Source organism: Cetorhinus maximus, chromosome 3 (genome assembly GCF_964194155.1).
Source record: "Cetorhinus maximus chromosome 3, sCetMax3.hap1.1, whole genome shotgun sequence".
In the NCBI taxonomy this organism is placed as follows: domain Eukaryota; kingdom Metazoa; phylum Chordata; class Chondrichthyes; order Lamniformes; family Cetorhinidae; genus Cetorhinus; species Cetorhinus maximus.
In genome coordinates, this window is record NC_135881.1 from 208,685,549 (window position 1) to 209,838,981 (window position 1,153,433).

Genomic DNA, 1,153,433 nt, shown 5'->3' on the forward strand with positions numbered 1-1,153,433 from the left:
ATAAGGCAAATAGCACAGATGCATTTCAGAGAAAGCTGGATAAACACCTGAAGGAGAAAGCAATAGAAACATATGCTGACGGGGTGAGATGAAGAGGGATGGGAGGAGAATCATGCAGAGTATAAACAAGAACGTGCACCAATTGGGCCAAATGGCTTGTTTCTGTGCTCTACTTTCTATGTAATGAACTGGGAATTTCTGCCCTTGGCTGAGGATCACCCAGGAGGAGTATCTTAATGAAAAATCCCAAGTTGTATTTGAAACAGTGTCAGAAACAGCCACTAAGCAAATATTGTGATATTCCTTTTCCCTTGAGGTCTTGGAGAAGTGTATGAAAGCAGGTCCAGCAAAGCAAAATAAGATTCCAAAAAAAGACAATAAACTGGAGTCTTGAAGCTGAATTGGGAATATCAGCCACAGACTGGTGTACAGGTAGACAAGACAACAATAAACCTTTTTAATTTAACTATCACTAAATTACTGTTTCATTCATTCTTTACCATTAGAACAGGGTCAGAATCACAAAGAATCTTCTTCAGCAGCATTCACTCTATTACCAAAGCTTATGTATGTGTCGTCTTAGAAATTTGACTATTAATATTGATAGTTTTTTTTGTTACTTTGAAAGGAAGAGGACAGATTTGCACCTTGTAGCATCTTTCATGACCACGAGACGTGATAGTTACGGTCAACACAGTACTTTGAAAGTGTAGAAAATGAGGCAGCCAATTTGCACACAGCAAGCTCCCACAACAACAATGTGATAATGACCCGGTAAGCTCCTTTTAGTTTATACTGGCTGAGAAATAATTATCGGTCAGAACACCAGGGGGAACTCCCCCTACTCTCCTTTAAAATAGTGCCATGGATTCTTTTACATTCACTTGAGAGGGCAAATGGATCTTCAGTTCAACTTCACATCTGACTTAAATTCTAACATGCTGTGTAGAGTTGGTCACAACTAAATCTCAGTAAGTATGGAGTTTGATTGTTAATAACATTCTCATTGTGGTCATTGTGAGCTGCAATGTGCTGCCTGAAAGGTAGCAGATTCAATCACAATTTTCAAAAGGGGATTGGATAAATACTAAGAGTAAGAGATTTCCATGCTGAAGGGAAAAAGCAAGGAAGTGGAACTAATTGGAAAGCTTTTCCAAAGGTCCAACACAGACTTGATGGGCTGAATGGCTTCCTTCAGTGTTGTTTCATTCAATGATTGTATGATATCAATAAACACAATTGTTACAGTTGCAGGTGTAGTTGAATAAAACAGCTTGTTAACGATACAAACTCATGTAACCTCCTTATTGTTCTTGAGATCGGTTGAAGGTTAATTGAGAATGCTGAGCTACACAGTGATATAGCAATAGCCCTTCTCTCTGGAGTGCTATATCTGACAACAATACCAGTGATGACAGCCCACATCTTGGTACTGGTAAACAAGATGGGCATTTGGAGGCTGAGAGACAGCTCCAGAAACAGTTCTGTCCCAGGCAGATATATAACGTTCATTGTCCGAGGCAGAAACCATCATTTTTACTTTCCACCGCCACATTGATGGCTTCATTTTTCCCGTGCATGCGAGCGATGTGTTTTTTTCTCTCTTTGTATTACACATTTACTAAAGTGCACAATTTTTAATGCAAAAGTTCAAATCTTTCTGGCAGATGGTAGTTCTGTATCCTTCCCCCCTACCACCCCTCAATCTCCACTCCACCCCACCCCACCCCCCCCCAGCAAACAGTTGCCATGGGGATGTAGGATGGGATAGCAGCTTTTCTAAGAGAAATGTATATAATTCTACATTTGCTTCTTAAGCAAGGTGAAAACCTTTGCACTTGAAACCAATGTTTTACTTTAAAAAATCTGAAAACTGAAATACAGCTTAGAAAGGGTTAACTTAAAGGAGGAAAACCTGCTTTCTCATTCAAGGTGGCAAGGAAATGTTCTTTTATTTAGACCCTTTTATGAACAGGAGTTCTTTACACAGAATAATTAATGTTTCAGGGTTGTTTGCTGATGAAGAGATGGGCTATTGAATAATACTTTTTTGATACATAATGTTATAACTAGGATGATATCAACATAGTCAGACAGGCAGGACAAGGAAAGAGGTTCTGCAGAGTCAGTATGCGGAGTTAGGTACCAAATTAAGAAGCAGAACCTCAAAGGGATTATTACCTGAGCAACATGCAAATTGGCATAGGGCAAATAAGACAAGAGAGATAAACGTGTGGCTCAAAGTCTGGTGTGGGAGAAGTGAGTTTCAGTTTGTGGAGCATTAGCACCAGTACTGGGGAAGTGGCAGGGCGGAGGTAGGATGTACCACTGGGCTAGTCCACACCTGACTATGCTGGGATGAGTGTTCCTGTGAATCGCATAGTTAGGGAAGCAGAAAGGGTTTTGAACTAAATAGTGGGGGCAAGGAATCAAATGTGGGAAGATGTGGGAAATCAAAGAGTTGGGACAAGGTAAGAGAGGAGGGAATTAATATGGGAAATGATAAACAGACCATGACAGGGAGGGACAGAGGGTACAAGTCTAAGAGTAAACTAACAGATAAGGCTAGAGGTTACAAAAGGACAAAACTTAAGGCTCTGTATCTGAACGCACGTAGCATTCAAAACAAGACAGATGAACTGAGAATGCAAACAGAGATAAATAAGTACAATCTAATAGCCATTACAGAGGCATGGCTACAGGATGGTATAGGTTGGGATATGAGTATTGAAGGGTATGTGACTTTTAGGAAGGATAGGAAGTTAGGAAAAAGTGGAAGGGTGGCTCTGTTCATTGAAGACGATATTAACACAATAGAGAGGGTTGACCTAAGTTCGGGAAAACAGGATATAGAAGCGGTTTAGGTAGGAATGAGGAATGATAAAGGCAAGAAATTGCTTGTGGGAGCGGAGTACAGGCTGCCTAACAGTAAACACATGGTAGGATGGGGTATAAAAGAAGAAATAGTGGGGTATTGTCAGAAAGGTACAGTGATTACTATGGCAGATTTTAATTTACATAACGCTCAGCAAAAATTTATCCCAGTCAAAAAGAAGGACTTGATGAGAAGGATGAACCACTTGTGGTTTTCAAAGGTGGTCAAGGAGAGTATCCAATCGAAAACCAAGGCATACAAGATGGCAAAACTAGTGGTAGGCCAGAGGATCAGGAATTTTTTTAGGAACCAGAAGCAGATGACTAAAAAGCTAATAAAGAGGGAGAATATTGATTATTAAAGTAACTTGGCAAGAAATATAAAAACAAACAGCAAGAGCTTCTACGGGTATATAAAAAGAGAGTGGCTAAAGTGAGCGTGGTGACCTTGGAGGATGTGACTGGAGAATTGATAATGGGGAACAGGGAAATAGCAGATAATTTAAACCAATATTTTGCATCAATCTTCATGGTGGAGGACACTATAAACATCCCAAAGATATCAGATAAGCAAATTTGCTAATGATACAAAAATAGATGCAAGGACATGTTGTGATGAGGACATAAGGAATCTGCAAGGGGATATAGCTAAGTTGAGTGAGTGGGCAAAAACTTGGCAGATGGAGTTTAATGTAGGAAAGTGTGAGGTCATGCACTTTGATAGGAAGAATCAAAAGGCAGACAATTATTTAAATGGAGAGAGACTCCAAAAAAGTGCAGCACAGAGGGATCTGGGTGTTGTTGTGCGTGGAACACAAGAAGTTAGCATGCTGGTGCAGCAAGTAATTAAGAAGGTAAATGAAATTTTGGCCTCTATTGCTAGGGCGTTGGAGTTTAAAAATACGGAAGTCTTGTTACAACTGTACAGGGTGTTGGTAAGGCTGCACCTGGAGTACTGTGTACGGTTTTGGTCCCCGTATTTAAGAAAGGATATACTGGTATTGGAGGCAGTTCAAAACAGATTCATTAGGCTGATTCCTGTGATGAAGGGGTTGACATTTTAAGAACGGCTAAACAAATTAAGCCTTTATTCATTAGAGTTTAGAAGAATGACGGATGATCTTATTGAAGCATACAAGATTCTGAGGGAGCTTGACAGAGTAAACATAGAAACTAGGAGCAGGAGTAGGCCATTCGACATTTCAAGCCTGCTCCGCCATTCAATATGATCATGGCTGATCCTCTATCTCAACGCCATATTCACACTGTCTCTCCACACCCCTTCATACCCCTAATATCCAAAAATTTATCAATTTCTTTCTTGAATATACTCAGTGACCCGGCCTCCACAGCCTCTGTGGTAGAGAATTCCACAGGTTGACCACCCTCTGAGTGAAGAATTTTGTTCCTCATCTCAGTCCTAAATGGCCTGCCCTGTATCCTGAGACTGTGGCCCTGGTTCTAGACTCCCATCCAGGAGAAACATCCACCCTGCTTCTAGCCTGTCTATCCCTGTTAGAATTTCATACGTTTCAATCAGATCCGCTCTCATTCTTCTAAACTCCACTGAATACAGGCCCGGTCGAACCAATCTCTCCTCATACAACAGTCCTGCCATCCCCTAGTGAACCTTCGCTGCACTCCCTCTATGGCAAGTATATCCTTTCTTAGGTATGGAGACCAAAACTACATGCAATACTCCAGGTGTGGTCTCACCAAGGCCCTGTAAAACTGCAGTAAGACATCCCTACTTCTAAACTCAAATCCTCTTGTGATGAAGGCCAACATATCATTTGCCTTCCTAACTGTTTGCTGCACCTGCCTATTTACTTTCATTGAGTGGTGTACAAGGACACCCAAATGATGTTGAGAAGATGTTTCCAATAGTGGGGGAATCTCGAACTAGGGGACATTGTTACAGAATAAGGGGCACTCATTTAAAACTGAGATGCGAAGGAATTTCTTCTCTCAGAGGGTAATGAATGTCTGGAATTCTCTACTCCAGAGAGTTGTGGAGGCTAGATCATTGAATGTATTTAAAGAGGAGGTAGATAGATTTTTGAAATATCGGGGAGTTGAGGGCTATGGGGAACTGGCATGAAAGAAAAGTTGAGGCCTGGGGCAGATCAGCCATGATCTTATTGAATGTTGGGGTAGGCTTGAGGGGCCGAGTGGCCTGCTCCTGCTCCTATTTCTTATGTTATGCTTTTACATAGACTGGAACAACCAGATAGGCAAAGGTAGCGTAGATGATGAACTAATAGAAAGTTTTTGGGATAATTTCTTAGATCAGCACATTGTGGAGCCAACCAGGGAGCAGGCTATACCAGACCTAGTGTTGTGCAATGAGATAGGATTAATACTGATGGTACCCCTAGGTAGCAGTGATCATAATATGATTGAAATCTACATTCGGCTTGAGGGAGAGAAGGGTGGGTCAAGACTAGTATTTTAAACTTAAATAAGGGCAATTATGAGGGCATGAAAACAGAGCTAGCGAAAGTGAGCTGGCAATTTAGGTCAAGGGATAGGTCAATAGAGATGCAGTGGCAGGCATTCAAGGGGATATTTCAGAATACACAGAATAGATACATTCCGGCAAGAAAGAAAATTCCAAGGGAAGAATCCAACATCTGTGGTTAACTAAAAGATTTAAAGATCGTGTCAAATGTAAAGAAAAAGCAGATAATTGTGCAAAGATGGATGGCAGGATAGAAGATTGGACAGAATGTTAAAAACAGCAAAGAATGACAAAAAGATTAATAAGGAGAAAAAAAAAAACTAGAGTACAAGACAAAGCTAGCGAGGAATATAAAGACAGATAGTAAGAGTTTCTATAAATATTTCAAAAATAAAATAATTAACAAAGTGAACATTGGCCCTATAGAAAGCGAGTCTGTGGAATTAATAACGGAAAATAAGGAGATGGCAGATGAACGGAACAGGTATTTTGCATTAATATTCACTACAGAGGATACAAGTAACATCCCTGAAATAGCTGTCAATTAGGGAATGAGAGGCAGGAATTCAAAAAAAATTACAATCACTAGGGAAGTGTTGGAATTGTTAGAAATGCAGGTTGACAAACCTCGGGTCCTGATGGGTTTCATCCTAAGGTCTTAAAATAAGTGGCTAGAGAGATAGTTGATGCGTTGGTTTTAATTTTCCAAAATTGACTAGATTCAGGGAAGATTCCATTAGATTGAAAAATAGTGAATGTAACTCCATTATTCAAAAAGGGAGGGAGACAGAAAGTGGGAAATTACAGGCCAGTTAGCTTAACACCTGTCATAGGAAAAATGTTAGATGTATTTTTAAAGATGTGATAACAGGGCACTTAGATAAATTCAGGGTAATCAGGCAGAGTCAACATGGTTTTGTGAAAGGGAAATCATGTTGAACCAATTTATTGGAATTCTTTGAAGAAGTAACAGGTACTGAGGATAAAGGAGAACCCGTGGATGCACTGTACCTAGATCTCCAGAAGGCATTTGATAAAGTACCACATCAAAGGTTATTGTGGAAAATAAAAGCTTATGCTGTAGGGGGTAGCATATAGGCAAGGGTAGAAGATTGGCTGGCTAACAGGAAACAGAGAGTAGGCACAAATGGGTCATTTTCTGGTTGGCAGGCTCTGATGAGTGGTGTGCCACAGGGATCAGTGATGGGGCCTTAACTCTTTACAATTTATATAAATGATTTGGATGAAGGGACCGAAAGAATGTTCGCTAAATTTGCTGATGACACAAAGGTAGGTAGAAACGTAAGTTGTGAAGAGGACATAAGGAGGCTACAAGAAGGTATAGATAGATTAGGTGAGTGGGCAAAGTAGGCAAAGATCTGGTAGATGGAGTATATAATGAGAGAAAATGTAAGGTTGACCATTTTGGCAGGACGAAACAAAAGAGGCATAATATCTAAACGGTAGGAGATTGCAGAGCTCTGAGGTGCAGAGGGTGTTCTTGTGCATGAATTGCAAAAGGCTAGTATGCAGGTACTAACAAAGTAATTAATAAAGCAAATAGAATGTTATTGTTTACTGCAATGGGAATTGAATATAAGAGTAGGAAGGTTATGCTTCAGTTATAAAGGGCATTGGCGAGGCCACATCCAGGGTACTGGCCTCCTTATTTAAGGAAGATGTAAATGCATTAGAAGCAGTTCAGAGGAGGTTTATTAAATTGATACCTGGAATGGGTGGGTTGTCTTATGAGGAAAGGTTGGACAGGCTAGGCTTGTATCCACTGGAGTTTAGACGAGTAAAAGGCGACTTGATTGAAACATAAAAGGTCCAAAGGGGACTTGACAAGGTGAATGTGGAGAGGATGTTTCCTCTTGTGGGAGAATCTAGAACTTGGGTCACTCTTTCAAAATAAAGGGTCACCCATTTAGGACAGAGATGAGGAAAAAAAGTTCTCTCAGAGGTTTGTGAGATTTTGGAATTTTCTTCCTTAAAAAGTGTTCCTTCAATAGTTCCTTCAATAGTCCTTGAATATCTTTAAGGCAGAGGTATAGATACATTCTTGATAAGCAAAGGTTATTGGGGGTAGGTGGGAATGTGGAATTGAGGTTACAATCAGATCAGCCATGATCTTATTGAATGGCGGAGCAGGCTCAAGGGTCCAAGTGACCAACTCCTGCTCCTACCTCATATGTCTGTACGTACACTTATTGTCCATCCACAGTTGCTCAGGGTTTGCAATATTATACAGAACTGGATACATTTGGCTCTCTGGGCTGAAGAACATTAATGAAACCACTGGATTTTTCCAAAAAATCAGCAATTGCCATGGTCATTGTTTTCACAAAGTATTTGGTTTAGTGAAATCAATTTCACATCAACAGAGGCTATGACAGTAACTAAACTTGTGGCTTCTGATTACTAACCCTGTCACTTAACCAATGCATTGTACTGCCTGCGACCTGGGTTATTCTCTTTCTACCCCTGAAAGCTAATATAATTTATCCTAATTTTACTCATTTTACTTCTATTTTGCATCCTTCAATGCTGGGAAAATAGAAGAAATTATAAAGCAGATTATTTAACATCTGTGGCTTTATTTTTGCTGAAAAATATGGTCATTTCCTAACAGCTCAATAATTGTAGAATGGCATCATCAGCAAATCACTTTGGTGACAAAATGAAGGTTTTTTTTAACAAATTATTGACTGAAAACTTTAATTAAGAGAAAGGCAAAGAGACACAGGGAGAGAGAGAGAGAGATGGCCAGGTTGAAAGAGAGGGGAAGAGACTCAGGGAGAAGGGGTAAGGGGGGGAGTGGGGGGAAACAGGGGAGGAGAGAGAGAGAGAGAGAGTAACATAGACTGTATAAGGGGGAAAGATAAAAATGCAGAAACACAACATTTGCCAAATTGATGCAGAAAGTAAAGGTGAACTTGTCCAAGTACGCAAAAGCATAAGACTGCAGAAGTGGGAAATTTGAAATAAAACTGAAAATGCTAGAAATACTCAGCAGATCAGACAGCATCTGTGGAGGCAGAAAAAAGTGTTAATGTTTCAGTTTGTGACGACCCTTCATTAGAACCAGAGCTGAGATCTTCCGTGCCCGCCGGTGTCGGGCGTGTTCGATGGCGCGAGCGGACAATATGACACGAACGGTTCCACGACAGCGTGAAACCAGTTTGTGGTCATCCGCTTAGCCCACCGATGGCGGGCCACATTTCTCTCCATCAGACGTCGGAAACCTCATTGTAATACATCAGCATATCATTGTAAAGCCAGCCCGCTGGACTCATCTGCCTTCCGCCCCCAACCACTGGATTGTCCGCCTACACTGGCGGGAAAACACGCCGACGTGTTTCACAACAGCACATAAGTGACATGCACCTGGTGGGCTCCACTTCGCTCGGGGCTTCAAGGTTTGTTTGCCTACCTTACTTTGGGCAGCACTCGCAGTCATCAGCGCTAGGCTTCGTAGAAAGAGACACATCACTTTTAGGGGGCTCACAGGCAGGTCTCTACTTACCAGACCAGGTTTTGCTTAGGGAAGGGGGAGAAGTGGCCTCAGGCAAGGGAAGAGGCTGCAGGGCGAGGGCTATACTAGGGAAAGAGGGTATCCCAGGGTGTGTGTTGGGGCACATGTTGATCTGTGCAAGAGGCCTCAAGATGGTGAGGGCTGAGGAGGCAAACTCCAGAGGAGATGAGGCCTGGTGGAAATATGAGGGTGTGTGTGAGAATGGGTGGTGATGTCCCTTGAGCTGGCAGTGAGTGAGATGCCAGTGAATGTGTGATGGGCTTGAGTGTGTGAGTTTAGAGTGATGAGATGGTCGCCATATCCTGGCTGCACGGATGAGATCATTCATCCTCTACCTGCATTAGATGGCCAACCAATCCTGTGCAGCATTAGCACTGACCACCTCTGCCACCGCCTACCATGCTGGGTTGGTGATGCCGCTGCCAGTCCTGTGGCCAGAGCAGGGGTAGAGGACATTATGCCCAAATGACATTTCAGTGATGTGTCATTAAATCTACGGACTGCAGACTTTTTGCCTTTTGTGGACATCTTCCCTTCCCTGGATTGGAAGCATTGAGATGTGCGCATGCAGCTGGACTTTAAATATGGCGACCGGTGTAATGAAGCGGCGAGGTGATGGTGTGGTTGGTGAGTGAGAGCCTGCCTGCCATGGAAATGGAGTGTTTCCCTGGAATGCTCATTAATGTGACGGGTTTGGGACGATACGGTGTGAAAACCCATCACCGCGGCTCACGTTTAAAATGTTCTTTTACCCGCCCACTATCGTATTTAGTGCAAACCTGGGTCGATTCCTCCCCTGTACACCAGCGGCAGGGCACCAGCCAATTATATGCACAGGAAATGAATCCTGTCATGCTTACACTCTTTGACACAATCTGAAATTATTCTCTAGTCACTAAAACCTCATTGCCATTAGGAATTTTGGAAAAAAAAACAATGTTTTATTCTCTCAATAATTGATTATTTGATTCTACTACTGGAAAAAAAAAGGTGTCCTAAGATATAAAGAGGAAAAAAAGCTTTCCTCTTGTGTTGAAGAGAATACATTTGATAAAATTGAGCACAAGTCCCTTCCTTTTTAGGTGAAAGAACGCAAATGTAGATTCCTCTTATTGGAGAGCACATTGTATAATGGCACAAAAATCAACACTTTTTTGGTAGAAATAAATCTTGAGCTTTCAACACCAGCCAGTAAAGCTTTAACTTACTTTTTTGTTTTTACCAATACAAGTGAAGGGATATTGCCTAAATTTACAGCTCCATTTATAAAACATATTTCCTAAGGCACTTTCAGCTTAATTAATTGTTTTGAATCGCATTATGCTTACATTCAAGACTATTTCTCACTTCCAACCTCTTTTTGAAGTGTATATGTTTGCTTGGTGCTGCTGGTCAGCTTCTGCAAGTTGTTTAGAAAATAGGATGGAATTGGACAGGATGAAAACAAAATAAGATCAAGGATAAAATTCAGGATCATTACAAAGTATTATATCGTATTTTGTTGTGAATAACTAGTTCATAGTTTATATATTTTAGAATATAACTTTTAGTTTTAGGGATAACATTTAGTTAGTTGGAGGTTAATAGGTTAAACGTAAGATAAGTGGAGAAATCTGATTGAGAAACTGATCAGCAGCCCTGAAGTAAATGCAATTCAAACAAGCTTGGAGTTAATTACAGTTATAAGTTAATCTATGTGAATCATCATGGTCAGATGTTGAAGTGTAAACATTGAACAATGGATAACCTATTTCTGGGCCTCATGGTAGAGCCAGGGTGTCTATTGTTATCTCCATAGAAGAAGCTAAAAGCTAGAAATTCTAGGGAAACGGGTCATAAAGCTCCATTAGAGATAGAAATTATTCAAAGAGTTGCGTTGAATGTAAAATAATTGGCTTGCAATTTGCTTTGAGACTGTTCCAAAGTATGTCACGTTGTCATGGAGATGGGCTGTGTGGGTTAAACAGTTCCTTTGTTTAATTTATCTGGGTTTTTCTCACAGGAGGCAGTTACAGTTTTGGTTTGGGTATAGACTGCAGCTCACTGAGCTCAGAGAGTCAAACTAAATACATGTTAGTCCTGCCTGCATCTTAAGTGGAGAAAGTATGGATTTTATTGTTCACTGTGTGGGATGCCAGTGAGGCTTGAGCTTCATTTGGAATCCATGAGGGGAAAAGAGGCTGGAAGATTTGACTAGGCTCAAAGTTGGAAGAAGAATTCTACAAGAGTCCTCACAGAGCTTTGTGGCAGAAGGCAGTTTGCAGTTAGTTTGGGAGTAGGTTGGTCAGTCAGCTTGGAACAAGCAGAGAGAAAACATTTGCCAGGAGCTGGGAATCAACCGTGGGACCACAAACTGTACAGAAACGCTAGGAGCATAGAGGGCCATTAAGAACCAGGGGTGCTCCTGATGTTTACATTCCTAAGCAAGAATGCAGTGAAGCATAAGTTTGAGCTGAGATGGCCACAGTCATGAGGTATTAAAGAGAATTTAGAGGATCCCTTAGCTAAAAGCTAAAGGAAGGATTCCCATGAAATTTCATACTTTGGAGTATAACTGGAACATTGAGGAGAAATCAAAGTGAATTATACAGGGCTGTTGCAATACTTTGTGTTGGTCCTAGGAAAGGTGAATGTACCTTTAACATTCTTGTAATGTATAGGGTCATTCTTGGCAGGTGGAGGGGAGGAGAAGTAAAAAGCAGAACTAAATTTATAGCAAGGGTAATTATAAACTACAGTGTCAACGTAATAGTGTTTGCATTGATTAATTCTTATATTCAATAAAGTTTGTTTTTTTTGAATGTGAAACCTTGTTCTGTCAGTTAATTATGGGGTATTCGAACTTCTCTTTCAACATTAATCGTCCCCAACAGGATCGTAACAATTTGCAACACAGAACACGTCATTCAGCCCAAGTGGTCCTTGTTGGTGTTTATGCTCCCCATGAACCTCCCTGTGCGCTACCCCTACCCTTCTTCATCTAACCCCAGCCGTATACCCTTCCAGTCCTTTCTTCTCTTGTTTATATCCAACTGACCATTAATTGCATTGATACTATTCACCTTGACTACTCCCTGTGGGGATTTGTACATTTTCACCACTCTCTGCATAAAAGCAGTTCTTCCTCATTTCATGTTGGGTTTATTAGTAACATCTCATATTTATGGCCCCTAGTTCTGATCTCACCCACAAGTGGAAGCATCTTTACATCTACCCTATCAAACCCTTTCATAATATTAAAAACCTGTATCAGGTCGCCACTGAGTGATGTGTGATGTGGGACTTTTCTAGAGTAAGGAGTCCCGGCCCTATTTCCTGATAGCTTTAAGCTCTATGTTCTAGTATCATTCTAGTAAATTTTTTGCAGCCTATCAATTGCCTCTATATCAAACTAGTAAAAGGTAACTTTACACTTCACCACACAAAGAATGAGTAACTTGGGAAATTGACCTTTGGATACAGTACAGGCAAAATGTGAAATTATTTAAGAAATAATTAGATGCTGCAAAGGGAGAATATTCATTTCTCTCTGGATGGATGAATTATAATTGGTTAAATGAGCTTCTTCATCAGTAATAAATAAAATTTAGGTAAGCCGGGCTCATAATGGCCCTGTGTAAATTAGGGATCGCCTTATAGTGACACTCTAAATACAAAAGTTTCAGTTTGTAGCCCATAGCATTTGATTAAGACAATTTTTTTTTTTCATGTTCAGTAGTAATGCAACTAATCTGCACACGACAGTGCAGAATGGTACAACAGCAATCGGTGCTCATGGTTTCCTGTACACGGAGTTCCTCATCATGCCTCTGCCATACAGTGGAAGATGCTGAGTGGGAATCAGACAAGTGCTGCAGGCAATGCTGGGAGACTGCTAGACAAATCACCACAGGCCATTCTTCTCCAGCTGAATTAAGGGAAATATTAATAGACCTGTCAGATTATGCTCTCAGCTGAGAATATTGAATAGCAACGGTAGAAGTAAAATAACATTACAAAACACAAAAACTCCAAACTTATTTTATCCTTACTTTTTAGCCTTTGTACGTTCACAAGGTCCTTGTCATTTCAGATGGCAAAGCGATGGATTATTTTCCCCCCATGGTACTATCATTGTTTGTTTGCTTTGGCTAACAGAATAGTGAGAAGAATGCAATCGCCACCCACTCAGGAAGTGTAATCCTCCACAACTATTGTGTGCTCCATCTGCTGGCCACTCCTCCAGGATGTCAAATCCAACTCCTGCCTTTCTGAATCATTATCTAGTGTCAATGTGCTACTTAATATTATACAATCATACAAATATGAAGTCCAGAAGCAGGCCATTTGGCCCATTGTTTCTGTGCTGGCCCTTTGAAGGAAGAGTCATGCATCATCCAACATCCCCACTTTTTATCTGTAATCCTGTAAGTTCCTCATTCTCAAGTATCTTTCCAGCTGTCTTTTAAACCCATTTATGAAATTGGTTTGCACTGCCTTTTCAGGTGGAACATTCCAGATCCTGATAACTGAGTGAAGAAAAAGCCACCTCAGCTCCCATCTGGATCTCTAGGCAATGATTTTAAATCTATGGCTTCTGATCATTGACCTACTTACCAAAGGGAACTGTTTTTCTCTACTCTTATCAAAACCACTCATCATCTTAGCTCACCTTTTAACTTTCCCTAGCTGTTCCAAGGAGAACAGTCCTAACGTTTCCAACCTCTCCCCATCAGTTAAGTCCCTCAATCCTAGTAACATCCTGGTAAACACCTTCTGTTCCCTTTCTAAGGCCTCTACATCTCCCCTGACATGTGGAATCCAGAATTATTGAAGTATTTCACCTGAGCTCTAAGCAGTGACATGTCAAGTTCCTGCAGGATCGCTTTGTTTTTATATTCCATTCCTCTATTTATAAGCCAAATGTTATGTTATAAATAAGATTTATATTCATGATGAACTTATTTCAAAACACATTTCAGTGATGTTACAAGTATTATTTTGTTTCTCGGGCACTTTAATTCCTCTACCACCTTTTTGGGACCTTGAGGATAGGGATGGAGGGTAGGATTGGAGGAGTGCATCTTCGATATCTAAGTCCTTCGGTCAATTGGCTGATTTTTCAATCCTTATTTTGGAACTTTGACACTCTTCCTGCAAAACCTTTTCAGAAACTTATAAATGAGAAAACATGTCTGCTGCGCAATAAAACTTAATATACCTCGTGAGGAAAAGATAATAGAATTATTTTTGCATGAAGGTGCCTCACACCCTTTAGCAATGTCTGATTACTTTTAGTCTCTTCCTGTGTTAATTGAAAGGTCCACAATTTCAATCAAACTTGAACAGGAGGGGCGGTGGGGGGGGAAGAATCCTTGGTGTTGTGACCGTTGATTCACAAATCCATTATAGATCTTGAGATGAAAATCAGGGTGCTCATTTCCTCGGTCTGTACAAAGTGGGTGAGTATTTAAGTCACAGGTGACTGTATCAGTAATTTTGCCTTTGTGCAATCACATCTCCATTTGGATTTGCAGTTGAAAGGATAATCAAGGTGCTTTACTGAAAAACATTGGAAATAAATTAGATGCAATCGGCAAGCAAGGGCTGAGTAAAATGTGCGTCCTCAGTGACAGCAGTGTCAGTTTGCGAAATGCCCGAACAGCCAAATACTTCACAAAACAGAAATGAAGGTTTTTCAGGGGGGAAAAAAAAACGCAGGTTGAAATCAAGGTAAAAGTACAAATATGAAAGAATCTAAATGTTTTAAGCTGTGGTGAGAAACTTTGTCCAGTATGTCTAACATTCAGGCTATGTCTCCAATATTTGCCTATCAATTATCACAACCAATTGCTTTAGCACCTACAGTCTTGGTTTATGATGATCTCTCTGTAGTGCCGACTGAGTTCCTAAAGTGTCTTGTCAACACTACTGCCTCCAGCTTACACCAGACTCTGTTCCTGTAGGCCCACTTGTTAGATTAACACAACTTGATTTGTATTGCACTTTACTTATTCCTGAGGTTATGGTAAAATGTATTGCACATTGCAAATAGCGGCTTAGGTGAAATGAAGAAAAGTAATTGCTCTCTGAAGTTTTTATTTAGTCAAGTCTATTTTTACTTTACATTTGTTTGAGCAAGATCAATAGTTTATCCTAAAAGCAATATAATACCATTATTAGATCAAATCAATAATGTAAATAACAGAAACACTGGGGCCAAGAAACCTCCTTGTCAGGGCTTTTAAAGTGTCGTCTTAAAATATATAATCTATAAGGGGAAAATGAGCTGGCTTTAGATGATTGAACCATTTAATACGGCCCCCTATTTTTCAGTGAACTCAAATCAGTCCAGACCTTTTTCCTTAATAAAACTTCATGTGTTTTTAAAAAATGCACAAAGTGCATATCTGCACTTATAGAAATGTTGGTGAAATATTGAAAAGGTGACTCCAGTAAGACTAAAGTAGAAGTGACTGGTATGTGCAGATGAGCTTTGACAAACTCAGTCATGCGGTGTGCAGGTGACTGAATTTGGTGGGAGCCAATATTTTGATTTCCTGATTCCGGATTGAGATGCAAAGATTAAAGCCCAGGGTCTTGTCCCCGGCTGGGTTTGCAGAGTCGGGGGATTTCCCGGCTCGGTGAACCTGACCTTCGAATATGTCGGCCCGTGGGTCGTATTTTCGATTGGGGTTGGGGGGTTGGCAGGCTGAAACAGGAGTCAGGGCAGGCGCCCCCGGGAGGAATGCACAGGCCACCAAGTGAGAAGGCAGCTGGGTGCAAGGCCTGCCTCTGTGCCCCGGCACTGTGTTTAAATAAATAGGAAGTAATAATAATACAAATAAAACTTTCCTCCAACACTCACCCTTCACCCCCTCACACACCCACACCCCCCCCACACACTCCCTATGCACTATGCATGCCAACTTATGCCAACCCATGGCCCCATACCACCTATGCCAACTTAGTGTCTCTCTACCCACACTCATTTCACCTCATAGTCCCATGCCACCCCATGCCCCCCACCCACCACCCTTGCCCTGGCTCCCTCCATGCCACTCATCTAGTATCCTTGGACAATTCCTTGACAGTTTTCACATTTCCTGGACAGCTTTGACATGTTCCACAACTGGCCAGTTCCTTGAAAGCTAGACAGTTCCTTGACAGTTCCATGACAGCTGGACAGTTTGTTGATAGCTTGCTATTTCCAATAATTTTGGGTGCAGAAAAATACATAATGACATTTACTTTTAACAATCCCAAAGGGTGCCTTACCTCTCCTAAAGGTATCCTGGGACTCTATCCAAAGAGGTACCTTACCAGGGGTACTCTGACTATCCAAACACATCCACCAAATTTAGACATCCTTTTACCTGTTGTGTGTTGCACACTCCAGATTCCACACTCCTGTTCTTCCAAAATCCCACTTCAGTGGAGGCAGCTGGTGATTTAAGTGCCCAGTTGCCTCTGCAAATCGCGCATGCGCAAACCCCGGCCTGACTCCATCCCCGCCCCTGCGAAGGTGGGGGATGCCAGGTCCAGGGGTGGGAATTAGAAGTTTTGGTCATTTCTGGCATTTTCTCAACAATGGAGTATCTGTCTGTCATGGAAAAAATCCAGGCCTAAGCCAGTGGTGCGTTTGCAGCAGTTCAGGCCTCACACCATCCTGTGGCGATGTACCACTTGTGGTACATTTGCATTATACGTATTCATTATTGAAATCTTTTGAAAATACATTCTACCTTCAAGATAAAGTCAGTGGTGCATGAGACTCCTGTGGTACTTGGTTCACGTTCGTTTAAAGGTAACGTGCGATTATTGGCTGTGTGCAGTTGTATGTAAGGTCAGCAATTTTACTTGTTGAAATCTACAGCACCAGGGAGAAGGGTTGGAGAATGGTAGCTTTTATGGAGGCTGGGGACCAGCAAGAGTGATTCACTGGTGGTGTTGGGGGGTGGGAGTGGGTTGGTGGTGTGGTGTGAGGTCGGGGTCATGGACAAGTGGAAGCAAGAAGGGCCTGGCAACCTGGGTGTGGTGGTGGGTACAGTCGATCAAGGTAAGAAAATAAGAGGCCTAAAGGGCAGGGTCAGTACTATCCAAATGTGGGTCCATCTCAGGGTGCTGGCTGGCAGAGTCCTTACAAAGATTTTGAGTTCACCTACAACATTTCAGTTATTCCCACTGAGACTGATCATGGACAATGTCCTTTACAATGTATAGAAGGGAGGGTCAGTTAAGCCTGCAAGTTCACCCATGTCCGACAGAGTGGTGAGTACAACATTAGATACTAACCTGAACATGAACATTCAATAAAGAGTGAACAAAAAAACACAGCATTGTGTCTATCACAGTAAAGGAAATGTCCTCAATTCCCCTGTATCCATCGATGCTTGCAAACCATGAGGTGTGCCAGTACATTGAGCTCTCTGACTAAGCCAGTCTCAACAAATGATGATGATGCACACATGAGTAAAGTGAAACCAATGCCATGTGAAATACTTACAAGTGAAATTTAATTTTGAAAAACGCCTGTGCTCTCATTAACTCCCCTGACATTGGTAATGGAATTGGGCAGAAAGGATATGGCCGTGTTGCAGGTACTCCCTGTTTGTCCAGGGGGCTCTTTTATGTCCCACCCTTATCTGCAGCATTGTCAACTGATGGCAGGTTTCACCACTGAACTGCTTCCCCCATTGCATGACCACCCTGTTTCCCATGCATGCCGCCAGCACTTTAATCTTTAATTATAATCGTGTGGGCAAGGGGGAAAAAGCAAGAGAGAGGATGTGGCACTCACTTCCTGTTCTGTCATCGGCATCAGCGCGCCATGATTAAAATTCTGCTTATGCTTGAAATGGAAAGAGAATCAAATCTGAAATGATTCTAAACCTGATTCGATTGATATTATCCTAATACTTCACTTGTTGAATGTGATGCCCAGTGTGGACTGTACTTCAAAAGTACTTCCTTGGCTATGTAAACCAATGTGGTTGACTATTAACTTAGAAATAGGAATAGCAAGCCACTCAGTTGTATTAAACTGCTACAAAAATGTATAATAAAAATTAAACTGAACGGATCACTCAATGTTGGTCTGGGCATAATGGCAAACTGTCAACTAAGGCAACAGTGAAACTAAAAATAACAGGTATTTGTGCATTTATGCAGTTCCCATTTCAGAATGTTACAAGCTGTATGAGAACTGATCTCAGGTAGATTTTGGGGGCCTGTTCTGTGAACCTGGACTACAATTGGCGAGCAGAGTTAGCGGGGTTCGGGTTGGGGGAATGGTGGTGTCTACACCTCGTGATTGTCTGTTTATTTATTTTAACAGATGGAAAATCACAGACTCCATTCCCAAGACTTGCTGTGTGAAATGGAAGAATGTGTCTAAATGTCACAACACCGCTGTGCAGCACTGTCACAAGCTGCTGTTTCAATTCTTGCACTTTCACACTTTCAGTTCTTTACTGTAATATTGCAAATTATTCTAATCCCAGCAGAACAGTAGGAATGTCCAAGCCTTTGGTTGCTGTGGACTGTCTCATAGAAACTTGAAAGCCACATAAAAGGGCCAATATGTTTAGTGCAGCAAAACATGGACAGGAAGCGCCTATCACACTAGGAGCCTGAGCATCAACCAGGTTAAGCTCCTAGCACACTGGGACAATCCTCTAGATGGGCAATGCCCATTGCCAATGAGTGCCTTCAGGTGGCTCATTCATCCAATGACCTTATTGTGCTCACTATCTTCAATGACATCAACTGGGGAACTTCTGCCTTGCTAAAAGAAGCTTTGCTTCATCTTTCATGCCAAATATTCGTTTTCCTGCCAACAAGTCTATCAGACTGCAGTCTGTTAAAGGCTTGAATATTGCTATCATGCTTGAAGAGACTCTTCTAGTAATTTTCTTGCATTCTTAATAGGTTTACAAGAGAAAGCTCATCATCTGATAAGTGGTATTTCTCTCATCTCTAAATGTGTTAAACATGTTCAATCAATGTCGAGCAGCAATAAGCCAAAAAAATGAGATTGAGCTACATGAACAAAACAGTTGTGTACAGGCTTGACAAAGTTGTGCTAAAACTGAGCAGCTCTCTGGTCTGACAACATCGTGAGTACCCTGTTTGGTTCTGGTTGCCAAGACACAAAAAAGTCTTCCAAACTTTAGAGGTAGTGTGAAGGATAACCATGATAATGATCTCTAGTGTCAAGGTTCGGGAGATTAAGGAAAGGTTAGAGACTCAGGTTTTTCAGTCTGGAAATAAAGTTTAAAGATGCTCTACCAGGGGGTGTAGAGTAAAGGGTTAACATCCAGAGCACCTGATACTGATGTAACTACTGATGTAACAGTGAAGCAATGCCACATGATTAAGTAACTGGAAATCTGGAGAGAAGTACAACCCCTTGTAGAGTTACCGCGATATATATAGACCTGTAAATAAATAAGAACGGTTTTTACGAATTACAGGCTAAAGAAGCTTTCTAAACCAGCAAACGCTAAAGAAACTCCATCTTGACCCCAAACTCAATATGAAACAAATGGTATGAAAATAGTTCATTCAAAATATTATTTTAAATTAAATTGTGAGGGTAGAACAAGGGGATATAGGTTCTAACTAGTATATCTACATGTTGTTCTTGCAAAGCGTGATCAACACCTGAAATGAGTTTCCTGTTATGAGTTATGGAGACAAAAACCCGGGCGCATTTAACCAATAATTAGATACTTCAATGGGTTCATTTGGTGGATGAACTAAAATACGTGTTGAATGGTGTCCCTTATCTGTACTTATCCAAACAACTAGCCTCCAATTTCTCTCTCTCCCTCTCTAACACAACTTCATATCTTAATTTTATTTATACAATAATCGTCAGCTCCTGTAATGGGATCCTGCGCATTCCTCTTCCTCCAAGTATCTCACTGTGTTGAAACCAGTTCCATCACATAATCTCTTATTCATTCTTTTCAACGTTTCCAAATTGTGACACTCCATCTCTGTCTTGGGTGAGAAATCTGTTTCGAGTGGTGACAGGTTAGATTGACTGTATTATTCGCAATGCCTGGTATTCAGTTTCATTGCAGTGAAAGGAATTAACCATCAGGTGCTGGGTATCACTGCCAGTCGATACGAAACAGCCCTGTTGTGCCACCTCCTGAGTTGAATTTCTAGCCTTTGGAATTGAACTTTCTCTTATAAACTTTGGTCTTTTAAATCTGAACCTTCGCATTATCTTATCTGATCCACTTCATTTTCCATTTTCCTGTTTCAGCCTTTTTAGCCACCTGCAGACTGAACCTTGACCTTTCACCTTAGTTTCTCAAATTAACCAAGAAGCTGGAGGAGATGAAGTCACGCAACTCTATCATCGGACATCATCCCAAACTGGAGGGCAAATAAAAAGCATAACTAGAGCTAATTAACCAGCTAAAATACCAGCTTAAACTCCAACATTAATAACACAGTTGTTCTAAAGACAATTGTATTCGCATTGTGTTTGAAGATATTCTTCAGAAAAGTTAAGAATTTTAATGATATCTTTATTCCAGTAATTGAGAAATCCAGCTCAATTGTAACATTTCCAACGTTTTTTGAACTTAAAATGTAAATGGGAGCTGCCTGATGATTAATTCTAAATTATGCCGAGGCGTCAGGGTCAAAAGCTGGAGCTGACCCCACTCAGGCCGGACCCTGGGGCGGCATTTGCTTGCGTGGCCAATTAATAGGCCGATGCTGGGGCCCCTTGAGACTGATGGCTCACTCTCCAGAGTTCAATGAGAGGGTCAGTGGTCCAGCAGCGCCATGGTGCCCTCAGACATGGATGAGTCTTTTTTGAGGAAACTGGGGCCAGGCCTTGGTGATCAGGAAATGAGGGGGTTATTGTGGTGGCAGTGCCATTGGTGTAGGGGTGACCATTAATGCCAGGGGGCTCCCACCGTGTGCCACGGAGTGAACATGAAGGAGGACGCATCGCCCAGGAGCCCAGAGGCTGCCAAGTGTTCACCTGGCTGTCTCCCTATGGTCCCGCCCGACACAGGCAAAATTTCTGCCGGGGTGGGAAGTGGTCCTGACTTGGGAAACTAATTGTCTAAATTGGCTACATACGAACATATGAACTAGGAGCAGGAGTAGGCCGCTCGCCCCTTTAAGCCTGCTCTGCCATTCAATAAATTCATGGCTGATCTGATTGTAACCTACGGCCTACCCCCAATAACCTTTCACCCCTTGTTAATCAAGAACCAATCTAGCTCTGCCTTAAATATATTCAAAGTCTCTGCTTCCACAGCCTTTGAGGAACTGAGTTCCAAAGATTCACCACCCTCTGAGTGAAAAAAAGTCTCCTCATCTCTGTCCTAAATGAGCGACCCCTTATTTTTAAACAGTGACCCCTAGTTCTAGATTCTCCCACAAGATGAAACATCCTCTCCACATCCACCCTGTCAAGGACCTTCAGGATCTTAAAGGTTTCAATCAAGTCGCCTCTCACTCTTCTAAACTCCATTGGATACAAGCCTAACCTGTTCAACCTTTCCTCATAAGACAACCCACTCATTCCAGGTATTAGCCTAGTAAACTTTCTCTGAACTACTTCCAACACATTTACATCTTTCCTTGAATAAGGAGACCAATACTGTACACAGTACTCCAGATGTGGTCTCACCAGTGTCCTGTACAACTGAAGCATAATCTCCCTACTTTTGTATTCAATTCCCTTCACAATAAAGAATAACATTCTATTAGCTTTCCTAATTACTTGCTATATCTAGCCTTTTGTGATTCATGCACTAGGACACCCAGAACCCTCTGAATCTCAGAGCTCTGCAATCTCTCAGCATTTAGATAATAAGCTTTTTTATTCTTCCTGCCAAATTGGACAATTTCACATTATACTCCATTTGCCAAGTCTTTTCCCAATCACTTACCCTATCCATGTCGCTTTGTAGCCTCCTTACATCCTCTTCACAACTTACTTTCCTACCTATCTTTGTGTCATCAGTAAATTTGGCAACCATGCCATCTGTCCCTTCATCCAAGTCATTTATATAAATTGTACCCGCTTGATATGATATGATGTACATGTACCTTTAAGGCAGTACACTTTAAACGCCTATCCATCATTACGAGGCAGAATGTGACGTATAATCTCATGGACTTTGTAGACAAAACACAGCAGTGGTCCTACAGATCAGACGTGTCTACATAGCCTCCCAGTTATAATTATCTGTATATAGGGCGGACATTTCCAGTCCCACCAGCAGTGGAAGCTTGGCGGGCGGGGCAATTTAATTTGGCAGGAGGCCACAAATCAGTTTTCCGGATGGTGGGATGCACTGTGAGAATTCTGTCCTCAGGGCTTCAAAGGCGGGTTAAAGGTGGGTTAGCTTTCCGACGGACAACGTTGGGAAGCCCTCCTGCATGCATTAGCATGTCATGCAGTCTCATTAAAACATCACACCGCTAGAAATAAGTTCCCCTTCCAAATTAAGATCCTCACCAACGGAAAATTAGAATGTCCACTTTTGCGACTGCATATAGGTGGTGTGCACCTGGCAAGCTTGACTTTTTCCATGGCTTTAAGGTGAGTACACATTGCTCTCATACTCTTGAGGGCGGCTCACAGCTTGACCCATATCGAGTCCCGGTAACATAAGCTGCACAAAGGCTGAAAGGGGGGGGGGGGGTGCTGGGGGGGAGGGGTTGGTGTTACTGGGCAGGGGTGGGGGGGGTTGGTGGGGGAGGGGCGAAGGATGCACCTGGGAGGCAGGCTAAGGGGGGAAGGGAGGGGGGCTGTCCCAGTGCCCTTTAAATATGGTGCCCAGACATTCGACCCCATGAGGTAACAGCAGGGAGCGGGACTTCCTGCCTGAGGTTTGCTGTGCTCCACACAGATGCACAAGTAATGAGCTGACCAGCTCAAGATTGCATGTGGTCAGTTGTCCCACCCCAACCGACCAGCGGGAAACACTCCAAATTCCGATCCTGCCACCGAACATTGACTCTGGGCTGGAAGATTCCACCCATCGTCTTATCCTCAAATAAAGAACCCACGTTATTGTTTTACCAGTCCTTGTCATGTGATTGGTACATTTGCGATAAACAGAAGAATGCAATACTGCTGGGCAGCCACAGTACCGATGTCCCTGCCACTGGCAATTTCCCTCCCGACACATTGCCTCATCATATTGCCAATCCTCCCGCCTCCCAGCCCATCTCTAAAGGGATGGGAAGATCCGGCTTACAAAGTGGAAAAATCTGTCACTGAAGGATTGTGAAAGCAGCTAGCTGACAGGTGCACAAAGGTAAGACAAACATAAACACAGCACAATAAAAATTAACGCGTAAATTTATTCAGTCAAATCAAATCTCACAGTGAAATTTCAAATTGACATGTCTTAATTTAAATAGTTTAAATATCTTTCTATGCACATTGAGTTGAAAATGAACCTCATTGCTTCCGATAGGGGTGACCTGATAGAGTTCTTCAAATGATGAAAGGTTTTGATAGCGTAAGTACATTGAGAGTAACCACAGGGAGAGTGTTTTCCACTTGCAGGGAAAGAACAAAACAACGTCAAAGGTCATCAATATAAGATAGTCAACAAGAAGTCTAATAGGGAATTCTGAAGAAACTTTTTTGACCAGCAAGTGGTGAGAATTTTTTTTTATTATTCATTCAGGGGATAAGGGCTTCACTGGCAGGGCCAGCATTTATTGTCCATCCCTCGTTGCCCTTGAGAAGGTGGTGGTGAGCTGCCTTCTTGAGCCGCTGCAGTCCATGTGGTGTAGGTACACCCACAGTGCTGTTAGGGAGGGAGTTCCAGGATTTTGACCCAGTGACTGTGAAGGAACAGCGATATATTTCCAAGTCAGAATGGTGAGTGGCTTGGAAGGGGACTTCCAAGTGGTGGCGTTCCCATCTATCTGCTGCCCTTGTCCTTCTAGCTGGTAGTGGTCATGGGTTTGGAGGGTGCTGTCTAAGGAGACTTAGTGAATTCCTGCAGTGCATCTTGTAGATGGTACATACTGCTACCACTGTGCGTCAGTGGTGGAGGGAGTGAATGTTTGAGGATGTGGTGCCAATCAAGCGAGCTGTTTTGTCCTGGATGGTGCCAAGTTTCTTGGGTATTGTGGGAGCTGCATTCATCCAGGCAAGTTGGGAGTAATGAGGAGTTCATTACCACAAGGAATAGTTGGTGAATAGTATAGATGCATTTAAAGAGAAAGCATAAGTCAAGTATATGAGAGAGAAGGGAACAGAGGATTATACCAATAGAGTTAAATGATGAAAGGTGGGAGGAGGCTTGAGTGGACCATAAACATCACATGGACTGGTTGGGATGAATGGCCTGTTTCTGTACCATATATTCTACGTAACCCTATATAGTATTCCACTGGACCCCGACAGATGATTATTTCTGAATGTAACAATAATAATGGAACAGTTTACAGAAATATAAACATTGCAAAAGGTATTATTCTGTTTACTTCTTTTCAACACAATTGCTCAGATGAAACATGTAGGACTCTTGGCTCACATCTTACAATAATGTTGTTGCTCTTTTCTCTCTCAGATGGAATTGCAATAGGATACATGGAAAATCACAGAAGTTGTAACATGGAAATAGCAGATTCGGCTGAACTAGTCTGTGTCAGATTTTACCCTCTATACATGCGAATAGTTTGAATCACATTTGTCCAACCTGTTCCCATATGCCTTTATCTCCTTTTCCTTCATCCACCTATTCAATCTAATCTTGGCTGTTGACACAGTTTCTATCTCAGCCACTAACCTTGGAAGTTAATTCCCCAGCCTCACAACTCTCCAGGTAAAGGCATCTCTCCTTCCCTCTGTTCTAAATTTTTTCCATTTAATCTTGTGTGTGTGCGAGTCCTCATTCTTGACCCCTCAGCTACCAGAAGTATTTGTTTCCATCTACCTGTAGAATCCTTTCATAATTTTCAAACACTTGTCATATTACTCTTTTAATCTTCATTGAATTATCAAAGAAAGTTCCAATTTTGCAACTCTTGCTATTTGTGTATCTTTGAACCCTGCAGAATCCTAGTGAATGCATGCTTTGTTCCCACTTTAAAGCTTCAATATCTTCCTGTAATGTGGAGCCGGTTGCTACACATTGTATTCTAACTGAAGACGTCTTACTATGGTTTAATATAGAAGTATTACCTCTTGGCTTTTATTTCCTATATCTCTTGAGATGAAACCTAGAATTTCATTAGCTTTTCTTTTAAACAGGTTTATCAACCATGAATGTAACCTTTAATGTCCTTTGATTCTGTGGCCCCAAATCCCTTTGCTCTTCCACAGTGTCAAGGCTGCTTCCACTCAAGAGTAAAATTAATGTTGGGGTTTCTTTAATCTCAGGACTTCTAAAATCTTCACATTCAGTGGAGACGGGGACATCGCACTCACTGTTCACATAGGGCAAAAGGACCTTGGCGAAACGGGACAGAAAAGCTGCATTTATGAAACTTGGTAGCCCCCTATTAATTAGCACAATCTCAAAGCTCCTACACGAGAAGTATTTAAAATCCTGGGGGTGTACCTCAGTTTCCTGGTGTCCCTTCAACATAAAACCTGCTGTGGGTTGTTCCCTATTTCCAATTTCGTAAAATTTACGGAATTCATTGGCTCATGTGGGTAAGGCTGAATACTGATTGATTTATTTCCATTTTTGTTTAAATGCCACAGGGACTAATCTGAATCAATTCTTTAGATTTCATGGGTCAAAATTTTGAGAAATACAACTCTAAGTCCCTTAATCTAGCATGGAGGAGCAGCACCAATACTGTACACTGATAATTGCGTAAAATATGGCTCTGATTGGACAAAGTGTGTAAGAAGCAGTCAGTCTGTTACTGCTCATTTCTTATGTAACTTGTGATTCAAGCATGCAGACTTCACAAAGATTATAAAACAGGGATCCTTTATTCCACTGGCATCAATTTTTATAAGCATTAATTGAAAATCTTAACTTAACGTAACAGATATCCATGACCGACACTCCAGTCCAAATAGACATAGGGCAAATAGGATTAGAGGGACGAATGTGTGGCTCAAAGACTGATGTGGGGGAAGTGGGTTCCAGTTTGTGGGGCACTGGCATCAGTACTGGGGAAAGTGGGGGCTGTACCGTTGAGACAGTTTACACCTGACCCATGCTGGAGTGAGTGTCCTTGTAAATCGCATAATCAGGGAAGTAGAGAGGGCTTTAAACTAAACAAGAGGAGTGAGGGATCAAACTTGAGTAGAGTAAGCAATTCAAGATGTAGAGTCAAGACAGGAGATCAAAATATTAATATGAGAAATGAGGGTTAGAGAATGGCAGGAAGGGGCAGAGAGAAAAAACCTAGGAATACATCAACAGTCAAGATTAGATGTTACAAAGATAACAAAAAGGCAAAACTGAAGGCTCTCTATCTAAATGCACGTGGCATTCATAACAAAGTAAATCAACTGATGGCCCACATTGAAGTAAATCAATATGATCTGATAGCAATTACAGAGACATGGCTGCAGGATGTCAAAGATTGGGTCCTTAATATTGAAGGGTACATGACATCCAAGACTAACAGGAAACTATGTAAAGGTGGAGGGGTAGCACTGTTAATCAAAGAGGGCATTGATGCAATAGTTAAAGGTGACCTTGGTTCAGGAGATCAGGATGTAGAATCGGTTTGGGTGGAGAAGAGGAATAGGAGGGTAAAAAAGTCATTAGTGGGAGTGGTCTACAGGCCTCCTAACAGTAGCCACAGTGTAGGACAAAGTATTCGGGTGAAAATATTGTGTGCTTGTGATAAAGGGACGGCAATAATCATGGGTGATTTTAATCTACACATAAACTGGAAAAATCAGATTGGCAATAGTAGACTGGATGAAGAGTTCTTGGGATGGTTTTGAGATAGTTTCTTACAGTAGCACATTCTGGAACCAACCAGAGAGCAGGTTATATTAGATTTGGTATTGTGTAACGTGACAGAGTTAATTAATGACCTCAGAGTAAAGGCATCCCTTGGTAGCAACGACCACAATATGATTGAACTTTACATCCAATTTGAAAGGGAGAAGAGTGGGTCTAAGACTAGTATTTTAAACTTAAATAAGGGCAACTATGTGGGGATGAAAGCTGAGCAGGCTGAAGTGAACTGGGAAACTAGGCTAGAGGTTAGATCAATAGAAAAGCAGTGGCAGACATTAAAGGGGATATTTCAGAGTATTCAGAATAAGTACATTCATGCTATAAAGAAAAATTCTAAGGAGAGGGCTCACCATCCATGGTTAACTAAAGACGTTAAGGAAAGCATCAAACTTAAAGAAAAAGCATACAACTCCACAAAGATGAGTAGATTGACAGATGATTGGACAGAATATAAATAACGGCATGACTAAAAGGTTAATCAAGAGAGAGAAATTAAAGCATGAGAGGAAGCTAGCTAGAAACGTAAAAACGGATAGCAAGAGTTTCTACAGGTACTTAAAAAAGAAAAGAGTAAGTAAAGTGAGTGTTGGTCCTCCAGAGAGTGACAGTGGAGAGTTAATAGTAAATAATAAGGAAATGGTGGAAGAAATGAACAAATATTTTGCTTCTCTGTTTACTGTAGAGGATACAAAAAGCATTCCAGTGAACAGAAGAAAGGAAAATGGTGAAATTGAAATCATTAGGGAAATGGTACTGAGCAAATTGATGGAGCTGCGGGCTGGCAAGTCTCTGACTACAGTTTGACTACATCCTAGGGTCTTAAAAGAGGTGGCTAATGAGATAGTTGATGCGCTGGTGCTAATCTTTCAAAATTCATTAGATTCTGGAAAGGTTCCATCAGATTGGAAAGTAGCAATTATAACCCCTCTATTCAAGAAAGGAGGGAGGCAGGAAACGGAAAACTATAGGCCAGTTATCTTGACATCTGTTGTGGAGAAGCTATTAGAATCGATCATTAAGGAGGTTATAGCTGGGCACTTAGAAGAGCTCAAGGCAATAGGGAAGAGTCAGCATGGTTTTTTGAAAGGAAAATCATGTTTAACCAATTTATTGGAGTTTTTTGAGGGAGTAACATGCGCAGTGGATAAAGGGGAGCCTGTAGACGTGCTGTACTTGGATTTCCAGAAGGCATTTGATGAGGTGCCACATCAAAGATTAATTTTGCACATGATGTAGTGGGTACCACGTTAGCATGGATAGAAGTTTGGTTGACTGGCAGAAAAGGAGAGTATGCATAAATGGGTCTTTTTCTGATTGTCAGGCTGTGACAAGTGAAGTCCCGCAGGGGTCTGTACTGGGGCCTCAACTTTTAACAATTTGTATGAATGACTTAGATGAGGGGAGTGAACATGTGGTAGCTAAATTTGCAAATGACATAAAGATAGGTAGGAAAGTATGTTGCAAAGAGGACATGAGGAGGTTGCAGATGGATATAGATAGGTTGAGTGAGTGGGCAAAAATCTGGCAAATGGGGTTTAGTCCGGGAAAATGTGAAGTTGTTTGCTTTGGCAGGAAGAACAAAAAAGCAGAGTATTACTTAAATGGAGAACGGCTGCATGATTCTGAGGTGAAGAGGGATCTAGGTGTTCTAGTACATGAGTCACAAAAAGTTAGTATGCATGTACAGCAAGTAATTAAGAAGGCTAATGGAATGCTATCCTTTATTACGAGAGGGATTGAACATAAAAGTAAGGATGTTATGCTTAATTTATACAGGGCACCGATGAGACTGCACCTCAAATACTGTGTACAGTTTTGGTTTCCTTATTTAAGGAAGGATGTAAATGCATTGGAGGCGGTTCAGAGGAGGTTTACTAAATTGATATCTGGAATGAGTGGGTTGTCTTGAGGAAAGGTTGGACAGACTGGCCTTGTTTCCACTGGAGGTTAGAAGAGTGAGGGGTGATTTGATTGAAGTATATGAGATACTGAATGGCCTTGACAAGGTGGGCGTTGAAAAGATGCGGGTGAGTCCAGAACTAGGGGGCACTGTTTTAAAATTAGGGGTCGCCCCCTTTTAGGACAGAGATGAAAACATTATTTTTCTCTCTGAGGGTTGTGCGACTTTGGAATTTGCTGCCTCAGAAGGTGGTGGAGGTGGGGGTCACTGAATATTTTTAAGGCAGAGGTAGATAGATTCTTGTTAGGCAAGGGGATCAAAGGTTATCGGGGTTAAATGGGAATGTGGAAATCGAAACACAAGAAGATCAGCCATGATCTTATTTAATGGTGGAGCAGGCTCGAGGGGCCGAATGGTCTACTCCTGTTCCTATTTTTTTATGTTCTTATGTTCTTATTCATCAGGAGAATGTCAAGAGCTGAACTCCTGATCTCCAGTCAGCCAGGTAGCAGTTTCAGTTGGTGGAGCTCTTATTGTTAATTTCCCATGACCACATGACCCAGGTTACATTGTCTCCCAGATATGAGGGAATTCATCTCCTTGTGGCTTCTCAGACTCAGGGGTGCTGCCCAGTTGGTTTGACTATGTTTCAAGCTGCTATATGCCCACTCCACTTGCACTTCCTGGTTCCTTAGCCACAATCAGAGGCTTCAAGCTGCCCTATTCATAGCCTTGGCCCTTACCATGCTTCAACTCCCAAGTCTTAGACTTGTCCTTGCTGCTGCCTACCTTGCCTCATAGCATCTGGTTCTGCCCCCTCAGCTTGCCAAAGATACCGCTCCCTGTCTAGAGGGGCCACAGGGGCTGACCAGTTACCCTGCTTGACGCTCTCCCCCACCATTGCCACCTGCTGGCAGCGGCCCTGCTACACTTGCTTCTCCTGACGTTGAATTTTGTCTCCATAAAACCTTACACAAAGTCTTTAGATTTACTCTTAACATTGCCCACGATCTTATGGAAATCAGTCCAATATGTCTTGTTCCGGCAAGTCTAACCTCTCAAGCGAAGGGCTTGAATTTTGGCCCTTTTCTTGAAATTGCTTTGTTCCTGTAATAAATTCAACCACCACATGTAAAAACATTGATTTTTGTAATATTTCATTGTTCGGTGTTTATATATTTTGTTAAAAGTATTATAAACGGTTAATCTGACTAGATGTCTTTTCCATAACCTGATTTCCAAATGTGAAGTAGCAGAAAATGAGAGTAAATATTTTACTTTCCACTCAAGTGTAAAAATTGTGTATCCTTAATCTAGTCAAATTGTTCAGTATCAGAATACAACATTAACTACATTGAGTTCAATCAAATTACATTGAGTCCTAGCACAGAAATAGATCCATCTGGCCCAACAGCTTAATGCTGGTGTTAATACGCCACAAGAGCCCCTCCCACCCCTCCTCATCTTACCCCATCAGTGTATGTTTCTATTCATTTCTTCTTTGTGCGTTTACCTAGCTTCCCATTAAATTCACCTATGCAATTCATCTTGGCTACCCCTTCCAGTAATGAGTTCCACATTCTCACCACTCTCTGGGTAAAGCAGTTTCTCCTGCATTCCCAATTTGATTTATGAGTGACTATATACATATAGAGGTCATAATTATCATATATATTATAATGATGACCTCTGCATTAGGTCTGTCCACAAGTGGAAACAGTTTCGCCATATCTACACAATATCTAGGCAACGTTCAAGTGCCATACTGCAGAATGAATGAGGAATAGGAAACTTCCTCTCGCTCCAAAAAAACCTGCTGAATCTACCTGAGGGAGGCCAATACTGACTGGTGGCCTGCAGAAGCCATCGCAGCTGCTAACAAAACCACAAGTTTCAACTACCTTCACTTCAGAAATAAAGGAATGCAAGCAATGGGCCAGAAATGTTGCCTCATAGAGTCTAATTTTAAATCTCATCTTTAAGTATCTTTTTCATTTATCTGCATTTTAATCTTTGTATCCGTATTTTTTAGATAATAACTTTATCACTCTTTACTTAGGTAACTTTCAGCAGTAGTTCTTGTAATAAACTAGCCTTTATCTTGTTTCAGGCTGAAGCTTGTCTGCTGAGTTATTTTGAAATTGAACCACTCATAAATTAAAAGGGCACTGCACACACACACAGAAATCCTTAGCTCACAGACCACTTTAAGGAAACGTCTTTTACATGGTCATGGCACTGGGAAAATGAGAAAAAGTATTATACGTTGTGCGGATTTAGTGGGCAAGCATTATCTATGGTAAGAGTCAAAGCAATTTAATGAGTAATGGTAAAGAATTTTATTTTGAAACTATAAAAAGTATGAAACTATTGCTCATGATAAAAAGATCGAAATTGCTCTTCACTGCTCCTTTGAGAATTCAATTTAGATAAGTAAACAATATGACTTATCAGCCAGCTTGGAACCACATAATGAAGACATTTTAAATATATATCAGAAAACTCAAGTGGAGCTTGAATTATGATACTGTGTCAATCATGATCCCATGTCCATTTATATTCGGCACATCCATCTATCTGTAGATAAAAATAAGGAATCTGAATGTTGGAAATCAAAACTAAAAATTGAAAATGCATGAAAGGAAGAGTTTGATTAAGGTTCTTGGTATAACCTTTCGCCAGTTAACTTCACTTAAAGCAGTTGTTTAAGTTACAGAAAGTCCTGAGGACTCTCATAACAGCCAGGCTTCCTCTTCTTAGTCAGTTCCTCGGGATCAAGGATGACTTGTTTCCGCTCTGGTTCGATGGGTTCTGAAATGGCTGATAAGTCCAAAGTGTGAGCCAGGCTCCACTGGTAAAACATTTGGAAGATAAGAAATGTCATAGTCCTCAGTTTTTATGAGGCAGGAATTTGATTTCCAGGATATGTGTATGTGTGTGTGTGTGTGTGTGTGCGCGCGCGCGCATGGGGCAGCGGGAGGGGATGGGGCAGCGGGAGGGGATGGTGATACGGGGAGGAACTGTTGGGACACACCAAGGAGTCTTTCAGGGAGGTCTGACCGATATTGGTTTACATCTCAAATACATCTCACCAGCCAGCTAACTTTCAGAACAGGGGTGGAGAGAGGCATGCTGTCCAGCCAAAATCAGACAACCCAAGGTCTCAGTTAAGACACCAACAGGAGAATGGACAGGAGTGGGTAGTTTGTCGGGGTTTTGGATAGTCATCATCATCTATGGACTCCTGGCATGGTTCTTGGTTACGGGTATGCATGACCTGATTTATTAACACTATATATAAACAGGTTACATAGTAATGTTGCTCCAGAGTACAGTGTTCCAGCTCCCTTCAGAGAGTCTAGCACATGACTGCCTGGTGTTAGTGATACATCATCGTCTACATCACCCATTAGCCTATTCGTTCAATTAACCCAATTAACCCATCACAGTACACCTTGGCCCAAGTATTCTATCAGCTTATTAACAACAATATGAAACTACGATTTTAACTATTTACGTTGTATTTCTGTAACTCCTTTTTACAGATACAGATCTTACCCAACTCCAACTCCGACTCTTCCACCCCCCAAGTCACTGTTATGAGGAATTCGGACTCCCAGTACTCTTGGCCCCGAGGGAAGACGTCTTGGGGACATGAGAGCTTCCTTCTTTACCTAGGAGGACATTATCATCAGAGAGAACAGCAACTCTGCAAGGCTGCTGGTGATCAAAGGGTAGACTTCAGGACTACTAAACTGAAAGGACAATGGATCCTTTATAACAAAAGGCTAATGCAAGAGAGAAGACAGTCTTAAATGAGGAGGGAAGAAATTAGGACTCTCTGAGGAATGTTCTATTCCCTCAAAGTACACCGAGGAAAGACCTGAGAAGACAAAAGATCTTCAACTCCAATGAAGACTCTCACAGCCGTATCATTCACCGCTGCATTGAAGACAAAAAAAAAGGTATAGGAGATCTGAGATCTCCTGAGATCTGAAATCTGGGCAATGAGAAGAAAAATGATAATCCCTGGATGAAAAAGGAAGTGGAAATTAAGATAAAGAAGAAAAAGTGTGCTTATGACAGGTGTCAGGTAGAAAAAACAATTGAGAACCAAGCTGAATACAGAAGGCTCACAGGAGAGGTGAAGAAGCAAATAAGAAAAGTGAAGAGGGATTATAAGAAAATACCGGCAACCAACATAAACGGGAATCCCAAAGTCTTCCATAGGCACATAAATAGTAAAAAAGTGTTAAAAGGAGGAGTAGGAACAATTAGGGAACACAAAAAGGGGATTTACACATGCAGATAGGGGCATGCCTTTCTGTTTTTTTCTACCAAAGTGGATAAATTCACACTGATTCACATTATATTCCATCTGGCATGTTTTAGCCCAATCACTTAGCCTGTCCGAGTCCTCTTGAAGCCTCCTTGCATCCTCCTCACAACTTACCTTCCTGCCCAGTTTGGTGTCATTAGCAAATTTGGAAATATTACAATTGGCCCCACATTCAAATCATATATATAGATTGTGAACAGCTGTGGATCTAGCACTGATCCTTGCGGTACCCCACCAGTAACAGCCTGCCATCCTGCGAATGATCTGTTTATTCCTACTCTCTGCTTTCTGTCTGCTAAGCAATTTTCAACCCAAACTAATTTATTACCCCCAATCACAGGTGCTATAATTTTATTTACTAACCTCCTGTGTGGGACCTTATCAAAAGCCTTCTGAAAATCCAAATACACCACATCCACTGGTTCCCCTTTATCAATGCTACAAGTCATATCCTCAAAAATCTCCAACAATTTTGCAAACATAATTTCCCTTTCATAAATCCATAATGATTCTGCCCAATTTTACCATCCCTTTTCTAAATGTCTAGTTATCATATCCTTTCTAATAGGTTCTAACATTTTCCCTCTTACTGACATCAAATTAACAGTTCTGTAGTTCTCCATTCTCCCTCTTTCTCATTTCTTAAATAGTAAGGTTACATTTGCTATTTTCCAGTCCACAGGAACCTTTTCAGAATCTAGAGAATTTGGAAAGATAACCACCAATGCATCCATTATCTCTCTAGCCACTTCCCCCTGAGATGAAGCTCATCTGGTTCGGGGGATTTATCAACTTTCATCCAGTTACCTTACCAAGTACTACCTCTTTACTAATATTAATTTCTTTTAGTTCCTCAGTTTCACAAGTCCTTTGGTCACCTAGTATTCCTGGGAGATTTTCTGTATCTTCATCAATGAAGACAGATGCAAAGTAACTGTTCAGTTTCTCCGCCATTTCCCTGTTCTCCACTATAAATTATTCTGTCTCCACCTGTAATGGGCCCACATTTGTCCTAGCTAATCTTTTCTCTTTCACATACCTAAAGAAGCTTTTACAGTCCGCCCTTATATTCCTCGCTAGTTTGCATTCATATTCTTTTTTCCCTCCCTTAATCAGTTTCTTGGACCTCCTTTGCTGGGCTCTAAATTGCTCCCAATCCTCAGGCTTACCATTTTTTCTGGCAATCTTATATGCCTCTTCCTTTTGATCTCATGCAACCTTTAACTTCTTTTGTTAACCACAGTTGATTTACCTTTCCCTTTGGCTATTTAGAGGAATACCGATCTGTTGTAGACCGTGGAATATTTCTTTAAATACTAGCTATTGCCTGTCTACCAACAAATCTTTTAGTATAGTTTCCCAATCCACCATAGCCAACTTGCCCCTCATACCTTCATAATTTCCTTCCTTCAAACGCTAGTTTCAGAATGAACTATATCACATTCAAACTTAATGCAGAATTCTATCATATTATTGTCACTGTTTTCTAAAGGCTCCTTTACCCTAAGGTTATTAATTAGCCCTTTCTCATTACCATTGGTTTACCATTTACCAGAAGCTGAACTGAACTAGTCATATAAATACTGTGGATGCAAGAGCAGTTCAGAAACTAGGAAACCTGCAATGAGTAACTCACTTCCTGATTCCCCAAATCCTGTCCATCATCTACAAGGCACAAGTCAGGAGGGTGATGGAATACTCTCCACTTGCCTGGATGAGTGCAGCTCCCACAACACTCAAGGAGACTGACACCATCCAGGAAAAAGCAGCCCACTTGATTGGCACGACATCCACAACCATTTACTCACTCCGCCACCAACGCATAGTGGCAGCAATGTGTACCGTCTATGAGATGCACTGCAGGAATTCACGAAGGCTCCTTAGACAGCAGCTTCCAAACCCACAACCACTACCATCAAGAAGGACAAGGGCAGCAGATGGATGGGAACACCACCACCTGGAATTTCCCCTCCAAGTCACTCACCATCCTGACTTGGAAATATATCGCCATTCCTTCACTGTCGCTGGGTCAAAATCCTGGAATTCCCTCCCTAACAGCACTGTGGGTGTACCTACACCACATGGACTGCAGGAGTTTAAGAAGGCAGCTCACCACCACCTTTTCAAGGGCAACTAGGGTTGGGCAATAAATGCTGGCCCAGCCAGCGAAGCCCACATCTCGTGAATGAATAAAAAAATAATTACACAATATTAAATCCAAAATAGCCCAATCCCTAGTTGTCTCCTCAATGTACTGCTCCAGAAACCCATCTCATACACACTCCAGGAATTATTTCTCCACAGCTGATGTGTAAATTGAAGTCACCCATTATTATTGTATTACCCATGTTACATGCATCTCTAATTTCCAGATTTATACCATGCCCAGCATTAGCACAACGGTTTGGTGGCCTGTAAACAACTCCCTCCAATGTTTGCTGCCCCTTGCTGTTTATTAGCTCCACCCAAACTGATACTACATCCTGATCCTTCGATTGAAGATCCTCTCTTGCTGATGGAATGATCCCGTCCCCTATTAAGAGCGCTACCCAACCTTCATTTATTTTTTGCCTGTCCCTCATAAATGCTGAATATCCATCAATATTCAGTTCCCAATTTTGGTCACCCTGTAGCCATGTCTCTGTAATGGCAATTAAACCACTAAACCCAAGAAAAAAAAATCATAAAAATGCAACGTTGCACACAGGTATCCGATGTAGAGGATGTTGCAATTATTGCAAGATTTTGCTGCGCTGGGGAGGCTGTAGCTTAATGGTATTGTCACTGGACTCATAATCCAGAGATCCATGGTAATGGTCTAGGGTCCTGGGGTAAAATCCCAATAAAAAAAAATCTGGAATTAATAGTCTAACGATGTCTGTGAAACCATTGTTGATTATCATTAAAAATTCAAATGGTTCACTAATGTCCTTTAAGGGAAGGAAATCTGCTGTCCTTACCTGGTCTGGCCTACATGCGGTTCCTGATCCACAACAATGTGGTTGAATCTCAAATGGAAGCCTTTCTGTGAATGACTTAAAAAAAAAGACTTCTAGTAAAGCTGACTTCTGAGCCTGTTAATATACTTGTTCCAAAAGAGAGAGAGAGACAGCTTTCAACCTATCTCTTATGTTAAAATCTTTCTTGCAATCTCCCTGCAGTGGCTGCAATCTGGCCTTTTATACTTCACCCATTGTGTATTTCCAAGGAGTTTTGTGTGGGCCTGTCTTTGGCAGCCATTGTTTCAATGTCCAGCACTTTTCATCTTAGTGTCTATTCCTTAGACAGTGATGAGTTTCAATTGGTCTTTGATTTACAGGAAATGTCTCTCACTTCACAGTCCCCTGGTTTGTTTCCCCACAGTCTTTGGTTTTTCACCTTCACCTTGGTAGGTGGCCTTACATTTTTAAGTAGCTTGTTCGGCCTTATTTCAAATTGCAAAATTTTTGGTCAGTTGAAAGTTGAAAAATCATTTTTTTCAGAATGAAAGGGGCATAACCTTGTGACAATTTTTAAAGGTGGGATCAAAGCCTTCATCTTGCACTGGAACTGACCATTAGCCTTAATTAAGACCATATACTTGAAGTGGATTATAATCCTAGCACATTCTTGGGACTATTCTGGATCAGGCCTACTCCTCGGATGATCATTCTCACTTAAGGTGGAGAAGGACAGGCTTCATAGACATTTAAATGGGTCTGAAGAACTGGTACAACTCTTCCTGAAGGGAAGGGAACACCAGAGAATAGTTCAGTTCTCCAGATCACCTTTTTAACAATTTTAGCCAGCTTGTAACAACTCAGATATTATGAGTGTCCAGGCATCTCTCCTCAACAATGTAACCCTCCACTGAAGAGTGTACAGAGGTGAGTTTTTGACTTTGGATACAGAAGACTTTATGAAACAATATATTTTCTAAATTATATAGAAGTTTATTAAAGAACAGAACCTAACACTTTTGATGGTAAAACAATCACAACATTGATAGTTCTAGGAAAAGTAAGTATAACTTGGCTTCTATTCAAGAATCCAGGTCATATTAGTAATACAGAGAGATATTTAAGATATCCATTAATATTTACAGTAGTGTTTACCTTAAATCCTTGAAAGCTACTGAGTCTAGCAAGGATAACTCTATTCCAATTAAGGGGAGAACTATCATCACTGCACAACAGCAGCTATGCCCTTACCTTGACAGACACTGGAGTGAATCCAACAAATTTAAAAATCTGACTGTGTGGTTTCAATATTTATACCCTAAAAGAACTAAACCAGCAGGAGGCAGGTTGAGCTCCGATGTTTCCGCCAACATCCTTCAAACAATCAGAATACTGAGAGCAGTGGATAGTGGTCACTACACTCAGTTTCCAGAATTAAGTTAACAAGTTACTTCGGTTGATCTTTAAGGTTATCCAATGTTAGATTGCAGTAGCGTACAATTTATCAATGCTTTGCTGAGGTGGTGTGGGGACCACTTTGTATTTTCTCCAGGACTGCCCTTGTGTTAGAGGATATATCATATCCTATGCTGCAGGATGTTGGTGTCCTTGAGAACACAGTTATGCCCAGGCGTGTTCATAAACTTTATAAACCTTTGTCCAGCAGATGAATTTTGCTTTTAATTTTTAATCCCTACTTCATTGGAGAATTACTATTTTAATCTTATGACTCCATATTTGTAGTTGCATTCCTTCACAGACTTCCCCAAGAAACTCTAATCTTATCTTTGTCTTGATTTCCAGTTTCATGGATGGAGTGTGTTTCATATATGCTTTGACAAATATTCTCTTGTCTTCTACCTCAATTGTTGTTGTTGGATTTGCAGAAACACTTGAAATGCCCAGTCTTCCCACACTGGAAGCATTCTGTGCCCACTGCTGGGCAGCCTTGGCATCTGTGTTGTTACCGCGCACCACAACGTAAGCATCTTCAAATGGCTGCTGCTGTGGAGTTCCCTGCCCTGATGTCCATTTTGACATTCTTTTGTATGGGTGAGACACTGCTCCTGGGCCCACCTAGTTAACTGAGTCATATAGAGCCTCGGAGCCACGCTGAATTATAGCCTGGTTTATTCCTCTGAACTCAACCTGCCTCGCGTACTGGACCACTTGATCTAAAGTAAGGTCGTCTTTGGTCTGCAGAAATCCAGGGAGATTTTCATCGCAGATACCCACGACTATGTGATCACTGATTAGTTCATCCTTAGCACCCTGTATAAGCAAGAACTAGCTAGGTAATATATGTCGGTAAGAAATAAATCTCCAGGTCATTGGGACCTTTGGTTAAAACACGCTCCCTCTATTACTAAGTTTCACTTTGGGCTAAAATACGTACTGAAGGCCTTGAGAATGGTGTCAACGTCTGCAGTGGACTCCTCCAATCCCTGCCTCCGGAGAACATCACCTACTGCTGGACCCACAGCATAAAGAAATGAACTGACTTGGTGCCTCTGCTCCTTTGAGCGAAGGCCTGATGCTGCTCGATACCAGAGGAAGTGCCCCTTCCATATCTCCCACTTTGTCCTCCTCTCTAGGAACCGTCGAGTCATTCAAATGGGCGGGGCAGGGGCAGGGGCAGGGGCAGGGCTGTTGGTACAGACATTGTTACCTCTCTCTAGTTTGCCTTCTCCTTCTGTAGAGTTGTAAGTATGAGCTACTACCAAGTTTTTCATCACTCTTGCTGTGATTCTGTCGATGGCATCAATGGTTTTTAAGTTGATGCCACCACTGTTGCCACCATGGTTTGGATTGTCACCATGATCCATGGACTGTTGCCTGGTTCTTAGTTACGAGTATGCGTGACATATCTCCCCTAGACAGATCGTAGTCTTGCTGTAGTATTTGCTTTAAGCTGGTTTATTAACATTATATATAAACAGGTTACAGAGTAGGGATGTTGCTCCTAACCACTGTGCCTTCCATCCTGTCTCTCCGGAGAAAGTCTAGCCTGATGTCAGTGATACATCATCATCTACATCAATAATTGGCATTATAGTTGGAGCCTCCAATTACTCCCCATTATGTTTTACTCAGGCATCTAAGGTGAAAGCAATACACTACTGAAATGCTATTAAGGTGCTGTGTATGTCTAGATCACTGATTAGCGGATATTAATAATTCTCCCACATGAGCCGCAAGCTCTCAAGCAACAGGGCTCACTCTGCTCTGGAGCAGAAATGGAGCAACAGGTAGAGCTACTCAACTTTCACTTCTGTTCCTCTTAGCTTCTGCTTGACAGAAGGAGTTAAAATTCTCCCTAGAATGTCACTCCAAATTTTTGCGTCTGATCTTCTTTCCGTAGAAATAATTTGAAAATAAGAGTTCACTTGTAATAGAGCATTTTTAAAAGAAAAGCATATTCTAACAAGTTTCTAAAAGTCACCCATATGACAGACGGTTAATATACTAATTGGAAGGTTTTTTTCCCCAAAGACTAAGCCATAAGCAATTCATTAGCTTGTCTGGCTAATCAGAAAAGACCTCTCATCCACTGTGCCATAAAACCCTTTGATTCCTCTGTGTGAAGTGAAGGATTAAAAGAGAGATGCAGGCAACTAAAAGTCTATATCACTTTTGAGGCAGGGTCATTGCTGATATAGATTAGTCCCAGGAAAGGCAGGCTTAATATGTTTGAATAGAGGGGGCACTCTGTTTACATCAAGCAAGGCAAATCACTACATGGAAACAATTTGCATTGAATGAATTCAACAAAACTGATTGCAATTATTGTTCTGTGCATTTACTTTACTGTGGAATAAGCAGATTAACAATTTGAGCCAAGCTTCACCTTATTTTTTGTTAACTAGCTCTACCCTCAAAGGTTGAAGAAATCTATGACCAGATGACTTGGATATCTGGTTTAGATGTTAGGGGGAGCCTGTTAAAAAGCAATTAAGGCAATCAGCTGTGCTGCCTGCCCAAACTTAAGGTTGGCGGGGGAGGGGGGGCAGGCGAAGAGCCCAGGTGGCCTTCGCATTTTTCATGGAATCTCATCCATGGACGGGATGAGGCTTCATGAATGATTTAAAATTTTCCTGAGAGCCCTACCCCTATCCACAATGACCTCCTCCACCTCCTCCTTCTCATCCTCGGGTTCCATGTCTGCCTCTGAGACCTCACCAACTACCCTTGTCGTCCCTACTACCACAACCATCACAGCCTCATCCCCTTACCCTTCTGGCTCACTCTGCCTCCTCTCATACTCATCATTCCCTCCTACCGCACCCACACTCAGTTCGCTCCCCAAGAGGCAGTCATCGACTCCACAGGCCCCTGACTTGCACATTCACCTGAACATCCCCCCACTTACTCCCTCCTCCAGCCTTACTCCCTCCACCCCCTGGACTCCTTCTTCCCCTCAGACACCTTCCTCTCACTAAACTCCTTCCCCCCTCCAAATTCCTTCCTCCCTCCTTTCTCCCCACCTTATACCTACCTCCCCACTTGCCTCATTCTCCTCTATTACACCCTCCTCCCCCATACCCTCCCGTCCCCCCTCCCAATCTCATCCCCCCAACAGCTTCGCCCCCCCCCACCTCCACCACCCCGCCAACCTTAACCGCCCCCCCCAACACCTTTGTTCCCACCTCCCAACTTCACTGCCTTCCCCCCCCACCACCAACCCCCCCTCACCTGGTACCCTCCTTCTCCCACTCACAGCTACACCTTCCTCTCCACCCCCTCACTGATCATCCATAGCAGCGCATGGCAAAGGCCGTGATATTCTGAAGCAGACCCAAGACATCAAAGAGACCTCCCACCTTCCCTGATCTGCTTCGCGGCAGATCCATATCCTTGAGAATCCACCCAGCATGTGGTGCACATGTTCCTCCAGGGTCTGGTAGCTGTGGGGCTCCAGCATCTTCTGCTCCTTAGATGTCCACAATTTGAGTAAGGCCCTAATGGTAAGTCCCGACCTCTGCATGTCACACTTTTCCAGAAGTGGGTTTTCCCACTGGCATAATAGAAAATCAGGCGTGGGGGGCCAATTCCGGTCGGGCCTTACCTTGTGTCCCATTAGCGAGATGCAAAGAGGGTTCACGCCAGCCTCCAGTGGGATTGGAGAACACCATTGGATGACGCCACTGTGATTTCACGCCAGCATGAAACCGATTTTTGGCCTTCTCGCCATATTATTCCCCCCTACCCTCGCCCGCCATGACCCCCAACGTCAATGGGGCTGGAAAATTCTGGCCGCAAGGACAGAAAGTTTTAGGGTAACTGTATGATTATTCAATTATAGGGCTGAAGCCTGTCCTTCTCCACCCCCACCAAAGTCATACACCCACTTAAGCCCCTCCTTCTGGTCTCTTAAACCTGATACCCAGCACCTGACCCCACCCACTGGGGTCTGCCAGTCAGGTCCGGCCCATACCCTGGACTGACCTGGAAGTCCAGCTCCATCTGCTCCCCTGCTTTGGGGATTACAGAGATGCCAGCCAATCGGATTGGCCAGCAACTCTCCGAGGTGGGACTTCCTCCTCAGGTGGGGTCAGACCTTAGGTATTAATGTTGCTCCCAGCATAAAACAGCTGTGGGTCAGCTAGCTATTAGGTGCACGGGCTCTTTGTCAACCTTTTAGTCAGGGGTTGAACATTAAAATCCATTCCATGGAGTCCAGTGTCTATACAATGCATGGAGTGAAAGTGTTTTCAAATGACAGTACTATTGAACTTTAGTCTAGATGGAACTGCCTTTCACTGGGAAATATATGTTCATGTTATTTGACAGTAAGGAATATAGGTCCAATTTGCAATCTATGCATTGATGTTGTCCCTGGAATTGTAAGTGTGTATTGCTGCATCAGTCAGCTGTGGCATATCTACTGAGTATTTCAGTGTCATAGGCTCAGCAAACGCTAAGGCTGAATAGGCATGTTTCAATCGGACCATGTACAAGGATGTTGCAATCTTCTGGGTGGGAAATCTGCTGCTGCAGCATATTGGTAAACCTGCAGTATATTAGTAGATCTGCAGTATATTAGCGGATCTGCAGTATAGTAGTAGATTTGCAATATATTAGATCTGCAGTATATTAGTAGATCTGCAGTATATTAGTGGATCTGCAATATTTTAGTGGATCTGCAGTATATTAGTAGATCTGCAGTATATTCGTAGACCTGCAGTATACTAGCAGATCTGCAGTTTATTAGCGGATCTGCAATATTTTAGTGGATCTGCAGTATATTAGTAGATCTGCAGTATATTCGTAGACCTGCAGTATACTAGTAGATCTGCAGTATATTAGTGGATCTGCGATATATTAGTAGATCTGCAGTATATTAGTAGATCTGCAATATATTAGTAGATCTGGAGTATATTAGTGGATCTGCGATATATTAGTACATCTGCAGTATATTAGTAGATCTGCAATATATTAGTAAATCTGCAGTATATTAGTAGATCTGCAATATATTAGTGGATCAGCAGTATATTAGTAGATCTGCAGTATATTAGTGGATCTGCAGTATATTAGTAGACCTGCAGTATATTAGTAGATCTGCAATATATTAGTAGATTTGCAATATAATAGTGCATCTGCAGTATATTAGTAGATCTGCAGTATATTAATGGATCTGCAGTGTATTAGTAGATCTGCAGTATATTAGTAGATCTGCAATATGTTAGTAGACCTGTAATATATTAGCGGACCTGCAGATTATTAGTAGATCTGCAGTATATTAGTAGACCTGCAGTTTATTTGTAGGTCTGCACTATATTAGCAGACCTGCAATATATTAGTATACCTGCAGTATCTTAGTAGATCTACAGTATATTAGTAGGCCTGCAGTATAGGCCAGGCTGTGAAGTGTTAGCCTTGGCTCAGAGGTAATATTTTAGCAACTGAATCAGAAGAATATATATCTAATCCTCACTTCAAGATTTCAGCACACAATCTAGGCAGTCATTCGGTCCAGTACTGAGAGAGTGTTGCACTTTTGGAGGATCAGTCTTTTAGCTGAGGCAATAAACCAACTCCCTACTGCAGAGGGCAATGGCATAGTCAAACTCCCAGTGGTGGTTTGCAGTTCAGTCAGATTACTATACAAATGTGAACCCTCCAAACTCGACAGGTTCCTTGCTAGACTCAAAAAACATGAACAGCTGAAGCTGAGATATAAAGCTCTGCTTGCTGTCAAACCCTGTGAGGACTGAATTGCTGGACTCAAAACTACTGAAAAGCTTGAGGCAAATCCTCCAGCCAGAGATTTTCTGCATCTCAGTCCTGAATGTTGCTTTACCAGGGCATTGTTTACTGAGAATGACTTTTCCCCAGTCTAGGGATAGATATCTATGCTGGTGTAGAAGTTTCTGACACAGGGTTCTCCAAGGTAATCAAGACTAGCTATCAAAAATCTGGCACTGCCCTTCCTTAGTTTGTATTTCAGAATGTTAAGCAGTGAAGCATCCCTTGAAACAAAGCTTTACATAGGAAGAGATAGCAATACACCACAATGTTTATCTATGTGTGAGGAAATGAATGATTGGGTGAATGAGCTGAGTGAATGAGAGGCAAAATATCAGCTTTGGGGAGGTCTACCTCTGATATTGTCTCCATGCCCAAGTAAGAGAGGACCCTCTCTCCATCAAGATTCAACAAGCAGGATTTTCCGCTCCCATTTGTGGCAGGCGTCATAGCGGGCGGGAGTGGAAAATATCGGAAGATCGCAAAAATCGGTTTCACATTATCGTAAAACAAGTTTGCGATTGACCGCTCCGCCAGTCAATGGAGGGTCGCGTTTCCAGCCCCTGCACATCGGGGAGCGAATTTCAATACGCTAGAATCTCCCTGCTCACCGGAATCATCCCCCCACCCACGCTGGATCCTGAGCGTGGAGGGTGATTCAGAGGTTTCCCGCCAGCGATACAGCGTGTTTCCTGTGGCTGCATAATTAATGAGGCGGGAAGCGGACGATATGGCACAAAAACCCGCCCTCGAGGTTGGCAGGAAAAATGTCTTATTTCACGCCCAGCAACGCACTTAGTGCAATTCAGGGAAAGTTCTGGCCGGAGTCGAAGGAACGTGTGTTAGAATAGGGAGTGTATGGAACATGTTCATGATTCAAGTGTCCACTTCAGCAGTCACTCCGTGCAAGTGTGCTTGGTCTTCATCACTTGGTAGATTCCACAAACAAATGCAGGATAATAGTAATCAAGTAGATTCATATCTAAAACATGCTTTGTTTTCCCAATGCAACACTGCACTGGCCGAAAAGTGTACAGCAGGAAATATTTACCAGAAACAAATACAATCAGAAAAGTATCAAGAGAAAAAACAAATGACCTGACCTTCAAAATAATTATCTTTTATACACAGCCTAATCCACATGTTTACTTTTCTCAGGTCATCCTTTATTAAACCACCAGATCGGCACATCTAGTTATATATTTCCATCAGTGCAGGTTTCACATGAATCCAACTTTCAAATCGAATCACACCAGAAGGCAGCATGAGCTAAAAGGTGGAACACAGGTACCTGCATTATTTTTAGATACGGTGTTTAGCTGGATGTTAGATAAAAAGCAAGAGAGGGCTTGAATTCAGTTTTATTTCCAACAGACACTTGCAATGTATTTAAATTAATATATTCATTTCAATCCCGATTTCCCTGTTGCTATTTCCCCTCCAAACCTTGAATTTGTGGGCAGGAACGTTCCCCAAAACTCTGTGCCTATCTTGTCCGCGCCAATTTCATATCATGTTGCAGTTGGAATCAGGTATTATAATTGTGAGTTGCTTTCTGCAACTCTCTTTAGGTGGGCATTGTTGCCAGTTCAGCAGGGCAAAGTTCCAAATGCTGGGGTCCGGGTAGGTTTCCTATCGGTAAGTGACCTCTGTGGTTTTAACCATCCACTGACCAGGTTTTGCCAGAAGGGTAGAGGTAAAATTGTTCCCTCTGAGCATCCTTTATCAGGAAATTGTCCAAAATGTGAAATAGATGGAAGTCGATCATTATAAATCAACCAGGATTGGAAAATTTGTATTAATTAATGTTATTCCAATTCAGACACCAGAAATTCCAGTTGAGTGCCGTTTATCTGGCTGTGATTTACACTGGACTTGGTGAAAAATCAGGTGGGATGGTGAGGGGCAGATATTATTCTTCCAGTCGAATGACCTGTGGAAGCTCAGAATAAAGTGATTTAAACCTTTTAAGTGTCCTCTTTTTCCAAACAAAACCTCATCACTCAGTACTGTTTTATGCAGTATTTTAAAATACTATGTTGGGAATGAAGCACTATTAAACCCTGAATACAATTGTCACAGAATCTGAAATCACCTGCTCGAGTAATTTAACTTGAGGTGCCTGAGAGGCGGAACCTTTAGGTTAAAAAAAAACTATGAATTATACATTTAATTAAAAGAAGACTTGTGTTTCTATTGTGCCTTTCACAACATCAGCACTTTACAGCCAATTAGAATACTTTATGAAGTATGATTGATGTAAGAAACAGAGCAGCTAATTTGTGCACAGCAAGCTCCCACAAACAGCAATGTGATAATGATTAGATAATCTGTTTTCTAGTGATGTTGATTGAGGGATAAATATTGGCCAGGACACCTGGGAGGAGGGAGAGCTCCACTGCACTTTTTGGAATAGTGCCCTGGCATCATTCACAACCGCCTGAGAGGGTGGACAGGTCCTCTGCCAGTGTGGCTCTGCCTCAGTATTGCATACATTAATTCTGCCCAGAAGTTGTGCTCAAGTCGAGAGTGGATCTTGAACCAGAAAACTTCTGACTGAGAGGTGAGAGTTTTACCTGTTGAGCAGTGAGTTGAAGGAAGGTTGACTGATGTGGATGAGTAAAGGGATTTCATAGCCAAGCTTCATAAGACATTAGGAGCTATTGCTCAAGTAGATGAGGTCATAAGAAGCTAATGGAATACTGGGTTATATGAATGGTTCACAGTGGTTAAAGGGTTTAGAATAAGTTGAAATTGATATACAATTAATTACCAGAGTTTCAAGACAGGGAGAATGAGAAACCTTTTTAAACAGACAGTTGTGAGGCAAACTGAAACAGAGAACCTGTCAACATTTAGAAAGTGGTTGAAGCAGTGAGGAATATGGGGATATAGAAACAGAACTGGCATACAGATACCTTTCAGGCTGTGGAGCTTTCAGCTCATATCAATATGGGTCAGTATTTAAACGTCCCGATATATCCATTGGGAGCTTCAGCATCGCCTCTTCAAGGCATGTTTTATTTAGTGTATTATTTTAAAGATCATTCCTCTCTGGTTTGAATCCAATTTACTTCTCCTGCCACCCCCCCCCCCCCGCCCGCCCCAACCCACCCGCTCTTACTTTTTCACAACTGAAGCCTTAGAAAGTTGATTATTATGATCCTGTGGAATACCGAAAACACTCGACCTTGCACAAAATGAGATCTCCTTTAATCGTCAAAAAAGGAAAGTAGTCTTTCCTGCTCCTATGGAGGCTGACCCATTGTGGGCTGGCTTGGCTGAATGGTCTGCTTTTGTACTGGCGGATGCTTGGTAAGTGGGTTAACAGATTCAGGATGGAAACTCCAAGCAACTAAAGTTAGAAAATATACCCAAAGCAACAGTGGGCTGCTAATGTGAAGAAACTCACAAATCTAGTGGGGAATCTAATATTTTAAGGAGTTAACCCCAGGTTAGCACCATAAAATGGCAATTTGACATAACCATGGCTGCCACTTTCAATCATTGTCAAGATAAAGGCAAAATACTGCGGATGCTGAAAATCTGAAACAAAAACAGAAAATGCTGGAAAAACTCAGTGGGTCTGACAGCATCTGTGGGGAGAGAGACAGAGTTAACGTTTCGAGTCCGTGTGACCCTTCTTCAGAGCTAAAGAGAAGTAGAAATGTGATGAAATTTATACTGTTTAAGGAAACTTGAGGAGGTGGAGCTGGATAGAAGGCCACCAATAGGTGGGGACAAAGGAGAGATTGACAAAGATGTCATGAACAAAAGGACAAAGGGAGTGTTAATGGTGGTGGTAAGGGCTAAAAAAAAAAGTGCTGATAGTGTCATAAAGGTAAGAAAGCAGAATGTGATAATAGCAGAACAAGGGTAAGAATTGTGTGAAAGAACAACATGGAACAAGTAACTCCCTTTTGGGAATGGGGTGGGGGGAGGGGGGTGGTTGGGGTAAAAGGATAGAAAATGGGATAAAAAGGTGGGGGGTTAAAAAAGGGGATAAAACAGTGAATAAATGAATAAAAATAAATAAAAATAAGTGGATAAATAATTTGAATAGGTATTTTGAAAAAAGGGATTTAAAAAGGGGTGAAGATAGAGGAGAGAGTTTGAATCTTTGTTTGAATCATTGCCAATACTTCCTAAATAAACAAGGTCTTCAGAGCATGAAAAATTGGGACAAGGTCAGAATTTCAAGATATTTGTTTGGAGTCTAACTTCTTCATGAATTGAAAATTTATGAACCAAGGTCACCTCAGATAAGAACCGATAAGATATATAAACAAAGTCAGTTTAAGTTCTGTTATGAATTTCTTTCAAAACACATACCATTAGCAGACACGGTTAATCAGTCATATTTGAGACATATAAGAGGTCGAGTTCCTTTGTTGAATTCCCTGCTCTGGGTTTTGAGATGGAGATACTATTCTAATCATATTGGGATTTGTGAGTATCAATGTTTCCCTTTCTTTTGTGCATTTTTCAATAAGATTTGCTGATAAGGTGGAATCAAAGTTGCATGTATCTTTACTACATTATTGACATGTTGTGATTAGCTTTAGTTATTACGTATAAGCTTATGTATAAACTGTAATCTGTAATTGACTTCAGTAAAAAATGCATCTTTGAAGCATACAAAAGGTGTAGTTTAAAGTATCTTATCTCAAGAATCCACATTAACACATTACTCTAGAAGTCTTAGATTTATAAGAACTGGTATTGGTAAACTTTCAAAGAAGTTGGTCTACTGAGACACGCCTCAATGTATGTCCCGTCCTAAGATAATTTTGTGGGCTCTGAGACTCCTTGGAGAGAAGACTTGTATTTGAGGACCCAGTCTAAGACCACTCCTTTAATACTTAGAAATCTCTTTTAGTTGAGACTTTAAGCCAACAATAAATTTGATTCCTTAGATAATATCACCACCTTCAACACCTCTTTGTCCTTTTGTCTGTGACATCTTTTGGTTATCTCCACCTATCACTGGCCCTCTATCCAGCTCTACTTGTCCCCCCCACCCCTTAAAGCAGCTTATATTTCACCTCTCTTATATTTTTACTTAGTTCTGTTGAAGGGTCATTCGGACTCGAAATGTTAACTGTGTTCCTCTCCGCAGATGCTGCCAGACCTGCTGAGTTTTTCCAGGTATGTTTGTTTTTGTAATAATTTTGAGGGAATTGGTTTACCTTCCCAGGGGGTAAAGATAGTAGAACCATTAACACAACAAAGCAAGAAAAGAGAATAAAGAGGGACATTAAAAGGGGAAACAGGAAAGAGAAAGAAAACTGAAAAATGAGGCAAGAAAATTAACACACGGATTGCTTTCCAGTACTGTAGCTGGGCTGGCTGCTTTCTTTACCTGAATTAGGTCATTTTTACAGAAAATGTAAGAAGATAATTTAGCAAAATTCTGCAATCAAGTTATATGTTGAAGAAAATATTTTTGTGTCGGTTTATGAGTCCGCAATCTTGGTGCCAAAATTTCCATGATGGGATTGCATTGCAAGAATTCAGTCACATAGACTGTGCCCAAAATGATTTCTTATCTGTTAAATATTAATGAGTGTAAAATCATTCAAAGTTCATGAAGTTCTATGATCAACATACCCAATTTGTTCACCCGTCACTCACAGGCCTGCACTGAAAAAATAATTTTGTAAAATTGTCTCTATTGTGCAGTAATTCTCAAACACTTCCATCTGCAGATCACTTAGATGGGGCAATAGACCTCTTGGACCACCTACTGGTCCTACCTTACCCACATCACTTGCCTCAACAAAAAAAATTCATCAGAATAAATGGGAAGAATGGAGCTGCTTTGGAATAGACACCAATGAGCTGATGTTTGGTTCCAAGCTGGAGAGCTTCAGTCTCATGTCAGGTTCCACATTCAACTGTTTCCTCATCTTTATCTGTAGCCAGATAAGTGTTGAAAATCTGATCTTGCAGTTGTCTGTTGCAACAGTAACATAAATCTTGCTAATAAAGCAACATTTTTGTTGCCCACGCTTATGATGTCCTATGTCGTACACGGTCGACTGGGCAAGTTGTACGATCCCCTTATGAAAGGTGATCCTCACAGCCCCTCACAATGTCTTTTTTCAGTTCCCTCATGGTTCAAGCTAACGGTGCAGCCTTGCAGTGTGAGTTAGTGGAATGCCTGTGCCTAAGCTGAAAGCACAGCAGGCAGTCCAGTGGGCAAAGCTGCTGCCAATCGGTCAGGTGTAGTGGGGCAGAGGTGGGTGTGGTTTCAGACAGCCATGAAATGCACTGCGCACTGGCTATCCAACTGGTTCCCAGCACTCTCCGGCACGCGTGAAAGGGCCTTGAGATGCAGCTGGAGCCAGAGACTTAACCAGGTGAGGTCCTTAGGACACATACGCTAACTCATGTACCTCTCTCTTTGATCCTGCAGGAGGAGAACATCAGTGTCATGGAGCCTGGTGATTTAGTGGTATACTTCATGGTGTAGAGGGAGCAGAGAAGGAGAAGAGTGCAGCAGAGCCGCCCGGCTAGGCAAAGGGAGGAGCACCTCCCTCAAGATGAAGGTGTGGCAGGGCCTCCTACACACGCAGCTGAAGATCTGCAGTGAGCCCACACTTGTAGGTGCCTCGCTAGACCCAGGGTCTATAGACGGCGCCCGTCATTCCTGCAGATGACTGAGAACCAATGGCGACGAAGACTACACATGGCTCGCAAACTGCTTGGTCACATCTGGCACCTGCTGCATGATTTGACACCACAGAGACATGGAGGGCATCCACTGCCAGTAGCCTTGAAAGTGACCATGGCACTTAATTTTTATGCCAGTGGCTCCTTCCTGGCCTCTGCAAGTGACCTGTGCAGGATCTCGCAAGTCTCCATGCACAAGTGTATCCAGGAAGTCACAGACGCCATCTTCACAAAGGCACAGAACTTTGTGCATTTCGACCGAGATCAGGAAAGCCAGGAATCAAGGGCATTGGGATTTGCAACGATCTCTAGTTTTCCACAGGTGCAGGGTGCCATCGACTGTTGCATTTAGATCTCCATGGCAACAAGCAGTCAACTACATCAATCACAAGGGCTTCCACTTGCTGAATATTCTTCTGGTGTGCGACCACCACAAATGCATCCTAGAGGTCTGCCAGGATCCACAGAGGCTGCAGGGATGGCTCCTTGGGGACAAGGGCTACCCACAGAGGAAGTTACTGGTGGTGCCCGTGCGGCAGCCTCAGACTGCAGCAGAGTGACGGTGTAATGAGGCTCATGCTGCAACCAGCACTTTGGTGGATTAAACAATAGGCATCTTGAAAAGAGGCTCCAGTGCCTCGACATGTCTGGTGGAGCACTGCAATACAGTCCCCAGAGGGTGTCGTGCATCATCATCACTTGCTGTGCGCTCCACTACCTGGCGCTGCAATGCTGGGTGGACCAGGCTGTGGAGGAGATGGAAGAGCTACATGTCTCCTCCGATGAAGAGAATATCAAAGGAGATGATGATGATGAGGTCCTTGAAGGAGAGGAAGATTGGAATGAGGCCATCACACTGACCAAATGAGGCAGGCACACTTGGGAGGCCCTAATAGCTGATGGAGGATGATGATGAGATGCAGTGAGGACAGTCCTGACATCCTCACTTTGCATCTCTAAATGTTTGCCTCCTGTGTGGCTGATGGCAGCGCACATACTCTCAGTGCTCAGGCTCATGTCATGGAGACGCAGCGGAGGCCCTAATAGTCGCTAGATTCCAGGAGGATCATGAAGACATGCAGTGAGGACACTCCATAGATCTTCACATTGTCTCTGTGAATATCTGACTCCTGTCTGGCTGAGGGCAGCTCACTCACGCTCTGTAATCAGAGTCATATCATAGAGACACAGCCATGAAACTAAAAGTGCACCTGATCATTTGGCAGCCTTCAGCATCTGACCCCTTTAGGATCACACCTGCACCGGACACAAATACTGAAGAGATAGGGGACCAATCCCACCTCAAAGGTGCTGAGATCACACAGAGAGAATGACAGAACTCTGTAATACCTGCGCACGACATTCTGGCAGCAATGACAAGCACCATCGAGGTGCACGCATCAGTAATGTGTCCAGGGAGTGTGAGGCTGGACCATCACTTTGGTCTAAAGTTTACACACTGCACAGGGAAGAGGCCCTGGACTGAGACACCTGCCTTTATCTTGTGCAGGAACCAAGGTTTCACATCTGAGTGACATGAACACTGCTCATCAGAACAAGGAGCCATAGGCAGGGAGACATTCTTGGGAGTTTATTGACAACAGTGAACAAGTGATTAACACCCATGCCCACGCGGTGCAATTACATCTTCTGAACCTTCCTAACCCTTTCACTGCATCTTGGTGCTCCACCGACATCCACAATGGAGGTGGAGGCAGACTGCTAACTGTTATGCCCTGTAGTCTGTGATGACTTTAGTGGGCGTCCTCTGGAGGGCCGAGACCTGGAAGGCTCCGGCCTGCTGTGGGGCAGGTGCACCCTCCTCAGCCTGTGGAGCTGGAGATGATGGGGTCACAGGAAGAGAGGATTCAGACGGGCCAGACATTCCCGGAGTCACCTGGGTGTCGAGCTGCTGATTCTCCTCCCAATGGGTGCCTGAGGGCCCCTGGCTGACTCCTTGAGGAGTAGGGGAAGCTGGAGTGAGATCGAGGTGCCCCGCACCCCTCTCACGTTGACACTGTTGGAGGCCAAATATAGCATCAGCGATGGAGTTCAGCGCGTGCAGCAGTGTAGGACCAATGTCCTGGACCAAGGTCTCCATGGTGGCCGCCATCCTGCCAGTGTTGACCTCGGTGCATTGACATGCCGGTGCTATCACCGCAGCTTGAAGGCGGATGTAGTCCTCCATCGTCCTTTGCAATCTGAGCTGTTGACCAGACATCCCTTCCTGATGTTCCTGTGATTGTCTTTGCAGCTTCACTAACTGATTGAGGATCGAGTCCAGAGGCTCATCATCTGACTCAGACTCAGCAGATTTCTTGCCTCCAGCAGCCCTCCGAGTGCCAGCGGCCAAGGATGTCCCTGCCTCTCCCTGCTGTGGAACAGATTGTGTGCTGTGCTCACCAGATAGTGATCCTGAGGCTGCTCTACATCTGGGTCCCACTGAGGTGTGTGTTGCTGCACTTGTGAAGGGTGTGGGTGAGCGCTGTGATGGGTCTTCAACTGTGCTGCCCTCAGGGTCCTCATCCAAGGTGCTCTCGGTGCTGTGGTCGAGGTTGTCTGAGGGTGATGTGGCAGATGTGCTTAGGAGGGTAAGTGGAGATTATTAGTGTTTGGCAGCCATGTTACACACAGAATAATGTGCTCAGAGTAGTGTTGACAGAGGGATAGTATAGTGTAGGGTCCTCACATGGATGCTTGCCACCAACCTTATTGTTGCTGCAGGAACGTTCCACGTCCTCTCCAGGCATTTCCAGCTTGTGACTCTCGAACAAAGTGAGGATCTTGATATCCGTAACTCCACACTCGGTCTAGCACCTCTCCCATTGATTGTGCACAATCTTGTCCTACATAAAGACAGATGGAGAGAGTGTGAGCAAGATGCTTGCCCGGCCAAATGAGCAGGGTGCCAGTGGTGCAAGTGTGCTGAGTGGAGCCATGGACAGGATGAGGAGGTGACCTCCAGGGGAAATTAGGCTAGATAGAGATGTGAGGGTACGTGAGAGAGTGAGTGGTGATGTCCCTTGAGCTGGCAGTGAGTGAGATGCCAATGTGTGATGGACTTGTGAGTGAGTGAGTTGAGATTGATGAGATGGTTGACTTCCCCTGGCAGCACAGATGAGATCATTCACCCTTTTACTGCTCTGGATGGCCGGCCTCTTGTGTGCAGTGTTGGCACTGACCACCACTGCCACTGCCTCCCAAACCAGAGTGGTGAGGCTGATGGGCCTCCTGCGGCCAGAGCATGGGTAGAGGACATCATGGCAGGCCTCCAGTGCACCAGAAAGACACCCCGGGGATGTGTCACTGAATCAGGGGGCTGAACTTTTCTTGGCTGTCGGGCCCAAGTCTTCACTGATTCAGCCCTGGGCTGCGAGCATTGAGAAGTGTGCACACGGCTACAGTTTAAATATGGCAGCTAAAGTGAGAAAGCTGTGAGGTAATGGCATGGTGGGCAAATCGGAGGCTGTTCACCAGTGATCCAGCATGTTTCCCATGACTGCATAATTTATCAGGCAGGAAGGGGATGATAAGGCCTGAAAATCCACCATTACAGCCGAATGGTATAACTTTTTTCACGCCCGCTAGCACACTTAGTGAAATTCTGGGACGATTCCGCCCTAGGGTGCTGAGTTAGACTCCTAAGAGCTGGTTTTGGTAAACATTCAAAGAAGTTTGGACTACTAAGACATGCCTGAATGTATGTTCCATCCTAAGATAACTTTGTTAACTTGGAGCTTCCTGGGGAAGAAGGCTTTTTATTTGATGATAGAAAGTCTAAAACTATGTTCCTTTAATACTTAGAAATTTCATTCAGTTGAGATTTTAAGCTTGCAATAACTTCAAGGGAATAGGCTTACCCTGCCAGGAACTCTCAAAGATAGTAGAACCATTAACGGGCTTACCAATGAATTGTGGGTTGTTACCTATAACGGTCTCTCTATGCACACCAAATAAACTGAAAATAGCACTTAGAGTATGTGTGACAGTCATGCTTGAAATATTCTGCAATTGGTGAATGATGGGGTATTTGGTAAAGTAGTCGATTATGTTAATGAAGTCAGTGCCATGGACATGAAAGAGGTCAGATGTGATATTGGACCAAGGATGGGTAGGAACTTTATGTTGAATCAATGATGTTTTGTGCTGACTTGGCACATGCACTTGACATGCCTCGCACTTCTTGATGAAGATTTCAATGCCATTGTTCATATCCTGCCATAGACTGTCTCTCTTATGAGTCTTCTTGTCCGATCTATGCCCATGTGTGAGTGATGAACTTGTTGAACAAAATCAGGTCACAAAGATTCCAGTATGAAGACTTGCCTGCCTTTAAAAATGACTCCCTGGGAGATGCCTTTCTTGTCCTGATAAGGCCAAAATGGTCTCACATGTTCGTGAATATCCTGAACTAAATCAGACCATCCTTCAATGACAGTTTTCCACACTTTCTGTAGTGTAGAATCTTTCGCCATTTCTTCTTGCAGCTGCTGGCATTTACATTACACAAAATGTAACAGATCAATGGACGGATCTGCATTCTCCTGTAAGTGCTGCAGTTCCCTTGAAACTGCCAATTTTGTCAAAGCATTCTGGATATTTTGATGTTAGGTCATGAGTTGTGGTGATAAGAATAGTTTCTGAAGTTGACTTGCCTTTGAGGTTTGACTAATTCCATGGATTGTCACCAGTACAAGGTCATGACATGCATGTAAGCCTGCGATCACCGGGCCTTTATTCTCCATGTTGTAGAATTTATTTGACAACCAGGAGGATTTATTGTGCTTGTACTCCAGGACTATGGATCCTGCACATGGAATTAGTGAACTGTTGTACACTGAAAGTTGCACAGTAGCAGGTTTCGCCATGGTCTTCCATGTCTGTTGATGAACTTATTTTAGAATTCACAGGGGTAGTATGTCGGCACTCCCCCTTGTGTCAATCTTGGCCAATAACGAGTAGTTACCAACTTTTTTAGGGCACATAATTTGAATCTTGGCAAACATTTCACTTGGTGTGACAGCATCTGTGTTTTCCATAAGGTTGATGGTCTGAAATCTGTGTTCACTGCTCTTCGTCTCGTCATGTACATCAACTGTCATTTTCTGGTTTGTCAATCCCTCATGCACATGTTTCTAATGGGGGAGGTCATTCATATTTTTGAAGGTACCTGTTATGTACTTGGATCAGTGCACGGCTCTTTGTAACTGCATCAGCCTTTGCTCCAGTGAACTGGCGCTGCCAATGGCCCCTTTCTGCCACACGCCTTGCAGGATTGATGGAAAGCTGGGCATTTCCTTGGCGCATGCGGAAGGCCGCACCTTCCACATTTCTGCTAGGTTTGGGTGTTCTAGTGAGTGCGTCAGCAATTTGGGTTGTGCTTATGACCTGCAAGCTTCGCCGGCCTGCAAGGATCACTTTGTACTTACCTCTATCCTTCAGTGGCCCTTCAATGCTATACATTTTGGGTTGGTCTAGCAGCTCTTCCTGGAATGCTCCATGGTGGTGGCTGCAATCGCCAGTTCGATAATTCTGTCTGCTAAGTCTGCATTTGAAAAATCACAGTATGTACCCTTTTCTCTGCATCTGCTGACAAAGTGGTCTATGGATTCTGTAGGATGTGGTCAAAATGACATGAACTCCAGTCAATGAATACGGAAGTTTAGCCTGATTCTGAACCAGTCTTCCAATGTAGTCCTTATCCTTTGGGGATCCTTTAGCTCTTCTGCTATTAATCCTGATGTGTTCAGCCTGTGTAGACCTTCATTCTCAATTGCTAGGTGAATTTTTAGGGCTTCTTTGTATGGTTCAAACATACCTCAATCAAGAAACCATAGCTGCTTAAACGTTTTGAATTCAGATAGTAGGTCAGCTGCAATGTGCCTTCAAAGCTTTTCTATGCAGTCACCACATTGCGATTTCAACAATCTCTGATACGACAAACTCATTGCAGTCTGACCGAAATGTTAAGGGCCATCTCACTCCATGTAGCATGACCTAAGGCATTTCACCATTTCGTACGTGTTCTTAATCTTGCTGCCATGCTGTTTGATCACCGTTGATCACCATGTTGTCCTTTTATAACAATATGAAGGCACCAATCACTCGTAAGGGATCATGGAAACACTTTGCGGGTTCATTTATTTAGACTAGGCACATGTGAACATATATACATGGATAGAAAGCTTGAAGACATCAGGAGCAATGCTGCGTGTGCTGTGTTCTGCTCACAGGCCAAAGTGAAACTGAGACTGGATCACATGATACACTTCCCATCTAATGATGGCATGCAGCTATCCTTAAAGGCACATTACAACAGGAAGTGCTCAGGAAGACAGATCCCATCAGTGGCTGTGGGTCAGGGGAGGTTAATTCTGACTTTATGCAGACTGTAATGTTTGGTACATCAGATTAGCTGCCCAATCACACCTCTCCTGATTTTTTACTTTTACTGCACTCCTACATTTTTCAACATTTACACTGCAACCTTATCCCTTCAATTAGACTCCCTAAAAAAGGTGCTCTCAACCTGTTCCTATATTCACTTCATCCTCAGCAATCCCTTTGTATCACTCAATGAAAGCCTCTGTGTCAGAGTTCCATTTACTCCCAAGATGAATTACTGATGGCAATTTAATGTCACTCAGTGGAATCAGACCAGTAATTTGGATTCTGAAAATTAAAGGTAATCATCAGCAGACCAGCCTCTGTTTGATGATTGAACTGAGAACAGCTGAAGGTCACAGCAAAGGCTTGCCATAGATAACCTTGCAAACACACATCAAGGCTATGGTTTAATTGGTAGAAGCGACAGACTGTGTGAATGCAGACTTAATTTCCATCATAATCATTTATAATTGTCTTCAAGACATATTTCCTAGCTATCTGATGAATGGTGCTGTGCAATTCTAGGTCAACATGAAAGGATCAATTTCAAGTCTCTTTTATCAAGAAAATGCTAAAGACTGTAGATTACTTTTGGGTCTAAATCTCCTTACTGTTCTATATTACATCTACCTCATCCTTACTGTATCACAAAAATGGAGGAAAACGCAAGATGCAGTTTTGAAAATACTGTGCGACTATGAAAATAATTCGAGCACAAACACATGCAACAAATAGAAATGTTATGAAGGGTTGAATCTTTAGAAAAGGGTATGGTTTTAAAGGGTTGAAATCTTTCTGTGCACCGTCGAACAGGTTTGTGGTAAACAATTACAAACACCAAATGAATGGCCTTGTTAGGGAACTCATCCACTCATTACCAGCAGACTAAAAATAGCAGAAAGAGTTCCAAAGCATATAGGTTAAGAAGAAGTAAGTGCTCAATTGAGGAAAAAAGACAATTATTAAGTAACTATTTTTTTCATGGTAATGTAAGCACTTTTCTAAGGAGCTAGCAACCCTTTTGCTAACCAGAAGTAGATAACTTATTTCTTAGTGTCAAAACGATTATTCACATTTTTTTTGAAAGTCAACAGCAAAATACTCCGATGCTGAAAAATCAGAACTAAAAACAGAAAATGCTGGAAAAACCCAGCAGGTCTGTTGGCGCCAGTGGAGAGGGAAACAGAGTTAACGTTTCAGGCCTGTGATCTTTCCTCTGAACTGAAATGTTCTCCTTCCACAGCTGTTTGCTGACATGCTGAGTGTTTCCAGCTGTTTTTTTTTGTTTTTATTTTTTTGTAAAGATATTGTGTTAAGATTTCAAGTGCCTGGACCTGGACACTCAGCAATGTCTTGAGCAAAATCAGATGATTGGGAAAGGGGTTGGTCTGATTTTCTCTCCTGATAAGTTAATGGGTAGGAATCCAGCTTAGTTCCAAAGGTGGATTTCCAGTGTCTGATTTCCTTGTGTGCGTTTCAACCTACTCACCCAGGCCCAAGAAGAGAAAAATCTCCCAGTTTTGGTTTTCCACAATTTCCCCCTCTTCTCCTAAAGGCACTGATTCATACCCCACTGAGACTAGTTAATTGTTCTTTGTCCTTAGGTTCCTTTTATCATAGTTACAATATCCTGAGCTGTTCTATTTAGAGCACCTGGGTAGCCATAGCATCTTCTCCCTTGTACATTGAAGTTGCTTCTTGAAGAACTGACATCATCTCCTCTGCAAAAAAGCCCCCTCTCCAATTCACCCAGAGAATCGCTGGAAACCTGCAGCTGCCCCATCAATGGCTGTAGAGTGGAAAGATAGATTACAATTCACAGATATTAATCTGTTTTCCCAGGAATAGTGGTTTATTCTGATTATCCCCCATCTCCATTATATCCATGTTGTTGTTTTTAAAAGAATGATGTCAGAGGAGGAATGCTTTCAGGGAGAACTGTATATTCAGAATTATGTTATTAGGTTTGCATTTTAACAGGGAAAAGTATCATGACAACCACAAGTATTTAAATAGGCAATTATAGCATGTCTGGACTTCAAATATCTTTCCTGTATGGAACACAGATATTTGCTTCCAAAAGCAAAGTAGCACACTGTCAGACCATAGGGTAACACTTCCATTAATTGCTCAGGGCGTAACCGCGTTGGTCCTATAAAAGGTGAGCGATCCACTCCATCAGTTTGCAGCAAAGCTGTGAAGAGCAATATCACCCCATTCGAAAGCTCCTCATTTGTATTTGCAAAAAATCCAGGTTAACAGAAGCAAGAGTAAAGAAAGCAACAAGCTTCATTGGCTACAATACTTCACAAAACTTTCAGCATAAGTTACAAAACAATAAACGTCTCAACTCTAGCATTTGTCTAAATTAATTCAAATCAACTTTCTGTGATGAATAGCCATAATGAGAGAAAGGCAACTTTGCGTCTTTCTCTATCCTCAGCTTACAGAGCAGCCAAGTGAGAATGTAAGCGAAATTCAGCTGCCTGCAGCCTTAGTTATAGCCCTCTCCTTCCTTGAATGCAAGCTGCTGTGAAAGAAGATCAAACAGTGTTATTTTATGAGTCTGCGTTTCAGATGGGAATCTTTGCCTACCGGGAGAGCATATCAGAAACATTGGCACACACAGACCATTATTTTCTAACCGTTAAACAGAATGGTCAAAAAAGTCATGAGTAATGCATCCCTGAATTTCTATTATGTCTTCCTCAGGGGCAGGACTCCCAGCAGCTGTGAAGACTCATAAAATTAGTCCTAATTTTCCAATTAGTCAAAATTGCCAATCAAAGTGAGGTTAAAAAGGCGCAAAGACTGACTGCAGTAAATGTTTAGAATTTTTAGAAACTAAGCTGAACCTTGGACAGACAGGGAAAGAGAATTGATTGTATCACTTCTGTAACCCAAAATGTACCATATATTGAAATGGTCGTTATTTTGTTTATTGCACCTTTGGTCTGACTTTCCTTGACATTAAAGCAAGGAAAAATAATCAGATGGTTCATCACTCTATTAAAATTTATCTCAGTTAATAAGGAATCTAGCTTTCATTTAATTAGGAGCAACTTCACCACACGGATGAGGTGTCAGCTGTGGCTCAGTTCATAGCACCCTCGCCTTTGAATCAGAGGGTTGTGGGTTCATGTCCCACTCCCGGAAACCAAGAACTGTGATTGTACTTGAAAGAGTTGCAATCTGTGACTGTTGATAACTCAAAAGAGTTTCACCACACGGACGAGGTGTCAGCTGTGGCTCAGTTCATAGCACCCTCGCCTTTGAATCAGAGGGTTGTGGGTTCATGTCCCACTCCTGGAAACCAAGAACTGTGATTGTACTCGAAAGAGTTGCAATCTGTGACTATTGATAACTCGAAAGAGTTTCACCACACGGACTGTAATGCTTCATGAAAGGGATCCACCACCATCTTCTCGAGGGCATCTTGTGATGGGCAATAAAAAATAAAAATGTGATATCCACCTCTTGGGAATGAATAAAATAAAACATACTTGTAAACCCATTTACGTTCATTGGCATTTCCAAATTATACCCAATAGCTACTTGCATTTTGTCCAATTTTAAATATGTTGGGCACTCCCAGGTTGATTTTGGTCTTAAACCCGAAGAAAGGAAATTATGAATGTGTGAGAGGTAATTTGGCTATGGTAAAGTGTGAAAATACACTAAAAGATTTGACGGTAGACAGGCAATGCCGAGTATTTGAAGAAAAACTACAGTCTACAACAGATAAATATTCCTCCTAGGCACAAATACCCAAAGGTGAATCAACCGTGGTTAACAAAATAAGTTAAAGATTGCATTAGATCAAAGGAAGAGGCTTATAAGGATAACTGAAAAAAGTGTTAAGCCTGAGGTTTGGGAGCAATTTGGAATCCAGCAAAGGAGGACCAAGAAACTGATTAAGAAAGTGAAAAGAGGTTATGAATGCAAACTAGTGAGGAACATAAAGGTGGGCTGTAAAAGCTTCTTTAGGAATGACAAAGGAAAAAGATTAGCTAGGACAATGTGGGTCCACTACAGGTGGGGGCAAGAGAAGTTATAGTGGAGAACAGAGAAATTAAACTAAACAGTTACTTTGCATCTGTCTTCATGGAAGAAGATACAGAAAATCTCCCAGAAATACTAGGCGACAAAGGGACTTGTGAAAATGAGGAACTAAAATAAATTAATATTAGTAAAGAGGTAGTACTTGAAACGTTAACTGGATTGAAGATTGATAGGTCCCCTGGACCAAATGAGCTTCATCTCAAAATCATGAAGGAGGTAGCTTGAGAGAAAGTGGATGCATTGGTCATTACCTTTTAAAATTATATAGATTTTGGGAAGGTTCCTGTGAACTGGAAAGTAGAAAATGTAACCCCAATATTTAAAAAGGGGGAAGAGGGAGAATAGAGAACTACAGACCTGTTGGTTTGATGTCAGTAGGAGGGAAAATGTTAGAATCTATTATAAATGATGTGATAACTGGACATTTAGAAAACAAATGGTAAAATTGGGCAACATGGATTTATGAAAGGGAAATCGTGTTTGACAAACTTGTTGGAGATTTTTGAGAGTATTACTGGTAGCATTGATAAAGGAGAACCAGTGGATGTGGTGTATTTGGATTTTCAGAAGCCTTTTGATAAGATCCCACACAGGACATTAGTAAATAAAATTAGAGTACCTGTGATTGGGGGTATACTCGTATGGGTTGAAAATTGGTTAGCAGACAGAAAGCAGAGAGTAGGAATAAATGGATCATTCTCAGGATGGCAGGCTGTTACTAGTGGGGTACTGCAAGGACCAGTGCTAGGTCCACAGCTGTTCACAGTCTATATAAACGATTTGGATGTGGGGGCCAATTGTAATCTTTCCAAATTTGCTGATGACACCAAACTGAGTGGGGATGTAAGTTGTGAGGAGGATGCAAGGAGGCTTCAAGAGGACTTGGATAGGCTAAGTGAATGGATGAGAACATGGCAGGTGGAATATAATGTGAATCAATGTGAAATTATCCACTTTGGTAGAAAAAAAACTGAAAGGCAGAATATTTCTTAAATGGTGAGAGATTGGGAAGTGCAGGTGTCCAAAGGGACCTGTGTGTCCTATTTCATGAGTCACTAAAAGTTAGCATGCAGGTGCCGTTAGGAAGGCAAATGTATGTTGGTCTTCATTGCAAGGGGCTTTGAGTGCAGGAGTAATGATCTCTTGCTGCAGTTGTATAGAGCCTTGGTGAGACCTCACCTGGAGCATTGTGTACAGTTCTGGTCTCTTTATCTAAGGAGGCATATACTTACCATAGAGGGAGTGCAACGGAGGTTCACCAGATTAATCCCTGGGATGGCGGGATTGTCTTATGAGGAGTGATTGGAGAGACTGGGTCTCTGTTCCCTTAAGTTTCGAACAATGAAGGGTGACCTCATTGAAACTTTAGAAATTCTTACAGAGTGTGACAGGGTGGATGTAGATAAAATATTTCCCCTGGCTGTTGAGTCTAAAACCAGCGCACATGATCTCAGAATAAGGAGCAGGCCATTTAAGACTGAGATGAGGAGGAATTTCTTCACTCTCCTTTACCTGCTGTCGCTGAATGATGATCAAGAATGAAAACCCCTGGCAAAATGTTTTCCAATCCCTAGCCAAGAGCCACATGATCAATTGTAGCCACCCCCACACCCCCCCCACCCCTCCCCCCCCACCCCCATAGCTTCCATAGCTGAGACCAGTTAATCCAATACAGACCATTCATTGCCCTTAATGGCTTGGATTTTCACCAACTCAAGATGACTTGGAAGCCCTTTAAAAATAGCGGGTGGGTCCCCATTCCAGGATTCAAAACCCCATTCCTGGGCTGTCTGATTTTCAGGAGTGTCTTTAAAGGGAGGATGCTGGTTCCTGTCAAACGCCCGCATTCGGCACTCCCAACCTTGCCGGCTCCATTGCAGAGATAGGCATGTCCTACTCCTCCATAACTGCGATGGAGTTGGGACAGGTTTTTAAAGATTCATGGTTCTTGGAAACAGCTTCATCCCAGAGAAAACATTGATTGATTGACAGCTCAGGCTCTCTTATCTCTGTTGTCAATTTCACAAAGTTTATTTACACAAGGTTAAGTGATTTCAAAGGTTTGTGGTTTTTATAATTGATACTTTAAAGAGTTTGGATGATTTACAATTTTATTGCCTTCTAGTAAAATGACTTTTTTTTCACATAGTAGAAAGTTATGAATGAATTACTTTTTCTAAATTTTTTTTACACGTACTACTGTCACTATAGGTCTGCTCAAGAACTTTTAACACAAAGAATAAAACATTCATTAAACAAAAAAATGAACCATATTACAACAGATAGCAACATTGGAAAGATCTCAATACTAACACAAGGAAATGATCCAAATCACATTATTCCTTTATCCCAGCAAGGTATTTACAGACACACAGAATATCTGACAGATAAACAATTCACAAGAACTATTTTATACTCCAAAATTTAGGGTAAGTATGAGGTACATGTGAATTAACAGGTGAACTGTGGTCAGACACACTGCACTCAAAAATTAAATGACAGATGCAACCAAAGCAGATTCCATGGATTTCTCGACAACCTACCCAGATGTTTGACACATTGTGAGCCAACCAATCTCACTGAAACTTTGTCTTTCTGATGACAGTTTCCAATCTCCACATTTGAAGAACTTGGAATTCTCTTCAAAAGTTGCCCCCACTAGAATGGCTTTGACAAGGATCCACCTCCAGGGTTTCAATCTTGCCTCGTGAGGTTCCTATCCACTTTCCAAGCACAATTTCAGATCTTCGGCCGTGCCAAGCAGAACACCACTGCACCAGACGGCCTGCAGAAAAGATGTCAAACTGAGGCCCTCCCAGATAGCTATGAAAAATCCAATAGGTGTTCTGTGCAAAGAGGCTGCTCCATTGGCTTCACAATGAGGATGACACAGGGTCTTGGGAATATGAAAGGCAAATATAAGTTCTCGCTCCACCTTCATGTCAGTTGTCTTATCGACCTGTGTTGTGAATCTTTGGAATCCTCTACCCTAGAGGTTTGAGGAAGGTCAGTTATTTAATATGTTTAAAGTAGAGATTGAAAGATTTCTAAATATCTATTGACAGAAAGGGATATTGGGATAGTGTGGGAAAAAGACATTGAAGTGGATGATCAGCCATGATCGTATTGAATGCTGGAGCAGGTACAATGGGCCGAATGGTCTACTCCTGTTCCTATGTTCCTGTCAAATTAGATATTTGTAACATTAGGTCATTCCATTGTGTCCATATCAATGCTAGTTTCACTTTCAGAGCTACATGGTAAAAATGACCAGGAAGTACCGCACGGATAATTGAAACTAATTAATATTTGTTGTTGTTTGCCTCTTGATCCAGATCTACCCAAAATGTTTTCTTTATTCGTTCACGGCATGTGGGCTTCGCTGGCTGGGCCAGCATTTATTGCCTATCCCTAGTTGCCCTTGAGAAGGTGGTGGCGAGCTGCCTTCTTGAACCGCTGCAGCCCATGTGGTGTAGGTACACCCACAGTGCTGTTAGGAAGGGTGTTCCAGGATTTTGCCCCGGTGACAGTGAAGGAACGGCGATATATTTCCAAGTCAGGATGGTGAGTGACTTGGAGGGGAACTTCCAGGTGGTGGTGTTCCCATCTATCTGCTACCCTTGTCCTTCTAGATGGTAGAAGTTGTGGGCTTGGAAGGTGCTGTCTAAGGAGCCTTGGTGAATTCCTGCAGTGCACCTTGTAGATGCCACACACTGCTGCATCAGTGGTGGAGAGAGTGAATGTTTGTGAATGTGGTGTCAATCAAGCAGGCTGCTTTATCCTGGATGGTGTCCAGCTTTTTGAGTGTTATGGGAGCTGCACTCATCCAGCCAAGTGGAAAATATTCCATCATACTACTGACTTGTGCCTTGTAGATGATGGACAGACTTTGGGGAGTCAGGAGGTGAGTTACTCATTGCACGATTCCTAGCCTCTGACCTGAATTGGCTGAAGACTGGCCTCCAGAGGAGGCTGAGATGGATCATCACTCTGCACTTCTGGCTGAAGATTGTAGCAAATGCTTCAGCCTTATCTTTTGTACTGATGTATTTGTAGAGCATCCTCCTCCAGTGAGTTGTTTAATTGCCCACCAACATGACTGAATGTGGCAGGACTGCAGAGCTTACATCTGATCCATTGGTTATGGGATCGCTTAGCTCTGTCTATCACTTGCTGCTTATGCTATTTAGCACACAAGTAGCCCTGTGTTATAGCTTCACCAGGTTGACACCTCATTTTTAGGCTGGTGCTGCTCCTGGCATGCCCTCCTGCACTCTTCATTGAACCAGGTTTGATCCCCTGGGTTGATGGTAATAGTAGAGTGGGGCGTATGCTGGGCCAGGTTGATGCAATTCTGCTGCTGCTGATGGACCACAGAACCTCATGGATACCCAGTCTTGAGTTGCTAGATTTGTTCAAAATCTATCACATTTAGCACAGTGGTAGTGCCACACAACATGATGGAGGATATCCTCAATGTGAAGGCAGGGCTTCATCTTCACAATGACTGTGCAGTGGTCACTGCTACTGATACTGTCATGGACAGATGCATCTGCAGCAGGCAGGTTGGTGAGGATGAGGTCAAGTATGTTTTTCCCTCTTGTTGGTTCCCTCACCACCTGTCACAGACCCAGTCTAGCAGCTATGTCCTTTAGGACTCCGCCAGTACGGTCAGTGGCGGTTTGATACAACTGAGTGGCTTGCCAGACCAGCTCAGAATGCAATTAAGAGTCACCCACATTGTGCTGGTCTGGGGTCACATGTAGGCCAGACCAGGTAAGGATGATAGATTTCCTTCCCTAAAGGACATTAGTGAACCAGATGGGTTTTTACAAAAATCAAGAATGGCGTTATGGTCATCATCAGACTTTTAATTCCAGGTTTTTATTGGTTTCAAATTCCATCATCAGCCGTGGTAGGATTCAAACCCTGGTCCCCAGAGCATTACACTGGGTCTCTGGTCCACCGACAATACCACTACACAATTAACATTGCTTCAATAATCATATGAGGTGCAGCATTCTGTATTTTAATTAGTTTCCTGTGATTTTTTTTTTTCATTGAACCTTCCCCTTTTAAACTCTTGTACTAATCCTGAATTTATAATCTCTTCACCAATCAGTGGAACAAATCCACAGAGATAAAGAGGAAATAACTCAACTAAAATAAAGATCAATCAATCAGCATAACCCAGGAGAAAACAATCTTCTGCTGTTACCTATTCAAATCTTTCATAATTTCAAATGCTCTCATTACATTTCCCTTAGTCTTTTCTGCCTCTATAGAAACAACCTTCATTTTTAAGTGTCTTGTTTTAATTATATTCTCTCAGTCCTGGTATTCTAGTTAACATACATGGCACTCTTTCAATGGTCCATACGTCCTTTCATGATAAGGTGTCCATAGGTGCATATAAGTTCTCTAATTGTGGTTTAGACAATGTTTCATACAGATTCAGCATCAAGTCCTTAGCGGCTGAATTTCTAAAACTGGAAATATCACGTGATCATTTTGTGGGATCCTTCTCACCTTTTTAATTCATTCACGGGATGTGGGCATCACTGGCTGGGCCAGCATTTATTGCCCATCCCTAATTGCCCTTGAGGAGGTGGTGGTGAGCTGCCCTCTGGAACCGCTGCAGTCCATGTGGTGTAGGTACACCCACAGTGCTGTTAGGGAGGGAGTTCCAGGATTTTGACCGTGAAGGAACGGTGATATATTTCCAAGTTAGGATAGTGAGTGACTTGGAGGGGAAGTCCCTGAAATCTGCTTTTAAAGATTTTGTTTGATTACTTGAATATTAGGAAACTCAAATACTGAGCTCAAACAGCTGCAAGCTAAGCTACTGAGTAATCTGCAGATAGAAGGCACTGTTTGTTTTCTTGAGATGGAGTGTGTATTCCTTCCCCACAGAGGCACACCTCAATTACTGCAGTTCAGAAAGCTAAGGTGAAGGTTGGCAATAGGGTAGACAGAGATAATGCAGGGTTTAACCATTAAATCTATGCAACACAGCAGGACAGAACACTGATAAAATATGGGAGGAATCGTCCGCTCTGATTTGCGGCAGGCATCATAGTGCACGGGAATGGAAAATATCAGGAGATTACAGAAATAGATTCTGTGATCGTCTACTCCACCCATTAATGCCGCAGGTTGGGAACCTAATTCCAACACCTAGGCTTCTCATTATAAACCCTGCTCGCCGGAATCATCCCCCCCATGCTGGATCATTCGGGCACATCAGTGTGATTGCACGCCAACATGTTTCACAACGGTACATAAGCAACATGCACCTGCTGAGCTGCACTTCACTCGGGACTTCAAGGTTGGTTTGCCTACCTTGCTTTGGGCAGCATTCGCAGTCCTCAGCGCCAGGCTTCGCAGGCAGCACCACATCATTTTTAGGTCTCCACCTACCAGACCAGCCGTAAGGCGGGGGTGGCTTTTCAATGGCTGCAGGCCTAGGGCTTGCTTGGGGAAGGGGGAAAAGTGGACTCAGGCAAGGGAAGAGGCTGCAGAGCAAAGTCTGTACTGGGGAAGGAGGGTATCCCAGGGGATGTGTGGGCAGCACATGTTGATCTGCGCAATCGGCCTCAAGATGGTGAGGGCTGAGGAGGCAGTCTCCAAAGGAGATGAGGCCAGATGGAGATGCGAGTGGTGATGTCCCTTGAGCTGGCAGTGAGTGAGATGCCAGTGAATGTGTGATGGGCTTGTGAGTGTGAGAGTTTAGAGTGATGAGATGGTTAACTTACCCTGGTGGCACAGATAAGATCATTCATCCTCTTTCTGCACAGGATGACCAACCTCTTCCGTGCAGCATTGGCACTGACCACCACAGGCACCTCCTCCCAAGTCAAGGTGGGGGTGAGGGACATCGCATTGGGCCTTCAAAGGGTATTCCAGTGACGGGTCACTGAACTCTCCTTGGCTTTCAGGGCCATGTTTTCACTGGAGCAGTCCTGGGCTGCAATCATTGAGAACTGTGTGCGCGGCTGCAGTTTAGGTATGGCACCCGGAGTGAGGTAACAGTGTAGGGGGTGATTCAGAGGCTGCGCGCCAGTGAGATGGTGTGGCTCCTGTGGCTTCATAATTAATGAGGCGGGAAGCGGATGATACAACGCGGAATCCCGCCATTGCGGCCGGCAGATAAAACATCGTTTTTCACGCCCACTCCTGCACTTGGTGCAATTCTGGGTCGATTCCATCCTATATCTTTCCAATAAAAATAAAATCTATTTACTCCAATGGAATGCTTTCATTCCTTGAGCCAGCCATGCATCCACACTACTGCTTCAACAGCAAGAGCCTTAGTCTTCTGAACAAGCTTCTTATACTGTAATTTTTCAATGTCTATATGTACCACATCAACTGGAATATTATGGCCATCGGGGCCTTGTCTGTCAGCAGGAGACCCCATGAGAGCCTCAGCTGAGCTCGTTTAGGGAGGACCCACTGAATTCAGGGATTTAACCGGCCAGCGGCAGGCCTTACCCAGGACCAAGGACCCGGTGGGGGGGGGCGGGGGGTGGTGTTCAAGAGCTGATGGCCAATCAGAGGCTCGCAACTCTGCTGAACAGTAGCGGCGGTGCCACCAGAGGGGGGCCAGTGGCAGCTTCTGGTATGACATCTGCGCGAGGCCTAGGATCATCGCTGCATCTCTGGCCAGAGGTTAGTGATGCGGGATGGAGAGAGGGGTCACGGGGGAGGAGGAGGGTCGGCAAGAGCTGGAGGGTGGCTCTCAGCAGCCCCACCACCCCCCACCCGATTCCCATTGCCAGTCCCCTCAACCAGGCACTTAGTGCCTTAGAGTGAGGGGTCCTCCGGGAGCACAGAAGTAATGCATAGGTCTGCTTCGTGTGCTCCCCACACGGCGAGCTCCCCGCATGGGTTAATACCAGCGGCGGTGAGGTGAGGCCCTGAAGTGGGCATTAGTTGTCCATTTAAGAGCTTCAATTAACAGCGGGAGGGAGCTAGGGACAGGAGAAGCATCCCATGGCTTCTGATATGGACTTTATCAGGTACAGGTAGGTAGGTGGCAGGGCTCACACCCTCCGCCAGGTTAAATACCCACACCACATCGCCATGGAGATGGGCAGTAGATTCTGGCCACCGACTACATTTTTTTCATCCCCACGCTTGATAATTTCCTGATCAATTCAAATCAATTAATTAAACAGGACCTGCACTGTACAAAACCATGTTGATTATGCCTGATCCTTCCATACCAGTAGAACCATTCATTCATACTATTCCTTTTTATAATCTCCTGTAGTTTGTGGAGTAATGTTGACCGTGATGCAAAACTTGAAAAACCATTGAAGTCAAGAGGAAGAAACAGTGGGAGGGGTTATCATGGACAAACAATTTCTGTCACCACAGAAACAGAGATGAGAAAAGTAAAACTTGTATTTCGATAGCACCTTTCATACATCAGGACATCCCAAAGTGCTTTACAACCAATGAATTACTTTTTGAAATGAAGTCATTGCTGTAGCGTAGGAAACGTAGTAGCCAATTTGCGCACAGCAAACTCCCACAAACAACAATGTGGTAATGAACAGTGTTACTGTCCTGTTAGTGAGCGTTAACATTTAAGGGAGAAATCAGAACATAGCTGGCTGCCCACTCATTGGCTGATTTTCATATTATTGGACATTGTTCAAAGGTGGGGACAAAGAGTCGGTAATCCAGTGACTTCCGGAATGGACTCTCGCTCACTGCTAAGGTACAAAAAATTCACCCCATAGTTTCCTTTATTGTGAGTAAGAGAGTTTGGTGCTAATTCTCTGAAGATACCTGGTTCATCAGCACCTTTATCTGTTGACAATGTGAATCAGAAGAGCACAGGGATATCATTTGCCATTTTTTGATATGGATTTCTATTGGGTCAGTAATTTGCAGTCAATGTGAACTCAGGAATTTTCTGTTAAAAGTTCATTTAAAACACAACTGTGTACATATTTGGAAAGGAAGGGTATAAGTGGATAAAGAAAAAGGGATGACAAATGGGTTTCGCCCACATAGTCTGAGTTAAAGAGTTAACATCTGCCCAGCCATTAGGGGTCAAATGGCCTGCTTCATTACTGTATATTCTATGATTGATGTTTCTGTATCTATTTTGTCAAGTAATGTGATGTTGAATTAAATTAATCGGCTTGTAGATGTTATATGATCATTTAAACAGTTTGTTTTTAATCACATTTTGCCTGGTGTATTTCTTCAGTCTTTTATTTTTATAGCATATGCAGGTTGAAAAACCTTCCTGTATTTTGTTTGAATAAAGTTCTAACAGTTTCTGGAAGGTTCCATTTTATGTAGTGTTCTTCTGTCCTGAGGATGCTCCTTTAATTAATAAAATCATGTGGAAAGTGGCTCTGTTTATACCAATTGATTAAACATGTTTAAAAATAAAACTTTTCAAAATGCCACCATTCCAAAATTTTCTAAGTACCTATTCAAAACATCGTAGCAACGAATTGAGATGGTTGCGCAGGATGATGCTAAATGTCAGAAAATTCATTAAAAGTGCTTCATGTTGCATCGTGTTCTATCTGTGTACTTAAACATTCATTCTTAATTAGGAATGCTCACAGCCACTCAAGGATAGCATATTGCCTTAAATCTGTCAGTGGCAACACCTGGCCAGCTTGATTTTTAGTACTGTTAGTATATGGATATTGAGATTTAAGAGTGGTGCGTTAGCTGAATTAATTAGTTTGGTAGCTAACTAGTTAATGATTTGATCCACGCCTAATAATTGGCTATTGTGTCTGTTACCTGTCAGTAATCATTTAACATTGTCCTATTATCAGAGTGGTATTAATGCTGCTTAAATGATGCTTAATATCGAGGCAGCCCAAATCTACTTGCTAGAAACTGCTGAGTTAAATTAGAAAAGTCTAACTTGTGACCCTCCTGAAACTGAGTAATCTGGACTTTGAATCTCTGGTGACCCAGTTTTTATTTTATTTACGATTCTTGCTTGTTAGTTTGTCCAGTTTGAATTATTTCAGAACGCAGGTTAGGAAAGGGCTGTTTTATTAGAGGTTCCTAGGTCAATATACCTTAATTCAAAAAAGGTTTGTTCATATAGGCAACTGGAGATGTGTGTAAATTAATAAGAGCACGGATTTAAAATTTCTATCTCACCCATGAGACTCCATGGTAAATAGCTGTTTATATTGTGAAACATGATTTGATTAAATTATTAAGGTTTCAAAGATCTAGCTTTGTTACATCTTATTCAATCCACAATGACTTTAAGGAACATAGCATCCCAACTGCAGTCCTTCAGTGTAGTGTGATACACACAAAAAATACAGAGCCTTAAACCTGAGGCAGCCCCTCACCACAATTCAGCATAAGAGCTGGAAACCAGTCCAGGTCCTAGGTACACCTGGTTTCATCCTAAATGTGAATGACTCAATGATGATTGAGTGGGGAAGGTGTCTCTCCTGCCCTTTACAAGGGCATCACCATAAGAAGGCATGGGGAGGGGCAGCAAATACCAACATCAGGAGTTCCTTACCTATTGTGCCTTCAAAGGGAATTGGTGAACAGTCAATAGATGTAAGCCTGATCAGAGAATGGGTATGTCCCAGGCAACAGCGGGATGTGGGCACCATCTGGAAGGGCAAATCTTGGGGACCTCTACAGATTGCTCCTCTGGAGACCCAACAACACCACCACTGACCCAAACCACTCCCCTCCCCACTGTCACCCCAATGCCCACCCAGCACCCACCTCCATCTCACGCTCTCCTAGCCTTTCCTGCCTTACTTCAGCTGCAGCCACTGCTTTTTAACAGGTCTGAAACTTCTAAATGCTGATGGTCAGAGGAAGTTGGGTGTACTCATTCAAGGAACATAGAAAAGTATGCAGGTAGAACAAGCAGTTAGGAAGGCAAATGGCATGTTGGCCTTTGTTGCTAGGAAACTGGAGTACAAGAAAAAGGGAACCTTGCTATAATTGTATAGGGCTTTGGTGAGACCACACCAGGAGCATTTTCAGGCCTATGTAGAATAATGATGTACTTTCTTTAACAATTAGAAACAATATATTGGCACATCTCACACAAGAGAGCTAGTAACAAAATGATAATGAAGATTTTAATTCATGTAAATGACTTTATAGCTGATGGATTCAGATAATCAGTTGAATAAATGAATAAGCAACATCTTTAAATAATGCCAAATTCTGAGTGACAATTTCAAATTTTAACCAACTATAGAATCATTTTTGAATCCAGCTTTTATCCAAAGGTGCAAAGGTTTTCTATGTTTATAAAATGGTTGCCAAGCAGCTGAAGGTGAAGAAATGCTGGCATTAAATTTTGTTTGTGATGCTAGTAAATAGGTTTCATTCCAAATCCAAAATAAGTTTATTCAATGAATTGTGTCTGTCAACTGACCCCCATGATCCGAAAATCTTCAAGTTCAGTTAATTGGCTGGTAATTCCCACACCCTGAGGCACCCACACTTCGAAACCTTCATCCCAATTCAGAGGAGAAGGGACAAATTCAATGGAGTGGTGGAGAATGAAGGATTAATAACAAACAGTGCTGGCATCATGTGGAAGCCGTTTGAAAGTGTCAATTTAAAAATGTCATTTTTCTATTAAATGGTTTCAATAAATTGAACAATCTCCCCTTTAAGTCTCCACATAACATGTATACTATGTTGGCAGCAATATTACTCTGTGTATTACAGCTCGTTATTGTGGAAAGTTTGTGAAGTAAGTCATTTTTGCGTGTTGGAGGATGATCCAATTTCCACTTTCAGCTCCTCTCCTGAAGTTGCTCTTGCTCATAAATGTTCATAGATAGGACACACTGATGCAAGGCTGCAATCATTTATTTTTTTGGCTAGGTGAAGGCTTTTTAAGAGCAATTAAGTGTTTGTCTAAATTCACTAAGGCTTGACTTTGTGTGCACAGTGTGTTAAACATGCCCAATAAAAGCTGGAATAAACAACGGACGGGGCTGGCTTGCTTCCAGCAGGGATTTGTCAAGGAGATATACACTCAAAGTGAAGCTTGGTTGCAGGCACAAGTTTGACATTGATGGAGGAGGACCAAGGAAGAGCAGGAGAGCAAGGCATGGCAAGGTAAAGGGCATAGGAAGCTCCCAACCAGGATGAGCAGCATGTGATGACCTATTCAACCAGGATGAAACTTGGACAAACGGCAGGGGTCATTTTAAGCCCTGGATATGAAAGTGACCAAGTGAGTGGCAGTCTGAGGGTGGATGGAGGAGGCTGAGCCAATGTTAATGGCATCCCACCAACCAACTTCCCAACCAAAGCGACCAGGAGGTTTGCGGGAAGCAGCTGCCAGGCCATTAAAAAAATGGACAATTGGGGCCCTGCTGGTTGGGCCTAAAGTAAGTCAGGAGCTGGGAGTTCTGAAGTGATCAATGGTTCAGGAGTCTGTTCTTGGTGCCTGCAATTTAAAATTGCTCAGTGGATCCCACTTGCTTTGCTGAATCAGCATGTTAACTTTCTGTGATTCTGTGTTGAGCAGCCAAATCTCCTGTTTCACTTTAACTGCCCCCTCAATATGTTTCTACCATGAAGGGGGAGTTCAAATTTACCCCTGTGTCTGGTGATTAAGGGGCTTGTGAGTTTGGGAGATGCTGTTGACGATTAAGTGACTGGTAAGATTCTTTTAACTAAATATTCTTTTCATGGATCTGCCAACTTCCTGGATGAAATCTACCCATTTTACAGTTGACATACGGGGCAGAATTTTCTGGATGGCGGTGGGGGGCGGGTGTGGAGCGGGAGCGGGCGCAGACCAGATTGCCGCTCGCGATCTGGTCCATGCCGCCATTTTACGCGGGTGGGCCAATTAAGGCTCGCCCAGAGTGCTTCACGACTCCCGTGCATAGCGGGAGTGGGTGGGCAGTGGTGGGCACGCTCAGCCCTCGGGGTCCTGTATAAAGGAAGGCCTGGCAGCCTTGGAGAGGCTGCTCGCAATGGCTGGGCAAAGGGCTCCGCAGAGGGGCAATGGAGGTTATTCAAGTCCGGAGACTAGGCCATCGGGACAGGCCAGGCCGGAGGGTAGGGCGGAAGGCCAGTGTGCCCCTCATTTTTCTGATGACTGCCTTGCTGCCCTCCTTGAGGAGCTGGCAACACAGCAGGAGGTGCTGGTTCCCCAGGACGGAAGGAGGAGGCCCCCCGCCACGTGACAAACGTGCCTGGGAGGAGGTGGCGGAGGTGGTGAGCTCCCGCGATGTGGTGTGGAGCACCTGGGTCCAGTGTCGCAAGCGCTTCAACGGCCAGTTGCGCTCAGGAAGGGTGAGTCCCATGTTGGCATTGATCACTTAACCCAGCAGGTCAGCTTACCCCCCTTGGTGCCTCCCCCCCACCCCAAAGTCTGAGTGTAGTGACTACATTGAATCATTGACGACATGTGTCCTTCGCTGGGTGGGCCAGCAGATATTGCCCATGCCGAGGTCACCCTGAGAGGGTGGTGAAGAGATGGGTTCAGCCCCCACAGCATGTGGTACACTGAGACCCACATGACTGTTTTGGGGGCAACCTGGAGGAGCTGCACCTGGGCACAGTGCTGGAACTCCAGGACATGTCAAAGTCAGGGTGATGAGATGCTGGGAGGGGAGCTTCAAGGTGGCGTTGGCACCGATCGATCTGCTGCCCTCTGCGCTCCACGTGCTTGCGCTTCCTTGCTATGGAAGGTTATGCCATGTGGTGCCTAATGTGATGTAGGCAGCACATGGCCAAGGGGCGGGTGGGGAACAGGCCTAGCATCTTCCTGTGAGTGTTGGGCAGCAGCGGGGTGAGGAGGCACTGGAGCCCTGATATGTCCCACTCTGGTTGGGGTGGGCCGTGCGTGAAGAGAATCCAGGTACAAGTAGCACTAATCAATGCTCTTCTCTCATTTCCAGGAGAAGAATGCACATAACGCGACAGAGCGGGTGAGGACTGGCAGCCGCCAGGCGCAGTTAGTGATTCTCAGCCAGTTTGAGCAGGAGCCCCTGGATTTAGAGAGGCGCCATGCGCCCAGGTCCACCGGTGTCTATGAGGCTGGGGTGCCACGGGCAGGTACGTTTGCCCAGCAGTGAGGTCACCATTGTTCCCCCAACAGCCATGGCAGTGCTGAATGTTCAGTGATTTAAATTTGCAACATGACTTGACCATTGCTTATGGAAGGATGAGCACATAATGATCCGGGGTACAGGGATGCACATTGTCATTGTCTCCACGGTAACTGATCCAATGTCCTTGTTCTTCCTTTCAGCATCAGTGGAGCAGGGCCGGGAGGAGGAGCAGCAGAGGCCCCCTCTCACACCTGAGGGCCCTGAAATCTCACCAGCGTCACACCATCTCTGCCAGGCAGGCACCAGCGCAGATACTGGCACCTCGGTGGGAATTAGAACATCGGCTAGTGTCCCGGGGCACAGCGGTGAGGGCACTTCACAGTTGCAGGAGGAGCTGGCAGAGACAGAGATTGCCCATGGTGCCAACAGTTGAAGGACTGCAGGGGACCAGACACATGCTCAGTCGGTGCCTGATGATGTCCCTCTGGAGTCGTCCGCGACGCAGCAGGTGCAGGAAATGGGGCCGGGTGTGTGGGAGCATCTGGGGGAGATACATGAGGCTATGCTTGGCTTGGTCTCCGTGGTGTAGGAGTCTACGCGGATGATCACCGAAGCAATGAGTCACATGTCTGAGCGCCATGCGTCCTCCACGGAGAGAGTGGCGACTCTCGTGGAGAGGCTCCTCCAGGAGACCCATCAGGGCTTCCTGGGGATGCGCTCAGACCAGCAAGCCCTCACATCGGCATTGACCTCAGCTGGTCAGTGCCAGTGTGGGAGATGGTCTGGGCACCAAGTTTCCCAGCTCAGTGCCCATCCATCCACGCTGAGCAGGGAGGCCCAAAGCGACCTCACGTCAGCTGCCTGGCATCTCTGCGGGCTCCTCTCAGGGCGCTCTGGATGAGGGCGGCAGCTCCTCCGCCCCTCTCCCAGTGACCATATCATCCGGTGAGGCTGCGACGACTGGGGAGATGCCAGCTGTGGAACTGGCAGCTCCCACTGGCGCCACGGGCCAGAGGACAACTGCCAAGGTCATCGAGGCCAGCAGGACAGCAGAGTCAGCAGGCTGGCTCAGATACCACTCCCAGCGAGGGGGCAGCACCAAGACGTAGCACCCAGAAAGGTAAACATAAGGCACCTTAAGCACAGCACGGGTTTATCACTGGTGCTTTTGTGTTGGCCCGAGATGAGGTCTTTATGATTTGCTTTGGATTGAAACACCCTTGTCATTTTGTTTCCTATAGTTTCTTTGTTTGTGATATTAAATTCAGACATGTCACCATGGCTGAGGGTGCCTCTTTTCTCCTGCAGATGGATGGTTTCCAAAAATGTTTGGAGTGCTTTGTGGGACATTCAGCTTTATTAACAAGGCCCTTAGTTACTGTTCCTAACCTGGAAGATTTGGCACTTAGGTATCGAGTATGGAGCCTACAAGCCCAGGCTTGTCCTGGAGGTCTATCTGTGTTGTGCTAGCTGAAGGTTCGTTGGATTAAAGCCTCCAGGGTGTCCCTACCTCCCTGGAGTATGCCCGGGCCAGCGTCTAACCCCTCAGCATTTCCCTGTCCGTGATAATCCTCGGACTCACTGCTGGACTCATCGTGTGCAGCCGCAGCCACTGCGTCGACATCTTCATCATCCACTGCATCCCCCCTTTACAATGCAAGATTGTGGAGAGTGCAGCATGCAACCACTATCAGCGACACACGATCTGGGGGGTACTGGAGTGCGCCCCCCCGAGCAGTCCAGGCATCAGAAGCGCATCATGAGAAGACCGATGGTTCTCTCCACCACAGCCCTTGTGGAGCCGTGGCTCCTATTGTACCGCTGCTCAGCTTCTGTTGTTGGATGGCGGAGAGGTGTCATGAGTCACCTTCTGAGGGGATAGCCCTTGTCACCCAGCAGCCATCCATCCAGCCGGGCTGGAGCACTGAAGAACCCCGGCACCTGGGAGTGTCTGAGGATGTAGGCGTTGTGGGAGCTGCCTGGGTACCTTGCACAGACTTGTAGAATCTGCATCCTGTGATCACACACTATCTGCACGTTCATGAAGTGGAAGCCCTTCCTGTTGTCAAAGGCACTGGGCTCACCTGCTGGTGCCTTGATGGCCACATGTGTACAGTCTATAGCACCCTGGACACGGGGGAAGCCAGCAATGGCCATGAAGCCTCTGGCTCACTGTGTCTGACTTGCCTGGTCCCAGCGGAAGTGGATGAAGGTCAATGCACGCCTGAACAGAGCGTCTATAATATTCTTGACACAAGTGTGGACAGCTGATTGGGAGACACCGCAAAGATCACCCACCGAGCCCTGGAAGGAGCCAGAGGCACAGAAGTTGAGGGCAACTGTGACCTTCAGAGCCACTGGCATGGGGTGTCCACCCACACAGTTAGGGGAGATCTCAGGCCTAATCATCTGACAGATATAATTGACTGTCTGCCTTGAGAGACAGAGCCTCCTTCAGACATATTGAGGTAGCTGCTTCGCCACCTGTATACCCTGGCAGCAGGATAGTGGCATTTTCTGCAGCCCCTTCTGCCTTGGTCCATCTCCTGGCCCTGCGTCTCTTGTGCCTGCGCCTGTCCTCCCAAAGGTGGCTCCCCTGGAGGCTGAATGTGGATTCCTGGCCTCCTTCCCCTTCTGGCCCTCCCTTCCTCCTCAGGGGAGCTGCCTCCAGTGGAGAGTTCAGCTCCCATTCCCAGGCTAAGGGAAAGCTTCCTGAAACCTGCAGGCCCAAAAAAGATTCCTCACTGCAGAGAGCTGACCTGAAAGTTAGGAGTCCAGAGAAAGCAGCTGGGATGCGTTTTGAAGTACTGCAGATCATAAAGGCAAGTTTCAAAAGCTTTGAAAATTCAATATTTGACAGAGCACACTCGCGACCCCAGTGAGCCCTCTTATCCTGCTCGTGGATGAGGTTTATACAAATGTGTCCTACCCACCTGCCCGTCGTGCCCGTGTGCTGATCTGAAGATTGCATGGGCGCCGAAAAATGGGCGTCAATTGGCGAGTCAAAGACCTTAAGTGGCCAGTTAATTAACGGCGGCCGCATAGCAGATATCATCGCGCGCCCGCCCAATGAAGTATCGCGATGGCGCACAGTAATGTCCGGATGCTCGCCCGACGTCACCGAGCGTCACTTTAAGCTCAGACATGTGGGGCCCGTCCCCGCGCGCCAATGGGGAAATCCTGCCCCCCTCAGTAAATTGTCTACTTCAGCTGCAAACAGTATTTACACAAATGTATTTTTTCTCTGTAATTGCCAGAATAATACATGATAAAGTAGAATCTGCTTGATAGAAGTGAGCTGATTGGTTGAATGGTCTTTTATCCCCCACCCCCTTTGCTTTTCTTTGCTGCATTCCTATAATCAGATTAAAAGCTAGCAATTATGGGAAAAGAATTACATTTGTACAAACACTGTTTTCAGATGAAGTAGTTTAAGACAATTTACTGGTGTGTCAACTGTAAGATGAGTAGATTTCATCCAGGAAGTTGGCAGATCTATGAAAATAAAATGTAGTTAAAAGAAATCTTACCAGTCACTCAATCTTCAAAAGAATCTCCCAAACTCACAACCCCTAGTACCTGGAAGAACAAGGGCAGCAGATGCATGGAAACACTGCCACCTGCAAATTCTCCTCCAAAACCACACACCATCCTGACTTGAAACTATATCGCTGTTCCTTCACTGTCTCTGGATCTCCCTTCCTTGGGACAGGCAATAAATGTTGGTCTTGCCAGCAATGCCCACATCTTGTGAATATTTTAAAAATCTGATGAGCAATTCGTTGAAGGGGGGTATTTACAATAATGTCCACCCGCCACCTCCCACCCACCCTCACCCCATACTTTGTAATTCTTTTTATCTTTCTTGTCCTTTATTCCTTAATGAAAAGTTAAGGCTGGGTATATCTGCACCAATATTTCGATAAAACTTCTGGAAGAAGTAATTGAGTACTGTTGATTAATGCTAGTGTACAGTGAGTGATTTAAACTGGAATCTACTATATATATATATAGTAGGGGAGATTGTGTCAGGCAGAATGAATGTGCCAGGAAATATCTACATTAGCTTTAACATATGTCCTGTAAAGCAATAATGCAGTGAGATTGTAGTCTGGGCAGTCATGTGCAGCTGTACCTATAAGGTGTAATCAATAGATTGACAGCTCGTTCTATGGTCATGAAGACTTGTTAAATCCACCTTAAGACAGAACCATGTTGACTTTCAAGTCATGAAAATACCTGGACATTACAACATGACAACAGGTCATTTGGCCCCAACCAGTCTGTCATTGTGTAGCCTCCACAAGTGAAACTGTTCTAACCACATTTACTCACCTCATTCACACGTCCCTTTAATCCATTTCCCTTCACCTCCAATCGACACTAATTTTAAATGTTGACATATTTTCTGCCTCAATCTCTAAGCCTTGAAGTGAATTCCATATGCTCACTAATCTCCATGTTAAGAAGTTTCTCCTTCCCTCTGTTCTAAATCTCTTACATTTAGTCTTGTGTCAGTGACCCATAAGCTATGGGATACAGTCTGCTTCTATCTTCCTTTCATAATGTTAAATGAAGAGAGGCTTGTGATCTATTTTTAAATCAATGCAAAGGTTGCCTTCAATTACTAAACTGATCAGGAAAGCAATGCGGGAAAACTTGAGGATGGGAAAAAGCCAATTAGTCAATTAAAACTCATCCCTCTAGTACATCAACTCACCCATTAGAGCATCCAGCTGCATTTTGAACAAACTGAGCCCTGAGATGGCTCAGTGGAATATGCTAGTATGTGAACACTGAACATGTTTAGCTGAAATTTGTTTTTCCATTATTTTTGAAGAAGCTCTGGTACATTTAACATTTAACATGGGTGAATGCCTCCATCAAAGTAACAGACACATTCCTGATAAACACATTAAGAGCTCCAAATGTTTTTTTGCTTCTCTGACTCGGCCCTGAAGATTATTGCAACCATTTGGTATGTCACTGATTAAAACTCTTCCTAATATCTGCTTTATTTTTACAAACCTGAGTTTATATCAGCTGTCTCTATTTTCTGGTCTTAATTTGATGTACTATCTTGGATTTATCTAATTAAATGCTTTTACTCCACTGCCAACTATTATGTGTCTTCAATGCTTCATGTTAAGGTAAAGTTAATGTGAAGACAAAAATAACTGCTTAAATCCCACTGATCTTTTGTAGCTCATCCCATGCATAGTTGGAATCAGTCTTGTTACTCTTAACTGCAAAGTATTTTTTTACAAGTTTTTGGGATGTAGTGAGCCAATTTTGGCACAATACAAGTCAGCATTGTCCAAAACATTAACCATTAGCCTCATATGGCTCAGCTAGATGTTGCTAATTGCATTTATGATGTGTGAATGAAAATGAATAATGTACATGGTCATTTTAGCATGTAATCTAAGTGTTCATATTTGCATGGCCTCTACATGTGTGCTTTAACCATTTCCTGCATTTTTTGGCAAAATAGTAAAACAGAAACATTGGAAGGAATTTTGTGGAAGCGAAGGGAGTCTAGGCATCTAGGCTGGCGAACCAGCGAGAAGTCTATGCTGTCTCCTCTTGGGTAAACCCGCTGTGTTACAAGCCAATCAGTTCAGAGGTCACGGGCAGGCCTTACATGGGATCAGGACCCCGAGGGTGGCAAATCCTGCCCACCAAGCGCTGCTGCCAATCAGAGGATCAGAGGACTTGGAGCGACCCAGGCCAAAGGAAAGTGATGGTGTGAGGGGTTTCATGGGATGGAGGTTATGGGGGAGGGGAGTGTAGGCAAGTCAGCAGCAAAGGCGGGAGGGTGGGGCATATTTTTTATATCATCAACAAGGATATGACTTTTGGACTTTTACCTGAAACCAGACAACGAGAGGAGACAGAATACACATTCTTCCCTTTAAAACAATCAACCCGAAACTAAAGCCCATCAAAATCTTGCATAAATAATCGCTACTAACTACTAAGGCAGGAAGACAACAATCAATGCAATTATGCGAACCCATCAATACTCCACACATACAATGGCTTTCAGTTCAAGACTAGTTACGGGGGCAGGAAGACAATGATAAACCTCATGCAAGTCCATTAAATTCAACAAGACAACAATCACCTGGGGAAGCCCACCAAAATCAAACAAAGAACTAACCTTGTTTTGGATTGAGATAGGATATTCGGGAAAAAAAAACAGTATAACTGGGCCAGGAGATCGGTTTTGAAAGCAGTTTTGGGCGGTGAGTAGTTTTGAAAGCAGACACAGGGCAGTGAGCAGTTGGGAATGGTTGAAGCCAAGTTTAAATGGGAGCTGAGCCAAGCAGAGGAAGGAGATCTGGATGTTTGCAGGTCCACAGGCAACATCACGTCAAGGGGCATGGGGTGGCAGGCTCAACCGAAGACAACAAGGCTGCAACCGCAGCCCTCCACGAAGATCGACCACCCACAACCGCGCCCTCCACCCACAGACCAAGACCAGGTGGGGACGGCAGGCCCCAGAGGACACAAAGAGCGTACCCCAAAATTGCAAACGGCTTACCTGGCTGGATTTCGAACTGTTAAGGAACCCTGGTTGGTGAGCATGATCCCTGACCTCTCCTAGTTCAATTTAGTTAGGATTTGGGGGTGGGACAAGGGTAAGGGGATTAGTAGCGTGATTTTCCCTCGTTATGCCGTGTATTCCCCATTCTTAACTAAGTGTACTTTGTAAGGCTGTATAATCTCAATATAATCTTAATGTTATAAGTTCATTTGTGACTTCAATAAACTCTTTTTTTTCTTGCACCAAAACCAGTTGTCTGCTGCACCTTGTCACAACCCCCAAATAAGTCCAAGGTCTAGAACCCAGGGAATGGGAGCAATTCGAACTGCTCAGAAGTCAGAGGTGAAGCTGACACACACAACTACCCCCTACAGTTCTATCTGTGTTAGATGAGCTGGTTTCAAAGTAAAAATTCAAGGTACCTCCTGCCATCAAAAACATTGGCAATGCCTTACCAACAAAGCATAACACGGCCACTGACATTATGGCAATTTAAAGTTATGGTGGGATACTCATTATTTTATTTGATTAGGAACCAGATGCATGGCCTAATGATCCAGAGTGGTGGTGTGTCACAGATCACTCAGGGAGTCTGCATTGCTGTGGCAACATACGCTTTTATATGCATGATGCAGCCCCAGGAATCTCTGCCTCTCTTACTGCCAGTTTTTGGTGTGTAATGGACAGATTCACAGGTTGATAATTAAATGCAATCTGGACTTTAAACAAAGCTAGTTTCAGGAATGGCAGGGGAGGTCTTGTGGTGCAATAAGTACCATCCTTAACCTCTGGGCCAGAAGCTCTGGGTTCAAATCCCACTTGAGGACTTGTTGGCTATGGAAAGTGCATTCATAATGTGGCCAAATAGGTTGATTATTAGCCTGTAAATCCTTCCAATACAGGCAGTGAGAGCAGGAGAGTTTCCTGTTCAGCCATACTACAGAAGGAAACAGCAAACCATTGCAGTACTTTGCCGGACATAATCGTGGACCAATCCAATGGAAGTCCATGGTCACCAAAACCCTCTTAAGGCATGGTACCTGGAGGAGGAGGGGAATCAGTTTTGGAAACCATAAAGCTACTGGATTGTTGCACAAGCCCATCTGGTTCCCTCTAATGTCCTTTAGGCAAAGATATCTCCAGAACCATAACAATGTGGTTAAATCTTACCTACCCTCTGAAATGGCCTAGTAAGCCATCTGGATCAATTCAAGAAGGCAGCTCATCAACCTCAAGTGTAAAGAAGGATGGCTGATAAACACTGACCTGGCCAGCAATGCTTACATCCCAAGAATGAGTAAAAAGAAATTCACTGAAGTAGAGTAAATGACACCAAAAGAGGCACAAAGGACTATCACAGTGTTATGACGGACAAAGAGGAATTGTTTTGAAAAGGGTTATTGTATCAGATAGCAAAGGTGACCCTTTTGACCTGCTACCCTGGATTTTAACATTTATTCTAATTACATTTTTCTGCACATGCAATTATGTGAGAATGTACCCATTTGATTTTAAAATTAGAAGACCAGTGTAATTAGAGAAAGGGTTAGTTTTTAAATGATAAAGGGAAGTAAAAACATCTGAAAGAGCTGGAGGAAATTACATTTCCTTGTTGACAACATTTACATTTTGCACATGTATCTTGCCTCACTTATTAACACTTGGTTAACAATTGGAGATGGTGAGTAGAATCTTAACAGACTTGTGGAGGTGGGACCGGGAGAGAAATAGGACTGAAGGCCTGAAGTGTTCCTGTCTCTGGACGATCTTGCCAGAGGTGAGCAACAGAAGCAACTACCCACCTGGCAGCCTCAGGTGGCCAATAATGACCAACTGTGAGGAGAATTAGTGAGATGGGGAGAATTCTGCTGGGATCTGTGCCTGTGGCAATAGCCACAGGAGATGTTTCTCTTCCACTCTAAGAGGCCTACTGGCTTCAACCCTCATCACTTTTAATTTTTTTGCACCTCCATGTTGAGGCCTCACTCTCTCCTTGCTGCCTGAGAAGAGCCCACTCCTCCTGGTGGAGCTACTGGCCTTCTACAGCTGAGGGCCCTCTGATTGGGTCTGCACCCTCAGGAACCCACCAGCCACCTGACATGTCTTGTTGTTCCCAGAAGTTTGAAATAATCACACTTTTAGACTCAAAATGCTGAAGTTTAATTGAATGTATTTCTTCTGGTTCTCCAGGTGGTTGGTGGATGGCTCTCTTCTATATACCGCATGGTACTGAAGTGCAATGGTAAATGTGGCACCCTGGATGCACATCCACATAACAATTAGCTCCTAACTCTTTACAAGTAATAGAACAATATATCATCTCTCTTTCTTGAAAAAAAAAAATGCTTCTACATCAAACAACTGCTCCAATCATTCACTGTTTGTTTTAGTAAACTAAAACAGGTTAGTAACCAATGCGGGAACGAGTGGTTCCGGCCTGGAATGCACTGTCTAGAAGTGTGGTGGAGGCAGATTCAATCGAGGCATTCAAGAGGGCATTAGATGATTATTTGAATAGAAACAATGTGCAAGGGATACGGGGAAAAGGCAGGGCAATGGCACTAGGTCAAAATGCTCATTTGGAGAGCTGGTGCAGACACAATGGGCTGAATGGCCACTCTCTGTGCCGTTAAAAATCTGTGATTCTGTGACTTTTATAAGTAAACTGAACATCTTAAGAGTCTTTTATAACTTGTTTCTGTTTCTCAAAAAAACATTAATCACAGCATCATGAGATAGTAAAATATTGTGCCTGTGCTTTTGAGCTAAAGCAGCAAGTTGCAGTCAGTCTTAGGCCTGGTGGTACTTCTCCACAAACTCTGCCGTATGATACTACAACATATATTTCTCCTCTAACCACTCCACTTGCCTGTCTTCCAGCAGTTTTTCAGCTCCCTGTGCCCCACTCTGTTTGGCTTCTTGTATTTCGTATTGCCTCTTTTAAATTTCCCAACATTTCTCGCAGTTTGTTATTGGTCTCCAGTAATCCATTCTCCCACTGTGATTTTGGGTTCACGTCTGCAGTTCACTAATTTGATGTTTGAACTCAGCACTGTCATTCTCTTCTTCGTCAAATTCTTCTATTTAAAGCACATGCTGTTGAAGTTTTGACCAGATGTTCAGGCTCTCTTCTAGCTTGCCTCCTCTGCTAACCATACGGCTTGCAGTTTCTCTTCCATATGCCCCTTTTCAGCTTGTCACATTACATCTTGCGCAGCCTCCAATCTTCCCAGGTCAGTGACCTTATTGTCTGGTTCTGACTTTTCATCTTGGAATGCTGTCAGTTTCTGGAATCCTCTTCTTTAGCTGCCTGGGCATTCTCGATTAGCTCTCCTTCCTTTTCTCTCAAGAGCCCTTCATGTCTTTCAATATTGGCCTTGAGAATTTCAATATCTGGCTACCACCCCTTCATTAGGTTTTGTGTGTTTTCTCCCATTACAATGAAATTGACCCAATCTGTAGGTTCTGAGACTCTGGCAATCACTTCCTTGCTTCTGATTGGAGGACGCTTTTCAATAGGTGTGCTACTTTCATCCTCAGTGCCGCCTCCTTCACCTCCTGATTTACTGAGATAAACTGCAGCTCTTCATAGCTGCTCAAGCCCAGGAAAGCAGGATTATCTGCTTCAGTGACGTAGAACATACAGTTAACATCTTTTCCATTGTGTGTCCTTCTGATTTAGGCTGTTCCCAGCTGCTGAACTGAGTTCCCCCATTTGCTGTTAGCTTTACATTGCTCGGTTTTAGAGCATCTTTCTTTGGATAACCATTTTCTTTCAGATTTTCCGGAAAGATCTTTTGGTATAGTCTGAGTGGGATAATATAACTCTGTGCTCCGGTTTCAAGCTTCAGCCTCAGGTTTATGGTTGTGGGCTTATTTCTCATCCTCTTTCTGATCTGAATAATTGTGCGAATTTCTTTTCTCTACAAACTGTCACATCCAGTCATTTCACACAGTTGTGTGCTTCCTATGCCTACTGTGTCTTCAAAATCATCGTCATCTTCCAGGATATGGATGGTTTTCTTTTCTCTCACTTACCCTGTTGCTCTGTCCAACAATTCCTTTACCCTCTTCTTTCTTTGTTCTTCACGTCTTTTTCCTGTGATTGGGCTATGCACAGACTCTGCAATTTGATTCACATATAGGATACTTTCTTCTGTCTGTGAACTCATATCATCATCTGCACCTGCTATACCTCTTTCTCTCTCTCTGTAGTGCGCAATAACTTGTTGCTATTTCACTGAATCAACCCTGCAGCCTTTGTTTTGACTTAGCTGAAGGCTAGCCATTTGGGTAGTCAGTGTCTTTATCTGTTTACTCATGGCTTCATGTGTTCTGGCAGTGCAGTAGCTTTCTGAAAGACACTAACAGATGAAAGGGTCAGCTACATCCTTTTGTGGGCACCGAGAGAAAGGATTAAATTTACTTAATAGCTGGGAGTTGAGTGAAGATGACAGCAGAAATCCAGACAAAATATTTGTAAAATTCAGCACATGCCTCCAGCCAAACTATTATGAGCTTTTCCTTTCCAATCAAACCTTTTTGTACTTTAGGATGTGCAGGGCCCCCAGTGAGCCTTTCATCTGTTTCCTTGAATTTACAGTTTTGGATGCATTTTTCAATCTTGTTAAAAAATTGTCAACTGGCTCACCTGGTTCCTGCCTTAGGCTTTGAAATTCAGATTGATAAATCCGGTGATTTTAGTTTGGCTGGAGGTATGTGTCGAATTTTACAAAAATGTTGTCTGGATTTCTGCTGTCATCTTCACTCAACTCCCAGCTATTAAATAAATTTAATCCTTTCTCTCGGTGCCCACAAAAGGATGGAGCTGACCCTTTCATCTTTGTTGGTGCCTTTCAGAAAGCCACTGAATATCAGTCTGCATGTTTGTTTAAACGTCTTAAATGCCTCTATGACATCATCAGCCTACAATGCATCATGGACTGCAGATCTCTGTTCATAACTGCATGGTGGACATTTCTTTTCTGCATGATTCACTTAGTTTTTTTTTTCTTTCTGGCACTACTTCAGGTTGATTTTTCTCAGTCTAATTTAGCATTAAATCCATTTAACATGTTTAGTTTTTTTTTACTCACAGACACCCACTGCCACCATCTTGTTGTTTCCAGAAGCAAGAAACAATTACACTTTTAAGCTCAAAATGCTTGTCGAGTCTATTTCTTACAGTTCTCTATTTGGCTGCTATATTGTTGTTAAGCACCTGCCTGCGGTGCAGCCATAAACATAGCACCCTGGGGTGGAATTTTCCATTCTGGAGACTAAGTGCAATGGCAAACGGGGAAGTTGGCCTGATTCCCATTGGGCTGTGGGGCAGATTTTGGTGTCTGATTTTCCGCTTTTCAGCTCATTAATTAAGTATCAATGATTAGCTTGTTGAATCTCATGGCTGGGCAGGCAGAGTTCATCAGCCCCACCGTTACCTCATCGGGTCGAAAGTCCTGGCTCCACATTTAACTGGCACCCAGACCGACATTCATTCACTGCAGGGCAGGTGTGTGGTTAACTTCTGCATTACCATGGTGCCCAAACCCTTGGTCCCACGGTTCAGCGAGGCTTCCCCGAAGATTCTCCTCTGGGTTATCCAGGAAAGGCTGGAGGTCCTCCTATCGAGGGATGGAAGTCTTCCCACCTGACCACGCTGACCTGGGAGGAGGTCACTGGAGAGGTTAGTGCCTGTGGCCAGCAGGAAAGGACTGCCCTGCTGTGCAAGGCACGGAAGAATGATCTGATGTGCTCTGCCAGGGTAAGTGAAACTTCTACTCACTCCAAACTCACGCTCTCATAAGGGCATCAGGCAGCCTAACAGTTAGAGGCAACAGGGATGTCACACACGACCACCAGATGGGACACCAGCACTGCATGTCTGCCAGCCACTTTAAGATCGCCATCTCATGTAGGATCCTGCACAAACGGCATCTTAATCCTTTGTTGGGGAGGGTTCAGCACACACAACAGGCATGCATGGTGCTGAAAACAAAAAGCTACTGCGGATGCTGGAAATCCAAAACAAAAATCGAATTACCTGGAAAAACTCAGCAGGTCTGGCAGCATCGGTGGAGAAGAAAAGAGTCGACGTTTCGGGTCCACACGACCCTTCAACAGAACTGAAGTATAGTTAGGAGAGGGATGAAATATAAGCTGGTTTAAGGTGGGGGGCGGGGGGAGATAAGTTGAGGGTGGGGTGGTTGTAGGGACAAGCAAGCAGTGATAGGAGCAGATAATCAAAATATGTCACAGACAAAAGGATCAAAGAGGTGTTGAAGGTGGTGATATTATCTAAGAAAAGTGCTAATTAAGAATGGATGGCAGGACACTCAAGGTACAGCTCTAGTGGGGGTGGGGTGGAAGACAGACAGAAAGACAGACCAAGACAGAAAGAGGGAAAGGGTGCAGAATGTAAAACTAGGACAAAGGCCCGAGATTGGGTCCAAACTTCACTGAAATACAGTACACTGAAGCTGAAAGAAGTGGAACTGTGTGGACAGGAGGATAAAAAACAAAGAACGGTAAGGGATAAACATAAAAAGAATTAGAAAGAGAAATAACATGAACAGCGTAAACCATGGAGGACATCGAGTGAGGCACTACTTCCAACAGGAAAACTCAATTTTCCAATCTTCAGAATAACCGAGTGAGCATCTGCTACAGTAGCCCTACATTCTTTGTGGTTCACTAATGTCCTTTAGGGAAGGAAATCTGCCATCCTTGCCTGGTCTACAGGCCTACATATGACTCCAGAGACACACAGCAATGTGGTTGACTCTTAACTGCCCTCTGAAATGGCCTAGCAAGCCACTCAGTTCAGGGGCAATTCAGGATAGGCAACCAATGCTAAACTTGCCAGTGACGCCCACATCTCATGAAAGAATAAAAAAATCTGGAAATCGCTCCCTAATCTCTCTCATCTTTCTCTTTATGCCTTTAAAAAACTCCTTAAAACCTAGCTCTTTAACCAAGCTATTGGCTACCTGTCATGCTCTTTCTTTAGCTTAACATCATATTTCATCTGATTATGTTTCTGTGAAGCAACTGGGGACATTTTCTTACATAAAAGGCACTAAACAAAGGCACCTTGCTGTTAGTCCCAGTAGGAGCCTCCCCTACTGGATAAATTTACTCTCATGTCTAGAAGAAAGGGAGCATAGCAATGAATTCCTAAATGATTACTTCACAAAAGATGTAAGGAAACATCTCTCACGCAAATGGAGATTATTATCTGCAGTGGTCTCCCAGGCAGGATAATGGAGCCAAATATACAGGAATCGTTCAAGACCCAATTCAATGCTGTGATGGAGGGACCAACAATTTATATGGAAGGGCAAAATGGATGCAGTGGATGGCTACCTTCAACTGAACCCATCCTTGTGCTTATTGTCGGCTTTGGCTCATGATAGTTTCTATACAGCCCATGGTTTTCTCCAGTATTAATGCCTTCATTCCATTACATGTCTCCCTAAGTTGCAGTTTATAGCTTTCATCTATAGACCTATCTACATAGGTCCACCATTTGATATACCCAATCTCTCATCTAACCTGAGGAAATCTGTTTTATACAATATATATTTCATATTTGAAGATTTCCCATTGCTGATCAAAACAAAAGCTAAGTGGTAGAATTAAACGTCATGACCACAGTTCTTTAGAAATTACTCATGTGAACGAGTACAGTTCCACAGAGAATGTTCTGGATTTTGAAATTGTGTATTCAGATTGAAAATTAATTTAAACAGGCTGATGGCACACTTTAACTTAAAAATGTATTTGAGTCTCCAGAGATGTACTGTAGCTTTTACTTCAACGTGATTAGAATTATTTATATAAAGAAAATAAAAATGTTTCTGACAACATCAGAAAAGTAAAGGAGAAGGTAGTAGAGAAATTGGATAGGATGAAACTAGGCAGGGCAGAGGTAAAGACTAACAGTGCTCAAAGTGGAAAAGTCACCTGTTCTCGATGGGATTTATCCTGGGTTACTGAAAGACGTAAGGGTGGGGTTAATGGAGGCTCTGGCCATAACCTTCCTATCTTCCTTAAACATGGAAGTGATGCCAGAGCTCTGGGGGGGGGGATTGCAAATGTTACACTTTTATTTGAAAAAGGAGAGGGGAGATTATCAAGCCATCTATAACTCAGTAAGCCTAAAAAAGACAATAATCTGAGACAAAATTAATTGACATTTGGAAAAAAAATGGGTTAATAAACAAAGCCAGCACAGAAAAGTTAAAGGTAAATCATGTTTGTCTAACTTGATAAGCGTTTTGATGAAATAACAGAGAGGGTGAGGATAAAGTCGTTGATCAGTAAAAGGACTTTCAAAAGGAATTTGATAAAGTATCACGTAGTAGGTTTATTAGCAAGATTAAACTCCATGGGATTAAAGGGGCTGTAGCTAATGTGAATATGTAACTGGCTAATGCACAGAAAGCAGAGAGTAGTGGTGGACAGTTGTTTTTCAGGCTCAAGGGAAGTGCACAGTGGTGTTCCCCAGGGGCTGGTATTGTATAATTTCACGGCTAATTGGAATGAGAGGAAGTGGGGCTAATTGGATAGCTCTTTCAAAGAGCTAGTTCAGGCATGATAGGCCAAATGGTTTCCTACTGTGATTGAGCATTCTATGATTCTATGACTTGTAATCAAAGAAGCATTAAAGAGTAGGAATGCAACTAAGACTGTGGGGCAAATCCAGTGATACTAATGAGCTGTCCATCATATTGTTATGATCCCTGCTGATGTTAATACTGGGGCGAGTCAGATCACAGAGTGAAACCTGGCTTGGTAGATCCAAGCTTTTTTTTTAGAAACTGTGGAGATCAGTTACCGAACACATTCACAAGAATTAACACGAAGAATTAAACATTTATTAAGCAAGAAAATAATGAACTATATTACACTGGACAAAAAGGTTGTTAAGATTTCAATACAGATACCAGAATATGATTCAAACTCACACTATTCCTTTAATCCCAGCAACTCTTACAGACACAAAACCCCAGTGAAGATTTACCACCGTCTCAACGCTGAAGCTCCTTGCTCGGGTTAGCTCAGTTTCAAACAGTTTTCTTCCGATGGGTTTCTGAGCATTCACTAGATGCTTTTCTTCAGCTGGTATCCCTCCTTGAGACATCCAAAACCGCAATCTAAACTCACTTTTACTTCAACCTCAGAGCGGACACATGAGTTCCCTAAACTCAGTTCCCAGCAGGCTTGCAGGATTTCTTATTAGAGAGATTAGACATTCTGCCTGCACTCTCTGGTATACACACACTAACTGACCTTCTGTCCATGTGTCTCTGGGCCCAGGCAACAGCACAGTTTTTCTACTTTATGCTTTTATAACTTCACTAAACCACTAAACCCTTGGTAACTGTTGGGACTTGTGAATCCCAGTTGCACGCTTGTTGAGGGGAGGCCGAGTTGATACTATAGATAGAGTTGATCAGCAGACACTTATTAGGTGGAACACATTTGGTTTATTTACAAAGGTACTCACAGCTACTGATGTGTACTTTCACATCAAACCCTATCTCCATACTACTGACTACCAACTACAAGCTACTGACCACAGAGGTAGCCCACCCTCCGCTTCTATTGGTTACACTAGATCATATGCTCTTCCTTTCTCACATTCTTCTTAAAGGTATACTACACATTAGATAAGACCATAATTACCACATTTAACCCATCACTTCACTTCCAGAGTTATAAAACTTCATTAAAAATGCATGTATTTAAACAGGGCCACAGACTTCCCAGCACCCAGCTCCCAAGAACCTCTAAGTGAAACTAAAACCAGGTTTCACCTTTCTTAACACCCAAATACAAAATATAAATTAAGCTTAAAGCTATACATTGCTCCTAATAATATACAGTGTGAGCTATTCAGCTGCATTCACTGCATTGATAGCAAGAAAGGCTCAAGGAAGCAGGTAGCTTCCTTGGACTGCTGTGGCGAGGTTGTTGAACTTCCTTCTACACCACAAAGTCCATGGGGATACACCGAGCTTTTCACTCACTGCCAGAACTACCTCTCTTCCCTAATTTATCTATTATTCTCTGTCATAATGCCACCTAATTTTGGGTAGGTTTGTGGAGGAAAGTTCTCTGATCAACTTACAAGAAGAATTCAAAAGGAGGAGGGCAGGAAGCTTATGAATTGTTTCTTTGTCCCAGGTAATTAAAGAACCTCCCCTCTAAATGCTATTCCATGTGGAAAATTGGATGGGATCATCCTTTTATTTCCAACTCAGGCCAGTGTTCTTGACTGATAAACATTCCTGAAATTCAGGAGATTGAACATCTGGTTGGTTGTCAAGTGTACAGCGATTCAAGCTGTCAGACGCCTGCTTATCAGCTTATCTCAGCCAATGAGTGCATATTTTAAGACACATTTCAAAAATACAATTATGCAAAGAAACTTGTCAGATCCAAACTTACATTCCAATGAATTCATCCATTATTATATTCTTTGTGTTTAACGCTTTTGTATGGCAAGGCAAGAGCAATTTATTTTCCACTTTCAAATTTAGTTATCAAAAATAATTTTGTAGATAAAACCTGGGGGAAGAAATTTGCATGTTGCCATATAACATTTTTTTAACGAAATCTGCAGTCAGGGTTGTTAAAAGCATTAATTTATGTGGCAAACTGTTGGAGAATGTAAGGTACTCAAATCTGTCATTTAGTCACAGAATATCTGTGCAATGTCACACATTTCTCCTAATCAACCACAAATAGTCTTTCACCGCTGCAACTAACTGTCTTGACTAAAGAGATAGCTTTAAAAGACAGCCTAAAGAGACAGCCTAACAAGACAGCCAGTGCTCCTGTATATTGCAATGCATTTTTCTCAAATTATTTTATGCATTATGTTAATACAGTCATTTACCATTTTTAAATTAATAGGTTAAAATAGTACACAAGCCAATTTTGCATATTACATGTCACTGAGTGGGATGCCATCATAGAGAAGCAAGATGTTGGATTCCTAACCAAATTCCTCCCCATGGAAAATTCCTAATCTCAGTCAAGCAGGTCCTGAGCAGAGGCAAGGGTCTGGATTTTCTGTTGGACATCTCAGGCACATCAGAGAAGCCCCAAAATGCTTCAAGGGACAAATCACGGCTTTGTTGTTATTTAAAGTCTCTCTGGAGGTTTCAGTCAATATAAAGGTGTGGGGTCAGGGGGATGGAATCAGGGAGAATTCTGCATAATTTCCAGATGTTTCCTTACTTGTGGAGAAGAGAAATGTCAGGGTAAATCAGCCTATGTCATTCTGAGCTTCCTTCACAGCAAAGAAGGGATAGTTAAATATACATAAAACAATCTTCTTAATAAAAATACTATTTGGAACCTTGATCAACATAACATGAAGAGTCTTCAGCAGCATAAGGTACCTTGAAATAGAATGGCGAATGCCTAGGAATGGGTTGCTCAACCCATATTGCTAATTTGGGTTTACTGAATAAGAATCTGGGTGATCATTTTATCTGCTGGTGAACTGACTTTTTTAATGCCAAGTTTAGTGGCCTTTTTGAATGATCACTTATTTGTTTAATAATGGGTTAAGATGGCACTAAAATAGCACACAAAAAAATTATTGTGAATGTGTTACTCGATGAGAAAAATGTAAACTCCCAGAAATTGAATTGTTGTAATAATGTTAGAAAATTGAATAATAAGCAATTTATAATCACTGTTCTATTTCAAGATATCTTATGCTGCTAAGGACTCTTCATGTTATGTTGATCAAGGTTCCAAATAGTACTTTTAAGAAGATTGTTTTATGTATATTTAACTATCCCTTCTTTGCTGTTGATTTATAATTAACTTTATAGTTCTATTATCTGAGCCTACACTCAATTACCGTCATGTATTGGGCATGATAGCATAGTGGTTACATTATCGGACTAGTAATCCAGAGGCCTGGATTGATCCCATCACACCTATTTATGAATTTAATTTCAATTTATCAAAATGAAGTAATTAAATAAATCTGGAATAAAAAGTAGATATCAATAATTGTGATCATGAAACTACTAGATTGCTGTAAAAGCTCAACTAATTCATTAATGCCCTTTAGGGTAGGAACTCAGCAATCCTTACCCAGTCTGGCCTGTATGTGACTTCAGCCCCACAGAAATGTGGTTGGCTCTTAACTGCCCTCTAAATTGGTCAAAAAAGCCACTCAGTTGTACCAAACTGCAGATGGACTGCAACTGTTCAAGGCACCATATTGCTACCACCTTTACAAGAGCAATTAAGGATCTATAATAAATGCTGACCTTGCCAGCAAGGCTCACATCCTGTGAAAGAATTTTTAAAATGGAAATTGATACATAAATCGAGACATCATATTGTTATGGCACAGCCAGTGGTAAATGCTGAGCTGCTCAAATCCCAGAGGGAAACTTGAAACAGTTGCCACAACTGTTTTGCAATTTGTATAAATTTTGAATTGCGTGCCTTGAATTCAGTAATAATAAGACCACCAAGTCTTATAGGTTTCTTACAAAACTAGATTAAACCTTTATTAATAGAAGGAATTATTTCAAGTACATACAAAAATCTACAAATTACTATTAAGATAACTTCTAAATCCCTTAGTTAATCTAACTCCCAGTTACACTTTCGTTAAGGTAACAGTAAGACACATAGGGGAGAATTTCCTCCACATCGGAGGGGTTGGGCAGGAGTGGGCACGCAGCTGATCACCGCCCTTGATCGGCTGTGTGCCGCCATTTTACGTGGGTGGACCAATTAAGGCCCGCCCAGTGTGACACGCACCCGGAATAGCTGAGCACTCCCTATCTGGGTGGGGGGAGTAGACTGAGTTGGGACCTGCACTCCTTCATGCATGCGCGCGAAAGAGCGCAGAAATCTCCCTGAGGCACGGAGCTGCCTCAGGGATATTAGCTTGATTTTTAAAAAAATTTAAATAAAGAAAGAGAGAAAATTTTAAGACATGTCCCCTCATGTGACTGTGTCACATGAGCTGGGACATGGCTATGAATTTTAATGAAAAGCTTTATTTGGATTATAAATCATTCATGAAACCTCATCCTTCCCGTGGGTGAGGCTTCATGATAAATGCGAAGGCTGCCTGGGCTCTTCACCTGCCTGCCAACCATAAGGTTGGATAGGCAACTATGTTAAGTATTTTAATTGATATTTAAATGGCTTTAATAGGCCTTTGACAGTTTGGAGGGCATGCAGCCAACTCCGGTGCGCGCCCGCCGAACTGAAAATCGGAATAACGGCGCGGTGACGTCAGGACGCATGCCCGACATCACCGCCCCTCATTTTACGCATCGGCGATCGGGCCCCACCACCACACGCTGACCCGAAGATTCTGGCCACAGATTTTAAAAGACCCAGGCAAAGAAACATGATATCCTGAACAATCCAATTCAAAGTGAATTTTCTTAGCTTCAGTTCTTTGAAAACAGCAGCTTGAGGCTTAGATGCTGGGGGCTTTCACACTTGTTAGATCTTTGAAGGCCTACCCTTACACACAGCCTTCACTCCTTTATACATATTTTCCACTTTGAATGCAAATTCCCATTGTTTCACTATGCCTTTGAACTTTATCTCTCTGATAATAAAAATCTTTCATAGCACCAATTTTACCAGTAATCTTTGGGAAAAATACACACACTGTTTAACTTCTCCTGGCTGGTGACACATTTCACCACTCCTTTGAAATCAAGCTAGTCCGGTTTATTTAAAAATACAAATGTTCCCTTTACACCTATGTCTACATACTTAACATTTCAAACCTAACTTATCTTCTAATACATCAAAGCCTTCAGACCATTTGTCTTTAATTCAGTTAAGTCACAAACACAGACATAGACAAAGCCCCACTATTACTTTACAATAAATTCCAATAACATTGAGAATTATTATATTTTCCTGACAATATTAAATCCCAGAAAGAAAGCGAAAGCTCCAGAATTCAGCTACGGCTCAGAGAGTTGAACTGAGTGTTGTCACAGTGATAATCAATGGCCAAAAGGCTTTACATCCAAGCTAACAGCTGAAGTATTTGTCTCATTAAATGCTGGAAACAGCATTTCTTGGTGAAACATTTCTTGGTAACTGAAGCAAAAATTAAAAAGCGGAGTGTTTCTGAAACATCATTTAAATCTCCTTCTCACTGCAGCCAAAGAACTTGTAAAATTGTAAATCTAGTATCTTCTTACCATCAGCAGAACAGGTTATTGGATTAAAACAAACAGCGGACCATCGAGTGAAGCACAGCTGAAGTACCCTATTAGAAGGCAGAATACAGAACGAGAAGACAGTGCAGAGATTCTGAACAAGCCTGCTGAAAAGAAAGCATTGAGTAGAAGACTGAACTAAAACCAGCGAGGGGGACAAAATTAATTCCAAACCTTTCAATAAAGGTCATCTCAAGAATATGGTCAACAATGAAGTTCATGGGATTTCAGGCCCTATCTGTCCTCTCGGGTAGATGTAAAAGATTCCATTGAACTATTTAGGTACGTTTTCCCCAGTGTGCTAGCCAATATTTATCACTCAACCAATGTCACTAACACAGATTACCTGGCCATTATCACACTGCTGTTTGTGGACCTTGCTATGTGCAAACTGGGAGCTGTGCTTCCGACAGTACAACATAAATTACACCTCAAAAGTATTTAATTGACTATAAATCACTTTGGAATCTTGAGCTCTCATGGTCATATAAAGGTGCTATGGAAATGCAAGCCCTTTGTTTTGTTCTTTTAACAACCTACAGTCCAAGCCACCATCATTATTTCAATCTTTTTTGGACAATAAGTGAAGCTTTGTTGAGATAAGGATTTTTAAATTACCAGCTCTCAAAAGTGTAGCTCTGTGACTCATCGGATTCCTCAAGGATTTTTTCATAGTCAGACCACAATTTAACTTCAAAGAAAGTCAAGGTTTCATAAAACCGTGCAGATGCATTTATGAATATTTGGATTTTCGACAGTCCTGAGGTTGAATGTACTTGGTATTGCAGCTTATGTATTTTAATGTAAGCAGAGAAGTCAACAGCTCGCGTTGAAATGCTCAAAATGAGATTTGATGACCCTGAATAGGAAAGAGCAGGTAGAGATTGAGTTCCCCATGGAAGTGAAACAATAGCTTTTAATGCATTTGCTACACAAGACAGATGAGGAAAATACTTGGAACAACCCACAATTCAGGGAAATGGATTCACAAGCAAACCATAAAATGGATATGATCCAGTTGCATGATGAAAATGGAATGGTAAAACAAGATGCAACTTAAATCACTACAAAATTGCCAAATACTTCCTTTAAAGTTAATGTCAGTTCCCACGAAGGCCATAACAACAGGGCTGAATATTGTTAACCCCAAGATCAAACTCTGACATCCTAAACTACATGCCCCAACTTCATTGGAAAATCTTTAAAATCATCACCAGGCACATTAGCCCTGAATTGCAATCCCTCCACTACTATGCGATGATGGGGTGAGTGAGGGGTTAAATTAACCAAACACACTAAACAGATTTAAGTTCCTCAGTTACTGCTTTCACTGCCACATACTAGATGGAGGTGGAGGGGAAAGGAAGAGGCAGAGGGGGGGGAAGGAGATGAGGAGATGGAGGAGCAAAGCAGGAGATGAGGAAGAGAGTAGAGGAAGGAGAGGAGGAGGGAGGAGGAAGAGGGGCCAATGACACAAATAAGAAAAAGAACCTCACAGAAGACAATGGATGACGGGTTATGCTCACTAAAAGTCAAGGATTACTTTCCTGGGCCACTAATCTCCTGTACTTCTTCCTGTCCATGACAGGGTCACAAACTGCTGTGGTCCTCCACTGGTCCTATCCCTCTTCCTATTATTGTGCACTATCTGCTGCATAAAGGGTAGCCGAGAGTTATGTGTGAATAGCAAAGGTGTTTTTGGATATAGTGCATTAGGTGAGAGGGAAAAGAAGGGAGATGTCATGAGGTCGGTGATGTCATGAGCACACTGTTGTTTGATTGTGAGTTGAGCAGATGTGATGATGGAGTTGTTTGATCAATTGAGAGCAGATATGAAGAATATATTGGTGTGTAGGAATGAAAGAAGGAACAGGAGGAGAGTGTGGTAGGAGAGAGGATCAGGCAGCACAATTTTAAAATGCGCCCAATCCGCAGGCTTACAATTTTTATATATATATTGACAACTTTGTAAGCTTCATCCTTTGATCTTTAAGTTCTTTAACTTCTTTTGTTAGTCATGATTGGCTCACTTTTCTTGTTGGATTTTTTGTGCCTTAAAGGAATGTAAATTTGTTCTAAACCATGTATTAATCCTTTAAGTGTTAGCCATTGCCTCTCTACCATCATACCTTTTAATGTGGTTCTCCAATCTACCTCAGCTAACTTGCCCCCCCATACCTTTGTAGTTTCCTTTGCTGATATTTAAGATCCTAGTTTTGGACTGAACTACATCATTTTCAAGCTCCATATCATATTATGGTCACTCTTCCCTAAAGGCTCCTTTAGAGTGAGATTATTGATTAGCCCTTTCTCATTGAACAATACTAGATCTAAAATAGCCTGTTCTCTAGTTGACTCCTCAACAGACTGTTCTAGAAAACCATCACGTATACATTCCAGGAGTTCCTCCTCCTCAGCATTAATGCTAATTAGGTTTATGCAGTTTATATGTAGACTTAAGTCCCCCATTATTGCTGTATTATCCTTGTTACATTCACCTCTAATTCGCTGGTTTAAACCTTGGCCCTACATTACCACTACTATTTGTTGAACTATAAACTACTCCTACCAATGTTTGCTGCCCCTTCTGTTTCTTCGCTCCACCCAAACTGACCCTACTTCTTGGTCTTCTGATCTAAGATCCTCTCTCACTGATGTACTGATTCCATCCTTTATTAAAAGCGCAACGCCACCTCCCTTTCCTTTTTGCCTATCCTTCCTAAATGCTAAATACCCTTGAACTTTCAGTTCCCAGCCTTGGTCACCCTGCAGTCATGTCTCTGTAATGGCAATTAGATCATACCTGTTTACTTGAATTTGTGCTTTCAATTCATCTACCTTATTGCTTTCAAATAGAGTGCCTTTAATTCTGTCTTTTTATTTATGCAATCTCCAGTATTAACTGCTGGCACGCTCTTATGTTTGTACACTCTGTCCCTTCCTGTCACACTCTGATAACCATTTCCCTCATTGCTATCCTTCTCTTTTACCTTCTCCTCTCTCTTTAGTCTATCACACCCTCCCTCGCCCCCACTATTTAGTTCAAAGCCCTCTCTACTGCCCTAGTTATATTTCTCGCCAGGACACTGGTTCCAGCACAGTTCAGGTGAAGACTGTCCCAACGGTACAGTTTTTACTTTCCCAATTCTGGTGCCAGTGCCCCAGTAATCGAAACCCATTTCTTCCACTTCAACCTTTGAGCTACATGTCCAGCCCTCTAATCTTAGTTACCCTATGCCAATTTATTTTTAAATTTAGCCCCTAGCTGTTTATAGGTTATAAACAGAACCTCCTTCCTAGTTCTATCCATGCCATTGGTACCTATATGAACCATGATCACTGGATACCCCCCGCTCCCACTGTACATTCCCCTCCAGCTCAGAGCAGATGTCCTGAACTCTGGCACCAGGTAGGTAATACAGCCTCCTGGGCTCTTGCTCTCAACTGCGAGACCTGTGTTTGTCCCCCTCACTATACTGTCCCCAACTACCATTACACTCCTATTAGATCCCCCTGTATGAGTGGCTTCCTGTACCATGGTATCATGGTCTGTTTGCTCACCCAGCCTGCGGTCCACACTGTCATCCGTACAGGTTGCAAACACCTCAAACCTGTTGGACAATTGCAAGGGCTGAGGTACCTCTGCTTCTACCTTCTCGCTCCCCTTACCTGCCTCACTTGCAGTCACACCCTTCAGTCCCTGACCACTGACCAAATCAGAAGACCCTATCCTAAGGGGTGTAACTACCTCCTGGAACAAAGTATCCAGGTAACTTTCCCCCTCCCTGATAGGCCACAATGTCCACAGCTTGGCCCCCAGCTCAATGACTCTGAGCCAAAGCTCAACAAGCCACAGACACTTACTGCAGACGTATTTGCCCTTAGATCACACTGCCATTCAAGAGCTCCCAAATCCTTCAGCGTCCAGCACTGCTGTATTCCTCCGCAGATCCCAACAAGGTCAACTTCTCTGTCCCTGCTTCTTGCGATTCCCCCTGAGTCAGTGACTTCTCAATGACGTCTCACTCTTTACATCCCAGTCTCTGCAATGATGTCTCACTTTTTATACCCCACTTTCCTTGCTGAAGTCTCACTCTTTATACTCCAATCTCCTCAATGAAGTGACTTCTATCAAACTGGCTGTGACACAAATCCTGACAGAAATGTAAAAGAAGGTTGATGTTGGACTATATGCTAGATAGTCAGGCAATGTGTATGTCAGTTAGCTATTAGCTGTCACTTGTAGCCTGAGGCAATATGTTCTTTAAGACTATGCAATTATTGTTCAATAAATTTAATCATAATGTGGTTAGTGACAATGATTGTCCATTGCTTAGGATTTGGTGGAAAGGACGTTTGAGAAAATAATAAGGTTTCATGGTCACTTTTTCTTGTGCTGTTGTGTGAATGTCATAAACTGTAACAACCTTTAGTGTGATGCTAAAAGTAATGTAAAGTTCCAAGTAGGATCAACCTGTCACAAGGTCATTTGGCTGTTGTCTTGAACAAACATTAAGTAAAATATTATTGCAGAAATTAAACTCAGATCCAATCTGTACAACTGGAAAATTCCAGACACAAAAAAAAATCAAACTGAAATTAATTATATGAAATATTTCCTTTTTTTTTATTGTAGGCATAAGTTAGTCTAATCAGTGAGTAAGGCATTTGTTAGAAATTAGTCCTATCAATAACAAAACTACCTAACACCTTTAACATCGAAAAATGCCTCAAAGCACTTCATGAAATTTTAATCATACAAAAATAGATGTTGAGTCAAAGGACAATTAGAAGGGATGACCATCACCTTGGTTAAAGAGGAGAAGGGATTTAAAGGAGGAGAGGGAAATGCAGAATGGTTTATGGAGGATATTCCAGAGAGAAGATCTGAACAGCTAAAGTATCAGCGGCCACCCAATGGGGGGCAAAATTGAAGAGAGCCACAAGATGGCAGATTTGGAAGTATGCAGAGTTTTGGGGGGGTGCAGTGGGATGGAGGCCAAAGGGAGCCCAAGATTGATCCTTGGGTGAGCCCAGACAAGGCCTCATGGATGGTGGAAAAGCCATTACAGGAGACACTTTAAAAAGAAAGAAAGACTTGTATTTATACAGTGCTTTTCACGACTCCCAGACATGTCAAAGTACATTCCAGCCAATGAAATACTTTTCGAAGCGTATTCACTGTTGTAATGTAGGTAACACAGCAGCCAATTTGCACATAGCAAGCTCCCACATTCAGAAGTGTGATAATGACCAGATAATCTGTTTTTTTGTGATGCTGATTGAAGGATAAATATTGACCAGGACACTGGGGAGATATGCCAAAGGATCTTTTACATCTAACCAAGCAGGCAGATGGGGCCTCTGTTTTACCTGAATTATGGCACCTCTGACAGTGCAGTACTCCCTCAGTACAGCACTGGAGTGTCGGACTTGACTTTTGTGCTCAAGCCACAATGGGATAGATAAGGTCAGGTGGAAGCCATCCTACTGAGCTGGACAACAGAGGAGAAGTGTCAAACAGGTGTCAACAACAACTTGCCTTTTTGTAACATGCATTTTACACAGAAAGAAGTCTCCAAACACATAGTTGTGAGTAGCTGGGTTTAAGTTTCCAAGAGATCTCTTGGTGTCAGATACCAAGTCATTGGAGAGAAATCCCAGTCATGCATTTCTACATGGCTCAAAGGATATTAAGTGAAAGCACGCTGGGTGGAAATGCGATGTTGTTCTAACAGTGATAAAACTCTAGCCATCACTCCGAGCTGGCAGTAAGCTTGTTAAGCGAGTTAAATAATAGCGGCAGGTGATTAAGGCCTTGGCATATAAGCTGGACACTCACCCAGCATGGCCCCAGAACATCAGAGTGGCATCTTGCCACTCTACATGGGGGTAGATAAAGAGCCGTAGCTTTGGACATCGGGGCGGGGGGGGGCGTATGGTGTGGGGGTTGGACATCCAGGGATGTGGGGGTGGTCACACATTGGGGAGTGAGGGGGGGATATCGAGGGGGGTGGGGGGGTGGTAGTAAGGATCAGACATCAGAGAGTGGCTGGATATCGGGGGGAGTGGGGGGTGAATCGGATATCAGGGGGTTTGAGCGGGGCCGGACATCAGGGTGGAGGGGAGAGGCAAGGTTATCTGGGTGGTGGGGATGGGGCTGGACCTGGAGGATGTGTTGGAGACTGGGGGGAGGTCCATTCAGGCCATGGGTGGGGGAGGGCCTGTTTTGGGGAGGGGGTGTCTGTGGTCAAGCCTGCAGTGAGTCGGGGTGTCGGGTTGGGTGGGGGTGGGAGTCGGGCCTTCCTGGGTGGGGGGGATTGAGTCTGGTCGGGTTGGGAGGGAATCCCATGGGGGTCGGGGACGTGTTGGGGAATACCATGTTGGGGTGGGTAGATGGGGAGGTGGGGGAGACCCCTGGGGTTGTGGGGGGAGTCCAGTGGGGTGGGGGAGTGGCGTGTGCCTTTACAATAGTTACCTACAAGTCAGAAGAGGTTTTAATTCTTCTAACTTTTTCTGAATAATGATTTGTATAACAGAGCCGGAATCATCTAAAGTTTGTGAATTAAATTATATTTTCAGATGGTTCCCAGTGCAGGGCAATTGTTCAGAGGAAGATTGCACTTCTGGGTAATAGCCATGCAAACCCTTACCTTTGAAGTTCCGAGAGGGGTTCCCCACTGCATCTTTGGCGTATCCCCCAAATCCGACGGTGGGGAGCTCGCAAGCTAAGGCCTAAAGTCTCACCGATCAAATTGTGCCGGTTGATGAAAACGTTTTGGATAATGGCGTCAGGCACCAACTGAGTTCCACCAAGTTCCACCTGCTGCCAACAAGAGCAGCTGCACTGCTATTGGCAGCTATTAGGTCCCACTGGGCTTATTCAAGGAGCTTTTGGCAGTGATTCTTGGGCAACCCAGGAATGGCATCCAAATATTCCCATGACAACACCCCAACCCCACCCCACCCCACCGCCCCAGCCAAAGTACCGTTGGACCTGCTCCTCCGTCTGCATCACACCTTTCTGGCTTTTTCCTGAAGTTGGACACCATGCAGGATTTGGGCTCCAGCCTGGTTTCTGACCATATGCCAGAGATATCGCGGACAATCATGCAATTTATAGGCTCACGCTGCCTGAGTGACCACATCACATTTTATACCCTGTGGCCGGAAACCTGAGATGGCTGCTATGGCTTTTAAATTTCATTGGACATTTAAAGATTTAAATGAGTTTTTGCTTTGCGGAGGGGAAAATAACAAATTGGGCAAAACTATTTCATTAAATCTGCACAGCTGGAGGTGACCCATATTACCGGCCATCAAAAGAATAGAAGTTTCTAATTCAATGACCTAAAAAGTCAAAACTTGAACAGATCTCCCCTGTGGTTGCTCAAGACATTTGTTCTCCTGGATGATGGCTCATTCTGAATTGTGTTCAACAGTAGAAATATTTGGATAAGTCAATAAAATAGATAGTGAGGTAATCTACTTGATGCATTGAACTTCTTCTATTTTGCAATTCCACTCGACAGTGTATAGGTGAATATATTATAATTAAAATGTGAGAAATTCTGTTCATTCTTTATATCAGTCAATTTTGTCAGTGCAGTGTTTCAAATTCCCTTTCATTTTATTAACTGGTGCATTAACCTCTCTGTTGCTGATAGACAGCTGTAGCAGTTTACCTGATTCCTGGTGCCTTAGGGGAAACCACATTGAATATCTACTGCCAAAAACCCATTTAAAACGTCAACGAAAGAAATTTAAAATCAAAAATCTGTAGTCGTAGCTTAATAACCCTTTGTGTCAACTTGTAGTGTGATTTCGAGGAAAGGAATAGGAAGACTGATGAACGCTGGATATTATCTTTTCTACCCTCCAGATATGAATGAAATGAATTGGTTAAGATTTGTGGAACATGTAATATGTCATCATCCCTTACTTGTTAGCAGATCCTCAGAGTAACATCCAGAAGGTTGGTCAATGCTCCAAGAGACCTTAACTAAGTACACAAGACTGGCCAATTCTGATTGAAACAAACCAGACATTATTTGAATGCAATATCATCTCTATCCAACCTTAAAGGTGGACTGCGTCATCAGGAATCTGTTTTAATCAACCAAGCATTTCTGTTGGAAACACAGCACAAACTCAGCAGATAAAATGTAGGGAAGGACTGGGCAAGTCTGCTGGATCAGTTAACTCGTCACTACAAGGCCTGAACTTTTGCTCTCAGGTCGGGAGCGCGGAGTCGGGACATTTATCAGCTCTGCAAACCCGGCCCAGGAGGAAGTGCCCCAGAAGTTGGGATTTTCTTCTGGAGTGGTGAGGTTCTCTGGGAGTTGGGTTGAGTGACACCAGAATGAATGGCGGAGTATGCCAGGTGCAGAGGAGGGCTGGGTGGAAGGCCTGCCATGGTACTCCAGCACTATGTCAAAGATTTTTTTTTAAATTAAAACAAAATGAATCCTCTAGCCCTAAACCAACCCCTCACCCCCACACACTCTCCATACCTCATTCATGCCAATCTATGCCACCTCATGCATCTACCCACCCTCCACAACCCCTCATACTCCCCATGTCAATCTATGCCCCTCTACCCACCACATCCCCTTTTTAGCCCCTATACCGACCTACGACACTCTACCCAAGCTTTCCCATTACACCTGTTATGACACAGCTGATGGTAAATGCTGAGCTTTTTTTTATTCGTTCATGGGATGTGAGTGTCACTGGCTAGGCCAGCATTTATTACCCCTCCCTAGTTGCCCTAGTTCAGAGGGCATTTAAGAGTCAACCACATTGCTGTGGGTCTGGAGTCACACATAGGCCAGACCAAGTAAGGATGACAGATTTCCTTTCCTGAAGGATATTAATGAAACAGATGGAAAAATTGAAACAACTGCCACAACTGTTTTGCAATTTGTATAAATTTTGAGATGCATGCCTTGGATTCAGTAGTAATAGGATCACCAAGTCTTATAGATTTCTTACAAGACTAAATTAAACCTTTATTAATAGAAGAAATGATTTCAAGTACATACATAAATCTACAAATTACTACCATGGTAAATTTTAAATCCCCTAGTTAATCTAACTCCCAGTTACACTTCTGTTAAGGCAACAGTAAGACAAAGAGATTTTAAAAGACCCAGGTGAAGAAACATGATACCCTGTACAATCCAATTCAAGGTGAATTTTCTTAACTTCAGTTCTTTGTAGGCAGCAGACTTAGATGCTGGAGGTTTTCACGCTTGTTAGATCTTCAAATGCCTACCCTTACATACAGCGTTCACTCCTTTATATATATATTTCCCCCTTGAATGCAAATTCCCATTGTTTCACCATGTCTTTGGACTTTACCTCTCTGATAATAAAAACCTCTCATAGAACCAATTTTACCAGCAATCTTTGGGAAAAAAAACCCAATTGTTTCTGACTTTTCCTGGCTAGGTGAGACATTTCACAGCCTCTTTTGAATGCAAGCTAGTCTGGTATATTTAAAAATGCAAATGTTCCCTTTACACCTATGTCTACCTATTTAACATTTCAAACCTAACTTATCTTCTAATACATCAAAGTCTTCAGACCAGCTGCCTTTAATTCAATTAAGTCTCACACACGCACATACGCACACACACAGACTTAGACCCATAGACACAGACCCCACAATTACTCTAATTTACAATAAATTCTAATAACATTATGAGAATCATTATATCTTCCTGACAACACCTACCATGTCAACTCACCCACTATGCACACTAGGCAGAGCTCAGGACCCATGCTGAAAATAAAGTAAAATTCTAAGTATCTATCATAGACTTTCAAATAAAATGACTCTCATTCCCAAAAAAACCATTCACTACATTTACATTCCTTCAATTACACCATCCCCTATAGTGAAAACATTCTATTCAAGTGCATATAAAAACAAGTTTTGGACTTCATAGCTCCACTTCAAAGAGACCGGAAGAACATTGGAACTGTCAGTCAAATAGTGAAGTGGCAGGGACCCTACTGTGATAATGGAAGGTTGTGAAATCAGTTATGCAGCACTAATCCAGCAATGGAGACCCTTAGGCATATGTCAACATTTTTTGATTCAAATGTTTTTTCAATGAAGAGTGCAGGAGGACATGCCAGGAGCATCATCAGGCATACTTAAAAATGAGGTGTCAACCTGGTGAAACCACAACACAGGATTATTTGGACACGAAACAGAAAAAGTAACAAGCGATAGACAGAGCTAAGCAATTCTATAACCAACAGATCAGATCTATGTTCTCCAGGCCTCCCACATAAGAACATACAAAATAGGAGCGGAAGTAGGCAATTCAGCTCCTCGAGCCTGCTCTGCAATTCAATAAGATCATGGTTGATCTGTTTGTGTTTCGACTCCCACATTCCCCTATCTACCCCCGATAAGCCTTGATTCCCTTGCCTAAGAAGAATCTATCTACCTCTGCCTTAAAAATATTCGGTGACCACGCCTCCACCACCTTTGGAGGCAGAGAGTTCCAAAGTCGCAAAACCCTCAGAGAAATAAAATCTCCTCATCTCTGTCCTAAAAGGGTGACCCATAATTTTAAAACAATTCACCCACAAGAGGAAACATCCATTCCACATCCACCTTTTCAAGACCGTCCAGGATCTTATACACTTCAATCAAGTCACTCCTCACTCTTCTAAACCCCGACAGAAACAAACCCAGTTTGTCCAACCTTTCCTCATAAGACAACCTAGTTATACTGGGTGCCAATCGAGCAAATCTCCTTTGAACTGCCTCATTGACATGCGCGTACATCTTTCCTTAAATGAGGAGACCAAAACTGTGCACGGTATTCGAGGTGTGGTCTCACCAATGCCCTGTATAACTGAAGCATAACATCCTTACTTTTATATCCAATCCCTCTCGTAATTCCATTAGTCTTCTTGATTACATGCTGTACCTGCATACTAACGTTTTGTGAGTCATGCAAGAGAACACCTAGGGGAGAATTTTCCAGTCATCGGGTGGGTGAGCGTCCGACCCAACCAAGCATAAAATGACGCGCGATAACATCAGGCGAGCATCCCGACATTATCGCGTGATATTTCGGTCAGCGGGTGTGCTGCTGGAGTCGGCAGTGCGCCCACCGACAATGAAAAGGCCTATTAAGGCCATTAAAAGGATAGTTGAATGAAATTTTTCGCTGCCCGTCCAACGTTTTGGTTGTCAGAGCCACATGAGGGGGCATGTTTTTTAACAGCTTATAATGTTTCATTTTTCATTTTCAAAACTGTTCATCTCTCTGAGACAGTTCTGTGCCTCAGGGAGCTTTTCCTACACACACCTGCGCACATGCTCATCCTCCCCCCCACCCCCCACCCCACCCCACCACCCCAGACAGGCAGCGCTGACCGCTGCCGCGCACGTTTCATGCTCAGTGGGCCTTAATTGGCCCGCCAGTGTGAAATGGCGATCCAGCCCCGATCGCGGGCAGCGGTCGGCTTCCTGATTGCTCCAGCCTGCCCCTGCTAAGCTAGCCCGAAGAGGGTGAAATCCTGCCCTATGCATTATGGCACCAGCTCTGGATCGGGCTGTTAAAACAATCCGTCTGCCAGTGCTGCTTGATTATTGCGCCAAATTTAAAAGCTTACTGCCGTCTTTCTTTTTTGGAGTTTGCTCACACCTTTGCAATCTGGTTTGGTCTTTTGGCTCTGCTTTCAGTCGGGTCTCGCAATGAATCGCCACATGCCCTAGTGGAGTCCTCTTATGCTATACCATGGATCTTTTTTCTGCCACTCAGCCTCCACATCTGTAATGGAGCTTCTTAGGTGATTTCCAGCTGTGTATTTGAGGCCATTAGGTGCACTTCTCTCAGGTCAGACTGCAGTTTCTGTGCTTCTTCATTCTTAGGGATTTTAGGGTCCTTCACCCACTGCCACCATGTTGTAAGGTTGTATGTTGTCTCATGAAGAGGTCTAGAGGCTTATATGATTGAACAATAACTATTAATAACACAACAATATACATATATAAAGGATATTGTCCTGACTAGACATTATCTTCATGTTGACTTCTACCAGGCTAACTATTACATTACCACTACTCCCATGTGACTCTCTACATCAATATGTGGGCCTGAGGAAACAGTACCGCCCACATTAGCCCTTTTCGTTCCAAATATCCTTATGCTACACCACATACTTTCCCACTCTCACTCATTCCCATGTAAGACTCAGGAGACAAGAGAGATCCTCATATTCATCTAGTTTCATTCCTTCCCTATGCCTCAGGTCCTCCCTTTCAATTGGTTTCCTTCAAAGAGGCTGTGTTTGCTTTCAAAGTTCAATTTGTTTTTTATTAAAGTTATCAAATTAGAATGATGAAAGAAACAGCCATCCTTACTCACATTTGTTTTTCTCCCCCTCTCTCTCTCTGTCTTACAATTAAAATATAGATTATTTGGGCTAATTTTACCCTAACTCACCACCTGGGATGTGGTAGGATGCCATTGATGACCTCTAAAAGAGAATTAGAGAATATATTCTTGTGTGGCAATTAGAAGCAGTTATGTCACTGATTTCCCAATGCCACCTTGTCATTCCAAACACTACACACACACACGCACACACACACCCGCCAACATCACTCCACCCCCTCTCTTCCCAAGGCCTTAGCTTAAGGCTGGCCTTTGACCTCCAGGTTTTTGGAACATTTTGTGCCTGCATTGGCAACTTTGGGGCCAACATCAGGTGTCAAAAAAATTTAATGCAAGTTCAAATTCCGCTCCATAAATATACTCTGGCATTGCATTGTAGCACTGAGGGAGTGCTGTGTTGTTGGATGTACCATCCACTGGGTGAGAATTTAAGTCATCTTATCTACCTGGTTTGGGTCTGATCAAAGACATTGTGACAGCATCCAAAAATATAAACAATAGGAACTAACTTTGATGAACACATTAAACTTCTTTCTAAATCCAATATCAAATGATCTCAAACGTCCATTAAACTGAACCTTTTGATGAGCTGTGACATAAGTATATGTCTTGGCACTCATGAGCTCCTGTCTCACTGAACAGAACTAGAATTTTGTAGATGTAATTAAATTGGAGAAACTAATCCAACAGCATCTTACATTCATCACAGCATAAGTATCTCCAAGAACATAGCTGTCAATCAAGGCAGCTTCCAGGATACATAAAGCATTTTGAACAGGGCATAATTTGATTGACAAATAGTTTATGTCTTGTCCAAGCCTTGCTGGTCCAATCAATGGTTTGATGAGTTATAATCAGATCAGTCCTGGGAGCAGCATTCCACACCTGACTGGTTGACGAATTAAAGCGTAGCCATTGTGTGCTGACCACTTTATCTCCAACATACCATTGACCTTCCAGCAAAAACGCTGTACAATCAGGGCAAAATGATGAGCAATATAGGATGGAACCTGTCAAGTCTCTGCCTCTTTCAGGTCGGTGGATGGAATGTCACGGTCTGAAATGTTAACTCTGATTCTCCCTCCGCAGATGCTGCCTGACCTGTTGAGTATTTCCAGCATTTTCTGTTTTTATTTCAACATAAAGCTATTGCATTAATCAATAATGACTGTTAATTTTCAAGTACATGCTCAGACATCCATTGCATCTCCAAATAAAATCACGTTGGTTTAGTGTAATTGAGCAAGAGAAATGAACGTGCTGTATCCTTTATTTTCTATGTTATCAACCATAAAAAGTATGTTAAGCTGAGGGGAAGAAAGAAACTGGGTTGAGAGTGAGAGAGGGAAAAAAGAAACTGGGGCCAGAGAGAGGGAGTCAGAGGGTGAGGGGCGTCTGTTTCTTCATTTAATATTATTTCAAGTTTCAAAAGGAAAACAGCTGAATTTTCAAGGTAGTGAATTACCTCCACCAATCTTTTCTAGTCGGGAAAGGCTAATTGTAAATCGCATTTACTTGTGAGAAAGAGATTCTAAATTCAGCAATGAGGTGAAGGGAATGACAGGACAGAGAGAGAGAGAGATAGAGAGGGGGTCAGGCGTCATATTGCTCATTTGAATTTGATTTCTTAAAAAAAAAAGGTTGAATTTTGAAAGCAAACAAACCTTCTTTGAGAGAGTAGGTAATGTGGAATCGGATGGAAGCTGATTTCAGGGTGTGGCGTTTCCGGCCCCTCATTTCAAGAAGCAATTGGGATTGAAGGGCAAGCAAGGTACAGATAGCCCTAGTGGGGGTGGGGTGGGGGGAAGGGATCGAAATAGGCTAAAAGGTAGAGATAAAACAATGGATGGAAATACATTTAAAAATAATGGAAATAGGTGGGAAAAGAAAAATCTATATAAATTATTGGAAAAAAAGGGGGATCGGAAAGGGGGTGGGGATGGAGGTGAGAGTTCATTATCTAAAATTGTTGAACTCAATATTCAGTCCGGAAGGCTGTAAAGTGCCTAGTCGGAAGATGAGGTGCTGTTCCTCCAGTTTGCATTGAGCTTCACTGGGACATTGCAGCAGGCCAAGGACGGACATGTGGGCATGAGAGCTGGGTGGAGTGTTGAAATGGCAAGCGACAGGGAGGTCTGGGTAATGCTTGCGGACAGGCTGAAGGTGTTCTGCAAAGCGGTCACCCAGTCTGCGTTTGGTCTCTCCAATGTAGAGGAGACCGCATTGGGAGCAGCGAATACAATAGACCAAATTGAAGGGGCTGCATGGGAAGCGCTGCTTCACCTGAAAGGACTGTTTGGGACCTTGGACAATGAGGAGGGAGGAGGTAAAGGGGCAGGTGTTGCATCTTCTGCAATTTCATGGGAAGGTGCCGTGGGAAAGGGGTGACGAGTTGAGGGTGATGGGGGAGTGGACCAGGTGTCACGAAGGGAATGGTCCCTATGGAATGCTGATGGGGGTGAGGGAAGGGAAGATGTGTTTGGCGGTGGCATCATGCTGGAGTTGGCAGAAATGGTGGATGATGATCCTTTGAATGCGGAGGCTGGTGGGGTGAAAAGTGAGGACAAGGGGGATCCTATCATGGTTCTGGAAGGTAGGGGAAGGTGTGAGGGCAGAGGTGCGGGAAATGCGTCAGACATGATTGAGGGCCCTGTCAACCACAGCGTGTGGAAAACCTCGGTTGAGGAAGAAGGAAGACATGTCAGAAGTGTCATTTTGGAAAGTGCCTTCATCAGAACAGATGTGGCAGAGGCAAAGGAACTGAGAGAATGGGATGGAGTCCTTACAGGAAGCGGGGTGTGAGGAGCTGTAGTCGAGGTAGCTGTGGGAGTCGGTAGGCTTGTAATGAATACTGGCGGACAGTCTATCACCAGAAATGGAGACTGAGAGGTCAGGAAAGGGAAGGGAAGTGCTGGAGATGGATCATGTGAAGGTGAGAGAAGGGTGAAAATTGGAAGCAAAATCGATAAATTTTTCCAGGTCCAGACAAGATCATGAAGCGGCACCGATGCAGTCATCGATGTACCGATAAAAAAGAGTTGTGGGAGGGGGCCTGAGTAAGATTCGAACAAGGAATGTTCCATGTACCCCACAAAAAGACAGGCATAACTGGGGCCCATGCAGATATCCATAGCCGTACCTTTTATTTGAAGGAATTGAAACAAGTTAAAGGAGAAATTGTTCAGTGAGAGAACAAGTTCAGCCAGACAGAGGGGAGTGGTGGTGGATGGGGATTGTTCGGGTTTCTGTTCAAGGAAGAAGTGGAGAGCCCTCAGACCAACCCGGTGGGGGATGGAGGTGTAGAGGGATTGGACGTCCATGGTGAAGAGGAGGTGGTTAGGGCCAGGGAACTGGAAATTGTTGATATGATGTAGGGCATCAGAGGAATCACGGATGTAGGTGGGAAGAGACTGGACAAGGGAAGAGAGAATGCAGTCAAGATAGGAAGAAATGAGTTCCTTGGGTCAGGAACAGGCTGACATGATGGGTCTACTGGGACAGTCCTGTTTGTGAATTTTGGCAAGAAGGTAGAAGTGGGCTATGCACAATTGGGAGACAATGAGGTTGGAAAGTGTGGAGAGAAGATCCCCAGAGTAAGTGACAGTCCTGGAAACAATGGCTTGATGTTCGGTGGTCGGGTCCAGGGGGAGGTAGGAAGAAGTGTCTGAGAGTTGGCGCTCAGCCTCTGCAAGGTAGGGGTCAGTACACCAAACAACAAAAGCACCACCCTTGTTGGCAGGTGTGATAACAAAGTCAGGATTGGACCTGAGAGAATGGAGTGCAGCAAGTTCAGATGGAGACAGGTTGGAGTGGGTGAGACAAGCAGAGAAATTAAGACAGCCAATGTCATTCCTAAAATGATCAAGAGCAGGTAAGAGGCCAGAGGGAGAAGTCCCGGTAGAGGGAGAATACTGGAGGCAGGTGAAAGGATCCATTGAATGGGAGGAGGACTCCTGCCCAAAGAAGCAAGAATGGAGACGAAGGCGACGGAAGAAGAGCTCACCATTGTGCCGAGCCCAAAATTCATTAATATCTATTGAACAATATGATGGTGCTATAATTAGAAGGCTATGGGTAGATGGTTGAATACTATTTACTGCTCAAAAAAATGGTGATATCATATGTATTCAGTGATGAAATATAGAACAATACTGACGCTACATCAATTACCTCATGATAAAACATGCCATCTGAAATTTATTTTATTCTTTCTTGGGATGTTCACATCGCTTGCAAGACTAGTGTTTATTGTCCATCCCTAATTGTCCTTGACTTTGTGGTTTGAAACCACGACTAAGAGGACAATGTGGAGTTTTAAAGGACCCAAGAGTTCTGTCAACTGTTCCACAATTGGAAGTTATTAAAATGTAATTCCAAAATTGATCATAATTATGTCCTTGACAATTATAGGATTTCATAAGCACATTACAGTTTTTCATCAAAAAGTACCTGTTGGATTCACCTAGATAAACAATGATCTGGAGAAAGTAAGTTCATTTAAAAGAGAAGAGACCCAATGGAAACTGGCAACAAAGGAGTTTTTTTTTGCAAACTCTCAGGATTGCCTACCCTCACTGAGCCACTGACTGACTGAGTCATGCCAGGGGATTTCACACTTCAACACCTAAACTGGGCTGATTTAACCAATCTCTGTAAGGACAGCAGCTCAGAAACACGTGTGACATTAGTCTCCACAGGTCAGGGAAATGATGCAATGGGCTGTGAACTTAAAATTTTCCATCCATTGGATGGACCTAAACAATAACTAAACAGTTTCCTAGAATAATATGTTGTGGATCCAACCAGGCATCAGGCTATTTTAGGTCTAGTAATGTGTATTGAGGCAGGTTTAATAAACAATCACAGAGTAAAAGATCCCTGAGGAAACAGTGACCATAACATCGTAGAATTTAGCATTCAGTCTGAGAGTGATAAACTTGGGTCAGAAACAACTGTACTCAACTTAAGCAAGGCTATTTACAAATGAATGAGGGCAGAGTTGGCTGGGAAAGGAGTTTAGCAGAAAAGACGGATGATGAGCAATGGCAGAGATTTAAGAAAATAGCTCATGGCTCATAACAAAGATACATCCCAGTGAGGAAGAAGGATTCAAGGAAGGGGATAAACCAACCACGGTTAACCAAGGAAGTTAAGGATAGTATCAAACTGAAAGAAAAAACATACAATGTGGCATTAGTGGTAAACCAGGAGATTGGGAAAGTTTTAAAAAAAAAACAAAAGATGACCACAAAAAGAATAAAGAGGGAGAAAATAAACGTTGAGGGTAAACTAGCAAGTAATATAAAAATGGACAGTAAGAGCTTCTTTTAATAAACAAAAAGGAAACGAGGGGTAAAAGTGAACTTAGGCCCCTTAGAGGATGAGGCTGGGGAAACAATAATGGGGAACCAAGAAATGGCAGAGGAGTTGAACAAATACTTTGCATCAGTCTTCATGGTAGAAGACACTAATGGCATTTCAAAAATACTAAACAATCAAGGGGCAAAAGGGATGGGGGGAGGAAATAAATGCAACAGCAATAATAGAGAAAAAGTATTAGGGAAACTAATGGAGTTAAAGGCTGATATGTCCCCTGGACCTGATGAGTTGCATCCTAGGATATTAAAGGAAATAGCTGCAGGGATAGTGGATGCACTGGTAGTCATCTTCCAAGAATCCTTAGATTCTGGAAAAGTCCCAGAGGATTGGGAAACTGCCAATGTAACACCCTTATTCAAAAAGGGAGGGAGACAAAAATCAGGTAACTATAGGCCATTTAGCTTAACATCTGTCATTGGGAAAATGTTGGAGTCTATTAAAAAGGGTGTCGAGGCAGAGCATTTAGAAATGCATAATATATTCAAGCAGAGTCAACATGGCACCATGAAGGGGAAATCATGCCTGACAAATTTATTGGAATTCTTTGAGGAGGTAACAAGCAGGATAGATAAAGGGAAACCAGTAGATGTGATATATTTGGATTTTCAAAAGGTGTTTGATAAGGTACCACATATAAGGCTACTTAATAAGATAAGCCAATGGCGTTTTGGTGGTATATTAGCATGAATAGAGGACTGGCGAACTAATAGAAGACAGAGTTGGGATACTGGGGGACATTTTCAGGATGGCAGCCTGTAACTAGTGGAGTGCCACAGGGATCAGTGCTGGGGCCGCAATTATTTAGAATATACATCAATGACTTGGATGAGAAGAGTGCATTTACTATCGCCAGGTTTGCGGATGACACAAAAGTATGTGGGAAGGCAAGTGGTGGAGATGACACAAGAAGTCTACAGAGGGATATAAACAAGCTAAGGGAGTAGGCAGAAACTTGGCAGATAGAATATAATGTGGGAAAGTGTGAGGTTATGCACTTTGGCAGGAAGAATAGAGGAGCTGAATATTATTTAAATGGAGAAAGACTGCAGAAATCTGCAGCACAGAGGGATTTGGGAGTCCACATGCATGAATCACAAAAGGCTAGCATATAAATTCAGCAGGTGATAGGGAAGGCAAATGGAATGTTGGCCTTTATTTCAAAGGGAATGGAGTATAAAAATAGGGACGTTTTGCTAAAACTATGCAAGGCACTAGTTAAACCACGCCTAGAATACATATTGGCATTGGAGGCAGTCTAGAGAAGGTTCACTAGGTTGATCCCGGGTATGGAGAGATTTTCTTATGAGGAGAGGTTGAGTAGGCTGGGCCTGTACTCATTGGAGTTTAGAAGAATGAGAGACGACCTTATTGAAACATATAAGTTTCTTAGGGGGCTTGACAGGGTAGATGCTGAGAGGTTTTTTCCCCTTGTGGGAGAGTCTAGGACCAGAGGGCATAATCTCAGAGTAAGGGGGCGCCCATTTAAAACAGATGAAGAGGAATTTCTTCTCTCAGAGGTTAGTCAATCTGTGGAATTCTTTACCGCAGAGGGCTATAGAGGCTGGGTCATTAAGTATATTCAAGGCTGAGATAGACAGATTTTTAATCAGTAAGGGAATCAAGGGTTATGCAGAAAAGGTAGGAAAGTGGAGCTGAGGATTATCAGGCCAACCATGATCTCACTGAATAGCGGAGCAGACTCAATGGGCAGAATTGCCTACTTCTGCTCCTATATCTTATGGTCTTATGGGTTGGTTCAGTCTGACACCCCATAGCTAGCCAGTCTAATGTTAGTGAGGCCAGTGCCTATTCGGCATGGCATAGGTAACTGACCAGTGCATGTGACTCATGGGGCTTTACCAAAATAACTAATTGACAAACAATAATAATTCAAAAACACAAAGATATATTAATCACAGTAAATACATACAAAGATAAATATGAGCTAGTCATGCTTTGTCAGGGAGCAATTGATAAAAGACACTGAGTCCTTGCCCTTGGAGCATCTGCCAGAGGTGGTTTGAAACTCTGCTCTTTTATTGGTCTAGAATTTCATCCTGAAGGCGAGTGATGGGAATTAGGAAAACTCCAGGCTTGGCCTGCCCACATCAGGAGAAAGTGCCCACAAAGGTGGTATCTTTATTGTCGCGGGGTGGGGGTGTGGGCTGGAGTCAGGGCAGCCAACCCAGGAAACTGTTTGGAGGCAGCCACAGTGGCTGCCAGGTGCGGAGGTGGGATATTTAAAAGGCCTGCTTCGGTTTTGTGGGACGTCATCCCAGTTAAAATAAAGACATAAAGGTCCTCCAGCTGTCACCCCTCACACCCCCTCACCCTCCAAACACTCCTATAGCCCATTCATGCTACCTCATGCCACCCATCCTCTATGGCCACTCATGCTCCCCCACCTATTCACCTCCTCTGGCCCCTCATGGCTCCCATGTCAAGTTTTGTCCCCTAAATAACCCTATGTCGCATCCTTCCCCCCTATCCCTGCTAATTTAAGGCCCCTAATGCCAAGATATATCCCCAAATAATGCCAATGGCCCTTCCTGCACCCATGCCAAGCTGTGACACTTCCAAACCCATTCACCCACTATACACTGTATAGAAACAATGGACCCATGAGTGACAATAGTACGTGTAAAAGGATGCTTTTTAAAAATTATTCATTGATAACTTCCCACTTTCTTAATTAAAAACTCATTTTTACTAAAGGGAAATAATAGTGTCAATGATCCAGACCCTTGAAAGCATCAATAGCTGAAACCTCTTAATCTTGTGTAAATAAACATGGGGAAATTGATAGCAGAAGTCAGACAGCCAGAGCTCAAGCAATGTTTTTTTTTCTTCTGTGGCTTAGGTGTCTGGGCTCTCAACCAAGTATACATAATGAAACAAAAACAGAAAATGCTGGAAAATCTCAGCAGCTCTAACAACAGAGAAAAAACAGAGTTAATGCTTCAAGTCCGTATGACTCTTCTTCAGAGTCATAATGGAGCTTGGCTTAGAGCCCAGAAATCCATCAGACTGTTGGTTTCATGAGGGAGGTTCTCACTACAATATATTTTCAATGTCTACTCTGCAATACAACTTTATCACAATATGTCAGTACCTCAAAAAAGCTCATAAAAAGCACCAAGGTAGAGTGGGATAATAGGTAAGTAGACAAAAGGACAAGATTGAAGTCAATGGCAAAGACCCTTGAGAATCACTTGCAGTGTAAAACGGGTTACTGATTCACTATGTGTCCATTACACACTCCTGTCCTAGCAATCTCACCCCACAAAGCCCGCTCACAGTAAACTTCCATTAGCAACAAAATAAACAGAACTCCAGCCATGATTCCACCCTCTGTTTACAAGATAATTATGGGTGGCAAAGGCCATCTAGCCCAACTCATCTCATCCATCACAGAACAACATATAAACATACGTATTATAAGCAAGAGTAGGTCATTCGGCCCCTCGAACCTGTTCTGCCATTTGATAACATTGCCTACATTATACCAGTGATTACAACTGAAAAGTATTTAATTGAGTGTAGAGCGATTATGGGACATTGTGAAAGGTGCTATATAAATGTAGGTTTTGTCTTTCTTTCATTACACCTCATGCAGTAGGCAGAGTGACTGTAGCAATGGTGAAATTGGAGGCCCAATGCTGATTCTCTAAGGAAAATTAATCACAGAGCAATCAACTGATGTTAGGAAAGTGGCTACAAAGAATTTACATTGACAGAAACAATTAGCTAACCACTCGCAATGCCCCTCCCACCCCTTAACCCTCACCCTAACACTCCCAACGTCCCCTATACCTCTCTCCAACCTTCCCCCAACCACCTCCAATTTTGCCCCCAGCCTCCCCTCAACACCCCACACAGCATCCAATTGGTTCTAGAATTACAGGGATATGACTTTCCAATCTTCAAGTGGGAGGTCTCCCAGTTGCTGCTGCTACTTCTCACTTTCAGGCAACTTTGTGGTTTCCTGGCAGGCTTTAAAAAAAAAACATAGGAATCACGAAGCTGCCTGAAGGTTGAAAGCAGCAACATCGACTATTGAAATTGACCTGACGCTGGCGACCGGCTTAAAAAATATCAGAACTCTCAGCCTGACAGATCCATTTTGTTTCAGCTGGTCTTTCAGGTCAGTAGCTCTGGCTGCTCAGCATGGACAACAAGGAACTATTTGAAACACCAAACCCAAGCCTGGGCCCTACAGACCCCAAGCTGTTCCTAAGGCCTCAGGTCTGCCCCCCCAAACCCAGACCCTAGACCCCACCTCCAGACCCGGGCCCCAGGGCTTGGCACCATTTGCACACCCCCTCCCAGGTCCTGGGCAACTCTTGGCATTGGGGGCATGAGGGGGACCTTTTGAACTTACCTTTTAAAAGGGCCCCTCTTGCTGGCTGTGGTTTACGACACCTCTGAGGTGCCGTGAGTCACGACTCTTTGAAAAACTGGCCCGATTCTATGAAAATTTCAGAGGATTGGGACGTGCCTATTCCCGCATTGGAGCCAGCTAGCTCAGGATTGCAGGGTGCAGGCTCATGACCCGGACTAGCCGGTACCTTTTAAATGCCCTGTTGAAAATTGGAAACCCGAGAATAGTGCCTGGAATCAAGGCCCGGCCACCATTTTTAAAGGGCTCCTGAATCAACCCCACTCAGTGAAAACCCAAGCCATTGTTCTGAATATATTTAGTGGATGGTAATGATGTTGGGCTGGATTTTGACAGAGTCAGGGAGACTCAGTGGACCTTTGAAAATGGCAGGCAGGACCAGATTTCAGGCTTTTCATCCCCACTATCAACAGCCTGGGGATCACAAAGAACCAGAAACTGAACTGGACCAGCCACATAAATACTGCGGCTACATCAGCAGGTCAGAGTTTGGGAATTCTGTGGAGGATATCTCATCTCCTGACTCCCCAAAGCCTGTTGGCACAAGTCAGGGATGTGATGGAATACTTCCCACTTGCCTGGATGAGTGCACTCAAGAAGCTCAACACCATCCAAGTCAAAGCAGCCCGATTGATTGGCACCACATCCACAAATATTGACTCCTTGCACCACCGTCGCACAGTAGCAGCAGTGTGTATCATCTACAAAATGCACTGCAGGAACTCACAAAGGCTCCTTTGACAGCACCTTCCAAACCCATGACCACTACCATCTAGAAGGACAAGGGCAGCAGATGCATGGGAACACCACCACCTGGAAGTTCCCCTCCAAGTCACACATCACCCTGACTTGGAAATATATCGCCGTTCCTTCACTGTCACTGGGTCAAAATCCTGCAGCTTCCTCCCTAACAGCACTGTGGGTGTACCCACACCACATGGACTGCAGCAGTTCAAGAAGGCTGCTCACCACCACCTTCCCAAGGGCAACTAGGGCTGGACAATTAATGCTAGCCCAGCCTGCGATGCCCATATCCCGTGACCAAATTTTTAAAAAAATCCTGGCACCTCCAATTTTCATCAGGGTGGGATAAGGGGGGAGGCTGGTGCTGATTATGAGCCTGAACCCTGCAGTCCTGACCTTCATTCTCCACTGCGGGGATAGGCATCTCCTAGTCCTCTGAAAATTTTCATAGAGTCAGGCAAGCTTTTCAAAAACTCATGGTTCAGGGCCCCTCAGAGGGCTATGGTTGTGAACCATAGTCTGGATGAGGAAACCTTTTGAAAGGTACATTCAAAAGGCCTTACCCATGCTCCACCCATGCTAGATCATGCCCCCACCCCCATGGCCCCTCACACTTCCGATACTAACCTATGCCCCTGCACCTACCCCCAATAGCCCCTCTTACCCTCCATGCCAATCTATGCCCCTCCACACATCCTCAATGTCCTGTATTATGTTCCATGCCAACTCAGAGCACTTCCACACTCATTCACCTAGTATACACTCTGTATGGATCCAATGAACAATATAGTAACAGTGACCTATGTGGGAAGCCTTTAAAAAGTCATTCAGTCTTAGCTTTTTTTCAAAAACTGCTTTTACTGCAATCCTATAAAAGTGTCAATCAACTAGACCTTTAAAATTATCAATAGCAGAAACGACAAGCACTTGACACATCTTTATCTTGTGTAAATTAACATTGAGCAATTGAGAAAATATGTCTAAGAGAAACAGTTATCAATTAAGCAATGTTTTCTCTTGGTTGCAGCTGTTTCAGCAGACTAATGGATGTCTGGACTCTCAGCCAAGCCTCATTATGCTTTCTTGCCTGAAAACCCAGACATTGCTTCTGTACAGAGTGTATGCTGGGTAAATGGGCATGGGCATGCCATGAGCTGGCGTGGACGATTTGAGGGGCCATTGGAGGTGGGTGGAGAGTCATAGGTTGGCGTGGAGGATAAGAGGGACCCAAGGGTGTTTGGGGGTCATGAGTTGGCATGGATGGGGCATGGGGAGTGGGTGAGGGGATGAGGGGGTGTGAGAGGTGAGGGCTGGTGGGCCTAATATTAAATGAAACTACTGGGACAAAATCCCAGAGCACAGAGACGGGCCTTTTAACCAGCCTGTCCTGGTACTCGGCAGCCCCTGTGCTTGCCTCTCAACTGTTTCCCAGGGATGGCCGATCCAACTCCAGCACACAGCAGCACCATCTACACCACCCTAACCCCTCCCCCTTGTCCCTACCCCTCCCACCCCACCTTTGCAGGCACTTTGTCCTGAGGAGAACCGAACTGGGAAATTTCCCAACTCCCGGTACCCACATCTAGGATGAAAATCCAGCTCATCCTCTTCTTTCCACTCAATAGGCGAAGACTGTTGAGAAGAGATAGATGGAGATAGATCCACTTAGAAGCAGAATGTTCCTTAGATAAGATTTTGAGCATAAGAGAACCAATACTTTCAGGGTCAACACCTTTGCGGAGACCAAGCTTTTGACAAACATGTCTTACTTTCTTGTGACCAATCTGGATGCAATGAGCTGTGTTTCTGAGCTTTGAAGGAACTGTTATACCTGATCGTTAATTTCAGTTAACCCACACTCAATATAAGAAAGAACTTACACTTAAATAAAACTTTTTACATCTACAGCCCATATTAAAACATTTTGCAGCCAAGGGCTTTGCTGATTTGTTGCTCTGAAGCTAAATACAGACATCAATTCAAACAGAAAATGATTGAAACACCCGGCAGTTCTGGAAGCATCTGTGGAGAGAAAGAGAAAGAGAGTTAACATTCAGAACAATGACCTTCCATTAGAACTGAGGAATGTTGGAGATGTAATAGGTTTTCAGCAAGTACAGAGGCAGAGAAAATTGGGTAGGGTAGAAAGAACAAAGGTGAAGATCTGTGATAGAGTGGAAGACACGAGAGAATCGCACAGGCCAAGAAATGCAATGGTACGACAACGGTTTTTGAGTGCGAAATGGGTGCCTATTTACCTGATATGATGGGGAGGCTGTGCATGTTTCTTAAAGGCTGTCCATGCACCACCTTCCATATTGGTATATGCAAATGAGTTAGCTCCTAGGACCTGGGCCTGAAATAGTTGATAGACCCTTTGCATATCCAAATAAGAGACTTTTTGAGGTCCCTGTGCAAAATTGAGTTGCCCTAATGCATGCAGGGTCAGGACAGCTCCATTGAGGTTCCGGATCCACGCACAAGGCCCAACCAGTGGCCCTTAAAGTGTCTATTCCCTCAGCTTCCATCACAACAGTAAGTTTGCAAAGGATGAGGAGCTGGGCAAAGCAGGTGCATTGCTCTCAGTTTCATTTTAAAACCCCAGGCTGCTGGCAGCCACCTCTTCACCCACCTACCAGCTGAATCCCCACATACCACCCCCAACCCACCAGCTGAATCCCCACATACCACCCTGCCCCCACCACCAGCTGAATCCCCACATACCACCCCCCTCCCCCCCCGCCACCAGCTGAATCCACACATACCACCTCCCCCCCGCAACTTCCACTGCTCCAAACCCTTCCCAACCTGTCACTTGGTCAACCATTTTCTGGTTCCTAAAAGTAAGTGTAGATGCTCAGCTCCTCATCCTGACAGAGAGTATTTTTCATTTTCTGCAAGCTAATCATTCTCAAATAGTATCTGAAGATGCAGATTGACCCCAGTATGAACAAAACAGTGGCATTCACTTGGTCCTGCTGCTGCTGCCAAACATTTCATCTGCAGGATGATGGACATATTATGCTTTCTTGGCTCCTTTTAACTCATTTTAAATATACTGAACTCAGGTGCTGAATCAGAATAAAACCAGTTTGAGGGAGGCATTGGATACTGACTAATTGGGGAAGCCAATAAAATGCAGGGATAAAATCTGAAATAAGCTAAAAGCACACTTGATCAGACATTAATTACAAGAGAGAGAAATTTAACAGAATAAGACATTGTTGTCAAGAATAAAATAAATGAGAAGTGAGAGATGACAGAAAGCAGGAACCCAGAGGGTTGGAAAGGAAAAGTGAACAATGTGAAGCGACATTGCATTTTGAAGCAGAATGTAAATGAAGCTTTGTAGTCATCTGAGTTAAGGCAAGATTAGTATATTTAAGGCAGTTCATATTTAAGCAGCATAAGCTACTTGGGTGTAATTTATATATGTCATTAATGAAACCATGGGCTAACTTTAATTGCATTCTTTGCTCATGATGTTCCAGTCAAAATGTTTTATTAATGTTAATGATTAAACTGATTTTGATTTTTAATAAAACAGAAGTATTTTAATCGACATAATTTTATAACTGCACCAACTAAGTTATGTAACAGGAATATTCAGCTGGGCCTTGCTCAAAGTATAATGACATGTTCACAACTCAAACCATGAGCGATGCACAAATCAGCTGGCATATTAAGAGGCACACCATGAGGCTTGAAAGTGGCGTTGTGTTAATGTCACTGGACATTAACCCAGAGGCCCAGGCTAATGCTCTGAGGATCCACAGCAGCTGTTGCAATTTAAGTCAATTAATAAATCTGGATTTGAAAGCTAGTCACCATAATGGTAACAATTAACCTATCATCAATTGTCATAAAAACCCATCTGGTTCATTAATGTCCTTTAGGGAAGGAAATCTGCCATCCTTATCCGGTCTGATCTGCATGTGGCTCCAGACCCGGAGCAATGTGGTTGACTCTTAACTGCCCCCTGAAATTGGCCTCGCAAGCTTCTTGGTTCAATCAGGGATGGGCAACAAATGCGGAACTGGCCATTAATGACGACATCCCATGAAAGCATAAATAATGAGCTACAATTTTCCAGAACTTGTTTTTTTATTAATGTTGCTTCACTGTTTGCTTCACACAAACAGTACCTGTCCCTCAGTCTTCCCGTTGTTTTTAAGAACTTCCTGGATTTGCATTAAATTGCTCTTTAAGTCACTGAGGCAGGTTGGGCTGGTAATTATAGTAACCTAATAATTAAAAATGAAGTGCTAATGTATCCCCCTGGTCCAAAAATGTGACAATTGAAATTCTGAAGTCTCATTTCTTCAGCTAGTGAATTGTTCTGAGAGATTGTTCTAAAAGTTACATTTTTTCTTACTTTTCCTTTCTGTATCTTTTTTTTCTTTCTCCACAAATTTGATTTTTCTTTCCCTCTCTTTATTTCTCTTTCTGTCCCTGATTTGACTCTAATTCACCCAGTTTCCTTCTCCATCATTCCTTTTTCTGAATCTTTTAAATTTCATTGTTTAAGCATTTGCTGAGGTCTCAGAATTTATATTTTTTAAATCAATGTTGTAAAAATGACCATACCATGAACCATGTGCTAACAGTCCATAAATTAACTCGTAGGCTGGCGTTCCAAAGTTTCCCGTATGATTAGTGGCTGCGGTGAACATAAAAGATGCTATTTGAAAAAGAAAACCATACATTTAGGGTTAAGTTATGTTTGTTTCAAATAGGGCTTCAACAGACATTACAACAACTTGAGATCAAGTTAAATTCCGAATTACAATCAACTTTATTGCTTACCTTCTTACACCTGTACCACTTCTCAATCCTCATTTGTTGTCAAGCTATGGTGCCTTATAATGATGTCAATTCATTTGGTGCAACATATTTCCTCCTCGCCTGAAGCAATCAGATGACATTCTCAAACACAACACAGGGGTGGTATCACAATGAATCTAACAAACTCCTAAGGAATGAAGGAACAGGCTTTTTAAGATGGGAATCCCTCCCTGAATCTAATTGCATGTCATTTTTATACTCCATCAGTCTCATAAGCATTTGGATAGTTGAATTCCAAGGCCTTCACTTCAATCTAATTCTCATGTTATAAAATAAACACTGAGGTGAGTAACAGTTACTGGGTAAAAATGCTGCCAATTATATAAAAGCTTACATTTGGTTTTGAAATCTTACTGGATTAACTGATTTGAAATTATTTGGGACATGGAAACATGTTGTGATTTTCCACTTGCCCTGGCACAGTCTGCTGTCTGTGTACCTCACTGTCCAATTAAGAGTCCTTGTCTACCCAAAGACTTTGACCGTCTCTACATTTGGTGAATTAAATGGCAGCCAGTGCAACCACAACAGCCTAAGGAGCACATTCTGCCCTTTACACAAGTAAAACATTAACTTTCTGCACTTCCAAAAATCCTAACTTAAGATGTTGCGATTGATTCTCTGGGGGTCTTCCTGTTGCAAACTGTGGTGATATCAACATAACCTTGGCTCGCCTATTTATACTGGTTGTTTGGTTAACAACATTATTGAGTCGTGTCCTGAGCAGGGCAGCTGGAACCTGCTTCAGGCTGGGGCCCATTTGAACTGGTGTTGAGTGGCTTAACCAATGGTCCCTAAAGTCACTGCTGGAGATTATTCATTAAATGGTCAATTTGTTTTAACTTATTTATTTTTGTGGGTCAGGAGGAGAAGATAAACCACTTGCCAAGATCTCCTGCTCTATTCCAACTCATGTGAGGGCCTCCAGAGGATAGCCTCCTCCCTGCCATCTCTGACTCCCCTGTCTAACTCTGACTGTCAAACCACCTGACATTGGATTATCACTGAAGGATGTCCTTAGCCATTTGTTCTGGAAGGACACAGCTCACAAACATGGTTCGGATCAAAGAAAATATCAACCAGGTCAGTTCAGCGTCAACCCAGCTAGAGAACCTATGATGACTTAAGCAAGAAGCTACATTAAAATAACATAAAGGTAAAGATGAGATAGGGAGGTGCCTTGTTGTGGAAATGAAGGACAAGTATGAATGGGTCTTCCGGCTGAGTGTTTTTGCTCTTAATAATAATCACAGCCAAATGAATGAAAGGAAAGGAAAATCTGTCTTTCCCATCCTGTGAATAAGGAACTGAGTTCAATCATAACACAGATTAAAATAGGCCTAAAATACTCCAGCACCAATTCCCTCAGTATGCTCTTTTTACTCCCCGTCAGGAATACAGGATCAGTAAATCTTTCTCAAAACACAAGAAGGCATTTCAACTTCATGTGGACATAAAGGAAATGATTCATTTTGCTTTTGAATGAAATGAGTGCAATACTCACATGTGCAATTCATAGTGGTGGTGGCTTTGGAAGCTTCCTGCACTCAACAGGATGAAGGAATCTCTACAACAACCAATATTTACCATGGGGGCAATTTGTACCGTCACTGTTTGGGAGCTGACTGAGTGGTTTGCCTGCCCATTATAGAAGCTGGCCAATTTCCAGTAAAGTGCACTTATTGTAACTGCAGCGTGATCTCAGGTATGCGAGCTGGTGGGGGAATCACTTACACGGCTATTACCACTGCTTTGAGCTTCATAACCAAGAGGCACTTAAAGCCAGCTTTGACTTGTTTGCACAATGTTTAAACTGGAGTTATACTGCACTTAGTGCTAGTGTTGCCCTCCCAGAATCCATCTCACACCCCACAGCTTTATTGTACCTGGCACTTTCCTTATTGGAGGACAGCCCAAGCCACAGTACATTAGTGCTAAAGTGGCATTATCACTTTAGACAAACATCAGGGAAAGATTCAGTGTCTCCACAGACAGCCACTGTTCTACACTCAGAAAGATCAATGGACCTTGTACAGAGGTGGCTGCACAAGAATATAATGGCATGTCTGCATTTAGGAATTTGCTACCCTAAAGGATGTTGGTGAATCAGATAGTTTTTTTTTATATGACAATCTGATGGCTTCATGGTCACGATTACTCAAAGTAGCTTTTTAGATTTATTTAATTAACTGAATTTAAATTCCTCAGCAGCAGTGGTGGGATTTGAATTCACGTCTCTGGATAATTAGTCACAGCCTCTAGGATTACTAGTCCTATAACATAATCACAATGCTACTGTTACCAACATATGAAAACACTGGACATTGAGATTTGGAATGATGACAGCTAAGCTATTCTTTGACACAGGGAGCAAATCTATTCCACGAGAAGTCTGTCATATCTACATTGTTTTACACAGAATATGACACGTTTCTTTCTGAGAGCTAATAAGTTCACACAAAATACAACCATCTTCCAGCCCAGCAGGACAAATGTTTCAACCAAACCCAGGTAGTGTTTACAAGTTGCTCACTTCATTTACATTGATATCAGCTGGCAGATAGGTTTGCTAGGTCACACACGTCTGTATCTGCCCTTACTGGGTCTCCTTACAGTAAGGAAAGATATTTATTAATTACTTTGTTTTCTTTTACCTATATGTTTTTTTTTTACATGCTTTTAATGTCTCCCTAACATCGGAACAAGAAGGAACCATTCAGCCCTTTGAAGCTGTTCAGTCATTCAGTTAGACAATGGCTGATCTGTATCTTAATTCCATCTGTCTGCCTTGGTTCCATATACCTAACAAAAATCTGTATTCAACGACCAACTAGGAACCAGGCCAATTCCTCCCAAGCCTCTGTGGCGTTCTTGACTTTAGCACCTGAGTAATGCAAGTACGTCTGCCGCTTTCTCCCTATCTTGGCGTGAGGACGATTGTTACATAAAACCTTTAGTATAAAAACAAGCCATTCAAACCAATTAGTCTAGGCTGGCATTTCTGCTCCGCACAAGCCTCCTCTCACCCTGCTTCAAAATTATGCTGCGTGAGAAAACATGGTGCCTGGGACCCTTGTTCCTATAGAATCTCCAAGAGTGATGTAATGCTGCAGGGAGTTTGCTAGCATATATTTGTACTTGTCAAGATCAGATTAGTCAGTGCAGAGGAATTAACACTTCCAAATTTGTCAACCAGTGTCAGCAAAAATGTTCTGTTGCCTCCTGAACTTGTCTTTCACATTTGGATCATGCAGCACTTTTGAAGCTCCCAAAGGAATTCCCATCCTCTCCACTTTGTTTGCTGGAAGTTACGTTGCTGCAGCATCAAGCAGAATTACTGCTAGAAAGTGGTGTAAAAAATATAAAAAATATCACAGCCCAAATCAGTAAAATCTAATGCAGAGAGAAGTATGCAACCAAATGTCAAAACAGAACGAAAATAATCATGTTTTGCTGCAGTAACCCACTTCAAGAATCCAACTTCACAAGGTCAAAGCAAAGGGCTACTCCCGCTGATACTGGGCGAGCTTGACACTTGAAACATAGGAGGTCAGAAGCTAGTTAAATGTGGTGAGCCATCCAGTCCTATAATTTCCAAAACTCCTGTGTGGCCCATAGTCACCATCGGTTATCTCCACTCAATATGATGGACTGCAAATGGGTACCAGAGCTTAGAGAAATTGCCATATTTTGGGTATGTGTTTGTGAAATTTTGTGAAGAATTTGATTAAATTAGTGAAACACTTCATAAATCCATACTGCCGGTCCCTGATTAGCCCATTTATTTTCTAAGTATTCATTAATATTATTATAATATTATATAGATGATATTTGCCCAAAGTGTGCTGCTCCTGTCCAGTCCTAGAATTGATAGGATTTCCTGACCCATTGTCAAAGGTACCCCTGAGTGGGCTCCTCCTCTTTGCCTGGACTTAACTCTAGTGGCAGGAGCAGGAAAATGAGCACATCAGGCCTTGAACATCAGGACGTAGAACCTTCCATTGGAGCTTAGGTGCCATGCAGAAAATTTCAATTCGACCTGAAGGTCCTAGGATTGGTGCCAAACGTTACTAAATGGCGATTTAATGAAGTAACACAGAGTACAGCACACAAACAGAATATCTGGCCCTACAGGCCCATGCCAGTATTTATACTCCACATGAGCCTCCTTCCATCCATTTCATCTCACCCCATCAGCATATCCTTCCTTTCCTTTCTCTCCCCTGTTTATTAGCATCCTTAAATATATCAATGCTATTCATCTCGTCTAATCCTGTAGTGGTGAGTTCTAAATTCTAACCATTCTCTGGTAAAGAAGTTTCTCCTCAATTCCCTATTGGATTTATTATTAACTGTCTGATATTCATAGCCCTCACACTAGTCCTGCCTGCAAAGTGGAAATATCCTCTTTATGTCTACCCTATCAAACTTTTTCATAATCTTAAGAAGCTATATCAGGTCACACTGCAGCCTTCTCTTTCCTAGGGAGGAGAGGACCAGCCTGTTCAATCTTTCCTGAATAGGAATAACCTGTTCTATGAGAATCTGTCTAATAGTCTTAATTCTTCAAACCTTTAAGTCTGCCCGGGATTCTGGCAGACCCTCTGGTCAGATGGGTTTTGGGGAGAAACCAGAGCCAGAGATCTGGAAAATGAGACACAGCGTCTGACTCTCTTATATAAAGATCTCCAAAAACCTGCACCTACTACTTTACTAATTGTTTTCCTGCTGGCAACATGAGAACTAAAGACTAGATTTTCCTGTTTTTGATTTTAAGAGGGTACATGTTAAGTTTCATGTCGAAGGAATAAATGGTGATTGCAATTATGGTAAATTTAAATTTCATACCTGGAAAGTACAAATTAGCATCGTCCAAAATATCCCACTAACTGATATTAAATGTGCTTAATTACAAAATTATTATGCTTGTATGTAAAAGACAGGTGGAGTAAGAAAGGATCATATCAGGGGTTGAACTTGAAAGACAATGCGTGGCAGAGAATTACAATTTTTAATGAATTCATATTAATTTCAGCATCCTAATGTTAATGGTTTTGGCAGAGATGTGTCCACTATGAGGCTGAGTTCCATCCAGGCTCCTCGTTGATAGGCCAGCGCAAGCTCATTTAATTGTAAAATTCACCTTATAGCTCATGGACCTCACACCCAGGCAGAGTGCTGGGCCATGAAAAAAAGACACTTTTCTAATACAGCACCAGCTTGATTTTGACCGCCCGTCATCTGGTGTTAACAGAGCAGCATCAGTCTTGAAACGGGATTGGTATTTTTTTATTACCCAGCTAATACTGGCGATGAGACTGGTTCCAGAGCGTGTGCAAAGCAACTGTCTGTTTCAAGTGCTCAACCCCTTTTTAATGTGAAACCTGAGGACAAAAACTGGACCCTTTTTGCCATTTCTGGTTAAAACTGGACAGTTGTGTGGGCAATAGAAATGAAGAGGCCCAGCAAAGGTAAGTGTTGGATTATTATTGTGGTCCTGGAGGAGCATGTGAACCACTGTTGTCTGGGGACCTTCATTCTCATTGCCACCCCTTCACAATCCGCAATTTACCTGACTGAGGATTGCCCCATCCCAATTTTCTGGCTTCAATCCAACAAGCTGTATCAAGACACCTGATACACCAACTTATCACTTCTCAGTATGGTCCCAAAGATTGTCTCCAGGCTGGAGTGACACCTATGGGAGCCCCCGCAGGTTCCTACTGGTGAAATTAACCATGGGCACACATTTTATTTTGTTTCTTTCAATCAACATACTTGTTTATTGAAGTTTTAAGAGTAAGAGGTATTCCAACAGTTAATTACAGCAAATTCAGTAAGCTAGTCATTTGCAGTTGCAGGGTTAGCTGTAAACATACATGAAATGTGATGTTTTTTCATTCGTTGGATACAGGTGGCACAGGCAGCATTTATTGCCAATCCCTAATTGCCCTTGCCCAGAGGGCATTTGCGAGTCACCCATAGGGCAGACCAGGTAAGAATGACAGATTTCCTCCCCTACAGGGCATTAGTGAACCAGATGGGTTTTTACAACAATTGGCAATGGTTTCACGGTCATCATCCAGATTTTTATTGAATTCAAATTCCACCATCAGCCATGGTGGGATTCAAACCCGGGTCCCCAGAGCATTATCCTGGGTCTCTGGATTACTAGTCCAATGACAATATCACTGTGCCACCACCTCCCCTAAAAGTTAAAAGTCAACCACATTGCTATGGGTCTGCAGTCACATGGTCTGGCGTGTAGGCCACACCAGGTAAGGATGGCAGATTTCCTTTTCTAAAGGACATTAGTGAACTGATGGTTTTTTTGACGATCCAGCAGTTTCACGGTTACTGAGACTAACTTTTTATTCCAGATTTATTTTATTAACAACATTTAAATCCCCCGGCTGCTGTGGGAGGATCTGAACTCGTATCTCCCTAAAATTGCTTGCAACCTTTAGGATTACTAGACCCGTAACATAATCATTCCGCTATCATATTGTTTCGAGAAAGTATTGCATTCAATGGCATAACTACTCAATTTTGTAAATATGATATTGTCGCATTAAAAGTATTACAATAGTATTTAAAGAATTACCATATTCTTCATCCAAATATATCATGTTCAAGGACCCATTTTGATGACTGCTGTTGTGTGATGGAAGCCCTATCTCTCATAGACTGATCTTTGCTTCCATGGCAACTGTTTAATCTGGATAAATGCGATATATTGACTCCCACATTTTACGCTGAACCTAATCTTCAATAACCTCAAGTTTGGGGGAGGAGGGAAGCACTAGAAATCTGGTTAGTAATATAACGTGAAAGTAAGTTCGAATAATAACCAAACCCCCTGTGTAGCTGTAAATATTTGCATCGTTTACAGTAATGAAAATAGCAGTTAATTCCAAAAAGAAATAGATTATCACCTCATCATTGCTGTGCAATTTGAAGCAAAAATTTACGAAAGGTTTCTCAGTTGAATCTTACTGACAAAATAAATTGAAAAATAACCAAAGGGTTCAACCTTTAAGCCACAGATATGTTGATTACTCCTTAACTGTAAGCACTGAATCTGTGTATTGGGGAATTCTAACATTCCCAGCTCTTTGCTTATCAACTACAGATGAACAACTATTGCCTCCAGATAAACACATACATTATCAAAGCATTTTTAGATTCAAGTTCAGAATTCCATTGTATCATTCACTTCCATTTTTATAAAACTCTTGATCCAAGCACTTGCTTAACATGTAATCCTGCAGCAAGCGCAGCATTATTAACCAATTATTTATGTTTTGATTGTTCAGCATGCTGGGTAATTGTGCGGTGGCACAGAATATTTGTTTTTCACACACTAACAACTCCGTGCCTAAGATGGCAGTTTCAAAGTCTTTTGATTTAAATTCAGTTGCAGCTTGAGTGATTAAATAGGTTGTGGTGCAAGTACCATATTACACATGGGTTTAGTTTTTTTGTTATTGTTTTAAAGGAATTGTGATCGAGGTATTGCATTTCCTCACCAAGTGGCTACTCCTTCAGGAGGAGTCACTGCACCTAAAGGAAAAGTGAAGATCATAATATCTTTGACTAATTATTTATCAGCCCAGCTTTAGGAATCTCATGCTGTACACGGACAAACTCTGGGAATGAGCAGGGGAAGGATTTCTCCTCCTAGGTAAAAAACCACTAATTATTCCCCCACTGCCAGAATCCTCAGTACTACTCAAGGCATTACTTCTGGTGCCATGTGATGGTCCAGTTGGATAAGATAACTTGTCAAAGAGTTGGTTAAATTGATTGTGTTAAAAGGGAGAGTTTTAGTTTCCTGGAACATTAAGATAAAATCCAGGGCTGATGTAAACTATTCAGATAGAATGGGCTTCAGCTAAACTGGGTTGGTATCAATGGCATCGTCAACAAGATAAACAAGGATTCAGAGGGAAGATTTAAACAGAAAATGGGAGGATAGATAAAGGGAGCAAAAATAGATGTCAACCAAGTTCATCTTGGAAGATTAAGTATAGAAAGTTAAGGTTTATGAAACAGATATTAAACTGTCTACACTGATTGCTAATTTGGTTAGCAACAGAGTGCGTTGATCAATAGCAAATTTGTTTTCTCCTGAAACAGGGCAAAATGTGATATTGTAGAAGTTATATTCTGAAACCTCTTCAATTCACAAGCTGTAAACAATACTGTATGGGCTACCGTGAGGAGAAATAATATTCTGCTGACACGAAGCTAAGAAAGATGAGCTGAGTTATAGGAAATGGATTTCAATATGGACAAGTATAAGGGAATACATATGGAAACAAGAAATATGAACTTTTAAACTGACTGGTGAGGTTCTGGCGTTAAAAGTATTAACATCGCTGAAATATTAACAGATGCTTCCTTAAAGAGGGTGATAACAGAGATTTTAAGGTGGTAGGGGGGTGATTTAACTCACCTCTAATTAATTTTTAAACAAAATGTTAACCATTTGATATGGTTGATAGAGGTGAGAAAGGGAGAGGTGCAAAAAGCAGGTAAAGGGAATTCAGAGGTTAAATCTTTGAAGGTGAAGGCTGGAATCATGTGTGAGAGAGACAGAGTTTCAATGAGATTGATTGACTCTCAGTGTTTACTGATGTCTGGGTGGGTTGCTGAGAAATCCATGGAATCTGGCTTGGTCGCACCTGCCATTTATTGTGCAGACTGGTGTTTTCGACCACAGTTTGTCTGTTAATTCACATGTACCTAATGTCAATTCCAAATGTTATGGTATAAGACAGATATTGTAAATTGTTTTACATTCCTGGCTTTGTGTAGTAAAGTATATTTTGGTTGTTCAGAAACTGTGGTATCTTGTGGCTTCATTCTCTTAGTAAGTGCCTTGGATCTCAAACTTTGTCTACTTTAAACAAAAAGTTACTGGTCACTAACTGGATCATACCAAAAGCTTGGGGGTGTCTGGATCAGGGTCAAAGCAGGAGAAATAACAAAGGGAATTCCACAGAGTGTCCATTGGTTTTAAAAGGCACCATGAAACAGAGTTCCTTTTTGCCACACTTGGATTGGACTGCCTGACTGCAGCACATTTAGAAAACTCTGGGGACAGTTGTATAGCAATAATGGAGCTTTTCAGATGCTTTCCTCCAATTCATGAATGGGACAGACAATCGGATAGGCTTGTTTGTTCATGAGCACACCTCCCAGCCTGGATTTTAACTCTGCTGCATCCAGACAATCCAAAATGCCCAAGGAAAGGAAAATCTGTCTCGACATGTTTATTTTCCAGGGCCACCTCATATTTCTTTAAGCAAATTTGACACTGGGATACATCTGGAGAGCATTGAATTACATCTCAGCTATTGCCATTGTACAGGTCAAGGTGAAACCAATTCTTTACTGTTGCTTGTTCACCTAGCCTCAGAGTAAAATAAAGAAAGATTTGCTTTACTATAGCACCTCTCACAGCCACCAGATACCCCAAAGCACTTTAGGGCAAATGAAGCACTTTTGAAGTATGCTTTTCTTTTTAAATTCTTTGTCAGGATGTGACATCACTGGCTAGGCCAGCATTTGTTGCCCACCCCTAATTGCCCTTGAGCTGAGTGGCTTGCTAAGGCATTTCAGAGGGCAGTTAGAGCCAAGCACTCCACTGCGTGTCTGGAGTCATATGTAGGCCAGTCCAGGTAAGGATGGCAGATTTCCTTCCTTAAAGGACCAGATGGGATCTTACAACAATTGACAGTAAATATATGGTTGCCATTACTGAGACTAGCTTTCAGTTCCAGATTTATTAATTGAGCTTTAAATTTCACCAGCTACCATGGTGGGATCTGAACCCGTGTCCCCAAAACATTGCTTTGGCCTTTGAATTACTAGTCCAGTGACATTACTACTACACCACCATCACCTCCAACTCGCTGCTGTAATGTAGGAAACATGGCAGCCAATTTGCAGACACAGGGCAGAATTTTCTGCCTACTGGGCGAGCGGGCCCGACCCAATCTCCGGCGGGCGGGGAGCCAATCCCTGCCGGAGAAGGGGGCCCCGCTGCCATTTTAAGTGGGCGAGCTAATTAAGGCCCGCCCAGCGTGACGCCCGGCGGGAAGCGCTATGCGTTTCCTGTGCAGGTGGAGGAGATTCCCCAAAAGCGAGAGTGCTCTCTTTCACACATGTGCACGATAGAGCGCCCATCTCCTTGAAGCTAGGTGCTGCCTCAGGAAGATCGCTGAAAGTTGTATTAACATTAAAAATAGAAAAAAAATCCTTAACATGTCCCCATCATGTGACAATATCACATGAGATGGGGCATGTTAATAAATTTCACTAAAACTTTAATAAACTTTTTTAAAACCTACATGAAAACCTACATCCCGCCGCTGGATGAGGTTTCATGCTGTTTCTATTCCCCGCCGGGGCTCCTGGCCGACCCGCCAACCTTAAAGTTGGACGGGCAGGTCCTTTAATTGTTCTAATGATCCTGTCAATGGCCTCAATTGGCCATTGACAGGTCGGCGGGCGCGCAGCTGATTTTGCTGTGCCCCCGCCTTCCTGAAGATTTAAATGGGGCGCGGTGATGCTGGGGGTTCCGCCCAACGTCATCCCGCGTCATTTTGCGTGTCGGCCAGCAGGACCCGCCCCCTGCTCACCGACGGCAAAATTCAGCCCACAAAGTTCCCATAAACAGAAATATGATAATGACCACATTATCTGTTTTTGTGATATTATTTAAGTGAGAAACACTGACCAAGGCATAACTTGGTAAAACATAGAAGCAAGAGTAGGACATATGTCCCTTCAAGCTTGTTCTACCATTTAAGTTGAACATGGCTGACCTTCTGCCTCAACCCAACTTTGTCACCCACTCTCCATATGCCTTGATTCCCTGAAAGACCAAAAACCTGTCTATCCCAGTCATGACTATACTCAAAAATGGAGCATCCACAGCCTTCTGGGGTAGACAATTCCAAAAATTTCCAGCTGTCTGAGTAAAGAAATTTCTCCTCATCTTGGTGGTAAATAATTGACTCATTATCATGAGGCTGTGTCCCATGTTTCAGATTCTCCAGTCAGGGGAAACAACCTCCAGTGTCTACCCTGTCAAGCCCCTTCAGGGTTTTGTGTATTTCAACCCTCTCATTCTTCTAAACTCTCATGAGTAAAGGCCCAATTTACTCAGCCTCTTATCATAGGACAACCCTTTCATCTCGGGAACCAATCTAGTACACTGGGATAACACCACTGGTCATCTTCGAAATAGTGCCATGGGATCTTTTACATCCACCTGAGAAGGCAGATTGGGCCTCAGTTTAATGTTTCATCTGAGAGACAACACCTCCGACAGTGCGACAGTACTGGCGGTAATCTGTACTGCACTGGAGTTTCCACCTTGATTTTTGTCTTCAAGTCCGGGAGTGAGACTGGCACCCACAACCTTCCGATTCAGAGGCGAGTGCACTAATAACTAAGCTATGGCTTGCACCTAATATATGCAATGTGTTACGTAAAAATAAATACAAGTTACAATATTAAAACCGGCCAAGCAGTCCAAGTTTTTGTTCATTCTCTACGTGAGCAAATTAACATTATTGGAAAAGGCTCAAAGAGTGATTTAAATAATTCAATGTCGTGGAAGACTAAATTATGGAAAGAAAAACTTGAGGAGTTAGTATTAATTTCCATTCATGAATTATTGGTTTCACAGTGATTGTAAATAATAACTGATAGTATATGAAAGCCTAAATCCTTTACATGACAAGAATACAGAAACAACTGTAATTTTGCAGCTCGGGCTGTGGATCTGAAGTTAATTTACAATGATTCATGTGAAAATACATGAGCCAATGTTTATTTAATTTATAGACTCACAGCATGAGACTGCACATTGACTAACTGACTCCAGAAATGTTTCTTTCTAAGTGCTTGAAATTAATCTCTAGTCAGAAAATTCAATCCTATTATTTTTATTGCCAGTGATTGTTGTAGAATGTGCCTGAAGATCTCCTGGTGCAAGGTGGCAGGTATTGTTGGCGTTCTGTCTGCTTTTCGAATGTTCAGTTGTTGGATCAGTAAACGTATTGGGAGAAAAGGGATATCTCCTTTTAGCCTTAGAATATCAGCTATGCCCTTTATAATCTTCAGCATCCTCCTACTCCCAACTCCAGCATTTTCAGTAGCTACATTTAGTTCCATGATGTATGATCTTCACACAGGAGAATTATTGTCACCATTGCTGGATGTCAACTAACATCCAATGTTCAGGTGACAATCAAACCATCTTGTGTATATATACTGGAGTTAAATATTCAAGCTTCCATAGCAGGGTAATAATGCACAGTGTAATAGCTCTCTAATAAGATTTGCATTAGCATTCAAGTTTTTTTCCCCCTCTTCTGATAAAAGTCTATTGTCTTGAAAATAGATTTTATGCATATTAGCTTACAGATGCTCTGTGTTCCTTTTTAAAAATTCCTCAATTGGCTCTTTTATTAGAAGCATTAAAGCACTTAATTTAAATGAGCACGTCCTTTCAAAATAGCAGACAAGGGAATTTCATTTGATATGTTAATCTGATATTCAAACAGCCTAATTTCCAACCATTTGTTCCAAGACCAAGTAGTAAAGTTAATTGGCAGCAGTTTTTTGCATAGCCTGATTCTGTACTTCATCCAAATGCAATGTTTTTATATCTTTCATATAGTTTTGAAAATGATCTTGCTGCGGGTCTGGTAGCTCAGTTTGTAAATAGAGGATGTGGTTTCACAAGCAGCAAAGGTTCTAACACTGGTTCTTACCCAGGTTAGCCATAAGAATACTAAAAATGGCATCAATACATATGGGCAATACAGGAAAAAAATTAGCCATAATTCCTGTCCAATATATACTGCACAGTGAAGGGCAGTGAGAGCTGAATATAGATCAGCTCTGAGGTACCCTAACTTGGGTCACAAATTAAGTTTACCTTGGGGGAGGCACCAAAGGGTCACCACTGCCTTGGGAATTATTCTCAAGTATATACTACTGTCTTGCCGTGTCAAATTTTCCAACTAGAGCTTTGTATGTCCAAATCCCATAAGTTATCAGTGCTTATCCTCTTCTTACAGATCTCAGCATTTGCTCTTTCCTATTACCTTGACCTTGGTCTTTGATGTTGATGTGCAAAGCAGTTCACCATAGGATCAGCAAAAATTGCACTGTGGTGTGCTTGGTGCAGGTCAGGTATGTGTATTGGAAGTCATGTTCTCCCAGATACATCATTCTTCTTCCATAACACTCATTGGGGGGAAACTGTGGCCTTAGTATGTGGAATCAGTCTTGGCCTGTACCTTACCCCAATTTAAACTGATCAACAAAGCTTGTTTTAAATTAAATTACTTACTAATTTCTCACTGTTCTTCTGTATCTCACTCGTGTATGCATTAGAGATCCAACTTTCTATCACATGCTTTTTGCATCTTCCTCTGATGATTCCAAGGCCAGAGCTACTGCCTGAAAGCAAACCTAAGCCTTGAAATTACTATTTATGATGTGAGGGAGTAGAGGAACATTACACTAATATATCAAGGGCATGTCAGCTAACACCATCAACATGATTTCCAGGCTCTGTAATTGAAACACATCAATAAGTGAGAGCCATTTTGATGTGATATCAGAGGCAGAAACCAGACTGGAGATATTCAGGGAGTTGTGAAAAAAGATGAATACAAATTTGGAAGGTGACAGCATACTCAAAGATATGACTTCTGCCAAATATACCAAACAGCTTTGTTTCATTCATTCATTCAGCAAAGGTTCATTTATTTAAAATCAACTCCTATTGTGGCCAAGGGCCAAATCTGTTTTGACAGCATGTGAAAAAATTCAAAATAGTAGTGTGTTAAATTTTATATTTGTAAATAATATTATAAAATTACTAAAGGGGAGGAAATGAACTTTCCAGTTATATTTTGAAGTTTTTGTGCAATTATACTGATTATCCATTAAATATATTTTTTTTAGTTTTTAAACAATAAAATGGAAAACAGATGGCTTTTATATGATTTTACATTGGGGCATCTCTTGTTTAAACTACACAATATGCTGTTTTGAGAAAAAAATGTAGCACTAAAGAGGTTCTTTAAGAGAAAATACTGATTTTCTGGCTTGTAACATTGAGGGAAGAGTCACTCTATTACTAATCTTTTCAGAAGATCATAAGACCAATTCAGATGAAAAAGATCTTGTCAGCTATTTGATCTCCTCCATTCAAAATCTCCCATTAAATGCTTAGTTGTTAATCAGTTCAGCGTCCTGACCTTATCGAAGACCCTTTCCAACCATCTCCTGTATAAAGAAACGCTTCCCGTTTTCCGAGCTAAATTAACATTCTAAAGAATTATATGTATAGGTGATGTTTCGAAGGTGGTATTGGTGCTGTGTAACTCTTCCATGCCATTTTTTTCCAACAGGATCAATGGTGCTCACTCTTCGAATTTATTGTAATTCAAGGTGTAGCAACAAAAGATAGATCAAGTTCTTTCTAACTGGTAAATTTCCACTTGTATGAATCTAAATAGTGTCAGCAGGTTATTTGACCTTGCAGTCACACAGCTGATTCCATTGTGGCAGCCATCGTGTGTGCAGGTCTCACTGATTAAAACAGCAGGAATCCTGTTCTCTTTTGCCTCTCTTGCTCAGGGGCGCTGAAGTAGTCATTATTCTTGGACGAGAGAGGCTAGCTTCCTTCTGCCACTCCAGCTGCGATCAACTAACACAGTGCTTAGGACTGAATTTGTGATTGTCCTTGTCATTATGATTTAATGATACATTATCTGGTGCATTTAACCGGGGAGCTATAGGGTACGAGCAGTGTGAGCTATAAAGTAGCAATGCATCATCCAGTTCACTAGGTTACAGCATGTACTCCATCCTCGTTACATAAAATTCAATGAAATTGAAGATTATTTATTAAAATGATAGCCAGTCACTATCTTGAACATCTCTATAAATGACATTTCTGTATTTAAAGGTTCCAACCTTCAAATCTCAAGGAATTCTTCCAACTTGCAACTTTGATGGGAGGCTTCCCACCTCTCCACTCACCCAAAGGAAAGACAGAAATAATTATTGTTTCCAGCTGGTTAAACTGTTTCTCCAGGGGCTCTGTTAGTCTCCCGCCAAAATTCTGGCAAGGGATTTCAGACATCCCTTTCTTTAAAAGTATCCTAAGTATTTTTTTTTTTCAATGTGTGTTGCTCACCATTATGCCTTTTTCTTCAGAAGGCAGGATGTGAGTTCCCTCAAAAGAGTTTTAGAAATAATAACATAAATGTAATTGCAGGGTTTTTTTATATAAAGTCTAAAAGCCATTAAATAAGTGACGAAATGGGTTGCAGCTCTTTATGTAATAGACGTGAATCCAAAGGACAAAAGTCTTTCTAAATCAGCACAAATTGGCAGCCTTGTTCCAAAAAGCCACATTGTTGGCTCGTGTCGAAATTGAAAATGTCATGCTCAAGCGCTAGAAGGAGATGATTTGAGGTTGTGTTAAAGGCCTTGTTGGAGCTGCATTCAGGCCACCTTGCCCTGTATCTAATCTATACCATTCCTCATTGTGAGGGCTGAATTTTGCCGTTGGCGAGCAGGGGGCGGGGCCCGCTCGCCGACGCGTAAAATGACGCAGGATAAAATCGGGCGGAACCCCCGATGTCATCCCGCCCCAGTTAAAGTTTCAGGAAGGCGGGGACACAGCAAAATCAGCTGTGGGACCACCGACCGGTCAATGGCCAATTGAGGCCATTGACAGGATCATTGAAACAATTAAAGGACCTGCCCGTCCAACCTGAAGGTTGCCGGGCAGGCCAGGAGCCCCAGCGGGGAATAGAGAAAACATGAAACCTCATCCAGCGGCAGGATGAGGATTCATGCAGGATTTTAAAAGTTTAATAAAGTTTTAGTGTAATTTATGAACCTGTCCCATCTCGTGTGACATTGTCACATGAGGGGGACATGTTAAGAATTTTTTTTTTCTATTTTTAATGTTTTTAAAAGTGTCAGCGATCTCCCTGAGGCAGCACTTAGCCTCAGGGAGATGTGCGCATGTGCGAAAGAGCGCACTCTCGCTTTTGGGGAATCCTACTGCCCGCACAGGGAGCGCATAGTGCTTCCTGCCTTAATTGGCCCGCCCACATAAAATGGCGGCGGGGCCCACTTCTCCAGAGGGGATCAGCTCCCCACCCGCTGGGGATTGGGTCGGGCCCGCCCGCCTGCCCGACAGGCAGAAGATTCTGCCCTGAATGTTTGATACTTACGCTGGGTAGAGAAAGTGATTGCTCTTCTCAGACTCATCACCTCCAAACATTCTCATGTTTAAGCTGCAAAAGAAAACTACATGGCGGCAAAGTAGATCGATTCTTGCATCGTATTTCATCCAATTCTGACAATAATATTGGAAATTTGTAAAACTGTGGGGGTCCGTCCAAGGTGCTAATCGAATCTGGTATGGTCAGACACAAACAGACACTCGGATAACATGAGCACTTGCTCATTAACATTCAATATAATAACTCCTGCTTTGCGTTGATTATGGACATTTGGCAGCTGCAACTTTAAAGGCTTTTTGAGGGAAATATGTAAATGTAAGAAGCATAAGCAGTAGGAACAAGTGTGACTATTTGATAATTCAATAAGATCACATCTGATCCTTGACCTCAACTCTGGTCTTAATTGATTCCTTGGAGCTCAAAAATCAATTGAGCAGCCTTGAATATACTCAAAATGAGAATCTACAGCCCTCTGGGGTAGAGACTTTCAAAGTTTCAGAACCCTGTGAGTGAGGAAATTTCACCTCACCTGAGTCCAAAATGGCAGTCCCCTTACCCTGAGACCATATCCCCTAGTTCTAGACTCTCCAGTCAGGGGAAATATCCTCTCAGCTTCCACCCCGCCAAGCCCCCCTTAGAATCATTCATGTTTCAATGAGAATTCTAGGAATTCTCCCATATTCTTTAGTACTGGCAAAAGATTAAAATTCATGAATTATGTAAAATTTGCCTCATCCATGTAATTTTTTTCTGGAAAGTCTACTAACAAATAAACCTCTCTGACAGCTCCGTCCTCAGCCCCCTCCACAGTTGTAGGAGTAAGCTCAAGGAACAACATTGCTGCCTTCCACCGTATCACACGCCTTCCCTTTTGTTCTGTCCATTCCTCCCCTCGTTTCCTGCCTCTGTACTTGCTTGAGATCTGTAACAATCCTAACATCTTCCAAACCTGATAAAGGTCATCAACTTGAAACATTAGCTCTGTTTCTCTCTCCACAGATACTACCTGACCTGCTGATAATTTCCGACATGTTCTGGTTTCATTTCAGATTCCCAGCATCTGCAGTAATTTTCTTTTACTAAACCAACTGCTTCATGAAATATTGTCATGAGGGAAAATATATTCTCAAATGATTAATTGAAATGCTTTTTATAGAGTGATTCCAGTTTTTTTTCTAAGAATATTTAGTGTCGTTGTATGATTTTGTTCCTATGTATTAGTTTTCCTGTAAATTTTGACTAATATTTTTAACCTGCTGGCATTGATCTTAATGGCCTGGTATATTCTGCCAGTCAGGAAAGCCAGGAAAACGTGGCCAGCACCTCACATGACCTTCAGTGGACAGTACACCAGAACTAGGGGTTGGGTTGTAGGACCTGATATAATGGTTCATTCACAAGCAGCTTAAAGGTATAGCTTTGGATCCTCAGATTCTTGTTGCTGTGAACATTTGACTATACTTTTGAGGAGAGGAACTGAGGAACTCAAACTGTGACAGAAAATTTCCACATCAGTTGGTAATTCCTGGACCATTTAATCCATCCAAGTTACAATATGGAGACAGGCCAGCCAGCTTAACTAGCCCAGGTCAGTTTTTGCTCTCTCTGCCAGCAAATGATTTTTTAAAATCACACGAACCTACCCTGCTCCCATACCCTAAAATAAAAGTGAAATTATGCAGGAGCTGGAGAACTGAAATAGAACAGACAGTGCTGGAAAAACTCAGCAGGTCTGGCAGCATCTGCGGAGAGAGAAACAGAGTTAGCATCGAGGCCAATATGACTTACTTTCGGTCCTGAAGAATATTGGACTTGAGACGTTAACTCTGTTTCTCTCCCTACAGGTACTGCCTGACCTGCAGAGATTTTCCAGCACTTTCTGTTTTTATTTCTGCTGCTATGCACCCACCACCCCCCAGCTACCTCTCCAATGTGATCTTGAACGTTAACACAAGACTTGATATTTATGACATTATGCAATCATAGCAGGAGAGGATAGACAGCAAATCCAAAAGTACAGATTTCCCAGACATACTGAAGTTATTAACAATACAGGGTGTACTTCAATTTTTTTCTGCAGATTTTACACTGACAGGCTGGCCTGTTTGGTAGCTTGATTGACAGGCCTCCTGCTGGCCTGAAAAAAACCCAATAGGAGAAAAACAGTTCGGACCAGTATTCTTATTTCCCAGTTTTACTGGTGATCCATTTTAAGGTACACAAGACCAGTTCGGACCAGTGCTCTTATTCCCCAGTTTTTACTTTTTTTTTTCATTTGGGAAATGCGGGACAAGGCTGCAGATGAGGCACACGCAGCCGAAGATTGTGTTTTGGAGTTGAGGAGAGAAATAGGAGGATGGATGAGATGATGGGGAATGTCGGGGAGGCACTGAGACGGGTCAGCAATCATGGAGCTGGAAGCAGATTAGCTTTTGGGCGGGGGGGGTAACACTCCTCCTCTCAGACCACAAACAGTGATATAAAGCAACCTGCCTTATGAATCTGGCCTTTCTCACCTCCTCCTTTTACCTGTCAGGATTCTCAAGACCAGGAAAACTGGCTGATGTTAGTTAAAAATAGAAGCCTTGTTAAAATGGAGGCATCAAGCCCTCTTTAAAAGCTGTTACCAACTGACCCACACTCCTCCCCAGCCTTCCTGCACCAATGTATTGACCTCTGTTAAAACTGCAGTGAGTGGGCTTTGATCTTTTTATCAATTTTAACTTTACACCTAGTACAAACTTGCATGTTTTTGGCAGGTTGAGAGTGGAGTGGGGGTGGGGAGGTTGTTAAAATTATTCCTGTAGTTCCTGCCTTAACCAAGGACCTTAGACGTGAATTATCTGACACTTTGCGCGAAGGAACTTCTCTTAATCTCTTGTGCTAAATAATTTGCCTTTAACCTTGTATCAATCTCCACTTCTACTTGAGTTTTCAATAACTGGAAACAGTCTAATTCAATCTACTCTAACCCACCCTTATATTATTTTAACCATCTGTGTACATTGTAAATATTGGCTCCAGGTGCCTGTTTTAAATGAATCTCCAGTGAATATTCATCACGGTCACAGTTCCCATTTACTAAAATGATCATAGTAGTTTATTATAGCATTAAGACCTTTACATTTGGATTTCTCATGATGGATATTGTAGCATTTGCAAATCTAGTCAAATCTACACACCATGTATGGAATTTTTATTTTGTAAACACTTGTATTACAACACCAGGGAGCTAGCCAGACCCAAGTTAATTACAAGAGGCTGTAGAATAACTGTGCCAGGCTTCGAGAATGGTTAACAACACAGGCTAGGAGAAATGAAACTCCAATTAAAAGACCAATCATTGTGTGTAAAGCTTCTTTCCATGAGATTTCCTAAGGGCGGAATCGTCCCAGATTTGCACTAAGTGCAGTAGCGGGTGGGGAAAAGGACATTTTACCCGCTGGTTTCAATGGCTTTTCACGGCATATCACTCCCAATCCTGCCTCGTTAATCATGCATTCCTGGGAAACACGTAGTTTTGATGGCGGGTGGGCTCTGATTCGCCAGCCAAGCCGTCATCTCGCCGCTTCATCATGTCGGGCGCCATAGTTAAAATGCAGCTGTGCGCACACCTCTCAGTGCTTCCAGCCCAGGACTACTGCAAAGAAGACACAGCCCAGAAGGCCAAGAAGACTACAGCCCCCGGTTTAGTGACGCATCCCTCGAGTGCCTTTTGGATGCCGTGATGTCCTCTATGCCCGCTCTGGCCACAGGAGGGGCAGCAACATTACCACTCCAGCTTGGGAACCAGTGGCAGTGGTGATCAGTGCCAATGCTGAGCAGAAGGGGTCAGCCATTCCCTGCAGATAAAGGATGACTGATCTCCATGCTGCCAGGGTATGGAAACCATCTCATCACTCTAAACTCACACACTCACAAAGCCATCACACATTCACTGGCACCTCACTAACTGCCAGCTCAAGGGACATCACCACCCATTCTCACACACACCCTCACATCTGGCCTCGTCTCCTCTGGAGACTGCATCCTCAGCCCTCACCATCTTGAGGCCACTTGCACAAATCAACATGTATCCCCCACACACACCCTGGGATACCCTCCTTCCCCAGTGCAGCTCTTGTCCTGCAGCCTCTTTCCTTGCCTGAGGCCACTTCTCCCCCTTCCCCAAGCAAGCCCTAGCCCTGCAGCCAGTGAAAAGCCACCCCTGCCTTATGGCTGGTCTGGTAGATAGGGACCTGCCCGTGAGCTCACCTAAAAGTGATGTGGTGCTGCTTGTGAAGCCTGGCGCTGATGACTGTGAGTGCCGCCCGAAGCAAGGTAGGCAAACAAACCTCGAAATCGTGAGCAAAGTGCAGCTCGCCAGGTGCACGTCGCTTATGTCCAGTTGTGAAACACATCGGCGTGCAATGTCGTTGACGTGCTCAGATGATCCAGCGTGGGGGATGATTCTGGTGAGCTGGGCTTAGAATGATATGCAGATGTATTACAATGAGGTTCCTGATGTCCGACGGTGGGAAACATGGCCTGCTATTGACAGGCGGAGCGGACGCATGAAACCAATTTTAGGCCTTCTCACCATATTGTCCGCTCAGGCCGCCAAACATACCCGACACCAGCAGGGTCAGAAAGCTCCATCCTAGGAGTGGGCCGATGTTAGCCATGAGCCACATGCTGTACTCTCCACCTCAGCTTCAAAATAGTGGGGTAGTTTACATTCGTCTGGGAGGGCAGCTATAGGAGCTTGCTTTGGCAAGACAGCACTCTCTTAGGGCAGCACACCCTTAAGTGCTGCACAGAGGTGTCAGCCTAGATTTTGTGCTCAAAACCATGAGAGAAGAGACTGATTTCACTGAGCCACAGCTAATGTATAGCACGCTTTGCATCTTCTTTTATACCCTCATAATTGCCCCTGTTGACGTTTAAAATACTTGTCTTGGACCCACTCTTCTCTCCCTCAAACCGAATGTAAAATTCAATCATATTATGATCGCTGCTGCCTAAGGATGCCTTCGCTATAAAGTTATAAATTAATCCTATCTCGTTGCACAATATCAGGATTAGTATAGCCTGTTCTCTGTTTGGCTCCAGAATGTATTGTTCTAAGTAACTATCCCGAAAACATTCTATGGACTGAATTTTGATCCCTGTCGGGGGTCGCGGGGTGGGGTTGTGCAGGGGCAGCAGGCGGGAGCAAGCACGAATCCGATCAGCATCCCCGATCGGGTGCACACCGCCATATCAAGTGGGCGGGTCAATTAAGGCCCGCCCAGCGTGACACACATCCACAAGCACTGAGTACTCCCTGTGCGGGTGGAGGGCGGGGGGGAGGGGGGGGTGGTGTGGGGGTTGGGGGCGACTCCCTGAGTCGGGAGTGTGTTCTTTCTCGCATGTGTGCGAAAGAGCGCAGAAATCTCCCTGAGGCACCTCTATGTCTCAGGGAGATTTTTTAAAGTCTAAAATTTCTAAATAAAGTATTTGAAAACTTTTAAAACATTCCCCTCATGTGACAGTGTCACATGAGCTGGGACATATCAATGTTTTTTTTTACATTTTATTGAATTTTTAAACTCTTCATGAAACCTCATCCCGCCCGTGGATGAGGTTCCATGAAAAATGCGAAGGCCGCCTGGGCTCCTAGCCTGCCGCCCGCCAACCTTAAGGTTGGACGGGCAGCTCAGTTAATTGTTTAAGTTAGTTTTTAACAGGCCTCAATAGGCCTTTGACAGTTCGGTGGGAATCAACTGCACGCCCGTCGAACTGAAAATCGAAATGACACGCGGTGATGTTGGGACGCTCATCATTTTACGTGTCGGCGAGCGGGGGCAGGGTCTGCTCGCCAACCGGAGATTTCAGCCCTATGAACTCCTCTTCTACACTACCTTTGCCCACCTGATTTTTCCCATCCATATGTAGATTAAAATCCCCAATGATTATTGCTGTACCGTTCTGACAAGCTCTTACTTTATATTTTGTCCTATCATGTGGTTACAATTAGGGGGCCTGTACACCACTCCCACAAGTAACTTCTTGCCTTTATCATTCCTCATCTCAACCCAAACCACTTCTACATCCTGGTTTCCTGAACTTAGGTCATCCCCCTCAAAAGAAAGTTAAAATAGATTAATCTGCCCTTTCTTGATAGATTTTAGTCAAGGATTAAAATTGTCAATCTTTATCATTGTGTTTCAGGTTTGCATAAGCAAGTTTAAAAAGAAGAAACTCTTTTCTAATCTCCCTATCAGCCTCCAGTGGTCCCTTTTTGAGGATTGGTTAGGCAGCAGAAAATTGTGGAAAATCTGAGCAGAGCTTATCCAGGGAGTTTTATGTTCCATTGGACCAATTTCAGAGAGGCATTGAGCATTTCATGACCATATGCAGGGACTTAACACATGTTTAAGGCGGTTGCTTGAATATTAGCTAAGGTGATATATCCTTGGACATTTTTTTTAACACATTGGGAACATAGTCCTGTGATATTGGATCTTTCCACCTGCATTCCACTCCTCCGTTCATTTCTAGACAATGGGTTAAATAAGGTCCAATTTTTTTCCATTATTTGTTTAACCTGATATTTTATAGCTAGCTTCATTTACTAATGTCACCTTCTAGATTAATGATAGAAAAAACTGCTAAATAGAGCATCTCTGTGTCCATAACTCAAAGAATTCCCGGCAAGTGATCAAGTTCAGCACAGAAAGGATTTGAAATTTAGTATTCTATGGCCTAATTCATGCTAGTATTAATATTAATTAACTCAGTGATACAGATGGAGGAAGCTACATTGTCTGAGGTTCGTCATTCAACAATATATTCACTGCTGCACATTCACATTACTTTTTCAAGGGAAGATTGTGGGGTGATATGTCATAATTCACACCATTCCAGGAAATTCCAGGCCATTACAACTTTAACCTACCTGCTTATCATTTAAAAGGTGTTAGAATAACATTGTAAAAATATGATCAAGAATTCTTCAGGTGCCATGTTTTACAACGTTGTCGACCATGGCTCTCCAACTTTCATGGTCTTTGATAGCAGCCAACATCTTGGTGTTTTTCTCAAATCTTATTCCTGTTCTACTTCTTAAACAGTTGGTGTATTTCCTCCTTCGTCTTCCTCTTGTTCTGCTACCTTCAGTTTTCCCAGTCACTAGTAGATGTTCTAGTTTCTCTCTCATGTGTCCAAATTAACAAGGTTATTTGAGGGAAAATAACATATTCACCAGTTAGTTTCACACAATCAAATCTGAGTATTTCTTAATTAATTAATATTGCTCAGCAATCAACTATTGTTCCACTAAAACAGGTTCCCTTGCCCACAAACAGAGAAAACTTTACTTTAGGCATCATCCCCCTTACTGTGGTCACTGCTATTCACACTTCCTTCCCAGGAACACTTCAATTGTCACTTGCTCAAAGATTTTCCTCATCAGCCCACTCCTGTTGTAAGTCCATTGTGTTTAGCTCAATAAATACTAGACTGCCTTTGCAGATGGGCGATAGCCGCATTGTTTCCAAAACCCTTGTGAGGAGAAAGGTCAATCATTAAAAGTAGATTATTCAAAAGTCATAATGCTCAGATTGATAACTAAGGGCTGTTACTATGGGAGATTGAAATAGGATGTCAAGCCTGCAGAGTGTTACTGAAAAGCCAATAGGAAGAGAAACGTATGTGCTGGCAGTGAAATAAGAATTTATAAGACATTCTCTTCTTTCAACCGGTCACCATGAATAGAGTGTGCACACAGTAAATGAATACTAATTACCCTTTAGATATTTTGTCTTTGGTTTGTTGAACATTTTGAATTTAGGAAATTACATCAAATTAGTCTAAAGATAAAACAGTGAAATATTATTACATTGCATTATTACATTATCTGCAAACATTTGATTTTATTATTAAAAATTAAACTATGTTTTGCCAGTGTGCAGCCTTCAAAAAGATCATGTATTTTGATTAAGTGCTGTTCACATTATGTTACATCGCATCGACAACACAGAAGCAGGACATTCAGTCCAATTAGCTTATACCAGTTTTTATTTTCCACACCAGCCCAATTCACCCACTCCTCTTTGCCTTATTTACATTGCTACAATTGGTTTGAAACAGACAAATAGTGATGCAGATTAAATCTTAGTGATTTTAGATGTAAACTAAGTTGGGTATTGCAACACATTGATGAAGAGTAAATGAGTTTATTATAGAGGCAATCGAAGAAACATGTTACTAAGTTGATTTGTGGGCTTGAGCACAATATTGAATGTCAAAATGGCAACTCATTTCTATACATATTGTAGATATCCCAGGGTAGATTAGTGTTTGTAAAATAAACCTCACTATTTGGTAAATTGTAAGCTAAATTGAGGGGGAAATACCTCATTTCAAATAATAAAGAGAAGTGCTTTTAGTACAAAGAAAATTGATGAACTGAAGAAAATAATTCAGTTTCACCATTAGCTGAACTTGATTTAAGTCCAAACAGCACCAACTTGGGTGTAATCAAATTGTGGAATAGACTGTAATTAATAAATACATGCTCTGTTGAAGAGTTTGAGATCTGTGGGATTGTATGACTTGTTTTGATTTAATTTGACCTATAATCATTGCTACATGTGTTCACACTAATATTGTGTCAGATCCTGGCTTAAGTAGTGCCACTTAAGCAATGTCCAAAAGTCATACAAGTTTTAACTGAAATTCTTCAGAAATTTTAGTGTCAATCATACTTATCATTAATTTTACCAAACCACGGTTCACGGTGAGGGATCCGTGATAGGGAACATGCTCTCCGAGCTGACTTCCCAATTTCCACCCTATATAAACTTGACCTCATCCAAATCCCTGCTGCTCATATCCTAGCTCGTGCCAAATCCCTTTCACCCATCAGCTCTGTGCTTGCTGGTGAAACTGTGCTTCAATTTTAAAATGCTTCGATTTTAAAATTCTCATCCTTGTTTTCAAATCCCTCCATGGCCTCAATCCTTCCTATCTCTGTAATCTCCTCCAGCCCTACAACTTTCCAAAATCTCTGTGCTCCTCCAATTCTGGCCTCTTGCTCATCCCCAGTTTTAATAATCCCTCTACTCACTGCCCTGCCTTCAGCTGCCTGGATCCTAACATTGGAATTCCCTCCCTAAATCTCTCCACCTTGTCAAGGCTCCTTAAAACCTATCTTTTTGACTGAACTCCTGGTCATCTGTCCCAATATGTCCTTATGTGGCCTGGCATCAAATGCTATTTGATAACATTCCTGTCAGGCACCTGAGAATATTCTATTATTGTTAAAGGTGCTATTTAAATGAAGCAGTTGTTGTGCTGTAATGCATAAATTCATAGTTCAGATTTTTTTAAAAATTCATTCATGGGATGTGGACGTCACTGGGACAGCATTTATTGCCCACCCCTAATTTCCCCAAGAGCCAACCACATCGCTGTGGGTCTGGAGTCACATGTAGGACAGACCAGATAAGGACAGCAGATTTCCTTCCCTAAAAGACATTAGTGAACCAGATGGGTTTTTAACAACAATCGGCAATGGTTTCATGGTCATCATCAGATTTTTTAATTCCAGATTTTTAAAAAAATTGAATTCAAGTTCCACCATCTGCCATGGTGGGATTCGAACTCAGGTCCCCAGAGGATTACCCAGGGTCTCTGGATTACTGGTTCAGTGACAATACCACGATGCCATCGCCTCCCCTTTCGTTGAGTTTAATTATAATACAAAATATTCTTAAATATGAAGAGCCAGTTGTTAATGATTTGCTGATCAAACAATCGTTCTTCCTTGTTTTCCTAAGAATGTTCTTGCTGATATTTGATAACATTATGTCTTATTCATCACAGTGTAACCTACTAATTACCTTTGTACTTTAAAAGTTTATCTATTCTATATGGATGATGCTATCTACTGTACATAATTTCCTGCCAGATAAAGATTTCTTTCTATATATATCTGGTTTATTATTAGGCACATGAATTTTTCATGAAAGATACATAACGGTCGATATATTATTACCTTAAATTTTGACTTCTTGATATTCAGATTAAAATAGGGTTTGCGATTTTGTAATCAAACTAATATGGCATCCTATAAAATCTGTTTAGCATGCAAGCAGGTCATTCCGTTCTATGATTATATTAAGATAATAGTGTTCTGTGTGTTTCCTTACAGAAGAGTTAGGTTAATGGAACATCAGGTAGAGTGGTTAAAATATAGGATGCTGCTGGTCAAATTGATCAGTGCTGTGAATCTGTGAATCCTCAATGATGAGCACAGGGCATTCATTCTGCCACAGAGAATGAGGAGAAAATAGCCATGTTCCTCAGTGCCATTCTCAACCCCACCCCCCACACCCGATGAATCACAATTAAGGTCCAAGCCAAATATTTAACTTTTTAATACTTGAAGCTATGGTTTGTTGTTAGTTCACCAAATTAGTAAAATAATTTGTCATACTTCCCTTAAATTTATAATCCAACACTATAATGTACTTCATTGAATTTCTCAGTTACCTCCTCTCCCATCCATTTTTCTAGCAGGACCACATTACCTGATCCATACTAAAAAAGAGTCACAAGAGCATAAGAAATATGAACAGGAGTAGGTCCCTCAGGTCTGCTCCGCCGTTCATTAAGATCATGGCTAACCTGATTGTGGCCTTAACACCACTCTCCTGACTGCCCTCCATAAACCCTTGACTCCCTTGTTGATCAAAACTCTGTCTAACTCAGCCTTGAACATACTGAATGACTCAGCCTCCACTGGTTCCTGGGGTAGAAAGTTCCAAAGATTAATGACCCTCTGAGAGAGGAAATTCTTCCTTATCTCCATCTCAAATGGAAGACCCCTTATTTTGAAACTGTGCCCCCTAGTTCTAGATTCCCCCCATATGAGGAATCATCCTCTCAGCATCCACCCTCTCAAGTGCCCTCAGGATCTTGTTTCAATCAGGTCACCTCTCATTCTTCTGAACTCCAATGAATTTAGGCCCAACATGTTTTTTATTTCTTTCCCAGGATGTGGGTGTCGCTGGCTAGGCCAGCATTATTGTTCTATCCTAATTGCTCTTGAGAAGGTGGTGATGAGTCGCCTTCTAGAACCGCTGCACTCTATTTGGTGTAGGTACCCCCACAGTGCTGTTAGGAAGGGAAACCTGCTCAACATTTTCTCATAAGTCAACCCTTCATCCAAGGAATCAACCTCCTGAACCTTCTCTGAACTGCCTCCAATGCAGGTATATGTCTCCTTAAGTAAGAAGACCAAACCTGTACATAACACCCTGTGTGGTCCCCCCGATGCCCTGTACAGTTGTAGCAAGACTACTCTACTTCTATACCCTGTCTCCTTTACAATAGAGGCTAATACTCCATTTGTCTTCCTAATCACTTGCTGCATCTGCATACTATCTTTTTGTGATTCATGTACAAGGACAACCAGATCCCTCTGCACAGCAGCATTCTCTAGTCTCTCTCTATTTGAGTATCCTGCCTTCCTATTCCTTCTGACAAAGTGAGCAACCTCATCATTCCCCACATTAAACTCCATCTGACATTTTTTTGCCCACTCAATTAATCTATCTACATCCCTTATAATACTTTTTTTTTGCTTTCCTTCACATCATTATATCATAAGCAGATCTTGCTACAAATACATTTAGAACAAAGAAAAGTACAGCACAGGAACAGGCCCTTCGGCCCTCCAAGCCTGCGCCAATCATCTTGCCTGTCAAACTAAAACATTTTGCACTTCCGGGGTCCGTATCCCTCTATTCCCATCCTATTCATGTATTTGTCAAGCTGCCTCTTAAACACCACTATCATGCCTGCTTCCACCACCTCCTCTGGCAGCGAATTCCAGACACTCACTGCCCTCTGCGTAAAAAACTTGCCCCGCACATCTCCTCTATAGTTTTCTCCTCTCACCTTAAATCTATGTCCCCTAGTAACTGACTCTTCCACCCTGGGAAAAAGCTTCTGACTATCTACTCTGTCCACACCACTCATAATTTTGTAAACTTCTATCAAGTCGCTCCTCAATCTCCGTCGCTCTAGTGAGAACAATCCGAGTTTCTCCAACCTCTCCTCATAGCTAATAACCTCCAGACCAGGCAGCATCCTGGTAAACCTCCTCCGCACCCTCTCCAATGCCTCCATATCCTTCTGGTAATGTGGCGACCAGAATTGCATGCAATATTCCAAGTGTGGCCTAACCAAGGTTCTATACAGCTGCAGCATGACTTCCCAGCTTTTAAACTCAATACCCCTGCCAATGAAGGCAAGCATGCCATATGCCTTCCTGACTACCTTATCCACCTGCATTGCCACTTTCAGTGACCTGTGGACCTGTACACCCCAATCCCTCTGCCCATCGATGCACTTAAGGGTTCTGCCATTTACTGTATAATTCCTACCTGTATTAGACCTTCCAAAATGCATTACCTCGCATTTGTCCGGATTAAACTCCATCTGCCATTTCTCCGCCCGAGTCTCCAACCGATCTATATCCTGTTATATCCTTTGACAATCCTCTTCACTACCTGCAGCTCCTCCAACCTTAGTGTCGTTTGCAAACTTACTAATTAGCCCAGTTACATTTTCCTCCAAATCATTTATGTATATTACAAACAGCAAAGGTCCCAGCACTGATCCCTGCGGAACTCCACTAGTCACAGCTCTCCATTCAGAAAAGCACCCTTCCACTGCTACCCTCTGTCTTCTATGACCAAGCCAATTCTGTATCCATCTTGCCAGCTCACCTCTGATCCCGTGCGACTTTACCTTCTGTACCAGTCTGTCATGAGGGACCTTGTCAAAGGCCTTACTGAAATCCATGTATATGACATCCACTGCCCTTCCATTGTCGATCATCTTTGTCACATCCTCGAAAAGCTCGATCAAGTTAGTGAGACACGACCTCCCCTTCACAAAACCATGCTGCCTCTCACTAATACGCCCATTTTCTTCCAAATGGTGGTAAATCCTGTCATGAAGAACCTTCTCCAATAATTTCCCCACTACTGATGTAAGGCTCACTGGCCTGTAATATCCTGGATTATCCCTGCTACCCTTCTTAAACAATGGAACAACATTGGCCATTCTCCAGTCCTCTGGGACCTCACCCGTAGCCAGTGAGGATACAAAGATGTCTGTCAAGTCCCCAGCAATCTCCTCCCTTGCCTCCCTCAGTACTCTGGGGTAGATCCCAACTGGCCCTGGTGACTTATCCACCTTAATATTCTTCAAGACGCCTAACACCTCCTCTTTTTTGATCTCAACATGATCCAGGCTATCTACACACTCTTCCCTAGACAAATCAACCGCTAAGTCCTTCTCTTTGGTGAATACTGATGTGAAGTACTCATTTAGTATCCCTCCCATTTCTTCTGGCTCCACACACAGATTCCCACCTCTGTCCCTGAGTGGGCCTACCCTTTCCCTGGCTACCCTCTTGCTTTTTACATATAAAAGGCCTTAGGATTTTCCTTGATCCTGGTTGCCAATGACTTTTCATGACCCCTTTTAGTCCTCCTGGCTCCTTGCTTAAGTTTCTTCCTACTTTCTTTATATTCTCCACGGGCTTCATCTGTTCCCAGCCTTCTAGCCCTTACGAATGCTTCCCTTTTCTTTTTGACTAATCTCACAATATCCTTCGTTATCCAAGGTTCCTGAAACTTGCCATACTTATCCTTCATCCTAGCATGAACATGCCGGCCCTGAATTCTTATCAACTGATGTTTGAAAGCCCCCAACATGTCAGTTGTTGATTTGCCCTCAAACATCCGCCTCCAGTCTAAATTCCTCAGTTCCTGCCTAATAATGTTATAATTAGCCTTCCCCCAATTAAGCACCTTAACCCGAGGACTCCTGTTATCCTTATCCACCAGTACCTTGAAACTTACTGAGTTATGGTCACTTTTCCCGAAATGCTCCCCTACTGAAACTTCGACCACCTGGCCGGGTTCATTCCCTAATACCAGGTCCAGTATTGCCCCTTCCCTAGTTGGACTATCTACATATTGTCTCAGGAAGCCCTCCTGGATGCACCTTACAAATTCTGCACCATCCAAACCCCTAGCACTAAATGATTCCCTGTCAATATAAGGAAAGTTAAAATCACCCACCACAACAACCCTATTGCTTTTACATCTTCCCAAAACCTGCCTATATAACTGTTCCTCAATCTCCCGCCGGCAATTGGGAGGCCTATAGTAAACCCCAAACATTGTGACTGCACCCTTCCTATTCCAGAGCTCTACCCATATTGCCTCGCTGCATGAGCCCTCCGAGGTGTCCTCCTGACGTACAGCTGCGATATTCTCCTTAACCAGCAGTGCAACTCCCCCACCTCTTCTACATCCCTCTCTATCCTGCCTGAAACATCTAAATCCTGGAACGTTTATCTGCCAATCCTGTCCATCCTTCAACCAAGTCTCTGTAATAGCAATAACATCATAGTCCCAAGTACTAATCCAAGCTCTAAGCTCATCTGCCTTGCCTGTTATACTTCTCACATTGAAACAAATGCATTTCAGACCCCCAGTCCCACTGTGTTCAGTAATTTCTCCCTGCCTGCTCTTCCTCTTAGTCCTACTGGCCATATTCACTAGTTCCCAGTCCTTTATTTCACCTGCTGACCTATTGCTCTGGTTCCCACCCCCCTGCCATACTAGTTTAAACCCTCCCGAGTGACACTAGCAAACCTCGCAGCCAGGATATTGGTGCCCCTCCAGTTTAGATGCAACCCGTCCTTCTTGTACAGGTCCCACCTGCCCCAGAAGAGATCCCACTGATCCAGATATCAGAAACCCTCCCTCCTACACCATCTGTTCAGCCACGTGTTCAGCTGCACTATCTTCCTATTTCTAGCCTCACTGGCACGTGGCACAGGGAGTAATCCTGAGATTACAACCCTAGAAGTCCTGTTTTTTAACTTTCTGCCTAACTCCCTGAACTCCCACTGCAGGACCTCATCACTCTTCCTGCCTATGTCGTTAGTACCAATGTGTACCACGACCTCTGGCTGTTCTCCCTCCCCCTTCAGAATGTCCCGTACCCGATCAGAGAGATCTGGCCTCTTAATCCAGGCTATTAATATAGATTGCAAATAGTTGAGGCCCCAGCACTGTCCTTGCTGCACTCCACTAGTTACAGTTTGCCAACCTGGAAATGACCCATTTATCCTGATTTTCTGTTCCTGTTAGTTAGCCAATCCTCTAGCCATGCTAATATATCAGCTCCAATACCACAAGCTCTTATCTTGTCCAATAATCATGTCTGCATAGCATTTTTCATGATGTCGGAGGATCCCAAAGTGTTTAGCAGTTAAGGAAGTACTTTTTAAAGCGTAATGTAGGGAAACATTTCAGCCAATTTTTTCACAGCAAATAGTAGTTAGATAAATGACAAAGTAATCTGTGAGTGGCATGGGTTGAGAAATTTAAAAATGGCTGGACAATTGAGAATTACTAAGATTTTTGAACAGTGAAATGGGATCTTTTCTAGCTACATGAACAGGCACACTGGGACTTAGTTTACAATCTCATCTGAAATGGGAATGATCAGGGACATACAATCATAATGCATGAGTAGTAAAATGCACAATTTCACATTCCAATGGGATCAGTTCTTCAGAAACAGTTACTATCAATCAATTTAAAAGATTTTTGCAAAATCAAAATTAGATAATTTTTCTAAAATTTAATACTGTACATTTCATAAAATGTTTCATTTTTCCCTAATCAGTTGAGCCGAATATTCAGAAGAAAAAGCTTGCCTTTTTTATTCATTCCTTCATGTCCTCAGGAAACCCTGAAGTGTTTTACAGACCATTAATTGCTTTTGAAATAGTCACTGTTTTTCTTATGTCGACAGACACAATAGCCAATTTATACAGGAACGGTGAGATAAATGAACAGTTATCTAATTACATGTGTTGTTGATTTAAAAATAATTGTTAGTCAATTAGGACCTTCTCTGCTGCATTTCCTATAGCCTATGTGTTCATTTATGTCCAACTGATAAGATACCTTATCCTAAAGACTGTACCTCCAGACAATGCAGCTCTAAAGCCTCACCCTTGATTCTGTGATGAGATCTGGCACTGGTATGCTTTACATCCAATTACACAGAAACATGGCACAGAAATAGGTCATTCTGTATGACTGGTCTATCCTGGTGTTTATGCTGCACATGAGCCTCTTCCCTTCTTTTTCACTAACCCTACTTATCATTCTATCCCTTTCTGCCTCTTGCCTTTTTGAGCTCCCCTTAAAATTGTTTATGCTATTCACCTCAATTATTCCTTATGGCAGTGAGTTCCACTCTAACCAATCTAACAATGCTCTCTCTATAGGTAAAACTGTTTCTCCTGAATTCCTTATTGGATTTATGAATGACCATCTTATATTTATGGCCCTCAAGTTCTGGTCTCTCCTACAAGTAGAGATAGTTTCTCTCAATCTGTCCCATCAAGCTCTTGAATGTTTTAAAAAGACTTTTATCAGGCCATGCCTCAACCTTCTGCTTTCTAACCCTGAGGTTGTGGTGGGACTTCTTCAGCTCCTGTAGCCCATGTTGTGAAAGTACCCCACAATGCTTGACTTCATCATCTTCATCTGATAGAGGTGTATTAGGTTATGAGGGGCATAGATAGGGTGGTGGATAGGAAGGCACTTTTTTCCATTAGTAGAGGGGTCAATAATCAGGGGACATAGATTTAAGGTAAGAGGTAGAAGGCTAAGAGGAGAGTTGAGAATAATTTGTTTTTCACCCAGACAGCGATGGGAGTCTGGAACTCACTGCCTAAAAGGTTGGTTGAGCCAGGAACTCTCGTAATATTTAAGAAATATTTAGATATTCACTTGCATTGCCATAGCCTCCAGGGCTATGGGCCAAGCGCTGAAAAATGGGATTAGTGCAGTCAGACCTTTGTTGACCAGCGCAGGCACGATGGGACAAATGGCCTCCTTCTGTGCTGTTAATGTCTGTGAGTCTTCTTACTTCAAGATGATACTGTAGCGTTTATGATTGGATAATGTTTTCATTATTTTAGAATGTAATCAGTTACTTTTCTATAAATTCTTCCAAATGTGTGTTGAAAATAATAAATATTGCCAAGTTTGTTTCTTTTTAATGTCAGATTTGTGGATGCATGGTGTCATGAAAGTATAATAATTCTTATAATATTATTGTGATTTATTGTAAAAGTAGGTTAATAGTGGGGTTTGGATTGTGTGTGTATTTGTGCGTGTGCGTGTGTGTGTGTGTGTGTGTGATTTAATTGAATTGAAAGTAGCTGGTCTGGAGTCTTTGACTCATCAAAAGAAGCTAGGTTTGAAGTGCTAAATATATAAACATGGCTGAAGTCTTACAATGTAAGGTGAGCAAATTTGCATTTTTAGATAAATCAGGGCAGTTTGAATTTCAAAGAGATGGTAGGATGTTTAAACCTAGCCAGAGGAGCTAGGCCAAGCAGTGTGTTTATTTTTCCCAAAGGTTACTGACAATGTTAGCACCATGAATAGATTTATGTTATGAGAAAGGTAAAGTTCCAAAGACACATGGGAACAATGGAATTTACATTAAAAGGGAAACATATACAAAGGAGAATCAAGCTATGTGTTAGTGAAGGAATTGTAAGATCTGGCAGAAATGTGAGAAGCCTCCAGTATTTGTGCATTAAGCTGCTGTCTATAGAAACCGAAGCTGGGAAAAGCCACTTTGAATTCTACTGTCCAGGGTATTGTGTTGACTTGCCTGGATCTGTTTAAAATCTTTTTTTTGCTGTTACCTTAACAGAGGTGTAACTGGAAGCCAGATTATTTAGGGGTTTTATGAGTTATTATAATGGTAATTTGTAGATCTATGTATGTGCTTGAAATCTTTTTTTTTTGTTAATAAATGTTTAATTTAGTTTTTCTTTTAAATCTCCAAAGTCTTGGTGGACTTATTACTTCTGAATTCAGGGCACGCATCTCAAAATAAATACTAATTGCAAAACCATTGTAATAGTGTGATCAAGTTTCCCCCCTGGCACACATCATCTGACGTGTCACAACAATGGTTTATTGTATGAATATGAATCTAACTTTTAAGATAGAATTAAAACTGGTTCATTCTATTTTAAGCATTAATACAAAGTGCGTCCTTCATATTTGGGGTAATCACTCTAATCTGCACTGAAGTAAATGTTGGAAGTATAGTTTTAATTTTATTGCAAAATTAATATAATAAATGAGTGCAATAATTAGTGATTACGATTACCTCATAATCTGAAGGTCCTGACTGAATTCATCAGGGGAAGCAACAAGTCTTGAAGTGTGTTCAATGTCAGCAGTGGCTCAGTTGGTAGCACTCTCATTTCTGAATCACGGGAATCTGAGTTCAAGTCCCACTCCAGGCTTGGGCACAAAGATCAAGACTGCTGCTCCAGTGCAGTACTGAGAGAGTGCTGCACTGTTGGAGGTGTGTCTTTTGGATGAAATGTTAAAGCAAGTCCTTGTCCATCCTCCCAGATGGATGTAAAAGACACAATGCCATTATATCAAAGAAGAGCAGTGGAGTTATCTCAAGTGTCCTGCTCAATGTTTATCCCTCAATTGACAGCACACAAAACAGATTATCATTTTAACATGGTTGTTTGTGGGAGCTTGCTGTGTGCAAATTGTCTCCCACATTTCCTACATGACAAGAGTGACTACACTTCAAAAGCACTTCATTGGCTGTGAAGCACTTTGAGACTTCTGATGGGAATGTAAGTGCTATATAAATACAAGTCTTTCTTTTTAATGGTTGACATAAATTTTATAAATAATAATTGTGTTACAACAGGGCTAGATTGAGGACCGTTATTCACGAAGAAAGTGGCTTTAAACATTTGTTTCTGCAGCTAACAATTTATGAAACTTTCTTGGCTGCTTTAATCTTTATTGGCTGCAGACATTTGGAGGAATATCAACGTTAATTTGGTGGGACGGGAAGTGATTGCTCAAATAGATTAGTATGTAGATGCTATTCAGAAACCTGTACAGATCTGCAAATTGTGACACTGGGATTAGGGAGCACTTTAGTTCCTGTTAATTCCCCATAGTAATATAAATATCTATATGTATAGAGAGAGAGAGCACTGACATTGATTGTCTGACAACTGTATCCTACAATCTCTGATGTAGAGATGATAATAAGATGGAAGACACAAGAGAATTCCCAGGGTTTTGTGCTTCATCCAACCATTCCTTTCTTGACCCAGAGGTACATCCAAATGATTTGAAAGCAGTGATTCAGGAAATAGGTTGTGATGAACTTCTCTGAGCTAGTGCCCAGTTCTGCTAGGGGATGCTCTCTTTGTCCTGTCATAGTCATGTGTATCAGTGACCTCTTTCCTCTAGTTCAGCTTGGATGCCTACCATGGGTAAACTGATACACAATGCACTGTCAAGAGATAAATGAAAAAGACCAAGGTCCATTTAGTTCACCTCTATATCCATGTGAAAGCATGGCCCAATGATCAGACCATTATTAACAACAATCCTTGTAAAAGATCAACCATGAATTTCTGAATTCCTTCTATTAATTATTTACACACATCACACTCTTAAGCTGCCTACTCTAAAGAAAGATGATTTCATTTTTAAAAATCCATTCTATGACATAGATAGTCCATTGTCCAAGTGAACAGATCACCTTCACCAGCTTCCATTCTAACTCTTCAATCATAGGCAAAAGCCACTTATAATGGCTTCTTTTCCTATTCCTGCATCAATAATATCTGATGTTCCCCAAATATCTATTCTTTGGCCATCTCCTATTTCTCATCTACATGCTGCACCTCAATGCATCATCTAATAACACGGCATCAGTTTCCACTTGGAAGCTGATAACACCCAGCTCTAGCTTCTCACTTCTCTCAAACCCTTCATTGCCTTTCATTTGTCACATTGCTTGTCTGACTCCAGTACTAGCTGAGCAGAAATTTCCTCCAACTGAATATGGGGAAGACCAAATTCATTATCTCCTGATCTCATCATAAGCCCCTTTCCCTAGCTACTAACTCTATCCCTCTCCCTGGCAACTGCCTGAGGCTGAACAAGATTGCTCGCAACCTAGGTGTTGCGTTTGAGAATGAGATGAGCTACCAACCACATAACTGCTCCATCACAATGACTGCTTACTTTCACATTTACAACATTGCCTGACTACAATTCTGGCCTCATGTATGTCCCCAGTTTTCATTGTTCCATCATTGACAACCATGACTATACTATAAGTCCTGGAATTCCCCCACCCTACTAAACATTTCCTTAAACTATGCTTCCTAAACCCTACCTCTCTGACTAAGCTTTTGGGCACCTGCCCAAATAATGTTGCCTTACATGGCTCAGTGCCAACTTTTGTTTGATATTCACTCCTGTGGTGTGTCTTAGGAGATTTTACTATCTTAAAGGTGTAATATACATCAATATTGTAGTTGTTGCTGTTCTCTGTTGCCTGAGATGCAAAATCACTCATCCAATCCTCTTTTTTCCATCAAGTTGACCTTTTCACTGCTCCTCCTATGTTGACAGTCTCCCTCTTATAGTTTAAACTGGCCTAGGTTAACAAATCACTGTTTAGATTCTGTAATTCTACAGAAGGTCAAATCTACTTGCTGATGTCTGTACACTGGAGTGCACTAGCTGCCATGACTGTCCACATCTCAATTCCTTCAAGGTTAAGGTAATCTGCTCCAGTTTACAATGTCCTTCCTCCCCCACTCCACCCAGTTCGTGTGTTGCCTGCTGAACTTCAGGACTTCACTTCAGTGCACTACCAGATTCTTTGTTTCACTCTGCCACCATATTGGATCCTGGCCAGAAACCTGCTTTGTCATGGATTGAAGTCCTTCCCTCTTCTGAACTTTCCTGCAAACTCTACCAACAATGTTACGTTCCCTGCTCTGTTGCTTTTCTTTATGTAACTGGTCTCTGTTTTCTACACCTCTACTGGAATTGTTTCATTCTATGCTGAACTGGATATGATTTGTTTTTGCTAGCCCCCACCTGATTATATTGCTGTTCAATGGTCTCTGTTTGGCTGCTATCTGTTTGCTTCCCATTGCCACTGACTCTTTACTCATCCTTCAGAGCTTAACATCCACCATCATTCTAATCACAGGATAGGCTGTCTCCAAATTCCATTGAGTGTTCATTGTATCAGTTGAACATGTAGAGCCTTTCTGAATCTCAGCCATGGCAGGTAAGAAACACAGACCTGTGCATAAGTCTTCTCATGGGCTTCTAGCAACTATCACCGAAGAAAGAGCCTCCTTATCTGACATGCAGGAGGAAGGACTTTTGAAGGACAGCCTGGAGTATGCCAATCGCCTCAATGTTTTAATAAAGCAAATACATGTATCATATCAGGTTTATTCATCACCAAATGCTTATTTCAGGTTTTCATGTGAATCACATGTAAAAAGGTATGTGAGCTGTGGGGCACAGCAATAAGTCAAAACAGCACCCCTCTCTCTCTCTTTACTGCAAAACTACCTCTTATCCTGGTCATGGGGATCAGAGATTGATGGAAACCAACCCACAGTATGACTTAAAAACTAAAATAATTTTGGATCAATTCTGCATACACTGTCATTGTTAACAGCAGTGGTAGTCCTCGTTATCTGCTGTGCTGCATTACAAGCGTCTAAATGAAAATAGCGCCCTCAAGTTAAGAACAAGTGGGATTTAGTAATATTAGAAGTTATTCCCTTTCCTAATTATTGTTTGGGTTAGTTCTGCAGTAATTCAAATGCATACAAACATGCAAATTAGAAGCAGGAGTAGGCCACTTGGCCCCTCATCCTGTTCTGTCAATCAATAATGTCATGGCTGACCTGATTGTAACCTCAAATCCCGCATCCTGTCTACCCCAGTAACCTTTCACCCCTTGTTTATCAAGAATCTATCTAGCTCTGCCTTAAAAGTATTCAAAGAATCTGTTCCCACTGCCTTTTGAGCAAGAGGGCCCCAAAGACTCACAACCCTCTGAGAGAAAAAAAATCTCCTCATCTCTGTCGAAACACAAGAAGTGGGGTTAAAATGCTAGCTGCAAATGTGACCTGGGTGTGCAAGTTCTGGTGTTCTAGTTAGTGGTGGAGGTGTACCATCATAAATTCCATACCCTCAAGAAATGGCCTGACTATATGTACCTGGAATTTGAAAGGCTTAAGCAACTTTCTTTTGACCAGTAGATGCAGGCACTTAAAACAGAAGCCACTTACGAAAATAATTCTATTTGAGGAGTTTTAAAAACTCCATCCCCTCCCCAGTAAGAACAAGCCTAGAGGAGCAAAGGGTATCGGGGGCCAGGCAGGCACCTACACTGGCTGATGGTCATGAGCTGATCCACTAACCCTTGTCCCAAAAAGAGACCCTCCCCTAATCACCCCAACCAACTGTGAAGGATAGAGGGGGGGGTGAGAGTGATAGAAAGCTGAGCACCCAAGGGAGCGAGAGAAATGTTGGGTGCCCTCCTCAGTACAGGGTGGTGCTGAGATGAAAAGTGAGGCTAAGAAGTCTGTATGTTTTAACTGCCGAAAGGTAGGGCACCTCCAGGCCAACTGCTGGAGGCTACGGGAAAAACCAATGGAATTTATCGGAGCACATACACACTGTGCAGAGAATGGGAGTCAGTCAGAGAGCATGGCAGACAAGGCTATGGCTCCGACTGCAACTGCAAATCCCTGTAGACACACTCCTGTCAGCACAGGTGATGTTAACCAATCCCTGAGAGTTACAAGGATTTTGTAACCAAAGGAAGGGTGGCCACATTTCCCCAGGGTGAGGTGAGTAAGCCTGTAGTTATATTGAGGGATACAGGGGTCAGTCAAACTCTACTGCTGGGAAAAGGCATGACCTTACCACCCGAGAGTGCGTTAAGTGCCAACGTGTTGGTAAAGGGGACTGAAGGAAGGTAAATGCCCACCCCCTTATGCCGGGCGCAAATTGCGTGTGAGGATCAGTGATCATGGGAGTCATCCCCAATTTGCCTGTCAACAGGGTCAACCTGCTCCTCAGCAATGATCTGACCGGATCAAAGGTAAGAGCATCCCCGGTGATCTCCGAGAAGCCCACTGAGGTCAGGGAGACAGAACAGCTGCAGGACAAAGTGCCTGGCATTTTCACTGACTGTGTGGTAACGTAGTCTATGGCCAGACAAGCTCCATCAATGGAGACTGAAGGGGTACTGCAGACAGAAGACCCTATGGTCTGGTTATCTGAAACCTTTTTCAGGAGTCTAGAAGATCCTAAGGAGGTAATAAATGGATCTACCTTGGTAGCAGCCCAGCAAGCAGACCCACTGTTGAAAACCTTAGCTCAGACTACCCACACTGAAGCTGAGACACAAGCAGTCCCTGAATGATACTACATTAAAAATGAGGTGCTAATGAGGAAACGGAGAACCCCTCACAGACCTATAAATGAAGAGTGGACAGTGATCCCCCAGGTAGTGGTGCCGCCGAGGTACCGTAGGGAAATATTACGTCTAGCTCATGAAATCCCGATGGCTGTGCATGTCGGTATATGCAAAACCCAAGCCCGCATCAGCCAGCATATTTACTGGCCACACCCCCACAGGGACGTAGTAAAGTTTTGCAGAACCTGCCATACCTGCCAGGTTGTGGGAAAACCCCATCCTGCAATAAGACCTGTACCTATGATTCCCATGCTGGCTTTTGGGGAACCATTCCTCAAGGTGTTAATGGACTGTGTGGGGCCCTGCCCTTACCATCATGGACATAGCTACCCACTTCCCAGAGGCTGTTCCAATGAGAACCATATCTGCCAAAATAGGGAAAAGGCAGGAAAATGGAGTTGAGGATTATCAGATCAGCCATGATCTCATCGAATGGTACAGCAGATTTGATGGGCCAAATGGCCTACTTATGCTCCTACGTATTATGTTCTTATGGAGGAGTTGGCAGAAGTTTTGAATAGGTATTTTGCATCGGTCTTCACTATAGAGGATATAAGTAACATCCCAGAAATAGCTGTAAATCAGGAATTGGAAGAGAGGGACGAACTCAAGAAAACTACAATCACCAGGGAAGTGGTACTGAGCAAATTCACAGAATCACAGAATCACACAGTGCAGAGAGGCCCTTCAGCCCATCGAGTCTGCACCAACATGTGAGAAACACCTGACCTACCTACCTAATCCCATTTACCAGCACTTGGCCCATACCTTTGAATGTTATGACATGCCAAGTGCTCATCCAGGTACTTTTTAAAGGATGTGAGGCAACCCGCCTCCACCACCCTCCCAGGCAGCGCATTCCAGACCGTCACCACCCTCTGGGTAAAAAGGTTTTTCCTCACATCCCCCCTAAACCTCCTGCCCCTCACTTTGAACTTATGTCCCCTTGTGACTGACCCTTCAGCTAAGGGGAACAGCTGCTCCCTATCCACCATGTCCATGCCCCTCATAATCTTGTACACCTCAATCAGGTCACCCCTCAGTCTTCTCTGCTCCAACAAAAACAACCCAAGTCTATCCAACCTCTCTTCATAACTTAAGTGTTTCATCCCAGGCAACATCCTGGTGAATCTCCTCTGCACCCTCTCCAGTGCAATCACATCCTTCCTATAATGTGGCAACCAGAACTGCACACAATACTCCAGCTGTGGCCTCACCAAGGTTCTGTACAACTCAAACATGACCTCCCTACTTTTGTGATCCAAGCCTCGATTGATGAAACTGTTGAAACTGCAGGATGACAAGTCCTTGGGTCCTGATAGCACCTTAAAGGAAGTGGCTAGTGAGATAGTTGATGCATTGGTTTTAATTTTCCAAAATTCACTAGATTCAGGGAAGGTTCCATTAGATTGGAAAATAGCATATTCAAAAATGGAGAGAGACAGAAAGCAGGAAACTACAGGCCAGATCACTTAATATCTGTCATCGGGAAGATACTTGAAACTATTATTAAAGATGTTATGGCAGGACACTTAGATAAATTTAAGGCAATCAGGCAGATTCAAAATGCATTTGCTCCACAAGGCTCTACGTTGATTACCGAAAAGTTGATGCAGTGACCAGAGCCGACTCCTACCTGATACTCCACCTGGAAGGCTGCATAGATAGGGGAGGTAGAGCAGCCTACATTTCAAAGATAGATTTACTCAAGGGAACTGATAGGTTCCCCTGACTGTCCGTGCGAAGGAAATCTCCACCATCGTAACTCTGGATGGGTTATACCATAGAACCATTGAAAAGTTACGGTGCAAAAAGAGGCCATTCAGCCCATCATGTCTGCGCCAGCCATAAAGAGAAAAAAGAAACTGGCCGTTCAGTTTACTCCCACTTTCCAGCATCTGGTCCATAGCCTTGCAGGTTACAGCACTTCAGATGCAGATCCAGGTGCCTTATGAATTAGTTGAGCATTTCAGCCTCAACCATCAACTTAGGAAGCGAATTCCAGACACCCACCACCCTCTGGGTGAAAAAGATTTTCCTCATGTCCCCTCCAATCCTTCCACCAATCACCTTAAATCTATCTCCCCGGTAATTGATCCCTCAGCTAAGGGAAACAAGTGTTTCCTGTCTACCCTGTCTAGGCCCCTCATAATTTTGTACACCTCAATTAGGTCACCCCTCAGTCCCTTCTGTTCTAAGGAAAACAACCCCAGCCTATCCAATCTCTGCTCATAACTGCAATTTTCAACCCCTGGCAACATTCTTGTAAATCTCCTCTGCACTCTTTCCAGGGCAATTATGTCCTTCTTGTAATGTTGTGGCCAGAACTGTACAGAAAATTCCAGATGTGGCCTAACCAGCATTTTATACAGTTCCATCATTACATCCCTGCTTTTGTATTCAATACCTCAAACAATAAAGGGAAGCATTCTATATGCTTTCTTGACCACCTTGTCTACTTGTCCTGCCACCTTTAAGGACCTGTGGACATGCACTCCAATGTCTCTCACTTCCTCAACCCCTCTCAATAACTTCCCACTTATTAAGTATTCCCTTGCTTTGTTTTCCCTCCCCAAATGCATTATCTCACACTTTTTCGGATTGAAGTCTATTTGCCATTTCTCCACCCACTCAGGCAAACTGTTGATATCATTGTGGAGTCTACAGCTATCCTCTTCACTATCAACTTCACGGCTAATTTTTGTGTCATCTGCAAATTTCCCAATCATGACTCCCACATTTAAGTCTAAATCATTAATATATACAACAAACAGAAAGGGCCCCAATGCTGAGCCCTGTGGAGCACCAATGAAAACCGTTTTCCATTTGCAAAAACATCCTCCGACCATTACCCTTTGTTTCCTGTCACTGAGCCAATTTTGGATCCAATCTGCCACCTTCCCCTGTATCCCATGGGATCTCACTTTCCTGACCAGTTTGCCATGCGGGACCTCATCAAATGCCTTACTGAAATCCATATAGACAACATCCACTGTACTACCCTCATCAATCCTCCTTGTTACTTCCTCAAAAAATTCTATTAAGTTAGTAAGACACAATCTTCCCCTAACAGAACCATGCTGACTATCCCTGATCAATCCATGCCTCTCTAAGTGACAGTTTATCCTGTCTCTCAGAATTGTTTCCAATAATTTTCCCACCACTGAAGTCAGACTGACCGTCATCTAGTCTATCCCTTGTACCCTTTTTAAGTAACGGCACAACATTCGCAGACCTCCTCCAATCCTCTGGGACCTCACTGTATCTAGTGAGGATTGGAAAATGATCCTCAGAGCATCTGCTATTTCTACCCTGGATTCCATCAAAAGCCTGGGATACAATCCATCCAGCCCTGGTGACTTGTCCAGCTTCAAGAATGCCAGTCCCTCCAGTACTTCCTCTCTCACTATGCTTATTGTATCTAATATTTCCCACTCCTCCTCTTTAACTAGAATGTCTGCATCATCCCTCTCCTTAGTGAAGACAGTGACAAAGTACTCATTGAGAACTCTGCCCACATCTTCTACATCAACCCACAAGTTACTATGTACATCTCTGATAGGCCCTACCTTTTCCTTAGTTATTCTCTTGCTCTTAATGTACTGGTAAAACATATTAGGATTTTCTTTGATTTTACCTGCCAATATCTTTTCGTATCCTCTCTTTCCTTTCCTGATTTCAATTTTTACTTCACCCCTATACTTTCTATATCCCTCTAAGTTTTCTAAGTATTAAGTCTTTTGTGACTGTCATAAGCTTTATTTTTCTGCTTTGCCTTGGTCTGTATGCTTTTGGATGACCAGGGAGCTCTAGATTTGGCCGTTCCACCCTTTTATTTTGTGGGGACATGTCTACACTGTGCACGTAGAATCTCACCTTTGAATGCCTCCCAGTGGTTTGACAGAGTTTTTCCTTCTAGTAGCTGTATCCAGTCCACTTTCACCAGCTCACCTCCCAGTGCCGAGTCATGACATTTGGCTTCTGAAATGCCCCACCACCTTTCAAAGGCTGATGAAGCAGGTAGTGGCAGGCTCTGCCAATTGCATAGTGTATCTAGACGACCTCCTAGCGTACAGTGACACCTGGGAAACTCACTTAGAGCAATTGGAAGCCCATTTCTAGAAAGTACAGTCAGATGACCTCGTGGTCAATCTTGCAAAGAGTAAGTTCGCTAAGGCTCAGGTGACCTATTTAGTACACGTAGTGGGTCAAGAACAAGTACTGCCCAGAGCCACAAAGGTACAAGCAGTAGCACAGTTCCCCATTTCCACAACAAGACGGGAAATCGTGTGGATTCTAATGCAAATTCACCCTAAACTTCAGCACAGTAGCCGCCCGGCTGACAAACCTACTACAGAAAAAAGCAAAGGTAATATGAGCTGAGAAATCCCAGACAGCTTTTGAGAAGCTGAAAACCATTTTAATAGGTGAGCCTGTGCTTACAGCTCCAGACTTTAACCAAGCATGTAAAGTAGCCATCGATGCATGTGACATTGGGGTAGGAACTGTCCTTCTCCAGGAAGATGAATCAGGGATAGAGAGAGACGAATCGGGTACTTCTCCAAAAATTGAAACAAGCATCAGAAACAGTACTGCACAGTGGAAAAGGAAACCCTCAGTTTATTACTGGCTCTCAAACGCTTTGCGATATATATCCGAAATGGATACAGAGTGACCAGTCTATAATGACCACAACTGTTTAACCTGGGTGGAAACGTTTAAGGCACAGGTTATTCCATTGGAACTTGTTTCTCCAACCATACCACCTAATCACCCACATGGCTGGAAAATTAAATGTGATTGCAAACGGCCTGTCTAGAACTTAAAGAGACCCAGTTAGACCTGAAGGGATAATATTGACCAAGGCTTGGAGAATGGATATGTGTGTGTGTGAGAGTGTGTGTGTGTGAGAGTGTGTGTGTGTGTGTGAGCGTGTGTGTGTGTGTGTGTGTGTGTGAGCGTGTGTGTGTGTGTGTGTGAGCGTGTGTGTGTGAGCGTGTGTGTGAGTGTGTGTGTGTGAGAGTGTGTGTGTGTGTGAGCGTGTGTGTGTGTGAGCGTGTGTGTGTGAGCGTGTGTGTGTGTGTGTGTGAGCGTGTGTGTGTAGAGTGTGTGTGTGTGAGAGTGTATGTGTGTGTGTGAGAGTGTGTGTGTGTGTGAGCGTGTGTGTGTGTGAGCGTGTGTGTGAGCATGTGTGTGTGAGCATGTGCGTGTGTGTGTGTGAGTGTGTTTGTGTGTGAGAGTGTGTGTGTGTGAGTGTGTGTGTGAGCGTGTGTGTGTGAGCATGTGTGTGAGAGTGTGTGTGAGAGTGTGTGTGTGTGTGAGAGTGTGTGTGTGTGTGTGAGCATGTGTGTGTGTGAGCGTGTGTGTGTGAGCGTGTGTGTGTGTGTGAGAGTGTGTGTGTGTGAGAGTGTGTGTGTGTGTGAGAGTGTGTGTGTGTGTGAGCATGTGTGTATGTGAGCGTGTGTGTGTGAGCATGTGCGTGTGTGTGTGTGAGGGTGTTTGTGTGTGTGAGCATGTGTGTGTTGAGTGTGTGTGTGTGAGTGTGTTTGTGTGTGTGAGCATGTGTGTGTGTGTGAGTGTGTTTGTGTGTGTGAGCGTGTCTGTGTGTGTGTGTTTGTGTGTGAGTGTATTTGTGTGTGTCTGTTGTTTTATTTTTCTCTCCTTGTCATGAAATGAGAATGAATCTCATTTCATCGTGGTGCGGGGAAAGTGTCTTGAAAAGCCGATTACTGCCATAAGTTACTTACCGGCATATTGAACTTTTTAAGGAAGAAATACAAGCAAGGACAGTGAACAAAAGATGGCTGATAATATAAAGTGACCACTTTCTGGAAAATTCCTATTTTACTGACAGACCTGTACTGATAGAATATGGAATGTCGCACATGAAAAGGGGTCATGGCCTTCTTCAAGCAGAGAAACTTGAAAGGGAGATAGGAAAGATGCAAAAGACTGAACTTTAATCTCCTGTGGTTGTGGGGACAAAAGACTGATTTGCACATCTCAGCAGTCACCTAAAAGTCCACCTCTTGTTGATTTATTTCTCAGCATGTGTTAAGAGTCCTAATATGAGTGCAAGACAACTAATTCCTCTCCTGGAATACACAAGAAAGAAAAATGGGTTAAAAAGGTGGGGTACTGAGTCTGTGAGAGCCAGCAGGAGAACATAGAAACATAGAAAATAGGAGCAGGAGTAGGTCATTCGGCCCTTCGAGCAATTTATTCTGATCATGGCTGATCATCCAACTCAATAGCCTACTCCCGCTTTCTCCTCATATCCTTTGATCCCTTTCGCCTCAAGAGCTATATCTAACTCTTTCTTTAAAACATATAGTGTTTTGGCCTCAACTACTTTCTGTGGTAACGAATTCCACAGGCTCACCACTCTCTGGGTGAAGAAATTTCTCCTCATCTCAGTCCTAAATGGACTACCCTGTATCCTCAGACTGTGACCCCTGGTCTGGACTCCCTCACCATCGGGAACATCCTTCCTGCATCTACCCTGTCTCGTTCTGTTAGAATATTATATGAGATCCCCCCTCGTTCTTCTGAACTCCAGCGAATATAATCCTAACCGACTCAATCTCTCCTCATAGTCCCACCATCCCAGGAATCAACCTGTTAAACCTTTGCTGCACTCCCTCTATAACAAGAACATCCTTCCTCAGATAAGGAGACCAAAACTGCACACAATATTCCAGGTGTGGTCTCACCAAAGCCCTGCATAATTGCAGCAAGAAACCCCTGCTCCTGTACTTGAATCCTCTGGCTATGAAGGCCAACATATTATTTGCCTTCTTTACTATCTGCTGCACCTGCATGCTTACCTTCAGCGACTGGTGTACGAAGACACTCAGGTCTCGTTGCACATTCCCCCCTCTCAATTTATAGCCATTCAAATAATAATCTGCCCTCCTGTTTTTGCTACCAAAGTGGGTAACCTCACATTTATCCACATTATACTGCATCTGCCATGCATTTGCCCACTCACTCAGCTTGTCCTAGCTTGAACAAGCTAGTCACTTTCTGTAGCTTGCAGGCAAAAGATCTCTCTCTCTCTCTTTGTTGCTGGAGGCAAAGTTCAGCAGAAGCCACAATCTAACGGGAATCAGATAGACTTTCAGCCACTCTGCAAAACCAAGTGTCTCCAAAACTAACTGTGAAACTGCCAAAGTCAGCTCTACTGGAACCTCCCAACTTAATGGCTGCAATGTACTTTCATCTACGCCTCACTGAAAAGCCAAGGACCAATTCAGATATGTTTATAAACTTTTATTTGGACTCCTAACTTCTAATTTCTGATTTGTGTGTACATGTATGTTGCACTTTTATTATTTTTCTCAGGTTTTGGAAACTAATAAATGCACTCTTTGTTTGACACAAGAAAGTCTGGTTAAATTGGCTCCTTCTGAAAAATAAATACAACTGGACTGGGAAAAGGTATCCACGGGGGAAAGGGACCCCTTTTAAATTAACCCTGTTGCAAACAAACGAGGGGGTTGAATAAAGAAGGAGAGCCAGCTCATTCCTCCTCACCCGGGAGCTTAACAACACTGGGGTCCTGTTTGGGAAATTAACAAACTGGGGGCCCTCACCCGGGGACCAGTTGTAACAACTTTCCAAGTTTGCAGTGATGACCAACAATTGAGCCCATCGTCAATTGATAATGAAAACAGATTCCCAGATATTTTACCCTTTTGTGTAAAGTACCAACAAACCATTTACAAAGTCAATGCCAAGATCTCAGTGGTGAAATCAGTCATATTTTCTGTGGCATTTTTATGCATACTTGGAAGCAAGGGTTAAATACCTTTACAAGTCTTACATGGCCTGATTTAAAACAATGCATCAATAATTCCAGCACACAACCCTTTCAGCTGTTTACTTTTTAAATCACTAATTCGAAGGTCATTGTATAAATATGTATTCAGGTGCACATGTGATTAAAATTCTGTTTTCCTTATTTTAAAAAGTGTATAATTTAATAGAAGGTTTCTTCAACTGGGAGAAAACTCCTATTGTTTGTATGAAGACTGTAAAACACCCAAGGGACGAGCCAAGGAATCCTGGATATTGATTGGCTGGTTAAATAGAGGCCTATTAGCTTCAGTCAGGCTAGACTGATTCTCTAGCAGTAGCTGGAGCACAGGCGCACAGCTAGAACGGACCAGCATCATTATGTGACTGTGAGGAGCCTCATCCCTCTGATAGCCATCTCCCTGTGTGGACACTGCAAAGCTGCACATTGCTCCCTCTCTCTCTGTGTGTGTGTCTCTCAGCAGCAGCAACATCCTGGGTCCCTACAACTGGGGCAAGAGGGAGGTGGAGAAAGACTATCCGGACCTTGGGAGTTTTTCCTCTTTTATCAGCCGTCTCTAAGCATCTTAATCTGCGAGGAAGAGCTCTGAGTGATCATAGGTTTATTTATTTTTTTTAAAAAAACCGGTGAAGGAACTTGACTCAGCGCTGCATGAACGTTTAAACAGCTTTTCTTCACTGTAAGTATAAGCAAAGCAGCGGGCTGCTCTATATATATATGTGTGTGTGTGTGTGTTGTGGTGGGATGTGCTACGCAGACATGGATTTGGTGTTTAAGGGAAACTAACCCGCGCTGCCCAGCTCCAGTTGTCAGGAATGTTTTGTGCCTCTCTCAGTAATTATTGACAGTAAGGGAATTACTGTCCTTCTGAAGTTGTGTCTCGCTGGGTGAGAGGGGAGCTCCGTGGAGTGTCCAGCTTCTCACAACTTCCAGCTAATCGTCACCGAAAAGAATGCACTTGACATATTAAAGTCACGTCTCTCTCTCCAAGCCCCCCTCTGTCTCTCTCCCCTGTCCCCAGTTCCTCGGTCTGTCCACTTGCTTGAGGAGCGATCCGCAGTTGCTGTCAGTAACGGGTACTTGCCACATGCAGTGAGACCCCCAGCTTTCTGGCTCCTTTTGATGGAGCTGCGGTCAGTGAAACTTCTGTATTCCTTTCTTTATCCCGTCTCCCACTATTGTTTTTTAATCTAAGGGAATATCATTCTTGAGTACTGGAGGGGACTGATGGCAATGCAGCATTTCCATTCCACGCCACCAGATCCGCCCGAACGTGAATGGCTTCTGCATTTAGTGAATCATTTGTATTTTTAAAAAAAAACACACAAACAAAAGCAAAGCAAAAGTTCCAACAGATCGTTGTGATTTCCAAAGGAATAGGTTTCCTGTCGCGCTTGCTTTCCTTCACAAGGCAGTGTGGTGATTCGCACTGTCATTCACGCAGACTGGCTCCTTCTCTCGGGTTTGATGTGAGCAGGAGAGACTCGGTGTGTCAGCCTCCACTGAAGTAGCGAGCATATATTGAAAAATTAAAGCACTCAGAATATCTACATGGAATAGTCAGTGTTTCCAGCAGAGGATGAACTATGCATTCGGCGTCTCTTTGGCAAATGAAAATAAAACTGCTAAGAAATACTTGGTTTATCTATCTGTCTACATTGATGTGTTAAATATTTAAATCTGATTTTATAAGGGGGGGGGACTTAATTTAGGAAAGTAGTTGCTTATTGTTGTTGAATAATTAACTGTTTTCCTAAATTAAGATTTGTTCCTGAAACAGTATGAAAAATATTGACAAACTATTCTGTCATAGACAGACAGACAGATATAAAATACAGCTGTAGAATATTGATTATGAATTGGATATTGACAGTAAAACTATGTTTGAAAGCACTGATGTTAGTGGTGAAGGACTTGCTTCAGTGTCAGAACAAAACATTGTGCATGTCAGGTTCCCAGATCCTCCTTGTCTGTGGTTTAAGATGTAAAATCAGTAACATGTATCAGTATTGCTATTAGTGTTATTTAGAATTTCTCATCAAAACAGATGTAGCTGGTAAACAATTAGTTCTCATTAAATTCATTATTTGCTAAATGTTAAATAGCATCTGAGTGCTAGTATGTGTGTATTCCATCTTCTGTGGAGTCTTAAAACCATGAAGCACTCACCGCTTGCTATATCAGCTGGGAGCAAGTGATTTTGACCACAAGAAGGTCCAGTTGAAAGGATTCTTTGTATTTTCTGCGTAGCCTTTTTCCCCTATAAATGTTGGTTCTATTGTAATTTTGTGCGTCTTGCTTTTTAGGAATTCAGTTTCTATGATAGTGTTTGCATTCAATCGTCTGTGCTGCTATAAGACTTTTTTTTTCCCTGCTGTGTCTTTGTAAGCTTTGCTTCTGTAAGGCAAAAGCCAACAAACAAGTGAATCCAGGAATAAGGTGATACAATATGTTTATGTTCACCTTCAGTTTTATTCTGAAGGTACAAATGGTTGATAATACTGCACTGTGTAAGATTTCTGGTCCTTGTGAAATATTGTAGGAAAAGCAAAATAAAGGAGCTCATGTTTCTTAAAATTAGGCTCCAAGGTTAAGCTCTTCTCCTGCGTGACACTATAATGTAGCACTATTGTACCTATGCACGTTGAATACAGGATTGGTGCATGCAAACAAAATCAGATTCTACTTCTTTATAGAGATGGTCACCAGGGAAAAAATACATCAAAGTATGATAGAATACAACACACAGCCTGATGATCCCAGTTTTTGGAGTAATGAAAACATCAGTGTTTTTTTTATTTGAATTTGCATTCCTCCTCTATCACTATGCAGTAATATTGTCAGGCATAAGTATCAGGTTGCTTGCCTCTTGCCATACTTTTTCAGCTGTCCACTCCTACCTTAGTGGAACACCATTATCCAATGTATTACATATAGAAAGTGCTGGAAATGCTCAGCAGGTCAGGCAGCATCAGTGGAGAGAGAAACAGGATTAATGTTTCAAGTTGATGACTTTTGATCATCAACATCAAGTGGTTTGGCTGTGAACTGGTAAGACAAATGGCAAAGCTCAATTGATGGAATTGTTGGCTTCCACCAGCGTTCACTAATATGGAGGAAGTTCAATTCTCTGTGAGTAGACCTGATGAGCCACAACATAGGATCACTTGTGTACTCTCTCTCTCATCAACTGTAAATAACTGTGAAACAATGTATTCAGTGGTACTCTTGGTCCTATTAATTTTCGACTAAGTACATGGTGCAATGGGGTGTATCGACAGTAAAGATTGAACAGAGATGATGATAATGATGTAAGCTTTCAGGAGATTGTGGCCAAGCTAATTGTGCCTGTAGTTATTTTCAGGAAAACGAGAGACACTAATTTACATTGTTTAATCTAAATTGACTCTTGTGTGTTAGATATCTGCCTATTATTTTTGATGTCGGTGAGAATGGGTGAATTAGACTTGGTTTGAAGATTTAGTTAAGTTGACCATTGGATATTGAAAATATATCTAGGTCTACCAAGCATTCATATGACTTAAAGACCCCATAGTACCATAATTAATTAGCTTAAATACCTAGACAGCAAGACCAATCTCCTTCCCTCAGATCCATATATTGCAGTCATTATTTTAAAATAATATCATCATGCCTCATATACTAAACACATGCATGGAACACTGTCATTTTAGAGAAATGGCTAATGATTCATATATTTACGGATCTTGCCTATTTACAATCTGATTTTGATTATATAACCACTGCAAGTTAAACTGGAAAGTGAAACAATGGTGTAACTTAAGAGTTTAGATAGTGTACAACTTGACAGTCCTCAAGTTAAAGTGTGACTAATTGCTGGAACTGCATAGTGGTGAAATATTGGAGTTTTCAAGCTTTGGACTGAACACTGCACAGAATCAATGTGTTCTCCACTGATTATCCATCCTAAACTGCATTGCTGTGTGTTGCTCGCAGAATGATATTGATGACTGGAAACTTTCAAAATTCAAAAGCTGTGATTGTGTTATTAATGTAGAGCAAAACCAGTTAGATTAACGATTTTTTCCACTTTGATTCTAATTGTGTATTTTAATCTGTGCATTGTTGCAAAGCATATAAATTGTTGAAATCCCATCGCCCACAAAGGTAAATTAGCCTTGGAAAATTTACCTTGAACAGCTTCCGATCAGATTTATGTATGCTTAAATGTTAAGGTGTGCTATCTAATATTGCATACTTATATGCATATTTATATGCATACTTATATTGGAGTCCCAACATGGGATTATAAAATGTTCACAGACTTTATGCAGAAATGCATGTAGCATTTTGGTGGTTGGCAAAGTTATTGTGAGACATAGTAACATAGGAACATAAGACTGAGGAGCAGGAGTAGGCCATTTGCATCTTCAAGCCTGCTCTGCCATTCAGTAAGATCATAGCTGATCTGGCTGATTTGATTATGGTCTCAACTCCATTTTCCTGTCTGCCCCCATAACCCTTGACTATCAAAAATCTATCCAACTCAGCCTTGAATAAATTCAATGACTCAGCCTTATTGCTTTCTGGGGAAGAGAATTCAGAAGACAAATGGATATGCTTTGGAAGACAAAAGCTTGCTTGATCTACAGATTAATGCAGTTTTAGAATAAATAACTGACAATTTGGTAAATCCCAACTATTTGTCTGTTATTAAACTTTATGTAGTTCAATTGTCAAAGATCACATTAATATTCTGCTTTCTTGCACCCTCGCTAGTTAACTATTTATTTTTAATTAATTATTTAGCGGATGGTAGAATCTATAAATAATCCCTGATCCATTTAGAGAGTCCATGCTCGAAGAGACATTTCACAGGTTCAGATTGATAGATTAAGATTCATATTTTTTTCATTTGTGCGCACAGTAGGTAATGTTTAACATTAAGTGTTTGCAATAGCTAACCTGTAAACCTTTAGTAGTAGGAGGAAATGGTTAAGGTTTGATTAAATGCATTTGCTTGACAATAGAGTACCTTGTGTTAATTATAAACTTACTCCATGCAGATCTCATTGACTAAGTCGGTGTATTCCATGAAAGTCTAACAAGACATTCATAACTACTGTTCTTCCATATCCATTTGTCTTTGCCAAAGAAACACTGCTATCGTTCTTCTCTTTAAAAAAGGTATACAGTATCCATGCTGTCTCGAGACTTCAGTACATTTGTCAGTGAAATGTACATCTCCCACCACCTTATGGCAGCTTTGAGCTATTGCACAGAGCAGAAATTGAACAGTTCATGACTCTACGTTTATTTGAGATTTACGCTGTTGTGTTTTGTTGATGAATCACTGGAAACATAGTATTTACTCTGCTACTTATTCAATAATCAAACACATAGGGTTTTTTGTCTCTCCGTTCTTGTTTGAAAAGTATATTTGGAGGATAATATTTGCTGGGGCAGTTTCCCCCACCATGCTTCATTGTCAAGACAAATGGAAATTCAAAACAGAACTTAAAATTGTGGTAAAAAAGATAAACAACCTGACATATCTTATGAATGTCTTAAATGTGGCAACACTTCATTTTCATTATTATATTACAATTGATTGTTGTGATGTATTGATTTTGTAGAGAAATATGAAACACTTGAGCTGTTTCAGTGTTTTGATCTATGTATTGTGTGCTAAATGTAATGGTGGCGTACAAAAATATAAAAATGTTGCTAGTACCATGTAGTTTGTTTAAAAGTAACTTTAAAAAATGCATTGGAACAAATTGGTTTTCTGCAAAAAGTGGAAAATTCACTCCCAAACATTTCAGGTCTATGTTCTGTATAGGTTTCTCCCTTCCTTATTGTCAAGTAGACTGTTCAATAAATAACTTATTATGAATGCAGTGCTGCTATCAGCAGATTTAGTGTCAATTCCTCAACCACCAAATCACAGTCGTAGCAAAAGAAAATCCTGACCTACATTTCCTCAGCTCAGGTTAGGTAATCGCACCTTCCGGGTTTAGAGAAACAGTCCTGCCGCTCTTCAGAATGCAGGTGAAATCCAACACACAGTTGATGAGAATTAGCCATAGGTTTGTGTTCCAGCCTCTGTAAAAAGTTCCTTTAAATCCATCAGTTTATGTATTGCAGTTACAGTGATACGGCATTGAAGCAGCTACAATAGTCACGTGCATTATCTCGTCATTTTCCTATCAATACCCTGTTTAGAAGCAGAAATTCTTGGTGATCATGATGATGTGAGAAGACTGAGGATAACACTCACTGATTCACCTCTGTGCCATCTAACTGCTCCTGAACAAGCTACACACCATCCTGACTTGGAAACACATCAGCATTCCTTTGCTGGGTCAAAATCCTGAAACCCCCTTATCGCAGCACTGTAGGTGTACCTTCGCCCCACAGGCTGCAGTGGTTCAAGAAGGTGGCTCACCACCACCTTCTCAAGGGCAATTTGGGGGCGGGCAATAAATGCTGGCTTAGTCAGTGACGCTGACATCCCAAGAACAAATAAATGAGAAAAAAAAATGAGCCCTGAAGTGGTACTCAGTAACAACTGGGCTGCTTTCAGTTGGCAGTCTCAATGCAGAAAACATCAAGATTCATGTATCAGCCACCCCTCAGCTTCAGGAATGTATTTGCAGCAGATCTGTTTCCTGTAGCACTTGACTTGTCAACTTTATCACATTTAAAAGAGGAATATGTCAGCAACCAGTAAAAAAGAGTAAACAAATTCATACTGATGTTCTTTTCTCTGGCGTATGTTCTATCTGAGTGAATGCCTTTTACCATGATGCCATTGACTGACTCCACATACATATTTATGCAGCTAGTTGCTGATTGGATCTTTAATTCAGCCTTACTGCCTTAGCTTTATGAGAAATGTAGTATTTTTGGCAAGATTTAACAATCACTGTGCAATAGTGGAATTTGTAAATTTGACAATCAGGGTAAAATCTCTAAATCTACACAATGCTATACATTAATTATTCCAGCTTGGCTTAATGTTTAAATGAGTGGGTGTCGCACAATTTGCTCAAATATTTATTTATTTATTTTTTGCCATGGCAGGCATGATGCTGAGCCTTAAATTGCCTTGATGCAAATAAATCAAGGGAGTCACACATGGTGATGTGGATTGGAGGTGCGATAGGTACCATGTTCCCATTTGAGCCACTAACCAGAGCCCATCAGGGCAGAAGTGGGGAGAGGAAGTCCTGAGCGTGAGACAGGAAAGCAGGGTACAGAATTTTTAAATTAAACCCAGTGGACATAAGAGAATTAGGGACGTGTGTGTTTAATAGCATCATGAGAGGAACTCTCCTAGTTGCAGCAGTTCCAAGGGAACATTTAGAGGAGATTTTCCACTTTGTGCATTAGGAGCAAAGAATTCAGAAAACACTGCAGCTCAAAGTGCATTGGCTGTACGTGACTCCCCCCTGCCCACTCACCCACCCCCTCCCCACCGCCCAAAAAACTTCCCTTCCACTTTCAATTCATAGATGGAAAATGAGAGGATTATTTCCAGGTGCCTACTCTGAGCCATCAATCCAGACCCGGGAGCAAACAACATTTCCCATTTTAATCCCGGGACTATATTGACTGCCAGGCTGGCTATTTACAAGCTTTGCCTTGAAACCCTGTTTGTGTGTGTGCTCCACCTGCCCAGCCAACGTTTGACTGAGTTATTGCAATTCATCTGAGGTACTTGGTGAAATCTTTTCATTTGGTAAATTAACGTATATACCGAACAAACTCCACAAATATGGCAGAGCTCAAGCCCCAATATCCAAATACAAGACCACACCTGCGCTGGGGAAACATCTTAGGAGATACATCTAACATAAAATGGCTGACATTGCGAGTAAGATCAATGCTTTTCCACCACCTGAGTTATTCTGTGTATTACATTCCAAGCTTTATAGAAACAGAACTAGCAACGCCCCTAGCCAAGCTGTTCCAGTACAGCTACAACACTGGCATCTCCCTGACAATGTGGAAAATTGTCCAGGTATGTCCTGACCATAAAGAGCGGGACAAATACAATCTGGCCAATTGCCACCCCATCAGCCTGCTTTAGGGTCATCAGTAAAGTGATTGAAGGTGTCTCCAACAGTGTTGTCAAGGAACCTTTACTCAGCAACAATCTGTTCACTGATGCTGAGTTTGGATTTTTTTTTTTTATTCATTCATGGGATGTGGGCACTGCTGGCTAGGCTGGCATTTATTGCCCATTCCTAATTGCCCTTGAGAACTGAGTAGCTTGCCAGGCCATTTCAGAGTCAACCACATTGCTGTGAGTCTGAAGTCACAAGGCCAGGCCAGGTAAGTTTGGCAGATGCTTCCTGCCCTAAAGGGCATTAGTGAACCAGATGAGTTTTTACAACAATCGATTCATGGTCATCATCAGACTTTTAATTCCAGACTTTTCATTGAATTCAAATTTCACCATCTGCTTTGGTGAGATTCAAACCCAGAGCATTACCCTGTGTCCCTGGATTACTAATCCAGGGACAATGCCACTAGGCTAATCCTCCCTGTGCAAGGGCTACTCCGTTTCAGACCTCCTTGGCCCAAAAGAGTTGAATTCCAAAGGTGATGTGAGAGTGACTGCCCTTGACATCAAAGCAGCATTTGACCGAATGTGACATCGAGGAGCCCTAGCAAAACGGTGGTCCATGGGAATGAGGGGGAAACCTCTCTGCTGGTTGGAGTCAAACCTAGCACAAAGGAAGATGGTTGTGGTTGTTGGAGGTCAATCATTTCAGCCCCAGGACATCACCACAGGAGTTCCTCAGGTTAGTATCCTAGGCTCAACCATCTTCAGTTGCTTCATCAATGACCTTCCTTCCATCATAAGGTCAGAAGTGGGGATGTTCGCTGATGGTTGCACAATGTTCGGTACAATTAACAACTCCTCATTCTGACAAAGTCCGTGCCTGCATGTAGCAAAACCTGCAACATTCAGGCTTGGGCTAATCAGTGGCAAGTAACACTCATGCCTCACAAGTGCAAGGCAGTGACCAGCTCCAACAAGAGAGAATCTATCCATCACCCCTTGACATTCAATGGCATTACCATCTCTGAATCCCCCACTATCAACGTCTTGGGGAGTTATGATTGACCAGAAACTGAACTGGACTAGCCATATAAATACTATGGCTACAAGAGCAGGTCAGAGGCTGGGGATTCTGTGGCGAGTAACTCATCTCCTGACTCCTCAAAGCCTGTCCATCATCTACAAGGCTCAAGCCAGGAGTGTGATGGAATATTCTCCACTTTCTTGGATGAGTATAGCTCCAACAACACTCAAGAATCTGGACAAAACAAAGCAGCTTGCCTGATCGGCCCCAGTCAATCATCTTAAACATTTGCTCCCACCACCGGTGCATAGTGGCAGCAGTGTGTACCATCTACAAGATGCACCGTAGCAACTACCAAGCTCCTTCGATAGCACCTTTTAAACCCACAGCCTTTACCACAAGGAGAAGGGCAGGAGATGCATGGGAACACCACCACCTGAAGTTTCCCTCCAAGCCACACACCATCCTGACTTAGAAAAATATCGCTGTTCCTTCATTGATCAAAATCCTGGAACTCCCTTCCTAACATCACTGTGGGTGTACCTACATCACATGGATTATAATGGTTCAAGATGGCAGCTCACCACCGCTTTCTCAAACGCATTAGAAATGGGCAATAAATGTTGCCTTAGCCAGTGACGCCCACATCCCAATCACTAATGAAAAAAAACATTGAAATGCCATGAAATATAAATAGAAAATGCTAGAAATACTGAGCTGGCCTGTGGAGAGAGAAACAGAGTTAACGTTTCAGGTCTGTCACCATTTATCAGAACTGAAATATTATGACTGCTTTTAAAGGTGCAGTAAACCATGTCTGCATGCTGGATGTAAGGCTTTTAGATAAATAGATTGTTTAATATATCACCTTGTTTATGCCCTTACAGATCACAGAATTTTAATGGCACAAAATAAGGCCATTCGGCCCATTGTGTCTGCACCGGCTCTCCAGATGAGCATTGTGACCTACTGCCATTGCCCTGCCTTTTCCCCGTACCCCTGCACATTTTTTTCTATTCAAATAATCATCCAATGCACTCTTGAATGCCTCGATTGAACCTGCCTCCACCACACTTCCAGGCAGTGCATTCCAGACCCGAACCACTCGTTGTGTGAAAAAGCTTTTTCTCACTTCACCTTTACTTCTATTACAAATCATTTTAAATCTGTGCCCTCTCATTCTTGATCCATTTACAAGCGGGAACAGCTTCTCCCTATCTACTCTGTCCAGCCCCATCATGATTTTGAACATCTCTATTAAATCTCTTCTTGGCCTTCATCTCTCCAAGGAGAACAGTCCCAACCTCTCCAACCTATCCTCATAGCTGAAGTTTCTCAAGCCTGGAACCATTCTTGTAAACCTCTTCTGCACTCTCTCCAATGTGTTCACATCTTTTCCAAAGTGTGGCGCCCAGAACTGTACACAATGCTCCAGCTGAGGTCTAATGAGTGCCTTATATAAATTCAGCATAACCTCCCTGCTCTTGTACTCTATGCCCAGGATACTATATGCTTTATTAACTGCTCTCTCCACCTGTCCTGCCACCTTCGATGATCTATGCACATATACACCCAGGTCTTTCTGCTCCTGCACCCCCTTCAAAATTTCACCCCTTATTTTATATTGTCTGTCCATGTTCTTCCTGGTTATCATGAGCTGCTTATATATAAAAGTTGAATATTTGATTGTGAAGAACTTATTTGATTAGAACAATAATCAATTTAGGGATGGGCAATAAATGCTGGCCCAGCCAGCGAAGCCCACATCCTGTGAATGAATTAAAACAACTGAAAGCCTTTCATGTAGCGTATTGAATGACCATGCAGAGGGTCACAATTTTCAATCGGAACCTTGACGGGTTTAAAACAAGACACACCGGGGTGATCTTTCTGTATGTTTGGCCCTTCCACTAGTTGCCGCTGCTGAACAGAAACATTCTCTGCCTCAAGAGGGCGAGAAACCAAGAGAATTGGTCCCACATTGTTGAAGTCCAGTTCCTATCGGCTGATCATTAATCCATTATACACGGTGACCCAGAAGGAATCTGGAAAGCTATTTCTCTATGAAGCAAAAGCAAAATGGCGGTAGTTGTGGACATGTGTTTCTCCACGTGTCGGTGCAGACTCGATGGGCTAAAGGGCCTCTTCTGCACTGTGATTCTGTGATTCTGTGATATCTGAAAAGGCAAGCTCGAAATTAAATGTTGAAATAAAACTGTCAATTCTGTCTCAAATTTCAATAATATATTATAAATGAGACAATTTCAGTCCCAGTAATATGGTTGATATTGCAACTCTTATACCACTGTAGATTAGAATTTCAAGGTATTCCAACAGTGAAGTCACGAAAGATCTTGGTTTTAATACCTTGCACTCCGGTTGTTATCTACAATCTTGGTGCCCTTGGACTCTTTATTAACACACTCCATTTTACTGATTTCTTTCTTACATAATCCATTGTGGCATTTGTTTACTTAATTATATGTTGTGAGTAACAATAGACACATTTGCTCAAATATGTTAAATCTTTGGAAGAACAAAATTAAATCCCGAACACTATTTCAAGTTAAACCAAGGTTCCCCACAATAAGAGATTTCATTTTGAAATTCTATTGAGTTCAAGGAAGGACAATTCCAACAGTAAAATGCACAATTAGACTGATCTCAGGAAGTGCTTTTCACACAAAAGAATAGTGTGACCTGGATTTGTGGAAAGAAGATGAGGGCAAAAAGCCTGAACTCATTAAATGGCCGGATTCTGTGATGGGGAATTGTCTACAAGGGTGAGCTGAGTGACCATCCTCACCTGTATATATCTAGTTCTGAATCCAAGCAGCAAAAGCAATTGTCATGTTTAACATTTACTCATGAACTGATATTGAATGACATATCTTTTGCTAGGAAATATTTTGAATGATTCTTTTTAACTTAACACTGTCATAAACCATGACTTATGATTTAATATTGGTAACTTGGTTGTGTAATCACGAATTATTTATAAATTAAATAGTAAATGTGATACCAACCCCAAACTTTTTTCATCAGTGTGTTTTATTTTGTTCTATGTCTAATTTTGAAAACTGACTTGATATTATTCAGAATCACATGTAATTCATCAGTTACTCCTAAAAATCATTCTGCCTGATTGGAGAATGTTATATCTCATGATTTAAAGAGCCACTTTCTAAGTTTTTTGACTTGATTTACTTACAGGATTTACTAATTTGTGCTCTTTGGATACTGAGGGAACTGAACTGAGGCATTCATATTCAGAATCAGATTAAAGATAATTGGTTATATGAAAGAAATCATAACAAAGTTTTGCATCCTATTTGTGGCTGAACCATCAATTTTCTAATGCAAAAGAAAATTTCAAAATTTGCAGATGGTACCAAACTTGGAAGTATGTCAAACGGTGAAGATGATATCAATCAACTGCAACAAGACGTAGGCTAGCAGAATAGGCAGACAAGATGGAACGTAATGCACAGAAGTATGATGCATTTTGGCAGAAGGTGAGGAAGAGGCAATATAGTCCCAATGGCACAATTCTAAAGTGTGCAGGGACAGAGGCACTGAGGGGTTCAAATGCAGGTGGTTTGGCCAGAACTAGAGTATTGCATACATTGTATACTTTAGGATGGATGTGAGGGTCCTTGAGAATGTGCGGAGAAAATTTACCAGAACAGTTCCAGGGATGAAGGATTGTAGTTTCAAGGTTAGGTTGAAGAAGCTAACAAAGGAGATTGAGGAGAGATTTGATAGAGATATACAAGGCTGTGACAAGTTTAGATAAGGTAGAGAAAGTTCCCATCAGTTGATTGTACAGGGACTAAGGGGTCAAAGATACAAGGTTTTGGGCAAAAGATGCAGGGGGCATTGTAAGGAAAGCCTATGAGGGTAGTGGAAGTGGAGATGATGAATGATTTCAAAAGGAAATTGGATGGGCACTTGAGGGAAATAAACCTGCAGGGTTGTGGAAGTGGGATAGATTGAGGAAATGGAACTGGTGGGCTGAATGGCCTCCTCCTGTGCCATAATGTCTCTGTAATAGCGAGATGTTTTATTTTAAGCTACAGGTTTATGTCAGTCAATCTTTCTTCTTCTGGATATGGTTAATAGCAGAATAGGTTTACATTAATCTGTGGATATTTTAAACTATTACCTCAGGATTTAAAATGTACTCAGAGGATTATAGTCATCTGAGCTAGGACTTTGATGTGTTATATTTAAACACCAGATGTCATTTCATACAGGCATGGTGACTTTATCATAAAAACGATTCCACACCAACTATCATAATTGAGTTATTGCTGAGTAATTGTCAGAAGTAATTCCTGTTCAAAGTGTCACTGAACCAATGCCCAGTCTTGGGTTAATTAAGCAGATGCTTAATTTCTGTAATTCTCTTTAGTGCAAGTATGAGTAAAAATGGTTTGACAATTCTCAGGAGAAATGACTGAGTAAGATATTTCACTGCAGTTTTTTTACTGCCACATAGTTATGTGTATAATGGTGGCGAAACCCCTTCAGTAACAAAAGAATGATGTGCCACATTTCCGCTTGTAATCTGGATGCAAATTATTCATTAACAATTCACACCTCCTTATCCCGATACTTTATTACAAAATTCTGTAGGTCTCCCCAATCTCATTTAAAGTTACATTGTATCAAAACCTGTTGCTACGTTCAAGTCACCGCTGAACACTGAAAAGCTATTTATCAAGTTTGGCATTTATGCACCCTCCAATGTCCAGAGGACATTTAAAAAAAATATTATTTTCAGAAGTGTTTTATTTGTCTCTAAAATTGAACTTACTGCTACAGAAATATAGTGTCAGTTGCAAAAACTGCAGAACATGTCCACTGTGTGATGTCCTGCTTTAGTTATCAGGTTTTGTTTAAAACGTACTGATTCTGTCTTTGGCCGTTTTTTTTATGACGGCATGTTTGTCCAAGCCCTCTGACTCATTCCCAGTCACTAATGGAGTTAAACCGGGTTGTGTGGTACAGCAACCCTCTTCAGCATGTTTCCCTCTGCCACTCTGTCCGATGTCTTCCATGATGGTGATCCCAATATTGAAATCAGATATCACATGGACGGGAAGATGCTCAATCTGAGACGACTCCAGGAAAAGACCAAGGTGCCCAAGGATATACTTCATGATTTTCTTCTTGCCGATGACTCTGCACAAGCTGCCGGTTCACAACTGGACTTGTCCTCCATGCATGCGACAACTGTGGCTTTACGATCAGCATGAAGAAAACTGAAGTAATGCACACGTCCGGATAGGAAAACCCTATCTCAAGCCCAAGGCTTCAGTCCATGACAGAACTTGTCAGCAGTGGATCTTGGGAGCACACTCTCTCAAGCTGTCTATACTTGTGACAAGTCACATGCAAAATTTGTCAAAGCAAGTGTAACTTTCAGCAGGCTTTGAACATCAGTCTGGGAATGAAGAGGAGTAAGCCTGCCTACCAAACTGAGAGTCTATAGAGCAATAATCCTGCCCACTCTGCTCAATGTGTGAGACTTGAACTGTGTACCAGCATCATGCCAACACACTCAACCACTTTCACTTGTGCTGCCTTCGAAAGATCAGGTGGCAGGACAAGGTACCAGATACTGAGCTTCTCATACCCAAGCTGGCAATGCCAAGCACATCCTCACCATACTGAGTCCCAACTGAGGTGGGCTGGTCTCATAGCCAGAGTGCCTGACACTCACTCACCAAAGTTAATCTTCTTTGGAGAGCTTGAGTCTGGGGTATGCGCTCATGGTGGTCAAAGGACATGCGACAAGGAACTCTGAAAGTTTGACTTAAGAGTTTTGACATTAACTTCGAATCCTGAGAGAAGCTCTTCCAGGATCGTGGCACCTGGCACAACCAAATAAAAACTGTTGCAGCCTCCTCTGAAAGCAAGCGTATATCAGAGGGAGAGAGAAAACTCAAGGAGAGGAAATCCTGAGACAGCAACTTGTCCAAAACTCGATCGTCTGTGGTATCCTGTCCTATCTGCAGTGGAACCTTCCGGGCACAGATTGGCCTTAGCAGTCACCTACCTACCCATCCGAACCCTACCAAACACTGCAGGTAATGAACATAGTCACCCTCACCTCGAAGGATGAACAAGATTGATTCTGTTCCCTGCCATGGAGGCCAATTGTGTGAATGACTGAGTTAAGTGAGCAGTACAGAAGTGTTAGGCAATTGTCCCAGACAGAAGACAGAAGGGAAAAAAATATATATCTTTTTAATTCTGGCTATTTTATAAACTTATTTTTTTAAATGGACAAATGGCTGGACTGATAAAATAGCCGCGGTTGACCACATGATACATGATGATAGGTCTGGAAGCTTCTGAGTAGTTTACACATGGACAAAAACTTCCTCATCATCCTCCCGGGATGTGACCTGGATTGTATAAACATTCCAGCCAGGCCAAACCAAAGGACTTGTAGACAATATGTCTGCACCAGCCAGCTTTGGACCAAGGCAGAGCTGTTTGGGGCTCATCATCTCCAACATTGTGATAATGGTTCTACAATTACCTGTTCAGAACACAATGGGTTATAACAAGGCACCTCATTAGCTGAATAGCTCGACCAGAAACCACTCTGTCACATGACTGAGACTTGAGCTGTTTGAATTCCTTTAATTATACAGCTTTTGAATTTTATCTTCAGTTGCGGTTTAACCTCTGAAGGGAACCGGACTCCAGGCTAGCAGCCTGCCTTTGACCTCCATCTCTCTGCAGGCCTGATTTCCAGAAAGAATCCTGTATTTTGCCTACAGAGTGAACTAACGCCCAAGATACAAGAATACTTCGCTGCATCTTCAACAGACTCCACCTGCGATCGGTTCCTCGGGCTAAAACCAGGAATTCTGCCAGACAAAACCACTGAAAAGATCCTTCCTTGGACATTTGACTTCCTGGACGCTAGACTCACATGAAACTATAATTCTTATTTTTATCGTGGCCTTTGCCCTGAACCCCTTCCTTTCCCTTATCCCTCTTTTATTGTATGAATGCAAAAGTGGCGGACATTTCAAAACCCCTTCTCGTGCTTTGTGTAAGTGTAAAATAAACTAGCCCTCCTATTTTACCTCACCTTGAGTTTGCTATGGGGTTATTAATAAAGGATTGGATCAATCCAAAACTGAAGAGTTGGGGTAAACATGTCACCACTTATAAATTTGGAAATCAGAAATCAAAAACGCCTTTCTGTTTACAGATGGCTAGTGGGTGGAGAAAGCAGGGCTGTTTAAATTTAAACTCCTCCTGTCTGTAATACAATTTTGTTCACAGCTTTAAAATTGTCTTTTAATTTGACTATTTTGTTTCATATTGGTTGCCATTTATTCTAGTGAGGACTATTAATTTAAACCTGAACAAGCTGTAATGCTGTTGTTTAATAAAAACCATTAATTTATTTGTATGATTTTCCTGTTCTCATACTGAACCTACTTCCAGTTTGATTCCTCACTTTCCATCACAAGCTGAATCCAATTATGCACATTTTATTTATTTTTCAAGATATTATTGTGTTTACAAAAGTTTGGTAACAACATGCGTTCTTGTGGAAATGTGATTTGCATGAATTATTAAAGACAATTACATTTTTGCCTGGCATATTGCATCTAGTGTTGGTCATCAGAGCTAAAGAACAGCCAGTTGGGATACTGCAATGCACATAACAGAGATTCCTGCATCACTTAGCAATCAAGGGTTTCAAAAAACCCAAGTGGAATGTGCTGGAGTCTTTAAAATTCTGAAAGGAATTGAGAAGTGAAAAAGTGAGAAATTCCTCATGTTGAACCAGAAACAAGAAAAAAAACATGGGGCAATCGTCAGATAACATTTTTTTAAAAAAGGTATCAAATAAAATGGCAAACAAGGTGGTAAATATGCACAATGTATTAATTATTAAGAGAAAAATAGCCATGTTGCTAAATGGAGACAAATTGGTTGGGTATATCTGAAGCATAGGTCCAGAATACTTATTAAATGTAGATTGCTATTATATATCCAAATGGATTTTCAGATTCCAACCAAACCATAGATTAAAAGACCAAATAGATTTAAATTGCAACAATTGGGCTAAGTATTAGTGTTCTTCTTATGTCTTCCTTTGAAGTATAGAATCATCTGAATAAGGTTTTGGAACATTAGACTTGGGTGTCATCTTTACATCTCCCAGAAGTCCAGCAGTTCCTCTTTATTTTCTGGTACTTGAATTTATGTGAAAGGTTCTATTTCTTATGATTTTATTCGGCAGTAGCTCTTGGGCTAGCATTTATTGTTCTCGATATGACTTGGAGAAGGATGTATGTGAAGTTTCAACGTACATGGAAATAAATGTGACAACAAAACTAGCACAATAAATCTACCTGAAACAGATATACTTGTATTGTTGTTTCAACTTTTTGTAATTTTGGGTCTCCTTGCATACTGTTGGGATTTGTAGTTGATATAAAAACAGAAAGTGCTGGAACAAAAACAGAAAATGCTGGAAAAAAACTCAGTAGGCCTGGCAGCATCTGTGGATAAAAAAAAAAGAGCTCACATTTCGAGTCCTTATGACTCTTCTTCAGAGCTGGAACATCTCAGCAAACCTGGCAGTATCCGTGGAGAGAGAAACAGAGTTAATGTTTCAAGTCCAATATGACTCTTCTTTGGAACTGAAGAGAGGTAGAAATGTGATGGGTTTTATGCTGTTGAAAAAGTGGGGAGGGCCAAGTGGTGCAAAAGGGAAGGTCAGGGATAGGTTAGAGGGTGGGGGTGATTAAATAGCAAAGGTACTATGGAACAAAAGACAAAGACAGTGGTAATGGTCATAGTGAAGAAACAAAGCATTGGTCCAGAGTAGGTGTTAATAGCAGATTAAAGGTCAGCTCTGTAAGCAAAAACACATAAACAAGATATAAACTGGCACTAGCGGAAAAAAATCAAAATGGAGGACAGAGTCCATTGTCTGAAGTTGTTGAATTCAATGTTGAGTCCAGAAGGTTGTAAAGTGCCTAATCGGAAAATGAGGTACTGGTCCCCAGCTTGCGTTGGGCTTCACTGGAACATTGCAGCAGGCCAAGGACAGAAATGTAAGCATGAGAGCAAGATGGTGAATTGACATGTCAAGCAGCCAGAAGGTCAGGGTCATGCTAATGGACTGGGAGGAGGTGTTCCGCAAAGCAGTCTGCGTTTAGTCTCCCCAGTGTAGAGGAGACCACATTGTGAGTAGCAAATGCAGTGGACTGAATTGAAAGAAGTACAAATAAATCACTACTTTACCTGGAAGAAGTGTTTGGGGCTTTGGATGGTGAGAAAGAAGGAGGTAGGGCAAGTGTTACAACTCCAGTGATCACATGGGAGGTGCCATGGGAAGGGGATGAGACGTTGGGGGTGATAAAGGAATGGGCCAGGGAATGGTCCCTTCGAAATGCTGACAGGGGAGGGGCTGGAAAGACGTGTTTGGTGAACGGTAGCAAATACTGGAGGTTGCAACCACCACCTCTGGAGGTCCCTAACATGCAAAAGGCCACACTCTAGCATACTCTGTTTCTTGGCTTGGATTATATAAACCACAATATCAGCTACTTCCAAATTCAAACCCCAGAGATTCCTTGGAAACCTGTCTTAATGCCCATAACTGACATCACCCTCCTGTTTCACAATAAAAATGAAGAAACAGCACAGCGTTAGAAATATACAGGACACTAGTCAGCAATGGAAAAGGAGGAGATAGGCTAAGATTACCTTTTTTTTTAAAATCAATTTAAGATTATCCCCTCACAGAAATGTTTCATCCTCTTTTACTGTTGCATATCTATGGACATGTTTTATATTGAAAGGACATCACCTCAACCCTTATGTAAAGGATATGAAAAATTGAACAAAAAAGAAAGACTAGTATTTTTATATAGTGTATTTCCTGATCATTGGATGTCTCATAGTGCTTTGCAGTCAAAATATACTCACTGGTGTAGAAAACAGCAGCAAATTTGCACACAGCAAAATGCCACAAACAGTAATGTGTTAATGACCAGATGATCTGTTTTTTTATGATGTTGATTAAAGGATAAATTTTGGCCAGGACACCATGGATAACTCCCCTTACTTTTCATCTAAATAGCAGCTGTAGAATCTTTTACATCCTCCCTAACAAACAGGTGAGGCCTCAGTTCAATGTCTCAACCAAATGACAGCACCTTCAACAGTGCAGCAGGCCCTCAGTACCACATTGGAGTGACAGCCTTGGTTTTTGTGTTCAAGCCCTCGGGGGGAACTTGGACCCAAAATCTTGGGATTCATAGGCGAGTGTGCTACCAACCAAATCAAGGCTAACACTCCAAAGATATTGAAATTTGTGTTGGTTATCACATGAAAATAAAATCCATTAATACGATATTATGGTTTAAATGCTAACATGACTTCTTTAGACATCGTTCAATAACCCTGTGACAAGGGACCAGAATAATGCATCTAACTTGTTCATAGAATAGTTCAACTTGAAGGTGAAAAAGTACATACTGTCTGAGAGTAAAAATGTGTGCTTTCACAGTCATTTTTTCTCCATTTCATTGTCTCACTTGTTTTAAAGAGAGCAGCAAACCCCTGCTAGAGTTTTGCCAACATCATTCTGAACTTGGGCCACAAGACCGCATGATAAATATAAGGTGAGGAAGGTCATTTGGTCCCATCATAACTTATCCATCCAGAAAGCCAAATGCCAAACTATTTTCCAATGGTATCCAGCTGGCTGCTAACAGCTTTTTCTCCATTACCCTGCTGCACAATAATCTGGTTGCTGATTGTTGTGTGAAGATGTTTTTGCTGATACCATTCTTAAATTGTCATCTATTTGCTCACCCTCAATGCTCCCATCAGCTCCCGCTCTTTCATTCCTTTATCTACTATCCCTGTGCTCATGTCCAGTTCTCCATTTCCTTCCTATACATTTCACCTTTGCTTTCCTATTGTTACACGACTTACTCTCCCTTGGAATCTATTTCTACTTGTCTGGAATTCCAATGGCTGGTACAGTGGACAGGTCCCTCTCCCCTTGATGCACTCATAGCACAACCAGCCATGATTTACTGGTTTCCTATACAATGGAGCTTGGAACTCCCATTCTTGTGTGAGTTCCTGTCTCCAGCATAGGGAGGTGGCAGTCGGGGCCAGTACTTTTGAAGAGAACAAAGTGGAGAGGAATGGGGCCTGTCCCGCACGTTATTCACTAGTTTCAGGAGGTGTGTGACAGAGAGAGACTAAAGTGTTCTCGTTGCTTCCCGATGTTGGGCCCCAAGTGTAAATAGCACAAAACCACAAATGCTGATCATTGGGGCAGGAAGAGGTTGGGTGACTATGATTGTGTCACCCCAGTACTTTGAACCTTCTTCCATTTTCAGCAAACTCACCACATACATTTTATACTTGTTAACCTCCCAAGTGAATGAGGTATGAATAAACATTGTGTAGAAAATGCAACAATGCAGGGAAGATGCGTGGGTTGGAGTGATAAGGGCTGAATAATGCATGTCTGTTGGACATGACAGAAAGTGGAATGAAATATGAAAAAATTGTAAGAGTGTTGAGTGAGCACATTATAGAGTGAAGCAAAATAAACTTGAAAGTTCATTCAATATTAGTGCGGTTTGGGGTAATTGAGTATTTGTACAGTAAAGGGATTGTGAGAATCCTACACTTGTTAGACTTTAATAAAACCTAAACATTGAGAAAATATGGCATAGCTCACTCTTTTGAATTGCTGGGAAAGCTGCCCGTAAACATTGAGACTCTGCAGCTGCCAGGAATTTGACAAAATCTCACAACTTGCTTACCGATTGCCATTCCAGACCACATTGACATCCAGTTAGTTGGGTGCTTTGATGTCAGCTTCTGTCAAGGCGACTGGATTAACCCCAAAAATCATCACCCCTGACCTCTTCTACATAAGCGCGATATTTCAATGCATGCTCTGAAAAAACCTATTGGCCAAGTTGAGTCACCTTAAACAACTAATTTCAGATTGCCCATGTAAGTGGTGTAAATTAGAGGAGCGCAGGTGGCAGTGGAGCTGAGATATGTCAAAAGAAATACGTGGTCAGTTGAAAATTGTGCTTTGAAGTTACCAGTGATTGATTTTGTCCCTTTTTTTACCGTTCCCCATGTTGGTGTAAGCTCAGCACCACAACCTGAAGAGGGGCTATAAGCACTGTTGCATATCTCCCTATTCCACAGTACACAGCTTGTTGGAGTCTCAGTACTTTGCCTGTCTATTGCTGCTGCACAATGGGTACAAATATTTCTGTAAACTTCCAGATCAAAAAGACGTGACTGCGTAATGTTTATCCATAAAGAGGAACTGATGTTGCTCTTAGAAATGTGCTTTGTTCATTATAGGACTAATTGATTGGGGTTGAAGCAAGGGACTACAATGAATCACTCACTGCCTTAACCGCCTCTTGAATGTTGTTAACCATTTTAAGTTCCATGGTGTGTGCGAAACTCTTCTCGTTATTAATTTATTTATTAAAAGACAGGTCATTGAGCTGAAGCATTAACCTTGCCTTCCTCTCTCCATTGATGCTGCCAGGCCTGCCGAATGTTTACCAGCGTTTTCTGTTTTAATTAAAGAATTGATGCCACACGAATGCCATGGCCAATGCAAGGGTAGATTTTACAAGTTGGCACTTTTGGTGTAAGGCTTTTTGTGCTGTGAGTGTGCTATTGGGAATCTATGTGGTAGTGTGAGGAGAGGGGAGGTTAGCCTGGTGTTGGATTTGGGAGGCTGGAATCCACACGTGTTAAGTGAGCCACAGGATTTTCCACCCAGTAACATCTTGGGAGACCTGAGCCTCAGTTCTGGATGCATACTCTGTGTGTGAAGGTCCACAAGGAGATGCTAATTCCTATTTTGAGTGGTCCGCTGAGATTTCACCCAGCTTTCTAGAAACATGGGTCATAAGGGTATAAGAACATTCAGCTTTGATGCTTAAATCAACATGGAGTTGTATGATTCTTTTACATGCCAAATTTTTAAGAGAAGTATTTTAAATCACTTTGTTCAATAGACATGTACCTGGATGTTCATTTAGTAGGTTTTGTGCTGGAAAATCAGGGAAAGGAACATCAACAGCAGCCCTCCGGGGATTCTGCTGATGTCTCATCAAAGGAGATTGATGGCACCTTTTTGGTAAATCAGGGCCAGTACATTTTAGTATTAATTTTTAAGAACATAATTGTTTAAGACTGAATAAACTTTAAACTATAATGGGAGGAACATTGTTATTCCTTCCTTTTCCAGAAACCTCAGTGGACCTGGCTAGCAGTTCTGGCTCAGTCTCACTATTGTAGGAGGAATAGATGTCCCCCAGTTAAATCAGTCTCATTAATGATACTGGATCACAGGGATGAGGGGAACACACAATTCCTCCAGTTTACTATAATTGCTGCAGTGACTTGGCTGAGACTTGTGATAAGGAGGAGAAAGATGTAACTTCTTCCAGGTATCCTGGCTAATTGACAGGCTGGGGATCACCACGGTGCTCCCAAGACATCTACTCCTGTTTTATTCGTGGATTGCCTCCAGTTTAAGCCACTCACAGTTAATGGAAATGAACTGTATAGTTTCAAATGTGACAGGATCCTCTTGAGGAGTCTGTACCTCAAGAGGAGTTGCACTATGTTGCCTTCCAGAGGTTTTATTGTTTATCTAATTTGTTTTTAATTTAGGATTTTTTTTTAAGATTTTATAGTCTGGGTATTAAATTTTAAATAATAAAATTCACAACCAAAGTGCACTGGATGAGTTTCTGGCACATACAGAACCTTTTCCCTTCACTCTTGGTGTTTGTGCACTGTACTCAAAGCAATTTGAAACTGGACTTCTGCTGTATCATTTGCAGCAATGTCCCTCAGTTGAAAAACCTAGAGATTTAATTTCATCCGTGTTCTTTCCCAATGCACTCGAGCATAGCCAATCTGGAGTTCATGTGCTGATGATTCCGAGATGCAACCTTTGATTTTTCTCCGATCTTTGATCTTCAGAATTAAATTCAGCAAGGGACTTGTGCGTGCTATACTGCTTGTCCAACAGTCTTGTGTCTTGAAAATATGCCGATTGATTTCCATAGCTATCTGCTCCTATACCTGCACTTGAAATCTACAGTTTCTCTAAACTTAAATAGACCTCACCCATTGCCCCTTACACCACTTTTAATCCTACAGCCTATATGTGAATATAAATAACAGAATCACAATGCAGCAGAGGCCCTTCGGCCCATTGAGTCTGCACCGACACGTGAGAAACACCTGACCGACCTACCTAATCCCATTTACCAGCACTTGGCCCATAGCCTTGAATGTTATGATATGCCAAGTGCTCATCCAGGTACTTTTTAAAGGATGTGAGGCAACCCGCCTCCACCACCCTCCCAGGCAGTGCATTCCAGACCATCACCACCCTCTGGGTAAAAAAGTTTTTCCTCACATCCCCCCTAAACCTCCTGCCCCTCACCTTGAACTTATGCCCCCTTGTGACTGACCCTTCAACTAAGGGGAACAGCTGCTCCCTATCCACCCTATCCACCTTAAAAGTTTCATCCCAGGCAACATCCTGGTGAATCTCCTCTGCACCCCCTTCAGTTCATTCACATCCTTCCTATAATGTGGCGACCAGAACTGCACACAGTACTCCAGCTGCGGCCTCACTAAGATTCTATACAACTCCCACATGACCTCCCTACTTTTGTAATCTATGCCTCGATTGATAAAGGCAAGTGCCCCATATGCCTTTTTCACCACCCCACTAACGTGCCCCTCCAACTTCAGAGATCTATGGACACACACGCCAAGGTCCCTTTGTTCCTCAGAACTTCCTAGTGTCATGCCGGTTATTGAATACTTCCTTGTCAAATTACACCTTCCAAAGTAAATCACCTGACACTTTTCAGGGTTTAATTCCATCTGCCACTTATCTGCCCATTTGACCATCCCGTCTATATCTTCCTGTAGCCCAAGACACTCAACCTCACTGTTAACCACCAGGACAATCTTTGTGTCATCCACAAATTTACTAATCCTAACCCCCACAAAGTCATCCATGTCGTTTATATAAATGACAAATAATAGGGGACTGAGCACAGATCCCTGTGGTACGCTACTGTACACTGGCTTCCAGTCACTAAAGCAACCTTCTGTCATCACCCTCTGCCTCCTACAACTAAGCCATAGAACAGTTATATAAGATGATATAGCAGGAAATGCCTGATAGGCTATTGGTACCTGGCACCGAGTGTATTGTGCAGTTTGTGATACAATAATTTGGTTAGTTAATCTATAGATAATTCAAGCCTATCAATGAAGTGAACATTAATTAAGAATACACCATTGTGACATCAATAATAAAGGTCATTGTGGAGAAATTCAAGTGACATTGGAATTCTTCCTGTAATGAGCATCATGTCTGGTACACACATCCAAAGACATCAGCCAAGGGCTGGTTGGAAGTAAAACCTCGGACCTCATCTCCATAAAATCAATAAGCTGCAAACATTAACTAGATGTCCAATACAACTTGCCAGCTGGGGCCTTGGTAAACTTTTGTTGACTCCAGTAAGTCCTGAGGTAGATGGAGTCGGAGAGCTCAGGCTGCTGACACTGCTCTTTGGGGTCTGGGAAAGTAGGTCCTGTTCCGTTAGGCTCACCCAAGTGTGGAACTGAAAAATATATTTTCTTCTTTGTAGAGATAAATGATCAGCCATGATCTCTTTGAATGGCAGAGCAGGCTCAATGGGCTGAATGGCCTACTGCTTCTCCCCGATAACCTATCACCTTCCTTTGCGGAAGCCACCGTCTGTGGAAGACTGGAAAAACTGAGTGACACATCGCACACTCACTAGTTTGGGTCCTAAATGAACTGAATGGTAGTTAGACATTTTAACGTAACAACACTCAAAATTCGAAATCCACATTTCAGATGCCGCTGAAGAGACTCTAATTGCAGTCCTCTTGGCTTTCAAATGAGAAAAGCTATATTATTAACCTTACAGGTGGAGGGAGCTCATTCTGCTTCTACACTCCTCCTCCAGTTGTACGCCATCATCAGCAGTTGAGGGCAATCTTTTGTTTCCTGGTTTCTCACATTAAACCTTTTGTAATCAAAAGAGGTTGATCCGATGACTGTGTTTTTATCTGGGTTCATGCCCTCATTAAAGTAACAAGCATGATTTGCATTTGTCTTCTTTATATCACCAAAAATAGTTTCTAGCCTCAATTCTGTTGCAGCATAGTGACCAAACTCTGTATGACAGGCGAAATGTATTGAATATTCGTTCTGGAAATTTATATTCTGCTGTCTTGTTTAATATCTTGCATTGATTTGCCACCTTGTCTAGACATTCAATTCCATTTGTTTTATGCCCGTGTCCCATATTTTTCAATCTGTCCATGTTTACATTTACATACAAAATATTGTTTCACACGTTGTTGTCATTGCCCATGAGAGTTAAATTATTTTTGCTACATTCACTGTGTTTACAACTTCCTCCGATTGGATTGTCAGCAAATTTGATAAGCTTTAACTTGCTACTAGAGATTTATTAGCATTACAAACCATGTATACCATCCTATCTTAATAATTGGAGCAGAAAATTATGAACATGTGAACAAGGAGCAGGAGTGGGCCATTCGGCCCCTCGAGCCAGCTCCGCCATTTAATAAAATCATGGTTGATCTGATAGTGACCTGAAACCTGAAACCCACCTGCCCCTGATAACCTATCACCCCCTTGCTTACCAAGAATCTATCCACCTCTTCCTTAAAAATATTCAAATACTCTGCTTCCACCACCTTTTCAGGAAGAGAGTTCAGAAGACTCATAACCCTCTGAGTGAAAGAAAATGTTGCCCCATCTCTGTTTTAAATGGGTGACCCCTTATTTTTAAGCAGTCACCACTAGTGTTAGATTCTCCAACAAGAGTAAACATCCTCTTCACATCCACCCTATCAAGACCCCTCAGGATCTTATATGTTTCAGTCAAGTCACCTCTTACTCTTCTAAACTCCAGCAGATGCAAGCCTAACCTGCCCAACCTTTCCTCATAAGACAACCCACCTATTCCAGGTATTATTCTAGTAAACCTTCTCTGAACAGCTTCCAAAGCATTTACATCCTTCCTTAAATAAGGTGACCAATACTGTACACATAACAGTGTTAGGTATCACCCAACGTCCTCCTCTGTCATGATTGGTTATTCTGCATTAATTCATGGAAACCAGAAGACTATATGTAAATGAATGCTCTCTTATGATCAGATTAAAAGAAGGGTGAAAGAAAATGTGCATTCCTCATTTATTCTATGTTAAAAAGGATAATTAGTATGTCAAAACAAGTTAAAAGCTCTAGATTTTATCAATTTTTTAATCACCCATGAATTAGAACCATTGTATAGTGCCTGTCATATTTTATGATGTTCCAAAACATCATGGTTGATGCATTTTATTTTGAAGTGTGGTCACTTATTGCTCTGTAGTACCAGCCAATGTGTGCACAAATTCTCCAAAATAGTAAATTAGGTGGATTATAATGGGAAATAAGAAAATGGTAGAGAAGTTATATTTTGTGTCTGTCTTCAATTGTGGTGAACTAAGATCCTAATGAGCATGAAGTTAGTAAAGAGAAAGTATTGGTGAAAGTAACATTTCTAAAGGCCAACGAGTCTCCTGGATCCGATTGTTGACATTCTAGAGTTTTAAAAGAGGTGGCTACAGGGGTAGTGGACGCAGTGGTTGTGATCTTCCAAAATTCCCTAGAGTTTAGAACGGATCCCATGGATTGGAAGGTAGCAAATGTAACCCTGCTATTTGAGAATAGAGGAAGAGAGAAAATGGGGAAATATAGGCCAGTTAGCTTCATCTCAGAGGTAGAGAAAATGTTCAAATCTGTTATTAAGGATGTGGTAACAAGGCATTTGGAAACTCATTCTGATTAAGCAGGTTCAGCTTTGTGAAAGTAAAATTGCCTTTGATAAATCCATTAGAGATTTTTGAGGTTGTAATTAACAGGATAGATAAAGGGGAACCTGAGGATGTAGTAGAATTGGATTTTCAGATGGCATTCGATAAGGTGCCACGCAAGAGGTCATTAGACAAGTTGGAGCTCATGGGATTGGGGATAATTATATTAGCATGGATTGAGGATTGGTTAATGTACAGAAAACAGGGTAGAATAAATAGGCTATTTTCAGGATGATGGGTTGTAGCTAATAGAATACCACAGGCATCAATACTTGGGCCTCAGTAATTTACCATCTATATTAATGAGTTTGAGGGAATCAAATATAATATATCCAAGTTGTTGACAATATGAAGAAGGTAGGAAAGTAAGCTGTGTGGAGAATTCAAAGAGGCTGTATAGGGATATAGACCTTGATGAGTGATTGAGCAGGGAGGTCGGGGAGGAGAATAATGGGGAAATGTGATCTTATCCATTTTGGTAGAAAGAATGGAAAAGCAGAAGATTCTTAGAAGGTGAGAGACTAGTAAATGTTGGAATTCGGAGGGATTTGGAAGTTCTTGCATATAAAATACAGAATGTTAGTGTGCTGGAACAGCAAGCAACTAGGAAGGCAAATGATATGTTAGTCTTTATTGCAAGGGTAAGAAAGAGTGAGATAAGAAAGGAGATCTTGCTGCGATTATATAGACTCACACCTAGAGCACTGTGCACAGCTTTGGTCCTCATACCTCAGGGAGGGTATATTTTCTTTACAGGGAAGTGCAATGAAGGTTCACTAGATTGATTCCCAAGATGAGAGGATCATCTTGAGAGATCAAGTAGACTCTGCCTATGTTCACTGGAGTTTAGAATACTGAGAGATAATCTAATTGAAGCATATACAATTCTTAGAGGACTTGACAGAGCGGCTGCTGAGAAGCCATTTTCCCTGGCTGGACAGTCTAGAGCCAGGGGATATCATCTCAGATAAGGGGTCAACCATTCAGAATTGAGGCCAGGAGAAATGTCTTCACTCAAGAGGATTGTAATTCTTTGGAATTCTTTACCTCAGAGGGCTATAGATTCTCAGCCGTTAAGTATATTCAAGAGTGAGATTTATGGATTTTTGAATTAAGGGGATTGAGGAATAGGTGGATATGGCAGGAAAGTGGAGCTGAGGGAAGAAGATAGATAAGATAGAAGATCTTATTGAATGGCGGAGCAGGTTCAAGGACACCATGGCCTATACCTGCTCCTAATTCTTATGCTTCATCGTATGGCAAAGTCTTTGATCTTTTGTGGCCATGAACAGAGAGGTAAGTGAGAAAACCTCATGCTCAGGCTGAGAGTGAGGGTTTTTAGAAAAGGAAAGGCTGCAAAGCGAGTTGGAATTGTGAAAGGAAAAGTGGTGATGGGCTTCCAATTAGGTGAAGAGGTTAGAAGTGCAATAGCCATAGCTTGAAGCTGTCTTATCTAAATCGAGTAAGATGACCACTGATGTGGGGTAGTGTGGTATGTTCTTTATTTCAGTTTGTTCTGAGAAAGATAATTTGTATCAATGAAATTAAATGGTTCTGATTAAAATGACTGCTCTTTATGTGAAATAAAGAGATTGGAGATTCCATGTCTTGCCACATTTCACCAAATGAAGGAGTAAACATACAAAACGCACAGACACCCAGTCCAGATCACACACAGCTGTCATTGTTATGCTATTAAGCAACTAGACACATGAGCCAACTTTAATAACCATAAGATGCTCAGACCACTTATGAGAACAACTGATACCACGGTCCCCATGGAGGTATCTGTAACATAGTCTGTCACCTGATCTCTGCACTTTGTCTTATGTTATTTGCTTTGCTAATATTCAATTTTGGACCCATAATTTCCATTTATGTGGTTTACTTTGTGAATGAGAAGCATAAGCAGATATCTAAATTTAATGTGTTCCTAAATAATCCACCCACCCTCCTCAGCACCACCAGTGTTCTACTGTATCCTTGAAATGTGTACTTGTTTATGTTTTACAGAAATGCTTTCATCCATCTGTTAAATAAATTACCGTTGATATAATGGACCATATGTTGTTGGAGTGAGGTATGTCACAGTGAGCAATCAGATCTTCTCCTGCACCATCCAGTTTGCTGGAACTGGGAGCTGCTAATGGTGCGGTGAGAGTAACAGGGCCTCTGGGATCTCAGTGAATGGCAGGACCAACAGTCTATCTCCTTAACCAGTGAAACTTAAAAATTGAAAAAGAAACAGGAACAACAGAGCAGGAGGATGAATTACAGTCACATTAGGTGCAGGATGAAGAAAGAGAGAGAGAGAAAAGGGAAAACATTTAGAAAAAAAAACATCTGATTACAAATTTTAAAACTCCAAGAGGAATTTACTACATGCAGCAATGAAACTCCACAGTTTAGAATGTTCAGTTTCTGGGCCAGAGAGGTTGATTTGCATTGCATCATCTTAACTTTCTAGAGTGAGCTTAATGGTCAATTAAGGTGCAAATCCATCAAATTCTTACAAAATAATGGGGAGGCTGAGGGCAAGGTGGTGCTAGTGTGAAGAAAATGGTCAAGCAGTGTAAATTCACCAGGAAATCCTGGAGGGTCACATTTCATGGCCCATCTCTTAATCCCTGAATTTGCTGATCCAAATTGTTCATCAAGAACAGTGTGTGTTATTAACCTGTCCTTATTTTCCAGGAAGAATTGCCCCAATATAAAACTGCTATAATGAATAATTTTAACAGCTTTACTTTGTAATGCTAGTGTTCTTTTGCTTCGGACACTCGTTAGTTAATATTCGTTCGTTAAGATTCCTTTGTTTATTCAGTGTTTGTGTGATCTCCTTTGTTTTGTATTTTAAACTTTTGTCTTCAGAATGTTTGATAGAATTTTCTTTCAAGTTGAGCATTAAAATGAAATGTGAAACCTAGAGCACTCCCTAACAAGGACAATTCAAGTTATTTCAACTTTTTTCCATGGGCTGATACACTTCATGCAATGGGGCAAAGTGTTGCTCATTTAATGTCAATTCCTGTTGCCATGCACACATTATTACAGGGTTTGATTTTAATTATTTAATCGGCATGCGCTGGTTAGATTGAATGGCCAGTTTCTGTGCCCCATATCCCATGTAGTCCTCCTCACCAGCCAGCAAATGGGCTGCAATGATTTAGCTGCCTGTTTTTGCATCCCACATGATTTTTCAGTCCAGCAACTTCAACATGCCGGCTGCAATTCCTGGTTTAAGGGCAGTTCGGCTTTTACTGCTACTTTCCATGTGCTTTCACCCCACTCCTTCTGTATTTTCTGAGCCTCCTGTGATTGCTGGTGCGACTTGTATCTCAGCAATATTAACATCACTTTACACCGGGTCAGCATCCGGTGGATTGAGGTCTTGCTTTGCCGCAGTTACTGTCACAAGAATTCAATTTCAGTGCTGCGAATTTTTAAGGAACTGAGAAGTCAAGGTTAGAAATCCTAAACCCTTGTTCTCAGCTTTCTCGTCAGGGTTGTAGTGTAACGTAGAACAAAATAAATGTGACTGATTGGAATAACTCAAGAGGAACTCTCTCTGGGAATTTGCGTCTGTGTTCAGAGGCCCACAAGTGTGCTCATTCTTGAAGCTAAAGCAAATTAATAATGCAGAACAATACACAGTCTACATCATTAAGGTAGTGCAAGATCTTCCTTTAACAGCAAAGAAATATGGACAAACAATCCCCCAGCCCCACTAACAGTGACAGATTGAGCTTATATAAACAAGAGTGCCGGCATGGTACAAACGGTGATAACCAAACTGGAGGTATCATTAATTTTAGATGTTGTGCGTTGTCAACATTCAATTAATAATTTTGAATTTGAGCATTAGTCTCACAGTAGACTGAAGTATGTCTCTTGGAGAAATCCAATTTAATATTCTACTAACCTCTCTATTCCCAGTGCTGTGGTATGGGGTGCATAATGTCACATAGCTGCATGTAGATTTCAAATGCAGGGCACACGCTGTGAAATACTTTTAACTTTGTGGGATTTAATTTAGCTGTCTGCTGGCTTCATATTTTTTGTGCAAAGACATTATTAAGTTGATTCAAAAATATTTATGTAGATTTAAATTTATTTCATCAGCAAAATTAGAATTCCTGAGTGGAAGGACTTTGAAACTAATTGCATAATGTGCACATTGGAGTCTACTTGCTGCGTGGCTGTGTGTGATTTTGTTGTTTCATGATGGCATTTCTGAGATCATCCACTATCTGCGTTTAACTCTCCCTTTCCTGAAAATGTAGCCCCAGTTCCTAGTCCAGTATTCATTCTGCTGCTCTCTGCCAATTGAGCCGCTGATCTTAACAACGTGGCTGAGATCTGTTGAAGTTTTTTTCTCCCTCTGAATGTCAGCGATTCAGCTTGGAAAGTACCTGTGAGAAGTGCAAATACACTTCAACTCTTTCTTTTTGGTTTCATTATAGTAATGCAGTAAGGCGCCAAGATATGTTACATGAACATCGTTTAAAATCTCTCTACGAACTAACAAAATTCTTTCTTTAAAGTTTATTTCTTTCTCGTTCTCCTGAGATGGCGAGATTGTCGAGTTTGCCTCACACCTTTTTAATTGAGCATGAGGCTATTCAACTGATATTTTAATGACACAATCATTAAAGAAGTGAGTAACTTCGATTTTCCTAATGAATTATATTTTAAGTTGTATGGAAACCAGATGATTTGATGTTCTTACATCGTCTATCTCACTGCTCCATTCATTGGTACTGATATGACTCTTCCCTCTCCATTCCTGACATGACAGCCCAAACATGAGATTAGAAGCTTTAATGTTTGCTGTGAATCTGTGCTGGCTAAAAAGATGAGCTGTCACAAACTGAAAGTGATGTAAAAGAGTTAAAAAGAAGCTTTCTCGTTGAGCATCATATGATTATAATCTGTTCACAGATCTGTAACAAGGGAAGGCTCCTCATGACACCAACACTGACCATCTCTCCTTCAAAGCTTTTTTTATGCTGCAGCTGGTTGTCCTGCTGCTTTGATCACCGGTGAAAGGCTGACCTTTATTGGGCACTCGAATTCATGGCACAAATCCACCATCTTCAGAGAGTTTGGGCTCAATTCTATCAAAGCCCCTCCAGTTCGTACATCATTTCAGTTGCAGCGGAACACAGGAACTTAAGCAGTTGATTGGAACATACAAACATACAAACAAGGAGCAGGAGTCGGCCATTTGGCCCCTCGAGCCTGCTCTGCCATTTAATAAGATCATGGCTGATCTGAAAGTAACCTCAAATATGCATCCCGCTTACCCCCGATAACCTATCATCAACCCCTTGCTTACCAAGAATATATCCATCTCCCATTTTAGTCTTTCAGCCGGACTTGCACATGAACATCCAGAAAGGAAGATTAGGAATCATCGTTATGGGGGGATAGACAGGAAAGTAGAGTCGAGGCCACAGTCAGATCGACCATGATCTTATCAAATGGTGGAGCAGGCTGGAGGGGCCGAATGGCCTACACCTACTCCTAATTCTATGCTCATTATGTTACCAATTTACCGAACTGTGCAACTTGATTCTGTGCATGTGCTTCTTCAATCAGACCATGTAATGGTGAAATGCCGTATGCCCCAGCAAGCCTATCCCTTCTGCATACTTCACACAATTCAGCCAATCATTAATTCTGTCCCACCCAATTCATTTTTTGAGGAAAAATTCTGCAAAAACATTTCATGACTCCCAAAGGTAATGAAATAAAATTCCTGGATATTTTTCCATCTTCGTATTTCAACATTTGAACCCTAACCTGCCATCCTCCAAACAATGGGCTGAATTTTATGCGATGGGAGGTGGGGCGGGGGAATCCCTGCCATATTTAATGGTCTCTGGGGCCTTTATTTGGTTCGAGGCAGGTCTTCTGCCCTTATTGGACTGGAAGTCCCACCTTCGAGAGCTGCCAACGAATCAAATGGCGGGTAGCTCTCTTACCTCAGCAGTGCTACCAGGAAATGGTGGCCACTGCTGGGACTGCAGGCAATCCCCAAAGAAAAGGAGCCAGAGTTCTGACGTAGAGTTATCGACCTGAAACATTAACTCTGCTTCTCTCCATGGATGCTGCCTGACCTGCTGAGTGCTTACAGCATTTTCTGTTCTTATTCCAGGTTTCCAGCATTGGCAGCATTTTTCTTTTGTATTTTTTTGCATCTAGGGAATTGCACCCCTGTAGAGAAGAGAAAGCTTCTTTTGAATCTTATTTTTGACTTTAAGCTTGTTCATTTGAAATCTTTGTCTGCAATTACAAATTCTGTAAAATAGCTTGTTTTCACCTACATCATCTATTCCTTTCTATATTATAAGAAGCCAGATCTTTCCTCCAGGCTTTTCCAATGTCAATCGCGAAGTAATTCAAAGGCCTATTTAAGAAAGACCAGCTGAAAAACCTCAGAAATATTGGACAGAATTTTCACTGCTGGTTTGAGCAGAAATCAAGTGATTGTCAATTCCTGAGTTTCCATGCTATTGACTGTACAGCGGGTGGGGTGAACAATGGATAACAAATTCCCTAATATTTCTTTTACACCTCATCGAGGTTAAAGATTGAGCTCAAATGATAGACTTAGGAAACTTTTGCATCCGAGGTTGAGCCTTGTGCACTAGGAGTAGTTGGATACTGAAGTCAGTGAACCCCATCGGAATTTCCAATTATCCAAAGATTGTGCTCATACACTTCCTGTTCAAAAACCATTGGCTTGATTTAACTGGCATCATCTTTCTGCACAGATGTGCTGGTCCGGGCATTCTGACCTTACCTTCAGTGAGTTGTAGATGTGCACCTTTTCCACACTGCAGCATTTGTACAGGTTATCTTTTTTCCAAACATTATTTCATTTTTGATTGATTTGTCAATCCATTTGGGTGCATGTTGTATAATCTGTGCTTGCTCATCCTTTTTTTACTTGATCCTTTATTTTGTATATGAGGCTTTGTATTAATATGCCGCCTATCCTCTAAGATTCATTTACTGTATTCAGAACTGATATGGATGGTCTGATTGTGTCAAATGCACTGGATTCTGAGGCAGAACTCTAATTATTTATATCCCAAGATTGAAGCACTCGTCTATCAATTCTAACCTGTTACCAGGGCTGAACATTTACTTTTGATTCAAAATTGTCGGCCATTGTCAGTCTTTGCTATGCTACTAAGTTCTGAGCAGCAACAACCAGAGACAATCGATGCTACATCTACACCTTGCCTCACCTTGCAGACTATCAATTATGGTTTCAAAGCTTCTGTCGGAGGGAAATAACCCTTTACTTATCGCAGCAGAAAACCTGTATTATGTTGAGCAGGCTTTCTAAAAAAATACAAACCTGATTCATGTATACATCGTCTGAGCTTGAATGTTCCAATGCACACACAACATTAGTACAGAAAAGGTCAGGTCTTTTTATGTGATTTATTGCCGTGGGTCCACAGATATGGCAGTGCAGCATTTTAAAGCACAGAGTTAATGCAATGTTTATCAAAACCCCAAATATCAATTTTCCAGAAACAGCAGAATTATTTCTCTATCGTCAAATTCTTTCATTCCTTTCTCCATTATGCCTTGTTCCATTCATTCTGTAGGGTCAGCTGTTACTTAGTTGAAAATGTTCTCTGAGTCAGAAGGTAATGGGTTCAAGGATGTAGAATCATAGAATTGTTATAGCACAAAAGGAGGCCTTTCAGCCCTGCTATGTCAGTGCCAGCCGTCTCTAAGGTCAATTCGCCAACTTCCAGTTTCCTGTAGTCATGCAATTTTTTCCTGTTCAGATAGTGATCCAATTCTCTTTTAAAAACCATGATTGAATGATTGAATCTGCCTCCACCACAATCTCAGGCAGTGTATCCCAGATCCTAACCACCCACTGCTTAAAAAAAGGTTTCCTCAAGTCGCCATTGCTTCTTTTCAATCATCATAAATTGGTGTCCTCTGGTTCAAAAGATTACAAGAAATAGGAGCATGAGTAGGCTATTCAGCCCCTCGATCCTGCTCTGCCATTCAACAAGATCATGGCTAGATCACATTGTGGCCTTAACACCACTTTCCTGCCTGTCCCCCATAACCCTTAACTCCCTTGTCGATCAAAAATCTGTCTAACCCAGCCTTGAATGTGTTCACAGCCACTGAAAATGCCTGCTTCCAACAACGTGCTTCCAGTATCTGGCTATTATCAAAGTTGTGAGATAAACTACCTTGAGCATTGGGACAAGTTACACAAGTCACATATTAGGTTTTGGATTTGCTGTGGGACAGAGTGAAAGTGTAGGGCTGGGTGCCTTCGCTGGCGTCTAACTACTTCAGAAGGTTTGAACTGTTTCAAGTGAAACTGAGATGAAATCAGAATTGGCAGTACGACATTCCACTGGGCCATGCCAGTTCCTTCATAGCTTCAGTAGCCTTTACTGGGAATTTCCATTTAATAAGTGGGCCTGAACTTCCTCGGAATGGCTGTCAGGGTTAGTTTGCCAAGCCGCTCCTAGATTTTTACCTGAATTATCTTCCCAGCCTGTCTCGCCCGACTTTCTGACTCAGGCCGGTTGTAATCCAGGCAGCGTGCCCCCCAGAACCCAATGTCAAAGGGCAGCTCTGTCGGAGGGAAGGAGGCCACGCCCCCTTTACAGCAGTAGCTGCCATAAACCAGCGAAGTTAAAGGTCCCTTAAAGTTAAAAGGTCCTTAACAGGCCAGGGAAAGGGTAAATGTCTAAGTTAAGTGGCTAGGATTTGGAGGGTGGGGTGGGGGGAGGCAGAGGGCTGGTGGTGGGGTGGGAGTTGTCGGAAGTCCAGGGGGGTCGGTTGAGGGTTGGGGAGTAGGGGGAGGTCAGGGTGGCGGATGGGGCTGGTCAGGGGGAAGAGATTGGAGGGAGAGGTCGGGTCAGGTCAGGTCAGGACTTGGGCCGGGGTGGGTGTCAGGTCTCAAGAGGGTTGAGTTGGGCCTGGAGGAGGAGGCGGGTGTCGAGTCAGGTTGGGCCTGGGAGTGGGAGTTGTGGGGAAAAGGACCCTGTGGGGGTTGGGGGGTCCTGTGGTGGGGAGGTGTGTAGCTGGGGGTTGGGGGGAGAATCCTTGAGCGGGAGTAGTTAGGGGGTGTGAGGGGCGTTCTGTGGGTCTGAGTGATACCCAGAAAGAGGTTTTAATTCTTCTAACTTTTTCTGGGTAACTATTGACGTAACTTGGTCGGAATCATCCAAACTTTGCAATTTAAATTGCATTTTCGGGTGGTTTACAGTGCAGGGCAGTTGCCAAGGGGAAGTTTGCACTTTTGGGAAGTTGCTGTGCAAATCTTACCTGGGAACTTCCAAAGCAGATTCCCCAGCACATCATTGGGCTACCCCCGCCCAATACGACGCCCTGGAGCTCGGACATTACAGCCCTGACCAGCCAGCCGTATTTCACTCAGACCTTGGCAGCCATTGGAAGAGGCTTTCATCCCATGTATCTGGGCTTGATATTACCTCAAATACCTCAGATACAAAGACAGTATTCCTTATTATTGTAATATTAAATTTTTAACAGGATTATTGTTAATCATTGATTGTAGTTTTGTAAGGGTATTCAGGGACATATAACCAAGGCACATAGATAAACTTAAGATACAGAGTAGTCATGATCTAATTAAATGGCAGTAGGTAGGAATTTACCAATGTTCCTTAGACAGCACCTTCCAAACCCACGATCACTACCACCTAGAAGGACAAGGGCTGCAGATAGATGGAAACAACACCGCCTGGAAGTTCCCCTCCAAGTCACTCATCATCCTGACTTGGAAATATATCGCCGTTCCCTCACTGTCGCTGGGTCAAAATCCTGGAACTCCCTCCCTAACAGCACTGTGGGTGTACCTACACCACATGGACTGTAGCAGTTCAAGAAGGCAGCTCACCACCACCTTCTCAAGGGCAATTAGGGATGGGCAATAAACGTTGGCCCAGCCAGCGAAGCCCACATCCCGTGAATAAATTTAAAAATGGTGCTTGAGGGGCTGAATTGAATTCCTCCATTCTATTGAACAGGTATACGTTGGGACAACAGGGACTGTAATATTCCCCTGCTGATCATCTTTACAGAAGACCTTGATATTTCATATGGATCCTTTACTTGGATCTTTTTCTTTAAGATGATCATAAGCTGATCTTTGGCCACTTGCTCTGTTCTTTTTTCTTGATGTTTATTGAACTATTTTTTTCAGCATCTACAATTCTTCCAGTGCATTGACCTGTGAAAGTTTCCAGCAATGCTTCAGTCATTTTGCTTTCTGTTCTTGGTGTCTATGTTGTTCACAAACCCCTTTGCTTCTATATTTTACCCAACTGAAAATGAAATATTATTGGGTCAATTCATGGACAAACTATTCAACCATATTCATGTTCCATAAAAATGTTGCATTATGATATTTCAATTTATATCCGCTCCCAGTTGTGTGACATCTGCATATATTCCTGGTTTGGAATAATTAATACATTTTCAACATTTGTCTCTGCACTTTCGTCACCGTGCTATAAAAACCTGATGGTTTGTGTTTGTTTCTAATTTGCATCCTTGACAGCTTGCTGAGAATTCCTCACCGTATCATTGCCCGATTTTTAATAAGTGACTCTGTAAGTGTCTTCTGGTGAGCTCCATTAATGTAAGGTTGAAGGGGGCACCCGACAAAGTTCCTCACCAATTGCCAATGGGTAATCTCGAGTTTGTGAGATACAGGATATGGATAAAGAGTTAGTTGCAGTTTAAAAAAAATTCGAAGGCTGGAATTTTCCATCCTCATTGGCATCAGGTGCCATGGCAGGGCTGAGGGGGGGTTTGGTTGACAATATGATGAGAAGACTAAAAATTGGTTTTATGCCGTCGTGAGGCCAGTTTGCGATCGTCTGCTCCACCGGTCAATGGTGGGCTGCGTTTCCCACCACTGCACATTGGGAATCGAATTCTAATACCTTAGCATCTCATTATAAGTCCTGCTCACTGGAATCACCCCCACCCCCCAATGCTGGATCATCCAGGCACGCGTTTCACAACAGCTCATAAACAACGTGCACCTGGTGGGCTGCACTTTGCTCAGAACTTCGAGGCTTGTTTACCTACTTTGCTTCGGGCAGCACTTGTGGTCATTCGCGCCAGGATTCGCAGGCAGCACCACATCACTTTTAGGGGGGCTCATGAGCAGGTCTTTACCTATCAGACCAGCCGTAAGGCAGGGGTGGCGTTTCAATGGCTGCAGGGCGAGGGCTTGCTTGGGGAAGGGGGAGAAGTGGCCTCAGGCAAGGGAAGAGGCTGCAGGGTGAGGGCTGTACTGGGAAGGGGGGGGTCTCCCAGGGTGTGTGTGGGAAGCACATGTTGATCTGTGCAGGTTGCCTCAAGATGGTGAGGGCTAAGGAGGCAGTCTCCAGAGGAGATGAGGCCAGGTGGACATGTGAGGGTGTGTATGAGAGAGTGAGGGGTGATATCCCTTGAGCTGGCAGTGAGTGAGATGCCAGTGAGTGTGTGATGGGCTTGTGAGTGTGTGAGTTTAGAGTGATAAGATGGTTGACTTACCCTGGCGGTATGGATGAGATCATTCATCCTCTTTCTGCACTGGAGGGCTGACCTCTTGTGGGCAGCATTGGCATTGACCACCTCTACTACCGCCTCCCAAGCCAGAGTGGTGAGACTGATGGGCCTCCTGCAGCAAAGGCGGGGGTAGAGGACATCACAGTGGGCTTCCACAGCACCCAGAAGGCATCCCATGGATGTGTCACTGAATTGGAGTATTTGCACTCTTATTGGTTTTTGGGGTCATGTCTTCTCCGGAGCAGTCCTAGGCTGCAAGCATTGAGAACTATGTGTGTGGCTGCAGTTTTAATATGGTGCCCTGGGTGATGCAGTGGTGAGGTAACGGTATGGCAGGCAAATCGGAGGCCCCCTGCCAAGAGACGGCATGTTTCCTGTGGTTGCATAATTAATGAGTGAGAATGGGACGATCTGGAGTGAAAACCTGCTATTGTGGCTGACGGGTAAAACAACTTCTTTCCTGCCCACTACCACACTTTGTGTAAATCTGGGATGATTCCGCCCTAAGTACTTGTTAAAGATGAGAGCTTGGGTTGGGGCAGGGGAGTACTGAGTAGAGTGCCCCAGGGATTGGTATTGTGGCACTAGTGTTTCTAATTTACAATGACTTGGTTTCACTTCATATTGTCCAAATTTACAGATGACACCAAATGAAGAGAAACAGTGGATTCTGGGAAGGTATCTTGGAAATTACAAAATGAGTTGCACAAAATATGAACATTGGCAGAACAATAGTATATAAAATTTAATACAAACGCATGTCAAGCATTTCTTTTAGGAATGAAACATGAGTAATGAGTTCATCTACAAATGCTGTTGAATTAGCCAAGGATGAAGTTGAAAAAACCAAGGAATTTTAGTAGACTAAAAGCTCAGAAGCCTAACAACACAGAGCAGCAATCACCAACACCAATAGCATGTTAAACTGAACAGCCAAAACTACAGACTGCAAGTCAGACAAGGCATCACTGCTTTGGTCAGACTACAGCTTGGGCACTGTGTCCAAACCTGGCCATGAAGAAGTAGAGAAGATCGATGAGTGAAGAGTTTGAAGCAGTGCAGGATGAGCCTTGGGGTTGATCTTAGTGTCAGTGGTTTGAGGAGCCTGAGCCATCTGAGTCTGGCAAAGAGGTCATCGAGAGGCGGCCTTACTGCTAACAAAGAGAATGGATAAGGTTAATCTCCAATAGTAATTTTAAATTAAACTATGGGAGAAGGATAAAGAGACACAGATTCAAATCAGTGAAGGGAAAATTTATGACTGATGGCATTAACTTTTTTTCTTCAAACACAGTGATTAATACATGGAAAGAATTCCTGGAAAGACTCTTGAAGATGAAATCCCTGGAATCATTTAAGAACCAATTGAATGATGCAATGGACATTTTAGAGTCATTCTGATTGGATGAATTAACATGGGCTGAATGGTCTTCCTCATAACCGTGCCATTTTGTGCCTTTAAGTGCTACATTCCATTTGTTAGTTGTTCTCTTACAACCTGTTATATAGGTAACACTGCCAGCACCCAGAAGCTATACAGGAATTGGACATTTTATATGCATTCAAATTATTTAATTGATTCGCATTTTGATTGGGCCTAAATATATAATACTCTCCCTGCCGGCTGCCAAGGATCTATTATATTTAAGCACTTAATACCATTAGTACTCTGCTATACCTGCTGTGTAGAATGACACTGACATAATCAGCGATTCATACACTCAACAGAAAGAAATTTGAATTGTTCATTTGTTTGAGAGAAAGCTTAGATTTAATTCTGTATATTTATCCAACAACACATTTGAGGATCTGAAGCATGTGGTGTCAATACATCTTTGTGAATATATGATGGCACCAAATCAACTCTGCAAGAAAAGATAACAAAAAGGGGAATGCCCTGCAAATCTGTGACCCTACGCATGCACTCCCACTGCAGTTTCAAAAGAGTTGCAACCCCAGGTTGGACCCTGCCAGGTGGGGTCTATATTATTGTGTTGTTGGTTTGGAGTAGCTTCAATAACTCCCAAAGACTGGCAGCTGCAAACACTGGATGTTTGTAACATATTTACACTTACAAAAATGCTCCCTTATACTGGCTTTTTTCCATGTTGCTTTCTCCTAGACTCTCAGATCATATGAGTATGGGTCACTTCCATCTATATCATATCAGACCATTACAGTTAACCTTTTGTGAGACTTGGTCTAACATGTTCCATTATACGACAGGTCCCAGATTTTCAATAGTGTTTCTGGGAGGATTTTTTGGGGTTAGACCCTCTGTCTACCTTAAACAAATGGGAAGGGTGGGGTGGGTAGATGGAGCAAGTGGCATAAAGACTTTCAACATTGGAAGTTCCTGATATTTCAGCTCTCAGATAGACGTGGCTCAGGGTCATTGGAGGGACATCATGACAAATTAATAGAGCAACTTGGGTCTCATCTAGGGACTCCAGCTAGGATTGTGGCCTGAACCCCTTATGAAGAGGGCTATTGGAGGTATGTTCTAGATGTTCCTCAGGCAGGACCCAGTGCAGTCCACACTTCATCTGGACATATGCCTGAGATGTGCTCCTCAGTCACACTGGGCATAATTTTATGCCAGTGTGATTTTTATGTTCCCGCAGAAGTCAATGGAGTTTACAATGGCTTGCCGCATTTAAGGCCCCACCCCCACTGTGATGGGGCTGTAAAATTCCAGCAACAGTGTCTTCAATTGCCATGGAAATTTAAGGACCACCCATGACCCCACAAAGTTCAGTGCTAAGGACCTGGTGTGTCTCCCACTCTCGCTCCTGCTCACCACCCCCAACCCCACCACCACCCCACCCCACCCAACCCCACCCATCCCCAATCTGTGGACTTTTGCAGCCAAAGTGAGGAGCAGTAAAGTGTGAGATTGGTATATATCTGACTGTGCAGTAAACTGCTAATTTTGAGGAGGTTGGTCAGGAATTTCTAAAATGCACTGTACACTTGACTGAAAACTCATTTTCTTCACTTTCTGGGCCTTGTGAAATGAAGGCATTAACATTACGTTTATTATTGTGGTTTTCAGTATATTTCTGAGTGTTGCAGCAAGTCTCAGAGCTTCAGCCATGAACTCATCATCTTGGCTACGAAAGCGACAACCACATTTAGGATAAACCATTACAACAAAATGAAATACACACATTTTAAAAAATAAAATTATGGGCTGTATTCACCCCCCATCGGGGGGAAAGTTGATGGGCGGGTGCGTACGGGCGTGCTTCCGATCAGCGCCCGTGATCGGAGGCGCGCCACCATTTTACGTGGGCAGGCCAACTAAGGCCCACCCAGTGTGACGTACACACAGAAGCGCTGAGCGCTCCCTGTGCGGGCGCGGGGGATCCCAAAATAGAGAGTGCGCTTTTTCGCGCATGCGCACGAGAGAGCGCACTCATCTCCCTGAGGCTAAGTGCAGCCTCAGGGAGATCGGCTCTAAATGTAAAATACCTAAAAATAGAAAAATAAAATTTCCCTTACATGTCCCCTCAGGTGACAATGTTACATGAGTTGGAACATGCCCATAATTTTTACAAAAGGCTTTATTAAAGTTTTTTAAAACCTACATGAAACCTCATCCTGCCGCTGGATAAGGTTTCATGTTTTTTCTAGTTCCTTCCAGGGCTCCTGGCCGACCCGCCAACCTTAAGGTTGGACGAGCAGGTCTTTTAATTACTTAATTGATCCTGTCAATGGCCTCAATTGGCCATTGACAGGTCGGCGGGCGCGTGGCTGATTTTGCTGTCCTCCTGCCTTCTTGAATATTTAAATAGGGCGCGCTGACGTCGGGAGTTCCCTCCGATGTCACCGCGCGTCATTTTATGCATCGGCGAGTGGGCCCTGCCCCGCTCGCCAACTCATAAAATTCTGCCCTATAAGTTCATCCAGCTGTTCCACGTGTACTTAATACACAAGCAGAATAAAAAAACCTTTATATGTGTGTTTCAAGGTCACAATTTAAAATGTAGCACCGTGATTGGCTGAACTTTGGAGACTGTCGACTTCATTAAAAATCTTTTAATGACATGTCCAAGCAGATGACTTGCACCAATCATTTACTTAGTCTCCAGAGCAATGGAACGCATTTTGTATTATTCATCAACAGTAAGACACATTCAGACAATGGCCTCTCTATCACCAAGATCACTTTCTTCCACATTGTAACATTGCCTGGCTCCAATCCTCTCTGCTGATGAAACTCTCACTCAGGTTTATGTCACTACTAAGCTTAATTATTCCAATTTTCTCCTTGTTGGCCTCCCAACTTCCAGTTTGTGTATACTTGTGCTCATCCAAAACTCTGCTGCCTGAATCTTAACTCGCACCAATCTCATTCACCCATCACTCCTGTGCCCGCAGATCTGCTTTGACTTTGAGTTTGATGATGCCTCAATTTTAGAATCATCATTCTGGTTTACAAATTCCTTCATATATACCTGTAACCCCTCCATCACTACAACTCTCTAAGATCTCTGTGTTCCTCCAATTGTTCAATCCTGATTTTAAGCATTCCACCATTAGTGGTTGTGCCTTCAGTTGCCAACACTCTAAGCTCTGGCATTCCTCCCCTGAACCTTTTCATCTTTCTATCTCTCTTTCCTCCTTTAAGACACTCCTTCAGACCTGATTAGGCATAGGTTAGTTCTCTGGAGAAAGAAGCTGTTAATATTTATAAACATATATAAACTGTGCATAGCGGCAGCAGTATGTACCATCCACAAGATGCACGGCACCAGCTCGCCAAGGTTTCTTCGACAACGTCTTCCAAACCCACACCTCACCACCTATGAAGATAAGGGTTTCAGGTACATGGGAACACCATCACCTCCAAGTTCTCCTCAAAGTCACACATCATCCCTTCTTGGATTTGTTTCATTTCTTCATTGACGCTCGGTTAAAATCCTGGAACTCACTCCCTAACAGCACAGAGGGTGCATCTTCAGTGAACAGACTGCAGTGGTTCAAGAAGAAGCTCCACCACCACTTCTCAAGGGCAATTAGAGATGGGCAATAAATGCTGGTCTCACTATAGTTGCCCATATACCATGAGTGAATAAAGAAAATACATATTTCCCATTCCTGTCAGAGGATCTGACATATAATGATGACTTTGTGTTGCAAATACTTGACATCAATGCTGCACCAAATGATTTATGAAAGGGCCGTCTTCTACCAGCCTGACCCAGTAGTGGAAGAAATTTGCTCTCCAAGTTCTCCCAAGAGATTGGAAAGTCTGAAATTAGCTTGAAAAAAGACAAGTCAAGGAAACTGCAAATGAATTGGAGAGCTGAGTCCTGACCCAACTGTCCAAAACCGTGTTATTCCGAGCTAACCTAAAGCTGAATAATCGATCTGGGCCCAATGCAAAGGCTGCAAGACGTTGGGCAAAGATTGGATTTTGGAAGAAGGAAGAACAAAATAGATGAATCTCTACAAGGAGAGGACTCGACAAGCTGGAGAGGATATAGTGTAATTGCAAACTCAGTCAAGAGCTCAAATGTCCAGCATGTAATCAGGGATACAGGAAATGTCATTACCAGGCTACTCTCTGGAATAGGTGGGTTGTCTAATGTGGAAATGCTAGGACATGCTAGGCTTGTATCCACTGGAGTTTAGAAGAGTAAGAGATGACTTGATTGAAACATATAAGACCCTGTGGGGTCTTGACAGGGTGGATGTGGAAAGGATGTTTCCCCTTGTGGGAAAATCTAGAACTAGGGATCATTGTTCAAAATTAAGGGTCACCCATTTAAGACAGGGATGAGAATTGTTTTTCTCTCAGAGGGTAGTGAGTCTTTAGAACTCTCTTCCTCAAAAGGCAGTGAAAGCAGAGCCTTTGAATATTTTTAAGGCAGAGCTGATAATTTCTTGATAAGCAAGAGGTGAAAGGTTATTGGGGGTAGGTGGGTAGGTGAGTTGAGGTTACAATCAGATCAGCCATGATCTCATTGAATAGTGGAGCAGGTCCAAGTGACCTACTGCTGCTCCTAATTTGTAGGTCTGACAGCATCAGTGGAGAGGAAGACAGAGTTAACATTTCGAGTCCGTATGACTCTTCGTCAGAACATCTGATGAAGAGTCCGTATGACCCTTCATCTAATGAAGAGTCACACGGACTCGAAACATTAACCCTGTCTTCCTCTCCACAGATGCTGTCAGACCTGCTGAGTTTTCCCAGCCATTTTTGTTTTTGTTTCAGATTTCCAGCATCCACAGCATTTTGCTTTTATTTTGCTCCTAATTTGTATGTGTGTTCATATGTATGTTTGTTTGGGCTGTTTTGAAATAATCAGTGTACAGAGAGTGTGACAGCACTGACAGCCACCAATTATAAATCACATGACTTGGTATCATTCTTCCTTGCATTTTAATTATTTATGGTGACAACGTGAACAAAAACAAGATAGGTAAAGAAAAATGAGAGGGTTGCGAATTTTCAGACTAATACTGTTGCAGGTACCACTGTGATGTTCCAACATATGTACTTGTGTCTACCACAATGCCCCTTGGTAGAGACATTAGCTGTTTTCCTGCACAACCCAGGACAGAAACAGAATTAGCAAGAAACAGTTGTTAGAGTATCTACGAGAGAGAAGAGTATCAGCTTTGAATTTTCATGACTACAGGGTCACATTTTAATGATTTGTTAGGCTTTGGATCAGTATTGAAACTGACCCTGGCAGAAAGAGCAAAAAAGGTGAAAAGATGTATGTTCATTCACATCTAGTTGTTGAAACATGAGACTGTATAGCTAGGATTAAAGAACAATATTACCTTTTAATGTCTGAATGCATCTCATTCAGTTCCATTCCCAATAATTCTCAGAGGGATTAAAAAGAATCATCAGAAGCTGACATCATTGAGGAACTCATTGATGCCTTAAAATATTGCGTGCTAATTGGTCCCAGTTTTGAAATGAAATTTTAAAATTAATGGCAAATTCCTGAGCTGTGTGGATCTGAAATCATAAATGAAGCCATGCAATGGAAACAATTAAATTGCTCCATACCTCAGGCTCTCAAATTACCTGGAGAACAGGTTTTCCTCATTTGGTGCTCCATCGTCTGGGTTTTTGCAACTATCTTTGCATCAAGAGTTTCTCTAAAACTTTTGTTGCCACATTTTGTAGGTCCTGTTCTGCTGAGCTTCATACAGAGTTATAGTTACCATCAGAAATATTTCAGCATAAAAGGACTGCATTTCTGAAGGGCACTAAGTATCATGGATTACACTCCCAGGTTTAGAAAAATCAGAAATGGTCCATAACAAACATCTGGTGTCAGTGACAGATGTCAATGGCACAATCATGAGCAGGCATTGTCAGTGACAAAGGAGTTAAAACAGATCCAGGCAAAGTCAAGGCTTTTAGCAAATTTACAAGTTGAAACTCAACCTATTTTGGCTGCATTATGGGAATGCTTTCCATGGCCATCAAGTCCTAGAGTGGGACTTGAACGCATGGCTTCTGGCTCAGAGACAGGGACACTACCCACTGTACCACAAGTCCCCTTTCACTGTAATTAGCTTGCTGAATTATATTCAAATTTGGAGATGATCAAGTACTTATTTTTTTTCTCTCTCTATCAAACCTGAGCCTAGAATATCCATGGATCTTTAAAATGAGATGCAAGTGTGCTGGTGCAAGATTTCTATCTGTCGCCTGGCATTCACCAGGACCCTGTCTAGTATTATAACAGGAATGTGATCATTTGAATAATCAGAGAAGTGAACTATGCATGTAGGGGTGTGATGGAGCCTACTGTGTTACCAGAAAGGGAGACCCTAAACCGTTATCGACTGAAGATTACTGAAAATATTTGATCTTATTTATTGTGCATAGAACATTTTACCAGCCAGGAGAATTTCACCTTGAGGATTTTTGTTGGTCCGCAGTGAACTTGTGCCTAGTCTCCTTGGGTCTGCAGGGCCACACATAGAGGCAATGGACTAATTTCTTTAGGAATCATGGTAACTTCACCCCCTCCTCCCAACCCCACAGAATAAGTGGGGCAGGTAGGAGGTGTTCCTCCTCATCCAGCCAGCAGTTGGAGTTTACAACATGAGCTTAGAGAAGCAGAGTGCTGACGGATTTAGATTCTACAGAAATGTTTGACCTCTCCTCAGCAGAATTGTACCTTAGCATGACCTCCTAAGGGCCAGAATTTCTGAAGGCTCTATACTCTGACTTATTAATGGCAAAAATAAAATACGTTTGGGATCATGGTCAGGAAAATGTATCTGAAAAAGTTCAGAATATGTTGTCACATGGTATGTCTTGCTAATGCTTTAAAAGGCAAGACAAGCACAGTTGAAAGGAAATGAAGCTTGCCCAGTTGTCAAGGCAATAAGCTTTTAGCAGGTATGATTGGCTATCTAGTCTTGATTGCAGTAGAGTGGATGTATATATAAATTAAGAGATAACATCTTGAAGAAGTGTGAGCTTGTAGGTGTGTTTCTCATACCTGTTTAAGTTTTGCTTAAGCTGAAGCAGAGGGGCCGAATGGTCTTCTGCTGCTAATTCAGGTGCTCGTGTGTTAAGTATTTTTATTAGATGATGACAGCAAGGGATATGGAGCCAAACAAGTACAAATGGGGTTTGAATTTTCTCGGGGGTTCTCATGATTATCCCACAAATTTGGCAGGAAATGAGTGGATACTCTAGAGAAATGGCTTGAATGGCTGAAAATAGCTGTTTTCACCATGAGGACAGGGAAACTGGAAATCCCTAGGTGGCCTTTTGATAACTGCACAACTGCATATGAAATCAATTATAAGTCACAAGCTACAAAAAGGATTTTCTTTTGGAAATATGCAATTCATACACACAATTGAGAATGTGAAGCATTTTGAAGCCTTGCTTCAAAAAGAAAGGTCACCACTAAACTGCAATATAGCACAGGAGCTGTTGTTGCTATTATGCTTTTTCCATGCTTCAGACAGTTCAGAAGCTGCCAAAAAAAACATTGTAATATTAATATAGACAAAATAGCATAGTTAAGGAGGGATGCATGTGAACTACCGATCGCACTTGGAAGATTTTACAATACCTTGGACACAAAAAGTGCTTCAGATGCCATTTTAGAGAAGTATTTTTTAAATGATGAATTTTAATTTAGTTTGTGCATTTTAAGAGATTCAAGCATCTTTAGGTTATTTCTGCCTCTACAATTCACTTGTCAGTTCCAGTATTGTGTTCGACATCTATTTCCCACTTTAGCAGGAAGTGTTCTCTAGGGTTTGTACTCTTAACAATATCTGTGGCTTTCATCTCAACACATTTACCATGGGGGAATGTTGCTGCCCAAATATATGTTAATTAAGAACTGTAATTTTGACAGCATCACCCTAAAAGGCAGCTTATAGCAGAAATGATTTCCCTGCACTTTTGTGCCCGGCTTAGCTGATTTGAATTGTGTCCTTGATTTCCACGCCTCTGTTTCCTTATCGCTGTTGACACCCTCAATTAATTGGTAAATATGACCCGCTTTGTGATGGATGCATTTTCGCAAAATCAGCAAAACTGTCAGTAAACTATAGTAAAAGCATTGATATATTCACTGTCTCTGCTGTAAATCTCACAGTGCCAATCAGTGCATGTTTGTTTCAGATTTCACAAGTGCTGTTTATTTCCATAATATATATTTATCACTCCTTTGGAATTAGAATTTGACTGCCATCCACTTGTGCCTACCCAGTTATCGGCATATTTGAAAATCTGTCTGAGATTATTGTCCTTGGCAGAGGATATTAGCAGAAAAATGGTTCTGGAAGTCAGGAATTTAAGATGAGAGAAAGGATCTAGGCAATCACTCCTTCTGGAAAGGAAGATACTTTCAGGGGACATAATCAGAGTTTTCAAGAGCTCGAAGGGGGATGGGCAATGTTGGTCCAGGGAACTTGTTCATTGGAAAATGTTCCAAAGCTGGTCAGATGGGAATTGAGTGCAAGAAATTCCTGCCAAATATAGGTAAAGCTTCAACGAGGTAAATGTTAGGCAAATGACCTTGGATGAACGGCCAGTTTCTCTAATTTCATGCGTAGAAATGCACTTATTGATGACCTTGCCACTGTGATACGGGCATCCAGGTTTGCTGGTTTCACTCTTGTAAATATTCAGAACTTAAAAGCAAATAGTCATGTAGAACTATGTAGAACGATAAGCTGTGATATAGAAATCTATATAGAAACCTGTTGATAGATTTCTGGATACTAATGACATCAAGGGATATGAGGATGGTGGGGAGAAATGGCATAGAGGTAACTGACCAGCCATGATCTGTTCGAATGGCAGAGCAGGCTCCATGGGCCGAATAGCTCACTCCTATGTTCCTAAGAGGATTTTGGCAGGGCTTTCATCTTAGCATTTTTTGCACTTGTCTTCAGTTACAAATGTCTATGCCAAGGATTTGAAAACAGCCATTTTTATGTTGTGCCATTAAGGTCTGGGCACATGCATTCTAACTGGAATACCTTTCCATTTGCTATTTGAAGGAAGAAGCGGAAGAGGAAATGGCAGATTACTGGTGAAACCCCGAGAGTCATAGTACCTGGACCCGCTGTTATCTTTCATCTTAGTTAGCTTTGGATTTGTTTTGATTTTGTCATTGGATCTCGTTCCTCATAGGTTTAATTTTATCAAAAAGACTGGGACTGAGTTTTGTTGCGTTTGAGAAGCTTATCTCCAGCTCAGTTTCATCATGGGCATAACGCTGGCTGCTGTTACCCTGAACTTCTATACCCCATCTCATTCCCAGTGCCACAGGAAATATCAGTAACATGATGCAAATGGTACCAAGCAGCTCATTAATGCAGTGCCTACTAGGGGGAGAAACTGCTGAGTTTAATGGTACAGCCATGGCCCTCTCGACCGGCCAGAAAGCTGGTGGCAATCTTGCCACGGCCGTTTCCAGGGATCCTGACAGGAATAAATGTCTCCATACCTCTGTAATCTCATCCAGCCTCACAACCCAATGAGATAGCTGTGCTTCCCTAATTCTGGCCTGTTGAGCATCCTGAATTGCTCTACAATTGGCAGCTGTGCCTCCAGTTGACTAGAGCCTGAGCTCTGGAATTCACTCCTTAAACCTCTACACCTCTCTACCTCTCTCTCATTCTGTAAGGTTCTCCTTAAAATATATCTCATTGACTAAGTTTTTGGTCACCTGTCCTACTAACACCTTATGCAACTCAGTGTCACATTTTGTTTGATAACACTGCCATGAAAATCCTTTTGATGTTTCTTTTCACTGAAGGCTCCAGATAAATGCAGCTAGTGGAAGTGTTTGCGAGTGATTGCCCACTTCCTGGAAAACAGTTGTGTTGTGTTCATTTAATGGTGCTCCTTCAGTATCTAAGTCTGACAGCTTTGGCTGCCACATTGCAACATCAGCTCATGACATTTTTGACAGGGGATCACCAACAGAGCACAGGCACAAGGAGATGTGTACAGCCTTGAGACATGGTAAAGCTTTCTACAGCATGGCTCTAGTTGCTTTAATCGGTCACAATGGAGCATACTCCAATACAGTCCAGCTGGACATTTCCTTGATCACTGTCATCTGCTGCAATCTACATGCTTATGTTCCATTGGATGGTAAAGCCATGACACAGGTGCATGTTATCTAACCCCAGCCAGGAAATGAAGAACCTGTCAAGAAGGAATCTAATGAGGCCTCCTTCAGAGTGACTCATCCACCCAAAGCATTGACAACCATTGCTGCAGCTTGACCATGCAAATTGCCTGTGGTTATTGCAAACAAAAGATTGCAGCTGCCCTTTCCAACAGGAATTGTAAACCCTGCAGCAACCCTGTCATCACTGCTCATGTCACGTGCAGGTTGTTGGAATGAAACTGAGGCTGGTCCCAGAGATTCCTTGAGATCCAGATTTCTTTAGCTCTGGAGGTTACAAAGCCTGTCAGTGCTTGGCCTCAAGTTCACCCACATATATCAATTTAATTTCTCTTATGCAAACTCATAACTTGCTGAAATTATCCTTGCATCATAATGTCACACTTTTTTTTGTTCATTCATGGGCTGTGGGCATCGCTGGCTAGGCCAGCAATTTTGCCCATCCCTAATTGCCTTTGAGAATGTGGTGATGAGCTGCCTTCTTGAACCGCTGTAGTCTGTGTGGTGTAGGTACACCCACAGTGCTGTTAGGGAGGAGGTTCCAGGATTTTGACCTAGCGACAGTGAAGGAACAGTGATATATTTCCAAGTCAGGATGGTGAGTGACTTGGAGGGGAACATCCAGGTGGTGGTTTTCTGATGTTTCTGTTGCCCTTGTCCTTCTAAATGGCAGCGGTCATGGGTTTGGAAGGTGCTGTCGAAGGGGATATGGTGAATTTCTGCAACACACCTTATAGGTGGTTCTCACTGCTGCCACTGTTTTTCGGTGGTGGAGGGAGTGAATGTTTGTAGATGTGGTGACAATCAAGCGGGCTGCTTTATCCTGGATGGTGTCATGTTTCTTGAGTGTTGTTGGAGCTGCACTCATCCAGGCAAGTGGAGTGTATTCCACCACACTCCTGATTTATGCCATGTAGATGGTGGGCAGGCTTTGGAGAGTCAGGAGGTGAGTTACTAGCTGCAGGATTCTGAGCCTCTGACTTGATTCTGTAGCCACAGTATTTATATGGCTAGTCCAGTTCAGTTTCTGGTCAATGGTAACACCCAGGACGTTGATAGTGGGGGATCCAGCAAAGCTAATGCCATTGAATGTCAAGGGGCAATGGTTAGGTTCTCCCTTGTTGGAGATGGTCATAGCCTGGCACTTGTGTGGCATGAATGTCACTTGCCACTTGTCAGACCAAGCCTGGATATTGTCCAGGTCTTGCTGCATTTGGATATGGACTGTTCAGTATCTGAGGAGTCGCGAATGGTGCTGAACATTGTGCAATCACCAGCGAACATCCCCACTTCTGACCTTTTGATGAAAGGAAGGACATTGATGAAGCAGCTGAAGATGGTTGGGCCGAGGACACTACTCTGAGGAACTCCTGCAGTCATGTCCTGAGACTGAGATGATTGACCTCCAACAACCACAACCATCTTCCTTTGTGTTGGGTATGACTCCAGCCAGTGGAGTGTTTTCCTCCTGATTGCCATTGACTCCAGTTTTGCTCAGGCTCCTTGATGCCACACTCGGTCAAATAGGTCCTTGATGTCAAGGGGAGTCAGTCTCAGCTCACCTCCGTAGTTCAGCTCTTTTGTCCATGTTTGAACCAAGGCTGTAATGAGGTCAGGAGCTAAGTGGCCCTGGCGGAACCAAAACTGAGCGTCAGTGAGCAGGTTATTGCTAAGCAAGTGACATTTGATAGCTCTGTTGATGACCCCTTCCATCATTCTACTAATGATCAAGGTTAGACAGATGGGGCGGTAATTGGCCGGCATCTACTCTCATTTGTAGAGTTAGCACCGTTATTCCCACTAAAATATGATGCACGTCAGAGGTTGCTAGAAGGTCCAGGGGTTGGGGGGTAGGATAGACTTTTCACTAATTTTGCTGAGCCATTTTCTTGCTGAATTACTTGCTCTACAACTAGATTCTTGAATGTTTTTTGCATTTAAACTCTTTAGCTGCTTGTGTGGAGGTCCTGTGGTGCAGTGTCACATCCCTATTTCTGGGCCAGAAGCCCCATGATCAAGTCCCACATCAGCACTTGTTGGTCATGGAAGGTGCATTTATAACGTGGCCAAGCAGATGTATCAGCCTGTAAATCCTTCCAATATGTCTGATGGCAGGCAGTAAGAGTGGGAGAGTTTCCTGGTCAGCCATACTGCAGAAGGCAACAGCAACTACTGCAGTACTTTGCCGAGCATAATCATTAACCAACCCAACAGAAGCCCATGGTTGCCAATGCCTTCTTAGGGCATGGCACCTGAAGGAGTTGCTGCTTGTGTAGCATTGGAACATAACTATTGTCACAGAAGCTTTAAAGGTGTCCCTCAAAATCACCTGTGAACAATGTATGTATTTTCTTTCCCGTGGGCAGAGAAATTCAATTTAAAATAACCCAGAAGAAAAGCCTTTTTACTTAAAAAAGGGAAGGTTAGTTTATTTCACTCTTTTGCTCTGGAAGTTACCCAAGACAAGATGTCCAGCTATAATTTCTGTGGTGTGGCAATCACAGGGGGATTACCATTCCACTCTTAGCTACGGATATTGAAAGGCAGCCACACCTATCTTGCCCGACCTTCCGACTTGGGCCAGGTGAGAAAGGTGCAGTGCAGCCAACTCCTGAGGCCTTGCGCCTAGGCAGGATGAATCAAAGGTAAGGAATATGCGCCTCCTTTTGTATGGCACTAGATGCCGTAAAGCAGTTAAGTTTAAGGGTCCAGCCACTTTGAAAAGCCAGAGAGAAGGTAAGTGTATAAGGTAAGTCTATTTTTAATTCTTTCATGGGATGTGGGTGTCACTGGCTAGGCCAGAATTTATTGCCCATCCCTAGTTGCCCTTGAAAAGGTGGTGGTGAGCTGCCTTCTTGAACTGCTGCAGTCCATGTGGTGTAGATACACCCACAGTGCTGTTAGGGAGGGAGCTACAGGATTTTGACCCAGCGACAGTGAAGGAACGGTGATATATTTCCAAGCCAGGATGGTGAATAGCTTGGAGTGGAACTTCCAGGTGGCGGTGTTCCCGTGCTCCTGCTGCCTTTGCCGTTCTAGGCAGTAGAGGTCATGGGTTTGGAAGGTGTTTTCTAAAGAGCCTTGGTGAGTTCCTGCAATTCATCTTGTAGATGGTGCACACTGCAGCCACTGTGGTGGAGAGAGTGGATGTTGAAGGTGGTGCAAGGGGTGCCAATCAAGCAGGCTGCTTTGTCCTGGATGACATCAAGCTTCTTGAGTGTTATTGCTGCACTCATCCAGGCAATTGGAAAATATTCCATCACACTTCTGACTTGTGCCTTGTAGGATGTTGATAGTGGGAGATTCAGTGATGGCAATGCCATTGAATGTCAAGGGAAGATTGTTAAATTCTCTCTTGCTGTTGAAAGATGGGTAGGAATGAGGGGGTAGGATGGGTCAGGATAGGCAGGAGGGATGAGGGTCGGCAGTAAGTCAGTAGGAGGGTGGTTGAGTGGTCGTGGGGAGGTGTCCAGTCGGGGAGGGGGGGGTGGGGTCAGGTGGTCAGGGAGTTTGGTCAGTGAGGGTAGTCAGGGGTTGGGGGTAGTTGGGGAGTGGGTGTGTAGCTGGGAGGTAGGAACAGTAGTCAAGGGGTATGGAGGGCAATCGGGGGTGAGGTGGGTGGTTGGGGATGGCGAGGGCGGTCGGAAGGGTAGGGAGGGCGGTTGGGTGGTGAGGAGGGGGGAAGGGCAGCCAGGATGCGCTGGGCTAGACAGGTGGCGGTGGTGTAGCTGGGGGTTGGGGAGGGCAGTCATGGGATAGGGAAGGTATTTGGGGATGGGTGACGAGTGGGAGTAGTCAAGGGTTCTCATAGGGGATCAGAGGGGGTATTTGGGGTGGTGGGGGCTATTTGGTAGGGGTGGGGAGTAGTTGGGGTGTCCTTTGGCAGGCCAGGAGGTAGGAGTAGTTCCATGGGGGTTTAGGGAACTGGGGTGGGGTCAGTACTATAGTTACCCATGAGGTAGAAGTGGTTTTAATTATTCTCACATTTACTGGTGAAACAGTTGGGACCATCCGAAGTTTATGATTCAAACTGCACTGTCAGATGGTCGCCAGTGCAGGGCAGGGGCCCAATGGAAATTTGAACTTCCTGCGCAATTGCTGTGCAATTCTTACCTGGGTACTTCCAGGGTGGGGGTCCCCCAGCACATCTTTGGGGTAACCCCACCACTCCCCAAACACGATGTCCCAGAGATTGGAAGTTATGGTCCAAAGTTACTAACACAAGGATTAGTTAAAAATGATGATAAAATGATAGTTATAAACACATATCAGGATTAGACCATTTTCCATGCAAGCCTGATATTTGAGGTGTTGCCTGGACTGAAATGAAGGTCTTGAGGTTGAAGAGTTGTCTCTACAGCTGTGATGGTTTCCACTGTCAAATTGCCAGATGTTGCCTTAACAGGAGAGCATGTTAGGTGGAATCAGGGTTTAGCGGGAGGTGAAGAAGGTTCCTTAATTCTGTTCTGCATGTTTGGCACTTTTAGCTGCCAAGTTAGCTGTTTCTAGGTGCCTTTCTCTGTCTCTCCCCTGGGTTCAAGCTATTTGAAGATGGGTCTCTGCAGATCTGTGGCTTCCTGCCCTTTTCAATGCATTTTGCAGGTACGCAAAGATGGCCACTGTTACCATGTGACCTGTACAATAATGCTGAGTCACTTTCCATATAAGGCAAGTGGTAATTCCATTACAGTTATCCAAAGCCTGCTTACTCGCTGTAATGATCAAAAAGGAACAAGCTTGTTCACATCATACATGGTTTACCAGTTAGTGTCTTTGCATTTGGAAGAAAAGCCACCAAGTCGATGAGTTTGTATTTACTCTTTTGGAACACTCATTGAATTTTCAATGTATATGTCTGAGGAATGCATCCTGGTCTCCTCAAGAGGTAAGAGAAAGATGATTGAAATCCACCCTTCTGTCTGGTAGCCTCAACCCATTTTGAGAACAATTTTTAAATTCAGTCCAGATTTTTTTTTAATGTGACCTTCAGAACAGTTTTTCTAAAATTCAAAGAACAGAGAACAAAGAGAAGTACAGCACAGGAACAGGCCCTTTGGCCCTCCAAGCCTGCGCCGATCATATTGCTCGTCAACTAAAACATTTTGCACTTCCAGGGTCCGTATCCCTCTATTCCCATCCTATTCATGTATTTGTCAAGCTGCCTCTTAAACACCACTATCGTACCTGCTTCCACCACCTCCTCTGGCAGCGAATTCCAGACACTCACTACCCTCTGCGTAAAAAACTTACCCTGCACATCTCCTCTAAAGTTTTCTCCTCTCACCTTAAATCTATGTCCCTTAGTAATTGACTCTTCCACCCTGGGAAAAAGCTTCTGACTATCTACTCTGTCCATGCCACTCATAATTTTGTAAACTCCTATCAAGTCGCCCCTCAATCTCCGTCGCTCTAGTGAGAACAATCCGAGTTTCTCCAACCTCTCCTCATAGCTAATAACCTCCAGACCAGGCAGCATCCTGGTAAACCTCCTCTGCACCCTCTCCAATGCCTCCATATCTTTCTGGTAATGTGGCGACCAGAATTGCACGCAATATTCCAAGTGTGGCCTAACCAAAGTTCTATACAGCTGCAGCATGACTTCCCAGCTTTTATACTCAATACCCCTGCCAATGAAGGCAAGCATGCCATATGCCTTCCTGACTACCTTATCCACCTGCGTTGCCACTTTCAGTGACCTGTGGACCTGTACACCCAGATCCCTCTGCCCGTCGATGCATTTAAGGGTTCTGCCATTTACTGTATAATTCCTGCCTGTATTAGACCTTCCAAAATGCATTACCACGCATTTGTCCATAATATTTGTAATATCTTAACTGCTCACCATAACACAGTGCCTTGTGATTATTTCAATTTTTCATTCTAATGAAGAAAAGAAAGATATTGCAATTGTATTGTGCATTTCATCAGGATTTGCCACAGCAAATGAATGGTCACTGTTGTAATGGTGAGAAATGTGGCAGCTAATCTCTGCCCAGCAAAGTCCCACAAACAACAAAGAGATAAGTGATGGTTGGGATTTAGTTGGGCCAATGGGGGTCTCACGTATCAGTTCGAGAACTGGTGGGGAACCCTTGTAAATCAAAGGGGGATGTCTGACAGAATGAAGTGCCCTTCAGACCCTTAATGGGCAACCATTGGGCCTTCTCCAAGATTAAGGTCCCCAGTGGTGGAAGTCCCCTAACCAAGAGCTGCTGGCCAATCAGAGGCCAGTAGCTAATCGTGCCAGTAGGAATGGTGGCAACTGTTGGTACTGCACCCAGCAAAGGCCCAGGTTACAAAGGGGCCACAGGTGAGTGAAGGTGGGATGGGGTTCGTAGGGTGGAGGTCACAGGAAGAAAGGGGGGAGAGGGTGTTGGAGGCAGCTGCAGGACAGAGGCATTAACTGCTGTCCCCCATCCCAATGTTGGAACCCTTGATTGGGCACAGAGTGGGAGACAGATGTGGGGCCTCTCTCACGATTATGTAGGCCTGACTGCCATGGTTTCTGTCACGGCAGGCTGTAGAAAATTTAGCCCAATGCAGCTTGAAGGATATATATTGGCCAGAACACCAGGAGGGCTCCCCTTCTGTGAGTAGCACCTCAATACCTTTGACTTCTACCTCAGGGCAAACAGTTTAACCTCTCACCTAAAAGATGGCACCTTCAACAGTGCAGCACTTCTCCAATACTGCATGCAAGTGTTAAGTCCTCAGATTAATGAAGAGGAGCCTGAACCCACAATCCCTCTGATTCAAAGGCGAGAGTGGTTCCACTGACTGTAGCTGACTGCTGGAATGAAATCTTCTTGTCAGGAATTGGAGTCAGGCATATTGGAAAATAGGAACATAGGAGCAGGAGTACGTCATTGAGCCCTTCGAACCTGCTCTGCCATTCAATACAATTATGGCTGATCACCCATTTAAGCAGCTTTTTCCCACACTATCCCCATGTCCTTTTACGTCATTGGTATTTAGAAATCAGTCAATTTCTGCTTTAAACATACTCAGTGACTGAGCTTCCACAGCCTCTGGGGTAGAGAATTCCAAAGATTCACAACCCTCTGAAAAAAAAATGCTCCTCATCTTGGTCCTAAGTGGCTTCCTCCTTATTTTGAAATTGTGTCCCCTGGTTCTAGACTCCCCAACCAGGGGAAATATCTTACCTGCATCTACCCCTGTCTGTTCCTTTAAGTATTCTGTAGGTTTCAATGAGATTACCTCTTATTCTTCGAAACTCTAGTCAATACAGGTCCAGTTTTCCCAATCTCTCTAATGAGACTGTCCCGCCATTCCCGGAACAAGAACGGTGAACCTTTGTTGCACTCCCTCTATGGCAAGGAGATCAAAACTGCACACAATACTCCAGGTGCAGTCTAACAAGGTTCTATACAATTTGAAGTAAGACTTTGCTATACCTGTACTCAAATCCTCTTGCGATAAAGGCCAACATATTATTATCCTTCCTAATTGCTTGCTGCACCTGCATGTCAGCCTTCAGTAACTTATTGACGAGGTCACCCAGGTCCCTTTGTACATTTACACTTTCTAATGTCTTACCATTTAAGAAATACTCTGCGCATCTGTTCCTCCTACCAAAGTGGATAACCTCACATTTTTCCATGTTATATTCCATCTGCCATGTTCTTGCACACTCAGTAAGTCTGTGCAAATCACCTTGAAGCCGCTTTGCATCTTCCTCACAACACCATTTCCCACCGAGGTTGATGTCATCCTTGAAATATTACATTTGGTCCCCACATCCAAATCACTGATATATATATTGTGAACAGCTGGGTCCCCAAGTACTGATCCTTGCGGTACCCCACTAGTCACAGCCTGCCAACGTGAGAATGACCCATTTATTCCTACTCTCTACTTAATGACTGCTAGCCAATCTTTAATCCATGCTAGTATATTGCCTCATTTCCCATGTGCTTTAATTTTGCTAACCAACTTCCTGTAGGGCACTTTACCAAAAGTCTTCTGAAAATCCAAGTACACTACGTCCACTGACTCCCCTTTATCAACCCTGTTAGTAAGACCCTCAAAAACTCCAACAGGTTCGTCAAGCATAATTTCCTATTCATAAATTCATGTTGGCTATGCCCAATCAGATCATTGTTATCCGAGTGTCCATTTATCACATCCTTTGTTATAGATTCTAGCATTTTCCCTGGTCCTGATGTAAGGCTAACAGGTCTGTAGTTCCCTGTTTTCCCTCTCCCTCCTTTCTTGAATAGTGGGGTGACATTTGCTACCTTCCAATCTGCAGGAACTGATCCAGAATTTATAGAATTTTGGAAGATGATCACCAATGCATCCATTATCCTCTTTCAACACTCTGGGATGTAGAATACCAAGTCATGGGGACTTATCAACCTCCAGTCCCATTAATTTCTCCAATACAGCCTTCTTATGAATACTAATTTTATTTGGCAGTACAGAACTTGAGTATTGCTGAAAGAAAGAGACTTGTGTGTCGAAACTTATTGTCTTGCACTCATCAGGACAATTTACAACAATACCAAGTATAAAGGTAACAATAATATATACTGAATGAGAAGACAGTGCTGATTGATTGGTAAGTGGACTCTGATTGGTAGAGGCCATGCCATGGAGAATGCATCAGTTGTTGGTGACTGACAGTTAACTTCCAAGCATTGTTTGAAATTTAAACCAGGCAGATTGACTCTGATTGGTCAAGGCATTGACCTGAGGAATGAACCAGCAAATGGATGTCACTTATTTTGTTTAGTTAAAACAGGTCTAATGCATGTACATGCTCTTTCTATCTGCAAGGAACAGGGTCCTGTGTACTAATATATGTAGCTTCCAGTACATGCAAATGCGCCACACTGCAAGCTCAACTGATAATCTCTTCTCATACATTACAAATTGTTGCTCCCTTTACATTTGGTATTCTTGTGAATTGGCCTGATGAGTGCAAGATGGAAAGCTTTTACAGCAAAAATGTCTCTTTTTTCAGTAATTGTAATTTCTTTCAATTCTTCATTCTCCCTACTCCCTTGAACCTTTAATTCTGGAAGATTTTTTGTATCTTCCTCAGTGAAGAGAAACACAAAGTAATTATCTAGCTTCTCTGCCATTTCTGTATTCCCCACTATAAATTCTCCTGCCTCTACATGTAATTGTCCCACATTTGTCTTAGCCAAACTTTGGCTTTTTACATACCTGCAGAAGCTTTTACAGTCTGTTTTTATGTTGTTTGCTAGTTTACATTCATACTGTATTCTCCCTTTCTTTATCAGTTTCCTGGTCCTCCTTTGCTGCATTCTAAAATCCTCCCAATCCTCAGGTTTACTACTATTTCTGGCAACTTTAGTGGTCTTTCTTTTTAATCTTATACAATTCTTCCTTTGTTAACCACGGTTGACTGACATTACGTTTTGGGTTTTTGTGCATTGAAGGAATGTATAGTTGCTATAAACCATGTAATAATTCTTTAAAGATTATCCATTGCCCAGGTACTTCCATACATTTTAATGTATTTTCCCAATCCACCTCAGCCAATTTGTCCATCAGACCTTCATAACTTCCTTTGTTCATACTTAACACCCTGGCTTCAGATCAAACTATCTCACTTTCAAACATCATGTAAAATTCTACCATATTATTGACACTCGTCCCTAAAGGTTCTTTTAAAACAAGGTTATTAATTAGCCCTTTCTCGTTACATAATACTAGATTTCAAGTAGCCTGTCCTCAAGTTGGCTCTTCAGCATACTGCTCTAGAAGCCCATCCCTAAAGCACTCCAGAACCTTGTCTTCCACAGCATTAGTGCTCATTAGGTTTACCCAGTTTATATGCTGATTGAAATCAACCATGATTACTGTATTATCCACGCTACATGCCTCTCTAATCTCCTGGTTTTAAAAAAAATTCATTCATGGGATGTGGGCATCGCTTGTTAGGCCAGCATTTATTGCCCATCCCTTGGTGCTTTTGAGAACGTGGTGGTGAGCTGCCTTCTTGAACCACTGCAGTTAATGTGGTGTAGGTACACCCATGTGCTGTTAGGGAGGGAGTTCCAGGATTTTGACTCAGCGACAGTGAAGGAACGGTGATATATTTCTAGGTCAGGATGGTGAGTGACTTGGAGGGGAAATTCCAGGTGGTGGTGTTCCCATCTATCTGCTGCCCTTGTCCTTCTAGATGGTAGTGGTTGTGGGTTTGGAAAATGCTGTCTAAGGAGCTTTGGTGAATTCCTGCAGTGCATCTTGTAATTGGTACACACTGCTGCTACTGCATGTCAGTGGTAGAGGAAGTGACTGTTTGTGGATGTGGTGCCAATCAAGTGGGCTGCTTTGTACTGGGCAGTGTTAAGCTTCTTGAGTGTTGTGGGAGCTGCACTCATCCAGGCAAGTGGGGAGTGTTCCAACACACTCCTGGCTTGTAGCTTGTAGTTGGACAGGCTTTGGGGAGTCAGGATGTGAGTTACTCATCACAGGATTCCTAGCCTCTGACCTGCTCTTGTAGCCACAGTATTTATATGGCTAATCCAGTTCAATTTCTGGTCAATCATAACCCCAGTATGTTGATAGTTGGGGCGTTCAGTGATGGTAATGCTGTTGAAGGTCAAGGAGCGATGGTTAGATTCTCTCTTGTTGGAGATGATCATTGTCTGGCAGTTGCATGGTGCAAATGCCACTTGTCAGCCTAAGCCTGGATATTGTCCAGGTTTTGCTGCATTTGGACATGGATTGGTTCAGTACCTGAGGAGTCACGAATGATGCTGAACATTGTGCAATCATCAGCGAACATCCCCACTTCTGACCATGTGATGGAAGGACGGTCATTGATGAAGCAGCTGAAGATGGTTAGGCCGAGGACACTACCCTGAGGAACTCCTGCAGTGATGTCCTGGAACTGAGATGAATGACCTCCAACAACCACAACCATCTTTCTTTGTGTTAGGTATGACTCCAACCAGGAGAGAGTTTTCCCCCTGATTGCCATTGACTCCAGTTTTGCTCGAGCTCCTTGATACCACACTCGGTCAAATGTGGTCTTGATGTCTACGGCAATCACTCTCATCTCATCTCAGGAGTTCAGTTCTTTTGTCCATGTTTAAACCAAAGCTGTGATGAGGTCAGGAGCTGAGTGGCCCTGGCTGAACCCAAAGATACATTCACATCACACAAGTGCCAGGAAATGACCATTTCCAATAAGAGAGAATCTAACCATTGCCCCTTGACCTTCAATGGCATTACCATTGCTGAATGCCCCACTAACAACATCCTGGGGGCTACCATTGACCAGAAAACCAACTGGACCAGCCATATAAATACTGTGGCTATGAGAGCAGGTCAGAGGCGGGAATCCTGCAAAGAGTAACTCAGCTCCTGACTGACCAAATCCTGTCCACAATCTACAAGACACAAGTCAGGAGTCTGCTGGAATACTCTCCACTTGCCTGGATGAGCACGGCTCCAACAAACCTCAAGAAGCTTAACACAATCCAGGACAAAGCAGCCCGCTTGATTGGCACCACATCCACAAATATTCACTGCCTCCACCACCGACGCACAGTGGCAGCAGTATGTACCATCTACAAGATGCACTGCAGGAACTCACCAAGCCTTCTTAGACAGCACCTTCCAAGCACACGACTACTACCATCTAGAAGGTCAAGGGCAGCAGACATATGGGATCACCACCACCTGGGAGTTCCCCTCCAAGTCACTCACCATCCTGACTTGGAAATATATCACCGCTCCTTCACTGTCGCTGGATCAAAATCCTGGGACTCCCTCCCTAACAGCACTGTGGGTGTACCTACACCACATGGACTGCAGCGGTTCAAGAAGGCAGCTCATCACCACCTTCTCAATGGTAACTAGGGATGGGCAATAAATACTGGCCCAGCCAGTGATGCCCACATCCCATGAATGAATAAACAAAATGTGTGTACAGTGCTCTTGAAAGAGAAACACAGAAGGTACAAAATTTGTACAAGTAAAACAATTTTTATTATTCCTTTACAATGTTTTATCACTGTTTTATGTTTTGTGTAAATATTTATATCTGCAGTGTGTTCTGGTTCACTCACACTCATGGTTCAGCATTCTAATGTTATTGTATAATCCAGAACATTCCAAAATCCAGAAATGACTTGGTCCCAAGCATTTGGACAAGATGGGTTACAGCATATTTATTTTTTTTATTTTTAACCTGACAAAAACATCTCCCTGGATGCCAGGCAAAGTTTTTGGCTATATCTCAGTAGACTGATGCAACAGCCAATAATTATTCTTTTATTAAACAACCAGCTTTTCTCGAGCAATGATTGCATGAATCCATCGGTGTTGCAATCAGGCGTCTGTACACTATAAGTAACAGTTGATTGAATCTGTGTAAGGGAATGTCACGGCCTGGTAATTTTGGTTCGTTTCCTAACATTGTCTGTGGATATTTGAATTATTATTGCCTTCCACTTTCATTAATCATTGAAAATTGCAAATAAACTGACAGTGCAACATTTGGAAGTAGTTTTTAATTTTGTGGCTCTCTTGCTTGATTGAAACTAGAATTGACCTTGTTTTTCAGTTTGATCAATAAAGAACATACATTTACAGTAATAACTTTTCCATGATTGAGTTCATCTTCAAGGATACCAGTCTAGTTATGGAAATAAGACTGACCCCAGACATTTTGAGACACTGTTATGGCTGTGGTACAAAAACAGATAAAAGGACTGAACGTTTGTTTGTCCTGCCTTTTGAGTGTGGGGTTTATAATGTGTGACTTGCCTGCAACAGATTGCGTTGGAGGTGGAGAGCATGAACACTTGGTGCTCCCACCTCATCTACCTGATGTTAACATGGGGCCAAGTGGGTTCCTGGCTGCTGGTGTCCTTTTTTGCACTGCCGGCTGCCTCTGTGCACAGCAGGGGGGCCAAGCAGTGTCCTGAGATCTGAGGTGCAGCCAGCCTGCTCTCCTTAAAGGCAGACTGTCTCACTTGAAGAGAAGATGATACTGGAGAATATTGTTGCAATTTAAATGATGGAAAAGTATATCAGGGCAGGCAGCAGGTTTCCAGGGTGTTGGATGCAGTGTTGGAGACATTAGCAATATAGATGACAGGATGAGACATACCCTGTTTCCACTGGAGCTGGGTGTGGAGGGGAGGTGGGGGTTGTGCAGGCTCTCAAGCACCACCGAACCCCCAGAAAGGATTAGGCACAGGGAGGGCAACTCCCAGAATCTCGGCTCAAGGACCTGTCAGTAAGGCCACAAGGAACCTACTGACTCCACACAAGTGGTCAAGGTCAGTAAATGCATCTCTACATGACATTTCCCACACACCAGACCACCAGCCTCCCACACTGTTCAATACTCCACACACCCATTACTCACCCAGTACTCATCTTGGCGCTCACCCAACACACTTTGGCACTCACCTGGCACTCAGGACTCCTGCTTAAAATTCAGATACTCCACTTTACCTTTGCACATGGACCAAAGCTGGCAGCCTCCCACCCACCTATTGTTGCCCCCATATAGATCCAGCTATTCAGCCTCAGCGGGCTGAATTCATCACACAAACACATCACTGCACAATCATTGACATTCTGTTACTCTATCTTGTAGGACAAGGTGGTAAAAAATGGAAGGAAACAGAACCACTATGGAACAAAGACCCTTGAATCTCCTGTGCCCCATGGAGAAGATAGCTCCCAGCATCAAGGAATTGTCTGAGGCAAAGCCTGTGGCATCCAGCCTCACTAAGAACATTGAGGATGAGGGTATGTTTCTCCCTTATGCCCTTCTCTGATCCCAGCATAACCTTATCCTGCTCTCCGACAGGATGAGCAAGCCTCTGATGGTGTGATCATGGACTTACTGCTTCCCATCCAAACCCACTTACCACATCCCAACCCACACCCCAACCCACACCCCAACCCACACCCCAACCCACACCCCAACCTTCCCCTTCTGAGCTCCTGCTTTCAGACACCCAGGAAATGCTCCCAGCTCAGCCTCAGCAGTACAAGGAGCAAGGGAAGGCTATGGCACAATCATGGTGAATAGGCTTTGTCACTTAATCTCACACTCACAGCCTCCAACTCAGCGACTGGCACTGCATGACCTTGGAGGATAGTGTAGAGTTCCAATCAGCACGTGGTGAGTCATCTGGGATTGAATGGATTGTAGCCAGGTCTGGGGAAGGGGTGGTTCATTTGCCAACTGACCAGAGGGCGTGATCACAGACAAATTCCGCTGTAGGGGACTCAGATTAGAACCTTGATGGGTGGCATACAGGATAGTGTTGATGGGCATGGACATCGTGGTGCTGAGTGCATCGGTTGGCTTGCTAGACAGGCTTCTGTCACTGTCAGGGAGCATGGAGGAGTCTGGCTCCCACATAGAAGAGGTCATCACACAGACATCCTCTTCCCACAGTCTCCCCTCCACCTTCCTGGTGTCCTGCAGACCCAGAGGTTCTGCAGCTGTTGCCCCTGGACCTATTACAGCTTTTGTGTGGACGGTCACCAAATCCTCTGACCTCCCTGTGTGGATGCAGCAACACTCACTGCCAAATCCACGGACTTGCCACAGCTCCTCCAAAAATTCTCCAGTGTGCTTTCAAACACTTTGAAATAGCAGAAGTTCTGCAAAATCCCTCTACCTGCAATTTGGATGCCTGATTGTTGAAGGAAAACAAGTGCAGGGCCTTTCTTTTAACGCTTGTTGGCTAGAGAATGATTGATAAATTCATTGACTGGACCTAAGCAGTCCAAGTTTGCTAACCTAGCATCGCATCAGCCAGCCAAGCTGTGAGGCATCAAGATAATGCTGCTTCAGAATCTATTGCTACACGTTGGGAATATCTCCGTCTGCATCCTGTTCCAAACCATGTGAACCATGCAGGAAACAACTGGTGCCGCACACACGGCACAAAGTGTTGATGGGCAAGGCGACACTATGACAATGGGTTTTTTTTCCCCTTACATTTTTAAGTGCATATTTATACTTTACTGTTTCATTTTTTGTTTCCTGAATTTTTTTTCTGTCAAGCTTATTGATGTGAGTTTTGGGGAATGGGATATTTACCATTTCAGATCTGGGAGTTGAAATTCCTCTGGGTACAGCCCTGGCACTTAGGCTGGGCTTACACCAATCTTACCCTCCAACTTTGACCCCACCACACTTTGCGAGGTCAAATTTAATTAGCATGGGGCAGGCATCGGGAACAAACATGAAAGTAGAGGCCATAATCAGATCAGCCATGATGTTATTGAATGGCAGATCAGGCTTGAGGGGCCAAATGGCCTACTCCTGCTCCAAATTAGTATCCTCATATATCCAAGATCCCTCATCTTTGGTATCATTCCACTTTATCCCCTCTGCACCTTCTATATGGCCTTTTGACATCCTTCCTAAAGTGTGTTACTCAGAACTGCACACAATGGACGAGGCTTTAACTTGATTAAAACTCATTCACTTACACCGAGTTAAAATCGAGCCCAGTATTCCAGCTAAGGCCTAACCAGTGATTTATAAATATTTAACATAACTCCTGAAGGTTTAGCATAGAAGCCAATGCCTAACAAACTTCAGTAACCTCTCAATATATTCGCATTTTATAATCCTTACACATAGACCCAGTCCGTGGATAGTTTGCTCCGTATACTGTTGTCTTTTGGGAAATACAGTGAATGAAATAAATGCAATGTGACATAATTAGAATCACATCTTCACTTATTATTCCATCTTGATGTGAAATGTGGAATTATCAGTCAGCATGTTTATTTTCTTGAATGTAAATATTCAGCAAATATTTCAAATGATAAGTAGCAATGTGAGGAAAGAATGATTGCCAAACTGAGCAAACCTTCAGCTGCACTATGCTTCCATTTACAGTTATAGAAAATGCTATGAGGCAATTTCTACAGCTAGAATTGAACGCACTCATTGATGTAGAGTTAATTTATGTGTGTTTTGATGCACAAAGGGTTGGATAATTCACTGATTCCTGCAGACTGCAGTAAAGTTAGACTTGTGAGGCCACCTTCATTAGGCAATTTCCATGGTTGCACTTTTCACCAGCTGTTGTGTAACTTTAAGCTGGTGTAAAATGATCACATTTTGAATTTGCCAAAGCATGCTGGGGAACTTTCTAAGTTATTTAAGAGTCTTTAAAGTTAGAAAATAAACAGACCTTTCACTGCCTTTTTTATGACATTTTAAAATCTCGCCATCCAGGAACTTCACTCTACGCATAAATCCAAACATGCACCTCTGTCGCTAGGCTCGATGACTCATAGCAAGGTACCACAGGCAGTATAACTAGGGTCTAATGGCTGCAAAAAACGCAAAACAGGTATCAGTCTATGGTGAACAGCTGTAGTGTAATGGAGGCATAACCTGCCATCTCAAAAATGGACAACTTACAGGTCTCATTATTGTAAAACAGAAACAGGAACAAAAAATCAAAACAGTGAATGCTGTTAAGAGAAAATCTGAGAAATACATCCCAGGAGGTAAAAAACAGTTTGGACCAGTACTCCGATTCCCAGTTTTTACTGTTTTTTTTTTCCTCCCGGGAAAGCAGGACCATCAGTATCTGAATAGAGAAAGAATGTTTACTGATTCCAATTGAGACATTTCATCAGAACTGATGCATGAATATTCATCACTTGGGCAAGATATCACAGGGCAGGGAAGATCGCATTGGTGTTATTGTCTTGAGCTGGAGAAGAGTGAGAATTGAGGAATATTTTTGTAGTAATTGTAGCTTTAAGGAATGTAGTGACTGTAGCTTTAAGACTTATTGTGTTGTGTAGCATCATGTGACAGCATGAACGAATCAGCTTAAAGTGCAGGGAGCCTGAGAGCCCGGAAGAGAAATAAGTACAGAAGTGCAACCATCTCACTTGGTTGTGGCATGAAGTGAATACTTGCTCTGGATTCAATGCTGCCAGACCTGAATATATTCAAAGTATTTTTCCCATAATTTTTATTACTGCAGGACCAAGGGCTAAGGATCAACAGCAAAGTTTAGGAGAGTAACAGATAAATTTTAAAAATGGTGAAATAATTATTCCGATATTGGGTTATAAAAGTTGTATGAAGACATCCTGGGGGTTAACATCACAGTTATCATTGACCAGAAACTGAACTGGGCCAACCATATAAATACTGTGGGAGCAACAGCAGGTCAGAAGCTGGAAATTCTGCAATGAGAACTCAACCCTTGACTCCCTAAAGCCTGTCCACCATCTACAAAGCACAAGCCAGAAGCGTGATGGAATACTCTCTCCTTTCCTGAATGAGCAGGCTCCAAGAAGCTCTACAAAATCCAGGACAAAGTAGCCTCCTTGATTGGCACCCCATCCTCCACCTCAAAATTCACTCATCCCACCACCATCAGCACACAGAGGCAACAGTTTGTCCCATATATAGGATACACTGCAGCAACTCACCAAGCCTCCTTTGACAGCACCTTTCAAACGCATGACCACCACCTCAAAGGGCAAGGGCAGCAGATTGGTGGGAACACCACCACCTGGAATCTCCCCTCCAAGCCACACACCACCCTGACTTGGAAATTTGTTGTCGTTCCTTCACTGTCGCTGGGTCAAAATCCTGGAACTCCCTCCCTAACAGCTCTGCGGGTGTACCTACACCACATGGACTGTGATGGTTTAAGATGGCTGCTCACAACAACCTTCTCATGGACAATTGGAGATGGGCAATAAATGATGGCTTTCGAGAGACACCCATATATCATGAAAGAATAAAAAAAGTGGGATTTCAGTGGGATTCTGAGGGAGATCTAGTTAGTGGATCAGAAATAAGAGATTGTATTTGTGTTGGAAAGATCTTTTGTTGCATTTGAGCTGTGGATTCTGAGAGCTCCTGTTTTTTTCACTTAATGAACAGTTTGATTTTATTTTCTACAGAAAGCCAAGCTAAACAAAAGAATGGTTTTACCATTGACATCAGACCAAGATGAAATTCAAAATGCTCCAAGGCACTCTAGCAGAATGGTACAAGGGATGTAATGTGTTGTAACCCAAACATTTACACATTTAAGAATTCATGCACCTTACAGTATTTTAAGACATCAAAATAGTCTTCCAGAACAAAACATGATCGGTCTTTGCTGTAGACTTCGAAATGCACTTTATTCTCTGATGTGGAACTTACTTTCTCTTACACACGGTTGATCTCCATTCCAAGAATGTCTGGTTAATTTTCATTCATTCTGCAACTATGATTGGTTGTAGCTTCTATTGTGTTTTGTTTTATATTGGATGACCTGAATCGCCTACTAAAATCGCATCAGATTTTCCCCAGAACCACCAAGGTTGTGGTTTAAAGATGAAATGCCTGTTCAGCTTCTGTTCAACTCAAGAGGTCATGTTGGTAAAGGAGTTGAAGCCAGCACTAGGAATGGTCACTCAGAGCATCACTAAGCAACTGCCTCTGTAAAACACATAAGCATGAACCCCAGCCCGAGCCCAGTCCCGCCCCCACTCCCCCGCATAAACAGGAGTTGCTGTGTTCGGGGGCAGGGCTTAGGATTTTCAGCCATTTCTGTTTTTTTCACCATTGTGGTGAAAACCTGGGCCCAAGACTGCTTAACCTTGTCTTTGGATGTGTGATTGGCTGAAAATTGACCCGGTTTCCATTTTTAAATTTTGTTTCAAACTGCGGCCTCTCCCTTCAATAAACTTTCTTAATTTAAGCAAAATGTTGAACAGAATGAGTGAATTCCTGATTGATTTGCAAGAACAATTGTACATAAAGATGCTGTTTCGCTGAGCCAGTTTACGAAATTGACCTAGACTGACAAAACGTTAAAAGGAATACTGCAATATTTAATTATTATGCGGATTGAATCAGCCTTGAACCTCCACACTGCCCCTGTGCTACCATAATTAATAGGGTCATTTTGACACGTTGAAAGTTTTAAATTGGTTGAACTGATATGAAATAAATTAACATCATGGTACATTTGTTACCGTGACATCTTTTGTAATATAGTTTTGATCATTCTTTTAATCAAAGTTTTCCTTCATACTTTTTTTTGGCAATAAACAGAATTTACATTACAAAACACCATGTTAATGTGCCCCGTTGATACTGAACAAAACAAGGATTATTCTTCTTGATCAATGTATTAGTTGCCAAGGATGTGAAGCATAGTGATACCATAAGGGAGATGACATTTGGTAACTGGTCAGTGTTAAGAAGAGCAGCTTAACAGATGGGCAACTGATGCTTGGATGGATGCAATAAATACGGCTTTGATTTATTATTTCACTATTTGCATATACACACCACTTATTTTCAGCCCTTGGTGTTAAGTAAATAATGCATGCAACATCTGAATGTCCCCATTAGTTATGTGGTGGACAATTTATTTCAGCCATATCATCTGTTCCGTCTGATACCTCAGCAGCTTTCAGTGGAGTGATTTGAACAAACTGCAGAGGCAAATCAGTGTAATTTGTTAATTAGAACTATGCAGCTGCTGTACACTGACTTTTGGATTTGGAGAGCAGTGGGATCTTGCTTCATGGGACCGGCCCAGTCCATCTGCCATTTCTTGCATGATGCCTTAGCTGTGAGTTGAGGTTAAAGAGCTGGTCAGGAGAGACACAATTAGGTTCGTACCGACGTGCAAAGGGGAACCATAATCATGCATGGGGAAAGATTTCAAAGATTAGCTCCTGTAAAAGCTTACAGTAACCTTGGCTTCTCACAAGTTTGCTGGAATGCTTCCCAGATCTCTTTCAGCTTACAAAGTTTCAAGTTGGGAAAATAAAGTTAGGTACATTTGAGGAAAAGCTGCAGGACATACAGATTGCTGACCCTTCCTTTTGACTTGTTACTTGGCTATCGGGTATTGGCTGGCCCACAAAGAATCCTCTGATATCTTGGGTTTAATTAAATGGTCCCAGTCGTGATTATGACATTCTTCTTGAGCCCTCTTAACTGCAGGTGCAGTGACAATAGTCATGAAAGGGTCCAAAGCATTATTTCTTGTTTGTTGTCAAATTCAGCTTTCAAAGAAACATAGAGAAGTCCCTGTACGTTTTTGTAAATTGCTGTATGTGGCTGGCTGACATCTATTATATTATTCAAATTGGTATATCCTGTCATAAAACCTTAGCTATGGGATTTTCACTGTTGGTTATCTACAACTGTATGGTGCATTTCCCTTGTGTTGACTCCTGGTCAGAGTTTGAACAGGATTTTCATTTTAATGTGACAGTCTATGACTGTAGAATACTTTAAAACAACTGCCTTGTATCTTCCAGTTAAATACTAGGAAGATCAAAGTCATTATCTTTGGCCCTGTCACAAACAAAAAGCCTTGTGTCTAATTTAGGTCAGGATCCTGGAACTCCCTCCCTAACAGCACTGTGGGCGTGCCTACACCACATGGACTGCAGCGGTTCAAGAAGGCAGCTCACCACCACCTTCTCAAGGACGATTAGGGATGGGCAATAAGTGCTGACGACATGAACGAATAAAAAAAAATCTCTCTCAACAGCCTGTGTCTCAAATTAAACCAGAATGTTCACAGCCTGAGTGAGGTGAGACCAAAACAGAAAATGCTGGAAAAACTCAGCAGGTCCAACAGCATCTGTGAAGAGGGAAACAGAGCTGACGGCGAGTGAGGTGAGTTCTGATTCCGTAATCCTCTCCATGACAAATACCGGTTATGTCATCCTCCATAACATCGCTACCTCTGTCTTGGCCTCAGCCTATCAGGTGATGAAACCCTTATCTGTACCTCCTTACCTGCAGACTTGGTGAGCTGAATGTCTCCCTAATCAGTCTCTCATCCTAAGAACTGTGCTAAGTGAAAGTTCATTCCAGACCACCTCCCATCATTGCAGCGCTGTGACCTCTCATAGTCCATTGACAATGCCAGGTTGATTGATCTGGAAGATATATGGGCTTTGATCTAAAATTTCAAAATGTATATTGTTAATGCCTTGGCAAGTATTAAAGCCAAATAGTTTGCATCAAAGTAGTCTGCTGTGCAGTATCCTTATTGTGGTGTCTTTGATTTTCTTGTTTCCCACTGGAGCATTGCCTATCCTGGGAGCAGGGTGATGATACCTTGTGGGACTGCCGTGGGAATCTCACTCTTACCAGCCAAAAGAACAAATAATTGAGTACCTTTCTCAATCTCTTTCTCCCACTTATCTTCAGCTGGAGGTCCTGTGGCTCAGAGAGAGTTTTCATTAACATTTAATTAGAAATCTTCTTGTTGCTTCTAACCCTTTATCCTTGCCCCTCTTCCTTGAACTGGTGAAATGGGCAACATCCATAATGTCACTGAATTTTACCGAGGTTTTCTGTGTGTGGCGGGGATCCTGGTGGGGAGTCTGTCTGACAAATTCAATTACTACAATCTGGGAAATCAGGTTGGAGGATGTCAAAACAGAGATTGGAGATTCAGCCCCAACTCTTCTCCATGGGCTAATCCAGCCCTTAATCTGTTTACAGAAACTGTCTGTCTGACATGAGTAGAGGGAAAGCTATTGGGAATAAAGCCAAACCATCAGAGCTCAGTTTTTTGCTGACAATTAGTGAAATCGCAGATGGCAAGAGATTGTAAACTTTGAACACAGGGATTTGAGGGATTATACTGATATTTGTCACAGGTGAATGGAATTTTATACGTGGGTTATAATACTTTATTACAATTTGTTTCTAGGCTCAGTTCCTGTTGGGTGAGACTTCTATCTTTAAAGCTCGCTTTATTTTTCCTACAGATGTCAGTAGCAAATAAACTTACAGCTGAACCGTGTCTAATCTAATTGGTTTCTGGGCAAATCATTTCTGGACAACATTACTTGAAGCTAAATTTGTAAATGATCTTGTATATTCCTGGAAAGGTACCAATCTGGCTGAACAAAACAACTATTTTAAGAGTGAGGGTCACAGTGATGCAGTCACCGAGTTGATTCAATTGGTTGCCTGAAATTTAAACCTACCAGGCTTAATTATAATTGTCTCAATGGTCAAGGGAGAGAGGGGGGAAAAAAAAACTAGGCATTTTGTCCCTCAAGAATATTTGACTTTTTTGATGCCTCACCAGAGAACAAAATGGACACCCCTAATGGGGCTCAAGAACACAGTGACCTGCCTGAAACCTACTACATGGGGGGGTGGATGCACATGTAAGGATAAAGAAAATAACAAAGGAGATTAAACAACTCAATAGTTATTCTTAGAATGCCAAGCAAACCATTAAAAACGGAAGTGAATAATTACATCACAGTGCCTTTTGGGAGGCATCTTGTTATTTTAAAATTTTAGAAAGAATTAAACTGTTGGGAAATGCTGTGCTTGGTTCTGTTGCAGGAATACAGAACGTTGTGCAGTTTAGCATTTCCTTGAACAGGCGTTTGGAAGAAGCACCAGCAGCTCTCAGTGGCAAAGTGCTTCTTTAATTAGTGAAAGTAAATTAAAGTGAAAATTGACAAAATGTTGCGGTATGTATGCATCATTTAAAAATTGTCACTAAATTAATTTCACTATCTCCAATTAAAGTAATTTCATTCCTCCTAGCCTTGAATTTGAATTTCATAGTTTGAGATTCTGGCATCAGAACGTGTTTTTTTTATTATTATTCCAGGGGATGTGGGTGTCACTGGCTGGGTCAGCATTTATTGCCCATCCCTAGTTGCCCTCGAGAAGGTGGTGGTGAGCTGCTTTCTTGAGCCGCTGCAGTCCATGTGGTGTAGGATCACCCACAGTGCTGTTAGGGAGGGAGTTCCAGGATTTTGACCCAGCGACAGTGAAGGAACGGCGATACATTTCCAAGTCAGGATGGTGAGTGACTTGGAGGGAAACTTGCAGGTGATGGTGTTCCCATGTATCTGCTGTCTTTCTCATTCTAGGTGGTAGAGTTCAAGGGATTGGAAGGTTCTATCAAAGGAGGCTTGGTGAGTTGCTGCGATACATATTAAACACTGCAATCTTTGTGCACCAGTGGCAGAGGGAGTGAATGAAGAAGGTGGTGGTTGGGGTGCCAATCAAATGGATTGGTTTGCCTGGACGGTGTTGAGCTTCTTGAGTGTTGTTGGAGCTGCACTCATCCAGGCAACTGGAGAATATTCCATTACACTCCTGATTTGTGCTTTTTAGATGGTGGAGAGACTTTGGGAAGTCAGGAGGTGAGTTACCTGCCACAGAATTTCCAGTCTCTGACCTCCTTTTGTAGCCACAGTATTTAGTGATACAGTGGAGGCATTGGTCAAAATATTCCAAAACTCACTGGATTCCAGGTGGGTTCCAGTGGATTGGAAAACCACTAATGTGATGCCCCTGTTCAAGAAGGGAGGGAGGCAAAAAGCAGGAAACTATAGGCCAGTCAACCAACATCTCTTACTGGGTAAATGCTAGAGTCCATTATTAAGGAAGAAATAGCAGGACATGTAGAAAAGCTTAACGCAATCAAACAGAGTAAACTTGGCTTTGTGAAAGGGAAATTGTGTTTGACAGATTTACTAGAGTTCTTTGAGAATATAACAAGCAGAGTTGATAAAGGGGAACTGGTAGATGTAGTGTATTTGGATTTCCAAAAGGCATTCGATAAGGTGCCACGTTAAAGGCTATTGCGCAAGATAAGAGCTCACAGTATTGGAGGTAATGTATAAGCATGGATTGAGGATTGGTTAACACACGGAAGACAGAGGGCAGAATTTTGCCCTCGAATAGCGAGCGGGCCCCATCGGCTCAGCGGCGGGCGGACAGCCGACCCCCGCCACCGAAATGGGGCCCGCCGCCATTTTGAGTTGGCGGGCCAATTAAGGCCCACCCAGCGGCCCGACGCGAGGCGCATAAGGGAATCCCCATTTGTCAAAGAGCACACTGCTCCCTGAGGCAAAGTCCTGTCTCAGGGAGATTCGTGAGAGGTAAGTAAAGTCTAAAAATAGAATAATATTAAAATTATTAACATGTCCCCCTCATGTGACAATGTCGCATGAGATGGGACATGTTAATAATAAACACTTAAAGTTTATTACATTTTTAAAAAACGGACATGAAACTTCATACCGCCAGTGGAATGAAATTTCATGAATAATCTGGAGCCCGCTGGGGCTCCTGGCCTGCCCGCCAGCCTTAAGGTTGGACGGGCAGGTATTTAATTATCTTAACTAGCCTGTCAATGTCCTCAATCGGCCATTGACAGGTCGGCGGGCAGACAGCTGATTTCGCTGTCCGCCTGCCTTCCTAAAAATTTAAATGGCCTGGGATGATGTCAGGGATTCCTCCCGACATCATCCCGCGTCATTTCCCCCTCGGTGAGCGGGCCCAGCCCCCAAATTGCTGAGGGGAAAATCCTGGCCAGAGAGTCGGGATTAATAGTCCTTTTTCAGGTTAGATAGATGCAACTAGTGGAGTGCCACAAGGATCAGTCCTAGGGCCTCAATTATTTACTATCTATATTAATGATGTGAGGAGGCGGCAGAGTGTAATGTAACTAAATTTGCTGACAATACAAAAATAGGTGTTGGGCATGTTATGATGAGGACATAAGGAATCTGCAAGCGGGTATAGATAGGTTGAGTGAATGGGCAAAAACTTGGCAGATGTAGTTTAATGTAGGAAAGTGTGAGGTCATACACTTTGGTAGGAGAAATCAAAAGGCAGACTATTATTTAAATGGAGAGAGACTCCAAAAAAGTGTAGCACAGAGAGATCTGGGTGATATTGTGCATGAGACACAAAAAGTTAGCATGCAGGTGCAGCAAGTAATTAAGAAGGCAAATGGAATTTTGGCCTGTATTGCTAGGGGGTTGGAGTTTAAAAATAGGGAAGTCTTGTTACAACTGTACAGGGTGCTGGTGAGGCTGCATCTGGAGTACTGTCAACAGTTTGGTCCCCATATTTAAGAAAGAATATACTGGCATTGGAGGCAGTTCAAAAGAGATTCACTTGGCTGATTCCTGGGATGAAAAGGTTGACTTATCAAGAACGGCTAAACAGGTTAGGCCATTATTCATTAGAGTTTAGAAGAATGAGGGGCGATCTTACTGAAACATACAAGATTCTGAGGGGGATTGACAAGGTAGATGTTGAGAAGGTGTTTCCACAAGTGGGGGAATTTCGAACTAGGGGACATTGTTACAGAATAAGGGGGCACTCATTTAAAACTGAGATGCAAAGGAATTTCTTCTCTGAGGGTAGCGAATGTCTGGAATTCTCTACCCCAGAGAGTTGTGGAGGTTAGATTACTGAAAGTATTTAAAGAGGAGTTAGATAGAGTTTTGAAATATTGGGGAGTTAAGGGTTATGAGGAGCTGGCACGAAAGAGGAGTTGAGGCCTGGGGGAGAACAGCCATGATCTTATTGTATGGTGAGGCAGGCTTGAGGGGCCAAATGGCCTACTCCTGTTCCTATTTCTTATGTTCTTATGTGGCTGGCCCAGTTCGGTTTTGGTCAATGGTAATGCCCAGGATGTTGATAGTGGGGGATTCAGCAATGGTGATGTCATTGAATGTTGAGGGGAGATGGTTAGATTTTCTCTTGTTGGGGATCGTCATTGCCTGGTACTTGTGTGGCATGAATGTTACTTCTCACTTATCAGTCCAAGCCTGAATATTGTCCAGGTCTTGCTACATATGGACACAGACTGCTTCAGTATCTGAGGAGTCGCGAATGGTGCTGAACATTGCGCAATCATCAGCAAACATTCCGACTTCTGATCTTTTGATGGAGGAAAAGTCAATGATGAAATAGCAGGGCCTAGGACCCTACCCTGAGGAACTTCTGCAGTGATGTCCTGGAACTGAGATGATTGGTCTCCAACAACCACAACCATCTTCCTTTGTGCTGGGTATGACTCCAACCAGTGGATAATTTCTCCCCTGATTCCCATTGACTTCATTTTTTCTAGGGCTCTTTGATGCCACACTTGGTTAATTGCTGCCTTGATGTCAAGAGCAGTCACTTTCACCTCACCTCTTGAGTTCAACTCTTTTGTCCATGTTTGAACCAAGGCAGTAATAAGGTCAGAAGCTGAGTGACCCTGGAGGATCCCAATCTGAGCGTCAGTGAGCAGTTTATTGCTTAAAAAAAGTGCTGATTGATAGCACTGTTGATGACCCCTTCCATCACTTTATTGATGATGGAGAGCAGACTGATGGGGTGGTAATTGAACGGGTTGGATTTGTCCTTTTTATGGCTAGGACATACCTAGGCAATTTTCCTCATTGCACTATTAGGTTTTGGTTGTATGATAAATTTTTGTCAGGATTCCAGGAGACTAGGAAAGTATTCTCCAGGAAAGTATACTCCAGGGAAGTATTTTCTACTGGTTGTGAATTGCTAATATTTGGGTAGTGAAGGAAACAGCATGTAGAAATATACAGAAACTGTTTGTTCCTATTTTAAGCTCATAGTATGTCTAATTACTATAATGTGCATAGTCTCTAGCAATGGGTAATATGTACAATATTGACGTAACAAAAAATTTTAGAGTCTTCAAACAAAAGTCAAAGAAAACCTTGAGCCTTTGCTGTATTTATCTGTTCATGAAAAAGAAATACAATCTATCACATCTGTTCAAATTAATTCTTACTTTTTTCTGATCCTGGATGAGATTAGGTTATATATCTCTGGTTTAAATGGTATAGCTGTGTGCAAATAACATATGTTTGTGTTTGTTGAATTCAGTTGATACTTGTCTGTAAAATGAATGTCAATGAACTAATTTAGGTTTATCCAACTGATTAAATAGATGCAGAAACTTAATTTCAGTACACTTTTAAACTTAAATGAATTTACTTGGATTACAGCACTGATAAGTGGACAGTTCAGCACCACTGCTTGTAAGGAATATGAAGACTGAACCATGTTGTTACTTAAAGCTTCAAATTGCCTATGAGAAGTAGTAATGATAAACATAATAAATGTTGCTCTGAATATTTAAAAGAGTTTGTGAATCTGCAATATCAAATGGTTGATGATAGTTATCGTCAGGCTTCTTTCACATTACAGCCAGTGGCGTAAAGGATTTAAATAAACAAAGCAAAAAAACACACATGGTAACTTGGATAGTAACGCATGCAGCCATATTGAGAAAAATTATCTCACTAAGTATCCCCCCACATGAATCCTGTACCGCTAACTGCATCAGGCAAATCTAGGTAACCTGTTGTCATTAGCATAAATGCGAATTACAAAGGTGAAGCTTACAATGTATTAAACACACTAGCTTCTTTGTGCAGTTCAATATCCAAGAAAGAAAGGCTCACGCTTATATAGTGCTTTACTTGAGTGCAGGATGCCCCAAAGTGTTTTACAGTCAATTAAGTACTTTTTAAGTGCGGTCTTGACTGTAATGTAAGAATGTGAGTACTTACCCAAATAAAACTGCCTGAAAACCTGATTTTTTAATCAGCCTGTTCACAGTGTTAACAATTACAGAAGGCAGTTGGAGACTGGAGAATCAGTTGATTGGAACTGCCTGAAGTCTCCATCAGCTGTTTGCACTGTTTATATGCAAGAAAATATAGCATGTTTCACACATCCCAATTTGTCAGTTTCCCTGTAGTCAAAAAGTGGTGACTTCACACAGTTTTGCAAGTCATTTCATTGGATTGGTTTTACCATCCGCTGTGTACACCTGCAAATCACGTTAGCGTCTGCAAGCAAAAGGCATGTAATACTGATGACCTTTTAAATCACAAATCAGTTGTTGGTGAGAATGTTTTCAGCTCCATCCCACAATACCCAGTTAGAGATGCGCTCGGAATTCCACCAACGCTTATGGAGGTGATGAAAGCCAGCACCCAATGAAGAACAACAAAGCAGCGGGAGGTGATGGGATCCCACTGAAATCTTTAAGCACAGAGGAGAGGAACTAACACCTCAGTTCCATGTCCTCATCCTACAGATCTGGAATAAAGAGGAAGTCCCAAATGATCTCAAAGATGCTATGATTGTGACAATCTTCAAGAAAGGGGATAGATCCAACTGTGGAAAATACAGAGGCATCTCCCTGCTTTCCATTGCAGAATAAATCATTACAAGAACCCTTCTGATTGACTTATTACACTTGCTGCAGAGCTCCCCAAATCTCAATGTGGGTTTAAGCCATCAAGAGGCATGACAGGAATGATTTTTACATCTCACAACTACAAGAAAAATGTTGTGAATGACGTCAACCTCTCTACATAGCGTTCTTTGACTTGACAAAAGTCTTCGGTTCTGTAAATCGTGAGGCACTCTGGAAGATTCTGCTGAAGTGTGAATGTCCTTCAAAATTCATTACCATCCTTCACTGGCTTCATGATGATATGTGAGTGGTGATCCTCAGCAATGGATCCATTATGGACTCTTTTGAGGTCAAGACAGGAGTCAAACAAGGTTGTGTCATCTCTCTAACTCTTTTCTTGATAAACTATTTAATCTCAGATGACTCCAATCAACAACCAAGACCACCTGGACCTCAGTCATTGAACTCTAATACGCTGATGATGTGGCAGTAAGTGCTGTGTTGGAAATGGATCTCCAGAGAATCGCTGACGTACTTACTGAGGCTCACAAGAAGATGGGGTTTATACTTGACATTCAGCAGACCAAAGTCCTCCATCAGCAAGCTCCAAATGCACAGGCCACAGCCCCATTGATTCAGATTCATGATGAGTGTCTGGAAAATGTGGAATACTTCCAGTACCTTGGAAGTTATCTTTCACAGAAGGCTGACATTGATGAAGAAATCCAGCACTGGCTGGAATCAGCTGGTGCATCCTTTAGCCCCCTCAGCAAATGAGTGGTTGAAGGTCACAACACCAAAACTAAAACCAAGCTCATGGTCTAGCATGTGATCATGATCCTTTCCTTACTGTGCAGAGTTGAAACAAAGGCAATGTATCGGAGGCACCTCAAAACACTGGAGTCATACCACCAACGCTGCCTGTGGAAGATCTTACAAATTAAGTGGGAGGACAAACACACTAACATCAATGTCCTCTCACAATCGGGCACTACAAGCACAAAGGCTATTATCATCCGCCATCAGCTTTGTTGAGTTGGTCACATAGTTTGGATGTCAGATATCGGGCTCTGAAAGCAGGCCATCTTCTCCCAGCTCAGATGCACCAGAGGAGGATAGAAGAAACACTTCAAGGACGTGCTGAAAGCCAACATGAAGAAATGCAACATTCACATCAACTCCTGGGAGGTCATCGCCTTGAACTAAACCAGATGGCAGCAGAGTCTGTGGGAAGGTTCCCAGCATTTTGGGACCCAACGATGACAAAATGAAGAGGAAAAGTGAGAGCGGTGAAAAGAACACGCCACGACCCGAGCTAATAACACACGACCAGACACCCCACATGACAACAAATGCCCTACATGCCATAAAGTCAGCAAAGCCCAAATCAGCCTCATCAACCATCTTCAGACTTATGGAAGACAATCACCCTCGCCAGCAAGAGATAGCCAATAATAATTGTACTACTATGTTATCTCAGGCTAGACAGTAGGTGAGGACACTGAGCAAGGCTGTGAAAGGTAACTAGCCAACAGAGAAGAGCAAGGGAGAAAATGCAGAACAGATAGAATCATAAAACGGTTACTGCACAGAGGAGGTGTAGCCCATCATGTTCCTGTCAGCTCTCTGCAAGAGTAAATCAGCTAGTCACATTCTCCAGACCTTTCCCTATAGCCCTGCAATATTTTTTCTCTTTTGTGCTTATCCAATCCCCTTTTGAAAGCTCTGATTGAATCTGCGCCCATTATATTCTCAGGCAGTGCATTCTAGTCGCTGTGTAAATGAGCTTTTCCTCGTGTCAATATTAGTCCTTTGTCCATTCGCCTTATGTAAGTGTTCTCTGGTTCTCAACCCTTTCACCAATGGACATTCTTCCTATCTACCCGGTCCAGACCCCTGATGAATTTGAATACCTTCATCAAACCTCCACTCAAATTTCCCTTCTCCAAGGAGAACCTCCCAAATTTCTCCAATTTACCTACATAACTGAAGGCCGTCATCCTAGGAGTCATTCCTGTGAATGTTTCTGCACTCCCTCTAAAGGCTTCACATCCTTTGTGGTGCCCAGAATTGGACACAATACTCAGTTAGTTAAGGCTGAACTAGTGTTTTGTTTTCATAAAGGCTCAACATAATGTCCTTGTTTTTTTACTGCCTCTATTTGGAGGACAATTGATAATGGCTGTGAGCCATTATCTCAACCAGTCCTGATCTCTTCAACAATTTGTGCACATATACGCTTACGTCTCTGTTTCTGCACCCCCTTTTGAATTGTACTCTTTGTTTTCTATTGTCTCTTTGCCTTGCGACATTCTTCCTCCCAAATATATCTCGTTATACTTCTCTGCATTAGCTTTCGCCTGACACATGACCACCATTCCACCAACCTACCACTGTCTTCTTGAAGTCTCGCACTATCCCCCTTACATCTCACAATACTTTTTATGTTAAGTTTTATGTCATCGGCAAGTTTTGGAACTGTGCCCTGTACACTCAAGTCAAGGTCATTAATATATATCAGGGAAAGCAGTGGTCCTTGTGTCAATGCCTGAGGAACCCCACTGTATACCTTTCTCCTGTCTGAAAAACAATTGCTCACCACTAATCCCTGTTTCCTGCAACTCAATCACCTTTATATCCATGCCATCACTGTCCTTTTTGTTCCACTTTATCAAAAACTTTTGGAAGTCCACATACACTACATCAATAGCATTAAACACATGAAACCCTCCCTGTTACTTCACCGAAAAACTCAGATGAGTTAAGCACAATTTACCCTTAATGTCTACTGCCTTTCCTTAATTAATCCACAATAGTCCAAGTGACTAATAATTTTGTCCGGATTATTGCTTCTAAAAACATTCCCTTGTTGGGTTTATCCTTACACCCTTTTTTGAACAAAGAGGTAACAGTTGCAATTCTCTAGTCCTCTGGCACTTAAAGATCCTTAAAGGAAATCAATTGAAATAATTAAGAAATCTATGTATGCTTTTATTTCGGATTTAACAGAATTCTCTGGAAAATAATTTCAACACCACAAACCTCTATGAAACAGATAATTTCAAGGGTAGATGTATATCGGAAAAAAGACATGTTCCCTAGGGAATGCGATGTGACTCTCATTTAGGTTCGCAACAGCTGTCAAAGAATAATTTTTCCCTTTTTTGAGTTTTTTTTTAAAAACTAAAGAACTAAAAACAAAAGGATAGTGTTTCAATTGTCAAAATGCGTTCCTTTTACTTTCTGTAAGGCAATGGTCTGTTTATTTTTTTGACAGGTATTGAGAAATATTGAATGAAATATAACTTCTGCAGTCCAATCTTACTTCTTGGCACCACACAGTTCATGAATGAGGGGAATTGTTCGCCTGGTCAGCATCAATAGCAGAGTTTTTAAAAATTACAAAGCCATGCCAACATCTTTGATGAAAACTGCAGACAAGATAGAAAACAATTACATGGAAGAATTTGCCTGATAATGAGCTTGTCAAAGCTGCACTAGACTCCTTCATTTTTATTTTCTGAAGTGCACTCTGCGGCACAAAAAAAACTTCTAAAGATTCATTACTTGGCTCTATGCGATGTTAGACTTCAGCTGGCAAGAAAAAAAATGAAATGATTGGATCCTTTCTGAATGTTTGGAGCTGTGCTCCTTAAGATATGATTTTATAACATGGGTGTCAGTTCCTTTGCTAGGAATATCAGCTTGCGCCACCAACTAACGGGATCCAGTCTTGAACTAATGCACGCTCCAGCGCTGACCATGACACAATTTATTATTTCAATTTGTTGAAATTTAATGCTGGCATAATTTCTAGTCATCATGTAACTGGAAAGCGAAAAAATGAAATGGATTGGTTTGGATAAAAGGACCAATTATACGCAAAAACAAAAGCATCTTAAAAATAAAACTAAATTAGCATAACTTCCTTCATTGTCTTGGGCTGCAGGCTTCAGTTAACCTGTCAACATAAATATAATAAATTTAAATGTGAATAAACAATGATCTTTGCTTCCAGTTGCATGCAAATTGTTTAAATTAAAGTTGTCTAGGGTTTTCTTTTCCCATTTTAATAGATGTTTGATGGATTACCTATTACTTACAGATGAACTGTGGACCTGGATTGGTCAACATGTAAAGTTAATTGTTCAATCAGTATTTGGACCTTTAAACTGGATAATTAATGCACTTTGATGTAGTGCATCCCTATCATTGAATTTAGGTTCATTGTGACTTACAATCATTGTTAAGGATGCCACATAATTAGTTCTGATATTACATTTATAACACTGATATCACACATTGCATCCAATTCAGATAAGTCTTTCTGAGCTCACACATTGCCTGATATTTACTCTGATATCAGGTTTTTTCTGCAACTTCGATACACAATAAATTCCACACCTAGCATTCAGGTCTCACCATTGATAACTTGCTCCTTGTTTTCCTGTATTTCTACTTACACCACACCACAACTGGCATGCTGGGTATTTTAGAGCAATGCAAAAGTTTCAGTCTAACTATTCAATGAATACATTCAGTGTTTCCCCTTTATGGGGCAGCAGGGATTAGTTGTTAGAAATAGTGACAGGAGTCTCCCAGATATTGACCTTCACAATTAATACTTTAAGGGAACTCCCTCCCCAACAGCACTGTGGGTGTACCCGCATCACATGAACTGCAGCAATTCAAGAAGGCAGCTTACCACCACCTTCTGAAGGGCAATTAGGGATGGGTAATAAATGCTGGCCTAGGCAGTGATGCCCCATCCCATGAACAAATAAAAAAATACTTGGGCTGTAGCGGGTTTGGCCCCCAATTAATTCCAACCCTTTTCCGATGCTGAACAAAAGACAAACAAATTTTATTACAGATCCATAAAACTGGCATTCCGTTAGGATGGAGAATAATTTCATCAAAATACGAGGGAAGAACTTATTAGCATCGTCTATACATCTTTCAAATTTGAGGGAGTGACATTCTTAACATCTTTTACTGCACTCTCCAACCTACTTTATTTGTGTGAGTGCTTCTGCCATTAATTCAAAGCAACTATCTTCTTCATAGCAAAATTAAACACTTAAAAAAGTTAAAACTATGCTTGAATTGTTAATAACACAATTTTACTCATATGACAATGGTATGGGATAAGAAACTGTCTTTCAGCACATGAGCACATCTTTTAAATGCAAAATAATCAGTGAATATATTTACAGCCAGTAATCCATGCCTTTTCCAGGCCACCGTTGTCTTTAGTTTAGAGTTTGCTGGAAGTGGAATGAAAGCTGGCTACAGTGCGGGGAAATTGTGATTGTTGATTTCAATGTGAGTGCAGCTATGATAAATCCTTTCTAACTGTATTCCATGAGAATAACAGGAGCATGGTGCAATTGCTGGAAAAAAGACATTTTGTCAAAGCTTTTCATCTTGCACTCATCAGGACATTTGCAGGAATACCAAATGTAAAGGGAGCAACTCAATACTTCAGTGATACTCAAGTCCTGGAAAAAATGGGAATGACATAATTAATGGCATAAGTCACTGAACTCCATAATTTGCACTTTATTTTGTGCCACTTAAGTGTCCCTATGCTGGAGATGCACCAGTACAATGGGGCAAATTCCAAGGAAAATCTGGGCTCGAGTATCAACTATGTGCTGTAAAGTTGCAACAAAAGCAGAAGCTTATATTTTTTTTGGAATCATGGAGCTGGAATGTAATCATTGCTCATCTCTCAAGTGAGTTAACCTCAAATAAGCGTAAATAGAATATGCTGACAAAATAATTGAATGCAATTAGAACTCAACCCCAAGTAATTTCAGAGTAAATGGCGTGCTGGTTTTTAAATAACCAACTTCTCAATATTTTCCCCAAGGTAAATGAATAATTCTTGATTATCCAATGCCTAGCTTCACACTGTAAATTAACTGCATGACACTCATTCATTGTTAGTAACAGCAATATGCTCCATTCTGTAAATGGTTCAATTTCTAAATACCATTCGCACAAGAACTGGAAATTCTGCTCATTTTACGACATCTGCTTTATGGTCTGGCTTTCCAATTTACCCATGAATAACACTCCTTCTGACTAAGCTGTGAGATACTAGCCTTTCTTACTGTCTTTAACCTCTCTAAGCCCTTCAACATATTTACTATTGTGTTGTCCTCCATTGGGTCTCCTCCATGTTTGACTCTCTCAGGTTTTATTCCTACCTGTCACAACGTAGTCATAATTTCTCTTGCAATTTGTTCTCTTTCTCTTTTCCATTTAATCACTTTGATTCTCTCTACTCGTCATCTATTTGCCACCTCTTGCCTGCATTATCCATAACCATGAGATAGACTTTCAGATGTATTATGATAACATTCAGTTTAACCTCTGTGTCACAATCTAGACTCCACAACTGTTACTGTTCTGCCTGTCTGCTTGTCCAAAACCAAATCATGGAGGAATCAGGAGGCACCACAACATAAAATCAGCAAACAAAAGCCACCCTGCTTCCCTACCACTGAAACTCTTCACCACACCCGCTGGTTGCATTTGCAGATTGTTGCTTCCTCAAACTTAATCCGATGGTGCACAATATTGGCATTTGACCCTGAGTTAAGTTTCAAATTCATAACCCATCCATCAGTAAAACCATTTATTTTCAGCACTGGAACATTGCCTGCCTCCACCTGACCTTATAGTTCAACAATGCCTCTGTCACTTCCACTTTGGCAAGAAAAATAATATAGCCACATATCATTTAAAAGGGGAAAGTTTACAGAACTCTGAGGTACAAAGGGATCTGGGTGTCCTGGTACAGGAATAACAAAAAGTTAGCATGAATCTACCAGAACCAGATCATGGCTGAATCCCTACACCTTGCTACAACTCTTCTCCTAACTTCTGTTTAGAATCGATTTTCCTCTAGCCTGCTGCTTGTGCGAGTCAATGTAGAATCATAAATGATAAAGCAAAAAAGAGGCTATTTGGGCCCCTACAGCTGTCCTGGTTTGAGCTCTTTAATTATTTACTGCAATAACATCTGTCTTGTTTCCATATTGTACCATACTCTTCCGTTTCAAATACCCATCCAGTTACATTTTAAACCATTCCACAGTTTCTGCCTCTATAACTACATGTCGTATATGTTCTAATATTTATGTCCTAATGCCTTTTGAAGAATCCTGCTTCAGGCACCATGAAGTAGGCTTTGTAGTCTTGAGTATATTAACAGCAAGTCTTTATCAACAACTCAATAACATACATATATACCGTAGAGGGTACAGGTACAGAGCTGACTCCATCCTAGGTCTTTACACATCTCTGTCCATCTCCAGTCTGTCCCTGGCTCTGGATCATGTACCTTCTTACGTCACTGCATGGGTGGTGCTGTACTCAGTCCCACATTAACCAGTGTACCAGAATTGCAAGGGATGTTGGAACCTCATAGCAATCTCACACCAGCAACAACAAAAAACAGAGGTGAGCATGTTACTCGATATTTTCCTATGTACAGGAACACCCTACTATTACACCTTTGCACAAGACCCTACTACTACATCTCTCCCAAGTCTTTACCCCATGGATATAGACTCACTTTAGTTTACTTCAAGTCTTACATTGTTATAAGTCTTGTGCATTTACATCACTGTTACAGCTTTAATCCTATTCCAACATTATTGCTATTACAATATCAACAGTAATAACATTCTCGGTAGCCAATCTCCCCCTTCAAGTCCTTGAAGTTAGAGGCAGTCTGGAGGCCTTCTAATCCTTCTACATCTCGTTTGCCTTTCTGTCGGGAGGGTGGTAGGCTCTGGTGGTTCCGGTTCCTGTCATTGGCTTGGAGGTTGGACTGGCACCTGGGTATGGCTTCACCCATTTCTTCCATTGCTTGATGTTAACCCACGCATGGTTGGTCAGGCTGGTTTGGTGGTGTATGGTTGTTGGTACTATTGATTATTTCTTGCAGGGTGGATGAAAATGGTATTCGTCTGCTTGACAATGCCTTTTCTTCTTTTTCTGTTTGGGCCATCGAGATACCCTTTGAGGCTGAGAAAGAGTGTTCCTGTGCAAAGAAGATTGAGTAACATGCTCACCTCTGTTTTTTTATTGTTGATGGTGTGAGACTGCTCTGAGGTTCCAACATCCCTTGTGGTTCTGGTACACTGTCTGGAGGTGCTATGGTGATCTTATGTGCAGTAGGTTGGTCTGACCATTGGGGACTTTCTAGGATCTGGAATGATGATGGGTAAACGAGCTCCACAAAGAGAGAAGAGAGATCACACGGGAATTCAGAGTCTGAATACTCTTCAGTGTTTGGGGACCGCGCTGTTGTGGCTGGCTAACGGCAGTGGTAGTCTTGACATTTTCTGCCATCTGGAGGGGATCCTGGGCTACGCAGGCATCCCTGCTCAGGAGAGAGAAAGGCTGATTCCAGACAACATATATCAGCTCGAAGATCTGTTTGCTGCTTCATGTTGTGTTCTCTCCCCTGATCAGTTTTTCCCCGGCAGGGTATAATTCCTCTGTGCTACCTTTTATACTCACATTCTGTAATTGTGCTTCTGCCATTTGTTTTCTAAAGGCCTCACGCTCTTTATTGAGAAATTCTACCTTTGCTTGAAGTTCCATGTCCTGGATTTTCGTTTCTTTGTTGACCTCTTTGAGACTGTAATGTTTCTCCAAGGTTCCTTCCAAATGTGCAACTGTTTCCTCCAGCGCTGCAGTTTCATCCTTGTATCTCTCAGCTTCCTCCCAGAACATGCACATTCCTGGGTCTTCTCTGAAAACTCGGTCATCCGTTTTTTGAGAGTGGCATTAAATTCATTTTGTCTCACGTCATAATGTTCCCGAGGAACAAATTTGGATCTGAGGGATCTTTGTGATGTGTGAAGATGCTTCAACAGGTTTTCCTTTTTGTTGTGAAGCTCAATAACTTTGTCTTGGGTTTTCTTGTAATTTAGCAGAGTATCATTGAGTTTGTTCTGCTGTTCTGCCATTCTGCTGCTCAATGTATTCTTTATTCTGTTGTATTGTTGAAGGTTAATGGATTGTTTTTGAATCTGATCCTGAAGGACAATTAGCTGCTCTTTCAACTGTTTATTTTCTTGTTCAGCTCTTGTCTTCTGAATCTGTGTGTCAGTGTGTAGCTTTGTCATTGCTGATAGCTCCAACACAGCTTTTTCTGAAGTAGCTTTCATCGTCTTTTTTCAACTCCTCGTGTTTTTGCAGGGGCACATAGTGGTTTTTTAAAGTATCTTTCAAGCCAATGAGCTCTGTGAGTGCATTCCTTGTCTGTTGTCACATCTAGCTGTACTCCAGGTCGAGTGTGTCCAACTCAGCTTTGCTGTGAACATTTTCTGAGTGAATCTCTGCGTTTATTTGGTCTGCCTGGCACAGGGCTTCTTCCTTGTCGTTCACTACCAGCCACTGGTAGTTCTGGAAAAGTGTCCACATCTTCAAAAAGGAAATCATTGGAGACTTCTGCCTTGGGCACCGCATAAAGATATATCACTGGGGGCTTCTGGAAAGTTCCATGACTCTCTAGCTTGTGTGGTTTGTTTGGGTGTTGTCTTTTCCCTTTCTGTTGTTTTGCTGAGGGTTTCCTATGCCTCTTTTTATGTTCTGAACTCTCCTCTGCTAGAAGATTAAAATACTCATCAAAGGTTGTTAACAGTTCCTCGAGGCTGGCTTCAGATTCATCAGGACTCGCAAGATCACCAAACCCGTTAAAAAAAGTATTAATCTGCTGTTCCTCTGATTTTTTACTGAGGCCTGATGTGCTCAAGTAACGTGAAAAATCACTTCTCAAGGATGTCAAATGTCCTGTCGGGTTTGGCCCTTGGGTTTGGGTTGGTCCAAACTAATCCGGTAAATTGGACATGTGGTTCATTTTGAGGATTTTATAAGTGTGGGTACGGCTTTAAGAGATTACAGGCGTCCAACCCGGCGGCATCACTCACTGCTGAATAATAGATCCTGCCACGTTTGCCAGTTTTTGGTGGGCTTTCCAAAATGATGGTGGTGTGTTCCTGCCTGAAGAAGAAGGTTACGCAGTGGCTACATAGGTTGGCCGGCTGCCGACATTATTTAATCAGCGGTATGGCGTTGCAAGTCAGGACGCTTAGAAAAGAGCCGCAGTCTTGCTGTTTAGGAAATTGGATGGTTGCGAGATGCCTGAAGTGATCAAAATTAATTATTAATTCACTTATTTTTCCTTTGTCGAATTCGGGAGCCACATGTTGAGACTCGGAGTCGGGGATCAGGATTGGCGACAGGTTTCTTTCAAATGGCGCTTCTGACTTAATGACTGGGAAGGATTGGCTGGCCTGGAATTTTTTTTAAACATTACCTCACCCTTGCAGGCTGTGAGCTCTGCTTGCTGGTGCTGGACTTCTTAGGGAATCCAACAGAGTCTTATGTTGGGTTAAAACTTCTCCCAGGCTCTTTTCTCTCTGGGGCTTTTTCTCTCTGGTGAATTTTCTCCATGCCTTACAGTTGGGAGTTTGTTTCTGTTCAGAATCCGTTGATTCTCTTAGTTTTTCTGCATTCTTGTGAGGATAGGGGTTTTTGATCTGGATGCGGCCACCATGAAGAATCCTGTTTCAGACACCAGGAAGTAGTCTTCGCAGTCTTCAGTATATTAACAGCGTGTCTTTATCAACAACTCATAGCTATGTACAAAATACAGTGGAGGGTACAGGTATGGAGCTGACTCCATCCTAGGTCTTTACACATCTCTGTCCATCTCTAGACTGCCCCTAGCCCTGGGTCATGTGCCTTCTTACATCATTGTGTGGGTGGTACTGTACTCAGTCCTACATTAACCCTGTATGTACCAGACCCGACTACCACACCTTTGTAAAATGCCTCCTTTAATTCATCTGGTGAGAATTATTTTGTTACTGAATCATTTACAAAGAGAAACAATCTTCCACCTGTTTACTGCCTGGAATCTTGTTATATTCGACCCCACACTTGAGTTTGTCTTTTCCAATGACAAAAAAGTCATGATGTCTGAACCATTTTTCTCTTTCCAGGTATTATTCTAGTGAATCTTCGCAAGTCCAGACATTTGTTATCCTCACTATAAAGGAGTGAGCAGAACTTTGCCCAATGCCCTCAACTATAGCCTCACCAATGCCTTATTCAAATTTGCATGTCAAATTCAACACAATTGCTTCCACGTTCTTGAGTATAAAATTCAGAATTCAATTTCCCTTTTGTGTTTTTTCCTGAATTTTTATCATTGAAGGTTTATGAATCTTAGAATTTCATTATTTAAGCTATACCTCACTTTAGAATTTTTTCACACAAAACATATTATTGTACTTTTTTTAGATGAAGCTGTGACTGCTGCTTATTGGTCCACTTTTAATCTGCCTGAGAACTCCAACAATCGTCTACATTCTTTTTTGCAGTCTGCTCATCCGTTAATGTAGGAATCATTAGAAAACTTGAATGTCACTGCCCTTGTCCAATTCATTTGTATAAACTGAAAACAAAAGCAGCCCCATGATAGACATTTGGAACTCATAGATCCTCAAGACACTACTTCCCACATCCTAATCATCCACCAGCCATCCATTTACTCCCATTTGTTGCTTGGTTTTCGCTATTCACGCAGATACATTCCTTTTGAAAACATGTTAGAGCTCTTTAATGTGGCACCTTATCAAACACCTTCTGAAGATTGTGCATCCATTTGCCACTTCCCTTTATACGCTCTGTGATCTCTTCAAACAATTCTATTGGATTAGTCAAGCATGACTGCACTTTACAAATCCATGTTGACTGTCCCTGATGAACCCATGTCTTTCTTTTTTATATTCATTTATGGGATGTGGTCATCGCTGGCTAGGCCAGCATTATTGTGCATCCTGAATTGCCCTTGAGAAGGTGGTGGTGAGCTGCATTTGTTGACCACTGTAGTCCATGTGGTGTAGGTACACCTGGAGTGCTGTTAGGAAGGGAGTTCCAGGATTTTGACCCAGCGACAGTGAAGGAACAGTGATGTATTTCCAAGTCAGGATGGTGAGAGGCTTGGAGGGGATATTCCAGGTGGTGGTGTTCCCATGTATCTGCTACCCTTGTCCTTCTAGATAGTAGTAGCTGAGTGTTTGGAAGGTGCTGTCTAAGGAGCCTTGGTGAGTTTCTGCAGTACATCTTGTAGCTGGTACACACTGCTGCTACTATGTGTCGGTGGTGGAGGAAGTGGATCTTTGTGGATGGGTTGCCAATCAAGTGGGCTGCTTTGTCCTGGATGGTATCAGGATTCTTGAGTGTTGCTGAAGATGCACTCATCCAGGCAAGTGAAGAGTATTCCATCACACTCCTGACTTGTGCCTTGTAGATGGTGGACAGGCTTTGTGGAGTCAGGAGGTGAGTTACTCGCTGCAGGATTCTTACCCTCTGACCTGCTCTTGTAGCCACAGTAGTTATATTGCTAATCCAGTTCAGTTTCTGGTCAATGGTGACCCCTAGTTTGTTGATAGTGGTGGATTCAGTGATGGTAATGCCATTGAACATCAAGGTGTGATGGTTAGATTCTCTCGTGTTGGAGATGGTCATTGTCTGGCACTTGTGTGGGGTGTATGTTACTTGCCACTTGGCAGCCCAAGGCTGGGTACAGTCCAGGTCTGCTGCATTTGGACATGGACTGCTTCAGTATCTGAGGAGTCACGGATGGTGCTGAACATTGTGCAATCATCAGCGAACACCCCCATTTCTGACCTTATGATGGAAGAAAGGTCATTGATGAAGCAGCTGAAGATGGTTGGGTCGAGGACACTACCCTGAGGAACTCCTGCAGTGATGTCCTGGAGCTGAGATGACTGACCTCCAACAACCACAACCATCTTCCTTTGTGCTAGGTATGACTCCAACCAGTGGTGAGTTTTCCCCCTGATTCCCATTAACTCCAGTTTTGCTCGGGCTCCTTGATGCCACACTCTGTCAAATGCTGCCTTGATGTCAAGGGCAGTCACTCTCACCTCACCTCAGGAGGTTCACCTTTTGTCCATGTTTGAACCAAGTGTCCACTAAGTGGATCCCCTATTATGGAAGGAGTAAATATTCTGTGCAGATTTTCTCCCTAGATATATTACAGTCATTTTGCTGTTGTTTCAGTTTTCTGTTTTAAGCATTGGCTGAGAGTTTCCTTGGACCTGCTGCCACTTCACCACTGGTGGAAACCAGTTCCTATCTCCACAACCAGGGTTTCCACCACATCCTGCAGAGAAGCAGCTTTAGAAATCTAACTGGGCTAGGACACTGGAAGTTCTCTTGACCCATGGGCAGACAAAAGGGTAAATAACAGGTTTAACCTTTATTACTTTTCTCGAAATAAGTTTGATTTCTGAGAAGATTGTCAGTTGGGACGGCCATGTGCGCACAGATCACCAGATCTAACAGCCGGTATTATTGCTCCAAATGTCTGAATATATCAATATTTTTCCATATTATAATAGTCAGACAGGCTTCGTTGCACCAGCTGCCCTGTCTCACTTTGACTTGGAACCATCTGCACTGTTACATGTCCTGTCGAATTCCATTACATCCAAGAACACTCGAGGCACCTGGAGGTTCTGCACAGATGTCTTTGCACATTATAAAGAAAATGCAATTACCAAGAAGTCTTTCATCATAAAAGATCACAAGAAGTACGCGCTTTTATTTCCATGACCCTTCCACAGGCAATACCACAGTAATGTATTCCTGGTTAACAGTAATGGCTGTCACTCTGTGAACACACAGATGGTCATCATTAACAATATTCCAATACATGAACTTGTGTGGAACCTCAAATAGGCCATTAAATATGTATGACTTTGTTACAACAATCAACAATCAGATTCATTCCAAAAATGATATAGTGAAGAAATTGGAGCAGTTTTAAAATATATGATTTTGTATCAAAGCTTGATTAGCCAGCACTTGGAGCACTGTGTACTGTTCTGGTCACCATATTATAAAAAGCATATAGAGGCACTGGAGAGGGTACGAAAAAGATTAGCAAGAATGATGCTGGAAATGCAGGGGTCTATTCATCGGGAGAGGAAGAACAGGCAAGGTTGTTTTCCTCCTGAAAAGAGATGGGTGATAGGTAACCTAATAGAGGTCTTTAAAATTATTACATTTTTTGATAGAGTGGGCGGAATGGTCCCAGATTTGCACAAATTACGGTAGGAGGTAGGACAAAGGACCTTTTACCCACTGGCTGCAGTGACAGCTTTTTGTGCTGTTTCGTTATTCCCAGCGTGTTCTGCTTCATTAATAATGCATTTCCAGGAAACACACCAGGTTGCTGGTGAGTGGCCTCCGATTTTCCCACCCTGCCATCACCTCAGGCCTTCAGTAATCCGGGTACCATATTTAAAGAGCATCTTTGCACAGAGTTAGCACTCCTTAAGGCATTGGAAATGACTAGAAAGTCATCGCTGCAAAAGGGAGGAATCATGCTGCCCCCAGAGTTAGCGATGCCCCCCTCGGGTGCCAATCAGATGCAGTGAAGGCCCCGCTGTGAAGGCCTTCACACCCCCAGGCTCTGGGCGAAGACCAGCAAACAAGGTCAACAATCCAGCCTGGGAGGCGGTGGCAGTGGTGGTCAGTGCCAACACCCTGCAAAAGAGGACAGCCACCCAGTGCAAAGAGGATGAATGACCTTCTCCGTTCCATCAGGGTAAGTCACTCTTCTCATCACTTTCCACTCACACATTCACAAGCCAAGCACACATCCACAGGGGCCCTCACTCACTGCCAGTTCAAGAGATATCGCCATTTATTCGCTCACACACACCTCCATTGTCCTCATCCTGTCCATGGCACCACTCACCACCCACACATGCCAGGCATCCTTCTCATCTGGCAGGCAGGAGTCCTGCCTACACTCTCTCCATCTGTATTCATGCAGGACAGGCTGGCACACAACAAAAGGGAGAGGTCACAGACTGGTGGAGGAATGCCTGACATCAAGGTCCTCACAGACTTTGAAAATAGAGCCATCTGACCGGCCAGCAATGGCCAGGACCGTTCCTGTGCTGATGGTGAGATCGGTGCTGCTCAACTAAGTGGGAATCCAGTAGTGCAACATCCATCAGACAGCCATGCTGTGAGTGAGTTCCCCTGTTCCGCAGTCCCTGCCTTGCACTAATGATCTCTCCTTGCTTTCACAGGCACACCTGGGAAGCAACCGAGGGGGTCCACGACCCAGGTCCTCAACTCAAGCCCTGAAGACACCTCGGAAGAAGAATCTGACAAAACTCTAATTGAAGACCCATGACAGCGCTCACCCAGCACTCCATCAGTGCAGAGACACACTCCTCGGTGGGACCTTGTTCTAGAGTAACCTCGCGATCACAACCTGGTGAGCACATCGCACTGTCTGATCCGCAGCAGGCAGAGGCAGGGACTTCCCAAGTGCCTGGCATGTGGAGGACTGCTGGAGACCAGAAACCTGCGGAGTCTGAGTCAGATGAGGGGCCACCGGACTCGGTCATACCTTAGTTGCTGGAGCTCCAAAGGAATGCTCAGGAACACCAGGAAAGGGTGTCTACTGCACTCCTCAAATTGCAAAACACACTGAAGGAGTCTGTCCGCCTTCAGGCTGAGGTTATAGCGCTGGCATGCCAATGCCCTGGTAGGATGGCAGCTGCCATGGAGGCCTTGCTCCAGGATATCAGTTCTGGACTGCTGCAAGGGCTCAACTCCATCACTGACGCCATGTTTGGCCTCCAATAGTTGTACACGAGAAGAGTGCAGGGCAACTCGCTCTCACTCCAGCTACCCCTGCTCCTCAATGAGTCAGCCAGGGGCCCTCAGGTACTCATAGGCAGCAGGTTGAGCAGGGTGCAGACCCCAGGGCCATCCGCTCAGGTGACTCCAGGAGTGTCCAGCCCATTCAAATGCCCTCTTCCTGAGACCCCAGCAGTCCCAACTCCACAGGCCGGAGAGGGTGCCACTGCCACAAAGCAGGATCCCAAAAGCAGACCAGGGTCCTCCAGGTCTTAGCCCTCCAGAGGATGCCCATCAAGGTCATCACAGACAGGGCGTAGCAGTCAGCAGGCTGCCTCCACCTCCACTGTGGATGTCCGGGGAGCACTAAGACGTAGCAGCAGGGTTAGGAAAGTTAAGAAGATGTAGTTGCATAGCCTGGGTCACTTGTACATAATGTTCACTATTGTAAATAAACTCTCAACAATGTCTCCCTGCTTATGGCTCCTTGTTCTGATGAGCAGTGTTCATGTCACTCAGATGTGAAACCTTTCTGCACAAGATAAAGGCAGGTGTCTCAGTCCAGGGCCTCTTCCCTGTGCTCTGTGTAGCTTTCAGACCAAAGTGATGGTCCAGTTTAAAACTCACTGGACACATTAGTGATGCCTCGATGGTGCTGGTCATTGCTGCCAGAATGTCATGGGCAGGGTCACAGAGTTCTCTCATTCTCTCTGTGTGCTCTCAGCTCCTTTAAGGTGGGGCTGGTCCCCATCTCTTCAGCATCTGTGGCCAGTGACGCTGTGCTCCTGAAGGGCTCAGGTGCTGAAGGCTGACAAAGGATCAGGTGCATTTAAAGTTTCATGGCTGCATCTCCATGATATGACCCTGATCACAGGGCGCAAGTGAGCTGCCCTCAGCCAGACAGGAGTCAGACATTCACAGAGACAATGTGAAGATTTATGGAGTGTCTTCACTGCATGTCATCATCATCCTCCTGGAATCGAGCGACTATTGGGGCCTCCTCTGCGTCTCCATGGCATGAGCCTGAGCACTGAGGGGATGTGCGCTGCCATCAGCCACACAGGAGTCAAACATTCACAGATGCAAAGTGAGGATGTCAGGACTGTCCTCACTGCATCTCCTCATCATCCTCCATCAATCTTGTGACCATGAGGGCCCCCCCCGGACCCACCTGCCTTGTTTGGCCAGTGAGATAGCCTCATTGTCGGCATCCTCGCCCTCGAGGACCTCACCACCATTATCCTCTTTGACGTCCTCCTCATTGGAGGAGCCGTGCAGCACCTCCACCTCCCAGGTCTTCCAAGTCCTCCCATCGTTGTAGCGCCAGGTTCTGGAGCACGCAGCAAGTGACGATGATGCGTGACACCCTCTGGGGACTGTATTGCAGGCACCACCTGACCTGCCGAGGCACCAGAACCTCATTTTCAAAATCCCACTCATTTGCTCCATCAAAGTCCAGGTCATGGTATGAGCCTCGTTGTACCATCACTCTGCTTCTGTCTGAGGCCACCACACGGATGTCATCAGACATGTCCTCTGTGGGTAGCCCTTGTCCGCAAGGACCCAACCCTGCAGCCATTGTGCACCCTGGAAGATGCCAGGGATCTGAGACCTACTAAGGATGTAGGAGCCATGGACGCTCCCTGGGATCATGCACAGACCTGCAGGTTGTGTTTGTGGTGGTCGCACACCAACTGAACATGCAGCAGGCGAAAGCCCTTGCGGTTGACATAGTTGACTGCTTATTGTCATGGAGATCTGAGCACCACGTGAGTGCAGTCGATGGCGCCCTGCACCTGTGGAAAACCAGAGATCTATGTAAATCCCAGTGCACTTGATCCTGGGCAAAATGCACAATGTTCTGTGCCTTCACAAAGATGGCGTCTGTGACCTCCTAGATACACTTGTACGTGGAGGCTGGCAAGATCCCACAGAGGTCACCTGTGGAGCCCTGGAAGGAGTTACTGGCGTAAAAATTGAGCACCGCGCTCACTTTCACGGTCACTGGCAGTGGATGCCCTCCATGTGTCAGTGGCACCAAATCCTGCAGCAGGTGGCAGATGTGATTGACTGCACTCTGAACATGTGCAGTCTTCAGTGACACTGGTTCTCAGCCATCTGCAGGAATGACAGGCGCTGTCTATACACCCTGGGTCTAGCGAAGTGCCTCTGAGTGACGGCTCACTGTGGATCTTTAGCTGCCTGTGCAGCAGGTCCTGCCACCCCCTTCATCTTGAGGGAGGTGTTCCTTCGCTGAACTTTTCTTCTCCTTCTCTGCTCCCTGTAAGCCATAAGGCATACCGCTAAATCACCAGGCTCCATGATCCTGATGTTCTCCTCCTGTAAGATTAAAGAATGAGATGCGTGGGTTAGCATATATGTCCAAAGAACCTCGTGGTTAAGTCTAAAGGCTCCTTCACGCTCAAAGGAGAGTGCTGGCACCAATTGGATGACCAGTGTGTAGTGCGCTTTGTGGCTGTCCGAAATACCGTCCGCCTCCCCCCCCAATCCTCTTGACTGATTGGCAGCAGCTTTGCCCACTGGACTGCATCCTGTGCTCTCAGCTCAGGCACAGGCATTCTCCTAACCCGCACTGCAAGGCTGCACTGTTAGCTTGAACCATGAAGGACACTGGTTGTTTTGGCACAACCAATAGTAAATGCTGAGCTGCTCAAATCCCAAGGGGAAACTTGAAACAACTATCACAACTTGTTTTGCGATTTGTATAAATTTTGAGATGCGTGCCTTGAATTCATTAGTAATAAGACCACCAAGCCTTATAGGTTTCATACAAAACTAAATTCAACCTTTATTAATAGAGGGAATGATGTTAAATGAATACATAGATCTACAAATTACTACTATGATAATTTCTAAATCCCCTAATTAATCTATCTCCCAGTTACACTTTTGTTAAGGCAATAATAAGGCACATAGAATTTAAAAGACCCAGGCAAGATGACACACAATAATCTGCACCAGTCAAATTCAAAGTGAGTTTCCTTAACTTCAGTTCTTTGAAGACAGCAGCTTGAGGCATAGATGCTGAAGACTTTTCACACTTGTTAGTTCTTAAAATGCCTACCCTTACACGCAACCTTCACGCACTTATCCATATTTTTCCCTTAAAATGTAAATTCCCATTGTTTCAGTATGTCTTTGGACTTTACCTCTCTAATAATAAAAATCTCTCATAGTACTAATTTTACTAGAAATCTTTGAGAAAAATAAACACACTGGGCAGGAGTTTTTCCTCATTGGGCTGGTGCGGCGGTGGACCCGGGACTGGTCGCAAAGCCGACTGCTACCTGCGATTGGGCCCTGACATCAATTTCATGCTGGCTGGCCAATTAATGGCTAGCCAGTGTGAAACATGCACTGGGAGCCTCAGTGCTGCCAGGGTGGGGGCGGGAGGAGAGCGAGCGCGGAAGTGCGTGCAATGAAAGCTCCCTGAGGCACAGAGCTGCCTGAAGATTTAAAAACACAAAAATAAAAAATTTGCTACTGTTAAAAACATATCCCCTCCATGTGACTCTGTCACATGTGCAGGGACATGTTAGGAATGAAATTTAAACATTTTAATTTAATTTTTAATTGCTGTTGGAAAACTCATCCTGCCCGTGGATGAGGTTTCCTAAAAAATCCAAGTGGCCTTTTTGCCTGCCTGCCAACCATAAGGTTGGATGGGCAGCAAAAAATGTCATTCAATTGTGACTTAAATGGCCTTTATTGGCCTGTTAATTGTTGGCGGGTGTGCTGCTGACACACGCGCGTGCTCGCCGACCAAAATATGGCGTGAGTGCGCGATGACCTCAGGACGCTTGCCCAACGTCCTCACGCGTCAGTTTACGCCCGCCCTCTCAGTGCCAATTTCTGCCCACTGTTTCTGACCATCACCTGGCTGGTGACACATTTCACTCCCTCCTTTGAAAACAAGCTAGTCTGGTTCATTTAAAAATGCCAATGTTCCCTTTACACTTATATCTACCTACTTAACATTTCAAACTTAGCTTATCTTCTAATACATCGGAGCCTTCAGACCAGCTGCCTTTAAATCAATTAAATCACACACAAACAGACATAGACATAGACCCCATTATTACTCTACTCAACAATAAATTCCAATATCATTATGACAATTACTATAACTTCCTAACACTGGCCCAAACCTGAATAAAGTCATTGCAAGGGGCTGTGAGCACCTCCACCAGTGACTATGCCATGGCCACATCTCGCAAGGAGATTGTACAACTGCCCAGCTGACCAATTGCTTTGCTGCTCCCTAAAACGCACATTAATTTGCAGTCTGCACCCAAGGGGTGAAAAGTTCTAGAGCAAAACAAAATATTGCGGATGCTGCAAATCTGAAACAAAAACAGAAATTGCTGGAAAAACTCAGCACTTCTGACAGCATCTGTGGAGAGATGGATCATACGAACTCGAAACGTCAACTCTGTTTGTCTCTCCACAGATGCTGTCAAACCTGCTGAGTTCTTCCAGTATTTTCTGCTTTTGTTTAAAAGTCCTGGAGCATCTGGTGGCACTTTCATGCTTTAGCGTTGCTTGAGTGGGCAGAAACGCTTCAGAGGCCGGACTCCCAGTGAGTCAATGGAGCTGCAGCTGAACAGTCTCAGCTGGGGAAGAATGCTCACTTTTGACAAATTTTTCCAAGTGCGTGGCTGCTTCTCCCAATGCCCCTCCCCACAACCCCCTGGCATGTGTTGAGTCTTTCCTTCAGTCTGTCTGCACTGCCTCGCCCTTGCCCTCATTCCAACCCTGGTCTGACCCAGACTGGAGCCCTTGCCCTGGCATCACACTGAAAACCAGCCGGGAAAAGGTGACTTGCCTGTGCCTCCTGCAAATGTGTAGCACCTTTTCCTTGCTGCCCTATGGGAGATTCCTCACGAGTGCTGCGCAATGTTGTGTGCACTCACCTCCGAGTTCCCCTCGAAGTTTAGGCCGCCAGGTGCACGCCTTTTAAAGGCAGTCGTTAAAGACGCCGTTCTGAATTCACGCTGATGTGGGTGATAAACCTGACATGAGGGGGTGATTCTGGCAAACAGGTCTTATAATTAGATGTAAGTGTATTAAAATGACATTCCCCATGTGTGGCAGTGGGAAATGTGGCCCACCATTGACGGGTGGAACGGACAATCGCAAACTGGCTTCATGATGGCGTAAAACCAATTTTTGGCCCTCTCACCATATTGTCCCCCCACCCCTGCCCACATGATGCCTAATGCCAACCGGGCCAGAATATTCCGGCCAGCGTTTCCATTTGTGATGGAGAGAACATCATTATAAGATAATGATCAAAAATTCAAATAGAGAATTCAGGAGAAACTTCTTTACCCAGAGAGTAATGAACATGTGGAAGTCACTAGCACAGGGATTGGTTGAGGAGAATGCTACAGATGCATTTAAGGGGAAACCATATAAGCATATGAGGGAGAAAGGAATTGAGGTTGTGCTGATGGACTCTGATGAGGATAGGTGGTAGATGCTCGAGTGAAGCATAAAACCTGGCATAGACTAGTTGAGCTATATGGCTTGGAACATTGCTCTGTTATACATTCTATGTAATCATTATCACTTTCACCTTGGAGGAGGCAATATGCCTGTGATCTCTCACTGTATGAAGCTCTGCTAATGAAGATGGTATATGGTGCATTGCACCAACTACTTGTTAGAACTTAGATTTCAAATGTTATTTCAAATGTTAGGTTTCAAACTTAGATTCAAACTTTCCTCACCTAGAATAAGCAGGATCTAGAAGGAATGGTCATTTTTAAATCATGTTTACTCCTGACAATCATTTTTACATGTAAAAGAAACTCCTTGTAATTGAAGAAATTGACTGAGATGCTTTCTTAAGCTTCTTCATAAAATGCATTTCATTTAATTTGTTGTCATGCTTTTTACAAACTCTCTGATAAATTTTTCACCATAGGCTTATCTCCAGCTATTAGGCTGCCTATTAGATATGATTTTCAGTCATGCAATGTACTGTTTCAGCTGCAATACACATGTCTCCAATAAATATTCATGATATTTTACTTTATTTAGCACTTCAGGAGTGATGTTATGAAATTGTTTTGCCTTATATTCATTGTAAATAAAGAACACTCCACAGGCTTTAGCATGTATCTTATCGAACTGACCTCAAGTTGCAAAAAGCATGCAAAAGCATAATTTGCAATTTAGATTTGCTAACCTCGTAATCCATCAGATCCCCAGCAGCTACCCTGCTCTATATAGAGTCCTGTTGAAGATTTTAATCTAGGTTGGTAATGGCTTGGCCTTTTCTGGCACTGATATGTTAGAATTCATTTGAGAGAGGGACAGAGAGCTTATAAATAAAAACATAGAAACATAGAAACTAGGAGCAGGTGTAGGCCATTCAACCCTTTGAGCCTGCTCCGCCATTCAATGTGATCATGGCTGATCCTCTATCTCAACACCATATTCTCGCATTCTCTCCATACCCCTTCGTGCCCCTAACATTCAAATAATTATCAATTTCTTTCTTGAATATACTCAGTGACCCGGCCTCCACCACCTTCTGTGGTAGAGAATTCCACAGGTTGACCACCCTCTGAGTGAAGATTTTTTTTCTCCTCTCAGTCCTAAATGGCCTGCCCTGTATCCTGAGACTGTGGGCCCTGGTTCTAGACTCTCCAACCAGGGGAAACATCCTCCCTGCATCCAGTCTGTCTGGCCCTGTTAGAATTTTATACGTTTCAATTAGATCCCCTCTCATTCTTCTAAACTCCACTGAATACAGGCCCAGTCGAACCAATCTCTTTAGCAAGGTTCTCCAATCTATCATTGTCAACTCGCACCTCATACCCTCATAGTTTCCTTTATTTAGATTCAGGACCCTAGTTTTGGTTCATCTTCTTCACTCTCCATCCTAATGAACAATTTTATCATTTTACGGTCGCTCTTCCCCAAGGGAACCCACACAACAAGATTGTTAATTAATCCTTTCTCATTGCACAATACCAAGTCTAGGATAGCCTGCTCTCTAGTTGGTTCCTCAACATATTCAGCTGATATATCCTGTCATTTCTACTCTCACTAGCACATGGCACTGTCAGTATAAGATTACTACCTTTGAGGTCAGACTTTTTAATTTACATCCTATCTTCCTATATTCAGCTTGTAGGACCTAATCCCTTTTTATACCTATGTCGTTGGCACCAATATGTACCATGACCACTGGCTGTTCACCCTCCCCCTTCAGAATGCCTTGCAGCCTCTCCGAGACATCCTTGACCCTGGCACCAGGGAGGCAACATACCATCCTGGAGTCCCTTTTGCGGCTGCAGAAACACCTGCCTGTTCCCCTTACTATTGAATCCCCCATCACTATAGCCCTGTCACTCTTCTCCCTCCCATCTTGTGCAGCAGAGCCACCCGTGGTGCCACGGACTTGGCTCCTGTGACTTTCCCCTGAGACGTCATTTCCCCCAACAGTATCCAAAATGTTATATCTGTTAGAGAGGGGGACGACCACAGGGGACTCCTGTACTACCTGCCTTCCTCTACTCTGCCTGGTGGTCACCTACCCACTTCTGCCTGTTCAGTCTTTACCTGCGGTGTGACCACCTCACTGAATGTGCTGTCCAGGATAATCTCAGCATTGCGGATGCTCCACAGTGAATCCACCCGCAGCTCCAGCTCCGAAATGCGGTTAGCCAGTAGCTGCAGCTGGACACACTTCCTGCACACATGGTCGCCAGAGAAACTAGAAGTGTCCATGACTTCCCACATAGCACAGGAGGAGCATCTCATGGGTGTGAACACTAGTGCCATGACTTCCTTTTAGATTAAGCTCATCAGTTACTTCCTTTAAAGAATATTAATTATGCCAAGGGCCTTATTCCACTCCAAACACTCCCACTACAGTCCAACGTCCTCACCTTATTCTATTTAAGCTAATGGACTGCAGCAATTTAATTAGTAGAAAAAGTAAAAGGAGAAGTACTCACCTGACCCTGCTTATCGATCAGCTGTCTCCCCTGCATCATGTAAATTTTTGAATCATGACATCCTCACGCCGCTATCAGTCTCGAATCTCCCCGGAACTCTCGCTCTGTCCTCGCGCCACTTTCAGCCCCGAGTCCACCTCCCGCTCTTTATAAATCTCTGCTCTGACACTCAGCTCCCGCTCTTTATAAATTTCTACTCTGACTCTCAGCTCCTGCTCTTTTTAAATCTCCGCTCTGACTCTCAGCTCCCGCTCTTTTTAAATCTCCAAAGTTGTACAAAATGTACAAATTTTCCCACAGGGCAAATGTGTTCCTTTAACATAAGAATATTACCTCTGGAGTTATACTCAAAAAGTGAGTCATTCACAAGAAGTGTATAATGCACTTTACCTGTTTTGAATACTCCAATCAATATAGATATTTATCAGCATTCCATTGTTCTGGACTCTCAGCCGGGCAATCGTTTTTCTCTTTATTTACCCTGTTAAATCCTTTAAATGTCTTAAACACTTCAATTAAATCACCCTTAATCTATACTCCAGTGAATACAAACCTGTCCTCATAATTTAATCATTTTTGCCCCAGTATTATTTTAGTTAATCTGTGCTGCAGCCCCCTCTCAGGCCAAATACCCTTCCTGAGAGGCTGTGTCAGAAGTCACAAGGATGGCTTTTGTGGGGAAAATCACACTGATACATTGGAGTTTGGATCTCCGGCAGATTTGGGGGAGATTTGGGGCAGATTTGCTCTGCAGCTGAACCTGACCAAGGGATGCTTGGCAAAGGGGGTGTCTAATTTTGGACGTTTTCCAATTTCCTAGCAATAGCATTCTTTGGCTTGATAAACACACGCATAAATACAAATCGTAATTCATTGTGTCTGTTTAATGAATTCATTTTAATTTTCGAATTGGTAGAATAATTTTTTGTAGCAGATTGAACAAGGGCGAGTTAATTCACTGATTCACATTCCCTGAAGAACTGCTGATAGAATGTGAATTATCGTCCTCGTCAATGAAAATGAATAACCACAAGATAAACAGGGCCAAGGAAGGCCATTCGGATCACCTGAGCTCATCCATCTAGAAAAATCAACACTGCCTCAAATATAGGGTTGCCAATCTTCCAGGATTGGCCTGGAATAGACAGGAATTGAGGATCAAACTCCAAGACACTGCTGTGTGCAACTCTGGAGAAAAATCATTGGGACATTTAAAAATATTGGGTTTTTTTTGTCATTTTCTTTGAACATTTCATTTCTCCAGATATAAAAATATTGAAAATGGGGAAAAGGGCTGTCTGGCTGACAGTCAATCATCATCCAATTGGGTAAAGAGTACTGTTACTTTCCAAATGGCATAAGAGGCAGTATGGATGTGTTGGCTGACTAATGGCAAAAGAGTCGGGTTAAGCCATGTGATGAAACCTCCAGGAATACTTTAATTGCAGTGGGCAACCCTACTCAAACGCAATACCCAACTGCCCCTTAAATGACTTCTCTTATCCTATGCATATACAGAGCTTGGAGATGAACTTCCTGATATTCCTCATACATTTGTCTCTTACTGGATTGAGTCAGGGGCACTTTAACCCAGAGTCATGGTTAAAGTGATAGGTTGAAGGTGCTAAATTAACCCTTTCGGTCTTGACAATATATATGGTTAACCAGGTTGCTACAGATTGCTAAAATCAAAAATGGTGTCACCTGTTTTAGCATGAAAATCCTGACAGGATACTGTGTCATGCCCAGTGAAGATGTAATGTCTTCCCATGTATGATTAGCTTGTTAACATTAGTCAGCTGAATCTGCCTGTGGAACCATACTCCAGCAAGATTAAAACTTCAGGATACTTCAGAGAAATGTATTTTTCATGCATTGAATACCATGAGGTGCAGTGATTGTGGTTACCCAGCAACCATTTTGGGCATAACAGGATCTCACAAACAAAGTGAAATAAGTAACTAATTCATGTATTTTTTGGGGTTGACATTTGGTTGAGAGAGGAATTTTGGTCACACAAATCCACACATATAAAGTCCTTGATTGCCTTCAAATAACGCCACAGGATCCTTAACATTCACTGGAGAACGTAGGTGAGATTATAGTTTCTGTTCCAAGGTACGCACAGTGGGCAATGCAGCATCCCCTCATTGTTAGACTAGAACGTTGGCCTGTGTTTTAATTTCAATGTTGCTTGAATTCCAAGGGAAAGTGCTACCGACAAGAGCAAAAGGAGTGGCTTCAGGAAAGGATGAGAGAGATTGTGGGGTGGCGAGGGAGGGGGGAGTGAGAGAGAGCAAGAGCAAAGTATTTACCTTAACCATTATTGTTTTTCTCACTTTTAATCACTTGCACGCATATTGTTTGCTGCGATAGGGACAGGTTTATTTTAGCATTAATGAAGAATCATGTTCGGAATGATATTTGAGTCTGAAAGTCACCAGTGACTATAAGTGAGAGTTGTCACAAGATATTCATTTTGAATTTATTTTTGTTTTTTTCTGTTGGATAATTACAGGGACATTTTGAAAGTGATTTCTGTCTACACGCCATCGGCGTCTTGAAGAATATAACAGCAAGATTTTTATCTCATTTTATTTTAAGGATAGGGATCCATGTTGCAATCACAATGACTAGCAGCTAAATCATCAACAGTTCTTTATTGAGACAGCTGTAACAATCGATAAAACCTCATGGAATGTATCTACATGTAGCAGCATGAATGTATACTTTATTAAAAATAGGATATATTTCAAGAGTGCATGCAAAAAACTATTTTGTGAAGCTCTCCTGGACCTTTCATCGTACAACTTAAATGCACAGTACTGATTGATGTGCGCACTAATATTCTTGTCATGGCTTATGCATAGACCGGGGAACATCATTTAATGCTTAAACAACTTTATAAAGTTCTAGTCCCAGAGGTTTTCTTCAGATTTGGAAACAAGGTCGCCTGTATTAACCAGTGGGCCTGGACTGCCAAATCTGCTGAGATAAAAGCAAAATACTGTGGATGCTAGAAATCTGAAACAAAAACAGAAAATGCTGGGAAAAAACGCAACAGGTCTGGCAGCATCTGTGGAGAGAGAAACAGAGTTAACGTTTCGAGTCCGTAGGACCCTTCTTCAGAAGGGCTCGAAATGGACTCAAAACGTTAACTTTGTTTCTCTCTCCACAGATGCTGCCAGACCTGTTGAGTTTTTCCAGCATTTTCTGTTTTTGTTTCTGCCAAAGCTGCTGCCTTGTCTATCTTTTAGTTGTTGGCTTATATGTTTTTCTTGGTTTGGCCTAATTTCTGGTTTGGGTGTTGCAGCATGGAATGACCGTGACTACATATTCATGGCAATGCACCTCATGACCTAATATTTTCCCAATTTGATTGGTCTTGGGAGAGATCCCAGAGATGTTTAATCCACAGATTTCTGGTAGGGAAAATCATTGCTTGTATAGAGTTCTGAGTTTTAACCGTTTCTATAATAGTTACAGACTATATAGTTACACCATTTCACCAAGATAATTGTCAAAAATATTGATGTACCGAATGTTAGGGAAGGAAACAGTTAACTGTCAAGGAGTGTGTAATGGTAATTGTAAGGTAACAAGCTAAGTGCTTCACTTGGTTTATATGGTGAGACAATGGGCAGAATTGCTGACCCCACCAGCTCAGCGGTGGGTGGGCAGCCGACCCCCCGCCACCGAAACGGGGCCCGCCACCATTTTAAGTGGGCGGGCCAATTAAGGCCCACCCAGCAGCCTGCCCGACAGGAAGCGCTATGCACTCCCTGTGCAGGGGAGGTGGGGGGGGAGGGATTCCCCATCAGTCAAAGTGCGCTCTTTCACACATGTGCGCACTGCTCCCTGAGACAAAGTCCTGTCTCAGGGAGATTCGTGAGAGGTAAGTAAAGTGTAAAAATAGAAAAAATATTAAAATTATTAACATGTCCCCCTCATGCGACAATGTCACACGATATGGGACATGTTAATAATAAACACTTAAAATTTATTACATATTAAAAAAAACAGACATGAAACTTCATCCTGCCAGTGGTTGAAGTTTCATGAATAATCTGGAGCCCCCTGGGTCTCCTGGCCTGCCGACCAGCTTTAAGGTTGGCCGGGCAGGGTCTTTAATTACTTTAACTAGCCTGTCAATGTCCTCAATTGGCCATTGACAGGTTGGCGGGTGGACAGCTGATTTCGCTGTCCGCCCGCCTTCCTAAAAATTTAAAGGGACCGGGATGACGTCGGGGATTCCTCCCAACATCATCCCGTGTCATTTTCACCTCGGCGAGCGGGCCCCGCCCCCAAATCGCCGAGGGGAAAATCCTGGCCAATGGTTCTGTGGAGTTTTATGTAATTAGAATAAAATTCTGTATGGAAATGCCAAGGCTTGGTCTATATCTTTGTTATCGAGCAGCTATTGGAATTTAACACCCAATTGGCAATCACGGTTTTCGAGCAGTCAAGGCTTGAGGCCTAATTTCCAATCGGCCTAAGGCTGACATCAAGGATGCATTTGTATTGTCCTTTACATTTTGTGCTGGAAAAGTGCACAAGTTAAATTTCTCCCTGACAATCTCTCAACATGGTATTTTGTTGTCTCTGTCTGTTTGGAATCTCTATGGAGTTCCCGACTATTTGCAATGTCCATTAACCTGGATTTTCAAATGAACTTAAATATGACTCCAATGTCCATTTTGGTTTGTTACATATTCATAGACCATCTCCCTGCCTGACCTGTAAAGTTTTAATTGCATACTGAATAAATCTTGATTCAACTGTATTTCTAATGGAATAATTATCTTCTAATTACAAAATGAGATACAGATCTGATAGTGTATAGTGTTCATTGGGTCAGAAACTCCCGTGCATGCTGAAAAATCAACAAACAGCCCAAAAATAATTGCTTGGAACATTCCTCAAATTACAATGATGGTATGAACCTGAAGAGAATGAGTTATTTAGGCTTTGAAGAATGGACAATCAGACATTTGAATGCTGCCTTGATTAAAACATTACCCTATTTTCAAGGTGATATCCTTTGAGCAAAATACATTCCATAATTTGAAAAGCACATTCATAGCTAGAAGAATTGGAATTAAAATTATATTTTTTACCTTACTAGACCTTTGTGGGAATGATGGGCTTTTGTATAATTTTCCATCTGAAGGTTAAATATTGGGTAGAGGAGAATCAATAGCTTTCTCCCCATTCTGTGATGTGGGGGTGGGGGCAAGGGGGTGGTTGGTGGAATAGGTAAATCACTTTTTCTTTTAGAAATTCACACAGATGAGGAAAGTCCCAATTTCAACCTGTCATTTATACCGAGTTAGCTAACCTTAGTTGTGTTCTGATCCTGGACAAGTCCAAGATTAGGGACCAGTAACTTTTTGTTTAACATAGACAAAGTCTGGGGTCCAAGGTACTTGCTCAGAGAATGAGACCACAAGATCCTACAGATTTCTCAGCAACCCACCTAGACGTCATTAAACACTGAGTAAACCAATCTTGTTGAAACTCTATTTCTCTCATGAGGGATTCCAGTCTTCACTTTTGAAGATCAAACCTCTAAGTTCCCTTCAAAAGCCGCTCTGACTCAGACAGCCTCAATGACAACTCACCTCCCAGGGTTTCAATCTCGTCTCCCAAGACTACGTTTCCGTGGATTCCTGAAGCTGCACTCCAGCACCAACTTACAAGCACAACTTCAGCCCATTAGTCATGCCAAGCAGAACACTACTGCTCTAAAGGGTTATCTTTGCCCCAACAGCCCACAGCATGGAGTCAACAACCTTCTGCTGTCTCCTCAGATCTCTAGGCCTTGAAGCCTGCCAACCGTAGCAACTTTACTGCTTCAAGCCTCTTCTATTGCTCCTCTCCCCAGTGGACTCCTCCTCCTCCCAGTGGCTCCTTCCCCGATTTTGTTCCTTACTCTCTGGGACCTCTCCCTGACCCCTGTTTTGAGACTCCTCTCTTTATAGCACCACGCTCCTGGGTCCCATGGCTGGATTTTTTGCACCTTTTGTTCATGCAAGTGGCACAGGCACTTGTCCTGGACTGAAGATCTATGAATTGCTGGACCTGCTCCCAATCTGCACAAACACAGAAACTGCCAGGCATGCTGGAACTTGTGGCTTCCCGTCTCCACTCCAGAATCAGATAAGTCAGGATTTCTTGACAGTTGTCAGAGCAGCAGGAGCTTTGCATAATAGCCAGGGAACCTCTGGACTAGAAAGAGGAACAATCTGGTTGGGTTCTTGCTCCCAATCACTATCTAGTAAACATGAGTCTGCTGTAAAACACTCGTGTGAATGACAGGCGAGGGCATGTTTAAACAATTTAGACAATGTGATGCCTACATGGTCAAAAAGGCTGACAACACCAAGCTAACCTGATATTACCATGATGAAAGGTCTTAAAGGGTTTGGGGCAGGCATGGTGCCAACATGATTAGGGGGTTTATAAAAGGAGGGCAGCAGGGAGAACAAATAAAGGAGGCTTGAAAAGAATAATAGATGGACCTTATTTTGATTCCAAAGTATGATTCTATACTATCATTTTTTAAACACCTTTTATTCCACTTATGTGAATCTTTTACATAGAAAAACAGCACAAGAAACCCCTTATGGTCCAACTAGTAAATGTTGCTGTTTATCCTCCACACAAGTCTCCTCCCATTCTATCTCTGTCATCTCAGCCTTCAACAAACCTTTCTCTTACCTTTTCTCTCATTTTACTCAACTAGTTTCTTTTGAAGGAACCTAAACTGTTTATTTATTTATCTAAACTGTTTGTTTTGGATTTCCAGCATCCGCAGGCTTTTGCTTTTATCTAAACTATTTATCCCAGCCACTTCCTCTCCTAGTGTGTTCTAGATTCTGATCAATTTTCTATTTTTAGGTTAAAACACCCAAAGGAATCATCATTCAAATATAGATAGCCTGTTAGTGAAAAGATTTGGACATTTAAACTCTCACAGGTCTTTACATCTGAACATTAATACCCCAGCAACAGCGCAATGTAGAACCAAGTAAATTACGATCTCTGAATGTGAGTAGGATGAAGTATAATTACTATTCGCTACAATGTGGTTGATTCTGAACCACCCTCTGAAATGGCCTATCAAGGTACTCGGTTGCATTCAAAAACGTGGCTGCCAACTTTCTCTAGGAGAGTTAGGAATGGGCCATAAATGTTGGCAATGCCAAAGGTGCCAACATCCCATCAATGAAAAAAAAACAACAGGAGAAAGGAATTTCTTATACATACCTTGCTCATTTTTAAAAATTCACCCAAGATGGACCAGAACTTCCATGGTGTGGCTATCCACTCTGCCCCTTTGGCAGTGACATCTGCCCCACGCCACCTTCGAACATGGGCTGGCTGGGAAAAGGACAGCACAGCTGCTCAGGAATCCTCTCAGTCGGGGGCAGCAGGGTCAGGGGAAGGGAAGTCACATCCCCTTTTTACAGCACAAGCTGCAGTGACCAAGCCAGGGAGAAGGTGAGGGTTTAAGGTAAGCTGGCAGGATGGGTCGGGGTGTGGGGGGGTGGGGGGTGGGTGGAAGGTCATTGCCTGGGGGTGTTTTGGGTGGTCAGTGGAGAGTCAGGTGGTTGGTAGGGGGATCAGGTGGAGGGTGGCTGGTGAGTGGGGGGAGGAACGGGTGGTCACTGGAGGTGGGTAGGGTGGTCGGTGAGGGGGTCAGGAGGATAGTCAGGGGGTGAAGGGTAGTCAGGTGGTCGGGAGGGTAGTCGGAGGTCGGGGAGAAGCCGGAGGAGTAGTGGTTGTAGCTAAGGGTTGGTGGATAGTCGGTGGGTTAGGAAGGTAGTTGGGGGGTGAAAGGGGTCGTCAGGCGTGTTGGGGGAGGTTGTTGGGGCTGGGGTGTAGTCGAGGGTGTAGGCGGGGATAGCTGGGGCTTGGGAGCTTGGTCAGGGAGGCAGTTAGGGGTAGGATTTGTTGGGGAGATTGTGGGGGTCCCATAGGGGGCTGGGTGGATAGCTGGGTGTGTGGAAGGGGTCACGGGAAGTCTAAGGATTTGGGAGTGTAGTTGGGGGTTCAGGAGGTTAGTCAGGAGGTCTAGAGGGGAGTTAGTGGGGGATGTGGTTAGTACCATAGTTACCCAGGAGTTAGAATTGGTTTTAATTCTTCTAACTTTTCCTGGATTACTATTCCTGAAAGTCAGTTGGAATCATGTGAAGTCTGATTTAAATCGGATGGTTCCCAGCGCCGAGTGATTGCCTATCAGAAGTTTGAATTTCCTGAGCAATTCCCGTGCAATCCTTACTTGGGGAATTCCGGGGTGGATCCATGATCCAATTATTTGCCAACTGTCCACAATGTAGGGCAGAATTTTGCCCTTGGCATGCGGGATCGGCTGGGGTGGGCGGGGTCGATTGGAAAGCTGACCGCTACCTGCAATCGGCAACGCTGTTGCGGGTGCGGGGGAAGGGGTGATGGGGGAAGGGGTGGTGGGGGAGTGCGAGCAGGCCTAGTACGAACATTGCGCATGCGCGTGAGAGAGCACTGAGTAATCTCCCTGAGGCACAGGGAGATGAAGAGAGATTTTTAAAAATAATAAAGAGCAGAAAAATGTAATGAAACATGTCCCCTTGTGTGACTCTGTCACATGAGCAGGGACATGTAAAACATGAATGTAAATTTTTTTTTAAATCACTGGTTGAAACCTCACCCTGCCCGTGGATGAGGTTTTGCTAAAGATGCAATGTCCGAATGGTTGGGCAGGCAGTGAAAAATTCTAGCCAATTAATTGATTAAGGGCCTTATTAAGCCGTTTAATTATCGGCGGGCGCACGCCGACAACTAAACTCCCATACGTGCCCGCTAACTGAAATATCGCGCAAGTGCGTGATGACATCGGGACAATGTCATCGCACATCATTTTACACTCAAGCAAGTCGGGCGCACACCCGCACACTGAGTGAAACATTCTGGCCATAGTAACCGGGTTCACATGATCCAACTTCACACTAACCAGCTTCACTCTAACCAGCTTCACTCTAACCAGCTTCACTCCAAATGGCTTCACTCTAACCAGCTAATTGGCTTCAAGCTAACTTTTCTATTATTCATTCATGGGGTGTGGGCAACATTGGCTAGGCCAGCATTTATTGCCCATCCCTAATTGCCCTTGAGAAGATGATGGTGAGCTGCTTTCTTGAACCGCTGCAGTCTGTGTGGTGTACGTACAACCACAGTGCTGTTAGGGAGGGAGTTCCAGGATTTTGACCCAGCGAAAATGAAGGAATGGCGATATATTTCCAATTCAGGATGGTGAGCAGCTTGGAGAGGGACTTGCCGGTGAAGATATTCCCATGTATCTTCTGCCCTTGTCCTTCAAGTTGATAGTGGTCGTGGGTTTGGAAGGTGCTATCGAAGGAACCTTGGTGAGTTGCTGCAGTGCATTTTTAGATGGTACGCACTGTTGCTACTGTGCGTCGGTGGAGGAGGGAGTGAATGCTGAAGGTGGTGGATGTGTTGCCAATCAAGCAGCTGCATTGTCCTGGATGGTGTCAAGCTTCTTGAGTGTTGTGGGAGCTGCACTCATCCAGGCAAATAGGGAGTATTCCAACACACTCCTGACTTGTGCCATTGTAGGTGGTGGACAGGATTTGGGAGTCAGGAATTGAGTTACTCACCACAGAATTCCCAGCCTGCTGTTATTCTCTCAGTATTTATATTGCTGGTCCAATTCAGTTTCTGGTCAATGGCAACCCCCAGGATGCATACAAACATATGAACGGTAGTGGGGATTCAGCAATGATAATGCTATTGAATGCCAAAGGAGATGGTTAGATTCTCTCTTGTTGGAGATGGTCATTGCCTGGCACTTGTGTAGCACAAATATAATTTGCCACTTATCAGCCCAGGCCTGAATGTTGCCCAGGTCTTACTGTATATGGACACACACTGCTTCAGCATCTGAGGAGTCGCGAATGGTGCTGAACATTGTGCAATCATCAGCGATGGAAGGAAGGTCATTGATGAAGCAGCTGAAGATGGTTGGGCCTAGGACACTACCCTGAGGAACTCCTGCAGTAATGTCCTGGAACTGAGGTGATTGACCTCCAACACCCACAACCATCTCCCTTTTTGCTAAGTATAAGCCCAACCAGTGGAGAGCTTTCCCCCTGATTCCCATTGACTCCAGTTTTGCTAGGGCTCCTTGATGCCACACTCGGTCAAAAGCGCCTTGTTGTCAAGGGCAGCCACTCTCACATCACCTCGGGAGTTCAGCTCTTTTGTCCATGTTTGGACTGAGTCTGTAAAGATGTCAGGAGCTGAGTGGCCCTGGTGGAACCCAACTGAGTGTCAGTGAGCAGGTTATTACTAAGCAAGTGTCACTTGATAGCACGGTTGGTGACCTGACCTCTTCCATCACTTTACTGATGATTGAGAGTAGACTGATGGCGCGGTAATTGGCCGGGTTGGATTTGTCCTGCTTTTTGTGTGCAGGACATACCTGGGCAATTTTCCACATAGCTGGGTAGATACCAGTGTTGTGGCTGTACTAGAACAACATGGCTAAGGGCGTGGCAAGTTCTGGAGCACAAGTCTTAAGTACCCAGAAGGAAAAAAACACAGTAAAAACTGGGAAATAAGAATACTGGTCCAAACTGGTCTTGTATATCTTAAAATGGAACACCAGTAAAAACTGGGAAATAGGAGTACTGGTCCGAACTGTTTTTTCCTTCTGGGTATTATTGCCAGGATATTGTCGGTGCCCATAGCCTTTGCAGTAACCAGCGCATTCAGCCGTTTCTTGATATCACGTGGAGTAAATCGAATTGGCTGAAGACTGGCATCTGTAAAGCTGGGGACCTCTGGAGGAGGCTGAGATGGATCATCCACTGGGCACTTCTGGCTGAAGATTGTGATTGTAGCAAATGCTTCAGCCTTATCTTTTGCACTAATGTGATGGGCTCCCCCATCATAGAGGATGGGGATATTTGTGGAGCCTCCTCCTTCAGTGAGTTGTTTAATTGTCCACCACCATTCACGACTTGATGTGGCAGGACTGCAGAGCTTAGATCTGATCCATTGGTTGTGAGATCACTAAGCTCTGTCTATCACTTGTTGCTTATGCTGTTTGGCACACAAGTAGTCCAGTGTTATAGCTTCACCAGGTTGACACCTCATTTTTAGGTATGCCTGGTGCTGCTCCTGGCATGCCCTCCTGCACTCTTCATTGAACCGGGGTTGATCCCCTGGCTTGATGGTAATGGTAAAGTGGGGAGTGCCTATTTAGATATACAAATTGCGATCCTATGCTGTTGTGAGGCCTCTGTTTGTAGTTTTGAGCAGAAATGGCAGAACTCATGCCCAATGGGCTTTGTCCACTTGTACCAGGCAGTGAGTGACCTAAGGCTTGTGGGATGCACAGACATTGACATGTGCCATTGTGCCAAATCTTCTGTTTCTGTGCTTTAATACAACTTAATTCTGTATTATGTAACCAGCAGTTTTTTTTCTAATGACTGCTCCTCCTCAGAAAACTCCGGAACCTCTTCTCCTCTGATGTTGTTATGCTCCACAGAAACACTCCAGACAGTTCTGCCCAATGATCACCCTCCTGTCCTCCCATCCCCTCACTCACCCTGGCATTAACTCACCTTTCCTCCACCTCCCCCCCACCACCCCCTCACAAGTCCTGACTGGCTTGTTGTTGGTACCTGGTCAATTTCTGGCCATCTTATAATCGGTGAGCAGTTCTGGAGCACGCACTCAGCACTCTCTACCTGCATTCAAATGGACCTCAAAACCAAAATTGCTTCCAATAACTACGCTGAATGATGACCACTTTGAACATTTAACATCTTTGCTAACTGTATTCATTATAATCATAATTATAATCAAATCTAATGTTGGGCTCTGAGGTTTAAGATTTATATTTGATCATTATTAGGGAAGTCCAAGCTTTTTGCTTTTCAGGATCACCTGGGATGCAGACACAATCTGAAAGGGCTGCATGTTAAATATAAATCAATGTCCTCATCAATTTGCATCTCAACTGTAGTTCACAGATTTGAGTTTTTCATTTACAGTTTATCTGCCAATGAGCAATGACACTAATGTTAACTAGTTCCACACTCCAAGCCCATAAAATTCAAGTCAAACAAATAATTAGGAAGCAATATAAGATAAACCCGTTAATGGAGTTCGGTGGGCTAGATTGTCACTGGGATGGAACAGACAATTGCGCACTTGCTGTAGACATCCATGTTCTCAATCCAGTTTTATCTGCCAATTTCTCACTCTCTCTCTCTCCCACTCTGTTTCTCTCTATTTCACCCTCTCTCTTCTCTCTCTCTTTCCTGATCTCTATTTCCAGCTCTCTCTATCTCTGTCTCTCTCTCTCTCGCTATAACTTTCTCAGTCTTTCTTTTTCTCTCTCCATCTCTAGTCTCTGTCTCTTTCTCAGTCTCTGTCTCTCTCTCTTTCGATCTCTGTTTCCCTCTCTATCTCTAAACCCATCTCCGTCTCTTGGAGTCTCTCACTCCCTTTTTCTTTATCTCTCTCCTGGTCTCTCTCTACTTCTATACATCTCAATCGCTATCTCTCTCTATTTAAATTTACTGTTAATTAACTGGATTGACTGCTGTCAGACTTTATCAGGTGCCACATCCTTATTATGCAAATTTCTGTCACACTTTCACTTGATTAACTTGAATTTTATTTTCCTTAAGGAAGAAGCTAGCTTTCCCATATTGTTCATGGTTAGAATTCGATCAATAATCCAACAAGCAAATTATTAAGGAAATTTAAAAACCTTATGAACCGTCATTTTTACCCCATTAGAAAAATACTACAATGTGGAAAATATGATTTTAACATAATAAACAATGAACTAACAATTTCACATTAACAGGAATAAACTTTAACTGTAAAACTGGCTCCTGTGTATGTTTTTATGAATATTTTTTAACTTGAAAGCCTCAGTCTCACTTAAAAGGTTTATTATTTAAGTTGATATTCTTTGCAGCTTGCTAAATGTTAATGGTTGAAGTAGAAATGTTGGGCCAGAAGGAATTCCCTTGGTGTCAGCTCTGGAGAATTAGGAGCTTCTTCCTGCAAATTCCCAGGACGCTGTAATCAGAGCGTGTGCGATTGTCGAGCATTATTATTATTCTCTGGGTGGAACTATGAAAAATGCGTAGGTCAGAATCTTGCATTCCAAGGTCGGGCGCGAGCCTGATCCGAACACACGTAAAATTGCGCGAAAAGATATCGGGTGAGCTTCCCGACGTCATCGCGCACGCGAGCAATATTGAGGTCGGCGGTGCCCGGGAGTTGGAGCGGCGCCCACCAACAATTAAAGGGCCCATTTAAGGCCATTAAAAAGCCAATTGACGGAGGTTTTACATTGTCCGTGCGATTTTTAGCTCATCGCATGGTCAAAACGGGCGGGCAGAATTCACATTTTTATCGTTTCCTCATCCACGGGAGGGATAAAAGGTCCCCGGAGCAGCAGCGCTTTCTCTGTCATTGCCAGTCCTTTGCTGTGTGAGTACAGAGCTGCCCCAGAGTTTCTTGTCACCTTGTTTGATTGACCAGCCTGCCTTTCAGCATCTCAGGTCCTCATCTTCCCTGGAAGGTTCCCCTGAGTGTTGCAGCACAGTTGCTCCTTCATTTTCAAGGCACTGCTTCTCTACATCCCATCTAATGGGGATAGTGTATTCCACTGGTGGAACCTCCTCTGAAGAGGAAGAGAGGGGCAGGAGGGAGAGGAGGCCAGGTGGGCGTGGGCAGTATCCCAGGGACAGGCCTTTAAGAGGAGGGGCATGGGCTTAGTTGGTGCAGGGCCAGCAGGGAGGCCAAGGTTGGAGGTTACACCGAAGATGCCACTACCCAGCGGCTAGAGTGTTTAAGCAGCGCTCCAACTACCTCCACATGTCCGAGGTCCAGTGCTGCAGGAGGCTCCACCTCTCCCGGGACACAGTGACAGCGATATGTCACATGACAGGTCTGGAAATCGCTTCCAGCTGCGTGGGTGGATGCCCCATGCCAGTGGCTTTGAAGGTCACCGTGGCCCTGACCCTCTCTGCCTCCGGTTCTTTTCAGGGCTCAGTGGGGGATCTGTACGGCGTTTCTCAATCAGCTGCACACGGTTGTGTCAGGCTCGTGACTGAAGCTATCTTCAGCCACATCTGCACATTCATCCACATCTGGACAGATGAGGTGAGCCAGGCGGAGAGGGTACGAGATTTCGCTGCGATGTCTGGATTCCCCCGTGTCCGGGGTGTAATATCTTGCTGCACTCACGTGGCCATCGAGACACCAGCAGGGGAGCCGGGAGCTTTTGTAGACAGAAAGAATGTTCAGATTGTTTGTGACCGCAGGACACAGATTCTCCCAGTTTGTGCCCGTTACCCTTGGAGCTCACACGATGTTTACATCTTGCGGCACTCACAGGTACCAAGGCTGTTCCTGGCTCCTGCACGAGTGGATGGATGGCTCCTGGGTGACAAGGGCTATCCCTTGAAGAGGTGGCTGATGACCCCACTCCGTCACCCAAGAACTGAGGCTGAGGAGAGATACAACAGGAGTCAAACCTCCACAAGGGCGATGGTGGAGAGGACCATCGGGCTGCTGAAGATGCTCTTCAGATGCCTGGAGCGGTCAGGGGGAGCATTGCAGTATCTTCCAGAGCGTGTCTCCCTCATAGTCATCGTGTGCTGCTCCCTGCAGAGCCTCGTTCTAGCAAGGGGGGGACCCTCTGGAGGCCGAGGAAAGCGAGGCAGCTCTACAGGCCACGGAGGCTCAAGTGATGACTCAGAGGAAGACCCTGGAGAGACGCAGGGTGAAGACCTCGAGGCAGAGGACAGGAACCTTCTGGAGTCAGGGACACCAGGGATGCTGTGATGAGGTGAACCTTCTGCTCGGCATCCAAGGCATCGATGCCTTGTCAAGCCAATGGCAATGTCTCCTTTGCTAACAACCAATAAATGAGAACCCAGCCCAGTACGCCAGCACCACAGAATGCCAGACTTTTACAAGCTGGTGCTGCATCTGGCACCTACTCAAACCATCCAGCCAACTCAGCCCATTTAAGTCAAATAAATGTTTATGGCATTTAACATGAACAAGCAAAGAACAAACAAAGTGTCCATCCTTAACATAAGAGTCAAAAGAAAAAACGCAAAAAATGTCACCTGAGACATGTCCCTGACTGAGGTCAGTGCCTGTGTGAGGGTTTGCAGGTCCGAGGGCAGCACCAGGAACCCCTGAGTCTGCTCCTGGCGCTGCCTCTCTATGAGAGTCACCACTCTCTCATTGAAGGAGGCTGTGCGCTCAGTGTGAAGGGTCAACACAGAACTGACGCATCACATGGAATCCTCATGGATCTCTGCCAGTTCTCCCCGTGCACCCCGCTGGATATCCAGCATCTGCCGCCTAATGGACGACTCCAGAGGCTCATCACCTGCCTCGGATGCCGCATGGTCCCAGTCTCCAGCTGTGCTCCCACTGTCGGCTCCCTGGGACTTCTCTGCCTCTGCCAGCTCCTCACACGAGTGTGATGTGCCCTCACTGCCGTGCATTACCCGCGGAGCTGAATACCTAATGCCCACCGACATGTGAGTATTAGCGCTGATGCCTGGTTCACTGAGACAGTGTGGAGCTGGTGCAGGTGTGCGGTTTTCCTTGGAGGTCAATGGGGGGCCTTTAAAGACACCAGCGGCTCCTGTGGATGGTGCATCTGTGGGAGGAAGGCAAAAGATCAGTACATTCAATCATCCAGGTCACATTGCATGCTGGGTGGGCTGAGGAGACAGTGGAGACCAGCCACCTGGTGCCATCTGCATTGGAGCTTCAATGGGCTCTCTGGCTACGACAGTTCAGTTTCTGATGAGAGGAGCCCGTTACGTTTCCAGTGCCCACCACACACGCATCTGTCACCTGCACTCTCACTATCATCTAACACCGCCGTCTCACCACGTGAGCTGGCCAGTGGTGTTCCAGCTCCAGTACATCACTTCCCTGCTTTGTGAGGATGCACAGATTTGACACTCCTCCACCCGTTCTGCAGCACTCTGCAACATTATGACTCCTCCTGACAGGGTAACATAGCCTCAGGAAGGTCCTTTCCTGGTTCCCACCTGGGCATTAGGCGGGCTGTGTCACTGTGACACCCAGCAATGTACTGAGGCCAATCGTGCTGACATCCCGGCCTTGGTAGGGCAGGTTTCACTGCCAGTTGGCGTACACGCTCTTAGACCCTTGAACGTCCTGAGAAACAGGCACCCGACTAAAGCTCTCTGCACAGGTCCATGCCATCTCTGCACTTACCCTTGCAGCAGACCATTGAACCTTTTGCGGCGCTGAAGCCACGTGCGGCGCACCACGCCGTGCCCACTGACCTAGGCGGTGACCTCTGTCCAGGCCTTCTTGGTCAGGTGGGGCGGCCTTCTCTTACCGTCCCTGGTATTAAGATGTGCCGCCTGGCACTGACCTCCTCCCCCCGCACTCCCAGGCACTCATCTGAGAAACAGGGGCTGGCAGAGTGCCCGCCCAAGTTGCCCTCCCGCCTCCCATAGCCTCCAGGTTCTGAGACTATGACTGCACACACCAGGGCATTTGTTGGATTGTTCCCAGACAGCTCCTTCAGCATCCCCCACAACTCCTGGCAGCCTTCAGGGAACTGCCTCTTCCATTTTTGAACATCCCGCTGAGTCCCCATTGGACCTGGCACCCAACACGTTCCCAACCCCTCCGTGCACGGAAAACCCACCCGGCAGCCGTGTTTCACGCTGGCTGGGCTTTAATTGGCCACCCAGCATAAGATCATGCTCACCGCGCGATCTCAGCCGGGAGCAGGTTTTACATCCGCTTCTGCCCACGCTGACCACAGGCAGGAGTCAAATTCAGGCCATAATTTATTTGGCTGCACCGATAATTATTTTATGTGCGTTTCTCAAAACAAGTTCACAGATGATCTTTAGAACATTTTTGAAATTAAGGTTGATTACAAGCCTACTTTTAAAGTGCTCAATTTTATTTTAGAGAGAAAGAGGTTAATGCAGGAGACACAGAGGATGATTTGTAAAAGGCAGCTTTTTAATTTAATAGCATTCTAAAACTATTATTCGTTTAATGGTTTATTCTAACAAAGAAAATGCTGTGCATGTTGGAAATCTGAAATAAAAACAAGAAGTGCTGGAATACTCAGCCAGTCAGGCAGTTTCTGTGGAGAGAGAAACCTTGGTGAGATTTTGTCAGAACTTGAATTTTGAGATTCAACAGTTTATAAAAAATTACAGAGGCAGGGAAAAATGTTCAGGGAGGAAATTAAAAGCCAAAGGAAAATTTGAACAAATTATTACTTAAAATTAACAAATAAAAAACCCTATATTGTCAATGTATTAATAATTACATTGTTAAGGCCCAATAACAATCTTCTTCCTGATTGGCAATTACATTGTTAAGACAACAACATTGTTAAAACAGGTGATGGGCATTGGTTCACTGATAAATGAGTGCAGCTGTAACACTCCAGTGTAGAAGGGGCTGGGAGAGTTTGTCAGATTGCAGAGCTGGCTTGAGAATAAACTATCTTGAAGTAAAATACTAGCTTGGACTTATTCTTCCATGGTAAGCACTTATTGTGAGTAGCACACAGAACCCAGTGACCTCTGCACCTCTACTGCAAACTCAAAGTCTAGGTGGTAGATTTTTAGTTACGGTAAAGGGTTCAAATGCCAAGAAAGGCAGATTAGAAATGAATTTGTTCAAATCAGGAAGTGAAGCCTGGCAAAGCATTTTTTTCCCTCAAAGGAATAATCACCTGGGAAGACCGTTGAACTAGACACTATCAATGGGCAATGGAGCATATTTCTGAAGAGAATCATGGGGTTTGGTTAAACTTCAAATAAGTAGAAAAGAACTGTATTCTCCATTTTTGCTATACTGGGTATTCACTTGTTTACATGGTAGCCTTTTGGGAGATCTGTTTCATATTTATTTGTGAAGCTGTGGTAGCTATTTGTTGTATCAAAAAAGATGTGGAGAATAATTTTCTTTCCAAATAACTTAAACAAGAAGTGCAAACTTTAGGAACTTTTTTGAGGTTGGTTCTGACAGGGAGCTTTCAATGTTTATTTTCTCTCTAGAGTCACAGGCAGTGTAGAAGAGGAACTGGGTAGACAGAAGTTGCAATTTAGAACTACCTTAAGTGTTGCCTGATGATGGTTAAGCATTTGAGAAAATTACTCTCCTTACCAGGTCATTTTCCTGCTAAGCTCTTCAGAAGAATCTAAATGCTCCATTAAAAATGAAGGCGATTTTAATCAATCCCTCCAGTCATGAAACTGATGGGATCGGGTCCAATGTTTGTTTCGCACTCTCCTGATTTTAGTCTCTCTCAAAATTAATGAGTAATATTGGGTGGGTGCAAAATCAGTGTTCTGCCCCATCCTATGGATTTCCCACCTTTTTAAAGATAAGGTAAAATTTCCCTTCATTGTCTGCAGAAAAGGATGCAGGGGGATGGCCCATGACCTTAGTACACTGAGTGATGAAGAAAGATTGAAGGATCTTCAGCTTTTCAAACTTGAGCAGTAGCAACAAAGAAGGGACCTTGGAAAGTGCAGAAAACCAGGAATGTTGCCTCGAATTACTCTGCAGAGTCACGAGAAAAGAAAGTAGCTCAACTGATAAAAGGGAGAAATGATATCAAGAACTACATCTCCCAAAATAATAATCAGCCCATCTAATAGATACCCAACCAAATCCTTGGAGGCAAAAAAATGTTTGGATTATTTAGGAAATGGCTCCTGCAATGGGGTGATGCTAAAACCTCATTGGATTGATGAATTCAGTCTTTGCCCTTAGTTATCCTTTGATGGAATGACAAGTAAAGTCTCAGTAAAAGATTTCTCCCAGTGCAAACCTCATTCCTATCTTGGCAACATCTAATAGTGCAAAGAATGGACATGAACGGATGGGTTATTTGGTTGACATGCATCAGTGTTCTTAATCCCAGCACAGAGATCTGCTATGATACATCATTCCAGAGACCTTTATATTTAACTAGCATGTTGATTATTTCTTTTGAAATTGTTTAAACTGTTGCTGAAATTGAGAAATCAAGGCTAAATCACAAATTTGTATGAGAATCGAATATTACAATACCTGGAGTCAAAGTCTAATGGATTCACTTTGACCTCTCTCCAGCAAAAATATTCAGGAAATCTCACCAAATTGTATGATGAATTTTATACAGACAATAAAGCAGTTTTGTCCATCAGTGGTGATTTAATATTTTGGATATGAAGGTTTTGGTTTTCAGTATTTATACATGATTGGGATAGGGTGATTTGAACTGAAACATCTTTGCCTCTAGATTCGGATACCCTAAGTTTTAAGGCGGTTTTGGATCAAATCACAAAATAGATGTCACTATACCTAATGCTTAGAAGCACAGTCCTAGTTTTAAACTAGGCCTATCTGATCACAGAGAGCATAGAAGTCTGATTTCTTTGTCTTATCCTTGTCTTGGGACTGGCCAGGTATCGATCAAGTGTAGAACCCCTCTGTGGTTAAGTTTTCCTCTTCACAACCCATGGGGGTTATGGTCAGTTGCGGCACCTCTATTCCCAGCACAAGCTGGGAATCAGACCCAGGATGTACCTGCTGCAAATGATGATGGCTTAGCTCCATTTTGGGCACTTTGCAAATGATCCGATAATTTCATCTTTAGCCAACGGTTTACTCATGGGCCTCAATTTTTCCCTCATCGGGTGTGTGCCATCGGTGGGCCCGGGAGCGGTCGGGAAATAGGCGCCTAACCGCGATCGGCCCACCGGTCCATTAGGCGGCAGATGCTGGATGTGCAGGAGGATTTGGCGGAGATCCATGAGGGTATGCATGCCACGGTCTCTGTTGTGGAGGAGTCCATGCAGACCGTGAGCACTGCGTTGACCCTATTCGCCGAGCGCACTGACTCCTCCATTGAGAGAGCAGTGACTCTCCTGGAGAGGCATCTCCAAGGACAGAATCAGGGGTCCATGGGGTTGTGCTCAGACCTGCAAGCCCTTACACAGGAAATGACCTCAGGTGGTCAGTGCCAGTGTGGGAGATGGATGAGGCACCCAGTATCCCAGCTAGGTGCCCATCCATCAATTGCAAGCAGGGAGGTCCAGAGTGATCTCACGTTGTCCTCTCTGCAAGCTCCTCTCATGGCCCTCTGGATAACGGTACCAGCTCCTCTGCCCCTCTGCCACTGACCGTGGCACCTGAGGCTGCGATGACTTGGGAAATGCCAGCCATGGCACTGGGCGCTACTTCCCAGGTGGGGCCAGCACTGGCTCCAAGACGGGGGCCACCAAAACACAGCACTCGCAAACTTACGTTTAAGGCACCATGAGCACAAGAGGAACTGTTCAGGGGTGATCTTCTGTTCTGCCATGTTTTGTTTATATGTTTACTGGTGTGGGCATTAACACCAGATATGGTAATGTTCATTTGTTGTGAGTGTCAAAATTCTTAATGGCCTGAGTATGTTTCACTTTTTTTTCCTTTTGGTGGAGGGTACGCCAGTATGTAACTTCATTGCACAGGCACTGAGTGGACTTTGGGTTCAAAGGAAAGGGCCCTTTTAAACATCCTGGATGGAGGCGGCAACCCTGCCATGAGTTGGAGGAAGATCTTTGGCAGCCCAGCTGAAGGAGTGTTGGAGCAAGGTGTCCCTGCCTCCCTGAAGGATACAGAGGTCTGCTTCTTACACCCTCAGCATTCTCTGACCGAGCTCCTCTTCTGACTCACTATTGGATTTATCATCTGTGGCCGGTGAAGCTGCCTCAAGATCCTTTCCATCCAGTGGGTCCCCCCTTGCTAGTGTCAGATTGTGGAGAGCGCAGCATGCAACCCTGGTGAGCAACACCCACACTGAGGATATTGTAGTGCACCCCTTGAATGGTCAAGGCATAGGAAGCGCATCTTCAGAAGACCTATGGTCCCCTCTATGAACACCTTTGTGGTAGCATGACTCCTATTGCGGCGGAGAGACGTCATAAACTACCTTTTTGCCAGTGTGATGAGCGTGGAATCACACGGGCAACATAAAATCGCAAGCAATTGCCTTTTTAATGTCCTTCAATGGCCTTTTAATTGACAGGGGGGTCATCCATGATGGCGGGTGTGGCTCCGACACCCGCGCGTGGACACTTGCCCAATGGCTGCTTGCACGGGGAATGATGTGGGGGTGCTCGCTTGCTGTCTGCCTGCACAATTTTACACCCGACTGGGTGTAAAATCGTGTACCTGACCTGATCGGATTGGGCATGCGCCTGGCCGCAAGGTGTAAAATTCTGCCCGTGAAAACAAATCCGAGCCACTTATGAGAGCAAATGCTATCTGCATATTCAATAGCTGAGAGTCCACTTTTTGTCCAATTAATAGACTATAGTTAATGCCACAATAGACCTGCTACTGCATAGTTTTAATGACTGCAATGCATATGACAGTTCTAAGAAGAAAAAGTATTACATGTTGGAATAAAATATTAATAGAGCATGAAATAACACCAGAAATAATTTCTCTGGAGATTTTCTCTGCTTTTGTTAATCAAACTAGCACAAATATGTTGTGAAAATGTATTACAAGTTATTTCTTGGAGCCATTAAGTAAAATACATATGTGGCAGTCAATTGCAGCCTCTACATCATTTTTAAATAAAGAATTTGTTTCAATATTCCAGAGTTTTGTGGTTAATTTTGCTGATAGATTGAGACTGAGAACAGTCAAGAGTTAGCATCATAAGCATGTAATGTTCTGGTTCCTGTCCCCCCTTTGACCTCAAACACAGTAACTCTGTTCTACTGGAGTGCTGGGCAGAGTGGCATTTTGTCTGCATTGAGGACGTGAGAATGTCATAGAAATAAAGGACTCTGTCAGTTTTTCAAGTTCAAATTGCAGCTAATCATTCATAGGTACATCATTTGACTATGTCTGAAATGATCTGTGACAAGTATATATGTGTGCAGGAATTGAAGTTGCCACTTTGGTAATTGGCAGGTTGTGCTTTTGTACGTCAAGTTGTCCTGTCTGTCCTTGATGCCTTTTGCGTTGTACCACTTCCCTGACCCTCCTTGCAGATGCACGGGTTTACTTTAAGTCAGATGTGATTGTGCAGCCCAAAGGTGATTTTTGTTATTAATTTGATGCATGTTATTTTAAAGGTCAGCCATTTTAGTTTCAGTGTTTGTTGAATAACGTTGATTATGTAGAACATTGAAGGATGCCTAGAGGCACACATTGCTGCAAAAATGTGTTGAACAATAAAATAGTGAAACCTGAATTCGCTCTTATAACATCAAGCGATGTATGGGTTCACTAAATGTTTGCCCAAAATTGGAGAAGGAAAATTTGGTCAGTCTGAATCGTCCAAGAGCAAACTTGAATCTCACTTTACAGTCGAGGCAATGGTGAATGATGCAGGGCATAAAGAACCTCGGAAACAAAGGCGGAGAACGTTTTATAGGGAAAATTAACTGACAACAGTTTGAGATTTTTTATACGGCTTGAATTCAGTTTAGCTCAACTAACATCCACTTACCCCATCAGGTCGTTACACTTACCTTGTAAAACATAACAGAAGGATCATTTTTCTTTTGTTTGGGCAGTTATACAATGTGACAATTTTCTTTCTCTATAACAGGGAGGGAACTTTCAGAAGGAAAAAGAGTAGATTACATTACCAACATGTACGGTTTTCTAAGAGAAGCTGCACTGCAGCACAGTGACTGAGGAAGACAATGATAGATTGATATTTTATCTGTGTCCCTCAATGTAATTGGGGCAGTGTTTATGTCAAATTAACTTGGGACGAGTGAAACACGAATTTCAGTTCAGGATTCCTGTTAAGCTGCACAGTAACACTTGAGTGAGTGGTCTCTTGGTAATAACAAACACTTTCACTGTGGAAGATGAAAAGGGAGATAGTAATAAGGATTCTCTCCAATCTAATTTTGTTTCCTTCAAAGAAACGTTCAAGATAGATCATCAGGAAATAATTGAATGTATTTATAGATTTTGCTTTGCTTGGGATGAAGCTGCACTAAGACTAATCATCTCTACATTTTGATGTAATGAAAGATTTTGATCTTATGGTAAACTTATAGAATTCAGTCTGAATTATTTTAACAGTTATGCATCTTTTTGTGAGTCAGACCCTTTTGCCTGCAGTGGACTTCTTGATTTCTGTTCCTATTGTTTAATTCCCTGAAGCTACACACTTGTCTTTTTTTTAAAATGATATTCAAATTTTCTTTGGCTTCTGCAATAAAGGGAGATCATTTCAACCGGACATATCCAGTGAGGAAGCTGATGGAATCACATTGACTATCCACTTTACGTCTTGATCAATTTTATTGTCCAATGACTTTGATGTAAAGTAAGATTGGGTGGGTGTAAAGCAGGGAGCCAATCCATTGCAGGGGTTGGATTTTTGCTACCGAGGCAGGTAGATCTGCAGACCTGCCCTGGCTTAAAGGGTTCCATTAGCAACAATTTTCACTCCGGTAGGTGGAGGTCAGATTGAGTCGTGCTTACCGACTCAAAGCAAATCCTCGGCAGGCAAGTACTGAAGCAGGCTGGTTAGAAGGCCTTCCTCAGATTTCTGGGACTGTATCCCAGTTGTCTTAGAAGCTGTTAGGTCCTCTGGCCCTTGCCATTCACACTTCCTCAACCCACCTAGCCCCCATGGCCTCTCATGCCTACATGCCACCTCCATGCCAACTCATGCCCCTAACTTACAGCCCAGGGACGACCATTGATATGGGCAATATCAATGGTTGCCAAGACAATATGATGTGTTTCTGAGGAGAAAAAAAAATTATACAGTTTGAACTACTCAGGGTTCCTGTTTATCTGAAAGGAGAGATTTGAGAATGACAACAATCATCTCAGCCATACGAGCTCTGTTCACTGAGCATGGGATTCCTGAAAGAATAATGTGACAATGGAACCCAGATCATTTGTAGAGGATTTAAGGAATTTGCTGATATTTATGGGCTCAACATCACCTCATCGCCACATTACATAAGGACGCACGGGTTTATAGAAAGACATATCCAGACGGACAAGAGAACCCCCAAATTGTTGAGAGGAAAACTTAAGACCCAAACCTTGCCTTATTTTCACTCTAATCTGCACCTCTCAAGGCTGACATGAAATCGCCTGCAGAGCTGTTGAATGGAAGAACAACTCTATCAAGCAAGATCCTCCCTCCCTGTGACCAGGAGGAAGTAAGGCAACTGAAGCAGGGCAACAACTCTCTGATACAAAGGCGGAAGGCAGTCAACAATTCAACAAGCATACTAAATCCCTGCTTGACCTGTTGAGGACAATTTGTACAGGATCTAGTCACAACCTGCAACCCAGGTTTATTAAATGCCTGGCTCTCAAAGAGTGGCGTGGGAAGAAGGGGTTTCGATTTTTTGGGGCACTGGCATCAGTACTCCGGGAAGAGTGAGCTATTCATTTGGGATAGGCTTCATTTGAACCAGGTAGGTACCAGTGTCCTGGCCAATGGTACAACTAGGGCTGTGGACAGGGCTTTAATCTAAACAAGCAGGGTCAGTGGGGGCAATGGTGTTCAGGTGAAAGGAGACTTAAATCCAAAGAGGAAGGTCGAGCTATTGGAACAGTATAATGTGGATAAAAACAAGCAGAGAGGGACAGGAAGGGTCAGTATTTAACAAAAATGTACATCAGTGAGTAAGATCGCTGCAGGGAATAAAAGTTAAAAAAGATTAGATTAAAGGTTCTTTATCTGAATGCACGAAGCAGTGCAATAAGAGAGATGAATTAGTGGCACAAATAAAGATAAGTAATTTGGATCTAATCGCCAATACAGAAACATGGTTACAATGTGATCACGGTGGGGAAATAAATATTCCAGGGTTGACGATATTTCAGAAAGGCAGTCAGAATGGCAGAAGAGGTGGGGTAGCCCTTATAGTAAAGGATGACATAAGGACATTAGTGAGAGAGGATCTGGCCTCTGAAGATCGTGAATTAGAATCAGTATCAGTGGAAATTAGGAATAGCAAAGGTCAGAAAACACTGGTGGGAGTAGTTCATAGGCCTCCTGAAAGTAGTTATACCTTTTGGGCAGAGCATTAAACAAGAAATTATTAGAGCCTGTAACAAAGGAAATTGCCATGATTATGAGGAACTTTAATCTTTATGTAGACTGGAACAATCATATTGGCCAGAATGATCTAGAAGATGAGTTTGTCGAATGTTTTTGTGACAGTTTCTTGGAGCAGCATGTAGTGGAATCAAATAGGGATAAAACCATCTTAAATCTGGTATTGGTTAATGAAGCAGCGTTAATTAGTAATGCCATGGCGAAAGATCCACTGGGAAATAGTGACCATAACACCATTCAATTTCATGTTAAGTTTGAAAGTCACATATTCCAATTGCAAACAAGGATCTTATAATAAAACAAATCCAATTACATAGGTACTAGGGGAGAATTGGCTAAGGTTAATTGAGTAAACAGACTAAAAGGTCTGAAGGTAATTGAACATTGGGAAACATTTAAAGAAACAATTCAAAACCTTTGACAAAAATACATTCCATTGAAGAACAAAAGTTCAACAAGAAGGACCCAATGTATCCATTGCTCACTCAGGAAGTTAAGGAAAGTATTAGAGTAAAAGAAGAGGCTTATAATGTTGCAAAAAATGGTAGCAAGTCTGAGGATTGGGAGCGTTTTAGAAACCAGCAAAGGCCCAGCAAAATGTTGATTAAAAAGGGAAAAATAGAATGAGAGTAAACTAGCCAGAACTATAAAAACAGATTATAAGAGTTTTTATAAGTGTATAAAAAGGACGAGAGTAGCTAAGGTAAACATTGGTCCTTTTGGAACCAATGTAGATGTGCTAGCTATGATTTTCCAGAATTCTTTAGATTATGGAATGGCCCCATTAGATTGGAAGTTGGCGAATGTTACACCATTTTTCAAGAAAGGTGGGAGAAGGAAAACAGTTAACTACAGGCCGGTTAGCTTAACATCAATTGTTGGGAAAATGCTGGAATCCATAATTAAGGAAGTCTTACTGTGTTTTTATAAGTGCATTGTTATGATTAGAACAAGTCAACATGGTTTTACTAAAGGGAAAGAAATAATGTTTGTCAAATTTATTAGTGTTTTGAGGATGTAACTAGTGGGGTAGATAAAGGGGGACCAGTCAGTGTACTATACTTGGATTTCCAAAAGGCATTCGAAAAAGTGTCACACAAAAGGTTGATAGGCAAGATAAAGGCTCATAGAGTTGGAAGTAGTATTTTAGCATGGGTAGAGGATTGGTTAAAATAAAAGCAAAATACTGTGGATGCTGGAAATCTGAAATAAAAACAGAAAATGCTGGAAAAACTCAGCAGGTCTGTGGAGAGAGAAACAGAGTTAATGTTTCAAATCCATTATAAATGGTCTGTACAGACTCGCAGAGGATTGTAACTGTGGGATCCTCAGATGAATTAATATGCAATCATATGGCGGCTGGGGTCTTAGATGAATCCTAATCAGCTCTTAGCAAATGAGGAAATATTTAACTCTCTCAGTCTGCGACAGACTGAGCTTAGGACGCAAAACAGAACGGTTGTTTGTAGGGAAAGTGATGTCCCTTGGGAAAAAAAAAAGTGAAGCCATTGTATATGTCAGATAAAAAGAGAGAGAGAGCGCAGTGAAGCAAAAGCCCGTGAAATCAAGAGAAAAAGCGCATCAGATGCTCTCGGTATGGTGGGAAACCTGACACAAGTGGGAAGAATGTCCAGCAGGGGGAGCTGAGTTCCAGAACTGTGGGAAGTTAGGGCATTTTAAAATAGTCTGCAAATCCAAATGCTCAGTGAAGTATTCGGGAGTAAATTTCCACCCCAGTTTTCAGGCTTGGGAAAGCTGACAAAGTCAAGGGAGAGATTGAATACATGTTACGACAAGGGGTTATTTCTGCAGTAACCATGCTGACAAAGTGGTGTTTTGGAATGGTCACAGTACAAAAACCTAATAGTTCAATCAGAATCTGCATGGACTTGATTCGATTTAACAAGTCAGATCCACCCGATGGCCTCAGTGGATAAAAGTCTTGCCAAATTAGCACAAAACAACCTCTTCACAATATCAAATGCTAACTGCAGCTTTTGGTAGTTGTCTCTGGATAAAGAACCCAGCTTAGTAACTACTTTTATCAGCCCATTTGGCCGTTTATTGTTTTAACAGGTTATCATTTGGAATTGCTTCTACACTTGAGATATTCTAAAGAATGATGTCTCGGACCCTGGAAGGTGTAATATGCCATATGGATGACATTCTTGTACAAAGTTCAAAGGAAGAACATGACCTTCGTGTACATACAGTCCTCAAAGTCCTACAAGAAGCAGTTTGACATTATACAACAAATGTTACTTTGCAAAAATTCTTAGGACACACGGTCCAAACTTCAGGAATTACTGCTGACCCACAGAAAGCCAAGGCAATCAGGGGGTTCACACATGCCAAAAATATCATAGAATTAAACAGCCTGGTCAATCAAATACGCAGGTTCCTTCGAAACTTGGCGGAAATCAATGAGCCATTACAGCCACTGCTGAGACAAGGTCAATAGTGGTGCTGGAACGTGGACCAGAAAAATGCTATCAACCAAATCAAAAACCTCCTAATTTCACCAGAAATTATAATGCACTATGATCCAGATTTGCCAACAATTGTAGCAGTAGATGCATCATCTACAGGCTTGGCCACAGTGTTGTTTCAAATTCAAAAATATGAACAAAGAAGACCAGTTTATTATGCCTCAAGATCTCTCGTGGACACAGAGAAAAGGTATCAGCCATTGAGAAAGAAGCATTAGCAGTCATATGGGCATGCAAGAAGTTCTCTGTTTATGTTGTGGGATTAAGGTTTGAAATTGAAACCAATCACAAACTTTTGGTTACTCATCTTAACCTAAAGGAAATGGCAAAAATGCCACCTAGAATTCATCATTTTAGGCTGAGACTCATGAGATACAACTCAATTACTGAGTACATTCAAGGAAAATACCAGACAACAGATGCATTTTCAAGAATGCCCAGTGGAAGGAGTCAAACAGGAAGATGCAAATTTTATTGAGGAAGTGAAAGTATATACTTCACTGATTACAAAACACTCACCAGTCATTGAGAAGATATTACAAGAAATTAAGCAAGCACGACAGCAGAATGGCAAGTTCTCAAAATAGCGGAGTATTGCCAGAATGGATGTCCAGGGGACACTCCTGTTATAATAATCCTGTACTTTGCCAATACTTCGAACAGAGAAAACATCTTACCATCATTGACAATTTCTTAAGTTTTAATGATAGACTAGTCATCCCTAAAGCACTTCAACTTGTCATTCTTCACTATTCCAGTGACCTTGGTGGATTTTCTGAAGTGCAGAGCAATAGCCCAATTTTGGTGGCCAGGCATCTGTCACTCCATTAGAGTTGATCACAAATTGCCTTACGTGTGCAGTGAATAGCCTACAGCAGAGTGAACCACCGACACCATCTACCTTTCCTATAAGGCCATGGGAGCACCTAGGAATGGACTTATTTGAGTTTAAAGGCAAAGTTTTCATCATCATTGGTTCCTACTCCAGATGGTTTGAAGATGGCTGCACGGCATCACAGTGGAGGCAGTCATTACATCACTAAGAAGGGTCTTCGCAACACATGGAATCCCGAATGTTGTGGTGTTAGACAACAGTCCTCAGTTTGCTAACGAACTGTTTATAAAATTGCGCAGGAATATGGTTTCATGAATGTGACTAGTTCATCTAGATAGCCTCAGTCAAATGAGAAACAGAAAGAGGAGTTTGAACAATCAAAGAATAGATGAAAAAGACCGAAGATGATGATTTAGACCTTAACTACAGAACCCCATCACTAAAAAATGGGTTCTCACCATCAGAATTATTAATGGGAAGACAGCTGCAAACACAACTTGCAGCTCTACAACAAACACTACAACCAAACATTAGCTCAGACGATCCTGAGAAAGTTTGGAAGTGTGAGGAACAACAAAGAGTCAAGCTCATAATTTCAACTTCAGGCACGGAGCACGAGGCCCGAAAGTGTTACAGCCCAGGGAAAGAGTGTGGATATGAGATCAACAGAAAGAAGGCACTGGAATGGAAACAGCTTCACAACCAAGACCTTATAGAACTGAGGTGGAGCAGGGAAATGTCAGAAGAAACTGAAGAACTTGGTATCATTGGGAAGGAAACCAATGGAATCTTGGACAGACTATTTAGATCTGGATGGAGAAAAGGAACCAGAAACAAATAGAAACTCTATAGCCACTCAGGTGGAAGACAGTCCTGTCGAATGACGAGAGTGCAGTTCGTCCTCAACCTCAAAATATAATCAGGACCAGGCTGGTCAACACCACAGAGATTAACCCTGTGAAGTCTGAGACTTTGGGGGGGATATATGACTACGTATATAGTTGGGATAAAGGCTTGGGAGATGTGCTTGACTAAGAGACTGACACCTCGTGAGAAGCAGAAATACAACCTCATGTAGAGTACTGAGATATATAAATCTGAAAATAAACAAATATGGCTTTTATGAATAACGGTTTATGGTAGCATTCTTAGGGTAACAACAGGCAAACCCTAAAGAGACCCCATATGGACCCAAACCCAAGATGGAACACACTTGAGCTGGAAAAAGAGAAAAGAAGATTATTAACACCAGCAAGGCAACTTCGACAGCATCACTAACAAAAGGTGCAACATTAACAACATCCTACCACCCAAATGATAGCGTGAATAATATTGTTTCAAAAGAAAACAAGCTATAAGAGTCTCTTAGTGTTCAGTTTAATTATAAAACTTGATTGACCTTTTTTTTATTAAAATAATTATTAACAATGATTATAATGCCTCTATTTCAATAAACCTATTATAAAGAAAGAGGGATGTAATATTATTCTTAAAGAAATCTGAAATAATTGTTATGAGAATGTTTAATGCTTCACTGCAGTCATGTCCATGCTACAATGTATTAGACTATCAGCCCATGAACCACATGGGGAACTGAAAAAATACACTCCATGAAGCTCTAGCATTTTGAGTTTAAAGTGTAATTATTTTGAAATTATTGGAAACCAGGAGACATACCAGAGAGCCTGCCCAATTTTCTGTCCATTAATTTAAATTCAGGCACAATGATTGCACAATATTCAATCCCATTTGTGCCTCCTCAGATACTGAAGCAGTCAATGTTCAAATGCAGCAAGACCTGGACAATATCCAGGCTTGGGGTGCCAAGTGGCAAGTAACATTCATGCCACACAAGTGCCAGGCAATGACCATCTCCAACAGGAAAGAATCTAACCATTGTCCCTTGACATTCAATAGATCATTGTTGTATTCCCCACTATCAACATCCTGGGGGTTACCATTGACCAAAAACTGAACTGGATTAACCATATAAATACTGTGGCTACAAGAGCAGGTCAGAAGCTGGGAATCCTGTGGTGAGTAACTTACCTTCTGACTCCCCAAAGCCTGTGCCCATCTTACAAGACACAAGTCAGGAGTGTGATGGAATACTCCCCACTTGCCTGGATGAATGCAGCTCCCACAACACTCAAGAAGCTTGATATCATCCAGGACAAAATAGCCTGCTTGATTGGCACCCCATCCACAAACATTCACTCCCCCCACCATTGACACACAGTAGCAGCAGTGTGTACCATCTACAAGATGCACTGCAGGAATTCACCAAACCTCCTTAGCACTTTCCAAACCCACGATAGCTACCATCTTGAAGGACAAGGGCAGCAGATAGATGGGAACACCACCACCTGGAAGTTCCCCTCCAAGTCACCCACCATCCTGACTTGGAAATATATCACCGTTCCTTCACTGTCGCTGGGTCAAAATCCTGGCACTCCCTCCCTAACAGCACTGTGGGTGTACCTACACCACATGGACTGCAGCGGCTCAAGAGGCAGCTTCTTCTCAAGGGCAATTAAGGATGGCCAATAAATGCTGGCCTAGACAGCGACTCACACATCCTATGAATGAATTTAAAGAACAAAGATTCCTTGAATCCAGATTTGCACCTTCTCTTTATAATTTGACTGAACTTCCCACTATCTCCTACACCTCCTGAAGCAGCCCATCGCTTTGGTGCTCTCCAATCTGGGTTGGTTTCCTTTTGAGCAGTGAACGTTGGGTAAATCCTGTGATGGACATGAGTGCTGGGGGAAGAAGAGCCGGGGGCTGAGAGTGGGCCAGCGGCAGTCAACAATGGTGATAAAGATCTTTAAGGGACAGTTCTCCCTGTCCCAACGATACACTGAGAAGCATGTGAAAAAAAACTCGCCCCTTTGGACCCTTGCTGGCTAGTCATTAGGTCGATCAAGTAATCCCAATTTGTACAAGCTCAACACTTGCTCAGGGCAGATGTATTTGAATGAGCTGTAAAACTGTGGTTGGGCATCTTTCAGGCATTCCATGGCATAGTCACAAGAACTTAATCCTTTTTGACCCCATTTCAAGTTCTCCTCCTTTGTGCCGTTTTAGATGTCTGCTTTTGGAAAGATATCGAGTTTATGGAGTTACACAAAAGGAACTTACAAAGACAGTAGCATAGCAAGATTGGCATGATGTCATTATGAGCAATGACTGAAATTGTCTAAAAGCATAAGTATTGTTAATGAAATAAGGAAAACTGATCGGCATACTTTGACGGAGTAGCGTAACAGCAGATTAACCACAAAAGAACAATAAAAAGGTTTGGTAGAAACTTTTAACAAATTTGTTCGGACGTGGAGGAGACTCCTTTAAAAAGAATGATGGAAGCAAAATCTATAATAGCTTAAAAAAGGGAGGAAGGAAATACTTGAAGGAAAATTTAAAAGGACATGCTTAAAAGGCCGGAGAGTTGGAATGAAGGAATAGTTCTGCCAATGTTCACTGTTGTAAAGTTTGATTCCGTAATCTTCGACAAGATATATAGGAAAAGACAGGACCAGAAAGGACATTGCAATTCATTAGCTGGTCCCACAAGTTAGTACCCCTCAATTACACTTCCTTATAAAGGTTTATCTGACTCCTAAATCATTAACCCTTTTATAGTTAATGAACAGGTTTATATTGCAGGTGGGGCATAGAAGAAATCTTCTGGCTCAGTGTTGAGGGAATGTGGGGAATCATTTACTAAATGCTTTTGTTCATGATGATGTAACTTTCCTACATGTCCTTTGACTCCAAGCATTTGCATAATTTGGTTTTAACATGTAATTCAGAGAGATTGATGGGAAGCAGTTTTATAAATAAGAAAAGGTGACACATTTTGAAAGCTGAAAATGTCTTATAAGGTTAATTGGTGAAAGTGGATTGCCTGTCGTGAAAATTAAAATGAATACCCAATAAATTGAAACATCTCAAAAGTAATTGGACAGCAGGAGAGTCAGATGAATATTGTGGAAGTGAAGATACTCACTTGTACTTAAGAGTTTTAGCATCAAACCATATCAAGCATATCAGCATTTGTGACAGGTAACAGGTGCATAATTGTCAAAGGAATCCATATAAAAGTAAGTTAAATATCAAAAAAGCCTTGTGGCTACAGACAACTGTCAGAGGGTGAAATTTTCAGATGATTAGGAAGGAAAGCAATGAGGTTGTTAGGAGAATGTGTAACTTTTAATAAATATGGTTTAACAGAATACCGGTTACTGGGATAATTTAGTGGCTTTCATCTGTGATAAAAGGCAACTGGAAAATAATGGTGGTATTGTAAGTAAATGAATTAATGCTAAGTTGGATTCTTCATGAAATACTACTGTAAAAAGTGCAACATGACCCATTACCTGTGATCGGATAATTATGGTTGATCTGATATTGTTAATCAAAATGATAGATAGCATTGTGGTGGATGTAATTTCATTACCTTATTATTCATTATCATTATACTTGTTACACCAAAACTGCTTGTCTTTTTAGTTTGTTAAACTACTTCATAGTTAATTGGCATTCTCAAAAGGTTTGATTTCATTGATCCATTATCTGTTTTTAATTAATTATCCATTCAGATGTCAGCCTTTCTTAATCTCATGCATTTGTACGCTATCCATTTTCGTCAACATTATTGTCCTATGTTGTCAACATTCTATTTTCAGTTAAGAGGTTCCAAAATATCACATCCTCATTCATTATGAAAACAACACATGGATTTTTGTACAAGTATTAGATTACACTAGGCTGGATATTCCTCTTGAGAGGCTGCTTATTGTAATCAACTGACAGTCCTCATGGGAAGCACTGTGCAATTTGAGAGCTGGGCCTTGTTAGCATGGGGTATTGGACTGAGGCCAGAGATTGAGCACCTGCAGGGCAGCTATCATATTGGGTGGCCTGAGCTTGCCCTAGGCCAGAGAAGGTTGGCTTGTGGATATTGGGACCCCCTTGTTAGTAATCTGGGAGGGGGCAGTCAGAGCAACAGTGCTTCAGCATGATTTTTGTGGAGCCTCCTTGTCACTGACTCTGAAGCATATCAAGGGAATTTACCTCTATGACACTCTTTAACCATCATCAACTCCTGATCAGTAAGGGCCACGCGAGGAGATAAGCGACTACTCAGGGCTGAGACGGAGACTGAGCAAGTAGCGAAGTAGGTTTACACGGTAAGTTCTGGTAAGTCCTTTTCAGGTTTTAATTAAAGATTAAGAATCAAGACCTGACATAAATAAGTTAGGTTAGCTTGTTAAACAGAGGGTAGAATGGAGTGGCAGTTATCTGTCAATCACCTGAAAGCAGTTGGTTCGAGCGATGTTAATCGCTATAGCAGGAAGATAACTAGCTAGTGACTCATCAGTGGGTCTAATAAAGAAGCAGGCTTTTCAAACTGCATGGTCAGTGAGGGGCGTGCAAGGAGACAGGCGACTACGCTGGAGTGAGATGGAGCCTGAATGAGCCGCGAATTAGGTTCATGTGGGAATTTGGTGCATGGGGAAAGAGGTGTGGTATACATAGGAATTATTATAAATTAATTAAGTGAATAATTAAATTAAGTTAACTAAATAACATAAGTAACAGTGGCAGGACCGGTGCTATGTTGCAGTTTGGAATGTGGGACCTTTTGGATGCCAAGGCGATCCAGCACAAACGTGTCTGCAGAAAGTGTCAGCAACGAGAGGAATTTCAGATCAGGATTATTGATCTTGAAGCTGAACTGCAGACATCGCGCAACATAAGGGAGGGGGAGAAATGCCTGGACACTTTGTTCCAGAAGACGGTCACACCTCTTAGCATCGGGGTCGTCTGTTTTGGTCAGCAGTGAGGGACAGGAGGATGTCACCATGGGTGAGGCTGGTAAAGGGACCGAGCAGACAGTCAGACTTTGCAATTGTCAAGCAGGTTTGAGATGTTCACAACCTGTGTGAACGAAGGTGAGCTCTGCAAGGTCGCTAAGCAGACTGGCCATGGCACCATGGTACAGGAAGCCATTCAAGGGGTGGGGAGCAAGAAGGAATGCAGTAATAGAGGACAGTATAGTGAGGGGGATTGACACTATTCTCTGCAGCAAAGAGCACAAGTCCAGACGGCTGTGTTGCCTGCCTGGTGTCAGGGTTCAGGACATCTGCTCAGGGCTGGAGAGGAATTTGCAGTGGGAGGCGGGGGTGGAAATCCAGTCACCGTGGTTCTGGTAGGTACTGATGACACAGGCAGGATAAGGAAGGAGATTTTGCATAATCAGTATAAGAAGCTAGGTACCAAATTAAGAAGCAGAACCTCAAACATAATAATCTTTGGATTAGTACCTGAGCCACATGCAAATTGACATAGCACAAATAAGATTAGAGAGATGAATGCGTGGCTCAAAGGCTGGTGTGGGAGAAGTGGGTTCTGGTTCTGGCACCAATATTGGGGAAAGTGGGGGCTATACCGTTGCGATGGTTTACACCTGAACCATACTGGGACATGTATTCTTCTGAATTGCATAACTAGGGAAGTAGAGAAGGCTCTAAAGTAAACAAGGGGGTGAGGGATCCAGCTTGGGTAAATGTGGCAAATCAAGGGGTAGATTCAAGGCAGGACATCATAATAGTAATATGGGAAATATTTGGACCAGCGAGAGTCTGGGGGCTAAAACAGTGGGAGTCCTGGGGATAAAACAGCGGGAGTCAAGGGGATAAAACAGCGAGAGTCCAGGGGATAAAACAGCGGGAGTCCTGGGGATAAAACAGCGGGAGTCCAGGGGATAAAACAGCGAGAGTCCAGGGGATAAAACAGCGAGAGTCCAGGGGATAAAACAGCGGGAGTCCTGGGGATAAAACAGCGGGAGTCCAGGGGATAAAACAGCGAGAGTCCAGGGGATAAAACAGCAGGAGCCTGGGGATAAAACAGCGGGAGTCCAGGGGATCAAACAGCGGGAGTCCTGGGGATAAAACAGCGGGAGCCTGGGGGCTAAAACAGCGGGAGTCTGGGAGCTAAAACAGCGGCAGCCGGGGGGCTAAAACAGCGGGAGTCCAGGGGATAAAACAGCGAGAGTCCAGGGGATAAAACAGCGGGAGTCCAGGGGATAAAACAGCGGGAGTCCGGGGGACAAAACAGCGAGAGTCCAGGGGATAAAACAGCGAGAGTCCAGGGGATAAAACAGCGAGAGTCCAGGGGATAAAACAGCGGGAGTCCAGGGGATAAAACAGCGGGAGTCCAGGGGATAAAACAGCGGGAGTCCAGGGGATAAAACAGCGGGAGCCTGTGGGATAAAACAGCGTGAGTCCAGGGGATAAAACAGCAGGAGCCTGGGGGATAAAACAACGAGAGTCCAGGGGATAAAACAGCGGGAGTCCAGGGGATAAAACAGCGGGAGTCCAGGGGATAAAACAGCGAGAGTCAAGGGGATAAAACAGCGAGAGTCCAGGGGATAAAACAGCGAGAGTCCAGGGGATAAAACAGCGAGAGTCCAGGGGATAAAACAGCGAGAGTCCAGGGGATAAAACAGCGAGAGTCCAGGGGATAAAACAGCGAGAGTCCAGGGGATAAAACAGCGAGAGTCCAGGGGATAAAACAGCGAGAGTCCAGGGGATAAAACAGCGAGAGTCCAGGGGATAAAACAGCGGGAGTCCAGGGGATAAAACAGCAGGAGCCTGGGGGATAAAACAACGAGAGTCCAGGGGATAAAACAGCGGGAGTCCAGGGGATAAAACAGCGAGAGTCCAGGGGATAAAACAGCGAGAGTCCAGGGGATAAAACAGCGAGAGTCCAGGGGATAAAACAGCGAGAGTCCAGGGGATAAAACAGCGAGAGTCCAGGGGATAAAACAGCGAGAGTCCAGGGGATAAAACAGCGAGAGTCCAGGGGATAAAACAGCGAGAGTCCAGGGGATAAAACAGCGGGAGTCCAGGGGATAAAACAGCGAGAGTCCAGAGGATAAAACAGCGGGAGTCCAGGGGATTCAACAGCGGGAGCCTGGGGATAAAACAGTGGGAGTCCGGGGGCTAAAACAGCGGGAACCTGGGGGATAAAACAGCAGGAGCCTGGGGGATAAAACAGCGAGAGTCCAGGGGATAAAACAGCGGGAGTCCAGGGAATAAAACAGCGGGAGTCCGGGGGATAAAACAGCGGGAGCCTGGGGATAAAACAGCGAGGATCCAGGGGATAAAACAGCGAGAGTCTGGGGGATAAAACAGCAGGAGCCTGGGGGATAAAACAGCAGGAGCCTGGGGGATAAAACAGCGAGGGTCCAGGGGATAAAACAGCGAGAGTCCAGGGGATAAAACAGCGAGAGTCCAGGGGATAAAACAGCGAGAGTCCAGGGGATAAAACAGCGAGAGTCCAGGCGATAAAACAACGAGAGTCCAGGGGATAAAACAGCGGGAGTCCAGGGGATAAAACAGCGAGAGTCCAGGGGATAAAACAGCGGGAGTCCAGGGGATAAAACAGCGAGAGTCCAGGGGATAAAACAGCGAGAGTCCAGGGGACAAAACAGCGAGAGTCCAGGGGATAAAACAGCAGGAGACTGGGGGATAAAACAGCGAGAGTCCAGGGGATAAAACAGCGAGAGTCCGGGGGATAAAACAGCGGGAGCCTTGGGGCTAAAACAGCGGGAGTCCAGGGGATAAAACAGCGGGAGCCTGGGGATAAAACAGCGAGAATCCAGGGGATAAAACAGCGGGAGTCCAGGGGATAAAACAGCAGGAGTCCAGGGGATAAAACAGCGGGAACCGGGGGATAAAACAGCAGGAGCCTGGGGGATAAAACAGCGGGAGTCCAGGGGATAAAACAGCGGGAGTCCAGGGGATAAAACAGCGGGAGCCTGGGGATAAAACAGCGAGGATCCAGGGGATAAAACAGCGTGAGTCCAGGGGATAAAACAGCGGGAGTCTGGGGGATAAAACAGCAGGAGCCTGGGGGATAAAACAGCAGGAGCCTGGGGGATAAAACAGCGAAAGTCCAGGGGATAAAACAACGAGAGTCCAGGGGATAAAACAGCGAGAGTCCAGGGGATAAAACAGTGAGAGTCCAGGGGATAAAACAGCGAGAGTCCAGGGGACAAAACAGCGGGAGTCCAGGGGACAAAACAGCGGGAGTCCAGGGGATAAATCAATGAGAGTCCGGGGGATAAAACAGCGGGAGCCCGGGGGATAAAACAGCGGGAGTCCAGGGGATAAAACAGCTGGAGTCCAGGGGATAAAACAGCGGGAGTCCAGGGGATAAAACAGCGAGAGTCCAGGGGATAAAACAGCAGGAGACTGGGGGATAAAACAGCGAGAGTCCAGGGGATAAAACAGCGGGAGTCCAGGGGATAAAACAGCGGGAGTCCAGGGGATAAAACAGCGGGAACCTGGGGGATAAAACAGCAGGAGCCTGGGGGATAAAACAGCAGGAGCCTGGGGGATAAAACAGCGAGAGTCCAGGGGATAAAACATCGAGAGTCCAGGGGATAAAACAACGAGAGTCCAGGGGATAAAACAGCGAGAGTCCAGGGGATAAAACAGCGAGAGTCCAGGGGATAAAACAGCGAGAGTCCAGGGGATAAAGCAATGTGAATGGAGAGACAGTCGGGAGATTGGAAACAGCACAAGTACAGAAAGGTAAATTTCTAAACAAACATAGAGAAAGTAAAAATTTATAGGCACAGGAGAGGGAGCTGATTTGTGAGTAAGGGTGACGAATTTCTACTTTCTACTAATTTTCAGTTTATAGTTAATAGTACAAGAGTATGCTTAAAGTAAATTAAAGTAAGTAAAAGTGACTAAAGTTAAAGTAAATAAAGTGATTTAAAAGTTTTCGGCTAAGGCATAGCAGGACAGCTCAGCCAAGCGGAATGCCCATCCTGTGACACGTGGGGAGTTGTGGACACTTCTCGTGACCCAGACGAGCCTACGTGCAGGAAGTGTCACCGGCTGCACAAGCTCGAGCTCCGTGTTTCAGAGCTTGAGCAGCGGCTGGAGTCACTCAGGTACATCCATGAGGCAGAGAATTACATGGATAGCATGGTCAGAGAGGTGGTCACACCACAGGTTAGGGGCAAGCAGGCAGATAAGGAATGGGTGACCACCAGGCAGTCCAAGAGAAACAGGTAGGTGGTGCAGGAGTCCCCAGAGATCCCGCTCACTACCAGGTTTTCCATTCTGGATAGCGGTGAAGGCGATGGATCCTTGGAGGAGAGCAGCAAGAACCAGGCCCCTGGCACCACAGGTGGCCCAGCTGTACAGGGGGGAGGAAGAAGAGTGGAGGGGCAGTACTGATAGGGGGTTCTTTAGTTAGGGGAGTGGACAGGCATCTCTGCGGCTGTCAACGTGACTCCAGGATGGTTTGTTACCTGAAACAAAAATGCTGGAAAAACTTAGCAGGTCCAACAGCATTTGTGGAGGGAAAAAAAACAGGTAACATTTCGAGTCCATATGACGATACGGACTGGAAACGTTAACTCTGTTTTTTTTCTCTCCACAGATGCTGTTGGACCTGCTGAGTTTTTCCAGCACTTTCTGTTTTTGTTTCAGATTTCCAGCATCCATAATATTTTGCTTTTATCTATGGTTTGTTGCCTCCCTGGTGCTAGGGTCAAGGATGTCACAGAATGGCTGAAGGACATTCTTATGGGGGAGGGCGAACAGCCAGAAGTCGTGGTCCACATTGGTACTAAGGACATAGTTGGGAAGGGGGATGTGGTCATGCAGTTGGAATTTAGGGAGCAAGGTGGAAAATGAGCAAACAGGACCTCTAATGTAGTAATCTCTGAGTTGCTCCAGTGTCACGTGCCAGTGAGGACAGAAATAGGAGAAAAAGGCAGATGAATGTGTGGCTGGAAAGATGGTGCAGGAGGGAGATCTTTAGATTCCTGGGACTCTGGGACTGGCTCTGGGGGAGATGGCACCTGTACAAGCCGGACAGGTTGCATCTGAACAGACCCGGGACTGAGTTCCTTGTGGGGCGTTTTGCTAGTGCTGTTGGGGAGGGTTTAAATTAACTCAGCAGGGGTGTGGGAACCAGGAGAGAATATTAGAAAGTAACACCAAGGTGTATTGGAATGCTGGGAGAGGCAGATAGCACTAAAATAGAGAATAGTAAATTAATAGATGGAGTCGAAGTAAGGGAGCAAGTAATGAAGTCTAAATCAGGGTTACACTGCATGTATTACAGAATCACAGAATCTTTACAGTGCAGAAGCATGTGAATGCACAGAGTATAGTTAATAAAATTGGTGAGTTACAGGCACAGATTGCTTTGTGGGATTAAACAGAGACCTGGCTTAAGGAAGGGCAGATCTGGGTGTTAAATGTTCCTGATTACAAGGTGTTCAGAAAAGATAGGAAAGGGGAAAAAAGGAGGAGGGGTGGCGTTTTTGGTTAAGGAGAATATTGCAATACTGGAGGAGGATGTGTCAGATGATTCAAGGACAGTATTAATTTAGTTATAGCTAAGGAAATAGAAGGGTGCAATTACATTGCTCAATGCAATATACAGACCACCAGCTAGTGGGAAGGATATGGAGGAACAAATCGCAAGGATTTATAATGGGGGACTTTAATTGCCCGTATATAGACTGGGATAGCGGCAGTGTGAGGGATAGTGAGAAACAAGTGTTCCTGGGCTGTGTTCAGGAGAATTTCCTACAGCAGTATGTGTCCAGTTCAACAAGAAAGGAGGATCTGCTAGACCTGGTTCTTGGGAATGAGGTGGGCCAAGTAGATCAAGTGAAAGTGGGGGAACATTTAGGGGACAGTGATCATTGTATCATAAGGTTCAGCACAACGGTGGAAAGTGACATTGGTCAATCCAGAGTTAGAATAATCAACTGGCAGAGAGTGGACATCAATGGGGCAAGAACAGAGCTGGGCCGGATAGATTGAAACCAAAGGTTGGCGGGAAAAAGATAACGAAACTATGGGCTACCTTCAAAGAGGAGATGGTTTAGGCATAGTCAAGGTATGTTCCCTCAAAAGGGAAAGGTAGGGCAAACGGGAGGCAAAGGGTGATGGTAGAGGGATGTATCTGTGACAGGAAGTCTGTTTCCAGTAGGGTTCTGCAGCTCTCAGTGCTGGGGCCCTTGCTGTTTGTGGTGTACATAAATGATTTGGACTTAAATACAGGGGGTATGATGAAGAAGTTTGTAGATGACACGAAAATTGGTAGCGTGGTAAATAGTAAGGAGTTGATTAAACACAATTGAGAACCAAGCTGAATATAAAAGGTTCAGAAGGGATGTAAAAAGCAAATACGAGAAGCCAAGAGAGATTATGACAAAAGACTGGCAGCTAACATAAAAGGAAATTCCAAAGTATTCGACAAGCACATCAATAATAAAAGGGAGGTAAAAGGAGGGGTAGAGCCGATTAGGGTCCAAAAAGGAGATTTACACGTAGAGGCAAGAGGCATGGCTGAGGTGTTAAATGAATACTTTGCATCTGTCTTTACCTTCGAGGCAGATGCTGCCCAGGCCATGGTGACAGAGGAGGAAACTCAGTCACTAGAAGGGTTTAAAATTGATAAGGAGGAGATATTGGATAGGCTGTCAGTACTTAAAGTTGACAAGGCACAGGGACTGGATGAGATGCATCCAAGAATATTGAAGGAAGTGAGAGTGGAAATTGCAGAGGCGCTGGCAATAATCTTTCAATGTTCCCTGGATTCAGGGGAGATGCCAGAGGACTGGAGAATTGCAACATTACACCCTTGTTCAAAAGAGGTTTGAAAGATCTGCCCTGTAATTACAGACCAGTCAGTTTAACTTCGATGGTGGGGAAACTTCTAGAAACAATTATTCGGGGTAGGATTAATAGTCACATAGGAAATTGTGGATTGATTCGGAAGAGTCAGCATGGATTTGTTAAAGGAAAATTGTGTCTAATCAACTTGCTGGAGTTTTTGAAGAGGTAACAGAGATGGTTGATGAGGGCAAGGCCGCTGATATGTATATGGATTTCCAAAAGGCATTCGATACAGTGCCACACAACAGACTTGAGGAAAGTTATAGGTCATGGAATAAAAGGGACAGTAGCAACATGGATACAAAATTGGCTGAGGGATAGGAGACAGAGAGTAATGGTTAATGGGTATTTTCTGGGCTGGAAGAAGGTTTGTAGTGGAGTTCCCCATGGGTCAGTTTTGGGATCCTTGCTTTTCCTGATATATATAAATGATCTAGATCTTGATGTGCAGGGGACAATTTCAACATTTGCAGACAACACAAAACTTGGGAGAATTGTAAACTGTGAGGAGGACAGTGTAGAACTTCAAAAGGACATTGACACATTGGTGGAGTGGGCAGATAGGTGGCAGATGAAGTTCAATGTGAAGAAGTGTGAGGTGATACACTTTGGTACAAAGAACATGGAGAGACAGTATAAGATAAAGGATACTATTCTCAAGGGTGTGCAGAAGCAGAGGGACCTGGGTGCATATGTCCATAAGTCATTAAAGGTGGCAGGATAGGTAGAGAGAGCTGTTTCTAAAGCATACAGTATTCTAGGCTTTGTTCTAGGGGCATAGAGTACAAGAGCATGGAAGTTATGATTAACTTATATAACATATATAACTGGTTAGACCTCAGCTGGAGTATTGTGTACAGTTCTGTGCACCACAATATACGAAGGTTGTGAACACATTGGAAAGAGTGCAGAAGAGGTTTATGAGAATGGTTCCAGGATGAGACGCTTCAGTTATGAGGAAAGATTGGAGAATTTGGGACTGTTTTCCTTGGAGAGGAGAAGGCTAAGAGGAGACTTGACAGAAGTTTTCAAAATCATGAGGGTTATAGACAGAGTAGATAGGGAGAAACTGTTCCCACTCGTAAACGGACCAAGAACCAGAGGGCACAGCTTTAAAGGGGAGAATTTTCTCCCCATCAGGGGGTTGTGTAGGAGCAGGCGCGGGCGTACACGCAGCCGATTACCGCCCGTGATCGGCTGAACACTGACATTTTACGTGGGTGGGCCAATTAAGGCCCGTCCAGCGTGCTGCACGCCTGGAAGCGCTGAGCGCTCCCTGTGCGGGCTGTGGACGGGAGGGGGGGTTTGCCTAAGTCAGGGCCTGTGCTCTTTCACACAGAACTACCTCAGGGAGATTAGCTTAAGTTTAAAATTTTTTAATAAAGGGAAAAAAAAAATTAGAACATGTCCCCTCATGTGAAACTGTAACATCCAGGACACGTCAATGAATTTAATTTTAAAAAATTTCAAACCTTTATAAACCTTCATGAAACCTCATCCCACCTGTGGATGAGGTTCTATGAAAAACGCAAAGGCCACCGGGGCTCTTCACCTGCCCGATAACCTTAAGGTTGGACGGGCAGCTCCGTTCATTGTTTTAATTAATAGTTAACTGGCCTTAATAGGCCTTTGGCAGTTCAGCGGGCACGCAGCTGCCTCGGGTGTGTGCCCGCTGAACTGAAAACCTGAATGGTAGTGTCGGGACGCACACTGAGCCGAAGATTCTGCCCAAAGTGTTTTGCGAAAGAAGCAAATGCAATGTGAGAAATTTTCACCCAGCGAGTAGTCAGGGTTTGGAATGCACTGCCTGGAAGTGTGGTGGAGGCAGGTTCAACTGAAGCATTCAAGAGGGCATTGGATGATCATTTCAATAGAAACAACATGCAGGGTTATGGGGAAAAGGCAGAAAATTGGCACTAAGTTAAAATGCTGAGAGAGACAGTGCAGATACGATGAGCTGAATGGTCTCCTTCTACACTGTAACAATTCTGTGAAATGAGGGTTATAGAATAACAGGAAGGACAGAGAGAAAAAACCTAAGAGTACACCAATAGTCAAGACGAGATGTTACAAACATAACAAAAAGACAAAATTAAAGGCTCTGTTTCTGAATGCACATAGCATTCATAACAAAGTATCCTTGGCCCAACCATCTTCAGTTGCTTTATCAATGACCTTCCTTCCATCATAAGGTCAGAAGTGGGGATGTTCACTGATGATTGTACAATGTTCAGCACCATTCTCGACTCCTCAGATAGTGAAGCAGTCCATGTCCAAATGCAGCAAGACCTGGACTATATCTATTCTTGGGCTGACAAGAAACATTCGTGCCACATAAGTGTCAAGCACTGACTATTTCCAACAAGAAAGAAGCCAACCATTGCCCCTTGATGTTCAATGGCATTACCATCACTGAATCCCCCACTATCAACATCCTGGGGGTTACCATTGACCAGAAACTGAAGTGGACTAGCCACATAAATACTGTGGCTACACGAGCAGGTCAGAGGCTAGGAATCCTTTGGTGAGTAACTCACCTGCTGAATCCCCAAAGCCTGTCCACCATCTACAAGTCACAAATCAGGAGTGTGATGGAATACTCCCCACTTGTCTGGATGAGTGCAGCTCCAACAACACTCAAGGAGCTTGACACCATCCAGGACAAAGCAGCCGCTTGATTGGCAGCACATCCCCAAACATTCACTCGCCCCACTACCATCGCACAGTAGCAACAGTGTGTACCATCTACAAGATGCACTGCAGGAATTCACCAAGGCTCCTTCGACAGCACCTTCCAAACCCACAACCATTATCATCTAGAAGGACAAGGGCAGCAGATAGATGGGAACACCACTACCTGGAAGTTCCCCTCCAAGTCACCCACCATCCTGACTTGGAAATATATCGCCGTTCCTTCAGTGTCGCTGGGTCAAAATCCTGGGACTCCCTACCTAGCAGCACTGAGGGTACACCTACAGCACATGGACTGCAGCGGTTCAAGAAAGCAGCTCACCACCACCTTCTCAAGGGCAACTATGGATGGGCAATTAATGCTGGCCCAGCCAGCAACACCCACATCCCATGAATGAGTAATAAAATAAAATTGATAATGCACATTGAAGTAAATAAATATGATCTGATAGCCATTACGGAGACATGGCTGCAGGATGACAAGGATTGGGTCCTGAATATTGAGCAGTATATGACATTCAACAAGAATAGGAGGCTAGGTAAAGGTGGAGGGGTAGCACTGTTGATCAAGGATGGCATTCCTGCAATAGTTAGAGATGACCTTGGTTCAGGAGATCCGGGTGTAGAATTGGTTTGGGTAGAGATGAGGAATAGTAGGGGAAATAAGACACAAGATGTCCACAGGCCCCCTAACAGTGACCACAATTTAAGACAAAGTATACAAGAAGAAATATTGGATGCTTGTGATGAAGGGACGGCAATAATAAAAGGTGATTTTGATCTACACATAAACTGGAAAAATCAGATTAGTAGTAGCCTGGATGAGGAGTTCATAGAATGCTTTTGAGATAGTTTTTAGAGCAGCACGTTCTGGAACCAACCAGAGAGCAGGTTATATTAGACTTGGTATTGTGTAATGTGACAGGATTAATTAATGACCTCAGAGTGAAGTCACAGCAGCAACCACAATACGATTGAATTTTACATCCAGTTTGAAAGGGAGAAGAGTGGGCCAAAGACTAGTATTTTAAAATTAAGTAAGGGCAACTATGTGGGCATGAAAGCTGAGCCACCTGAAGTGAACTGGGACACTAGACTAGGGGATAGATCCATAGAGAAGCAGTGACAGACATTTAAGGGGATATTTCAGAATACTCAGAATAAGTATTCCTACTAGAAAGAAAAATTCTCAGGGGAGGATGCACGATCTGTGGTTAACTAAAGAAGTTAAGGAAAGCATCAAACTTAAGGAAAAAACATTTAACTGTGCAAACATGAGTGGCAGGTCAGATGATTGGTCAGAATATAAAGAATGGCAGAGAATGACTAAAAGGTTAATCAGGAGAAAGAAATTAGAGTATGAGAGGAAGCTAGCTAGAGCTGTAAAAATGGATAGCAAGAGTTTCTACAAGTATTTAAAAAGAAAAGAGTAAGTAAAGTGAGTGTTGATCCTTTGGAGAGTGACAGTGGGGAGTTAATAGTAGATAATAAGGAAATAGCAGATGAAATGGAAAAATATTTTGCTTCTGTCTTCACTATAGAGGATACAAAAACATTACAGTAATAGCTGTAAATCAGGAGGTGGAAGGAAGAGAGGAGCTTGGTGAAATTACAATCACTAGGGAAGCGGTACTGAGTTGCACGCAGGCAAGTCTCCAGGTCCAAATGAACTTCATCCATGGTCTTAAAAGAGATGGCTAATGAGGTGATAGATATGTTGGCGTTAATTTTCCAAAATACCCTAGATTTTGGAAATGTTCCATCAGACTGAAAAGTAGCAAATATAACCCCTCCATTCAAGAAGTGAGGGAGGCAGAAAACAGGAAATTATAGGCCAGTTAGCTTGACGTCTGTCGTGGGGAAGTTGTTATAATCGATCATTAAGGAGCTTATAGCCGGGCACTTAGAAAAGCTCAAGGTAATCAGGAGGAGTCAGTATGGTTTTGTGAAAGGGAAATCATGTTTAACCAATGTATTGGAGTTCTTTGAAGCAGTATCATACACTGTAGATAAAGGGGAGCCTGGAGACATGCTGTACTTGGACTTGCAGAAGGCATTTGTTAAGGTGCCACATCAAAGATTATAGTGGAAAATAAAAGGTCATTGCTTAGGGGGTAATGTATTAACATGGATAGAAGATTGGCTGGCTGGCAGAAAACAGAGAGTATGCATACATGGGCCTTTGTCTGATTGGCAGGATGTGACAAATGGAGTCCTGCAGGGGTCTGTGCTGGGGACTCAACTTTTTACAATTTAAATCAATGACTTAGATGAGGGGGGGTGAGGGCACATTAACTAAATTTTTAGGTGAGACAAAGATAGGTAGGAAAGCATGTTGTGAAGAAGACATAAGGAGGTTGCAGATGGATATAGGTAGGTTGAGTGAGTGGGCAAAAATCTGGCAGATGGAGTATAAAATGGGAAAATGTGAAGTTGTTTGCTTTGGCAGGAAGAATGAAAAAACAGTATTAGTTAAATGGAGATCAGCTGCAAACTTTCGAGTTGCAGAGAGATCTAAGTGTTCTAGTGCATGAGTCACAACAAGTTAGTATGCGGGTACAGCAAGTAATTAAGAACACTAATGGAATGCTATCCTTTATTATGAGAGGAATTGAACATAATTGAATTGAACCTAATTAAAGGAAGGATGTAAATGCGTTGGAGGTGGTTCAAAGGAGGTTTACTAGATTTATACCAGGAATGAGTGGATTGTCGTATGAGGAAAGGCTAGATAGGGTGGGCTTGTTTCCACAGGAGTTTAGAAGAGTGAGGGGTGATTTGATTGAATTATATAAGATCCTGAATGGTATTAACAAGGTGGATGTGGAAAGAATGTTTCCTCTTGTGGGTGAGTCCAGAACTAGGGGGCACTGTTTTAAAGTTAGGGGTTGCCCTTTTAGGACAGAGATCAGGAGAATTTTTTTCTCAGAGGGTTGTGCGACTTTGGAATCCTCTGCCTCAGAAGGTGGTGGAGGTGGGGGTCATTGAACATTTTTAAGGCAGAGGTAAATAGATTCTTGTTAGGCAAGGGAGTCAAAGGTCATCGGAGGGGGATGGGAATGTGGAAATCAAAACACAAAGCAGATCAGCTATGACCTTATTGAATGATGGAGCAGGCTCGAGGGGCTGAATGGCCTACTTCTGTTCCTATTTTGTATGTTTGTATGATCCGCCCACTTCAATCCAAAAATATCAATTGAGGTCCTACGTACATTGTAGGACCAATGGTTTCTATTTTAAATGGGCCCATCACCTAATTCAGAGTTGCTCTGACTGCCTGTAGGACCAGGGGAACAATGAGTAGTCAGTAGGTCTGTTTCCACCATCTCGAGCACCGGCATTCTATTTCCACCCAGCAGGAGGTCTGATTAGTTGCTCCATCTAGATAAAACATTGGAGTGGTTTTACATTGAAGTGGAACAAATTGTAATGTTGGCAGCCTTGTGATTAATCATATTGCATCAAGTTAATGTTGGTTATTATTTATTTAAAACATATATTTCCTAAATTTGATTGCATCATCACAATAAATGGAATTATCACATTTTTTGCTGATGTGCAACTTCAAAACCACATAGCGATTCATGAAGTGAATTCTCAGAAGGCTACCAAGACCTGATACTTTCATTGCATTAAATAACTAACACAAGAAGTTACAGTAGTTGGCAAATAGGTTTTAGTTACTCAACCTACTGGGAATAAGTGAAGTACATATAATTAATTGACTCTGTGATGTTTTTAACAGCTGCCCATTCCTCTTGTCAATGCATCTGCTTCACTGCTGCCAACGCCAAGTTCCAATGTTTCAGATTCTCATTGTCATTGAAAACACAGCCAGACCTGGGTAATATCATCAGCTCCATATCTGTGGTGTTAACTATTGCTCCCCATTGAAACCAATATTTTCACAATTTGCTGCTGAACTTGGAATGTGGAACCACCTCTTACTGTTGCTTTAATAATGCAGTTGAGGAAAAAAAAAGTGTGGAAAATATTAGGACCCTTTGTGATGCCAAACTCATGTGGCAGCGGTGTGAATTCATACCAAAAGTTGGTGAAATTTTTTACAGAGTATTTACGGCACAGGAACAGGCTATTCAGCCCAACTGGCCTGTGCCAGTGTTTATGATCCACACAAGCCTCCCCCCCACCCCATTAGCTTATCCTTCTGTTCCTTTCTCCATCTTGTGTTTATCCAGCTTCCCCTTAAATACATCTATGCTATGCTATTTCCTGTGGTAGCGAGTTCCATGTTCTCACCACTCTTTGGGTAAATATGTCTCTCTTGAATTCTCTGTTGGATTTCTTTGTGACTCTCTTATATTTATGGCCATGAGTTCTGGTCTTGCCCACAAGATGAAATATCTCTTCTACATCTACCCTATGAATCCCTTCCATAATTTTGAAGACATCTATCCGCTCACCCTTCACTCTTCTCCTTTCTAGAGAAGCACATCCCAGCCTATTCAATCTTTTTAGACACAGGCCTGAATTTTCACTCCTAGGTTGGGAGCGCAGAGTCAGGAGGCTTCCCGGCTCTACAAACTTGATCTGGGAGAAAGTGCCTTGGAAGTTGGGATTTTTGTTCCGGGGTGGTAGGGTTCTTGGTGAATCAGGCTGGGTGACCCTGGAACGGAGAAGCTGCTGGGTGCAGGAGGCCTACCTCAATGCAATGGCACTTTGTTAAAGATTTTTTTAAAAAGCATTAAAATAAAAGAATCACCCATCCAACCCTCACCCCTCACACACTCTCACCCCCTCACACACTCTCATCCCCTCACACACTCGCCAAGCCCCATCCATGCCAACCTATTCTACCTCATGCCCTCTACCCACCTCTCATGCCCCCCATGCCAAGGTATGTCTGTTTACTCACCCCCATGGCCCTTTATAGCCCCTATGCAACACTTCGAGTTTTGTGTGGAGTTTTGGTCTCCTTACCTAAGGAAATATTTACTTGCCATAGAGGGAGTACAACAAAGGTTCACAAAGTTAATTCTCCCATCTCTCAGGTCTCAGCCATCCATCCACATTGCCTGGGGAACACTGAGGCTGCTTGTCCCCAGTCCTCCTTCCTGCCCCTCCACCCCACCCCCCAACCCCCCTCTCCTCAACTCTTCCTCTCCCTCCCCTTCGCTCCAGCAGCATCAAGAATCAATATCGCCTAATCGTTTGTTTTTGTGCCTTGAGAGGGGAAAAAGTGCCAGGATATTTTTTCACATACAGTAGAGTAGACAGTTTAACATCTCAGCTTAAAGCCGCACTTCCAACAGTTCGGCACTCACTCATCATTTTGGGGCCTCCTTGTCATTTAGGGGCCTGGTGCTACGGCGTGTTTTTCATTGTAAATCTGCCCCTGCTACCACAATATACTCCTCGCACTTGCCCACATTGAAATCCTTTTATTAACTACATGCCATTCTGTATAGTTATTAATGTTTACTGTATTTGGCCTCAGTACTCCTCTGAATTAGCTGCAAGCCCCAATTTGGTGTCATCAGAAGATTTTGGAATTGCGCTTCTGATTCCCGAGTCTTATTGTTTATGTAAATAAAGAACAACAATCAGGAACATAGCCACATAGGACTTAGGAGCAGGAGGAGACCATTCAGCCCCTTGAGCCTGCTCTGCCATTCAATAAGATCATGACTGATCTGGTTGTAGTCTCAACTCCACTTTCCTCTGCCCCCTATAACTCTTGACTCCCTCGTCTATCTCAAATCTGTCTAACTTAGCCTTGAGTAAATTCCGTGACCCAGTCTCCACTGCTTTCTGGAGAAGAGAATTCTACAGAATAACAACCTTCTGAGAGAAAAAAAAATCTTCTCTTCTCTTAAAAGGTAGACCTTTTATTCTTAACTTGTGTCCCTTAGTTCTAGTTTCCCTCACAAATGAAAACATCCTCCTGGATCTATCCTGTCAAGTCTCCGCAGGATCTTATATGTTTCAATAAGAGTGCCTCTCATTCTTCTAAGTTCCAATGGGTATAGTTCTCCCATCACCAATCCCTGTCGAACACCGCTTCCCTTCATTCACCAGTCAGAGTAACTAACTTTAAGTCCTACTCTCTGTTCTCTGTTTCATAGTCAGCTTGCTATCCATTTTGCTACATGTCCGCTAACTCTGCATGTTCTGATCTGAGTCATGAGTCTACTTTGCAATACCTTATTGAAGGTGTTTTGGAAATCTAATATGTTACATCTATTATATTACCCTTATTTACACTTTATCTTACTTCTTTTAAAAAATCAGTAAGGAAAGATTGTTGAAACCTGACTTTTCCATTCGGAATCTGTGCTGACTACTCTTCATTATATTTTCAGTTTCTAGATGTTTTTCTATTATACCTTTGATTAAGGATTCCATTATCTTTGCAACGACTGATGTGAAGTTAATTGGTGAATGGTTCCCTAGGCTTGTTGTGTCTTCCTTTTTAAATACAGTAAATGCATTACTGTCTGCCAGTCCTCTGGCATTATTCCCTTTTCTAATGATATTTTATATATGTGTAATAATGCTTTTGCTATTTCTTCACTAACTTCTTTAATATGCACTGGAGGAAAACCAAGTTCTTTCATAAACTGGAACAAGGTAGTAAGATGTACAAATATTATTTCCCTCTAAACATATTAGTAGGATTTTTCATTCAAACATTATTTTCATTAATTTCTTTTAAAGCAACAGTTTCATTTTATGTTTCAGAATAAAGTATTTGTTACAGTATTTTTTTTTCATTTTAGGCTGTAGACTTCAGAGTTCCCTGAAATTGTTCAGGCAGATTTCAGGATTGCTTGTCTTCACATTCTATTTATACATTTAACTTAGATCTAAGACCTTGGGGAAACCTGATTGTGTCCTCTCTGTAGTGGCAATAGGTTTGATGTAAACCCTGCACCTTTCCACACAATTTGCTCTGATTCATCCTGGAGTTTGCAGTTCCACAGGCAGCAACAACAAACCAATCTTTTCTGACTCACCAGTCTGAAATCGTAGAGGTACAGCACTGCAGGAGGCCATTCAGCCCAATCTGCCTGTGCTTGCTCTTTGAAAGAACTATCCAATTATTCCCACGTCACTGTTTTTTGACCACAGCCCTGTAAAGATTTTTTTTTTCCCTTCAGGTAGTTACCACCCTGTTAATGTTAATTTCTGTGAGTTAAAATTGTCCCCCAAGAGTGCTGGCTGTTTATTCTTTACTTCAGTGCCCCGTTCACTGGAGCCAAATATAGAACTGCCTTCCCAGAATTCAGCACAGCATAGAGAATGAACCAACAGCAAATGCTGTTCTGTGTGCAACAGCTCCAGACTTTACAAAGTTGTCAATAACTCCGACACCAAAGCACTGGTAGAATGAACTTCCACATAATGAGCTCTGTGTTAGCAACACTTTCAGGTTTTGAATTTTCAGGGCAGCATATTATTATTAAGACGTAAATATCCCATATAAAGATTGCAATAGCAAGGTTTTACTATAGCTTAGTCAAACTAAAAGCTTTTGCCTCTCATTAGCTGCTGTAGTACATCCTGCTGGGGCTTTTGTTAAACCACGACTGGCTTAAGATTCACGACCATTTGAACAAGCTGTGATATTATCCACTGCCGGTCATGGTGCATTCTATTTCAAACGAAGGGATTAAGAATAATGCAAAATAATTGTGGAGTATTCTCAACTTTGTATTTTAATCAGGGCCCCTTTAAACATCAAAAGTTGAGAAGTTTGCAATGAATAAATCAATTTTAAATGTAAAATCAAGCATTCTATTTCAATATGGAGGCTGTAGCTTCAGAAACTAGTAACACAGAGCATCATAGGATGCATATAGCGCTGGCTGCCCTGTACTCTAGAGCTGCTTCAGCAGCATCCTCTGTTTTTCTGAATTAGTGTTCCTTTATGCTTCTAATTGAAAAGTTGAGAAGGCAGCATTTTCTGAGGTTTTAAATTCTTCAATTAGCGCCTGCAGCTTCTATACTTGTAAATGAAATGTAAATAATCAGAGGTGTTTTTGATGCTTTGATTGGCCTCTCAGTTTGTTGTTTCTGCCTAATTAAGGGGATAGAACCATAGTGAACTCAGTGACATCGTATGAAACTGTTTCATTTTGAGTGGAGAGCAATTAGATTCTTCTGCAATATCCCTAGGTCTGAGTTTAATTACTGAGATGGCATTCTTATTAACATGCATTACTTTATCTATCAAAAAAATGACTCTTTTAGACACATTGAAAGTTCTTCAAAATCATTATCTGCACATGTAATGTCTTCACAGCTGCAGGCAGTTCCTCCAATCAGACTCTATATGGATATGCTTCACTAGCCTTTGGTTGTGGAGTGGCATCTCTTTGGCAGAAAGTGCATTGAAGTGTTTTAACAGAGGCAGAAAAAGGACACAGGGCATTTTTTTCATCTTTGTTCTGAGGGCCTGGAACTTTCATTTCTCACCTGTGGACAACACCACACACAGCTTACTGGGGCAGCCATCATGAAACAGCTAAAAGGCCATTCAGGCCATTTAGCTTGCTTTGGTCTTGCTCATAAACAGAATCTACACAAAACACCCCTCTTGCTTTGGTTCCAAGCTCACAAATCAAGTGCGATTACTGTTACATAAAATACCCATCAGTCTATGTTCACATTCAAGGTCCTACAAATGAGTTAACAATATTTTAGGTGAGGTTGGTGTGTGGTTTGGAGGGGAACTTGCATACTCCATGCATCTGCTGCCCTTGTTCTCCTAAGTGATAGAAGTCATAGGTTTGGAAGGTGCTGTCAATGGAGCCTTGGTGAGTTGCTGCAGTGCGTGTTGTATTTCCCATAGTGCACAAATCTGTTTTGGGAAAAACACCAGCATCGTTGATCCAAGATTTGGAATGGCAATGACCACAGCAAAGGAGGGAGAAGAATACACTGACCGTGTTCCATAAAATATGGAATTGGCTGGTGGGAATTGACAGAAACAAGTACCTGGTACAAAACATGAGGTCAGCATCCACACAAACTGCAAATACCATTTGTTTCCAGGACAGTGCATCAACAATCTTTCTTCCCAAGGACACTCCCACAATGGAAGAAGCTGCCAAAGGAAATAGTCACAGCTCCATCACTGGAAACCTTCAAGACCCATCTTTGGATTATTCCCATTTAAAAGTTTTCATTATCAGAACAACCAATCAGCAGGTGCTGTCTGGCTTAACTAGCACTACCTATATAAATGTTGGTGGAATACGGATATTAGTCGGTGATTCCCTCACAACTAAAGCAGAAGTCACTTTACAGTCAGCCTTACTGCCGATAGCCTAGGTTTCGAAAGATATCAGGTTAGATCCTTCACTCAAATTACTTTTAATTATTACAGCTGGTGACCTATTACCAGATACAAATATGAGAAAGTCACAGCCACAAAAATAATTGCATCTTGGTGAAATGCAGCCAAAAATAGAGCAAATAATATTAGCTGTGGTCAAAGAGAATGATCCCTTCGGCATGGGGTCAACATGGGTAGAATTTGGGGTCAAGCAGGGATTAAGAGATGATTCTGCACTGAAGAATAACAAAGCACATTAATGAACTGTAGTTTCTACTCCCAACATGAGGCAATGAGAAATGAGAGTATAAAGTTTGAATATAGGGTATGAAATTTGTCCTTGATGTGGCGATAAATGGAGAGCTGGTTTTACATCATGCTTGATATTTTCTATTCTACAGTGGGAAAGACATTGTCAGGTGTATAACAGGCTGCAGATTCACTAGCACCTGTTTCATGCTACCACCAATGATCAATTACATTCCCTGTAAATGATTAGACTCAGTTTCCCAGTCACGTTGCTTTCTTGAATAGTGGACAACAGGGAACAAGGTCTTATATTGTCCATCCCTAGTTGCCATGAGAAGATGCAAATGGTTCTGTTCAAAGAACAAAGAACAAAGAAAAGTACAGCACAGGAACAGGCCCTTCGGCCCTCCAAGCCTGCGCCGATCATATTGCCCGTCAACTAAAACATTTTGCACTTCCGGGGTCCGTATCCCTCTATTCCCATCCTATTCATGTATTTGTCAAGCTGCCTCTTAAACACCACTATCGTACCTGCTTCCACCACCTCCTCTGGCAGCGAACTCCAGACACTCACTGCCCTCTGCGTAAAAAACTTGCCCCGCACATCTCCTCTATAGTTTTCTCCTCGCACCTTAAATCTATGTCCCCTAGTAATTGACTCTTCCACCTTGGGAAAAAGCTTCTGACTATCTACTCGGTCCATGCCGCTCATAATTTTGTAAACTTCTATCAAGTCGCCCCTCAATCTCTGTCGCTCTAGTGAGAACAATCCGAGTTTCTCCAACCTCTCTTCATAGCTAATAACCTCCAAACCAGGCAGCATCCTGGTAAACATCCTCTGCACCCTCTCCAATGCCTCCATATCCTTCTGGTAATTTGGTGACCAGAATTGCACGCAATATTCCAAGTGTGGCCTAACCAAGGTTCTATACAGCTGCAGCATGACTTCCCAGCTTTTATACTCAATACCCCTGCCAATGAAGGCAAGCATGCCATATGCCTTCCTGACTACCTTATCCACCTGCGTTGCCACTTTCAGTGACCTGTGGACCTGTACACCCAGATCCCTCTGCCCGTCGATGCACTTAAGGGTTCTGCCATTTACTGTGTAATTCCTGCCTGTATTAGACCTTCCTAAATGCATTACCTCGCATTTGTCCGGATTAAACTCCATCTGCCATTTCTCTGCCCAAGTCTCCACCCAATCTATATCCCGTTGTATTCTTTGACAATCATCTTCACTGTTTGCAACTCCTCCAACTTAGTGTCATCTGCAAACTTACTAATTAGCCCAGTTACATTTTCCTCCAAATCATTTATGTATACTACAAACAGCAAAGGTCCCAACACTGATCCCTGTGGAACTCCACTAGTCACAGCTCTCCATTCAGAAAAAGCACCCTTCCACTGCTACCCTCTGTCTTCTATGACCAAGCCAATTCTGTATCCATCTTGCCAGCTCACATCTGATCCCATGCGACTTTACCTTCTGTACCAGTCTGCCCTGAGGGACCTTGTCAAAGGCCTTACTGAAATCCATGTATATAACATCACTGCCCTTCCATCATCGATCATCATTGTCACTTCCTCGAAAAACTTGATCAAGTTAGTGAGACACAACCTCCCCTTCACAAAACCACGCTGCCTCTCACTAATACGCCCATTTGCTTCTAAATGGTAGTAAATCCTGTCACAATGAATGTTCTCCAATAATTTCCCTACCACTGACGTAGAGCTCACTGGCCTGTAATTTTCTGGATTATCCCTGCTACCCTTCTTAAACAATGGAACAACATTGGCCATTCTCCAGTCCTCTGCGACCTCACCCGTAGCCAGTGATTGACAAAGATTTCTGTCAAGGCCCCAGCAATCTCCTCCCTTGCCTCCCTCAGTACTCTGGGCTAGATCCCATCTGGCCCTAGGGACTTATCCACCTTAATATTCTTCAAGACGCCTAACACCTCCTCTTTTTTGATCTCAACATGATCCAGGCTATCTATACACTCTTCCCTAGACAAATCGACCGCTAAGTCCTTCTCTTTGGTGAATACTGATGAGAAGTATTCATTTAGTATCTCTCCCATTTCTTCTGGCTCCACACACAGATTCCCACCTCTGTCCCTGAGTGGGCCTACCCTTTCCCTGGCTACCCTCTTGCTTTTTACATATGTATAAAAGGCCTTGGGATTTTCCTTTATCCTGGTTGCCAGTGACTTTTCATGATCTCTTTTAGTCCTCCTGACTCCTTGCTTAAGTTTCTTCCTACTTTCTTTGTATTCTCCACGGGCTTCATCTGTTCCCAGCCTTCTAGCCCTTACAAATGCTTCCCTTTTCTTTTTGACTAATCTCACAATATCCTTCGTTATCCATGGTTCCTGAAACTTGCCATGCTTATCCTTCATCCTAGCAGGAATTGCTGGTCCTGAATTCTTATCAACTGACGTTTGAAAGCCCCCCACATGTCAGTTGTTGATTTGCCCTCAAACATCCGCCTCCAGTCTAGATTCCTCAGTTCCTGCCTAATATTGTTATAATTAGCCTCCCCCAATTAAGCACCTTAACCCAAGGACTCCTGTTATCCTTATACACCAGTACCTTGAAACTTACTGAGTTATGGTCACTTTTCCCGAAATGCTCCCCTACTGAAACTTCGACCACCTGGCCAGGTTCATTCCCTAATACCAGGTCCAGTATTGCCCCTTCCCTAGTTGGACTATCTACATATTGTCTCAGGAAGCCCTCCTGGATGCACCTTACAAATTCTGCACCATCCAAACCCCTAGCACTAAGTGATTCCCAGTCAATATAGGGAAAGTTAAAATCACCCACCACAACAACCCTATTGCTTTTACATCTTTCCAAAATCTGCCTACATAACTGTTCCTCAATCTCCCGCCGGCAATTGGGAGGCCAATAGTAAACTCCCAACATTGTGACTGCACCCTTCCTATTCCGGAGCTCTACCCATATTGCCTCGCTGCATGAGCCCACCGTTCCTTGAACTGCTGAAGTTCCTGTGGTGATGGTGCTCCCACAATGTGTTAGGCAGTCAGTTTGAGGATAGCGATGCATGTCTCAGTCAGGATGATGTGTGATTTGGAGGGGAAGTTTGAAGTGATGGTGTTCGCACAACATTACTGCTCTTGTTCTTCCCGGTGGTAGAGGTCAGAGTGGAGCTGTCAGAAGTAACCATAGCAAGCTGTACATTCTGTAGCCACAGTGAGTGGCGGAGAAGAGCGTGGACATTGAACCCAGTGGCAGGAACATTAATGGACTAAACTGTTTTATCCAGCCTGGCTTCTCATTTTAAGTTTAATCAGCCAGTTTTAAAGACATGCATACTCAATGTGCTTCACATCACCAAGCCTGCGACAATATGTGCTTGTTTAAAAAAATAAGTGTGCCAAGGATACCTTACCCCTTCATTGCCTGTTTTGGCTATACTTTGAACCAAAACATTGTTTGAATACTGTTGGTATTTGGTTGTTTTAATCTGACAGTGTAGGCAAATACCGCTTTGACCAAGTCCTTGGTGAACAGTCCCAATCTCTCCTTATGTTGCTTCATGCTCAGTTTTATTTGATAATGCTTCTGTGAAGCACTTGGAATGTTTTACTAAGTTAAAGATGCTATATTAATACAGGGTTGTTGTCATCATTGCCTTGACACATGACTTTCCTTTTGGTTGACCATTATAAGATGATTGATCGTTCTGAATGGTGTGTGGGGAAAAAATAGTTTGTAAGAGGAAACAGAAGTAAAATTTAAATGATGTCTTCTTTCACAAAAGATAATTTTCTTTAAAAATTGGGGTTAGTTGTTACAATTTCAGTGCGCAAAACGCAGCTCCATTGTGGTAAAGTATTTTTATGACATTTTGTTTGCTCGTTTGCAAAGCTGTACAGCGAATTAATTGGAAATTGAAAATAATGGACTCGATGGGCCGAATGGCCTAATTTCTGCTCCTATGTCTTATGGTCTTATGGAATCATGGCTGAGCAAGTATCAATCTTAATCTTTTCTGACTTCTTTCAATATAGTCTGTGTCGGGCTGCTTTAAAGCAATGGGACCCAACCGAACATTTCCGCAAATATTCTGATGCATCTGGTTCATTTAATTTAATTGCTTTTATGTCTGAAAAATTAAATAACTCATGGAATATACAGAGAACTTAAATCAAATAACCGTGGAAGTATGTTGAGTTAGTAATGTTTACATTGTATAAACTAAATATTTGAGGCTCTTTAAAATAACAACCTGATTCATCCAATTTAACATTGGCAATGACAATCTAGGAGTTTGAAATGTTAACTTGTCTTCTCATGTCAACATTTATTGACTAATTTATGTTATTTACATCAATATGTTGCCTGCATTAATCTAATTATTTAATATGATGACCATTATTGAAATAAATACATAAATAAGTAAACCTAGAAGTCCTTTAACATTTACAAGATAATTACTATCTCGACATTTCATGATTGTTTGAAAACCAATCTATGTATGATGCATTATTTTCAGACGTTTGGTGAAAAAATAAATGTATTTTAATTTAGAATGACATCTCAGAGGCCTATATGTACGCGTCTTTAGATGTTTGTGCTTTCCAGGGTGTTTACAGCCCTTCTGCTGTTGTGGGTCAACTTTAGCTCACAGTTTAGATTGAAAAGCACATATTTCTGTTTAATAGGTACAATGAAAAACACAGAGAGCTAGAAGTCTAAAAAAAATTCTGTGACGAGTTACCAAAATACGGAGTAACTGAATCTGCTCATCATTTCGTACTTGTAAAAATTATGACTGACAAGATTTGCAAGATGAGTCTGCAAAGAAAGATCAAAGCTGCTTCCTTTGGGTGAATTTAAAGTACTTCATACATTTCCAATAGCTCAGATTAAAAATGTGTGAGATAGTAAAACTTTTTGTTATTGTATGTTACGCTGGACTTACAAACAGAATAATGAATAGTAAATTACTGAGTTTACTGAATTCAGGATTTTGCCCCAACTGCTTGACTTGCAGTATTCGCCTTTATGCCTGTGCCTTGCTGATTCCCCTCGGTTCCAAGATGTTTAAGGCAGTTTTTGTTTTTGTCTTTACAGATAAGAGGATACATGAATCACCTCATCAGGAGAAATAACCTTTGAAGTGTTTAATAATAGAAAGTTACGTGAAAACATCTTGCTGAACTGGACAACTTGTCACAGCTGCATATGGCTGTCGATCCTTCTCCATAAAAGACGTAGTTGAACTGTCTTTAAGGTAAGTGTTGTATGTTGCACTTTAAAGATAATTCTGATTGTACCTGTGTATGCAAACACTTACAACTCTACAGTTTGCTTTAAAATAATATAAGCAACACTTTATGCACTTCTGATAGCGCCCCCCCCAAGCACAAGTTCAAATTCAATTCAGGACACCATGTACAAACAACATTGTCTAAGTGACAGAACAGTGCATTTCAAACCCAGAAGGACAAGGGCAGCAGGTAGATGGGAACACCGTCACATTAAAGTTCTCCTCCAAGCCACTCACCATCCTGCCTTGCTAATATATCGCCGTTCCTTCACTGCCGCTGGGTCAAAATCCTAGGACTCCCTCCCTAACAGCACTGTGGGTGTGCCTACACCACACGGACTGCAGTGGTTCAAGGTGGCAGCTCACCACCATCTTCTCAAGGGCAACTAGGGATGGGCAATAAATACTGGCCGAGCTAGTGATGCCCACATTAAGAGAACCAATAAATAAAAATAAATGTTCAGGTTGCCTCTTACTTTTCACTATTCGTCTTTATATTCTGACATCGACGGTATGTAACTTTTTTTATCCTGCTTCCGATATTCTGACATGATTTCTATTTTGTTTAAGTCAAGAACAGTTTGGAAGTATTGGTACATGTAGGAACATAAGAAATAAGAGCAGGTGTAGGCCAATTGGCCCCTCGAGCCTGCTCCACCATTCAATAAGATCATGGCTGATCTGATCGAGGCCTTTACCGGCCTGCCTTAGCCCCTCAGAATGCTCCGCTCCCTTGTAGATCAAAAATCTATCTCGGCCTTGAATATATCTGAAAAAGCTAGCTTCCACTGCTCTAGAGAATTCCAATGTTAAGTTCACTGAACGAAGAAATTCCTCCTCATCTCTGTCTTAAATGAGAGATCCCTTATTTTGAAACTGTGCTCCCTATTGCTAGAAATGTCCCAGGAGGGGAATATCCTCTCAGCATTTACCCTGCCAAGCCCCCTCAGGATCTTATGTATTTCAATAAGATCACCTCTCATTTTTCAAAACTCCAAAATGTTTAGGCCCAACCAGCTCAACCCTTCCTTATAAAACAACCCTTTCAGCTCAGGAATCAGCCTAGCTCTGTCAGTAATGTGCCATGAAATGTATATCAGAGGCCATTACTGATTTGATCCTGTCACCTGCAATAGAAAGGGTTGAGCTTAGAAAAACTAGGGTGAAATCCTTCTAAGAGTGTGATGCAAAATGGGTGATGATGAATTGATTGCCCATCTAACAATCCACGATTTCTTCATCATCAAACTTAATGGGAAAGGGACTTGGGCAGAGTGTTAAATGAGCCGCTAACTCACTGTCACCTATTTGATGCTCTTGCCCAAGGTTTTTCTTTCATGGAATGTGGGTGTCGCTGGCTGGACCAGCATTTATTGCCCATCCTTAATTGCCCTTGAGAAGGTGGTGGTGAGCTGCCTTCTTGAGCCGCTGCAGTCCCTGTGGTGTAGGTACACCCACAGTGCTGTTAGGGAGGGAGTTCCAGGGTTTTGGCCTAGCGACAGTGAAGAATTAGCAGTATAGTTCCAATTGTTTCTCGAGTATATAACAGTAACTGCTGTCTGTGCTCTTGCACAAAGCTGAGCCTACGCTGATCAAATGATAAGCGATTTCTCCCGACAGATAACAGCTCCATCATCAGTTTTCTGCTATAATACTCGCCTGGATTGCTCATTAATGTTTAACAAATCAAAGAGTGTGAGCTGAAACACATTTTTAATTATGTTTCCTGTCTCATTTGAGTAATTTTTAAGAAATCCGTCCATAGTCACACCCATCTTCACAAGTAATGAACCACAGTAGTGCTGCCGTCATTCTGCTCACCAGTTCCTTTATTCCATCCTGAGAAAATATATTACAAGATTTATTTTTTTCTGACCACTGCTTTCTCTGATGCTGGCAATTCAGCGCTAAATCATGAGTGATTTTAGGCAACAGAAAAATGTTTACATGCTATGATTGGGTTGGGACTCAGCAAGTATTGTTTCACTTCAGATTGGTGAACTTTGTGGTTAGAATTCCTTTATAACCTCTCAGACTCACGTTCCTGAAATCAAAGGCCGGTGTTCCAACCAACTATTATCGCAGACGTTCCTCAAAAGCGGTTGCTAAACATGACAAGAATAGGACGGAGTTTCTACTTTGGTCACAGGAGGTAATTTGGGTGCAAGTTACGCTTGAAATTGCATTGATTTTCCGAAGTGAATTTGTGGTTCAAATTTCCACTCAAAATTATTTGTGTAATCACAGGCACCAAATCTGCCAACACAATTGGGCAGCGATTTTAGAACATAATTATTTACTTTTCCCCATACATTAAAATACATTCTTAAATGAATTTAAAATGGTAACTTGGTGCAGCTTGAGTAATATAGTTGAAAATGGGGTAAGCATTTTAAATCAGCCTATTCCCCCACCTGTGAAAAACCTGATTTAAATCACTGACCATGATAAAATATTTGCTAGGCATACTGATTTACACTTGCATTTTCTTAATAAATTAAATAGATTTTACTATTTAAAAACTTTTTAAAGTGCCTTTGCGCTGAAACCTTGATTTTAAGAGCTTTCTCGGCCAGGCACAACCAATAGAAACGCATTCTTATTATTTTGATTGGGGGAGTGGCCAGTTTTGCCAGAAGATCTGGCTTCCGATGGATTTTTTTTAATGCAGTGCAACACATCGCAGACACTCTAAGCTCAACGTGTCTTGTGTTTAAAGTTTCTCACTCTTTTGCATTAACTTGGATGATTTCTGGCAAATTAACTAGCGGAATCTCTCGACCATTTTATTGAAAAGTTTCTCTGCTGAAGTGTTTTTTTGTCCGTTCATAGCACAGGGGTGTCATTGGCAAGGTCAACATTTATATACACAGTGGGCTGAATTTTGCCCTTGACGGCCGGGCGGGCCTGATCGACTCGGCGGTAGACGGGTAGCCGATCCTCGCCGCCAAAATAGGCCCCACCACCATTTTACGTGGGCGGGCCAATTAAGGCCCGCCCAGCACGACTCCTGACGGAAAGCGCTATTCGGTGGGGGGGAGATTCCCCAACTGTCAGAGTGCGCTCTTTCGAGCATGCGCGCAAAAGAGCCCACATCGCCCTGAGGCTATGTGGTGCCTCAAGGAGATCGTTGAAAGGTAGTGAAAGTTGAAAAATAAAAAAATCATTAACATGTCCCCCTCATGTGAAAATGTCACACGAGATGGGACATGTTAATAAAGTACACAAAAACTTTATTCAACTTTTTAAAATCCGAACTCAAACCTCATCTCGCCCGTGGATGAGGTTTGTTAAAAAATCACTTACCCGCCTGCCCGTTGGGCCCATGTGCCAAGCTGAAGTTCGCACGGGGTCCTCAAAATAGTCGACAATTGCTGACTTAATGGCTTTTAATTAATGGTGGGCGTGCGTCGCGCTGCATAGCCCACCCGCCGACCTAAACATTGCGATGCCGCACACAGACGTCGGGACACTCGCGCGACATTTTAAGCGCTGAGGTGCGGGCTCCGCCACCCGCATGTCAGCCAGAAAATTCTGCCCAGTAATCCTGAGAAGATTTTCTTGTTGAGCACTGAGACATTTTTATTTTGCTGTTCGTACTTGAGTATTTCCAGTGTTCTATAACCAGGCATTAAAGTGTTGTATGATCTGTTAACAGAGGCAAAAAAAGAAATGGAAGATGAGACAGGAGTAGAGGCATATAGCATGTCCAATAGTCTCAAAATATTTGTTACATCATTGTTTTTGAAGATTATGTATTGCAGCTGTGAAATAATATGTCATTGTAAATCAAGTTTCAGTTGAAAGATCAGTAACCTTGGTTACAAAACGCTAACCCTCCAATTATATAACATTAAATTTGGTTGCCTCACCTGTGGAAAACAATGCAGCACAATTCATGACACTAAACTGTTGTAACAACTAAAGGGATCTGTTATGCATGAAGTGATTATCATAGGCTTGTTTGTTAAAGGATTAGCTTTAACCGAGAGACATTACAAAAAAACAACTGTCTAACTTTCAGTAAGATATGAGAATGTCAACAATGACAGTCAATTGGATTCAGAGTGGCATAATGCTCGATGAGTGGGAATGGATTTTTGGGGGTTGCAGGAACATTGGTGTAGTTGTTCGAGGCAAGATTGGGGTGAAATAAAACATCATTGAAAGGTTAAAGAAATTCTGAGCTTCATATCCAGAGACATTTAAATATGACAGCAAGGTGACAGTAAATTTATGCAATGCACCGACAGCTAGAGTTCTGTGTGCTGATTTAGACAGCCAATAAAGAAAGGATAATGAAGCCAGGGAAAAGGGTCAATGGGAATTAACTAGGACTAAGATGGATGTAGTTACCTTGGGAGATTTGATAAATGAAAAATTCACTGAAGTAGAAAAAAATCAAAGGGGATCTAATAGAAATGTTCAACGTTCTGAAACGGTTTCAGCAGACAAACAGTTAAAGGGGCAGTGAGTTGGCAGCTAGGGTCTTTTTCATGCAGGTGACATAAAAGGGGAAGTTACAAGATGAACTGGGTGGGCTTGGTCTTACTTTGTCAAATAATTCCCATGGTCCTGTTTAAATGAAGAGCATGTCTTTGTGGTGAAGTGCCATTCTTGTTCCAACCTTTTCTTTATCAAATCCCAGAATTGCTTTAGTGAGTCATAAGCCACCAACTGTAAACTTATATTTAAAAGTTGCTGCATAGACTCCATTCCTTCCTGTAACATCTTGCTGTCATTATAGTACCCATTACGTAGAACTGCAAACGTCAGGCACAAAATAATTTTTACCTTCATTACCTTTTTATTGATATAATTCAGAACAATGATCACCATCTTGCCCTCGATCTATGTCCTGGGGTCTCTTGGTGATTCCAGGCCCCTGGTGGGTATGTTACCAGCAGCAGCCACCGCTCCCAGTGGCACTGCCTGTAATAGAGAGTTGCTGGCCTCTGATTGGCCTGCAGTTCTAGGGGGCGGGCATTTCTGGCCCCAGGGTCCTAAATCCTGCAGAAGGCCTGGCCTGTTAAGTGCCTGTTGGACACTTAATTCCCGCGTGCCTTCTCCAGCGAAGGCAATGTGGGTTATCGGTGGCTCTTCAGCCAGTGGGCAAAACTCTCATCGCCAACATTAACTACCTGCCTGAGGTGAGAAAAAGCCCCAGTAGTGGTGGGCTTTGTGAACCAGAGGTCTAAAATCACCTGCTGTTCCCAAGAACAGCTCCCATCGCCACATGCCATGTCTCAAATTGCCCAGGTACTTTATCCCAAAATCTAATTTTCTGAAATAGCAAAACATATCTTTACAGTTGAAAACATGGAAATGGTTAAATACATTTTGCAATCTTCTTTGCTGATATTGGAGCCTTTTAATGTGGTGACCAACATTTTCAGTAAATCAGGGCTGGGAAATGAGGCTGCAATGGCGGGGGGGTGTGGCAGGAAAATATTTTTAATTAATTGGCTCTACTTCTAAAAATAAAATATTCAACAAGTACTGGATATAAGCCAGATGCCTAAGCAGTATAGTTCAGTTATATCGTCAACGCACGTGAGCTATATGCCTGACAGCTGAATTTCCACAAGAGACTGATGAGGTTCCTCTATTGTGGTCAGAATTCTGATCTGCCCACTTGATGGAAGTGCTTATGCAGGTGGAATTGGGAAGCCTGCGAACATCTGGCCGAGAATATTTTATTCAAGATGGTTAATAATTAATCATTCCAATAATTAATTTCCATGGGTGATAGACCACAATGCAGTTACAACAGATGTAGCATAGTAAGCTCCCTGAAGTAATGTGCAGTTTCATCTATGGTCCCTGGGCAGTATTTGTGCATGTGTGTGTGTATATGTGTCTGTCTGCGTGTGTCTGTCTGTCTGTGTGTGTGTCTGTCCGTCTGTCTGTGTGTGTGTCTGTCTGTCTGTCTGTGTGTGTCTGTCTGTCTGTGTGTGTGTGTGCGCGCGTGCGTGCATGTGTATGTGTGTTGATATGACACAGCGGATGGTAAATTCTGAGCTGCTCAAATCCCAAAGGGAAATTTGAAACAGTTGCCACAACTGTTTGCAATTTGTACTTTATTTCGAGCTACGTGCCTTGCTTTCAGTAGTTATAAACCAACCGAGTCTCACAGGTTCTTTACAAAGCTAAATTAAACATTTATTAATCGAAGAAAAAAATTAAGCATGTACATAAGTCTACAAATTACCACTATAATAACTTCTAAATCTTCTAATTAGTCTAACTCCCAGTTACACCTCCGTTAAGGCAACAGTAAAACAACATAGATTTCAAAGACCCAGGCAAAGCAACCCAAGACCCTGGACAGTAATATTTAAAGTGATTTCTCTTAGCTTCAGTTCCTGTAGACAGCTGCTTGATGCATAGAATCTGGAGGCTTTTCACACTTGTTAGATCTTAGAAATCCTTCTTCTTACACATAACCTCATCTCCTTTACACAGAGCTTTTCCCTTTTTAATGTAAATTCCATTGTCCTAATATGCCTTTGCAACTTAATTTTTTTGTAATATAAATCTTCCATTGTACTCATATTATCAGGTAATCGTTGGGAAAAATAAACACAGTTTGGCTTAGCCTCTTATAGCTACAGGTAACACCTCACCATCTCTTTGAAATTCACGACTCTGGTTTATCTAAAAATGCAAATGTTCTTCACACCTCACATTCTAAAACTTAAGCCATGTTTACCTATTTAGCATTTCAAACCTAACTTCTCTTCTGATACATCAAAACACCCAGACTGGCTGTTTGCAATTCAATTAACCCCCTCCCCACCCCCCACCCGACCCCCGTCACACACACACACACAAACACACACACAACCTCACACAGAGAAACTAATCCAAACCTCACTATTAATCTACCTTCACAATAAATCACATTAATATTATGATAATTATTATATTTTCATGACATTGTCTATTCTTAAAGGAAACTGGTACAATTCAAAAACAACTAATTAGTGTAAAACTTAATTGCTTCTTTAGGAAGCATTTATTTTGATGATTGAATTTTGGTTAATTCTCTACGAAAATGCCTTTCGTGTTAACGTTGAATTTGTGCGACGATAGAACACACGCTTTAAGTTGGAAATTAAGCACTGTCGTCCCCAACTGGGGAAGGATTAGGGAATCATTGCAAGAGTATATAAAGCAGTTCACTCTGGGTGTCTGGGAGGAAATGGGAGGGTCAATGGGTGACATTTTCCCATCCACACTCAGTGCGATGGTGGGTAGGAAAAGCGGCATTTTCCCATTGAGCGCAATGGTGGTTTTTGCGCCGTATTCTCAGCTTCCAACCTTATTAATTATGCAACAACAGAAAATAGGCTGGATTGCAGGTGGGCAGCCTCTGATTTGCCCACCCACTGTGGCCTCAGTGATTCTTTGGTCTGAATGCCATATTTAAACTGCACCCACACACAGCCTTCTCAATGGCTGCAGCCTAGGACAGCCCCAAGGAAAGCATGGGGCCAAAAGGCAAGAAGACTGCTGCTTCCAAATTTAGTGACGCCTCACTGGGCCACCTGCTGGGCACTATCGAGTCCCGCCGAGATGTCCTCTACCCCAGTAATGGCCGAAGGAGGTCAACCAATGTGACCATTCCACTTGGGAAGCAGAATCAATGGTGGTCAACACTAACATGGTACAGAAAAGGTCAGCCATCCAGTGCAGAAAGAGGATAAACGATCTCATCCATTCCAGCAGGGTAAGTCAACCATCTCATCACTCTCAACTCACACACTCACAAGCCTATCAGGCTTACACTTCACAGAGATCTCAAATACTGTCAGCTCAAGGGACATCACCACTCACTCTCTCACACACACCTTCACATCTCCATTTGGGCTCATATCATGTGTAGGATCATGTCCGCGTCCCGTGCATAGCTCCACTCACCATTCACACAAGGCAGACATGCTCATCCCCTGCCTTGGCTTGTATCCTGCTCACACTCTCTCCATTTGTCTTTATGAAGGACAAGCTCACGCGGAAGGGAGAGGTCCCAGACCGGGGAGGGTGGTGGTCGTGGAGTGACCGAAATCAAGGCCCTCTTCCCCAATGAGGAGCATGTCATCATGCTGGCCAGAGGGGACAGGGACCGTGCATGAGGGGGCAGTGAAATCAGTGGCAGATTCCCAAGTAAGGACCCTGCACCAGCTCATCCCTCAGGCAGCCATACTGTTAGTCCATTGTTGTGCCTTCCAGTCACTTGCCATGCACAAATTATCTCTACTTTATTTCATAGGCACCTCTGGAAAGCACCTGAGGGCATCAACAAGCCAAGCCTGCATCACCAGCCGATGACACTTCAGATGAGGAACCAGAGGAGAGCACCATAGAAAAGACCCATCACAGCGCTCACCCACACCCTCCATCAGTGCAGAGACACACACTTCAGCAGGACCTAGTTCTAGACTGTCCTCGGGGTCACAATCTGGTGAGCACATCGCACTGTATGATCCGCACCAGGCAAAGGCAGAGACATCCAAAGTAGTTGGCACTCAGAGGACTGCTGAAAGCCAGGATTCTGCTGAGCCCGAGTCTGATGACAAGCCTCCGTACTCGGTCCTAACCCAGTGGTTGAGCTTCAATGACAGTCAGGGGAATATCAGGAAGGGTTGTCATCTGCATTTCACAGATTGCAACGCAAGATGGAGGGGTCTGTCCACATTCAGCCTGAGATGATAGTACCAGCATGCCAATGCACTGAGGTTAACACTGGTAGGCCGACATGGAGACCTTGGTCCAGGACATTGGTCCTGCACTGTGCCAGGATCTACACTTCATTGGTGTGGGCCTCGCTGGTATCCATCAGTGGTTAAAGGAGAGGGGGCAGGGCGACTCAATCTCACTCCAGCTCCCCCTTCTTCTCAAGGAGTCAGTCAGGGCCCTCAGGCACCCATAGGGAGGGGGACCAGCAGATGGACACCTTGGGGCCATCCACCCAGGTGACTTCGCTGAGGCCAGTGATGATAAATCCAAATGGTGACGTGTTGTGGTCAATGGAGCCTTTGAGCATTCTCTCAAAGTGCATATGGTAGCTTTAGAAAATGTTGAGGGCAGCAATGGGATCGGAGCCAGGATGCAGTGAAGCTGAAATTTGCTCCTTATTACCAATGACGCGTGACCTGAGGGCTTCATGGCTCTTAGCATTTTGGAGTTTGCAACGGCAAGGGCTAGCCATGAGGGCAGACTGTCTATGTGAACATTGTGATCCTCAGGTGATCCAAATCCATGGAAAGGCCAGGATGAATGCCCACCCACATCCCTAACTGAGAGTGCAGGATATCAACGTGTTGGAGGAGAAAGTGATACAGAGGACTAGTTGTCACAGAATGCGCTGTCCCATTGCTGGAGATGGATCTCCTTGAGGATCTTTTTCAGGCTAGAGGAATATAGCCACGAGCTCACTCCAGGTAGCACCCTCAGCAAGTACACATGCTCCCGAGGCTTCATCATCCTTCAAAGGAACAGGGCAATGGCTAGCCAAAAGCGTAAGTGCTTGCTGTCAGATTGAAGTGCATGGTTGCATTGAGAGGGAGAGCAACACTGGTGTTCCAGTGGGCCTGTGATGGAGGGCACTTGTCCAAGAGAGTACTCATTACAACTTCTCATCCTCCTCATGGAATCTGGTGTCTATGAGGGCCTCACATGCATGCCTGCCTCTTCTGGCCTCTTCCCCTGCAGCCTTGGCTTCCTCAAACTCATTGCCATCACCCCTTTCAATGTATTCCACAGCAAGCCACAATGCCCCTGAGACCCTCTGGGGAGTGTACTGGAGTACTCTGCCAGATCTGTTGAGGCATCGGAATCGCATCGTCAAGATACCATTGCTGTGCTCCACCAATGTTCGGGTAGCGATATGAGCATCATTGTACCTTCTCTCAGCAGGATTTTGCTGAGGCACCACTAAGGGCATCATCAGCCACGTCCTTTACAGATACCCCTTGTCACCGAGGAGCCAACCCTGGATTCTGTGCGGTCCCTCGAAGATGTCCGGGATCTCCAATCTACTCAATGTAAGAATCATGGCAGCTTCCTGGGAATCTGGCACAAACCCACAGGATTTGTTTCTTGTGGTCGAAGATCAGCTGCACATTGATTTATTGCAGTGCCTGTTGCCAGGGAGTTTTATAGCCCCATGAGTGCAGTCAATGGCATCCAGAACCTGTGGAAATCGGGAAATCGCAGCAAAGCCCTGTCTTCCGGCGCCCTGGCTTGTCTGATCTCTGTCAAAGTTGATTTAATTGTGGGCTTAGGCAAAAGGAGCACCTGTCACCTCCTGTACGCATTTGTGTGTGGACAGTGAAAGATCCCACAGAGGAGCCCTGGAAAGAGTCACTCACGTAGAAGTTAAGAACGGTGGTGACTTTGAAAGTCACTGGCAATGGATGTCCTCCCAGTCCCCGTGATGTCAATGCCTGGGCCAGAATATTCCCGTTGGTGTGCGGGGGCGGGGCCCCACACGCTGACCCGTAAAATGATACGCGGTGACGTCAGGCGTGCATCCCGACATCACCGCGCGCCATCGCGATATTTGGGAAGGCGGGCACGCTATAAATTCAGATGCGAATCCGCTATCGATTAACGGGCCAGTTAAGGCCCTTGAGGCAGCAATTGATCTCGATTTTTCGCAGCCCATGTGATCTTCAGGACATCACACGGGTGTAACGGGCAGGCGGGTAGGAGACATTTATATAAACCTCATCCACGGGTGGGTTAAGAGGGGTGAGTGAGGTCACACATGTGATGTTTGAGGTATTTAAATGTGGAAGTAACCTTTACTTGCCTGTGTGATCAGGGAGACTTCATAACTCATACCAGCTGCTTGGACAGGAGTAAAAACCTTCAGGTCAGGACTCTACAGTGAAGATCATTTTTGGGGCCTGCAGCCTTCAGGAAGCCTTCCCGTAGCCTGGGTATGGGAGCTGAACTCTCCACTGGAGGCACCTCCTCTGAGGAGGAAGGGAGGGCTAGAAGGGGGAGGAGGCCAGGAGTGCACATTCAGTCTCCAGGGGAGCCACCTTTGGGAGGAGAGGCGCAGGCACAAGGGGCGCAGGGCCAAGAGGAAGTCCAAGGCAGAAGGGGACGCAGTAGATGCCACTAACCTGTTGCCAGGGTTTACAGGCGGCGAAGCAGCTACCTCAATATGTCTGAGGTGCAGTGCCGAAGGAGGCTCCGATTCTCAATGGAGACAGTCAACTGTATCTGTCAGATAATTGGCCCTGAGTTTCGACAAACTGTGTGGGTGGGCACCCCATGCCAGCGGCTCGAAAGGTCACAGCTGCCCTCAACATCTATGCCTCCGGCTCTTTCCAGGGCTCGGTGGGTGATCTTTGCGGTGTCTCCCAATCAGCTGTCCACACTTGTGTCAAGCAGGTTACAGACACTCTGTTCAGACGGGCATTGACTTTCATCCACAGCCACTGGGATGATGACAGTCAGACACAGCGAGCCAGAGGCTTCGCGGCCATTGCTGGCTTCCCCCACGTCCAGGGTGCTATAGACTGTACACATGTGGCCATCAAGGCGCCAGCAGGTGAGCCTGGTGCCTTCATCAACAGGAAGGGCTTCCACTCCATGAACGTGCAGATAGTGTGTGATCACAGGATGCTGATTCTACAAGTCTGTGCAAGGTACCCAGGCAGCTCCCACGACGCCTACATCCTCAGACACTCCCAGGTGCCGGGTCTCTTCAGTGCTCCAGCCCGGCTGGATGGATGGCTGCTGGGTGATAAGGGCTATCCCCTCAGAAGGTGGCTCATGACGCCTCTCCGCCATCCAAGAACAGAAGCTGAGCAGCGGTACAATAGGAGCCACAGCTCCACAAGGGCTGTGGTGGAGAGAACCCTCGGTCTTCTCAAGATGCGCTTCCAGTGCCTGGACCGCTCGGGGGGCGCACTCCAGTACCCCCCAGATCGTGTCTTGGTGATAGTGGTTGTATGCTGCGCTCTCCACAATCTGGCACTGGAAAGGGGGGACACAGTGGACAAGGAAGACGTCGACGTAGATGCGCCAGATGCAAACAATAAGTGCAGCAGTGAGTCCGATGATGAGCACGCACAGGAGAACGCTGAGGGGCATACTCCAGGGAGGTAGGGAAACCCGGGAGGCTTTAATCCAAAGAACCTTCAGCTAGCCCACCACAGATGGACCTTCAACACACGCCAGGGTTGCGGGTTCCACACTCGAAACCTGAGTGATAAATCAGCCTGGATAGTATTGTTAACTAAGGCCCTTGTCAATAAAGCTCAATGTCAAACAACTCACCTATAACATCATGGGTTCCCATCCATTTGCAGAGGTAAGGAATCACCCTGAGGCATGGCAACATGTTAAAATTTATTGAGCAAACAAAAGTAACTTCATAAAGCAAAACAAAAACAGTGTTGGGCATCACACTGAGTCTTCCACAAAGTACTATGGGCCAACATAAAAGCACCAGTGAGAAACGCGTGGTGTGCCTATGGTGCCTTAAATTTCCGCTTACAGGTGCCAAGTGTAGGTGTTGCCCCCTCACTGGCACTGGCACCTGAGACAGCCTGCTCACTGTGCTGTCCTGTTGGCCTCAATGACCTTGGCGGACGTCCTCTGGCCCGCAGAGCATTTGATGGAGCCGCCTTGGGGGGAGCAGCCAGTTCCACAGCTGGCTTTTCCCCAGTCACCGCAGCCTTATTGGATGCCACAGGTCACTGGCAGAGGGGCAGAGGAGCTGTTGCCCTCATCTGGAGCGCCCTGAGAGGAGCCCACAGAGACACCAGGCAGCTACTGCAATAACATGAGGTCACTTTGGACCTTCATGCTCACCGTAGATGCATGGGCACCAGGCTGGGGTACTTGGTGCCCAAACCATCTCCCGCATTGGCACTGACCAGCTGTGGCCAGTGCCACTGTGAGGGCTTGCGGGTCCGAGCGTAACCCCAGGAGGCTCTGATTGTTCCCCTGGAGGACCCTCTCCGTGAGGTTCACCACTCTCTCCATGGAGGAAGCATGGTGCTCGGACATGAGGCTCATTGCATCGGTGATGCTCCGTGTGGACTCCCCCAGCACGGACACCATACTACACATAGCCTCATGTATCTCCGCCAGATCCTCCCACACACCCTGCTGCACTTCCGACGTTCGCTGCCTCACGGACGACTCCAGAGGCCCATCATCAGCCACCGACTGAGCAAGTACCTGGTCCCCAGCAGTCCTATGACTGCCGGCACCCTGGGCACTCTCTGTCACCACCCGCACCTCAAGCGAGTGTGAAGTGCCCTCAACGCCATGCCCCAGGACACTAGCCGAAGATCTAATTCCCACTGAGGTGCTAGTATCTGTGCTGGTGCCTGCCTGGATGAGATAGTGTGACGCTGGTGAGTGGGTTTGCTCTGGGGCTTCAAGGGTGAGAGGTGGGCCCTCTGCCTCCTCCCGGCCCTGCTCCAGTGATGCTGAAAGGAAGGAAAAGGACATTTGATTAGTTACAGTGCAGACAATGTCAATGTGCATGCCACTCCTCTGGATCATTATGCGCTCATCCTTCCATAATCAAAGGTCAAGCCATGTTGCAAACTTCAATCACTGAGCATTCAGCACTGCCGTGGCTGCCGGGACACACATGGTGACCTGAGTCCTTGCCAAACATACCTCCCCGTGGCACCCCAGCCTCACTGCCACTGGTGGACCTGGGGACATGGCGCCTCTCCAGATCCATGGCCTGCTGCTCGAAAGCCGTTCGGGTGGCCAACTGGGCCTGGCCTCCGCCAGTCCACATCCGCTCTGTGGAATTGTGCGCATTCTTCTCCTGAAAACAAGAGAGGAGCATTGATTAGTCCAGCCTGTACCTGAATTCCCATCACATCCCTGCCAACCCAGCCAGAGTGGGACATTGCAGGACTCCAGTTCTTCGTCACCCCACAGCTGCCGCACACTCACCCAAACAAACCAGGGCTGACCCCGCACCCACCCCCACCCCCACCCCCATTGCCCAAATACTGCCTTCTTCACATGTGGCACCACAAGGTGTTACTTTGCTAAACGAAGAGGCACAAGCACGTGGAGTGCAAACGCCAGAAGATGGACTGGTGCCCCGCCAACTGGAAGCTCCCCTCCCAGCGTGTTAGCAGCCTGACCTCGACATGCTGCACAGTTCCAGCTCTCTGCCTGGGTGCAGACCCTTGACTTTCAACCACATTCTATACTCTGGGTGTCAGTGTCACACATGCTGCGGGTGCAGAACCCACCCTAGCTCAACCCTCTCAGGGTGAATGGGTATGGGCAATCTCTGCTGGCCCACCCAGCGAGGGGTACAGGCTGTGAGGGATTCAATGCTGTTACTGTACTCAGAGCTGCTGGAGGGTGTTGGGAGGGGGGTGGGGTGTGGTGTGTGTGGGTGGGGGGGTGTTGGGAGGGGGGGGGGTGTCTGTGCGGGGGGGGGTTGGGAGGGGGGGCGGTGTGGTGTGTCTGTGCGGGGGGGTGTTGGGAGGGGGGGAGTGTGGTGTGTGTGTGGGGGGGGGTTGTTGGGAAGGGGGGGTGTGGTGTGTGTGTGGGGGGGTGTTGTTGGGAGGGGGGTGGTGTGGTGTGTGTGTGGGGGGTGGTGTTGGGAGGGGGGGGGTGTGGTGTGTGTGTGGGGGGGGTGTTGGGAGGGGGGGTGGTGTGGTGTGTGTGTGGGGGGGTGTTGGGAGGGGGGGGTGTGCTGTGTGTGTGGGGGGGTGGTGTTGGGAGGGGGGGGTGTGGTGTGTGTGTGTGGGGGGGTGTTGGGAGGGGGGGTGTGGTGTGTGTGTGGGGGGGGTGGTGTTGGGAGGTGGGGGGGGGTGTGGTGTGTGTGTGGGCTGGTGTTGGGGGGGGGGTGTGGTGTGTGTGGGGGGTGCTGTTGGGAGGGGGGGTGTGTGGTGTGTGTGTGGGGGGGTGTTGGGAGTAGGGGGTGTGGTGTGTGTGGGGGGGGTGTTGGGAGGGGGGGGTGTGGTGTGTGTGTGGGGGGGGGTGTTGGGAGGGGGGGTGTGGTGTGTCTGTGCGGGGGGGTGTTGGGAGGGGGGGGTGTGGTGTGTGTGTGTGGTGGGGTGTTGGGAGGGGGGGGTGTGGTGTGTGTGTGGGGGGGGTGTTGGGGTGGGGGGGTGTGGTGTGTGTGTGGGGGGTGGTGTTGGGAGGGGGGGGGTGTGGTGTGTGTGTGTGGGGGGGTGTTGGGAGGGGTGGGGTGTGGTGTGTGTGTGGGGGGGTGGTGTTGGGAGTGGGGGGGTGTGGTGTGTGTGTGGGGGGTGGTGTTGGGAGGGGGGGGGTGTGGTGTGTGTGTGGGGGGGGTGTTTGGGAGGTGGGGGGGTGTGTGGTGTGTGGGTGGGGGGGTGTTGGGAGGTGGGGGGGGTGTGGTGTGTGTGTGGGGGGGGTGTTGGGAGGTGGGGGGGGTGTGGTGTGTGTGTGGGGGGTGGTGTTGGGAGGGGGGTGGTGTGGTGTGTCTGTGCGGGGTGTGTGTGGGGGGGGGTTTTGGGAGGGGGGGGTGTGGTGTGTGTGGGGGTGGGTTTTGGGAGGGGGGAGGTGTGGTGTGTGTGGGGGGGGTGTTGGGAGTGGGGGGATGTGGTGTGTGTGTGGGGGGGTGTTGGGAGGGGGGGGTGTGGTGTGTGTGGGGGTGGGTGTTGGGGGGTGGTGTGGTGTGTGTGTGGGGGGGTGTTGGGAGGTGGGGGGTGTGGTGTGTGTGTGGGGGGGGTGGTGGGGGGGGGGGGTGTGGTGTGTGTGGGGTGGTGTTGGGGGGGGGGGTGTGGTGTGTGTGTGGGGTGGTGTTGGGAGGGGGGGGGTGTGGTGTGTGTGGGGGGGGTTTGGGAGGGGGGGTGTGGTGTGTGTGGGGGTGGGTTTTGGGAGGGGGGAGGTGTGGTGTGTGTGGGGGGGGGTGTTGGGAGTGGGGGGATGTGGTGTGTGTGTGGGGGGGTGTTGGGAGGGGGGGGTGGTGGTGGGGGTGTGTGGGGGTGGGTTGGGGGGGGTGGTGTGGTGTGTGTGTGGGGGGGGGGTGTTGGGGGAAAGGGCGAAAGCTGCATTAAGTGACCTGGGAACATGGTTCTCACCCTTCCCGAGCGCAGGAGGTCATTGAATCTTTTGTAGCGCTGGACCCATGAGCGTCGCACCACATCCTGGGAGCTCACACTCTCGGCCACCTCCTCCCAGGCACGTTTGGTCAGATTGGGGACCTCCGCCTCCCGTCCCTCGGAAGCAGGACCTCCCGTCGCATTGCCACCTCCTCCACGAGGGCAGCTAGACACTCGTCAGAAAAACGAGGGGTACACCGGGTACACTGCCCCGCTGGCCTACCCTCCGTCCTGGCCTACCCAATGGCCTACCCTCCGGCCTGGCCTATCCCACTGCCCTACCCTCCGGCCTGGCCTATCCCACTGCCCTACCCTCCGGCCTGGCCTGCCCCACTGACCTACCCTCCGGCCTGGCCTGTCCCACTGCCCTACCCTCCGGCCTGCACAGCCCCGCTGGCCTACAGTCCGGCCTGGCATGTCCCACTGCCCTACCCTCTGGCCTGGCCTGTCCCACTGCCCTACCCTCCGGCCTGGCCTGTCCCACTGCCCTACCCTCCGGCCTGACCTGTCCTACTGCCCTACCCTCCGGCCTGGCATGTCCCGCTGCCCTACCCTCTGGACTTGCGTCACCAACATTGCCCCCCTGCAGAGCCCTTCGCCCAGCCATTGCGAGCAGCTTTTCTTAGGCTGCCAGGCCTTCCTTTATACAGGCCTCTGGGTTGCCATTGGACCCAGCGGCCTGAGCACGCCCGCCACCGTCTGCCCACTCCCGCTCTGCACGGGAGTTGTGAAGTACACTGGGTGAGCCTTAATTAGCCCGCCTGCATAAAATGGCAGCGCAGACCTGATCAGGGGCGGCAATCCGGCCTGCGCCCGCTCCCGGTCCTGACCGTCCCGCCCAACATGGGGAACGTTCTCCCTCTGCAGAATGTGGAAGATGTGAGTCACTAGATCCCTGGACACATGGAGGCCTCAGCAACATTGTTTCTCACTCAGCTACAGTTCAGACATGTTTGTTATGTACACCCTCGGTCTTGAGAGCTGCCTGTGGACATTTCTATTTGCCTCATCCCCTGCATCCAGAGGGAGCCCTGCTGTCGCTTGTTCTTGAGGGTTTAGCTCCTCCCTTTGGTGAGCCTGGCGCCACCATCACAATCTTCTCCTCCTTCACTCCTGCCTGTACGCGGTGATGCAGGCAGCAATAAACCAGTCTCCATCTTCCTGAAGTTCTCTCTGCATCATCAATGAAAAAAAGACTTAAATCAGCATGAGCCTCCAAAGGTCCTATTTCTGTAGATTACTAGTGAGTGACTGTGGGTTCAAGGGCTTGTTTCTAGTGTTGGCACATATTCGCCAATGATGTCCTGGCCAGCGCAATGAATGTTTGTCTCATGGTGCTCCTCACCCAGCAACATTTACATGGCTGGCTGCTATGGGGTTGCTTTGGCCAGGCTCATTGAGATCCTCGTTCATTGCGCCATGATACTACACTCTTTGTAATACACAGGAGGCCTAATGTTCATTGAGGGACTGAGATTAATTGAGGGGGCTCTGAGACTTTTCATCTGTGAGCCTGCCAGTGCCAAGACTCGGAGATCCTGTTTTAAAGACGCACCTGTGGCTTCTCCAGTGGTCCAAATGCTCTTGACCTCGTTATCACTCTGGGCAATGAGCACGTTTGGGACAAGGGGTTAATACAAGGAGATTGATTCGCGCCATGACTCGTCATTAGTTTCGCATGAATGTGCTTCACTGTTTCACTCTCCTGATCCCCTGCATTGTCATTGAAAGGCTCCTAACAGGTCTCAGCTGTGCCTCTCTCATTTGGGAATGAACAGTTCAGTTGGATGCCCCTTTAATCAGCCCCCCAGTGCAGTACACCACCCCTCCAAAGGGCCCACAGAGCCCTCACCAGCAGCGTTTCTCCCTCAGTTTAATATTGTACTGAGCCATCGCTTCAGGCTGCAAGACGCTGGTGCTGAGGCCCCACTACCAGAAGAGCTTAAACCCTCCCTGTGTGAGTGTGGAAATCCCTCTCATCATCCTGCAGGAACTTCATGTTCAGGTTTCCCTCCCTCCAATAATTCTCAGTCCCCACCCCCCTCCAATTCTTTATGTCATATTGATTGTGGTGGATATCCCTGTGTAACCCATTGAATGTTTGAGGTAGATGTGCCCATGCCCCATTTGGACATACACCTCCCCATCCTGAGGCCTATAGCACAGTGAGATATTGAGTCTACCCCGCCCAACGCCCACCATAAGATCTTCATATGGCCCTACACTACCCTTTCCCCACTGACAGCCTACCCTGACTGTGAGTGTAATACCTACGGTCCATTATTAAGCCAGAAGCCCCCTGGACAAAGGTGCCTGTTGTAACGACCATGCCATGTGCTCACCATGCTGTTCACGACTGAGACTGGACTGACATGTCTCCCTCTCCCTGGACTGGGACAAGGACAGTGTTTGCAAGGTCAGCAATGTAAACTGAAGTGCTTCTTCACTCTGCCATCCTCCCATTCTGGTTTATGTCCCTCTCCAAGACACTCTGACCCAGAGGATGCTTACAACCTGCACCCCCAGTCATGTGTCTGAGTGCAACCTTTGCCACTCATCCCCCCACCGCCTCCCCCCCCACCCCCCTTCCACCTGTGGAGCCCTTGCCCTGTGGTGCCTTCCCTTGCCCCTGTCCACTTTCCCCCTTCCCCTAGTTAAATCTTGCCCTGCAGCCCCTTACAGGACATCCCTGCCTTATCGCTGGCCTGGTAGATATGGTCTTGCCTGTGAAAGTGATGCGATGCTGCCTGCAAAGGCAGAGTCTGAGATGTCACGATACAAAGTATGTGAATAAACATCAAATTCATGAGCAGAGTGCAGGTCACTAGGTGCACGTTGCTGATATACGGTTGTGAAACACGTTAATCTAATTAGATGCTGATGTGCCCTTTTGATCCAGCGTGGAGTGGGGGTGGGGCTGTTTCCAGTCAGCAGCCATTATAATGAGTATGCATGAAATTTAAATGAATTATGACATTCCCGACGCGGCGCGATGGGAAACGCGCACCACCATTGAAGTCATGAGTGGACGGTCTCAACCTGTTTTCCCGCTGACGTAAAATGGATCTTTTTACTCTCACAATATTTTCTGCTCATGACAGCCACCATGGGCAGAAGCAGAACCCCGGCCCATGACCTTACTTTGCTGTCTTGGAGATAAACTTGTATTGAGGTCCAGGCCAGCCTCAGGCTCCTTCTTCCTCAACATACAATTGTTGGAATTAACATTATGTATTGTAACTATGTAAAGGGAACATATGTAAGAAAGGAAAGGTAATGAAATGAAAATCACAAAGGGGCTGATCTGGTTATGAATGGAAGGGTTAGTTTGATCCAAACTGAGCCATCAAAGAGAGGTTTCTAGCCAAGATCTATGAGACATATTACTACAATTACTAGAAGTATTATTGTTTTATTTATTCTGTTCAAGGCAATAATAAAGGAAACCGTCTCTTTAATAAATGGTGCCCATTAGCGTTTTCACGATCACTTTATCAAATGTCATATTTTATTATTACTTGAAGACATATTAAGATAATGACGCCAGATGTCAGCTGTTTTTATGTTATTTTTACAATCATTTTGGTAGCATACAAACATTGAGCCTATTCTGGGTTTGATGCAAGGTGTCATTTTATAATACCCTCAAGAATTATTAGTTTCTTCCCCTCAGGTTGTGGGAAGTATCAGTGTTTATTGTCCGTTTATTAGTTGTGCATAATGGAGAAGAGATATTGGATAGATTGATTTATGCTCAAAATAACCTTTAGAAGATAACCTTGGTGACTTGATAAGCAAAAATTACTGAAACAAAAATGTTGCATTCTACCTTTTTTGTATATTTCTCCTGTTCAGTGTAAGTGTTCTGCTGCAGGCTGAAAGTAACATTCATTTGTAACATTGCTTTCAAAAGTTTGTTATAAACCTGTTACAGAGTTGGTTTTCTAGGCAACTTTTCTTGGTGGAAACATTGAACTTTATTTAAAAGACAGCAGCAGCAGCTACACGTGTGCATCAAGCTCTATAGCTAAAGAAGGATTCTCCCCTCGAGGTTCCCCAGGCTGCTAACTCATTGGTTTACACAGATCATGTGATCTTACAACACAGGCCTGTAGCTTTAAGAATAATCCTGCATTCATCAAAACTATAATTACTACAAAACCTGATGACATTACTAGCTATAGTACTGATGACTTATGCTCCAGAACTAGCCACGCCCCTAGTCAAGCTGTTCCAATACAGCTACAACACTGGCATCTACCCTACAATGTAGAAAATTGTTTCCACAAAACACAAAAAGCAGGACGAATCCAACCCAGCCAATGACGATCATCAGCAAAGTGATGGAAGCTGTCACCAACAGCGCTTACATGTGGAACTTCCACAGCAATAACCTGCTCATCAATGCTCAGTTTAGGTTCCAAATGAACCACTCAGCTCCAATCCTCATTGTAGCTGATCCAAACATGGACAAAAGAGCTGAATCGCCAGAGGTGAAGTGAGAGTAGGTGACCTTGTTGTCAAGGCAGCGTTTGACCAAGTGTAGCATCAAGGACCTGAATTTTCCCCTTGTCAGACATACACGATCGACAGGCCTGGGAGCAGACGCGAGATGGGCTCCCGACTTCGATTGGGCCCCGACTGCGATGTCAGGCTGGCCGGCCAATTAATGGCCAGTCAGCATGAAACGCGCACTGAAAAGCTCAGCGCTGCCAGGGTGGGGGCGGGAAGAGGGCGGGCGATGGTGTCACCGTGGGCGCGGGTTAGCGCTTCGAGAGAGCTCGCTGAAGGCTGACCGCTGCCTCAGGGAGCCGCAAACCTGCAAATAACGAAATGAAGCATTAAAAAGCTGCGAAAAAATGTCCACACATCACAATCAAGCACCTGAAAGCATACCTCGTAAAAATGCTGTCCCAGATATTTATTATAATTTATTTCCTAACAGAGATTTCATCCCGTCCTTGAATGAAGTTTCATGAAAATGTAAAGGCCGCCTGTCCGATTCATCCGCCTGCCAACCGGAAGGTTGGATGGGCCATGAAAAATCGCTGGCAATTGCACCTTTAATGGGCTTAATTGCCCTCTTAATTGTCAACGGGCGCGCTTCTGACTTTTGCGTGTGCCCGCTGAGTGCGAGTGCGTGATGACATCGGGACACTTGCCTGACAAAATTTTATGCCCAATCAGGTCTGGTGCCCGCCCGCCCGCCAGCGGGCCCTAAAATTCTGCTCAAGGTGTCCTAGCTAGTAAAACTGAAGTCACTGCCAATCTGGGGGAAAGCTCTCCACTGGTTGGAGTTATATCTGGCACAATGGAAGATGATTGTGATTATTGGATGTCAGTCATCTCAGCCCCAGGGCATTGCTGCACCCGCACAGCTTACAGGGAACATTGGGGGCAGGGCAGGTGGATAAGGCAGTAAAGAAAGAATTTGTGATCTCAGGCTTTGTGCCTGGAGACATTGAATACAAAAACAAGAAACCATGCTATAACTTTACAAATCTCTATATTAGCCTTCAGCTAGATCATTGTGTACAGTCTCCTTGGTGGAGAGAAGGTTCAAGGTAGACTGAGAGATATTCTAAATTATGAAGGATTTTGAGCGAGCAAATAAGAGAAAGCTCCTTTCTCTGGTAAGTGGATCGGTAATTAGTAAAAGGACTAGAGGGGAAATAAAGAAACAATTCTTCACAAGAGAGTAGTAATGATCTGGGACGCAATACCTGAAAGGACATTCCAAGCAGATTCCCCAGGAACTTTCAAAGAGCAATTGAGCATGTTCTTATGTACTTGAAACAGGACTATGGGGAAAATGCTGCAGGGCGTGACAAAATTGGACAGTGCTTTCAAAGAGCCAGCGCAGGTACAATGGGCTGAATGGCCACCTTCTGTGCTGTAAGATTCTTTGATTTGTATTCTATGATTCTAATAACATCACCATCAGTGGGAGGGGAGGGGTAAATGTTCAACTGCCTTAGACCCACCAATATTTTCAGCAGCAAAGTAATTAATATTTAATACGGTGGGGAGGGAGTGGGGAATTCTGTGATTGGGGAGGGGGAAAGCAGGATTGGTCAATCCTGTCCGTCAAGGCCATTTACTCATCCTTCTGCGACTGTGACCCTTGTTGCACCAGTTCTGGCTGGGGGACCCGAAACTGTGCAGCTCGTAGTCAGCCTGCAGACATAATGGTTTGTTCTTCTCAAAAGCTTCACACCTCTCTGTTTAAATTAAGCTCCTACTTCCCTGGATATTATTGTACCCTGTTAAACTGGTGTAGCTGAGAACACAGTGTGACCCCCAACAGCACCTTAACTCTCACTTGCACTGTTAACTCTGCTTGCACTATTAAGGGCCATCTGCACCAGCTGTTTAACCCTAACCCTGCACTGTTAACCCTAACAATGCACTGTATAACCCTAACCCTGCACTGTTAACCCTAACCCTGCACTGTTAACCCTAATCCTACACTGTTAACTCTAACCCTGTACTGTTAACTCTAACCCTGCACTGTTAACCCTAACCCTGCAATGTTAAACCTAACCCTGCACTGTTAACTCTAACCCTGCACTGTTAACCCTAACCCTGCACTGTTAACCCTAACCCTGCACTGTTAACTCTAACCCTGCACTGTTAACCCTAACCCTGCACTGTTAACTCTAACCCTGCACGGTTAACCCTAACCCTGCACTGTTAACACTAACCCTGCACTGTTAACCCTAACCCTGCACTGTTAACCCTAACCCTGCACTGTTAACCTTAATTCTACACTGTTAACCCTAACCCTGCACTGTTAACCCTAATTCTTCACTGATAACCCTAACCCTGCACTGTTAACCCTAATTCTACACTGTTAACCCTAACCCTGCACTGTTAACCCTAACCCTGCACTGTTAACCCTAATTCTACACTGTTAACCCTAACCCTGCACTGTTAACCCTAATTCTACACTGTTAACCCTAACCCTGCATTGTTAACTCTAACCCTGCACTGTTAACCCTAACCCTGCACTGTTAACTCTAACCCTGCACTGTTAACCCTAACCCTGCACTGTTAACCCTAACCCTGCACTGTTAACTCTAACCCTGCACTGTTAACCCTAACCCTGCACTGTTAACTCTAACCCTGCACTGTTAACTCTAACCCTGCACTGTTAACCCTAACCCTGCACTGTTAACCCTAACCCTGCACTGTTAACTCTAACCCTGCACTGTTAACCCTAACCCTGCACTGTTAACTCTAACCCTGCACTGTTAACCCTAACCCTGCACTGTTAACCCTAACCCTGCACTGTTAACCCTAACACTGCACTGTTAACCCTAATTCTACACTGTTAACTCTAACCCTGCACTGTTAACCCTAATTCTACACTGTTAACCCTAACCATGCACTGTTAACCCTAACCCTGCACTGTTAACTCTAACCCTGCACTGTTAACCCTAACCCTGCACTGTTAACTCTAACCCTGCACTGTTAACCCTAACCCTGCACTGTTAACCCTAACCCTGCACTGTTAATCCTAACCCTGCACTGTTAACCCTAACCCTGCACTGTTAACCCTAACCCTGCACTGTTAACTCTAACCCTGCACTGTTAACCCTAATTCTACACTGTTAACCCTAACCCAGCACTGTTAACCCTAATTCTACACTGTTAACCCTAACCCTGCACTGTTAACTCTAACCCTGCACTGTTAACCCTAATTCTACACTGTTAACCCTAACCCTGCACTGTTAACCCTAACCCTGCACTGTTAACTCTAACCCTGCACTGTTAACCCTAACCCTGCACTGATAACCCTAACCCTGCACTGTTAACCCTAACCCTGCACTGTTAACCCTAACCCTGCACTGTTAACTCTAACCCTGCACTGTTAACCCTAACCCTGCACTGTTAACTCTAACCCTGCACTGTTAACCCTAACCCTGCACTGTTAACCCTAACCCTGCACTGTTAACCCTAACCCTGCACTGTTAACCCTAACCCTGCACTGTTAACCCTAACCCTGCACTGATAACCCTAACCCTGCACTGTTAACCCTAACCCTGCACTGTTAACCCTAACCCTGCACTGTTAACTCTAACCCTGCACTGTTAACCCTAACCCTGCACTGTTAACCCTAACCCTGCACTGTATAACCCTAACCCTGCACTGTTAACCCTAACCCTGCACTGTTAACTCTAACCCTGCATTGTTAACCCTAATCCTACACTGTTAACCCTAACCCTGCACTGTTAACCCTAACCCTGCACTGTTAACCCTAACCCTGCACTGTTAACTCTAACCCTGCACTGTTAACCCTAACCCTGCACTGTATAACCCTAACCCTGCACTGTTAACCCTAACCCTGCACTGTTAACTCTAACCCTGCATTGTTAACCCTAATCCTACACTGTTAACCCTAACCCTGCACTGTTAACCCTAACCCTGCACTGTTAACCCTAACCCTGCACTGTTAACTCTAACCCTGCACTGTTAACCCTAACCCTGCACTGTTAACTCTAACCCTGCACTGTTAACCCTAACCCTGCACTGTTAACTCTAACCCTGCACTGTTAACCCTAACCCTGCACTGTTAACCCTAACCCTGCACTGTTAACTCTAACCCTGCACTGTTAACCCTAACCCTGCACTGTTAACTCTAACCCTGCACTGTTAACTCTAACCCTGCACTGTTAACCCTAACCCTACACTGTTAACTCTAACCCTGCACTGTTAACCCTAACCCTGCACTGTTAACTCTAACCCTGCACTGTTAACCCTAACCCTGCACTGTTAACCCTAACCCTGCACTGTTAACCCTAACCCTGCACTGTTAACCCTAATCCTACACTGTTAACTCTAACCCTGCACTGTTAACTCTAACCCTGCACTGTTAACCCTAACCCTGCACTGTTAACCCTAACCCTGCACTGTTAACCCTAACCCTGCACTGTTAACTCTAACCCTGCACTGTTAACCCTAACCCTGCACTCTTAACCCTAACCCTGCACTGTTAATCCTAACCCTGCACTGTTAACCCTAACCCTGCACTGTTAATCCTAACCCTGCACTGTTAACCCTAACCCTGCACTGTTAACCCTAACCCTGCACTGTTAACCCTAACACTGCACTGTTAACCCTAACCCTGCACTGTTCCTGCCAGGTCCCGGGCGTGTTGGGGTGGGTGTAAGAAAGTGGTGGTTTAAATTGACCTTGCATTTCTGGGCCAATATTTTCAATGAAATAGTGTTCCATTTATTCCAACAGTTTCCAATGTCTGAATTCACTCTGTTCTAAAGGCAGTGGAGCAGTAAGCTGATAAATTATATTTATATAATTACTCTCTGATGTTCCTTACACTTTGCAGATCCAGTTTTATGACTTTAAATAAAATTAGTCACAAGAGCTCCTGACAATTTTTCCATGCTAAAGTGGCATTCCAACTGTTCCATCTGTTTACATAGGGACCACTGAGATTTTCAAAGTGGCAGATTACTACCCTATTGTTGCCAATTTATCTTTAGCTGCTACAGTGACTCAAGTGATTAAATTCTACCCAGAGGTAATCTAAATCAGCAGAAATGATGGTTTATTTTGCGGATAGGGAGCCTTGTCACTTCATTGGGTTTCACACACACTATTTTCTAATATGCAAGTGATCAGTTCTTACACTTTCATGACAATGGAGGTGCTGATGTGAAACTATCTGTGTCTGATCAGCATTGTCAGTCGAGACTAACACTTACACTACCCACAAGAGTGTGAATTTGCATTCATATACTAATTTTACATAGCTTTAAACATCTTTCACCCCTTTCAAAAACTCCTTAAAACCTCCCTCTATGATCCAGCTTCTTGATAATTTGTCCCAATATCACATTGTGTGGCTTTTCAAATGTTGTTTGATGGTTCTCCTGTGCAGTGCCTTGGGGCATTTTGTTGCATTAGGATGTTTTAATATAGACTGCTGTTATTTATACATTTTAATTACACTTGCAGGCTGAGTATAATGATGCATTAAGGTTTTCTGATGTGATTTTAGATACTCTGCGAGCATCATGATATTTGCGGGTTAGAGCAGCTTGGACAGTGAACACAAACCCCTGCCTAGAAATGAAGACGTCTCCAATTGCCTCTTTACTAATCACTGGCTGATCATAGGGACCAAGTCTAGTCTCAGAGGTTCTAAGGATCAAACCCAAAGCATGACTTTCTCCCTTTTCCCCCTCCTTGTTGCAAAAACTGGGATCAGGAATTTCCGTGGGACCGAAACCTCCCGCCCAAAGCCAATGGGCCTTTGGCTGGTCCGTCACATTTTCCATCCCACCCTTGATGATACCCACCACGGGCAGAATGGGAAAACCCCAGCCTTGAATTCTAGTCCCTCTAGTTTAGGAGGCTGAGGGGTGATCTAACTAAGGTTTAAAATTATAAAAGAATTGACTAGAGTTCATGCAGAAAACAAGAGGCACAATCTTACAATTAAAGCTCAGCCATTTCGGAGTAACATCAGGAAGCATTTTTTTTTTACACAAAGGGTGGTGGAAATTTAGAATTCTCTTCCCCACAATGGCTTTGAATGTCTGGGAGCAATTAAAATTTTCAACATTGGGATAGATAGGTCTATTATGAATTAAGGACATCAAAGGTAGGTTAACGGAGTTGAGGTGCATATAAGCCATGACCTAATTAAATACTGGAACAGGCTGGAGGTACTAAATGGCTCACGCCTGTTCCTATGTCCCCCAACTCGCTCAGCATACAAGCTCCTGTGACCAGGTGCAAGAGGAAAGAAGATATCCCTCACATTGCTGGAGCCCAACCCTCCCTAAAGCCAAGTTACAGCTGGAGGACTTGTGTAATATTTCCTAATCTGAAAGAATTAATGGTGCTCTGGGAAAACAACCTGAGATTAATTCTGGGTGTGGTTTTTTTTGTTCTTTATCAAAAAGTGGAAGGTAAATCTGTCAATGTGGACTCACACATCACCATTTCACTGGGGCAATGTCCAATACCCAGTTGCTACTTGCCTGAATATAAAGCATCTCTTCTGACCAAGCCCTTAACAAACAATATTGAATCAGGTTGGAGTGAGGGGAAAACATTCTAAGTAAGGAGGGAAGATTACCAAGTAACCTCTAGGAACTGCCTACCTTTAAAACAGGAACAGAGTTTAACTTATTATTTTAGTTACAGGGCATTTTCCTGTAAATATGTAAATGAGCATGCTCAAAGCGAATGATGAAAGCAGTTAAATTTTGTCAATTTTTTTAGAAAGTCAAAGGGATGAGAGTTCCTTGACCTGACTTTATGGTGAAAGTCCATCAGAATTTCCAGTGATTTCTACAGCGACCTTTTTGATGACAAAACCAGTGTGGGAAATCCTCAGATTCTCATAGGAATATTCCAGGATGTTACAAGGGCTGCAGCAAGTGGGAATCAGCGTACAGTGTCTGGGACTGAGGAGAGGTTGCAGCATGTGTCATCAACCTACCCTATATTTTTTTCAATCTTGATGCTATGAAAATTAAAGTTTGAAGCTAGGAAACTATGATTTGTGTACATTCAGCCCAGCAGGTTTAGGAAAATGCAATTATCAAATCTGTTTTCTGGCCAGTAGCTGTTTCCCACCCACCTCCCTCCCATTTTGGTCAGGGAGTGGAGCAGCGAAAAGTTACTGACGTCTGCCAGTTAAAATCAGTGCAGTCTGTTGAAAGGGAAACTAACTTTGTTTCATTATCTTCACACCCACATTTTTTTTTCCCTTTGGGGAATACTGGGGAATTGTTGGAAGGATTTAGATGCTGGTTATCCACCTGTTTGAACCACATCATGAACACCCCTTCTGTGGCCAATGAACCCTGAAATGGGACTTGAACCTGGTCCAGCTCAGAGGCAGGGATGCTACCCCCTGAGTCTAAAGGAATCATTGTGTGAAGCTCTAGAATGAGCTGATGAAATGTTAGTTGTAATTCCCCACCATAGCTTTACAAAGTAAAAAGCCTTGCTTTGTAAACCTGTCCTTTTAGCTGAGAAACGTCAACTAGCTAGTGTTTACATTGCCATTTTTAAGTGCTTTCTAAGGCCTTATCATCCTTCTATCATAGAGAATACCATCTAAATTCCTTGTACAATGAGTGGGTTATATTTACAGTTTTAGAATTAATTGACCTAAATTTATCCCTTAACATTCTCTTAACTTCCACAGCCACATCTCAATTCTGATTGTGCACCTTCTGTGGCTTAGGAAATGAAACTCTCAGGTTCCCTGCTCCACAGCCTTGAGTGGATAACCCTGCAATGATATTTGATCTGTTGTATGGATTAGTGATGAACATTCCGCAAACAATGCGGAAAATCAATGCTCACAAAGAATCAACTTGTTAAAAAGTGTGATCTTTGGCAATGTTCTATTCCTGGCATTGTGTTGCAAGCTTGTGCTGAAAGCAGGTTTCTCTTCAGAGGTTTCTAGCTTTACACATATGGTGGAAAATCCTAGATAGCAGTGATTTGTTTCATTTCTCATCATCACACATATGCTTCTAGTTATGAGCCCATTTTGGAACCTTTCCTGTATTGATGCTGCAAAGTTTTAGCTTTGGTCTGAGTTAGTTTTGATGTTACAGTTGTTAATTTAGTTACTTTGGTTTAGTTCCAAGCCAAGTGACAAAGGTCAAAACCATAACTGAAGTACAGTTTGCTTACTTTACTGACTGGTTACTTACATAGTAATTACAGTATAGAAACAGGCCATTCGGCCCAGCAGCATTGTTATGACGCAGCAGATAATGTGTGCTAGGCAGACCAAATCCACGAGTGAAACTTGGTCGCGCTTTCACAACGGCTTTACAACTTGCGTTTATTTTGTGATGTATGCACTGAATTCAGAAGTAATAAGTCCACCAAGACTTTTAGAGATTTAAAAAAATTAAATTAAAATATTTATTAACAAAATAAAAGATGTCAAAAGCATACATAAAGACTATAATTGCTACTATAATAATTTCTAAAATTCCTAATTAACCGAATCCCAGTTACAACTCCTTTAAGGCAACGGTCCAAAAATAGATTTTAGATTTTAAACAAATCCAGCAAATTAACACAATACCCTGGACAGTGGAATTCCAAATGGCTTTTCTCCAGCTTCAGTTTTGGTAGACAGCAGAGTTATGCACAAATGAGGGAGGCTTCATTAAGGCTATTTCACACACTTCTGTTAGATCTTACATGAACTTCTCTTGACACACAACCTTTCATTCCCATTTATATATGTGTCTCTCTTTAATGTGTAAATTCTATTGTTTCACATGTCTTTGAAACTGTATCTTCTTCACAATATAAAAACTTTCAAAACAAAAACAGAATTACCTGGAAAAACTCAGCAGGTCTGGCAGCATCGGTGGAGAAGAAAAGAGTTCACGTTTTGAGTCCTCATGACCCTTCGAAGGGTCATGAGGACTCAAAACGTCAATTCTTTTCTTCTCTACTGATGCTGCCAGACCTGCTGAGTTTTTCCAGGTAATTCTGTTTTTGTTTTGGATTTCCAGCATCCGCAGTAGTTTTTTGTTTTTATAAAAACTTTCATGTTGCTACTATTTATTGTCAGTAACCTTTGGGAAAAATACACATTCCTTAGCCTTGTTTACCTGGCTAGTTGTAAACAGACTAAAACCCCTTTGAAATCCAAATCTCCCTTCATTTATCTAAAAATGCACGTTCCCTTCACACCTTACATGCTAAGCCAGCACCCATACGGGAGGGGGTGGCATAGTGGTATTGTCACTGGACTGGTAATCCAGAGGCTCTGGGGACCTGGGTTTGAATTTGAATTCAATAAAAATCTGGAATTAAAAGTCTAATTAAAAGTCGAAGTCTATCCCCATTGCCGATTGTCACAAAAATCCATCTGGTTCACTGATGTACTTTAGGGAAGGAAATCTGCTGTCCTTCCCTACATGTGACTCCAGACCCACAACAATGTGGTTGACTCTCAAATGCTCTCTGAACAAGGGCAATTAGGGGTGGGCAATAAATGCTGGCCCAGTCAGTGACACCTACATCCCATGGAAAAATGTCAAGCACTAGCTTATTTTCTTTCTTGCAGTCTACTTGACTCCAAATGTAACTAAATCACACACAGACAAACCCAACTATAATTACCCCCATAAACCTACTTCACAATAAATTAGAACAATATTATAAAAATTATTAAGCTTTCATGCTCCACAAACACCTCTCACTCTTTTTCATTTGACCCTATCAACATATCCTTCTGTTCCTTTTTTGCCTCATGTGTTTATCCAGCTTCCGCTTAAATGCAGTACATTATCCACCTAAACTACTCCCTGTGGTACGGAGTTCCACACTTTCACTGGTCTCTGGATAAAGATGTTTCTCCTGAATTCTCTACAGGATTTGTTGTTGTCTCTCTCATATTCATGACCCCATAAGTGGAAACATTTTCTCTTTGTCTATCCTACTGAATCCTTTCATTATCTTGAAGACATTGACCAGAACACCTCTCCAGCTGTCTCTTTTCGATAGGAATGAGTTGCTGCTACTTATTCTCCATTTCTTCCAGTCTGCATATCCACCTTTAGATCTTTGCTTGATGGCACAAAAACAAATAGGTTGGAAACAATTTGGAGAATAGTGAAAGACAAATAAGTGGAATTGACAAGTTGTTCATACAAGTTAACGCGGAGAAGTGCTCACTTTATATTTTGGGAAGAAAAACGCAGAATGGGGTACTTGATGCAACAAAAAAAACTATTGACAGGACATGTTCCCTGAAACTGCAAGAGCGCAGAAACTTATCAAAAGGCCAACATCATTTTGGGTTTCCGTTTTTTTCAAATTTATTCTTTGCTGGGATGTGAACATCGCTGGCAAGGCCAGCATTTGATGCGCATCCCTAATTGCCCTTGAACCGAGTGTCTCGCTGGGCTATTTTGGAGGGCAGTTAAGCATCAACCACATTGTTGTGGGTCTGGATTTGTATGTAGGCCAGACCAGGTAAGGATGGCAGATTTCCTTCCGTAAAGGACATTAGTGAAACAGATGGGGTTTTACGACAATCAATGATAGTTTCATGGTCACCATTAGTTAGACTAGCAATTCCAGATTCATTAAATTAATTCAAATTCCACCAGCTGCCATGGTGAGATTACAAGCCCAGGATATCGAGCCAAGCGACATTACTACTACTCCGCCATCTTCCCTTAGAGGGACAGACTACATGGTAGGAACCACAACTTGTATTTATATGGCACCTTTAATGCAGTAAACTGTTCTATGTTACTTTATAGGAGCATTTCCAAACAGAACTTGATGCTGGGCCACATAAGGAGGATTTTAAGGAGATATTAGGGTAGATGGCCAAAAACCTGCTTAAAGAGGTAGGTTTTAAGGAATTTCTTAAAGAAGGAGAGAAAGGTGGAGATGCCAAGATATTTTGGGAGGAATTTTCAGAGCTCAGAGTCCAGGCGGCTAAAGGCATGGCTTCCAAAAATCATGGGTGCCCAAGAGGCCAGAATTGGAGATGTGTGGATGAGGGTTTCTGGGGCTGGATGAGGTTACAGAGGTAGGGAGGGGAGGGATTTGGAAATAAGGCTGAGAATCTTAAAATCGAGGCCTAGCTTAACCAGAAACCAAATGAGGTCATCAAGCACAGGGAGTGGGACTTGATGCCAATTAGGACATGGGCAACGAGCTTTTGATGCCTTCAAGTTTACAGAAGGAAGAACGTGGGAGACCAACTGGGAGTGTGTTGGAATAGTCAAGTCTAGAGGTGACAAAGGCATGAGTGAGGGTTTTAGCAGCAGATGTGCTAAGAGGGGTGGAGTTGGGCAATATTATGGAGGTGGAAAAAAGCGATCTTAGTGATGGAGTGGCTATGTGGTCGGGAATTCATGTCAGGGGTTGAATATGACACTATGGTCGTTAACAGTCTGGATCAGCCTCAATTGCCAGGAAGAAGGATGGATACAGTGGCTATGGGAATGGAGTTTATGATGGGACTGAAGATAATGGCTTTAGTCTTCCCAACATGTAGTTAGAGTAAGTTTCTAATCATCTGGATGTCAAATAAGCAGCCTGACAATTTCAAGATAATGGAGGAGTTGAGAAAAGTGATGGTGAAGTAGAGCTAGGTGTGTGGACACTACTGCTGTGCTTCTGGATGATACTGCCAAGTGGCAGTTTGTAGATAAGGTATAGGAGATGAGAGTTCAATTAATAGGCATAGGTGTAACTATGGCAATGCTATTTTAGCCACATCCACTAATTACAGTTGAAAACACCTTTCACCCAGAAAAAAGAAAATGTACTTTATGTATGGATTTATTTAACAAGCAATATTTAGTTAGCGCCAGGTCTGCAGGTGTTCTCCGAATGGTGCTCTATGACATGTGATGTTCCCCAACAATCCGTACTGGCACCTCAGCTTCTCACCAGATTTATTAATGACTTGATTGAAGGAACAGTGAGTTGTATCTTCAAGCTTGCAAATGACATTGAGTTAAGAAGCACAGTAAACTGTATGGATGAGAGCAGGAAGTTATAAAGGAACATAGACAGACTCAGTAAATGGACAGAATTATTGCAGACAGAGTCCAATGTGAGTAAAGTGTAAGATGATCCAATTTGTATTTGACAGGGACAAATTAGAACATTTTCTTAATGGTGAAACACTAGGAGCTGTGGAAAAACAAAGTGATCTAAGTATCCATGTACAAAACACTAAAAGCTAGGTCACAGGTACAAAAAGTAATTAAAAGGTGAATGGAATGTTGGACTTTATCTTGAGGGAGTTGAAACTGAAAAGTAAGGAAATGATATTTCAGTTGTACAGAGTTTCACCATTTAACAGAGGTGTTGCAGGGAGCTGGATAGAGTAAATAGGGGGAAACTACTCTCACTCGCAAAAGAACGAGAGGGCACAGATTTAAAGTGATTTGCAAAAGAAGCAAGTGTGATGTGAGAAAAAACTTTTTCACACACCGAGTGGTTCGGGTCTGGAATGCACTGCCTGGAAGTGTGGTGGAGACAGGTTCATTCGAGGCATTCAATGAGTGGGCATTAGATTATTGTTTCTATTCAAATAATGTGCAAGGGTGCAGCGTATGGGGAAAAGGCAGGAGAATGGCACTGAGTCATAATGCTCATTTAGAGAGCCAAGGGAAACACGATGGGCCATCTTCTACTTCCTCCCATATGGGAATCCAGACCAAGAGGGTATTAGCATTAAATCAGAGCAAGATCTTCACTTAAAAACTAGTGAAATTCCAGAGTTTGTCCTCCCTAAAGCCTGTGGACTGAATTCCACCCCCCCCTCCGTTGTGGGGATTGTGCGGGGGCAAGTGCAAACCCGATCGGGTCCACACCACCATTTTACATTGGCAGGCCAATTAAGGCCCACCCAGCATGACGCTCGCTTGGAAGCGCTGTGACAGTGTCACATGAACTGGGACATGTAAATGAATTTTTAAAATAATTTTTATTGAATTTTAAAACACTTCATGAAACCTCATCCCGCCCGTGGATGAGGTTTCTTGAAAAATGCAAAAGCCGTCTGGGCTCTTCGCCTACCTGCCGACCTTAAGGTTGGACGGCAACTCATTTAACTGTTTTAATTAGTTTTTAACGGGCCTTAATAGGCCTTTGACAGTTCGGCGGGCGCACAGCCAACTTGGCTGCGTGCCCGCCGAACTGAAAATCTAAATAACGCGAGGTGATGTCAGGACGCTCGCCCGATGTCACCGTGCGTATTCGCACCGGCGAGCGGGCCCCATCCCCGCTCACTGACCGGGAAATTCTTCCCTGTGGATTCCAGGATAACTGAAATTTTCAAACCTGAGGTTAAGAGATTTTTGCTAGGTTAGCATATCAAGTATATGATTAAAGACTGATAACTGGAATTAGATAACAGTGATTTAGTTGAATGACTGAACAACACAGGGCACTGAGTCTAACTCTTTATGGCTATCCAGTATTGGAGGATGTTCTCATGTGGATATTGGATTAGGGAAGCAGTATATTTGGCAGTAATGATCTGCATGGTGACATGTCTTTCCCTGGTTTGACTCATTGGAGCCTTGAACGTGAGAACTGCTCGTATCATCGTGAGTTCCAATAAAGAGTCATATTCGACTTGAAACGTTAACTCTGTTTCTCTCCCCACAGATGCTGCCAGACTTGCTGAGTTTTTTTCCAACACTTGCTGTTTTCATTTTCAGATTTCCAGCACCCCCAGTATTCTACTTTTATATGAGAGCAGATTTCTCACTGGTTTCAGAAGCTGCCTGATTTTAATCTGCTCCAATGTGTGTGGAAATCATGTAGGCTCAATGAGCATCAGCTGAGCCTCCTCTGCTGGTTTACTGTCGGATTAGTGAAAGTATAACTACGCAGATAAGCATTAGGGAAAAAGAAAACCTACTGTCAGAGCTTGTTTTGTTTTTTGTTGATGGATGGATGGGAGGGACAGTCCAATGGGGTGATTTTAAATTGGAGTAGGATTGGGGCAGGTGGGTGGCAGGTGCCAGTCTCTATTCCAGCCCCCTTCTGAAATCATCCTCACATCTTCATGGTGGCAAATTGAGGCCCTCACTGCAGGTGACCAGCAGGCGAGAGCGAAAATTCTGGTGACAGAAAATTGTGGACTGTTACCAGAAGGAAGAACCAGGAGTGGGGTGGGTGGCAGAGGGGCATTGGAGTGTTGGGGATGAGGAGGGAGCATGGGAGAGGGGCAGGGGGGATTGGAGAGGGGCAGGAGGGATTGGAGAGGGGCAGGAGGGATTGGAGAGGGGCAGGAGGGATTGGAGAGGGGCAGGAGGGATTGGAGAGGGGCAGGAGGGATTGGAGAGGGGCGGGAGGGATTGGAGTGGGGCGGGAGGGATTGGAGAGGGGCGGGAGGGATTGGAGTGGGGCAGGAGGGATTGGAGAGGGGCAGGAGGGATTGGAGAGGGGCAGGAGGGATTGGAGAGGGGCAGGAGGGATTGGAGTGGGGCAGGAGGGATTGGAGTGGGGCAGGAGGGATTGGAGAGGGGCAGGAGGGATTGGAGTGGGGCAGGAGGGATTGGAGAGGGGCAGGAGGGATTGTGATGCTCTTCTGGAAGGGAAGGAGGAAACCTAGGGCAAGGGAGGCTTAAAATTTACATCTTGCGCCTGGAAGAGTGTTCCTGCTGCTCAGAGCCTTGCAAGGAAAGTAAATGTAATTTAAATGTTTTTTTTTTTAATCCTAGACCTCTTCCTGCTGGTGGGAAAAAGAAGCAGCTTTCCCTGCTTAGGCCAGAGTTAATTAAAATTACAGTCGGGGGGCCCAATGACATCATTGCACCCTGATTTACATATTCAAGTGGGAACCCTGCTCCTGGCGTATTCCCGGCTCTGCTCCCCCTACCCCCCATCTCCCCCAAATCCAGCTCAGGCAGGAGCCTTGGCCACTAGCTCAGAAGAGCAGGTTAAAATTGAAGACAGTGCAATGCGAGGGGGGGATCATCAGCAGGTAGGTCATGTGGCCAATTATAACTGCCCACCCACCCAGCTTGTGTTGGGCATGTAGAATCAATTAAAACTGCCTCTTGCTGTGATTTAGTATCATTGCTCCAGAAATTGGCTGCAAAGGTAAATCATTTAAAGACATGGGAAATTGTATCATTGAATAACTCAAATAAGTTGCTGCTATTATCTTCATTGCTAGTTACAGAGTTATCAGTACACCCTCTTTACGCTTATTATTTGAATTCCTCTAGCATTCAGATTGTTGTTGAAGTATTTAAGATAGAATACTGAACTCCCAATGGATCTCCTGATTTACAGGAGGATTATTTTCGACCTACACATATGTTGAATGGGTCTCGCCTCTAGGTCAGCATTTGCTGCAAAACTCTTCTTGATGTGGGAACTTACCAGGTGTCCAATGAAAAGGCATCATCTGGAATGACATCAACCAACATAACACTGCAACTATGGTTATTTCCTCTAAAATATAGTACATTCAATTTGCTGATATGCCCATACTGTATTTTATTATAATCTCCATGCCTCACCTTTTTAAAAAATTCATTCACAGGATGTGGGTGTCGCTGGCTAAGCCAGCATTTATTGCCCATCCCTAATTGACCTAGAGAAGGTGGTGGTGAGCTGTCTTCATGAATCGCTGCAGTCCATGTGATGTAGGTACACCCACCGTGCTGTTAGGGAGGGAGTTCCAGGATTTTGACCCAGCGACAGTGAAGGAACGGTCGATATATTTCCAAGTCAGGATGGTGAGTGAATTAGAGGGGAACACCCAAGTGGTGATGTTCCCATCTATCTGCTGCTCTTGTCCTTCTAGATGGTAGTGGTTGTGGATTTGGAAGATGCTATCCAAGCAGCCTTGGTAAGTTCCTGCAGTACATCTTGTAGATGGTACACACTGCTGCTCCTGTGCGTCGGTGGTGGAAGGAGTGAATGTTTGTGAATGGGGTGCCATCCTTTTGAAGAATTAAGTAGTAAAGTACATTTAAAGAACAGTTGGGTGTCTTATTCTGTCCTGCTTGTCCTTCAATGTATGATGTCTTGTCCTGCAGTCCTGGTTAGTCTGTCTCCCATTTTATCTCAAAAGAGTGGGGTCTGAAATTCCTGTATCAAATGTAAACCGGGATGGCATTAGTGAAATGTATTCACTTCAGTATTCTTTAACCACCTTTGCGTCTCAGTGAGTGAAGGCACCATGAAAAATCCCTTAAATAAGAGACCTTTAGCTCACCCAAATCACAGATTTAAGTTTCTATTGCCAGTGACCTGTACTAATTATTGATCAGGCATAATTTCTGATCATGTGTTTCTATTACATTTACAGCAACCATGTATCTTGTATAAGCTTTGTACCATTGCTTTTATGAAGCATTGCTCCCAAAGATTAAGATTATATCTTAATAGAAAATAGGTAAAGTCATCACATTAGTCAGAAATTGTCCCATTAACGTACTGACTTGTTTTCCATAAAATGAAAGTATGCAATCTGTTTGATACGGAAATGACTTACAAACTGCAGTGCAGCAGATTTCCCACTGTGTTTTATTATATAGCCCCTGGGTTTGAGGATTTTTCACAGTTTGAAACTCTATTGAGAATAAGGTTTAGAATAGTAATAATGTCACATATTCCGATAGTAAGTGATAATGATGTTACGCCCAATTAATACCTCAAAGGTTACAATGTAATTATTCTGCCCCCACCTATGGGTTCAGCTGCTAGTAAAGTCCTGACCTGGGGAGAATTAAATTTTCACACATTGAAATATATAAAGAACTATCTTATGACAATAACCAATGTCTTCAATGTAGAATGTTAAGTTCCTTCTTTAAAAAAAAACCTGTTGTTATTACTTCAATTTAAAAAATAAATTCCAATGTTCTTTCTGAAATTCTCTATGACTCACTGCAACAAACTGGAGTCAGTTTAGAAAAATAGCCAATAAACACAGCAACAGTGATTCTCATGGATTGAGGCACTGTACCACTTATTCAGGAAGATAACCACGGTTAAGAAAGTTTAAACAAATAATGCTTGTATGTGATGTGATTTTTTAAACTCAAATTTGATGACTTTATAACTTCAAATGGTAAGCACCAAAATATTTTTTTAAAAATCCATCACTTCCATATTTAATTCTAACACATATATATGAGGTGAATTTTCATCTTGGATTGATTGCCCATTTACACCTGCCTAATTTTCATTTGTACTCCAGTCATAGAAACAAACATCAGGTGATGTGTAAAAGGAAGTGGCCAATCTGCGACTGCCTGTTTTCTGCCAACCAATAGAAATGAAAATTCACGTCAATGTTTCATTATATTTCATGATATCAACTCTGAGTTAATGTGATACTGAGTCAGAGACTAGGCAAGAGTTGTGATACATTTTATAGCAAAATGCAAATCTAGTAGAACTGATTTTTAACAACCAATACAACACTTGGGCCATTTTGTATGTTACGCTGCAATAAGTAACAATGGCATCAAAGCTTTTCTCATGTGTTAGAAAATTGTGTGTGACAGCAAAAAGATCAGATTCTTTCTCAACAAAATTAAATATGCATTCCTGCCGCAAGCAGTAAATTCAGTGTTTAGATGATGAAAAACGATTTATTGCACAAGTTCTGAGTATCTCCCCAGTGTTTTTTGCTGCAATGATTTGTATGGTCCCTCCTGCAGATGGGATCTGGCTACACCCTCTTTGGGGTGATCCAAACACATTTCCTCAATTCAATTTTTTGGATAAAAGCTCATGTAACTTCAAGAATGGCAGGTCTGCATTGAAATACCTAGACTGTTGTTTGTAGCTTTCAGGGAAAAGGGCAGCATTTTTCTTAATGCTCTAGTTGAGATAATTAGAAATAAATCCCATCTCTCTGAATACATTGCCATGGGAATAGCAGGTGGAGCAGAACAGATAGCTAAGCAACAACAAGGACTTCCATTGATGTAGCATCTTTAATGTAGTAAACAAACCCAAAGGCGAGTATTCCATCACACTCCTGACTTGTGCCTTGTAGATGGTGAACAGGCTTTGTGGAGTCAGGAGGTGAGTTACTCATTGCACAGTTCCTAGCCTCTGACCTGCTCTCGTAGCCACAGTATTTATGTGGCTAGTCCAAATCAGTTTCTGGTAAATGGTAACCCCCAGGATGTTGATAGTGGGGGATTCAGTGATGGTAATGCCGTTGAACGTCAAGGGGCGATGGTTGGATTCTCTCTTGTTGAAGATGGTCTTTGCCTGACACTTGTGTGGTGCGAATGTTACTTACCAATTGTCAGCCCAAGCCTGAATATTGTCCAGGTCTTGCTGCATTTGGACATGGACTGCTTCAGTATCTGAGGAGTCATGAATGGTGCTGAACATTGTGCAATCATCAGCGAATTTCTGACTTTATGATGGAAGGAAGGTCATTGACGAAGCAGCTGAAGATGGTTGGGCCGAGGACACTACCCTGAGGAACACCTGCAGTGATGTCCTGGAGCTGAGATGACTGACCTCCAACAACCACAACCACCTTCCTTTGTGCTGGGTATGACTCCAACCAGCAGAGAGCTTCCCCCTGATTCCCATTGACTCCAGTTTTGCTAGGACTCCTTGATGCCACACTCGGTCAAATGCTGCCTTGATATCAAGGACAGTCACTCTCACCTCACCTCGGGATTTCACCTCTTTTGTCCATGTTTGAGCCAAGGCTATAATGAGGTCAGGGGCTGAGTGGCCCTGGCAGAATCCAAACTGGGCGTCAGTGAGTAGGTTATTGTTAAGCAAGTGATGTTTGATAGCATTGTTGATGACCCCTTCCATTAATTTACTGATGATAGAGAGTAGACTGCTGAGGTGGTAATTGGCTGGGTTGGATTTGTCCTGCTTTTTGAGACCAGGTCATACCTCGGCAATTTTCCACATAGCCAGGTAGATGCCAGTGTTGTAGCTGTACTGGAACAGCTTGGCTAGGGGCACGGCAAGTTCTGGAGCACGAGTCTTTAGTACTATTGTCGGAATATTGTCAGGGCCCATAGCCTTTGCAGTATCCAGTGCCTTCACCCGTTTCTTTGTATCATGTGAAGTGAATTAAATTGGCAGAAGACTGGCATCTGTGATGCTGGGGACCTACGGAGGAGGCCGTGATGGATCATCCACTCAGCACTTCTGGCTGAAGATTGTAGCAAATGCTTCAGCCTTATCTTTTGCACTGATGTGCTGGGCCACTCCATCATTGAGGATGGGGATATTTGTGGAGCCTCCTCCTCCAGTGAGTTGTTTAATTGACCACAATCATTCATGACTGGATGTGGCAGGACTGCAGAGCTTAGATCTGATCCATTGGTTGTGGGATTGCTTAGCTCTGTCTATCACTTGCTGCTTATGCTGTTTGGCACACAAGTAGTCCTGAGTTATAGCTTCACCAGGTTGACACCTCATTTTTAGGCATGTCTGGTGCTGCTCCTGGCATGCCCTCCTGCACTTTTCATTGAACCAGGGTTGATCCCCTGGCTTGATGGTAATGGTAGAGTGGGGGATATTCTGGGCCATGAGGTTACAGATTGTGTTTGAGTACAATTCTGCTGCTGCTGATGGCCCACAGCGCCTCATGGATGCCCAGTCTTGATTTGCTAGATCTGTTAGAAATCTATCCCACTTAGCACAGTGGTAGCGCCACACAACACAATGGAGAGTATCCTCAATGTGAAGGCGGGATTTCGTCTCCCCAATGACTGTGCAGTGGTCACTCCTACTGACACTATCATGGACAGATCTGCGGCAGGCAAATTGATGAGGATGAGGTCAAGTATGTTTTTCCCTCTTTTTGGTTCCCTCACCACCTGCCGCAGACCCAGTCTAGCAGCTATGTCCTTTAGGACTCGGCCAGCTCAGTCAGTAGTTGTGCTACCGAGCCACTCTTGGTGGTGGACATTGAAGTCCCCCACCCAGAGTACATTCTGTGCCCTTACCACCCTCAGTGCTTCCTCCAAGTGATGTTCAACATGGAGGAGCACTGATTCATCAGCTGAGGGAGGGTGATATGTGGTAATCAGCAGGATCTTTCCTTGCCCATGTTTGATCTTATGACATGAAACTTCATGGGGTCCGGAGATGATGTTGAGGACTCCCAGAGCAACTCCCTCCCAACTGTATACCACTGTGCCGCCACCTCTGCTGGGTCTGTCCTGCCGGTGGGACAGGATGTACCCAGGGATGGTGATGGTGGAGTCTGGGTCATTATCTGTAAGGTATGATTCCGTGAGGATGACTATGTCAGGCTTGATTAGTGGCACTAGCCCTCAGATGTTAGTAAGGGTCGACAGGGCTGAGATTGCCGTTGCTGTTGTTGTTTCTGGTGCCTAGGTCGATGCCGTTTGTTACAACTAACTGGCTTGCTAGACCATTTCAGAGAGCATTGGAGAGTCAGTCACCTTGCTGTGGGCCTGGAGTCACATGTAGGCCAGGTAAGGACAGCAGATTTTCTTCCCTAAAGGATATTAGTGAACCAGGTGAGTTTTTACAACAATCAACAATGGTTTCATGGTCATCATTAGACTTGTAATTCCAGATCTTTTTTTTTTATTGAATTCAAATTCCACCATCTGCTGTGGTGGGATTTGAGCTCGGTGAGCATCACCCTGGATTTCTGGGTTATTAGCCCAGTGACAATACCACAACGCCATCGCCTCCCCTTAAACTCCCCTTAAAGGTAATTTTCATTTCTAGCTCTCATGAACATTAGCATGAACTGAAATGAAATTAATATTACAGAAGCACTTCTACCTGAAGGAGTTCTGGGACTGCTATTGCCCTCAGCCAAACCCATTTGCACTGGGGAGCAGGGTCTCCTGGATGAGCATTGGTAGCAAAACAGACTGCACATGCAATCTCCAAGCAGTCATGTGCTTCGAGGCACCATCTCACATCAGATACACGAATAACATAACATGCAGCATTGGCCACAAGGAGTGGTCAAGCAACATTAATATATTCCATCCTTTTCTTCTCTCCCTTCATGCACCTTACCTCAGCCTTCATCTTATTATCACTGTCCTTCCCTTTGCTATTTTCTCTTTCTCTTGTTCCGAATTTCTTTCCACTGTGGAAGAGTGGTGGAAACTGCAGTAATTGCCAAACCAATGCAACCTCCGATAACAGTCTTAAACCTGAAACTCCTGGAGATGCTGCTAATTGGAAACCTCTGTGCATCTATAACCGTTTGAAAGTTGAATTTCCATCTCTGAACACAGAGTTTTCCAAAGGTTGGGAAGGTCAGCACAGCCCCAGCAAGTTACAATCATTCTCTCTGGCAAGGGGGCCGGTAACCAAAAAAGCTGAGGTCTCAGATAACTGGCAAAAGGACACGAGAGGCAGTGAGGGGAAATTTTTACAGAGACGGTTTTTTGTGATCTGGAACGCGCTGACTGAAAAGCTGGGGGAATCAGATTCAATGTTATGGTACTGGACATATACTTGAGGAGGAAAAAAATGCAGGGCTGTGAGGAACGAGCAGGGAGTTGGGGCTAATTGGGATAGCGCTTTCAGAGAGCCAGCACAAACAGATGGGCCGAATGACCTCCCCGTATCATAAGTTGGAAACTACATTGTCCGTGCAGGCGACCTGACCACTCAACACCTTCTGAGGTTAAATAAAATAGCGATTGCCTTTGACAACACAGAGCAACGTATTTGGGCAGATTTTGTCTACACTGGAGGGTTATGAAGTGAATATCAGACGGTTCTGTAAAGTCTGAGCTATCAAGACAAATTATTGCCTAGCAAAGCTGAAAAGTTACCCCTAAATCTTTATGGTTCTGTGCTCTTGCAGTAACATTTGAGGACAGTGGTGCATTTAAATGCAACGCGAGTTCATGTGCGAGTTCAGACCATTGTATGGTGCAAGAATAATGTATTTCTGTAAGTCAGGTGCCATGTTGTATAACCACCGGGTTTCTTCTATAATCATCCAATCTAGTATGTCAATCACTGAGACTGACAGCCATTAGTGTTGCTTTTAACGGGGACCTATTTTGGCATTTCACTGTAAAATTATACACAGCTCCTGATGTTGAGATTGCTTTCTAATCTTTGTTATTTTCACTTATCAAAAACCTGACTTCTCAGTTTTCCTTAACGTTGATTGCCCTGCTGGCTCTGCACCACAGCAGTGAGTTACTTGCTGAATCACATGTGTTAATATGCACAAAGAACACCTTTGGTATCTTCACCACGTGGAGTATTGCAAATAAAACTTGAGAAAGGTTATAATGAAAATAAAAGCCAAAATCTCTTGTAAGCTGACTGCATTCTCCTTGTTACAAATATTTATATTCATAAAGCTATGGAATAACATTGTATTCATATACTTTGATTGACTGACATTCGTTAAAAGCCTTGGCTTTGTGATATCAGAAAAATACCTTGAGGTAGCTGCCTCATGTCTTTCCAATACAGTCAGTAATGTGCTACTTTCTGTTTCTAACATGGGTGATTTGTTATACACCATTATAGATTGCTAAAGCTTGGATTATTTGAGCTGAATTTTAACTGCCAGGGTGGTTTGGTGTCAAGTCTGAGGGTAAAATTCCAAAAATTCTGAAGCAGGAAGTCAACCTGCATCAAACCCGCCCACGTCCGGTTTCAACACAAGTGGGACAAGGGGCAAACGACCAATCCACTCGCAGGAAGCAAGTTGGTTATTTAAATATTGTAATGAGGCTGCCTGCCTTAAGATTTTTGATTGACAAGGAAGTCAAGGGCTATGGAAGTCAGGCGGGGAAGTGGAGTTGGGGCCACATCAGATCAGCCATATTCTTATTGGCTGGTGGATAGGCTCGAGGGGCCAAATGGCCTACTCCTACTCCTATTCTTTATGTTCTTATGTTCATTTTCACAGCCATTCTATTTCTAACTCATGTCGGCTGGGTTTCCCAGGCTTCAGGAAAAGAGGGTCTGGGTTTAAATCCATGCATTAGTTTACCTTAGTGAGCGAGACATCACTGATTGGTTATGACTACAGGCCTTGTATTGCATGGGATAAATTGGTTGCCAACCATCACCCCTTGCAAAAGTCACAGTGCGTTCATTGGTGATTTAACTATGTACATAGAGCCTTTTTAGAAAAATCAAATTTTTACCACCAGCCTACCGGGCACGATTAATTTTACTATGTTTAAATTCAGGAATATTCCATGGGTGGTTTGTTCATTGTTGTGGAGATTAACATCTCCATTAAGGAATGACCTGTCTGCTAATTAATTTTCTTTTTGTCAAAACTTTCCTTGCAAGTCAATAGCTCATTCTCGTCCCTGAACCCTCGGAACTGCTTTGTCTAGCAATGTCCTTAATGAAGATAACCGGGGTATTTCCACAAATGGCAATGCTGTGCAATTCCCTGAGCTGGTACTAGAGGATATTAAAATCTGAATATAGGAAATAGGAGCAGGAGGAGGTCATTTGGCCCCTTGAGCCTGCTGCTCCACTCAGCAATGACTGCTCTTCTAGCTCCACCTTCCTGCACTATCTCCATATCCCTTAATTTCCTTTGAGCCCAACAATCTATCGACCTCTGTCTTGAATAAACTCAATGACTGGGTATCATCAGCCCTCTGGGTTAGAGAATTCCAAAGATTCACTACCCTCTGAGTGAAGAAATTTCTCCTCATCTCAGTCCTGAATGGCTGACCCCTTATTTTGAGACTGTGACCCCTTGTCCTAGAGGATAAGTTTTCTCAGCATCTAACCTGTCAAGCCCCTTAAGAATTATATATGAGATCACCTTTCATTCTTCTAAACTCTAGTGGATTTGGGCCTAGTCTATTCAGTCTCTCACAGAATCACAAAGGGCAGAATTTAGCCCTTGTTGGGTGGGCTTGGCGGGGCTGACCAGGAAGCTGACCGCCACTGGCGATTGAGGCTGGAAGGCGCTTTCATGCTGGTGAGCCAATTAAAGCCCAAACAAGCAGCAGTGCTCATCGCTGCCTATGTGGAGAGAGGGGGGGGAAGGAACGAGACCGAGTGGGACGAGCCTGAACTTCCCTCATGCACGCGAGTGAGCGCTTGAGAATCTCCCTCAGGCACAAGAGCTGGCACAGGGAGATGAGAAGAGTTTTCAAAAATAAATGAAGAATTGAAAAATCTTATAGAACATGTCCCCTCATGTGACTTTGCCACATGAGCAGGGACATGTTATTAATTAAAATTTAAAATGTTTATTTTATTTTAATTTGCTTTCGGAAACCTCATCCCGCCTGTGGATCAGGTTTCCTAAAAAGTGCAAAGGACTTACGGTCGGTGGGCAGCGAAAAATGTAAGTTAATTGAGACTTTAATGGCCTTAACAGGCCTTTTAATTGTCAGCAGACGTGCTGCCGATTCCTGCGCGTGCCCACTGACCGAAATATCGCGCGACTGTGCGTTGACATTGGGACACTCGCCCGACGTCAACATGCAGTCATTTTATGCTTGAGCATGTTGGGCACACACCCACTCACTGAGGTAAAAATTTTGCCCAAGATTTTTATGGCGTAGAAGGAGGCCATTTGGCCCATCCTGTCTTCACCGGCTCTCCGAATGAGCAACCCACCTAGTGCCATTCTCCTGCCTTCTCTCCGTAACCCTGAGCATTATTCCTTTTCAGATAACAGTCTAATTCACTTTTGAATGCTTCAGTTGAACCTGCCTCCACCACACACTCAGGCCGTGCATTCCAAATCCTAACCGTTCACTGCGTGAAAAAAAAAATTCCTTCTACCACTTCTGTTTCTTTTACTAATTACTTTAAATTTGTACTCCCTCGTTCTCGATACTTTCAAGAATGCAAACTGTTTCTCCCTATCTGCTCTGACCTCTCGTGATTTTGAAAACATCTATCAAATCTCCTCTCAGCCTTCTTTTCTCTGAGGCAAACAGTCCTCACTTCATATCACAATCCCCTCATTTCAGGAACCAGTCTATTGAACTATTGTTGTACTCCCTCTCGGGCAAATATGTCCTTACTTAGGTGAAGAAACCGAAACACACACAGTACTCTAACCGTGACCTCACCAGTGGCCCCTGTATAATTGTAGTAGGACTTCTTTGCTCTTATACTTCAATCCCATTGTGGCAAAAGCTAACAGGCCACTTGCCTTCCTCATTTCTTGCTATACCTACATGTAAGCTTTCTCTGACCCAGCTCTCTCTGAGTGCAACATTTCCCGATCTCTCACCATTCAACAAATATGCTGCTTTTCACTTTTTCCTATAAAAGTTAATAACCCCACATTTCGCCACATACATTCCATCTGCCATGTTCATGTCTTCACACTCAAACTGCCTATATCCCTCCGCAGGCTCCTTACTGCTCGCTTAAATTTGTGTCATCAGCAAACTTGGATAAGTTATGCTCGGTTCCCTCATCTAAATCATTAATATAGATAGAAATAGTGGAGGTCTGAACAGGGATCCTTGTGCCACTTTGCCAGTTGCAGCCTGCCAGCCCAACAGTGACCCGTTTGTCCCTACTCCCTTCGATATTAATATTGCACAATGCAGTTCCATCCCATAATATTTAAAGCTAGACTGGAAATTCACAAACACTGGTCAAAACCCATCCTGTGTATATGGAAAATGTTTATGCTTATAGGTAGGTGCACAATGGGCTTAGAGGGCTGGGCCAGGAGGTATGTATTTGCATTTGTCCAATTTTGCAAGAAATTGCAGACAAACACAGTCAAATTGCAGGTTTCCTCAACCTTAAATTCCATGGAAAATAGTAGCTTTAATGTCTTTTAGACATATTACTTCAAAGCATGTGAATATTAAAGCAGAAAATATGTCTGCTATCTCTTTCATGTGTACATCATTCCCTGTGACTCTAACTTCAAAGTACCTCAGTTTAACAGCCATACATTCAGAACAATGCCGAAATTATGCACAATTTCAAAGATTCCTCTGCATTTTTAAAGAAAGAGTTGAAACGGAAAATAGTTTGTTATTTTGGTCATGATTCTGCTTTGTCACAAAGAAGCAGTTTTTAAATGAGATTGCTTTTTGCTTATTGAACTCTGAAATTGGCTTCGCGCAGATGTACACAATGTCTAACAACGTATAAGGAGTCTCTGTGGAATGTTCTGCCAAGTTGACTGAAATGAGCTGATGAAACAGGACTGGTGGTTCTAGTATTTATTTTGGGCGTGTTAATTTGTGGTGCAGGAAAGTTCGATCTGCAGAGACGGCAGCAGACACTCAGCTACTTCTTGGAAATTAAAGTGAAGGAATCATCATTTCTCCATTGCGCTGGGTGCTTTCAGTAGACGTGCAGCTGGCATTGACTTTAGGGTAGATTTTTCCATTGGTGTTTAAGAAGTGGCATCAGGACACAGTTCACCAAGTCCTTGCCATTCTGGGCCAGGATGCATTTTCCCAGAGGCTTCTACCACAGGCACTTAGGCCCTGATATTGTTAGGGTCAGCTTTCAGATGGAGCCCAGGTTTCCCCGCATGCTAGTGTGCATACTTTTTTAACAAATTCCCCACCCAGATGCCAGTCTGATCAATAGGGTTTTGTTTGCAATCGGGTGGAGAACCCGTCCTGGGCCAAGTTGCAGCCGCAGGTAAGGAGCCTGAAACTGGGAGTGTGTGTGTGTCAAGGTGTGGGGGTGGGGTTGAAGATAGGGAGCAGGGTGGAGGTCCAATCCCAGGGAAGTAGATAAGCTTGTGGGGTGTGGGGTAGCAGGGAAGGCTCCTTTTGATCCACAAACAGTCCTGTAAAAGCACTCCCCTTCTTCCCAACACTGTCCTCATCTCCTGTTAGCTGCTGGCTTTCCTGAGCCCTGAGAAGCCTAGCGAAACAGGGTTAAAACTGCAAAGCTGGTTCAATCTGAGGCTGCCAGCCAATTTTATTCATTCAGCCAGCATTTATTGCCCATCTCTAATTACCCTTGTTCAGAGGGCATTTATTACATGTAGGCCAGACCAGGTAAGGACAGCAGATTTCCTTCCCTAAAGGACAATAGTGAACCAGATGAGTTTTTATGACAATTGTCAATGGCTTCATGGTCATCGTTGGACTTTTAATTCTGGATTTCTATTGATTCAAATTTCACCATCTTCACCGTGGTCGGATTTGAACCCAGGTCCTCTGAGCATTGCTCTGGAATACTGGTCCAGTGACAGTACCACTATGCCACTGCCTCTCCCAGATTCATTAACCAATTTAAATTTCCACCCACCTCCTGGGATTGGATTGGCAGGCTGGCCCCCAGACTCACCTCCATCAAGCTCAGTATTGGAGATGTTGGGGTTTGGTTTCCGATTTTTAAAGATTTTACATCTCACTCTCGCCTAAACTATCCATTAAAATTCACCCTTTCATTACCTTGTACGGAAGGTGTGAGGGTTTAATCTCTACCGGCAATTGATGCAGGCGAGTTTGTGTAATAGTTGGATGTTAATACCTAATCCACAAGGTTTGTCTAGCCTGACCGAATAGTAATGGGTTTTAGAAACTTTTATGTTCTGTGGTTTCAGGAAGCTGTCTCTTGAAGGAACCTTCTAACTGGATATAGCATTCAAAGTCTTCCAACATGAAGCTGAGAAATAGGGAGGTTTGGATGAGTGGGAGGCATCTGCCCAGACCTGCCATTCTCTTCTAAGCCATGCCTACAGAACCAGCAGCAGCTGCCTGGGACTGGCAGAGACACTCTCTTTAAGGTAGCATGATCAGTTTTCATGCATCTGCTATCAACTAATTTGCAGATGACCTCAATCCCTGCATTGCCTGTGGTAGCTAAGGTTACAGCTGCCTTTAATTTCTTTATCTCCCTGTCCTTCTAGGCTGCTCGAGTGGACCAAAACTTTGATGGAACAAAACAAAGTTTTAAGTGCATTAAGGGCCCTTCTGGACTCAATAACTGAGACATGCAGATCCTGAAAACCCATGGATCTCTGACTTTAGTCTCATTATGAGGATCTGCCCACCAGTGACATCCAGTGCTGGCACTGCAAGGTTTTCTCAGCTCAGAGTGAGGCCTCAAGAGCACGTTGAGGAGGCTGCAAAACGTGCCTTTGGGTGGCCCAGCCTGTTTCCCCGAAAACATAACAAAACAGCAGCTATCAGCCCCCTTTACAAAAGGATTGAGAAAAAGATATAATACTTAAAAATGGTTTGCCCATAGGTTCCTCCTATTTCTGTCAATAGGTGTCTACTTTCTCAGCATGTTCTAGCTCATCAGAGATACACTTATCTGAGCTTGAAGTAATTGTGGCCTGGGAAACACTGGACTCTTCTCTTCCCACTCTGCTGGCCTTGTTTAAGTGGGTGCAGACTCACTCCTTCACAAGGAGTGATGTTCACTCCAGGGGTGACCTGCGTCCCTGTGTATCTGGTTCCTCGGTCTATTTATGACGCTTCCACTGGACCCCCTGTGGAGGTATGGTGACTGTATGCATCAATTCTCCTTCTTTCCTATAACAATCTTTCCACCTGCTGTTGATCTCTCTGTGACTCCCCTTCTGAATAACTTCCTTCAGGCTCAGTGATGTGGAGAAATCACCAGATGTCTCACCTCCGCTGGTCAGTGAGTTATCTGTCAGTGCTCATTCAGCAAAGGCATTTCACTGATGTTATAAAGAGATCTGGTCACAGATCTGCCCTTCAATTACTCACTGCAAAAAAGTCCTGGACGATGTGCTATGAGTTGTCTTGGTAGCCACACACTAACAAACACAAAACATAAACTAACTGATTGAAATGCTCCTTACAGTCATGAAAACAGTCATGGCAAGGATTTAATGTTCTGCGAATAGTTAACAGAGTTGAAATGTTAACGTATTCATTACTAATGTCACAGATGTCACTAATGTCACTAGCTTGACTGCCATCATGTCACTAAATTCCGCATCACATTAATCTAGAATATGCTCACCACTTTTATTCCAATTTTCTGGCTTGTTCTATTCTATAAAATCTATCATTCCTGTAAACAGAGACCAAGGGCTGGATTTTCTTCTCCCAGTGGAGGTGCACATCGGGTTGTGGAACACTTTTAGTTTGCTGGAAAAACAATTTCCCTGTGCCTTCCCAACCACAAATCCTTTTTGTTGCTTTTTGGTGGATTTGTTAAGGGAAGATCGTGTTCGACAAATTTGATCAAATCTTTTGAGGAGATAAGCAAGAGTGTTGTTGAGGGTAATGCATTTGATGTGGTCTACATGCACTTTAGCAAGGCTTTTGATAAGGTCCCTCATGGCAGACTGATCAAGAAAGTAAGAGTCCATGGGATCCAAGGTAAAGTGACATGTTGGATCCAAAATTGGCTGAGAGGCAGGAAGCAGAGGGTGCTGGTAGAGGGATGTTTCTGTGACTGGAAGTCTGTTTCCAGTGGGGTTCCGCAGGGCTCGGTGTTGGGGCCCTTGCTGTTTGTGGTGTACATAAATGATTTGGACTTAAATGCATGGGGTATGATCAAGAAGTTTGCAGATGACACGAAAATTGCTAGAGTGGTAAATAGTGAGGAGGATAGCCATAAACTGCAGGAGGATATCAATGGACTGGTCAGGTGGGCAGAGCAGTGGCAAATGGAATTCAACCTGGAAAAGTGTGAGGTAATGCACTTGGGGAGGGCTAACAAGGCAAGGGATTACACTATGGTAGGAGCCTGGAAAATACTGAAGATCAGAGGGACCTTGGTGTGCATATCCATAGATCCCTGAAGGTAGCAAGGCAGCTGGATAAGGTGGTTAAGAAGGCATATGGGAGACTTGCCTTTATTAGCCGAGGCACAGAATACAAGAGCAGGGAGGTTATGCAGGAACTGTATAAAACGTTGGTGAGGCCACAACTGGAGTACTGCGTGCAGTTCTGGTCTCCACATTATAGGAAGGATGTGATTGCACTGGAGAGGGTGCAGAGGAGATTTACCAGGATGCTGCCTGGGCTGAAGGGTCTGAGCTATGAGGAAAGATTGGATAGGCTGGGGTTGTTTTCCTTGGAGCAGCGAAGATTGAGAGGGGACCTGATAAGGTGTATAAGATTATGAGGGGCATAGATAGGGTGGATGGGAAGGCACTTTTTTCCATTACTAGAGGGGTCTATAGGCAGGGGGCTCAGATTTAAGGTAAGAGGTAGAAGGCTAAGAGGGGAGTTGAGGAGAATTTTTTTTTATCCAGAGGGTTCTGGGAGTCTGGAACGCACTGCCTGGAAGGGTGGTTAAGTCAGAAACTCTCATGACATTTAAGAGTATTTAGATATTCACTTGCATTGCCATGGCCTCTAGGGCTATGGGCCAAGCTCTGGAAAATGAGATTAGTGTAGTCAGATCTTTGTTGACCAGTACAGACACGATGGGCCAAATGGCCTCCTTCTGTGCTGTAAAAGTCGATGAGTTTATGGGTCAGCCAGTCCTTGGTGCAAAAAGAGGTCAGAGTCCCAATTGTGAGGATCACAGGAAAACAGTATTTCCTCCTGCACATATTTTTTGTCAACTTGTGTTTTGGAAGCCCAAAAAAACATTGTTGGAGAGTTTGTGGCCACTGAGGGAAGCTTGCTGAGGGGCTGGGAATATTTTGAAAGGTAAGTGTAAAATATTTTGACACCTTCAAGTGTCACTATTCGATGCTATATAGCAATGCGGATGTATTTTTAATGCAATGGTTCATCATAGGGATCTGCCCTGCAAAGGTAAGTTGACCCTTACATTGACCAGTATTGTCTAAGTGTTTGCATGTATTACCAGACTTTTCCATCAAAAAAAATGCCACAACGCATTACACATGCAAAAACAAAATGTCCTGTCAGCTGCTTCTACCATATTTTATGCTGTGATTTAAATAGACCAATAGCTTTGGTTGTTAAAAAAAAGACCCCTGCTTTTGAAAGTTGAAAAAAAAAAGTATCTGCACATTCTCCATTGATTGTCAGGAATTCTGCTTTAAAATGGAAATAGGACACCATTTTGTTCTGTCAGTTTCAAGCAATGTAGCTACAAGCTTTTATAATGACAGCTATAGCCAATACGAAAGCGTGGCTTTCAAAGTTGGGTTTCAATAGCTAATAATGAGTTCAGCTCAGCAAGTGTTCTATTAATCCAAGAATAAGTGACACTTTTAAGGAGCTGCAATAACAGATTATGGCTATGATGTGATTTTCTTTTTGTTTCTTTACAGAGCTAATAGGCACTTAAAGGATTAAGTTTTTTCATACTGGATTGTTTTTTTTTTCCAGCATCAGTGATAGTGGATTTGAATTCAGGGATTTATTAGATTGTAGTTCTTTTTCCAATTATTTCAAAATAATTCTGATTGGTATTGCTTACTCCTGGAGACTGTACAGAGTGCAGACTGGACAAGTGACTCTGGAGGATACATGTGGAGCATAGAGGTGGTGGGGGTAGCATGTAGAAAGTAAGGTGGTATGAAGTGGCTCCGGGGAATGTGAGGTGGCATGGAGAAATCTGAGGAGGCATAGGGTGGCATGGCACTATGATAGTGCTCCAGTGAATACATCCAACATCAACATCCTGGGGGTTACCGTTGACCAGAAACTGAACTGGATTGGCCATATAAATACTGTGGCTACAGGAGCGGGTCAGAGGCTAGGAATCCTGTGGTGAATAACTCACCACCTGACTCCTCAAAGCCTGTCCACCATCTACAGGACACAAGTCAGGAATGTGATAGAATACTCTCCAATTGGATGAGTGCAGCACCAACATCACTTAAGAAGCTCGATGCCATCCAGAACAAAGTAGCCCGTTTGATTAGCATCACATCCACAACAATCCACTCCCTCCGCTGCCGACGCAGTAGCTGCAGTGTGTACCATTCACAAGATGCACTGCAGGAATTCACCAAGGATCTTTAGACAGCACCTTTCAAACCCACGACCACTACCATGTAGAAGGCCAAGGCCAGCAGATGCATGGGAATCACCTGGAAGTTCCCCTCTAAGCCACACACCATCCTGACTTGGAAATATATCACCGTTCCTTCACTGTCACTAAGTCAAAATCCTGGAACTCCTTTCCTAACAGCACTGTGGATGTACCTACACCACATGGACTGCAGCGGCTCAAGAAGGCAGCTCACCACCACCTTCTCAAGGGCAACTAGGGCAATAAATGCTGGCCCAGCCAGCGACGCCCACATCCTGTGAATGAGTTTTAAAAATGCATTCATAAGTTAATTACTTGTGTGCTGTTTGATTGGATGTATTCTCTATTTTATTAGTGAAATGCATTGGTCACTGTGACCTTGCAATGACCATTGTGATGTTAAAGCATTTCTTTATGAAATCACAGGGCAATGTAACTTGGACTTAAAGAATCAGAAAATCAAAATGGATGCAGCAGCAATAGTAGTATTTAATTTAATTCTTGACAGCCTTTCGTTATAAGTTGCGCTGAGGAGGACAGTCTGTGCAAATAGCTCATGACTTTGTCATTGACAAGTTCTAAGGTTGTCCTTGCTGGTGAAATACAAATAAGCATTAAACACTTGCCCACTGCAGATTTATTAATGGCCCTGTTTAGAAAGTAGCGTGAGTAGACAGGATCACAAGTCTTCATTCTGAATTTATGGAACTGACCTGAAATTGATGAGTGCATTTATAAAGCTGATCAGCATAAACACAGGAAGAAGCAGCAACAGATCACAAAATATTGTTAAGTCAGCGGTTAAACAGTATAGATAAGGAAAAAAAAAATAGAAGCATTCCTTCATGGCAACGCAAACAAAGGGCGAATGTTCACCTAAGCTCAAGGAAAAGCCAGCTTGCGCACTTCTGCTGCTGGCAAAATGCACACCTGACCCGTGTGTGGCTTTGCCTGGGAATTATGTCTTTTCACACAGGGGTCGGTGCGCAGTGCATTTTGCGTGATGCGTGGAGTGCGTAAGGAGTATGGGTGCAGAGGCTGGCCGATTGGAAGGCCTGCCTTCATTTTCCAACATAGCAGCTTGGCTCTTAACATCATTTAAAGGCCCTCGATACCTCACCCCTCACCCCCCCTCACCCTCCACCCAGCCCCCACTCCTCCCAGACCCGCCCCAGATCGACTATGCGAACATAGAACATATGAATTAGGAGTAGGAGTGGGCCACTCGGCCCCTTGAGCCTGCTACACTATTCAATAAGATCATGGCTGACCTGTTTGTAACCTCAACCCCACATTCCCACCTACTCCCAATAACCTTTCACCCTCTGGCTTATCAAGAATCTATCCACCTCTGCCTTAAAAATATTCAAAGACTTTGCTTTCAACTTTTGAGGAAGAGAGTTCCAAAGACTCAGAGCCCTTTAAGAGAAAAAAATTCTCCTCACCTCTGTCTTAAATGAGCGACCCCTTATTTTTAAACAGTGATCCCTAGTTCTAGATTCTCCCACAAGAGGAAACATCCTCTCCACATCCACCCTGTCAACACCCTTCAGGATCTTACATGCTTCAATCAAGTTGCCTCTCACTCTTCTAAACTCCAGTGGATACAAGCCTAGCCTGTCCAACCTTTCTTCATAAGAAAACCCTCCCATTCCTGGTATTAGACTAGTAAAGCTTCTTTGAACTGCTTCCAACGCATTTACATCCTTCCTTAAATAAGGAAAATAAGGAAACTAATACTGTACACAGTACTCCAGATGCGGTCGCACCAATGCCCTGTACAACTGAAGCATAACTTCTCTACTTTTGTAATCAATTCCCCTCACAATAAACAATAACATTCTATTAGTTTTTCTAATTACACAATTTACCTGCATACTAATCTTTTGCGATTCATGCACTAGAACACCCAGATCCCTCTGAATCTCAGAGCTCTGCGATCTTTTACCATTTAGATAATATGCTTCCTTTTTATTCCTCTTGCCAAAATGGACAACTTCACTCTTTTCCAAATTATACTCAATTTGCCAGATGTTTTCCCACTCACTTAACTTATCTATACCCTTTTGTGGCCTCCATATGTCCTCTCCACAATTTCACAACCATGCCACTCCACGTCCCCTCAAATTGCCCATGCTGCTCTATGTCCCCTCACAGCCCCACCTGCCCCTTGCCACCACCACATCCCCCATCTACCCTCCATAGTCACTCCTCCAGTCTGCATTATGTACAGTTCTCAGGAGCCATGCAATAGCAACCCGAATTGTATTAAAAGCATTGGAAAAAATTAAAACAACAATCTAATAAATCCCTGAATTCAAACCTATTTTTAGTGATGCTGGAAAAAAAAAACACCAGTGTTAAAAAAGGTAATGCTTTAAATGCCTATTAGGTCTGTAAACAAATTTAAAAATTGCATCAGAGCCATAATTCTGTTATAACAGTTTCCTAAAAGTGTCAATCGTTCTTGGATCAATAGCCCACCCTCTAAGCTGAACTCATTATCAGATTTTGAAATCCAGCTAAGCTTTCCTAATAGCTACAGCTGTCAAAATAAAAGCTTTCAGCTACATTGGTTGAAGCTGACAGAACAGAATAATATTCTGTTTCCATTTCGAAGCAGAGTTACTGAAAATCAAGAGAGGAAAAGATGCAGAGATTTTTTTCAACTTACAAAAGCAGGGTTCAGAGACTGACAGCACATTTTGTTTTCGCATGTTTAATGCATAATGGTATTTTTTTCAATGGAAGAAGTCCTGTAATGCATAACAACACTTATACAATGCTGGTCAATGTAAGGGTCAACTTACCTTTATGGGACAGATCCCTATGATGAATCACTGCATTAAAAATACATCCACATTGCGATACAGCTTCTAATAGTGGCATTTGAAGGTGTCAAAGATATTTTACACTTATCTTGAAAAATGTTCCCAACTCCTCGGCAGACTTTCCATTTTCTTCTCAAGGTCTAAACCTGGCATCGTTTTAATGGGCTTCCAAAACCCTACAAAATCTAAACAGAAGTGATGTGAGGGAGGAAATCCAGTTTTCATCCCCCATTTAAAACAAGGTGTGTGTTCCCAACCTACCTGAAGACCAGAAGAAAATGGAACGGAGCCAAGAATAGAGAGGAAATTTAGATTTCCTCTAAAAATAAATCAGAGTGTGGGCCGTTTACCGACTGAAATGTACCTCCGCAGCCAGATGAAAATTCGGCCCAAACAATGGCAATAAATTTATAGCAGGAATGTTGTGAACTATACAATGTAGAGCTCAGTCTCCAACACAGGTGCTGGGAAATGAAGTAATTGTCGTGTTGTTGCTGTTTCTGGGTCTTGCATGAGTGACATTATGGATTGGAATGAGGGTTAGGCATGTTATGGTTTTAAAGACAAATGCAGGCCCTTTTATCTTTTCAATCTGCTTTCTGTTCACCTCACACTACTCCAGGAATACAGAGCCATCAGTGTCACTAAATGTTTGTGCAACTTTGAATCTAAATGAGTGAGTCTTATTCTAAATGACACTTTTTCACAGTCCCCAAAGGAAGGTAGTGGGTGAATTGCTTTCAGCCTCTGTCACTGTCATTCTGGAATCACTAGAAGATGTGCAATATTGACAGCTCCCCATATGGCTAATCAAAGAATCAACCTCATGTTTATCATGTTCCACACTGAAGTGCTACTGCTGTTATAAATTATCCTTTCTCCTGTCATGTGACCTGTATGTTAATTCACATCCATTGTAACTGCTGGGATCAGTTCTTACCAGCTTTAAGCTGCCTATAACCTATGCTCTGAGTCAGTATGTTTACATCTGTGTTCTGTTGCTTGTCTTCAGAAACTATTTGCAGAACAGTTACAGACAGGAAGAATGGGCAAATGAGAATAGAACCAAAGATTGCAAGTGCCCAGAATGGTGGAAGAATATTGAGGTAGGAATCCACACCTTCAGGGGCTAGAAATGGAAAATATGAATAAGCATTCTAATCATTGTTAATTATGACACATTAAGCATTGTTTTCTTATTAATTACTATCAAAAAAGCATGACTGTAACAAAGTATTATTCATAAAAGTAGTTATTGTTTTTGCATCAACGATTATACATAATTAACTAACATTTCGGAGAAAACATACTCTTCTCGAATGAGTTTATACACCTCTGACAGGACAATTGTCCCACTCATTGTATAATTAAAAGGCTAACTAAATTATGAGCATAATAAGATGAGACTAAAAGCTTTTCAGCTCCGTTGAGACACTGCACAGTTCCCAGATGCAACATTCTGGCCGTGTTTTGTTCTGTGGGTTTTAACCTTTGATGATATTCTGGCAGATCAGTATCCTGGGATCAGACCTGATAACCGTATCTCCATGGCTCTGATGCAGCGACAGAAACAGACATTCTCCATCTGTCATGAGATTGTATGTCAGGGAGAGTCAGGGATGAACACCCCTCCCCCCACAAACCCTCCCCCACTCCCTCAGATAAACTGTTAAACCGAATGACCTTTTTAATATATTTTTTTTTCGCGAGTGGATGGAATATTTAACTGGGTGAAAAGAGAAAGATATGTCAGCGTTACATCAGAAAAGCACCCATGCAGGAAAAGCTCCAAATCATGTCAGGCAGGTAAGGTTAAATATAATCATGTGTGAGTGAAGCATTGAGAATAACCGAACGTGGTGTTGAATATGGTATTCTGAGATTTATCCAGTGAGTGAAAAAGATTTTATGTCAATTCACAGACATGATTCAATGAGAATTTATTGACTAACCTTTATGGGGAGCTTGGCTTACTCAATGACTTTGAGGTGAATCTTGCAAGAGAAGAAACCTGTTTGATTGGCAATAAGTCCACATACAGTGCACCAGACTCCACTTTAAGTCTATCAGTGCCAGACATTTAAAGGCAACAAAGTTGTTCCTCTGCACGGGCTCAAACTGGATGCTTGCAAATCGGTGTCTGGTTTTACAGCTGTCCATCCTTCTTTTCAACTGAAGCTGTTGCAAAGGAAAGTTGAGCAGGATGATTTGTCTCTCATTCTGTGCTATCACCAAGAGCTATTTCACCACCATAGACTTGGTTGTTTTCAATTGATGAGTTTTGTCAGTTCCCAATTTCTACATGTTCTCAGAGAGAGGCAGGATCCTTGCTGGGTGGAGACGGGAAAAGCCTATTTCTGTCCTGTATTTTCAGTTTTATAAAGGTTGCTTTAATGACCTTATATTCAAATACACATGCTCGCTTTTGAAGATTTTCGGGCGTCATGGTGGGCGTGAGCGGACAAAATGGTGAGAGGGCCAAAAATCGGTTTTGCGCCGCTGTGAAACCCATTTGTGACTGTTTGTTCCACCCATCAATGGCAGGCTGCATTTCCCACTGCCCCGCGGGCTGCATTTCCCATCTCCTTATAAGCCCTGCTCACTGGAAGCATTCTCCACGACAAATTTACCGTCCGCGGTCGGCATGATTTCATAACAGCGTGCTTCACAACTGCCTTTAAAAGGCGTGCACCTGGCAAGCTGAACTTCGAGGGGAACTCGGAGGTGAGTGCAGACAACCTTGTGCAACGCTCATGGACATCGCCCGTAGGACATCAAGGAAGAGGAAGAGCATTTGGGGGACACAGGAAAGTCGCTTCTTCCCTGCTGAGCTTTCAGTGCGGTGCCGGGGCAAGCGCTTCAGTGTGGGTGAGGCTGGTTGGAGGGTGGGGGCAAGGCAGCATAGACTGAGGGAAGTACACAAGCACATGCCTGGTGGGGGGTAGGTGGGGGGTGGGGGGGGGGAGGGATGCGGGGGGGGCGGAACGACCACACACTTGGGAAAGCTTGTCAAAAGTGAGCATTCTTCCCCTCAGCTGCAGCTCCATTGACACGCAGGGGGGCTCGGGCTGCTGAAGCTTTCCTGACCACTCAAGCAAGACAAAAGCATGAAATTGCAACCAAATGCTCCAGAATTTTTCACCCCTCAGGCACAGACTGCAAATTAATCTGCATTTTAGGGGGCAGCAGATCAATTGGCCAAGTTGTAGAATCCCCTTGTGAAATGTGGCCATGGTGCAGTTGCTCACAGCCCCTTGCAATGTCTTTATTCAGGTTTGGACCAGTATCTATCATGGTTCAAGCTAACAGTGCAGCCTTGCAGTGTGGGTTAGGAGAATGGCTGTGCCTGAGCTGAGAGTGCAGTCCAGTGGCCGAAGCTGCAGCCAATCAGCCAAGTGGATTGGGGTGGAGGTTGGTGGGGTTTCGGACACCCAATGAATGCACCACACACTGGCCATCCAAGTGCTAGCCAACACCTCCCTGCATGCATGAAGGAGCCTTCAGACTTAATCAGGAGAGATTCTTAGTGCACATATGCTAACAAACACGTCTCTCTTTGATCCTGCAGGAGGAGAATATCAGGATCATGGAGCCAGGTGATTTAGCCTCATGGTTACAAAGAGCAGAGAAGAAGAAGAAGAAGAAGAGTGTAATGGAGGTACAGGGCTCACCAATGGGAGGAGCACCTCCCTCAAGATGAATGGGTGGGAGGGCCTGCTACACACACAGCTGAAGACCCACAGAGAGCCTTCGCTTGTAGGTGCCTCACTAGACCCAGGGTCTATAGACTGCACTTGTCATTCCTGCAGATGACTGAGAACCAGTGAAACCGAAGACTGCGCATGTCCAGGGAACTGGTCGGTCATATTTGCCACCTACTGCCGGATTTGGCACCATGGGGACATGGAGGACATCCATTGCCAATGGTCTTGAAAGTGAGCGCAGCACTCAATTTTTACACCAGTGGCTCCTTCCAGGGCTCCACAGGTGACCTGTGCAGGATCTCTCAAGCCTTCATACACAAGTGTATCCAGGAGGTCACGGACATCATCTTTACGAAGGCACAGAACTTTGTGCGTTTAAACTGGGATCAGAAAAGTCACGAAGCAAGAGCGCTGGGATTTGTGCAGATATCAGGTTTCCCACAGGTGCAGGGTGCCATCGACTGCACCCACATGGTGCTCAAATCTCCATGGCACCGACCACCACCAACGCATCCTACAGGTCTGCGCATGATTCCCAGGGATCGTCCACGACTCCTTCATGCTTAGCAGGTCTCAGATTCTTGACATCTTCCAGGGTCCACAGAAGCTACAGGGTTGGCTCCTTGGGGACAAGGGAACCCACTGAGGACGTGGTTGACAACACCCATGTGGCAGCCTCAGACTGCAGCAGAAGGACGGTACAATCAGGCTTATGCCGTGACCCAGGCTTTGGTGGAGCAAATGATCGGCACATTAAAAATGAGGTTCCGGTGCCTCGACAGGTCCGGTGGTGCACTGCAATACAGTCCCCAGAGGGTGTCGCGCATCATCCTAGCTTGCTGTGTGCCCCACACCCTGACGCTACAATGGGGGAAGGACCTGGCTGAGGCGGAGATGGAAGACCAGCACGTCTCCTCTGATGAGGAGAATGTCGAAGGCGAGGATGTGGCGACGAGGCCATCGCATTGGCCAGACGAGGCAGGCGTGCTCAGGAGGCCCTCATAGCCACAAAATTCGTGGAGGATGATGACGAGATGCAGTGAGGACAGTCCTGACATCCTCACCTTGTATCTGTGAACATTTGACTCCTGTGTGGCTGATGGCAGCGCACATACCCTCAGTGCTCAGGCTCATGTCATGGACATTGTCTCCGTGAATGTCTGACTCGTGTCTGGCTGAGGGCAGCTCGCTTGTGCTCTGTGATCAGGGCCATATCATGGAGATGCAGCTGTGAAACTTTAAGTGCACCTGATCCTTTGTCAGCCTTCAGCACCTAAGCCCTTCAGGAGCACAGTATCACCGGTTACAGATGCTGAAGAGATAGGGGCCAGCCCCACCTCAAAGATGCTGAGAGCACACAGAGAGAATGATGGAACTCTGTGACGCCTGCCCACAATATTCTGGCAGCAATGACCAGCACTGCCGAGGTGCAGGTATCAGTAATGTTTCCAGGGAGTGTGAAGCTGACACTCTGCACAGGCCCTGGCCTGAGACACCTGCCTTTATCTTGTGCAGAAACTAAGGTTTCACATCTGAGTGACACGAACACTGCTCATCAGAACAAGGAGCCATAGGCAAGGAGACATTATTGTGAGTTTATTTACTATAGTGAACATTATGTACAAGTGGTTAATACCCATGCCCACGCAGTGCAACTACATATTCTTAACCTTCATAACCCTGCCACTACATCTTGATGCTCACCTGACGTCCACAGTGGAGGTGGAGGCAGCCTGCTGACTCTGATACCCTGTCTGTGATGACCTTAAGACCATAAGACATAGGAGCAGAAATTAGGCCATTCGGCCCATCGAGTTTGCTCCGCCATTCAATCATGGCTGATAAGTTTCTCAACCCCATTCTCCCGCCATCTCCCCGTAACCTTTGATCCCCTTACCAATCAAGAACCTATCTATCTCGGTCTTAAATACACTCAATGACCTGGCCTCCACAGCCTTCTGTGGCAATGAATTCCATAGATTCACCACTCTCTGGCTAAAGAAGTTTCTCCTCATCTCTGTTCTAAAAGGTCTTCCCTTTACTCTGAGGCTGTGCCCTCGGGTCCTAGTTTCTCCCACTAATGGAAACGTCTTCCCCACGTCCACTCTATCCAGGCCTTTCAGTATTCTGTAAGTTTCAATCAGATCCCCCCTCATCCTTCTCCCCATAACCTTTGATCCCCTTAACAGGTGTCCTCTGGAGGGCCGAGACCTGGAGGGCCCCGGCCTGCTTTGGGTGTGCCAAAAGGTCAGCCAGCTGCACCCTCCTGGGCCTGTGGAGCTGGAGCTGCAGAGGTCACAGGAAGAGGGGATTTGGATCAGCTGGACATTCCTGGGGTCACTTGTGTGGATGACCCCGGCGTGTTGACCTGCTGATCTTCCTCCCTATGGGTGTCCAACAGCCCCTGGCTGACCCCTTGGGGAGACGGGGAAGCTGGAGTGATAGCGAGCTACCCTGCACCCCTCTCGCGTTGACACTGTTGGAGGCCAAATATAGCATCAGAGATGGAGCTCAGCACGTGCAGCACTCCACCCTCGTCCTGGGACCTCTCTCATTGATTGTGCACAATCTTTTCCTGCATAAAGACAGATGGAGAGAGTGTGAGCAAGGCACATGCCTGGTCAAATGAGAAGGATGCCAGGCGTGTGTGTGTGCTGAGTGGAGCCATGGACAGGATGAGGAGGCAGTCTCCAGAGGAGATGAGGCCAGATGGAGATGTGAGGGTGTGTGTGAGAGAGTGAGTGGTGATGTCCCTTGAGCTGGCAGTGAGTGAGATGCCAGTGAATGTGCGATGGGCTTGTGAGTGGGTGAGTTGAGAGTGATGAGATGGTTGACTTACCCTGGCCCCATGGATGAGATCATTCATCGTTTTCTGCACTGGATGGCAAACATCTTCTGTGCAGCGTTGGCACTGACCACCTTGGCCACCACCTCCTGAGCCAGAGAGGTGAGACTGAAGGGCCTCCTGTGGCCAGAGCAAGGATAAAGGACACCCTAGGAGGGCCACCACGGTGTCCAGAAGGCTTCCCAGGGACGTGTCACTGAATCAGGCGGCTGCATTCTTCTTGGCTTTTGGGCCCATGTCTTCACCAGAGTAGTCCTGGGCTGCGAGCATTGAGAAGTGTGCACATGGCTGTGGTTTAAATATGGCATCCGGCATGAGGAGTTGGCAAGGTAACCGTCTGGCAGGCCAATCAGAAGCCGCCCTGCCAGCGATCCGGTGTGTTTCCCGTGACTGCGTGATTAATGAGGCAGGAAGGGGAGGATTTTCTGTGAAAACCCGCCATTGCGGCCACTGAGGGAAACGTCTTTTTTCACACCCACGAGCACACAGTGCAGGTCTGCCCTTGGAGTCTGTCTATATTGCACCATTCACTTCCTCAGAATCCCCCAAAGTCCTCCACAGCTAAGGACATACCTTCTAAAATGGAATCACTGTTGTAATTTGAGATTATATGGCTGCCAATTTGTGCTCAGCAAGGGCTCGGGAAATCTGTTTGATGTGGTACCGGTTGAGGACTGAACATTAGTCAGGACATCAGGGGATGCTTCCCTCTCAACAGCAGCAGAGGATCTTATGTCCACCTGAAAACACAGAAAGAACCTTGGCTTCATTTGTCATCCAAACTCACGCTATATTATCTACAGTGTTGCTCTTTGGGCACTTGTGGCTCTCTAGTACCTCATGCAAGGGTTCATTCCTCATGGGTGAACTCAGACAATCTGCCTTGACAGTTTATTTGACAGTTTGGAGAGGATCACAGTTGAGTCCGAACTTGTTCCTTGTCAACATGCCCTCATGTTTATTATCCAAGAAGCCTCATTGAATGACTTGGGAATCCAGCCCATGTTACCCTCCTTTTCCCAAAGGTGCTCTGGCCAGGTATAAATGCTTCGGCTCCTGCCACAGCCCAGGACAGAATGGGAATGCAATCTGGGACGTCCTCCCCGCCTTTTAGGTCAGCACTACACTGGGATGGTCCGAGGCCTCCACTCTCGGCTCGAGTTGTTGTTGAATAGAAAATTATTAATAGGAATTTCCAGGTTTCCACCCACACAAGACCCAGCAAACGAGTGCCTCTCCAGTTCTGATTGCAGATCAACCAGTAGGAGACATCTTTCATCTGTTGAGAGGTATAAATTTGGGAAGCCTCAACTGCAAGTCATTAAATTTAATGCACAGAGAACTTCATTAATAACCTGTCAGTTGTTCATAAATATGAATGCATTTTGCTTTCATCTTTGCTGGGGTTTCTATCTGTGTAGCAAAGGCAGCAATGCACAATAGCACTATCTCACTGTGCTATTATGCTGAAATATGCGCTGTTTAGAAATTTATAGATAGTGTCTCAGCCTTCCCTTCATCTGCAAATTCAATTTCTCCACAGCCATTTAAATGTGACAGAGTTTGCCTTTTTTGGGATCATCACCAAAGCAAATTCTTTGGACTATTTTTAACCTAAACCTTAACTATTTTTGCAAGTGTTGCCATGTATTAGTTCCTTTTTTTAACAGGTTTCTTTCAAGGGAACTTCTGGTTTATGGAAAAAAGCGTACGGAGAAATGGCTCAAACATTAAGGCCAGGACTTTTCCAATGCCGGGTGGAGGCGGAGACGATCGCCGCCCGCAATCAGCTGCGCGCCGCCATTTTATGCGGGCGGGCCAATTAATACACGGCTGGTAGCGCTCTCAGCACTACCTGTGCAGGTGGCGGGAGGAGGGGGAATCAGTGCCAGCGCTATTTCACATATGCACGTGAAAGAGCACAGCGATCTCCCTGAGGCAGCTCCGTGCCTCAGCAAGATTGAATGGATATTAAAGGGATTGAATAACTGATTTTAAAATGTATTTAAACATGTCCCCTCATGTGACTGTGTCACATGAGTTGGCACATGTTTTCAAATTTATGGAAATGTACTTAGTTATTTAATAAAAGCTTCAGGAAACCTCATCCCGCCCGTGGACGAGGTTTTCTGAAAAACGCGAAGGCCGCTTGGTCATTTCGCCCGCCCGCCAACCTTAAGGTTGGACAAGTACTTTAATTAATTTCTTAATGACCTTAATAGGCCGTTTACATTTTGGTGGGTGTGCAGCTGACTCTGGCACGCGCCCGCCAGACAAAATATCTGGCACGCGATGACATCGGAACACACGCCCGACATCATTGTGCATCATTTTACACATCGGCATGTCGGACCCGCCCCCACAAGCCGACTGGAACATTCTGCCCTAAGTTTCTTTTCAGTGCAACAAGAAAGTCCTAGTACGACTGTATTCCTGTACAGGTAATCCTATAGAGATGTGTTCCTATATGGATAATCTTGTATGGATGTATTCCTATACAGATAATCCTATATAGATGTGTTCCTATATGGATAATCTTGTATGGATGTATTCCTATACAGATAATCCTATAGAGATGTGTTCCTATATGGTTAATCTTGAATGGATATATTTCTATACAGATAATCCTATAAAGGATGAATTCCCATATGGAGAATCCTTCCCTTTCATAGAGTTAGCTGCAGCCATGAAAATGTCATTCAGAAAAGTGCTGTCCTAGAGAAAAGACAATCAAGTACCTGCTCTAAATCAAATTGATAATGTGGTACAAACCGAAGGTTCTACTGAGAGATTTTTTGAAAACCATTCTGTTTCCATGATGTTCAGTAAATTTAAGTTCTTTCTAATATTGAGGAAATGTTTAATGATAACCTTATATATTTTCTGTAGTGAACATGTACAGTTGTCTTGTGCATCACACGTTTAGTTGCAAAACATCAAGAACCAGATCTAATCACAGCAACCATGCAAAATAATGATCATTCCACAGTCCACAATCTTACTTAGTATAATAGAAACAAACATTGCTACTCCTCCAATGCACAAATTGTAGTTAAATAGCACACAAAATGTTAAGTGATAAATACTTGAAGAGGTAAAATTTGCATGGCTATGCAGAAAGAATAAGAGAGTGGGACTAATTGAAAAACTCTTTCAAAGAGCCGGCACAGGAACAATGGGCTGAATGGTCTCCTGTTCTGTATCGGGGGTGCAATCTAGTGAAGCTCTCAGGATTGGGAAATGAGGCAGGTGCAGGCACTTAATCGTGTGGAAGGCAAAATATCAGCTTCCCAACGGCGGGAGGAATGTTGGGAAGTAAGTTGATGGCTGATTAAAGCAGGATCATGGTCCCTGATGGGAAACTATCATTAACTCCAAAGCATGTCATGCACACTCATTAAAACACATGGTCATCATATTAAATTGCACCTTTGTGATTAAGCCACCAGCAAATGAGATACACTTGCCTTGAGATTCACTATTGGTTACAAGTGGTGTCCAGCAAATGAATAGTCTTCTTGGTGGATTTGGAGTGAGTAAGAGCTGCTTTTCTTGTATGGGGAGCTTTGTTAGACCAGGGGTGAAGGGGCTGAGCTGTTGCATTGAGCTCGAGTGGTGGCTGACAGAGAGGTCAGGATATGGCTGTCTGAGAGTGAGAGGCTGGGCTTTGTGACGGTCCTAAGAAGTGTAATGGGGGACAGAGGGAGAGAGCTGGACAACAGAGGGATGGTCAATCTCCACTGAAGGCAGCGTAAGTATGATAAAGGGGAGATTAAGGGTGATTGAGGGCGGGTCAGTGGTGAGGCTGGAAGAGTTGAGGGTGATGTTTTTCCAGGTGGAGGGTAATAGGATGTTGGTGGGTGGATAGGGCAGTTCCAGGGTGCCAAGGGGCAGCTCGCTGGTGATGGCGGGGACAGACAATTGATCAAAGGTGGTGGCTCGAGGGTCACAGAAGGCAGGGCCAGGGTGATGGAGGGATGGTTGAGGGTGATGGAGGGAAGGTCAAAGGTGATGATGGAGGATGAAGGGTAATTGCTTGCACCTCCAGGGTTCTAAATGTTGCAGCTTGGGAGAGGGTGGCAGCTGTTCAAGTTCAAAATCCTCCTCTGACAGGCAGAACGACGCTGCTGGATTGTGGGCGGTGGCGCCCGGACCTTTGACCACCTTGAGGTAATGGCAGGGTCAGTAACTTCCTGCCCACCACACCACACAATTGGCTGGGCAATTCGATTGTCCATAGTTAATTGGCTGGCTGCTGTGTGATTGTGCATGACCAGCCATCCCAGCGGAAGTCTCGCTGACCTCCGGTGCTGCCATTAGGAAACTGGCCACTGCAAAAGGATTCTACCCTCTGATCCTTACTCCTGCAGCAGTTTCTCTGTTACTATCAAAGCCCCGATTAGTCCTGGCCTGGTTTTTTTAACTTCAATACTTGAAGCAGAAGTAAGAGTACTGGCTCAGGGAGAGAGAATGGCTCAGTGATCAGAAGTGAGTGAGAATGACTCTGTGAGACACAGTGACTTCCTCTGTCACCGTAATAATCACAATGATTCCTTTATACAGTAAAATTTGATGAAGTATTTTTTTAAGTGTATGTTTTGAAATTTTATATTTTTTTTTACAGTTTTCTAGAACTGGAAATTAATCACACTGCCAATTTTCTCCTCACCATATCAAATCCCTACTCATTTGTACCTGAAAATGTACGAAAATGTATGCCACTAAACTATCCCATGTCCACGTTTGGATCATTGTCACTGGCATTTCGCTTTGCAACGCACAGGAATTGTTGAATGATGAATGAGAAATATTGCACTTCAAAGAGGGTTGACATTTTTTTTGTTTTGGTTGTAATGACATTAGTCTCAGTGATTGAGAAGAAAGCTTAGATTTACACTCCCCAATGTCAGCTCTTGATGTTAACTTTCCTGTTAACCCTTCATATTGTATTTAAGTGTCCGAAGCAAATTATTTTGTTTACACCTTTTGTTGTTGCACCATGGCCTGGATGACGTACAGCCCCAGCAGGACGTTTCCTGGTAACTAGTGAACATGGTGCTAATGACCAATAAATATATCAATGATTCAGAAACTGGAATGGTTATTACCTGGGACAGGTACAGTGGGTACAGTGCAACTCTGCAATCCTGAAGGGGATTTCTGGGTGTTTTCTATTTTCAGCAAAGCCATAAATTGAGTTTGAAAATGCATTTTCACTGCAGTTATCAAACAGCAGAAACCTTACTCTCTGCATATTTAATCTGTCTGAAATGTTATGGCATTAATATTGTAACAATGAGCGTCCTGTATCATTGGCCGTAAAGCCTCGGACCCCGTTGAAGACAGACAGCATAAAGAGTGTCAGGACCATGCAGATGATTAATTAAAACCCAGAGTTACATGGAAATTAGCTGTCTTCCCACATTGTGGATGAAACATCTAAACAGTGTTATAACTGAGAAAAACCATTTGGAATGGGCACAGGTGTGAAGTTTGTGTTAGGCAAACAAAATCGAAGCATCACTGGTTCATTCCAAGTACTCCTACCCATCTATATCAGAGAGTCATCTGATTCAGAATCGGCAAAAAATGATGCTTCGCTAGCTGAGAGCATTCATTGTTCCTGGTCTCGTGTCTTCACTGCCTGATAAGGTCATCCGAAACTCTCCTGCCCTTGTTCTTGCTAGCACCGAATCCCGTTCCTCTACCGCCTCATGTCCGCTGGCTTAGGTTAGTTCCCAGTCCGGCAACACCTTCATCTTAAAATTCTCATCTTTGTTTTCAAATCTTTCTGTGGCCTCACCCCTTTCTTACAGAGAAACTGTAATCTCCTCTAGTGCCACAATCCTCCAAGATATCTGCACTCCTCCAATTCTGGTCTCTTGAGCATCCCTGATTTTAATCAGCAGTCTCACCTCTATGATTTGGGATTATCTCACTAAACCTCACTGACTCTACTTTGCTCTCTCCATGTAAAACACTGCTTAACACTTCCATTTTTTACTAGGCTTTTGGCCATCTGCCCTAATATCACCTTATGTGGCTCAGTATCTAATTTTGCTTTAAAATGCTCATGCAAAGCACTTTGGATGTTTTATTACATTGGAAATAGCTATATTAGTATGTTGTTGTTGTTGTAACTCTTTTGAGTCAAAACAATTTGCTGGAACATCTGACAATGTTGTAAATTAGCCACCCTGATTTGTATGGCGGTTGAGTTTATCTGTGTAGGGGTCCAATCACTGGCTGGACACTGTCAGGTGGGGATGTGTATTGTAAGGTTGTTAGTTTTACGTTTTGAGACTGCACGTACATCTTGCTAAAGGTTCCTTGAAATAAAATACATTGCCAGAATCTCCATTCTGATTTACTGGCCTGGAAATTGCCAAGGAGCTTCCCCAGTCCCTTGCCATAATTTCAGTGCAAAACCAGCACAGTGTCAGAAAAGCCAGCTAAATTTCCGGATTTATGGTGCAGCATCAGGGGAACCTCTGGAACTTCAGGACCATTGTTTATAATCTCTTAGAATCACTAGTGAAATGTGGGGAAATTGACTCTTAATTGACCTTCAATATATTGCATCCTGACACTGATGGTTTAATGTTTGCATGATGTGTCAAATGTTACTTAGAAAATCAATTATTTAAGATTAATCTGAGCTGCTTTCTATTCATTATCTCTAATTGTATTTTGCACTGACCTGTGATTGGGGTTTTTTTTTAAGTAGGAGTCATGAAAATATGAACTTTTAGCACTGACAATGTATTACATGAAATAATGTTGACAGTAATGGATAGTTTGAACACTTGCAAAATAGAAAAGGAATATCAGATATCACCATGCATTTGACAGGAAAGTATTCTTTTTGAAACCACTTGTAAGCCTCTTTCTCAAAACCAACTACAAATTGGTCACCCTCACTATTTGATCTCAAAGAACAAGATGCACAAAATGCATTTTTCTCTAAAATAAATGCCTCGAGCTTCTAATTATTTTCACTTGATCTAAATTTGAATAAGTCCATTTTTAGTCATTTGGTAGCACAGAACTTGGGTATTTTTTTCAGCAATACTGAAATTCATCTTTAATCAAAGAGTATTTTCACTATTAGAATTGTTAAACTAATTACCTTACAATTTTTATAAAAGCAAAAAAACTGCGGATGCTGGAAATCCAAAATAAAAATAAATTACCTGGAAAAACTCAGCAGGTCTGACAGCATCTGCGGAGAGGAGCACAGTTAATGTTTCGAGTCCGTATGACCCTTCAACAGAACTAACTTACAATTTACCTGGGTTATCCTATCCTGTCAGCACCTGGCTTGTGTCATACTCGCAACCTGATGCTAAAGTGTCATTGCTGATGTTTTTTTAATTCTATGATAGGATGCAGGTGCCAGTGGCAAGGCCAGCATTTGTTACCTATCCCTAATTGCCCTTGAATTGCCATTGTAGAGGGCAGTTAAGAGTCATAGATATTGTGTGGATCTTGACTCACATGTAGGTCAGAACAGATAAGGATGACAGATTTCCTTCCCCAAAGGAATGATGGGTGTTAGCAACAATCATTACTGAGACAAAAACAAAAAATGCTGGAAAAACTCAGCAGGTCTGACAGAGAAAGACAGAGTTAACATATGACTCAAACCATTAACTCAGTCTTTGTCTTCACAGATGCTGTCAGATCAGCTGAGATTTTCCAGCATTTTTCTGTTTTTTGTTGCAGGTTTCCAGCATCTGCAGTATTTTGCCTTAATCATTACTGAGATGTGTTATATTCCAGATTTATGAATCAAATTTAAATTCCACCACTGGCTGTGTCAGGATTTGAGCCTATGCATTAGTTTGGGCCTCTGGATTACTAGCCTAGTGACATTACCACTACACCACCGTCTCTCCTTATATTTATGTTATTCCTCCTTCCATTTCCCTCAGCATCCTTAGCTGTTTCCCATTAGACAGCTTAGCTCATTTAACTTCTCTAAAAAATTCCTCTTATTTATCATGAAGCCTCTCATTTTGCTTTTAGCCAACTCAAGATTCACCTGCTACCTAATATTCTTTTGTTTTGTCAACAAGTATCTGCCTCAATTTCTATCTGGTTGTTTCTAATTCACTACCCTCTCAGGGTCAGCCATGTCTCAATGGGTGACACTCTCGCATTCTGAGTCAAAGTTTGCAGGTTTAAGTCTTATTCTAAAGACTTGAGCCCAACAATCTAGATAGACCCTTCAGTGGGGTGCTGTACTATTGGATGAGATGTTAAACTGAGGCTCCGTCTGTCCTCTGAGGAGCACATAAAAGACCCCATGGTGCTGTTTTGAAGAAGGTCAGGGGAGTTCTCCTCGGTTTCCTGTCAACGTTTGGCGCTCAATCAATAGGAGGTGAGATTCCTGAAAGGAAAGAAAAACCTCAGGAACACCCTCACTAAGAGCACCTTCGACATATAGACTGCAGTAATTGAAGAAGGTAGCTCACCATCACCTTGTCAATGGCAACTAGGGATGGCCAATAAATGCTGATCTTTTCAGCAATGCCCATCTCCAAAGATTGAATTTTTAAAAGTCTGATTTTTTAATAGTATACATTCATTTTGTCCCTTTGCAATTTTCTTTAAATGTTCCATTGTTGATCTGCAGGGTTATGTGTCAATTTCCTGTTCCACTCACTTCAACTAGTTCATTCCTTAGATGGAATTGTCCCAGATTTGTACTAAGTGCATTAGCGAGCGTGTAAAACGTCATTTTACCCACAGCCACAATGGCGGCTTCTCGCACCGTATCGTCCCCAAATCCGCAGCATTAGTTATGTATTCCCGGGAAACATATCATTTCAATGGCAGGTGGGGTCAGATTCTCCTGCCCCGCACACCTCTCAGTGTTTCCAGCCCAGGACTGCTGCAAATAAGACATGGTCCCAAAAGGCAAGAAGACTGCAGCCCCCAAGTTAGTGATGTGTCCCTCAAGCGCCTTTCAGACGCTGTGGAGGCCCGCTGTGATGATCTCTCCCCACGCTCTGGTCTCAGGAGGGGCAGCAACATCCCCAAACCAGCTTGGGAGGCGGTGGCAGTGGTGATTAATGCCAATGCTTCACGGAAAAGGTTGGCCATCCAATGCAGATAAAGGATGAATGATCACATTCATGCCGCCAAGGCAACCATCTCATCACTCTAAACTCACACACTCAAGCCCATCACACATTCACTGGCATCTCACTCACTGCCAGCTCAAGGGACATCACCACTCACTCTCTCACACACACCCTCACATCTCCATCTGGCCTCATCTCCTCTGGAGACTGCCTCCTCAGCCCTCACCATCTTGAGGCCACTTGCACAGAACAACTTGTGCCCCCACACACATCCTGCGATACCTCCCCTTCCCCAGTACAGCCCTCGCCCTGCAGCCTCTTTCCTTGCCTGAGGCCACTTCTCCCCCTTCCCCAAACAAGCCCTAGGCCTGAAGCTGTACAAAGCCACCCCTGCCTGCTCGCTGCTCTGGTAGGTAGAGACCTGTCTGTGAGCCCTCGTCAAAATGATGTGGTGCTGCCTGCGAAGCCTGGCCCTGATGACCACGAGTGCTGCCCAAAGCAAGGTAGGCAAACAAACCTCGAAGTCCCAGTGAAGTGAAGCTCGCCAGGTGCACGTCGCTTGTGTGCAGTTGTGAAACATGTCTGTGTGCAATCGTGCAGATGTGGGCGGACAATCCAGTTTGAGGGGATGAGTCCGGCAGGCTAGTCTTATAATGATTTTTTTTCTTTTATTCACCCAAGGGATATGGGCTTCACTGGCTGGGCCAGCATTTATTGCCCATCTCTAATTGCCCTTGAGAAGGTGGTGGTGAGCTGCCTTCTTGAACCACTGCAGTCCATGTGGTGTAGATACACCCACAGTGCTGTTAGGGAGGGAGTTCCAGGATTTTGACCCAGTGACAGTGAAGGAACGGCGATATATTTCCAAGTCAGGATGGTGAGTGACTTGGAGGGGTACTTGCAAGTAGTGGTGTTCCCATGCATCTGCTGCCCTTGTCCTTCTAGATGGTAGTGGTCGTGGGTTTGGAAGGTGCTGTTGAAGGAGCCTTGGTGAATTCCTGCAGTGCATCTTGTAGATGGTACACACTGCTGCTACTGTGTGTCAGTGGTGGTGGGAGTGAATGTTTGTGGATGTGGTGCCAATCAAGCAGGCTGCTTTTTCCTGGATGGTGTCAAGCTTTTTGAGTGTTGTGGGAGCTGCACTCACTCAGGCAAGTGGGGAGTATTCCATCGCATTCCTGACTTGTGCCTTGTAGATGGTGGACAGGCTTTGGGGAGTCAGGAGGTGAGTTACTCGTCGCTCTATTCCTAGCCTCTGACCTGCTCTTCTACCAACAGTATTTATATGGCTAGTCCAAGTCAGTTTCTGGTCAATGGTCACCCCCAGGATGTTGATAGTAGGCGATTCAGTGATGGTAATGCCATTGAACATCAAGGGGCAATGGTTGGATTCTCTCTTGTTGGAGATGGTCATTGCCTGGCACTTGTGTGACACATATGCTACTTGCCACTTGTCAGCCCAAGCCTGGATATTGTCCAGGCCTTATTGCGTTTGGACATGGGCTGCTTCAGTATCTGAGGAATCGCAAATGGTGTTGAACATTGTGTAATCATCAGCGAACATCCCCACTTCTGACCTTATGATGGAAGGAAGGTCATTGATGAAGCAGCTGAAGATGGTTGGGCCGAGGATACTACCCTGAGGAACTCCTGCAGTGAAATCCTGGAGCTGAGCTGACTGACCTCCAACAACCACAACCATTTTCCTTTGTGCTAGGTATGACTTCAACCAGTGGGTGCGCATGGCACCAGTGGGCATGGACGATTCTGCCCCTAACCTTGCCAAGACCTTCACTGGTTCAGTCCAGTGGTTTTATTTTTGTGCTGACATTTACCCACTATTTTTAATTCTGAAACCTTGTCATATTATGATCACTACTGCCAAAGTTCACACCCACATTTAACTCATGCACTTGACCTATTTCATGACCTACATTTGGATATATCAATCCTCTCTGAACACGCTGCTTGTGGAAGGAATCCTGCACACATCTAGGAATAACCTCTTCTTTCTCCTTTTACTTCCTTCCTGTCTCAATTCTAGAGCAATAATTTACTTCTTGCTTCGCATGGGGAGAGTCCAGATCAAGGGGACATAACCTTAAAAATAGAGTTAGGCCATTGAGGAAGCACTTCTTCACACAAAGGGTGGAGGGAAATTGGAACTCTCTTCCCCAAAACCCTGTTGAGGCTGGGGGCCAGTCAAAAATTAAAGTTGAGATTGTTAGGCTTTTGTTGACTAATAGTATTAAGGGATTTGGGATCATGGGAGGTAAGATAGAGTTAAGGTACAGCCCAGCCATAATCTAATTAAATGGTGGAACAGTCTCAAGGGGCTAAATGGTCTATTCATGCTCCTACCTCTCTGAGCTGACCACTGATTTTCAGCACTATTAAACCTGATCATAAAAGTTTCTTTAAATGTATTATGAGAAAAAGAGGGATAGAGGAGAATGTGGTCCTTTAAAGATGGATATGGGCAGGATTATAATGGACAATAAGGAAATGGCAAACTTGCCAAATGGCTATTTTGTATCCATTTTCGTTATGGAGGACGAGGACAAAAATTTGTGAAGGGGAAGATTTTAGTGGATATAATATTTTCTTTTAATGGTATTGCAGAAAATAATGGGGCCAGATTTTTTTGCAAAGCTGGAAGAGTTCCACACCTTAGCCAAAATGGTGCCATAGCCCCAATTCCAGAAGTCCTGCCCATGAACCCAGAATCCACCATTTTCCCTGGAGTAGTGGGAAATGGGGACGGGATGCATTGCACACATCCGCAATTCCCGGAGGCAGCAGCACATTTAAAGGTGCAGAAGCAATGCTGGGCACCAAGGTTTCTGAAACACACCTGTGGACTTTAGATAGTTGAGGAAAATGTCTAAACCTGGAGTTCTTTTGGAGAAGTAAGTTGCTCCTTTAGAAAAGTATGTTGCCCTTTAGAAAGGTAAGCTGCCCTTTTGGGAGAGGTCAGGTACCCCTTTGGGTTTGTTAAGAGTGACATGAATGTGCATAAGAAGTGGATAAGGTCTATGGAACTGACATTTCATCGTTTAAGAAGAGAGGGAAAGAGACCAGTTAATTACAGACCTGTCAGCGTAGCATCAATTGTGGAAAAGTTACCAGAATCTAGCATTAGAGACAGGGAGCCATATTTTCAAACAGAATCAGAAACCTGATACCTGGGTGAAATCCGGGTCCCTACCCGACACCTCATCAAATTCAAATGGCCTAATTAGCCAGGAGGTGAACTTGGTGTCTAACCACAAGGACTGAGTGTCTCCAGGGGAAAGGAGCTGCCCACTTGGCACCAGTGGCAAAAAGCAGATGGCAGCTATGTTGTGGGTTGCTACTGCCTTACCAAGAGGGCAGGCAGCTCCTCAGAGAGCCAATAGCATTAATGGGACAGGAAAGGACCAGAAAGGAAAAATGAAGATCTAGCGCTTACATCAGCTTACGTGACAGGTAAAAATCAAAGAGAGAGAAATGTTAATTGACCCAGTGATGAACCCGACAACTATGCACTAATGTGCACCAGACTGTTTAGGTTGGCCTAAAATAAAGCTTAAAAATTTAATTCTGCATGGGACAGGCCCCTTACCAAGCTCCATAAGGAACTTAAGGGGCCAGTAGTTGGCAGTGAGCGGGCTTCCTGTTCCCCCACCCCACTGGCCTTTTAAAATTATCACAGAGGCATCTGGATCCTGAGGCAAGATCCGGGTTCCTGATTTTCAAATCCCACCCACATTGGGTCCTGACCCCACAGCCCTTTGAAAATCCAGCGTGGGTGATAATCCAGTGTTGGATAAATATCAGCTGATCAAAGAGAGTCAGTGTTGAATTGTGAAGGGTGGAGCATGTCTGCCAAATCTACTTGAATGTCTTGAAGAAGGTATTTATCCACCCACTCCCCCAACCTCACTCCACCCACCTGACACATTTCGGCGATTGAGGCGATGTCACATTTTCAGCCAATGCCTGTTATTCCAAGATTTGCCAATCAACGGAGAGCATCCCTCCCTCACTTATTTTGCTATGATGTTATTGATGACAATTTTCAACAATTAATATTTAGTTCCATGAGTGACATCACCCTTTTGATCAAACAAAATTATTTTAATAAAGTAACACTGTACAGAGTGTTGCTGCAGAGACTTGAATAGCCAACCAGCCAGTATCAGAATTTTCAGAGAATTGTGAAGCTGTAATTGACCATCACTGATACACTTAACATAGTTACTGTAATGAGCACCCTAGGGCTATCAATTGATGACTTCATTACACAAAGGAAAATAAGACTCTTGAGATGATCATATTGAATTATAGCTAGCTGTTATTGCAGAAATACAGTGTTCTGTTTGGTCGATTTTCTTTATTGCTATCTCTGTAATATGTAACTGACCTTTCCCTGCAAATTAATCTGTGTAAAGTAAGATGCTATAATGAACATATAGAACTATGGTTGTTTGCAGTGTCCACATTGGAATGGAACACAGGCTGATATACTTATTTATTTTAAAATCTCCCCTCGCCCTCTCTCTCCCCACCATCCTATGTTGCCATGGGAACAGGACTAACAAGCTCCACATTACTTATTCTGCATTTGTTTTTGATAGTTAAATTTTGCAATGAATGTTTGTTCAGTAGAGTGAAATTGCAGAGAAGAGGATGAATACGTAGAATGGATTTAGAACTTAATGTTGCACCAATATTACAGAGGTGGGAATATGTATGCTTAAAGTATTTATTTTTCTCTGACTGGGTGAAGAATGATGTGTCTTTGGAATTGAGTTCTTCCTAGTCCTCTGAATATCAGGGTGCAGTTCTGATGGATTGAAGGGCCTGTTGTCTATCACTTCAATAAAGGTGGCTTCTGCCACTGTCTCCTGTTATGTAAGCCAAACTTATAGAGACTTAAGAGCTATTGATGGAAGAGCTACAAAAGGGAAAATCATACTACTCGGAGTCAACTTAAGCAATTGAGGAGATATGAGAATTCTGATTGAGATTGGAGAAGATAGTGTGGCTAAAAATTCAACTGAGGAGAGATTAGAAGTGCAGCAAAGGTAAGGTCCTAGAAATTCAATCATGCCATGCCCATTTTATAGACACAACATGGGTGCCTAAGGGGAAAAATTGCAAACAGAATATGTATACTGGGCCAGAAATGCATTTCCTGCTATGTTGGATTAGCCTGTTCCAAAGGCACCCAGTACAAAAGTATGCTGGAAGCATTTTAAAAAAAACCTCATTATATTATTTACATAAGGATCTTGTGCTTGGTGTAAGATCCTTTAAGTGAAATTGGGCTTCCCCAGCACTTCATTGACCATAACGTAAACTTGCACAATATATTATGGCGCTAGTCAACAGCGAGTGGTGTTTATAGAATTCACCTATGGGTTAGTTACTGGTTTGTCCTCTTTGGTTGGTTAACTTCTGGGTGTTTTTAGTCTTTTTTCTGTCTTCTACAGTTGATTCCACAAAGTTTTGCTGGTGTAGGATTGCTCTTAGAACAGACAGTTTATTCCAGTCTTGGACAGTTCGGTAATTCTGCTGGAGGATAAGAGGGACCAGTGGAGATGACAGGAGAGAGGAGCTCCAAGGGGAAGAATGAGGAGGAAGAGGAGACTGTGTAAGTGGTGGTGTAGTGGTATTGTTGCTGGACTAGTAATCCAGGGTAATGATCTGGGTTCAAATCCCACCATGGCAGATGGTGAAATATGCATCCAATAAAAATCTGCAATTAAAAGTCTAACAATTGTCAATTGTTGTAAAAATCCATCTGGTTCACTATGCCCAGAAAATCTTCTGGCCTACATGTGACTCCAGACCCACAGCAATGTGGCCTAGCAAGCCACTCAGGGCAACTAGGGGTGGGCAATTAATGCTGGCCCAGCCAACAAAGCCCACATCCTGTGAATGAATAATAAAAAAGACTATATTGATAGCAAGTCTTCAAGGAGTGTTTCTTCCTCCTCCTTGGAGCAATGCCTCAGGCATTTTCACTTTACTAAGCAGCCTGTCACTGAGCTCTGAACTCTGTCACCTGCCTGAGCTCGAGGCTTGCTCTAGGCATGGACATGTGGCTTTTATGTCAAAGGCTCCTTCCAGGCTGCAGCAGGTGGCAGCAGCAGCATCTGTCATTTTGTTATGTCCCAGGGGGTCACAGAGGATCTGTGGGAGGAAACCTACATCATCATCTCAGTGGTCAGAGTGAATAATGATGATGGTTCTTACCCACATTGCAGGCTTCTCCAGAGTGCAAGCTGCCACTAATTGCACCCAAATTGCTCTGTGTGTTATCCATCATCATCCTGCCATCTTTCTGAATGGAATCTGCTCCCTCAGCACCCAGATAGTTAGCAACCATCACACAGGCCTGTGCCCAGATTTCTCGCAGAAGTTATGATTCACTGATCCTGCACCAGTCCACTGAGCCAAGTTAATTCCAACAAGACCATCATGTCACAGGCTGGTTGCTCTGTGACCAGGATTATTACTTTCAGAAATGAGCCAGGACACCAACCAGGAATCTGGATACATCTGCAAGGTTGGTTACCAGCAAAGGCAGGTCCCCACCTGAGGTCTCCTCAAGGCTTTTCAAGGAACGGAGTCCTCTGCAAGGAAATGAATGTGTGATTCACTGGCACCTGTGGCCACTGCAGCTTCAGGAAGGTGATAACCTTCATCCTGAAAAGAGACGGGGACGTCCAATCTGCCAGCATTTAAAAGACAGAGAAATACCCAGATTAGCTTTTAGTGCACAGAGAGAGCAGAGGATAGAGCTACTGGCAAAATCAACTACAGTGTGTCAGGTGAGACAGTGATCAGAAAGGAAAAAGAGGATAAAGTGTGAAGGAATTCTGTGCGATGTCTCCTCCAGCACCACCACTCATCACAGCCCTGTCTCTCCTCCCACTGTTCATGTTGGCTCTAACGGAGACAGGTTGTGTAACTGGGGTCAGCCTCTTCCAGCTTTTGAATGCAGCCGTCTTCTGAAGGAAAGGGAAGTAAGTTAGTGTCATCTGTCTGACGTATAGAAATAATGTGTCTTTTGTGGGAGAAGATTTCCTATGCTGTGTGTGAGATTGGAGGCAAGAGAACATGAAGTTTCAAACGGTGCTGAGAGTACAAGGTGCAGGGTTTGTGAGCAGGAGGAGAAGGAGATGGAGTGATGTGAGGTCAAGTGAGTGTAGGAAAATGATGGAAGAAAGAAAACGGGAATATTGCGAGCACTGAGGCTGCAGATGAGGGAGAGGTGAACAGAGAAAAAAGAGCAGGGAATTAGGATCCTTACCTTGACAACTCTGGTGAGGTCATTGACCTTTTTCTGCACTCGAGGCTTGTCCTGGGAGCTGGGCTGGTGGCATTGACCTCCTCAGCGACCTCTTTCCAGTGACAGGAGAGGTGTTACCTGGCAGAACTTCAACCCCTGAGGGGAATAGGATCACCCTCATCCTGTCCACCACCTGAACCAGCATCAGGAAGTGCATGGGCACAGTCTACAGTCATTTATTTCTTCAGAAGCATTTCCTCTCAGAGTGCAACTGCTCTTTTATGAGGTGCTGGCTGCCTTTAAGTAGCATCAGTGTAGTCTGATTTTCTCGCCACACTCCACCCCAAACAGGGGTGTAGCCAAAGAAAAGTGAGGGGAACACTGTCTGCCCATTTAACATATTATAAGAAGCTGTCAGCTCTATATTCACATGGTTCCAGTAACTACGAGAACATGCAGAATAACCCCAACCACTGTGTGCCTGCTTTTGTGCACAATGGAATCTCAAAGCCAAGGCATGTTGTAAATTTAGTAACAATGGAAGAAATATTTCAACTTAACCACTTGCCTGCACACTGTCGAACCCATCTGACTTACATCCCATTGCTCAGTGAGATGAGAACCAAGCAAACTGTGCAATGTGTAAATGATTACCCTTACCTTTGAAAAATTAAACAAACCAAGATTTCCATTGCCTCATTAAAGAGTATAGATGGGAAGGATACTTACTAATTCACTGACTGAACTGAAGGAAGATAAGAGGCTATAGGTACGGAAAATGATAAAATTCCTTACTGTTCTTTCTGATGTTAGCTGTGGCTCAGTACTTATCTTTGCCATTGAGCCAGAAGGTTGTGGGTTCATGCCCTACTCCAGAGAATTGAGCACGACATCAAGGTTGACGCTCTGGCTGTTAGGAACAATGTATAGCTTTGAATTTAACTTATATTTTGTATTTATGCGTTAAGAAAGGTGAAACCTAGTTTTAGTTTCATTTTGAGGTTTTTGCAGGTGCCAGGAAGTCTGGGGCCCTGTTGTTTGTATACATGCATTTTTAATGAGGTGTCAGAACTCTTGAAGTGAAGAGATTGGATTACGAAGGGGTTAATAGTTTATTAAGTTATAAAAAGCATAAAGTGGAAAAAAAACTGTGTTGTTGCCTAATGTCAAGGGTTGAGAGACACACAGAGACAGGGAAACACAGAAGGGCAGTTAGTGTGAGTATACCAGAGAGTGCAGGCAGAAAGTCTAATCTCTCTAATAAGAAATCCTGCAAGTGTGCTAGGGAGCTGAGTTTAGGGAATCCGTGTGTTTGCTTGGAAGTTGATGTAATAGTGAGTTTAGATTATGGTTTTTGGATGCCTCAAGGCGAGATACCAGCTGAAGAAAAGTGTCTAGTGAATGCTCAGAGGTCTGCCAGAAGAAAACTGTTTGAAACTGCGCTAACCCGAGCACAAGACCTTGGCATTGAGACAGTGGTAGATTTCACTGGGGTTTTGTGTCTGTAAGCATTGCTAGGATAAAAGGAATAGTGTGAGGTTGAATCATTTTCTGCTATCCGTATTGAAATCTTTCCAACTTTTTTGTCTAGTGTAATATAGTTCATTTTTTTTCTTGTTTGATAAATGTTTTAATCTTTGTGTTACTAGCGTACTGGCAGACTCCTGTGAGTATGTTCAGTAACTGACCTCCACAGTTTCTAAAAAAAAACAAGATAAGGATCTACCAAGCCAGGTTTCATTTTGTGATCTGACATCAGCTGGGATCATGTAGTACTGAAGGAACGCTGCATTGTCAGACTTGGTCTCTTTTAGATGAAACATTAAACCAAGACCCTGTCTGTTTTCGCAGGTGGATGTAAAAGATCCCACTGTTTCAAAGCAGAGCAGGGAAAAGTTCTCTATAAGAAACATAAGATCATCACAGAATCACAGAATGTTTACAGTGCAGAAGGAGGCCGTTCAGCCCATCGTGTTTGTAGCGTCTCTCTGAATGAGCAATTCACCAAGTGCCATTCTCCTCCCTTCTCCCTGTCATGCTGCAGATTGCTCCTTTTCAAATATATTATGATCTGGGAGCAGATCATTTTTGGTATGATCTGGCTAGGAACCAGTAACTTTTTGTTTAAAGTAGACAAAGTTTGAGATCTAAGACACCTGTTAAACGAATAAAGCCAAAGTTTTCAAGGACTTTAAACAAACAAAAATAAACTTTACTGAGCAAGGTCAGATAGATATAACAACTTACAACATCTGTTTTATGTGGTTGAATAATCCGTGGTTGAGTAGTCTGTGGTTGAACAATCTGTGGTTGTACACACCACACTGCACAATAAATGGTAGATGCGACCAAGACAGATTCCATAGATTTCTCAGCTACCCACCCAGATATCAGTAAACACTGAGTCAACCAATCTCATTGAAACATTGTCCCTCTCACGAGGGATTCAGTCTTCACCTTTGAAGATCTCGCCTTGGAATTTTCTTCAAAAAGTTGCTCCAACTCAGACTGCCTCAATGAATGCCCACCTTGCAGGGATTCGATCTCACGTCTCGAGACTCTATTCCCCTGGATTCCTGGGTCTGCACTCCAGCCTCCTCTTCCTGGTGCAATTTCAGCTTTTTAATAGCTGTCTAGCTTCGCTGGGCTGGCACTGCCCCTGGATGTCACCAAGCTCCAATCTCCCCAGCTCCACCAAGTTATAAAGGGCCTATGGCTTCTTCTCACTCATAACCCTTTCCAGTGTGGATCCAGTGACCTTCTGCCACCTTCTCAGCTCCGCAGGATTCCTCCTGAGTCCTAACTGAATGGAACAATAAAACAGCCCCTTGAACTTCTGAATCCCAACCATACTGACCCAACTCACAGTAACACTTTTGCTGCCTGGAGCCTACTAACAGCAGTACCTTTTCGTTATGACCTTTTCCCCTGCTACAGAACACTCACTGCCCCAGCAAGCAAGGTAAATTGAAACCCTAGAACTTTATTTTTCTCCATCCATTTCTCATAGCGATGTACCAGGGCCCACTGAATGCTTTTAAACTATTTGTAGCTCTAACCCCAGAACAAAACAGCTCTCTGGGCTATATTTCTTTGCAAGCAGTGTAGACACCTCATCTCCAATTCTCCAGCTAAATAAGCCCACCTGCTGTTTTATGATCTTACCTTTCTAGCTGTTACCCCCTCAAGACAACATGGCCCCAACCTTTTAAGTGTAATAGTCTTCAAGCTGCTTTATCACATTTTCTACAGTTTAAAGTTTAATCTCCCAGAACTAAAAAATTACCTCTAAAATATCACTATGAACCATGAACTAGATATTTATAACAAATAACAGTCTAATTCCCTTTTGAATGACTCGATTGAACCTGCCTTCACCACACTCTCAGGCATTCCAGACCCTAACCACATGCTGCATGAAAACATTTTTCCTCATATCACTTTTGTTTCTTCAGCCAATTACTTTAAATCTGTGCCCTCTCATTCTTGATCATTTCACGAGTGGGAACCGTTTCTTCCTATCTACTTTGTCCAGACCCCACATGATTTAGAACATTTCCATCAAATCTCCTCTCAACCATCTCTTCTCTAAGGAAAACAGTTCTAACTTCTTCAGTCTATCTTCTTAACTGAAGCTCCTCTTCCCAGGAATCATTCTCATGAATCTTTCGTGGACTCTGTCCAATATCTTCACATCCTTTGTAAGTGTGGCACCCAGAGCTGGATACAATACTCCAGCTGACACTAAACCAGTGTCCTATACAAGTTCAAAATAACCTTATACTCTATGCTCCTATTAATAAAGCCGAGGATACTGTATGCTTTATCAATTGTTCTCTCAGCCTGTCCTGCCACCTTCCATGGTTTATGCGCAAATACACCCAGGTCCCCCTGCTCCTGCATAACCTTTAGAATTGTCTCTCTATGTTCTTCCTATCAAAATGAATCACTTCACATTTCATAAGAAATAGGAGCAGGATTAGTCCTTGTGGCACCCAGAGCCTGCTCTACCATTCAATAAGATCATGGCTGATCTGATTGTGGCCTTAACTCCACTTTCCTGTCTGTTCCCCCATAACTCTTAACTTATTGATGAAAAATCTGTCTCACTCAGCCTCGAATATATTCAATGACCCAGCCTCCATTGCTCTCTGGAGAAGAGGATTCCAAAGACTAACGGCCCTCGAGAGAAAAAGAAAATCCACCTTATCTCCATCTGAAATGTGAGTTAGGTTATCCTGAAACTGTGTTCCATATTTCTGGATCCCCCACAAGGGGAAACATCTTCTGCCTTGTCAAGCCCCCTTAGAATCTTGTATGTTTCGCTAAGACCACCTCTCATTCTTCTAAACACCAATGGATACAGGCCCAACCTGCTCAACCTTTCCTCATAAGACAACCCCTTCATCCCAGGAATCAACCGAGTGAACCTTCTCCGAACTGCTTCCAATGAAAGTATATCCATGCTTGAGTAAGGAGATCAGAACTGTACTCAGTACTCCAGGCGCAATCTCACCAATACCCTGTACAGTTGTAGCAAGACTTCCCTACTTTCATACTCCATCCCCCTTGCAATATAGGCTAACATTCCATTTGCCCTCCTACTTACTTGCTATACCTGTATGCTATTGTTTTTGTTTCAGGTACAAGGACACCCAGATCCCTCTGTATTGCAGCATTCTGCAATCTCTCTCCATTTAAATAATATTCTGCTCTTCTATTCTTCCTGCTAAAGTGGCAATCTCACATTTTCCCACATTATACTCCATCTGCTCATTTTTTGCCGCTTGCTTAGCCTATTTATATCCCTTTGCAGACTCTTTGTGCTTTCCTCACTCTTTGCTTTTTTTCCTACCTTTGTACCAACAGGAAATGTATCCACAATACATTTGGTCCCTTCATCCAGTCGGTAACATAGATTGTAAATAGTTGAGGTCCCAGCGCTGATCTCCGTGGCACTCCACTACTGTAAAGTCCCGCAACTCACGACTTCTTTCGTGATTTCATTATAACCGTGTGAAAGTCCTTGTACACGTCATCGCTCATTGCAGCCCTAAATTATCACCTATCTGTGATTTAAGCAAACGAAGAACAACAAGATAAATGTGGGTCCATTACAGGCAGAATCAGGAGAATTTATAATGAGAATGGAGAAATGACAAAGAAAGGAAATGATCACTTTGTGTCTGTCTTTACTGAGGAAGAGACAAGAAATCTCCCAGAATTAATTAGAGATCCAAGGGACTAGGGAGAATGGGGAATCAAAGGAAATTAGTGTTAGTAAGAAGGTTGTATTGGACAAATTAATGAGACTGAAGATTGATAAAACCCCAGGACCTGATATTTTGCACCCCAGAGTGTTGAAAGAGAATGCAATGGAGATAGTGATCATCTTCCAAAATTGTATGATTCTTGGAATGGTTTCTGCAGATTGGAAAGTAACAAATATTACCCACTCTTTAAGAATGGAGAGAGAGCGAAAACAGGGAACTACAGACCTGTTAGCCTTACATTAGAATTTATTCTAAAGGATGTGATAAATGAATACTTGGATAATAATGATCTAATTAGGCATAGTCAACATGGATTTATGGATGGGAAATTATGTTTGATGAACCTGTTGAAGTTATAGAAGGCTGTGCACAGACTTACAGACTGTGCAAGAACATGGCAGATGGAATATAATGTGGAAAAATGTGACATTATCCACTTTGGTAGGAGAAACCAATGTGCAGGGTATTTCCTAAATAGTGAGATTAGAAAGTGTAGATGTACAAAGGGACCTGGGTGTCCTCGTCAATAAGTCACTGAAAGCGAACATGCAGGTGTAGCAGGCAATTAGGAAGGCAAATGGAATGTTAGCCTTTATCGCAAGAGGATTTGAGTACAGGAGTAGTGAGGTCTTGCTTCAATTCTATAGAAGCTTGATTAGACCTCACCTTGAGTACTGTGTGCAGTTTTGGTCCCCTTACCTCAGAAAGGATATTATTGCCATAGAGGGAGTGCAACAAAGGTTCACCAGACTTGTTCCGGGGTGGTGGGATTGTCCTATGATGAGAGACTGGGGAAATTGGACCTGTATTCTCTAGAGTTTTGAAGAATGAGAGGTGATCTCATTGAAACTTACAAAATACTTAAAGGGATAGACAAGGTAGATGTAGGTAAGATGTTTCCCCTGGCTGGGGAGTCTAGAACCAGGTGACACAATTTCAAAATAAAGGAGAAGCCACTTAGGACCAAGAAGAGGAGCATTTTTTTTAATCAGAGGGTTATGAATGTTTGGGATTCTCTACCCCAGAGGCTGTAGACGCTCAGTCATTGAGTATGTTTAAAGCAGAGACTGACAGATTTCTAAATACCACTGATGTAAAGGGACATGGGGATTGTGTGGGGAAAAACGATATTGAAGTGGATGATCAGCCATGATCATATTGAATGGCAGAGCAGGCTCGATGGGCTGAATGTCCCATAGGAGTACCTGTCCCTATGTTCCTATGGAAAAGAGAGAGAGAGAGAGGTCCAGCCATAGCAGCCATGTCTCTTTCAATCCTCCTGGCTGTAACTTGCACAACTGCAACCAGCAACAGAACAACAAGCAGCAACTTTTTAAACATACAGCTTCTCTCACCCAATGCCACCCTGAGTCGGGGTGGGGGGATGAGAGCACTCATTAGAGAGAGGGAGAGGGGCTTTAAAAGGTCCACCAGACGGATGGGACCCCAGCATCTGGCCAGAATTAAATGTTGGGGAGAGGAGGAGTAAGGGGGTTAAATGCAAGGATTACAGGTGGTGAGCTGTCTCCATGTTGGACAATAATGTGATGTTGTCGATAACTTGGGGAGAGAGAGAGAGAGAAGCCCAGTCCTTTAAATCCCACATTCACATTTCTCTCCCTGTAATGGTGGAGTGAAAAGAATCGGCTAGGGGCTCAGACCGTGCTTTTTGCTTTTGGCTTCCTGTCATGAAAAAACAAACAGGAAAGTAAATAAGGGGGAAGGGGAGGGGGAAACTTGATTGGAGAGAGAGCCGTGCAGCATCAAGGCAAAAGAATCAGCTGATGCCTTCAGCACAGGAAAGTCCCTTGGTGAGAGAGCAAAAAACCAGATTAGCATCCAAATTCTGGGATGGCCAGAACCTATCTAATTCATTCCCATTATAAAATATGTTCACCATTCACGATTTCACACGTTACAAGAATTTGGGGGAACATAATCCCTGCGAAGGGTGGGACTATACTGTATTAACAGCCTGCCAGCCTGAAAATAACCCTTTTATCCTGACTCTCTGTTCCTCTTTGTTAACCAATCCTCTATCCCTCATGTGTTACCTCCAATGCCATGAACTCTTATCTTGTGTCTTAACATTTGACATGGCACCTTATCAAACACCTTGTGGAAATCCAAACACACAACATGTACTGGTTCCCCTTTATCCACCCTGCTTGTTACATCCTGAAAGAACGCTAATAAATTTGTTAAACATGATCCCCTTTCATAACACCATGCTGACTTTGCTTAATTGTATTACGATTTTCTAAATGTGCTGCTACTATCTCCTCCATGCTTTCCTGGCCAAATGTATTGCTGAACAAACTGGTTTTCTGGTTACTTTGATTGCTATTTGTGGGGGCTTGCTGTGTGCAAGGTACTGTCCTGTTTCTTACATTATAACAGTGACTGCACTTCAGAAAGTATTGTGTTAGCTAAGGCACTTTGGAACGCCCTGAGAATATGAAAGAAGCTATAGATATGCAAATCTTTCTTTTTTTTTAATGGGACTTTAGAATCATAATTGTTTCATTCCACAACACAAGATTATTTGGGTTATTTTCTGATTTTATGTAGTCCTCTGTTTATTCTTTAAAATAACACTAAATGACATTTGCAAAACCTCTTCACTGCATTATACCTAATGAGAGTAACACAAGACAGTACTTTCCTTTGAACAACTGTATTATCTTACTGTATTTTTCTCGAAATTGCACAAAAAGCCGTTTAATTGGTTAGCTGAGATTTATAAGCTAATTATATCCCCTAATTACTGAGCATGTATTAAATGCAGAATCATTATCAACATATCTCACCAGATGTAGTGATTGTATAATCATTGGCAGAAGATAATAAGGTTACATTAAGTATCTTCACAACATCAAAAGAATTCTTGAAAGAGCATCTAATTGAATCAAACTTACATAATCAGTCACATTTACACTGCAAGTAGGACTTCAGAGGTGTGCATGTGTATGAACATGTGTGAATATGTGTGTGTATGAGTGTGTGTGAATGTGTATCTCTGTATGTGTGTGTATGAGTGTGTGTGAATGTGTATCTCTGTATGTGTGTGTATGAGTGTGTGTGAATGTGTATCTCTGTATATGTGTGTATGAGTGTGTGTGAATGTGTATCTCTGTATGTGTGCGTACGAGTGTGTGTGAATGTATATCTCTGTATGTGTGCGTACGAGTGTGTGTGAATGTGTATCTCTGTATGTGTGCGTATGAGTGTGTGTGAATGTGTATCTCTGTATGTGTGCGTATGAGTGTGTGTGAATGTGTATCTCTGTATGTGTGTGTATGAGTGTGTGTGAATGTGTATCTCTGTATGTGTGTGTATGAGTGTGTGTGAATGTGTATCTCTGTATGTGTGTGTATGAGTGTGTGTGAATGTGTATCTCTGTATGTGTGTGTATGAGTGTGTGTGAATGTGTATCTCTGTATGTGTGTGTATGAGTGTGTGTGAATGTGTATCTCTGTATGTGTGTGTATGAGTGTGTGTGAATGTGTATCTCTGTATGTGTGTGTATGAGTGTGTGTGAATGTGTATCTCTGTATGTGTGTGTATGAGTGTGTGTGAATGTGTATCTCTGTATGTGTGTGTATGAGTGTGTGTGAATGTGTATCTCTGTATGTGTGTGTATGAGTGTGTGTGAATGTGTATCTCTGTATGTGTGTGTATGAGTGTGTGTGAATGTGTATCTCTGTATGTGTGTGTATGAGTGTGTGTGAATGTGTATCTCTGTATGTGTGTGTATGAGTGTGTGTGAATGTGTATCTCTGTATGTGTGTGTATGAGTGTGTGTGAATGTGTATCTCTGTATGTGTGTGTATGAGTGTGTGTGAATGTGTATCTCTGTATGTGTGTGTATGAGTGTGTGTGAATGTGTATCTCTGTATGTGTGTGTCTGTGTTTGCTGACTCCATGATAATGTTTGTCAGCAGTATAATATTAAGCTGAAGACTAAAATCAAACTCCACCTGGCCATTGTCCTTCTCAACCTGCTGTATGGCACAGAATCCTCGCTCTGCTATTCTGTCACATCTAAGCTCTGGAATGCTTCTGCAAAAACACCTGAGGTCTAGCATAATAATTTGTCGGCAGGACAAAATCACAAACAATGAGATTCTCCATTGTGCTGGACTCAACAGTGTGGAGACCACTCTCCAGAAAATTCAACTTAGATTGGCAGGCCATCTCTCCCACATGGATAACCATAGAATCCCCAAGCAGCTCTTCGAAAAGGAACTGTCTCAGGGCAAACAACGTCAAAGCAGCCAGTGCAAACAACATATGGATGCCCTAAAAAAGAGACTTACAAAATCCTGTGTTGTAGACAACCTCCCTCTGGAAAATACTGCTGTTGACTGGCCCATGTGGCAGCAGGCACTGAAATTTGGTTCAGAAGGTTCGAGGGCCATCCACACTGAACTTGCTACATTCAATATGCCCAGAGGTGGCAAAGCTGCCGAGATTCTCCCAAACACCAACAACAACAACTTGAACTGTCAGTTCTGTGTGAGCCAAACTCTTAGGAGGGTGCTAATCACCGGGGCCCATGTTTTCGGGGAGGCCTGGCCTCAGACAGCACTGCACCCTCTCGCAAGTGCTGCCTTTATGCCTCAATATGTTTGCAAACCAGCGGTGGTGGGCGCCCTGTGCTGGCCGGGGACAATGTTTTGTCATATAAAAGGTTAATGGAATGAAAACCGAGTCTTCCCTCAGAGTGAGTGAGACACCTTACAGCCAGGGCTCATTTTGGTGATGTAATCCACCCTTGGCCACGCTCACACCCTCCCACACAGTTGTCAGCCCCCTAAAGGACTATAGGAGTGAAGATGGTGCAACGGGCCAGGGAGGCCAGGAGGAGTGGCGGATGTAGCAGCAGTGAGGCCTGGGACAGTTGGAGGGTTAGACAGGGCTAACAAGAAGCATGCCTTCCCACCTCATTCACAACCGTCCCAAATGCCTCTTCGACGAGAACATTTCCAAACCTCCTGGGCCTGGGGATGAGTGAGTAAGTGTCGATTGTGAAAGACCATAATACGACATAGGCCATGTAATTTTGATCACCCTCAAGTGAAAAGATATCACAGAAAAAATGCACTGTAGGTTCACTCAGCTATTGTGAAGGATGAGGGGGCAGAATTAGGAAGAGAAACTTGAGAGGTTTGGGCTTTTTCACTAAAGCTGAAAAAGGTGAGTGAGTGTGTGTGAGAGAGTGAGTGAGTGTTATTTTGAGGATCTGTTTTTAAAGAAAAAGATATAATTTCAAATGCCTCTTTTTCTGGCTGGATTTTAACAAACTGTAATCCCATTAAGACAAGGGAGAGACTGCCAGCCAGCTATAATATACAACCTTGCATTCCAGCTAAGTGGGATGAAAAGGAACAGACTCTGAAACTCCCTGGGGAGTGTGAAGGACCTCATCTCCTGTTGACATTTACACTATTATTCTTCAAAGGTTTTTGAGATGAGACATCAAAATGTAATCACCTGTTTTTCAAAACAATGACTACAGCAGTCATGGTAATCAGATTCATCTGCAATATACAGCCAACAAGGCTTTTAAGAACTGTCTAGCAAGCGGGAGAGGAGAGATTGGAAGGCTATGCTGAAAGACTGTCTCTCTCCCTTTCTCGGAAGCATTGTGCATGGATATTGCAAAGTCTCCATCCTGAGAAGAGGAATCTACTGCAAGCCAAGATCTGTTGGGGATAAAATGTGGAAATCTTCTACAAAACTACACTGAGGAGGATAACTGAACATACCAGCCGCATCATGGAATCACCGAATTGAGACCAGCCAAAGGGCAGTTTACCGTATATTTATGTTCTTCAGGAACTGTAAAACATCTTCAAGTCTATCTTCGTATTCTACCATCTATACCTGTGTGTGTCTGTGTGTCTCTCTCCTCCAGGGAATGCTTTGTGATATCTGAATGTTGGTTGCGAATTACTCACTTTGTTTTAAATTCGAGAAATAGGGTCATTAAACTTATCTTGTTCTTTGTTTTAAATTCAGAAAACCTGTCCGATTAATTCTTTGTAATCTGAAAATGTACACAGTGTGACTCCTACAGTGTTGAGAAAACACATCCACACTAAATTCATAACAAAACCCTATTACACCCTGACCTGGAGTGGTAAAGTAGGGGAGTCAGTTTTTACCCCTCCTCACATGCTTGTAACTGTGTGTGTGTGAGCGTGTGTGTGTGTGTGTGTGTGTGTGTGTGTGAGAGAGAGAGAGGATCCTGAGACTGGGAGTTAGCTGTGCACACACAAAAAACACAGGGGCTGCTCGGTGCAGGTCACATACACACATGCCCTCCCAACTCCTCCTCCCTCCCAAAAAACCTATCCACACCACGGGCCAGTTGACGAGGAAAACCCAGGCTGAAAGGCAACCCGTTTCTGACCCCACTTTCGTATGAATTCCACTGAGGCCAACTTGGAGTGTGCGCCATTAGAGGCGAACGCAAGGTCGGTGTTAGTTAAACTCTACTCCTTAGCTTGGCCCTGCGCCCCTCCTCCTTCCCTGGTGACCAGGATCTTGGTGCCTAGTCTGTCTCTCTCTATCTCTGCTTATTAAGCGAAAAGACAAAAAAAATCATTAGCTCTCCTGCTTGGCACTCCTTAATGTCATTTTATTAATTACTCTTTTTTTAAAAAAATGACCAATTAATTGCTTTGACATTGTTGTTTATATTTTCTTCATATCTTAGCTTTTTTTGCTGAAATTTCTATTTAATGTTGTGCCAAACCAGGTCTCAAGCAGCTGTTGCTGTGTTTCTTGCTGAAGGGGAATGGGAGGATCACAGGAAGTGGGATTGCTTTTTGGAGAGCTGGAGAAAGGGGTTATTTTTGTTCCAATAAAAACAGGAAGTGTTGGAAATGCTCAGCAAGTCTGTCAGCATCTGTCCAGAGAGAAACAGAGGCAGTGACCCTTCATCAGAACTAGTGCAGATCATTTACCAGAAGCATTAAATCAGTTTCTCTCCCCACAGATGCTGTCTGGCCTGCTGAGTATTTCCATCATTTTCTCTTTATATTTCAGATTACCAGCATCTGCAGTACTTTGCTCTCCTATTATTTGCTCTATGTTGAACATTTGTAAGTGTTGTTAGTTTCAATTTAAAATGAGACAATATTTCTCACTCAATGCAAAGTGTATTTTTTCTGTTTACAAAGCCCCCTGTGTGGATAGAAATAGCACATTATTGCAGGTGAATTGGTTGGTGCCAATTCACTGGAAGATTTTGCCCATTTTTAAACTTAAAAGTGAAACCAAGAGTCATGCACCAATAGAATATGTCACTGCTATTTCAAGATATCCTAATTTGTACATAGGATTGTTGTTTGTGGTGCTTGAGGGTCAAGTCATTTGGATGTTGCTGTCTGGATATTAATAGAGCCAGGTTCAAACAAATGGAGCTGGTTACATAATATGAATTGTGTGGAATTGTCTGAAAAAGCCATGGTTGTAAAGTGAATCATACTGAAACCTGAGGTTTCAATGGGGTAGATGCATAGTGTACAAAAGCCAAGAGGTTTAGCTAATCCTATATGAAACACTTTGACCCACTGTGACTATGGTTCCCAGTTATGGGCACCTGAAGAATGTGAGGGGGAAGGTTAAGATGGGGGTAGTAGGGGGCCGGTGGGGTGTGCTAAGGGGCCCAGAAACACAAGTGGCACAGGGGCCATGATTTCTCTCCTTGGCTCTAGTGTGAGTGTATATTTGTGTAATATCTGTATGTGTATCTGAGTATTATCTCTGAGTGTGAGTGCATGTGTGTATGTGTGTGTATGTGTGTATAAGTAAGTGTGAGTGTATAATTAGTATTCAATAATTTGATGAATTTGATTGAGAGATTTCCTGAAATCTGACATTTTGCGAATCTCCTAGGATTCAGTTCCATTTTCAGTTGTAGCTGGAGATGATTGGATTTGGCCTGATCTACAAATAATTCTCGCAGCCACTTTCCATTATGACATTACAATTTATATCTGATAGGATAATAGGATGATGCAACCTAAATCATACATAAGTCATAAACATAAACAGTGAGATCTGTCACTGCTGAGCAATAGTCACCAATGTCCTGAAGGCGCACCACAATTCAATTGGCCAACTCTTTAGTATGAATATTGATTTTAATTGGTTATTTAATGGGTCTAACACTACATGTTTCCAGTTGGCCATTCGGTTCTGTCATTTTCAAAAACCCTTAAAACTTCCTGAGCTTTCAAAACACACAGACAAAGCTTGTCTGATAATGTAGATCAAAATGTACGCCCCAGAAAATGGCAGATTTGGTTGGATAGGAGATTAAAGGGTGAAAAATCTGAATGCTGAATCCACCCCGTCCGCTTGCAGTTTTAACAGGACAGCGGGTGTGGAGATTTCAGCCAATCCACTTCCAGGACGTGGGCTGACAATTTATATATTATAATGAGGCTTTGAAACCCATTTTTATCCAGCATTTTGTATGAACCTCTGGCTGGCTGGGATTCCTGGGCCTCGGGAAACCAGGCAGCTAAACTCAGGTAAGGACTGTTGGATTCATAACATGAGTAAGCATTTCCCTGCTGGATCCAGTGGACCTGCCTGAGCAACACCTGCAACCTCTACCACCTAGAAGGACAAGGGAGGCAGATACCTAGAAACACCACCACCTACAAGTTCCCCTCCAAACCACACACCAGTTCAACTTGTAACGATGTCACCGTTCCTTCACTGTTGCTGGGTCAAAATCCTGGAACTCCCTCCCTAACAGCACTGTGGGTGTACCCACACCACATGGGCTGCAGCGGTTCAAGAAGGCAGCTCACCACCACCTTCTCAAGGGCAATTAGGGATGGGCAACAAAAATGCTGGCCTTGCCAACAACGCCCACGTCCTGTGAAAGGATAAAAAAACTTGCCTGACACTTCCAATCTCTCTCAACCTTCCCCCAACTTACCCCTGCCCCAAGGCCTCTCACCTCCCCCCACAATGCCTGCAAAGCCTCGAATTCCCATCAACCACCCCACCCCCATACTCAAAGGCCTCTGACCCACCAAAGCATCTGATCTCTCAGGAGTCAGGGAGTGGAGACTGGAACACCACCCCCTACCCCACTCCCCCCGCCCCCTCCCCACACCTTGCCTCAGACCTCCCTGTTTCTGCAGATTCTTATTGAGTGTTTCCCACCTGCTAGGGTGCCAACCCTGTTAATCAGGCCAATCACTGGGCACGGAACCTGTCAATGGCATCAGACGCACACTGTGGAGTTAGAACTCATCCAAGGAGGCGCTGCGCTTACCCCCAGTTGGTTAATGAATTAAAATTCACCCCATCCCTCATGTGACGAGGAAGAAAATCACATTGCATATTCTTTATCTGCTGAGCAGAATTTCACTCCCTAACTGTTTGCTGAAATTGCAGCTTTTTCTATTGCTATCTTGTTCATTATAACTCTGCAGGGAAAAGAAAGCCAAGTAATACAGGCATCCATAATGTGACTTGTAATTGTTATTTACTTGCACATATTCTTAATGACATGTAGGATCAATTGTGCTGGTTTTACACTGTGACAAGATGAGTTCCCGGTAGACATTCTCAACAAGGAGTCTCACCTCCAGCTGTGAACTTCTCATCAGTTTCCATCCATTAAAAATTAGTTGGGAGCTTCACCATGTCATTCAGATGAGGCTGAGGTAAGGCACTTGTTAAATAATGAAGATTAATTAAATGAACCATAAGATATGTTGATATGTTGAAACAAGTAAGGGATCGGTTGAGGCTGAAGAATAATGCCCTGGTTTTCATGTGCAGTGTCATTCTCAGTTCAGATTTCCATTATTTAATCCATTATTTTTTGATATTTTGATAAAAGCAAAATACTGTGGATGCTGGAAATCTGAAACAAACACACAAAATGCTGGAAAAACTCAACAGGTCTGACAGCATCTGTCGAGAGAAAAACAGTTAACGTTTTGAGTCCGTATGACTCTTCTTCAGAGCTAAAGAGAAGTAAAAATGTGATGACATTTATACTATTTAAGGGGTGTGGAGCAGGTGAAGCTGGATAGAAGACCAGCGATAGGTGGGGGCAAAGGAGAGATTGACAAATGCGTCATGAACCAAAGGACAAAGGGAGTGTTAATGGTAGTGGTAAGGGCTCAAGGAGGTGCTGATAGTGGCATTAAGGTTAGAAAGCAGAATGTGGTAATAGCAAGGCAAGGGTAAGCACTCAGAAAAGAACAACATGAATGTTCCCCGCCACCATCCCCTCCCCCAACCCCACCCCGCCAAAGGGCCATCTGTCACTTTGCAGGAAAATGGTGTTGAAGCCATGACTTCATTGAATGGTGGCGTGAGCTAGAAGGGCTGAATGACCTACTCCTGCTCCTAGTTCTTATGTTATGTTATGGGGAACTTTCCAAGGAGAAGCTGGGAAGTGGATTGGCTGTCCTCTGCATGGAGGTGGGCAGCCAATTCTCATTGTGAAAGCCCCAATCACTGGTGATGTCTCATGCTGTGATGGAACACCCCACCCCTCGCCAACTCAATGGAGGCGTCCTTCCTGTCACAGGCTAGAGCGTCATTGCAGCCGGAGGCTTCATTCCCCCAAAGATGCGGGGGGTGGGGGGAATGGGGTCAACAGGATTGGCTGTCCTCTGTGACCCAACAATTCAACTGAAGGGGTCACCAGCCTACTTAGAGCTTGCCACCTTCATCCCTCTGATTTATTTACTTAAATTCTAGCTCCGAGAGGCCCTCCCTATTGAGGTACCCTCATGGCCCTCAACCTACCTCAGCCATACCCACCTCTCCCGAGGGACTGTCAAAACTCTAGAGTTACCAGCCCTCTGATTGGGCGGGCATCATTGGGAGCCTGCACCCCATAGGATGGCGAACAAAGGAAGCCAATTAGGAGGCCGGCTCTGGTATCATCTCTGATGCGATCCTGCTGACGGAGAGTGTAGACTTCGGACCTCCATTTGGTCTCTACCCTGGGGTCCCAAAGCCCGTAACAAAACCCTGTCCAGGGAGACAATGTCAGGCATTAAAAGGTGGCTTCTACCTCAAATAAATGTCCAGCCTCCTGCAGCAAGGTAACTAAACAACCAACTTGTTCCCATTTTTCAGTTACACAAAAATTAGCATTTTGAAAGCAAAAGCTGGCAACAAACATGAAAAAAAAGCTGATACTGATTCTCATTTAAAAACAAGATTATAAGCTGTTGTTTGTTGCGCTATTAATCTACTTGTCAAATTCATATGAATTTCATAAATGAAAATTTAGCAAGTCATTGGTCACAGTGCATACAAGCAGACTTATGAATATAAAAAAATCAGTGCATGTGTTTGTGAAATAAAATATGAAACTGGAATGTAACAATATGCAAAGTGCTCCAGACATCACTGACTCCTTGTTTTTTTTTATATTTATTTACTCATGGGATGTGAGAGGCGCTAGGCCAGCATTTATTGCCCATCCCTAATTGCCCTTAAGAAGGTGGTGGTGAGCTGCCTTCTTGAGCCGCTGCAGTCCCTGTGATGTAGGTACACCCACAGTGCTGTTAGGGAGGGAGTTCCAGTTTTTGATCCAGTGACAGTGAAGGAATGACGATATATTTCCAAGTCAGGATGGCTAGTGGCTTGGAGTGAAACTTGCAGGGGGCGGTGTTCCCAAGGCATTGATAGTGGGGGATTCAGCAATGGCAATGCCATTGAATGTCAGGGGGAGATGGTTAGATTCTCTCTTGTTGAAGATGGTCATTGCCTGGGTGGTGTGAATGTTACTTGCCACTTGTCATCCCAAGCCTGGATATAGTCCAGGTCTTGCTGCATTTGGACATGGACTGCTTCAGTATCTGAGGAGTCGCAAATGGTGCTGAACATTGTGCAATCATCAGCGAACATCCCCACTTCTGACCTTATGATGGAAGAAAGGTCATTGATGAAGATGGTTGGGCCGAGGACACTACACTGCGGAACTCCTGCAGCGACATCACAGGACTGAGATGATTGACCTCCAACAATCACAACCACCCTTTGTGCTAGGTGTGATTCCAACCTGTGGAGAGTTGTCCCACTGATTCCCATTGACTTTATTTTGCTCGGGCTCCTTGACGCCATACTTGGTCAAATGCTACCTTGTTGTCAAGGGCAGTCACTCCCTTAATTTCAGCTCTTATGTCCATGTTTGAATCAAGGCTGTAATGAGGTCAGAGGGGGTGAATGGTTTTGGTGGAACCCACACTGAGGCTGGGGTTTTCCATTCTGGGCAGTCAGAGGGACTCTGGCCATGGAGCCTCATTGAAAAAACCACAAATTGTGCAATGCTGGGCTCGTTAATTATGCAGCTAGGGAATCAGGCAGTGGGGTGGACAGGAAGCTCCATGTCCTGCCATCAGACCTGGTGCCATATTTAAATGGCACCCAGACAGTTTCTCATTCAGAGCTGGACAGGGCAGGCTGGAGCCAATCAGCACCAGCCCCACGGTTTAGCAATGCCTCACTGGACACGCTTCTTCAACCCGTGGAGAACTGGGGGGGGACATCCTTTTTCCGAGAATAGGAAGAGGATGCCCACCCGTCTCCCCACAGCTACATGGGAGGAGGTCGCCTGGGTGGTGAGTGCCAACTCAACTCATAGGAGAACAGCCCTGCCATGCAGGAAAAGAGTGAATGACCTCACCCACATGGTCAGGGTAAGTGCACCCTCTCCTCCCCATACTTACCTCACTGAATGGGAACTGGGACATGGGCCTCAATGGCAAGGCCACCACCTGTGCTGCCCATGTATAAAAACCCTTTGCAGGGTGCTGGGCTGCTGCATCATAGCCCCACTGCAGCCCATGTGGTCTGCGCGTAGGGAGGTGACTGCAGGTTGCTGACCCAGTCACACTGAGGGCACACATTTTGGGCGGGCGTGGTGCAGTGTTGTGGGTGGATTAGAGGGCAACTGCAGACGCTGCTGCTGTTGCCATATCTCCATTGTCTTTGACCTTCCAGCTGCTGGAGCTCACAGGTCTGGAGGGTGCTGCTGAAGTACCCGGCCGCAAGTTCCCGCGGTCATTTCCTGCTGTCAGGAAACAGGTTTGTTCACTCACTGTATTCTCCGCCCCTTCACACCACTGACGGACGTAAAATTCCATCTTGAGAGTCAGTGAGCAGATTATTGCTGAGTAGGTGTTGCTTGATAGTTTTTGTGCACAGGACATACCTTGCCAGGTAGGTGCCAGTGTTATAACTGTGTTGGAACAGCTTGGCTAGGGATGCGGCAAGTTCTGGAGCACAAGTCTTCCGTTTTATTGCCGGAATATTGTCAGGGCCCATAGTCTTTGCGGTATCCAGGGCTTTCAGCTGTTTCTTGACATCATGTGGAATGAATCGAATTGGCTGAAGACTGGCACCTGTGATGCTGGGGACCTCCGGAGGAGGCCAAGATGGATCATCCACTCGGGACTTCTGGCTGATGATTGTTGCAAATAAAGCAGCCTTATCTTTTGCACTGATGTGCTGGGCTCCTCCATCATTGAGGATGGGGATATTTGTGGAGCCTCCTCCTCCAGTGAGTTGTTTACTTGTCCACCACCATACTCAACTGGATGTGGCAGGACTGCAGAGCTTAAATCTGATCCGTTGATTGTGGAATCGCTTAGCTCTGCCTAGTACTTGTTGCTTATGCTGTTTGGCACGCAAGTAGTCCTGAGTTATAGCTTCACCAGGTTGACACCTCATTTTTCAATATGCCTGGTGCTGCTCCTGGCATGTCAGACCAGGTAAGGATGGCAGATTTCCTTCACTAAAGGACATTCATGAGCCAGATGGGTTTTCATGACAATTGACAATGTTTTCTCTATCATCATTACTGAGATGAGCTTTTAATTCCCGATTTATTGATTGAATTTAAATTCCTCCAGCTGCTGTGGTCAGACTTGAACCTGCGCGCCCAGAGCATTAGCCTGGTCTCTGAATTACTGACATTACCACAACGCCTCCGCTCCCCCTGAACCATTAGTAATCAGCCATGAACTTATCCAAAGGTATAAGATAATAATATGACTGGCCTTATTTCTGTCTCGCAGCAAACATTGACCCTCTGAAAACTCCCTGCTTGGGAGCGGAGATTTTAATTCACCAAATCCTCTTCAGTCAACCTGAGTAACATTCACACCTTATTTTTGGAGCTTTGACAAGCCATTATTTTTGTGAAAATGAAGAATAGAATGTTTATAAAACCCCTTTAATCCCACCAAGTTCCTTACATCACCTGTACAGCCACAGGGTGGCTGTGAGCATGTAGAAGGGGGGCTTTGCCCCATGTCAGTAAGAAGCGCATGGTCAGAGAGAGGAGACTCCGGCCTGAGTGAGACAGAGTATATTTGGGAATTTAGTTCAAAGTGGGGATTCAACTGGTAAATCTTTTTGAAGCTCAATTTTAGAGTAAGAGTCAGATTCTAACCTAGAACTAGCAGCCTTTAAGTAAGTTAAATAGCCTAGTTAAACAGGCAACTGCCCCAGTGGCAGTTAACTGTCAATCGCCTGAAAGCCCTTGCCTGAATAGGTGTTGATTACTGTAGCAGGAAGCTAAGCTAGAGGGTGACTCATCACAGCTCTACATAAGAAAGGGGCTTTTAAAATGGACAGTTAGTAAGAGACGCACGGTCGGAGAAGGGAGATTTCAGCCTGCGTAAGCCAGAGATCAACTGTGTTTGAGAATTTGTTTCAAAGTTGGAATTCAATGCATAGGGGGGAAGAGGTGCTCTAGGTAAAGTTCACTGTGAAAAGTGGTGGGCTGAGTGAAGGGTGGGGAGGAGTGGAGGTGCTATTTTTTTTCTTCTACTCTTTTTAGGTCTCCAGAATTTGATTTCCACTTTGGTGCAGCAGAAGTAGCAGATAAACTAGTAACTGGCATTATTAGTTTGATCAGTATTATAAGTACGGTATTGTTTTTATCAGTGTTGTAAAGCTCACTGGCAATGCCAAAGCCCATTGGGAGGCGTAGGCTTCATTAATTATAATTACTTAGCAATTATTAATTAGTTTAACGGGTATTGGAGATGGCAGGGCAGGTGATGTGTTGTGATTGCAGGATGTGGGATCTTTTGGATACCAGTGTGATCCAGGGTAAACACATTTGCAGTAAGTATTTGCAGCTGCAGGAACTTTGGCTACGAGCTATTGAGGTGGAGGCCGAGCTGCAGACACTGCAGCTTATCAGGGAGGGGGGAAGTTACCTGGACACTTCATCCCAAGGGGCTGCCACACCCCTCAGGATGGAGTCTTCTGATTTAGTCAGTGATCAGGGACAGGAAGGTGTGACTGTAAGTGAGGTAGGTAAGGAGACCCAGAGGGTGGGTGTACCTTGGCCCTTGCAATTGTCCAACAGGTTTGAGGTTTTTTGAGCTTATTTGGATGACAGTGGGGCTGCAGGTTGGATGAGGTAACTGGCCATGGTACAGGAAGCCATTCAAGCGGGGGGAATATCGGGGTAGTAGGGGACAACATAGTCAGAGGGATTGATGCCATTCTATACAGGAAACAGCGTGAGTCCAGACCGCTGTGTTGCCTGCCCAGTACCAGGGTTCAGGACAACTGCTCGGGGCTGGGGTGGAACTTGCAGAGGGAGGGGGAGGACCCAGTCATCGTGGTCCATGTTGGTACCAATAGCATAGGCAGGACAAAGAAGGAGGTTCTGCAAAGTCATTATGAGGAGCTTGGCTCCAAATTAAGAAGCAGAACCTCAAAGGTCACAATCTCTAGATTATTAACAGCCATGTGCAAATTGCCATAGGACAAAGCCGATTAGGGAGATGAATGTGTGGCTCAAAGCCTGGTGTGGGAGAAGTGGGTTCTGGTTCATGGGACACTAGCACCAATATTGGGGAAAGTGGGATCTGTACCGTTGGGATGGTCTAACCTGAACAGTGCTGGGACCGATGTTCTTGTGAGGCGCATAACTAGGGAAGGAGAGAGGGTTTTAAACTAAGTAGTTGGGGGGCAAAGGATCAAATTTGGGAAGATGTGATAAATCAAAGAGTAGAGACAAGGCAAAAGGTATTATTATGGGAAATTGTGCAAAGATAAGTGGAAGGCTAGAAGATTGGACAGAATATTTGGAACATCAAAGGATGACTAAAAGTTTAATAAGGTGGGCAAAATTAGAGTACGAGAGGAAGCTAGCCGGGAATATAAAAACAGATAGTAAGAGTTTATATAAATATTTTAAAAAGAAACGAGTTAACAGAGTGAGCGTTGGTCCTCATAGTCATGGAGTCATAGAGATCTACAGCACAGAAAAAGGCCCTTTGGCCCACTGAGTCTGCATCGGTCAAACAAGTACCTAACTATTCTAATCCCATTTTCCAGCACTAGGCCCATAGCCTTGTATGTCATGGTATTGCAAGTGCTCATCCAAATACTTCTTAAATGTTATGAGGGTTCCTGCCTCTACCACCCTTTCAGGCAGTGAGTTCCAGATTCCCACCACCCTCTGGGTGAAAAAATTCTTCCTCAAATCCCCTCCAAACCCCCTGCCCCTAGCCTTAAATCTATGCCCCCTGGTTATTGATCCCTCCACCAAGGGGAAAAGTTCCTTCCTGTCTACCCTATCTATGCCCCTCATAATTTTATACACCTCAATTATGTGCCCCCTCAATCTCCTGTGCTCCAGAGAAAATAACACCAGTCTACCCAATCTCTACTCATAACTAAAACTCTCTAGTCCAGGCTACATCCTGGTGAATCTCCTCTGCACTCTCTCTGTTACAATCACACCCTTCTTATAATGCAGATCCCAGAACTACACGCAATACTCTAGATGTGACCTAACCAGTGTTTTATACAGTTCCAGCATAACCTCCCTGCTCTTATATTCTATACCTCGGCTAATAAAGGCAAGTATCCCATATGCCTTTTAAACACCTTATCTGCCTGTTCCACCACCTTAAGGGACCGGTGGACATGCACACCAAGGTCCTTCTGATTCTCGGTACTTCCCAGGGTCCTACCATTCATCATGTATTCCCGTGCCTTGTTTGTCCTGCCCAAGTGCATCACCTCACACTTATCCGGGTTAAATTCCATTTGCCACTGACCAGCCTGTCTATATCCTCCTGTAACCTGAGGCTATCCTCCTCACCATTCCCTATAGAAAGTGAGCCTGGAGAATTGATAATGATAAACAAGGAAATGACAGATGAATTGAATAGGTATTTTGCAACAGTCTCTTCTCTCAAGAATACAAGTAACATCCCAGAGACAGCTGTACATCAGGAAATTGAATGTGGAGAGGAGCTCAGAAAAATTGGAATCACCAGAGAGTGATACTGAACAAATTGTAGGAGCTGCAGGCTGACAAGTGCTCGTGTTCTGATGGACTTCATCCTTGGGTCTTAAAATAAATGGTTTGTGAGATAATTGAAACATTGGTTTTAATTTTCCAAGCTCCCTAGATTCAGGGAAGGTTCCATTAGACTGGAAGATAGCAAATGTAGCTCCATTATTCAAAAATGGGAGGTGACAGAAAGTGGGAAACTATAGGCCAGTTAGCTTAACATCTGTCATGGGGAAAATATTAGAAGCTATTATGAAAAAAGCTATAGCAGGGCACTTGGATAAGTTCAAGGTAATCAGACAGAGTCAACATGGTTTTGTGAAAGGGAAATCATGTTTAACCAACTCATTGGAGTTCTTTGAGGAAGTAACATGTGCTGCATATGAAGGGGAACCAGTGGATGTACTATCCTTAGATTTCCAGGAGGCATTTAATAAAGTGCCGCATCAAAGGTTATTGTGGAAAATAAAAGCTCAGATATGCGGGTAACTTATTTGCATGGATAGAAGATTGGCTGGCTAACAGGAAGCAGAGAGTCGGCATAAATGGGTCTTTTTCAGGTTGGCAAGATGTAATGAGTGGTGTGCCACAAGGATCAGTGCTGGGACCTCAGTCATTTACAAGTTATATGAATGTTGTGGATGAAGGGATGGATGGGATGGTTGCAAAATTTGCTGATGACATAAAGATAGGTAGGAAAGTAAGTTGTGAAGAGCACATAAGGAGGCTACAAAATATATAAGTAGGTTAACGGAGTGGGTAAAAATCTGGCAAATAGAGCATAATGTCACAAACTATGAAATTGCCCATTTTGGCAAAAAGAATAAAAGAGAAGCATATTATCTAAATGGTGAGAGATTGCAGAGCTCCGTGATGCAGAGGGATCTGGGTGTCTTACTGCATGAATTGCTAGAGGCTAATATGCAAGTGCAGCTAGTAATAAGAAAAGCTAATAGAATGTTATCATTTACTGTGAGGGGAATTGAATCCAAAGGTTATGCTTCAGCTATACAGAACACTGGTGAGACCACATCTGGAGTAGGGCCCATTAGGGACCAAGGGGGCAATCTATGGGCAGAGCCAGAGGGCATCAGTAGAGTGTTGAACGAATACTTCACATCCGTCTTCATCCAAGAGAATGAGAATGAAGGTATCAAACTCGGGGAGAGAGACTGCGAGGTTCTTGAGCAAATTGATATCGGGTTTGACAAGGTGTTAGAGGTGTTATCAGGCTTAAAAGTGGACAAATCTCCAGGTCCGGATGATATCTGTCCCAGACTGCTGAGGGAGGCAAGGGAGGAGATCACAGGGGCTCCAACCTAAATTTTTAATTCCTCTCTGGCCACTCTCTGGGGGAGGTGCCAGAGGACTGGAGAACAGCTAATTTGGCTCCGCTATTTAAGAAGGGTTGTAGAGATAAGCCAGGGAACTACAGACCAGTGAGTCTCATGTCAGTGATAGGGAAACTATTGGAGAAAATTCTGAAGGAGAGAATCTATCTCCTCTTGGAGAGGCAAGGTTTGACCAGGGATAGTCAGCATGGCTTTGTCAGAGGGAGGTCATGCCTCACACATTTGATTGAATTTTTTGAGGAGGTGACCAGGTGTGTAGATGAGGGTAGTGCAGTTGATGTAGTTCATATGGATTTCAGCAAAGCCTTTGACAAGGTCCCACATGGGAGTCTTATAAAGAAGGCAAATGCACATGGGATACAGGGTAATTTGATAAGGTGGATTCAAAATTGGCTTAGTTGTAGGAGGCAGAGGGTGATGATAGAAGGTTGCTTTAGTGGCTGGAAGCCTGTGTCCAGTGGCATACCACAGGGATCGGTTCTAGGTCCCCTATTATTCATCATTTATATAAACGAGATAGATGACTATGTGGGGGGTAGGATTAGTAAGTTTGCGGATGACACAAAGATTGGCTGGGTGGTTAACATTGAGGTTGAGTGTCTTGGGCTACAGGAAGATATAGACAGGATGGTCAAATGGGCAGATAAGTGGCAGATGGAATTTAACCCTAAAAAGTGTGAGGTGATACACTTTGGAAGGAGTAATTTGACAAGGAAGTATTCAAAGAATGGCATGACACTAGCAAGTTCTGAGGAACAAAGGGACCTTGGCGTGTGTGTCCATAGATCTCTGAAGGTGGAGGGGCATGTTAGTGGGGTGGTGAAAAAGGCATATGGGACACTTGCCTTTATCAATCAAGGCATAAATTACAAAAGTAGGGAGGTCATGTTGGAGTTGTCTTGAACCTTGGTGAGGCCACAGCTGGAGTATTGTGTGCAGTTCTGGTCGCCACATTATAGGAAGGATGTGATTGCATTGGAGGGGGCGCAGAGGAGTTTCACCAGGATGTTGTCTGGGATTAAACATTTAAGTTATGAAGAGAGGTTAGATAGACTCGGGCTGTTTTCATTGGAGCAGAGAAGACTGAGGGGCGACCTGATCGAAGTGTACAAGTTTATGAGGGGCATGGACAGGGTGGATGGAGAGCAGCTGTTCCCCTTAGTTGAAGGGTCAGTCACGAGGGGACACAAGTTCAAGGTAAGGGGCAGGAGGTTTAGGGGGGATGTGAGGAAAAACTTTTTTACCTAGAGGGTGGTGATGGTCTGGAATGCACTGCCTGGGAGGGTGGTGGGGGCAGGTTACCTCACATCCTTTAAAAAGTACCTGGTTGAGCTCGTAGCACATCATAACATTCAAGGCTATGGGCCAAGTGCTGGTATATGGGATTAGGTCGGTAGGTCAGATGTTTCTCACGTGTTGGTGCAGACTCAATGGGCCGATGGGCCTCTTCTGCACTCTGTGATTCTGTGATACTGTGTACAGTGTTTGTCATCTTATTTAAGGAAGGATGTAAATGTGTTGGACACAGTTCAGAAAATGTTTACCAGATTAATACCTGGAATGGGCGGGTTGTCTTATGAAGAAAGGGCGGACATGCTAGGCTTGAGTCCACTGAAATTTAGAAGAGTAAGAGGCAATTTGATTGCAACATATAAGATCCTGAGGGGTCTTGACAGGGTGGATGTGGAGAGGATGTTTCCTCTTGTGGGAGAATCTCAAAGTAGGGGTCACTGTTTAAAAATAAGGGTCACCTATTTAAAACGGACATGAGGCAAATTTTTTCTCTCCGAGGGTCGTGAGACTTAGGAACTCTCTTCCTAAAAATGTGGTGGAAGCAGAATCTTTGAATATTTTTAAGACAGAGGTGGATAGATTCTTGGTAAGCAAAGGGGTGATAGGCTATCGGGGGTAGATGGGATGCAGATTTAAGGTTACTATTAGACCAGCCATGATCTTATTAAATGGCACAGCAGGCTGGAGGGGCCAAATGGCCGACTCCGACTCTTTGTTCATATGTTTGTATGTCTTTTCACTCCTATACTTCCATAAGTATGTGAGATCATTGCTGGTGGCTATTCACCTAAGCTGAACCCTTGTGTTACAATACATCGATGTATGAAGGTGATAGAAGATGTGATTGTAATAAGGTTTTCAGTTGTACATTGTATCTTGACTATTTGACCTGTAAAGGAATGGATATGCAACATTAAATGACACCTGTCAGAAGCTTGGACTGTTGACCTGGCACATGGGTAAATATTCCTTTTCATCTTGTCTTATATCTCTTTCCAGACCCTGGAGAAACTTGTTTTTTTATTCACTCATGGGATGTGGCTGGGCCAGCATTTATTGCCCATCCCTAATTTCTCTTCAGAAGATGGTGAGATCATTGCCCTCTTGAACCACTGCAGTCCACGTGGTGTAGGTACAGCCACAGTGTTGTCAGGGGGGAGTTCCACGATTTTGACCCAGTGACAGTGAAGGAACGGCGATATATTTCCAAGTCAGGACGGTGAGTGGCTTGGAGACGAACTTCCAGCTGTTCCCATCTATCTGCTACCCTTGTCCTTCTAGATGGTAGCGGCCGTGGGTTTGGAAGGTGCTGTCTAAGGAGACTTTGTGAGTTCCTGCAGTGCATCTTGTAGATGCTGCTACTGTGTGTCGATGGTGGAGGGAGTGAATGCTTGTGGATGGGATGCTATCCTTTTGAAGAATAACTCAGGATGGGAGCATTTGTTTTCTAATTTTCTTCTTGCTGCACTGAGATAAACAAAGGACAACAGAGCTTTTTTCATGTAAGGTGTTTCATCAAAGACACAAGCAGTAGTTTTCACTACTAAATTGGTAGCTTTTACATTTGAGTTAGGCTCAGGAAACGGGCACAGACATTTTTTATTGCAGAAAAATGCCAAAGCCGCCATCTTTGTTTTTAAAGAGGCAACGTGGTTCATGTAAATGATAGAACTAAACTAAAAATAGCTATTGGTTTTAATCATGCTTTATTAATTTTGCTTGAGAAATTTGATTTATATAAGGTTAATGCAACATTTCTAGTATTACCATCAAGGGCTTGTAGGTGAGGAGTATTGCAGTTACCTGTAGACTAAAGCTCTCTCTAATTGAAGAGGTGCACTGGCAATCAGTGTGACAGTCATCCATTCCCCACACCAAACAACTAGTGGCATCTGAGTGACAATGATAAATTAGAACCATTTAGTAGTAACTTTGGGTAATTCAATGTTTGGGTCCGTGCCCACTTGGAACTGAATTAAGATTGTCCAAATTCATTTCACATGGAGCTGTCAAGGAAACATGCATTTTAATGCCTTGGCACCATTGGAAGCTTAATTCCTGAGATTAATGGTCAGAGGAGTCTTTAGATTCAGGTCTAAGAGCATATTTCTGTTAATTGTTAATGGTATTTGGAATGGAAAGTTTCAGTGTTATAAGAAACTATGATAAGTAAATTAACAGAATCTCAGTCTTGCATTTAAATACATACAACAAACAATTCACTTTTTATTTCATCACAAACACTGCAGAATTATCTGATAAAAATAGCAATCCACTTATTCAAGTTTCAACAAATCCAAGTTTCAATTAAAATGGAAATTAATTTACCTTTCAATGGTTAAGATGAAACATTAACTAATACTATTTTCATTGTGACTTCATCCATTAATCTCTGTTCATATGTCAAAGGATTGACCATGTCATTGAATGGGAGTGTACAGGAATGGTTTTTATTTCAAATAATGAGATAAACATTGTCTCGCCCTCGCTTTGTCTCTCTCTCTTTCCCTCTCTCTCTCCATAGATGTAAGGTCACATAATCACACAGCATTTGCTTGATACTGCTGGTACAATAAAGAAATCAGAGCTAGACCACCCACTGGATGTGCTGTACTTTAAGTTATTATAATGGACTGTAGGGATCAATTCAGTGCTGGCAGCAACAAAGTAATTGCATTTTATAGTTCCCAGGAAAAAAGTGATAATGTAGAATAGCTGAGAGAGGAGATTCCTTAGCAATTTTTTTATTTCTGTTTAGGTGGATTGGAATCTAACAAATTCTCTTTGCATTTATATATACATTTGAACATACGAATTAGGAGCAGGAGTAGTCCATTTGGCCCCTCGAGCTTGCTTTGCTATTTGACAAGATCATGGCAAGATCTGATTGTCTGATTGTGGTCTCAACTCTACTTTCCTGTCTATCCCCTATACACTTTGATTTATAGATGATAGAAATTTGATTTCTGCTGCGTCTGATTGAATTGCTGGGGACAAAGCTGGGATTAGGGAGGATTTGAAGAGAAACACAAGGACGATTTTCACTTTTAATTATGGAGGAAAACAGCCAGTGGTAGACTGACTGCCTTTTATACAACAGGTGGCTTAAGTGCCTTTGGATATTTTGCTGCACTAATGGTGCCACATAAATGAAAGTTGTTGAGTGAGGCAGGTGAGCCACTGCTGCCAGATGCTCACCACTACAGGAAAGCAGCTTTTGAGAAGAGTTGATCAAGTTGTTGCCCATCTCTTCCTGCAGCAGTTAGGATCAACCTCAGAACCTTCCTTCCACACTGTGAGTGAATTCTAATCCCTGACCAGTCATCTCACTGCACTGTCACGTTTGGAAGTGTTATGGTCAGTTCTGAAGCCAAGCCAGCTAGCAATAGATGTTGAAAGGGCAGAGATGGGATGTAGGGTGTGTGGGTGGAGAATGAGCTACAGCGGAACCTCCATGTCATCCTGGCTCCAAAAAATATATAAAGTGGAAAAGTTTTGAGACCTTCTTTAGAGTGACACGTAGTAGCCCCTTCCAGGCCCCCTGGTTAGACCGTTCGACACCAGGATATCAGGAGACCACAGGCTCCCTCCATCAGAATCTTCAAATTGCAGACTGAGTGCCAATTACAACACGTGTACAGAGTAAACAGCTGCTGCCTGAGCGCTTCAGTGCACAGTGGGAAGACTCCCCTCAAAGTGATGGTGGCTGGAGTATCAGTGTTAACAGGGCTGTAGGATTACTGACAAGATTGTTACCGCCCCATTAATGCCAATTTCAGATCTTTAAAATCAGCCCCTTGGGTACATAACATGGCTTTAGCAATGACCCAAATTGCAAGTAAAGTTGAATCTAATGCTTTATCAATTCTAAGTTCTAGGCAATTTAGGGACTGATGAATTTTAGAGATGAAGGTTTCAGCCTGGCTGCCTGTTGTGCCCCTGCCTCCTCAGGTATTTACTGCAGCTGGAAACACACCCACATTGGCAACAGCACCTGGCAGCGGCATGCAGATAGTTAAGCCAATTAGTGAGGTGCTCAGCGGGCATTTTGTCAGGAGACTAACCTTACCTGTGTTGTTCTGGGCCTCCCGTTCTGTCTGCATCCAGGCAAATAGGAGGAGTTAGTTTCACAGCTGAGGCTGCATTATGGAGGATTGAGATTTAACTGATACTAGGGGAAAAAAATGGCAAGGTTACTGTCTTCCCATCTCATTGGGTGTGGAGTTTGTGGAGACAGATGTCTCTGATTCCCGTAGCCTCCTGATGACTCTGCCACTCCCTTGATACTAATGGTACTTGCAATGCTTTACTGCTGCTCCTGCTGCCTTGGCCTTGAGCAGCTCTCCCACTGGTCACACAGCAGAGGCTTCCAGCCTCCCTTACAGTGGGCTGTACTATCCTGAACTCCTCCCTCTGGAACCCACTAGCAGGGATGGCAAACGAGGAGGTCGTCTTTTAATTGGCCGCTTCCCATTTGATGCATTGTGGGTAGGACCTGCAAATGGCCCCCAAATCCTGAGGATGTTAGAAGTCCCGAAGATTCTGACCATGGTGTTCCAAAGGACCAACTCATCATTCCCTACCCTCTTTTTTTTTTAAACCGTGTATTTGTTGCTGCACAACAGAAGTAAAATATCTAAAAATATTAATCTTCTATTTCATTAGGCTTTTCAGAAAAGAAGCTCCTGATCAAAGTCACAGATGTACGCTCTAAAGATGGTTTCTGATGGAAACTGCCACAAATTTGGCAAGGTTGACTAGTTCAGAGATTTTATAATTGAGGAGTTTCTCTGACACATTCTCCAGAATTGTAAGTTATTTATTTTTCCTCTCCTCTTGGTGGCCCATGTTTCATATGTTAAGCATTATAATTACCCATTGTTTAATTGAAGAGTGAGCCATTGTTTCAAGTGTATTTCGTGTTAGAATACTGTGATAGTCACACAGAAAAAAAGTGAGTTCCTGACATTTTGGCTCAAGGGAATTACTTTGGAAAAGAAAAGTAATTTTTAAAGTGTTTAATGCAGCTATTGTCAAGGTCAGCCTGGCTCTGTGCTGAACCTTATTTAAGATACGTCCAAAAAGCAGATATGTACACACAGTGCCCCTCGTGCCGTGACTGCAGCTTTTTACAGACATCAGATTATTTCTACAAGGTGCATAGACTACTCCGTGGACTGAACATTTAACCATAATCAGTCAATGACTTCATGGTGAATGGTAATACCATCTAATAAACTCCTGAGTCATAAATCAAAACAGAAATCGAGTATTGCCTGAGTATTCGGACACCACCTTCTCAACCCAGGAACTGTCTTATAGCCTGGAATAATCTGGGGACCTTTAATAAAAGGGCAAAACTGAAATATAAAATCAATTATCCTTGCAAGGTGTTGGACACAACATCAATTTCAAATATGAATAAATCACAAAAACATTAAAGCTTTTTTTCTTAAGCCAGAAAGCCCAGTCTTCTATGGGGAAGATGCAGAATTTGGATATGATATTACACTTCCCTGAAAATTCATTTTAAGAAACCAGGTACAGATGTAGCTTTTCTTAAGTCTCGGGGCTGTTTTTTTTTTGTTAATTATGGGGTCACTTTTACCCCAGTTCTCCAGATGGGGAACTCGCAGAATCGGGTGAAATGCTGATTAACCCTTCACCCAATTAACTCTCCAGCCAATTAACTCTCCTCAGCAGGTTCACTGGGTCGGTGGGGTGGGCTGGGTGGGGAGCAGCCATCCGGAGGAGGGTTGTGTTCCCCACTCATTGTTCCTGGGGGTGGGGTGGGGAGGCCAAATTGTCCGTTAAATCCTGCCTATGTTGTTTTTATTCCCATCTGATTTTATTCTCCATTAAAGCCAACAAGTGATAGTGGACGATTGTAAAATCAGCAACCCACATGATCCTGTGGGCTTCCCACCTGGAAAGTTAGGGTAAAATTAACCCTATGACTTTGGTGAGTAAATTTCGAGTTATGCATCTAATTCAGCTCATAGAAATAAGCAGTCACAACCCAAGAAAATGTTCCCGGAGAAAACAGCTTGGTTTTGTCCTGCTGTTTTCTTCCAGGAAACTGTAAGTGTTGTATTGTTGAGGCATTTCTTCCTATCGTCTGATAAATGATTTTTCTTTAACATATCATTTAACAACCTGCAGTTTTTCTTTAATCATGTTGCAAGTCATTCAAACAATGGAGTGCCCAATTTTGGACAACCCTTCCCTCCCCAACTTCATTTTCCTGATTATTTTAAATACTTGCCTATCTTTCAATCTTCTTCCTGGAGAAAGATGTCGTTCGAAATCTCACAGAAACGTTATGGCGCAGAGGAGGCCATTTGGCCCATCATGTCCGGCACCGGCTCTCCGAATGAGAAACTCAGCTAGTCTCTTTTCATACTCCCTCTTTGCTTCCCTTATTTTCTTCTTAACCTCTGCTCTGGACCTTCTATATTCGGTCTGGGCTGTCGATTGTAGTTTCTACCTGACACCTGTCATTTGCACACTTTTTCTTCATTATCTTAATTTCTACCTCCTTCGTCACCCAGGCAAACACAGGGCAGGATTTTCGGTCATCAGGCAGGTGGGTGGGCCCGGGAGTGGCTGGGAAACGGGCTGCCACCTGCAATCAGCTTCTGACCGTGATTTCACGCTGGGTGGCCAATTAACAGCCAGCCAGGGTGAAAGGTGCGCTGAAGAGCTCAGCGCTGCTGAGCTGGGGGCGGGAGGAGGGCAAGCGCTGAAATCTGCGCAGGTGCGGGGAGTGTGCACTGAAATCTCCCTGAAGGCGGAGAGCTGGAGTATTTTCAAGCAATGAATAAAGCTTTTAAAATTCTGGGAAAAAATATCCACATAGCGGACTCACTCACTTTTAACATGTGCATTTGAAAAATTCTGCCCCAAAATCTTTTTTTTATTTAATTACGGAAACCTCATCCCGCCCGTGGATGAGGTTTTCTCAAAAATCCAAAGGCCGCCTGGCAGACCCGCCTGCCCACCAGCCGTTGGATGGGCAGCAAAAAAATACAAGCTAATTAATTGATTAATGGTCTTAATAGGCCTCTTAATTGTCGACGGGCACGCTGCCAACTCTCGTGCGTGCCCGCTGACCGAAATATCGTGTGAGTGCGCGATGAGTTCAGGACCTTCACCCGACGTCATCGAGCGCTTTTTCACGCTCGAGCGTGTCGGGCACGTGCCTGCACGCCAAGTGGAAAATCCTGCCCGTAGAAACATGGAAACTAGGAGCAGGAGTAGGCCATTCGGCCCCTTGAGCCTTCCCCACTATTCAATATGATCATGGCTGATCCTCTATCTCAACGCCATATTCCTGCTTTCTCCCCATACCCTTGACACCTTTAGAGTCCAGAAATCTATTTCCTTCTTAAATATATTCAGTGACTTGGCCTCCACAGCCTCCTGTGCTAGAGAATTCCACAGGTTTACCACCCTCTCAGTGAAGAAGTTTCTCCTCATCTCAGTCCTAAATGGCCTACCCCATATCCTGAGACTGTGACCCCTTGTTCTTGATCCCCAAACAAGGGAAATATCATCCCTGAATCCAGTCTGTTCATCTCTGTCAGAAATGTATATGTTTTACTGAGATCTTCTCTCATTCTTCTAAACTCCAGTGAATAAAGGCCTAGTCGGCCCAACCTCTACTCATATGATAATCCTGCCATCCCAGGAATCAGTCTGGTGAATCTGTGCTGCACTCCCTCTCTGGCAAGTGTATCCTTTCTTAGATAAGGAGACCAAAACTGCACACACTACTCCAGGTGTTGTCTCACAAAGACTCTGCACAGCTGCAGTAAGACATCCCTGTTTTTGTACTCAAGTCCATCGCAATGAAGACCAACATAGTATTTACTCATTTCATCCTGTCTTTTTCCTTATCTTTCTACCATTTTTGTTTGATTTGATAACATGCATAGATGTTAATAACAGGAATAATTGTTTGTGAGTAAAATACCAACCAGTATGTCTCTTTGACAAAGTGCCATGTTGGAAAACCTTAACTGAACAGTTAAGGTGCACAGCACAGACTATCAGGGGCATCATATATCACCTGAAACCCAGGCCCACAAGGACTCCCTGACATTTGAAGTAGTGTTCAAAGAGTTAATCAAGATTCTGAAGTTCAGGGGCATTGTCAAATGTATAAATTCCACTTTTCTTCAAAGTAAACTTTATATAAGGGCCATATGTTCAGAGAATTGCTCCTGCTGGAGGCAAAGAATTCCCTGACGTATTGTAATTTTGATACCAAATGTTACTGAAATGAATGAAGGAGAAAGAAATGAGGAGAAAATTGTGCCAATACTTAATGTAATTCCTTCCAGTCTATAGCTAATTGTCAAAGATTATAATTAAGTAGCATCCTGAAGCATAATGGCAGCAAAACCGAAGGCATCTTTTCCATCTCCAATTCACAGCTACCGGCTTCTGCCCTTGACTACATCAGCCTCCCAGGGTGCCCCATCAAGCTGAACAGGGAGCTATGGAATGGCACAGTCCTATTCAACTGCAAGTTGAGCTTACTCCTCTGTACCTATTACAAATCCTGGTTTCACTTCTAATTCTGTCCTCACTAATCACACTGCCTCACTGTTCCATAGATCACAACATATGCAAAATGTCATGTGTTGTGACCTCACCCTCACAACATTTGTCTATGTTTTAGCCTTGTCCTCTCCAATCCTCACAGGCTCTCTGTACCAAAGCGAACCCCAACTTCAGGATTCTTATTGTCACTCTGAAATCCCCATCTTACATTCTGATCTGGAGTCCGACCTGCCCACACCAACCCTCAGTAGCTCCACCACTGGAGTGGAGTAGTAACTTACCTCGAATTAGGTGAAGAACATGGTTTTGCGGCACAAACAAATGTGAGTGAGCTAGGTCATCAAAATAATGAGGACACTTCTCATTGAAACCCAAAAGATTCTGGAGAGATGCAAAAGGGCTGCAGGCTTGCTTTACACAATCACACAAAGTTAAAGTTACTGCCAGTCAGTGACCAGAAAAAAAATAGGAGTTCGAGTAGACCAGGGGCAGAACTTTGACCTATTCGGAGGGGCTGGGCAGGGGCTGGCGGAGCGAGTCAGGAAGTCGACCGCCGCCCGCAATCGGGGCCGCACCGCGATTTCACGCTGGTGGGCTAATTTAAGGCCCGCCCAGCATAAAATGCGTGCTGCAGCGCTCAGCGCTGCCTGTGCTGGTGGCCAGGGGGTGGGGTGCGGGGGGGGGAGGGTGAGCATGAACTTGGTGCATGTGTGCAAGTGCACGCTTGCAAATCTCCCCTGAGGCACAGAACTGGCTCAGGGAGATGAACATTTTTTCCAAATATAAAATAAAGTTTTCAAAAATGTAATAAAACATGTCCCCTCACGTGACTCTGTCACATGAGCAGGGACATGTTATCAATGAAATATAAAATTTTAATTTTATTTTTATTTTCTGTTGGAAATCTCATCCCGCCCGTGCAGAGGGCGCTTAGTCTTTTCACCCGCCCATCAACTGTGGTGTTGGACGGGCAGCAAAAAAAATTCATTCAATTACCCTTTTAATGGGCTTAACAGGCCTTCTAATTGTCGGCGGGTGTGCTGCTGACTCCGGGGCACGTCCGCCAGCCGAAATATTGCGCGACTGTGCATTGACGGGCAATATGGTCGGCACAGGCTTGCAGGGCCGAAGGGCCTGTTCCTGTGCTGTACTTTTCTTTGTTCTTTGTTTGTTCTTGACATCGGGACGCTCGCCCAGCGCCGATGAGCGTCATTTTACCCTTGAGCGGGTCGGGCCCGAGCCCACTCACTGAGGTAAAAATTTTGCCCCATGTTTTCTCTCGAGCCTGCTCCACCATTCAGTAAGATCATGGCTGATCTTCTACCACAATTCTACCCTCCTGCCCAATCCCCACGTCCCACTGTCCTGTTTGGAATACCTCTACAGTTCAAACACTTGGAGATGGCAGAATATTCAATTTGAAGGGAGCCGTCATTCACCTCATCCATAGGGTATTCACATCTTCTTCCTCAGCCTATCGCTGTACACACTGCTGGTCTACTTTCCAGGTGAAAAGTTGTGTGTTAGGTTTAAATATTCTGCTAAACAAATAAAAGTGAGTAATAAAAGCTGGTGATTTATCCCCCTTATCTGCTGGCAGCTCCAACTGGAGTGGATGAGAGAAGCAATTAAAACAAAGCAGGAGAAAAGATGGTGCTTAACCGAGATTCAATCCATAATCAATTAAGACGGATATACTAAATGCTAATAGAATTTTTTGTCATCCAGTTTATGGGCTTTCCATTCACTATGGCTTTGTAATTCTTTCTCCCATATATTTTAATTTAATTGTAATTCACTACAAGAGCAACACTTTATCACTTACAACAGGAAAGTGGTTATTCTAGGATTTTGTTTAATACACATGCGGTAATAAATGTGTGGTGTTGTAGGTTAGAGATAATGCTGAGTTCTCCTGATCACCAAGCAAAGCTGATCGCCAACTGTTTATGCTTGTGACAGGGAGCAGATATTTGGGAGAATTCCTGAAGAGGTTCATGCCCAATGGGTTAGAAATGGGGTCTTACACTGTAGCAGAATGTGGAGGGCATGTCAGACACCTGCTCAATATTGAGATCTGTCAATGTCAATAAAAGTAAGACAGGTGATCCGTATTTTACTGTTGCACTTATGTAGCACTTGTGCTATTTCTCCAAGCTGAATTTCTGCTCCAGTATCTTTTCCTCTTTTTGTGGCTTAGTATTTATTTTCTAGACTGTCAAAATCAAATTGTGAGCAGTGATGCTTTTAGAAAACACTTCTAGCTCCTCAAAATTCTCCATGTCAGTTCTTGAAAATCAGTTTGAACACTGCAAGATGTTCCGGACTTAAATAAAAATTATGCATTTCGAAAAATAGTTTTTTATATAAAGCAGAAAAAAAATATCATCCCATCGCCTTTCACCAGTTTTCTATGTTGCTGGAAATCAGCTTTAGAATTTTTAGCAGCAAAAACGTTCGAGTGGAAACGGATGAGTTTTCTGCTCACCGAGGTAATCTCCAGCCACGCACTGTGGAGTTGGGAACAGGCAAATCAGTGGCTTTGTCTTCTGCTCTCTAAGGACTAAATTTTCCTGGGTGGGTCGCGATCCCAACACCGACCTCAATTCCGGGTCAGTGACCTACATCTGGCAGTGGTGGGATATCGGATGTGATCTTCCCAGATGGGACCAATTAAGGAACTGCCTCTGGGAGCCCCATCTAATTAGGAATGGTTTCAACAGTGGGAGGTCCATTCAGCGTGGTCTGTGGACAGGACTGCAGTGTGGGCAGTGCTGAGGGACGAGCAGCAGCAGTAGCAGCGATGTCAAGGAGGAGGAGAGAACTGCAATTGCAGCAAGAGCTACATTAGCAGAGAATCAATCTCCATAATGTGGCTGCAACAGCATAGCTTCTGCTTGGGAAAACCTAATCACTGTGATTTACCATTGGCAAAATACATTTGGGGTCTTTTATTCATTTAGCTTGGCCCTCCAACTGTGAAGCCACTTCCACAACTTTGCTCACACATTTTGACACATTCAAAATCCAAAAGGGGACAGCGGTACTGAAAACGTGTCTGGGCTGAAACATTCGGACTACCTCAAGCATAAAGGAAGTGAGTGGGGGGGGCGGGTTGCCAACGAAACCTGCATTTGGAGACACAGCAACTGCAGAAGGCGTACTTCCCGCACATGCGCATTTGCAGTGCCTGTGACATTAAACCCAGCAATATCCTTGGCAGCCGCCTGCATCAAAGATCATTAGAGTGTCCTCCTGGACCAACACAAAAGAGCTCAGAGAACTCGGGGTGGGGGGGGAGAGGGCACTTCTTAAAGGTGTATCTTCACTGGCATCGTTGCCAGGAGGTGGGCATGGAGAAGCACAACGTCCAGAACTCAGGTCAGGATTTTTTGGCCCCGTTGCAGGTGGGACCCGCCGTGGGTGAGCCGGTGCCCCAACCAGAAGCCCATTGACTTGCGACAGGACCGGAAGATCCCAGCGGCGAGCGGGTGTGGAAAATCCCCCCCCAACCCCATGTCTCTATTCAGAGTGGATCATTCTGCACATTCATGTTTGCGTTAGTTGCTGATAAACCAAAGATAAAGTTTGTATTTGAGAACCTCTAGTGAAGCAAGACACTAAAATAAACTCCCAACAAAATCTTGGATGGTGAAGATTGACAGTGGTGAAGGTGCAGGAGGAGTACCAATCAGTGCAGTGACTTTGATCTGCTTCAAAGGTCAGGCCTCCACTCTGGCAGCAGCAATGGAATTTAAACAGTTTCACTTCCATCAAGAGTTATGTTACAATCCCTGTAGAGACCGTTAACATTTAAAGAGAAATTCAAACATTCAATGATCAACTGAAATAAGTTACACCACATGATTCTATGGTCTAAAACAAATGAATGTTACTGTAGAAGAAACAAATAAAACAAACATGACTAAATAAAGGGGTCCTTCTCAGGATGGCGGCCGGTGACTAGTGGAGTTCCGCAGGGGTCAGTGTTGGGACCACAACTTTTCATTTTATACATTAATGATCTAGGTAAAGGAACTGAGGGCATCCTGGCTAAGTTTGCAGATGATACAAAGATAGGTGGAGGGGCAGGTAGTATTGAGGAGGCGGGGAGGCTGCAGAAGGATTTGGACAGGTTAGGAGAATGGGCAAAGAAGTGGCAGATGGAATACAACGTGGGGAAGTGTGAGGTCATGCACTTTGGTAGGAAGAATAGAGGCACAGACTATTTTCTAAATGGAGAGAGAATTCAGAAATCTGGAGTGCAAAGGGACTTGGGAGTCCTAGTCCAGGATTCTCTTAAGGTTAACTTGCAGGTTGAGTCGGTAGTTAGGAAGGCAAATGCAATGTTGGCATTTATTTTGAGAGGGCTAGAATATAAAAGCAGGGATGTGCTGCTGAGGCTTTATAAGGCTCTGGTCAGACCACACTTAGAATATTGTGAGCAATTTTGGGCCCTGTATCTCAGGAAGGATGTGCTGGCCCTGGAGAGGGTCCAGAGGAGGTTCACGAGAATGATCCCAGGAATTGAAGGCTTAACATATGAAAAACATTTGAGGACTCTGGGTCTATACTCGATGGAGTTTAGAAGGATGAGGGGGGATCTGATTGAAACTTACAGAATACTGAAAGGCCTGGATAGAGTGGACGTGGGGAAGATGTTTCCATTAGTAGGAGAGACTAGGACCTGAGGGCACAGCCTCAGAGTAAAGGGAAGACCTTTTAGAACAGAGATGAGGAGAAACTCCTTTAGCCAGAGAGTGGTGAATCTATGGAATTCGTTGCCACAGAAGGCTGTGGAGGCCAGGTCATTGAGTGTATTTAAGACCGAGATAGATAGGTTCTTGATTGGTAAGGGGATCAAAGGTTACGGGGAGAGGGCGGGAGAATGGGGTTGAGAAACTTATCAGCCATGATTGAATGGCGGAGCAGACTCAAAGGAGCAGAAATTAGGCCATTTGGCCCAATGTCTTATGGTCTTAAACACTTTCTTAGGTGAATACTAATACTTTACATCAATAAACATAATAAAACACAATCACATATACTTGGCTAAAATTCTCAACTGAGCCTCCCATTTTTCTTTATGACTTTCCCCTAGGATGTCTTTGGCTACTTATCAAACTCATGAAGGTCCTTTCACTTCTTGCGACAAAACCAAAGTGCCACAGCTCTCTGAGTTCACTCTGATTTCTCCTCACTGTTCCAGCTGCTCTCTCAGATATGCAATTATATGACGATCCTTCCATTAACGTTTGGCTAAGTGACCCTCGAAATTCACTTCGTAGCCTCACGACTGTGGTCTCCTCAGCTCAGCCTGGGCTTCAATGCACTCTTGGTTAATGGCTGCACCCCAGAAACACCCCAAGTTTCTGATCGCTCTTTTGCTTTTGGTCTACAGCTGTTTTCTCCGCTCTTCGCAGACCCTTTCCCTTCCTGCTGATCAAATAGTTCAATAGGTGCTTAAACACACAAAGGGTTAGCTGGCTTATCACATTACCCTGTCTCTTTGACTGCTCAGTTACCCCAAATATGTTCATGACTAGTGGCTTCTAATTGCTTGGCTTATATGATTAGATTATGTCTGGGCACATTTCTTTCATAGCCAGAGTTCCCTTGCCCAAATGAATGGTTTGGCTCCATTCAGTTGAATGACTAGGTGATTGTCTGGATGCTTTGCTAATAAGATAGGAGATGGCCCCCATTTCATACTTCTCCATGGCGATTGTTCCTTGTAAGACTTTGCAGACAGGTAGGCTTCACTTAATAGCCTTGGCGTGTAGAAGGAACAGTAATTCAAATCAGAGGATTGTTACAATGCAGAAGTAGACCATTTGGCCCATGGTGTCTGGACTGGCTCTTTGAATGAGCAATTTACCTTGTACCATTCTCCTGCCTTCTCCCTGTAACCCTGCACATTCTTCTTTTTCCGATAACAGTCTAATTCCCTTCTGACTACTTCAGTTGAACCTGCTTCCACCACACTCTCAGGCAGTGCATTCTAGACCCTAACCACTCACTGTGTCAAAATGTTTCTCCTCATGCCTCCTTCCTCATTTAACTGGAAACATACTGCTGTAGAAAGTTTTCATCAATACACTGTAAGAACTCTTACCCCTCTCTGCGTTTACACTACTACTATCTGAGTCTATATTCAGATAATTAAAGTCTCCCACTATAACTACACTATACTTTTTGTACCTCTATGTAATTTTCTTGCAAATTTGTTCTTCTACATCCTTTTCACTAGTTGGTGGCCTATACACCACACCGAGCAATGTATTTACACCTACTTTGTCCCTTAGCTCAAGCCAAATAGATTCTGTCCTTGACCCCTTGAGGACATCCTCTCTCCAGCACTATAAGATTTTTCTTAATCAATACCGCCACTCCTCCACCTTTTCTTCCATTCCTGAACATCTTGTATCCAGGAAAATTTAACACACAGTCCTGCCCTTCCTTGAGCCAGATCTCTGTTATCGCCACAACATCATATTTCCAAATGTCAATCTGTGCCTGTAACTTACCAATCTTATTTACCACACTCCGTGCATTCTGATACATGCACATTAACCCTGACTTAGACTTTTATTTTTTCCCTTACTCTTACCCTCACCTATTTGCTTACTACTCCCTACTCTAGTGCTATCCATCTCTCCCAGTATTCGGTGCTCCTTGGTATTCCTCTCTGATAAACCCCCCTGTCTCCCACACATCTGCCAAGTTATTTTAAAACCTGCCCAATAGCACTGGCAAGTTGCCCTGCAAGGGCTTCAATCCCAGCTCTATGTATGTGCAACCTGCCTGGCCTGTATCGCTCCCATTTCCCTCAGAGGTGGTCCCAATATCCCAAGAATCTAAAGCCGTCCCTCCTGTGTCATCTCTTTAGCCATGCATTTAACTGATTTATCCTCCTATTCTCATGCTCAGTTGCATGTGGTACTAAGAGTAATCTGAAAATTAACAAGCAGGACATCAACAGTAGTAATTCCCTACTTAGCTTCCTAAATTCCAACTGCAGGACCACATCCCTCTTTCTGCCTATGTTATGCGTACCAATGTGGACCACAACCATTGGCTGTTCACCCTTCCCCCTCAGGGTGTTCTGTAGCTGCTCAGTGACATCCTTGACCCTGGTACCAGGAGGCAACACACCATCCTGGATTCACATCTGCGGCCGCATAAACGCCTGTCTATTCTGCTAACTATCAAATCATCTATCACGATGGATCTTCCAGTCTTCCTTATACCCACCCAAACAGCTGATCCACCAATGGTACTATGGACTTGGCTCTGACAAACTCCCCAGATGAGCCAACACTGCCATCAGTATCCAGAGCTGAATACTAGTTGGAGAGTGGGATGCACTCTGAGGATTCCTGCACTACTTGCCTGTTCCTTGTTGACTGTCTGGTGGTCGCCCATTCCCTCTCATCCTGCATACTCTTAAGCTGCTGGGTGACCACATCTATTAATGTGTATTCATGAAGCTCTCAACCTCACAGTTGCATGGCAGTGATGCCAGCTGCAGAAACCCAGAGCTCAAACTGCTGCAACTGATGACATTTCCTGCACAAATGGTTGTGTGTCCTCTAGTTCCCACATAACGCAAGATGTACACTGTAAAAGTTTGGAGCCACCCTGCTGTCCCTTTATCTATAGAAACAAAAAGCTAAAAGCTACTGCGGATGCTGGAAATCCAAAACAAAAACAGAATTACCTGGAAAAACTCAGCAAGTCTGGCAGCATCGGCGGAGAAGAAATCAGTTAACGTTTCGAGCCTTCATGGCCCTTCGGCAGAACTGGAGCATAGATTAGAAGAAGGGAGAAATATAAATTGGTTTAAGGTGGGTGGGGGGGGGGGGTGGAAAAGGGGGGAAGAGACACATTGAGGGTGTGGTGTGATGATTGTGGAGATGAGCAGATAATCAAAAGATGTCACAGACAAAAGGGTCAAAGAGGTGTTGAAGGTGGTGGTCTTTGTCTGAGAAAAGTGCTAATTAAGAATGGAAAACAGGATATTCAAAGTACAGCTCTAGTGGGGGTGGGGTGGAAAGGCTAAAGGTTTTAGTTTTAGATTTAAAAATAATGGAAATAGGTGGGGAAAGAAGAATCTATATAAATTATTGAAAAAAAAAAGCGGGGGGGGGGGAAAGAAACGGGGTGGAGATGGGGGGAGGGGGAGTTTAAGATCTAAAGTTGTTGAATTCAATATTCAGCCCAGAGGGCTGTAAAGTGCCTAGTCGGAAGATGAGGTGCTGTTCCTCCAGTTTGCGTTGGGCTTCACTGGAACAATGCAGCAAGCCAAGGACAGACATGTTGGCAAGATAACAGGGTGGAGTGTTAAAATGCCTTTATCTGTTCGTTAATAAGCTTGCTAACATTTACTAATACTAATAAACCTAAATAATACTGATAAACCCTAATATTGCTTAAAACACTTTACTAGTAATAATAAACTTTACTTCAAAAAAGAGAAAGGCAAGACTCACCAGTTTATTCCCTTGTTTGGATAAATATGAAACACTCAACAGCCAATCACCTACCTGCCTCCCTGTGATGCCACACCTCAATTTTTATTTCTGAATGTGGGCTCTGAACCCACAGACTGACTCCTGATGTCAGTAGAAAGCCCCACTCCATTCTTGATGTTTCCCGCCGCTCACCATGTCTAACTTTGGTGAAAGACAAAACAGCAGCAAAACTTACCAGCCAATCAAATCACAGCTTTCCAGTGATGTCACAGTTGTAATTATTTTCTCTCTTACTTCAGTGATTCTCACCTATTTCACAATCCTCCCGGTCTGCTTCACGGTGATCCTGACCTGATTCACAGTGATCCTGACCTGCTTCATGCTGGTCCCAGACTGATTCACAGTGATCCTGACCTGATTCACAGTGATCCTGACCTGCTTCATGCTGGTCCCAGACTGATTCACAGTGATCCTGACCTGATTCACGGTGATCCTGACCTGATTCACAGTGATCCTGACCTGCTTCACGCTGCTCCCAGACTGATTCACAGTGATCCTGACCTGCTTCACAGTGATCCTGACCTGATTCACGGTGATCCTGACCTGATTCACGGTGATCCTGTCCCGCTTCACGGTGATCCTGTCCCGCTTCACGGTGATCCTGTCCCGCTTCACAGTGATCCTGACCTGATTCACGGTGATCCTGACCTGCCTCATGGTGATCCTGTCCCGCTTCACAGTGATCCTGACCTGATTCACAGTGATCCTGACCTGTTTCACACTCCTCCAGGTCTGCTTCACAGTGATGCTGACCTACTTCGCCAATGTGCAGCCATCTTTGAATGTGATTTCAAGTAACTGGAATGTGGCTCTAAGCTTTCTAAAAATTCAATTAGTGGTTGCCAGCCAGTAAATTCGTAAGTCATTTTTCATAAAGTATAGTTTCACAACAAGATGGTGTGTTGCCTTATTGAATGATATTTGAGCCTTATTCTCACTTCTTGTTCCTCTTTTTTGGTCTTTGCTGCTTTATCTTTTGCCTTGCATGTGGGAATAGACTGTTCATGTGTGTAAGAACATGAGGAACGTTGGCCTTCATGTCTCAAAACATAGCTATCCATTGCTATGAAAATGCAACAGTTGTGATTTTGATTCTCAGGAGTCCAATCTCTAAATAGACAACAATTCTAAATGTGAACTCCTAATTGCAGTCAAACAATTATGGTAATTTTAAGGTTTCCCAGCCAATCATTTGGGAAGGATGATAACAATGCTCATCGCTACAGTCATGTTAATACAGTGCATAATAAAAAACACTGACAATTTCTCAAGTCTCTTTGCATTATCAAAATAGCCAGGAATGAAAAATAAAAAAAAGATTCATGGCTTTAATTTTGTGGCTCAGAAATAAAGTGAAGATTAATTAATTTAATTACTACTCATTCAGTAAGGTCCTGCAAACGTTACCTGCATTGAAACAACAAATAGAGACTGTTCCTGTCTAAACTTCTGAAGTGGGGAATACATTCCCAGAGAGTTTCTCTTTACATGATTCCGAAGCAGGAAACTCAATCTGATTTCCTTACACATTTTGGGTTGATTCAGCAGGAGATCCACTGTCCTCAGTTCCACGCGTACACATGAATGTTTAGCTGTCACACATGTTCATAATCTTAGAATGTCATGTACGACTGTGCAAATAACATGCACATATTAAACTCTCCGTATGAGCACAAAACGTGTTTGAGGAATTATGTGGCAATTTTTACAAAGAAATGGCGATTTTCTCAACATTGGAGAGGAAAATTGGAGGTAACTTCTGCAGCAAGTGACTCACCACCTGACTCCTCAAAGCCTGTCCACTATCTACAAGGTGTGATGGAATATTCTCTACTTATCTGGATGAGTGCAGCTCCAACAACACTTAAGCAGCTTGATACCATCCTGGACAATATAACCCACCTGATTGGCAACCCATCCACAAACATCCGCTCCCTCCACTACTGGTACACAGTGGCAGCAGTATGTACAGTCTACAAGATTCACTGCAGGAACCACCAAGACTCTTTAGACAGCACCTTCCAATACACAACCACTACCATCTAGAAGGACAAGGGCAGCAGGCACATGGGAACACCACCACCTGGAAGTTCCCCTCCAAGCCACTCACCATCCCGACTTGGAGATATACTGCCGTTCCTTCACGGTCGCTGGGTCAAAATCCTGGAACTCCCTCCCCAACAGCACTGTGGGTGTACCTACACCACATGGACTGCAGCGGTTCTAGAAGACAGCTCACCACCACCTTCTCAAGGGCAATTAGGGATGGGCAATAAATGCTGACCTAGCCAGCGATACCCACATTCCCATCAATGACTTTAAAAAAAAATGGGCTTAATCCTTGAATTGAAAAAAGATATTTGCTAACTGCTCCAATCTTGTAGTTGTATTTCTTCATAAGCCATGCTTAAATGGTTGGGTTAAATATCCCAATTAACACTTCCAATTGACTCACATCCATCTGGAAATGCTTTGGAGCTGCCTTGTGCAACCTTGTGTTATTCAGACTTTTAATCGTTACTATTGGTCAACTTTGGATTTGGATATTTGTCCCTGAGGTGAATGGACATTGTTTCAAACCATGATATCACAAATCATTCAGTTTAATTGTTCAAGTTCAAAGGATTCTTGATCTTTGGTACTGAGATGGCAGTTCTCATCTCTGTGTTGATCCTCAGTGACACAGCCCAAAAATACATCATTAAGATTCCACATGTACACTGATGACATCCAGCTATACCTCACCACAATCTTTTGTGACCTCTCTACTGCATTTAATTTGTCAGGCTGCAGATATTTCCTTAACTCAAATACACAATAGGCTGATGTCATTGTTGTCAGACCTGTTGCAAACTCCGTTGTCTAGCCAGTGGCTCCATTCCATCCCTGGCAAATTTTTGAGGCTGAACCAGATCATTCACAATCTTCATGTCCTATTTGACCCTAAACTGATCTCCTACTGGCATACCTGTGCCAACACAAATACCTCACATTTCCACTTCTGTGGCATGACCCATCTCTGCTCCTGTCTTGGTATTTCTGCTGCTGCATGTATGCATTTTTTTTAAACCTCCAGATTTAACTATTCCAATATTCTCCTAGCCAGTCTCCCACATTGCACCATCTGTCGACTTGAGTTCATCCAAAACTCTGCTGCCTGTATTCTAACTCTCTGCAAGTCCCGTTCACCCAGCAGCCCAGTTTTAAAACGTTTATCCTTTTCTTCATATTCCTCCATAGCTTCTCCCCTCCCTGCATCTCTAATCTCCTCCACAGTTGGATAACTCCAGGATGTTTGCACTTCTCTGGTTTTGGCCTCTTGTACCTTCAGCTGTCTAAACCCAAAGCTTTGAAATTCCCTTCCTGGTCCTCTCTGCCTGTCTACCTCACTTTGCTGCTTTAAGATGCTCCTTAAAACCTGTCTCTTTGACCAGGTTTTTGGTCATGTGTCTTTGTAGGCCAGGTTTTGTTGGTAAAAAGGGTGATGCTATACCATTGTTAATGTACAAATCATCAACAACTTTCAGCTTGGGAGAGCTACCCTGTGAATTGGCTCAAGCTGTTGAACAATTTGCACCCCTCCATCGTAAGCTTTTCCAAAACATTATCATATCTAACCTCTCCTGTAGTTTCATAAAGTTTCTTCATTTTGTACATTAATTGGCCATTAAATTCACTGCAGAAAGTTAGCTCCAGTAATTAACAGCAAATGTATCCATGTAACAATGTGATCATTGTTGATAACAAAAACAGAAACAGAAATACCTGGAAAAACTCAGCAGGTCTGGCAGCATCGGCGGAGAAGAAAAGAGTTGACGTTTCGAGTCCTCATGACCCTTCAACAGAACCTTCTGAGTCATCTGAGCCAGACCTGCTGAGCTTTTCCAGGTATTTCTATTTCTGGTTTTGTTTTGAATTTCCAGCATCCGCAGTTTTTTGTTTTTATATTTTTGATCATTGTTGATAACTGCTGGCCCAGAAAGAAAACAATTACAGTGAAAGAGTGAAGTAAGGTTCTTTTAGGCTGTTAAATGTTTCAGGAGATTTTTTTCTTCCTTTTCCTCCCTGTCTGTTTATTCTCTCTTTCAATCCAATCTTCCTTTCCCTCTCTTTGTTTCTCCTTCTGTATTTGATATGAACTCTCTCACTTTAATTCACTTTCCTCAATCTGTCCTCTGGAAATGTTGCAATGCTTTAATCTGACTTGTTACCAAGATAGGCTGTTCCATTGTTCACTCAGGTGCCAGATACCCCATTGCTCTCGTACTATCAGCAAACAATTCCAGTAACTTTGTGACAAAAAAATGTAAAACCTAAATATGCATGAACTAGCTAATGAGGCATGACAGAGATGCAGTTCCATCAAAATCTGGACCTCAATGGCAAATTTTGTCTGATTGCGTTTGTTCCAGTGAAGTGCCTTGGGATGTTTGCTTCATTAAAGGTGCTATTCATAAGAAAGTTGGTGTTGTTATTGTTATTGTTTACTGACTCCACTTAGTTTAACTGAACTACTGTAAAATCAATTGGGAATAATAATAGAATAAATTTGATTTGGTGCTGCTGAGTGGGCACTTTGTTTTGAACTGCCAATGTGTGCTGAAGGTAGCATTGATTCCTGTATTGTGGTGCATTTAATAGCCGCATTTTATTAAATGGATATACAAAAAGTAATTTAGCACAATCAAAGCATTAATTTTGGTCTAGGAAACTGAAACTGGCTGATGAATGCAAAGATGCTGATGTCAGATTCCAGCTTTCACGGCAATGCAGATGGGTCAGCAAATAAAGAAACCTGACCACCTCTTATTGTGCAGCAATGAGGAGGGTTTGCATCTATTTTCTCCACACACGCTGCACATTTCCAGCATTTTCTGTTTTTGTGTGAGATTTCCAGTGTTTGAAGTGTTTTGCTTATTTTTTTTTATAAATTCACTCTAAATTACATTCTATTGAGAAGTCAAGACGAAGGGAGTCACTGAATCACAGCAGCAAAGAAAAATGCTAAAGGAAGTTGAGGAATATCAAGAGGGAGTCAGAGTTACTGGGGTGGGGGGCGCATGAAGCCGAGTTGAGGATAAAATTACCACCTAACCTCTGAAGGCAAATTTGTTTGAATGTTTGTAAAACCTTAAATGTCTCAGAGTAAGGCAAACGTGTTTACAGCTGCCTATCAATTGTTCAATTCTCTTTAAGTTCCTTGGGGAAAAAAAAATAGTCCATTATATTACATTCCATGGACTGAAATAACTGTTTGATTGAACGCAAAAACGCCAAGAGGAAAGAGATTCCATTTTCTTCCCTAAGCAAAACGATGAGAGCAGACCCATTGCCGGTAATCCTGATTGCAGGGATTCACACTATAATAGACAGGCTGATGTTGAAAGTAGCACAAAATAAAGACCCAAATTCAAGGTTGATGGGATTTTGTTCTCTGTAATGGAATAGTGGAGCGCATTTTATTTTATGAAAGAAAATATCTTGAGTCAGGGATTTGACAGTAACCATGTTACGAAATCTAAAGCACCAGGTGTAAAATGTAGAAGTGCTCTATATTTGTACTTTCTCATTCTGTTGGGAGAGTTTTACCATTGTGTTGAATAACATTTTCAGTAGACTCCCTCCGGCATGATATTTTGATGAAAGTTAATTCTTGTATCTTGAACAAGCCATATAAAAATGCTCACACTTGAGATATTTCAGCATTCTAATTGAAAAGAAGAACCAGAAAAGTGATGCCACAGGATAGAGAGCCCTGAAGAATTTCTACATATAAGCAGAATCAAAAAGTATTGTGCAGAATTTAATACTCCCCTGGGAGTGGGTTGAGAGATGGGGGGAGGGGCATATGATGGGACGGGAAAGCCTGGGACAGAGAGCTTGTCAACTTCCCAGTTCCCCTTACGTCTGAGAAATGTAGGAGAATGACTTTCCTGCCTGCAGGCCAATTGAGGCCCTTAAATGGCCATTTAAAGCCCTTATCCCACTGCCACTGGTACTCAACTAATGGCGGCTGGGGGTCATGTCCTGTGGGGAAACAACCAAGTGAACACTGGCAGGCATGTCTGTAGCCTGATGGGGGAATCCTTGCTTCTCAGGCATGCTACGCCCAACAGAGAGACCCACTGGCAGCAAGTACGGGATCAATGGGAAGACCACACCTTGCCCTCCACCACCCCCCCCCCACCCGCCTCTATGGGGCCTCCCTGGCAGCGCCTGGCAATTTCACCCAACTTACCTGCATTCTGGGGCTCCCGTGACAATCCCCATTTTCAGTACTGCAGTGCCGGCAGTGGCCATCACTCCTGGTGGCACTGCTGGCACTGGACAGTTGCCAGCCTCTGATGGTAAAACTGTTCCCGGAGACAGGGAATTGATGCTTGTGGAACAGGGAACCCCGACGGCAGACGGTAGACTGTCTAACTGGGATTTAATCCCATTGCGGTTACTATCATTGCCTGCAGTGTTGTTCATTGCCATTGGCTCTCCAGCTGGTGGGTGGGGCCACCTCTGTTAAATTCTGCCCATTGTGGGTGATAAGAAAGTAATTGTGAGTCCATTAAATGTCGAAAAGGTTTTCTTGTATTCTTCTGTGAAGTTGATGATTGCTTGTGTTGGAGTCAGTGCCAGAAGTGGGTGAAGAGGGTAGACATTGGATAGGACAAAGCCTAAAGATTATTGTTATTTAGAGATGGGTACAGAAAAGGAATTATTTCTGTCTCAAAGAGCTATGATTTGTTTACTTTAACACCTTTCGCAGGATGACTCCTGGATTCTAAGGAGGTATTGGCAGTTTTATTTATCTATCTCCCTTAAGACTGTAAGAAAATGTTGCTCTGATCTGATAGTTTTCCCCAGGTAAAAGATGTGCTTGTATACTAAATAATGAAAATGTTCTTAGGTAGGTCCTTTGCTGGAAATCTGCACTGGGATTCTACTGATCTGCTGCTGTAACTTTAACTGGAGACCTGATTAAAACAGGATAGACATGTAAACAGGGTTTGCATTGGTCTCTTGTCAAGAGATCCTGAGGAAACTGCTGAGGCTTATCTGTCTCACTGATGAACATTGCCAGGGCAGAACACAGACAGGAAATTTGAGTCAGTTAGACTCTGCATTCATAGGGCAGAATCTTCAGCTTGGCGAGTGGGGGCGGGGCCTGCTTGCCGAGGCGTAAAATGACACGCGGTGACGCTGGGCGTGTGTCCCAATATCACCGCGCGTCATTTAGAAATTGCGTTTGGTGGGCAAGTGCCAGAGGCAGCTGCAGGGCTGCCGAACTGTCAAAGGCCATTAAAAAACCAATTCAACTACTTAGCAATGCTTCCCGTCCAACCTTAAGGCTGGCGGGGGGCTGGCGGGGGGCAGGCGAGGGGCCCAGGCGAGGGCCCCAGGCGAGAGGCCCAGGCGAGGGGCCCAGGCGGCCTTCACAATTTTCATGGAACCTCATCCACAGGCGGGATGAGGTTTTATGAACGTTTTTAAAGTGTTTTAAAAGTTTTTAATAAAATTAATGGACATGTCCCAGCTCGTGATAGTTTCACATGAGGGGACATGTCCTTAATTTTTTTTTAACCTTTAATCAATGTTTTATAAACAAAAGTAATCTCCCTGAGGCACCTCTCCCGCCCACACCCGCCCCGACACAACCCACCCGACGGGGAACAAATTCTCCCCATAATGTTGGTCCGAATGTCCTTCTAGTTAAATTAATGGAAGAAAAGGCATGTAGTCTCTCTGTCACCTAATAACTCATTGAATGTGTCCAATGCAGCAGAAGACCTGGTACATTAAGCAATCGCCAGAAGACTTTTGTTTATTCGCCATTTCTTGAAAACATGCGTCCCAGTTTGATCCTGCCAATGGGAGAAGTTCAAAACAGACAGGGTTGTTATATTAGCAGGGACTTATAGCTTCTCCTTTCTGAGATTTGTTGACATTTTCCTTCTCCCTATGACATGCTGAAGTACATCCCTGGACTGGGGCTACATTACCTGCAGCTACATCGTGACCACAAGAAGAAAATGTGACGAGCTAGATGTGCGAAACCTTGTGTTGTGTTTGATCTCAAGATGAGCTCCCAACCACACACCCGATCCATCGCCAAGGCTACCTGCTTCCACACTGTAACATCACCCGATTCCGATCCTTCCTCTGCTCATCAATTGCTGAAATCCTCCTTCATGCTTTTGATGCTCCTCGATTGACTATTCCAATGCTCTCCTGGCTGCTCTCCCATCATTCATTCCATATAAAATTCTGCTCGTCCAAAACCCTGCTGCTGTAACCTGGCTCATATAAAGGCCCATTCACCCATCTCCCAGTCCAACAATGGCTCAATGTTAAATTCCTCATATATAATATACAAAACAGAAAATGCTGGAAAAACTCAGCCAATCTGGCAGCATCTGTGGAGCGATGAACAAAGTTAATGTCCAAAATTACTCTGCTATTCCTCATTCTCTTTGACATCCTCAACCTCGTTTTCAAATCCCTCCTTATCTCTGTTATTTCCTCCAGCCCTGCAAGCCTTTATGATCTCAATGTTGCTCAAGTTCTGGCCTTTTGTGCATCCCTGATTTTAATCACACCTTCATTGGCGGCTATGCCTTTAGCTGCCTGGGCCCCATACTCTGTAATTATCTCATTAAACCTCTCTGCCTCTCCCTCCTTTTAAGATGTCCATTAAAACCTACCCCTTTGAACAAGCTTTTGGCCATCTGCCCTCGTATGTCCTTATGTAGCTACGTGTCAAAAATGTTTTTATTGATAATGCACTTGTTAAGCGTCTTGGGATGTTTTGCTATAAAAGGCACTATGTGAATGCAGGCTGTTGTGGTTGTTGTGGTTGTTGCAACCAACCCCTAAGACTCTGTACCAGCCCCAGGAATAGCCAGAAACACCCTCATCCCTGTTTTAGGTATTCAGAACTGTGAAAACTAGGCAGTTGCACAAATGACTTGCTAGTTCCAATAATGACAACATGTGCAAACCAGTTGACAGGGTTTCAGACAGTGCTAGAACTGGTACAACCTTTTGTATTTCTTGCTGAGGTTCCCCCATCTTTGCTCTCAGGATGTCAAAGCTGACCATGGTTGCTCCTTCCACCCTTGACACTCGAAAGTCTGTGGAACAGCTGTATATGCAGGTGCTAAACTTGCACAGGCTGTTGCTATACGCTTTGAATTTGCACAAGCAATGTGCTTCATCATGTCTGATTGCGTCTGACAGAACCTCTCACTTGATTTATATTGGAAAGACTTTAGCTCCTGGGCCTCATTTACATAAGGTAGATTGCACGCTCATCCAAACCCAATGGGAATTAGTGTCTGGCTAGTGGAATGGAGTGGGGCTGTGGGAAGTTGGAAGCAGGGGATCCAATGGAAAACTCACACTGTCAGATAAGCGAATGCGGGAGGTTGGGTAGAGATCATAGAATCAGAATCATGTCAGACAACAGAAGGAGGCTATTCAGCCCGTTGTGTATGTGTCAGCTCTCTGTAGAAACAATTCACCTAGTACCAGTACCCACCTCCTCCCCGTAACTCTACACATTCTTCCTTTTCAGATAACAATCCAAGTCCCTCTTGAATGACTCAGTTGAATCTGCCTCCACCACACTCTCAGGCAGTGCATTCCAGATCCTTACCACTCACTGCATGAAAATGTTTCTCCTCATGTTGCCATTGCTTCTTTCGCCAATTACCTTAAATTACCCTCTTGTTCTTGATCCTTCCACCAATGGGAATCCTGCTTCTTTGTTCAGGCAGGGAAATGCGTAATTCAAATTTTAAACTTACTTAGCCCCCTTCTGGCCTCCATCCCATCTCCCAGCTGCCTAGGCTCGGTGAGAAGAAGTCCTAACCTCTATATTTAAAGATGGACCTTGTTAACTTGATGTTGGTTGTTTGCTTCTCTTGATTTTAAATTGCAGTCAACTAGATCAGTAAGTATTGGGTAAATTCCCAGCTCCATTTTAACTGCACCCTGTCCTATTTCTGGTTACAGAATCCCTTAATACATCACCTTCCTATACACCAACCATCCATGTTTAAATCTGAAGTTAGTACTTTCATCCATTTTAATCCATTCCTAAGTTTGTCAACATTTTACAAGAAAGGTCAATTATACTTTCATAGCATTGGAAGCAATGAAATCAGTTACAACCTGAGCCTTTCAGAACCAATCAGGTCAATTGAAGGGTGGGAGTGACCCTGTTTAGTTAGTGTTTGTGTCTACGGAGATTGTAACATAATAAATAATCTAGGGGTGAAGTTTCTGCTAGGTTGCTCTGATATTTCCGAAGGTTTCCTGAACGGCTCCGAGGAAGTCCCGCTGCTCCCGGCCCACAAGCAGTGTTGCAAAAGTCACTTACCTTGTGGAGCCAGCTGTTCCCACCCTCCCTTTCACTGCCCGGTTTCCTGATTCTTGGAAGCTGGGGCAGCTATAATTAATTTTAAATTGAGCCTCCATTTGCACTGTGGGAGTTCGATTGAAATATGTTAAAGATGACCCACCTGTCCACTCTCTGACAGCCTGCTATCCACCGCTGTACAAAATGTGACCGGTACATTAGCAGCAGGGTCGTGTCACTTTACCTGTGCTTCATTCTTTATCAACCCTCCAAAGACCACCACTCCCCCCTCCCCCTCCACACCCCCCAATCCTCTCCCACCTTATTTGTTGGGCGATCAATATCACATTCATGATGAATGTCTTTTTGATAGTGTGCAGCAAGCAGGGGAAAAAAAAATCCATGTGGCAACAACCACAAACACAGTGCGGAATGAGATTAATAGTCAATAGGAGGAGAATAGGTTGCAAACCTGACACTGCAAACCTGTCAGTTAGATCTACCTGGAAGCAAAACATTCAACTTCCCAGGCCTGATCTTGCAAATCACATTTTCATGCAGTTTTATTTTAATGAGTGCAGGGTATAATTCACATTTCCAGCGAAAGGAAATCAATCTCCTTGACAAAAGAAAAATATAAGTTAGTAATAATTGTAGATGAGAATATTAGCTAGTCATTCAGCAGATTCATATGATAATTCTTTGCCTAGTATTTTAACAGAGGAGTTAGTCTCTTATTTTAGCATTGCAATCTGGACAGGAATCCCTACACCTATTTATTTTGCAACCCTGTAACAATTGCAGGAGAAATTAATTGGGACATAAAGAAAATCACGAAATTGTGGAAAATGCACAACAAAAGAGCTGGATTTTCTTCACTGCTTGAATGTTCTGCCAAAATTACACTGAAACCAAAGCACCATCTTGCAGCGTAAGTAGCACCAGAATTGGTGCAATTCCTCTTTGCGTACTTTGGGTTATATGATCAAGGGAGAATCCTGGAAGTATTTGCACAGTGTGAGAACTTCCCACTTACTGAGTGAGGAAAACCCAGCGCTGCTGCAGTAGTGAAAGGGCCAAAGTAGCCGTTGTGTGTCTGTAACCGCATGGCTGAACCAAAAAGGTTGGTGCTACATTGCTGTGAGCTGTCTCGCTGCTGGAACAAGCCAATTAATGTACATAACCAAAAGCAAAAATGTTGGAAATGCTTCAACTGGTATGGAGCATCTGTGGGCAGAGAATAACAGTATTAATGGGCTAGATTTAAAACGACCCTGCCGGTGGGTTAGAAGGCAAGGGCAACATTATCTCCAGCATTGCTCGCTCCTGCACTCAGCAGCAGGAGTGGGGTTGGGCAGCCCTCCAGTTGGCTAATTGAGGGCCTTCAGTGGGCAATTAATGTCCACTTAATGGCCTCATCCCGCCACCACTGGCATTTAACTGCCGGTGGGTCAGGCCCAGGCCAAGCAGGAGAGAGAGCGATCCATTCAACCACAGCTAACCATATGGACCCATGCATAAAGTTAGTGGGTCTTAGCTGTTGTATAATCTGTAGGTCTGCATATCTGATATGGGGGAGCCAACGCTTCATCTAGAAGAGCAGTCAATGAAATCTACTGTTCTTGTATAGGTAGCTTCCACAATCTCTCCTGTCCTTCACTAAAGGCATGTTTAACAGGCTAATATCGAGCTTCCACGTGTTAGATTGCAAGAATAAATCACATAAATAGTCTTGTATTCCTTTGAATACGGAAGGCAAAGGGGTGATTTTACTGAGGTCTTTAGGATTTTGAAAGAAATAGGGTAGATAGAAACATTTTATCTTGATGGGGAGCCTAGGACAAGGGGACATAGCTTGAAAATCGGAGCCAGAGCATTTAGGGACAGAACTAGGAAGCATTCTTCACATAAATGATGGTCAAAGTTTGGAACTCTCTCCCCCATAAAAACAGAAGATGTTAGCTTGATCAATAATTTTAAACCTGAGATCGATAGAGTTGGCTAGGCAAGGATTTTGAAGGATTGGGAGCCAAGTCAAGTGAATGGAGTTAAGATACAGATCAGTCATGATCTCATTGAATGGCGGAACAGGTTTGAGATACAGAATGGCCCTTCTCTGGTTCCTATATTCCTGTCATAGCTATTCCAGCGTTTGCTGTGACCTTCATCATGCTATGAGGGTGTTGAAGATTACTTAGTGAATGCTCAAAATCCCGCGCTGATAAGTTTATTTTTCTACCATGAGCATCACTGGGAATTATATAATTATTACTGCATCACTGGTAACTAATTACTTACTCGATTTGTTGAACTACTGGAAACAGCTTCAGGAGTGGAAGAATTTCTTCTGCCTTATTTACAATGTTAGTAATATTCCTTAGCCTGGCCTCTCTGACATTTACGCATATCGCAGGCTGCATTGATTTCTGTGTCTGGGACATCATCATCATGAACTGGGGCTTCCATAGGTGACACGATGATGTTTGTGGTAAAAATCACCAAACACCTTTTCGTCGTGAAAAGTTTGATAAATGAATCAAATGTCGGTTTTGTCAGAAATGATTCACTGTGACTGTATGGTCATCTATAACCGAATCAGAACTGTGCTGGAATCAGCTGATTCAGTCTTTCTGAATGCATCAGTTGCGGGGGGGGGATAGGATTGTAAAGATGTTACCTTTTGAGTGGCTGAAAGCTTGTAACTGTGATCCCTGTGAATGTCACTCTTAACTTATAACATTAGCTAATGGGAAGTTAATTGCTTGTTTCACACTGATGATTTAAAATATTTATTTTCACATTTTCTTCCCATTTCTGCCCACGCCCACATGCAGTCTGCTCACTAACACTCATTATTTGCCAGCTTGGTGGGTGGTGCAGTCTGAGACAAATGAAGGAGGAGCCCATTAATCAAAGCAAGTCAGTCGAGGTGTTTATCCCCACCCTCAAGGTTAAAAGACTTTTTATTCTTGTTTGTCCTTCACCATTTTTCCTCTAATGAGCAAGCTGAAAATTCACCGTACATTCGAGCATTTCTGTCACAGTTCAAAGCACTGAAACTATTTAATGGTTCATTAATGAAGTTCTATCTATGAATATTAACAAAAATGTGGAGTATTTTCTTTCCCCTTGATGTCATGTCTATTCCTTTTTAGGGAAATGATTGGTCTCTGGAAACAAATGGGATGTAATTGTTCCCATTGTCATGAAGGGCCAAACAATTGGTCCAAACTGATTGGAAAGTAGCAGTATTTAATCTGAGCTCTTTCATGGTTCCTGTTATAAGCATTTTCTTCTTGTTCTATTTGAAGCAAATTAGCTTAATTTGTTCACCATGAAGGAAGATGCGTGACCAATTTAACCATCAACTTACATCCCAAACTCATGTCTTTGCTGGTCTTTCTCCTGTGCTCTGGCTCCAGCCTCTGTCGCTCATCCTCAACTGCTGTAGTTCCCTGAATTCAAACATTTCTTACCTAACACTGATCTGGTGGCAACCAAAGTTTCAGTAGAGACGTTTACAGTCTATTCCGTATGACTTTGAATGATAGTGTAAAAGGCACAACATTGGATCAACTGCCTGCGATAAACGTCTCTCCCGATTAAAATCAATGGAAAAGAGCGGGAGATGTAAAGCTGGCTGCTGACTCACTAACGCTAATTTTATGCAGTCGCACAATGTCAAGGTCTGACCCCAAAGACTGATCGGGCAAGAGTGAGAAAAGCAGCATGGACACAAAGTCACAATGAGAAACATGTGTGAGATGTAAAGGGAGAGAGTAAGGTGTGATGCGGGTGCAACAGGCTGATAGGCAGAGATAATTAGGGCGGAAATTTATGGCTCCATTGCTGGGGGAGGCGGGGCTGTAAAATGGGGCGAGCTGCTCGAAAGTCCATTGACTTTGGCGGGACCATAAAGTCCCACTATTGGGAGGGGCCGTAAAATTCTGCCCTTTGCGAATTACAGAGAAAAATAGAATAATTCTTTATCCATAAGCAACCAACTAGCTTATTTCTTATTTTTTATGCATTTGAGTAGCAGGATACTTTTCAACTTTGCTAGTATCGGGATCCCTGTGGCAAAACCGTAAACCAAAGTAACCAAGTTTCCTGAATCACTCCCTCGAAAAGAAATTACCATCAAGGTTTCACTTTTTGTAACTTTTACTTTAACATAAATCACAATCAATGTAAGTTAAACATGAACTAACAAGTAAATAATAGTTCAAATAATAAGGTAAATGTCACTTTAAATAGTCGATACAACAAAGATACGTCTTACACAAGATACACAAGCATCCATATCACTCCCCACGGACAGGTGGGACTACATTGCTGCAGAGTTCCACTATATGTTGTTCTCTATTCATGCAGGGTAGGTCAAAAGCTCTATCCAACAACAGCTCTCACCTCAGTGTTTCACGGGTAGGATTATCATCAGCAAGGCACATTTCAATGAACTGTCTCTTCCTTGGATCAGGACAGTCCTGATGGTTCAGCTTTCCAGAGTTCCTTTTCAACCAACCAACCAATAATGCCCTGGTTAATGGACTGACCACTTCTTAAAAAATACACAGCAGCATCTCCGAGTTATTCACACAGCTTTCCAGGTTTTAGACCTTTTTAGTCACCTCACACGGTACCTCTAAGAGCTCCTGTCTCCTTTTCTACCAAAGGGGAAAAAAAATGGCCTCTTCCTTAGAGAGATTTGTTTCTTCTCCTTTGTGTTCCTCTTTGTGTCTCCATCTGCGTCCTCTTTGTGTCTCCATCTGCTTTCTCTTTGTGTCTGCATCTGTGCGCTGATCGCCTTTGGCCCACAACAGTCTCATCATGTTTACTGCAATAATTTATTTGTCTGTCTTCTCTGTGTCTGGCCACATGGATTTCATATCTTAACTTCCTTCCTGGTAGTGATGCTGGGTTGAGGGCCGCTAGGTTCCATGGACCAGTATTTCTTATTATACAATAAAATCACAGTTGATCTCTTGACAATTTATGCAAACTTTTTAAAGCCTTTTTCAAACTTTGTTAAAAACAATTACAGGTTCCACAGACATTTTAAAGAAATTATAAATTTCCCTTATTTTTCCACTCCTGATTCAGCATCAAGCATTCCCAGCTCAGTTCGAGGCAATCAGGGAGAGAATTTTATCATCAGCCATAGGAATATTTTTTCATAAACCCCTGTTGCACTGCATGAGTTTTCCCATTTCCTTTATCAGTCACTGGAATCATCTTTTTACGACTGTCAATTTAACAATAATTGCCACTCAATTATAGACAGCTTTATGACATGAGCATATAGTGAGTAGAGATTGGTTGGATCTCTCTAGGCACCTTTCAAGTAGAACTTGCACAGCTGCTAGAGAGGCGAGGTTTCACCCTTCAAACTAAGAAGGTACCAAAGAAAAGGGACAAAAGATCATCAGTGCCCAGGAATACTGACAGGATTCTCAACACCAGAAGTGCCAAACTCCAGCTCTGTGCTGAACCTGATCTGGCATCTTGCGATATTCCGAAAGAGTTATCTTGGCATACTAGGGTAGAAATTGCTAAGTGTTTTCACAGAATCTCAGAATTATTACAATGCAGAAGGAGGCTATTTGGCCCATTGTATCTGTACTGGCTCTATAAATGAACAATTCAATTTGTTTTATTTATTCATGGGATGTGGGCATCACTGGCTAGGCCAGCATTTATTGCCCATCCCTAATTACCCTTGAGAAGGTGGTGATGAGCTGCCTTCTTGAATCACTGCAATCCACGTGGTGTAGGTACACCCACAGTACCTTTAGGGAGGGATTTCCAGGTTTTTGACCCAGTGACAATGAAGGAACGGTGATATATTTCCAAGTCAGGATGGTGAGTGGCTTGGGGGGGAACTTCCAGGTGGTGATGTTCCCATGTGTCTGCTGCCCTTGTCCTTCTAGATGGTAGAGGCCATGGGTTTGGAAGTTGCTGCTGAAGGGGACTTGGTGAGTTCCTGCAGTGCATCTTGTAGATGGTACACACTGGTGCTACTGTGTGTTGGTGGTGGAGGAAGTGGATGTTTAAGGTGGTGGATGTGATGCCAATCAAGTGGGCTGCTTTGTCTGGATAGTGTTAAGCTTCTTGAGTGTTGTGGAAGCTGCACTCATCCAGGCAAGTGGAGAGTATTCCATCACACTCCTGACTTGTGCCCTGCAGATGGTGGACAGGCTTTGGGGAGTCAGGAGGTGAGTTACTCTCCGTGGAATTATCAGCCTCTGACCTGCTCTTGCAGCTACAGTATATATATATGGCTAGTCCAGGGCAGTTGCTGGTCAATGATAGCCTCCAGAATGTTGATGGTGGGGGATTCAGCAATGGTAAATTGAATATCAAGGGGCAATGGTTAGATTCTCTCTTCTTGGAGATGGTTATTGCCTGCCACTTGTGTGGCACGAATGTTACTTGCCACTTGTCAGCCCAAACCAGGATATTGTCCAGGTCTTGCTGTATTTGGACATGGACTGCTTAAGTATCTGAGGAGTTGTGAATGGTGCTGAACATTGTGCAATCATCAGCAAACATTTCCACTTCTGACCTTATGATGGAAGAAAGGCCATTGATGAAGTAGCTGAAGATGGTTGGGCCGAGGACACTATCCTGAGGAACTCCTGCAGTGATGTCCTGGAACTGATATGACTGACCTCCAACAACCACAACCATCTTCCTTTGTGCTAGGTGTGACTCCAACCAGTGGAGAGCTTCCCCCAGATTCCAACTTGGTGCCATACTCCTGACTTCTCCCCGTAACCCTGCACATTCTTCCTCTTCAAATAACAGTCTAATTCCCTTTTGAGGGCCTCAACTGAACCTGCCTCCACCACACTCTCAGGCAGAGCATTCCAGACTTTAACCACTCGCTGCATGGAGAAGTTTTTTCTCACATCCTTTTGCTTCTTTGCAAATTGCTTCAAATCTGTGCCCTTTCATTCATTCTCATTTCAGGAGTGGGAACAGTTTCGCCCTATCTACCCTGTCCAGCCCATTCATGATCTTAAATACCTCCGTTTGTTTGTTTATTTGGGTGCAATGTAAACCAATTTCTGGGAACGAGGTCTTGTGCCTAATGTGAAGCAGTGATTCCTGTGTTGGTCCTTGTGGTTTTTCAGCATCTCTGGTGCATCGATTAAACAAGTTAAATATTCAGGGGTGGGTCCTTTGCTTGTTTTAGGACCTCTCAGCAAAGTGCATGGAAAACAAAGTGCAGCACACACCCTGCAAGCTCCAACTAGTTTCTCTAATGGTCAAAAAACCTACATGTAATCACCCTTAATAGCATCTTGATTTGGTTTGATTTTGATCTGTTTTGTATTCATTTTTAATCCATTTTCAGTCATTTCCCCTTCCCATTTCCCACAGAGAAGTTGGTAGTTAACGTGTTCCCGAAGCTTTGACAATGACTGGATTAAACACTTTTTGACCAGAAGAGGAGAGAAGTCCCATGATACTGGATGAGATAACTGGCTTTACTTTGATGGACAAGATTACATTTCCATTATTGCTAGTGAAACTAATATTAACATTTAATCAATAGTCTTTACTTCAAATATAAAACCCATTTTATTCAATGCTGTAAGTGGGAAATTTGCCATATCATATGAAAGTTGAATTACTGTTTCCATAGCATTTCTAAAGTGTTCTCGAACACAATTCCCTGAGGTCAATAAGTATTTAACCAAATGAATGGCCCTGATATTCCACAGGAATTCTCCTGACCTCCCACTGCAATTTAGGCAGAAACCCCAGAGTAACAGCCTGAGGGGCTGAAAACACTTCTTTATGTTACTTCTCCTGGGTCCAGTCTTCCACCATTACAACTGGTGATCAGAAAGCTATGTGTGGAATATTGGCATCAATGGGGTAGATTTTGACTTTGTGTAATAGTGTGAACAGGTGATAGAAACTCTGAAACTTCCTCCCTAAACCTCTCCGCCACCTGCCCTCTGTTTTTTCCTGTAAAATACACTCTTAAATTTGTTAAACTGCTGCTAGATCTAAGCTTTTGATGCTTCTTTGGCTCAGTGTCAAATTGTGTTTGATAATAATCTTATGAAGCACCTTAGGACTCTCCAGCATGTTAAAGGTGTTACATAAATATAAATTGTTGATGCACAATAGAATTATCCTGACAAATTACTGCAGAGACCTTTCTCCTCTCGCAATGAAGATATTTTAACCAAAGAAACTTCTTATTTTTTAAAGATTATTTTGTTTCAGCTATAGTTGATAATAAGAATTAAAAGCAAAAACCATTTCTTGTAATGCGCTTTGTTTGACGATTAATGCAATGACATTTTCTTTGGTCTGTAAGCGAAGCAACATTGTAAATGTGTTCTCAGGAAGATTTCCTCACTTTGATGTTTTCAACGAATCATAAACATGTCCTTTTAGAACTTATGTGATTTATTCAGAAAGGTAAAACAGAAGAAATCTTCCCAATAGGATTGCAATGTTGTTTACACATAATGTCGAGAGGAATTCTTCACTCACTGTACTAAACACCCGAGTAAATAAATACTTGGGTTAAGGACTTTTTCATAGTTTCCTGAAATAAATTCCAGAAGCTTGGTCATTCTCCTGATCCCGTCATGGACATCATAACTTAGAGGCATGTGACATACTCCTTGTAATCTGTCGCCTTTTGATAATAACAGTCCAGTGATTAATGAAGTCACTACGAATTGCTTCTGTTTATTTCCTAAACGAGATCTTGAAAAATTAGGTTCAGTTTAATTACCAAGTGCTGTGTCTACATTTGTAAATTATTGCAGTAATTACAGGCTGCTGTTTGTTTATATTATTATTTTGGAGTGTGGCCTACCTCCAGGTTGCATATTTATTAGTTTGTGACATTAGCTGCAGAAATCGATAAGAAGTCAGATCGTTCAGTGTGAATACATTTCATCTTTCAGGTCTTCATATTAATGCAATGCAATTAGATCGTGGCCCTTGCCACATTTGCACCTTGACAATAAATCCAACAATGCTCTTTTATTTTTCCCCACGGAGTTCCATTGCGTAATGAAGAATACCTGAGGAGAAAGCAAACATGTAAATGTGACCTTTTGGGAATCTCGTCATCATTCTCTCTCATACAGCTCTTGACACTGTCACTAAAACATTTCAGCAGCTTTCCTCGATACCATTATTTATGGGAGGAATTTTCCAGTCAGCGAGCGGGGGGCGGGGCCCGGGGCCCGCTCGCCGACGTGTAAAATGGCGCACGGTGACGTCAGGCGGGCGTTCCGGCATCACCGCGCCTCGTTTAGATTTTCCAAACTGTCAAAGGCCTATTAAGGCCTGTTTAAAAACTAATTAAAAAGGTTAAATGAGCTGCCCGCCCAACCTCAAGGTCGGTGGGGGTACAGGTGAAGAGCCCAGGCAGCATTCGCATTTATCATGAAACCTCTGGGATGAGGGTTCATGAAGTGTTTTAAAATTCAATAAAAATTATTTTAAAAATTCATTGACATGTCCCAGTTCATGTGACACTATCACATGAGGGGACATGCTTTAAAAGTTTTTTTATCCTTTATTTAAATTTTAAAACCTTAAACTGATCTCCCTGAGGCAGCTCTGTGCCTCAGTGAGATTTCTGCGCTCTCCTGCATGTGTGAAAGAGCGCAGGCCCCCAACTCTCCCTCCTCTTCCCCCCACCCCGCTGGCCCGCACAGGGAGCGCTCAGCGCTTCTGGGCGAGTGTCCCGCTAGGCGGGCCTTAATTGGCCCGCCCACATAAAATGGCAGCCGATTGGGTTTGCGCTCGCTCCCACCTGCCCCCACATAACCCCACTGATGGGGGGGGGGGACATTCAGCCCCTATGTTACAGAGTTTCCTTTATTAATTGTAAAGAAATTAGCTTGCTATCACAGCTATTTGCAGACAGCAATTACTGTACATTAGACAGAAAATTTGGATGAGATTTGAGAATAGTATTGAGTAAAATAGTTAAGCTGATTGGTGGCCTAGTGAATCAATGCACACTGTGCTTAAAGAGACCGTGGCTCTACAAATCGATAACTTTGTAGCTTTGATCCTGGGTTTGTGGTGAATTTCAGTTGATCAGAGAGTGTCAACATGGGTTTATAAAGCTGATGCCAATGAGGGTAAAGGTCGAATTACTGCAGTTTGTCCTTGTGTTGTTGGGTTGGAAATGAGGTAAACCAGCCCATCACTGATTGCTATACGGTGACTGACTTGAAACGCATGAATCTGGATGTTGGGTGGAACAGGGTCAGAAGTGATGCTACATTGGTTGGCCAGTCTGCATATGTCCATTGCCCAGGTTCAGCAATATACTGGAAGGTTGCATGTAAATTGAGATATTCTCCAGTCCAGTCACTGGGACATCAGGAGTACAACATAACAAGCCACACATTTGCACAAATCACGAATGGCTGACCTACCGAGAACTCCTGGGATGGGTAATTAGGATTTTGGTGAAATCTTGAGCAAGAATTGGATTTGGCACTAGGAGCTTAATGGTGAGGTCAGGAAATCCTGGAATTTGAGGTGGAACTTGACTTTACTCTGTTTGAATTCTGTTTGAAGGCGACAAGGTCAGATCCTCCATGTGTCCCTTCCTACATCACAGTGGGTGGAATGCTGTGGGAAGCTTTTACACTTCAGGCCTTTTAAAAGCCTCAGCAAGACTCATGAGTAAAAGCCCAAAACCTTAATTAGAGGAAGGTAATTGAACCCAAACACAATACACCTGTTGACCAAACCACCTACAAGGATTGTCAGGATGAGTGATAGTAATGCAACCTTACCTTGTGAATAACTCTGCCCCAGAAATGTAGGATGGGTCTCTGGCCTGGGGCAAGGGATTGGCTGGGACTTCAGCTCTGCCACATTTGTGTTTGTACAGTTATCAGGTAGTGTTTTCATTTTTAGGTGATTTCGGAGAAACTGGGAGAACTCACAAGGCAACATTGTGTTAGACAAGAGGAGAAGGGTAAATGGCTGAAGGAATAGATGTTAATCTATTTCAAGGGCTAAATCTGGGGTTTACCCCAGTTTACATGTTTTGTCCTAAATAATGTGATGGTTCCACCTGTGACAATCTTCAGTGTATTTAGACTTGTCTCTGGTATAAACTCCCTCCATTTATAATTGACAACCAGCCCCTGTTATGTTTGCAGTGCTCCTATTTGTCTCCTTCACTCAGCTATATACCAAAGGAATTCTAACAAATGGGTACTATTTACTCCAATACAGTAGAAATTATTGGTGGAATTTTCACATGGCAACATAGTTGGAGTGAGGAAACCGAGCAGTGCATGAGGGATCTGTAATTAGCATTTTCACCTGACTTCCAGGTTTCCCACTAGTTAGCAGAGTGAATGTGAGGATGAGCCGCATGGATCTATTTCAGCAAAACTATTTAAAGGAATAAATACAGAAAATGCTGGAAAAGCTCAGCAGGTCTGGCAGCACCTGTGAAGGGAGAAACAGAGTTAATGTTTCGAGTCCAATATGACTCTTCTTCGGAACTGAAGAGACGCAGAAATGTGATGGGTTTTATGCTGTTGAGAAAGTGGGGAGGGCCAAGTGGTGCAAAAGGGAAGGTCAGGCATAGGTTAGAGGGTGGGGGTGATTAAATAACAAAGATGCTATGGAACAAAAGACAAAGACAGTGGTAATGGTAGTGCCACAACCACCACCATTAACACTCCTGTGTCCTTTTGTTCATGACATCTTTGTCAATCTCTCCTTTGCCCCCACCCACCACTGGCCCTTTATCCAGCTCCACCTGCTCCACCCCCCCTTAAACAGTATAAATTTCATCACGTTTCTATTTCTCTGTAGCTCTGAAGAAGGGTCACATAGACTTGAAATGTCAACTGTTTTTCCCTTCACAGATGCTGCCAGACCTGCTGAGATTTTCCAGCATTTTCTGTTTTCCTTTGGTACAGAGTAGTTGTTAAAAGCAGAATAAATGTCGTCACTAGATTAGACCCCCAAGTTTTTGGTACGAATGAGTATGGAGGCTGCTGGGCACAGAAACGGGTTGGGCAGAAGGCCTGGCACTGTGCCCTAGCACATTGTTGAAACAAATTTAGAAAAAAAGAAGAAACATCCCTTGAGCCCTCACCCCCTCAACCCCCACACACTCTCTATGCCCCATCCATGCCCCACCCCACCCATCATCCTTTGCTGTTACCTCCTCCATGCCAACTCACCTGGTATCCTTTGGAAGCTCATTGACAGCTTTGACAGTTCTTTGCCAGCTGGATAGTTGCAATGAGTGTGTGCGTAACAAGTGTATAATCATGTTCACTTTTAACAATCCCAAAGGGTGCCTCATCTCTCTAACTCCTCCTCCTCTCCCCCCGCACCAAAAAGGTGTCCTGGGACTATATCCAAAGGGGTATCTTATCTCTCCAAAGGGTTACCTTTAACCAGGTTAACCCTGGTTATTTAAACAAATCCAATAAGTTCAAACTGCCTCTTACCTCATCTAAGCTGCACAATCTGGGTTCACACTCCTGACCAATCAAAATCCCACTTCAGTGAATGCAGCTGGTGCTTTAAATGTCAAATCCAGCCTGACTCCACTTCCGCCCCCATGGGGGCAAAACGTAGAAATTCCCAACATTTCTGGGATTTTTGTCACCTCCCCATAGTGGTGAAAATCTGGGCCCAAGCCTCTGAATTCCATCAAACTCAGTCCAACTCAGACTGCCTCAACAGCTGCTCACCTCCCAGGATTTCAATCTCGTCTCCCGAGACTAAATTCCCTCAGGCTCCTGAGTCTGCCCTCCAGCATCAAGCCATAGGCACAGCTTCAGCTCTTCAGCCAAGCTGAGAAAAACAGCACTCCTCCAAAGGGGTACCTGTGACTCAATGGCCTGCAGCACAGAATCAGCAACAGTCTGCCCCCTTTTTAGCTCTCCAGGGCTTCTTCTGAGCCCTCACTACTTGGAGCCTGCCAACAGCATCATCTTTATAGCTTCGAGTCTCTTTCTTTGCTCCTCTCCCCAGTGGTTTCTCTCCCCGCTGGCTCCTCCCGGTGGTCACCTCCTCCTAATGGCTCATTCCCCAGTCCTCTCTCTCTCTCTCTCTCTCTCTGGGGTCTCTGCTCCCTCTCCCTGTCCTGGGGCTCCCCTTGTCATGGTGCCCACTCCTGGGTCCTGTGATCAAGTTTTTGCGCCATTTTTCTCCAACTGACACAATGGGCCTTTATCCTTGGCCGGAAGATCACACAACAGCGTATCTGCAGAGTGCATCCTCTGAGGTTGTTGAACTCAGTGTTGAGCCCAGAAGGCTGCAAGGTGCCTAATCGGAAGATGATGTGCTGTTCCTCCAGCTTGGAATGATATAAACTATAATTAATGAATTGAACTATTTTTAAGAACTCCACTAGGATGTCCAGGAGTTTAAACAGAAGAAAAAACAGCAACAAATGGATTCCCAATGTGGACATCACTTCATAGGTGCCTCCCCCAAGCTGAACCTCTGTTGTGTGAGGGGCCATAAAGAGATTCTTGTCCTGGTCAGAGAGAGGAGGAAACCTGTCTCAGAGAGCATGAAAACATGGTTCAAGTTTACAGATGAGGTTAGCTGAAGGAGTATGGTGCCACATTGCTGTATTTAGTGCTGGAAGAGGGTTAATGACTAATTAGGTAAGAAAGGTGAGCGCAATGGCACTTTCAACTACACCCTCATGTGCATCTAACCCCAACCCCCTCACCTCTGCCTTCCCAAGCCTACCCCTGAGCCTCACTCCTCATACCAAATTGCCTTGCAGGCGTGTCAACCCCTCTCTGTTCGTGCATCTCCTCATATCCCATCTGACCATCCACCGCTGAAACTAGGCCTCATCTTAACATAATATCACACCTACCCTTCCCAATGATCCTCAACAAATATTGTCCATTCATCCACTCAACACCTCCCATCAGCCTCACTCTTAGGTCTCTTTTTTTTCTTTCTTTGCAGGGGATGAGAATGCAGAACCCCAGAGAAAAGCGTGGACTTGGAGGTAGCCCTCTAGTCACCTGTACACTGACAGCTGTAGGCGCGGAGGTGCTGGAGATAAGCTGAGTCTCGGCATGCCTGGGCATCAAAGATAGAGAGACTGGCTTCTCCCAGTGACCTGGTGACAGAATTAAATATCACACAGTCACAAGGCAGACAACTGTGACTCACATGGATGCTGTTAGCAGTCAATGAAAAAAGGATCACGAGTGCAAAGCTGAGCGATCTTTTTTTTTTACCTTGATCGTTCTGATTCAATTCTTGAATCTCCCACAGGACTATTAAGTGTTCAGGAGGACGATGATGTGCCCGTCAGAGGAGGTTGCTCCCTCTGAGGATACACCATCACAAATCTCATGCAGACTGTGCATCAGCTCAGAGTGGGACTCTTTGTAAATACCTCAGTGAGACCAGCAAGGAAGATGTTTTCACTTCACGTTGACTCACGTATCACAAGTGAGCAAGGACAGATGGTGGAGACAAGGACAGCAGTAGAGAGCTCCTGTCAGTCCGTGCCAGACCCTTCAAGCTCTGCTCAGCTGGACAGTGATACTGAACCTCTCGAGCTGTCGATGAAAAAGCTAATTCTGGAGCAACAGCAAAAAAAATGTGTGAGGTGCTGTCAGCCTTTCCAGCTGCACTGTGCACGCTTGGATAGAGATTGGAGGAGTCTGCTTCCAGCACGTGTGTCCTATGACAGGCCTTCACATTGATATATTCATCAATGGAAAGAGTGACCACCTGCATGGGGCAGCAAACACGACAGCCAACCAAGTGCATGTTGGTGCTGACCAGTGCCCTGTACACTCCGAATTACATTTAAAGTAAGCTGGTGGGCAGCCTCACCTTGCCCTCAGTGATGTATAGCAAAATGCTCTCCAGCTCTGAGTTAGCAGGAAAGTGTAGGTGGGCCATGAGACAGAGGAAGGAGACATGAAGATGGGAACCCTGCTCAAAGTGTTTCCATTCTCACCTGTTGTGCCCCATTTTCCCAGCCGGCCAGAGCTTCACATGCTGCTTCAGGTCCCTGAGTCTTCCCCTGCACAGTAACAGGTGGAGCGGTCTTTGGCAGAGCCCTCATGGGCACTAAGACCCACAGAATGTCACCTACCAGCATCTGAGCAGTCCGAGCAGGGGTTTGGACAGTCTGCCCCCAACGCTGCTGAAGCTGAGGGGTAGCTCCATGTAGAAGTAGCAGAAAAGAAAGAGTAAAGACTTGTAGTGACACAAGGTTATGCACATGGGTGTTTAACACAAACTTAGATTTTTAAGTTTCTACTCAATTTTTCATTGCATAAAGTATATTCATTTATACCATTTTCCTGTTTTGTCCATTTTTGCCTGTTGCCTGGTAAGTGGTCTTCTCTCTTGTGATGAATAGCAAAACAAGACTTAAAGATGAGTAATGGGTGACCGTGATGTTTTGTTGATTGCAGGGCTGATGTGTGAAGGGGTGTTAAGGTCAACTTAGAATTTGGCTGCCAGGTGGGTGCACTGGTTCAATCTAACTAAATGGTGCCAGAATTAGACTATGTGGGGAGCAATGTGCACCTTGTTGGTGCTCCCACCACATCATATTCCTCCTCCTTTTCCTCATGCTCCACATGTTGCTCCTCCTCTGAAGAAGAGGCACTGCAATCAGTCCCTTTGTCCTTGTCAGCGACAAAGTGCAGTTGTGCGGAGCACAGTATATCACAAAGATCCTTGAAACCTTGTGCATATGGTAGTGATCTGCTAAGGCACCTAAAGCAAATCTTCAGCATTCTGATTGCCTTCTTGATGACTGGTCTAGTGATTAGATCATGTTGAGTGTTTCCCCAATGCGATTCCAGGTTGTTTGGGCTCCTAAAGGGTGTCATGAACCACATCTCCAATGCATAGCCCTTATCTCCAAGGAGCCAACCACTAAGGCTGTTTCAAGGTCCAAAGAGTTCAGGGAGTATGGACTAGGCAGAATGAAATTATCATGGTAGCTCCCTGGGAACCTTGCGCACACGCATGATGATCTATTTGTGGTTGCACAGCCATGAGCTGCACGATGATGGACTGGGAGACCTTGTGGTTGATGAAGACTCCAAGTTGACCTGCGAGCTCCCTGACTGCAAAAAGGATGCTGTCAATACCTCACTGGACATGTGGGAAATAAGCCAGAGCAGCCATTCTGATTGGCCTCATTGGTGGCAAAGTGCACATAATTCCCAGCCCTGGCAAACATGGCATTGGTCAACAGCTGCATTTGCAGGGAGCAGATTGTGAAATTCTACAAATATCTCCATACTGTTATGTTCAATTCCTCTTGGAATGCTATTCTTTATTACGGGAGGAATTGAACATAAAAGTAAGGATGTTACGCTTCAGTTATACAGGGCATTGGTGAGACCACACCTCGAATACTGCTTACAGTTTTGGTCTCCTTATTTAAGGAAGGAGGCAAAGGAGTTGGAGGCAATTCAGAGGAGGTTTACTAGATTGATACCTGGAATGAGCAGTTGTCTTATGAGGAAAGGTTGGACAGACTAGGCTTGTTTCCACTGGAGTTTAGAAGAGTGAGGGGTGACCTGATTGAAGTATATAAGATCCTGAACTGCCTTGACAAGGTGGACATAGAAAGGAAGTTTCCTTTTTTGGGTGAGTCCAGAACTAGGGGGCACTGTTTTAAAATTAGGGGTCACCCTTTTAGGACAGAATGAAGAGAATTTTTTTTCTCAGAGGGTTGTGTGACTTTGGAACTCTCTGCCTCAGAAGGCGGTCACTGAATATTTGTAAGGCAGAGGTAGATAGATTCTCATCAGGCAAGGGAATCAAAGGTTATTGGGAGTAGATGGGGAAATGTGGAACTCGAAACACAAACAGACCAACCATGATATTTTTGAATGGTGGAGCAGGCTCGAGGGGCTGAATGGCCTACTTCTGTTCCATTTTGCTTGTACATTTGTCCTGTAGATCTCTGGAAGGAGCCGGAGTTGAAGAGGTTCAGGGCAGTGATGACTTTGACAGCCAATGTCCATCTGGTTCATTTAGCAGGAAGTCTTCTACCGGGGGACAGCAAATGTCAGCAACTGGAATGATATCCTGAGTCTCCTTAAGCACTGGTATTCGGGCATAACCTGGGATAAGCTGATCCTCTGTCAATATATCTCTTATTGGAGCTATCGCCTTCTACAATCTGGAGCTCTGTGCTCATCCCTTCTCTCCTGTGGAGCAGCAGGCGGGGGAGAAGATGGCAGCTGCTGCTCCCATTCATGCCTCTCCTGGTATTGCTGCTGCTCCTCATCTTAGTCCCCATCTGAGATCCCAGTTAAAGCAGCAGCTCCACTGATCTGTTGTTTAACAAATGGAAAGTGCAGGCCAGGGGCACAGAACTCCAGTGTAGCAGAAATAACCCCCAGGGGAGTGAAAACACATTTTGTAAACAAGTCCTGCCAACAAAGGCCTTTCACTTAGGCAAGAAAGCAGATTTGAGATCTCACACTTGGAGAAATTTTTGTCTATTATTGGTTCAAGATTTATTGATATACTTAAATTGGCAGCCCACCCCTCAAGGGGGATCCTCACATCAGCCAAACGTGCAGCAGTTAAAAGTGGAAGTTGGTGGGTTCAAGTTGGGTTCCCAACATTCTGTCAATTTTAGTGCTTTAAACTATGAGTTCTCTCCCTAACTCACTTCCTCTATTAGGTTAAAATCCAACCCCATCCCCTAGAAGCTGTTGGTTCAGGCTCCTGCAGTGTACTCTGTGCTGGTTCAATTGCATTGTAACAAGGAAGAATAACACATTTGTGAGCACAGTAATATATCTTTCAGTGAACTCATTTGCCTGATGAGATGTCACTCCGTCTCCATTGCCATCACTCAAAAGTTTATTGATTTTCAAGCTTCAAAAACTTAGGTCATTCAGAAGGATTACATTAGCCATCATGGGTAAAACATAAATGAATAATTGTGCATAATTCCAAAACACAAAATGACAGGGCTTAAAAAAAACAGCAATACATTTTGGTGCCCAACATACTGTACCAAATCTGCAATGTCAAACAATTCCTAAACAAAACTGGATTCCCAACTTCACTCTCTCTGGGTTACACTGACATTTTCAAAAAAAAATTGAAAGTTTCACCTCGTGTGTTCAATTGCCCTTAGTAAATAATCTCAAATTCATATCAATGTTTTTAGAAATATTCATGTATCGTAAATTTACTATGAAGTTAAAGTGACTTCTATTTAATTTTTTGTGTAACTTATAATTACAGAGCAGTATCACACTACAGCTTTTGTGAAACACGTGGACCTGTTTTGAGTGAAATAGAACTGACAAACCCTGGCTTAATGTCACTGCCCAATTTGGTAAATCAGAGTTCTTGAATGTTTTTAAATGATGTGGTATGTTTTAATTAGAATTTTAGTGCAGAAATTGCAGTTGTACTGAAGCATACTTGCTACAACACAAGTCGACCGGTATTCCAGTGGCTGCAATGCATCACCAGAGCTGCAATGTATGGGGCTTTCACTCATTAAGATGTGCTTTGATGAACTCCCCAATAAATGGAAGGATCGGCTAACTTAATTGCAGAGGTGTGTGAATACAGCTTGTAACACCTTGGATATTCCATGGGTGGGAATCTTGCGGGGAAGGGGGTTAATCCTAAATAGGCCTTGAACTCATGGCAAATAGGGAGTTCAGGAAAATTGGCGACGGTTCTAATGAATGCCTGGAGGGCTTGTACAGCATACCTGAGGGTGGGATTGGGGGTCGCCTGAAATATTCCCGGAGGAGAAGCCAAGACTTAGTTCCAGAGAAGGATCCAAACCTGCTAATAGCAGGTGGACATCAAACTAACAAGTCTGCAGGTCTCGGTTTTCCCTTTCCTTCTTCAATAGTGAGGTTACATTTGCTACTTTCCAGTCTGCAGCGACCTTTCCAGAACCTAAAGAATTTTGAGAGATAACCGGTAATACATCCACTATCTCTGAAGCCAACTCCATCAACACTCTTGGATGTAGCTCATCTGTCCAGGGGATTTATCAGCCTTCAATCCAATTCATTTTTTGAGTACTATCTCTTTTTATTAATACTAATTTCTTTCAGATCCTCATTTTTGCTAGAGATGTGGCAATACTGGATGAAACAAATTACATAGGTGACAAGCATTGCAACAAAATCAAAGAAACAAACAGCAATAATGAAACTGAATAATAAAAAAAAAGTCCTCTGAATGGAGCAAATGGGAAGGAGGAATGGACTACTTGGTCAATGACTGAAAATCCACCAAGAATGTACTGCACACTTTGTGAGGGGATTCAGCTGAGACAGTGAGTGCTGCTTCCCTGTGACCTATGACGCTGTTGCAATGCAAAAAGAAGTTTAACAACCTTATCAACCCAATCTACGTAAGCTAACTGCCTCACCTATCCCACAATTCCAATCTATTTATCTCAAGGGCAGCAGATAGATGGGAACACCACCACCTGGAAGTTCCCCTCCAAGCCACTTATCATCCTGTCTTGGAAATATATCGCCGTTCCTTCACTGTCGCTGGAACAAAATTCTGGAACTCCCTCCCTAACAGCACTGTGGGTGTACCTACACCACATGGACTGCAGCGGTTCAAGAAGGCAGCTCAGCACCACCTTCTCAAGGGCAATTAGGGATGGGCAACAATTGCTGGCCCAGCCAGCGAAGCCCACATCCCGTGAACTAAAAAAAAATCTGTAGGGCATGTCTTTATTCAGTACTCTCATGGTGCAGAAAAAGAGGTAAAAATGGGGAGTGGAGGCTCTGCAGAAGTCAATTCCTGGCTCCCAAACTCCGCTATCCAGGGTCCAACTCCATTAAGAAGGGAGGTGGGCGAACACCGCATTCACTTGAAGGTATGGGAGGCCGGTCTAAGAGAGCCTGATATAGGGGGCAGAATTCACACCAGAGTTCAGTGTGATCGTTCTTGTCAAAGTCTGAGGAGCATTTGACACAATGAAGCTTTTCTCAAATCCCTCCATGTTCTTGACCCTCCCCATCCCCTGGAACCCTACATCCTTTCGAAAGATTCTGGAATTCCATCCCTATTTCTCTCCGTTTCTCTCTGCTCCTTTTAAGATGCTCCTCTTTGATCAAGCTTTTTCACATCTTAGAATCATCTTGTGTCACGGTCTAGCTGCTCCTGTGAAGTACCTTGGGAATTTTTACTGCGTTAAAGTATAACTGTAAGTTGTTGTTGTAGTGCCCAGAGCTAGTGAGGACATGTGGAACGTGTAGCTCCATCTCATGTGACAGGGAGCTCTCCAATGAAGGCATATTGGATGCTTTAAACACTTGAAGATCACTTGGGACAATATTTTTAATATTCGTTCCTAGGATGTGGACATCACTGTCTAGGCCAGCATTTATTGCCCATCCCTAATTGCCCTTGTTCAGAGGGCATTTAAGAGTCAACCACATCACTGTGGGTCTGGAGTCACATGTAGGCCAGGCCAGGAAAGGGGAGCAGATTCCCTTCCCTAAAGGACATTAGTGAACCAGATGGGTTTTTACAACTGACAATGGTTTCATGGTCATCATTAGACTTTTCTCTTAGCTCCAGATTTTTATTGAATTCAAATTCCACCAATTGCCATGGCGGAATTCAAACCCGGGTCCTCAGAGCATTACCCGGGGTCTCTGGATCACTAGTCCAGCGACAGTACCACTAGGCTATGGCCTCCACTTAATGCTGGAAATCACCTGCCATGCGTTTCTGAGTGACACATCTCTGGGTCTGCAAGGTATGACTAATACCGTATGAACTGTATTCCCCTTCCCCATCCCCCCACCCCCTCCACCCCCACCACCACCACCACCACCCTGGTTCATTGGCACTCAGATATTCGGGTCCCAACACCAGTGGTATGGCTGGAATCTCACTCCATGATGCCATTGCCAGGACTATCACTGCCCTCGATACAGCCTGCGGGACATTGTTGTGAGCTATACCCATCAGACCATCCCACTTGGCCCTCACTTTTGTCAACAGCAGTTCCTCAGATACATTTCCAGCCACTGACATTCCTGAGGCTGCTGTTCTTTCTGCCAATTTGCTGAGAGTGATGCTTCCCTTTAACCGGCTGCATGAGAGCTGAGTTTCCACCTGACTCAGAACTGGTAAGTCAACGAGGGATCATTTTAAGGCTATGAAACCAAGCTGAATGGCTATTCAGATGATCGTGATAGATTACTGATGATTTCACATTGTCTAATGTTGGAACCAATCCACTCTAAATCCTCCAATGGGAGGAGAATCCAGGAGATGATGTTTAAGTCAATAGCATGACCCACTGATGTGGGGTGGTATGGTATATGTTTATATTGCATTATTTGGCAAAGACTATTGATTGAAGCATGTTCAGCTGATGTGAACCAAAGCAGTGTAATGCTACATACTTCACCTTTCTCCATATATTTGTTCAATCCTCCTTTGGAGAGATTGAAGAAACAAACTAATGTCTGTTCCTAGTTACAATGACATGCTTTTGTTACATCCCTGGGTTATATTATTGCGAAACTAGATATCGGGCAATGTGAGTCAACTCCCATAACGGTAAGACACTCGAACTGTTCAAGTGATTGATGCTGCTGAATCCAGCAAGGTGTCTAGAGTCAGCCTGAATTCATAAGAGGCATCTTTCGGACAAGATCAATGTGAGCGAATCTCCCATATGCTTATAACAGCCTTTTCATCATGAACTGTGGAACTTAGCAACATCTACTGTTTATTCTCTCAATCATCCCTGTCAAGCAAACAGGCAGCAAAATCTGTAATTAGTTCACTATGCTTATGAACAGTTCTTTGGTGTCAGCATTAGGAACAGACACTCGTGGGATCGAGGCAGTGGAAGAAACACGGTTAGCTTAATCTTACAGTGAGAGACATGGATAGCTATTTCCTTTTGGCATTATTTATTAAATGTTAGTTTACTATCATCATCTTAACAATTAATTTAACAGACATTTCAATTCCATTATGACAACCAGAAGCCTGCCGTACACTGTGATTGCTGATTGGAAAGATGTTATTTCTGATGCTCATTAAGATAACTGTGCTCTCCCTGACTGTTCAGTAAAGTACATTGAGGGAAAATCTACCTGTAATTGTTCCTGCAGATGGAGACTGAAGGAATTGACCTATCAATATTATCAGCTTTCAGAAATAGTGATGAAGCATATAATCTTTATACAAAAAGACAAAGAGCTATATTCATTCTTATCTAACCGAGAACAGGTGCACCACAGCTTTCTAAGAGAAAGAGTGTCTGATTTACATATATATTGTGGGCCTGAAAACCTCTGTGTGCTGAGCCTTGGTGTTATATCATGAGTGTGCTTGTTGATACCCTCCAGCACTGACTGTGCCTGGTGATGTGGGCTCCGTGAGGGGGCGCCTGATTTGCACCCTCCCTCCCAATGGGTCTCTGCTCCACTGTCACATTGAGTATAAGCCCTGTCACTGGCCAGCAGCTCCATTGTCTGACCCCCCATTCCCTGAGAAACCTTATGACTGAGTGTTCTGTTGTGAATTAATTAAAAGAAAACTTCTTTCCATTTCAGCCAGTGCAGGCTACTTCCTTGGTCTGGATCCACTGATAGGACCCACTGGAGCTCTTCTGGAGGCTGCTGTGCCAAATCTGTACTGGACAGATGATGTCTACCCAGACATGTCCCATCTAAGCTCTAGGAGCAAGAACCCCCGAAACGGGTGCTCAGCACTGCCAGACGAACCCCCTCATGTCTCAGTAAGCTGTATCTCCGCTCCTTTCAAGAGGCAGGTCACAGCTGAGGGCCCCAATGCATTGGTTCCCAAGGTATTTTTGAACCTTTCTCTGTCAGACATCTGCTGCGGTTCAGCAGGGAGTTTGCCAAAATAGCCAAGGAAATTCCCTATATATTTCAAATTTGCAACATAATTGGTTAAGGGATTATGGGATAAAATTGGGCTCTATAGTGCCTGTTTGGTGAGGTTGCCAAAACAACCGAAATGGCATCTGTGACATGCAGACACTTGCAGCAGGAAGCATGCTGGATGTTGTATTTGGAAACGGAATTGAGATACAAGCCCTAATACATCTAGCAGAGCAAACAGACCCTGATGGCCAACTCTACCATTTTTGGAGCTCCACACTCCAGCCAATGCCCTCTCTCAATCCCATACAGCTGAACATGCATTTACTGGCATTAAAGACCTTCCACCCATGACCCTTTGACCCCAGCAGTGCTGTTCATAGGGAACACTAACATTTACATGTTAGTTGCTGGATTGTTCCTTCTGGCTGTTGCTGAATCTCTGCACAATTTGGGTGATTTTCTGCTCTTGTTAAAAGTTTCTTGTTAAAAACAGTTCTGATCTTTGTCCAGACCCGGGGTCATGGGGGGGTAAATCCAGTTCGGGACCAATAACGTTTTGTTTAAAGTAGATAAAGTTTGAGATTCAAGATACTGACTAAGTGAATAAAGCCACGAGATTCCATGGGTTTTGAACAAAAATAAACTTTACTATACAAGTTCAGAATGATAAAAACAATTTACAATATCTTTCTTATACTCTAATATTCAGGGTAGGTATGAGATGAATTAACAGGCAAGCTGTGGTCAGACACATCGCGCTACACACATTCGACCAATGCAGATTCCATGGACTTCTCAACAATCTACCCAGGCGTTTGTCACATTGTGAGCCAACCAATCTCACTGAAGCTTCATCTTTCTCACGAGGGTTTCCAATCTCCACATTTGAAGATCTCACCTTGAAATTCTCGCCAAAAGTCGCTCCCGCTCAGACGGCTTCAACAACGGCCCACCTCGCAGTGTTTCAATCTCACCTTCCAAGATTATTCTTCCCTGGATCTTCCAGTGCATTCGAGCTCCAGCTTCCAAGCACAATTTCAGACCTTTGGCCGTGCCAGGCAGGACATCACTGCTCCAAAGCGGTACCTTTGCCCCAACGGCCTGCGGCACAGAGTCACCAACCTTCAACCGCCTTGTCAAATTTTCAGGGCTTCTCTCATGCCCACTTTGCTTAAAGCCTGCTCTCTGCAGCTCCTTCTTTAATTTGGAGCCTATTTCTCTGCCCCTTTCTTTTAACTTGACTTAATGGGACATATTCCTGTCCCCTGCCTTTTATCTCTCGCCTGGGACATCCTTCTGGGGATCTCTCGCTGTTCGCCTCTCTGGTTTGGGACCTCTCCTTATCTCCCTCGCGTGTCCTGCTCCCTGGGACAGTTACTCGATAGTGGCGTGTCATACCAGGTCACCTGACCTGGGTTTTCATGCTGTTCTTCTCCCCTCTCCTGCGCAGACACGCAGGGCTGGTCCAAGGCCTGAAGAATGTAAAATAACTGAGCTGTGCATGTGCAGCCAGCTCCCGACTGGCGCAAATGCGAAAGTTCTGAGGTTCGTCAGGAATCGGAGTTCCCGACCTCCGAACTAAAGAAGTTAAGTTTGAGTTTCATCACAATGTCTACAATGTGTCATCTGGCTGGTGCTATATTACTTTTCTGGTAATTTGAAGCTTTGAACAAACCAGTTGCTTCCAGAAATGGATGGTCTATCACAGCTTCCATTCAACTGGGAGAATGAGCATAGTCTATGTGGAGAGGAACAAGCTTCTAAGAGAAGAAGGAAGGGGAAGAGACGAAAGGCTCTCAGCAAAGTCCCTTCCACAGTGGCCAGCAGTGTCTCCTCTATGGGGGTGTAAAACGTGCAAGTATGGCTCTCCAGTTAAATCCTGCTGCTTCTGGCTGTGGGTCACCTTCCCCTGCAAGAAAGAGGCAAGTGTGGCAGTGAGTTTAGTGCAATGTGTTTAAATGCTGTGGCTTCCATGGTTGAATAGCTGGGAGTGTATGCAAGCTGTGGGATGTGGCTGTGAGGCATACACAGTGCTAATTGTGTGAGGGAGAGGTAAAGCATCATCAATAGATATGAGTCCTGATTGATCGAGACTGTTGGTAAGTGACTGGTTGGGGTGTGGTGCATGGTGCAGTAGGTGGGATAAGGCACCAGAAAATGCATTCACAAACCTTGACCACTTGTGTGAGGTCATTGAACTTCTTTGTGCACTGAATCCAGGCCCTGGCACTGAATTTGGAGCTAAACTCTTGGCATTGACCTTATCGACTGTTGCTGCTTTTTGAGTGTGTCTCTGCTCCAGCCCTCCTGAAAAGACAGGACACCTGTCCTCCATTCCAACTCTTCAACCAAAACCCAAGGGCAGCATTTGAAACCGTGGAGCGTATACCAGTCCAGTGTTGAATTTTGTTCAGCACATTATTCAGAATGATCTCAGCACCACCAGCAACCGCAATACACCTCCTGTTTAAGGGGTACAGGCCAGCTTTGAAGAGTGCTAGGCACTCACGACCTTGGGTCCCCTGCTGATATGTGTAGCCAATCAACAAAGTGGGCGACTCTGGCTGCAGTTTCAATAGTCCACAAGGAGTCATCTGAAATCAGCAGGAAGTACAAAGTTGGTCTCCTGCCTGCTGTGTTAACCCTGCATGTGTATTGTTGCGCATTGTGATCCCTGCATTCTTTCTCAAGGGTTATCCAATTTAAACCTTGTGTCTTTAAACTTTTCTCAGTGGCTGTGGAAGAAGGTGTCTATTACTGGCAACATGGACAGCAGGGCCATTGAGCAGGTCCAGATTTTCACTCCCTGGCCAGGTGCACAGAAATGGGAGAATTCCCGGCTCCATGAACCCAACCTTTAAAAAGAGCTGCCCAAACATCAGGTTTTGGTCTGGGGATTTGGAGGCTGGGGGATGGGAGATGGACAAGATTTAGGATTTGGGTTTGGTGACCCGGCAAGAGGTGAGGAGGCTGCCAAGTGTGGAGACAGGCTGGGTGGAAGGCCTGCCTCACGTCTCCAGTTCTGTGTCCAAAAATAAAAAAAAGTATAGATTAAAACATAAAAACATCCTTCCAGCCTCACCCCGCCCCCTCCCTCATCCCCTACACACTCCACAGGCCCCATCCATACTGACCCATGCCATCTCATGCCCTGTACTCACCCCCTGTGGCCTGTTTTAGCCCCTATGCCAACTTAGTGCCAATTCATACCAACCATGCCCCCCACCCACCATCCTTTGCCCTTACATCTACTAGGCTAACTCACCCATTATCCCCAGGACTCATGCCGAGATAAGATAAAATAACGTTATATAAGTGCCTATTGCAGACTTCACTACATGGAAAAAACACTCATTCATAAAAAAAATAGTGCATTTACATTCCTTCAACTACACAAAGCCTTATAATAACAAACATTTCATTCAAGTGTGCAATCCCTTATTGCACAAGTGCACAAGCACCTCAAAGAGTCTATAACAGCTTGTACCTGTCAGTCAAACTGTGAAATGGCAGGCACCATACTGTGATAATGGATGGTTGTGAAACCAGTCATACAGCAGTAATCCAATAATGTTCAGCCTTATGTGAACAGACAGAGGGAAATAGTAAAACAATCATTTTTTTTTTCAAAACAAATTCCAGACCCTTTTTCAAAGATTTAAAGGGCTAGAAATTTAAATACCATGACAGATTAACAGCTCCCTTTGACAGGTGTTTTTGACAGTTTTGACAGTTAATTTTGACAGGTCTGTTGACAGTTTCAATGAACTTGACAATAATGAGTTTATGCACTTCTTACATCCATCTATGCCCACTTTTCACAATTCTAAAGGACATCTGACCTACCCAAATGGCACCCTACCTCCCCCAAAGGCATCCTGGGACCATATCCAAAGGGGTACGTTACCCTGGTGATCCAAACAAATCTACAGAGTTCAGACCAACTGTTACCTGGCCTAATTGCACATGCCGGGTTTCACACCCCTGGCCCACCCCGACATCCCACTCCAGTGGAGAGAGCTGATGATTTAAGTGGCCATCTGTCTCCGTAAACTACTCGTGTGTGAAATGCATCCTTCCCCCATTTCCATCCTGTAAAAACGGGAAGTGCCATGTTTGGGGGGGCAGGACTTTTGATTTTCGGGCATTTCTGCTACTCTTCCCATGACAGAGAGCCTCTCCTTCATGGTGAAAATCTGGGCCGCAGTCTTTTAGTTTATTTTGGAAAAGTGATTAAATTGATAGGATGCATTTATATTGTGCCTCTGGTCAGGAGAATTCTAACATTCTGATCACACAGGCACAAGTTATAAATAATTTTCTGAAGAGGAACTGAGTTGACTGGGAAGCTGGTCTTGCAAGGTGAACTGTTAGGTCTGGCAACCACAGAGTGTAATTAGTGACATGGTGATATCAAAGTATCTGGTGTTATGAGCTGATATTGTTTTCTTAATATTAATAGAAATCTAAATATATTTTGATTTGCATGGCAGAATGTGTTTTCATTCTCCAACTGATAAAAGCTTGGAAAGTATACGACTCAGCCTCACTGTTTGACAGGAGTACAGATCAGAGAGTGAGGTGTGGAAGATTGTCCATCCAATTCTCTTATCTGCACCCATTGAGCGAGACATCACATTGGGACTAAAATCTCAAAATTTCTGGTCCATCATATTAGCTGCATTCTGTATTTTCCACGGTAATCTTGATGATAGCAGAACAGTGGAGTTTTTTTGAGGCTGACTGCTCCTGATTTTGCACTTTGGGTATCCGATGATTTTACAGAGGGTTAAACTCATGAGCTTTTGCTCAGCGCCACACCTTTGTTGCCTCAACATGCTGTCTGGTCAGCGGTAGGCTTTCAATTTGCTTCATCCAACAGCTGTGTATGTCCTGTTGAAACATTCTACTCCCCATGGTACCAGCAGCCTGCTCCATTGCAGATTAAGATAATCAGCTTTCATTTATCCGTAACAGCAGCTGTGCTGGCTATAGCTCCGATTCTTTTTTTTTAAGGGATCATCAGACCTGAGGAAAATGAGTGATGCTGTGATATCTGCTAAATTGGATGAGTCCATGGAAAATCTTACAAGTATGATCAATGGCTTCTACATTCCTGGCTCCATCTCAACAATTCCCTGTTGCTAAAACTGAGAGCTATCAGCAAGCATGATAGAGAATTGACACTGCGTTCCTGAGAAATAGGAATCTCCTGATCATACCCAGAAACATTATTGCAATTTTTATTTTTGGTTTTTGTGTTAATGAAACGTTTATATCTTTTTGATCCAAACGGTATGCAGAAGCTTCACCGTTCTTCTTGTAGACATAGAAATTTCTTATTTCAAATAGTCCAGAAAGAAAACGTACAGAAGGGATTGTAAATGGATTTAGTATCTTAACTATATCCTTTGTTGCAAGTTGCCCTTCGGTATGTTACCTGAAGTATGGATATTTCCAGCTGTTGGTGCTATATTTGATTCCCTACATTACAACAGTGTCACATTGCAAAAGAATTTCATTCGTTGTGAAGCACTTTGGAACATCCTGAAGCTGTGAAAGGTGCTATGTAAATGCAAGTCAATTTGTTTTTATTTTCTTTCTTAAAAATACATGCATTTAAGAGGCAGCGCTTCTGATCTTGTAGCACATGCCAGGAGTATCACCTGTCATTAACACAGTTTTGACTGAGTGTCAGGCCCAGGGAGAGAAATCACCGGCTCTGGTGCTTCCCGTTTCCTCCAGCCCAACACCGCATCCACCACCCCCCACCCCAACCGGACCCCAGAATTTAACCCTCCCCCTCAATTATCAATGATATATTTTCCTCTTTCAAGATTCACCAATCAATTCATCAAACAATCACAGAAAGGTCCTAGTAAAATGATAACAACCATTGTTAGCATCTGGTTTTAATATCGTCCGATATATATGCAACATGGGTCATCAATATTATGAGAGGCAATAATATAATGCAGTGTTAGCTTGTGTGTGCCCTATAGGTGATCCCACCGTGACTATTAAACAAGCCAGAAAGTTACTTTAACAGCATTGTGCAATATTATTAATTTGACAGGAAAATATCCCATTAGTAATTTATAATACTGTGCAGACGATACCACTAATTTTGGTGACTGCCTCAGCCTCATTAACATGTTCTGCACGTTGCAACATGTCGACATGGTGACAGTAAATTCATATTTGGGGAAATATTCAATACTTGCAACCCAGGTAAACTGCACAAGATCTTTTCCATTCTGTAGAAGTAGAAGAAGACTTTCTCCTGCTTGGGCACATGATGTTATTCAATATAATTATTTCATATGAGGACTGTAATTGGATTATGTTTGACCAGTAATCTCACAAGGTAGAAAGATCAAATGACTCCTGAGCAACAAAGTGGAATGATTGAACAACATAGGTCTCCGCTGTCAGTGTGAAGCATTGGAGCCCTCTGGTGTCCCTGGGCAACACAATTTTTTGAAAGATCAGAGGACAAAGACTGAATGCTTCACAATTATATTTGTTTTCTTGATCATCAAGTCTGAAGATTGCTGATTGCTGTTTCTCACTACAATATGTTTTTAATATCTGCAATGCAGCACAACTTTATCATGATATAACAAAAGTCACAAAAAGCACCAAGATAGAGTGGGTCAATAGGTAAGTAGACAAAAGGACAAGACTGAAGCCAATGGAAAAGACTATTGAGAATCATGTGCTGGATAAAACAGGTTACTGATTCACTATGAGCCCATCACACACATTCTTGTCCTAGCAATCCCACCCCATAAAACCTGCTCACAGTAAACTTCCATAAGCAAAAAAATAAACAGACCTCTAGCCATGATTCCACCCTCTGTTTACAAGATAATTATGGATGACAAAGGTCATCTAACCCAACTCACCTCATCCACCCCAGAACGACATATAAACATACGTATCATGAGCAGGAGTAAGCCATTCGGCCCCTCGGGCCTGTTCTGCCATTTGATAACATTGCCTACATTATGCCAGTAACTACAACTCAAAAATACTTCATTGGCCATAAAGCAATTTGGGACATTGTGAAAGGTGCTATATAAATGTAGGTTTTGTCTTTCTTTCATTATATCTGCATGCAGTAGGCAGAGTGACTGTAGCAATGGTGAAATTGGAGGCCCCCATGCTGATTCGCTAAGGAGAATTAATCACAGAGCAATCAACTGATGATAGGAAAGTGGCTACAAAGAAATAACTATGTTTACAAAACAGTTCAACTCTGTAGCTAATCTCCCCCAATAACCCTGCAACCATCCCAACCTCCAATCCATCCTCCCCAAACCCCCTCCCACCAATCCCCATTGCAACCTCTTCCCCACCCACAATACCAACCTCCCCCCACACAGACACACACACACACATGCACCAATAGGTTCTAAAACACACCTGCACGCATGCACACACACAGACGTACAGGCATATAAATGCATGCACACACAGACAGACATGCACGCGCGCACACACGTGCGCAAACACACACACACAATCCAATGGGTTCTAAAATTGCAGGGATTTTACTTACTATTTTTCAAGCAAGAGCACTCTCCTGACAATTGCTGCGCTGCTGTTGACCTTTGGGCAGCTTCAGTTTTCTGGTGGGCTTTTCAAAAAGAAATCAGACACATGAAGCAGCACAGCAACTCAGTGACATTGACACTGACACAGACAGACCGGCTTTAACAAGATCAGAACTCTCTGCTTCCAGTTTTTTTTAAAGCCAGTTTGTGGCTCTGGCTGCTCAATCTGGATGACAGGAAACTCAGTTAAAAACATGGAGCCCGGGCCCCTCCCTTAGCCCCGGGCCCTGGTGCTTGGCATCATCTGCACACCCCTCTTCCCCAGCCCTGCTGAGTATAGCATCAACTTTTATTTATACAGCACCTTTAGCATAGTAAACTATTCCAAGGCATTTCACAAGGGTGTTATAGAGCAAAATTAGACAGAATTAAACATGTGATGTTCTTACATTCTTATCAGGCACTGTTTTTACTGTAAGTTCTTCCTCACACAAGTTATTGCCGTGTGCTGTTCTGCAATGTTCTAGCGCGTACGTTTATCAGTTATTGGTGTGAATTGCATTCTGATGGGATCAAAAAAGTGCAGTTGAGGATATTGACAGTGTGCAGGGAGAAAATTAATGTTCCTTATTTTTAGTTGTATGGACAAAAAGTGGATAGATTGATCTGAAACAAACTTGCTTCCTTTGGGTAAGCTAACAACTTTTTTTTCAGAATAGTTACTGTTGTTCCTAACAGAAGTTTTATCTTCAGTTTCTGCTGCTTGGAGCTTCTCGCTATTTCTTTCATTAGCTGCACCCTACCTGAATAAGCACCTGCCCCCATCCCCAGCACATATTATCTAACTGGAAATGATGTTATTGTTGTTACACTTCTCTATCCATTTTGTTGGAAGAGCCATGAATAACATTTTGTTTCCTTACTGATGTTTTTTTTAAAAAAATTTATAATTGGGTCAATCATGAGGAGCATTGGTGAATGGTCACTGAATAAATTCAGATCCACTTCGACTACGCGGAGTTGCAAAGTTGTTACCCAGTAGTCTGGGAATTCTGATTCTGTTAGATTTTCTGTGAATATCAGTGGCTGTGATTACTCTCTTCACCCACTTACATTCAATAAGCATGATGCTGCCTTTGTCTTCACTCTTTGTAATAAATAACTACCAATAAATTGTGAATCTGTCCAGCTTTAAAACCCGCAGTTTCTCACAATGTGCTTTCGTTAGCAGACTGTTTGTTTATGGTCAATAAAACAGCGTTCTCTCATTTCTCATTGAGAGAAATTCCCCTCCCCACACGTCTGTTCCTAACTTTTTCGCATATAAAAAAATAAGAGTCCCTTTTGATGGCAAATTTGTTTTTAAATACTGGGCAATTCATGAATATTCAACAAGGTGATGTAGTTAATCCGATAATGGACTCTAGTTAGCTGCCAATCATATGAGCAGCCATCTCCTTAGTTTTATATGTCAAATGACATCTGGCAGCAACATTTTACAGGATTAATGTAAACTTGATGTCAGGCAACTGCAGCTGCTGAACTCCTGTTGAATTCTATTGCTTTGTACCGACAGGGTACCCAATTGATTCCAAATATCATTAGACAATATTAGACAAATATTGACTGTACTTGAGACCAATAGTTTACCTTATAACCAGGGAGTTAAAGGCAATCCTTGTTTCATTAGACCCTTGTTCTTATGCTGGTCCATCATGGCCAGGAGTGTGCAAATGAATCTATTTAAATTATTTTATTTGGAATGAGGATGTATCACTGCTCCCTGAGATGAAAGCAGCCATTCGAACTAGTGGTTGCTTCCCTGTGTTACTTTAGTGCTGTCCCTTACCCTCAGGAAGAGGCCCTTAATTGACCACTTAAGTTGCTTAATTGGGCTCCTAGTGGGCAACCGATCTGCCAGTTTTGCCACCACTGACAAAATGGCATTGGCAGTGGGAAGACAACGGGCACACCTGACACTTTCCAACCACCATTTTGCCAGCCTTCCAACCTTCCGCCTCATCATCAAGGGGCTGATAAAGTTCCAGCCTTTGGTCTTAAAAGGTGTATATGAATGTTTTCAATCTCTGTGCTATCCAAATCTGGCCTCTTGCATCCCCGATTTTAATCCCTCCACCTTTGGCTTCATCTATCAAGTCCCTAAGCCCTGGAATTCCCTCACTAACCTCCACCTATCTAGCCCTTCTCCTCCTTTAAGATGTTCCTTAAAACCTATCTAATCACCTGTTATAATACCTCCTCATATAGTTTGGTGTCAATTTTTTTTTTAATAACACTTCTGTGAAGCACCTAGGGATATTTGACTATGTTAAAGATCCTGTATAGATACAAGTTGACGTTGGAGTTTGCAGGTGAGCTGATAGCGGCAATTAAGAAACAGAATTATTCTATTCCAATTTTCCCTGGGTCCCTGTCAATACAAGTTGAATGAAAGCTGCAAGTCCAGCCCCAGATACACAGCACAAGACTTGTAACTGTCTCTCCGGGACAGCTTGTTGTCACACACTGACCATTAGAGAACAGGTCAAGCCTGCCAGAGTAGCTGCAATCTCAAATATTTCCACCACAAAGTGACCTTAAAATCTTTTGTTTGCAGTTTGACATTGATATTCAAACTTGCTTTCTCTGTCCTTCAGGAGCAGCTCAAGTGCATGGATTTGATTCCTCGAATTTCTTTAATTTAATTTGTATATAATCACTAAGTAGAATTCTGTTATGTGTTAATGTGATAGGCAAATTCTTTTTCGGTTAGCTGCAGTTAAAAACCCTCTACCTAAAAAAAACTTGAAGAATAAAGACACAATTCTACTGTAATTTAATCAAAACACATTCATATAAAAATTGCCCAAAACAAAATCCTCCTTAAAAATGGAACATTTAAAGTGTTCTGTAACAAGTATGCTAATAATAAAAATGATAAATCTGCTTGACTAATTTGTACGCATCATTATGGACAGAACCATCCCAGGTTCTCACTAAGTGCGGTAGCGAGTGGGAAAAAGAACCCTTTACCTGTCAGCCGAAAGGTGGCTTTTCACACTATATCATCCGAAGCCCGCCTTATTAATCATGTATTCCTGGGAAACACACCCTGTTGTTGATGAGTGGGCTCCTATTTGCCCAACATGCCATCACCTCACTGCCTCCTCATGCTAGGAGCCATATTTAAGTGCAGCCACACACATACCTCTCCATGTTCCCAGCTCAAGACTGCTGCATGGAAGACATAGCCCTGAAAAGCAAGAAGACTGCAACCCCCTGATTCAGTGACACATCCCTGGAACGCCATTTGGATACCGTTGAGGCTCACCGCGATGTCCACTACCACTGCTCTGGCCGCAGGAGGTCCAGTAATCTCACCACTCTGGCTTGGGAGGTGGTGGCAGTGGTGATCAGTGTCAATGCTGCACAGAAGAGGTTGGCCAAGCAATGGAGATAGAGGATGAATGATCTCCTCTGTGCAGCCAGGGTATGGCAACCATATCATCGCTCTAAACTCACACACTCAAGGCCATCACACATTCACTGGCATCTCACTCACTGCCAGCTCAAGGGACATCACCACCCATTCTCACACACCTAGCCTCACATGTCCATCTGGCCTCATCTCCTCTGGAGACTGCCTCCTCAGCCCTCACCATCTTGAGGCCACTTTCACAGAACAACTTGCGTCCCCACACACAAACCCTGGGATACCCTCCTTCCCCAGTACAGCCCTCACCCTGCAGCCCCTTCCCTTGCCTGAAGCCACTTCTCCCCCTTCCCCAAGCAAGCCCTAGCCCTGCAGCCATTGAAAATCCACTCTGCCTAAGGTTGGCCTGGTAGGTAGACACCTGCCCTAAAAGTGATGTGGCTCTGCCTGTGAAGCCTGGCACTGATGAGCGCGAGTGCTGCCTCAAGCAACGTAGGCAAACAAACCTCAAAGTCCCGATTGAAGTGCAGCTCACCAGGTGCACATCGCTCATGTACAGATATGAAACACGTCGGCAACTCAGGGCGGGGGGCGGGGGTGGGGTGGATGGTTCCAGACAGCTGGATTTATAATGCTATGCAGATGTATTACAATAAAGTTCCCGATGTCTGATGATGGGAAACGGGGCCCACCATCGACAGGCCGAGCAAACTGGTTTCACAATGTCGTGAAACCCATTTTTGGCCCCCTTACCATATTGTCCACTCACACCGCCGAACACGGCCATCGCCAATGGGCACGGAAAATTCCGCCCAAGGCTTTGCAGAGGAGCTTATCATCTGGAAAGTATGGCCAGAATCTTCCATTCGGCGTGTGGGGGTGGGCCCCGCTCACCGATGTGTAAAATGATGCTCAGTGACATCGGGTGTGCGTCCCGACATCACCGTGCGTCATTCAGACCTTCAGTTCGGCGGGCGCGCACCCGAGTCAGCTCTGCGCCCGCCGAACTGTCAAAGATCTATTAAGGCCATTTAAATACTAATTAAAGTTACTAATTGAGCTGCCCATCCAGGTTGGCGGGGGGGCAGGCGAGGAACCCAGGCGGCCTTTGCATTTATCATGAAACCTCATCTCTGGGCGGGATGAGGTACCATGAAGGGTTTATAAATTAAATAATTTTTTAATTAAAGTTCATTGACATTTCCCAGCTCGTGAGACACTGTCACATGAGGGGACATGTCTTGAAACATTTTTTTCTTTTAATTAAAATTTTTGAAAATCAAACTAATCTCCCTGAGGCAGCTCCTTGCCTTGGGGAGATTTCTGTGCTCCTTTGCGCGTAAGAGCGCAGGCCCTGACTCATCCTCCTTCCCCCTCCCGCACAGGGAGCGCTCAGCGCTTCTGAGTGTGCGTCACGCTGGGCAGGCCCTTAATTGGCCCGCCCACGTAAAATGGCTGCGCGCCCGCCCACGCCCGTTCCCACTCAGCCCCTCCCCAACGGGGAGAAAATTCTCCCCTATGTTTTTAAAATAATGTGTAGATAATTTGGAAGTGAATAATAATTCGTAGCACAAATTACAACAGTCCAAAGATGTTCATAAAATGTATGAGAAAAGCTACAGTGTGAAATAATAACCAAGATTGACAGCTGCATATTTCAGTAAAGAATATAGCAATGCTCTTTTTCTCTCAAACAATATTGAATTTAAGATATTTTTCTGAAATTAAAAAGAAATTATGAAAATAATCAAAGGAGTGACATGGGAAACATACTTGAACAACATTTTATATCATTAAAATGGAACATCATGAAGATTAAACCAGTTAATTTTTTTCACCATATTTAAATCTTCTTTATATAAAATCCAAGTTACAAAGATGTAACCCTTTTCACCTCGAATAGATGATTTATTTATTTCCTGTATAATCACAGTACAAGCTGGGTTAAAGTTATATACTGCTAGTTTGTTTCAAGATGCAGTGAATACATATTTTAAAAAAGCTTCAAATCGGAGACATTATCCCTACGAAATATTTCTTGACACGTTTCTCTTTAAGTGTTGTTCTGTTCGATGTGGTCAGCTTGATAATTTGGTGAGGTGCAGACAGAGACGCTAAGAGATATCTTTGAAAGCTGCCATAAGTGGCAGCTATATTTAGGTGTACAAACAATATGTGGATTACTTTTGTTCTGAGAATCAAAGGAAGACTTGAAGTTTGTGAGTGTGGTGAGGATGTGATTTTTTGTGGACTGCTCGATAGCTAGGATCTTCAGATTTTAGGCTTTTATCTGGCTACCTGTGCAGTTAGCAATCGGGCTGAAACCAGCAAAGATGTCAGTCTATTCAGAGGACTCTATCTTTATAGATTGCCATATAAGATTTTTGCGCAGCAGTTTTACATTGAACATAAGTACAGCAAAAGACACTTCTCCTTTGACGATTTGAAGCAATTATTGAAGTAATATTTGTAATTAATTTGAATCTATAATGTTTGCAATGAGTACTCTTCACTTAACAAATTATTGGCCCATTGTTCACTGCAGTGTGTGGACTTCCATTGACTAAAGTTAAGAAGGTTTCACAAAGTACCTGACACATTCCAGTAAGTTAGGTTACAGTGAAAGTGTCCTCTGTTTAGTGCTGGGCATGCTACCTCTACAGAGGATGAGGACAAGAGAAGACAACTCTGGATTCGTAAAAGGCATGAGTTCCACGAAAAGAAATGGAGAGCAATAATGAAGAACATCTAATAAACGCCCCAAAAAATGACGGCCACCACAGTCCTAGCAGAAGAGAATGAAGATAATGTAAATGATACAAAATAGCTATGGGGCTACTAGGCAGAATCTTCTGTAGCAATCTCAGTACCATTTGTTTAATTAAATTTAACACTGTGTGTTGGTGTTTGGTGTGTGTGTCAGTGTGTCAGTGTGTGTGTGTTGGGAATTTTCCCTTCAAATAAACCATCTCATAACCACTTATGTACATGCACAGAGACACTTTGTACGATTCCTATTGTGGTAAAGGGTGAAGATTTCTATGAGTCTATCTATGAGACATGACCTGCAATTGGATTTGCATTTTAAATATTTAATGAGTTCTACAAATTTTAATTTTATTTTCAATGCATTCTTAACTTTGTGTTTCTGATGTTTATTTATTTTTATAACTTAATTTTAATTTTATAACTCTTGTAAGCTAATACAGCTATTATAGTCCCAACCGCCTTCAGTTACTTCATCAATGACCTTCCTTCCATCATAAGATCAGAAGTGGGGATGTTCACTGATGATTGCACAATGTTCAGTGCCATTTGTGACTCCTCAGATGCTGAGGCAGTCCATGTCCAAATGCAACAAGACCTGAACAATATCTAGGTTTGGGCTGACAAGTGGCAAGTAACATTCACCTCATATAAATGCCAGGCAATGACCATCTCCAACAAGAGAAAATCTAACCATCGCCCCTTGACATTCAGTGGCATTACCATCGCTGAACACCCCCACTATCAACATCCTGAGGGTTACCATTTACCAGAAACTGAACTGGACTAGCCATATAAATACTGTGGCTACAAGAGCAGATCAGAGGTTAGGAATTCTGCAGTGAGTAACTCACCTCCTAACTCCCCAAAGCCTGTCCACCATCTACAAGGCACAAGTCAAGAGTGTGATGGAATATCCTCCATTTGCCTGGATGAGTACAGCTCCAGAAACACTCAAGAAGCTGGACACCATCCAGGACAAAGCAGCCCACTTGATTGGCACCCCATCCACAAACATTCACTCCCTCTGCCACTGACACACAGTGGCAACGGTATGTACCATCTACAAAATGCACTGCAGTAACTCACCAATGCTCCTTAGGTAGCAACTTCCAAACCCACAACCATACTCAATTTCCCTTGCAATAAAGCCCAAGATTCTACTTGCCTTCCTAATTACTTGCTGTACCTGTGTGCCAACTTTTTTGTGATTCATGTACAAGGACACCCAGATCCCTCTATACTGCAACATGCTGCAGTCTCTCCCTTTTTAAATAATATTCTGATTTTCTATTTCTCTTGTCAAAGTAGACAACCTCAAGTTTTTCCAGATTATATTCCATCTGCCAATTTTTGCCCACTCACTTAACCTGTCTGTATCCCTTTGCAGACTCTTTGTATCCTCCTCACAACTTACTTTCCTACCTATCTTTGCATCATCAGCAAATTTAACTACAATACACCCTGTGCCTTCATTCACTAGTTACAGTTGCTAACCTGAAAATGACCCATTTAACCCGACTCTCTATGTCATGTTCATTAGCCAATCCTCTATCCATTAAATATATCACCCCCAGCACCATGAGCTTTTATGTTGCAATAACCTGTTATGTGACATCTTATGAAATGCCTTTTGGAAATACAAATACAGTACATCTACTGGCTCCCATTTACCCAGCTTGGTTGTTAGATCCTCAAAAAAATCTAATCAATTTGTCAAACATGATTTCCTTGTCACAAAACTATGTTGACTCTGCCTGATTGTATTGATATTTTTCTAAATGCCTCTTTAATAACGGTTTCTAGCATTTTCCCAGTGACTGATCTTAGACTAACTGGCCTATAATTTACTGCTTTCTGTCTCCCTCCATTCTTGAATTGTTAGATTTGCAGTTTTCCAGTCTGCTGGGACCTTTCCAGGATGAAGGGAATTTTGGAAGGTTACAACCAATGCATCCACTCTCTCTGCAGCCATTTCTTTTAAGATGCGAGGATACAACCCATTGAGTCCAGGGTACTTGTCAACCTTTAATCCCAATAGTTTTTCTACTACTTTTTTCCTTTTTTGCGATTGGTTAAAGTTCCTCCTTCCCTTTTGTCTTTTGATTTTCTACTGTTCTTGACCCCTATCACCAAGAAGAACAGGGCAACAACATTATGGGGACACCATCACCTCCAAAATTCTCAACGAGTCACATATCATCCTGACATGGGCAACATTACTGTACCATCATCATCATTGGGTCAATATTCTGGAATTCTCTATAATGGCAGCATCACTAAGACAAAGATGAGAATCTAAAAAGGGATGCAGAAGCAGAGGGATCTGGGGTACATATACTACTCATGGTAGTGGTTTGTGTACATCTTAATAAGTCCATTAAAAAAGGCAAGCAACACATTGGTGTTTGTTGCTAGAGGAAAAGAATTGAAAAGCAGAGAATATTGGTTCGACCACACTTGGCCTACTGTGCAGAGTTCTCCATATTATTAAAAACTGGGCACTGGAGAAATGATATCAGAACAGGCTATCTGTGCAACTTCTTTTTAAATCCGAGAATTCAGATAACCTGGTACCACGAACATCTGCTGGGCTTCAATGCTGGTGGGTGGCATTACAGGAGATGATGCAGAGAACAGACAGAAAGTCAGAATGACAAAAGAAAGACAGGATCATCTGAGGGGAAGAAGCAAATCTGAGCAGAGCTGAGGGATAAAAAGAAAATGGCAAAGAGGTTTTGGAATAAGTAAAGGAGATTACAGTGAAGAGACACAGGAAAGGAAATTCAAATCACCATTTTCTGGAATGGTTTTATTCTCTTTCACTGGCTGTACCTCTGCGAGAGCTTCACGTTGATACAGATTACTCAGAGCTGAAATGAAATGCAAAATAGCCTTCAGGTCATGCTCAGAAGAAAATTAACAGTTAATTTGTATTATAAATGATATAACATTGTTTTAAATATTTAAAGTAACATCCTTACCTTTTCCAACATTTGATGATCAAAAAAGGTTCCATCTTTATCGACCCCATTCCCAAGCAGTTTGACAACTGAAAAACTCTCCTATTATTCTTCAACTGCTGGTTCGCATTATGAAAGACTTTTATGTAATTGTTTCCACTGTTCGTTCCTTTTGTGCTGTTATTGCATTGATCTTTCTAAGTGGTTAGAACATCCTTTTCTCCTTTAACATAATACCCACCCTAATCTCCAATTGTCCCTCTGTAATCATCACCGCACTAGTGTCCACGCTATGATTCATTCACATGTTCTGGAGGGGCTAGAATGTATCAATCTCATTACTCTTAATGAGTCCCAACATTTATTGCCCATCCCTAATTGTCCCTGAGAAGATGGTGGGGAGCTGCCTTCTTGAACTGCTGCAGCCCAAGGGGGTAGGTCCACCCACAGTGCTGTTAGAGAGAGTGTTCCAGGTCACAATCCAGTCTCATGACTGTTTTTAATAATAAGGTTAGGAATTGGTGCTGAAGTATTATCTTTACAAACTCCCAGTCTTGGTTTCCAAATCTGAATTTATCTCTAAAATATTATCATCGTGTTGATCCTTCTTAATAAGAGCATGATGCCACCTTGAATACACTGATAGGAATAAAATATCTGCAGCATCATGTTAGTTATTATCAGATGCATTGAATATTAATATATCACTGGAGTACTCATTTATTTTTACCTTTTGGTCCTAGTTACGCTCACTATTAAAATGTGAAATTAGTATCACACACAAGTTCTTTGTCTGAAATAAAAGGAAATGCCGGAAATACTCAGCAGGCTTAGCAGCACCTTTGGAGAGAGAAACAGAGTTAATGTTTCAGGTCAAGGGCATTTCTTTAGAAGCTCTTTGTTTGATCTGTTTTATCAAATTCCTTCTATAATCAGAATTCAGAAACTAAGATCAGCAGAAGAATAGCAAATAAAGTGAAGGAATCAATTAAGAATGGCCACAATCACCTGAATTATTAATACTGCAACTCAGGGCATGGTGTCGGAGATAGGCAAAGGTTTCTCAGGTCAAATTCTGCTTTTCATCATGGTTTTCATCAACTTGTTAGGCAGCTTCATTTTGACTTTCTGTATGCCATTTAATTATGGTTTTGCAATGGTTTTGTTTCTTTCTCTAATGACACAATTATCAAACATGATAACTAAAGAGATTAGGGAAAGCTAACAAACAGCATCAAAAAGTAGGGACAAACTGCACAAAAAAAGCTCCATAAAATGGCTTCCGACTGAAGAACAGATCTGATCTCAGACAGTGACCATTGTCGTTTCTATATAATGATTAAATAAGTTAAAATCTCTATTTACTGTATGTAGTTCCAATGTTTTCAGAATCAGAAAGATCAACTTTGACAGCTTGGCAGTGACCTGACATCAGCTCATAGTAGCACCTGTTCAATTTTCAGCTCATTGACTTCGCCAGGATGAAAATTGGGCAGGTTCCACTACAAGCTACTAGTTAGCAACCACTGGGCTACTACCCAGCAACAAAGTTAAATATTTAAGGAAAATTAGGAACTTGCATTTATACAAGACCTTTCACAACCTCAGGTCAACTCAAAACCAACTTTTGAAATGTTGGGAAATATGATTGCAACTTTTACAAAGCTGGATCTCACATACAACAATGAGATAATGACAAGTTATTGGTTTAGTGATGTTGATTGAGAGATAAATATTGATCAGGATCATATGAAAACTCACCTGCTCTTCTTAGAATCTTTTGAATCTATTTAAGAGGTCAGGCAGGGTCTTGATTTATGTGTCTCGTCCAAAAGACAGTACCTCTGACAGTGCAGTTCTTCCACAGTTCTATACTGGGTGTGTACTGGATTTTGTGCTCAAGCCTCTGGAGTGGGACTTGAATCCACAACCTTCTGACTCAGAGACACAAGTCCGACCCACTGAGCCACAGCTGATGCTTGATGCCAATGTTCTTCAGTTTGGACAATGTAGCTGTAGAATCCAAACTGAACAGCCTGAGCTTGCCGCCATTTTAGCTGTAGGCACATTTAACTTTACACAATCATGCTCCTGACACAGAGACCCCCTTGGTGCATATTCCCCAGGATTTTTGGTTCAAGTGAACACAATATTCTGGGAAGACTGTACTTGAATTCCCAATGTGCACTCCTGGTGAGACAGGATCCAGCCAGGATCGAAATTCCATAAAATTATTTCTCTTAGGCAATTACTTATATTTCAGAGAAAAGCTAAAAAAGCACAAGGTTACATTTTTTTTTTGTTGCAGTAGCAGATTTAGGAAGGGAGTTGTGAGAACTCAAGGTACAAGATTTATCCATAGGAGCATGGGCTGGTGACATTATCCAAATTTAGGTTCTTGACACTTTTCGGTGCATTTTGGAATACTGTAACTTTACCTCTATAGAAATTGATCAATTTAAAATAAGATTTGAACTTCCAGTTACCAGCTGAAATAATGACATGGCAAGAATTTTTGTTTTAAAACTTTTACTGTAACAAATGACTAAGAACACTATTGATTAAAGGCTACTTTATTTTTGTAGGCAACTTATACTTTAAACTACGGAAAGTGACATTCCCTTTGTATACTTATTATCCACCAGGCTGCACACAGAATTACAGCCCTTTTATCAAACACTGCACAGTTGCTCCCAGGTTCCAATGGGTTCCCATATTCTCATTTCGTCGAACAGTAACTTTGAATGACTGTCTCCAGGCACTTTCCTCTGTTTTCAGAGTACTTCTTAAATCCACCAATAGCAGTGAAGCCTGTTACAATTATTCTCCTTCCCCCTAGGAGAATCATTGTAACAGGCTTCATTGCTGTTGGTAGATTTAAGAAGCACTCTGAAGACAGGGGAAAGTGCCTGGAGACGGTCATGCCAGAACACATCTCCTGGGATCCTTAGCAGGCTGCAGGATGTGTCTCTTTGACTAGAGGCCACCTTCCCCCTGCATCTGTCTGCAGAAGCTCGCAAAGTCAAGCAGCCCCTTCTCTCTGCTGAATGCACAAAAATGCTGCCTGCTCATAGGGAAGTCTGCAACCTGATGTCAAAAATGGCTTCCTTTGCCCTCTTCCCCATTAATGGTTGCATTAACCTTGCATCCAGGTAGAAATGCTAATTAGCTATCCTTGATCCCAACTCCCTTTCATCTTAGGAGTAAATGGACAGCAAAACTGTTTAGAACTGGATGCCTGTAGCATTTTCCTGGGACTGTGGGAGACTCAGAGCCTACTCATTGTAAATTCAGAGACTGCTGCTATTATCTCCAAAGATAAATACCATGCACCATCTTTTCAGTAAAGCGATCTAAACGTTCCTTTGACCTCTAACAATCAAACCACCCAACCTTACTGTCAGGCAGAATGCAGAACAGGTCACATGACCCCATTCATTTAACCTAAATTTAAAGCTACAGTTCCAAAATAGAATAATCTTATAAACCTTGCAATTATACCACTTTGAAACCAAAAATAATTCATCCAGGAAGGTTATAGGTAGTTCAAATGTTAAAAAAAGAAGCAGTTTTAACTTGCTCTTAATTTTAGCCCATTTTTAGCTTATGGGTATAGTTGTGGCACAGTGGGTAAGTTGCTCGTCTCTCAAGGAGAAGATTGTAGATTTAAATTCCACTCCAGAGACTTGGATGGTTAATTCAGATTCATACTTCACTACCAAGGGAGTGCTGCACTGTCAGAGGTGCTGGCTTTTAGGTGAATTGTAAAACTAAGATACATTCTGCCTTCTCAGGTGAATGTAAAATGTTTTTGTTTTGTTTGGATCACTGTTTTTAAGGTGAACTGAAGAGTTTCAGCCCCATTTTATAGAATCATATACAAAATGAGGCCATTTGGCCCATCAAATCTGCCGCAGCCCCTTTGGAGCAATCCAGTTAGTTCCACGCATTGCTCTTTCCCCAGATACCAGCAATGTTTTTCTCCTTCAAGTGTTTAGCCAATTCCCTTCTGGAAGCTTTTATTGAATCTTATCCACCACACCGATGGGTGATACTTATCCTTCAACTAACACCTAAGAACATATGATCTGGTCCTGATCACAATGATGTTTGTAGGAGCTTGTTGTGCATAAATTGGCCGTTGCCTGTCTCCATTACAACAGTAACTGCATGCCAAATAACAAAGTCTTCCATTGACTTTACCGTGTTCTAGGACATCCTCAGGTATTGAAAGTCTCTATGGAAATGCAACCCTTATCTTTTCCAAAGCATAAAGCGTGTTACATAGTTTGCGCACACTGTAGCTGAATTATGTAATATTTTAAGTATTAACAAGCTTCAGACTTCCCTCATAGTGTAAGGAAATGTATGAAGTTAATGTGAAAGTAATATAATGAGGTAAAGCAGCAATCACGTGTTGATGGATAGCTTGTATGCCAGTTTTCTGCCAATAGTTCTCATTTTCTTACAAGCTGCTGGTTGTTTAATTATGCAGCAGGTTTGGTGCTCAGAAACTGTGTGCATGATGGTCAGTGATTGTGGAGCATTCGGGACTGATGTTAGAAGTGGATTGGGGAATCAGTCAGCACTGATTTTCATCAGCAAATACAGATATGACTCAGTATCCGTCAGCAGGTGCAACTCTGATATGTTTGAATCTGTTAGCTTTTCTCAGGTTACTTTTAAATACAACGTGAGGAGAAGTCACAGGAATAAATGATCAGAAACATCCTCTTTGCTACCCTTCATTTCTTTTCTCTGTTTGGTAAAACAGTCCAAATCAATCAATTGCGGTTAATGACATTCCTTCCCTACTCCTTTCACTCATAATAATGGGAGGATGAAGAGTGCTGTTTTCACAAAAGGGGTTCTTGAACCCTGTTAGCACTGAAAGCTATCTGCAGGATTTTCAGAATCGATCTACATTTCCTGTATTTTTTTTTGGTGTGTATGTAAGTTCAGGCTGGTTTTACTTAGTGTTTGATATCACGGTTTATTTGGCCTTTAGCATTCCCTCCTGTCCTGTGCAGACCCTGACATTTTCTTGTTATTATCTTTCACTGTGATGCTGCGAGCATGTTAAAAATGTACCGAGAAACAGAAGCAAATTATTGCACAGTTCAGCCAAAGCACATTGCATGAAGCCATCCATACTTCGATTCTTCAGCAACTTCCATTTTGTAATGTTCAGTGAGACAAATTGAATCAAACTAGTAACGCAGGACTTTTATCCCCAGATTACTTGCAGATACGTTATCAGAGCACAACAGAGGGTATCCCTGAGACCTCCTTTTCTGGCGTTTCTTATTCAAAGAATACATTGTATGAATCCATGCATAAAATGAGAAAACTCTGTGTCTGCTTGGGGTGTTCAAAGGGGCGGAGAACATTAATTAATAGTGGGTCATTATTTGCCTCTAGTGTTCCTCCTAACAGGCTTTCCTCTCAGCAGATGGGATCCACAGCAGCACCAGACCAACACATTCTCGTCAACAGTGGGTTGATAATGATAGCATTTGGAATCTTAGATGGGAATTTGACAGGCATTTAGTGAGAACATAAATTCTGGGAGAGAGGTAGTAGAATCTGTGCTCTCCTTTTAAATTCGGGATCTGTCCAGGAAGACGGAAATTGCCTTTTCCAGTCTTGTGCGTTCCTGTGTTTCTATTTAATGGCAACTTTTCCTCTCCGCTTCTATCCAGTCGCTGATTTAAGATCAAAGACGGGAAGAGGACATTTAAAAAACAGCAGTGAGAGCTAAAACTGAATTCAGAAAAAAAAAGCAATATGATTTAAAAGAAAGAATTGCATTTGTATGATGCCTTACACCACTTCAGAAAATCTTTAAGCTCTTTATGGCCAATGCAGCAGTTATGAAGTGTTGTTACTGCAAAATGTGGCAGCCAATCTGTGGTCAATGGTAACCCTTAGGATGTGGATAATGGGGGTGTCAGCCCCCATGGTAATGCCATTGAATGTCAAGATGAGATGGTTGGATACTCTCTTGTTGGAGATGGTCATTGCCTGGCACTTGTGTGCAAGAATGTTATTTGCCACTTATTTGCCACGTAAAGGGAAGACCTTTTAGAACAGGGATGAGGAGAAACTTCTTTAGCCAGAGAGTGGTGAATATATGGAATTCATTGCCACAGAAGGCTGTGGAGGCCAGGTCATTGAGTGTATTTAAGACCGAGATAGATAGGTTCCTGATTGGTAAGGGTTACGGGGAGAAGGCGGGAGAATGGGGTTGAGAAACTTATCAGCCATGATTGAATGGCGGAGCAGACTCGATGGACCGAATGGCCTAATTTCTGTTCCTATGTCTTATGGTCTTATGGTCTTATCAGCCCAAGTCTGGATATTGTCCAGGTCTTGCTGCATTTGGACATGGACTGCTTCAGTATCTGAGGAGTTGCAAATGTTGCTGAACATTATGCAATTATCAGTGAACATCCCATTTCTGACCTTATGATGGACAGATTGTTACTGATGAAGCAGCTGAAGACGGTTGGGCCAAGGACACTATCCTGAAGAACTCCTGCAGTGATGTCCTGGGACTGAGCTGATTGACCTCCAACAACCACAACCACCTTCCTTTGTGCTAGTTATGTTCCAGCCAGTGGAGAGTTTTCCCCCCAATTCTAACTGACTCCAGTTTTGCTAGGGCTCCTTGATGCCACACTGAGGTCAAGTGCTGCCTTGATGTCGAAGGCAGTCACTCTCCCCTCACCTCGGGAGTTCCGCTCTTTTGTCCATGTTTGAAGTAAGGTTGTAATGAGGTCAGGAGCTGAGTGCCCCTGGTGGAACCCAAACTGAGAATCAGTGAGCAGGTAATTGCTGTTTAAGTATCGCTTGATAGCACTGTCGACAACATCTTCCATCACTTTACTGATGATCCAGGGTAGACTGATGGGGTGGTAACTGGCCGGGTTGGACAATTTTCCACATTTCTGGGTAGATGCCAGTTTTGTAGCTGTACTGGAGCAGCTTGGCTAGGGGCACAGCAAGTTCTGGAGCACAGGTCTTCAGACAATATTCTGTTTCTAAAATATTGTCAGGGCCCATAGCCTTTGCCATATCCTGATATCATGTGGAGTGAATTGAATTAGCTGAAGACTGGCATCTGTGATGCTGGGGACCTCAGGAGGAGGCCGAGATGGATCATCCACTCGGCACTTCTGGCTGAAGATTGTTGTGAATGCTTCAGCCTTATCTTTTGCACTGATGTGCTGGGCTCCCTCATCATTGAGGATGGGGATATTTGTGGAGCCTCCTCCTCCAGTGAGTTGTTTAATTGTCCACCACCATTCACAACTGGATGTGGTAGGACTGCAGAGCTTAGATCTGATCTGTTGGTTGTGGACTTGCTTAGCTCTGTCTATCACTTGCTGCCTATGCTGTTTGGTATGCAAGTAGTCCGGTGTTGTAACTTCACCAGGTTGAGACCTCATTTTTAAGTATGCCTGGTGCTGCTCCTGGCATGCCCTCCTACACTCTTCATTGAACCAGGGTTGATCCCCCAGCTTGATGGTAATGGTGGAGTGGGGGATATTCTGGGCCATGAGTTTACAGATTGTGTTTGAGTACAATTCTGCTGTTGCTGATGGCCCACAGTGCCTCCTGGATGCCCAGCCTTGAGTTACTAGATCTATTTGAAATCTATTCCATTTAACACAATGGTAGTGCCATGTAACACAATGGAGGGTACCCTCAATGTGAAGATAGGACTTTGTCTCCTCAAGAACTCCTACCAATACTTTCATGGACAAATGCACCAGTGATAGGTAGATTGGTGAGGAGGAGGTGAAGTAGGTTTTTGTTTCTTGTTGGTTCCCTCACCACCTGCCACAGACCCAGTCTAGCAGCTATGCCCTATTGGCCAGCTCGGTCAGTAGCGGTGTTACCGAGCCACTCTTGGTGATGGATAATGATGTTCCCCACCCAGAATACATTCTACGCCTTTGCCACCCTCAGTCCTTATTCCAAGTGATGTTCAACATGGAGGAGCATTGATTCATCAGCTAGGTGGGGTGTGGGGGCGGGGAGCGCAGAAGGTGGTAATCAGCAAAAGGCTTCCTTGGTCATGTTTGACCTGAAGACATGAGACTTCATGGGTCCAGAGCTCCCAGTGGGGCTCCCCCTGCCCCCGACTGCACACCACTGTGCCGCCACCTCTGCTGGATCTGTCCTGCCAGTGGGACAGGTCATACCCAGGGTCGGTGAGGGTGGTGTCTGGAACATGATCTGCAAGTATGACCATGTCTGGCTGTTGCTTGACTAGCCTGTGAGACAGCTCTCTCACTTGTGGCACATACCCCCAGATGTTAGTGAGGGGGACTTTGCAAGGCTGGGTTTGCTTTAGTCTCCAGTGTCTAGGTCGATGCCTGGTGATCCGTCAGTTTTTATCCCTGTTTGTAGGCTTTGTATCAGTTTTGATACAACTTAGTAGCTTTCCACACCATTTCAGAGCGCAGTTAAGCATCAACCACAGTGCCTTGGTCTAGAGTCATGAAGACCAGACCAGGTAAGGACGGTTTCCTCAGGCATTTTTAACACAGTTGACAATGGTTTCATTGTCACTGTTACTGGGACGAGCTTTTTTAATTCCTCCAGCTGTCATGGTGAGATTCAAACCCATGTCTCCAGAGCATTACCATTAGCCGCTGGATTAGTAGTCTGGTGACATTACCACTGCACCGCTGCATCCTCTTGGCCAGGACTTAGAGAGAATCCCTCTGCTCTTGGAAAAAAATCCATTATTTGTGTTCAACAGAGTGAGCAGGTGGGCCCCGGTTTAACATCTCACCTGAACATCTCCAACAGTCCAACTGGAATTAAAAAATGGGACATAAAGTTCACTTTAAGTGCAAGTCTAGATTATGTGCTCAAGTCTTTGGAGTGGGACTTGAACCCACAACCTTCTGTTTCTGAGGCGAGAGTCCAGGCTGACGTTTAATTTAAATATTGTGACACTGAAACAGCAGAACAACAGCTGACAGGAAAGCATCTGCTGGAATGAAAAGCATCAAATAAATTATCATTGTGAGAATCAGCCAAATGGAAGGTAAGAATTTGATGTAATAGTGCCCTTTGCCTATTTGGAGAGTCACAGTTTTCTGGGAGCCCGTTTTCCTTATACCTGAGTATAAAACAGTGTTTAACCGCTGTTGCCTGATACTTCCTCCAGGTCCAGATCAGGAATATCCACATGTTACATTTCTCATCTTACAAAAACTAAACTAGTTTCTTGTCTCTTTGTGTTAGACATTGGGCAGAATCATCCCAAATTTGCACAAAGTACGGTAGCGGGCAGGAAAAAGTGCATTTTACCAGCCGGCCACAGGGGTGGGTTTTCGCGCCGTATTGTCCCATTCCTGGCACATCCTGCCTCATTAATAATGCATTCCTGTGAAACACGGCAGATCACTGGCAGAGTGGCTTCTGGTTCACCGCCCCACCGTCACCTTAGGCCTTCAGTATTCCGGGTGCCATATTTAAGGGTACCCCTCCACAGAGCTATCACTCTCGAAGGGATTGGCAACTGTTGCAAAGTCATGGCTGCCAAAGGGAGCCCCAAATTTAGCGACAACTTCCTCGGGTGCCTACTGGATGCAGTAGAGGCTCCGCCATGAATGTCCTCTATCCCCAGTCTGGGTAAAGACCAGCAACCAATATCACCAACCCAGATGGGAGGCAGTGGCTGCGGTGCTCAGGCAAACGAAGACAGCTACCCAGTGCCGCAAGAGACTAAATGATCTCCTCTGCTCCACCAAGGTGAGTCACTCTTCTCATCACTCTCAACTCACACACTCACAAACCCATTACACATCCATAGGGATCTTCCCCAATGCCATTTCAAGAGGCATCACCATTCACTCTCTCTCACACACCTTCATTTTCCCGGTGGATCGTGTTCTCATCCTGTCCATGGCACCACTCACTACCCACACATGCCAGGCATCCTTCTCATCTGGTCTGGCAGGCATCCTGCTTTCACTCTCTCCATCTGTCTTCATGCAGGACAAGCTGGCACACAACAAAAGGGAGAGGTTGCAGACTTGAGGAGGAATGCCTGACATCAAGGTCCTCACAGACTGAAAATAGAGTCATCCAGCTGGCCGGCGATGACCAGGACCGGTCCTGTGCTGACGGTGAGGTTGCCACTGCTCTACCAAGTGAGGATCCAGCAGTGCAACATCCATCAGTGATCGGTGACGCTGTGCTCCTGAAGGGGTCAGGTGCATTTAAAGTTTCATGGCTGCGTCTCCATGATACATGATATGACCCTGATCACAGAGCGCAAGTGAGCTGCCCTCAGCCAGACAGGAGTCAAACATTCACAGAGACAATGTGAAGATCTAAAGAGTGTCTTCACTGCATGTTGTCATCATCCTCCTGGAATCTAGCGACTATTAGGGCCTCCTCCGTGACAGGATCCTGAGCACTGAGGATATGTGCACTACCATCAGCCACACAGGAGTCAAACATTCACAGATGCAAGGTGAGGATGTCAGGACTGTCCTCACTGCATCTCCTCATCATCCTCCATGAATCTTGTGACTATGAGGGCCCCCCAGACCCACCTGCCTCGTTTGGCCAGCACGATGGCCTCATCATCGGCACCCTCACCTTCAGGGACCTCATCATCGTCATCCCCTTTGATGTCCTCCTCATCCGAGGAAACATAGAGCTCCTCCTTAGTCAGGTCCCCCCCTCCCCCGTTGCAGCACCAGGTTCTGTAGCGCGCAGCGAGTGACGATGATGCGTCACACCCTCGGTGGACTGTATTGCAGTGTTCCAGCGGACTTGTCAAGACACCAGAACCCCATTTTCAAGATACCTACTGTTTGTCCCACAAATATCCAGGTCGTGGCATGAGCCTAGTTATACCATCATTCTGCTGCAGTCTGAGGCTGCCGCATGGGCGTCTTCAGCCACATCCTCTGTGGGTAGCCCTTGTCCCCGAGGAACTAACCCTGCAGCCTCTGTGGACCCTGGAAGTCGTCAGGGATCTAAGACCCGCTGAGGATGTAGGAGTCGTGGACACTCCCTGGGACTCGTGCGCAGACCTGCAGGATGTGTTAGTGGTTGTCGTAGGCCAGTTGAATGTTCAGTGAGTGGAAGTCCTTGTGGTTGACGTACTGGACTGTTTGTTGCCACGGAGATCTAAGCGCCACGTGAGTACAGTCAATGGCGCCCTGCACCCGTGGGAAACCTGAGATCTGCGCAAATCCCAGCGCTCTAGCTTCCTGGTTTTCCTGAACCCGGGCGAAATTCACAAGGTTCTCTGCCTTCCCAAAGATGATGTCTGTGACCTCCTGCACATACTTGTGTGTGGAGCCTTGTGAGATCCTGCACAGGTCCTGTAGAGCCCTGGAAGGAGCAACTGGCGTAAAAATTGAGTGTTGTGGTCACTTTAACAGCCACTGACAGTGGATGCCCTCCATGTCCCCATGGGGCTAAATCCTAAATCCTGGCAGATGTGACTGACCAGTTCCCTAAACATGCACAGCCTTCGGCAACACTGATTCTCAGTCATCTGCAGGAAAGACAGGCACTGTCTATGGACCCTGAGTCTAGTGAAGCGCCAATGAGCGATGGCTCTTCAGCTGTGTGTGCAGTGGGCACTGCCACCCCTTCATCTTGAGGGAAGTGCTCCACCCTTTGCTAAGCCAGGTGCCTCTGCCGCCTTCTTCTTCCTCTCTGCTCCCTGTAACCATGAGGCTAAGTCACCAGGCTCCATGATCCTGATGTTCTCCTCCTGCAGGATCAAAGAGAGACGTGTGGGTTAGCATATGTGCACTAAGACTCTCTCTTGGTTAAGCCTGAAGGCTCCTTCACACATGCAGGGGGGTGTTGGCCACCACTTGGATGGCCAGTGTGTAATGCACTCATTGGGTGTCTGAAACCCCACCCACTCCGGCCCCAGTCCACCTGACCGAATGGCAGCAGCTTTGCCCATTGGACTGCATCCTGTGCTCTCAGCTCAGGCACAGGCATTCTCCTATCCCGCACTGCAAGGCTGCGCTGTCAGCTTGAATCATAATGGAGACTGGTCCAAACCTGAATAAAGACATTGCAAGGGGCTGTGAGCGTCTCCACCAGTGACTGCCCCATGGCCCCTTTCACAAGGGGATTGTACAACTTGCCCAGTCAGACAATTGTTCTGCTGCCCCCTGAAACACACATTAATTTGCAGTCTGCGCCTGAGGGGGTGAAACGTTCTGGAGAATTTGGTGGCACTTTCATGCTTTAGTGTTGCTGGAGTGGGCAGTAAAACTTCAGAGGCCGGACTCCCAGCGAGTCAATGGAGCTGCAGCTGAACGGCCTCAGCTGGGGAAGGATGTTCATTTTTGACAAACTTTTCCAGGCGCCTGGCTGCTTCCCCCACCACCTGCCCTCCCCACAACCCCCCACTCCCCACAACCCCCCCCTCCCCACAACCCCCCCTCCCCACAACCCCCCCTCCCCACATCCCCCCTCCCCACAACCCCCCCTTCCCCACAACTCCCCACTCCCCACAAACCCCCCCTCCCCACAAACCCCACTCCCCACAACCCCCCCTCCCCACAACCCCCCCCTCCCCACAACCCCCCACTCCCCACAACTCCCCCCCTCCCCACAAACCCCCGGCATGTGCTTGTGTACTTCTTTCAGTCTGTGTTGCCTTACCCCCTCCTCCCCCTCAACTGCTTGCCCCCCCGACCCTGGCCTGACCCGCATGGGAGCACTGGAGCCCTGGCCACGACACCGCACTGAAAGCCAACTGGGAGAAAGTGACTTGCCTGTGCCCCATGCCAATGTGCGGCGCCTCCTACTTGATGTCCCATGGGTGATGCTCGCGAGTGCTGTGCAAGGTTGTGCGCACTCACCCCCAAGCTCCTCTCGAAGCTCAGGTCACCAGGTGCACAGCTTTTAAAGGCCGTCCTGAAGCTGTTCTGAAGTCTCGCCGCTGTGGGCGGTAAATTTGACCTGGGGAGATGATTCCAGTGAGCAGGGCTGATAATGAGATGTAAATGTTTGAGAATAATGTTCCTGACCTCCGGCGGCGGGAACCACGGCCCCGCCATTGGCTGGTGGAGTGGACAATCGCAAAGTGGTTTCACGATTTTTGGCCTCCTTGTCATATTGTTCCCGCTCCCCCCCCCCGCCCTCCGTGATGCCCAATACCAACAGGGCCGGAAAATTCCCACCGTTGTCTCGTCTCTAACCCACACATATTTCTGCTGTAATACTAAATAAAACTTTTCAGTTAGGATATTCAAAATTGACTCAACGAACTGTGCATTGTTGTTGTAATCTTAATGTTTTAAAAAAGCTGCTGTAAAAAGTGAATGAATTGTTAGATGGGGATAAACTATCAAGGAATTTAGGCACAAGTAAATTATATACTGAACTTGCGTTTTAGTTTGCTCGATCAGTTACACTGAATATTTCCTTTATTCCCTCATTTCCATGTGTCTCTGGACCAAAGTATATCACAAATCCCATTCCCTGTGTGAAATGATTCAATCCAGATCTCAGCAGAGGCAAGTGCAGAAAGTGTCCTGTACCTCAGCACTGACTGGAATTGGTTGATTTATCCCATTTAAGTGGCTGCTGAAGGAACCAGAATAAGTAGCATTGTTTGTGCCAGAACTACCTTGCTGAGGCTAAAATGTTCATGCAAATTAATCAACACCTTGACGGATTGTTAGCATAACTTCCCGGCCATCCACATATTGAATCATGATATCCTGGTTTTCAAGTCAATTCATGACCAGTTCTGAGTGGTCTGCCAGCAAGTTAAGATGTTCTAAAATCATTTTACCCCTTAATCTTATGGAATGATACAGCACAGATAGAGGCCATTTAGCCCATTTGCCCTGTGCTGGCTCTTTGTTAGAGCTATCCAATTAGCCTCACTTTTTCCACAAAGCCCTGTATATTGTTCTTTTTAAAATTATTTATCCAATCCCTTTCTGAAAGTTGCTTTGAATCTGCTTTTACTGTCCTTTCCAGCAATGCATTTCAGATCACAACAACTGGCTGCAGAAAACAATCTCTCTGGGTCATTTGCCAATTGTTGGTGTCCTCTGATTACTGAGCCTTCTATCACAGAAAACAGTTTCTCTTTATTTACTCTATCAACACTCTTCGAGATCTTTCACACTTCTATAAAATCTCCCTTTAACCCCCTCCGCTCTGAGGAGAGAAACACCAGTTTCTCCCTGAACTCCATTTACCTGAACTCATTCATCTCTGGGAGCATTCTAGTAAATATCCTCTGCACCCTCTCCAAGGCCTTGACCCCCTTTATAAAGTCTGGTGGTCAGAATTAGACACAACATCGTCTGTGCTCTAGCCAGATTTTTATAAAACGTTTAATGTCACTTTCTTGCTTTTGCACCCTATGTATCTCTTATTGAAGCCAAGGATATTATTTTTGTGTTTTGGGTAAAGGATACCTGATACATGTTGAAGGAGTTTATCAGTGTCACAGATTCTAGCTCCCAGTACAACAAGACATTGATGTAGCTGATTTGAAAATTCAAACACATTTTTAACTGAAGTCACCACCATTTATGTTTGCATCTCTGAAATACATCTCCCATTTTATCTGGATAATAGTTTGGAATTTCCTGGAGTTGCTCCGACTCTCCACCGTAAGTTTGCTGGAAGTGCTGTGTACCAAAGTCACAGCAATAAAGCTGAAGCAGATCCACAGCTATTCTGGGCCCATGGGTTAAGAAAATAAGAATACAAGGAATGGAAGCAGGAGTAGACCATACGGTCCTTTGAACCTGTTCCGTCATTCAATACGATCCTGGCTGATTTTGGATTTCCACCTGCTCCCCATATTCCTTGGCCCAAATTTTCGCAAAGCCGGAATGGCTCCACCACTCAGCCAAAATTCTGCCCAAGCTCGGAATTCGGAAGTCCAGCCCCCAAGGCAGGCACCCACCATTTTCGCCAGGGGCAAAGGGTACGGGGGGGCGGGACGAATTTCACACACCCAGGGTTCGTGGAGGAGGCAGCGCATTTAAAAGTGCAGCTGATTTAAACAGACGCAGTTTTGGTCACCCAGGTTTCTGAAACACGACTCGTGGGCTTCACAAATTTAACTTGAGAGATCTAAGCTCACCTTTGTGATCCTGAACCACACCCCCAAGTTTTTAGTACGATCCAGTTAGGGACCAGTAACTTTTGGTTAAAATAAACAAAGTTTGAGATCCAAGACACTTAATATCAGAATAAAGCCATATGAGTCCACAGGTTTTAGATAAGCAAAACTAAGCTTCACTATGCAAGGTCAGAAAGATAAACAATTTACAATATCTATACTCTATTATATATATATATACTCTAACATTCAAGGCTAATATGATGTACAATTGATTTAACAGGCAAACTGCACAATAAATAGCAGATGTGACCAAGACAGACACACTTTAAAATAAAATAAAATAATTAAAATAATTACCTAAAACACATGCTTTTTTAATTTATTTTATTCATTCATGGGGTGTGGGCGTATCTGACTAGACCAGCATTTATTGCTCATCCCTAATTTCCCTTGAGAAGGTGGTGGTGAGCTGCCTTCTTGAACCGCTGCAGTCCATGTGGTGTAGGTACACCCACAGTGCTGTTAGGGAGGGAGTTCCTGGATTTTGACCCAGCGACAGTGAAAGAACGATGATATATTTCCAAGTCAGGATGGTGAGTGGCTTGGAGGGAAACTCCCAGCTGGTGGTGTTCCCATCTATTTGCTGCTCTTGTCCTTTTAGATGACAGTGGTTGTGGATTTGGAAGGTGCTGTCTAAGGAACTTAAGTAATTAAGAAATGTACAACTTTTAGTTGTAGGTGATACTCACATTTAATATGCAGCTGTGGAATGTGGGCTCCTCTGGACACTAAGGCATCCCAGGACAAATGCATCTATAGAAAATGTAAGCAGCTATAGGAATTCCAGTTCAGGATTATTGATCTGGAAGCCGAATTGCAGACACTGCGCAACATCAGGGGGGGAGAAATATCTGGACACTTTGTTCCAGAAGGGGGTCATACCCCTTAGAATAGAGTTGTCTGTTTTGAGCAGCAGTGAGGGACAGGAGGATGTGAACGTGAGTGAAGTGGGTAATGGGACCGAGCAGACAGCAGTGGAGGAGTCTCAGACTTTGCAATTGTCAAACAGGTTTGAGGTGCTCACAACCTTTGTGGACGAAAGTGAGGTTTGCCAGGTGGATGAACTGACTGGCCATGGCACCATGGTACAGGAAGCCATTCAAGTGAGGGGAGCAAACAGGAATGTAGTGGTAGTAGGGGACAGTATAGTGAAGGGGATTGGCACTGTTCTCTGCAGCAAAGAGCGAGTGTCCAGAAGGCTGTGTTGCCTGCCCAGTGCCCTATGCACCTCATTAAGAAGCAGAACCTCAAAGGTAATAATCTCTGGATTATTATCTGAGACTTAGGCAAATTGGCATTGGGCAAATACACTTAGAGAGATGAATGCATGGCTCAAAGACTGATGTGGGAGAAGTGGGTTCCGGTTCAATACAGGGCATTGGTGACACCAGTACTGAGGAAAGTGGAGGCTGTACTATTGGAACAATATACACCTGAACAGTGCTGGGATCAGGGTTCTAGCGAGCCGCTACTGGAGAAGTAGAGAAGATTTTAAACTAAATAATGGGGGCAAGGGATCAAATTTAGGAAGATGTGTTATATTAAAGAGTAGAAACAAGGCAAGAGAGAAAGGTACTAATATGGGAAATGATAAACAGAACATGACAGGAAAGGCCAAAGCGTACAAATCTAATAGTCAATTAACAGATTAGGCTAGAGGTTACAAAAATAATGAAAGAACAAAACTAAAGGCTCGGTATCTGAATGCACATAGCATGTGAAACAAAACAGATGAACTGATAGTGCAGATAAATAAGTACGATCTGTTAGCCATTACAGAGATATGGCTGCAGGATGACATAGATTGGGACCAGACTATTGAAGGATATGTGACATGTAGGAAAGACATAAAGCTGGGAAAAGGTGGAGGATGGCTCTATTAGTTAAAGATGATACTAGCACAATAGGGAGGGATGACCTAAGTTCAGGAAACCAGGATATAGAAGCGGCCTGGGTAGAGATGAGGAATGATAAAGACAAGAAGTCACTTTTGGGAGTGATGTACAGGCCCCCTAACAATAATCACATGGTAGTATGGGGTATCAAAAAATACATTATGGGGGCTTGTCAGAAAGGCATGGCAATTATCACGGGGGATTTTAATCTACATATAGACTGGAAAAATTAAATGGGCAAAAATAGCCTGGATGAGGAATTCATATAATGTCTTTGGGATAGTCAACATGGTTTTCTGAAAGGGAAATCATGTTTAACCAATTTATTGGAGTTATTTGAGGAAGTGACGTGTGCTATGGATAAGGACGAACTGGTGGAGGTGCTGTACTTGGATTTCATAAAGGCATTTGATAAGGTGCCACATCAACGGCATTTGATAAGGTGTAGAAAATAAAAACTCATGGTGTAGCGGGTAATATATTGGCATGGATAGAAGATTGACGAACTAGCATGGAACAGAGTGTAGGCGTAGATGGATCATTTTCAGATTGGCAAGATTTAACGAGTGGCATGTCACAGGGATCAGTGCTGAGGCCTCAATTTTTGCAATTTATATAAATGATTTGGATGAAGGAACTGAAGGTATAGTTGCTAAATTTGCTGATGATACAAAGATAGATAGGAAAGTAAGCTGTGAAGAGGAGACATGGAGGCTACAAAGGGATACAGATAGTTTAAGTGAATGGCAAACATTTTGGCAAATGGAAAATAATGTGGGAAAATGTGAAATTGCCCATTTTGGCAAGAAGAATAAAAAAGCATATTATCCAAATGGTGATAGATTGCAGAGCTCTGAAATGCAGAGGGATCTGGGTGTCCTAGTGCATGAATTGCAAAAGATTAGTGTGCAGGTACAGCACATAATTAGGAAAGCTAATAGAATGTTTTTGTTTATTGTGAGGTGAATTGAATACAAATGTAGTGAGGTTATGCTTTAGTTATACAGGGCATTGTTGAGACCACATCTGGATCACTGCGTACATTATTGGACTCCTTATTTAAAGAAGGATGTCAATGAGGTGGAAGTAGTTCGGAGAAGGTTTACTAGAATAATATCTGGAATGGGCGGGTTGTCTTATGAGGAAAGGTTGTACAGGCTAAGCTTGTATCCACTGGAGTTTAGAGGAGTAATAGGCAACTTGATTGAACCATATAAGATCCTGAGGGGTCTTGACAGAGTGGATGTGGAGAGGGTGTTTCTGCTTGTGAGAGAATCTAGAACTAGGGATCGCTGTTTAAAAATAAGGGGTCGCCCATGCAAGACAGCGATGAGAATTTTTTTTTCTCAGAGGGTTGTGAGTCTTTGGAACTCTCTTCCTCAAAAGGTAGTGGAAACAGAGTCTTTGAATATTTTTAAAGAAGAGGTGGATAGATTTTTGATGAGCAAGGGTGTGTAAGGTTATCGGGGCTAAGTGGGAATGTGTGGTTGAGGTTACAAACAGATCATCCATGATCTTATTGAATGGCAGAGCAGGCTCGAGGGGCCGAGTGGCCTACTCCTGCTCCTAATTTGTATGTTGTATGTAACTAATAACTGGGCATCATAAGGGTTGCCAGGGCTTGGAACAGCCTTTTAGTTGATATCCTTGGGTTTGGCTCATTTGCACCTGATCTTATTTTATTTTCCAGTAGCTTGTTCTCGGTTTTCTCTCTGATTGGGAACATGGCTTTCCTCATTGTTGCGTGGCAGATTCACCTTTTACTTTAACAACCTTTAGCTTGACAATGCTTTTGAAAGTCCATCTACCTTTACCATGCTTATGGACATATTGAGTAGGTGTGTGAGCAACATGTGCGGAACACTTTGACTGGATCATTCCACTCCTGAAACTGTACTCACCTATGATGTTCCCTTGGGCACCCAGAATTAACCATCATTTCCACCTTTAGTTGTCACAACTTGTTTTTGTCTTTTTACATCAAACAGGTCATGTGCCATTTTCTGAAATAATTGGACATTTTCCTATATGATTTCTCATTTGTCAAGGTTTTGTTTCTTGATGGTATCAGCTCGTAACACTCTTGCTTTTGAATAGGAGGTTTGAGTCAAAAACAGAAAATGCTGGAAAAACCCAGCAGGCTTAACAGCACCTGTGGAGAGAGAAACAGAGTTGATGTTTTGAGTCCGTATGACTCATCTTCAGAGGTTTGAGTGTTCAGGCTCCACTCCAAGACTGAACACATTAATCTAATGTGTTGAAGGGTCATGAGGACTCGAAACGCCAACTTTGCTCTTCTCCGCTGATGCTGCCAGACCTGCTGAGTTTTTCCAGGTATTTCTGTTTTTGTTTTGGATTTCCAGCATCCGCAGTTTTTTGTTTTTATAACATTAATCTAAGCTCTCATTCCAGTACCATATTGAGGGACTTCTGCATTATCACGAGTACCATCCTTCACATCAGATGTTAAACTGAGATATTGTCTGTCTGTTGCTTTAAATCAAGTGGATATTAAAGATCCAATGACCTTACTGAGCTGGGAATTCCCTTAATGCCTAACCAACTAGCACCAACCAACAACAAATGAACTCATCTTTCAGTCAGTAAAATCTGCGTTTTTTTTCATTCTGTATTTTCCTATATAACAACAATCACTTCAGATCATAAAAACTTCATCACATGTCCTTTAAAGAAGGAAATCTGTTATCCTTAACTGATCTGGCCTACATGTGACTCCAGACCCACAACAATGTGATTGACACTTAAATGCCCTCTGAAATGGCCGATCAAGCCACTCAGTTGTAACAAATTGCTACAAAATCACAAAAAAGGAATGAAACCTGACGGGCCACCCAGCATCAACCTAGGCACCAGAAACGACAATGGCAACCTCAGCGCTGTCGACCCTGCAAAGTCCTCCTTACTAACAACTGGGGACTAGTGCCAAAATTGGGAGAGCTGTCTCACAGACCAGTCAAGTAACAGCCTGACAAAGTAATCCTCACGGAATCAAACCTTACAGGTAATGTCCCAGACTCCACCATCGCCATCTCTGGGTATGTCCTGTCTCACCGGCAGGACAGACCCGACAGAGGTGGCAACCCAGTGGTATACAATTGGGAGGGAGTTCCCCTGGGAACCCTCAACATTGACTCCTGACCCCAATGAGTCTCAAGGCATCAGGTAAAACACGGGCGAGGGAACCTCCAGCTGATTACCACGTACCGCCCTCCCTCAGCTGATGAATCAGTGCTCCTCCATGTTGAACATCACTTGGAGGAAGCACTGAGGGTGGCAAGGGCACAGATTGTACTCTGGGTGGGGGACTTCAATGTCCACCAAGAGTGGCTCGGTAGCACCATCACTGACCGAGCTGGCCGAGTCCTAAAGGACATAACTGCTAGACTGGGTCTGGGGCAGGTGGTGAGGGAACCAACAAGAGGGAAAAACATACTTGACCTCATCCTCACCAACCTACCTGCCACAGATGCATCTGTCCATGACAGTTTCGGTATGAGTGGCCACCACACTGTCGTGTAGACGAAGTCCCGCCTTCACATTGAGGATACCCTCCATCGTGTTGTGTGGCACTACCACTGTGTTAAATGGGATGGATTTCGAACAAATCTAACAACTCAAGACTGGGCATCCATGAGGCGCTGTGGGCCATCAGCAGCAGCAGAATTGCACTCGAACACAATCTGTAACCTCATACCTTGGGATATTCCTCACTCTACAATTACCATCAAGCCTGGTGATCAACCCTGGTTCAATGAAGAGTACTGGAACAGCATCAGGCATACCTAAAAATGAGGTGTCAACCTGGTGAAGCTGTAACACAGGACTACTTGTGTGCCAAATTGCATAAGCAGCAAGTGATAGACAGAGCTAAGCGATCCCACAACCAACGGATCAGATATAAGCTCTTCAGTCCTGCTACATCTAGTTGTGAATGGTGGTGGACAATTAAACAACTCACTGGAGGAGGAGGAGCCTCCACAAATATCCCCATCCTCAATGATGGAGGAGCCCAGCACATCAGTGCAAAAGATAAGGCTGCGACAATCTTCGGCCAGAAGTGCTGAGTGGATGATCCATCTCGGCCTGCACCAGAGGTCCCCAGCATCACAGATGCCAGTCTTCAGCCAATTCGATTCACTGCATGTGATATCAAGAAATGGCTGAAGGCAATGGATACTGCAAAGACTATGGGCTCTGACAATATTCCGGCAATAGTGCTAAAGACTTGTGCTCCAGAACTTGCCACGCCCCTAGCCAAGCTGTTCCAGTACAGCTACAACACTGGCATCTACCTGGAAATGTGGAAAATTGCCCAGGTATGTCCTGTACACAAAAAGTAGGACAAATCCAACCTGGCAATTACTGCCCCATCAGTCTACTCTCCATCATCAGTAGAGTGATGGAAAGTGTTGTCGACAGTGCTATCAAGTGACACTTACACAGCAATAACCTGCTCACTGATACTCAGCTTGGGCACCCCCAGGGGCACTCAGCTCCTGACCTCATTGCAGCTTTGGTTCAAACATGGATGAAAGAGTGGAGATCCCCAGGTGAGGGGAGAGTGACTGCCCTTGACATCAAGGCAGCATTTGACCGGGTGTGGCATCAAGGAGTCCTAGCAAAATTGGAGTCAATGGAAATCAGGGGGGGAATCTCTCCGCTGGTTGGAGTCATACCTAGCACAAAGGAAGATGGTTGTGGTTGTTGGAGGTCAGTTATTTCAGTTCCAGGACATCACTGCAGGAGTTCCTCAGGGTAGTGTCCTCAGCCCAACCATCTTCAACTGCTTCCAATATAAGACCAGAAGTGGGCATGTTCGCTGATGATTGCACAATGTTCAGCACCATCCGCGACTCCTAAGATACTGAAGCAGTCCATGTCCAAATGCAGCAAGACCTGGACAATATCCAGGCTTGGGCTGACAAGTGGCAAGTAACATTCGCACCACACAAGTGCCGGGTAATGACCATCTCCAACAAGAGAGAATCCAACCATCACCCCTTGATGTTCAATGGCATTACCATCACTGAATCCCCCACTATCAACATCCTGGGAGTTACCATTTACCAGAAACTGAACTGGACTAGTCATGTAAATGCTGTGGCTACAAGAGCAAGTCAGAGGCTAAGAATAGTACAACGAGAAACCCACCTCCTGACTCCCCAAAGCCTGTCCACTATCTACAAGGCACAAGTCAGGAGTGTGATGGAATACTCCCCACTTGCCTGGATGAGTGCAGCAACAACAACATTCAAGAAACTTGACACCATCCAGGACAAAGCAGCCCGCTTGATTGGCACCATATCCACAATCATTCACTCCCTCCACCACCGACGCACAGTAGCAGCAGTGCGTAACATCTGCAAGATGCACTACAGGACTTCACCAAGGCTCCTTAGACAGCACCTTCCAAACCCACGACCACTACCATCTAGAAGGACAAGGGCAGCAGATAAATGGGAACACCACCACCTGGAAGTTCCCCTCCAAGCCACTCACCACCCAGACTTAGGAATATATCGCCATTCCTTCACTGTCGCTGGGTCAAGATCCTGGAACTCCCTTCCTAACGGCGCTGTGGGTGTACCTGCACCATATGGATTGTAGTGGTTCAAGAAAGCAGCTCACCACCACCTTCTCAAGGGCAACTAGGGATGGGCAATAAATGCTGGCACAGCCAGCGAAGCCCACATCCCATGAATGAATTTTTAAAAAAACTTGAAGCAAGTTGGGATGAAGATATGTGATAAGGTGTATTATTAATCTGCAATCTTTCGCTCACTATTCTGCTTTGCAGTTCCATCTTATCTTTCTAGTTCTGTATCCATTTCTGTCTATAAGCTGAGCAGTGTGAAATATTCTTACACCATCAGTGTGATTTTCTTTTGATTCATACTCAATTTTGTGGATGTAACAGGGATATTATTCCTTGCTTTCAGCTCCTGTGTTTGCTGTTTTCATTGCTTAATATTTAATTTATTGACATTGATCCTTGGCTCATTTCCCGCATCTTCCACCCCACTTTTTGGTGTTTCAGTTGATTGCACAATCTCCAACACTTCATTAAAATTACATCATTTCCTGACATAATGTCTTTAAAGCACAACCTTCAACAATCTGAACTTGGAGTTCACATTAGGGAACCCATAATACCACTGCTTACTTCAAAACTCTTCCAATCTATTCTAACAGAAAATGGCTTGTCTTCTATACAATGGTGTCCTTGAGTGTAAACTGATTGTGTGAAAACTGTTTTCTCATTCTTGAAATCACCACTATGACCTGTAATGTTGAAACTCCTCTCATTTATACACGATACTTGTGTGCACCAACCAAGCAGAGAATTTGAATTACTGAGTGACATACACATGTTGCAAATATCTATCAGCTATAGTTATATCACCCATGAACAAGTGGGAATGTAAATGTACTTTTGTTGGGAAATCATAATCAAGCAAAACTAGTCAAATTGGCATGAATCTTCATGATTTTACCCTCATGAGAATCATTAACAATGCAACATTATATTTGAGTCAGTTATCTTTTATTAGAATTGCAAACTCTAGGTTAGTTTTACAAAGTATGTGCTGATACTTCCTTTCCATGGCTTCTTTTCCCAATACTGCACACGTCCTTTTTTTCAGAATTCCAATCCTTGTAGTCCGCTTTCAAATGTAAATACATGAGTGATATTTTATTTTATTGTGTAAATCACTTATGAAAGATTATCCTTTCATAGAATTTATTTCTCCAAGGTGATCAAAAAGGATTAGGAAGGAATTACCAGAATTAGAACTGCAGTTTGTTTGTCTGCCCTTCAGTCTTGTAGCCGGGTTTGGAGTCTTGTTTTAACACTGGCCACAGTTGGCAGAGCTACAGGGAAGTGAAGGAGCACCTGTTTCCCTGAACTGATTTTCCCCGCAAACTTGCATCAAGCTCAGAGAGAACCTGGCTTAAGAGGTAGGTTTCAGTCGCGGCTGAGAGAAATGGAGAAGCAATTTATTTTTCTTCAGAAGGACTGGTAAACCAATGTCTTGTTATATGATGTCTAATAGGATTGATGGCATGCGAGTGGGGAATCAGTACAGGGAAGAAGGGATAGTGTATGCATGGGCTTGAGTCGCTGTGTATGACTCTGCAAAGATTCTGTTTACAGAGCAAATTTAAAATCTGGACCTGTTCCAAGACTGTAATTTCACACCTTGTAGATATGTAGCTAAAAGGGAATTGGGTAATTATCTGAAGAGAAAAAAATATTGCAGGGCTACGGAGAAAAGGTGGGGTTGTGGAGCTAGCTGAGTTGTTCTTGTAAAGAGCAGGCAAAAATGTGATCGACTGAATAAAAATAACATTGTGAGGACGCTGGAAATCTGAAATAAAAACAAAAAATGCTGGAAAAGCTCAGTAGGCCTGGCATCATCTGTGGAGAGAGAAACAAAGTTAATGTTTGGAGCCCATATGACTTCTTCAGAGCTGAAGAGAGGTAGAAACAAGATGGGTTTTATGCTGTTTAAGAGGGGATGGAGCAGGTGGAGCAAAATAAAAGGTCAGGGATAGGTGGGAGTTAATGAGAGATTGATAAAGATGCCGTGAAGACCGGGCAATGGGAATGATAATGATAGTGTTAAACACTAAGGCCGGAGCTAATAGTGGCATAAAGGTCAGGTGGCAGAGTGTGTTAATAGCAGAGCAAGGATGAGCACGCTCTGAAAGCAAAACATAAGAACAAATTACAAACTGGGCCTGTGGTGGGAGGCAGTTGGTGAGAAATATAGATATCAAAATGGAGGAGAGAGTCCACAGCCTGAAGTTGTTGAATTCAAGTTAAGTCCGGAAGGATGTAAAGTGCCTAGTCAGAAGATGAGGTGCTGATCCTCCAGTTTGCGTTGAGCTTCACTGGAACAATGCAGCAGGCCAAGGACAGACATGTGGGCATGAGAGCAGGGTGGAGTGTTGGAAGGGCAAGCGACAGGGAGGCCTGGGTCATGCTTACAGACAGATCGAAGGTGTTCCACAAAGCGGTCACCCAGTCTGCATTTAGTCTCTCCAATGTAGAGGAGACCACATGTGAGCAGTGAATGCAGTAACTAAATTGAAGGAAGTGCAAGTGAAATGCTGCTTCACCGGGAAGGAGTGTTTGGGGCCTTGGACAGTGAGGAGGCAGGAAGTAAAGGGGCAGTTGTTACACCGTCTGTGATTGCATGGGAAGGTGCCATGGGAAGGGGATGAGTGTTGGGGGTGTTGGAGGAGTGGACCTGAGTGTCACAAAGGGAAAAGTCCCTATGGAATGCCGCCAGGGGGGTGAGGGGAAGATATATTTGGTGGTGGCATCATGCTGGAGTTGGCGGAATTGGTGGATGATAATTCTTTTACATGCAGATGCTGGTGGGGTGAAAAGTGAGGACAAGGATTTTGAGGGAGGAAAGGGAACGGATGAGAGCAGAAGTGCAGGAGATGGGTCAGACACGGTTGAGGGTCCTGTCAACCACAGTGTGGGGGGAAACCTCAGCTCAGAAATAAGGAAGACATGTCAGAAACACCATTTTGGAAGGCAGCATCAAAGGAATAGTTGCAACAGAGATGGAGGAACTAGGAGAATAGAATGGAGTCCTTACCAGAAGTAGGGAATGAGGAGGTGTAGTTGAGGTAGTTTTGGGAGTTGGTGGGTTTGTAATGAATATTGGTAGACAGTCTATCACCATAAATGGGAACAGAGAGGTCAAGGAAGGGAAGGGAAGTGTTGGAGATGGCAAGTGACAAGAAGGCCTGGGTCATGCTTGCAGACAGACCGAAGGTGTTCAGCAAAGCGGCCACCCAGTGTGCATTTAGTGATAGAGCGGTGGAAATGAAAAGCAAAATTGACTAATGTTTCCAGGTCCAGACAAGAGCATGAAGCGGCACCAAAGCAGTCATCGATGCACTGAAAAAAGAGTTGTGGGAGGGGGCCTGAGTAGGACTGGAACAATGAATGTTCCACATACCCCACAAAAAGACAGGCATAACTGGGGCCCACACGGATATCCATAGCCACACCTTTTATTTGGAAGAGGTGAAACAAGTTAAATGAGAAATTGTTCAGTGAGAGAACAAGTTCAGCCAGACGGAGGAGAGTAGTGGTGGATGGGGATTGTTTGGGCCTCTGTTCAAAGAAGAAGTGGAGAGCCCTCAGACCATCCTGGTGGGGGATGGAGGTGTAGAGGGATTGGACGTCCATGGTGAAGAGGAGGTGGTTAGGACCAGGAAACTGGAAATTGTTGATATGATGTAAGGCATCAGAGGAATCGTGGATGTAGATGGGAAGAAACTGGACAAGGGGGGAGAGAATGGAGTCAAGATAGGAAGAAATGAGTTCAGTGAGGCAGAAACAGGTTGGCACGATGGGTCTACTGGACAGTCCTGTTTGTGGATTTTGGGGCGGAGGTAGAAGCAGTTTGTGTGGGGTTGGGAGACTATGAGGTTAGAAGCTGTGGAGGGAAGATCTCCAGAGGGGACGAGATCAGTGACAGTCCTGGAAATAATGGCTTGATGTTCAGTCGTGGAGTCATGGTCCGGGGGAGGTAGAGTTGGCGCTCAGCCTCTGCGAGGTAGAGGTCAGTGCGCCAGACAACAATAGCGCCACCCTTGTCGGCAGGTTTGATAACAAAGTCAGGGTTGGACCTGAGAGAACGGAGTGCAGCAAGTTCAGAAGGAGACAGTTTAGAATGGGTAAGAGGAGCAGAGAAATTATGACGGCCAACATCATGTCAACAGTTCTCAATGAAAAGGTCAAGAGGCCAGGGGGAAGAGTCCAGGTAGAGGAAGAAAATTGGAGGCAGGTGAAAGACTCCATTGAAAAGGAGGAGGACTGTTGCCTAAAGAAGTGAGCATAGAGCCGAAGGTGATGGAAGAAGAGTTGAGCATTGTGCCGAGCCCAAAATTCATTGAGGTTAGGGCGTAAGGGAATGAAACTGAGTCCTTTGTTGAGTAACTGAACGTTCAGCATCAGAGAGGGGAAGATCAGAGGGTATGGTGAATACATGGCAAGGGCTGGGATTAGAAGAAGGGATGGGGTCAGAGGGATGGAAAGGGGTGGAGGGTCCCAGATGGGCATTGGTATCAATAACTTGTTGAAGCTTGCCTGAAAGGAAGAGAAAAAGTTTCTTGCTGAGGCGTCGGATGAGATGAAGAATAAAATAAAACTGGGCACAATGACAGCTTAGAGATAGAGTGAGTTGGAGCTGCTGGAGGGAGAGGTCGAGTGTGTTCATATGGTGGCGCATGGCACTGAGTGTGGATCTCAGGATGCGACAGGAACAGCAGTCCGAGGAGCGTTATGTGTCCCAGAGATACCTGTAATCCTGGGTGTATTCAAAACATGAGGGATGGAACTTAAGTTGGAATCCACGTGGGGTAAGTCGGAGATGGGGTCAGTCCCTGAGGAAGGAAATATGGCTGTGAAAGTGGGTTTTGGTAAACACCTTGTCAAATACCAGGAGGGAAATGGAAAGCAATGAAGGTGAACATAGTGAAAGAGGCAAATGGAAATCCTGTCGGAGAGAAGAGCAGTACTTCTTCAAGGTCGGCATTCCTGGAAGAGAGTGGCATTCAATTAAACACTAAAATAAAAGCAAAATACTGCGGATGCTGGAAAAAACTTATTAGGTCTGGTAGCACCTGTAGAGAGAGAAAAACTGTTTTTTTATGCATTCATGGGATGTGGGCGTCATGTCTACGCCAGCGTTTACTGCCCAACCCTAATTGCCCTTGTTCAGAGGGCATTTTTTAAGTCAACCACATTGCTGTGGGTCTGTAGTAACATGTAGGCCAGACCAGGTAAGGACAACCGATTTCCTTCCCTAAAGGGAATTAGTGAACCAGATGAGTTTTTATAATAATCAACAATGGTTTCATGGTCATCATCCAACTTTTAATTCCAGACTGTTATTGAATCCCACCATCTGCCGTGGTGGGATTTGAACTCAGGTCGCCAAAGCATTGCTCTAGGTCTACTAGCCCAGTGACAATACCACTATGCCATCATATGACTCTTCTTCAGAGATGAAGAGAGGTAGAAATATGACGGGTTTTATACTGTTGAAGAGAGGGGGTGGAGCAGGCGGAGCAAATAGAAGATCAGGGGTAGGCGTGGGCTCAGGAGAGATTTGAGAAATATGTCATGGACACAAGACTGAACGGCCTCCTTCTGTGTTGTAACCATTCTATGATTCCATGATTCTCTGCTGCAGGCTCCCTTGCTCTCCCATATCTTATCTCTAGTTTTATGTGTACCCAGAAGCTAATTAATTTAAATTATGTTTGTATAAGCAGTTTTTCTACAGCTCCAGAATATATAGTTTGCACATCAGACGGATTGATCCAGTCTGACTCTCTAGTAAAGAATGTGAAAAATAGATGCATTGTAACACAATCAATTTAGGTCATTATTATGACATGACCAGAATTAAATTGAAACCAATGTCCATTGTGCACTCAGTATGATACATCTCAGTTCTCATAGCTCTCCCTCTGACGAAAAGATCAAATGTATTGAACTCTCTAATCACGGTGAAGGAACAAACAGGTTTTGGAGCCGTCGTCTATTTTTCTGATACCAACATATTTAAAAACAATGATATGCAGTTGTCTTGCTCCAGTGGTATCAAAGGAAAAAGCTGGATGCCTTAGGCGAAAATGTGACACTTTAAGCAAATGCTTAAAGTTTAGTGACATTTCTTTAGATGTAAGGAAAATAGATGCAGTTTCAAGAAGGCTTACAGGTTTCATTTCATTGGTCTGATGGAACAATGCAGAGTTGTTCACTAACTGTATGAGTGAAAAAATAAATTAAAATGTCATCTAATAGGGTTGAATCTTAAAATAAGCCACAGCTCTCTGCTTAGTTGTAAGAATGGATTTGTTTTTTAATCGGCTCTTTGAGCTCTGCAGAAGTGAGAGATTGGTGGAATGGATTTTTAAAGTCATTTTTGATATCCCGCAGTAATTAAGCAATGTTGTCTTTTCCTGAAAAAATATGGATTTTAGTGAATATTCTACCATGGCCATCAAACATACTGTACACAGCAGATCCTGCTCCCTTTCTACTTTCCTTTCTGATTTATTTTGAGTAAATAATAACAATTTCCATCTGTTTTCAACCTCAAATTATGGCCAAACATGGCCCAATATCTGAGGCTGTCATCTTGGTACACTGTAAACTTTCCAGCCCAGAATGTTTGGGACCTATAGGCATTTCTGAGATTGGAATTTTCTGGATTATGGAATTGTGTTAGAATGCCTAACCATAGGTGTGTGAACTGGATATAAATATGTACCTGAGACATTAAACATGCTAAAACTAGTTTTAAGACATGAAGGTGCATGTTTTTAAGTCCGTTCATTTGAAAAAACAGACTGATGCACTAGTACACAAGGATCCAGAATAAAATTGAGCATTGTCAACAGTTAAGCTATAAACTCCTTTATAAATGTATTTAAGGCTTGCAAATCCCAGTTTATTCGTTGTATACGATTGAAGACACTTGCAGTTATATCAAGTTCTTAATCTGCACCCTCTACACCAGTGCTTCCCAAACTATTTAAGCGCACAAATGCACACACACACACACACACATGCACATGCACACGCACACACTGGCCAGATTGATCTCACCAGTGTCCTCCAGCATTAATGCCACTGGGGTTTGCAGGGCCATTGAGAGGTGGGGGGATGGAAGGCATCACTGTGGGTATATCCACACTGCCACACAATGCTCCCTGCAGTTTAAAGTCATTCAGTGTGTGTGAAACACTGATAGATTTTTTTAAAAGATGTGATATGTTGCTTTACATTTGCATTTTTGTTTCTATTGTTTGGCAATTTTGATCAATTGTTGATCAGACAAACTGCCATGGTGAAGGAAGGAATTAAACAGCAGAGCTGCAAGCAGAAAACAAGCAGCAAATTAGGAATGAATTTTTGAAATATATATTAATCCGAGAGATAATAAGACAGATTTTTGTCTTTATCACGTAAATAGAATAAAACTATAATGGGAAGATTGCTAGTCAGTAAGTGAACCGAATTGATTTCCTAACATTTTAACTAACAGTAGGAAGATCAGTTTGCTTCTGTAATTGGCATGAAATCCTCCCTGTCTGATTTTCACCTTGCTGCTCTCACCAGGTGATGGTTAACGCCCAGGGAATAAAGGGGAAAGTGTTTTTTTTCTGGTGAGAATAGGGATTGAAAAATACCAGGAGAAGGAAGGTAGGTGGGACTGATTGATAAAAAATCTCATTGGAGCAAACAGTTGTTTTTTTATCCTATTCATACCATTTGTTATGTTCTTCTGTAAATGTTGTGGCTGTGTTTGCTCCATTTTAATACAACTATTATCACCTGTTAAAAAAAGAATGATGATACTCTCTCATATAATTTTATCTTCAAACATCAGTGATTGTTGTTTTTCACATTCACTCAACAGCCTCTTGATTTGAATTTTTGATTATAGGCTGATTAAAATCTTTGAGGACAACAGTAGTATATTTTCACAATTTCTCAATGCATATTCATGTGAAAAGTTATTAAGTGAGATTTATGTTCTTGTTATATACTTACCGCAATTCCCTTTGTAACCGCTCATTAATATTCATTCTTGTTGGACTATTTTCAGCAACAGTTGTACATGGTGGACAAAATACCTTCGGTACTCTGAACCAATTAATCTTTATGTATTTCCCTCTTACCTGGGTTTCCTTCAGCTCAGCTGCTGAGAGACCTCAGGCAGCAGAAATTGCAGCTTCCTGTGTGTGTCTGATCTCAGCATTGTTCATGGTAGGGGATCCTGCGCAGTAGTGTAGTTTACGTTAATGGTATCAGGGACTTTTCACTTGCACATTCTTGTTCATGGATACCTTTAAATTGCTCTCTTTTAAAGCATTGAATCTTAATGTTGTTCCCCTTCATCGAATCTGAAGCTGGTGGGTTAAGGCAGATAGGAGGAGGGATTATGGGTTGAGTTTGGAGGTTTATGTGATAAGTTAACTGAATCTATCTGATCAGAAATCACCCATTTTATATCTTTCCCTATTTCGCTTTGCCTGAAGTCCATGGGAAGATTACAATTGATCCTCAGGTGAGGCCCTCAAATTTGTAAACTTCCCAAAAAGGGCCCCAGTTTTGAAAAGCTCCCGGATGAGGAGGAATGAACAGGCTCCCTTCCTTTATTCAACCCCTTCGATTGGTCACAACAAGGTTAATTTAAAAGGGATCCCTCCCACCCATGGATACTTTTCCGAGTCCAAATGTATTTGTTTTTTTCAGAAGGAGCCAATTTAACCAGGCTTTCTTGAGTCAAAGAAAGAGTAAGTTTATTAGTTACTAAAAATATGAGAAAAATCATAAAAATGCAACACACGTACACACAGATCAAAAATGAGAAGTTAAGAGTCCAAATAAAAGTTTAAAAAGATATGCAAATCAGTCTTTGGCTTGTCCGCGGGGCAAAATAGATGACAAAATGTTGCGGCTGTGAAGTTGGATAATTCGGGTAGTCCTGGCTTTGGTAGTTTTGCAATTGGTTTGGAGACCCTTAGAGCAGAACTTTATGCCTCGCAGGCCAGCATGCGCCCAACCCCATCAGGCATAAAACTACGAGAGACGACGTCAGGTAAGCATCCCGACACCATCCTGCATACACGCAATCTTCAGGTCAGCGGGCTAGTGTGGGTGTCAGGGCCAGGCCTGTTATCAATTAAAAGGCCACTTAAAGCCATTAAAATCCCAATTGATCCGGATTTTACATTGCCCGGACGATTTCACACTCGTTGCATAGGCAAAACGGGCAGGCAGGCAGCCCACATTTTGCAAAATCTCATCCAAGGGCAAGATAAAAAGGGTCAGCAGCATTGCCAGCGTAAATAGTGAGGAGTTTAGGAGATAGTTTGCTACTGGTTGCTTATTTGAACTTGACAGCTTCATTTCAGTTCTGAGCTTAATTTGTAGCATCTCTAGGCTTCATTTCAAGTCTCACTGGTGTCTTCAGGGCTCCCGGAGGAATTTAACCATGTGGATCCTTCCAGGTGTCAGAGAACCTTCTGTAACCCTGGGAATGGGGATTGTGGTCTCCGCTGGAGGCACCTCCTCTGAGGAGGACGAGAGGGACAGAAGGGAGAGGAGGCCGGGTGTCCCAATGCAGCTTCCAGGGGAGGGACCTGTGGGAGGAGAGGCGCAGGCACAAGGGGCACAGGGTCCGCTGATAGTCCAAGGCGGAAAGGGCTGCAGAAGATGCCACTATCCTGCTGCCAGGGTTTACAGGCAATGATGTAGCTACCTCAATATGTCTGAGGTATATTGGGAGGCTTTGACCTCCATTTTTGAGATAATGGGCCTGAGATCACCTCCAACTGTGTGGGTGGACACCCCATGCCAGTGGTTCTGAAGGTCACAGTGGCCCTCAACTTCTATGCCTCCGGCTCTTTCCAGAGGTCAGTAGGGGGTCTTTGTGGAGGCTCCCAATCAGATGTCCACAGTTGTGTCAAGCTTCACCAAGGCTCCTTAGACAGCACCTTCCAAACCCACGACCACTAACATCTAGAAGGACAAGGGCAGCAGATAGATGGGAATGCCACCACCTGGAAGTTCTCCTCCAAGTCACTCACCATCCTGACTTGGAAATATATCGCCATTCCTTCACTGTTGCTGGGTCAAAATCCTGGAACTCCCTCCCTAACAACACTGTGGGTGTACCTACACCACATGGACTGCAGCGGTTCAAGAAGGCAGCTCACCACCACCTTCTCAAGGGCAACTAGGGATGGGCAATAAATGCTGGCCCTGCCAATGAAACCCACATCCCTTGAATGAGTATTTAAAAAAAAAGCTGGTGACAGAAACTCTGTTCAGATGGGTATTGACATTTATTCATTTCCATATGGATGAAGCCAGCCAGGCTGAGTGAGTCAGAGATTTTGCAACGATTGCTGGATTCCCCCGCATCCAGGATGCCATCGACTGCACACATGTGGCCATCAAGGCGCCAGCGGGTCAGTCGGGTGCCTTTGTCAACAGGAAGGGCTTCCACTCCATGAATGTGCAGATAGTGTGTGACCACAGGATGCTGATTCTACAAGTCTGTGCAAGGTACCCAGGCAGCTCCCACGACGCCTACATCCTCAGACACTCCCAGGTGCCGGGGCTCTTCAGTGCTCCAGCCCGGCTGGATGGATGGTTGCTGGGTGACAAGGGTTGAAAAGGTGGTTTATGATGCCTCTCCGCCACCCAAGAACAGAGGCAGGGCAGTGTTACAATAGGAGTCACGCTTTCACAAGGGCGGTGATAGAGAGGACCATAGGTCTTCTGAAGATGTGCTTCCGATGGCTGGACCGTTCAGGGGGAGCACTACAATACCCCCCAGAGTGGGTGTCACTGATATTGGTTGCATGCTGCACTCTCCACAATCTGGCACTGGGAAGGGGGGACCCACTGGAGGAAGAGGATCTTGATGCAGCTCCACAGGCCACAGAGGATGAATCCAGTAGTGAGTCAGAGGAGGAGCACGGTGAGGAGAACACTGAGGGTGTGGAGACAGACCTCAGTAACCTGCAGGGAGGCAGGGACACCAGGGATTCCTTGATCCAACGGTCCTTTAGCTAGGCTGCCAAAGATCTGCTTCCACCTCATGCCAGAGCTGCCGCCTCCATCCTGGATGTATGAAATGACCCTTTTATTTGCACCCAAAGTCCACTCAATGCCTGTGCAATAAAGTACCCAGGCACTCACGTCCAGCATTACACACGGGCGTACCCTGCACCAAAATAAAGCGAAGCAAACTCAGGCCATTATGGCAAAAGCAAAATGTATGTAATTTTCACACCCAAAACAAAGTAACATTACCATCTCTGGTATTCATTTCCACACCAGTAAACATATAAACAAAACATTACAGAACAAAAGATCACCCATGACCAGTTCCTCTTGTGCTCCTGATGCCTTAAATTTATATTTGCTAGTATTGTGCTGTGGTGCCCCCCTTGCCCTCCATCCCTGGCAGCAGCATTGGAGACAGCCTGCTCACTTGGCTGTCTTGTTGGCCTTGATGACCTTGGCAGTCGTCCTCTGGCCAGTGGAGCCTGTGGTGGCCCTGCATAAGAGGGAGTGGCCAGTGCTACACCTGGCATCACCCCAGTCGCCGCAGCTTCATCAGATGCCATGGTCACTGGCAGAGGGGCAGAGAAATTGAGGCCATCATCCAGAGCCCTGAGAGGAACCTGAAAGACAACAAGCAGCTCATGCATCAATGTGAGGTCACTCTGGACCTCCCTGCTCACCATCGATGGACGGGCATCCAGCTAAGATACTGGGTGCTTCATCCATCTCCATCATGCACTGACCACTTGAGGTCAGTGTCTGTGTGAGGGCTGCAGGTCCGAGCGCAACCCCAGGTACCCCTGATTCTGTCCCTGGAGCTGCCTCTCCATGAGAGCCACCACTCTCTCAGTGGAGGAGGCAGTGTGCTCACCCATGAGGGTCAACACAGTGCTCACACTCCGCATGGACTCCTCCACTACAGAGACCATGGACGCAGACCCTGGTGGATCTCTGCCTGATCCTCCTGCACATCTCGCTAGACATCCTAGACACCTAATAGATAACTCCAGAGGCTCATCATCTACCTTTGACTCAGCATCGTCTTGGTCCCCAGCAGTCCTCCTCCCTGGTCACTCTCTGCCTCTACCTGCATCTCAAGAGAGTGTGAAGTGCCCTCACCGCTATGCACCAACATTCTAGCCGAAAATCTAACCTCCACCAAAGTGCTGGTATCTGCACTGGTGCCTAATTCAGAGAGCGGTGACACAGGTGCAGCTGAAACCCGGTGGCCCTCTGGTGTCAGGGGTGGCTCTTTGGGGTCCTGCGAATGAGTGCCTGCTAGTGAATCTGAGGGAAAACAATGATGTTATTAGTTTAAATCATCACACTGTCACTGTGCATGCCAGGCACCCTGGTGAGACAAGGGAGACCCACATCATGGTGCCATTGTCTCTCAATGATCAATGGGGATGCCAGTTTTGAGGCTGTAATCAATGATGAGACTACACAAGAATATTTGCACCATCCGAAACTCTCACCTCTGTGCACTGCACTCTTACCTTCACCTGACACCCAAGTCTCTCCACGACCGACTGAACAAGGTGCTTGGCGGCTCTCCAGCTCCAAGGCATCCAGCTCAAATTTGGTCAACATTAGGAGGTTTAGGGAGGCTCCAGCTGTCCGTGACCTGTCAATGTGGTTATGGCTCGTCTTCTCCTGAAAGGACAGAGGAGCATCGGTTAGTCCACTGTCCACCTGCAGCGCCATTGCAGCCTGGCCAATCGCACCTGAGGAGCACCTGGCAGGGCACATCTGAGTCGTGGCCCTCGAGCCGCAAGGCACTCAGTCCAAGCAGCCAGGGCTCACCCCCTTGGCCAGCTCCGGTGTCACTGACAGTTGGCACTCAGACTCTAACACCCCTGAGCTCCACAAGGGGACGGCCACACCTTAACACTTCTCCACATTGATCCATGCCAACACGGTACTCACCCCTCCCGAACACAGCAGGTCGTTGAACCTTTTGCGACACTGCATACATGTGCGCCGCACACCGTTCTGGCTGCTGACCTCGGCTGTCACCTCCTCCCAGGCTTTTTTTTGTCTGGTCTCCTCCTTCCGTCTATGGGAATGAGGGTGTCCCTCCTGGCAGCTACCTCCTCCAAGAGCACAGCGAGGCACTCTTTGGAAAAGCGAGGGGCCGAGTGCCCATCCCACCTGCCCTCCTGCCTGATGTCTCCAGTCGCTGTTGAGGCCATAGCATCAGTTTCCAGAATGCAGAATATACAATTCCTCCCTGGCAGCCTTCAAGAAGCTACCTCTGGGTCGCCTTTGGACCCTGCGCCTGAAGGACTCCGCCTCTCCCAGCCCTTCCTGACCATTGGGAAGACACGTCTCATGCTGGGCGGGCCTTAATTGGCCATCCAACATGACGTGAAATCGTGGTCGGGGGCCGATCGTGGTTGGGGCCTGTTTCACGTGCGCCCGCCAAGGGTAAAGTTCAGGCCTTGGCCCTACAGGATAGCTGAAGAATCTGTCCTATGTCTTTTTTGATTGTGGCTTCGGCTGTCTTGTTTCCAGCAACAGAGAGAGAGAGTGAGAGAGAGAGAGAGTGAGAGATAGAGAGAGAGAGGTGGGGACTTCACCTACAACTGCAGGAGTGACTCACTGGTCTTCTTGTTACTGTCTCACACACACAACACACCAGCACAACCAGCCCTGCTCTGCATCTGGCTTTTTAACCCATTGTTCCCTCTGTATTCCTGTGCAGGAAAAGAACCATGCCTTGCACCCAGAGTCTGTTTTCTTTGATTTCCGACCATTTTACAAATTCTGGGTGGAATTTTACATCCCTGTCATGGTGGGGGGCGGGGTCGTATAATGTGGCAAGCCATTCAAAAATCCAGTGACTTTAGTGGGACCATAAAAACCCACTGGTGTAAAATTCTGCCCTCTGAAACATGAATCAACAGGAGATGGATTTTAGATGATTCCTAAAATGTGATATTCTGTCTTTTGTCTCCACAACCACAGGAGATTAAATTTCAGTCTTTTGCATCCTGCCTAGCTCCCTATCCAGTGTCTCTGCCTGAAGAAGGCCACGACACCTTTTCAGGTGCGATATTCTATGTTCTCTCAGGACTGGTCTGTCAGCATAATCTACATAGGAATTTTTCCAGGAAGTGGTCATTTTATATTATCAGCCATTTTTTGCTCAGTTCCTTGTTTGTATTTCTTTAAAAACGCACATGTCTTCCTTAAAAATTTCAATATGCCCGCAAGTAATTTGTAACTGTAATTGGCTTTTCATGACAAAAGCCAAATCTGGTGAGGCGTAAAACCCCTTTTAATGTGGAAATCAGGGGATATGAGAAGTCTCTCTGCTGGGGACAGTTGGACACCTGTACCAGAACCCTGTCTTATTCTCCTTCATTGACATTACTGAATGGAAAAACTGCCAAACTGAGGATTGAGCATCGAGAACTCTCTGCCAGGTTTCCTTTTTGCCCATGCACCACTTAATGCCTCGGTGGTAAATTATAAATTTACTTTGTGTTCACATTAGTTTGGATATGAGTTGGTACCATAGACTTCACATTTGAATAATAGATATTTGAGTTTGTTGTGCCTACTTTTTGCCATGATTTCATCAGGGTGATTGTCAGGTTTTTTTCTATTCCACCCTCAGATAGCGAAGACTGATATTTTTTTTGGTGCCGGTAAGTGTCAAAACTTTTTTTTTAAGCAAGTTTGGGAACAGCAATCAGGAGGCAAAATCATGTGTGCTTTGGCCTCAGTGCCTCAGGCATTCACTTGGCATCAAGTTCGAACAAATCAATTCCCTTCTGTAATTGGGTTGTGCTATTGTGTCATGTCTTGTTGGTGTAAGGACATTGAAAATAAAATAAAAAACCCTTGCCTTTTTCTAGCTTTTCACAAATACTTATTGCATGGGACTGTTTAAACAAAAATACATTTCCCAACATCTACGAAACTGGAACAATTGCTGCAGATCCTCTGATTGGGCCTTCAGATTGGGACCCAGCCCACCATGAGGCAGCCAACGAGGAGGTTGCCTCCCAGAAGGTTGTGCTGGCTGGAGTGCAGACTACATGAGCAGACTCAGGAGCCCATACAATCCCAATGTCAGTGTGCCCATAGCCACTGGAAAATCCAGGCCATTAACTCTGTTTCTCTCTCCACGGATGCTGCCAAACCTACTAAGTATTTCCAGCATTTTCTGTTTTTATATCTTCCAACATCCTCAGTATTTTGCTTTCCTGTTGTTGCAATAACACTTTTGTCCTCTTTATCAAATAAGGTTTAGAAATAAAATCAAAACTAGCTGGAAAAAACTCAGCAGGTCTGAGTTTTTCCAGCTATTTTTGTTTTTGTTTCAGATTTCACCAGCATCTGCAGTATTTTGCTTTTATCTTAATGTTTAGAAATAGCTACTTTAATTAGTTAATTAGAATTATGTTGCTTCAGTTTCAGAAGCAGTTTATATGAGGTTGATTGTGAGTTGTTAGTCAGATGGAGTTTATTTTAACTGTTTGATATCCTGAATGCACAAATTATTTCCCTACTGTATTCCAGTTACATCAATAGCCAAGCCCTTGTATCTCAGACAATGCTCTGTATCTCAGGTAAGTGTGTTCATATTGTGGGCTACCTATTTAGTTAACATTCATTAGTTGTGTCCTCACTGTGGGTTTGCCTGCATTTCTGTTCAGGGCTTTATTTATTAAACCACTTTGACAGCTGCAGGCAAGTCTCCAATATCCACTGCTAAAAATGCCCTTGCCAGTTCATGCAATGATATTTTAAGATTGTTGAGGGAATGTTTTTCCCTACAGAATCTAGATTTGAAGTCTGAGGCATTGTAACTGTAGCACGGGCGAGACAACACAATATAGTCAATATTTGAACAAATGTGAGTACACCCACTGGGATTCCACCTGGTGCTGTGTAGTTGCAGCAAGGTCACTGCAATATAAATCCTGTCACACTCGGACAGAATGTTCTTTGGGTATTCTAATAGCAGCTTTGTCAGGGCAGTTTAACTCCATTCAACTGGTTTATTATGAGCCACTCATCCTAATCACATCAATTACCATTGAATTGATTGGGTTATTGCATATGGCTTGCTCTCTATTTGCTGTTATGATCTTGGTCCAAAGCAGTAGCTTTCTTTAAAAGGTGAAATCTGAAATCCCAGTTATTTACTGAAAGAGTTGAAGCCACAAGATTCCACAGCTAAACAAAATATTTTTTACTGGACAAGAGTCCAAACAAAGCAAATAGTAAATACTGTCTTGGGTAACCACCTATACGCGAAAGCCCAGAATCAACATAAGTTGAACTGGAATTAGCAGGCAAATTGTGGTCGATAATAAATTGCATTAAATATTAAACAGCAGATACAACTAAGATGGATAGAATTGGCTGGGCAGTTTACTCAGCATATATGTCTATTCAATCTCAGACACAAAGTCCTTTAGAACTCTGTCCTCCTCATGAAGAATTTCAGCTCCTCTTCTCAGAGGTGGTCTGACCCCCAGCCAACCCGAGTTCCACAGGCATGGTCTTCACCACAAAGAGTACACGCATACAGAACCTCTCAACTTGGTCTGAATGGCATAGATCCACCAATGATACCTTCAAGTAACAGAAACAGGTGCAGCCTCTATATATTTACTTATTCTCAGCTTTTGGATCTAGCCCTTTTCTTCAGCCTGCCTGCACTGCATCACTGGGATCATCAACAGAGCTCAGCTAGCTCTGTCTGTTTATATTGTTATGATCGATGGCCAGACCTTCAGGCTGTTGGTCGGATCTGGTTAGGGACCAAGAACTTTTTGTTTATTGTAGACAAAGTTTCAGATTTAAGACACTTGCTCAGTAAATAAAGCCACAAGATTCCACGGGTTTTGAACAAACAAAAGTAAACTTTACTAAACAAGATCAGAAAGATAAAGCAATTTACAATATCTATTTTGCACTCTAAAATTCAGGGTCACTATGAGGATTAACAAGCAAACTGACAGAACACACTGCAGATGGCAGATGTGAACAAAATAGATTCCATGGATTTCTCAACAACCCACCCAGATGTTAGAAACACTGTGAGTCAACCAAGCCCACTAAAACCCCATCTCTCTTGTGAGGGCTTCCAATCTTCACCTTCAAAGATCTTACCTTGGAATTCTGTCCACAAGTCATTCCAACTCAGATGGCTTCCACAACAGCCCACCTCGCAAGGTTTTAATCTTACCTCCTGAGATTTCTTCCCTCTGGATTCCCGAGTCTGCACTCAAGCACCAACTCACAGACACAACTTCAGCTATTCGGCTGCACCAAGTAGTTTACTACTGTCCCAAAGGGGTGCCTTTTACCCAGCAGCCTTACCAACCTTCAGCTGCCTTCTTGGATCTTCAGGCTTCTTCTGATCCCTCTTCAATTACCAGGGCTTCTCCCAAGCCCACTTCACTTAAAGTGTGCTCCCCGCAGCCCTTTCTCTAACATGGAGCCTGTTTCTCTGCTCCTATCTTTTAACTGAACCTAACTGGGTCCTGTTTCTATCCCCTGTCTCTGACTCTACCTGTTACTTCCTTCTGGGACCTCTCCCTGACCTCTGCCTGGGACACTAACCTTTCATGGCATTCTTCACCCAGTCACCTGTCCAAGGTTTTCATGCCATTTCCCTTTTTCTTGATGCATAGGTACACTGGGCCTGTTCTGGGCCTGAAGAACTCAAAGATGCAGAACTGCACATGTGCAGCCCACTTTTAGCCTGTGCATGTACATAATATCTGAAGTCCATTGGGAGGTGAAGTTCTTGACCTTCAAGGTCAACATTAAGGTAAGTTTGGGTTTCACTATGTTATGGCACAGCAAATGGTAAATGCTGAGCTGTTAAGATCCCAAAGGGAAACTTGAAACAACTGCCACAACTTGGTTTGCAATTTGTATACATTTCAAGATGCATGCCCTGAATTCAGTAGTAATAAGACCACCAAGTCTTATAGGTTTTTACAAAACTAGATTAAACATTTATTAATAAGAGAAATGATTTTAAACACATACATAGGTCTACAGATTACTACTATGATAACTTCTAAATCCCCTGCGTCATCTGACTCCCAGTTACACTTTCGTTAAGGCAATAGTAAGACGCTTAGATTTTAAAAGACCCGGCCAAGGTGACCCACAATAGTCTGAACCCATCAAATTCAAAGTGAGTTTTCTTAACTTCAGTTCTTTGAAAACAGCAGCTTGAGGCAGAGATGCTGAAGGCTTTTCACACTTGTTAGATCTTAAAAATGCCTATCCTTGCACATAGCCTTCGCTCCTTTATACATATTTTCCCCTTTAAATGCAAATTCCCATTGCTTCATTATGGGCAGAATTTTCTGCCTGCAAGGCAGGCGGGCCCGATCCAATCTCCGGTGGGTGCGGAGCCAATCCTCGCCAGCGAAGCGGGTCACGCCACCATTTTATGTGGGCAGGCCAATTAAGGCCCACCCAGCGTGACGTCCGACGGGAAGTGCTATACGCTCCCTGTGCAGGCGGGGGGATTCCCTAAAAGCGAGAGTGTGCTCTTTTGCACATGCGCATGAAAGAACGCACATCTCCTTGAGGCTAAGTGCAGCCTCAGGGAGATCGCCTGCACTTTGAAAAATATTAAAAATAGAAAAAAAAAAATCCCCTTACATGTCCCCCTCATGTGACAATGTCACATGAGTTGGGACATGTTCATAATTTACAGAATAATTTTATTAAAATTTTTAAAACCCGCATGAAACCTCATCCCACCGCTGGATGTTTCATGTTTTCTCTATTTGCCGCCAGGGCTCCTGGCCGACCCGCCAACCTTAAGGTTGGACGGGCAGGTCCTTCAATTGGTTAAATGATCTTGTCAACGGCCTCAATTGGCCATTGACAGGTCGGCGGGCCCGCAGCTGATTTTGCTGCGCCCCCGCCTTCCTGAATATTTTAATGGGGCGGGATGAGGTCGGGGGTTCCGCCTGACATCATCCCGCGTCAATTGACGTATCAGTGAGCGGGCCCCGCCCCCTGTTCGCCGACGGCAAAATTCTGCCCTATGTCTTTGGACTTTACCTTTCTGGTAATAAAAATCTCTCCTAGCACTAAGTGTTACCAGTAACCTTTGGGGAAAATAAACATACTGTTCCAAAACTTCACCTGGCCAGGTAACACATTTCACCCCTCCATTTGAAAACAATCTAGTTTGGTTTAGTTAAAAATGCAAATGTCCTTTTACACCTTACATTCGAAACATCTCCCATGTTTACCATGTTTACATTAAAGCCTTCAGACCAGCTGCCTTCAATCCAATTCAGTCTCTCTCTCATATGCACACATACAGACACAGATACCACTATTTTACAATAAATTCCAATAACATTATGAGAATTATTATTTCTTCCTGACAATAACAATATGTTTCAACCAGAAATTTTGGTTTCCAATCTCAATCTTGTTTCCTTAGAAACTGAAACAGTCAGTTTCCTTTCTCAATTTCCTTTTTTAATTAGGGTCTATCTCAAAAGCTAAAAGCTTTGAGATAGATTCCATCTCATTGCACAAACAGCAGGTCTCAGTCCTGAAGCCCAAGTTTCTATGTTTTGTTCTTTATAGGTAGTGTCACAGGTTTATTGTAAGAACTGGGTTGATTGAATTTGACATTTTGTATCTAACTGCTTTATTTTTAATTATTTTTGTGGTAAGGACACAATGAAACTCAAAAGCAGCCGTGGTAGATGTTAAATATTGGAAGCACAATGTAGATCAGGTTGTGAAATGCCAGTTTTAGGGAGCCAGTAAAGAGACTGGAATCACTGGCTACTTAAAACTTCCTTGCAAAAGTTGAAAGTTGAAGGACAAATGATTAATAATTGTTAAAAGAAAGGATGGTGCCATTACAGGACCACAGGATGAGGAAGGGCAGTTAACCATCTTAATTCATGCATTCAACACAATCTTACCCTCATGACTTCCTACATCTGTTTCTGTCTCCAACATTTTCTCTGAAAACTAATTGCAAATGTTGATCATTCTGTGCCTGATATCAATCCCAATGTTACCTTTTCCTGATCCTGATCTCACTTATTAATACTTGTCATAACCCCAGAGTTTAATTTAAAACCGTAGTCCAGATTAAACCTTTCCATACTATTTACTATCTTATGTAAGAGAGAGAAACGGATATTACAGCCGCAATTTTATTGACCAGCCTTGGCTCCTGCCATTAGGACCACCTGCAGGGTCAGGCCGACCCAGGGGGAACAGTGGGCTGGCTAAGGGAATTTAACCGGTGGCAGTTTTTTAAGAGGCTGGGACTGCTATTCCATTAAGGATGGTGGCCTGCCTTTCCAAGCTGCTGTCCCAGTCAGCGGACCAATAGCTGTGCAGCCTCAGGAGCACCATCGATAGAGGGGAGGGCTGGCAGTAAAAGTTGTCATGTGCAGAGGCTAGGCTGGAAGGCCCCAGTGGTCGTAGGGGTGAACTCTTCAGCGGTGGCATCCGGGCTGCAGGTGTGGCCCTTGCCACCAGAGGACCCTCCATGGGCTATGGGGCCTCCAGGAAAGGAAGACCCCCAACCCCACCCTCCTTGGACAGCTGCTAGGATGCCGTCTCATTGGAGCTTGAAGACTCACCAGGTGGAGGGTGGTGCTGACACTGGCAAAATACAGGCAGGATTGTATAACAGTCATCAATAGGTCAACTAGTTACCTAATTGGCCAAACGCTTTCAGTCGGGCTTCCCTTCTGTAGTGATTTTACCAGAGCTCCCACCTCCCAACCTGTCTCCAAACAGTTGGGAACATTCAGCCCAACATTTTTGGTTGAAGACCTGGAAAGTTTGGAGAAAAATTGGGAGCAATGTGGTTCTGCATTTTTAGACAGAAAGTGCTTTTTAAGGATTGAACTGGTGGGAATCTGCCTCAGGCACACTCCACCAGTGCTAAAGAGGCTCTGGAGTGATAACATTACTTTGAGGGATCAGGAGGAGGAGAGGTATAACCTGGGCCTTTGCCACTTTAGAAATATCTCCTCTTCCACTTCACAAGCATGCCAACCCTCCCTAGATTTACCTTGCTGTTGACTGCCTCCTGATGTTGGAAGTTAGAAGAGTGAGGGGTGATGTGATTGAAGTATATAAGATCCTGAATGGTCTTTACAAGATGGATGTGGAAAGGATGTTTTCTCTTGTGGCTGAGTCCAGAACTAGGAAACGCTATTTTAAAATTAGGGGTCGCCCTTATAGGACAGAGATGAGAATTGTTTTTTTCTCTCAGAGGGTTGTGCGACTTTGGAACTCTCTGCCTCAGAAGGTGGTGGAGGCGGGTCACTGAATATTTTTAAGGCAGAGGTAGATAGATTCTTGTTAGGCAAGGGAATCAAAGGTTATTGAAGGTGGATGGGAATATGGAACTTGAAACACAAACAGATCAGCTATGATCTTATTGAATGGTGGAGCAGGCTCAAAGGGCCGAATTTTGCTCCTATTTCGTATGTTGATATGTTTGTATGTTAGTATGTTAGGTATTATGACACAGCCAATGGTAAATGCTGAGTTGTTCAGAGGACAGATGGGGTCAGAAGAAACTTGAAACAACTATCATAACCATGTTTTGCAATTTGTATGTTTTGAGATGCAGGCTTTGAATTCAGTAGTAATAAGACCACCGAGTCCCAAGAGGTTTTTATAAAACTAAATTAAACATTTATTAATACAAGAAAGATTGTAAGCACATACACATGTCTACAAAATTCTATTATAATAACTACAAAAATCCGCTAATTAATCTGACTCCTAGTTGCACCTCCGTTCAGGCAACAGCAAAACACATCGATTTAAACAGACCCCTGTCAAAGCACACCCTGGACAGTCACATTCAAAATGAGTTTCTTTCAGCTCTGGGTCCTTGCAGACAGCGGCTTGAGGCTTACAGGCTGGAGGCTTTGGATCTTAGAATCCCTCTTCTTTTATCAACAGCCTTCTCTTCCTTCATACATATTTTTCACTTTGAATGCAAATTCTCATTGCATCACTAGATTTTTTGAACTTTACCTCTTCTAACAATAAAACCCCTTTCATAGCACCAATTTTATTAGTAAGCTTTAGAAAAAATAAACATTGTTTGGCTTCTTTTGGCTAGGTCAAAGAAAACAGGTAAAAACATTTCACCCATCCTTTTGAATGGTTTATTTAAAAATGCAAATTGCCTCCTTTTCACTTCACCTTGTATCTTCCCTATGTTTACCTAATTACCCTTTCAAACCTACTTATCTTCTATACATCAAAGCCTCTGGACAAGCTGGCTTTAATCCAATTAAGACACACACACATATAGGTGCATAGACACACACACCACTAGAACTCTATTTTAAAACAATTTCCAATAACATTATATACATTATTATCTCTTCTTGACATGGGCAAGCCTGGATTCAATGAGCTCTTTGTTACGCATAGCTTTCCAACTCTAAAAGTAGGCCCTGCTTCTTCACCCCCAATCGGATGGATTTCTAGTGCTCTTCGTTGGTCAGTTACGCCAAGGTTAAAATTGACCTCAATGGAAAATGACAATGGATGCTTGATTTGATCAATCTATTTTCCCATTTGGGTGAATGGGGTTAAATTACTCCCCCCCACCCCGCCACTATTCTTCCATAAGAATAAGACTGCACAACAGCAATGTCTAATCCACTGTGCTATAAGATTGACCAGTCAATGACCAAGGTACTGTAAAGGGGTTTAACACTCCCAAGATGCCTTTGCAAGATACCCAGTTATCTGGATAGAGTCAGTGATGAATGAAGCAGTCAAAGAAAACAGGTAAAAACATTTCACCCAACCACAAGACCAACTGCTGTCAAAGACTCTACAGCACGGAAGAGGAAAGGGGAAGCATGGAAACCACAGCCAAGGGACTTAAAGCTGGAACCCCCTGGGAGAAGATACTGAAATGAGGGCAAATTCAGGGGTAGCGGGAGAGACAGGTGCTGGTCCAATGTATGCACGACCCTATCCAGGAGTTGCTATGGTGTTCTTGCTGATGTATGTTTGTCTTATTGCGCTTTAGTTTTTAATCTGTATGCAGTGATTATTCTAGACTGCCCTTATTCAACTTCAGCAGCCTCAGAACGCTCGTGATGCCAAAGGTAGTCCACGTCATATCTTTAGCTTTCCATTAATTTTAGAGGAGGTTGGACTAAGGTTATTTATTTAATGTTTTTAAACCTCACGGTATGAGCTGTGCTCTCAGCAAATTACTAATTACTTTTTTAAAGGATTTCTGCAGCCTAACTGAAATGGCATCAACATTGAATACCTGCACTAGAGACAGTAACAATGTGCATTTCACTCTAACACCTATTTTTTATTTCAAATAACGATGTTTTTAGTTGTTCACTTTTGGTTTAATTTTTATTTTCTTCCATTCACCATCAGTTATTCTGAAGTGTCTGAATGTCTTGGCTTTTTCTGTTCATTGTGTTTCTGAAGTGCAGCCACGATAGTTATCTATTTTCATAGCTGTTAAGTCTGAAGCATTGATATCCTGCCTTACTCCTCAGTTCCAGGTGATTAATTTCTGATTCTCAAGCCAAAATCATTATTGTATTCTAACTTGCATAACACACTGATTTCCTTAAAACCCTACAACCTTCATTTATATTGGCAACCTTGAATGAGTAAAGTCTCATTCAGGTTCAGGTTCTTAAAACCTTTTTCATGCATTGGGCTCATTAAGCTGGAGGATGTTAGTGCAGAGGAATGGGACGCTTTCTATTTTGGGTATGCAGTATGAGCATCAATCATTCCTCGAGCAGGTGTAACACAGTTAGATGGAGACTAAAGCTTTACTATAACCTGCTTCAACAGTGTACCTCAGAACAAGCTCAGAAAAACACCCTATTGTTGCACAGGGAGATTTTTCTTATTATTCCACCAATACCCTCAAACAACCCCCCCTCAAACTGCCCCAGATTTGAAGCTTGAAATTACATTACTGTACAAATAGTTAACATAACAGAAGACAGTTCTATACTCACTGTTAAATAGAAACCTTGACTTGTTTAAGGTAAATACTTCAGACTTCAGTTAGAGTAGCAGAAAAAGTAATTTCACCCTGAGATAAAATACTGCGGAAGCTGGAAATCTGAAATAAAAACAGAAAATGCTGGAAAAGCTCAACAGGTTTATTTTTATTCATTCATGGGGTGTGGGCTTCGCTGGCTGGACCAGCATTTATTGCCCATTCATAGTTGCCCTTGAGAAGGTGGTGGTGAGCTGCCCTCTTGAACCGCTGCAGTCCATGTGGTGTAGGTACACTCACAGTGCTGTTAGGAAGGGAGTTCCAGGATTTTGACCCAGCGACAGTGAAGGAACGGCGATATATTTCCAAGTCAGGATGGTGAGTGACTTGGAGGGGAACTTCCAGGTGGTGTTCCCATGTGTCTGCTGCCCTTGACCTTCGAGATGGTTATGGTTGTGGGTTTGGAAGGTGCTGTTGAAGGAGCCTTGGTGAATTCCTGCAGTGCACCTTGTAGATGGTACACACTGCTGCTACTGTGCGACGGTGGTGGAGGGAGTGAATGTTTGTTGATAGGGTGACAATCAAGTGGGCTGCTTTGTCCTGGACATTGTAAAGCTTCATGAGTGTTGTGGGAGCTGCACTCATCCAGGCAAGTGGGTAGTATTCCACCACACCTCTGACTAGTGCCTTGTAGATGGTGGACAGGCTTTGGGGAGTCAGGAGGTGAGATACTCATCACACGATTCCTAGCCTCTGGCCTGCTCTTGTAGCCAGAGTATGTATATGGCTAGTCCAGTTCAGTTCCTGGTCAATGACAACCCCCAGTATGTTCATAATGAGGGATTCAATGATGGTAATACCATTGAACATCGAGGGGCAATGGTTGGAGTCTCTCTTGTTGGAAAAGGTCATTGCCTGACACTTGTGTGGCATGAACATTACTTGCCACTTATCAGCCCAAGCCTGGTTATTGTCCAGATCTTGCTGCATTTGGACATGGACTGCTTCAGTATCTGAGGAGTCACGAATGGTGCTGAACATTGTGCAATCGTCAGCGAGCATCCCCACTTCTGACTTTATGATGGAAGGAAGGTCGTTGATGAAGTAGCTGAAGATGGTTGGGCCGAGGACACTACCCTGAGGAACTCCTGCAGTGATGCCCTGGAACTGAAATGAGTGACCTCCAAAAACCACAACCATAACCATCTTCCTTTGTTCAAGGTATGACTCCAACCAGCGGAGAGTTTGTCCCCGATTCCCATTGACTCCAGTTTTTCTAGGGCTCCTTGATGCCGCACTCGGTCAAATGCTGCCTTGATGTCAAGGACAGTCACTCTTACCTTACCTTGGGAGCTCAGCTCTTTTGTCCAGGTTTGAACCAAGGCTGTAATGAGGTCAGGAGTTGAGTGGCCCTGGCAGAATCCAAACTGGGTGTCAGTGAGCAGGTTATTGCTAAGCAAGTGCCGCTTGATAGCATTGTTGATGACCCCTTCCATTACTTTACTGATGATGGAGAGTAGACTGATGGGGCAGTAATTGGCCAGATTGGATTTGTCCTGCTTTTTGCGTGCAGGACATACCTGGGCAATTTTCCACATAGCCGCGTAGATGCCAGTGTTGTAGCTGTACTGGAACAGCTTGACTAGAGGTGCGGCAAGTTCTGCAGCACAAGTCTTCAGTACTATTGCTGGAAAATTGTCAGGGCCCAAAGCTTTTGCAGTATCCAGTGCCTTCAGCCATTTCTTGATATCACACGGAATGAATCGAATTTGCTAAAAACTGTCATCTGTGATGCTGGGGATCTCCAGAGGAGGCCAAAATGAATCATCCACTCAGCACTTCTGGCTGAAGATTGTAGCAAATACTTCAGCCTTATCTTTTGCACTGATGTGCTGGGCTCCTCCATCATTGAGGATGGGGATATTTGTGGATCCTCCTCCTCCAGTGAGATGTTTAATTGTCCACCACCATTCACAACTGGATCCAGCAGGACTGCAGAGCTTAGATCTGATCCGTTGTGGGATCGCTTAGCTCTGTCTGTCACTTGTTGCTTATGCTGTTTTGCATGCAGGTAATCCTGTGTTATAGCTTCACCAGGTTGACACCTCATTTTTCGGTATGCCTGGTGCTGCTCCTGGCATGCCCTCCTGCACTCTTCATTGAACCAGGGTTGATCCCCAGGCTTAATGGTAATAGTGGAGTGGGGGATATGCTGGCCCATGAGGTTACAGATTGTCTATGAGTACAATTTTGCTGCTGCTGATGGCCCACAGCTCCTCATGGATGCCCAGTCTTGAGTTGCTAGATCTGTTTAAAACCTATCCCATTTAGCAAGGTGGTAATACCACACAACACAATGTGAAGGCGGGACTGTGTCTCCACAATGACTGTGCGGTTTTCACTCCTACCGATACTGTCATGGACAGATGCATCTGCGACAGGCAGGTTGGTGAGGATGAGGTCAAGTATGTTTTTCTCTTGTTGGTTCCCTCACCACCTGCCGCAGACCCAGTCTAGCAGCTATGTCCTTTAGGACTCGGCCAGCTCGGTCAGTAGTGGTGCTACCGAGACACTCTCAGTGATGGACATTGAAGTCACCCACCCAGAGTACATTCTGCGCCCTTGCCACCCTTAGTGCTTCCTCCAAGTGATGTTCAACATGGAGGAGCACTGATTCATCAGCTGAGGGAGGGCGGTATGTGGTGATCAGCAGGAGGTTTCCTTGCCCATGTTTGATCTGATGCCATGAGACCCCATGGGGTCTGGAGTTGATGTTGAGGACTCACAGGGCAACTCCCTCCCGACTGTATACCACTGTGCCGCCACCTCTGCTGGGTCTGTCCTGCCGGTGGGATAGGCCATACCCAGGGATGGTGATGGTGGTTTTTGGGACATTATCTGTAAGGTGTGATTCCGTGAGGATGACTCTGTCAGGCTGTTGCTTGACTAGTCTGTGAGACAGCTCTCCCAGTTTTAGCACTAGCCCCCAGGGGTTAGTAAGGAGGACTTTGCAGGGTCGACAGGGCTGAAATTGCCATTGTCGTTTCTAGTGCCAAGGTTGATGCCGGGCGGTCCGTCCAGTTTCATTCCTTTCTTGTGATTTTGTAGTAGTTTGTTACAACTGAGTGGCTTGCTGGACCATTTCAGAGGGCATTTAAGAGTCAACCACATTGCTGTGGGTCTGGAGTCACCTATAGGCCAGGCCAGGTGAGGATAGCAGATTTCCTCCCCTAAAGGGCATTCGTGAACCAGATGGGTTTTTACAACAATCAACAATGGTTTCATGGTCATCATCAGACTTTTAATTCCAGCTTTTTTCTTATTGAATTCAAATTCATCTGCTCTGGCAGGATTCGAACTTGCTTCCCCAGAGCATCACTCTAGGTCTCTAGATTAATATCCAGCGACAATGCATCACCCCTGAAGAATGGTCATACAGACCCGAAACATTAACTCTGTTTCTTTCTCCACAGATGCTGTCAGACCTCCTAGTTTAATCCTAATCTGTTAAACATCTGCATGTTAATGTTTTGTAAAGTAATGTGAAGAGCTCGGCATGACAATTCCAATTGGTCTGGATAAGGGATAATTTATTGTTAGCCTACAAGCACATGGAGTGAAATTCAAACTGCCCAAATTCATCTTGTTTGGGTCTTACAGCTAAAAATGAAACTCATCCCATCAGTTCAGAATTGGAATTTAACCCAGATATGAAGGGACAAACCTCCTGAGGTCCAATGATGTTGGCACAGCTGTGGCAGAGCAGAACACTGGTAGCAGGAGACAGGCCATGAGGTCATTTGCATGGCAGGGCCAAGTGCACCACACCTGTAAGGGTACTTCAGGACTTCCCCAATATGGCCACCGACCTGGAGTGTTGGTGTAGCGGAGAGGATGTCCAATAATATCGGTGTACTTTAGCATATGAACCCAAAGTGGAAACGGTAATGCAGGGCAGGTCTTTAGTTTTCATGCTATACCTTAAGTGATGCTCTGCACTTAATTTGATCTGTACAATGGGTGCAGTGAACATGATTTATTAACAGAGGTATACTGTGGTCAGCAGGGCAATCTGAAATGATGTGTGGAGATCTGCTGAGTGAATGTAGAATCCTTCTGCCTCAGGCAAGAAGCGTGTTTATTGCACTCCTGAAAGTCAGCTCACAGAGGGATTTGTTTTAAAGTTAGTTTAATTCTTCTTTGTGTTCTGATTTAGAGTACTGTGTACAGCTTTGCTCTCCCTATTTAAGAAAGGACATAATTGTATTAGAAGCAGTTCAGAGATGGTTCACTCAACTGATTGCTGGGATGTGGGGCAGAAGCGCTGAGCGCTCCCTGTGCGGATGGGGTGCGGTGGTATTCCCTGAGTCGGGGCCTGCATTCTTTCAAGCATGCACGTAAAATAGTGCAGAAATCTCCTTAAGGCACAGAGGTGTCTCAGGGAGATTAATTTAAGGTTTAAAAATTTAAATAAGGAAAAGGAAATATTTTAAGACATGTTCCCTCATGTGACAGTGTCACATGAGCTGGGACATGTTCATAAATTTTGATAAATTTTATTTAATTAATGAAACCTTCATGAAACCTCATCCCGCTCATGGATGAGGTTCCATGGAAAATGTGAAGGCTGCTTGGGCTCTTCGCCTGCCCCCCCGCCAACCTTAAGATTAGATGGGCAGCCCTATTAATTGTTTTAATGACTATTTAAATGGCCTTAATAGGCCTTTGACAGTTCAGCGAGCTTGCAGCTGACATGGCTGCGCGCCCGCCAAACTGAAAATCTAAATGATGCGCGGTGATGTCAGGACGCCCGCCCGATGTCATCGTGCATCATTTTACGCGTCAGAGATTAGGAATTCTTTTCTCACTCAGAGGGTCGTTAGTTTGTGGAATTCTCTTCCCCAGAAAGCAGCAGAGATTGGGTCATTAAACTTATTCAAAGCTGAGTTAGATAGATATTTGATAGGCAAGGGAGTCAAGGGTTATTGGAGACAGATAGGAAGCTGGAGCTGAGGCCACAATCTTATCAGCCAAATGGGAGAGAGGTGGTCCTAAAGGGTGGGGTCAGTCCTGTCTGCGGTGTGGTCCTGGGGGTTGAAGTGGGGGAACTGGGTAGCAGAAGGTACAACCACAGTGAGAGGGGGGATTGGGATGCAATAGGGTGGAAGTTCCACAGTCATGGTCAGGTATTGGATGGTCTACATTCCAATAAGAAAGAAAAATTCCAAGGGGAAAACTGACCATCCATGGTTAACTAAAAAATTTAAAGATAATATCAAACTTAAAGAAAAAGCACATAATTGTGCAAAGATGGGAGGAAGTTATACTTCAGTTATGCGGGGCATTGATGAGACCACATCTGGAGTACTGTGTACGGTATTGGTCTCCTTATTTAAGGAAAGATGTAAATGCATTATAACCAGTTGAAAGATTTGTTAGATTAATACCAGGAATGGGCAGATTATTTTATGAGGAAAGGTTGGACAGGCTAGGCTTGTATCCGCTGGAGTTTAGAAGAATAAGAGGTGACTTGATTGAAACATGTAAGATCCTGAGGGGTCTTGACAGGGTGGATGTGGAGAGGATGTTTCCTCTTGTGGGAGACTCTAGAACTCGGGGTCACTGTTTAAAAATAAGGCATCACCCATTTAGGACAGAGATGAGAAAAACATTTTTCTCTCAGAGGGTTGTGAGACTTTGGAATCCTCTTCCTCAAAAGATAGTTGAGGCAGAGTCCTTGAATATCTTTAACATGGTGGTAGATAGATTCTTGATAACCAAGGGGGTGAAAGGTTATCGGGGGCAGGAATATGAGGTTAAAATCAGGTCAGCCATGATCTTATTGAATGGCAGAGCAGGCACGAGGGGTCCAGTGGCCTGCTTCTGCTCCTAAATCGTATGTTTGTATGCCTCATGGCAGGGGTCACGCAATCGCCCAGTACAGGTGGTGCAGATAACAAGAGGGGGTCATGGTGAGCATAGGGATGGAAATGGGTATCGTCTCAGAGGGGAGAGAAGACATGCGCAGGATGCTGGCTATAGGCTGAAGGATAATGGGGGGAGGTTCAAGGGTAACAGATGAATGGTTATATTTAATGGGTCTAGGGTGATGGAGGAAGTTAGTGGGTGACTGGACGAGGGTAGAGGTTTTTTTTATTCTTTTGTGGGATTTGGGTGTCGTTGGCCAGGTCAGTATTTGTTACTCATCCCTAATTACCTTTGATTTTTTAAATTTGTTTTGATTCTTTGCATTGTTCTTTCATTCTGGTTTCTGCATTAAATGTTACGTTTTCACCTTAATGCTCCTAGTCTTGTGATCCTGTGTATGGACTCATTAAGTAATGTAGATCCCACTTGCACCAAATGTGCTGCTCAGACAAAGTTGCAACATCTGTGCCAGCAGGACTGAGACACTACTTGCATAACACCTTATGCTCATACGACCTGGGGCACCTGGAAGGAAAAATGCTGCAGGCCCTTGGCACAAACAAGCTCGTATGCATGCTATATATGTTGTAAGATGTGTGTAGTTTGGTAGGTCTCATAAAGAGGTTCTGAGTCTTGTATAGTTTAACAGTAATGGTTTATTGACTGCCATTGACTACATGTATATAGTATAAGGCCTAAGCTAGGAAGCTAGAAGCAGTCTCCATGCTTGCCTCTACACAAGTCTCTGTCCAGTCCCAGACTGTTCTCCAGACTCAGGTCATGTGTCCCTTTGCATCACACTGTGGACGGTACTGTACTCAGTCCCTCGTTCACCCCTTCTATGCCAGACCATTATACTACATCTCTCCCAAGACTTTATCCAACATATTTACGATGCGCTCTGAAGAAGAGCCATACGGACTCGAAACGTTAACTCTGTCTTTCTCTCCATAGATGCTGTTAGGCTTGCTGAGTTTTTCCAGCATTTTTTGTTGATATTTATAATGCATTCCTGTTTTCCCTGTACTACCCCTTTCACACACACCCCCACTCACTGCTCCCCCCACCCACCCGCCTCAATTCTCTGTGTTTACAGGTCCAGGCATTCTGGAGGTTTTATAATTCTTCCAGATCTTGTCTTTATAACAGTTGGAGGACTGGTAGACTCTGTTGTGCTGGGTAAACCTTATTGAATAGCAGATTATTTTGGATGTGTCGTTCTGGTGTTTGGTTGGTTGATCTTAAATCTATTTTTTTTTTTATTCTTTGGAGTTGAAGCGCTCCTTCTCAAATCCCTAGCTGGTGTTATCGATGGTCACTGGTTTATCCATTGTTTGTGGAGAGAACAAACTTGCAGCTTGTCTATAGCACTCACGCTGTTTTTCTCCCTACGTGCAGTTTGCCGCAATGCAAGTTGAGATGGAAGATGTCTCTTTCTATTGTGTGGATGTGACTTATCAATGGGCTCACTTTGCAGCTTATCTTTCTGTGCAATGATGCTCTCATTGGTTTGCTTCCTTGCCTCATTGATGTGTGCTGCAGTTGGATGATAGCTGCTTCTCTGTTCCAGCAACGTCTGGCTGACAGTTGTACTAGTCGGAGGTTGCAGCGTCTGTGTTGTGGTGCCTTGAGGGATCTTACCCAAAGACGTCGGAGCCAGAGGTTGAGGCTCTTCTTGCTGGTTCTCTGGCCTGAACAACAAGGATCTCCTGGCACCTGCAAAGAAAATGGACAAATCGGCTCTGTAAATAAATGACAATTCCGAGCTGAAGCCCCACTTGAGAGTACCTTTTCTGCTGGGGTTCCCGGGAACTTACAGTTCTGTGTAATTGATGACAGAGGTTGTTTTGACATCCTCTGGAGTTTTAAGAAGGTTCAGGGCAACACAGCCATCTCTGCTCAGAAGAAAAACAGACTGGTTACGGATGACGTACGTGACTTCAAAGATTTGTTTGCCGTCATACCTTAATGGTACCGCAATCATGCCTATAACGCCGGGTCCATAGAGTGGTATGTCTGTTGTTCGGAGCCAGAGGTCTCTCATCCACAGTTCCTTGACCGAGAGGGCTGGAACATTAGCTCCCGTGTCCAATTTAATGTTTGTGAGATGACCGTTGATTGAGATGTCCATGCCCCAGAACAAAAATCTCTGACCTTTAAACTCACCTAAGAAGCATGGTTGTGTTTCCTCTTGGTGTGGTACCTTGACCTCATGAATCAATTTGGGATCATTGATATGTCTAGTTGTGTTAGCTTTGCAGAGGTTTCTGAAGTGCCCTATGCAGTTGCAATTAAAACACTGTGCTAAGATTGTTGATTCTTGTGGGGTGGCTTGGCTCCCCAGCACTGGCATGGTTGACCACCCTCTAATGGTCTAGAGTGCCCCTGCTCCACTAGCTGGACAGGGGGGGTTGCTCTGTACCATGGCTTTCCTTCTCCCCTTAAGATGGATCTGTGCTGTAAAGGGATTTTGGATTACCTGAAAATCTGAATGGCCTTTCCAAGGGTCAGGTCTTCCTTAGCTTGAAGCATGTCTGAGAGTGCATCATCTGCCACCCCAACAACATTTCTGTCCCTGTATAGCTCTCATTTTAGGTCACCATAGTCACAGTCTTCAACCATTCTTTACAGCTCATTAATGAAGGAGTCAATAGGTTCTCCTGGCTGTTGGATATGTTTGTTAAACTTCACTCTTTTAATGATCTTGTTATTGCCCAGATTAAAATACGTGTCAAATGATATAAAAACTTTGCTGAGGATTCATTAACTCATTATCTACCTATTCTACCATTGGCGATTGGACTTACTGAATAAAGCAACCTGTTAACCTGTTCAGCTATTGTCTTTTTGTCTAGGCCTGAAGCAATCATGTATCTAAAGAATCTCTTTCTCCAACGTCCCCAATTTTGTGACTGGTCTGGGCCTTGGATGAGTCCAAACCGGCCTGGTAAGGTAGATTTTTGATCCATGACCATTCACAATGAAAAGTGTGTAAACCTTTAAATGCTGTTAGAAAACCCAAGGTGGCACTGCTGTACACCTCTTCATGACGAGGTTCCCATCCTTGTCGGTTTTGGCGAGCTTCCGCAGTAATGGCGATCGCAGTTTATGTGTTTTAAAATTAACAGCAGCAACTCCTGGATCAACCGTTCTGGGTCTTCCCCACAGTATCTAAGTGTTTCCGGGTCAGGAAACTGTCAATTTCTGGATTTTGCTGGTTTTTATATTTTTCGATTTGGAACGAGCTCGGATACACATGGTCAGGTGCCGACTAAAATGTTTCCAGCGCCCCCTGCTGGGCCTTCTGATTCTGCACTCTCCCTGTATTGTAGCTGGACTTCCACGGGATTGAATAGAGTTTTCTGCTGCTGCGCATAGTTTTATTTCTGCCTTCTGCTTCAAATCCTGCTTTGGAGTTTTCTCTGAAGATCTCCTTCTGCGCCTATGCTCCTGGTACTTTTCATGAGGCCAGAATGCTTCTGTTTTTTCAATCCTCCAGGTATTAAATTTCTCCAGTCCCTGTGAGGTTCTAAGTTGTTCTGTTCGATGTACACTGTTGTGTGTAGTTCAGTTGTTCACATGAAGATGCTTTGAATCTTGTATTGTTTAGCCATAAGTGTTTATTAACAATTCATGACTATGCACATAGCTACAGTATAAGGTCAAAGCTAGGAGCTGTCTCCATGCTTGCCTCTACACACGTCTCTGTCTAGTCCCAGACTGTCCTCCAGACTCAGATCATGTGTCCCTTTACATCACACCGTGAGCAGTATTGTATCTGATCCCACGTTAACCCTTTCTATGCCAGTCCTTTATACTGCAATACTGGATGCCATATTCACTGTTAATTTGGCAGCGATGCACTCATGTCTCCAAATGGGGGCTATGCTTTGAAAGGAACTCTTTCATGTGGACACCAGCAAGACATGCAATGACTTGGCTGCAGACGCTGCCCAGACAGCACCCTCAGAGGGATGATAATCGGGTGAACACTACCTGCTGGGTTGCCAGATGCGTTGCAAGCCCCCAGCTTCACAAATGCTGCACAAGGTTTAAGCCTGCATGTGTCAGGACAGTCAGAGATGTCACCACTGTTGATGTGATGCCATAAATGTTGTATCCATAGGTCGACATCATTCCAGAATTGATTGAGAATGAGCTGCAACACCTTCGGTTGCACACATCCATTGCAATAACTAACAACGTAATGAAATACAACAAACATGAATGAAGTGCAGTTAAACACATATTTACAAGAGTGTTTTCATCTGCACAGTAATATCTGTGCTGCCTTTGTGCTTTAGAACTTCTTTCTCTTTCTTATCCTAACACGATGCTTAGGTGCAGCCCCAACATCCACAGCTGAGGTGGAGGCAGCCTGCTGACTTCTAAGCCCTGTTGACTTTGGCGGGCGTCCTCTGGTGGTCTGAAGACCCTGGGGTGCCTGCAGGAAGCTGCTTCTCCCCATCCGTGCTCAATGGCACTTCCCTGACCCCTTGAGGAGAAAGGGTACCCCCCCCTGTTTTACACCACCACAATGAATCAGTATTATCCCCAAATCTCCTCATCCCTACCTTTGTACGTTTACCTTATATCATCAGTCTTATTTTTCTGTAAAATGTCGCCTTTGTTCACCCTCTTTGTTTTATCTGTTAAATTCTGGAGGTGTTTTTTCTACTTGGTCAATTTGTACCTTCAACTGACATTACCTGAAGAGTCTTGTTGAATTCTTAAATTATTCCCTTTTTATTTTGTCTGAACGTTCCTAGTTATTGGAGAAGTATGTTCTGCTCGTCAGTGTTGGTGTGATTGTTTATAATCCCTCTCATAGCAGTGACTCAAAAGCAGGGAGCTTTGGAAATCCCCCAATTCCTTGGTTCCCAAGGTTCTTGTGCAGCAGCTCCTGTTAGCCAGAGGTGTGGCCCGAATTCTCCAGCTCGTGTTGTCACGGTTACAGGTGCAGAGGAAACATTCTCTCTTGAGTAAAGGATTAGATTGTGTCAGCATCTGCTTACCACGGTGCTCATGGGCTGACAAGCTGCTGATTCACTTTAACGGTCTCAGCATGCACAAACCTTGTTATAATATGACCTTTGAGAATCGCATATCTTCCCTATTATAATGAGATGTCTGTTAAAATGAGAATTTTATAATGTGGGACAACCTATAACCTGAAAAAGTCAGTGGCTAAGGTCCAGTAACCTTTTATAGCAGAAATAATACTCCAGCTGAAAGTGTTCTAATGAGGGTGAAAGTGCTTACATTGACATCTAAAATATCTTCATTAAAAGTGTTGGAAACTTTTTAATTGCTCAAGGAACAAAAAAGGTACCTAATTTTATAATTGTTTGCCTGCCGCAGAGAAAATATTCAACACTCCATGTATGAATTACGTTTGGAGTACAATTATAATTGTTATGTAGGCAAACAAGACAGTAGCTTTCTTTGATTTCAAATCCCTCTATGGCTCCATTTCTTTCTTATCTCCCTATTCCTGTTATCTCCCCCATTCCCGTTATCCTCCCTATTCCTGTTAGCTCCTTCAGCACCACAACTCTCCAAGACATCTCCAACTCTTTTGCATCCCTGATTTTCATTGCCCTATGATTGGTGGCCATGCCTTCAGCTATCCAGGCCCTAAGTTCTGGAATTACAACCGGAAATATCTCTGCGTCATTATGATGCTCTTTAAAGACAACTCATTTGACCAAGCTTTTACTCACCTGTCCCATAATCTTCCGTGGATTAGTCTCAAATTATGTTTGGTTTGCACCTGTGAAACACGTTGGAACGTTTTAGTGCATTAAAGGTCCTACATAAGTGTAAGTTTTTTTAATTTAAATGATCAGATGACCTGTTTTTGGTGCTGGTGGTTGAGGAGGGAAGGAAGGCCCAAATGGGAGAACTCCTGTCTTTCTTCTGCATAATAGTGGGATCTTTAATATCCACCTGAGACATCAGAGCTTGGTTTAATGTCTTGTAACGAATCCAGCATCTCTGATAATGTGGTACATGCACTGGAATGTCAGCCCAGGGTTATTTTCTTCAGATTACATACTACGCAATGCTTCATTTATTTAAATTCTGGTCATTATGTCAGGCATTTGCAAAGAAATGATAAATGATTTACAAAATGGCATTTTTTTTAGTGTAAATGTTGTCCTTATAAATTCTTTGGACATGGCTGCAAGTATTTTGAATTAAGTCCATGCACTTGCCCAACCAGCAAAGGTTGATAAGAGTCAGATGCAGGCAGGCCACACTGCTTTCTCATTTATACCAACGACAGTATCGAGCAATTTGCAATACTCCTGGCAACAGGAGAGTTTTAAGTGGGCAGTACCCACAAGATAACATTTTATGTAAAAGAGATACACAGGTTGTTTGCTACATCTTCCACAGACTGGATGCGTGCGTTTCCATCTTTGTCATCAGCAAACAAGCCTTTCAGCCAAACTTGAATGGTTCTTCAACCCATTTATCTTTAACTAAATCATTCTGAATGTTGCATTTCAGTCCGTAATACACCCCTTTTGTTCATTTCAAGATGAGCAGACATTCACATTTGCATTATCATTTGCACTATATTTTGTAAATGAGTGCATCCATGACTGATTTTGGACTGGGCAGTATTTTTTGGAGTTGGCTGTCCTGAAATTTCTGCAAGTCCAAAAGGAGCCAAGCAGCAGATTTTCCTCTTTAGTTCCATAATGTGAATAATCTCCAGGATAGATTGCATCGCGACAACTGAACATGGGAAACAGTTCACCTGGAAAGAATCGCACACAGTTTGAATGGAGGGTGTCACAGGTGATCCCTCTACTTGATTAGGTTCCACCCAGGTCATTGTTTACATCTGGGCGCAGAATGGGAAAATGAGCCCCTTAAATGTGTCAAACGAGAATCTGCTCTTTTTCCAATTTTCAAATAAATTATATATTTTTTTTCTCTGAATTCATGCTGCTTGGTTGGCCTGTTGCTGTGGTGATCAAAGCATGTTGAGGGCGGGGTGATCTTAAGGAAATGACTCCATTAGATCAGTGCAAGGGCTCTCCCATGCCTGATGGTTGTAAGCCACCATTTTAAGATGCAGAAAGCCCTCTGTCATTTTATCCTCAGGCGTTTGTCTCTGCAGCAATATCACATTTGCCAATTCTCCTAAATTTAGCAAGGCCATTGTTTAAGAAATCATTATCTCATCCCTACATTCGGCCGTGCATATCACAGATTAGGCACAACAAACAGTTCAATATGTGTAATAGATGCTGTTTAGTGCAGTGGGAATACATTGCTGTGAGTGAACATCCAGGGATTCTGATGGAGATTAGGTTTTATTTACTCATTCATGGGATGTGAGCATCGTTGGCTAGGCCAACATATATTACCCATCCCTAATTCACCTTGAGAAGGTGGTGGTGAGCTGCCTTCTTGAACCGCTGCAGTCCATGTGGTGTAGGTACACCCGCAGTGCTGTTAGGGAGAGAGGCCCAGGATTTTGACTCAGTGACAGTGAAGGAATGGTGATATATTTCCAAGTCAGGATGGTGAGTAGCTTGGAGGGGAATTTCCAGGTGATGATGCTCCCATGTATCTGCTGCCCTTGTCCTTCTAGATGGCAGTGGTCATGGGTTTGGAAGGTGCTGTCTAAGGAGCCTTGGTGAGGTCCTGCAGTGCATCTTGTAGATGGTACACACTGCTGCTACTGTGCTTCAGGGGTGGAGGGAGTGAATGTTTGTGGATGGGGTGCCAATCAAGTCGACTGCTTCTTGAGTGTTGTAGGAGCTGCACTTATCCAGGCAAGTGAAGGGTATTCCAATCCACTCCTGGCTTGTGCTTTGTAGATGGTGGACAGGCTTTGGGGAGTCAGGAGGTGAGTTACTCATCACAGGATTCCTAGCCTCTGACCTGCTCTTGTAGCCACAGTATTTGCTTAGCTAACCATGTTCAGTTTCTGGTCAATGGTAATCCCCAGAATGTTGATAGTAGGGGGTTCAGTGATGGTAATACCATTGCATGTTAAGGGGCTATGGTTAGATTCTCTCTTGTTGGAGATGGTCATTGCCTGGCACTTTTGTGGCATGAGTGTTACTTGCCACTTGTCAGCCCAAGCCTGGATATTGTCCAGGCCTTGCAGCATTTGGACATGGACTGCTTCAGTAGCTGAGGAGTCACGAATGGTGCTGAACATTGTGCAATCATCAGTGAACATCCCCACTTCTGACCTTATAATGGAAGGAAGGTCATTGATGAAGCAGCTAAAGATGGTTGGGCCTAGGACACTACCCTGAGGAACTCCTGTAGTGATGCCCTGGAGCTGAGATGATTGACCTCAAACAACTACAACTATCTTCCTTTGTGCTAGGTATGACTCCAACCAGCGAAGAGTTTTTCCCTGACTCCCATTGACTCCAGTTTTTTTAGGGCTCCTTGATGCCACACTCAGTCAAATGCTGCCTTGATATCAAGGTCAGTCACTCTGACCTCACCTCTGGTGTTCAGCTCTTTTGTCCATGTTTGAACCAAGGCTGTAATGAGGTCAGTAGCTGAGTGATCCTGGTGGAACCCAAACTGGACGTCAGTGAGCAGGTTATTGCTAAGCAGGTGCTGCTTGATAGCTCTGTTGATGACCCCTTCCATCACTTTACAGTGTCTATGTTTGAGTTCCAAAATTGGCACCTCTCTCCGGGTCTCAATTCTGAGCTTTTGCAACAATAGAGAGGGTCTCCAGTTTACCCAAGATGGTGCCATCTGAAAGTGCCACCCTGATCCTTGGTGTGCATATCCACAGATCCCTGAAGATAGCAGGACAGGTAGATAAGGTGGTTAATAAGGTATATGGGATACTTGCCTTTATTAGCCGAGGTACAGAATACCAGAGCAGGGAGGTCATGCTGGAACTGTATAAAACGTTGGTGAGGCCACAACGTGAGTACTGTGTGCAGTTCTGGCCACCACATTATAGGAAGGATGTGATTGCACTGGAGAGGGTGCAGATTGGATTTACCAGGATGCTGCCTGGGCTGGAGTGTCTGAGCTATGATGAAAGATTGGATAGGCTGGGATTGTTTTCCTTGGAGCAGGGAAGGTTGAGAGGGGACCTGATAGAAATGGATAAGATTATGAGGAGTATAGATAGTGTGGATAGGAAGGCACTTTTCCCATTAGGAGAGGGATTAATAACCAGGGGGCATAGATTTAAGGTGAGAGATAGAAGGCTAAGGGGGGAGTTGAGGAGAAACTTTTCACCCAGAGGGTGGTGGGAGTCTGGAACTCACTGCCTGAAAGGGTGGTTGAGTCAGAAACTTTCGTAACAGTTAAGAAGTATTTAGATATTCACTTGCGTTGCCTCCAGGGCTATGGGCGAAGTGCTGGAAAATGGGATTAGTGTTGTCAGATCGTTGTTGAATGGCACAGACATGATGGGCCGAATGGTCTCCTTCTGGGCTGTAAACAACTATGAGTCTATGAACCTGGCCCCTGCCATTTTCACTGGGGCTGGTGGGGCGGTGGGGGGAATTACGCTGGGCTGTATGTTGCACATCCATGGTTCATGGAGGCAGCCCACATGCTAAATTACAGTTTCCTTCAGTCAGATCCAAATTTTGCTAGTAGGATGTCCAAAACATGACTTGTGCACTTTAGACTTATCAGGAGCTGGTCTAAAGTTAAGAGAGTTCTTTGGAGAGTTAGGATACCCTTTTGGAGAGCTCCAGGACTCCTTTGCGTGAGGTAAACTTCCCTTTGGGAGAGTTATGGTGCCCTTTGGGGGAGGCCTGTTAAAACTAGACAAGAATGTGTGTAAAAAGTGGATAAACACATTGGAAGTGTTAAATTGTCAAGTGAACTGTCAAGTGAACTGTCAAGGAAGCTGTCAAGCTGAGAAAGGAAACTGTCAAAGCTCACTAGAACTGTCGAGCTGCCAAGGGATTTAAATCTCTTAACCTTTAAATTTAAAAAAAGCAGCCTGCGGGTTTAAAAAAAGGAAAATCAGTGCTTGCTATTTCATGCTGTCTGTTGGCATAAGCGCTATCATTGTAGGATTTGTGCATGACTGATTTCACAACCTATCATTATCACAGTGGTGTGCTTGTCAGTTCACAGTTCCATTGACAGTTCCACATGATTATAAAGTCTTTGATGAGAGGCTGTCAGTAAAAATGCATGTTATTTTAATGGATTAAGTGGTTGAAGTAATTTAAAAGTAGTGAATTTTTTTCCATCAATGAGAGTGTATTTTTTTCCAATGATGAACTTCGTTAGGAACTTAGAATTTTATTTTACTTGACCTCAGTATCACTCCTGAGGTCTATTCATGGTGGATACTGGGTGATTTGCCATGTAGGGTGGAAAGGCAAAGGGCACTGGGTGGGGGCACAGATTGGCATTAGTTGGCACTAAGTTGCCGTAGGGGCTATAAATAGCCATACAAGTTGTAGAGGGGCATAGGGTGGCATAGACAGTATGAGGGGTCATGGTGGGGAGTTGGGTAGGGCATGAGGTTGCATTGCTTGGCATGGATAGGGCATGGGGAATGGGTGGGGGGATGAGGTGAGGGAGTGTGAGGGACAAGGGCTGGGGGGTTGTTTTTGTTTTATTGTTTTTTTTTGTTGCTAGGGCAAAGTGCCAGAGTACTGAGGCTAGCCTTTTGCCCTGCCCACTTCCTTACCCGGCAACCCCTGTGTTGCCTGCCAACTGTTTCTGGTGCGGTAGGCATGACTGCTGTTAACACCGCCCCCCCCCCCCCCACTCCAAGAACAAAAATCTGACCATCTGGGCACTTTCTCCCTTGCAAATAACATTCAGGCTTGTGGCGCCAGGAACTTCCCTGACTCTGTGCTCTCAACTTGGGAGCAGAAATTCAGGTCTCAGAGTTCTGCCACCTCTCTCCAGTCACCTCAAGGCCCATTACTGATGGTTCTCCTTTCTCATTCTTTGTGCCATTTGTGTGGGATTTCTGCTGATTTTCTGTGGAAAATATGATAGGAAATGGGGAAGAAATTCGACCCCAGTATCCCTGAGCCTTCTGGCAATAGGATTTTATCAGTCTCGGTGAGCATTGCCAACTGACATAAGAAAGCTGGTACATGTGGTGGAAATGATTTTTCTGAAGCTATCAGTAGATGTTGTACTATATGGAAAGAATAACACTTACAGAATGATTTACTTAGGGGATTTATAGTTTGGTACGCCAAAGTTCTTTGCGTTATGCTTTTTATTCTGAAGAAACTCTGAAATAATGACCGGTTGTATCAGCTTTCTGTGAATGACACAGCTCACTGAGCTTGACATGGGGCGGAAGTACAGATACGCAGCTTGAGGTTAAAATCTCACACATGATATCTTTGCACAAAACGGGAATGATTAAAATTTTCGAGAGGGGTGTTAGGAAATAGAGATTGCTTAAGTAAGTTATACTTGTATTTGTGGGTGTTAGGAACGAGTTTTAGCTTTAAAGTTTAAGTTTGATTTGTATTTCTGCATCTGTATGTTAAGAAAGGTCGAATGGAGTTTTAGTTTCGCTTTAAAAGGCTGCTTGACTTCTAATGAGGTGCTTACAGCCCCTATAAAGTAAAAGTAAACACATAAGAGTAGGAAGAACAGTGCTGTTGCTGTTGCAACAGGGGGCCAGGTAAGCAGGTTCCTCCCACAGACACACACACACACAAGAGGACAGACAGTAGTTTTGATTTGGAAGCTGTGGAGTTCAGCTGGTTTTTGAAAGTTGCTGCCAGGAGAGACTGGAGCAAAGGGGACAGAGAGCCAGTCCCAAGCTAAAGAAAAACTCCAAACATCCAGGGTAGTGGAAGAAGAGAAAGTCCAAAGAAGACCTTCTAGTTAAAAGGACAGGAACCTGGGAAAAGGTCCTGTTAAGTGAAGATAAGAGCGAGGGGCAGAGAGAAAAGCTCCAAGCTTCAGATTTAAAGTGAGAACAGCTTGCAAGAAGCAAGAAGCTTCAAAGAGACAACTGAAGGTCTGTGATTCTTTGCTATGGGCATGTGAAGCAGTGGTGTCCTGTTAAGGCTGAGTTGGAGAGAGAGAGTGCGTGGAAGACAGCTTGAGTGCATGTGGTGACCCAGGTAAGAGGAACATCAGAAGGAGAGTTTGAAACCCTGGAGGTGAACCCTTGCGGAAGGCGACTGAGTGAAAATGTCAGTTTGGGAGAAGATTCCAAGGCGAGGTCCTGGAGAGTGAGGATTGGAATCCCTCATGTAAAGGACGGAATTCAGAGGGACCGGTTGGCTCACAGTGTGACATGTGTCTGGGGGGAGTTGAGGAGAGATCCACAGCATCTGGTTGATGTGGCACCTGTCACTTGGTTTTAGAGTGTGGTGTGTCTGACCACAGGTCGCCATAGGTTTACTTGGACTGGGTATTTACTGTGAATATTAGAGTATAAGATAGCTTTTGTAACTTGTGTTATCTTTACAAATCTGTATATGTTTGTAAAGGTATAGTTGTGGGTGAAGGAATATTGTAATACAGTTCGTTTTTTCTCATTTAATAAATGTTTTATCATTTTATTTAAAGTTCATCAGCTAACTCCTATGCCTCTGTTCAGGAGCTACTCTCCACGTATCTAAACAAACAAAATAAAAGTTAGGATCTATCAAGCTGGATCATTTATTAAATGAGAAAAAACGAACTATATTGTCCAGGGGTTACCTCAGCTCGGATCATAACAAGGGTACGTCACAACTTGTCCATTGCTTACTTCTCTCACAAGGTTTGAATGATTGAACATAAACCAACTTGCAACGTTAACATTGTCAGCCTTAGTCATCATGTAGTCTTTTATTTCAGTTGAATTGAAAATTCTGGATAGCTCCTTGGTCAGTGAAGAGTCTGTCCCCTCCAACTGGTGAGTGGCCAATTAAAAACAATTTGGATTTTAGCTTGTGATATCCTTCCATGGTCGCACAGGATTCACTGCAATTCCTGTACAACCACAGGATCTTTCAAAATAGGAGCATGGAGACAGCTGATGCATCTTCATCCCATTTCTGAATTGACTCCAAGTACCTCATGTTCTGACTCTCGAGCATCAGAAAGAACTTTTAGTAAGGCTGATTGTAACAGAAAACAAAGTAAAATCGAAGTACATGGTTCTGCTGCATTGTAACTCTGTTTCTCAGCACAGCCTTAAGATATCACACATCAGCTGTAGGTCCTAGATTAAACTGTCTCAATACTAACAGACTCGTAGCTTTAAAATAGTGAGGTTAACGTATGTAGTCAACAATGAATAATGTTTCACTGTTATTAAGTGGACTGATTTATGAAATAACCAGATGTCCTTTGATTACTTTGAAAGGATATCGTGAAAATCTAAATTTTGTAAAGACGTTGTAGTTTTTGACTTGTCGTTGCTTTGGGACGTTATGATGGGAAGTCTTCGCAATGAGAACAGGAACAAAATAAGGATCTGCAACATGTACAGGTTAATTGGAATGCTCTTTTAAAGGAAGCATTGGCTCAGTGGCTGATTAATTCACACACAATCTAATGGGAAGAAGAGAAAACCACCATGCTGCTTTATAGGAACAGCTTGGATGGGGTCAATGCTTTTTAAGCCAAACTCTTAGTTGGTACTGAAACCCATTCATTATTGCCTTCCACTGGTTAGTGCTGGCTGCTTTTGACAGGAGATTAAAGTTTCAAGCAGAAGTAATGGAAAAAACCTATGACTCGACTGCTTACACCAAGTAATTTCTGTCACAGACAATACATTCTCTAACATTCTGTATTAGTTTGAACATGAACTAAAAATGCTCAGCTTCCTTTATAGTCTGATTCACCCATGTCAGCCCACTCACCCATTTCAAAGCCCCTCTTTCTGCCAATCAACTCAATGTGCAATATGAACTTTTCACACAGCCAGTTGTAATGATCCATAAATCCATCTCTAGCTGTCACCTACTCACTATATTTGCCTCTATGACTTGTGCTGCACCTTGTCGATCTCAAACAGTATTGCAGGGAGCGAATGGTGTGGGGCAGCACCAAACTTCAACAGCCCAAGGATTGGGGAGAACTTTTAAGATGTCTGCCTCCAGGTAACAAGTCTTTTTTAAATTAATTAATTCTTGTGAAATAAATAATTAATGAAACCTTTATTCACTGACGCTCAACAAATAAATATTTATGTAATACCACTGTTATCAAATTGTAAGTATGAACATGAAACACAAGAATTCTAATGATTCCCCAGGCGAAATATGAGCAATGCCCACTCATAAGATCTTAAGACCATAAGATGATAAGAAATAGGAGCAGGAACAGGCCATTTGGCCCATCGAACCTGCATCGCCATTTAATAAGATCATGGCTGATCTGATTTGTTTTTATTCATTCACGGGATTTGGGCTTCGCTGGCTGGACCAGCATTTATTGCCCATCCCTAGTTGCCCTTGAGTGGTGGTGAGCTGCCTTCTTGAACCATTGTACTTTCCTGCCTACCTGCCATAACCCTTGACTCCATCATCAATCAAAAATCTGTCTAACTCAGCCTTGAATATATTCAATGACCTAGCCTCCAGTGGTCTCTGTGGAAAAGAATTCCAAAGGCTAATGACCCTCTGAGAGAAGAAAATCCTCTTCACCCCTGTCTTAAATGGGAAACTCATTATTTTTAAATTGTGGCCCTTAGTTCTAGATTCCCTCATGAGAGGAAATATCTTCTCAGCATCTACCCTGTCACAGAATCTTATATGTATTAATAAGGTCACCTCTCATTCTTCTAAACTCCAATGAGTATAGGCCCAACCTTTCCTCATAAGACAACCCTTCCATCTCAAGAATCAGCCAAGTTAACCTTTGCTGAACCACTTCCAATGCAAATATATCCATCTAGATGGGGTCTCACCAATGCCCTGTACAGTTGTAGCAAGACTTCCCTACTTTTATGCTCCATCCCCCCTGCAATAAAGGCCAAGATTCCATTTATCATCCTAATTACTTTTTGTACCTGCACGCTAACCTTTTTGTGATTCATGTACAAGGACACCCAGATCCCTCTGTGCCGCAGCATTCTGCAATCTCTCTCGGTTTAAATAATACTCTGCTTTTCTATTCTTCCTGTCAAAGTGGACAACCTCACATTTTCCCACATTACACTCCACCTGTAAATTTGCGCCTGTTCACTTAACCTAACCCTTCACAGACCCTTTGTGTCCTCCTCTCAACTTGCTTTCCTACCCATCTTTGTATAATTAGCAAATTTATCTACAATACATTTGGTTCCTTCATCCAAGTCATGAATATAAATTGTAAATAGTTGAGGCCCTGGCACTGATTCCTGTGGCACTCCACTAGTTGCAGTTTGCCAACCTGCAAATGACCTACTTATCCCAACTCTCAGTTTCCTGTTAGTTAGTCAATCCTCTATCCATGTTGATATATCAGCCCTAACACCATGAGCTCTTCCTTTGTGCAGTATTTTGTGTGGCACTTTATCGAACACCTTTCAGAAATCCAAAGACACTATATCTATCGGTTCCCCTTTATCCACCCTGCATGTTACAACACTCAATGATATTTTTCCCATTGATTGAACCTTGTTTTGCAGTTATGAGGAGACAAAGACACAAGGACAGAAATTGGGCCTCATTTAACCCCCTGAAATTGGCAGAGTAAAGCTCAGTTTTGTGGACCAATGTCCTGCACATTAAGCACACCTGAGAAACATCTGACCCTAAAAGAGGCATTCAAGAGGGCATTGAGGCATTCAAGAGGGCATTAGATGATTATTTATATTCAAATAATGTGCATGCGTATGGGGAAAAGCAGGGCAACGGCACTAGGTCATATTGTTCATTTGGAGAGCTGGTGCAGACATGATGGGTCAAATGGCCTCCTACTATGCCATTAAAATTCTGCAAGTCTATGATTCTGTGAGGATAGCTGGTTTCTCAGGTGTCCCTGGCAGACACTTAAAATTGCTCTTAGGCCCCTTGTTGGCATATTTAAGAAACATAATGCCTGTTTTAAGCCCCCTTGCAGATATTTGACTGAGATTGCTGCTGCCCCTCATCAGGATTCCAACTGAAGTTGGGATTAATTATTTTGATCAAAAGTCAGCTTTTGAAGCCAACAACATTTATGTAGCACCTTCACCTTCAGGAGGTTATAACACTTCACAGGTGAGTTAGAAAGTAAAATCTGGTAAATTTGGTATTGAATCACTTAAGGAGGTATTAGGGCAGTTGAACAAAAGTTTGATTGAAGAGGGAGCTCTTAAAGTATGTTCAAAAGGAGCTAAAAAACAGTAGAGAGGTGGAGAGGTGTCGTGAGGGAATTCCAAAGCTTAGACATGACCTCCAATGGTGGAGTGATTAAAAATGGGGGATTTGCAAGAGATCAGAATTAGAGCAGCACAGAGATTGCAGGATATTGTAGGGCTGGAGGAGGTAACCGGGGTTGGGAGGGGTGAAGCCATGGAAGGATTGGAAAACAAAGCTGACCATTTTAAAACCAAGGCATTGCTGGATCAGGAGCCATTCTAGTTTAGCGAGCAGAGGAGTGACAGGTGATCAGGACTGAGTGTGAGTTCGGACATGGGCTGTGTTGGATGACCTCAGAGGGGAGAACATGTGAGGCTGCGCAGGAGTGTGTTGGTATCGTCAAATTTTGAGGTTACAAAGGCTTGGACGAGGATTTTAGTAGCAGATAAGCTGAGGCAGGGATGGAGGGGGGCGATGTTATGGAGTAAAGGATGGTTTAGTCTCAGACAGTTGCCAACAAGAGGAATGGAGTAGGTATAGGGAATGGAGTTTGTGGTAGGGACCAAAGCCCGTGATCTTCCTAATATCAAATTGGAGAATATTTCTGCTTATCCGGAACTAAATATCAAACAAGCAGTTCAACAATTTAGAGACAGTGGAGGGGTGATGGTGAGGTAGAGCTGGCTGTTGTCAGTGAACATGTGGAAATTAATGCTGTGTTTTCAGATGATGTCGCTGAGGGGCAGCATGTAGGTGAGAAATAGGAGGGGTCCAAGGATAGGTGCTTGAGGAACATGAGGGGTAATGGTGCAGAGGGAGAAGGAGAATCCATTGCAGGTGATTCTGCAATTAGATAGGTAAAAATGGAACCAGGTGATTGTAGTACCACCCAGCTGAATGATGGAGGAGAGACATTGGAGGTTGATGCTATGGTCAACTGCAAAAGCACCTCTGGCAGTGCAGCACACTCAATGCTGCGCTGAAATGGCCACCTTGATATTTGTGCTCAAGACCTGGAGTGGACTGGACCCCATTAACCTTCTGACTTAGATGCACGAGGGCTACGAACTGAGCCACGGCGGACAATTCATCTCCCAACCTTCCTCCGCATCATTTGAATAAACAAACGTTGGAATGCCGCCTAAAGAAAGTCAAATTGTTGCATAAAGAGAATTGCGCTGATGTGTTTGTCCAATCTCTCCACAATGCACAGGTTTAAACCAGGGTTCACTGGACCTTACTGGGCTGGGGTAACTTCCTCCAGCTACCAAAGTAGAAGCTCTGGGAAGAATATCAACTTTTGCCCCAGGTTTTTGATTGAGGTTTAGGCCCCTTAAAAAAAGTTGTTAATAAATGTTCTTAAAAAGAAAAAAAATAAACAATTGTAAGGGTAACATGGTAAGCATGTTATTATGAAACATAATGTTATCTGTTTATCGTGCCAGTAACCTTATTAGAAATTTAAGTTAGTGAAAGAAGTGGTTGCTGAAGATTTGCAACTTGTTTGGGTTGTTTGATTGGTTCTACATCGTCTTTATTGGTGGATTTTGATGCTGCCAATTACCCAGGGTCTGGATTTGTTGTTGTTTGATTATTATCAAATTAGGGTCAATCAATTGTCAAAAATCTACTGATGCTCGAGGACAAGACACCAATCATTTAATTCTGAGGTACGACACAGAAAGTGAGATATGTTGGATAGGGAATGTGTGGTGTCGGAATGGCTGCATGTTACTCCAAGTGGATCTGGCACTTCACAATGGCAGTGGTTTATAAAGAAACCTATCTGTGGTGACGGGAATATTTGTAAATTAGATTAAATGGGAAGGAATCCAGAAGACTGTGCGATTAGCTGAGTGGGCTGCGAAGATAAGCAATGGGGGGGTTTGGGCAGCGAGCAATTTGGGGAGAGAGGATCTTTGAGTATTTGGGTCAGGAATTTCCGGGTCAGTGATCACCTTTGGGCTTGTGAAACACCAGCTTGATGTTGGGGCAAAGTGAATACGTGAGTAGAGAGTAGTCACAAAGGGAGCAGTCTGTTTTGGGGGGAAGTGGAATGGTTATGAAGAGCAGAAATTAGTTGAAAAAGTGAGTAATGTTATTGGCCTGTGAGGGGCAGTAGGGTTAGCAGGAAGGACTGTGAGTTTGTAAGCGGATAGCACACCACTGGGGCAAAGGGGCAGCAGTGGGGATTAGTAAGAAAACAAAGATTCGGGGCAGAGCTTTTCGTCCTGTGGTTGGGTGCCTCCCCGATTCGAATGGGAGTAAGTGGAGCGCGATGATGTTGGGTAAGTGTCCTGATGTCACCGCGCACTCTCGCGGTCTTTCGGTCAGCAGGCAGGCATGAAGGGCGGTAGCACACCTGCTGACAATTGAGAGGCCTATTAAGGCGCTTAAACAAATAATTAAGTTGTCTTTTTCAATGCCTGCTGAACTGTTTGGCTGGCGGGCAGGCTAATAGGCCAGGCGGCCTTTGCATTTTTTACGAAACCTCATCCACAGGTGGGGTGAGGTTTCCAACGGTTACTAAAAAAATATATTTAAAAAATTTTATATCATTTTTAACATGTCCCTCTTTATGTGACTGAGTCACATGTGGGGACATGTTTAGATCATTTGTATAATGTTTATTTTTCATTTTAAAATTCTTCAGCTCCTTGAGGCAGCTCTGTGCCTTCAGGGAGGTTTCAGTGCCACACTCCCCGCCCCTGCGCAGACTTCAGCGCTCGCGCTCCTCCCGCCCGCACACACCGGCAGAGCTGATGCTCTTAGTGTGTGTGTCTCACGCTGGGTGGCCATTAATTGGCCAGCCAGTGTGAAATCACAGTCAGGGCCCGATCGCGGGCGATGGTCCATCTCGTGGCCGTTCCCAGGCCTGTCCGCCAAGCCCGCCCAATGCGGGGAAAATCCTGCCCTTGGAATCATGGGAGTTGAGTGGAGGAGGAGGTGGCTTGGAGGAAAAGTGTGGAGAAGTAATCAAAGGAAGAGGAACGGAGGACCCAAAGAATAGAATGGAGCAAGAAATGGAATGGAAAAGAACGGGAAGTATGGATGGACTCTTGAAAATTTAACATTCCAGTTTGAGATGAGGAAATAGCTCGGCCATGATGGAAGGAGTACTGGCAGCAAAGAGTCATGGACTACAAACATTTCAACAAGATATGGTGAAGGATCTTGGTTGTTATGGGGTCAAAGTGGTTATGGTTGAGTAAATTGTGACTGAGGAGAGCAGTGGTTAGGAGAGTGACATTGCTAAAGAAGGAGAATACAACCTTAACAGAGGAGGGAGAAGTGGAAATGCAGAATATTTAGAGAAGTGTGGAATGACTGCCAATGGTGAATTAAGGGGAGCGGGAGATTCACAAGAGGCTAGAGTTTGAAGAATGAGAGGGTTATTCAACTGAAAGAGGTTAGAGAGATGTTGGAGGTGGTGGCGGGGGGGTTGAGGCCATGCATTTGAATGCAGGTATGAGATTTTTAAAAAATTGTAAGTATTGGTGGATCACTTTAGGCTAGTGAGCACAGGACTATTGTCTGGACAGGATTTAACGCAGATATGGGCAATAGAGTTTGGATTAGCTGAACTTGGAGTTTGCGTGCTGGGAGCCTGGCTATTAGAGCATTGGAATAGTGGAGTCTGGAGGTGACAAAGTCAATAATGAAGGTTTCAGTAGCCACCAGGCTGATAGGGAGATGACAGCTGAAGTTACACAGCTGGGTGTTTGCAGTGTTTGTGACGGAGTGGATATAGGGTCAGAAGTTCAGCTGTGAGTCAGTGCAATATTGAAGTTCTGAAGAGATAGCTAAATGCTGAGACAACGACCATGGAGGGGGATGAAATCAGAGAGGAGAGGACAGGTTAGTGACATGAGAACATAAGAAATAGGAGCAGGGGTAGGCCATTAGGCCCTTTGAGCCTGCCCTACCATTCAATAAGATCATGGTTGATCTGATTGTGGCCTTAACTCCACTTTCCTGCCTGTCTCGGGGTCAAAAATCCTGTAATTTCCTACAGCACTGTTTGGGTATCTATACCACATGGACTGCAATAGGTCAAGAAGGCTGCTGACCACCACCTTCTTAAGTGCCGGCCTAGTCAGTGACACCTATACAAAGGATGGGGACATGCCTGAGGAGAGGAAGCAATTTATAATGTCAGCAAGCATGGGGGGAGAAGAAATATGGGTAGTCAGCAATTTCAAGAGATTGGAATCAAGAGAATGGGAGGTAAATCTCATGGGCAAGATAAGCTCAGAGAGGACACAAAGGGAGATAATAATCCCAATAAGGTGGAGGGGATCCTTGGGGAAATTTGGCTAGATGGCAAGGGAGAGAGATGTGATGGAGGCAGCTGAGACAAAAATAATCAGCAAATTTATTTAAGCTTTGGTGAAGTGGAGTTGCTACCTTCACTTTACGGTAATGAATCTCCTCTGGGACCTCAAGGAACTTGGGAAGACAAAGCATGGAATTTATCCCTGCTCTCAGTCAATATTTTAAATGACAAGAGTTCATTTATACAAAGTTAACTTCATGCTTTTATGAAGATAGTTCATTGATAAACAGAAGCTTATCTCACTTGATTATTTGGATAGATTTTTACCAAACCTCATGATATGAATAATAAAGCAGTTCCATGCCTGTGGAGATTAGTGTGACATTTCTCCAACTGCTTTTATTGATGAAAGCACATCTCCTATATCTGAATATCTGAAAGATGAGTTGCCGTCACAGGGATCATCAACATTGATAATGTTATCAATGAGAATGATTGGTAGAAGGAGTCAAAAGTTAACTGATTATGTAGTTACCCATTAAAAGATTATTTTTCCTTCAGTGTACTGTGTTCTGTAGCCATTTGGTAATTAAAATTAGGTGACAGAATTGGTTCATTTTATTTATTGCAAGCCTTGCTGTCCTCCTTATACACAAGTTCATCTCTAACAATAGCAGAAGCTTATCAGATTAGCTCCAAAGTACCTTACTGCTTAAGTTCACTCCGTTAATAACCAACACAACAGTCTTCTGTTTTGAATTTCATCTCAAGTAGATTGGAAACATGCACTCTCCTGCCTCAATTATACTCAGACTCACAGAGAGTGCATTCAGTTTGGGGCCTGATGATCTGAGCTGTGTATATCCCCTGCAGTTTATAATTAGAACAGCCTCGATTTAGTTCATGCACTGCGATGCTGGCAATTACCTGCCTGATAAGTGTGCTGACTTTTTTTATCTATTTGGTAAAAACGGCTGGAGATTCACCTCAGATATTTTATACCAGCTTAATGTGGGTCCCCTGTTTCACAGCTCGAGCCACCTTAGAGGTCAAACAATGGGAGCTTTTAGTTTGAATCACCCTGAGAGGAAGTTTTTTTTTTTATTGCCCTGTTTCTACATGAGCACAGTATAATGTCAGAAACACTCACAGCAAATGTGACTTCGGGATCCATGGAGAGGATTGTTGGAGAGGGGAGGGTTCTAAGACATAAATGGCTCTCCTGGGGTTTTCAAAGCGTTCTGCAGTCAGACATTGTGAGACAAGATTGTAAATCTTTTACAACAGCTCAGTTGTGAATGACATGAAGAGTTTCATTTTATTTCCATTGTTCTTATAGACGTTCTCAAACTTTTTGGTTGAAGGACCCATTTTCAAATGGATCAATAATCACAGGCCCCGCCCACCCTCTAAATTATATTACTTAGTAATAGAGTATGAAAGTGAACAATGTTTTAATACAAAAACAGAATTACCTGGAAAAACTCAGCAAGTCTGGCAGCATCGGTAGAGAAGAAATCAGTTAACGTTTCGAGTCCTCACGACCCTTCGGCAGAACTGAGTATAGTTAGGAGAGAGGTGAAATATAAGCTGGTCTAAGGTGGGGGGGGCGGGGGGAGAGAGAAGTTGAGGGTGGGGTGATTGTGGGGATAAGCAAGCAGTGATAGGAGCAGATAATCAAAATATGTCACAGACAAAAGGATCAAAGAGGTGTTGAAGGTGGTGATATTATCTAAGAAAAGTGCTAATTAAGAATGGAAGGCAGGATACTCAAGGTACAGCTCTAGTGGGGGTGGGGTGGAAAGACTAACAAAGTTTAGTAACATCTTGTGACATCTTTTGATTATCTGCTCCTATCACTGCTTGCTTATCCCCACAATCACCCCACCCTCAACTTCTCTCTCCCCCCGCGCCCCCCACCTTAGACCAGCTTATATTTCACCTCTCTCCTAACTATACTCAGTTCTGCCGAAGGGTCGTGAGGACTCGAAACGTTAACTGATTTCTTCTCCACCGATGCTGCCAGACCTGCTGAGATTTTCCAGGTAATTCTGTTTTTGTTTTGGATTTCCAGCATCCGCAGTAGCTTTTAGCTTTTTGTTTTTATCTCAATGTTTTAATAACCTGGTTCAGAAAAGAGGTATTCACTTACAAGTATTCACTGACAGGTGTTGCAATCTTCGCTCCACTCCTCCATGCACCATTCCCTAGGTGAGACAGCCAGCCCACTTCATGCTGCATATGTTGTAACTCCCTCCTGCCTCCCATTTCCAGCTCCACATCTTACCCACGCGCAAGGCTGACCCTACTCAGTGAGCATTGCACAGACACCCAGGAAAGTCTACAGACACCAATTTGACAACCACTGTTCTAGCATGTCCAACCCTCCTATCTACAGTCTACAACCACATTTATTTTTACATAGTCAAGTGAAATATGCTTTTATAACGCAGTAAATTAGCACAATTTCTCGACAGTTACATAGTAATCCAGCGAGGAAAAATAAATATAAAAATCAGCTGCCGCTCAGTGTGAATTAAATATTCCTCAAATTTACTAATACCGTTCATGGGGGTCATTGAGTTTAAATTGTAGGACACAGCAGTTAACCTACTGAAAACAGAAGCCTTACATCAGTGCTGTTGGATAATTAAATGTCTGCTGAAAGGTCAGTTACCACAATTGCTGTTCACAGGATGTCCACAGACCTGAAATGAAGATGAAACAAATTTCAGCATGATTCATTTTTTTTTTAAATTTGAAACTCAGTGAGGATTCACTGAGACCAGTCAGAGTGGGAATACTTGAACAGATTTTACAAATAGGTTCCAGTATCAGACAGGCTTGAGTGGCTAATACTGCCCAACATTTATATGTTGTTTCATCATTTCTTGTTGCTGTGACAGAGATTGAGCTAAATAAAAAATAATATTCATTATGAAAATTCACTGCCGTCATGTAAGTGAGGTACGCCTACATCTATTGAAGCAACCTTTGGGCCAGGACTTTATAGCTCTGCCGTGGAGTGTCTCCCCCTGGTGGATGCGGCGAGCCATTTAAATCTCCAGTCAGTTCGGCTGGACCATAATATCCCATCGAGTGGGAGGGGCTGTAAAATCCTGGCCGGTTTACCGAGGGGTGGCTTACACAAACCTCCCATATTTGCACTCCAGTTAGCCAATTCTCTGCTCGCATTTTGATGACTGAAAGCACATGGTGAGACATTAATAACACAATTTCACACTGCCAGTGCTGGTAGCTGCCATTACATTATTTTCATTGCCTCATCACAGTGCCTGTTAATGCTGATCTCTTATTTTTAAGGGTTAAAAATTGTGCAGACCAGGAATCAGGCAGGCTGGGGTGTAGGATTAACTGGATGGCTCTTTCAAAGAGCTGGAACAGGCACGATGGGTTGAATGGTCTCCTTCTGTGTTCTATCATCTGTGACTTCCTGATGTGCATTCCTGTCACTCAAAGCTCTGCGTTGGGATTGTTAATTTAAAATGTGCAAACATTTGAACTTCCACTGATTATCACTCAATTGATCAACCAGTTGGGAACACAATATACAGGCATAAAAGAATTGGCACTAAACATTTGTTAGCAAATACTGGAAATGTTATTTGTGTTGACTCCCAGAACCACACAACCTCCCTGACTGAAAGGATAAACAGCCAGCTTGTTATTAAATCTCTGCCAATGCTTTTATATTATTAGCTATTAAAGAGCTTTCGAGAGCGCAGCAGCTGGACTTACCTTATTTGCGTTGTAAATAGAGCAGTCTGCATACAAGGTGCAGAATGAGTTCTCACCGGGGAAAATCGAAACCTTTTTCAGATTGCCTTTTAGTGAACTATGATGCAAAGGAAAAGCAAAGGTGTTAACAGTTATGGGACTGTGACGGGAGCTGATGGGGAATTGTTCAAATTCAGACACACATGCGACAAGTAACTGCACAGCTTTAAGGATAAGATAACGCTGAGAATAACAACAATATCATTAAGCACATCGGTCTGGAAAAATTAATGCCTCAAGGTTCTAAATCTGATTGTGAAGAGCCTCCAGAGTACAACACTGGCATCTATCTGAAAATGTAAAAAAAAAAAAATGCCCGGATATATCCTGTCTATAAAAACAGGACAAATCCAATCCAGCAAATTATCTTCCATCAGTCCTTCTTTTAATCAGCAGAGTGCTGGAGGGTAGGATTGCCAACTGTGATTAAATGTATTCCTGGAGGTTCCTATACATGACTTGCCCCCATGCTCCAGCCATTAGTCGGCCAACACATCCGTTCTTGTGAAGTACTGCCTTCCGAAGCCAATTCTAAAGCAAAAAGATTCATTACTGGATGACACTTGCCTATCAGCCAAACAGCCATTTCTCCCCCATTTTCAATATTTTTATATCTAGTAAAGGGAAAGGTTCAAGGAAAATGACAAAAAGACCATCTTTTTTTAATATCATGATGATTTTTCAGCAGGATTGCATGCAGGAACATCCTGGAGATTGATTTTCAATTCGTGGAGACTCCAGGCCAATCCTGGAGGGTTGGCAACCCTAATGGAAGGGGTTATTGACATTGTGATCAAGCAGCCCTTAACCAGTAATAACCTACTCACTGACACTCAGTTTGGGTTCTGCCAGGATCACTCAGCTCCTGGCCTCATTACAGCCTTGGCCCAAACATGGACAAATGAACTGACATCAAATGGCAGGTGAGAGTGACTGCCCTAGCAAATCCCAGCAAAACTGGAGTCAATGGGAACCAGGTGGAAAACGCTCCACTGGTTGGAGTCATACCTAGCACAAAGGAAGTTTGTTGTGGCTGTTGGAAGTCAATCATCTGATTCCCAGGTCATCATTCATCCTCGGGGTAGCATACTAGGCCCAGCCATCTTCAGCTGCTTTATCAATAACCTTTCCTCCATGATAAGGTCAGAAGCGGGGATGTTCGCTGATGATTGCACAGTGTTCAGCACCATTTGTGACTCTTCCGATACTGAAGCAGTCCGTGTCCAAATGCAGCAATACCTGGACAATATCCAGGCTTGGGCTGACAAGTGGCAAGTAACATTCGCGCCACACAAGTGCCAGGCAATGACCATCTCCAACAAGAGAGAATCTAACCATCTCCCCTTGATGTTCAATGGCATTGCCATCGCTAAATCCCCCACTATTAACATCCTGGGGGATTACCATTGACCAGAAACTGAACTGGACCAGCCATATAAATACTGTGACTACAAGATCATAACAGAAGTTGGGAATTCTGCCGTGAGTAACTCACCTCCTGACTCCCCAAAGATACCCGATAAAGCACAAATCAGGAGTACGATAGATTGCACACACCGCCACTTGCCTGGATGAGTGCAGTTCCAACAACACGCAAGATGCTCAACGCCATCCAGGTCAAAGCAGTCTTCTTGATCAGCTCTCCATCCACCACCTCCTGCATTCACTCCCTCCACCACTGACCCACAGTGGCAGCAGTGTATCCATCTACGAGATGCACTGCAGCAACTCACCAATGTTTCTTTGACAGCACCTTCTAAACCTGCGACCTCTACTACATAGAAGGACAAGGGCAGCAAATGCATGCGAACACCACCAACTGCAAGTTGCCCTCCAAGTCACAGACCATCCTGACTTGGAAATATATCGCCGTTCCTTCACTGTCGCTGGGTCAAAATCCTGGAACTCCCTTCCTAACAGCACTGTGGGTGTACCTACACCACATGGACTGCAGCGGTTCAAGAAGGCAGCTCACCACCACCTTCTCAAGGGTAATTAAGGATGGGCAATAAATGTTGGCCTAGCCTGCAGCACCCACACCCTGTGAAAGAATATATTGAAGAGAGAGTCTGTGATGCCTCAGATGTTCCAAAGACCTGATTCAGCACAGGATGGATACATATGAGGATATACAGATTATGTAGTAGATACAGGGCTGAATTTTGTGAAGTTGTGTGAAGGCAGATGGGCGCGAACCCGATCGGCGCCCCCAATCAGGGACATGCCGCCATTTTATGTGGGTGGGCCAATTAAGGCCCGCCCTGCTTGACGATCTCCCGGAAGCGCTGAGCGCTCCCTGTGCGGGCGGTGGGCAGGGATTCCCTGAGTCGTTCCCTGCGCTCTTCCACGCAAGGAGGTGCCTCAGGGAGATCGGTTTGACATGTTTAAATTTAAATAAAGGGAGATAAAAACCTTTAAAATACGTCCCCTCATTCTGTCACATGAGCTGGGACATGTGAAAGAATAATTTTTAAAATTTTTATTGACTTTTAAAACACTTTATGAAACCTCATCCCGCCCGTGAATGAGAAGGCCGCCTGGGCTCTTTGTTTGCCGCCAACCTTAAGGTCGGACGGGCAGCTCAGCTAATTGAATTAATTACTATTTAAATGGCCTTAATAGGCCTTTGACAGTTCGTGGGCATGCAGCCAAACTGAAAATCTAAATGACGCGCAGTGACATCTGCCCAACATCACCGCGCGTCATTTTACGCATCGGCGAGCGGACCCCGCTCCCACGCTCCAACCAGACAATTCTGCCCATAGAAAATAAAAACTGGGTAGGGCTGCAGCCTTATATAGGAAAGAAACCTTAGTTACAAAGGATATGGAGCTATCTGATTCAGGTACAGAATGTAGAGATCCTGTCGACAAGGACAAGGGGCAGAGAACTGATTCTGACCACCTGCTACTGAGTACTTACAGGTGTCCAACAGGCTGATGTGATGCATCTAGTGTGTGGGTGAAGAGAATTGGTGTGCTTCCCATTGTTTGTGCGCTAGTTTGCTACTCACTGCAAAAAGGAGAGCCAATATGTTTACGTCTCTCCCTTTTTGTTCACCAGCTCTCTATCGACAAGCCCTCTGCTGTTCCTCCTTGAGGCAGCACATGGAAACCGGGTCCTTCACAGCTTCAGGCTAAAGCTTCAGAGGAACTGAGAGTGGGTTTGGTCCCCAGACAGGCATAGTGCAGGCCCACCAGCATGTGGATACACCCAGGCACTCATGAACCAAACCTTCAGCTGTGAACAGGTCCCCGTGGGCACCTCAGGAGAGTTGATGATTAAGGGGATAAAGCCCAATAAAAATATGGAGTGGAGCCCAATTTAGACTGATGTCTAAATATGTCATCTTTCTGGCATCTCCTGTAACCAAGCCGATGCTAAACGTAGAGCTCTGCATTCCTTTGGACTCAACCAGGGAGGTCAAGAGGGGGACCCTGATGTTTGGGGAGCCCAGAGTCTCCATAAATTTTACCCAGGCTTGTACCCTCTAGAGGACACTCCAGTTTTGCCGTAGGGCATTAACATAACACAGGAGACAACAGTTATGAGCAATAATAAAGCTCAGCCGGCCAATAGGAGAGCCTAGAGAAAACAGAGGCCAACAAATCCTGTACCTTCTCAGCCCACCTGCCTTCATCTGCAACAGATCTGGCAGAGTTTACCATGCTCGAGCGGGGTTCCGGAACCACACCAGGTGATGTTTCACAGGGTTGACCACCAAGGCACAAACCATTGTCTCATGAGACAGAGGCTGTTAATTACATTGAGCACCAGAACAGAGGGAAGGATTTTAGGGAAATAAATGTTAGGAACTAGAGATAGATTTAAGTAAGTTATATGTATATTTGTGCATGTTAGCAATAAGCTCTAGATTGAAGTTTAAATTTAAGTTTTTGCTTTAAGTTTAATCTATATTTTGTGTGTGTGTGTGTGTTTGTTAAGAAAGGAGAAATCTGGGTTTTCATTTCGCTTCAGAATGTTGCCTGCAAGTCTGTGGGTTTGTTTGTGTACCTGCATTTTAATGAGATTTTACAACCCTTGGGCCTGAATTTTCCCGTTGGCGATTTGGGGGCGGGGCCCGCTCGCCGAGGGGAAAATGACGCGGGATGAGGTCAGGAGGAATCCCCAACGTCATCCCGGTCCCTTTAAATTTTTAGTAAGGCGGGCGGACAGCGAAATCAGCTGTCCACCCGCCAACCTGTCAATGGCAAATCGAGGCCATTGACAGGCTATTTAAAGTAATTAAAGACCTGCCCGTCCAACCTTAAGGCTGGTGGGCAGACCAGGAGCCCCAGGGGGCTCCAGATTAGTCATGAAATTTCATTCCACTTGCGGGACGAAGTTTCATGTCTGTTTTTTTAAAATGTAATAAATTTTAAGTGTTTATTATTAACATGTCCCATATCGTGTGACATTGTCATTGTTAATAATTCTTTAAATTTTGTATTTTTAAAGTTTTGCGGACTGCCATGAATCTCCCTGAGACAGCACTTAGTCTCAGGGAACAGTGCGCTCTTTCGTGCGCATGCGTGAAAGAGCGCACTTTGACAGCTGGGGAATCCCTCCCCCACCCCTGTACTTCCCATTGGGCAGGGTGCTGGGTGGGCCTTAATTGGCCCGCCCACTTAAAATGGCGGCGGGCCCCATTTCGATGGCGGGTGTCAGCTGCCCACTCGCCGCCGAGCCGGTGGGGCCCACCCACCATCCGAGGGAAAAATTCTGCCCTTGAAGTGGAGAGCTGTGTTTCAAGGGGAGTCAGTAGTTTAAGGAAGTTAAAACAAAGTGGAAAAAACTGTGCTGTTGCCTAGCAACAGGAGACCTACAGAGAGAGAGAGAGAAACGGAAAAGCAGTTTGAGTTCAGTTTTTCTGTGGATTCCGCAGGGTGAGGAAGCTGAACAGGAGAGGGAACTGCAGAGAGCATATTTCTCAAAAAGAACAGAAGAAAGTTCCAGAAACTAACAAGTTGGGACAAAAGAAAGTCCAAAGAAGACAGTTAGGCCAAGGCACAAGAACAGGGATTGGGAACAGGTCCTGTTCAGTGAAGCTAAAGCAAAGACCAGAGGGAAAGACTCCAAATTAAAGACAGAAAACTACAGGAAGCAAACTTAAAGCAAAATAGGCTTGTGAGAAGCCAGAAGATTCCAGGAGACAGCCAAAGGTAGGTGACTCCTTACTATGGGCCTGTGAAGCAGTGGTGTTCTGTTGGCACAGCTGAGTATCTGAGAAAGTGCATGGAAGATGATGCTTGAATGCACGTGGCAATCTAGGGGAGTGGAACATCAGAAAGAGAGGTTAAATCTCTAGAGGTGAATCCTTGTTTAAGACATCCAGGTGGAAGCATAGATTTGGAGAGAATTCCAAGGTGAGGTCTTCGAGAGTAGAGATTGAAAACCCTAGTGTGAAAGATGGAGTTCGGTGAGACCGGTTAGCTCACAGTATGACAAGCGTCTGGAGGCAGTTGATGAGAGATCCAAACTATCTGTTTGGGTGGCATCTGTCACTTGATCTTGGAGTATGGCGTGTCTGACCACAGGTCACCTATTGGTACATGGACTGTATACTTACTGTAAACATTAGAGTATAAGATAGATTTTTTTGTAACCTGTGTTACTCTTACAAATCTGTATATATCTGTAAAGGTGTGGTTGTGGACGAAGGAGTATTGTAATATAGTTTGTCTTTTTTTGTTTAATAAATGTTTTATTCTTTTGTTAAAAGTACCTCAGCAGACTCTGTGCCACTGTTCAGTAGCCACCCTCCACGTTTCTAAACAAAAAATAAAAGTTAGGATCTATCAAGCCGGGTTCCACCCTGAGATCTGACTTGTCCAGTGGTAACATCAGCTGGAATCATAACATAAAGGAAGTATCTGTTCCAGGTGAAACATTAGAAAGCATCCTAAAAGAGTCAACAATGACGCAGTGAAGTGTGATAAAGAATGGTATGCTATAGCAAGGTGCTTTTTAAAATTCTTTCATGGGGATGTGGATTTGTTGCCCATCCCTAATTGTCCTTGAACTGAGTGTCTTGCTATGTCCTTTCAGAGGACGTTTGAGAGTCAACCACATTGCTGTGGGTCTGGACTCACATGTACATCAGGCCAGGTAAGGACAGCAAGATAAAAGGAAAATACTGCGGAAGCTGGAAACCTGAAATAAAAACAGAAAATGCGGAAAAACTCAGCAGGTTTGGCAACATCTATGGAGAATGAAACAGAGTTATTGTTTCAAGCCCACGTGACTCTCCTTCAAGTCCCCAGGTCCTGATGGATAACTTCTTAGGGTCTTAAAAGAAATGGCTGCTGAATAGTGGATGCATTGATTTTAATTTTTCACAATTCTCGAGAATCTGGAAAGGCCCCATCAGCTTGGAAAGTAGCAAATGTGACTCCTCTATTCAAGAAAGAAGTGAGACAGAAAGTAGGAAACTACAAATCAATCGCCTTAACATCTGTCATAGGGGAAATGCTGGAATCTATTATTAAGGAGGTTATAGTGGGGCACTTTTGACAGGCAGAGTCAACATGGTTTTGTGAAAGGGAAATCATGCTTGGCTAATTTATTGGAGTTTTTTGAGGAAGCAACAAGCAACTTGGATAAAGGGGAACCTGTGGCTGTGCTGCACCGAGATTTCCAGAAGGCATTTGAAAAGGTGCCACATCAATGGATATTATATAAATAAAAGCTCATGTTGTAGGGTGTAACATATTAGCATGGATGGAGAAACAAAAACAGAAAATGCTGGAAAAACTCAGCAGGTCTAACAGCATCTGTGGATAGAGCTCTGAAGAAGGGTCACACGGACTTAAAATGTTAGCCCTGTTTCTCTCTCCAAAGATGCGGCTGGACCTGCTGAGATTTTCCTGCATTTTCTGCTTTTGTTTCAGATTTCCAGCATCTGCAATATTTTGCTTTCAGCATGGATAGAGGACTCATTAACTAACAGGAACCAGAGGGTGGACATAAGTGAATTGGCAAGGTATGATGAGTGGAGTGCCACAGGGATCAGTGCTGGGGTCTCAACTATTTACAATTTATATCAATGATTTGGATGAAAGGACAGAATTTATGGTTGTTAAATTTGCTGATGGCACAAAGGTAGTAAGTTAGGAAAAGGACATAAGGAGTCTGCAAAGGGATATAGGCAGGTTAAGTGAGTGGGCAAAAACTTGGCAGGTGGAGTATGATGTGGGAAAATGTGAACTTGCCCAATTTGGCAGGAAGAGTAGAAAAGCTGCATATTATTTTAATGGAAAGAGATTCTTTTTATTCATTCAAGGGATGCGGTTGTTGCTGGCTAGGCCAGCATTTATTGGCCATCCCTAATTGCCGTTGAGAAAATGGTGAGCCTTGAACTGCTGCAGTCCATGTGGTGTTGCTTAAGGAGCATTGGTGAACTCCTGTAATGCATCTTGTAGAGAAGATCTCATTGAAACTAAAAATTCTGTGGATGTGAGTTACTTTGATTTCAGTACGAGTTTTAATCCTATGCCATAAAAGCAATTAACCCATAAAGTAGGAAGGGATGGACTTGGAAGCAACCTTTGAAAGTGTATTGGAATTTGTTAAATGAGAGAAAACAGAGTGGTCAGGAGAGGAATGGAATATGGGTGATAAGGGGTTACTAACGGGATAAGGGGACAAGGGCTAGTGGTGGACCCGTTATTTTTACAAATAATAATTGATTTGGAATGGGGGATAGAAACACAACTATTGAGATTTGCAGATGATGCCAATTTGCAGGGAAAAGGTTGAGACAATAGGGAATATGGAAATAAAAGTACAAAGAGATTGGGATGGTTTGTAAAATTAGCTGTTGAATGGCAAATGGCACTTAATTTGGACAAATGCATGGTAACAAGAGTGGGGAAAAGAATTAAACAGTGTGATTACGAACTGAATGGCTTTACGCTACAGGACACAAACGGTACATGTCAAGAAGTAATGATGGATATTACATTGAACCCAACATTATAATGTGCAGAACAGGAATGCTAACCAGATCTAACCAGAAGATTACAGCCCAATTCTCAGTAGATGATGAATCTGCACAAGACAGTAGTATGGCCACATCTGAAACACTCTGCAACATTTTGATTGGTGTGTTACACCAAGGATATCTAGACATTAGAGACAGCAAAGAAAAGGACAACCAAACTAAGACCTAGTTTGAGGTATCAAAACTATTTGGAGAGTTGGAAAGGCCTGGGGATTATTTACCCTGAAGAAGAAAATGTTTATAGGGAGACGTTATTCAAGATTCTTGAGAGAATAGTTAATTTGAACCTCAATAATATGTTTGAAGATAGAAACATAGGACTTATGAGCAGGAGGAGGCATTTGGCCATTCCAGCCTACTCCACCATTCAATAAGATCAAGGCTGATTTGGTTGTGGTCTCAACTCAAATTCCCTGTCTGCCCTCTATAACCCTTGACTCCCTTGTCTATCGGAAATCTATCTAACTTAGCCTTGAATGAATTAAGTGACCCACCCTCCAATGCTTTCTGGGGAAGAGATATCCATAGGCTAATGACCGTCCGAGAGAAAAAATTCCTCCTCAGCTCCGTCTTAAAAGGGAGACCACTTATTTTGAAACCACATCCCCAAGTCTCTCCCACAAGGGGAAACATCCTCTCCGCATTCACCCTAACAAGTCCCCTCAGGGTCTTGTATGTTTCAATAATATCACGTCTCGTTCTTCTAAACTCCAATGGGCATAGACACAACCTGTTCAACCTTTCTTCATTAGATAAGCCCTTCATCCCAGGAATGAGTCAAATGAATCTTTTCTGAACTGCTTCCAATGAAATTATATCCTTTTTTTCAAATAAGGAAGCAAGAATTGTACACGGTTTTCCAAATGCGGTCTCACCAAGGCCCTGTACAGCTGCAGTAAAACTTCCCTACTTTTATATTCCATTCCCCTTGCAATAAACACCAACATTCAATTTACCTTCTTAATTACTTGCTGTACCAGCATACTAACTTTTTGTGATTTACCTACCAGATCCTTCTGTACCACCAAGTTCTACAATCTCTCTCCATTTAAGTAGTATACTGCTTTTCTATTTTTTGCTACCAAAGTGGACAAATTCACATTTTCCCACATTGTACTCCATCTGCCAAATATTTGCCAACTTGTTTAACCTGTCTATATTCCTTTGGAAACTATTTCCTCTTCACAGCTTACTTTCCTACCTATCTTGTTGTCATCGGCAAATTTAACCACCATACGTTCAGTCTCTTCATCCAGTTCATTGATATAGATTGTAAATAGTTGAGGCCCCAGCACTAATTCCTGTGGTATTCCGCTAGTTGCAACTTGACAACCCAAAAAGACCCATGTACCCCTACTCTCTGCTTCCTGTTAGCTAACCAATCCTTTATCCATGCTAATATGTTACCCACTACACCATGTGCTCTTACCTTGTGTAGTAACCTTTGATGTGGCACCTTATTAAATACTCTTTGGAAATCCAAATACACCACATCTACAGGTTCCCCCTTATCCACCTTGCTCGTTACTTCTTCAAAAAACCCAAATGAATTACTTAAACACAACTTCGCTTTCACAAAATCATGTTGACACCATTATGATTTTCTAAGCATCCTGCTATAACCTCCTTAATAGCATTGCCTGAAGGACAGGGGATCAGACTTGGAAAGAGAAAGATTCGCAGGCAGTTTAGGTTAGCTACTTTATGTGGTCAGTGACTGTATGGAATAGACCGCCAGAGAGGGACTGGAGGCAAATAATATGGATAAACCTGAATTGATATTTCAGGGATTGGCCAATTGATCAGTATTAAATTCTGGGACTTGTTAAATAGATTATAGACCCCCTTTTGGTAATTTATTTCCCTATTTCTTGATGTGAATTCCAATGGTGGAGGGAGGAGACAGTGGCACCTTGGTTCTGTCATGCAACTAGTAATCGAAAGGCCCAGACGAATACTTTAGGGATACGGGTTCAAATGCCACCACAACAGCTGGTAGAATACAAATTTAATTAATAAATCAGGATTATAAAGCCAGCCTCAGTAATGGTGACCAGGGCAACTATCATCAATTGTCATAAAAAAACCATCTGGTTGACTAATGTCTTTTGAAGAAGGAAAACTACCATCATTACCTGGTCTGGCCTACATGTGACTCCAGACCCACAGTAATGTGTTTGATTCTTAACTGCCCCTCTGAAATGGCCTAGCAAGACACTCTGTTCATAGCCAATTAGGGATGGGCAACAAATCTGACCTTGACAGCAACACAATGAATTGAGTTGGCAGAAGTTTACACATATTTCCTTATTAAACCACTGAAACATGATGATGTTTGATATAGCATTCCTTATTCATTTTCAGTAAAAATCTCTTAATAACCTGTGTCTTTGACCTTAACCTGCAAAATACTATTCCCTATCATATTCAAATGTTATTATGAACTGTGATATATTTCTGGTACTTTTCTGAGTGAGGTAGGCTATTCTAGTCAGCTTGCTAATGTGAGTCAAGCCTTTTACAAGGAGCTCAGTTCATTTTTTACAAAATAACTTTATATAGCATCTATATTTCCATGAAAGAGAGGAGGTTATTGCCACAATGATTCAAACCCTGGTTCCATGGTTAAATGATAGCGTGCCAAGCCCTCCTCCCCACTATAATACCCACTTCTTCCTATTCTTATCATTTTAGTTATATATTGCTTCAATTTTTAGGTTCAATCTTCAAATTTTCAAATTCATAATTCATTTGCAGAAAACTCAATACAAAATATTTTTTTTCCCCAATGATTTTCATTTTCTTCAGAAGTTGGCAGCTTATGCACAGTTTCCTGGGTGCCACACATCCTTTGGCACCTCACGCAAATGGGCATTTTTCACCTTCGAGACTAGATGAGTACTGTGAGGATGCCACAGGCATGGCTGGTTCTGCTCACAAATGTCCTTTTTTCCACCAGGTCCCACTGGATAGCGATCAAAAGTGGAAACCCAGGCTGAAGTTTCCCTTCTAAACTTAGGGGCAATGTGATGACTTGAGTTGCCCCACTGCCTCCTCACTGAGTTCAACCAAGTCAGTACAGTCTGAACATTTAACTTGGTCCCCTCTAACCTGTGTGTTTCAGTTATTAACTAGCTCTACCAAGTGAACTATCAGGAGAGACTAGCAATCTATCCACAACTAGCTGGACAGTTCTACATCGGCCTGGTATCTGCCTGGTAGCAGTTCCTTGGTTTCAATACTTATCCTAACATTCACTGATGCTGAATCAATGTCTATGTTCTTGATGTCTTCAAGATTACCAATTTTTGTGAGGGTTTGGCTTATAATTCTACTACTGCTGGATAAATGAAATATTTTCAAGCCGTTGGCTGTTTCAAGAAGAGTCTAATACTCCGTTTATACGCAGTTTGGTGAATCAGCGTTTCACTTTTCATTACAAATATATATCATTGAGATTTATCATGATCAGTGAACCCCATTCAATATTGTTTTCAATAAGTATTCACAAGGGAAGATTTAAGCCCCTCTAAACAAACATATCCAAATAAAATCAATAATTTGGTTATAAATTAGATGGAAGTCCTAGTCATGCTAATAGGGCTCAAAACAAATAAATCCTCCAATAATAGATGGTATATTTTGCAGTTAAATTATGCTGAAAGAAACTAGGGAAAAGATTTAGTTCAGTGAAAATCATTATGAAAGAGGTAATGGACACAGGGGAGGTCTCAGAGGTTGGAAACAGGCCAACGTGTGCCCAGATTAAAATTGCAGCACACAACAGGCACAGGCAACGACAAACCTATTAAGCCTATTTTTTTTTTCTGAATTCATTTACAGGATGTGGGCCTCACTGGCTGGGCCAGCATTTATTGTCCATACCTAATTGCCCTTGAGAAGGTGGTGGTGAGCTGCCTTCTTGAACCGCTGCAGACCCTGATGGGTAGGTACACCCACAGTGATATTAGGGAGGATGTTTCAGGATTTTGACCCAGTGACAGTGAAAGAACGATGATATATTTTCAAGTCAGGATGGTGAGTGGCTTGGAGAGGAACTTCCAGGTGGTTGTGTTCCTATTTATCTGTTGCCCTTGACCTTCTAGATGGTAGCGGTCATGGGTTTGGAAGGTGCTGCCCAAGGAGCCTTGGTGAATTTCTGCAGTGCATCTTGTAGATGGTACACACTGTTGCTATTATGCATCGGTGATGAAGGCAGTGAATGTTTGTGGAAGGGGTGCCAAACAAGTGGCTGCATTTTCCTGGATGGTGACAAGCTTCTTGACCGTTGTTAGAGCTGCACTCATCCAGACAAGTGGAGAGTATTCCATCACACTCCTGACTTGTGCCTTTTGATGGTGGACAAGCTTTGGGAAGTCAGGAGGGGAGTTACTCGCCATAGAATTCCTAGCCTCTGAACTGCTCTTGTAGCCACAGTATTTATATGGCTAGTCCAGTTCAGTTTCTGGTCAATGGTAACCCCCCAGGATGCTGATAGTGGCGGATTCAGCGATGGCAATGCCATTGAATGTTTAGGGATGATGGTTAGATTCTCTCTTGTTGGAGATGGTCATTGCCTGGCACTTGTGTGAAACAAATGTTACTTGCCACTTGCCAGCCCAAGCCTAGATATTGTCCAGGTCTTGCTGCATTTGGACATGGACTGCTTCAGTATCTGAGGAGTCATGAATGGTGCTGAACATGGTACAATCATCAGCAAACGTCCCTACATCTGAGAATATGATGAAAGGAAGGTCATTGATGAAGCAGCTGAAGATGGTTCGGCTGAGGACACTACCCTGAGGAACTCCTGCAGTGATGTCCTGGAGCTGAGATGACAGACCTCCAACAACCACAACCATCTTCCTTTGTGTTAGATATGACTCCAACCAGCGGAGAGTTTCCTCCCTGATTCCCATTGACTCCAGTTTTGCTAGGGCTCCTTGATGTCACACTCGGTCAAATGCTACCTTGATGTCAAGGGCAGTCACTCTCACCTCACCCCGGGAGTTCAGCTCTTTTGTCCATGTTTGAACCAAGGTTGTAATGAGGTCAGAAGCTGACTGCCCCTGGCGGAAACCATACTGAGTGAGAGTATTGCTGTGTAAGTGCCGCTTGATAGCACTGTTGATGACCCCTTCCATCACTTAACTGATGATCGAGAGTAGACTGATGGGGCAGTAATTGGCTGGGTTGGATGTGTCCTGCTTTTTGTGTACAGAACATACCTGGGCAATTTTCCAGATAGCCGGGTGGATGCCAGTGTTGTAGCTGAACTGGAACAGCTTGGCTAGGGGCGTGGCAAGTTCTGGAGCACAAGTCTTCAGTACTATACCTGGAATATTGTCAGGGCCCATAGCCTTTGCAGTATCCGGTGCCTTTAGTCGTTTCTTGATACCACGTGGAGTGAATTGATTTGGCTGAACACTGGCATCTGTGATGCTGGGGACCTCTGGAGGAGGCCGAGATGGATCATCCACTCGGCACTTCTAGCTGAAGATTGTTGCAAATGCTTCAGCCTTATCTTTTGCAGTCATGTGCTGGGCTCCTCCATCATTGAGGATTGGGATATTTGTGGAGCCTCCTGCTCCAGTGAGTTGTTTAATTGTCCACCGCCATTCATCACTCGATGTGGCAGAACTGCAGAGCTTAGATCTGATCCTTTGGTTGTGGGATTGCTTAGCTCTGTCTATCACTTGCTGCTTATGCTGTTTGGCACACAAGTAGTCCAGTGTTGTAGCTTCACTAGGTTGACACCTCATTTTTAGGTATGCCTGGTGCTGCTCCTGGCATGCCCTCCTGCACTCTTCATTGAACCAGGGTTGATTCCCTGGCATGATGGTGATGGTAGAGTGGGGAATATGCCAGACCATGAGTTTACAGATTGTGGTTGAATACAATTCTGCTACTGCTGATGGCTCACAGTGTCTCATGGATGCCCAGTCTTGGGTTGCTAGATCTGTTCGAAATCTATCCCATTTAGCACGGTGGTAGTGCCACACAACATGTTGGAGGGTATCCTCAATGTGAAGGCGGGACTTCATCTCCACAAGGTCTGTGCAGTGGTCACTCCTACCGATACTATCATGGACAGATACATCTGCGACAGGCAAGTTGATGAGGATGAGGTTGAGTACGTTTTTTCCTCTTCTTGGTTCCCTCACCACCTGCCACAGACCCAGTCTAGCAGCTATGTCCTTTAGGACTCGGCCAGCTCGGTCAGTAGTGGTGCTACCGAGACACTCTTGGTGATGGACATTGAAGCCCCCCACCCAGAGTACATTCTGGGCCTTTGCCACTTTCAGTGCTTCCTCCAAGTGGTGTTCAACATGTAGGAGCACTGATTCATCAGCTGAGGGAGGGCGTTACGTGGTAATCAGCAAGAGGTTTCCTTACCCATGTTTGACCTGATACCATGTGACTTCATGGGGTCTGGAGTTGATGTTGAGGACTCCCAGGGTAACTCCCTCCTGACTGTATACCACTGTGCCACCACCCCTGCCCGGTCTGTCCTGCCAGTGGGACAGGATATACCCAGGGATGGTGATGGTGGTGTCTAGGACATTATTTGCAAGCTATGATTCCGTGAAGATGACTATGTCAGGCTGTTGCTTGAGTAGTCAGTGAGACAGCTGTCCCCAGATGTTATTATGGAGGCCTTTGCAGGGGCGACAGGGCTGGATTTGCTGCTGCCGTTTCCAGTGCCTAGGTCGATGCCGGACGGTCTGCCTGGTTTCATTCCTTTTTGTTGACTTTTTAATGGTTTGGTACAGCTGCGTGGCTTACTAGGCCATTTCAGAGGGCATTTAGGTGTCAACCACACTACTGCAGATCTAGAGTCAGATGTAGGCCGGACCAGGTGAGGACGGCAGATTTCCTTCCCTGAAGGACATTCATGAGCCAGATGGGTTTTTAAGACAATCGGCAATGGTCATGGCCATCATTAGAGTTTTAACTTCAGATTTATATTGAATTCAAACTCCACCATCTGCCATGGCAGGATTTGAACCCAGGTCCCATAGAGCTTTACCCTGGCTCTCTGGATTACCGGTCCAGTGACAATACCACTACGCCACTGCCATGAAAAATATTGAAATTGGCTATCAAGAATAAGGATTATCTGTACGACATTTATTAAGTCAATAGCAATCAACATGTCTTCAGAAGGGAAAGGTCCTGTTTAACCAATCTGCCTGACCTCTTTATGGAAGTGTTAATCCCAGTGGATTGTGGTAAACCATATGACATGGTGTATATTGACTTCCAAAAGGCTTTTGACAAAGTCCCACATAGAAGACTATTAATTAAACTCAAAACTGTGGAAATTCAGGGTAAAGAAACGTACATTATTAGCCTGGAATCCTAGGAATGGCTGGTAATCTTGTTAAAGGATAGGAATAATGTGAGTACTCATTAGCAAAGCTGTGTCTGAGTGGGTGGTTAAGAATTCAGTGGGCTACCTTAAGGCTTAGCAATGGGACCATTACTCTTTCCAAATCACAGAAACACCCTGGATCCAAAAAATTAAGGTAAAATAGGCAAATTTGAAGATGCTATCTAACTGTAAGGGGTAGTGGAATGAGAAGGAGAAGCTCAAAAATTACATAATATTCCAGGTTTTGATTTAAGAATAAAGGTGAGACTATTAGTGCTCACTGTTGTTATGGATTAAGCCACATAAAAATTCTGCATGCGCACAGTTAAACATTGAAATCCAGACTCGAAACGTCGACTCTTTTCTTCTCCACCGATGCTGCCAGACCTACTGAGTTTTTCCAGGTAATTGTGTTTTTGTTTTGAAATCCAGAAACCTGGCAATGAAATCCATGTAAAGGCACCAAGTTGCTGTACTTACTCATTAGATAACCACAAAAAATGCCAAAAGTAGTTAGGGCTAATGCATTCAGGTAGAAGAGATTTTTTAATGGCATGATAAGTCTTAATGGTTGGGAAACAACCTCTCTGGTTCAGAAAGTTTAATGTTACCGATGTGTAATTTCATTCCTTAAGATTTTAATTATTGCTGGAGGTTTAAAAAATGAAAATATAGGATTTTGTTTTACTTTTTCTTTCTGTCTCTTTCATTTCTCTCTTAATATGATCTCTCTGATGTTTCTTTCCCTTCCTTTATTTTATTTTTTGTATATGATCTTTCAATAAATTAAATATAATTTACACTTCCTGATTTACACTGTGTGAGGGTTCTTCAATCTGATTGGTTGAAGAGACAGGCTGTTTTTTGTCCTGCTGACACACTTCTCAGGGTCTCTGTAGATGTTGCCATACTGCTTCAAACACTGAATGGCAGCAAAATTCTGATCAAAATTCCATGATCAATGTAATGACTGGCAAGCACCATCCCTTTGCCGCTACCTGTAAAATCTGGGCCAATAACTTAAACAAGATCTATAATTCAGTAAAATAATGGGACTCACTGCAGACAAAGTACCACAGATAGGCAGAAAAATACTTAATGTATGGTATTGCAATGGCTAACAATGGCCAGTTACCAAACATTCAATCAATGTAGATCATCAATCAACAATGCCAATAGGATGTTGAACTGCAAAGCCAAAAGGGTAGAAAATAGATCAGAGAAAGAGGTGATTAAGCTTTATGGAGCTCTCGTCAGCTTATGCCTTGAATATAGCTGAAAACAATGAAAAACCATGAGGTTCGGGTGCAGGACTATACAAGAAAAGTCTAGAGAAACCTGGATATCCCAGTATGAAGTATAAGCATCTGAGAGATGACATTATAAAGGTGTCTCAGGCTGTTAAGAATATAGAAAAAAAATCAACCTGGAATATTGCTTCAAATTAATCTGCAGAAGTAGAACTAGGGGACACAGGGTGGTTATGGGCAGGGGAGAGGTGGCAGATTGGTCCCTATTTTACCACTTCTCAACTAACAAAACAAGATGTCTTTTAAAGAACAAAATGTTTTAACCCCTTCAGTGCTGTGACTCTTAAAACTCTTAATCCCTGGGATTGCGAGATTGTTTTACGAGGAGAGATTGAGGAGACTGAGTGTGTATGCCCTAGAGTTTCAAAGAATGAGGGGTGAACTCATTGAAATGTACAAAATTCTTACAGGGTGTGACAGGGTGGATATTGATCGGATGTTTCCCATGTCTGGTGAGTCTAGAACCAGGGGACACCGTTTCAGAATAAGGGGTAGGTCATTTAAGACTGAGATGAGGAGGAATTTCTACACTGCAGAAGTTCAAGAAGGAGGTTCACCACCACCTACTCAAGAGTAATTAGGGATGGGCAATAAATGCTGGCCTAGTCAGCAAAACCCACATCCCATGAATGAAAAAGAAAAAACTCAGAGGGGTGGTGAATCTTTGGAATTCTGTACTCCATAGGGCTGTGGAAGCTTTATCATTGAACATGTATAGATTTCTGGAGACCAATGACATCAAGAGATAGCGTGGGAAAGTGGCATTGAGGTAGATGATCAACCATGGTCTAATTGAATGGTAGAGCAGGCTTGATGGGCTGAATGGCCTACCCCTGTTCCTATGTTCCTAACAGACACAAAACAGGCTTTCATGTAAATTTAAATTAAAAGAAAGAATAAACATTTATTTCTCAACACCCGAATGTAATCGCAACAACACCCATTCACTTATACACACACATAAACATACACACAAGGAAAGATGATTACAAAAGAGATAGCATGCACTTAGATTTTCTAAAGTGTCCAAAAGGTCACTCTTATCATTAGTTTTCGAGATGATAGCTGGAAACATTGCAGGTTTTAGGATTCTCTCATGGTTCACTAAAGACAACGGAGGTTGAAAGTTTTCGTCGATGAATTCGCAATGTCTTACTCCTCGCAACAGTAGGTTTCTGGCTTGTTTAGCAAATCTGTAGGTAAAAGGATAGCCTCCAATTTTCTGCTTGTTAGGATTCTAGGCAGGATCCTGTCATTTTTCTTGGCAGGATCTCTTCCCTCTAGGCTCACTTTGCCTCTCAGACTGACTGACCTCTGGGCTATTGCTCAAGATGTCAGTTTATAAGATGTTCCTTACCATAAGCTGGTTTGTGTCATGTGATCATAGTATCTGTGTTCCCATTGTTCACACAAATAGTCCCTGATGATATCAGCATTGATACACAATGGAATTTGAATCTCAGTCATTGGCTCCACAAAGGAATGTCCAAACGGTTGTTTATATTTAATGTCCTGACTGGACAGGCAGGCTATTGCCTACCTTGGACAATTTCATGTATATTTGTAGATAAGGAAGGAGATCACCTGACCCTCTGGACTTCATTTTGTCTCAAGGTAAATTGTCCATGCTCTATTCTGCTTCTAGGTAAAATGTCAGGATATTGATTTCACACAAAGAGTAATAAACTTCTACATAAAAAAAATTGGAGGCAAATTCTCAGAACCTTTTAAAGGACAATTAGATGTTGCATTTTGGAAGAAGACATTTAGCTCCTTCTGGCTAGATGAATCAACTGGAGCAAAAGGGCTTTTTAAATCTGTTAATATATCGTAATCTTGTGTTTTAATCTCTTTGGTTACCTTAAATTAAAATACTTTGTATGAATGGTTTGTTGGTTTACTTCACTTCATATGGTGGTTCATTAATACTACCTACTCACAATTACATAGTTAGAAGGGACCTTTGATTATTTGCACCAAATTAAAGGAATTTTCCAAAACTCCTTTAATTAGAGGCTTGGGGATAACGGTGCGACGGGGAAACAATAATATGAGTGAGTGTTAGGAAATAGAGATAGTTTAAGTATGTTATATTTGTATTTGTGGGTGTTAGGAATGAGTTTTCACTTTAATCTCCAAGTTTGATTTATATTTCTGTATGTGTCTGTTAAGAAAGGCCAAATGGAGTTTTAGTTTCACTTTAAAAAGGTGCTTGCATTTCTAATGAGAGTTTCACGACTTAGAAGAATTGGACTGTTGCCTAGCAACAGGAGGCCTGAGAGGCATGTCCCTCCCACAGACACACACACAAAAGCTAGAAATAGCAGTGTGTTTTTGGAGCTGTTGAAGTTCAGCAGGTTTTGAAGACAGCTGTCAAACAGAAGCCACCTAGAAGGGGACAGATAGCCAGTCACAAGCTAAGGAAAAGACCCAGAAATCCAGGGCAAGGGAGGAAGAGAAAGTCCCAAGCAGACCTTCCAATCAATGGAAGGACAAGAACCTGGAAAAGGTCCACTTAATTAAGTTAAGAGTAAGGAGCAGAGAGAAAGGCTCCAAGCTTCTGATTTAAAGAGACAAAAGCTGCAGAAAGCAGATTTAAAGCAAGTACAGCTTGCAAGAGGTGAGAAGGTCCAAAGAAACAGCTGAAGGTCTGTAACTCTTTGCTATGGGCATGTGAAGCAATGGTACCATTGACAGCTGAGTCGATGAGACAGAGTGCATGGAAGACAGCTCGAGTGCATGTGGTGACCCAGGGAAGAGGAACATCAGAAGGAGAGTTCAAAACCCTGGAGGTGAACCCTTGTGGAAAGTGTCTGAGAGAAAGCATCGGTTTGGGAGAAGATTCCAAAGCGAGTCCTTGGAGAGTGGAGATTGGAAACCCTCGTGTGAAGGACGGGGTTCAGTGAGACTGGTGGCTCATGGTGAGACAAGCATCTGGGGGGAGTTGAGGACAGATCCATAGCATCTGGTTCAGGTGGCATCTGCCACTTGGTTTCAGAGTGTGGTGTGTTTGACAACAGGTCGCCATAGGTTTACATGGACTGGGTACTTACTGTGAATATTAGAGTATAAGATAGCTTTTGTAACTTGTGGTATCCTTACAAATCTGTATATATCTGTAAAGGTATAGTTGTGGGTGAAGGAATATTGTAATATAGTTCGTATTTTCTTGTTGTATAAATGTTTTATTCTTTTGTTAAAAGTTCATCAGCTGATTCCCGGTGACTCTGTTCAGCAGCAGTATCTAAATTAACAAATAAAAGTTAGGATCTATCAAGCTGGTTTCCATTCTGGGATCTGGCTTGTCCAGGGGTAACCTCAGCTTGGATCATAACAGTGAGTTACTGATAATGTATCATCCGCTAACTATTTACATCCCAGTTAAGAAGGCAAATTATGCTAGGTGGCTATGGATAGCCAGCATTATCCTTTAATCAAGCTATCTGAATGTGCCATTCCATGCTATTTTACTCTTAGTTACTTTGAAACCTTGGTGCAACAGAGATATACTTCATCACCCCACTCCACCTGCAGCAATGGAGTTTCTTTAATGCCATTAAATATAGTAAATATACATCTAGGCATTTAATTTTGGTATGTAAAATTAACTGCACATATCCCCATTGAAATCAATGGAGCTGTAAGACAAAACACAGTTCCCATAATGTCGTGCACTAAGTTCTCATTTTGCTTGGTGATGAAACTTTTGGTTAACATTTTTGAAAAATGGATCTGGTAGACTTTCCAAAATTGTTTATTTGTAAATAAATCAGTACAGACTTTATAACCTGGAGTTATATAATAAAGTTGCTGGTGTCCTATTAGATTTGCCAGCAGAGTTACAATGTAAGTATGGCATTCTGAAAATTATTGTGCTCAGCTTGATCTCATTTGCAATTTTAAGTATAAGTAATGTTATATTTTAAAATACGAGGGGGTGGATCGATGAAAATATCCCTCGGTTACTACCAAAAATGCAGATCAAAAACAATAAATTATTTTTCATTTTGTAGATCGTGTTAAGCAGCACATCTGAATATACTTAGATATGTCATAACATCATCGGATATTAATCTCAAAATATTAAAACAGGGATTCAATTATTCTGGTCATGTTGATCTTGAAATGAAATGTGACTTGATAAGGTTTGCTCCATCTTAATTGTTATTTAACTCCTTTTATGCAGATTGATAAATGTTTGGAATAGAGCTGATTGAGGCAAATATATTGAGGTTGCTCAAAGTACAATAAGATGTCATGACAGAGAGTTAATATCCAGAAGAGGTAGACTTCAATGGACTGAATTGCCTTTTATTTTTCCTGATTTCTGTGTTGTTTTTAACTTTGGAGCAGTGTGATTTGAAGTGTGCCTTAAACCCATCTTCGGGAAAATAATTAAATGAGGAATGGTTCCGTGTCAGTGCTAAATGTAGAAACGTGGTTCAGCATAAAGATTCACATATTAATCTTCACCTTACACTTGTGAATGAAACAGCTGGAACATACTGCAAGAAAGGCACATCTCTTGAAACTGAAGTACCTGATTCACCAAGTACATTCAACTAATGGAAAAATTTAGATTCTGTTTAGATTCTAATTTCTGTTGCATGTTTTTGAGATCAGACACTGTTGGATGTTCACAACAATTTTTAATTTAACTTGTCTTATTCTGATCTTCATTTCTGCTACACAGGATTAATTAAGGGATTGTATTTGCATACACCAAGTTGAAAGATCCTTAGTAATCCAGTTTACTCACAGTTCTGGTCTCCATATTGTAAAAAAGAATATAGATGCACTGAAGAAGATGCATAAAAAGATTCAAAAAGATGATACCAGACTTCAGAGGTTATATTTATCAATAAAGAATGGACAGGCTATGGCTTTTTTCTCTGGAAAAGAGAAGGCCGAAGAGTAACCTGATGGAGGTCTTTAAGATAATGAAGTGGTTCTTTAGGGTAGATGTAGAGAAGATGTTTTCACCTGTGGGAGAGACCAAAACTAGAGTTCATAAATATAAGATAATTGCTAATAAATTCAACAAGGAGATCAGGAGAAATTTCTTTACCTAGAGAGTGGTGCCGATGTGGAATCCGTTACCATGGGGAGTAGTTGAGGAGAATAGTTTGATGCATTTAAGAGGAAACTGGATAAACACATGAAGAAAAAAGGAATAGCAAGGTATATTGATAGGGTTGGTTGAAAAGCAATTGGAGGAGACTCATGCAGGGCATAAATACTAAATGGCCTGTTTCTGTGCTGTAGACTGGTTGTAACCTAGGTTTGTTTTGACTCAGCCTGTGCATGGGTGCAGGGGAAATGCTGTACTACTATATTCAGTAAATAGGTTGGGACAGCATGACATGTCTCCCCATGGAATGGATGTTTACAGTCCGCAAAGTTTTGATTCAAGAAGCTTGTCTTGCTTTACCTCTCTCTTTCCCTTTTGGACATGTCAAGTGACAGAGACCATAAAGCATATCACAGACTCCTTGCACCACTGCGGCAATGCATGGGAAGTCCCTGCACCATCGTGACTCCTGAGGCTGTGGAGCAATGTAACTGTAAAGAAGCTAGATAGGTTATTTTGTCTTTGAGGGAAAACAATCAATCCTGTTAGAAAGCTACTGCCAAAGGGCAGAAAGATAACAGTAGAACTGGATAATTTGGCATGGCAAATATGTTACAGTAGCTAATACAAAATTATATTTTACAATACCTAATATAACACATTGCTTTACAATTAAAAATTGGTTTGCCACCGCCCCCCCCCAACCCCAAGCAGTCATTGGTCAGATTGCCTGTGTTTGTCTGGAAGTTCCTGAAATGTAAACTGATTGCAAAAAGCAAAAAATTGCAGATGCTGGAAATCCACAACAAAAACAAAAATACCTGGAAAAACTCAGCAGGCCTGACAGCATCTGCGGAGAGGAATACAACAAGCAAAACCAGTTTTACAATTTGATTTGACTTTGCATGATGATTCATTCAGAGGGAAGAATTAGACCATGCCCAACAACTGGTAAATATGTGTGCTGCAAAGGCAGTGTCACATGATCCAAATGGGTGCTCACAACTCATTGGTTCAGAAATGGTTGGAATGGAGCATCTCCTGGAGAATGACGTGAACTTTTTTCTCAAGTTTCAAGTCACAAATTTCTGGAAATAAGATTTGATTATAGCCAACATCGTGCTAATAAGCCTATCTCCTTAACCAATGAAGCAATAGGATAGTGATCACAACAGAGGAAATGGCGGAGATGTAAATGGGATAGTTTAGAGACAGAATGAGAAATAAAAAGAGGGAAAAAAAGAAAGTGGATTAAAGAGAGATACATAAAACAAACATTATCGAACATAAGAATGTAAGAAATAGGAGCAGGAAAAGACCATACAGCCCATCGAGTCTGCCTCGCCATTCAAAATGATCATGGCTTATTTTGGGCTTGAACTGAACTTCCCCACCTCCTCCTTATATCCCTTGATTCACTGAGCGAAGAAAGATCTGTTTATCTCAGCCTCAAACATATTCAGTGATGGAACATCCACAGCCTTCTGGCACAGAGAATTCCAAAGATTCATAACCCTTTGATTGAAGAAATTTCTCCTTATCTCAGTCCTAATTGATCGACCCTTTATCCTTGAAACTGTGCCCCCTTTTCTAGATCCCCCAGCCTGGGGTAACAACCTCTCAGTATTTACCCTATCAAGTCCCTTCATCACCTTGAAGTTTTCAATCAGACCACCTCTTATTCTTCTAAACCCTGGAGAATTATAGATCCAATTTACTCACCTTCATCATAGGACAACCATTTCATTCCAGAGACAAATCTAGTGAACTTTTGCTGTTTTGCCTCCAATGCAAGTATATCCTTCCTTAAATGTGGGGATCAAAATTGCCCACAATATTCCAGATGTGGTCTCACCAAAACCCAGTACAATGTAGCAAGACATATTTATTCTTGTACTCCAATCCCCTTGCAATATAGGTCAACTTGACATTTACATTCCTAATTGCTTGCTAACTTCTTGTGTTCCTTGTAGAGTACACCCAAGTTGCTCTGATCATCAACATTTACAAGTTTTACCCTTTTAGCATTTATTCTACTTATCTATTCTTATGACCAAAGTGAATAGCCTCAGACTTCCCCACATTATGCTCTATCTGCCATCTTGTTGCCCTTAACCTATCTATATCTCAGCCTCTTTGTGTGCTGCTCCATTTGCATTTCCACCTAGCTTTGTATCCTCAACAAGGTTAGATACATTACACTCTGTCTCTTTGTCTTAGTCATTGATATCGATTGTAAATAGTGGAGCTCCAGCACTGATCCTAGCAGCACTGCCCCAGTCACAGCCTTCCTACTTGAAGATGCCCCATTTATCCCTACTGTCTGCTTCCTGCCCATTCTTCTGCCCATGCTAACAAATCACCCCCAACCTATCTTGTATATTAATCTTTTAAATGCTATCTTATCGAACGCCTTCTGATAATCCAAGTATGTTACATCTTTATCTACCCTACCAGTTACATCCTCAAAAAACTCTAATAAATTTGGCAAACAAATTTTCGTAAAACCATGTTGACTTGTTCTTATCATACTATACTTTTCTAAGCATATTGTTAAGACTTCCTTAATCATACATTATAGCACTTTTCTGATGACTGATGTCAGACTAACTGGCCTGTAGTTCCCTGCTTTTCCCTTTCCCTCCTTTCTTGAATAGCAGTGTTACATTTGCGAACTTGCAATCTGATGGCACTCTTCTGGAATCTAGGGAACTTTGGAAAATCATAGCCTGTGCATCCACTATCTCTGCAGCAATCTCTTGTAGAACCTTAAGATGCTGGCCATCTGGTCCTGGGTACTTGTCAGATTTTAGGCACTTGAGTTTCTTCGATATATTTTCTCTGCTGATACCTTAGTTTCCTCACTCTTTTTAGCCCCTCTGTTTCTGGTATGTAATTTTAGTCTTCTATGGTGAAGACAGACACAAAAGATTTGGTCAATGTCTTTGCCATTTCTTCATTTCACTTGATCATTTCTCCTGTCTTTGCTTTTAAGGGATCACTACTGCTACTCTCCTTTCATAAGTTCTAAAAGCTCTTACAATTTGTTTTTATATCCCTAGCTAGATTACTCTCATATTCAATTTCTTTCCCCTTTTTATTAACTTTTTGGTGGCCCTTCACTAGTTGCCAAAACTCTCCCAATCCTCAATTTACTACTAGTCTTTGCAACATTGTTAGCCTCCTCTTTTAACCTAATATTATCCTTTTTAATTTATTTGTTCATGGGATGTGGGTGTCACTGCCTGGTCCTGCATTTATTGCCCATCCCTAATTGCCCTTGTTCAGAGGGCATTTAAGAGTCAACCACGTTGCTGTGGGTCTGGAGTCACATGTAGGCAAGACCAGATAAGGATGGCAGATTTCCTTCCCTAAAGGACATTAGTGAACCAGATGGGTTTTTATGACAATTGTCAATAGTTTCATAGTCATCATCAGACTTTTAATTTTTATTGAATTCAAATTCCACCATCAACCATGGTGGGATTCGAACCCAGAACATTACCCTGGGTCTCTAAAATACTAGTCTAATGACAATACCACTATACCACCTTAGCCTCCTGTTGAATATTTTGAATTGTTTCTTAACTGTTTTCCACTTTATGTTTACCACCATTTCTTTTAGTCTATTTATCCAATCAGCCTTGGTCAGTTCTCCTTTTATGCTTATGTAATTGTCTTAGTTTAAGTTTAAGATTCTTGTTTGTGGTTGGAGTATATAATTTTCAGACTTAATGTGGAATTCCATTGTGTTATGATCATTATTTTTACTGTGACATTAACTCTGCCTCATTGTACCATACTAGATCTAAAATAGCTTTATCCCTAGTTGGTTCCAAAACATATTGCTCTGTTACAACTGTCACAAAAGTATTTGATAAACTTATCTTGTAGACCACCTTTGTTAATTTAATTGTCCATGTCTATCTGAAGATTAAAGATTAAAAAAAGAAAGGAAAGCAAAAGCATGATTTAAAAAAACACAGATCAAGAGAACATTGTAACCCAGTTATGCTTGGGAATTATAGTGTTGGACCTTGTGAAGTTACTTGTGAAACACAGGATACGTGTGTTAAATATACAAACATTCTTGACTGTGAAGTGCTGAAGCAATAGGATTATCATAATCAGGAACATGGGAATTCTTGGACGAGAAAGGACAAAGGCCCATTTCGTTCACCTTTTACCTTCCTAGTTGTTACATGAGACAATAATAAGTTGTTGACTAATCACAATGATCTATGTCTATAAATTTCTGTATGACAGACCCAGACATGTTAGCTTTTGAATTAATTCTTTCCAGTTACCATTTCTGAGTGTCGAGACACTTTGCATCTTGAAAATTATTGCTTTCCGACACGAACAGGAGGGTGACTGGCACAATTGACTCAGAAATACTGCCAGAATACACAAAAAAGAAATATAAAATATAAAAGAGCAATTTACTGTCCAAAGGATCGAAACTCCACAGATTTGTTAATTCCTTTAGGCCTCCAATGTTGTAATGCCCGTACCCTAAATTATACCATTAACGGGATGCTCACCAATTGAATCCCCAGTTCACGGCAGTGAGATTTATTTGCATTATAGTGTAAGTCCTGAAATTTGATGACATACAATGAACTTCATGAGGGAGGGTCAGAGAGTGATTGCAATTTTTTGGTTTTGTTGAGACTAATGGCGGAGTGGCGCAAATCAACAGCAATTTGTGGAGCCTATTATCTTCTTCGTCACAGATACTCAATTTGGTTTTTACAAACTAATAATGCCCAACATCCTGAAGCTGCTAATATTTGTCTCAGTAATTTCAGGGTCGTTTTGATGATGTAGCTAGCAATACCCATACTGTTCATTAGCTGCCTGACAGTGGGGTAGGGGACGTTGGAGGTGGGAATTCAGGCATCGGTGGGAGTTTGTGATATGATGTATTGTAACAGTATGGATTAGGATCCAATATAAGTTTGCAATGATAGGCCAGTGGTTTGGGGGATGAGGTGTGATTGCAGGGTGGTGATGGGTGGGTGTTGGAATCATTATTCAGCATTTGGTAGGTTGTGAAGGCCTACATTATGGTGCTTGGAAATGGGGATATTATTATGAGCTACTGGAAGGAGGATGTGTTTCAGGCATAAAGGAAGATTATTGTGCTGATTAGAGAGGTCCCATAAATGACCAAGCAGACAGCGAACTGTATGCGAGGACTTGTGCTGTAAACACGTGCCTTGGCAATAGGGCCATAGCAGATGAGATTCGAGCGGTTTATCGGTCAATCAGCAAATGACAAGATTCCATGGGCAGAGGTGTAGGTTTCACACTTACACGGTGATGTCCATTGGATCAAAGGAATGATTGGGGCAAAACAGGTTGCATTTGTATAGCGCCTTCCATAACCTCAGTATGTCCCACAGTGCTTTACAGCCAGTGAGGTACTTTTGAAATGTAGTCACTGTTGTAATGTAGGAAACACAACAGCCAATGTCTGCACCGCAAGCATCCACATCAGTAATGTGATAATGACCAGATAATCTGTTTTAGTGATGTTGATTAAAGGATAAACATTGACCAGGGCACTGGGGAGAACTCCTCTGATGTTGTTTGAATAGTGCCATGAGTGGCTTTACCTTCAGCTGAGAGGGAAAATGGAGCCACAGCTGATACTGGCAAAGATGGAAAGAGGAGCTTAGCACAGGAGGAAAGGAGGTGGGATGCAGCCCTTGAATTTGTCAACAGCCAAAACAACAAGTGAAAAGTTTTAACTTTGTTTGCAGCTTAAAAACCATACCTGGTTTAATTCCTGCTACCCATGTGGCTGAATGAGCAAGGCCTTGGGTGCTCTATTGTGACACTCAATGTTCGGGCCTACAACTAGATGCAAATAATGGGACCTAACGCCTGTTTGAATCATCTCTGCTACACTGAGTTGCTGTGAGACAGCCACCCCATTCAGTCATGTCATTCAGGGAACTGGATTGACATACGATCGAACACAAAGGCTACTAAAAAGAAAATATCCTCCCAACTTCACATGCAAAGCTTACATGCCGCTTTTGACCATCACTTGACTCCTCATCGTGACCTCGACTTTTGCGAACCCCGATCCTGACCTTTGCTTCCCATCGCTATCTCTACTCCCACGGATTATGACCCTGACCTCCAGTGCTTCACCGCGACCTCATCGATTGCTGTTTCCTCACCCCCTGTTGATCAACCCTCCATCTCAAACTTGGTACCCCTAATCACTGCTGTTATTGTCCTTGATTCCAGCTATTACCCTCTTCCTCCTGAACACCCCTCTCCCAGACTCCCCTCTCTCTTGGTTCCCTCTAAAGATTTACTGAAACCAGTCAGGAAGCCTTGTAATGTCCATTAAAGATCTACAACATACTGGCTTGATTATAATGGGAACAGAGGCCCGATATGAGGTGTGTCTTGGGCCTTTCCATTCTGGCACTGGAATCATCTCCTGCTTATCCCATTGTGAGACATGAAGAAACATCCCCCAAACCATGAGATCACTGGAGGACAATTTAACAAGAGAAGTTCTATGCAAAATCTGTTCCCAGACTCCCCATGTGGTAAGCTTTAAGGCAGAAATTACAGCAATATTAGGTTATTTACCTCTGTCACTGTCAGTTACCACCCTTTGGGGTAATTTTCTTAATCAAGTGGAGGCAGACACGCAGGGAGTTAAATCCCAATGTTATTCTGCCCTCTTCCAGTTTCTCCAGGATCGGGTTCTGAGGCAAGAGGAGAAAGTGAATTATTCACACTCTCTACAGCAGTAACTCTTTCAAGTTATCGACAGATCGCATGTAACTCTTTCGAGTACGTTCACAGTTCTTGGTTTCCGGGAGTGGGACATGAACCCACAACCTTCTGATTCAAAGGCGAGGGTGCTATGAACTGAGCCACAGCTGACACCTCAAAGGCAAGAGGAGAACCCCTTTCTGTCTGTCAGGAAACCAACTAATCCAATTAAAAAGACAGTTAAGAGTCTTTTAACCATGGGTCAGGTGAGAGGCTGCTGTTCATTGCATTTTTCTCCCAGATGACTATCACTGATTGACAGATGATTGGTCACTTATTGGAAAACACTTCACCTCTTGAGCACTTCACTCACCCTGAGCTGCATTTTCCTGATGCCAGCCTTGGCATGGCATGGGAGTGAGCTATGCAGCTCCGCCTTCCACATATGATGAGGGGAAAGAGCAGAGATCACACCACCACCACCCACACCTCCACAGGAGCAGGAGCAACACCAGCAGCAATTCCAGGTACCTTTCCCCAGCCAAATGTTCCTCCAACGGCAGAGGAGATGGGCACCAAGGTTCAACTGGAGTGGAGGTGAGACCCCCCAATACAGGGTCTACAGGCAGAGGATCAGCTCTCCAGACATGTCTGATCACCAGGGCCTCAGGAGGCTCAGACTCTCATGACAGGTCACTGTTGATATCTGCAGCCTCCTGGAACAAGACCTCCTTCCCAGTGGAGCAGGTAGGAATGCATCGCTGTCACTGGAAGGCCATCCTCCACCTCCTACCACCCCCCTACCCTCGGGTCTCTGCATCCCTTCCTTCTCCTGCAAGGAGAGAAAGCAGAGGTGGGAGTGTTCGGAATGACATGTGTGGAGAGGATGGAAGGACACCGTTTGTGAACCATGAGGCATTGGGAGGAGGGCAGGAGAGTGAGGGTGAGTGTGAGTGTTGAATGTTCAGATGGGGATGTGAGCTGCTTGCAGGGAGAGGAATGAGTGGAACTGCAAGTTGTGTTGCTGTGAGGAATGCTGTGCAGGAGAATTCTGGGCAAGTCATAGTGTGGAGCTTCACACCTGTAAGTGTTATGCCATTCACATGTCTCACCCATCTGAGGTCCTGTTGGTACTGTCTCCAGGATGGATGCACCACATTCTTTCCATTCAATTCCTCAGCCACTTCCATCCACACCTGATTGGTTGGAGAGGTTGCCCTCTTCCTCCTGCCCTTGGAAAATCTCAATTCACTGCAGCCCCTTCGCATCCTCCAGGTAAAATTGAGAGACCAAAGGAGCAGCCTCCCCAGGTCTCCTCTCTATGCCTGTGGTTGTCACAGTCGCAAAAACCCAAGTACTGGGAAGCTTCTCTGAAACATCCCCTGGTCACTTTAATTAGAAATGCTTCCTTTGACAGAACAGGTGTGTCACCCAGGACTCATCCTAACTGGTTAGATAGGCCGGAGACAGGGTGCTAATGCCATTGCCGTGGGAGAGAGCCTTAGCAAAGCCTATCGATTAGAAAATTAGGTTCTCAACCCCAAAATGGTTCTGCCATTCGGGCAAAGACTCGGTCCAGAAGCTCCCACCTTTTATGTCAGTTAGCACTGCGTGGTAATTCAGTGTAACAATCTTCCCTAGCTGTGTTATTGGGAAAGATATTCCTATGATGAAACTTTGTGAATAGTTTGTACCTGTTTTTGTAGTGCTTACCTTGCTACACAGTGAGGTGCAGAAATGAAATGTAGTGGTGACCTTTACATGGACAGGTAGTGCATTACTTCTGTCAGGGCTAGACTTGAGATTTCCCTTATGGTCTTCCCAGAGGACAACCATTGCTTGGTTATTGAATCCAGTAGCTCCAGATGGCAAATGTCTAACTGATCAGGAGAAGGAAAATATTAACACTGCAGTGAACTAACTGAATTGAAAATTCATCTAGTTTTACAGCAGTCGCTGAGATTGGGTGTTTTGCCATAACACTACGAGTAGAAAATGGCCTGGGGGGAACCCTGGGCTGGAAATGAATGTTAGTGAATTTAATAGAGTATATGTTCCTGGTTGGCATATGCACCTCGTCTTACCCATAGGCTTATGTTAGAGGCCATAGATGGATACCTGACCTTTAAGTGAGTCGTCTTTTATATAAAGTAAAAGCAATTAATCTCCCCTCTCCTGAAAATGTTGGCTTTGGTTATGGTAAAATTCCAAGGAATTCTGTCAACCTCCAAGTTTGAGCATAAATATCCTGACGACTGGATTTAGTGCGGGTGGTGATGGCCCTGACCATAAGCAGGGACGCTGGGGGCAACCCCACCCATTTGTCTATCCATCTTGCAGCTAATGAGCTGCCATCAGGGACCCTGTAGCTTTTTACGGATGAGATCCCACTTCCAAGATCTGCCAGGCAATCAGAGTCTCCTGCTCCTGGCACTGCCATCAGGAGGGTAACTACTGCTGGAGCAGGACCCAGCTGATGGACTTACCAATGGACGCTGGCCTTGAGGCAAGGTAAGTGGGTCAGGGTTTGCCAAGGTCAGTCAGGCAGGCCACGGTGACAGGTTGGGGGGTGGGGGTGGCGATTGGTGAGGGCAGGCAGCCATTGGTGCTGATGGGAGGGTGGGGGGGGGGTCTCTCTGTGGGCCACAGAGTGTCCAATTAGGAAGGCCACACCCCTGAGCCTGCACCCCTGAGACCGGCAGTCTCCCCATGTGGCAGTGGACACATCCGGAACTGGTAAAATGCTAACAGTGGCAGGAGGAGGCCCTTAACTAGCCCCTTGAGCACCACAATTGGCCTTCAGGCAGGAGGGGAATCTCCCCGCTGCTGATAAAATGCCATGCTGGCAGGGAGACAATGGGCACTCCACTTCCCAACCCTCCCTCCCAATTCCCCACGATCCCTGCCTGTCACAACCTTCCTAACCCCTTCCTGCAGGACCAATAAAATTCTGCCTTGAGAGTCTCATCAGCTTTCTGTCCATGATGCTCATCAAAGCCATGTCAATCAGAACACACGCTTCCCAGCGAGGGTCAATGGATAATGATCCAGAACAGGAATTCTGGCTGATTCACCCCCGCCTAGCCTGTTATCTTTACCAGTGCAGCTGCTCAGACTGAGATCAATTAACCGGCCACAGGCTGGGCATTCAATCTGGGACTTTCCTGACCTGAATGACACAGCAAGACACTGAGCAATTCAAAGTCAGCCACACACATCTGCTTGGAGCAATTGGTAGAATAGGAAAAGATCACAGGATACAACCACTCAACTTCTAACATTCACCAGAAAATTAAGTGGCCATTCAACAGCGTGTAGTATTTTGCTGACCATCGATTTGTCAGTGATCTGTCCCACGTCAACTGTCCGAGCTGGTTCACTGCACATCCCCCTGTGATTACACATATAATGGTGCCTATCGGATACGCTGCACAGATGCTCCATTAATTATACTTTCGCTAGGATATCCATGGCTCTAGGTAAAAGCACAGCTGTTATTTAATCTTACGGTACTTTTCATTCACACTGAAGGAGACGGTATAAGTGGAACAAGGTGACGATTTCACTATGCATTTTGCATGAAGCTTATCTGAATTGTTGTTCTTATCTGACGAGGGTATAAATTATATCCAGCTCTGTGGTTTAGGAGGTGGATTTAAACAAAGATGATGCTGATTTTTTTTTTGCATATTTTCCAATTTGTCCCTGCCCCTGATGGGTGTAGGTGCAGTTTGGAAAATGATCCCTATTTGCCTTGAGCTGCCCCCAATCAAGACACTAAAATCCCCTGAGCTGAAGCATATAGTTAGAGTTGGATTGTGGCTGTCTGATGAATGAGTTTCAAGTTAAGTGTTTAGTAGATGCAACAGCTTTGCACAGTGTGTGAAATTTATTATCAGCTGTCTTCCAAAGGGCTCATATCTCTCCGTCTGTGTGCTCTGACTCCACCTGACTGGCAAAACCCTTCTGCCTGGGATTGATGAGTTTACAGTGCTGCTCAGATGCTGCCATTTTTCAATAGGGCTGCAAATTAGGCTGCGAGTCTTTTGTTTTTATTAATTAACTTTCTTGGACAGAGGCACTGTGCTTCCCATAATCATTTTTACTTTGCCCTGAAGTACTTGAGAAGAAACGAAAAGGAAGAAAGAGAAAGAGAGAGAGAGGGAAAGAAAGTATGAGAGATGAAAAGGAAAGGAGTCACAGCCATAGCCAATCAGAGACGGAGCCCTTTAGACGTGCAGAAACTGTTCATCTGAGATTAGAGATTTGAAATCACACAGTCGCATGCCTCTCAAAGGACTAGGATCAGCGGAGACGCTAGTGAATTGAAAAGCCTGAGTACTTTGTTAAATATTAGGGAAAATCACACAAGGTAAGACTGATTCCATTGGTAGATTCTGAATTGCAGTAGGATAATATTTTATTGTCATTTAATTTTTGGAGGAGAAAATGGCAGGTTTGAGGTATGAAGTAGAAATAAGCTATTGGATAGATTTTTAAATTGATCGCTTGCATTCTGATTTTACTTGGACTGCTGTGTTTTAAATATTAATTCAATATTTAGTTGATCAGGCGTTCAAGTGTGATCTTCCCTGATGTATTAAAGACCAACATTTCCACTTCAAATGGAGGCACTACACGCTGTATGAGACAGCAGCTTTCACTAAAGAAAAAAGTGAATCTAAAAAAAAGGTTTTTAAATAGATAGGTGAAATTATTTAAATACCAATCCACAAAGTGCTTTATAAAAAGTCTTCCAAGTGTTCACTTTAGGTAATGAATATTCTACTTTTAACAACAGGAACGATTAAATGTGCCAAGCAATTAGGATTTGGGACTTTTAATGGACTACCAAAAGTTTTAAATATATCTTCACCTTCTTATTTAGTTTTCACATCTATTTAATATTTTATTTGTAGTTGTCTTGCAGGATGATGTTGATGTATAAAATTAACACATTTTGGGAGGTAATAAGCAAAGCAGTGATTTTATTGCCAATCTATTGCCATACAGCAAGTGATAATGATGTGACTCACTTTATATAGCATGGGCTAGCCTGGTGATAACACTTTGGTACCATTTGGGTAAGAACTGCAACTGGGTCAACTATTTGGAACAAATCAAGTTAATTTTGGAAAGTAATTCCAAAGTTTCATCTGGAAGAACCAGCCTTTAATTTGGCATTGGTCAGTGCACTGAAAATCAGAGTGACCATCATGTGCAATTGTAGAAATGGCAACAATGAACCTTTTATGCTGATGAATGGGAAAACATGCACACATGTTGAAAATTAGCATGCATCTTGTCGAACAATGTGTTCTGTCCATCACAAGCAGTTTGCGTTGCATTACAGTACATTTACTGAATGGATACGTTTGGCATAAAACTATTTCAAGGACATAATTGCACACTTCTGACATCAGCTAGAATGCCCTTCGTATGAATATCAACAAATGTTCAACAAGAGAAAAAAAAGTCAAACCAAACAGAACATTTCAGAAATAATTGCAGATCCACCCACCTGCCATTTTGAAAGGACTAGTTTATACTGACTTGACCTTCAACTGCATCGCCATTCCTTCACTGTCGCTAAGTCAAAAACTGGAACTCCCTCCCTAACAGAACTGTGGGTGTACCTGGACCACATGGACCCCAGCCGTTCAAGGAGCCAGCTCACCACCACCTTCTCAAGGGTAATTAGGAATGGGAAATAAATGCCAGCCTAGCCAGGGATGTCCACAACCCAAAATCACATTTAAAAATAGTTGGGCTGTGTTGGCATAGTTTGGTAATGGAAAAGGAAGAGACAACATTGAAGACAAAACTGAAAAGGTGTTCCTCACTCAACTAGAAAACAATCCAATTAAATTAGATATTATTAATCTGTCAGTATCTTGTTTGGCAGAACAGATAATATGTACAAGACAATTAATTTGTTAAGTCTAACCAACTAATTGTAAAACTAACATATGCCTTCGTTTCAAAAGGAAATGACTGCCAGACTTTGACAGGACTGTCCTATGAAGGATAGTCCTTGCTGGTACCAGGAGAATTGGGAGGAACATCCGTGTTACAGGACAGTGGATATTAACTCCCCCTTCCTTGTGAAAAAGCCTTAACGGAGCTTTGAACATATAAAATCTGAAAGGTTGTTCGGTAGAATTGCTGATTACACAACAGTGGATCGAGCAGATTGCCCGACAGTGCATCTGTTTTTCCAACTGTCTTGATGGCCTGATGTTACCCAGTCTCCCTGTGCCATACATGACATGAATCAACAAGTTAGTAATCATCCTGCTAATCCCACCAACGTTTCCTCACAATTCCTGAAAATGGGAAAACAAAGTGTGTGTGAAGATACAAATGAAGTGAGCAAACGTTCTGGTTGCTGTCAGTTTGTGGACTTGCATGATAGTTCTTCATGGCCTCCTCCACACTGTTCTGGGATATTCAAGACAGGCACACCTGCTCCTTATTATAATATGTTCCCTTTGTTTCCTGTAACAGAACTCAAAGGTTTTGGGTTAGCCTTGGCAGATGAGGTAAAATACGTAACAATAATTGGCATGTCTTCTTGTCACTCAGAAACAGATAATGAATTTGCTTCCTTTGATAAATATTTTTCCTTGGCTTCAAATAACAATCCCCTCACCCAGTTCAGTGAATTTTCAGAACTTTGGTGAAGAGTCAGTCTGCAAACTGGTTATCTCTACAACCAACAGACCAGATCTAAGAAAGAAATAACTTGTATTTCAACTGCACCTTTTCATAACCTCTGGAAACCCCAATACATTTCACAGCCCATGAGGTATCATTGAAGTATAGACACCTGTTGTAGGAAATGTGACAACCAATTTGCACTCAGCAAGGTTCCACAAACAGCAATGGGTCAATGACCAGATAATCTGTTTTAGTGATATTGACCAGGACACCCTGGGGGGAACCCTGCTGCTTTTTGAAGTTATGCACTGGGATCTTTTTCACCTATCTGAGAGGGCAGCTGGGGCCTCCTCCTCTGAGAGTGCATTTCCAAATGATATTAATGAGGCCTGAGCTTTGGAAGTTAACAGTTGCTGCCAAAACTTTAGGAAGTAAGGGCATCGGGTAGGAATTTGAAGGATAAAATAATCATCTTTCTTCAGAATGAAGTGAATGTACAAGAAGAAGGAAAAGTGTAATAGTGAAGAGCAATTAAAGAAATGGTAAACAATTAGGGTACGTTTGGAGGTGCACACGTATGGACAACAGGAAGGATGTGATCATGAATCCAGAGAGAAAAAAAATGTTGGGAGAATGTTCAAGCTGGTTAGCAACAATGAAACAAGCTCTTTACTGAGATCATTGAGATAAGATTTAAAGAAGAAAGGTGAGCATAAGCAGTATTTTTTTTATTTCTGGAGAACCAATAACAGCGCTATTAGGATAGGCAAGAAACAGAAAGGTAAACTTGTGGTATTTATGAGAAACAGTTTAGAATGATTTGTCATTGGAGGAGCAGAAAAACTGCATTTGATTATTTTTTTCAGTTGTTATTTTACCAATTTGAACAGTGAACTTACACAATTTAGGAGCAAGAGTGAAGTTAGTTTGGATGTTGCACTTTTCCACATATTTTTGATGTATAAAGAGTTTAAATGGGAGGGGAGACGTGGACTTTAAACTGGGTAAATATTTGACATCCTGGAGTTGTTTTAACTTTGGGTACAATCTTAAACATGGAGTACAATGTAGATGATCTTTGTGATTTGCCCATGCTGTTAGATTGGATTTTTAGTAGGCTGTAATGTGATAACAGCAGAGTCTACATCCTGTGAATCCAAAAAAACCACCATCTTTATTTCACACAGTTATTTTAAATAGTTTTCCTCAATCAGTTTCACAACACAATCCTGAACTGGCTGTGCCACGCGGACCAGATTCTTTGTTCTGTAGATCAGTCAGGACACGAGTGTTTTAACCAATACGCCTGAATAAAGTGTGAACACTTTCTCATTAGCATACTACCCCATAATATTACTCAAGCACAATTGACAGGTCTGGCTGGGGCCCATAATGGGCTGTTTGGGACAGATATTCCTTCAGGCTTCCATGAGGCCAGAAGAGCTTATTGCAAAGTCAACACAAATTTCCCATGAATTTCTGATCACTAATAATAATTGAGAACCCAGGCATTGCAAATGAACATCTACCTGGGTTTAGTCTGGGGAATGTTTCCATTGACTTTCACTCTAGTTGGAGATCTGGGGTAAATGTCAGTCATGAGCATCCATGCGTAGAGCTTATATGCTCTGGGTCAGGTTGTAAGATTGGTCATATGGCCTGAGATAGTATCTTTAAGGGATTTATTGCTTCAAAGTTAAGTTATCACCACATTTACATTGAAAATCATAATATTTGGAAAATATTAAAAGAAGGTTGACTCCCAATGCAATTGCAGGAGAGAAATCCAAAACATAAACATTAATAATTGATCCTTTCCGTGATCAATCAACTAACCATTAATCTTGGGAAATTCACTATTAAGAATGATAAATTATCAAAGATGTAATTAGATCCAGACATTTCCTTGGTCATGCATACAAATATATTTTGACGAAAAATAGCAAAAGTTTATGGATAAAACATAATCAACGAGAGTGAAGTTTAAATATCAAAAAATAAATGTTTTTTTGATTGGTGGCAAGCAGGAGCTTATGAGTTGGCAGGAGAGACAACACTGCCAATTATTATCCACATCTCCTCTACCTGAAGGATCCAGAAACAGCTTTCGATCAAGCAATGAAGAAGCAGCATGTGGTAACTGGAGAAGGCTTCTTTCCCAGACAGGAAAGTGGTCCCCCTGGTGAAAATTGCTTCCTTTTCTTGAAATAGGAGAGAGATAAGTGTATCATTTCTTGCCTGCACTTGTTGCTGATTTGTTTTGGTGGGAGGATTGCTGCTGCTAACTGCTGTAATTTGTGTGCGCCCTTGACCCCTGAGTGGGAAACAGCGAACTCTGGGGAGATGCTTTTTGCAGTTATATGTGGGAAAACGCTGTTTGGGCATGCAGTGTTACCTTGGTACAGAATTTCTACAAAGTGGTTGTGAAATAGATGGTGTGTGAAATAAAGGAAATTCATGGAGCACATCAGACCTTGTAAAAAAACTATTTTCTTTTCCCTTAAGAAGATTACTCGGCCTCAGGGCTAACAAAGTCATGAAAGGAGCAACACTCTCTTAAGAGTGAAGGACAAATAATAACAAGCTATTTAAGGGTATTTACCTGGATATTGGTAACATATTTGCCAACACTGGGGGAATTCAATGTGGGCATCACATTGAATGCATTCTATTAATGCTTTAAATTGCAAAATATTCGCATTGATTTTGTTTTACTATTTACGGTGTCTTTCGAATAGGAATCCCAAGGGACCTTGACTGTTGTGGTCAGCATGGAATGTTTAATTTCCATTTTACTGTGTATAATCTAAATATTTAACTGTTGACATGTGACACCATTTTCTCAATCTCATAGGAACAAAGGAGCAGGAGGAGGCCATTCAGCCCATCGAGCCTGCTCCGCCATTCAATACGATCATGGCTGATCATCCACTTCAATGTATTTTCCCCTCACTATCCCCATGTCCCTTTATGTCATTGGTATTTAGAAATCTGTCAGTCTCTACTTTAAACATATTCCGTGACTGAGCTTCCACAGCCTCTGGGGTAGAGAATTCCAAAGATTCACAATTTTTAAAAAAACTCCTCATCTCGGTCCTAAGTGGCTTGCCCCTTATTTTGAGATTGTGTCCCCTGGTTCTAGACTCCCTGATCAGGGGAAACATCTTACCTGCATCTATCCTGTCTATCCCTTTAAGTATTTTGTAGGCCTCAATGAGATCACCTCTCGTTCTTTGAAACTCTAGAGAATACAGGCCCAGTTTCCCCAATCTCTCTTCATAGGACAGTCCCACCATCCCCGGAACAAGCCTGGTGAACTTTCATTGCACTCCCTCTGTGGCAATAATATCCTTTCTGAAGTAAGGGGACCAATCTGCACACAGTACTCCAGGTGCGGTCTAACCAAGCTTCTATACAATTGAAGCAAGACTTCACTACTCCTGTACTCAAATCCTCTTGCGATAAACATTATTATCCTTCCTAATTGCTTGCTGCACCTGCATGTCAGCCTTCAGTGACTTATTGACGAGGTCACCCAGGTCCCTTTGTACATCTACACTTTCTAATCTCTCACCATTTAAGAAACATTCTGCGCATCTGTTCCTCCTACCAAAGTGGATAACTTCACATTTTTCCACATTATATTCCATCTGCCATATTCTTGCACACTCAGTAAGTCTGTGCAAATCCTCTTGAAGCCGCTTTGCATCTTCCTCACAACACACATTCCCACCTAGGTTGATGTCATCCGTGAACTTGGAAATATTATATTTGTTCCCCACATCCAAATCACTGATATATATATTGTGAAAAGCAGGGGCCCGAGTACTGATCCTTGTGGTACCTCACTAATCACAGCCTGCCAACACGAGAATGACCCATTTATTCCTACTCTCTGTTTTCTGCCTGTTAGCCAATCCTTAATCCAAGCGAGTATATTGTCTCCTATCCCATATGCTTTAATTTTACTAACGAACTTCCTGTGGTGAACTTTAACAAGAGCCTTCTGAAAGTCCAAGTCCACCGACCCCCCCTTATCAATTTTGTTAGTAACATCCTCAAAAAACTCCAACAGGTTTGTCAAACATGATTTCCCATTCATAATTCCAGGTTGACTCTGCCCAATCAGATCATTATTATCCAAGTATCCATTTATCACATCCTTTATAACAGAGTCCAACATTTTCCCTACCATTGGTGTAAGGCTAACAGGTCTATAGTTCCCGATTTTCTCTCTCCATCCCTTCTCAAATATCCAGAATTTGTATTCAGAACAACATAGGAGTTTCTGCAGCTGAGCTTTGAACAGGGTCAGGTTTGATGCTTGAGCTAGGTAAAAAAATTTGAGATTTTAGAATGTTCTACTTATGGATACAAGCATATCTGATAATAGAATGATATCAATTGCAGTAATTTAGACTTGTAAGTCTTCATAAAGACCAACAAGCCTATAGACGAAGCTGGTCTCAGTGTATGTACACTCTGTTCAACTCAATGGCACATGGTTAAGCTGCTGGCACCAAACCTGACTCTGGCTTTGCATGAAAACACATGTACCTGTACAATTCTGCTTTCTTATGTTCTTAGTCGGTCATGCCAGGTTTGCTTTACAGCGTTTCCTCTGATGGCAAATGTACCATCAGAAGTAAAGTTAACAAAATATGATGTTGATGCCACTTGCTCTACTCGAGATAACGCTGAATTAGAATACCTTCGCTTTTATTCGCTCTTGAAACATGTGGATTTGAATTGGGTAAATGAAACAGAGTTGAGCTAGATTTGGATTAAGTAGTTTGAGCATGTGCAGATATTTCCCAGGATTCTCAGTAACATTCCTTCGAACAATTTTGCAAAACAAGAGGATAAGTTTCAAAAGTTTTTTCGATAATGTGTTTCTGTATGTATTTGTGTACATTTGAGAGAAAAATAATGTCCTGATTACACACTTACACTGTTAGAGTCAGAAAATGTTTTTAACTAAGAGGTCGACAGAGAGACTGGCAATGGGTGGAATTTTCTGTGCCCAGTGGCGTCGGGCGTGCTCCGCGGCCTGAGTGGACAATATGGCGAGAAGGCCAAAAATGGGTTTCACGACGTTGTGAAACCAGTTTGCGATCGTCCGCTCAGCCCCCTACGATGATGGCTGTGTTTCCGCCGTCGGATGTTGGGAACCTCATTGTATTACATCTGCATATCATTATAAGGCCAACCTGCTGGACTCATCACCCTACACTTGAATGTCCGCCCAGCACGCCAATGTATTTCAAAACTGCACATAAGTGATGTGCACCCAGAGAGCTGTGCTTCACTCAGGACTTCAAGGTTTGTTAGCCTACCTTGCTTTGGGCAACACTCACAGTTGTCAGTGCCAGGCTTCGCAGACAGCACCACAGCACTTTTAGGCGGGTGGGGGTGGGGGGGGAAGGTAATCGGCAGGTCTCTACCTTACAGATTAGCCATATGTGGGTTGCTTTACAATGGCTGCAGGGCTAGGGCTTGTTTGGGGAAGGGGGAGAAGTGGCCTCAGGCAAAGGAAGAGGCTGCAGGGCGAGGGCTGTACTGAGGGAGGAGGGTATCCCAGGGTGTGTGTGGAGGCACAAGTTGATCTGTGCAAGTGGCCTCAAGATGGTGAGGGCTGAGGAGGCAGTCTCCAGAAGAGATGAGGCCAGGTGGAGATGTGAGGGTGTGTGTGAGAGAGTGAGTGGTGATGTCCCTTGAGCTGGCAGTGAGTGAGATGCCAGTGAATGTGTAATGGGCTTGACTGTGTGAGTTTAGAGTGATGAGATGGTTACTTTACCCTGGCTGCACAGAGGAGATCATTCATCCTCTATCTGTATTGGATGGCAAACCTCTTCTGTGCAGCATTGACACTGATCACCACCACTGCCGCCACCTTCCAAGCCGGAGTGGTAATGTTGCTGCCCCTCCTGTGGCCAGAGTGGGGTAGAGGACATCACAGTGATCCTTCACAGTGTCCAAAAGGTGCTCGAGTGATGCATCACTAAACCTGGGGGCTGCAGTCTTCTTGCCTTTGGGGGCCATGTCTTATTTGCAGCAGCCCTGGGCTGGAAGCACTGAGAGGTGTGTGCGCGGCTGTACTTTAAATGAGGCATCCAGCGTGATGAAGTAACGAGGTGATGGCGTGGCAGGCGAATCGGAGCCCGCCCATCGAGACAGTGTCCCACCATAATTAATGCTGCAGGCTTGGGATGATATGACGTGAGAAGTTGCCATTGCGGCCGGCAGCTAAAATGTCATTTCACCTGCCCGCTCCCGTACTTGGTGCAAATCTGGGATGATTCCGTCCAATGTTATCCAAATTCACTGGGTGGGAAGCCTACAGATCTGGTGGGATGCTGAATTTGCACCCTCTCTGATGGGATAACTTTAACCCATCCTACCAATCGGGGACTGTTCTGATTGAGAGCAATGTTGGTTTTACACCCACTTGGCTTCACTCTTCATTAAAACCAATGAGTAATATTGGGGCAGGTGTAAAATCAGCGTTCCACCCCATCTCACGGAGCTCAGAGTAACATTGTTCCCACACTGGGGTTAGAGAAGGGGATAAAAGGGAAAGAGTTTGATCCAATCTGTTTTACATTTGTCATTAAAAGTTAAAATTACCCCAGCTGTCATTCTTTAATTATAATTCATGAACCTTTCTTAAAAAAAAACTGTTTAAACTTGAAATCAACAAATTATCTCAGCTTTGATGGTCATTAGAAAAGGTTAAAATAAGCATTTAAATCTATGATTTCAAATCTATCACTGAGGAGAACAGAGAAAAAGAGAAAGCCACACAATGGGGGTGAATTTAAACTTTAAAAATGGTGCTGGATTATTTTCCAGGGAAACAGGAACAGAGGGAGTGAGGAGGAGGTGAATGTGTTGAGTTGAGGGGACTGCTTACCTCTCAGCACTTGCATTTGGGCCGGGGTGGGGGAGGGGGGAATGAGTGGGATTGAGGGGATGATTAAAATTGAGTGACAGCAGAGTGAGGGGAATGAAAGGATATAGAGGCTGAGTGGAAAATTCATTAGGAATGAAGTAGGGTTAGTGAGGGACATCAGGGAATGGTAGAAATGGAACTGGCAGGTGGGAAGTTGAAGGGGTAGGGTGATGTGATGAGAACAGCATGAGGGCCTTGGGAATTGACTACATTTTCCTTGCAATTTCACTTCAACATTCACACATGCTGTACCATGCAGATTGTGGCATATCAGTTGAAAAGGAAGCCATGTTGGGCTAAAGGCATGTCATAATATCAGCAAATCAGGTTAACTATCTTGGACAGACATGGTCATGTTCATTAATAAATATGTGCGTAGCTCAAAGAAATGGTACAAGAAACATTTATTTGCTGATGTAGTTTTGCAATAAAATGTCACAGTGCTTTGTAAATTTAATCTGATTGGTAGATTGTACATCACACACTAAACAACTCCTGATTGGGCCCTACAGTGCGCAGTGTATTAACTTAATCCTGAAAGGGGCAGCACACTTGGAGAACGTGAAGACACAGCCAATCTTAACGGCCATGCCCTGTCACCCTAACTTTCACCATAGCTCTGCCTGGACTTGACCAATCCACTATGTGGTTCACTGGTGAGCGGGGGCAAGAGATCACTGGCTGGCATCCATGGCATTGATCTCCAACTGGCAGGTCATTGGGAAGTGGAGGGGGGTGGTTATAAAATGTGGTCTGATCTATACACGCCTACAGGTGATTGGTGCACTTTTAAATCAAATAATGAAATAAGAGCGCATTTCACTGTTCACGTCTACCCAATTAACAAAGGAAATGGTCACTGTGCTCTCTTCTTTATCTTTCAACCCTAATGGATTCACAAAGCAACTGCACTGTGAGAAAGGTTTTTGGTAAAAAGAATTAGAACTAAAAGTATCTGCAGCAAGAAGTTAGCACTGAAAGATTAATTGCCAATTTATGATGTGATTCAGAAAATGGAGCAGGTTAGATGACTGACATTTGGGAGAGATATTGAAGAAAATACAAAACCAAAATATAACAGCTTCTTTCTAATTTTTATTCTCACATGCAGGTATCAGTTATGGGCAAAATGGAAAATCAGAAGGATTAACTTCAGTCTTTGATTTCTTTTCATACTGAGATACCAGCCATGAAATTGGAATCTTTAGTGTGTACGTGGTAGGGGTGGGGGTGAAAGGAAGGCATTGGAGAGGAGGAACTGGAAGAGAGGATTTAGGAAAGGGAAAAGGAGGGGGACTGGGACTGGGGGCAGGGGATTGGGAAGGAGAAAGAGGAGGATGGGGAACTGAAGAATGCGTATCAGGGGCTTATGTTGTGGGGAGGTAATGGATAAAGTTTAATGGAACTGAATTCTTAAATGGATAAGGTAATTAATAATGAAATTGTCATATATTTTCAACGGTAACCTTGTCTGTTAATCTGTGTCCTCAGTATACCTGACTACTTCATTCATAAACATGAACCTTAGAGAAAAAATGGGAAGAATTGGTAAATATTGGCAGTTATTTTGCATCTTCTGGTGCCATTTCTGTAAAAGGTGAGATTCAGACAATTGTCAAACCAACATTGATAACTCAGTGTTAATTACTTCTTCAAATAATTCCAAACTCTATCTACCAGAATGTTTCAGGCATTTACTTACTTAGGCTGTTTCAACACACTTTTTACCTTTGTGATGTACCATTGATTGTCAATATGGCTTTCCTGTTGCTGAATAATAAGAACATACAATAACAGGACAGGCCTAAGATTTTCATGGGACTCCCCTTCTGGTGGACTGAATAGAAGAGCCAGTTTATTGTATTGGCCTGCGAATGATGTACAAAACACTCAATGATGCATGCACAGGCTGGCACATCAGCCCTGCCCTACTCTGGACAGTCACTGACATCATTTCTCTCTGAGGTACACAAGCACATATCAAGTGTCATGACACCATTTTAAGAATTGTCCTCCAAGAAGCTTTGGTGCTGAATAACAGGCATAGACACAGAGACACAGACATGCACCCAGTCACTGATACAGACAGAAATATAGGCACACACAATCACTGATACAGACACACATAAAGACAGACACAGACACAACAATCACAGACACAGACAAAATAATACAGTCACAAATATACAGAGCCTGACATCGACAATTGCTGACACAGGCACAAGTAGAGAAACAAACACTCACACAGATAGAAACAGACACAACAATCACAGACACAGACAGAACATACAGTCACAAATATACAGAGCCTGACATCGACAATTGCTGACACAGGCACAAGTAGAGAAACAAACACTCACACAGATAGAAACAGACACAAACATCACAGACACAAACATGCAAGTGCACTCAGGTTGCTGCAGCATCACTGTCCGGGAATATAAAGGGAAAAGGAATATAATCCAAAATAATTTGTTATATTTTGCAGTAATTGAGGTTTTGGAAGGAGTGTTTTGTTTTGCTGACTTATTCAATAGAATGAAACCTGCGCTGATCCAGGCAGAGAAGATAAAAGTTTAATCCATACAGATCAGGGTAGATCCATTGCTCTCTCTCTCTTTGGTGTCACTATAAAGGGTGGATCATGATGAGTGAAATGGTGCTAGTGAATTGACAGCCATTTTTACATTTCTCTGAATTTTATTTCCATTGACTTCATGACTTGAAGAGGAGAATTATTGATCAGGGTTCAATCTCTGAAGGTGCAACAGCACCTCAGGCCATATGATCATTCCTGTCATTATTAAAGGGTTTGTCAGATGTTACAATACCAACTGATGTTAATACTGAACAAGTCAGATCCCAGAGTGAAAACTGGCTTGGTAGATCCTAACTTTCTATTTTTTAAACCATGGAGGAAAGTTACTGAACAAATTCACAGGAATCTGCTGATGAACTTTTAATACGAAGAGTAAAACGTTTATTAAACTAGAAAATGAACTATATTACACCAGGCAACAAGGTTGGAAAGATCTCAATACCAACTCAAGAAAATGATTCAGATATTCACTGTTCCGTCACCCCAGTTATATCTTTACAGACGCTTACAAATTCAGAAAGATAAAACAATTTGCCATATCTATCTTATACTCTAATATTCAGAGTAAGTGTGCTGTACATGTAAATTAAAGGGTGAACTGTGGTCAGACACACCACACTCCAAAGTAAATGACAAGTGCCACCAAAGCAGATTCCAAAGATTTTGAACAACCCACTCTGGTGCTTGTTACACTGTGAGCCAACCGCTTTCACTGAAACTCCACCTTTCTCACGAGGGCTCATGGTATCCACATTCGAAGAACTTGCCTTGGAAATCTCTGAAAATGTCACTCCCACTTGGGCGGCATCAACGAGGATCCACCTCCAGGGCTTCAATCACGCCTTCTGAGATTCCTTTCCCATGGTTCGCCGAGTATACTATAGCTTCACCTTCCAAGCACAGTTTCAGATCTCCATCCACTCCAAGCAGAACACCACTGCTCCAAAAGGACCGAAAGTAAGGAGTCCCCAGTCTTCAGCTTCCTCTTCAGCTCTTCACTTCAAGTCTGCTCCCTGCAGCTCTCTCTTTAACTCAGAGTTTATTTCTCTGCCCCTTTCTCTGAACTTTACTTAGCAGGTTCTGTTTCTGATCTCTGTCCTTGTCCTTTACCTGGGACTGTCCCTAGGACCTCTTTCTGATCCCTGTCTTTCTCCCTACCTGGACCATTCTTCTGGGACCTCTCCCTGCCCCCGTCCCTGTGCCCTGCTCCCTGGGACACTTTCTCTGGACTAGCGCCTCTCACCGCTCCCTTCCCCATTCAGGTCACCTGACCTGCTGTTTGCACCATTTTGCTTCTTTTTGCCTGAGTAGATGCGCAGAGCTGGTTCCCCGCCCGAAGAATGGAAAAAAAAAACACTAACCGTGCAGGTACGCCCAGTTCCTGGTGGGCACAGGCATAAAAGACCCGAGGCTCATCGGAAGGTAAGTATTTGCATTTTATAACACAGAGGAAAGCTGCCTTTTGCACCTCCACTTCACCTAAGAGACAATGATGGAGCTGGTGTTGATTATACAAGTAACAAAGGATATGATTAGTTTTTTTCCCATGGATTTGAACGTTTACTATATGACTTGAGCCCAGATCTTCCAATCAGGAGCATAAACCTTATATCGGATCCTGAACAGGCAAAAAAAAAATGCACACACGTTCCTCCAACCTTTCTGAGCGATCATCCAGGGGAGAATTCTTCACATGCGACCCAGTGCAGCAAAATCTCGGAGGGAACAGCGCTGAAAATCTGCGCCGAGAATCTGCACCCACTTCTCATGGCCCAAGCTGCCATCCTGGTAATTAAAGAGTTTGAACATCCCAAAGCTATTTTGAAAACGGCTATGGAGAGAAGTTGGTAAGGGGAGGGTGGGTAAGATAAGGGGGTAGGGTGACAGGTGGGTAGGATGGTAGGCGGGTGGGTGGATAGGTGGGCGGGGGTGGTGGTGGTGGTAATCGGGTCAGGCGTTTAGTCAGGTCGGGTCGGTGGGTGGGGGCGGGAGGTGAGTTTGGTTGAGTTGGAGGTAGTCGGGAGGTCAGAGGGTTAGTTGTGGGGGGTCAGTGTGAGTAATCACTGGATCAGTCATTTAGTTACCCAGTTTCTTTTCTTTTAACATCTCCTGAGTAACTAGCCAGGTGAGTAACTGTCTGATTTACTTACTGCTGTAACTCTAACTCAAAGTTGAAGACTTATTTTGGAGGTTCCCAGGGACCATGTGGATTAAAACTTACCAGGCAATTCCCACAGAATCCTTGCATTGGGAGTTATGAAGGTTCCCACAGCGCATCTTCTGGTGTACACCTGGTGTCCCACTATCCAGACAGCAGAAGATCGAGGCCTAGGCTTCCATGTAACGAGATCCGACCAGGCCATCAAAAGGGATGTTTTTAAAATTAATTTTATGGGATGTGGTGTCGCTGGCTGGGCCAGCATTTATTGCCCATCCCTAATTGCCCTTGAGAAGGTGGTGGTCAGCTGCCTTCTTGAACCACTGCAGTCCATGTGGTGTAGGTACACCCACAGTGCTGTTAGGAAGGGAATTCCAGGATTTTGACCCAGCGACAGTGAAGGAACGGCGATATATTTCCAAGTCAGGATGGTGAGTGGCTTGGAGGGGAACTTCCAGGTGGTGGTGTTCTCATCTATCTGCTGCCCTTGTCCTTCTAGATGGTAGTGGTGTGGGTTTGGTAGGTGCTGTCGAAGGCACCTTGGTGAGTTTTCCAAATAAGACAGTGCACAGTTTACACCTGCATAAAGCAAGTGATTGCAGACAGAAAATATCTTCATCACTTTTCTACCGAAAAATAAACACCAACTGAAGCGGTTCAGCTAAGAGTGCAGAGTGGTACAGACAATATGGCTGACAGTGCGGCATACACCACCAGGAAAAGATGCCACTACATAAATATTCAATGCTTTCAGACTACAGAAATGTGACTCTTTATGTCTATTCCTGTTATTGAGGAAGCACTCATAATATTTCTAGACTACAGCAGTCTGTAATGCTTTCACTGACTATTGCTGATAGTTTCACTGTAAAATTCCCACACAATAACAGAGTGTAGATACATAGAAACTCATGCCATCATCATGTTGCCATGGAACACACCATTGTGTGTTCCCTTGATTCGAGGAGGATGTCTACTCAGGATTGTGAGTTTCTGCTCTGGGTCTTCATATGACAGAACAGGCCAATTCTCAATCTACAGGTCTTTGGGCACATTGGCAAGTGTCCCACGAGATAGTGGGATCTGGAGTACAGGATTTGTTTCCTTTTCTTCCCACTGTTGCTGCTTTGCCCCATAATAAAGGACCTGCAGGGGAGACACTTTCCGGCCATTCGGACACAGTGATCAGTCCGTCGAGTTGATTTTGCAGGAGTTTAGCCTGAATACTTGTGGAGCTGGCTCCAAAAAGACCACCAGCATTTGTTTGACAGCCCTCCCATTGAGTCCGGGAGATGTGTCATAGGCATTGCTGGTGGAATTTCTCTAGCACTCTTATGTGTCACTGATACATAGTCCAGGTCTTACTGCAGCACAGGAATGTGGTGATGACAAATGTTCTGTATAATAGGACTGTTGTTGACTTGCAGAGGTCTTTACTGTTAAACACTCGCTGCTGTAGTTTGTAGAAGGCTGAGCTGATGTGGCTGATCCGGTGTTGGATCTCCTCATCAATGGTGACCTTTTGAGAGAAGTGACTGCCAAGGTATGGAAAGTGCTCAACATATTGCAACGCCTCCCCTTCAACATATCTGGGAGGTGGAATATTTGGCTGACAAGATCTGGGTTTAAAATTGAGTTTTGTTTTGACAATATTCAAGGACAGACTGAATTGAAGAGATCGAAGTGGCTTGCAAATCTGGTGCAGAGTGGGCAATGACACTGCACTCATCCACAAACTGTAGATCATGTAAGACGACATACCACAGAGATACTAAAGGAATTGTTCCATTGCTTATATCTGGAGTTTCTCTACATCCATCACTTGAAGTAGTTTTTGATCATAAAACCCTTCACTTATCTCCAGTTTCATATATCATCTCCATTGACGTTGTCCTTCTCCACTCTCTGGCTGCTGACTGCCTTTGTTTTTCCAAAACAACAACAACATTTTGTCCAGTCACTAAACTTTTCCCCCACGCAAGCTGAATTATTATTTTGTCAGCTCCACGCACTGATTCCTTTTTCAAATCCCTACTCAACAAATGGAAAATGAAAATAAAAAAGATTTCTTATCATTTTATGCTACCTACATTCTCTAAGTCTTTTGCCCAGACTTTGTTTGATGTTATGCAATGGGTTTTGCCTCATTCTGAGCCTAAGGCTGCATCAGAATCAGGGATGTAGCGCCAAATTCTGAGGTGTGGGAGCTCTCCAGAAAATGTGTTAGTCATATCATTTCTAAACCTACTATTACATTGTTTTCCTATATATTAATGATTTGAGTCCCCAAACGTAAGTAAAACTATGTTTTGTAAGTGAAAAATATTAGTGCCAGTATGCATTTTATTTTGAACCATGTGGTATTTTGAATCATTAGTCTTTAGTATAGCTAGAATTTCATTATGCAACAGTTTAATTATTTAATTCAAACCTATGAAAAACATGAATTACAGAAAACGTTGCTTATTTCTGACTGGGGGATATTATATAGAGGGGCCACTGCTTTTCTTGATTTATATTAATAACCTAAACCTGGGCGTTCAGGGCACAATTTCAAAATTCGAAGATGATGCAAAACTTGGAGTACTGTGAACTGAGAGGAGGATAGTGATAGACTTCAAGAGGGTATAGGCAAGATGGTGGAATGGGCAGACATGTGGCAGATGAAATTTAATGCAGGGAAGTGTAAAGTGATACATTTTGATCAGAAGAACAATGAGAGGTGATATGAAGGGTACAATTCTAAAGGAAATGCAGGAGCAGAGAGACCTGGGCACTGATGTGCATAAATCATTGGAAGTGGCAGGGCAGGTTGAGAAAGCAGTTAATAAATTATACTGAATCCTGGGTTTTATAAATAAGGGCACAGAGTATAAAAGCAAATAAGTTATAAACCTTCATAAAACACATGTTCAGCCTTAACGGCAAGGGTGTGAAGGTTTTAGAAAATATTTACAAGGATGAGAGACTTCAGTTATGTGGATAGATTGGTGACGCTGGGGCTGTTCTCTCTGGAGAAAGGAAGGCTGAGAGGAGAATTGTTAGACATGTTCAAATTCGTGAGGCATCTGGATAGAGTAAATGGGGAGAAACTGTTCCCATCAGCAAAAATCAAGAACCCTAAGGTGATTAACAAAAGAGCCAGAGGCAACATGAGGAAAAACTTCTTTATGCAACCAGTGGTTTGGATCTACAATGCACTCCCTGAGCACGTGGTGGAGACAGATTCAATTGCGGTTTTCAAAAGGAACTGGATAATTACCTGAAGAGAAAAGATTTTACAGGGCTACAGGGAAAAGGTGGAGGAGTGGGACTAGTTGAGTTGCTGTTGCAGAGAACTGACACAGAGACAATGTTTGTTGAATGGCCTCCTCCTGTGTTTGATTCAATGATTCTAGTATAAATACATTTGAGGAACTTGATAAACACATGGGGAAGAAAGAAGCTGAAGGTTACCCTGATAGTGTGATCAAGAAGGGTGGGAGGAGGTTGTGCGGAACATAAAAATCAACATAAATGGGGTGAGCCAAATGGCCTGTTTCTATGCTGTAAATTCCAGTACATACAAACACTATATGTATTTCATATCCTCAGGCCATCACAGCCAAGGAATCAATGTGAATCACTCTCTCCCCCCACCCCCTCACACTCATTATCCCCCAAACCCTCACACTCATTCCCCCCCACCCTTTCACACTTTCTGTATCCCCAATCCCTCCCACTCACCCTCCCGTCACCTTCTCATACTCACTCTTCCCCAATCCCTCACACTCACCCTCCTTCCACTCCCTCATACTCACTTCCCCCCCATCCTCTCAGACTCACTCTCCCCTCACCCTCTCACACTCACTCTTCCCCTGCCCCCTCATGCTCACTCTTCCCCCACCACCTCATACTCACTCTCCCCCCAATCTCTCACACTCATTCTTCCCCCACCCTCTCACACTGTCTCCCCCCCAACCTCTCACATTCGCTCTTCCTCCACCCTCTCACATTAAGTCTTCCCCCACCCCCTCTCTCTACCCCCACCCCCTCTCTCTACCCCCACCCCCTCTCTCTTCCCCCACCCCCTCACTCTTCCCCCACCCCCTCACTCTTCCCCCACCCCCTCACTCTTCCCCCACCCCCTCACTCTTCCCCCACCCCCTCACTCTTCCCCCACCCCCTCACTCTTCCCCCACCCCCTCACTCTTCCCCCACCCCCTCACTCTTCCCCCACCCCCTCACTCTTCCCCCACCCCCTCACTCTTCCCCCACCCCCTCACTCTTCCCCCACCCTCTCACTCTTCCCCCACCCCCTCACTCTTCCCCCACCCCCTCACTCTTCCCCCACCCCCTCACTCTTCCCCCACCCCCTCACTCTTCCCCCACCCCCTCACTCTTCCCCCACCCCCTCACTCTTCCCCCACCCCCTCACTCTTCCCCCACCCCCTCACTCTTCCCCCACCCCCTCACTCTTCCCCCACCCCCTCACTCTTCCCCCACCCCCTCACTCTTCCCCCACCCCCTCACTCTTCCCCCACCCCCTCACTCTTCCCCCACCCCCTCACTCTTCCCCCACCCCCTCACTCTTCCCCCACCCCCTCACTCTTCCCCCACCCCCTCACTCTTACCCCACCCCCTCACTCTTACCCCACCCCCTCACACTCACTCTCCCCCTCAATCCCTCACACTCACTCTCCCCCCACTGTTTCCCAGTCTCCAGTCACTTATTGACTCAGAGGCTGGTGGGGCCTTGCTGCTCCGGCTGCCTGGCCTGGGCTCCACTGCCTGGCCTGGGCCTTGCTGATCCACTGCCTGGCCTGGGCCTTGCTGATCCACTGCCTGGCCTGGGCCTTGCTGCTCCGGCTGCCTCGCCTGGGCTCTGCTGCCTCACCTGGGCCTCACTGCTCTGGCTGCCTCACCTGAGCCCCGCTGCTCTGCTGCCTTGTGGTCCAGGCCATGGGACTTACCTTAAGAAGTCAGCTTCCCACTCTTGGCTGATCATCCAATCACAGACTAGTTTCTCTGTGCATTTGCTGCTGATAGGCTCACTAGTGAGCCTATCCACAGCAAATGCAGCGAGAAACCAGCCTGTGATTGGATGAGCAACTTTACATTATTTTTTCACATATAAGTCAGGTGAATGTCCAACATGTTTGGCTGACCACACGGAGTTGGATAAGTCTTCGTTCATTAGAAGGTGCTGGAATGGCACTCTGGTGCATTTCAGCAGGGCTACACCGCTGATCAGAATGCCCCCTGAATGGAAGCAATAACTGTGATTGCAGGTTGCTGTTGGGTGCATGGTGGAGGGGTAGCTGTGGCCCAGAATCTTTTGAAGCAGCATCGCACTGCGTCTGTGTTAGAAAATCCTTCACGGAATAATGTAATGAGGTTTGAGTTGCACCACTGAATGTTCACCACTTACTGCTGATTTTTCACAGCAAACTCAGAAAGTACAGTCTAACTACAGTTCAAAAGCAGTTCAGGTAGCATACCATTCCCATTACTAGTGCATTTGTGCTCTGCTCACACTCTAACCCCAGATTTATCTTCTTCCTCTCCTCCCACTTCCACCTGCTCTTTTTCATTCTGACTTCTGATTTGACATGTCTTCGAAATCCCTGACTATACTTTTTTCGGGATTATTACTTATGCTGGTCTTCAGAGCAGACATGGGACAAGTTGTAATGTGTTATGAAGCTTTGCTTTATTACCTCACAGAATGTGGGCATCACTGTGAAGGCCAACAATCATTGCCCATTCCCGAATTGCTCTTGAAAGGAGAAGTTGTTGGTGAACCAGCTTCCTAACGACTGAGTAACTTGAGTCATGGACGGGATTTCTGTGTTTCCTTTCACTGCCCAAGATCAGTACGTTTGTGTAAGAGGGGTGTGCTTTCTTAGCCTCAGAGTGAGTTTAAAAGTAAAGCATGTTATTTATTATCACACACTTGCCCCAAAATTTAAAGTGCAATGTCTCTCACACTCACAAAGATTAGATACAGATAAAGACAAAACAATATGACTGCAGCTTGTAAATATCTCAGCCTCCTTCATGGCAGGCATGGTAGTTCCTTAGATAGAGGTGATGCTTTAAAGTTTAAGTGGAAATTCTGGTAAAGCAAAGGATTGTCAGTAAGCTGCAAGCTTTCTTGTAGTCAAATTTCCAGGAGGTTGGTTCTCAGGTGAACTCGAAGTTGGAACAGGTTATGGGGAGGGGTAGTCCTTTTCCTACCGTCAAGGTATTGCTTTGTATTGCCTTGGCTGCTTGGATGAATTGCAGCTGGTTCGATGGCTTTCGGTAGAGTTCTCTCTCTGAAAGCAGCTTTTGCTGAATTTAAAGCAAACACAATAGCTTCCCCATCGTGATGTGACTTCTACAAGTTCCAAGTCCCATTTCCAGACAAAAAGGTGGTGTGTTGATTACACATCCTGTGTTTCCATTTCACCTTGAGTGTTTGAGACAGTCAGTGTCTTTGCGTTTAAAAGACCGATTCACTTTGAAACTAACCTTTTGAATTAGTTTCAGGATAAGACATTGATTCGACGTTAGTCTGGAAAGTTCCTTTTATTCCCTCTTGAGACGGTAGTGGGGGGGTTGGGGGGTGGGGGGATTGTTTCAATCCACAAAATAAATCAGGTGATCCTCGGACAGCCACATTTTGCAGCCCTTTGAGGTCAGCTTTTAAAAAAATATATAAAAATTGGCTTAAAGTTCAGAATATACTGGGACATGACACTTGCTAGTCCATTTCAGAGGATCAACCACATTGATGTAGGTCTGGAGTCACACAGAGGCCAGACTAGGTAAGGAGAGCAGGTTTTCATCCATGAAGAGCATTTGTGATCCATCTGAGGTTTTACATCAAGCTGCTAGTTTCATGGTCACCGTTCATGACATTAGCTTATTATTGAATTTCAATCTCACGGCTGTTGTGGTGGGATTTGAAATCATATTCTCGGGATCATTGTTCCAAGCCTTAGATTACTAGCCCAATAAAATACCCACTGTGCTACTGTTCCCAATATGCCTGTGGTGGCACTGTGGTGTGGCAAAATTCCTCTGACCTGCTCACCTTGAGCTGAACCTAAAGGAAGAGAAATAGAATAAAGTTCTTGTTGCAATCCTGACAATAATTTCCAAGGTAGGATTCATGAAAATGCGAGTGGTTGCCTGCTCCTAATTTTATTAGGTGACTAATGAGTTTTAAGGATTGAGAAAAAAACAGACTGAGAATGAAATCAGGTGAATTAGTGTCAAAACAAATCTAGAAAGAGAAATAAAGAAAAGATAAGAAAGATTAGATTAAGAGCAAGAAAAAAAAGGGACAGAAAGCAAAAGTAGAACAAAAATAGATGAAATAAGTGACAGCCATTTGCTGACTCATTCCTCAGAGCTATACCTTAACCAATCAAGATCAAGTTGCATGGTTTAAATTTCAAACAATTCCTGGCAGTTAACTGTCAGTCACCATCAATGGTGCATTCTTCATGCAATGCCACTTATTAACCAATCAGCACTCTCTTCACATACAGTATAAATTGTTTTCCCCTGATATTGATGATCTTACAAGTGTCCTGATGAGTGCAAGACAAAAAGCTTAGACATGTCACTTTTTTCAGCAATACTCAAGTTCTGTACTAGCAAATGACTGTTTCTATTGTGTGTTTAATGGGTAATAATGCAAAAATGCAGTGCATCAACAAGGCCAAGAAGAAGAACTGGAGCAAACATAGTAACATTACTGAAGTGTAGGAGTTTGTGGACGATGTGCAGCTGTAGGAGCAGATGGGCAGTGGTCTTGTGTCTTAGAGGGAGGTTGAAGATGAGCTGCTGTTCTTCAGAGGTTATTGTTGGAATGGCACCAATCACCCAACAACATTGGCAAATCATAATTCATGGGCTATCTTTATCATGCCACAAATTACTGGACAACTTACACGTTAATAAGGGCCATTAAACTCATCATTAGTTTGGCAGCAATTACTGATGCATGGTATTTATAATTCAATTCAAGTTTCATGCCCCTTTAAAGCGTCACTTTACATTTCATTCTCTCTCATTCTCTAACTCTCTCTCTCTCTCTCTGTCTCAGGTTAGCTTTCCCACATTTCACAATCACTGGAAGCAAAATTTAGACAATGAGGCTAATTTGCTGAGTTCTCAGTACCCATGGAAAAGTTTACTGGCTGGCAGCATTTTATTAGAAAATCATTGGCAGCATATCCATTATATTCACTCCAAAGGACAAGGGTGGATGCCACTAGCACATACTTGGAGATATGACTCCTATGTAAGGTCTCTGCTGTGGTGGCGCACAAGACAGTGGATTCCATCCTACAGAACGTTTGTAGAATGAATAGTATCAAGCCCTGTTTTTATAGCTCTCCACTCCATATATTCGAACCATGTTCTTCATCACCCACCTCATGCAATATTTCTCATTAAGCTTTTCCCATGTTATATGGGGTTGCCACAATGCTGGTTGATCACCCTTCATACCAGCCATCACTATACCTCTTGATATATTACCTTAACTTTTTCAGATAGTAACAGCTCTAACAAGTTATGGCTTGCAAATATGATGCCAATGATGTTATTTTTCTCATTATAAACAACCACGTCATTTCTCTCCTCTTATATGAGTCCTATGACCTGCTTATTAGCCATTTGTTTTGTCCAACAACAATTTCAACACCTATTTATAATCCCTTAACTCAACGCCTCCAGACTTCTTCTGTGTTCAAGGTTCAATTTTCAGAATCATACAATGTTGGTGACCATATGTAACACTAAGGCACTCTGAAGAAGAGTCATATGGACTCAAAATGTTAACTCTCTCTTTCTCTCTACAGATGTTGTCAGACCTGCTGAGTTTTTCCAGCATTTTTTGCTTTGTTTCAGATTTCCAGCATCCGCAGTATTTTGCCTTTAACTAAGGCATTCTACTTTGATATTGCAGTTGTGCAGAAACACTGTCATATTGTTAAATACCTTGTCTGCAAATACTATGCTCCGTTTAGCTTCCTATTTCTCCATTAACGAGACTGTTAATTGTCATCTTTTCCCAATAGATTGTTGGGGTCTTTTCACAAATTGAGCTTGCAGGGAGGAGGCTCGATTACTGGGAGAGTGAGTTTCGAAAATTATCCATTACATTTTGAAATTCTTACATTTGTTGCAGATTTGAAGATAAATCACATTGAATCTTGCTATTTTAGGCTTTTTATACTCTTAACACCTACAACTTCATCAAACTGATATAAATTAAAGGCTCCACTGGCCATCAGTCTTTCTGCCTAAACTCTTCCACCATGACATTTCTCTTCAGATTGCTATAATGGGATTAGTCTGAACTCTCACTGTAACCTAAACCCTGACTTCCTACAGGTACTTCATAAGAAAAGTTGCCAATTTCCTCAAAAGGTGATTATCCCTGGGTGTGCCTAATCTTAATGTTTGGCATGATAAGCAGAATCTGCAGAAAATGCTTTGAAAGTTTAATACCTTAGAAACAAAACCCCTGAAATGCATTCTGTCCGTTGGTAATGGTCCAAGTCTTTGATTGTTATGACACACATATAATTCAAATTGAAACAGATGTTCTTGATTGTACAAATATATCATATCTAAATCTTGTCCTTGTTATTTCCTATCACGTTTCATTACGTTAATAGCGTGATATAAATATAAGTTGTTGTATTTGTTGTTGCTTTCACATCGTCAGTGCCGTCTGACCTGTGTTAAAGATTATGGAAAATAGAAAAATATTTCTGGAACTTAGTGTTAGGCAGTGTGGGTACTTGTACTTTAGCTGAGCTGGTAATGCCTTTGCAAATATCCCTGCTTGATTCATAGCCTCTGGGTGGCTGATGCAGCATTAATGTAAAGCACCACCTCCTTCTACTGCATAGCACGGCCTACTTCTGCACACAGTGTTCCTCGGACCCTTCAGGGAAACCCTCAGGTGCCACACTTTAACCAAAAGCTGCTCTGGTCTGCTTCAGCTCATGGCTTTCCCTCATTGGAGACAGGAGGCCCTGAAGTAGCTTTCACTTCCTCCAAGCAGGCCCCAGTGATTTTCTCATGTCAACCACAATCGTTTCCAAGACACACAAGGAACTTTCACACAAAACCCATGTTGTGTTACTTGAAAATTACTCCTTCAAAGTATAAATGAAATACAAATCTGTCAGGACAAGAAAGACTGTTAAAGTAATGAGCAATGGTATGATATGCAAATGATTCATGTTGATCATGTAGATGTTATACATCTCCCAAAATTGATTAATGCATGGCATGTATTTTATGCCGGAGCTTATTTTAATCTTAATCAAACTAAATGTAAATTTAATACCTTAGTTCCTTCATGGCCATGTTTTCTAATCTCCTATCTGTAGCCAAATGTTTAAAGTTCCTGATGTTCTATTTATTGAAGATCAAGTAATATTTCAAATGTGTATTTGCAAAAACTTTGGTGATGAGCAGTGTCTGTCTTGGTAACACTCGTGTAAGCAATTCAATAGCCGTTTGCTCTATTCCTTAATTCTCAATTGCAGTTCAAGTAAATCTCCCACACACAATTTGCCTGCAGCAGCTCAATTATGACTCAGTTCACATTCCTCTCATCTGCTTTATAAACTCATTTATCTTTGCATTTCTTGAGCTTCATGTAACTTTTCCCCACTGCCCCCCACTGGTGATTTTAGATTCATTGAAATACATTGAAAATACATGGAACCAAGGCCAGGTCGGTGTCTAACCTCTATGTGATCAAGTAGTTCTAATCATATTTCGCCAACCATAGAGCGCTTTCCGAGCAGTTTCTTAGAGCAGCACATTTTAGCACCAACCAGGGAGCAGGCTATACTAGATCTGGCATTGTGCAATGAGACAGGATTAATTAATGACCTCATAGTGAAGGCACCCCTAGGTAGCAATCATCGTAATATGGTAGAATTTCACATTCAGTTTGAGGGAGAGAAAAGTGGATCTAAGACTAGTGTTTAACTTAAATAAGGGCAATTATGAGGTCATGAAGACAGAGCTGTTTAAAGTGAACTGGGAAAGTAGGCTAAGGGATAGGTCAGTAGAGATGCAATGACAGACATTTAAGGAGTTATTTCAGCATACTCAGCAAAGATACATTCCAGTGAGAAAGACACTAAGGGATGGACACACCAACTGTGACTAACTAAAGAAGTTAAGGATAGTATCAAATTGAAAGAAAAAGCATATAATTCTGCAAAGATGAGTTGTAGATCTCAATATTGGACAACATATAAAGAACAGCAAAGAACAGATTTTTAAAAAAATAATTGCTGTTTAGTAATTCAATGTACAATGTGTGTCTGTAAAGATAGATGTGTGACGTTTTTTGTAAGTGTTTTATGAGGAAGTTCATGATGCTTGGCACCAGGAATGCAAACTCACAGCATTTATTTTGTTTAGCAAGCATGGGGAGATGGTTCTGTAGTGGTAATGTCACTGGGCTAGTAATCCAGAGGCCCAGGCTAATGCTGTGGGGACAAGGGTTCAAATCCCACCATGGCAACTGGAGGATTTTAATTTCAATTAATAAATCTGGAATATCAAGCTAGCCTCTCAGTAATTGTGAAACTATCATTGATTGTCGCAAAAACTTATCTGGTTCACTAATGTCCTTTAGGGAAGGAAATCTGCCCCCTTACCTGGTCAAGTGACTCCAGACCCACAGCAATGTGGTTGACTCTTAATTGCCTTCACTTCAAGGGCAATCAAGGATAGGGATGGGCAACCATTGCTGGCCTTGACAGCGATGCCCACATCTCACAAAAGAATTAAGGAAAAGAAGTGACATAAATACCCACAGCAGCCTAGTGCCTTCAACTATCCCACTGGTTAGATGAACTTGGTCAGATTGGTTGCCCAATGTGAAGAGCAACTCTTCCTTGAAATGTGTGCGTTCCCAATAGGGGAAAGAAGCTCGGTTTGTTAGATGTTTAATATACCCCTCAGTTTCAGAGAGGGGTAAAAATAAGTCAGCATTTGGCTATGAATATAAATAAAATAGGGTTGATTACCTGAATTGAAAAGCAGAAAATGAATGTTTAACTTGTATAGAACTTCTGTTAGACCACCCTTGGAGTGCTGTGAACAGTTCTGGTCTCCAGATTATATATATATATGTGTATAAAAATAGCAACAGTGTAGTAAATGCAAAAAAGGATTTACTGGAATGATGCCAGAACTTTGAAGTTATATCTATCAGGAAAGATTGGCCCTTTTCTTTAGAAAAGAGAAAGCTGTGGTGTGATCTAAGAGATTTTTCAGATTATGAATGCGTTTGATGGGTTAGACGTAGAGAAAATATTTCCATTTGTGAGATGGACCAAAACTAAGGGCCATGAGTACAAGGTAGTCACTAATAAAGCCAATAGGGAATTCCGGAGATAGCTTTTTTAGCCAGTCAGTGTTTAGAATGTGGACCTCACTATCATAGGGAGTAGTTGAAGTAAATAGCATAGATACATTTAAAGAGAAGCTGAATAAACATGAGGGAGAAAGGAATAGAAGGGTATATTGATAGGGTGAGATGAAGTAGAGTGAGAGAGGTTCATGTTGTAAAAAAACACCAGCGTAGACCAGTTGGGCTGAATGGCCTCTTTCTTCCTTAAACTCTGTCTATTTCTTCCCACCTTTCCACAAATATCAAGTGACTAATGAGTGGGAAACAAGTTGCTGCTCTCTGAAAGTAACCATAGTGTGTCATCACTTTCTGTGTTCATTAATGTACAGATAGTTATGTTCCTGAAAGTGTGAGACACGCACTAAAATGGGTGCAGTGCTAATAAGACATGCCTCACTGAAAACTTGGTTTTAGCATGAAATTTTGGGGCTAATTTCTGATCACTATACTTGAACTTGTCTGGAAGCACTAAAATGAAAACTTGCAGGGTTAAGACTCAAATGCTGATTGTACACAATTTTCCTAATGCAGAGTAGGGGGGTTCCACTCGCCCTCTTCCACTGAAAGTGTGGAACGTGCTGGCTGACACACAATGACATGTTTCAGGATAGCTCAGGACTGAAGGAGAGGGTGCACAGAATTGTACCAAAAAATAAGCCCCCTGTCAATGAGAATACTAAAGCATTAATAGTCTTGGTCCTTCAATCTATCCTTACTCCAGAAAGGTGCAGCTCCTTGCTGGAGCACTGAATCACTGAATTTGTCTGTACAACAAAGGAATGTCCAGAACTTAGCAAATATTGATGCCAAGGAGTAAAATTCTATGAATGATATCCTGCCACAAAGCTCTTCACAGAAGGAAGCCATATCAGGGATTCTGTTGGGGGTGATGCCCTGCACCTCAAATCCCAAACTTCCACTTCTACTACATATTGAGGTGTTAAATAGAAAAGTTTGCTCTAAATTGCCTTGTTCAAAGAGGTAAAAACAATGTCTTCAAAGGTAAATTTAACCCATTATAACACTGCCTGCAACATGCTTTTTGCCCTGTTTTAAGATTCATTGTTGAAACTGTATAGTGGAACTTGTGTTGCTCACCGATGCGCCACCTTTCCAGATGCCAATGTGTTTGCTGCTGACACTAGGTGAGAAAGGTGATAAAGTATGCATTTCTCAAGGATGGGTATTTCTCCCCTAACAATTAGTGAAGTATCTTTTCATTACGTTAAAAATAAAGCAATGCCACAGGATCAAACACTCACAGTGTTTTACCCATTTATATTAATAACAAATACAATTCATGCTAAAAATCATTTGAAAACAGTTTAATTTTTCCCTCTGGTGAGTGGGTCACCAATTTGAGATCATGGATATAAAATCATTACTGAAAGACATAGAAGGGAGATAAGGAGAACTTTTTCACTCACAGCATTGTCAGACCTGGAACGCCCCATTTGAAAAGGGGGTGGAAGCTGATCCCATAAAAATTTTTAGAAGAGAGCTGGACAAGGGCTTGTGAATGAGGAATTTACAGGGCTACAGATAAAAAAACAAACAAATAGGTAGCAATAAGTGAGACTATCCATTCAAAGGGCCAGCATAGGCATGAGAGACCAAATGGCCTCCTTCTGTGCTGTTAGTGTCTGTCATTCAATGATTCATTTGTACTGGACTGACTGGGAAAAGAGTGCAAATCAACACTGCTTTAGTATATTTTTAAAAGTCTCTAATCATTGCACAGGTTAAATTTAAAACAAGTTCCAAGTGGACAGAAACCCACATCACAAACCTTTTGTTTCATTCGCAATAGGTGCGAAAAGAAAGCAAATAACATCACGCTTGAGTTAATATTAAAATAATAATTTCTGTGTTACTGCTCAAAAAATGCAAATGGCCTGTCATGCAAAATGATGATAATTGTGTTGTTGACATTATGTTAATGTGATCAAAACTGGTAGGTTGACTATATTACATATTACTGACGTTGTTACAGTAGAGAAAGACTTGAACAAAAAGATCTGTATTTCTGTCGTGCCTTTGATAGCCTCGTAATGTCCCAAATTATTTTACAACCAATGAAGTATTTTAAATGTAGTCACTGTTGTAAGATAGAATACTGGTGTAAATAAAGAACTTTAAAGAAGTAAAAAATGTGACGATGTTTGAGCAAATGGGGTGTTAGGGCCCCGAAAATGGTGAAGAGAAATTTACCAACCTAATGCTGCAAGTTCTCCAAACATGAAGCTGATTAACCAGTAAAGATATCATGTAGCCTACCGATGTCATTTCAACTCTGAGGTAGGTGAGCACCATGAATAATCCTCCCCTCCAGTGTATCTGCGTGTACACAAATAGAATTGGGCAGCTTTTACCTGCTTTCAGCAAGATTTCTTTCATTTTTGTCAATGGTAAATGCCGTGGTAAACAGCGACAGGTGGAGCACCCAGAATCAAATCATTATTTGGATGAATTGAATTGCTAATTTACTAGTTCATTCGAACTTTGCTGGTGAAACTCAGCATCTAGTCAGACCCTTAAAAAGTTCAGATGGGTTTAGCTTGGACTGAGTTTATCATAATTATATCCACAATGTAGCCTTCAGGTGAAGCAAGGTTTGAGAACATAGGACAATTAGATCAGGATACCCAGATGCAATTCAACCTCCAATTTAAAGTTACTCATTCTGTCCTTACCTTTAAATAATATTTTGATTTTATATCATTATTCATGGTTAAATAGTAAAGCTTCAGGCACCTTAAGGAGCAGAGTGGAAGAGTTGGTTAGCACAGTTTCTTGGTGTTAAAGATTATGGAGATTGAAAACTGATGCAACTGCATCAGCACTGGCAGCTGTTTTGTTGTGTGGGTAGGGGTTTAGACAGGGTTTGGGGATAGTCTAGTCATCCAAGAGTATGCTGCTTGAGTCCATAGGATTTTTAACCAGAACTATTAATTTACAGCAAACATTTACACATTTGGATCTCCACACAGAGTAAGAGCTTCTGATCTCTTCAAGGCCTCTCTTATTACTCAGTCATGTGATTTGACATCATTATTAAATCAGCATCATGTTTGCTTCTGATGTTAACCTTCTATTCGACATCTCTCCTCTAGTCTTTATCCCCGTCATATTTACAACCTCCAACATCCCCCTCCAAAATCTCAGACTTCACAGGGTTAATTTCTGAGGTGTCTTGACCAATCTCCCTGATCTTGTTCTGATCTCCTTCTGAGGTTGAGGATGTTCAATACTCTTGTTACAAGTATAAAAAGGGGGATGTTTGTTATTTTAGACTATTCTAATTTAGCACTGCCTAATACTGGAACCCAAATTGGCCTTTGAAACTGTTTGAATTCAACAGAGATATAACCATCAGGCAAAGATTCAGACACCACATCAGTAAATAGTATTGAAGTTTATTGATTATAAGCAAGTTTTAGAAACTTATCAACTAATTAACAGAGGCAGAATATAGGTAAAATATACTTATCAATAAAACTCTACCAACTCCATGTTTTCAAATGGGTGATCAATCCAAGAGAAGTGGACAACATCTTGAACTTCTCACGCCAACAGAGAAACTCTCACTGCCTCCGAGAAGCACTACACCTTTCTGGGATTTTGACTGGGAGGGAATCTGTCACTGAACCAGTCCCAGTACTAATTATTCATCTGCCCTGAGGTTTATTGGAAATGGCCTTCATGTTAATAGGGTATTGAACTATCCCCGAAGATCTAAACCGGTTCTTCCACATTTGATGTGCACAAAGATGGTTCCCACAACCCCTTTTTTTATACTCAAAAGATATTGTAAGCCCACCTCAGCCAAGTTGTTGGAAATGGCTAAGTGGCTTATAATTTGTCAATAATGTGATAAGAGTTAACTCCATTGGTTCGAGCTAATTATGCACATTGTCTTAAACTTAGGGCAGTGCCTTCCTTTAAGCTATGTCTCTTATCCTGGTGTCTTCACAGGAATCCCATCTATTAAGACAGACTCAACAAATAAGGATAATGTGTATTCCAGATAGGGAGGGAGTTCAAGGCTTATTCCATTTCTTTCCCAGCTGTTAAAGCACTTTAATTTTCTCATTAGAAAAGCAAATGGAGAAATGCCAAAATAACATAAAGTGACTTCTAATTAACAATTGATTATTAATTACTTATCCTTCAACGGTAGCTTAATTGAGGTATGCTATCTGGTCAATCGTCCATTGCCAGTGGCTGCTTCCAAATACTGTTTTGTTGCAAAGGTTAAGATTGAAATGGCTTCTTATCTCAGTGTTAGCACAAAATGGCATTTAACCTTGTTAGCTTATTACAATGAATATAACTTAAATTAACCTGAAAATGGCTGGGTTATACTAAAATCTAGTACCCAGACTTACTTACACTCTCCCTTCTGTCAACATGAGTGTTCTTCTCCTGGGTGACTGTAAACTTGTAGAAGGTCTTTTCCTCTTCTTCAGGATCTGCGAAGTAAGCCCCAGTTTTTATTGGCTTTCTTTTCAAAGACATTAAGGAGCTATGGTTTCTCCTTATCATTCCCTTGACTATCTCAATCCTGAATGATCTTGCTTGTGGAGATTTTTCAATAATTGAGCCTTCCTTCTGTTGGTCTTGGACCCAGAGTCCCTCCCTGGGCTTCAACATTGGTAACTCATGTGCTCTATGCCAATGATTGAAGTTCCGAGCCTGTTTGTTTTACTGTTCGTCCTCATGCTGTTTTACCCTCTCATGGTTGTTCATGGTGATATTTGGTTTGATTTTTTGTTTAAGAGATGGAAGATGTGTTCTTAATCTCCTACCCATCAGTTACTCTAATAGTGAGAAACCATTCTGTAGTGGTGAGGATCGATAACTCAAAAGAGCTAGATTAAGGTCTTTGTTTTTCTTCAATAACTCCTTAATGGTTTGTATCCCTCTCTCAGCCTCTCCACTTGCTTGAGCATGGTGAGGTGAACATATGGTTACATGAACAAAACCATATTTGTTTGCAAAATTTTGGAATTGCTCATTTGTGAATTGCCCATTGTCAGCCACTATGATGTCTGGAATGACATATATTAAATAAATTCTCTTGAGGGATTGAAATACTATTTCTGCTGTGATCCTATGTAATCAGTTTACTCCAATCCAGTGTAAACAATAATCAATAACGATAAGGAAGGTTTTCCTCTTACACTCAAATAAGCCCATTCTCAGATGCTCTCACAGCCTTGATGTAAAAGAAGAAGGTACTCGTGGTTCTTTTTGTTCCTGGTTGTTTACAGCACAAGTAATACTTTATAGAAAAATAATATTTCTAACTGTAAGTGATTCCTGGCCACCCAAATGATTGTTGTGCCCTCACACAATACTTTGTAATTCCTAAATGTCCTCGGTGAAATCTTTGATAAGTATCAAGCTGAAGAGCTCTCAGTCTGACTAATCTCTCATTGAAGACTAGTAACTCATCAAGGACAGTGATGTGCTTGAACTGTTTGAAATACTAACATAGTGTTGGTTACTGGGTTTTCCATTTTATGGCCCACGAATTGAATGCTCTCACTCCGGTCATCTCCACGGGACCTCTCCTTACCGTGAATGGACACCTGATTCTGTTTTCTAAGTTCTGTTTGTCCGGCAATTTGTACTGCTTTCACCAGTGTTAAATCCTCCCTTGTTTGTAAGCTTGCCTTTTAAAATTCCACAAGTGTGGTTCTCTACCAGCCAATAGAAATCATTGATAAATGAATCCATGCTTTTGCATGGGCTTTTTCTCTGTGTTGAATTTAGGCTTCTCTATTACTGAGTTCCGACAGACACTAAAATAAGAGTCAGAAGTTTCCATAACTACTTCATAAGAAGCTGAAATCTCATCAAACACCGACCTCACTATCACATCATCAGTGATAGTACCTACAGCATAAAGTAGGGTACTGAACTGGTATTTTGGTTTTTTTTTCGTGTAATTCTGAAGCAGTTTTGTACTCTGTAAACTTTTTCTCCAATTTTCCCAGTACTGTGTCTGCTATGGGCCTCCCATACTCTGAAATAGTTCTGGGAGTATCAGGGTGGATTCCATGCTTCTGCTGAGCTATGGAGCTGTTCTTGCAGACCCTACTTTTCTGCTGCTGCTTGGTGCTTCAGGCCTGTGTTCGCTGCTGTCTGGCCTCTGGGACTGTGTCACTGCTCACCTCAGCTGCTTCCACAATGTTCCGACATCTTGGTGAATCTTGGAATTTTTCCTTTGCCCTTCCTTTGAGGTTCTCTTTTCATGAGAGCACCTTAGCTTCTTTCAGTCTTTGCTGGGTCTTTCACTCACTGCCACCGTATGCAGCTGTATAGTAGGGGTTTAGAAAGGATTTCAGGATTGTTTCATCTCCCAAAAGTATGCTTCTTAGTCCATAGTCTTTTTAACCAGAACGATGCAGTTACAGCAAGTATTTACACATTTGGATCTCTACCATGAGGTAAGAGCTTCTGCTCTCTTCAAGGTCTCTCTTATTACTCAGTCATGTGATCTGGCATCATTATTACATCAGCATTGTGTATACTTCTGATGTTAACCCTTTACTCTACATTTCCCCTGAAGTCTTTATCCCCTTCAGATTTACATTCCCCGACAGCAGCAGGGTATAATTGCAGTGTCACAAATTTGCATAGAAAGGTCCCATGTAAATGTGGACATGGGAACTTATAATAAGAAAAAAACATTAGAATGAAATATATATGGGTCCTCTTTATTCAGTCAACCTGTTAATTATCAAGGATTTTATGACTTCAAGACCTTTAGTTAACCAAGCCATAAAATATGATTGGTCAAGGCATTGCTCTGAGGAATGAACCAGCAAATGGCTGTCACTTATTTTGTTTAGCTGAAACAGGCGCAATGTGTGTATATGTTCTTCCTGTCTGCAAAGAACAAGTCCCTGTGCATTAATATATATAGTTTCCAGTACACACAAATGTGCCAAACTGCGTCATTTCTCAGAACAATGCCTTGACCAATTAGAGTCACCTGCCTGGTTTAAATTTCAAACAATGTTGGCAACTAACTGTCAGTCAACATCAACTGGTGCATTTTTCATGGCAACACCTCTACCAATCAGTGTCCACTTGCCAGCCAATCAGCACTCTCTTCTCATGCAGTATATATTGTTGTTCCCTTTACATTGTGCATTCTTGCGAATTGTCCTGATGAGTGCAAGATGAAAAGCTTTGACAAAAAATGTCTCTTTTTTTCAGCAATACTCAAGTTCTGTACTGCCAAACGACTATTTGTAAACCGTATCTTCCTCGGGTCACGACAAATCTCATGGTGTAGCTTTCCAGAGTTCCTTTTCAATTGTCAATCAATAACACCCTGGTTCACAGTTTGGCCACTTCTCAGAAAGCACCAAGCTATTCTCACACATCTTTCCAGGTTTTAGGCTATTTTAGTCAGTTTGCGCAGTTCCTCCTAGAGCTCCTGTCTCCTTTTCTGACAAACAGAAAAAACTGACCTCTTCCTGAAAGTGATTTGCTACTTCTCCTCACAAGAATTCTCTGTGTCCCTCATTCTGTCTATGTCTGTTTTTCCTTTGTGTCTGCATCTGAGCGCTGAGCACCTTCACCCTCCGGCTCATTTGCTGGTCACTCTCCTTTGTGTCTGCGGCTCTTCTTTGTGTCTGCCAGCCACATGGCTTCTTTCTTAACTTCCTTCCTCTTGGTACTGCCTCTGAGTGAATTGTCGCCATGTCACGTGGACGAGTATCTCTTATTCTTCAAGAAAATTATAATTTATCCCTTTCCAATTGCTGCAAACTCTTAAAATTCCATTTCAAACATTCTTAAAAACAATAACAGATTCCCCAGACCCTTTAAAGAAACAAATTGCAAATAACACATTTTCCTGACTGTACTGCTTCTGGGTCAAAGATCGTCACACACGATTGACTTAGAAATAATGGACAAGGTAAAACGGATTGAAAACAAAACCTTTAAACTTCCTATAAGGTGATCTACTTTCCCATGTCATCGCCTTCAGGTTTTTAAAATTTAACCTAACTTTAGCTGAGAGGGGATCTGCAAAACCAAAGCACCACCTTTCTAACCTCAGCTTAGAGCACAGCCAATGCGCACTGAGGATAAAATCACTAAGGAAAAAAAGGATTGGAAACAAGGGGGAGAAAACTGCCCTAAAATGGTTGTGGGTCATTTCCTGATGGCATCACTTTCAGTGCATTTGATGTTCATATTTTAGGAACAAACACATGCTGGGCTGGATTTTCCACTACCTGCAGCATAAGAACATCAGAAAAGTGAGCAGGAGTAGGCCAAATCGCCCCTATACCCTGGTTTACTATATAAGACCATGGCTGATCTGACTTTGGCCTCAACTCCACTTTCCTGCATGTTCTTCATAGCCCTGACTCCCCAATAGTTCAAGCATATCCATCATTATTTTATGTTGGTTTTCTCAGCCAGTGAGCTATGCAATTTGAGATTGAGTTAGAAGAAGGAATGTTTTCAGTGCCCAGGAGATCAATGGAAAACAATGAAAGCAGCAGATAAATTCATGGTGTACAGTTACCTTCCAAAATAATCGTCAATAGTAATAATGGAAATATCACTATCTTTTATATTGTTATAAAGGACCTTGAGATGATTCGAGCACTCAGTTTTACTCAATGCATTATAGTGCTCATGGTTCTCTATCTGTCTAAACTGTGCACTCCAACGGTTGATGCAAGTACTTGGTTGTGCTGTGTTGAGTAATCGTAAAGGCATTTAGTTAGAGCATTAATTCTAAATTCATAAATAGTCGGCGTAAGTAGAATAAAAAATAGCATCTAGAAGGAAATCAAATCTCTTTACAGCCAAAAAGGAGCAAAATATTCAGAACTAAAATATTCATTGAAGTTAATTTAAAGTGGCAGATCCTTTGCCAAGCATTAACAAACATGGCTGATAATATAAAAAGCAAAATACTGCGGATGCTGGAAATCTGAAACAAAAACAGAAAATGCTGTAAAAACTCAGCAAGTCTAACAGCATTTGTGGAGAGAAAAACAGAGTTAACATTTCAAGCCAATATGATTCTTCTTCAGAGCTCTGAAAAAGAGTCACACAGACTCGAAATGTTAACTATGATTGATAATATAATAGGTTCTAAATTGGAAGTGGGTGTGTTGTGCTGTGATAAGATCTATTTTGCATAATCCAACATAAGATCTGCATATTATGGCCTCATAATCATACAATTAAATGGATAGCTTATTGAAAAGAAATGTGTTTGAAAATTCTTCAGCATTGAGCCTTTGGCACAGCCTTACTAATTAAAGCATACATAATATTCTTAAGAGCTTTGACAGGGTAGATGCTGAGAATGTTTCCCCTGACTGGGGAATCTGGAACATGGGTTCACAGTCTTAGAATAAGGGGTCAGCCAATTAGGCTGAGGTGAAAGGAAATGTTTTCAATCAAAGCATGATGAATCTTTGAAATTCTCTACCCCAGAAAGCCTGTGGATGCTCCGTTGCTTAGCATATTCAAGGCAGAGGTTATTAGATTGTTGTGGACTTAAGGGTCATGCGGATAGTGTGGGAAGGTGAAGTTGAGGGAAAAGAACAGCTATGATCCTGTTGAATGGCGGAGAAGCTTTGAAGAACCAAACAGCCTACTCCTGCTCCTATTTCTTGTATTCATGTACTTAATAACATTTTACAGCAGTGCTATCATTCGGTGAATCACCATCATTTTCTATTAAACTGACAAACAGGGATTAAAATTATAATTAGTCATTTAATCTAACTTGCACAGCTAGAGATTTTAGCCTAGAAACAATGCTAGCATCTAAACGCTTAATATATTCATCACACATTACTCTGCCCACTAATTCAATAGAAGTGTTAGGCTATTGAAATAAATATTACATTTTCATATTTTAATGGTATGCAAACAAATTCTAAACTTGTTGGAATTCATTATAGTTACTTGCTCAGTATTAAAGAGTAGAAGAGGCTGTCTTAAAATATTAGGTTTTGAATCAAAAATAGGGTCAATGAATGAAGAACCTGTCAAATTGAATATCAGTAGAACGGAAGCTACAAAAAGCATTCAGAGGACTGTAATGTTCAACAAATCTCAATGGAAGAGATTAGTTGCTCTATATATTACCCAATCTATATATTACCCACAACTTCAGTGAAGAGGAACATTCAGTGAGTTGTTGTATAAACTGGTGGCTAATCCATTACTCCTAATTTCATGCCCCCATTGAAGATGAAAGTTTTGCTAACATTTTCCACCAGAACAAGGTGGATATTTTTAAACATGTATAAGGCTAGAAGTAATTGCCAGAATCTGATTTTTGAGCCTTCGACACGGTAGCACGGTTAGATTAAGTAATTTTAATTGCTTCACCATTGGAAGCCATGTCTTCAGCTGCCTGGGTCAGAAACTCTGGAATTCCCTCCCTAAAATTCTCCACCTCTCTACCTCACTTTCTCCTGCTTTAAGATGCTGCTTAAAAATCTTTGCCAAAGCTTTTCATTTTCTGCCCGAATATTGCCTTATGTGGCCCTGTGCCAAATTTTGCTTTATAGCGCTCTTGTGAAACACCTTGGGAAGTTCTATTATTTTAAAGGTGCGATGTAAATTCAGGTTGTGGTTGTCAGAGGCCCCACGACTCTGCCCCGCTTCTGAAGAATTCCCCCTAATGTGTTGGTGGGAAACATTTTCTACTTCACCTACCAACTATCTCTCTGTGTGAGGTAACTAATTTATGGCAGTTTTACACTGAGGATCCAAGCCTACCAGGAATTGAATTTTTTCTGCCTAAACTCATTTCATCTTAATCCAAAATAGATAACAGCTGGATGGAACTTAAATCCTCTTAGCTTGGGATAAATTTGGTCCCAGATCTCAGATCCCAGAAGTGAACAATCACTACCTCATGTGTGGCCTAAACCTCATGCTGTGGTTTCCAGAAAAAATCTTAATTTATTGCATTTCTCATTTAAAAAAAAACTTACTTAAATAGGTCTTGGAAACATTGCCTTTTTGCTTAGATGGATCTGCTGACCTTGCCAGTGCACACACATTCCATGAAAGAATTTTAAACATTGTAGACTTTTACTATGATGGGTAGCTCATTGGCTTACTTAAAGCAAAAAATAAATGTTTAGAGTCCTCCTTGTAGACCTTCAGCTGTTGGAAAATATTTGTTCCATTGCCATAAATATGCCAGTTTTGAGCACAAGTAAAATTGGTAGAAATTTACTGGACTGGCTAATGATCTGTGCAGAAACCCCATTCATATTCCATTTTTTGTTGTTAATCTGGAATCATATTTCATGTAATAACTAGTTTGTGCTGTGAACATTGCTTTGGAAAATTATTAATTGCACCATATAGGCACTGAACAATGAAAGTTGTGTCAATCTATATCCTGCTGTACTGATACTCTCTGGAGCAGATCTATGCTACGTATAAAATGTCTATTCTTGGTCTGAGCAGCCGGTCTGCTTGGAGCTCCTGTGCAAACTCTGCCTTTTTCACAAATAGGAGCTAATGATGTGTGTGTGACATCAAAGCAAACATTGAAAACTCTTAACTCCTAAAAATAATACCCTTGACCAAATTTCATGCGTACATGTGCCTGAAATGTGGAAGCATTTTCAAAACAGTTGGATTGGTGATTTAAAGCAATGGTGACTTGCACCAGTTTTTCAATAGCACTGAAGCTGTTTGATCCTCACGTCTGTGAATAAACATGAAAGGTGCAAAATAATTGTAAGCTGTTGTTGTAAATTAATTGTGGCCAGGTTTTGGAATGCAGAGGCACAGAGAGGACCATCTAACTTTGACCTTGTGCCACATCTCAATTAATCAGGAAAGCTTTGGGCTCCAATTAGGCTCCAATTTAGCTCCTATTAAGCAGCCTGGAATGGCTGGCTTCTCAGAGGTCAACCCATATCAGCCAGCCTTAAGGTCCAAAGGTTAATTTGGGGTGTGAGGTGATTAGATGAGAGCGATCTGGGGTGGGCAGGGATGGCAGGGTTACGTGGGCAGTGGGTGGTGAGGGTAACCAGAGGGGAAAAAATACAATATTTGGGGAGGGGTGGAAGGGCGATCTGGAGGGAGTGCAGTAATATCATCCTGTGAGACCTGGTGCCAAAGTTTGGTTGATAATCCCCTGTGAAGTGCCTTGAACTGTTTGATTATATGTAAGGTGTTGTATAAATGCAAGTTGTATCTATTTCTGAAATTTTTGATTGATGGTGGGATTTAGAAGACCTGCCATTTGGTTCCTTAATGTTTGCATTTTGCTGTGTCGGTTGAATTATATCTTACATGATTTAATTGTAACATTCTCTCTACAGAGTACGTTTTTAGGCACATTTTCTTCAATAAAGGCATTAATAATATGTAAAGATTACTGAGAATAATTCAAGCCTTTACAGTGTAAAGTGGATATTGTGGAGTGATTTTACTAAATCAGAGTCACGTCACTTTAACAGATTAAACATAAAAAAAAGAAAAATTCCAAAGCATGGCTGGTGTTCTTTTCAATTTGACTCTCAGTGAATTTGCTAGAATCAAGTCCTTGTTGACGCTTCTGACCATTATGCTTCTGGAAAGAACCTTACAATCTGTTCTTGGGTGTCAGATAGTGGTAAATGCATGGCTGCTTTCTAAATGCCTCAGGTGTATGAGTCAATGGCAGGAATTTGCTTTTCTGATTATAATGGTTAACTATTATTCCTGCTTATCTTCTCAATAGGTCTAACATGTTAAGCTACAGGAAGATTTGATGATATCTACAGGACATCGAGAATTCTTTCCATAATGTGAATAAATGCTGACAATTTCCCAGTGGGTACTCAAACCATGGAAGGATTAACATCTCCTCGGATTGCCTTCTGATATTGGGTTTATTGGTGCCAGATCTGCACTTAGAAAAACACCCGAAAATAGAAAAAGAACTCCAATCAAACTCGACTTGGACTCACAATGAAAATTCCACCCAATCATTCCCTGTGTCCTGTGCTGCTCTGCCTCAGTTTTATTTGTTTCACAATGTCTGTTCAAAAGTCTATTAAAGTGGAAAGAAATCAAAGCAAGCACTTAGAGGAAGAGAAGCAAGTACATCATCGTCCCAAGCGTGGTTGGGTCTGGAACCAATTCTTTGTTTTAGAAGAACACATAGGACCAGAAGCTCAGTACGTGGGCAAGGTAGAGGATTTAACTCTTACAATATCACATTGAAAAAACAATTGCTTCTTGATATGTTGACGTTGAAATCATCTCATAGTGAGAATTGAAGTATAGTTGTTAGTTCCTCAGGTTTTCACATTCAGAAGAAAACCCATCCAAAAAAACCCATATAGATATTTGGAAGCATTGATGAAATAGAATTCATGGAAAAGCTGTGAAATGTCCCAATGCACTTCAGTGTAATTGCTCCAAATTTGTGTAACATCTGAAGGTACTTTGAAAGAGTAATAAAGAGGACCTGTTTCCACTGGCAGGAGGGTCAGTAACCAGAGGACACTGATTTAAAACAATTGGCAAAGGAACCTGAGGGAAATGAGGAGAATGTTTTTTATGCAGCGCGTTGTTGCACTCTGGAATGTGCTGCCTGATAGGATGGTGGAACTTTCAAAAGGGAATTGGATGAATAATTGAAAAGGAATAATTACAGGGCTATGGGGAAAGGGCAGGGGAAGGAGAGGATGAATTTGATAGCTCCTTCAAAAAGTGAGCACGTGCATGACGGACTGAATTTCCTCCTGCATTGTGAGATTCTACAATAGTTTCTCGCTCCAATGAGCTCACCAGTGCAATGTGGTTACCTCATTTTATATCTCGCTCCAAAAACAACTTTCATGTGGTTGCTGTAAATTAAATGATCACCTCATTTTTTGGTTTTACATTCAGAAGTTACAGACATAAATCTTGTATGTAAGCTTTAACTTATTTTGCCAGGAATACTCTAACTCAGAGAGGAAGCAACTGATAATTCACCTTGATGATCACAGCTAAGGCCAATGGTTATTTTTGTCTTGTTTATTGGACATGTTGAGTGCATGACTTTGCAACATTGGTTAATTGTATATGAACATTGGCCTGAATTATACGAGGTACCATGGCCCCCTCCCCCCAGCTGAAAAGTCAGGGGAGCCTGCCCAGGGGAAGAACAGCTGCCCTGCAATCATTCTTTGTTTCTTTATACTTTCATGGGATGTAGGCATTGTTGACAGTACCAGCATGTGTTGCCCATCCCTAATTTCCCTAGAACTGAGTGGCTTGCTAGGCCATTTCAGAGGGCAGTGAGGAGTCAACCACATTGCTGTGGGTTTGGTGTAACATGTAGACCAGACTTGATGAGGACAGCAGATTTCCTTCCCTCGAGGACATTAGTGAACTAGATGGGTTTTTACGACAATCTATGATAGTTGTCATAGTCACTATTACTAAGACTAGCTTTATATTCAAGATTTATTAACTGAATTTAAATTCAACCAGTTGCCAGGCTGGGATCTGTGCCCTGTCCCCAGAATATTAGCCTGGGCCTCTGGATTACCAGGCCAGCGACATTACCACTAAGCCACATTCTCCCCCAGCCAATTGGCTCTTCATAGGCTGAAAGTGGGAATTCTGCCCCCCACTTAGGGACAGGAAGCCCACCTCAGAGAGCTGCTAGCCAATCAGAGGCTGGCAGTTCTTGATGTTCCAGTAGCACCAGCGGGAGTGGTGGACACCGCCGGTACTGTACTGAGGTACCGAGGAGGTGAGCTGCGATGGATTGGAACTTTGTGAGTGTTATGACATCAGTCAGGGGATGGGGTTTGAGAGGCCACAGGAGAGATACAGCCTGGCGTGGGGTTGGTTATACCTTGGCTGGGCCCTCCATTGGGCCCAGGGGGGCTGTCGAGGAGGGAAATCCTCCTGCTCACCACAAGACCGCACATGGAAACCTGCCAAGCTGGCTGCTTGGCGTGGGCCACCCCTGCTGCTAGTATAATTATGGTGGAGGCAGGGACAGGTGGGTAGGTGATGGGCAGGCTGACTGCTAGATTTAACATGCCACCCTGGCTTCAAACCCATCGGCAGGAAAGCGGTAAGTCCAGCCCAGTGATCCAGTGTTGCAGCTGGGAAAACTAGGTTCGCATTCATCATCATAAGAATTGCTACATTCACCATTCAATAAGCAGATATGAACATAGTATGTATAGCTAGTAATATAGTAATATCATATGGTGGCTTGATGGTAAATATTTCGAGAGTACTGGATAACATGGAACAGAATGAGAAGACAGTACCATACACCAGTTGAGGGTATTCAGATTTTTTCTCGTGAAAAGTTTCACTTGCAGATTATAGATTATAAATTATGATATGAAGTTTATTCTTGTCATGACTTTTTAAGATATGGAGTTACGTTTGATTTGTTTGGATTTGCGTTCCTATTAGAGAGTGAATTAGACGACATGACAGAACTCGCAGAAATTGATATGAACTTTAAGAACATTGTCTTTGTGATATATGAAGTTGGATATTTTGGAATAACATCACTGTTTCCAAATCTGCCTTTGGAGTTTAGTTAGGTGACAAGACTTTAATCCAGGATTCCTAATGATTCTTCCTCCCGACATTGATTTGATGTTTAAAATAATTCACAACTATCACAGTAAACTGGAAGTTAAACTATCTGTTTAACATGGTATATACAAGAACATGAACTATATTGATGTTTGCTCAATAATTAATTGGATTCCACATAATGAGTTTGTCATTTTTCTTAAAAACAAAAAGCTAAAAGCTACTGCGGATGCTGGAAATCCAAAACAAAAACAGAATTACCTGGAAAAACTCAGCAGGTCTGGCAGCATCGGCGGAGAAGAAATCAGTTAACGTTTCGAGTCCTCATGGCCCTTCGGCAGAACGGAAGCATAGTTAGAAGAAGGGAGAAATATAAATATAATTTGGGGGGTGGGGGGGGGGGGGGGAGCCCACCCCCCCCCCACCTTAAACCAATTTATATTTCTCCCTTCTTCTAACTATGCTTCAGTTCTGCCGAAGGGCCATGAAGGCTCGAAACGTTAACTGATTTCTTCTCCGCCGATGCTGCCAGACCTGCTGAGTTTTTCCAGGTAATTCTGTTTTTGTTTTGTCATTTTTCTCGGCTCCTTCCTACAATCATTTTGCACAGACTGATGAAACAGTTCAGGTTCCTTGGCTGTAGTGTTGAGGTGGCTGAGCTTTTCTCATCTTGCTGTTGTTTAATTACGTGTGAACCTTGACCTCAAAAAGATCCATTTTCCCTGTGCTCTCCGAAAGTTGATGTGCAACTGTGTTCTCAGGGATTACATCCTGCTGTGGGTTTGGCTCAATCTAGTGACATAGTTTAGTGGATTTTACTTAGAAATTGCTAAAAAGACAATTGATTGCTTTAGTTTTCAAATTAAATTGCCAATCACTGGGGACAGGGGAACTTATTAGAAGCATTGCCTTCCTAAAACATTTAATAGCCGTGAGAAATCTATCTATTCACAGCTAGCAATTTAGACTATCTGAGCTGATTTGGGTTATTCGGCTAATCATCAGAATGTATATGTTGCTTTCCAATATCTTTCATGGCAATGATTTTGGAGATTTACCACATGTACCCAAGCAGGTCAATTAAGTACATGACAGTCAATATTAAATGCAGCAAATTCCAGGTAAATTTCTATTTGATTAAAACATAAGTTTCCAGTTCACTGGAATGTTTCACCTTAGTGGACCAAATAAGACGAATCCACAAAGCGTTTTGCAGAGAGACGTGAGCACACTTAAAACATGTAATCCCTTTTGTGTGAGATACTTCAGTGGGAGAAATTAATCCTCTTTGCACTTATTTTTCTCTCTATGTAAACAGGACGTGCTGTAATTGCAACTTCCAACTGTAGTTAGGATTCATTGTAGGGTTTAGAAGTGAGCATCTGGTTTAACTATTCCCTGTACAAACTAACAGCTGGTCTCCATTCTTGTGTGCATCATCCATGGGTGATCAGCCAGTATCTTCTGTTTTTATTTCATCTAACCAACTAGCTTGAACCAACACCCACAATGAAAAGCCCAAGGAGAGGCCCGTACAATTGGAAGATAGGTTTCAAATATTATTTTCCATTCCTATTGACTTCCACAAAGGTTGAAACAAAAGTGGGAGTTTCTCTAATACAAAAGCAAAACACTGCAGGTACTAGAAATCTGAAATAAAAACAGAAAATACTCAGCAGGTCTGGCAGCACCTGTGCAGGGAGAAACAGAGTTAACATTTCGGGTATGGAAGCTGTCATTGAAACTGGAAAAGGTGTAAACGTAACAGGTTTTTAGGAAGAGAAAGGGAGGAGGGTGGGAAGAAAAACAGAAGAGAAGAGCTGTGATAGGGTGGGGGGGGTAAGAGATATTAAATGACAAAAGGTTTCATGGCGTAAGGCCAAAGGGAGTGGTAATGGAACAAGTAAAGAAAAGATGTCTGGAGGAGGAGTGGATAGCAGGATGCTGAATGACTGTTGCCCGAATACAAATTAATGGAAACAAGAGAGAAAAATAAAACAGCAAGTAAATGCAAAACAAAATGAAGGCAGAGGTCATAGGAACATAGGAACAGGAGTAGGCCATTTGGCCCATCAAGCCTGCTCCACCATTTAATTAGATCATAATTAATAATGTACCTGGTTGCCACTTTCCAGTGCTATCTCCATATCCCATGATGTCATTAGTCCCCAGAAATTTATCAATCTCTGTCTTGAACATGCTCGATGATTGAGCTTCCACAGATTCCTGGGGCAGAGAATTCCAAGATTCACCACCCTCTGAGTGAGTAAATTCCTCCTCATCTCAGTCTTAAATGGTTTACCCCTTATTCTGAGATTATGTTCCCTGGTTTTCGACTTACCAGCCTGGGGAAACATCTTATCTACATCCACCCTGAGGTCACATTTCATTCTTTGAAACTCTAGGGAATAGAGACCCAGTCTCCCCAATCTCCCCTCATAAGACAATCCCGCCATCCCAGGGATGGACCCAGTAAACATCTGTGCCACTCCCTCTATGGCAAGTTTATCCCTCTTTAGATAAGAGGACCAAAACTCTACACAATACAGGTCTATACAATTGCAGCAAGACATCTTTACTCCTGAACTCAAATCCCCTTGTGATGAAGGCCAACATGCCACTTGCCTTCCTGATTGCTTGCGGTGCCTGCATTCTAACTTTTAGTGACTCATGAACAAGGACGCCCAGGTCCCTTTGGACACCTGCACTTCCCAATCTCTCACCATTTAAGAAATATTCTGCCTTTCTGTTTTTTTCTACCAAAGTGAATAACTTCACACTGATTCACTTTATGTTCCATCTGCCATGTTCTATCCCATTCACTTAGCCCGTTCAAATCATCTTGAAGCCTCCTTGCATCCTCCTCACAACTTACGTTCCCATCCAGTTTGGTGTCATTAGCACATTTGGAAATATTATATGTGGCCCCCACATCCAAATCATTTATATAGATTGTGAATGTTGTACTATGGGTTCTTTAAATGTCTCAATGATGAGATCTTGAAACCTGTATTTTAAATGCGAACCCTTTATTGTTAACCTTTAACTATTTACAGATCCAAGATATGGTCATGTATGGAGCTGTGACCTCCATGCAGACTGGATCCAAAGTGTACTCTCTAGACTGTTGTCTCAGTCTATTACCATGTGACTCTATGCATCATACCATGGGCGGTGGTATTCTCCAGTCCCACATTAACCCTTGCTCTGTTGAACACCTTTACATGATAATGGCATGCTGGCACATATAGCATCATGCAACAGTGAACAGCTGTGGCCCTAGCACTGACCCTTGTGGTACCCCAATAGTAACAGCCTGCCATCCTGAGAATGATCCATTTATTCCTACTCTCTGCTTTCTGTCTGTTAACTAATTCCCAATCCATACTAATATATATTTCCCCAATCCTATATGCTCTACTTTTATGTACTAACCTGTGTGGGACCTTATAAACCGCCTTTTGAAAATCTGCATACACCACATCCACTGGTTCTCCTTTATCAATGCTACAAGTCATATCCTCAAAAAATTCCATCAAGTTTGTCAAACATGATTTCCCTTTCATAAATCCACGTTGACTCTTCCCAATTTTACCATTCTTTTCTAAGTATTTATAATTGATTCTAACATTTTCCCTACTGCTGGCATCAAACTAGCAGGTCTGTAATTCTCCATTCTCCCTCTTCCTCCCTTCATAAGTAGTGGGGTTACATTTGCTACTTTCCAGTCCGCAGGAACCTTTCCAGAATCTAAAGAATTTTGAAAGATAACCACCAATGCATCCATTATCTCTCTAGCCACCTCCTTCAACACTCTGGCATGAAGCTTATCTGGTCCAGGGGATTTATCAACCTTCAACCCAGTTAACTTTTCAAGTACTGCCTCTTTAGTAATACTAACTTCCTTTAGTTCTTCAATTTCACAAGTCTCTTGATGGTCCTTGACGGGCCCCGCATGTCAGCGTGTAAATTGACGCGCGGTGACATCGGGCGAGCGTCCTGACATCACCATGCAGCACTGCAATATTCTGCTGGGCAGGCGCGCAATGAAGTGTGATGCGCGCCCGTCATTAATTAACGGGCTGGTTAAAGCCCTTAATTCATCAATCGATGGCGATTTTCAGGCACCTGTGCGATCTCCGGGTTGGCGCACGGGCGCAATGGGCAGGTGGGTAAGAGACTTTTTGATGAACCTCATCCACGGGTGGGATAAGAGGGCTCAGTGGGGTCGTGAATCTGGCCTGAGAAGTATTTATTGGAGAAAGATTTTTAAACTTGCCTGTGTGATCTGTAGCAGTTCAGAACAAATTCCAGCAGCTTTCTGTGTACTTTGAACCTTCAGCTCAGCACTCTGCAGTCAGGAATCTTTATCAGGCCTGCAGCTCTCCGGAGGCCTCCCCTTAGCCTGGGTATGGGTCCTGACATGTCCACTGGAGGCAGCTCCTCTGAGGAGGAAGGGAGGGTGAGAAGGGGGAGGAGGCCAGGAGTGGACAATCAGCCTCGAGGGGAGCCACCTTTGGGAGGACAGGCACAGGCACAAGGGGTGCAGGGCCAAGAGATAGTCCAAGGTGGAAGGGGCCACAGAAGACGCCACTATCCTGCTGCCAGGGTTTACAGGTGGGGAAGCAGCTACCTCAATATGTCTGAGGTGCAGTGCCGAAGGAGGCTCCGTCTCTCAAGGGAGACAGTCACCTCCATCTGTCAGATGATTGGCCCTGAGATCTCCCCTAACTGTGTGGGTGGACACCCCATGCCAGCGGCTCTGAAGGTCACAGCTGCCCTCAACCTCTATCCCTCTGGCTCCTTCCAGGGCTCGGTGGGTGATCTTTGTGGTGTCTCCCAATCAACTGTCCACACTTGTGTCAAGCAGGTTACAGACACTCTGTTCAGGTGGGCATTGACCTTCATCCACTTCCGCTGGGACCAGGCAAGCCAGACACAGCAAGCCAGAGGCTTCGCGGCCATTGTTGGCTTCCCCGTGTCCAGGGTGCTATAGACTGTACACATGCGGCCATCAAGGCGCCAGCAGGTGAGCCCAGTGCCTTTGTCAACAGGAAGGGCTTCCACTCCATGAACGTGCGGATAGTGTGTGACCACAGGATGCAGATTCTACAAGTCTATGCAAGGTACCCAGGCAGCTCCCACAATGCCTACATCCTCAGACACTCCCAGGTGCCGAGGCTCTTCAGTGCTCCAGCCCGGCTGGATGGTTGGCTGCTGGGTGACAAGGGCTATCCCCTCAGAAGGTGGCTCATGACGCCTCTCCACCATCCAAGAACAGAAGCTGAGCATCGGTACAATAGGAGCCAGGGCACCACAAGGGCTGTGGTGGAGAGAACCATCGGCCTTCTCAAGCTGTGCTTCCAATGACTGGCCGGCTCAGGGGGAACACTCCAGAGCCCCCAGATCATGCCTCTGTGATAGTGGTAGCATGCTGCACTCTGCACAATCTTGTGCTGGAAAGGAGGGATGCTGTGGACGATGAAGACGTAGATGCAGTGGCTGTGGCTGCACACGATGAGTCCAGCAGTGATTCTGAGGATGAGGAAGCACAGGGGAATGCTGAGGGGCTAAACGCTGACCCGGCACTACACCAAGGAGGCAGGGACACCCGGGAAACTTTAATCCAATGAACCTTCAGCTCGCTCCACACAAATGGATCAGGGGGACCAGCATTGCCTGGCGCTTCCATACTCGGCAGCTCAGTGCTAAATCTGCCAGGTCATCAGCTGCAACTAAGGGCTTTGGACATAAACTTGAACATTGAAACAAACACTCATGACATTTATCTTAAACATACAAATGCAGAACAAAAGAGCTGCCCTCAGCCTTGGTAACACATCTGGTTTTTATTTCAACCATCAGAAGTTCTCACAAATCCAAAATAAAATGTTAATCAAGCAGAAAAAAATTATAAGTACCTCATCTTGGGCCAACACAAAAGCATCAGTGACATACCCGGGGAGTGCCTAATGTGCCTTATGTTTACGTTTCCGGGTGCTACGTCTTGGTGCCGCCCCATCGCTGGGAGTGGTATCTGAGCCAGCCTGCTGACTCTGCTGTCCTGTTGGCCTCGATGACCTTGGCAGTTGTCCTCTGGCCCGTGGAGCCTGTGCTGAGCCCACATGGGAGGGAGCTGCCAGTTCCACAGCTGGCATCTTCCTAGTCACCGCAGCCTCACCCGATGAAGCGGTCACTGGGAGAGGGGCGGAGCAGCTGGTGCCCTCATCCGGAGCGCCCTGAGAGGAGTCCGCAGATACGACAGGCACCTGCTCCGTCGACGTGAGGTCATCCCGGACCTCCCTGCTCACTGTCGATGGATGAGCAATGAGCTGGGAAGCTTGAAGCCCAGACCATCTCCCACATTGGCACTGACCAGCTGTGGCCACTGGCGCTGTGAGGGTTTGCAGGTCCGAGCGTAACCCCAGGGGGACCTGATTGGTCTCCTGGAGGAGCCTCTCCACGAGAGTCGCCACTCTCTCCATGGAGGAAGCATGGCGCTCAGACATGAGGCTCATTGCATCACTGATGCTCCGTGTGGACTCCCCCAGCACAGACACCAAGCGGGATTTTTAATGGAAGGAGTTGACACAAAAAACAACAAAATCATGACAACAGGAACATGAGGACATAAGAAATAGGAGCAGCAATAGGCCATTTGGCCCCTCAAGCCTGCTCCACCATTTAATGAAATCATGGCTGGTCTGATTGTGGCTTTAACTCCATTTTCCTGCTGGTTCCCCATAACCTTTTGAAATGCAAGCTTCTATTTTAAAAGCACAATCATAGAATGTGTAAATTAATCAAGCCTGACTTATTCTTGATCTTCGTACTGTGTAGAATATCTCAAAGAACATTTAACATAAACCCCTCAAGTTGTCTCAAACTCTGACTGAGTTTAATGGCAACTGTTTGGTGAAATAACATTTTCATAAATCTCTTCACTATGTATTGAGAAACATGAGTAATGATGTGCTTGTTGAAGATGTATGCATTTGTCATGTGCTTTAATTCTATGTGTGGATTTCTTGTTTTCTGAGGGGTATAGTATACCAATTCACTTAAAGTTCTGGTTTCCCAGCACTACATTTGAATTGGTTGCTAAACTAAGTGACGTTGGTTGATGTTTGATGTGGAACTTCTTTGTGAGAGGAAGGAATATAAATAATCCCACTAATATATTGCACTTGCCATTCCCTTATCAAACACTTTTTCATTTCACTGTGAGGTCATAAATTTACCTTGGCCTGAATCGTTCAGTCGTTGGGCGGGCTTGGTGGGAGTGGGCGGGGGCAGTCGTGGCGCCGACTGACGCCAGCGATCGGATTCACGCTGCCATTTTACACGGGCAGGCCAACTAAGTCCCGCCCAGCGTAAGACGCAAGACGTAGCACCCAGTGCTACCTGTGCGGGCGGGAGCAGGAGGGAGAGTCGGGGCCAGCACTCTTTCACACATGCGCGCGAATGAGCGCTTCAATCTCCTCGAGGCACGGGTCTACCTCGGAGATTGAAGCGCTTTTGAAATAAATAAATGGTTTGAAAATTTAATTAAACATGACCCCTCATGTGACTATGAGATGGGACATGTATTTATATTTCAGAAAATTTTTTTAAGTGTTAAAAGCTTTAGGAAACCTCAACCCACTCGTGGATGAGGTTTCCTAAAAAAGCCTCTTCGCCTGTCCGCCAACCTTAAGGTTGGACGGACAGCATAAACAATCCATTAATTAATTCTTTAATGGCCTTAATAGGCCTATCCTTCACAAGCAGGTGTGCAGCCAACTCCTGCGTGCGCCCGCTGAACGAAACATCGCAAGACAGCGCAATGTCATCGGGACGCACGCCCGACGTCATCGTGTGTCATATTTCACGCTGGTGCATCGGGCCCACCCCCGCACACCAACTGCAAAATTCATGCCCTTGTGTTCCAAGGGAGATATTGGGAATCACAGTGTCGTTCCATAGGCTGTATTTAAGTGCTTTGACCAGGAAATATATTGAGTGTTAGGGAATTACCCCAATAGAGTGTATGTTGTCACCAGTGATAGAAGCAATAAAATATGTGAGTGTAAAACAGTTATATTGGTTGTAAAGAGACAGGAGTTTGCCTTGTTATGAATTCAATTTTTCATTGACTTTTGCTCTGAAATGGGAGTATTGCTTCGTGAGCACATCTAGATCAGGTGATTGGACAGACAAGAATAAAACTTAAACCATCAAAAATGAATCACTCAATGTCACCTTTGATGTCTCTAGGGTACTAAATACAAATAATAAAAGACCACTATAAACCCATGTGAATGATATTTTGTAGCAATGCCAGAGAGCGGTGTCTTCAAGTACTGTGACTGTCTCGGGCCTGTCAGGTAAGTGTTGTTTGAAACAGGGAGCAAAGCTCATTAGTAAAATATTACAACATCCAAATCTAGCATTTAGGCTCGACAAATGTTACTGTGAAATAGAAACATAAAGTTAGCCCAGTGGAACTGGCAGCTCTCTGTAGAATGTCTACAGGCACCAGCTCCCTGACCACAGCATTTAACTGACCTGTGTCTGAAATTTGACATGGAGTCCATAAATTGTCCACAAAAAGCAGGACAAATCCAATCGGCCCACAGCAGCTCCATCAGTCTACTCTCAATTAGCAAAGCGATGGAAGGGGTCACCGGCAGGGCTATCAAGTGGCACTTACTCAGCAATAACCTGCTCACTGACGCTCAGTTTGGGCTCTGCCAGGTCTATTCGGATCCTGACCTCATTACAACCTTGGTCTAATCATGGACAATTGAGCTGAACTCGAGTGAGATGAGAGTGACTGCTTTTGATATCAAGGCACCGGGGGGAGGCAATGGTGTAGTGGTATTGGCCCAGGGTAACGCTCTGGGGACCCGAGTTCAGGTCCCACCATGGTGAAGTTAATAAAAATCTGGAATTAAAAACCATGAAACCATTGTTGTAAGAACTCAACTGGTTCACTAATATCCTTTAGGGAAAGAAATCTGCTGCCCTTACCTGGTCTGGCCTACATGTGACTCCAGACCCACAGCAATATGGTTGACTCTTAAATGCTGTCTGAACAGGGATGGGTAATAAATGCTGACCTAGCCAGCGATGCCCACATCCCATGAATGTTTTTTTTTAAATGACTGAGTGTGGCATCAAGGAGCCCGAGCAAAACTCGAGTCAATAGGTCCAAGGGGAGAAAGGTCCTCTGGTTGGAGTCATAGCTAGCACAAAGGAGCTGGTTGTGGTTGTTGAGGTCAGTCATCTCAGTCCCAGGACATTGTTGGAGGAGTTCAACAGGGTAGTTCCTCAGCCCAACCATCTTCAGCTGCTTCATCAATGACCTTCCTTCCATCATAGGTCAGAAGTGGGGATGTTCGCTGATGATTGCACAATGTTCAGCCCCATTCTTGACTCCTCAGATACTGAAGCAGTCCATGTCCAAAAGCAGCAAGACCTGGATAATATTCAGGCTTGGGCTGACAAGTGGCAAGTAACCTTTGAGACATAGAAGTGCCAGGTAATGACCATCTCCAACAAGAGAGAATCTAACATCTTCCCTTGACATTCAATGGCATTGTCATCACTAAATCTCCCATTATCAACATTATGGGAGCTATTGTTGACCAGAAACTGAACTGGACTAGCCATATAAGTACTGTGGCTACAAGAGCAGGTCAGAGGCTGGGAATCCTGTGGCAAGTAACTCACCTCCTGACTCCTCAAAGCCTGTCCACCATTTACAAGGCACAAGTCAGGAGTGTGATGGAATACTCTCCACTTGCCTTGGATGAGTGCAGCTCCAACAACACTCAAGAAGCTTGACACTATCCAAGAGAAAGCAATCAGCTTGATTGGCACCACATCTACCACCTTCAACATTCACTCTCTCCACCACCGATGCACAGTAGCAGCAGTATGTACCATCTACAAGATGCACTGCAGCAACTCAACAAGGCTCCTTTGACAGCACCTTCCAAACACACAAACTCTACCATCTGAAAGGACAAGGGTAATGGACATTTAGGAACACCACCCCCTACAAGTTCCCCTCCAAGTCACACACCATCCTGGCTTGGAATTATATCACCGTTCCTTCACTGTCGCTGGGTCAAAATCCTGGAACTCCCTCCCTAACAGCACTGTGGGTGTACCTACACCACATGGACTGCAGCAGTTCAAGAAGGCAGCTCACCATCACCTTCTCGAGGGCAATTAGGAATGGGCAATAAGTGCAGGCCTAGTCAGCTAGTGATGCCCACACCCTCGTATTTTTCCATGGACATGTATTGATTCTTCAAAGAATCTTTCAAGGCAGCAACTTCTTTGAATACCTTTTCTGTCTGTTGCTGTACTCTCGAGGGTGGAACTTTCTCCTACTGAGGGGCAGAAGTTTGACTGTTGAACAATTTAGCCCACTTGCAGCGTGTTGTGGCTGTAGGGCGGGTTTCCTTAGAGCGTGTTGGCTTCTGAGGGACGAGCAGTCCACCCCACTGCTGTAAAATGCAGCCCGAGAGAAGCTCGAGATGTGATAAAAGTACTGAGTCATTTTTATTAGGTTGGTCTTCTTTTGTTCTCTTATACTTCGAGCACAAACGCATTCTGTCTGTAAATGGAGTTTCTTCCAAAGTTTGGTACTGTAGCAAGAGAGAGGAAATCAATCCAAGTAATGCAAGTAATGCTGGCTGGAAACTAAAGCTAAAGAGCAACTGTGAGTGGAACCTTGAAATTCTCCTCTGTGTGTCATCAGTAGCACCCGGCAATGCAAACCCTGACACCCACCAAACTTGTAAAATTAGTGTTGAGTTATCTCTCTCAATGAATAAAGGCAGATTTGAAACATGCACTGTGATGGTTAGATTATTAATTCACTGATTATCAATTATTCAATCAATCAAAGGCAGCGATATATCATTTAATTAAACATGAACGTTTTAGTCAAGTGAAGCTATGATACTCTAATTGCATTTTTCTCCTATACATCGCAGTAAAAGCTCCTTCAGCCATTTGCCTCTAAACAGCAAAATTAAGGCAAATTGAAAGCAGTTACACACAAACATTCCAGTATTCAAGTGTCATGCTGCAACAATAAGAATGTCCTGGAACTCTTTTGCTAACTTATCTCCTTTGCTGGGTGTTACCTTTGCAGAATTCTAATACATATCCCTCAGCATTCACTGTCCAGGAATGAAAAACACACACTGCTGTGACTGGGATAAGCTTTGTACGCAGAAAAATGGATCAGGATTTAGAATTATGTCCAGGATATTATGTGTGAGGGTAGATTTTACAAATTAATTCTTCCACAGTGGAGATTAAAGCACTAGGAACACATATTGGGAATTCAGAGATGGTGGTCCACAGGCCCAATAGGATTTGATGTCCATTCATTTTAATAGGCAGGAAACCCTTTGGGAGTATTTGATCGCCAAACTTGAATTTTCAATATGTACTTGCAGCATGCAAATTTATAAATCTACTCTTTGATATCTAAAATCATTCAGCATAAATCAACTGATTTAAAAGGATCCAGCCACTGTTTGACAATTAGCCTGAATGCACTGATTGGAGTATATATATGTTAACTTAGCCAATAAAGAATCAGAGATAAGTTGATGTTGTCACGAACAACTCATTTATTTCACTATTTCTATGTAAGTAAAGATAACATGATTACATATTCTCTTGACAATAATTAAAAATGGAATAACTTCATTTTGGAATGATTACAGCATTAGCTTTTTTTCATTTATGGGATGTGGCGTCACTGGCTAGGCCAGCATTTATTGCCCATCCCTAATTGCCTTGAGAAGGTGGTGATGAGTTGCCTTCTTGAACTGCTGCAGTCCATGTGGTGTTAGGGAGAGTTCCAGGATATTGACCCAGCAACAGTGAAGGAACGCCGATATATTTCCAAGTCAGGATGGCGAGTGGCTTGGAGGGTAACTTCCAGGTGGTGATGTTCCCATGTGTCTGCTGACCTTGTCCTTCTAGATGCTAGTGGTTGTGGGTTTTGAAGGCGTTTTTGAAAGAGCCTTGGTGAGTTCCTGCACTGCATCTTGTAGATGATACACACTGCTGCCACTGTGCATCGGTGCGGCTGGGAGTGAATGTTTGTGGATGTGGTTAGATTCTCTCTTGTTGGAGCTGGTCATTGCCTGGCAGTTGTAGAGTAAAGGGTTAACATCAGAAGCTTATATGATGCTGATGTAATAATAATTTCAGATCACATGATTGAGAAGTAAGAAAGACCTGGAAGGAGGAGAAGCTCCAACCTCATCTAGAGGTCCAAATGTGTAAAAGCCTGCTGTAAATAAAGAGTCATGGTTTTCAGAAACTACAGACTCGAGCAGCATACCTTGGGAGAAAAGACAATCCCCAAAACACCCGACTAGATGATTAATGATTGTATATCCCCATGAACATCCCCACTTCTGACCTTATGATGGAGAGAAGGTCATTGATGAAGCAGCTGAAGATGGTTGGGCTTAAGACACTATCCTAAGGAACTCCTGCGGTGATGCCCTGGAACTGAGATGATTGACCTCCAGCAACCACAATCATTTTCCTTTATGCTAAGTATGACTCTAACAAATGGAGGGTTCCCCACCACCACCTCCCCCCACCACCACCCCTGATTTATATTGACTCAATTTTTGCTATGGTTCCTTGATGCCATACTCCGTTGCTTTGATGGTAATGATAGTCACTCTCACCTCACATCTAAAGTTCAGTTCTTTTGTCCATGTTTGGACTCAGGCTATAATAAGGCAGGAGCAGAAATAGAAGCAGGGGTAGGCCATATGACCCCTTGAGTTTGCTCCACCTTTCAATTAAATTAACACTGATCTTCTACATAAACTCCACTTTTCTGCTTACATAACCCTGTCTTTCCTTATCATACAAAAATCTACCAATTTCTGTCTTGAATATACTCAACAACACTCTTCTCAGCTAGAGAATTCTCACCTCAGCCATAACGACCAAAACCCTTAACCTGAACCTATTCCCACTCGTTCTAGATTCCCCAACTAAGGGAAACAACCTCTCAGCATTTGGCCTGTCAACTTTTCTAGGAATTTCATGTGTTTCAGCAAAACAGTATCACAGCAGATGGTAAATATTGAGCTGCTCAAACCCCAGAGGGAAACTTGAAACAGCTGCCACAACTGTTTTGCAATTTATATTTTTATTTTGAGAGGAGTGCCTTGAGTTCACTAGTAATAAGACTGCCGGGTCTTAGAGGTTTTTTTTTACAAAACTAAACTAAACGTTAATTAATAGCAGAAAAGATCTTAAGCACATTCATAAGTCTACAAGTTACTACAATGATAACTCTTAGCTCCCCAAATTAATCTAACTTCCAGTTACACCTCGGTTAAGGCAACAGTAAAACAAGATAGATTTCAACAGCCCCAGGCAAAGCAACACAAAACCCTGGACGGTGATATTTAAAATGGATTCTCTTAGCTTCGGTTCCTGGACAGCAACTTGGTACATAGAGGCTGGAGACTTTTCACACTTGTTGGGTCTTAGAATTCCTTCTCCCTTTCACATAACCTCATCTCCTTTATACAGGTTTCTCCCTTTCTAATGTAAACCCCATTGTTCCAATATGAATTTGCAACTTAACTTTTTCCATAATATAAATCTTTCATAGTACTCATATGATTAGTAATCTTTGGGAAAAATAAACACACTGTTTGGCTTAGTTTCATATAGCTAGGTGTAATGCCTTACCACCTCTTTGAAATTCATGACCCTGGTTTATCTAAATATGCAAATGTTCTTCACACCTCACATTCTAAAACTTCAGCATGTTTATGTATTTGGCATTTCAAACCCAGTTTTCCTTCTGATACATCAAAGCGCCCAGAGCAGCTGTTTGTAATTCAATTAAAACATGCATGTACATGTACACACAAACTAATCCAAACCCCACTGCTAACCTACCTTTACAAGAAATTACAATAATATTATGAAGATTATTGTATTTTCATGATATCTGAAACAAAATCAGAAAATGCTAGGAACACATGGAAGGTTAGACAGCCATATCAGGAAAAGACAGGTTCATGTGTCATTCATTAGAGCTCCAACATTTTCCTTTTGTGTTGCAGTGTCACAGTCGTAGCACGGTTCTGTTTAATGAAGCATTAACATTCAGTTTTGAAGGATGCACTTACATGCTTGGCAAAGTTTCAACTTGCAGATTAAGCAGCAATGTATCAGAAAGCAATGATATGCTTTCCATTTATGAGATGCACCACAGCGATTCACCAACTTCCTTCAACAGCACCTTCCAAACCTGTGACCTCTACCACCTAGAAGGACAAGGGCAGCAGATGGGTAGGAACACCACCAACTGCAAGTTCCCCTCCAAGCCACACGCCACCTTGACTTAGGAACATATTGGCGTTCCTACATCATCATAGGTTCAGGAACTGCATCCTAACAGCACTGTGGGTGTACCTACACTACAATGACAGCAGCAGTTCAATAAGATGGTCTGCCACCACCTTCTAAAGGAAAATAGGGATGGGCAATAAATGCTGGCCTTACTAGTGATGCCCACACCCCATAAACACATAAAATAATATAAATCTAAAGCTTTGATTTGGCTTCACTGATCTCATGTCAGTTTAACAGCTGTATCAAATCAGGTGAGAGTCTCTTTGTAATACATTGATCTCTGTCTCTGGACATATAACTTGTATTTTTCCTCTTACCTTCATGCACTAGTAATGTTACATCATATACTATATATTGACACAAAGCAAATTCATTTTAGTATCTTGACATATCAGGATTTGGGAAAATATTTCAACTAATGACTGCATTAAGGTTAGAGTTTTAACAAATAAAACTGAAGGCCCCTAAATTGTTCAGCCATTCCAACAGGAGTTTGTTGGAAGAGCTGAAACTCTGTCAGAACCCAGGTACATTAGATTCTGGACTTCCACTGACATGTCCTTGACACAGGAGGGGTGTGGTTGGGTGCAGGGAAAAGGCTGTGATGTAAGGCTTGCATTCAGTATTCAGCGCAAGACCTCTTGAAGAGATCAAGCCTGTGTTTTTTTGCTCAGGGTCTAAAAGATCATGGGGATGCAGAGAGAATTTGTTCTGAATTTAAATCAGGCTCCTGACACTGAGCCAGCGATCCAGGAATTTCTGGTCTCTTTGATGGAGGAGAGATTACCCCAGATGCACCTCCTGTGACTAGACTTGGCCATCAGCCCCAATCCCCATGAAAGTCATTCAGGCCAATGGCAGAGTGTTGGGGTTGCTGTGATCCTGCCATAAATTTCCACAATGACATTCCCAGGGATTTCCTGAGCTATGAATTTATTTATCCTTAATTTTATTGTTGTAAATTTTCAACATTTTCACTTAATTAAAAATCATTGTTTGAGATTTGGCCCAAAGGTAAGGATATTCCCATTCATTAATAGCCAGTCACATGACTTTTTCCTATTTTACACATATCTCTTTAAATCCAACATTTCAGTGTCAGCCGGGTGTTACCAGGATTCTGGTGTCTCCATACCTTGTTGTGAAGCTAACCCTATAGCGTCGGAATAACTTTTCCAATATTGTTGTTCCATGCTCCAAGCTAACATTGATAAATTACTGTAGAAAGTGAATGGTCAAAACCCTCACACTTAATCCAATTCACAACATAATTCTATTTTTTTCTCTTCCTTGTTAATGCACTGTCCCTTTAAACAAACCTTTTTGATAAGATGAGTCGTGACAGAACAGGAACAAACATTTATTTCTTTAATGCACCCAGATTTAGCTCCAATTGGTAAGTATGTAGAATCAGAATAAAGGTCCTTCAGAAACAAACTTTAATTCCAATCTCAAAGAATGCTCCTCATTGTGCATGTCCTGAACAATATTTTTTCCATTTCCTACGTTGTTATTGTGGCCTCTGAGATTGACACTTCTGTGCCAGACGGAGCCATTTATGCTTTGGAATTATCCTCAATGGGGCTGGGATTATTCTCATCAGGATTATTTTATTTAGGACTCTTGCATTCAATCAGCGAGAGGAGAATTTTGCCCAGCCAATTTGAGCTGAGTTTGAATTTGAAAGCTAGAGTTGAAAAGATCCATCGAAGTAATCAATCTTCTCAATATGTCATTTTGATAACAGGAAAATATTATACTACTTATAGAAAGAGAACATAATGACATAATACTGTCCTGTGGGGAAAATGTGCACAGTTTGATTTTTCAACAGCTTTTTTCAAATTCTTCCACTTGATGTCCCATTTTCCACTGAGTACCCACATGGAAAGTGCAAGTTGGCCTCCTGTCAGGGTGACAGAAATTACCTTTACTTTGGCTTTTAATAACAAATAGCTCTTAGCTCTGGTCAAATATTTTTTAAAGGTAAACTTATCCTCAAGCAGACCACAAGCCATGTACATTTCCATGAATGCTCATGGGATGTGGGCTAGGCCGGCATTTACTGCCCCATCCCTAAATGCCCTTGTTCAAAGGGCATTTACAAGTCACCCACATTGCCATGGGTCTGGAGTTACAGGACACCAGCTTTTGTTCCCTAAAGGACATTAGTGAACCAGATGAGTTTTTACAGCAATCGGCAATGGTTTCATCGTCAGACTTTTAACTCCTGACTTCTGTTGGATTCAAATGTCACCATCGGTCGTGGGATTCAAACCTAAATCCCCAGAGGATTACCCTGGGTCTCTAGAATACTAGTCCAGTGACAATACCACTGTGCTACCACCTCTCCGTATGTGCATCATTTTTATTTTAAATCACATCTATTAGTATTCATTTCTGGATTAAATTTCCAGTTATTACAAGAATAAACACATTTCAAAGCACTTCATTGGATGTGAAGTGATTTGTGACATCCTGAGATCATGAAAGATGTGATACATATTCAAATTCTTCCCTTCTCTTTCAGGATGTTTTACATTTCCACATAAAACTCGAATTTTGGCCGTGATATTTCAATACCAGCTACACTTGAGAACAGTGGCTGCAGAGACCATTACTATTTCCTGCCATCTCTAAGTCTCATATGCTACATATGGGATGATGTCCTATCTGTATTAACAGTAACAATCACACCACTGAGTGCTTAGTGACAATAAGTGACATACAAAACAACCGTGGTTATATTTTATGTTTTTTTGATCATTATATTATAGGTTTTGAAACAGTGGGCAGAGTTTTCTGCCTGTCGAGTGGGCGGGCCCGACCCAATCTCCGGCGGGCGGGAGCTGAACCCCGCCGGAGAAGTGGGCCCTGCCGCCATTTTACGTGGGTGGGCCAATTAAGGCCTGCCCAGCGTGACGTCCGGCGGGAAGCGCTATGCGCTCACTGTGTGGGTGAGGGGGATTCCCCAAAAGCGAGAGTGCGCTCTTTCGCACATGCGCACGATAGAGCGCACATCTCCCCGAGGCTAAGTGCTGCCTCAGGGAGATCGCTGAAAGTTTTTCAAAGTTTAAAAACAGAAAAATAAAAATACCATTAACATGTCCCCCTATGATATAATGTCACATGAGATGGGACATGTTCATAAATTACAGTAAAACTTTATTAAACTTTTTAGAACCCTGCAGGAAACCTCATCCCGCCAGTAGATGAGGTTTCATGTTTTTTCTATTCCCCGCCGGGGCTCCTGGCCGACCCACTAACCTTAAGGTTGGACAGGCAGGTCCTTTAATTGTTTAAATGATCCTGTCAATGGCCTCAATTGGCCATTGACAGGTCGGCGGGCCCACAGCTGATTTTGCTGTGCCCCCGCCTTCCTGAAAATTTAAATGGGGCGCGGTGATGTCGGGGGTTCCGCCTGGGTTCACGGCGCGTCATTTTACGCGTCGACGAGTGGGCCTTGCCCACTCCTCGCCGACAGCAAAATTCTTCCCAAAGAGTTACTTTTACTGTATTTTCAGTTGAAGTATTTTCTTTTTAAGACCTCATTAAGCTGTGTCACTATTTTTAGTGATCTGTGAATCTGGGTTGGAAAGTCCATTGTTGCCTGTCTATCTAAGAGGGGAGATGAAAAGGTAGAGGGGCAATTTTAACGAAGAGCTTTTAGGTGTTGATAGTGGCCATGAACCTGCTTAATCCTCTGCAGACTAAGACCTTAGGGATCCTTAGTCCTATGATTACAATTTGTTTCACCCTGAATCCAACTGAATAGTCCTTTATTCAACCATCTTCAATCACTTCATCAATGGCTTTCCTTCGTCATAAAGTCAGGAGCAGGACTATATGCTGAAAATTCCACTGTGTTCACTTACATTCCCAACTCCTCAATGTAGCAACTCATTCCAGGATCCAGCGGCTGGCTAATCTCCTGACTGGGGATGAAAATTAGTAAGTAACATTCCTACCAGATAAGTTGAAAAAGAGAAAACCCAGGCATTTTCCTCTGACTTTCAATAGCAGTATCATGCCAAGGTCCACTACTCTCAAGCATCTCCATCAACCAGTGGCTTAAGGCGAACCATAACATCATTACCACAGTTAAAAGACCAAGTGATGAGTACACTATGATAGATGATGAGTACACTATGATAGATGATGATTAGATGATGAGTACACTATGATAGATGATGAGTACACTATGATAGATGATGATTAGATGATGAGTACACTATGATAGATGATGAGTACACTATGATAGATGATGAGTAGATGATGAGTACACTATGATAGATGATGAGTAGATGATGAGTACACTATGATAGATGATGAGTACATTATGATAGATGATGATTAGATGATGAGTACACTATGATAGATGATTAGATGATGAGTACACTATGATAAATGATGAGTATATGATGAGTACACTATGATAGATGATGAGTAGATGATGAGTACAGAATGATAGATGATTAGATGATGAGTACAGTATGACTGATGATGAGCAGGTGATGGGTACACTAAGGCCGGGATTTTCTGTGCCTGCTGGCATCAAGCGTGTTCGGTGGCATGAGAGGACTATATGGTGTGATTGGTTTCAGGGTGATGTGAAGCCAGTTCACAATCGTCTGCTCAGCCTGCCAATGGCGGGCCACGTTTCCCACCATCAGATGTCGGGAACCTCATTGTAATACATCTGCATCCAAAAGGCGTTCCAGTGATGCGTCATTAAACCTTGGGGCTGCAGTCTTCTTGCCTTTCGTGGACACCTTCCCTGCAGAAGTCGTGCTTTGGAAGCACTGAGATGCGATGCACGTGACGGGACTGGTTCCCAGCATGATGGAGCAGCGTAGTAATGGTGTGGTGGGCGAATGAGAACCCACCCACCATCAAAATGGCATGTTTCCCGGGAACGCATAAATAATATGGCAGATTTGGGAAGATACGGCGTGAGAATCCAGCATCGTGGCCATTGGCAAAACAACATTTTACCTGCTACTGCACTTAGTGCAAATCTGGGATGATACTGTCCTAAGATGGTGAGCAGGTGATGTGTGCAGTGTGATAGATGATGAGCAGATGATGGGTACACTAAGATGATGAGTAGATGACGGGTACACTAGGATAATGAACAGATGATGAGTACACTATGATGATGAGCAGATGATGTGTACACTATTATAGATAATGAATAGATGATGAGCAGATGAGGGTACACTATGATAGGGTGATGAGCAGATGATGGGTACATTATGACAGATGCTGAGTAGATGATGGGTACACTAAGATAATGAGCAGACAATGGGCACAGTCTGATAGATGATGAGCAGATGATGGGTACACTGTGATAAGTAGATGGTCTCAAAGCTTCTCTACCACCTGTATACCTCAGTTTAAGAGATTGAAGGAGTTAGAATCGTCTTCACTTCCCTGGATAGTTACAGCTACAAAAACTCAACAGATTTGACACTATCCAGGACAGAGTAATTATTTTTTTGATTAATACCACTTGCCGAAGGCATCACACAATGATGGTAGCATGTATGATCTACAGGGTACATGCAACAAGATGCCAACTTTACTGTTCCAGCACCTTCCTCACCTGGAACCACTACCACCAAGAATGACAAGAGCAGCAATGTCAGGGAAAACTGTCACCTTGAAGCTTCCCCTAACAACAACTTATATTTATATAACACCTTTAATATAGTAAAACAATCCCAGGCATTTCACAGGATCATCATCAATCAAAACTTGACAGTGAGCCATGTAAGGAAACATTAGGTCAGTTGACCAAAGGTTTGGCCAAGGAGGCAGTTTTTAAGCAGTGTATTAAAGGAGGAAAGAGAGGTAGAGAGACACAGAGGCTTAAGGAGGGAATTCCAAAGCCTAACGCCTTGGCAGTTGAAGGCACAGGCACCAATGGTGGAGCATTGAAAATTACCTGGAGATATGTCATGACAACCCGAAAGGATCCATTTTGTACACAGTGATTTTGTACAAGTGATTTTGTACACGGTGATTTAATACACAATTTTGCTCACAAGTGATCTTGTACACAGCGATTCTGTACACAGTGGGCCTAGGAATTTTGTGGAGCAGATGGGCCTGAACCTTTGGCTCGACGAGCAGGGGCGGAGCCTGCTTGCCAAGGTGTAAAATGACGCAGGGTGACATTCGGGCATGCGCCCCAACATCACCGTGCGTCATTTAGATTTTCAGTTCGGCGGGCAGACTCGGCTGCGCGCCCACCGAACTGTCAAAGGCCTATTAAGGCCATTTAAAAAGGCAATTAAGCAATTACCTGAGCTGCCCTTCCAACTTTAAGGTTGGCGGGGGGTGGGGGGCGGAGGCAAAGAGCCCAGGCGGCCTTCGCATTTTTCATGGAATCTCATCCACAGGCGGGACGAGGTTTCATGAATGATTTAAAATTTTCACACAAATTTTTATTAAAATTAATGCACATGTCTCAGCTCATGTGACAGTTTCACATGAGGGGACATGTCATAAAAATTATTCCTCTGCTTTATTAACCTTTTAAAACTTGAAACTTATCTCCCTGAGGCGCCTCTGTCCCTCAGGGAGATTTTCTGCGCTGTTTTGCGCACACGTGTGAAACAGCACAGGCCCCGACTCAGGGAACCCCCCACCCCCGCCCGCACAGGGAGCACACACGCTGGGCGTCAAGGCCCGCCGACGTAAAATGGCGGCACGGACCCGATCGGGGGCGCCGATTGGGTCCGGTCCCGGCCCCCGCACAACCCCCCCAACGGGGGGAAAATTCTACCCATGAAATCTTGTAGTGGATTTTTTAAAATTAAAACAAAACATAGTCCTCCCCATCACATTTTTCTTTTCCTTTATTCATTCACGGGATATGGGCACCGCTGGCTGGGCCAGCATTTATTGCCCATTCCTAATTGCCCTTGAGAAGGTGGTGTTGAGCTGCCATCTTGAACCGCTGCAGCCCATGTGGTGTAGGTACACCCACAGTGCTGTTAGGGAGGGAGTTCCAGGGTTTTGGCCCAGCAACAGTGAATGAATGGCGATATATTTCCCAGTCATTTTGTATCACTGCTGTTTTGGAATGCTACTTTATTCAAATGATTTTTTTGACCACAGTAACATATGCAAGTCTGCATTATGATTATCCTGCGTTCCATCGCTGAATTGTCGATTCACACTGTTATAGTTTGAACAACTTATTCACTTAACAGTCTTTGATAATGGGGTTAGTCTTAAATTACACCTTCACATGAGGTTATTTAACTTAATATATCTTAACAGAATTTTTAAGTATGAATTTTTGCATGTGTAGAATTTCCTGACAATCAACTTTAGGTGTTTCTCAAACACTTTACATTGAAATTATCAAGATTTTAATTCTTCAATGTAAATTAACTTGCTTACTCTGAAATGAATCATACTGAGAGTTGGCAAACCCTGTCATTAAAAAAGGACTGAGTAATGAGCATTGCATTTAAGGGAATTATTTCAAAGCAATAATCTTCTCTCACTTGAGTTTCATTCTTGTGGGTACAATGTTACAAAATCCCCCAGTCTCCTGATTAAACAGCAGTCTTATAACCACTCAGGTAACTATTATTTTCCATTTATTTTTCAAAATTGTGGATGCTAATATGCCATACTTGGTTTCACTTGAGCTGTGTTGAAAGACTTAATTTCAACATTTTCAGCAAAATACTTGTTCAAAAGAATAATTGTATTAATGACAATAGAGACACAAAGAACAATCATCTAAAGGCATTTAACATACTCAGTTACGGGGTTGCTCCAGCATAATGAGCCTTTACAATCTTTTGTAATTTAACTGTACATGGGTATCATAATTGCTGTTAGAATTTCTCCACAGAACATTAATACAAGGACATGAGCAGACATGTCACTGGATACCTACATTTGCTGCTTCATTTCTTTTACATTACTTCTTGTTTTATGTGAAGCACAATTCATCCTCCCTCATGTAGAACTTAAAGATTTATGTATGGGAAAGATGTAAATCTATAAATATTTCACATTGCTGACATACAGCGAAATGAATTCAAGAGCATACAGAAATTAGAAATGTGACCCAAATTTCCTTTTCTTTTAGTCTGTGTACTGGCAAAATGGTCATTAGTGGGTTAGAGACTGACACAGAAGTGAATTGTTTACATTCTGTTTTTCTCTGTCTGATTATTGCAAGTTTGGACAATCTTCAATACAGATCAGTGTAGGGAGAAGAAAATTGAATGTGAGTTAAATTGAAGGATTGCAGAAAATTAAAAGGGAATGTCAAAATGAAGGAACACAAATCCTAAAAACTTTGGCAATTTCTCAAAAGGCTTCTCAATCTATTTGCAATGTTTTCCAAGGAACCAGATGAAGATGAGATGGGTAAAATATTGAAGGAAGAGGAAAACAAAGATGCAGGCATGTGACTGAACAACTTCACATCTGACCATCAGTTTGATGCCTGATGAAATGGATGTCATGTTTCGAGGGAGAATTTCCTCTGCCACTCTGTGGTACCATCATCACAGTTCAGGGTACCTGCAAGGTGGTGAAACCAAACAGCTGAGCAATGCTGGCACTGCATTGTGGCTGCATGGTAGCTGCAGATGCCTATTTAGCAGATGACCATAATCCTACATGTGCCTCACTGCTGAGCCAGCGTCTTAGGAGGCAGTACCCTCTGGTAATTATCAGGCACATATTCCAAGGTCAGTCGAAATTTTTGATGGCATTTTATCCGCACAATCAGATTATGTTGGTTCTTGTTCAACCTGCCATACATTCTTTCAAGCCATGGAACTGAAAAGAAGATGTACTGTAATTACATTTCTTTTGAGCAAGCATCAACTATTGAGTGATTAGAACCTGCCGGATTCTAGACTCCTTTGGGAAGGTGAACCTCCAATGGAACCAATCTTCTGCCCAAGATTGATATAATTCACCTCTCTCTGCAGACCTCCATATATTGTGGCAGAACTGAACATTTTTGTCTGGTGTCCCCTACAGGTCCTCTCTACATGTCAGATTGATCAATTTCCATTGTAAAACTCTTGATGCCAAGAATGGCCCGGGACATTGTGAGAGATATTTTTTTTTCGGTCACCTGTGTCCCAGTTTGAATTTTGATGGAAACGGAAGATAGGGGAGATTCGAGGCATGTGTTCAGCAGTGAACCAAAAGTACAAGCTTTTAAAACCCCTCCAGAGCCATCCTACAGTGTTACATGGCTTTGCAGCTAACCTGACAAATTCTTTCAATCAGGCACATCAAAGTATTAACATCCAAGCAAGTGACAGGGCAGATCTGGCATCTGAATTGTCTCCATCTGGAAGGAAACAAATTACTGTATCAAGCTGCTTTAAATTTTCAGCTTGCTAATGGCTCAATACTGCAAACTTCAGAGGGCTGACAAAGCAAGTGATTTTTTTCCCCTCTGTCAAGGAATTCATTGCAGCTGGTTTCAAACTCCCTACTTGTTTCAAATGAAACATGAGCTAAATGTTTTCTTAAAATAGGGAGGGGGAGGGGGAAAGGTTGGGAAAGAAGGGTGGGTATTTTCAACTCTGGCCCGAAATGGATACCTGCACCACCCATCCAAAGATTTAGCAGTACATCAGCAAGTTGGAGCGAGTTTTGGTTGGGATTGTTACAAATACATATGGCTAGGAATTGTATATTCTTTTTAAATTGGAAGGACATTGAATTACTTGGACCCTTTCTTGGGGACTGACCTAGGTTTTTTTTAAAAAGGCTATAAGTTCACTTTGGAGTCTGAGCAAACTGCCTTTCCCAAGAAGTCACATGACTTCAGTTACATGACCAGCAAGGCACCTGAGGAGATAAGAACTATTTTCTGACTTGAACTTTAATTGCTGGGGGGAAAAAAAAAACTGTTTTTAGGCTATGATGCCCTGGTGATTTCATGGAAACCACCTGACTGAGAGGAGTTTCTATTTTGAACATGTTTTTTGAACTCAGTTTTGGGAATAAACCGAAAAGGAGAAGGTTGCCCAATTCTCTCTCTACCTGCCCTGACTGAAATTCAGTGTATTATTTGTCTAACTACAAATCCTCATCTTGGTATAACTCATCTTTATTTGGAAAACTTAAAAGCTGAGACAAGAGAGAGACCCTAAGGAAATTGATCCCGCTTTGTTCTCCTGCACACCGAAGCTCCTTTGGAAGGAACCTCCAGACAACTACTGTGACCAGCGATCCATCTGTGCATGCAGGAACATCAGATTGACAGCATCAAAACCCTTTGAACTTTACCCTTCTTCATTAATTTTTCCCATTGGCCAGAAGATGTTTTTCTCCACCCTCTCTCAAATGCTAATACCTGCAGAGGCCCTATTTGTTTGTCTTTTTTTTGTGTGTGTGTGTGAGATTGAGGGGCATATAGTTACACTTCTGGATTACAAGTTGTATGTTAATCAGTTCTGCAACTTGATTTTTTTTATATATAAAGAAGTTTTGTTTCAGAATAAACCAATCATTCTGAGTCTGTTGAAAGGAGCCTGGTTAAAGACTCTTTTATTCTGGTCCTGACAATAGCAAAAGTAAACAATTGGCCATTTTGGTGAGTGAATAAAACATTTATACTTATGGTGGAACCTATGGAGTAGTGGGGCTAGAGAAACTGCGCACTCTGCCCATTCCTGTCGTAACATAGATTGGCAGCTTGTCTGGGGAATTAAAATGGGTAATTGGATACAGAATAATAATAATTGGTGAAGGACAAAAGGACAGATACCAGGTTTCTCCTCCTCAGACTAGAAAGGAAGGTGCTGAAAGTGGAAGTGATTTTCAAAGACCTGAGTGTTTCCAATATAACAAGGCGGGATATGTCCATGCTGACTGCTGGAAATTGCAAGGGAAATTGATCAAACCTATTGCCTTTGGAAGTGCCTAAGGCCTTTCTAAAAAACAATGATTTATCCCTGATGGGTTTTCAAGAAGTAACCAAGTCAGAACCAATGGAATTGACGGATAAGTTGAAGTTAGAATTAACCGTAGTGATGAGGAAAGCGGGCACAGTTGAGGAAGTAGTGCTGCATTTGAAAATGAAAGGGATACAAGAGAGATCACGTTCTCCAGGGGTAAGTTAATTGAGGCAGCTAGGATTCAGTTGCAAATGAAGCAACTTGAACACGAAAGAGAATTGGGATTTGACCGGGAAGGGAGGAGCGTATGCATTATCAAGCCCCACTACTCTACAGGCCGTACCATTAATTTAAATGTTTAAATTACACACAGAAATGGCCAATTGTGTACCCGCACCTCTAGTACCCAGGATAAAAAATATTCTGACCAGGCTTCTTTCAAGAACTCAGAATGATTAATTTATTTTAAAACAAAACTTCTTTTAACAAGTTGCAAGTACTGGTTAACTCACAATTGTAATTGGAAAGTATAACTATCTATCTGTTCGTAAAGAATTCCCCTAGTGTGCACACATGCGCACACACACACACACACACAGACACACACACACACACACACACACACACACAGAGACAGACACACACACACACAGACACACACACACACACAGACACACACACACACACACAGACACACACGCACACGCACACACACACAGACACACACACAGTCACACACACACACACAGAGACAGACATCACAGACACACACACACAGACACACACACAGACACACACGCACATGCACACACACACAGACACACAAGCACACACACAGACACACAGACAGACAGACACATACACACACACACACGCACACGCACACAGACACACACAGACAACAGAATCCCCCTGCAGAGGTGGGCTTTGGAGGATGGGCATTATAAAATAATGGATAATGTCTGCAGAGTGTCAACGCTGTTCTCTCATGTGCAGACTGGCCGCTGGTCCCGGTGGATGCCTGGAGGTTCCCATCACAGGTCTCAGCTTTGCAGGTCCAAATGCAGACGAGTTACACTCAGATGAGGGTTCTCTAGCTACAGGTTGATAGCCACACACAATTTTATGCAAGGTAGAGAGAGGGAGCCAGTCGAAGTAGCCTTCTTTGCTCAGCTTGTTCTCCGACAAAACTGCCTTCAAAACAAGCAGGTTCACAACTTAAGTTTTTTCCTATTCCATGTGTTTGCCTTTTTGACTTTTCATTAAGTAAAGTGCTTTGCAGTTCAACAAACAAACAACTCCTTCTCAATTCCATATAGGTCAGGTGATTCCTTGGAAGAGGCCTGCTTGTTTACAGTTCCAAAGTGAACTTATGACGTTCTTTAAAAAAAATCCCAGGTTAGCATCCACATGTCCAGATCATGCCAAATCCTCCCATTTTGTAAAAGAAACCTTCAGTCTTCAGAGATATAATTCTAACAAATTGAAAAGGCTCGAGAGAGAGAGAGAGAGAGAGAGGGAGGGAAAAGAAAGAGAGAGCACTTAAGCAGCTAAAAGTGGAATTTCAGGCAGGAGAGAAGGACTGAGAAAGGGAAAGCCAGCTTAAAAGGCTGGAATTTAAAAAAAGAGGCCCCAGATGCTGAGAAAGTAGCTAAGCAAATGGAGTGACCAATAGAAAATTGGACACTGCTCCTGCAAAGCAGGTTGCTGGGCAGAGTCCATGAGGTTTGTGCATCACGTTCAAAAGAGGCTGCTCTGGATTATGATGCAGTAAAAAAGGCTTTCTTGTGAGTTGGTCCCTGAGACATACAAGCAGAAATTTTGAAGCATAAGGAAACAGCCTGGGCAGACCTATGTTGAATTTGACAGGGTAAAACAAAGAAATTTTGACCGTAGAATATGGGCATTAAGGGTAGATGCCATGTATGAAGCTCTTAGGGAAATAATTCTCCTGGAAGAATTTAACAATTCACTTCCTGTATTTAGAGCTCATGTCAAAGACCAGAGGGTTGCAACAGCAAGACATACAATGGAGATGGCTGACGATTATGAGCTGGTCCATAAACCCAAACCCTTTTACCGTCACCCCCACAAACCTGGGAAGGATAGCAGGTGGGAGGATGAGAGGAAGGCAAATAGCCAGGGAAGAGAAGGGACAGCTGGGATTTAAAAAAAAAATTCATTATGAGGTGTGGGCCAGCCAGTATTTATTGCCAATTCCCAGTTGCCCTTGGGAAGATGGTGGTGAGCTGCCTTCTTGAACTGCTGATGACCCCTTCCATTACTTTACTGATGATGGAGAGTAGACTGATGGGGCAGTAATTGGCCGGGTTGGATTTGTCCTGCTTTTTGCGTACAGGACATACCTGGGAAATTTTCCACATAGCCGGGTAGATGTCAGTGTTGTAGCTGTACTGGAACAGCTTGGCTATGGGCGCAGCAAGTTCTGGAGCACAAGTCTTCAGTACTATTGCCAGAATATTGTCAGGGCCCATAGCCTTTTCAGTATCCAGTGCCTTCAGTCATTTCTTGATATCACGCGGAGTGAATCGAATTGGCTGAAGACTGGCATCTGTGATGCTGGGAATCTCCAGAAGAGGCCGAGATGGATCATCCACTTGGCACTTCTGGCTGAAGATTGTAGCAAATGCTTCAGCCTTATCTTTTGCACTGATGTGCAGGGCTCCTCCATCATTGAGGATGGGGATATTTGTGGAGCCTCCTCCTCCAGTGAGTTGTTTAATTGTCCACCAACATTCACAACTGGATGTGGCAGAACTGCAGAGCTTAGATATGATCCGTTGGTTATGGAATCACTTAGCTCTGTCTATCACTTGCTGCTTTTGTTGTTTGGCACACAAGTAGTCCTGTGTTATAGCTTCACCAGGTTGACACCTCATTTTTAGGTATAACAAAAACAGAATTACCTGGAAAAACTCAGCAGGTCTGGCAGCATCGGTGGAGAAGAAAACAGTTGACGTTTCAAGTCCTCATGACCCTTCGGCAGAACTGAAGCATAGTTAGGAGAGGGGTGAAATATAAGCTGGTCTAAGGTGGGGGGCGGGGGGAGAGAGAAGTTGAGGGTGGAGTGGTTGTAGGGATAAGCAAGCAGTGATAGGAACAGATAATCAAAAGATGTCACAGACAAAAGGATCAAAGAGGTGTTGAAGGTGGTGATATTATCTAAGAAAAGTGCTAATTAAGAATGGATGGCAGGATACTCAAGGTACAGCTCTAGTGGGGGTGGGGTGGAAAGACTAAAAAAGTATTAGTTGTAGATTTAAAAATAATGGAAATAGGTGGGAAAAGAAGAATCTATATAAATTATTGAAAAAAAGGGAGGGGGAAGAAACGGGGTGGGGATGGGGGAGGGGGAGTTTAAGATCTAAAGTTGTTGAATTCAATATTCAGCCCGGAAGGCTGTAAAGTGCCTAGTCGGAAGATGAGGTGCTGTTCCTCCAGTTTGCGTTGGGCTTCACTGGAACAGTGCAGCAAGCCAAGGACAGACATGTGGGCAAGAGAACAGGGTGGAGTGTTAAAATGGCAAGCGACAGGGAGGTTTGGGTCTTTCTTGCGGACAGACCGCAGGTGTTCTGCAAAGCGGTCGCCCAGTTTGCGTTTGGTCTCTCCAACGTAGAGGACACCGCATTGGGAGCAACGAATGCAGTAGACTAAGTTAGGGGAAATGCAAGTGAAATGCTGCTTCACTTGAAAGGAGTGTTTGGGCCCTTGGACGGTGAGGAGAGAGGAAGTGAAGGGGCAGGTGTTGCATCTTCTGCGTGGGCATGGGGAGGTGCTATAGGTGGGGGTTGAGGAGTAGGGGGTGATGGAGGAGTGGACCAGGGTGTCCCGGAGGGAACGATCCCTACGGAATGCTGCCAGGGGGGGTGAAGGGAAGATGTGTTTGGTGGTGGCATCATGCTGGAGTTGGCGGAAATGGCGGAGGATGATCCTTTGAATGCGGAGGCTGGTGGGGTGATAAGTGAGGACAAGGGGGACCCTATCATGTTTCTGGGAGGGAGGAGAAGGCGTGAGGGCGGATGCGCGGGATATGGGCCGGACACAGTTGAGGGCCCTGTCAACAACCGTGGGTGGAAAACCTCGGTTAAGGAAGAAGGAGGACATGTCAGAGGAGCTGTTTTTGAAGGTAGCGTCATCAGAACAGATGCGACGGAGGCGAAGGAACTGAGAGAATGGGATGGAGTCCTTACAGGAAGTGGGGTGTGAGGAGCTGTAGTCGAGGTAGCTGTGGGAGTCGGTAGGCTTGTAATGGATATTGGTGGACAGTCTATCATCAGAAATTGAGACAGAGAGGTCAAGGAAGGGAAGAGAAGTGTCAGAGATGGACCATGTGAAAATGATGGAGGGGTGGAGATTGGAAGCAAAATTAATAAATTTTTCCAGGTCCCGACGAGAGCATAAAGCAGCACCGAAGTAATCATCGATGTACCGGAGAAAGAGTTGTGGGAGGGGGCCGGAGTAGGACTGGAACAAGGAATGTTCCACATACCCCATAAAGAGACAGGCATAGCTGGGGCCCATGCGGGTACCCATAGCCACACCTTTTATTTGGAGGAAGTGAGAGGAGTTAAAGGAGAAATTGTTCAGTGTGAGAACAAGTTCAGCCAGACGGAGGAGAGTAGTGGTGGATGAGGATTGTTCGGGCCTCTGTTCAAGGAGGAAGCTAAGGCCCCTCAGACCATCCTGGTGGGGGATAGAGGTGTAGAGGGATTGGACGTCCATGGTGAAGAGGAAGCGGTTGGAGCCAGGGAACTGGAAATTGTTGATGTGACGTAAGGTGTCAGAGGAATCACGGATGTAGGTGGGAAGGGACTGGACAAGGGGAGAGAGAAGGGAGTCAAGATAACGAGAAATGAGTTCCGTGGGGCAGGAACAGGCTGACATGATCGGTCTGCCAGGACAGTTCTGTTTGTGGATTTTGGGTAGGAGGTAGAAGCGGGCCGTCCGAGGTTGGGCGACTATCAGGTTGGAAGCCCTACAACCACCCCACCCTCAACTTCTCTCTCCCCCCGCCCCCCACCTTAGACCAGCTTATATTTCACCTCTCTCCTAACTATACTTCAGTTCTGCCGAAGGGTCATGAGGACTCGAAACGTCAACTGTTTTCTTCTCCACCGATGCTGCCAGACCTGCTGAGTTTTTCCAGGTAATTCTGTTTTTGTTTTGGATTTCCAGCATCCGCAGTAGCTTTTAGCTTTTTGTTTTTATCATTTTTAGGTATGCCTGGTGCTGCTCCTGGCATGCCCTCCTGCACTCTTCATTGAACCAGAGTTGATCCCGTGACTTGATGATAATGGTAGACTGGGAAATATGTCGGGCCATGAGGTTACAGATTTTGTTTGAGTACAATTCTGCTGCTGATGATGGTCCACAGCACCTCATGGATGCCCAGTCTTGAGTTGCCAGATCTGTTCAAAACCTATCCCATTTAGCAAGGTGGTAGTGCCACACCATACAATGGAGGGTATCCTCAATGTAAAGGCGGGACTTCATCTCCACAATGACTGTGCAGTGGCCACTCCTACCAATACTCTCATAGACAGATGCATCTGCGGCAGGCAGGTAGATGAGGATGAGGTCAAGTATGTTATTCCCTCTTGTTGGCTCCCTCACCACCTGCCGCAGACCCAGTCTAGCAGCTACGTCCTTTAGGACTCGGCCAGCTCAGTCAATAGTGGTGCTACTGAGCCACTCTTGGTGATGGACATTGAAATCCCCCACCCAGAGGACATTCTGTGCCCTTGCCACCCTTAGTGCTTCCTCCAAGTGGTGTTCAACATGGAGGAGCACTGATTCATCAGCTGACGGAGGGCAGCACGTGGTAATCAGCAGGAGGTTTCCTTGCCCATGTTCGACCTGATGCCATGAGACTTCATGGGGTTGGGAGTTGAGGTTGAGGACTCCCAGTGCAACTCCCTCCTGACTTTATACCGCTGTGCCGCCACCTCTGCTGGGTCTGTCCTGCCGGTGGGCCAGAACATACCCAGGGATGATAATGGTGGATAAAGGCAAAATACTGCAGATGCCGGAAATCTGAAACAAAAACAAAAAATGCTGGAAAAACTCAACAGGTCTGACAGCATCTGTGGAGAGAAGGACAGAGTTAACATTTCGAGTCCGTATGACTCTTCAGAACTGGTCTGGGACATTATCTGGAAGGTATGATTCTGTGAGTATGACTATGTCAGGCTGTTGCTTGATTAGTCTGTGAGACAGCTCTCCTGTTTTTGGCACTAGCCCCCAGATGTTAGTCAGGAGGACTTTGCAGGGTCGACAGGGCTGAGATTGCCGTTGTCATTTCCGGTGCCTAGGTCGATGCCGGGTGGTCCGTCCGGTTTTGTTCCTTTTCTGAGTCTTTGTTATGGTTTGAATGCTTCAAGAACTCCTCCTCAGGCCAGAAAGGAAGGTGCTGAGAGTGGAAGTGATATTCGAAGACCTTAGTGATTCCATTGTAACAAGGTGGGACACCCTCATGCTGACTGCTGGAAGCTGCACGGGAAATCAAACTTATTGGGGTACGTAAGGGTGATTCCGAAAAAGGAGCCCTGATTGAAAATGCAACTAATCAAGTTGTAGCTTTAACTACAGCTGTGAGATCGAGTTTGATCACTGCTGTGAGTTCAGGAGAGGTGACTAAGGTACATGAGGGTTATGAAGAATTTTGTCAAGAGGAAAAGTAACCCCTTATCCCTAAAATGAGACAGCTGAACTGATAATTATATTAGGAGATACAAGAGCCAGTCAAAAACTTTTGCTAGGGGAACATACATTTTCCACCACAGAGCGCATAAAAAGCCAATGCTTTAATAAATAGTATTGGTGGGAAGTATACCCATACCTTTAGGCTGGGTGCATTTAGAGTGTGAGCTAATTTCTGGGACAGTGATGGTAAGAGTTGTCCAGAAGTTACCTGTAGGCCAAGTTGATTTACTCCTGGGAAACGATTTAGCCAGAGTGAAGGTTGTAGTTTCTCCCATAATTATAGAAAGCCGAAGTGAGGTGAAAGAGATGGAGCAGTTACAGGAAAAGGTTCCAGGAATTTTTCCCTCGTGAGTAATGACCTGAGCAAGGGCTAAGCAAAGCCCATCATGATACCACAGACAGATATTCGGTCAGCTGACACTTTCTTTAGAGACTTGGATAGTCTGAAAGAAATGTTTAGTAAATCTCCTCTAATCAAGGTTCAACAAACCAATCCAGAGTTAAGTAAGAGAGCACAGTCAGCCCAAACTGAAGCTGAACCTAAGGAAGTTTCAGAATGCTGATATGTTAAAAGGGGATTCTGATGAGGAAGTGGAGACCTCTTCACAGACCTACAGATGAAGAATGTTCATCAGGTAGTGGCACCATTCAAATATCGTAGAGAGATATTATGGATAGCACATGAAATTCCTATGGTGGGACATGTAGGGATACGAAAACTCAACAGCGGACAAGCCGGCAGTTTTACTGGCCAGGTCTTCATTACGACATGGTGAAGTTTTGTAAAACGTGCCATACATGCCAGATGGTGGAGAAACCACACCCCACAATCAAACCGGCACCCTTAAATTCTACACCAGTTTTGAAGGAACCATTTAGTAGGGTGTTGGTAGACTGTGTGGGGCCGTTGCCGAAAACGAAAGCGGACACCAGTATATCCTCACTAATATAGATATGACACCACGATTTCCAGGGACCATCCCTTTGAGAACAATTACAGCCAAAATAGCGGTAGAGAAGTTAACCCAATTCTTTACTCGATATGGATTACTGATGGAGATCTAGTCGGATCAAGGTTTCAGTTTTATGTCTAAATTTTTTCAAAACGCGAGTAGTTTGGGTATAGAACAGTTAAAATCCACAGCATATCATCCACAAACACAGGGAGCTTTGGAGTGGTACCATCAAACTCTCAAAACGATGATTAAAGCATATTGTCATGAATATCCCCATGAGTGGGACAATGGACTGGACTTTCTTTTATTTGCTACCCGAGATTCACCGAAGGAATCTACTGCCTTTAGCCCTTTTGAATTAATCTATGGGCAGAGATAAGAAGTTCTCTGAAATTAATCAAATAAATGTTTTAGGACAGAGGGATGAATCCTCTATGTTAGATTATGTACCTGTGTTCCAGGAACTTCTCATGGGAGCCTGTAAAGCCTCTCCTTACAGAGGGAACCTCTGAAAGCAGGGTTCAGTGGTCCATACAAAGTAATTAAGAGGGTCGGCAAAGTAAATTATTTGATAGACACCTCAGATCGCAGGAAAGAGAGTTGGCTATGTCATATCAATATGTTAAAACAATACCATCATAGGGAGGAGGATAAGAAGGAGCAGGTATGTCAGGTTGTAAGGACAGTGAAAGATGGAAGCGACAGAGAGAGTGAGGTAGAAGGAGACTTAGACAGTTCACCAATTGAGCCTCTAACTATCCAATTAGCTAACGCTGAAACATTAGGACAGGTAGACACCATATTTTCATACACAAAGGCAGGACGATGAGAAGAGCTAGTGAGGTTACTCAGAATTTAAAGGAATCTGTAAGGATAAACCAGGGTCTACAACTTTAGACATGCATGATGTGGATGTAGGGGAATTTCTCCTATAAAACAACATCCTTATTGTTTAAGTCCAGAGAAACAAGCACAGTGAAAACAGAAATTCAACAGATGTCATAAGCCACCGAATCGAACCTAGTCAAAACAGTTAGAGTTCTCTAGTCATGTTAATGCCTAAACCTGATGGGTCAATCAGATTCTACATAGATTATATAAAGGATAATGCAGTAACAAAAATCAGGTTCCTGCCCAATGCCTCGTGTAGGAGATTGTATTAACAGGGTTGGCAGTGCCACATTCCTTACTAAGATAGATATGTTGAAAGGATACTGGCAAGTACCTTTAACATCGTGAGCTAAGGAGATATTGGCTTTTGTCATGCCAAATGGGCTATACCAATGCCAAGTGATGCCATTCAGGCTAAAAAATGCTATAAAATCTTTTAAAAATACATTCTTACTGTTTCCTGATCCAGTTTTCCACCTCGGTACAATGGAGGCTGTCATCCTCCATCTATTTATTTTTTTAAATTTCAATCAGGAATAAGACCCTGATTTAAATATCTACCCTATCCCCCCCACCTCAATCCCCGCTCTTCCCCACACCCTGCACCCCCTGCCCGCCCCCACACCTCAACCACATTCACCCCTGTCCGCCCCCACACCCTGTCCTCCCCGCCCGCCCCCACATCCCTTTGCCCGCCTGCCCCCACATCCCACTCCCCATCCTTCTATCCCACCAGTTTTGGGAAGGTGTTGAGTTCTTGCAGTCCTGTCTGTCTTAAACTTGAATGGGGCAGATCAAGATGCACAACAACCTGCTGTTTGTCCATTTTTCAGGCAAGAAACTGGTGGCTGACGTTTGAAAGTCCCCTCCCCTGCAATCCTCACAGACTCTCATTTCCACACATCAATAGAGGAACTGTATGGGACAGAAGCATTGATTGCAATTTCCCTCGCATTACAAATAAATATTCAAAACTCTTTTCTTCAACAAATGTCAGAAATCTCTCCAATAAAAATGCTTGCACCCATATAGCTATCTCTCCAAACCAATCAATGAGAGTTTTGCAGGTTGCTTTCTGTTTGTTTACAATAGTTTTTCACAATTTAAAATTTGCAATAACTGAAATGAGGCGTGCAATATTGCCTCAGTAAACCATGGCAGCATGCAATTTAAATACAACACCAGGAAAAGGGAAATTGTTTCATCTATCAGTGAAATGTTGTGATTTTCTGAACTAAAGCTTATAGATCTGATTTATGTGGTTGATCTCAAACCCTTGAATCACTGTTATTCAAACAATCATAAGATCTGCAGTGGTCTAATCTACTAGGCTGTGTAGCATGAAGCTAAACAGAACAAATATTACATATTTAATTGCTACTTTGCTGTTTCAGTGAATCTCAGCTGGAATACTTAGTTACAGTGCCGAAATTAACCCGGGGTAAGGAAAATTATTCAGTATTCCTGATGAGCGTTTGCTGAAAATTGGGAGTGGAGATGTCGGGTGAAAACAGACTTAGCTAAATTGACCCCATAGTTGATTAGCTTTGCAATGTGATCTAGACTCACAGATGTAGTGTGGGCGGTTGGGTAAGGTATCAGAATGTGATCAGTGCCCATGGAATCCTATAACATCAGGAGTCAAGAGAAAGTGAAAATAGCACAGGATTTAATTAAGATGTGGACATATGCATACACATATACTTACTAATCCATTTTCTTCCCCCAGCTTCACTCGAATGCAGATAAAGGCGATGGATCGGTCAAGTACATCCTTTCAGGGGAAGGAGCTGGCACTATATTCGTTATCGATGACAGCACAGGAGATATTCATGCAACTAAAAGTCTAGATCGTGAGCAGAGGGTACATTATATTCTTCATGCTCAAGCTTTGGACAGAAAGACAAACAAGCCCCTTGAACCGGAGTCTGAGTTTATCATCAAGGTGCAGGATATAAATGATAACGCACCAGCCTTTTTGGAAGGACCTTACTCTGCGTCTGTCCCCGAAATGTCTGAAGTTGGTAAGGTTTTGTTCTGACCAGTTGAGTTTTCTATCACTGCACTTTGATGTACCAATACGGGAACCAATGATTCAGCACATGTTGATGTATCCCTTCCCTTGTAAATTAATTCAGCCTAAATCATCAGGGTAATTGTTCACCTTAATAAGACACTACCTTAATTAAAGCTTATAAATAACAGAGCTCTTGATATTCCTAAGTGAGATGCTTGGGAAACGCTTATTTCCCCGGTACTACAGGGAGGACCAGCATTTTGTCAGGTTCCTGCCTCTTTTAACATTTTCCCAGAACCTGCAGGATACCAAAAGTGTGCAGGACTATATCTGTGTCTGCAATAAGTGCGTGTCCAGTATCCTCAAGGAAATGAAGTAAGCTCAGGTGTTCTAGCCCTCCTATCTCAATTATCTCTTCTTACAACCAACAGGTACCCATTTCTAATAATGCCCCAAAATCTGGCAGTAGCCGTTTGCCTTGGACCAAATTCTCATCTGTCCATACCAAGGTGGGGAGGTTTGAGAATGTTGTGTTATTAACATGACATAATGCCTTGGGTTTATTTACTGTACCAGACACAAGGCACCAATCACTCATAAGGAATTTGATAAACATGTTGTACATTCATTTATTAAACCTAGGCACATGAGAACAGTTCTACAAAGGAATAAAGCTCTAAGGAATCAGCAGCAGAGCTTTGTATGTGTGTGTGTGCTTTGCTCAAAGCAAAAGTGAAACTAAGACTGAATCACATGACACATTTCCCTTCTAGTGATGTCATACTGATATCCCTTAAAGGCATATTACAACATCCCCCTTTATTTTTAAAGATACTTCTCCCCTTTCAAAGAAGTATAACTACTTAGAATACATGTTCATGTTTAGTTACCATTACACAAGTGTATAGAATTTATGAATCTATGAGTCTCTGAAGTGTAGAGATAATCTACTGGTACACCCAGATCTTGTAATGTTAACCTTGTCTGGAGGCTCCTTCAACTGATCCCAGTGATTTGTGAGATTGTCATTCTTGGATGTTGTTCCTGGTTGCATTCAGGATCTTGTCCTTGATGCAATAGGACTGCAAGGTGGGTGAGGAGCTGGAATAGATCTGATTTGTTCTCAGTTATGCCTCACCATTGTGCCTTGTGTGTAATGATTTCATAGGACCTGGGCTCCAAGCAAATTCTTAATCAACTTGACTGATTGCCATGTACCTTCTTTGGGATCCTGGAAACAAACTCATTGTCCCAACTGTAAACTTGACAATTCTGTGCCTGCATTTTTATCCTGCATATTGGTCATCTTCACTTCAGTTTAAAAATTGGTCTCTAGTTTCTGAGAGAATAGAATGGGTAAGAGTAGGTAAATTGGTATCCACTGGTCTGCTGAACATGAGCTCTGCTGGTGATGGATTAGTTGCGCTTAAAGGTGTCGCTCTTGGGTGTAACATTGCAATGCGTAGATCTTGCTCAGCCTGTCTACAGTTGAGAATTAGGGATTTCACTGTGCAAATAATTCATTCAGCTAGTCCATTAGATCTAGGGTAATGAGGAGAAGAAATAGTGTGATTGATAATCTACTTCTTGCATATCACCTGAGATGGCTCACCAATAAATTAGAGTCAAAGAGTACTTATAGAGTCATAGAGCTCTACAACACAGAAAAAAAGCCCTTAGGCCCATCGAGTCTGCACTGGTCAAACAAGTACCTAACAACTCTAATCCCATTTTCCAGCACTAGGCCCACAGCCTTGTATGCCATGGCATCGCAAGTGCACATCCAAATACTTCTTAAATGTTATGAGGGTTTCTGCCTCTACCACCCTTTCAGGCAGTGAGTTCCAGATTCCCACCACCCTCTGGGTGAAAAAATTCTTCCTCACATCCCCTGCCCCTTACCTTACATCTATGCCCCCTGGTTATTGATCCATCCACCAAGGGGAAAACTTCCTTCCTGTCTACCCTATTTCTGCCCCTCATAATTTTATACACCTCAATCATGTCCCCCCTCAATCTCCTCTGCTCCAGGGAAAATAACCCCAGTCTATCCAATCTCTCCTCATAAATAAAACTCTCCAGTCCAGGCAACATCCTGCTAAATCTCCTCTGCACTCTCTCTAGTGCAATCACATCCTTCCTATAATGTGGATTCCAGAACTGCACGCAATACTCTAGCTGTGGCCTAAACAGCGTTTTATACAGTTCCAGCATAACCTCCCTGCTCTTATATTCTATGCCTTGGCTAATAAAGCCAAGTATCCCATATGCCTTCTTAACCACCTTATCTACCTCTCCCGCTACATTAAGGGACCGATGGACCTGCACACCAAGGTCCCTCTGATCCTCGGTACTTCCCAGGGTCCTACCATTCATTGTGTATTCCCGTGCCTTGTTTGTCCTGCCCAAGTGCATCACCTCACACTTATCTGGATTAAATTCCATTTGCCACTGATCAGCCCATCTGACCAGCCCAACTATATCCTCCTGTAGTCTAAGGCTATCCCTCCTCGCTATTTACCACCCCACCAATTTTCGTGTCATCCCCGAGCTTACTGATCAACCCTCCTACATTCAAGTCTAAATCATTTATATATGCCACAAACAGAAAGGGACCCAATGCCGATCCCCATGGAACCCCACTGGACACAGGCATCCAGTCACAAAAACACCCCTTGACCATCACCCTCTGCTTCCTGCCACTCAGCCAATTCTGGATTCAATTTGCCAAATTGCCTTGGATCCCTTGGGCTCTTACCTTTTTTATCAGTCTCCCATGCAGGACCTTATCAAAAGCCTTGCTGAAGTCTAAGCAGACTACGTCAAATGCATTGCCCTCATGTACACACCCGGTCACTCTTCGAAAAATTCAATCAAATTGGTCAAAATTGCGGACTGTTATCTGTAATGATCTCTTGAGGCACACCACATGAACTGAAAATAACACAAATGTGCATGATAGTTGTGCTTGACATATTGTGCAATTGTCGAACAATGAGGTACTTGGTGAAGTCATCAACGGTGACGATGAAGTCAGTGCCATGGACATGAAAGAGGTCAGATGCGATTTTGGATCAAGGATGGATAGGAACTTAATGTTGAATCAATTATGTTTTGTGCTGACTTGGCACATGCTCTTGACATGCTTCGCACTTCTTGATGAAGATTTCAATGTCGTTGTTCATATCCGGCCAATAGACTGTCTCTCTTGTGAGTCTTCTTGTCCGATATATGCCCACATGTCAGTGATGAAGTAGTTGAAGAATATCTAGTCGCAAAGATTCTGAAATGATGACCTCCCTGTCTTTAAAAATGACTCCCCGCGAGATGCCTTGCTCATCCTGATAAGGCCAAAATGGTCTCACATGTTCATGGACATCCTGAACCAAATCAGACCATCCTTCAGTGACAGTTTTCCACAGTTTCTGCAGTGTAGAATCTTTTGCAGATTCTTCTTGTAGCTGCTGGCATTTGCATTATGCAAAATGTACCAGATTAATGGATGGACCTGCATTCTCCTGTAAGCGTTGCAGTTCCCTTGAAACTGCCAATTTTGTGGAAACAAACTGGATATGTCGATGTTAGGTCATGAACTGTGGTGATAGGAATGGTTTCTGAGGTTTACCTGCCTTTGAGGTCTGACTAATTCCATGGATTGTCACCAGTACAAAGTAATGACATGCCAGTAGGACTGCGATCACCGGGCCTTTATTCTCCAAGATGTAGAATTTCTTTGACAACCAGGAGGATTGATTGTGCTTGCACTCCAGGGCTATAGATCCTGCACATGGAATTAGTGAACTGTTGTACACTGAAAGTCACAAGGGAGCAGGTTTCGCCATGGTCTTCCATGTCTGTGGATACATTGCTTTTTCTTGTAGCTGCTGGTATTTGCATTGAGCAAAATGCACCAGATCAATTTGGAGAAGATCGTCAGGTTCTTATTTTTATTATTCGTTTGGTCATAGGATGTGGGCATCACTGGCTAAGCCAGTATTTATTGCCCATTCCTAACTGCCCCTGAGAAGGTGGTGGTGAGCTGCCTTCTTGAACTGCTACGGTCCATGTAGTGTAGGTACACCCCCAGTGCTGTTAGGGAGGGAGTTCCAAGATTTTGACCCAGAGACAGTGAAGGATCAGCAATATATTTCCAAGTCAGGATGGTGAGTGGCTTGGAGGGGAAATTTCAGGTGCTGGTGTTCCCATCTATCTGCTGCCTTTATCCTTCTAGATGGTAGTGGTCGTGGGTTTGGAAGGTGCTGTCTAAGAAGCCTTGGTGAATTCCTGCAGTGCATCTTGTAGATGGTACACACTGCTACCACTGTGCATCGGTGGTGGAGGGAGTGAATGTTTAAGGTAGTGGATGGGGTGCCAATCGAGCAGATTGCTTTGTCCTGGATGGTGTCAAGTTTCTTGTGTGTTATTGGAGCTGCACTCATCCAGGCAAGTGGAGAGTATTCCATCACACTCCTGTCCTTTGTAGATGGTAGACAGGTTTTGGGGAGTCAGGAGGTGAGTAACTTGTTGCAGAATTCCCAGCCTCTGACCTGCTCTTGTTGCCACAGTATTTATATTGGCGGTCTAGTCCAGTTTCTAGTAAATGTAACCCCCAGGATGTTAATAGTGGGAGATTCACTGATGTGATGATACCATTGAATGTCAAGGGGAGATGGTTAGATCTCTCTTGTTGGAGATGGTCATTGCCTGGCACTTGTGTGGCGCAAATGTAACTTGCGACTTGTCAGCCCAAGCCTGGTTATTGTCCATGACTTGCTGCAATTGGACATGGACTGCTTCAGTGTCTGAGGAGTCGTGAATGGTGCTGAACATTGTGCAATCATCAGCAAACATCCCTATGTCTGACCTTATGATGAAAGGAAGGTCATTGATGAGGCAGCTGAAGATGGTTGGGCCAAGGATACTACCCTGAGGAACTCCTGCAGTGATGTCCTGGAGCTGAGATGATTGGCCTCCAACAACCAAACCATCTTCCTTTGTGCTAGGTATGACTCCAACCAGCGAAGTTTTCCCCCTGATTCCCGTTGATTCCAGTTTTGCTCGGGCTCCTTGATGCCACACTCGGTTAAATGCTGCCTTGATGTCAAAGGCAGTCACTCTCACCTCACCTCAGGAGTTCAGCTCTTTTCTCCATGTTTAAACCAAGGCTGTAATGAGGTCAGGAGCTGAGTGGCCCTGGCGGAACCCAGACTGGGCATCAGTGAGCAGGCTATTGCTGTTTAAGTGCCGCTTGATAGGACTGTTGACGGCCCCTTCCATCACTTTGCTGATGATCGAGAGTAGATTGGTGGGCAGTAATTGCCTGTGTAGATTTGTCCAGCTTTTGTGTGTCAATTTGTCCTGCTTTTCAACATCAGTGAAGTCAACCTGTAGACTTAAGGTTATATTTCATTCTGTGCCAGGTTAGAAAAGCTGCTAAGTGCATGCGATGTGATTATCAAGATAACTGGCTTGTACATAATCTCACAGTCATACCCTTGAACCTTTGTCAAAAGGCTTTGCACTATTGGCAGTGCACTGTGTAGTATAAGAATCTGACACATGCCGGGTTAACGTGGGACTGGGTACAGTACTGACCGCACAGTGATGTAAGAGAACACATGACCCGCACCTAGGGGTCAGTTGAGTGTTGGACAGAGACGTGTGCACAAGCAAGCATGAAGACAGCTCCTAGCTTGAACCCATTACTGTATTCATGTATATAGTTCTTGCAGTTAATAACTATATACAGTTAACCTACTTAAGACTACAAAGACTTCATTAAGACCTACCGAACAGTATCCAACACCCTACAGCAGCAAATGGAAAAACATGAAACATTGCAAAAAATGCAAAGAAAAAATAAAATCCTGCAAGAGTAAAGAAAAAGTTGGAAGAAATATTCTGATCTGAAGACAAGCTCGAGAAGCAGATGCGCAGATGAAAGTCGCCAGAGAAAGATCCACATTAAGACTTGGAAGCTGAATGTGGAAGTTTGAGATTCCTTGCTGCAGTGGAAGAATCCATTGGACCTCTTGGGGATCCGGCGTCAATTCCCAGAGTGCGGAGTCAGTAAACCGAGCAGCAGTAAGCTAACGCTTTCACATTCCAGGAAACTTTTAAATAGTTCAGTGGTCAGAAATTGCTATTTAAAAACTCAGTCACATTCCTGAGTCGGCACCTGAACATGTGGCGAGTTCACTCCGAGAGAGAAAGGAAAAATAATAATTTGGAAGAATTGTGACTAACGAGTTAGCTTTATAAGACCAGCAAAGGCCAGGATTCGACGCTTTCACAACCCTTAAGCAGAGTGCTGAAACGGAGCAGTCTGCATCGCAGCAGGAGCCCAGCAAAACCAGCAAGCGTGAGAAAACCCTTTGTCTTCAAACCAACGGCAGAGCCATTTTAAATAGAACAACTTCTTAAAACTGAACCTATGCTTTAAACTTTTTTAACCGTGGATCAGAAATCCACTCTTCCAGCTCAATTTGGACTTATCCAAGGCTTAGATCAATCAGATAATCGGGGACCTGAAGAAAAAGGTTCCTTAGATACATAATCACTTCGGGTCTGGATAAATAGACAGAAGTTGAACAAGTTAACAAACTGTTTCATTTGATAGATGCAGTGGTGGACAACATTATTGCTTGACAAGGAATCAACAAATCATCAGCTACATTTGAAGAAGTACTAAAATCATTCAATGTTTATTTTAACTTAAGGAGTAACAAACTCCTAGAAAGGGCTAAATTTAATAACCATGTCCAGCAGCCAAGAGCACCTGTCGACTCATTCATTATGATCCATGCAGGATGGTGGAAGACGGCGAAGACCTAAAATCTGAACTTATAAGGGACAGAATAGTTGTAGGAATAGCAGACGATGCACTATCAGACATGCTGCAAGTGAAAGAAGATCTAACCCTCGATAAAGCTTTCCAGATTGTTCGGCAGTCTGATCTCCGTGTGCAGCACAGGTCCATTTTAAAAGGCGAAAGTAAACCATGGTACAAAAGAAACCCCACAGTCCAGTTAGTTAAACAGCACAGAAACAGGGACACTCCACACCAAGGGAAGCAACAGCCTAACTGACCAGTAGAGTGACCATGTTAGCGCTGAGGAGCAAAGCGCCCCCACAGGTGCGATCAATGTCATACAATTTCAGCCCAAAGCTGTCAATGTAACAGAATTGACATTTCGGCAAACTGTGCAAGGCCAAAACGTCTAAACGCTCAGCGGACCCAAAGATGATACATGAGGCTGAGACTGCACACCAATATGACACACAGCCATGCTTCCTGGATGAGTTCAAAGATCCAAGATTTTCATATTGGAAGGTGGAGATTTCGGCTAATGGCCATCTTACAAACTTTAAATTGGATACGGGAGCCAGTGTTGCTCGGCCCTAACAGACAAAGGACCGTGGCTGGGAGACCTCTGACTTCGAAGAACAGACACACCACTCAATCGGCCTGGAAGAACCTGACTTACAGTCATAGGCGTGATTCTAGAACCACTAAGATCTGGCGGTAAAAACACATTTGAACTGATGTTCGTCACCTGTAACCAATCTTTCTCTCTTGAGCAGAGATGCCTGTGTAGCCCTGACTCTCCTCAAAACAGCAGAATGTGTCAAGACAACCACTGTCATAAGTTATACAGACTTGCAAGACCCTGAGAGCTCAAACAAAAAAGAGTATCTTGACTGGGACTTCAGCTCTGGACTGTCTTCTCTCTTTGCAGAGCAGGTTTGTCCATTTTTGGTAAAGGTGCCGGAAAGCCCTCATTGGTCAGACCAGTCAACCACCCAGATGGTTACCATGACGCCTCCAGTGGAGGATAGACAGGAGAGCAACCAAACAGCAGAGCCTCAACCTCCGGCTCTGACAACTGTTGATGAGGTCAACACTGCAACTACAGAGCAAACACTGCAGCTTCTGGCCAGCAGGACAGTGCCACAGACAATGCTGGAACCAAGTAGCAGCTGTCAATTGCCGATAGAACATCACATAGCAAAACCCAAAGGTGCACTTACTAAAAAACCACATCCTCACAACAGGAAAGGCCATCTCCGTCACAGACGACAGGATAGAACAACAACCACACAACACCACAATGGCCGAATTGACGAAGAGCAATTCAATACCAAGGAATGGAAAAAGAGGATGAAAAGTGTCATAGAGTTGATTTTCCTGGCAACTTTTCTTAGTGGACACATTGAACTTTATTTATAAGACATCAGTAGCAACTACACATGTCATCAAATCCTATAACTAACGAAGAACTCTTGCTGCTAACTCATTGGTTTACACAGATCATGTGATCTTTTAACACAGGATTATTCCTGAAGCTACAATCCTACATTTCTCAAAACTGTAATTACAACATTCCTCTCCCTTTAAGTTTTCTCTAAATTTTGTATTTACAAGGATACTTACCTCATGACATTACAATATTTACAAAAGTCATGAAATTACAAGTTCAGTCTTTCAGGTGGTTTCCTGATCCATGTGGAACATTGTAGCTCCACAGCTTCTGATTCCTTTGCAGGAACCACATTCTCTGGAACCGTATTAACATCAGGTACCTCATTAGGCACAGGCAGATCAGTGTCTTCCACTCCGACAGAGACATCGGGCACGTCTATCCTTGGTTGAGCAACTTCAACAGGAACCACAGGTTCAGTAATGGTACAGGTGGAACATTATTTTGTTGGGGTATCTCTCTTTTTCTTAAACGATCCACATGCTTATGGGTGATCCAGCCCTCCACTTCCACATGGTACAACGGTGGTCCGGTCACAGAACTCACTTTACCAGGTAACTACTTCAGTCCTCCACCGAAATTCCTTATGTACACTGCTTCCCCAACAGTAAATTGTCACTCACGACTATGCAAATCATGAGTCGCTTTTTGGTTCCCTTGCCTTTATTCCACTTTCCCCTCCAATTTGGGAAGTATTAGGCTTAATCTTGTAATGAAGACGGTGCCTCAAATAATTCCGCATCCTCCTTCTACATATCTTCTTCATTTTACCACAGAATTTAGTCTCGGTCTTCTTTTTGACTTCACTCTCAGATGTAATCTCAACTTGTCTCAGTTCAGTAATTGAGCTACTCATAACTTAATTACCTACTCGCATCTTGGAAAGTCCTATGACCTTTGTTTTCAAAGCCTCTTTAGCTTCATTTAGCTGATTCTTTCTTCTGCCTCCTTCTTGTATCTGTTGGCTTCCTCCTGGAAACTTGAACATTGCTGCATCTTCTCTGCCAACTGGTTCTTCACTTTGTTCAGAGTGATGTTAAATTCTTCCTATTTCTCTTAGTAATTTTCCAGAGGTACAAACTTTGACCTGAGGGATCCTTGTCTTGTGTGAAGGTCTTTCAACAGGTTTTCCTTTTCTTTGTGAAGCTCACTCACTTCATCTTGAATTCTGTCATTCAGCAGAGTCTCCTTGAGTTTCTTCAGCTGTCCTTCTATGTCGTTGTTTAAGATAGTCTTCATTTCTTCAGGTTTCTGAATGGCTACACATTCCTTTTTCATCCTGTTGCAGACCTTGGACTCTCCAGGCTCTTTCTGAAGTACCTTACCTTGTTCCCTTTCCAACTCAGGAACTCTTGCTCTTTCCTTTTGAAGTCTCACTGGCCAATCAAGGTTAATTTACCTCAACCAATTTCGATCTAGAAGGATTGGTCCTCCACCTTCTAATACCATCATTGGTAGATGTGCCGATTACTGCTTCTAATGAACAGTTACTCTGGTGATACCTTTTACCTGGATTTCTTCACCTGTGTATGTTTTCAACTTGGCAGATGTTGTTCCAAATTTAATTGATGATCACCTTTATTTAAATATCTGAACATGTGTTCTCCTATTACAACAGTAGAAGCCTCTGTGTCTACTTCCATTTTTAAGGGTTTACCATTCACTTTCGATGTGACAGTAATTGGCTTTGTCTTCCCAACATTCATGTTGAATAATGAATAGATGTCAGAATTGGTTGTTTCTGGTTCTTCTACACTATGTACTTCATTGGACTTCGATTGTTGCCAGGAAGCCTGTTTAAATCTTGCTTTGCAATGTTTCAATGTGTCCACTTCTGTGACAAAAATAACACTCTACCTTTTTAAATTGCCAATCGTTAGGAGTATGATTGTTCCAACATCAATAAAAATTACTTTTTGACTTTGCTGCTAAGCTGTTTCCTCTAAGTTTTCAGTTAGTGGGGGTCGTTTCCCACTTTGCAGCAGAGTCCAGGCTTTTTGCACCACTTTCGGCTGACCGTTCCCACCCAAATAGGAAAATGGCACCATTTTGCACACCTTGAATCGCTTGCGAATCCCTTACAGTGCTTTCCAACACAAGCACTATTTCTAACGATTTCTTAACATCAAGATTCACTTCAGCCAGCAAACTTTGCTGAATTGCATCCTCCTACACGCCACATACCAAATGATCCCTGAGCATATCATTCAGGGTTTCACCAAATTCACAATATCTTGTTAGTTGTTTTAATTTCACCATATACTTAGCAATGGTCTCTCCCAGGGCTCTATTCTGTAAATTGAACCTGAACCTCTGCATTGTGACTGAGGTTTAGATTGAAAATGACCCTTAATGAGGTCTATTAATTCACTGAAGGTCTTTGAATCTGGGGCACAGGGGGGGTTGTCAAGCTTCAAATTAAACTGTAGGTCTTGTTCCCTCAAATACTCAAGAGAATCGCTCTCCTCTTTTCCTCCCCGTGATTACATTGGCTTGAAAGTAGATTGTGAGACATTCTATATACTGAGACTAGTCATCCATGACTGGTTCAAATGGATCGATTCTGCCAAACTGTGGCATCTCTGATGAAGTATATCTTCTTTTCTTTTTAATGGTCTTAGATACTCACAATCGCTGGGCAAGGTACAGCACTCGATCTGATTTATCCTCGTTGCCACTTTGTTATAGAGATGATTTTGCAGGCAACTTTTCTTAGTGGACACATTTAACTTTATTTACAAAACAGCAGCAGCAAATACATGCGTGCATCAAACTCTATAACTAAAGAAGAAGTCTCTCCTAGAAGTTCCCCGCGCTGCTAATCACTGGTTTACACAGATCATGTGATCTTGTAACACAGGATTATTCTTAAAGCTACAGTGCTACGTTTCTCAAAACTATAATTACTACAAAAAGATACTCAGAAGTCAAAACAAACTCCAAATTTACAGAGTTTACCTACAGCGACATAGTCCACCACTCCTCTGACAGTACTGCGAATGAGATAGGGAAGTGTAATAAGGCCTCCAGAGCTGAGGCTAAGAACTCAGAGACTTAAAGGGGGGTGATGGAGTTATAATGATGATGTAAGTACAAGGGGTAAACTAGAATAGCTTGAAATAAATTGGATAAAGTCTCAGGGGTAGGGGTAGTATAAGGGTCTGGTCCTCATGACACGCTGTCCCACTCACAGAACTGACAGGCTATGAGCTGCAATCTCATCATGAGGGATCTTTTGGCTTACCAGCTCTTTACCAGCTCATCTCATGCCATCTAGGATGACCTAAGGCTGTTCACCATGTTGTATCTGTACTTAATCTTGCTGCCACTGCTGATCACCATGTTGAGTTATAATAATGATATAATACCTTGGTTTTAATTATTGTACAAAACACAAGGCACGAATTGCTCATAAGGGATTGAGTAAACAGGTTGTGGGTTCATTTAAGACTGAGCACATGAGATCAGTCATACACAGGTATAAAGCTTGGAGGCATTAGAGCTGTGTATGTGGGCTTTGCTCAAAGCAGAAATAAAACTAAGACTGGATCACATGGCATATTCCCCTTCTAGTGATGTCATGCTGATAGTCCTTAAAGGCGTATAACAGCAGAGAGGCCCAGGCACAACTTGTAAAAGGCCCAAACGTTAGGCTAAATTTTATTTCCATGGACACAGCAAGTCCTCGGGATAGTATTCAAAGGCTGCCAAGACCAGCAGCCAGATCCACACCAGTGCCTGTGTTCCTGCCCTCAGGCAGGCGTGCCCCGTGGGCTTAACTCAGCCAGAATAAAAGTTAGGCCCATTAAATTCAGGAAAATGATGGTCTGAACAGGCAGAGGACATTTTTTTTACCTAGTTCTACTTGACCAAAAGCTAGATGAGAGGAGAGAGGTGGGATGAGGTGTGGGGTTGCGAGGAGGCTTTGCAATACTTGAACTATAATGTAATAAATGTTTTAGACTGCATCATCTGCGAGTCGATTGGGTTCATGTTGTGCTCTGTAATACTAATAATGAATGTTATAATAGGTTTCAGTGAAATTCATCACTTTGTTACATTAATGAAGTTATAAAACCAGGTTAAAATTGATGGTCTAAGACTTTGTTAAAATAGTGAACAATTAAATACTGTGTACATTCATTTCTAAATACTATGGTAATAAATCCCTTCAGAAAAGAGACAGGGCTATATTAGTGTGTTAATGCTACTGAGAATTTCTGAGATTGTTCTGGATTGAGATGTTCAAAGTTTTTGTGAGATGTAATGGTCCCTGTGTTATTGGAGATAAGTTTGTGGGCAGGAGTTTGTTACTTCTGGAAGGCAACATATTGAACAGCAGATATGGGGAATTCCTGATACCCTAAAGTTTGCTGAATTGGCTTCATGAGCCAGAGAATATTTTTACTGAATTATCTGATGTGGGATTAAACACAGCAACTGAACCAGAGATAGGTTGTGCTGTTTCTTATTCTAGGGGAAGAATGACTGTGATTTGCAGACATCCCATATTCTCCTATGTTTGTACATCTGCAACTGATGTCTTCAAGTCACACATAGCTTTTGTGATTTTTCGTAAATACGATAAAGAAAAATATTTTAATAAAGAGAGTGGGTGAACAGAAATCACACTCGTCCACTGATCTCCAACTCCCACGCTACAGTGTAGCTATGGCCTTTGTGTGGTCATCCAAGGTTTACATGCTTGCAAAGGGCATTTTCCCTAAAAGAAGCCAATATTATGGGCCGGATTTTCACAGAGTCAGGAAGACTCTGCAGACCTTTGGAAATGGCAGGCAGGACCCTGATGCGGAGGATCCCACCCCTATATCAAACAGATCCGATTTTTGCCGACAGGGGCAAGGGGATGGAGTATGATTCACACAGGGGCAAGACCCAAACTCAGCAGGGCCATTGAAATCAGCTAAGATAAAAGCAAAAAACTGTGGATGCTGGAAATCCAAAACAAAAATAAAAATACCTGGAAAAACTCAGCAAGTCTGGCAGCATCTGCGGAGAGGAGCATAGTTAACGTTTCGAGTCTGTATGACTCTTCAATGGAACTAAGTAAAAATAGAAGAGAGGTGAAATATAAGCTGGTTTAAGGGGGGTTTGGGACAAGTAGAGCTGGATAGAGGGCCAGTGATAGGTGGAGATAACCAAAAGATGTCATAGATAAAAGGACAAAGAGGTGTTGATAGTGGTGATATTATCTAAGGAATGTGCTAATTAAGGGTAGAAAGCAGGACAAGCAACGTACAGATAGCCCTAGTGGGGGTGGGGTGGGGGGGAAAAGGTCTAAATAGGCTAAAAGGTAGAGATAAAACAATGGATGGAAATACATTTAAAAATAATGGAAATAGGTGGTAAAAGAAAAATCTATATAAGTTATTGGGGAAAAAAAGGGGGTGATCGGAAAGAGGGTGGGGATGGAGGAGAGAGTTCGTGATCTAAAATTGTTGAACTCAATATTCAGTCCGGAAGGCTGTAAAGTGCCTAGTCGGAAGATGAGGTGCTGTTCCTCCAGTTTGTGTTGAGCTTCACTGGAACAATGCAGCAGGCCAAGGACGGACATGTGGGCGTGAGAGCAGGGTGGAGTTGAAATGGCACATGACAGGGAGGTCTGGATCAAGCTTGCGGACAGACCGAAGGTGTTCTGCAAAGCGGTCACCCAGTCTGCGTTTGGTCTCTCCAATGTAGAGGAAACCGCATTGGGAGCAGCGAATGCAGTAGACTAAATTGAGGGAAGTGCAAATGAAATGCTGCTTCACTTGAAAGGAGTGTTTGGGCCCTTGGACGGTGAGGAGAGGGGAAGTAAAGGGGCAGGTGTTGCACCTTCTGCGGTTGCATGGGAAGGTGTCGTGGGAGGGGGTTGAGGTGTAGGGGGTGATGGAGGAGTGGACCAGGGTGTCCCGGAGGGAACGATCCCTGCGGAATGCCACCGGGGTGGTGAAGGGAAGATGTGTTTGGTGGTGGCATCATGCTGGAGTTGATGGAAATGGCGGAGGATGATCCTTTGAATGTAGAGGCTGGTGGGATGATAAGTGAGGACAATGGGGACCCTATCATGGTTCTGGGAGGGAAAGGAAGGTGTGAGGGCAGATGTGCAGGAGATGGGCTGGACAGGGTTGAGAGCCCTGTCAACCACCGTGGGTGGAAAACCTCGGTTAAGGAAGAAGGAAGACATGTCAGAGGAACTGTTTTTGAAAGTGGCATCATCAGAACAGATGCGACGGAGGCGAAGGAGCTGAGAGAATGGGATGGAGTCCTTACAGGAAGCGGGGTGTGAGGAGCTGTAGCCGAGGTAGCTGTGGGAGTCGGTAGGCTTGTAATGATTATTGGTGGACAGTCTATCACCAGAAATTGAGACAGAGAGGTCAAGGAAGGGAAGGGAAGTGTCAGAGATGGACCATGTGAAAATGATTGAGGGGTGGAAATTGGAAGCAAAATTAATACATTTTTTCAGGTCCCGACGAGAGCATGAAGCAGCACCGAAGTAATCATCGATGTACCGGAGAAAGAGTTGTGGGAGGGGGCCAAAGTAGGACTGGAAAAAGGAATGTTCCATATACCCCATAAAGAGACAGGCATAACTGGGGCCATGCGGGTACCTATAGCCACACCTTTTATTTTGAGGAAGTGAGAGGACTTTAAGGAGAACTTGTTCAGTGTGAGAACAAGTTCAGCCAGATGGAGGAGAGTAGTGATGGATGGGGATTGTTCGGGCCTCTGTTTGATGAAGAAGCGGAGAGCCATCACACCATCCCGGTGGGGGATGGAGGTGTAGAGGGATTGGACGTCCATGGTGAAGAGGAGGCGGTTGGGGCCAGAGAACTTGAAATTGTTGATATGATGTAGGGTGTCAGAGGAATCACGGATGTAGGTGGGAAGGGACTGGAGAATGGGAGAAGGAATGGAGTCAAGATAGCAAGAAATGAGTTCCGTGTGGCAGGAACAGGCTGACCCGATCAGTCTGCCGGGACAGTCCTGTTTGTGGATTTTGGGTAAGTGGTAGAAGTGGGCTGTTTGAGGTTGGGAGACTATGAGGTTGGAAGCTGTGGAAGGAAGATCTCCAGAGGAGATGAGGTCAGTAACAGTCCTGGAAACACTTGATGTTCAGTGGTGGGGTCATGGTCCAGGGAGAGGTAGGAGGAAGTGTCTGCGAGTTGACGCTCAGCTTCTGTGAGGTAGAGGTCAGTGTGCCAGACAACAACAGCACCACCCTTGTCAGCGGGTTTGATGACAATGTCAGGGTTGGACCTGAGAGAACGGAGTGCAGCAAGTTCAGAGGGAGACAGGTTAGAATGGGTGAGAGGAGCAGAGAAATTGAGACGACTAATGTCACGCCGACAGTTCTCGATGAAAAGATCAAGAGAGGGTAAGAATCCAGAGGGAGGGGTCCAGGTGGAGGGAGAATATTGGAGGTGGGTAAAAGGATCCGTTGAACGGGGAGAGGACTCCTGCCAAAAGAAGTGAGCACGGAGACGAAGGCGACGGAAGAAGAGTTCAGCATCGTGCCGAGCCCGAAATTCATTGAGATGAGGGCGTAAGGGTATGAAACTAAGTGCTCAGCAAAGGGCTGCTCGATGGGAAGCGCTTTGCGCTTCCTGTGCTGGGGGGAGGGAAGCGATTCCCCAACTGTCAAAGTGCGCTCTTTCGCAGATGCGGACATCTCCCTGAGACTAAGTGCTGCCTCAGGGAGATTACTGACAGGTAAAAAGACTCCAAAAATATTAAAATTATTAACATGTCCCCCTCATGTGACAATGTCACACGAGATGGGACATGTTAATAAGAAACACATAAACTTTATGAAACTTTTTAAAAACGGACATGAAACCTCAACCCGCCAGTGGATGAAGTTTCATGTATAATCAGAATCCCGCTGGGGCTCCTGGCCTGCCCGCCAGCCTTAAGGTTGGACGGGCAGGGTCGTTAACAATCTTAATTAGCCTGTCAATGGCCTTAATTGGCCATTGACAGGTCGGCGGGTGGACAGCTGATTTTGCTGTCCGCCTGCCTTCCTGAAAATTTAAATGGACAGGGATGACGTCAGGGGTTCCTCCTGACATCATCCCGTGTCATTTTCCCATCGGCGAGTGGGCCCCGCCCCCAAATCGCCGACGGGAAAATCCTGGCCATTATAAATGTTTGGCTGAGCCTCAAAAGCTACCATTAATTCAGCAGCGGGTTCTAAATTCACAGTTTGACAGCTTAAAGAGGTTATTGAAGGATTAGATGTATTTGATGTGTGGTGTGAATAGAAGTTCGTTTGTTTTTATAAGAGATCAACAATTTGAGATTTAAAAACTTTGAATAGATTTTGAGAGTGGGGTTTTTTTAACTATCAGGTGCACTGGAGTGAGACTTGTATTAGATTGTTCAAAGTGTATTATTTCCTTGTCCATTTGGCTCCTGAGGTTTGCCCATGGTGGTTACTAGGTGGGTTGGCATTGAGTTGGCATGGGGGATATGAGGGACCATGAGGTGGGTGGGGGGACAGAGTTGACATTGAGTTGGCATTGAGTTTGCATACGAACGTATGATTAGGAGCAGGAGTAGACCACTTGGCTCTTCAAGCCTGCTCTGCCATTCAGTAAGATCATGGCTGACCTGACTGTAACCTCCTGCCTACCCATGATATCCTTTCACCCTCTTGTTTATCAATAATATATCTAGCTCTGCCTTGCAAACATTCAAAGACGTTGCTTCCACTGCCTTTTGGGAAAGGGAGTTCCAAAGACTCACTACCTTCTGAGAGAAAAAACAATCTTCTCATCTCTGTCTTAAATGTGCGACCCCTTATTTTTAAACATTGACCCCTAGTTCTAGAACCATTCTCACAAATATTTCCTGCACCTTCATGAATGCTTTCACATCCTTCCTAAATTGTGGTGCCCAGAAGAAGATGCAATACTCCAGTTGTAGCTGAACCAGTGTTTTATACAGGTTTGACAGAACCTCCTTACTTTTGTATGCTATGCCCCTATTGATAAAGCCCAAGATACTTTCTGCTTTATTAACCACTCTCTCAATCTCTCCTTCTGTCTTTTCCAATTTCAACACTATCGTACACCCAGTTCCACAATATTTCCAGGTTTTGTATTGTCAGCTTTCTTAGGGCCAGTGTCTCCCTTAAGATGACAAACATAAATCTCGATAAATCTGTAAAATATCAAAGAAATGAAAATGATGATAGCCACCGAATGGGCATCACATGGATTTTCTTATTTAAAGCAGCAGAGTCCACATTCTCCCAGGCTGAATGAAATCTCATTGCTTTGAATTAATGTGCATGAGTCCTTCGACTAAACATCTTTATTCAATAGCAGAAGTATATTAGAAAGCAAAATTCTTTTGGCCACACATAACCCCAGCAGTACTGTTTTTCATTAATTCCTAACATAAAATAGCACTTTTTATGCAAATATAATGTAAATCCTAAGAAATACAATTAGATTGAAAAGCATGTAGCTGAAATCAGTTATGACTTTCAGAAGTAGAAGCTATTTGCAATGTTTTAATGTATTGACTTTGTAAAAGCAGAAGCATCCAGCTGTTTTCAAATTTTATCTGAACCCCTGCAATGTGCTGGATGTGTTAATACATCTGAGACCTAAATCACAGCTTTGATATTGTTGTTTTACTCTACTTGCTCAATTTGAATTGCGCTCTATGAGTAAAAATATGGCAATATTCCAGTAAAGAGGGTAACTTCACACTGTCCACTTAGAAGTTTCTAAGAATATAAGAAATAGTAAGCTATTTGGCCCCTCGTGCCCGTTCTACCATTTTATAAGGTCAAGGCTCATATGATGTGGCCTTACATCCACTTTCTGCCTGCCCCCCATAATCTTTCACTCCCTTGTAGATCAAAATTCTGTCTAACTCAGCCTTGAATATATCCAATGACCCAGTCTCCACTGCTCTCTGGGGTAGTGAATTCCAAATATTAACCATCTTTTGGGAGAATAAATTCCTCTTCATCCCTGAGTTAAATGGGAGACCCCTTAATTTGAAAATCTGCCTGCTAGTTTTAGATTCCCCTACAAGGGGAAACATCTACCCTGTCAAGCCCTTTCAGAATTTTAAATGCATCAGTCAGATTCTCATTCTTTTATACTCCAATGAGTATTGCCCTAGCCTGCTCAACCTTCCTTCATAAGAGAACCTTTTCATCCCAGGAATCAACCTTGTGAGCTTTCTCTGAACTGCAAGTTTATCCTTCCTTAAATAAGGGGCTAAAATTGTACACAGTACTCCATGTGCGAACTCACCAATGCCCTGTACAGTTGTAACAAGACTTTTATACCCCTTCACTCTTGCAATAAAGGTAAACATCCCGTTTCTCTTCCAAAATATTTGCTGCACCTGCATGCTAACATTTTTGTGATTCATGCGAAGACACCTAGATCCCTCTGCACTGGAGCGCGCTGCAGTGTCACTCCATTTAAATAATATTCTGTCCTGTCACAGTGGAAGACCTCACATTTTCCCACATGATGCTTTATCTGCCAATTTTTTATCCATTCACTTAACCTATCTATATCCCTTTTCAGACTCTTTGTATCCTTCACACAATTTGCTTTCCTGCCTATCTTTGTATCATCAACAAATTTGGCTACAATACAGCCTGTCCCCTCATCCAAGTAATTAATACAGATTACACTCCGTTGATCCAGCACTGATCCCTGTGGCACTCCACCAGTTACAGTTTGCCAATCTGAAAATGACCCATTTATTCTGACTTTCTGTTTACCGTTAGTTAGCCAATCCTCTATCCATGCCCATATATCACCCCAACACCATGGCCAGAATTTTGCCCTTGATGGGCGGGTGGGTGGGCCCCACCGTCTTGGCGGCGAGTGGGCAGCCGAACTCCACCACTGAAATGGGCCCCGCCGCCATTTTGAGTGGGCGGGCCAATTAAGGCCCACCCAGCTGCCTGCCCGACAGGAAGTGCTATGCGCTTCCTGTGCCGGGCGGTGGGGGAGGGATTCCCCATCTGTCAGAGTGCGCTCTTTCACACATGCATACGAAGGAGCGCACATCTCCCTGAGACTAAGTGCTGTCTCAGGGAGATTACTGATAGTCTAAAAACCTTTAAAAATAGAAAAATATTAACATTATTAACATGTCCCCCTCAGTGACAATGTCACACGAGATGGGACATGCTAATAAGAAGCACATAAACTTTATTTAAGTTTTTAAAAACGGACATGAAACCTCATCCCGCCAGTGGATGGGGTTTGATGTATTATCAGAATCCCGCTGGGGCTCCTGGCCTGCCCACCAGCCTTAAGGTTGGATGGGCAGGTCTTTAATTATCTTAATTATCCTGTCAATGGCCTCAATTGGCCATTGACAGGTCGGCGGGCAGGCAGCTGATTTCACTGTCCCCCTGCCTCCCTCAATATTTAAGTGGACCAGGATGATATCGGGGGTTCCTCACAACATCATCCCGCGTCATTTTCCCATCAGCGAGCAGGCCCTGCCCCCAAATCGCCGATGGGAAAATCCTGCCCCATGAGTTTATATTGTGTGTAGTAATCTTTTATGTGGCACTTTATCAAACACCTTTTGGAAATTCAAATACACTACGGGCAGGATCTTAAGGTCGGCGAGCGGAGGGCGGGGCCCGATCGCCGACATGTAAAATGACGCGGGATGACATCGGGTAGAACTCCCAACGTCACCCCGCGTCATTTCAATTTTCAGGTAGGCGGGGGCGCAGCCAAATCAGCTGTGCGCTCGCCAACCTGTCAATGGCCAATTGAGGCCGTTGACAAAGTCATTGACCTCATTAATGGACCTGCCTGCCCAACCTTAAGTTTGGTGGGCAGGCCGGGAGCCCTGGCGGGCTTAAGATAAAGCATCAAACCTCATCCACGGGCAGGATGAGGTTTCATGAGGGTTTTTAAAAATGTAATAAATGTTTGATTTAAAGTGATGGACATGACCCAACTCATGTGGCAGTGTCACATGAGGCGACATGTCAGGGAAATCTTGTTTTTGCAACTTTACCATTTTTAAATTTGGCGCCGATCTCCCTGTGGCAGCACTTAGCCTCGGGGAGATGAGTGAGCTCTTCTGCACGCATGCCCGAAATAGCGCACTCTCAGCTGAGGGAATCTCCCCCGCCCGCACACGGAGTGCATAGCGCTTCCTGGCGGATGTCACGCTGGGCGGGCCTTAATTGGCCCACTCATGTAAAATGGCGGCGCGCCCCAGAGGAGCGCCAGCCCGCACCCACTCCTGCACCTCCCCCCACAACAGGGGGAAAATTCTTCCCTATGGGTCGGTTATTCCCCTTTAAGGTGGGAATCAGGTGTCAGGCCATTTCCCGTAAAGCTACCAATTTATTCAGCTTGCTTGTTACATCCTCACAGAACTCCAGTAAAATTATCAAATACAATTTCACCTTTCACCTTTCTAAAACCATGTTGAGCTTTGCTCGACTGTTATGTTTTTCTAAATGTCCTTCTCCTACTTCCTTAATAATGGGTTCCAGCATTTTTGAATGGTAGCCTAAGTGACATTTCAGTTCCTCTCTCTGTCTTCCCCCTTTGTTGAATGGAAATGATGCATTTGTGGTTTTCTAAATCACTGGAACCTTTTCAGAATGCAGGAAATTTTGGAAGATTACAAAAATACATCCATTATCTCTGCAGCCGCTTTCTTTAAATCCTAGAATGCAGATCATCAGGTCCAGGGGACTTGTCAGTCCTTTGGACCATTAATTTTCTTAGTTTTTTTTTATCTAGTGATAGTAATTGTTTTAACTTCCTCCCTTTTGCCCCTTGATTTTCTGCTATTTTTGGGATACTTCTTGTGCCATGAAGACAGATAAAAAACACTTGCTCTAAGTCTCTGTCATTTTCTTCTTTCCCCAGTCCCATCCTCCAAGGGACCAATGTTCACTTTAGCTACTCTCTTCCTTTTTATGTGTTTGTAAAGCTCTGATTGCCGGTTTTTATATTCGTTGCTAGTTTACTCTCATTTCTCCCCCTTTTTTTTAGCTTTTTAAAGATGTTCCTTCTAATTTTTTTCAAAAATAGAATTTGTAAACTTTAAAATGAGCAGCAACGATCAGCCCTTCATTTTCAATACTCATTTTCCTTTGTTGTAAATTACCATTAACTCTTATTTTATGCACAATCTTCCACTTTTGTCTTCTGGTGATCTGCTTTAGCCTCTCCTTGTTTGAAGGCAGTGAATGTTGCTGGGGTGTACAGATGTTAGCAGCTGCCTTATGGTATGTGTAGGTGACAATTCAACTGTGCCTGGTCAATGAGTGGAACTGTTTTGTTTAATCGCAGAGTATCACAGCCAATCAGAATCCTTTCCTTACCCAGTGATTCCCAAAAATTAAGAATTGCATCCAAGACCTTCCTCAGTCTACATGGCTCAGTATATCAATTGGTTCATGAGCCACAGTGAATGCCTCATTCTAATATCTAAAATAAAAGGTAAGGACAGCAAATTTCCTTCCTGAAAGGTCATTAGTGAACTAGATGGCTGGATAGTCATCATTGGACTTTTATTGGTATGGTGGGATTTGAACCCAGGTCCCCAGAGCATTACCCTGGGTCTCTGGGTTACCAGTCCAGTGACATTACCACTACACTACAGCTATCTTTTTCCTAGGGAGCCCCTCCCTAGAATTTATTCCACTGCACTAGTCACACATTGGTTGAACAAATCATGTGACCTCTACTCAGTTCAGCTAATCTTAAAGTGACAGTCATCACACTGTGGCAGGAGAATTGGGATTGTAGCAGGGATTAGACCAAGAGAAAAGTGAGGATGAGAGGAGACGCTTCAATTTTAAAAAATAAATAGGCAGATATAGGTAACAAATTTGGGGGGGGGAGAAAGGTTGCTACACGTTAGCAGCATTGTGGTAAGATTTCCACTTTTCTCTCATTCTAGTCAAATCATAAAAGCAGTCTGCAAGAACACATTCAGTTTTTGCTAGAGGTACAGGTTAGAGGAAGTTGTTCCATTGTGTCTCACAAGGTTGTTAACTTACAGCAGCCAAAGTGAATCCTCCCACCTTGAGACCTTGATTATTTCGTTTGAATACACTCTTGCTTCTTAATCCGTGGAAGACACAATGGATATCATATAATGGGAATTCCCCAACATGGACAATGAGCAAAGCATTTACTGTTACACAACATAATTGGAATAAACCGGTGTTTGAGCAGATATTTCCATTCGTCATTGCAAGGAGAAGCCATTCCCCATCATTGTCACCCATAGCTCAGTTGCTGCTTCCTCACCTCTAACTTAGAAAGTTGCGGGTTCAGATCATACTCCAGGACTTAAGCACAAAAATGTAGGTGGACAGTCCAGTGCAGTACTGAGCAAGCGCTGCACTATCAAAAGTGCCATGTTTTGGATGAGATGTTAACCTCATGTCCTGTCTGCCTTCTTGGGTGGATGTAAAAAAAAGTCCTATTTCAAAGAAGATCTGGGGAGCTGACTCTTCAGTGTCATGGCTAATATTTATCCCTCAATCAACATCACAAAGACAGATTATCTGGTCATTATTATGTTACTGTTTGTGGGAGCTTGCTGTGCATACACTGGCTGTGGTGTTTTCTACATTACAACAGTGACTACACTTTTAAAAAGCACCTCAATGTTTGAGGCCATGAAAGGTGCTATATAATTTTTTTTTTTTTAAATTTGCATCACATCTCACAGGATTTTCAGTTTCCATGTCACCCTTGTTACTAAACATAAATCATTTCAGACCATGATGAATTTTGTATGTATAAATGTCTACATGTTGTGCATTGTAAAATCACAAAACAAATCAGGTGCTTAGTGAGCCTTATCAGTCACGAGAGAATTTTTGTCACCTGATGTACTCAGTTTATCTTTATAATATTTATTTGCATTATTTTCCAAAGAATTGCAAATAATTATTGATAATTTAAAACATTCTTGATCCTTCTTCATGTGAATCTGCATCTCTAAGCTTGGAAAAATTCTTAGACAAGAGGAGAATGCATTTAGACAGGCCCTGCATATCTCACATCCTTTAAATCTCTTGGATTGAAGAGTCAATATATAACAGGGAAAAAAGGGTTAGGATTTTCTCATTAGCTCAAATAAGCAACTGACTTGGTAAAATACAGGTCAAAGGAACAGGTGAAGACCATTCAGCCCCTTAAGCCTGTTTCATCATTTAATTCATAAAATCATGGAATGGTTACAACACAGGAGGACATTCGACCCATCGCATCTGTGCTGGTTCTCTGAAAGAGCAATTCACCTAGTGTCTCTGCCCTGCCTTTTCCCCACAGCCCTGAAAACGTTTCCTTTTCTGATAATGATCAAATTCCCCTTTGAAATCCTCACTTGACCCTGCATCCACCACATCCTCAGATAATGCATTCCAGACCTTAAGCACTCGCTATGTGAAAAAGCTTTCCCTCATGTCGCCATTGCATCTTTTGCCAACCTGTACCCTCTGGTTCTTGATCCTTCCACCAATAGGACTGGTTTCTCCCTGTCTACTCTGTCCAGACCCCTCATGATTTTGAATACCTCTATCAAATCTCCTCTCAACCTTCACTTCTCCAAGGGGAACATTCCCATTTTCTCCAATCTATCTGCTTAACTGAAGTTCCTCATCCCTGGAATCATTCTCGTGAATCTTTCCTGCACCATCTCTATTGCCTTTGCATTTATCTGAAAGGGTGGTGCCCAGAACTGGACGCAATGCTCCAGCTGAGGCCAAACTAATGATTCATACAGATTTAACATAATCTCCTTGATCTTGTACTCTATGTCCCTATATAAAGCCCAGGATCCCATATGCTTTATTAACCGCGCTCTCAAATTGTCCTGCCACCTTCAGTTATTTGTGTACATATACACCTGGGTCCCTCTGCTCCCCCTTTAGAATTGTAACCTTTATTTTATATTGTCTCTCCATGTTCTTCCTACCAAAATGAATCAGTTCTCACTTCTCCGTATTAAATTTCATCTGCCTCCTCTCTGCCCATTCCACCAACTTGCCTATGTCCTTTTGAAGTTCTACACTATCCTCCTCACAGTTCACAATGCTTCCAAGTTTCACATCATCTGCAAACTTTGAAACTGTGCCCTGTACAACAAGATCTAGGTCATTAATATATATCAGGAAGAGCAGGCATCCTAACATCGATCCTCGGGGAACTCCACTGCCTCCAGTCGGAAAAGCAAATGGTCACCAGGACTGTTTTTTCTCCTGTCGCTCAGCCAATTCCGTATTCATGGGCAGAATATTGAGCTCGGCGGGTGGACATGTACCCGAACTGGCCGAGTATAAAATGATGAGCGATGACGTCGGGCGAGCGTCCCATCGTTATTGCGTAGTCCTGTGATATTTCGTTTGGCGGGAGTCAGCATGCACGCCGGAGTCAGCAGCGCGCCCACCGACAATTAAGGCTACTAAAAAGGTAATTAAATTCAAAGTCATGCTGCCTGTCCAACCTTATGGCTGACGGGCAGGCAAAAACACCAAGCGGCCTTTGCACTTTTTAGGAAACCTCATCCACGGGCAGGATAAGGTTTCCTAAAGCAAATAAAAATAAAATAAAAATCTTACACTTGAATTAAAAACATGTCCCTGCTCATGTGACAGAGTCACATGAGGGGAGATGTTTTATGACATTTTTATTTTGTTCATTAAGTTTTCTCAAAGGGTGCTTCATCTCCCTGAGGCAGCTCCATGCCTCAGGGAGACTATGAAGCGCTCTTTCACACCCCTGAGAGATTAACTGGCAAAAGGATGATGATGCAAAGCAAAATGCGATGGTAAAGGGACAAGTAAAAAAAGAAAAGGTGGGTCTAGGTGAAATAGTTTCTCAGTAATCTCGCTTTTAAACACCTAATTTAGATTCCCCCCTCAACATTCTTACTCAGGTGAATACAAGTCATGCTTATGTAATCTATCCTCGTAATTAAACCCTTTAAATCATGGTACCTGGCGATTCTGCGCTGCACCTTTCTAAAGCCAATATATATCCTTTTGGAGGTTTGGCAGTCAAAAGAGCAGCAGACAACCCATAAAAAAATAATTACCCAAAAGGCTGGAATTTCATTTTTCTGTGTTTGTTTCTTTCTGTAATGTAAGGGTCTGGCACATGTCGGGCTAACATGGTACTGAGCGCAGTACTGCCCACACAGTGATGTAAGAGAACACATGACCCACACCTAGGGGTCAGTTTAGTATTGAACAGAGCCGTGTGAGCAAGCATGGAGACAGATCCTAGCTTGAACCCTTCACAGTATATATATACATAGTTCTTGTAGCTAATAACTATATACAGTTAACCTACTTAAGGCTACAAAGGGCGGGATTTTCCACACCCGCCCGCCGTCACGATCTTCTGATCCCGCCACAAGTCAATGGACTTCTGGCTGGGGGGCCACCTCACCCGTGGCAGGTCCCACCCGCGATGGGGCCAGAAAATCCCAGCCAAAGACTTCATTAAGACCTACCGAATGGTATCCAACACCCTACAACACTTTCACACAGTGGCATGCAACTAACAGATATGTTTTTATATAAATTTGAGAATTGTCACTAAATTCATAAAGATGCCCATGCATTTTCTCCCCTGGTGTTCCATCATCTGACATCACAACTTCCAGAATTCTGTTTGTGTCTTGGGTGCTTGAGATTCATTTATTCTGCTTGTTTGTAAGTAACCTTCTTCTGACATTTGTTCCCCATTGCCTTGTCTTAGAGTCAGGTTTCAGTCATGTGAGCACAGTCGGGGCAATCTTGGGCAGTTTCTGACCATGCTATTTCATTCAAATAAGTTGTCATTTTATTCACGCTTTTTTTTTGCATACAGCTAAAATTTAGCCTGATTGCATTTTGAGCTTATCTTTCCCCCCATTTCAGGCATTCCCAACAGAGTGGATATTCGATACACCTGCCTGGCATGAACAGGGTAGTGGGTGCCCTGCAAATATTGCTGAATCATTTAGTGTCCCAATTACACTGGGATTCCAAGCACTGCAACCTTGGTTTGAGTGGGAGATGGCGGGGACCTCAAACAGCCAAAGGCTTGACCATTTCAGGTCTGGGTCTTGGTATGTAAGATCATGATTGCAATGAAGTGCCACAAATAGGAGGTTTTTCTTTGATATTTCCCAAGATCAAGCAACTTGTCATTACTTCGAACCTGGATGCACACATGAAGAATTGTCACTGACTGGTTTATTGTGAAATATTTCTGATGTTTGACATTCTAACTCCATAGAGTGGGGGCAGACATTTTATTCCCATGCAATCATTTTTGAGCCATGATGCAAACTTCAACTTCCCTTTATAAAGCGCCAAGAATGTAGGAATGCACCGCTAGACATTTCACAGGAGCATCATTTTCCCTGCCACTGATGGCCATGCCTTCAGCTGCCAACCCTAAGCTGTCAAATTCCCTCCATTAACGTCTCCACCTCCCTCCCTTCCTTTAATACAGTCCTTAAGATCTACCTCTTTGGACATCTTTTGTTCATCGGTGCTTATGCATAAATTTCTTTGGATCAGTGTCAATCTTGTGATATCGTTCATTCTTATTGCCTTTGCTCACGCTCTCCATCTCCCTCGGAATGACTAGATTATATAATAGGTAAACTTATTTCCATTGAGCAATTGACAAATTTTATTTTTGCACTGTGAGCACCTTTTTGACATATTCCTGTTTAAGATGTGCAATAGCAGTGAATCTTCACAAGAGTTATCCAATGATCCATTGTTCCAGAGAATGAGAGGGAGAACTCTTGTGGGAATTCACTCCTGTTACTGCTCTCATCATTATTTCTCTTTATGTCTTCATATGACATTCTTCATTATAACATGGGCATTTGATCCTCTGTAGTGCTTTTCAAAACAGAAAATACCTTTGGCCTCAGTGATATATTTGATCATTGTAAAAATACTCGATTTCTGATGGTTTCAGTAATGAAATAACTGAAGATTTTCATTTCTCTGAAGTAGATTCTGAATGACCAGAAGCTCTAGTTTATAATATGTGAAGTGTTAAACAACTGGAATTGAGAGAATTGATGACTGTGCCACACAGTGGCACCAGCTCCAATCTGCATTTAGATTGTGTCTTTCACAATGATGGGATGTTCCAAGACAGCCAATGGAGTAGTTTGTTTGAATTAAAAACAGAAAATGCTGGAAAAACTCAGCAGATCTCAGCAGAACAAGGGTCAGCACTCTGTGAAAGAACAACATAGAACAAATGACAGATGGTCCTTTTTTTGGCGGGAAGGGGTTGGAAGGAGGGGCAGTGGTTGAGGCAAAAGGGTAGAAAAAAGTATTTAAAAATGGATGAAACAATGAATAAATGAATACAAATAAAAGTAACTAAAAAGTACATTTTAAAAAAAAGGACTGAAAAGGTATGAAAATAGAGGAGTGAATTCATGATCTGAAGTAATTTGTTGATGTGGATTGATGATGGAATGTTAGTGCTAATTTGTGGACTCTTAATCATTAAGATGATAAGTTCCCAATCAGCCTGAGCCAATAACAAAGACAAATCACAAGAAAAACAAAGATTAAGAACAGAGATAATACCCCTTATTCAAAAAGGGAGGGAGACAAAAACAGGTAACGATTGGCCAGTCATTGGGAAAATGTTAGTGTCTGTTATAAAGGGTGTAATAGCAGAGCATTTAGAAATACATAATATAATCAAGCAGAGTCAGCATGGCTTCAATGAATGGGGAAATCATGCCTGATAAATTTATTAGAATTCTTTGAGGAAGTAACAAACAGGATAGATAAAGGGAGACGGTAGATGTAATATATTTGGATTTCCAAAAGGCATTCGATAAGTTACCGCACATAAGGCTACTTAATAAGATAAGAGCCCATGGTGTTGGGGGTAGTGTATTAGCATGGATAGTGGATTGGCTAACTAATAGAAGACAGAGATTTGGGATATGAGGGGCATTTTCAGGATGGTGACCTGTAACTAGTGGAGTGCCACAGGGATCAGTGCTGGGGCCACAATTATTTACAATATATATAAATGACTTGGATAAGGGAAGTGAATCTACTATCGCCAAGTTTGCAGATGACACAAAAATAGGAGGGAAGGCAAGTGGTGAGGATGGCACAAATAGTCTACGGAGGGATGTAGACAGGTTAACTGAGTGGACAAAACTTGGCAGATGGAATAAAATGTGGGAAAATGTGAGGTTATGCCCTTTGGCAGGAAGAATAGAGGAGCTGAATATTATTTAAATTGAGAAAGGCTGCAGAAATCTGCAGCAAGGATTTGGGAGTCCTCGTGCATGAATCACAAAAAGCTAGCATACAAGTTCAGCAGGTAATATGGAACAAAAACAGAATTAGCTGGAAAAACTCAGCAGGTCTGGCAGCATCGGTGGAGAAGAGTCGACGTTTCGAGTCCTCACGACCCTTCAACAGAACTGAGTATAGTTAGGAGAGGGGTGAAATATAAGCTGGTTTAAGGTGGGCGGGGGGAGAGAGAAGTTGAGGGGTGGGGGGTGTTGGTTGTAGGGACAAGCAAGCAGTGATGGGGAAAAGGCAGGAAAGTGGAGTTGAGGATTATCAGATCAGACATGATCTCACTGAATGGCAGAGCAGACTCGATGGGCCGAATGGCCTCCTTCTGCTTCTAAGTCTTATGGTCTAAGTCATTTCCTAACACTCACTGTATAGAACCTTGTGTATTTTAGGAATCATTTATTCGATAACTTTTCCAACTGAGCTGTAGGATATGGATATTTTAAAAGATAAATCTATAGGAAGATGTCTCGGTTTGATTTGGGAGAAATCTCTATCTCCAGCGGCAATCTTTTATTCAGTTCTGATTTCTCCAGTATCTGTTCCCAGTTACCTGATGTTCACTCCTGACTGCAGTCTAATAGAAAGGTGCTCAGTTTTATTATATATACTAATAGATTCTGTTTGCAAAGTATATTAACATAATATACAGGAAGGACTTGGTTTAGTGATAGAAATATCCAAACATACTCCCAAAAAAAATGTTCTGGAAATCTGAAATAAAACCAAAATTCTGCAAACACACAGCTGGCCTGTCAGCGTGGGAGCAATTTAATGCCTTCCACCTGGGCAAGTTTGGACTGGGGGGGGGGGTCAGTTAATCAGATGGGGAGGCACAGAGTGGGGATTCCACTGCCTTTACAACTCTGACCCAACTAAATCCACAATGGGAAAGCTCACAGATGGACCTCCCACTCCGCATCCAATTGAGGCCCTCACAAGGGCAATTAGAACGATAGAACCATAGAAAAGTTACAGCACAGGAGGCCATTCAGCCCATCTTGTCCATGCCAGCCCGAGGACACCCAGGTGCCCTTTCTAATCCCACCTTCCTGCACCCGGCCCATAGCCCTGCAGCTTACAGCGCTTAAGGTACAGATCCAGGTACTTTTTAAAAGAGTTAAAGTTTCTGCCTCTACCACCAACTTGGGCAGCGAATTCCTGACACCCACTACCCTCTGCGTAAAAAAGTTCTTCCTCCTGTCCCCCTATACCTTCTGCCACTTATCTTGAATCTATGTCCTCTGGTTCTAGAATTCTCCTTCAATGGAAACAATTTTATCCTGTCCACTCTATCTATTCCCCTCATAATTTTGTACACCTCAATCAAGTCACCTCTCAGCCTTCTTTGTTCTAAGGAAAATAACCCCAACCTATCCAATCTCTCCTCGTAGCTACACTTTTCTAACCCTGGCAACATTCTTGTAAACCTCCTCTGCGCTCTCTCCAGAGCTATTACGTCCTTCCTGTAATGTGGTGACCAGAACTGTACACAATACTCCAGTTGTGGCCTCACCAGTGTTTTGTACAATTCCAACATTATATCCTTACTTATTCATGCCCATTTAAGGGCTTCATCCCACTTTGGCTGGTATTCATCCAGCATTGGGTGGGCCAATTGCCACGCAAGGAGCCCAGATAGCAGATTCTGGCTTGCGGGCTCTATGGGGGGGTGGCGATCCTCAGTATCAGGCACTCAGTGCTTACTCGAACCCTGCATTAGGAATGGTCGGTGGGGGGGTGGTCTGCTGATAGCCAGCCCTCTGCCCTTGCCTCCGAGCCCCTTTCCTACCGTTCTGCAACTCCCAGCTCCCCACCCAGCCCCCACTACTCCGAGCCCGTGATCCCTATCCTGCCTTCACTCATCTGTGACCCGAGACCCTCACCTGGGCACTGGTGGGTGCATTGCCAGCAGCTACCACCATCCCCCCAGTGACACTGGCTGCAATGAAGAGCTGCCAGCGTCTGATAGGGTGACAGCTCTCAGAGGCGGGGTTTCCATCTCTGGGGACCTTGATTCCAGGGAAGGCCTGCTGCTGGCCACTTAAGTGCCTGACTGGCATTCAATACCGTGGGCTTTCCTCAAAAGAGGTGATGTAGGGCTGTCAGCGGCTTTCCAGCTGGAGGGTGGGATCATCATCATCTGAATTAAATTCCTTGCCCTATGTCTTTAGGGTGTTACCATTCATCGGAAGGCCATTAGTTTTCTTTAAATAACATTGCTTGATCAGTGCTGCAAAGTGGAGTTGATTTTGGCCGTGGAAGGAGCTTAATTAGCTTTCATGCAAAAACAACTGAGGTTGAAATTATGTCGAATAATTATAAATGCAGTATGGTTACTGGTTATGTACATGGAATTTTTGAACATGAGTTAGTGGCTGCCTGATTCATCCCTCACTGCAATATTCACTGTGCATGTCAACGACAGCCTAGGAGTGAAGCACAGGTAAAATAGACACTGAAGAACAAAACATTACCATTTTCAGCTTGAGCACTAGGATCAACTATAATATCAGCTGTCAGATAATGTGCTTTCAGTATAAGTTTGTCACTCAATTCTGCAAGTTGATGTTGCTAACATTGCTGTCACCAATCCCAGCCTCTGAGCTGAAGAGTTTGTATAAAATCTTGAACCACGAGTATAATAAGCCATATACATCAGATGCCAATGTAATTTTAAGGGACCAATGGATTCTGTGTGTTCTATCCATTAGTATCAGGTGTTGAACAGCCTAACCTGATACTTAAAAGCACTATTGCAGCTTATATGTTAAAAGGTGAGTACGAGTTCTGTTAGAGAAATTTCTGCTCCTTCAATCCCCACAAAAACTTTTTGACTCCAGACTTTCTCCCAACCCCTGCTGCCCCCGCATTACAGTTGCCTCCCCTCCCCCTCCTTTGCGCCTTAATTTCTGCAGGGATCTGTTCGTGGTCCCCGTCTGAATTCCCTCTGAAGTTAAAATCATCTTCACAGCAATGAAGCCCATGAGCTCCATGCACTTGTTGGAACTGAGGGTGGAAAATCACATATGGGGGGAGAAAGGTGGGGATTTTTTGGCTCTGCAGGATTAGGTACAGTGTGTCTCTGCTTAATATCCAACAAAACAAAGCTTCAATTAAATTTTGTTTAGGTGAAGGAAGGAGCTTAAAAACTCATCACTGTGATAACAGTAATCCTTAAACCAACAAAATCTCATAATCAGTCCAGAATTTGTTGGTGTATTTTTTTCTGAAATATCTATCAGCCTTCTGAACATATCATTCTCTTAATTCCAATAATCTGTATGTTGCAGTGCCTGATAGCCCACGGAATAATACGAGTCTTTTCACATTTAGAGCAAAATCATTTTTCCTTGTTTATTTCATTATAAAGCTCATGAACAGAATGCACTGGTGTGTTGTGGGGAAACAATATGCATGGCAAGAGATAGCCCAACACAACAGTATTACCAGTCTGCAAAGCTGTTTGCTGATCAGATATTATGTAGAATACTGCCACTTGGAATTTTATTACTGATTTGTTGTAACTACAAAATGAGATTGGTTCATTTTAATTCCTTCCTTTGTTTTGTTTCTCTGGCAATTGTTACCTACCCAATCTAATAATGAGGCTAGAAACGGTGTCATTTTATTTCACTCCCTGAACCTTCAAGGTTTTGTCTCTGATATAAGACCAGCCAAAAGGTGTGCCTGTGTCCATCGTGACAGGCAGTCCTATTGCAAAATCCCAGTGATGTGGACATTATGGTAATCATGACAGGTCATTCTTGTCTGTATTGACACATCAGAGACACCTTGACCCAAATCTTCTGGTCTCCGGATCATCGGAGACTGAATGTACAACCGAAGATGTGGAAATCTTGTTGCATGGACCTATGTAGGAATAGGTCAGGATGATTAAACTGATGATGGGCAATTCCCCTGCTGCTCAGGACTCTCTGCAAATGTCTCCAACTCTAAGTTAGAGTTGGAGACTTCGAACAGCTCTGTGGTACACAACTGGATAGTTACCCAGGAAATGTTAGACAGATTACAACCTGATCTAACATCTGGGTAATTATACAACTGAACCCCCTCCAATCAACTCCTCTACACCCCCAGCCACCCCCTGACCAGACCCGACTACCCCCAATCCTCCAATTAACCACCAACCACCAGACCTCCCCCTGGCCATGACCCCTGACTATCTCCTTCACCCCTCTAACAAATGCCCAACCACCCAAGTAGCACCCTATGACCCAACAATGCTCCTGACTACCTCCTGAACAGACCCAACAATGCCCCCAATTACCATCCTGACTAGACCCAACTTCCCCGAATAACTCCCCAACCAGACCCAACAGCACCCTGGCCAGACCTAATGCCGCCCCCAACTAGACCCGACTAATCCCTGACGCCGCCACCAACCACTCAACTAACCCCTGACCTTACCCAACAACGCCCACCCTGACAACCCCTCCAAACAGACCCAACTACCCTCCCCGACCACTCAACTGTCCCTGACCTGATCTGACTAACCCTCCACCCATCCTACTACTCCTCCAAACAGACCCTACTGCCCCCCGACCTGACCCGACTACCACCCCAACCAACCGACTAACCACTCCATCCATGGCTAGACCCCTACCTCGGGTCCAACTACCCCGGCCGACCACCTAACTACACCCACAGGCCTGACCCGACTACTTCCCGACCAGTCTACCAATCCACTCACTCACCCATCCCACCCACCTCACACATCTCACCACCTCACCTAAATACTCACTCACCACCTCAAACATCTCACCTACTCATCCATTCGTCTACTCACTCATCCACTCACTAACCCACGCTCATTTATTAAAAGTCTGGATCTTTAAATACTTAGCAGAATATGGCAGCTAGTGCCTACTGGCAACCCATCCACAAACATTCACTACCTCCACCACCCATGCACAGTGGCAGCAGTGTATACCATCTACAAGATGAACTGTAGAAACTCACCAAGGCTCCTTCATCAGCACCTTCCAAACCCACGAGCATTACCATCTAGAAGGACAAGGGCATCAGATAGATGGGAACACCACCACCTGGAAGTTCCCCTCCTAGTCACTCACCATCCTGACTTGGAAATATATCACCGTTCCTTCACTGCCACTGGGTCAAAATCCTGGAACTCCCTCCCTAACAGCACTGTGGGTGTACCTACACCACATGGACTGCAGCGGTTCAAGAAGGCAGCTCACCACCACCTTCTCAAGGGCAACTAGGGATGGGCAATAAATGCTGGCCCAGCCAGCGAATCCCACATCCCATGAATGAATTAAAAAAAGTAAAGGGGGCATGTCTTTTGCGCTGATCCTCTTTGCAGGTCTCTGCAAGGATTCCTGCGCTGAGAGAGCTCTTCTGCATCATTGATCAGAAGTCTAGTCTTTTTAAATGTAACCAGGTAAATGCGCAGTCGTCTGTCTCATCAGCATCAGATGCAGTGGCTCCAGTGATCGGGAGATTTGGGCCATTGTGTAATAGTATTCTGATCATTTGTAGCCCTATCATTTGACTGCAGCATAGCATGAAGAGGCCATTCAAAGGCCTTAGAATTTTGGCAAGGCTGCACTCTTCTCTACTGGCAGAGATTCAAGGGGATGAATGGAGAAGGTCATCAATCTTTCTGTAGAATTAATCACCACTCCTTTTCAAGGGCCTCCACAGAACTCTCAACAGTTGACTACTTATAAGTTGGACATGCTTTTTGATATTGGGTGGGAGCAGTACATTTAAGATTCACCCATGTAAGACAATTCAAATCTGACAAACCAAATATGGTTACAGTGTAATCCTTTTATTGTGTGGACTAAGTGCAATGTCTTTAGCAGTGGAGATACAAAAGAATAAAACCAATTATAAAAGCAAAGAACTGCAGATGCTGGAAATCCAAAACAAAAACAAAAACAAAAATACCTGGAAAAACTCAGTAGGTCTGGCAGCATCGGTGGAGAGGAACACAGTTGATGTTTTGAGTCCGCATGACTCTTCAACAGAAGAGTCATGCGGACTCGAAACGTCAACAATAAAAACAATGACCCTGTTTTACCTTGGGTTGACACGCAACCTTCATCAATCCTTTCAATCCCAACTCTACAGATTGTTAAGGAAAGCTCAAGATCTTTATAGGTCTCTAGTCAAAAACACTATCCTTGTTGATTCTTTACAGTGTTGCAAGTGTTATTGTGCAGAAGATCCTCAAAAAGTACCAGATATTAACTTGTTTACATCATGGCTTATTGTTCCATTTTCTATCTTAAGATTGTCTTGGCTATCTCGTTTCACAACGTGGCTGCCAAAAAAAGTTAACAGATTTGAATAATATATTCCACACTTCAGCAGAAGGTAAACAGCTCAGTCACTTCGATTTTACCCTGACATATTAAAGCCAAAAACAACCTGGGGATGAATGGTTTTAACCATTTCATTATTTTAGCTGCAGTCCAAGTCCACAAGCAATATATAGTTAAAAAGAAAGCACAAACTATATTCATTAAGAGAATAACCCAAATCCCATTCTGTACATACATGTAAACACAACTAGACATTTTACAATCATGTCCCTTCTCAACTGGTAATTTGTTAACCTTCCTAAACTGGGTTAGCAAAAGTATTATATTGCAATAGATTCACCTCTAATTAACTCTTGAGGAATTAAACAAAATGTTTGTTGCATGAGTGCTGAATATCTTTATAATCATTTACAGTTAACGTTGTTTTATACAAGTCCATAATATGTGATTACAATTATACCCATCGAGGCAGAAACCCTTAACTAGTGTCAGCCATGAGTTTGGATTTTATGACATTAAATTATTGAAAGAATAAATTTGCATTCTTGTTTTATTCCAGGAGTAAATACAAGGTGTTTTTACTGAGTTATTTTATTTTGCAGTTGTATTGTAAAACTGAACATAAGAACATGAGTGATAAAAATGGTGAGCCAGGTGCTCGAACCCGCCCTGCCATTCAGTACAACCATGGCTAATCTTCCACCTCAACTCCACTTTCCTACTTGCTCCCCATATCCCTTGATTCCCCAAGAATCCCAAAATGTATTGAGTTCAGCAGAGCCGTGCCATTCGATTCATGCAGCAAAGCAGCACTCGATTTATATTGTGGACACTGAAACCCGTTCCAACAACCAGAGAGAACTCTGCCATGAAGCTACTGGTCTCAACATCTTTAATCTTTTGGGGCATGGGTGATGCATGTGCGCGTTCAAAAAAAAAAAATCTTTGAGCAATTTTTTAAACCTGGCATTGAAGATATACTTCACACAATATGAAGCATAAATGGTATGAAAGAGCCTCCCTCAGGGGTTGTACATGCTTTACACATGGAGAGGAATCTTCATCTGGGGTTATGTCATTTTCAATTACTGTGATTTCAAAACTGCTTTGCTGCAATGCAAAACTATCAGTGTCAGCTATCAAATGAACACTCTACTCATATTGCAAACTAATGGAAATTAAAAACCTGAATAATGTTTGTTTTAACAAAAGTACTTGTGACTGAATTTCAGTAGGAGACATTGTGGAGCAGTTTAATCCTTCAGATACAGAAAGCAGCTTTCACTCCTGTTTTAAGATAGTTGGATACCATACCGGAAATCTTCAAATCGGATATTCTAAGTTAAGAGGATCTCTTTGTCATAACCATGAGTTATATGCAGTAGAAATACATTGTTCTCATTTGCTTATTCAGGGGATGTGAGCATCATTGGCAAAGCCAGCATTTATTGCCACCCCTAATCCCTAACACCACCCTAAGGTGGTGGTGAGCTACCTCCCTGAATGAAACTGTGTGGCTTACTAGGCCATTTCAGAGGGCAGTTAAAAATGAGCAATTTTGGAATCTCTTAGACCACGACTGGGATAGGACGGCAGATTTCCTTCCCAAGAGGACATTAGTAAACCAGATGGTTTCTTACGACACTGTGGTAGTTTCAAAATCACCGTTACTGAAGTAGATTTTTAGACCAGTTTAATTAATTAATTGAATTTAAATTCCCCAGTTGCATGATGTATGAGGTTTGAACTCATACCTCTGAATTCCCAGTCCAGTAACATAATCACTATGTAACTGACCCCTATATAGAAGCCGCAGCACAGAAACAGGCCATTTGACCGGACAAGACTTTCCTTCGTCCTGCAAGCAAATTATTCTAATGACATTTGCCGGTCCTCTTCCCACCTCCCTTCAAACCTTTTTCCTTCACCCACTTGTCTCACTTAATCTTGGATGGTTTCTACCTCAAACACTAATACTGGGTGTGTATTCGACAGCCTCACAACATTCTGTGCAAGGATGTTTCTCCCGCCCTCGTTTCCAAATCTCTTACATTTGATCTTGTGTTTATAGCACATTGTACTTGACCCCTGTCTACTTTTATCTACCCTTACCAATCCTTTCATCATTTTACACACTTCTATTATTTCACCTTGTTACCAATGGTGAAATGTTGTTTTGGCACCTCACAATTACCACTTGCCCTGTTTTGTTTTTATGGTTGCAGCTTGGAGTTAGTCACATTAACAGACATGTTAAAATAATGGTCAGGCCATTTAGAACAAAGAACAAAGAACAAAGAAAAGTACAGCACAGGAACAGGCCCTTCGGCCCTCCAAGCCTGTGCCGATCATATTGCACGTCGACTAAAATATTTTGCACTTCCGGGGTCCGTATCCCTCTATTCCCATCCTATTCATGTATTTGTCAAGCTGCCTCTTAAACACCACTATCATACCTGCTTCCACCACCTCCTCTGGCAGCGAATTCCAGACACTCACTACCCTCTGCGTAAAAAACTTGCCCCGCACATCTCCTCTATAGTTTTCTCCTCTCACCTTAAATCTATGTCCCCTAGTAATTGACTCTTCCACCCTGGCAAAAAGCTTCTGACTATCTACTCTGTCCATGCCACTCATAATTTTGTAAACTTCTATCAAGTCGCCCCTCAATCTCCGTCGCTCTAGTGAGAACAATCCAAGTTTCTCCAACCTTTCCTCATAGCTAATAACCTCCAGACCAGGCAGCATCCTGGTAAACCTCCTCTGCATCCTCTCCAATGCCTCCATATCCTTCTGGTAATGTGGCGACCAGAATTGCACGCAATATTCCAAGTGTGGCCTAACCAAGGTTCTATACAGCTGCAGCATGACTTCCCAGCTTTTATACTCAATACCCCTGCCAATGAAGGCAAGCATGCCATATGCCTTCCTGACTACCTTATCCACCTGCGTTGCAACTTTCAGTAACCTGGGGACCTGTACACCCAGATCCCTCTGCCCGTCAATGCACTTAAGGGTTCTGCCATTTACTGTATAATTCCTACCTGTATTAGACCTTCCAAAATGCATTACCTCGCATTTGTCCGGATTAACCTCCATCTGCCATTTCTCCGCCCAAGTCTCCAACCAATCTATATCCCGTTGTATCCTTTGACAATCTTCTTCACTATCTGCAACTCCTCCAACCTTAGTGTCGTCTGCTAACTTACTAATTAGCCCAGTTACATTTTCCTCCAAATCATTTATGTATACCTCAAACAGCAAAGGTCCCAGCACTGATCCCTGCGGAACTCCACTAGTCACAGCTCTCCATTCAGAAAAGCACCCTTCCACTGCTACCCTCTGTCTTCTATGACCAGGCCAATTCTGTATCCATCTTGCCAGCTCACCTCTGATCCCATGCAACTTTACCTTCTGTACCAGTCTGCCATGAGGGACCTGGTCAAAGGCCTTACTGAAATCCATGTATATAACATCCACTGCCCTTCCATCGTCGATCATCTTTGTCACTTTCTCGAAAAACTCGATCAAGTTAGTGAGACATGACCTCCCCTTCACAAAACCATGCTGCCTCTCACTAATACGCCCATTTGCTTCCAAATGGTAGTAAATCCTGTCACGAAGAATCTTCTCCAATAATTTCCCTACCACTGACGTAAGGCTCACCGGCCTGTAATTTCCTGGATTATCCCTGCTACCCTTCTTAAACAATGGAACAACATTGACCATCCTCCAGTCCTCTGGGACCTCACCCGTAGCCAGTGAGGATACAAAGATTTCTGTCAAGGCCCCAGCAATCTCCTCCCTTGCCTCCCTCAGTACTCTGTTGTAGATCCCATCTGGCCCTGGGGACTTATCCACCTTAATATTCTTCAAGACGCCTAACACCTCCTCTTTTTTGATCTCAACATGATCCAGGCTATCTACACACTCTTCCATAGACAAATCGACCGCTAAGTCCTTCTCTTTGGTGAATACTGATGAGAAGTATTCATTTAGTATCTCTCCCATTTCTTCCGGCTCCACACACAGATTCCCACCTCTGTCCCTGAGTGAGCCTACCCGTTCCCTGGCTACCCTCTTGCTTTTTACATATGTATAAAAGGCCTTGGGATTTTCCTTAATCCTGGTTGCCAGTGACTTTTCATGACCCCTTTTAGCCCTCCTGACTCCTTGCTTAAGTTTCTTCCTACTTTCTTTATATTCTCCATGGGCTTCATATGTTCCCAGCCTTCTAGCCCTTACGAATGCTTCCCTTTTCTTTTTGACTAATCTCACAATATCAGGATGTTATGCTTTAGGAGAATCATGAATTGAGACAGTATCGTGCTTGTAGTTAATCTAATTGAAAATTGCACTGGAGCTGAACTGACATCATATTAGGAAACATTCTACAAAAAAGGACCAATTTGAATCCATCCCGCTCAATGGAAACCTTTAGGAGGGAGTTAAAATCATCCAGAGGACTCACTCACCAATCTCCTGAACTACCTCCACAAGCTACAGGACATGGAGGGGTTTATATGCAGAACACACTCGGGTCACCTCATGAACTGTTGTTTTAGCCACGAGTCAGAGTGGGAAATGGGGTTCCTGGCAGACCAGCTTTAATTTCTTTGACATTCCTTGTGGGGACAGAAGCAGCAGAAATTCACTGCTGGGTTCCACAGGCAGGTTTAGTCCTCCCCTGCCCTGGGCTCCACCTAATGGTGTCGCCCCCCCCACCCCCCACCCCGCCAAAAAAAACCACTGGGGCCTTGTGCTGGGGACGTCTGGGTGGTTTGCTGCATTTCCTGTGCCCACCTGCCCGATTCCTGCTAAGGAGTAAAACCAAAGCTAAAATGTCTGGACCAGTAATTCTGACGGGCAAAATAGCTCAGGGATAATGTGGACTTTGGGTGAAATAATAACAAGAACAAAACAACTTGCTTTTCTATTATGCGTTTAGCATAGTAAAACATCCCAACATGCTTCACAAGAACGTTATAAAACAAGGTATTGACACCGAGCTAGGGCAGTGAGTGACAGCCACCTATTATATACCTCTCCCTATTTTCATTCTCATGAAAACAGTAGAAGTCAACTGGTATCACTAACCTAAAAGCATGAAAGGTGGTGAAATCAAAGGTGGTGCTGCATTCTCTGCAGACCAGTTTCTTGAACCCAATCCATAGTTCCGAGGTTGTTTTGGTAAGTTGTGTTTATTAAGGTTAAATTTTCTCCTAGATCCTGAGCAATCTTCAGCGCTTAGGATTATATCATGTGATATATTTCCCTCAATTAACATCAAACACCTGGCTGAATTCCCAGGGATTTGTGGCAGGGCAATAAGGGGTGGGGTCTTGGGGAGACCAGGACTGACTTCAAATTCTGCTTCCATCTGCAGCTAACAACAGCATCTCAATCCCTGGAACCATGGAATTTCGTCCCTCCTCATCTTTATACAATTTAATTCAGCATCGCTGCAGTTTTATTAGTGACCATGGTGATGCTGTTCATGCTTATGGCCATGATTTCTGAGAAGTGATGTGAGAGTAAATGAGAATGTATAATGTCAGCTGTTTCTCCTGTGTGCAAGAATAAGAATACATATAAAAACTTTCCACACCAGACATATTAATGGCCACTTGAATATGGTTACTGATTATTGTTAAATTATGGACTGTATCATGTTGATTACTCAGTGAGTTATGTTGGAATTATCCAGTCATATTTAATTTTGGGGAGAATTAAGCCCTTTGGAAAGGCATTCAACCTAGTGAGCAAACAGATACCTCAGTAAAATTGAAACCTCTTGTAATGTTACTTGCATAACAAAATGTATGAGTTTATCCAAACATATAACAGCACTCCATTGTTTTCCAAAGGGCAATAAATTGTTTTACCAACAGTTTTTATTGAGTCCTTTTATCTGTGTCTTTATACAGGTACTTCAGTACTTCAGATAACAGCTACAGATGCTGATGATCCGACATATGGAAACAGTGCCAGGGTGGTGTACAGTATCCTGCAGGGACAGCCATACTTTTCTGTGGATCCCAACACAGGTAGGATTCCAATACCCTTTGGTTTTATCTGTTTTGGAATGTTTATAACTTACACGGCAAATGCAAAATCTGTCATGGACCAGAGCAACTCGGCAACGTTTTAAAATTAAATTCAGGATGGAGTCATGTGTAAAGAGTGATGTCCCATTGTTTTTTATAATGTCACATCAGTGGCAGTTGTCTAAGGTGGCATGGTGTCCTCCAGCTAAAGAAAGATTTGCAATTATATAGCATCGTTCATGTTTCAGGGTGACCCAAACCGCTTTATAGCTAATGAAGTACTTTTGAAGTGTAGGGGTTGTTGTAATATAGGAAACACAGCAGAAAACTTGTGCACCACAAGCTCCACAAACAACATGTGATAATGACCAGATAATCTGTTTTTGTGATGTTGATTGAGGGATAAATATTGGCTGAGGACATCATGGAGAATTCTCCTGCTCTTCTTTGAAATAAAGCCATGGGATCATTTATGGCCACCTGGGATGGATAATGACTTAATACCGCATCCAAAAGACGACACCTCCAAGAGTGTAGGACTTCCTAGTAGTGCCTCTCCAATAGTCCACTCTTCCCTCAGTTCCGTCACTCCAAAATTGTGGCACTCCTCAGTATTGACTGGGAGTGTTTTAATTGTCACAAAAACCCACTTTGTGTTCAAAATCTAGAGTGTGGTTGAGGCCCACGACCTTCTGCCTCAGAGATGAGAATGCTACTCCTGAACCACAGAAGTACATTAAATGTGAAAATCTCAAAACCTACAAAGACTGTTTTAAAAAGACCTGTCAAATTTGCGTTCCCAACTGTAGCTATAGATCCATTTAATGATCACTCAAAAAGTCCACCTCACAACATTTAGAATCATTGGTGACTGAAAGCAGAATCTGCCTGTAACTGGGCAGAGGTTGTAAATGTGTCATTGGTGGATAGGTTCCCATTGGTATCAGGAGCTCTGGTCACCTCAGTCGGGATTGGCCCGGTAATCGGGACAGACAGGAGCTCAGTGGTAAGTCTGCATGTTCCGATCCATGGTATTTTGGTCTGGCTCTCAACCCCCTTTTCAGTGCAAAAGAAACACCAAAATTGCCCTCCATCAGGCAACGTTTAGCTTTGGGAGATAGCAAAATGGGTGATATTGATTCAGCTGCCTTTTATACATTTCCACTACTTCTTTGAAATTGCAATGAGATTTGTAAAGTGTCTGATTCAATACCAACCTTTCACTCTGTTGTTCCAAAGTCCAACTTAAACCCCATGAGTCTTAAATTAATCAAAAACACCCTGCGTGAAACTTTATCAAACACCTTGTGAAAATCCATCACTCACTCTGTTATTTCCATAAAGAATTCCACTGATTTTCTCAATTATTTCTTGTTGGAATATATCTGGCCTGTATCCTAATCATTTGCTGTTTGAATATCTCCCATTGTTTGTGGACAGATTTTGCTATTTTCATTTCCATTTTATCTGGGTTTAGCGCCTTTTACTTCATTGTTAGGCTCATTTTCATGTCAACTACTTTTATCATCAGCAGTTTCCTTTCCTTTCGAATTGTTGTGATTGCTGTTTCCTGGATCTGACGCTTATGCTGCGAACCAGAGTCAAACCTGTGAGCCATAGAAAACCATAGAGCCATTGCAAAGTTACAGCATAGAAAGAAGCCATTCAGCCCATCGTGTCTGTGCCGGCTGCTAAAACTAGCTGCCCATTCTAATCCCACCTTCCAACACCTGGTCCATAGCAGGTTACAGCACTTAAGGTGCAGATCCAGGTACCTTTTAAATGAGTTGAAGGTTTCTGCCTCAATCACCGTTCCGGCCAGCGAATTCCAGACACCTACTACCCTCTGGGTGAAAGACTTTTTTCCTAATATCCCCTCTAATTCTTCTACCAATCACCATAAATCTGTGTCCCCTGGTAATTGACCCCTCCGCTAGGGGAAACGAGTCTTTCCTGTTTATCCTATCTCAGCCCCTCAATCAAGTCACCCTTCACCCTATCTGTTCTAAGGGAAACAATCCAGCCTATCCAATCTCTCCTCATGGCTACAGTTTTCAAGCCCTGGAAACATCTCATCTATGATCTCTCCAGAAAAAGTTATGTTCTTCCTGGAATGTGGTGACCAGAACTGTACACAAAATTCCAGCTGTGGCCTAACTAGCATTTTATACAGTTCCAGCATTACATCCCTGCTTTTGTATTCTATACCTTGTCCAATAAAGGGAACCATTCCATATGCTTTTTTTACCACCTTGTCCACCTATCCTGCCACCTGCAGGGACCTGTGGATGTGCATTTCAAGGTCTCTCACTTCCTCTACCCCTTCCAATCTCCTTTTTATCGAGTATTCCCTTGCTTTGTTTTCCCTCTCAAGATGCATTCCTTCACACTTCTCTGGATTGAATTCCATTTGCCACTTTTCTGCTCAGCCAAACCATTGATATTGTTCTGGAACAAAAACATAAAATGCTGGACAAACTCAGCAGGTCTGACAACGTCTGTGGAGAGAGAAACAGAGTTGACATTTTGAGTCTGTATGACCCTTCTTCAGGGCACATCATTCTGGAGACCACAGCTATCCTCTTCACTATCAACTACATGGCCAATTTTTGTGTCATCTATAAATTTCACAATCATGCCTCCCACATTTAAGTCCAACATGTGATCGGGTATTGACTCATACTGTAGATCGAGAAGGGGCATTGGGAACTCTTACCTCTCTTTTCCATGCTGTCATGTGTATGACTTTCACTCCATTTCTCTGGCACCAACCACAGAGCTGGCCATAATTGATTAGCTGGTCCGGGAGTCCTCCAGGAGAGTTTCTATAATTAGATACACAGTGCAAAACATGAGGAATTAAACATGAGTTAACATGAGCCTGTTGCTATATTAATTCTCTGTGATGTTCTGTTAAATTAATGGAGAGATGTGATTGAAATACACACTTGTCTGAGTGTTTCTAGCTTTCTCTTGTTAATGGGCAATGAAAGTCATTAACCAGAGTCATTGACGTTGGGAATGGTTGACTGATTCTATCTGATGGCTTCAATGAAAAGCCTTCTTGGAGCATTAAACCCAACACGATAAGTCATGACATACATCACACTAGCTATGTTGTTTAAATACTGCATCTTTTTAAGGATACAAAGGCAAATTACATCAATGATTTTGCCTCCATCTGTTAGTTTCACAGTGGTGCTTGTTCCATAGGGTTTGTGCAATTTGAAAATCCTCCTTCAGTAGAGATGGTGTAAACTAAAGTAGAATAATTATCCCCCCCACTTCCAGTAATCTGAGTACCACCATGCTCCCAAATAATCTTCACATTGGTGGATATATTTCTTTCTAGCTAAATGGAAATATAAGGCACAAACTGGCAAGTATCAGAAGTACAATATATAACCAGAAACACATTAAAGCATGAGAATGCTTTCAGGTAGAATTTAAAAACAATGGGGTATAATTTGCTATATCAGGACATCAAATGGCATCTGCTACTCCTCCACCCTGCAACGCAAAAATGTTTCACTCACAAAGTTGCTGAAAGTGGCAGTGAGGATGATACAAATAGCCTCCAACAAGGCATAGGCTAGCAGGATGGGCAGAGAAGTGGCAGATGGAATTTAATACAGGTACAGTACCCCAAATCCAACTGTCCGAAAACCAGACATTTTTCTCTCAGCCCACAGAACACAGTGAATGGAGGAAAAATGAATAATTGTAAACTCTTTGCAATACAATATGTAGTTATAAGGCTGCTTCCATAAATCTCATCCATGAAAGCATTGTAACTACTGAACAGTATTTTTGGACCTGCAGGTATTGTTTGTATTGATCTTTGAAAATGGCAGGATATAGTGAGAGAATGGTTAGCAAAGCATATGGGATCTTGGGCTTCATAAATAGAGGCATTGAGTACAAAAGCAGGAAAGTTAAGCTGAATTTTTATAAAGCTCTAGTTAGGCCACAACTAGAGTACTGTGTCCAGCACTGGTCACAACACTTTAGAATAGATGTGATGGTCCTTGAGAGGGTGCAGAGGAGATTTACCACAATAGTTCCAGGGATGGGGTTTTAGTTAGATTGGGAAAGCTGGGATTATTCTCCTTGGAGGGAAGGAGATTGAGAGGAGATTTTGTAGAGGTTATCAAGATTATGACAGGCTTAAGGTAGAGGGAAAAACAGATTTAAGATTGATGCAGAGGGAATGAAAGGAGAACATTTTTACGCAGTAAGTGGTAATGACCTGGAACTTGCTGAGAATGAGGGTGGTGGATGTGGAAACAATCAATGATTCCAGAAAGAAATTAGATGGACACTTGAAAGAAATAAACTTACAGGGTCGCAGGGACTGAGCGGGTGAAAGTTACTGACTAGACTGCTCTGCAGGGAGCCGCCATGGACTGGATGGGCCAAATAGCCTCCTTCTGTGCTGTAAATGAATCTATGACTCAATGACAGTAACAGTGCAGCAGGATCAACAGGGCATCTGGGCCCTTGGTCAACAATGGATCAAACAGTGTATCTCCAATGAGATTTAAGGATTGGCAAATAAATATCACGAAGGCTGAAGAAGGAAGTGTAGAATAGAGTGTGTGAATCCAATGTAAAATCATTCAAGAGAAATAAGGAAAGATTGGATTAAGAGAGAAAAGAGAAAGAGAGATTGAGAGAGATTGACAATATGCTGTATTTACAAAGCAAATGGTGATGCAGTGCAACTTTTAGATATTGAAATTTAACCACATATCTGACCCTCATATGAAGTTGCTGCATGACTTACCCATAAATCACAGTGAGGGCTGTTAGTCTCATTGTCATTTTGGTAGCACATTGTGGCTGCTTATCACCTGTGAAAGATAGAATACTGGCTACTGGTAAAGAGAATCATAATACTTCCCAACATGGCTTTAACTTCTTAATTTTCTTGAGGACAGTTTTTCTGATGATTGTACACATAAACATTGGATAATATGAAACACTGACATACTCTGATTAATGCATTTTGCAAGTATGTAGTTTAACAGGATTCATATCAGATTCAGGGAACCATTACACTTCTTTTTGTCTGTAAAAATCCATTCAATTCACAACTTTCCGGATTTAAGCATTTCTCAGTCAAGTGTAACAAATAATTTATAAAAATCCAGCAATCAGCTCTTTGAGGTTACAAGAAACCTTTGTTATTTTTATTGATCTGTCCAAAAGCAATTTAGATCAGGTTACCAATCCAGCCTTGGTTCCCAAACCCCATCTGCTCTTTTCTTGAATGAAACAGCTAAGCAACTTTTTAATAGTGAAACAGTTTCAATATTGCAAAATCCTCTCCAAGTGCTTAACAGGGGAGCTTTCTAAACAGATGATGAGCCAAAGAGAGAGCGAGACAAGGACAGATTTTAGCAAAGTTATAGGATTTTTAAGGGCGTATAAAGGAGGGGAGGGAGGTGGAGAGATCGATGTTTCGAGTGAGGGAATTCCAGAAAGTGGAATCTAAATGACTGAATGCAATTCTGCAAAAGTAGGGCAAAAATAGGGAAAGTTGCACAAAAAGCTGATATTAGAGGAACAGAGAGTTCCTGAGAGATTGAGAGAGAGTTGCAGAGGTCTGGAGGGGAAAGACCATTGAAAATTTAAATATAAATTCCTTTTCACTGTCCTAATGTGAAGTTGAGGTCACATGGTGTTATGACCACAGCCGGTGTTAATTGCTGCACAAACAAAATCCCGGAGGAAAACTTGGCTTACGGGCCATACTGTTTTTTTTGTATTCTGAAAAGAAGATGATGACAGACTGATGTTAACAGTAAGCAGTGCAGTAACACTTTTAAAATTTTAAAAATTAAAAGTAAAAGTTTTATTAACAAGAATAAAAGAAAACTTAAGCACACAAGATTACCATTGCACAGTTAAAAACATTCTCCCAAAAAGAATCTCTACTTGGTTAGACCTGCAAATAAGCACCTTCCAGGCAACACTCACTCATAAATGTTTAACTATAAAAATCCAGTAATGTTATCCAAGGCAAACTGCTGTAGCTTTAATAGAGGCAAAACAGATGGCCTGTAACTCTCTTCCACTCTGCTGAAAAAATCCAAACTTCAGAACAAAGCTGCTTTTTGCAGTTAAAGAATGTCTGGCTTGACTGGATGGCTGATTCAAATCTGCATCTTCTCCCAGCCCAAAGTTATCAGCGCCAGCAGCTCCCAGCTCATTCTAGCTCAACAACTATAGCTCACAGCTGCAATAACTCTAAAATATGTTTTTCCCCCCCCCCCTTTCATCTCAGGTTCCATTGTTCTCACACATCTTTGAAACTCAAATCCTTCCAAATATAAAATCTTTCATGTCGCTATTTTGTTTTTGCTTTCGCGTCAATAAAATACAATATGCTCACTTTTATTTACCTGTGGAGCTTCTGCAAGGTGCAAACATGATTTTTTTGTCACCTTTGACTTCCCTCTGACATTCAAAGAAACTCTCAACTTATCTAAAAAAATGCAAATGTTTGATCTAACCTATTCACTTGTATCTCAAACCTAACATCTCTAATATTTTCATGTTTTAAACCCCCCAGACAACCTGTCTCCTAATAATCCCTGCCCAGCTCAATTAAATCATACACACACAACAGGCACATACAGCCTTCTTTACAGAATAACACAATATCCCCCAAAAGTATTTTTTTTAAAAACATGCATTTCTCACACTGGTAACATTTTCAGTCAGGTTCCAATTACATCACTAGGGCTTGACATGCTTATGTCAAAAAGGACCCTTCTGGTGTGGACAGGTACCTATGATGGAAATATTGAAAGTTTAAACCTCTCAGCTTCTTGTGGCTGTCGGCTGGGTCAGTACCTGGGGACATTTTAACTGCACACTCGTCTGGTCCCCATTGGAGGATCGGATTAAAATCGTTCTCTGACTACCTTATTTTCCTCTTGTTCTTATGAGAAACCCCTGAGCCCCTAAACGTCCTTCATTTCAGGGGGATCCTGTTGGGATGGCCTGAAAGCTGACTGACTGCACACCTGGAATTGGCAGGAAGATTCCAGGCTGTGTGAATTTTCATCCGGAATGAGTGGGAAGTCAACGGCAGCATTTGAATAAGACTCGGGAGTTAAAATAGCCTAGAGCTCTTTGTTGCTGCTGTTGTTGATATTTGAAGTGTCATCAGAACTTATCTGTCTGAAATTAGATCACCCTTAGAATCAGGGCACAGGAAGCTCCGATGCTATATCCATTTTAGCAATTGAAGACTGTAATAGCTTTGACCTTCTGTTGGATTAATTAATACATAGCGGTAACATTTAAGTGCTTTTGTCTTCTTGTGAAAATGGAAAATGATTTTTACCTTCCTAACTTAATCCTATAAATTTATTTTATATCAATTAACGCCTTCATAAGCATGGGAGAGCTTTAATTAAAATATGTGCCTTGGTGTGGAACATTTTAAACAATTTTTTTATCACTGTCAGTTGGAGAATTTGTAGGGAGCAATTATCACTTGAAGTCCTTTATCTCTTTCACTTTGATTCATTTTTAATCAACATTTTGCCAAGAACAGCCAGACACAATAGTCTACAGGGGAATTGTTCCACAAAGGTGTTTGTGTCATTTCTAAGTTGATGATCACAACGTTCCAGGTGTCTGGAACTGAAAGAAACCAAAGAGTTTGAGCGGCACCAATAGATTGCGGGACTATTGGAGCAGATTCTCCTTGGAAACAACTTCCATCCAAAGATCATCCTTTAAACATTAGCTTCAGTTGAGTGGTGTGGAAGTTAGAAAGGGGACTTTGAAGCTCTTCATCTACATCACATTTTGTAATCAAAATCAATTGTTTATTTTGTAACCTAGCAGATTACATTAATATTTATGTCATTGTATCCTTCATTTGCTCATTTGGAGAGCCGGTGCAGACATGATGGGCTGAATGGCCTCCTTCTTTGCCATTAAAATTCTGTGATTCTGTGATTTACTTAAACAAAGAGAAATATATTCAAGGTTTATTTTAACACAGGTTAGTTATAATGTGTGTTCAGGGATGTAAATGGTTTGTTCTGTTGCCTGTTGATGTGAATCACTGAAGACAGGGAGACTGTTGTCTTCTGATAACTTATTGGTAGGGATGAAAACCATTGACTGAACATGTTAAAGTTCCTTATCAAATATCCACCTTACGATATAATAGTAATACATGAAGAAAATATATGAACAGATAGCCTTTTACAGGTGTAGTAATTAGTATTCTTTTACTACTGAAGTTCACCTGTATTTAACACAATTTCTTTCCAAGAAGATGTGTGTGTAACCTGTCCCCAGGAATTTTCCAACATCCTCTTCATGCAGAGGCAAAAAGATGTTTCCGAGCTGCATGCTTTAATTTGCTTCCAACCACTTCCCCCACCCACCAGCTTAGAAATTCAATGGTGTGTGCTAGTTTGACAGGTACACCACAGATATCTAAGCATCCAGTATGGCAGGTGGGATGCGGACACTCAGTACATACTAGAAATGCATCATCCATCATGTCAGTAAAGATTGACAATGAGTCTGTGATTGAAACAGGCATTCGGCCCTTTTCATATGCAAATAGAGACATCACATCTGTTTGAAGCTCTGTGTATATAACTGGACATCTCTGGACACACAGGCTGACTGCGTTTAGGAAAACATCATTGACCTATCTCCTAACCAGAGGCGCTTTAAAGGGAGAGCTAGAGGCTGCTACTGAAGAAGTGGAGCCAGGAAGTGCAGGAGTGCTTTAATTCAGTCAGCTCCATTGCAACAGCGAAGACCATTGCCGGCCTTCAGTCTGCTCTCTCTCTCTTGTTGCTCATTCCTCTTCCTGCCGATCATTTCATCCCTTATTGATTACTCCCCTCCTTCATGGTCACTTCCATCCATCTATCTGCCAGGACCTAGAACATCATCCTGAAAGTGAAAACCCCTTTACTGGCGAGTTTGCTGGAGTGACCAAGCAAGCAGCTGGAGCTCACTGACTTCATGTAAATGTGTGTGTGTGTGTGTCCATGATCCATGATTGTTGAAACTGGCAGAAGGTTAGTAAAGACAGAAAACAAAGCAAGAAAATGCTGACAAAACTCAGCAGTCTGACAACATCTGTGGAACGAGAAACAGAGTTAATGTTTCAAATCCGTATGACTCTTCTTCAGAGATAATGAGAAGTAGAAATGTGATGGATTTTATACTGTTTAACAGGGCATGGAGCAGGTGGAGCAAAATAGAAGGTCAGGGATCGATGGGAGCTCAGGAGAGATTTGGTGTCATGGGCACAAGATGGAGGGAGTGTTAATGGTTGTGTTAAAGATTAAAGAAGGTGCTGATACTGGCGTAAAGGTAAGAAAGCAAAATGTGTTAATAGCAGAACAAGGGTCAGTACTCTGTAAAAGCACAACATAGAAACAAATGACCGATGGCTCTGTGGGGGGCAGGGGCAGGGGTGGGGGGCGCGGGTGGCAGTGGTGGTTGGGGAAAAGGATGAGACAGCTTTCCTGTGGGAACTGAAAGATGAAAGGTAAATTTGCTTAATGTATGCATTTGTAATGAGAGGCTCTGGTGAAATGGATTTACAAGTAAATAGGTTGAGTTTTAAAATTTGCATCAGGTGATAGGTAGGGATAGCTGTTAAATTTCAAAAGGGAGTTTAGAAGTGACAAGGGATTTTTGCAACATACAAAAGGTTTCAAAAGTAAACAAGGGGAGGTTATTAAATTTTATTTTGACCCGAAAGTAGAGGCGATAGGAAAACATGAAAGATTTTTACATTTGGAAAAGTTGAGTTAAAAGAGGTGTTTGAGAACAATGGAATCTAAGATGAAAAGGAAAAAGATATTTAAGGAAAGATGTTTAGTTGAGTTGTGTTGGCTGTGTGGGGGAGATGTCCTGTGACCAGCTCTGTGCTGACAAAAAGTGTGAAATCTGAAGTAGCCATCCAATGAGGCCAGAAAAGTCTTTGTCTCAGAAAACAGTTTGTCTTCTAAACTTTCTTGGGTTTCCACAGCAGAGTGGAAGAGAGTGAGAAGTCATGCAGTATACCTTTACTAAAGCGACAGCAGTTTTTGCCTTGGGTAATATTACTAGATTTTTTATGGTTAAAAATCTATAAGGGAGCTGTTGCCAAGTAGTTTATCTGTACGTTCTGACCAAATGGGTTTTTTTTTTGGGGGGGTGTTCTGTAAAACTGTTTTAACTGTGTAACTTTAATCTTGGGTGCTTAAGTTTTTTTTTCCTTCTTGTTAATAAATATTTTAATTTTAAAATCCTAAAAGTGTTCCTGGGATTCTATGCTTCTGGGATCAGTAGTTTTCCCCTAATTTTCAAAATACAAAAAAAAGGTTATGATCAGCAAGACAAGTTTCCCTCTGGGATTTGACTTGCTCAGTGAATAACAATGGCTGTGGTTGTAACAGTTTATCTCATAAAAAACCTTGGAACCTCAGCTTCTGGTGAACATTCCGAATAACCCATGTTGACACAGAAAACCAATGCATCACGTTCTGAACCAAGACTTCCAATAATTCTGTACAGTATGGATGAATGAATCACTATACTATTGAGTAATACAAAAAAACACAGTAAACACAGGCCCAGATTTTCAATCCTGGGTCAGAAGTACAGAGACAGGAGAGTTTCCATCCCTGTAAACCCGACATTTAAAAATAGTAGCCCGCAGTTTCAATTTTCATTCCGGGTAGGGGCGGTGGCCTGAATTAGAAGCTGGGCCCGCCGCTCCCGGAATGAGTGTGGAGGCTGCCGAATGCGGAAGTGGGCTGGCTGCAGGGCCTATCTTTGTGTTCCGGCACTTTGCTGAATTTAATTTTTTTAAATGATTAAAACAAAAACAGCCCTCCAGTCCTCACTCTCTCAGCACCCCACATACTTCCCATGCCCCATAAATGCGACATATGCCACCTCATGCCCCCCACCCACCCACCCCCCCACCCCCCATGGCCCCACATACTCCCTACACCAACTTGTGCCCCTCTACCCAAACCCATGGCCTTCATACCTCCTATGCCACCCCACATCCCCATGGCTCTTTATAGCCCCTATGTCAAAAGGATCATATACCGTAAGGAAGTTAAGGATTGTATAAGATTAAAAGAAAATGCTTAAAACATTGCCAGAAATAGTAGTAAACCTGAGGGTTGGGAGGGTTTTAGAATACGGCAAAGGAGGATTAAGAAACTGACAAAGAAAGGGAAAATAAAATATGATTGTAAATCAGCAAAAAAAACTTTAAAATGGACTGTAAAAGCTTCTATAGCTGTGTAAAAAGGAAATGTTTGGCTCAGACAAATGTGGGTCCATCACAGGCAGGGTCAGGAGAATTCATAGTGGGGGATAGAGAAATGGCAGAGAAGCTAAATGATTACTTTGTGTCTGTTTTCACTAAGGAAGATTCAAGAAACTCCCAGAATCAGAGATCGAAGGGACTAGGGAGAATGAGGAACCAAAGAAAATTAGTATCAGTAAGAAGGTTGTATTGGAGAAATTAATGGGACTGAAGGTTGATAAGTCCCCAGGACCTGATATTCTGCATCCCAGAGTGTTGAAAGAGGTAGCTACAGAGATAGTGGATGCATTAGTGATCATCTTCAAAAATTCTATTGATTCTAGTATAGTTTCTACAGATTGGAAGGTAGCAAATGTCATCCCACTATTTAAGAAAGGAGGAAGAGAGAAAACAGGGAACTACAGACCTGTTAGCCTTACATCAGGACCAGGGAAAATGCTAGAATCTATTCTAAAGAATGTGATAAATGGACACTTGGAAAACAATTATCTGAATGGGCAGAATCAACATGGTTTTATGAATGGGACATCATGTTTGACGAACCTGTTGGAGGGGAGAGAGAAACTTGGTGAAATTACAATCACTAGGGAAGTGGTACTGTGCAAGCTGATGGAGCTGTGGGCTGACAAGTCTCCAGGTTCAGATGGACTTCATCCTAGAGTCATAAAAGAGGTGGCTAATGAGGTAGTAGATGCGTTGGCGTTAATTTTCCAAAATTCACTAGATTCTGGAAAGGTTCTAACAGACTGTAAATTAGCAAATATAACCCCTCTATTCAAGAAGGGAGGGAGGGCAGAAAACAGGAAAGCACAGGTCAGTTTGCTTGACATCTGTCATGGGGAAGGTGTTAGAATCGACCATTAAAGAGGTTATAGCTAGGCACTTAGAGAAACTCAAGGTAATCGGGATGAATCAGCATTGTTTTGTGAAAGGGAAATCATGTTTAACCAATTTATTAGAGTTCTTTGAAGAAGTAACATACAGTGTGGATAAAGGGGAGCCTGTAGATCTACTGCACTTGGGTTTCCAGAAGGCATTTGATAAGGCGCCACATCAAAGATTATTACGGAAAATAAAAGCGCATTTAACAGGAAGCTGGATTAATACATGAGGGAGAAAGGAAAAGGGTTATGCTGATAGAGTTGGTGAAGTGGAATTGGAGAAGACTCAAGCGGGACATAAACACCAGCAGAGCCTGGCATGTTTCTGCTCTAAGTACAATGCAAATGTTTTTTACTTGTGGTAAAAAGAAAGATTTGCATTCATATAGACATATTCATGAACTCAGGATGTCCCAGAGCTCTTTTCTGCCATTGAAATACCTTTGAAGTGTAGTAATTCCTGTAATGTCGGAACATGGCAGCACAGCAAGATCCCACAAAGAGCAATGAGACAATGACCAGATAATCCATTAGTAACAGAATTCAACAATAAAGGTAGCTACATTCTTGTCTGTAACCCAAACAACAACAGTGATTGCTGCATTGAGGTGGTCAATTTGAAAGAAGGACATCTTATTTTCCTGTTATAACACTTTAAATGGAAATACATTCAACCATTTTTGAAAGAACAAAACTCATTGCCAGAAGCACTTACCACAGTTGGTGCAATCCGAGGTGAGGCTAGGGGACCAGTGAGGCTGTTCCTGAGCAGGAGGATGTGGTCCCTGCATTCGCTGGGGCCCCTGCGCCTTGGTATAGCTGGGGATGAGCCTTAGTGTCATGTGGGCAGCCTTGGAGACCCGTGTGTCAGTCTGGATCCTGGTCAAGCAATAAGTCAAAATTTAAAATTCTCATCCTGGTTTTCAAAACCCTCCACGGTCTCACTCCTTCCTAACTCTGTAACTGCCTCCAGTCCAATTATCCTCTGAGATAGCTGCGCTCCTCTAATCCTGGTCTTTTGCTCTCCCCAATTCGAATTGCTCCACCATTAGCGGCCAGGCCTCCAGCTGCAAAGGCCCAAAGCAGTGGAATTCCCTCCCTAAACCTCTCAACCTCTTTCTCTCCTCCTTTAAGACACTCCTTAACACCTGTATCTTTGACAAAGCCTTTGCTCATCTGTCCTAATATCACTTTATGTGACTGAGTGCTTAATTTTGCTTTATAGCATTTCTGTGAAATGCCTTGGGCTGTTTTACTATGTTAAAGGTGCTATACAAGCTGTTGTTTGTTGGTTATTGCCCTGAGAAGAGAAAACAAAGAAACAAAGAGTGATAGTCAATCTGACAGGAATCCTTTCAGGCATTAAAACCTTTCTCGCAGCAGAGACCAAAGCCAAATATCAAACTCATCAACTTCCCACTATGAAAAGGTTGCCTCCCATGGCAACAGACTTTTATGACTTACTTGCCTTTGGATTCTTGCTAAGCAAACCTTGCAAGTACCTAACCTTCTACAAATTCTGAATTAAAAAAAAAACAATTCCTTTCTAGCTCAAGTCTATCTTGACAAGAAGACCAACTACAGAGACAAAAATCTTCCGACAATTTCTCTATCACTCATAATAGAATTTGGAGTTCTGATTTAAGCTTACCTTGCTTCCCCTCGTCAGGTCATTGAATTTTTTTGCAGTACTGGATCACCTGATCATGGGACAATCTATGTGGTATTTCAGCTGCCACTCTGCACACCACCTGGCTTAACTTGTGATAAACGCTGTCTCTTACAGACTACAACATTACAATAGTGATTACTCGTCAAAGGTATTTAGTTTAGTAAAGTGCCTGAGGATGATGTGAGGTTGTGAAAGGCATTGTATAAATTCAAGTTGTTTCCTTTTATCAAATCAGTCAAGCTGGATTTTCGTGTTGGGTTCGAAAAAAGCCACCTCCCAAATTCAGAAACCCGAGCCTGTCACCTCCGCCCACACCCACAATATTTTCATCTACTGGGGATGATGGCAGGCAGGGCTTGGGTTTTCCAAGTCCGAGGCTGTATCAAAGGAGTGTGGATGCCAAGGCAGGCTGGTTAGAACCTACCTGTCCCACCCTTAAACCAGCTTATATTTCACCTCTCTTTTATTTTTCCTTAGTTCTGTTGAAGAGTCATATGGACTCGAAACGTTAACTGTGTTCCTCTGCGCAGATGCTGTCAGACCTGCTGAGTTTTTCCAGGTATTTTATTTTTGTTTTTGTTTTGGTTAGAAAGCCTGCTGTGGTTTGCTGAGACATCGGCCCAGCTCTCCAACACAGCTCGCAAACCCCTAACCCTCAGATGGCCACATGGGTAAAAATTGAAGAGCTCCAGGCTCCACCTTCTCTCTTCCATGGACAATATTCTGTAAAAATTTACAGTAATTCTTAACATTTGGCCAGTGTCTATTTAAATTTGGTCTAGGATTCCTCAATAATCCTAAAATGCACTCATGATAATCTAACATTATGGCCTGAATTTCACGCTTGGAGCGCGCTAAATTGGCAGGCCTGGAAGTGGACGCGAAATGCCCTTCCGCCTGTGATTGGCCCCTGAACACAATTTCACACTGGCTGGTCAATTACCAGTCAGCCAGCGTGAAACGCGCGCTGCGAAAACCTCAGCACTGCCGAGGGGACAGGAAGAGGGTGGGCGCTGACAAAAGTGAGGGTGCGGGTGGGGGCTTCTAGCCCTAGTGGGAGCTTCTGAAGGCAGACAGCTGCTGCAGAGCTGCCTCCGGGAGCTGCAGACCTGAACAGATTAAATGGCAATAAAAAAAATGCACCAAACTGTGTCTATGCAGCACATTCCAGCTCCTGACAGCAGAACCCAAAAAAAAAACATCGGTCTCCAGATATCTTTTATTATATTTCACCCGGGACATTTCATCCCGCCCTTGGATGAGGCTCATTAACAATGGGCTGCTGCCTGCCCACTTTGCCCATGTGCCAAGCGGGAAATCACATTCGCAACATAAAATTGTGGACAACAGGGTTTTTAATGGCCTTAATTGGCCTTTTAATTGCCGGCTGGTGCGGCTCTGACTCCTGCCCGTGCCCACCGACCTCAGTATTGCTCACGTGTGCGATGATGTCAGGACGCGTGCCCGACATCGTTTCACGCAATTTCACACGGGTTCGGGTCGGCCGCCCAATCAGTGTAAAATTCTGGCCTATTTTAAAATGCGCATACAAATGGCACTTAACACCTGCTCTTTATTTTGACCTTTAGTTACGTGTTCATAAATTAGTCATCCTGCTGCTGGCCTCTCATGATCTGTGGTAATCTAATCTATTCGAAAAGCCCTTGCTAGCAGCCTTCTTCAACACACTCAAGTAACAAGGCTTTCAAATTAGCAGCATTATGGGACAGCCTGTTGTGAAGTGAAAATGGCTGTTGTTTACTCACTTGTCTGTGATGTGTGTTATAAATAGACAAGTACATTCACAACGCAGAAGACTTATTTGACAGCGTGAGCAAACATGACGAGAAAGTAGCAGGTTTGACTGATTTGATAAAAGGAAACAACTCACATTTGTACAATGCCTTTCACAACCTCACATCATCCTCAGGCACTTTACAGTCAACGAAACTCTTTTGAAGAGTAGTCACTGTTGTAAGGTAGAGAAACGTAACAGCCAATTTGGACAGAGCAAGTCACACAAACAGCAATGTTATCATGACCACATGATCTGTTTTTAGTGATGCCAGTAAAAATAAACACTGAACAGGACAGGGTGCAGAGGAGAAAAACAAAAACAAAAATACCGGGAAAAACTCAGCAGGTCTGGCAGCATCTGTGGAGAGGAACACAGTTAACGTTTCGAGTCCGTATGACTCTTCAACAGAACTAAGGAAAAATAGAAAAGAGGTGAAATATAAGCTGGTTTAAGGGGCGGGGTGGGGGGGGGGGACAAGTAGAGCTGGATAGAGGGCCAGTGATAGGTGGAGATAACCAAACGATGTCATAGACAAAAGGGCAAAGAGGTGTTGAAGGTGGTGATATTATCTAAGGAATGTGCTAATTAAGGGTAGAAAGCAGGACAAGCAGGGTATAGATAGCCCTAGTGGGGGTGGGGTGGGGGGAAGGAGATTTACCAGGATGCTGCCTGGGCTGGAGGGTCTGAGCTATAAGGAAAGATTGGATAGGCTGGGGTTGTTTTCCTTGGAGCGGCGAAGGTTGAGAGGGGCCTGATCGTGGTGTATAAGATTATGAGGGGCATAGATAACGTGGATGGGAAGGCACTTTTTCCATTAGTAGAGGTGTCAATAGCCAGGGGGTCATAGATTTAAGGTAAGAGATAGAAGGCTAAGAGGGGAGTTAAGGAGAAATGTTTTCATCGAGAGGGTGGTGGAAGTCTGGAACTCACTGCCCTAAAAGGGTGGTTGAATCAGAAACTCTCATCACATTTAAGAAGTATTTAGATATTCAGTTGCATTACCATAGCTTCCAGGGCTATGGGCCAAGCACTGGAAAATGGAATTTGCGTTGTCACATCTTTGTTGACCGGCACAGATACGATGGGCCGAATGGCCGTTTGTGCTGTAAACGTCTACAGGTCTATGAGCTGGGGAGAGCCCTGCTGCTGTTATAGGACCTTTTACATTCACCCAAGAGTTGGGCCAACAGGGCCTTGGTTTATTACCTCATCTGAAAGTTGGCGCTTTTGACACTTGCAGCCTTCCCTCAGCACTGCACTGAGGTATCAACCTTGATCATGTCATCAAGTCTCTGAGGGGGGTTGAATCATTGACCTTCTGACTCCGAAGTGAGAGCACAGCCAGTGAGCTGAAACTGCCTCCTGATGTATGGTATGGATTAACCTTCCTACACACAACTTTTTGGTGTAATACAGGTGACTGTTCATTACTAATTAATTATTTAATTATAAACAACCGGTCCTGAGTGAGTATTCCACATACAAGGTGAAAGATTCCTTCACTATTATGAAGACTGCACAGGATCTGTATATCGACATGTGTCCATGCATTGGTTCGACATTGCAAGCCTTTTCACTAATGTGCTCTCAAGGAAGATGTAGACATTGCCGCCACATCACTATATCAGGGCAATCTGGACCTGCCACCATGTTCTGAATCTGTATTCATTGAACTTATGAACTTAGAAACTGGCGCAGTTGAATTCAGCTTTAATGACAATATGTATGACCAAATAGATGGTGTTACCATGGGTGCCCCTCTAGGGCCAGCTTTTTCAATGGTCTCCATTAGGAACATGTTTTTGGTGGAATTACCCCTAACCTCCTACCCCTTGCACATTTCCAAGATGACATGTTTGCTATATTTGAATCCGCAGTTGCATGTAAGAATTTCCTTACACATCTTAATGCGCTCCAGCCCATGGAGGGTGGATGGCAGGGGTTTGAGGGGGGGGGGAAGGGGAAATGGTGATGTAGTGGCAATGTCACTGGACTAATAGTACAGAGGCCTAGCCTAATGCTGTGGGGCATGGAATCAAATCCCACAATGGCAGCTGGTGGAAATTAAATTCAATTAATGAATCTGAATAGATCAGTAATGGTGACCATGCCACCATCACTGATTGTCACAAAAACCTGTCTGATTTACTAATGCCCTTCAGGGAAGGAATGTGCCACCCTTACCTGGTTGGGTCTACATGCGACTCTAGACCACAGCAATGTGGTTGACGCTTAACTGCCCTCAATTGAAGGGCAATCACAAATGGGTGACAAATGCTGGTCTTGCCAGTGACACCCACTTCTGATGAAAGAATAAAGAAATCACACACTCAAATTCACATTTGAAATGGAGCAGTCTAACGAGCTCTCTTTCCTCGATATGCTAGTTGAGAAATCCGCTAATGGGTTCTCTATTACCGCAAGATTACCTTCATTGGTCAATATACACGTTGGGATTCCTGCAGCTCCATGCACTACAAGATTGGCCTTATTCACTGTGCAAAGCTAATGCTGAATTAGGGTATATCAAAGCCATCCTGCAGGACACTGCTAACCCGATCAAATCATTGCTCGCTACGTATCACACAAACTCACAAATGGGGCTAAGGCTGCTACTTTTGGACCTGAAAAGTTCCCAGACTACCTCAAATTACTCTGGAGGGGTAAAGTACCTCAAAAAATGGAGCAACAGGTGAAGCTAACTGTTTCACGGTGCTACTGTACAGAGGCAACACGAGTAGTGTTTTTCACTGACAGGGTACTGCTGTCAAGCCAAAACGATGCTCTGCCTATCACACAAATGAGTAACATGGTAAACGAATTTCAGTGCCAGTGTGGTGCCAGGTATGTAGGCCGTACGTCCCAGTGACTGGTGGATCATATCAAACAGCATGTCCCTTCCACGGTTCGCAATAGACAGAGCACTGACTGCACTCAATCAACTCTTGCTTGCAAAGCTCAGAACATAATGTCTAAAGTTAAATGTGATTCTGCGATTAGACAGCATTTGCTGAACAATCCTGAGTGTGCTAAGAATTACACTAACAATCAATTAAAGATTATCACTCAGGCTCGGAATGTCCCTCACTTACCCTTGCTGAAAACTACATATATCCATATGCAGGGACCTGTCCTCTGCAGGAGAAAGGCACATGTCCAGGCTTTGTGCCTTGATTGAATCAACAAAAGCAAGGGGTCAATAGCTCCCTGATGCATTCACCATAGCAACGTCTCAACCATTCAGAGCCAACCAATCAGCACTTCCTTTTCTAATGCAGTATTAATTGTTGCTCCTTTTGAAATTTGGCATGCTTGCATCTGTCCTGATGAGGGCAGGATGAAAAGCTTCAACAGCATTGTTTTCAGCAATACTCAAGTTCAGTACAACCAAGTGACTAATTAATTACTTGTTTGATCTCTAGATTAACCTATACTAGATAATTCAATAGTTTTCTGCACTGTGTGACAGAGGGCATTCCTTTAAAGATAGGTAACTCCACAGCACTCCATAAACAATGATGTTTTGCATGTAACTGGAGAGAATATGTGATTCAAAACCTGACTGCTGATGGTGCCTTATCAAGGTGTGAAAATTAATGAGCTGTCCACAATCCATGTAGGGAATCTAAAAAGACAGGAGCCTGGTGGTGTAACATCAAAGACACCATCACCCACACTGAAAATTGTGTCAGTCAGATTGCTTGCCCTTTTTTACTTACTCTTTAGATCACTTCACGAGCATAAATGTTACCTGATTATACCTCAAAGGACCTTAAGCACAGATGTTGTGTGTTATTTTGACCTTTTTTTGTTAAATTGTATCTGTTAATTGTCAGAAATTTCATTTTTACTTCACAAGGCACAAACAGAAAGACAGTTACATGTGGCTGTTAGCAGATGTGATGGGTCTGTGTGTCATTACTGAGACGCCATTATTCTTGTACACAAGACAGATGAGCCTTAAGCGCTCATTGCTTCAAGATGTCAAGCTCAGCGGTGGGTCTCCCTTGTTCCCAACTTTCTCTTTGGAAATATGACTTAATGACAAATTAGAAATAGTAAACTTTTTCACCTCCTCTAAAGGCAAAGTAACATATCACTATCAACTGTGACATTTATTTAACACACAGAAATATTCAGTACACAAAAAACTTGCCTGAAATGCAGCAATAATGGGTCACCTCACTTAAATAATGTTTTTATGAGTTTAGAAAAGAGATATGTTTTTACTGATATTTTTCATTCATATTTAATATTTCTCTGCCAACCGTTTAGTTGCCAAGTCTGCAGGGGATCTCACTCAATAGAGGAAGCAGGTTACACTGTGGTCATTGTCACATTCATTCATCAAAACAACCGGATGAGGCATGGAAACATGAACACTGTGGGGCTGATTTCTACAGCAGCGATGCAGCGATAGTCAGCGAGGTTAGGCAACCAAACACTTTTGTCACTATAATATCTGCAGAAAGATATTTTAACAATTCTTCAACATTATATCCAATGTAGAATTTCTTGTTCAAGATGTACTGTCTATTATTACCAAGAATACAATGAGAGTTGCTCCTGGCAACTAGGTATTTCAAACTTTGATAGGACATGATATTTTTTACAGTGATATTTGGGAAGTTATATTCAATTCCATTTGACTTTCTAATCTGTGTGAGTTCTCACCGCAAAACCTGTGAAATTATACACTATTAACTCCCTTACATCAGGCAAGCTCCAAATGTAGAATAATGGATAATTGGAATTGAGGAAGAAGGAGACATTTACTCGAGGGTTTCAAATACTTGTTATATGGGATGTTATCTGAACCTAGATTAAATTATAGCTTTAAACCCACTTCACTCTCAAAGGGAATGGCACCATAATGGTTCTGTTGATGGACTAGTAATCGAGAGGCCGGGAATAATGATCTGGAGATAGGGACCAGGATTTTCCGGTCATTGGGTGGGGGCGAGTGGGAGCGGCCGCAAAAGCAGTCACCCCACCCCGTGATTGGGGCTGACCACAATTTCACGCCAGTGTAAAATGCGCGTTGCAGCGCTGCCTGTGCAGCGGGCAGCAGATGGCGAGCGGGGAACTTGGCACATGCGCAGGAAAAGCTCCCTGAGGCACAGAGCTGCCTCAGGGGGATGAAGATTTTTGAAAATAAAAAGGACAGATTTTAAAAATGTTAATAACATGTCCCCCTCATGTCAGGCTGTCACATGAGCAGGGGCACGTTAGAAATTAGTTTGAAACATTTTTCATATTTTTTTTAATTCACTGATCGAAACCTCATCTCATCCGTGGATGAGTCTTCACCAAAAAGCCAAAGGCCGCTTGACCTTTTCGCTTGCCCACTGACCGTAAGGCTGGATGGGCAGTGAAAAATTTCATTTAATTAGATCTTTAATGGCCTTGATAGGCCTGTTAATTGTCAGCTGACGCGCTGCTGACCCCCGCGTGCACTCACCGACCGAAATATCGCGCGCCATTTTACCCTCGCTCGGGTCGGGCGCGCACCCGGCCAGCCGATAAGCGCAATATTCTGCCCATGAGCTCAAATCCCACTATAGTAGCTGGGATTTCCATGACTAATTTAATAAAATTACTATCAGTAATAGTGACTGGATTGATGTGAAAACCCACTTGGTTCACTCATATCCTTTAGGGAAGGAAATCCACCATCTTTACTTTGTCTGGCCTACATGTGACTTCAGACCTGCGGTGCTGTGGTTGTCTCTTAACTGCCCTCTGAAATGGGCCTAGCAAGCCACTCAGTTAAAGGGCAATTGGTGACGAAGAATGAATGCTGCCCTTACCAGCAACGCTCGCACCTCGTGGATGAATAAAAAATCTATAATTCATAATAATACTAACAAGCCTCATTAAAATAGAAACACTTCTGATAATGATTTGATATAACACGAAGGCTACACTGAAAGCTGCAAAAGAACATCCAGAGAATGATAATCACATGATACATAAAAGGGAACAGTGTGCAGATAGAAATATATGAAAGAAATATATAATATAATTTTGTTTCATGGTGGTACCATCTTTGCCTGGGCTTTTCACAAGACTATTTCCTTGCCCTCACTTGCTTTCATTACAAAAAGCAACAGATTTAAACTGTAGTAACTGAATATCAGTGATTGACCAATGTTATGTTAGGATGGGTCAGTTTGTAACGCTGTTGCTGTTGAGTTTAAAGGTCGTCAGTAAATGCCCTACAGCAGATTTTTAAAAAAACTTGACCATAGCACCAAGATAGTTCCCCCTTTGAATAGTGCAATAGGATCAGAAAGACTAGATGAGGTCTTGGTTTCACATCTCCTTTGAAAGGCAGAACCTCTAACAGTGCAGCACTCTCTCTGTACTGCACCAGAGCACCTGCCTAAGTGACATGCTCAAGTGGCTGGAGTGGGGCCTGAACTCAAAATATCCTCTAGGATGTGTGCATCATGTTTCAGTGCCATACTGAGAACATGCTGCACTGTCAGAGGTGCTGCTTTTCAGAAAGAGGCCTATACGCTCAAAAAATCCTTCATATCACAGCTGCTTATTTTGAGATTTCTTTAGCTTTACCAAGGCAGCGTATCCCCATGATGTGATAGCCTTCAAAACGGCAGCCCTAACCAGCCCACGCTCCTCTTTCTCTCTCTCTCTCTCTCAGTGAAAAACTGAGAGGATATTACCTAAGAAATTCAGTTTTGGCATGGTAGGCTTTTTTCCTGCAGCCAATGAATAAGCATAAGTTGGACAATGTTTTGAGTGTGGCACCTTGGCTGAATGATGAGGTTGATGGTGAAGTCACGTCACTAGGGTCGGAAAAGGGGCCAAGCTGAGGGTGGCATATTGACAGTGGCATCCAAACAAGTGGCCTCCTGCCAGGGCCACTGCCCAGTTAAGGACAGCAATCGCCCCCCAGTAATTGCTGGTCCAATCAAAGGGCACAGCAGCCTCAGCAAAGCCATTGCTAGTGGTGGCCATTGCTGAGAGAGGGCTCCTCAATGACAGGACACCCTCAGAGACTGCTGTGGTAGGTGGTGCGAAGCTGGCACCAGTCAGAGATATCTCCGCGATTGGAGCAGGGGGTCGTGGAGCACTGGCAGCATCATTGTTGCCAGGAGGCTGCTCTATAGGCCACAGAGTGCCCATTAAGGAGGACCCCCCCTCCCAAACCCTGCTGAGAAAACGCTGCCAGGGTTTACCTAGCGGTCTCCCTATGCAGTGGTGGGCCCTCCAACAAAATGCCCACGGAGGTAGGAAGTGGCCCACTTGGCTGCCAGTTTTCCCACTGACAGCAATATGGCATAGTGGCCGATAGACGGCAGGCTCCTCTGTCAGCACCTCCGAGCCCATCGCCAGTAGACTGGGAAAATTTATCCCAGTGTTTCAGACACGCACACACACACAGACACATGCACACGCACACGCACACGCACACGCACACGCACACAGACACGCACACAGACACATGCACACGCACACAGACACATGCACACGCACACAGTCTGGAGTTAGCAGGCTAACCTGGCCTTTCTGTTTCTGCCCTTTAACCCTGCGCAGTCTGTCACAGAAGCTGATCGTGGTGGATTTTGTGGCACGTCAACTCCTGGTTCTTGTTACTTTGTTTTGCTGATGCTCACTCTCTTAATTTCCCTTGTGTATTTTAATCAAAACCATAAAAAAATAGAATGTGAAAAATTACATCTAAATCATCAATCTAAGGCTATTCCCAATTTGCCAAATTACAATCTCCTTGATCTTTTGAAGGAGCTAAGTGACCAATGGTAACATTCCTCTATGAAATTAATCCCCAAGCCCCTAAAGCTAAGAAGATCAAACCAATATTGTATCTTCTGTTGTGATGACTTGCAATCCATAAATGGCAATTTCACAGTCCCACGTGCATAAAAGCCATTTTTCATTTAATATTTGATCACCTACCCTTACACACGCAATCCCAATTCTTAACAGAATATTGATCCAGTTCTTTTTTAAAGACTTTATCAACTTTGCATTAATTGCATTTGTTAGAACCTGGATACTGACGACACTCTGGGAAATAAATACTTTGGGCCATAACTTCCATGGAGTGGCAATCGCAATCGGATTGCCATTCCATTTCTATTTATTTACTGTCAAATGCAGATGCACCTTTCTCTGGTTCCCTGATAGTGGGTGTGGCTTTTTGCTATTGGGTGTGGTTCTCTGATAGTGGGTGTGGTTCTTCACTTGCCGGTGTGGCCCTCCTAGTAAGTGTGGTCTTTTCTAGTGGGTGTTAGTAGACATTGCTCTGTGGCAATTGGTCAAATATATTTATGATGCAGGAGGATTCATTTCTATTGGTTCAGGTGTGTGCTGACCACTGGGTCTCAGCCTGAAAACCAGCTCAATGTAGTTCCTGTGCCTGTGACCTTAAAATTCAAGTTTGTAAAGATTAGATTTAATCTCTTAAGAATCAGTTTTGTAACAGTTTCTAGTCAGGGAGACTGTGAACACACATTCTCCCATCAGACATCAAATGGAAAAATAAACACTGCAATATTTCCAAGCGGTTGAAGCTATTCAGAACTGCAAGAGGGGACTGTAATGCAAGAATAGGGAAATCAAATAACAACATCTAGAAAGATTAATATCTGAATTCTAATATTGGATTGTGTATTTATTGAAAGTGATGTCTAGGGTCTAAGAAACTAACAACAACAATGTGTATTTATTTAAGGCCTTTAACATAATAAAATGTTCCAGGGCCCTTTACAGGAGCATTATGCAGGAAAACTTGACTCTGAGCCATGTAAGGAGGTATTAGTACGATGGCCAAAAGCTTAGTCAAAGAGGTAAGTTTTAATGAGTCTTTTAAAGGGGAAAAGAGAGGTAGAGAGGCTGAAAGGTGTAAGGAGGAAATTGCAGAGCTTAGGACCTAGGCAGCTGAAGGCACATTCGCCAATGGTAGAGTGATTAAAACATGGGATGCTCAAGAGACCAGAATTAGAAGAGGATATCTTGGAGGGTTGTGTGGGTGCAGCAGATTGCAGAGATTGGGAATGGCGAGGCCATGGACAAATTTAAAATAAGGATAAGAATGTAAGATAAAATGAGGGAAAGGAGAGAGATGCCTCTCCTAGAGTATATTCCACAAAATAAACAAGTATTCAGTTATATCTGTGTCAATTTTCCATAACTCATTGTCAGACTTTTGTTGATGTGGGATGTCTATTTGGTTAACTTGGTGCCAATCACCAGATGAGATACTTTAGAGTGGGTCTACCTGTGTTGATGATGAGTAGTGTTTGGAGATCAGTCAATATAAATGTGCCTTGTCTATTGTGCAGGTTCAGGAGTTGAAGTACATATCCCCATACAATGTGTAATCCCAGCATTCTCAATTCCTGACCAATCTATTAATAGCCCTATCTGCAAACCTCTGTGTGTCAGAATTAAATACAGCCTAAGAATAGCATTCAAAAAATGTAACTAAGACTCATTTATCTACAAGAAAATATATAAATATGGATAACATCATTAAAAAAGATAAATTTAAATGTTGGAATTAAACTTCTGCTATAATCAAGAGAAGGTTAACTGATTACCTAACAGTAACCAGTTCAAGATAAGAAACAGCGTTGGTTCCATATTAATCTGACAACAACTTTGTACTGTTCAGACTTGATGTTGACATGTTCATTATACACATTTGAGGCTCCTGGGCTGACTGACAATGTTAATTTCTCAGTGAATTTGATTATAAAGAACTGACTAATGGAGTTTCTTAAATCTGTCCTTTCCATCGACTGAAGGCGAGTGGTATTCTCTGGGGAAAGTGGGATTGAACCTTTTTCTGATTCAGTGCTATGTTTAATATACAACAAGAGTCAGGTGGCATTTGAACAGATTAAATGAATGCAGATTTCAATTGACACTGAAGAATGACAGGGATACCAATCGCTGGTGAATGAATGAGGTGCTCATTCTCGAATCAATGCTTGATGAAGATAATTACCAAAAGAACCAGAGAGGAGATGAGGAGAATTATTTTTAAACAATGAATTGTTATGATCTGGAATGTGCTGCCTGAAAGGGCAGTGGAAATAGGTTTAACAGTAACTCTCAAAAGGGAATTAAATAAATTTGTGAAAATTAAATATTTGGGAATATGGAAAAGAGAAATCTTGGAGTATATGCGCACTAAGGAGGTATCAGGGCCGGCTGAGAAAGAGGTTATGAACATACAATATAGGAGCAGGAGTAGGCCACTCGGCCCCTTGAGCCTGTTTAATGATCCATTCAATAAGATCATGGTGATCTGATTGTAACCTCAACCCCAAATTCCCGCTTGGGATTTTGGGCTTTAATGAGGTAAGGGCCAGATTTCCATCTCCCAGTGGAGGTGTGAATTGGGTCGTGAAATGCTGAACTTAGTTTTTTTGTGCCTTCCAGACCCCATACCATTTTTTTGTGGCCTTTTCGCAGGTTGGGAAGGCCTTGAATGCAAAAGGTACACACACCTCATCAGAGGCTGGGGTCCCATTGTGAGGCTGTTGTAAGCAGTGTGGATGAGAGCGGGGATTGCAGAGAGGATCAGTGAACTGGCCACGGTACCGTGGTACAGGGAATCACTCAAGTGGGGGAAGGAAATGGGAATGTTGTAGTGGCAGGGGACAGTATAATTAGGGGGATAGATACTGTTCTCTGCAGCCATGAGTGTGAGTCCAGAAGGCTGTGTTGCCTGCCCGGTGCCAGGGTTAAGGACATATCCTCAGGGCTGGAGAGGAACTTGGAGGGGGAGGAAAGTGATCCAGTTGTTGTCGTCCATGTTGGTACCAATGACATTGAGAGGACTAGAAAGAGGTTCTGCTAAAGAATTTGAACAGTTAGGAGTTAAATTAAAAAGCAGAAACCCCCAAGGTAATAATCTCGGGATTATTACCTGAACCAGGGTAAATGAATAGGGTAAATGAAGTTGAGGAGTTAAATGTGTGGCTCAAAGATTGGTGTGGGAGGAATGGGCATTGGCGCCAGTGCTGGGGTAGAAACGAGCTGTTCCAGTGGGATAGGCTTCACTTGAACTGTGTTGGAACCGATGTCCTGGGGCAGAATTTTCTGCCTGTTGGGTGGGCGGAGCGGAAACGGGCGCGGGCACTGTGCCCCTCGTATTTCTGACGATTGCCTTGCTGCCCTCCTCAAGGAGGTGGCAGGACGGCGGGAGGTCCTTGTAGCACAGGACGGGAGGAGGAGGCCCCTCCACATGACCAAACGTGCCTGGGAGGAGGTAACGGAGGTGGTGAGCTCCCGCGATGTGGTGCGGTGCACCTGGGTCCAGTGTCGCAAGGGCTTCAACGACCTGTTGTGCTCAGGAAGGGTGAGTGCCATGTTGGCATTGGTCACTTAACCCAACAGGTCGGCTTTTCCCCCTGGTTCCCAACCCCCGCCCCCCCAAGTCTGAGTGTAGTGACTACATTGAATCATTGATGGCATGTTTCCTTCGCTGGGTGGGCCAGCAGATATTGCCCATGCCAAGGTCACCCTGAGAGGGTGGTGATGAGATGGGTTCTTCCCCGACAGCACGTGGTACACTGAGACCCACATGACTGTTTTAGGGGCAACCTGGAGGAGCTGCACCTGGGCGCAGGGCTGGAACTCCAGGACATGTCAAAGTCAGGGTGATGAGATGCTGGGAGGGGAGCTTCAAGGTGGCGTTGGCACCGATCGATCTGCTACCCTCTGCGCTCCACGTGCTTGTGCCTCTTTGCTATGGAAGGTTAGACTTTATGTTGCTTAATGTGATGTAGGCAGCATTTGACCAAGGGGCGGTTGGGGGGGGTGGGGGAACAGGCCTGGCATCTTCCTGTGAGTGTTGGGCAGCAGCGGGGTGAGGAGGCACTGGAGCCCTGCAATGTCCCACTCTGGTTGGGGTGGGCCGTGCGCGGAGAGAGTCCAAGTACAAGTTGCACTAATCAATGCTCTTCTCTCCTTTTCAGGAGAAGAATGCACATAATGCCCCCAAGCGGGTGAGGACTGGTGGAGGGCCAGCCCAGTTAGCAATTCTCAGCCGCTTTGAGCAGGAGGCCCTGGGTTTGGAGAGGAGCCATGTGCCCAGGTCCATCAGTGTCGGTGAGGCTGGGGTGCCACGGGCAGGTATGTTTGCCCAGCAGTGAGGTCACCATTGTTCCCCCAACAGCCATGGCAGTGCTGAATGTTCAGTGACTGAAGTTTGCAACATGGCTTGACCATTGCTTATGGAAGGATGAGCCCATAATGATCCGGGGGACAGGGATACACATTGACATTGTCTCCACGTTAACTGATCCAATGTCCTTGTTCTTCCTTTCAGCATCAGTGGAGCAGGGCCGGGAGGAGGAGCAGCAGAGGCCCCCTCTCACACCTGAGGGCCCTGAAATCTCACCAGCGTCACACCATCTCTGCCAGGCAGGCACCAGCGCAGATACTAGCACCTCGGTGGAAATTAGAACATCGGCTAGTGTCCCGGGGCACAGCGGTGAGGGCACTTTACAGTCACTGGAGGAACTGGCGGAGACAGAGAGTGCCCATGGTGCCAGCAGTTGAAGGACTGCAGGGGACCAGGCACATGCTCAGTCGGTGCCTGATGATGTCCCTCTGGAGTCGTCCGCGATGCAGCAGGTGCAGGAAATGCGGCCGGGTGTTTGGGAGCATCTGGGGGAGATACATGAGGCTATGCTTGGCTTGGTCTCCGTGGTGTAGGAGTCTACGCGGACGCTCGCTGAAGCAATGAGCCTCATAGCCAAGCGGCATGCATCCTCCATGGAGAGAGTGGTGACTCTCATGGAGAGGCTTCTCCAGGAGACCAATCCTGGGGATGTTCACTGACCAGCAAGCCCTCACATTAGCATTGACCTCAGCTGGTCATTGCCAATGTGGGAGATGGTTTGGGCACCAAGTTTCCCAGCTCGGTGCCCATCCATCCATGATGAGCAGGGAGGTCTGATGTGACCTCACGTCGGCGCAGCAGCTGCCTGGCCTCTCTGCGGGCACCTCTCAGGGCGCTCCGGATGAGGGCGGCAGCTCCTCCGCCCCTCTCCCAGTGGCCATTGCATTGAGGGTGCCTCTTTTCTTCTGCAGGTGGATGGTTTCCAAAAATGTTATGATTGTTTTGTGGGACATTCAGCTTTATTAACAAGGCCCTTAGTTACTGTTCCTAACCAGGCAGATTTTGCACTTAGGTATTGAGTATGGAGCCTCCAGCCCAGGCTTGTCCTGTGGTGGGCTAGCTGAAGGTTTGTTGGGTTAAAGCCTCCCGGGTGTCCCTGCCTCCCTACAGTATGTCCGGGTCAGTGTCTACCCCCTCAGCATTTCCCTGTGCGTTCTCATCCTCAGACTCACTGCTGGACTCATCATGTGCAGCCGCAGCCACTGCATCTACATCTTCATCGTCCACTGTGTCCCCCCTTTCCAGTGCAAGATTGTGGAGAGTGCAGCATGCAACCACTGTCACCAACACACGATCTGGGGGGTACTGGAGTGCGCCCCCTGAGTGGTCCAGACATCGGAAGTGCATCTTCAGAAGACCAATGGCTCTCTCCACCACAGCCCTTGTGGTGCCGTGGCTCCTATTGTACCGCTGCTCAGCTTCTGTTCTTGGATGGCGAAGAGGCGTCATGAGCCACCTTCTGAGGGGATAGCCCTTGTCACCCAGCAGCCATCCATCCAGCCGGGCTGGAGCACTGAAGAGCCCCGGTACCTGGGAGTGTCTGAGGATGTAGGTGTCGTGGGAGCTGCCTGGGTACCTTGCACAGACTTGTAGAATCAGCATCCTGTGATCACACACTATCTGCACGTCCATGGATTGGAAGCCCTTCCTGTTGATGAAGGCACCGGGCTCACCTGCTGGCGCCTCGATGGCCACATGTGTACAGTCTATAGCACCCTGGACACGGGGGAAGCCAGCAATGGCCGCAAAGCCTCTGGCTCGCTGTGTCTGACTTGCCTGGTCCCAGCGGAAGTGGATGAAGGTCAATGCCCATCTGAACAGAGCGTCTGTGACCTGCTTGACACAAGTGTGGACAGCTGATTGGGAGACACCGCAAAGATCACCCACCGAGCCCTGGAAGGAGCCAGAGGCATAGAAGTTGAGGGCAGCTGTGACCTTTAGAGCTACTGGCATGGGGTGTCCACCCACACAGTTAGGAGAGATCTCAGGGCCAATCATCTGACAGATAGAGTTGACTGTCTCCCTTGACAGTCAGACCCTCCTTCGGCACTGCACCTCAGACATATTGAGGTAGCTGCTTCCCCACCTGTAAACCCTGGCAGCAGGATAGCGGCGTCTTCTGCGGCCCCTTCCACCTTGGACAACCTCCTGGCCCTGCGCCCCTTGTGCCTGCGCCTCTCCTCCCAAAGGTGGCTCCCCTGGAGGCTGAATGCACACTCCTGGCCTCCTCCCCCTCCTAGCCCTCCCTTCCTCCTCAGAGGAGCTGCTTCAATGGAGAGTTCAGCTCCCATTCCCAGGCTAAGGGAAGACTTCCTGAAACCTGCAGGCCCAAAAACGATTCCTCACTGCAGAGAGCTGACCTGAAGGTTGTGAGTCCAGACAGAGCAGCTGGTGTGTGTTTTGAAGTACTGCAAATTACACAGTCAAGTATCAGTAACTTTGAAAAATCAATATTTGAGAGAGCGCACTCGCGACCCCAGTGAGCCCTCTTATCCTGCCCATGAATGAGGTTAAAACAAATGTGTCCTACCTGCCTGCCCATTGCACCCATGCACCGACCCAAAGATCGCACGGGTGCCGAAATATAGCCGTCGATTGGTGCCTCGAGGGCCTTAAGTGGCCCTATTTAATGGCAGGCGCACATCGGAGATCAATGCGCACCCGCCCAACAGAATATCGTGATGTCACATGGTGACGTCGGGACGCTCGCCCGACATCATCACGCGTCATTTTACACAGGAGCGTGCGGGGCCCACCACCACACGCCAATGGGAAAATTCTAGCCCTGGTGAATCGAATAACTAAGGCTATAGAGAGTGCTTTAAACTAAATAGCTGGAGGGATGGTTCTGGAGAGAGGATATGTAGGCTTACAAAGCAAAAAGATGTTGCAGCCTTGCAGGGCAGCTATTTGCGTAATGATGCCCAGAGAGTGACAGGAAGGGACAGAGTGTACAAACATTAAAAACAGCAGCAAATAGGGCCAAATGGGGAAAAATAGTAAAAAGGCAAAATTAATGGCTCTTTATTTAAAGGCACGTAGTATTCAGAACAAAATAAATGAATTAACGGCACAGATAGATGTTAATGGGTATGATCTTATAGCCATTGCGGAGACATGGTTAAAGGAGATCAAAATTGGGAACTAAGTATTCAGGGCAGGCAGGGAGGAAAGGGTGGTGGGGTAGCTTTGTTACTATGAGATGGAATAAGAATGATAGCAAGAAAGGATCTTGGATCGGAAGATGTAGAATCCATATGGGTGGAGGTAAGAAATAACAAGGGGAAGAAGACATTGGTGGGAGTTGTCCATAGGCCCTCTAACAGTAGCTATATTATAGGACAGAGAATAAATCAGGAGATAATGAGGGCATATTAAAAAGGCAGTACATTATTCATGGGTGACTTTATTCTTCATGTAGATTGGGAAAATCAAATTGGCAGAGGTAGCCACGAGCCAGAATTCATAGTGTATTCGGGACAGTTTCCTAGAACAATATATTATGGATCCAACCAGGGATCAGGCTATTTTGGATCTGGTAATGTGTAATGAGGCAGGTTTAATAAATGATCTCAGAGTAAAAGATCCCCTAGGAAACAATGACCATATTTTGGTAGAACTTAGCATTCATTTTGTGAGTGAGAAACTTGGGTTGGAAACAACTGTGCTAAATATGGGTAATTACACAGGAATGAGGGCAGAGTTGGCTGGAGTGGACTGGGAAAGGAGTTTAGCTGGAAAGGCAGCTCATGAACAATGGCAGATTTTTAAGAAAATAGTTCATGACTCACAACAAAGATATATCCCAGTGAGGGAAGGATGAATCTAGGAAGGGGATAAACCAACCATGGTTAACCAAGGAAGTTAAGGATAGTATCAAATTGAAAGAAAAAACACAATGCAGCAAAGGTTAGTGGTAAGCCAGAGGATTGGGAAGTCTTAAAAACTAACAAAAGATGACCAAAAAATAACTAAAGAGGGAGAGAATAAACTTTGAGGGTAAATTAGCAAGTAATACAAAAATAGACAGAAAGAGCTTCTTTGAATATATATAAAGGAAGAGAGAGGCCAAAGTGAACATAGGCCCCTGAGAAAATGAATCTAGGAAATAATAATGGGGAACCAAGAAATGGCAGAGTTGAATAAATACTTTGCTTCAGTCTTCATGGTAGAAGACACTAATAGAATTCCAAAAATACTAAATAACCAAGGGGCAAAAGTGGGGGAGGAAATAAATACAATAATTATCACTAGAGAAAAAAGTGCTAGGGAAACTAATGGTGTTAAAGTCCGATAAGTCCCCTGGAACTGCTGGGTTGTATCCTAGGATATTAAAAGAAATAACTACAGAGATAGTGGATGCCTTCCAAGAATCCTTAGATTCTGGAAAAGTGCCAGAGGATTGGAAAACTGCCAGTGTAACACCCTTATTTAAGACAATAAACAGGTAACTATAGGCCAGTTAGCTTAACATCTGTCATTGGGAAAAATGTTAGAGCCTATTATAAAGGATGTAATAGCAGAGCATTTAGAAATGCATAATCTAATCAAGCAGAGTCAGCATGGCTTCATGAAGGGGAAATCATGCCTGACAAACATATTAGAATTTTTTGAGGAGGTAACAAGCAGGATAGATAAAGGGGAACCAGTAGATGTAATATATTTAGATTTCCAAAAGGTGGTTGATAAGGTACTGCACATGAGGCTGCCAAATAAGATAAAAGCCCATGGTGTTGGGGGTAGTGTATTAGCATGGATAGAGGACTGGCTAACAAATAGAAGACAGAGAGTTGGGATAAGGGGTGCATTTTCATGGTGGCAATCTGTAACTAGTGGAGTGCCACATGGATCAGTGCTGGGGTCACAATTATTTAAAATATATATCAATGACTTGGATGAGGGAAGTGAATGTACTATTGCCAATTTGCAGATGACACAAAAATAAGTGGGAAGGCAAGTGGTGAGGATGACACAAAGAGTTTACAGAGGGATATAGACAGGTTAAGTGAATGGGCAAAAATTTGGCAGATGGAATATAATGTGGGAAATATAATGTGAGGTTATGCACTTTGGCAGGAAGAATAAAGGAGCTAAATATCATTTAAATAGAGAAAGACTGCAGAAAGCTGCAGCAGAGAGGGATTTGGGGGTCCTCGTGCATGAATCACAAAAAGCTAACATACAAGTTCAACAGGTAATGGGGAAGGAAAATGGAATGTTGTCCTTTATTTCAAAGGGAATGGAGTATGAAAATAGGGAAGTCTTTCTAAAACTATACAAGGCACCAGTTAGACCATATCTAGAATACTATGGACAGTTTTGGTCCCCTTATCTAAGGAAAAATATACTGGCATTGGAGGCAGTCCAGAGAAGGTTCACTAGGCGGATCCCAGGTATGGAGGGATTTTCTTATGAGGAGAAGTTGAGGAGGTTGGGCCTGTACTCATTGGAATTTAGAAGAATGAGAGGCGACCTTATTGAAACGTATAAGATTCTTAGGGGGCTTGACAGGGTAGATGCTGAGAGGATGTTTCCCCTTGTGAGAGAGCCTAGGACTAGAGGGCATAATCTCAGAGTAAGGTGTCACCCGTTTACGATAGGCAAGAGGAGGAATTTCTTCTCTCAGAGGGAAGTGAATCTGTGGAATTCTTTACCACAGGGGGTTGTATAAGTTGGGTTGTTAAGTATATTCAAGGCTGAGGTAGACAGGTTTTTAATCAGTAAGGGGATCAAGGGTTATAGGGAAAAGGCAGGAAAGTAGAGTTGAGGATTATCAGATTAGCCATGATCTCATTGAATGGCAGAGCAGACTCGATGGGCCGAATGGCCGACTTCTGCTTCCACGTCTTGTGGTCTTATATAGAGTTCTGGCATGGAGTCGATGGGTTGATTGGCCTCCTTCTGTGCTGTAAAATGATGCTCCATGCAACTCGCTGGAAACAGAGTTTTATAAAATTCTCTAGGAGGTCTAATTATTTTTTTTATCACCACTTTGCAAATTGCTTCAACTCGTAACACCAGCTTGTGCTATGAAATTACATTTCCCCTGGAAACCAAATGGTGTAATCAACAAGTAGATGTAAGGGTAAAGTTTGTGTAGCTTCAGTCCTGTTGAAGAGCCTCACTAGATGAGATTGCAATTTGCAGAATCAGCCTTGTGATGATAAATACACACACTGTGCCCCAATGCTCCCACAAAGACTTTGCAAAAATTGAACCTGTGACATGAATTATATTGAGATGTTTTGTCATCGATTGATGGTGGCTCTTTCAGAGTGCAACCTGTGTTGCATGAATGTGCTTTGGTTTATTATCTTCAAAAGTACTTTGTGTGAATATCAGTGTGGGAATGTTTGATAATGAAAACTTTAAAATTGATTCTCACCAGCAGATGAGGCTTCCCACTGGCAACATCGTAAGATTGGCCCAAACATGCTTGTGTCAGATAGCTCTGTCAACCATTTTAACAAGGGCCTTAAATTGTTTCAAATAAACAAGTCAATGTCTCATCTCAATTGTGGATGAAGAGGTTTCATACCAATGGAAATCAGCTGCTCGTCCAGTATAATTTCATTGTTTCTCTAGGCTTGTTCCCCTCTTCCTCATTGGCACTGACCAGTACTCTGACCACTTACATGTTTCTTCGCCGAGGTGAAAGGTGGCATGAACAAGAGATTATGAACCACAAGATAAAAAGGAGACATACAAATTCTTAGACACAACAGAAATATCTGAAAGTTTCATCAATATTAATAAATATAGGCCATAGCGGTTTAATTTTTGTAAATCTTCACATGTTTTTCCCATTAACCATCCCTAATTTAAAGGCATTATGTCACTAATTTTCACAATATGAAAGCCAATTTGTGACCTGTAGGAACATACTGACTCCTCACCGAACAACATCAATAATTTTGGTCTAGTTTTTACAAACATGAAGTACAGGTAACATTTGAACCAACTCTACAACAGCAAATACATTTAATTCACAACCAAGAAATACATTGATGTACCCTGAGAAGCAAATAAAATAAGATGCTATCCTTTTCATGTTGTACATAATTGTCTCCCTCAGAGTATTCCATAACGGACATGTTTTATGACTTTATCAGCTAATTCCTGTTGAAGTCTGTCTGTATTCTTGATTTCCTTTAGAAGTTGACATTAGGGTGTAAGAAATAGGAGCAGGATTGGACCACATGGCCCCTCAAGCCTGCTCCGCCATTTAATATAGTCATGGCTGAACTTCTGACTCAACTCCCCTTTCCTGTCCAATCCCTATATCGTATGTGACTATTTTATACATAGAGATTATTATGGCTCTGCGAATTGGATTTAATAGTACAAGTTTTCTAATGCTCTAGTGGTGCACAGAGGTCGTTAACCATGGGTGGAATATTAGGCCAGTGGGATTTTATGGTCCTGTCGAAGTCAATGCACCTCTGAACAGCTCACCATGGTTTACGGCCCCACCCCCGCCGAAACAGGGGCTTAAAGTACCGCCCGTGTGTGGAGTTTACTTGTTTAAGATTTTATCATATACTGAAGGCCCAATTCTAGTGTACAGGAATAAATAAATCTACAGCTGAATGCATCTGAATGTACCTGAATTGCCCAGGTATGTCCTGCACTCAAAAAGCAGAACAAATCCAACCCAACCAATTATTGCCCCATCAGTCTACCTTCGATTATCAGTAAAGTAATGGAAGGGGTCATCAACAGTGCTATCAAGCAGCACTTGCTTAGCAATAACCTGCTCACTGATGCCCAGTTTGAGTTCCTCCAGGTCACTCAGCTCCTGACCTCATTACAGCCTTGATTCAAACATGGACAAAAGAGCTGAACTCCCAAGTTGAGGTGAGAGTGACTGCCCTTGGCATCTAGGCAGCATTTGACCGAGTGTGGCATCAAGGAGCCCTAGCAAACCTGGAGTCAATGGAAATCAGGGGGAAAACTCTCCACTGGTTGGGGTCATACCTAGCACAAAGGAAGATGGTTGTGGTTGTTGGAAGTCAGTCATCTCAGCTCCAGGACATCAATGCAGGAGTTCCTCAGGGTAGTGCCCTTGGCCGAAACATCTTTAGCTGCTTCATCAATGACCTTCCTTACATTGTAAGGTCAGAAGTGGGGATATTTGCTGATGATTGAATAATGTTCAGCACCATATGTGACTCCTCAGACACTGAAGCAGCGCATGTCCAAATGCAGCAAGACCTGAACAACACCCAAATTTGGACTGACAACTGGCAAGTAACATTCGCGCCACACAAGTCCCAGGCAATGACCACCTCCAACAAGAGAGAACCCAACCATCACCCCTTAATGTTCAATGGCATTATCATCACTGAACCCCCCACTATCAATATCCTGGAGGTTACCATTGACTAGAAACTGAACTGGACTAGCCAAATAAATACTGTGGCTGCAAGAGCAGGTCAGGGGCTAGGAATCCTGTTGTGAGTAACTCACCTTCTGACTCCCCAAAGTCTGTCCACCATCTACAAGGCACAAGTCAGGAGTGTGATGGAATGCTCCCCACTTGCCTGGATGAGTGCAGCTCCCACAACACTCAAGAAGCTCGACACCGTCCAGGTCAAAGCAACCACCATGATTGGCATCACATCTACAAACATTCACTGCCTCCACCTCCGAGGCACTGTAGCAGCAGTGTGTACCATCTACAAGATGCATTACAGGAATTCACCAAAACTCCTTCGACAGCACCTTCCAAACCCCTGACCACTACCCTCTAGAAGAACAAGGGCAGCAGATAGATGGGAACACCACCACCCGGAAGTTCCCCTCCAAGCCACTCACCATCCTGACTTGGAAATATATCGCCGTTCCTTCACTGTCTCTGGATCAAAATCCAGGAACTCTCTTCCTAACAGCACTGTGGGTGTACCTACACCACATGGACTGTAGCAGCTCAAGAAGGCAGCTCCCCACCACTTTTTCAAGGGCAATTAGGGCTGGGCAATAAATGCTGGCCGAGCCAGCGAAGCCGACATCCTGTGAATGAATAAAAGTAAATGTAGCATTACAAAATGCTTATAATCGTTACATTGAGTTTAATTTTAGAAGTTTATGGGGTGGAACTTTCAGGGGATTTGATGCTGATGTTGTATCAGCTGAACGAGAGAATCCTGCTGGAAATTCTACTATCGAGTTCATAACTGAGGGCAAGAGTTACTACTGAAATAAAGCATTTTCTGATTGAAAGAGTTCTTGGCACCTCTTTAGGAACAGCTTTTTGAGTATGTATTGGTGGGTGACAGCAACAGCGACTTGAATTTATACAGCTCCTGCAATGCAGTAAAATTTCCCAAGGTGTATCGTCAATCAAAATTTTAACATTGAGTTTCATAAGGAAATTTAAGAAAAGTTGGGCTTTGCTGAGGAAAAGGGAGTTGGAAATGAGATGGCAGTTAATGACAAGAGAGAGTTAAATGGTGGTGTTCTCCAGAAATCCAGTGATGAAAATAATATTCCAGGAGGGAAATTGCATCATGAAAAGTATAGTTGATGATGTTCACAAGCAATGCCTGAAATAGAAGCATTTGAGAGATCAGGACCTAGATTGGGAAAGAGTAAAAGCTATGGTCGAATGGAGGAGATATGACGATGTGATAAACTAAAGAGAGAGCAGAAGGTAAGAGAGCAGGGTAGCAATGAAGAAAATGATTTTCAGAGTGTGGCAGGAAGGGACAGAGTGCCAGCAGTTAAGGCTAAAAGGTGTGAAAATAATAAGACGGAATTAAAGACACTCTATCTGAATGCATATGGTATTCACAACAAGGTAGATGCATTGATGGCACAAATTCAAATAGACAGGAATGATCTAATTGCCATTACAGAGACGTGGCTGCAGGGTGACCAAGCTAGGAACTAAAAGTTCAAGGGTATTCAGCTGTTAGAGAGGATAGGCAAAAAGGAAAAGCAGTTGGGGTTGCACTGTTAATAAAGGATGGGATCAGTACATCAGTGAGAGTGGATCTTAGATCGCAAGATCAAAACGTAGAATCCATTTAAGTGGAGCTAAGAAACAGCAAAGGACAGTAGGCATTGTTTATGGGCCATCAAATAGTAGTAGAAATTTAGGACATGGTATAAATCAGTAAATTCTGGAGATTTCAATCCACGTATACACTGGGTGAACCTTATTAGCACTAATGCTGAACTCCTGGAATATATACACGCTGGTTTTCTAGAACAGTCTGTTGAGGAACCAACTGAAGAATAAGCTATTTTAGATGTAGCATTGTGCAATGAGAAAGGACTAATTAATAATCTCATTGTAAAGAAGCATTTAGGGAAGAGTGACCATAATAAGATGGCATTTTACATGAAGTTTGAAAGTGATGTAGTTCAATCCGAAACTAGAGCCTTTAATCTGAATAAAGGAAACTACAAAGGTATGAGGGTCAAATAGGCTGAGATAAATTGGAGAACTACGTTAAAATGTATAATAGCAGACAGGCAATGGCTAGCATTTGAAGAATTAATACATAGTTTGTAACCAATTTACATTCCATTAAGGCACAAAAATCCAGCAGGAAAAGTGAACCAATCATGACTAACAAGACAAGTTAAAGATTATTTTAGATCAAAAGAAGACACTTATAAAGTTGTCAAAAAAAAGTAGCAAGCCTGAGGATTGGGACCAAGAGGGATAAAATATAATATGAAAGCAACAAGTGAGGAACATAAAATCAAACTGTAAAAACTTCCGTAGGTATGTAAAAAGGACTAGGTGAGTAAAGACAAATGTGGGCCCATTACAGATAGAGAAGGAGAATTTATAATGGGTAAGAAGGAAACAGCAGAGAAATTAAACAAATATTTTGTGTCTTTCTTCACAGAGGAAGATACAAAAACCTTCCCTGAAATGTTGGGGAGCTGAGGTACTAATGAGATTGAAGACCTGAAAGAAATTAGTATTAGCAAAAAAGTAGTGCTGGAGAAATCAATGGGACTGAAAGCTGATAAATCCCTTGGACCTGATGATGTACATCTTAGAGTGTTGAAAAATGTGGCTGTAGAGATAGTGGATGCATTGCTGATCATCTTCCAAAATGCTATAGATTCTGGACAGTTCCTGAGATTGGAAGGTAGCAAATTTTAACCCAACTATTTAAGAAAAGAGGGAGAGAAAACAGGGAATTAGAAACCTATTAGCCTGCCATCAGTAGTCAAGGAAATGTAGAATCTATTATAAAGGATGTGATAACTGGGCACTTAGAAAATAATGGTAGGGTTGGGCTGAGTCAACATGGATTCCTGAAAGATAATTCATATTTTAAAAACCTGTTGGAGTTTTTTGAAGACGTAATTAGCAGAATAGATAGGGGAGAACCAGTGGATGTGGTGTATTTGGATTTTCAGAAGGCTTTCAATAAAGCCCCATACAAGAGGTTAGTATGTAAAATTAGAGCACATGGGATTGGGGGTAATATACTGGCATGGATTGAGAATTGGTTAATGGACTGAAAACAGAGTAGGAATAAATGGATCATTCTCAGGTTGGCAGGCTGTGACTAGCGGTGTACAGCAAGGATCAATGCTTGGGCCCTGTCTATTCAAAATCTATATCAATGATTTGGATGTGGGGACCAAATGTAATATTTCCAAGTTTGCTGATGACACAAAACTTGGTGGGAATGTGAGCTGTGAGGAGTACGCAAAGAGGTTTTGAGGGAAATTAGACAGGCTAAGTGAGTGGGCAAGAACATGGCAGATGGAATATAATGTGGAAAAATGTGAAGTTATCCGCTTGGGTAGGAAAAACTGTAATGTAGAGTATTTGTTAAATGGGGAGAAATTAGGAAGTGTTGATTTTCAAAGGGACCTGGGTGTCCTTGTTCATAAGTCACTCAAAGCTAACATGCAGGTGTACAAGTAATTAGGAAGGCAACTGATATGTTGGCTTTTATTGCAAGGGGATTTGAGTACAGGAGGAAAGAAGTCTTGCTGCAATTGTATAGAGTCTTGGTGAGACTACACTTGGAGTATTGTGTGCAGTTTTGGTCTCCATACCTAAGGAAGGATTTACTGGCCATAGAGGGAGTGTAGCGAAGATTCACCAGGATTGTCCTCTGAGAAGAGATTGAGGAGACTGGGCCTGTATTCGCTAGAGTTTAGTAGAATGTGGTGATCTCACTGAAGTGTACAAAATTCTTACAGGGCTGAACAGGGTAGATGCAGGAAGGTGTTTCCCCCTTGCATGCATCATAGTCTCAGAATAAGGGGTAAGCCATTTGGACCGAGATGAGGAGGAAGTTCTTCAGCCAGAAGGTTGTAAATCTTTGGAATCCTCAACCCCGCCCCCGCACCCCTACTCCCCAGAGAGTTGTGGAGGCTCAGTCATTGCATATGTTCAAAGTAGAGGTTGATAGATTTCTAGATACCATTGACATTCAGGGATACGGGGATAATGCAGAGAAAGCGTTGAGGCTAAAGCTCAGTCATGATCTAATTAAATTACGGAGCAGGCTCGAGGGGCTGAATGGTCTATCTCTGCTCCTATATTCCTATGTTATTATGTATGTTGAATGCTGAAGTTAGAGAAACGATGCACTTAACTAGAAGTTATTCTACAAGATAAAAGCGTTTAAAAGATTTTTTTTTTAAATTCATATGTGGACATCACTGACAAGACCAGCATTTATTGCCCATCCTTAATTGAGGAGGTGGTGGTGAGCTACCTTCTTGAATACAACTGAATGCTTTGCTTGGCCATTTCAACTACTTTCCTCTGGATCTGGAGTCACATATAGACCAGACCATGTGAGGACGGTGGTTTCCTTCCCTCAAGGATATTGATGAACCTGAGGCATTTTTTAGAACAATCTGGTAATTTCATGATCAGCAATACTGATACTTGTTTTCTATATTGTGTATTTACTTAACTGATTCCCTAGCTGCTCTGTTGTGATTTGACTCACCTCTGGATCATTAGTCCAGGCCTTTGGATTATTAGACCAGTAACGTATTATTATACTACTATTCCTAATCCCAGCTCTCATAGGCATTAAACATACAATGTTAGCAATTATTACCAATATACTTATATAATTATAACCATTACTAATAATAATGACACGTACACTTGAGACACTTAGCATTACGAGATTGGGGGAATTCACTGTGCCACAGTTTGGGATCTGCTAGACAGGCCCTGTTTAATTCTGAAATATCTATTCTAACCCTCCTCTTTTTGTACCTGAAGCTATGAAGTCTGCACACAGCTTGTGAAGCTCCATGTTGTGTGTGGAGCTTAAGGAAATTATCCAATAGAATAAACTTCTTATCATGGGTGATTGTCACTGGATCTCAAGCATTGGATTTCATCCATGAAGCAAAGTAAAGGCCAACAGTAAATGTGGAAGGTGAAGAAATCAGCTAAACAGCAGCAAAAGAAAAAGAAAAATAAACTGCAGCCCGAAATCGGAAAGCAGCTGAAGAAAATCAGAGATGCGCACAGACATGGCGATCAAATAAAAACAGCAACAGCAGGGAAGGAAAAGAGTTAGGCGGTGAGGATTTTCCTGATCTCCACTGCAGTGTGCTGAATTGGCAAATATCAGAAAATTGAATGAGTTGGATTACATGCCTAAAGAAACCAAAACTATTTCCTTCCCCAAGAATGTCTTCTGAATTTTCCTTTTTTTTTGAACGTGTGAAGGAATGGTCCCACACTTTGGAAACCTGGCTTGTTGCTGAATTGTGAAGATGGCAATGCCGATGACTTAAGCATGTTATCAAAATTGAAGGTTAATTTCAACCTAAATGTTATAGTGAGCCCTCACTAGTAAAACACCAGAAAATGTAGCATTCCCTCCCTGTGAGCATTCTTCATTCCCAGACAGCATTGTCATGTGAGCCTCATTTTTAAATTCATATGTGGCCATCACTGACAAGAGCAGCATTTATTGCCCACCCCTAATTGAGAAGGTGGTGGTGAGCTACCTTCTTGAATACAACTGAATGCCTTGCTCGGCCATTTCAACCACTTTCCTCTGGGTCTGGAGTCACATATAGAACAGACCATGTAAGGACAGTGGTTTCCTTCCCTCAAGGATATTAATGAACCTGAGGTGCCAACACTGGTCAGGTACCAGCATCCAAAGAGCAATCTGTAAGATTTTACATTCACTACATAATCCTCCAACCCAATGCCAAAACGCTTCATTTCCCTTACCTCCATTTTTGAGAAACTGTGTGAAAGAATCATCTCAGCCTGTTAATAATAACAACTATCCAAATATATAAAACTATGCAATTGTATAACCCCTTGATTATTTAGTTCCTATGTCATTTTTACAGTGACATGTATATAATACTGTGTTATGGGCTAAGAAAGCATGTAAGATTTGCACCACCATGCTACAGTGATTGTGCTGATCGATGCAGGTCTGTGGCATATAAAATGATACATTTATGCTTGAACATAAATACACACTATCAACCAAGGCTAAATTGTGCCTTAGTGCTCCCTATGATAGCATCATTAATGAGAAGATTTTCACGAACGGATGCATCTTGCCTAGGGTTATTCTCGATGGAACCAAGGCAGGTTTGTTTGAATGGCTGTACGAATTGCAATTTGCCTGATGTAAATTTTCTCTCTAACTACTGTAATACCTTCTGATGGCAGTCATTCCAAACCTGCATTGTTTCTTTTACCCGTCTGCACTGATATCCTTAGATTTCTATAGTTCGCTATTACTGTGTTCGTGTTGTGTTTGTGGTTCTGCACATTTTGTGCAATGGGTGAAAAAAACAGAGCTACAAGCTCTGGAAACATTTGCTAGCTCCCCAACAGACTTGAAAGATTGAAAGATATTTAATGACTTGTCATCTATTGCTAAAATATACATTGCAGCTTTGAATCTGATCTAAATTGAAGGCCTGAGCAAGAAGAAGGAAGTTTAATTTTTAGTGCTGTGTTGCTCTTTTGCACACACAATGGCGACATGAGCTAGGCTGTTAAGTTAGGCATTATGATAAATATAAAGAGAGCAATCTTCACAGTGTGCAATGTGACCCGTTCATTCTTGAACTGAATAATAATTTATAATAGATGGAAATATCTGATAAGTTGATTGGAACAGTGAAATAAATAATCTGATAAGCGTTTGCTGTTTTGTAGCATTTTTTTTTGAAGTCAGTAGAGATGAGAAAACATATTTCATTGTTTATTTGATACTGTGCCAGTGTGTTGTGAGCCTTGAAATTGAAGTCGCCATAAACCTTCATGGTATTGGCAATTGCATGGTATTGTCCAGCTATGATAGGAATGTGGTCCAGTGCATTCAATTATTGCCCATTTCCCATCACTAACAACATTACTGCAATAGGAATTTAAAATGTCAGCAATAACGTTTTTTTGGTTTTTTGTGTTGGGCGAATTAAGGCAATTAGGTACTCAGTACAGGAGCTATTTAGTGCTGTTGTAAAACATTCATCTCCTACATAAATGGAGCTGCCAATTCTGAATAGCTGCAGTGAGAAGGCTGGAGTCTTCATTTCACATTAAACTTTTTGAGGTTTCTGGGAAGATTGTGCTCAGCGCTTCAAACACTGGACTTCATATCGAGGACCAACAAAAACATAAATATCAGGTTAAATATGTTGCACATCGACAAGTCTTGCTTCTCTCCACATAACGTATCTCCCTTAATAGGAATAGCTATCTTGGCAGGAGTGATACTCAAGATTATCATGAAAAGGATGAAGGGTAAACTTTTCAGAATTGTGTTTGCTAAACTAAAGCTGCTTCCTAAACACAGCTGAGCACTGGATAAGTATATGGAAAAAAATGTAAAAGAGCATAAGGGAAGGGCGTGGATGCATTATTTTGGAGCTGCAACTTCACCATTATTTTCAAATGACTACTCACGGAATTGGAGAGAACTACTGTCTGTCCCAGAGTCTGAAGGTCCATTGATTGCAACCCTACAAACAATGGTAAACATGACCCAAAAGGGATTTTTTTTTTTATCCCATTATGATTCGGCTGGTTGATCACCAAACAGCATTAATGCAGGCTTTCATCGTAAAGCAGTCGTCTGGGATTTTGATGGATTTTCTTTTTGGTCTAGATATTGTGAGGGCTGGAGAACTCAGTCAGATGCTCGAGTTAGCAAGAACTAACGCTGGAGTTCGCAAGCTGCAGATGAGGCAAGAAACTGGTTAATGCTGCAGATATACCCAGGGCTAACCTGAGAAGAGCTAATGTATAAAGATTGTGGTCTGTGATGATTTTGACTGCCACTGGCAGTGCCGAATTGATTTGTATGTTGTACAAAGATCTTTGTGAAGACAATAGCTCCCTGGTAAATCTCAGCCTCTTTAGACACCTCTGCTGTCATTATCTGGTACTGGAAACTCACTCTGTAATAGACTGGCAGGTTTCACGATATACGCCATTTGTGGCAGCGGCCATATAGTTTCCTGCCTTTGCAGCAAGTCCCGGTCAGGGAGGTTACCAAAAGTCATTCTCGTTTTGTACAGAAACTGAGAAATTGGGGAGGAAATTTGAAGCAAAATAGCTTGAAATGCAAATGTCAGCTTGCTCACTGCCGACTCTTAAGCAGCACTTGTTCTATGTGAGACAGATCAATGCATCAAATGAACAGTATGGTAATGGTACACTTCCCTTGTAAGTGCCCAATAAGCTATGTTAATTGTACTTCAACATGAATTTCATTGGTGCTTAAAGTAAAAATGATTATTACAGCAGTTGTGTTAGCGTTGGAAATTGAACTCCAAAGCATGCGGCTTACATTATTGCACATTTGAGGGTAGCAGGTGGCATTCTGCCAACAGCAATTCCTAAGCTTATGTGGCAGAATAGTTAATTGGAGCTTGTGCTGGCATATTCTAAAATTGTTAAACTGAGCAGCGAGAGCCTACTGTGTTGCTATGGCGTCTTCAAAGGCAATCTGCAGAATTATGGTCTTAGAGCAACACAGACCCAGATGCCCAGTTCCATTTATTCACTTGTGTTAGTTCTGTACATGCAAAACATTCAATTGATTCACTTTGAAGGAAATCTCAGTGCGGGATAACAAAATTAATTGATCAAACTTCATCATGTGCATAGCCCAGAAAGATCAATCCGATTTGTTCTTTAATCTCATCACAGATGATTCTTGTTCAGTATCTATTGCAGTTTATTTGGGAAGCCATATTAGACAGACTTTATTGAGGATTATTGAATACATTAATTGATTTTGAAGCTGTGAGACTCTGGGATGAGTGATATTTTTCAATCAAAGTGTGGCACTGGAATTTCTTCTTTAAGTTGTCACTTTGAAAGAGGCGCTTCATCAAATCTAGGCTTAATGTTTGAAACATGTAGCGCTGTTGGAATAAAGATTTGTGATATGGTCTCTCAGTGTAATGCTTTTTTTTTCCTAATGGCGCCAACACTTCTCATCGTTACATCTTCTCACCCTTAGGGCAGGATTTTACAGGTTGTGGAGTTGACATTCCAGCAGCCAAAAACCGTTGCCGTGAAACCCACGCCGTGTCTCCGGGGCGAGCCGGCAGCCGATTAATGCTGGGAGCAGTGGGACAGTCACGAGGGAGGATGACCCACTCCTGGGAGCTGCCAGCCAAGAGTGGCTAGGCTTCTGATGAAGAATCATATTGGGCTCGCAACATAAACTCTGTTTCTCTATCCACAGGTGCAGCCAAACCTGCTGAGTTTTTCCAGCACTTTCTGTTTTTAGTATTGGCTGGTAACTCTCTGGTCCCAGCAGTGCCACTGGGAGCAGTGGCCACCCCTGGGGCTGCATCCAGTCCCAGCGAAGCAGAGCCAGGAGCCAGGTGACCAGTAAGCTTTGGGGTATCTCAATGGGGGGCAGGAGAGGAGGACGCAGGAGTGAAGCATGCAGAGGGGTAGGAGCCAAGGTGCACAGGCCAGGTAGGAATGTGCACCCAGGATGGAGGGGAGGTGGTTTGGGGGCAGACCTTGGTGGGGGCCCACTGATCAGAAAAGGGGGCCTATGAAGGAGGCTTTTCACCCCCTGCACCACCGCCCCCGCAACCCCACCTTTTCCATTTGAGTCCCAATTGGCTTAAGTTGCTGGACTTCCCACAAATCACTAACCTCCTCCCTAAAAATTGCAGCCAACAGGAAGTGGCCTTAAGTGACCATAATTTGACCACTTAAGGGCTTCGAGTGGCACGAGTGTGGGCAGGCCACTTGAGGCCTCACCGGTGCCCATTAAATTGCTGCCAGGCCAGGAGGATGTGGGAGGTGGCAGGAAAAGAACCCATGAAATTTCATGGGTCCCCTTTCTACCTGCAAATCCACATGCAGAAGACCATAACAACCTACCCTTCCTCATTACTTCTTCTTATAATCTGAAGGCCTTTCCAATTCAAACTCAATCGATCTCATCTTCTTCTGCACCTTTTACAGCTAGTGTGTTATGTTGCAATATTGACCTTAGCCCCTCTGCTTAGGTTTCTTAATAGTGTTAAAAAAAATGCCCTGCCAACAGTTAAGGACCGATTTTTCACATTAGCTTCGTTCATCTGGTGGACATATCAAGAATCCCCAGGCTCACTGAATTCAAATCTTCAACCTTGTACATTCCTTTAGTGCCTGTCCAGCAGGTGCTTTTGCCTGTCCTAATGCTCCTACACAGTGCTAACCCAGTAGCTGCAGCATGGCTGGTAAAAGGCTGCTGACTTTCACTGGAGGAGACTGCTGGTGGCCTTGCCAGACACCCTCGAGCAGCATTGATCTCTGAACTACTATGAGACCCAGCAAAGCTCTTTGAGTGCTGGTGTCTGCAGCCATGATAGCAGCTGTCTGAGCCTGCATGTCATCAAACTGAACTTGTTTGACAACAAGCTGAGATTTCAGGGCCCCAGTCTGAGCTTGTACTGCAGCACCAAGACTTCTGGTGGCTTCTGCTTCTGCTGCAACGGAAGCTGAGACATTGATCATCAGACACTTCATCATAGCTGTCTTCACAAGTGTGCTATGGAGCTGGACATCACTTCCACCCTGGTGCTCCTAGCTCTGTGCAAAATCCTGTACCAAGTTTGAGTTGGACCCCTCCAGGCTCCTTGACAGTGGCAACAGACTCTATGACACTATGCCACTGAACCAAGTGTTTCTATGCACATGTCCATCAGTGTTCCTCCCTAAACTGCTCCAACAATGTCCTTAGCTGAGTCCTCTGCCTCATGTGCGACCTCCCTAGAGAACTGGCACCCACGTTATTCTTTCCCCCAGGCCTGACTGCAGCCTACCTGTGCCCAATGGCTCACCACATGCAGATCCCAACTCTGGGCTACCCTCTAAGGCATGGGCACTGCCAGAATTTATGCAGGTGGCTGCAATTTGGACATGAGCCCTGATTGCTAGAGATTGTTGATGGTCAAGTTACAGGGGGTATGGTAAATTGAACAGTGTGTCAGGTGATGCAGTCATTGGGATACAGCATTTGAAGGTGCATTTACAGACCTTGATCACTCACGTGAGGCCATGAGCTTCATCTGATACTGTTTCTAGATCCTCAGAGCCAAGGTCCTGCCATTGACCTCCTGGAATTGACCTCGGTGGCTATCTGCTCCCACTGCGTTTGCAGTGTCCTGTATGGAGGGCGTCCTGGCTCCTTGCGGGTAGGTCAGCTCTCTCATCTAAACATCCTGCACTAAAGCCTCCAGTGCCACATCTGAGAAGCTGGGAGCACTCTCCCTTGTCTGCTGTGTCATTTCTCAGGTTTCTTCCTGTTTTTAATGTGTTTCTAAACCAGTTGAATGAGTTGCTGTAGCCAAATGCACCTACCCTTTAAGAGGTGTGAGCTCACTTTAATTGGTGCTCGCCTCACACTCAGCAGCATTCTTAGCGCTGGGTTGCACGCCACTGTCACATTTACTTACAACAGGCATGGGTTAATTGTGGTTTGCAATCCCCACACCCACAAAGTGACATATTTGATACTTTGGGGAACAAGGAATGATTAAGCACTCTTGTGTTTTTTTTATAATGTTAGGAAGTAGAGATTAATTCAGTTATGTATATTTGAATGTGTTAAGAGTAAGGTATATCTTTGATGTTTAAGAGAAGTTGAGTTCTGGCATCACTTAAAAATGTGATTGCATTATAACAAGATTTTTATGACTCTTGAAGAGAAGTTGAAACAAACAAGAGTAGAAAAAACTGTGATGATGCCTAGCAACATGGATGCAGAGAGGGATGTCAACCACACACACACACACACACACACACACAGACTGAAAAAAACTTAACAATAAAACAATTTGAGTTCAGTTGGAAGTAGCCACCAGAAAGACTGGACAACAGAGGGACAGATAGCAAGTCCCAAACTGAAGTTGAAGCCAGGATTCCAGAGAGGCTGGATGTTGGGAGAGGGAACTACAGACAGAGCAGATTTCCCAAAAGAACTGAAAAGTCCCAAGGCCAAGGAGTGACACAGAAAGGAGGCATCCCAAGAAGACCTTCGAGTTAGAGGAAGGACAGGAGCCTGGAAAAGGCCCTGTTCTGTGGAAGTGAAAGTAAGGAGCAGAGTGGAAGGCTTCAAGCTTAAAGGGAGAAAGCTGCAGGAAGCAGATTTAAAGAAATATAGGCATGCGAGAAGCCAGAAAATCCAAGGTGACAGCTGAAGGTCTGTAACTCTTTATTATTGGCATCTGAAACAGTTGGCATGGCTAAGTCAGTGAGAGAGAGAGTGCCTGGAAGGAAGCTTGAATGCACATGGCAATCCAGGGGAGAGGGATAACTGAAGGAGAGTTCAAAACCCTGGGGGTGGAGCCTTGTGGAAGGCACCTGAGAGAAAGGGTTATTCAGAGAAGATTCCAGAGTGAGTTCTTCGAGAGTGGAGATTGGAAACCCTCATGTGAACGCTGGAGTTCAGCGAGACTGGTTGACACGCGATGGACAAGCATCTGGGGGCAGCTGATGAGAGACCCATAACATCTGCTTGGGGTGGTATCTGTAATTTGGCTTTAGAGTGTAGTGTGTATGACCACAAGGTGCCTATTGGTTTGCATGGACTGTGTACTTACTGTGAACGTTAAAGTATAAGATAGCTTTTGTAACTTGTGTTATCCTTACAGATCAGTATATATCTGTAAAGGTATAGTTGTGGGTGAAGGAGTTTTGTAATATAGTTCGTCTTTTCTCATTTAATAAATGTTTTCTTCTTATGTTGAATGTACATCAGCTGACTCCTGTGACTATGTTCAGTAGCTGCCCTCCATGTTTCTAAACAAAAAATAAAAACTATGACCTATCAAGTTGGGTTCTGCCCTGGGATCTGACCTGTCCGGTAACATCAGGCGGGGTCATAACAATAAAGTAATACTTGAACAGACTGGCAATTTGAAGGCTAGAGATGAGAAGTCAGACAACAAGCTCTTGATTGCTATGAATTAATGGACCTGCTCGGAGACCTGGTCTACAGATTAAGGCCAAAGTGGTAAAGTTATAGAGTCAGACTGGAGCAGTAATGTGATGAGCTCGTCTTTGTTTATAGGTGTGATTAACACGTTTGCAGAAAGATGTGTGTGCCACAAATCCTATGTGATAGATACTTTAAGACATATTTTATAGATATGTAGTTCTTTGCTGGAAAAGAATGTGTTGAAATGCTAAAATACTATATTCTTGTCAATTTTTGTCATGTAAAGCTAGTGAAAAATCCCTTATTAGACTATTTAGCTCACAATCCATTGAATGTATTAGCATTGGATTTCTAAACAGAATGACATTTCTTATTTATTTCTATTGAAACTTATCTTAGGGGCCATTTAACATCATGAATTTTTCAATGTTAAAGCTCTTCAGCAAATCAACACAGCTGAATTTAATATGCAAATGCAAAACCTCTTCACGCTCAGTCTGTGTGTCAATTATCATTTATCACTCATACCATGAATATCGTGAACAGCTCTAGCCTCATTGAATTAATACTTTAATCCCTTCACAATTATACTGCTGCATTTTAAAACCATTTGTTCGTGTTTTATACTTCCTTCATTGTCCGGGGGGGATCGGTGGGGGGCAAAACTCAACAGCCCCCGAAAATGGGTGCAACGATCGTGATGTGGGATTGACCCTAGCCCATTGCTTCTGAGGCAGGTCAAGGTCATGCTTCCTGTTAATTAACGTGATTGTAGTGTTCAGCCAGCACTAACCATGTTGTGGGTTGGGCTACACACCTGAGCAAAGGCTAGCATGAGTTAAAAATTGCCTGCGCTGTTTAAAACCACCTGCACCTCTTAAAGAGAAGGTGCATTGGGACTGGTGCAGAAGATGAAACCAATTCTACAACTGATTTTGACCTGGGACACACTCAATTATGGAAGATCATGAGGAAGAATGGGCTTGAAGATGTTCTGATGCTGTCCTGGAGCCCTTGGTGCAGGAGGTGAAGAGGAGAGAAGTCATCTGTCCACAGGGGGCAGGAGATCCTCCAGGCAATGCGTGTGAAGGCAGTGGGAGCAGATAGCCATGACAGTCAATGTCAGGAATCAAGCCCCAAGGATATGGGTGCAGTGCCACAAACAATTGAATGACCTTATGAGTGATCAAGGTCAGTAAATGTGCCTTCAAATACCAAAATCCGTCATTTATACCACTAGGAGCTGCTCAAATCACCACACCCCATCACTTACCTACCAACAATTTATATCAATCAGGACTACGACATTCATAGCTTCACCTCACTCTCACACATTAGCACTGCTGCAAGCCTCTCACATTCTCACAACTATTCAACAATGACAGTTACACCATATAACTTAGAGGCTGGTTTTACATGTGCCACTAGGCACAAGTGGTCTGTGGCTAGAGAAGGGAGATGAGTAGCGCAGGGGCCATCTCGCCAGAGAGTGTGATTGCACATGAGCTCACCCATTTAGCATTGAAGAGGTGGCCAACGCCAGCAGCACACTGTGGATCTAACCATGATGTGACATATGGCGGCTGGTGTCTCAGCTTCCACTGCAGCACAAGTAGAAGCTGATCAATGTCTCGGTTCTGCAGTAGAACCTCTGAATAAAATCATGCAAGCTCAGACTGCTGACATCATAGCTGTGGATACCAATGCGTAAAGAAGTTTTCCTGCTGTCACATTAGTCCAGCAGATCACTAGGATTGATGAGGTGCTCTCTCAGGATGACAGCATTCATGCTCCCACTAATTGCAACTTCCCCAGTGCCCTCGTTGTTGCCTCTGAATTCAACAGCCCAGGACTCTGCTGCCCATACTGAGGTGGTGCAGTCTAAGGTGGGTTCCTCAAAGCCCAAATCTGCTCAAGGTCATCCTGCAAGGCCATCACCCCCAAAGTGGACTTCTGATGGTCAGTAACAGAAGGGGAGGTGGAAGACTGCTGGTGAATGAGGAATTGGGTTTGCATTCACTGGTGTTGCTGTCTGATGAGTTGTTTATGGATAGCCCGGCCTGACTAGGTTTCCTCCTCCTCTTCCTGCTCCTCCTCTGGCTCCTCAGCCCCTCACCATATAGCTGCTGGTGAGGGTTGTGTCCTCAGGATGATGGGCTTGTGCAGCATGTAGCAGACCGTGATGAACCTTGATATCCATTGTACTGGGTACTGCAGGACTCCACCAGAACAACCCAGGCAGTGAGCATGTTGTTTCAACCTGTCAATGGTCTGCTCTACCACATTTCATGTGCCAGCTTGGCATTGTATTCATGCTGCCCATGTGTGTGTGGGTTGTGCCCCAGCATCATGAACCAAGTGGTCAGCAGATGGCCCTTGTTTTCCTGTAGCCACCCTCTGGTTTGGCATGGTCGTTCAAATGTAGATGGTACAGTGGAGTAGTGCAGGATGAAGGCATCATGACTGTCATCATAATACTGGGCATTGATCCACACGATTCACTGTGGATGGTCACAGAGCAGCGAGCTGGACATTGTGGGAGTGGAATCCCTTTTGGTTGCAGAACTTCTCAGAGTTGACGTGTGACACTTGCAAAGTGATGTGGGTGCACTGAATGCTCCCTGTTTCTTGGGGACGCCTGCAATCTACACATTAGAACATAGGAACAGGAATAGGCCATTCAGCCCATCGAGCCTGCTCCACCGTTCAATTAGATCATGGCTGATCATTTACCTCAGCACCACTTGCCCGCACTAACTCCATATCCCTTGATGTCATTAGTCTCCAGAAATCTATCAATTTCTGTCTTGAACATGCTCAATGATTGAGCTTCCACAGCCTCTGGGTAGAGAATTCCAAAGATTCATCACCCTCTGAGTGAAGAAATTCCTCCTCATCTCAGTCTTAAATGGTCTACCCCTTATTCTGAGATAAAGCACAAAACTTGGACTCACTCCACTTGCTGATCTCTGGCATGAAGGAATGAAATGTATTCATCTCTCTTAGAACACAGCGCCTCTGTGACTTCCCTTATACACCAGTGGACGGTGAACTGGATGATGTTGCAAACCTTGCCTGCTGCAGCCTGGAAGGAGTCTGATGCTGAAAGTTTCACCACCATGGTCACCTTCACAGCCATTGGCAATGCCATCCTTGCCCTACTCTGAAGTTACAGTTGCGGTTGCAGCAGGTGGCAAATTTTAGTTAGGATTTCCTTAGTGACGTCTGAGACACTGTTCCTTACTGAGGGTCGGGCGGGAGAGCACTATGCGAGCAAGTATGTTGTGTTCCCCTCCTCCTCTAGCAGCTTGTTCTGCTCTGTGTGACCTCTTCTCTTTCTCAAGTCATGCTGTATTCCAAGAAGAATGGATACTCTGTGCCCAGGTCTGGGAGCAGTTGGTTGTGCAGAAGCCTTGATGTCAGGACCAGGTCCTTCAGCATCTGCACCCACTCCCTTTTCACTTTAGCTTCTTTAAAAACCTCTAGGTCCCACAAAACACATGGATAATCATGACAACAGCCAATAGAAATCAATCAGCAACAAGCCAGAAAGTAGCTGATATGCTGAAATAGTGCTGGTGGGGTGTCCTTCATGCTGTTGACTGTGTGTTCAGCCATGCATGATTGAGAGGGGATGTTACCTGAACTATAAAATGGCAGCATTGGCATCATTATCTGCTTCCTCTGCATACTTCTGGCAGCTGCTCACTGTGTGTGCACTAACACCCACAGTAAAATGGCATCCTGTGCAACTTGTACTAGGGGTGCATATGCGCGCTGTGGGTTCCATTTGGGACCTCTAAGACCATCTGTAACACCCAAAAATTCAGGGCTGCTCATATGCCTTTTTCAGTACATGACTCCATCCATTTTTCTCAATTGCCTTTTTAGAGATATCAACTTTCTTCCTGCATTTTATACAATCAGATAAAATTATAGAAGAATCCAGTGAATTAGTTGCAGTAATTTAATATATGTATTCTTTAAAGAGTGGGTTACTTTTTGAATAGTATGTTATTCACTGGCTTGGAATTGACAATACTGCTGAGCTGTTAATGAACAAATTCCATACTCATTGTAATTTTAAAAATGTAACAGTAATATTATGACTATTCTAATTCCTTGTGGAAAGGATGAAGAACTGTTACTCATACCTTAAGGAAGGGATAAATCAAAGCTTTAATTTTGACATCTTTGCATTCATGGGGAATTCATAACATGCACCTACAATGCAAAAATGCAGCAGCAGCATTCAATGATGAATTGTGACAAATGATTGAATTGTTTCCAATAGCCTACCTGTCATTGTTAATGAATTACATATTAAACTGTCTGATCATGAATAGGTTATTGACTGAACATGGCTCATAATGGAATAATTTTAATGTAATACTATATTGTTAAAACAATATTAGGATAGCATATAGTGTTTTTCTGTTTTAAATTACAATCTGCATTTTTTAATAATTAATTTAATGTCATTCATTTGAATTTTATTTTCGCTCAATAACAACATAAACAGTTAGGGATGGGCAATAAATGTTGGCCTTGTCGGTGATGTTCACATCCCACAAATTAATTTCAAAAACATTGAGCAAGCAAGAGGCTCGAGGTGGAAAAGCCTAGTCAGCAAATCTATATTGCAGAGTATAGATTAACCTTTTCTCCCAGTGTTATTAGAGAAGTACTGAGTGTTGTGAGCAATGAAACACTTTAAAATATAAGAATAATCAGAAGAGTTTTGCCTATTGTTTTGAAAATAAGACTTCAACGAAACATAAATTTTGAGTGTTAAAGGTTCACTCATAGAACTAAAAGAGATTGCATTGATGTTTTGGGTCATAATGAAAGACATTAAATTGGCCGCATTAATAAGACTCCATGCGCATTCAGGCACAATTCACTCCCACTTTCATATAAAACACAGATGTAATAAAATACCCAGAGATATATCCCATTTATCTTCCTCTCATCCACTGAGAGTCTAGGAACCTCTTCTACTCTTCCTGCTCTATTCACAGGCCTCTTTGAGAGTGTCTTCCACTGGTCAGAGCTAAGTGAAGGCTTCATGCCACAGATACAACCACAGTCAGGAAATTATATCCAATCTGTGCTCAAATTCCAAAGGCTGCCTATTACAGAATTAATGCAATTGGTGGACAATCAAGTTTTATGCCGAGCTGTGCTCCTGGGGTGTCCAGTATTTGACTGGGTATCTTGAGCATGGACCCAATAGTCATAGCAACAGTGCAGCCCTATTGCTGTATCTTGTCAAGGAAAGTGAAATTGTTCCTAAAATAAGGGGAAACCAAAAGAAGAAAGTTGCCTCTGGAAGGAAAATCAGAGTGATGGTGTATATCAGTAATGAGTGAGAGCTTCTGAATCGTAGGGAGGTGAATTTTCTTGGGGCATTTCCTGTTCCACCACCATAAATTTGAAGGAAGTTGGTCAGAAATCTTATTCATATACATAAACAAAGCTTGTCAAAGTTACAGCAGCAGAGTAGGAGAAGTCCCAAAGAAATTCATCCCCATTATGTTCACCTTAAGATAGAATAGGCAGGCTACAAAGTGCACAGTAGGCTGGAACTTCATGGGCTACTAAATTCTCCAATGCCAAAATTCAACAAAGTCTTTGCTGATCCAGATGGATACAGCTTCCATTAGTCTGCTTTAATTAAGAGAAAGTTACACCACTTCTTACTTAGTCTTCTGGTTTGCCAGCCAAAAGACCCAGGACTGAGACCGATGAAGCTCCCACCCTGGGAATAAGTTCTCTCTGGCCAGAAACCAACATGGAGGTGGCAAAGATTCTTCTCCAAACAAATAGCCTCAGGAACTGGCAGCAAAGACTGGGACTTGCCCTTTCTGAGTCCTTACCTATTGTACTTGCTGTACAGCCACCTGGTCTTATGGTGGGAATATGTCAAAAAACTCACGGTTATTTGGGGCCACTGTGCACATTGGTTACACCTTTACTCTGTAGATTTCTCATAAGTACAGGAATCCAACAGAGGGCGCTAGTGAGAAGTAACTGAAGCATTCTGGGAGAAGTCACCGCAGACACAGCGACTCAGAAGGGAATCGAGGAGAAGGACTCTTGTACTCAACAGGAGGAAGAGCATCCAACAGAGGGCGCTAGTGAGAAGTGACTGAAGCATTCTGGGAGAAGTCAGTGCAAAAATAGCCCCAAACATTACACTGCTGTAGTGTTTCCATCCCTCCCTCCTCAAACCAAAAAAAAAGAGTGAGAGGCAGTGCCTTCAAGGGTGCACCAGACCTGCGAGACTCTTCTGAAAGTGGATTTTTAAAAAATGCAGCTGATTGTTGAGTAAATTTTTATTTTCAATCTATTAAAGTTATTCACTGCTTAATTCTGAGGTAGGAGCTAAAAAAAAGTATAGAGTAGTACTGTACAAGTATAATTAGTCAAGAAACAAGGTTCCTAGCTAACCTAAATAAGGCCTGGAGCTAGCATATTTTTTTAAAGGGAGTAACTAGCTTAATCGAGAGGGACATCATGGCAGGAGATCTCAGACCTGTGATATGCTCCTGCTGCAGGATGTGGGAAATGAGGGATGCTTCCAGCGTTCCTGGTGACCATGTGTGTGGAAGGTGTGTCCAAATGCAGCTTCTAGCTAACCGGATTTCGGAGCTGGAGCTGCGAGTGGACTCATTGTGGAGCATCCGCGATGCTGAGCAAGTCGTGGATAGCACGTTTAGTGAGGTGATCACACCGCAGGTAAAGATTACACAGACAGAAAGGGAATGGGTGACCATCAGGAACAGTAAAAGACTCAAGAAGGTAGTGCAGGAGTCCCCTGTGGTCATCACCCTCTCTAACAGATATACCGCTTTGGATACTATTGGGGGCGATAGCCTCTCAGGGGAAAGCAGCAACAGCCAAGTTCACGGCACCGTGTGTGGCTCTGCTGCTCAGAGGGGCGGGGGGAAAGCAAGTGGCAGGGCTATAGTGATAGGGGATTCAATAGTTAGGGGCACAGACACGCTTCTGTGGCCGCAAACGTGAATCAAGGATGGTATGTTGCCTCCCTGGTGCTAGGGTCCGGGGTGTCACGGAGCGGCTGCAGGACATTCTGGGGAAGGAAGGTAAACAGCCAGTGGTCGTGGTACACATTGGTACCAACGACATAGGTAAACAAAGGGATGAGCCTTCAACTATCCTAATATCAACTGGGATTCAAACAATATAAGGGGCACAGAGGGAGAAAAATTCATGCAGTGTGTCCAGGAATTTTTTTTCAACCAATTGGTGTCAAACCCAACGAGAGGAGATGCAATTCTAGACCCAGTCTTGGGGAATGAAGAAGGGCAAGAGGGTGAAGTGACAGTTGGCGACCATATCAGGGACAGTGATCACAATTCAGTTAGATTTAGCATTACCATGGAAAAGGACAGAGATAAGGCAGGAGTAAAAGTCTTGAACTGGGGAAGACAAATTTTGCAGAAATGAGAAAGGACTTGGCTGAGGTGGACTGGACAGCACTGCTGGAGGATAAAACAGTGGAAAACCAGTGGGAAGCACTAAAAAGCGAGATCCTAATTATACAAAGTAGACATATCCCCTACAAAAATAAGAGTGGTACTGCCAAATCTAAACCTCCCTGGTTGACTAGAGGAATACAGAGGAAGATCAAACAGAAAAAGAAAGCGTACGATAGGCACAAAGAACTAAGCACTGCAGATAGCCTAGACGAATATAGGAAGTGCAGGGACAAAGTAAAAAAGGAAATAAGGAAATCAAAGAGAGGGCATGAAAAAAGATTAGCAAGTAAAGTTAAAGATAACCCAAAGATGTTTTACCGATACATCAATGCTAAAAGGTTAGTTAAGGAAAAAGTGGGACCTATCAGAGATGAAGATGGAAACTTGTGTGTAGATGCAGAGGCTGTGGGAAGGGTTTTGAATGAATATTTTGTCCCCTTGTTTACAAAGAAAAGGGAGGATGTAGATATAGTAGACCAGGAGGAATACTGCGAGATATTGGATGGGATAGTCATAAAGAGAAAGGAAGTACTCGAAGGGTTGAAATCCTTGAAAGTTGGTAAGTCACCAGGGCCAGATGGATTGTTTCCGAGGCTGCTGAAGGAAGTCAGGGAGGAGACAGCAGATGCTCTGAGGATGATTTTCCAATCTTCACTAGATACAGGGGAGGTACCGGAGGACTGGAGAAATGCAAGCGTAGTTCCATTGTTTAAAAAGGGATCAAAGGAAATGCCAAACAACTATAGGCCAGTTAGTCTTACATCGGTGGTGAGCAAATTAGTAGAATCAATCCTGAGAGATAGGATTAACTGTCATGTGGAAAGGCATGGATTAGACAGGGATGGTCAGCATGGATTTGTTAAAGGAAGGTCTTGCCTCATAAATTTGATTGAATTCTTTGAGGAAGTGACAAGAAGGGTTGATAAAGGTAGTGCAGTGGATGTTGTGTACATGGATTTTAGCAAGGCATTTGACAAGGTCCCACATGGCAGATTGGTCAGGAAAGTAAAAGCCCATGGGATTCAGTGTAATGTGGCAAACTGGATAAAAGCTTGGCTTTGTAACAAGAAAAAAAGGGTAATGGTCAATGGATTCCCTTGCAAATGGAAAGTTCCACAGGGCTCGGTTGCTGTTTGTGTTATATATTAATGATTTGGACGTGAATGTAGGGGGCACGACTGGGACATTTGCAGATGGCACAAAGATTGGCCGAATAGTGGATAGTTTAGAGGATAGCCATAATCTCAAAAACGACATAGGTGGGTTGGTGGAGTGGGTGGTAAAGTGGCAGATGCATTTTAACATAGAGAAGTGTGAGGTCATACATTTAGGGAGGTCAAACGGTTACAGGAATTACAAAATAAATGGGAATATACTAAGAGGGGTAGATGAAGTGAGAGATCTTGGCGTACAAGTACACAGGTCCTTGAAGGCAGCAGTTCAAGTAGACAAGGTTGGAAAGAAGGCATATGGAATGCTCTCCTTCATGGGCAGAGGTATGTAATATAAAAGTAAGGATATAATGTTGGAATTGTATAAAACACTGGTGAGGCCACAACTGGAGTATTGTGTGCAGTTCTGGTCACCACATTACAGGAAGGACATAATAGCTCTGGAGAGAGTGCAGAGGAGGTTTACAAGAATGTTGCCAGGGTTAGAAAAAAGTGTAGCTACGAGGAGAGATTGGATAGGTTGGGGTTATTTTCCTTAGAACAAAGAAGGCTGAGAGGAGACTTGATTGTGGTGTTCAAAATTATGAGGGGAATAGATAGAGTGGACAGGATAAAATTGTTTCCCTTGGTGGAGAACTCTAGAACCAGGGAACATAGATTCAAGATAAGTGGCAGAAGGTGTAGGGGGGACGTGAGGAAGAACTTTTTTACGCAGAGGGTAATGGGTGTCCAGAATTCGCTGCCCAAGTTGGTGGTAGAGGCAGAAACTTTAAACTCTTTTAAAAAGTACCTGGATCTGCACCTTAAGTGCTGTAAGCTGCGGGGCTATGGGCCGGGTACAGGAAGGTGGGATTAGAAAGGGCACCTGGGTGTCCTCGGGCTGGCATGGACAAGATGGGCCGAATGGCCTCCTTCTGTGCTGTAACTTTTCTATGGTTCTATGGAATGTACAGACCATTGGCTGTAACAAGCTTGTTTTCTTCTGATCTTTCTGGACCTTATCATAATTCTCCCAAACTCCTCTCTCTCCTCAATAACATGTCCCGTGGTTTTTTGAATCAGTTGATGCTATCATATGTATTTATACCATTCTTTCTACATTAAGGTGTTTCCATTCAGGATTATTCCCTGACATAACTAGCAACATCCCATTCAAAAGCCCAGAGTGAGCAAGTCCATATGGCCAATGAAGTCACTTAATGCAGAGACTATTCTATCGTGGATTTCACCTACAATCAAGAACATAACATTTCTTCCTCTTGCTCTCTCCTGAAAAAAAAATCAAGCATTGCTGCTAAAATCTCTCAACCCATCAATCTCTATATATGCCAATCAAGCTCCTCTTCAAACATCAAAAAGAACCAGAAACTTGCAATTCATTGATGGCTTCACACCTTCCAACCAAAGAATTCCTCTTGAAATACAGTCACTGTCGTTAATGGAGACAAATGCAGCTGCCAATTTGTACTCAGTGTGATTCTGGAAACATTCAAATGGTTGAATAATGAATCAATTGCTTTTTTGTTGGCAGTATTCTTTGAGGGAGGATGATTGTCAAGGACACTGGGAGATCTCCCTAAAGGTGTCATGGAATCTTTGATGTCGACTTGACCAGGCAGGTGGGGCTTCATTTGATGTTGAGTCAAACAGATTCCCTGGAATTCTGTTCCATCATCCCTCTATCCGTTAGACGAAAACCTTTTCCTCCAGTCTCTAACCTTGTTTCAGGTTTTCAAACTTTTTACCAGTATCTTTGTCTTTTGCTTATCCTCATTAACAACGAAATAATTAGCCATGTTATAGTATCCAACAGCATTAGCAATCCAATAATATAATTTATCACAATGGCGTCCTGTACTTTGTGAATAGACATGGGGAAATGTATGACATTTAATCATACAGATGCTGCTTTTTAAAGCTTTGTCTCAATGTGATAAAGAGCATATTAATTAAGAGTGATCAGCCTTGTAAAATTGGCAGACATACAAACAGCTTGTAATTTGATAGCAGATGAGGTTTTGAGATAAAAATCTCTGCCAAAATTCATCTGTGGAGTTTTATTATGGATACTATTAGTGTAAGTTTTCTGCAACTTTATATGGACTTCCAGAACTTTTATTTTAATAAATAGTTTCAATGTGTGCTTAGCAGTTATTAACTCACAGCCTGTCCAAAACCATTGCCAGTGTCTAATATTGTCATTTATCTCAAACTGTTCCTTGGGAATACAGGATGTTGATGGGCTGACTGCATCAGGCATAGCTCAAGTGCTTGTCTCAGTTCTCTGCATTCAAATTGAACCTCTTTTATCAGCTTCTACTTGGTCAGATTTTCACTGATCTTTGCCAGCCTTACTCTCACTTGATTGAGGATCCACCAGTATTGACATTCAAGGTCATATCTCGATGGAGTTGTTCTGAAGGAAATGTTCTCCAAACTCATCACCATTTCCTTTCATATGTTCACTCCATGTCCGTTAAGGGAATCTCAGTGGTAAAGCCTTTTCTGGACTTCAGCCCCATGACTAGTAGTAGGTGTGCATTCAGTAAGCATCTAGGATCATATACCTGAAGATATCCCACCTCATTAATGTTGGTGCATTCCCCATGAGGTGATATAGCGACAGTGCAGAATGCAGTTTAAACGTTCTTACAATGATCCTAAAGTATTGATTGAGTTCAGTACTGGTTTTTTGCAGATAGCCAGTGCAAGGCCACACTGAGACACAATATTCCACAACTTAGCAGCACATGGCCAGACTGGTTGCTGAAAGGCCTTTGGGGTCAGCTCCGCATTTAATGCTGGCCAGTTTCTGGGGTACACAATTCCCAGAATTCTTTCTTTTTAAGCTTCTTTTTTTTTTGCAAAAATATACTTTATTCATAAAATATCTTCAATCACATTCCAAACCATTTCAAAAACACCATTACAAGGGTACAATCCGGTTCAACTTTTACAAAATGTATCACCAGGTGCATCAGTACAAACAATATTACAATCATTTACAGCCTTTCATTTTGAGCTGTACAGCCCGAGGGGCTCTAAACAGTTCCCAGTCTCTCAGTGCGCTGTGGCAGAAAGGTCTTAGACAGCGACCCTTCCCCATTGCGCCTTTGCGGCAGCTGCCCCAAGCTTTAGTGTGTCCCTCAGCACGTAGTCCTGGACTTTGGATTGTGCCAGTCCGCAACACTCGGTCGGGGACAACTCTTTGTGCTGGAAGACCAACAAGTTTCGGGCAGACCAAAGCGCGTCTTTCACCGAGTTGATGATCCTCCAGCTGCAGTTGATGTTTGTCTCGGTGTGTGTCCCTGGGAACAGCCCGTGGAGCACAGAGTCCTGTGTCACAGAACTGCTCGGGATGAACCTCAACAGAAACTACTGCATCTCTCTCCAGACCTTCTTTGCAAAGGCACAATCCACAAGGAGGTGAACAACGGTCTCTTCCGCACCACAGCCACCTCGAGGGCAACGTGCAGAGGGGGCGAGACTCCTGGCGTGTAGGAAGGATCTGACGGGGAGGGCCTTTCTCACCACCAGCCAAGCCACGTCTTTGTGCTTGTTGGATGATGTGCTCTGTTAATGTCTGAGTTTTGTATAATGTAATGTATATTTCACAGAAGCCTCAGAATTTCTGTCTGTAATATTCATACCAAACACATTCATATCAAACACCCCTTTCCATCCTGTTAACAAAGGGGTTAACCCCAAAATAACAGGCGGGTTCTTGCCTTAATATTGTTGCAAGGGGAACATAATGAATATTTTAACCATTCACACCATAACGTAGCTACAGTCATTTATAGCATAATGTTTCAAGTTATTCATTTATGCTACCTTTACAGTTTTCAGGTAAATTCACATTGGCTCAGTTTGAGACAGAAACAGATTAGATAATTTGGTGTTGATTTTTGGCTGTGACATTTTCTACCCGGTGACGTCAGTGAGAGGCCAGATTGATTTTAGTGGTTTGCCTCATTTCAATGGAATATGTGAGCTGGCAGCATGAATCATGCTGCATGTTGACAGCTCATTGTTTAGGATGGTGAATTTTCAGCAGGCCCACAGACCCACTTAAAGGCAAGATGTCAGCTCTTAAAGGGGAAGTCCACTTTTCAAAGACAGTCAACATATCCAACAGTGAATTCAAAATCTTCACCTTGTTTACAATTCCCCCATGGTCTTGTTACACCCAACCTCAGCAATTTTACCCAACTGCAGCCTTTTTGTTTCTGAAACTGTGGCTTCCCACCTGCCATTGGCACCAGAGCCTTCAACACTCTGGAATTTTCACCCTAAACCCTCCCCTTTTCATCTCTCATCAACGTCTGGAGCATCCTCAAAAATTCTCTGCTCACCAAGGATTATTTCCCAATCGTTCCTCGGTGACCATTGACTCGCCTTGGGTAAAGTCCTGTGGGATATTTTACTTTGTTAAATCACCAGGTACATGTGGAAGGTTATTTTACTGCACTTATGTGGAGATGATTAAATGTCTGAAAATCATCCACCAACATTTCACTAAGCTTTGCTACAGAACTCCATTGACTCCAAACTATTTTTGATTTGGTATAATTAATTGCAGTCTCTTATCAGAACTATAAACAGTGTACAAAAGCTGACATTTTCAGAGAGAACAGGTTGGAGTGAGCTGCTGGACTGTAGCTCCAGTGAGGAAGAAGAATTACAGGGGAAAGGGATAAACCAACCATGGTTAACCAAGGAAGTTAAGGACAATATCAAAGTGAAAGAAAAAACATACAATGCGGCAAAGATTAGTGGTAAGCCAGAGGATTTGGAAAGTTTTTATAAAACAACAAAAGATTACCCAAAAAATAATAAAAGGGAGAAAATAAACTTTGAGAGTAAACTAGCAAGTAATATTAAAATGGACAGTAAGAGCTTCTTTAAATATATAAAAAGGAAGAGAGAGGTTAATATAGGGCCCTTAGAGAATGAGGCTAGGGAAATAATAATGGGGAACCAGGAAATGGCAGAGGAGTTGAATAAATACTTTGCATCAGTCTTCACGGTAGAAGACACTAATAACATACCAAAAATACTAAATAATCAAAGGGCAAAAGGGGAAGGGAGGGAATAAATGCAATAAGTAACACTAGAGAAAAAGTATTAGGAAACTAATAGTGTTAAAGGTCGATAAGTCACCTGGACCTGATGGGCTGCATCCTAGGATATTAAAGGAAGTAGCTGCAGAGATAGAGGATGCACTGGTGGTAATCTTCCAAGAATCCTTAGATTCTGGAAAAGTCCCAGAGGATTGGAAAACTGTCAATGTAACACCCTTATTCATAAAGGGAGGGAGACAACAATCAGGTAACTATAGGCCAGTTAACTTAACATCCATCATGGGAAAATGTTAGAGTCTATTATAAAGGGTGTAATAGCAGAGCATTTAGAAATACATAATATAATCAAGCAGAGTCAGCATGGCTTCATGAAAGGGAAATCATGCCTGACAAATTTATTAGAATTCTTTGAGGAGGTAAGAAGCAGGATAGATAAAGGGGAATCAGTAGATGTAATATATGTGGATTTCCAAAAGGTGTTCGATAACGTGCTGCACATAAGGCAACTTAATAAGATAAGAGCCCATGGAGTTGGGTGCAGTATATTAGCATGGATAGAGGACTGGCTAACTAATAGAAGATAGAGTTATGGGATAAGGGGGGCATTTTCAGGATGGCAACCTGTAACTAGTGGAGTGCCACAGGGACCAGTGCTCGGTCCACGATTATTTACAATATATATTAATGACTTGGATGAGGGAAGTGAATCTACTAACACCAAGTTTGCGGATGACACAAAAATAGGTGGGAAGGCAAGTAGTGAGGATGACACAAGGAGGCTACAGAGGGATATAGACAGGTTAAGTGGGTGGGCAAAAACTTGGTGGATGGAATATAATTTGGAAAAATGTGAGGTTATGCACTTTGGCAGGAAGGATAGAGGAGCTGAATATTAATTAAATGGAGAAAGACTGCAGAAAGCTGCAGCACAGAGGGATTTGGGAGTCCTCGTGCATGAATTCCAAAAAGCTAGCCTACAAGTTCAACAGGTAATAGGGAAGGCAAATGGAATGTTGGCCTTTATTTCAAATGGAATGGATTATAAAAATGGGGAAGTCTTGCTAAAACTATACAAAGCACCAGTTAGACCACATCTAGAATACTGTGGACAGTTTTGGTCGCCTTATCTAAGGAAAGATGTACTGGCTTTGGAGGCAGTCCAGAGAAGGTTCACTAGGTTGACCCTAGGTAAGAAGGGATTTCCATATAAATACTGTGGCTACAAGAGCAGGTCAGAGGCTAGGAATCCTCCTGCGAGTAACTCACCTACTGATTCCCCAAAGCCTGTCCACGATCTACAAGGCACAAGTCAGGAGTGTGATGGAACCCTCTACACTTGCCTGAATGGGTGCAGCTTCAACGTTATCCAGGACAAAGCAGCTTGCTTGATTGGCACCACATCCACAAACATTCACTCCCTCCACCACCGACACACAGTAGCAGCAGTGTGTACCATCTACAAGATGCACTGCAGCATCTCACCAAGGGTCCTCAGACAGTACCTTCCAAACCCACGATCACTACCACCTAGAAGGACAAGGGCAACAGACACATGGGAACACCGCCACTTGGAAGTTCCCCTCCAAGCCACTCACCCTTCTGACTTGGAAATATATTGCCGTTCCTTCACTGTCGCTTGGTCAAAATCCTGGAACTCCCTCCCTGACAGCACTTTGGTTGTACCTACAGCACATGGGCTGCAGTGGTTCAAGAAGGCAGCTCCCCACCACATGGGTGGTCAGGGTATAGGCAATAACTGCTGGCCTAGCCAGTGAAGATCACATCCCATGAATGAATTTTAAAAAATCTCATTTGTGCTTTCTTCATGGAGTCAGATTCATTTTTTAAAATCTTCATTAAATGCCCACAAATATAGGCATTTGACAAAATGTGTTAGTGCATTAAGTATGATGCACAAAAGAAAATTCGTCCAAGAGCATAATGTCAATATCCTGAACCATATATGCACCTCTATTTGAGAATATAGAATTACCTTTGTCTGCTCAAAAATTATAAGCTATTAAGAGAATTGCAACTTAAAAAATGCAATTCCACGTTTGAAGGAGAAAAATCCTTCAGAATGTTTTGTAACAATCATTGTTTATTGCTTCACAAGCAGCTAACAAGTCACTGGTGTAAATGTTAAAAGGTCCCTTTATCTAATTATGGAATACAAGCTGTTGGTGGAAAGATAGAGCAAAGCAAATTCAAACAGGAGGGTTTTAGAGACCTCGTGTAGAACAAGTAATAGTGAGCCAGCAACATTTGGCACCTCCCCTCAGCATCCTTTTAGTTCACTTCAATAAAAATAAGAATGTTGAGAAATGTCAAACAGGCGGCTGAATTGCTACCCAATCACACAGAGACAAGATCTATCCCGGTGAGCCCAGCACTCAGCTCTGCCACGCTTTGTTGACAGCAGATTTTTGTCAGGACTTCCCATCCTACAAAGGACACCACAAACCAGGCTGGAAATCAGAGGTAAAGTTTACATAATGCTGATCATTTCCAGCACCTGATGGGAGGCCCAGAAGAAATTGTGTAATTTGGAAAGAGCACTTAAGTAGGCCATGCACATTAATGTCAAGTAACAGCACAGGACATTTATCCACAAGGGAAAGGAATAGTTGCTAAAAATATGTCTCACAATATTATACGAATGTAAGGAACTGCTAGCAAGGATACAACAAATTATGAAGTAGAATTGAAAATAGCAGTTATGAAAATTATATTAAGAATAATCGGGAAAAGGTAATGCAGGAAGAATCTTCCATAGACATGATTTTTATGTCTCAATCTCTGTTCTGTTTATAGGCTAAATTCTGTCTATAGGCTGGCAAGTTGACTCTTGATTTGCCAAGGTGTTGCCATGGAGAAAGCAACAAGCTCCTGTAGTCCCCCCGTGCTCCCCAATTATTCAAAAAAGGTGCAAGGCTTGAATATTTTGCTTTTGTTTGCAGGGAACGGGTCTCTGTATCTGAATGTATGCCACTTCTAGCAAACATAAGTGAGCCACGTTATGTGCTCAACTGATTAGTCTAAATTGGTTGTTAGTAGAGCTATTAGCATTCTCAGGGTTGTTCAGTGAGTGCTGTTCAATCACGGAATCACATCTAACAGTAGGTGTTTTGTCTTGGGTTTTGCAAGCACGGGCTTGTTGATTATGGTCTGCACTCTGTTACAAACAACCAAAGGAACATAACTGCTGGGACATACAGCCTGCATACCTGGCATCGCACAGGCACTGAAATCCATACGCCACGCTGCACAATTGTGTGACAGGCAGAACACCTTTTTGAACTGATGGCATCATCCTGTTTGTGGAAAATACCACTCGTGTAGCCACTGCATAGTAGCAGCATGAAATGGCTGGCTTAACCCTTTCGAATTTTGAGATACTTTTTCTTTGCAGGGTAATTTAAGGTAAGCCGGACACTTTTCAGATCTGAAAAAGGTGGCCTTTGGCTCATTTGTGAGTTTACGCAATACACACTGAACAATGATCTGATGAGCTTTGCTATTGACCAGGTTTTGTGCGCTTTATTTCTGCATCAAGCTTGCAAGGTGAGCACATGGCTAGGGCCCCATTTAACAGGTCTCTGATTAGGTTAATCTTATAGCACATGAAGCTGTAGGAATCTCAACAAGTATGTTGACCGGTGAAATTAGTCTTGTGGTAGACAGCAATGGAGAACTGGCTATGTCTACTGCAAATTGCTAGGAGCAACATACATTGATACAAAGGGGCCCATTCTCTGCAAATCAAAGGAATATGTTCAAGCCTTGCACCTATTTTTAATTACCCAGTAGCTTTGGGAGCCTATAGTTCCCCTTTGTTTGCTCCATGGCAACACCTCAGCCAATCAGAGTCAACTTGTCAACCAATCAGCACCCTTTTCTCCTGTAGTATAAATTGTTGTGATCGTTTGAAATTTGGCATTCTTGTATTTGTCCTGATGAGTGCAAGATGAAAAGCTTCAGTAACATGTCTCTCTTTTCAGCAAGATTTAAGCTCTGTGCCACAAAGCGACTGTTTATTAATTAAGCCTGCCATGATTTTCACATGTTAGACACATGATCGTGGAAAAGTAAACCACAGTGAATGTAACGATGAGGTGTGCCCAAAAGCACTTAGTAATTCTTCACACATAATGTAAGTGCTGTTCTCTTTATGAAGGAAGGTAAGACCTGTCACCCATATGTGAAGAGCAGCATCCAGCAGTTCACTTAGCATAATCACTCCTACCTGAAACTTGCAGCAGCTCAGATACTGGGTGGAATTTTAGGTGGGGCTAGTGGTACTATCCCCCTCCCCACACCTCCAGCTAACAAGTCCGGGGATACCCCGCCTCAACTTGGCTGTATCATCCCGAGTCAAATTAACAGCTGCCAGGATGTTAGTTGGCTCAGGATGAGACTCAACCTTGTCATGAAGAGATAGTAATGTGTATAATGTGACTGGAAATTATTTTTTAAAATAGCATTCTAGTGGAGAGGCCTGTCTCTCGGTGTGAGTGTGTGTGTGTTTTAATTGGATGAAACCCAGCTAGTCTGGGTGCTCTGATGTAGAGTAGTTTTGAGATGTTATTTGGGAGAACAATAAGGTAAAGTGTTCATTTGCATTTGTTGCATAAACCATTCAAGGCTGGGGGTAAAATCTTGCACCTAGCTAGAAGAAGCCAAACAATGCATTTATTTTTTTCAGCTCACTAATAAATTTGGTGCTATGAGGTATTGTTGTTAGAAGAGCTGAAGTTCAAAAGACTTGATGGAAAAGACAAAAGACAATGGAAAATTTACATTCAAAGGGGAAGCAAGGTATATAAAGAAAGGAGTTTGTGTGTGTGATGTAGAGGCATTTAAGTCCTAACCAGCCTGTATGCCTCCACCCAACTTGCAAAGGAATCTCGTTTGGAACTTGTAAGTTCAAATGTGCTTTGCCTGGTGTCTATTTAAAGTCAATGGGGAGAATTTTCGGCTTGGCAAGAGGGGGTGGGGCCCGCTCGCCAAGGCGCAAAATGACGTGGGGTGACATCAGGCGTGCATCCCGACGTCACCACGCATCATTTAGACTTTCAGTTCGGCGGGCGCACAGCCGACTTGGCTGCATGCCTTCCGAACTCTCAAAGACCTGTTAAAGCCAATTGAGAAAGCTGCCCGCCCAAGCTTAATGTTGGTGGGGGGGTGCAGGCGAAGAGCCCAGGCGGCTTTTGCATTTTTCATGGAACCTCATGCACGGGCGGGATGAAGTTCCATGAAGGGTTTATAAATTAAATACATTTTTTCATTCAAGTTCATTGACATGTCCCAGCTCATGTGACACTGTCACATGAAGGGACATGTCTTAAATTTTTTATTTTTCTTTACTAAAATTTTTAAAACTTAAAACTTATCTCCCTGAGGAAAATTCTACCCTATGGGTTACTGTTGCCTTAGTGGAGATTTACCTGGGCGTGATTAATTTGGACATTTGTTAAAAAGTTACAGTAGTAATTTGACTTATTCCTACTGAATTCAAAGTCTGCATCTTGAAATTACAAATTGCATAAATAGATTATGACAGTCGTTTCAAGTTTCCCTCTGGGATTTGAACAACTCAGCCTTTACCATCGGCTGTATCATCATAACCTCCATCTTGCAGGTGATGTCCCGCTTCCAAGAGGTGCCAGCCAATCAGATAGCCAGCAACTCTCTGGTCACAGCACAGCACCACCGGGAGCAGTGGCCATTGCTGCAACTGCAGGCAGTGTCCAATGATAATCGGTGCTGGAAGTGGATTAAGTGAGTGGGGAGGTTTCACTAGGGCCAGGTTGGCAAACTCTGGTGAGGTGGTGGAGGGAGGGGCTGGATCAGAAGGGCAGTGGAGAGGGGGGCTCACTTGGGGTAGGTAGCACTGTGGGGAGTGGTTGCATTAGGCACAAGGTGTCCAAACAGGAGGGATCAGCTACCCAGCCGGGGTTCACCTAGCAGCCTCGCCACGTAGCATGGGCAACCCTCACTTCAGATAAAAATACCAGCGGCAGTGGAGGGAACATTTTTAGTGACCATTAATTGTCCACTTAAAGGCGTCAATTTGCACAAGGGTAAGTGGGTTGCCAGACACCACCCCCATTGCTGGTAAAAATACCAGCAGCAGTGGGTAGAAAGTGGGTACAGCACCCACACCAAGCCATCCAATTTTGTGCCCTGCCTGCCTGTCAGCCTGCAGCCAGGGTGCATAAAACTCCACCCAAAAGTACAGCCGGAGATTATGATTTTAATCGTGGTGAGGGAGTCATGGTGCTTTGATGGGGAAATAGTGGTGGCAGTGATGGATAATGAGTGGGCAGGTCACACAGTAAAAGAACCTTACAAGTGCCCCAAGTTGTTTAGGAATAATGACCTTGGTAGCATTTTTACACACACCAGGTCTTTATGTTACGTTACTAGGTCCCTATTGAGGAATTACTTGTTTCTTTGTATAATACAGCCAGAGGTGATGTGGATTCTGGGGAACAGCTCAGTAAATGGATCTGCGCTGTCACCCCCTACATGAAATAGATCACTGCTCACCAGCGCTGGAAATTGGCACTGAAAATCCAGTGGTATCTGAAGTAAAAACCTTGGCAATGCAGGTCATTCTCCAGCTCAAGTATCTCTCATCGATGCCCCTGTTATTGCAATAGAGGTTTTAGGATCCAGACAAAAGGTGCAGCTCCAGATGACTTCAACTCCCTTAGTGTAAAGTTTGATGACAGCCATGAATGAGAGATTCTAAGATCTCATTTACAACCACAGATAAGATTGGCAGGCTTCTTGATCACAAAATCATCAATCGTGACAATTATGGAACAGCATAGAGGTAACTGCTTAGCATTAGTGATGCTAGATTTTGCTGGCATTAGGCAGGCTGGTGAAGATGACACTATGCAGCCCTCTGAAGGCCAAGAGCCTACATGAACTACAGTAAAGAACTTCTCTGGAACAAGTGCAGGTGCATCAGTGAAAGTGACAGAAAAGCTTTCAATTTTGCAAGAAGCTTATCAGTTGGCTGTGAGGCTACCTACCAGTGTTGACCCTTAGACCATAAGACCATAAGACATAGGAGCAGAAATTAGGCCATTCGGCCCACCGAGTCTGCTCCGCCATTCAATCATGGCTGATAAGTTTCTCAACCCCATTCTCCCACCTTCTCCCCGTAACCTTTGATCCCCTTACCAATCAAGAACCTATCTATCTCAATCTTAAATACACTCAATGACCTGCCCTCCACAGCGTTCTGTGGCAATGAATTCCATAGATTCACCACTCTCTGGCTTAAGAAGTTTCTCCTCATCTCTGGTCTGAAAGGTCTTCCCTTTACTCTGAGGCTGTGCCCTCGGGTCCTAATCTCTCCTACTAATGGAAACAACTTCCCCACGTCCACTCTATCCAGGCCTTTCAGTATTCTGTAAGTTTCAATCAGATCCCCCCTCATCCTTCTAAACTCCATCGAGTATAGACCCAGAGTCCTCAAACGTTCCTCATGTGTTAAACCTTTCATTCCTGGGATCATTCTCGTGAACCTCCTCTGGACCCTCTCCAGGGCCAGCACATCCTTCCTGAGATACGGGGCCCAAAATTGCTCACAATATTCTAAATGTGGTCTGACCAGAGCCTTATAAAGCCTCAGCAGCACATCCCTGCTTTTATATTCTAGTCCTCTCGAAATATACGCCAACATTGCATTTGCCTTCCTAACTACCGACTCAACCTGCAAGTTAACCTTAAGAAAATCCTGGACTAGGACTCCCAAGTCCCTTTACACTCCAGATTTCTGAATTCTCTCCCCATTTAGAAAATAGTCTATGCCTCTATTCTTCCTACCAAAGTGCATGACCTTACACTTCCCCATGTTGTATTCCATCTGCCACTTCTTTGCTCATTCTCCTAACCTGTCCAAATCCTTCTGCAGCCTCCCCACCTCCTCAATACTACCTGTCCCTCCAACTATCTTTGTATCATCTGCAAACTTAGCCAGGATGCCCTCAGTTCCTTCATCTAGATCATTAATGTATAAAGTGAAAAGTTGCGGTCCCAACACTGATCCCTGCAGAACTCCACTAGTCACCGGCTGCCATCCTGAGAAGGACCCCCTTATCCCCACTCTCTGCCTCCTGCCAGACAGCCAATCTTCTATCCATGCTAGTAATTTGCCTCAAACCTTGCCTCTAACAACATGGGCTCTTATCTTACTGAGCAGCCTCCTGTGCGGCACCTTGTCAAAGGCCTTCTAAAAGTCCAAGTAGATAACATCCATTGGCTCTCATTTGTCTAACCTACTCGTTACCTCCTCAAAGAATTCTAACAGATTTGTCAGGCATGACCTCCCCTTGATGAAACCATGCTGACTTTGCTCGATTTTACCATGCACTTCCAAGTATTCTGAAATCTCATCCTTAATAATGGACTCTAAAATCTTACCAACGACCGAGGTCAGGCTAATCGGCCTGTAATTTCCCGTCTTTTGCCTCACTCCCTTCTTAAACAGGGGGGGTTACATTAGCGATTTTCCAGTCCTCTGGGACCCTCCATGACTCCAGTGATTCCTGAAAGATCACCACTAACGCCTCCACTATCTCTTCAGCTATCTCCTTCAGAACTCTGGGGTGTAATCCATCTGGCCCAGGTGATTTATCCACCTTCAGACCTTTCAGTTTTCCTAGCACCTTCTCCTTGGTAATGGCCACCATACTCACCTCTGCCCCCCGACTCTCTTGAACTTTGAGGATATCACTCGTGTCTTCCACTGTGAAGACTGACACAAAGTACCTATTCAGTTCCTCTGCCATTTCTTTGTTCCCCACTACTACTTCTCCAGCATCATTTTCCAGTGGTCCAATGTCCACTTTTGCCTCTCTCTTACCCTTTATATATCTAAAAAAACTTTTGCAATCTTCTTTTATATTACTGGCTAGTTTACCCTCATATTTAATCTTCTCCCTCCTTATTTCTTTTTTAGTTGTCCTCTGTTGGTCTTTGTAGGCTTCACAATCCCCTGGTTTCCCACTGCTCTTCGCCACATTGTATGCTTTCTTTTTAGCTTTTATGCTGTCTCTGACTTCCCTTGTCAGCCATGGTTGCCTCGTCCTCCCTTTAGTATCCTTCTTCTTCCTCGGGATGAATTTTTGCTGTGTCTTCCAAATTACTCCCAGAAACTCCTACCATTGCTGGTCTTTCCACTGTCTTTCCTGCTAGGCTCATCCCCCAGTCAATTCTGGCCAGCTCCTCCCTCATGCCTCTGTAGTTGTCTTTATTCAACTATAATACCGTTACATCTGATTCCAGCTTTTTCCTCTCAAATTGCAGGGTAAATTCTATCATATTATGGTCACTTCCTCCTAAGGGTTCCTTCACCTTAAGCTCCCTTATCAAATCTGCCTCATTACACATCACTAAATCTAGAATTGCCTGTTCCCTAGTGGGTTCCACCACAAGCTGCTCCAAAAAGCCACCTTGTTGACATTCCACAAATTCCTTTTCTTGGGATCCACTACTAACCTGATTTTCCCAGTCTACCTGCATATTGAAATCCCCCATGATCACTATAACCTTGCCTTTCTTACATGCCTTTTCTATCTCCTGGTGTATCTTGTGCCCACATCCTGACAACTGTTCGCAGGCCTGTACATAACTCCCATTATGGTTTTTTCACCTTTGCGGTTCCTCAACTCTACCCACATAGATTCTACATCATCTGACCCTACATCATTTCTTGCTATCGATTTAATTTCATTTCTTACTAACAAAGCAACCTCACCCCCTCTGCCAACCTGCCTATCTTTTCGATAGGATGTATATCCTTGGATATTTAGCTCCCAGTCCTAATCCCCTTGCAGCCATGTCTCCGTGATGCCCACCACATCATACCTGCCAATTTCAATCTGCGCCACAAGCTCATTTACCTTATTTCGTATACTGCGTGCATTTAGATACAACACCTTCAGTCCTGTATTTCCCGTCCCCTTTCTCATTGTCGTCCCTTTATCTGATGTGCTTGAAGTTAGATTCCTAGCCCTTTCCAAACACTCTGTCCTATTTTGTGTTCTGGGGACTTTAATAGCCTCTCCTGGGCTCTCCTTTCTTTTCAGTTTTTTCATAATTTTCCATGAAGTTGAATCCACCCCCCCACACGCTAACCTGCTGCTTTGTTTCCCATTAGTCATACTTCTTGGAGTTTTACCCTTCCCTCCCCCCCCCACTTTCTAGTTTAATGTCCTGTTGACCACCCTATTTACCCTTTTTGCTAGAACATTGGTCCCAGATCGGTTCAGGTGGAGACCGTCCCAATGGTACAGATCCCTCCTGTTCCAATACTGATGCCAGTGCCCCACGAAATGGAACCCCTCTTCCCCGCACCACTCCTTTAGCCACGTGTTTACTTCCCTTATTCTCGCGTCCCTATGCCAATTTGCACATGGCTCGGGTAGTAATCCGGAGATTATAAACCTTGAGGACCTGTTCTTTAACTAGCACAGTAGCTAATAGTCATGCACAAATGACATGGACAATTTAGTTACACACAAAAGGCAATTATAGCAGCAAAGCCCATTAAACATGTATATAACCTCACAGTTTTAAAGAAGTACTTCATATTTCACCACTACTGTTTGCCACAATCTTGTGTAGAAAAGAACCTGCTCCAAAACAAAGGCATTACATTTCACTAATCCTTTTCCTTTTCTCTTTGAATTCTGTTATTTCAGCCTTGTGATATTTTATTTTTTACAGTAACTCCATATAGCTGTAAGCTACTTAAACCATTCAGAACAGGTATTGAAAATATGATTTGAATTAATACATGTTGATGACCCACTGTGAATCTGAAGTCCTTGCCTGAAAACCTGATGTGTTCCTTTTTGTGCCAAGTTTTTACCGCACCGAAAAAACGTTCAAATAGAAACCTCCCTTCACTTACCTTTCGTTTGTATGTGTTTCTTTCATTCACGGGATGTGAGTGTTTCTGGCTAGGCAAACATTTATTGCCCATCCCTAATTGCCCTTGAGAAGGTGGTGATGAGCTGCATCCTTGAACCACTGCAGTTCATGTGGTGTAGGTACACCCACAGTGCTGATAGGGAGAGAGTTCCAGGATTTTGACCCAGTGATGATGAAAGAAGAGGCTTATGTTTACAAGTCAGGATGATGTGTGTCTTGAAGTGGAAGTTGCAGGCGGTAGTGTTCCCATGAGTCCGTCGCCCTTGCTATTTTAGTTGTAGACACAGTTTTTATATGTTATTCCCAAAGAAGAAAAGATTATCATTCTGGGGCAATTTAATGCCAGAATTGGCAGTGACTCCAATATCTGGAGAGGAACCATTGGGGAAAATGGAGTGGGAAAAGCCAATGTAAATGACATCCTCCTGCTGACAAAGCGTGCTCAGCCTGGCCTCATTATAACAAACACCCTCTTCTGTCAGAAAGACAAATACAAAACCACATGGAGGCATCCGAGATCAAATCTCCTGGATTATGTCATTGTTAGAGTCAAAGAACTAAATGGTATCTGTATCACTCGATCCATGTGGGGGATTGATGCCTGCTGGTTGAACATCAACTTGTTTGGGATGAACGTCCAAGACATTGAGGGACCCAAAAGTCCAAGAGGGAGATCAATGTCTCAGCCCCAAAGCAGCCCGGCCAAAGAGAGCAATTCCAAATGCGGCACACAACCAATCTGGAAAATCCTCACCCATCCAACTCAGTTACAGAACAGCGGGATCAAATGAAGTCAGCTGTACTAAACTCCCAGGTCCCACCATTAGATTCAAGCACCGTGGTCACCAGAACTGGTTAAATGAAAATTACACAGAAATATGTGATTCCCTGGAACAAAAATGAACAGCCTTCATTGTCTAGTAGAACAAGCCAAGGTCACAAGTCAACAAGGCAGCATTCCAACAGCTCAAGGCTGATACCAATGACACATCTGGAAGATAAAGGACATGTGGAGGGAAGAGAAAGCCCAAGAGATCCAACAATATGCTAACTACCATGACATGTAGAGCTTCTTTGGAGCCCCCAGGGCCATCTATAGACCAAGGTCAAATGAACAAAATCCCCTTTGCTCACAGGATGATGTTTCTCTTCTTAGGGATGACAATGCCCTCTGTCAATGCTAGCAAGAACATTTCCAACAACTCCTCGACCATGAATCCACAGCAGCAGCTGAAGCTCTCCAAGTTATCCCAAGTACCCTGTGGTAGAATCCAGGGGTGAACCACCATTAATGGGAGAGCTGCGACAAGCAGTCAAATGGTTGAAAAGCAGCAAAGCTGTGGCCCCGATGATATTCCAGCTGAGGCCTTCAAAGCTGGTGGGGTTTTGTTCACATCCACACTCCACGCACTCGTCCTACAGATGTGGGATGAAAAAGAACTCCTGCCCAACTTCAGGAATGCGACAATTGTAACCATCTTCAAGAAGGGAGATAAATCATGCTGTGGAAATTATTGAGGAATTTCCCGTTTGTCCACAGCAGGGAAATTCCGGACACACATTCTCCTGAATCATCTACTTCCTGTGACTGAGGAAATCCTCCCAGAGACACTGTGTAGCTTTAGACCTTTCAGAGGAACCTCTGACATGATCTTTGTTGCCAGACAAATCCAACAGAAATGTCGAGAACAACACCAGGAACTCTCCATTATATTTATTGATCTAACCAAAGTATTTGACTAAGTGAGTTATGAGGCTTTGTGGATTGTGCTCCAACGATATAGATGTCCAAGAAACTTCATCACAATTCTGCACCTGCTTTGTGATGATATGACTGCAACTGTCTCGAGTGGGAGATCTGAAACAGATGTCTTCAAGATCCGGACAAGTGTCAAGCAAGGCTGTGTGATAGCTCCCATCCCATTTACAAACTACCTGACAGTGGCTATTCACCTCTTCAAAGGTCAACTTTGACGTGTAATGCAGAGTCATTTGGGGAACTCCATCAGTGTGGATTTGAGTCCAGAGAAGGCAGGACATGCCCCCTTTTTTACAACATTTGCTGCCGTAAGGTTTAAAAGTAAATTTAAAGGTCCAGTGTTTGAATGTTAGTGAATGGGTGAGTGCGTGAATGAGTGAGTGGGTAGGTCGGTGAGGTGTGTAGGTGTGTCAGTGGGTGAGGTGTGTAGGTGTGTCAGTGGGTGAGGTGTGTAAGTGGGTGAGTAGGTCAGTGGTGTGAGTATTAAATACTGCTTAGATGGAAAACTTTTTAATCCCAGTCACCTCTGTGCCAAAACGAAACTGTCCACCATAGATATACATGATCTACAGTTTGCGAATGGCTAGTGTTGCCCATTCTGCAGCACATTTTCCAGCCACTCTTGATCTTGTGAATTCTGCAGACAAGAGACTCGGTCCTTGAACATTGCCAAAACAAAGCTCATACACCAACCCACACCCTATCGGCCAAATGTTCGACCTCCCCTATATGTTGGAGAGACTCTGGAACATGTTGAGCATGTCCCATAGCTTGGCAGTCGCCTCTCTCAAAAGGCATCAGCGACGAGGAGATCCAACACTGGATTAGCTGCATCAGCTCAGCCTTCCACAAACTACAGCAACGAGTGTTTAACAATAAAGACCTCCGCTAGACAACAAAAGTCCTAGTGTACAGTTACAGTGACTAGACATCCCAGTTTTGCCTGGGCAGTCCCGGTTTTTCATTAAAGGCCCCTGTGTCCCGACAGTTTTCTCCAAATTGCTCAAATGTCCGGGCTTTCACCTTTCCTAACCTTCCTATAGCAGCAGCATCTCTTTACACTCTCTCCCTGAGTCCCCTGATCTTTACCCAGCTTGCTGCACCCTGTGTATTGGAATGCCACCTACTCACCAACCGTTAGGAGGCTGTGCCAAGACGCTCCCACATGTGCAGAATTCCTTCTGACCAGCATCTGGAGCTGGGAGGGGATCAGTTGGATGACAACAGAAGATTGATTGTCTGCCAACTGCAAGCCTCACTTTGAGGTAGTCAGACGTTGGCACGGTGCCCATCGGTAAATCATCAATCAGCACTGCGGAAGGTGGCAGGCAATTGGCTTGAGCTGTGTCAACAATCAATTGTCACCAGGCATTAAATAATGACAATTGACTGTGGAAGGCTCAGTCTGGAATGTATCTTCTGTGTAGATTGCAAATAATTGCAGGAACAATATATCCCCTACAGTTGAGTAATTTGGAGGTCAACAATTGTTGATTTCCCCAGTCAATTATGTAATTTCAGCAGCAACAAAACGGGCAAAGTTTTCCCATCTCCGGATTCTCGGAGACCACACATACGACTGAAGATGCACATTCGGACCCTGCGGAAATCCTGATGCGCGGACTGACATGGGAATTGCCCCAGAAGTTTAAACTTTCGATAGGCAATTCCCCTGCTCCCTGGGACCCTCCATGAATGACCCCAACTCTAGCTAAAGTTAGAGACTTCAAACAGTTCCACGGGATTAACTTGTACAGTTACTCAGGAAATGTTAGACAGTTTTAAACCTAGTCTGAGAGATGGATAATGACATTGCTGAGCCTCCACAATTACCCTCACCAGCCACCCCCACCTGACTACCCCACTGACCCGACTACCCATTCACTCACATACATCCTTACTCACTCACTCATCAAACTAGCTCACCCATTCACGCACTTACCCACCTCATCCATTTACCCACTCGCTCGCCCACCTCACACACTGGCACACCTACACGCCTCACCGACCTACCCACTCACTCATTCACTCACTCACCCATTCACTAACATTCGAAGACTGGACCTTTAAATTTACCTTTAAATCTTACGGCAGCAAGTGCCGTAAAAAGTGGGTGTATCCTGCCTTCTCTGGACTTGAATCCACACCGATGGAGTTCCCCAGATGAAGGCTGCACTGCGCAGCCGACATCAGAAGACCCTGGAAGACCCCGGAAGAAAGACGCAGCTGTGTCAAGTCGGATGTATCTTCGAGCGCAGCAGCAATCGTCTCATCATTGGCGCTGCTCAGAAGATCCGGACCAAAGAGTGGTGGAGAATTATTTGTTTTTACTTTGGAGGCTATGGGCAATTTACATTTCAAAAGACTGTTCCTTTACTTAGAAAGATGACAAAATAGGGAAAGAGAAAGGGCAAAGATAAAAACAAAAAGCTAAAAGCACCTGCGGTCTGTCCGCAAGAAAGACCCAAACCTCCCTGTCGCTTGCCATTTTAACACTCCACCCTGTTCTCTTGCCCACATGTCTGTCCTTGGCTTGCTGCATTGTTCCAGTGAAGCCCAACGCAAACTGGAGGAACAGCACCTCATCTTCCGACTAGGCACTTTACAACCTTCCGGGCTGAATATTGAATTCAACAACTTTAGATCTTAAACTCCCCCTCCCCCCATCCCCACCCCGTTTCTCCCCCCTCCCCTCCCCCCGCTTTTTTTTCAATAATTTATATAGATTCTTCTTTCCCCACCTATTTCCATTATTTTTAAATCTAAAACTAAAACCTTGTTAGTCTTTCCACCCCACCCCCACTAGAGCTGTACTTTGAATATCCTGTCTTCCATTCTTAATTAGCACTTTTCTCAGACAAATATCACCACCTTCAACACCTCTTTGACCCTTTTGTCTGTGACATCTTTTGATTATCTGCTCATCTCCACAATCACCACACCCTCAATGTCTCTCTCCCCCCCCGCCCCACCCACCTTAAACCAGTTTATATTTCTCCCTTCTTCTAACTAGGGCCATGAAGGCTCGAAACGTTAACTGATTTCTTCTCCGCCGATGCTGCCAGACCTGCTGAGTTTTTCCAGGTAATTCTGTTTTTGTTGTGAAAGAGAAAGGGCAATTGGATTCCTCTTCAACATTTTTAACCTTGTTCTGACTGAGTTCTGAAACTTCGAAAAGACCATGCAGTAACATTGCACTTTGGTGCTCCATCATACATTGGCTCAGATTTCATGGAAGCCAGAGATTTTTTGTTAATGAAGAAGAAAAGACCGTTGGCACTCTTACACACTTTCCAATGTCCAACTGATCAGTGGTATCAGCAGAAACCTCAGAGAAGTTCAACTTATTCTTTTCCTGTCCACTTAAGCTGAGGGAAAAGCAAAAGAAGACAAGAGAAAATTAGGAGCAATTAAATGATTTAAATAAAGCTAGATACAGAAAAGGTGATATATTTACTTTATGCATGGCATTTCTAGACATCTGCAACAAACATTTTCATAAAAATTTGTGTTAGGAATCATTAAGTGACATCGGTCAAGATTTCCCCTGAACATTCAAATCAGTGACATCATACACCTATTTTCTATGAGGTTGCTACCCTAATGCACATTAGAACCTCTTATAAAGATAAATTTCTACATTCTGTAGAATGCTAGTCATCCTCGAGTCAATGGACAGCCGACGATGATTTATATGGCTGGTCTAGATCAGTTTCATTGCCTAGCACTTGCTCGTCACTTATCAACTCAAGCCTGAATGTTGCTAGTTCTAGTTGCATAGGGGAGAAGACTGCTCATTATTTAAAAATGTTGTGAATGGAACTGAACATTGTGAAATCATCCTCACTTCAGAGCTGATGATGGAGGAAAGCCCATTAATGAAGCAGCTGAAGATGGCTCCTTGGAGTTGAGGATCTCCTGCAGTGAAAGTTGAAATGACTGGTCTTCAACAACCACAACCAACTTCCTTTGTGCCAAGTATGACTCCAGCCAGATCCCCCTATCACCATTGATTTCAATTTTGCCAGGGCTTCTTGCTACCACCCTCATTCAAATGCTGCCTTGATGTCAAAGGTAGTCACTCTCATCTCATTTCTTGAGTACAGCTTTTTTTGTCCATGTTTGGACTAAGGCTGTAATGAGGTCAGGAGGTGAGTGATGCTGGAAGAATCTAACTGAGCATCAATGAACAGGTTATTACTGTGCAAGTACTGCCTGATATTACTGACAACAACACCTTCCATCGCTTTGCTGATGATTGAGAGGGTGGTCATTGGCCAGGTTGGATTGTCCTGTTTTTAGTGGACAGGAGATGTTTGGGCAATTTTCCATTTTGTCAAGTAATAGGTTCTGTTTGTTTCAAATAGGTGCAAAGCTAATTCATAAGACAAGTAATCTTTGAACAAACTCAAACTAATTTCACTGACTATATTTGGATCTATTTAGCTGGATTTGTACTCATCTGAAACATGTTCATAAGGTAATGGTAAAAAGCTCTTTATTGCTTTCAACCAAGGTTGCTATTTAATTTAATTTAAATGGCAGTCACAGAACTAGAAGACTTAAATGCAACATGAACAAGCCTAAAGCAAGACTCGAGATTAGAAAAATTATTTACTTTTGCTTACTCTGTAGAGAGTAAGGGTTATGTGAAAAACATTCCAGAAAAAAATGGTTATTGATATGCTGATTCAATCCTTTAACAAAACAGCTGGATGAGGAGCTGATTAAAAGGAGATTGAAAGCTGAGGATAAGTACAGATACATATAACCAAATAATTGATGGATGTGTGCTCCTGGGACCAGCAGAATGTTATCTGTAGAATGCAATCGGTCAGGGTTGAATAATGTTCGATTGTTTTAATGGATTTTCAGTTGAATACTTTCTAGGATCAGGAAAAGATTTCACAGAACTTGTTTTTATCTTCCCAAGAGTTTATTTTTCCTCTGGTGTTTTATCTCCACCAGTAGGTTAATTACATGAGGCAGAGTTCATGATCGTGAAGCAGGTTCTACTTGGTCTGTTCGAGGAATTGGTGGGACAAACAACTTTTTCTCATTTTTTATTATACAATATTTTCTGACTTTGATGTGATTTTACATTGTTGTTGCACCCGGGTATAAATAGGTTCTCTGTAACTGCGAAGAGTCCAGGCTGTATTGCCTAGTGGTGCCAGGGTCGGGACACTTGGTCAGAGTTGGGAAGGAAGCTGCAGTGGGAGGGAGAGGATCCATTTGATGTGTCCATGTGGGTACCAACAACATAGATAGGATGAAGAAAGAAGTTTTACTTTGGGATTATGAGCAGTTAGGGGCTAAAATAAAAAGCAGAACCACAAAGGTAATAAGGGCAGAAGAGAAGGCTGTAAATGAAATGGGGTTTGCGGGGGGGCGGGGTGGTTCATGTGAAGGGGGCCGTGATAACTTAAAGAGAAAGGACAAGGCAAGAGAACAGGGTGGTGACCAGAGTAATGATAACCAGAGTGTGGCAGGGAGAGATAGATCATACAAACTTAAGAGTGCGGTAGCAGATAAGGCCAGAGTTTGCAAGAATGGTAAAAATACAGAATTAAAGGCTCTGTATCTGAATGCACGCAGCACATGTAACAAAATGGATGAATTGTTAGCACAAATGGAAATAAATATGTCTGATCTGATAGCCAGCTGTATGATGACCAAGGCTGGGGCCTGAATATTCAAGGAAACAATGGTGGGGTGGTTCTCTTAATTAAGGATGATATTAGCACAGCATTGAACGATGACCTTAGTTCAGAAGATCACAATGTGCAATTAGTTTGGGCGGAGATAAGAAATGGCATGGGTAAGAAGTCACTTGTGGGGGTAATTTATAGGCTCCCTAATAGTAACTACATTGTAGGACAGAATTTATAGGAAGAAATAATGGGGGCTCATAAGAAAGGTACTGCAATAATCATGGGTGATTTTAATCTTCATTTAGATTGGAAGAATGACATTGATAAATGTAGCCTAGAAGGTAAATTCATAGAGTTTATTCAGGACAATTTCTTAGAGCATCACATTCTAGTGCCAATCAGTGAGAAGCCAATTTCAGACCTGCTAAGGTACAATTGAAACAGGATTAATTAATGACCTCATAGTAAAGGAGCCTCTAGGCAACAATGATCATAACATGATAGAATTTCACGTTCAGTTTGAGGTGATAAGTGTGAGTCTGAGACTAGTGTCTTAAAGTTAAATAAGTCAATTACAAGGGTATGACGACAGAGTTGGCTCAAGTGAACTGGGGAAATAGGTTAAAAGGTAGGATTGTAGAGGAGTAGTGGCAGACATTTATGGAGATATTTCATAATGCTCAGCAAAGATATATTCCATTAAGAAAGAAAGACACTATGAGAAGGACATCATCGGTGGCTAACTAAGGAAGTTTGGGATAATATCAAATTGAAGGAAATGGCACACAAGACTGTGGAGATTAGTGGTAGGTCAAAAGATTGGACAAATTTTGGAAACCAACAAAGAACGACTAAGAAAATAGTAAGGAGGGAGAAATTAATGGGCAGAATTTTATGACAGTGAGATTTTACGTTCCCGCTGTCATCAATGGGATTTATTTGGCTCGCTGCATTTATCAGCCCCGTCCCCGGCAAAACGGGGCCGTAAAATTCTGCCCAATGTGTGAGACAAGGCTGGCTAGAACTATAAAAACAGTTAGTAAGAGTTTCTAAAAAAATATATAAAAATGTAAAGAGTAAATAAAGTGAGCTTTGCTCCCTTAGAAGTTGAGTCTAGGAAATTAATAATGAGAAAACAAGGAAATGATGATAGCACTGAACAAGTTTTTTGTGTCTGTCATCACTGTAGAAGACACATAAAGCATCCCAAGAATAATTGAAACTAAAGAGATAAAAAGGAGGGAAGAACTTAAAAGAATAACAATCACTGGGGAAACAGTATTGGGAAAACCATTAGTACTAAAAGCTGATATTACCCCTGAATCTGATGGCCTGCATCCTAAGATTGTAAAAATAGGAGCTACAAAGGTAGGAACATAGGACCTTTTTATTATTCATTCATGTGATGTTGTTGTCGCTGGATAGGCCAGCATTTATTGCCCATCCCTAATTGCCCTTGAGAAGGTGGCGATGAGCTGCCTTCTTGAACCGCTGCAGTCCATATGGTGTAGGTACACCCACAGTGCTGTTAGGGAGGGAGTTCCAGGGTTTTGACCCAGTGACAGTGAAGGGACAGTGATATATTTCCATGTCAGGATGGTGTGTGGCTTTAAAGGGAACTTCCAGATAACGTTGTTCCCATCTACCTGCTGCCCTTGTCCTTCTAGATGGTAGTGATCATAGGTTTGGAAGGTGCTGCCTAAGGAACTTTGATGAGTTCCTGCGTGCATCTTGTAGATGGTACACACTGCTGCTACTGTGCATCGGTTGTGGAGGGAGTGGATGTTTGTGGATGGGGTGCCAATCGAGTGGGCTGCTTTGTCCTGGATGGTGTCAAGCTTCTTGAGTGTTGTGGGATCTGCGCTCATCCAGACAAGTGGAGAGTATTCCATCACACTCCTGACTTGTGCCTTGTAGATGGTGGACAGGCTTTGGGGAGTCAGGAGGTGAGTTACTCATCGCACGATTCCTAGCCTCTGACCTGCTCTTGTAGCCACAGTATTTATATGGCTAGTCCAGTTCAGTTCCTGGTCAATGTTTACCCCCAGGATGTTGATCATGGGGGCTTCAGTGATGGTAATGCCATTGAATGTATAGGGGCAATGATTAGATTCTCTCTTGCTGGAGATGGTCATTGCTTGACACTTGTGTGCCTCAAATGTTTCTTGCCACTTGTCAGCCCAAGCTTGGATATTGTCCAGGTCTATCACCCAATTGAGTAATGCGGTATATGAATTTCAGTGCCAGTGTGATGCTAGGCATGTTGGCTGTATGTCCCAAAGACTGGTGGACCCTATCAAACAGCATGCCCTTTCTGCTGTTCGCAAAGGGCAAGGTGCAGACCTACCCAACCAACCTGTACTTGCAAAACTCGAAACCCAGTGCCCAACATTAGATGTGATTGCACAATTGGACAATCCTTGCTCCAAAAATCCTCAGTCTGCTAAGAATAACACTGACAACTGATTTAAGATTGTCAGTTGGGCTCGCAGTGTGGTGCATTTGCCTGTTTTGGAATCTACATATATTAATACGCAGGGCCCTGTTCTTTGCAGACAGAACATGTACGTACATTGCACCTGTTTCAGTTGAACAGAGTAAGTAACAGCCAGTCGATGGTTCATTCCTCAGGACAATGCCTTGACCAATCAGAATCAAGCAGATTGGTTTAAATTTCAGGCAATGTTTGGCAGTTAACGTCAGTCACCATCAACTGGTGCATTCTCCATGGCAACACCTCTACCTATCAGAATCCACTTGCCAACCAATCAGCACTCTCTTCTTATACATTTGTTGTATCCCCTTACATTGGTATTCTTGTGAATTGCCTCAATGAGTGCAAAATGAAAACCTTTGACAAAATGTCTCTTTTTCAGCAATACTCATTGATATAGATTGTAAATAGCTGAGGCTTTAGCACTGATCCCTGTGGCACTCCACTAGTTACAGTTCGCAGACATGGAAAAGACCCATTTATACCTATTCTCTGCTTCCTGTTAGCTAACCAATCCTTTATCCATGTGACTATCTTACGCCCTATGCCATGTAATCTTATCTTGTGTTCTTACATACATTCTTCTGGATTGCTCAAACAAAATAATAATTGGAAGAAATAGAAGGAACTGAGGGATCTACTCATTGACACTATGCCTACATTGATTGGGAAAAAACATCAGGGCTCCTCGTGCATGAATGTTTTAGAATGAAATTGGAACCATTTCCTAATCTGACGACTTTTATCTGTGTATTATGTCTGTAAGGAATGGAGGTACCAGAATGATTGACAGACAGGAGTAACCTTTAATCACTACTGATGGGCTTCTGAAAACGGAAAGAAACAAATTATCAGGAGCAAGAGCTGCTTCTGTTCAGGAAATTCTTCAATAGATTTCAATTTTATACGTGCTGAGTTTCATATTCCCTTGCTATATATATATCTTAATGTTAGGATGGCACAGAAGGATAGGACTTGCTTCTGCTCACAGGTGACACTTTACAATATAGAACTGCCAAAGCAGAGGCAGCTTGAAAGGCTGATGTATATCAGTATTTGCTTCAACAAACACTTCAAATAGCAAATTGTTGAGCATTTCCTCTGAGTTCTATTGATTATATTATTTATTACTTGTATTCTCATGTACAAGGAATAAAACCGCAATGTCAGGTTGTGTTTAGGTAACCCTGATCAAGCAGACTCTGGGAGCAGGTTAGTACATTTATGTGTCCAGAATTGAGGCTCAGGAAGTAATAATTATAATTCTGGTTTGAGGTGGGAGACTGAAGCCAAATATTAAATGAAGCTTGGCTTTAAAATTGACTGCATCTTGTTCTGGTTCCTCCTTCTAGCTTCAGGATCCCGCTCTGAGTTAAAATGGCTCTTTGAATTTTACAGCTCCTGACTGTGGCTTTTCCTTTGTGATCTGACTTTTGCAATATGTGATCAGAGACAGTATTCATTTCCCACTACAGCCACACTCAACAGTAAACCATTCCTTTTAGTTTTTTTTTTTCCCTGAAAGCCACATTTGCGAATCTGGCTCACAGCTGCTGACAGCCTTGTTCCATGGAAGCCCATTATCCAGTCTAGAGAGGGCAAACCAACAGGACCAGTAAATCTGGCACACACACCCCCACCCCCACCCCACTGCCAGGCCTAGGAAACCGGCCCCCTCACCCCCAAAAACATTGCACAGCCCCCACAGCCCCAAATCAAACAGCTCACCATCAGCACTGATTTTAATCTTTTGAAAATGTGAATATCCTCATGTTATCTTTAGACTTGATTATTGGCCCCATTGCCTCCCTGCTCCCATCAATTTTAAACACGGCAATATCTGATCCTACTCAAGCTTCTGCTCCCCAAATTACTCCTGTTACCAACTCTCTGTCCCCTAGTGTGTTGAATTTGCAGTCCAGATCCTTCTTTCCAAATCAATTCACCAGATCACATTGCCCGATTTCTGCAACCGTCTTTAGTTTTTTATCCCCTCTCATGGGTAAGTCCTGTCCCAGGGCAGACCCAACAGAGGTGGTGGCACAGCGGTATACAGTCAAGAGGGAATTGCTGTGAGAGGCCTCAATATTGACTCCGGGCCCCAAGAAGTCTCATGGCAACAGGTTAAACATGGGCAAGGAAACCTCCTGCTGATTACCATCTACCAACCCCCTCCCTCAGCTGATGAATCAGTGCTCCTCCATGTTGAACACCAATTGGAAGAAGCACTGAGGGTGGCAAGGGCGCAGAATGTACTCTGGGTGGGGGACTTCAATGCTCATCACCAAGAGTGGCTCGGTAGCACCACTACTGACCGAGGTGGCTGAGTCCTAAAGGATATAGCTACTAGACTGGGTCTGCGACAAGGGGTGAAATAACCAGCAAGAGGAAAAAACGTACTTGACCTTGTCAACACCAGTCTACCTTTTGCAGATGCATCTGTCCATGACAGTGTCGGTAGGAGTGACCACTGCACAGTCCTTGTGGGGATGAACTCTTATCTTCATATTGAGCATAGCCTCCATCATGTGTAGCACTACCACCGTGCTAAATGGGATAGATTTTGAATAGATCTAGCAACTCAAAACTGGGCATCCATGAGGCGCTGTGGGCCATCAGCAGCAACAGAATTATATTCAACCACAATCTGTATCCTCATGGTCCAACATATCCCCCACTCTACCATTACCACCAAGCCAGGGGATCAACTCTAGTTCAATGAAAAGTGCAGGAGGGCATGCCAGGAGCAGCACCAAGCACACCTAAAAATGAGGTGTCAACCTGCTGAAGCTACGACACAGGATTACTTGCGTGCCAGTCAGCAGAAGCCGCATGCGATAGACAGAAATAAGCAATCTCACAACCAACAGATCAGATCTAAACTCTGCAGTCCTGCCACACTCAGTCCATGAATGGTGGTGGACAATTAAATAGTTAAACAGAGGAGCAGTCTCCGAAAATATCCCCAACCTCAATGGTGGAGGAGCACAACACATCAGTGCAAAAGATAAGGCTGAAGCATTTGCTACCATTTTCAGCCAGAAGTGCTGAGTGGATGATCCATCTCGGCCTCCTCCGGAGGTCCCCAGCATCACAGATGCCAGTCTTCAGCCAATTCAATTCACTCCACGTGATATCAGGAAACAGCTGAAGGCACTGGATACTGCAAAGGCTATGGGCCCTGACCACATTCTGGCAATAGTACTGAAGACTTGCGCTCCAGAACTAGACATGCCCCTATCCAAGCTTTTCCAGTACAGCTACAATAGTGGTATCTACCTGGCTATGTGGAAAATGTCAGATATGTCCTGTCCACAAAAGCATGACCAATTAATCCCAGACAAGCAGAGATGGTGGCGTAGTGGTATTGTCACTGGGCTAGTACTCCAGATACCCAGGGTAATTCTTTGGGGACCCAGGGTTCAAATCCCACCATGACAGAACAAGATGCTGGAATTAAAAGTCTAATGATGATCATGAAGCCATTGCTGTAAAAACCCAGCTGGTTTACTAATGTCCTTTAGAGAAGGAAATCTGCCACCCTTACCTGGTCTGGCCTACATGTGACTTCAGATCCATAATGATGCTGTTGCCTCTTAAATGCCCTCTGAATGGCTAGCAAGCCACTAAGTTCTCAAGGGCTATGAAGAAAGGGCAATAAATGCTGGCCCAGCCAGCGACGCCCATCCAGGCAGCATTTGACAAGTGTGGCATGAAGGACCCCTAGCAAAATTGGAGTTAATGGGAACTGGGAGTAAACTCTCCGCTGCTTGGAGTCATACCTAGCACAAAGGAAGATGGTTGTGGTTGTTGGATCTCAGTCCCAGGAGTTCCTCAGGGTAGTGTCCTCGGCCCAAACATCTTCAGCTGCTTCACCAATGATCTTCCTTCCATCGTAAGGTTAGAAGTGGGATGGTACAAACTACTGCAGAGTGTTCAGAACCACTCATGACTCCTCAGATACTGAAACAGTCTGAATCTATTAGAATCGATATGCAGCCAGATCTGGACAATATTCAGCCATGGGCTGACAAGTGGCAAGTAATATTTGAGCCACACAAGTGCCTGGCAATGACTTGGCAATCTCCAACAAGAGAGAATCTAACCATCACCCTTTGACATTCAGTGGCATTACAATCACTACATTACATTACATCACCCCCACTATCAACATCCTGGGGGCTTATCATTGACCAGAAACTGAACTGGACTAGCCACATAAATACTGTGGTGACAAAAACAGGTCAGCAGTTGGGAATTCTGCAGCGAGTAACTCACCTCCTGACTCCCCAAAGCCTGTCCACAACCCACAAGTCAGGAATGTGATGGAATACTCCCCACTTGCCTGGATAAGTGGAGCTCCAACAACACTCAAGAAGCTGGACACCATCCAGGACAAAGCAGCCCACTTGATTGGCACTCTCTCCACCTTAAATATTCAGTCCCTCCACCACCAATGCACAGTGACAGCAGCGTGTACTATTGACAAGAAGCACTGCAGCAACTTACCAAGACTCCTTCGACAGCACTTTCTAAGTCTGCAACCTCTCCCACCTAGAAGGCCAAGGGCACAAGATGCATGGGAACACCACCACCTGGAAGCTCCACTCCAAGTCTCACACCATCCTGATTTGTAACTATATCGCTGTTCCTTCACTGTCGCTGGGTCAAAATCTTGGAACTCTCTCACTAACAGCACTGTGGGTGTACCTACACCACATGGACTGCAGCAGTTCAAGAAGGCAGCTCACCACCACTTTCTCAAGGGCAATTAGGGATGGACAATAAATGCAGGCCCAGCCGGCGATGCCCCCATCCTGTGAATCAATATTTTTAAAAAATGTGTTCCGCGTCTCTGATCTGCTGTGTATCCTTGCACCCTGTCTGAGTACAGCATTGATAGCAGAACCTTCTGTCACCATGGTTTTAGTTTTTATATTCCGTTCCAAAGCTCATTTGTCTCTCCACTTTTAAAATTCTACTGAAAATCCCTTTTTATTAAACTTTCAATTACCATTGCTTATCTGTACCCCCCTGGTTTGATGTTTTCCTTGTCTCTAATTTAGGAAGCCTATTCTCGTTCCCTGTCCGTCAACATGGGGCTCTCCCCTTCCTCTGTCTATCTGTATTTGGATGTTGCAATTAGAGTCTTAGCACTGGCCTAATCATGGTTTGCATACTTAAACTACCTCCCATGGCAAAAGGCAAGTATATACTGCCAATATACCATCTACATGAAAATTGCCTCTTTTGACATCAACGAAACAGTCAACATGCCCCCAGTTCCAATTTTCAACTGCCGACACCCGTTTGGCAGATGAGAAACAGGTGAAAAATGTCTACAATGTGTCACATTTACAGAAATTCTGTAGATATCAGTGGATGCCGCTCACATCCTGTACTGGCATCTACACAAGCAACATTAGGAATCTGTTCTTACAGAAGAGCAGGAATTAGGAGGGAAATTACTTGTATCGCCATTACTGTAAGTACACACATTGTCGACTGAACCTGCCAGATCTGTGATCATTGCTATCCCTAAAGTTTTGAAGACCTGTTTGTCAATAAGCCTTGTTTTTCTATCCCTTTTATACAATTTAGACATTAAGATGCTGAAAATGATATTTGATAGTCCCAGGGTGAATGATGTTACTGAAAGTAGATACCTGTATGGGGATTCTGCAAGAAGTGAGCAATTACAGTTCAAAACAGCTGAGTCAGCCCAACAGTCCACCAGCAGCACTACCCTTCCATTAACACATTCTAGAAGCATTATCATAACGCTTACAATCCCAGACAGATGAAGAGTATAATAACACCATAAAAATCACAACTGTGTTATGTGTGCTGTTAATAATCAGATAGTGCTTCTATGGGAACCAGTTCCTTCTCTATTATAAAGGTGAGCAAAGCCATTAAACTTCAAATAAATTGCACAGCTGAGCTGATTTTGATATACAAAACCACTTTTGAAAGAAATTTAAATGACTCAGTCAGCAACTCCAATAGTTGAAGTTTGCATGGAGTCACCGAGAAACTATATAACCTGTGGGATTTGTCCACTCCACTCTTCCCTGACACGGAGTGATTTTGTATAGAATGTGTGTAAGTACAAGATCACAAAAAAGATAAGGTGATCTCATTCTATTTCAACCATACCGATAAAAAGATTCGCTCCCTGATATCTAACTGAATGAGTCCAAGTTTTGTTTTGCCTCCTTGATCCTACCTGAAAGACTATTACAAATGTTAATTACTATTTTATGTGGAAAAAAAACTATTTCCTGACTTCCCTTTCATCGGTTTTAACCTGTGCCCCTTGTTTTGGTTTCTTTGTGCGCTTGGGGTTCGCCTTAGCTGCGACGTTAGTACCTCGTAGTTTTCTATATGGTCTTTTTCCTCCTTTCAAAAGCTAGATATTTAAGTTTCTTCCATCTTTCCTCATAATTTAATCTTCAATGTCAGGAAACAGCTTTGTGGCTCTTCTTTGAATAAAATGCTCTAAGTGTGGCTTAGATCATCTGCTGCACTTCTTTCAATGGCTGAACAGGCCAATTCTGGAAAAGCAAAGTCCGCCACACATGAAGTTGCCCCTTGCCAGTGGCACGGGACGATCTCTGCTGATGCCGTGTTTGCAGGGCTGGCATCTGCATTGGAGCTTCTCAAACCACATGTCGCCATGGTGGCAAACTCCTGCCCACAGCTCAGTCAGAGTTCTGTTGAAGAGTCATGCGGACTCGAAACGTTAACTGTGCTCCCTTCCACAGATGCTGCCAGACCTGCTGAGTTTTTCCAGGTATTTTTGTTTTTGTTTTCGATTTCCAGCATCCGCAGTTTTTTGCTTTTATAGCTTTCTTGACACTGATGGTGAGGGAGAATGTGAGACGAGCACTGGAAAGATGATCCATGAGACTAACTTAGGAATATAATTAAACATCCTGTTCCCTTTGTTTATTACATGTTCTGTCCCAACCTATTATTCACAAAAAGTATTAATTGGTAAAAGTTGCACTTGAGATAGAATCAAAATCAGCTTTGCTAATATCATGCTGTCAGAAATTGTTGATGTAAAATGTTTAGGAAGGTGTATTTGTAAAAGATTAGATATTAAAAGGTGACTTTCGGCAGAGTTCTGCAAAAAAATGAAATATCAATCATATTGTGCACTAACACTGTGAATAGGATATTTTAATCATATTGTGAATCATTTACAATTCTTGCCTCAATTCGATTATTTATTTAGATATTTATATGTTGAAACAGGAACCACTGATGAAGCAAATTAACATAATTTAGGTCAAATTGGTCAAATATTTTTACTTTATTTCAGCATTAACCAAATTAAAAGTAGGTTTGGTTCTGATTGTTTTAAGAATTACGCATTTCTTTTTTTTTCATTTGTAATACATTAATACATGCAGTACTATTTTTTACAGAGACCTGTTTCATAATCAAAGAATTCAGAAAAGGTGTATGATATTTACCAGCCCCTGGCACGTATCTAAATCGATAACTCGTAATGTTGTTACCAGCTTCTGTAGAGAAGTGGCCTTCCACAAAACAAGCTGTTATTATTCTTAAGAACTGATTTTCTTTCCAATATCTTGCAGGAATCATCCGAACAGCCTTACCCAACATGGACAGGGAAGCAAGAGAACAGTATTCTGTTGTCATTCAAGCCAAAGATATGGCTGGGCAGATAGGAGGCCTGTCGGGCTCGACAACTATCAATATAACTCTAACTGATGCCAATGACAATCCTCCCAGATTCCCACAAAGTATGTACCAGAGTTTAAACAATACGCTGCATAGTGTAACATTACAGTGTACCTCACCAGGGGTTTGTGCCACATTACAAAGTCCATTGTAAATCATACAGACAATTGCTTTATTTCTGTTGTCTCTGATTTCCTGCTACATATGGTCTTAATGGGCAAAGACATTAGCACTTGGGTCTCTTTATTGTGAGAGCTAATTTAAAGAAGAACATCTACTCCCTGTCAAAAGCAGTGGAAAAAGCTCCGGTTTCTCACTGACACAACTATTTGACTGACAGTCTGTTTGGCTAAATTGCTGTTGCGCATGGAAGGCTTACACCAGACACTAAGGCTGGAGTAGGTCACCCTCCAAATAACAACTCAGTGTTGTCTGAATATGAGGGCAGGCAGAAGAAGGTAAGAGTTGAAGTTTTGATTAAAGTGGAATATGATCAAGACAATCAGATCCTGTTGTGTGCAACAATGTTCTTCCCTTTAGAGTTTTCCCATCGAGATCCATCAACAACTCGAATTGATAGAGCACCTTTAATGTGGAACAAGCACCCCAAGGTGCTTCGCAGGGGCATTAACAAAAATAATCAGCAGGTCTTATATGCATTTAACCTCACATATTTAAAACAGTATGGGCGATCGCTTCTCGGCCTTTTGGCTAAGATCAAGTGTTGCAGGGGCGACACCATGGTCCTGCCAAGGCAAGGTCGGGATGGAAGGGCGATAACCAATCGCAATCTGAATCCATACCGTGGGTTACCTATCACTGTCCGAGTCACGGTGAACCACAGCGATGAAGGAGGATCACCTATGGATCGGGGCTTCTTCACCAGGAGGATCCTGTTGAAGGCGTGCGGCTTCCAAGCTACGGAGATCTTCACCCTGCACGACTCCCGCAAAGGCGGTTATTTTGACGTGACGTTCAAGCGGGTGGCAGACTGCGTCCGGCTCCTGAGGGTGTTCGAGGAGAAGAGAGACCTGCCGGAGATGAAGATCCTGACGGCGGAGCCGCACTTTTCTCTGCCGTTGCAACGGGAACGTGAGGTGATGGTGCATGTGTACAACCCCTTCGTCCCTGTCGCCGACGTGGTCACCTTCCTCACCAGGTACTTCGATAAGGTGGGGAGCGGCACTGAGATTCGAGACGACTTGGGGATCTGGACAGGCAAACGCCTGTTTAAGGTCACGCTAAAGACCGATGGTAAGGGAGCCATTTTCCACCCTCCTTCCAGTTTCGCTATCGGGGGAAACCGTGGCTACCTGGTCTACGCTGGGCAACCCAAGCATTGTCGCTCATGCGGCAAGGCTGGTCATGTGGCGGCCAACTGCAGCGCCTCCCTCTGCAAGATCTGCAAACAGGAAGGGCACCAGACAAAAGACTGCAAACAGGCCAAGTGCTGCAACCTGTGTGGCGAGGCAAGTCACCTCTACAGGACCTGCCCCAAACGCTGCCGTACTTACGCACAGGCAGCCAAAGCCGACCACGGGGAAGCAGAAGAAATGTTTCGTGTCACTCCAACCACCAAGGCCCCCAGGGAGCTCAACGGGACAAAGGAGGACACAGAGAGAGACAAGGTGGAGAAAGAGATTGAGGCAACAGAGAGCCAATCAACAGCACTACCCCCTGAACCTTCCAGTCCTCAGGACAACGAATCAATGGAGGAGGAGGCAGCAGTGGAAAAGCAGCAGGGGGAGTGGCGGACGGTGAAGAACAAGAAAAGTAAGAGGGAGCGAAGAAGAAGCAAAGGCGTTTCCCAGAGAAGCGGCAAGAGGCGTCTCCCATCCGACACGGATGACAAGGGCAGCAGCTCTTCGGATGATGAAGTGCCAGAGCGGCACCGACAGAAGAGGCGGCAAAGCTCCAGGGCGTTGGAGGACGAGACACCCGAGCTCCAGAAAATTGGAGACAACAAGGAGACCAGCGCACCCCAACTTTGCCTGCAACCTGAGGAGGCCAGTGCACCACAGCCCCTGGAATCTGGGAGCAGTGAGGCAATCATCGCACCCCAGCTCCAGGAAGCCGGGAACAGCAACCCCCCAGAGGGGGTGAGTTTTGGAGAAGCTTCTCCAGCAAAGGTCATCTCAAAATCCGCTCACTACGTGAACCTCCAGATGCCACTGGAGCAGAACACGGCCAAGGAGATCTACCTCAGCCCATCCAAAGTGAAGGAATTTGAGCTCACTACGGGTATGAAGGAGCAGACTAAAGGTCTGGGACTCTCAGAGACAGTGGGTTTGGTAGGAGAATAAATGCTTTAATATGGGTTTAAAGATTGTATCCATAAATGTGCGTAGCATTAAATCTACTACGCGATGTGTTGCGACCTTGGACTACCTAGCCAAGGTCAAAGCTGACCTGTTGTTTCTGCAGGAGTGTGCGATACCGCACCTCAGCTCCTACAGGCAATGGTCACGATGGTGGTCCCACGGGCCATCGATCTGGTCGGGCGGAAACGACTCTCGTTCCTCCGGCCTGGGTATTCTGCTGCGGGGAGGCAACTTCACCGTCTCCGAGGTCAAGGAGGTGGTGGGCGGGCGACTCCTGGTAGCAGACGTAATGTACAAGAACGCTCCACTCCGGTTAATTAACGTGTACGGCCCGGCACAAGGGGCTGAGCGGCTGGAGGTTTTTCAGCAGCTCCCACTGCTGCTGGCGACCTCCAGGCCGGTCATTCTGGGCGGGGACTTCAACTGCATCATCGATGCGGCTGGACGATCCGGCAGGGCCGGAAGCAGATTGGACGCTACGTCCAGATCCCTGATGGAAACAGTTAAGGATGCCAAGCTGCACGACGTCTTCAGCAACCCTGCAGACGGAGCGCAGCGTAGATACACCTGGTCGCGGCCAGACGGGTCCATTCGTTCCAGGATAGACTTCCTGTTTGTGTCCCGTGCATTCACAGTCAGATCCACCGAGGTCAAGCCGGTGTTCTTCTCTGACCACTGCCTCCTACTGGCGGACTGCCACTTGGAGGAAGACCTGAGGGTGGGCAGGGGGGCATGGAAGCTAAATGTGCAACTGCTGACCCCAGAGAACATTGAGGAGCTCAAGAGGGATTACAAAGGTTGGAGAACCGTGAAACCCCTCTTTGAGTCCCTGACACACTGGTGGGAAGTGATCAAGGGAAGCATCAAGAGGTTTTTCATCCGCAAAGGCACCCAGAAAGCTAGAAAGGAACAGAGGGAAATGTCCCGACTCCAGGAAAAGATGCAGAATCTGCTCCGGCTGCAGTCGATGGGGGTCGATGTCAAGGAGGAGCTCCAAGAGGTGAAGGGCCAGCAAGCCTCGCACTTTGCCTCGGAGGCCTCCAAGATCATCTTCCGTTCCAGAGTCCGCTCCGTGGAGCAGGATGAGACGTGCTCACGTTTCTTCTTCCAAAAGGTACACAGAGAGCGCTCTGTGATCAGCAGCCTGAAGGAAGAAGACGGCTCAGTAAAGTCATCACGGTCCGACATTCTGAGGATCAGCAAATCCTTTTATGCCGGTCTGTATGACGTGAAGCCCACGGACAGCACGGCCTCCCAGTCCTTCCTGTCCTCTATCACGGAGGTCTTAGACCACAGTACGCGGGAGAGCCTAGACAAACCGCTAACTCCTGACGAACTGACTAAGGCCCTCGAGTCCTTCGAGAAGAGTAAAACCCCCGGAAGCGACGGCCTGCCGGCGGAGTTGTATTCGGCTCTGTGGGACTTGATCGGCCCAGACCTGCTAGAAGTGTACGAGAGTATGCTCCTGGCCGGCAGCATGTCAGAATCCATGAGGAAAGGCATCATCACCCTCATCTACAAGCACAAGGGGGAAAGGGAGGAAATTAGAAATTGGCGACCCATTTCACTGTTGAATGTGGACTATAAGATTCTGTCCAAGGTCATCGCCAACCGGGTCAAATCCGCTCTGGAATTGGTGATTCACCCTGACCAGACCTGCTCTGTGCCAGGCAGGAAGATCTCTGACAGCCTGGCGCTGCTCAGGGATACGATTGCCTATGTACAGGACAGGGGTGTGGATACCTGCCTCATCAGCTTGGATCAGGAGAAGGCCTTTGACAGAATATCGCACACCTACATGGGGGATGTGCTCTCCAAAATGGGCTTTGGGGAGGGAATTCGAAATTGGATCCAACTGCTCTACACTAACATCAGTAGCGCAGTCTCAATCAATGGGTGGGAAACAGATAGCTTTCCGATTAAATCTGGAGTCAGGCAGGGCTGTCCTCTCTCGCCTGTCCTTTTCGTGTGCTGCATAGAACCCTTTGCCGAGTCCATCAGGAAGGATCCGGGCATAAGAGGAGTGACGATCCCAGGCAGTGGAGGCACTCAGGTAAAAGCCTCCCTGTACATGGACGACGTCGCCGTCTTCTGCTCGGATCCGCTGTCGGTGCGCAGACTGATGCACGTCTGCGACCAGTTCGAACTGGCCTCGGGAGCCAAGGTAAATCGTGGGAAGAGCGAGGCCATGTTCTTTGGGAACTGGGCTGACCGATCCTTTGTCCCCTTCACTGTCAGGGCTGACGGCCTGAAGGTGCTGGGGATATGGTTCGGAGGGACCGGGGCATGCGTTAGAAACTGGAAGGAGCGAGTGGCTATGGTGAAAAGGAAACTGGGCATGTGGGAGCGACGCTCCCTCTCCATTGCGGGTAAGAACCTGGTCATCAGGTGTGAGGTACTCTCGCTGTTGCTGTACGTGGCGCAGGTCTGGCCCATTCCACACTCCTGCGCGATGGCGATCACTCGAGCCATCTTCCGCTTTATCTGGAGGTCGAAAATGGATCGTGTCTGCAGGGACGCGATGTACAAGCCTCTAGATAAAGGGGGAAAAAACGTGCCCAACATCGCCCTCATACTGATGGCCACCTTTGTGTGTGGCTGCATCAAGCGGTGCGTAGACCCTCAGTACGCAAGCACCAAGTGTCACTACGTGCTGAGGTTCTACCTGTCCCCGGTGTTGCGAAGGATGGGTCTGGCCACGCTGCCGCGGAACGCTCCAAGTAGTTGGACCGTGCCGTACCACCTGTCCCTGGTGGAAAAATTTATGCAGAAAAACACCTTTGACCACAAGTCCATCAGGCAGTGGTCAGCACGTAACGTCCTAGAGGCCCTGAGGGATAAGGAGAGGGTGGACCCTGTGGGATGGTTCCCCGAGCAGACTGTCAAAGTCATTTGGCAGAATGCCTCATCGCCAGAACTTTCCAACAAGCACCAAGACGTAGCTTGGCTGGTGGTGAGAAAGGCCCTCCCCGTCAGATCCTTCCTACACGCCAGGAGTCTCACCCCCTCTGCACGTTGCCCTCGAGGTGGCTGTGGTGGGGAAGAGACCGTTGTTCACCTCCTTGTGGATTGTGCCTTTGCAAAGAAAGTCTGGAGAGAGATGCAGTGGTTGCTGTCGAGGTTCATCCCGAGCAGTTCTGTGACACAGGACTCTGTGCTCTACGGGCTGTTCCCAGGGACACACACCGAGACAAACATCGACTGCAGCTGGAGGATCATCAACTCGGTGAAAGACGCGCTTTGGTCTGCCCGAAACTTGTTGGTCTTCCAGCACAAAGAGTTGTCCCCGACCGATTGTTGCGGACTGGCACAATCCAAAGTCCAGGACTACGTGCTGAGGGACGCACTAAAGCTTGGGGCAGCTGCCGCAAAGGCGCAATGGGGACGGGTCGCTGTCTAAGACCTTTCTACCACAGCGCACCGAGAGACTGGGAACTGTTTAGAGCCCCTCGGGCTGTACAGATCAAAATGAAAGGCTGTAAATGATTGTAATATTGTTTGTACTGATGCACCTGGTGATACATTTTGTAAAAGTTTAACCTGGATTGTACCCTTGTAATGTTGTTTTTGAAATGGTTTTGAATGTGATTGAAGATTTTTTATGAATAAAGTATATTTTTACAATAAAAAAAAAATTTAAAACAGTATGGGCTAGAGATAGGATGACAACCCTGTAGCATTTGTCTTTGATCCACACCTCTTCTCAAAGCAACTCACTGCTGAGAGTGTGAGATTAAAGAATTTACCATTAAATTTTTGCAAGAAAAAATGTGATTGTAATTTCTACCTTAATAACAAAACATCTAGCTGCACAATATACTCATATTCACTTGTACTCCCGTTCTCCCACGACCATCTAACAGCATCTAGACCCTAATTCTTTCAGTCCTTTTGTGATCTAGCATTAATTACCTAATACCTCAAATTCCACATTGAGTTCCGCTATCCACTTTTAGCCTGTGTGAGTCATACACAGTTATGCCCTGGACTAAGGCTGGCACTCTCCATCACAGGCCCTTCATTCTTCACTGATAATATTGATACTTCTCCATATTCCCAGGGCTGAATTTTACGCTGGAGGTGGGGCCACTGCTGTAAATGTCAGCAGTGAGCCCACCCCCACTTGGTGGACTCACTACGCAGCTATTTATCAGCCGTCAGGTTGTTAATTGGCAGGAGCTGGGGATTTCGCCCCCATCAGTGAGAATGTCCCGCCTCCGAAAGCCGTTGGCTAATCAGATGACCGGCAACTCTCTCGGCCTAGCAGTGCCACGGGGAGCTGTGGGCACTGCTGGTACTGCAGCAGCCCCAGAGGGAAGCATGCCGCCAATGAGCTCAGACTGAGAGTTAATTACAAAGTCTCGCTGGGGCCAGGCAGGCAGGGCCCAGAGTGAATGGAGTGAGGCAGGCAGGGGGACTGGTGTGGACAGGACAGAAATTAGCAGAAATGCAGGGAGAGGGTGACTAGCTTGGGTGGGGGTCTCCGATGGCCACAGGGGGCCCACAAAGAGACACCCCCACCCATTGCCTGGCCACCAGTCTGCTCAGTGAAACGTGGATGGCTGCACGCTTAGCGCCTCCCTCCCCTGCTGTGGGTAAAATTGTAGTGGCGGCAGGAGATTGCCATTATGTGGCCATTTAAAGGCCTCAATTTGGCCCAAAGGCAGGCAGAGTTCCCGATGCCTTCCCTGCTGCTGGTAAAAATGCAGCACGGGGTGGTGCAGGTGGGTAGACACCAAGAACAGTTTCCTGCCATGGCGGTGAATTATAACCCCCCACCCCAACCCCTCCAACCCCCTCCACTATGACCCCTCCAACCCCCTCCACCCTGACCCCTCCAACCCCCTCCACCATGACCCCTCCAACCCCCTCCACTATGACCCCTCCACCCTGACCCCTCCAACCCCCTCCACCATGACCCCTCCAACCCCCTCCGCTATGACCCCTCCAACCCCCTCCACCCTGACCCCTCCAACCCCCTCCACCCTGACCCCTTCAACCCCCTCCACCACGACCCCCTCACTTGCCACCCCACCCCCAGGGGCTATAAAATTCAGCTCCCTGTTCAAGTTTGGACTACAGATGGTGAAAATCGACCACACTTTCTCTCCACAGATGCTGTCAGACCTGCTGAGTTTTTCGAGTAATTTTTGTTTATGTTTCACACTTCATTTGCATCTTATTCACACAAACTTCATGAGTTTCACTTGCTCTCTGCACTCACTGTTTTGAGCTAAACTCCCACATTGTAGTTTTGCTGTTCCTTGTTAATCTCTCTTTGCTCTTTGGACACACTTGTCATTGCTGGTTTCACTTACAGAGTCCATTTGCTCACAGATTGCTATTTTTTGCAAAGGTTCCGTGTGGTGACCCTCTTTTAAAATGTTTCTTCTCCCTGGACAGGAAAGTAATGGTCTACTTTTCACCAAGTCGGGGATCAGTGATTTCTTGACTGCCACTTGACTCTTATGACAATCCTATCAAACCACAAGCTCTGTGGATATAGATCCCTGAACCTATGTGACTGATTGACACTGCAGACTCCTTCTGAGAACCTCAATCCAATATAAAAAAAAAGCTCATGTCTCTGTCTGTACTCTACATTATAAATGTTTTTCATAAAATGCATTGTTATATTTATTGGACTGAGTAATGCTTCCGTCTATGATGCAAGAAGAAGCCTCTAAAAAATGATTCCAAACTGTGACCTTTCAAAGTTGACGGCCAGCTTTAGGGTCAGACAATAAATCAGTTAAAATAAAAGCAAAATACGACTGATGCTGCAGATCTGAAATAAGAACAGAAAATGCTGGAAATACTCAGTAGGTCTGTCTGTATCGCAGCTACATTAGGGTAGAGGTTAGTGTGGTGGTAATATCAGTGCATTAGGAATTCAATGACCTAGTCTACTGCTCTAGAGTCACGGGTTCAAATCCAACTGCAGCTGGTGGAATTTAAATTCAGTTAATAAATTGGAAATATAAATAGTCATAGTAATGGTGACCAGGAAACTATCATTGTTTTAAAAACCCATCTGGTTCACTAATGCCCTTTAGGGAAGGAAATCTGCTGGTCTGGCCTACATGTGACCCCAGACCCACAGCAATGTGGTTGACTCTAAACTGCCCTCTGAAATGGCTGAGCAAACCACACAGTTCAAGGGCAATTAGGGATGGGCAACAAATGCTGGCCTTGTCAGTGACACCCACATCCCATGAAAAGAATAAAGAGAAATAAAAGGTCATGGAGCATCTGTGGAGCGAGAAAAACAAGTTAACATTTCAGGTCTATTACCTTTTATCACATACAACGTATGTCATCACATCATATCAATGTCATATCACAATCAAATACAGATTTGCTTTCTGAACCATTGTGCACTCTGCCTACATTTTCTGCAATCTTTGCTTTGAAATCCTGTGAAGGTTTAACATTTCCCATTCCTCATTGTATGCTGGAGAAAGTCTAGCAATTCCATAACCACCTTCAGAATCATAAAACCATCGAATGGTTAGAGTACAGAAGGAGGCCATTCGGCCCATTGTAACCATGTTGGCTCTCTGTAAGAACTACTCAGGATGTCCCACTCTCTGGCCTTTTCCTGGTAGCCCTTCAAATTTTTATTTTTGGATAATTAGTTAATTCAGATAAAAACATAAGAATTAGGAGCAGGAGGAGTCTACACTGCCCACTGAGCCTGCTCTGCCTTCAATACAATCATGGCTAATCTTGGACTTCAATTCCACTTTTCCACTCCCCATCAGATCCCTTGATTCCCCGAGAAATCAAAAGTCTGTCTATCGCAGCCTTAAATATATTCAATCATGGAGCAGCCACAATCCTCTAGGGTAAAGAATTCCAAAGATTCACAGCTCTTTGAGTGAAGAAATTTCTCTTCATGTCAGTTCTAAATGAATGTCCCCTTATCCTGAGACTGTGTTCCCTGTGTTCGACATTACCCAGCCAGGGGAAACAACCTCTCAGTGTCTACCCTGTCAAGTCTCTTCAGATTCTTGAATATTTCAAGGAGATCATCCCTTATTCTAGACTTTGGAGAATATAGATCCAATTTACTCAGCCTCTCATTGTAGGACAACCCTCTCAGCCCAGGGACAAATCTAGCGAACGTTCACTGTACTACCTCCAATGCAAATATATCCTTCCTTAAATATAGAGACCAAAATTGCACACAGTATTCTAGATGCTGTCTCACCAAAGGCCTGTACAATTCTTGTACTCCAATCCACTTTCAATAAAGGTCAACATATTTGCTCGCTTAATTGCTTGCTGCATCTGCATGCTAACTTTTTTTTATTCTTGTATGGACACTCCTAAATTTCTTTGAACATCAACATTTACAAGTTTCATACCTTTTAAGAAGTATTCTGCTTTTCTATTCTTACGACCAAAGTCAATAACCTCACACTTACCCATTATACTCCATCTGCTATCTTGTTGCCCACTCACTTAACCTGTCCATATCTCATTACAGCCTCCTGTGTTCTCCTCACAGCTTGCATTCTCACCTTGGTCTGTTTCATCAGCAAACTTAAGATACATTACTTTCTGTCTCTTTGTCTAAATAATTAATATAATTGCAGTACTCCAATGTCCCATTCATACCTTGTCACTGCTTCCTGGCCATTAACCAATCCTCTATGCATGCTAATATATCACCCCCAACTCCATGAGCCCTTACCACTTGTGTGGCATCCTATTGAATGTCTTTTGAAAATCCAAGTATACTTCATCTACTGGTTCCCCTTTATCTATCCTACTAGTTACATCCTCAAAAACTCTAATAAATTTGTCGAACAGAATTTCCCTTTTGTAAAACCCTGTTGACTTATTTCAAATATATGAAGCTTTTCTAAGTGTATTTTTAATATTTCCCTAATAACTGGCCAGTAATCCTTCTTTTCTCTTTCCCAATTTTCTTGAATAGCAGTGATACATTTGCTAACTTCCAATCTGCTGTGATCATGCCAGAATTTAGGGGATTTTGGAAAATTATAGCTAGTGCATCCATTATCTCTGCAGCTAATGTTTTTTTAGGACCCCAGGGTGTAGGCTCTGGTGATTTATTGTCCCTCAAGATTCTGCAGTACTTTTCCTCTGCTGATATTAATTACATTAATTTTCTCATTCCCATTAGGCCCTAGGTTACCCTTTATTTCTGATATGTAACTTGTGCCTTCTACTATGAAGGCAGACATAAGTTGTTTGTTCAATACCTGTGCCATTTCCTCATTCCCCATGATAATGTCTCCTGTCTCTGCTTCTAAGGGACCAGTGATGCCTTTAGCTACTCTCTGCCTTTTTATATACTTATAAAAGCTCTTACAATCTGTCTTTATACTACTGGCTAGTTAATACTCATATCCTATTTCTTTTCCATTTTCCATTGGTGGTCCTTTGCTGGTTTCTAAAATGCTCTCCATCTTCAAACTTACTATTATTCTTTGCAACATTTTAAGCCTTTTCTTTTAATCTACTATTATTCTTAACTTCCTTGGTGAGCCACCAGTAGGTCTTTCCCACTGAGTTTTTGTTTTTCAATGGAATGTATTTTTGTTGAACATTTTGAATAGTTTCTTTAAATGTTCCCCACTCTTCATTTGTCACATACCTTCTGGTCTATTTATCCAATTAACCTAGCCAACTCTCCCCTCGTACCCATCTAATTGTCTTCATCACATGGGCTTAAATTACTGGTAGTTTTGTATTCATTATTATATTTGACAGAGATTATCTTTACATTGTGCTCAATATTCAATATTTAGAAGCATCTCTCTCTGTTTATTCACAGAACACTACCAGCTGTATGTACCTGAGTCAGCCACTGTGGGCACAGCTGTAGGTAAGATTAAGGCAACTGATCCTGATATTGGAGTGAATGCAGACATGAAATACAGTATCATCGATGGAGACGGTTTGGGCATTTTCACCATTTCAACAGACAAAGATACCAGGGAAGGAGTTATTATTCTAAAGAAGGTGATTTTTTGATATCTTTGTAAAATTAAAATGTATGATCTTGTGTTGTCTATTGGATCATTAACAAGAACGTATCTCTGTGATCTGTTCATGCATTCAGCCACTAAACTATGAAAAGAAGAAGGTGTTTACAATAAAAATAGAAGGAGAAAACACCCACATTGATCCTCGCTTTTGGAACCTGGGTCCATTCAAGGACACTGCGAATCTGAAAATTATTGTTGGAGACGTGGATGAACCTCCTGTGTTCTCTGTACCCTTTTATGTGATGGATGTTTATGAAAATACAAAGCTAGGAACTGTGGTTGGAGCAGTGACAGCACAAGACCCTGACAGTGCCAAAAACCTCATCAGGTGGGGCCTTACTGCATTTAATTCAAGGCTCAATAATGTTAGTTTTCGATCATAAGTTTACATTTTAACTTTATTGATCAGTAAACTATCCCACTGTTCAATGCTGACAACAATCACAAATGTCTTATTTACTGAATTTCCTGATGCTTGATGTATTAAGTTGTATCTGTAGTCAGTCCACCCACAGAGCATTAGAATTCCAAGCACTTAGTTCATTTTAAGTTGTTCTATTTGAAGTTTATGGTGTGTATTTTTCAATAAGAAATTTGCAAGTTTCCTGAATAGACCAACATTGAAACCCACTTCAAAGGCTTGGTTCATTTTCTGGATGGGCTACAGTATAGTGAGTGTAACGTTCCACCAGAGCGAAAGGAGAAAATATCATCAGCTGATGTGTACTGTTGTGAAGTTCATGGCCCAGAATGTCAGATGGAGAGGGATGCAATGAAGAGGAGGGTGAGAAATGGTAATAAAAATCTGTTGACCTTGATACATAAGATTGAGCGAAATAAAAGAAAAGGCATCAAGCATTTGTTAGAGTAGTTCTGACTTGCTGCCAGAGTTTGAAATAATGAGGAGGAGTTTTACGCTGGTGGATTTATGGGCCCACCAAAGCCAGCGGACTCACCGTATTTTACAGCCCCGCCCCCACCGTGACAGGACCGTAACATTCCGCCCCCGGTTTCTGTAACAGTATCACAGCATGTTGGAAACAAAAACACCCAATGTTAAGTATGTTGAATAGCAGAGTTTTAAAGGCTTCAAAAGATTATGTAGCAGGTAACAGTGGTCCTTGCAAGGGAATGAGTAGAGTGCAGTGGTGCTGCTTTTGATAATGTTGTAGAGCTTTCCAAAAAGACACAAAAATAAAGATTTATTCCATCCGATCAATACATTTGTGTCTTTTGGAATAAAGAGGTTTTCCATTTGGGACTAACAGAATGTGTTATGCAGGATGAATGTATTTAGTTTAAACAGAAAGCATTGCTTATCATGTGTTCACCACTGTGGATAATGTGAAGAGGATGCTTAGATTTTGCCCTTTGCTGTAAACTCTGTTCCCTAGTTACCTACTCCGTTGCTCTCCCTAGCAATGTTCTAAAGCTGAACCAAACTGTTCACACCCTCGGTGTCCTATTTTACCCAAGATGAGTTTCCAAAAGCTTAGCTGCAGCATCACTAATTCCGCCCATTTCCACTTCCAACAACACCCAACTTGGCCACTGTCTCAGCTCATCGACTGCTGACACCCTTATTCCTGCCTTTATTAACTCTAGACTTAACTATTTCAATGCACTCCTGGTCGGTCTGTAAACTTCAGGTCATCCAAAACTGTGCTGTCCGTGTCCGAATTCGCAGCAAGTTCCATTCACCCAATGGCCCTGTGCTCACTGACCTGCATTGGCTCCTGGTCAAACAATGTCTTGATTTTAAAATTTTCATCTTTGTTTTCAAATCACTTCAGGTCATTGCCCCTCCCTATCCCTGTGATCTCCTCCAACTCCACAACCCTCCAAGGTATCTGTGCTCCTCTAATTCTGGCCTCTTGAACATCCCCAATTTTAATTTCTCCACTGTTGGTGGCCGTGCCTTCAAGTGTCTTGGTCCTAAGCGTTGGAATTCCCTCCTCAAGCATTTCCAACTCTTTACTATTTATCCTCTTTCAAAATGCTCCTTAAAACCTACCTCTTTGACAAGCTTTTGGCCATCTGCCCCTAATATCTCCTTATATGGTTCAGTGTCAAATTTTGCTTTATAGCTGTCCTGTGAAGCACTTTAAGATGTTTCATTGCATTAAAGGCGCTATATAAATACAGGTAGTTGTTATTATTCAATCTGTGGCCAGCAGGCTGGTAGAGTAATGGCATACATAAAATTTTCAATTTATTATGTAAATATCTTTGCATTAGTACTTACAATCCTGATGTTGCCTTGACTGATGAATAATGAATTTCAGGGAAATGGTCCAGATTGAGGAGTCGATTACTTTGAAATTCAAAGCATGCTTAGAGACGACAGGAGTGAACATTTTCCAAAAGCCACGGAATCGATACAGTAGCTGGTATCAAGTAGCTGCAGTGAAGTTTGTATATCTTTTACTCAGGAACAAGTCTTGGTAGTTTTGATGAGAAGATATAAATAATTTAACTTCAGCTTTCACAAAAAATGAATTTTCTTTTTTGCACTAAGTTAAAGGGCAGTGTCATTTTTCAACTTGTTTCACAATTTTGAAAAAAAACCCAAAATAAATGACATTTTACCAGCCATACAAAATTCACATCCATCATTTGAATTTAGTCTTTAATTAAACAAGGACTGAGAGATGCAGTGGATTAGCACAGGGCCTTCTGCCCCAGCACAGGAGTTTGGTGCAGGCCAGATGGACTGAATGAAGTTAATCTCTGCTTTGTAGTAAATTCACTTTGGTGAAGTATTTACCCAGTGGTTAATACAGAGAGAGTGAACCAGCAAGGTAGTAGGCTCATGAACTAAAGGGGCCATAATGCGGTGAGTGTTCTGTTGAGGTTGAGTCAAAGACATTTCTTTTCCTGTCGTGTTGAAGGAACATTACACCACAGCTGACCCTGCAATTACTCATTGCTGAAAATGTGTGTTAAAAGTGGAAAAGTGTTCTCCAGCACTGGCATATCTCTCACCTTTGACAAAACAAAAATTAGAGAAATAGGACAAAGATTGTAAATGTCAACACAACTTTCAACTTTATAAGAATAAACTACTACAGACGCTGGAAATCTGAAATAAAAAAAACAGAAAATGCTAGAAATGCTCAGCAGCCCTGGCAGTGTCTGTGGAGAGAGATACAGGGATTTAACATGAAAGTGGCAGCCCCACCCACCGGCCAGGTCAGGGGTGAACCCGCCTCGGCCAGGTCAGGGGTGAACCCGCCTCGGCCAGGTCAGGGGTGAACCCGCCTCGGCCAGGTCAGGGGTGAACCCGCCTCGGCCAGCCCTGGACGCCGTGACTCCATTTTACATTGTTCAGGCAATTAGTTGCCTGAAGTCCTGGCTTCAGCGCCTCTGAGGGAGCCTCAACCTCACAATATGCCAGCCAGTCAGAAGACAGATGTGACTGAACTTAAACACTACAGTTTGCTTTTGTGTGGTGATGCCAAATAAAGAACGCACCATGCACTCCTACCATCCTGAACCACAATAATGATGGAAACAAAATGACTTCTCATTCTACCTCTGCCATTTATTGGTGTTGACGAGGCCCTCACAGCTTTCTTGTTAACAACATAGTTGTTTACACAGCTGCCTGTTTCAAAATTCTCTCCGCCAGTCGGGATCCAAGCGCCATTCCATTCCATTGGAATTAGGCAATGTTGGCGTCCTCTAAGGTATCCAGTAGGTTAAGGTTGAACTTTAGTGACCAGGAGGGTCACAGATCCATTGTTCTGTCTATGTTCATTCAAACAATCTCAGCTAAGACAGTTAGTTTGTCGGTTTGGGTTAAAAAGTATCACTCTCAACTCTGACTAAATCCACCCCTCACACCCCCATTGACCACACATCCTGCAACCCCTCAACTGACCCCACAACTCAGAACTGATGAGACCTGAAAAATTATCTCTGTACCTCTCTTGCAGCTGCTGCCAGACCTGTTGAGTATTTCCAGCATTTTCTGTTTTTATTTCAGATTTCTGGTGTCGTCCAGATATTTGCCTTTTGTGGATTAGGCATTCATGAGAAACCTCTTTGCTGCAGAGAGTGGTGAGAATGTGGAACGCGCTACCACATGGAATAGTTGAAGGAACTAAGAAAGATGCATTTAGATAAACACACTAGGTAGAAAGGAATGGAAGATGGTGTTGATGGGTTAGGTGAAAAGGGGTGGGATGAGGATCAACACCTTGAACCTGTTTGGCTGTAAATCCTACATTCTATTCATTAAAGCATAAACTGCTGAAAAAACTCAGCAGGTCTGGCAGCTTCTGTGTAGAGAGAAACAGAGTTAACCTTTCGAGTACATATGACTCTTCTTCAGATGAATGTTAAGCAATAAGAATATTAAGTAATTCAAGACAAACCCCTCACTAAATAAAGTTGAAGATTTGGGATGGGGTAAAGGGCCAGAATCATCAGCAGGTGAAAGCCATGCCCTGCTACACTTCTATTTGTGGAATGGAATGCCTGAAATTTTAGAATCTGGTTGTTCTAGAATAAAATTGGATATAAATCACGATGCGACGAGAACCTGAATAGATTCAGAATGCTGAACATGTAAGTGAACGCATCTTAAGTTCTGACTCCCACGCTGATGTTATCCTTAAAGAATGATTGCTTAATTTAGGTGAAGACTCCTCAAGAGCTATAGTGAGTGGTCTACTCTGTTTAATGTTAGAAGAGGGGGTAGATGAATGCCTAGTACGTTTATTATAGATATTTCTAGACAGAATTTAAATTCCACTGTGATGTGAAGTATGTTCCAAGAATTACCTCAGGCAGTATTGCTTTTGGTTTAAACATTCAAATTATTATCTGCTTCTGGTGAACATCTTTGGAATTATATTCTCTATGCAACAACATTATATAACAGAGACGAGAGGTCATTTTAAAGCAGCTTATCCACTCATGATAATTGAAGTACAACCCATTCTTTACACTCAGTGCTTTAGGCTGTGTTTGCATAAGAGTCATCCAGACAATAAATACATTGAAACAATATGTTGAATATAACTAAATTTCATTGCACTTTGGTTGGTGAGTTAAGCTCTTTTTTCAACTTGACTATATTAGTTTTGCACTCAGCCAAATCTTTCACTTGAATTTCAAAGAAAATAAGTTAGTCCTTAAGAAGTCCTGGAGGCAGTGGTGTAGTGTTATTGTCACTGGGCTAGTAATCCAGAGACCAAGGTAATGCTCTGGGAACTCGGGTTCAAAGAATGGAATTTGAATTCAATAAAAATCTGGAATTACAAGTCTGGTGATGACCATGAAACCATTGTTGATTGTTGTAAAAAAACCATCTGATTCACAAATTCCACTTTAGAGAAGGAAACCTGCCCTCCTCATCTGGCCTACATGCGACTTCAGATCCACAGCATTTAACAGTTGACTATTAAATGTCCCCTGAAATAGCCTAGCAAGCCACTTGATTATATCAAACTGCTGCGAAGACGATAAGGGATAGACGGACGGACCACCCAGTATCGACTTAAGAATAGGAAATGACAACAGCAAACTCAGTCCTGGAGATGTTAATCCTCCTAACTAACATCTGGGGGCTTGTGCCAATATTGGGTGAGCTGTCTCACAGACTAGTCAAGCAACAGCCTGACATAGTCATCTTCACGGAATCATACCTTACAGACAATGCCCCAGACACCACCAACATCATCCCTGGGTATGTCCTGTCCCACTGGCAGGACAGACCCAGCAGAGGTGGTGGCACAGTGGTATACAGTCAGGAGGGAGTTGCCCTGGGAGTCCTCAACATTGACTCCGGACCCCATGAAGTCTCATGCCATCAGGTCAAACATGGGCAAGGAAGCCTCCTGCTGATTAACATGTACCACCCTCCCTCAGCTGATGAATCAGTGCTCCTCCATGTTGAACACCACTTGGAGGAAGCACTGAGGATGGTAAGGGCACAGAATGTACTCTGGGTGGGGGACTTCAATGTCCACCAAGAGTGGCTCGGTAGCACCACTACTGACCGAGTTGGCTGAGTCCTAAAGGACATAGCTGCTAGACTGGGTCTGCGGCAGGTGATGAGGGAATCAAGAAGAGGGAAAAACATACTTAATTTCATCTTCACCAACCTGCCTGCCACAGATGAATCTGTCCATGACAGCATCAGTAAGGGTGACCACTGCACAGTCATTGTGGAGATGAAGTCCAATCTTCATACTGAAGATACCCTCCATCGTGTTGTGTGGCACTACCACCGTGCTAAATGGGATAGATTTCAAGAACATCTAGTAGCTCAAGACTGGCCATCCATGAGGAGCTGTGGTCCATCAGCAGCAGCAGAATTGTACTCAAAGACAATCTATAACCTCATGGGCCGGCATATTCCCCACTCTACCATTATCGTCAAGCCAAAGGATCAACCCTGGTTCAATGAAGAGTGCAGAAGGGCATGCCAGGAGCAGCACCAAGCATACCTAAAAATGAGGTGTCAACCTGGTGAAGCTATAACTCACTACTTGCGTGCCAAACAGCATAAGCAACAAGTGATAGACAGAGCTAAGCGATTCCGCCACCGACGGATCAGATCTAAGCTCTGCAGTCCTGCCACATCCAGTCAAGAATGGTGGTGGACAATTAAACAACTCACTAGAGGAGGAGACTCCACAAATATCCCCATCCTCAATGATGGGGGAGCCCAGCACATCAGCGCAAAAGATAAGGCTGAAGAATTTGCTACAATCTTCAGCCAGAAGTGCCGAGTGGATGATCCATCTTGGCCTCCTCCGGAGGTCCCCAGCATCACAGATGCCAGTCTTCAGCTGATTCAATTCGCTCCACGTGATATAAAGAAATGGCTAGAGGCACTGGATACTGCAAAGGTTATGGGCTCTGACAATATTCCGGCAACAGTACTGAAGGCTTGTGCTTCAGGATTTGCCGTGCCCCTCGCCGTGTTGTTCCAGTACAGCTATGTGAAAAATTGCTTAGTTATGACCCATCCACAAAAAGCAGGACAAATCCGACACAGTCAGTTTCCGCCCCATCAGTCTACTCTCGATCATCAGTAAAGTGATGGAAGGGGTCATCAACAGGGCTATCAAGTGGCACTTGCTTAGAAATAACCTGCTCACTGACGCTCAGTTGGGTTTAACCAGGGCCACTCAGCTTTAAACCTCATTACAGCCTTAGTTCAAACATGGATGAAAGAGCTGAACTTCCAAGGTGAGGTGAGAGTGACTGCCCTAGACATCAAGGCTGCATTTGACCGAGTGTGGCATCAAGGAGTCCGAGCAAAACTGGAGTCAATGGGAATCAGGGGAAAATTCACCACTGGTTGGAGTCATATCTAGCACAAAGGAAGATGGTTGAGGTTGTTGGAGGTCAGTCATCTCAGTCCCAGGACATCACTGCAGGAGTTCCTCAGGGTAGTGTCCTTGGCCCAACCATCTTCAGCTGCTTCATCAATGACCTTCCTTCCATCAAGAAGTCAGAAATTCGCTGATGATTGCACAATGTTAAGCACCATTCATGACTCCTCAGATACTAAAGCAGTCCATGTCCAAATGCAGCAAGACCTGGACAATATCCAGGCTTGGGCTGACAAGTGGCAAGTAACATTCACACACACACACATGCCAGGCAATGACCATTTCCAAAAGAGAGAATCTAACCATTGCCGTTGACATTCAGTGGCATTACCAACACTGAATCCCCCATTATCAATATCCTGGAGGTTACCATTGATCAGAAACTGAACTGGACTAGCCATATAAATACTGTGACTACAAGAGCAGGTCAGAATCTAAGAATCCTGCAGTGAGTAACTCACCTCCTGACTCCCCCAATCCTGTCCACCATCTACAAGGCGCTAGTCAGAAAAGTGATGGAATACTCCCCACTTGCCTGGATGAGTGCAGCTGCAACAACACTCAAGAAGCTCAACACCATCCAGGACAAAGCAGCCCGCTTGATTGGCACCACATCCAGAAACCTTCACTCCCTCCACTACCGATGCACAGTAGTAGCAGTGTGTACCATCTACAAGATACACTGCAGGAATTTACCAAGGCTCCTTAAACAGCATCTTCCAAACCCACAAGTACTACTGTCCAGAAGGACAAGGACAGCTGATGCACCACCACCTGGAAGTTCCCCTCCAAGCCGCACATCACCCTGACATAGAAATATATCGCTGTTCCTACACTGTCACTGGATCAAAATCCTGGATCTCCCTTCCTAACAGCACTGCTGATGTACCTACACCACATGGACTGCAGTGGTTCAAGAAGGCAGCTCACCACCACCTTCTCAAGGGCAATTAGGGATGGGCAATAAATGCTGGCCCAGCCAGTAAAGCCTACATCCCGTGAATGAATAAAAAGTAAATAATAATCCATGGTGGAGAGGGGGAGCTGATAAATCTGGTTGGAAATAGATGGAAAAGATGAAAAGGCATGAGATGCAAAAAGAAACCTTTAAAGAACCTTTGAAAGATTGCAGGGCAAGAGTTAATATGCATATGAACATATGAATTAGGAGCAGGAGTAGGCCACTCGGCCCTTCGAGTCTGCTCCTCCATTCAATAAAATCATGACTGATCTGACTGTAACCTCAACTCCACATTCCTACCTATGCCTGGTAACCTTTCACACATTTGCTTATTTAGAAACTTCTTACCTCTGTTTTAAAAATATTCAAAGACTCTGCTTCCACCGCCTTTTAAGGAAGAGAGTGCCAAAGACACACAACCCTCAAAGAGAAAATAATTCCCCTCATCTCTGTCTTAAATAGGTCAACCCTTATTTTTAAACAGTGACCCCCTAGTTCTAGCTTCTCCCACAAGAGGAAACATCCTCTCCGCACCCACCCTACCAAGACCCCTCAGGGTCTTATATGTTTCAATTAATTAGCTTCTTAATCTTCTAAACCCCAGCGGATACAAACCTAACCTGTCCAAACGTTCTGCATAAGACAACCCGGACCTTCCAGGTATTAGTCTAGTAAACCTTCTCTGAACTACTTCCAACACATTTACTTCCTTTTTTTAATAAGGATCTAATACTGTACAGAGTACCCCAGATGTGTTCTCACCAATGCCCTGTAGAACTAAAGCAGAACCTCACTATTTTTGTATTCAATTCCCCCTCGCAATAAATGTTAACATTCTATTAGCTTCCCTGATTACCTGCTGTACCTGTATACTAGCCTGTTGCAGTTCATGCACTTGAACACCTAGATCTCTCTGCACCTCAGCTCTACAATCTCTCGCCATTTAGATAATTTGCTTCTTTTTTTATTTTCCCTGTCAAAATGGACAATTTCACATTTCCCCGAATTGTACTCCATTTGCCAGATTTTTGCCAACCAGCTTAACCTATTTATATCTTTTTGTAGCCTCCTTATGCCCTTTTCACAACTTACTTTCCTTCCTATCTTTGTGTCATCAGCAAATTTAGCCAACATTCCTTTGGTCCCTTCATCCAAATCATGTATATAAATTGTAAAAAGTTGAGGCCCCAGCACTGATCCCTGTGGCACACCACTCGTTACATCCCGCCAACCAGAAAATGGCCCATTTATGCCTGCTCTCTGTTTCCTGTTAACTAGCCAAGCTTCTATCCATGCCAATATGTTACCCCTGCACCATGAACTTTTATTTTTTGCAATAACCTTTGATGAGTCACCTGATCAAATGCCTTCTGGAAATCTAAGTACAGTATATCCACTGGTTCTCCTTTATCCACAGCATATGTTACTTCTTCAAAGAACTCCAATAAATTGGTTAAACGCCCCTTACTATCTGAGGTTGCTCTGATTTTCACCCAGATGGGTTTAATCATTGACCATTCAAATTTTCATCCCTCCATTTAACAAATTTTAATACCCACTACCCTTCCCCAAACAGGCTTTTGCTCTGTATGAATCCATTGATGTATCTTTATTGCTTTTTGTGTGATCGCTGATCCCCCTCTTACCTCTCATCTCCATCGTTTTCCTTTTCATTGTAATCTTCCTTATTTTTATTTCATTAATACAACTGTGGCCAGGAACCCTTGGAAGCTGCTTCTCTTGTTCCTTTTAAGCTCCAAATACATTGGGCTGAATTTTCCCAGAATTGCACTAAGTGCGGTAGCAGGCGGGAAACATGGAGTCCTACCCGCCGATGAAAATGGCGGGTCTTCACACTGTATCTTCCCGAGCTCACCTCATTATATATTCACTCCCGCGAAACACACTGTTTCTATGAAGGGCGGACTCTCATTCGCTCGCTCGCCATCACCCCGCTGTTGCATCACATTGGACGCCATCTTTAAAAGGCAGCCGCCAGCAAAGCGTTCTTCACCACCAGCTCACTACTGCCACCTGGGAGACATGGCCAGCAAAGGCAAAAAGACTACAGCCCCCGCTTCAATGACGGGTCCCTTTAACGACTGCTGGATGGCGTGGCGGCTGCCGGGATGTCCTTTACCCCCACTCTGTATTGCAGGGCTCCACCAGACTGGTCCAGGCACCGGAACCTCATCTTCAGCATCCCGATGGTCTGCTCCACTAAGTTGTGAGTTGCAGCATGAGCCTCATTATAGCGTCGCTCTGCTACAGTCTGAGGCTGCCGCATGGGTGTCATCAGCCACAGCATCTGTGGGCAGCCCTTGTCCCTGAGGAGCCAACCCTGCAGCCTCTGTGGATCCTGGAAGACTGCAGGGATCTGCGAGTGACTCAGGATGTAGGCATCGTGCTCTCTCCCTGGAAACCGTGCGCACACCTGAAGGATGTGTTTCTGGTGGTCTCACACCAGCCGCACATTCAGTGAGTGGAAGCCCTTGCGGTTGATGAAGTCACCGAGTGTAGCGATGGAGACCTGAGCGCCACATGAGTGCAGTCAATCACACCCTGTACCTGTGGGAATCCCGAGATCTGGGTGAATCCAATGGCCCTTGTATCCTGGCTGTCCCGGTCCCGGGTGAAATGCACAAAGTTGTGGCCATGGAGAAGATGCATCTGTGACCTCATGGATGCATTTGTGGGTGGCGGATTGTGAAATCCCACAGAGGTCGCCTGTGGAGACCTGAAAGGAGCCACTGGCATAGAAATTGAGCGCCGCTGTCACTTTCACAGCCACTGGCAGTGGATGCCCTCCATGTCCCCTTGGCACCAAATCCTGCAGTAAGTGGCAGAGGTGAGTGACCAGGTCCCTAGACATGTGCAGTCATCGACAACACTGGTTCTCAGTCATCTGCAGGAATGGCAGGCGGAGTCTATAGACCCTGGATGTCTAGGCGCTGACCAGCCACGGCTCACTGTCGCTCCTGGGCAGTGTGTGTGGGAGCCCCTGCTGCCCCTTCTTCATGAGGTTGCTGCTCCTGCCTTTGCGCAGCCAAGAGCCTCAGTCACTCTCTCCTCCGTCTTCTATGGTCTCTGTCGGCCATCAGGCATACAGCGAGGTCACCAGGATCTATCATCCTGATGTGGTCCTCCTGCAGCATGAAAGAGAGAGAGAGAGAGATGTGGCTGTACTTAGCACCTTTCCTGTCCCTGTGTGACCCCCGGTTATTGCTTCCGAGAGAGAGCTGGTCACCCCTCAGATGGCTGGAGGTGATTGCGCTGCATGGCTGCCCTGTCAACCTGCGACATGGGGGATACTGGTCCAAACCGGGATGCTGAGATTGCAGGCGGCTGTGAACACCTCCAGCAGTGACTGCTCCATGGCCAGTGTTGGCGAGGAGATTGTACAACGTGTGCAGCCCAACTGCTCTGTGGTCCAGTAAAGTGGTGGTGGTCTCGAGGTCTATGCCGGGGGGTGGGGGGAGGCTGGGGTGGGGCGGGGGGCAGTGGGGGATAAGGTATGGGGCGCTTGGTGGCCCTTTGCTTCCTCCATGTTGCTTACATGGGCGGCCAGGCTAGAAGCCCGACCCCAATCATATCCCTGTGGCTGCGCCTAACCTGTCTCAGTTGCAGAGAGATGGTCAGTTTATACAGGGGGTGTCCCTAATGTGTGGCCACTTCCCTCACTTACCCTGACCCCCACCTCGATTGCCTGTTGTGCGAGATGCAGCACCAGGGCAGCACTTGACCTCCCCACCCCCACCCCCAGCAATCACTTCTGGAGCCAGGCATCAGTTCCCCCGCCTCCCCCGACGGTGCCCCTGAGGCCTGTAAACAACGGGTGAGCTGTGTGAGCTGTGGAGAAGCTGTTGGTCATTCACCTCAGTTCCCCCAAAGTGAAGCCGCCAAGTGCATGTCGCCCGTGTGCTGTTGTGAAACACGTTGACGCGCTTTCCCACCAATGTGCATGGATGATACGGTGGGGGTCCAAGAGCCTGGTGGGATGGCCTTTAATTATATGCTAATGTATTACAATTAGCTCCCCGCTGACCGATAGCGGGAAACGCGGCCCGGCGTTGACGGGCTGAGCGGAAGATTGCGATCTGCATTCACGCTGTCGTGAACTGGGTCCTGCCATATTTTGTGCACCCACCACCAATCACGGCCGCTGCCAGTGGCTCAGAAAGTTCCACCCAATGGAGCCACTTTTATTCTCCCTACATGCACACTCTAGTCCATACTGTCCCTGAACCTCAAATCCATCTAACTTCTTACCTTTCCTAGTCTACGTGACAAAGGACACACTTTTAATATTGAAGTTTTGAATTGAATCAATACCTTCTGACCTATCTCCTCTTGTTTTGATCGATGCAGTTGTTAAAGCTGAGTTATTTAAAAATCCCAGAGGGAAACTTTAAACAACTGTCATAACCTATAATTTTAAGTGTTATGTTTGAGATGTGACTCTAAACTCAGGAATCAGACCCCCAGTTCTCGAGGTTTTACATTAAACTAAATGAAACATTTTATTAATTTACACAGGTTACACTATATGTACACATGCCTACAAATTACTACTATCATAACTATTAACAAATTCCCAAACTAATCTCCATTAAGGCAACAGCAACCCATAGACTTAACCAAACACCAGGCAAAGCATTTTCACCATAGAAATTCAGAATGAGGTTCTTTTAACTGTGGAGCTGGTTGGAGGCTTACAGCTGCCTTTTGATCTTACATTGCTACTGCTCTGCACACCCGAAAACTACTGAAGTTATACCTACCGCCACTGATTGAATTCAAATTCTCATTGTCTCACCAGCCTCTTTGAACTTCACCTCTTAACAATTAAACCTCTTTCATTATACCAATTTTATTAGTAATATAAACATATGGCTTGGTAGCTGCTAGAAAGGCATTAAGTTTTCACCCCACTTCTTATATGCTCTATTCAAAGAATGCAAATACACTCTACCTCTCTGTTTACATATCAAACTAATACATATCAAAGCACCCAGACTAGCTGGCTTTAATTCAATTAAGACACACCCACAGACTAAACCTCTATTTTAAAAGAAAATATTTTCCAAAATCTTTTTTACATTAATCGCTTCGTGAAACCTCTTTTATTTTTCTCTTGTCAGCCATGGCTCAGTGGTTACATTCTTGACATTAAGTCAGAAGGTTTTAGATTCAAGTCTCACTCCAGAGACTTGAACCCAATAACTGGGCTGACACTTCAGTGTGGTACTGATGGAGTGCTGCACTTTTGGAAGTTCTGTCTTTCTGATGAGGCATTAAACCAAGAGGTCTTGTCTGTCCTCTCAGGTGGGCATAAGTGATATTACAAGAAGAGAAGAAGGTTATCTCCAGTGTCATGGCCAATATTAATGCCTCAATCAACATTACTAAAACAGATCATCTGATTGTTACCACACTGCTGTTTGCAGGAACTTACTGTGTACAAATTGGCTGTCGCGTTTTCTGCAAAAGTATTTCACTGGCTGTAAAGCATTTTGGTCAGTCCTGGGGTTATGACGGGCGCTGTAGAACTGCAAGTCTTTATTTCATTTTTCTTTTCAACTTTCGTTCCTGAATAAAAAATGGTGAACTTTTCCAATCAGCCATGGGATGTGTTTGTATTAGAGGGAGGTTGCTTAACATAAACACATAGTTCCTCGTAAATAAGAAACAGCTCACTGTAAAAGATAATAATGCATACAACAACAGCTGGTTGTTGAACAAAGAACAGAAGGGCATATTTCAATGTAATCAATAATTCAGATTCAGTCTAAGTCAAACAAGTACATTTATCTCTTACTCCTCATTGCTATTTTGCATCTTGTTGTGCCTTTTTGTGAATCTTCAAATATTATTAATCACTTTCTGTTAATTAGATACTTTATTGAACATGATGAAGAAGCAGAGGGGTATTTCAACATTGATGCAAACAGTGGGGTTATTAAGACCATGAAGCAACTGGACAGAGAAAACACACCTTGGCATAACATAACAATCATCGCAGCAGAACTTGGTAAGTGCGAGATGAAATATTTTACTTAAGTTGTACAAAATGATCAAACTTCAGGGCAGACTAGCTTATCTTGGCTTTAAATACCCTGCATCTGGCAACCTACCAAAATGAGTTTGTTGCCAACCCATCCATTGGTGCATCATTTCTTATTGCAAAACCTGGTGATCTTCTAATGCAAAATTTACATACCCAAATCCGGGGGCTATTTCAGAATAACCCACCTGGCAGGAAATTGACAGGATCAGACCTACCGTCCGTTTTGTCACCCCGGCTGGTTTTACTTTCAATTCGCCCGGCCTGCCACAGCCACCTACCCTCTCTCCCCCCTCAACACCACTCACTCCTCATGCCCCAAACCCTCATTACTACAGTGAATTCTGTACTCATTTATCCCCTCGGAGATTTTTCTTAGTGAATTCATGGCAAAAGTACCAATCGATGATTTATACAGGCTTTACACTGGTTACAAAAGAAGTAAAATAAACCCAACACTGAGCTGGACCAACCATCATTTGAAATAACACAAATATTAAAACCATGACAGCCTATTTAAAAGCCGTGGTCCGAATTATTTGAGCCTGTTCTGGTAGTCGGGCAACTCAACCACAGCCAATAGGCATCAGGAAATTGCGACCACACAGCTTGCAGCTTTCTGATTGGTGGTGGAGGAAATTCATGGTCTCCAGCACAAATTTCCATAAATTCATCTTTTAAAGTCACGTCACTTGTAGTGTGTTAGCAGACGGATTTGGGTAGGGATGGGAAAGAAGAGATTAACTTATTTCTGTAATGATTTTAATGTTTCATAGACAACCCATTGCAGCTGACTCAAGTTCCGGTTGCCATTCAAGTTCTTGATGTTAATGACAATACCCCGGAGCTGGCTGAGGATTATGACACAATCCTGTGTGAGAATGCTAAACCTGGTCAGGTACGCAAGTAATCATTTCATTCGCATTAACGACCGTAAATTTCTAACGTTGTGGCCTGAATGTTTCCCGCGCAGGGCGGGCTTGGCGGGATGGTTAAGGCCAATTAAGGCCCACCCTGTGTGGAGCGTGAGTGGCAGCACCGCGCGCAACCTGTGCGGGCAGGGGGAGGGAGGAGAGCAGGCCTGACGCGCAGTCCGCGTGAAGGAGCCCTTCAATCTCCCTGAGGCACGGAGCTGCCTAGAGGTTGAAGCGCTTTTTGAGAAAATTAATAAATACAATAAAAATTTCAATGAAATATGACCTCTCGTGACTGTGTCACATGAGATGGGACATGTTTTTAATTTTAAAAGAAAGTTTTTATGTAATTTGTAATAGCTTTAGGAAACTTCATCCCACTCGTGAATGAGGTTTCCTAAAAAAATGTAAAGGCCGCTTGGCCTTTTCGCCTGCCCGTCAACCCTAAGGCTGGACGGGCAGCATAAACTTCAACTTAATTATCTTGTTAATGGCCTTAATAGGCCTTTCGGTTATCGGCGGGTGTGCAGCTGACTCTGGCGCTTACCCGCCGAATGAAATATCGTGGGACAGCGCGATGACATCGGGACCCACGGCATCATCGTGCGTCATGTTATTTTTGGGCGTGTCGAGGTAAAATTCTGGCCTATCTTACAAGGTACTGAAAGCATGGTCCCGATAGGTATTATAATTCACACTTTTATATTATTTTACATTCAGAATAAGAAAAGAAAAATATGACAGGTTTCAATTTTCTTAAAATCCATCCTATAGTAATTTTTTCTTGAACAAAAGAATATGAATTGGTCTGTTGTATCAACATTTACATGAAATAAACGTGAAAGTATCATTCAGATCCATGAAATGTGTATGTTTTGTTTTAGGTTATTCAGACAGTGCGTGCTGTTGACAAGGATGATTTTGCCAATGGGCCAAGGTTTTACTTTTCCTTTGTGGAGGGTTTTCCACCAAACCCAAATTTTACACTGCAGGATAATGAAGGTAATGATCCAGCTCGGAATATAATCAGCCACATGCATTTCTGCTGAGAAGATGTTGTGGGAAACTGCTTTGCTGTACGTTCAATTGTATTGCTTTCTCCATTCAACCCGGGGACCGCAATGGTTTGAGCTTTTGTTGTTTATATTAGTTTCAGCCGGGGGTTAGAGCTTTACAAAGTGACCCGAGTCTCGACACCCTCCACCTGCCCAACCACATCAAAGGTAGACTATTGCACCATTTTCAGTGCATCATTTTCCAGCTTTAATAAGAATGAGATAAACTGATTGGAAACGTAGAACATCGAAAAATAGAAGCAGGAGCAGGTCATTCGGCTCCCCAAGCCTGCTCCACCTTCAATATGATCATGGCTGATCTTCTATATCAACCTCATACTCCACTCTCTCCCCACAACCCTTGATGCCTTTATAGCCTAGAAATCTATCTGTTTCCTTCTTAAATATATTCAGTGACTTGGCCTCCACAGACTTCTGTAGTACAGAATTCCACAGTTTCACCACCTTTGAGTGAAGATGCTTCTCCTCATCTCAGTCCTAAATGGCCTAACTCATATCCTGAGACTGTGACCTCTTGTTCTGGACTCCAACCCCCGCAACCCCAGCCAGAGGAAATATCCTCCCTGCATCCAGTCTGTCCAGCCCTGTCAGAATTTTATATGTTTCATTGAGATCCCCTCTCATTCTTCTAAACTCCAGTGAATACAGGCCTCGTCGGTCCAATCTCTCCTCATATGACAATCCTGCCATCCCAGGAATCAGTCTGGTGAACCTTCCCTGCACTCCCTCTATGGCAAGTATATACTTTCTTAGGTAGGGAGACCAAAACTGCACACAATACTCCAGGTGTGGTCTTACCAAGGCCCTGTACAGCTGCAATAAGACATCCCTGCTCCTGTACTCAAGTCCTCTCGTAATGAAGGCCAACATACCATTTGCCTTCTTAACTGCATGCTGCACCTGCATGCTTGCTTTCAGTGATTGGTGTACAAGGGCACCCAGGTCCTTTAGTACATCAACATTTCCCAATCTATCACCATTTAAATAATACTTTTCCATTCTGTTTTTCATACCAAAGTGGATAACTTTATACTTATCCACATTATACTGCATCTGCCATGTATTTGCCCACTCACTCAACTTGTCTAAATTGCCTTGAAACCTCTTAACATCCTCCTCATCACTCACACTCCCACCTGGTTTTGTGTCATCAGCAAACTTGGAAATATTGGTTCCCTCATCCAAATCATTGCTATATATTGTGAATAGCTGGGGCCCAAGCACTGATCCTGAGGTACCCCACTCATCACCACCTGCCATTCCAAAAAAGACCCAATTTATTCCTACTTTCTGTTTCCTGTCTGCTAACCAGTGTCATAAATCCATATTGACTTTGTCTAACCCTGTTGATATTTTCTAAGTGTCCTGTTACCACATCCTTTATAATAGACTCTAACATTTTCCCTACGACTGATGTTAGGCTAATCGGTCTGTAATTCACTGTATTTTCCCTCCCTCCTTTTTTAAATAGTGGGGTTACATTTGTCACCCTCCAATCTGCCGGGACTATTCTAGAATCTACAGAATTTTGGAAGATGGCAACCAACACAGCTACTATTTCCATTGCCACCTCCTTTAGTACCCTAGGTCGTAGATTATCAGGCTCTGGGGATTAATTAGCTTTTAGTCCCATTAATTTCTCCACTTTTTTTTTAGTGATAATAATTGCCTTCAATTCCTTCTTCTCACTAGACCTTTGGTTCTCTAGTATTTCTGGAAGTTACTTGTGTCTTCCTCTGTGAAGACAGAATTGGCCAGTACAGCTAACATTGAAAATTATTCATGGGATAATTTTGAACTGAGATTTTTTTGCATGGGAGATTGGGTCCCCCAAAATAATAATAAAAAGCAACCTCTCTTTGAATGCAGTTATTTAGAAATGTTACTAGCAAGATATCTATAGAAATATAAGACATATGCTGATTCGTTCCAGCATTTCAACAATTGTTCTGATATTCAAAGGAGGACCCTGAGGTAATCAAAGACATTCAAAACTATTGGATTACATTAGGAAAGGCCAGTGAAGGTCTTCTCTTCTGGCTCTCTTTAAGGACTGGTGTGAAGAAGAAAATATAGAGGTGATTAAGGCTTAGTGTGGTAAGGTAAAATGGTCAATGATTGCACTGTTCCTGAATGTTATCTCCATTCACTTCATGGGCATAACATAACATGAGGGGTGGGGAGATGAAACCTGTGCTGCAGATTCTCTATTAGCTTTTTTTATATTATCCCACAAAGTCTATTGTTCTGAGTCCAAAGCACGGGAAAAATAATTTTTGATCCCCCATTTTGTCATTTTAAACCAGTGGTCACCTCCATTAAATAAGTGGAAAGGGGAATTTGATATATATACTTACATTAAGCATGCGTATAGAAATTTTGGACACAATCTTTTCTAGGCTATTATCAATAATTGCAAGGAATAAAGATTCATCAAGACAGAAACACGCAGCTTGACCCATCAAACATGTTTATTTCCACGTGAACCACCAAGCCTACCCATCCTTACTCTTCAGTTCATTCTTCATCTTCTTTAATATTCCCCTATTCAAGCAACCATCTCATTCTCTTCTGGAAGAATTTATGCATTTGCTTTAACAGCATTTTCAGGCAGTGAATTCACTGTTGTAACTACCCTCTGTGTCAACTTGTTTCTTTCTCACCTTCCCTGTAATTGGCTCTGTAGTTTCTGTAAGAGGTGACAGATAACAGCGAGCCCCCATACAGCTGATGTGGTGTTCGGAATGGTTGCTAGGTTACTTCTTATAGCTGTGACTGACATCTTAAAAGCATGACTTAAACTGAAAATTAAATTTCAATATGTGGGTCAAAGGAACTGCAGATCACAGTTCTGTCATTTTGAATAAATTCATAATCTAATTACTTCCAATCTTGAATTAAAAAGTACGTTAATATAGGTATGAATTAAGAAGTCAATAAATGCACATTAAAATTAAAAAAAATAAAGCCTGAAAGCGTTTTCAAGTGCAGTGATTCATTTGAAATGAGCATATTTTTAGTTAATACCTTGTTGTTGAACTAATGTTTTTACTGCTGTGTAGCCAGGTTCATGAATGAATGCATCAATTAACTCAATGTGACCGTGATTTACTGTTGATGATGGAGCTGGTTCAAAGATATAATTCTCCGATAACATTTTTTTTGAAAGTCACCCAATTTGATTGCTTTATTTTCACACAGTTGGTTAAGTTCAAATCATCTGTCAGGATTACACAACATCATTTGCATTGACCGTCATTTTCACATGTCCTTTCAGCTGTGAGGATTCATGCTAGAGTTACTAACAACTTCCAGCACAAATTCCTTGGAAGTTGGTTTTGTTCATTAGCATATAAATGCTTCATTTCTGTGATTTCAACAGAGGCGTTACACCATGGCCAGAATTTTTCACTCTTCGGGCAGGCGCGCACCCGACCTGAACAAGCCTAAAATGACGCGTGATGACGCTGGGCGAGGGTCCCGACGCCATCGCGCACTCGCGCAATATTTCGGTCGGTGGGCGTGCCTGGGAGTCGGCAGCCCGCCCGCTGACAATGAACAGGCCTTAAAAGGCCCTTAAAGTACCAATTAAATTAAATTTTTCGCTGCCCATCCAACCTTCCAGTGAGCAGACAGGCGAAAAGGCCCAGCGGGATTTGGATTTTTTTAGGAAACCTCATCCACAGGCAGGATGAGGCTTCCAACGGCAATTAAAAATAAAATAAAAATGTTAACATTTTGTTAGTAACGTGTCCCTGCTCATGTGACAGAGTCATATTTTAAAATTCTTTATTTTCAAAAATTTCCATCTCCCTGAGGTAGCTCTGTGCCTCAGGGAGCTTTTCCTGTGCACGTCCGTGTGCATGGGTAAAGTTTCCCACTTGCTCTCCTCCGCCTCCCACGGGCAATGCTGAGCGCTGCAGCGCGCGTATCATTGGCCCACCAGCGTGAAATCGCGGTGCGGCCCCGATCGCGGACGGTGGTCAGCTTCCTGACTGCTCCTGCCAAGCCCGCCCAACGAGGGCAACATCCTGGCCAATATATTTTAAACGTGTTAGCCCCGGCTTTGTAACATGGCACAATCAAAATTCGTGTGAATGCATTCCACATCTGTATGCTAATAGTTGAAGAAGTGAATTTCAAGGTTTGAATATTTTATTTCATGTTCACCATCATCTGAATAGAATTGTTACCTCACAGCAGCAGGAACCAAATGAAGAAAATTTTTTAAAAAAGAAAATAAAACAAGTAAAAATGAGATGATGAGAATTTGATCCAAATTACGTTACATGTAATCATGAAAAGCAAAATCCTGAGGACGCTAAAAGTCTGAAATAAAGTCAGAAAGTGGTGGAAATACTCAGCAGGTCAGGCAGCATCTGTGAAGAGAGAATCAGAGTTAATGGGTGGGATTTAATGCTCCCCCCAGAGGTGGGCTGGGAGGTGGGGGTCAGCATATAAGAGGGTGGGAAGGTGCAGGGAGGTGACCCCACTGCCTTCCCGACTCCCCACAATTAAGTTTGGGGTGTCAAGCTCAATCTTCCCGCCTGGAGGCCAAGTGAGGTCCTTAGAAGGCCACACATCCTGCCCCCACAGGTATTCAACCAACACCGGGCAGGAGCTAAGCCGTGTAAGCCCCTCAGCTCAGCTCTGGCAGACATGTCTGTAGCCTTGTGGGTTGTTTCTCCTTCTCAGGCATCCTGTGCCCAACCGAAGGACCCCCTTGTCCTTCACAGTGACCCTCCTCTCCTCCCTCGCTGACTGGGGCCTCTCTGACTTTCCATGGCAATCCCACCCCACCCACCTGAGTTCCCAGACTCATCCTCCAGACTCCTGCAGCACTGACCAGTGGCCACCACCTCCAGTGATGCTGCTGGTAATGGAGAGCTGCCAGCCTCTGATTGGCAGCAGAAAGTGGATCAGAAAAATGCCACCTCTACAGCCAGGAAGCCCAATGGCATCCAACACACTGCCTAATTGGGACTTGAACCCATTGGGCTCCTGGAGCTGGCCACAGCAGGGGCTGCCACCGACTCTGAAGCTATTGGACGGGAGATTTTTTTTTAAATCACAGGGTGTGGGCTTCACTGACTAGGCCAGCACATATTGCCCATCCGTAGGTGCCCTTGAGAAGGTGATAGTGAGCTGCCTGTTGGGACTGCTGCAGTTCATGTGGTGTAGGTACATATTTCCAAGTCAGGTTGGTGAGTGACTTGGAGGGGAACTTCCAGGCGATGGTGTTTCCATCTATCTGTTGCCCTTGACCTTCTAGATGGTAGTGCTCGTGGGTTTGGAAGATGCTGTCAAAGGAGTTGTGGTGATTTGCTGCAATGCATCTTGTAGGTGGTACACACTGCTGCTACTGTGTGTCGATGGTGGAGGGAGTGAATGTTTGTGGATGTGGTGCCAATCAAGTGGGCTGCTTTGTCCTGGATGGTGTCAAGCTTCTTGAGTGTTGTGGGAGCAGCAATCATCCAGGCAAGTGGGGAGTATACCATCACCCTCCTGACTTGTGCCTTGTACATGGTGGACAGGTTTTGGGGAATCAGGAGGTGAGCTACTTGTCGCAGGATTCCTAGCCGCTGACCTGCTCTTGTAGCCACAGTATTTATATGGCTAGTACAGTTCAGTTCCTGGTCAATGGTAAACCTCAGGCTGTTGATAGTGAGGGATTCATCTATGGTAATGCCATTGAACGTCAAAGGGCGATGGTCAGATTCTGTCTTGTTGGAGATGATCACTGCCTGGCACTTGTGTGTCATTAATGTTACTTGCCACTTGTCAGCCTAAGTCTGGATATTGTCCAGGTCTTGCTGCATTTGGACATGGACTGCTTCAGTATCTGAGGAGTCGCGAATGGTGCTGAACATTGTGCAATCATCAGGAAGATCATTGATGAAGCAGCTGAAGATGGTTGGGCTGAGGACACTACCCTGAGGAACTCCTGCGGTGATGTCCTGGAACTGAGATGAATGACCTCCAACAAGCACAACCATCTTCCTTTATGCTAGGCATGACTCCAACCAGTGGAGAGCTTCCCCCCCTGATTCAGATTGACTTCAATTTTGCTAGGGCTCCTTGATGCCACACTTAGTCAAATGTTGCCTTGATGTCAAGGGCAGTCACTAATGTCAAGGGCAGTCACAATAGATGCCCTACAGTAATTCAGTGACAGCACTTTCAAAACCTGCGACCTCTACCACCTAGAAAGACAAGGGCAGCAGATAGATAGGAGCACCACCACCTGCAAGTTCTCCTCTAAGTCACACTCACCATCCTGACTTGGAAATATATTGCCATTTCTTCACTGTCGCTGGGTCAAAATCCTGGAACTCTGTTCCTAACAGCACTGTGGGTGTACCTACACCACATGGACTGCAGCAGTTCAAGAAGGCAGCTCACCACCACCTTCTCAAGGGCAATTAGGGATGGGCAATAAATGCTGGCCCAGCCAGCGAAGCCCATGTCCATGAAACAAATAAAAACAAGGTTTTGAACAGGTGCAAAGGCAGGGTGAGGGGAAGATAGAACAAAAGGGAAAGAAGGTAGGAGAGATTAAATGACAAATAGAATGATCATGCAAAGCCAAGGGAGATGGTACTGGGACAAGTAAAGAGACAAAAGATGGATCTCCCCACTTTCTTGTCTCTGTTCTTGCTGAGAACCTATTACATCTCTAACTCCTGCCTGTTCTGATGAAGGGACATTGACTCGATATATAATTCTGTTCCTCTCTCATTTTAGCTCTCTTAATCACCAAAGGTTATGCCATGGGTTATCAAGGCCATAACTAAAGCAAGCCAAGCATTCGGTTTTACTTCTAGAGGGATAGAATTGAAATGTAGGGAAATTATACTAAAGCTGTATCACACCTCGGTGAGACCAACCTTTGAGTAAAGAATATAGAGGCACTGGAGAAGGTGCAGAGATAATTTACAAGGATTATATCAGAAATGCGTGGGTATACATATCAGGAAATGATTGACATGCTGGGTCTCCTTTCTCTTGACAAGAGAAGGCTGAGGAGGTGACCTAATTGAGGCTTTTAAAATGATGAGATGTTTTGATAGAGTGGATACAGAGATAATGTTTCCTCTTGTGGGAAAGAGTGTAACTAGAGGCCATGAATATAAGATAGTCACCAAGAAATGTAATAGGGAATTCAGGAGAAACTTCTTTATCCAGAGAGTGGTGAGAATGTGGAACTTGCTACCAAAGGAAGTGGGTGAAATGAATAAGAAGATGCATTTAAGGGGAAACTAGACACACATATGAGGGAGAAGAGAATAGATGATTACAATGTTGGATTTTGCCATATGTCCTATGTATTCCTGTGTAATTCTCCACAAATGCAGCCAGACCTACTGAGTATTTCCAGAATTTTCTGTTTTTATTGCACATGATGACATTTGTTTGCAGAAATATACTTACAACAATTATAAGCCCAAGGAGTTTTATGTGTGAATGATATTAAAACCATTTTCCACCTCTAATATTTGCTGCATTTAAAGAGTGTTTTTTGTGTGTTAAGTAGGAAATGAATGAGTGAGGCATGAGGGGTAAATCTCAGCGCAGCATTGGGCAGAAACTATCAGCTTTGGGGTGTCTGTCTGATATAGACCCCCACATGTGATTCTCCAAATGGAAGAGAGGTTTGGATGGGTGTATAATGGGTAGCTTAACTGCCAGTATGAGGAACATGAAAACTACTGCATCATTTCCAGATTGCCCAGGTAGGGAGTGATGTCTCCCTCTTACCATTAGAAAGCAGAAATTCTCACTGAATACTCATGATTACTAGGATTATAATTTCTAATACCTTAGCACTGAACATGCTAATTTAACCAAAAGCAAATGTAACCCTCTCCCACCCACCATTCTTTGTTATTCAATGCACTTTACTTATTGTTAAGAATAATAACTGTTAATTGTTTGCCCCAAATCCCACACATGAATTGTACATTAATTTAATCTGGGCGTTTAGCTGATTTGGCCAGTTTGCCCGGGTAGCGTTTGAGATGAAGAATATTTTATTGTGGTAAACTGTGATACAAATACAGATATTAATATTGGAAATTTGCAATGGGTAATGACATGCATTGCATATCAGAAACATCCGCCAGTATTTGAGTCCTCGACTCTCATATCGCGCTTGCATTGGCACAACTCAATGACAACAAAAACAGCTTGCTGGAAATCTGAAATAAATCTTTCAGTTCTGAAGGAGAGTCATATTAAACTCGAGATGTTAACTCTATTTCTTGCTCCATTGATGCCACCAGACCTGCTGAGTTTTTCCAGCACTTTCTGTTTTTGACACTTGTATTTATATAACATCATAAACATAGTAAAATGTCCCAAGATGCATCCCGAGGTTATCAAACAGAATTTGACTCTGATCCTCATGTAGGGACATTAAGGAAGAAGACCAAAGCTTGAGCAATGAGCTCCCTCTAAGAAGTGCTGTAAGGGAGGAAAGGGAAGAAGGGCCCAGGCAACTGGATGTTTACAATCAGGGATGCTCAAGAGGACAGAATTAGAGGAGCGTAGATGTCTTGGAGGATTGTAGGGCGGGAGGAGGTTACAGAGATAGGGAGGGTTGTAGGGGCTGGAGGAGGTTACAGGGATAGGGAGGGTTGTAGGGGTTGAAGGAGGCTACAGAGATAGGGAGGGTTGGAGGAGGTCACAGAGATAGGGAGGGTTGGAGGAGGTCACAGAGATAGGGAGGGTTGGAAGGGTTGGAGGAGGTCAGAGAGATAGGGAGGATTGAGGCCATGGAGTGATTTGAACAGAAGAATCAAAATGTAAAAATTGAGTTGCTTCACCAGGAGCTGGTCTAGGTCAGCGAGCACAGGATTGATGGGTGAAAAGGACTTAGTGCAAATTAGGACATGGCAGCAGAGATTTAATGACCTCAAGTTTACAGAAGGCAGAACATGGCAGCCTAGGCAGGAGTGCATTGAACTAGTCAAGTCCAGAGATAACAAACACATGGGTGAGGGTTTCAAGCAGATGAGCTGAGGCAGGAGTGAAGTTGGGCAATGTTCTGGAGGTAGGAATAGGTGATGAGGTAATAACACAAACATTATTTGGCATAAAAAAAAATCAAGTGCAGCTTCCTGTCACTCTGACACCGTGAAATGTTGATGATCACTATTCAGGGCCAGAAGAGGATCCAGTTAACCAGTTTCTACAGCAATTCCTGCAGTTCATCCACTCAATCAACAGAGCCACAAAAAGATTTCAATGCTGACTGAGTTGCAGTTGGTTCCCAGCATTGCTTCACTCACAAAAATATAACCACTCCAAATGATGATCAGGTTATCCTTACTGGAATTTCTGTGGGGATTGATCACATTTACCTGCTGTAAATTTGGTGGGAGACCAGGATTATGCGATGGAAATTAATATCAACATATGGCAGTAAGTAGAGAGTGCAATAAAAGATTGAAAACACAAAAGTAAAATATTGTGGATGCTGGAAATCTGAAATAAAAACAGAAAATGCTGAAAATACCCAGCAGGTCTGACAGAATCTGTGGAGAGAGAAACAGAGTTAATGTTTCAGGTCGATGACCCTTCATCAGAAGATAGAAAAGCCTTGAAATTATGGATTAGATTCAACATTAAAATAGTGGGAAAACCTAATGTCATACAAATGCATTATATAGAATTATGTAAATATTATTTTGGCGTGTGCCTTTTACTTAGTGGTTGCATTCCTACCTCTGAGCCAATGGCTCAAGTGTTCAATTTCCACTCCAGACAGCCCTGGAAAGTAGAGGCGAATGTTTGGTCTGTAATTATTGGGCTGACCTCCAGTTGTGTCCTCTGGTACAGATGGTGTGACCATTGGCTCAGTGCTCGTCTCTCATCTGAATCTGAAAGGCTGGATTCAGGACCTGGTGAACAGAGACCAGTGTTCTGAATAGTGGATTGACGATCAGCGGGGAACCTGTGTTCAATGGGTGTGCCTGCCCTGCCCAACCCCATTGTAAATGTCTTTAGAATTGGTAGCATTGCATCAAAGAAGGCCATGGATAGATAATGGGAAACCAAATGAGCTATCGTTCCATTGTAAATGGCCCAAGAATCCCATGGGTAAGACTTGAGTTAGCACCTCCCCTATAGATGGAGATGTTATATAAAATCTATCGCACAGAAGCAACCTGATCAGCCCGATTATTCTATGCAATTGTTTATACTCCTCACAAGCCGCCCTCTAATCTGATCACCTCTTCCCACTCTAAATTTAAAGACTGTTTTCAGGTCTCCTCTTTGTCTTATCTTTCCCAGCAAAAAGAGCCCCAGCCTATTCAATCATCCCTGATAGTTGCATTCTCTCATTTATGTTAACATTTTGCATTTATTTTCTACACGTTCTCCAGTGCTTCAATAATCTAATTATAGAATGCAGACCAGAACTGCACACAGTACTCCAGGTGTCATCTGATCAAGGTTCTATAAAATTTAACATTAACTTCTGGCTGTTGTATTCCATTCCTCTACAAGTGAACCCCATCGCTTTGGTTGCATTTTTTTTACAGTTTTATCAAAGTGTTCTTTTCATTTTGCTGATTTTTGTATCTGTAATCGCAATCCTATTTGCTCCTCTACCCCATTTAGGTTCTTAGCATCCAAAAATAATTAGCTGCTTATTCCACCCACCACTTGGATAGGTGTTAAGTTATCCACTTTGGTAGGAAAAACAGAATGGCAGAGTATTATTTAAATGGTGATAGATTGGGAAGTGTTGATGTAAAAAGGGGCCTAGCTGTCCTTGTACAACAATCACTGAAAGCAAGCATGCAGGTGCAGCAAGCAGTTAAGAAGGCAAATGGTATGTTGGCCTCCATTGTGACAGGACTTGAGTACAGGAGCAGGGATGTCTTACTGCAGCTGTACAGGGCCTTGGTGAGACCACACCTGGAGTATTGTGTGCAGTTTTGGTCTCCTTACCTAAGAAAGGATATACTTGCCATAGAGGGAGTGCAGTGAAGGTTCACCAGACTGATTCCTGGGATGGCAGGATTGTCATATGAGAAGAGATTGGGCCGACTAGCCTTGTATTCACTGGAGTTTAGAATAATGAGAGGGGATCTCACTGAAACATATAAAATTCTGACAGGGATGGACAGACTGGATGCAGGAATGATGTTTCCCCTGGCTGGGGGGTCTAGAACAAGGGGCCACAGTCTCAGTATATGGGGCAGGCCATTCAGGACTGAGATGAGGAGAAACCTCTTCACTCAGAGGGTGGTGAACCTGTGGAATTCTCTACCACAGAGGCTGTGGAGGCCCCAGTCACTGAATATACTTAAGAAGGAAATAGATACATTTTTAGATTCTAAATACGTCAGGGGTTATGGGGAGAGAGCGGGAGTGTGGTGTTGAGATATAGGATCTGCTGTGGTCATGTTGAATGGCAGAATGGGCTCTAAGGCTGATTGACCTACACCTGCACCTATTTCCTATGCTTCCATGTTTCCTGTATTTTGTTAGTTAAATGCTCCAATTTGGAATCATTTTCAAATTTCAATACCAGACATCTGTCCATTATGCATTCTTACATTCATGTTGCGCCATGTAAGTTCGAAGCTGGTACCTGTTAAAAGAGCGTTCTTTTTTGTGCTGTTTTCCTTTAACATTTTACCTCCTGTTTCAGTTGTTGTATGATGTTTCTTGTTATAGACAGTACAGCTAGTATTATGATACGACGAAGAAAATTCAGCCGGCACCTCCAGGAGGTCTACCAACTACCAATTGTGGTTTCTGACAGTGGAAATCCCATTCTGAGCAGCACTGGTACTCTCACTATCAGAGTGTGTGCTTGTGAGAGAAATGGCAAGGTTCGAACATGCAGTGCTGAAGCGTACCTCTCTGCAGCCGGTTTGAGTACTGGGGCATTAATAGCCATTTTACTGTGCATCGTCATCCTGCTGGGTAAGTCCTTTGTAGAAGATGTAGCAATAAGACCTTAATAACAGTGAAATTCACCTTGGACTAAGACTTGACAAGATCAATTGGCCCCCTGCTTTACAGCCCTTCAGAGGGACAGAGCAGTTGATTCACTCTTCTCCAACTTGCATTACCAGCCACGATGGATTCCAGTCCAGTATTCTGATGGCGTGCGTGATCCACTGCACTGAGATGTGGAAATGGAGATACATTTCTGTAACGAGAAATGCCGATCTATCAATTTTTCTTCTGATAATCCCCGTTTGAATCTGTCTGTGTACTCATACATCACTTAACTTGGAAAGATGAAAACTCACAATCTTCTTTTATTTTGAACACCGAGCACATTATAGATCCATTAGAGATTTTTAAATTATTATTTTTAAATTTTATTTCCATTCATTGTTTTATCCCCACCTTTTAGCCTATTTCAGTCTTTTTTCCCACACTGTCCCCTCCCCCAACCCCACCCCCACTTGCTCATCCTGCTTTCTACTCTTAATGGCACCTCCTTTAGCCAGTATCACCACCATCAACACCCCTTCGACCTTTTGTACATGACATCTTTCACAATCTCTCCTTTGCCTCCACCTATCACTGGCCTTCTATCCAGCTTCATCTGTCCCAGTCCCCTCTCCAGTATTTATTGCACCAGATTTCTACTTCTCTTTAGTTCTGAAGAAGAGTAATCTGGACTCGATGTTAACTTTTTCTCTCCACAGATGCTGTCAGACCTGCTGAGTTTTTCCAGCAATTTTTGTTTTTGTTTCAGATTTCCAGCATCCGCAGTATTTTGCTTGTATTTACATTTTAAATCCATTCTGCTTCCATCTTTTCTGTGACTATATCCTGAACTTTTGATTGGGTGAATAATTGACTTTTAGAATCTTTTTAAAGTCAGTCAAAACCCATTTTTTGACGTTGCTGCCTAACAAAATGGATGTTGGAAGTGAAGAAAGTGAAGAAATTATGTACAGCTTAAAAGAGCAATTTTCCAAATCCATACCCCTTGCTTTTGCATAGCTCAGAAGAGTAAGCGACACGTGATATGGATTGATGGCAGGAAAGGAAGGGGTTGGTTATTTTTTCATAGGTTACTAATTGTGTTTGAAGAATTTATTTTAGTAATTTTGGACTATTACCCTCAGTACTCAGCTTATTCATGGTTTTTGATAGACTTTGGAGAGAAAAATGTTTTCTTCAGTTTTAAAGGTTTATAAAAGCAGTGCAGTGGATCACATACACCCTCGGAATACTGGGTTGAAATTACTTTGGCCGTTAATGCAAGTTGGTGAAGAATGAATCGACTGTTCCTTTCACCCTCATTCCCCCTGAAGGGCTGTAAAGCAGATGGCCAATTGATCTTGGCTCAGTGAGTCAATAATTTCCCTGCCTAGCAGCAAACCGATAATTAATGTTTTTTTATTATATCATATTTGGGACGGGGTAGCGTTGTATACTTTGCTATTCCCACTGAGACTACACGTCAACCCAATTCAAGGTGATAAAATGAAACTTTCTTCTCCTGTGCCTTTATGTGGAATGAGGATTGGGAATCTAAAACAAGTTCCTAGTTGCCATGGATTCACAACACAAAACAAGAATTAAATTGACCAACTCTCTCAGATTTTCCAAAAGAATGATTGAGTGAGAATGTGAAAATGTCATACTACTGCATTCAGGCTTATCTTTCAAGACATGGGCTAAGATACGATTGAACAAGTGTTTGCAAATCACATCAGTGAGCCCAAGGATTGCATCGAAGGGTAATTGAAGAATTTTAACTTCCTAGTGTTTTGCCTGCACAGTGGTTCTGGGGACAACTCCAGTCATGACAAAAGAGGCAGATTTCCAACAGCCCTGACCATGGCACATTTCTTTTTGTAGTTTATCTCTTTCATTCTCCCCCCCTCAAAAGACATTTGTAACGGGATTTCTGCTGCATTTCTGGTGGAATGGGAGCAACTCCGAGGGAATTCTGGACCCTTATCTGGACGGTATATAAAACTTCCTGTGGGTTTCCTGAACCTTTCCTCTTTACAGATCTGTGAAACACTCGAATCACCTGGTGTGTCTCACCAGAACTTCACTTTGTCTCTTTCGTGTAGAAAAGTCCTTTCCAAAAACTGTCACCTCCTCAAAACCTCTGGGGTAAGATAATTCAGCTCCAATACTAAATCACAAACATCCAACAGGCTTGGACACAAGAGTACACTCCTCTCTAGCATCTCTCCATGATCCCTTGCTCCCAGTGTCAAGCCTCCACCCCATAACCTTTTCGAATGCAATTTATCATCTGAAGAAATGTGCTGCCACTTTGAAGACGTCCCAACTATTTTTTAATACACAGTCGCAGAGGTTTCAGTTTCCCAATAAACTCATAGACAAGAAAAATGAAACTAATAAATCTTGTAATCCATTTGGATTAACTTTGCTTAAAGCCAGAGCAGGCAGAGTCGTCTGTGATGTGATGTGTGAGGCACAAATGATGCCCTGAGGATTTGCATGGCTTATTTTCTTTTCTGCAATGTTAAATGAATGTTACTGCAGTGAAACATCCTTCCTTATATTTGACTTACTTCAAACCAAGTTTTTTGTTAGATCTAGGTTAGGAAAGGTCATGGGTCGGAATTCTGAATAATTTTAACTTGGGCACCAGTGCCTCACTGATTAGAAATTAGTGCTTGGGGAGTGTTAAAACCAGCTTGGTTTCTGATACGGGATTTAACTCAATAATAAATGCTGATTACAAAGCAAGACCTTGCATTTATACAGCACACCATCAGATCTCTCAGGACTTTGCTGATTACTTTGCATCCAATTAGTGATTTTTGAAGTACAGTCAGTGTTATGTGGTCAAACGTGGTAGCAATGTTACAAATAGCAATATCCCACAAATATCCATTACCTGGGGGAATGGGGCTGATTAGATTGCTCTACTGAAAGCCAGCATGGACTCAATGGGCCAAACAGCCTCCTTCTGTGCTGCCATGATGCTATGGCCTGAATATTTGCTCCCATGTCAGGAGCACAGAGTCAGGACAAGTCCCAACTCCTCAAACCTGACCCAGGAACAAGTGCTCCGGAAGGTCGGATTTTCCATCCGAGATGTGGGGGGAATGGGTGAAAATGGGAATTGCGGTGGGCAGCCCCAGAAAGAGGCCAGAGGCTGCTGGGCGTGGAGGTTGGCTGGGCAGAAGGACTGCCTCGGTGCACCGGCACTTTGTCGAAGTGGTGAAATAAAATAAAAAAACAGCCCTTCAGCCCACACCTGTCACCCCTCCACACACTCCCATGCCCCATCCATGGCAATCCATGTCAATTCATGCTTCCCACCACCCTCATGGCCCCTAATACCCTCCACGCCAACCCATACCCCTGTACCCATCCACATGGCCCTTTATAGCCCCCATGCCAACATAGTGCCAACTCATACAAACCCATGTCCCTCACCCACCATCCTTTGCCCTTATATCTACCATGCCAACTCAACCAGTATCCATCATGGGCAGACCTCAGGACCCATGCTGAGATTAAATAAAGTTCTTAAGTGTCTATTGATGAATTCACTAGTCCCAAAAGCAACTTCGGGGAGATGATGGTGTAGCAGTATTGTCGCTGGACTGGTAATCCAGAGACACAGGTTAATGCTCTGGGGACTTGGATTCAAATCCTGCCATGGCAGATGGTGGAATTTGAATTCAATAAAAATCTGGATTAAAAACCTAATGATGGCCATGAAGCAATTGTCGATTGATGTAAAAAGCCATCTAGTTCACTAATGTGCTTTAGGGAAGGAAATCTGTCGCCCTTACCTGGTCTGGCCTACATGTGACTCCAGACCCACAGCAATGTGGTTGACTCTTAAATGCCATCTGAACAAGGGCGATTAGGGATAGGCAATACATGCTGGCCTAGCCAGCGATGCCCACATCCCATGAAAGAACTTTTAAAAAGCTCTCATTGATTAAAAAAAACCCAACCACTATATTTAACTTCCTTTAATCCCTTGTTTAAAAAAAGACATTGGAATTCATAGTCCCACTTCAAAGAGTTTCTAACCATATGGGGCTGTCAATCAAACTGTCAACTGAAAGGCACCCACTGTGATAATGAAAGGTTGTGAAATCAGTCATGCAGCACTAATCCTGTAATGAAGACCTTCAGGCTTATGTCAACAGACAGAGTGGAATAGCAAGCACTGATTTGTTTAACGCTGGAGACAGTTTTATATCAACTTTTTAAAGGACAGGAGCTTTAAGTGCCTTGACAGCTGCCTTTGACAGCTATCTTGACAGTTCCCATGAGTTTATACCTTTTTTATGTAGATTCGTGTCTACCACTAACAATCTCAAAGGGTACTTTACCATGCCTAAAGGATACCTTACCTCTCCAAAAGGCAATCCCTTCGCTCCAATGAACTATGGCAGTTTTAGGCCTTCTCCTACCTGGCCTAAAGTGCAGATGTCATGTTCTAGATATACCACTAGCCAAAATCGTCCCTGACTGAAGCAGCTACACTTTAATATGTGCAGTTGCCTCCATGAACCATGGATGTGTAAATTCGAATCCACCCCCATTCCTTCCCCCCTAAAAAATGGCGGAGGCCAGATTCAGGGACAGGAATTCCGGAACCAGGCCTCCACTGCCATTTTTGCTGAGATGGAGAACCTCTTTGAATGCACAAAAATTCTGGCCTATTCTTTTGTTAGCGTTGGCCAGGGCACTGGGAGATTTCCATGGTTTTTATCTGAATAGTGGGTGGAGGTGGGGGGATGTGGGTATAACATTTCTGTTGATATTGCTCACTTTCTGCTCATGTTCATTTTTAAATGAATGGTCACATACTCATCCAATTCATCCATTTTCTGCCTCTGAGGCAAAGAGAGAAGGATTTCTGTCCCTTAACTCTTTGTTATCCTGGGCTTAACCTACTGAACTATCAGTTGCTGAGGGCTTTTAATTGGACCTGCCGTAGGGAAGTAATGGGTGAAATTGGTCTTTGACAATACAGTAAAATGAGTGATGGTGAATCAGTGGCCCAATGTACACAGCACCTAATTTCCTTTCTCATTGTTGTCACTGTGTGATGTAAAACAAACTATCAGACCAATTTCACCCATTCTGTGCTCCAGTTAAAGACCAATTTCACCCATCTCTGATTTCATTAAGCCAAAGTTAGTGGCAGCGTTCCATCTCGTAAGATGATGGTTTGAGCATTGGTGGCCAATTCTGTGTTCAGCATCGTCTGGTGTGTCTCAGGAGCCCTGTTTTGACATGCCAGTCTCTGCCACACTTGCTGCAGAGGAAGACAGTGGGCTGAGAAGGTGCACAATTCACTAGCCTGTTTTCCCTGGGTCCTCTTCTCAGCCAGCTGAGCTTTTTGTTTCTGCTCGCTTCTTCCGATGTCCTTCCAAGCAGTCAGCCTCCAGAGGTCATGGCCATCAGCGACTGTTCCCCAGTTGTCAGTGCATGCACTCTCAGGAAGTCGCGACCCAGTGGCCAGTTTGCCATACAGAAGGTCTTTGGGTATGCGGCCATCATCTATTCAGTGAATGTGGCCGAGCCAGCGGAGACATCATTAGCAATGAGTGTATGCTGATGGAATAGCACGCTTCAGAGCCTCTGAGTTAGTGACCTTGATCTCCATGAGATGCTGAGGATACGTCTGAGTCAGTGAAAGTGGAAACTATTCAGCCTTTTCTCCTGCCTAGCAAAGGTCATCCATGTCTCACCACTGTCGAGGAGTGTGCAAAGGACACAGACTTGGTCGAATCACAGCTTGGTGTTTTCAGTCATGTTATTGTTATTCCACACTCTCTTACTCAGCTTGGGCATAACAGCTGCAACCTTTTCAATGTGTCTGTTGATTTCAGCATCAAGTGACAGATTGTTGGTGATTGTGGAACCTGGATATGTGAAGCTATCAACAACCTCCAGCATCACATTGTCAATGCTGATAGATGGCAGTATGACAACATCCTGGACCATGACATTTTCCTGCCTGATGCTGATGTTCAAACCAAACTCTATACGAGTGAGAGAGAGTCTGTCCATTTGCCGCTGGAGGTGTTTCTCAGTGTGGGATACTAGTGCAGCATCATTAGCATAGAGCCAATATCTGATCAGGCAAGCAAGCTGAACAGCTTTCTGTCAGTTCTGGTATGTAAGTAGACACCCTCTGTAGATGATCTGAAGGCAAATGGCAGAAGGAAATAGAAGAATATGCTGAAGAGTGTTATCTCAGGAAGTGATCTTCTTACTCAGACAGCTGCAAGCTGTGAACAAAGGAGACCACTGTATATTGCCTTCATTGGTCTCAGCAAGATATTCGATCATGTGAGCAGAGGCGGTCTATTTAAGCTGGTGGAGAAAATTGGCTGCCTGCCAAAGCTGCCCAATGTGATCTCTTCTTTCCATGACAATATGATGGGTAAGATTAGGTATCACAGGGCAACATTGGAGCCCTCTGCATTGTGCAGTGTGTTCAGACAGGGTTGTGTCCTGGCACCAACACTCTGGTATATTCATCACTTTGCTGCTGTCACTTGCCTTCAGATCACCTACAGGGGGTGTCTACTTACATACCAGAACTGGTGAAAAGCTGTCAGCTTTGCTTGCCTTAAGCTAAAGTAGCTGGTGAACAACATTGAGTAAGAGAAAGCTTTGCTGCTATTCTTGTCCATAAAGAGCCATTTCAAGTATCTCACCTTGCTGGGGTATTTCCATTTTATCAAAGCTACAGAATTTTGCATGAGTAAACATGTTTGATGCTGGAATTGTCAACAGGAATCAGTTTATCACAGTCGCACGAGACGCCTGAGGATGATTTCCCTTTTGTCTACTAACATCCAAATGACTATGCTAACCCACCTGAATCCAGTCCTGTTAGTTTATTGCCAGGAAAAAATTGACACTTGGACAAGATAGGGGATATTAGAAGCAGTGACTAAAAACTTGTTCAAAAAGATAGTTTTTAAGGGAGGATCTTACAAAATGAGAGACATATAGAGAAGTGGGGATATTTAGGGAGAGTATTCCAGAGCTTAGAGCCTCGATGGTTGGGCAGTGTGTAAGCGTACAAGGAGCAACACAGATATTCCTGAAGGTTGTGCGCTTGGATGAATCAGAGATAGGGAGGGGCACAGCCATGAAGGGATTTGAACACAAAGATGAGAAATTTAAATTGGAGGCACTGAGGATTGGGAGTATAGATCAGCGAGCATTAGGGTAATGGGTGAATAGGACTTGGTGTGAGTTAGAATATGAGCAGTAGAACTTCTAAACAACTGCAGTTTATGGAAGATGGCAGATGATAATCCAGTCAGTGGAGCATTGGTGTCTACAGATAAGATTGAGGGCTTAAGCAGTTGGACTGAGGTGTGTTATGATGTTATGGCGATGGAAGTAGTTGGTCTTTGTGCTGGGGAGGATATGGGGTTGGAAGTAGAACAAAGGGTTAAAGGCGATGCCAACATTGTGAAAATTCCAGTTCCTGTGGCACTTGGAGTTGGTGGAATGTGTTCTGGCTGATGAGTTTAGAGATACTACTTACTATCTGCCAAATGCTTACATGATTGGGAGGATGTGAAAAGCATTAAGCTTGACTCCCAAGATATATCATTAACTGTAGAAGCTTTAGTATATGTAATTTAGATCAATTAATAACTATTTTTAAAAAATTCAATCATGGGATGTGGGCCTCGCTGGCTGGGTCAGTATTTACTGCCCATCCCTAATTGCCCTTGAGAAGGTGGTGGTGAGCTATCTTCTTGAGCCACTGCAGTCCCTGTGGTGTGGGTTCCAGGCATTTCAGAGACAGCCGGACTGCTGTGGGTCTGGAGTCACATGTAGGCCAGACCATGTGAGGGCAGCAGATTTCCTTTTTATGACAACCCACATTTAGACTTTCAATTCCAGGTTTTTAAAAAAAGAACTCAAATTACACAATCTGGATTTGAACCCAAATCCCCCAGAGAATTACCCTGTATCTGGATTATTAGTTCAGTGATAATACCACTGTGCCACCACCTCCCTGATGTTTAATGGTGATTGGGGGAAAGTATTTGCTGCTAGTGCCACACGGTGGCCTCAAAGAATTTTGAAGTTTTATTTGGAGAGTTGGAATTTTGAAATGTTAGCATTCTAAGTCTCAGTCAATCTAAGTACTCATTCCCGATTTATTTTGTAATCATGCAATGTACTTTTACAAGCAGTAGGTCATACGGTTAGTTGAAAAAAATGTTAAATCTGATGTTAGCTAGATGCACAAGGTGAAGATTACACAACGAACAGCATGATTAAAGTATATTTTCATTGTTCTAACCAGATGTCCTATATTCCTTGCTCACTCCTTATATAATTGAGAGCTGTATCTGTGATATCAGTGGCAGGTGTTTGAAGTAATATGCTACTTTACTGCCTGTAATTCAGTAGTTAGCCAATCTGTATGCTGTTTTATCTAATCAGATTTATTCCTGGCTTGCCCATAACGATGGGACTTTCCTCTGCAGAACACAGCAGTCACCAGCCTTTGCATTCAAGTAATAATAGATGCCTATTTGACTCCAATAGCCTGATCATACAAGATAAGCACAGTTACTGTTTATGATCAATGGCCTGGTTCTTGGTAGGAAATTACATTTTGAATCATCAGAACATCATAAAAGGATTCACAATAATGTTAGATCTCTGCACTGGAGGAAAAACCAATGCATTTCTCAGCTAGCTCTATAGGGGTACAATTATCATTGCTTCATATGCTTTCAGCACAGGACATAGGAACCAATCAAAATGTTCTTTGGGGAATCTACATATACAGCCACATTAATAATTTATGTTTTTCTTCATCCAGATATGTACAAGATTTTATTTCCACTTTTGAAAGGGAATTAAAATGAAAAGGAACAAATCATTTCAAAGTATTTTTTTATTTCAACAAATAACTAATTTAAGAAGTGAAGGCATCAGAAATTTGCAATTATGGAACTCATTCCTGAGCACTCTAATAAGAGGGTGCTTGGGAACGATATTCTGGTTTGTTTAATGTAATTGAAATTAGTGGAGATTTGGAAGTTATTCAAATGCAGTCAGGTGATGGAAAGGTTTATTTGATGTACGATTTATTTGAATCCTGAAATGAGATTATTAGCTTGAAGTGACTGCAGGTATCAGTTACAATCTGTAAAATGTATTTATCTTCTTAGCCAGTCCCTCGGGATCGAGGATGACTTGCTTCCACTTTGGTTCAGTGGGTTCTGAAATGGCTGATAAGTCCAATACATAATCTGCAGACTCTACCATATGCGAGGCAGGTGATGATTGAAGGGTCGGGGTAGATGGGTTGTTTGGAGGTGCTCCCACTGATGCCTCGACTCCGCCTCTGCATCTTGCTAGTGAATTCTCTTGATGTGTTTGGTGTCTGCCTGAATAAACATTCTCCATTTTGGTCAGTCACAATCCAGGGACTCCTCTGAGTCGACAGGGGTGTTGATCTCTTCAAGGATGCTTTGAGGACATTCCTAAAGCTTTTCCATCGTCCTCCTGGGAGTCTCCTGCTCTGACCGAGTTCTGAGTAGAACAGTTGCTTTGGGAGTCTGGTGTCAGACAAGTGAAAAACATACCGTGCCCACTGGAGCTGGCTTTGAGTGATTAATGCCTCGATGCTGGGAAAATTAACTTGAGAGAGGACGCTGTTTTTGGACCACCATTTACTACAAACTTTAAAAGGGGCTTTAGTTAAGTTTTGTGCTAATATCTACTGCGGGAATATATGCTGATCACGAGTCCATTCTGTGATAATGATGCTTGGAGACATCCACACTGAATTATTCAAGATTCAATGGTCTGTTGATTCATAATTTGTAACTGCTAACCGGAAAATAATTTGGCCAATGAATCGCAACATAGATCTTCAACATGCATATTTATTGTTTGAAAGATCTTTATATGCCAGAGACAGACCAATGAATTGGGTAGAATCCCCCAAGGTAATCTTAATACAGGTAATAATGGAGATTTAGAACAGTTCTTTTATAACTGCAAATGTTGATTAATCTTATTCAGTAATAAAGTAACAGAGATCTCACAACTGATAAATCTACTAAAGTAAATAAAAACTCTAAAAAATAGATTCATTAAATTAAATAAAATGGAAAGATGTAAGCTTAGATTGACTTGCTACCAGCATTAAAATAAGGCTAAATGGAAAGTGTAGGCCTGAGTGTAAAAGCATAAAGCATTGTGAGGAGGACAGTGTAGAACTTCAAAGGGACATAGGCAGGTTGGTGGAATGGACAGACAAATGGCAGATGAAGTTCAATGCAGAGAGGTGTGAGGCCTGATAAGAAGGACATGAAGAGACAATATAAAATAAAGGTTACAAGTCTAAGGTGGGTGCAGGAGCAGAGGGACCTGGGCATTTTTATGCAGAAAGGCATCATTGAAGGTGGCAGGACAGGTTGACAGAGAAGTTAATAAAGCAGACAGTATCCTGGTTTTATTAATAGAGGTATAGAGCACAGGAGTAAGGAGGTTATGTTGACTTTGTATAAGTCACTAGTTCAGCCTCAGCTCGGGTATTGTGTCCAGTTCTGGGTGCTTACCTTAGGAAGGATGTTTTTTTTTAATTCATTCACGGGATGTGGGCTTCACTGGCTGGGCCAACATTTATTGCCCATCCATAATTGCCCTTGAGAAGGTGGTGGTGAGCTGCCTTCTTGAACCTCTGCAGTCCATGTGGTGTAGGTACATCCACAGTGCTGTTAGGGAGAGAGATTTTCATTCCATTTTTATGACTTTTTGGGGCTTGTTATAACCGAGTGGCTTGCTAGGCCACTTCAGAGGGCATCTAAGAGTCGACCACATTGCTGTGGGTCTGGAGTCACATGTAGGCCAGACCAGGTAAGGACAACAAATTTCATGCTCTAAAGGACATTAGAGACATTAGAGAGAGAGTGCAGAAAAGATTCACAAGAATGGTTCCAGGGATGAAGAGCTTTAGTTATGAGGACAGATTGGAGAAGTTAGGACTGTTTTCCATAAAGGAGGATTTTCCCCTCGTTGGGCGAACGGCCGTGCAACGGTCCACGGCCCACGATCAGGCCGCCACCAGGATTTCAGGATGGCTGGTCCAATGATGGCCAACCAGCATGAAACGTGCAGTGATAACCTCAGCGCTGCCGGGGTGGGGGCGGGAGGAGCACGAACACTGAAGTGTGCACATGCACAGGAGTGCGCTCAGTGATAGGCAGAGCGAGGCGATTTCACAACCAATGGATCAGATCTAAGCTCTGCAGTCCTGCCACATCCAGTTGTGAATGGTGGTGGACAATTAAACAACTCAATGGAGGAGGAGGCTCCACAAATATCCCCATCCACAATGATGGAGGAGCCCAGCACAGCAGTGCAAAAGATAAGGCTGAAGCATTCGCTACAATCTTCAGCCAGAAGTGGCGAGTGGATGATCCATCTCAGCCTCCTCCAGAGGTCCCCAGCATCAAAGATGCCAGTCTTCAGCCAATTCAATTCATTCCACGTGATATCAAGAAACGGCTGAAGGCACTGGATACTGCAAAGACTATGGGCCCTGACCACATTTCAGCAATAGTACTGAAGACTTGTGCTCTAGAACTTGCTGCACCCCTAGCCAAGCTGTTCCAGTACAGCTACAACACTGGCATTCACCTATCTATGTGGAAAATTGCTCAGGTGTGTCTTATGTAAAAAGCAGGACAAATACAACCCGGCCAATTACCACCCCATCAGCCTATTCTCCATCATCAGTAAAGTAATGGAAGGCGTCATCGACACTGCTATCAAGCAGCACTTGCTTAGCAATAACCTGCTCACTGAAATCAGTTTGGGTTCCAACAGAGCCACTCAGCTCCTGACCTCATTACAGCCTTGGTTCAAACATGGACAAAAGAGCAGAAAACAATAGGTGAGGTGAGAATGACTGCCCTTGACATCGAGGCAGCATTTGACCAAGTGTGGCATCAAGGAGCCCTAACAACACTGGAGTCAATGGGAATAAGGGCGAAAACTCTCCACTGGTTAGAGTCATACCTCGCACCAAGAAAGATGGTTGTAGTTGTTGGAGGCCAATCATCTCAGCTCCAGGACATCATTGCAGGAGTTCCTTAGGGTAGTGTCCTCAGCCCAACCATCTTCAGCTGCTTCATCAATGGCCTTCCTTCCATCATAAGGTCAGAAGTGGGGATGTTCACTGATGATTGCACAATGTTGAGCGCCTTTCATGACTCCTCAGATACTGAAGCAGTCCATGTCCAAATGCAGCAAGACCTGGACAATATCCAGGCTTGAGCTGACGAGTGGCAGTAACATTCACACCACACAAGTGTCAGGTAATGACCATCTCCAACAAGAAAGAATCTAACCATCGCCCCTTGACATTCAATGGCATTAGCATCACTGAAAGCAACAGCCCCCCCCAACCCCCCCCCCCCCTGCCCCTGGCCCCCCACACCCCCCACCACTGTCAATACATCCTGGGGGTTACCATTGACCTGAAACTGAACTGGACTAGCCATATAAATACTGTGGCTACAAGAGCAGGTCAGAGGCTAAGATTCCTGTGATGAGTTTCTCACCTCCTGACTCTCCAAAGCCTGTCCCCCATCTACAAGGCACAAGTCAGGAGTGTGATGGAATACTCCCCACTTGCCTGGATGAGTGCAGCCCCCACAACACTCAAGAAGGTTGACACCATCCAGGACAAAGCAGCCCGCTTGATTGGCATCACATCCAGAAACCTTCACTCCCTCCACCTCCAATGCACAGTAGCAGCAGTGTGTACCATCTACAAGATACACTGCAGCAATTCACCAAGGCTCCTTAGGCAGCACCTTCCTAACCCACAACCACTACCATCTAGAAGGACAAGGGCAAGAGATAAATGGCAACACCACCACCTGGAAGTTCCCCTCCAAGTCACTCACCACCCTGACTTGGAAATATATCGCCGTTCCTTCACTGTCGCTGGGTCAAAATCCTGGAACTCCCTCCCTAACAGCACTGTGGGTGTACCTACACCACATGGACTGCAGCGGCTCAAGAAGGCAGCTCACCTTCTCAAGGGCAATAAATGTTGCCCCAGCCAGCAAAGCCCACATCCCATGAATGAATAAAAAAATTGAATATAAGGGCATTAATATTTTCAAAGCTTTTGAATGAGTTTTTTTTAATTGACTGAGAAGCTGGCTGTTGTATCCCAGTAGAACTGGTAAATAGTTCAGTGTATGTTTTAGAAGCATGATCTTCCAGTTATGCGTCATTTTCATTCTCCACCTTGCTCTCATGCTGACCTCTCTGTCCTTGGCAAAATCTGAAGAGGAAGCTCTATAAATCATCACATAGTAAAACATGGTGCCCTTTCTTCCCAATGTCTGCTCCCTTAACACAATTACACTTCCAGGAGATTCTCTTTCTCATATCTGTAAATATTATGATTCACTTATTATCGTAGAATTTAAAAAATGTGTTGCACTTTCTTTCTATATTCTACTTGGATAATAACTCGACTGGACTCAATTTGCCAGCATTTTAAAAATATTAAAACACTCCTCTATATTGTTGCACTCAGGCAAAAGCAAAATATTGTGGTTGCTGCAAATCTGATATCAAAATAAAAATGCTGGGAATATTCAGCAGGTCAGCCAGTAGATACAGAGAGAAAATCAGAGTTTATAGGCTGGATTTTATAGTGGGTGGTGGGCTCCTCAGCTCCTTGCTTAAAAGTCAGGGCGAGGCCACCTCCGCTTGGTGGGTTCACCCCACAGTAATTTGACAGCTATTGGGCTTTTAACTGGACGGATGTGGAGCTTCTGCCCCCTCCCCTCCCCCCCTCCCCTTCATCCCTAAGGGAGAAAATCCCATCTCCAAAAGCAACTGGCCAATCAAATGGCTGGCAGGTCTCTTGTCCCACCAGCACCACCAGGAGCAATGGCCACCCTGAGACTGTAGCGAGTTCCTGGGGTGAAGGGTACTGCAATGGAGCCTGGTCTTGAAGGTAGGTTTGAGGTGTTGCCAGGTCTAAACTAGCAGACCTCAGTGAGGGGGGAAAAGTGGGTAACAGGCCAGGGTGGCCAGGATAGGGGGGGCAAGGGAAATGCAGTGGGGAGGGGAGGGTGGGGGGGCGCTGGCAATACCTTGAGAGAGCCTCCGATTGGCACACAGGGCCTGAAAAGGAGACTCTGCCCCCTTGCCCTGCCACCAGTCTACCAGGTTTCACCTAGTGGGCTGGAGACTTGGTCTCCCCATGGATAAAATCTCAACAGTGGTGGGAGGGGGCTCTTAAATGGCATTTAATTGGTCACATAAAGCCTCAATTGGCCCATGGATTACTAGGCCTCCCAATGCCTTCCCCATCGTTGGTTAAATTTGCAATGAGAGAGGATAGGAAGGTACCAGGAATGACACCATTAACATGGTGCCCAATTTTAAAAGCCCACGCCCCCAGAGGATCATAACCTCTTGTTTCAGTTTAATGAGCTTTCGTCAGAACTGGAAAAGTTTAGAGGTATAACAGGCTTTAAGCATATACTCTGACAGCCTTCTGTCTTGTAGGGTAGTGGTTTGCTGGTCACTCTGTGTTCAGCATCGCCTGTTGTATCTCAGGAGCCCCACTCTGATATGCCAGTTTCTGCCACATTGGCTGCAGAGGAAGACAATGGGCTGAGCAGGTGTACAATTCACTGGCCTCTGTTTCTCTGGGCCCTCTTATTGTCCAGCTAAGCTTCCGGTTTCTCCTCACCTCTTCCAATGCCCCTCCAAACAGTCAGCCTCCAGAGGTCACGGCTGTTGTTGACTGTCTCCCACTTGTCAGTGTCAATGTCCGCCATCTTCATATCTTGCTTACAGGTCTCCTTGTAGCAGAGGCATCGACACCCAGGAAGTCATGGAATTGATGAATTAATTAATCATATAATTGAGTTAGAACCAATTCAGAGAAGTTTCACTTGATTCATTCCTGGGATGAGGGGCTTACCTTAGGAAGAAATGTTGAACCAGTTGGCCCTGTATCCATTAGGGCTTAGAGAAATGAGAGGTGACTTTATTGAAACAAGTAAGATCCTGAGAGGATTTGATAGGGCGGATACTGGGAGGATGTTTCTACTTGTGGGAGAGACTCGAACAAGGGGCCACAATTTAAGGATAAGAGGTCTACTGTTTAAGACAAAGATGAGGAGAAGATTTTTCTCTCAAAGGGTCATTAGTATGCAGAATTCTCCTTCCCAGAAAACAGTGGAGGCTGGGTCACTGAATTTGTTCAAGGTGGAGTTTGACAGATCTTTGACAAGGGAGTCAGAGATTATCGAGGGGGAGGCAGACAGGAAAGTGGATTTGAGACCACAATCAGGTCAGCCATGATCTTATTGGATGGCGAAGCAGGTTTGAAAGGCTGAATGGCCTACTCTTGCTCGTAAGTCCTATGCTCTTATGACCCAGTGGCAAGTTCATGTCCAGAGGTCATTGAGTATAGGGTTGTCATCCACCTGATGAATGTGGCCAAGCCAGCACAGATGTCATTGATTAAGCAGTAAGGGTATGTTGATGGAATTAGCACACTCCAGGACCTCTGAGTTGGTGACCTTGTTTTGCCAAGAGCTGCTGAGGAAGCATCTGAGACAGTGAAGGTGGAAACTATTCAGCCTTTTCTCCTGCCGAGCATATGTCGTCCAGGTCTCACCACTGTCGAGGAGTGTGCTGAGGACACAGACTTGATAGAATCACAGCTTGGTGTTTTCAGTTATGTTACTGTTGTTCCACACTCTATTACTCAGTTTGGACGTAGCAGCTGCAACTTTTTCAATGCATCTGTTTATTTTAGCATCAAGTGACAAATTGCTGGTGATTGTGGAGGTCAGAAATGTGAAGATATCAACAACATTGTCAATGCTGATAGATGGTAATATGGCAACATCCTGGACCATGACATTTGCCTGCCTGATTCTGATGTTCAAACCAAAGTCTTTACAAGTAAGAGCGAGTCTGTCCATTTGCTGCTGGAGATGTTCCTCAGTGTGAGATACTAGTGCAGCATCTTTAGCATAAGAAAATCTCTGATCAGGCAAGCAAGCTGAAGAGCTTTCAATCAGTTCCAAGAGCACCACCTTCCTCCGCCGTCCCATCCCCACCCCACTTCACCTTTTAGCCCGCCTGGTGTAGGTACACCCACAGTGCTGTTAGGGAAGGAGTTCCAGGATTTTGACCCAGCGACAGTGAAGGAACGGCGATATATTTCCAAGTCAGGATGGTGAATGAGTTGGAGGGGAGCTTCCAGTGGTGGTGTTCCCATGTGCCTGCTGCCCTTGGCCTTCCAGATGGTAGCGGTCGTGGGTTTGGAAGGTGCTGTCTAAGGAGCCTTGGTGAATTCCTGCAGTGCATCTTGTAGATGGTACACATTTCTGCTACTGTGCATCGGTGGTGGAGGGAGTGAATGTTTGTCGATGGGGTGCCAATCAAACGGGCAGCTTTGTCCTGGATGGTGTCAAGCTGCTTGAGTTTTGTTGGAGCTGTACTCACCCAGGCAAGTGGGGAGTATTCCATCACACTCCTGACTTGTTCCTTGTAGATGGTGGACAGGCTTTGGGGAGTCAGGAGTTGAGTTACTCACTGCTGGATTCCTAGCCTCTGACCTGCTCTTGCAGTCATAGTATTTATATGGCTAGTCCAGTTCAGTTTCTAGTCAATGGTAACCCGCCAGGATGTTGATAGTGGGGGATTCAACAATGGTAATGCCATTGAATGTCAAGGGGCGATGGTTAGATTCTCTCTTGTTGGAGATGGTGACTGCCTGGCACTTGTGTGGTATGAATGTTACTTGCCACTTGTCAGCCAAAGCCTGAATATTGTCCAGGTCTTGCTGCATTTGGTTGTGGACTGCTTCAGTACCTGAGGAGTCACGAATGGTGCTGAACATTGTGCAATCATCAGCGAACATCCCCACTTCTGACCTTATGATGGAAGGAAGGTCATTGATGAAGTAGCTGAAGATGGTTGGGCTTCAGACACTACCCTGAGGAACTCCTGCAGTGATGTCCTGGAACTGAGATGATCAACATCCACCAACCAAACCGTCTTCCTTTGTGTTAGGTATGACTCCAAAGGGCGCAGAGTTATCCCCTGATTCCCATTGACTCCAGTTTTGCTAGGCGTCCTTGATGCCAGACTCGGTCAAATGCTGCCTTGATGTCAAGGGCAGTCACTCTCAACTCACCTCTGGTTTTGAGATCTTTCGTCCATGTTTCAACCAAGACTGTAATAAAGTCAGGCGGAACCCAAACTGAGCATCAATGAGTAGGTTATTGCTAAGCAAGTGCCGCACTGTTGATGACCCCTTCCATCACATTACTGATGGCCAAGAATTGATTGATGGGATGGCAACTGGCCGGTTTGGATTTGTCCTTTTTGTGTACAGGACATACGAGGACAATTTCCCACTTAGAGAGGTGGATGCCAGTGTTGTAGCTGTATTGGAACAGCTTGGCTAGGGGAGTAGCAAGTTCTGGAGCATATGTCTTCAGTACTATTGCTGGAATATTGTCAGGGCCCATAGCCTTTGCACCATACAGTGCCTTCAGTCATGTCTTGGTATCACGTGGAGTGAATTGAATCTGTGATGTTGGGGACCTCTGGAGGAGGCTGAGATGGATCATCCACTCAGCACTTTTGGCTGAAGATTCTTGTAAATGCTTTAGCCTTATCTTTTGCACTGTATGTGCTGAGCTCCTCCATCATTGAGGATTAGGATATTTGTGGAGCCTCCTCCTCCAGTGAGTTGTTTAATTGTCCACCGCCATTCATGACTGGATGTGGCAGGACTGCAGAGCTTAGATCTGATCCATTGGTTGTGGAAACGCTTACCTCTGTCTATCACTTGCTGCTTATGCTGTTTGGCAGGCAAGTAATCGTGTGTTATAGCTTCACCAGGTTGACACCTCATTTTTAGGTATGCCTGGTGCTGCTCCTGGCATGCTCTCCTGCACTCTTCATTGAACCAGAGTTGATCCTCTGGCTTGGTGGTAATGGTAGAGTCAGAGATATGCCAGGCCATGAGGTTACAGATTGTGTTCGAGTACAATTCTGCTGATAGCCCACAGCACCTCATGGATACCCGGTCTTGAGTTGCTAGATCTGTTGGAAATCTATCCCCTTTAGCACGGTGGTAGTACCACACAACATAATCGAGGGTATCCTCAATGTGAAGATGAGACTTTGTTTCCACAATGACTGTGCAGTGGTCACTCCTACCGATACTGTCATGGACAAGTGCATCTGTGACAGGTAGATTGGTGAGGATGAAGCCAGGAATGATTTTTCCCTCTTGTTGGTTCCCCCACCCCCTGCTGCAGGCCCAGTCTAGCAGTTATATCCTTTAGGACTCGGCCAGCTCAGTCAGTAGTGGTGCTATCGAGCCACTCTTTGTAATAGACATTGGAGTCCCCACCCAGAGTACATTCTGTGCCCTTGACACCCTCAGTGCTCCCTCCAAGGGCCGTTCAACATGGAGGAGTACTGGGTTACAAAACTCAGAATGCAGGGTTATTCTATTGGACTTTGTGTCTCCAACCATTTCACCTAAAAATCATGCACATTGCAGGGAAATCCCTGCCCAGAACTTAAAGAGACCCAATTAGAACTGATTGACCCAGACCAAGGTGAATAGAAGTGAGGGACTGAATGGCCTACTTTTGCTTCTATTTCACATGTATGTATATGTTTGAATGTGTTTTGTTTTTGTTTTGTCTTTTTGTACCTTATAATGAAATGAGAGTGAATCTCATTCCATTTTTTTGTGATGGGGAGGTATAACGAGGCTGTGCTCCTTTATTTTTGAAAATGTGATTTTTCAACTTTCAACTGACTGGAAATTTTGCATCTGAACTGAGATGGAGCAACCTGCTTAAAATGCAAGGTTACATTCCAAGGTGAAAGTAAGAAACAAGCAAATGACCCGAAGGTACTGTGAAGAGAGAGATATTCCCTGTAATGCAGACACCCGAAACTCATAACTGTCAAAGGAAGAGACACTTAAAATGCAAGTTCCTGGATATTGAAACAATGGCTGCCACAGGTAGACATACCCAAACTCTCTCAGAAATACACAATGGGTGAAGTATTTCAAGGCAATGTTGCCCAGCCATTAGAGAGAGATTGCAAGTGATACAGGCGGTGTCAAGAAAGCCTTCGGCAGAGGAAGCAAGCTGAACGCTGTGCTCTGCCCCCACTTTCTCTCTCTTTTGGAATAATTGTGTCACCCTGTTTGAGAAGCCAACTCTACCAGAAACCTACTAGCGAACTGAGACCTTGTAATACTTGCAATATCGTCTACATGTGACCTCATCCAAGAAACTAGCTAATCTAAATCAGCCACAGCATTTAAAATCCACACCTCAGGGAGAATCAAAGGACACAAAACTATTTATTATTTTATCATGTTTTTTGGACTCTAACTCCCCTTAGTTCTGATGCCTGTACGTGTGTGTGTATGCATGTGTGCGTATGTGTGTATGCATGTGTGTGTGTATGTATGTGTGTATGCATGTGTGTGTGTGTGTGTGTGTGTGTGCCCGAATGACTGCATGATGGCTGAAGCCTTGACATCACATTTTTATTATTTTTTTCCTGATGTTTAGTGGTTAATAAATTTGTTTTTTTCCTTAACTCAAGATAATCTTGTTTGCTTGGCTCCTTATTGCTCACTGATTAAATAGTTAAATACATTCTGATCTTGGAAAGGCGTATCCTTGTGGAAAAGAAACTTCAACCTTTGTTGTGATTGACCAAGCAGGTTGAGTAGAGGGAAACCAGTTCACCCCTTCTCACCTGGTCACAACTTACTGTATTGGCTGATCACAATGTGGTTTGCTGCACATTGCAGAGGCCAAACGCAGGCTGGGTGACCGCTTTGCAAAACACCTCCCTTCCACAAGCCTGATCTCAAGCTTTCAGTCACCTGTCATTCAAATTCTCCATCCTGCTCTCACTCTGACCTCTCTATCCTCGGCCTCCTACACTGTTTCAATGAACCCCAAAGCAACACCCTGCTCAAACCCTTCTTTGTCTCTGAGCTAATACCCAGCCCATTGTCAGAGGAAAAGTTAAGGCAAAAATGCTTCTACTACTAAGATGCAATGAAGCTTGAAGAGAAGATTCAACAACTATGCAGATATATTGGAGATTATCACCTATTCACATATTGGACATAAAATCAATCAGGACCTAATGCATCTCCATAATTCATCTCAGTCTATTGAGAGGGAATCTATCTTTTAAACTTGCCCTGTGCGTTTTTAGGGTGGAGGTCAAGGACTACAATTCCCAGCATGCCTGGGGCCTTGGTGCAAATGCAGAGAGCTGCAGGAAGATGGGCCACGTGTGCTCAGTTCCCAATGGGCCACGTGTGCTCGGTTCCCAATGGGCCACGTGTGCTCGGTTCCCAATGAGCCACGTGTGCTCGGTTCCCAATGGGCCACGTGTGCTCGGTTCCCAATGGGCCACGTGTGCTCGGTTCCCAATGGGCCACGAGTGCTCGGTTCCCAATGGGCCACGTGTGCTCGGTTCCCAATGGGCCACGTGTGCTCGGTTCCCAATGGGCCACGTGTGCTCGGTTCTCAATGGGCCACGTGTGCTCGGTCCCAATATTCTTTGACATGACCTGGGGCGATGGCACAAAAAAATGACCAGGTGTTATGATCCCAGCTGAGGTTAGCCCTGGATAAGCCAGATCCCAGAGTGGAACCCAGCTTGATAGATCCTAACTTCTCTTTGTTTGTTTAGAAATGTGGAGTGTGGCGACTGAACAGAGTCACTGGGAGTCAGCTGCTGAACTTTTAACAAAAGAATAAAACATTTATGCAACAAGAAAAGATGAACTATATTACAATATCCTTCACCCACAACTATACCTTTACAAACGTGTATAGATTTGTAAGGATAACACACGTTATAAAAGCTATCTTATATTCTAATGTTCACAGTAAGTACACAGTCCATGTAAACCTATGGCGACCTGTGGTCAGACACACCACACTCTGAAACCAAGTGACAGATGCCACATCAACCAGATGCTATGGATCTCTCCCCAACCCCTCCCCCCGCCAGACGCTTGTTACACTGTGAGCCAATCAGTCTCACTGAACTCCGTCCTTCATACGAGGGATTTCAATCTGCACTCTCCAAGACCTCATCTTGGAATCTTCTCCCAAACTGATGCTTTCTCTCAGTCGCCTTCCACAAGGGTTCACTTCCAGGGTTTCGAACTCTCCTTCTGATGTTCCTCTTCCCTGGGTCATCACATGAATTCAAGCTGTCTTCAACACACTCTGTCTCTCTGATTCAGCCATCAACAGTACATCACTGCTTCACATGCCAATAGCAAAGAGTTACAGACCTTCAGTTGTCTCTTTGGACCTTCTCACCCTTTGCAAGCTGTTCTCATTTTAAATCTGCTTTCTGCAGCTTTTGTCTCTTTAAATCTGAAGCTTGGAGCCTTTCTCTCTGCCCCTCACTCTTAACTTCACTTAACATGACTTTTCCCAGGGTCCTGCCCTTCCTTTGACTAGAAGGCCTTCTTTGGACTTTCCCCTCTTCCACTGACCTGGATTTTTGGGGTTTTTCTTTAGCTTGGGACTGGCTACCTGTCCCCATTGCTCCAGCCTCTCCTGGCAGCAAATTTCAGAACCAACTGCACTCAAACAGCTTCCATAACAACTGCTATTTTTCTTCTTCTGTGTGTGTCTGTGGGGAGGACCTGCCTCTCCCCTATTGCTAGGCAACATTCCAATTCTTCTACCTGTGTATGTTTACCTTTACTTTATAGGAGTCGTAAAACTCCTCATTAGCAATGCAAGCACCTTTCTAAAGTGAAACTAAAGCTCCATTTGACCTTTCTTAATACACAGGTACAGAAATACAAATCAAACTTAAACTTTAGAGCTAAAACTCATTCCTAACACCCACAAATACCAATATAACTTACATAAACTATCTCTATTTCCTAACACCAGGTGACCAGGGTTTTGGTACAAAAACGCTACCATGGGACCCAGCGGGGTGGAGTGTGGGGATGCTGGGGATGGGGTGCAGTGCATAAACCATCCCATGAGAGGACTGGCTCTGTGCAGCAGAAATGCTGTCATTAGGTCCATGAAGCTGGGGCTCGGAGAAACCTAGGAGTAGTTGATAACTCCATGAAGCTGGGAGCTGGGCCTCAGGAAAAGCCTGGGAATCATATGTCTGGTTGGCTGAGCAAATTGTGGGATTTTTCTTGGTTGTGTCTACCATTGAGTGTGGAGTTTTGGTTTGTGTTCATCCACAGTTTCCCTGTTAATTCCTGTTTGACTTGTGTTAATCATGGATGTTAGAGTTTAGGATGGATAGTGTTAGCTGTTTGCTTTGTTGACTCTTGTACAGTAAAAATTCTTCTGTTTGGTCGAAACCTTGGAAACTTGTGGCTTTATTCTCTTAGTGAGTCACTGAGATTTCAAACTTCGCCCACTTTAACAAAAAACTTACTGGTCCGTAATTGAATTGTGCCACTAATTTTTATGTCATAGTTCAATGAAATTTCTCATAATCAAATTAAAAATTAATCTCTCTGGATCCTGAATGCAATGGGTTGATTGTAGGACTGAGAAGGAACAACTATTGCAAACTGCTTTGAACCTGAGATGCCAAATTTTAGTGTGACTGCTTCCACCACATTCCTCCTGACATTATTTTGTTAGGAATCAGCTTCCTTATTGGACCTGCTTTCACTGAGGTTCCTCCATTGGAAATGTATTAAAATGACAGCCACTTTACTCCCTCATCTAGTTTGGATCGCGCATTTCCAAAGTTGAAATACATTCACTAATTGGTTGAATTTCATACTCAGTATAATTGTGGCAAATCTTCTACTTTCTCTTTGTGGGGTTACTTCATTAGTCCAGAAAACAGATGTGGGATGAGGGGAGACAAGGGTGAGATTTTTCTTTCTGTTGATAATTTTAAGAAAACACATCAACGTGAGTATCTCAGATCAATTTTTCACTACTATGATCAGGAATGAATCCCCAGGTTGCTTTTCCCCTGAAAATTCACTGTATTAACTGCTTTTTCTCCGCAGCCATCATTGTTCTGTTCATTACCTTGAAGCGGAGTAAAAAAGAGCCTCTCATCATTTCGGAAGAAGATATCAGAGAAAATGTGGTGACATATGATGATGAGGGAGGAGGAGAGGAGGACACAGAGGCATTTGACATCACGGCGCTGAGGAACCCTGCAGTAGCTGAGGAAGTGCGATTTCGGCGAGATGTCAGACCAGATGTACAGCCTGTGCCCAGACACAGACCCCCCTCAGCCCCAAACAGCCCTGACATTCATGAGTTTATTACACAAAAACTGCAGGAAGCTGACCTGGATCTAAGTGTTCCTCCTTATGACTCTCTCCAGACATATGCATACGAAGGTCATGGGTCCATAGCAGGGTCAATAAGTTCACTGGATTCAGTTACCACACACTCGGAACAGGATTATAATTATATTGGAGACTGGGGACCTCAGTTCAAAAAACTGTCAGAACTGTACGGAGTAGATGAGTCAGAAAGAACCAATTAGTTTTCATTCTCATAGTAAAACACTTGTATGTAAAACAAAGAAAAAAATTCAGATTTCCATTTCTTCAGCTACAATTGTTCCACAATTTTACTGTAGCAGCAAGTGCCCTTTTAATATTTTGAAAGATGGGTTCAACAAACAAATGAAAAGAACACATTTTGAAAATATAAAAAATAAACAAAATATTTTCCCTGGTGTATATTTTTTATTGTTTAATAAAGTTCATTGTTCCACAATAAAATATACTGTGCTGTAGTTTAAGAACAGGCAGAGTGATTACACATGTCAAGATAATTTGGCATACCAAGGTCTGGAATTAAAATTGTGGCAATGTAGAACATCGGGATCATGTTTTTATAACATGTTCTTTTACTTTCCATACACACTAGTACCGGAATAAAGTAGACAGGGTGCAGTACTGTGCAGTCCATAGTATTAGAAGATTATAGTGCAACAGGTGTTCTCTATAACCATAATCCTTATACACAAATCCTTTTGAATTGAGCAATATTTAATTCAAAGAAACCTTCACGATAGAATGGGTGGTCATGAGCATGGTGGTGGTTTCTTGTGATAAGTTATGATAGGTAACATGCGTTGTAGGTTGATGAAGATTTCTCCAAGGTAACCCACCTTATGCAGGTGTCTGTACCATGTTCAAATTGAGGTCGTCTGCCAGATGTTTCTTCCTCCAACAGCATTTTTTTTTTAACTCGAGGATGAAGTTTGCCATTAGCATCGAGGAGCAGCTGTGAGATGCATAACTAATGCTTTCTACTACTTGAGTAGTTGGAGAAGGACTCAGGGATAATCATAATGTTGGCCCAATAAACAAAGTGTAGTAATGTAGAAATAGCCTGCACACACTGCCAACAGAAACTAAAGTTTATTTTCCCATTCGGAAGAACTGTATTCTAGTTATGTACATTCTGTTGTTTTACGTGTTGAAGAACCATGACAGGTTTCCCACAGATTATTCTACAAATAACTTGTTTGCTCAGCTGAAATGTCAACATTAAGATCTGTGATTCCTCAAAGCCAAATTGGCTCTCAGCTCCTTCAATAAACTATGCAGAATTTAGTAATCAGATGTTTATTATTTTTTAAAAATCTGATTAACTTCATTGGGTGGCATTTTCAATTAATCCTTCAATTAATTCTTTAAGCATTCTTAAGTAGAGGTTTGATTGGGGGAGATAAAAAGAGATAAAAATAGCAAATATTGGAAGATTGAGATAAAAAAGAAAATATTGAAAACATACCTTGGAGATGGAAGATAAGGGAAGTGCCTGAATAGGCAGAGAAGTGGACAGCAGAGGACAACATGGGTAAGCACCAAGAATAAGGTATGCAAACATTTTTGTAAAGAAGCTGTTAATAATCAGTGAACAATTTATAGAAAGTTAAAAAGTGATGACAACCACAGGATGATTTGGGATTTACTGAGATGATCTCAATCAGGCAGTGAGGAGATATTAAAATAATCAAGACAGTGTGTAAATCTCTCAGTAAAGAAAGTAATAGAAAAGACAAAAAGATGGAGGAGAATGAAACTGAATTGCAAATGGGAAAATTGACCGAGTATTTTTAACTGAGACAAGGTAGAAATTAGACTTCACTGCATGGGCACAAAAGGGGACACGGACCGCCAATTTCACCATGTTTCTCACACTCCAAATGTGCCTGAAAAATGTCCAACCCCAAGTGGGTCAGACAATTACCCAGTCATCCATGGCCGCTGCTTAAAGCAAGGGTTTAGTCCCCTGTGAGAAATTGGGTTGCGGCAGAGCAGGAGTCATGGCTGCTCCATCCAGGTTTCTGTAGCCTAGCAACCAGCTACCATCAACAAGGTACGTACATTTTGTTTTGTTCCCAAAGAGCTACTGCTGATTGTGATTGGTTTGGTTCCCAAAGGGGCGGAAGGTCCCTTGGGTGCCGACAGAATCTTTCAGGTTCCCTGCAATGCTGGGTGCACCATGGGTTATGGCTCCAAAAACAAGTCAGATCCCATTTCCATCCAAAGATAAAATCACTAAAAATTATGCTATGGCCACAATTGGGCAATTGCTCCAAAATGTGCTTGAAATTGCATTGGTTCAGATACAGCTCAAGTTTCTGCTAAAATTAATTTGCATAATTAGAAATGTAAATGAGCCAAGACAATCAAGCCACAGGATAGAAAGGAATTGTTTATTTTTAATTATTTCCACTGCAAACTATCCATTGACTTAAATGCAGTAACCGGGTACAGTACAATTAGTACAGTTCATCCACAGGTTAGTTGTTGATTTATATTTTACTGATTAACGTTTATCCTTTATTTTGGACTCATTTCTACATTCACAAGAGAATTCTGGTAGCAATTTGGGTTGGTGCTGGGCTGGTTTTACCTGCCTTGAAAACAGTTTTTTTCACTCATGGAAGCTCCAAGAAGGGGAATGTGATTCCCAGGATTTGCTTTGCCTCTTACTCCTGTAGTCCATTCTATTTGAGGAATTATACACATCTTTTCCTGCATGAGAAACAAATGCTTGTCATTATCAGGCTGTTGAATTGGGCAACTACTTGAAAATCACTTCTCTTATGGAATTCCATCAAAGAAAGATCCCATGAACTGGCATCAGTGGGCAAGTATGTATTGTAAAATACTGCATCCATTTAATAGATAGGCCTTCCATGTCCAAGAGTCATGCTAAATAATTTATTGCACAGAATTACACAGAATGTATTTTTAAGGTAAGGATAGATCCATTGTTTAAATATGTAAAATATACATAAATGGCAACTTGTAGCCATCAAACTTACCTTTGCTGTCCTTGTGAGGTCACTAAATAACCATGGGATTTAGAATTTCAGAGCTTTTGTCTTAGTGATGATCTTGATAACTAGATTCCCTGCTGTACTATGCATGAGGATATAGACAGGAGGGTGTTTAAAGGACACAGAAATGTAAATGCATTTTTAGGTCAACCATAGCTCATTTTTCTTATTTTGTTTCTTGCTGGTGCTTAGAGTTTCATGGGCTTTAGTGGGTATCCCAATGGGAATTCCCTCTCGCAGACTGTATGAGGAATGTTCTGATGCACAAACAGCTGCAGATGGAGATGAACATTTGGCTGCAGATTAGGGAATGTAGAGGGCCCTATTCCAAGAAAAAGCTGGGACCATGGAACGGGTTCCATTTCTAAGATATGTGAATGTCTGGCTAACTGTAATGTTAGTTTCTCATCCTGTAATCACAGTATGCCTTGCTTTCACTGGAGGAATATTCAACACTCAATAAACCCTGATTGGCTGCATCTGACAAAATGTCAGCAACAATGGCTAATGACACTGACAGCAGTGGCTGCGGTGAGCTGTTCCCACCAGGTTCGGGTTTTCGGAGAGTCAGATGCAAGAATTCTTCCACCTGCTGCAAGGATATCTGCCACTATCGTATGACAAACAGTAGATTGCTGGTATAGTTCCTGAAGATTACAATGAAGCCAATCTTCACATCCTTCCTGCTGATCTATCTGAGTAGCTCCATGGTAAGAAAGACCAGCCTCCAATCAGGCACTTCAGGCAGCATCATCTGAGGGGCAGAGAGTTGAAACCTGGGCTGCAGCAATCCTTATCACACTGTCTGCACATTAGCTGAGCTTTTAACCCATCTCACCCAGAAAGAATGGGGCAGGGGAGGGTTACATTTGAAAACTCTAGCTTAATTGGCTGAAGCCTGCTGCATTCCTGGGTGTTGTGATTTTTATGATTCTGAATCTTGTCATCATTGAGACCCTGGCTAAACCCAGGCTGCGGTTTGCTTAACATAAAAAAAAAACATGGCCACAATGACATCTTCGACATAATGTTAACTTGAAACGGAGAGGATTACAATAGTGATGGAAATCCAGCTCTCGGACCATGGGTTATGGGTTCATTTGATGTCTCAATGATGAGATCTTGAGACTTGTATTTTTAAACATGAACCATTTATTGGTAGTCTTGAACTATATATGGATCTCAGTTAATGTCGTGCATGGTGCTGCTACCTCCATGCAGGTAGGCTTCTAGAGTATTCTCTCTGAGTCTATTACCATGTGACTCTATACATCATACTGTGGGTGGTGCTATTCTTCAGTCTCACATTAACCCTTGCTCTACCAAACACCTTTAGATTACAATGGCATGCAGGCACAAACAGCATCATATAACATCCCCCTTTCTTTTCAAAAGTAAACTTTCCTCCCTTCCAATTGAGTACAGCTATTTGTAATACAATTTTTACTTGCTATCCCTACTCCCCTTTCTCAAGTCTCTGACTTTATAAATTCAGATGGTCTTGAGGATTGACAATTATTCCACATCTCAGTCTGCTAGGGTTGGAGAAATGGCAGTAGAACTCTGTGTTTCTGGTAATTGGTTACCTCCATCTTATTCATTTTTTGTGCTCCTTTGAGTTGCGTTTCTCTTTATTAGCAACTCACCTGCTTTTTTCGGACATGGTGGGTTTATCCCATTCCTTCCAAGGGGAACGTGTACTCTGTTTACTTCTAGACTGGACTCAAATTGTCTTTTTCCATGGTATCCGCCATGTTCTTGCTGGACATATATATTTCACAAATGTGTCCTCGGCCCAACCATCTCAGCTTCATCAATGACCTTCCTTCCATCATAAGGTCAGAAGTGGGGATGTTCGCTGATGATTGCACAATGTTCAGCACCATTTGCAATTCCTCAGATACTGAAACATGTCCAAATGCAGCAAGACCTGGACAACATCCAGGCTTGGGCTGGATATTGTCAAGTGGCAAGTAACATGTGCGCTAGAGAAGTGTCAGGCAATGACCATCTCCAACAAGAGAGAATCCAACCATCGCCCCTTGATGTTCAACGGCATTACCATCAGTGAATCCCTCACTGTCAATATTCTGGGGTTACCATTGACCAGAAACTGAACTGGACTAGCCATATAAATACTATGGCTCCATGAGCAGGTCAGAGGCTAGGAATCGTGCAATGAGTAACTCACCTCCTGATTCCCCAAAGCCTATCCACCATCTACAAAGCGCAAGTCAGGAGTGTGATTGAATATTCCCCACTTGCCTGGATGAGTGCAGCTCCTACAACACTCATGAAGCTTGACACCATCCAGGACAAGCAACCCCGCTTGATTGGCACCCCATCCACAAACATTCACTCCCTCCACCACTGTCGCACAGTAGCAGCAGTGTGTACCATCTACAAGATGGACTGTAGGAATTCATCTTGGCTCCTTTGACAACACCTTCCAAACCCACAACCACTACCAGGACAAGGGCAGCAGATAGATGGGAACACCACCATCTGGAAGTTCTCCTCCAAGCTACTCACCATTCTGATTTGGAAATATATATCGCCATTCCTTCACTGTCGCTGGGTCAAAATCTTGGAACTCCCTCCCTAACAGCACTGTGGGTGTACCTACACTACATGGACTGCAACGGTTCAAGAAGGCAGCTCACCACCACCTTCTCAAGGGCAACTAGGGATAAGCAATAAATGCTGGCCCAGCCAGCGAAGCCCACATCCCGTGAATGAATGAAAAAAAATGGAACCTTCATTTCCTCTTTTTTCATTATTTCAACCAAACATTTGTTTGCCGTTATATTTTCAAATTGCTTTGCAAGCTTATGAACCTTTTCATTCAGCTCAATGGTTTTCAGTACGTCTGAGACATCCAGTCCTATTTCTCTTTCTAGTTCCTTGTGCTTCAGTGTTGGATTTCTATATTTCCTTTCTCTGTCTGCAGTAAAGATTTGTCCTTATCCTTCATTTTGGTTTCACTGTTAGCCAGGTCTGTCTCTGATGAAGCATTAATGTGTTTCAGTGCTGTGATTGGCTTCATTATCCACTTGCAGTTTGGAAAGTTCTGTGGCTTTTTCTTTCAATGCCTCCTCTTTTTTATCGAACTGTTTCTTCAACTCTTCAGTCTGTTTCTTATGGCTTTTGGCTTCCTCCTGGAATATTGAACATTGCTGAGTCTTCACTGCCAACTGGTTCTTTAGTTTGTTCAGGTCGACATTAAGTTCATTTCCCTTCTCTTTGTAATTTTCCAGAGGTAAATACTTTGACCTGAGGGATTCTTTTAGCGGGTGAAAGTCTTTCAACAGACTTTCATTTTATTTGTGAAACTCGCTTGCTTCTTCTTGAGTTGTCCTGTAATTCAGCATAGTCTCCTCGAGTTCCTTCTGCTGTGTTCCCATTCTATTGTTTAACACAGTCTTCAACTCTTCATGTTGCTGAATGGTTATGCATTCCTTTTCCACCGTTTTGTTGCTACTGAGTTCAAATGCAGTTTTAGATGAAGTAATATTCAATATTCTTTTTAGCTCTTCATGTTTTTCCTTAGCTACATATTGATTTTTCAAGGAGTCTTTCAGGGTCACAACTTCTTTGTGTGCCTTTTCTGCCTGCTGCTTTGCCTGACTGTGCATCTGGTTGAGTTTTCCAAACTCCTGCTTTGATATGCCAACTGTGGAATTGAGGGTCGCTATCTCCTCCTGATACCTTTTTGTCATCTCTGAAATTGTTTATTCAGACCTCAAACAGTTTGGTTCATTGATGACTTTGGTTTATCGTGCATTTTCAAAGGTATGTACTCAGCTTGAATCTTGTCTTTCAAATCTTCCAGTTCAACTCTGATGCGAACATTTTCCTACAGAACAGCTTAATTTACCTTTTGCATGTTTCACTTCTTTTGGGTTACCTCAGATAGCTTCATTCATGGGCATCTGCTCACTCAGCAGTGCCAGCTGCTGTTTCAGGTTGGGTAATATGTCAGTGTTTTCAAAAAGCTATATTTTTAAGCCTTTCAGCTGCTTCTCAACCATTTCTTTCTTCTGCACTAGACTCTTTAGCTCATGCATTTCATTGCACTGACATGGTCAGTAACCATCTTGTGGTTTACTTGAATATTATCTCCCTTGCTCTGAGGTTTTCTGTTGCCCTGTCACTGGAAGTCTTTTGTTGTCCTCTCTCTGGGGTCTTTTGTTGTCCTTGGTGTTTTGTTGGGAGTTCCCATCTCTCAGAGACCTCTTGTTACCCTCAGCACTTTATTGGGAGTTGCCCTCTCTCTGTGGTCTCTTGCTGCCTTTATTGGTGGTGTGCTGGACTTTCTTCTATAGTCTTCACTGTAAAACTTGGGGCAGAATTTTACGCCGACAGGATTTTATGGTCCCGCTGACATCAATGGGCTTTTGAACAGCTTGCCGCATCTTATGAACTCACCCCCACCATGACGGGACCGTAAAATTCCACCCTTGGAGTTTAAAATATCTATCGAAGGCTTTTAATATCTCACCAACTGTTGTTGAGTATTGACCTATACATTGGCTGTGGAGTACTTCACCAGCAAATGAACCAAATAGGAAGAAAACCTTATCAACTTTTGCTTCTTCTGATTCTTTATTTAATCTTGTACTTCTCCTGAAAACTAAAAATTGTCTTCTCCAAGACGCCCAATCTTTGGTCTGGTTTAGCCCTTTCCATAGCAAAAAATATACCTGGCTCTGCTAGTTTGCTGTCCATTGCCATTTTTTTTCTTTTAGTTACAGCTTTAGATGTCATTGCCTCTTTAAGGCTATCTGTGCAGTAACTATTCTTGTTTTCACTCAGGCTGTCTGCAGCTTGTCAGTTGCTTTGTTTTGGATTTCCACATGCTTTTCCAATTTTGGCGGGCTCTCTGGCAATCAGCTGTTTCTTTTTTTAAAACTTTTCCTGTAGTGATTTCTTTTCTGGGCGATTCTTTCTTTCTTATTTTTCTTTCCCCTCTGCAGCCTGTGGGCTTTCTCTTAGCAATTTCCCCCACGCTTTTTTGTGGTGGAGAGGATCCTAGCGATTGAGAGCCAAATTTTAGTTCAAACTTTCAAGGTAGGAGCATTTATTTTCTAGGCAATGCTTTCATTTTTTCTTTTACTTTGCAGGAATTTTTGTCTTTTTGTTTGAGTGTCCCACGCTCTGCGAGACTTCTCAGCTTTTCAACGATCGGCCTTTTTTTAAACTCAAAGCTACAGCATTTCGTTCTGTTTGCTGTGCTTGTCGTGAAGAAGATTTTAAATTTAAAAAATCTTTAGAACAGCAGCAATTCTCTTTTTTTTTAACTTCAGCTCAGCCACCTCATGTTATTTGGTGCCGACTTGCATTGCAGCTTTCCTCCAGCTGCCCCCATGGATGCTGAGCCCCTGGGACCATCACCTATTCCACTATGTGCAGCTTTTTTTGTATTTTTGTCCACCATCTTATGAACTGTCCAAGATTCTGTGTCATACCGGGTCTTGCAATTTTCTGTAGTGTTGCTCACCCTACTTGTGATCTGAAGTTTGTTGCTCTGTGTTTCTTCAAGGTGTTTTCACTCTGCATCACTCAAGAGTCTCACAATGGACTTCCACTCACTCCAGCGAGCCTGAGCGAAGCTTCTTCAACTGTTTCTTCAAATTTTCTTCTTAGGTGCAGATCCCTCTGGTCAGGCATCAGCCGCTTTTAACTTTTTATAGCTGGGGCTACTGTTCTGGGTCTATCTTTTAAAATGCCACCTTTCATATTACCACTGACCCCCAAGTGTGTAGCACTGCTGATCACCATGTTGCAAGGGTTGTTTGGTGTTTCACAGAGAAGTCTTGAGACCTGTATGTTTAAACATCAACCATTTATTGATAGTCTTGAATAATTATACAGATCCCAGTTAATATCATGTATGGTGCTGCTATCTCCATGCAGGTAGCCTTCCAGTGTGTTCTTTCTGAGTCTATTACCATGTGACTCCATACATCATACTATGGGCAGTGCTATTCTATTCTTCAGCCTCATATCTTATCACAGAATCACAGAATCACAGTGCAGAGGATGCCCTTCAGCCCATCGAGTCTGCACCGACATGTGAGAAACACCTGACCTACCTACCTAATCCCATTTACAGCACTTGGCCCATAGCCTTGAATGTTATGACGTGCCAAGTGCTCATCCAGGTACTTTTTAAAGGATGTGAGACAACCCACCTCCACCACCCTCCCAGGCAGTGCATTCCAGACCGTCACCACCCTCTGGGTAAAAAAGTTTTTCCTCACATCCCCCCTAAATCTCCTGCCCCTCACCTTGAACTTATGTCCCCTTGTGACTGACCCTTCAACCAAGGGGAACAGCTGCTCCCTATCTACCCTATCCATGCCCCTCATAATCTTGTACACCTTGATCAGGTCAACCCTCACTCTTCTCTGCTCCAATGAAAACAACCCAAGTCTATCCAACCTCTCTTCATAACTTAAATGTTTCATCCCAGACAACATCCTGGTGAATCTCCTCTGCACCCCCTCCAGTGCAATCACATCCTTCCTATAATGCAGTGACCAGAACTGCACACAGTACTCCAGCTGTGGCCTCACCAAGGTTCGAGGCAACTCCAACATGACCTCCCTACTTTTGTAATCTATGCCTTGATTAATAAAGGCAAGTGTCCCATATGCCCTTTTCGCCACCCCACTAACATGCCCCTCTGCCTTCAGAGATCTATGGACACACACGCCAAGGTCCCTTTGTTCCTCAGAACTTCCTAGTGCCATGCCATTCATTGAATACTTCCTTGTCAAATTACTCATTCCAAAGTGTATCACCTCACACTTTTCAGGGTTAAATTCCATCTGCCACTTATCTGCCCATTTGATCATCCCGTCTATATCTTCCTGTAGCCCAAGACACTCAACCTCACTGTTAATCACCCGGCCAATCTTTGTGTCATCCGCAAACTTACTAATCCTACCCCATACATAGGCATCTATGTCGTTTATATAAATGACAAATAATAGGGGACCGAGCACAGATCCCTGTGGTACGCCACTGGACACTGGCTTCCAGTCACTAAAGCATCCTTCTGTCATCACCCTCTGCCTCCTACAACTAAGCCAATTTTGAATCCATCTTATCAAATTACCCTGTATCCCATGTGCATTTGCCTTCTTTATAAGTCTCCCATGTGGGACCTTGTCAAAGGCTTTGCTGAAATCCATATAAACTACATCAACTACACTACCCTCATCTACACACCTGGTCACCTCCTCAAAAAATTCAATGTTAGGCATGACCTCCCTCTGACAAAGCCATGCTTACTATCCCTGATCAAACCTTGCCTCTCCAAGTGGAGATAGACACTCTCCTTCAGAAATTTCTTCAATAGTTTCTCTACCACTCACGTGAGACTCACTGGCCTGTAGTTCCCTGGCTTATCTCTACAACCCTTCTTAAATAGCGGAACCACATTAGCTGTTCTCCAGTCCTCTGGCACCTCCCCCGTAGCCAGAGAGGAATTAAAAATTTGGGTCAGAGCCCCTGCGATCTCCTCCCTTGCCTCCCTCAGCAGTCTGGGACACAAATCATCCGGACCTGGAGATTTGTCCACTTTTAAGCCTGCCAACATCTCCAATACCTTATTAACTCAACATCTCCAATACCTTGTTAACTCTTGTTCTGCCAAGCACCTTTACATTACAATGACATGCATCATCAAACAGGAGCAACTGATTGACCTGAACAAGCCAGGGTAGGTTTATAGTAATTATTTATGTTCGAACATCTTGAGTATTAGGGGAACCAGGAGTGGTTCCCCCAACACCACCCTGCACTCCCCAGACAACATAAGAGATACTTGAGCTTCCCAACTCCCCGTCATGCTCGAACCCTCCTCTCCATGGCCTTCAGACCCAAACCTCCCAGCGACTGCTGGAGGAAATTGCCATTGCTCCTTTCACCAGACATCCATGCCAACCAAGCTGGGAGTGTTTTTTTTTTCAGTTCTAACTGAAGCCCTGACAGGAAGATTCACCAAGCCTCTAGATTCTGAGCTCTCCGGGTGTCCTGTTTGCTCTGAGGCATCATTCACAGACCCCCACCGCACCCCCCCCACCAACTCCCGGTGCTTAAAATCAGAAAATCAGGGCTATTGTGTTTCTTTCACTTTGTTTTTTTTTGTCTGGCATTGGTTACTTTACCCTCACATCCTGAATTGCTGTCAATGGTTGGAAAATTCATTCAACACTTTGGAAAATTCATTTAACACGTTTCCAAGTTAGAGGTGCCCTTTTTAACATCCTTCCTTTAACTCTCCCCTTCTCTTTAAATTTCACTGATGTGCAAACGTTCCAGTTTCACAACCAGGAGAAATTTTTGTCTCTCTTCAACTGTTTTTTTAAGTTAAATGAAATCCACTGATGAACATGACTCGAGGCCTTCTCAAAGCAATTTTCAACTGAGCTTTGATTTAGATTTTCGCACTCTCGCCAGAAGCAGGTTAAATATTTTTTTTTAAATAAGCATATTTAAATGCAGAAAAACCATTCTGAGTGAATAAACACTGCGTTTTACACCACCCACTGATCATGGATCGTGCAGTGAGGACAGTTTAAGTGCTGTTTTTTAGGGACTCACTCTCTGTCTGGATCACTGGAGTTGTTTTGTAAGCATCTTGATCACTTTTCGCTGTCAATTTTGGCTAAAAAAAATTGTTGCACTTTTGATTGGAGAGTCTGCACAGCCTTCAGAAAACTGAAAGATGTTCCGGCTGCATCAGTGAATGAAGGAGGAAGAGCTACAGGAACAGAGAGCACACAGAACTCTAACTGTAACTGCGAAAGTACAAGCATCTGAATTAGGAGCAGGAGTAGCATTCAGCCCCTCGAGCCTGCTCTGCCATTCAATAAGATCATGGCTGATTTGATTGTGGCCTCAACTCCACTTTCCTTCCTACCCCTGTATACCCTTTGACCCCCTTGTCAATCAAGAGTCTATCCAATTCAGCCTTAAAAATATTCAATGGCCCTCACTCCACCTCCCTCTGGGGAAGAGGGTTCCATAGGCTCTGAGAGAAAAACATTCTCCTCATATCTACCCTAAATGTGAGGAATTTACAGAGGAGGAGGAAAGCTCACAGTTTACCTTATGTTGTCAATAATTGCCCGATCTTGCCTGCCCAGAATTCCCGTCTCTGTACTGTTATGTGCGATAGTGGATCTTCAAAGCATGGTGTCTCCCACTCTGTCTACTCAGGGCCTGGGCCCTTGAAGGGATAAAGGTTAAGGATCAGCAGAAGCAGATGTGTGATAGTGCATTGCACAGCCAGGTTGTCATGCTGTGCATAAGTGAGATTGTAGGGAAGGGTAGGAGCTGAACATTAATGTGAGCTTCAGCCTCACCAGCACGAACGATGTATGTTTTTCCTCTGACAGTGTAGGCAATGGCAGCCTCGTTCACTGGAACATGACTGTGTCTCAACCATGAATTACTGATCAGCTGGTCTTGCATGTAGACGTTGGTTGGTCCCTTCTCTGGTCAAATACCCTTCCAGCATCTCTGTGCTCCACCATTGGCAGCTGTGCCTTCAGCTGCTTTGGTGCTAAGCTCTGGAATTCCCTCCCTAAATCTCTCCACCTTTTTAACCTTTCTCCGGCTTTAAGTAGCTCCTTAAAACCAACATCTTTGGCCAAGCTTTTAGTCACCTAATATCTCCTTATGTGGCTTGGTATCAATTTTAGTTACGCTCCTGTGAAGTGCCTTTGGATGTTTTTCTGTGTTAAAGGTGCTATATAAATGCTGTTGTCATTGGTTGTGTCCTTTGAAAGCATCGTAAAGATTTGTTATGCAGCTAAGATGATTTGTTTGTTGGGAGGGAGATGCAGAATGTGTCTGCCGCCAGGGAAGGTATGAAAGAAGTAAATACTGTGTGAAGTGTGACAGAGATCACTAGAAATATGTCACCTATTTCAGTTCTAACCAGGTAAAAATTAGAATGTTGCTTGTGCCAGGTTTGAGGGCAAAGACATGTGTTGAACAGAAGGCACTGTGGTGTGGCACAGTCTTGTGATGTGTTTGTGATGTGCAATGGTGGAGGGAAGGATTAAGAAAAAGTTCCAGGTAGTGGTGGGTGGTGGGGGCTGGGTGTTGGGAGGTGGGGGGCAGGGGATGGTGGGGTGGGGGCTGGGGGTTGGGAGGCGGGGGGCATGGGATGGTGGGGTGGGGGGTGGGGGTTGTTATTGGAGTGTGATTTTCCAGGGTTGGATTCAAAGAAAGAGAGCTGTGATGATAGAATTCCTGCCCTGGTGGTCTTGATGAGGTTGTTGCGTTTTTGCATCCTACATGGTGGCCGTGTCCTGGGAATGATGGGGCGGGGGGGATTCTGAGTGTGAGTTTTCTCCATATAAATAATCGCTATTACCATGCTGGGGAGAAAAGTACAATTTCTTAACTTTTAAGAATTGACACACCAGTTGGTGAGAATTGGCCTCACTTTAAATTTCTAATCACACATTGGGCGGAATTTTCCATAAATGAGACTAAGTGCAGTGGTGAGCATTTTCGGCAGTGCCCACCCCACTGTCTGGAATGGCGGGAACTTGCGTCTTATCCTGCACTTGGAGCCTCATTAATTATGCAAAGGTGAATATTGATGCGAATCACCGGGTAGGTCGGGAGTTGATTCGCGAGGCCACCTTCAGCTACTGGGTTTTATGGTCTGGGCGCCATATTGAAAGGCCAATCCAAAACACAGTCTCACTCTCTCCAGCCCACCAGAGATGTCTGGCAGCCAGAAGAGGAAGGTCTAGAGCCTCAGGAATAAGGCAGCACCCAGCTTCATGCACCAGGCCCCCCAGGCCTTAATCAGAGGGATGCTGGCTCAGAGGGACATGCTTTATCCCAGGGATGGCTGCAGGGAGCACAACGGCCTCACATCTCCAGTCTGGGAGGCCATCGCGGAGCAAGTAAGCGAGGCTGGTAACCGCACCCAAAATGCCACCCAATATCAAACTCTCATCATGACATCTTGCAGTCAAACGACTACTCTCTTTAGGGATCTCATACCACCATTAGTGGGAAGCACATATCAACACTCATTCTCTTACCCAGGCCATCCCATCTATCATGTTGCTCACACTTCATCCTCTGGCCCTCCTGGGGAGGGTTCACCACACACAGGGGACATGCATCTCACCCAACCTCTACTCCATCCTTTTTCATCACATGTTTTTCTTTTTTTCTTCATACAGGCCAAGCTAGCGCACAATAGGCGCGAGAGAGCACTGACCGGGGGAGGGGCAGCTGACATCTTCACCCTCACTGAGCTTGAGGAGGCTGCAGCTGAGCTGACCGGGGAGGACAGGGATCGCTCCTGTGGGGAAGGGGAGATCAGCCTCTCCCAGCAACCCAGTACGGATCACAGCTCCATCGCCCCATCAAATCCTAACATTCACATTGAGTCACGTGCAGTCTTATCTAGCTCATGCTCATTAACTAAAGCTCCATTTTCTATTTTCTAGGCACCAGCAGCTCAAGGCCCCAAAGCCAGTCCAGCGCCAGTGTGAGCTCCCAGGCTTCATCCGAGGAGTAAGCTCTGAAAGAACCATCACAGCATGCACACGCACCCTCTACCAGCTCAGAGACACACACGTCAGTGGAGCACAGCTGTAGATTAGGCTCGGGTTCACTTTCTGGCTAACACCTCAGTGACACGGCCCCGCATTGGAGGAGGCAGGGACAGCCCAGGTCTCCGGCGCTCAGAGGGCTGCTGGAGATCAGCCGCCCGCTCAGTCCGGGTCAGATGATGAGCCTCTGGAAGTTGCCGTAATGTATGAGCAAGGCTTCTGTGAGTTAGGATATGGGGCAGCAGAGTTACAAATGAGCTCAAATATAAGGCAGGTGGATGGTGGGAAACCAGCCAGTGGAATAATAGAATCTTCATGCAGAGCGTGGTAAGTATGTGGAACTTGCTACCACAGGGAGTAGTTGAGGTGAATGACATTGATGCATTTAATAGAGAGATAGATATAAACACCTGGGGGAGAAACAAATAGAAGGATAAGCTGATAGGTTGAGAATGATGGGTGGGCATTTATGTGGTGCATAAACATCTGAATGGATCTGTTGGGCAGAATATCTTGTTTTGTGCTGTGAACACTTTATAATTCTCTCTAACTTCATAAAACACAAATGAAGGTTTTAACTCTGATGTAGAATTAATTTGTAACTGAAAATATAAATCAATAGTGTGTAAGCTTCTGGAGGCCATAATACAACTTGAAATTAATACCAAGAAAGGCATGGTTTAATTAAAGATTAATCCAGGATGTGTAAAAGGCTAAGCCCAGGAATGTAAACAGCGCTGTTCATAGGAATTAGGAATCAATAGCTAAAAATTAGCAGACTTCACCTTGATCTACTTTTACCATCATGGTTGTTGCATGATTCAATGATAATGGAGTTATTGACTAATCACAGTGATCAATCTCTATCAACGAGTCTACAACAGGACCAGGCATGAGGTGAACCCTATTGGTGGAGAGCTTTGGGAATCTGGGGTTCAAAATCACCTGTTGCCCCCAGACACCCTCTGCTCACCATATGTCATGTATCAAATCACTGATATCCATATCATAGAAGTTACTTTCTAAAAGAAATCAATGAAAATGGGCTGAATAAAATAACCATTTAACATTCTCATTGTGGTGATTGATGTCTGCAGCTGGTAGAATTAGAATTCAGTTAATAAATCTGGAATATGAAGCTAGCCCCAGGGATGGACACCATGGAACTATCATCGACTGTCGTAAAAACCCATCTGGTTCAGTAATGTCCTTTAGGGAAGGAAATCTTCCGGCCTTACCTGGTCTGGCCTACATGTGACTCCAGGCCCACAGCCATGTGGTTGACTCTTACTTACCCTCTGAAATTAAGTTCGAAGGCAATTAGGGATGAGCAACAAATGCTGGCCTTGCCAGTGATGCCCACATCCCGTGAAAGAATAAAAACAATGGTAAATTCAGTATTTTTGATAGGAAAAGCTTTTAAAATGTGTCTCTAGGCTCAGGATTTTATGGTCCCACCACGGCATGTCTCCCCAGGCAGGCGTGGTGAGCCAGTCAGATCTCCATTCAGTTCGGCGGGACCATGATATCCCGCTGGGTGGGAGGGGCCTTTAAATCCTGGCCATAGTGTCTATGGCTGAGAAAATGGGCACAATTTGAATAGTCTTCCAAGCCAGCTGGGAGGTCAGAAATGTGGAAATGTGCCCAGCTTTGTGAGAGGGGCCTGATCCAGGTGAATTCAATCACAGGAAACACGAATGTAAGTGGCTTCGGGCGTAACTCAATGATGTTCAAAATTCCTCCGTTTTTTATTCTGTTTCAGCCGAAAAGTTAAGGAGAGCCACTAGCCCCTTATGTGAAGAGCGTTGTAATCTCGGAAATCTAAAATAATAACTTATATAAATACAAGTCTTACTTGCAGTTTCCAGTTGAATGGCAACTTTTGCTTCTGATGAGGATTGACTGCAGTCATGTCACAGACACAGATGGCCCAGAACAGAGGACAGCAATGAAAGTGGCTATGGGCTGACCCAAGGTAATATCAGCTACCCTAGTAAAGGCACCATCTGCTGATGAATAACAAAATACAGAGAAGGTCCTGCGCTCTGTTTCGTCTTGAGTTCGGGGTCTAGATGAGGAGTCGTTAGGGTTTCCTGCTTTCTGTTTGCCTGTTTCCCTAGGAAAGCTACTTTAGTCTGTAATTTGTAAAAACCATTCTTGTTTATTTACAGGTCGATATACAGCTCAGTACTTTACACAAGCTTGTACATATGCTTCCATTTAGATCTCAGTTACTTAGTCATGTGACATTGCATCATAGTTACATTAGTATCAGGTGCTCCTGTTGTTAACCCTTTACTCTACATCTCCCCCCCAGGTCTTTTTTCCCAACTGTTTATATACTCTTATTCCTCCCCCAAAGTCTCAGACTTCACAGGGTTAATCTCTGTGGTGCCTTGACCAACCTGGTCCTGATTTTATTTCGGGGTTGAGAATGAACTGCACTCTCTCATCGTTCGATAGGACTGTCTTCCACCTGGGTGGTTGTAGAGTTTTTACTTGTTTCTAGCTCCTTGTCTCCATCTGGATTTAAATAATCTGTCCAAGATTCCATTGGTTTCCTTCCCAATGATATCAAGTTCTTCGGTTCCTTTTGATATTTCCCTGCTCCGTCTCAATTTTATAAGATCTTGGTTGTGGAGCTCTTTCCATTCCAGTGCCTTCTTTCTGTTGATCTCATATCCACACTCTCTCCCTGGGCTGTAACGCTTTCGGGCCTCGTGCTCCGTGCCTGAAGTTGAAATTATGAGCTTGACTCTCTTTGTTGCTCCTCACACTTCCAAACTTTCTCATGATCATCTGAGCTAATGTTTGGTTGTAGTGTTTGTTGTAGAGCTGCAAGTTGTGTTTGCAGCTGTCTTCCCATTAATAGTTCTGATGGTGAGAACCCATTTTTTAGCGAGGGGATTCTGTCGTGAAGAAGGGGTAAGTTAATATAGCTGGTCTTTCTCATCAATTCCTTGATTGTTCAAACTCCTTTTCCTGCTTCTCTGTTTGACCGAGGATATCTAGGTGAACTAGTCACATTAATGAAACCATATTCCTGCACAAAGTTGTGGAAAAAATGCTGGAAAACTGAGGGATTCTGCGTGTCACAAAGATTCTTCTTAGTGATGTAATGATTGTCTCCACCGCAATGCTGTGCAGTCTTTCCCACTTCAATCCCTCTGGCATAGTAATCACTGACCATTATGTAAACTTCTCCTTTAAACTCAAATAAATCCATTCCTAGATGTTGCTATAGGCTTGAAGGAAAAGAAGAGGGTGCCAATGGTTTACTCTGCTGTTGACTATTCACTGCACACGTAAGGCAATTTGTGATTAATTCTTCAATGGAGTGACTTATGCTTGGCCACCAGACTGACCATTGTCTCTTGCTCAGCATTTCGTAATCCATCCATCCACCTTGATGGATTTTCCAGAGAATTTAAAGTTGAAGTGTTTTCGGGATTACTAGTCTGTCATTAAAAACTAAGAAATCGCCGATGATTGTGAGCTGCTTTCTTTGTTCGCAGTATTGGCAAAGTGTTGCATTGTTAGGAGTATAACCCAGCCATCCATTCTGGCAATACTCTGTTGTTTTGATGCATTTGTCATATTGTTGTTGTGCTTGCTTAATTTCTTCCAATCTCTTTTCCATGACTGGTAAGTGTTTAGTAATGAGTGAAGTACGTGCTTCTGCTTCTTCAATAAAATTTAAATCTTCCACTTTGAGTCCTTCCACGAGTATTATTGATGATCCATCTGCTGTTGCCTTGCCAAGTGTTTGCCTATTACTTTCAGTGTAGACCCTCATGGACCTTGCAACTGGATGGTGGCTGTCTCTAACATGATATTTTTAAGCCACTTAATATCATCAGATAATACTGAAACACCCGCACCAGTATCTAGCTTGAATTCTGTGAGGTGACCATCAACCTCTAATTTAATGCTGCAGCAATTATTTGCTGTTTCATTAACATCTCCGAGGAAGGTTATTTGCTCTTTCTGTGGTCCTTACACTTCTTGGATTTACTTGGTCTAGTTATTTTCTCCTTCTTCCTGTGAGCTACTTGTATTTTAGATCAGCAGACGATTTTAAAATGTCTGAACTTCCCACTGTTGTGTCACTTAGTGCCTCCTGCTGACATTCTTCTTGTGTGTGTATAGGGATTTCCTGCCACACTGGGAGCATCTCAAGATAGCAGTCGGTGCGTTTTTTCCCGATTTTGGCTTTTGCTTCCCTACGCATTCTCTTTTTTTTGTCCGACACACTAAATGGCTTCACTCATTTTTTTTTTTCCAAGGGACATCACTCTCCCATGAACTACTGGTCTATTTTGCTTCCTAAGCTCAGTCTGTCGCACTATTTGTACTGCCTTTGTGAGAGTTAATTCTTCCCTCATTCACAAAATATCTGATGAGATTTCACCTAAGGCCCCAACTACTATAAAATCACATATTAATTCATTTTTAATTCATCAGAATTGCAATTCTCCGTGAGTCTGTACAGGTCATTATGATTGAATCCATGCATTCACCCGGTATTTGTTTCCTCTTATTAAAATTTGCCTGCACAGTGATCATTTTTTTTGAACCCATTTTCCTGCACTATCCCCGTATCCCTTGATGTTTTTGATATGTAGAAATCTATCGATCTCAGTCTTGAACATATTCAATGACTTGAGTCTCCAAAGCCCTCTGGGTCTGAGAACTCTTAATACTATTGAGAAAATACTATTGCAGTGGGTGCTTCAGTATACCTTGTCTTATATGGGAAGATTAGGGTGAGCATGATTATGAGCTACCACATGTTTTAAATGGTCCTGGAAGCTACACATTGAAGAGTAATGCACAGCTGTCAAACACCTGCCCAGGCAATGGTGCAGAGTTTGCTACCAGTGGCTATGGTATGATGGGGTTTAAAATAAAACTTACAATAGGAGGTGAGAGGAATGCAGCAAAGACTTTTAACTTCAGGAAAGAAAACATTAAGGGCATGAGCAAGCAATTAAAAATGATGGATTGGTGTAAACTTTACACGAGGCGGGCAGAGAGAGTAGTTGGAATATGATGAAGGACATAATTAGGGAACAGCAAAATAAATGCATTCCAGTAATAAAACTCAGAAATGTATGAAATGTATGAGAGCAATCTGAACTAAAGCAGATAATGAAACGTAAAACTATGGTTGGAATTTTCCATTGGTGGTGGGGGTGGTAGCAGGCGGGGTGGGGGGGAGAGTATGACGGAAGGGGTAGAAATTGTTTTCAGGCTGGTGTGAAATCACAGCCGGATCATCCTATGGTGTCCGCATGGCGGGGCCACTAATCCTGCTGGAGGCCAGCGTGAATCTGATTTGCATCCCACTAATAGGATGCAGGAGAAGCACTCGCAAAGCCTGTAAATGAAGTTGAAAGACAACATTAAACATTATTCAGTAAAAACACTTGTGATTAGAATTTCTTCACTTTTTTAGGCCTACCACTTCTTCTAGATGCTGCCCTTACATCCACAGCATGGGCAGAGACAGCCTGTGAAATGATTGGACCTGTTGCTTCTGATGAGTTTGGCCTGCATCCTCTGGAGAACCCCACCTTGCTTTGGCTGTCCTCCTGTGGGCCAGCTGCTCCCTCTGTGGCGACAGAGGATGAGGTTGAGTGGGCCACAGGCAAAGGGGGCTCAGAGGGAGTGGACAACCTCTGAGATTCCTGAATGGATGACCCAGGGGTGTCCAGCTGCTGTTCCTCCTCCCTGTGGGTGTCCGAGTGCCCCAGCCTGACTCCTTGAGGGGAAGGGGCACCTGGAGGAACATCAAGGTTCCCAGTTTCCTAATCGCATTGCCACTGCAGGAACTCATCCATAGCTCCCGCGATGGAGTGCAGGTCTGCGCTCATCACCACGTTCTGCTGGACCAGGGTCTCCATGGCATCTGCCATCCCCCCCATGGAGACCTCAACCCACGCACATGTGGGCACCACTTCATCAGAGGGCATGAGGACTCACCCCTCCGACTCGCGTGCCACTTTGTTGAGGGCTGCCAATGGCTTTGCATGATGTTCCCTCGCCTTCTGCTAGATCCCCACGATGCGTTGGAAGGCTGAATCCAGAGGCCCATCATCTGATTCGGACCTCACAGATGCCTCTTCCCCAGCAGCCCTCCGAGTACTGGGGAGCTTGGCTGAACCTGCCTCCTCCTGCTGTGGACACGTGTCTGTGCGATGATCACCAGATTGTGAACCCGAGCCTGCTCTAGATCGAGGTCCCACCGAGGTGTGTGTCTCTGCGCTGGTGGAGGGTGTGGGTAAGCGCTGTGACGGGTCTTCCAGGCTGCTTATTTCCAGCTCTTCAATGGAGGAGGTGTCCTCTTGGCTGGAGGGGAGGATGTGGATGGAGCTGAGGGACTGGCTGGCTGAGGGTGTCGGTCACTTGCCAGATCTCCCTGTGAACCAAAGTAGAGATAATTAATCCATGGCCGCAGAGTCAAAAGCAGGAGGGAGAGCACTCACAGTTACGTTGAGGGAGGGATGATGTGGATCCTCACGTGGGTGTTCACCCCCGACCTCACCGTCACCACAGGCACGGTCCACATCCTCACCAGTCAGCACGATGGCCACTCCTCAAAGTGAGTGAGGGGCCTAGTGTGGGCCACTCCACCCTCTGTCTGCGACCTCTCCCTGCTGATGTGAGCCAGCTTTTCCTGCATGAAAACAGATGGAGAGAGTGTGAGCAGGACACATGGCACTGAGTGGAATGTTTGTGTGACCACCGGAGACATGGACAGGATGAGGACACGAGCTTGAGAGGATATGAGCCTGATGGGGATGTGAGGGTGTGTGTGAGAGTTAGTGGTGTTATCCCTTGTGGATCTGTGATGGGTTTGTGAGTGTGTAAGTTGAGAGTGATGAGAAGAGTGAGTTACCCTGGCGGAACGGATAAGATCTTTCATTCTCTTCCTGCACTGGATGGCTGACCTCCTCTGTACTTCAGTGGTGCTGACCGTCACTGCCACCGCCTCCCAGGCCAGATTGGTGACTCTGTTGGACCTCCTGTGGCCAGAGCGGAGGTAGAGGAGCTTGCGGCAGCCCCAGAGAGAGGCCTGCTGTCACCATTGCTTTTTGGGCCACCTGTGGCCTGGAGCAGTCCTCTTGTGTAGACATGAAGTAGGATGTGCTCTGGTGCACTTTAAATATGGCGCCCAGAGTGAGGAAACGCTGAGGTCATGGCAGTGTGGGCAAATCCGAGCCCATCGGCCAGCGATTTTGTGTGTTTCCTGTGAATGCTAGCATTATTAATGAGGTGGGAGGCGCTGGGAAGGAGACGACACAGCGTGAAAATTCATCATTATGGCCAGTGGGTAAAACATTGTTTTTCACGTCTACTACCATACTTAGGGCGGAATCGTCCCAGATTTGCACTATGTCTAGAATTCAAAATCAAGGATTGTTATTGGGATAAAGAATGATATATTAATCACTGTAATTTTATCCACCCCCCCAATCTCCCCAGAACTCTCCCTTCCTCTGTGTCTGACAGGTATTCTTTATCCATCTGCATCTTAAATCTTTCTACCTTGCCACTTCTCTTTCCTTCTGTAAGCCCCTCATTAAATCCCAGCTCTTTGGCCAAGTCTTTGGGTGACCATTCTCATATCTCTGTTGGTTCAGTATTGCTTGATTATGTATCTGTGAAGTTTTTCTGTCTTAACTGCACAATATAAATGCACATTACTGTTGATTTTAGATGGTGTAGGTAAAAGAGCTGAGAAACAGGAATATATTCAAAACATAATTCAAGGACCACACCACAAATATTTTTTAAACTATTTCTAGAGGATAACTTTTCAGATAGTCAGAGAAATGTGGGCAGCATGAGGTCAGTTAGGGAACAAGAGGTAAAAAGAGATAAAAGTACCAATATGATTAAAGTCAGGACTGGAAAAGACGTTTTTAAAAAGAGGTTTTCAAAAAGCCAAAATGGTTGGTTGGCAGAAACAAAGTGGATAATGGAATTAGGATTACAGCAATTGCAGGAACAGAACGTGAACAGATTCTATAAATATATTCGGGGAATTAGATGAGAGAGTATGATCCTGGAGAAACAGAAAAAAAATGTGAGAAATCTGAAATGGATTCTGTGCATTTGTGGAAAGAACCTGAAGACAACATTCCATTTAAAAGATTAAACTTTAGAAGGCAAGAGGAAGAGAAGCTGATGGATCTAGAAATTGCCCAGAAAGAAGTAATAAGGACACTGAAAGAGCTCAAGGCTGACGACCAATGGACTTTGCGATAGAGTGTTAAAGGAAGTAGCAAAGAGAATTTGCCATATCCTGATAGATGTGTGAAAAGGCTATTGGGAGGTGGCTGTGCCACCAATTTTTAAAAAGGAGCAGAAGGATAAACCTTTAGATCTGTGAGTATGACATCCATCATAGGCAATATAATAGAAAAGATCCTGAAAGAAAGAATGATGAGGTATTGGAAGAAGTGTAAAAATAACTCACCCTTACATTACAGATCTTGTTTGAAATATGAGAGTTCTTTGAAGATACAATGTACTTAATTGACAAAGGGAAGTCAATAGAGTTAATATACATAGGTACAGAATCGGAAGACAGCTTTTAATAACTAAGTGGGTAGAATTGGAGAGTGGTGAGCTGGTTGCTGCAGGGATCGGTTCTGGGACAGTTGTTACTTCTAATGTTTATTAGTGATTTGGAGCTAGGGACTGAAATTAAACTCCTCAAATTTCCCAGGATGGTAAAGTGGGATGAGCTGTAAATAGCAGGCAACAAGTAGACCCGTTGCAAATCGATATGGATAGGTTAGGAAATAGAACATAAAGTGGGAGATATTTCATGTAGAAAAACGCAATACCATGAGTTTGATGATGGGCACTGGACAATGGGAGTGTAAAATAAAAAGAAAAAATCTACAAAAAAAAAACTCAATGGGGAACATCTTCAATTCGGCAACCCAAGGTGCAGCAGTAGTGTAAAGACTAAATAAGATCCTGCAATGTTTAAGTTGAAGCATAAAATCCAGGAAACACTGACTAGTTAATGCAAAGCTCTGGTTTATTCTTACTTTGAGTGTTGTATTCTGGGATCTGTGCCACCTTGGATGGAGGATATATCAGGGAAATGACATTGGTAAGAAGGATTGGACATCAGCATTATCCAACATCAATATTAACGGACATCAAATTAACGGACATCAATATTATCCACATGAATATTATCCAACATCAATATTATCTGACATCAACATTATCCAGCATCAATATTATATGATATCAACACTATAGGATATCAATATTATAGCATATCAATATTATCCGACATCGATATTATCCAACACCAATATTATCTTACATCAATGTTATTCAACATCAATATTACCTGGCATCAATATTAACTGACATTAATATTAACGGTCACCAATATTATCCGACGTCAATATTATCGGACATCAATATTATCTGGTATTAATATTATCTAATATCAATTTTAATCAACATCAATAATATCTGACATCAATATTATTGGACATCAATATTATCCAACATCAATATTATTGGTCACCTTTATTATCGGACATCAATATTATCCCACTTCAATATTATCCCACATTAATATTATCTGTCTCACTATTATCTAATGCTTGGTTGAGTTCATATGGATTCTCAACAATACTTAAATGATGTCACTCACCTTTATCAATACAGAAACCATCTACTTTAATTTCAAAGAGATTTCTTAAAGCTTTTTCAATAAGATATCACCAGCAGAGCATATTTTGTGTATTTGAGTTTAATGGAGATCAGAATTATGCTTCAGAATATTTATTTACTTGCTTTTGCATCAAATGCACAATTGATGTATTCAAAATGAATTGAAAAAGATGTCAGGATTGGACTTCAACTTCTGAGTGCCAGACAGGCAGAGAAACCTGACCAATCATCAGAGCATATAGCAAAGAGACAAGTGGGAATATAGGAACAGAGGAAATAGGAGCACAAGTAGGCCATTCGGTCTCTCAAGCCTGGCCCACCATTCAACTACATCACAGCTGATCTTCCACCTCAGCACCACTTTCCTGCACAACCCCTTTATCCCTTGATATCTTTAATATCTAGAGATTGACCAATCTCTGTCTTAAACATGCTCAATGACTGAGCCTCAACAGCCCACTGGGATAGAGAATTCCAAAGATTCACCCCTCTGAGTGAAGAAATTCCTCCTCATCTCAGTGCTAAACCTTTTATCCTGAGACTGCGTCCCCTGGTTCTAGACCCCCAGCCAAGAAAAAACACCCCTCCTGCATTTACCCTGTCAAGCCCTGTAAGAGTTTTGTCTGCTTCAATCAAATCCCCTCTCATTCTTCTAAACTCTAGAAAATACGGGCCCAGATTCCTCATTCTCTCCTCATAGGACAATCCCACCATCCCAGGGATCAGTCTGGTGAACCTTTGCTGCATTCCCACTATGGCCAGTATATCCTTCCTTAGGTAAGGAGACCAAAACTGAATGCAATACTCCAGAATGGCAGCGTATTATTTAAATGCTAATAGATTGGGAAATGTTGATGTACAAAGGGGCCTGGGTGTCCTTGTACACCAATCACTGAAAGCCAGCATGCAGGTGCAGCAAGCAGTTAAGGCAAATGATATGTTGGCCTTCATTGCAAAAGGATTTGAGTACAGGAGCAAGGATGTCTTACTGCAGCTGTACAGGGCCTTGGTGAGACCACACCTGGAGTATTGTGTGCAGCTTTGGCCTCCTTACCTAAGAAAGGATATACTTGCCATAGAGGGAGTGCAGCAAAGGTTCACCAGGCTGATTCCTGGGATGGCAGGATTGTTGTATGAAGAGACATTGGGCTGATGAGCCTGTATTCACTGGAGTTTAGAAGAATGAGAGAGAAACTCATTGAAACATATACAATTCTGACAGGGATGGACAGACTGGATGCAGGGATGATGTTTACTCTGGCTGGGGGGCGTCTAGAACAGCGGGTCTCAGGATACGGAGTAGACCATTTAGGACTGAGATGATAAGCAATTTCTTCACTCAGAGGGTAGTGAACCTGTGGAATTCTCTACCACAGAAGGCTATGGAGGCCAAGTCATTGAATATATTTAAGAAGGAAATGGATTTCTAGACGCTAAAGGCATCACGGGGCATGGGGAGAGAGCGGGATTATGGTGTTGAGATATATTATCATATTGAATGGTGGAGCAGGTTCGAAGAGCTAAATGACCTGCTCCTGCTCCTAGTTTCTATGTTTCTATGCTTTTCACCAAGGTTCTATACAATTGCAGCAAGACTCCTTTACTCCTGTACTCAAATCCTCTTTCAATAACTGTCAACATTAGGAATCTGCCTTCCTAATTGCTTGCTACACTGACATGTCAGCTTTCAGTGACTTTTGAACAAGGACACCCAGGTTCCTTTGGACATCAACATTTCCCAATCTCTCACCATTTAAGAAATACTCTGCATTTCTATTTTTCCTACCAAAATGGATACCTTTACATTTCTCCACATTATATTCTATCTGCCATTTTCTTGCAAACTCACTTAACCTGTATAAATCCTTGTGAAGCCTCGATGCATCTTTCTCATAACTCACATTCCAACCAAATTTTGTATCATCAGCAAACTTAGAAATGTTACATTTGTTCCCCGAATCCAAATTATTGCTATAGCTTGGTGTTCAACATGGAGAGCACTGATTCATCAGCTGAGGTTGGGGGAGCGGTGGGTGGAGGTGGTACGTGGTAATCAGCAGGTTTCCTTGCCCATGTTTCACCTGATGTTAAGAGACTTCATGGGGCCTGGGGTCGATGTTGAGGACTCCCAGGACAACTTCCTCCTGACTCTGTACCACCTCTGGTGGTGTGTCTGTCCTGCCTATGGGATAGAACATACCCACAGGGATGATGATGTCTGGGACATTGTCTGAAGGAATGATTCCATGAGTATGACTACTTCAGGCTGTTGCTTGACTAGTCTGTGAGACAGCTCTCCCAATATTGTCGCATGCCCCCAGATGTTAGTAAGGAGGACTTTGCAGGGTCTACAGGTTTGGGTTTGCTGTTGTCATTTCCAGTGTCTAGGTCAATGACGGGTGATGCATCTGGTTTCATTCCTTTGAGACTTTGTAGCAATTCGATACAAAAAAGTGGTTTGCTAGGCCATTTCAGAGGGCAGGTAAGAGTCAATCACTCTGTTGCAGGTTTGGAGTCATATGTAGGACAAACCAGGTAAAGACAGCAGACTTCCTCAAAAGGCATTCATGAACCAGAAAAATGGTTTTATGTTCACTATTAGACTAACTGATTAAAATTCCAGATTTTAATGTATTGAATTTAAATTCCAGAAGGTGTCATGGTGAGATTGGAACCTACATCCCCAGAGAATTAACCTGGGCCTGCGGGATTACTAGGCAAGTGATATTACTATTCCACCACCACCCCCTCCCAGGACAGGGTTTTTCTGACTCTGCCTGAATGGACCAACATTTGCGTTTTTGCTAATCTTCTTCTTTTTACATACCTATAGAAGCTTTTACAGTCCATTTTTATGTTTCTTGCTGGTTTACTTTCAAATTCTTTTTTATCTCTTTCTTTGTCAGTTTCATGGTACTCCTTTGCGGAATTTTAAAAATCTTCTAATTCCCAGGCTTACTATTTTTTTGGTAACTTCCTTTGATCTAATACAATCTCTAACTTATCTTGTTAGCCATGGATGGATCACCCTTCCTGCTAGGCTGTTGTGCCTTAAAGGAATGTAAATTTAATGTAAGCCATATATTAATTATTTAAATGCTAGCCATTGTCTGTCTACCGTCATAGCCTTTAATGTAGTTTTCCAATCTACCACAGCCAAATTACCCCTCATACCTCCATAGTTTAGATTTAAGATCCTAGTTTCGACTGAACTACATCACTTTAAAACTTAATGGGAAATCCATCATATTATGGTCACTCTTCCCTAAAGGCTCCTTTACACTGAGATTATTAATTTATCCTTTCTCATTGCACAATACTAAACCTAAAATAGCCTTTTCATTAGTTGGTTCCTCAACATACTGTTCTAGAAAACCATCACGTATACATTCCAGGAATTTGTCCTCCTCAGCATTAATGTTAATTAGGTTTACACTGTCCACATGTAGATTATTACTGTATTAACCTTGTTACATTTACTTCTGATTTATACCATGTCCTATACCACCACTACTATTTGTTGACCTATAAACTACTTCTACCAAAGTTTGCTGCCCCTTGCTGTTTCGCAGCTCCACCCAAATCGAATCTACATCTTGATCTTCCGATCTAAGGTCCTCTTTGATTAATGTACTGATATTATCCTTTTATTCACAGTGCTACCCCACCTCCTTTTCTTTTTTGACTATCCTTCCTAAATGTCAAATACCTTTGAACATTCATTTCACCTTGGTCATCCGGTAGCTATTTACATCCATTTGTGCCAATAATTCACCTACCTTGTGGTGAATGCTGTGTGTATTCAGAAAAAGAGTTTTTAATTTTGTTTTTATATTATTTGCCTTATCTATTGGCACACTCTTAAATTTGTACACTCTGTCCCTTCCTGCTAAACTCTGGTTATCAATTCCCTTACTGCTACCTTGCTTTCTTGCCTTGTCCTCTCTCTCTAATTTATCACATCTTCCCTCACCTGATTGTTTGCCCCTATTATTTAGTTTAGAGCCCTCTCTATTGCCTTAGTTATATGACTTGCCAGAACATTGGTCCCAGCAAGGTTGAAGTGTAGACTGTTCCAAAGGTACAGCTCCCACTTTCCCCAATACTAGTGCCAGTGCCCCAGCAATGGAAACCCATTTCTGCCACTTCAATCTTTAAACTATGCATTTAACTCTCTAATCTTATTTGCTCTACTCCAATTTGCTTGTGGCTCAGGTAATAATCCAGAGATTATTACCTTTGAGGTTTGGCTTTTTAATTTAGGCCCTAGCTGCTCATAGTTCTGAAGCAGAACCACTTTCCTCGTTCACCTATATCACTGGACAATGATAACTGGGTCCACCCCCTCCCACTTCAAGTTCCTCTCCAGCCCAGAGCAAATATCCTGAACCCTGGCACTGGACAGTCCCTTCTGGGCTCCCGGTCTCAGCTGTAGAGAACAGCATCTATCCCAGTAACTATATTGTCCCCTCCTCATACCACATTCCTATTAACTCCCTACTGCTTGAATGGCTTCCAGTACCATGGTTCCATGGTCAGTTTGCTCACCCACCCTGCAGCCCCCACTTTTGTCCGTACTGGCTGCAAGAACCTCAAACCTGTTGGACAATTGCAAGGACTGAGGCTCCTCCACTTCTACGATTTTGTTCCCCATACCTGCCTCACTCGCAATCACATCCTCCTGTCCCTGACTATGGACCAAATCAGTTGATCCCATGTTAAGGGCTGTAACTACCTCCTGGAACAAAGTATCCAGACGACATTCTCCCTCCCTGATTTGTTTCAGCGTCTGCAGCTCAGCCTCCGGCATAGTGAGTCTGAGCCGAAGTTCCTCCAGCCACAGGCCCTGCAGATGCAAGTGCCTCAACTCACACAGGAATCCACAAACACCCACATTCTGCAGCTGCCAACATCACCTGCCTTGCCATCTTCATAGTGTTTAATTACTTAATTATTTTACTGATTAAATTTTAATTAACGTCTCTAGTCCTGTCTGTGCTTATATTCTTATTAATTCAATAAATGTTCTACTTACCCCAATTGAAATTCCACACTTAAAATAAATAGAAAATACTCAGCAGCCAATCTAACAAGTTTTATTACTCTTAGTAAACCTTGCTACTAACAATAAAATCTTACAATTACTAAAATTACCCCATCAGTGAATGAGAAAACTACTCACCGGCCAACCACCTAGCTGTTTACCCGTGACATTACACTTTGATTTTTTTCAGAGCGTGGTCAGTCAGCTCTGGAGCACAGACTGGACTAGAATGGATATCCGGCTCCTCCTCTTCCCCCGCTTTGTTTGGTGCTGCTGTCTGTCTCCTTGTCCTCCTCTCTCCTGCAGTGTTAGATGCTGCTGCCAATATGTTACCCCCTGCACCATGAGCTTTTATTTTCTGCAATAACCTTTGATGTGGCACTTTATCAAAATGCCTTCTGAAAATCTAAGTGCAGTACATCTACCCCTTTATCCGCAGTACATGTTACTGCCTCAAGGAAATCCAATAAGTTGGTTAAACATGATTTCCCACAAGTGCCTTCGTGCCTTTACCATTCCTCAACTCTACCCAAACCATTTCCACATCCTGGTTTCCTGACTTAGGTTATCCCTCTCTATTGTGCCAAAACCATCATTAACTAATAGGGCCACTCCTCCACCTTTTCCTCGCTTCCTGTCCTTCCTAAATATCCTGTCATATTCAGGTCCCAATCCTTGTCCTCATGCAGCCATACCTTTGTAATGGCTATCAAATCATACTTATTTATTTCTGTGTGCGCTCTCAGTTCATCTGTTTTGATTCAAATGCTTCATGTTTTCAGATACAAAGCCTTTGGTTTGATCCTTTTATTTGTTTTATAGCCTCTAGTCAGTTCTGTTGAATTATTGTTAGATTTGTACTCTCGATCCCTTCCTGTCACAGTCTGCTTTTTAATTTCATTTTCACTTTGCTGATGATTGAGAGTAGACCGATTGGAGAGGGTTCAGTGAGTATGACGATGTCAGGCTGTTACTTGACTAGTTTGTGGGATACCAATTTTGGCACAAGGTGTTAGTAAGGAGGGCTTTGCAGGGTCGACAGGTCTGAGTTTTCTGTTGTCGTTTCCAATGCCTAGGTCGATGCCACTGGTCTGTCATTCCTTTTTGACTTTTCTGCAGTGGCTTGATGAACTGAGTGGCTTGCTAGGCCATTTCAGAGAGCATTTAAGAGTCAACTCCATTGCTGTGGGTCTGGAGTCACATGTAGCCCAGATCCAGTAAGGACAGCAGATTTCCTTCCCAAAAGGATGTTAGTGAACCAGATAGATTTTTATGATAATCGACAATGGTTTCATGGTCATACTACTGTAACTAGCTTTTAACTCCAGATTTATTAATTGAATTTAAATTTCACCAGCTGCCATTTTTGAAATTTGGACCCATGACCCCAGAACATTAGCCTGGGCCTCTCCATGGCAACTCCTCTACCAATCAGATTCCACTTGCCAACCAATTAGCACTCTCTTCTCATACAGTATAATGTTGCTACTTCCCCTGACATTGGTATTCTTGTGATTGTCCTGACAAAAAGCTTCAACAAAATGTCTTTTTTCAGCAATATATCTTCAACTGCTTCATCAGTGACCTTCCTTCCATCATAAGGTCAGAAGTGGGGATGTTCACTGATGATTGCACAATGTTCAGCACCATTCACAACTCCTCAGATACTGAAGCTGTCAATGTCCAAATGCAGCAAGACCTGGACAATATCCAGGCTTGGGCTGACAAGTGGCAAGTAGCATTCGTGCCACACAAGTGTCAGGTAATGACCATCTCCAACAAGAAAGAATCTAACCATCATCCCTTGACATTCAATGGCATTACCCTCACTGAATCCCCCATTATCCTGGGAGTTACCATTGACCAGAAACTGAACTGGACTAGCCATATAAATACTGTGGCTACAAGAGCAGGTCAAAGGCTGGGAATTTTGCATAGAGTAATTCACCTCCTGACTCAATGCCTGTCCACCATCTACAAGGCACAAGTCAGGATTGTGATGGAATACTCTCCACTTGCCTGGATGAGTGCAGCTCCAACAACACTCAAACAGCTTGACATCATCCAGGACAAAGCAGCCCACCTGATTGGCACCACATCCACTACCTTCAACATTCACTCCCTCCACCACCGACGCACAGTAGCAGCAGTATGTACCCTCTACAAGATGCATTGCAGGAACTCACCAAGGCTCCTTTGACAGTATCTTCCAAACCTGTGAGGTCTACCACCTAGAAGGACAAATACAGCAGCTGCATGGAGACACAATCACCTGGAAGTTCCCCTCCAAGTCACACACAATCTTGACTTCGAAATGTATCACTGTTCCTTCACTGTCGCTGGGTCAAAATCCTGGAACTCCCTCCCTAACAGCACTGTGGGTGTACCTACACCACATGGACTGTAGTGGTTCAAGAAGGCAGCTCACAATCACCTTCTCAAGGGAAATTAGGGATGGGCAATAAATGCTGGCCTAGCCAGTGAAACCTACATCCTGTGAAAGAATAAATGGCAAATTCACAAACCCCTGTCCCTTCAACTTTGACACAATGATTGGTTATGGATTGAGATGATTTTTGTTGGGGCTCCAGAAGTTTGTGGAATTTTTGCCATGCCCTAACAGATTATTTACTTTCATTGCCACCATCCTTCACGTTTTGTTAACACATGATTCTTCTCCCAGGAATGTACTTCCTGGACATGTCTGATTCCTCCGTTGATGCAATGGAAATGAACCTGTAGCAGAGAATTGAGTGTTATTAGCATTTGGCTTTTCAGGCAGGATTTGCAACAGTTCTTAACCAGTTAGAACTGTCTTAAATATGTAGATTAAAATGATCACCCACATTGTCTTGTACTATTTAATGCTGATCTTGTATTTTTCTTTGATTTTTAAATTTCAGATAAATTGAAATAATTGTTTCAGCCAGTGACAGTCTGGTTGAGTGTGTGATGCTTTCCACAATTGAATCATATGAAAATTTAATAATAACTATTTCTAGATTCCAATGCATAATTTACCTCAATCAGGCTTAAACGTTAGACAAAGCAATTCCACTCTACAAGGCAGAAAATGAAGAACACTGATTTGAAATTGTAAGGATTGAAGCTCGCTTGTAGAAATAGTTGCCAGACCCTTTGAATAATAAAGCAGTCTCTGAACAGTGAAAAATGTATCAGCAATCATCTCTGAAAGAAAAGTGCAGCTTTAATGTAAAACATAATTCAAGCCTCAGAAACTAAAGAGATTAGTCCGTTTGCAAACAAGGAGCAATCTGTGCAATTCATTTTGTTTTTCCAACGCTTCAGTGTAGCTTCGACAGGCAGAGCATAAAAAGAAGAGACTAGCAATGCTAAAAAAAAATATTGTAACAAGTTATTTAGCAATTGAAAGAAAAAAATAAGAAGATGGCAAACGACTTCAGAAGTTTCAGATCACAATAACTGGCTGTGAAGAGTCAGTAAACAGGGAGCACAGGAGAATCCCAAACTAGAGGATTTTTAGAGAGCAAAATGGACAAAAGTTACATCCTGCTGTAAATACTCAGCAGGTTAGGCAGCATCTGTGGAGAGAGAAACAGGGTTAACAGGTCTGTGACCTGAAACATTAACTCTTTTCCTCTCTCCACAGGTGCTTGTGGAGATGATATGTGCCAGGCAGGCCGAATCCACAAGGGAACACAAGGCCACACTATGAAAATGGTTTTGTAGCTTGTATTTATTACGAGAATGCTTATGCACTGAATCCAGAAGAATTGAGTCCATTGACACCTTTAGAGATTTTAAAATTATGTTAAAAATTTGTTAATAAAAGTAGAAAAAGACATAAACACACTCAAGGGGCGGGATTTTCAGCACCCACCCACCACCGGGATCTCCCTGTCCTTTTGCAGATGGATTTCTGTCCGGGGCACTACCTCGCCTGCTGCAGCTCCCGCCCGTGACAGGGACAGGAAATCCCGGCCAAAGTCACAATCACAGGGTTAGTTAGTCTTAACAGTTCCCCAAATTCTTAATTAAACAGGCCCCCAAGTGTACAAAGGCAAAATACTGTGGATGCTGGAAATCTGAAACAAAAACAAAAAGTGCTGGAAAAAACTCAGCAGGTCTGACAGCATCTGTGGAGAGAAAGACAGAGTTAACGTTTCCAGTCCGTATGACTCTTCAGAACTAAAGAGAAGTAAACATGTGGTGAAATATATACTGTTTAAAGGGGGTGGGACAGATGAAGCTGGGTAGAGGGCCAGTGATAGGTGGAGGCAAAAGAGAGATTGCAAAAGGTGTCATAAACAGAAGGTTGAAGGGGTGTTGAAGGTGGTGATACTGGCTAAAGGAGGTGCTAATGGGGACATTAAGAGTAGAAAGCAGAATGAGCAAGTTACAGACGGCCCTAGTAGGGGTGGGGTGGGGGGAGGGGACAGTGTGGGAAAAAAGATGCTAAAAGGTGGAGATAAAACAATGAATAAAAATGGAAATAAATTTTAAAAATAAAAATAGGTGGGAAAAAAATATATATAAAAATTAAAAAATAAATATTTGAAAAAGTGGATCAAAAAGGGGTGAATTTGGAGGAGAGAGTTCATGGTCTGAAGTTGTTGAACTCAATGTTGAGTCTGGAAGGCTGTAAAGTGCCTAGTCGGAAGATGAGGTGCTGTTCCTCCAGTTTGCGTTGAGCTTCACTGGAACATTGCAGCAGGCCAAGGACAGACATGTGGGCAAGAGAGCAGGGTGGAGTGTTAAAATGGCAAGCGACAGGGAGGTTTGGGTCATGCTTGCGGACAGACCGAAGGTGTTCAACAGAAACTGTGGTTTCCCACCCATGATGGTTGACAGGGCCCTCAACCCTGTCTGACCCATTTCCCACGCATCCGGCCTCACTCCTTCCTCTCCCTCCCTGAACCATGATAGGGTCCCCCTTGTCCTCATTTTTCACCCCACCAGCCTCCGCATTCAAAGGATCATCCTCTGCCATTTCCGCCAACTCCAGCATGATGCCACCACCAAACACATCTTCCCTTCACCCCCCCGGCGGCATTCCGCAGGGATCGTTCCCTCCGGGACACCCTGGTCCACTCCTCCATCACCCCCAACACCTCAACCCCTCTCACGGCACCTTCCCATGCAATTGCAGAAGGTGTAACACCTGCCTCTTTCCTTCCCCTCTCCTCACCATCCAAGAGCCCAAACACTCCTTTCAAGTGAAGCAGCATTTCACTTGCACTTCCCTCAATTTAGTCTACTGCATTCGCTGCTCCCAATGCGGTTTCCTCTACATTGGAGAGACCAAACACAGACTGGGTAACCGCTTTGCACAACACCTTCGGTCTGTCTGTAAGCATGATCCAGACCTCCCTGTTGCTTGCCATTTCAACACACCACCCTGCTCTCATGCCCACATGTCCGTCCTTGGCCTGCTGCAATGTCCCAGTGAAGCTCAACGCAAACCGGAGGAACAGCACCTCATCTTCCGACTAGGCACTTTACAGCCTTCTGGGCTGAATATTGAGTTCAACAGCTTCAGATCATGAACTCTCTCCTCCATCCTCACCTTTTTATGATCCCCCTTTTTTAAATATTTATTTTTAAATTTTTATATATATTTTTCCCACCTATTTTTTATTATTATTATTTTTTAAATTTATTTCCATTTTTATTAAGTTTTTTCCCCACATTTTATCCTATTTCGATCTTTTCTCCAACACCGTCCCCTCTCCCCACCCCCATCCCCACTAGGGCCATCTGTCACTTGCTCATCCTGCTTTCTACTCTTAATGTCACCATTAGCACCTCCTTTAGTTGGTATCACTACCATCAACACCCCTTCAATCTTTTGTTTATAACATCTTTTGCAATCTCTCCTTTGCCTCCACCTACGGAGCCTTCTATCCAGCTTCACCTGTCCCACCCCCCTTAAACAGGTTATATTTCACCACATTTTTACTTCTCTTTGGTTCTGAAGAAGAGCCATTCGGACTCAAAAAGTTGACTCTGTCTTTCTCTCCATAGATGCCGTCAGACCTGCTGAGTTTTTTCCATCAATTTTTGTTTTTGTCTCCCAACTATACACTTCCTTTTAAGGCAACAGTCCAAACTAGATTTGAAATTATAAAATCAACCCAGCAAGGTTACCACAGCACCCACTTGACAATGGAATTCCAAAGGCTTGTAACACAACTTTAGTTACTGGATACTGCAGGAGGGGGCTGTTGCCATGGTAAATGTGGGGGTGGGAGCTGCTGTGGTAAACATGGAGGAGGGCGGGGGGGGGTTGCTGTGGTAAATTTTGAGAGGGGTCTTCTGCTGTGGTAAATGTGGAAAAGGGGTTGTTGCTGTGGTAAATAAAGAGGAGGAGGGTTTTTTTGTGGTAAATATCAGGGAGGGATTATTTCTGTGGTAAATGTGGGGTAGGGGCTGTTGCGATAGTAAATGTGGGAAGGGGTTGTTGCTATGTTAAATGTGGGAGAGGAGGTTGTTGCTATGGTACAAATGCGTGGTAGGGGTTATTATTGTGGTAAATATGGGTAGGGGCCTGCTGGGGGAAGGTGTGTTACTATGGTGAATGTGGGGGATAAGATTGCTGTGCTAAATGTTGCTGAAGTCTAATCAATTAAAATGCTTACTATGCGAAGAGTTTTGATAAGTAAATGCTGAACCATCCTGAAGCTTGACATTCAGTGGGAAAAAAACACATCATCAGTAATGCATCGGAGGAAGGAAGATTACTGAAAAATGCTTGTAAATTCAAATGTGAACATGCCATTACCTTTCAATAACTACTCTAAGACAGTTCCCCCTTTTAATCTCAATTGTTTGAACAATTTAATAATTGATAGCCGAAGTTGACAGTGGGTTGGATTGACACATATTGTCAAATATTTCAGATCAACCGGGACAGGTACTTGCGGTTTTCAGATTTATAAATGCTTCAGTCTTGATCTTTAATGAGCACTTTATAGGCAGTGTAATTCCAAGCAAGTCGGCGAGTCTTTAATTGTTTGTACATTGTCTGTCACAATCCTTTCCAGAATACTGATCAAAATTGCATCGCTACCTAACATTCATTACACGCAAGATGAGATTGTACTTTAACGTGTTAGTCAATCCCAAACTCCAACAACACTTGGGACAGGATTTCACGGCTCCCCTCACGCCTGGCAGGATATTGCTGTCCCGCCGAACCCAATGGAAATTTAAATGCTTCACCGTATCCACTGGGGGTGAGACATGCCGTGGTGGGGCCATAAAATCCTGCCCTCGAGGTTGTACAAAGCTTAAATGTCATTCCTGTAAACTATTACAGCTTCCAGGCCAATTTAAGTTCATGAGAATCAATTCTAAGGCTAAAGACAATCAGGATCTTGCAGTCTGAGTCAGAATGTGGGACACAAGATTTACTTGACTTTTCTCTAAATGCAAGGAACTTGAGAGAGAAAATATTGTAATTTTTGTACACCACGATCTCCAGTGTTGCCTCAAACAAACAGGACTGTGCCCAGGTTCAGAAAGGGCTGCTGGATGCTTGTGCTACTACAGACCCATGTCAGCTCCATGATATCGGAATTTCAGCCAGCTAGCTGCCAAAATGTGGGGTGTTGGTGTTCTCTACTCAATCCCCACCTCCCCTCAGAGGAACCATATCTGCTGTTGCATTCAGACCTTGTTTTTAGGGGAGTGATAATATTTTAAAAAGCTGACATTTTCATGTTCCCGGGCACACCCCACAGGTGGAACCCACTGCCACTTTTCTGGATGCCAGTACACTTTGCCTTGGTGTAACATCCTCCAAACATGGGAAAAGATCCCACTAGAATAAATAACAGATAGGAGGGATAGAGAGAAGGAAATTCTACTGGTTAGAGAGTCTAGGACAAGGGGGCATAAAGTACAAACTAGAGCCAGATGTGGAATTGAAAAACACTTCTACATGCAATGAGTGAGAGGAGTTTGCAGTTCTCTTCCACAAATAGTAATAGATTTTTGATCAATTGTTAATTTTAAAACTGAGATTGATGGATTTTTGTTAACTAAAGGTTTTAAGGGATATGGGGCAAAGGAGAGTCCATGGAGTTGGGCAGCTGTGAACTTCTTGAATGATGGAACAGGCTCGAGGGGCTAAACGGCCTCCTCCTGTTCCTATGTTCTGTGTCCCCTGTACATCAGTGGCTTTATATAGGGTAGGTGGAGACTCCACCTCCAAACAAAACCTCTCACAAACCCCTTTCAAGTCTGAACCCAGTCTGTCTGAATTCTGTCATCGTTCCCAATTGCTCTGCTGGACATAACTGGAGATGTAGCAGGACTCAGACAGAAAAACCACAGTGCTCAACAAACTCAGAGGACAGTATAGGTGAAGCAAAATTGAGGTGAACAGTTTGGATGCATTTAAGGGAAAGGTAGATAAACACACAAGGAAGGAAGGATTATTAGGGTGGGGTGTGATGAAGGAGGGTGGGAAGAGTTCTGTATGCAACATAAACACCAGCATGGACACGTTGGGCAGAATGGCCTATTTCTGTGTTGTAGATATTTTATAATTTGTACACTCAAATGAGGTGGGAGGCCATCAACAAAACGGTTGTTTTAATTGTGTGGATAAGGAGCAGTGTCTCTCCTGGCTACACAATAGCACAATTGTATGACCTGCTGCTGGTGGCCTCAGCTCACACCCTCTGGTTTGCCTTCCAGTGTTTTCCACCCTTTTGCCAACCCTGACCCCCCCACAATGCACCCCCCGCCCCCAGAACTCCTCCCCATTCCCCTACCCCAGGACCTATCTGAAGGCTAGTTCAGCATCGCAGTGGACAGCCAGCCCTTTCTCCAGGAGTCCCAACCTGCATCGCCCTGTTGGCCCCCAACAACGTTCTAATCCATGTTTACAATGGGTAAAGTGCTTCACCATGGGCAACAATTTGGAAGATCTACTCGACGAGATTTAAACTCTCATGCTGTACAAAAGCAATGAAATGCAATTCCCTAAGGGTTAATGGAGGGAAGGAGATAATTATTTTCAGATATATGACAGTTTGCAGTAAAATTCACAGGACTTTTTGAGAAACTGTGAATGCAAAATATTTCCAGAAGCAATTGACACCACAAGTTGTTGTACAGTTTGCTTGCCACACTGTCTACTGTGGGTCTTACATTCATTCAATGTTCTAGAGCTTCTCCATCTGCTAAAGGATTTAAGCGCCTGTTTCATGTCTTGGAGCCTTGATAACTCTGAGAACAGTTCACAAAATCAGGTGGAGATAAATCTTGCATTAAGGTAAGAAGGTTGGATTTGTGAGGGATTGTACTGGTGACCAAGAAAAGACTCAGCCCAGTTATAGTTTTGAATGGTGAAAGGTTGCTGAGCTATAAGCAAAAATGTGGAAACATGAACCCAAATCTTCCGGTCTCTGAATGGTCATATCATGGAGGTTCCCCGGAAGATGCGCTGGGGACTCCTCAGATACCCCAATGGGAGGTCTCCACGGAAATTGCCCAGGATGTTTTCAACTCCTATTAAGCAACTACCCTGTGTCTGGAACCCTCCGAAACTCTGAGTTAAAGTTGGAGACTCCAGATGGTGCCGGCTCTTTTAGCAGAATAGTTACCAAGGTAAAATTAGAATGATTAAAACCAGTACTAACACCTGGGAACTATACTACTGACCCAACCTTACCCCTGACTCCTCACTGGATTCCCCCAACTAACCCCTTACCCAAATGCCCCCCGATTCGCTGATTACCTCATCCATGCATCCAACCACCCCACAACTACCTGACCACCCCCATCCCCTGACTAACCCCTGACAACCCCGTCCCCACATCTCTGACCACCCTCCATCCCCTCTGCACTTTGACAAACCTCTGACCCCTGGCTAACCATCCAACACCCCCACTGACCCACCCTACCCCTCACCCACATACCTGCTACCCTAACCCCCCACCCACATACCTGCCTTCCTACCCCTCACCCACTTACCTGCCATCCTACCCCTCATCCCCTTACCTGCCATCCTACCCCTCACCCACTTACCTGCCTTCCTACCCCTCACCCCCTTACCTGCCATCCTACCCCTCACCCACTTACCTGCCATCCTACCCCTCACCCACTTACCTTCTTTCTGTAGCTTCTGAAAGTGGCTTTGTGACATTTAAACTTACTCACATATGAGCATATGAATTAGGTGCAGGAGGAGGCCACTCGGCCCCTCGAGGCTGCTTCACTATTCAATAAGATCATGGCTGACCTGGCTCTAACCTCAACCCCACTGTCCTGCCTCCCCCTGATAACTTTTTACCCCCTTGTTAATCAAGAATCTATCTAGTTCTGCCTTAAAAATATTCAAAGACTTTGCTTCCACTGTTGTTTGAGGAAGAGAGTTCCAAAGACTCACGACTGTCTGAGAGAAAAAAATTAGAACCATAGAAAAGTTACGGCACAGAAAGAGGCCATTCAGCCCATTGTGTCTGCCCCGGCCAAAAAGAGAAAAAAGAAACTAGCCGCTCAATTTAATCCCACTTTCCAGCATCTGGTCCATAGCCTTGCAGGTTAAAGCACTTCAGATGCAGATTAGGTACCGTTTCAATGAGTTGCGCTTTTCAGCCTCAACTACCAACTTAGGAAGTGAATTCCAGACACCCACCACCATCTGGGTGAAAAAGATTTTCCTCATGTCCCCTCCAATCCTTCCACCAATCACCTTAAATCTATCCCCCTGGTAATTGATCCCTCAGCTAAGGGAAACAAGTGTTTCCTGTCTACCCTGTCTAGGCCCCTCATAATTTTGTACACTTCAATTAGTTCACCCCTCAGTCCCTTCTGTTCTAAGGAGAACAACCCCAGCCTATCCAATCTCTGCTCATAACTGCAATTTTCAAGCCCTGGCAACATTCTTGTAAATCTCCTCTGCACTCTCTCCAGAGCAATTATATTCTTCCTGTAATGTGGTGACCAGAACTGTACAGAAAATTCCAGCTGTGGCCTAACCAGCATTTTATACAGTTCCATCATTACATCCCTGCTTTTGTATTCAATACCTCGCCCAATAAAGGAAACATTCCATATGCTTTCTTTACCACCTTGTCTACCAGTCCTGCCACCTTCAGGGACCTGTGGACATGCACCCCAAGGTCTCTCCCTTCCTCAACCCCTCTCAATAATTTCCCGTTTATTGAGTATTCCCTTGCTTTATTTGCCCTCCCCAAATGTATTACCTCACATGTTTCTGGATTGAATTCCATTTGCCACTTCTCCACCCACTAAACCAAACCATTGGCATAATTCTGGAGTCAACAGCTACCCTCTTCATTATCAATTATACGGCCGGCCAATTTTTGTGTCACCTGCAAATTTCCCAATCATGCCTCCCACAAAATTTCTCCTCATCTCTGTTTTGAATTAGCGACCCCTTATTTTTAAACAGTGACCCCTAAGAATCTAATTTTAGATTCTCCCACAAGGGGAAACATCCTCTGCCCATCCACCCTGTCAAGAACCTTCAGGATCTTAAAGGTTTCAGTCAAGCATTGGTTTACGGCAGCTAGTGCCTTAAACAAAGAGGCATGGCTTCACTTCCCCGATCCTCCTGCACTGCAAAGGAAGGACTCCTGGAACAGGCACACTCCACATTTCTCAGGAGACCCAGTTCAGAATTCCAGACAGGAACTCCGGTGCAAGGTAAGTAAATGGGAGCGAAGTGAGAATCCGACGGTGACTGCCATCCAACAGAAGACTCGACCCATGATGTAGCAGCAATAACAGAAATGTGGCTTAAAATGGTGAGGGCCAATTTACATTACAGGAGAAAAGGTTGTGATTGGTTGCCAAGTTCACTCTGATTGGCTAAGGCATTACCATGGAGAAAGCAAAGGGGAACTTACAAGCTCCCCAAAGTCCTGGGTAATTCAAAAGAGGCACAAGGTTTGAACACATTCCTTTTGTTTGCAGAGAATGGGTCCCTGTATATGAATGTATGTCACTTCTAGCAAGTGTAAATGAACCATATTATGAGCTGAGCTGATTATCTTAAATTGGTTGTTAGTATAGCTATTAGCACACTCAGGATTATTCAGCAAGTGCTGCCCAATAGGAGAATCGCGTCTAACAGCAGACATTTTGTTTTGGGTTTTGCAAGTGGAGGCTGGTTGAGTACAGTCTGTACTCTGCCTGTTACGAACAACCAAAGGAACATGCAGTTTGATTCAATCAGCCAATCACTGGGATGTACGGTTTATATACTTGACATCATAGTGCCACTGAAATTCAAACACAACATTGCTCCATGGTTGTGAGAACTGCATGTATTGTCCCTCCCTCCTGTCAAACATCATTTGATGTATTGCAGGGGCTTTGGCCAGTGAGCTCTTAGCGCAGACAAATCCGGCGGGGGGTGGTGTGGGGGGACCTTTCGGATGAGGGATCGGGTCTAGGTGCAAGCACTCCGAGATGTCTCTGTAATAAAGTTTTACTGTTTCTTTACGAAACCTGTCTGCTCCATCGAGTCATCACGTTTGGTGACGAGGGTAAAATTAACTTTGACACCTCGTCCTGTTACTGTGAGTAAATCAGATTTTAAAAACTATTCACCAGCCATGTTGCTGCTTGGAAGAATCAGTCCACATGATGCTAATATTGAAGATTGGAGCCAGTATGTTGAGTGCCTCAGATTTTACTTTGTAGCAAATGAAATAACCGCTGAAGAAAAGTGCAAAGCGATCCTCTTAAATGTCAGTAAAACATGCGACCTGATTCACAACCTGACTGCCCCGAGCGCACCCAGCTCCAGGTCATATAGTGACTGAGTGGACCCAGTGAAAACACACTTTTAGCCAAAGCTGCCCGTGAAAACGTAGCACTTTAAATTTAATTCAAGAGATTGTGCCCCAGGAGAGTTGAATTTGTGGCAAATTCAAGCAGTTAATGAATACTGCGACTTTGGGGCTGTGTTAACCGATATACGGCCGGACTGACTGGTCTGTGGAGTCAAGGACGACACCATACAGTGCCAATAGCTCGCTGAAATCGATATCGACTTTAAACACACCCGAGAAATCTCCCTCGCCGTGGAGAGTGCTGCAAGAGACTCGCAGGCTTTGCAACACATGGATAATGAGACCATACTTCATGTGGGGTGGGAACCCGCCTTCAAGTGTGGCACAAAAACCAGACCTGCAGAATTAAAGTGCGATTCAATGTCCACTGTACGAACCATTAAGAAGCTTAACAGAAACGCTTCATTGACAACTTCAAGACAAAATTGCTGTAGATGAGGAAGTGACCATGGAGCAGATACCTGTAAACTCAGAGAGGCAGAATGTCATTATTGTCATAAGAAGGGACGTGTGGTTAGGCAATGCCAATCAAAGATGAGGCAGCCGGCAAGACAGCAACAAACATGATCGAGTTAACGAGTACAGCAAAGGCTGAAGCTGCTGGTACTGATGTGTATTCCCTGTATAATGTAACTGCTGTGAAAACTGAACCTATTACAGTGACAGTATGAGAAGCCACTGTGTATGGAAGTGGATACTGGTGCCTCAACTATAGTGGTCGAGGAGCACATCTTCAGATATCTTAATGAAAGAACACAGCCAATAAACTTGGAGTGGATAACCGCTAAATTAAGAAGTTACATGGGAGAATCTATTCAAGTCAAGGGCATTGCCGCTGTCTCAGTCTGTTACAGGCAACAGACAGTCCAACTGCCTGTGATAATCGTGAAAGGGGAGGGACCCAGTCTCCTAGATCAAGATTAACTACAGAATATAAAACTCAACTGGTCCGAGATATTTCACCTAAAACAAGATAGCATCATAAATACCCCCATTCCACAAGAATTAGTGCTATTATTGAATTTTTTAGATTCTTCACCTGTGTGTGTGAAACTAATTAGAGATTGGACGAACAGAGATCCAATATTGTCGAATGTCAGAGACATTCGGCGGGACTTTCCGCACCCACCCACTGCCGGGATCTTCCAGTCCCACCACAAGTCAATGGGCATCTGGTTGGGGCATCACCTCACCCGCGACAGGGATGGAAAATCCCGGCCTTTGTTTTGCAAGGATGGCCGAATTTGCCTGTATCTGATGAACTGGGACCATTCCATGTCAGAAACATGGAATTAAGCTGTCAAGACAGAATTGTGTTGTGGGGTTCAGGAGTTGTTGCACCATCACAATGTAGAGACCTGCCCTTGACAGAGCTTCACAGTGCACATCCAGGCATATTGAAGATGAAAATGCTTGCGCGGAGCTATGTCTGGTGGCCAGGCATTGACCATGACATTGAAAGCACGGTCAAGCGCTGTCTCCAGGAGTTGCCTGTTTCAGCTTCACTGTATCCGTGGGAGTGGCCTGGTCGACCATGGGTTCAACGACATTTCGATTACATACGATCATTCTTAGGTACCATGTTCTTGTTAATTGTTGAAGCATATTCAAAATGCATGGATGTATACAAAGTCAAGTCACCAACGTCGAACACAACAATCGAGAAGCCACATCTCTGTTTCAGCATACATGGCCTACTTGAAATTGTCATTTCTGATAATGGTTCATTATCTTTCCAAGCACAAGTGGGAGATAGAATCATCCATAAGCATGTAGATCACACCTGTCCCAGAGAGACACTCCAACAATTGACTGATCAACCTGTGATTAATGTTGAACTGCCAACTTCTGAGGTGTGTGATCAACCTTGAACAGATATTCCAGATGTTTCAGAGGAGTTGTCAAATCCCGAACTGCCCAGTTCCGATGATGCGTCCCATAGAGCAGCTCCAGATCCTATCGATCTCGTTCAGGAACCTCCAGTGGTAGAGCTACACTGCTGTAGCCATATAACGAAGAGCACCTCAAAGACTTGATTTATAATCACCTGAAATCGTATATATGTTTGTTGGATGTTCAAATATATTTTGTAAAGAGTAATTGTAATAAAAAATATAGGAGGAGGAAATGTGGTAACTGCAGGTATTGTCCCTCCCTCCTGGGTCCCCCCTCTCTCATGGGTCATGTTATGCGCTGCGGGGGGCTTTGACCAATGAGCTCTTACCGGGGGGAAATCCGGGAGTGGAGTCTCTCAGATGAGGGGTCAAGTCTAGGTGCAAGCACTCCTGGGTGTCGCCGTAATAAAGTTTTACTGTTTCTTTATGAAGCCTGTTTGCTCCATTGAGTCATCACATTTGTGTGGTTGGCAGAATATATTTAATACTAGAGTATTGTGTCCAGTTCTGGTCACCACACCTTAGGAAAGATGGGAAAGAGGTAATTTAGCAGAATGGTTCCAGGGAATGGGGGTTTTAGCTACAAATTTAGGTTGGAAAGGTTGGGGTTGTTCTCCTTGGAGCAAAGATGATTGAAGGGAGATTTGATAGAGGTATTTAAAATTATGAGGGGTCTGGACAGAGCAGATAGGGAGTATCTATTCCCAATCATAGAATGATTGAGAAACAGAGGGCACAGATTTAAGGTAATTGGCAAAAAAAAGCAATGGCGACATGAGGAGAATTTTTTCACTCAGCGAGTGGTTAAAATCTGGAATGCTCTGTGTGAGAGTGTGGTGGAGGCAGGTTTAACTGAGGCATTCAAGAGGGAATTGTATTGTTAGTACTGAACTGTACTGAAAAGGAAGAATGTGCAGGGCTATGGGGAGAAGGTGGGGGAATGGTAATAGGTACATTATTTATTTGCGAGCAGAGGTAGACACAATGGGCCAAATGGCCTTCTTCTGTGTTGTAAATGTCTCCATGGCTCTCGGTCTCACACTGGATTTGATGGCTTCCTCATTATTTTCTCACCAGTCACACTGACCTGCCCACATGCCGCAGCTCAACCTCTGACTCAGGGACGAGAGTTCTACGCGCTGAGACATGACCTGGAGGAGAACATGTGCACCTCATGGTCCCTCACAAGCTTCATTCGAAAAATATCTTTGGGCTCTCCTGTGGCCAGCAGAGCAGTCATCCTGGACAGGGTGTGTAACGTGAAAGCTCCATACAGCTGAGTCCTAAAACAGCATTACGATGGCTTAGAACTCCAATTTAGATCCATAAGTTATTTGTGCACTTGTGTGACATGTCAAATGCCCCTCTTGGTGATTTTTTTGGGGGGCTGTCATCCTAGATCCACTGGGTTGATGGACTCAAAATCTCCCCCAGCTTCTGTCAGCTTTCAGCAATATCAAATTGACCACTACTGGCCAATTGCTCTCCACCTGCCTCTTCCTCTGGGATTTTCCAACTGCTTCCCGATTCAAATGGAGCAGACCTTGTTTATGTTCCAGCACAAAGTGAGCAGGATTTCCTGGCTATCCAACATCTCATCGTTCAGAATTCATCTTGAATTGTCAGCCAATTAGAAACGGGACCAATCAAGCAGTTAAATTTCAAATTAAGCTTCATGTCAAGATCGTAACTGAAAAGAAATTGTGGGCGGGATTTTACGCCAGCGGGATTTTACGGTCTTGCTGAAGCCAATGGAGTTTTGCCGCATTTTACAGCCCCGCCCCCGCTGTGACAGGGCCATAAAATTTCATCCCGTGCAAGTTTCAGGAACCTTGGATAACGAAGGATATTGTGAGATTAGTCAAAAAGAAAAGGGAAGCATTCGTAAGGGCTAGAAGGCTGGGAACAGATGAAGCCCAGGGAGAATATAAAGAAAGTAGGAAGAAACTTAAGCAAGGAGTCAGGAGGGCTAAAAGAGGTCATGAAAAGTCACTGGCAACCAGGATCAAGGAAAATCCCAAGGCCTTTTATACATATGTAAAAAGCAAGAGGGTAGCCAGGGAAAGGGTAGGCCCACTCAGGGACAGAGGTGGGAATCTGTGTGTGGAGCCAGAAGAAATGGGAGAGATACTAAATGAATACTTCTCATCAGTACTCACCAAAGAGAAGGACTTAGCGGTCGATTTGTCTAGGGAAGAGGGTGTAGATAGCCTGGGTCATGTTGAGATCAAAAACAAGGAGGTGGTAGGCATCTTTAAGAATATTAAGGTGGATAAGTCCCCAGGGCCAGATGGGATCTACCCCAGAGTACTGAGGGAGGCAAGGGAGGAGATTGCTGGGGCCTTGACAGAAATCTTTGTATCCTCACTGGCTACAGGTGAGGTCCCAGAGGACTGGAGAATGGCCAATGTTGTTCCATTGTTTAAGAAGGCTAGCAGGGATAATCCAGGAAATTACAGGCTGGTAAGCCTTACGTCAGTGGTAGGGAAATTATTGGAGAAGATTCTTCGTGACAGGATTTACTACCATTTGGAAGCAAATGGGCGTATTAGTGAGAGGCAGCATGGTTTTGTGAAGGGGAGGTAGTGTCTCACTAACTTGATCCAGTTTTTCGAGGAAGTGACAAAGATGATCGACGATGGAAGGGCAGTGGATGTTATATACATGGATTTCAGTAAGGCCTTTGACAAGGTCCCTCATGGCAGACCGGTACAGAAGGTAAAGTTGCACGGGATCAGAGGTGAGCTGGCAAGATGGATACAGAATTGGCTTGGTCATAGAAGACAGAGGGTAGCAGTGGAAGGGTGCTTTTCTGAATGGAGAGCTGTGACTAGTGGAGTTCCGCAGGGATCAGTGCTGGGACCTTTGCTGTTTGTAGTATATATAAATGATTTGGAGGAAAATGTAACTGGGCTAATTAGTAAGTTTGCAGATGACACTAAGGTTGGAGGAGTTGCAGACAGTGAAGAGGATTGTCAAAGGATACAACAGGATATAGATTGGTTGGAGACTTGGGCGGAGAAATGGCAGATGGAGTTTAATCCGGACAAATGCGAGGTAATGCATTTTGGAAGGTCTAATACAGGTAGGAATTATACAGTAAATGGCAGAACCCTTAAGTGCATTGATGAGCAGAGGGATCTGGGTGTACAGGTCCACAGGTCACTGAAAGTGGCAACGCAGGTGGATAAGGTAGTCAGGAAGACATATGACATGCTTGCCTTCATCAGCAGGGGTATTGAGTATAAAAGCTGGGAAGTCATGCTGCAGCTGTATTGAACCTTGGTTAGCCAACACTTGGAATATTGCGTGCAATTCTGGTCGCCACATTACCAGAAGGATATGGAGGCATTGGAGAGGGTGCAGAGGAGGTTTACCAGGATGCTGCCTGGTCTGGAGGTTATTAGCTATGAGGAGAGGTTGGAGAAACTCGGATTGTTCTCACTAGAGCGACGGAGATTGAGGAGCGAATTGATAGAAGTTTACAAAATTATGAGCGGCATGGACAGAGTAGATAGTCAGAAGCTTTTTCCCAGGATGGAAGAGCCAATTACTAGGGGACATAGATTTAAGATGAGAGGAGAAAACTATAGAGGAGATGTGCGGGGCAAGCTTTTTAGGCAGAGGGTAGTGAGTGTCTGGAATTCGCTGTCAGAGGAGGTGGTGGAAGCAGGTACGATAGTGGTGTTTAAGAGGCAGCTTGACAAATACATGAATAGGATGGGAATAGAGGGATACGGACACCGGAAGCGCAAAATGTTTTAGTTGACGGGCAATATGATCGGCGCAGGCTTGGAGGGCCGAAGGGCCTGTTCCTGTGCTGTACTTTTCTTTGTTCTTTGTTCTTTGTGTCTTAAATCTAATATTGTTCTGTGGATTCAACCAATGATGTGCCTTTAAACAGTAATGGTGTTTTTAAAAGGGTTCTCCTGATTCCACAAGAGAAGCAGCATGACTGACTGAAAGCAGCTAATTGCATTATTTCTCCGTGAGGCAGTGGTAACTGATTGGGAGAATTCATGTGGATTCTCAGGGACGCACTCCTTGTCACAGTCACACAGTCACATTTGGTTGAAATCTGTATTTTATGGAAATACATCATCTACACCCACTTCAAAGAATTTTATAAATGTATGGAATACCTCCTGTGAAACATAGTGATTGAAGCCCTTTGAGAGCTCCTCTAAAATTGCAAATTTGCTGAACATCACACTGAGAACTAATTAACTGGAAATAGTTCCTCAAAAATATACACACAGCTCAGTGATTTTACTCACTGTTCATGAACATTTTGACACAGGATAACTTAAGTTAATTTCTGGATGTGCATACATTTTGTGATTTAACATTCATGAACGTCCTGCGTTATTGGGATTCCTGCCAACATTCCTGCCAGTTTGAACGTGAAACATCAATGACCACCAGTGCTGCTGGAAACCGGTGGATGTGAATTGTAGAACCAATAGACGAGTTTCCTCAGCGCTAGGAACACTCAGGCTATGGTATAAGCTCAGTCTGAATCTAGAGTCTGGACCCAATGTGACACCAGAGAAAATCAGAGCTTCGCTTCAGTCCATGAAACACAACTTGTTTGGGATAATATGAGCATCTGTAAAACCCACTCTCCATTAAGGACTGGCACTCGCCGTGGGCATTAGTTGGAACATCATGGACCCTTGCAGGACTCCTAATTTTTGGTCAATGCATTAGAATAGCTGTCAAAATCATCATTGTCCTCAATATGATCCTTCTCGGGCTTTATCGAAGACATATCCAGAATCTACAGGTGAAAGCCCACAAATGCATAAGGCAGGTGACATTTGATTTGTTTACCAGAGCTGGCAATTATGGAGAATTTTACATTTCACCAGAGATCCTGTGCCCCCTTCTCTTTTGCTGACAGCCCCCCTCCACCTCCCCACCCCGGTGAAGAAGTTGGTGAAGATTATGGGCCCCTACTCAAGCAGAATGCCCTGCAGCTATTTAATGCTCAGGGGGACATTGATTGGCTCAGGGAGAGACTTATGCCTCCACCTGGGGAGGATGTCCTGCCTCCGGGAGCTGCTGACAGCTGATGTCTGGTGCTCTCTGGTCTCAGCACAAGGAGTGGTGGCCAGTGTTGGGATTGCACCCCGTCCCTAACAAAGATCATTACCATAGCCAGATGGAGAAGTAAGTGGGGTGGGGATAGTTTTTGGCAGAACCTGGTTAGGGTTTTGGGGGCCAGGCACACAGGCTGGGGATGGAAGGTAAACCAAGATGGGAGGGCATAAATTGAGGGATGCCCAATGGGTCCAGGGAGGCCCATAACACAGGAATCTCCTCTTTCCCACCAATAGCCTGAGGATAAAGAGCAGGTGGGCTTCATACATGGCTCCCTCCTCACCTGCCAAGGAAATATTTGCTGTGGGGCAGGAAGAGGCAATTAAGTGGCCAGTAATTGGCAATTTAACAGCCTCAAAAGGGAAGTGCAACTTTTCCTTTTTCGGCTTGGTTTCAGGGTTTAGATAGGGTTTCTTTAGCATTTGTCCGTTACCCTGAAATTGCAACCATAGGCTGTTATCCATAAATCATTCTTGTTTATTTACAGACCTATGTACATCATAGTGCTCTACACAAAGTTGTACTTCTGCACACACAAGTACAGAAAATGCTGGAAAAACTCAGCAGGTCTGGCAGCATCTGCGGAGTGAGAAACAGTGTTAACATTTCGAGTCCGTATGACCCTTCTTCAGAGCTAAAGGGAAGTCAAAGTAGTTGTACTGCTTGTCATCAGATCTCAGACTCTTAGTCATGTGACATTGCATCATAGTTACATCATTATCAGGCACTCCTGATGTTAACCCTTCACTCTACATCTCCCCAAAGTCTTTATCCCAAATATATACATACACTTACATCTCCCCTCAAAGTGTCAGACTTCACAGGGTTAGTCTCTGTGGTGCCTTGGCCAATCTCCCTGATCTAGTCCTGATTTCATTTCGAGGTTGAGGATGAACTGCACTCTCTTGTCGTTCAATAAGAGTGGCTTCCACCTGAGTGGTTGTAGAGTTTCTACTTGTTTCTAGTTCCTTGTCTCCTTCTGGATCTAAATAGTATGTTCAAGATGGTTTCCTTCCCAATGATATCATGGCTCTTCAGTTTCTTCTGATATTCCCCTACTCAGTCTCAATTCTAGAAGATCTCGGTGGTGAGGCTCTTTCCATTCCAGTGCCTTCTTTCTGTTGATCTCGTATCCACACTCTCTCCCTGGGCTGTAACACTTTCAAGTTTCCTGCTCTGTACCTGAAGTTGAAATTATGAGTTTGACTCTGTTGCTGCTCACACTTCCAAACTTTCTCACGATCGTCTGAGCTAATGTTTGGTTGTAGTGTTTGTTGTAGAGCTGCAAGTTGTGTTTGCAGCTGTCTTCCCATTAATAATTCTGACGGTGAGAGCTCATTTTTAGCCGTGAGGTTCTGTAGTTAAGAAGGGGTAAGTTAGTGTCTTTGTTCCTTTTCATCAATTCCTTGATTGTTTGAACTCCTCTTTCAGTTTTTCATTTGGCCCTTGCCAAGAAAACAAGAAACTGTAATATTTTTATTTTGGTAATGTCACTGTCACATTTCTTATACTGGAACACAGGCTGTTTGGGAGTTGTAAATATGGTAATTGGAGTAAGAGAAAGAGTAACTGCAAGATTCTAAAACCAACAGTAAGAAATGGTTTTGATATGTTAATGAGCTAAGGGGAATAAAGCAAGAACAGGAGTAGTTTTGAATTGAGTTGTTTTGGTTTAAAAGGGGGTATATGCAGGTTGTAAAAGGTGTAAGTAAGTAAGGTAAAGTTAGGGTAAGTTTATTATCTTCCCCAGCCTAAGAGTTGGACTAAAGAAACAAGTTTAATCATTTTGGGAAAGAAAACATTTCTGAAGAGACTGGCTGAGACAATAGAGAGATCAAAGGGAAGGAATGCATTTAAGGAAATACTGAAGCCTAGTTTTGGGGGGGGGCAGTGGGGGGAAGCTGTTTAGGCTCCCCAGAAGACAACAGAATAGCTGGACAGACCTCCCAGAAGACAATATGAACAAGGCCAGACCTGAGGACCCAGTTGCAGTCGGCCTCAGAGGACACCCCTAGTAAAAAGGCATTGTGTGGTGAAAATTACTGGAATTCTATAGATTTTAAAATCTATAAGGATAGTTGCTGAACAGAAAAGGGGAAGGTTTGCTCTGAGGGTAGTTAGGTTAAGATCTTTTGGAATTGTTTTAAAGTACTATTTGCTGTGCGAAGCCATTCTCGTGTTTAAGTGTATTTGTGTTTTTTTTTAAATAAACGTTTACTATAAAATCATCACAAGTAGCAGGGACATAATTTCCTGATTTTATAACCTCTCATCATACTATACAAATTGCAAAAACCATTTTGGCAGCTGTTTCAAGTTTCCCTTTGGGATTTGGGAGTTTGGCATTTTCCATCAACTGTGCCATAGCAAAATTGGGGGCTTATCCAGGATTATTAGAAGAGTAAATCCTTGATTGGCTTGAAATTTGTGAATTTAAAGATGATGAGGGCGAGGAGTATATTGAACCAGGAGTGGTGTTGCGAGATTTTAAAGTGGGAGGCTTCAAAATAGCTTTGGAAATTGCTAAGGCTTGTCTGGGAGTAGAAGATGTAACCTTTTACAAAAGGTATCTAAAGCTAAGTTAATAGAATTGGCAAATAAATTGCAATTAGGATTACCTGCGGGCGGTAAAGAAATCAGATGTAATTGAAGGTGAAGCACGGCATTTGAAATTGGAAGGAATACCCGAGTGACTGAGTTCTCCAAGGCTTGAGATATTGGAACGGGCTCAATTTCAATTGCAAATGAAAAAGATTGAATTGGAGAAAAGGAAAGGGAACGAGCATTTCAAAGGGAACAGGCAGAAAGGCAGGAGAGAGAAAAGGCAAGATAGAGAGAAGAAAGAAGACAGGAAGGGGAATTCGAAATGGTGAGGTTAGAAAAGGAGGAAAGAGAAAAAGAGAGAGGGACAGAGAATTGCAGCTTAAAATGCTGGCAGTTAAAAAAGAGAGACCAGAAAGTGAGGAAGGGCTAATTTCCAGATCAGAACCCAGTGAGGAGATGTTTAAATTTGTACAAACTCTTCCACAGTTTGAAGAAAGAGACATTGAAACATTTTTTATCTCATTTGAGAAGATAGCTAAACAAATGAAATGGCCAAACGAAATTGGGACATTGCTATTGGTAGGTAGAGCTAATGAGGTTTATGCATCATTGTCAGAAGAAATATCTGGGGAATATGATGCAGTGAAGAAGGCTATTTTGAGTGCCAATGAGTTGGTTCCAGAGGCACACAGACAGAAATTTTGAAATGTGAGAGAACAGCTTGGGCAGATTTATACTGAGTTTGAAAGAATCAAACAAAGTAATTTTGACAGGTGGATAAGGGAATTAAAAATAGAGGGAACCTATGAAGCCCTTAGAGAAATAATTCTTTTGGAAGAATTCCTTCAGCAAGAACCCATATGGAGGAACAAAAGGTTTAAAATGGCAAGGCAGGCAGCAGAGATAGCAAATGATTATGAGCTAGTTCATAGATCAAAACCTTTTTATGACACGCTTTTAACTCTGAGAAGGATAGAAAATGGGAAGGTGAAAGGAAAGTTAGGTCATCAAGTATGAGAAGGAACAACTGGAGATTCAAAGGAGATTTCACCGCTGACTAGGAAGGAAGATGCTGAGAGTGGAAGGAATGTAAGAAAGTTTAAATGTTTTCATTGTAATAAGATTGGCCAAACAAAATTAATGTTCTGGGGGTTACAGGGGGAAACTTGTGGATTAGTAGGAATTATGAAAGGCACTGTAAAGCCAGGGGCTTTAGAACAAGATACACCAGTGTAGAAAATTATCAGGTAGAAAATCAAACACAAGCATTAGCTGGAGGTATGAAAATGGGTTCACAGCCAATTCAAAGGACTGTTGAAAGACAGGTTGCAGACATGTTTAAAGATTTCACCTGTGAGGAAAAAGTATTTTCACGTGCACCAGGTAGAGTTGGCAAAGATATACAAATTTTAAGGGATACAGGAGTCAGTCAAACCTTAATGTTATAGGATAGTGGTATTTATTGTCCAGAGGGAATTTGGCAGGAAAAGGTATTAATAAGTGGAATACATGAAAAAAACAAAAAGTATTCCATTGTGTAAGGTGAATTTAAAAAGTAGCTTGAAAGCAGATTAAGTGATTGTAGGAGTAGTGGAAAAATTGCCCATTTCAGGTGTTCAATTTATCTTAGGAAATGATATAGCTGGGTCACAGATGTTGGTGATGCCTACTGTGGTTGAACAACTGTAGGAAGAACATCCTGGTTTGTTTGCAGCCTGTGTGGTAACACAATCACAGACTCATAAGTTGAGGAGGAGGAGTCCAGAAGACAGGGCATATAAACTGCAGTGGGGGGGTGGCATTTAGGAATGAAGAAAACCGAGGCTAAAATACAGAAACAGTTTTACTGGCCTGGACTGCATAAAGGTGTAGTCAGGTTCTGTTGAACATGTCACACATGTCAGGTGATAGGAAAGCCTCAAGCAGCAATAAAACCTGTACCTTTAATTCCAATTTCAGCATTTGAGGAACCTTTTACTAGGGTCCTAATTGATTGTGTAGGGTCCCTCCCTAAGACAAAAAGTGGAAATCAGTGCTTGCCTACAGTCATGGATGTATCCATTAGATTCCCAGAAGCGATACCATTGAGAAATATCACAGCAAAAAGAATTGTAGAACAATGAACCAAAATTTTTTACTCAACATGGTTTACCAAAAGAAATACACTTGGCTCAGGGTTCAAATTTCATGTTTCATTTGTTTAGGGAAGTCATGAACAGCCTAGGGATAAAGCAATTTAAATCATCAGCTTATCACCCTGAATCGCAAGGGGTGTTAGAGAGGTGGCATCAATATCTAAAAACTATGATGAGGGCATACAGCCAGGATTACCCTCAAGGCTGGAATGGAGGAAATCCATTCTTATTATTCTCTATTAGAGATGCACCTAATGACTCAACAAAGTTTAGTTCTTTTGAATTAGCTTATGTTCCTGAAGTGAGAGGACCACTCAAACTAATTCAGGATAAGTTAGTGAGTAAGATTTCAGAAACCACAGTCTTGGACTGTGTATTAAAGTTCAGGTAAAGATTGAACAGAGCATGTGAATTAGCTAAAGACCACATAAAAATATCACAGCAAGTGATGAAGACAGAAGCAGACAGGAAGGCAATGAGCCATAGCTGTGTAGCTGGGGAAAAGTGTTAGTTTTGTTGCCAGTGTCAGGTGAACCGTTATAAGCCAGGTTTAGTTGGCCTTACCAAATTGAAAATAAATTTAGTGAAGTTAATTATTTGGTCAGAACTCCAGATGGAAGAAAAACCCAGAGGGTATGTCATATAAATGGGGAGGATAACCAAAAAGATGAAGCATTAGTTGTGATCAATCAGAAAAATAAACAAATTTACAAACTAGGAGCCGGAGTAGGCCACTCGGCCCCTCGAGCCTACTTTGCCATTCAATAAGGCCATGGCTTATCTGAATATAACCTCAACCACACATTCCTACCTACCCCCAATAACTTTTCATCCCCTTGTTAGTCAAGAATCTATCCATCTTTGCATTAAAAATATTCAAAGACTGCGTCCACCGCCTTTTGAGGAAGAGAGTTCCAAAGACTCACAACTCTCTGAGGGAAAAATAAATCTCAACTTCTCTGTCCTAAATGAGCGACCGCTTATTTTTAAACAGTGACCCCTAGTTCTAGATTCTCCCACAAGAGGAAACATCCTCTCTACATCCACCCTGTCAAGACCCCTCAGGATCTTAAAGCTGCCTCTCACTCTTCTAAACTCCAGTGGGTACAAGCCTAACCTGTCTAGCATTTCCTCAAAAGACAACCCGCCCATTCCTGGTATTAGTCTCATAAACCTTCACTGAACTGCTTCTAATGCAGTTACATCTTTCTTTAAATAAGGAGACCAATACTGTACACAGTTCTCCAGATGTGGTCTCACCAATGCCCTGTAGAACTGAAGCATCACCCCTCTATTTTTGTAATCAATCCCACTCACAGCAAATGATAACATTCTATTAGCTTTCCTAATTACCTACTCTGCCTGCATACTAACCTTTTGTGATTCATGCATTAGGACACCCAGATCCCTCTGAATCTCAGAGCTCTGCAATCTCTCAACATTTAGATAATATGCTTCTTTTTTATTCTTCCTGCCAAAATGAATGATCTGACGTTTGCCCACATTATACTCCGTTTGCCAGATCTTTGTCTGCTCACTTAGCCTATCTCTGTCACTTTGTAGCCTCCTTACTTCATCTTCACAATTTACTTTCCTACCTATCTTTGTGTCGTCAGCATATTTAGCAACCATTCCTTCAGAAAAGGAAGTAGGGATGGAAGATTCTGAAATTGACTTTCCTCGAATCCAATTGGACAATGAGGAAGTGCTTAAAAATTTGAATGAAATACTGAGTTAATCGAAGTGCTTCAAGAGAGCTATTGCAGCCACATAGAAGTATCTATGTGGATAAATTGGGAAAAACAAAGGTAGCTGTACATGGTGTAGATGTGGGGGATTCAGTTCCAATCAAGCAACATCCTTGTAGGTTGAATCCAGTAAAATTATTGCAAGTGCAAAACGAAATTAAATTTATGCTCAAGAATGATATTATTTTGTTGAATTTCAGCAATTGGAATTCATCTATTGTGATGGTGCTGAAGCTGGATGGAGCACAAAGACTGAGTGTGGATTATTGAAAAGTGAATGCAATGACGAAAGCGGATTCAGACCATATTCCACATTTGGAAGGCTGCATTGAGAAAGTGGGACAATCAAAGCTCATTACAATGATTAACTTGCTGAAAGGATATTGACAAGTACCTCAATAGAAAGAGGTGTCAGCTGTGGCTCAGTTCATAGCACCCTCGCCTTTGAATCAGAAGGTTGTGGGTTCATGTCCCACTGCCGGAAACCAAGAACTGTGAATGTACTCGAAAGAGTTACATGCGATCTGTTGATAACTTGAAAGAATTACCTCAATAGAAAAGGGCAAAAGAGGCTTCAGATTTTGTATCAGACCTATCAGTTCAAAGTCATGCCACTTGGTATGAAAAATGCACCAGCAACCTTGCAGAGACTAACGAATAAGGTTATTATTGGACTGAGTCACAGTGCTGTATACATTGATGATTTGGATGTATTCAACCAAACATGGGGGGAGCATCTAGGAGAACTATTTGATCATCTACAAGAAGCTAATTTGGTGGTTAGCTTGGCTAAGAGTGAATTTGCGAAAGCACAGGTCACATACTTAGGCCACGCTGTTGGACATGGTAATATGGCCCCATGAGATGTAAAAATAAAGGTGATTGATGAGTTTCCAGTGCCTTCAATGAAAAGGGAATTTTTACGATTCCTGGGCATGAGTGGTTTTTGTAGGAAGTTTGCGCCAAATTTTAACAGTGTGGTTGCTCAATTAACTGAACTCTTTAAAAAGAACAAGAAATTCAGCTGGATATCAGAATGCAAAATGCATTCATAAGTCTGAAAACTGCGTTGACAATAGCACCAGTTTTAGCGACACCAAATTATGCCAAGGAGTTTAAATTGGTTATTGAGGCAAGTGATGTGGGTATTGGTGCTGTATTGTTGCAGGAAGATGATGCATGTATTGAAAAGCCTGTGGAATATTTTTCAAGAAAGTTAAATATTCATCAATAAAATACTCCACTGTTGAGAAGGAAACAGTGAGTTTGGTACAGGCATTGCAACAGTTTGAAATTTATGTTGCCAACAATTCATCAGAAACAATTGTTTACACTGACCACAACCTGTTAAGATTTTTAGAAACATTTTGAGACCAGATTGCTAGATTGTTTGGATGAGTCTATTATTACAAGCATTTAACTTGCAAATTATACATGTGGCTGAATGAGAAAACATAATTGCAAATGCATTACCAAGGGTTTAAGGGATGAGGAAGATTGGACATGTGAAACCTGGGAAAAAGAACTGTAATGGACTCTATTTTTGCTGAAACCTTGAGTATATTATCATGTTAATACATGCATCTTATATTGTAATTATATAGTGTATACAGATAAATGGTAATTAAAAGGAAAGCGGTTGAGACAAAGAAACTGTCTTTTTTAATTATGACCATTCATTTTCTAAAAAAGGAGTCAAGAAAACAGGACATTATAATATTTTTTCTTTTGGTAATATCACTGTCATATTTCTTATGCACTGGGACACAGGCTGTTTGGGGTTGTAAGTATGGTAATTGGAGTAAGAAAGAGTAACTGCAAGAGTCTAAAACCAACAGTAAGAAGTGGTTTTGATATGTTAATGAACCAAGAGGAACTTCAGTTAGAATTTTACATAAAGCAATAACAGGAGTAGTTTTGAATTGAGTTGCTTTAGTTCAAAGGGGGATATATGCAGGTTGTAAAAGGTTTAAGTAAGTAAGGTCAAGTTAGGGTAAGTTTATTTTTTAAAGCCTAAGAACTATAGAGTAAAGAAACGTGTTTAATCATTTTGGGGAAGAAAGCATTTCTGAAGAGACTGGCTGAGACAATAGAGAGATCAAAGAGAAGGAATGCATTTACGGGAATACTGAAGCCTATGTGTGGTAGCTATTTAGACCTCCCAGGAGATAGCAGGATAGCTGGTCAGACTTCCCAGAATACAGTGTAAACAAGGCCAGAATTGGAAAACCAGTTGCTGTCGGCCTCAGAGGGCACCCTAAGCAAAAAGGCACTGTGTAGTAAAAATTACTGGAATTCTACAGATTTTAAATCTATAAGGACAGTTACTGGACAGAAAAGGGAAAGGTTAGCTCTGAGGGTAGTTAACCTAAAATATTTTGGAACTGTTTTAAAGTTCTGTTTACTGTGTGAAGCCATTCTTGTGTTTAAGTGCAATTGTGTTTTTTTTTTGCTTTTTAAAAAAATAAATGCTTACTCTTCTATAGAGCCATCAAATGTAGTCAGGGACATCATTTCCTGATTTCAGAGCCTCTCCCCATACCACACAAATTGCAAAAAAATGTTTTGGCAGCTGTTTCAAGTTTCCATTTGGGATTTGGGCAGCTCGGAATTTACCATCAGAGGTGCCATAACACTGAGGATATCTGGGTGAACTAGTCACATGCATGAAACCATATTCCAGCGCAAAGTTATGAACAGCTCATTAGGAAACTAAGGACAGTTGTCTGATACCACAACATCTGGATTCCGTGTGCCACAAAGATTCTTCTTAGTGATGTAATGATGTCCCCCATTGTTATCCTGTGCCGTCTACTCATTTCAAACCACCTGGAGTGGTAATCAATAACAATGATGTAAGCTTCTCCTTTAAACCCAAATAAATCATTCCTAGGTGTGCCCATGGCCTTGTCGGAAAGGTAGATAGTGCTGTTGGCTATTCACTGCATAGGTAAAGCAATGTGTGATTAATTCTAATGGAGTGACTGATGCCTGGCCCACAAAGAACTGTTGGCCTCTTGTTCTGCGATCCGCTATTCCCGAGTGACCTGGATGGATTTTCTGTGGAATGTCAAGTCAAAATGTTTTAGGGATGACTAGTCTGCCATTAAAAACTAAAAAATCATACAAAATACAAACATATGAAATAGGAGCAGATGTAGGCCATTTGGCCTCTCAAGTCTGTTCCAACATTCAATAAGATTATTGCTGATCTGTTTTCATTTCGAGTTCAACATTCCCCTGTAGTCCCGATAACCTTTGATTCCCTTGCCTAACAAGAATCTATCTACCTCGGCCTTAAAAATATTCAGTAACTTCACTTCCACTGACTTCTGAGGCAGAGAATTCCAAAGTCGCACAACCCTCTGAGAGAAAAAAAAATCTTCGTCTCTCTGTCCTATCAGGGTGACCCCTAATTTTAAAACAGTGGCGCCTAGTTCTAGACTCACCCACAGGAAAAAACATCCTTTCCATGTCCACCTTGTCAAGGCCATTCAAGATCTTTTATACTTCACTGAAATCACCCCTCACTCTTCCAAACTCCAGCGGAACCAAGCCCAGTCTGTCCAACCTATCCTCATAAGAAAACCCGTTTATTCCAGGTATCAATCTAGGAAACCTCCTTTGAACCGCCTCCAATACATTTACACACTTCCTTAAATAAGGAGACCAAAACTGTACACAGTATTCGAGATGTGGTCTCACAAATGCCCTGTATAACTGAAGCATAACATCCTTACTTTTATATTCAATTCCTCTTGTATTAAAGGATAGCATTCCATTAGCCTTCTTGATTATGTGCTGTACCTGCACACTAACTCTTTGTGACTCATGCACGAGAACACCTAGATCCCGCTGCACCTCAGAAGTCTACAGTTGTTCTTTGTTTAAGTAATACTCTGCTTTTTTTATACTTCCTGCCAAAGTGAACAACTTCACATTTTCCCATATTATACTCCATCTGCCAGATTTTTGCCCAGTCACTCAACCTACCTATACCTGTCTGCAAACTCCTTATGTTTTCTTCACAACATACTTTCCTACCTACTTTTGTGTCATCTTCAAACTTAGCTACCATGCCTTCACTCCCCTCATCTAAGTCTCTGATGTAAATTATAAAAAGCTGAGGCCTCAACACAGACCCCCGGGGGACTCCACTAGTTGTATCCCGCCAATCAGCCAAATATCAATTTATGCGTACTTTCTGTTTTCTGCCAACCAGCCATCCTCTATCCAGGTTAATATGTTATCCCCCACACCATGAGCTTTTATTGTCCACAATAACCTTTGATGTGGCACCTTATCAGCTGCCTTGTGGAAATCCAAGTACAGTGTGTCTACAGGCTCCCCTCTATCCACAGCACATGTTACTCCTAAAGAACTCTAATAAATTTGTTAAGCATGATTTCCCTTTCACAAAACTATGCTGATTGTTCCTGATTACCTTGTGTTTTTCTAAGTGGCCAGCTATGACCTCTTTAATGATCAATTGTAACACCTTCATCGATGATTGTGAGATGTTTTATCTGCTCAAAGTATTGGTGAAGTATGGGGTTGTTAGGATTATAACCTGGCCATCACTCTGGCAATACTCTGTTATTTTGAGGCACTTGTCATTCTGCTGTTGTGCTTGCTTAATTTCTTATAATCTCTTCTCAGTGGCTGGTAAATCTGTGGTAATGAGTGAAGTATATCCTTCCGCTTCCTCAATAAAATTTAAATATTCCCATTTGACTCCTTCCATTGGTATTCTTGATATTGCATTTGCTGTTGCCTGGTATTTTCCTTGAATGTACTCAGTAACTGAATTGTATCTCATGAGTCTCAGTCTAAAATGTTGAATTCTAGGTGGCATTTTTGCAATTTCCTTTAGGTTAAGAAGAGCAACCACAGGCTTGTGGTTGGTTTCAATTTTAACTGTTAATCTCACAACATTATCAGAGAACTTCTTGCATGTCCATGTGGCTGCTAATGCTTCTTTCTCAATGGTTGCATACCTTTTCTCTGTGTTCATGAGAGAACTTTGTGGCGTAATCAACTTACCTTCTTTGTGCATCTTTTTGAACTTGAAACAATACTGCACCCGAGCCTATAGATGAAGCATCTGCTGCTATAATTGTTGGCAAATCTGGATCATTGTGCACGAGAATCTCTGGTGAAATAAGGAGATTTTTCATTTTGTCAATAGCATTTTTCTGGTCCATGTTCCAGCACCACTGTTGACCTTGTCTCAACAGCTGTTGTGCCAGCTCATTGATTTTCGAAAAGTTTGATAGGAATTTGCCTTCTTGCTTGACATTGCCAAAGATCTTTGCAACTCTGTGATCCATTGGGTGGATCACGTGCTCTACAGACTTGTTTAATTGAGCCAAGTCTATACAGATTCTAACTGAACCATTAGGCTTTGTACTGTGACCATTCCAGAACACTACTTTGTCTTTTAGCTTACTGGAGAGATGACTCCTTGTTGTAAACTGTGTTCAGTCTCACTCTTGACTTTGTTTGAGAGTGGGTGAGGGTACATACTTGCTGTGAAGAGACTCCTGGTTCCTTATCACACAGAGGATTTCCACAATTTCTTTATCCTTGTAGCTTAATCTTGCAAAGTGTTGGCCTATTACTTTCAGTATAGTGCCCCCTGGACCTTGCAACTGGATGGAGGATGGCTGTAATGTGATATTTTTAAGCCATTTTACTTCATCAGATAATGCTGAAACACCTGCCTCAGTATCTAGCTTGAATTCTGTGCGGGTGACCATAAACTTGTAATATAATGCTCCAATAATTCTTTTCTGTTTCATTAACTTCTCCTCAGAAGGTTATATGCTTTTACACTTCTTGGATTTTACTTGGTTTCATTGTTATCATTTTCTTCCTGTGAGATTTAGGAACTTTGGATCTGCAGATTATTTTAAATGTCCAAACTTCCCACAGTTCTGGGACTCAGTTTCCCCTGCTGGGCATTCCTCCCGCTTGTGCAGGGATTTCCCGTCACACCAAGAGCACTTCAAGATGACAGTTGACACACTTTTCCCCAATTTCATGGGCTTTTGCTTTATTGCGCTCCCTCTTTTTTCTCCAACATATTAGGTGACTTCATTCATTTTTCTCCAAGGGACATCACTTTCCCCATGAACAACAACTCTGTTTTATGTCTTAAACTCAGTCTGTCATGCTATTAGTACTGCCTTTGTGAGAGTTAGCTCTTCCCTCATTTGAAAAAGATCTGATAGGGTTTCATGTAAGACTCCAACCAGTGTACAACTGTGTATTATTCATCTCTGAGGATCCCATAGTTGCAATCATCTGTAAGTCTGTACAGATAATTAATAAATGAATCCATGGATTTGCTGGATTTTTGCCTCCTTTTATTAAATGTCGCTCGCTCCATGATCACATTTTTTCAAACACCGAAGTACAAATCAAATGCCTGGAGGACTTCCTCAAATGAATTCAAAGCTTCATCAACACTCTGCATGCAGAAACATTGTTTGCTATGGCTCCTACTGTGTAGAGTAAAGTACTGACCTGATCCTTCTGCTCCTTTTTATGTAAACCTAGGCCAGAAATTTCCCCTCGTTGGGTGGGTTGAGTGGGGGAGGGCAGGAGGAGGGTCACAAATGCGAACCCGATCGGCGCCCCTGATCGGGGATGTGTTGCCATTTTACATGGGCAGGCCGGAAACATTGAGCACACCCTGCGTGGGTGGGTGGGGTGGGTGAGGGCGGGGGGGATTCCCTGAGAGGTTCCCTGTGCTCTTCCGTGCATGCGCGTGGAAGAGTGCAGAGATCTCCCCGAGGCACGAAGGTGCCTCAGGGAGATTTGTTTCAGTGCTAAAGTTTTAAATAAATGTTAACACTTTTAAAACATGTCCCCTCATGTGACACTATTACATGAGCTGGTACATGTCAAAGAGTAAAAGTATAATTTTTTATTCGATTTTAAAACACTTCATGAACCCTCATCCCGCCCTTGGATGAGGTTTCATGAGAAACGCGAAGGCTGCCTGGGCTCTTCACCTGCCCCCCCACCAACCTGGACGGGCAGCTCATTGAATTGAATTAATTAGGTTTTAAATGGCTTTAATAGGCCTTTGACAGTTTGGCGGGCGCGCATCCGACTCGGCTGCATGCCCGCCGAGCTGAAAATCTAAATGGCGCGCGGTGACGTTGGGGTGCACACCCTACATCACTGCGCATCATTTTATGCATCGGTGAGCAGGCCCCGCCCCCGCTCGCTGATGGGAAAACTCTTCCCTTAAAGCTGTTCTGTATCTGGAGAAGCTCTTTCTCCAATTGTTTCAGTTTTGAGCCAGTTGTGAGCCTCCTGTGCTTCAAAACAGTTCTGTGAGAGGCAGTGTAGTCTCCACACTTACCCTAAGCTTTGGACCTGCTGCTGCTCCAGTGGTTTAGCTGTTTGACTGTAATTTGTCCTCACTGCTGTCTGAAATCCTGGCCTGTATCTGTTTACATCTGCAGCAAACAATGTTCCATTCTCTGGTGAATCTTCAATCTCTCTTTCTGTCCTTTTCCAAGGATTCTCATACCTGCAGCCCTCTTTTTGCAAACCATCTGCTGCCACCATGTGATGCTTATAAATGTTGTATGTTGCTTGTGACAGGCTAAGGAACGGGACTCCGGGCCTGGACTTGTTTGCTTGCACCCTGGGCTATTACTTTTGGTGGATGGGTAAGTGTGGATGAACTTACCAAGGGATCATCATTGTCAGATGAATGTGGCATTGTATCAGTGATCCTATTACCTCGGTTCTGCCTTTCACCCTCTCTGCTAAGGAACTGAGTGATGAAGGGTCATGGTCGCACTCAGGTACTCATTGGTCCAATGGGTTGGTACCACTTCAGGAAGAAGAAGTTTATTCTCCATTCCTTGAAGATCTTGGAGAAAGGCTGGATTAGCGGCCTCAGTGAAGAGTGTCGAAAAATCAACATTGAAGTGCCAGTCGAGGTCATCAGAGCAGTTAGATGGTTTGAAGGGCTTTGATTTGGCACAATCGATGACTGTCAGTACATTGATGTCTTCCACTGTTTTGATGAGGGTGATTTCGACACAGGTGACCTGGATATAATTCTGAATCTTAAAAATCTCTTCCTCCATAGCGCCCAATTCTGTGTCTAATCTGGCCCTTCCATGTGCCCAAATTGGTCTAACAAGGTGAATTTCGAATATCTAGCTGTTTTAAGCTGCTAGGAGGTTTGCCTGGATTTCTTTAAACTTCTTTTGCCATAATAGAATTTCCCTGCACCGATAAAACATTTACTGATACTCCCTGTGGCCACTGTCCCTCTTTAGTAGTCATTCCCAACCTTTGCCGAAATTTGGAATTAATTATGAGAGAAGTTCACTCCTTTCCTCCTTTTGGGGAAACATTTGAGCAGCCAATTTGTTTTTTCAACTGTTGCTACACCAAGTGTAATGGTGCTGATGTCGGAGCCGGGCTGCAAAATGTACTAGTTCATGCCCATTAAAGTGGGATTCCTCCAGTGCTGCCAGCTTACTGTGCCATCAATTTGAAGCATTTAAGCCTTTTTCAAGATTCGATCACCCTTCCTTGTTCAGCGCCAGGTTCTTTGACTCTGCTGCTGGATCGGCATTTTTCACAGACCATCACTTGCTATGATGTAACCCTTAGTAAGATGTACAGTTGGTTTCTTCACTGCCTCTTAGACTCAACATCTTTCATGGACCTCTCTTGGCGATTTTCACCTGTCTTACTAAAGTCTTCAGTTTTGGAACCTCTTTTCCCGTCAGACTTGCAAAATTTTTTTAAAGTTGATTTTTGAAGATTTTGAGGTCCTTCACTGCTGCCACCATGTTGTATGTTGGTTGTGACTGGTTAAGTAAAGGTGGCGGAACATACATACATCTGAACAATAACTGGCTTATTGTTTGGACATAACTGTTTCCAGATGTACAAGACTACAGTTATTACTAAGTCTAAGCCATGGGTTTTTTCCTTCTGGGCTCCTAGTCATATGACTCTCTCTTGCATCATCATGTGGCAGTAACGTTTCTACAGTTCCACTCATTAACTTGTTCAGCCTCGAACACTCTAATATTACAATAAAAAGTTGACAGAAATCACTAGCTGCCACCATGTTTTGTCTTGGGTTCAGTGTCTAGATTTGGTCTCTTCAAGATCTACCTGTTACCCTAAGAATGCTACTAAACTGTTATTCATAAAAACCATTCTTGTTTATTTGCAGATCTATATACGTCTAACTCTATATGAAGTTGTACTTCTGCATTCCACCAGACCTCAATCTCTTGGTCATGTGATATTGCATCACAGTTACATCAGGGGCTCCTGATGTTAACCTTTTGCTCTACACCCCGACAGTGTGTAAAATTGTGGTGGCGTTTGGGACAGGTAGGCCAGGAAAGGCATCCATGGCATTATGCCTATTTTTACACCCCTCCCCACCCCCCCGGGTGAGTATAAAACTCTGCCCTGTGTGAACTTTGCCTGCAATAACGTGAGGCAGAATGTGGATGTGGTTGGGTTTGCACCTCTGGCTGGCTTCCCATAAGAGCAAGGCACCATTGGCTGCATACACACAGCTAACGGTGAACCCTAGATCAACCGGGAGTATTGCTGAACCCCAAGGGATTCCTGTCCATCAATGTGCAACTGCTGTGCAACCACAGGAGCATGTTTCTGCAGGGAACAGGAGATGGAGCCTGGGAAGACTTCAAGATGCTGGGTTCTGGGAGGAGAAAATGACTGACTCATAACAAACCTTTAAAAAGTGTAAAGAAGCTTAACATGTAGGCCTCTCCTGGCTGAAAATCTATCCCCTGAGGAGCTCGGACAAGGTGGGAAAGTGATCACTGCTCAGATCTCAGGTTAACTCTGATGATGTCATTGGTATCCAATCAGCAAAGTTAAAGAACTCAGTTAATTTCAGGCAAGTATCCTGTCAGGAATTTAAACTAAAGTCAGTCAGATCGAAGTGGGATACCAGTGCATAACTTTTTAAATAAATTATTCTTTCATGGGATGTGAGCATCAATGGCAAGGCCAGCATTGGTTGTCAATCCCTAATTACCTTGCTAGACCACTCCAGAATGAAAAAAACAGTAAAAGCTGGGGAATAAGAATACTGGTCTGAACTGGCCACGTATACCTTAAAATGGAACACCAGTAAAAACTGGGGAATAAGAATACTGGTCTGCACTGTTTTTTTCCGTCTCAGATTTCAGAGGGCAGCTAAGAGTCAACCACATTGCTGTGGGCCTGGAGTCACATGTAGGCCAGACCGACTAAGGATGGCAGATTTCCTTCCCTAAAGGACATTAGTGAACCAGATGGGTTTTTATGACAATCGATGATAGTATCATGGTCACCATTACTGAGACTAGCTTTCAATTCCAGATTTTATTGAATGTAAATTCCATTAGCTGCCATATGGTGGGCTTTGAATCTATGTGACCTGTCTATGGGTTTAATGTTGTAGAATGTTAATAGTATATTGTCACTGGGAGACTCTGTAAAAGATACAAAGTTATTTAGATCTGGCATCTTAAACCAGTAGGAAACTTTAACTCTGCTGTGTTTCCCTGTCTGACAATTTCTTCCTTTCTCTCCATTTCCTACTTGTATTTGTTTCGGTCTCTTTGCCCTTCATCTTCCTCCTGAATCTGCATTGATCTGGATCTTGCCTCGAGAAACATGTAAACAGATGCCAGGACAAGATAGCTGCTGACATTCTTGGAGAAAGCACACAGTTGCCATCACCTTGCAGACCTGGTGAGGTTAGAAGTTCCTTGCACATATCTCACCACAATTTTGTGGGGGAGTCTCCACTGTCATATGCAGGAAAATATATGGAGAAACAGAATGAAAGGACAACAATAATTCAGGAGAATGCATTGTGAGTGCTGTTAGGGATAGAACCATTGGGTCGACTAAGTGGACAGGCTGAGACACTGAACAACATGTGACTCAATGGGACTATTGGCTAAACAGTGAATAAATGCCTGGAGGCATTTACAGCCACAACTGAATCGATGGCAAATGATGCAGTATATGTCGAGCACTTGGAAAACTAAGTCAATAACTCAGCTGAGACCGTGATTTTTTTTTAATCCTTAAAAAAGTTCAGACCATAAGTCAATATCAGCAATTTCACTGCTGAATTAAGCAGAAATCCATCCAGGATTTTTTTTTTTTACTTGACTTAGCTTGTGATGAAAATCCATTGGTTACTTCTTACCTATCCTAAAGCCTTAAGAGCTAGTGGATAAGATCATGAAAGAGCAAAGTCCATGTTTTGCTATATTGGAGAAATAATGCAAAGAAATAACCTTAAAGAGATGGAGGATTGCACATCATTGCAAACATTGCTACCATTTAACTCTTGCACCAAGATTTTCTGCCTGAAATGGAGAAACCTTTGTCATTGCACCTTAACATCATGTAACATTCTGAAAATAAGCTAATAGACCTCCTAGGGGAATTAAGAAAAAAAAAACAGATAATGTGGGAAGGCGTAGCTGGGCTAAAAGATCAGCTATGATCCTATTGAATGACAGAGCAGGCTCATGGGGGAAAATAGCCCACTCCTGCTGTTATATCTTATGTCAAAATGAGTGACAATAGTGGGGCTCCTCTTGCCCATGGAATTAGTTCCACATAGTGTAAATATCTTAAACTTTGTTCCCCAAGTGAAGACATTCAAATGAAGACTTAACCATCACTTGCTGTGTTAGAGTATTGGCTTAAATATTAATGCTAAAGAAAATCTGTATTTGACCAATTTTCATTCCGCTCCCTCCATCACCAACACCCAGTAGCAGCAGTGTGTACCATCGACAAGATGCACTGCAGCAACTCTCCAAGGCTCCTTCGACAGCACCTTCCAAACCTACAACCTCTACTGCCTAGAAGGACAAGGGCAGCAGATGCAAAGCACCATCACCTGCAAGTTCCCCTCCAAGCCACATACCATCCTGACTTGGAAATATATCACTGTTCCTTCAGAGTCGCTGGGTCAAAATCCTGGAATCCCTCCCAAGCAGCGCTGTGGGTGTACCTACACCACATGGACAGCAGCAGTTCTAGAAGGCAGCTCACTACCACCTTCTCAAGGGCAATTAGGGATGGGCAACAAAAGCTGGCCATTCCAGCAATGTCCACATCCCGTGAAAGAATGAAAAAGAAACAGCTAAGGTCTTCATAACATGTGGAGCTAACGATGTGATGGTGGGCACACCAGGTATTCAACCCCCACAAAACCAGGCATGGAGGTTTTGCCTCTGTAATACACCCAAGGGGGAGAATTTCAACTGCCAGTGCCTTCGTCTCACCTGAAAAATGGGCTATCACCCTTTGAAAAGCTGGTGGGCACCTTGGACATCTTTTTGCCTGTCTGAATCAGACCTTCAAATGGATGCCCAGCAGTTCAGCCAAAAATAGATGATGGGAGACCGATTTAGTATCCAATCACAGTCCCATGCCTTTGCAAGATTAACTTTCAAGGAGAAATGGGTAAAGCTTGCAAGATGTATTTCAGCCCCACTTTCTCCAGGGGTCCACTAGACAAAACACCCAAAAGAGAAGTTCCTTCATTCTTTGTTCTTAGTGTTCTTCATTTCCTAAGGTTTTTTTGGAGGGGGATCACAAGTAAGAAAAGTGCTCCCCAAACCCCAAGCAATTCTTCCATTCCCGCTCTCAACCCATTCTCGTCTCCCACCTCAACAGGAATTACTTGTTACAAAAACAGAAAATGCTGGAAAATCTTGGCAGGTCCGGCAGCATCTGTGAAGAGAGAAACAGAATGAATGTTTCCAGCTCAATAGACTCAAAACATTAACTCTGTTTCTCTCACCCCAGATGCTGCTGGACCTGCTGAGTTTTTCTAGCATTTTCTGTTTATGTTTCAGATTTCCAGCAACTGCAGTATTTTGCTTTTATTTCAGGCCTTACCTGTTGTCTGTCTGCAGCAGTAACTGGTTGAAGTTGCTCTTGTACAGACCGGCAAGCTCCAACTCCCTGGAAAAATCTGACTGAGGCCTGAATTTGGCAGTCACTGTGAGACTAAGCAGCATCAATATCATATTCGTTAACCACTCTACCCTGAGGTTTGCCTCAAGACTATCAGTGTACCTTCAGGTCAGGTGGTGGGTGAAAAGAAGGCCAGTAGCCAATGTAGGAAGAACTTGTATTTGTACTCTGTTAGTCAGTCCCTCAGGATCAAGGATGACTTGCTTCCACTCTTGTTCTATGGGGTCTGAGATGGCTGATAAATCCAATACACAATCTGCCACTTGTGGGGCAGGTGATGCTTGAAGGGTCAGGTAGATGGGTTGTCTGAAGGTTTGTGCACTCTCTCCGATGCCTCAACTTCACCTCTGCACAGTCCTAACAAAGTCTTTCGATGTATTTGGTGCCTTCCCAAAGAAACCACCTTCATTTTGGCTGGTGACAGGACAGAGACTCCCATGAGCCAATGGGTATGTTTGAACTCTTCAGGGATATTTGAAGATACCCCTAAAACTGTCCGGTGTCCTATTGGGTGTCCTCTGCTGTGACCAAGTTCCAAGTAGAACAGATGCCCTGGGAGTCTGGCTTCAGGCATACAAACAACATGTCCCACTAAGTGGGCAAGTTGGCTTGGAAGAGGACTCCACCTTTCTTGCCACTAGACTTGGAGGATCTTGTGAAGGTATAGCTGGTGGTACATCTCCAGTACTTTGAGGTGCCTGCTGTAGGCTGTCCAAACTCTGAAGCATACAGGAATGCAGGGATCACTACTGCCTGATTAACCATGACCTTAGATCTTAAAACTTGCTTTTCTATGGCACCTTTCACAAACTTAGGATGCTCCAAAGTGCATTCAGCCAATGACTTTTGAAATGTAGTCACTGTTAGAATGTAGGGGTCACACTATATTATAACGTAGGAAAGTGAACTTGGATCATAAGGTTTCCACCATCTGATTAAAAGAGGCGTTTGCTCCATATTATGTCTTCAGTACCTCAACACTCCTTAGTGGAACAGGCACAGAACAAGAGGGTATCCTTATTTTTTTCAATTGCTTTTATTTTCCTGATGCTCAGACTCTTACTACGCTCCTGCCTTGTGCCTCTTTCCCTCTCAGCAGGAGAATTGTCAACATCAGTAGGTAACCTGTATCCCTTATCTGGCTGCGGGTATTCAACAAAATCGTCCTGATGCTCCTAGTGTGGTATGTGGAGGTGGGGGTGATCCGATCACACAGAGGGGCTAGGTGGTCCGATCATGGTGGTGGGAGTGTGATGCGGGGATGACAGGTTTTACTGGGACGGGAATGGGGATGGGGGGGTGGAGGGGCGCGGTGTTGTGGATGGGGTGTTGCTCAGGAGAAGTATTCCTGTTCCTCCTGATAGAACAAGACCAAATGGGATGGTGATGAGCCAAATAAAGGAACAAAAAATGTATCTATAACTGCTAATGTCTTCATTTTGTATTTTTGAAGATGTAACATCATTCTGTGGAGGCTTTTGTGTCTAATAATTAGACTTCTTTTCAAAATGGTTTCATATATTTCATGGTTGATTTGTACAGTGACCTCCTTTCCAAAGACATACTGTTCAAACTGTTCTAAACCCAAAGGAAGCAAGAGTTGTTTTTTGACCTGAATATCAATTATACCTATTCAGTTTGAGATCTTCAGGCACAGTGATAAAACGTGTTCCTTACATGAGACAGGAACTCAGCACTCTGTCAGGTGCCTCATATTGTAGCAGTGCCTTGTCATTGACGCCAACGTATTTTAATACTGAAGCTTCAAAATTGATCTTCTTTACTTCAGTGAGAGGGTAACACTCCCATGTAAACTCAACAAGGGTCACCTTCACCTTCGACACTCGGAAACAAAAGTGAAGCTGGTTCTATTGCAGGTGGATGATCTGCTGAGCTGGAGATCTGAGAGAGGGTTCCATGATGAGTAGGCTTTACAAGAGGTGGGCAATCGGCTCTGCCAGTTTACTGGCCAAGTGATGAAATCGAAAATCATTCTTCAACAGATCACAAAAGAATATAAAAGACCCCTGATAATGAGTAAATTGATGCAGATAATGAACGACCCTAAGCATTTCCTAGGTAAATTGGTTGTTCATGAGGCAAATCACCTAAAGCACTTATTCAGCTGTAACAGCAATTGGTTTTAACCCAACTTCAGAAAGTCTGTGATCCAAATATTTTACTTCTGACTCTGAATTTTATTTGATCCTTGTTCGATTTGATTGGACAAAAAATTGTCAATATTAGACATACAATTTTATTATATAGACCCCCGATGTTTCAAAGTTTATTTATCAAATTGACCCTAATACACACTGGGCTGAAATACCAGCCAAACTCAGACTCTGCAATGACATTTCGGACCCAGAGCTTCTTAATGCAGATCTGCCAACACTGACTGAACCAAGATTGATATTTCCTTGTCATTGGCACTTTCCGTTGCGGCCTAACATTCTACCTGCTAATAAACCGTTAAACAATTTAATTGTGGAGATCCCAGTTGTGTTAATGATACCAGTCCAGGCTGGTTTGAGAAAAATGTAAGAAGCCAAACTTGAATTACAGTTGTAATTAATTCCTTTAAATGTGGCTTCTTGAAATCATTTCCAAAAAAAATTGTACTTGTTTATTAATAAATCCAAGTTGAAAGCTGCTTGAATTAAGCAAGGTTTTCACATTATGCAGGATGTTAAATATCCTGCTCCAGGAACACACTTGACGCTAGGAGCCGGACTTTATAGCTATTAAGATTCATCAAGGACCACACAAATCAACAGAATTGCCTTAACCTTCGATTTAATCTTCCATCTGATCAATATTCCATTTGCTCTTTTCTTTTTTCTTCAGATTCTTTTTCCTAAATCTTGTCTTTAATAATTGGTGCTCGTTGACTGGAGTTCTTGGTCAAGAATTCATGACAAATGCAGACTTTTAAAAAGAGTATATACATATTTAAAAATTGTTAAATGTTGAGGAGTCTCAATATCAATGCAATGCATCTGGGGATAACATTTGTTAGAATCTAGAAACAGCCCAGGGAGAATACAATAGAGATAACAGAGTTGATTTTCACTACTGATAGGGTTTGGGTGGGCTGGCATGAGATCAGAGCTATTTTAGGTCCCTTGCACAGTGCCCAGCAGGCTTCAGGCACCAAGTGAAAATCCCAGTTATTTAGCAGGTGTAGCCCACACCAAGCCTGCACTCAAAACCTGCAGTGAGGGTAGGGGGTCCAGGGGATCCAAGTCGTGGGTGAATTGCTCAAATTAGCTGCTGCCATTCCTGCTGCTCCTGAGCCCACAATGAAAAAAGCAGACGCATTCTGGACCAGTTTCTGAGCAGTCTCCAGCAGATGTTTTAAGGACCTCTGGTTAAGTTGCCTGCTCCTGGTTCCAACGCATGGGGCATGGCACATGTTACACACGTTTGTACCTCAAAATGCATTTGGGATTTTATATATATCATAGAACTCCAGTTTGCATATTAACAGTTGTCTCCTACCTGAAACCAACAAGTGCTCTAGCCTCTCATTTCAGAACCCTACACAAAGGGTGGGATCTGTAGTGGCAGTGTGAATAGCGTAGAAAATCCTGATGCCGTTCTTGTGCTGTTAACAGCCCATTTACATCAGGCAGAGACATAATATGCTGTTAAAAGTACATTTCTTAGGTGTTTTCTGTAAATCATTTTTTGCTGACTGTTTGATTGAACCCTTCTGAGAAAACTTGATGGTAATGCTAGTTATATTGCTAGTTAGTATTGGCATCTGAAATTTCAACTCAGTTTTATGAGACATTCAACTCTTTGTGCTTGATTTCAGATATTTAAAGGACCACAAATCCATTCTGTTCAGACAGGGGAGGAGAGATAAGCTAGAATCCCTAATTTCCTACCCTTACAGTCCATAACCAATGTGGTTTTTATGGTAGGTAGATATGTCTGTTTCTAAGCCTAAGCCCCTCCTTAGTGTGTTGTCAATTTAAAGAACCAGCAGCAGACTTTCATGGGTATAAAATAAAGAAAATTACCTATTTACACACTCACCCTGAGTCTAAACACTATGGGCAGGATCTTTAGGTTGGCGAGCGGGAGGGCGGGACCCGGGTGGGACCCACTCGCTGACATGTAAAATGACGCAGGATGATGTCGGGCGGAACTCCCAACGTCACCCCGCGTCCTTTCAATTTTCAGGTCGGCGGGGGCTCAGCCGAATCAGCTGTGCACCCGCCAACCAGTCAACGGCCAATTGAGGCCATTGACAAAGCCATTAACCTCATTAATGGACCTGCCTGTCTTATCTTAAGGTTTGTCGGGCAGGCCGGGAGCCCTGGCGGGCTTCAGAAAAAGCATCAAACCTCATCCACAGGCGGGATGAGGTTTCATGTTGGTTTTTAAAAGTTTAATAAATGTTTGATTTAAAGCAATGGACATGACCCAACTCATGTGACAATGTCACATGAGGGGGCGTGTCAGGGAAATTTTGTTTCTGTGCCTTTCCAATTTTTAAATTTGGCGCCGATCTCCCTGAGGCAGCACTTAGCCTCAGGGAAATGAATGAATGAATGCGCTCTTTCGTGCACATGCGCGAGAGAGCGCACCCTCGGCTGAGGGAATTCTCCCCCCACCGCCCGCAGAGGGAGCGCATAGCTTTAATTGGCCCGCACACGTAAAATGACGGCGTGCCCCCAATCGGGGGCGCCGATCGGAGACGCGTCTACCCGTGCCCGCTCCTGCACTTCCAACCCCAACGGGAGGAAAACTCTTCCCTATGTCAGTAACACACCAAACACTCAAGAAAGATACTGTTAAAGAAGAAAGTGCACTCCTAAAAGGGTAAAACCAAAAGAATAGTGAACAGTTCCCATTTTTGGCTTGTTGTAGGAGATCAGTCATAGCGGGTCTAGTAGAGAAAGGCGTGTTTTTCCACTCTTGGATTGTAGTTCAGGTGGGTTAAAATAGCTAAAGTCGGATATCCAGATTATTGCAGGATTCCCTTGAAGAGATAAATATTCAGCAGGTTGTGAAGTTAGGAGCTTGTGGTTTTTGCACCAGGCAGCAAATTTCTTTACAGAAGTACTTGGTGTTTTGGAATCAGACTGGGTGGCTTATAAAGACTTTTTAATGTCCTGTTTCTTAAAAGGCAAAGATGACACGACCTTTTCTGCAGCTGCTGTGGCTTGCAATGGTCTTCTGCAGATCGCCCAGGTCTTTTCTGGGTCTTTAGGTCGAAACCTGTTATTTCTAGCCAGTTTCAGTCTCATGATCAGTACTGGTATTGTCTAAACAGAATAGTTTGAAAGTCCAAAGACTTCACTATGCAATAGGAGTTAGATGGTGGTATTTCACACTTAACTTGTGGATAACTGGTCTCATTGACGCTCTTTTGTTAAATTGCAAACTTGGTGACATAGATTTGGAAGTCCATTGATAATGTGTTTGTAGTGAACTTCGAACAATGGCAGGTGTGAATTCCACAAAGGGGTACTGTCTAGGTATATCCATTAAAGGGATGTCCCCCACCCAGGAAGACTTAATTAGGAACTTTCTGAAATTTTGAGATAGTTTGTGTTGAAGTTGAAAAGGCCACCTGACTATTTGGCAGCCATCTTAGTCATCTTGTGTGTGTAGTGTCCATCTTAAAAAAATTAAAGACAGTTCTGAAAGGTTAGACACAAACCCGGTGCATGTTTGAAGTTATGAAAAGGACTTGCCTTCGCTGGGCATTTTGCTGAACTGGATATAGCCCACGGTTGTAAATTACTGAATGGATTCTGAACTTAAAGCAAGCCTGTGGTTATTGTATGAGAAATTAAACAGGAATCACCCAATAATTATTTAGCCTTATTGTCTATGCCTAATGAACACAGCCTAGAGGCTAATACAGCTGAACTATCCCAATGCTTGGCCGACTGCAAATCACAGGCCTGGGAGACCTCGGTTTTGTGATAAGTTCAAGCCACAACACAAAGTGAAAGTTCATATTCTGGGAAAATTCATCCCCTGTTCCTATCTCAGAGTTACATTTTGATGGTAGAAAATTAGTAATGGCTGAACAGGGCTTCAATTACATCAGTCAAGAGAAAATGAAGTGTCATTGGCTAATAACTTGTCCTTTAATGTTCAATGATAATAGGGGTGAAAATTCATAATTGACTTAAGCTCGGCCAGTAGAACAAAGGTTATAGCGCCAACACGTTATGTCTTTTGAATAGGAATCGTTTACATTCAAAGTGCAAGAAAGCTGCACCTCTGTGTTAGTTGTCATTGTCAGTCGTGAAGGGCATTAGGCAGTGAACAGCTGTTCAGTAAAACAAAGGCTGTTGTATCAATGCGTTAACTATATGATTAGGATTCATTAACTTCCAAGGCGTCTTTGATAAAACAAAAAGTGCTCTGAATTCACAAAAATGATATTGCTATCTAAACCTGTGCCAATATGTTACCATATGATGAATGATTTTACATTAGGGCAAGGGAATTGTTTTAGTATAGCTCCTTCCAATATATCAGTGATCTTTCAGTCAGCTGCATTGCCCACTGTATTGCTTGATAGGAGTTCTTGCTACATGCTATCCTCTGTGTGAAGGTTTAAAGTTGTGGAAGTCATCGAGTGATGACTTTGGGAGGAGGGAAGTTGAGTCTCTTCAGAATTGAGTTGGTTCCAAGATGAAACACCTGACAATGGAACATTAAAACAAAGTCAATATTCTCCAGTACATTCAGTAACCCTGAGCCAGGCATGTCAAAACACTGTGGGTGATTGATCCTCAGTCAGTGACAGGGTTTGTGGCATGGTGGAGGTTGGGGCAATATGTGTAGACTTACCCCTGGATGGTGGACAGAGGAATGTCCTATAAACGTGGTAAGGCTTCTTCAATAAATATAATCAGATGTAATTCCAAGACTCGGTTGTACACAAAATATCTAATTAGTGAACTAGAATGTAGACAGCCTAACTTGGTAGCATTTCATTTTCGTACTCATTCATCACAGATCATTACCGAAACCTTGAATGGTAAAAGGCCAAATGAAGATTGATCACTGCAGCATAATCAAGGGATTCAGTTGATAAACAATAAGGGCAAAGCTCAGAGATTTTCAATTTCAGCTAACCCCAAAGTAGGGTATAGCTGTTATTTTAATAAAATATGTTAATGTCTAGCTGGTGCAGGCGATTCCATGGGCACCAGCTGCCCTCTGACATTTTATTTAAGTGGTTATTATCGTTGTTTGAAGGTTAACAGTAAGCTTTGGCAAGTTATTTAAATGGGAAGACCAATCCCACATCAATACTTATAACAGAACCCTTGGCTTGATTTTTTAATAACCTTGGTTGTTGAAGTCAGTTGTGTTGCTATTCCAGTTTTTGTGGTTAGGATTAGTCAACTGAGCACAGAGCAGGAATTGAACCTTGGATCCACTTGGTTTATATTGCATTAATGTTTACCGGATGAATTCTCTAATCCTGGAGGAAAACCTTAGTATTGCCTTTAAATCCATTCTACTTGTCTATTTGCTCTCTGCAATATAAAGGTGTCTTTTTATCAAATTCTTCCTATTAAATAAATAACATGAAACTCATATGAGTCAAAGGGCAATAAATACCCCTTGCGTCACAAAGAGGAATGTAACTAAAAGAAAATACCAAGCTCAGTGGCAATTATATTTGATACATAGAATGTTTTTTGAAATTGTATAAATCAGATAGTTGCAAATGCTCCATCTTTGTGTAAAGTTAAAGTTGAGATAGGCTTAGAATTTAGGTTTTGCAGGGAATTGAGGGATATGGGGAGTGGGTGAGGAGGTGGGGTTGAAGCCCAACTTACATCATCTAAACACCCGAATGAATTGTCAAACATAACTTTCCTGTCATAACACCCTGTTTATTTTGATCATGTGATTTTTTAAGTGCTTTGTTAAGACACCTTAATGATAGATTTCAGCATTTTCATGATGACCGATATCAGACTGACTGGCCAGTAGTTCCCGGGTTTCTCTCTCCCTCTTTCCTTCAATAGCAGTGTTACATTTTCAAACTTCCAATCCTCTGGAACCATTCAAGAATCTAGGAAATTTTGGAAAAAACATAACAAGCACATTTAGTAGCTCTGCAGCTGGATCTTATTGATTTGAAGTAGGTCATTAAATCCTGGGGATTTGTTGGCTTTTAAGTCCCTTAAGTTTCTTCAATACTTTAACCCTGTTGATATTCATTGTTTTGAGCAGGATTTTTCTGATGGTGGAATTTCCTGCCCTGCCAGTGAAGAAGAGAGTGGAGAGTGCACCCACATTGATATTGGCTGCCCAGCAGCCATTTAACATTCGATGGCATGTTAATTGGCTGGAGGCGGAACTTCTGCCCTCGCTTGGGAGGAAGGCCCACCTCAGACAGTCGTCAGCCAGTCAGATTGCCTGGAAACTGTCTCGTCCCAGCAGCAACACCAGGAGCGAGTCCCATGAGTCTAACGGCCAGGAAGCCAGAGCTAAGGGGGGCTCACTGTGGCCCCGGGTTGGTGGAGTGAGGAGGGAGCACCCAAGTGGGGAAGACTTGGGGGTAGGTGCCCCAAACAAAAAAGAGATCCAGTAATGGTGGTGCCCCCCACTTTCCTGCATGAGGTCCGAGCAGCTAAACCTGCAAGCTTCACCCTCGTCCCTCACCTCCACCTGTCAGCCTCAAAATTGCAGCCAGGCAGGGAGTGTCCCATTAACTGGCCCCTTAAGGGCCTCAGTTGGGCATCTGTCTCACTCATGCCCCCGTAAAATGCCTGGTAGGTCAGGGACAAGTGGGTAAGTGGCAAGAAAGCCAACCATGAACTTAATGACGCATAAAATTCTGCCCCTTAGGTTCCTCATTCTTATTAACCCATAGGGTAGTCTTTATTTCTGGTTTGTAATTGTGTCTTCTGCTGGGAAGACAGATACAGCATATTTGTTCAATGCTATTTCCTCATTCCCCCTGATAATGTCTCCTGTCTCTGGATCTATGGGATCAATATTTACTTTAGCTAGTCCTCTTTTTATATACTTATAAAGGTTCTTAAAATTTGTTCTTATATTTCTGGCAAATTCGCTTTCATATTCTATTTTTTCCCCTTTTAGCAACTTTTTGGTGGCCCTTTGCAGTTTCTAAATCTCCCCCATAACCTCAGGCTTACTACCATTCTTTGCAACATTAAAGCCTTTTCTTTTAATCTAATATTAATAGTTGTTTGGTAGTACAGAACTTGAGTATTGCTGAAAAAAAGAGTCCACTTGCCAACCAATCAGCACTCTCTTCACATACAGTATAAATTGTTGTTTACCCCTTATACTGGTATTCTTGCAAAGCGTCCTGATGAGTGCAAGATGAAAAGCTTTGACATTTCTCCTTTCTTCAGCAATAACCCAACATTACCCATAACATTACCCATACCCATTACCTCACGGAGGCTGAGCGTCAACTCACAGACACTTCCTCCTACCTCTCCCTGGACCATGACTCCACCACTGAACATCAAGCCATTGTTTCCAGGACTGTCACTGACCTCATCTCCTCTGGAGACCTTCCTCCCACAGCTTCCAACCTGATAGTCTCCCAACCTCGGACGGCCCGCTTCTACCTCCTACCCAAAATCCACAAACAGAACTGTCCTGGCAGACCGATCGTGTCAGCCTGTTCCTGCCCCACGGAACTCATTTCTCGTTATCTTGACTCCCTTCTCTCTCCCCTTGTCCAGTCCCTTCCCGCCTACATCCGTGATTCCTCTGACACCTTACGTCACATCAACAATTTCCAGTTCCCTTGGCCCCAACCGCTTCCTCTTCACCATGGACGTCCAATCCCTCTACACCTCCATCCTCCATCAGGATGGTCTGAGGGCCCTTAGCTTCTTCCTCGAACAGAGGCCCAAACAATCCCCATCCACCACTACTCTCCTCCGTCTGGCTGAACTTGTTCTCACACTGAACAATTTCTTCTTTAACTCCTCTCACTTCCTCCAAATAAAAGGTGTGGCTATGGGTACCCACATGGGCCCCAGCTATGCCTGTCTATTTATGGGGTATGTGGAACATACCTTGTTCCAGTCCTACTCCGGCCCCCTCCCACAACTCTTTCTCCGGTACATCGATGATTGCTTCGGTGCTGCTTCACGCTCTCGTTGGGACCTGGAAAAATTTATTAATTTTGCTTCCAATCTCCACCCCTCCATCATTTTCACATGGTCCATCTTTGACACTTCCCTTCCCTTCCTTGACTTCTCTGTCTCAATTTCTGGTGATAGACTGTCCACCAATATCCATTACAAGCCTACCGACTCCCACAGCTACCTCAACTACAGCTCCTCATACCCCGCTTCCTGTAAGGACTCCATCCCATTCTCTCAGTTCCTTCGCCTCCGTCGCATCTGTTCTGATGATGCTACTTTCAAAAACAGTTCCTCTGACATGTCCTCCTTCTTCCTTAATCGAGGTTTTCCACCCACGGTAGTTGACAGGGCCCCCAATCGTGTCCAGCCTGCGGTCTGTCTGCAAGAAAGACCCAAACCTCCCTGTCGCTTGCCATTTTAACACTCCACCCTGCTCTCTTGCCCACATGTCTGTCCTTGGCTTGCTACATTGTTCCAGTGAAGCCCAACGCAAACTGGAGGAACAGCACCTCATCTTCCGACTAGGCACTTTACAGCCTTCTGGACTGAATATCGAATTCAACAACTTTAGATCTTGAACTCCCTCCTCCATCCCCACCCCCTTTCCATTTCTTCCCCCTCCCTTTTGTTTTTTCCAATAATTTATATAGATTTTTCTTTTCCCACCTATTTCCATTATTTTTAAATCTATACCTGTAATGCCCTGTCAGTCTTTCCACTCCACCCCCACTAGAGCTGTACCTTGAGTGTCCTGCCATCTATTCTTAATTAGCACATTCGTATAGATAATGTCACCACCTTCAACACCTCTTTGTTCCTTTGTCTGTGACATCTTTTGATTATCTGCTCCTATCACTGCTTGCTTGTCCCTACAACCACCATCCCCCGCCCCCAACTTCTTTCCCCCCACCCCCCCACCCCCCACCTTAAACCAACTTATATTTCACCCCTCTCCTAACTTTACTCAGTTCTGTTGAAGGGTCATGAGGACTCGAAACATCAACTCTTTTCTTCGCCGATGCTGCCAGAACTGCTGAGTTTTTCCAGGTAATTCTGTTTTTGTTTTGGATTTCCAGCATCCGTAGTAGTTTTTTGTTTGTTATTACCCATAACTTCCTTAGTAAGCCATGGATGGACCTTTCTTGCTGAGGTTTTGGCTTTCAATGGCTTATATTGTTTTTGAACATTTTGAATTGTTTAACTGTTTGCCATTGTTCATTTACCTCCATACTTTCAGTCTATTTACACAATTAACCTTAGCCAGCTCTCCCCTCATAGCTATTTAATTGACTTTGTTTCAGTTTATGTTTCTTCTTTGTGATTGGAGTATGTTGCTTTCAAGCTTAATCTGGAATTCAGTTGCATTATGATCACTTTTTCATAGAGTCATAGTCATAGAGTCATAGAGGCCTATAGCACAGAAATAGTCCCTTTGGCCCATCGAGCCTGCTCTGGTGAAACAAGTACCTAACTATTCTAATCCCATTTTCCAGCACTAGGCCCATAGCCTTGTATGCCATGGTATTGCAAGTGCACATCCAAATACTTCTTAAATGTTATGAGGGTTTCTGCCTCTACCACCCTTTCAGGCAGTGAGTTCCTGATTCCCACCACCCTCTGGAGGAAAATATTGTTCCTCACATCGCCCCTAAACCTCCTGCCCCTTACCTTAAATCTATGCCCCCTGGTTATTGATCCCTCCACCAGGAACAGCTCCTTCCTGTCCACCCTATCTATGCCCCTCATAATTTTATACACCTCAATCATGTCCCCCCTTAATCTCCTCTGCTCCAGGGAAAATAACCCCAGTCTATCCAATCTCTCATCATAATTAAAACTCTCCAGCCCAGGTAATATCCTGGTAAATCTCCTCTGCACTCTCTCTAGTGTAATTACATCCTTCCTATAATGCGGATTCCAGAACTGCACGTAATACTCTCGCTGTGGCCTAACCAGTGTTTTATACAGTTCCAGCATAACCTCCCTGCTCTTATATTCTATGCCTCAGCTAATAAAAGCAAGTATCCAACATGCTTTCTTTTCCTAGAGGATCTTTTACTATGAGATTACTAATTAAACCTGGCTCATCACAAAATACCACATCTAAAATAGCTTTATCACTAGTTTGTTCCATAACATATTGTTTCAGGAAGCTGTTGCAAAAACAGCAGGATCTTAGAGCGCAGAAGGAGACCATTCAGCCCATCTGGCATGTAACAGCTCTTTCTTATTGTCTAATAGTGATTTCCCAAGATGCACACCTGACCAATTCAATTCTCCACTTGAAGAGTCATATTGTGGAACCATCCTTTAATTGTTTAGGCTAATTTATTCTTGTGAGGTAAAATTTCTGAACTTCACAAGATCTTTACAGTGTAGAAGGAGGCCATTCGGCCCATCGAGTCTGCACTATCTCTCTGAAAAAGCATTCCACCTAGTCCCACTCCCCTGCCTTATCCCTGTAACCTTGCACATTCTCTCTTTTCAGGTAACAATCCAATTCCCTTTTGAATACCTCGATCGAACCTGCCTCCACCACACTCTGAGGAAGCTTGTTCCAGACTCCAACCACCCCCGGATGAAGATATTGAACTTGCTGGGAATGCGCTCAAATTCTGGCCCAAACGACTTTCCACTCATTAAAATCAACTTCTCGGCAGTGAATTCCAGATTCATGACCTCATTTCCCATGTTCTCTGCAAATGGACACAATAAACAAATAGCGAATGGAAAATTATGTAGGCTGTGCCCACATTCCCAAATATTATATACTCTCATCGTGCAAAGATTCTGTACTGAAGAAATGTTAGATTATAAAATTGATACCAGCAAATCATTTATAAAATCAGACATAAAATAAGCTGGTGGCAATTAGATCTAGTGGTACTTTGCACTCTGTCTGCTGAAAAATCAATAAAGTAAGATAACCCGGCAGTTTATGTTCAGGAAGGAATTTATAACATAATGGGAATTAAGAAGGTTGATTAAATAAAGTAGATTGGAAGTAAATTTTTAGAATTTGCACTGTCCTAAAGGCACAGTCGGGAAAAAAGGACATTGAGTGCCAGTCTATGCTAAAAACGGTAATGGGAAAAGAAGGCTGAGAGAAGACTTGATAGAGCTATTCAAGACCCTGAGGGATATGGACGGGGTAAACAGTGAGAAACTGCTCCCACTCAAGAGGATATCAAGAACTAGAGGGCAATAGATTTGAAATAATGGGCAAAAGGAGTAATTCTGATGTGAGGAAAAATGTTTACATCTGGGGGTGGTTGGAGTCTGGAACAAAGTTCCTGAAAGGGTGGTGGAGGCAAGTTCGATTGAGGTATTCAAAAGGCAATTGGATTGCTACCTGAAAAGAGAGGATGTGCAAGGTTACAGGGATAAGACAGGGGAGTGGGACCAGGTGGAATGCTTTTTTAGAGAGACAGTGCAAACTCGATGAGCCAAATGGCCCCCTTCTACACTGTAAAGGTTCTGTGATTCTGTGATAATGTGAAATTTCAATGTAGAACAGTGTGAAGTGGTGTATTTTTGTAGGAAAAATAAGGAAGTCACAAATTTCTTGGAAAATACGATTGTAAATAGGGTTATGGAACAGCGGGATCATGGTTAGAGATCATTGAAAGTAGCAATGCAGGTTAAAAAGGCCATTAAAAAAGAAAGCTAAGCATTGAGGTTCATTTCCAAAGGAATAGCACTGAAAAGGAAAGAATTTATGTTAAACTTGTGTTGAACCTTGGTTAGACCAGACTTGTAGCATTGTGCACAGTTTTGGTTTCCATATTATAAAAAAAAACATATTTAAAGCATGGGAGAAGATGTAAAAAAAAGATTCAGAAGAATGATAGCAGGACTGAGAGGATATATACGTCAGGAAATATTGAACAGGTTGGGACATTTTTCTTTAGAAAAGAGAAAACTGAGGTCTATAGGAAAATGAAAGGATTTGATAGGGTAGACGTAGTGAAAGTGTTTCCACTTCTGGGTGTGTCCATCATTAGGGGCCATAAACATAAGGTAGTCACTAATAAATGTGATAGGGAGTTCAGGAAAATCTTCACCAAGACAGTGGTGAGAATATGGAATTAGCTGCCCGATGGGAGTAATTGAAGTGAATCGCGTTGATGCAGTGCAGGGGTAGTTAGATAAATCCATGAGAGGGCAAGGAATAGAAGGATATGCTGATGAGGTGAGATGAAGTAGGATGGGAGGAGGCTCGTGTGGAGCATAAACACCAACATAGACCCTTTGGACTGAATGACCTGTTTCTGATTTGGTCAAGGTCCTGGAACTCATTCCCTAAGAGCTCTGTGGAAGTAATTACACCACACAGATTCTCAAGGGCAACTAAGGATGGGCAATAAATGTTTGCCTGGCGCGTGTTGCTTACACCCAAAAAGAATTTTTAAAAACATAACAAGGATGGACTTCTCAGCTTTAGGTACATAACTTTATGGAGGTTTTGTTGATCAAGCTGACTGGAAAAAAAAGGAAAAGGAAAATAATCAAAAAAGAGTGCCAAATGTTAAGAGATTGGATAGAGAAAATAAATAATGCTTGTTATCCTCAAATCAGCAACACGTGAGGAAGCTAATATAAGGGTGGGGAGGTGCACAGTCAGTGAGGGAAGGCTTTGGCCTGAGTGAGACAGAGGTCGAGTAAGTATATTTGAGATGAAAGCAAAATACTGCGGTTGTTGGAAGCCTGAAATGAAATATTTTGGTGTATTTGGGAATTTGGTTCAAAGTGGGAATTTGGTACACTGGGTGAAAGTGATGCTTTAGGTAAGGTTTACTGCAAGAAGTAGAGCGTGCTGAGTGGGGAGTTCGGTGAAAGGCAGGAGGAGGTGCTTGTTTTTTCCTTCTATTCTTTTTCAACCTCCAGTGTTGGATTTCCACTTTGGTGCAGCAGAAGGAGCAGGCAAACCAGTAACTAGTATTATTAGTTTTAACAGTATTGTAAGTACTGTATTGTTTTATCATTATTGTAAAGTTTTGGTAGTGCCAAAACCTATTGGGAAGTGTAAGCTTCATTAATTATAATGAATTAATTAGCAATTAATTAATTAGCACATATTGGAGGTGGCAGGGCAAGTGGTGTGCTGCAGTTGCAGGATGTGGGAACTTCTGGATACCGGTGAGATCCAGGGCAAACACATCTGCAGTAAGTGTTTGCGGCTGCAGGAATTTCAGCTCCGTGTTACGGAGCTGGAGGCTGAGCTGCAGACACTGCAGCATATCAGGGAAGAGAAGGTTACCTGGACACTTTATTCCAGGAGGCAATCACACCCTTAGGATGGAGTCTTCTGATTTGGTCAGTGGTCAGGGACAGGAGGGTGTGACTGCTAGTGAGGCAGGTGAGGGGACCCTGAGGGCAGGTGTGCAGGGACCTCGGCCCTTGCAATTGTCCAACAGGTTTGAGGTTTTTTCAGTTTGTTTGGATGAGAGTGGGGGCTGCAGGCTGGATGAGGTAACTGGCCATGGCGCCATGGTACATGAAACCATTCAAGCGGGGGGAATTACAAAGGAATGTAGTGGTAGTAGGGTACAGTATAGTCAGAAGGATTAGCACCATTTTCTGCAGCAAAGAGTGAGAGTCCAGAAGGCTGTGTTGTCTGCCCAGTGCCAGGGTTCAGGACATCTGCTCGGGGCTGGAGAGGAACTTGCAGAGGGAGGGGGAGGACCTAGTCATCGTGGTCCATGTTGGTAAAAATGACATAGGCAGGACAAAGAAGGAGGTTCTGTTTAGTCAGTATGAGGAGCTTGGCATCAAATTAAGAAGCAAAACCTCAAAGGTCATAATCTCTGGATTATTCCCTGAGCCGCATGCAAATTGCCACAGTGCAAATCTGATTAGGGAGATGAATTTGTGGCTCAAAGCCTGGTGTGGGAGAAGTGGGTTCTGATTCGTGGGTCACTGGCACCAATACTGGGGAAAGTGGGATCTGTATCTTTGGGACAGTCTATACCTGAACCGTGCTGGGACCGGTGTTCTTGCGAGCTGCCTAACTAGGGAAGTAGAGAGGTTTTTAAACTAAATAGTGGGGGCAAGGGATCAAATTTGGGAAGATGTGGAAAATTAAAGAGTAGGGACAAGGCACAAGAGAAAGGTATTATTATGGGAAATGAAAAACAGACCGTGACGGGAAGGGATAGAGAGTATAAATCTAACAATAAATCAATGTGAGACTAGAGTTTATAAAGAGAATAAAAGGATCAAGCTAAAGGCTTTGTATCTGAATGCACGAAGCATTCGAAACAAAACAGGTGAACTGAGAGCGCACATAGAAATAAATAAGTGTGATTTGATAGCCATTGCAGAGACATGGCTGCAGGAGGACATGGATTGGGACCTGAATATTAAAGGGTTAGGATATTTAGGAAGGACAGGAAGTGAGAAAAAGATGGTGGGGTGGCTCTGTTAGTGAATGATGGTATTAGCACAATAGATAGGGATGGCCTAAATTCAGGAAACCAGGATGTGGAAACGGTTTGGGTAGAGTTAAGAAATTGTAAAGGTAAGAGGTCACTTGTGGGAATCGTTTCAGGCCCCCTAGCAGTAACCACATGGTAGAATGGAGCATAAAGTAAGAAAAAAGGGAACTTGTCAGAAAGTCATGACGATAATCGTGGGAGATTTTAATTTACATATAGAGTGGAAAAGTCAGATGGGCAAAGGTAACCTAGATGAGGAGTTCATAGAATATTTCCGGATAGTTTCTTAGAACATCAGGTTCTGGAGCCAACCAGAGAACAGGCTGTACCAGATCTGGTATTGTGCAATGAGGTGGGATTAATTAATGATCTCATAGTGAAGGTGCCCCTAGCGACGATAGTATACTTGAAGTTAACATTCAGTTTGAGGGAGAGAGGAATGGGTCTGAGACTATGGGCAGAAATTTCACTCTGTTGGGGGGTGGGGGGTTGTGCGGGGGCAGGCGGGGGCAGGTGCAAACCCGATTGGCACCTCCAATCAGGTCCGCACCGCCATTTTACGTGGGCAGGCCAATTAAGGCCCGTCCAGTGTGACATGTGCCGGAAAGCATTGAGCACTCCCTGTGTGGGCGGGATTCCCTGAGTCGGGGCCTGCACTCTTTCCCTGTTCGCATGCGTGTGAAAGAGCACAGAAATCTTTCTGAGGCATTAGTTTAAGGTTTAAAAGCTTAAATAAAGAAAAGAAAATATTTTAAGACATGTCCCCTCATGTGACAGTGTCCCATGAGCTGGGACATGTCAAGGAACATTAATGAAAAAATGTATTTAATTGATAAACCCTTCATGGAATCTCATCCCGTTTGCGGATGAAGTTCCACGAAAAATGCGAAGGCCGCCTGGGCTCTTCGCCTGCCGCCAACCGTTAATAACTTTACTTAATATTTAAATGGCCTTAATAGGCCTTTGACAGTGCGGAGGGTGCGCAGAGCTGACTTGGGTGCACGCCCGCCGAACTGAAAGTCTGAATGACGTGCGGTGACATCGGGACGCACGCCCAACATCATCGCGCGTCATTTTACGCATTGGCGAGCAGGCCCCGCCCCCACTCGCCAACCCAAAAATTCTTTCCTATGTTTTTAAATCTAAATAAGAGCAGTTATGAGGGCATGAACACAGAGGTGGCTAAAGTGAATTGGCAAATTAGATTAAGGGATAGGTCAATCGAGAAGCAATGGCTAATATTTAAGGGGATATTTCAGAATACACAGATTGGATACATTCCAACAAATAAGAAAAAGTCCAAGGGACGGACACACCATCCGTGGTCAACTAGAAAGGTTAAAGGTAGTATCAAATTAAAGCGAAAGTATATAATTATGCAAAGATAGGTTGAAGGCTAGATGATTGGACAGAATGTAAGGAACAATAAAGGATAACTAAAAGGTTAATAAGAAGGGAAAAATTAGAGTACGAGAAAGCTAGAGAGAAATATAAGAACAGATCGTAAGAATTGCTATAAAAATTTTAAAAATAAATGAGTTAACAAAGTGAATGTTGGTCCTATACAAAGTGAATCTGGAGAATTGATAATGGAAAACAAGGAAATGGCAGATGAATTGAACAGGTATTTTGCATCAGTTTTCACAATAAAGGATTCAGGTAACATTGCAGAAGCAGTTATAAGCTGGGAAATGGAAGGGAGGGAGGAATCAGGAAAATTACAACCACCAGAGAAGTGATGCTGAGTAAATAGTTGGGTCTGCGGGTTGATAAGTGCCCAGGTCCTGATGGACTTCATCCTAGGGCCTTAAAAGAAGTGGCTAATGAGATAGTTGATGCATTGGTTTTAATTTTCCGAAACTCCCTAGATTCGGGGAAGGTCCCATTAGATTGGAAGATAGAAAATGTAACTCAATTATTCAAAAGGAAGGGAGACAAAAAGTGGGAAATTTAGGTCAGTTAGCTTAACATCTGTCATAGGGAAAATGTTAAAAGCTATTGTGAAAAAACTATAGCAGGGCACTTGGATAAGTTTAAGGTAATCAGGCAGAGTCAACATGGTTTTGTGAAAGGGAAAATCATGTTTAATCAACTTACTGAAGTTCTTTGAGGAAGTAACATGTGCTGTGGATAAAGGGGAACCCGTGGATATACTGTACTTAGATTTCCAGAAGGCATTTGATAACGTTCCACATCAGAGGTAACGCAGAAAATAAAAGTTCATGGTGTAGGGGTGACATATTGAACATGGATAGAAGATTGGCTGGTTAACAGGAAGCAGAGAGTAGGCATAAATGTGTATTTTTCAGATCAGCAAGATGTAACAAGTGGTGTGCCAGAGGGATCAGTGCTGGGTCCTCAACTGTTTACAATTTATATAAAGACTTGGATGTAGGGATGGATGGGATGGTTGCCAAATTTGCTGATGACACAAAGATAGGTAGGAAGATAAGTTGTGTAGTGGACATAAGGAGGCTACAAAAAGATATAGATAGGTTAACTGAGTGGACAAAAATCTGGCAAATGGAGTATAATGTGGGAAAATGTGAAATTATCCATTTTGTCAAGAAGAATAAAAGAGAAGCATATTATCTAAATGGTGAGAGATTACAGAGCTCTGAGATGCAGAGGGATCTGGGTGTCTTAGTGCATGAATCGCAAAAGGCTAATATACAGGTACAGCAAGGAATTAGGAAAGCTAATAGAATGTTATAATTTATTGCAAGTGGAATTGAATACAAAAGTAGAGAGATTATGCTTCAGTTATACAGAGCACTAGTGAGACCACACCTGGAGCACTATGTACAGTATTGGTCATCTTATTTAAGGAAGGATGTAAATGCATTGGAAGTAGTTCAGAGAAGGTTTACGAGACTAATACCTGGAATGGGTGTGTTGTCTTATGAGGAAAGGTTGGACAGGCTAGGCTTGTATCCATTGGAGTTTAGAAGAGTAAGAAGTATTCAATGAACGGCATGGCACTAGGAAGTTCTGAGGAACAAAGGGACCTTGGTGTGTGTGTCCATAGATCTCTGAAGGCAGAGGGGCATGTTAGTGGGGTGGTGAAAAAGGCATATGGGACACTTGTCTTTATCAATCGAGGCATAGATTACAAAAGTAGGAAGGTCCTGTTGGAGTTGTATAGAACCTTGGTGAGGCCACAGCTGGAGGACTGTGTGCAGTTCTGGTCACCACATTATAGGAAGGATGTGATGGCACTGGAGGGGGTGCAGAGGAGATTCAATAGGATGTTGCCTGGGATGAAACATTTAAGTTATGAAGAGAGGTTGGATAGACTTGAGTTGTTTTCGTTGGAGCAGAGAAGACTGAGGGGCGACCTGATCGAGGTGTACAAGATTATGAGGGGCATGGACAGGGTGGATAGGGAGCAGCTGTTCCCCTTAGATGAAGGGTCAATCACAAGGGGGCATAAGTTCAAGGTGAGGGGCAGGAGGTTTAGGGGGGATGTGAGGAAAAACTATTTTACCCAGAGGGTGGTGACGGTCTGGAATGCACTGCCTGGGAGGGTGGTGGAGGCGGGTTGCCTCACATCCTTTAAAAAGTACCTGGATGAGCACTTGGCACGTCATAACATTCAAGGCTATGGGCCAAGTGCTGGTATATGGGATTAGGTAGGTAGGTCAGGTGTATCTCACGTGTTGGTGCAGACTCGATGGGCCGAAGGGCCTCTTCTACACTCTGTGATTCTGTGATTCTGTGAAGAGGTGGCTTGAGTGAAACATATAAGATCCTGAAGGATCTTGACAGGGTGGATGTGGAGAGGATGTTTCCTCTTGTGAGAAAATCTGGAACTAGGGGTCACTGTTTAAAAATAAGGGGTCGCCCATTCAAAACGGAGATGAGGCAAACTTTTTTTCTCTCAGAGGGCCGTGACTCTTTGGTGGTGGAAGCAGAGTCTTTGAATATTTTAAGGCAGAGGTGGATAGATTCTTGGTAAGCAAGGGAGTGATCGGTTACTGCGGGGTAGGTGCGATGCAGATTTGAGGTCACTATCAGATCAGCCATGATCTTATTAAATGACAGAGAAGGCTCAAGGGTCTGAATGGCCTATTCCTGCTCCCTGTTCATATGTTTAATTGGTCAAGTAATAATTGTAAAAATATTAGTAAACAAATGGAAACTGTTCAGAAGAAAGATCATTATACTGAAACGTTAACTATGTTTCTCCACAGATGCTGCCAGAGCTACTGACTATTTCCTGCATTTTCTGTTTTCATAAGGAAAGTGTTCCTGGACTGAGGTCAGTGTTTATAAACTGCTGCATGGAAACCACAAGCGGAGTTTATAATAAAAGCTTACAATGGCAATTGAGTAGTCAGGTTTCAAAAGTGTTGGGGAAATAAGAATCAGGGGTGTTCAGACAGTGTTAGTGGGGTTAATTATAGAGAGTAAATGCAATAGATTTAGAAAATGAAAATGATAGAATCTTAGACACTTGCAGCACAGTTGGAGACCATTGGGCCTATTGTGTTTGTGCCTGATCTCTGGAAGCGTCATTCACTGACTCCCATTGCCCTGCCCCTTTCCCATATCTCCTCAAATCTATCCACCTCCTCACTAAGCATTAGGAAGAATCCTGTTTCAACCACCTGTTTCTGGGTGAGAATTCCATGTTCAAACAAACTCTGCATTATTGTTAAATTCCTAACCTCACTTTCATTGCAGAGAGTCAACCCCATGATTTGATGCACATTTGACTACAGAAGGCCAATTAGTTCCAATTATCTAATCAGTTGAATTATTTTCAATACTAAATTCTCACTTTGTCCTATTATTTGGATTTTTTTGGGCTGACAACAATCAGAAGTTTCAGGATTATTTATACTGGACACACACCAATATGCTGATGTTTGTGAAAAGAGACAGTCCATCTTCTTTTAAATAAACATTAATGGGAATTTTTTTTACTATGGAGGCTCATTTAAAAATGATACTTTTTTTTGGAATAGAGCAACCTGGCAGTTATACTGCTGGCTGCACAAAGGTTTCTGGACAGGTAAAGTTTGCACCTCACTCATGCCGATGTTCTAGATCTGTACAAACAAACACATGAAATGATTTTGGAGACATCTCTCACCGTTTCAGAGCAAATTTCCAACTTCTTTTCAAGAATACTAGTGAGAGCAAAGAGCAATGGTGTCATCAAAATGGAGCCTTTATTTCTGATGTAAAGGTCATTAACTGCATTTGATTTGCTCTGATACTTACAAAAGACTCATTTCCTCTCAAATTATTTTATTCATAGAACAGAAATTACATTTAGGGTTGAACACTGCTTCTGGAAGCTATCTTAATTTCTTACATATTGAACTTGACTTGTGGCTATTATTGCAAAATTTAGCACTTCATTACTGCATCTGTTTATTAGCCCTGTCATGCTAAATGGACAAAAAGACATTACTGAGTTCATTATAACTTAAACAAACCTACTCCAGCAATAAAACTGAGGACATTGCATTCTGCTCTCATTCAGTCCTGCTTTAGAAGTATCTGGAGCATTGATTAAATATTGAAGATCTGAGGCTGTGACTGCAGAAGGGAGTGGAGGGCAGAATAAATTATGTTCTTGTCCTGTTCCTTTGTAGAAGTCAGAGATTAAATATCTCCTGGCAGAAAAAAATTAATTGTTGAATTAATTTGCTTCTATTTCACAAACTTCTTCTACATGTATAATTCTACACCGTGGGCCATATCTCCCAAGGAGAGACAATCGCCTTTGGACTCCCACTCCACTCCTATTTTTTAAACAGTGGGTAGGGTGGGTTGGGTGTCAGCTGGGTAGGTTAGCAGGGTGAGTAGAGTGGCAGGTTGGTACGTGGCAGGATGGGAGTGTAGTAGGTGGGAGGGCAGGTAGTGTGGGTAGGGTGATAAGGTGGTAAGTGGCAGGGTGGGTAGGAAGCCAGCTGGGTAGGATAACAGGGTGATAGGGTAGGCAGGGTAACAAGTTGGTAGGGTGGCAGGTGGGGTGTAGCAGAATGGTAAGATGGCAAGGTGGGTAGGGTGGTGAGGTCAGGTCAGGTTAGGCTGTTGGGTAATCACAGGGTTGGGGGGTGGGGGGGGCGGGGTCGGGGGGAAGACAGAGTGTCCAGGGGGTAGTTAGAGTGTCCGGGGGGGGGAGTCAGAGTGTCGGGGGGAGTCAGAATGTTGGGAGAGGAAGTCAGAGTGTCAGGGGGCGTCAGAGGCCAGTGGGTTGGAGTCAAGGTGGTGTTCAGTGGGGATTTGGGGCAGGGTCAGTTATATAGTTACCCAGGAGTTAGACATTTTTTTCTCCTGTCTAATATTCCCTGGATTACTATCCTTTTAAATGAGTTGGAACCCTCCCAAGTCTCCGACTCTAACTCAGAGTTGGAGATTTTCTCGGAGGATTCCCAGGCACAGGGAAATTGCCCATCAGAAGTGAAATGTCTCAGGCAATTCCTGCAGAGTCCTTGCGTTGGGACTTCCAAGGGGTCCCTCAGTGTATCTCCCAGGGTACCTGCAGGATACAACCATCTGGAGACTGGCATATTTGGGCCTTATTTATTCTGCATCTGAAAATGGACTATAGGAATATAGTACAGGAGAATGCCATTCAGCCCCAAGAGCCTATCCCAGTATCCGGTTAAGTGATGGCTGATATGCAGCTCAAATCCAATTACTGGTCTTGGATCCATGACCCTTAATAGCCTTAATTAAAATAAAAATATCAATCTCAGTTTTGGAATTTTCAGTGGATCCCCGACCTCAGATTTCTGTGGGTAGTTCCAGATTTCCACTCCCCTTTATGTGGACAAGTGCTTCCTGATATCGCTGCTAAACAGCCTCACCCTAACTTTAGGGTCATATTTCCATTATTTGAATCCTGCCCAGTAAATGGTGATTTGAAAAGATAATTTAAACATTTGCTGCAAATCGATGCTTGTCAGCTTTTTAAAAAACTTAAGAAGAGAAGCCACACTGAATAGAACTGAAGGGGAGCATCTAACTAACTGTAAAGGCTTTCATTGACACTGTGTGCCTCTATGTCCTTTCACACAAACACCCTCATAAAATTGTCTTCAATTTGACTTGATTCATTGTTTCTTAATTGCTGAATATTTTAATATAGCTATATGCAGCTCTAAGGAAGCACAGACATCAAAATATTACAAAGTGCATACTTAATCACCCATAGATGCTTGAGCCAGTTATGTCTCAGTTAATTATTCAGTTGAAGGTTTTATAGCAATTGGATTCATCTGCATACTAATTTCTGAATAGATGATTTAATGGCCGCTCATATTTTGAAAGTTTCTTCCCTTGACACTGCTTTTTGTTGTTGGCCGGCTGTCCATGGATTGGATGTTACCCCATCAGCTTCTTGCTAGGAAACCCGTGCTTCCCTGGAACTAGTCTAATATCCAAACTTGTCTGAGAATGTGAGTGGTTTCACAATGCCACCATTGTTAAATATTCTAATTAGTGACGGAGCAAAATAGTTATTAAAGATTTCATCTTGAATTAGATGGGAATAATTGGATTTTGCTGAACTTGTTTCTAGTCATAGGTTTGAAAAAACTGAGAAAAAAAAGACGAATTTTTAATGACAGGAGTAATGGACACACATCCCAGATTGAGAGGAACATGATCATTAGCAATAAGCGTGTGGGGTTGCCTGTGGGTCAAGAGCCGGAGGCTGTGCTCCTCTGGGGGCACAAAGGAAACGGCTTCTCCTCCCTCCCCGATTGTGATTGACTCCTGACCCCCTCTACCACACCATCATTTACCTGACTACCAGTGAGTGTTCCCCAGGGACCTTGGTGGTTCCTGTTGCTCGCACTTGCCCCAACCCGGCCGTGATTTCTGCTGGTGCAGGAATGAGCCCCAGGAGATCAAATGAACCTGCAAACTTGCTGTTCACCCTGGTCTCGCCATGCATAGAATCTGGCTGCCCAGCAAAATCAGGGCCAGAGAGTGTGTGATCACTGAATGTGTGGGAGGTTCACCGGGTATAAAGCTGGAAAAGTGGAGCTGGTTCCACTGGTTCAAGTGGACGGCAGATGAATAAAACATGTTGACACCAAGGGTGTGAGACCACCATATGGACAGAGTATTCCAGCAGGAGGGTCTTAGAGTCATAGGGCTATATGGAGGCATCAGGAGGTCTTGGCTGCTGGCTGGAGAGCCAGCGACACAACCACAGAGCCTCCTCTGGGCAGGCCCACCACTATTATGTGCCACTCAGGTAATTAACTAGCCGCCGGTAGCCCTTTCCTGGGATCAAGGACCCCAGGGGCGGAAGTCCGCCTATTTTGAGCTGTGAGCCAATAAGAGGCCAACAGCTCCTTCGAACAGCAGTTACACTGGGAGGCTGTGGTTGCTGCTGGAACAACACTTACAGAATGAAGGAGCGACCCAGGCCACAGGTAAGTGACAGCAGGAGGGTTTTGGTGGGGCGGGGATTGTGGGGAGAGGGGTATGGGAGGCTCGGGGGTAGATCTCAGTGGGCTCCTCCAATGTTACATTCCTCGACAGGCACTGAGTGCCTATGAACAAGGGATCCCGCAATGCAGTCCACAGGCAGGCTGCACAGTTTTACCTGTCATGCGCACCGCGTGTTGACAGGACTGCCCGCTACTGGGTCAATGCCAGCAGCGGGAGGATAAGGCTCTTAAGCGGTCTTTAATTGTCCACTTACGGACCGCAACTGGCAGCTGGGTGGGAAATCTGACCACGGGGACTTCCCACCCTAATTTAACCCTGGCACCGGTGGGATGGCAGTGGGGTTTAGGCACATCACCATCCCACCTAATTAAATGTCCTTACCACATCCAAACACACCTCAAGAGAGGCCATAAAATTCTACGCATTGTATCCCAGAGTGTTTACAGCACAGAATAAGGTCATTCAGGACATCGAGTGGAATTTTCCATTTTTGTGACTAAGTGCCATGGTGGGTGGGGCAGGTTGTTTGGCACGTTTCCCGCTGGTTGGCGTGGAAGGAAACCACACCCGATGTCGCGTGCGGCAGCTCATTAATTATGCATAGGTGAGTTTCTCTCCGAATCACGTGACGGGTCAGGAGCTGATTCGCTTGCCCCACTGACACCTAACGTGGTTGAAGGTCAGGACACCATATTTAAACTCCACCCTCACTCTCTGCAGCCCAGCTTTGAGAAGAGGACGTCTCAAAATGGCTGTGGCGAAGAAGGGAGCTGCCATGAAGTTTAACAATGATTCCCTGGAGGCGCTGATCAATGGTGCGCAGCAACACGGGGATATCCTTTACCCCAGGGATGGCTCGAGGAAGCTCTGCATCCTCATCCCGCTGGCCTGGGAGGCCATTGCAAAGGCGGTCAGTGCATCGAGCAACCACCCTCGAAACGCCATCCAATGGAAGGAGAGGATAATGATCCCATCTGCTCGGGCAGAGAAGGCCAACCTTCAGCTCACTCCAGTCTCACACTCACACAATTGTATCATGCTTATTTACACTGTTCATGGATCTCACACAACATGAGCGGGGTTCACATATCAGAACCGATTGTCGCACAAACACTTTAACATCACCAGCATCTTGTATATCATGTTGCGCAAACTGCATCCCCAGACCTTACTGGGGATGGTTCAGCACTCACAACAGGCATGCATGCTTCCCAGCTCCCAGCCTTGGAGGGGTCGCAGTAGTTGTGTCTCCAATGGAGAAGGCTGATGTCATTGGTACTGCCAAAGCACAAGACCTGCAGCCATAATGATCTCTCCAACCATGTGCGTATCTCAGTGTCCGCAAACACCCTCTCATTAAGTTGGCCACCACCACATCAAGTCTTTTGACCCAGCTGTTTTGGCGACTAGGAGGAAGTGTCTGCGAGTTGACACTCAGCCTCTGTGAGGTAGAGGTCAGTGCGCCAGACAACAACAGCACCACCCTTGTCAGCAGGTTTGATGACAATGTCAGGGTTGGACCTGAGAGAACGGAGTGCAGCAAGTTCAGAGAGAGACAGGTTAGAGTGGGTGAGAGGAGCAGAGAAATTGAGACGACTGATGTCACACCTGGCTAGCTTCATTGAGTGAACTTCACATCATGATGAGCCTCACTGTCGAGGGCACCTGTCACCCCCTTGATGCATTAATGTGCTGAGGACTGTGAGAAGCTGCATAGGTCCCCTGTAGATCCCTGAAATGATCAGAGGGCAAAAAAATTAAGTGCAGCGGTGATCTTCAGGGGCACTGACAGGGGATGGCCTCCCAGTCCATGGAGCGTTGGATCCTCCCAGAGAACATGGCAGATTGATCCACCAGCTCTCTTGACAAGCACAGGTGGGCATAGCAATGTCTGTCACTCATCTCCAGATAGGAAAATCTTCTGCAGTGGAGCTTTCTTCATGAATGTCACCTCCATGGGATGGATCTAGCCTACTCAACCTCTGTTTGTTGCTGGGGCTCCCCTGGACCTCAGGCTGGGCCTGCTCTCGAAGCTGGACAAGGTGACACTGGGGCCTCCTCCTCCTTCTCAATCGGATCAGTGCCATCAATAAGGCAGTGTTGATAACAGGCTCCATCATTCAATCCTCCTTCTCCATGGGGAATGATAGATGCAAGAGATTAATGAACAGTGGGCAGATATAGTAGACCCCCCCCCCACAATATCATGGCGAGAGTTGTGTCTACTCTAATAGCTTCTCTCTGATACAGTCTTACAGCTGAGGCACATACTCAGATGTCTAGGTGCCCACAATGTCAACCCTGATACTTTACATCTCAATCCCACAGACCTTGTGAGAGTTTTGGAGATATGTGTGACCTTACCAAGTGAACACCTGCAATCTATTATCTTGTCTGCTCATCAATCTCAACTTGCATTTCAGCATTGACTGGATGCACTTAGGCCCGTGATCCATGCCAATCGGACAAAGCACATTAGAGGCTTTCATTGATGACCTGGCAGATATGCAGCAGCTGTGCTTCCTGTACAGTTACTCTCATTTATATTTTCACATACCTCTGTGTTGAAGCTCAAATGGAGCAACTGTATTCTGAAGCCAATGACTCCTGCAATTTCTCGTTAAAATGCAAAAAGAGGCAATGGCTCCAGTAGATGCTCCTCAAACAGATCTTCCTCTTTCCTTTCAGCTCTGACTCCATTTCAATGTTTTGAGTGCAGCAGGTTGAGGCTGCCCCTGAAACAGGCCCCTAGTGCAACCCTAGGCCCCTCCCACACTGACTCTGACCCCTCCCATCCAGAGTCTTTTCCACTTTTGATTTTTGACTGCGTCATTACTTTGAATGAAAAAGATGGTGGTGCTCAGTTTTTACTATGAGATAAGCTTCGACCCTCCCCCTGTGAGTGTTCCTGGAACCCCACGGTGTGTAGGTAGAGATCTCTCCCATGATTCTCCAGCCTCTCCTGGTGATCCTGGATCCCATAGTCATTGTGATTGACGTTCTAACCTCCCCGCCTGAACCCACAACTGTTGATGACCCCATGCCCACTGTGGCCTTCATCCCTCCCACCTCGAGGCTGCGTGCATGATCATGGCCAAGGAAAGTTTTGAATAACCCCCCCCTCCGGATTATGTTTCCTGCCTTTAGAGGCTGCAGATGCCTCCCCTAACCCTGACCATCCCATCTACAGCCCAGTACCAAGCCAGACACGACCATGGCCATTGACAGTAAGACCTGACCACGCCCTGCACTCCGAGCTGTGCCTTACCGCAATTGAACAGACAACCCTAGCCCCTCCCTGGAGCGGGACCATGATGGACGTGCCATGCATAGGTCTGTAGCATGGCCCACAAAGCCCCAGGACTGACTTTAATCTCTCACTGTGACTGTGAGGTGCACTCAGCCACAGGACTGCCTTTAATCTCTCACCCTGACTACTTGGCCCCAGACCAGGGACTATGACAGTGTTTCAATGAGATCTCCCATTCCTTCCTGACTGCTGACAACACAGTCCCCCTTCCTCCACCCTCCCACCATGAGGCTCTGTGCAACCCGTCCTTCATGTGCAAGTCTTTCCCCAACCCAACTCCTGAGTCTTTGTGTAAGCCTTACCCGCTTGTGCCACATTAATATAATCCCCTCCCCTCCCTTGTATTCCAGAGCCTGTGCACATCCCCTCCAATTTGTACACTTCTGTTCCCATCTACTCCCTACTGTGTCTGCATTCCAGTGTTTAATGTTGGGCTCCAGCTTCCCCACCCTCAGTGTCCCCTCTGCCTGCCATCACCTGCTAACCCCCAAACACACCTTTGCCAATGTCCCCTGTGTCCCTATCTTCCTCCCTCCCCCCACCCCAGTCACAATGCTGGTCTCTCTTGTACATAGCCCTGCATGAGCCCCGCTGAATGCACCCTTCTGTAGAACAGAAGAAGCCAATGAGGAGAGCAAGCCTACACCCTCGCCAGTGTGGCATCATTGTTACTGGTGAGAACCTGGAGTGGTGCTGCAGGTCGGCTGTGCATATGCACCCACTTTGAAGTCAGGAGTGAAGTGAGGGCCAATATCTGCGCACCACTTATCTCCAAATGTATTTCAGAGCGGTCTAATTTCCCGCTGACGCGACGCTAGATTGGGAGGGTCTATGTGATTCCGCCGAGTGGTGCTTTTAGTGAGCACTAAGATCTTCCTTCCACAGCTTCCAACCTCATAGTCTCCCAACCTCATGACATGCTAATTCATGCAAATGGGGTTCCCACTGTGGATTAGCGGGAAACCTGACGCGCCATCAGCCCATCGTGAAGGTGGTGAGGAGAAGATTCCGAACTGTTTCACCACCGGCAGGCTTCCAATTTTTGAATTCTCTCCAAATGTTCAGGTCCCGCCCACCAAAAAAGCAGCCACGGGCTGGAGGGGAAAATTCTGCCCATCAAGTCCACGATGGCGCTCTATAGAGCTATCCAATCAGTCCCATTTCCCAGACGCCTCCATTAAAAAGGCTGCAACACCCATCCTACATTGCCAGAGCTCCCTGCAAGAGATTAGGATGGGAGCTACAGTTAATAACATGTGCATATATTTCATGAATACATATTGCAATTCATCCCGGTATCAATTTAAATCTGCAGCTTCCAAGTATTATTCAAACTTTATATAAATCATCTTTCTTTAGTGAGATTATGCATAGTTTACATTGACTTGGAGACAATTGCATTGGGGGTGTATACAGGTTAACATCTTAAACATGAACAGTAATGCATAAGGATATGCGTCCCCCATAATGAAGCTTAGCAAGAATGAGCAAGCCCAAGGTCATTTGTAAATACAAAGTGATGCAGGACATAGCCATCCTGGCAATGGATATGCATGAATCACTGCTTAAGAGAGATCAACAATCCCAGAATGTCGATGTGGAGAGCTTTTATGTGAAAGGCAGCTAGATATTATTTCAGTGATCATGTGGCAACCACAGGGAACAGAATTTGTCTTCTTAATGTGCTTCCTTCCATACACTATAGCTGGTGTTGTAAGTCACTGATCTCGAAAAAATGGGCGGAATTGTCCCAGATTTGCACTAAGTGTGGTAGTGGGCAGGTAAACTGACAATAGCAGCTTTTCACGCCACATCATCCCAAACCCACTGCATTAATTATTCATTCCTGGGATACGCATTGTTTCGATGGCAGGCAGGCTCTGATTCGCCCGTCACACCATCACCGCTTCATCTCACCAGGTACCACATGTAAAGTACAGCCGTGTCCAGTGCTTCCAGCCCAGGACTGCAGCAATGAAGACATGGCCCCGAAAGACAATAAGACTGCAGCCCTCGAGCACCTCTTGCCCGCTGTAATGTCCCCTACCCCCGCTCTGACCTCAGGAGGGGCAGCTACATTACCACTCCGGCTTGGTAAGCAATGGCAGTGGTGGTCAGTACCAATGATGCACAGAAGAGGTTGGCCATCCAATGCAGATAGAGGATGAATGATCTCCTCTGTGCAGCCGGAGTATGGCAACCATCTCATCACTCTAAAGCCTGGCGCTGATGACTGTGACTGCTGACCGAAGCAAGGTAGGCAAACAAACCTTGAAGTCCAAGTAAAGCACACCTTATATATAATGTTCTGAAACATGCCAGCCCGAATCCCTGTTGGTTCCTCAATGTGCTGCTCCAGAAACCCATCTCGTACACACTCTAGGAATTCAACATCCACAGCCTTAGTGCTAATCAATTTATCCAGTCTATATGTAAATTCAAGTCAACATTATTACTGTATTACCCACGTTATATACGTCTCTAATTTCCTAATTTATTCTGTGCCCAACATTAGCACTACAGTTTGGCAGCCTAGAAACAACTCCCACCAATGTTTGCTGCTCATTGCTGCCTCTTAGCTCCACCCAAACTAATTTTATACCTTGATCCTTTGATCTGAAATAATCTTTCACAAATATACTGATCTCATCCCTTATTAACAGTGCTACCCCACCTTCTTTTCCCTTCTACCTATCCTTCCTAAATGATTACTATACCTGAATATTCAGTTCGCTGTCTTGGTCATCCTATAACTATGTCTCCATGATTGAAATTAAATCATATCCATTTATCTCTATCTGTGCCCTCAGATTATCTGCCTTGTTGAGATTGCTGCATGCATTCAGCTAGAGTATCCTTAGATTTTTTTTTTACATTATTCCACATTCTGATCCTATTTGATGCTTGCCTTCATTTTTCCTGCCTTCTACTTTTGTTATTACTTTTTTGCTTCCTAATACCTGCTTCCCTCCAATTGGAGCCCCCTCTCAGGTTCCCATCCCCCTGTCAATCTAGTTTAAACCCTCCTCACCAGGACTAGCAAATCTCCCTGTGAGGATGTTAGTCCCAGTGCTGTTAAGATGTAACCAAATGTCCCAACTGCCCTCAAACCAGTCCCAATGTCTCAGAAATCTGGTACCCTCCCTCCTACAGCAATTCTCCAGCCACATGTTCAATCACTCAATCCTCCTATTCCAATGCTCATTAGCACGTGGCAGGGGGAGTAATTTTGAGATTACTGCTTTTGAGGTCCATCTTTTTAATTTTTTTCCTAACTCCCCAAAATTTGCTTTCAGGACCTCAACCTTCTTCCATCTTTGTCATTGGCACCAATGTAGATCCCACTGGCTGTTCATCCTCCCCCAGAAGAATGTTCTTCAGCCATCCTGTGACATCCTTGACCTTGGCACCAGGGAGGAACCATACCAACCTGGAGTTACGTCTATGGCCACAGAAACACCTCTATGTTCCCCTAACTATCATTTTTGCTCTTCCAAATTTCTTCCTCCCTTCCTATGCAGCGGAGTCACCCGTGGTGCCTTGGGTTTGGCCCTTGCTGCATTTCCTCTGAGGAGCCATTGCCCTCGCCAGTATCCAAAATGAAAAACCAGTCAGTGAGCAAGATTGACTCAGGGGACTCCTGCACTAGCTGACTGGTTTTCTTAGACTTAGACTCTTAGGCTTCTCTTAGATCACCCATTCCCTGTCTGCCTCCATGTTCCTAACCTGCGGTGTGGCTACTTCCCTGAACATGCTATCCACACAATTCTCTACCTCGTGGATGTACAATAGTGGTTCCAGCTGCTGCTGGAGTAACAAAGCCCAGAGCTCAAGCTTTTGTAGCCAGTGACACTTCCTTCAAATGTGTTTGCCTATGACACATGATGCATCCATGACTTCCCACATTCCACAGGAGGCACATTCCACTTCGCCGAGCTGCCCTGCCATACTTTAACTTTACAAATAATTTACCATAAGTAGAATAACATACCAGTCACTCACCAATCATTTCTTCCGCTGCACTGATGTAAGAACCAAATACTGGAGGGTGAAAAGGGTAGAAAAAGAAAGAATCAGCTCCTCCACTTGTCCTCCAAACTCCCTCACTCACCAAACTCCTAACTTCTCACTCAATTCAAACCTCACTGTTTAGCCTGGTATAATCCATTTGTTTTTTGTAATTAATGCTACATCTCTCAGATTGAAATGGGTCCAAAGGGTTGAATTCAGATTAGCACATTCAGCAAATGCTTAATTTTAACCTGCCCTGTCCTTTGGGAATTAATGGGATCAGAAGTGGCTTTACTCACTGTCTGATTGTATTCTCCATTGATGCCAGTGGGTCTCCCAAGAGTTAAGTTCATCGCGCACTTTTCCTTAGAGACAAGCTCAGAAACTAATTTTAACTCCAGACTAGTTTTCAGCAGCTCAGTGACAGAGTTAGAAACTTCCCCACTACTCCAGAAATAATGTCCTGGGGTTTTAAATCCCAAGTCATATTTAAATCCCACCCACTGACATGTCACTTATTCCAGGCAGACTTCATATTAGACAAATGATGGCATTTTTATTCGCTTTGGTAAAACAGCAAAAAGACAACAATTTTCTTGACTGTTATGCTTTTACAGATGTAAGCATGTGGAATTGAAAAGGTTTTGTGCTGTGGTAAAATGAATTTCACTCAACATCTTTATTTCTTAGCATTATAGTCAGCAATGATAGACCACTAACTCACACAGGGGTACACTGGCAGTAGGGACATAGGAAGAGAAGTCCCTCGAGCCTGTTCCTCCATTCCTCTTGTCAGTAAGTATTTGTCTGTCACTAGATGCTTTGGCATGGAAAAGAAAGATGAGAATGCAAAGCTATCCCAAAGACGCTTGGGGGGAGCATAAAGACTGGCATGGGCTGGTTGGGACACTTGGCCAGTTTCAGTGCTGTATATCTAATGTAACCCTATGCAAGGTTTTGTTTATGGAGTAAATCACCTCATTTCCACTCCATTAATAATGGAAAATTCTACGGAATGTTGATCCGACCTCCAATGCCAGAATTCCTGACATGCCATTCCTGCTTGCAAAGCTTCACTAGGCGCATAAATCATTCCTCCCACCTGCTCCATTTGTTTAGTATGCCAAAAAAAATTGTTTATTATGGATTTGATCGTGATCCTGAAAGTGTCTTTAACACACAGCAATTCGTCATAAGAACATGAACAATAGGAGCAGGAGTGGACCATACGACCCCTCAAACCTGCTCCATCGTTCAATAAGATCATGGCTGATTCTCTGCCTCGACTCCACATTCCTGCCTGCTCCCCATATCCTGAAACCTTTTATGAAATAGCGCACAATTAGCTGAAACAGTTCCAAATAAACGGAACAGAACAAAATTGACAGTAAACAAGTCCATATATAGACAGCCCTACACAATTTCTCGTAAACAGAACAGCGGAAAAAATTAGTCTAAATTAATATCCATTCTATTTTTTTGTAAACTATGATTAATGAAGACAAGTTACATTGAAAAACCATAATATCCACTTTGGATTTCACACCATTTATTTTGCCAGCTAAGCTGAAATGGCTCGATTTAACAAGAGTTGGATTTTCCTCGAATGTTTATTTTTTTCACTTTTGATTCCATTGCACACTGTGAATTGGCACAGAATCTAACAGCCCCTGAGTGGCACATCCTACCACTGAGTTGCAAACATGTTTAAGCTGGCATTTTACGGGTTTCTCAACTTAAAAGGATGTGGTATGGAGCCAGAGGCCCCAATATATCAGCTTGAGAGTCAAGAAAAGTGCAAGTGTAGTTGCTGCATTCGCAGTGCTTAGCAAATGAGGCAAAAACAGAAGCCATGTTACAATTGCTTTTCATTCCAATATCACTAACAATTGCTACAACCACTTCACATGCAAACATTGTCAGTGAGAAGTATTTTCTTTATCGCATCTTCTTTGATTATTTCAAACCTACTATTTTTCAAATGTTTCAAGGTTTTTCTCTGAATTCAGCTGTCTGCACATGAGGAAAAACGTTTCTACGCAGTGAGTGATTACAACCTGGAATGCTCTGCCTGAGAGCGTGGAGGAGACAGGGTCAACTGAGGCATTCAAAAGAGAATTGGATAATTATTGGAAAAGGAAAGATTTGCAGAGATTTGCAGGGAAAATGCCGGTGGGAGTGGCACTAGGTGAATTGCTGTTATAGTGAGCTAGCATGGACAAGACAGGCCAAATGGTCTCCTTCTGCACTGCAACCATTCTATGAGTCTCTGCTGCTATGTAGTGTGAGGTGCGGTAGCACATTTCAGCACACTCAATGGAAAGCATTTGACTTGGTGGGGTAGATCTCAGGTGGGATTTTCATGGAGGAGGCAGGAGGATTGAGACAGGTAACTTCCTGACCCAGAAGACATGTCTCCTTTAAAAAAAAAGCCCCGGCCTGCCATATTTTCATTTTGGGGAGGCGGAGGAAGGATGGCATCAGGCCCACCATTCCCCCCCTACCCCCCAACACCGCCGCCCCATCCCCACCACCCAGGAGGCAGGCCCCAGGCAGCCATGGAGACAGATGGTGAGGCCAGCAGGCTGGGATGTCTAACTCTGTTTACTAGGACATCAACCCAGTTTTGATGATGACCTCGAACCTTCTTCCCCTCATTCCCCTCCCAGGACACATACCCCTTTCCATGCCTTCTAATATTCCACATGCCCCCTACATGCCCTCAGCTATCCTCCATAGCCACTCACCCAGTACCCACTATGGGCAAACCACAGGAGCCATGCCTTTGAAATGGCGAAGAAAAACAATTAAGCTTATAACAATGTAATAGAACTCTCACTCAAACACATTTCCTATTGAAAGAAAAAACTCTTGTTCGTAAAACCCATTCAAATCTCCACAAGTGGACAATGTGTTGTTACAACGAACACCTTTTTTACTAACCATGTCAAAGTTGGCTAATTATTTAATAACCTCTTAAAACTGTCAATGAAAAAGTGAACATAGCCCGTGCTGAATTATGCGCTTTTAAAACACAGTCAAGCATTCATAATGTGTTCAGCTATCATTAAAACACCCTAGAAAATGCAAACAATGGAGTCTAATGAAATGGAAAAACCAGACGGGTGTTTTAAATAAGAAACACCAGATGCCCTGGTGCCCAATCAAAACAGCCCATGGCTTTTTCTCAAAGTGAAAGTTTCTAAACTGATTTTTCTTTTCAATTTAAAAGGGTGTGGGCATTTAACTCATTTCAATATCGATCCCAATCTGGGATTTCTTCAGTTTTGAATGCATAACAGTACTTTCTCAAAGGGGAAAAGTATACTAATGCATCTCAACACTTACACAATGCTGATCTATGTAATGGTCAACTTAATTTTGCAGGACAGAGCCCTATAATCAATCACTGCAGTAAAAACACATTTAACTTACAACACTACATCTAACTATTGAAACTGAAATAACTGAAGGTTTTTCTTTGCCTTTCAAAGCCTGTCAATGAAAGGATTCCTGGGATCAAATAAGTGGCTTTTTTTTTCGGTTCCCCACTTGGGACTAGGGATTCTGTTGGCTCTTACCTCCTGAACATGTTGAATTACAGAAGTAGCCTGACTCCAGTAAGATTGTTGGGGGGGTTTGAACTGTCCACCTCCACAATGGAACCTCGAGGTGGAAGTGCTGCAGGCAGGCTGCATTAGTGAAAAGACCCAGAAATGAGAATAGTGGTGGGAATCCTGGAGTCGGGTCTCACCCGCTATCTTGAAAAGGCTCCCATAATGGCCCAACTTGATGACAATCCAGGCCCAAATAGCGGAGACTCCAAGAGTTTTCAGTATAAAGGCACAGAGCACAATTTCGATTTGCAGCTGATGTCTAGTTTATCCCCATTCTAAAATTGCTGTGAAACTGTCTATCTGCAGGAGATGCCTCCCACTCTCAGAGCTGTGAATGTTTAACACAATTGCCAGACAATGAGGACAAAGACTGCCTTCCCAGAGATTGCACCATTTATGTGAGGATTGTACATGACTGAAGTTAAACCCTGCAGGGAAAAGGGGTGTGTTAATTCATAACTCGACAAACCAGGAAATTATGGAGCTTTGAATATCCACAAAGTTAGAATGAAAGCTTTGCCTGAAGCAATTAGAAAAATCTTTTCTCAGCCTAAGAAATAAATCTGGAAGCCACCTTTGAGCATTTTTGGACAGAGAATGCTTTTGTTTCCAAGCCTCCTGTTAAGACTTTTATCAATCAGATGACAGGGCATTCCCTCTAGATGCCCTTTATATGCAGGCAGAATAGGAGGTGGGGGGCGGGGGAGAGGAATGAAGCATAAGGATAGGGTTATCACAAAAGAGGAGACTGACTAGGAGATAAAAACAAAAATTGCTGGAAAAACTCAGCAGGTTTGACTGCATCTGCGGAGAGGAAGACAAAGTTAACATTTCGAGTCCGCATGGCTCTTCCTCAGAACTGCTCTGATGAACAGAACAGAACAGAGCAGTTTTTCCAGCAATTTTTGTTTTTGTTTCAGATTTCCAGCATTCGCAGTATTTTGTTTTTATTTTAGTGACTAGGAGATACCTTCTACCAGAAACGAGAGACCATTTTGCTCCCTCAGTGATGTCAGATAAGGTCTCCTTAAGAGTGTCACATTTCACTAAGGAAACATAGAAAGAATTTTGCTTCCCATAACAAAAACAACTCTAAGTATCCTCTTAAATACAGCAACATTTGTCTCAGAGCTATCGACTATGCAGACACTTCTTTTAACCACCATGTATTCCCTGGTGCCCCTTTATGTCACCGGTCCTGTGGTTTAATGACACCTTCATAATTCAGCGAAGGGTAAATTCAAAAGCAGTAAGAGAAATATCAAAGTTGTGGAGCAGATTTTGTGTGCAAACTAGCAGAGTGGCTCAGGAAAGGGCGGAGAAATTAAAGGTAATAAGTTAGTGGCATCAGGGAAAAATACAAAACAAATAAAGTCAAAGGCACTGGGCAGATTTGTCCCGGATTTTCACTAAGTGCAGTAATGGGCGGGAAAATGATGCTTTACCCATCAGCCACAATGATGGCTTTTTACACCACCTCGTCCCGATTCCACCACCTTAATGATGTATTCCCGGGATACATGCTGTTTCCATGGCGGGCGGGCTCCAATTCACCTACCACGCCATCACCTCACCGCTTCATCACGCCAGGCAGCACATTTAACACACAGCCGGGCTCAGTGCTCCCAGCCCAGGGCTGCAGCAAGGAAGACATGGCCCCGAAAGGCAAGAAGCCTGCAGCCCTCGAGTGCCTTTTGGACACTGTGGAGGCCCCGCTGTGATACCCTCTACCCCTGCTCTGGCCACAGGAGGGGCAGCAACATTATCACTCTGGCTTGGTAGGCGATGGCAGTGGTGATCAGTGCCAATGCTGCACAGAAGAGGTTGGCCATCCAATGCAGACAGAGGATGAATGATCTCCTCTGTGCAGCCAGGGTATGGCAACCATCTCATCACTCTAAACTCTCACACTCAAGCCCATCACACGTTCACTGGCAACTCTCTCACTGCCAGCTCAAGGGATATCACCACTCACTCTCTCACACACACACCCTCACTACTCCATCTGGCCTCATCTCCTCTGGAGACTGCCTCCTCAGCCCTCACCGCCTTGAGGCCACTTGCACAGAACAACTTGCACCCCCCCCCCCCCACCCCACCCCCTCCAAACACACCCTGGGATACCCCCCTTCCCCAGTACAGCCCTCGTCCTGCAGCCTCTTTCCTTGCCTGAGGCCACTTCCCCCCCTTCCCCAAGCCCTAGCCCTGCAGCCACTGAAAAGCCACCCCCGCCTTACGGCTGGTCCGGTAGATAAAGACCTGCCCGTAAGCCCCCCTAAAAGTGATGTGGAGCTGTCCGTGAAGTCTGGCACTGATGACTGCGAGTGCTGCCCGAAGTAAGGTAGGTAAACAAACCTTGAAGCCCCGAGTGAAATGCACACCTTATATATGCTGTTGTGAAACATATCGGCGCGTTTCCCTGCTGATCTGGGCGGACAATCTAGCTGGGGGGAACAATTCTGGACGTCTGGCCTGATAATGATACGCTGATGTATTACAATGAGTTTCCGACATCCAATGGTGGGAAATACGACCCACCATCAGCAGACTGAGCTGACGAACGCAATCTAGTTTCACGCCGTTGTGAAACCGATGACGCTATATTGTCTGCTCACACCATCGAACCCGCCCAACGCTGACGGGCATGGAAAATCCCGGCCATTAACTCTGGCTTTGTGAAACATTTACAACAAAAGAGATGAATTATTGGCACAGATAGCAATAAATGTTTTTTATCTAATCACTATAATGACATGGTTACAGAGTGGCTTTTGTTGTACTGAGGCCCTCACTCACCGTTCTCATTTCAGACTCAAAGCCAGTTTGTTAAGTTCACTCTAAGCAGCTCCCCGCTTATGGACCAATCATTCTTAGATCATCTAAATGCATCTGTGTTTTTTCCACTGGCTGCCAGTTAGTTAAGTGATTACCGTCTTACCTAAGCAGTTTGCCTTTTAAAAGTTCCCATTGCTGTTTGTAAGTGGTGAATAGTGAATGATAATCTCCCCCATGTTTACTCAGTCTGCATTTTGCAGCAGTTGATAATAAATGTTGGCAAGCTGTCCTTTATATCAGTGCAAAAATTGAGATTTGCAACACAATGCTTTAGCAGCACATGCAACAAATAATAATGGGAAAAACCTAGCAGCACTGAAGCTGATACTATTGTTAGTCTGTGCTCTCAACTGTATAAACTGCTTTGCATTGTAAATAGATTTTTGCTGATGCTGTTAGTTCTATAGTAATCGCTTGCAGAGCAGAACTAGGACCATTTGTAGCTGCAAGGGGGGCTCTGTAACTCAGGGCATTTTGGGCAGTAAAGTATAAATTGTGCACAACTGACTAGAAATCAGAATGAATGACACTGACATGAATTCTTTGTCCATTTGCCACCCGCCTGTCTAACAATTTACATTTGTTAATGAGGCCATGAAGGTGTTAGCACATTTTGCACAGTTTTTTTCACTTGGGATTTTGTTGTTTCATCCCCAGCCCCTTGGTTCTATCTGTTCCATAGAAAACATTCATGATCTGTGCTGCTGGGGCCTGTTGTCAAATGTGTTCCTGCAGTGTTCTGTGTTGTGATTGTCAGGGAAATATAAACCACATTAGCCTATTTTTGTTTGTTTCTTCCAATCTTCTCCTATTTGTTCTGTTGCCTTATTGGCTTGTGACATGTCCCAACCTCATTAATAGCATCACAGTACATCTCCCCATCGTAATCACTCTGTACTTGTGTGTACTGGAGAAGGAAGGAGAGTACTAACGGAGGGATTACTGGGAAGTCAGGCCTTATTTACAGACTGAGGTACACATATCTACATCTGTCAGAAGAGCAATCCTTGCACAGATTTGAATTCACAAGGGAAGCAGTGACTGAGCTGTTCATATTCTACAAAGCAAACCATATGTATCTTACTGCCAAGGTCAGGACAGTCTTTAACTCCTGACCTCCTGGATCATTCCCAGGTGCCACAGTAACAGCATCAATCTTCTGCCCATAGCCTTCTCAAGTAAGCTCCTGGTTGTCTGTTTGAGTAAGCTCATTGTGTTTCTCATGGATTCAGCATGAGATGGCTCTGCAATTCGACATTCTTCTTTGACAATGCCTTCCAAACCCACGACCACTACCATCTAGAAGGACAAGGGCAACAGACACATGGGAACACCACCACCTGGAAGTTCCCCTCCAAGCCACTCACAATCCTGACATGGAAATATATCGCCGTTCCTTCACTGTTGCTAGGTCAAAATCCTGGAACTCCCTCCCTAGCAGCACTGCGGGTGTACCTACACCACATGGACTGCAGTGGTTCAAGAAGGCAACTTACCACCACCTTCTCAAGGGCAAATAAGGAAGGGCCATAAATGTTGGCCTAGCCAGTGACACCCACATCCCATGAATGAATAAATATATAAAAAAGGCAAAATTCTTTAAGGTTCAGAGGTTTATAAATTGCAGCCATGTACACTGTCTGCTCCACCGCACAACAATTTGGAAAATATTCCATTCTATTAATATTTAGCTTGTTTACTGCTCTCACCAATGGACTACTTTAGGCAAGATTTACTTCCCAAACAGCTGTCATGATGCCTTCATTGTAAGGCAGCCCATAACCCCACCAATGCTCAACCCACAACGATCAGTCTCAACAGCATCAATTTACACTTGGATAACATTTTATAAGGTAAAGAAAACATCCCATAATACTTCAGAAAGGCAGAGCAAATAAATACTGAATTAAAGGAAGAGAATCAGGAGGCATGGCCAAAAGTTTGGTTGAAGAGGTGGGTTTTCAGGAAGGTCTTTAAGGAGGAGAAGAAACAGATTTAGAGGGGGCGATTCCAGAGTGCGGGTCCTAGGCAGCTGAAGGCACTCTCATCACTAGGAGGGAAAAGTAAAAAAGGCTAAATCAGTATTAATGTGCACGTATGTGAATGCACGGAGTGTGGTTAATAAGATTGGTGAACTACAGGCACAGGTCGACAAATGGAATTATGATATTATTGCTAGAACAGACACATGGTTCAAAGAAGGGCAGGACTGGGTGTTAAATATTCCTGGGTACAATATGTTTACAAGAGACAGGAAAGGAAGCAAAGTGGGAGGGAGTGGTACTATTGATTAAAGATGACATTACAGTACTGGAGAGAGAGGATGTTCCAGAGAGGTCAAGCACAGAATCTCTCTGGTTATAGGTAAGGAATGAAAAATCTGCAATAACATTGATCACTGTAGTATATGGACCACCAACCAGTGGCAGGGATGTAGAGAAACAAATTTGCAAAGAAATTATAGAGAGGTGCAAGAATTATAGAGTATTTATAATGAGAAACTTCAATTATCCAGATATGGACTGGTATAGGAACAGCGCAAAGGGACAAGAGGGGTGAGAGTTTCTGGAGTTGTTTAAGATAATTTTCTGCAGCAGTATGTTTCCAGTCCAATGAGAGATCAGGCACTATTGGACCTGGTACTGGGGAATGAGTTGGCCAGAGTGGATCAAATATCAGTGGGGAATCCTCTAGGGGACAGTGACCATTGTATCTTATGGTTTAGGTTGGTCATGGGAAAGGACAGGGAATAATCCAGAGCAGGGATAATTAAATGGGGGAAAGCCAACTTCCCTGGGATGAGAATGCATCTGAGTTGAGTGAGTTGGAATCAAATATTGGCAGAAAAGACGGTGACTGAACAATGGGCCACCTTCAAAGAAAAAGTATTGCAGGCAATGTCAAGGTATATTCCCTTGAAGGGGAAAGGTAGGATAAATAAATCCAGAGTGCCCTGGATGATGAGAGAGATAGAGGTAAAGATAAAAAGGAAGAAGTGTGCGTAGGACAGATGTCAGGTAGAAAATACCATGGCAGATCAGGCTGAATATAGAAGGACCAGAGGGGAAATGAAAAAAATAATAAGAAAAGCAAGGAGAGAGCATGAAAAAAGACTGGTAGCTAATAGAAAAGGGAATCCCAAGGTCTTCTTCAAGCATATAAATAATAAAAGTGTGGTAAAAGAAAGAGTAGGGACAATTAGGGATAACAAAGAGTTCCTGCACGTGGAGGCTGGAGAAATAGTGGAGGTATTAAACTAATACTAGTTAAATACTAATTTAATACTAAATACTAATTAAATTAATGTCTTTACAAAGGAAGAAGATGCAACCCAGGCTGAGGTGAGAGAGGAGGTAACTGGTACACCAGAAGAATTTATAGTAGAGAAAGACGAGGTGTTAGAAAGGCTATCCTTACTTAAAATAGACACAGTACCAGGACCAAATGAAATGCACCCAAGCGTACTGAGGGAAGTGAGAGTAGGAATTTCAGAGGCACTAGTGATAATCTTCCAGTCTTTGTTGGACACAGGGGTGGTGCCAGAGGACTGGAGAATTGGGAATGGTACACCCTTGTTCAAATGGTGTACAAGGATAGCGCCGGCAACTACAGGCACTTCAGTGGTAGGGAAATTTCTGGAAACTATAGTTCAGGACAAAATCAATAATCACTTGACAAGTGAAAGATAATTAAGGAAAACCATAGTGGATTCATTAAGGGAAAATCATATTTAACTAATTGCTGGAGTTTTTTGAGCGGTTAACATAGAAGGTTGATAAGGGCAATGCTGTTGATGAGTTACATATGGATTTTCAAAAGGCATTTGATACAGTGCCACACAACAGACTTGTGAGCAAAATTCTATGCCATGGAATAGAGTGGAAAGTAGGCACTTGGATATAAAATTGGCTGAGTGACAGGAAACAGAGAGTTGTGATGAATGGGTGTTTTTCAGATTGGAGGAAGGTTTGTGGTGGAGTTCCCCTGGGGTTAGTGTTGGGACCCTTGCTTTTCCTAATAGACATTAATGACCTAGACTGTGATTTCAAAATTTGCAAATTATACAAAGATTGGAAACATTGTCAACTGTGATGAGGATAGTCTTGAACTTCAAAAGGACATAAACATGTTGGTGGATTGGACAGGTAAGTGGCAGATGAAGTTCAATGCAGAGAAGTGTGAGGTGATTCATTTTGGCAGGAAGAATATGAAGAGACAGTATAAAATAAAGGGAGAAACTGTAAAGGAGGCACAGGAACAGAGGGACCTTGGTCTATTTGTACAAAAGTTATTGAAGATGGCAGGACATGTTGAGAGAGCAGTTAATAAAGCATATAACATCTTAAGATTTATTAATAGGACATTGAGTACAAAAGTAAGGAGGTTGCGTTGAACTTGTATAAGACACAAGTTAGTCCTCATCTGGAGCACTGCATCCAGCTCTGGGCACCATACTTCAGGAAGGATGTTGAGGCATTGGAGAGAGTACACAGGAGATTCACAAGAATGATTCCCGGGATGAAGAACTGTAGCTATGAGGAAAGATTGGAGAGGTTGGACTGTTTTCCTTGGGGAAAAGAAGGCTGAGAGGAGACTTGATAGAGATATTCAAGATATTGAGGGGTATGGACAGGGTAAATAGTGAGAAACTGTTCCCACTCAAGAAAGCATCAAGAACTAGAGGGCACAGATTCAAAATAATTGGCAAAAGGAGTAAGTGTGATGTGAGGAAAATAATTTTCACTCAGAGGGTGACTGGAGTCTGGAACAAACTCCCTGAGAAAGTGCTGGATGCAGGTTTGATTGAGGCGTTCAAAAGGGCATTAGGTTGCTGAAAAGGGAGGTCATGAGGATAAGGCAGGGGAGTGGGACTTGATAGAATGTTCTTTCAGAGAGCCAATGCAGACTCAATGGGCAGAATGGCCTCCTTCTGCACTGTAAAGATTCTGTGGTTCTGTGAAATGATGCAGACCATTGATGAAAAAGTATATACTTTCTCCAATTCTTGGGTGCCCCGGTTAAACCTCAGCCAGTCTACAATAGTGTGTCCTCTGAAGGCTGAAATACAAATTGAAGGCCTTAATAACCTCTTCACCGGTTGCTGTGTCCTCATTAACACCCTGTCCCATTAAAATATCACCTGTGCTGCTGCCATAGAGGAATGTGATGGCCTGTCCTTTATCAGGCTTCCATGCTAACCCTGGTGTGGTCCTATACCTGTTGGATCTGTGACACCAGTTTTGGCAGCGGGTGCTGCATAGTCAGGCTCATCCACATGGCAAAAGGATTTGGGTAGAGGTAGGACCTTCTCCATTATTGTCTGTTACTTTTAGTCAATTGCCTTGGGACAGCATTGACACTTACCCCTCTGATTCTCAGTGACATCCACTCCCTGGCTGCCTTGTATTCAATGGGTTTTACTTTCCTGCCACAGTCTGCTTCATCAGGGATCTGTGCTATTCAGCAAGTTTACCGCTGACACCATGGATTATCATCACAAATGGTCCCAGGGTATATTTAACATAGACTGCTGGAAACAAGGCCTCTAGAAACTTTCAAATATTCATTAACTATGCACAACTAGGTACAGGGATAGATAAGCAGCATGACATTCTTCCAGAACCATCTCTCTCTGAGCTCTGGACATACATGCTCTGACATCACTGATGATATATATTAACAATTTACATAATAGCTATTAACCCATTATTCTATCCACGTAGTCCTGGTGGGCTGAATGGCTTCCTTCAGTCCAATAATAACACTCTATGGCCAAAATCTTGTGCCTACGCTGTGGTGTGTTTGGTAGGAAGGGGGCATTTAATTGGATGGGAAGGTGGTGCATTTGAACACCAGTTGAGTCAAGTACGCCATTAATTGCCCACTTAAGGCTTAAGGGCTTCAAACCACCACCGCTGGTATTAAATGGGGATCATGACAAGTGAGCTCCTGGGAGGGGGGGTCCCTCATACAAAGGCACTCAGTGCCTGATCGAGGGACCCAGGAAGGTAGGGGGTGCCACCTCCCTACTAGCACTGCCATTCAGTAAAGTTGCCAATCTCTGATTAGCCAGTAGCTCTCAGTGGGCAGAACCTCCACCCTGGTGTCCTTAATTCCAGGGCAGGTCTGCCACCATCCAATCAAGTGCCTGAGTGGGCTTTCACTAAAGGAGGCAAAACAAGGCTCTTGCCGGCTCTGTAGCTGGTTGGCAAGACTCAGTCGCCTCCATTAAATACTGCCCTTTGCTTCAGCATCCTGCTCCTGTGCTCAGCAGTGCCTTGGGCTTCAGTATTTTCACTCTGCCAATATATGTCTATGTTGTGTGGGGGAGGTTATTGATTGTAGATATCACCCCTGGATCCTAAAGGTAATCTTGACCTCTCAACATCCCAATGTTTCCTCAGGACTTACAAATAAGGAAAACACAGTATATTTCATTGAATTAATAAGAAAATAATCATGGCTGTGCCCTGCTAAATGGTCAGATGGGAATTCCAAACTGATAACCCTATGGTTGTGTTGAAAGGATCTTGTCATGTAGAAGCTCAACTATGTTATGATCTTCACAGACACTTGGTCATCCCATCCATGAGCTGGTCTGTAAGTGAATGTGTCGCTGTAGCATATTTGGGCCATTGCTCCTGCGATGAATTGTCCCTGAAAAATCCTAGCAGGTGTAGCATGGTCTGTAAAAATGTAGCTTTCCTCTTCCTCCAATTCATTGAGCACAAGGTCAGATCCAATGGAGCTTCTCAGCCTCCCAACATATTTAGCTGCAAATTACGCTGCAGCAGCAATTGGTAAAACTTCAGGAATGTGTGATGGAGCAAACCAAGAGCATCTGCAAAAAGGTAGAAATATGGAAGGAATTAAAAGTATGCAGGAGAGACAGTACATGAATGGAAATATGCTTGCTACAAAAATCTGGGCTTCAACACTGAAACACCAGCAAATCAGCTTTAAGAAACACTGCAAAGCTTCAAAGCCAGCCTGGCCCATTTACTGTTCATCTTTTTACTGAGCAGAGATGCCTGCTAGGAGCAGAGACCCTCCTGTCCTACATGGGACCTTAACCTGATGTATATTCTATTTAAAAAGGGCTCATGTTTGCATGCAGAAGGGGTTCCTCCTTCCCCCAAAATAGTCCCTTGGATATCTGAGCACAATAGCAGGAGAAATTCACTTGCACAGTGGCACAAAATGAGCAACAGGGAATATCGGCTGCCCATTTTACAGGTTCCATCACCAGCCCACCCCCACCACCAACAACAACCACCATACCCCACCCCCTCCCACTCCTAACGCGCTTTCCCTCCTCATCAATGTCAACCATAGTATCCCCAATTGATGTTGAAATTAATGGGAAAACATTTAGTGCGCTTAAAGGGCATTATTCTGTGTGCTAGTTTATTGGGGATAGTCACTCATTTATTTTAAACAGGTTCATACCTGCTGCAAAACACCCATAAGTGGAACATTAGCAAAATGGCATATTGTCACATTTATAATATAGAAAACAGTCATTAATAGTTTGAGGGAACACTTGATCTTGTTTCCAGTTTTCCTTACTGCAAACACTCATTGAATTTTCCTTTTCCTCAATGATTGATTTAAGTGTTCATTTTCTCCTTGGACAATAACATTTGATGTCATCACTTAATTCACAACATGAAATGCAATTTAACTCCTGCAATGCTCAGTAATCCCAATATTTCACACCTAAGATTAACTTCCCCTGAGCAGTAAGAGTGTGCACTCAATAATGTAACCAAGATAATTCCACTCAAGCTGTGTTGCTTTCAGATCTTTCTATGGCTTTTGTGTTTTTAAATCCCATTTTAAGTAGTATTTTCTTCAAGAAATCAGTGATATTTTGATCAAAGCCTAATTAGGATCTGGAGATCAAACTATGATGAGATTTTAAAATAAGTGACACAATTTCAAACAAAGGGAAAAACAACTCATGATTAATGAGCCTTGCTTCCAAAAGGAAATAATGGGAGTAAAGTCAAGATTTTAGCCTGAAACACATTTACGAATTTTATGATTAAGTGTTATCTAATTGAATAGGAAGTATTCTGCCATCAATTCTTACTATGTGGCTAATGCTTGGCACAAAATCAAAAATGTGAAACATTAGAGAGAATTCCTGTAGTGTATTTTTACATACATTTTCAATTGTATTAAAATATTAGAAATGTAAGTGGTATCTGCACTGTTTTGTGTTTGTTAGATTACAGCGGTAATAGAGATCATTTGGATGTGGCTGTCATTTTAGCTGCATTACAAATTTGCAGGTGAAAATACATAATTAATTTAATGATGTAAATAGAACACAATGGGTTTAGATTTTCAGCCTCATTCATTCTCGAGAATTGCTTGCTGAGATAGAGTGGTCACAATGTTTGATAAATTTAAATACTTTCTCCCACTCAATCCATCAACTCTGCAGAGGTCACACTAAAATAATGGCAAATAAACTCACAATATACCAGCAGGTTATGAGAGTATGAAGAATCAGTGGGTTGCCTTTCCTTAGGAAGTTTATTCTGAACTATAAGCACATCAACCCAAACATTGGTGTAAGGAACATATCTTTTTATTTCTGTTCGACTGTTGTAAAGAATGTATCTTTTATTTTCTGTTGGACTGTGGATTAAAATTATAATGGCTGCAGTTTGAAAGATGTGTCCACTGGAACAGGATGAGAGATATATACAATGTTTCAGTGCTGGAACACACTGTGCCATGAAAGACAAGATGGTGCCGGAAAGGAGTCCTGGATCAGGGGAACTGCCTGGAAACAAGGTTTTAATTGGCTCCTGACCAGCTGACCAGGTTTTTGTGTGAGGGAAGTGCAGCAGAATAGCTCCTAGCCTGAAAGGAACAAGACCTTAAACTTCATTCTCCTGTGTGTAGAAGATTCCAGTAATTCTACAATAATAGCTAGTTGGCTTTTTCTCCTCATGTTTCTATAACCTGCACTGTCTGAAAACCCTTGTCAAGAGGCAAAGGGGAAAATCACTGTTAGAGGCATTGAAAGGCAAATGCTCAACCAGTGAAATAAATACTGAAAGTGCTGGAAGACCACCTTATGTCATCAACAAGAACTGAAAGGAATTTGGAAGACATCGATCAAAATCAACCCATTGAATCCTGTAAATTTGTCATTTTAATCCACTGTCCAACAGAAAATAAAAACATACATTCTTTACAACAGTCAAACAGGAATAAAAAGATATGTTCCTTACACCAATGTTTGGGATGATGTGCTTATAGTTCAGAATAAACTTCCTGTACTCCGGAATTGGTGCTTTCGAACTGTTTTATCCCACTCTTAAAATCCATGTTTTTGTGTGTCTTGTACGTGTGTGTATAGGGATTTAAGAAGGGGTAGAGTTTAAGTTATAGAGTTAGAAATTTTTTGGCCATACTCCTTTCTTTTGCCACCTATTAACAACAGTTTGTTCAATAATAGTTATTTACTTATTAAGTTTACAATGCTCGTGCTCGTATTCTGTTAACCTGAATTAAACAGTTAGGTAGAATAGGGGCACTCTGGTGGTTTGGTTAAACTTTTCACATTTGTTGCAGCTCGGGGAATAGTGGGGCTGATATTACAGCGCACTGTCCCCAGTGCATTGTGATATTGGCCATAACATTGCAATACACCCAAATTCAGGGACTCACACACCATTTGCCAAATTGGATCATGAACCCATTTTCTGTTTGTTCCAATTTTTCAGTCATCTCGTGTCCTCCTCGAAGCAGTAACTCCACTTACTGGCCTCATGAAGATAATATGAATGCAGCTTATATGATAATAGAGATATCAGTATTAGAATTGAGTACTACAATGTGTTATCAGAATTGGAAAGCCGATTCACATGAATATTGTGCAAAGCGATAATCATGAACATGCAGCATTTTAACAATTTGCACTCAGTGCCAATATTAAATGTTCTCACATTAGATAAAATTTGGAGTTACCAAAAACAAACATTAGCAAGAGTCTGTTTAAGTGAGAGAGTCTTGAATTACGGTTTGTACAGTGGATGCTTATCACATTAGAACATAACTGAAAATGAATAGATTAATTTTACTAATTATAAATGAGATGTGAGGGAAAATTGTAGAATTGATAAGTTAAGGATGTAAACCATTCCTCCACTTAGTTCTCTCACACGCCCTCGTCTCTGAGAGAATTTTGTGCTTTGACAAAAGAGAAAGAAAAACAATGCCTTGATTGTCTACAAAACAAAGATTTCAAACATTTATATTGTTGGACATGGCAGTGCGCAATGGGATGTGCCAACACCTTACATTTCCAAGTGGTAGGGATGCAGATTCACCTCCAAGTAGAGTTCTTCATCTCAGTTTGACTATCAGGACAATGACGCCAGAAGGAGAGAGAGAGAGAGAGAGAAACTGAAGGACAATTTCTTTGCTACCAGCCTGAAAGATGATCCAGCTTTGTCACAAACAAAGCGCTCGGCAGGTCTTCATTCATTGGACTGGATTTAACACAGCCCGATACAATGGGAGTCACAGTGGCCGAGCCCACTTTATTGTGGGAGAGGCCCAGTGTCAGGCTCCTGGCAGTGGGAAAATGTCCACTGATTAAGGGAGGGCAGAAGGAACTGAACTGAGATTCCCAGCCACTGGTGGCAGGACACCAATCAAGCTTATCAATGACCCAACTGACACACATTATCCCTAATAATTTAATGGTGGCTCAAGGATTAAATGGAGGCCACAAATGTATCCTGCACCCTTGGAAGGCTGCCCAGCTGAACCTGTCAGGTTTGCCAGCTGCCTCCTGCTGTTGGGGGGAGGGCGGAGGAAGGCGGGGTAGGTGGGTGGGGGGGGTCCCTTGCTATTAGGCACTTTGTGCTTGATCGAGGGGCCTAGCATCGGGCGGGGTGGGTGGGGGAGCTGTTGAAAGCAAACCCCTGCTCTTCTGACCCCCCCTTTCCCACACTGTGACCCCCATCCCGCCTGCACTCACTTGTGGATGGGGCCCCTCCACGACCTTGGGCCTCAGGTGGATGCAGTGCCAGCAGCAACCACCGTTCCCACTGGCACTGGCGACAGGAGGAGCTGCTGACCTCTGATTGGCCAGCAGTTCTCGGCAGGTGGGCCTTGAACCACCGGAGACTTCAATCCCGGGGAAGGTCTGACGGTGGCCAATTAAGTGCCTGAGGGGCACTTGATTCCATTGGGCCTCTCCCATGTAAATGATGGAGGTTCCCCTCCTTTTCTCCGACTGGTGAGTGAGACCCACGTCAGCCCAACAAAATCCCAGCCATTATCACAGTCAGTGATCCTTGTGTGTGTCACAAGGACCGGAAGGTGCGAAAATAAAAATACTCCACACAGAAGAAAAACGTGGCATATAATGGGCAGAGTTACAAAGGATGAAACCTTACTTCCCACACCACTGTCCTAACTTTGCAAACAGAGTTTCTCTGCTATAATAAGAAAAGAATTAATAAAGTGAGTGTTGGTTCTATAGAAAGTGGAATTACTAATGAAAAATAAGGAAATGGCGGGTGAATTGAACAGATAGTTTGCATCGGTCTTCACTATAGAGGTTACAAGTAACATCCCAGAAATATCTGTAAATCAGAAAATGGAAAGGGGGGAGGAACTCAGGAAAATTGCAATCACCAGGGAGCTGGTACTTAGCAAACTGTTGGAGCTGCAGGTTGACAGTCCCTGGGTCCTGATGGACTTCATCCTATGGTCTTAAAGGAAGTGGCTCATGACATAGTTGATGCGTTGGTTTTAATTTTCCAAAATTCATTAGATTCAGGGAAGGCCCCATTAGATTGGAAAATAGCGAATGTAACTCCTTTATTCAAAAAGGGAAAGAGACATAAAGCAGGAAACTACAGGCCAGTTGGCTTAACATCTTTCATAGGGAAAATGTATAAAGACTTCACAGCAGGGTACTGAGAAAAATTCAAGGCAATCAGGCAGAGTCAACATGGTTTTGAGAAAGGCAAATCATGTTTAACCAATTTATTGGAGTTTTTTGAAGGAGTCACTTGTGCTGTGGATAAAGGGGAACCAGTGGATGTACTGTACTTAGACTTCCAGAAAACAGTTGATAAGATGACTCATCAAAGGTTAATTGTGGAAAATAAAAGCTCATGTTGTAGAGGATAGCATATGGGCATGGATAGAAGATTGGCTAGCTAACAGGAAGCAGAGAGTTGGCATAAATGGGTCATTTTCTAGTTGGCAGGATGTAATGAGTGGTGTGCCACAGGGATCAGTGCTGGGACCTCAACTGTTTACAATTTATATAAATGACTTGGATGAAGGGACGAAGGGACTGAATTTGCTGATGATTCAAAGATAGGTAGGAAAGTAAGTTGTGAAGAGGACATAAGGAGGCTACAAAAGGGCATAAATAGGTTAAGTGAGTGGGCAAAGATCTGACAAATAGAGTATAATATGGGCAAGTGTGAAATTGTCCATTTTGACAGGAAAAATTTTAAAAAGCATATAATTTCAACAGTGCGAAATTGCAGAGCTCTGACATTCAGAGGGATCTAGGTGTCCTAGTGCATGAATCGCAAAATGCTAGGTACAGCAGGGTAATTAGAAAAGCTAATAGAATGTTATCATTTATTGCGAGGGGAATTGAATATAAAAGTAGAGAGGTTGTGCTTCAGTTATACAGGACACTGGTGAGACCACATCTGGAGTACTCTGTATAGTTTGGTCTCCTTATTTAAGGAAGGATGTAAAGGCATTAGAAGTAGTTCAGAGAAGGTTTACTAGACTAATACCAGGACTGGGCGGGTTTTCTTACGAGGAAAGGTTAAACAGGCTAGGCTTGTATTCACTGGAGTTTAGAAGAGTAAGAGGCAACTTGATTGAAACATGTAAGATCCTGAGGGGTCTTGATAGGGTGGATGTGGAGAGGATGATTCCTCTTGTGGGAGAATCTAGAACTAGAGGTCACTGTTTAAAAATAAGGGGACACCCATTTAAGACAGAGATGGGAAGAAATTTTTCCTCTCAGAGGGTTGAGAGTCTTTGGAGCTCCCTTCCTCAAAGGGCAGTGGAAGCAGGATCCTTGAATGTTTTCAAGGTAGAAGTAAATAGATTCTTGATAAACAAGGGGGTGAAAGGTTACTGGGAGTAGGCAGGAGTTTACAATCAGATCAGCCATGATCTCATTGAATGGGGGAGTAGGCTTGAAGGGCTGAGTGGCCTACTCCTGCTCCTAGTCTGTATGTATATTCATATCTCCAGTGAAATTATGACCATGGAATGTGAATAAACCTGAGGATGCTCCCCTCCTATGTATCAGTAGCTGTTGCTGTACACTATCCCAGTGTTGTGCCGCCATTGTTACACTGCAAGCTTATTAATAGTACCACCTCCATGGGAAGTAATTGAACTTTCTTATTCATTGATGGGATGTGAGCATCACTGATAAGACCAACTTATATTGTCCATCCCTTATTGCTTTTGATAAGGTGATGGTGAACCATTGTCTTGAATGTCGCAGTACACCTGGTGCAGGTACATCTGCACTGATGTTGGGAGGGTGTTCCAAGATTTTGACCCAGCGACAATGAAGGAACAGAGATGTAGTTCCAGATCAGAACGTGTGTGGCTTGGAGGGGAACTTGCAGGTGGTGATATCCCCATGTATCTGCTGCCCTTGTTTATCTAGGTGTTGGAGGCCATGGGATTAAAAGGTGCTTTTGAAGGACCCTTGATGAGTTCCTGCAGCGCATCTTGTAGTTGGCACACACTGCTGCTACTGTGTGTTGGTGGTGGAGAGAGTGAATGTTGAAGATGATGGATGGGATGCCAATCAAGTCGGCTGCTTTGCCCTGGATGTTGTTGAGCTTCTTGAGTGTTGGATTTATGCTCATTCAGGCAAGTGGAGAGTATTCCATCACATTCCTGATTGTGCCCTGTAGATGGCAGACAGGATTTGGTGAGTTAGAAGGTGAGTAACTCGCCACAGAATTCCCAGCCTCTGACCAGCTCTTGTAGTCACAATATTTATCTGGTGGATTCAACTAAGTTTCTAGTCAATGGTAACCCCCAGAATGTTTATGGTAGAGGATTCAGCAATGATATTCTGCTGAATATCAAGGGAAGGTGGTTAGATTTCCTCTTGTTCGAGATGGCCATTTTCTGGTGCTTGTGTGTCATGAATGTTAGTTGCCAATTATCAGCCTGAGCCTGAATATTGTTCAGGTCTTGATGCACATGGACACAAGCTATTTCATTCTCTGAAGACTTGTGAATAGAACTGTACACTGAGCAATGCCTGCTCCTGACCTTATGATGGAAGGAAGGTTTTTGATGAAGCAGCTGAAGATGGGTGGGCCTAGGACACTACTCTGAGGAACTCCTGCAGTGATGTCCTGGGGCTAGGAATTGGCCTCCAGCAATCACAACCATTTATCTTAGTGTTAGGAATGTCCAGTGGAGAGTTTTCCCCCTGATTCCCACTGACTTTACTTTTGCCATGCATGGCTCCTTGATACCACACACAATCAAATGCTGCCTTGATGTTAAGGCAGTCACTCTCACCTCACCAAATCTAACTGTTTTTCTAAAGTAAATGGGATAAAACACATGAGCAATGAATTGCAATTTTGGAACGTGTTCTGATAAATCTACCATTAAGCTTCATTGAGTTCCGAAGAAGAGTCATATTGGATTCAAAACATTAACTCTGTTTCTCTCTCCACAGATGCTACCAGACCGGCTGAGATGTACCAGCACTTTTAGTTTTTATTAAAGTTTCATTGAGTTGGGACCTATTAAGAGGCTTTCTCTTAATGCACTGTTATCAGGATTATTCTTTCACACTATATACTAAAAGCATTTACACAGCAATTGTGGATCTCTATAGCATAGTTACCAGTGAGTCAGGGGATGAACTGTTTTGAATGAGAAGTTTCAGAAATATTCAGCACGGGCCTGAGAAGCACCCATTGGCAGAGATTGTTATTCTAAGGATAGACAATTTGAAATGACATCGCTTTCTGGTTCAGGAATTTGATTGTTCTGAGGCAATTTACATACACAGGTTAATTAACCTGAGACTCTGAGCTGAGGCCGTGATTGGAGTCCCGAAGATATTTTAAAGGATGAATGATATATTTTAGTCACCTTATAAAGAAAGATGATGGGCATCATTGGATGATGCTTGTGGGTGGAGGAAGCAACAGGTTTAAGCGGCATTTTGGGGCCAACCACCACCCACAACTCCCCACACTCTCCCCACTCCCCCCCAACTCATCCTGGTTGTTTGTCACCCACCACAATTATTAAAATGATGGAACCTCCCACAGAAGCTCCTGACCCTGGAAGTGCATTAGGATGAAGGATGGAGGTTATTGACAGGCTGATTCAGGCGCACACTCTTAGCCAATCAAAGCCTTGAACATGCTAGGTTAACACATGAATCGGAACACTGCTTCAGAAGAAACTGAACGCAACTCGCACATAAATTAGTTGTTGCAGCTTAGAAGGAATGTCACGATCACAGGATTAAATCCTCTCTAACCATTGTTTCTAACTTCTGGCTTTATCAATTTAGTGCGTTATTTATTCACTGCACCAGCTTAAGAGCTGCTGGATAGTCAAGAGTCATCTCTGTCTCGGGCTTCTGAGATTTTAAAATGTTCTATATGCTACATCTCTCCTGGGTCTGTTTAAATCAATCCTTCTTTCCAAGGCTTAGCTTCACTTTCTTCCAACCTGACTGTTCTTGCACAGCAGCAGACTGTCTGACAGGAAACCATTTCTTAGCAAGATGAACACACTTGTCATTATTTCTCACACCATCAATCAATATGGTGTATGTGTGTGGCATCCAGTGATTACTCTGGAGGGACGCTCCACTCCCACATGCAGTATTCAGCGCAAGCAATCTGAGCCTCACAAGACAAAACTGACAACACAGGGAGAATTCAATGAGGCTGTACTTCCAGCGAGCAACATCTTTCAATTCAAGTGCAGGTTTGGAAATAGGGCTATAAGAGCTCTCAGCCCAAGCGCTCAATGCTAGCAAGACTACAACACAGGGAGGGCACTTGGCTAAACTGAATCTGGAAATGTTTTTTTTTAAAACTGCTTTTTTTCCCATATTGCTGAATTAAAATTGAAAGCATTGTATCACCTGATGAATGTTGACAAATTAAAACAAGTCATAATTCCTCACCTGCTAGAGCAGGCTTAAACCTGTGTCCTAAAGCAAAATGCTGCAGTTGCTGGAAAAGTAAAATAAAAACAGAAAATGGTGGAAATACTCAACAGGTCAGATACACCTGTAAAAATCTATTCATTTATTGACATGACTCAGTGGATAGCATTCTTGTCTCTGAATCCCAAGGTTCTGAGGAGACAAAGGCCTCAGTTTTAACTCTGGGTCAGCTATCGACAGGAGAATTTAAACAATCACCCTCCCTGCAAGGAATTTTACCTCTCAAACCTCAGCCAAATTCACACCCATTCCAGAAAGTCATGGAAAATGCACACCAATTAGAGGTAAGCAGCCATGATTGGCTGATAGGGTCACCTCAAAGGGATTCAGTCAAGGGGGAGAGGGAATGGGGATAAGGTCCACAGCAAGGGAAAGCCTACACATTTCTTATAGGCCCCATAACCTCTTTGCCACTGGGTTGAAGTTGTAGGAAACTCAACTGCCTGGATTTTCACCAAGTCAGGATGATTCGGGAGCCCTTTAAAAATGGAGGATGGGCCCCTATTCCAGAATTCCTGACCCCATTCCCAAGCTGTGCAATTTTTATGAGGGCCTTTAAAGGGTGCGGGCTTGTTCGGGTCATGAGCCTCACCATACACTCCCGACCTGGCCGGTCCCATTGTGGAGAAAAGCCTGTCCTGCTCTTCTGCCTATTTCATGAATTTGAGCCAGGTTTTTAAAGAGCTGTGGTTCACGGCACATCAGAGGTGTCATGAACCATAGGCTGCATGAGGGAACCTTTTAAAAGGTGAGTTCAAAATGTCCTCCTCATGCCCCCTATGCCAAGCTTTGGCACTTCCATGCCCATTGCTCCACTACACACTGTATAGAACCAATGAGTCCTACATCGACAATAGTTTGTGCAAAAAATAGCTTTAGAAAACAATCATTCGTTCATTACTTTCCATTATGTTAAAAAATGTCCTTTCACTATAGCCCAATAAAAGGGTCAATCATCCAGACCTTATCTCATATCAAAACAGAAAATGAAAGCACTTGAGACGTCTTCATTTTGTGTAAATAAACGTTGTGAAATTGAAAACAGAGATTATAGAGCCAGAGTCGTCAATGAAGCAATACTTTCTCTGGGGTACAAGTGTTTTAGTACTCTAATAGATTTCTGGGCTCTCAGCCAAGCCTCATTATGTATACTTGGCTGAGAGCCCAGAAATCTATTACTTTTGTTGAAACACCTGCTACCTAGTGGCTCATATGAAGTCATTAATTAATCCTGTCTCATAGCACATTACCAGATCTGGAGTAGCCTGCTCTCTGGTTGGCTCTAGAATGTGCTTCTCAAAGAAACTGTCCTGAAAACACTCTATGAACTCATCTTCCAAGCTACTTTTGCAACCTGATTTTTCCAATATATATGTAGATTAAAATCACCCATGAATTTCACTTTATCTTTCGTACAAGCCCCCACTATTTTTCCCTGTATATCCCATCCTACAGTGTGGTTAATGTTAGGGGACTTACAAACTATTCCCACAAGTAACTTCTTGCCTTTACTCTTTCTCATCTTTATCCAAACTCATTCTACATCTTTATCTTTAGAGCTCAGGTCATCCATCACTATTGCACTAATGACATCATTAATTAGCAGAGCTACCCCACCACCTTTCCATAGCTTCCTGTTCTTTTGAAATGTCATGCACCCTTTAATATTCAGGGCCCAGCCTTAGTCATCTTGCAGCCATGTCTCTGTAATGGCTATTAGATAATATATATTTATTTTTATTTGAGCTGACAATTTATCAATTTTGTTACGAATGCCATTTGCATTGTGGTACAGAGCTTTTACTTCTGCCTTTTTACTATTTTTGCAGCCCCTAGCCTTATCTGCAGGCACATTCTTAAGTTTATGTGTTCTGTCGCTTCTTTCCACGCTCTAATTAGCATTATCCTTGTTGTTACCTTGCTCACTTGTCTTGTCCTCTCCCTGTAATTTATCACATCTTCCCTCATTTAATGCCTCACCCCCAGTATTTAGTTTGAAGCTCTCTCGACTAGACTAGTTATAGAACTCACTAAAACATTGGTCCCAGCATGGTGAAGACTGTCCCAAAGGTACAGCTCCCACTTTCCCCAGTACTGGTGCCAGTGCCCCATGAATCAACACCTATTTCTCCCACATCAATCTTTGAAGCACCCGCATTTAACACCCTAATCTTATTTACCCTTTTTGCCAATTTTCTCGTGGCTTAGGTAGTAATCCAGCATTTATTATCATTGAGGTTCTGCTTTTTACTTTATCCCCTAGCTGCTCATCCTTTCTATTTAGAACCCCTTTCTTATTCCAATTATGTCTTTGAACCAATGTCATCAGAAAGCGACAAGCATACATTAAAAATTGTCATTCTCCCAGTTCCTCCATCCCCTTCACATCTGTTCCAATGATACAAACCTTCCACACACTATCATTTCTGAGATGCTGTCTTTTTTCTCAATTGTGTATCCTCCCTGACTGTGGTTGACAGAGCACTCGACAGTGTCAGCCACATTTCCTGCTATTCTGCTGGCAGCCATTCCCATCTCTTCCAGACCACGAAAGTGCCCCCTTGTCCTCACCTTCCACCCATAATCATCAGATCCTTTTCTATTGTTTCTGCGACCTCCAGAATGATGCCACCACCAAACAAATCTTTCCCCGCCCCCACTTTCAGCAATCTGAAGGGACATTTCCCTCTGTGATACTCTGGCCCTCTCCTCAATAACCCTCAACACCCTGTCCCTTTCCCTCAGCACCTCCGCATGCAAATGCAGGAGATGTAAAGCCTGCCCTTTTACCTCCTCTCTTCTCACCATCCAAAGTCCCAAACACTCCTCCCAGGTGGGGCAGCGACTTACGTCTACTTCCTTCAATCTGTATTCGTTCTGCACAATGTAGTCTCCCTTAGATTGGGGAGGCCAAATACAGGTTGGTTAACCACTTTGAGGAACACCTCTGTTCAGTCTGCAATCATGACCCTGAGTTTCTGACGGCTGGCCATTTTAATTCTTTTTTATTCTCATTCATTTATGGCACGTTTCTGGCTGGGCCAGCATTTATTTCCCATCCCTAATTGCCCTTGAGAAGGTGGTGGTGAGGGGCCGTCTTGAACTGTTGCAGTCCATGTGGTGTAGGTACACCCACAGTGCTGTTAGGTGGGGATGTTCCTGGATTTTGACCCAGCGACAGTGAAGGAACGGCGATATATTTCCAAGTCAGGATGGTGAGTGGCTCGGAGGGGAACATCCAGGTGGTGGTGTTCCCATGTATCTGCTTGTCCTCCTGGATGTGTATTACCAGAGATAATAGCGTGTAACAAGCCAAAGTTGGACAAAATGAAGCCCTATTTTAACAGGAGATACGAGCTCACCTGCCAGAATGGCATCTTACTGTGGGGAGCGAGAGTCATTGAGCCTCCCAGAGGAAGACAACCATTATTGATAGAATTGCATAGTGCTCACCCTGGCATTTCTAGAATAAAAATGTTGGCGCGCAGCTAATCATGGTGGCCAGGGATGGACACTGAAATCAAAAGCATGGCCAAGAGCTGCCTGCAGTGCCAACGGGTACAGAAATTGTCTCCTTCTGCTTCACTGCATCCCTGGGAATGGCTGGGAAGGCCATGGGTCCACCTCCACGTTGACTACGTGAGACCTTTTTTAGGCACAATGTTCCTCTTACTTATTGATGCTCACTCCAAATAGGTGGATGTATACAAGGTGAGATCATCCACATCTGTCACCACCATAGACAGATTGCATCAGAGTTTTGCGATACACGGGTTACCAGAGATAATAGTGTCTGATAACAGAACGCCATTCACTAGCGGGGGATTCCAAATGTTTACAAGTCTCAATGGTATAACACATGTTAAGGCCTCACCATCCCACCCGGCATCCAATGGATTGGCTGAGAGGATAGTCCAGACCTTCAAGGCTGGAATGAAAAAACCAGAGGAGGGGCTGTATAGCAACAAACTTATCACGTTTCCTGCTCAGCTATAGGACTATGCAAAATACAACCATTGGTATCACCCCCATGGAGTTATTAATGAAGAGACGTCTCAGGACATGTTTGAGCCTCATAAGGTCAAACTTAGAGGTCAGGGTAGAGAGAAGTCAGGAGGCCCAGAAAAATGGACACGACTACCACAGTTATGAAAGAAACTTCATTGTGGGAGAAGCACTTTTTGCAAAGAACTTTGGAGATGGGCCCAAATGGCTATCAGGTGAAGTTAGTGCAGTGACAGGACCCCTGTCCTACCATATATCGGTTGAAGGTCAGATAATCAGGAGACATGTAGGTCACCTCAGGAAAAGGGAAACAGATCCACAAGAAAAGATAAGCTAAACATTCCTGTTGGAGTCTACACCACAGGTAGAAGGAGCTCCTCTTGCTTTGGAAGTACCTGTAGGACCTTATGAGCCTGAGAGAGTTGAAGAGGCAAACTTACAGGTTCCTACTGGGGAGCCGAATGAACAGATAACTCCTGAGAGGGAGGCCTCAGATAAACCATCCGAAGTTATAGAACTACAATGTTCGACACATTTGAAAAAGTCGCCTGAGAGATTGAATTTGAAAATAGTTTATTTTTGTAAATAGTTAATATATTGTAAAATGTACTTTCAAGCAAAGGGGGGTGGGGGGAAATGTGGTAATCTGGGGTGTAATACACCTTTAAGAGAATATGAGCAGATTGACCATGTGACTGTATGACCCAATAGCTGTGCAGTGTGAGCTACCATGTTAATGATAGTCTGGAGTAGAGTCTGGTTGGAGAAGCACACGCAATGTTAGTGCCCTGTTGTCTGTGCAAATAAATAGCATGTGCTTAATTTCATATTGGTCTCTGTGTCTACAGCATATTGTAATCCACTCACCTGCCGACGGATAAACGTGCAACTGGTTTGCAAGCAAAGCGACCCAATCGTAGAACATAACAGGTGAGTTCCTGCAGTGGCCACATGAGGGGGAAATGGGGCATCTTGATGTCCCTCCAGGTGCTCCTTCCCCTTAAGGAGTCAGGCCAGTGCCCTCAGACATACGAAGGGAGGAAGAGCAGCTGCTGGACAGCCCTGGATCATCCACTCAGGAATATCAGAGGCTGTCCATTCCCTCTGAGTCCCCTTTGCCTGTTACCCCCTCAACCTCATCCTCTGTCACCACAAAAGGAGCAGCTGGCTCACAGGGGGACAGGCAAAGCAAGCCGGGGCCCTCAAGGCCTCCGCTCTCCAGATGATCCACTCGAAAGTCATCAGAGGCAACAGGGCCAACCATTGCACAGGCTGTCTCCAACCCTCCTGCAGATGTCAGGGCAGCACCTAGAAGTATTAGACCTAGAAAAGTTAAGAAATCCTGATCACAGTTGGTTGCATGGGTGAACACATTTTGTCTCTTTATAATCTGAAAATATATTTACTTTCACTGAATAATATGTAATGCTGGGTTTCAGCTTCATTTACAGGCTTTGTGAGTCATCCCCCTGCATCTGTCCCCCATCTCCCAGTAGCTGTTCAGCTGCATACGGCCGGTCCACAAGTGATTCTGGAGGGAGAAGTGTGTGTGTGGCAGGGCCTTAGAGAGCCTCGTGCAGTCACTCTCCCACACATGTGGATCCTTTCCACATCAATTCATCTCACTGTCCCGAGTATTTTCACTGCTGCCTGCTGGAGTCTCTTTCAGTTGTCCATCTGAGCCGACCTGCATCTCTGCCCACCCACTGACCACATTCCCAAGCAGCACCTTTTCCCACCCAATATGCATCTCCTTTGACTTTCGGATTTGCAAGAATGGTGTGTCTAACATTTCTTTTCAGGTCTCCCATCCTTTCCCTCCCCCCAGTTGCCCATGCCCTTTCCCCCCATCACTGTCGACCCCCCCGGCATCACCTTCCACCTCCCCACCATCACCCACCGACCACAGCCCTTTTCTTTCAGGGATGCCCAGGTCAATGTGTCATTTACTTTCCTTCCCAAAAGTCCCACCCCATCCACATCAACCTTCCTGACCTCCTTCCCATCCCCAGGGTGCGTGTCTGCAAGACCTCACCAACCACCCTCACTGCCCCTGCTAATGATACCATTACACCCTCATCCTCCCATCCTACCATCTCACTCTGTCCGCTATCATTCTCACCATTCCCTCCTACCATGCTCATCCCCAGGTCACTCTCCGGGAGGCAGTCATCGACTCCACAGAACCTTCCCTTACATGTTGGGCTGGACATGCCCCCCTTCAGACTTCTTCCCCAATTGGAACTCCTTCCCACCCCCGGAGCCCACCCCCAACCTGGACTCCTTACCCCCCCACATTCGTCCTTTGCCTTTCCTGACTCCTTCCTCCAGCCTTACTTCTCCTTCCACTCTTACTCCTTCCCCTCTCCAGACTTCTTCCTCCCCAGGACTCCTTCCCTTCTCTGGACTCCTTCCCCCTTCCGAACCCCCTCCCCCCTTGCACCTACCTCCCCAGTTGCCGTCCTCTCCCCTGTTACCCTCTCCTCCCCCGTACTCTTTCCTGGTCTCCCAACCTCAACCTCCCCAAGACACTTTCCTCTACCAGTTGAATCTAGACCTCCCTCTCCCACCCTCCACCTGGTACACATTCCTCTCTCACTCACAGCTGGACCTTCCTCTCCACCCCTTCGATGATCATCCATGACAGACCATGGCCAAGACGCTGAAGTCCCAAAGCAGGCCCTCAACCATGACCTTCCACCTCCTGTGACCTCAACCATGACCTTCCACCTCCTGTGAGCTGCTTCACTGCAGAGCCATGTCCATCAGAATCCAGCCAGTGTGTATTGGATGTTCCTCCAGGGTCCTGTTGCCGTCAGGCTCCAGCACCTTCTGCTCCTCGGATGTCCGCGATGTGAGGAAGGCTCTGATAGGACGTCCCGACCTCTGCACATCACATTTGTCAAGCCGTTCTGCATTGGTGTGTTTTCCTGCCAATGTGGGTGGTAAATTTGACGTGGGTGGGTAATTCTGGTGAGCTGGGCATTTAATGATATGCAGATGTATTACAATGAGGTTTCCGGCATCCGACAGTGGGAAATGTGGTGGACAGAGCGGACAATTGCAAACTGGTTTTGTGATGTTGTGAAACCGATTTTTGGCCTTCCCGCCATATTGTCCATTAGAACCCACCATGACGCCCGGTGCCAGTGGACACAGAAAATCCCGCCCATAGTTTTATAATTTATCAATGTTAATATTAATGCTACATAGTTATGGAACAGACGGTTCATATTCTTAAGCCTGATTTATATTGAAATACTTTAATATATCATTATCATAATCAGGTATTTCTTGCTGATATAAATGCATTGATATTCATAAGATTAAAATGAATACAATGGATAAGCCAACAATTTAGATGTTTTATTTACCTCTAAAGAATTTTGGGTGCTTTAGAATACAGACAATACTCCTTTTCCCTGTGTCAATTTTATATCCTTGTCTCTGTTGACTTTCTATTTAAAATATGAGTCCTGTATACTTGTGCAAACTTAGATATGGTTTACGAAAGCTCCTGGGACCATTTGGTCTTCACCACCTGAATGGTGACCTGTGGTGTGGGTTCCTCGGTTCTATTGGAACTAACACGATTGCAACCACGACCTTGCTGCCCATGCGATGAAGAAAGAGTTTTCTCTATTGTTATTGCTCTGTGGTCCTACTTTCATTTATATGTTAGTGGAGCAACGAATGATTGGGCTGTCCCAGTTTACAAGTGATTGCCCATAACACATTTTCACCAACCCATTTTACCATCAAAAATGTTAAACGAATTAACAGAAGCCTCTCCAATGTGCCCTTTTCTCAAATATCAACTCTATCTCCTAATTTATAGAACACATTTACAATACTTGACACACCTGCCCCTGAGAGGATAATGGCAGAAATTTAAATGGGGAGCCTCCAGGATAGCATAGTTCTGTAAAAATACACACCTTTGATTGACATAGCTCCTTCAACATAATAACATGTCCAAAGGCACTTCACAGGAGCAAAATATGATACGGAGCCACATAAAGAGGTGTTAGACTAGGTGACCAAAGGTTGATCAAAGAGGGAGGTTTTAGGGAGAGTCTTAAAGCAGGAAGTCATTCGAGAGTGGGAGAGGGGTAGGGGGGAATTCCAGAATTTAGGGCCGAAGCATCAAAAGATGCAGCTGCCAATGATGGAAAGATTAAAATTGGAGTTGTTCAAGAGGCCAGAATTCTATTAGTGCAGGTACCTCAGAGGTTGTGTTGTGATTGGAGCAGGTCACAGAGTCAAGGAGGAGTGAAGCCATGGAGGGATTTGAAAAACAGGATGAGAATCTTAAAATCAAGACTTGCTTGATCAGGAGTCAATATGACTCAGCTATAGGGGAATGGGGCTTTCTGTGAGTTAATACCCGGGAAGAAGATCTTTGGATGGACTCAAATGTATGGAGGATAGAATGTGGGTGACCATCCAGGAGTGCATTGGATAAGTCAAGTCTAGAGGTCACAACTGCGTAAACGAGGGTTTCAGCAGTGGATGAGCTAAGACAAAGGCAAAGTTGGGTGATTTATGATGGTGGAAATCAGGGGTCTTAAGTGATGGTTCGAATATGAGGTCAGAAGTTCATCTCGGAATCATATATCACACCAGGTTTGTGAACAGAAGGTTTCAGTCTACAGGCTGTTGCCAGTGCGATGGACGGAGTCGCTGAGTAGTGAATGCATTTTGGAGTGGAGACTGAAAATAACGGCTTCAGTCTTCCCATTATTTAATTGTAAGAAATTTCTGGTTATCCAGTACTGGATGTCAGATAAGCAGTCTGATAATTTAGAGAGAGTGGAGGAGGTTTTCTTTCTGGTTAATTTACCTTGGTGAACATATAACATATTAATGCGCAATTTGGAGAGGTTTTACAGTGAAATGATAATGTCATAATAAATATCCTTTCCCTGTGTAGTGTAAGGCTCCATATACTCTTACAAATAAATTTTAAACGTGGAATGTTACTTCCTGGTAAGTCCCCATTGTACTTTTGTAATGTCTGGGAATGTGAAGAAAGATGACTTTTTTTTGCCTTTTTTTGTTGATTCTTTTAAATCCAGTCCCTGTACATCAGGGAAATATAAAAACAAACTCCATGCACTAAAGTATCTCAATCCAATGTTGAAACTTAACATCCTCCTGAAAGAAAAATCATGCAATTGGAATACTGTACGATTGGCTCAGTTTCTTTATGGAGAACATTTTATTTTTTATATTAGAGAATTGGGATATTAAATCCAGGATGTGCCAATAATTAATCTCTGGGATCTCAAAGATCTTGTCTGTCTGAAAATCTCAATGAAAGAACTTGTAATTATGATTTTGATAAGATGAAGCTGAAACACTTGCAACAATCTTAAGCCAGAAGTGTCGAGTGGATGATTCATCTCGGCCTCCTCCAGAGGTCCCCAGCATCACAGATGCCAGTTTTCAGCCAATTCAATTCACTCCACGTGATATCAATGAACGGCTGAAGGCACTGGATACTGCAAAGGCTATGGGCCCTGACAATATTCCGGCAATAGTACTGAAGACTTGTGCTCCTGAACTTGCTGTGCCCCTAGCCAAGCTGTTATAGTACAGCTAAACACTGGCATCTACCCGGCAATGTGGAAAATTACCCAGGTATGTCCTGTGCACGAGCAGGACAAATCCAACCTGGCCAATTACCGCCCATTAGTCTACTCTCAATCATCAGTAAAGTAATGGTAATATCAGTAATATCAAGCGGCACTTGCTTAGCAAGAACGCCCAGTTTTGGTTCTGCCAAGATCACTCAGTTCCTGACCTCATTACAGCCTTGGTTCAAACATGGACAAAAGAGTGGAACTCCAGAGGTGAGGTGAGAGTGACTGCCCTTGACATCAAGGCAGCATTTCACCGAGTGTGGCATCAAGGATCCCTAACAAAACTGGAGTCAATGGGAATCAGGGGGAAAACTCTCTACTGGTTGGAGTCTTACCTAGCACAAAGGAACATGGTTGTGGTTTTTGGAGGTCAATCATCTCAGCTCCAGGACATCACTGCAGGAGTTCCTCAGGGTAGTGTCCTCAGCCCAACCATCTTCAGCTGCTTCATCAATGACCTTCCTTCCATCATAAGGTCAGAAGCGGGGATGTTCACTGATGATTGCACAATGTTCAGCACCATTCCCAACTCCTCATATACTGAAGCAGCTCATGTCCAAATGCAGCAAGGCCTGGACAATATCCAGGCTTAGGCTGACAAGTGACAAGTAACATTTGCACTAGAAAAGTGCCAGGCAATGACCATCTGCAACAAGAGAGAATCTAACCGTCGCCCCTTGATTTTCAATAGCATTTTCTTTGCTGAATACCTGCATTTTTATCATATAACATTATATACGATAAAAATGCAGGTACAGAATTGCCAGGTTTACAGTTGGGACAACAAACTCGCATCCAGGACTACAGAAGGTACATGGCATCCAGCTGGGGTGGCAAGGATTTGTTCAGAACCAAGGTCCTATGAACTCATTACACACAAATGCACAGCAGTGAGACATAACTGAGAACACATCAGATCCATTCCAGCTCCTCAACCACTGTACAGTCCTGGAGCATCTAGGGCAAGATCCACAATATCCAAGAATAACAATCCCATAGATCACTGTGAATAATTGAAGAAATCTCCAGACAAGTTTAGCCTTACAAGATCTGGGCAGACCAGCAGATTACCTTGACAATTTAGAGACTTGTATATTCATCAATTCTATACACTTCTGTAATGGTAACTAAACGTGAATGTGTATTCTAAGTGGTTATACTTCTTTGAAAGGGAGGAAGCATCTTGAAAAAGAAAGGGGGGTGTTGTGACTTACCTTTAAGGGATATCAGCATGACATCGCTAGAAGGGAAATGCATCATGTGATCCCATCTTAGTTTCACTTTTGCTTTGAGCAGAGCACACACGCATACACATGCCTTCAAGCTTTATACCTATGTATAACTATTCTCATGTGCCTGGTTTCAGTAAATGAACACACACGTGTTTACCCAATCCCTTATGTTCAATTGGTGCCTTGTGTCTTGTACAGTAAATAAGCCCAAGGTATTTTATCATTATAATAACACAGCAGACCCAACCATACTAATGGCTCAATATCCATTAATTGGAATGGGATCAGACACTTTGACATGATAATTTGTTGTGTTAAAATGTGTAATGTCATGGGCAGAGTTTATATGTTTTTTTCACTATCTGTGATCAAATTGTTTTTATATGTGAAGTTGTGTGTATTTTCCTACCCTTAGAGTGGTTGTCTCAGTATAAATTATCCAGCAGCAAGCATTTGTGAATTTAAAAATAAAGAAGACTATTTATTATCGCATGCTTTCCCATTGGGTTAAAATCACAATGTCTCCCTCACTAGACTCACACACACTATCATTCCCAGACAGTCCTTACCCAAATTTCAAGGTACTGCTGTTTATTACCTTGGTTGCTTAGTTGACTGCAGCTGGTTTGATGCCTTTTCTGATGCGTCCTCTTTTCCCCCTTTTTTTCTGGAGGTAAATAAGCTGCAATCCCTGAAACCAGTTTCAGTTACATGACTGTGAGGTTAACACTCTGGCTGGAATGAAGAAGCCCTCATGATGTAATAGGAAGTTAATTGAAGCTATTCACTTTGACTTGCCACAAATTAAGATTCAATCTCCCCTTTTGTCCTTTATGTAACATAGAGGTGAGTTGTTTGCAAACCCCATTGTCTGTAGGTTTTGATCCATCTCTAAACAAAGAGATATGTGAATTTCACACGTGGCTGAATTTCCTTCACTCGCTTCCATATTTAATCAGGTATTGGCCACAGACTCTACTGGCCAGAGGTCAAATGCCAAAAGTCAGTTGTATGATACAGCCATCTTAACCACTTTTGTGTTCACTTTTAAAAATATAGCTTTAAAATTCGGAAGATCTTCATGCCCGTTCTGGGTGTTGAAATGTGTTGTGTATTATGTGTTGAGGTGTGTGATGTACTGTGTGTTGAAGTGTTTTGTGTATTATGTGTTGAGGTGTGTGATGTACTGTGTGTTGAAGTGTTTTGTGTATTATGTGTTGAGGTGTGTGATGTTCTGTGTGTTGAGTTGTGCAGTGTACGGTGTGTTGAAATGTGTTGTGTACTGTGTGTTGAAATGTGTGATGTACTGTGTGTTGAAGTGTTTTGTGTATTATGTGTTGAGGTGTGTGATGTACTGTGTGTTGAAATGTGTTGTGTATTATGTGTTGAGGTGTGTGATGTTCTGTGTGTTGAGTTGTGCAGTGTACGGTGTGTTGAAATGTGTTGTGTACTGTGTGTTGAGTATTTTGTTGAAATTAAGATCGATGACGAGATCCTAAAAAACGTGGATCATTTTTTGTATCTTGGGAGCTTCCTCTCGACAAAGGCAGACATAGATAACAAATTCATCATCGCCTACAATACATCAGCTCAGCCTTCGGCCGACAGAGGAAAAGAGTATTTGAGGACCAGGGTCTCAAACTCAAGGGTAAAGTCTTGTTTTACTGGGCAGCAGTGATACCTGCTCTGCCTTATGCTTCAGAGACTTGGACAATCTACAGCAGGCACCTCAAAGCACTGAAGAAGTACTGCCAGTGGTGTTGTTGCAAGATCTTCAAATCCGGAGGCAAGAAAAGTGGCCCAAGAGCAGTGTCTTCTCTCAAGACAACTAGCCCAACATCAATGCTCTAATAACTCAAAACCAACTCTACTGGGCTTAACTGCTCTACCCGCAACTCCGTGGTGAAGGAGACTTTCAGGAAAACAATGAAATTGCTTTAGGGAAGCCCTCAAAGCATTCCTGAATGAGTCGAAAAACACCACTGACTCATGGGAAACCCTGGCTCGTGGCCAAACAAAATGGAGAAGAGTTCTTTCACGAAGGCACCAAACACATTGAGGGACTTCATTGGGAATGTGCAGCGGTGAAGTCAAAGCATCAGAGGGAGTAAACAAACAATCCACCTACTCAGCCATTCAAGCATGTGGGAGAACCTGCAGATTGCGCATTGGTCATCTCAGGATCCATCAAACCATGGCGGAAGCAAATCATCTTCAAACCCACAGGACTGCCTAAAAAGAAGTGTGCTGTGTATTGAGTATTTTGTTGAAGTGTAGTGTGCTGTGTATTGAGTATTTTGTTGAAGTCAAGTGTGCTGTGTATTGAGTATTTTGTTGAAGTGTAGTGTACTGTGTATTGAGTATTTTGTTGAAGTGTAGTGTGCTGTGTATTGAGTATTTTGTTGAAGTGTAGTGTGCTGTGTATTGAGTAATTTGTTGAAGTGTAGTGTACTGTGTATTGAGTATTTTGTTGAAGTGTAGTGTGCTGTGTATTGAGTATTTTGTAGAAGTGAAGTGTACTGTGTATTGAGTTTTTTGTTGAAGTGTAGTGTACTGTGTATTGCGTATTTTGTTGAAGTGTAGTGTGCTGTGTATTGAGTATTTTGTTGAAGTGTAGTGTGCTGTGAATTGGGTATTTTGTTGAAGTGAAGGGTACTGTGTATTGAGTATTTAGTTGAAGTGTAGTGTGCTGTGTATTGAGTATTTTGTTGAAGTGTAGTGTGCTGTGTATTGAGTAATTTGTTGAAGTGTAGTGTGCTGTGTATTGAGTATTTTGTTGAAGTGTAGTGTACTGTGCATTGAGTATTTTGTTGAAGTGTAGTGTGCTGTGTATTGAGTATTTTGTTGAAGTGTAGTGTACTGTGTATTGAGTATTTTGTTGAAGTGTAGTGTGTTGTGTATTGAGTATTTTGTTGAAGTGTAGTGTGCTGTGTATTGAGTATTTTGTTGAAGTGTAGTGCACTGTGTATTGAGTATTTTGTTGCAGTGTAGTGTGCTGTGTATTGAGTATTTTGTTGAAGTGTAGTGTACTGTGTATTGAGTATTTTGTTGAAGTGTAGTGTACTGTGTATTGAGTATTTTGTTGAAGTGTAGTGTACTGTGTATTGAGTATTTTGTTGAAGTGTAGTGTGCTGTGTATTGAGTATTTTGTTGAAGTGTAGTGTGCTGTGTATTGAGTATTTTGTTGAAGTGTAGTGTGCCGTATATTGAGTATTTTGTTGAAGTGTAGTGTGCTGTGTATTGAGTATTTTGTTGAAGTGTAGTGTGCTGTGTATTGAGTATTTTGTTGAAGTGTAGTGTGCTGTGTATTGGGTATTTTGTTGAAGTGTAGTGTGCTGTGTATTGAGTATTTTGTTGAAGTGTAGTGTGCTGTGTATTGAGTATTTTGTTGAAGTGTAGTGTGCTGTGTATTGAGTATTTTGTTGAAGTGTAGTGTGCTGTGTATTGGGTATTTTGTTGAAGTGTAGTGTGCTGTGTATTGAGTATTTTGTTGAAGTGTAGTGTGCTGTGTATTGAGTATTTTGTTGAAGTGTAGTGTGCTGTGTATTGAGTATTTTGTTGAAGTGTAGTGTGCTGTGTATTGGGTATTTTGTTGAAGTGTAGTGTGCTGTGTATTGAGTATTTTGTTGAAGTGTAGTGTGCTGTGTATTGGGTATTTTGTTGAAGTGTAGTGTACTGTGTATTGAGTATTTTGTTGAAGTGTAGTGTGCTGTATATTGAGTATTTTGTTGAAGTGTAGTGTGCTGTGTATTGGGAATTTTGTTGAAGTGTAGTGTGCTGTGTATTGGGCGTGTTGTTGAAGTGTAGTGTGCTGTGTATTGAGTATTTTGTTGAAGTGTAGTGTGCTGTGAATAGGGTATTTTGTTGAAGTGCAGTGTGCTGTGTATTGGGTATTTTGTTGAAGTGTAGTGTACTGTGTATTGAGTATTTTGTTGAAGTGTAGTGCGCTGTGTATTGAGTATTTTGTTGAAGTGTAGTGCGCTGTGTATTGAGTATTATGTTGAAGTGTAGTGTTCTGTGTTTTGAGTATTTTGTTGAAGTGTAGTGTGCTGTGTATTGAGTATTTTGTTGAAGTGTAGTGTACTGTGTATTGAGTATTTTGTTGAAGTGTAGTGTGCTGTGTATTGAGTATATTGTTGAAGTGTAGTGTGCTGTGAATTGAGTATTTTGTTGAAGTAAATTGTGCAGTGTATTGAGTATTTTGTTGAAGAGCAGAGTACTGTGTATTGGGTATTTTGTTGAAGTGTCGTGTGCTGTGTACTGGGTATTTTGTTGAAGTGTAGTGTACTGTGTATTGAGTATTTTGTTGAAGTGTAGTGCGCTGAGTATTGAGTATTTTGTTGAAGTGTAGTGTGCTGTGAATTGGGTATTTTGTTGAAGTGTAGTGTACTGTGTATTGAGTATTTTGTTGAAGTGTAGTGTACTGTGTATTGAGTATTTTGTTGAAGTGTTGTGTGCTGTGTATTGAGTATTTTGTTCAAGTGTAGTGTGCTGTGTATTGGGTATTTTGTTGAAGTGTAGTGTGCCGTGTATTGAGTATTTTGTTGAAGTGTAGTGCGCTGAGTATTGAGTATTTTGTTGAAGTGTAGTGTGCTGTGAATTGGGTATTTTGTTGAAGTGTAGTGTACTGTGTATTGAGTATTTTGTTGAAGTGTAGTGTACTGTGTATTGAGTATTTTGTTGAAGTGTTGTGTGCTGTGTATTGAGTATTTTGTTCAAGTGTAGTGTGCTGTGTATTGGGTATTTTGTTGAAGTGTAGTGTACTGTGTATTGAGTATTTTGTTGAAGTGTAGTGCGCTGAGTATTGAGTATTTTGTTGAAGTGTAGTGTGTTGTGAATTGGGTATTTTGTTGAAGTGTAGTGTACTGTGTATTGAGTATTTTGTTGAAGTGTAGTGTACTGTGTATTGAGTATTTTGTTGAAGTGTTGTGTGCTGTGTATTGAGTATTTTGTTCAAGTGTAGTGTGCTGTGTATTGGGTATTTTGTTGAAGTGTAGTGTGCCGTGTATTGAGTATTTTGTTGAAGTGTAGTGTGCTGTGTATTGAGTATTTTGTTGAAGTGTAGTGTACTGTGAATTGAGTATTTTGTAGAAGTGTAGTGTTCTGTGTACTGAGTATTTTGTTGAAGTGTAGCGTGCTGTGTATTGATTATTTTGTTGAAGTGTAGTGTGCTGTGCATTGGGCGTGTTGTTGAAGTGTAGTGTGCTGGGAATTGGGTATTTTGTTAAAGTGTAGTGTTCTGTGTATTGGGTATTTTGTTGAAGTGTAGTGTGCTGTGTATTGAGTATGTTGTTGAAGTGTAGTGTACTGTGTATTGAGAATTTTGTTGAAGTAAATTGTGCTGTGTATTGAGTATTTTGTTGAAGAGCAGAGTACTGTGTATTGGGTATTTTGTTGAAGTGTAGTCTGCTGTGTATTGGGTATTTTGTTGAAGTGTAGTGTGCTGTGTATTGAGTATTTTGTTGAAGTGTGGTGTACTGTGTATTGAGTATTTTGATGAAGTGTAGTGTGCTGTGTATTGAGTATTTTGTTCAAGTGTAGTGTACTGTTTATTGAGTATTTTGTTGAAGTGTAGTGTGCTGTGTATTGAGTATTTTGTTGAAGTGTAGTTTACTGTATATTGAGTATTTTGTTGAAGTGTAGTGTGCTGTGTATTGAATATTTTGTTGAAGTGTAGTGTACTGTGTATTGAGTATTTTGTTGAAGTGTAGTGTGCTGTGTATTGATTATTTTGTTGAAGTGTAGTGTACTGTGTATTGAGTATTTTGTTGAAGTGTAGTGTGCTGTGTATTGAGTATTTTGTTGAAGTGTAGTGTACTGTGTATTGATTATTTTGTTGAAGTGTAGTGTACTGTGTATTGATTATTTTGTTGAAGTGTAGTGTACTGTGTATTGAGTATTTTGTTGAAGTGTGGTGTGCTGCGTATTGAGTATTTTGTTGAAGTGTAGTGTGCTGTGTATTGAGTATTTTGTTGAAGTGTAGTGTACTGTGTATTGAGTATTTTGTTGAAGTGTAGTGTGCTGTGTATTGAATATTTTGTTGAAGTGTAGTGTGCTGTGTATTGAGTATTTTGTTGAAGTGTAGTGTGCTGTGTATTGAGTATTTTGTTGAAGAGTAGTGTGCTGTGTATTGGGTATTTTGTTGAAGTGTAGTGTGCTGTGTATTGAGTATTTTGTTGAAGTGTAGTGTGCTGTGTATTGGGTATTTTGTTGAAGTGTAGTTTGCTGTGTATTGAGTATTTTGTTGAAGTGTGGTGTGCTGTGTATTGGGTATTTTGTTGAAGTGAAGTGTGCTGTGTATTGGGTATTTTGTTGAAGTGTAATGTGCTGTGTATTGGGTATTTTGTTGAAGCGTAGTGTGCGGTGTATTGAGTATTTTGTTGAAGTGTAGTGTGCTGTGTATTGAGTATTTTGTTGAAGTGTAGTGTGCTGTGTATTGAGTATTTTGTTGAAGTGTAGTGTGCTGTGTATTGAGTATTTTCTTGAAGTGTAGTGTGCGGTGTATTGAGTATTTTATTGAAGTTTAGTGTACTGTGTATTGAGTATTTTGTTGAAGTGTAGTGTGCTGTGTATTGAGTATTTTGATGAAGTGTAGTGTGCTGTTTATTGAGTATTTTGTTGTAGTGTAGTGTGCTGTGTATTGAGTATTTTTTTGAAGTGTAGTGTGCTGTGTATTGGGTATTTTGTTGAAGTGTAGTGTACTGTGTATTGAGTATTTTGTTGAAGTGTAGTGCGCTGTGTATTGAGTATTTTGTTGAAGTGTAGTGCGCTGTGTATTGAGTATTATGTTGAAGTGTAGTGTTCTGTGTATTGAGTATTTTGTTGAAGTGTAGTGTGCTGTGTATTGAGTATTTTGTTGAAGTGTAGTGTACTGTGTATTGAGTATTTTGTTGAAGTGTAGTGTGCTGTGTATTGATTATTTTGTTGAAGTGTAGTGTGCTGTGTATTGAGTATTTTGTTGAAGTAAATTGTGCAGTGTATTGAGTATTTTGTTGAAGAGCAGAGTACTGTGTATTGGGTATTTTGTTGAAGTGTAGTGTGCTGTGTACTGGGTATTTTGTTGAAGTGTAGTGTACTGTGTATTGAGTATTTTGTTGAAGAGTAGTGCGCTGAGTATTGAGTATTTTGTTGAAGTGTAGTGTGCTGTGAATTGGGTATTTTGTTGAAGTGTAGTGTACTGTGTATTGAGTATTTTGTTGAAGTGTAGTGTACTGTGTATTGAGTATTTTGTTGAAGTGTTGTGTGCTGTGTATTGAGTATTTTGTTCAAGTGTAGTGTGCTGTGTATTGGGTATTTTGTTGAAGTGTAGTGTGCCGTGTATTGAGTATTTTGTTGAAGTGTAGTGTGCTGTGTATTGAGTATTTTGTTGAAGTGTAGTGTACTGTGTATTGAGTATTTTGTAGAAGTGTAGTGTTCTGTGTATTGAGTATTTTGTTGAAGTGTAGCGTGCTGTGTATTGATTATTTTGTTGAAGTGTAGTGTGCTGTGCATTGGGCGTGTTGTTGAAGTGTAGTGTGCTGGGAATTGGGTATTTTGTTAAAGTGTAGTGTTCTGTGTATTGGGTATTTTGTTGAAGTGTAGTGTGCTGTGTATTGAGTATGTTGTTGAAGTGTAGTGTACTGTGTATTGAGAATTTTGTTGAAGTAAATTGTGCTGTGTATTGAGTATTTTGTTGAAGAGCAGAGTACTGTGTATTGGGTATTTTGTTGAAAAGTAGTCTGCTGTGTATTGGGTATTTTGTTGAAGTGTAGTGTGCTGTGTATTGAGTATTATGTTGAAGTGTGGTGTACTGTGTATTGAGTATTTTGTTGAAGTGTAGTGTGCTGTGTATTGAGTATTTTGTTCAAGTGTAGTGTACTGTTTATTGAGTATTTTGTTGAAGTGTAGTGTGCTGTGTATTGAGTATTTTGTTGAAGTGTAGTATAATGTGTATTGTGTATTTTGTTGAAGTGTAGTGTGCTGTGTATTGAGTATTTTGTTCAAGTGTAGTTTACTGTATATTGAGTATTTTGTTGAAGTGTAGTGTGCTGTGTATTGAGTATTTTGTTGAAGTGTAGTGTACTGTGTATTGATTATTTTGTTGAAGTGTACTGTACTGTGTATTGATTATTTTGTTGAAGTGTAGTGTGCTGTGTATTGAGTATTTTGTTGAAGTGTGGTGTGCTGCGTATTGAGTATTTTGTTGAAGTGTAGTGTGCTGTGTATTGAGTATTTTGTTGAAGTGTAGTGTACTGTGTATTGAGTATTTTGTTGAAGTGTAGTGTGCTGTGTATTGAGTATTTTGTTGAAGTGTAGTGTGCTGTGTATTGAGTATTTTGTTGAAGTGTAGTGTGCTGTGTATTGAGTATTTTGTTGAAGAGTAGTGTGCTGTGTATTGGGTATTTTGTTGAAGTGTAGTGTGCTGTGTATTGAGTATTTTGTTGAAGTGTAGTGTGCTGTGTATTGGGTATTTTGTTGAAGTGTAGTTTGCTGTGTATTGAGTATTTTGTTGAAGTGTAGTGAGCTTTGTATTGAGTATTTTGTTGAAGTGTAGAGTGCTGTGTATTGAGTATTTTGTTGAAGTGTGGTGTGCTGTGTATTGGGTATTTTGTTGAAGTGAAGTGTGCTGTGTATTGGGTATTTTGTTGAAGTGTAATGTCCTGTGTATTGGGTATTTTGTTGAAGCGTAGTGTGCGGTGTATTGAGTATTTTGTTGAAGTATAGTGTGCTGTGTATTGAGTATTTTGTTGAAGTGTAGTGTGCTGTGTATTGAGTATTTTGTTGAAGTGTAGTGTGCTGTGTATTGAGTATTTTCTTGAAGTGTAGTGTCCGGTATATTGAGTATTTTGTTGAAGTTTAGTGTACTGTGTATTGAGTATTTTGTTGAAGTGTAGTGTGCTGTGTATTGAGTATTTTGATGAAGTGTAGTGTGCTGTTTATTGAGTATTTTGTTGTAGTGTAGTGTGCTTTGTATTGAGTATTTTTTTGAAGTGTAGTGTGCTGTGTATTGGGTATTTTGTTGAAGTGTAGTGTACTGTGTATTGATTATTTTGTTGAAGTGTAGTGTGCTGTGTATTGAGTATTTTGTTGAAGTGTAGTGTGCTGTGTATTGATTATTTTGTTGAAGTGTAGTGTACTGTGTATTGAGTATTTTGTTGAAGTGTAGTGTACTGTGTATTGGGTATTTTGTTGAAGTGTAGTGTGCTGTGTACTGGGTATTTTGTTGAAGTGTAGTGTACTGTGTATTGAGTATTTTGTTGAAGTGTAGTGCGCTGAGTATTGAGTATTTTGTTGAAGTGCAGTGTGCTGTGAAATGGGTATTTTGTTGAAGTGTAGTGTACTGTGTATTGAGTATTTTGTTGAAGTGTAGTGTACTGTGTATTGAGTATTTTGTTGAAGTGTTGTGTGCTGTGTATTGAGTATTTTGTTCAAGTGTAGTGTGCTGTGTATTGGGTATTTTGTTGAAGTGTAGTGTGCCGTGTATTGAGTATTTTGTTGAAGTGTAGTGTGCTGTGTATTGAGTATTTTGTTGAAGTGTAGTGTGCTGTGTATTGATTATTTTGTTGAAGTGTAGTGTGCTGTGCATTGGGCGTGTTGTTGAAGTGTAGTGTGCTGGGAATTGGGTATTTTGTTAAAGTGTAGTGTTCTGTGTATTGGGTATTTTGTTGAAGTGTAGTGTGCTGTGTATTGAGTATGTTGTTGAAGTGTAGTGTACTGTGTATTGAGAATTTTGTTGAAGTAAATTGTGCTGTGTATTGAGTATTTTGTTGAAGAGCAGAGTACTGTGTATTGGGTATTTTGTTGAAAAGTAGTCTGCTGTGTATTGGGTATTTTGTTGAAGTGTAGTGTGCTGTGTATTGAGTATTTTGTTGAAGTGTGGTGTACTGTGTATTGAGTATTTTGTTGAAGTGTAGTGTGCTGTGTATTGAGTATTTTGTTCAAGAGTAGTGTACTGTTTATTGAGTATTTTGTTGAAGTGTAGTGTGCTGTGTATTGAGTATTTTGTTGAAGTGTAGTGTGCTGTGTATTGAGTATTTTGTTGAAGTGTAGTATAATGTGTATTGTGTATTTTGTTGAAGTGTAGTGTGCTGTGTATTGAGTATTTTGTTGAAGTGTAGTTTACTGTATATTGAGTATTTTGTTGAAGTGTAGTGTGCTGTGTTTTGAGTATTTTGTTGAAGTGTAGTGTACTGTGTATTGAGTATTTTGTTGAAGTGTAGTGTGCTGTGTATTGATTATTTTGTTGAAGTGTAGTGTACTGTGTATTGAGTATTTTGTTGAAGTGTAGTGTGCTGTGTATTGAGTATTTTGTTGAAGTGTAGTGTACTGTGTATTGATTATTTTGTTGAAGTGTAGTGTACTGTGTATTGATTATTTTGTTGAAGTGTAGTGTACTGTGTATTGAGTATTTTGTTGAAGTGTGGTGTGCTGCGTATTGAGTATTTTGTTGAAGTTTAGTCTGCTGTGTATTGAGTATTTTGTTGAAGTGTAGTGTACTGTGTATTGAGTATTTTGTTGAAGTGTAGTGTGCTGTGTATTGAGTATTTTGTTGAAGTGTAGTGTGCTGTGTATTGAGTATTTTGTTGAAGTGTAGTGCGCTGTGTATTGAGTATTTTGTTGAAGAGTAGTGTGCTGTGTATTGGGTATTTTGTTGAAGTGTAGTGTGCTGTGTATTGAGTATTTTGTTGAAGTGTAGTGTGCTGTGTATTGGGTATTTTGTTGAAGTGTAGTTTGCTGTGTATTGAGTATTTTGTTGAAGTGTAGTGAGCTTTGTATTGAGTATTTTGTTGAAGTGTAGAGTGCTGTGTATTGAGTATTTTGTTGAAGTGTGGTGTGCTGTGTATTGCGTATTTTGTTGAAGTGAAGTGTGCTGTGTATTGGGTATTTTGTTGAAGTGTAATGTGCTGTGTATTGGGTATTTTGTTGAAGCGTAGTGTGCGGTGTATTGAGTATTTTGTTGAAGTGTAGTGTGCTGTGTATTGAGTATTTTGTTGAAGTGTAGTGTGCTGTGTATTGAGTATTTTGTTGAAGTGTAGTGTGCTGTGTATTGAGTATTTTCTTGAAGTGTAGTGTGCGGTATATTGAGTATTTTGTTGAAGTGTAGTGTACTGTGTATTGAGTATTTTGTTGAAGTGTAGTGTGCTGTGTATTGAGTATTTTGATGAAGTGTAGTGTGCTGTTTATTGAGTATTTTGTTGTAGTGTAGTGTGCTGTGTATTGAGTATTTTTTTGAAGTGTAGTGTGCTGTGTATTGGGTATTTTGTTGAAGTGTAGTGTACTGTGTATTGAGTATTTTGTTGAAGTGTAGTGTGCTGTGTATTGGTTATTTTGTTGAAGTGTAGTGTGCTGTGTATTGATTATTTTGTTGAAGTGTAGTGTACTGTGTATTTAGTATTTTGTTGAAGTGTAGTGTACTGTGTATTGAGTATTTTGTTGAAGTGTGATGTGCTGCGTATTGAGTAGTTTGTTGAAGTGTAGTGTACTGTGTATTGAGTATTTTGTTGAAGTGTAGTGTACTGTGTATTGAGTATTTTGTTGAAGTGTAGTGTGCTGTGTATTGAGTATTTTGTTGAAGTGTAGTGTGCTGTGTATTGAGTATTTTGTTGAAGTGTAGTGTGCTGTGTATTGAGTATTTTGTTGAAGTGTAGTGTGCTGTGTATTGGGTATTTTGTTGAAGTGAAGTGTGCAGTGTATTGAGTATTTTGTTGAAGTGTAGTGTGCTGTTTATTGGGTATTTTGTTGAAGTGTAGTGTGCTATGTATTGAGTATTTTGTTGAAGTGTAGTGTGCTGTGTATTGAGTATTTTGTTGAAGTGTAGTGTGCTGTGTATTGAGTATTTTGTTGAAGTGTGGTGTGCTGAGTATTGGGTATTTTGTTGAAGTGAAGTCTGCTGTGTTTTGGGTATTTTGTTGAAGTGTAGTGTGCTGTGTATTGGGTATTTTGTTGAAGCATAGTGTGCGGTGTATTGAGTATTTTGTGGAAGTGTAGTGTGCTGTGTATTGAGTATTTTGTTGAAGTTTAGTGTGCTGTGTATTGAGTATTTTGTTGAAGTGTAGTGTGCTGTGTATTGAGTATTCTCTTGAAGTGTAGTGTGCGGTGTATTGAGTATTTTGTTGAAGTGTAGTGTGCTGTGTATTGAGTATTTTGTTGAAGTAAATTGTGCAGTGTATTGAGTATTTTGTTGAAGAGCAGAGTACTGTGTATTGGGTATTTTGTTGAAGTGTAGTGTGCTGTGTACTGGGTATTTTGTTGAAGTGTAGTGTACTGTGTATTGAGTATTTTGTTGAAGTGTAGTGCGCTGAGTATTGAGTATTTTGTTGAAGTGTAGTGTGCTGTGAATTGGGTATTTTGTTGAAGTGTAGTGTACTGTGTTTTGAGTATTTTGTTGAAGTGTAGTGTACTGTGTATTGAGTATTTTGTTGAAGTGTTGTGTGCTGTGTATTGAGTATTTTGTTCAAGTGTAGTGTGCTGTGTATTGGGTATTTTGTTGAAGTGTAGTGTGCCGTGTATTGAGTATTTTGTTGAAGAGTAGTGTGCTGTGTATTGAGTATTTTGTTGAAGTGTAGTGTACTGTGTATTGAGTATTTTGTAGAAGTGCAGTGTTCTGTGTATTGAGTATTTTGTTGAAGTGTAGTGTGCTGTGTATTGATTATTTTGTTGAAGTGTAGTGTGCTGTGCATTGGGCGTGTTGTTGAAGTGTAGTGTGATGGGAATTGGGTATTTTGTTAAAGTGTAGTGTTCTGTGTATTGGGTATTTTGTTGAAGTGTAGTATGCTGTGTATTGAGTATGTTGTTGAAGTGTAGTGTACTGTGTATTGAGAATTTTGTTGAAGTAAATTGTGCTGTGTATTGAGTATTTTGTTGAAGAGCAGAATACTGTGTATTGGGTATTTTGTTGAAGTGTAGTCTGCTGTGTATTGGGTATTTTGTTGAAGTGTAGTGTGCTGTGTATTGAGTATTTTGTTGAAGTGTGGTGTACTGTGTATTGAGTATTTTGTTGAAGTGTAGTGTGCTGTGTATTGAGTATTTTGTTCAAGTGAAGTGTACTGTTTATTGAGTATTTTGTTGAAGTGTAGTGTGCTGTGTATTGAGTATTTTGTTGAAGTGTAGTGTGCTGTGTATTGAGTATTTTGTTGAAGTGTAGTATAATGTGTATTGTGTATTTTGTTGAAGTGTAGTGTGCTGTGTATTGAGTATTTTGTTGAAGTGTTGTTTACTGTATATTGAGTATTTTGTTGAAGTGTAGTGTGCTGTGTATTGAGTATTTTGTTGAAGTGTAGTGTGCTGTGTATTGAGTATTTTGTTGAAGTGTAGTGTACTGTGTATTGATTATTTTGTTGAAGTGTAGTGTACTGTGTATTGATTATTTTGTTGAAGTGTAGTGTACTGTGTATTGAGTATTTTGTTGAAGTGTGGTGTGCTGCGTATTGAGTATTTTGTTGAAGTGTAGTGTGCTGTGTATTGAGTATTTTGTTGAAGTGTAGTGTACTGTGTATTGAGTATTTTGTTGAAGTGAAGTGTGCTGTGTATTGAGTATTTTGTTGAAGTGTAGTGTGCTGTATATTGAGTATTTTGTTGAAGTGTAGTGTGCTGTGATTTGAGTATTTTGTTGAAGTGTAGTGTGCTGTGTATTGGGTATTTTGTTGAAGTGTAGTGTGCTGTGTATTGAGTATTTTGTTGATGTGTAGTGTGCAGTGTATTGGGTATTTTGTTGAAGTGTCGTTTGCTGTGTATTGAGTATTTTGTTGAAGTGTAGTGAGCTTTGTATTGAGTATTTTGTTGAAGTGTAGAGTGCTGTGTATTGAGTATTTTGTTGAAGTGTGGTGTGCTGTGTATTGGGTATTTTGTTGAAGTGAAGTGTGCTGTGTATTGGGTATTTTGTTGAAGTGTAATGTGCTGTGTATTGGGTATTTTGTTGAAGCGTAGTGTGCGGTGTATTGAGTATTTTGTTGATGTGTAGTGTGCTGTGTATTGAGTATTTTGTTGAAGTGTAGTGTGCTGTGTATTGAGTATTTTGTTGAAGTGTAGTGTGCTGTGTATTGAGTATTTTCTTGAAGTGTAGTGTGCGGTGTATTGAGTATTTTGTTGAAGTTTAGTGTACTGTGTATTGAGTATTTTGTTGAAGTGTAGTGTGCTGTGTATTGAGTATTTTGATGAAGTGTAGTGTGCTGTTTATTGACTATTTTGTTGTAGTGTAGTGTGCTGTGTATTGAGTATTTTTTTGAAGTGTAGTGTGCTGTGTATTGGGTATTTTGTTGAAGTGTAGTGTACTGTGTATTGAGTATTTTGTTGAAGTGTAGTTTGCTGTGTATTGGTTATTTTGTTGAAGTGTAGTGTGCTGTGTATTGATTAATTTGTTGAAGTGTAGTGTACTGTGTATTGAGTATTTTGCTGAATTTTAGTGTACTGTGTATTGAGTATTTTGTTGAAGTGTGGTGTGCTGCGTATTGAGTATTTTGTTGAAGTGTAGTGTACTGTGTATTGAGTATTTTGTTGAAGTGTAGTGTACTGTGTATTGAGTATTTTGTTGAAGTGTAGTGTGCTGTGTATTGAGTATTTTGTTGAAGTGTAGTGTTCTGTGTATTGAGTATTTTGTTGAAGTGTAGTGTGCTGTGTATTGAGTATTTTGTTGAAGTGTAGTGTGCTGTGTATTGGGTATTTTGTTGAAGTGAAGTGTGCAGTGTATTGAGTATTTTGTTGAAGTGTAGTGTGCTGTGTATTGGGTATTTTGTTGAAGTGTAGTGTGCTATGTATTGAGTAATTTGTTGAAGTGTAGTGTGCTGTGTATTGAGTATTTTGTTGAAGTGTAGTGTGCTGTGTATTGAGTATTTTGTTGAAGTGTGGTGTGCTGTGTATTGGGTATTTTGTTGAAGTGAAGTGTGCTGTGTATTGGGTATTTTGTTGAAGTGTAGTGTGCTGTGTATTGGGTATTTTGTTGAAGCGTAGTGTGCGGTGTATTGAGTATTTTGTGGAAGTGTAGTGTGCTGTGTATTGAGTATTTTGTTGAAGTTTAGTGTGCTGTGTATTGAGTATTTTGTTGAAGTGTAGTGTGCTGTGTATTGAGTATTTTCTTGAAGTGTAGTGTGCGGTGTATTGAGTATTTTATGAAGTTTAGTGTACTGTGTATTGAGTATTTTGTTGAAGTGTAGTGTGCTGTGTATTGAGTATTTTGTTGAAGTGTAGTGTGCTGTTTATTGAGTATTTTGTTGTAGTGTAGTGTGCTGTGTATTGAGTATTTTTTTGAAGTGTAGTATGCTGTGTATTGGGCATTTTGTTGAAGTGTAGTGTGCTGTGTATTGGGCGTGTTGTTGAAGTGTAGTGTGCTGTGTATTGAGTATTTTGTTGAACTGTAGTGTGCTGTGTATTGAGTAATTTGTTGAACTGCAGTGTGCTGTGTATTGGGTATTTTGTTGAATTGTAGTGTGCTGTGTATTGAGTAATTTGTTGAAGTCTACTGTGCTGTGTATTGGGTATTTTGTTGAAGTGAAGTGTGCTGTGTATTGGGTATTTTGTTGAAGTGTAGTGTGCCTTGTATTGAGTATTTTGTTGAAGTGTAGCGTGCTGTGTAATGAGTATTTTGTTGAAGTGTAGTGTACTGTGTATTGAGTATTTTGTTGAAGTGTAGTGTACTGTGCATTGAGTATTTTGTTGAAGTGTTGTGTGCGGTGTATTGGGTATTTTGTTGAAGTGTAGTGTGCTGTGTATTGGGAATTTTGGTAAGAGCAGAGTACTGTGTATTGAGTATTTTGTTGAAGTGTAGTGCACTGTGTATTGAGTATTTTGTTGAAGTGTAGTGTGCTGTTTATTGAGTATTTTGTTGAAGTGTAGTGTGCTGTGTATTGAGTATTTTGTTGAAGTATAGTGTACTGTGTATTGAGTATTTTGTTGAAGTGTAGTGTGCTGTGTATTGAGTATTTTGTTGAAGTGTAGTGTGCTGTGTTTTGAGTATTTTGTTGAAGTAAATTGTGCTGTGTATTGAGTATTTTGTTTAAGAGCAGAGTGCTGTGTATTGGGTATTTTGTTGAAGTGTAGTCTGCTGTGAATTGGGTATTTTGTTGAAGTGTAGCGTGCTGTGTATTGAGTATTTTGTTGAAGTGTAGTGTGCGGTGTATTGAGTATTTTGTTGAAGTTTAGTGTACTGTGTATTGAGTATTTTGTTGAAGTCTATTGTGCTGTGTATTGAGTATTTTGTTGAAGTGTAGTGTGCTGTTTATTGAGTATTTTGTTGTAGTGTAGTGTGCTGTGTATTGAGTATTTTGTTGAAGTGTAGTGTGCTGTGTATTGGGCGTGTTGTTGAAGTGTAGTGTGCTGTGTATTGAGTATTTTATTGAACTGTAGTGTGCTGTGTATTGAGTATTTTGTTGAACTGTAGTGTGCTGTGTATTGGGTATTTTGTTGAAGTGTAGTGTACTGGGTATTGAGCATTTTGTTGAAGTGTACTGTGCTGTGTATTGGGTATTTTGTTGAAGTGTAGTGTGCTGTGTATTGGGTATTTTGTTGAAGTGTAGTGTGCCGTGTATTGAGTATTTTGTTGAAGTGTAGTGTGCTGTGTATTGAGTATTTTGTTGAAGTGTAGCGTTCTGTGTATTGAGTATTTTGTTGAAGTGTAGTGTACTGTGTATTGAGTATATGTTGAAGTGTAGTGTGCTGTGTATTGGGTATTTTGTTGAAGTGTAGTGTGCTGTGTATTGGTTATTTTGTTGAAGTGCAGTGTGCTGTGTATTGAGTATTTTGTTGAAGTTTAGTGTGCTGTGTATGGAGTATTTTTTTGAAGTGTAGTGTGCTGTGCATTGATTATTTTGTTGAAGTCTAGTGTGCTGTGTATTGAGTATTTTGTTGTAGTGTAGTGTTCTGTGTGATGGGTATTTTGTTGAAGTGTAGTGTACTGTGTATTGAGTACTTTGTTGAAATGTAGTGTGCTGTGTATTGAGTATTTTGTTGAAGTGTAGTGTGCTGTGTTTTGAGTATTTTGTTGAAGTGTAGTGTGCTGTGTATTGAGTATTTTGTTGAAGTGTAGTGTGCTGTGTATTGGGCGTGTTGTTGAAGTGTAGTGTGCTGGGAATTTGGTAGTTTGTTAAAGTGTAGTGTGCTGTGTATTGGGTATTTTGTTGAAGTGTAGTGTGCTGTGTATTGAGTATGTTGTTGAAGTGTAGTGTACTGTGTATTGAGTATTTTGTTGAAGTGTAGTATGCTGTGTGTTGAGTATTTTGTTGAAGTGTAGTGTACTGTGTATTGAGTATTTTGTTGAAGTGTAGTGTACTGTGTATTGAGTATTTTGTTGAAGTGTAGTGTGCTGTGTATTGAGTATTTTGTTGAAGTGTAGTGTGCTGTGTATTGAGTATTTTGTTGAAGTGTAGTGTGCTGTGTATTGAGCATTTTGTTGAAGTGTAGTGTACTGTGTATTGAGTATTTTGTTGAAGTGTAGTGTGCTGTGTATTGTGTATTTTGTTGAAGTGTAGTGTGCTGTGTATTGGGTATTTTGTTGAAGAGCAGAGTACTGTGTATTGAGTATTTTGTTGAAGTGTAGTGCGCTGTGTATTGATTTTTTTTTGAAGTGTAGTGTGCTGTGTATTGAGTATTTTGTTGAAGTGTAGTTTGCTGTGTATTGAGTATTTTGTTGAAGTGTAGTGTACTGTGTATTGAGTATTTTGTTGAAGTGTAGTGTGCTGTGTATTGAGTATTTTGTTGAAGTGTAGTGTACTCTGTATTGAGTATTTTGTTGAAGTGTAGTGTACTGTGTATTGAATATTTTGTTGAAGTAAATTGTGCTGTGTATTGGGTATTTTGTTGAAGTGTAGTGTGCTGTGTATTGGTTATTTTTTTGAAGTGCAGTGTGCTGTGTATTGAGTATTTTGTTGAAGTTTAGTGTGCTGTGTATGGAGTATTTTTTTGAAGTGTAGTGTGCTGTGCATTGATTATTTTGTTGAAGTGTAGTGTGCTGTGTATTGAGTATTTTGTTGTAGTGTAGTGTTCTGTGTGTTGGGTATTTTGTTGAAGTGTAGTGTACTGTGTATTGAGTACTTTGTTGAAATGTAGTGTGCTGTCTATTGAGTATTTTGTTGAAGTGTAGTGTGCTGTGTTTTGAGTATTTTGTTGAAGTGAAGTGTGCCGAGTATTGAGTATTTTGTTGAAGTGTGGTGTGCTGTGTATTGGGCGTGTTGTTGAAGTGTAGTGTGCTGGGAATTTGGTATTTTGTTAAAGTGTAGTGTGCTGTGTATTGGGTATTTTGTTGAAGTGTAGTGTGCTGTGTATTGAGTATGTTGTTGAAGTGTAGTGTACTGTGTATTGAGTATTTTGTTGAAGTGTAGTGTGCTGTGTGTTGAGTATTTTGTTGAAGTGCAGTGTACTGTGTATTGAGTATTTTGTTGAAGTGTAGCGTACTGTGCATTGAGTATTTTGTTGAAGTGTAGTGTGCTGTGTATTGAGTATTTTGTTGAAGTGTAGTGTGCTGTGTATTGAGTATTTTGTTGAAGTGTAGTGCCCTGTGTATTGAGTATTTTGTTGAAGTGTAGTGTACTGTGTATTGAGTATTTTGTTGAAGTGTAGTGTGCTGTGTATTGAGTATCTTGTTGAAGTGTAGTGTGCTGTGTATTGAGTATTTTGTTGAAGTAAATTGTGCAGTGTATTGAGTATTTTGTTGAAGAGCAGAGTACTGTGTATTGGGTATTTTGTTGAAGTGTAGTGTGCTGTGTACTGGGTATTTTGTTGAAGTGTAGTGTACTGTGTATTGAGTATTTTGTTGAAGTGTAGTGTGCTGTGTATTGAGTATTTTGTTGAAGTGTAGTGTGCTGTGTATTGAGTATTTTGTTGAAGTTTAGTGTACTGTGTATTGAGTATTTTGTTGAAGTGTAGAGTGCTGTGTATTGAGTATTTTGTTGAAGTGTAGTGTGCCGTGTATTGAGTATTTTGTTGAAGTGTAGCGTGCTGTGTATTGAGTATTTTGTTGAAGTGTTGTGTACTGTGTATTGAGTATTTTGTTGAAGTGTAGTGTACTGTGTATTGATTATTTTGTTGAAGTGTAGTGTGCTGTGTATTGTGTATTTTGTTGAAGTGTAGTGTACTGTGTATTGGGTATTTTGTTGAAGAGCAGAGTACTGTGTATTGAGTATTTTGTTGAAGTGTACTGTACTGTGTATTGAGTATTTTGTTGAAGTAAATTGTGCTGTGTATTGAGTATTTTGTTGAAGAGCAGAGTGCTGTGTATTGGATATTTTGTTGAAGTGTAGTCTGCTGTGTATTGGGTATTTTGTTGAAGTGTTGTGCACTGTGAATTGAATATTTTGATGAAGTGTAGTGTACTGTGTATTGAGTATTTTGTTGAAGTGTAGTGTGCTGTTTATTGAGCATTTTGTTGTAGTGTAGTGTGCTGTGTATTGAGTATTTTGTTTAAGTGTAGTGTGCTGTGTATTGTGTATTTTGTTGAAGTGTAGTGTGCTGTGTATTGGGCGTGTTGTTGAAGTGTAGTGTACTGTGTATTGAGTATTTTGTTGAAGTGTAGTGTGCTGTGTATTGAGTATTTTGTTGAAGTGTAGTGTACTCTGTATTGAGTATTTTGTTGAAGTGTAGTGTACTGTGTATTGAATATTTTGTTGAAGTAAATTGTGCTGTGTATTGGGTATTTTGTTGAAGTGTAGTGTGCTGTGTATTGGTTATTTTTTTGAAGTGCAGTGTGCTGTGTATTGAGTATTTTGTTGAAGTTTAGTGTGCTGTGTATGGAGTATTTTTTTGAAGTGTAGTGTGCTGTGCATTGATTATTTTGTTGAAGTGTAGTGTGCTGTGTATTGAGTATTTTGTTGTAGTGTAGTGTTCTGTGTGTTGGGTATTTTGTTGAAGTGTAGTGTACTGTGTATTGAGTACTTTGTTGAAATGTAGTGTGCTGTCTATTGAGTATTTTGTTGAAGTGTAGTGTGCTGTGTTTTGAGTATTTTGTTGAAGTGAAGTGTGCCGAGTATTGAGTATTTTGTTGAAGTGTGGTGTGCTGTGTATTGGGCGTGTTGTTGAAGTGTAGTGTGCTGGGAATTTGGTATTTTGTTAAAGTGTAGTGTGCTGTGTATTGGGTATTTTGTTGAAGTGTAGTGTGCTGTGTATTGAGTATGTTGTTGAAGTGTAGTGTACTGTGTATTGAGTATTTTGTTGAAGTGTAGTGTGCTGTGTGTTGAGTATTTTGTTGAAGTGCAATGTACTGTGTATTGAGTATTTTGTTGAAGTGTAGCGTACTGTGCATTGAGTATTTTGTTGAAGAGTAGTGTGCTGTGTATTGAGTATTTTGTTGAAGTGTAGTGTGCTGTGTATTGAGTATTTTGTTGAAGTGTAGTGCCCTGTGTATTGAGTATTTTGTTGAAGTGTAGTGCCCTGTGTATTGAGTATTTTGTTGAAGTGTAGTGTACTGTGTATTGAGTATTTTGTTGAAGTGTAGTGTGCTGTGTATTGAGTATCTTGTTGAAGTGTAGTGTGCTGTGTATTGAGTATTTTGTTGAAGTAAATTGTGCAGTGTATTGAGTATTTTGTTGAAGAGCAGAGTACTGTGTATTGGGTATTTTGTTGAAGTGTAGTGTGCTGTGTACTGGGTATTTTGTTGAAGTGTAGTGTACTGTATATTGAGTATTTTGTTGAAGTGTAGTGTGCTGTGTATTGAGTATTTTGTTGAAGTGTAGTGTGCTGTGTATTGAGTATTTTGTTGAAGTTTAGTGTACTGTGTATTGAGTATTTTGTTGAAGTGTAGAGTGCTGTGTATTGAGTATTTTGTTGAAGTGTAGTCTGCCGTGTATTGAGTATTTTGTTGAAGTGTAGCGTGCTGTGTATTGAGTATTTTGTTGAAGTGTTGTGTACTGTGTATTGAGTATTTTGATGAAGTGTAGTGTACTGTGTATTGATTATTTTGTTGAAGTGTAGTGTGCTGTGTATTGTGTATTTTGTTGAAGTGTAGTGTACTGTGTATTGGGTATTTTGTTGAAGAGCAGAGTACTGTGTATTGAGTATTTTGTTGAAGTGTACTGTACTGTGTATTGAGTATTTTGTTGAAGTAAATTGTGCTGTGTATTGAGTATTTTGTTGAAGAGCAGAGTGCTGTGTATTGGGTATTTTGTTGAAGTGTAGTCTGCTGTGTATTGGGTATTTTGTTGAAGTGTTGTGCACTGTGTATTGAATATTTTGATGAAGTGTAGTGTACTGTGTATTGAGTATTTTGTTGAAGTGTAGTGTGCTGTTTATTGAGCATTTTGTTGTAGTGTAGTGTGCTGTGTATTGAGTATTTTGTTTAAGTGTAGTGTGCTGTGTATTGTGTATTTTGTTGAAGTGTAGTGTGCTGTGTATTGGGCGTGTTGTTGAAGTGTAGTGTGCTGTGTATTGAGTATTTTGTTGAACTGTAGTGTGCTGTGTATTGAGTATTTTGTTGAAGTGTAGTGTGCTGTGTATTGAGTATTTTGTTGAAGTCTACTGTGCTGTGTATTGGGTATTTTGTTGAAGTGAAGTGTGCTGTGTATTGGGTATTTTGTTGAAGTGTAGTGTGCTGTGTATTGAGTATTTTGTTGAAGTCTACTGTGCTGTGTATTGGGTATTTTGTTGAAGTGAAGTGTGCTGTGTATTGGGTATTTTGTTGAAGTGTAGTGTGCCGTGTATTGAGTATTTTGTTGAAGTGTAGCGTGCTGTGTATTGAGTATTTTGTTGAAGTGTAGAGCGCTGTGTATTGATTTTTTTTTTGAAGTGTAGTGTGCTGTGTATTGAGTATTTTGTTGAAGTGTAGTGTGCTGTGTATTGAGTATTTTGTTGAAGTGTAGTGTACTGTGTATTGAGTATTTTGTTGAAGTGTAGTGTGCTGTGTATTGAGTATTTTGTTGAAGTGTAGTGTACTGTGTATTGAGTATTTTGTTGAAGTGTAGTGTGCTGTGTATTGAGTATTTTGTTGAAGTGTGGTGTGCTCTGTACTGACTATTTTGTTGAAGTGTAGTGTACTGTGTATTGTGTATTTTGTTGAAGTGTAGTGTGCTGTGTATTGAGTATTTTGTTGAGGTGTAGTGCACTGTATATTGAGTATTTTGTTGAAGTGTTGTGTGCTGTGTATTGTGTATTTTGTTGAAGTGTAGTGTACTGTGTATTGAGTATTTTGTTGAAGTGTAGCGTGCTGTGTATTGAGTAATTTGTTGAAGTGTAGTGTACTGTGTATTGAGTATTTTGTTGAAGTGTAGTGTGCTGTGTATTGAGTATTTTGTTGAAGTGTAGTGTACTGTGTATTGATTATTTTGTTGAAGTGTAGTGTACTGTGTATTGAGTATGTTGTTGAAGTGTAGTGTACTGTGTATTGAGTATTTTGTTGAAGTGTGGTGTGCTGCGTATTGACTATTTTGTTGAAGTGTAGTGTACTATGAATTGAGTATTTTGTTGAAGTGTAGTGTACTGTGTATTGAGTATTTTGTTGAAGTGTAGTGTGCTGTGTATTGAGTATTTTGTTGAAGTGTAGTGTGCTGTGTATTGAGTATTTTGTTGAAGTGTAGTGTGCTGTGTATTGAGTATTTTGTTGAAGTGTAGTGTGCTGTGTATTGGGTATTTTGTTGAAGTGTAGTGTACTGTGTATTGAGTATTTTGTTGAAATGTAGTGTGCTGTGTATTGGGTATTTTTTTGAAGTGTAGTGTGCTGTGTATTGAGTATTTTGTTGAATTGTAGTGTGCTATGTATTGAGTATTTTGTTGAAGTGTAGTGTGCTGTGTATTGAGTATTTTGTTGACGTGTGGTGTGCTGTTTATTGGGTATTTTGTTGAAGTGAAGTGTGCTGTGTATTGGGTATTTTGTTGAAGTGTAGTGTGATGTGTATTGGGTATTTTGTTGATGTGTAGTGTGCGGTGTATTGAGTATTTTGTTGAAGTGTAGTGTGCTGTGTATTGAGTATTTTGTTGAAGTTTAGTGTGCTGTGTATTGAGTATTTTGTTGAAGTGTAGTGTGCTGTATATTGAGTATTTTCTTGATGTGTAGTGTGCGGTGTATTGAGTATTTTGTTGAAGTTTAGTGTACTGTGTATTGAGTATTTTGTTGAACTGTAGTGTGCTGTGTATTGAGTATTTTGTTGAAGTGTAGTGTGCTGTTTATTGAGTATTTTGTTGTAGTGTAGTGTGCTGTGCATTGAGTATTTTGTTGAAGTGTAGTGTGCTGTGTATTGGGTATTTTGTTGAAGTGTAGTGTGCTGTGTATTGGGCCTGATGTTGAAATGTAGTGTGCTGTGTATTGAGTATTTTGTTGAACTGTAGTGTGCTGTGCACTGAGTATTTTGTTGAACTGTAGTGTGCTGTGTATTGGGTATATTGTTGAAGTGTAGTGTGCCTTGTATTGAGTATTTTGTTGAAGTCTACTGTGCTGTGTATTGGGTAATTTGTTGATGTGAAGTGTGCTGCGTATTGGGTATTTTGTTGAAGTGTATTGTGCCGTGTATTGAGTATTTTGTTGAAGTGTAGCGTGCTGTGTATTGAGTATTTTGTTGAAGTGTAGTTTACTGTGTATTGAGTATTTTGCTGAAGTGTAGTGTACTTTGTATTGAGTATTTTGTTGAAGTGTAGTGTGCTGTGTATTGGGTATTTTGTTGAAGTGTAGTGTTCTGTGTATTGGGTATTTTGTTGAAGTGTAGTGTGCTGTGTATTGAATATTTTGTTGAAGTGAAGTGTGCTGTGTATTGAGTATTTTGTTGAAGTATTGTGTGCTGTGTATTGAGTATTTTGTTGAAGTGCAGTGCGCTGTGTATTGAGTATTTGGTTGTAGTGTAGTGTGCTGTGTGTTGGGTATTTTGTTGAAGTGTACTGTACTGTGTATTGAGTATTTTGTTGAAGTGTAGTGTGCTGTTTATTGGGTATTTTGATGAAGTGTAGTGTGCTGTGTATTGGGTATTTTGTTGAAGTGTAGTGTGCTGTGTATTGGTTATTTTGTTGTAGTTTTGTGTGCTGTGTATTGGGCGTGTTGTTGAAGTGTAGTGTGCTGTGTATTGACTATTTTGTTGAAGTGTAGTGTGCTGTGTATTGAGTATTTTTTTGAAGTGTAGTGTACTGTGTATTGAGTATTTTGTTGAAGTGTAGTGTGCTGTGTATTGGGTATTTTGTTGAAGTGTAGTGTGCTGTGTATTGAGTATTTTGTTGAAGTGTAGTGTGCTGCGTATTGAGTATTTTGTTGAAGTGTTGTGTGCTTTGTATTGGCTATTTTGTTGAAGTGTAGTCTACTGTGTATTGAGTATTTTGTTGGAGTGTAGTGTGCTGTGTATGGAGTATTTTGTTGAAGTGTAGTGTACTATGTATTGAGTATATTGTTGTAGTGTAGTGTGCTGTGTATTGAGTATTTTGTTGAAGTGTATTGTAATGTGTATTGAGTATTTTGTTGAAGTAATGTGTGCTGTGTATTGAGTATTTTGTTGAAGAGTAGTGTGCTGCGAATTGGGTATTTTGTTTTAAGTGTAGTGTGCTGTGTATTGGTTAATTTGTTGAAGTGTAGTGTGCTGTGTACTGGGTATTTTGTTGAAGTGTTGTGTGCTGTGTACTGGGTATTTGGTTGAAGTGTAGTGTGCTGTGTACTGGGTATTTTGTTGAAGTGTAGTGTACTGTGTATTGGGTATTTTGTTGAAGTGTAGTGTGCTGTGTACTGGGAATTTTGATGAAGTGTAGAGTACTGTGTATTGAGTATTTTGTTGAAGTGTAGTGTGCTGTGTATTGAGTATTTTGTTGAAGTGTAGTGTGCTGTTTATTGAGTATTTTGTTGAAGTGTAGTGTGCTGTGTATTGAGTATTTTGTTTAAGTGTAGTGTACTGTGTATTGGGTATTTTGTTGAAGTGTAGTGTGCTGTGTATTGAGTATTTTGTTGAAGTGTAGCGTGCTGTGTTGAGTATTATGTTGTAGTGTAGTGTGCTGTGTATTGGGTATTTTGTTGAAGTGTATGCTGTGTATTCGGCGTGTTGTTGAAGTGTACTGTGCTCGGAATTGGGTATTTTGTTGAAGTGTAGTGTGCTGTGTATTGGGTATTTTGTTGAAGTGTAGTGTGCTGTGTATTGAGTATTTTGTTGAAGTGTAGTGTGCTGTGTATTGAGTGTTTTGTTGAAGTGTACTGTACTGTGTATTGAGTATTTTGTTGAAGTGTAGTGTGCTGTTTATTGTGTATTTTGATGAAGTGTAGTGTGCTGTGTATTGGGTATTTTGTTGAAGTGTAGTGTGCTGTGTATTGGTTATTTTGTTGTAGTGTTGTGTGCTGTGTATTGGGCATGTTGTTGAAGTGTAGTGTGCTGTGTATTGAGTATTTTGTTGAAGTGTAGTGTACTGTGTATTGAGTATTTTGTTGAAGTGTAATGTGCTGTGTATTGAGTATTTTGTTGAAGTGTAGTGTACTGTGTATTGAATATTTTGTTGAAGTGTAGCTTGCTGTGTATTGAGTATTTTGTTGAAGGGTCGTGTGCTGTGTATTGGGTATTTTGTTGAAGTGTAGTGTGCTATGTATTGGGTATTTTGTTGAAGTGTAGTGTGCTGTGTATTGGGCATTTTGTTGAAGTGTAGTGTACTGTGTATTGAGTATTTTGTTGAAGTGTAGTGTGCTGTGTATTGAGTATTTTATTGAAGTGTAGTGCACTGTGTATTGAGTATTTTGTTGAAGTGTAGTGTGCTGTGTATTGAGTATTTTGTTGAAGTGTAGTGTGCTGTGTATTGAGTATTTTGTTGAAGTGTATTGTACTGTGCATTGAGTATTTTGTTGAACTGTAGTGTGCTGTGTATTGGGTATATTGTTGAAGTGTAGTGTGCCTTGTATTGAGTATTTTGTTGAAGTCTACTGTGCTGTGTATTGGGTAATTTGTTGATGTGAAGTGTGCTGCGTATTGGGTATTTTGTTGAAGTGTATTGTGCCGTGTATTGAGTATTTTGTTGAAGTGTAGCGTGCTGTGTATTGAGTATTTTGTTGAAGTGTAGTTTACTGTGTATTGAGTATTTTGCTGAAGTGTAGTGTACTGTGTATTGAGTATTTTGTTGAAGTGTAGTATGCTGTGTATTGGGTATTTTGTTGAAGTGTAGTGTTCTGTGTATTGGGTATTTTGTTGAAGTGTAGTGTGCTGTGTATTGAATATTTTGTTGAAGTGAAGTGTGCTGTGTATTGAGTATTTTGTTGAAGTATAGTGTGCTGTGTATTGAGTATTTTGTTGAAGTGCAGTGCGCTGTGTATTCAGTATTTGGTTGTAGTGTAGTGTGCTGTGTGTTGGGTATTTTGTTGAAGTGTACTGTACTGTGTATTGAGTATTTTGTTGAAGTGTAGTGTGCTGTTTATTGGGTATTTTGATGAAGTGTAGTGTGCTGTGTATTGGGTATTTTGTTGAAGTGTAGTGTGCTGTGTATTGGTTATTTTGTTGTAGTTTTGTGTGCTGTGTATTGGGCGTGTTGTTGAAGTGTAGTGTGCTGTGTATTGACTATTTTGTTGAAGTGTAGTGTGCTGTGTATTGAGTATTTTTTTGAAGTGTAGTGTACTGTGTATTGAGTATTTTGTTGAAGTGTAGTGTGCTGTGTATTGGGTATTTTGTTGAAGTGTAGTTTGCTGTGTATTGAGTATTTTGTTGAAGTGTAGTGTGCTGCGTATTGAGTATTTTGTTGAAGTGTTGTGTGCTTTGTATTGGCTATTTTGTTGAAGTGTAGTCTACTGTGTATTGAGTATTTTGTTGGAGTGTAGTGTGCTGTGTATTGAGTATTTTGTTGAAGTGTAGTGTACTATGTATTGAGTATATTGTTGTAGTGTAGTGTGCTGTGTATTGAGTATTTTGTTAAAGTGTATTGTAATGTGTATTGAGTATTTTGTTGAAGTAATGTGTGCTGTGTATTGAGTATTTTGTTGAAGAGTAGTGTGCTGCGAATTGGGTATTTTGTTTTAAGTGTAGTGTGCTGTGTATTGGTTAATTTGTTGAAGTGTAGTGTGCTGTGTACTGGGTATTTTGTTGAAGTGTAGTGTGCTGTGTACTGGGTATTTGGTTGAAGTGTAGTGTGCTGTGTACTGGGTATTTTGTTGAAGTGTAGTGTACTGTGTATTGGGTATTTTGTTGAAGTGTAGTGTGCTGTGTACTGGGAATTTTGTTGAAGTGTAGAGTACTGTGTATTGAGTATTTTGTTGAAGTGTAGTGTGCTGTGTATTGAGTATTTTGTTGAAGTGTAGTGTGCTGTTTATTGAGTATTTTGTTGAAGTGTAGTGTGCTGTGTATTGAGTATTTTGTTTAAGTGTAGTGTACTGTGTATTGGGTATTTTGTTGAAGTGTAGTGAGCTGTGTATTGAGTATTTTGTTGAAGTGTAGCGTGCTGTGTTGAGTATTATGTTGTAGTGTAGTGTGCTGTGTATTGGGTATTTTGTTGAAGTGTATGCTGTGTATTCGGCGTGTTGTTGAAGTGTACTGTGCTCGGAATTGGGTATTTTGTTGAAGTGTAGTGTGCTGTGTATTGGGTATTTTGTTGAAGTGTAGTGTGCTGCGTATTGAGTATTTTGTTGAAGTGTAGTGTGCTGTGTATTGAGTGTTTTGTTGAAGTGTACTGTACTGTGTATTGAGTATTTTGTTGAAGTGTAGTGTGCTGTTTATTGTGTATTTTGATGAAGTGTAGTGTGCTGTGTATTGGGTATTTTGTTGAAGTGTAGTGTGCTGTGTATTGGTTATTTTGTTGTAGTGTTGTGTGCTGTGTATTGGGCATGTTGTTGAAGTGTAGTGTGCTGTGTATTGAGTATTTTGTTGAAGTGTAGTGTACTGTGTATTGAGTATTTTGTTGAAGTGTAGTTTACTGTGTATTGAGTATTTTGCTGAAGTGTAGTGTACTTTGTATTGAGTATTTTGTTGAAGTGTAGTGTGCTGTGTATTGGGTATTTTGTTGAAGTGTAGTGTTCTGTGTATTGGGTATTTTGTTGAAGTGTAGTGTGCTGTGTATTGAATATTTTGTTGAAGTGAAGTGTGCTGTGTATTGAGTATTTTGTTGAAGTATAGTGTGCTGTGTATTGAGTATTTTGTTGAAGTGCAGTGCGCTGTGTATTGAGTATTTGGTTGTAGTGTAGTGTGCTGTGTGTTGGGTATTTTGTTGAAGTGTACTGTACTGTGTATTGAGTATTTTGTTGAAGTGTAGTGTGCTGTTTATTGGGTATTTTGATGAAGTGTAGTGTGCTGTGTATTGGGTATTTTGTTGAAGTGTAGTGTGCTGTGTATTGGTTATTTTGTTGTAGTTTTGTGTGCTGTGTATTGGGCGTGTTGTTGAAGTGTAGTGTGCTGTGTATTGACTATTTTGTTGAAGTGTAGTGTGCTGTGTATTGAGTATTTTTTTGAAGTGTAGTGTACTGTGTATTGAGTATTTTGTTGAAGTGTAGTGTGCTGTGTATTGGGTATTTTGTTGAAGTGTAGTGTGCTGTGTATTGAGTATTTTGTTGAAGTGTAGTGTGCTGCGTATTGAGTATTTTGTTGAAGTGTTGTGTGCTTTGTATTGGCTATTTTGTTGAAGTGTAGTCTACTGTGTATTGAGTATTTTGTTGGAGTGTAGTGTGCTGTGTATGGAGTATTTTGTTGAAGTGTAGTGTACTATGTATTGAGTATATTGTTGTAGTGTAGTGTGCTGTGTATTGAGTATTTTGTTGAAGTGTATTGTAATGTGTATTGAGTATTTTGTTGAAGTAATGTGTGCTGTGTATTGAGTATTTTGTTGAAGAGTAGTGTGCTGCGAATTGGGTATTTTGTTTTAAGTGTAGTGTGCTGTGTATTGGTTAATTTGTTGAAGTGTAGTGTGCTGTGTACTGGGTATTTTGTTGAAGTGTTGTGTGCTGTGTACTGGGTATTTGGTTGAAGTGTAGTGTGCTGTGTACTGGGTATTTGGTTGAAGTGTAGTGTGCTGTGTACTGGGTATTTTGTTGAAGTGTAGTGTGCTGTTTATTGAGTATTTTGTTGAAGTGTAGTGTGCTGTGTATTGAGTATTTTGTTTAAGTGTAGTGTACTGTGTATTGGGTATTTTGTTGAAGTGTAGTGTGCTGTGTATTGAGTATTTTGTTGAAGTGTAGCGTGCTGTGTTGAGTATTATGTTGTCGTGTAGTGTGCTGTGTATTGGGTATTTTGTTGAAGTGTATGCTGTGTATTCGGCGTGTTGTTGAAGTGTACTGTGCTCGGAATTGGGTATTTTGTTGAAGTGTAGTGTGCTGTGTATTGGGTATTTTGTTGAAGTGTAGTGTGCTGTGTATTGAGTATTTTGTTGAAGTGTAGTGTGCTGTGTATTGAGTGTTTTGTTGAAGTGTACTGTACTGTGTATTGAGTATTTTGTTGAAGTGTAGTGTGCTGTTTATTGTGTATTTTGATGAAGTGTAGTGTGCTGTGTATTGGGTATTTTGTTGAAGTGTAGTGTGCTGTGTATTGGTTATTTTGTTGTAGTGTTGTGTGCTGTGTATTGGGCATGTTGTTGAAGTGTAGTGTGCTGTGTATTGAGTATTTTGTTGAAGTGTAGTGTACTGTGTATTGAGTATTTTGTTGAAGTGTAATGTGCTGTGTATTGAGTATTTTGTTGAAGTGTAGTGTACTGTGTATTGAATATTTTGTTGAAGTGTAGCTTGCTGTGTATTGAGTATTTTGTTGAAGGGTCGTGTGCTGTGTATTGGGTATTTTGTTGAAGTGTAGTGTGCTATGTATTGGGTATTTTGTTGAAGTGTAGTGTGCTGTGTATTGGGCATTTTGTTGAAGTGTAGTGTACTGTGTATTGAGTATTTTGTTGAAGTGTAGTGTGCTGTGTATTGAGTATTTTATTGAAGTGTAGTGCACTGTGTATTGAGTATTTTGTTGAAGTGTAGTGTGCTGTGTATTGAGTATTTTGTTGAAGTGTAGTGTGCTGTGTATTGAGTATTTTGTTGAAGTGTATTGTACTGTGCATTGAGTATTTTGTTGAACTGTAGTGTGCTGTGTATTGGGTATATTGTTGAAGTGTAGTGTGCCTTGTATTGAGTATTTTGTTGAAGTCTACTGTGCTGTGTATTGGGTAATTTGTTGATGTGAAGTGTGCTGCGTATTGGGTATTTTGTTGAAGTGTATTGTGCCGTGTATTGAGTATTTTGTTGAAGTGTAGCGTGCTGTGTATTGAGTATTTTGTTGAAGTCTAGTTTACTGTGTATTGAGTATTTTGCTGAAGTGTAGTGTACTGTGTATTGAGTATTTTGTTGAAGTGTAGTATGCTGTGTATTGGGTATTTTGTTGAAGTGTAGTGTTCTGTGTATTGGGTATTTTGTTGAAGTGTAGTGTGCTGTGTATTGAATATTTTGTTGAAGTGAAGTGTGCTGTGTATTGAGTATTTTGTTGAAGTATAGTGTGCTGTGTATTGAGTATTTTGTTGAAGTGCAGTGCGCTGTGTATTGAGTATTTGGTTGTAGTGTAGTGTGCTGTGTGTTGGGTATTTTGTTGAAGTGTACTGTACTGTGTATTGAGTATTTTGTTGAAGTGTAGTGTGCTGTTTATTGGGTATTTTGATGAAGTGTAGTGTGCTGTGTATTGGGTATTTTGTTGAAGTGTAGTGTGCTGTGTATTGGTTATTTTGTTGTAGTTTTGTGTGCTGTGTATTGGGCGTGTTGTTGAAGTGTAGTGTGCTGTGTATTGACTATTTTGTTGAAGTGTAGTGTGCTGTGTATTGAGTATTTTTTTGAAGTGTAGTGTACTGTGTATTGAGTATTTTGTTGAAGTGTAGTGTGCTGTGTATTGGGTATTTTGTTGAAGTGTAGTGTGCTGTGTATTGAGTATTTTGTTGAAGTGTAGTGTGCTGCGTATTGAGTATTTTGTTGAAGTGTTGTGTGCTTTGTATTGGCTATTTTGTTGAAGTGTAGTCTACTGTGTATTGAGTATTTTGTTGGAGTGTAGTGTGCTGTGTATTGAGTATTTTGTTGAAGTGTAGTGTACTATGTATTGAGTATATTGTTGTAGTGTAGTGTGCTGTGTATTGAGTATTTTGTTAAAGTGTATTGTAATGTGTATTGAGTATTTTGTTGAAGTAATGTGTGCTGTGTATTGAGTATTTTGTTGAAGAGTAGTATGCTGCGAATTGGGTATTTTGTTTTAAGTGTAGTGTGCTGTGTATTGGTTAATTTGTTGAAGTGTAGTGTGCTGTGTACTGGGTATTTTGTTGAAGTGTAGTGTGCTGTGTACTGGGTATTTGGTTGAAGTGTAGTGTGCTGTGTACTGGGTATTTTGTTGAAGTGTAGTGTACTGTGTATTGGGTATTTTGTTGAAGTGTAGTGTGCTGTGTACTGGGAATTTTGTTGAAGTGTAGAGTACTGTGTATTGAGTATTTTGTTGAAGTGTAGTGTGCTGTGTATTGAGTATTTTGTTGAAGTGTATTCTACTGTGCATTGAGTATTTTGTTGAACTGTAGTGTGCTGTGTATTGGGTATATTGTTGAAGTGTAGTGTGCCTTGTATTGAGTATTTTGTTGAAGTCTACTGTGCTGTGTATTGGGTAATTTGTTGATGTGAAGTGTGCTGCGTATTGGGTATTTTGTTGAAGTGTATTGTGCCGTGTATTGAGTATTTTGTTGAAGTGTAGCGTGCTGTGTATTGAGTATTTTGTTGAAGTGTAGTTTACTGTGTATTGAGTATTTTGCTGAAGTGTAGTGTACTGTGTATTGAGTATTTTGTTGAAGTGTAGTATGCTGTGTATTGGGTATTTTGTTGAAGTGTAGTGTTCTGTGTATTGGGTATTTTGTTGAAGTGTAGTGTGCTGTGTATTGAATATTTTGTTGAAGTGAAGTGTGCTGTGTATTGAGTATTTTGTTGAAGTATAGTGTGCTGTGTATTGAGTATTTTGTTGAAGTGCAGTGCGCTGTGTATTGAGTATTTGGTTGTAGTGTAGTGTGCTGTGTGTTGGGTATTTTGTTGAAGTGTACTGTACTGTGTATTGAGTATTTTGTTGAAGTGTAGTGTGCTGTTTATTGGGTATTTTGATGAAGTGTAGTGTGCTGTGTATTGGGTATTTTGTTGAAGTGTAGTGTGCTGTGTATTGGTTATTTTGTTGTAGTTTTGTGTGCTGTGTATTGGGCGTGTTGTTGAAGTGTAGTGTGCTGTGTATTGACTATTTTGTTGAAGTGTAGTGTGCTGTGTATTGAGTATTTTTTTGAAGTGTAGTGTACTGTGTATTGAGTATTTTGTTGAAGTGTAGTGTGCTGTGTATTGGGTATTTTGTTGAAGTGTAGTGTGCTGTGTATTGAGTATTTTGTTGAAGTGTAGTGTGCTGCGTATTGAGTATTTTGTTGAAGTGTTGTGTGCTTTGTATTGGCTATTTTGTTGAAGTGTAGTCTACTGTGTATTGAGTATTTTGTTGGAGTGTAGTGTGCTGTGTATTGAGTATTTTGTTGAAGTGTAGTGTACTATGTATTGAGTATATTGTTGTAGTGTAGTGTGCTGTGTATTGAGTATTTTGTTAAAGTGTATTGTAATGTGTATTGAGTATTTTGTTGAAGTAATGTGTGCTGTGTATTGAGTATTTTGTTGAAGAGTAGTATGCTGCGAATTGGGTATTTTGTTTTAAGTGTAGTGTGCTGTGTATTGGTTAATTTGTTGAAGTGTAGTGTGCTGTGTACTGGGTATTTTGTTGAAGTGTAGTGTGCTGTGTACTGGGTATTTGGTTGAAGTGTAGTGTGCTGTGTACTGGGTATTTTGTTGAAGTGTAGTGTACTGTGTATTGGGTATTTTGTTGAAGTGTAGTGTGCTGTGTACTGGGAATTTTGTTGAAGTGTAGAGTACTGTGTATTGAGTATTTTGTTGAAGTGTAGTGTGCTGTGTATTGAGTATTTTGTTGAAGTGTAGTGTGCTGTTTATTGAGTATTTTGTTGAAGTGTAGTGTGCTGTGTATTGAGTAGTTTGTTTAAGTGTAGTGTACTGTGTATTGGGTATTTTGTTGAAGTGTAGTGTGCTGTGTATTGAGTATTTTGTTGAAGTGTAGCGTGCTGTGTTGAGTATTATGTTGTAGTGTAGTGTGCTGTGTATTGGGTATTTTGTTGAAGTGTATGCTGTGTATTCGGCGTGTTGTTGAAGTGTACTGTGCTCGGAATTGGGTATTTTGTTGAAGTGTAGTGTGCTGTGTATTGGGTATTTTGTTGAAGTGTAGTGTGCTGCGTATTGAGTATTTTGTTGAAGTGTAGTGTGCTGTGTATTGAGTGTTTTGTTGAAGTGTACTGTACTGTGTATTGAGTATTTTGTTGAAGTGTAGTGTGCTGTTTATTGTGTATTTTGATGAAGTGTAGTGTGCTGTGTATTGGGTATTTTGTTGAAGTGTAGTGTGCTGTGTATTGGTTATTTTGTTGTAGTGTTGTGTGCTGTGTATTGGGCATGTTGTTGAAGTGTAGTGTGCTGTGTATTGAGTATTTTGTTGAAGTATAGTGTACTGTGTATTGAGTATTTTGTTGAAGTGTAATGTGCTGTGTATTGAGTATTTTGTTGAAGTGTAGTGTACTGTGTATTGAATATTTTGTTGAAGTGTAGCTTGCTGTGTATTGAGTATTTTGTTGAAGGGTCGTGTGCTGTGTATTGGGTATTTTGTTGAAGTGTAGTGTGCTATGTATTGGGTATTTTGTTGAAGTGTAGTGTGCTGTGTATTGGGCATTTTGTTGAAGTGTAGTGTACTGTGTATTGAGTATTTTGTTGAAGTGTAGTGTGCTGTGTATTGAGTATTTTATTGAAGTGTAGTGCACTGTGTATTGAGTATTTTGTTGAAGTGTAGTGTGCTGTGTATTGAGTATTTTGTTGAAGTGTAGTGTGCTGTGTATTGAGTATTTTGTTGAAGTGTAGTGTACTGTGTATTCAGTATTTTGTTGAACTGTCGTGTGCTGTGTATTGGGTATTTTGTTGAAGTGTAGTGTACTGTGTATTGAGTATTTTGTTGAAGTGTAGTGTGCTGTGTATTGGGTATTTTGTTTTAGTGTAGTGTGCTGTGTATTGGGTATTTTGTTGAAGTGTAGTGTGCTGTGTATTGAGTATTTTGTTGATGTTTAGTGTGCTGTGTATTGAGTATTTTGTTGAAGTGCAGGGTGCTGTTTATTGAGTATTTTGTTGAAGTGTAGTGTGCGGTGTATTGAGTATTTTGTTGAAGTTTAGTGTACTGTGTATTGAGTATTTTGTTGAAGTGTAGTGTGCTGTGTATTGAGTATTTTGTTGAAGTGTAGTGTGCTGTTTATTGAGTATTTTGTTGTAGTGTAGTGTGCTGTGTATTGAGTATTTTGTTGAAGTGTAGTGTGCTGTGTATTGGGTATTTTGTTCAAGTGTAGTGTGCTGTGTATTAGGCGTGTTGTTGAAGTGTAGTGTGCTGTGTATTGGGCGTGTTCTTGAAGTTTAGTGAGCTGTGTATTGAGTACTTTGTTGAACTGTAGTGTGCTGTGTATTGGGTATTTTGTTGAAGTGTAGTGTACTGTGTATTGAGTATTTTGTTGAAGTGTAGTGTGCTGTGTATTGGGTATTTTGTTGAAGTGTAGTGTGCTGTGTATTGGGTATTTTGTTGAAGTGTAGTGTGCTGTGTATTGAGTATTTTGTTGAAGTGTAGTGTGCTGTGTATTGAGTATTTTGTTGAAGTGTAGTGTGCTGTGTATTGAGTATTTTGTTGAAGTGTAGTGTGCTGTGTATTGAGTATTTTGTTGTAGTGTAGTGTGCTGTGTGTTGGGTATTTTGTTGAAGTGTAGTGTACTGTGTATTGAGTATTTTGTTGAAGTGTAGTGTGCTGTGTAATGGGTATTTTGATGAAGTGTAGTGTGCTGTGTATTGGGTATTTTGTTGAAGTGTAGTGTGCTGTGTATTGGGTATTTTGTTGTAGTGTTGTGTGCTGTGTATTGGGCGTGTTGTTGAAGTGTAGTGTGCTGTTTATTGAGTATTTTGTTGAAGTGTAGTGAGCTGTGTATTGAGTATTTTGTTGAAGTGTAGTGTGCTGTGTATTGAGTATTTTGTTGAAGTGTAGTGTGCTATGTATTACATATTTTGTTGAAGTGTAGTGTGCTGTGTATTGAGTAGTTTGTTGAAGTGTAGTGTGCTGTGTATTGAGTATTTTGTTGAAGTGTAGTGTGCATTGTATTCGGTATTTTGTTGAAGTGTAGTGTACTGTGTATTGAGTATTTTGTTGAAGTGTAGTGTGCTGTGTATTGAGTATTTTGTTGAAGTGTATTGTACTGTGTATTGAGTATTTTGTTGAAGTGTAGTGTACTGTGTATTGTGTATTTTGTTGAAGTGTAGTGTGCTGTTTACTGGGTATTTTGTTGAAGTGTAGTGTACTGTGTATTGGGTATTTTTTTGAAGTGTAGTGTGCTGTGTACTAGGTATTTTGTTGAAGTGTAGTGTACTTTGTATTGAGTATTTTGTTGAAGTGTAGTGTGCTGTGTATTGAGTAATTTGTTGAAGTGTAGTGTGCTGTGTAGTTAGTATTTTGTTTAAGTGTAGTGTACTGTGTATTGGGTATTTTGTTGAAGTGTAGCGTGCTGTGTATTGAGTATTTTGTTGAAGTGTAGTGTGTTGTGTATTGGGTAATTTGTTGTATTGTAGTGTGCTGTGTATTGGGTATTTTGTTGAAGTGGAGTGTGCTGTGTATTGAGTATTTTGTTGAAGTGTAGTGTGCTGTGTATTGAGTATTTTGTTGTACTGTAGTGTGCTGTGTATTGAGTATTTTGTTGAAGTGTAGCGTGCTGTGTATTGAGTATTTTGTTGAAGTGTAGTGTGCTGTGTATTGAGTATTTTGTTGAAGTGTGTTGTGCTGTGTGTTGGGTATTTTGTTGAAGTGTAGTGTGCTGTGTATTGAGTATTTTGTTGAAGTGTAGTGTGCTGCGTATTGAGTATTTTGTTGAATTTTAGTGTGCTGTGTATTGAGTATTTTGTTGAAGTGTAGTGTACTGTGTATTGAGTATTTTGTTGAAGTTTAGTGTGCTGTGTATTGAGTATTTTGTTGAAGTGTAGTGTACAGTGTATTGAGTATTTTGTTGAAGTGTAGTGTGCTGTGTATTGGGTATTTTGTTGAAGTGTAGTGTGCTGTGCATTGGGTATTTTGTTGAAGTGTAGTGTGCTGTGTATTGAGTATTTTGTTGAAGTTTAGTGTGCTGTGTATTGAGTATTTTGTTGTAGTGTAGTGTGCTGTGTGTTGGGTATTTTGTTGGAGTGTAGTGTACTGTGTATAGTGTATTTTGTTGAAGTGTAGTGTGCTGTGTATTGGGTGTTTTGATGAAGTGTAGTGTGCTGTGTATTGGGTATTTTGTTGAAGTGTAGTGTGCTGTGTATTGGGTATTTTGTTGTAGTGTTGTGTGATGTGTATTGGGCGTGTTGTTGAAGTGTAGTGTGCTGTGTATTGAGTATTTTGTTGAAGTGTAGTGTACTGTGTATTGAGTATTTTGTTGAAGTGTAGTGTGCTGTGTATTGGGTATTTTGTTGAAGTTTAGTTTGCTGTGTATTGAGTAGTTTGTTGAAGTGTTGTGTGCTGTGTATTGAGTATTTTGTTGAAGTGTAGTGTGCTTTGTATTCGGTATTCTGTTGAAGTGTAGTGTACTGTGTATTGAGTATTTTGTTGAAGTGTATTGTGCTGTGTATTGAGTATTTTGTTGAAGTGTAGTGTACTGTGTATTGAATATTTTGTTGAAGTGTAGTGTGCTCTGTAATGAGTATTTTGTTGAAGTGTATTGTGCTGTGTATTGAGTATTTTGTTGAAGTGTAGTGTGCTGTGTATTGAGTATTTTGTTGAAGAGTATTGTACTGTGTATTGAGTATTTTGTTGAAGTGTAGTGTACTGTGTATTGTGTATTTTGTTGAAGTGTAGTGTGCTGTTTACTGGGTATTTTGTTGAAGTGTAGTGTACTGTGTATTGGGTATTTTTTTGAAGTGTAGTGTGCTGTGTATTGGGTATTTTGTTGAAGTGTACTGTACTGTGTATTGAGTATTTTGTTGAAGTGTAGTGTGCTGTGTATTGAGTAATTTGTTGAAGTGTAGTGTGCTGTGTAGTTAGTATTTTGTTTAAGTGTAGTGTACTGTGTATTGGGTATTTTGTTGAAGTGTAGCGTGCTGTGTATTGAGTATTTTGTTGAAGTGTAGTGTGTTGTGTATTGGGTAATTTGTTGTATTGTAGTGTGCTGTGTATTGGGTATTTTGTTGAAGTGGAGTGTGCTGTGTATTGAGTATTTTGTTGAAGTGTAGTGTGCTGTGTATTGAGTATTTTGTTGTACTGTAGTGTGCTGTGTATTGAGTATTTTGTTGAAGTGTAGCGTGCTGTGTATTGAGTATTTTGTTGAAGTGTAGTGTGCTGTGTATTCAGTATTTTGTTGAAGTGTGTTGTGCTGTGTGTTGGGTATTTTGTTGAAGTGTAGTGTGCTGTGTATTGAGTATTTTGTTGAAGTGTAGTGTGCTGCGTATTGAGTATTTTGTTGAATTTTAGTGTGCTGTGTATTGAGTATTTTGTTGAAGTGTAGTGTACTGTGGATTGAGTATTTTGTTGAAGTGTAGTGTGCTGTGTATTGGGTATTTTGTTGAAGTGTAGTGTGCTGTGCATTGGGTATTTTGTTGAAGTGTAGTGTGCTGTGTATTGAGTATTTTGTTGAAGTTTAGTGTGCTGTGTATTGAGTATTTTGTTGTAGTGTAGTGTGCTGTGTGTTGGGTATTTTGTTGAAGTGTAGTGTACTGTGTATAGTGTATTTTGTTGAAGTGTAGTGTGCTGTGTATTGGGTGTTTTGATGAAGTGTAGTGTGCTGTGTATTGGGTATTTTGTTGAAGTGTAGTGTGCTGTGTATTGGGTATTTTGTTGTAGTGTTGTGTGATGTGTATTGGGCGTGTTGTTGAAGTGTAGTGTGCCGTGTATTGAGTATTTTGTTGAAGTGTAGTGTGCTGTGTATTGAGTATTTTGTTGAAGTGTAGTGTACTGTGTATTGAGTATTTTGTTGAAGTGTAGTGTGCTGTGTATTGGGTATTTTGTTGAAGTTTAGTTGGCTGTGTATTGAGTAGTTTGTTGAAGTGTAGTGTGCTGTGTATTGAGTATTTTGTTGAAGTGTAGTGTGCTTTGTATTCGGTATTCTGTTGAAGTGTAGTGTACTGTGTATTGAGTATTTTGTTGAAGTGTATTGTGCTGTGTATTGAGTATTTTGTTGAAGTGTAGTGTACTGTGTATTGAGTATTTTGTTGAAGTGTAGTGTGCTCTGTAATGAGTATTTTGTTGAAGTGTATTGTGCTGTGTATTGAGTATTTTGTTGAAGTGTAGTGTGCTGTGTATTGAGTATTTTGTTGAAGAGTATTGTGCTGCGTATTGGGATTTTTGTTGAAGTGTAGTGTGCTTTGTATTGGGTAATTTGTTGAAGTGTAGTGTGCTGTGTACTGGGTATTTTGTTGAAGTGTAATGTGCTGTGTATTGGGTATTTAGTTGAAGTGTAGTGTGCTGTGTACTGGGTATTTTGTTGAAGTGTAGTGTACTGTGTATTGGGTATTTTGTTGAAGTGTAGTGTGCTGTGTACTGGGTATTTTGTTGAAGTGTAGTGTACTGTGTATTGAGTATTTTGTTGAAGTGTAGTGTGCTGTGTATTGAGTATTTTGTTGAAGTGTAGTGTGCTGTGTATTGGGTATTTTGTTGTATTGTAGTGTGCTTTGTATTGGGTATTTTGTTGAAGTGTAGTGTGCTGTGTATTGAGTATTTTGTTGAAGTGTAGCGTGCTGTGTATTGATAATTTTGTTGAAGTGTAGTGTGCTGTGTATTCAGTATTTTGTTGAAGTGTAGTGTGCTGTGTATTGAGTATTTTGTTGTACTGTAGTGTGCTGTGTATTGAGTATTTTGTTGTAGTGTAGTGTGCTGTGTATTGAGTATTTTGTTGAAGTGTAGCGTGCTGTGTATTGAGTATTTTGTTGAAGTGTAGAGTGCTGTGTATTGAGTATTTTGTTGAAGTGTAGTGTGCTGTGTATTGGGCGTGTTGTTGAAGTGTAGTGTGCTGGGAATTGGGTATTTTGTTGAAGTGTAGTTTGCTTTTTATCGGGTATTTTGTTGAAGTGTAGGGTGCTGTGTATTGAGTATTTTGTTGAAGTGTAGTGTACTGTGTATTGAGTATTTTGTTGAAGTGTAGTGTGCTTTGTATTGAGTATTTTGTTGAAGTGTAGTGTACTGTGTATTGAGTATTTTGTTGAAGTGTAGCTTGCTGTGTATTGAATATTTTGTTGAAGGGTCGTGTGCTGTGTATTGGGTATTTTGTTGAAGTGTAGTGTGCTGTGTATTGGGTATTTTGTTGAAGTGTAGTATGCTGTGTATTGGGTATTTTGTTGAAGTGTAGTGTACTTTGTATTGAGTATTTTGTTGGAGTGTAGTGTGCTGTGTATTGAGTATTTTATTGAAGTGTAGTGCGCTGTGTATTGAGTATTTTGTTGAAGTGTAGTGTGCTGTGTATTGAGTATTTTGTTGAAGTGTAGTGTACTGTGTATTGAGTATTTTGTTGAAGTGTAGTGTGCTGTGTATTGGGTATTTTGTTGAAGTTTAGTTTGCTGTGTATTGAGTAGTTTGTTGAAGTGTTGTGTGCTGTGTATTGAGTATTTTGTTGAAGTGTAGTGTGCTTTGTATTCGGTATTCTGTTGAAGTGTAGTGTACTGTGTATTGAGTATTTTATTGAAGTGTATTGTGCTGTGTATTGAGTATTTTGTTGAAGTGTAGTGTACTGTGTATTGAGTATTTTGTTGAAGTGTAGTGTGCTCTGTAATGAGTGTTTTGTTGAAGTGTATTGTGCTGTGTATTGAGTATTTTGTTGAAGTGTAGTGTGCTGTGTATTGATTATTTTGTTGAAGAGTATTGTTCTGTGTATTGAGTATTTTGTTGAAGTGTAGTGTACTGTGTATTGTGTATTTTGTTGAAGTGTAGTGTGCTGTTTACTGGGTATTTTGTTGAAGTGTAGTGTACTGTGTATTGGGTATTTTTTTGAAGTGTAGTGTGCTGTGTACTGGGTATTTTGTTGAAGTGTACTGTACTGTGTATTGAGTATTTTGTTGAAGTGTAGTGTGCTGTGTATTGAGTAATTTGTTGAAGTGTATTGTGCTGTGTAGTTAGTATTTTGTTTAAGTGTAGTGTACTGTGTATTGGGTATTTTGTTGAAGTGTAGCGTGCTGTGTATTGAGTATTTTGTTGAAGTGTAGTGTGTTGTGTATTGGGTAATTTGTTGTATTGTAGTGTGCTGTGTATTGGGTATTTTGTTGAAGTGGAGTGTGCTGTGTATTGAGTATTTTGTTGAAGTGTAGTGTGCTGTGTATTGAGTATTTTGTTGTACTGTAGTGTGCTGTGTATTGAGTATTTTGTTGAAGTGTAGCGTGCTGTGTATTGAGTATTTTGTTGAAGTGTAGTGTGCTGTGTATTCAGTATTTTGTTGAAGTGTGTTGTGCTGTGTGTTGGGTATTTTGTTGAAGTGTAGTGTGCTGCGTATTGAGTATTTTGTTGAAGTGTAGTGTACTGTGTATTGAGTATTTTGTTGAAGTTTAGTGTGCTGTGTATTGAGTATTTTGTTGAAGTGTAGTGTACTGTGTATTGAGTATTTTGTTGAAGTGTAGTGTGCTGTGTATTGGGTATTTTGTTGAAGTGTAGTGTGCTGTGCATTGGGTATTTTGTTGAAGTGTAGTGTGCTGTGTATTGAGTATTTTGTTGAAGTTTAGTGTGCTGTGTATTGAGTATTTTGTTGTAGTGTAGTGTGCTGTGTGTTGGGTATTTTGTTGAAGTGTAGTGTACTGTGTATAGTGTATTTTGTTGAAGTGTAGTGTGCTGTGTATTGGGTGTTTTGATGAAGTGTAGTGTGCTGTGCATTGGGTATTTTGTTGAAGTGTAGTGTGCTGTGTATTGGGTATTTTGTTGTAGTGTTGTGTGATGTGTATTGGGCGTGTTGTTGAAGTGTAGTGTGCCGTGTATTGAGTATTTTGTTGAAGTGTAGTGTGCTGTGTATTGAGTATTTTGTTGAAGTGTAGTGTACTGTGTATTGAGTATTTTGTTGAAGTGTAGTGTGCTGTGTATTGGGTATTTTGTTGAAGTTTAGTTTGCTGTGTATTGAGTAGTTTGTTGAAGTGTAGTGTGCTGTGTATTGAGTATTTTGTTGAAGTGTAGTGTGCTTTGTATTCGGTATTCTGTTGAAGTGTAGTGTACTGTGTATTGAGTATTTTGTTGAAGTGTATTGTGCTGTGTATTGAGTATTTTGTTGAAGTGTAGTGTACTGTGTATTGAGTATTTTGTTGAAGTGTAGTGTGCTCTGTAATGAGTATTTTGTTGAAGTGTATTGTGCTGTGTATTGAGTATTTTGTTGAAGTGTAGTGTGCTGTGTATTGAGTATTTTGTTGAAGAGTATTGTGCTGCGTATTGGGATTTTTGTTGAAGTGTAGTGTGCTGTGTATTGGGTAATTTGTTGAAGTGTAGTGTGCTGTGTACTGGGTATTTTGTTGAAGTGTAATGTGCTGTGTATTGGGTATTTAGTTGAAGTGTAGTGTGCTGTGTACTGGGTATTTTGTTGAAGTGTAGTGTACTGTGTATTGGGTATTTTGTTGAAGTGTAGTGTGCTGTGTACTGGGTATTTTGTTGAAGTGTAGTGTACTGTGTATTGAGTATTTTGTTGAAGTGTAGTGTGCTGTGTATTGAGTATTTTGTTGAAGTGTAGTGTGCTGTGTATTGGGTATTTTGTTGTATTGTAGTGTGCTTTGTATTGGGTATTTTGTTGAAGTGTAGTGTGCTGTGTATTGAGTATTTTGTTGAAGTGTAGCGTGCTGTGTATTGATAATTTTGTTGAAGTGTAGTGTGCTGTGTATTGAGTATTTTGTTGTAGTGTAGTGTGCTGTGTATTGAGTATTTTGTTGAAGTGTAGCGTGCTGTGTATTGAGTATTTTGTTGAAGTGTAGTGTGCTGTGTATTGGGTATTTTTTTGCATTGTAGTGTGCTGTGTATTGGGTATTTTGTTGAAGTGTAGTGTGCTGTGTATTGAGTATTTTGTTGAAGTGTAGTGTGCTGTGTATTGCGTATTTTGTTGAAGTGTAGTGTGCTTTGTATTGGGTATTTTGTTGAAGTGTAGTGTGCTGTGTATTGAGTATTTTGTTGAAGTGTAGCGTGCTGTGTATTGATAATTTTGTTGAAGTGTAGTGTGCTGTGTATTCAGTATTTTGTTGTACTGTAGTGTGCTGTGTATTGAGTATTTTGTTGTAGTGTAGTGTGCTGTGTATTGAGTATTTTGTTGAAGTGTAGCGTGCTGTGTATTGAGTATTTTGTTGAAGTGTAGTGTGCTGTGTATTGGGTATTTTTTTGCATTGTAGTGTGCTGTGTATTGGGTATTTTGTTGAAGTGTAGTGTGCTGTGTATTGAGTATTTTGTTGAAGTGTAGTGTGCTGTGTATTGCGTATTTTGTTGAAGTGTAGTGTGCTGTGTATTGAGCATTTTGTTGAAGTGTAGTGTGCTGTGTATTAAGTATTATGTTGAAGTGTAGTGTGCTGTGTATTGGGTATTTTGTTGAAGTGTAGTGTGCTGTGTATTGAGTATTTTGTTGTATTGTAGTGTGATGTGTATTGGGAATTTTGTTGAAGTGTAGTGTGTTGTGTATTGAGTATTTTGTTGAAGTGTAGTGTGCTGTGTATTGAGTATTTTGTTGCAGTGTATTGTGCTGTGTATTGAGTATTTTGTTGAAGTGTAGAGTGCTGTGTATTGAGTATTTTGTTGAAGTGTAGTGTGCTGTGTATTGAGTATTTTGTTGAAGTGTAGTGTGCTGTGTATTCAGTATTTTGTTGTAGTGTAGTGTGCTGTGTATTGAGTATTTTGTTGTAGTGTAGTGTGCTGTGTATTGAGTATTTTGTTGAAGTGTAGCGTGCTGTGTATTGAGTAATTTGTTGAAGTGTAGTGTGCTGTGTCTTAGGTATTTTGTTGTATTGTTGTGTGCTGTGTATTGGGTAATTTGTTGAAGTGTAGTGTGCTGTGTATTGAGTATTTTCTTGAAGTGTAGTGTGCTGTGTATTGAGTATTTTGTTGAAGTGTAGAGTGCTGTGTATTGAGTATTTTGTTGAAGTGTAGTGTGCTGTGTATTGGGCGTGTTGTTGAAGTGTAGTGTGCTGGGAATTGGGTATTTTGTTGAAGTGTAGTTTGCTTTTTATCGGGTATTTTGTTGAAGTGTAGGGTGCTGTGTATTGAGTATTTTGTTGAAGTGTAGTGTACTGTGTATTGAGTATTTTGTTGAAGTGTAGTGTGCTTTGTATTGAGTATTTTGTTGAAGTGTAGTGTACTGTGTATTGAGTATTTTGTTGAAGTGTAGCTTGCTGTGTATTGAATGTTTTGTTGAAGGGTCGTGTGCTGTGTATTGGGTATTTTGTTGAAGTGTAGTGTGCTGTGTATTGGGTATTTTGTTGAAGTGTAGTATGCTGTGTATTGGGTATTTTGTTGAAGTGTAGTGTACTTTGTATTGAGTATTTTGTTGAAGTGTAGTGTGCTGTGTATTGAGTATTTTATTGAAGTGTAGTGCGCTGTGTATTGAGTATTTTGTTGAAGTGTAGTGTGCTGTGTATTGAGTATTTTTTTGAAGTGTAGTGTGCTGTGTATTCAGTATTTTGTTGAAGTGTAGTGTACTGTGTACTGAGTATTTTGTTGAAGTGTAGTGAGCTGTGTATTGAGTATTTTGTTGAAGTGTAGTGTGCTGTGTATTGAGTATTTTGTTGAAGTGTAGTGTGCTGTGTATTGAGTATTTTGTTGAAGTGTGGTGTGCTGTGTATTGGGTATTTTGTTGAAGTGAATTGTGCTGTGTATTGGGTATTTTGTTGAAGTGTAGTGTGCTGTGTATTGAGTATTTTGTTGAAGTGTAGTGTGCTGTTTATTGAGTATTTTGTTGTAGTGTAGTGTTTTGTGTATTGGGCGTGTTGTTGAAGTGTAGTGTGCTTTGTATTGGGCGTGATCTTGAAGTGTAGTGTGCTGTGTATTGAGTATTTTGTTGAACTGTAGTGTGCTGTGTATTGGGTATTTTGTTGAAGTGTAGTGTACTGTGTACTGAGTATTTTGTTTAAGTGTACCGTGCTGTGCATTGGGTATTTTGTTGAAGTGTAGTGTGCTGTGTATTGGGTATTTTGTTGAAGTGTAGTGTGCCGTGTATTGAGTATTTTTTTGAAGTGTAGTGTGCTGTGTATTGAGTATTTTGTTGAAGTGTAGTGTACTGTGTATTGAGTATTTTGTTGAAGTGTAGTGTACTGTGTATTGAGTATTTTGTTGAAGTGTAGTGTGCTGTGTATTGGGTATTTTGTTGAAGTGTAGTGTGCTGTGTATTGGGTATTTTGTTGAAGTGTAGTGTGCTGTGTATTGAGTATTTTGTTGAAGTGTGGTGTGCTGTGTATTGAGTATTTTGTTGAAGTGTAGTGTGCTGTGTATTGATTATTTTGTTGAAGTGTAGTGTGCTGTGTATTGAGTATTTTGTTGTAGTGCAGTGCGCTGTGTTTTGGGTATTTTGTTGAAGTGTAGTGTACTGTGTATTGTGTATTTTGTTGAACTGTAGTGTGCTGTGTATTGGGTATTTTGATGAATTGTAGTGTGCTTTGTATTCGGTATTTTGTTGAAGTGTAGTGTACTGTGTATTGAGTATTTTGTTGAAGTGTATTGTGCTGTGTATTGAGTATTTTGTTGATGTGTAGTGTACTGTGTATTGAGTATTTTGTTGAAGTGTAGTGTGCTGTGTATTGAGTATTTTGTTGAAGTGTATTGAGCTGTGTATTGAGTATTTTCTTGAGGTGTAGTGTGCTGTGTATTGAGTATTTTGTTGAAGTGTAGTGTGCTGTGTATTGGGTATTTTGTTGAAGTGTAGTATGCTGTGTATTGGGTATTTTGTTGAAGTGTAGTGTACTTTGTATTGAGTATTTTGTTGAAGTGTAGTGTGCTGTGTATTGAGTATTTTATTGAAGTGTAGTGCGCTGTGTATTGAGTATTTTGTTGAAGTGTAGTGTGCTGTGTATTGAGTATTTTTTTGAAGTTTAGTGTGCTGTGTATTCAGTATTTTGTTGAAGTGTAGTGTACTGTGTACTGAGTATTTTGTTGAAGTGTAGTGAGCTGTGTATTGAGTATTTTGTTGAAGTGTAGTGTGCTGTGTATTGAGTATTTTGTTGAAGTGTAGTGTGCTGGGTATTGAGTATTTTGTTGAAGTGTGGTGTGCTGTGTATTGGGTATTTTGTTGAAGTGAATTGTGCTGTGTATTGGGTATTTTGTTGAAGTGTAGTGTGCTGTGTATTGAGTATTTTGTTGAAGTGTAGTGTGCTGTTTATTGAGTATTTTGTTGTAGTGTAGTGTTTTGTGTATTGGGCGTGTTGTTGAAGTGTAGTGTGCTGTGTATTGGGCGTGATCTTGAAGTGTAGTGTGCTGTGTATTGAGTATTTTGTTGAACTGTAGTGTGCTGTGTATTGGGTATTTTGTTGAAGTGTAGTGTACTGTGTACTGAGTATTTTGTTTAAGTGTACCGTGCTGTGCATTGGGTATTTTGTTGAAGTGTAGTGTGCTGTGTATTGGGTATTTTGTTGAAGTGTAGTGTGCCGTGTATTGAGTATTTTTTTGAAGTGTAGTGTGCTGGGTATTGAGTATTTTGTTGAAGTGTAGTGTACTGTGTATTGAGTATTTTGTTGAAGTGTAGTGTACTGTGTATTGAGTATTTTGTTGAAGTGTAGTGTGCTGTGTATTGGGTATTTTGTTGAAGTGTAGTGTGCTGTGTATTGGGTATTTTGTTGAAGTGTAGTGTGCTGTGTATTGAGTATTTTGTTGAAGTGTGGTGTGCTGTGTATTGAGTATTTTGTTGAAGTGTAGTGTGCTGTGTATTGATTATTTTGTTGAAGTGTAGTGTGCTGTGTATTGAGTATTTTGTTGTAGTGTAGTGCGCTGTGTTTTGGGTATTTTGTTGAAGTGTAGTGTACTGTGTATTGTGTATTTTGTTGAACTGTAGTGTGCTGTGTATTGGGTATTTTGATGAATTGTAGTGTGCTTTGTATTCGGTATTTTGTTGAAGTGTAGTGTACTGTGTATTGAGTATTTTGTTGAAGTGTATTGTGCTGTGTATTGAGTATTTTGTTGATGTGTAGTGTACTGTGTATTGAGTATTTTGTTGAAGTGTAGTGTGCTGTGTATTGAGTATTTTGTTGAAGTGTATTGAGCTGTGTATTGAGTATTTTGTTGAAGTGTAGTGTGCTGTGTATTGAGTATTTTGTTGAAGAGTAGTGTGCTGCGTATTGGGTACTTTGTTGAAGTGTAGTGTGCTGTGTATTGGGTAATTTGTTGAAGTGTAGTCTGCTGTGTACTGGGTATTTTGTTGAAGTGTAATGTGCTGTGTACTGGGTATTTGGTTGACGTGTAGTGTGCTGTGTACTGGGTATTTTGTTGAAGTGTAGTGTACTGTGTATTGGGTATTTTGTTGAAGTGTAGTGTGCTGTGTACTGGGTATTTTGTTGAAGTGTAGTGTGCTGTGTATTGAGTAATTTGTTGAAGTGTAGTGTGCTGTGTATTGCGTATTTTGTTGAAGTGTAGCGTGCTGTGTATTGAGTATTTTGTTGAAGTGTAGTGTGCTGTGTATTGGGTATTTTGTTGTATTGTAGTGATCTTTGTATTGGGTATTTTGTTGAAGTGTAGTGTGCTGTGTATTGAGTATTTTGTTGAAGTGTAGTGTGCTGTGTATTGAGTATTTTGTTGTAGTGTTGTGTGCTGTGAATTGAGTATTTTGTTGAAGTGTAGCGTGCTGTGTATTGAGTATTTTGTTGAAGTGTAGTGTTATGTGTATTCAGTATTTTGTTGAAGTGTAGTGTGCTGTGTATTGAGTATTTTGTTGTACTGTAGTGTGCTGTGTATTGAGTATTTTGTTGTAGTGTAGTGTGCTGTGTATTGAGTATTTTGTTGAAGTGTAGCGTGCTGTGTATTGAGTATTTTGTTGAAGTGTAGTGTGCTGTGTATTGGGTATTTTTTTGCATTGTAGTGTGCTGTGTATTGGGTATTTTGTTGAAGTGTAGTGTGCTGTGTATTGAGTGTTTTGTTGAAGTGTAGTGTGCTGTGTATTGAGTATTTTGTTGAAGTGTAGTGTGCTGTGTATTGAGCATTTTGTTGAAGTGTAGTGTGCTGTGTATTGAGTATTTTGTTGAAGTGTAGTGTGCTGTGTATTGGGCGTGTTGTTGAAGTGTAGTGTGCTGGGAATTGGGTATTTTGTTGAAGTGTAGTGTGCTGTGTATTGGGTATTTTGTTGAAGTGTAGTGTGCTGTGTATTGAGAATTTTGTTGAAGTGTAGTGTACTGTGTATTGAGTATTTTGTTGAAGTGTAGTGTGCTGTGTATTGAGTATTTTGTTGAAGTGTATTGTGCTGTGTATTGAGTATTTTGTTGAAGTAAAGTGTGCTGTGTATTGAGTATTTTGTTGAAGAGTAGTGTGCTGCGTATTGGGTATTTTGTTGAAGTGTAGTGTGCTGTGTATTGTGTAATTTGTTGAAGTGTAGTGTGCTGTGTACTGGGTATTTTGTTGAAGTGTAGTGTGCTGTGTACTGGGTATTTGGTTGAAGTGTAGTGTGCTGTGTACTGGGTATTTTGTTGAAGTGTAGTGTACTGTGTATTGGGTATTTTGTTGAAGTGTAGTGTGCTGTGCACTGGGTATTTTGTTGAAGTGTAGTGTACTGTGTATTGAGTATTTTGTTGAAGTGTAGTGTGCTGTGTATTGAGTATTTTGTTGAATTGTAGTGTGCTGTGTATTGAGTATTTTGTTGAAGTGTAGTTTGCTGTGTATTGAGTATTTTGTTTAAGTGCAGTGTACTGTGTATTGGGTATTTTGTTGAAGTGTAGTGTGCTGTGTATTGCGTATTTTGTTGAAGTGTATCGTGCTGTGTATTGAGTATTTTGTTGAAGTGTAGTGTGCTGTGTATTGGGTATTTTGTTGTATTGGAGTGTGCTGTGTATTGGGTATTTTGTTGAAGTGTAGTGTGCTGTGTATTGAGTATTTTGTTGAAGTGTAGTGTGCTGTGTATTGAGTATTTTGTTGTAGTGTAGTGTGCTGTGTATTGAGTATTTTGTTGAAGTGTAGCGTGCTGTGTATTGAGTATTTTGTTGAAGTGTAGCGTGCTGTGTATTCAGTATTTTGTTGATGTGTAGTGTGCTGTGTATGGAGTATTTTGTTGTAGTGTAGTGTGCTGTGTATTGAGTATTTTGTTGTAGTGTTGTCTGCTGTGTATTGAGTATTTTGTTGAAGTGTAGCGTGCTGTGTATTGAGTATTTTGTTGAAGTGTAGGGTGCTGTGTATTGGGTATTTTTTTGTATTGTAGTGTGCTGTGTATTGGGTATTTTGTTGAAGTGTAGTGTGCTGTGTATTGAGTATTTTGTTGAAGTGTAGTGTGCTGTGTATTGAGTATTTTGTTGAAGTGTAGTGTGCTGTGTATTGAGCATTTTGTTGAAGTTTAGTGTGCTGTGTATTGAGTATTTTGTTGAAGTGTAGTGTGCTGTGTATTGGGCGTGTTGTTGAAGTGTAGTGTGCTGGGAATTGGTTATTTTGTTGAAGTGTAGTTTGCTGGGAATTGGGTATTTTGTTGAAGTGTAGTGTGCTGTGTATTGGGTATTTTGTTGAAGTGTAGTGTGCTGTGTATTGAGAATTTTTTTGAAGTGTAGTGTACTGTGTATTGAGTATTTTGTTGAAGTGTAGTGTGCTGTGTATTGAGTATTTTGTTGAAGTGTATTGTGCTGTGTATTGAGTATTTTGTTGAAGTAAAGTGTGCTGTGTATTGAGTATTTTGTTGAAGAGTAGTGTGCTGCGTATTGGGTATTTTGTTGAAGTGTAGTCTGCTGTGTATTGGGTAATTTGTTGAAGTGTAGTGTGCTGTGTACTGGATATTTTGTTGAAGTGTAGTGTGCTGTGTACTGTGTATTTGGTTGAAGTGTTGTGTGCTGTGTAATGGTATTTTGTTGAAGTGTAGTGTACTGTGTATTGGGTATTTTGTTGAAGTGTAGTGTGCTGTGTACTGGGTATTTTGTTGAAGTGTAGTGTACTGTGTATTGAGTATTTTGTTGAAGTGTAGTGTGCTGTGTATTGAGTATTTTGTTGAATTGTAGTGTGCTGTGTATTGAGTATTTTGTTGAAGTGTCGTGTGCTGTGTATTGAGTATTTTGTTTAAGTGTAGTGTACTGTGTATTGGGTATTTTGTTGAAGTGTAGTGTGCTGTGTATTGAGTATTTTGTTGAAGTGTAGTGTGCTGTGTATTGGGTATTTTGTTGTATTGTAATTTGCTGTGTATTGGGTATTTTGTTGAAGTGTAGTGTGCTGTGTATTGAGTATTTTGTTGAAGTGTAGTGTGCTGTGTATTGAGTATTTTGTTGTAGTGTAGTGTGCTGTGTATTGAGTATTTTGTTGAAGTGTAGCGTGCTTTGTATTGAGTCTTTTGTTGAAGTGTAGTGTGCTGTGTATTCAGTATTTTGTTGAAGTGTAGTGTGCTGTGTATTGAGTATTTTGTTGTAGTGTAGTGTGCTGTGTATTGAGTATTTTGTTGTAGTGTAGCGTGCTGTGTATTGAGTATTTTGTTGAAGTGTAGCGTTCTGTGTATTGAGTATTTTGTTGAAGTGTAGTGTGCTGTGTATTGGGTATTTTGTTGAAGTGTCGTGTTTTGTGTATTGAGTATTTTGTTGAAGTGTAGTGTGCTGTGTATTGGGTATTTTGTTGAAGTGTAGTGTGCTGTGTATTGAGTATTTTGTTGAAGTGTAGTGTGCTGTGTATTGAGTATTTTGTTGAAGTGTAGTGTGCTGTGTATTGAGTATTTTGTTGAAGTGTAGTGTGCTGTGTATTGAGTATTTTGTTGAAGTGTAGTGTGCTGTTTATTGAGTATTTTGTTGTATTGTATTGTGCTGTGTATTGAGTATTTTGTTGAAGTGTAGTGTGCTGTGTATTGGGTATTTTGTTGAAGTGTAGTGTGCTGTGTATTGGGCGTGTTGTTGAAGTGTAGTGTGCTGTGTATTGGGCGTGTTCTTGAAGTGTAGTGTGCAGTGTATTGAGTATTTTGTTTGACTGTGGTGTGCTGTGTATTGGGTATTTTGTTGAAGTGTACTGTGCTGTGTATTGAGTATTTTGTTGAAGTGTAGTGTACTGTGTATTGAGTATTTTGTTGAAGTGTAGTGTGCTGTGTATTGAGTATTTTGTTGAAGTGTATTGTGCTGTATGTTGAGTATTTTGATGAAGTAAAGTGTGCTGTGTATTGAGTATTTTGTTGAAGAGTACTGTGCTGTGTATTGGGTATTTTGTTGAAGTGTAGTATGCTGTGTATTGGGTATTTTGTTGTAGTGTAGTGTGCTGTGCACTGGGTATTTTGTTGAAGTGTAGTGTGCTGTGTACTGGGTATTTTGTTGAAGTGTAGTGTACTGTGTATTGGGTATTTTGTTGAAGTGTAGTGTGCTGTGTATTGGGTATTTTGTTGAAGTGTAGTGTGCTGTGTACTGGGTATTTTGTTGAAGTGTAGTGTACTGTGTATTGAGTATGTTGTTGGAGTGTAGTGTGCTGTGTATTGAGTATTTTGTTGAAGTGTAGTGTGCTGTGTATTGAGTATTTTGTTGAAGTGTAGCGTGCTGTGTATTGAGTATTTTGTTTAAGTGTAGTGTACTGTGTATTGGGTATTTTTTTGAAGTGTAGTGTGCTGTGTATTCAGTATTTTGTTGAAGTGTAGTGTGCTGTGTATTGAGTATTTTGTTGTAGTGTAGTGTGCTGTGTATTGGGTATTTTGTTGTATTGTAGTGTGCTGTGTATTGGGTATTTTGTTGTAGTGTAGTGTGCTGTGTATTGGGTATTTTGTTGAAGTGTAGTGTACTGTGTATTGAGTATTTTGTTGAAGTGTAGTGTGCTGTGTATTGAGTATTTTGTTGAAGTGTAGTGTGCTGTGTATTGGGTATTTTGTTGAAGTGTAGTGTGCTGTGTATTGGGTATTTTGTTGTAGTGTCGTGTGCTGTGTATTGGGCGTGTTGTTGAAGTGTAGTGTGCTGTGTATTGAGTATTTTGTTGAAGTGTGGTGTGCTGTGTATTGAGTATTTTGTTGAAGTGTATTGTGCTGTGTATTGAGTATTTTGTTGAAGTGTAGTGTGCTGTGTATTGGGTATTTTGTTGAAGTGTAGTGTGCTGTGTATTGAGTATTTTGTTGATGTGTAGTGTGCTGTGTATTGAGCATTTTGTTGAAGTGTAGTGTGCTGTGTATTGGGTATTTTGTTGAAGTGTTGTGTACTGTGTATTGAGTATTTTGTTGAAGTGTAGTGTGCTGTGTATTGAGTATTTTGTTGAAGTGTAGTGTGCTGTGTATTGAGTATTTTGTTGAAGTGTAGTGTGCTGTGTATTGAGTATTTTGTTGAAGTGTAGTGTGCTGTGTTTTGAGTATTTTGTTGAAGTTTAGTGTGCTGTGTATTGAGTATTTTGTTGAAGTGTAGTGTGCTGTGTATTGAGTATTTTATTGTAGCCTGTGCTGCCACAGCAGATGGTCCAGGTTTCTACATGGAAGAACAAAGGTTTATTCAGAGTGTATTACAAGAGCTTCATAATTTCATCAGAGAATAAGATGGCAGGTTTATTGAAATATTCTGATATTTGCATTAATCATGTCTGACATGTTATTTCATGTACATGTTTAAAATAATAATTTTGAGATGATGCCCACCAGATTCAGTCATGATGCCTCCAAAGTCAGCTTCTGAAGCACTATCCCAGCTTTCTAAACTGAGGACTTCTGTACCCCCTGCTCTGTCAGTATACACTCTTTCAATATTTAGATTCACTCTTCAGGGGGAGTTTCATGGAACCCACAAGATTAGACAACATGGTGTGTGGGGTCACATAATTAAACGGGATGTGAAATCTCAATTTCTTGATGACAGGATGAGATGCAGAGATAAAGTTAGTGGTATGTTTGGAGCACGCCAGACTCTATGCCAGCCTATAGTGGCTTGTACTTTTAATATATTTGCATGCAATGAATGTTCATCAGTGAAAAACTTAGAAAAAATATGTCCTACCTTTAAGGTAAAGCCAGTGGCACATGAGAGTGGCACCTGATTCATGATTGTTTAAAGGTGGGATGCACCATTCAGCTTTCTGCAGTTGTGTGTAAGTTTGGTGTTTTCCATGTTCAACTCCACAGACAAGCTAGGGGAGCAGAATGGACTCTTGCCTGGAGACTCAGGTGCAGCAAGGGTGAGTCAGTTGTGTGGGTGGGGGGCACAGGGTGACACGGGGCCAGCAGCACGGAGGAGTGGAAGAGGGATCTAGGGGAGGACAGAGGGTGGGATCCAAGGTATGAAGGATGAAGTGGGAAGGGTCTGGTCTCCTGGGTATAGTAAGGGTGGGGTTGGGGGTTTAGGGGTGGTGGGAACAATAAGAAAATGAAGAATCGAAGGAACGGTGTCAGTACTGCCCACATGCGGGTCCATCTCAGGGTGCTGGCTGGTACAGTCCTTATAGGGTTTTGAGTTCACCTACAACATTTCAATTACCCCACTGAGAGTGATCTTGGACAATGTCCTTTACAATGCATACAAGGGAGGGCCAGCTGAGTCTGCAAGTTCCACCAGAGTGGTGAGCACAGCATTGGGTACTAACATGAACATGAACATTCAATAAAGAGTGAACAAAAAAACACAACATTGTGTCTTTCACAGAAAAGGAAATGTCCCCAATGCCCCTGTAACCATCGATACTTGCAAACCAGTAAACTGAGTGCTCTGACTAAGCCAGTCTCAACAAATGACGATGATGCACACATGAGTAAAGTGAAACCAATGCCATGTGAAATACTTACAAGTGAAATTTGATTTTGAAGAACACCCATGCTTCCTTTAGAATTTAACATTTTATGTTAACAGCAATGGAGTTGGGCAGGGGAGTCAAGGCTCTGATGCACAGCCTCCCTCTTTGACCAACAGGATCTTGAATTGTCCGCCCATTGATGCAGCATTCTCAGCTGACAGCAGGTTTCACCTATGAAAAGCTTTCCCTGCCATTAAATGCAATGTGTTTTGCCTTCATGCCACTGACACTGATCATTTTAGTTATTATCACATGAGAACCAGCAAAAAGAGAGAAAGCAGAGGTGGATATCAGTCCTGGTTTCAACGTTGGGAATGGCATATTGAGAATAAAATATCAGCCTTAGTTTTTCTCCCAGTTTGGTGACAATGGACTGAAATGTTCTCCTTGCTGGCTCTCTTATACCCAGAGCCATTACCTAACTTAGCCCTCACAGCCCTACTGCATCCCACCTGCACCCCACCTCCCCCAACTCTCCATCCACCTCCAATGCTTCACCCTAATCCCTTCCACACTTGTTTATCACCATTTCTTGAGCTGCTAGCATTAGGGTTGGACTGTATTTCCTATCCAGTTTAGGACTTTCATAGTATCTTTCTTTTCCTGTTGGTGAAGATATCAAACTCAAACAGGTCATTGAAGTTGGTTCACTCAACCTTAGGCACCTGATCTTAAGGAGTAAGTAATGTAATTCCTGGGGACACATCCAACAGAGAGAGGGATCAGGGGCACAGCAGTTGGAACACTTTTCTCTGCTGTAAGTTTGTCCTGGAAACATGTTCCTCATTTATTTCCTGCTTCAGAAACACAGTTAACCTTCCTGCGAGCAAGTTCTTGTCACTCTTCAGCTGAAACACCTGCATCATGTGTCTGTCTGTTACCCATTCTAACATCGCTTCCTCTTTTCATCATTTAGATGAATCAGAGCAAGAGTCAGGAGAGGAGGAAGAAGAGGAGGAGCAGAAAGGAGGACAAGACCTGTCAGTCCCCTTGGCTTCATGATGTAACACCAAATCCCCACCCATGCCCTCGGTCAACCTCTCCTCACCATCATCTCAGAGAGATCCAATCAGAGTGAAATGGATAATGTACACAAAATTGCACTGAGTGAAATATGAAGCGAGTGAATGAAAAGAGTTGGAGTAGAAGAAGATGCATCTGAGCGGAGACAAAATGTATGCTGACATGTTTTAGAAATGTAGTACTTTCGTGAGTATACTGCAAGTCACATGTCAGGAGTTACCAAAGTACTGCCCTGCTAATGAATTAAGTGTGATCACTTAAGGCGAATATAGCAAACAATTTGTGCATAGCAGAGTCCCAGAACTAAAAATGAAATAATCACAAATTAATATATTTTATTTGATGGTTTTTATTGAGGAAAGACTATTGGGAAGGACCCAGATAAAATTCCATGATGGTCTTCAAATAACACCACGACATTTTTAGCATGCACATGAACAGGCAAACAGGATCTTGGTCTAACCTTTCATCAAGGGGATAGAACTTTTGACAATGCAGAACATCTTCAGAAATGTATTAATGTGTCATCTGGTATTGATGTGTTCAAGCCCCACAATTGTGTTTGAACTCGGCACCTTGTTGAGACTCTGAGGTGAGAGCAATCAGTGAGAAAGCTGGCATCATGACACAATGGATCCATAAATAAAGAAAGTATGGATAATACTGTGTACCTGACAGACCAGCACCTACATGCTGATCTTCATTGGTGCTTTTGGTACAATCCATTGCTAATGCCAAATTTCTATGATCCTAAGTAATATTACTGTGATTCTGGAAATCCAAAATGGTGGGCTGCACAGAGCAGGAGAAATGACCCCGAGAAGCTCCTTCGGGGATGTTGCTTCCCACAAGACCTTATGTAGACATCAGGGGCAGGATTCCCCCCCCTGCCCCCACCGCCCCCAGTCGATGGGGGGATGTTGAAGTGCGGGCGCGCAAGAGGTGCGCCTCCAATAGGCGCCACCATTCGGGGGTGCGCCTCCATTTTATGTGGGTGGGCAAATAAAGGCCCGCCCAGCGTGATGTCCACACGGATGCGCTATGTGCTCCCTGTGCGTATGGGGGAGGGGGTATCCCGAAACCTGAGAGTGTGCTCTTTTATGCATGCACACGAGAGAGCGCACTCATCTCCCTGAGGCTAAGTGCTGCCTCAGGGCGATTGACTCTACAATAAAAACTATTAAAAAGAAAAAAAGAAAAACTCCCTGACATGTCCCCTCATTTGACACTGCCACATGCGTTGGGACATGTCTATAACTTTTTAAAAAACTTTAATTAAATTTTTTAAACCCTACATGAAACCTCATCCCGCCCGTGGATGAGGTTTGATGCTTTTTCTAATTCCCGCCAGGGCTCCCGGCCTGCCCGCCAAACCTTAAGGTTGGACGGGCAGGCCCATTAATAACTTCAATGACTCTATCAATGGCCTCAATTGACCATTGACAGGTCGGCGGACATACAGCTGAATTTGCTGCGCCCCCGCCTTCCTGAAAATTTAACTCAGGCGCGGTGACGTCGGGAGTTCCGCCTGACATCATCCCGCGCCATTTTACTCGTCGGCAAGCGGGCCCTGCCCCCCACCACCGCTTGCCAACGGGAAAATCCTGCCCCAGGAAACTTTAACAAGGCGACTCATCATATCCATAATTCATGTTAGATGTGAAACCAGAAATTCTTTATTTTCGTGATGTTTGGTTCTGATTAAATTGGCAGTTCAATTCATTTTAAATTGCCGTAATTTAATCGGAACTGATCTTAATTACTGCTCTTACTTCAAGACCCTCAGTTTATTCATGAATTGTCATCTGACGAATTACAGTTTGTGGTATATTGCTGGGGAAAGAGGAATCTGTAGAATTACGTTAAACTGCTCATGCCAACTTGATGTGAATCTGGTTATAAAGCAACACAGGGCAGTGAGGTTTTTGGTCTGAATTTACATTAACGTAACAAATCTATTTGAATATTGTATATTCATTTCAAGATGATACAAATCTAAACACCTGTACAACTTTGGCATAAATTAACTTTTTCCAACCTACATTAAGATTTCTTCAAATTGGGTCAGGGGGTGTGGGCAGGGAAGAATGCAGAGGAGAGTTGAATTTGTTTAATCAACTACAAAAAATTGGGAGAATAAATGAGCAAAAAAATCTCATGATGCCTAAACTTGTAGGTAGCTTAAAAATTACTTTCATAAAGACAAAATTATAATGAAGATTATTTAATTTATTCTGTTCTTGACATCTCCATATCTAAATATGAGCAATTCTGTTAAAAATTCTTTACTTATTCAAGTGTAGAATATCCATCTGCAGGTAAATTGGGCCCATTGCAGACAGTGGCAGGGGGATTTATAAAGGGGAATAAGACAATGGCAGAGAAACTAAAAACAAATGTGTCTGTCTTCATGGAGGAAGACACAATAAACCTCCCTGGACCACTAGAGAACCATAGGACTAGCGAGAATGTGGAACTGAAAGAAATTAGTATTAGTAAAAAAGTGGTACTGCAGAAATTAATGGGGCTGAAAGTTAATAATTCTCTTAGACCTGATGATCTACATCCCAGAATGTTGAATGAGGTGGCTGTAGAGATAGAGGGCAGAATTTTCCTGTGCCGGGCGGGTGGGCCCGACCCAATCTCCGGTGGGCGGGGAGACGATCCCCGCCGGAGAAGCCAGCCCCGGCGCCATTTTATGTGGGCGGGCCAATTAAGGCCTGCCCAGCGTGACGCCCGGCGTGAAGCGCTATGTACTTCCTGTGCGGGCAGGGGGATTCCCTAAATGTGAGAGTGCGCTCTTTCCCACATGTGCACGAAAGAGCTCACATTTCCCTGAGGCTAAGTGCAGCCTCAGGGAGATCGCTTCCACGTTGAAAAATATTAAAAATAGAAAAAAATATCCGTAACATGTCCCCCTCATATGACAATGTCACACGAGATGGGACATGTTAACAAATTTCACAAAATCTTTATTACTCTTGTTTAAACCCTGCATGAAACCTCATCCCACCAGTGGATGAGGTTATATCTTTTTTCTATTCCTCGCCGGGGCTCCTGGCCAACCCGCCAACCTTAAAATTGGACGGGCAGGGCTTTTAATTGTTTTAATGATCCTGTCAATGGCCTCAATTGGCCATTGACAGGTCGGCGGGTGGACAGCTGATTGCACTGTGCCCCTGCCTTCCTGAAAATTTAAATGGGGCAGGATGATGTCGGGGGTTCCTCCCGATGTCATCCTGCATTATTTTGTGCGCCGGGCCCCGCCCCCGCTCGTCAACAGCAGTATTCAGCCCAGTGAATGCGTTGGTGGCCATCTTCCAAAATTCTATAGATTCTGGAATGGTTCCTGCAGATTGGGAGGTAGAAAATGTAACTCCATTATTTAAGAAAAGAGGGAGAGAGAAACCAGGGAGACCAGTTTGCTGACATCAGCAGTAGGGAAATGCTAGAGTCTATTATAAAGGATGTGATAACTGGACACTTAGAAAATAATGGTATGATTGGGCAGAGTCAAGATGGATTTATGAAAGGGAAATCATGTTTGACAAACGTGTTGGAATTTTTGAGGATATAACTAGCAGAATAGATAAGGGGAAATCAGTGGACTTGGTGTGTTGGATTCTCAGATGGCTTTTGATAAAGTCCCATACAAGAGGTTAATAAACAAAATTAAAGCATATGGGATTGGGGGTAATATACTGGCATGGATTGAGAACTGGTTAATGGACAGAAAACAGATAGTAGGATCAAATAACTGGGTCATTCTCAGGTTGGCAGGCTGTTACTAGTGAGGGACTTCAAGAGTCAAGGCTTTGGCCACAGCTATTCTCAATCTATATCAATGATTTGGATGTGGGGACCAAATGTAAAATTTTCAAGTTTGCTGATGACACAAAACTTGGTGGGAATGTGAGTTGTGAGGAGGGTGAAAACTGGTTTCATGGGGCTTTGAACAGGCTAAGTGAGTGGGCAAGAACATGGCAGATGGAATGTAATGTGGAAAAATGTGAAGTTATTGACTTTGGTAAGAAAAACAGAAATGCAGGGCAAATTCTTAAATGGGGAGAGGTTGGGAAATATTGATGTCCAAAGGGACCTGGGTGTCCCTGTTCATGAGGCACTGAAAGCTAACATGCAGGTGCAGAAAGGAATTAGGAAGGCAAATGGCTTGTTGAGCATCATCACAAGAGGATTTGGGTGTAGGAGTAAAGATGTCATGCTGCAGCTTTATAGAGGCTTGGTGAGACTATACTTGGGGCACGATTTTCCACCCACCTGGGGCAAAGTTGAAGGGCGGGCACGCACAGGCGCACTTCCGATCGGCACCCCAATCGGGGGTGCGGCACCATTTTACACGAAAGAGTGCACTCATCTCCCTGAGGCTAAGTGCAGCCTCAGGGAGATCGGCTCTAAATGTAAAAAACCTAAAAATAGAAATATAAAATTTCCCTGACATGTCCCCTCATGTGACACTGTCACATGAGTTGGGACATGTCCATAATTTTTACAAAAACTTTATTAAAATTTTTAAATCCTACATGAAACCTCATCCCGCCCGTGGATGATGGTTCATGCTTTTTCTAATTCCCGCTGGGGTTCCTGGCCTGCCCGGCAAACCTTAAGGTTGGACGGGCAGGTCCATTAATTAGTTTAATGACTCTGTCAATGGCCTCAATTGGCCATTGACAGGTTGGCGGGCCCGCAGCTGATTTTGCTGCGCCCCCGCCTTCCTGAAAATTTAAGCGCAGTGATGTCGGGAGTTCCTGCCCTTGGATTTTTGGTCTCCTCACCCAAGGAAGGATATACCTGCCATAGATGGAGTGCAACGGAGTTCACCAGACTAATCCCTGGGATGGCAGGATTGTTCTATGAGGAAAGATTGAGGGGCCTAGACTTATATTCTCTAGAGTTTAGAGAAGGAGAAGTGATCTCATTGAAGTGTACAAAATTATTACAGGGCTCGACATGGTAGATGCAGGAAGGATGTTTCCCATGTCTGGGGAGTTCAGAACAAGAGGACATAGTCTCAGAATTAGGTGTAGGCTATTGATGACTGAGGTTATGGGGAATCTCTTCATTCAGAGGGTGGTGAATCTTTGGAATTCTCTACCCCAGAGGGCTGTGGAGGGTAAGTTATTGAGTATATTCCAGACAGAGGTCGATAGATTTCTAGATATTAAAGACATCAAAGGATGTGGGGGGAAAAAGTGTTGAGGTAAAAGATCAGTCATGATCTAGTTGATTAGCAGAATAAGCTTGAGGGGCAGAATGGCTTAATCTTGCTCCTATGTTTTATGTTTGTTACCACACAATTAACTCTATGTTATTCATAGGTTTCCAATGTTCTTTTGAGTTGCTCGCATTTTAGTTTTTGGATTATTCCTCATTGACAGAAAACTTACAATAAATTCTTTCTAATCATGAATAGAAGTTTGAACATGTTTCCCCTTTCCCCAGAATTAGTTAGGCAAGAATTAATTTGATCAATGTTACATTATCTGCATTAAAGAGGCAAGTTGAAAAATAGTCCTATGACAGGCAAATACAGCAAGTCATTGTTAACTTAAAATGAAAGGAAAACTAGTGATTCTTAAAATTTCAGATGGTGCATGGCTTAATTTAGTATAATTGGTGGTTCAGTCACCACCAATCGCACAGATAAAAATTTACAATTTAAATAGTTTAAAATAATAATTGGCAATTGTAACATTTTGCTGCTGGGCAGACTGAGAAGACAGCTGGTTAATATTCCATCATATCCACTTGCCTGGATGGGTGCAGCTCCCACAACACTCAAGAAGCTTGACACAATCCAAAATAAAGCAACCCGCTTGATCGGCACCACATCCACAAACATTCACTCCCTCCACCACCGATGCACAGTAGCAGCAGTGTGTGTACCATCTACAAGAGGCACTGCAGGAATTCACCAAGGCACCTTAGACAGCACCTTCCAAACCTATAACCACTACCATCTAGAAGGACAAGGGTAGCAGATACATGGGAACACCACCACCTTGAAATTCCCCTCCAAGTTACTCACCACCCTGACTTGGAAATATATTGTCGTTCCTTCAATGTCGCTGGGTCAAAATCCTGGATCTCCCTCCCTAACAGCACTGTGGGTGTACCTACGCCACATGGACTGCAGCGGTTCAAGAAGGCAGCTCACCATCACCTTCTGAAGGGCAACTAGGGATGAACAATAAAAGCTTGCCCAGCCAGCGAAGTCCACATACTGTGATTGAATAATAAAAGAATCACCATCTTCTCTCCCTACCACTATTTTTTCAGTTATTCCACTTACCCCATGTAACGAGCAGGTATTGTGATGCTCAGATCGGGAGATAGATTTGTTATTAATTCACAACTAAGTTTTCATTGCAGAGGGCAAGTGTGGTTTCCGGCCACCCACGGGAATCATAGATATGATCTCTTTCACTTGACAAACCCAAGAAAAGTGTCTGGAACAATATGAGGAGCTCTACATGGTGGTTATTGATCTATCAAAGGCCTTTGACTACATCAACTGTGAAGACCTTTGAAAAGTCCTCCAGAGACTTGGATGTCCAGCAAAATTTGTTAATATCCTATGGTTCCTGCATGACAGAATAACAGCAACTGTCCTTTGCAATGGACTGAAAGCCAAAGCCTTCCACAGCTGACAGGTGTCAAGCAAGGCTGTGTGACTGCACCAACACTGTTCACTATCTACCTCAGCCTGGTAATGGAACTACCAATAGATCTCGAGATATTATCAATATCAAGGCATATGAGGATAGTGCGGGAAAACGGTGTTGAAGTAGAAGATCAACTATAATCTATTTGAATTATGGGGCAGGTTTGAGGGGCTAATCCTGCACCTATTTCCTATATTTCCATTTGACCAACTTCCACAAGGGGCTTTTCAACTTGATGGGAAGCTTTTCAACCTCAACAAGCTGAGATCCAGGACCAAGGTGACCCTCCAGCTTATCCATGATTTACAATATACTGACGGCTGTGCAGTGACCCACCGTGCAAGAGACATTCAGACCACCCTCAACACCTTCAACTCCAAGTCTCTCATCCAACATCAGCATGACCAAAATCCTCCACCAGCCCTTCCCTGGACAAGCACTTGCATCTCCAGCTAATGTGATTGATAGGGAGGCTTTGTAAGTCATTGAACACTTCCCGTATCTCAGCAGCTTTCTTAAAAGATCACCATGGAAGAGGAGATCCAGCACAGAATCGGTTATGCTGCATAACCTTCCAAAAATTGTGGCAATTGGATCTTCAAAAACTGGATCTCCATACGAGAGCCAAGGCTTTAGTCTACAACGCTGTTGTTGTCACCACCCTTCTATATGTCAGTGAGACTTGGGTCATGTATCAAAGGCACCTCCAGGTGTTGGAGAATTTCCACCAGCAGTTACTCCACAAGATACTCAAAGTCAAGTGGAAAGACAGGAGAATAAACCCCAGCGTCTTCACCAAAACCAATTCCTCCGATATCACAACCATGGCCATGTAAAACCATTTCCACTGGTGTGGACACTGTATCCACATGCCAAATAATCAGCTTCTGAAACAGGTCCTCTTTTCATAACTTAAGGATAGCACCCAATCTCAAGGAGGACTGAGATAATATTTTAAAAACACATTGAAACAATGTGTTGCACAATCTCTCAATATTCCTCCTGTTGCCTCTTTTTTAAAATTGCTTTTTTCTTGTTCCTCAATTTCTAACTCCCAAGGTAAAAGTTTTAACAAGATTAAAAAATTAAAACTGACATATTTCAGATGAATATTCACCGTTGCATTGCCTTATGACTTGTCACACCTTCTGTTTTAACTTGAGTGCTTCAGTATTTCCCAAAAGCCCTGGCATGGACTTGATGAAGCTAAATTCCATACAAGTGCATCACAGCCTAATTCACACCTTACATAGGTAGTGACCTCAGAAGGAAAGGGCTGTGGGTGGAGACTCCTAATATTGGGAGTTTCCATGTCGTTAAATCCAAGACAGCTCACAGAAGCAAAAAAAAATGTGCGGAACTTTCTGGCTATTGATGTGGGTGGACACACTAGAATCGCCCTTTTGTTACAGATCCAGGTATATTTGCAGGTACCCCCATGATTCTTCAACTGAAAGTTAGTTTTGTTAAAAATAATCAATAAAATTTGAAGCTGATTAATTATCTACAGTTATTACAGCTCCGACAAAAGGTCACTTGCCTGAGATGTTAACTCTGTTCCTCTCTCCACAGGCGTTGCCTGACCTGATGAGTATTTCCAGCATTTTCTGAGCTTTTTTTTCCCATGATAGATCAACAGTTTCAATAAATATATACTGAGACTGAAGTATTAAGATTCACTTTTCCTTTCAGGAAGTGTTAGGGAATAGAGATAGTTTAAGCTGTATGTGTGTTTGGACATGTTAAGAATAAGATAGATCTTTAAGTTTAAGTTTAATTTATATTTTTTACTATTTGTGGATTACAATGTGAAACCTGGAATCTACTTTCCTTTTTGAGTGAAGAAAGAAGGTGGAAAGGTCTGTTTGTATACCTGCATTTCTAATGAGAGTTTTACGACTGTTAAAGCAAACAAGAGTAGGAAAAAAACTGTGCTGTTGCCTATTAACAGGGGTCTAGAGAGGGAGGCCCCATCCACACACAAACATGGAAAGAAAAAACTAAAAAAAGCAGTTTGAGTTCAGTTGGAAGCAGTTGCCAGAGAGACTGGACAGCAGAGGGACAGATAGCAAGCCCCAAATTGAAGTTGAAGCCAGGATCCCAGAGAGGCCGGATACCAGGAGAGGGAACTACAGACAGAGCAGATTTCCCAAGAGAACTGGAAGGTCCCAAATCCGAGGAGTGAGAGAGAAAGGAGGAGACTCAAGAAGACCTTCTATTCAAAGGAAGAACAGGAGTCTGGAAAAGGCCCTGTCCTGTGGAAGTGAAAGTAAGGAGCAGAGAGGAAGGCTCCAAGCTTCAAGCTTAAAGGGAGAAAGCTGCAGGAAGCAGATTTAAAGTGACAATACCACTGCGCCACCACCTCCCCTCAGTTGGCTCAGTTAGCTGGATGGCCAGTGTGGGTGCCAAGGGCATGGGATTCAACCCTTGGGGTGGATTCAGGATATTTCTCCTTGCTCCACCTGTGGTGTTGTGGGTTGGACCTGTCCTCCTTCTTCAGAGAACTGAAGAAGATTTCTTACATTTCTCTCAGAGATTCCTCTTTTACGAGTAGCAGCCTTAAATGGGGCTGATTCAATGATCTCCAGATAGTTGGAGACCGCAGGTACCCTGAAGGATACGCACGGAGCCCTCAGAGGTCTTGACGTAAACCCAGTACTTACACAGGAAGTTTACCCTTCTCGGATTGCTCTGTGATTGGCCAGATCCACGCAGACCTGAGCTGTTTGCCGTATATTTATTTCGGTTTTCACACAGATTTACTTAGAGATTTTCATAACAGCTATAAGACCGGTGAAACTCTAACTAAACCAGTTGGAGAGTCAAAGCGCTCCAGAACCCACAACAATATTCATCCCGTCTTGACAGTGTTCACCCCACCCACCAGCTGGCTCCCTGACTATCCATGCTGCCCCTCGACCACCTGAACCCCAACCCCCATCATCTCCCTGCCCAACACCCTGAATACCTGACCCCACCCTCCTCAACTACTGCCGGCTACCCAAACCCCACACATCCACAACCAGCCAACCGCCCCACCCCTCACCACACCCCCAACCAGCCAACCCCCCCATCCCTCACCACACCCCCAACCACCCAAATCCCCCCAACACCTCACCACACCCCCAACCAGCCAACCCCCCCACCCCTCACCACACCCCCAACCACCCAAACCCCCCCAACACCTCACCACACCCCCAACCACCTAACCCCCCCACCCCTCATCACACCCCCAACCACCCAACCCCCCCACACCTCACCACACCCCCAACCACCCAACCCCCCCACCCCTCATCACACCCCCAACCACCCAACCCCCCCACACCTCACCACACCCCCAACCACCCAACCCCCCTCCCCTTACCACACCCCCAACCACCCAACGCCCCCACCCCTCACCACACCCCTAACCACCCAACCCCCCACCCCTCACCACACCCCCAACCACCCAAACCCCCCACCCCTCACCACACCCCCAACCACCCAAACCCCCCCAACACCTCACCACGCCCCGAACCAGCCAACCCCCCACCCGACCACCCAGCAACCCCCCAGCTCTTCCGCTCCACTCTACCCACTTACCTTACACAATTATCTTCTCTTTGTAGCTTGTGGAAGTGGCTGGGGCATTTAAACTCACTGGAGTATGGCAGCTAGTGCCATAAAAAAGGGAACCAGGCTTCACTCCCTCTGATGCTTCGACCCTGCACTGGAGGGATTCTCCGAGCAGCTACACCGCACATTGCACAGCAGCCCTGGGGAGTCTGCGCAAGACGTGTGCAGCTCCAGGTAAGTGAAGTGGAGTGGAGGGGCAATCTAATGGTGATTGCTGCTCTATGGAGGTTCTGGGCCATTGAACTAAGAAGTTTCTATATAATGTAAGGAACACCCCTAGGCATTTCACAGATGGGAGTACAAAAAGGAAAAATAGAAAAAAGCCAAGCTAAGGAGGCAGAAAGGTGATGGAAAGCCTGCTTGAATAGATAGGTTTTGAGAAAATCTTAAAAGTGCAGAAACAGGAGGGCTAAGCAGACAGCTCCAGACATTAGCACTGAACTGCTTGTTTTTGGCACTGATTTCTTAAATCAATCCAATCCGTATCTCTATGATCCAAGAGTGGTCGATGTAGCAAACTTCATTTATGTCTGATTCCTGGATGATAAGTGTAGCAATTGTGACTTTACTTAGTGTGTAATGTACCTTTAAGAATAATACTTGTTAAGGAAGATCACATGATCTGTAGTAACCAATAGGAGAGTAGCACAAACTACCTCAGCAGTCAGTGTAGAGATAGAGTTGGAGTTGAAAACACACGTGTAGTTGCTGCTGAGAGTATTGTAAATAAACTTAATGGGCAGGAATTCCCTCCCGTCGGGGAGGGGGAGGTTGAAGTGCAGATGCACAAGAGGTACACCTCTGATTGGCGCCCCGGATTGGGGGCATGCTGCCATTTTACGTGGGTGGGCCAATTAAGGCCCGCCCAGCGTGACGTCCGCAAGGAAGCGCTATGCGCTCTCTGTGTGGGTGAGAGGGAATCCCTAAACCGAGAGTGCGCTGTTTCGCGCACGTGCATGAAAGAGTGCACTCATCTCCCTGAGGCTAAGTGCTGCCTCAGGGAGATCGGCTCTACAATAAAAAATATTAAAAATAAGAAAAAATAAAATCCCTGACATGTCCCCTCATGTGACACTGTCAATCACTCTTAAATTCAGTTTAATTACATTTTTTAAAACCTACATGAAACCTCATCCCACCGGTGGATGAGGTTTCATGTTTTTTCTTATGCCCGCCAGGGCTCCCGGCCTGCCCGACAACCTTAAGGTCGGACGAGCAGGTCCATTAATTACTTCAATGACTCTGTCAATGGCCTCAATTGGCCAATCACAGGTTGGCGGGTGCACAGCTGATTCTGCTGAGCCCTCGCCAACCTGAAAATTGAAATGGGGCGCGGTAACGTTGGGAGTTCCGCCCGATGTCACCGCGCCTCATTTTATGCGTCGGTGAGCGGGCCCCACCTCTGCTCGCTGACAGGAAAATCCTGCCCAATGTTTCCATCCAAGAAGTGTCTGCAGATCAACCCTATCACTAATAGAACAACTCGGCCACCCTTCAGCAAACTGGCAATGGGATAAAACAGGATTGAACAGAAGAAATCAAGTTAAAAAGAAATCAGCACTGTAATTCGCCCAGTGATTGTTAGTAACAAGCTCCGTTAGAATTGAAGAATTTATTCCCTCTCAAAATGACACAATTTGGAAGAATTGATCCATTTCAACCTGCCACAGATGATTAGTCTCAATACATAGAACCCCTCACATTCTTTATTCAAGCGAACGAGATTATGGGAGGAGATAAGGTGAGCAATCCTCTTGAGTCCTTGCGGGAGCAGAACCTACAGCTTGATTCGAAGTTTGACGGCACTCAGTGCCCCAGATTTGAAGAAATCCGATGAATTGGTGGGCCTCGTGAAGGGTCATTTTCAACAAAAGCCCTCAGTCACAATGCAGAGGTTCAGGTTTATTTCACAAAACAGTGCCCTGGGTGAGCCAATTGCGTGCTACATGGCAACTCTGAAGCAGCTAATGGAACATTGCAAGTTTGGTATGACTTTAAACGCCATGCTCAGAGATCGTTTAGTGTGTGATGTGAAAGAGGGCTCTTTTCAGAAAAGATTATTGTCCGACATGAATCTAGCTTTCAAGAAGGCATTAGAGATAGCGCTGGTTATGGAAAGCGTAGTAAGGAATTCAAAAGAAATACAAGGTGTGCAAAATGATGCTGTCCCCCACATCGGCGGGTAACCTCAGCCGAAAGAGGCGTGGAAATGCGAGACTCTGCCGAGAAGCGGGAAACAGCCCTCGCTAGCCGAAGAATAAAGAAAAACAACTCAACAGTGAAATCGAAGAATAATTTTAATAGGGGTGGAAACAATCAGTCTTTTAGTGATTGGCAGTTTAAAAAAATCGAATGCTACTATTGTCAGCAGAATGGACATATGATGAGGCAATGCAAGGAAAGATTCAAATAGGCTTTTAAACAAAAGAAGAAGCCCAATGAAATCTACAATGTAGAAGAGCCTGAAACAACAAATTCAGACATTTACTCATTGTTTAACCTGAAAGTTGGAAAGACAGAACCAATATTTGTCACAGAGAAAGTAAATGACAAACCTGTTAGATTGGAAGTGGACACAGGAGCCTCCACTACAGTAACCGTGGAACATCCCTTCAGATATTTGAATAATGGTGAAAATCAATTAAGTTTAGGAGAAACAGCCGCCAAGCTAAAAACGTATATGGGTGAAAACATTCAAGTTAAAGGCATAAGTAGAGTAACTAACCATTAAGGAAGCCAATCGGCAAAGCTACCCTTGATGGTGGGAGCAGGTGAAGGGCCAGGCCTCCTGGGGTGTAATTGGTTAAAGGAGATTAAGTTAGAATGGTCTGAAATTTTCCAGTTGAGAGCAAATGGGCTATCAGAGCTACTTAGAAATTACGCCACTGTCTTTAAGGATGAACTGGGGAAAATCCAGATCCTGCAGGCCAAGATTCATGTGGATCCAGAAGCAACCCCTCACTTCATGAAGGTGAGACCAGTGCTATGTGCCCTGTGAGAAAAAGCCGACATTGAACTGAACAAACTAGAGAAACTGGGTATTATAGAACCTGTTCAGTTCTCAGAATGGGCAGCAACCATAGTTCTTAAGCCCAACTAAAGCGTCCGAATTTGTGGAGACTACAAATTGACGGTTAATAAAGTAGCTCAGCTGGACAGGCACCCCATTCCAAAAATCAAAGGCCTGTATGCCAAGCTGGCAGGAGGGACAATGTACACAAAGCTTGACATGAGTCATGCTTATCAACAACTAGAGTTGGATAATGCCTCCCGAAAATTTGTCACAATTAATACCCACAAAGGGTTGTACCAATATACACGATTAACTTTTGGTGTCTCCTCAGCTTGTGCCATCTTTCAGAGAACAATGGAAAGCTTACTGCAGGGACTGCCCCAGATTGTAGTCCATTTAGACAACGTTTTGGTGACAGGATTCACTGAAAAACAGCATTTGGCAAACTTAGGAGAAGCCTTAAAACATTTCTTGAAAGCTGGAGTGCGTTTAACACAAGAAAAGTGCACATTTCAAGTAAGGGAGGTAATCTATCTGGGTCACTGGGTAAATTCACAGGGCCTCCACCCGGCTGAGGAGAAAGTGAGAGCCAAAAAAGAGGCACCTGCACCAAGGAACGCCTCAGAGCTCAAATTATTCCTGGGACTATTATGGGCGGTTCTTTCCCAATTTGTCTACAGTGCTGGCCCCCCCTGTATTTTCTGCTCGAAAAGAATAAGCGTTGAGCTTGGGAGGCGCCTCCAGAAAGAAGCTTTCATAAAGGTGAAAAACGATTATTGCACTCATCTAACCTATTAGCGCTTTCTGACCAGACGAAAGAATTGGTGCTGACACGTGACACTTCTCCCTATAGAGCGGGAGCGGTTCTCTCTCATTGGATGGACGATGGCACAGAATGGCCAATAGGTTACATGTCAAGAACGCTCACCACATCAGAAAAGGGATACTCAGATAGAAAAAGGCCTGTCCATCATCTTTGGGGTCAAGAAATTTCACCAGTATGTACACGGCCACCATTTTACAATCATTGCAGAGCACAAACCATTGTTAGGATTGTTTAGTGAGGACAAGGTTATACCACCCATAGCCTCAGCAAGAATACAACGATTGACTTTAATTCTGGTAGCATACAATTACACTTTCGTACATAGGCCTGGAAAGCAAATCGTAAATGCCGATGCCCTTAGTCATTTGCCTTATGAGAAATTGATGAGCATGTCCCAGTTCCACAGGAACTTGTTTTACTGTTGAATTTCTTAGATTCCTCGCCGGTATGTGCTCGACAGATCAGAGACTGGACAAGTCGGGACCCAGTCCTATCTCAGGTATGAGAACAAGTGCTTCATTGTTGGTCACATGAGCCTGTATCTGATTAAATGAAACTGTACTTCAACAGAAGACATGAAATAACCAGCCAGGATGGCATTTTGTTGTGGGGAGCAGGAGTGATAGTTCCTCCAAAGGGAAGGGAGACACTTTTAATTGAACCACACAGTGCCCATCCAGGAATTTCCAGAATGAAGACCATAGAACATAGCTACCTATGGTGGCCTAGGATGGATGGCGAAATAGAGAGTTTAGTAAAGCACTGTGTGCAATGTCAGCAACTGTGAAAGCTGTCAACGACAGCTCCATTACACCCATGGGAGTGGCCAGGTAGACCCTGAGTGCGGTTACACATTGACTACATTGGATCTTTCCTGGGAACAATGTTTCTGCTCATTGTCGATGCCCATTCAAAATGGTTGGCGTATATGAGGTGAAGTCACCAGCGTCAACTGCTACTATTGGGACACTATGTCAGAGTTTTGCCACTCATGGACTACCAGAAGTATTCATTTCCAATAATGGCACAGTATTCTCGAGTGCTGAGTTTCAACGGTTTATCAGCCTCAATAGTATCACTCATGTGAAAACTTCACTATATCACCTTCCTCAAACGGACTGGCCGAAAGAGCGGTTCAAACGTTCAAGCCAGGCAATGGGAAAGCTAACTGTCGATTCCTTCGCAACCAAGCTAACACACTTTCCTTTTCATTATAGCAGCACCCCTCACACAACAACAGGTGTCACACATGCAGAGTTATTGTTGAAACGCTGTCTCAGGGTGAGTTTGAGCTTAATAATGCTGAATTTAGAGGGGAGAGTGGAAAGGAATCAGGGAAGCCAGAAAACTAGACAAAACTGGCATAGCCATGAGAGGAGGTTTACTGTGGGAGAGCCGGTATATGTGAAAAACTTCAGGAAAGGGCCAAACTGGTTACCGGGTGAAGTGAGTGTGATGACTGGACCTCTATCTTACAACATGGAGGTGGAAGGCCAGATAATCCGTAAACATGTGGACCATTCAAGGAAGAGAGAGACAAATCACCAAGATATGGTTCCACCACTGATCATGACCCAGTCTATGTTTCCCGTTTATACTCAGCCTAGGACTGACATGTCTGGCGTTCCTGCAAGAGTTGAGGTTACAGAACTGCAAGTGCCAACCGAACACCTGATGTTCAGGCAACTCCGGAAAAGGAGGTTCCTGAGGAAGAATCTGGAATTGTGAAGCTGCGATATTCCACACGTACCAGAAAACCACCTGAAAGACTCAACTTGTAAATTCCTTCCCCAGTGTAAATATTATGTTGTCTTGAAAAATATGTACTTGTAAATATAATATAGCCGAGTTAAAGGGGGAGGAATATAATAATTGTGGTTTTATTTAGTGTGTAATGTACCTTTAAGAATAATACCTGTTAAGGAAGATCACATGATCTGTAGTGACCAATAGGAGAGTAGAGTGGGCTACCTGAGCAGTCAGTGTAGAGATAGAGTTGGAGTTGAAAACACACGTGTAGCTGCTGCTGAATATATCGTAAATAAATTTAATGTTTCCACCCAAGAAGCAACTGCAGACAAACTCTATCAATAATAGTACCACTCGGCCACACTATAACAATTAGCATGTCTGCAGGATTGTGTCAATTCAAGGGGACCTTAAAAAGTTTGATCCCGAGACCCATCATCAGTCTAAGGTGCAGGCAATTAGTGTCGGCAGCTCAGTTGACTATGAATCGGGGAAGGAGAACCAGAAACAGGACAATGAGGCACAGAACTTCTGCTTGGAACTCAATCTCAGTGCCTAAGTTGTAACTTGTGCTCATAGCCATTGCAAACTAAGTGTTTCTTTGAGGTATGTCGAGGTTTCCTTTTTCTCTTTCTCTGCAGAGCCACAAAGTCCTCAAGGAGCAGATGAAATCAAAACAGATTCGGATTCCAAAGGTTTTGGACAATGACTGTCAGGAGTGACAGCAGTGCCGATGTACCCCTCACCATCTTTCAAGCAAAGCGGGCATTGGAAGATGCTGCTGTGACCAGGGTACAGGTGCAGCTCCCTGTTATTGTCTTTCATGGTGTTAGCTGATGTTGTATTCTCACAAGAACAATTGTGTGTCTAAAAGCAAATAGTGCAAGGAACCTGTTAGCCTGATCATGTCAAAAGTGACAAAAACATCGAATTTCTTTTCCTGATAGAAGAATAAAACAGCCCAAACAAAAATGGCTCGATGCAAGATGCATCATGAGAAACATGATGACCGAACACTTAGTGAATATGATCAAAACAGCTGCTACTTCCAGGGCAGCAGCGCAGACAGGAGACAGCGCAGAATCTCCCCAGAACTGGGGAGAGCTGCTGATCGTTCAGAGGCTGGAGGCAGAGGAGGCAGCTCTCCAGCAGAAGCTGAAGGAGCTTTTCAGAGACAATCGAAGCCCCGCGGAGAGGTCGGAGGAGCTAACAAGGCTCAGCTGTAAGCTGCAGGACCAATTTCTCAGCCCCCACACACGGAGTTAATGTGTTTCGATAACTGCAGCCCTCATGAAACAGCTATTTTAATGCTGAGGAGTCATTTCAGCCTAAACCTTTTTCTTGCTTTCTGTTCCAGCCTGAGGACCACATCAATCACATGTGGGGACACTGCATCCTGGGGCCATGGCTCTCAGAGTGACAACCCTACCCCGGCCTGCACAGATTGAGGCCGCATCTGCGTTTATTCGCACAGTCGGGGAGGAAAGCTCATGTGGAGAGGAGCTTTACACTCCAATAGATGGGAAGGTATAATTCTCTCAATGATCCAGATGACAACTGTAGCTGGTTCACACACAAGGCATTCTTAAAAGTGATGGATATCACAGGCGGTGATATATATCGTCTGCATTCATGCAGCCTGTATTTGCACTGTAATGTAGTCTGTATTACAGACCTTGCATGCAGACCACTGACAGGCTCCTTTTCTTTCCCTACAGGTTCAATTTCAGGGTGGTGTGGAGCTCATTGTGTGGCAGTGAGCAAGTGTGACAAGCCAGAGGACAACTCTCGATTTGTGAAGCCCCTGGCTATCGCTGTGTGCAGCTCCATATATGGTGGTGTTTGCCTGTGCTTTATGAACAGTGGCACACAGCAAACTGCAAAGGCCACACTCTCGCCCAGGAAGATGAACACTGTCAAAGGTAAAACAAAAATCGAATTACCTGGAAAAACTCAGCAGGTCTGGCAGCATCGGTGGAGAAGAAAAGAGTCGACGTTTTGGGTCCACACGACCCTTCAACAGAACTGAAGTATAGTTAGGAGAGGGGTGAAATATAATCTGGTTTAAGGTGGGGGGGGCGGGGGGAGAGAAGTTGAGGGTGGGGTGGTTGTAGGGACAAGCAAGCAGTGATAGGAGCAGATAATCAAAAGGTGTCACAGACAAAGGTAACTGTCAAAGGTAACTGTCCACAAGCACTATTTCCTCTCAGATTTTATGCACTGTAGATGTCCCTGCACCCGATCTACTTCTGCTTTAACGCCCCATCTCTCCCTGTGATATGTGCTGCTGCTATCTCGAATTGCGACTGCAGTTGTGACTTTAGTGGTTTCAATGATTCAAAGCTTATGTTATCCCTCTTCCTTCCCCACCTGCCGCATGTTTCACTCATCATTTGAAAAATAAAGGTCTGAGCAAGGATAACATCTCAAAGGAGCAGAGCAAACTCAGCTGGTTGTATTGCAGAAATTAACGGATCTGAATCACTAAATGAAATCGGCCTAAAACCAATCAGCAAAATCAGTTTTAATTTTGTATGGTTGCCATTTTTCACAATAAAGTTCACACTGTTTGTACACAAACTTTCATCTTGAATGTTTTGTCTGACCTACACATCTGCAGAATCACACTTGTTAATCTTGAGTATTTCCATAAACACAAAAATACATATTGGAAAGGGGAGTTACTGACATCAGATGATGATCTGGTCTGTATCAGTGATAAATGTGATAAATAATTGCAAGCAATAAATATAGGTGCAAAAAAGAACAACAGATAAACTAGAAAAATAAACAGTTCAGACTAATATCGTCAGTAATTCTGACATTTCCTACTGGCTTGCCAGTATTACTGGCACCAACGTCTGGCTTACGGATGCCATCACCAATAATTTACTGGCAATTTCTACTGGAACTCCAGTCCTGAACTGTTCTTATTTCCCCCTTCAGAGCCAGCTCTGGGTGGTACCAGTACGACTGGAACTTCCTTCTCCTAACTGCCAACTCCCTGAGATGCATCAACATATTGAGGAAGAGAAGTCCAAAGACTCATGACCCTCTGAAAGAGAAAAAAAACCTCCTCATTTCTGTTTTAAATGGGCGACCTTTTATTTTTAAACAATCGCCCCTAGTGCTAGATTCTCCCAAAAGAGGGAACACCCTTTCCACATCCACCCTGTCAAATCCCCTCAGGATCTTATATGTTTCAATCAAGCAGCCTCTTACTCTTCCAAACCCCAGTGGATATAAACCTAGCTTGTCCAACCTTTCCTCAGAATAGAGCTCACCCAATCCAGGTATTAGCTTAGCAAACCTTCTCCGAATGGCCTCCAATGCATTTACATCCTTCCTTAAACAAGAAGACCAACACTGTACACAGTACTCCAGATGTGCTCTGTATAACTGAAGCATAACCCCACTACTTGTGTATTCAGTTCCCCTCGCAATAAATGATAACATTCTATTAGCTTTTGTATTGCTGAAAAAAGAGACATGTCTAAGCTTTTCATTTTGCATTTATCAGGACACTCACAAGAATACCAATATAAGGAGAAAACAACAATTTATACCGTATGAGAAGAGAGTGCTGATTGGTTGGCAAGTGATGTTGCCATGGAGAATACAACACTGATGGTGACTGACAGCTAACTGCCAAGCATTGTTTGAAATTTAAACCAGCAGCCTGACCCAAATTGGTCAAGTCATTGCCCTGAGGAATGAGTCAGCGAATGGCTGCCACTCATTTCATTTAGCTGAAACAGGCACAATATATGTACGTGTTCTTTCTGTCTGCAAAGAACAGGGCCCTGTGTATTAATATATGCAGCTTCCAGTACACGCAAAAGCACCACACTACAAACCCAACTGATAAACTTAAATTGGTTATCAATGTAATTCTTAGCACATTGAGGATTCTTTAGTTAATGTTGTCCAATTGTAGAATTACATCTAATGTTACATCTAATGGACACTGTGTTTTCAGTTTTACAAGCACAGGCTGGTTGTGTTTGGCTTGTCTGGTCCCAATGGTAGTGGATAAAGGTCAATGCACACCTGAACAGAGTGTCTGTAACCTGCTTGACACAAGTGTGGACAGCTGATTGGGAGACACTGCAAAGATCATCCATCGAGCCCTGGAAGGAGCCAGAGGCATAGAGGTTGAGGGCAGCTGTGACCTTCAGAGCCACTGGCATGGGGTGTCCGCCCACACAGTTGGCGGAGATCTCAGGGCCAATCATCTGACAGATGGAGGTGACTGTCTCCCTTGACAGTCGGAGCCTCCTTCGGCACTGCACCTCAGACATATTGAGGTAGCTGCTTCCCCACCTGTAAACCCTGGCAGCAGGATAGTGGCGTCTTCTGCGGCCCCTTCCACCTTGGACAACCTCTTGGCCCTGCACCCCTTGTGCCTGCGCCTGACCTCCCAAAGGTGGCTCCCCTGGGGGCTGAATGTGCGCTCCTGGCCTCCTCCCCCTTCTAGCCCTCCCTTCCTCCTCAGAGGAGGTGCCTCCAGTGGAGAGTTCAGCTCCCATTCCCAGGCTAAGGGAAGGCTTCCTGAAACCTGCAGGCCCAAAAAAGATTCCTCACTGCAGAGTGCTGACCTGAAGGTTAAGAGTCCAGAAAAAGCAGCTGGTATGCGTTTTGAAATACTGCAAATCATAAAGGCAAGTTTCAAACACTTTCATAAATAAAGGCTTGACTGTGGACACTTGTGACCCCAGTGAGTCATCTTTTCCCGCCCGTGGATGAGGTTAATACAAATATTTCCTACCCGCCTGCCCGTTGCGCCCGTGCACCGACCCGAAGATCTCACGGGTGCCGAAAAATCTGCGTGAATTGGCGCCTCAAGGGCCTTAACTGGCCCATTAATTCATGGCGGGAGTGCGTCGGACATCATCGTGCGCCCGCCCAGCGTAATATCGCGATGGCGAGCGGTGACGTAGGGATGCTCACCCGATGTCACCGTGCATCATTTTACACGCAGACATGTGAGGCCCGATCCCCCTCATGCCAGTGGGAAAATTCAGCTCATTGTTTCAATTGCCTGGTTTCAAAGTAGACCACTCTGGCATTAGAAACATGAAGTGTACATTAATTTGAATATTGTGTTATGATAAAGCTCTGAAACATAAAATATTCTGATTGTTTCTTTCAAATAAACAACATTCCAAATGTATTTCTTCATAGATCTCTTGCCAAATAGCTGTTCTGTAGCTGTTAGGAAAAGTAGAGAGCCAAGTTTCTGTTCCACATGGTTCCTGAAAACCTTCTCACACAAGGTGTACAAAAAACTCCACTTTAATATTCCAATCAATGATAATGTCACTATAATGATTATAGGTGCAATTTGTGGAAATACCTGCAATTCTCAGTCAATTCACCTGTATGGAATGGGCATTGAGGGGCTGTCAGGTTCTGGGCTAACAGTAAGAGGACAACGTGGACCACTTTCCATACCTTGGGAGCCGACTGTCAACGAGGGAAGACATCGATGATGAGGTTCAATACCACCTTCAGTGTGTCAGCGCAGTCTTCAGCTGCCTGAGGGAGAGAGTGTTTAAAGACCAGGGCCTCAAACCCGGCAGCCAGCTCACGGTCTACAGAGCAGCAGTGATACCCGCCCTCCTGTATGGATTAGAGACGTGGACAATGTACAGCAGGCACCTCAAAACTCTGAGGAGGTACCACCAGCGCTGTGTCTGCAAGATCCTGCAAATCTATTGGCAGGAAACGTGCACTGACATCACTGTTCTCACTCAGGCCAAAATCCCCAACATCGAAGCATTGACCACACTCGACCAGTTTTGCATGCCTGACCCGAGACTCCCGAAATACATGCTCTATTCGGAGCTTTGACACTTCAAGTGAGCCCCAGGGGGGCAGAGGGAACGCTTCAAGGACACCCTCAAAACCTCCTTGAAAAAGTGCAACATCCCCACCGACATCTGGGAATCCCTGGCCCAAGACCACCCGAAGTTGAGCGAAACCATCTGGGAAGGAGCTGAACACCTTGAGTCTCATCGCCAAGGTCGAGCTGAAGCTAAGCGTTGACAGTGAAAGGAGCAGGTGGCAACCCGGGCACCTCACCCAAACGTTCCCTCTACCACCGTCTGCCCCACCTGTGACAGAGACTGTAGGTCGCACATTGGGCTCTTCAGTCACTTGAGAACTCATTTTTAGTAAGGAAGCAAGTCATCCTCGACCCTGAGGGACTGTCTAAGAAAGGAGATCACTGCAGTTCCATATGGTCAGTTCCAAAATAAAAGACAATTCACGAGAGCCGGGTTTAAAAATTTTTTTGCTTCTTGCCTGTTTGTTGTCAATTTTGGTTAGGATTTTTGGAGCAAAATGTTGATTGTTACAAATAAAATATTGGTATCTGGGAACTGCTTTGGCATTTGCTTCTTTATGTGGTATTTACAAGAGGATGATGACAGAGCTATGAATCAGGCTTGTTCCCAGTAGATTAGGAACGCTTCTTCTCACTGAAGGTGTCAGCCAGGTATCCTTGGCAGAAACCTCAACAGGTTGTGGGTTCAATCCCCAGTCAAGGTACCTGAGCACATTAAGCAGGCTGACACCTCAGTGTACAGTGGGAATGCTAGAATTGCTGTCCTTTGGATCGAATGATAAATCTGATGTTGATTTTAAAAGCAAAGAAATGTTATTTCATTTGTTTGTTTGAGCATGATCCCAGATTACCTCCTAAGAGCAACACAATGTACAGCATTACCCATATCATACTGTATCGTATCTTCAACTGTGAAGAGATGAAAAACTCACCAAACAGTGAAGGAGTGCGTGCAGGTGTGTAAACTTCAAAGATGCCATTTCAGTTTTCTGGGCTTCAGTCAGATATTAGGGAAGTTGATTTTCTTTTAAGACAGATGGGCTCATGGCTGAATGTCACCATTTATTAACCAAGGTCATTTGAAACAGCCTGGTGGTGAGTATTAAGCGAGTGGGAAAATCTTTAACACGTAGCCACAAACGCTGTTATTAATGCTTCAGGTGCGGCAAAAAATAGATCTGAAAAATGAGCACTGCACATAATTCCCTTTCTTATTTTCAAAGTTATTCATTTCTTACCTTTTAGGTCCATCTGAAAAAGGGAATATTTCTATTTTTCCTTTGGTATGTGAACTGCATTGAATATCACATCAGCGACAATGAACAGATTCACAATCTCCGTAATCAGATTCTGTACAGCAATTTTTAAAAAAGGAAGAAAGCTACTAGGGAAGATTTGAACTCTGTCTGCAGGGTGGAATTGGGGCAGTGACAGAGGTAAACTGGAGGAGGTGGAATTTCCAGACTGGTCATGCTCTGATGTACCGCCAAGGCACCGGACCGAATCATTAATCTATTCAAATCAAGATGTATAAAGGACATTGATACCACTTTAACTGTTTACTGGGCAGAGTGTTGCTGTGCACATTCTGTTCAGAAAAACCAGCACAACAGGAGATGCAGAAAGGGTAAATGTTAAATCTTAAAAATGTCTACGATAGAAATGTCGCCCATAAGTGTAGACAATCACATTGTTCCATCCCACTCCCACCTGCTGGATATGCATTGGATGTTACCTGGTTCAGGGGTGACTCCTGGAACATTTATATAAATGAGGTCAGGTCACTAAGTGGGCAGGACCTCCAGATCCCAACAGGTGGGCTGCCAGCTTTGGGGCTCCCCCACACAACTCCTGTTGTTTCCCCCACCCCCACCCCCCCCCAACACCCCCCAACCCCCAGCATTTTAAATTGGGGGTGAGGTCTCAAACCCAATCACAAGCCTTGAAACTTCTATTCTAAATCCAGTAGCAGGTTCTGATCCAATTTCTCTATCACTTCCCCTATGGTTCCCTATAGTGTGCAGTCCAAAACACTCTTAATCGTTCTTGTTCTATTAATTTCAGTTTGTCCTTAAGTGTGTTTTTAATTCTGTTATTAAGAGAAAATGCAATGGTTTTGATTTAATTCTGGAGTCAATCCTGGTAATTAATTGATGGTTTCATGTAAGAAAATGGTTAAATCTAGTCAAAATTGTAGTGAAGAATACATTGAGAAAATGGCACCCTCAGCAGATTAGTTTGGCTCTAGTTTTAATTACTTTCCAAGCTGTCACGGTTCAATGAACATTTGCTGTTTTGGTAATATTATTTTAAGACATGTACTACATTTTTTTCCTGAGTGTTTGGAGAAACAAAGAAGCTGCCAGGATAGAAATAATCAGTTTAGATCATATTGCAATGCTTCTACAGCTTGCTTTGCCTGACACCTTTCTGCGGAGGGTTTACTATGATGTTGGTGTGGAAATATGATGCATAGTTTGACAGCTTGTATGGACAATTAATACGAAATGATGATGTGGAACATTTCAGAGATGACAATGTGATTGTACGAGAAATTATTTTCTGGTATTTCCTGAAGTAAGTTATTATGATACTTCTCAACAGTCTTTTAGTTAAATGAATAAATTACCTGTTTACTACTACATTTTTGAGATGTGGTCTCACCAATGTCCTGAATAACTGAAGCATAACATCCTTACTTTTATGTTCAATCCCTCTTGTAATAAAGGATAGCATTCCATTAGCCTTCTTAATTACTTGCTGTACCTGTATACTAATTTTTTGTGACTCATGCACTAGAACATCTAGATCCCTCTGCACCTCAGAATTATGCAGTTGTTCTTTGTTTAAGTAATACTCTGCTTTTTTTATTCTTCCTGCCAAAATGAACAAATTCACATTTTTCCACAATATATTCCATCTGTCAGATTTTTGCCAATTCACTCAACCTATCTATATCAATCTGCACACTTCTTATGCCTTCTTCATAACATACTTTCCTACCTATTTTCTTTTTCTCCCAGAGGTTTGTGCAATTTGGAATTCTCTGCTTCAGAAGGTGGTGGAGGCAGGGTCATTGCATATATTTAAGGCGGAGGTGGATAGATTCTTGTTAGGCAAGGGAATCAAAGTTATTGGGGGTAGATAGGAATGTGGAATTCAAAACACAAACTGATCAGCCATGATCTTATAGAAAGGCAGCGCAGGTTTGAGGTTCCAAATGGCCTACTTCTGCTCCTATTTTGCATGTTTGTATATTGTATTTTCAAGAGGTAAAGTTCTTGCATTGATAAATTTCCATTAGTTTAAAGTAAAAGCAAAGTTATCAATAAACTTCTCAAGCATTTACTAGGCTTTCTGTAGCTTCAAATATCAGGAAAAATATTGTGGGTTTTTGGATATCCTGGAAAAAATGCTTGAGAAATCAATTTGAATAAGAAATAATCTTTGAGTTCGCTCAGTATTATCAAATAGATTTAAACACGCTCCTTCCCTGCATTTGGTGGATTGGATAGCACAGGAATTTTCACACGATGCTAAGAGACTTGTTTGAATCTCATTGAGACAGATGGGATGAAAGTGTCCCTTCTGCTCCAATCCTATCTGAAGTGGATTTGGCTCAGTTTGTTGGCATTCTATTCTGCACATCCACCAATCTATGAAGGAAAAAAACACTTTAGCTTCTGGTTTCAGTTGAAACTCAATAGTCTTGTACTGATGGCTTTTAGTTCAGTATTCACAAAGAAGAGTATATTATTCAATCATTTCAGTGTTTGGATAATCAGTCGATCTGCGATCTGTGCTCTGTGCCTTTTCTATAATTCTTTGTTCTCACTTGTTGAGCAAAATATAGACGGGTGAAATTGATCAAAAGCAGCAGTGAAAATTGTCCCAGCAGTGGAATGGCCAATTTCCACTGAAGTCAATGAAATTGGTGTAAATCAGAATGAAAATTCTCTATCAGTTCATTTCCTCCAACTGCTATGGACCAACTGAACCCCAATACATCCTTCCTGTTTACATTGGCTCAGCTGATCAAGTGTGCTTCAGTGCAGATTCAGGGCAATTTTATCTTGTCCTTGAAGCATAGAGCTAGTTTGGCATTGTGACCATTTTCACATTGAAGCCAGAAGATCACAGGCTCTGGCACTAGTCTAGCCCCTAATCACAGTCTGATGCAGCATGTGCTTAATACTGTGCTGCAATGCTGTCTGAGGGGCCACTTTTGGGCAAATTGTTGGGAACCATGGATTTGTTTACCCTTTCAGGCAAATGCTAAAATTACCAAAGAAAATCAGGGACTTGTCCTGCAGTCCTGGCAAAAATTAATGTGTTAAACAACACCACTAGCTAAATAGGTCATCATTGTACAAAAACAAAAATACCTGGAAAAACTCAGCAGGTCTGACAGCATCTGCAGAGAGGGATACAGTTAACGTTTCGAGTCCGAATGACTCTCCATCAGAACATTGTTAGCTGACTAAAAAGCAACACGTAGTACATTCCAAAACTAATTTATTGATTTGAAGTGTTTTGACTTTTCTATGGGGAAGGATACTACCCCTTCCTCTGGTGGGACTCGTGGCGGGTGGGGGAGGACCACCTGCAGGAATTATAAAATCAGGTCCCTGATGGTGGGAATCAATGGCAGGAACTCATGGTCCTGACAGGGTTAATGCCGGTTTGCCATTCCTGCCAGAGGCTGTCAGGAAGCTCTTTTGCATCCCATTGTTGGGATTCAAATGAACCTTGACTGGAATTTCCCCCCACCGTACAACCATACCCTCCCACCCACTGGTCTGGAACACGTCCAGACCAATGTGGTGTGCATATGTCAGGACTTACCTGGATGAAGGCCGAGGGCAGTTTGTGGAGAGTGGAAGAGATGAAGGCCTCCAGCGACCATGGACCCTGGAAGGTCATGTGCAGCAGTGCCTGGGTGGAGCATCTACCACGTGAATCCTTGAGCTGCAGGCTCACTTCTGGTCAGTGCCCCCAATAGGGGGCACAATGCCATTTTACGTGGGCGGGCCAATTATGGCCCGCCCAGCATGACGTCCACTCAGAAGCGCTATGCGCTCCCTGTGTGGCCGGGGGGGAGTCCCAAAATCGGGAGTGCGCTCTTGCACGCATGCGCACGAGAGAGCGCACTCATCTCCCTGAGGCTAAGTGCAGCCTCAGGGAGATCGGCTCTAAATGTAAAAAACCTAAAAATAGAAAATTAAATTTCCCTAACATGTCCCCTCACATGAGTTGGGACATGTCCATAATTTTCACAAAAACTTTATTAAAATGTTTTAACCCCTACACGAAACCTCATCCCGCCCGTCGAGAGGTTTCATGCTTTTTCTAATTCGCGCCGGGGCTCCTGGCCTGCCCACCAACTTGCTTACAGGAGGTACTGTTGGCGCTGGGGGCGAGGTGGCATGATGGGCAGAGACGTGGTGGGTGGATGCATAAGCCTAGAGGGGGCGTGGGGAAGGTTGCAGGCGGTAAGGGTAGGTTGGGATGTTGCTGTGTTCGTGGAATGGGTGAGGTGGTTTAAGGAGCAGGAAAGTGGGAAGGGATGTGCTGGAGAACAAATAGCGGGGGGCAGTGAACACGTGTGGACGGGCAGTGGGGGTGTGAGCACGTGTGGACGGGCAGTGGAGGTGTGAGCACGTGTGGACGGGCAGTGGGGGTGAGAGCAGGTGTGGACGGGCAGTGGGGGTGTGAGCACGTGTGGACGGGCAGTGGGGGTGTGAGCACGTGTGGATGGGCAGTGGGGGTGTGAGCACGTGTGGACGGGCACTGGGGGTGTGAGCACGTGTGGACGGGCACTGGGGGTGTGAGCACGTGTGGACGGGCACTGGGGGTGTGAGCACGTGTGGACGGGCACTGGGGGTGTGAGCACATGTGGACGGGCAGTGGGGGTGTGAACGGGCAGTGGGGGTGTGAACGGGCAGTGGGGGTGTGAGCACGTGTGAATGGGCAGTGGGGGTGTGAACGGGCAGTGGGGGTGTGAACGGGCAGTGGGGGTGTGAACGGGCAGTGGGGGTGTGAGCACGTGTGAATGGGCAGTGGGGGTGTGAAAGGGCAGTGGGGGTGTGAATGGGCAGTGGGGGTGTGAATGGGCAGTGGGGGTGTGAATGGGCAGTGGGGGTGTGAATGGGCAGTGGGGGTGTGAAAGGGCAGTGGGGGTGTGAATGGGCAGTGGGGGTGTGAATGGGCAGTGGGGGTGTGAATGGGCAGTGGGGGTGTGAATGGGCAGTGGGGGTGTGAATGGGCAGTGGGGGTCTGAGCACGTTTATCTTTTTCCTGCACTGCAGGCCTGTCCTTTGGTGTGTGATGTTCACACTCAGCAACCTGGTGTCTGCCCCCCACACAGTGCAGCTGAGTCAGGTGGGCCTCTTCCTTCCATCCCTGGGGTACAGAACATCCCCCCTCTCCTGTGCTGCATTCAGGGATCTGTCACTAACTCTGGGTGCCAGTGCAACTTGCTGTCTCCGGGACATTTCCTAGGCCGCTGTTCAGATTCAGTGAGAGCAGCAGCTGTTCTAGTGCTTTTTAAGTGTGGTGCCCGGATATGAGGGTGGGGTATGTGACAGCCTGCCCGCCCGCAGTGTAAAACTTTGGGAAACTCCCGGCTGCATAATTAATGAGCCCAGCATCACGCGATTCAGTGCAAGTTCCTACCAGGCTCCAGGGATGGAAATACTCCCACTTCCCACCCTCCACACGGGACTTAGGCCCAGAGAGGAAAACCCCAGCCATTGTTGTGAAAGATACATTATGAATACATATTTTTTTTGTCTTCTTTATTGTTCAATATATTGAAAAGGAACAAGAAATGAAGGAGTATGGGAGAAAGAGCAGTGCATGGGGATTATTTGGATTGCCCTACCATAGAGCCAGCATGGTCAAGATTGTTCAAATAGCCTCCCTCTGTACTTTATGGTTCTGTGATTATCGCCATTATGTACTTGAATAGGACAGATTTATGACAACAGCTGGAAGAGAGACAAATAGTCTCAGGCTCACAGTGTGATATAAATTTCAGTTTACACCAGACAGTGATAACATCTTATTTTGTGTGAGATAGATCAAAATATTTTTAATTTGAAAAGCTACAACCCTTGATGCTGAACAATGGACCCTGTTTGTAATAAAACTTTGCTGAGTGGAAAATTATGAACTTACTAGAACCACTACTTTTCTTGATACATATTAATGACCTAGACTTCGGTGTAAAGGGCACAATTTCAAAATTTTCAGATGACACAAAACATGGAACTATGAGGAGGATCATGATAGACTTCAAGAGGATGTAGATAGTCTACTGGTGGGCTAGTGACAGGTGAAATTTAATGCAGAGGAGTGTGAAGTGATACATTTTGGAAGGAAGGATAAGAAGAGGCAATATAAAATAAAAAGTACAATTCTAAAGGGGGTGGGAGCAGAAGGGCCTGGAGGGTATATGCACACAAATCATTGAAGATGGCAGGAAAGGTTGGGAAAGTAGTTAATATGATCTATGGGATCCTGGGATTTATAAATAGAGGCATAGAGTACACACCAAGGGGGTTATTATGAACCTTCATAAAACTTAAATTCAGCATCAACGGGATCATTGTGTCCAATTCTGGGCACCACACTTTAGAAGGATGTGAAGGCATTAGTGAGGGTGTAGAAAAGACCGAAATGCATGGTTCCAGGGATGAGGGACTTCAGTTACATAGATCGATTGGAGAAGCTATTGTTGTTCTGATAAGAAAAGAGAACATTGAGAGGAGATGTGACCCCATGTTCAAAATCATCAGGGGTCCAAACAGAGTAGACAGGTAGAAACTGTTCCCATTGGTGGAACAGTTTAAGGGGAATGGCGAAAGAATGAACAGAGGCACGAAGAAAATCCTTTTTTTGGCACAGGGAGTAGTTAGGAACTGGAATGCACTGTCAGAGGGCATAATGGAGGAAGATTCAATTGTGGCTTTCAAAGGAGAATAGGATAATTATCTGAAAAAAAAGTTCAGGGCTACAGGGAAGAATGTGGGCAGTGAAACTAGCTAAGTTGTTCTTACAGGGAGCCAGTACAGACAGGATGGGCCACATGGTCTCCTTGTATGCTGTAACCATTCCATGATTCTATAATTTTAACAGCAGCTGGATGTTTAAAAACAGAACTTTACCAAGATTAATTATACAATAAGTGAATGTCCTGTGTTTTCTTATTAATCCAGATTATTGCATTAATCATCTGCGAATTCATTTTCTTAACATCAACATGGCAAGTTTCAAATTCCTTAATTAAAAAAGTACATTTATGTAGATAAGGGAAGGAAAAAATAAATGAATGTGTCATCAGTTCAACTTATTCATAAATTGTATTTGAAACCATGAAAGCCTTCTCAAAAAGACCACAGTGAAAATCGGTACAAACCCATTTATCTCCAAAATCGGATGGCAAATTACAACATTGGGGAAATGAAACAGCTTTAGAACAAGTGGCTACCCAACATTCCACTTATTCTGTGTTTTTCTATACAAATAATAATTTGTTATTTAGGAGGTGTTGGAGTTAATGTCAAATATCCCATACATATTCATCATGTATTTTATAATTCACGATCTTGTAGGGATTATCCGTGCTGTATCTACACTTCAAAAAGCATAAGTCACAGATATTATCAGGGGGACAGCTGATATTCATGGATCACATTCAATATACAATCAATTAATTCTGAATGAAATATGTGAGGTAATCTGTTGAATGGGCAGAACTCATTACATTGATTTTTTTTTCAATAAATTTTCAAGATAATTTGAGCAATTGAGCAAAATCCTGTATCTTCCTTGCTAACAGCACTGTGGGTGTACCTACACCACACGGACCACAGCTGCTCACCACCACCTTCTCAAGGGCATTTAGGGATGGGCAATAAATGCTGGCCTAGCCAGCGATGCCCGCATCCCATGAAAAAATTAAAAAAAAACAAAATTACTTATTCATTCAATTATATATCTTTTCACAACAATGTTACCAGCCAACAGTTATTGTGCTTAATGTTTATCTTGTTCACGTTACTTATGTAAGTATATTTTTATGTAATTGGGTTATTAATCAGTTACATTTATAAATTTGTATCCTAATTAAGGGTGGGTTTATACTGTGACTTTTGCATCACTTCAGAGTATCAGCCTACAGTCAAGTCCTGTACCACAAAGGGGATGCACTGAAGTGAAGTGGTGTGCACTAGGTAAAATGTATCTCATGGCTTATGATTAATGCTGCATTGAATATCACAGTAAGATGTGATTCTATGATTTAGACCTCTGAACAACAGCAATGCTTGCAGAGAGTTGACCTTATGAAATGGTGGACGTGCTCCTTGTGAGTGATTCTCCACTCCAGGGAAAACAAAAGTGTGGTCTGCAAAGAAGCTTTACTGAGCTGACACATTAGACTGCCTGGGTTCTTTATGAATTTCTTGGGGAATATTTTAATGTTTTGGAAAAACAGGCTCCAGCATCTCTACTCTCAATACATTAACATTGTATCAGCAATGGAACAAGCTCTCTCCTGAGAGACGAAGGCAAAACTAGCAGGATCGTTTGGTTTCTGGTTGTGCTTTATACTTTATAAAGACTGATCAGAAATATCTGTAACACTCCAACTCCAACTGACCAAAAATTCAAAATTTCAATTATCAAAGAAAATTAACTTAAACGCCATTGATCGCAGATTTTATATCACATATTATATTGACTGAATATTAGAACAGATTATGACATTGGGAGATTCCATCTCCTTCACTCTCTGTGCTCACTGACCCACATGGACCCTGGGTCAGCAGCATCTCAATTTTAAAAATCTCTGCCTTGTTTTCAAATCCATCCATGACCTATCCCCTCCCTATCTCTGTAGTCTCCTCCAGCTCCACAAACCTCCAACATTTTTTAGTCCTCCAATTCTGGCCTGTTAAACATCTCCCATTTTAATGTTTCCACCATCATTTAAGATGCTCCTTAAACCTACACCTTTGACCAAGGTTTAGGCCGCCTGCCCAAATAGATATAGTTTGGTGTCAACATTTGTCTAATAATGCTCCAGTGAATTGCCTTGTGACGTTTTGTATATCCCTGGCACTATACGGCCAATTTTACAAATATGAATTATACTGGATGGAAAAATAATAGGGAATTCTGCTAGCAAACGAGTCTCCAAGCTGGGTATACACATTCTTTCATTTCAGTGGTGGGGAAGCTTCTAGAAACAATTATTTGAGATAGAATTAGTAGTCACATGGAAAACATGTGGGTTGATTAAGAAGGGCCGGCATGGATTTCTGAAGAGAAAATCATGTTTAACTAACTTGCTGGAGTTTTTTGAAGAGGTAATAGAGAGGGTTGATGAGGGTAATGCTGTTGATGTGATGTACATGGACTTCCAAAAGGCATTCAATACAGTGCCACACAACAGACTTGTGAGAAGAATTATACCTCATGGAATAAAAGGGACAGTAACAATATGGATTCAAAATTAGCTGAGGGATAGGAAACAGTGAGTAATGGCTAATGGATATTTTTTGGGCTGGAGGAAGGTTTGTAGTGAAGTTCCCCAGGGGTCGGTATTGGAGCCCTTGCTGTTCCTGATATATATTAATGATTTAGATCTTGGTGTGCAAGAGACAATTTCAAAGTTTACGGATGATACAAAACTTGGAAACATTGTAAACTGTGGGGAGGACAGTGTAGAACTTCAAAAAGACATAGACAAGTTGGTGGAGCGGGCAGATAGGTGGCAGATGAAGTTCAATGCAGAGAAGTGTAAGGTGATTCATTTTGATAGGAAGAACAAGGAGCGACAATATAAAATAAGGGGTACATCTCTAAAGGGTGTGCAGTAGACCTGGGTGTATATGTGTATAAATCATTAGAGGTGGCAGGACAGGTAGAGAGAGTAGTTAATAACGCATACAGTATCCAAGGCTTTATTAATAGGGGCACAGAGTACAAGAACAAGGAGGTTATGCAGAACTTACATAGGACCTCAGTTAGACCTCAGTTGGATTATTGTGTACAGTTCTGGGCGCCACACTTTAGGAAGGATGTGAACACGTTGGAGAGAGTGCAGAAGAAGTTAACAAAAATGGCTCCAGGGATGAGGAACTTCAGTTATGAGGAAAGATTGGAGAGGTTGGGACTGTTCTCCTTCGAGACCAGAAGGCTTAGAGGAGATTTGATAGAGGTGTTGAGAATCATGAGGGGGCTGGACAGAGTAGATAGGGAGAAACTGTTCCTGCTTGTAAATGGTTTGAGAATGAGAGTACACAGATTTAAAGTGATTTGCAAAAAAAGCAAATGCAATGTGAGAAAAAACTTTTTCACACGGCCAGTTGTTGGGGTCTGGAATATGCGGCCTGGGAGTGTGGCGGAGGCAGATTCAATCGAGGCATTCAAAAGGGTGTTAGATGATTAATTAAATAGAAACAATGTGCAGGGTTATGAGGAAAAGGCAGGAGGTTGGCACTGAGTCATAATGCTCATGTGGAGAGCTGGTGCAGACATGATGGGCTGAATGGCCTCCTTCTGGATTGTAACAATTCTGTGATTTTGTGATTCAGTGATTTATAAAACAAGTTCTTGTACTTTAAGATTCCTCCATCAACTATAAATCAAGCCCTCACGCCAATTCTAATTGTTGAAATGTTCCCGTTTGTGAGTAAGGAGATCATACACAATGTACTTGCCACAATTTTTCATAATAATCACAAGTAAATGTCATGACAATTAGTAATATCCACCTCCCAGAATAGCTCAGGGCATTATTGGATCAGGTGGTGGAGAATCAAGCCATACTGACCCGGGAGATCTCATTTCAGACCCAGGTCAGCACATTTACCTGACCTTTGTAAACTGGAGGGCTGAATATTGCAGTCAGTTTCTATGAGAGGAAATAATCGGTCTAATTTCCCACTCCTGATTTCTGCCCAACAATCCATGATAACAATTACACATTGAATGAAAGAGGAGACAGCCTGGCTGGGTAGTCAATTCATTTCCCTCCATGCCAAACATGACCCATGATGTCAAAAGGGGCAGAGCCAGGGGAAGGGAGTTTGCAGGACAGGATTTCTTGGTCTTGTCCTCTTTACAACCAAACTCCCTGTTGATGCAGCAATGGTGGTGTGGCCTCCCAAGGGTGCAGAACTGGGTCCTGACCTGGGCCCCAATCAAATGGCAAGCACTTGTTAAATCAGTTCTTTTATAAAGCTCTAACTAAGCTGTTCTAATACTGCTACAACACTGTCATCTACTTGTCAATGTAGAAATACCATGAGAATACCACCACCTACAAGTTCCTTTCCAGGTCTCATACAAATCCCAACTTGGAAATGATATTTCCTTTCCTTTCTTATCGCCTGGTCAAAAGCTTCAAATTCCCACCCTAACAGCACCGTGGGTGTTAAAAGGTCAAAAAGGTGGATCACCACCATCTTCTCAAAGGAAATTAAGGATTGGCAATAAATACTAACTTTGCTAGTGAAATCTATGTCCTGGGAATGATTTTTTAAAAATGCACAGCATTTAAACTGGTGGAGTTGTTCTGTCTATTTTGAAGCAGAATTTTGTTACAATATGGTAGAAGCAGAATGGTGGTTTTCAACGGGGAGATGGATAATTATTGAAAAAATAAATTGAAAGGGAAGGGGGTGGAGCAGAATAAATAGTTCTTTTGAAAGCCAGCACAGGTACAATGGACCAAATGACTTTGTTTTATGGTTCTCTGATTTCTAAACAAAGTAAATAAAGTAGTAAATAATAAAATAAATCGAATGTCAGTTATTTATGCAAGTATATTCTGTTATTTGCAAATGTTTTGCAGGTACACAATATTTAAGAAATATATTATTCTATAATAAAGTTGCATGAATTGCAACATTGACATTGTCATTCACTGATGTCAGCAGTTCCACAATGAATTAAATTGCATCAAATGAATGTTGGCTAAGCAGTATTAGAAAACAAACATATCCTAAATTTAGTTACATCAAAATAAACAAAATCATCGTCTATTTTTGCTGATGTGAAATCTCAAAACCACATAATGATTTATAAAATTAATCCTCAGAAGACAATCAATATTCATACTCCTTCATTGCATTAAATGATCATTTCACAAGTTGGCCATGATAAATGGTAAGTGTGTTTTAGTGACTCAGCCCATTGGGAATAGAGTGAGGTACATATAATTAATTAATCTCCTCACCATTGTCTGGAACACACTCATTCATTCCTTCTGCACAAACATTTGCTTCACTTCTGGTAGTAATAGGGATCCAGTGATTTGGGCATTCACCTCCATTTATGTACAAACACGTTCATATACCACACTCACTGAAATCTGTAAGGACTATTCATGTTCATTACATTGCTGTTAAAGAGTGAACTTGAATTCTGGATGAATCAATCAGCTGCTTAACTCTGAAACAAACACATATCCCGAGAGATGCCAGAATCCTTTCAAATGCATTTTCTTACTTTTATCTCAATAGATGAGTGACTCCGCCAAGGTCGCATTTATTGTCTATCGGGTTGCCTCAAGAAGGTTGTGGTGAATCTCCACCTTTGACCACTGCAGTCCTTGTGATTAAAGTACTCCATCAATGATGTTGGTGAGGATATTCTGGGATATTGACCCAGTGATGATGTAGGACCACTGGTGCCTGTCCAATTTATAGGAACATAGGAAAAAGGAAAAGGAATAGGCCATTCAGCCCTTCAAGCCTGCTTTGTCATTCAATGAGATCATGGCTGACCTGGTTGTGGTCTCATGTCCATTGATGAACATATGGGCCAGAATTTTTCTGTCAGTGAGTTGGGGGCAGAGCCTGCTTGCCGACACGAAAATGATGCGGGAAAACATCGGGGGGAACCCCCAACGTCAACCCGCCCCATTTAAATATTCAGGAAGGCGGGCGGACAGCGAAATCAGCTGTCCGTCCGCCGACCTGTCAATGGCCATTGACAGGATAATTAACCCAATTAAAGACCTGTCCGTCCAACCTTAAGGCTGGTGGGCAGGCCAGGAGCCCCAGTGGGATTCTAATAATACATCAAACCCCATCCACCGGTGGGATGAGGTTTCATGTCTGTTTTTAAAAAGTTTAATAAAGTTTCTGTACTTATTATTAACATGTCCCATCTCGTTTGACATGTTAATAATTTTTTTATTTTTCTATTTCTGAGGCTTTTTAAACTGTCACCTGTTTAAACTGATCTCCATGAGGCAGCACTTAGTCTCAGGGAGCTGTGTGCGCACATGTGTGAAAGAGCGCACTTTGACAGTTGGGGAATCCCTCGCCACCACCGCCCCCACCCCGACCTTGCACAGGGAGTGCATAGCGCTTCCCGTCGGGCAGACCGCTGGGTGGGCCTTAATTGGTCCGCCCACTCAAAATGGCAGCTGGGCCCATTTCAGCAGCGGCGATCGGCTGCCCACCCACTGCCGAGCTGGTGGGGCCCGCCCGCCCATCAAGGGCAAAATTCTGCCCATGAACTCGAAGCAGGACAAGGCCATTTGGCCCCTCAATCATGCTCCACCATTTAATCAAAACATGGCTGATCTGATATGTTTAACATCATATTTTACATGTTTCTCTTCATGTGTCGGAATCGCATGTGGAGACATGCTTTTATCATTTGTGAAATGTTTATTTTTGTATTTAAAATTCTTCAGCTCCCTGAGGCAACTCTGTGCCTTTAGGTAGATTGCAATGCATGTTCCCCCACACATACACAGACTTCAGCGATCCCACTCCTCCCGCCCACACCCCAGCAGCGCTGAGGGTCTTAGCGCAAGGAGCCCAATTGCGGGCGGCGATCCATCTCATGCCGTTCCCGGGTCCGCCCGACCAGGGGAAAATCCTGCTCTAGAATTCTATGTATTTCCTCCTTAAATATATTCAGGGACTTGGCCTCCACAGCCTCTGTGGTAGAGAATTCCATAGGTTCACCGCCCTCTGAATGAAGAAGTTTCTCCTCATCTCAGTCCTAAATGGCCCACCCCATATCCTGAAACTGTGACTCCTTGTTCTAGACCCCCAGCCCAGCCAGAGGAAACATCATCCCTGCTTCCAGTCTGTCCATCCCTGTCAGAATTTTATATGTTTCAATGAGATTCCCTCTCATTCTTAGAAACTGCAGTGAATAAGGCCTAGTCAGCACAATCGCTCCTCATACGACAATCCTGCCATCCCAGGAATCAGTCTGGTGAACCTTCGCTGCACTCCCTCCCTCCGGTGGTATCATCCGGTCCCATTGAAGTCAATGGAGGTTTCAATGGTCGGCCACATCTGCTGTGGGGGAGCCCACCATGGAGGGGCCAGAAAATCTCAGCCTAAGTTTCCAGCCACAAAACCGTACCCTCACCAAGACCACTGACTTCCACATCTGAAAGATTGCCCGACTCCACCCCTGCCTCATCTCATCTGCAGCTGAAAACCTTTCATTACCTCTAGACATGACTGTTCCAAAGCACTCCTGGCCGGGCTCTCACATCCTATCCTCCATCATCAAAAGTTCTGCTGCCTGAGTCCTAACCCGTAGCAAATGTGTTGCCCGTGATGGATGAGTGTGGCTTGTGACAGTCTGGAGGGTCAGGTGCTGAGATCTGTCCGCTGTAGTGTTGGGGTTGGCAATGGAGCTGGGGTTTGATTTGGTCTATCTAGAATATGGAGGGTTGCTGTAGCAGATAGTCTTTCAGGAAGCAAGCACCAAGCCACAACAACTGGTTTACCACTGGCTTCACAAGTTATGTTCTGATCAAGACAAGTCCCATGAGCCAATATGTCTGAATCTGAAAAATAATCACCTTTCAACATATTTTTCTGTCTTCAAAAGCTATTTCTTGATCTTCAAAAGCTCATTTCCTGCTTAGGCTTCACCATTTTATTTTGTTAAGCTCTTTGAGACATTGTTTCACGTCAAAATTGGTACAGAAGTGTGAGTAAATCATTGTTCAAAGCCTGTGCCAAGTCACTACATTCCTAGAATGATGTGTCAAACAGTTCGGCAAGGAAATGCAGAGATTAAATAAAAATAGGCTGACATTGGGAATCACCAGTGACAAGTCAGAGAAATTTGGGAAACACAAACGTAACAGATGGACAAATATGGAGGTGAGTGGGAGTGTCTTAATATGAGTGCACCAAATGGAGATTCATTCAGTGAGTAACAATCAGATTGTTCCCAGTCAAAATACTGTAGATGCTGTAAATCTGAAATAACAATAGAAAATGCTGGAAATACTCAGCAGGTCCGGTAGCACCTGTGGAGTGAGAGACAGGGTTAATGGGGCTGGTTTTACAACTTGCCATGATTCTCCACTGCCTCCCCCTGAGGGTAAAATATTGGCGGGAAAAGTCCACACATGATCCTAATGGCTGCTCCATCACAATCTAATGCTGGGAGCAGCATTAAATCCTTTCAAGTGATACTTCCCTCCCTATCTCAGCAGGAAGCCCCACCTTATAGCACTGCCAGCCAATCAGATGGCCGGCATCTCTGTATACCCAGCAGCACTAGCCGGGAGTGGATGGCCACTGCTGGGACTACAGGGGAGTCTCTCACCATGCTGAGGGGTCCAGGTATGTCTGGAGTCGGGGATCTCAGTGAAAAGGGACAGGGGTGAGGTGGATGAAGGGTTGGGGGTTGGGGGAAGGGGTTGGGAGGCTGTGTTCATGAGGCTGGGGGTGGGTTAAAGGGTGCTGGGGAGGCATTGCCTCCAATGAGCCCAGAGGAATTGCAAAGCAGTTGCCCCCATTCTTGCCCAACACCAGCCAATGTGGTACTGAGCAAACTGATGGAGTTGTGGGCTGATATGTCTCTGGGTCCAGATGGACTTCATCCTAGGGTCTTAAAAGGGGTGGTTAATGAGATACATTGGTGTTAATTTTCCAAAAGATCCTAGATTCTAGAAAGGTTCCATCAATCCTAAAATTAGCAAATATAACCCCTCTATTCAAGAAAAAAAGGAGGCAGAAAACAAGAAACAACAGGCCAGTTAGCTTTGTGCCTGTCATGGGGAAGGTGTTAGAATAGGTCATTAAGGAGGTTATAGTTGGGCACTTCAAAAAATTCAAAGTAATCGGGAAGAGTCAGCATGGTTTTCTGAAAGGGAATTCATGTTCACCCAATTTATGAGAGTTCTTTGAAGCCGTAATATGTGCAGTGGATAAAGGGGAGCCTGTAGACATGCTGTACTTGGATTTCCAGAAGGTACTTGATAAGCTGCCACATCAAAAGTTATGGTGGAAAATAAAAGCTCATGGTGTAGAGGGTAACCTCTTAGCCTGGATAGAAAACAGAGAGTATGCATACATGGTTTTTTTTCTGAGTGGCAGGATGTGATGAGTGGAGTCCCGCAGGGGTCTGTACTGGGGCCTCAACTTTTTACAATTGAAATCAATGACTTAGATGAGGAGAGTGAAGTCATGATAGCTAAATTTGCAGACAACACAAAGATAGATAGGAAAGCATATTGTGAAAAAGACATAAGGAGTTTGAAGACAGATATAGATAAGTTGAGTGAGTTGGCAATACCCTGGCAGCTGGAGTATAGTGTGGTAAAATGTGAAGTTATTCACTTTGGTAGGAAGAATAAAAAAGCAGAGTATTACTTAAATGTTGATTAACTGCAGAATTCTGAGGTGAAGAGGAATCTAATATAATCTAATATTCTCACGCATGAGTCACAGAAAGTTAGTGTACAGGTACAGCAAGTAATCCAGAAAGCTAATGGAATGCTATCCTTTAGTACAAGAGGAATTGAACCTAAAAGTAAGGATGTTATGCTTCAGTCATACAGGGCATCTTGAATACTGTGTGAAGCTTTGTCTCCTTATTTAAGGAGGCGGTTCAGAGGAGGTTTACTAGATTGATACCTGGAATGAGTGGGTTGACTTATGAGGAAAGGTTGGACAGACTGGGCTTGTTTCCACTGGAGTTTAGAAGAGTGAGGGGTGATTTGATTGAAGTTTATAAGGTCCTGAACGGTCTTGACAAGGTGGACGTGGAAAGGATGTTTCCTCTTGTGGGTGAGTCCAGGACTAGGGGGCATTGTTCTAAAATATGAGTCACCCTTATAAGACAGAGACAGGAGGATTTTTTTCTCTCAGGGGGTTGTGAGGCTTTGGAATTCTCTGCCTCAGAAGACAATGGAAGTGGGGTTACTGAATATTTTTAAGGCAGGAGTAGATAGATTCTTGTTAGCAAGGGTTATTGGGGGTAAATGGGAATGTAGAACTTGAAACACAAACAGATCAGCCATGATCTTATTGAATAGTGGAGCAGGCTCGAGAGGCTGAAAGGCCCACTTCTGCTCCTATTTTGCATGTTCATATGTTCATACAGCTAAATTTGCTGGGCTTCATGCTTGGTGTGGGTAAAGTGAATATAAGGCCCTTAAGTGTCCAATAATGGGCCTCAATAGGCTCCAGGACAGGCAGGCTGTCAGGCACCTTCTTTGCCTTCTATAAAATTTCAGACAGGTGGAGAGAGGGTAGGTGGTGGGTGTGGGATTTTATGTACCCCACCCCTTGCCTTCAAATGCACTGGCAGGAGCGTGTAAAATCCAGCCCAGTGTTTGTGATCATTCATCAGCACTTTCACTATCTCCTCTGAAATGATGGTGGATGTTCTGACAGAAACAAATGCCTTGTTACTCTGTTCTGGACACATTTGTTTGCTGATGTCCTACTGTGTTTAATTTGTACCTCTAACTGTTCAGAAAATTGCAGTGTGGCTACAATTAACTGAAGCTGCCTAGCTAATAATGGCTTTGATCATTATTTTCTACCTGTTAGGTCGGGAATCAATTTCTTACTGTGGTTTGAAAATCATGTGGTGAAATAGTAGATAAGGGATTAGATTGGATGCTTTTCAAGCACCTTGCAATGGTAAAAGTGAAACATCAATGCAAATTGTTATTCTTGTTGGCAGCAGGAGTCAAAGGGGCAATAACAACATGGATACAAAATTGTTTAAGTAACTGAAAGCAAAAACCAATGATGAATGGTTGTTTTCAGGCTGAAGGACCGTGATGCTGTCCAAGAGTTAGCATTAGGACCACTGCTCTTTTTGTTATATATTTAATGACCTGGAATTGAGTGTATAGGACGTAATCCCAACATTTACAGATAATGTCAAACTCAGAAATGTAACGAACAATGAGGATAACAACAGGCTTCAGGACGACATAATCTGACTGGTGATATGGACAGGTAGACAACATGAAACTGAATGTAGACAGGTGCGAAATGACACATTTTGGAAAGAGGAACAAGAACAGGCAACATAAACTAAATGGTCCCATTTGAAAGAGGGTGCAGGAACCGAGAGACCTGAGGTGCGCACATACAAATCTTAAAAGGTGGCAGGTCAAGTTGAGAAGGTTTTATCAACAGAGCCACAGAGAACAAAAGCAAGGAAATTGTACCAAGCCATTATACATCGTCGGTTGCCTCAGCTTGAGTATTGTGTTCAATGTTGAATGTTAAGGCCCTGGAGAGGGCGCAGCAGAGATTTACCAGAATGGCACCAGGGATGAGGGGATTCAGTTATGTGGAGAGACTGGAGGAGGTGGGATTGTCTCCTCTGATCAGAGAAGGTTAAGAAGAAATGTGATAGATTTTACATTGTTGTAATGATCTGGAACGCACTGTCTGAAAGGGCAGTGGAAGCAGATTTGACACTAACATTCAAAAGAGAATTGAATAAATACTTGAAAGGAAATACTTTAAACATCTATAAGGACAAAATCAAGGTATTGAGGCTAACTGGATTGCTCCGACAAAGAGCCAACACAGGCACAATATGCCAAATGACTTCCTTCTGTGTTTTGTCTTTTTATGATTCCATGTTCTGTATGGGTCAAAGTTACCAACAGTTTGAAAGTCAGAACTGTGGTTCTGCAAAGTGTCTGACTGCCCAGTTTGAGGTGGCTGAACAAGAGGCTCAAGAGTTTGAATGTTTCTTTGTTCTGATTGATGTCAATTTTGCCAGTGACTGTGCAGAGAATGGAATCTGAAATAATGTTTTGTCACCATATTAATAAATAGCATCTGTCCCGTTCAACCTTGCCTTGTGTTCCACCTGGACCTAGTAACAAAGAGGGATCCAGCAATCTGCTGAGACTTTCACTGAAAGCGTCAAAGTCGGTCTACTATTTGCATAATGAGGTCTGACAACATGAGTTTCACACCAACCTTCAATGTAAAGCTTCATCCAGGTTTGAGCATATTTGCAGAATCCAAAGCAGTGTATTAATATCTATGGGCATGGCATCATAAGTAATAAACTCTTCCGCAAGTTAGTATATGTCTTCATGCCACCTGACCTAACTGATAACTGGGGCTGCAACCATGAGGCAAATCTTAGTTGTGAAATTTTCAGTCATCATTTCAATCAAGGCCCTTCCACATGCCAAAAACTTAAACTTGTTTTAAGTCAGGACAATTAACACTTTGCTCCAGGTTTGCTATCCTGTATTTTTAATCTGGCTGATCATGAATCAAGAGTCACTTGGAGAGGGATGGAAACAGGCTGCAGTTTAGAAACAGCTGATGTAAAAGTCTGCAATAAAATGTAACCTTGTAATGTTAAAGCATCCATTGCTAACCCACCTACCAACACTTTTTAAAATTTATTTTTTCACAGGATGAAGGCATCACTGACTAGGCCAGCATTTATTGCCATCCCTAATTGCCCTTGAGAAGATGTTGTTGAGCTGCCTTCTTGAACCGCTGCAGACCATGTGGTGTAGGTACACCCACAGTGCTGTTAGGGAGGGAGTTCCAGGATTTTGATCCACTGACAGTGAAGGAACAGTGATATAGTTACAAGTTATGATGCTCTGTGGCTTGGAGGGGAGCTTGCAAGTGGTGGTGTTCCCATGCATCTGCGGCCCTTGTCTTTCTAGGCAGTAGAGGTCACAGGATTGGAAGATGCTGTTGAAGGAGCCTTAGCAAGTTTCTGCAGTGTGTTTGTAGATGGTACACACTGATGCCACTTAGTGTCAATGATGGAAGGAGCAAATGTTTAAGCTGGTGAACGGGGTGTCAGTCAAGTGAGCTGGTTTGTCCTGGATGGGGTCAAGCTTCTTGAGTGTTTTTGAAGCTGCACTCATCCTGACTTGTGCCTTGTAGATTGTGGACAGGCTTTGTGGAGTCAGGAGGTGTGTTATTCACCACAGGATTCCTAGTCTCTGACCTGCTCTTGTAGCCACAGTATTTAAATGGCTAGTCCATTTCAGTTTCTGGTCAATGGTAACCCCCAGGATGTTGATTGTGGGGGATTCAGCGATGGTAATACCATTGAATGTCAAGGGACGAAGGTTAGATTCTGTTGTGTTGGAAATAGTCACTGCCTGCCACTTCTGTGGCACGAATATTACTTTCTACTAATCAGCCCAAAGCTGAATGTTGTCTAAAATTTGCTGCATATAGTCATGGACTTCTTCAGTGTCTGAGGAGTTGCGAATGGTGCTGAACATTGTGCAATCATCAGAAAATATCTCCACTTCTGACCTTATGATGGAAGGAAAGTCATTGGTGAAACAACTGAAGATGGTTGGGTCTAGTTCCCTGAGGAACTCCTGCAGTGATGTCCCAGGATTGAGATAATTCACCTCCAACAGTCACACCCATCTTCCTGTGTGCTAGGTATGACTCCAACAAATGGAGAGTTTTCCCCCTGACCCCCATTGACTCCAGTTTTGTTAGGGCTCCTTGATGCCACACTCGGTCAAGTGCTGCCTTGATGTCAAGGGCAGTCACTCTCACCTCACCTCGAGAGTTCATCTCTTTTGTCCATATTTAAACCAGGGCTGTAATGAGGCCATGAGCAGCATTGGCCCTGGCTGAACTCAAACTGAGCTTCAGTGAGCAGGTTATTGCTAAGCAAGTGCCGCTTAGTAGCAGTGTCGACGACACCGTCACATAGTTTTGCTGATAATCGAGAGTAGACTGATTGAGCGGTTATTGGCCATGCTGAGTTTGTCCTGTTTTTTGTGGACAGGACACACCTGGGCAATTTTGCACATAGCTGGGTAGATGCCAGTGTTGTAGCTGTACCAGAATAGCTTGGCTAAGGGCGCGGCAAGTTCTAGAGCATAAGTCTTCAGTACTATTTCCAGAATGTTGTCAGGGCCCATAGCCTTTGCAGTATCCAGTGCCTTTAGCCATTTCTTGATATCACGTGGAGTGAATTGAATTGGCTGAAGACTGGCAACTGTGATGCTGGGAACCTCAGGAGTTGGCTGAAATGGATCATCCACTCGACACTTCTGGCTGAAGATAGTTGCTAATGCTTCAACTTTGTTGTTTTGTCCTGATGTGCTGTGTTCCCCCATCATTGACGATAGGGATATTTGTGGAGTCTCCTCCTCCTGTTAGTTGTTTAATTGTCCACCACCATTCATGGCTGGATGTGGAAAGGCTACAGAGCTTAGACCTGATCCATTGGTTGCAAGGTCACTTAGCTCTGTCTATCGCATTCTCCGTTGTTTGGCATGCAAGTAGTTCTGAGTTGAAGCTTCACCAGGTTGGCATCTCATTTTTACATATGCCTGGTGCTGCTCCTGACATGCCCTCTAGCAGTCTTCATTGAACCAGGGTGGCTTGGTGGTAATGGTAGAGAGGGGGATATACCGGGCCATGAGGTTACAGATTGTGTTCGAATACAATTCTGCTGCTGCTGATGGCCCACAGCACCTCATGGTTGCCCAGGTTTGAGCTGCTAGATCTGTTCAAAATCTAGCCCATTTAGCATGATGGTAATGCCACAAAACAGGAAGGAGGGTATATGAAGATGGGACTTAATCTCCATGAGAACTGTGCAGTGGTCACGGCTATGAATACTGTCATGAACAGATGCCTCTGAGACAGGCGGATTGGTGAGGATGAGGACTTACCCTCCTGTTGGTTCCCTCACCACCTGCCACAGTCCCAGTCTAGCAGTTATGTTCGTCAGGACTCGGCCAGCTCGGTCTATAAAGTTTCACACTTCACACATTAAATGTTTAAAAGAATCAATTATCTTGCCTGCTATTTGTAGTCATTAAGAATCATTGGAAGCATTGTGAACTGTGAGGAGAATAGTGTAGAACATCATAAGGACATTGATAGATTGGTGGAATTGGCAGGTGAAGTTCAATGTGGTAAACTGTGAAGTGATTCATTTTGATAGGATGAACACAGAGAGACAATATAAAATAAAGGTATAAATCTAAAGGGGGTGTAGGAGCAGAGGGACCTGGGTGCAAATGTGTCACTGGCAGGACAGGATGAGAGAGCGGTGAATAAAATATACAGTACCCTGGGCTTTATTAATAGGGGCATAGAGTACAAGAACAAAGAGGTTATGAGGCTGAATTTTACAGAGTGGATGGGGACATTGTAGTATTTATGGTTTTATTTAGTGTGTGACATACCTTTAAGAATAACACTTGTTAGGAGAGATCACATGATCTGTAATAAGAAATAGGAGAATAGTGCGGGCAACCTCAGCTGTCAGTGTAGAGATAGAGTGGGAGTTGAAAGCACACGTGTAGTTGCTGCTGAGCGTATGGTAAATAAACTTAATGTTTCCACCCAAGAAGTGTCTGCAGATCAAATCAATCATTAAAAGCACAACTCGGCCACCCTACAACAAACTGGCAATGGGATAAAACAGGATTGAACAGAAGAAATCAAGTTCAAAAGAAATCAGCACTGTAATTCGCCCAGTGATTGTTAGTAACAAGCTCCGTTAGAATTGAAGAATTTATCCCGTCTCAACATGACACAATTTGGAAGAATTGATCCTTTTGAACCTGCCACAGACAATTAGTCTCAATACATAGAACGCCTCACGTTCTCTTTTCAGGTGATTAAGATTATGGGAGGAGACAATAGGCAAGCGATCCTCTTGATTCCTTATGGGAGCAAAACCTATGGTCTGATTCGAAGTTTGATGGCACCCAGTGCCCCAGATTCGAAAAATGTTGATGAATTGGTGGACCTTGTGAAGGGTCATTTTCAACCCAAGCCCTCAGTCATGATGCAGAGGTTCAGGTTTAATTCATGAATTAGAGCCCGGGGTGAGCCAATTACATGCCACGTGGCAATTTTGAAGCAGCTGATGGAACATTGTGAGTTCAGTACGACTCTGGATGACATGCTCAGAGATGGTTTAGTGTTTGGCGTGAAAGAGGACACTATCCAGAGAAGATTATTGTCTGAAGTGAATCTGGATTTCACGAAGGTGCTAGAGATAGCGCTGGCCATGGAAAGCGTTGTAAGAGATTCACAGGTAATACAGGGTGCGCAAAATGATGCAATCCTCCACATTGGGCAGGAAACCTCAGCCAAAGGAAACGTGAAAAAGCGAGACTCTGCCGAGAAGCGGGAAACAGACCGACTAGCCGAAGAATAAAGAAAAATAACTTAGCAGTGAAATCAAAGAATACTTTTAACTGAGGTGGAAACAATCAGTCTTTTAGCGATTGGCAGTTTTAAAAAATCAAGTGCTACTATTGTCACAGGAATGGACATATAAAGAGGCAGTGCAAGGAAAGATTGAAGCAGGCTTGTAAATAAAAGAAGAAGCCTAATGAAATCTACAATGTAGAAGAGCTGAAAACAACAAATTCTGACATTTACTTATTGTTTAATCTGAGAGTTGGAAAGATGGCACCAATATCTGTCGCAGTGAATGTAAATGGAAAATGAAAATAGACACAGGAGCCTCCTTTACAGTAATTGGGGAACATACTTTCAGATATTTAAATAATAGCGAACATCAACTAAGCTTGGAATGAACAATGGCCAAATTAAAACTCATACAGGTGAAAACTTTTAAGTAAAAGGCATAAGCAGAGTAACTGTCCATTATGGGAGCCAACTGGCAAAACTACCAGTGTTAGAATCAAGAGACAGAGGACCTTTCAGCATAACATTGGCTAAGGTAAATCAACCTTAATTGGCCGTTGAGATTCCAAAAGGAAGCTGGAAGCATTTGTGTTTTGAAAAAGGAGTGTGTAAGGACTCAACAACCTGAAGAAACGCAGGCTGCCTTAAGCCAAAACCTGGAAGAACAGCAGAAAGAACTCAAAGAGACCCTGCTTGATGACAGGGTTCAAGACAAAGTGAGCAATTTTCACAGGGAAGAAGAAAACCTGTTGAAAGACCCACACACTACAAGATTCCCTTAGGTCAAAGTTTGTACCTGTGGAAAAATATGAAGAGGAACAGAAAAAATTCAGCACAGCTCTGAACAAATTGAAGAATGAGTTGGCAGAGAAGATACGACAATGTTTAATTTTCTAGGAGACAGCAAACAAATACAAAAAAGAGACAGAAAAGCTGAAGAATCAGCTAAACGAAGCCAAAGAGGCTTTGGAAGCAAAAGTTGCAGAACTTTCCAAAAAGGACACAGATAATCAAATTTTGGGAGACTCAGCCACTGGGTTCAGACAAGTTGAGTTTGCAACTGAGAGAATTTTGACCAATAGTGAAGTCGAAAAGAAGGCCCAGATTAAAGTCTGTGCTAAGAGGAAGAATGCACATAGAAAGAAGATACAGAAACACTAATAGGACTTTAATTCTGGCAGCAAACGAATACACTTTCATACATAGGCCTGGAAATCAAATCACAAATGCCGATGCCATTAGTCATTTGCCTTTACAAGAAATTGATGAGCACCTCCCAGGGAACTTGTTTTACTGTTGAATTTCTTAGATTCCTTGCCTGTATGTGCTCGACAGATCAGAGACTGGACAAGTCAGGACCCGGTCCTATCTCAGGTGCGAGAACAAATGCTACATGGTTGGTCCCAGGAGCCTGTATCTGATGAAATGAAACTGTACTTCAACAGAAGACATGAAATAACCAGCCAGGATGGCATCTTATTGCGGGGAGCATGAGTGATAGTTCCTCCAAAGGGAAGGGAGACACTTTTAATTGAACTTCACAGTGCCCATCCAGAAATTTGCCGAATGCAGACCATAGCACGCAGCTATCTATGGTGGCCTGGGATGGATGGCAAAATAGTGAGCTTAGTAAAGCATTGTGTGCAATGTCAGCAACTGTTAAAATTGCCAGTGGCAGCTCCATTACACCCATGGGAGTGCCCAGGTAGACCCTGGGTATGGTTCCACATTGACTATGTTGGTCGTTTCCTGGGAACAATGTTTCTGCTCATTGTCGGTGTCCATTCAAAATGGTTGGACGTATATGAGGCGAAATCACGAATGTCAGGCGCTACAATTGAGAAACTACGTTAGACTTTTGCCATTAATGGAGTACCAGAAGTCATCATTTCCAATAATGGCGCAGCATTTACAAGTACTGAGTTTCAATGGTTTATCAGCCTCAGTGGTGTCATTCATGGAAAAACTGCGCCATACCACCCACCCTCAAATGGAATGGCCGAAAGGGCAGTTCAAACATTCAAAGCAGGCATGAGAAAGCTAACTGTCGATTCCTTGGCAAGCAAGATAGCATGCTTTCTTTTCATTACAGGAGTAAAATATTGCCAGAGTGCGTGATGATGTTGGGGTGCTTGCCCGATGTCACTGTGCACTATCTTACTATGGTTCAGGTTGGGTGCGCACCTGCCCAGTAAGGGAAAAACTCTGTCCCAGGTGTGGCACACCATCTTCCTCAACTTCACTAACTCTGAACAGAGTCTGAAGTACTGCTTCACTCTTACAATGCTCTGGAAACAGAACTACGTCCTGTACCCTTCAGCATAGCAGAAATATGCCATTAATATTTTTCAATAGTTTAGAGAACATATTCTAGGATATGGCTTCAGAATTACCTTATTGAAAATTCCAGCCTCCCAGTATGGATGATGATGAAGGAACATGTACTATCTTCCTTTCATTAATTTATATGGTGGAAGATCAGGGTATTCCCCGCTCAGGCACATGGTCCAGTCCAGCTGTTTTTCAAATATTCAGTTTTTTCCAGGCACCTCAGCCATTGCAGGAGTAAACACAGGCACATTTCTCCTTTCATTCCCGATAACCATAATGATAAAGCAGTTATTTTAACAGAGCTACTGAGCCAAATATCTTCACCAAATTATTTCATTCAATCAAATAATGAAACGGAAATGTTTTTGGAAGTTAGTGAAGTGTTGGCATGGCAGTATTGCATTCCAGTCTATGAAGAGGTGTTTAATTTTGCAAACAGCATACATTAAAGTATCTAATGTCTTTAAATATTTTTAAAGCAACTGACTGACTGTCAAACCTAATGAAAGGTAATTAGCAGGATTGCTGCCAGGGTGAATAAGCAGCAAAAACATTACACTTTTTCTGTGGCTTTCTTTGCTTTTTCAGGAATGAGCTTACTATAGGAGGCACATGGCCTTACCCTTTTCTCAATCCACAGTGAGGATGATAATCATCAAAGTTACAGATCTACAACTAATTAGTTACTATTATAATCCTGAGGGAGCGCTGCACTGTCAGAGGGGGAATATGAGGTAGCATTGCGGTGATGGAGATGCAGTACCAAGGGGGTGCTTTACTGTCAGAGAGTCAGTATTGAGGGACTGCCGCATTGTTGGAGGGTCAGCACTGAGGGAGCACTGCACTATCTGAGGGTCAGTACTGAGGGTGTGCTGCACTGTCGGAGGGAGCATACTAAGGGAGCACTGTACTGTTGGAAGGAGAGTACTGAGAGAGCACTGTACAGTCAGAGAGGCAGCATTAAGAGAGCACTGTACTGTTGGAGGGGCCATCTTACATAGAGACCCATTCTGCCATCAGATGTGGACATAAACAATCTCATTTCAAAGAAGAGCAAAGGTGTCTCAGCCCAATTTTATCCATCCAATTACATAATCAAACATGATCATATAGTTGTTTTACATTGATGTTTGTGGGATCATTCCGTGTAGAAATTATTGCTGAATTTCCATTACAATGGTGACAACACTTCAAGAAGTATTTCATGCACTGTAACATGATTTATACATTCTAAGGTTGTGAAAGGTGTTATATATGTACAATTTAATTAAATATTAATGTTTCTATTACCATTCTAGTGTCTGCCCTTGACATCAAGGCAGAATTTGACTGAGTGTGGCATCAAGGAGTCCTAGCAAAACTAGGGTCAATGGGAGTCAGGGGTAAAACTCGCCACTGGTTGGAGTCATACCCAGCACAAAGGAATATGGTTGTGGTTGTTGAAGGTGAATCATCTCAATTCCAGGACATCACTGCAGGAGTTCCTCAGGGTAGTGTCCCAGGCCCAACCATCTTCAGCTGCTTCATCAATGACCTTCCTTCTTTCATAAGGTCAGAAGTAGAGATGTTCGCTGATGATTGCACAATGTTCAGCACCATTTCGACTCCTCAGATACTGAAGCAGTCCATGTCCAAATGCAGCAAGACCTGGTCAATATCTAGGCTTGGGCTAATAAATGGCAAGTAACATTTGGGCAATGACCATCTCCAACATGAGAGAATCTAACCATTGCCCCTTGACATTTGATGACATTATCATCGCTGAATATCCCATCATCAACATCCTGGAGGATACCATTGACCAGAAACTGAACTGGACTAGCTATATAAATACTGTGGCTACAAGAGCAGCTCAGAGGCTGGGAATCCTGTGAGGAGTAACTCACCTGCTGACCCCTCCAAAGCCTGTCCGCCATCAAGAAGGCACAGGCCAGGAGTGTGATGGAATACTCCCCACTTGCCTGAATGAGTGCAGCTCCCACAACACTCAAGAAGCTTTACACCATCCAGGACAAAGCAGCCCAGTTGATTGACATCCCATCCACAAACATTCACTCCCTCCACCCCCGATGAACAATGGCAGCAGTGTGTACCATCTACAAGATGTACTGCAGAAACTCACCAAGGCTCCTTTGGCAGCACCTTCCAAACCCACGACCGCTACCATCTAGAAGGACAAGGGCAGCAGATAGATGGGAACACCACCACCTGAATGTTTCACTCCAAATCACTCACCATCCTGACTTGGAAATATATCACCGTTCCTTCATTGTCGCTGGGTCAAAACCCTGGAATTCCCTCCCTAACAGCACTGTGGGTGTACCTGCACCACATGGACTGCAGTGATTCAAGAAGGCAGCTCACCACCACCTTCTCAAGGGCAACTAGGGATGGGCAATAAATGCTCGCCTAGCTAGTGATGCCCACGTTCCATGAGTGAATAATAAAAAAACAAAGCAAAAAAATGTGGATTCTGGATAAAAAACAGAAAATACTGGAAATAATCAACTGGTCAGTCAGCACCTGTGAAGATAGAAACAAAGTTAATGTCAATGAGGTTTCATGTGGGATCTCAGTGAATGACTTCACCAGGATTATAAGAATTGAGAAAGTGACAGGAATAATGGAGAAGGGTAGCAAATTGCAGTCAACTCAGACATGGAAAGCGGAATAAAGAGAGGGAATGAAAGACTGGATTAAAAGAGGGAGAAGAAAGTAGCAGGAAGGAAAATTAAGAAAAAAAATTCTGATCTGGGTTTCCTTGTACATGGACCACAGTTAGCAAGAGGTACAGCAAGTAATTAGGAAGGCAAATGGAATATTGGTCTACAAGGGCGATGGTGCATAAATGTAGGGAAATCTGTCTACAACTGTACAAGACATTGGTGAGGCTGCACCTGGAGTGCTGCTTACAGCTTTGGTATCCTTACTTAGGAGGGATGTACTTACATTGCCAGCAGTTCAGAGAAGGTTCATTACTAGGCTGATTGCTGGGATGAAGCGGTTGTCTTATGAGGAAAGGTTGAGCAGGTTGCCCTATACTCACTGGAGTTTAGAAAAATGAGAGTTGGTCTGACTGAGGCATGAAGTTCTGAAGGGACTTAACAGGGTAGATGCTGAGGGGATGTTTCCATCGTGGCAAAATCTAGAACTAGGGGGCACAGTTTGAAAAATAAGGGGTCTCCCATTTAAGATGGAGATCAGGAGGAATTCTTCTGTCAGAGGGTCGTTAATTTTTGGCTTTCTTTTTCACAGAGACCAGCGGAGGCTGGGTCATTGGATATATTCAAGGCTGAATTAGACAAATTTTTGACCTACAAGAAAGTTAAAGGTTATGAGGGGCAGGTAGGAAGTGGAGTTAAGGCCATAATCAGAGCAGCCATGATCTTATCAAATGGCAGAGCAGGATCGATGGGACAAATGTCCTACTTGCTCATTCTTCCTATTTTTTATTTTATACTGATTAATTTTTATTTAACTTTAAAAGATCATTATCTTAAATTTAGGTAATAAGCTGACACTAGCAGGTTAATATGTTAATCAAGTCCCTTGCATTGACTGCTTGGAACTCCTAAAGAACAATTGGATTATAATTATACCAGGAGTCTATTAATGGACATCATTGTAATTGGACCATTTGTTTAATGAGAATACTTGTTCATGCAACATAATATCCTGTGGTGTCTGCTTCATCAGACCAATTGTGTGAAACAAACATTTTGCTTTTGGAATGGTATAAACATGCTTCTGCCAAATGAATTATTGTGGTCCTGATTAATCAAATATAATGAATAAATTAAACAATCACTCATTGTCTTGCAAAAAGATCGACCTGGTATGTATAAGTTGAGGTTTGATTAAACATTCAGGCTGCTGGAAAATCAATTTGATAAGTCTTGCTCAAGATGTATTTCATTAAAATATAGCATTCCCAAAAATAAAGACAGATCTCATCAAAGCATTATTATTTTAAGCTAAGTACCCCAATCATGTCACTCCTGATATTTCCCTGATGTTGACAGGTCTGACAGTGAGAATGGGAGAAAACAATGAAGTGTCTTTTAATCTCCGATAGTTAACAATGAAGTAAAATGGTGATGATCAGCTAAAGCCTTGGTTCAAGTCACTATTTTCCTATGAACGTAAGAACACAGGAAATAGGAGGCAGGAGTTGGCCTTTCTGCCCCTCGACGTTGGTCAGTTATTCAATACGATTTTCTGTCTCAACTCCCCTTTCCCACCTAACCCCAATTTCCCTCGATTCCTGGAGAGGTCAAAAATTGATCGATCTCAGCCTTGAATATACTCAATGACTGAGTACCCACAGCCTTCCAGGGTAGAGAATTCCAAATATTCACAACCCTTTGCACAGAGAAAATTATTTTCATCTCAGTCTGAAATGGCCCAGCCCTTACTTTGAGACTTTGAGTCTCACTAGTTCTAGAGTCTCCAGCCAGGGGGAACTGCCCTGCATCTACTCTGTCAATCCCTTCAATAAGATTACCTCTCATTGGCACACACTCCTCAATTAAACACTTTTCACTACCTTGTTTTACATGCAGGAGTCATTATTATCCTGAGTTACCTTGGACCCGAAACATTAAATGAACATGCTTGCAATAATTGATAGAATATTAACTCACAAAAGATGTTGATTGCCTAGCAATCTTATTTTCCTTGTTGCAATATGTTGTACAAGAATTGAGTGCTCCAAATAACATTAGTTTTGCACTTGTTAAAATTTCAATTCATTTATCTTCATGTCCTTTATCCTTCTTTCCCTAATTACAGCTTGCTATTTCCGGGAGGCCGCATCTCATTGGTCAGGTCAGATTTGTTGTTGCTATTAATTTAATCAATAATGTTAATACTGATGTGATATTATTTCTTTTAGATATTTTGTGTTTGTTGGGGTGAGATATGTTCATTTTGGGAATGAAAGGTTTCTTCCCGCATTTTGCCTTTGATGCTCGTTCCAGTCTTAGCCTGGGTTTGTTTCTGGGTGGTGGTCAACAATGAGTTTTCACCTTCAGCCTCCAAATTGCATTGTTTACTTTCCTAATGTGGTGCTGACATTACTCACATCAGGTATCGACATTGCTTCTCGGAGACAGGCTGACAACGTAATGCCAAACGATGAGGTGTCCTGCCACAAGCCCACTTGGGAGCAGATCGAGACTGCGCGGATCAATATTCCTTGACACCTTTAAGTTTGACATAGAGAGGAATCGTTCATTCTGGAGCCTGATTGCATTCAATACAAGGCCCAGAGGTGAGAGTGTTGTGTTCCCCCTACCTTCATCACGCTGGTCACTTCTTATAATAGTGATTTTTTCAAATAAAATCTAACATTCTGTATTTTAGAGTATATCCCGAGAGACATTCTGAATCAAGTAGAAATCTTACTTTATTTTAGGCAAAGTGAACTTCAACCTTAGACCTATCAGTCTGTTCTTCCCGAATTTAAGATGGTGTAAATACTTTGGGGTAAAATTGCTCAATCAAATAAAAATTAAAAAGATGTTTGACTAGGCCATCCCATTCAAATCTAATAGCAGAAGTAAACATGGAAAACTGTTCATAACGGTCATGATGAGAGTATAACCCCCATAACGTGGGAATCTGCTGCTTCAAATAAGCTGCTGCATTTCCCACATTTCAACAGTGACTACATCTAATTGGTTGTGAAGCCATTTAGGACATCCCGGAGTCATGAAAGGTGCTATCTGAATTCAATTCTTTCTGTTCTTTATAGGTGGTGTAGCTTCAATCCTAAACCAAAAACAGAAAATATGGAAAAACTCAGCAGGTGTAACAGCACCTGTGGAGAGAGAAAACGAGTTAGTGTTTCAAGTCCGTATGACTCTCATACGCACTCGATAGGTTAACTCTGTTTTTCTCGCCACAGATGCTGTTAGAACTGCTGAGTTTTTCCAGCATTTTCCGTTTTTGTTTCAGATTTCCAGCATCCGCAGTATTTTGCTTACAATCCTAAATACTTGTTTAAAATGTTTTTATTATTTTTAAGATCCAGTTGAAATATGTCCCTAAATCCATGTTAAACCTACTCCACATTAAATCCATGTTAACTTCATATTATCCATGTTAAACCTACTCCACATTAAATCCATGTTAACTTCACATTATCCATGTTAAACCTACTCCACATTAAATCCATGTTAACTTCATATTATCCATGTTAAATCTGTGCTCACTCTATTCCCCTCCAGTTGACGCTTTGGCTATCTTGGTGTAGTCTCATTCCAAGAGAAAAGATGTTCCGAGTAACTCATCCTTTAGTTGTATTAAGCAAACTAAATGCTGTAACACGATGATAATGGGGCAGGTAAAGAAACAAAAGATGTGTGGAGCGGATCTGAATGGAAGAATCCTGAATAGGGGCTCCATCCCCTTCCCTGGGAACCATCTGAGGTTGAGCCAGGCTGTTCACAACACCCACCGGTGTCATATTCAACCCTGAGGTGACCTTTTAACCATATTTGTACCATTGTTAATACTGCCTTTTTCCACTTCTATAACATTACCCATCTCCAACACTGTCTCAGCAGCTCATCTACTGTTGAAACCTTCATGCATGTCTTTGTTACCTCTAGACTGGACTATTCCAACACTTTCCTGGCTGCATGGTCTACCCTTTTTTATCCACCTTCAAGCTGAACATCTTCAGTGTTCTTTTGCCCATGTCCTTCCTCACACCAAGTCACATTCATCCATCACCCCTGTGCTCACTGACCTATGTTGGCTTCTGGTTAAGCAATGTCTCAACTTTAAAATTCTCATCCTTGTTTTCAATTTCCTCCATGACCTCACCTCTCCCTATCTCTGTAACCTCCTTCAGTCCCATTACCCTCCAAGGTCTCTGTGATCCCCCAATTCTGGCCTCTTGAGCATCCCTGATTTTAATCATTCCATCATCAGTGGCTGTGCCTTCAGCTGTCAAGACCCTAAGCTCTGGAATTTCCTCCTAAACTTCTCTGCCTCTCTACCTCTCTTTCCTCTTTTAAGATGCTCCTTAAAACCTACTACCTTGACCAAACTTTTGCTACATGCACTAATATCGCCTTATGTGACTTGCTGTCAAATCAGGCTTTATAAAACTCCTGTGAAACTCCTTGGGATATTTTATTATGTAAAGGGTCGAGTGGTCAAGGGGAGCCATTATGCCTCCTCCTGCTTTCAGTAAAGGGGTGATAATTAAAACCTGCACCATTGCCTCCCTATTAACACCCAAGAACCCTCCGAGGTCTCTGCTATTTCAGAAAGGAACGGGATGGTATCCTTCCAGTACTCTAGATTAAGATGACGAGAAATTCCTAAATAACCTTGGGCCGTGTCTCATTCCGGTGAGCTTCCTCCCACTGTAATTCTAAATTTAACAAAGGCACAATTTCCTCATTACTGGAAACTTAGATTTTCCCAAAAGGAGGTTCAGAGGAGGTTTACTAGATTGATACCTGGAATGAGTGGGTTTTCTTATGAGGGAAGGTTGGACAGACTGGGCTTGTTACCACTGGAGTTTAGGAGAGTGAGGGGTGATTTGATTGAAGTTTACAAGATCCTGAGCGGTCTTGACCAGGTGGATGTAGAAAGGATGTTCCTTCTTGTGGGTGAGTCCAGAACTAGGAGGCACTGTTTTAAAATTAGGGGGCTCCCTTTTAGGACAGAGATGAGGAGAATTTTTTTCTCTCTGAGGGTTGTGTGACTTTGGAACTCTCTGCCTCAGAAGGCGGTGGAGACGGGGTCATTGAATACTTTTAAGGTGGAGGTAGATAGATTCTTGTTAGGCAAGGAAATCAAAGGTTATTGGGGGTGGATGGAAATGTGGAATTTTGAAACACAAACAGATCAGCCATGATCTTATTAAATGGTGGAGCAGACTCGAGGGGCCGAATGGGTCTACTCCTGTTCCTATTTCTTATGTTCTAAAATAACGCTACTTCTCGGTTAATTTAATGTCCTTACTCTCGACACTAACTCTGACCAAAATGGTAGAAAGTGATCTGCTGGCAAAGCTGGCCGCTAGAAAGTGAATTAACAACAAAAAAAAAACAGGAAAAAAAATCAGATGAAAAGTCATCAACCTGAAATGTCAACTCTATTTCTCTCTCCATAGATGCTGTCTGACCTGTCGAGTATTTCCAACATCTTCTGTTTTTATTTCGGATTTCCAGCATCTGCCGTATTTTGCTTTTCGATTGGTGAAATAAAACGATCTGGCCCGTGTATTCCTCCTTTTTCATCCCTTCTCTGGAGCTGTGGTTGGCTGTAATGAACTACTTCGCATGGTGCACTGCACAGTTTGGGAGTTCAGTGTGAGTGTATGATCATGGAGACAAATCTACATTCTACCATTCTATGCCATAGAATCAAATTAACAAAAAACTTGACTTGTATCCATCAACATCGACCTGTTGTTTATTAAATCTGAAATCCATGCTTAAAGCCTAAAGAATATCTGATAAAATCTAGCTTGATTGCAGCCTTGTGGGATTTCAATAGAATTGTTTTCCAATCCATTATTACAGTGTTAGGAATGATTTAGTTCAAACATCTTTGAATGTTCACTTCACAGCCATGGATGCCCCTCCCAGTTGCTTTTTTAAAATCTCCTTTATCAAGTAAGCCACATTGAGAGTACATTTTAAGTAAATTTTATCAACAGTACAACCATAATCAGGCATTCAATGCTACTAGAATTAGCAAATGAAAATATATCCCAAAATTTTAATAAACCACACCAGGTCATCACAGTTAACGTTGATGGTCTTAATAAAAATTGGGCCTGGAGATTAAATTGGTGAAGAAGTGCTTTACTAAATATGATTGTGATGTTCTTAAGATAACCTTATACAACACCACCTCAGTAATTGCACCATGATCATATCTGTATCCAGAACCTTTAAATTGTCTTCAGTGGAAAAAAGGTAATTCTACAGGACCAGTCTCATTTTAATCATTTTGCAGATATCTGTGAAAGGCAGGATACCTCACATTATTCAATGTACACACAGCCTTGTTTAAATGGAACTTTTGTAGCCAGTAATGTTCCATTTCTGATGATTTGCTATTACTTTTTGGTATAATTTTTCTTCCAGAAGATGTTAGTAAATATTGATATAGCAAAGTGCAATAAAGTTTCTTTAATAGATGTCAATATTGGGAGAAATTGAAAATCTAACTGCAGGAAAAGGTTTATGTGAGACCAACTTGATTGTAAGATTTCATTTTCATTGAATGAACGCTTTGATGGGCAGATTTACTTGGCCATTGTTATCTGGACTGTAAAAAGAGAAAAATCTTCAGCATTTTTGAAAAATGTTACAGATTGAAAAGAACCAAGAGTCCAAAGCAATGATAGATTCCTGACATCCTAAGAGATCAGAACTGCTAGTCTGAACAAATTGTAATTTTTAATGGAACTCTGAGACATTGAATTTTGATAGAGCAACAAACCAGCAAAATGGTTTGTAATGTGTGGTGCTCATTTGAAATTCCACTTTACACGCACACCTTCAAAATGTTTTCTCTCAAACTGTTTTCTTTTCTGACCCATCATGAACTTCTAAAAAGTCATTGTAGCTTCCAATTACAATGTAATGTAAGGGAAGAGTCAAGAGGACTGTAATGCTCTCTGTTAGCATTAACAACATTCAAATTTCAGGGTGGAAGGAGGCTTGAACAGATTATATACTTACTGCACTGTCTCTGAAACCAAAATGAAGACTATACAAGTGCTCTGGAAAACTAGGGCAGGATTTTGGGTTTTGGAAGAGGACCTCAATGTCAGGGTCAAATGGGGATGTCAATCCCTGACTGTGTGTGAAACAGTCACTTGCCATGTATTCCCCTGAACTGGCCAATTAATTACCAGAGAGTAAGCTCAATGTCCAATCAAGGATGATGGGTGGGTTCTTGAAACTGGCAGCATTGAAAAATGAGCATGTTGCCTTTTCAAATAAGAGGGAAAGAGAGGACAGAGGCACTCTCTCTTCAACTTTTAAAATTTTAAACAAAAAACAATAAATTTTAAATAAAACAGACTCAGTAGCCGGGCCACGATTGTGGAGGGGGCGCCCTTCAACATGGGGGCCGATGACTACTGCTGGGGCCAACCAGGTGGGATCGGCCAGAATGTTGTCTTTGAAGGCTGACCCCTCCCCTCCCCCACCCCACTTCCACCCTGGTTTGCTACTGGGCAGCCAACTCCAGGCAGCTGGCCTAGACCCTGACACCTCAGGGAGCCTGGGAATTCCAGTCAGCCTCTGACAATAGGTCTTAAAAGGCTGTTTACCCAGCAATTAGCAACTTGCTGCTTTCGGGTGGGCAGCTCTGCCACCACCCCCATCCCATCTCCAGATAAGGAGTGGCCCGGGTGCAGGATGGAGATGACCAACTGGCATAAAAACAAAAAACTACTGCGGATGCTGGAAATCCAAAACAAAAACAGAATTACCTGGAAAAACTCAGCAGGTCTGGCAGCATCGGCGGAGAAGAAAAGAGTTGACGTTTCGAGTCCTCATGACCCTTCAGCAGAACTGAGTAAAGTTAGGAGAGGGGTGAAATATAAGCTGGTTTAAGGTGGGGGGTGGGGTGGGGGGAGCGAAGTTTTTGGGGGTGGGGGTGGGGGTGGTAGTTGGGACAAGCAAGCAGCGATAGGAGCAGATAATCAAAAGATGTCACAGACAAAGGAACAAAGAGGTGTTGAAGGTGGTGATATTATCTAAGAGAATGTGCTAATTAAGAATGGATGGCAGGACACTCAAGGTACAGCTCTAGTGGGGGTGGGGTGGAAAGACTGACAGGGCATTACAGGTATAGATTTAAAAATAATGGAAATAGGTGGGAAAAGAAAAATCTATATAAATTATTGGAAAAAACAGAAGGGAGGGGGAAGAAACAGAAAGGGGGTGGGGATGGAGGAGGGAGTTCAAGATCTAAAGTTGTTGAATTCAATATTCAGTCCGGAAGGCTGTAAAGTGCCTAGTCGGAAGATGAGGTGCTGTTCCTCCAGTTTGCGTTGGGCTTCACTGGAACAATGCAGCAAGCCAAGGACAGACATGTGGGCAAGAGAGCAGGGTGGAGTGTTAAAATGGCAAGCGACAGGGAGGTTTGGGTCTTTCCTGCAGGCAGACCGCAGGTGTTCTGCAAAGCGATCGCCCAGTTTATGTTTGGTCTCTCCAATGTAGAGGAGACCGCATTGGGAGCAACGAATGCAGTAGACTAAGTTAGGGGAAATGCAAGTGAAATGCTGCTTCACTTGAAAAGAGTGTTTAGGCCCTTGGATGGTGAGGAGAGAGGAAGTGAAGGGGCAGGTGTTGCATCTTCTGCGTGGGCATGGGGAGGTGCCATAGGTGAGGGTTGAGGAGTAGGGGGTGATGGAGGAGTGGACCAGGGTGTCCTGGAGGGAACGATCCCTACGGAATGCCGCCAGGGGGGAGAAGGGAAGATGTGTTTGGTGGTGGCATCATGCTGGAGTTGGCGGAAATGGCGGAGAATGATCCTTTGAATACGGAGGCTGGTGGGATGATAAGTGAAGACAAGGGGGACCCGATCATGTTTCTGGGAGGGAGGAGAAGACGTGAGGGCGGATGCGCTGGAGATGGGCCGGACACGGTTGAGGGCCCTGTCAACAACCGTGGGTAGAAAACCTCGGTTAAGGAAGAAGGAAGACATGTCAGAGGAACTGTTTTTGAAGGTAGCATCATCAGAACAGATGCGACAGAGGCGAAGGAACTGAGAGAATGGGATGGAGTCCTTACAGGAAGCGGGGTGTGAGGAGCTGTAGTTGAGGTAGCTGTGGGAGTCGGTAGGCTTGTAATGGATATTGGTGGACAGTCTATCACCAGAAATTGAGACACAGAGGGCAAGGTAGGGAAGGGAAGTGTCAGAGATGGACCATGTGAAAATGATGGAGGGGTGGAGATTGGAAGCAAAATTAATAAAATTTTCCAGGTCCCGACGAGAGCATGAAGCAGCACCGAAGTAATCATCGATGTACCGGAGAAAGAGTTGTGGGAGGGGGCCGGAGTAGGACTGGAACAAGGAATGTTCCACATACCCCATTAAGAGACAGGCATAGCTGGGGCTCATGCAGGTACCCATAGCCACACCTTTTATTTGGAGGAAGTGACAAACTGGCATGTGTCTGTCTGCCTACACGCTCGCCCCATCAGGATGAGGCGGCTGAAATCATGTCCTAGGATATTTGGTCTTTTAAAGACCTGAAACATCTGAAAGTGAACAACAATTTTAGCAAATCTGTGGACAGTTTCAATCAGCTAACTGTAACCTTACACATACTGCTCTTCTAAATCCATCAATGTTTCCCTTTTTCTCGTTCTCACAATATTATCGATGAATTATTATTCTTAACATTCGTACTAGAAGAAACTAATATTAAAGGGAAAAGAACCCAGTAGCGTTATCCTGCTGATGTTAGTATTTGGTCCAAATTAACCTAATGTATTTTCCTGAATCACTACTCTCTGATCTTATTCTAGCCTCCAGCTAAACTTCACTTATTACTGTTACCACAGGCAAAACACATTCACCTGGGAATGAGGTTTTTATGATTATAAAGTCCTAAGGCACCTTGCCTATTCTTGTAATAATAGAACATTTGGCACGTTAAATCAAAATATACTTTGGGCATGCAGTTAGTGACAAAAATCAAGAAGATAAATTGAAATCCTAACTCTGTGGCTGTTCAATTTTAAAACAAATCTCAAGAGTCGACAATCATTTTCTTTTACATTTTCAACAACAAGCATAAAAGAAAATACCAGATGTGTTTTCTTGGAGCTTCCAATCATATATACTGAATCCTCTGAGTTAAGAATTGCAATGAATTTTCCTGCCCTCCCCAATATAATATTTAACTTTTTGTTTTCTCTCTCCCATTCAAGATATTATTCTCTGCCAAGAGAGTGGAGGGTCTACTAATGTTATCCTCTAAGTAAGGTTGAGGAAGGTCCCTCAAACAAGTCATCAACAACAACGTACATTTATATAATGACTAGGAGGAAAGTGAGGCAGAGAGGTTTAGGGAGGGTATTCCAGAGCTTGGGAGCCAGGTCACTGAAGGCATGACTGCCAGTGATGCATTAATTAAGATCTGGGGTGCTAAAGAGGTCAGAATTAGAGGAGTGCAGGTAACTTGGAGGGTTGTGGGCCTGGGATGGATTATAGTGATAGGAGGAGTGAGTCATCAGCCTGAATCTTCTGCATGAAAGAGCACAGGCCCTGACTCTCCCTCCTCCTCCCGCCCGCATAGGGAGCGCTGAGCGCTTCCGGGTGCACGTCACGCTGGGCAGGCCTTAACTGGCCCGCCCACGTAAAACGGTGGCGCCCAGCCGATTGCGGGTGGCGATCAGCTTTGCACCCGCTCCCCCCCAGCCCGCCCGATGGGGAGAAAATTCTCCCCATGGTGTGATTTGAAAACCAGGATGAGAATTTTGAAGTCAAGAGATTGCTGGACTGGGAGCCAACGTTTAGTCAGCGATCACAGGGGTAATAGTGGAAAGGGACTTGCTGTGAGTTATGTGCAGCAGAGTTTTGGATAACTTCACATTTATGGAGGGTAGGATATGGGAGACCAAACAGGAACACATTGGAATAGTCAAGTCTAGAGCTAACAAAGACATAAAAAGTGGTTTCAGCAGCAGATGAGCTGAGAGAGAGGTGAAGTAGGGTGATGTTACAGAGGTGGGAATAGGTGGCCCTAGTGAGGGCACGCATTCGAGGTCGGAAGCACTTCTTGGAGTCAAATGTGATGCCAAGTTTGCAAACAGATTGGCTTACTGTCACCAGAGAGAGGGATAGATCTTGTGGCTAGGCAACCGTGTTTGAAGTGTGGACCGAAAACAATAGTTTCAGTCTTCCCAGAGGATGCAAGATGATTTCCACCCTTTTTCATAGTGGAAACATTTGTTTGCTTAGCTGATGGCCCATTAGATGTTTGCTGAGTAGGGACTGAGGGGTATTATGGAAGTGATGTTAAATGAAGATTGTGTTCGGGTTCTATTTTGAATTAAGGACTCCAGATGGCTGTTCTGATATAGGTCTGGTAAATAAATCTATCCATCTTACAACAATATATTTACCTATTATGTAGATGTTAAGAGACAGACAGCGTATGTGATGTCCTGGAAACCATTAGGAAGCTTTCACCTACTGATACCATTGTGTCAGCAAGTGTTCAGAATCCTAGGCTAATGGTAGTTGCTGTAAGCTAAAGGCCATGGAAGACGTATGAACGTAATGTTGTAACACTGAGGGTGTAAGAACTCTTCTACTGGAAAACGGCATTAGTCAGATCAAGGGTTGGCCACTTTGCTGCTGAGCTTAACACCTGCAAATGAAATTCCCCCAGCCCTCAAATGATTGTGTGTTGTCTATCTGAATCATTCAGTCTAATAAAGCTGTCAATGGAAGACTGCATCTGGAACTCTCAATTGTGCTTCAGACAGATCTAGGGTTGATTCCAATATATCTGACAAGGGGTGAGATCCCCTCCATTATAACTCAACGGATTAAATTTCCCGGTCTCTAAATCGTCATATCCAGATCAACCTATGACTGGAGATGCACGTCAGGACTTTGCAGAAGTCCTGACTCGTGGTCCTCTGTGGGAATCACATGGGGAGCTTCAACTGCCGATGGGCAATTCCCCTGCTCCCCAGGACCCTTTAGGAATGTCTCCAACACTGAGCTAGAGTTGGAAACTTCAGGCAGTTCTGATTTACATAACTGAATAGTTATGCCAGGAACAGTAGACAGAAAAAATCTAGTCTAACTCCTAGGTAACTCCAGAACTGACAAGCAAATAACTCACACTGACCCCTCAATCATCCCCAGATCACCCAAATAAACTCCCCGACCACCTGACTACCCTTCTGACCACTCAACTAACCCCCCAACCAGCCAACTACCACCTAACCCACCTGTTACCTCAATCATTTGCCACCCCACCCACTTACCACCCTTCTCACTTACCACCTCATCCAACTTCCACATTCACCTGCAACCTCATCCACCTATCACCTCACCCATCTACTAGCCTACCCACCTAATACCCTATCTGCTTACCACCCTCCCCAACTACCACCTCTTCCACCTGCTGCCCTTCCCACCTGCCATCCTACCCACCTACCACCCTGCTCACTTCCCACCTTTCCCACCTACCACCCTCCACAATTACCATTTCATCCACTGGCACCCTACCCACCTCCCACCCTACCCTCTTACCATCTCACCCACCTGCCACATTCCTCACCTGCCACCCTACCCAACTATTGCTTCATCCACTTACCCACCGACCTCTTCATCCTCCTACCCATCTACCCACTTACTCAGTTACCTCACCCGTCCTATCACCCTACACATTGACTCACTCATCCACTCATCCATTCACGAGCATTCATTTTGTAACATTCACACTGGACATTAAACTTATCATAAACTTATCATTGTGTTTAACTATCTTGCTGGAGTTTTTTGAAGAGGTAACAGAGAGAGTTGATGAGGGTAATGCTGTTGATGTGGTGTACATGGACTTTCAAAAGGCATTTGATACCGTGCCACACAACAGACTTGTGAGAAAAGTTATTGCTCATGGAATAAAAGGGACAGTAGCAATGTGGGTACAAAATTGGCTGAAAAATAGGAAGCAGAGCGTAATGGTCAATAGATATTTTTTCGGGCTGGAGGAAGGTTTGTAGTGGAGTTCCCCAGGGGTCGGTATTGAGACACTTGCTTTTGCTGAAATATGTATTAATGATATAAATCCTTGGTGTGTAAGGGACAATTTCAAAGTTTGTGGATTATACAAAGCTTGGGAGTGTTGTGAACTGTGAGGACAGTGTAGAACTTCAAAAGGACATAGACAAGTTGGTGGACAGGGCAGATAAATGGCAGATAAAGTTCAATACTGAGAAGTGTAAGGAGATGCATTTTGGTAAGAAGAACATGGACAGACAAAATAAAATAAGGGGTGAAATAATGAAGGGGGTGCAGGAGCAGAACGACCTGGGTGTATATGAGCATAGATCATTGAAGGTGGAAGGGCAGGTGGAGAGAGCAGTTAATGAAGCACATTGTATCCTGGGCTTTATTAATAGGGGCATAGAGTACAAGAGCAGGGAGGTTATGCTGAATTTATATAAGACACTCGTTTGACCTCAGCTGGAATATTGTGTACAGTTCTGGGCACCACATTATAGGAAGGATGTGAACACATTGGAGAGAGGGCAGAAGAGGTTTACAAGAATGGCTCCAGGGATGAGAAACTTCAGTTATGAAGTTAGATTGGAGAGGTTGGGACTGTCCTCCTTGGAGAGAAGAAGGCTAAGAGGAGATTTGATAGAGATGTTCAAAATCATGAGGAGGCTGCACAGAGTAAATAGGGAGAAACTGAACCCACTCATAAATGGATCAAGGACAAGAGAGCACAGAGTTAAAGTGTTTTGCAAAAGAAGCAAATGTGATGTGAGAAAAATCTTTTTCACACAGCAAGTGGTTCGGGTCTGGAATGCGCTGCCTGGAAATGTGGTGGAGGCAGGTTCAATCGAGACATTCAAGAGGGCATTGGATGATTATTTGAATAGAAGCAATGTGCAGGGTTATAGGGAAAAGGCTGGGCAATGGGACTAGGTCATAATTCTCATTTGGAGAGCCTGTGCAGCAGACATGATGGGTCGAATGGCCACCTACTGTGCCGGTGAAATGTTGTGATTGTGTAATATGAAAGCTCATGCAGCAAAAAGGGTTGTGGACTGTCTAGGAGGAATGTAGGAACCTGTGTGTCCTGTCTTCCCCCTGATTCTACTCCATTGTGATGGAGCTCCTTGGGGGACGTGCGCTCTGCATTTCTGCTAAAGCCAGGTCTGGAATGCCCTGATGGAAATGTGGAGCAGCCTCGAGGTGGGTGTGAGGCTCAAGCAGAGCAGCAATCCGACGATGATTCCTGCTGTTCGGAAGACCTGGGCCAAGGTAAATCAAACCTTCTGCATCCAAATGTTTCTGATTACTTTACTAGGAATTGATGATCTTCTGAAATGTAACAGGATTCTTATTATTATGTAACGACGTATAACCGTCTGCATTTCTGCCAAGATATGGAAGTTAATTGTGTTGAACCTGGCTTGTAAACATGGTGAAAGGTCTTAGCAAAAAGTGTTTAGTTTACACGATGAGGATGCTACTTATCCACATGAAATATGTTAGGTTTGATTAATTTAAACACTTTGACAATGGAATAATTGAACATGTGTGATGTGATTTGATTAACAGAAATGAACAATGAGTGGAATGTGAATGGTTTTTGGAATTCCGATATCTGCTTTGAAAGGAGAATTATCATCTTTCAAGCTATTGACTTAAATAAAATGGACTGTTTCTTATTTTGCACAACATGTTGCATAATAAAACTTGCCGCAAGTAATTACTGAAATTTGACAGTCAATATCTTGTTGTTTATTTATCAGGATACCTGAAGGGTGGGCTTGGTCGCTCAAGCAAGCCACAAGATTGTTGTACACTTCTGTCTCAACTTGAAGACTGTGACATTATGTCCTAGGCTGTCTGGCACTCCTCAGTGACTATCTGCTACCCGTGCTCAGTTAAGCTTCAAAATGGAAGTGTTGTGAATCAGATGTCTTTAGGAGGGAATTATAAACATGGTCTTGCTTGGCCTTTTCAAACCGCTGCTAATCGATAAAGCAGCAGCATTCACAGTTAGCCGACAATGATTGCTAACTGGCAGATAAAATGGGGAAAGCAAAGACATGGGGCGGAATTTTACAGCAGCAGGAATTTACGTTCTCGCCAAAGTCAATGGAGTTTAGAACTGTCTCGTTGCAGTTTGCGGCCCTGCTCTCGCCCTGACGGGGATGTCAAATTCCGGTGCAGGATTTTCTGTTTGAGGTTGGGGCCCTGATGGTGGGTTGAAATGTTTATACCTGAAGTTTGAACAAAGTTTTCTCAAACTATGCATGACTGACAAGTGGCCTCTTGTTTGTATCTAAGACAGGAAGCCAACCATCAATATGATATTAAAAAAGTAATTGCTCCATCAGTTAGATTTTAACCCACTATGGCCATTCTCAATCTTGTACATAGCTCTCATTCATCACCTTGGCTGTGGGTATACAATTTCCAGAGTTCATTTAAATATCGAAGGGTTACTTAATACTGATGCAAGAGTGTCAGGAGCAAAAGGATCTGATTTTTGGTCTATCCTCAGAGACAATTAATGTTACTAGTAACGCCCTTAAATCAGTGACAATGGGATTGATTTTAACTTTTGATAATCAGATCCATTTCTTCCAACTTCCATTTCTATTGATGAGATTATACCAAGAGGTTGATGCAATATTTATCAATTTACACAATCACCCAAAGTCAAAATTACTCCCAGTTACTGAAGAATTCAAAAATGGGGAACCCAATGAGTGTGTCCTATCCACTAGTCAGTGGAATTAGTCAGCTCAGTAAGTCCGAGTTGGGTGGTGTGGATTACAATGACACAAACCAGGGTTGTATTCCTGGAATTTAGAGGGTCAAGGGGTGATTCAAAATATTAAGGGAAACACAGGCTTTGTAGAGAGAAATTATTTCCATTGGTTGGGGAATCTACGACTAGGGGCTAAAGTCTAAAAATATTGAACTGGACCTTTCAGGAGTGAATTTAGAGAACGATTCTACACGCACAATGTGGTGGAACCTTGGAACTCTCTTCCGCAAATGACAATCGATGCTTAATCATTTGTAAATTTTACTCTGAAACTGATAGATTTTTGATGTCCAAAGGTATTAAGGGATGCGGGAGAAAGACGGTTATATGGAGTTAGGTCACAGGTCAGCCATGATCTCATTGAATGGCGAACAGGCTCAAGGGTCTAGATGGTCTCTTCCTGTTCTTATGTTCATAAATGCAGTTCCAAGGAGGGATTTTTAAACAAGGAAAAAGGCCATGGATACAAGGGGAATATAGATTCCTGCTGGATCAGTGCTGGAGATCGCCCAGTGGAGACAGTTGGTGACCTGCTTCCCATTCACCGTGACTATAAAGGCTGATTTTCATTCTTTTCGGTTTTGGCATGGTGGGTAATACTAATAAACTATGATGAGGGATGGACGGTCTCAGAGTGAATCACTGACATGACACTCCTCTCTGTCTTGCTAACACCTGAAGTAATGATCTCCACTGTAATGATTTTCAATGTTCAGAAAGGAGTGAAATGTAATGCAAAAACAGATTTATCTGGTCTACCACATTGCAAGAATGAAGCCTGCAATGCTCCCCTCCTTCTCCCTCATTTTCCTGGCAAACCTTTGTAAGAATCTAAATGACGCTGTGATTAAATCTATCACTGGGAATTGAGTTCTCTCAGAGAAGGGATCAAGGTAGAAGTTGATTCATGCTGTGATGCATAACAGTGTTGTGTAAATCGAAACACGTTCCTCATATAATTCCTCCAGGAAGTGAAAAGTAATAGAATTTTTCAATATCATGATTCATAATCCCACATCGCCATAGCAACTGAAAAGCACCAACATGTAGTGTAAGGCTGTTTGGCGTAGCAAGGGTTAAGGTGGGGTTGGGGAAACAGTACGCCTACAGTATGATGTAGAGAGTTACATGAGAGTGAACTGAGTACAGTATTAGTCTAGCAGAAGCCAGCATTGAGATGGTGCCTGGTCAGGACTATACCTTAGTGATGTATATAGTTATGCTTTACCAATAAACGCCAATGTTCAACTATTCAAGCCTCCAGACCTTTTAGTGAGACACCAAACAAATCTTTACAACATGTCGGCAGCTACTGAACAAAACCATAATCTCAAAGAAGCTAGAGATGGACCACGGAATCTCAAAGCATGAAAAGCTAGAGAAACTCAAGATCTGCCTTGAATGTAGTAAACCCGGATTGAAGAGATTGCCTAAAGAGAAGAGATTGCCTAATAAGAAGCTCCATTGCAGACGTGGGGGCTGAAGGGCAGAAGAAAAATCCACTGCACAGCTGAAGGACTCCACCAGAGCCCGCGGAGGGCCATCAAGCGGAGTCCCGATTGAATGTAGAGTCAGAAGGCCCAGCGGAATCGGAAGGGTAAGCAAAATTCTGTAAAAAACAAAAGGCCGACCTCACCTGTAAAAGTCTCAGGGCAGTCATCAAGTAGAAACATCTGGTTTCTTTAAACATTGCGGCCAGCCCTGGATCCAGAGTCAGAGTCGTCCCTTGTATCGGCCGACATCCCTGAAGAAAAGTGGAAGTTTTAAGATGACAGGTAGAGCCAAGAATTGCCATTCAATTGGTTTCCAACACTCCAAAAACATACAAGATGGCCAAAACCTTTAAATCAAAGACTTGCTGCAAAAAATCAATCCCTTTGAGGCCGGGGTTCACGATTGCTGAGGAGCCTGCCAAAACCCGACAAGCGTAGGAAGAAGCATTGAAAATATGGTTACTGCAGCGCCATCTTTAAAAGCGGAACAGCATTCAAAGCTATACCCTCCTGTGCTGAAAGACAGCCGTGGATAATAAATCGACTCTACCAGATAAATTTAGGCTGATGCAAAGGCCAAACCAGATGCAAAATTGGGCATCATGGAGAAGGAAATGTTTAAGTTACTGAAGTACAACAGGTTTCAGTAGGAAATCAGAGGAAGTCCAAGTTAATATAACTTTATACTTCTTTGGTGAACTTGCTGATGAAGTAATCTTAAAGCAAGGCATTGAGGAATCCTCAGCCAGCTTTGATGAGATATTAAAAGCCTTTGACAAGTACTTTAATCTTCAAGTGGTGGAGCATGCAGAGCAGTAAAAGAGGGATAGAACACCCCAACAAAGCAATGACAGGAGAAAAAACAATAACCAAGCAAACCACAAGATGGTGGCAGACCACATCAGCGCAATGAAGTGCATGAGTCAAAGAGTTTAGTGCGGAGGTAACAGGAGGCGAGGAACCAGCCCAATGGCTTAAACATAAAACGTTTTGCAAAGGCCAACACATTACCCAAACTGCAACAGCTGGAGGAAGTGCTGGGCCAGCTGGCTCTGATTAAAGAGCAGGTCATAGGGCGTTCCAAGCTTCAGGCCAGTAATGAAGCCACAAGTAGCATGATTATGCACTCAAATAAGCAAAGATTTTGCCAGAGACAGACCTGGCCATCAGTGGAATCAAAATAAAGGACAAGGACAAAGCTCAGCTGCAGGCGGAGTAAGAAAAAAGAGACATAAGATTGGAAAATGTCCTTAATAAAGCTGAATTGGAAGACTTGAAATACAAGATTCCAGCTGTGTATATACCTCTGAAAACGTACAATAAACTAAAATCCTCAATGGACCAAACTGTTCAAGATCCGAACACATTTCCGACGTGTTACAATAATACAAGGAGGCTTTGGCTGAAACATAAAGGTTGAATGTTGTGAAGAATGCAGTAAGTGAAAATCTGAATCATGTGCAGATTCAGTACATATCTCCAGAAAAAGCACAAGAAGGAAATAACAACTCTGAATTCCATTGTTGGCATATCAAAGGGGAAGTTGGAAGAACTCAGCCATAAATATGGAAAAATGCACCCAAAGAACTTGCTACCTTGATTGACTCTTTGAAAAATCAATATGAGCCCCGGAAAAAACATGAAGAGTTAAAAAATCAGTGCCGGAACTGCCAGTCACAACAAAGCAATACACTGAAACACAGAGTGAGAAGGCAAGAGCTGAACAACAAAATAAATAGTTGTAAGAACAGCTAATTGTCCTTCAAGGTCAAGTGCAAAGGGAGCATGTTTCCCTTCAGCAGCATGAAGAAACAAAAGCCCCCCCTTGAACAGCAAAATGGAAAAAAAAAACAGGAGAAGAAAGCCTAGGGGATGCTGTTGAATTATAAAAAAAACTCTAGACGAAGCAATTGAGCTTCACAAAGAAAATGTAAACCTGTTGACTGAGCTTCACATGCTCCATGAATCCCTCAGGTTGAAGCTTGTTCCTCTGGGAAATTGAGTAGAGAAGCAGAATGAATTTAATGTCAATCTGAAAGAATTGGAGAACCAGTTGGCAGAAAGACTCAGCATTGTTTTATATTCTCGGAGGAAGCCAAAAGGTGCAGAACTAAAAGTGCAGAATTTGAACTGCAAAGTGAAAGATCACAGGGGAAAAATGCTAGGCTGTAATCAGATTTCCAGGCATTGAGAGAGGGAATACAGCTACAGTACCTTCCCGTCGAAGAGTTTGCGGCAATGAAAACATCACTGAGTAAGAGGGGTTTGGAACTCCAGGAGGGAAAGGGGAAGATGATGGATTCTTGTGTACAGGAGCAACAAAAAGTAGGAAACATGTAGCTCCAATTCAACAATCAAGAAAAGAATTCTCTATTGCTTGTGCAGCACACCCAAGTGAAAGTAAAGGTTCTCACAAAGGATCATGAAGAGCCTCAGAAACAATCAGTAGACGCGCAACTACAGAATGTGGGCTTGGAGGATAGCACAGACGAACTGGGCTCTACCAAGGGAAACCTGACCAGTCTAGAGAACCAACTTTCAGATACAAAAGATGAACTTGCTAATGAAAAATGAGAACTGGTGAGAACGCTGGAGTGTCACTCACAGGAAGTAGAACACTTGAAAGAGGACTTGAAACACCTAAATGATAACCTTGTAGAAGCAAATTCAACTAAGATAGATCTTCAATTAGAACTTGCTGAACTTCAAGTATCAGAAGTCTCTATTAAGTATTGTGAAAATGCCTGGAATAGGAGAAGGAATTGCTGATGAATCAGAATAGTTGGTTGAATGCAGAATTTGCAATCAAAACTGATGAAATTCTTCAACTTCAATACAATCCAATCCAAACAAAGCAGAAAGGTTGTCAATAAGGAGAAATTTAACTCCAAGGAGCACAGAAAGTGAATCAGTTGGAGACAACCAAGTGCCAGAAACACAGAATACTATGATTTTAACTCCAAACCAAGAAAATCTGCCCAAAGCAACCAAGACTGCCATTCCTCCAAATGTCACAAGAACAAGATCTGGAGGAGTAGTCAAGCCTCCAGACTGCCTGAAATTATAGCATCAGAGACTTGGTGGGAGGGAGAAGGGGTAGAATAGAAAGATTGCATTGTAAATATGTTTGTGTAAAAAGTTGAGGGGAGGTGTAGTATAAGGGTGTCTGGCATAGCAAGGGTTAATATGGGGCTGCAGAAACAGTACCACCCCATAGTATGATGTTGAGAGCCATATGATAGTGGACTGAGTACAGTCATAGTCTAGCAGAAGGCAGCATGGAGATAATACCTATCAGGTTATAAAATTGAAATGTATATAGTTTTGTGTTACCAAAAAACACCACTGTTCAACTATACAAACCTCCAGGCCTCTTAGTGAGACATCAAACAAACCCTTATAGCACTACACCAATAATATATTTCTTCTATTCAGTGCCAAATACAGTATGGAGGAAGTTCCCACTGGTCTTTTTCGATTGGGAAAACCCTTGAATACATTCCAAGAGCTGATTACTAATCTCGTAACAAATAAACTATCACACAGGAAAGCAGTCACCAGCTGAGAGTGGTTCAAGAAACTGTGGCTGCTTCCCTCACAATTCCCCATCCACACCTCCACTCTCCAATTATGACATTGAATCTGCCATTTACGACCCAGATGGGCTGCTAAACTCGAGATTCCTCGTGAAAAATATAACTGCAGTGGTGGGTCAGAATATTTTCTGTCTTGTTAAGGATTTTTTTCATTTCTTCTTGCACAGATCTGAAGAAGAGTCATATTGGAATCGAGATATTGACACTGTTTCTCTCTGCACAGATGCTGCCAGATCTGTTGAGGCTTTCCAGAACTTTCTGTTTTCATTTCCAATCCCCTCCTAATCTCTTCTTGATGCTGAATCTCCTCAGCATTAACATGAAGGCTCCCTGCACTATAACTAATCCACTCACCGAGACCATTCATAAATGTCTGCACTGCTTTGTTTCAAAGGAACACAAGTAATTTCTTGCCAACAAAATACAAATGAATGAATTCCAAAAATATCCAAAAAAAAACAACATTCCTATTCTGTGCATGTGACAGTTTAAAGCAATGTCATAACTTGATCACAAAAATGTCCTGTCAGCTAAGCTTTCCCAAATGTACCCATCCTCTGTTATCGGCCATTTCTCCTGCTTCAATGTTTAAGGTCAAACCTTCAAAGTTTAACCACATCTTTATGTTCAGGAAACTGGAGAATGGACAGATAGCTGTGTTTGTGGTGACAGGCAAATTTGGTAAATGTGATGGAAGTCCTGAATTCCAACACAATCTGGAATTGGAGAAGGTAGGGGAATTGAATCTAAAAACTCATTTTTTTAAAGAACTGGTAAAGTCGTGAGGTAAAATGCAAACATACGAATTAGGAGCAAGAATAGGCCATTTGGCCCCTTGTGCCTGCTCTGCCATTTGATAAGATCATACCTGATCTCATTTTGGCCTCAACTCTGCTTTCCTGACCTTTGACTCGCTTGTCGATCAAGAATCTATATATCTCTGCCTTTAAAATATCCAATGACCCTGCCTCCACCATTTGTAGACAACGTTCTCCTAAGGCAGGGTGTGCAGGAGTCCATTGTGGACTTTGACTCCATTAGTAAAGCCTTTCACATGTATTTGAACCTGAAGCAAAATTTGCTAATTGAATGAGCACATTTTCACCAGCGCTCGCAACAACCTGGGGAATCAATTGAATTATCCCTAACAAACCTGTGTCATTTGCTAGTACTTGTGGTTGCAGGACACTGAAGGATGAGCTAATCTGTGATCGCATAGCCGTGGGTGACCGAAATGAAAAACTCTCTGACTTTCTGCAGACCAAAGGTGATCTGACATTGGATCAGGCGGTCCAGTGTGCGAGGCAGGCCGAGCTTAGAGCATTGAATTGGGCTGCAATTTGTGGCGACATCAAGGCTTCGCATGTCTCCATGGATTGGGTAGGCCCAGGGGCAGCAGCCCCGCCCATATCAAAGCCCACCAGACAAACCGAAAGGGCGGAAAACTCCACGCCGGCAGCCATTTTGAGATGCTTGGACAGTGGCACGAAAGCCCAGCAGTGATGCCAAGACTACCCAGCAGGGGGCATGGAATGCTCCGTATGTGCCGAAGCTGGACATTGCAAGTGTTTCTGCAAATCCAGCAATTTTAATTGAAGTTGCAGACCAGCGGATATTTATGAAGCGCATTCCTTCCAAGAAACGGAAATTCCGGAAAACGACAACCCTGCAGAGTTCCCAGGGGCAGTTACTCCAGACTATTAGTCAGTTACAATGCAAGTTCAAAGCTTTGATGCTTCTTTTAAAATTGATACTGAGCTGCTGTTAACATATTAGCAGATGACCCCGACCGGCTTCAGCCAATGACATCAAGTTACAAGGTCCAGGCGGCATAACCTTCCAATGAAAGGCAGGATTATTGCTCCTCTGAGCTGCAAGGGATGACAGAGCTTTGATTCTCTCTATGTTCTTCAGAATCAACGTGCATCCCTATTGGGTGGCGATATTGACTTGCTGTAATATAAGGGGTTAACATGGTGTCCCAATACATGCAAGATTGGATCCAGGCACCAGTCGACCCAGTCGACCTAGATACACAGACATTATCTACTGAAGGGAGTCGGAGCCGCACTGTCAGTTATTGTGAAGGAAGAAAAACAAGTATCATAAACAAACTACCAAGAGTCCTTGAAACAAAGTTAGGAGGTCTGTTATCAGCGCATGAGACAGGCTCTGGTCGCGCTATCTGTTGTCTGTTCAGATGACTAACCGCCAGATGGGCTACTCAAGGTTTTTGCGTACAGTGAACTCGGCAAGTAGCGCATATATAAGCCTGGAAAGTCCCCAGTTTGAGGAGTCTGCTCCGGGTCGAGTTGATCGCCGAGCGTGGGTCACAGGTGACGTTGCCGCGGGACTGACGGCTCCCAGTCCTGATAATCCGCGGAACACGACCATAGTTAAGCACACCAGACCCGTTGTGAGTTCGGACCTGGTCTCTTCCTCTTTTAATCTCAATAAATGATATATTAGTAAGCTAGTCTCTTGTACTTTGTTTCTGCATCAAACTACCCGCCTGCGAACCTGATCCGTGAAATTTCTTGGAACATTTTGGCGTAGTCGGCAGGATCAATCGCAATTGAGGAGGGATTTTGATGCGAAACAATGTTTGGGAAAAGGAATAAGAAACCAGAAGGGCAGGCCGAGGCGGCTGCGGTCCCAGGATGGCAAGGGCCGTGGCATAGTGTAGCGGCCTGTTTGCGGAATGGTGGGGGGCGACCGGAAAACTGGGAGGCCGAAGGCGTAGGAACCACCCCAGGGTCGCTGCTGTCCACCCTGGAGAAAATCCCGGTCCCCTCAAGGAACCCCTTGCCAGGGATCCAGAGGCGGATGTGGGCTTGTGCGGCGGCTTGTAAGCAGCAGTCTGACAGGCGTCAGAAGTTGGAGGCTGAAATAGCAACCCTTAAGCATGAGCAGGGGCTCAGTAACGGGGATGCCTCCGTGTTAAGACAAGAAATTATAAAACTAAAGGCAGAAATAACTGCACTAACGGAATTAGCAGGGCGGGCGATCACATATTTGTCGTCTAGTAAGCGGAAGAGTGAGCGAAAGCGCCCGCGATCCGTGAACCCCACTCAAATAAGGGCGTTTGTGGCGCAGCTAAATAATGGGGCCGGCTGGGATATTGACCACTGGGACGGGAATATATGGGAAAATTCGGATGATAAGAGAGGCAGAGGCGCTAAACGCCGGTGCCGGGCCCCGTCAGGGGAAGATGAGCGAAAAGACCAGTAGGGAATTGGGCCGAGCCCCGAAGTAGACCTACCATAATGACAAAATAGAAGGAGGGATTGAAGTGGAAGGGTATGTGCAAGTGACGAAGGCCCCGGGAGGGGGGGAAGTAGAGTGCGACATGACTAGGTGGTCCGAAATGAGAACCGGCCATACGGCCAATCGGTGGAAGGGAACTTAGAAGAAGGCCCAGACCCTCAAGAGACATGAGCCCGCGTCTTCTCGTTGCCACAGGTCCGGACGATGGCGTGGCTACGACTCCTGAACGTGATATTAACTGCTGGGGTCCTGGTACAATGTACGCCACACCCCCGGTTGACGGACGAAAGCCCGCAATTGGAACCAATGGTTGGCACGGGCGGCACCCCCGAACATATCATACAATGGAAACAAGATAAACAAGAGCGAAAACAGGACAATTTCACATGCCCCCCCCGGACAGGCATGCGATATCATGAATATTACCAGTGACTGTACACTATTTAGATGCTCCAAAAATTGTAATAAATCCGGCCGGGGCACTACGTGTACGGTAGTGGCCCCCAACTGTACGCTAACTATTTATGCCCAGGTGACTATGTGTTATTGGAACAGAGCCGTGAAACGGTGTAATGTGGAGAATGGTACTAAATGGACTACTACTACCACAGATGGAGAAATGTGGATTGTTAATGGGACAACAATCACTGGGAGAGGCCAAATGGCTTGGTTGGTCAAGGGGTGGCCTGGCGTTGCGCCTCCCCGGACAACTGTCCCTGACATACGCCACACCCACTTGGCCCCCATAGCATCGACTTGTCAGACAATGGCCAGCACTGCCGCACGAACCAATGTACATTGGCAAGTCCGACTGCCAGTCATATCCGAATGTAACCCTAAACGACGACGACGAGCATGGTACGATACATTGTTAGGAGGGGCAGGGACAGTAATGGGGATATCCAATGCTATAGACTCTGAAGTAACCCGTACTAAATTATCCAATGCGGGGCAAGCAACTGCACAAGGCCTGTACACTATTGGCCGATGGATGCCGTCGGCCATGATGACACAGAAAGAAACTGCACGAATTTTGCTGCATTCCTTAAAATGGGAATTGGACGTGTGGGATTCGACTCAACAGCTGTTCCAAAATCTTACTGCACAGCTGAACTGGACATTTTGCGGTATCCAAATGCTGCATGCCCATTTGCAAAAGGAACGATTTTTACGAATAGTCACTTCACCTAATGCTCAGGCCTGGCGAGAGGTGTGGAACGTATCTGAGAGATTATGGATGAACACCTATCCGGACAAAACATGGTGTAATGCAACGCTGTGTAAAGGACATTTTGTAACCTTGAATGTAACTGATTTTGTGACTGTGTGCCGATATTATGTATTGCCGGTCATTACCTCTAATGGCAAAACAAAAGGGGATTGGTTCAGTCCGGACACCAATCTTGCAGTGGCAGGTATTGCTGCACCCTTGGAGTATTTCGCTAGAGCGTTTTAAACAGGCCCTCGATCGCTCGGAAGAGCTAAAGCAGATATTGCAACAACATCAAATCAATGTTACCCGGGTGACTGTGTCCACCTTTATACATGGCCAAAGGGTAATACACGCTGCTCGTGTAGTAGAGGTGGAATCCGCCCATCACTGGTGGGATCTGCTCAATGGGCTGTCAACTACGGCACGACGTTCTCTATTTCCTCCGTTGTTCGGTATAATTGGAATTTTAGTGATTCTGACCTGTTGTAATATACTGACCTGTATGTATGTTTGCCATGTACGGCGGCAACTGGAACAAAACATGTACATGTTATAACAATGTATTGCTTATCATTATGTATTTGTATAATCGTTACATGTATTGGGCCAATCAGTGGAATGTAATATAAGGGGTTAACATGGTGTCCCAATACATGCAAGATTGGATCCAGGCACCAGTCGACCCAGTCGACCTAGATACACAGACATTATCTACTGAAGGGAGTCGGAGCCGCACTGTCAGTTATTGTGAAGGAAGAAAAACAAGTATCATAAACAAACTACCAAGAGTCCTTGAAACAAAGTTAGGAGGTCTGTTATCAGCGCATGAGACAGGCTCTGGTCGCGCTATCTGTTGTCTGTTCAGATGACTAACCGCCAGATGGGCTACTCAAGGTTTTTGCGTACAGTGAACTCGGCAAGTAGCGCATATATAAGCCTGGAAAGTCCCCAGTTTGAGGAGTCTGCTCCGGGTCGAGTTGATCGCCGAGCGTGGGTCACAGGTGACGTTGCCGCGGGACTGACGGCTCCCAGTCCTGATAATCCGCGGAACACGACCATAGTTAAGCACACCAGACCCGTTGTGAGTTCGGACCTGGTCTCTTCCTCTTTTAATCTCAATAAATGATATATTAGTAAGCTAGTCTCTTGTACTTTGTTTCTGCATCAAACTACCCGCCTGCGAACCTGATCCGTGAAATTTCTTGGAACACTTGCTTCTAGGCATCCTGGAAAATCTGCAGGATGCTCATCATTTGAATGGCTCACTGCCTTTCATGCAACAATCTTCAACCTTTTATTTAGAAGCAATGGAAATTCAGACTTCAGGAGCTGAGGAAGTTTATACACTCAGCAGTACGTTCCTTTCTTGCACAGAGACAACATCCACTAGGCTCAGGGCAGACAAGGAAACTATGAATCTCTCAGCTCCTCATGAAGTAAGGCCAGAGGCGTTGGATACAGAAGATGCTGCAGCAGATGGTGACCAATCCCATGAAGACTTGCTGGACCTGAATTGGCTCTTCCTACGAAGTGATAATGAAGAATTCTTTGCAATACTGAGTGGTCTCTTGGAGGCTGAGGTCCGAGAGAATGATTTATTATTTCCAATGATGGTTGCACAATATGAATTCCCTATTGTCTTTTTAGAAGAATCAGCTCTGTTTTCAGTAACTGGGCTCCATTCAGATCTCAGTCCTGCTGAAGCTGCCGATGTTTTTGGTTGGCAAGATGTAATGAGTGCTGTGCCACAGGGTTCAGTGCCGGGGCCTCAACATTTTATAATTTATATAAATGACTTGGATGAAGAGATGGAAGGGATGGTTGCTAAATTTGCTGATGACAAAAAGATAAGTAGGAAAGTAAGTTGTGAAGAGGACATCAGGGGGCTGTAAAGGGAGACAGATAGGTTCAACGAGTGGGCAAAGATCCGGTGAATGGAGTATAATGTGGGAGACTGTGAAATCATCCATTTTGACAGGAAGAATAAAAAGGAAGCATATTATCTAAATGGTGAGAGATTGCAGAGCTCTGAGATGCAGAGGGATCTGGGTGTCCTCGTGCGTGAATTCCAAAAGGTTTGTATGCAGGTACTGTGAGTAATTAAGAAAGCTAATAGAATGTTATAGTTTATTGCGAGGGGAATTGAATACAAAAGTAGGGCCTTTATGCATCAGTTGTGCAGGGCACTGATGAAACCACATTTGGAGTACTGTGTACAGTATTGATCTCTTTATTTAAATAAGGATGTAAATACGTTGAAAGCAGTTCAGAGAAGGTTTACTAGACTAATACCTGGAATGAATGGGTTGTTTTATGAGGAAAGATTGGACAGGTTAAGCTTGTATCCGCTGGAGTTTAGAAGAGTAAGAGGCAACTTGATTGGAACATATAAAATCCTGAGGTGTCTTGACAGGGTGGATGTGGAGAGGATGTTTCCTCTTGTGGGAGAATCTAGAACTCAGGGTCACTGTTTAAAAGTAAGGGGTCACTCATTTAAGACAGAGACGAGTCAAATTTTTTTCTCTCAGAGGGTCATGTGTCTTTGGAACTCTCTTCCTCAAAAGGTGGTGGAAACAGAGTCTTTGAATACTTTTAAGACAGAGGTAGTTGGATTCTTGATAAGCAAAGGGTGAAAGGTTATTGGGCTGGTGGGAATGTGGGGTTGAGGTTACAATCAGATCAACCATGATCTTATTGAATGGTGTAGAAGGCTCGAGGGGCCGAGTGGCCTCACTCCTGCTCCTAATTCATATGTTTGTATGTTTGCAATTCCTACTTTATCTCCTGTTGTTCATGAAGAGTGTTCCACATGGAATGCTTTCCCCGAGTCCAGCTTAGAGTCCACAGAGGCTTGCACTGCTCAAGAGCTAGTACCTCCCCAGGGTGAAAGTCAATTGACACCCATTTTTCAGTCCCAGCCAAAAGTCTTCTTCCCCCCAGAGCTGGAGGCCAGCACAGAAGATGCAGCAGAATCTTTAGCACTTCTGAAGCTGCAGAATCTTGTACAGCAATCTTGTCCCAGAGTTGATTGCCTGCAGGAAATTCCTCACATTATAGAAGGTGAGGCTGCCTTGCAATCCTTGTAAGGTGTTTTGATATTCTGTGTATTTCTGTCAGGCCGTCAGGGCTCTCTTTGTTTCTTTTTAAAATGTCTTATCTTTGTACTTGTGTTAAAATGTAGCCAGTTGTGAGGTGGACCAATATCGCACGCTCACCAATCGAAATATCACGTGAGTGCGTGATGATGTCAGGATGCTTGCCCGATATCATTGCGTCTCATTTTAGGCTCAAGTGGATCAGGCATGCACTCTCCCACTCAGCAAAACATCCTGCC

General features: G+C 43.1%; 1 protein-coding gene across 4 annotated transcripts; it reads left to right on the forward strand.

Annotated features, from left to right (window-relative positions):
- The first annotated feature begins 170,849 nt into the window (after positions 1–170,849).
- Positions 170,850–885,665, forward strand: LOC144679217 (cadherin-18). 4 transcript variants are annotated; one of them, XM_078539657.1, is made up of 14 exons: positions 170,850–171,239; positions 331,187–331,346; positions 439,479–439,623; positions 650,860–651,311; positions 689,297–689,591; positions 730,428–730,547; positions 822,035–822,202; positions 833,271–833,458; positions 833,559–833,812; positions 847,692–847,828; positions 848,638–848,759; positions 849,660–849,777; positions 861,543–861,794; positions 884,941–885,665. In XM_078539657.1, exons 4-14 carry the CDS (start codon positions 651,090–651,092, stop codon positions 885,429–885,431), a joined length of 2,367 nt encoding a protein of 788 aa, XP_078395783.1. In that variant the 5' UTR covers positions 170,850–171,239; positions 331,187–331,346; positions 439,479–439,623; positions 650,860–651,089; the 3' UTR covers positions 885,432–885,665. The 4 variants fall into 4 exon arrangements, with proteins under 4 accessions (XP_078395783.1, XP_078395784.1, XP_078395782.1 ...); XM_078539658.1 differs by lacking the exons at positions 170,850–171,239; positions 331,187–331,346; positions 439,479–439,623 and adding an exon at positions 525,822–525,909; XM_078539656.1 differs by lacking the exons at positions 170,850–171,239; positions 331,187–331,346; positions 439,479–439,623 and adding an exon at positions 567,307–567,366.
- The last annotated feature ends 267,768 nt before the right edge of the window (positions 885,666–1,153,433 follow it).

Bases quoted from the DNA above. Each gene is read 5' to 3' on its own strand.
- LOC144679217 (XM_078539657.1), top strand. From the start codon at position 651,090: ATGAAAATTCCACCCAATCATTCCCTGTGTCCTGTGCTGCTCTGCCTC. The intron at 822,203-833,270 runs GTATGTACCAGA...GTTTATTCACAG, and splicing joins TCCTCCCAGATTCCCACAAA to AACACTACCAGCTGTATGTA. The intron at 847,829-848,637 runs GTAAGTGCGAGA...AATGTTTCATAG, and splicing joins AATCATCGCAGCAGAACTTG to ACAACCCATTGCAGCTGACT.